This window comes from Tinamus guttatus, unplaced genomic scaffold (assembly GCF_059628265.1).
Source record: "Tinamus guttatus ecotype Peru unplaced genomic scaffold, ASM5962826v1 Tinamus_guttatus_pri_ptg000030l, whole genome shotgun sequence".
Lineage (NCBI taxonomy): Eukaryota > Metazoa > Chordata > Aves > Tinamiformes > Tinamidae > Tinamus > Tinamus guttatus.
Window position 1 is genome coordinate 2,647,872 of NW_028288564.1, and position 1,077,438 is coordinate 3,725,309.

Sequence of the window (1,077,438 nt, forward strand, 5' to 3'; positions counted from 1 at the left end):
GGAACAGAGAGGCTCCGTGAGGAAGCCTGAGCCTCCCGGGGTGGCCTTGGCAAAGCCAAGAGGTCACAAGGGGTGGCGCAGGCCGTGCGCACACTTACGGGCCCCGAGAAGCCGACCAGCTGGATGAGGCGGCGCAGGGAGGGCAGGAGCGTCACTCTGGCCCCCGGCGCTCCTTGGCTGTGCACAGGGAAACAAGGGCACGCAGGGAGCGGCGTCACCCCAGCTCGGACGCTCTCTCCCACTCTGCCCTGCAGGGCTCTCCTCCTCCAGGACACACACACCACGGCCTCGCGCTCCCCACGCTGCCAGCCACGAGCGGGGCCGGCAGCTCCCGCGCCCGGTGCTCCTTTGCGCGCCGCAGGCCGAGCGCTCCCGCCACGCTGCCCGCAGCCACGCGCAGCTCTGCCGCCTCCTTCCCAGCCCCTCTCGCCCACGGCTGGGGGCAGCTGCATGGGCAGCCCTGCCCTGTCCTGCCCCGGGTGCCGCCAGCAGCGGGAAGCCCCCGCCAGGGCTCACCTGACCATGGTGTCCAGCCAGCGCTGCTTCACCTGCGGGGACCTGTAGCGCACAGCAGAAACCACCTCAGCCCCCGCTGCTGCTGCAGCTGCTCCCCGGGACACCCGTGGGCCCCAGGCACAGCTGGCCCGTGCCGGGGTGGGCAGTGTCCCCAGCACAGGCACTGGGGCACGGCCCTGCCACGTGTTGCCCACGCTCACCCGAAAGTGACCACGCGGTGGCTGCCTGGCCACACCAGGATGAGGCTCTGGCTGCTTTTGAGGCCACAGACCTCCTCCTCCTCCTCATCCTGCTCCTCCTTGCAGCCTGGCCTGGCCGCCGCCACCGCCTCCTCGCGGCCCAGCACCCACAGCTGGCTGAGGAGCACGCGGTGCCTCAGCCGGTAGGTGCGGCCGCACCTGCGGGACAAAAATAAGGTCGGGCCCTCATCCCTGTGCTCTGCCATGGGGCAAGTGCGGCCGTGTCCCCGGGAGAGCCATTTCCCAGTGCAGAGTCTTGGGGACGGTAGCTCCAAGTCTCGGCTTCAACACACGGTGTCTGGCTGCCTTCCTCTACCTTGCAGACAGGGGCTGCTCTGCAAGAGCGAGTGCCCAGCGTGTGGTTACAAGCCCTGCTGCTGCCCCGCTGCGGGCCCCTGTGCAGGATGGCAGCTCTATGGGGCAGCCGGTGGCGTGGGGCTTGGACGGGGCTGCTGCACTGGAGATGCCCGCGGGTGCCCGGCGCGGGGGAAGTGCCGTGCAGGCAGCGCCACGGAGGCTCCTCATCCCCCTGGGAGCTCCTGGGGCCAGGAGATGTGCTGGGGTTGTGGCACCAAGCGGGGTGTCCTGCACAGCCTTACTTGAAACTTGCGATGGCCAGCGCATGCTGGAAGAGCAGCAGGTGCTGCAGCTGCGTGCGCTGCTGCTGGGTCACCTGCGCGCGCTGGCGGAGAAGCAGCTGGGGGCTCCTGGTGGAGACGAAGGCAGCGAGCGGCGCCGGGGAGCGCGAGCTCACCCTGCTCCCGAGCCCCAGGTGGGCAGCGGGGGCCCCACGGCGGGGGGTCCCGCTCCCTTCCTGCCTTCCCACCGTGGGGTCACCAGCGACCCGCGTGCGGCAGCAGTTCACTTGTCCCATGGCGAGATGCCACCAGACCTGCGCGATGCTGCACGCACACGTGTGCCTGAGAAGACGAGCAGAGCCGGCCCGAGAGTCACCTCTGCTCGCGCTGTCTCGCAGTGGCACACTGCCGCCACGGGGACGCGCGGCCGCCTTTGGCCACGCTGGCTGCCGTGTCACTGTGGCGCACTGTGATGGGGCAGTGTGGCGCCGCGGGCGGAGATTTGACCAAAGCACGTGTGGGGCAGGGACGTCTGTAAAGGCAAGCATGGAAACCCCAGCTACGACGCACGCCATTTTGTTTTCCCTTCTGAGACTTTTAGATGGGATATTTATGTTTTTCTCACCATCCCTTATGTGGGGACTATGCTGGGACACACCTGTATTCAAAGAGTTCACTTTGTGCTTGGTATTATCTTTGGGTGCCCGAGGTTGGTTTTACATCACTTTCTGTGATGGTTGCTTTGTAAAAAATAATAATTAAAGAAAAAGTTAGCACAGAATTGGAAGACTCCATACCTATTTGTAAGACCTTGTTCCCCCTCGCCAGGTGCTACGTCCCCTGCCTTTGAGGTGGCTGAGCTCATTTGCGTCTTTCATGTTTAGTGCTGCCCTGAAGTGAAGAAGTAGCTGTGGCAGCTCGGGGACTTCGACATCTCAAAGTGTTCACTCCCTCACAGAATTGGTCTTCTTGAAGTTTTTGTCCAGAAAAATCATAATTTAATCTCCTCTGAGCTTGATTTAGGCTTCTGCATTTCTCCAAAGATTAAGGAACAGTTTGGAGTTTACTCCAGCAATTTCGATCTTTTGGGAGAGAGAGGAAGGAAAGGATTAATGTGTTATTTTTATTTTCAGTTTTAAATATGTCTCATGTGGAAAAATACACATGAATCCGTGGAGTGCATGAGCAAAGCCATAGATCTGTAAAAATGATACAGGCTGCAGACATATAAATTGCTGGGTTCTCAGACAATTTAATGTAGAATAGCTGAGTAACTCATAGCAATCTAAGATTAAAAAGACTTTTTAAAATAAGAGAATTTACTAGGGTGGCTCCGGTGCTCTGTATTCCTAGGAGAAGTCTGTGAGTGGAAATATATACCCTAGTCTTTTAGGAATTTGTGCTTTGTCCGAGGGGATCCAGAATTTCTATTTCCCCTCTGGCCATACTCCAGGAGCGGGATCTTTGCCACTGAGCCAAGGGAACCTCTTAAACTGGACAACTGGACGACTGGAAAGAAGACAGAATAAGAAGAGTTTTGCTAATTGTGCAAATTAATGAGTGCTTGTTTAATGAACTGTCCTTACAAACATAATATTGTTTTTTTAATACACTTTGTTGGCATTGCAGTTCATTTTGCAAGTCTTAGAATACAGGTGAGTTAAGGAAGGCTGGAGATTTTGGCTTCTGCCTGTGGAGTTTAGCACAGTTGGCCACACAAGTTACACACACTGGATCTTGCTTTAACTATCATGAGAGAGTGATATATGGAATGTTATATAAATATGTATATACACATATATAAAATACATACACACACACATGCGTATATATATGTGTGCATATATATAAATTTCCCTCGTCATCATTCCCTGAGCTGCAGCCCCTAAAGCAGCCGAGTGTTCCTGCTGAGCATTTGCAGCGCTGCCGAGTGCAGCGTGCCACTTTGATTAATGCTACATAAACTGCTCCAAGGTTACCCCGGCTTGAATTAGAGGCTGTTACGCTGCAAGAATTTCAGGCCTCGGCAGTAAAACAGAGACAGGAACTTGAGCAAAGCCACCCTGAGGTCTAGCTGTGAATGCCTCACTTGTCTGAGGACCTGGGCCTTGCGAGCGGCTTCTGGATTTACTCCGCTGCCCTCCCACAGGTTTGGGGATGCAGAAGTAATATTGCAGAAATGCTCTGTCGCCTAACTTCCCATTCATGTTAGAAGGCTCTGTAACAGGCATGTTGAAGGAAAAATAAAGTAAAAAGCGGTAAAAACAAAGTCTTCCTTCCACCAGCTTTCCAGTCCTCACAGAATATCTCTTCATCAAACAGATTCTTCCATTTGTATAAATTTAAAAGCAGAAAAATGTATTCTTGAGCACTCCCTGTGCCCTTAGCTGAAGAGCTGCTGTAATGTTTCATCTCTGTCCATGAGCACAGGACAGGAAAGCGCTCTGGAAACACACATCCAATTAAGCCTAAATTCTGCCCAAGACAATTTGTAAGAAGTGTGGTTTCACTTCATTGGATTAGTATTCACAGGGTGCAGGAGGGCAGGCGAGCTTGGTTGGCACAGGCAGGCTCACATTGGTGCTCCCTGTGCCCGTGGAAGCTGAATTATTTATACAGTGTGACGAGAAGCTAGGAACACGTTAGCACTCCTGCCCATACCCCATGTCTCAGACACATGGGTGTTGCTGGTAGTTCTGCTCCTACCTGTTGCAATAGCCCCTTGGACCCAGGAGCAAGGGCTTAGAGAACCTTCACACTACCTGCATATGGGTTGGTGCCAGAAATGGTGTGTCCTTAAACACGGCCAGGTACCAGAGCAGCTACTGGGGAGAAATATCTTTCCTCACTCCTACAGCTCCACAAAGTAAGGCCATGCTCCATATTCAGAGTTGACATCCATAAGCCAAACACAGACTGACTTCTGCGCCCCATGGGACACGGCCAACAGCTGCCCCTGCAGAAGGGCACGGGCCTGTCCTCGCCCCTGCCAGGCCCTTGCATGGATCACCAGCCCTCTAGAGAACTTCAGGTGGCAGCAGCCATCCATGTGGGGGCAACTAAAATAAGCTGCAGCATGCAGAGCCCAAGCTGGGTTGGGCCCCAAGAAGGGGGCGTTTCTGCAGTGTACTAAGCCCTTTGCAGGAGGTTACAGCAGAAATAGGAAGCGTCGAAACGCTCTCCAGAATTGCTCTGGAAGTGCATAAATGCAACTAAGAGCTGATCTATTTATAAAGTGCCCTTTCTCCTTCCAGCTGCCTCCGTACATCTAAATGCATAAGGGCAGAAATGCAGGGCATGATGCAGTTCAGAGCTGGAGGCTCTCCGTCTGTACTTGCTTGCCTAAACACTGATGTCCAGTGACACCCGTCGTGCCCAGGGACTGCCCAGGGCCATCGAGGTGGCCACAGCCCAGCACCTCAGGGCAGCAGCTAGGGGTGAGGAGGACAGCACTTAGAAATGACACAAGATGCATCTGCTTAGGTGCTGAACTTGGGAATCCTCAAGGGCAGGACGCTCCTTTTAGCAAAGAGAACAGCAACTTGCCGAGTGCTGCAGGTCCCGTTGTCCACCCAACCTGCGCGCTGCGGGAAGGCCCTGGAGAGACGCAATGTCACTGCATAACCCAGGGACTGCCCCTACACCGAGGCCCCAGCTCAGCAAGGGACATCCTTCCCATAGCCCAGTAGTCATAATGCGCCCCTGCTAAATGGCTATCGAATGATTTATTTTGTCATTAGCCTTATCTTGCTTCCCAAAACTGACTTAGTTCCTAAAATATATTAGGTTTTGCACTTTCATTAATCACCTTATTTGATGGACTGAATTAACCTTCTTGAGTACAGAAGAATTCTCTTGCCTCAACACTTTTATGGTCAAATTCTCTGTGTTTTTCTCCCTACTTTTTCTTTATTAAAACGTGTGTGTGTGTGTGTGTGTGTGTGTATGCATGTGCATCCCTGTAACTCAAGCATCAGGGAATTTTTCTTCCCAATCTCGCTGCTAATTTTTATACTTAAGCCTTTCCACCACATCCCAGCTGTTAATAAAATTGGAAATGAGCTATGCTAGGAATGCAAGCTTGAGAGAGAGAAAAAAAAAACAACGAGGGACTGTCCCTCATATCAATAAAATCTGCCACATTTCTCCAGGCAGGATGTGAAATATAGTGGGCACATAATACATCTAGCAATAAAAGGCTGTCATGTGACTCCCCAGGACCCAGGGAGCTATCATTTTCAATTAGGAAAAAAGCCTCTGGCATGCGATGAAGACAGCAGAAGAAGTGTGCACGGTTAAGGCAAAATTTAGTTTCATTAAGGCGTGATGCAGATTAGCCTTTTTTCTTTGTTTTCCCCCCACATCCCCCTGTCATCCGGTGGGAGGCAATGCTGCAGCCCCCACTTTTCTAATGGCCTGAATGCGCTTGTAATTGAATAGAGGAGACCCTGAAGTAACATTTAAGAGGAGTGCAGCACAAAAGCCCTTTGTAGTAAGTCTAAAATTACCACTTCTACTGGGCAGAGTGCTGTAGTTCAGTCATAAATCCTGCCCGTTTCTGGGGTGCTGAGTAGCAATGCCAGTAACCATTTGCAGATATAAAAACAGGCCATTTTCTTTTTACATGGGTTTCAGGCTTGATTTTAGCTCTTTTAAGACATTGTCATTCCTTGGTCCAAACTGTGACAATATGAGTTTCAAAATTCATCTTTGGTGCCTGCTCCTTTCCCTCTGTGATGACATCAAACACTCGTATGATATATTTGCAAAGTGAAGGAAGGCACTTCACCGGCTCTGCCTCTGACTTAATAAAATTATACTAAATCCAATATATTACTCTGAGCACATCTATTTAATGTCTCACTTAAATCCCCATCATATCCTAATAAGTGCAACTCTGTTTTTACCTCAGATTTTCAGACATTAATCTGCTACAACACTGACTAGTGTTTCTTAGAGCATTTCTTATGTTTTTAATTGAATATTTTTGCAATCTAGTTTCTGATAAGTTGCCTTTTAAAGTGAGTTGCATCTATTTCTCCTTCATCTTCTTTTTCTCTCTCTTCTCAAATGCTTATAAAGTCTTTTCAGCAGCAGGAAGAGAGATCACAACTCATCAAATTTTGGAGGCAAATATCTACCAGAGAAAACTAGGTCAAGCAATCACTCTAACTAAGCTGGAGAAAATCAAAATTCTGCTGTACTAACTTTTCTCACTGCTTTGTAATCACTGTCAGACAGGTGATTTTACCAGTGGAAAAGAAATATGTCCATTTGAATCAACAGCACTGCAATAGCCTCTGATAAGAGCAGTGCAGGCAAGCCAAGAGAGGTGGGAAAGGAGAAATTGCAGAGGCAAAGAAGCAATGCCAAAGTGGGAAAGGGTTTCCTTGGGGAGCTTCTCCAAAATGCCTATAGAGAAGCTGCAGCCATTTCATAGAATGGGTGCAGCAGAAGCAGCATCTCCATCATACAGGTTCTTCTATAAGCAAGATGTAAGGAAACCCTTTCATTTTAAAATCCTTAAATGATAGAACAAATATTCTCTTGGATTTAAAAAGGTGCTGTAGAAAACATTTGCCCTATGAGGAAACTGGAAGAACCTCAGTTACTTTTTCATCCATTAAAATCATGAAGATTAGATAGAAAAAATCTGTTAAATCTCTGCTGTCAACAAGCCACCCCCAAGGTCAGCACCATACCACCAAATGAACATGCTGTCATATAGCGAGCAAGTAGCCTCGAAGCACAAGTGCAAAGCTAAAAGCTCTCTCAGGTACCCCCAGTTCTCACAGAGCCGCCTCCACATCACATCACGCTTCAGCCCTCTGTCAGAAAGGGTCAGAGAGCTGCACACCGCTCACGGGGCTGTCAGGGTAAGCGTAGTGAAGCAGTGCTGGCTTTGGAAACCTCAGACACATGAGGGAGATCTGACTCGCGCTGAGACTCCAGCGTCGATGACTGCATGGGAATGGGTTGTGCTGGGCTCATGGCGGCAGCTCAAGACATGAACTCACTGCCCTGGATGCAAGATGAGACATGCTGCTGAGCGGTCACCACATCATCTCTTAAGGGCGTGTGACAGAAGAGTAATCTAGTTAGGAGAACATGCCCTGGCAGATGTCCTAGCTGGTGTCAAGCTGATGTCTTTTTATTATTTTTTACAGAAAAAAACTGTGTTACATTAACAGACAGTATGGAATCGAGATGTGTTACAATCACAAGTGAGGTCAGAGAAATAATATGGCACTTGGAAGGTTTTGAAATCTGGTATGGACAAGGCATAGTCACGGTGCTTAACCTGAGGAAGGTACAAGCCAGTATGCCTGGGGAAAATAGGCAAAACCACAGATATCCAGAAAAATGGGAAAAATAAGTCTGCAAGCAAGAAATTAAGAATGTGTGTGTGTGTGTGTTTGTGTGATGTGAATCAGAGAAAACCGTCTCTTGCAGAGCAGAGGCTTTTCTCAGCAGGATGTATGTGGCCATTAAAAGCAACAGGTCACACTGCAGTTTCTGGGGCATTGAGGTCCGTATTTAACTTGCGCACAGTGACTCAGAGGGAGCCTCAAGCAGCTCCACGCTGGAGCCCAGTGCCTCCAGCAAGGTGCCCCACAGGGCAGAGGTCCTTGCTGCCACAGGTCTCCTTGGAGAGCCATGGCACCCTGCTTTGGCAGCTGCACGCTGGGCACGCACCAAGAAGCACTCACTGGGAAGGCGAGAGAGATAGCCCTCCTACTTCTCGAACAAGGAGGCACCTGCCTCCCCTACTTGCCTTAGGATGACACTGAGCTAGTCCCAGAGTCAATGATTCTGCCCATCTGGAGCAGGAGCTGGACCACTTAGCATGAACAGAGCCCCTTGTTGCCCAGTCCACTTGTAAGGACATTGTGCCAGGAGAGGTTCAGGTTAGATATTAGGAAAAAATTCTACACAGAAAGAGTACTCAAGCATTGGAACAGGCTCCCCAGGGAAGTGGTGGAGTCACTGTCCCTAGCAGTGCTCAAGAAATGTGTAGATGAGGCACTTAGAGATATGGCTTAACAGCCATGGTATTGAAGAGCTTACAATCGGACGTGATAATCTTGGAGACCTTCTCCACCCATAATGATTCTAAGGTTTTATGATTCTCTGATTCTAGCTGCACTTGCCTTTAGAAGACCTCCTCCACTTTCTGATTAGGTGGCCAGTAGTAAACATGCATTACGGTGTCGCCCCTGTTTGCCTATCCTTTACTCCTCACCCATTGGCTCTTGACTGTCACTTCTCTGTCAGGCTCTTCTCTGTAGCACAAGAGGCAAAGGGCACAACCAGAAAAACAGAAAACCCAGTTGGAATATCCAGGCAACGTTTTTATTGTGAGGCTGACAGAGCCCTGGATGACGTGGCCCAGAAGTGGTGGGGTGTTCATGCTGGGAGATATTCCCAAGAGGCCTGGTGATGCTCCCAGGTGCTCCCCAAGCTGCTGCAGGCGAGGCAGCCTGAGAAACTCAGCTGCATGAGGTGACTTCCAAAGGGCCTTCCAAGCTCAGGCACTGTGTGATTGTGGGATGGGGAAAGCAGTGAGGAAATGCCCTTCTTGAAGACTCTTTCCAGCAGGGCAGCAGGCGGTGCCTCAGTGCACCTGCACAGAAACCTGGCATACGTTGTAGCTCGTGTTTCCGCGCTTGCCTTTACAGACGTCCCTGCCCCTCACGTACTTTGGTCAAATCTCCGCCCGCAGCGCCACGCTGCCCCATCACAGTGTGCCACAGTGACACGGCAGCCAGCGTGGCCAAAGGCGGCCGCGCGTCCCCGTGGCGGCAGTGTGCCACTGCGAGACAGCGCGAGCAGAGGTGACTCTCGGGCCGGCTCTGCTCGTCTTCTCAGGCACACGTGTGCGTGCAGCATCGCGCAGGTCTGGTGGCATCTCGCCATGGGACAAGTGAACTGCTGCCGCACGCGGGTCACTGGCGACCCCACGGTGGGAAGGCAGGAAGGGAGCGGGACCCCCCGCCGTGGGGCCCCCGCTGCCCGCGTGGGGCTCGGGAGCAGGGTGAGCTCGCGCTCCCCGGCGCCGCTCGCTGCCTTCGTCTCCACCAGGAGCCCCCAGCTGCTTCTCCGCCAGCGCGCGCAGGTGACCCAGCAGCAGCGCACGCAGCTGCAGCACCTGCTGCTCTTCCAGCATGCGCTGGCCATCGCAAGTTTCAAGTAAGGCTGTGCAGGACACCCCGCTTGGTGCCACAACCCCAGCACATCTCCTGGCCCCAGGAGCTCCCAGGGGGATGAGGAGCCTCCGTGGCGCTGCCTGCACGGCACTTCCCCCGCGCCGGGCACCCGCGGGCATCTCCAGTGCAGCAGCCCCGTCCAAGCCCCACACCACCGGCTGCCCCATAGAGCTGTCATCCTGCGCAGGGGCCCGCAGCGGGGCAGCAGCAGGGCTCATAGCCGCACGCTGGGCACTCGCTCTTGCAGAGAAGCCCCTGTCTGCAAGGCAGAGGAAGGCAGCCAGACACCGTGTGTTGAAGACGAGACTCGGAGCTACCGTCCCCAAGACTCTGCACTGGGAAATGGCTTTCCCGGGGACACGGCCGCACTTGCCCCATGGCAGAGCACAGGGATGAGGGCCCGACCTTATTTTTGTCCCGCAGGTGCGGCCGCACCTACCGACTGAGGCACCGCGTGCTCCTCAGCCAGCTGTGGGTGCTGGGCCGCGAGGAGGCGGTGGCGGCGGCCAGGCCAGGCCGCAAGGAGGAGCAGGATGAGGAGGAGGAGGAGGTCTGTGGCCTCAAAAGCAGCCAGAGCCTCATCCTGGTGTGGCCAGGCAGCCACCGCGTGGTCACTTTCGGGTGAGCGTGGGCAACACGTGGCAGGGCCGTGCCGCAGTGCCTGTGCTGGGGACACTGCCCACCCCGGCACGGGCCAGCTGTGCCTGGGGCCCACGGGTGTCCCGGGGAGCAGCTGCAGCAGCAGCGGGGGCTGAGGTGGTTTCTGCTGTGCACTGCAGGTCCCCGCAGGTGAAGCAGCGCTGGCTGGACACCATGGTCAGGTGAGCCCTGGCGGGGGCTTCCCGCTGCTGGCGGCACCCGGGGCAGGACAGGGCAGGGCTGCCCATGCAGCTGCCCCCAGTCGTGGGCGAGAGGGGCTGGGAAGGAGGCGGCAGAGCTGCGCGTGGCTGCGGGCAGCGTGGCGGGAGCGCTCGGCCTGCGGCGCGCAAAGGAGCGCCGGGCGCGGGAGCTGCCGGCCCCGCTCGTGGCTGGCAGCGTGGGGAGCGCGAGGCCGTGGTGTGTGTGTCCTGGAGGAGGAGAGCCCTGCAGGGCAGAGGGGGAGAGAGCGTCCGAGCTGGGGTGACGCCGCTCCCTGCGTGCCCTTGTTTCCCTGTGCACAGCCAAGGAGCGCCGGGTGCCAGAGTGACGCTCCTGCCCTCCCTGCGCCGCCTCATCCAGCTGGTTGGCTTCTCGGGGCCCGTAAGTGTGCGCACGGCCTGCGCCACCCCTTGTGACCTCTTGGCTTTGCCAAGGCCACCCCGGGAGGCTCAGGCTTCCTCACGGAGCCTCTCTGTTCCCTTGCACAGGGCACGGCACTCACTGCCGACACCATCGAGGCCTTGGTCTTGGCAGAGGTGAGCAGGGGTTGCCTCTGCCCGGCCCTTGCTGCCTGTGCCCGGGAGCTCTCTCAACGTGGCGGCTCCGGCTCTGGGAGCTGCCAGGGCAGACGGGCCCCGGGCTGGGGGAGAGTGCGGCAGTGTCCCTGGGGCTGCAGCAACTGGCTGGGGGCCCTTGCTGTGGAGTGGGACTCCACAACATGACCCTGTTCCTTGCAGGACAGCGCCAAGGAAAGGCCCCAGACAGGCCCTGCAGCCGCTCAAGCGGGACCCTGCCAGCCGTCTGGTGAGTGCGAGAAAGACCAGCCCAGGAGCTGCCTTCTTTCCTTGCAGAGGGGAATCTTCTTCGAGGCCCCTTATTGCCCTCATTATCCCCGTGAGGGCAGATGAAGCCCTTTGCTGCTCGTTTCCAATGGCCTCTCTCCCGGCTGCTCAGCAGCAGAGATGGCCAAGCGAGCACCAGAGCTGCTCAACATGCCCGGGGCTTGCTCACCACGCACAAGCTCTGCCCCTGGGCACATGCACATAAACACATCAGAGCCTGCAGCACATGGCCCTGCACACGGGCACAAGGCACCCTGGCTGTGTCCCTGCCCGCTTTCCAGTACTGATCCTTGCTTTCCTGTGGCTTGCAGCATCTGAAGGCAAGGCAAGGAAGGGGGTCACCTCCTGGCTGCGTTCATGGAGAAGAAGGTCTCCGAGCGGGGCCTCCGTAGGGCAGCCGGGCTCTGCTGGCCAGCGGGCTCTCTTTGGCCAGCCCCTGGACCTCATCTGTGGGCCGGATGGCAGCCTGCCCACGACAGTGCAGGTAAGCGGGGATGGCACAGAGAGAGCTCTCCTGCTGGGAGCTGCTCGTGCCAGGCAGCACCCGCAGCTCTTGTGCTGGGGGTCTGAGCACGCAGGCCGTGCTGGGCCGTCCCCTCCACACACACCCCCTGCTCACAGGCACAGCCTCAGGGGCAGCTCTCATGCCAGGGGGAAAGGAATGCGGTGTGGGGCTTTGCTCCAGCCCACGCAGCTCCCTCGGCATCCTGCCCACTGAATATCCACGGAGCAAGGAGCAGCGAGGAAGCCAAGGAGAGCAGAGGACAGCCCAAGGGCCAAACGTGTCTCTTCCTTGCTGCAGGAGCTCCTGGCTCTTCTCTACGAGGCAGGCCCTGCCACGGAGGGCATCTTCAGGCTTGCTGCCAGCGAGAAGGCACGCAGGGAGCTGAGAGAAGCCCTCAACTCCGGCGGGCACGTGGAGCTGGCAAGCCAGCCAGTGCACCTGCTGGCAGCGCTGCTGAAGGTGACTTCTGCTGGCGTGGGAAGGGAGAGCGCACGGCGCGTACGCACAGGCCCTCTTCAGTGCTCACCCTGCCCGGGGTCGGCCCTCCCAAGGCCAAACGGCGCCGGATGACGTCCTCATTGCTTCCCGCTTTGCACAGCTTGGCTTTTCTCTTGGTCGAGGGATTTGGTGTTCCTCTGCTTCTCCCCCCACATGCCCCGGGAAAGTCCCTGCCTCTACCCTTCCTTGCGATGCCCCTGCAGGAGGAATGCTGTCATGGAGGGTTGGAGCACAGGCTAAGAAGAACTGGCTCTCCTTCCTGTCCCGAGAGCAGCGTGCTTGTCATGCCCTGGTGCAGCCCCCTGCTCTGGCAGGGCTCAGGAGCAGCTTTGAGGGCGGCTGCCTCAGAGTTTGCTGCCTCCCGGGGAGCCCCTGCCACAGGGAGGCTGCCTGAGTGCTCCCTGCTCGTGCCGAGAGCTTCATCCAAGGGCCTTGTCCTTGCAGGACTTTGTGAGGAACATCCCCTGCAAGCTGCTCGTGGCAGATCTCTATGACAAGTGGCTGCTGGCACTGGAGAGGTCAAGCCATGAGGGGAAAATTGCAGGACTGAAGGAGTAAGTTGTGTTCTCTGGGCCAGCACTGGAGCTCAAAGGAAGGAGGAGGTGCCCCTGCAGCCTGTCTTGCTCTTACCTGTGGCTTGTGCTCCCTTAGGGTGGCCGCGCAACTGCCGCGGGCCAACGTGCTCTTGCTCCAGCGCTTGCTCTCGCTGCTCCACCATATCAGCGAGAGTGCTGAGAGCAATCACATGCATGCCAGGAACCTGGCCATCTGTGTGGGTCCAAGCATGCTGAGCCTGGACAGCGACGGCATGCTGCCCCTGGACGTGCAGACGGCGAGGAACCAGAAGGTGGGCTGGAGTCAGCAGCGGGCACGCTGTCCCCAGGCCCAAGGCTATGGTTGCCTTCTGCCTATGGCACCAGCTGAGGCTCTGAGCTGCAGAGCTGCAGTTGGGACTGCGGAAACCTCCGTGCCCAGCACAAAAGGCTGCTCAGGGCCTTTGCAGCCCCTGGTGCTGAACTCCAAGGCTTTGTGTGTGCAGGTCATAGAGCTGGTGGAGTTCCTCATTTGCCACTGCGCGGACATGTTCAGGGAGGAGGTCACCTTCCTCTGCCCTCCCTCAGCCCAGGAGGACCTGGAGCATGCACAGAGCTCCACAGGTAGGAGAATGCATGGAGGATAGGGATGGAGTGGGGCCACTGGTCCAGCCTGCACAAGGAAGCCTCCTTCCAGAGGGGAAACATCTGCAGAGCTCTGCTCTTCCCCTGCTGGCTCACTCTGGCCCAGAAGAGCTCTCTCATGGCACATGGCTCTGTCTGGCACTTGGCTTTCCTGGAGTCCATAGCATAAGGAGCAGCTCTTAGGCAGCAGCTACACAGTGGCCACAGTGCTGCTACATAGTGGCTACGGAGCTCCCCAGGGAGCTGTGGGTGCTGTGGCTCTCTGACCCCACAGGGCAAGTGATTCCCTGCGGATGTTCCCTCGGCCACTCCACACTCCCTAAGGGGCTCTTCCCCCTCTCACAACACCCAGGGCCTGCTCGGCACGACGCTGCTGCCGGCCAGAGCCCCGAGGCGGCAGCTGAAGGCAGCGGCCCAGCCTGCGGCAGGGAGCAGCACCACGGGGCGCACGGCCTGGCCAGCAGCACCTCTGCAGCCTGCGTGTCCGCCCCTCCGCTCCCCGGCGTCAAGAGTGATCTCTGCAGGCTGCGCAGGAGCTTCTCAGAGCCCGGCCTCTCCTCCCCGAGCCACCCGCCAGGCCAGAGATGGCTCCCAGAGGGAAGCACACGGGAGGACAAGCTCATGTTGGACAAGAAGGCAGCAGAGGAAAGACCTCCTCGACTTCACTCCAAGATTGTCAGAACGCACTCGCTGCCCCAGATACCCCCCATCTGCTCCCTGGACAGCTCCTTTTGTGCTCTGAGGACTCACTCCTCCCCACCTCTCCTCTAGTTTTCCCCACTCATGCTATCCCAAGAAGAATTCTTTAAATGGTCACATTGATTAAAATGGTGTGTCTTGCTCGCCTTTCCCAAGCGCAGACTCTGCAGGGGCCACAAAAGATCTAGGATGACCACCGCCTTCTCTGTGGGGCAAGGGACTCCCCAGCAGTGCCTGTCAGCTTGCCATGTGCACATCCTGTAGCAGAGGTGCATCCAGTGCACATATTCTTCCATATCCATATGTTGCCGACCAAAGGCAAGGAAGGGCAATGAAGCTGGTGAAGGGGCTGGAGCACAGAGCTTACGAGGAGCAGCTGAGGGAGCTGGGGTTATTTAGCGTGGATAAGGGGAGGCTCCAGGCAGACCTTATCACTCTCTACCTCCTACCTGAAAGGAGGTTGTAGTGTGGCAGGGCTCGATCTCTTCTCCACAATAACTACTGATAGGACAAGAGGAAATGGCCTCAAGTTGTGCCAGGGAAGGCTCAGGTGAGACACTAGGGAAAATTTCTACGTGGAAAGAATGGTGAAGCCTTGGAACTGGTTGCCCAAGAGAGCGGTGGAGTCACCATCCCTGGCAGTGTCCAAGAAACATGCACATGAGGTACTTAGGGACATGATTTAGCAGGCGTGCTGTGTAAGGGCTTATAGTAGGACTCAATGCTCTTGGAGGTCTTTTCCAACCATCATGATTCCATGGCTCTCCCATTCTACCCACAGTTGCCTTTAGAAGACCTCGTCCATTTCCTGAATAGGTGGCCTGTAGAAACATCCACCACAGTGCCACTCATCTTGGCCTGTCCTTCAATTCTCATTCATAAACTGTCGACTTGCACTTCGTCTTCCCCTGTGTAGACCTCCATATACTGCAGTTGCTCTCTCATGCACAGAGCAACTCCAGCACCTCTCCTTTATGGCCTTTCCTTCGTAAAAAGCACAAAGCACATTGTGCCTTGCTGTGTACTTCCAGCTGCCATTGAGGAAGGAAAGAGCTCCTGCCAAGGGCTGGAGGAAATGGCAGAGGCAACTCTCTGGCGACTAAATGAGGTAATGCTTTTACACCAGCTTCACCAAGGGTCAGCTCATGTCACTACCTGCAAGCCCCTGGCCAGGGAGCATCCCATGAACGCAGGCATGTGCTGCCTGACAAGAAAAATGCAGCCCTGTTCCTGTCTCCCACGTTCAGGCTGCAAGCAGGCAAGGCCTTGCTCTGCAGCTTTAAAGCATTCAGGATTGGGGCTAGCATCAAAGCGTGAGGGAGGAGCGACTGCCAACGCAGAGGGTTGCGCTGCTGCTCTTCAGAGGCAGCTCAGCAGGCTGGAGAGATGGGCAGAGGGCAAAGGGGGCCTCTTCAGACCAGGGAAGTGCACAGAGCTGCTGCTGCTGCAGGGAAGAAGGGCAGGATGCAGGAAGGCTGGGGCTGAGCAGCTGCAAAGCAGCTTTGCAGAGAAGGCCCTGGGCCTCCTGGTGGACATCAAGAGACCATGAGGCAAAGGTGGCCAATGGTCTCCTGGGCTGCGTTAGGGGAGGTGCTGCCAGCAGCTCCAGGTGGAGGCAGAGGGGGTAATGCTGTCCTCTGCCCAGGCCTGCTGAGGCCACTTCTGCGGTGCTGCTGTTTCCTGCTGCAGGCTTTCCAGCACAAGAGACACATGATGCTCCTGGATGGCATCCAGGCAGAAGGGCCCCATGAATCTGTCCTCTGAGGCAAGGCTGAGAGAGAAGGGTTTCTTGAGCCTGCAGGAGGAGAGGCGCAGGGACTTCATAGAGTCATAGAATGCTTAAGGTTGGAAGGGACCTCTAGAGATCATCTAGTCCAACCCCCCTGCACTCACAGGGTCACCTAGAGCACGTGGCACAGGACTGCATCCAAGAGGGTTTTGGAGATCTCCAGAGAAGGAGACTCCACAACCTCTCTGGGCAGCCTGTTCCAGGGCTCTGTCACCCTCACTGTTAAGAATTTTTTCCCTAAGTTCCTATGGAACTTTTGGTGTTTCAGTTTGTGGCCATTACCTCTAGTTCTGTCAGTGGTCACCATTGAAAACAGGCCAGCAACATCCTCCCCGCCACCTCCCTTGAGGTACTTACAGACACTGATTAGATCCCCCTCTCAGCCTTCTCTTCTCCAGGCTGAACAGGCCCCCTCCCTCAGCCTCTCCTCATAGGGCAGATGTTCCAGGCCCCTGATCATCCTTGTGGCCCTGCGCTGGACTCTCTCCAGCAGCTCCACATCCCTCTTGTACTGTGGAGCCCAGAACTGGACACAATACTCCAGATGCGGCCTCACCAGGGCTGAGTAGAGGGGCAGGATCACCTCCCTCGACCTGCTGGAGACGCTCTTCTTAATGCAGCCCAGGATCCCATTGGCCTTCTTGGCCACGAGGGCACACTGCTGCCTCATGGTCAACTTGTAGTCCACCATGACACCCAGGTCCCTCTCTGCAGAGCTGCCCTCCAGAAGGTCAGTCCTCAGCCTGTACTGGTGTCTGGGGTTATTCCTCCCCAGGTGCAGGACCTTGCATTTGGCCTTGTTGAGTCTCATGAGGTTGTCCAGTTGTCCATTCTGTCCAAGCCCCTCTGGATGGCAGCGCAGCCCTCTGGGGTATCAGCTACTCCTCCCAGTTTCTTCTTATCAGCACACTTGCTGAGGGAGCACTCTGTGCCTTCATCCAGGTCATTGATGAATAAATTGAGCAGGACTGAAATTGAACAGGCCTTCTTATCAAGGTGGGTAAATATGTGAGGATGGAGCCAGGCTCTTCTCTGTGGAGTCCAGTGGCACCATGAGAGGCAAAGGGGATAACCAGGAACACAGGAAGCCCAGTTGGAATATCCAGGCAACGTTTTTATTGTGAGGCTGACAGAGCCCTGGATCACGTGGCCCAGAAGTGGTGGGGTGTTCATGCTGGGAGATATTCCCAAGAGGCCTGGTGATGCTCCCAGGTGCTCCCCAAGCTGCTGCAGGCGAGGCAGCCTGAGAAACTCAGCTGCATGAGGTGACTTCCAAAGGGCCTTCCAAGCTCAGGCACTGTGTGATTGTGGGATGGGGAAAGCGGTGAGGAAATGCCCTTCTTGAAGACTCTTTCCAGCAGGGCAGCAGGCGGTGCCTCAGTGCATCTGCACAGAAACCTGGCATACGTTGTAGCTCGTGTTTCCGCGCTTGCCTTTACAGACGTCCCTGCCCCTCACGTGCTTTGGTCAAATCTCCGCCCGCGGCGCCACGCTGCCCCATCACAGTGCGCCACAGTGACACGGCAGCCAGCGTGGCCAAAGGCGGCCGCGCGTCCCCGTGGCGGCAGTGTGCCACTGCGAGACAGCGCGAGCAGAGGTGACTCTCGGGCCGGCTCTGCTCGTCTTCTCAGGCACACGTGTGCGTGCAGCATCGCGCAGGTCTGGTGGCATCTCGCCATGGGACAAGTGAACTGCTGCCGCACGCGGGTCGCTAGCGACCCCACGGTGGGAAGGCAGGAAGGGAGCAGGACCCCCCGCCGTGGGGTCCCCGCTGCCCGCCTGGGGCTCGGGAGCAGGGTGAGCTCGCGCTCCCCGGCGCCGCTCGCTGCCTTCGTCTCCACCAGGAGCCCCCAGCTGCTTCTCCGCCAGCGCGCGCAGGTGACCCAGCAGCAGCGCACGCAGCTGCAGCACCTGCTGCTCTTCCAGCATGCGCTGGCCATCGCAAGTTTCAAGTAAGGCTGTGCAGGACACCCCGCTTGGTGCCACAACCCCAGCACATCTCCTGGCCCCAGGAGCTCCCAGGGGGATGAGGAGCCTCCGTGGCGCTGCCTGCACGGCACCTCCCTCACGCCGGGCACCCGTGGGCATCTCCAGTGCAGCAGCCCCGTCCAAGCCCCACACCACCGGCTGCCCCATAGAGCTGCCATCCTGCGCAGGGGCCCGCAGCGGGGCAGCAGCAGGGCTTGTAACCACACACTGGGCACTCGCTCTTGCAGAGCAGCCCCTGTCTGCAAGGCAGAGGAAGGCAGCCAGACACCGTGTGTTGAAGACGAGACTCGGAGCTACCGTCCCAAAGACTCTGCGCTGGGAAATGGCTTTCCCGGGGACACGGCCGCACTTGCCCCATGGCAGAGCACAGGGATGAGGGCCCGACCTTATTTTTGTCCCGCAGGTGCGGCCGCACCTACCGACTGAGGCACCGCGTGCTCCTCAGCCAGCTGTGGGTGCTGGGCCGCGAGGAGGCGGTGGCGGCGGCCAGGCCAGGCTGCAAGGAGGAGCAGGATGAGGAGGAGGAGGAGGTCTGCGGCCTCAAAAGCAGCCAGAGCCTCATCCTGGTGTGGCCAGGCAGCCACCGCGTGGTCACTTTCGGGTGAGCGTGGGCAACACGTGGCAGGGCCGTGCCCCAGTGCCTGTGCTGGGGACACTGCCCACCCCGGCACGGGCCAGCTGTGCCTGGGGCCCACGGGTGTCCCGGGGAGCAGCTGCAGCAGCAGCGGGGGCTGAGGTGGTTTCTGCTGTGCACTGCAGGTCCCCGCAGGTGAAGCAGCGCTGGCTGGACACCATGGTCAGGTGAGCCCTGGCGGGGGCTTCCCGCTGCTGGCGGCACCCGGGTGAGGGCAGGGCAGGGCTGCCCATGCAGCTGCCCCCAGCCGTGGGCGAGAGGGGCTGTGAAGGAGGCGGCAGAGCTGCGCGTGGCTGCGGGCAGCGTGGCGGGAGCGCTCGGCCTGCGGCGCGCAAAGGAGCGCCGGGCGCGGGAGCTGCCGGCCCCGCTCGTGGCTGGCAGCGTGGGGAGCGCGAGGCCGTGGCGTGTGTGTCCTGGAGGAGGAGAGCCCTGCAGAGCAGAGGGGGAGAGAGCGTCCGAGCTGGGGTGACGCCGCTCCCTGCGTGCCCTTGTTTCCCTGTGCACAGCCAAGGAGCGCCGGGTGCCAGAGTGACGCTCCTGCCCTCCCTGCGCCGCCTCATCCAGCTGGTCGGCTTCTCGGGGCCCGTAAGTGTGCGCACGGCCTGCGCCACCCCTTGCGGCCTCTTGGCTTTGCCAAGGCCACCCCGGGAGGCTCAGGCTTCCTCACGGAGCCTCTCTGTTCCCTTGCACAGGGCACGGCACTCACTGCCGACACCATCGAGGCCTTGGTCTTGGCAGAGGTGAGCAGGGGCTGCTTCTGCCCAGCCCTTGCTGCCTGTGCCCGGGAGCTCTCTCAACGTGGCGGCTCCGGCTCTGGGGGCTGCCAGGGCAGACGGGCCCCGGGCTGGGGGAGAGTGCGGCAGTGTCCCTGGGGCTGCAGTAACTGGCTGGGGGCCCTAGCTGTGGAGTGGGACTCCACAACATGACCCTGTTCCTTGCAGGCCGGCACCAAGGAAAGGCCCCAGACAGGCCCTGCAGCCGCACAAGCAGGACCCTGCCAGACGCCTGGTGAGTGCGAGAAAGACCAGCCCAGGAGCTGCCTTCTTTCCTTGCAGAGGGGAATCTTCTTCGAGGCCCCTTATTGCCCTCATTATCCCCGTGAGGGCAGATGAAGCCCTTTGCTGCTCGTTTCCAATGGCCTCTCTCCCGGCTGCTCAGCAGCAGAGATGGCCGAGCGAGCACCAGAGCTGCTCAATATGCCCGGGGCTTGCTCACCACGCACAAGCTCTGCCCCTGGGCACACGCACATAAACACATCAGAGCCTGCAGCACATGGCCCTGCACATGGGCACAAGGCACCCTGGCTGTGTCCCTGCCCGCTTTCCAGAACTGATCCTTGCTTTCCTGTGGCTTGCAGCATCTGAAGGCAAGGCAAGGAAGGGGGTCACCTCCTGGCTGCGTTCATGGAGAAGAAGGTCTCCGAGCGGGGCCTCCGCAGGGCAGCCGGGCTCTGGTGGCCAGCAGGCTCTCTTTGGCCAGCCCCTGGACCTCATCTGTGGGCCGGATGGCAGCCTGCCTACGGCAGTGCAGGTAAGCGGGGATGGCACAGAGAGAGCTCTCCTGCTGGGAGCTGCTCGTGCCAGGCAGCACCCGCAGCTCTTGTGCTGGGGGTCTGAGCACGCAGGCCGTGCTGGGCCGTCCCCTCCACACACACCCCCTGCTCACAGGCACAGCCTCAGGGGCAGCTCTCATGCCAGGGGGAAAGGGATGTGGTGCGGGGCTTTGCTCCAGCCCACGCAGCTCCCTTGACATCCTGTCCACTGAATATCCATGGAGCAAGGAGCAGCGAGGAAGCCAAGGAGAGCAGAGGACAGCCCAAGGGCCAAACGTGTCTCTTCCTTGCTGCAGGAGCTCCTGGCTCTTCTCTACGAGGCAGGCCCTGCCACGGAGGGCATCTTCAGGCTTGCTGCCAGCGAGAAGGCACGCAGGGAGCTGAGAGAAGCCCTCAACTCCGGCGGGCACGTGGAGCTGGCAAGCCAGCCAGTGCACCTGCTGGCAGCGCTGCTGAAGGTGACTTCTGCTGGCGTGGGAAGGGAGAGTGCACGGCGCGTACGCACAGGCCCCCTTCAGTGCTCACCCTGCCCAGGGTCGGCCCTCCCAAGGCCAAAAGGCGCCGGATGACGTCCTCATTGCTTCCCGCTTTGCACAGCTTGGCTTTTCTCTTGGTCGAGGGATTTGGTGTTCCTCTGCTTCTCCCCCTACATGCCCCGGGAAAGTCCCTGCCTCTACTCTTCCTTGCGATGCCCCTGCAGGAGGAATGCTGTCATGGAGGGTTGGAGCACAGGCTAAGAAGAACTGGTTCTCCTTCCTGCCCCGAGAGCAGCGTGCTTGGCATGCCCTGGCACAGCCCCCTGCTCTGGCAGGGCTCAGGAGCAGCTTTGAGGGCGGCTGCCTCAGATTTTGCTGCCTCCCAGGGAGCCTCTGCCACAGGGAGGCTGCCTGTGTGCTCCCTGCTCACGCCGAGATCTTCATCCAAGGGCCTTGTCCTTGCAGGACTTTGTGAGGAACATCCCCTGCAAGCTGCTCGTGGCAGACCTCTATGACAAGTGGCTGCTGGCACTGGAGAGGTCAAGCCATGAGGGGAAAATTGCAGGACTGAAGGAGTAAGTTGTGTTCTCTGGGCCAGCACTGGAGCTCAAAGGAAGGAGGAGGTGCCCCTGCAGCCTGTCTTGCTCTTACCTGTGGCTTGTGCTCCCTTAGGGTGGCCGCGCAACTGCCGCGGGCCAATGTGCTCTTGCTCCAGCACTTGCTCTTGCTGCTCCACCATATCAGCGAGAGTGCTGAGAGCAATCACATGCATGCCAGGAACCTGGCCATCTGTGTGGGGCCAAGCATGCTGAGCCTGGACAGCGACGGCATGCTGCCCCTGGACGTGCAGACGGCGAGGAACCAGAAGGTGGGCTGGAGTCAGCAGCGGGCACACTGTCCCCAGGCCCGAGGCTACGGCTGCCTTCTGCCTATGGCACCAGCTGAGGCTCTGAGCTGCAGAGCTGCAGCTGGGACTGCGGAAACCTCCGTGCCCAGCACAAAATGCTGCTCAGGGCCTTTGCAGCCCCTGGTGCCGAACTCCAAGGCTTTGTGTGTGCAGGTCATAGAGCTGGTGGAGTTCCTCATTTGCCACTGTGCGGACATGTTCAGGGAGGAGGTCACCTTCCTCTGCCCTCCCTCAGCCCAGGAGGACCTGGAGCATGCACAGAGCTCCACAGGTACGAGGATGCATGGAGGATAGGGATGGAGTGGGGCCACTGGTCCAGCCTGCACAAGGAAGCCTCCTTCCAGAGGGGAAACATCTGCAGAGCTCTGCTCTTCCCCTGCTGGCTCACTCTGGCCCAGAAGAGCTCTCTCATGGCACATGGCTCTGTCTGGCACTTGGCTTTCCTTGAGTCCATAGCATAAGGAGCAGCTCCTATCCAGCAGCTACACAGTGGCCACAGTGCTGCTACATAGTAGCTATGGAGCTCCCCAGGGAGCTGTGGGTGCTGTGGCTCTCTGACCCCACAGGGCAAGTGATTCCCTGCGGATGTTCCCTCGGCCACTCCACGCTCCCTAAGGGGCTCTTCCCCCTCTCACAACACCCAGGGCCTGCTCGGCACGACGCTGCTGCCGGCCAGAGCCCCGAGGCGGCAGTTGAAGGCAGCGGCCCAGCCTGCGGCAGGGAGCAGCACCACGGGGCGCACGGCCTGGCCAGCAGCACCTCTGCAGCCTGCGTGTCCGCCCCTCCGCTCGCCGGCGTCAAGAGTGATCTCTGCAGGCTGCGCAGGAGCTTCTCAGAGCCCGGCCTCTCCTCCCCGAGCCACCCGCCAGGCCAGAGATGGCTCCCAGAGGGAAGCACACGGGAGGACAAGCTCATGTTGGACAAGAAGGCAGCAGAGGAAAGACCTCCTCGACTTCACTCCAAGATCGTCAGAACGCACTCGCTGCCCCAGATACCCCCCATCTGCTTCCTGGACAGCTCCCTCTGTGCTCTGAGGGCTCACTCCGCCCCACCTCTCCTCTAGCTTCCCCAGCTTTGTTTTCCCCAGAATACTTTTTCAGTAGGCTAAAAACATGTGTCTTGCTTGTCTTTCGCCATCGCAGACTCTGCAGGGGCCACAAAAGATCTAGGACTACCGCCGCCTTCTTGGTGGGGCAGGGGACTTGTGTCATCTTGCCAAGTGCCCATCCTGCGGCAGAGGCACATCCAGCAGATATGTTATTCCATTGTCTATTGTATTCTTCTCACAGGAAGGTCTGCTGCCTCCCTGAGGTTTGGGTGAGGGATATCACTCAAAGGCTCCCAGGTCTTGTGCAAACCTCTGAGTAGTATCTCCTTCTGGTCTTCCAGGTGGGCAGCTGTGAGGTTGCCCAGAGAGGACTGAAGTCCATCAAATGGGACTTCAGGGCTTGACGTTATCAGTTGAGGGAGCGGGAGCACAAGTGTTGTTCTCCTCATTCCCCTCAGGGTCAGGGAAGGACCCTGAGAGGAACAGGAAAAGCCACCTGCTCAGCACGTGGCTAAGAGGCTCGTGTCATTGGTGGAGTTTTGGGTTTTTCAACCACGCGGCAGTTTTTACAGTAGCGGGCTGTAAAGAACAGAGGGGGTTCACCCGTCTTGCAGGGGAAAAAGGATCCTTGCCCATGAATTTGCAGGGCTCATTGAGAGGGCTTTAATCTAGGTATGAATGGGGAGGCAGGTAAAACCAGGACTGCGAGGGATGAGCCTAGGGGGAGAATGCCAGGGTTGAGGGAGAGCTTAGCAATGCAGCTAAAGTGTATCTACCCCAACGCACACAGCCTGCGCAGCAAAGAGGAGGAGTTAAAGGCAACAGTGCGTCAGGAAACATCACGGAATGACAGCCGTGCCTGGAGTGCTTCAAGGGATGGCTAGAGGCTCTTCAGAAGGGAGAGGCATGGAAGGAAAGGAGGTGGGGTTGCACTGTGTATTATGGAGTGCTTTGACTGCATGGAGCTCCAAGTGGAAAAGTCAAGTACTAATGGGTCGGGATCAAGGAGAAGGCCAACAATGCTGATATCCTGATGGGAGTCTGCTCTAGACCACCCAACCAGGATGATGAGACACATGAGGCATTCCACAAGCAACTGGCAGAAGTCTCATGATTGGCAGCCCTTGTTCCTGTGGGGGACTTCAACCTAGCAGAGGTTTGTTGGAAATTCAAGGTGGCAGAGAGGAAAGAGTCTAGGAGGTTCGTGGAGTGCGTGGAAGAGAACTTCCTATCAGGACTGGTAAGAGAGCCTACCAGTGGAGGTACACCACTGGACCTGCTCTTTGCCAAGAGAGACAGTGGTGATCAGAGGATGTCTTGGGTATAGCGACTAGGAGCAGGCCGTCCCCATGTACGGAAAGACAAGCCAGTGGGGAAGAAGACCTGCATGTCTGAATAGGGAACCATCACTGAGACTTGATGGGGGGGAAAAAAGAGAGCTTACCATCTTTGGAAGAAGGGTCAGGCAACTGGGGAAGAGTGCAAGGACATTGCTGGGGCATGCAGAGAGGAAATTAGAAAGGTGAGAGCTTGGCTGGAACTCGGTCTGGCCACAATTGTAAAAGACAACAAAAATGTTTTTGCAAATACATTAACAAGAAGAGGAGGGCCAAGGAGAATCTCTATCTTTTATTGGATACGTCAGGGAACATTGCCACCAAGGATGAGTATAAGACTGAGGTACTTAGAGCCTTCTCTGCCTCAGTATTTAATATCCAGACCAGTTATCCTCAAGGTACTTGGCCTCCTGAGCTGGAAGACACCTATGGAGAGCAGAAGAAACTCTCATAATTCAGGATGAAACAGTAAGTGATCTGCTACTCCTCTTGGACACCCACAAGGCTGTGGAGCCAGATGGGATGCACTTGAGGGTTCTGACGGAGCCAACAGAAGTGCTCACCAAGCTGTTCTCCAACCTCTATCAGTAGTCAACAGGGGAGGTCGTAGATGACTGGAGACTTTCCTATGTGAAACCCATCTACAAGAAGAGCCGAATGGAGAATCTGGGGAACTACGGTGATGTCAGTCTGACCTCAGTATTGGGGAAAGTTATGGAGCAGATCATCTTGAAGGTAATCACACAGCATGTGTGGGACAAACACAGGATCAGGCCCAGCCAGCATAGGTTCATGAAAGGCAGGTCCTGCCTTAGGTTCATGAAAGGCAGGTCCTGCCTCATCAGCTTGACCCCCTTCTATGACCAGGTGACTCGCCTTGTAGAAGAGGGCAAGGCTGTGGACATGGTCTACTTAGACTTCAGTAAGGCCTTTGACACAGTCTCCCATTACCTCCTCCTGGAGAAGCTGGCAGCTCATGGTTTAGACAGATGTACTCTTTGCTGGTGAAAAACTGGCTGGGAGGCGGTGCCCAGAGAGTGGTGGTGAATGGAGTTAAATCCAGCTGGTGACTGGTCACGAGTAGTGTTCCCCAGGAGTCAGTGTTGGGGCTGGTCCTCTTTAATACCTTTATTGATGATGTGGGTGAGGGGATTGAGTGCACCTCAGCAAATGTGCAGACAACAACAAGCTGGGAGGAAGAGTTGATCTGCTTGAGGGTGGTAGGAAGGCTCTGCAGAGGGATCTAGACAGGCTGGATTGATGGGCTGAGACCAGTTGCCTGAGGTTCAACAAGGCCAAGTGCCGGCTGCTGCTCTTCGGACACAACCACCCAATACAGCGCTACAGGCCTGGGGCAGAGTGGCTGGGGAGCTGCATGGCAGAAAAGGATCTGGAGCTGTTGGTCGACAGTTGGCTGAACATGAGGCAGCAGAGTGCCCAGGTGGCCAAGAAGGCCAGCAGCCTCCAGGAACAGTGCAGCCAGCAGGACCAGGGAAGGGATTGTCCCCCTGTACTCAGTGCTGGCAAGGCCCCTCACTACAAGAAAGACATGAAGGTGCTGGAGCATGTCCAAAGAAGGGCAACGAAGCTGGTGAAGGGGCTGGAGCACAGACCTTATGAGGAGCAGCTGAGGGAGCTGGGGTTTTTTAGTGTGGAGGAGAGGAGGCTCAGAGGAGACCTTGTCGCTCTCTACCTCCTACCTCCTACCTGAAAGGAGGTTGTAGTGAGGCAGGGGTCGATCTCTTCTCCAGGATAACCACCGATAGGACAAGAGGAAATGGCCTCAAGTTGTGCCAGGGGAGGTTCGGGTTAGACATTAGGAAGAATTTCTACATGGAAAGAGTAGTGAGGCCTTGAAACAGGCTGCCCAGGGAAGTGGTGAAGTCACCATCTCCACCAGTGTGGACTGTTCAGAAGTGTTCAAGAAACATGGAGATGAGGCACTTAGGGACATAGTTGAAAAGGCACGGTGTTGAGAGGCTTACAGTTGGACTTGATGATCTTGAAGGTCTTTTTCAACCATAATGATTCTACGATTGACACTTGTCCCAGAGTATTAACACGCTCTGGCTGGTAGGACAGAATCTCTGCTCTAGATTTCCCTAGATCTGCTCTAGGAGCGGAAAGAAAGAATAACCTTCAGACAGCAGAGGAGCGTTCAGACCACCGACCTACCAAGGCACGAGAACCAAACCTTTTATTGTGCCCAGAGGAACAATCGGAACAGAGGGAAAGGAATTTAAATGCTTTATTCCGTTGTTTCTTTTTGGAGAGGAAAGGGTAGAATTACATCAGAATTGAAGGAAGGAGTATTCCGGCATTCATGTTCTCTCTCCTGGCTGTATCTGCACCCCTACCCTACACTTTCCAAACTAAGCCTGAGGACAAACTGCAGAATACTGGGCAAGGAAGACGGGAGCATCAGCAAGGTGCCCAGCAGAACCTGTGTGCCTCTTCCAGTTCTGATGGCTGGAAAGCAAAGAAGTGCAGAGACATCAGCGGCGCGGGTTTTATTTTGAGGAATGTTCTTATGATGTAAAGCACAGAGTATATTACCAAAGAACATTCTTTTGGACTTGAATAATCCACATTTTCAACTTCCAAAGGCTGGGAATCGTCCCGAGTTTTACTGACCCTGTAGTTAACGTAGAAGAGGAAGGATATGCAGTTTTTGCTGGAATTGAAAGAAAAATAAATGCCCACAGATGCACTGTTAAACCAGTCCACAACAGCAAATAATTCACATATCTGACAGCTAAGACAGAAAGAAAAAATGTAACCTTTCCCTTTGCACAGCTGAATTTTAAAATTTATTGTACAGAACTCCTCACATTTGGAAGATGACCGTTCCCACTGTGACCACCCTACACTGCCACACGCCCATCGTCTGCCTTTCCCTACCCTTCCCAGATGCTCCGTGTCCTCCTGGTCCCTCAGACTGAGGCCTCAACGCTGTGGTCTCAACTGCCACAGTTCATCCTGCTCCTCAAATTGTTGGAGGATTTTTCCATTCCTGCTGCTTCTGAGAGGGAGCATGGTAACCATCCTTTAATCTTTGATAAAGTGGGACTTTCACAGTTTTTCTTTGCCCGTGGGTTTGTTTTTACACTTAACCATAATTTTTGGCTTACAATAGGACACCTCTCCACAAGCTGCAGCATATCCACAACTGGTTATTTAGCACCCCTCACTGGCAGCTCCTATAAACTAGACTAAAAGGTGATTTAAAATACAGTGGGAAGAAATAAAGAAATAAAGAGAAATAAATATCTAGCATAGGTGACCTACAATAGGAGCAACCACAATACACCATTCATTTTTCATTTGCAAGAAATAACATTTCCAAGAACATTGCAACGCTCTCTAGAAACAATCTTTTCATGCAAACCGTTCCAGTGCTTACAAATGCACAAATTCAGGCTCTAATTTCCAGCTTTTTTTTTTTTTTCTGAGCATCTGGAGCAACATGTTTTATGTGAAGTATGGTTTCAACAACGTTAAATAGCTTAAGGGTTTCAGCCATTGAAGCTGAGCAGATTGGGAATGAGACCAGAAGCGTGCGTGCACGTGGCAAGGATGTCCCCATTTGTACTTCTCATGTATTCGGTGTGGTTGTAAGTTTGCAGATAATTTTTTTTTTAATCTTTCTGTTCAGTTCCTGACCACATACTGGCCTGGGTAATATTAGTATGTTTGAAAGTGCACAGACTTGCGAATCCCTCTCCTTACGGGCACTTTCTTGCAAGGCCGGGCATGCACCAACCTGCAGGTTTGCGGCTTGCAGAGCCCCAGGAAGACGTTGCAGCTCTCATTGGGCCAGCAGCACTAAGGCAAACCAGGTAGCACCTCCACAAGAGTGGCCTTCAGGCAGTGACAGGTCTGGCCACTGCAGAGTTTTTGGCGGTCTGCTTGCCCTTTTCAGTATTCCTCACCTTAATTTCATGCCAAAAGTGAACTATTTCTTTTTTTTTTTTTTTCCAATGCATCAGCCTCATCAATGCATCTGCAGGGTTCCAAGCTGCATAGGATACCAGGCAACTCTCAAAACCTGAAGTTAATACTTCCATGTGCATGTTTTGCCTTTTGCTAGAAGAACTCATAGGATTGTAAGTTTTATTTTTTTTAACACCCTGTGCAGCAAATTTCAGAACATGGCTTTTAGCAATGAGCACACTAGCCTATAACTCTTTTATTTGCACACTTCTCCTGGCAGCAACCACAGCCAACTGTTTGCAGCAATTGTTAACTTACAGCTCGCATGCAGTATCTTTATTTAATAATACAATCATCTCTGCCAATATACAACTGCATTATATCATCCACTGAAACTCTTGAGGAACGCTCTGGACCTCACAGACCAAATACCACTATTCAAAACACATTGCTGGCATAATAGCCCTTATTCGGGAAATCTGCTGTTTCATCAACCGTAATTACATTTCACTTTCCAGGAATACTGTCAGCAGTGCCCTCAGGATTTTATGATCTGAGTTTCCAAGACCACGTTTAGAATGACTGGATTTATAAACCGAGCCTCTTCCAATCCCATCTGAATATTTGGGTATTTTCTTGTATGCCAAGAGAAATACTATGCAGTCTTTTAATTAGCATTTTCCTACTTTCTTTGAAGAGAGCTGAGAAAACATCCATTTTGCTGGCCATCTTTAAACGGGGCTCATCAAGGCGCAGTGTCCCCAGGAGCAAAGGTGGATCTCATGCGTGTCCTAAGGACTTCTCCAGGTAGTGAATCGAGGCTCTGCCTGGCTCCGCGCTGCCTGTGGCACCTTGGGAGAGTCCTGCCGCTGTGCCGTGGGATGCAGCCAGGCACTGGGCTTCGGGTCTCCTCTTCTGCGATGGGTGCCGGAGGTTGTCTGCACACTCATGGAAAGGAAGGGAAAAAAAAAAGGTGAAAAAGAAAAAAAGTTAAAAAAAAAAAAAAAGGAAAAAGAAGAAAAGAGGTTTGTGCCCAGATGCCCTCCATTTGGCTGGACAGTGTCTCAGCGTCCGCCAGAGCAGAGCGGTGGGGCCGGACCAGGGCCGGGCTGAAGGGACCTCCTGGGAAGGGAAACGCGGGATGGAGATCGATGGGAGTGTTTTCCTCTTCGTTGCGCTCTCACCTTCCAAATGGTCCCGTTGTTTGCTAGCCCAGGGGCTTTGTTCCCACTGAAATCCTTTGGTATCGTGCACTAAATCCATATTGGAGCAATGAGTAAAATTTGGTATTTACTCAAATTTGTTCATTTTCTTCTCTCAGGATCACTGCATACTTTACACAAAATAGCTCACCTCCCACAAAAGCTCCATGGTTTTATTAGAAACAATCCATCAAAACACCAGCAGGTTTGGGAATTACGTACAAGTTCAGGGGATGACCCCTTCACTGCAGATTTTCTGTGAACAACACTGCATTTAAAAAAAAAAAAACATGATGGATTAACTTGGGTGTCTCATTCCCACTGAGTGGGTGTAAATAACAAAAAGGAAAACTAATTATGTTTAGAAATCTGAGCCCTACCCATGGTCTCATCTTTCATCTGTAAACATTAACACTATTGTCCCATTTTTAATATATTTTGGGAGAATAAATGAACTGAATATCGAGAAGCAGTCAGAAAGTACAGTAACCTGCCCAAGAGATTTTTTTCTCTAAAATGAGGAGGAAAAAAAATAATCCAAAAAACTCACTCCTTTAAACTCCAAAGACAAAACAAATACTGCCTTAATAATTCCATTTTAAAATACATTCCTGTTTCTGAGCCATCTTGATAGCCTCGTATGACTCTGCCAGACGTTTATCTCAGAGGTAGATTTAGAGGCCCCTCTTGGGCCCGATGGCACAAGTTGAAGTTCTGGCAGCCACAGAAGTGCCCTGCTTTGCTAAAGGCAGAATAAGTCACAGCCAAAGCTCTGCCTTCATCCTCCGAGCTGGTTGTGTTGTCGCAGGCTACCAGGGTGGCCAAGCTTCAGAGCAGAAGGCTGCTTCGATAATAATTCTGTTTCAAAACACATTCCTGTTTCTGAGCCACCTCGATAGCCTTGAAACAATTGATCATGGTCTGAAAACAGCCTAGGAAATTGTTACTTTTACTACTTTATCCTCTCCAGTTAAGTACATTCTTACTTACGTCACTTGCTAGCCATAGCTGACAAAAACGAAAAGCAACGTCTTTTGAGCGCACCCTAGTGAAAATATTGTTGAAGTTTTTTTTTTTTTTTTTTTGGTTTAAAACCATGAAGACATCCACACAGATCTCTCATTGCTTTGCTGCCTTGGTGCTAAGGTCTAGATTACAAAAAAGTGCTAAAGAACAAAAACCCTGGGTAGATAGTTTGCTTGTCCTTGAGTTACGTTCCTTCCTGAAGTGATTCACTGAATGTGAATTACGCAAGTCTTTTAAAAGGTCTTGATCAGTCATTTTTCTATGGAGTACTTTCTTTTCTGCATAGAGACGCTGTGAGTGTTATGGAAACAGCTCTTGTTTCCACTAAGGAGCAAAGAACTGGTTAAGCCCAGTCCAGTTACTTCAGTTTTAAAGTCCGGTACGTTCCCTATGCAATTTCACAACGCAACTGTAAATACGGTCCCGTTGCCAAACACGTTGGCAAAAAATGCAGTACTGTCAACAGTAGGCGATTAAGACAAAAATATTAATGCACCCTGGCCGTGTCTTCTCACGGCAACATTGTTTAAAGGCACAGTCACAAATGAGTATACAAAATATATTATGGAAGGTACCGTACAAACAACAACGAGACCTTAAAAAGGTGTCTTGGAACCATTTTATCTGCAGAATAAACCTCTCGCAAGTGTTTGGTTAGAAACTGCATAGCTAAGTTAACCACAGTGAGGCACACGAGCTTTGATTTACGACCACTATTAATTCTTAGTGCGGAGGAGGCATTTTTAGTGAGCTCTGTTTTACAGTCGGGCTGTGCTGTGCCCTCGCGTGCCCGCCTGGCATCTGCGCGGCGGGAGGCACAGCCACATACACAAAATAATCACAGCAATTCCCTACCTACAGACAACTCCCTGCTGCCTGAGTGAGTTACTAGGACAAAAAGAACCCCCCGTCTCTCTCAGGTCATTTTGTGCTACAACTGAACTAGCAAACTCCACCTAGTCCTTACCTGTCCCAAACACCCTGCACAGCCACCTGCACCAGTAACAGTCACGGAGAGCTGTTACAAACAACATACGTGTTCTCATTTAATGTGAATGGTTATTCTGGTTTTAATAGTAAGGGCAGGAAATGAGGAAGAACAACAGCAACAGGCAAAACCACTGCGTCTCATTTCTCTCAAGTTAATATTTTATTTAAAAGTAGTCATACAAAACAAATTCAGAGAACTGCACCTTTTACAGAATGTTTTCAATTATTTTTAGCTATTAGAAAGATAGAAACTATTTTAAACTTCCTTTAACTTGAATCTCTTGAAGTTAAAACTTTTTGTAAAACTTAGCTTCTTGATGTGACCACGAAGTCACAAGCACTAAGTTGTAGATACTTTCCAAACTAAACTAGCAATGTCAGATAAACTAGCACGTAATAAAGCATCACTGCAAAAATATCTGATAAATTTTCACTAGAAAGTCTATATCCAAAAATTAGGACAGTGCTTGTTTATAAGGATATAAATAAATCCCTGTCAGCAAAATCAGTAAGTGGTTGAATTATGTTAACAGTAGTATTAAGTATTATTTAGTAGATTAATATACCGTGTCATATAAAAATAACTCTTTAGAAAGGTTATATTAGATATATATTCACTGAATACTTCTGGACTACAGAATTCATATTATGAGTGAAACAATTTATGGGATGGACATTTTGTTTTGTAAAATGCATTAAAACTGAATACAATTTGACAACACATATGTAAAGCAAGTGCATAACAAAGCAGCTGTATAACAGAAAATCCATGAAGATGCACTAACGTGACAGTAATCACAGCACCATATCCATACATACTTAAAATTTCTTCTCCTGTAGCCTGCAAATATAAGAGACATTTTTCAAATTCTTTCAGTAAAAAACAGCAACTCCTTCCCCTTCACAAGCACACTGAATCATATCTTCCTTGTGAGAAATTATCAACATTTGTTTCTTCTATCGTCAGTATTATGTAAAGCTGGAAGAGAAAAACAAAAACAAAACATATGAACTACAACATACTCTGAAGAAATAAAGCTAAAGCAGAGCAAACAAATCTAAAAGCCCTCTAAAATTGAAGGTCATTGTGCTATAATATGTGACTATCATTACTAAGGGTTACGCTTTCACAGACGAACCTTTAAAAAGGATTCTAAGAAAAGAGAATTTAGTAACATCTCTTAAAATACAACAAGTTTTGGCAAAACCACAAGACGGTCTGCTACCACACACACAAAAAAAAGTCAAATCTAACTTCTTGACGTTTGTGAAATACATGCACATGTGCGGCTTCTAAAACTTTTCATTTTTTAGAAGTTGCACTTAATTTCTGCATAAAACAACTGCCTTCAGCTGCAGCAAGCCATTAATCAAGAAAATGTTATCTCTAGTGAAGTTGTAATCTACCAAAATGGGAAAATATTGGCTTCTTTTCTTGTTTTATTTACTTTTTTTCATTAACCATATAAGAGGAAAATGGACATTTAGTCTGAAGACCACTTTAAAATGTATTTCTAAAATTTTACCATTAACTAAAGCTTTTCTTTGAGGGGAAAAAAGTTATATTGAGGAAAAATATCAGTATATTCTGAAAAGGAAATGTCAAGTCATATTCACTACTCAGTGCAATTCTACAGCCACTTTTACCAATCCCTCTCCTCAAAAAACTGTAACAGGAAGATAAAACTATAGGTTATAGGATAGCAGCAGACTGCTTCATGAAACTAACATATCCTACATTCAGAAGTTGAGTGCTGCATTCAAATACTATTTCTGGAATTCCCTGGGTGAGTTCCTCTCCCTCTCTAACTTCTCCCTCTCACTTTGTTCATGCACATTCACAATTTCTTCATCTCTGACATCAAAGCACAGGAGCTCAAGTCGGAAACCTTGGTCCCTTCATGGAAAAAGAAAAAATGTTCATAGAACACACATGAATTATTCCAAAAGTAAATTTTAGAACCAGTGATTCAAGCACACTGATATTTTTTAACCTGCTTCTCCCCTTTTATCACATAACAGAATACAAGCATATTCATATCTTTTCTAGAAGTCACTAAAATGCGTGTTTTAAAAACAAAGCATGATTGTTTTTTACTGGTACCCCAATGACCAGGAGGAGCACTTACTTTTTGCGGTCTTTGTCTTTCTTAAAGCTAATCGGTGTGGACAGTAATGTCTGTGTTTGCAGTAATTCAGCAGCAGCCTTCTTCTTAACAAACAAAGCCATTTCATCTTCTAGAGTTCTTCGGTTTCTCTCTAGTTTCAGTTTTTCCTCTTGGTGCAATCGCTTAAGGTGTTCAAATCTAGCTTGTATCTGTTGAGAGCAAGTACAGAAAGTGCATTTCCAACTAGTTACACAAGGTGGTGATACCACAATATAAAAACACTAAAATCAAAAATAGTAACAGCTACTGACCTTGGACTAAATGTTACACGAAATAGCAGTTAACAAGACTGAAAAACAGCAATCCATAAAAACAACCAATTACAAAACGATCATTCTCATTTCGGATGCCAGGCTACTTCACATAAAGCAAGAGTGGAAACCATGGAAATCACTAAGTGAATTATTAGATTTACTACAGGATGTATCTTCATCAGATCAAAAATAAACAGTTCTCCAGAAAGAAGTGATTATCAATAAAATCTCCTTCTCTGGAGATCTTCCAAACCCGCTTGGATGCAGTCCTGTGCCATGTGCTCTAGGTGACCCTGCGTGTGCAGGGGGGCTGGACTAGGTGACCTCTAGAGGTCCCTTCCAACCTTAAGCATTCTCTGATTCTGTGAAAATGACTGAAGCTCAAAGAAATCACCTGATATAAACCACAGACAGAAGAGACCGAGGAGCATCACAGGCCCTGCACAAAACTCAAATGAACCTACTGTGAACATGGCCAATTATTCTTCTTATTAGACATCCTCACAGTGATAAGGACTGCATATGACTTTATTCTCCACAAGGAGCACAGCAAATCTAACAGATCTAGAAAAACAAGCATTAAACCTTCTTCATATTTAAAACATGCATCCAAACACCTCACAGAACACTTACAACTTTGCTGGGAGACCGAGGTACAGAACTGGATGATAATAAACATATGCAGTTTTCCAATTTTAACTAACCCAGTGTACGAATATAAATATGCATGACCATGTTAAAGTCTAGCAGAAAGTAGATGTGAAAACCCTGTTTTGTCAGTCCGGCTTGATAGGACCAAATCATTAACAACATATTCAGGATATGTTCAATATTGCCTGTTATTTGACATATTTCTTATTAAACATGAATTTAGAAGGTGCAGTATGTTGAGCTTTTTCACTGGCTGCTAAAATGCTTAGGCTATTTGGGAATAGGTAAGATTAAAAAAAGAAATCCTTCAACCTCTCAACACAAGAGCTGCCCTTCATATGAAGTCACTGAACCTGCGGTCACACAAGGGTACATCCCCCACTATCCTATCCACTACTGTCTTCCAAGATTTAATCCTTCTTCACTCCGTAAGTGAGAAGAGCGTCAATCCATCATGGGATGAGCGATAGAAGGTGGCAATCTCAGACAATAGCTGTCATGGTGCTTCTTTTTTTTTTTTTTTTTAAACTTTCATCACAGAACTTATCTCTAAAAGGAAATTGCAACTTTATAATCTTATAATGACTAGTCCAGGGTAATCTGAAAACAATTGCAAAAATGTCATTTTTAGAAGCCCCAGTATATAGCCTTGTCTTCCAGCAGCCTTCCTCTGAAACGCACAGAATCCCAGAATGGTTGAGGTTGGAAGGGACCTCTAGAGATCATCTAGTCCAACCCCCCTGCTCCAGCAGGGACACCTAGAGCACATGGCACAGGCTTGTGCTTGCAGTGAGACAGATTCTTAGAAATGGGACACAAATTACACGAATAATGCTACTGAAATCCCACAAGCTAGTTTTGGAGACAGTGAATCAGACACCTACTGTGCAGACATGCTGTACCAATGGCTTTTAGCCTACTGAGAAAGGAAGGCTAAGAAAAACACAACTTTGTTACTTACCACTCTCCTGCTACTCCACTTCCGTTCCCATCCACCACATTGTCCCACCTATCCACCACCCCTTTAGACCACAAGCTCCCTCCTTTCAGAGGAGAATTATTTGCTTGCATCTAGCATTGCATAACCCACCCCTTCTTGACTCCAAGCACTATTTCCATTTAAATATTAGGAAATCATAAATCTTGGCTTGATGTGATTCTCCCACATACTCAAGTGTTCCAAATCCCAGGGCACAAACTCGGGACAGACAGGAATGAATGCTTACTTCTTGCTCTGCTTCCTTCAATATTATTTCTTTTTCCTTCACTCTCTGCACAAACACTTGTCTCATCTCCTCCTCCTTCCTCTGCATCTCAACATAGCACTCGTGCCTCTTCGCCTCATAGGCCTCCTGTAGACTGAAGTCCAAAAATGTAAACAAGTCTCCAGGACACCGTTTTGTTCACCGTGGAAAACCCAATCCTGGGCATTCATTAAACAATTTATTTTAATCAGAAATATACACATCAGAAATATAAACATCTACAGTTTCCTACATAAAAAGTTATAAACAAACCTAACCAGAAGAAGAGTCCTACCTTTGCAAATTTTGTTTAAGTAAACAACCACGAATAATATTATTTAAACTAACAGCTCCCAAGAAATCTACATTTCAAACTACAGCATTTTAGGAATCTCAGCTTCTAAAATTCAGAATTACAACTTTCTGCCTCCAACATGCATAACCTTTTGCTTTAAGCTACCTGTTAACGAGACAATTAAATTGCCAGAAAAATCCCCAAGACTTTCCACATTGTGAAACCCCTGAATTTAAAAAAGTATCTGACCATTAACACAACTAACACATTGATTATTTCCATATGAAAAAGCAAAGAAAATGAGACCTTCAAAATACCTACATCACTCCTTATATAATGTCGGAATCTAAACATGGCAGAGCTGCATAAATATATAATAAATGCCATTTCCTAAATATTTCAATATTTGAAAGATGGACTTACTTTCCAGCATTCATCAAAAACCTCAAGACTGCTTGTTTCTTTCTGAATCCCCTCTCATAAACCCAATGTACTCCATATTTTCCACAATTATATGTGAGACTGTATAGATGTAAATTAATCGAGGTCACTGAACCAACATCTGGCAACATAACAAAATGGCAAGTAATTAAAAAATATCTTTATTTGTAAGTCTGTGCCTCTGTTCACATTCTTTTTTAAAAGAATTACTCAACTATACATTTCAATATGCAAGGCACTTGTTTTCCTTCAAAAAATGCATTGTGGAAATTGAAGAACTTTCATACAAAAGCCCCCTCGCAAATTGACAGATATTGGTAATTTATTCAAATACTTCTTGTTATTGTTGCCACCACTACCACCACAAAGCTGTCAAAAAAGCTCTGCTTTTCTTTCTTGCTTAGTACTTTGTCTTTTCATGGAAGTAAAAGCACAGCTTGCACACAGATGCAACTCATACAGCAAAGAGCACATTAGTTCTAGAAAGCATACATCCTCAGAGATAAGATTAAAAAAAAAAATTATACAACTGTTTTTTTAAGGCAGAAGCTTCCACAAGAACAGAATTGGTGGATCACGACCAACCAATGGTTATAATTTAGAAAAACAAATCTGTTCAGTATCTTGTGGGAAGTAAGGCTTACAAAAGGATTGAGATAATGGTAGGGTTCACCCTTTATTCTGGGGCTATTTCTGGGTCCCATTCCACCCTTTACCATTTCCCAAATGCTGACTTAGCCATCCTCTCTAGCTATCACCCTTGGTCAGCTATCTCATGCCTTTCGCTGAAACAAAAACTGTGTGACAGATATTTAAAACTGTACTGTATTTTAAATATATTTAGATGCACTTAAAATGGAAATTTAAATATCTTATGAACATACACAGGTACACACACACACACACTCATATCCCCCACACACACACTTTTGCACCAATTTTTAAAGTCTCACCTTTAACTGCTTCTATTACTTTTATAAATAGAAAAAAAATGGAACAGAATATGCAAAAACTTGATGATTTAAGTAAGCAATAGGGTGAAAATTCTCTCTCTACTTAAGTTTATGGCAAGAAAATTTCCTAATTTTAAAGTTATTATTTATATTTAAAATAAAATCTAAAGAGAGAGAAGAATTATCTTGAAATTTCATGTGTAAACTTAAAACTTTGCAAGATTTCAAGGCTGGAGCTCCTTTCCTACCCCATCTTATCGGAGTCATACATCACAGTTAAGCAAGTTCAGAAGACCAATTCTCTTCGCCAGCTGTGAACTAAATTGGGTCAAGCCTCAAATTCCAGCTATCAAGTGAGGTGAGGGTAAGTTTTCACACAGGCATATTTAGTCACATTATCTTTACATTTAGGCAACATATGCACAACAACAGAACTGCAGCACAGGCTTTGCAAGTACTCGTAGCCTCACCACGCACTTTCAGGCCCTGTGACTGCTAACGTGCTGAGTCAGGGACAAGAAGGCTGCTAAAGCCAATGCTAGACTACATTAAGGCACTGCAATCCTGCCTGCTTTTCATTTTATGGACACCTTGAGACTCAAACTAAGCTAGTTTACCAGGATGAAGCAACAAAGGGCCTGTTTTGAAATTCACACCAGATTAACATTTCAGACACTGGATTTACTAAGTAATCAGACTTCATGTATAAAGAAGATAAAATTTACTTACTTTTTTTCTCTCTCCTCCGCTGCACTGAAATGTTTTGAAAATCGTGGGGACAAAGTTAAAACAAATTTCCCCTTTTATGTTTGCATATCAGCACATCTGAAGATTCTTCCATTTTAAAGGGAGGGGGCAGTTTACAGTTCATGAGAATTTACGCTGACACTATCCTTTCAACATAACTGCATACACTGCAAATAGCAAAAAGTTTTTTACTTTACCCAAGGCTGGTTTCACTGCTCTTGATACAGCACATCAAGAAAGACGAGTTTACAGGTACTCTCACTCTTCTGTGTTGGACCCCTAGAATTTTATACTCTGTACTACTCCATTTGCAAAATTAAAAAGTTAAAAAATAGTGATTTAAAATAATTTATTCCTACAGAGGTTCTGAAGCAGGGGTGAGAAGGGATTTTGAAGAAAGCGTACACCTTACTAATCTATCACCTACCTCATGGCAGCACTATCACCTACCTTTCTAGAGAGGCATAGGTGCGACATACAGTTTTTCTATCTGTGTAAGATATAGGACATGGATGCCTAAAAACAAAGATGCAAATCAAACAAGTTCTGTTCATAAGTAAACCCTTGATTAACCGAATTCAACTCCTGGCGGAAGGCAATGTCGCATATTTGGGGCAATTTGATTTGTACCATTAGAGTTCAACGAGACAGATATTTGAACAATACTTTATAGTTCATTCACTTAAATTAAAAACCAAATCTGAAAATCACACAAAACTTTATGCATAACATTCCAAGATGACCTAAGGAGTATCAGATCAAAAAAAAAGTATAAGTTAATTGGTGACAAGTATTTTTAGCACAGTTCATAGTTCCTTGACTCAGTGGCCTTCCAAAGTTGCTACATAGCAACACTTAGGATGTGGCAGATCCAAGTAGATGCCATTTTTCCTCCGAAGACTTGTAAAAGAGGCATTTTGGATAGCGTTTAGTCTCACCATAAGGAGATTAAAATATTTGGCTCAAATGCAAAAGTCTATACTTGGTCAAATGATCTTCATTCCTAAAGTGACCTGTTAAGGAAAAGTTTTAATACTCTTTTAGATATGATAGTTTCCGTTCTCAAATAGGGAAGCTACAGTCACATCAATCTTCCTCTACATGTGAGCTTACTGATGGCCCTGAATTCTTCCTGTTTTCCCTCATCATACAGGCTGGGAAATAAACATGTTTTTTTACTGAGAACTGTATGGTCTGAATACACAAATCTGGGGGAGAATTAAAGCCCAGAGTGGTAACTCCAGTTGGGTGCATTCTGTACCATTTCAAATAATTGAGAAGTTTATGATGAGCAAATCATGATTATGAACCCAGAGAAATAACTAGAAAATGGTTAACATCACAGACTCCAAATGAACACGTATACACATAAATATTAACCTTTGCTTATTTTCAACAGACTCTGGCCCTTCAGTTTTCTTGTTTCAAAGGAGGAATGTTCCCTTCCGTAACAAAACAGACTAGATTAAAAAAAAAAAAAAGACTTTCACAATGTTCCACTGCAAAGCAGCAATAATCCTCTCTTCCCTTGCAAACATCCACACTTACTAGGCAAACAGAAGTTTCTTTTGACCTAAAGCCCTCTTCATGCCTAAATTAATATTCATCTGTGCCCCAAGTTTGCTCATTCTGAGTGTCTCATGAATTATCTCTTGCTGATACCGGCTTGGATCCAGGAATGTTGCAATTTCTCCATTCTAATAGACCTAATCGAACCATCCACAATGCAAGACTAGACCACCCACAAAAAAGGTCTGTCTACCTCTGCACTGCAACATATTGCACAAAATGCACAAACCACCCTCCCAAACACCTTGCTGCCCGTTAATCTCATATTGCAAAATTTGAAGCAACATGCTTTCCAAACCTACTGCTGATTGGTTGCTTGAAACCCAAATTACAACTATATGACTAAGTTTAGCCTTAGATAATGTTTCATTTACTCCCTTACTCACGAAATGACAGATTCTTAATTTTTGAAATGGCTCATCACATATAATTTTTAATCTGATATAGCATTTGGTCACACGCAATCTTTAACACCTTTTGGAAAATCCTACCACATAACTTAACATGACTTCTTTTCATGGAGAAAAAAAGTTTGTATGATGTTTTTAAAGGTGTAAGAATGAGATTCATTATGTTTATAACTTCTCAAGAATTTAAATTATGCTAGTTATTATTATCACTCGGTTATCCAATATGTATTTTTATAAAATCCCAATATAAACAAGGTGTCCTGAAGCAAGAGGATATGGGACATGTTTTAGGAACATGGTTTAACAGGTATAGTGTTGAGAAGCTTATGGTTGAACTCAATGATCCCAAAGGTCTTTTCCAATCATAATGATTATATACCAACACTTCTATGCCAACAGAATTAATAGCTTTCATTTCTGTGGATGACATTTTATGTTCTGGTGGTCTTGATCCAAAGAATGCAATACCCCAAAATTCTGCCTATGTCCTTACACCTTTTTAACTGCACCATTAGTGTCCCTCCATACTTCCTAAATATTCCTGACTTAGGGGGTGTATCCTCATGGACCTTCCAAGTGCAGTAGCCTTGGACACTTTTAGGTGATACATATTGACCGTCCTGCTCTAACAGACGAAACAACCATAAAGTTGTTGGAAGAGAGTAGTTGGAAGACAGGAAATTACAGAACCTGTAATAAAAGATTATGTAGCCAGATGAAAAATAGTAAATATCTCCCGTAGAAAGCAGCTTTATTACATGAAACAATTACGTGTCTCTGTGCCTTTCCTTAACTTTCCTTTGGAATCCTCTATTAACCTTCCGTAGAGTCTAACAAAGCATTTCTTGATCTGAAAAATCAAGCTAGACATTTGGCATTATGGGAGACCAGGTGGTAATTTAACAATGTGATCAATGATTTTGGAAAAGTTTTTGCTTCAGATCCTTCTGAACTCTGACCCCAATTAAAAAAGTAAAAACAGCAAGCTAATATGTGACTAAAGTCATTTAAAAGGCATAAAATGTATGTTTCTAAAGAAAATAAAGATTCTCCATAATGAAAATTAAAACCCTTAGCTTTATTATAAAACAGTATTATTTTGGAAATATAACTAATCTGTATGTCTTTAAAAGCAAGGCTCTTATCTTGATGGACCAGTATGCAGAGCATGAGAGAGCGAGTGGAAATACACTTTGCTACAAAAGCAATTCCTTCTCCCCTGGAAAAGCTTTTCTATGTATGTGTGAACTTTACTCCACGTTGATAGAGGCAAATGTGAAGGGAACAGATAGTGAGGCCCAGCACTGACCATGGAAGCCCCTCACCTGACGGGTTTGTTCTCAGGGCTGGTGTCCCTGAAGCCCATCTCCTCCAGCCTGCAGCGTCTGTACAGCTCGTAGTGTCGGGCATGAGTCTGTTCTCTTAAGTCTTCCATATTTGTGCAAATCAGCATCTCACGAAGTTTTACAAAGTCACAGTGGTTCTCATTTTCCACTGCTCAGTTAAAAGCAGGAGATTTGATTATTAACGACAAGTAGCAAAATTGTTAAAATACATTTTAAAAAGCACGGGATTTATTGTATTTATTTGTTAATTGAATATACTTTCTGCAAAAAAAAAGCAATACTTATATTTAGCCTCATCTTAGTATCGATATACACATACAAGTGCTAAATGTAAGAACTGGTGAGCATGACCCAATACTTCATGATTTTCTGTTTGAGTTGAATGATAAACTTCTTGGTTTGGTTCTGCATTCTAACAATGAAAAAATATCTTTAAAATTTAGTACTGCTAGAGCTACTTCTACAATATTAACTTATCCAAGTATTGTACATACCATCTCACAGCCTGATTCCAAAGATGTGCTCATGAAGCTACCAGTTACCACATACCTCAAATATTAACTGTTAAATTCTTTAAACTGTTGATGCAAAATACAAACAACGTGGAAGACTGGCAAATATAAGCCCTCCTTTATAGTTTTGGTATTTTTTTTATTTTAACAGAAAAGTTAATTCTCATTAAAAAAAAAAAAAGCGAATTCATTTACCTTGCACAATGCCCCAAGGGTACTGACGAGCCTTCACCATTTTGTTTCCAACTTTCACCTCTTCTGTACTCCCTACTACAGCAAATGGTAAATGTCCCTGTAAAAGTTACACCCATACAGCTTTATCTCTTAGCATTCTTGTGTAAGAAGAGCAAACGAAATGGTGGAAAAAATGGGAGAAAAGAAAAATATATTTTCAGGAAAATCCAAAGATTGTAGCCATAAAGCAGTTTAAGCTGAAAAAAAAATCTAATAAATGATTAGCTAATCAAGCTACTGATAGTTAAACTACCGATACAGTAGTCAAACTACCATGCAAAGCTGGACCGAGTGGTTGAGACAGCAAATGCTGTGCTGTGATTCAGATAGACCATGACACACTGGAGAAATGAACTGGCAGGAACCTCATGATGTTCAGCAAAGGGAAATGCCAAGCCCTGCACCCTGGGAAGAATAATTCCATGCTCCAGGACAGGCTGGGGCCAACCTGCTGGAAACCAGCTTTGCAGAAAGGCCCTGGTTGTCCTGGTGGACAGCAAGCTGAGCGCGACCCGGCAATGCGCCCTTGTGGCAAGGGCAGCCGGCAGCATCCAGGGCTGAATGAGGAAGCGTCAGGGGCAGGTCGAGGGCGGTGATCCTGCCCCTCTGCTCAGCCCTGGAGAGGCCCTGTCTGGAGCGCTCGGTCCAGGCCTGGGCTCCCCAGTACAGGAGACATGTGGGCACTCTAGGGCAAATCTAGCAAAGGACCTCAAGAAAATTAAGGAAGTGGAATATCTCAAATATGACAAGAGCCTGAGGGGACTGGGACTGTCCGGCCTGGAAATAGCAGCTATGGAGGGTGTATGGGTGGGAAAGGTATTTGTGTATAAGTACTTGATGGGGAAAGTAAAAATCAGAGAGTCAAACCATTCTCAGTGGTGCCCAGCAACAGAGAAGAAGCATCAGGCACATACTGAAATCCAGGGAATTCCATTTAAACATAAGAACAACTTTTTACTGGGAGGGTGGTCAAAACTGGAACAGGTTGTCCAGAGAGGCTATTGAGTCTCCCTCCTTGGAGGCAGTCAAAATCTGACTGGACATGGTCCTGGGCAGCCTGCTCTAGGTTTCCCTGCTTGAGCAAGGGGGGTTGAACTAGATGATCTCCGGAGGTCCCTCCAACCTTAGTCTGTGATTTGGTGAGGTCCCAGCTTGCCAATGCACAAGGGAGCTCTGAGGCTTCAGCAGAAGATCAGAAACATCCTCCTGCTCTTCAAAGCTTAGCACAATCACCCATCGAGCGCATACGGGCTGCCAAGTGGCCAGAAATACAGCCTGGGTACTGTCTGGCTGACCCACAGCTGTCCAAAAAATAACCACTAACTGGAAAAGAAATCATTAGAATAACATGAAATTGGCCAACTTGCAGGAAAAAAAAAAAAAAAAAAGAAAAAGAAAACTTCCTCACAGTAGCAGACTACCCGCAAGTGACAGAGGTTGGGAGTGCAGATCCCTATTCCCTCCGCACACCAGGTCCTTCTCCCTGCTTTGAAATTGAAGATGAGAACATATGCATGCGAACAGCAAATTCAAACAGTGGGCTCAGAAGACTGGCGAGTCGCTTCACAAGCCTAGTTTAAGCTGACAGATACCGCTAGGACAATCTGGAAGCCAAACAATTCCTTAAAAAAAAATGTGAGAATGCTATCTCAATTTTTATCTCCAAAGAAAATCTGGAAAGAAAGTAACAAATTAAAGGAGAAAGCAGATGGAAAAAAAAGACTCACCATCATTAAAAAATAAATAAATAAGTGAAAAACAGAGAAATGAGTGACAAGAATATCCTCCCTAACAGATGTAAGGTAGCATTCGCTAAGGAAAAGAGCAAAGCCAATCTGTCTGTCTGTGTTAGGAATTATATATTGATTAACCACAAATTAGAATGATTTGAGCGGGATCCCCTTTGATTTTCTGTAAGCAGGGAAAATAAGAAAAGTTTCCTAAAACACAAGGGATTAACAGCAGAGGGATACAAGGATTTGTGAAGAAGGAACACAAGAACAAATGAGTTTTTCCTCAAGCGTAAGAACAGAGAAAAACAAACAGGCAGCTTGTTACAAATGCAAAACCTTAAGCCTCAAAATAACCATGAAAGAGCAGGAACAGAACTTTGCAATAAGGATGGTGCTTTAGAACAAAAATATTAATGCTATAGCCATTTACTTACATTCATGATGGCATTAATTTTAGAAATGGTTTCATCATCAGTTGGAAACTGATAGATCTGGACACCATTAGTAACCAATTCACTCATGAGTTTGACCTTGAACCTCTGTAGCTCCGTTTTAGAAATGCTGTCTGCTTTGCCTATAATTGGTATAATGTTCACCTGTTAATGACAGAAATACAGGAAATGTGTGAGGCTTCAGTCCTGAGGTGATAGTTTATGCATTAAAATTTTTGGTACAAAGCTCTTTAAAACTTCCTCTTCAGGTGGTAACTGATTGGTTTCATAAGCAATCAAAGCTTTGCACCCTCTGCAACATCTGCTCACTGGCATCACTGGCACAAAGTAACACCACATCGGTTAGCAAACTTGCTCAAAATTAACTGCTTTGGAAAAAAAAGAAGGTCTCACACAGTGAGTAGTCAAAGAAAGGAGTAGCAGCACTTATTTACTAATTAAATGCCCCAAATGACTATTTTTAACAGGGCTATAAGTATTTGCTTTATATATTTGGGGGGATGTGGTTCGGGCTTTAAGTGAAAATCATCAGTTGAAATACACAAACCAAAGGAAGATGAAAGTACCACCGTGTTGGCCACTGTACCACTTCTTGGCTTCCTTGCAGCTATAACAGCATCTTCTTCATCTCACCGCTCTTCCTCACAGCTCTTAGCCTACACCCTAACACAGCAGTGTGTTTCATCTGAACATAACAGAGGAACGATGAAGGCTTCATCCTTACTAGTTTTTACCCAATCCTACTACGGCAAGTTGCCAGCAGTGATGACAATAACCTGGTATTTTTAATTATACTCTGGCATCTCCTGCCTTCCTATCATCACTCCAAGATCCACATCTTTCATAACGGGATACAAAGAATTAATGGCCAAATATTTTGGCACCACAAACAACCCTTCCAGATTTCAAGAGACAGGTTTTTTTTCCAGACTTCTTTGATGATAAAAGGAAAACAAAACCAAACAAAACCCATCACATGTGCATTCTGTTTATTCTTCTGAATATTCCATCTAAACATAAAAACCCAATCATGGAGTCTCACTAACTGATTTTTTTGTTTTTTTAAACAAACGTAGTATGAAGAGTCTTCCCAAAACACTGAAGCATGTCACAAGAGTAAAAAAGAGAAAATAGTACAATAGGCACTAAGTCACTCACAGAAATAATAAGTCTCTTGGAAATGTAAATACTTATGCTGACAAATATTTGCAAGACAGATCATAGCCTATCCTATCAATACTTAAAGAATACTTCATGAAAACTAAGTTTGTGCCTCCATGACCACAGGTCTATACAAAAGCCACGCTGTTATGGCTGAATAAATATTCTATCAACTTTGGTAATATTAAAACGAAATAAACTTTTTTTTTTTTAATTAGAAGCATCTCATCCTCAAAATTATTTTATTTTCCCACTCCTATGGCTCTCTCAGGCCCAATTTCCTCCAGTGCAAATACCTTACTTAAAATTAAAAAGCCCAATCCAGGCAAGTGAACTGCAAGATTTAGCAAGTTTTTAAAGTAAACCTTCTATCTGTAATTTAGGTCCCCCACAGTACAGCTTTAAATGTGGATGAACAACTGAGCTCTCAGACTTAAATTAACCTTCACTCTGTCTAAGGAACTCAACATAGAAGCTTCTCAAGTAATAATTAACGGGAAAAGCATCACTTGCACAGTGAATAACAGAAAAACTACTGAGGAGAAAAGTAAAAAAAAGAAAAACAAAATCACCATAAGCTGTGCTTATAGCTTTTTAAGACTGATGTTAAATAAACTGTTGTATTAAAATCTAAAAGCAATATTCCTCTGGCTTTAGAAGCAAAAGTTACATCTGCTTAAAGTTTGCTTAATATTTTAAACAACATTTATTTCTCCTTGCAACATCTAAGATTTACTCAAAGACTGTTATCTCAGTACTTCCATCCAAGAATGTTTGTATCCACAAGAGACTGCAGCACATTTTGGGCCACAGGGAAATGCGGAAAACAACACAAGAGAGGTGCAGGAACCTTCCTGCAGGGCTCTGGGCTAGGTGTCCATACATCCAAGCCCTCTGCAGAATCACAGAATCACAGAATGGTCGAGGTTGGAAGGGACCTCTAGAGATCATCTAGTCCAACCCCCCTGCTCCAGCACATGGCACAGGGTGGCATCCAGGTGGATTTGGAAGATCTCCAGAGAAGGAGACTCCACAACCTCTCCGGGCAGCCTGTTCCAGGGCTTTGTCACCCCCACAGGCAAGAAGTTCTTCCTCACATGAAGGCGGAACTTCCTGTGTTTCAGCTTACACCCGTTACCCCCTGTCCTGTCACTGGCCACCACGGAGAAGAGCCTGGCTCCATCCTCCCTACAATCACCCCTCAGGTACTTGAACGTGTTGATCAAATCTCCTCTTGGCCTTCTCTTCTCCAGACTAAACAGGCCCAGCTCACTTGGTCTTTCCTCATACGATAGATGCTCCAGTCCCTTAATTATCTTTGTGGCTCTCTGCTGGACCCTCTCTAGAAGCTCAATGTCCTTCTTGTCCTGGGGAGCCCAGAACTGCACCCAATACTCCAGGTGTGGCCTCCCCAGGGCTGAGCAGAGGGGCAGGATCCCCTCCCTCGACCTGCTGGCAACGCTCCTCCTGATGCAGGCCAGGATCCCATTGGCCTTCTTGGCCACGAGGGCACATTGCTGCCTCATGGTTAACTTGTTGTCAACCCTCTCCGCAGAGCTGCTTTCCAGCAGGTCAACCCCTAATCTGTACTGGTGCCTTGGGTTATTCCTCCCCAGGTGCAGGACCCTGCACTTGTCCTTGTTGAACCTCATGAGGTTCCTCCCTGCCCAACTCTCCATCCTGTCTAGGTCTCTCTGAATCGCAAAAAATCACCAAGATAAACCTTACACTTTATCCATGCACATTATTCTACTGTGTGCAGCATCAAATCTAGCCTTCTGATCATCTTGCTATCTCAAGTGTAATGTATCTTTATTTTTCCCCACAAGTAGAAACCATATTATTACTCTGAATTAAGGTTTTAATGTACCATCTTGCAGTGCAGCATAAGGAGGCAGCAGACATTTTGGTATTAGAGAAGGAAAAATATACTTGGAATTATTCCTGGTCGATAACATGCAGGCTAATTTAAGTATATTTATAGGCATCTGTGTGTTAAGATTTGCACTGAGCTCTCCAGTATATAATCTTTTGTTTCAATAATATTTTGGTGGAATGATTCTCTCCAAATTCCTTATTTTCATGCATTAAATCTGTACAAATCAGGACAAGAATTTCCAAAGACTATGCCTGAAGAAGAAAACCCCAAACCCCACAAGATACCTAGTTTCCTGACTTCTTAGTGATCTGTACAGGATTCCACAAAAGTGACTTAAAAATACAGGCATGAATATTCGCTAGTTCATAACAAGAAACCATACAGAAGTGGATTTCCTTAATCCCTGAATGAAAACTGGTTGATCTCTACTGATCCCTAAGCAAAACTACTTTCTAGACCTAAGCAAGACTACCTTCCTAGGCAAAACTACTTTCCAATGTCTGAAAGTCTGATGCCAAGTTTTTAGCTAGTCTTTAAATTTATAAGCAATGAAAAAAAAAATGAATTGCCCTCAGATACATTTGTTTCTCTCCAGTGATTATAAACAGAATACAGGATGAGCTCATCCTATTCCAAGTATCCTCTTTACCTCTGATCTTTGTTATCTGGCCCTGTTTTACAGCAGATAGACATGATGAATGCACAGCACACAGTATATACTGCAGCTGATTTAGGAAGCAGATACTGAAGACAACATCTGATGTAGATTTATATGCTTGATATAAGATTACTGCTGTACCACCTTCTCTTTGGGGAATACTGTACTCAGGGAATTAGCCAAAAGCTTTCACATCCTGGGAACAACCACCGGGAGAACACAGTACTTAAAGCATCACACACACATTCCAAAATTAGATGGAAACCAAACTAGAGTAAATATATATGTACTCATTTTTTGTGTATATATATACATATGTACAGGATATATATATGGTAGTAAGATCAAACATAGAATCCACTGCAAATGGAGAGAACAACAAAGTTACATGCCATTTATGTTCTTTCTGAACCAAAGCAAAGCTCAAAATATTTCAAGGAGGTGGCTAGAAGCTAAAATTCCATAGAGCAAAATTACTTTATTTTTATCCTGATGGAATGTCTACTCTTCAGGATGCTGCACCTCCGGGACCTATTCACTCCTATTTGGGAAGGGATACACCACTCTTAAGGGAGTTCAGTCTTTACTGAAAAGCTAACACAACCAAGAAACCAGTTTAGTGGTTTAATACAACCTGCATCTTCACAGCTCCCTTGGAGCAGCACAACATGCTCCAAGAGGCTGGCCCGTCCTCTCCTGTGAAAGTTCTCCAGCTGTCAGGGCAGATCACACAGTAGTTTCACAAACATTTTAGGCTGGCATAAACCACCTCCACAGCTGGAAGAAACCACCCTACCCTCCCCTACCAGCCCCTACTCTGTGCTACTGAGAGAGCTGAGAGTGCGGGACTGCTTAAAACCGCGCCACACTGCGCCTGAATTCATCAGCCAGCAAAACCACCACGACACCTAACGTGCTCATCAGTCACCAAGCTGGAAGGGACGGCTGACCTGACGCTCGTCGTGAAGAAAAACCTCATGAACAAGGACAGGCGGGGAGGAAAATTTAGCGGGAAAGGCTCCACTAAAGTACAGAGGAAATGGTAATATATTTACCAGAGACACAATGAAGTTTTCAAATTTCTCAATATTTTAACAAATTAAAACCAAATGATAGTAGTGGCCTTAAAATGGGTTAAACATTTAACTTTATCCATTGCACTAGCCTGATTTCAGGAGAAAAAACATAGGAATTTGGTAAGTGCAAGTAATTACACTGAACACTGCTATTTTAAAGATTTCAAAACAAATCAAGTCATGAAGGTTAAAACACTGACTGAGCCTATCTTAGAGAAAGCCACATGGGAAGAATTCTTTTTCTTCATGGCACTTGCTTCTTCAATTACCATAATAAACTTCTTCATATTGCTACTAAACTATTTCATATCCAAACAAATCCTGCTGACTTCCAGCAGCCCCAAATATTTGACAGTGAACTAGAAATAAGCTTTATTAAAAAAAAAAAAACCCTACAGCACACTTGGAGGTTATTCTATCTAATCACAGTAAGATATTGAATCACAATAAGATTTGAAATGGTTTGTTACAAAAAGAAAAATTATATGTACTTTTTTTAAAAAACTTGATGTGCTGCTTTTTTTTTTTTATCCTTGTCTTAAAAGGGATGCATATCCTGTCCTTTCAACTTGTAAATAAACAGTTAGGATCTAGAAGCTGCAAGAGGCTTCAGAAAATATGACAAATTCTTATGACTCCATTTCAAAGTCTTACCTTGCTGTCAAGGCTTTTCATAGTTAACAAATCCAGAGTTTTAAGGGAATGGCCTGTAGGTGAAATGAAATAGAGGCAGGCATGGATGCGGGTATCATGGTAGCTATGTAAAGAACGCTTGATTTTCAGTTCTTCCTGGAGATAGGCTTCAAATTGTGCATCAATATAATCCACTATTGGCTGATAGCTGGAAGAAATAAAATAAATTTCAACAACCAGAGATTAGCTACTCCTAAGCAGAAAAAGACTTAGAAGGAAATTCCTGCCTTGCTGTTTTGTGGATTTTTGCTTACATCCCAAAAGAATGCTCAATAATCAAAATAGTAGAAAAGAAAAATAAATGTACTGAATAATCTTAATTTCTGAGATGCTTTTTGAAGAACAAGATCTGTGTAGTTGCTAGAATATTCCCTAGTTACTATCAGTGCAAAAGCTCTGTATAATTACTTATGCTTATTAGTGATCTTCCCAATGAATGTTTTATAAACTTTTGCAATCAAGCTGTGCAACTAAAGAACCCTCAGAAATACAAGAAAAGAAATAACAAGTAATCACCACTGCCACGAAATAGGGCTTCTTATATCTTCTGAAAATGAAGTACTGTACACGAGAGAGCTCTTAACCAATAAACACATTGAAAAGGAAGAATACAAGAGAAGAATGAAAACCTGATTTGCAATATAAGTGCAGTTTAAGTATTCTTTATCTTGCTTAAAAACAGATTGTAATCTGTTTTCAATAAGAAAGTGTTGCTGGATGTATAAACAGCAGGTCCTTACTGTTCTGCTGTTGTACAAAATTTATAAATGAGACCAAAGGCAATGAAATCATAGAAGTAGTTGTTGCACACAAAACTAATAAGGAAGGATTAAAGGACAACTGCTCGCAATATTAAAATTGTATAGACACCACACAATAAAATCTCTGGTATCTATATTAATATTTATTAACAACTCATTCATCAGAGTCATGAGCAAAAGCTATTTTCCAATTGTGTCACAAGCCATAGCTCTCCTGATAATCTTAAAACAACTCTCTAACCTTCATTTCTAACTGCCATCACTTGACTTTTGTTTAACACAGAGGATTACAAAATTTCTCTAGAATTAGGGTGGAAGAAACAACACCCACTGAAAAGCAGTTCAATATCTTAAAATCTTTGATTCACAAAAACAGAGACTTAAAAGACACTGTTACAGCCGCTTTATCCTTCTACATTTTAATGAAGCTGTTCAAAACGCAGAAGTCTTCAAAAATGCACATGATCTTTCTACCATCTTAAAGTCTTTGATATGTTCCACTTAATTTTTAAAAACCTGTGTAGATCTACTTTATGCAATGTTTATACTTATGTTTGGCTCTTTTAGAAGTCCCTTATTGGCCTTCTCCCTGCTTCCCCCACACTCCCCAAAAGAAATTCCAGTGACAATTACATATTTTATCGACATATATTTGTAAAAGCGTACAATATAAAGAAGGGGGCAAGGTTGAAAGTGATTTCTCCAATCATTTCCAAGATAAGAAAGCCATGGCTGATTTGGTACACTGAGAAAACACATAACCAATTTAGAACATGCTTTTTCTAAATTACTGCAAAATCCCAAGGGGAAAAAAAAAAGAAAAACAGCTTGCAATTGAGTTGCAATTGAAGACTAAATTCTTGCAATATCACGACAGCTACACAACACCTACCTATCTTCTTTGTTTATCTGGTCCCCAAATCCCACCGTGTTTACAATGGTTAGTTTCAGATGAACATTGCTTTCCTGCAGGTCATATGTCCGGGCTCTAAGTCTTACATTTGGCTGAAAATGTGTTGACACAGGGTCATCAAAAGTGGTGTTAAACAAGCTGTCTATCAAGGTCGATTTCCCAGTTCCGGTTTCCCCTAAAATTAAAAAGAGGTAAGCAAGGGGCAAGCAAGTAACTGATAAACATAGAAATACTTCAGTATTGTCCTCTTAGGCTTTAGGATTTTTTGATCTAAAATTCTTTGTTAGAGTAAAAATAGTGTGTGTTTCCTGCAGTAAAAAATGGTTGTGCCCCATTTTACTCAAAAGATTCATAAATCAAAAAATACATGGCACCCATCTTTGACATTTTTGAGCTTCACATTACCTAAGAAATGCTAAATATGAAAAGAAAATAGTGTGTATGTGTGCACATGAGTAAAACAAAGCCAGAGAAAGAAGTGGAATCATATTTCATGCTTAAAGAAAGAATTTAAGGTTGCAACTGGATTTAAACGTTGGTCACTCCCTAAGGAGAGGTACAGTTTACAATCAAAGCCTTAAGACACCCAGGCACTACTTACCAATACAAAGAATGTTGAAGCTGAAGCCCTGCTTGATGCATTTGTTAACCAGCTGATCTGGTAAACTATCAAAGCCAACATGACCAGAGAGAGGTAAAGATCGATAGCCACCATTTTGCTATGGAAAAAAAAATATTAAAAATATTTTAAAGAAGGGAGTTGCAATTAACAGAGTGGCAAAGCAATTAGCAACAGCAACCAAGCAATTTTATCAGTAATTATAAGACATTCCTTATGATTTATATGAAATTAAGAAAAGCAAAGGTATGTATAACAGGTTTCTGACTTTCTGTAGATAACTGGATATACACACTACTTACAAACAATACTTATCATCCTCTTTTTTGTCTTGCCCAGGACTTGTTTGGGACCATAGTCTGCACTAACTCTCCTTTTAGACTAACGTAACACTAGCAAGGTGTTCTGAGAAAACCAGGACTACAGCTGCTGTTCCTGCACCAGCTCAGTGGAAAATTAGTAGGTTAGAGTCCTCATAGCCATTAATCCCGTAACTTTCATTAAAAAAAAATTAATTAATTAATATTCCTCTTACAAGTTTGCTGTTTTGGGAAATGAAAACAAAAAATAGCTAGATTTTCCACAGTTAACACTGACTGCTTATAAATTTGACAAAATTTCTCCGCAAATCAGATACTAAGGAATAACAAATAACTTGCAGAACAATCAGCTGCCTCCTTTGCATCTAGCTTAGCAAAATATGGCTCAATTTACAACACAAAAGACGTCTAGCTATATCACTACTCAAAAGTTTGTACCAGAAGCCTTAGGTGTTGAATTTGTTTGCATTTCTGAATTTATGGTAAAGAAGTTTATGGGTGCATATTTCAGTCTGGAAACAAGAGGGCCAGTTTCTGCAATAGGTATTTATGCAGTTGTCAAGGTATTCTGAGACATCTCAAATTTGCTCTTTTGCTATAACAACAGTATATTTGCTCTTTCTTCAGTATGTGAAAGCTAATTTAATGAAACTGCATAGTTACAGGTGAAAGTGCTTGTTTCTGGAAGCACAAACATGTTAAAGTACATGGCAACCCCTATGTCATTGCACACAAGGCAGAAAAGCTCTGGCACTGTTGCAAGGCTGGACTGCAGGATGCAGTAATTGGAAATACCTCCCCAAGACAGGAACCGTGTTTGCATGCACAGCTTTGCCCAGCACTGTCACGGGGCAGCCAGAGGGAAAGACTAGAAGAGCAAGAACATGAATCTCTTGCACTCAACCTGTGGTCCAGCATCATAATCACCAGGTCATTCTTTCTCCTTCTTTATGCCAAGAGTTAATGACATAGCAAAACTAAAAACTAACACCCTGCCCCAAAACGCCTCACACACCCATCACCTTAATATAAACTGACTGGGACTATACGCTCAAGGAAAGGACCAGAGTTGACCTGATTACAGTACTTACAGCAAGATCTCTGGTACCACAGAAAAAAAAAAGAAAACAAACAAACAAACAAACAAAAAGCCTATACAAATAGTAAAATTTGAAGAAGAAAGAAACCAGAAGACACAGAAATTTATTTAATCCTACTTTTAAAAAAAAAAAATCTCTTCTAAGAATTTTCACTATTATCAAATTGTCCAAATAGTTTGTTGTCCTAAGACAACTGATGATTCAGGAATAACTTCAAAGGGCTGCAATAAAAAACTCTTCATTTAAACTGGAAATCTTCCTAGAAATACTGTGTAGTTAAAGTGAAGACAAAGTCTTTAGCTAAGCTGATCTTGAAAAATATTTCCTTGTGCATTTATACTTCCACTGTCCATGTCAACAAACATTACAGACTTGAAACAAATGGCTCTGCTTTGGAGGCTTGCCTCTTTCCAGACCCTTCCAAGTTCCTTACAAAGGAAGTAATTTGTAAACCTGATAATTTGAGAAAAATTGGAGCACTCTTCATACAAAAGCAATAAGCAGAAAAACATTTTTCCTTATTAAATTTTCAAAGGACGCTGTGCATCTCTCCCTCAGTGTCAGCACCTCATGAAGGATTCACTGTGCCTAACTTCTAATAGTTTATCAAATATGCAGAGACCTTAAATCCAGAAAAACAATTACATGATACCTGCATTCCTATTACTTTTCAAAGAAATAGCGACGAATGGTTGAAAATGGTTGAAGGGCTACTGTATTGCTGCTTCAGAAAAAAAGGATGGCAGCTCAAAAAATAGCAAATGTGAAATGTGCTACAAGCAGTGAAGTCGCCACCACACTGTGGTGCCTTTTCAAACTGGTATTGGTTGGGTGGAGCACCTAAGTTATGCCTGAAGACAACATTTCATCCAATTTTATTCAGTGAACAACTCACTCAAGGCTTGTAATCTCAACACTATTAGGCTTTAAGTCACTAAATACTTTCTGTTTCTCATTCCTTTTCTAAAAGTAATGATCTCACCAGAATAGCACAAAATTCCGACAGCCTGAGATGGCTCCAATCAGATGTCACTCCTTCCCTCCCCATTTTTAAAGGGTTTGTTGCAAAACTTGCATAGAGTTCCATGTGGATTTCTAGCTCGTTCAGTTAATCACAAATACGTTGGTCTTATGAAAGAGTCTTGCCCATTAAGCCCGCAGGGTGCCCTGCAGGGAACCGCGCGGCCGCTCTCCCCGCACGGACCAGGCCTGGACGCTGCTCGGGGGCTGCGAAGGAGCCACGGGGACAGAGGAGAAGCCGCAACGCAGCCAGGAGCAAGAGGGGACCCCTTCAGAGCACTGACCTTCCACTGAAACGAGCGAGCACAGACGTTCATGCAAACAGAAAACCTATTTCAGCTCCCAGTACCACCAAATCGCAATACTCGGCACCTCTCCTGCCACAATCAGTTACCTTCTAGATAACCAAAGAGGGATTTAATCCAATAAATGTAGAAGGTTACCATTAATGCATGAGCAAAGTAGATAGCTAGATTAATACTGGAAGTGAATAGGAAAAGATTTTACATTTTGGAGGGTCAAAATATTAAATGTAGACACACAGACTGCATTGAGATCTAGCTATATAGAAATATGTATAAAAGAGAAACAGAGAACAAATGAGAAAAGTGGTGGGAGTGGAAAGAAAGCCTTGGCAAATAACACAGAAGAAAGAGAAAATATAGGAGGAGAAGGAGGTAGAAAAAAATCAGGGAAATAAAAGTTCATGAAGATGCTGAGTAAGAATGGTAATACAGTACAAGTTACATGGAATCAATACATGAGTCTTGTCTATAAAAACATCATATAGAAGTATGGGACAAAACTTCCAATCATGCTGGGTCTGATGACAGTCATCGCCTGTTGCTGCACTGAAAGAAAACGTGTGTGGCTTGGGGGTCTACAGAGAAAGACCTGTATAGCTTCAAGGAAGGAAATGGGACAAGCACAAACAGCAACACAAGTAAAGAAAGCAAAATCTGGTGCTGCCCTCTGAGATGACCTTGGAACGGAAAAAAACTTGCGTGGGTATCTGCGCGGACAGCAAAACCGCTGTGACTTTCAGGAATCCGCGCTCCTTGGGCTGCGCTGGGCAAGCCTGGTGGCCGCGACCCCAGCAGCGCTTCCCGGAGAGCAGCGATTCCGGCCGTCCGCGAGAGCCGACGCTCGGGCGCTTCCTTGTCTCCACGAGAAGGCAATGCCGGTGCCGGACGCCAGCGTGGCCGTTGCCGCCAGCAGCCTCTTTGACTACAGCAAGGGTTTCCTCTCCTCCCTTCCAGTCAGTCAATAACCGGCATTGTGTGCTGCCCTGCAGGGGCAGGCGCTGCCAGGGCCTTCGCACAAGTCACATATTCAGAAAGCAGAAGCGCTTTGCGGAGTCAAGGTTGTAAACAGATTCGTAACGTGAGTTCAGGCTGCGTGCTCATGCTGATTTGACATCTCTTTTGTGAAACAACTGAAAAGAAAACCCTTCCCCAGATACCCTAAAAAAAAACCTAAAAAGATACACTTTGATAATTACACAGGATTTCTTAAACCAGCAAATACTCCTTGATGTCACTCTTCATTACTTATGAACCTGTTGCAGAACCAGCCTCCCCACCACAGCACCGCACTAAACCTGTGCGTCTGTCCCCCGCTGAACTCCGCACCGCCCGCTGCTCCGCTGCCGCTGCGGCGGATTCGGGGCGTCCCGTCCCGCTCCCGTCCCGTCCCACTCCCGTCCCGCTCCCGTCCCGTCCCGTCCCGCTCCGCCGGCGCGGCGCTGCGTGAATGTCGCCCTTTCATGCCCCGCCGCGGCCGCTCGCGGGCCCAGGGCCTCCGGCGCTGCCCCAACAGGCGACGCTTTCAGCGGGGGCCTCAAAGCGCCGCCTGTTTCCCGCTCTGTCCCGGCGCCCACGCGCTGCATCCCGCGCAGGACCGCGCCAGGGAGCTACTCCCCACAGGAATCACTTCAGTGAGAAAAAGATGCTTTTTTATTGTTTTAAAAAGAGTGACTGTTGCTTCCCTCATTGGCAGCTCGCGGGGCACCTCCACGCACGGCCCCGCTGGCATAACCGAGGGGGAAGGAGCAAGGCACGAATCTCCAGGAACAGGTACTTCATCTGTCCGTCTGTCTGTCCCTTTTCCCGCTGTCAGAAAACAGCAAAAAAGCAGCTACCTACGGCCCAAGCGGTGACTTCTCCCCTCAGCAAAACCAATCCCGCGGTGCTGGGTCCCTCCGGGAGCCTTCCCGCCGGCCGGGCACAGAGCATGGCATAAAGCGCACGACCTGCTTCTCCTACTCACAGTGACCAGCACCGCCGCACGGGCGGGGAGACCGTTAACGGCTACCCGCCGCCCGCGCCCCCTCCCAGCGCCCCTCCGCCACCGAGGCAACTCACCGGCTGCCGCGCGCCGTGGGGGGCGGCCATAGCGCTGGGAGCGGGTCAGGGAGGCGACCGCAGCCGGGACACGGTGACACGCGCGGCTCGGCCGGGACAGGGCGGCGGCGCCGTCGGGGCGGCTCCCTGCGAGCGCGGGAACGCGGCGCCGGGGCGGGGCCACGGGCGGGAGGGGCGGGGCCCAGGGATCTGGGGGAGGAGCCGAGAGCAGGAGGGAGGGGCGACAGTGGAGCTGGGGCGAGGAAAGGGAGGCGGGGCGGGGCCAAGAGAACTAGGGGCGGGGCCAAGAGGACTAGGGGCTGGACAAGGTGGTGAAGGGGCGGGGCCAAGAGAGCTAGGGGCGGGGTCAAAGGTGGGAGGGGCCGAAAACAAGCGGGTCGGGGCGGGTCACAGGAATGGGGGCGTGGCAATGAGGGACGGGGGCGGAGCCTATACGGGGGCAATGGGAGCAGGGGCGGGGCCTATCGGGGAGAGGGCGGGGCTAGTGGAACGGGCGGGCTGCTCCCGAACGGGCGGGGCCGGGTGGGCCCCCGCGGGGGCGGGGCCGGCGCCGCCGGGCCCCAACGCCGCCCCGTTCCGCGCCGCCCCTGCCCGGCCGGGGGCGCCGGTTCCCGCCGCGCGGGCGCTGCCGCCGCCGCCAGTGCCCGGCCCGGCCCGGCCCGGCCCGGCGCGGTGCGTGGCGCGGCCGCGAGGAGGCGGCGCCGGCGGCGCCGGCGGCGGCGATGGCGGAGCTGCGCCAGGAGTCGGTGGTGCAGTTCCTGGCGGCGCGGGGCGGGCGGGCGCCCAACGCGGAGCTGCTGGAGCATTTCCGGGGCTGGCTGAGCGCGGCGGAGCCCGGCGGCCGCGCCGCCGCCCGCCAGCGCTTCAAGGAGCTCGTCAACGCCGTGGCCACCGTGCGCCAGGAGCCCGGCACGGGCGCCAAGTACGTGCAGCTCCGCCGCCGCTGCGGCGCCGCCGCCCTGAGCCCCGCCGGGGACGAGGCGGCGGGCGGCGGCAGCGCGGTGGGGCCGAGCCCGCCGCCCTCCCCGCCGCCCGCGGAGCAGCCGCCGCCGCCGGGCAGGGATGCGGGCGGGCGGCCGCGGGCGGGCGGGCGGCGCGGCTCGCGGCGCGGCTCGGCGCGGGGCGGCCCGGAGGCGGCCGAGGAGGAGGCGGCGGCGGCCGGGGTCGCGGGGGCCGTGACGCCGCGCGGCGGGCGGCGCGGCGGGCGGGAGGCGCCGCGGGGCGGCTCCCCGCAGCTGCGGGGCGGCGGGGCGCGGGGCGCGCGCGGCGGCGGCGGCGGCGGCGGCGGCGCCGAGTCGGACAGCGCCTCGGTGGCCTCGTCGTCGGCCGAGGAGGAGGCGGCGGGCGCCGTGGCGCTGGACCCGCTGGAGCACGCCTGGATGCTCTCGGCGTCCGACGGGCGCTGGGAGAGCCTCGAGGGGCTGCTGAGCTGCGAGCCGGCGCTGCTCTGCAAGCGGGACTTCGTCACGGGCTTCACGGTGCTGCACTGGGCCGCCAAGCACGGGCGGCAGGAGCTGCTCGCCATGCTGGTGAACTTCGCGCAGCGGCACCGGCTGCCCGTCGACATCAACGCGCGCACGAGCGGCGGCTACACCGCGCTGCACCTGGCCGCCATGCACGGGCGCACCGAGGTCGTGAAGCTCCTGGTGGGCGCCTACGACGCCGACGTGGACATCCGCGACTACAGCGGGCGCAAGGCGGCCCAGTACCTGCGGCAGGGCACGCCGGGGGACATGCGCAGCCTCGTGGGCGCCCTGGACGAGGAGGAGGATGAGGAAGAGGAGGAAGGGGCTGCTGGCAACGGGAGCGGACGGTGGAGGCTCTCCAAGGTGCTGCCCTCCAACCTCATGAGCTACCGACTCTCCCACCATCACCACCACCACCACCATGGCACAGGGGAGGAGGCCGAGGGCCCCGAAGGGGCGGCGGTGCCGGGCAAGGGCAAGGAGATGACTAGGAAAGCCTCGGGCAGTGGGCGGATGAAGCCCCGGCTTAACAAGATCCGCTTCAGGACCCAGATCATCCACAACACGCCCTCCTTCCGCGGCGACGCCGAGGAGGAAGAGCAGGAGGAGAAGTCCCTCAAAGCATCCTTCAAGCTCAGGCCCAAGTCCAACGTGTTCGGATAAGGCGGCGGGAGCGGGAGGTCCGTGTGGTGGGAGCCGTCGCTGCTGCGGAGCCGCGCGCCCTCGGCACAGGGGTCCCGCGCGTCCCGCCTGCGCCGCGGGGTGCCGGGTTGCTCAGCAGGGCTGCGGCGGCTCCCGAGCAGGCAGCCGCTCCGGCCGTGCCCTCGGCGCTGAAGCGAGGGGCAGCGGGCGCGCAGGGAGGCACCGCGGAGCTCGGGAGCTCCGCAGCTTTCTCCCTTCGGCAGCGCACACCTGCGCTAGGGAGCCTCCGATGGGCGAGTTGAGCGGAAGAAAGAAAACCACTAGTCTTTCCCTACTCTTACACTTTCATCTGGTACTATAAACTACCCGGGAACAGCTGGCTATTTAAGAGCACCTCGGCAGTATGCAAGTGTACTTTTAAAGTCTCTTTCTAACAGCAATACCACTTGGCATGGTGTGGAGTTGGGTACCCAAAAGGAGACTGCAGATAAACGGTTTCCTGCAGGAATCCTAGTTCCAAGTCCAGCAGAGACTTGAACCTGTATTGACTTTATGCATTGAAAATTGCCCAAATGGACATAACCTGTATTAAAAAAAAATGCACTGCAATGAATAGAGTTAAACATGCAGAAGTCTCTGCTGTCTGAGGTACTACTGAACTTGCTTATCTCTGTTGGAATACTAATACACGATAATGTAAGCAAAGAGTCTTTTTATATATATTTGGTATCTTATGTTTTGTTGTAGGCAAAGCAATTTTATTTTAATCACTGTGAATTCTCAAGTGCCAGACCTAGCACAGTTTGATTTCCTGAAGTCTGGTCAGTCCTTGTTTATGTTGTTTATACAACTCACTGCATTTAAAACCAGAAGGCTGTATTGTATGTGTTACGTGTGAAAGTCGTTCTGTTTGTTCTAGAGAAGAGCACAGAAACCCATTGCATGAAACCTTTGTGAAGCCCTGGTACGGTCCTGTAACGCGGCAGTGCAGGTGTGTGTTCACTAGTGACTCGTGTTCCCATTTCCTTTGGCTGGCTTTGTGCAGAAAAACCAAAAACACGGGAGGAGCAAGAGGCACAGGGTATGTAGCTGCACCTCTGACACTGCCCCTCTTAGTACTGAGCTAAAGCAGTTTCAGATACGTCGCAGTTAATGACAGCAGTGGTGTTTGAGTTCCTTTAAACTGGTATTTCTAGAGAAGTAAATCAGCAGGGCTTTGAACTGCTGGTTAACAGCCGAGTAAGTCTTAATCTGATTGATGAACCTATCTGTGCACTAAAGCTTTCCGACCACTTGAATCTCGCTTCTCCGCTTCGAAGGTAGCAATTCCAGTGACGCCCAGGAGGCAGATCGGTATCCGAGCTCGCCTCTGCTTAGGAAGGAGGTATCGAGCTGAGCCTGTATCCCCAACGCTGCTCAAGACAGACGCTCACCCGTGCGTCACCCAAGGTGCTGCCAATTTCCGTTTTTTTGTCAAAGCATATTTCGAGTTGCACTTCCTCAGAGTGTGTATGTCTGTCTGTCAGGTAACTAACCAAACATAGGTGGACTTCGATAGGTAAAAATCCCAATTTGACGCACTGATTGCATTAATGCCACAAGCTCCAGGACGCTTCACAGGGAAACCGCCTCTGGGAGTTGTGCACTTTTAAAGTAGCAGCGGTCAATAGCTCTTGCCATTGACTTACTTACATTTCTTTTAGTGCCAGAGGAACGGGATTCACTCGTTTCAGATTTCCCGTGCAGGTGGATTTCAAATTTCTGCACTTTGTGTCAAATTCTAAGAAGCGACAGTCTTTGTACAGGCATGCAAGCAACACTTACCTAGTTCTAGAGAAAGTACAAGAAAAAAAAACACCAGAATTTCGCATAAGTGCTGGTCATTGCTTTCGTGCAAAAGATTAGAAATTATGCAGAGATTCAGCTTTAGTTTATAATTTGTAAGCTATAATGTAAATGTCATGTGCCTTCATTTTAGATTGGTTGCTACAAATGTGTTGGATACAGTCAGTCTTGCAAAGCACTTTTTGTCTTTATGTCTGTGGGGCAGGACCAGAAATCTTCCCCCAGCCCTTCCTGTTTAAGCTGTAAACTGGTACTACACCTGGGTGTCTGAAAGGGGAAAAATAGTATGCATGGCACTGCAGAGCTGATTCTTTGATGACAGGAGAATTAAATGTCTTAAATGCTGTTCACTGCAGAAAATAGGTAGCTTTTTATGGTTCTATAAGACATTTGCAGCTTGAGCCCTCTTCTGTGAGGTGCTTCTCACTTGAGCACATGCTCCACGTAACTACTTCCAGACCCTGTTAAAGTAACTTTCTGCTTTGGGAGTTCATAGCTTTTTCATATTGTGTCATGTGTTGATCTCTTCACATGCAAATAGCAAAGAATTGCACAAAAATACTCAGTCTTATCTAGCTGATGCGGTTTGAGGAAATAATCTGACAGTCGTATGCTTTAGGTTGTCAGAATATAGCACACTTTGGATTTTGGAAGACTAACTGGAGCACAGTTTTGTCTTACCTAATACAGTAGGACTTGGTAATTACTACTAGAATTTGGAAACTACTAAAAAGGTGAATCACTATAACTCATTATTTGAACTATCAAAGTGAAAATCTTGTCCCATTCTAATACCATTTCATCTTTAACTATCAATGAGACTTCGCCATGACCATTCAAAGGTCTTTCCAAGGTGCGGTGCAGTGATGCCAAGTCTGAAATACAAAAATTTTGACTGCTATTTGTGATATATTGACGAACAGCTAGGTAACTGTTAATGTCTCTCTGCGCTGTGGTACTAAAGCACTTTGTTTTCACGTTTTGACTCATCACATTCCACACAGTTACTTTTTTATAACATGAGCTTATCCTAAACCTTTAAACCTAAATTTTGCTTGGGGACAGGAGAAGCTTAATGCCCTGTTTCAGAATACTTACAGTCTGAAGGTACTATTGAGTCAGATATTTTGGATAAGTTGCCTAGAAAGATGTGAATTTGAAATAAAATTGTTTGGTACAAAAAAAAATGGAGCACTTACTAGTGTCTTTTTAATAGTACACTTGAAGTTACTGGATGTGTTTATTCACTTTCTATGATAATATAATGCAGCAAGACTGTAACGTAAACATTTGATATCTTTTATTGTCTCTTATGCCTGAAATATTATAGAGGCCTGGAAGCCTGACTGTTTTTATTAATACAACTTTTTATGGGTGTCTGTCTGAATGCTTGGTTGAGTTAAGAATCTGTAAACTTTAGTTTTACTGAAATAAAAAGTGCCCATGAATTGTTCTTGCTTCAGTCTACTTCTGTATAGCACATACTTCACAGCCACTTGCATATTGGCCCGAAAAATAATGTTTTGTTTTGTTTTATCATGAAGTTGGCTGATAACCATGTAACATTACAGAAAGAAACTGGAAACAATACAGTGGAGCTGTTCTTAGGACAGTAACATTTTTCTTTGGCAGTTACGCACTCTCAAACAGTTCACTTCTTTAAAGTAAATCAAGACAGGGCTGTTTTTTTTTTTTTTTTTTTTAATGGCAAAGCAGGTCTAAATAAGGGCTTGGGAGAGTGGAGTTGCTAAAACTTAAAATACTGTCCTGAGCCTGTTGCTATGCAGCTAGAAATCTCTGACTTTGGAAAGACTAATACTTCTTCTGGTCACTATGTAAAGGTCAATACCTAATTTAAAAAGTTCAGGATTGAGGCTTTTTTTGTAAAGTGCTGTAACTATAGGCAAGCAGCCTCTATAAAGGGAAGAGTCACTCTTCGTTTCCACGTGAGACAGAGATTTGGCATATCCTTTTTTTTTTTTTTTTAATTTGTTGCCTTACTAAGATGCAGCGTAGAACGAGAGAGCCTTGTGCTGCCAGTAACTCCCCTGAGAGACATCCAGATTCATCCTTGCGCTGAGAGAAGAGGCTTGGCTGTTACTGTCCTGCTCGATCCGCTGGCTGATCGGGTTGAAGACTCAAGTGAGAGGAAGAGGGAGAGGAAAAGGCACTTGGAGGAGCGTGGGGCACTGGGGCAAGTAGCTGTGGTCATGGGGTAGCGGGGAAGGACTCCAGGAGTAGGACAGCAGTCTACGTAAGCGACCTGGCTAGCAATTCAGAAAACACTGTCCAAGCATGAGTCTCTTCCACAGGGTAATGATTGAGAGTTATGACTTGCTGAAATCTCAAAAGTAAATTAATGTCTCATGTTAAATATTTTAACTGGCATTCTTAACAGCATTTCTTGGTACAGCCAGCAGTGTTTGCGGAAGCATAAACAGCTCCTCTGTGTTGAGTGTGCAGTGGAGTCTGGACATCCAATTTGTCCCACTTAACTTCAGGCTTCTCATTGGGAAATAGACCCCTCAGAACTGCGCTTTACGTATTTTCCCATTGACTAGAACGAAGGGTACTGGGACTACAGTCCTGGCTTAATGCACCTTGAGTGTATAGACCTATATGGATTACACCTGAACCTAAAGATGTGTGGAGATTATTCCACAGAGGCTTCTCTTTTCAAAGAAAAAATAAAAGGAAGTTGAGCCACTCATTTTGCTTTTTTTTTTTTGTTGTTGTTGTTGTTGGAGTTGCAAAACAAAAAATACAACATGGCATATTTTGCTGTCTTCAACTGAGGCGGAGGGAAGGAGGAAGAATGTTTTGCCTGAATATTAGTGCTTGGAAGAGGTACTGACTGTTCAATTTGGGTTAAATTGTGAACAGCTTTGGAAAAAAAAAAAACCAACATGCCATTTTAATTTGTCACTGAGCAAAGCTACCAGGTCTTGTTTACTTGGTTTTTATACAGCTGTTACTGTTTATATATAGAAATGTTTCATCTTGTGTGATAAAAACTGAAGAAATGCATTTTAAAGTTTTACAAGGCTTTAAGCTTCTGGAGCCACGTGGAAAAGTTACCTTAAAAGCAGGTCAAGCTGCAAATGTACTCTGTGTTCTTTCAACCAGATTACTAAAATGTAGTGAGCTAGTGATGTCGTTAGTTTGAGGTATCTGGCATTTTCTATAGAAAGCTCTACCCTCTCCTCCTCTAAGTTACTTGCAAGCATGAAGAGAAGCTAACAAGCCGTATCAATCCATTTTAACATGCCCTATGTCATGAACAGGCATTTTGCCAATGCACGGTAGGAATGCCAACAAGCAAGAACAGTACTGGGCAACAGATCGGTGTTTGTACATGTGTCTGTGCGAATTAATGCAAATAAATCATGGAAGCTTCTTGCTGCCACTCTGAAGCAGACAACCTGTATAGCAGGGGTACCAAACGATCCTCGTCCGCTGAAGAGACACTTTGGAAACTTAATTTTACACGTGTCTAATCACCAGAATAATTCAACTGTTCAGGTTTTATCTAGAGCGAGCCCTGGCTGCAGCTGCAGGAGTGGGAATTTCCTCAGCACTCCTCCCCTGAAGCTGGAAGGCAGCTGAGCTCCACCAGCCATTTCACTTTGAAGTTCTGTAGAGTACCTGAGAAACTGGCCGCAGACAGCGGGCGCAAGTGAGAGATACCTCTTTTTGAAAGGTCTTTTTTTTTACTTTTGTTTTTTCTTAAAAGAAAAATTAAAGGATTCCTGCAATATGATATGTGTTGGGGGCACCTCATACAAAGACATGCTGTCACCATTATTAATCTGAATACAGAAAGATAAACTATGCAGGCTGAAGAGTGTCCTTGGTACATTTTCCTTAACTCTATGAAACAGTAGCCTCAGAGTCCCAGAAGACACCTCTGTGTGTAACCCTTGAACAAATGAAATTTATACTTGGTGTTTCTTTCCCTTGCTGCCTCTCACATAGCGTCTTATCCAAAGTATAGGCCATGCAGGTATCTCTGTAAGTGTTAATTTAGGAAAGTAAAATTAAAGGGATCCAACTGCCTCTTGCAGCTTCAACTTTCTCCTACAATTTAACCATCAGCCACCGTTTTTGCAGGTCTTCTGCCCACTGGAGCTTCCCCTTCCTTGATGGAGCTGGCTGGAATAGACTGTGAGCATCGTAGGTGCCACCATGTGCTTGCTTTGGCTGCACAGAGCTTTTGAAGCTGACTATCTTCCCTTGAAGGGGAAGGAAGCAGAGGTAGTATTTCATTTTATCTACTTTTATTATTTATACAAATATTACACTTCCACATACACGTGGCATGAACTGAACTATAGATGAAATCATAGAATCATGGAATGCTTAAGGTTGGAAGGGACCTCCAGAGGTCATCTAGTCCAACCCCCCTGCACACACAGAGTCGGAGTGTTTAGGGAGGTTTTATATTTAAGTGGTGCCAAATGCTTTGCGTTGCAAATCTGGCTAATTGGAGTAGGTTATTTATCTTTAGGCACCAATGGAGCTCCGTTGGATCAACACTGAGCAGTTGCTGGAGGAAACTGGTACAGAGAGGATGCTCTGTCATGTCTCTTCTTAAGACCACTTGATGGTTTTTCATTGCATAGGAATTGCTCGGAAAGAGGAGTTAGTTGCACGGGAGGTACGAGCTTGCCCCAGGGTATCCCAAGGACATCTCTGAAGGGTTGTTTAGTACCTCACTGACAGCTGTCTGGGAACTATTACACTTCTCTTTTGTGACTGGGAATTTTCACAGCCTCTAAAATTTGCTGCATCTTCTTGCAGCAAACTCAACTTCCTTTTAGCAAAATTTTTGTCTTTAGGATAACCAAAGTTATCCTCAGAAGAGATCTGCCTTCTTTGAAAAAAAAATAGCATTACGACTGCAAATGTTTATGGCCACAGGCGTATAAAGGCATGTAAAGGTATGTAAAAGCATATTTTAAATCAATATTATTCTTTAAATTCATTGGGAAAACTTAAGTCAGCTTGTGTTTGATCTGGAAGACATGCACCAGGTTACATGTACAACATGGGTTCCCAGCCCGTCTACTCATTTACACTAACAACTTCCTTCCTACTGGTCACTTCACAGGGACAACTGGGGAAAGATCAATGAGAAGATGGCCCAAAAGGTGCCCACCTTTTAAAGCATTTGGACTCCTTGAAATTTCAAATCGCATTAAGGGATAGCGTTACCTAAAATCTTTAAAGTAACAATTTTAAAAACTGCTTGAAACAAAACATTTGAATTCGGGCTAAACTGATTTAATGTCCCAAGAAAGGAACCTGGTCCCAACTTGGTCTATCCATGCACGTTGAAATCAACCTCCGGCACATTTTCAGCATATGACCACAAGGCTCCCTACGAGACCTTAGCTGACATCCTAGTTGGGCAGCTTAGCAACCCCAATGACAATTGCTATGGTAAACCTTCATTTTTGGGATCTTCCTGCAGTACTGTTTAAAAAGCAATTTCAGGAAAAAAATCTCTGTTAAAAAACTGACTTCTTGTTTCTTCTGTGGAAGAAAGGAGACACTGCTTCTTCTGTTGCCAAAATACAGAATACAGGTACAAAGACATGAACTATGAATTCTGAAAAAGGACGTTATCGCCGTCTTCCCCTTTTATAATTGCTTTCTAAAAGTCACACCCTGACATTTTGACATTAATTTTATTGCTGTCATTAATATTTTAAATCTTTATATCTGAAGCAAATTTTAAGGCAGCTCACCATAATTGTTTGCGTTGTCTGTCTCAGTTTTGCTTCCATTTGGATAGGTTTACTTATTTTTACATTTTCCCCATTTTTCCAAGTTTTTTCCATTGTTACTGCACCTCAGCCCCAGCCTAGAACCGAGACTGGACTTAAAAGTGCTCAAATATGATGGAACGTAATATTTTTGAGTTTGAGGGAGAAAAGGGTACTGTTGGCTTTGAGAAAGATGCATGGAGGAAGTCCTGTATTTCAGGCTAGTCCAAGGGTCTCAGGAAGCATAGAGAAGTTTCCGACAGACAGTCTACATGTTGATACCTGTATGAATAGGAACAAGGACACCAAGGTCAATTCATCACTTTTCATATCTTCCTGATACGCTCAGTTACAGCAAGATCCCATACTTGCTACGAGAATGTCTCAATAATCATCTGACCGGGGGCAGGGATAAGGAAAAACACTGAGAAGGAGCAAAAGGGCTGGAGGGAAGGAACGGGCATCTGCATCCTGCTGCTAACATTGCCCCTACAACTTTTGCAACTCAAGAAGCAGCTTTGGGCCCAATCCGAAGATACTTTTGCCATGTTTTTCCTCATTCCTTTTTCCTCGTGTCTCCATATTATTACAGATCAGCAGTGCTGGCCACAACTGAGCATCTTCCACAGCGGATAAAACAAAGCAGTGTAATTACTGTCTGCCTCACACATCTGATTTTCTCACACGCTCTCCCTAGGGAAGAACTTAGAAACAGTGCAAGGGAAGAAGTCCTGAGTGTTTTGATTTTTGCTTTACTTACTTTATACTACTGAAATTTGGTCTACTTTTGTACCATAACTTTAGCTCTAAACCAGTTAAGAATCTCACATGATCTGCTTTTTGATTTGGCAAATGTGAGAAAAAAAGGTTATTCTTGCTACACAAGTTCCTGTTTTCCATCTTAGCAGTGGTGGTGCCCTATCCATCCAGAGTATCGCGAAATTCACTACACACATGATTAACTTGCCTCCAATCCCCTTTTAGGAGATTGTTAAATATTACTGTAAAATATTATAAGAGGAGGCACACAAGAGCAGTATGAGCTGTCCAAATTTGCACAGGAAGGGTGTGAATAAGTAGGAAATAAGAACTTGTACTGCACCTAAAAAAAGAGTCCGTCCAAATTCTCTTTTCAGATTCAATCCTACAAACTTAAACACGGGATTCATGTGAGATTCAAATATTTGCTAATTTTAGAGCCTTTGCGAAACATCTTTAAAAAGCCAAAGTTTCTTCACTCCTGTGAATGATAATTTTGCATTCGCTACAGTGATCTCTTTTTTTTGCCTTTTTTTTCCCCTCCATCCCGTGGCTTACAGTGACAATGTGGCAATTCATGAGTGCGTGGATGACATTAAATGTCACCGTTAATTCTAGCCAGAATTGATGTAAAAGGTCTATTTGTGTTTGCTGGTTAAATTCTGCAACTAGCAGAGGCATTTATTAGTTCTGCTGTTTGAATAATTGTTTCTTTAATGACACAGTAATGCTGTGTCTGATTGTGCACAGCAGCAGCAAAGACAGCTGAAGGAATTATAGTGCAAATTACAAATTGCAGTCTTACAGGAAGATAATCATAAAATTTCAGGGTTTGGGGGCTGAAAATTGCCTCATATTATTCTAATTTATGTACATTGCCTGTGGTTCACTCTGGAGCTATGATTAACTAAAACTTCCTTATGATTAACCTTAGCCACACTTTCTTTGTGTCAAGTGTGGGAATGTATTTGTGCTGTCATGCATTTGCCAACTCATATTTTATTAGCAGCAGTATTAGAATCCTGGTTGAGCAGGATCTGATGGACCAATACAGTCATCATGAAGTTAAACGCCTGTATCAGTTACTCTCTTTAATCGTTTGTACAGTCGAAGGAGGGACCAGGGATTTACTGAGGATAATTAATTTTAACCCAACATAAATTTTTAACATAAGTGCTCTGTAGAGAGAAAAATTTCCATTTTTTTTATGCCACAAACTATAACACAGCAAGTTATGGAAGAGCAGACCAGTTGCTAGGCCACAGATCAAAGAGTAATTTGAAGGTACTCAATGCATTACGTTCTCATAATTGCACATTGAGCCAGACATAGCTTCAAATAAGACATATTAGGAGCACTGTACATCCATGTTAATAACAGCTGCTTCTTCATGAACTGCCATTAAATTCCATGACTCTAAGCTTAAGAACTTCTTGCAGTTCAGGACAAAAAAATATCTCACATTTGGAAGCCCCACGATTCTCGAGAGGAAGCTTCGTGTGTTGGGACTCTGGCCATCAGCAAAGCTTCTGACTAGCAAAAAAGCACCAGGAGGACTGAGGCGGTTTCATGCAAACCCCCTGGTTGGCACTGAGACTGGGGGCTTGCACTACCCCTGCGCAGGTCGAGCTGGGCCTCTCCTCTCCTCGTGCCCATTCCTCTCCTACTCCTGACGTGGGGCATCTGCATCCTCTTACCCAGCACCTGCGGCCCGTGTGGGGAGGGCTCTTCAGCCTGCTCACCAGCAGGTCAAATCTGTTATACTTTTCTTTCCTTTTCTCCTAGGAATTTAAGGAATTCTACACATAATTTAGGGTGTTATCTCTTAGGCACTCTATGCAAATTAAATATATATTTTATTTGTACAAGTTTGAGTTTGGCACCGCAGAACTTCCATGGGCAGATGAATTTACTGCTTTGCAATACTTCATCTGTGGATACTTCCAGCATACAGCAATGCTCATCTGCAGCCCTCTTTACAAACTATGCAGGACTTGTCAATGACAAAGAACAAGGCAAAAATTAACACCTCTAGACAAAAATAAAACACAGGTAAACAAAACACTGACACCTCCACAGTTTCTTCTCCAAGTGCTGTGTCAAGCTCAAATTCTCTTAATCTCAGATTTTCAGAGAATGGGAGCACAGAGACCAGAACCAGCAAGTTAACCTCTACTAGTACACCATTTAAAAGAAACTCTGGTCAGAGAGAAAGCAGTGAAAAATAAGCAAGGAGGAAGTGGTTAATTCAAAATCATTTTTTTGTGGTTTTGACAAATAATGAAACCAGAAGTGGGTAAGGTTTTAAGAGAACTGCAAAAGAACTAAGTAAACGTATTTTAAAAGTTCTCTTTAAATTATTTGGAATAACCCTAGCACATGGGTGCCTGCTTCACCAGAATATGAATAATAACAATCCGAGCTCCTTATTCTGCCATGGTCTCTAAAAGCGGCTTTGAATTTAAGAAGTGCTTGATTTCCTATTTTTAAAATAAATCTCCATGGAAAGCATTATGTTTTGAGTAATTTTGTATGCGTAGCAGCTTTTCTGTATTTCTTTTCATTCATTCTTTACTAATTAAATTTGTATTTGAAAAGGATGAGAGCTGGAGCTAGTACTGCTCAAGAAAAACTCTTGTCACCTCCAATCAAACAGTTTATATTCAAATCTTCCAAGATGAACATGGGGATTTTCTCATACTTTTTTATTGAAAGATACATAGCTCAGTCTCGTTTGCTGTTCTAGAAGTCCAAAATCAATCTTTTCTACAGAACCTAGACTTCCCCAAAACAACACATTAGCAGGTTTAAGCTGTTCTCTTTACAAGCTGCAGAGAGTCGCCTCCCAGGTGAATACCTCAGTTTCAGTTACAGCGTGGTTTAGCAGCAGAGCTTGTTCGGTTGGTAGGGCAGCACGAGTGGCAGTAACTGCATTAGGTATCGCTGTGTTTTGAGGAACAGGCTGCATAACTACATTAACTGAAAAAAAAAGTGACCTTTCTGCAGAAAAGTGTATTGAGCCAGCAGCAACACGTACTCACATTGTTTCATTTTTGTCGCGTTTTTGAGCTTCTTTGTATTATTTCTTCTTGAGCATTCACTTTGGAGATTGGATGCTGGTTTGCTCACATAAGGAGAGGCAGTAGCACAGTAAATTCATAGCAATGAGGAATGAGGGGAAAAAAGAACAACTATGAATAATTCTCCATCCAGATGGATTCCCTCAGACAAGTTTCAGAGGAAGAGCCACCAGCCTACGTTTTTTTAAACCTGCCTGCTGGCTGCTCGAGACCTACATACCACACTGTGAGGGTGTAAACACTGTGCCCCCAAACCAACTGTTTTGCTTCTTTCTCAAGAAGCTCTACTGCAGAAAAGGCCGAGGCAGCTCTGCGAAGCACACAGAAGAGTTCAGTTCTCTTATGGCCAGGGAGCAGGCACTCCGCTGAGTTGCACACCTATAGAGCACAATTCACGCCTCTTAGCTTGCAGGTGCAGAAACACGACAGAGCTCTGACACCGTTTGGACTCGCTGCCACTGAAGGAGGAGGCACCATCCTCTGCTGCCTCCCTCACCCCCCACACCATGTGAAAGCGCCTGGCCTCTTCCACCACCGAGTCTGGGGCTCATGGGGTGGAGAGTGGAACGCACTGAAACTGCTGTGCTGACCCAGAAGTAGCCCTGCCAAAACAGGTGAGCAGATTCTGCCAGGCCAGCACTGATTCGCCATGTAGGCTGGGAGCCAGAGCTGGTACAAAAGAAGGGACGAAGCTACGTGGCTGCGAGAAGAGAGAGCGGGATTAGATTAGGACTGGCAGAGGATGGGCGGACTCTGCTTCCTGGAGGTGGCAAACCACTAGCAATCCTCATAGGTTCCTTGTAACTATAACCCTGTGATAATGCATGCTTTGGATGCACCTCAAACATGTTATGTAGTTCAGTTTAAATCTCTTTTATTGCCATTCCCAGCCGAATGCTAGTTACTTTCTCTGTAGCTTCCAAAGTTACCTTAAGGCAGGAATTCACAGAGACATATTTTCAAGCACAATTTCAGTGCCTTAAATCTGCATCTTGCTTAAGTTAATGCTAAAACATTTTCCATTTAGCCCAGCCTTTCCTGCCTTTGAGGACTTTTGTCGTCTTCTCCCCAACACAAGCAAAGCCATTGCCTTTCCCAAGACCAGCAAATGCTTCCAGTGCAATACTCAGCAAAAAGCAACCAGCAGAAGCATGACCTGATAAACAAGTAATTGTGTTACAGTACGTGTAATCCACAGGGTCAGTCCCCTAACTGTGCTCAGACAGCAATAAGCACAAGGAGAGCAGCCAAATCAGAACAAGGCAGAATGAAGACTTCCTAGCTGCTTAAATGTGTTTACTTTAACAGACTACAATGGAGCGTCGCTGGCCAGAACCTGCCGCACCAGAAGAGTAGTTTAGCTGAAAACTGATCTCCTACTGCTTGGTGTCATTGCGACCAGAAGGATTTCTGTGCTAATATCTGTGCTTTAAAGTTGTTGTCTCTTTGCTTTGCCCTGTGCCAAATCATTTCTATCCCCAGAATAACTGGGGAGCAAGTAAACAAGCAGCAATATGCCCTTTTAAACAGTGACACAGTGCCAAAACACTCAGACTGGAAGGGCTCCACTGAATCATATAGGGAAGAAAGACCTTGTGCTTACTGCCACACACACCCTTATGGTTTCCATCACAATAGTATGAAGATGCCTCTGCAGACAGGTTATTCTTTCCAGAAATAAGCATTTTTGTGTTAAGATTATTAACCCAATTCAAGGCTATCCAGTTCATGTGCAGATAAGGCTTTGGAGATAAGATATCCTGCCCTTAAGATTAGGGAATCTTTTTTTTTTTTTTTTTTTTTTTTTGCCTGGAAGATTTACATTTTCCCCTCACTGTATTAGCACAGCAAATATCTCTTTGGCAATAGCATTGCAGAAAGGGCAAATGTGACTTTCAAGAAAATCAAAACCACAAGACAAAGAAGCATCCTGAAACATGGATTGAAAATCATCTGCAAAGTAGTCTGGAAATTTGGGGTGAAGTTGGAGGGTTTCATCAAAGCTGTACCTTGTGCCAAGGCACAGAGACCTCTGACCCAAGACCCTCAGCCCCTCTGCTGGTGGTGCATGAGGAGACAGCCCAGAAGAAAGAGGAGGGGACGTCCTGCTCTCTGGAGTTGTCCTGGGTGAGGGCTGCATCTCAGGTACCACTAATAAACTGCAGGTGATCACAGAAAAAAACTGTTTTTTTTTTGTATTTTTTTTTTGCTACAGATTGCTATAGATGTAAGATATCTTATATCTCTTAAATAGATACAAGAGAGCTAAATGGGAAAGTACTTTAAGTACTTTCTACTTGCTTCAATATTTAATATGGAGGCCTCTCTCTCACCAGATTAAATACTTCTCAAAACAAAAGATTTTTACTTCCTTGCATTGGCTCAGGACACCTCCATCTGTGCACGACATAGGTTGTGAGCCCCAGATGGATCCACTTTCCCTAAGAGTCCTGCCAAAAAACAGGGCTTGGACCCCAGGGACCCTCAGCAGAGAAGGTGAACAACAGGGCCTGACAGTTCAGTCTATTCAGGGCTATTTGCATCTCCCTTCTGTTTGCTCTCCTTTTCTTCCCACCAAGAAAGCAATTGCCTGTACAGCTGAGGAGAATTATTTCTGGTAGAAACCTCCTTTGCTAGCTCGTGCAGCTTCAGTAATACTGAAATGTTTTGTGAATTGATGCTGAGTTTGAATTGTCTAGTCAGAAAAAAAAAACAGGAAAATGAACTGTTTCCCTTCTTCTTTTTTTCAAAATTAAATACATTTCAGCCTTCTGTTTTGATAATTCCTTCATAGTTACTTTCTAGGAAAGTAAATATGACTAAAAATGCTCAAGGCAGTGAAACATTGCATTTTAGGTCAAATCCGGTGTTTAATTTATCCTAAAGTTGTTTTTCTCAGACTCTTTTATTTCACCAGCCAGTTCTGAAATGACTCTGTTCTGGTGCAATCCAAAATTATTCTTTTTCTTCCTTATTTTTTTCTGAACTGGGATTCAAAATATCCTACTTCCAGATAACTTGAAACAACAAGACCTGTTTTCAGAGAAGATTTTTCATTACTGGTAATTTTATGTAGGGATTCTTAACTTTCCCTTGAAAGAAATGAAGGAATTTGTGATCCTTCATCTCAGTAATGCTTGACTTACAGGCAGAAAATACTGCTTATGATGAGGTCTGCAGAAGGGATGGTTACAGCATGTTGTATAAAACTGAGCCAGAAAGTAAAAGGACGTGAGAGAAGATGAAGCATCTTTAGAAATGCATTCAAACAGTGGATTCAAAGCATTTTCCTTGTCCGTTTAAGAGCACTGAGTATTTGTTGTTCAGAAATCCTCAAGAAAGGAATTTTAGACATTCAAAGTCATGGCATTCCATGCGGATTTAGTGTTTTGCTTACTTAAATCTTCAGTGAACATAGTCCCTGTGACTGAGTAAGTCTGGCTGTCTGGGCTAAACCCCTGTAGCTGTTTACAAAGTCTGGTGATAAAGGATAACACCGGTATTTTCTTCACATGGTCCCTCCCACTTTGGATAACTTTCCCCACTATGGATTCCACTTCTACAACACGACCCCAGGAATGGGTTTGTTCACTGCTGTTTTGAAGGAGACATTGTTTTGCGCTGAGGAGCACATGGGAAATTAGTTTTAAACATCAGTGTGAACGCTGGATCTCCTTATGCATGAGGAATGGCACAGAGCACTTACCCTGGGATTAGGGCACCCTCATCCCAAAAAAAAAAAAAAAAAAAAGATGATAATGATAAAAAAACTTACTTTGCTGATAATCATCACACCTAAATATCTAATGTGAAAGAAGAAAAAGTCTGTTGTTATCTAAAAGGATTTTACATCTGGAAGTGATTTCAAAAGCCAGCACATATGCCACAGATTTAAAAAGAAGCTAAACAAAGTAGACAGATGGTCAGTCACCAAATTAGATGCAATCAGAATATGGAAAAATAATTTATCATATTCCCTCCTCCCAGCTATTCATGTAGACATTGGACTTGGCAAGCTGTTAATCTCATTTTCTGATGAGAGCTTACAACGGAACCTGGTTGGTCTTAATACTGCCAGATCCATCAGAAATTGTAGTTTTCAGCAGGCTTAGTCCTATCATCAGCCACGTTTTTTTTTTTTTTTTTTTTTTTTTTTTGAGGTGCTGAGTGCTCTGACCTTTCTTAGCCATTTTCCTTCTCTTCTCCGTGCCCATGATTTCCCAGCACAGTAAATCCAGCAGGAGGGTTCCCAGGGTCAAAAACATTGCAGCTGCAGTGCTGCAACAAGTGCTGATTTGGGATAAGCCTTCACTGCTGAGTCAAGTTTCCACAGATAATTTTGCTTTGGTTAGTGTTGTACCGGCACATTTTCATACGAGATTTAGCATTGTTTATGAGCAGTCACTTATCATCTCTCACAGCCAGTTTGGAAACAGCTCAAATCTCACCCTTTCTAACCCAGAGGAACTGGGATCATTTACCTTTGCCTAATGTATGACGTCTGGCCTGGAACCTGCCATACAAAGCCAATATGTGATACCATGCTTTCCCCTGCATATATACATATACCTTGCCACTAAGTGTCATAAAGTAAACTTTTTTTTTTTTCTGTTTTGGATTTTGTTTTGCTCTTTTCACTTCCCAAGAAGGTTTCAGAACAAATCATTTAATCACAGCAGCACAGGGAATGAGATTTAGCAAAAGAAGCAAGATGTGGGGCTAATGTAACTGTGAACTTAGGGAAAATCTTTCTCTCTTTCCATTTCTCTCCTCCTCCCTTCTCTTCTCTTCTGTCCTAGTTTTCACTAGGCTTCACCCAAGCCAGAGGCTCAATAAAACCCACTCCACAGTAGCTCCCACCACCTGTTCTGGCCCAGCTGCTCTTTGCCTGAAGGATGGAGCTACCGTTGAGACCTGCCCTTACTGCTGGGTTTGGCAGCTCCAGCCGCCCATGAGCAATTTGAGTGCAGCTGGGCAACTTGTTGACTCCTGCAGCTCACTGCTGCCCAAGGAGGGAGAAGACTTGCCAGCTGCTTTCCCAATCCCTGCTGCTCCCCAGTGCCTGCTTTCACCCTTTTCCTCATGGCACCCACTTTTCAGTGGGTCTGGTTCCCTACCCCAGATCCAGAGAAAGGGGGATCGCTTTCTCTTTGCGGGGTAGTTCCCCACTATCTTCATGAAGTGACTCAACTCACAGTAGGATCAGGAAACACCACTATCAGGACAAAGTAATGGGCCATAGCAAATACTCTGGAGACAGGGAAAGGAGGAAGAGGTGGGACTGCTGCTTTTGGCGCTACAGCTCTGCTAAAGAGGCTTAGCTGTTGTTGACTAACCTCACCTTTCACCTGGCCTCCACCTGTGAGCTACACGGGCAGCTACACCAGTTGCTAAAATCACTATATAAGCGGTATCAGAGGCTCTTGCGCTGGCTGGTAAATAAAGAAACCGTAAGCCAGAATTTAACACCGGGTCTGGGAAAGGTGAGAGGAAAAACAGGCTTGTGATCACTCAGCCATGTCTGTCCCTCTCCTGCGGAGTACTCCAGCCATGCCACAGATAGCAGTGATGCATGAACATTTAGGAATCATTTCTGTGAGAAATTTCTTTTTTTTGTAAGGGGCATGTTGGAAAGTTTCAAAAAGTGCGGTAATCACCAAACACATTACTCCTGCAGGGCCTTCAGAGAGACGCAGATTGCAGCCTCAATGGTCTATTTTACTCAGCTCTCTCACTGGAAACTCAGGAAGGAAAGATTTTGTGTTGTTTTGCCATTTCCTTACATCGTTCCACCTCGGTGCCACTAAGCTGATAGCAATCGCTTAATTTCCATGGTAATACAAGAAGCCACCCTGTAGATTTGCAGCCACACACAGGGTGACAGCTTCTCAGAATATTATTTTTGGCTCTTCCATTCCCCACCCCACAAAAAAGGCACTGGAGAGACTGGCAGCAATGTGAGTGGTACCGTGAAGAGGAAAACTAGGCAAATGCCTTCTACAACGAGTGCCTCAGCCCTGAGTGGGCCAGGAGGAGCTTTACCTGCCCTTCTGTTGCCTTATTCCAGGTAAGTGCAAGAACTTTTCCTGCAGAGCAAGCAGCTTCTTCTCACATGCAAAGATCAAGCTAACGGCACAGCTCCCTCAGGGGACGGACCACGGATAGGCCAGAGGTGCTAGGAAAACAACAAAATCCCTTTCTTTAAGTGGCATTTCTCAGCTGTCAAAGCTTGGCCGTGGCTCCTATACAACCAGAGGGCCCTAGTTTCTAGTTGCCAAAAGATGGAGGATGAGCAGACAGCTCTGAGATGGGAGTGCAGGGAGGAGGAGGAGGAAGCTGCGGAGAGGCTGCCATCACCAGGGTTCTCACCCGACTGGGGCTTACCGAGGAACTGCTCCGTCAGGGCCGTCCTCTCTGCTGGGTCCTAACTTTGTGATTTCAGAGATTTCAGTGAAGCTGCCAAAAAACAGACATGAGAACCAAGCAGTTCCCTGGGGTTTCCATCGCTCATCCTTCACTGACCTCCCCCATCTTGTTTATTGTCCCAAAGCAGTGTTGTTATATATGACTAAAGGGTGGCTTTTATGCAGGAGTCTCTCCTCTTTCTGCTATTTTAACCTTTCTTTTTATCCTCTTTACCGTTTTTGGTCCAGGGAGGAACACCGCTAAGCTGAGTGGTGCACTGAGGGGCAGCGAGGCTGCATGGCACGACATGGCAGCCAGGTGACATGGCGGCCAGGCAACATAGTGGCAAGGCCTCCAGCATCGCCATGGCAGTGCCAGCACAGCAGGCCCTGCAGGTCTAAAGTTAGTGCCCAAATAAATTTGTTTGCTCTGCAGGCAGCAGGGGCTTCTGCAGAGACTGCCCCGTTGTTAGTCACCCCGGGACCATCAGAATGGTGGCACGCAGCGTAGCGGGGAGGCAAAGTGGGCCACTTGCCCACACCTCTGTGCCAGCTGCTGTACTGAGCTCCCCAGCATATTCAAACAGACAAAAACCTCCCTGCCTCAAATGCCCCAGTGCCCTGGGCATCCTCGCGCTCCTGGCAGCCTCTTTGATGGACACCAAAAACTGCACATTTAAGGAAATAATATCCTCTGCCCCCTTTTATTTTTAACATAGGGTGAGTTAATATTTGGCTTGTGTTTTAACAATCCTTTGGCAGGGTCCTAACCTCTTTCCTGCAAAACTGCGTCACTCAGGGTTTTCCCTCTTCACTCGCAAGCATGCCTGCAACCTTACCCACCTCAGGCACCACACCAAGATACACCCACCTAGCCAGGGAAACGCAAAGTGATCAGTGCAGGCATTGGAAAAGATAAAGTACTTCTACCTGATCCCATGATAAGGGTCTGCTAAAAGGGGCTGTGCTTCTTGTAGCCAGATTTTGAACATCTTACAGATCCTGCTGTCTGCCTGGGGCCACAGGATGGAATACCAACCCAAAGGAAAAGACCCTGTCAGTCCCTCGTGTACTATATACTGCCCTACAAAGCCCAGGAAAAACAAAACAAAAAGACTTTTAGAGCAGAATATTGCCTCTAGTTTTCATTTCTACAAGAGAGAGATGGAAGTCTCTGAAGATAAGCATTTACACAGACATGGGCAGCTTCAGAAAATAACTTCCAATATATGCTGGCCAATATGCTGGCTGCCCAGGAACACCTGCTCCCAACAGGCCACCGAGCTGCACTAATGCACCATGTCATGGAACAAGGTGGTTCCCACTTCTGCAAACTCGTGCTTAAAGCTATCAAAACACAGCTAAGAAAACTTGTCATAACCATTTCCTGCTTGGAGCAAGGCCCACAGCTTGATTTACTGAAGTTCCCTCCCTTCGGGATACTGCACACTCTATGAAACCTCCTCCTGGTAAAAATAGCTTGAGAAGATGGGAAATGCTTGGATGGAGGCATCCTTCCCCATTAGGGGAGCTAATCAGCAGGACAAAAGCCAGGAGAGACAGCTTGTCCCCTCTCTACTGTTAAGACACTGAAAGTGAAGTTCAACTCAGAGCAGGTTGAGTTCCGGTCCTTCCAGTTGGCATGGAATACTTGACAACTGGATTTGCTTTTCCACAGGGATCTCACTGTAGAATGGCTGGAACACTTCTGTCCTCTGTCTAGAATGTAATATTTAGCTTTTCTTTAGCACTTTCATCTTTAGGTTTTTCCCTATATTACACTTCAGAAGGAATTGAGAAAATTTGTTTCCTAGTTGCTTTGTCATGCCTGATCAAGCCCAGCTGATCTCTTTCACTTATTTATTCGTCAGACCAGGAGAAGTGAAAAGAAAGGAAAAGAAAACTAAGGGCTACATGTACCGTACATCTCTGCTAAATTCTTCCAGATTTGGACAAGACGGTTATTGTATTCTGAGCTGCATGAAGAACAGTAGTGCGTGAGAATATATGAATTCTTGCAGGCCTGCTTACACACCTTTTACTCACCCACTCCCAGCACTTTCTGTGGATGAACTTTAATGTTTATGAAACCAGTTATCTTGACCAATGAAGTGTTTGCAAAACACGTTGTCTTTGTCAAAAGAAGAGCATTTGGGAAGGAAAAAAAAGTTTGAAGTTTGCCAGCTTTCTGTCATCACGGGAAGACCACAAAAAAACCTGCTTTGGTTTCACTATGTCCTGCACAGACAAGTTCACACAGAAGACACTGTGAGAAAGATTTATCACTCCTGGAAACAGTTCCCTTTGGCTAAACCATTACAGGCAATCAAGAGAGCAGCATCAGGGGGCCCTGTCATCCCAGTTTCACGTTCACAAATACCCTTATTCAGGTCCAGCCCTCGACCTTCACACTCACTGCTGGGACAAGATGGGGAAAATATTGTGGAGAGTCATGGACCTTTTGAAGTGAGAAGCTCAAAAGTCTCCCCAGGCATATTTCCTTCCAAAACTGGTTAATTATCATCAAACACGACTCCAGGATTCACAGCTGGGTAACTTTCCACCCATCCTATAAGCGTAAGAAGATTCTGAGCCGCGGTCTGCTCCAGGGTGAATAAAAAGGAAATTACAACTGAAACATCTACTGAAGAGTACAGCCAGACGCACTTGTGGCACCTTTGGCCCATTTGGCTGGCTGGTTTCTTACGGCTGGCACATACCTAAAACGATCTTGGAGCTGCTCTGAGGTTGCTCAGGTTGTTGTAAACAGGGAAGAGCATTTAGAGCTCGGGAGTATTGCTCACGGGTAGCTGGTCTCTGAAATAGGTATGGAGAACTGCTTGCTTCATCCTTCCCCTTTCTTTGGTGGCAATGGGACAAGTTTCCACTGGAAAGTCATTTAACCAGCTATCTGCTTTCTAATGAAAGGACCATTTTCAGGGACTCTGCTGCCAGTCTCCAAGCCAAAGGCAGGTGGTTGGTACCAACTGATTGTCCTGCTGCTTATTGCAGAGAAGGTGGAAGAGGCAGTTACCATCCCACAAAGGAAAGCTGAAATCTTAATGCCATCAATAAGAAATTAGAGAAAAGAATTATTTTGCCACACATGATGAGTGCTAAAATGAGGAGAAAACTGCAGAGCTGTAAAGCTGAAACCCAGTTTTATTGCTGAAACTAAACAGACCAGCACGCAAGCATTTCTAGCGACTGAGTCATTTCAGAAGGCAGTGATTTGCTGATACATGCCCACAGCAAACACTCACAGAAGGACATGGTAGTGACTACAGGTCCACACACCAAACAGCAGATGAGAATCTATTTGATGCAGTTGTGTCATACCGAGGTTGCTAACCAATTGAAAATGGAAACTTAACCCCAGATCTGCAGTGATAATGACAGACTAGGATACTGTGAAGCATTAGATTTCTTCATTCTCAGCATCCCACCCCTTCCAGATGGGAATTATTTGTTCTTGGATTCTCTAATTCTTTAATTAGACTGCTCAGAGATTCATGAATGAAAAGATCCACACATGAGCAAAGTAATAGTAATCATTACTTCTATAGAAATGTTTTCCACTAGTGTTTTATATATATATATATATATATATATATATGTTAAATATAGGGATTTATTAATTCACTTATTTAATTCCTCATTATTTTAATTCTTTCTTTGTAGAGTTGGGGATTTTTTTAATATCTATTTTATTGGCTCCTCAATATCCTCATTGTGAACTAGACCCAATTGGGCTAAGTGATACACAGAAAAGGTGACTGTCCAAAACCTTTACAGTTTAAATGCAAACCAAGAAACAAGACATAATGATCAAACACTGAGAAAACTCTCACTGCTGTCACTGGTAGTAGTGTAATTAACTGACCTACAGTAATGGCTGCTAGGTGTCTGCAAGATGGTCTAGCAAAAGAAAGATTTTAAGGGGAGGTTGTGAAGGGGATCAGGAGATCACTTTGAAGATGTCTGTGGGGAATGTCCTTCTAAGTGAAAGATTTCAAGGGGGAAAGAGGGAAAAGTCTCAGTCCTTCTCTTTGGGGGAGCATGCCCAGGGTAGCCCAGGCAGGGGCTACGGCTACCATCGGCCGTGCTGCTAATCGCATTGGAGTGGCTGCAAAGGGTTACATTTTCAATATAGAAAAGATGCACATGACTTCTGAGATGCTGTTTAACTACTCCTCACATCATAGAAAAAAGAATCATAGAAACTCAGAGCTACCTTGACAGGTCTTCTATTTCCAGTATGCCTCAACACTTTTAATCAAAGGATCACAGCAAACTCTTTGGGCCACAGTGATACAAAGATTTTCATTAACAACCACACACACACAAAAAAGGGCCGAAGTCTGAATGCTTGTCTTGTGCCTTTACTTTTTTTTTCCTCTTATTTGCTCATATTCTGCATGTGGAATTTTTAAAAATTAATTTTGCTGCCCTTTCCTGAATCACTTTCTCATGTTTTGTGGAACAGATCACAGAGTGGGCAGCACTGATCTGACCTGTCACTGATCCTGTGAACAGGATCAATCAACGGTACTTAAAGCACTGATTTAGTTGTCACCCAGATAAGGGCCTGAGTAGGTGGCAGCCCACAGTGACAAGGTGAGAAGACGATGAGGAGCCCAGTGAGGAGGTGGAAAGAAGATCTCTGTTTAGCTCTGCTTAACTGAAGTACAGCTGGTGGCTAGACACATCCATGGGCAAGTGCTGTGGCAACACGCCAGGACTGAAGTACCTGCAGAAGAGAGAGGCTTTTCACATAGGAAAGTAGCTATACAGTGATCTTCAAGCCAGCTCCGCTCTCTGCAGTGTTCAGCTCAGTGAGACTGCGCAGCAGCCAACTACATATCAAGCTATTTATTTACTGCTTTTTATAAGAAAGAATGGAATTAAAGTTACCAAAATTAAGAGGAACTCTATTCAAAAGAAGTCATGATCAGTGCTAAAGGAAACATAATGAAACACGTTAGAGCCTTCATATGTTTCCACAGAAGATTGATGCATTTTTGGCCACATTTTCTGTGTGAAGGATATGGTGAGATACTGCCACTTTTTTATTTTGCTAATTTTTACATTGCATAATGTCCTAAACTGAACATATTATTTCCTTCTAAAGAATATTATATTCTTTCCATAAGACCTCCTGTGACTCAGATTTAGAAAATCTGTAACTATACCTTGTTATCTATATTCCCTGCCAGTATGCTAGAAATGAGTAACACCCAGAAGTAGAACAAACATTGCAAAGGAGGAAAAAAAAAATCTTCCTTTCTTAAGAAAGTTTAAAGAGTTTGATAAAGAGCAAACATTTAATGAGTTTTCCATATACTTAAGAAAAAAAAATCCTGAGAGAGATACAGCTAGTACTAGGGATATTGGTTTCTTGGAAATTTAAAACTGGCAAGGCAGACTGCTAGACAAATGCCCTGCTTGTGAAGTTAATGTGAAAAAACTCTCACAACATTTCAAGGCTGCAATACTATTGGTATATATTAATTTTGCTATATAGACCCAAAGAGTAAATATTCCCTCTCCCTTTTCAGAATGCTTGGGACTTCTTCGAGATTCCAACACTGACTAAAGGAAAAATCCATCGCTTTCAATGAAGGTGAAGATCTTAGAAGAGGACTAATAGATCCCTTCCCTTTGCTGGAGAGCACAGTTGACAGTTACCTTTGTAAGTATAGGACTTCCGCTCACACCTATCACGCCATCATCAAAGGCATTTAAATCTGTAACTTCTGGTTTCTTCTAAACAGCACCACACATCTTAGTGCAGTGCCATTCCTCCAACCAGCAAGCAGGGCAAGTGTCTGCTTCGTCTACCTGTCTGACCCTGCACAGTCAGCTCTGCGGCTTAGGGACTGTCTAACTTGCATGTTTCATGTCAGCTCTGCACCTCTTAGTTTCTGATCCTTGTCTGTGTCTTCAGCACAGTCCAAGCGAATAGAATAAATGCTACGTGATGATAGAGTTTGTAGCACGGTCATTATTGGTGGAACAAGCACATTTTTGATGTTACAAGAATTACAACCAAACCTACTTTCCGTAAGTTATACACCAGGTTAATATCAAAGGGACTTGGAACGATGTATTAAGCATTTTGGTTGCTTTGGTAGAACACATTAAGCGTGTTGTTCACTTGGGCACGACACAAAACAGCCATCTTCAGAAATGTTTCCTGGGCAGATTGGGCTGCAAAGCCCATGTATGCCAAAAAGCTTTCTTTGGAGCAAAAAGGAGCCTTTCAGCCAGGGGAATAAAGGGAGACAAAGCAGGGCTGAGAATTCAAATGCACAGTTTATCAGCCTGCTCCGTGGTGGCTAAGGAGGTGGAGGGGGTGAGCTTGGCTAACCAGTGAGGAAGATCAAAGTGTGGCATTTCCATTGATGCAGGTCAACAGAAGGCCTTGCCATCTGGCTCTTAAATGCTGACAAAGAACAGCTGAGCTGTGTTTTAATATGGGCTTAACTGGCATCCTGCGACTAGAGCTAAATCTTAATAACTGTACTCTTGCTGAAACAAATGTTAACCCGCACTGGCAGAACAAAATACGCTTTTTTCTTTGTTGTTTTTTTGTTCCTGAGGGAAACTCACAGGACTGAGTCTGATCCTTAATATCTGCATCCCTCCTGGGAGAGGAGGGGTCAAACACACATTTGAGTGGCACTTTGCCCTCCAGGGAATGTGCTTGCAGCCAAAGGCAACTTCAGTGAAGCCACCTAGAAGAGGACATTCTTTGGAAGAGGAACTAATGTTGTATTACAGCTGTAAGAAAACATTTTGCAAACCTGTAATATAGAATATGGTGCTTCTAACAAAAATAACCCCAAGTCCCTGAAATAGCTCAAAGCCAGTAATTCACACACACATCACATTTATTAACAGGCAGAGATAACAGACCCTGAAAGTACATGCAGACGTTCTTCCATCATTTGGGACGGAATGAGCACAGAGAAGCAGGTACGTGGGTGAAGGAGGAGGATATTGGGGAGGAAAAAAAACACCAAATAAAAATGCAGAAACCCTTCAAACTACGAATCTTCTTTCACATGTCCAGAGGAACACAAGTCCTGCCTGAGGCATTTTAAAAGATATTGCTCAATTTTTGCCCCTCTTCTATTTCTTTATATAACAACAGCAATGCCTTTCCAGGAACAAATCATTTCCAAACAAACTCCCACTTGGAAGAAGCAAAGCTGTTATTTTTCCAGGTTTATTTTTGCTATAGAGGAGTGGATGCCTCTTGCCCAAGGAGAGCGTTTGGAAAGCTAGATAATCTTATTCATGAATGGTTGTTCAGGCTTCCTGTGCGGAGGAGGACGCCTAAGCTGAGCCAGATGGTGTCTTCTGGAGATACCCACAACTGTCCTTGCCTGCGGAGGAGCCAAGGCCCGGCTTGGGGTGACACACTTAACTTTTGGGTGGCCATAGTCAGGTGGGGCATAGATCAGGCACAAAGATCAGGCACCTGTGTCATGAGCAGTGCTCAGTGTGGGCCACTGTGCCCCGAGTTCTCAGCTGTTAGACAAATAGCCGTATTCTGGATCGAAGTGGTTGCAGAAGCTCATCCTGCGCTCTCCCGTCCACGGGAGCAGGACTTACTGGGGGCTGGGAGATGTGGACAGGCATCCAAATAATCCCCATGTGAGGTGGCAGCTCCAAGCCGTCACAGAGCTCAGCAAATGCACATTTTGCCTCATGCTTTGAGCAGCTGACCCAAGCGCAAACATCGCGTGTCCTGGGAGGTAAGCAGAGAGCAGACCTCTTGGGGCAGCACGGAGCAAGCCTTGCTCTGCGTGTCAGTGATGTGAAAGCCACAATACACACACACACACAAACCTCATATGGAAACACTTATGGTGCTCTCCTTCACGTCTCTGCTCTTGGGGCCGGCTTTTGTGCTCTCCCAGTGCTACTCGATAAGGAATGAATCATGACAGCAGTGTGATGAAGCTGCAATCTGTGAACACATTTCCTTGTGTTATCTAATGGTGCTGCACCGACGATGTGGTTAATTAGAAAGTTGTGCTGGCCCTGGCAGACTTTCTCAGATGAAAATGAGTTTTGAGGTTTGCTGGCTACAAGGCTGAAGTTGCTGAGTTGATAACCACGAATGCGCATACTCCCCTGCACATCACCTGGCATGTAGCAATAGCCACAACTATGCAAAAAATGTCTAAAAATGTAAAAAATGCAATTGATAAAAAAAATCCAACCTTTTCCTTTCTGTGAGGATCTGGAGACTCTGTGCTGTTAATTCCTCCAAGACTGTAATGAAGCCACAGATACAAGTCAAACGGCTACAGACTGGGGCTGAAAGCAATCTCTTGCCAAGAGTGACAGCAAACCCACCTGCCACCTGTGTGTAAGCCACCTGCCTGGGTACACGAGGCCACACAGGCCTGAGTCCTGGCTGCGAGCAGTTCCTTCTGATCTCACCGTGGAAAAACATTTTCTTCATGTTCCTCTTTACAGGTAGGAGCTTTCAGTTTGTTTGTTTGTTCTTTTGGTTTGTGTTTTTTTTCCCACTCCAGAGCATTTGGAGAAAGGGATCACCAATCTGTACTGTGAAAAAAACAGGGGACGACAATTTAGAGAAACCTAGCTAAACTTGATTATTGGAGGCATGACTGATAGCTCTGGCCAGAAAAAATACCTCGGCTTCAACTGTTTATAACTTTAAACAGATGGGCTGAATTTTTCCACGCTCTAACTTCAGTTTGATTGCATCAGGGGCTTAAGGGGGAATTTTGTTCCTTTTATGTCAGCTCTGAGAGATCAGGCACTGCAGAATAACACTAAGGGACAAAATGTTGTTCTTCATGTTAAAAAATAAGTAAAGGTTGCAGTGTCACTGTCCTTGGGAGGAAGGATTTAAAGTTTGGCAGGAGATGTGCCTTTGGCTATAAGCAAGTTACAACTGTCTGGAAACACATATATGTTGTATATACTTAGTATTGACTTGGTAGGGTCTTGTGTCTTTAGCCTGTGGGAAGTTGGTTGGCTGGGCAGGCCCGTCTCGATAAATGCACTTTCTTCAGTCTTTTAATGTTGTGAATACAGACAGAGGAACCAAGGCCAGGAGGTCTCTCCCTCCTGTATTTTCAGCCCCAGGTAGAATCTGAGAAATAACTTTTTCGCACTCAGTTCTTACGCTGTGCAAGGCAAATTACTGCATGCTCATCTTGAGACATCAGTGTTGCCTTTATTTGAATGCTAAGTCTCAACACATGCAACGGAAGTCAGCATTACGTTGCTTTGATTGGAGAAAGTGCTGAATAATCTTGCATGCTCCCAAATACTCAGTCCTTGGTATCTCAAACTGCAACCAAAACAATTAGCACACACAGTGCAGACATTTCTGACACCGGTGTCATTCCCTGTATATAAATGTGTCTAATAGCCATGGTGCATCTCCACTGACTTCACTGCCTACCAGTGCATCAGTTAAGGGGCCTAAATTTATGAGAGAAGAGTTACAAGCACTTGCCTCGAATACAAAAAAACATCAAAACCACAGCACTAGGTATTCAGTAATAGCAGTGCTGCATAAACAATATGTGAGACCTGCAAAGTAATATTAAGATACTTTCTAAAATCAACCAGGTAGAGCATTATGAAAGAAAGTTGTCAACACTGTATGTGGTTGAAATAAAAATAAATAGGTTATTTCTTTATCTCCATTATGGTTGTTGGCCCACTGCTACTCTGATGATATGTAATATATTTTTCTAACAACATAATTGTGCCTGGCTTTTTTAAATACCAAGTCGACAGGAAAGCTTTCTGCTTTATTAATGACCTTGAGTTCCACTAAGCTTGTTGTGTGAGTAAACACACAAGAAGAAGAGGAGGACGGGTCTAGACAAATACACTGACCCGTCATTCACCATCCCGTGCAGCATGTGTCTGGTCCCTTGGGTAAGCTGCTCTTTCAATCTATATGAATTTTCATCCACTCACTCTACGGCCATTAGCCCATATGAGTAAGGGCCAGCAGGCCTGGCCGACACAAGCACGAAGCCCTCCCAGGGATGCAAGTCTGATCCAAAGCCCGGGGAAATCAGCAGCTCCTCACCAGGGTTTTCAGCAGTGCCAGAGCAGAAATGAATACCAAAAAATGGTTTCATTCATCTCCAAGGACTGTAACTTCTTAATTCTCTGAGATTGCTTTTCTTCTGCAGACAGGTAGAGACGTAGAGCATTTTCATCATGTCTTTGATTTTGTAATTGGCTAACGGCGCTGGGGGCGCGGAAGGAGCGGCGCGCGGGCCCGGAGCCAGCCGAGCTGCGCCTCCCTGTGACCGGGCTACGAGCGCCGGGGAAATGATGTAGTTCCTAGGAACTGCTGTGGTCAACTTCTGAGGTTTGTCATACGTTGTGCTTTTAATTATCTCCCTCCAGGCTGCAGGCAGGAGCTGCCAAGATCGAGCGAAGCGCACATGGAGCAAGCGGCAGCGCGGCTGGTGGAAGAGGAAAGCAAGGGATGAGTAAAGGCAGGCAGGGAAGGAGGCACCAGCACCTTGAGAAGCCAGGACTTTTGAAACAGGATTTAAATGCAAAGCAGAAAATCGGTTCAAATGCAAACACTGTCTACTTAGCTAATCCTATTCAGGAATCTTTTCTTGCTATGAAATACAAGCACACATTAAATCATCTGATTGGAACAAAGTGATTTTGGAAGCTGCGATTGCATAGTCTATATCCAAATGGTATTTAAAATATGGCAGAAACTCTATTATGTTTCTGTTAGTTTAATTTAACGTCAAAATGAAGAAATACTCCAGCATCACAGAAGAGCCCTCATTATTTCCAGTCACAGAGAGAACCTTGCTTGCTTTCAGGAACCTGAAGTTCTTGCTCCGCTTTTGGAGCAGGGGTTATCTGTGGACAAACCAGGGCCTGAACACATGACATTAAAATCAGCCTGCAGTTAGTTCCTATCTGCACTAGCGGTCAGATCAGATCAAACCTTGCTCCCTCAGTTTTCTTGCCAGTAGAATACAAGTAAAGCATTTTAGTGTAGAAGGACAAAGAGCCTGTGGATTCAGCAGTTATCAGTCGATAAAAGAAAACGTGTGATCAGTTAGTCTAAACTTCTGCCAAACACAGGCTTTAGAATTTCCCTGAAAGAGTTTCACTTAAAGTCTCTCCTTCAAACAAGAATTCATGCAGGGAGCCTTTTGGCTTATTGCTGAATATGGTTGGAAAGAGGCGGGCATTTTAACCATAACATCTTGTTATGAGAGAAAAAACAAGTTGAAAAAAGACTTGGTTTTACATGTATTACTGACAATAAAAGGATTCACATTTGTTCTACTAAATTTAGCATCCGGAAAGAAGCTTTAATCAGCCCTCTGTTTTTTTTTCGTGTGGGGGTTTTTTGGGTTTTTTTTTTTTTTCTTTTTTTAAATGTTGAGTGCACAAGTTGTCTCTTTGGAATGAAGAAGATGGACAAAGTAGTTTTAGAAGCTAACCTTCACTCTCAATGTGCATCAGTTGTTAGCTGCGACCTCTCCTCTTTCCTCTCTCCTGCCCTCTCCTCGATATGTTTTTACCAACTGATTACAGTGGAATGTGGATGCCTCCAACCATGTGTTTAATGATGCCTCTAAGAGTTGTCATATCTGTTTTGCCCTCTTCCTTATCACCTCCCCGGGGAAAAGATGTGTATCTGTAATGGTTTGGAAGGGTTTGTTTGAGATGTACATGCTGCTCGCTGTTTGTATTAGATTAGATAGACTGAAGAAGTACACTTTATAGCTGTTGTGGAAGACAACAGGTTTGTGTAATTTCTAATGTCACCTTAGTTGTTTGCTCTGATTATTTTGACACTCATTTTTCACCTTTTTGTTGTTTTAACCCCCCTGCCCCTTTTGAACAAAAGCTCTTTCATGTTGCCTTTTTTTTTCCAGTCCTCTATGAACTATTTTTGCAATGATAGATTAAAAAAAAGTCTTGCCCTCTGCACTGCATCCCTGCCACAGAATCACAGGTCAGCGTCCACTCTGCAATTACGTCTGTGTGTCTTGCGGGGTGAGGGGACAGAAAGTTGTTTTTTTAACACACATTATGTCCCTGGCTTTGCTTATACTGCCGCTATGCAAACAGTTGCGTCAGCAGCAACGCGAGGGAGACGGTGAGCAGCTGGCCGGGGGATGAAGTGGGAAGCTCTTCAGCTGTTCTCCTCGCCAGTGCTAGCACGCCATGTACCTACCCCATCCGTGCAGGGTGACCAGGCACTATAAAAAAGGCAACAAAAGGACAAACAAACAAGAAAATCGTGTGATGCAGGAGACGTGTCATATGCCCTGGAGCGCGTGGCAGAGGACGCCCGCCCCGAGCCTGGCCTGTGATGGGGTTTCTGCCAGGTGGGCTCCTTCCCACACACCTGTATTTATTTGCTGCATATTTTGGGGCCACATGGCACAGGGCAGGTTTTCTGCATCCGTCTGTTGGCTACGTGAAAGGGGGACATTCGCTACTCGCTGTTCCCTATAAACCAACTCTATGATCCAAATTCAGGTCTGTGATCCCCAAGTTTGAAAGGAGACAGAGCAGAACTCTCAAGGCCTCCATGAAAGGCATATGGTCCAAATTCTTGTCCCCACAAGCTGTTTCTGAAATGCGGGGCAAATATCGTCAGAAAAAACTGTCCTGGGAACATTAGCACAGGGGGCTAAGCAGTCAGCCCAGGGCGGCTGGTCCATATACTCCAGAGCAGCTATTCCAACAGGGCCAGCATAGCGTGCTGAGCTTATCCAAGGAAACTGTGCTGATATAAACGCTTTCGTATGAGTGCGGTTTCATCCATGCTGGGGGCTGCTCTGCTTCTGCTTAAACTTGCCAAACTGCACTGGCACAAAACTGTGTATAGACGAATCCTAAGACTCTCAAATTCCAGCAATTTGCTCCTGACTCAAGGCCATGCTGGGAAAAGGCAAGACCCTGCTTGCTCCCACAGAAGTCGTCATACTAGAAATTCCATTACGGCAAGATTAGCAGTGTGTGGAACTTGTGATAATTAGTTACCATACCAGCATATAAATAAAAGGACAAATTGCTGACAAAAGCCCTTATATATTTGCTGTAAATGAAAGTAAAGATGATGGGCATCTTCAGGACAAGGAGGAGTTATGACAGTTTTTGTTTGACCTATGAGATATCCTCTGGGATGAAAGTTTTTTCCCTCAGGAGGATTAGGTTAAATTCCCGTGGTGTTTGCTATGGCTGTTTTATTAGGAACTAGCCAAACATCTGCAGGATATCAAACTTCAATGTATACAGATTAAATCAGTCCTGGAAAAAACATCAACACTCTCCTGCAAAGTATTAAAGTGGAGTGGTTTATTTTTTATGAGCACGGCAAAAGAGCATGAAACATTGAATAAATTATTGTAACGTGGGGGATGGGTAGATTATTTTTGTTTAAAAATGAAAAAAAAAAGAATCTGAAAAACAACAAATGCTCTTGGTAAATGGAATAAGCACAGTCCTCGTTCCTGCTCGTGGTAGGTATTCAGCAGCTGGTGGGTACAGGGAGCATTGAGTTGCACGTGCCATGGTTTTCACACGGCTTGTAAGCGGCAGATACCTGTGGTCTGCATGTTGTTTCTCCTTTACTGTTCCTGCGTGAGCATTTCCTAAAGCTGCGTTTAGAAACGGATCGTTCCAGGCTCAGCTCCTTGCTTGTGCAGGCCTCCTGAGGGGCACGCATCCATGAGGCAGGGGCAGAACCAAAACACACATGGTAGGCAGTGCATACCAGTCCTCACAGGAAAAAATATGCCATGTAATGATGATTCTAGCAGAATGAGAAGCTCCAAAGACAAGTGGAATTTGCAGTATCATGACTGTACAGGTATCACCCTTTTAGCTAACTAAAACACTTGCAGAAATCCTCAGATGGACGGGCCCTCTGTCATGGGCTACCCCTGCTCCCAGCGCACAGTATGTGCGTGCGGCAGGCGTGATTTGTGTGAGTAACCTGGCGTAGCTGCAAGCAGGGAGAGTCAGCAGCCTTGCATCTGAATGGCAAGAGGAAACACCCTAGAAAAGATATTATCTGACAGGTCTCCACAAGATTTACTGTTGTTTTCTATGAAGCCATAGTCTTCGAAGGCAGATTCCAGCATTCCTGAACATATAGTAAGTCAAGGTCTCGTTGACTCAGTTGATGCTATTGTCTTCAGCTATTTTAGAAGTAAAGATACTCTACAGAATTACGTCCAATGAAAATACATTTGGACAGTTTGAGTTTACCATGTTGTAAATGTGGGTGGTATGTTTATAATTTTGTGAAGATCCTGCATATTTATGACTTTGTCATTACCCAGTCTGGCCATATGGAGTAATATCAGAGGACAGTTATTGGAGGGAGAGAAAATGGGAAAAGAAATGAATGCAAGGAAAGTGGGAGTTTGGCTAATACCTTGAGTCCTTTGGGAAAGAGCAGGGGGGCAATGAGCTGGTGAACACGCAGCTCCAGTTGGTGAGAACCCAAATCTGAAGCTAGGAGAAAAGAGGATACTAAAACATGAATCATGCTGACCTGTAGAAGAAGCAAGGCAGAAGGTCTGCATGTGTAAGGGGAATTACCAACAACACCTGAGGCTGAATCCCTGGAGGGAAGTGCCCATAAAGCAGAACAAATAGGGTGACTCTGAAGTCAAGAGCGAGAGCCACTGGATCAAGAGTGTCTTGCCAAAGCTTAATACAAAAAGAAGAAAAATAGGAAATACATGCACAGGCTTCACTTCCTTCACGCACCGGGCACTCCACAACCCTTTGGATGAATAAACAGGGGCTCGGTTTGACAAAACTGGGTTTAGATCCATTTGGTTGGGATTCATGCCCCAACTTCTATCCACTTACGTGTTTGGCTCCAGTCTTAGCCAAGCACCTGTGTCCCCTTCCCAGCCAGGGAGGGAGGGAGAGCTGAATTTCAAGGGAGGAGGCTGCCCAGCCACGTCTGGTGCTGCCCCAAGAGGAGCCAAATAAGCCCCGCAGGACCAGACGCTTTCCACCCATGTATGAAGGAACAAGGCAGGTTGATGAGACCGGGCAGCTAAAGATGAGTGAGAGGTAACCTGTTTTCAGGCTCCTCAAGGACTGAGGCCCCCTGCTCAGAGCAGCCGGGCTTCTTAGACTGACACCCCCTCGCTCCTGGTCAGCAAGAGGATGGGGAGAAGAGGCAGAAATGTGTCCGAAACCTCTCTGTTCTCTGGGATGGATGGTGGTTAGCAACAGAGGCACCTCTGAAAAAGTGGGATGTCCCAACAAGCACCTATACTTAAGGGTATTAAAAGAAACAAGTGACAGTTTGGAAACACATGCTCAGTCACAAGCCAGTAAACATGGCTTTTTCTCCTCTCAGATGTATTTTTTCTACTGTTTTGCTCAGAAATACTGCCTGAACCTGGGTAAATTTGATGTTGCCTGCAGTGAAGCTGCTAAATTCACGCTTGTCATCATTGGTTAAACTACTGTGCCACTGTAATTAAACGTGTAAAATGACTCATGCTAACTCAGATTGGTGTATTTGGAAAGCACAGTAGTTTCTAAGCACAGATTAAATAGGTGGATGTATTTAAAATAAAAGAAATATATATATTGCAGTGCAAGGTAGGAGAAGTGTACAGTAGAAAATGAAAGTAACATAAAAAGATGCATGACTGAGATTGTTAAAAGATTCTTAAGGTTCTTTCTGAACAGAAGCAACGTGACTAAATTGCTCAGTCGTAATTCTCTCTTCCCTCAGGCTCCACTCAGGTGCACCCAGGGCCGGAGCTGCGTATATGCGTCCTGCGGCGTGAACGGAAAGGGAAGGTGTTTGGAACACCTCTTCCGCTAGAGAGCCACGTTTCTGAGAGCTGTTTCTTCATGAGGACCCACCCATGGGCCAGCCTGTATCTCTCACAAGTTCCAGACTTGTCTCATATGCCACAGGTAACCCAGGACTGAACTGTGTATTTCAGAAACCACATGCCACCAAAAAGATGGTAGGCTAATCTGAAAATCTGAAAATGTAGTGGCCTTGCAAATTCAGTTGCCTGATACGCTTTGAACTCCTTATGCACCATATATGACTGTAAAACAACAGCTCTAAAGTAATTGCTGCAGTACAGCAACAGAGACATTTGAAAACAACCAAATACATTAACAATGACATTTGGAGACCGGAGATTTAACTGCGGGCTCCTCCCAAGAAACTGGAACAGCGGTATTTGCAGTCATGATTATTCTTAGCTAAGTTGCCATGGAACAAAGCCTGGTTAATCCTAATGGACTGATTCAGGAACAATCTCTCTTTCTAATCTTATTGCCTAATTCTTTATCACTCCCATTAGGCTAGTATTTATCTAAGCTATAAGAGCAGCAAGATTTTCCAACAGTTGTCAGTTCACTATGTCGAGTAGTACTAGTGCAGTTCTCTTTATTAGGAATAATAAAGGATGGTTTTGTTCCAAGTCGAATCATACAAAGTTAAGATTTTTTTTTTCCAGAAGCAGATTAAATCTCCTTTGAATTTTCCTGGAATTCATATGATTGAATACACATGAATTCCTACGTTCCTTCGAGCCTTGAAAATTGCAAACATTCAGTGGTACTTTCTCATGTGCAGCCAAACAAATGTTTCAGAAAACGTACGTGTAATAAAAAGACAGGCTTTTAAGATAAGTTATTCTGTTTTTTGGGTTTCCTGATAGCAGTCTCACAGCCATCCTGCCTTTGTCATCCTAGCGCTAGCCTGACCTCATCTATTTACCAATAGCAATGCATAACAATAAGTTCTATTAATTTACCACCCTTCTAGAAACTAGGTAAGAATTAGTATTCGAGCAAGCATCCCCTAATGAATGTAGGATGTCTGAAAGCATAGAAAGAGCCCAAGATAAAGATCCCCCATGATGCAAATTAGTGGGGTAAAAGTTTGTGCTGTGCCCAGACACACAGTTTCTCCCAGTGGTATCCACCAGTGCACTGTGAGACTCCAGGTAGCTATCCTGTATTTCCCAGCACAGCTCTTGAAAACAAGATGTGCACATACACGTATACGTGTGTATAAGTGTGGGGAGAGATGAATTCTTTTTCTGAGAACTAATATTGCAGGAATCAAATCACAGTCGAGTAGCAGAAAGAGGATACCAGGAAAAAAGAATGCCATTCATGTCCGTAATTATCTTCTTACAGAAACACATACACAAAGACCTCCTTGAGTAAATCCCTGGAAAAATCATCCAACCATTCTGTACAGAGCTAAGCTTGCAGTGATTAAAGCCACAGCAATATTTGCTTTAAAAGAAATAGCAACATAAGGTCACTGCAGACATCATCACATTATTGTCTGCTACAGAATATAGGAAGCAAAGTCATTTAATTTTAGAGCACCTCCTCGCTGTAATAAGTTTCAGAAAGATATTAATAACAACACTGGCAATAAAGGTATTTAAAGAGAAACAAACTGATTTGATGAGACAGATGGTAACTGTGATTAAATTTGGCATTTTCTCCCATAAGCACATAGTTTTAGTTCCATTAACTGACAAAAAAAATCTTTATAAAAACTAAATCCTGCTTGCCTCTCATCAGCAACCAGTTTATATCCAAACAATAAAGTAGCCAGTTTTAAGAAATCTGACTAGGATACAGTCCAAGCCAAACACTTGGACAGACCCCAGCGCTGGTGCCTGCTTTGTGTTCCCTCAGTGCTTGAGCCCCATACCAGGACGGGAGCAAGGAGAAGCTCAGAGCTGAGCAATGCCCACAGCACCCTGGTGCCACGTCTACTGCTTCGCCTTGTGATGCTCCAGAAGGAGGAGGAGAGCTTTGGAGAGCCCAAGGAACTGTGCTGGAAGGACCTGAGTTCTCTTGACATTAGCCAAGCATTTCCTTATGCCAGCATGATAGCTGTTTGTTTATGTTTAATTTAAAGAATGCATTGTGCAGCTGCTGTGCAGCGATGCAAACAATGCTGTGCAAGCCAAACGCAGCCGTCTAATTTTCCGTGCTTCTTATCAGCAAAACTGGAATCCTTACTTTAACTATTTTGACATATATGCGCTGACATAAAACAGAGTGCATATATTATCCAGCTTCTGTTGAGAATGCAAAGATACTATTTTTTTCCCCTTCTTCTTCAGCAATACAACGAAGGCCATTTCAGTGCCCTTTTAAGCTTATTTGTCACAAATATTTTACCTAGTTGCAAATAGTTTACCTAGCAGAAAGGGATCATTACTGAAAGGTAATCCTTGCTTCCAAATAATTACTTTTTTTTTTGTACTTTATTGTCTTTAATCTGATTAAAACACCCCTACAGCTTCAGGTGCGCTTCCTTGATGGAAGGCTAAATTTCAAAGGATTTCTTATGAACAACTTTAAGAGATCAAAATAATCTGACTACTTTCTCCTGATGTTCTCCACGATACCTTGGTATGGAATGTGTACTGGAGAAGACTGAAAGGAAGGGAGTTAGGGATCACCACTTTTTTTTTAATGAAGGAGGAAGGTTTCACAGTCCCATGGCCAAGGCAGTATGACATTTGTGTTTTCTTCTACTTTCAGCTGTGTTATAGCCCTGTTACATCCAAGTGGGTCACCTGGCTTATCCAGTTTCATCGTCGCCTCAAGCAATGAGTGCAATGAGAAAAAGTGCAGGAGGAAGCCCAAACAACAGCTTGTCCATATAAAATAATGAAAGACAGAAGGTTCAGGGTTCACTTGTATTTTATATCAGTAAATAGCTTTTGTTTTGGTAAGTCAAATTATGCATTACTTTATTCGGGCAAAATTCCTGAGGATTTCAGTGGAAGGTTTGACAAGCAGGTTTCCTCTGAAGACACCGATGGCGTGAGCAGCATCTTCAAGCACAGTCACTATTCTGCTGTCGATCAACAGCCAAGAAAACATTGCTAAGCCCTGGGAGCAGAAACCTCCTCACCTAAAGCAAGGGAAGGCCTCAGGCAGCCCTGGTCAGGCTTGGATTTGTATTTTCAGATGAGAACTTCTTGGAGGCTCCCCATCTGCTCATGTTTTGGGAAGCTTGGGTCTAAATTTAGCTTTTTGTGCTCTTCTCTAACATCCTGCTAATTTGTGCCAGCACATTTGCGTGTGAGGGTAGATGGCTTGGTATCTTCCACTGGATGTAGGCTGCACGCACTGGACTCTCAGCACTTCTGCTCCTTCCCAAATGCAGTGAGGAGAGGAGCAGGAGGTGGAAACCCAGACGCTAGGACAGATTAGGGGTTGCCCTGCTGGAAAACAGCTCTGCAGAGAGGAATTTGGGAGTCCTGGTTGACAACAAGGCATGAGGACTTAACCATGAGGCAGCAAGGTGCCCTCATGGCCAAGAAGGCCAATGGGATCCTGGCCTGCATCAGGAGGAGCGTTGCCAGCAGGTCGAGGGAGGGGATCCTGCCCCTCTGCTCATTGGAGTACAGGGTGCAGTTCTGGGCTCCCCAGTACAAGAAGGACATTGAGCTTCTAGAGAGGGTCCAGCGGAGAGCCACGAAGATGATTAAGGGACTGAAGCATCTATCATATGAGGAAAGACTAAGCGAGCTGGGCCTGTTTAGTCTGGAGAAGAGAAGATTGAGAGGGGATGTACAGGAAGAAAAGACCATGTACAAATACCTAAAGGGACGATGTAGCGAGCATGAGGCCAAGCCCTTCTCCGTGGTGACTGGTGATAGGACAAGGGGTAATGAGCACAAGTTGAAACACAGTTCCACCTCCATGTGAGCAAGAGCTTCTTTCCTGTGAGGGTGACAGAGCCCTGGAACAGGCTGCCCAGAGAGGTTGTGGAGTCTCCTTCTCTGGAGATCTTCCAAACCCGCCTGGATACCACCCTGTGCCACGTGCTCTAGGTGTCCCTGCTGGAGCAGGGCAGTTGGACTAGATGATCTCTAGAGGTCCCTTCCAACCTCAATCATTCTGTGATTCTGTGAACTGCTCCTGCAGGTGCTGGGCTGGGGGCTGACATGGAGGTGCTGTGAGGCTGGATCCTGTGAAGTTTCCTCAGCAGGGGCCAATTGCAAATGCTAGAGAAAGGGGCTGTGGGAGCAGGACTGTGGGTGCAGAGGGAGGGCTGCCTCTGCTTTACCCTCCGAACTCCCGATGGGTGACAGTTCTGTGATTTCTTACCCTCCCGCTGCTGTGCTCCCTATGCACTCTGCACGGAGCCTAAATCCTCTTTGCACTTGCAGAGCTTATCCCCAGCACCAGTGCCCTGCACAGCAGACTGGCATTAGCTGCAGTCCGGCCCTTCAGTCCTGGCCTGGGAAGGGCAACCTTCCTCCGCAATTCCTTGGCTTTTGGTCTTATGGAGATGAGGAAGTTGAGACCTAGGGAACAGAAGACTGATTATTTTCTGGAGATTACATAAATATTTGAAATACCCTTTTAAATATCTTCCTTGTTAGTGAAGAGGGTTAGCCATACAGCCAGGAGGGCTGTCAAAGAAAGTAAGTGCTTTAAACTGAGCATTCTTAATGCAGTGGCAAGGAAATCTTTGTAGGGCCAATGTTAATTCACCACAATGAGCGAAAAAGCTCAGTGTCCATTTTTTTTGCATCTATGACTGATGCATTATTTTTCCAAGCGTGCGCTTGGTATGTTTAAAAGCCATACACTAAAGCGGATCTACCCGGTAATAAATTGCTCTGTAGCTCCCTCTAATGGATAATCTTACTGATAAGAGTTCAGGACAGCAGTGAGTGATAAAGAGACAAAACTGCACCCAGTTTAGCAGAAAAGCAAGATATATGTGGCTATTCGGGGTGCAAACACACAAAGCAGTTTTCACTCACCATCCATTGCTCTTTTTACTTTAAATCCCAGGAAATATTTCAGTGCTTCTTGAGAGACCTTTGAATAATACCAAACTCAGTACAAGGAAAGGTGGGCCGAACGCAGAGACAGCCCCACGGCAGCAGTGGCCAGGCCAGGGCAGTGCTCGCCCATGGGGCTCCCCACAGGGGCCACCGCTGACCAGGCCACGGGAGCCAGGGGGCAAAGCTCAGGGTACGGCCTTTGGGTCACCACAACGCAGCTCCCTGCTGCTCCAGGCAACATATTCCTGATTTATAAGACCTTGTTTATCACAAGGCTGAAACATGAGCCCTAGAGCAAGCCTATTATTTTTTTTCATTGCACTTACAATCCACAAGGCAGTTTGCACCTTTCCTCTTCCCTACCGTGCTTCCCCATACCAGGTCATGCACTTGTGTTTGGGTGAGCAGGACAGTGAACTTAACCTTCTTTGCCAAACTTCTTTGCAACTACAAGCTTAGAATAATAGAAAAAAAAGAACTAAAAAACAAATCACATCATAACTGCAATCTGTGATCTGCAATACAGCAGCACACAAAGAGCAATGTCAGAAAGGTTTGGTCTAAATGTGACTGCATCCACATTGGATTCAAATTAAACAATAAATTCCAGAAAGTGTTCAGTACAAGTCAATTGGGAGGCAGAATTCACTGTGTATGCTTTAAAACGTTCACCAAAGCTAATAATATATGGACGTGCATTTTCACACTGTATTTTCTAAGACTTTGCACAGCTACAGTTGCAGCTAACATCACAGACATCAGCACAACCAAACTTACATTGGAAAGTCTGTTTGAATTCCACTTATGAAAATTGTTTTAGTTCTGAGATTTTCAGCAGCAAGAAAGCTATAAAGAAACAATGTTTTACCTCTGAATGAATGATAAAAGTAAATGCCACATTTTGTTTACAAAAACATAACTATTTCTGTCCCAAGCATACCTATCTCATGTTCTTATGAGACACCTGACACAAACACCTGAAGTTTGTTTAAGGGTGTGTTTGTGCCAATGCCAAACTGCAGTTAGCTGCAATGATTTTTTTTAAGAAGGCAATGCTCCATATTGTCAATAATTTCTAATATTGACTTCAAAATTAAGACACTCTTTCAGACACAGAGGAGAAAGAAGAATAAACAGTGTACGAGGTTAGAGCAGAACAAAGTCTGAATTTTTTTTCCTCCTCTTTTAATACTGTATTTCATCACAATAATTTTGTAGTGAATTTATACAATAAAATATTTGAACTTTAAGTATTAGCATTTAACATACTAATGTGTGATTCATCTTACAGCAATATTAAAAAGCATTTTGTGTATCTTGCAGGTCTGTAACTCAATTGATATAAGTCCCAGACTGCTCTAGGGTACAGGCTTAAAATGAACTTGGGAGTTCAGACAGGAGTATTTTGGTCCACATCAGCTACACATAGGGGTGTGCATAGTCTTTTTAGTCTTTTGCTAAGAAGCAGATAATTAACACCTGTCATTGAGTCTTACCTGACTTCTTCTGCCTCCTCCTCCATAATGGGATGCTTTATTTAACCATAAACCCAGGCACCTGAAAATGATTTTATTTTAAGAGAAATGATTTACAGTAAATCATATTACTTTTTTAAAATTTATTTTACAGAGATGTTTCTGCTTGAGGAATCAAACAGGTGGACTATGCAATGAGCAGAATATAGGGAATCATGCAGGGAAAGGGGATCCAGGCAGCTGGGAGCAGTTACCCTGCCAGCCAAACCCACAGCAGGGAGGACACTTCACCGGGTCTCTTTGGCTTATGCTCCTTAGGTGTAACTTTCTGTCACGTTTGTGAGGCCGTAGTATCAATGCATGCATTGGTGACATGCTGAGACCCCTCTTCAACTACAGAGCAGATTGCACCTAATCTCTGCTTTGTGATTATTGGCTTCCTTGCTCTCCATAACAAAACAGCACAGGATGTCACTGGGCTAACTCAGAGCTGCAGTAACACATTGCTCAGCACTTCATGTTATCTATTTGATAACTGTGTAAGGAGGAAAAACTGAATTGGCATATTCCCCTGCATTTTAGTTTTCCAAAAGATTCTGTCCTCAGATTGAGCTTGAGTATCCATCAGGCACCATCTACCCTTAGTAAATCCACACTGACTTTTCCTTCATGTGTCCAAAAAGATTCTCCAAGAGGACTCACTCCATGATTTTCTCTGAGGGATTAAAGTGAGGTTGGCAAGCCCGTAGTTTCTGGATCATGCTTCTGGCCTTTCCTGAAGATTGGTGCAACATTTCCTCTCTACAAGTCACTGGGGACCTCTCCAGTCTCCATGATCTTTTAAAGATCATAGAGAACAGCCTTGCAAGAACACCAACCAATTCCTGTGGTACCTCTGGATGCCATCCACAGTGCCCCAGGCACTTGTACGAGCTGAGTTCTCCCAAGTAATTCCCTACTTGACCCTCGTCTGCTCCTGGTAGTCTTTCTACTCCTTGAACCCCTTCACTAATTCACCCATTACCCTCAGGATCTTGAACCCCATTATTTCATGGCTACTACAGCTAAGGCTACCATTGATTATCAAAACTCCAATCAGTGGACCCAGTTGTGGGTGACCCTGGCTGGCCCATCCAGTACCTACATTAGGAAGCTGTCCCTGACTTCCACCAGAATCATCCAGGGTTCCCTGAAACTTGTTGCATCGCCCTTCCAGCAGGTGTCAGGGAGATTAAAACCCCATGGAAGAACCAAGACCATGTAGTCTGTAACTCCTACCACCGGATGTCTTCCTTCTGGGGTCTCTCTTGATCCCACAACCCTGCATCTCCACTTTCCCCTCCTGTCCAGTGTTTTTCTCACTTAACTAGAGGCTGCAATCTCACTCCCACATTGCTCCTTCTGTTTCTAGTTCAAAGCACCTCTCGCCTATTGGCAAAGATGCTCTTGATGTCACGTCATCAGGTGGATTCCACCGCTCCCCAGCAGTTCTCAGCCTTCGCACAGGGTCACAGACTCAGAAAAGCCAAATCCTCATCCCGTCTGCCCAGCAATTCTTGATTCTCAAACAGGCCCCAAGGCTTCTAAAGACTAAATCCTCATGCACATCATCAACTTTGCAGCCAGTTGCTAACCAACATGATCTGTGCATTCCTCTGCAAGCATTTGCACTTCAATGGCAGGGCTGAGAAGACCGCCACCTGCCCCCACTGTTTTCCATTATCTTCAATTATCTTTGGAACAAAAGTGATAAAAAAAATCCAATCGTTATTGTTTTACAGACACTAAGAGATAATAAAAGAATTACGTTCAAGTAGTTTTTGTTTGTTATCAGAATGCTTTTGTTACTTTGAGCACAGCTACTAACCAGAAGTCCAAACCATGTATATTCTAACAGACAAGCCCTTAACTGGCTACAAAGACCTATGATAGGTGTTTTGTTCTAAATACTTGGATTTTATCTATAAACACTTGGATTTTATTCTATCCATCAGGTTTTAATGATTTATTTTTCTATTTACTCTCAAAAGCCTTCATTTAAATTTGGAAATGTCTTACAATGGTTGTTTTTTCTCAGTATGCTTCAAATTCTGTGCCTGGAAGGAAAATAAGGATCAAATTTAAATGATGAATGTTCATTCCTTCTCAGCATACAGAGAAGAACAACTATTTCTGAGTTTTCTCTTGCTGCACTGGAGGAAGACTCAGGGAATCATGCTGCTTTTCATGGAGTTTCACTTAAAGTCTGAACTCTGAGGTTTGGTGTTTCAGATGGTTTTGCACGTCTGGCAATACACGTACACGTATCTGAGACAGGGAATCTAACACACAGTTCCTAAACCCTACACGAATCTCAGATGTTGTCACAGATTGTCTAGGTAAAGCAGCAAGTCCCAGCTGCTGAGGCAAGGCTTCATGCTCAGCACTAGGCCCACAGTTCACCCTTCACAACTGATCCGTTTTTCTTAGGGAACAATTTATGGTTTCATCAGTCCTTCACAAAGCATAAAAAGAAGCTTGCCTGGAGCGCTTGGAGAGGCATAAGCTAGGAATGGTGAGAAGCACAGGAAGAAAAGAGCAACCCAACACTCACTGATCATGGCAACCGACAGGCCGAGGCAGGCGTGAGAAAACATCGTGACCAAGTGTTGGGACAGCGGGACATGGGCCCATGCAGCCGCCCAGCAGGTCAGAGCAGCTGAGCGCCAGGAAGCCAGTTCTGCAGCGCGAGGGTAGGAAGAGCCCAGCCCGCGCCCAGCAGACGCAGCAGGCTGACCCGAGAGGCACCACGAGGCTGGATGGAGCTAAGCGCGCACAGCAGAAGAGCTGAGAAGGTGCCACCAGGGCGCAGGGGAGCCCGGGACTGTCCTTTCCAGAGGAAGCTCGCGGAACTTTGCCCTGATGTCACCATGAAAGGGCAAGATCAGTTCTCTACAGAGACAGTAAGACAAAAACAAGACCTAATGCTTCGATTGTACAGCTCAGAAAAAAGCAAAAATCCTTTTAAGTGCATCAGCCCACAAAAATAAGGAGAAGTTATTTGATCTGGCTTCTGCTAAACGAAAATTAGATTATTTGATTATTTCAGAGGCTCTTTCTCAGAACAGAGGATACACAATATTCTTGCTTTAAAACATTACTACTGACTCCTAAAGACTCTCCAGTTTTTGGCAAACGACTATTTTTCCACTGCTTAATTTGCTCATCCAATACCACTAGCATTTCATGAATATTCACATTCAAGTGGTTACATTCCAGACAATTTGGTTTAGAGCTTCAACAACAGAGCGCTATATCCAGACACACATCTAGATACTTCGGAGCATGTTTAGAGAAGGAATATTTGTTACTGAAGCAATAACTCTTGCAAAAAACTTCTTCACAGACATCAAGGAAAACAAGTGGAAATTCTCAACAGAAATGCCTTGTGCTAAAAAAAAAAAAAAAATACTCAAGTTCTGTATAGAATACTGTTTTGGACTGAAAGCTTCCAAAAATGCACTTTAAAAACATGACTGTATATTCAATAGTTACTTAACTCTTTTTGCAATGTAAAGAATGAAGATACAGTTATATTGCACATACGTTCACAGCTAATTTACATGGGAAAAAAAAAAAGGAATTATACCATTCTCTGAAGTTTCTTTATTGTTATTTTCCATCTTGCACTTTCCATCAAGCTCTCCGCATGAAAGGGACTCCGTTCTGTGCCCTTCCAAGCATGCACAAGAGATTCCTCCCCAGAGACTGAGGTGGTATAAAAGGAACCACTGTTTTCATTGACATTTTGCCAAAAAGTTACTTACAAGAGCATTTTCTCACTCATACATATAATCTATATATACACATTAAAATCTATTAAAAATACAAATAATCTTAAAGTTGTTTACTAGTAGTATTATATCATGCATATACTGGGTATATGCTTCAATGAGGAAATAATTTCACAATGCTGTTTTTCATTAACTTGTATTATTTGTCATGACAAGAAAAAAAGTGTTTTCTAATTCTTGGCTAGCAGAGAAAACCAATTTTCACAAATTTCTGTGTTTTCATGGATAAGCTACTCCTGCTGGCCTTTACTGACTGGACTTTTTTCTCCACAGTACATAGAGCAGCCACACAATGCACTGAAGTTTACACAAACAGTATGTAGCAACTCATTCTAAAATCCTACAAGTTTTACAAAATAACATTGAGAAAGTAGGTATCTCTATTTAGATTTTTTTTTTTTGCTTTTATATATTGGGTGCCTACTTTTGTGACCTTTAGAGATGACTGATACAACTTCCAAGTGGCAGCCAAGGCAGCTTGTGCTATTAGTTAAAAAAGAAAAATTGGGTTTCTCCCTGACTTTAGAATCTGGCATGTTTAAAAAAAGAAAAAGAAAGAAAGAAAAGAAAAAAGAAACTACTTAATGTAAAGGAAGGAAAATGCATGGAAAGAAAAACACAAGGTATTATACCTGCACTGCAAAAGGCTTACATACATGTGTGTGTGTAGATATAAAATTCACAGATAAAAAATCCACTTTTTAAATGCTTTTAAAGCCTATTACAAAGCTTATATAGAAAGGTTAGAATTCAGGTGACATACTGCACCCTCGCCTCTGTGCTGTTCAGACACTCAAGTTTCCTAAATTTTTCACTCCCCAAGATTAAAATGGATTTACTTAGCTCTGGTAAGGGTACTTTTTGGGGAGACCTTTCTCATTCCCCATGAACAGCGAACACTGAAATGCTTTATATGCTTATGCTTCAAAGGGGCTATTTCTCTATTAGTTTACCTAACGGGAACTTCTTCAGGTCAGATCATAACAGCAAGTCCTGCACAATAGGAAACAAAACTCGCTCCCCTCTCCTTTCTGTTTTAAATCTACACAAACACAGGAACAGCCACGGCTGCGGTGACCTCAGGTACTCGCCTCAGTGCAACCATGAGATACTCAACCTCACAGCGTCCTCGTGTGACACAGAGCTCCAGAGTACAAAACCATGAACCCAGTGGCAAACCTGCAACAATTACAGATTCCACAAGATTTTTAGTTTCTAAAATTCTGAGATGAATATTACACTGGGTAATTTAATTTCATTTTAGTCTTCTTACAGAAAGCTAAATTGAATCCCTGCCAAGCACCACTTCAACTGGAGCTGTAGCCTCTGCTCCCTTCTAAACCCTGGCCCTAACCCACTGGTTCCAAAGAGACTCCTCTTATTTCTACTATGGTAATGGCTTCCCAGTTTTGTGTGTCACCTATGAATGACTGTATACAGATATTTTTTTTTACCACACTTGTCAACATAGGCCACAAATAGCCTATAGGAAAAAAAGGAAGGCTTTTTTGTTGTTGTTATCTAAGGTACATAATTGCATTTCTTTCAGGTGTAACAAGCCCACAGGGTTCAAGAAAAGAAAAAAGAAAAAAAAATAAAAAAAAAAAAAAAAGGAAAGAACTGCAGTAGCTGTAGTATTTTTATGACACATCATCTTTGTGTCTGCCCCACTTACCATCTCCCATCCCAACCCACCTCCAACACAAAACTGAACTCAGAACTACCAAGGCAGCACTGACCACAAGGTCCAGGCATGAGTGAAGACAGCAGCCCTCCACACAGAGCTTTCACAAAATGCCCCAGCAATGTAATACAGAAGCCCACGGTTTACATAAACTGTATTTGCTTACTATAACAATTTCAGCTGACATTATTGCAGAGTATACCCTGAAGGGCTGAAATACAGCAATAGGCATATTTTAAACAACTTCTTTCACTGATAAATCTTGCGGTAGTTCACTTGCATTTCTTTCCCATCGCAGAAAAGAATGACTATTGTTTGCGCTCAGGGCACTCAACATCTCTTCTGCATCTGTAACTGGAGGTCAACTGAAAGGGAAACAACAAAGCCTCAGGCTGATCTACTGATGCCCTAGAGTTGTTTAGAAAAATTAGCTAGATGGAGTTCTGGCAGATCCTTCCCACACATTTTAAGGATGACACACTAGTATTATTATTGGAAAGAATACTTAGTTTGGACAAAAAATATATGCCAGAAATGCCCTTCAATTTCCATAAGGTTTTGGCAAAGTTCTGTACTAGGAGAAATTGAGGAGGAAATGGCACCGCAGCTAGAACAGGAGGCCCACGCAAGAAAGCAGGATCTTACCAGGTCGCATTGCATTAGAAGACTTGTAAACGCTTTAAAGGTTTTCTCCCTCCATGCCAGAACTCCCTTCGAAACCACAAGAGGTACCAGATCCAGGCTTCAGCCAAATCTCTCTGAAGCTCTTAGGTAGGATCATAAGCCTAAAATTTTCTCAGTTTGAAGAAGCTTCTGTACATTATCACATTCATACTCTAAGCCAGTATTTACAGCAGTTTAAGTCTAGAGTTAATTTAACCCTGCTCAAAACTTTCCTTGCACTATCCTCCACATATAGTCCACACTCCTGCTGAATTATGAGACAATTTTTGAACAGCTAATACTTAAGTACCAAGCAAGCTGAATAATGCACACATTCTAAGTTTCCATGTTTTTCTCCATTCATGTCTAAAACGCTTTTCTGAAATATAATTTCAACAAACCTTGCTTTCATATGCTGATGACTAAAAAGTTGTAGTATCTATAACAGAACTCCAATGTTATTTTGCATTGCATGTTGCTATTCAACCAATATTTGAAAGGCTGGGACTTACCTGAACATTCAAGGTTTTGCTCCAGATTTGGAAGAAAAGAACAATGGCCAGTGCCCAGGTTTGGGGTTTTATTGTTAAAAGATTAAAGCATAACATTTCACCAGATACAAGAAATGTAGGGTTTTTTTTTTCTGACATAACAAACATCCGAATTATCAAGGGAAAATGTTGAGCTATACATAGTCTGACATTAATCCATCAATTTAGTGTATATTAGTACATGCTTAAAACATGGCCAAAATACAAAATCACAAAATAAGCACCTTGATGCTCCTAAATCTGAGACAAATAAGGCAGAGAATTGAGTGTGACAGATTTCCAACAAATGGTCATACACTCAATAACAACCTTAGGGCAGAATTATTTCAGAAAATTGGCAGTTTCTCAAGCCTGGCTCATTTGCATTCAATTTACGAGAATTTCAACTTTGAGAGTTTGATAAAAACATTTTGAAAAATAAGACTTTCAATAAAACAAGTTCAGTCTTCACAGGAATATACGGATAGCTTGCCACTCTGGTCCTTAATTGCCTGCATGTTTTACAAATCTTTACAAAACTAATTTTTATCCATTTTGGTTTCAGAAACATAGTACATCTGAAAAATAAAATATGACTTTACTGATGGGTAATACAGAGACATGAATGTGTGGTTAAAATTACTTTTCAAAAGTAAATCATTGCAGTAATACAGCTATAAGACAAGTTAAACATAGTACAATAAACCATGCATCTTCTGACTTGTCAGATCAGCTAAACTACTTGGTTAACATACAGTAACACTTTTGAACACTTCTGTAAATTAAGATTTTCTAGCATAAGAGAAAAACTCATTAAATTTGTTCTTCAAGTGGTTCAAGACTGTCCAAATGTTTTTTAGCTGTATCATCATTATGACGGCTTTGGCAATGGGTTAAATGTTTCTTAAAGCCTCGTGGAAAATTTGATTCAAAATTACAACGTGGACACTTCAACAAACTTTGACCATGAGCAGCAACATGGTTTTTAAGAAGCGACTCCAAGAGAAAAGCTTTGCCACAGATTTTGCATTTGTACGGGCTTTGAACATTATGTTTATTAACTAAATGATGCAAGACAGCACCTTTTTTCATCGCACGACAGCAACAAATTTTGCAATAATACTTTCCTTTGCCACGCTTCATGTATTTTGCTATTTCTTCCTCTGAGATGAAAGCCTCCTTCTCTTCAGTGAACTGCAGCACACACTGTGGCGGCATGGGAGTAGCTGCATCCATTTTACTCTCTTTGCAGTAATCAGATGACTCCATATCATATTGCTCTTGGTCACTGTTGGATTCTTGCTCCTTCATCTCCATTGAGTCCATTTCTATTTTTCCACATTCACTGCTGTTTAGCTCAGAATCTGAGTTTTCCGGGTTTTCCTTCTTGGGCTTCTTTTTGGGCCGTGAATATAACATGTCTTCTGGTGATTCTTTGGCTAATATTGATTGTTCCTCTGGTGAAAATAAATCATCGAGTGGTTTTTGATCATCTAAACTCTGAGAAAGGAAGTCACTTTCACCAGACTCACTTGGCGTCTGGGGCTCAGAGGAAAAACCTGGAACAGATTTGTGAGACTCAGAAAACAGGAAGCTTTTCTGGATTTCAGCAGGTACAGTAGGTTCAGTATGTCTCTGGACATCAGAGGATAAGGAAGCAGCAGATTTCTGCATCTCAGAAAATACTGCATGTTTCTGAGCATCAGGAGAAATGGTAGATTTCTGAGAGTCAGTATAAAGAGCTTGCTTGGGGGTCTCAGAAGATAGAGAAGGAGCCAGTTTTGGGGACTCAGAGAAGAGGGCATGTTTCTGGATCTCAGGAGAGGCAGATTTCTGAGATTCTGAAAAGGAACTATGTTCCTGAACTTCAGGGGAAACAGGTGCACGTTTTTGGGCTTCAGAAAACAGGGCATGCTTCTGGGCTTCAGGAGAAACAGGAGCTGACTTTTGGGATTCAGGAAATTGGGCGTGTTTTGGGGCTTCAGTAGAAAGAGCAGAAGCAGACACCTGGTTCTGGGGCTCAGGAAACACGGCACGTTTTTGGGCATCAGCAGCAACGGTAGATTTACGTGACTCTGGAAACAGAGCTCTTTTCCGAGGTTCTGGGAAATGGCCCCGTTTCTGAACCTCAGAAGAAGCAGCAGAGGTGGCTTTTTGAGTTTCAGAAAAAAACATAGATTTCCGGGACTCTGAGAGTTTCCAGGATTCAGGAGATACTGAAGCAGCAGGTTTACGGACCTCGGGAAAGAAAGAAGACTTCCAAGTGTCAGAGGAAACAGTATGACTAGATTTCCGAAGTTCAGGAGAAACAGGGGTTGAATGCTTCCACGTATCAGGGGAAAGCACAGGTTTCCAGCCTTCAGGGTACACAGATGAGATGGGCTTCCATGGCTCAGTAGAAATGAGGGTAGACTTCTGGGATTCAGAAAAGGAAGTGGATTTCCACGAGTCAGAAACAAGCCTCCTGGGCTCTGGTGACACAACGGGGCCAGGCCTTCGGGGCTCTGCAGCAGACCTGCGGGCTTCCATGGACATGGCAGGCTTGGAAGCCCAGGGAGAAGCAGTGGAAGATTTCTGCACGTCATGAGGAGCAGCCCTCCAGGGCTCGGGGGACGGCGGGGGAGCGGGTCCCCAGGGTTCTGGCGAAGCAGCGGGAGGCGGCCTGCGGGGCTCGGGAGAGGCGGCGGGAGGCGGCCTGCGCCCCTGCGGATGCCGCCGGGGCTCGGGAGAGGCAGCTGGCGCGAACCGCCGCGGCTCGGGGGAAACGGCGGCAGCCGGCTTCCTCGGCTCCGGGGACACGGCCGGCGAGGATCGGCGCGGCTCCGGGGACACGGCCGGGGATGGCTTCTGCGGGTCTGGGGACGCTGCAGGGGAGGACTTCTGCGAGTCTGAGGACACAGCCTGGGCGGAGTTTTCCGAGTCTGGGGACACAGCAGAGAGTAAATTCTCTGCATCTGGAGACATGGCCCGGGCTGACTTTTCAGGGTCTGGGGACACGGCCTGGGCTGACTTTTCTGGGTCTGAGCACATGCTCTGGGTTGACTTCTGTGGCTCTGGGGAGACGGATGATTTTTGAAGTTTGGGAGAAACAACAGGTTCAGATTTGGGGAGCTCAGTAGAAAGGGCAGGCTTGTGTGACTCAGGGGAAAGGGTAGGTTTCTGTGGCTCGAAACCAACAGTTTTTTTTGAGGAATCTGACTCTCTTTCTACCTGTTCCTTCTGCTCCTCATTCCATTTTTCAGGTGCCGCATGTTGTGCTGTGATGTGATAATATACATTGCAATACATCTTGCTGGTGAAGAAACATTTGTGGCAGTGAAACAATTTTGCGCTTTTTTGATAAAATATGAGTTTACCTAAACCAGCAGCATCCATTTCATCACAATACTCTGGGTGTATGGTGCCCATATGGATCTGTATGTTTTCATAGTCGGTTCCTCTGAAGCTGCAGTGATCACATTCTAAGCGCTCTGTGGTTTTACGCAGTATCTGCAACATGTCCATTTCTCTGGTGTGTAACAGCTTTCACAGCACTGCACCTTTTAAAGAGTAAGCTTCAGAGTTCCTGCAATAAAGGAGAAAAAAATCTGCATAGTTAGCTCTCAATGTTAACTTTAACTCTTTTGTCCTTCTTAAACAACTTCACGTGCTTTTCATCCCCAACTTCATTTTAGAAAACATAACTTTTGCATGGGTACTAATTCATTCATAACCATATAAAAGTGCCTGCAAATTTTGCAAATTATTTTACAGCAATAGAGCCTGCAAAACAAAATTTGTAACAGTAGACCTTTACAGCAATGCAAAAATCTGCAAGCAAATCATAAGAAATGAACTTAGGCAATGAAGAGAGAATTTCACATTTCATTTGATACACACAACTTGCTTTCCCAGTTGGTCTTTCCTACCAAATTTGAATTTACTTACATTTTGCATTTAAGCCTAAATCAAAAAGTACTTTGAAACACTGCCATTCACACCATTTCAAAACTGCATCCTCGTCATAAAATTTCAGAACAAATAAGCCATTTTTGACAAAGCCACATAGAATTTTTCTAAGGAGAATATAGCATCCTCATGGCTAGGCTCTGTTTTCCTCTGTTAAATGCTTTTTTCCATGAGCTAATTACAGTATATAAAAAAACTATTGCTGCTCATGAAGATTCTATCCACTATGAAAATATTTTCCCTTACATCATTTTATCTGCTCCTTTATGAACACCAAAAATGCTATTTCAAAAACAACAGTGATTTTATGCAGTTTCTGCATAGCTGACAGCCCTCTGCGTACAAAGCCTATTTTCTTTTGTCTCATTCCAAAGGAATGAAAGCTTTTACAAAATAAGAAATTTATAATAAAACCTCAAAAAAGGCATCGCATCTGAAAAGCAACCAATTTTTAACACTCTGGCTAGACTCCATTAATTCCAATATGAGTTACTCATTAATACAATAAACATAAGACCCAGTCTAACCATATTCAGCAAGCCATTTTCAACTACTGTGGGAGGTATCTCTCTACTGAAAAGGAACGTTTGGACATTTCTCAATATTTATAACACTGATTTTTTTTCCTTGTAGATTGAAATTAAACAGTTGTTATACGATTGTCACTCGTAAGATACCAGCCTAATCTGGGGGGTCTCTCAGAACATTCCCAAAATAAGCTTCCAGCCAGTGTTATTGTGTCAATTTAATGTTATTTTTCTGTCTAAAAATACATTAGACTAACAGCTAATCTAAAAATATGCATCCAAAACAATTTTTTTGAATCTATTCCAAAAGCACTTTCCCTGTTTTCTTAGGGAACTGAGCACATTGCCCTACCATGAATGCCAATCAAACTGGACTAAGCAATACAGTCTTAAGTTGATATTCTACAAGTTTCACAAAAATCAGGAACAGAAGCTTTGGGATCAGAGCAGTGACAGAATGAAAGCCGACTAGCAATGCTGTTAAAGGGCGAGGTGGATACAAGAAGAAACAGGAAAGTGATATGGGCTGAGCAACATGGAGCACAAATCCATAAGAAATTAAAGTTCATTCGTTCAGTTGCTCATGGAGCAATTTCTTAGTCCACACCATACATATGCATTTCACAATTAAGCCACAGGAATAGGTAGATTTTCAAAGAAATGGGTGCAGCTCCAATCAGTAAGCATGACGGAACCATGGACAGAGCTTAAACAATCTTCCTTTACATATATGCGAAAAAAAAGAACATCCAACTGCATACTATCCACACATGCACTGATATCTGAGAAGCAACTGGACTGCTCTACAAATATAGAACTGGAAGGATCTTCTGGTCCTGCATTGCAGAACCCAGCTCTATCAGCAACTATGCAAAAGACATGTACTTCCAAAAGATGCACTAAAATGCCCATTACATATTCAGTCCGGACCACAAAACACTTCTTTTATCCCAACCTCCCCTCCTCTTACTTAGACCTATCCTATTTTACAATAGAAATTTCCATTTTCTATTCAAATACAAAAGGGAGAAAAGGGAGTCCTTAACCCCCTTCTACAAATTGTCAAAGTTGCTGCTAGGCTTTGTCACCAGAAGAAACTTCTGGTCACCAGTTAGAAACTTCTGTTTTCATCTCCAGAAGATGTTAAAAGGCATAAAAATAACATCCAAGAGTTTTGGGTGCTTTCCCTTATCTTGCCATTACTTACCACTTTTGGTTTTGTAACTTCAACACACTGAAGCTAGCAGTCACTGAAGAAACGGCCCCTTCTTCTGAAATCACTTCTGAATTTAAGCATACATCAAAGCATGACATCTTTTAAGTACTGTAGAACTTCAAGTATTGTAGTACTCGTATCCCCTTTGTATTCAAATGATATTGTCTCTACATACTTCTCATTACTCTCCTCCTCTATACTCAGGCTTATTGCACAGATAACTGCTTGTTCAAATTTCTCCTCCTTGCACTCCTTTACCAGAACATGCCTTGCAGTGGATCCTTTCTCAGACCCTGCCTTGCCTTTAGCAAGGAAAAGTAGGATTTTCAAGAGGAAGATTACGTTATCACGGAATACAGGTACCCTGTGAAACAGAGGAAGGGAGACAAACTAGAACTTATTTCAAATCTGCTCAAGACTCCTAGAATTGACAAACATGTTGCCCACAGGCTAGATACAGACAATAGTTTCATAAAGCCCCAGGCCAGCTTTTCTCTGGACACTCTGCCAAATCCTGTCTATTTTGTAAACAGGGCAATTTATTATTGCCCTCATTAAAACCCTTAGTTACAGGACTTGTCCTGTCCCAGTGATTATAGCTGTTTCAGGCCACATAAGATGACTGCATCTACGTATTCAATTTCTTAACCAGTATTTCTGCACCCCTTCCAACTTTCCTAGCTTTTCACGGCTGCAATACAGAACCAACCATGTATTCTGAGAACACAGCATAGTGTAACTGAAGCAGCCTGAAGCTCAGCATTTATGTCTGTCCTGTTTCTGCTTCCAGGCTAACTACCTACCACATAGGAAACCTCCACTAAGATTCTCGAGTTTGTAATATCAAACTTTCACATACAGTAGCCAAAACTCATTCAAACTTTTCCTGAGACATGAATATTTCTGCTGAACCTAAGGATCTAGGCGTTTGCCAACAAGCTCACTATATCCACAAGTATTAAGTACAGTAAAAGTTTCAGCACAAACTCACCTCTCAGCTTCACTGAGGATTTTGGCTGACCTCAAGTGACACGGATCAGTGTCCATCACACACTGTAGGAGCTGCCTGGAGAGATCTCAGCAGCAGTCTCAGCTGGTACTCCATCACTCATCTCTCCCCATTCCTTTGTTTCACACATCTACAACGACTCCTACCACTTCCCCCTCTCTCCACAGGCACAGATCCTGCCTCCTACATTGTAATTCTGGCCATAACCTGCTCCACTAAAGGAAGAACAGAAAAATGGCAGCAAAAAAGGACTGGTGATGAGGACTGGCATCTATCTGAGGAAAGAATGATAACCACTACTTTTCTTGCTATGTTTCAGCATATGTGAAGCTGAGGCCATGACCTGGGGGAAAGGAAGGTATCCAAGAAGCCAGAAGTAATGAGAGAGTTCAAAGAAAATGTATGCTGTTCTGAATTTGATGAATTTGAAAAAGAAAATTCAAGTCAGTCCAAAGCAATCTCTGTTGAGCTCTAATTAGAGCAATAGCCCAAGCTAATGCACACAGCAGACAGACCTCCTAGTATCTACCCAAGCAGCTGTTGCATCTCTTTTCAGATACCCCCTATCTACCTTCTGCATCCCATCATCTATGAGGCTCTCCCTGAAGAACCAGCCGCACTTCCTATAGCACCTCAAATACACCTCCCAATGTTATCAAAGAAAAAAAAGGTTGCAGGAGATACTGTACATTAGCAAGAAACTATGTATGAGACGGCATGACAAAATGACTCTGGCAGGTAACATACCTCCACTTTTCAATGCCATTCCAATTCCTTAGCTACATATATATTTATCATTTCAGGTAATTTTTAATAAACACATTCCATACTCAGTTTTGCAATGTTCAATAACTTCCTGCAGTTTCCCTGTGCAGAGGAAAATGACAGCAGCTCCAGCTGTCATTTCTGAGACTTCTAAGGCAGTGCCAGAGGGAAACAAAGGGCTCTAAGTTACAGACCTCGACTGCCTGTGACCACAGAAAATTACAGGTTGTTTTCAATACGATATGTACAATTTCAGAATTCAGCAATAAGTAGTCTGACATATCGTCTTTCAAAATCTGGCTGTCCTGGTTCTCCCTAACAGAAGGATCTGTAATCTCCCTTTTGATACAGAATCAACCCTGGTGAGATGTAAGCAGAGAATGAGGATATGCGGCACATCAATGACACCAGCACAGCAGGGAAAGCCCTCAAGAAGGAACTCCTCTATTTCCTGCAATTCCCTAAGTCCACAGGTAAATGTGAGCAGAGGCTTAGAAGTGACGGCTGTCCAAAGTTGCGCTGCCATCTGTGTAACCCTACAGTGACAGGCAACATAGCAGTGGGAAGCAGAGCAACCTCCTACTGGGCTCATGACATCGCTCTATTGGTCTTTACCTTCATCAAGCAAGGAAGGATGTGAGCACGTACTTCTAGGAATGCTCTCCTCCCTCCCACCTGTACACAGTGTCATGCATCACAGCCCTTCTCTCACAACCACAGTTGCTGCACAGGACAGGTGGCTGTTCATTTTCATTAGCTCTCCAAGTTTCCTCTCTCACTGAACATGGTCCACCGTAAGCAGTGAAGTCTGTTCTTAGCACAAGATGATACAGTTGCACCATTGCTTTTACAACTACTAGCAAGAACAGACCCAGACTACTGCTGCATTTAAGCAAATGGGAAAATGACATGTTGTTCTTGCACTGCCAAAAAGTAAATGGCAGTTTGGTGGTAACATGATGCTTCCCTTGATGCTGCATCCTTGTGTTGTGGCTGACAAAAGAAATAGAAGTTTAGCTCCCGGAGGAAGCTGCACATAAACATCCTCACAGTGCAACAGGGCTGGCACTTCACAGTGCAGAGAGAGGGTGAGTTGAAGGCACTGTCAACCCACTGCAGACAACAATGACATTACTGCTAATCCAGCAATATCCACAGGAACCTGACTGTGCCCTCATGTCAGAGCTGACAACTGCCAGCCAGGCCACATATGCAAAGTCCCCCCAGCGAGGACTGCCGAACCAGGTCCTTAAAATTACCTGTCAAAAAAGTTACTAAGCGCTTGAAGTGACCAGGAATGGAGACTGCAAGATGTACCGTGAGGAAATACTGGATCCTAGATCCAGTCATGAGACAGCTCTTTTACACATGCTCATGTTTTCAGGAAAGATTCAAGCCATAAGAAAGTTGAAAAGCGACAATACTTGCCCCAGATGTAGACAACTTAGAAACATGAAGGGCGGCAGCTCAGTTCTGCAAGATTTCCATCTTTGCTAAGAGAATAAGTCCACACAGTAAGATCAGTTTCTAATACAAGATACAACAATGGCTTATACTATAAAGTAATGTCAACATTACATCAGGTTCAGATAGAAAAGCTTAATTCCATTTATTTCTGATAGTGCTTTCCAACTTCACAATAGTACACTGAGGGCTTCCCAAAATGGCTCTGGAAACCACAGATCTACAATGTTGAACTCGAGCTAATAAAGAGCTACTGGATCAACCACAGCACCAAATCTAGTCATGAACTATTAATTAATATTAAATCAATTAGCTTTTACTGGTGACATCAGGTTAAAAGTCTATTTAAGTCATTTTGAAAGCAAACCAGCTTCAAGCAGATTAGGTTCATAGATAGCTTATTGAAACAAAAAAATGAAAGCCAAACTCTAGATATCAACTTAAAAAAAACACTCTCTGTAAATCCATATTCCAGCTACCTCTCTTACTTTACGGGTGCTGAACTGCTGCTTTACCTTATCACCCAGCGCAGCTCCGCTCTACACAGTCTCAAGCACCAAATCCTCCTGACACCTGTACCAGCCACCACTGCCGCCAGCCCTTCCCAAAAAGTGAGTGTGGATGAAACAACTGGGTCTCCTCTATTCCAGAATCCATCTCTAAAGGGCTCCCAACGTTAGACTTGCTTTAATCTTCCCTGAAGGCACAAGGATGCGATCGAGTGGCACCTTTGGATTGCTCTGTCCGCATCCCTCCCACGGGGATGATCCGATCCGATACCCCCAGCTGCTTCTGCCACCGGAGTGAAACGGGAGGCCCCGCACAAAACTAGTCTCTGCCCTAAGGCTTCTCGCGGCACTTAGCCCGTGCGGGACGCGGAGCTCGCGGGGCTCCACCTGCCCCTCTTCGCGCTCCGTTAACTTTACGCCCGGGGGTGTCCGCGGCGGGGGTGTCCCGGAGGCGGCCGCTTCACCGCCGCGGGCCGGGGCGGCTCTGACCGCCGCGCTCTCCCCTCTTCATCCCCGCACGGCCGGGCGCGCTCCGCGCATCCCCCCGCCACGCGCGCAGCCGCCGCCGCTTGCGCCCGTTTTGTTCCCCCGCGCCGCGCGCGGCGCCGCCACCAACCGCCGCCCGCGCCCCCCGCCCAACGGCCGCCCCCGGCGGCGCCGCACGAGGGGCAGGCGCAGGCCCGGTGCCCGCGGGGCGGGCGGGGGGCGCCGCGGCTGGCCAGGCCCCGCGGGCCGGCGGCGGCGGCGCGGGGGCGGCGGCGCGGGGGCCCCCCCGCCCCCCGTTCGCACTCACCGTTCAGGCACCTCCTCGATGGCCGCCGCGCCGGGGGAGGGGCTGGGGCACCCCCTCCAATGGCGGCGGCAGCGGCAGGCCGGGCCGGGAGCGCGGGCGGACTCGGGCCGCGCAGCGGGGAGGAGGAGGAGGGGGAGGAGGAAGGGGAAGGTGGGGGGGAAGGAGAGGAGCGGGGGAGGGGAGGGGGCGGCGGGGGGAGGCGCGCGGCCACACAGCGGCCGCTTTATGGCCGCCGCGGGCCCGCCCGCCCCGCGCGCTGCCCAACCGGAAGCGGCGCCGCGCGCCGCCGCGCCGCCCCCGCCCGCCCCGCGGAGCACGCGCGCTGCGGGCGCGCAGCCCAGCCGGGCCGGGCCGGGCCGGGCCGAGCCGGGCCGAGCCGAGCCGAGCCGGGCGGGGGGGCGGCGGCGCGCGGCGCTGGTCACGTGCGGCGGCCGCCGCCGTTGGGGGGAAGCAGCGGCGCGGCAGTTGGGAGGCGGCCGTTAACGGTCAGCGAGGGGGCCCGGGGCGCAGCCGGCCGTGCGCCGATACCGTTATCGCCGTTAGCAACGGCGGTTACCCTAGGCCCCTCTGTGAAGGGAGAAGTGGCGAAGCGCGAGGAAGGGGCCGTTGCCCAGGTGTCACCAGCACGGCCGCTGGTCCGGGCAGCGTCCCCGCAGGGTGCATCAACTTGCTCAACATCTGTGTGAGGTCCCCTTACCACGCTAACGTGTCCGTATGGGCTTGCTCTGATCCAACGTCGGCTTCCAAGAGATTTCTTCACGAATGATATAAATGGTTGCTTCCAGTCATCAATGCCTACTAGCCGTTTTCAGGGATGTTTGTTTGAAAAGATTGCTGGTGTTTCATCTAGAAGTCGCCACTGCTTTGTCAACACAAACACAGTTTGGGCAATACAAAACGCTTTTCAGGCCATCGCATAAATGTTTACCAGCAGTATTGGACCATACTGGACCTGTTCTCTCCCTGTGCATGTTTATATATATATATGTGTGTGTGTGTGTACATATATATATGTATATATATAGAGTGTAGTCATAATTACTTCAGTTTAGTACTTTTTGTGCCAATCTTTAGTTTGTAATGGAGTCACAAAAGTAGAAGTGGCTGGTAGGCCCTCTCAAAACTTTGCCAAGACATGTCACCCTTCTCCTATGTGTTATTTGTGTAGCTGTGTGCTGGTACGCCTTTTCCAAAACCTCTTTTTGTTTGTTTGTTTGTTTTGGCTGACATTTTAACATATATGCTTAGTTCAGGTAGCCACAGCTGAAACTCCTGTTGTATGGTTTTATACTCCCCCTGACTCCCAGCAGGAATCATTGAGTGCATTGCTACTATGGGTTCAGTTTGGCATTGCCTTTGTTTAGCACTTGTAAATAAATAATCAGTCTTTTGACTGTATCAGTCTTTTATCAGTCTTTTGGCCAGTATATCTTGGGGGCAGGTATCAACACCCAAATTCAAATCTCAAAGCTTTAACTGCAGTTTGAGGAACCGAATGGGGGTTCACTGCATAACAAAATCAGTAGTAGAGTAAACAGCATGACAGGCTGGAGACTGCAGCATGTTTAGCATGTCCAAAGGTCCAGGGTGTTTTTCATGAGGATTCTGTAAATTTGCAGTATTTTTAATACTAGTGAAGCCCTTCTGAAACGTAATAAAGCTAAGGGCAGGATGCAGCTGCCTTTCATTGACTCGTTCAATACTCTTATATACTACAAAAAGATTACCATTTCAAAAGAATCTGCACACAACAGTAGTTGTTGCTGTCACAACTCATTTCCTTTTTCTTTCATAATTTTTTGATGATTCCTTTTCTCCATTCTCCTTGGATAGATTTCATTTTGCAAAAACATGTAATAAGAACTCTGCAGCAGTGGCAAATACTGAATGGTTATAGGGAAGTAAATGAACAGGGTAAGTATCCAAAATACTCCCTTAGCCTCCAGTGATTTGTGGATCATCAAAGATACTGTCTTTTCAAGAAATTTCAACAGTATTTTCTGGTTCTTTCTGAGCTGTATTGAACTCATTTTGTTACGGCTTTCCTATATACAAATGTAACATTTTGATGACACATTGGGTTATAGGCTTCCATATGAGTAAGGTTTACAGGTAATATAAACAGTATTCAGCATATCAACTGCACAGTGTGTATGTGGTAATGTAATGTGCCACACATTTATTTTGGATAGAAAGATTAAGATTAAACCAAAAAGAAAAAAAGTGAGAAACAACATATATGTATGAAAAAAATCTTCTAAAATCATTACTAGTATGAAGACTGTCAGAAAATATGTCCAATAAGTAGTTTGGAAGCAACTAGAAAAAGTATCTTTATTTCCATGAGGAGATCAAGAAAGCATTTTTGAAGAACCTTCTTTGAAAGATTTCAGTTTAAGTGTCAATAGAAGAGGCTATGAAATATATCGACAAAAAGCAATAATTTGCCAACTCTCTCATTTAGAATCATAGAATGCTTAGGGTTGGAAGGGACCTCTAGAGATCATCTAGTCCAACCCCCCTGCATACGCAGGGACACCCAGAGCACGTGGCACAGGACTGCATCCAAGCGGGTTTTGAAGATCTCCAGAGAAGGAGACTCCACAACCTCTCTGGGCAGCCTGTTCCAGTGCTCTGTCACCCTCACTGTTAAGAAATTTTTCCTTAAGTTCCTATGGAATTTTTGGTGTTTCAGTTTCCGGCCATTTCCTCTAGTCCTATCAGTGGCCACCACTGAAAAGAGACCATCACCGTCCTCTGCACTCCCTCCCTTGAGGTATTTATATACACTGATTAGATCCCCTCTCAGCCTTCTCTTCTCCAGGCTGAACAGGCCCAGCTCCCTCAGCCTCTCCTCATAGGGCAGATGTTCCAGGCCCCTGATCATCCTTGTAGCCCTGCGCTGGACTCTCTCCAGAAGCTCCACATCCCTCTTGTACTGTGGAGCCCAGAACTGGACACAATACTCCAGATGCGGCCTCACCAGGGCTGAGTAGAGGGGCAGGATCACCTCCCTCGACCTGCTGGAGACGCTCTTCTTAATGCACCCCAGGATCCCATTGGCCTTCTTGGCCACGAGGGCACACTGCTGCCTCATGGTCAACTTGTCGTCCACCATGACACCCAGGTCTTTCTCCGCAGAGCTGCTCTCCAGAAGGTCGGTCCCCAGCCTGTACTGGTGTCTGGGGTTATTCCTCCCCAGGTGCAGAACCTTGCACTTGGGGAGGAATAATTTAGTGAGATCAATAATTTAGTGAGATCAACCCACTAAAGAACTTTAAAAATAGCTGAAATAGCAAAAACATTAACTGGATGGTATGACGTATAAATTAAAACCTAATCTGGATTCGGGAAAATGTCAGTTGGATTGTCTGGCACAAATTTTGAGAAAGGATTCCACTGGGATCTAGATTTCAGACGACTAATCTGATGTGGACATGTACCAAGCAGCTTAAAAACTAAAAATAAAAATAAAAATAATGGAGAATGAAAGTATAGGCATAACTGGGATAGCAGGAAAGAGTCAGTACATCTTTTGTAACAGGAAGATAGTCATGTGCAAAGGAATCACAAAGGAGGTGGAAAAGAGAGCTGCAGGTATTCCACTTAGGCTTACAAATTATGTTTAATAAGGTCTCTTGTCAAAGACTTAATAAAGAAGCTTGGTTGGTATAGGGTAATAGGGAAAGTCCTCACAAAGCTACCTTAAAAAGGGCTTAGTGAGGAATAAATGCTCAGTTTTCTGAAATGGACTATGCAATGGACCCTAGGTCCTTTCAGCAGAGCTGCTCTCCCACGGGTCGGCCCCCAGCCTGTGCTGGTGCTGGGGTTGTTCCCTGCTAGGTGCAGGGCCCCGCACTTGCCTTTCTCGAGCCTCACGAGATTCCTCTCTGCCCATCTCCTCAGCCCGCCCAAGTGTCCGGAGGGCAGCGCAGCCCCACGGGGCATCACACAGCCCTCCCGGTCCTGTGTCCTCAGCAAACAGCTGAGGAGGAGGCGCCGTGTCCCTGCATCCAGGTCCAAGAGGAGTAAGCGGAGCAGCACCGGACCCGCTACTGACCCAGGGCACCACTAGCCACAGGCCTCCAACTAGACTCTGGGGATTAAAGAGCAGAGCCGGAATTTCCTAAAGCAAAAGCCTTGCAATTAGGCTTCTAAGCCCACATCGAGGCACCTGCCTCATTTTTGTAATGAACCTAAGAATTCACATTTCACAGTTTACAGAGGTTAGTGGAGATCTCAGAGAGGAAACACTGAGTTCTTTAAAAAAAAAAATTCTTCATGTCATGATAATAAATGGCTTGCTTTGCCTCTTGGCCATGTAACTGTATTTCCCAAGTAATTGTACTGAAATCAGTATGGGCACTTTTGTGTAAAATGGATATAATTGAAAAAAAAAAAAGACTCAGGACCAAATTATTTTTAAGACATTAATAAATCAAACATTATTTTCCAATCCGGTTTATTTCCATTTTCTTATTCCTTTTCTTAGCAGACTTCCAGGAAAATTAACCTCATGATTTTAACACAGTGAAAAGTGCAAGCAGGGTCTAACAAACCTCTTCATGCATTATCTTCACTGACTTGAGGAAAATACTGTGATTTAATTCCAATTTGTCAGACGTATTGTTTAAAAACCAACAACAAAGTGACCAGGGAACTTGTATTTGCTACATATTTGTTGGCGCTTTTCTTCTTCCCACACACACCCGCACCTTGATTTATTTATTTGCACAAATGCATAAACACATGCACTGTGTTTGATAACCTTGGGCATAGCATGAAATGATCAGGCTGATCATCAGATTTAGTTGCTTTACAAATTAATATGTAATTCTGACACTCTGTGCACTGATCACAACCCTCTGAGATCTTCCATTTAGCTGTTTTTCACTCTACCTCACTGCCCACTCATCTAACCCCCACTTTGAGCTTCCCTATTAGCATGCCAAGGGAGATAGTGTCAAAAGCCTCGCTGAAGTCAAGGTAGGCAAGATCCACCGCTCTCCTCTCATCTACCCAGGCAGTCATTCCATCACCAAAGGTTACCAGATTGGGTAAGCATGACTTTCCCTTGGAGAATCCATGCTGACTGCTCCTGATCACCTTCTTGTCCTCCACGTGCTTAGACACAACGTCCAGGACGAGCTGGTCCATCACCTTCCCAGGGATGGAAAGTTGCTAACATGCTAGTTAACCACCACCCTCTAGTGCTTGACAATCAGAAACAGCTTGGAAAATTCACACCAGCCTGGCACAAAACCTCAGTGGCTGCCACTTCACAGGGTGAGGAAGTATTGTTGGAAATACTGGATGTCAGCTGGCTGTTTAATTTGACTCATTGGAGAGGAGAAAGGGGGAAGCAAGGCCCTCACCTTCCCCATCTTTCAGCTGGGAGGGAGGAAGGGAACATGCGGGGGAAGTGAGCAGCGCTTGAAGGTCAGGGAAAGCTTGGAGGCTTTCTCATGCATCTACCCGCAGGAAAGACGGGGCTGGGAGCGGACTCGGGCATTTTGCATGTCGGTCAAGTGGGCCAGGGAGTCACACACCACGGCAGCTCCTCGTCCAGGCTGGCTGCCCATTTCTGAGAAGTCATTGTAGGGCAACACAAGAAAGGAAAAATAAAGAAAGGAAGCCCCAACAGTTTCTCTAAAGCTGAGCTGCTTGGATGTGCTCAGTTCTAGTATTAAGGGCCTTTTTACCTTCCAATTTCTAACCTCTGAGCTTCCTGGGACAGGGAACTTGTCTTTATACACCCCTGTATGGCTGGGACACTAATGTTTCTCTGGGTTCTGCAAAGAAAATTCAGTAGTTTTTTGTTTCGTAGAAGTATCTGCATGCACACACATGCGAGTCTATAATGCAGTAGAGCTCTAAGAAAACAAGCTGCCACGTGCCCATCTCTGTAAGCTGGGGGGTAGCCAGTGAAATCCTCACGGAGGGCAGCTGCACAGGTGCACAAAATCATGAAATTCGGTGATACGTCTAAGAATAATAATAAAAAATGCCTAGGGAAGCATACTGTATATGTAACAAGTTGTTGGGCATTATGAGCTGTTGCTTGTTACACATGCCAGCTAGAGCTGAGCACGAAAACCAGCACATAAGGAGAGAATGACAAGGTCCTTTACAAGGTAATGACCTTTTTTCCCTCCATTTTCCAATGTCTAAACACTAAATATTCTTATCTTCTTAATACCAGGTTGATAATGAATAGCCTACAGTTACTGTTTTGTATGATGTTGTTCTCTTAAATCTCCATGATGTTGTTTCACCACCGAAACACAACAACCAAAGAAGATTTTAAAGCGTCTCCAAAGTCCTGGGGAGGGTGAGCCCCACCGTTCCAGGGTGACATCATGATCCTTCCTTTGCTTGCTCTAATAATCAGCGCTTTTCTTCTCACTTGCGCAGTGAGATGCTTCCTTTTGTGGAAACTGCTGTTATTATTATTTCCTAGACAGGCTGTAGACAGCAGAGTTAGGGTCTTTCTATGCTTCAGGCTATCCCCCAAAAAAGTTATGAATATTTTAAAACAGGATGCTGTGACTTTGCAGTCAGTGTTTGCCTGGACAATAGTTCTCATTAATAATAGATGATAATGAAAGTAAAATCATATTTAACATCCAAGTTCACAGCATGGAAATGGTGAAAGTCTTCAAGACCAATATATATTGGAGAGAGCATATTCAAAATTCAGTTCAGTATCTGACCTGGATTAATTCAGTAAGCAAAGCACTCTCAGAATAACTCATGTTCCTCTTTCATTACTATTAATTTCGCCCCAAACCAACTGTCAAGGAAATAAAGAGTATCTCACATTATTCATTTCTCCTTTACTGATGTATGCATCAACCTAACCTTTCTAGGACTATGCAGAATAATTTTGGCCATGCTTTCTCCTTCTTATAGTCGTCTGGCTATTTTAAGTTGCTATGTAAATATGTTTGCCTGCTGGCCATGTGCTTGATCATTAAGTCATTTTTGCAAATGACAGCTTCTATTAGTGCAGTGACAAATTGTACTTCAGTAAGTTATGCCATTTTATAATAGCCAAAACGTCTGAGATCAAAATTAATGTATAAAAGAAGTAAAAGACTTTTTTTTGCCCATTGAGTTAAGCTCATTTTGCTGGAGCAGAGAGTAAAAATAATTCTTCCAAGAAACAACCATTCTGGTGAATTCTCAGTCAGGTTTGGAAAGCCTGTGTAATGCAAACATTCAGAAATCTATCTCTTATGAAATTTCTAACAGAGTTTTGATTCACCCCTAGATACCATAAACCATGCTGAGAACTGCACAGAGCTGCCTTAGCATTGGAAAGGAGCTCAATAGAAGTGCATTTCATACTGATCTCTTGGAAACTTTTAAACAATAATGTTTTCTGCCAGTAAAATTTAGAGAAGTCATTCGCCATATGGAGCTTCTTACTGTGTCTTCAGCTAAGAAAATATTGCGACTTGCAGTCATCTTCTTAAATACCTGAATCAGAACAAGTTTTCATGATAAACAAAATATACACTCGCTATACAAGCAAGCACGTTGTGGCAGGACTGGAAGATCTGAGAGGAAGCAACACCACAGTCAGCTACCAGCTCCAGGATGTTATTTCCCATGTCCCACTACAACTAGAGGAACTTGACAAAAACTCAACCCAACCATGCTATACGTGCTATACAAAACAAAGTAACTTTGGGGCAATTTTCCATCTTTTTCCTAGGCAGAACATTCTGGAGATGGTCTTTGCAATAGTCTCTATGGTGTTAATTGGCAGGCTGGCACAGGGAGCCATTTACACGTTAGCCCAGAGGCTACCATAGGATAGCCACAAAAGCTACCTTGGATGTAACCGTGCTTCCCTGAGGTTATAGCTCTGATGGCAGCCTAGCCACAACTGCACCTGCAGAAAGGCCTAGACACGTAATCCTGCCCATTAAGCAGGTGGGCACAGATACGTGGACACTGTCATTGTTATAAAACCACAGGCAATAAGCTGAGTTGGAGCACGAGCCCCTACAGACAGTTTCAGTAGACGGGGATAGTTTTGCTGTTCACAGGTTAGGAGGAACCAGCATCATGGTGCCTCTTCTGCAGGAGACCTTTCAAGAGGGACATGGAACTTCCAGAAAGAGTCCAGCGTAGAGCAATGAAGATGATGAAGGCACTGGAGCATCTGTTGTATGAGGAAAGACTAAGTGAGCTGGGCCTGTTTAGTCTGGAGAAGAGAAGATTGTGAGGGAATCTGATCAACACATACAAGTACCTGAGGGGAGAATGTAGGGAGGATGGGGCCAAACTCTTCTCAGTGGTGGCCAGTGATAGGACAAGGAGTAATGGGTACAAATTGAAACACAGGAAGTTCCATCTCCATGTGAGGAGGAACTTCTTTACCGTGAAGGTGCCAGAGCCCTGGAACAGGCTGCTCAGAGAGGTTGTGGAGTCTCCTTCTCTGAAGATCTTCAAACCCGCCTGGATCCTGTGCCACGTGCTCTGGGTGTCCCTGCTGGAGCAGGGGGGTTGGACTAGATGATCTCTAGAGGTCCCTTCAAACCTCAACCATTCTGGGATTCTGTGAGATTCTATGAAATCCACTGCCAATTTCCTGCACCCAGCAAGGACTTCCACCACTTCACTGCCAGCACCTCAGAGGTTAGGACACAGCGCAAGCCCAGGACTGGCTGTATTCATAGATGTGTTCGCTGATGCTGGATTCAGCAAGCTAAAAAACTGTATTGCATTGCTCTGCTTCTGGAAATTAAAAACTCTGTTGGTGTTGAAGCTCTGCACAGCAGCCTGGAAAGCTGTCAAGCAGCTTTGACTTCATAGTAATACCAAAAGATATTTTGAAAAGTGGAATAATTTAAATTCTGTAATTTATATTGAATGCTTTTTACTGCCTGCTGAGCAAGATTTTGAAGGTGAAGCAATTCTCCAGAGAAAGCACAGATTTACTCTTCTTTTTTCTCCTTTTTTTAATTTTCTTTTTCAAGAATGAAGTTCTGTGATACCTCTGTTTTGCTGTTGTTTAAAGGTCCTTTTTGCACCCTTGCTTTTCTAGTTTGAACAATAATACATCACTGAACAGAACACACACACAAAAAATCTCCCTTTCTCCCCTTCTTACAAGAGAAGGTTTCTGTTGGGTTTCCAGTACCTGCTGTGCCTGGTATGCTCCAGGATGGTGCCCAGCTTCTCCAGAACCACATCATTGACTAATGCAATGCAACCTTGACTAATGCAAAAAAACTCTTCCATTTCCATCTAAGACTTCAGTTAAGAGCCTTCTTGCTAGTTATCCCTGAGCTTACTTACTTACTTTTATCTTATCCTGGTTTTATTACTTCAGATGTAATTATCTGACTCCTACCTACATGCTTGCATATAATTTGCAGTTCCAGCTTATTCTTCTTGCCTAAGAAAAATGTAAAATATATGCATATTCACCTATGGTTGCTAGAGCTCCAGAGGTCCCTTCCAACCTCAGCCATTCTGTGATTCTTCGTGATTCCATGAATTTTCTCTTTTGGCAAAAATCTCAGCCACAGAGATAAATTAGAAGGCATGGAGTATAATACAGGAGAGCTATTTCATTTCATTTCATTTCATTTCATTTCATTTCATTTCATTTCATTTCATTTCATTTCACTCCTTCGTTTAGGCCTCTAAGTTACTTTGCGGAATTGCCTTTTTGTTCTTTTTATATGTTAGTGGTGATAATGAATGGAGCACTAAACCAGTTCCCTCCACAACACTCTAGCTACGGATAAATCACAAGTCATTTAATTTGTCTTAAATGCCCATTGAAAGCATTTGTACCTTACGTAATACATTTCAAAGTGCTTTCTTCTTAAGTCTTTGACATTTGAAAAAGGATCTTAAAAGCTTTCAATATGCAGTCATCTTTAATGTTTGCTTTGTGGGACTGTGTTATAAATTAGGAAACAACACTGAGTTTATCTAGCTAGAAAAGTATTTGTATTTCCACCTGACATTCCTAAGCCAGTCACATTTAATATTCCCTTTAAAATGATGTTGGAAGTTTGCCCTCCATCGAGGACTACTTTCTCTCTCTCTCTCTCCAGCTTTTAATTTCATTTTGATGGAACACTTTGAATTGTAACTTTTCAGTGGATGGGAGATAGAATACCCAGCTCTCAATTAAAATAAAATTTCTGTCAGGAAAGCGAGTTCCCTCTCTCTATTAGCAATTGCAGGAAGAGCAAGAGTCAGCTGCAGGAGGGGAGGCAGGAGCCGTGGGTGCCTGCAGGTCTGTCGTGACGGGCAGGCCCGAGGCCAGTGAAGTCCCATGACTTTGCTGTTCTCCTAGCAGCAGTGGCGTATTTATCATGCTGTTATCCAGCACAAGGGCAAGGAAAATGCAATTTGGATGGTGCAAATGCATTCACTGAGGGCAGCACATCGAGATTTTTCACCCTGCAGAGGGTCAAGGAACTTTTGCACTGGATCCAGGGCCAGATGTGTGAGTCCAGACCTCCCTATTGGCCTGTAGGGATGAGAGCAAGCCAGCCCACATGGTGCTCAGGCATGTGGGGCAAGAGGCAACACAGCCCCTGGTGCACCTTGGGTTTTCGGTTCTGTTCTGTTCTGCTTTGAACAACGAGCTTCAAATCAAGGCAAAATCTTGTGTGGATCTCCTGACTGATATCCCAGCAAGAACTGGTAGGATACAGCCAGGAGCGTGACCACAAGCACAGTTGAGAACAGGCTGTACTTCAGGAAAGTGCGGCCTTGAGATGACAGATCCCCCAAGCACATTCATCCCTCCCAGGACGCTGTCACAAGAGTTAGGGGCAGGGAGGTGCTTGCCTTGCAGTGCCATGGAAAATGAGAGCTGCCCTCCGGGCCTCTGGAGGTCCCTGTGAAAGCAGAGCGGGATGGAGGAGGTGGGCTCTGTGAGCACCATCACTCCGCTGGCTGCAACTCGGCCACACGCTGCAGCAGTGTGGAAGGCATGTGGGGCTGTACGCACAGCAACAAACAAACTTTACTCAATTGTTAAGTATGGTGTGCCACATGCATCTGATTAGCTATCAGTAGAACATATTACCCTTTAGTAGTGCCTGTGTCTGTTTAACAGTGTAAAAGAAGTGTCAGCAATTAAGTTTTATGATGGTGAGAGTCCTAAGTCTCAGTTCAAGGTGATGCTTATTTAGTTCCCTGGTCTACCCCATAATGTAGTCACTTCTGAGAAAAAACAGGTCTAGACAAAGTCATCTGGGAAGTGCTGGTGTAGTGAAGGTAGTTTTGGCTCCCATATCTGTGATCTACTACAGAATCACAGGTTGGAAGGCACCTATGGAGATCATCTAGTCCAGCCCCCTGCACAAGCAGATCACCCACAGCACATTGCACAGGATTGTGTCCATGCAGGTTATGAAGATCTCCAGAGAAGGAGACTCCACAGCCTCTCTGGGCAGCCTGTTCCAGTGCTCTGCCACCCTCACAGGCGGGAAGTTTTTCCTCCTGTTCAGACAGAACATCTTGTGCTTCTGTTTGTGGCTGTTGCCTCTTGTGCTATCGCTGGCCACCACTGAAAAGAGTCTGGCCCGATGTTCTTGACAGCTTCTCCTCAGGTATTTGTACTCTCTGATAAGATCCCTCTCAGCCTTCTCTTCTCTAGACTGAACAGGCCCAGCTCCCCCAGCCTCTCCTCATAGGAGAGAAGCTCCAGTCCCCTCATCATATTTGTAGCTCTTTGCTGGACTCTCTTCAGTAGCTCCTTGTCCCTCTTGTTCCTGGTGAACAGGATAAGGCTTCTGTGGTTGCAGATCCTCCTTGCAAGGCTGTCTTAAGGCTACTTGAAGGATGTGTGCGGGAACTGTAGGGTCTCTAGCATGAGCAGTCTGAATAGTTGCTCCCCTTCCAGCCTGGGATCAAAGCTACATATGCAGTTTGTACCACAGTCATTCCCCAACTCTTTGTCATTCTAGTTACATTCAGCATTTAAATTAACACCAAATCATGTTTCTTCTTTCTCATCAACATATGTAGAAATTGCCCAATCTGTTTTCTCATCTTAATTCGACCTCTTATCCTTTTTCCTTCTAATATCAAAGTATTCATTTCTAGCCCAATGTCACACTCCTAACCCAGTGTTACTACACTCATAATCATGCTTTAAAATAATCACATACCTTTTCATATCTTTTTCATATTTAATTTTATCCCCCTTTTTCTTTTCTTATGCCACAGAGCAAGTGCTGAATATCTTTGGCACCAACATGCTGGAGTACACAGTTAGCTTGTGCTGGCGGCATTTTGATTTCCTAGTCCGAATGCCTGTGGATGTGATTATTCGTGTACGGTCATTTTTAGATGCCTGTAGCTTTCAACAGCTGCCAAAAACATGCAAGAAGTTCCAGCAGGTAATGTCATAAACACTGCCCAGGTACCTAGGCTCATCTTCCTTCAAGGTCACTGTAAGGAACAATGTGAGGTGGAACTTTTCCATTATTTTTAGTAGAGCCACCAACACTTAGATGGCAACTGGAGATTGGAACTAGTACAAAAGAGAGACCAGGATTACAGATCAGCAGTAACTGATCAGGTCATTCATGTTTGGGGTAACCCAAACACTCTGCTTGTCCAGTTGAATCTTTCTAGCGTTACATCCATTTCTTTGTTCGCAAGAGCTGGCAAGTTAGATCCTAATAACCAAAAAGAAAATTACTACAGAAGTTTTTCAGAACATTCATATTTGAAGTTAAAATATCTAAACATTTTTAAAAGGCAAAAAGAGTTTCCCAATATTGCATCTTTTTGTACCTCCCATTCACCTCACATGCTATGGGGCCTGTTGCAGATCCTGACTTGAACATGAGACAAAATGACCTTGTTGAACCAGCATTTAGTATCTCTGAAGTCAGCCCTTGCGCTTTCAAAGAGCACTTTGTTTTCCTCATTGAGTCTGCCAGCTGGAATTCAGCAAAGAGCACTGCCCTGACAATTACAGTCAGGTATCTTCTGTGCTCCTGTCAGTTTTAACCAGAATATTACAGTATTTGTATATGCAACAGTAATGATGATCTGATAGTATTTGCATAGCTGTAAATGAGTTATGTAAATGGGACATGTTCAGGGAGATCAGAACATGGCCTAATGAAGTATATCTTGAAAATATTTACTTTTTAGCTATGCAGCAGTGAAGATGTTTAGGGGAGAGTTAAACTATTCAAAGATAAACAAGCTCTTGATAAGACGATGATGACATTCTCCGTTCTCAAGAAGTTAATGAACTTCAATCAAAAACCCAAGCAGATGCAGAGAAAATGGAGCACTTTTTTTTAAAGCTCCTTGGAATTATTTGATAAAGCTCAATAGGTTTCCCGTATTTTCATACTTTTTTTTTTTTTTAAAAAAAGAAAGGAACCAGAATTATAAATAAATAACTACTCAAGAATTTGAAGCTCTTTCTTCCTCTCATCATTTATGACTCAAACAGCACAACAAACTCGCAGGTCATGTACCCAGCTGATTTCAACAGTCTGTTGAATCAGTCAGGTTAATGGAAAAAGAAAACATAAGTAGATTTAGATTTCTATCCTTTTTAAATGTGTTTTATTTTGGTATTGAATATAATTTTGCTCATAGCTTATGGTTTCTCTCCTATTTACAAATTACTTCTTTGTGTGGGCTCATCAGGTCTAACTGTAGAAGAAAAGGCTTGCAGAGAAATTACACGTAGACCGACGAAGAATGTTGCCCAACCGTATCTAGACCTACCATTCTGTGATTGAGTGGCATAATCACAGACCTGTCAATATAGGTTATCAAAATAACCTATATTTGGTTTTACATGTAAATAAACAGCAGGATGTTTTTAAAAATCAAGTTTTGAAATGATCACAATGATATTTTGGAATGGAATAAGCTTCTCGTTAAAACCGCTGCACACACAAATGCAGATTATTTACTGAATGTGTAAGTTCCACTTACGTTTCCCCTAAAGCAGCAGTTCGTGTCAGGTAGATCCTGCTCCCCCTTTGACAGACGAGATGACATCCATAACACAAAACAGTGATGACTGCAGGTCCAGACACTCGCCAGCGCGAGAATGGCTTCATTCATAGAATGAAGCTTTCAAGCTGGTGAGGATTTCTCTTAAATTTAGGGCATTGTATTTTAAATGTAAGAAAAGAGGCACCAACAAATTGAGCTGTGATGCCACTAGACACAATTCCCGTTTCGCAGGGAAGCTGCGTCAACTTGCGGCCGAGCTGCATTTGCAAAACAAAGTTGCTGTTGTGGAAACCGAGCTCTCCCGCCCTGCGTGCCTGATGCAGTTTGTGCAGTTGTTAACTTGCCTCACAGCATCGGTTCTTCAGCTTGCCCAACGCCCCTGCCTCGGCGGGTGGCTGAGCCGGCTCCTTTCCAGGCACGGCGCTGTCCTGCGGGGTCACCGCTGCCGCCTGGGCCTGCTTCCCTGGGAGCCGCCTCGTGCGTGCCGGAGCGCCCCAAGCGCAGGGAACGCCGCCGGCCCACGGCCACCCCGGAGCCGAGGCCAAGCGGGGCACCCACGTGCGAGCGGGCGCTCGAGCCGGCCTGGGCTGCCTCTCCCCAGCAGCTCCCGGCTCCGCGCGAGGGGCCGCGCTCCGGGCTCCGGGGCCGCAGCGCGAGGCCCTTCCCGCCACGGGGACATACCCTGCGCTCGCGTCGCCACACGCGCAACCCCCGCGCGAGCTGCCAGGCTTCGCGCCGGCGTTAGAACAGGCTGGGAGTATCTGACCCGATCCGCAAGGATCCCTGCCCAGCCTGGCCACACCACAGGGCGGGAGAACTTTCCTGGTAAGTCCTTCCTACCTCTTCAAAATAGCAAATGGCTTAGCATTTTATTTAATTTTTCAAGAGTCCTAGATGAAAAAAAAAAAATTGTTGAAGATCATGTCTCAAAATCATAGTCAAAATCTTTTTGCTTTTATTCCATTTAATGTTTAACATCTGGGAAAATACAATAAATATTTTTTTCTCAGTTTAGAACAATTAGATGTTATGCTTAATAACAAAATGTTTGAAGAGGATGTAAAAAATAAATTAATATCTTACCATTTAATTTCACTGACAAAGCAAATCTCAGTCTCAGGCAACTGAGAAAGTCTCAGCCACAAAAGACAAATAGACATGTTTTGCCCTGCAGTAAATGTGCTGCTATCCTTGAAACCAGCGGTAACTATATACATACATCCCTGCACCAGAGGGCAGAATTTGGCTCAGATCTACAAAATGGAGTTGCCATTGGTGTGTTGATTTTTAAACAAACTAGACCCCGGAACTTCCACTTACCGTACATTTTCCAAATCCTGCAATTGCAGCTTATATGAAACATTAAGGTACAAAAAGTCATTACTGTACAACCACTTCTTTTCAAAAGTTAGTGTCAAAAACATATAAATCAACTAACTTAACAAAACCGGAGAGTGTGCTTAAGTGCTGAGGTTTGCAATCACTTCCTTCCGTTTCACACGCACGAATCTACTATAACATAAAAGGCAAAAGTGGCTCAGGAAGCGACAGCCCGTGGCGACACCCTCGCAGGCTGAGCCACACGTGTCTGATGCTGCAGGAGCGGGAAGCGATGCGAGCACGACGAGGGGCAGGTCCCAGCGGCCCTTCCCCACGGCCGCGCTGGGCCCGACGCCGCACGCGCCGCTCGCAGGAGGCTCCCCGGTGCCGGCTCCGCGCACGGAGCACAGGCCGAGGGCCTCACGCTCACTTCAAGCTGACGCAAACATACATTTCATTGCATTTCTGTTCTCATTTTAAGAGACTTGGAAGGTCTTCAGAAAAGTCTTCTATAGATACTCCTTTAAAACTGTTAGGTTTTCTACTTCAAGGGAAGTCTAACAAAATGTTGGACTGCTTTTAAATTGGGTAAACAGCGTTCGTTCTGCTTCTGGTAAAAAAGCAACTGTGTCCCTTTCCTATAAGATACTTCATATGTCTCCAGTCTGTTTCCTTTACTTTACAGAAGTTAGAGACAGGTACTATAATTCCATTGGTGCAATCTGTGGAGCTCTGAAGCAGCTTATGGATTTTTGTGGCAAAGTTAAATCTTAAGTCCATCCCTATTCACAAGTCCAGTGTATACAGGTGCCGTTTGTTTTATTCTGCCTCCTCACTCTTCTCAGAGCCACCTCCAGCTGAATTATCAGCCTCGTTCTTCTTGTCCAGGGCATCTTCCAAGGCCTTCCCAGTGCAGTCGCACGTTCTACTTGTAGCTCCCGCATGCGTTCGGGTGCGCGCTCCTGGCTGGTACAGCTGCATGGCCGGGCGATCCTACGAGGAAGCAGGCATGGTTAACCTCACACGAAGTGTGGGTGGGAAAACTCCTTTGGATTTTAAAGCGATTAATGTAAGCTTCTGGAGAAAGCAATTTTGTGTTACATTGCTTTATGTTTCGTAAGACCTGGTGAAAAATTAAGTGCAATGAAAACTGACCAAGTACTTAATGTCTGTGTTGTTTGTAACTATTCTTGGGAGCCAGGCATTTTAAATAAATGAATAAAGCTGTAAACATTAAAAACCTTTAGTAAATTTATTCCAAACAAGGAAAAATACTAGAGATGATTGTCAAACACAGTATTATGGTGTGCACCCAGGTAAACAGCGTTGCTACCTTCACTAACGTCAACTGGAAAGAACAACATCCTTGCACTTGCAACTGTGCAGACGAATGACAAACAGTAAATATGAGCATAAGAAGAAAACCCAAGCCAGGGAAAAGTTTAGCAGATAATAGCTAGAAAATTATCCTCAATTGAATTTTCCTTATCCATGTGTGTGCTACTTCAAGTATGTGCTACTTCAAGGGATTCACACAGTTTAAACATGGAAGGCACTGTCTAATTATCCGTATCAAAATCAAATTGCAGTTATAGCCCAGCTTCATCATGTCTTCCATACTCCTGTGTGTGAATGCAGGAGATCCACACACTGATAATAAACAAAGTACAGTTAGATAACCGAAGGAGAGCGTTTACAAGGAAGAGAAACCTAGAAATTGCAAATGGAGATATTTCATAGCTCTAGAGTCTGCTTTTTATTTTTTAAATTTCAAGAAAGCATTTAGAAATTCTGCCCAAGAAGGCTTTTCCTAGTCAGTTTGTTTATTTTTACTCTCAAAAATATCAGCTTTTAACGCACGAAGCAACCCATTCACCAACGTCAAAGCTTTCTGAGCCAAGGCTAGGTTTAGAAAACAAAATTACCAGCCTGTGACAATGACACAGTGCTGAAATCGCTCCATATCAAACTAGCAGATTTCCAAGTGTCTTCATAATTTGAAGTGATTCTGATCTCTTATTCTTTCTCTTTTCTCTTTATTTTCTTTTTTTTAATCCCTCAACACACCTTTTCTCTCTTTCTCTCTTGCTTCATCTTAAGGTTCTCTTTTTTGCCCCACTCAATTCTCCATTTCCTTAGAGAAGATACTTCCCATTAGTGTTTTGCTCCTACTGTTTTTTAAAAAACTTTTGTTACTTTTTTCGATGGCTTGCATCAGCATGACATACATCTTTCTACACCACAAACAGCCAGTGAATGCTAGCCACGTACAGCTAGATCCTCTAATGAGCATCCATCTTTTTTATATATACATAGTTAAATTACAGATTCTATACTTGACATGTAATTGTTACTTCCCCTAGAAGTAACGAATTTTGCATTTTCTAATTAAGTCGTGCACAGTTCTGAAACGAAGCATGTTTCTGTTTCATCCAGAAACTTCAGTTGACATTGGTATTTCTACAGGCAAGAGAGTCCTTAACTCACAGCTATGTGATACATATTTCAAGCAGAGCAATCACAGAACTGCAAAAATCTTTTCTGCTATTGCAAATTTTGTTTAGGGAACAGATCTAGAACTTACAGTGTGGACTAATGCAGAAACTCAGCCAGGCTTCTTAAGGCCTGACCTTAAGTTTCAAAAGGCCACCAGGAGCCACCACCAATACCAATGTCATAGATGTTCTATCAGATCTCAAGAGCAGCACGACAAGCATGAGAAAAGCTGTTTTTCCCATATTCCTGGTTTTAAAATAGTCTTTTTTTTTTTTCTTCTTCTGACTAGGTGACAGCCTGAGCTGCTGGGACATGTGGAGAGCAGCTATTTTGTATAGGCAGATAAATGTCACACACATGGCCCATACGCATCTACGCGTGGAGAGCGGGCTGGGCTCTGGCCAGGGTGACTTTCACCTCTCATGCGCACTGAATCCACCTGGACTTGCTCCCTGGATGCTCCCTATGGAGCCCTGTTGCCCAGGAGCCATTTACTCACTGTCAGCTCTACCCCCCAACACAGATCAGGATTGGGGTTTGATGGAAAAGTTTCACATGCAGCATAATTTTCTACATAAAACAGTGTTTCAGGCATCTTTTGTGGGAAACCTAAGAAGAGAATGGAGAGAGAATGAGGTTGACAAGAGCAGCCGTCTCCTGAAAAGACTCTGGCGCATCCATGAAATCAGAGCATCTGCGAAAAACGATGCCCGCGTCCGTGGGAGACGCTGAGCGGTGGCTCCAGCTCCGTACCCATCCCCTGGCTGTCCCACTTGCCCTGCTCCCTCTATTGAGCAGTGCCTGCCCAGTCCTTAATCTCATTACTTGTGTGCTGGGTGACGGAAATTCACTTTTAAAAGGCTAGCATGCCACTGCTTTTAAATTTCATTGCAGATCAGGGTGCAACAATTTTTATAAACTCAAAAAACACGAGGCTCCCAAGAATAGTGTTCTAATAATGCTCGGGTTGAAAGCTATGCAGAAATTATGCCATATATTATAAATACAAATGAGCAGGGATCTGTGACCTTATTTTAACTGCTGTTGTCCTCCGACAACAATAAATAGAAGCTTGGGTTTTCCTGGAAAGCAAGTAAAGAAAGATTTATTTGGAAAAGCATCTTTACGCTGACATTGCAAAAGTAAAACCTGTGATCTTGAAGCATATTTTACTAATGAAAGATTATCCTAAATGAATAAAAGAACCTTATTTCTTATGCGCTCCTTTTTGGATGCCATGTCATCACACTTGTCCTCTTTACCCAGTTTGTCTACTGTCTCCACAGTGAAGCTGTAGCTGTGGGTCCCTTTCTTTCCTCTGTCTTGGCTGTATCCTTTCCCCCATTTCAGCTCGTCTTCACTCCTTCTCACAAACTTGTCATACTCATAGTGAGCTCTGTGCTTTCTGCCATCGTCCAGTCGATACCTTGGCCTTTCTGGGTCTTTTTCTCGAAATCTTCTCTCCAAATCTCTTTGCTCTTTGTCACTATCATTTTGTGACCTATGAATATGCATAAAAACAAAAAATCCAAGCAATTAACATGAAATAACCCCCTGAAGGACACAAGCCTGCCTTCGGCTTTAATAACACTTTGTTGAACCCTAAAATGGGGTTATGCAATTTTGTTGAGCATCTCATCCATATATGTCCAGTTTAAAAAGTAACAAATAAAGCCATGTAAGGAAAATCTTCTTGATTTGGGGCAATGACTGTAAAAGACCTGTTCACTGGGACTTTCATCCCAATTTGCCACCCGATACAGAGTTCCTGAGCGCTCCTCACACCAACACGGGCTGTGGGATCAGGCTTTATGACCTGTTCTTGAGCAGATGTGTGCACAGGACTCTGGGAATGGGAACATTCACAGTCCAAAGTAGTAGTGCTCATGTCATGTTTCCATTTGTGAAGTCTTATGATTATTCAGATAAATAAAAAAAGATTCACAGCCCTTGTAACCTGGGAAAAGCATTTGTGAAAATGAATATTTCTGTTTGAGGCTTCTATTTGCTATGTCTCGATATAGTGCAGCCTATCTTTGCATATTTTACTGAGGTAAAGACCATTAGCTTATCACAACACAGTACTTAATTTATGTTATGCTGCAGTGAGAATGAATTAGGCTATTATTTTGCAACATTTTGCTGCTAGGCTGATAAAATTCACAACTATCCCTCTGATTTCACTGTTCCTGTTCAAGAAACAGGTAATTCTCTCACAAAGAAAAACTGCAAATAATGAAAGAAGATAACAGAATGATTAAATTTTAAAAGTAGCAAATACCCTGTGTTTCTTTTCATTTATCATGTATATAGGCCTACTTAAAATTGAAACAGGAAATATTTTGACAGTCTGCTCAGATTTTGAGAATCAGCAGACAAAACGAGAGAGGGTGAAGATTTTCTAAAGGTGAAGTAATCAAGTAGTGATATGTGCGTGCCATTTATGCTGGTCTAATATGAATACCCACTTATCTTTCTACACCACTTTTTTTCTTTTTTCTCTTGTAAATAACAGAATTATGAAAATTGTCAGCCACTGCTGTGAACCTGGGCATTGATGGGGCTGCCAAGACAGGGGCCACATCTCCGAAGGAGCTGGGGGCAGCAAAGAAACTCAGGATGGTGGGTAACAAGTTCAGCATTTTGGAAGGCCGGGCTCGTGTCAGCTCAACACACTCCCCAAGTGGGAGCAAAGTCCCCATGGTCAACACCTGAGGTAAAAATGGTGCGACAAACCCAACACAGTTACAAATCAGAGGTGAGAGAAGGAAGTCACAAGGGAAAAGAGAAATCTGAAAATGAATGGAACAAAGGGAACATAATTGTGCTTGGTGTAATTTCAAATTCATATGGGACCGTGGACACTCGTGCACATACTGAGGTTGGTATCTGTGGTAGAAACCTATGTGTGCTGAACTTTAAAACACACTTTCAAACAGGCAATCCAGGCTCCTACATGTAGAGCTGGAAGTTAAATTTAATACTGATTTTTGAGCCAGTGACAAAGAAGTTACAGCTCTGATCCTCAGCTAAGCTCATACAGCTCATAGCTTGGTATCTAATCACCTCCCCACCTCGATAATCATGGTGAGCACTTGGGAAGACAAGGTAACATTTAGTGTACCCGCACAGCCAAAAGGATTCTCTTTTACACCTGGAAAATCTATGTTAAGGCTTTATGAAACTTACAGAATGAATACTGAAAATGTAAAATGTTACATGACAGCACCAAAGGATTCATACATAAAAAGCCTTATTAGTAAACAACTGACTTGTCTCTGAAAAAAAATTGAAGAATATCAACAAAAGAGTTGCTGAATATTTTCGATTTCCAACAGAGACTAGGAAATGTAAATTTCCAGCATCTTTCAGGACATACTCAGCACACTGGAACACTGAGCGCATTTTTGAAATCTTTAGCCACAGAGAAAAAAGAAAAAAATATATGTATATGAGGGGGATACTATTGGTGAATTATTTCTTCCATGAGTGTATTCAATGTTTTTATGTTCCATTCAGGGTTCAAATTTTCTTTACTTTTCTATTAGCCATTAAGAGACCAAATCTTGTTCTGCATCTCCAAAGAGGATGTAGCCTAAAAACCTGAATGGGACAGTTACAGGTGCAGCTTCTGCATTCTCTTTGTAAAAATCATGACTCTATGTGGAAAGGGTAATGTTTATACTACTCAGAGCAGGCAAGTAGCTTGCAAGTCTCCTAGAAAACGGTCTAGAACTTCTCTTACTTATCCTATGGGTGAATCCGTGTCCAGCTTGCAGTGAGACATACATGCCAAAGAACACCAGAGAAAACGAGATGCAGAAAACCTTTGTAAGACATTTCTAGGCTATTGTATGCCATAGAAGTGAACTATTCAGCTGCTCCTGCTATTACAAATACAACACAGAAGACAGTGAGAGACAGAAAGATCTTTCTACACATAAGGTTGGGATTCACACCTTAGTTATTCTGCCATTCCCATTCATCAAACACATTCATCTGTTTATTTCAGGGGAAAAAAATGAAGAAAATGTGATGGCATGGTAGGACATCCGAGGCAATATTTCTAGAGTTTAACATCAAGGATGGAAGGACGGCCTTACCTGAGTTCTTGATGGGGAACAGGTGAAACAACAATGAAACTCTGAATGACTTTTCACACAGAAATCTTTCCAATCTGGGATTTCAAAACATTAATACTGCCATCAGGTCAGTAAGTTCACTAAACACCTTTTACAAAAAAGGACAGTGAAAGACAGTTTGTTTTACAAACATGGAATGATATCGGTTTTGTGCTGACAGACACCAGGCCAATGCACCACTTCCATCATGTTTAAGCCTTAAAATCACAGCATTTAGGATATAACTTGGTGCCTAAAATACCACTTACTTTTCCTTGAGTTCTTTTAGTGAACCCTCCAATGCTTTGGATTTTGTACTCCCAGATCCAGATGACTTTTCCCATTTGTTTTCTTCAATGTCATCTTCTTCACCCTTTTCTTTGTGCTTTTCACTGGCCTGCTCATCTCCTTTTTCAGGCTTCTTAAGAAGCTAAAAAAATGTAATGTAATGTAAAATGATTCTCCCCCCATTGCAACAGACATCTTAACAATGTCTTAAATACATTTATGCCCTATTAAGACCGAAGACCATGGTCTTATTTAAATTCTATGAATATATTTGAATGTATAATAATTAGAAAGTTATTTTAGAAGAAGGAAGAAGGTTACTTTAAAACACATCTTCCTTTTCTTCTAAAGTTACAGAATGTTTTTCTTTATACCTTCCCCCCACGAAAAAAAAAAATCTGCTTGAGAACTTACTCTTTTATACATCCAGGCGAAGGTACCTGTTGCCCAGGAAAATAAAACAGGGAAAGGTGCTACATAGTTCTGTGTCTTCTCCCCACCAAAAATCTGGAGTGAATCTGAGCACATCCTTCCAATAAGCCACAGACTTTTATAGCAATATAAATCTTCAAATCAGCCTACAAAACCTCTCTAGTATCACAAAATCTAGCTTACATGAATAGAATTTATCTATGTTGCCTTACTTAAATAAGGTTTAAAATGTCATGTCTTATTAGCCCAAAATACTTTATGCTTAAGTAAAGTCATTGTAAACAAGCCCATTCAGATGGTTTTGCAATATGAACTGCAGCACAGCTTGAGATTAGCAGGACTCGGCTAAAGCATACAATTAAAATCAATTAATTCTGAGTATAAACATGAAAAATCTCGGCAAATACGGCTAGATGAAGATTAACATGGAACATAAAATGCTACAGCTGTATTTGCAATAATGCTTGGGCATGGGTTAGAACAGAACAATTTGGTTCTGCCAAGTTATGCCTGCACAGAGCATGGCAGAGCTGTGCAACTGCTGAGCTACGTGTCGCTAGCACACAGCTGTACCTAAGAAAGGCAGCCACACATCACAAACAAGCTAATTCATTTTGCTTCCAGTGAAAACTGGCGTCCTACCTCCTTGCTGCAGGTAGTACACTCCATAAACAAGATTACTGAGAAACCAAAAGAATTTCTGAATAAGTTAAAGTTTTTCAGCAATGTACCTTAATCCTTATTTCTTTTTCAGAGATTTTCTTTTGCTTCTCTGCTTCTTTCCTTTTACGTCTTTCTTCCTCTCTGCGTTTCCTTTTCTCCTCCTCTCGCAGACGTTTCTTTTCCAGTTCCCTCCGCCTTCGTTCTTCTCTTTTCTCTTCTCGTATTCTCTGAAGAGTTCAAAATGATTGATTGTAAATTGTTCAAAGGAAAACTACATAAGAAACATAAAAGTTGAACTTCAGGCAAAAGTCTGAACGTACCTGCTTTTCTAATTTTCTATTTTTAATATATTCCAAAAGGGGTGTGGTTCTTCTAGCTAAAACACAAAAAATTTGTGATATAGTGTTCATTGCCTAAAATATGTACTCATTTCTTTACTTCAGTACTAACTCCTTTTTTTTTCCAGCTTTATCTGCATGGGAGCTAAGCAATTAAAAAACCTATTTACTTTGTATGTTTTGACACCATTCCCATCACCTCATTAGAAACATTTCTCTGTTTTTTGCTGTTAAGATTAGAAGAAATAGAGATATTCTGCATGATTATTTAACGTTGAATTCAAATCATATATTTTCAGCACACAGAATCTTATCTTTCTCTTGCTCATCATATGGTTATTATCCAAAAAAGAAAGAAATTCAATATCTATTCTTACATTTTAACTTTGCTACATCAAAATTTAGCTATTCTGCAGTTTATATACTGCCAACATTGCTATAGTCTCACTTAGCACTTTTCAGTCCCAGATTTCAAATTATACCATGTAGGAAACATTATTATTCTCATTTAACATTGCCATTTATTTCTAGCATTCACTATTCCATAGGAAAATGAGATAAACAGAGAGTAAGTGGTTTGTCCCAGGCTGCACAGAATGGTTTCAGCATTTTGTTTTCCCAGGTAGCCAACAAATCGCCTCACCCACCCAGCCATTCCTGTGATACAGAGATACTTCCACTCAGAAATCCAGCCTAAGCCTCCTGCCTGACCCATCCCCAAATTCTACAGGGCCCTGGAGAAATCAGCACATTGTATATCATCTATGCGACATCTATGACTTTAAATACCAGGATTCACTTCACTGTCAACACTGAGTGCACATTTTTAATTATTTACCTATAGCTGTGACTTAGTCTTTAAAAAAAAAAATCAGTCCTGGATGTCCAAAGATAGAGTTACAGCAAACATTCACTACAGTTTATAGGACTTTTCTGAAGCCAGTGGAAGGCAGCTGACCAAATGCGAGGAGCAAATGTCACTATTGGAGTCCATTATAGGATTTGGAAGAAAGAATTAAAAAAGGAATTTAAAAAGTCAAAGAAATAAAAAAATGAAAAAAAAAAGAGACATTTTAAACAAATTTAGAATGTCTAGACAAATTTAATATCCCCAAAATATTCTAATGTTTTGTTTTGAATGCCTAAATTTCCTGCTAGCAACCTGGTCATTACTGACAAAATCTTCTTACGCAGTTATGAAGAGGGCAGTTGATAGGGATCAGTATTCATTTTTAGCAACTATTGATGGTCAAAAGCAACAACCAAAAAAAGAAGAAGAAAAAAAAAAAAAGACTGATGATTTGAGACCCTTCTTCGTCTATCCCAGACTCGCCCTGTGGCCCCCTCTCATTTTGTCTCCTGGCCACAGTCTGTGACCAGTGTCAGGTGCTCGCGGGACCCCCAGCTCCGCTGCCTGGGCAGCATCGGCTTTTCCAAGCTGGAAGTGCCAGTTATCAGGTAAAAGCAAATCTGTCCCTCTTATTCATGGGCCTTGCTGTAAATGAAAAACTAGGACTATTTTCTGAAATCACTGAGAATTTTTTGAAAGGAAATGAACTATAAAATGAAGAACTATGTCAGTAATAACTTTTAATCTTGCTTTCTAAAAACAAGCCAGAAGAATGATCTTACCTTAATCTTGTTACAGAGAAATTCTGTTTTTATCTCTCTGTCACACTGAAACAGATGAGCTAAAGTATCTGACGTGATACATAAAACATGCTGGTTTGAGGTAGCACTATCTGGAGAAATGCTGAGAATGTGAGACCCAATTCTGCCAGCAAAGTCCTGGGCACATCTTACATCGACTTCAATAGAAATAACACCTTTGATACAGGACACACAACTAAAACCTTACATAATGTTACCACAGGCATCCTATTCACTGAAGGGATCTTTGTTTTGATATTGATAGCAATCGTTGCAGCTTTAAGTAGGAGAAAAAAATAAAGCAAATAATCTGACTTTCTGTGATTTAACAGAAGTAAATCCCCTAATGAGAAACTCTCTTCAGCCAACATTGTTTATCTGAAACCTGAAACTCCCAGGCTAAAACTTTTCACTGACAGCTAGAACACACATTTAAATTAATAAATCTTTCCTGAAATTATAAAGCCTCTTAGAAAATTTTGACTGCTTACACTCTGCTAGGGAAGATTCCTGGCAAATAAAAAATAGTGGGAAACTTGCCTATCTAGAAAAATCACAAAAAAGTTTTATTTATAATAGAATTATCTGAATGCCCATGATTCTATAATGTCCATTTCCTCTAAATTGATAAAGCTCCGAATTGCTCTAGTCAACTATGAATTTATGCGTACGAAGAAGAATTGATGCCACCCTGTATAAATGTGTCTTAGATGCAGGGAAAAACCAGGAAAAAAACATTAATCAAAACAGATGGCTACTTTTCTGGTACAGCATAAGGAAATGATAACAAAGATCATTCTTTTTTACACGTCAATTGTCAACCTAGGGAAAGAATAGGTGTTCTGCATGTTGTCACTTGTAGATACAGCACACCAATATTTCATGTCATCCTCCAAGCTGCATTCTGGCTGCTCAAAAGTAAAAAGTATTCTGGACAGAATTATATACGCTTTTCGGTGAAAAATGGCAATATTATTGAGAGGTCTTGAGAATATAAATCACATCACATCTGTAAATTCTAAATGAAAAATAAATCTTCGCTGTGCCAGGAAAATTCTTTCAACAGCATGTGCAGGGGGTCGGACGAGATGATCTCCAAAGGACGCTCCCAACCTTCATGATGCCGTGAATACTGAAGGAATTCTGAAACAGCTTCCACGTTCTGCTGAGCAAAGGACTTCTCCAGTCAGAGACTGATACGGACTGCTTCTGTTTCAGAGGGCCACCACCTGCAACATGAACTGCTACTTGACAGTCATGTTTTTGGTTTTTTTTCCTGCTCCTTTAAATTTACAAGCAGCTTTATTTTTTAAAGTTCTATCTTCTAAAAATCCTAACTATGAAGCTAACCTCAGAAAAGAGAAGATGGCAGCCTGCATGGCTGTGCTGAACGCTAACTGTGATTCCACTCTCTTCTCTTTTATCTTACAATTTCAAGGCCTGTCATAGGCATTTCTTAGTGACAGCCTTTTGTTAAAGCACTTGCTGACAGTCAAATAATTGTCTACACCATGGCATTCCTGGGGAGTGTTATAGTCTCTGCAGCCAGTCCAACAACGGCATTCTTTGACAGACTGAATTGAAAACATGAAAAAATATTCTGCTGGTTTTTATAGAGTGCAATATGGACAGCACAACTTAAACACTTTGCTCTTTTCTGGTAATATGGTCATGATTTATATACTTGCAGCTAGTAATAGATGAAGAAAAGGTGGTGTTGCCTCAACTTCAAAGCTTTTGTAGACTCCAGACCAGAAGAACCCTTTATAGAGAACCCTCTAGACCATATTTCACCCATCATAATGCAAGTAAACTTCTATCAGGAATGAATTGTTAAGTATTCGGCTGCTCTATCTTTTAATAATAAATCTTTCATCTTTTTATAAGAAGTCTGTGAGCATTTGGAAGCACTAAGGACCCATTTCTGAAGTCGCTGTGCATACAAAACTGGCAGTGAAGTCAGCTGACCTCCATGCACAGATACTCGAGGTGAGGTGAGGTGTTTCGACTGACTGCTTGCAGTCAGTCACTACAAAAATCAGAACTAAAATTTTATCAATCTCTGTCAGACTGAATGGGTCAGACCTTGCAGGTAATATAGTAAATGTATAAAATATATATTTTTATATATAATACTGTCTATAATAAGAAAATAAAAGAAAACAGACCAATGAGTTCCCTTGTTTTGGCCTCAATCTCTCCCAAAAGAGTCTCAGGATTGGCACATATTTTCTCTTCATCTGCACAGTAACTCTCTAAAAATTTCCTATATTCTGGATCTGCAAAGAAAAGTTTTTGGAATATATTAATACTTTGCAATGCACAACAGAAATGAATCTACTTTTCACTGTGACATCAGAAAAATATGTTTACCATCTTCAATGCTCCCGGCTTTTGCATCTTTTTTCTTTAATTTCTTTTTTGAAATCTTCTGGAATGGAGCAAATTCAACTACTGCAGGATACTCTAAACCTTAAAAAAGATCAAATGTTTAATTTTTATTTTGGAAAACATTTCTAATATTCAAGCAAAACTTTTCAGATTGGTTTCAGGCAGATTTAGTTGAAATCAAGGGTATTTTTTTTTTAAATGCCATCCTAAATTTCTGAAGAGTCTGCTCCCAGTGGACTGGGACACAATACAACCAGTGTTATGTTTATGTATCACTATTTTAGATTCAAAATAAAATAAATTTATATTTGAATTATACACTTAAACATTAAGCATTACTTTGACATGCAAACAAATACTGTCCAAAAAAAAAAAAAAAAGAATGAGCAGTGCAGCCTCATAACTTTCTTACATTACCACTTCTAATTATTTGTTCATTCCTCAGAGATTGGCCTTGAGTAGACAAACTGACATAAAACCTCAGCCTGACAAATGAAAAACTACTCCTGGCAAATAAACTTGAAGCAGCTGAGTTGCTTTTATCAAGTTGTGCTGCCAAAAAGCTAAAAGAATATATAGATAATACATGATCAAAAAAAAAAAAAAAGGAAAAAAGCCACCTTCTTTTAGAACCAAAGTTCTAAAATTCTGCATGTAGAACCATGCAAAGCTTTTTTTTCTATTTATGTTGGAAGGTACAATTCCTTGTCTGCGTTTATTGGCATGGATTCTTTCTTTCTGAATTTGCCTTAAATGAGGGACTCTTCTCTGACAGGAGTCAGAGCTGTTACCTGCAGCTTTTGAATCTTGCCTGGTTTCCACTCATGGCTATGAAGTAGGTTCACGATCTCTCAAAGTTTGCACAAGTCCACCGAATATTTGGCTTTAATCAGCCATTATGTTTGTAAAGTTGCCCCTAGCAATCCCTCTCCTAATTTTAGCCTGGTAAATGCAATGCCAACACAAGACTCACAAGGGGGCATCCTGAATCGAAACTTGTGCGCGTTATTTAAACAAGCATCAAGCCAAGCTGGTTGTAGCAGTGTCCAAACTCAGTTTTGCTAAGTACAGAATATTCTGGCTTAAGTCCAGCGTAACACTGAAGGAAATGCCTCATTTAGACAAAGTGAAGTCCTTGCCGAATTACAAAAATGATTTGTTCCTACCTCTTTTGCCAATCAGATATTGAGGCAGAGCAGACACTAATATTACTAATACTGCCCAATACTTCTCATTTGATCTTGTTCTCAGTTGCTTTTAATTTTACTACTCTTATCATCCAGCATTGAGATTCTGTGTAACAGATTTCTGCCTCAACCCAAATTTCAGCTAAACAACCCAGCTCTTTTTGGGAACAAGTTAAGGAAGAATATGCAGGTTAAAAAAAAAAAAAAAAAAGACAGGGGACCTGCTAAAGAGGAGCTATCCTGCTTCCTACTTTAAAACAGAGTTTGAAACCTGGAAAGCACACTCTGTGAGGAATGTGCTATATTTGATCTTCAGCAAAATCCATCCAAAGCAGACAAACTTAGATGCTTATAAAGATATCTTAGTTAAGAAATATTGAATAGAAATTTATTGTTTTGGCAGGTATATTTTGTACTTCGTTACTTCAAAGTGGTAAGATTTTCTAGTAGCATTTTTACGTAATTAACTGTATGTCGAGAAAAAAATCTATGGAGTAAAAAAAAAAAATCCATGTTCTGTAGTGGCAGATATAGATACATTTAAAATCTTTAAAACAGTCCAACCTTTATTATCAATGAAGACATAGCCATCAAAGCGATCTCTGAAAAGAAGGATGTCCTCAGGATTTCTAAAGTTAATGTATGCTCTTGAGTAGAGATGTGGGTAAAGGCTGCAACAAGAAATATTTTTTTTCTGTTACTCGCAATTCCGCTCAGTACCAAAAAAAAATGTAAAACAAGAAGGGTTGCACCATAATTGTCACCTTTGGGAGATGGTTAGCTTAAATACACATATCAATGTCTTTACACATACATACAAAAACTACACAGATGACAATAAACAACTGAACTGCTGCATTCCTGGGTCTAATTGTGAAATTTATTCTGAACTGAGACAAATATGTCTCGTTTACTCTGTCTTCCCACTACAGAGCATTTGTTTCTATTCTGCCAGATCAGAGAATTAAGTCTAGTTTTTAATGACTTAAGAGATATGACTAACTGCAGTGCTTTTTGATAACTGCTTGAGCGTGCTAAGGAAGTCTTCAGTTCCTGAAATAGCAGAGGAAAAGTACAAGCTCCCAGTCAATGGGCAGGTGCTAAGCTGGCACTGCATTTAAAAAGACTTCCAGCTTTAGGAAATATTAAATAACTTAATTACAGGCAAAATAACAGTCAGTGGTTTAAAAATAAATAATCTCCTCATATGCGTATGAATATGTATGCTACATCTCGTTCTGGATAATAGTCACTGTGAAAATCCAAAACATTTCTAGCAGAGAAAAGAACATGTACTTGCCCGAAATCATTCTGGTGCTTCAAGAACTGGTTGGCACAGACCCCACCGTGGCCGTGTAACCTGTCTCACGCGCGCCCCATCAGAACCGCAGGCCGGCAGACGCCCAGGCCCCACGCAGCTGCGCGCAGTTACTGACTTACTGCCCATTAGCCAAGGGACCGAGAGCCCTGCCGGGCACGTGCCTTAACCCTCCCTAGGGTTATCATGTAAAACGCTTTAGCTTAAACCACCTTCAGTGAGGCTAAGATGGAGTGGCTCAGTCAATGGTTGGCCATTTATTTTTAATAAATTTGAATATAAGCCAATTTTAAAATGTATTTGAACATAAGTCCCAAAGTTTTAGCTACCCGTGTTCAGGCTAATATCCCCACACATGACAGCTCTTCAGAGTCAGCGGCAGCTTCAGGAAACAACACAAATAGTTGCAGCCATGTTTAAATGCCACAGCTGATGCTGTACCATGTTTGCCAAGGACACAGAAATGTACCACCAAACAAGCAACGTGTTTTCAAGCATGCCTCTGTGCAGGCTGCAGGCGGTGTCAGCCTCCTGATAACTGCCCGAGGACGGCAACACCACCAAGCCTGTAGTTTAACACGGAACTGCCGAGGTTTGCTCGCTTCGGTGCCGTGCCAGCCAGGGAATGCTCATCATGGGCACAGAGCAGCAGGGCTAAGGAAGGCATTTCACTCGCTGACCCGATTTTGATGTTCTAGGAAATGAACAGCTCTGAGGGAACTCTTAAGCAAGGAACCACAGAAATACCGGCTTGGACACAGCTGGGACCACGCTGCCAATGGGAAGCTGCTCTCAGAAACTGGGAACTTCCTTCTCTTTCACTTTAGCAGGACTATCCTTATGAGTCAATATATGCTCTATACATTCTTTGAAGTTTAAATGAAATGAGGCTAGGTACTTAGAGCTTAATATGATTGTATGTTTGAAGTATTTAAGATCCTCAAGACATTAAGAGAAACTTTGAAGGAACATTATTTTCTTAGCCCAGTCATCAAGATAATTATCCAAGACGGGAGGAGTGCTGAGTTTCAGTTCCTAATCTAACACCTATTTCAGTGTCTTGTTAATCTTCAGCTTTTGTAAAATGATGTAAAATGTAAAAAACTCTCTTCAGATCAAAGACTCAGACAAGGGTATTGACCACTACAATACCATAGTGCTGTCTCAGTGCAGAGCAGAACAGCATCAGAGAGTTGGATTTCTTTTTTCCTGCAGTAAGTTAAAACCTTGTGGTTGGGCACATGAACATGATAAAACAGAACTGAAAATAGTAAGACTTATTCCTTCCTTGTTTTCTTTAGTTTTTATAGCAATGGCATCTGCTTCCTGTCTACTTTGGCACCTTCATCTTTTCCTGGTACACGACATGCTACTTTTCTACCGTTTTCAGCTTAGATCTATCCAAATGACTATCTTTCAAAACAGAAGAGCATTTGACACGGTTACTAAGCAGTTATTACTCATATTAGGAAGAGAAAAATGAAGGGTCTGAAATATGTAAATAGAAGTCCGGAAAGCGTGGGCTTAGATTTCATCTTGAAGATATTAATGGGTTCCAGTGTAGTTGCTACACATTCCTAACATCCTTAAGAACTTCATTCCCCTTAGCAGAAACATATGAAGACATGAGAACAGGCTTGTGCACAGCAGGATACTCCTGTTCACGGTTATCGCAGAGAAGAGAGATCATGTCTCTACTGCTGCTCATATATATATCATGGAAGAACATTATAGTGATGTGTCTAGGACAACGCTGGGTGATTACAAGCTCTCTTTAATGCAGTCACTCCTTCAAAGAGACAGTTCCCAGATGCCTGCAGGTCAGAGGGTTTAATATATGGATGCCTGAACGCAGAATGGAATTTAGATCCTTGTCCTACACTTCTTACCTGTGATAGAGTAGGCAAGGCGTCAAAAAATCTGTAAAAATCACATTCTGAAAGGAAGGCAACTAAGACTAGGAGACAGATGCTTAGCAGGGGCCTATATAAGAAATAATATCACTTACTCCTGGCGTCAGATACCAACGTTGACTACAGGTCCCCACATCTCTCCCCCTTCTAAATTCTCTTTTAAGCTGCCCACAAAGAGCCGCTCAGCGTGACTGCGCAGCAGAGCACGCGCCCTTCGGCGGCCGGTGCCCTCTCGGAAGCGGCAGCCGCCCGGCTCCCGTCGCCACAGGCCGCAGCTTTCGCTCCTCAGGACGCGGCACTCCAGCCGCGCGCCCCAGCTCCTGCTCTGCCAACGGCCGCTGCACGCGCTGCCGCCTCCTTTCCGCGGTGCACAGATCGCCATCACGACTTGAGATTCGGGTCGGAGGCTGCATGCTAATTTCAGGGTGAGAAAGCTGTTCGATTTTGCTGTGTGCATTTTGGAAGGGTGCACTGCACAGGAGGCTGTTTAGTCTGGGCTATCAATTAGAGCCATCTCTATGAAGTAACCAGACAAGCCCGACTACATACATTTCTGTAGATATATACACAGAGTTTTCTTGTTTTCTGATGAGTATTCAAGGATATTTAACCTTTTAGATAGCATTTATTTCTATAATGCGTAATCTATTATCTCCTTCTAAGCCCTTACTTTTATGACAACTTTAACAACATAAGTACATTCTAGTATTTTAGTTATTCTATTGTTTTTTGACACAATTGCATAAAAAGTGTTATTCTCCACCTAAGTGAAAATACTTACCAACTTATCAAACATAGTGCATGTGTATATATAATACATATGCATCTGTATATACATTCATGCTATACATGCAGCTCAACATGTGAATTTTGAAATGTTGAATAATTTCTCATCAACTTGCTAAGTCATCGTCTATGTTGTCATGTCAAGTTAAAATCCCCTGGCCTTCACGACTGGATCTCACTTTCTTGCAGTCACTGACATGGCTCAACAGCAGCTGAAAGTCGCTTCACTTCTGGTTCCTCCAGCTTTCCCTTCTCCAGGCACAGGAGGACAGGGTTTCCTGGACGTGCAGAGGCACCGCGCAGCTGCCAGGACTGCTGCTCGCTCCATCCCGAGCGCCTTCTCGGGGAGCTCCACAAGGTGCTGCCCCCTCGAAGGTGCCGCTCCTGGGCACGCTGGACCATCCCGCCGCATTAAAGCCCTTTGCCTACGATAATCCTGAGCAACACGGCTAGGAAGCAGTTATGAATGGCAAAAGAGGAGGGCTGTTTGGCAGAGGCTTAATCACTGTTTATGACAAATGGCATGGCATGGGCTATTTTACTGATTTTCACATAACTAAAGCTTCTTTTCATATCTATTTTTATAATCCCACAACACTATTAAGGATTTGTAGCACACAGGATTCGGTGCCAGTTCAGAGGGATGGGCCAAACCCCAAGGGGACAGGTCTCCATCACCGGCCTCAGGTTTTCAAACGCTCAGAAACATTTACATGAAGTCATAAAAGAGGATCTGGAGCAAACAGTTAAGATAACATTTGGAGTCTGAGAACAGAGTCTGAGAAGACAGACTGTGGAGTAGGCAGAGTCACTGTTATCCACTATAGACTGTGCGTCTACCAAACACCCCTAAATGCCATAGTCAGCCACCAAAACTGTGTGTTCTGCTTGCATATTGATATCAAGGTATGAGAGAGAAAGATAAATGTAATGTAGTGAATTGAATGAATCTGAAAGAATGAATGAAATACAACGCAACAGTCATATTTTGTGAAATGATTTTATTGCAATGGATGTATCTGAAAGTGCTGCACATCAATGAAATATTTCAATCAAGTGAAATTTTTAAAAGCTTTATATTTTTCATATACAACAAAGCATTGTAAACTTAGAAACAACCTTTAAACCTTTTTAACCTGTAAGAACAGTGAAACTGCGTAATTGAAACAGGTGTGCATATCTTGCAAACTCATCTAGGTGCGACTGCAACTATTTGTTTTGTTCCCCAAGGCAAGATAAGATCAGAAATAAAGATGTAAACATGGTTACAGTTAGACTTCTCTAGCTCTCCTTCTGAAAGTAACTAGTAGAGGATGCTTAGAGAAAGTGTATTTTAAAAGGCCAACTCTACACACCAATACTTTACCTTTCAGCTAAATGCAGCCTGACGATTCCATTATACGTAGCTTGCAACCTTGTGTTTAATAGGGTTTTATGCATTTGCTATAAATATAAAACTGCTCTCTGAACCATTTTATCTTCTGGTCTGCATCATTTATGACATTGTTGTCTGAAAAGGAGTTCCACAGTTTAACAGTGTTGTGTACAAAAGAATTATGCAGTCAGAGAAACTTGAATAAGCTTTTAGAAATTTAAGCCTTCCAGAGATTAGAGAACACCGTTAAACTGTGATGTTAAAGCTCCTAAAGCAAATTTATCTGGTTCTCCATCAGAACTTGCATCTTTGGATGCCCCTTTCTCTTTCCAACAAATAGTTCCTCCCTGCTGAACAGCTTTTCAGAATCATTCTCTTGTTAGGTACTATGAAATTGTTTATAATCTCTTCCCATGTCACTGATTTTTCTGGACTGGTTTCCATTATGTGCATGGCACAGGAGCTAGAAAAAAAACTAACCTGTAAAAGACACTACAGAGTAAATATGCCCACCGTGTTCCACAGCAGTACCTAATATCTAGAACAGCATGAAGGCATTTCCACAAAGAGTTTTCCAAAATCTTGTAAGATGTCTGTAACATAACAGATTAATGCAATGTAATGCTTAATATCTATGAAAGAATTATTCTCTGGGGCTCTTAGCTGATCTTGTTTCTACCATGAAATTTCTGAAACTTTACCGTATATTCTGGTCAAGCTTTTCAGTCTACACTGGAATACCTGAGAGATGTTAAACTTGTAAGTAGAAAGCTAGTCTACAGGACCCTAATTTGCACTTGTATGGAGACCAATACCTAAAACGACAATTTGTCCTCTGGATTTTTTGATTCTGCCATAAATCCTTGGAGCAACATAGTGAGGGCTGTTCCTTTCCCTCCACCTATATTACCAGTAGCTCAAAAGGGCTGAGTCCTCAGTTTCTTGTCATAATCACAAGAAAGTGTGAAAGTAATTTAGAGCGTGTGACACAACTTGTCAGGAGTTCGACATGCACAGATACCCATCAGCATTGAAACACAGGGGGAAACCAGGTCAGATTATTCTGGGGCAGTAACAGAACAAACAAACAGAAAAGTCAAAACTTTGCAGAAGAGCAGTTGAAAGGTCCCTTAAACAGCATCCTTCGCTGAAAGGAGCAGAGTCATACGAACCTATAGTGACAAACCCCTTCTGAAAAAAAAAAATACGGCTTTTGCATGAAAATATAACTTTTTTAAGAAGCAAGATCAAGCAAAAAAAAGGAATATGAAAATGTCACAATAAAAATCCAAAATTATATAAAAATACTTTTCCTCTAGCAAGAGCCTAATTTTCTGGAGACAGAAGAGAACAGGAATCAAAACTTAAGAGCAAAATAACAATTTCTCCCAAGATTTTATTACAGGGCTCAAAGTACTCAAGGAACCTGATAACTAAAATAACAGATATCAGACCTTCACTGTCAAAAAAAATAATAAAAAAATATTCGTTGCTTCCTACATCTCGGAAATATAGCAGCAAAGCAGTATCAGAAATGCAGATTTATTTTCTTCAATTTTTTTTTTTTTTTACTCCTAGTCACTAAGAGCTACTCTTCAATGGAAAAGAATTTTTGAAGTGTTTTAAACATGCCCTCATCTCTCTGTCAAAATGAGATACCATTAAATGGGCCTTGCCATTTAACAAACTTCTTATATATACATACGTTCTATCTACATAAAGGTAGATGATGATAAACATAGAAAACACCTGCAAAATCTTTAATCAGAGACCTAATATGGACCTAACGTTAGATGAGTAAGCAGTAAGACTTGTCAATACTTCAAATTCCAACACATAAAGATAGAGAGAAAAAATAAACTTTAAAAGTATGGAGTCTTGGGTCAACCAATAGCTCTGGACAATTCATATGATAATTTCTGAACTGCTTCCTGGCATGTAGGGAGCCACATCCATTGAGAACTGAGACTTGCTTTCAGGAGAACTTGCAGTTTGCCTGCTACCTGTTTTCTGTTATCAAACAAGCAGTTGGGACAGAATCCTTGAAGTGACCCATTTGTAAATTACTCATGTCTAGGTTCATAAGAAAAAAGTGATAAAGACTTTTGATCAGACTAAACACTCCTCTTCTTCACACCTCTTTGTGGTTCTGCCAGAAAAGCATCGGATTTATTATTTTGTTGCTGTACATATGTATAACTAACTGCCTGGTTTATTCTTATATAAATATACATATACAAACAGAGAGACAGAGAGGGAAAGAGACAGAGACAGCGAGACATATTTGCCCTAGCTTGTCTGTCTGTCTCATGGGTGACGAAGAGATGAAACTCACAGAAAGAATATAAGTTGCTCAGAACTCAGTTGTTCCATTTCACCAATGGAGGGTAAAAGAAACACCAGTATTTTGAACAAAACTATGTCAACTGAACAGCAATTTTCTGTTTAAAAATACCAGTGTAAAAGAAAAAGGCAGAAATGCATTGTGTCTGCATATGCATCTACGTTTTTGAAAACATTTTAAACAACTAACAAACCCAACAAAAAATAAGGGTTCCAGGGACAAAATATGTAGTTTGGTACATGATTATATCCAAAATACTTAATTATGTTTTAAGCACCTGAAAACCTCCACAAACATATTCTTTTCTTATTAGTACTGACCAACAGCTTGTCCTCACCTGGGATCAGCAGTGCAAAACTCAAAATAATCATGGGCAGGTAGAGGATGTAGCTGTTCCTCCAGTTGCTCCTTAGTTAGACAAGGAGGAAGCCGGCGAATAACCACCTGCACGTATAAAATAAAATGGGCAAATATCTTTGATCTAAATACTGTGGGAAAAGATTAAACAAATCATACTATTAGTCTTTAAAAGCTATTCCTTAAATTCGGAGTTTCAACTGGAACACCACCCTATTCGTGACTTTCTCGCATTTGCTGGCACAAAGGATAATAAACCTATCTCAGTTTGCTCAGTTGCTACATAAAATATAGAGAACAGTTAACATGGTAAAATTGTAGCAGAACTGAAATATTCAGAGCTTAAAAACACTGAAATGCGGTTGGTAACACAAAATACTAACAAACGGGGGGAAAAATGATAGAGTACACGACACTTACTTTCTGTCTTTATAAAATTATTTTGTTTCAACTAACTTTAAGTCTTTTATTAGAAATGCATTTTATGCATATTGTCCAATGTCTTCACAATAAAGTCTGAGATTTTATGTCTACATGACTAGTCTTTTTGACTATATCATGAAAACCATTATGACAGAATGGTGCTAGTACAGAGTACACAGTAAAATGGTCACTGAGATTCAGATAACGTATTTCCATTTCTCAACAATATCTGAAGGTGACTTAATTTTAAGTTACGGTGACCTTCAGTGCTTTCACTTCACAGTTTAGAAAGTGGGAATACAACAGATCTCACAGTTATATATATGACTATTGTTTGAAAAATGCTTAAAACCATGGAGAGAGAAATTTCTTGCAAATTCTTGTTCTTGCAAGAGCTGTTTTGATACAGCATTAGCCATTTTTTTAAATAACAAAAGATGAAATACAAGTAAATTTGTAACACTCTAGCTGGGGTTCTCAAAATACTTAAGAAAGCCAACACCCTTATTTTGCTTCTGATGAAAAAACACTATATTTAAATGTCCTATTCCCTTGAAATTAGCCTCAGGGCCACGCTCCTTATTCTAACCTTCCTCGGACCCATAGGCATCCCCCAACACTTCTTGGGAAGCCCTCCCGCGCCGCCCTGCCCTGCCCTTCCTCTGCACCTCCCCGTGTCAGTCTCCCCTTCCCTGCAGACACCCCCACCCGCTCAGGACCTGGCCCAGCCCTCCTGATCACACCCGCTGCCTTTTGCCCCCCACTGCTGCTCCCAGACCCCTGCCCAAACACCCACTGCTCCCAGACATCTGGGACCCCCAGTCCCAGGGCACATCCCCACACATCGCCCAGGTATCCACCCCAGCCCCACAGCACACCCTCCAAGCTCATGCCTAGCTCCTAGGCTCACCCCACAGGCATATACTCAGCCCCACAGCAATCCCGCAGCCTCACATCAGCCCCCAAACGTAGCCCCAGGGTCACCCCTCAGCCTCACACCAGCCCCTGGCTTCGCCTCCAGAGTCTCCTCCCAGGCCCCAGACTCACCTTCTGCCCCCCGACACCTCTCCTGCCCCACAGCTCAGCCCCTAGGTTGATCCCCAGCCTCCAGGATCACCCCCAGCCGCTCGACACACCCCCTGACTCACCCCTATCCCCACAGCACATCCCCAAACACAGTCTCCAGGCTGACCGCCGGCCCCAAGGCTCATCTTCAACCACTTGACATTTCCCCAAGCTCACCCGCAGCCCCACAGCTCATGTCCCAGACACAGCCCCAGCCCCACAGCACATCCCAGGCCCTCCTTCCCCGCCTCGCCGCTCGCCCTCCGGCCCCGCGCGGCCCCTCACTTTGCTCAGCGCCGTTTTCTTCTCCTCTCGCGCTTTACCCGGTGCCGGGTGAGAGGGCGGCGGGGGAGGCGCCGGCCCCCCCGGCGGCGGCGAAGGGGTGAGCGGAGCCTCCAGGTCGCAGCGCGGGGACTCCCGCCGCGGCGGCGGCGCCTCCATGGGCCACTTGTCGCGGCCGCCACCCCGCGCCGGCCCCGGCCCAGCCTCCCGCTCCGACCTCATGGAACCGCCGCCGCAGCGCGGCGCAAACCTCGCGAGAGCTGCCCGCGGGCCGGGCGGAATCGCGCGAGACTTCGCGAGGCGGGGGCGGTTGGAGGGGGCAGTTGCCCCAGAACCAACGGTCGCCGGGGGGAGCAGCGCCATTTGCGCTGTCACCTGCCCCTCACCCCCACGGCGGTCCGCGTCGTGTGCTCCGCAGCCTCAACCCCCGTCCCCATCATCTTCTCCCCGTCTTCATCTTTCCCCAGGGCTGGCGTGGAAGTAGTGACCCATCCATCACATAAGGATTACTCAGTCTTGGGTTAAAATAGTGCAGTTTGGTGGTGCCTAGTTTTGAAAAGTTTCATGAAAGCAGTGGCTTATTTGAGATGTCTTGGACTACTTCTCCTAGGCCTAGAGACAGAAGCAGAGCAAACTGAAGGAAGCTGGGGGTCCTACATATGTTTCAAGTGCAGCACTGCACTCCGAAGTTACTGAAAATAGGCAGAATGAGCATTAATGCTTGCAATTTATGCCAAATAGACAGGGTCAATACTGAACTTGAACTGCTGATGCTTTATCATCAGTCCTCAAACAGATACGCACAGCACAACCCCAAGAACAAATGGTAGATGAGCTGATGCGGACTTAGCGCTGAAGCTGCTGAAAGCAGTATTCTCATTCCATCCTAACCTCCTTCTGGATCCACTACCAGGGACTACAATTCATCATTATAATTGGAAACTAGGTGATACCTGTGCCTGGAGGACATTTTCTTACGTTTGGTGAAGTCCCGTTTGTCAAGTAAACCATCACTTGCCTGCAAGGCTTCATGGCTAAGAAAAAAGACCACACTCTTCCTCAGATACAATATTCCAATCATCCCATTGCTCTCACCTTTGATCCTAAAAGGCCAGTTGCAGCTTTAAAAATAAAAACAACTGACACTAGTGTTTCCTTGGTCAAGGTGTTGTTTGTCTTCAAACATACTAGGCAATAGCACTTGAGAAGAGCATGGGGAACAGCTGAGACCATTTGAAGAAATCTCATGTGGGTTTTCAGACCTATTCTGAAAACCTTGTGGGCAACAGCCAAATTCCACCCCCACAACTGGAATAAGATTGACCTTTGCAGGAGAGAGATCAGGTTATGAGATGGAGAGAGGATGTCTCTTTGTGAGACATGGTAATAGGCTACTGAACCTGTTCAGGACTGGATCCTTGTACCCATGTACCAAAGCTAACCAAAGAAATGACCAAAAGCAGGAGACAAGAACTAGAGGTCAAGTGCAGCCAAAATTAATAACCGGAGAAGGAAAATACCCAATTTAACCAAAGCCAGGGTGAAAAATCAGAATACCATGACCCAGCGTAAAGGCAAGGGCAGATGCTGGAAGTGCAGAAAACTAGAGCACAGCAGGAGCTGCAGCTGGTAGATGAGGATTTGGATAGAACAAGTGCAGATGGACATACTGAACAGCAGCAAGGGAATGCTCTACAAGCTGCGTGAAAAGACTGCTCAGTGAGCTATAACCTAAAACTGGAGCTGCTTGAAAAGCAGGAAGGTAGGATAAGTCATACCAAGTCATTCCAGTTGTCCAGGAAAAATCATTAGCAATCTAGGACACTTTGCATACATCTTTCCATCATTTCCTAGAATTTAATGCCAATAAATGAAGGCCGACAACAGCCAGCCAAAATGTGTGAACATGCAATTCCATTACTCCTTCCCCCTCCTCCCCTCTGGGCCACTACAGCAGTGGTTTGCTATCTTTGAACCCGTGAACTTAGATTTTTAAAAGCTAGATCAAGTTTCCCAATTGTGAATGGCAACACCCAATTTGATGCTTAGCTCTTTCCCTAGCTCTTCCTTGCCCGATACTCTTAAACTTTAAAATGCAAGTGTAGATAGAACTTACGGTGACGTTGAATAGCACAGGGACATAATGAAAACAGCCACACACCTGGATTCAAACTACGTACGCAGCCTGCACTGCTCTAAGGAGGTCTTCCAGCCTGACAGGAGGATTCATGAGACGCATCAGGAAAAGCACAAGAACAAAGATGTAACCAGACATAGCCAACAGTCTGGTGGAGCAGAACAGCAGCAAGTAGCAAATAAGTTTAAAAATATATATTATTTGAGTCACTAGCTAGTGACTTATATCAGCTAATGGAGGTGCTAGGAAAAATGAAGGAAGTGAAAAGGCTTCAGTAACTGCAGTTCTCTAGATATCCTTACAACACAGCACCTGACCCCTGAGAACTCCACGAACTCCAAGACAGATGTAACTGGATGATAAGGACTGTCCTACATTCCAGTTCATGCAGAGCCCTGCGCATTTAAAAAATATATATCCAGAGAAGAACACACTGACAACCAGTGATTCAATACTCAGTAAAATTGGAAGCAAGCTCAGCATTGCCTGTCTTAAAATCATCACTAAGAAGACAGTTAGCAAAGAAAGATGAGCTGGTAGAGGGACAGAATGACAGTAAAATTTCAGTAGAGATACCTGGATTCATCACTCATCCTCCATCTGCTCTTACTTAACACAAAGCATCAAAAAAGTGTAAAGCAAATAATGAATTCCACCACGAGTATGCCAGGCTCTTGGAGAACATGCTCCCATAAGGTGGATGAAAAATATTACAGGATAACAGAATATGTAAATCTTGTTTTAAAGGCATCAAAAATACATCTTTAAACCTTGTTAACACAAATGTACATGCATACAGAGTAGAAGTTGTATTTTAGACCTATTACTTGATGACTAAAGCATGAATTAGCCCCTTTCGTTTTTGATGAAAATCTCTATGCACAGAAATATTGCTGGTTCTTGAGAGTTGAAGTATTTCACACTTGGATTGGACTGCCAAATTTCAGGCAATCTATTCTAAACATTAAATGTCAGAGCTGAGCTGGAAGCCACAGAATAAAACATTATGACAGGTTGTATCTGAAGTCTTTAATTTTAGTCCCTCGCAGTGAGACATGTGGAACAGGCACGAAGGGAAAGGAGAAGTTTATGCAAAATATGGTCAACATTCATGCCAAGTAGGAGAACAGCCCTGTTCCGTTTAGTGGACGAACAAAGCGCTGCTTCTGCTTAACAAACACAAGCTCTGCTTCGACATTTTCGGAGGACAAGTACACTTTTAAATACCACAGTTTAGAGACTTGTAAAAAACGTATATAGATAATATTCACAGTCATGTGCAGAGAGCCCCTATGGAAGCAGCAGACTGTCATTTGCAAGTTTATTAGTATAACAACTTCTGAAAAGATAGTTCAGAAGTCACTAATTCCAGGAAACATTGTTTCATCTTAATACTTTGGCCATTCACATTTGTTTTCTAGGCAACTTGCCAAAAACACTTGTCTTTCAGTAATAAACCACAGAATAACGGTAAAGAACTGGAGTTAATTATTAGGACAAAGTATAATAAACGAAAACACTTTGCCATGAATTTAACACATGCCAAAGGAGAGTCAACTGATGAAAATCATCAGAATTACTTTATAAATATGTATTCCTTTAAGGAGTAATAAGTATTGAATTTCGTGATGGTTTTGGCCTATATACTACAAAGCATTCCTCACACACAGGATGAAAACTCAGAAGCCACAGTATATTAGACCCCAGCTACTCAATTTAACAACAATGTAAACAACTCAATTTTAAGTATTACTTTTAAACCTCCAGTCTTACTGAGAGCAGCCACAGGAATAAATAAACAATTTAAAAAATTATGCGATTTTTTTTATTTCATTTTGTATGGTTAATTTTGTAGAAATAGGTTGGAAATAATCTTATGTGTGTCTTAACATCCTTAAGACGAGCATTATTTCTCCGGTGTTAAGTACAGAGGAGTAGTTTGAATTCATATAAAAATAGCAAATTCCAGAAAGTTTAACACCGTAACAAAAATGCCCGAACAAACAAATCACACAGAGACAAAACGAGCCCTCCACGAGCATCTACAGTCATGTACTATGGTCCGACATGGACGTTTCAAGCATCATGTCGCTTTCATTCATCTCAATCTCAAACGTTTCCTCCAGTGGACGACTGGTATCTGTACTTTTCCTCGGATTGGATGTTTCTAGCGTCACTATACCACTTTCATCCAGCGTTTGCCTTTCTATATCAAATTCTCTGAAATCCCACGAAGGTGAAATAATGTTCTTTAATGTCTTCATTGTATGCACATCAAAATTGTAACATCTTAACTTGTCTTTGATCTCTGTTCCTAAGGAAACAGACAAACCATCAGTGTATTCCAAGTGAACACTCCAAAACATGCATCTCAAAGCACTATCATCCAGTACATTTTATATCTACATCAAGAAGCTCTCACTGCTTAAGACTTAAGTTTAACAGAGTTGGTCCAGCACAATCCAGCAGTCTATATATCTCTTACAAAAAAAAAAAAAACAAAAAAAAGGAAGTTACTAAGTACAATTCAGATTCAAAGTCAAAGGACACGAACTGTGTAATGTCACAGTTAAGTTAGTAAGTCCAACAAAGCAGAAATATGTTGCAATGAAATTTTCTCTATCATAGAATACGAATATTTCAAACTGTGGTAATATACTGTATTACAGTAACAAAGCACTTATTTTGCCATTTGTAAATCCTTCTGCCTCCAAAAACAGAACTTTATCTCAGTTGTCTCTTATAGTGCACATTTTTGTTATTATGAATGACCTGGCCTATACCTCTCTACAGATAATCAACTCAAATCAAGTTTACCGATTTTCTTACCTGATACTTCTACTTCAGTTTCCCTCCACCCGCTTTGTTTTCTACACTGCCACAATCTTTTATATAAAAGAAATGATCACCTCCTCCCAAAGGCAGAATGCTTCTCTCTCTTTTTTTTTTTTTTTTTTTTTTTTTTTTTTTTTTTACACTGGTAGATTATTCACTGCCATGATGCTTCGAAAATCAGCAGTCATTTACAATCAGTTTTTCCACACTGAGCAATTCCAACTCATTTATCTTGTCTTAAAAGATAAGAAAGCTGAAATCCACCCCCCCAGAATTACCACTTTATAAGTTGACTAGATAATGCCACACAATATTTTTTTCCTGATGCCAGAATAAGACTTCTCTCAAAGAATCTGATGACAGACTTACCAATGTAAGCTTCGGAATCACCAATATACATTTCTATGCAATGTCCAAGCATTGTGACTGAAAATGTGTCATCCCTCCTAAGACCAAGGGCCTATCAAAAAGTATTAATTATACTTAGCAGTAGATAAAACAGTCATGCATGAAAAAGCCCTGTATAGCTCTCAGGTTTTTCTTTTTTTCTTACTTGAAAGCACTATCAGATCACAAGCCTTCACTGAAAAAATGAGTTCTTGTGCAACCAAAGTATTGCCACTTGAATTGGCTGAAGAAAAAATACAAAGCACAAGAACAAAACCAAAAAAGGACAGGTATCCAGGCTGAAGCTCATTCACAGCATATGAAATAAAACACACTAAAATAATGAAAATAAAAATTGTAAGGATATTAAATTTGTATAACCAAGTTATAGTTTACAATAAAGTAGACCGTATACATAATTACAACTAAGTGCATGTAAGGTACATGAGGTTGAATCAACTACATGTATTCTCAATTCAACTAACCCAAATGCTGGAAGTTCAGCATACTTAAAAATTCCCTATTACATTATGAAATCACTAAAGCTGTCCTAAAATTATAACAAACCAGTATCAAATAATTGAAGATTAATCTGACACAACAACAATACAAAAAAAAACATCAACAATCTTTAAGTTATGCTCACTGTAGAATTTCTATTGAGACACAGGTCAGAAATATTCCCAATCATTTCAGCTCTATGTGAGGTTTACAGACATAAAACTTAAGCAAAAATTATGAAATTCAGATAATTAATAACAAAGATTGACACAACTATTATGTTTTACAAAGAGGCTATTTTTAGTCAACAGAAAACTTGGCTTTCAAGAAAAAATGCAAAATAAACAGTAATTAGGCCTGGATAAGCTGTTGGCTCTTTTTTCTCCCCCCTCCCTAAAAGCCAAAGAGGCTGCTACAACAGATAGAGGATCTGGGGCCAGCACCTTTTTGATTTAAGCAGATTACCTACCGTATGAAAATAGTCAATTGCACTTTCAAAATTGCCCATTAGACTATGTATGTAGCCGATGGCAGAGTAAGTTGATGCGTTCTGAGGTATCAGTACAAGAGCCTGGCGATGGTATTCCAGGGCCTCTTCGTATTTCCTGTTGGGATTGAACACAGGATACCTGTTAGCAAGCTGTGGGGTGAAAGGTGCTTTTACTGTACTGCGCTGGTATTTTCCTTAGCACAGTGAAACACAAGCCATTCAAGAACTTCAGAACTACTGCTTCCTGCTTTTGACATAAGAGAATGCACAGAAGAGTTACGGATATTGGCAATTTTCTTCCTCAGCACTGAAGAGAAATCATTCCTTGTTTCCTCTACGTAACACAGCAGCTGCCTACAGCTAGACCCCATTTGGAGAGGATCTTAACAATTTGATATGGTAAATTACTTTAGATGTGTAACGATTCTTACTGTAACAGTAGCTTTATTTTGGTAAATTTTGTCTCCTCAGGGGAGACAAGGAGAAACATAAGAACTAAATTGCTCATTGTTTAAAATGAGAAATGCACCGTGGGCAGAAATTGCATGAGCCCTAATGCTGCATGCACTTTTTTTTGTTTGTTTTTGGGTCAGGCACATTTTGTTATTGCCTCTACCAGAAAATAAAACTTTAATTAATGAATAATTTTCAATTCAAAAATGGGTGGCTGGTATTTGAAGGCAAATATGGATATGTTAGACTGTTTATTGCATATTATTTTAAAACCAAGAATTATGGCATTACTCTGAGAAATTAAATTGTCACATTTAACACTACTGTACCATATTGTTAATAATAAAGACAATTTTAATCATCCCTCTAGAAGAAATTTTACTGCTAATAGTTTTAACAAATTTATGCATCAAATAAGAAAAAGCCATCAGAGGACATGTGGTAACGACACAGAAATTTTCTGCTACTGTTTGCTTACTGCACAAAACTTTCACATGGTTTGACACTTATTTACCCCTATAGTACTTGACTGTTGAATTAACTACTATGGTATTTTAAAATACTTCTTTCAATTTTCTTATGTGGAAGTTAGTGAATGGACATCCATCCAATACATTTTCACAACAGCACTAATGTACATTATTAGTGTGAGTAAATTCAGATTATTATGGACATTTAAAGTTGTCCAAAACATAGGTAAAACTGCCAAAATTCTCAACTTGACTTTATAATGAAAGACTATTTGCAAAGTTGTTTGGAAAAGCAACGTAATGCATTTCAACACAGTGCATACTGCCTGAACGTGATGCAAACGGTACTAACTTATTGCAAGAAACTTTAAATATATTTATGTCAAACTGTAAAAAGGATTTGGGAAAAAAAAAAAAGCACATCCTGCAATTAAACAACGAATAGATTTAGAAGCATTTGTTTCAGTGCCTTTCATTTGATGTTGGCAGAAGGGGCAGCTATTATACATCTAATTTCCTACTGAAAATGAAGACTAATTGGCAATCTAGCACAAAGCTCCTGAAGCCAGGGCTGCCTAAGTACAGCTTTTATTTACCCTAATCACTTTCTCATTAGCAACTTTGAAGCAGAAATTATAGTATACAGCATTTGGCCCAATTAAAACCAGGTTAAAAAAATGATACTAGTTAAAATCACATTAAATATTTCACAATGTTAAAATTTGCATATGTATTTTGCAGTGTATCCTTTCCTAAAATGGAGGAAAACACATGAATGAGATGTGAAAAATTTCTGCCTGCAAAAACAATGTTTCATTGCTGTGTTAACGTCACTGAAAATTTTACTCAAGTAAAACCAGAAACATTGATTCAAGCAACTAACCAGCAAGAAAACACCTTTATGATTAAATCTCTGAACACTGGAAGAGATGTCAGAATTTGGCCAGCAGCATGAGTCAGATCCTTCTAAGGATCTAAAAGGCTATGACAAGGTTTCTATCAAGTAAGAATCAGTAGTGAAGATAAGCCTTCTGCAATAAGTACTTTAACTTCTATGTGAAAAAGAGTATATAAGGAGTGATTCGTATGTTAATATTCACAAGGTGATTTAGGGGATTTTGTTTTTATAAGATACTTCTATACAGCTGTTATGTGGTACCTAACGTAAATAGGTGGTACCTTACAGTAAACAAGTAGCCGTACAGAAAACATTTGTGTAATACTTTAGATAAACGTAGCTCTACTACTCTCTGCTTACTTGAGTTTTCTGCAGACGTGTCCCAAGTTGTTCAATAAAGGTTCCCACTTATCAACAGTTACCTGCAGAATAACACAAAAATTCAGGTAACTTCAGTTTCCTTCGACTTTCAGTGATATTAACAAAACTTGTTTACTATTTAACCAACAGTCACATTTAAAGCCTCCCAGGTTAGAAGCACTGAAATCTTCTTAGATCTTCATGGAATAATCACAACTACAGAGGGTCTTTTTATGCTGCATTTCTCCAACAGTCTAAATTTGTGCGTTCTTAAAAAAAAAAAAAAAAAAAAAAAAAGCAAGCTCATTTCAGGTACACAGATTTTGTAAACCATCAAAATTCTTAGACACTTTTTCCTGAAATCAGACAAATAAGTTGAATTTGATACATTATAAATTTGCAGCTTGTGTGAATATACACAAAACAGTCTGCGTGTTCAAGTGTTTCAGGAAGCAGGAAAATAGTGGTTGAATCTCGACTCATAGAGAAACCCAAACCACACGCACATCTGCTGTCAGTGATTTTCTTCAGAAAGTTAGTTTCTGCTACTGAGAAAACCCAGAAGAGTCACCAAACTGGCAACGCACTTCGAAGCCTCTCACTTCTAAATCCTTTCGGTTTCACAATTAACTATCCCTGAGCGGATTCCCATGCAGTGGCCCCCTCTGGTAGACGGGCCCCCATCCCCGCCTGCAGGATTTTGTTCAGAACAAGAGGGAAGTCATCCAAGAAAACGGGCTAACGCTCCAGGCAACGGGACCCATCTCCATGCACCCAGTTCCGCCACCAGGCCAAGAGCCACAGGTCTACTGAGACCCAAGAGTGAGCATCAGATCTGGATTATACTGCCCACTCAGTAACTGTAATTCTATTTTTTAATTGCACACAGAAATGTCTCTTCAGTGCTATGGAAAGGCAAAAAGCAGACGGTGAAGAGTCTCATCTGAAACGCCAACATACCCAATTACTTTAAAGTCAAATTTATATTATTTGTATTTTAAAGTGAATGCAACATATTTTCCCCACAAAACATTACAGAAGTGGCTAAAGTTTTACACATTTCTGATCACTGACATTAAGAGGAAAAATACCTCATTTCCAATAGCTTTGATTTTTTCCAGTGCATCAAGAAACCATTTTTCTGCAGTTTTCCAGCTAAATATTAGAGAGAAGATAAAGTAAATTATCAAGTTTTCATTAGCTGTGTGAGAAAATCTGTATGACAAGAAACATTTCTTTTGCTTCATTTATGACCAAATAATGTAATCTATAAAAATAGTAATTGAAATTTACTGCATTTCATTTGGCCACGTGATCCTAAGAGCTGACAAGACAAAACTAAGAAAACAGAAGCAGCTCAAGAACATTCATTAAACAGTTCTTACATTTTAAAGAATAAATTTGGAATTTATTCCCCTGCCCCTCCCCTCCAAAAATCCAAGAGTTTAGGGTGAACACTACTAGAACCGAAAGAAACCTGGCATTCTACAGCTCGAACCAAGTATTTTAGTAGATATTCTGATAAATTACATTTTCAGAAAAAATCCATGCTAAAAAATTTAATCTCATTTTGCAAACTTACTCTCCGTTTTGAAATGCAACCACTCCAACTTCATGCATGACAAAAGGATCCTCGGGTGCAATGCTTAAAGCTTGGCTGAAGAACCTTTCAGCTAACTTAGAGTTGTTGGTCAAACCATATTCCAGGCCAATATAGAGCATTGGCAAATGGCACCTGCAAAAAAAAAGTGCATGCCCTAATTATTTCTGTCATGAACAACAAAGAAATACCAAGTATGTTTGCATATACTTATGTACATACAAGTAAAGAGTTGATTTGAAATAGACTACCAACTTAAGGGTGAATTTAAAAGATTTTATATTTGTAATTGACAAGAATTTGAACTCTAATTTAAAATAGTAACTTAATCTGGAATCACGTGCATGTATTTTCTCAGTGTCTAAGTTCTAAGTTTTTTTTTCCAGCTTCCTACATTTCATACACAAATAGGGTATACATATATATATATACACACACACACACAAATAGTACAAATACTATTTTATGCTGCAATATAACATGATTACTATTCATTTTACAGTTCTCTTCACAGCATCAAGCAGCTGCTCAAGACACTAATACACAGAAGTTTATGACATGAAGTGGCTGAAACATGATTTGCCTAAGTTTCAAAGAACTTTCAGACAGAAAACAGATTTGACTGGGTAACAATAAATTGCCCAAACAGCCAAAATTCTTTGGTCCCTACTGCAAACATTGATGCTGAATGAAGCAAGGGGTAATCTAAGGAAAGCGTGCATCAAAGGCTATATAAAAATAAGCACAGTAAATCTCACAAGGATGTCCATCAATTTAATCAATTTAATATAGCCAGTTTTTAAAAGTAATGATATATAAAAGCAACATTCTTTCAGCTCAGCTTCCCCCCCATAAAACAGCTAAAGAATAAAAACATAAAAAAACAAGGTCTTGAATAAATTTGGCTTTCAACATCATCTGAAGAACTGGAATATCCACAAGACGCAACAGTTTTTTTTTTAAATTTAATCCAAGATGACAAGTTGCTGGTGTCTGGACCAAGGAAATATAATCAACTCTACTTCTCAGGATGGGGTAAGCTCCTGATCCATGGTGCAGTCCAAAGAAGGAGATGAGCTTTTGATATCATATGGTTAATAGAAAGAAAATCAGAAAAATAGAAAAAAATAGAATATAGAAAATAGAAAAATTGGAAAAAAAATAGATAAATAGAAGAAAAGGAAAAAAGAAAGAAAAAAGAAAAAGAAAGGAAGGAAACTTCATATTGCCCTCTCCTACTTTCGAGGGATAAAGATGCATCAGAAAACTCCTGTTGTCCTTGAAGTTCTTGAAAGAAAAAGATGAGATACTGAACAAGCCCAGTTCAGCCTCCGATTTGAGTGCTGCTGCCACCATGGAGAGAGCAGGACACTCCAGACTATTCTAACGTTCAGCATTGCAGCCTCCAAGGATTTTTAGAAGTGCACCATAGTAGAACATAAATCCAACTCAAGAGAGCGCGATGACATTCTTGCACCACATTTCAACGCTTGCCACAGCGCAAACCAGGCTCCTAAGAGGGGTTGCCCAGACAATCTGCAATAACTTCTTTTTCTTTCACTAGAACATACTTCGTAGTATAAGTATAGAAAAAACATCTATATAAGCATTAGTAATGTATATACCTGTATTTAATAAACTTACACCAAGTATTAAAAATCACTAAATGTTGCTAATGAATACCTACCTCCTTTCCCTTCCCAAGTAATCTCTGGGAACATAATTGAAGAAAAACATATGTTAAACAAAGGCAAATCTTGCCTCTAATCCTGCCAGCAACTAAAATGAGTACTAACAATTTAAACAAAATACCTAAGTGCTGCATATCATTTAATTGTGTCTTACTCAAATAGGCCAGCAGTAATACTACCCATTTCTTAACACTGTAACACTTGAAAAATTCTGAAGTTTGAAAATTGTAACAGTGATCAAGTGCCAAAATAAAATCAACAGATCATGAAACTCTACTCTTCTCTCTTGTTCCCTATCAGATACTCGTTGCAAATGCACCTCTACTCTTAAAAGGATATACATCAGCATTATAAACTATTCACGTATTACTTGAAGGGGTTTTTGCCATACCCTTTCATGAGCTGTGCAGCTGTGAAGTAGGCAGCCATGGCCTGGTCATGCTCGCTCTCAACGGCGAAGGAGTGTCCGTACGCGATCCACGCGGGCCCGTACGTCCTCTCCAGTGTAGTAGCTTTGCTAAAAGCAAGAGCCCATCAATGCAGTAAATAGCTGGAATTAAATTTCATCCAATTCAACTGTCTACTTACAAAGCTATGTCTCGTAGTTAAGAATCCATTAACATAATTTACACCGATCATTACAGAAGATAAGTTCATTTTAAAAGTTCACTGCGAAACTATTTAACGTTTTCAAGAATTTACTGTGATATTCCTGTGGCTGTTCATACAGGTCAGAAGTCATTTGATATTATTGAATACAAAAAATGATGCAGTAGGTGAATTGAGCAAGGCATAGGAAAAAGCAGTAGCAACTTGTAACACATGACAAAGTTTTAGCTATACATTTACAAATAAATAAAATTCAAGGAAATGGAAGCATCACAAGCAGGATACAGAAATACCAAATTATGAACTCATATTGATCTGTCTGTAGGAATGTTGCCATGTTACCCTACTGATTTTAGTGAAGAGTATTAACTTGTAGCATTTCAGACATTTTCCTCACATCACAGAGGCACATAAAACTTCACGGAAGTGTCAAAAGACATCAAAACTGCAACCTGGAAGTTCCACAGAGAAATGGACAGGAATATGATGAAGTTCATCCTTTCTAAGTCTCAAGACAGAAGCTTTTCTAACTAAAAACTTCATGACAGATGCATCCAACCTTCTCTTAAGAGCTTTTTTTCCCCACAGAGATCCCCATTTTACATAAATAATCTATTCCTTTGCTTAAATATCTTTACGACCGCTACAGTTTTTCCCCTAACATTTAATCTAGACTTGTTTGACACAGTGAAACTCATTATTTCTTGTCACAGACCATGGGAAACAGTTTGGTATCTGTCTCTTGACATAAAACTTTACAGATTTGAACATATGCATCCTCCCACTCTACATCCTAGACAGCTTCAATTACTTCAGAAACTTTCCTCATAGGTCAAGTTTCCCAGAACGTTTGTTTCCTGTCTTCTCTTGACTTTTATTCAAATGTGTCACATCCTTCTGGAGCTCCCTACTCATTCTGACTCGTCGATAGACTTGTCAACATTAAAACAGAGCTTTTCTAATTTTACAGGGGATGGGTGATAGTCTATCCCAAATGTTATTTTCCCAATTAGTGCTGAGCTGTGGAAAGCCTTTTGTAAGATCTGCAGGAAGAAACCAGCACTTAGATACAGTGTGAGACAGCCTGATTCCTTCAGGAGCAAGCAGGATCATCCTCACACACTCCTTACACAGCCAACACTCCTCTCTGACCTGTTTAGTAGGTTAGAGGTCAGGCTTTCCACAGCCTCTTCCTAGGATTTGCATTTTAGGAAGCATCTGAGACTCTAGCACATGGTCTTGCAAGCCTGAAACACTGACAGAGGATTGGCACTTTCACCCACAGTATTTCCAAATCCTTTTCTAAAAAAACTGCTGCCAAGACCACAGTTACCGCTGGCCTTGCAGTTGTACACTTTATCATTCTCCCTCCACGTAATTTAGGCATCTACTTATCATTCTATTTTCATCAGATTGTTTTAGTCTTTGACAAGATCACACTAAATTCTAGTCAAGTTTTACAACACATTTAGAGACCCTTCTATGTAGCTTGCAGATTTAGTAAAGATATTTTATCACCCGAAACACCTAAGTGACCTAAGTCACCCAGGACAACTCCCCAAAGAATTTTACTGCAGAATTTTACAGAAATTTAAATAGCCTAAGTTATTAATTTATTTTTGCATACATGGTCAATCTACAACAGATTCCAAAGAAAACAAATGCAAGTCTTACAGACTGATTTAAAACGGTTTAGGCTTGTAGCACCAAACAAACGCCCTTCTTCAGAACAACCAACCTAGCAGTCCAAGGCTGCCTAAGCAAAGAGTCAAGCAGGCCAATTGCAGGATTTTCTAACTCTTCTCTTTGAGTTATGTAATCTGAACCTGGTAGAATACTTATGCGTCCTTTAGCCAAAGTCTGAGTCTTGATTACCTAACCATAATTAGCCTGGCACCATGAGTGAATGCAGTCACCACACCTACCCTTAATAAGGAGTAAACTCCATAAAGAAAACCTAGATTAGGCCCATAAAATATTTTTAAATTATTATGAAGACTGAGGTTTAATTGCCACACCAAAGAAAGGTGTAAATTAAAGGAATATTTTAGAAGTAACAAGTTGACCTGGCCTTCTGTGTATTAAATAAGCCTAGAAAAACAGTGAACATTAAGGATTTATTTAGCAAGTGCAACAGATTCAAGTAACAGACACTGGACAAGTTTTACCTGAGGTATCTTCTGGCATGTTCATTTTTGTGGCCAACCATGAGATAGTAGCATCCTACTGCAAACCACGACACCTACACATTATTTCAAAATAGAATAGTTTAGCCATATTATGCTAATTTTAGTAAAACAAAACCACAACTGATTTGTGACAGAGGAACAGACGACAGAAGTTATGAACGTTTTCAATGAAATGATTGTCAGTTTAATTTTTTTTTTATTGCAGATAAGCTAAACCTGCTGGCATGTACTAGAAATATGTATGACATTAACTCTGTGTGTTCAATCTCAAGAAGGGAAAGCTAAGAACAAATCCTACTGCAGTCTTCAACTGTCGTATAGAAGGGAATAGAGAAGACAGAGCTACATCCTTCTTAGAGGTGCCCAGTACTAGAATGAGAGGCAATGGGCACAAGCTGCCACATGGGATATTCAGACTGAATCAATGAGAGATCAAATACTGGAACAGACTGATCAGAGAGACACCTTCTGCCATCTTTTAAGTTTTTGTTGACAGGAAAATCTTTATATTGAATTAATTTTATAGGTACTTTATTTTAAAAGAGCCTTCACACAAGAAAGTTGCAATGTAGGGATAGTAGTAGATGTAAACTTTTCATTAGCTCCACTCAAAGATTTGGAATTCTGGTTGCTCAAAATGACTATTACAACTTCTGTTTGTATCATCTACAGCAAACTAGCTCCTAATGAACAGTTGGAAAAAACTTACAGGATTATTTGGATACAAGTCCACCAGTTTGTGAGAAAGATAGAAAAGCTCTGGATAGGGGAAGAAACAAAAACAAAAAAGAAGCAAAACATTAATACATTAAGATGTTTCAAGCCATTTAATTTTCTACTTGGAATATGCAGAACATCTAGGGGTACTAATGCACGAACCAATAATTTTTTTTTTTTTTGCTTAGCTATGATGTTTTTAATTGCCTGGAAATTGATTCAATTTTCCAGTTAACTAAAAAAAGTTACATATTAAGAGCACACAAACAAGCAGCTACACATCCCACTAATAATTATGCAAAACTTAGGGAGGTCATTAACAGCCATTAAAATAAATGTCTGTAGTATTACACTTGAAAGCATCTTGTAAAGGTTTCAAGAAGGCCAAAGTTCGGCTTCCTACATCTAAAAAAATGACACATTGGCTAGCTTAGTTCAAAGAAAAGCCCCGTGCTTCAATATGCTGAAAACTGGACAAAATAATCATTCTACTATTTAGAATAATTCAAAATAGAATTATTAAAATAATTAAAGAAAAATCTATAATATATTTTAACAGGAAACTGAATTAATTTGATACTGGTTAATTATTCTCATGCTCATACAAAAGAAACACTATTACAGTATATAAGATTGCTGTTTTCCTGGGGTACAGTGTTCTTAGACCGCTGAATTTTGTCCTGGACTTCCTTGCATCCAATTTTTGGTTTCAAGAAATTCAAATATACAAAACTTTTTACAAAATAACAATTTACAAAATGGTTCTCATGGCAGACTCTCTTATAAGAAATTACTGAAATTAATTACCTATTTGTTTACTGTGAATCTTACTAGCTCCTTGATTCTATTTTCCAAATGGTTTTGAAGACATCTATGCTAATCATTTGGATCTGAATGCTTATACAGAATTTGAAATGAGAAAAAGAACCATCGCAGATCAAAATCAGCTAGTCTTGTAATTTTTAAAGATATTGCATGATTATAAGCAGATTTGAATTAGAAATGAAATCCTCACAATAGCAAATGCAAGGAGAGAGAGTCCATAAAATCATCTGTTACGGAAAATGTTAACTTGAGCATACACACTGCTGAGGACTTCCTTACAATTTAAATGATTATATTTTCTTCTGTTGCTAGGAGAAAAAAAAAGTACATCTAGATCCTCTAGAAAGAACACCCTAAAACAGACCTCAAACTACAGAAATGAAACAATGTAGTTCACTACCTTTCTACCTACACAGATCCTTGTAAAAAGACAGCAAATTTCATGTTCATAATAGTAAAGATTATTTGTATAACTACTTCGGGCTGGTTCCGAGGATCCCTTTCAAAAATTCCCTTCTTTCCCATCGTGCTCTTGAAAAAATAGGCAGAGGAAAAGAAAAAAATCTGTAGATTTATGGATCGGATTTTTGGAGTGACTATCCATTTTTTAAACTAAAATAAGAATTAAAAGCACCAAGCTTTTATTGCCTGGAAATTGATTCAATTTTCCAGTTGTGAAGCTGAAGGCAGCAGAGGAAGGGAGAGGATGGATAGATGTGCAGCACAGTGTTCACCACATACATATAACAACAACAAAGTAAATATTTTTGTCTTTCTTATTAAATATTATGTTTCTATGTTTCTTACCATTTGCTTTATTTAGCTCCACAAGCGTCCCTATATGCACAGGTAAACAGTTTGCATGGAAAGGATCTTTTTCCATTACTCTAAAAATAGAGAGAATAATAAGCAATATGCATTTTCAAAATTTCCAGTGTGTTACAAATTTCTTTTATGGTATGCAATGTTCAGGTTAATTACTACTTTAAGACAACCTAGTGACTAGAAAAGAACTATTCACAGCATAAACGCTAATTTTAAGGACATATATATTGATGTCAAATATTAAGTCTTTAATATTTATTTAGTATAAATATTAAATTTAGCTTAACAGGTAAGGATAAGAAAATTCTGGCAGCCTGAATATACAATTAGAAAAACAGAATATAAACCAACAGACAGCAAGCAACATTTCTATTCATTCAACTCATAAGCTCCACAAGCTTAGCTGCAATTTTAAAGTAGCAAATCTGAACTTCCCGAGCTTCGGGAAAGAGGTTCTACAACACTAAGCAGTATGTCTCAGGAAACATGCTTAGTTGAAATTTTAAGTTTTATTGTCTGTGCTGCTTAAAATGGGAAAAAAGTCTCACAGACAAGACGTTGCATGAAGGACAGGGCTTGCAGGCAATCATCCTTTCCATAAGGACTGGCATTTGATAAACAGAAGGAGGAAAAAGAATTTTTTGCAACAGGTTTGCAGAAGCTCTTAAATCACAAGTACAGTGTTACAACTCCTGACAATTCTCTGACAAGAAATAGACTTGGAAACATTTAAAGCTTTGAAGTATTTGAAAATGTAAATGAAGTATTTGCAAAGTCAAAAGAAAAATGAAGTTTACAAATCACTCCCTTGAAGGCAGCCTAAAAATTTGAAGTCATCTGGACTTCTAAGATTACTATTTCTAGGCTCTGGAATCTGGGACATTCTCTTCCTCAGGACATACATATATAAACTTCTGCCACTTTCTGCTACAGGAGTTTTGGCAACTAGATAAATCATATAAAAATGTGGTAACATAATTTTATTGACTTCAGTGAAGTCCTTAACTCCAATGGGAACATGATTTTACTCAGATATTTACATTTTCATCAGCAGGGAGTATTCTCTAGAGCATTGCCAAACTCTTGCCAGAACGGGCCTCTAGGGAATATTCTACATGGCTATGGTTTCCTTGTGCCAAGAAAAAGCTGCATTACAAACTATAAAGTCGAATATTTATTTTACACTACAGTGTCTTGAGACTATGCAGTACACAGAAACACATAGTTTTCCTATAAAAAAAGAAAGTATATCAGGGCTGCACAGAACAACTCAACAGCCATGGGAATCATACTTAGGAAATCAAGGCAAATCACACTTCCCAAATGACCACCAGACTCAAACCTGCTCACTCTGAAGGCCAAATCAGAGGCAACTAGAGAACCTGTGAAGCTGAAGGCAGCAGAGGAAGGGAGAGGATGGATAGATGTGCAGCACAGTGTTCACGACATGGAGCTTTGCTTTGGCTATCAGCTTTTATGCATGTCATTGCACTTGGTAATGAAATTTCTAAGTCCAGGCATAATTTTTATTCTTATTCTTTATTCTAAAAACAAACCAACCAACCTCCAGGTTGCTTTATGTACTTACACTGAAGTAAGTTTGTAGCACATTTTGAAGTCACAGTTATAATAATGTCTTTCAGCTAGGGATACAACTACATCCAGATTTTCCTGGAGACCATCTACAGACTCAGGAATCACTGTTTCACTGGGTTTATTATACTGAAATATAAACAAACAAACACTCAAAACACGCGAGTCCAACTTAAAATGAGAACATATAAATATTAGTGTTTAATTTCAGTTCTAAAAGACTGTACCTACATTAAGCTTCTCAAAAATTCTTAGTTTTAAACTATAAGTCCATAAACTCCATTATTTGGTAAAATTAATCTTTATATACTTCAAAAATTCTTTTCACAGTGTGAAAAATATTTGTCTGACACTAATTGAAGTTCAGGCTCTAGAAAAGAGCGTTTGAATGACACCACTGACTTTTGAAGCCATCACCTTATCTTCAGCAAAAGAATTTTGTAATAATCTTGTCAGAGCCCATTATTGACAGGTAACTGACATTTTATCTGGATCAATAAGAACATTCCTTGTTCTCTTTTCCCACCTATAAGTTTCTCATGAAATAAAGCTGAAAAAAAAAATCAATTTCAAGTTACCAACAGGCAAAACCATAAAACTCCAGAAAATGGATTTACACAAAGCTATAATTCTACCACAGATAAAATGACACCTATATCATATGTTTTAAAATAACCAATATTGTAAGGATCTTCTGTATTGCTAAGCCAGAATAAACAGAATCATAGAAAATTTACATCTAAAGTCCAGAATTCTATACATCTTTTCAACTTTTAGTCAGTTTGTTCTTACCTTTTTCAATTTATTCTCAAATAGAAAGTGCAGCAATTCCTGTTCTTCTTCTGTACATTGTTTACTAAGAGGTAGAGATTCAAGAAGTTCTTTTTCTGTGTGAATAATTTTTTTTGAAATAGAGCAGAAATGGTCAGATGAGACACCCATAGAATTTTGATATGCAAAATTTTAGTGAAGCTCATCCTAACACCACAAGGAAGATAACAGTAGAAATACACTAAAACAGATAAAAACAGATAATACTGCCAATTAAGAAAAAAAAGAATGATTTAATTATTTTAATTTTTAGCATTACAAGATTAAAATCTAAAGTTTCAATGTAATTTTGAGATTAAGATTTTCACTCATTTAATAAGATTACTTCTGCCCTTCTAATATACAACTATCACCTAACACTTCATAGGTATCTGGGTGAAATCAGGGTCTTTCAAAACATTTTGAAGTCTGCTAATTGTGGCACTGCTTTAACTTTTGCCCAGTAAAAGGCCAGGAATGGAGAAAGCAGCTAAATGTCACTGTATTACAGAAGCAAACACTGCTTGTCAGACCTTCTTGCGCCGTCAGCATATGGTGCGAAGTTAAGAGATCAAATGCTTCAAAGCAGTAAACATCAAGCTTCAAGGCCTCTTTGTAGCTGTACGTTGCTAGGGTTCTGTTATCCAAAGCATCGTAGATCTTCCCCCGCAAAAGGCAGATAGAGCTCTTGATCTGGTGGAAAAGCAGGGCTGGAGGTCAAAGACTGAATCAATGTTTGTAATTTGGTTTTGAGCACAAATCAAATGGGCTCCCTGAAAAGTAAAAAGTGTTTAATGTATGATGAAATCTCATTTTTCTAGTGCTGTCTTGATTTCTTTTTTCCTCTAGTAGCTTAGAAATCAAGTGCATATTGTCTCAGGTTATTTACTGCCAAGCACACTAGAAGAAGAGGAATGAACAAAGTTTATTTTTCCTACTGTAGGCATCCTACTTTCTGATACAGAGTTCTAAACTATCTAAACCAGGTTCCCTTCATAGGCAGAGGGAATGGACACTTCCAAAGTGCACTTCTCTGTGGACTGTTAAAGACAGCACGGCATTGGAAGTAGATTTAATTTTTTTTCTTTTTTTTTTTAATCTTAAATTAAATTGGATAGGCTTTATCTTAACAAACAGTATTTCAGACAAGCTGTTAAATAGTAAGAAGATCAGTAAATATAAATACCATTTCTGAATAAAACCCCTTGAATATAGCTTTGTGGTTTTACTCTAGATTTTAATTAAAACACATTTCATGCAAGGCAATAATAATAATAATAATAAAAATCAATGGACTCAACTAACTCAAGCAGTACAATGTATTTTATCAGGCTAACTCTCAGTCAGTAATGCAAGTATGAGAAACTGCAGAGCTGCATTAACAACTAACACACCCTAAAGGCTGGTAAAGGAGTCATGCTTTTTTTATTTACTTGCTTATTTATTTTGATTAACAATTTCTCACAGCAGTACCAACTTCAGCAGTTCCCTGCTTTGGCAACTAAGTTATCACAAGCGTTCCTGATAATCAGAACTTACTAAGCTGATTTTTTTTTTGGCTAGGTTACTTTCCAGTCAAAGTAGTCTCCCAATTAGGTGAGCGACCAGCCACACAGGCTCTTGGACCAGCACACCATGGAACAGGGAGAAGAAGGGAAGGAGCATTAGTGAACAGTCAAAAGCCAAATACTATTTTATTTGCTAGCAGTGCCACCTTAAATATACTTATTAAGGTACACTGCAATAACTCAATCTAATTAACCTCTGCATTAAGTCCATTAATACCAGCATTAGGAAATAGGTTCGCATTGATAAGTTATTCCATTTTGGTTGCTCACTTTTACAGGAAAAATTCTGTTTGTCAATGACCTACACCACAGTTTCAGCTAGTGAGCATCATTTCACAACGTGGTAAGCCAAGACTCCACAGGGAATCAGTTCACATGGCTCAGCCTAGGCATGACAAACATCACTCACAACCATGTGGCCATACAGAAGATTTTTCCACTGTGCTTCACACATTTCACTTAGTCCCACATAATTCAAGTGTGAATTTTCAAGCAAACACTTGAGCAATCAAGAAATCTCTTATTAAAGTGTCTGATGGGAAAGAAAGGTTACTTTATGATCTCAGAACCTGCAGTCCAATTGAAAGGAATGACAGTTTTCATTATCAAACTCAATTATAGCAAAGATCTAGCATTTTCAAAAACAATGCTAGGCCAAAAACTTTGTGCAAAGCCTCTATAAGTAACTTATGAAGAATTCTTTGCAACAACTTCCCATATTTACAAACAAAATTACTTTTGCTCAGACAGGATAACAGCTAATTTCTGGTTGCATTTTTGAAGTTCATGTTACCTAAAGAAGAAAGGTTAAGCATGTGTAGAATTTCAAATTAAAACAACTCTAAAAATCACTTTCTGACATCACACACATTTTTTTTCTCAGTTATAAAAACATTTGTTTCAAAGTTGTCACTTACGGAGGACTGTGACATCTCCCAGTCTGTGGAAGAGTCTTTCAATCCACTTTCATCTTTCAAGTACTTTTCAAAAAGTCTTTTATTGATTGGTTCTTCCATGTCAAGAATATCCAGGGCCTGCTGATGTTCTTTTGCAGCATACTAGCCACAAACACGTGCATGTAAAAAACAAGGTTGGGGGTTGAAATATCTGTACATAAAGCACCAATAAATATAGTGTCATAAATCAAAGGCAAGAATTACAGCAACTAGTGCCTAACAGCAGTATTTTCAGTCATGCAAATTCTTATTCAGATATATATCTCTTTATCACCAGAATCAGCTATTTCATTAGTTATCTGTAATACCTACCTGTAATACCTAAAACTTAACATCAGCAGGAATACCTATTATTCAGCATTATGCAAAGATGGAAACATATATGCTTCCAAAATAATTAACACAGTTTTTAATAAAATTCTTTAAATATTAAAATAATAAATAATAAGTATGATTCTATTAAACACATGTTCTATTTTACACTTGCCTCCATCTACCAGCTGATTCTATTTGTCTGTGATAGCACTGCATTTTTCTATGTCACACTTTAAAAAGAGTGATAAAGCTATTAACTATATTTACATATAAAGCACACAACCTCTCAATGAATAACAATCAATTAAAAAATGTAATTATGCAAATATGAATGGAAGAAAAATCATCCAGATGCTTGTCCCATAAAATATTACAGAGAAGTGCTTTGTTTCCTAGCAAAATATCAACTGAACTTCTTCAGAAAAGCACCATGGTAAATACACCAATAACAACACTGAAAGCCAAAGGATGAAGTCAACAACCATCACAAAATATAAACCTGTTATTTCAATGAACACTCAGACATCTGCAACACCTTTAAATACCTAGTCTTCTCAGATGTGCATCTTTTATTTAGTTTGGTTTGTTTCCAGTAGAGACCAAAACAGGTACTCACATGACATCTAGCTGCAAGGTATCGACATGCTTCATACAACTAAAAGAGAAGTTTCATATATGTTGTGTTAGTTATTAACAGAAAGCATGTAATTCTTTCACTCTTCTATACTCCCATCTGTTCCTTAACCGTTATAGTTTTTTTTTCCATACCTTTCATGTGAGAAAAGTTTTCCTTACCAAAATAACTCAGAATCACATAATTCAGCTTGTAATATGCTTTACTCTTAAACTCTCCATTCAAAGGACACTCTTTACTCTTGCTCTCACCTCTCATCAGCAGAGTTGAGGACAATTACAGTTGCAGTAATGCCCCCACAATCCCATAGCACTGACCTGCTCCAGTTCCAGACTTGGACCCCTTCTCTTCTCTGTGACTCCACCCAGAACCAATAATTTCATTTGTCTAAGTGAACATGTAACACTATTTGATTTAAATTAACTGCATTATGCAGGTTTCATAATCAATCTCCCCTAAGACCTTAGTCTCTGATGTTGAAGAGGTCACTGCGGTTAGCAATAAAGTTTAAGAAATGGAATGACAGCATTAAATGACTTACCTTGTCCAATTTCCGTGATCGAAGAGCATGTGCTGCCCTATGATATTGAGCTGTTAGGTAAAGACACTGGGCCAACCAATAGATATCTTGAGGTTCCTCTTAAAAAAATCAGAGCAAATTGTAAATCATTAATTTATAGTATATCTTTAAACACTTTCATGCAGAATATTTACTTCTAACTCACTAGAAAGTAACCATGCATCTTCCCTTCTAGTCTACTATTAAGTCACAAAGTTAAAAAAGAAATTCTCAGAAATTAAAAAGAAAAAAAAAGGTCAGATTTGAACTAAAAATATATCAGATCATAGAATCATAGAATGCTTAGGGTTGGAAGGGACCTCTAGAGATCATCTAGTCCAACCCCCCTGCATACGCAGGGACACCTAAAGCACGTGGCACAGGACTGCATCCAAGCGGGTTTTGAAGATCTCCAGAGAAGGAGACTCCACAACCTCTCTGGGCAGCCTGTTCCAGTGCTCTGTCACCCTCACTGTTAAGAAATTTTTCCTTAAGTTCCTATGGAATTTTTGATGTTTCAGTTTCCGGCCATTTCCTCTAGTCCTATCAGTGGCCACCACTGAAAAGAGACCATCACCGTCCTCTGCACTCCCTCCCTTGAGGTATTTATATACACTGATTAGATCCCCTCTCAGCCTTCTCTTCTCCAGGCTGAACAGGCCCAGCTCCCTCAGCCTCTCCTCATAGGGCAGATGTTCCAGGCCCCTGATCATCCTTGTGGCCCTGCGCTGGACTCTCTCCAGCAGCTCCACATCCCTCTTGTACTCTGGAGCCCAGAAATGGACACAATACTCCAGATGCGGCCTCACCAGGGCTGAGTAGAGGGGCAGGATCACCTCCCTCGACCTGCTGGAGACGCTCTTCTTAATGCACCCCAGGATCCCATTGGCCTTTTTGGCCACGAGGGCACACTGCTGCCTCATGGTCAACTTGTCGTCCACCATGACACCCAGGTCTTTCTCCGCAGAGCTGCTCTCCAGAAGGTCGGTCCCCAGCCTGTACTGGTGTCTGGGGTTATTCCTCCCCAGGTGCAGAACCTTGCACTTGGCCTTGTTGAATCGCATGAGGTTTTTCACCGCCCAGTTGTCCAGTCTGTCCAGGTCCCTCTGGATGGCAGCACAGCCCTCTGGGGTATCGGCTACTCCTCCCAGTTTGGTATCATCAGCAAACTTGCTGAGGGAGCACTCTGTGCCTTCATCCAGGTCATTGATGAATAAATTGAACAGGACTGGACCAAGGACTGACCTGGGCAGATAATACACTGGGCAAAGAATCTCAATCTCACATAAGCACGTGTGTCATGAGACAGAGGCTGATAGGAGCAACATACACAAAGACAGTATATTGCACTAGTAGCTATCCTGCCCTGGACATAACCTGGACAGTAAAACAAACAAACAAAAAAATAGAACTGTCTCTCTAGAAAATCTGCAGAAACCTAACAGTAGTGAGTGTGAAAACATGAGACTTCTGCAACTTGGAGTTATAAGGAGCAGAGCTTGGCACTGTCTTACATTATCAGTACAGGTTGCAGGATCAAGCCACTTAAATCATGTTAAGAGACGTGGACAGACTACAGCTGTAAGCAGAAACAGGCTAACAACATGGGGCCATTCTGCAAACCTGGATTCTATCTATCACACAAGATACATACATATCCATATACCTCCACCTATCACAAGCGTGTGATAGATCTATCACACCCTGTCTCTTAAGGTCTGCACTTTATAGGCTGGGGCAGACAGTAATTTTTATACAAAGGGAAGGAAGGTGGCCCTGCACTAACTGAATAGGCAGCATCCCAGAGATCCCAGAAAAGCCCTTATACAAAGAAATTCACAAAGCTTCTACAATAGTCTAGAAGCTTTAAAAGAACAGGATAACAGTAACAGAAATATGTTTCAGCTCCATTAACAAAAGATAAAGTAAAAACCACCTACTTACCATGAGACAGCGAAGCTACTTTGTCTGCCCAGAATAGGGCACTTTGATATTGTTGCTGTAAAAGAATGCTATAGAGAATTAGTATTTATTTGTGGTTAGTTTTCCCAGCTTATTTTGAAATATAGTTCATATTACTTTCACTTAATGTTTTATTATATGTCTTCTCTGATGAATTCACATTCATGATTAAATTCACATTTGAGTTCTTCAAAAGTTAAAAAAAAAGTTTTAAAAGGCTCAGTAATCTCCTGTAACCTCCACAAGGCCAACAAAACGTCAAGCAATTTGAGGTGAGGTTGTTTATTTTCAATAGAAAGCAGATATTGTTGACCAAAAGCTATATGCTATATAATCACGACAGAATGTCAATAGTAGATTTGCTACCACTGCAGAGTGACATGAACCTCCCCTCCAGTTAACATAAACATTGCATTTTAGAAGAAATCAAGTACTACATAAGAAAAGGAAATTCAAGAAACTCTCACAGCACTACCTACAACTAAGAAGTTTTCACACTCTGGTCAAGATGCTTTAGTGTCACATAATCCAAGGAGGAATTCCTCCTTACTCTTGATACACCTCTGTCACACGCAGGTGCTTGGGGGGAAGCAGGGATGACAGAGGGCAACTGAAGAATGGATGGAAACAGCGTTTGTAGATACAGCCCATTAATAATTGTGCAGTTAACGGTTTGCAACTGCCTGTTGGAGGGGATGTCAGGGAAAACCTCACAATGCTGTCTGGGATACCCAGAATAGCAGAGTTACCGCCTTTTCTTTTTATTCTCCTCTGCGGTACCACAAACATCTGCTTCCCGGCTTCTGCTGAGCATTTCATTTATCAGGTGGCTTATCAGGTAGCAAAGCCCGGCAACACTGGGAAAACCCTGACCACGCCTGCTCTTTTCTACAACATTATAGTTGAGGAGTTAGTCTATGACTTTAAACAAAATAAAACCAAAAAAGCTGATATCTGGGTTTCAAATTCTGTCTCCTCATTAGTTCAAAAATTCCAGATAAATAAACATCTATGAGAACTGGGGCTTGAATAGCTCCCTTGGCACCACGAAAGAAAGGCCACATACATTTTTTTCCTCAGCATTTCTACAATACCGGCTATATTGGTCAAAGCAGAAATGCTGCCTCCCTCCTGCTGCCCCTTCCTCAGAAGGGGTCTCAGAAGGCCCTTCCTGCCCATTCCCTAAAGAGCTGCCTGTTGAACCTAGTTAACAAGTGGGCTCAGCAAAACAGAATGACAAAAATTGACCAACTTCACCACCCCAACCCACCTCCCAAGCTGATTTGCTGTCTGTGCCTACGAGTATTTACCCCAAGGGAAGAGACAGGCTTCTTTCAGAGATGAGGGCGGTTCAAAGCCTTTGAACTGGAACACAGCAGCGCTGCTTCATGCTGTATTAATCTAATTGACTAACATGTGTGTCCTCCTTTTTTCACTCATGCACTCATTTGCGGTAAACCTGCCCCGCAGCGCCCGAACCGCTCGGCTCGGCCCGACAAGCAGACACCGCTTTTCGGGGCGCGGGGAACCGCCTTTCCCCCAGCCAGGGAGGGCCCCGCAGGCCCCGACCCGCGGGGAACCCGCCGCAGCGCAGCGCAGCGCCGCGCTCCCCTCGCCCGGAGGCCGCCCCCGCGCTCGGCCCAGGCGCGGCGCTCGGGCAGCCCCTGCCGCCCCCGCCGCACGGCGCCTCCCGCGGCGAGGGCAGGAGATGGCGGGCGGGGGGCCCGGGGGGAAGATGGCGGGTGCCACGAGCACTGAGGGCCGCCCCCCGTCCCGTGCCGTGCCGTCCCGTCCCGTCGCGTCCCGCCACCCCTCACCTGATCGATGTACTGCCGCACGCGCTTCCTCAGCCGCTCCAGGTTCATCCTCCTGCGCGGCGGGAAGGCGGGAGGCGGCGGGAAAGGGGGAAGGAGGCAGCCAGGGACGCGCCGCCGCGCTCAGAGCCGCCGCCCCCGCTCCCCTTCCCTTTCCGCTCCGCCCGGCCGGCCGGAAACGGCGCTCTGCGCACCATCGTTCCGGGAGCACCGCGGCCCGCCCCGGGGCACGTAGCCTGTTTTTTAAATTATTTTCCCCATTCAATTTATTCTTAGAAATAAATAAAGACGTTTTCTTAGTGAGGACTTTTTGTTCCCGGTTTGGAGGCGGAGGCCGGGGCCCCTGCAGAGCCCCCTGTGTGCCCTGGGGTGGCCTGGTGGGGACCGACCCTAGAATCCCAGAATCACTATGGCTGGAAAAGACCTTCAAGATCATCGAGTCCAACCCTAAACCCTTCACCACCCTGCCCGCTAAACCATGTCCCTAAGCGCCTCATCTGCACGTTTCCTGAATGCTGCCAGGGACGGGGACTCCACCACTTCCCTGGGCAGCCTGTTCCAAGGCTTCACCACTGTTTCCATGTAGAAATTCTTCCTAATGTCTAACCCGGCCAGCGGAGGCCCCGCTTTTAATTACCCAGGGTTAAACCAACAAGTCCAGTCAGCCCTCTGCAGCTGCCGTGGGCAGCCTGAAAGACCCTGAGCCACCAAACAGCTGGTTTTACACTGTTTGTTGTCTGTGATTTAATACGTTTGTATGTAATACGTGCAGGTTGGCCAGGCGTAATAACCTAGGAACTTTTACATGCGCAAACCGGTACATGATGAAAAAGCTACACGCACTTGCAGGGATCACAGGAGGTTTTCCCAAAGCTCTCGTTGTTTAACTCTTTTGGGCTTACACCAATTAGGGAGTCATTGCGCACAAGGATATTGCTGAAAGGTGAGCACTTCTACTGCTGCTACAAGCTGCTGGTGTCTGTCCTGCAGGCTGGCAATAACTAGGACCCTGACAAATACCTCTCTGAAAATGTGAAGTGTGGGGCTTCCTCAAGAAGAGCAGCCGGTTATATTTTTGGCAGGGAGCAGTAAACTTTCAGCACACAGAAGGCTGCAAAGATGGCACGGTCACACACACACAATATTCATCTGATAAAAATGAGAGCCATCTGCCCTCCCTTATCTATTTGTGCTAGTTCCACATTGGTATGAAACTGTTCAATTTCAGTGATTTACTCTTTTGATGAATTAGGTCAAATTTTCACCTCACAGTATGTCTTTTTTATTATTTTTTTTAACTTCACCTTTATTGTAGAGGGTAGATACTGATTTTGAAGACTGTGCAGTAAAATAAAGGAATTTTTTTTGCCTTTTTACATGTCGGCTTTTGTAAGTCTGCTTTTTTTTTATGTTTCACTAACAGAGGTCTTCAGGAAAGCAAAATCCTCATTCATCTTTCTATTCATGCATGCAATGAAGGTACTAATTCTTTTATTAGCTGCTGCTTTAGATCCGAAAGTCCAAAGGAGTTTTAACACAATTTTAGCTTGCCTGATGACTTTTTTTTTAGCTACTAAATATTTTCTATCACTTTCCTATCATTCTGTAGATACTTCAGCTTAAGAGGTGATGCATTCAAGCTTTTTTGTACCTTTTGCTCAGCTAAATTTGTAGTTTGTTACAAGTGCTACTATTCTGCTGGTTGTATTTGTTCGTTTAAAATGTCACTGAAAACAGTACAGTAGCTAATGGTATATGCATTTGCCAGTTTGTGGATCACTTAATGTACGATAAAAGCAGTTTGATACTATTTAGAAACTACTGAGTGATGGAGCCCATGACTTGCTAAAAAGTGGCATATTTCCCTTCTAGACCAGGTGCAATGGTAACTTATCAGAATTTAGTGATTTTTATTAAATATGAGATACTGAAGCAATGGGTTGCATGAACCTATAAAAGCACAAGATACCTTAAATACATTGGTAGAAGGTGAATTTGGAGGCCATTTGTCAAACACAGTACAAAAAGCAAACAAACAAAACGCGGGAGTTTATGCTAACTTTTAATGTAGAAGTCTGGGTTGGGTAAGAAAAAAAAAGAAAAGAAGATGGGCAGGAAGTGTGGGCGTAGGAGGAGAAGAGCAGCTTTCGCTGGGGCCAGCTAACGGCGAGGGGTGCCCTAGCCGAGAGGAGCAGCTCTGGAGCACGCGGAGGGTCTGCGATCTGCAGCATCTTTGCCAGGCCCAAGGAAGCTTCCATGGAGATGACGAAAGCGAGGTACAGAAATGCGCGTGAGACTATTCTGTTAACATCTCCGCAGTTCAAACGCTATCAAAGAGTAAATCATCTCATGTGCTGTACGCTGTATGCAGATTCCCTTGAAAAGCTGGCTTGTCCGAGTCAGTTTTCTCTGGGGATGGAGCTCTGAGAAATGGTTGCTCAAGCCGGGCTGGGAGGCGACGCTGGTGCCGCTCCGGAGGGCCTGGCACGGGGGGCTGCCAGGCCCATTTCGGCAGAGGGAAGCTGCTTCCCTGGCTGCTCAGTATGTAGCTTGTGACTCCAGAGCTTTGCTCCTTCACTGGGAATGCTCTAGGTGTGCGGGCAAAGAGGACTCACGCATGTGCGTGTGAGCTGGCTGAGCCTTTAAAAATAGTTTAGGTGCAAGCAGGGGGGAAATTGTATTGTAAGTAGTTTCTAAGGAGATATAAGTTTCTGTTTCAAAATCAGTGGTAGTAATAGCAGTAGTAAAAGTGGTTACGTGGTGTTGGTGCACCCAGTGCTTTGCTAGTGGCACCTCTAACAAACTGCTTTATAAGATACTGCACACTAACATCTTAAATGGGACTCCATTTAAGGAAGGGTAAGACTCCACATATTAAAACTTTCCTACTCTGGAATTTTGTATTGCATTTTAACTGCACTGAGAACCTTTTTTTTTTCTCTTTTTTTTTTCTCTTTTAAATTTTGTTCTAAATTTAGCTTGACGTACAGTATTCCGGTGCTAGCACATAGCTTCCTGTTGCTGCCTTTAGATTTTTGTTTCTGAATCAGTCTGATGCTTGTGCATGTGAACTTGATACAGTTTATATTCACATTGTGTTTGTATGTCAAAAGCTTTTCTTTTTACTTGGAAAGATTTCCTTGTTTCTTTCTTGAGAAGCATTGTATTTGGAGCAAAATTATATGTTAAGCCTTTGGAATAGAGGAATATATTGTAGGGGGTGGGTTGCCTGTTTCAGCATTTCCAAGACTTTAACTCTAGAAGAGGGTCCTCTCTGAAGTTATTTCTCTCTTTCTGGTGTGTAGTGTTAGCCCAACATGGTTATCGAAGTGTCAAGAATGAGTTTAAGCATGTGTGATACTTCTACCTCAAAACCACCAGAAGTAAACCTGTTCTAAAGAAATGAAGAATATACATTTTGCTCTGAGGCATGAAAAAAAATGAAAGAAAATTATAAAGTCTTGAGGATAAATCTTAACACTGAAAACTAACTAAATATTTGCACTGCAGAAGGCATCTTTTAATACAAAACTGCTCTACTGGCTACAATTAATGTTCTCATTATTTAGGCTCAAAAAGATTGTAAAAGTATGTGTGGTAGTAAGACCTAGCTATAGTTTTCTATGATCCATAAATATTTTCTTTTAAATCTTGTATCCCTTAGATTTTTTTTTCTGAAAAGTATGGTTATGTGGGCCATGCAAAGTATGCAAAATAACATGGAACAGGCTACAAGAGAGGAGGCTTAATCAAAAAATGGTAAAGGCGATGAACCAGATTGGACATATTGGGAAGGCAGAAGAGAAGGTCTTGGCTTGCTTTGCCATCTGACTAGAATGAAAGTCTGAATGCTTGTGTCATATCTACCCAAATATGTGTGTCTTCATATCTAGCAGGTTCTTCCTTGGAGGCTTAGTTCAGCTCTCTAACCGGAGGAGTGAAGTCCTATCTGAGTAGTATTGTAGTTGCTGTAGCTTCTCCGTGGTGTCATTTGGGACTAGTTTTGCCCTTCTGGACTTGGAGCGGGAGGGCGGGTAGGTTCACAGTAATGTCTAAATTGTTACTAAACGCTTGCGTTTAAGGAGCTGCATCCGGCCCTGCGTGTCTGCAAAGCAGGCGTCTACGTGTTGGCTACGTGCCTGATTTACATTATAGTTTGTATGGCTCCACAGTGGGACTTAGCTGCTGGGCCTTTATAAAATATACTCCCCCTCTATCCTTCTGTTACCAAGAATTAAAATTGCTGCTCCATTACCAAGACCTGAAACATATAGAAGGACAAAATATGTCTATGTTTTCATTCAGGGCTGCAGCAGATCAGTCCGTAGAACAAAAAGTTATTCCACACCATAATGGTAGCTGCTACTGTTCCATACAGCGCAGGTACCAGAGTAGAAAGCAGCCCAGTTATTGGATGAAATGGAGAATGGAGAAAGAAAATCAGAATACACCTGCAAATTATATTCAAAATGTAAGGTAAAATGCATGTGCTGTTCTATTTTAAAAACTTTGAAATACTGAGGTATTGATTGGAGATGTTTCCCTGGTTGTTTTCAGTCTAATGTTTCATTTTTCATGAGCTAACAGTGTGCCCAGGTGGCCAAGAAGGCCAAAGGCCTCCTGGCTTGTATCCGAAATAGTGTAGGCAGCAGGACCAGGGAAATGATCATCACCTTGTACTCAGTGCTCAGGAGGCTGCACCTCAAATACTGTGTCCAGTTTTGGGCCCCTCACTACAAGAAGGACATGGAGGTGCTGGAGCATGTCCAAGGAAGGGCAACGAAGCTGGTGAAGGAGCTTCAGCACAGACCTTAGGAGGAGCAGCTGAGGGAGCTGTCGTTATTTAATGTGGAGAAGGGGAGGCTCAGGGGAGACCTTATTGCTCTCTACAACTACCTGAAAGGAGGTTGTAGCAAGGCAGGGGTCAATCTCCAGAATAACTACTGATAGGACAAGAGGAAATGGCCTCAAGTTGTGCCAGGGGAGGTTCAGGTTAGACATTAGGACGAATTTCTACATGGGAAGAGTGGCGAAGCCTTGAAACAGGCTGCCCAGCGAGTGGTGGAGTCACCGTCCCTGGCAGCTCTCAAGAAACGTGTAGATGAGGTGCTTAGGGACATGGTTTAGCAGGCAGGGTGGTGAAGGGATTACAGTTGGACTTCATGGTCTTGAAGGGCTTTTCCAAACATAATGATTCTATGATTCTATGTTTTTTACTCAAAACACTGACCTTTATTTGAAATGTGCATGCTCTGTGTTACAGCACAGCGCTGTTTTGTCTAAATTAGGAAATTTGCAAACAGATTCTGGGACCGTGAAGTAGTGAGTAATCTAGAAACTTTATTTCATAACTTCATCACACACCATTTTATTTTAAAGAAATAGGGGTTTGATTATTGTGCTATTGACAAACAGTGTTTTAAACAATTCAATGCAGAAACAGATACTTTTTTTTCAGGTCACTAGAACAGATAGATGCAGCCTTCTTACACCACAATACTATAACTTGGTGTTTGTATCCTTTATTTTCATGAAGGTATGGAATCAATGGCAAAGTGAGACTCCATACATGCAAAGAAGAAGAAAAAAAAAACTAAAATGAATGTAAGTATGTATCCTTCCACTTCCAGTTTCCTCGAAACCAGTTTTGTAGCATTCCTGGATATTTTTTTCTTGCACGTTTATTTTTTTCACTATCATTACCTTCTGAGGGTTGTCTTTTAACTGATTTTATTGCAGTTGCCATGAATCTTATAGGTATTCAAAGACATGATGATAACAATATATGTAGATTATATTTTCTTGCAAAGTTTTTTTGTTCAGCTGATATGAATGGCAATCTCATTTCAGAAAAAGAAAACAGAATTTTTGACTAATCATCAGTTCCATTAATAAAATAATAAACATAATCTCTTGAATGACTTGCCTGGGCTTGATTTCCCCACCGCGCCTGACAAAATAAAGAGCTGCTTTAAGCACTTTGCAGTCCTTTAGAAGAATCCTGCATCAAGCAGCATCTATGTCAGAGAAGCACTTCACTGCTTTGTGGAAATATTGTTAGTAAAAAACCCAGTGAGTTCCCATGATAAGTAAACAAAGAGTCAGATGTTGTCCAAGCATAAGAAACATCATGACGGCTGCTCTTGCAGGTGCACTTGGCATTTTGCATAATCACATTTGCATTTTGACATATTTGTCCTCATGGTGAGAATCCCCTCTTTTAATCCCTAGACATTTGTTTTCTGTGGGAGTGAGAACTGATCATGCTTTCTCATGACTGAGTATCGACACTGTGGTTCATTCAGTTGGGGCCCTGGGGACTCCCTCGTCAAGACAGTGCCACCTCCTGCAGTTAATCTGAAGCTCCAGACTGTATTTAGTTTCTTTGTTTTAGTGAAAACCTGCAGATTTAAAACTTCTGTGATGTGACACATATTTAGGCACATTTCTGCTTCTTATGAATAAATAAATTCTACCAGGTTCGGTCAAAGATGCTAATTCTCACCGAGGCAGAGTAAGATCACATCTTTATAGTACTCCAGTCAGGGAAACTTTTGATTAATGAGAGGGAATTATTCATGGCCATAAGTAACAAGAAAGTTAATCTTGAGAGCAGAACCTGATGTCCTCAGCTTATGCTTGAGAAAGCCCAGTGAATCTGAAATAGCTCTTTACATTTTTTTTTTTTTGATACTGCGAAATATATAAAATCCCTGATCAGGAGGAGCAAAAGCCTAGCCAAACATCAACTAAATCTTCCAGTCAAAATTACATAGGTTTAATAGGTGGCTTGAGTAGTGGTGGTTTACGCTTCAAAATAAGAACGGTAGTGAAAGGAAGGTTCATTGAAAGTTAGTATCTTTAGCTTTAATCTATGCTATTTTGTTTTTGCTAGTTCTTAGGAATAAAAATCATGAATTATATGTAAATAGTCCATAAGAATAGGAAGATGTTGCTTCTATTTCATTTTCTGACAAAAAGGTGTTCTGTAGAAGATGAACTGTTGAAATTGTAAAACATTGATTTAAAAGATGTTCTCCTGCCCTCTAGTGTTAGAGTACTTTTTGGTTACTGCGCAGTATTTTTGTCTAAGGTGAGCTAACTGATATTTTGCCCATTTCTGCTGTCTTTCAGAACACTGAGACTTGCAAAGTGATCCTTAGTGGAATCGGAAAATGACCCTGGAAGGTTAGTATATGATTTGAGCTTTCAGTAGTGGCTTGCAGATTTAAAATGCTTTTTTATTTCACAACTGTTATTGCATAGTATTTTTTGTTTGCATTTTTTTGTTTGTTCTGTTTTTTTTCCCCCTTACCCAGTGTGACACTTACAGTGTATTTCCCACTGTCTAATGCTTGTATTTTTAAAGGATATGTGTTGGGCAGTGATTTTTTTCATATGCTTCATATCGTAACCATTTATATTGATCCACATTGACATATAAGTAAAATACACAGTAAAATTGTTCTATTTTAAAGTCCTCTATATAGAAATAAAAGAATGACTTTTAGTGATCTGTTGAAAAAAAATTATTTATCCACATTACCTAAACCTGCCTTTGTAGTGTAGAGAGAAACTTGGGAACTAGATTGGTAGTGACATCAATAATAAGATCATCTGTAGAGAATTTCTGAGTGAAGATCACTAAGTGGCAGAAGCCTCTACTATAGCTGCTAGCACAGAATATCTTCTGAAAGCAAGAACCAGTTTGGGTCCTATTGAAGTGAATTGGCCAAGATTTCACACCAGTACTCTAACAGTAACATTGCTTCACTTTCCCCAGGGAAATCAGGTTCAGCTTGATTGTTTGGTTTGTCCATTTACTTGCAGTTCTTTTAACACTACTCCTGAATGGTTTTCCTTCTGTTTTAGGGAGAGACTTCACTTTTAAAGTATTCATGATCTTGTGTTCATTTCATCAAATGAAGAATCCATAAAAATGAGAGTTACTTATTTCTAATGCATGAAATACAAATATGTGTGCTTGCTTTTTAGAATACAGCTCTAGTGAAGTCAAACTTCTCTGACAAAGACAATGCAAATACAGCCATGGGTGGCTATACAATATGGTCTTAATCTGCTTGCCCTGGTGTCATTAGTCACTGCTGTGCTCCACCCTTTACAGGTTCAGGCTCTCAATTACCCACTAATTTCACTTGTTTTGCTGTTTTCTTTCTTTTGGTGGGGAGGGAGATGGAAGTACCTGGTGATATACAAGTTGAACTAGTCACTTTGCATCAGGTCATGGCTACATCTGGTATAATCTGACTTTGTAAAGGTTATTGTAGTGTTTGGAGAGCTGTACCCATACCCACTTACTCATTAATGTTTCTACCCTGAGATAAAAATGTTGTCATAAAGTTCATGGCCTTTTCTAACTTCATTTTTCTCTCTAAGCATATTTACTTACACAGCCAGTTGACACATTCTGTAATGACTGAGTCAAGTTGATGATCATGTGATACCATGTTGACCAAATACCTTTAAAGGAACTGTTGAAGCAGGCAAAAGTGAAAGAGGAGAGGGAAGCAATGGGAAAGTACTTCAGATTTCCTGTGGTAACCTAGGGGGTACATCTGCTATGTTTTGATACATCTAGTGCATTTCTCCCAGTGAATGGCATCTGCCCTAATGAATGGCAGATGCCGAGATCGAGGGGTTTTGGAAGTGTTACATAAATTTTGTCTGCAAATGTTCATTAAGATTATTATACACATGAACTCCAGTAAGGTTTTCTGGTAAGATTTTGTTGCAGTAGAGGCTAGGTTAGGCTTCCAGAACTGGGACCTAAGAAAAATAATTATGACACATTAAATTTTTATATATATGTATATATATACACACACACTAAAAGCTGCTTAGGATCTGAAAGTTTCTCTTTCACTCTCTACTTGATTCCCACGTTCCCTTCTCCTTGCCTTTCACTTACCTGCTCCGCTCTTCTGATACAGCTGTGTCTTCCTTTTAGAAGAATTATCAGAAATATCTAGCCAGCATTTGATACACTTTGAAATCCCTAAATGTTGACTCAGATTATTCCTGGAATAGGCATTATGCCATAACATTTTGCATGCAAGTACATGAATAATACGATCAAATATAAATCAAAAACATAGCAGTAGGTCCAACTGCAAAAATTCTATACCAAGATGTTGTTAAAATGAAATACCATCATCAAATCTGCTGTCTAGATTTCCATAACAGATGCCAATGGAAGTCATTGTGGATGGGATTTTGTTGGTCTCGGTTTTGATAAGGGATTAGAAAATGATAACTACAGCTCAAGGGTTCAACAAAATAATGGAAACTGGATATTTACAATAGAGCCAAGACTACAATAGAGCCAAGACTACAGTGGCCAACCGAGGTGGCCGAGGTGCCAAGCCCTGGCAAGAGGGCTCTTCCAGCTGAACTTTTGTGGCCTCTCTCTGCATCCCTGCTGCTACTTTTCTATTTAGAACGAGATTAATTTCAGACTGGTTTAGTCGATATTCTTAATTAACTGCCTTCTAACAGAAAGCAAAGAAACTGCTAAATGACACTAGAGGTCACTGTAAAGCATGGTTAAACTGAATCTTGGGAGCAGAGTGTATTTGCACACTTAAGCCCACATTCCTTGTATTGATAGACTATTCTGGAGCCTGACTGTGTTTTATTTTTCTGGCTATTTTATTTTATCTGGAAGGAAGATTGAAAAAACAGATACAAAGATTTAGCAAGGAAAAAATATATCTTCTGGTTTCTTAGACATCTTTACAGAGGCATAACTTCTGTTTGTAATCTTCCGTGCTCATGTGTCACAACATTCAGTGATATTACACACAGTTTTAATCTCGGTATAGGTTCATGGAACCAAACCAAACCCATCCCACGGTATGGGACATACCACAAAGTCGCAGTGGAAAGCAGGGTCTGAGGATATTCAGCCTCTCACAAAACTGGTACCTTGAGCGCCTCTTCAGCGTGGCCAAGTAGACAGAGCCCTGTTCCTTAGATATTTTGCTTTTTACTAGAGGTTATTTTCAAACAGAAAATACCTTTGAGGAATTCATTAGTTTCTGCTTTTTTACATAAAGGAGAGTTGCCTCAGCCTCAAGTCTTTGTACCAAGTTGCACAGGAAATAAAAGCTTTCTGTGGCCTTCAATATTTTCATCTGCATGTGAGGCTGCAGGCACTGACTTGTACTGTGAGGGCACACCTCTGTGGGTCGCATGTCTTTCTTCAGCAATATCAAATTACATGATCAGGACGTACTGCAGGGGAAGGCTGCAACCCCAGAAAGCCCCTTGTTCCAGCACGGCCCGTTCTGTTTGTGTAACAGGGCTCTGGGGAGGTGCAGCCTTTGCCGCCTTGTGGGATGAGCACCTTTCTTCTGAGCCTGGGCTGCTGCTCTGGAGTCAGGGATGGCTGGGAGAGAGTGAGACAGAGGTCAAATGACTTGATTTTCGTGCATGAAGAATGAGACTTGACAGGGCTGCCTGCAAAGTGCAAGAATACGTGCTTGCTGCATGCGTCGGACGAGAGGCTCCTAAGTGATATCCTTCCTCTTTTCCCTTCTATTGGCCTGCAGCATCGGAGAGGATGAAAGAACAGTAATGTATTCTTGATGGTATAGGAAGCTTCAAGTAATCCTGGTGTTTTGCAACCCCAACTACTGAAGAACTGACCCTTTTTTTTTTCTTTTTCTCTGTAGTTTTTAAACTGATACTGAAAAGGAAATAAAAAGGGAAAATCAGAGCTCTGCCCCAAAGCATCTGTGGTCTACAACTGTTGTGAGGAAATGCTGAAAGTACAGCAAACTAATTCTAGCAAGGTTTTGCTGTGATGCCTTTAATTTGTTTGCTGGTCAAGGTTGTGTGGCCATGCAGTTAATAGTATTTGTTCTTCAGGTTGGATGTATTTTTTATAGGCTATGTCCGATTAATGCAAATATCTTAGGGAATGTTTTTGGCATCAGTGGGCAGAATTGTAATCACTGGGTGTTAGATGCTGGAAATGAGAGACAGTCACAGCTTCAAGCGCATTCACAAATGTCTATAGAGGAAAAGTTTGGTTGATCAACAGTTTATAGGACACTAACTCCCCTGTACTCAAAATTTTGCCTGGTGACATTATGAATAATTTATATTCAGACAGGAAAAATAAATAGTATTGGTGAGATAAATTAATATTAGAAGGAGGAAAGAGAAATATACTCAGCTTTCTACATGGATTGGGAACACGTGGAAGAGTGTTTGCTAGGACACTAGTAAAGGGAATGGAGATACGTGAAATGATGTACACACAATGTGTATGTGTAATGCTAGCAATTTAATTCACTGCACTGAGAGAGGGTGAGGATATTGTTTTAACTACTTTTTAGAAACGAGCAAAGTGATGTTGGTGTTGTAGCAATGATGACAGGCTGCTTTTATTTAGGAATGATTTAGGTTGATTTATTCAGATCTAGCCGTGAGCTGGTAAATAAAATGTTGGCCTGCTTCACTGTTTGTATTGAGAACAAAACAACCTGTACTGTGGATGAGGTTTTACCTGGGCTGAGACTACATACCATGTACTTTTTCTCTCAAAGTAAGTCTCATAAGCCTCATTCTAGCACACATTCAGTAATGTTCATTTCACTTCTGCCTGTGGTATTTCTTAACTTATTCTTGCTCCCAATACTTGCAAGAAGATATGTGCATGTATACACATATCTGCTTGTCCTTTTCTCCTAAGATAAATTAATACAAGTCAGAGGGAGTGTGTTCCTCCATGGATTAATCCAAACCACCTTTGCTGTTCTTCAAAGGCCGGAAATATAAATCCTCTTTCTGTTTTTGTGAATCTCTTCTGTCACTGGGAAACCAGCTCCCAAAAGAAAGTGCTGGAGTTTACACACTTGGTGACACTGTAAATACTCAGTGAACTGCCCTTCCTTGGGTATTTGTGACATATCATTAGGTTGCATTGTGCTACACTAAAATTCATAGGAAAACACATTTCACAGAATAATCCACCTTCCTAACACATGCCTCTCCAAAAAATATGGCAGGAACTGGAATGTCATTCATTAAGTTCAGATTTAATATCTCATTTGTTCTTCAGTGGAGTCTGTCTGCCTCCGCCTATAGCAACATGTTTCTCCATGACGAAATGTGGTCAGTTATCTGGGTGCTAATAGGCAGCGTTTCCGCTGGCATGGCGTGGGTCATGGAGAGGCCCATGTTCTATAACCGCTGGGCTCCTGTGGTGGCACAGCAAAACGGCCTTGTTGCGTGCAGCCGTGAGGCTCTTTGTGGTCCGCGGTGACCCGTCCACTTTTGGCAAGGCTCCTGCCTCCCGCTGGTTCTGACAAAGCCAACACCTGCTGGCTTCCTCACTGGGCTTCATTCAGCACATCTCCTGGCACGTACAAATGTTCATTTCTCTCTGGTCTCAAAACCTGCCTGGAGATCCCGGTCAGGAGGCTGTGGCTGGAGGGGAGGGCCTGTACGGTTGAGGAGAGACTGGCAGAGAGGGCCCAGGTGAAGTACGTGTGTTGTGTCTCTCATCACCAGCTTTCTCTAGTTTATCAGATTTCATTACTCAGTTGATGCAGGGGTTTGCACTGTGCCTGTAAATGGCAGGTAAGGAATTCCCCTGGAGGAGGCTCACCCCGTGCCGCCACGGAGCTGGTTTCTGCATGCTTCTCTTGCCTTTTCCCTCCTACGGCCTGGCAGTGCGTGCTAGGACCAGCACTGGGGAAAGGAGAGCTCACAGGGCTTTGCTCAGTGGCTCATGGAACCAAATTGTAAGGTACTCTTTCCTGCATCGGGATCATAGCAGCCTGCCTTAAAGATTTGGGCCATGGACCTGATCCATCTGGTCAGAGATGGCTGATTTTCTTGTGTTCATTGCTATGAGAGGGAGAGTCTGGCCTAGAGCACCCTGCCCTGGCCGCATTTTGCCTGGGCAGCTTCACCCACTCGCCCAGCGCTCAGACCTAGCTGACGGACTCGCTTATGCTCTGCTCAGCGGTGCCGGTGGGGACACCTGCCTGCCCTCTTGACGTCGATGGTGGATGGGCATTAGCTCCGGTGTGTTCGGGCTGCTCCAGGATTTCTGCTGAAGGATATAAATTTGTTCTGAGTAAGCACAGTAAGTCTGAGTGCCCAAAATGTGTCAGCCCTACCACATGTGAAGACGGCCTGACGTGCCTGGGGCTGGTGTTTCGCTGTGCACAGGAGGAGGTGGCCCTGCCCTGGCAGTGACTGTTACCTGAATTCTGCATCAGTGCTGTTGTGGCAGCCTGGGTGAAAGATTACAACTGGAAATGGGGCCCTTTCATCCAAGGGGATAGAGTTGGTAGGGTTATTTAAAGACAAAACAATGCACATTTTTGTTTTGTTTTGTTTTATCTTCTTATCCTGACTGCTAAACAGCCCTGTACTCTCTTCTGAATGAATTCAGTCTGATTTCGGAGCTCTCGTCTTAACAGATGCAACTAAGTGCAACTGTTTAGCTTTGCAGAAATGGAAGACTTGAAAACCACTTCCTAGAACTTTTCACATTTGCCACAATCACATCAACAGCGCAAACTATGCAAGCGGGTCACAGTAGCAGGGCTCTAAAAGACTTACATTTCACTTCCGTTGGATAGAAATTCCTCATCTGGCAACTAGAAAGGGCATATTGTGTTATATAAAGAGAAAAGCACTTCTACTATTCATGAGACTTGCTCCGTATGTATTCTGAAAAACATGGAGTTCTGCAGAGATCCTAGTCACTTTGTGGACAATATGCCTATAGTTAGTGATTTCCCAGTCTTTGTAAGGCCATTAAAATACCTATTCCCGCTTGGGAACTGCTTGCTGCTTTTCTCTGTGCAAATATGTATTTTTTTCATTTTCATGATTGAGCTAAATTGTATTTCCAGTCAAGCAAAGTGCTTATTTGGGTATATAGTTGTAGAGGTGGTGTAGGAAATGGCTTTTAAAGTGCAAATAAGTTGAAGTAAATTGGAAAAAACTCAAAACTGAAGTTATCAAATGATTTATATATCTTTTATATATGTGTGTGTCTGTGTGAGTGGATTTTTTATTATTATTTCTGATGTCCGAAATAGTCTTACTTAGGGAAAATATTTTCATTTTAGCTTTAAAGTTTAACCAAAAATATGCTTGGAAGCATTCACTTGTTTGAGGCTTTCTGCAGACTACTAAGATCGAGGAGTCGATTCACGGGCTGAAAAGGTAGAACATGACATGAGCTCTGAGGTGTGCAGTTCCCACGAGCTTTTGTTCGGTAAACTAAAATGTTAGATAAATTAAAATACGTTCTTCTCCCCCACCCTACCCCATCTAACTGTTAATCACACCTGTCCCCATGTGTTTGCTGGCGTTTATTTTGTGCAGCTGCTGCAAGCAAGCCAGTGCCAGATGGCAATCTCGCTCTCCGAGCAGAAAGAAAAGAACCGAAAGCAGCAGGAGGATCCTGGGCCTCCCTGTGACAGCCTCTTCTCCCGCAAGGCCCTGATCCTGATCCCATGGGAGTTTTCTCCAGGAAGGGCTTGTAAAGTAGAGCCTTGCGTGTGCTTTAACCTGATACAATAAGCCTTTGATTTCAGTGGCTTGGACTTCTTGCCACTACTGTGTGGTCAGGTGAACAACGGAAAAGGATGTTATTAAAAGAGGGGCAAATGTCTTAATTCAGATTTGATCATCTGATTAACATACAGAACCATACTTAGACAACCAGGAAAAGAACGTTTTGTTTGTTAGTTTGGCTTTCTCTCTAAAAGTGCCAGCTGCTTTTGAAAACAGGGTATTTTATTGGGCCACCTAATTTTAATCTGTCAAATTTGAGATATCTTTTTCCTGACTCCCATGTCGGTTTTGCATATAGGCCCTGTATATTGCAGTGAGAACATTCACTGCATAGAATTTACAGACCAGATATTTCTAACTTGAATGTCTACCTCTAATATTGGAAATATGAAAATGAAATTCTTATAAAAGGACCTAATTACGAGCAATTCTTGTTAAGTGTATATGTTTACAAAATTAGTAGCAGAAGGTGTACCATTCTGAGAAATGATGATCTTCAAAACAAGATTATGTTTACAGAGTAATTATTAGTTGCATCAGGATTAATATCTTATACTATGGAAAAAATGTGCAAGTGTGCATCTATGCCAACCTTGCTCCTTTTCTCAGAAAGGTCAGAGGATAAAAGTATTATGCCCTGTCAAGCAGCCAGCACCATTTTACAGCTGTTATTAGCTGTACTCAGCATAAAAGAAACAGGCTCTTGCCTTCAGTTCACAAAATCCAAGCCTGAAACGAGTTATGTAAAATATTCATTTAAGATCTCTAAAGTTTTTGCAATCAGTCTTGGTTCAAGTCCAGACTGGCTTTGTGCACTTGCACTCATTTGCTAAAATTTTGTTTGTCTAATGTTTTCCAGCAAAGAATTCCTTTCAGAAATGGTTTTCTTAGCCATATCTGAGGATGAACAGACTTTCAGAGATTTTTGTGACCGGCATTATAATTTGATTTGTGTTTTATTCTCTTTTGCCTTCAAGGATTTGCAAAAATCCTGTTGATTTTTCACAGCCGAGATAGGGCTTACTTCAGTGAACGTTTCCTGACTAGCATAGACGATCGGATGGACAGACAGGCGACTGTCCAGGGCAGTATATCTGCGCTGACAAGGAAGCTAAACCAGTTCAGAGGTCTGCCAGCGTGGGTATTTTTAAGGAGGCTGAGCTTTAACTCAAATCAGTTAACCAAAACTAACTAACTGAATAGCAAAGATGAAGTAATTTGAACTTTAACTTGACTTGAAAGCTTTATTTCAATACTGCCAGAATATGCTTGGCAAAAAAAGGAGATGGAGCAGCTGCAAAGGACTGTAGGGACCCTGGCTAGTGGGTAACCATTATTTCCTGAGGGCTTATACCCTGTTTGTTTCTCCTTCCTAGCAGGCTTTTGCAGGTGTTCGTGTAATGTATCCAAGCTGCAGCTGCACCGCATTTGCTGTGCAGATGCTCCTACCTACCGGCCCCAAATCCGTGCTCCAGCGTCCTCAGGGACACTTCACCTATGCTCTTTTGCACTGTAACCTGTTAGTATATATTCTAACCCCTGGTATTTTGCATGTTAAAGCCTAGGGGGGAGTCTAGAGAGGAAGCTGCTGTTACATGGACCCTTGGAAGATCGCGGCCCAGCTTGCTGCGCACACTTCCGTTGCGTAGAGGCCCAGCAGAGATGGGAAAACTACATTAAACAAATGGTCGGTAACGACCCGTTCAGCAAATCCCACCTTCTGCTTCTGGCGGCGCTAGGAAATCAGCAGGATGGGCTCCAAGGCCATGCAGCCCACGACAGGGGTAGCGAGCAGAGCCGAAACGGCTCCGGGGCCGGGCAGGGAAGGGCAGCGGGGAGCCCGGGTCCCCGTGACGGCTCCGGCCGTGAGGGCAGCGCTGCCAGCTGAGCTCCAGAGAGGCACCGGGGAACGCGGCTCACGGGGCTTTAATGTGTGCACGTGTGTCTGGATTTGATGTGAGAGGCCCAATTCCAAGTGCCTTCCCAATCACGCCATTGTCCTTAGGCCCTAACATGTGGATAATGCTGCTGGGCAATAATCAAAGCAATCTTTGTCGTATTGAAAACCGAAACTCTTGAGGGCAGGGTTTAATCAATGTGTTATTGAAACCGAAATCCAGCCTCGCTGCGGTGATTGTATTTCTAGGTGCTATACTTAATTCATGAAGAAAATGATGAGTTTTAAAATTGAAATGAGGCTCTCAGTAATTGCTCGTTGATGAAGAATTCAATATTAATTTTGTATTGGTTGTAGACATCAAAGAAGTAAATAAGAAAGAACAAAAGTTCTTCTTACCAGTTCTTGGGATACTTTTCAACAGATTCACATTCAGCAAAACATTGCAGAAATATAGCAGTATTTTGCAAGTTGCATCTCTTTACAGAGCATGTTGCTGTTCTATTCCTTTTACAACGGCTCTGCATGTTAGATGTCTAAGTGAAGGAAAGATTTTTTTTTTAATACTTTCCTACAGGTTCTGTGGTATTTTCCCCCTTTTATTTTTCAGACAGGTAAACAGATGGGAATGTATGCATAGGTATACATACATGTGATATTCTATAATGGCAGGAATCATATGCAGGGTGGGGAATAACCCTTGTGTTTGAGTGTATACATTTTCCTAAAAATTTGTCAAGATTTGCTTCAATTAAAAAGAATCACAATTCAAAAGAAAATACCACAGAGAAATCTGGCTGATATTAGGCTAGTGAGGAAACAAAGGATGATGCAGGATATAGAAGTGAGTAGGACTTTCCATTCCAGTTTTCCTTCCTCATTTAGCTTTTCTTTGGCTTCTTTGGCTTGAAGTAATGCATGTGGGCTGGAAGAAGAGCAGGCAAGGAGTTTTCTCATCACCTGCTTGTCTGACATACAGCACTCAAATACCTGCTCTTTCCTCTTGTCAGGTCCTTCTTTCCCATTCCTGCGGGATTTTTTTTTCTCCTAGTGTCTGCTGCCTGAATCTTCTATCCCTGCCTTTCCTTGGGGACTCAGTCTGATGTGTCTCTGTGTGTTGTGTCACCTGCACCTAACGCAGCCCTGGTCCTGCGCGCGCACCGCATGTATCGCGCCGCTAACGTGGCTCCGCGTTGCTACAACAAGGCTGCTCTTGGGAGGGAAAATTCTACGGGTCACAGGGGAATAAAGTCACTAGGGTTTTAAGGACACTGGTAAATCTCAGCAAAAGTTAGCTGGTAAGCTGGAGAGCTGTAGCAGTACTTCAGGAGGACAAATTATGTAGTATCTTCCTGCTGCCCAGCAAACTCTAACACATGGTTCACGTTTGTTCAGATACTGACTGTGCAGCTATGGGAAAGCGAAAGAATAACTGGGCTTCTTGTTGGCAAGGAAGTGACATCCAGAATTGGTATTTGAGTGCTGAACTCTCAGGGGTTTGTGAATCTGGACCTTGAGCTCTGGGGTCATCTGTACAGAGCCCCTCGTGTGCTGGAGCCGGCTCAGTCTGTGTCTTCCATAGGACTCGAGCTGCGGTTCCTCCGGAGCGGAACTTTTTTGCCGGGCAAACAAGCTTTGGGACTGGCTTGTCCCGCAATGTAAACCAGGCCTTAATAAACAAGTATGAATAGTGACTTTGGTCAGATGCAAGTGTGACCCCTCAGACTAATGTGACAGCAATGCCTTTTTTTTTTTTTTCCTTTAATTTCCTGCTGGTGGCATCAAATGAAAACTGTTCAGAAGAAAATTTCTTAAGTTTGTAGGGGCAAAGGAAAACCTGAAAGCATGAAACCTACAGTGTTCTGTAACTACAAGAAAAAAAAAAAATGGTTCAGACATACTGTTTTCAATATCAGAAATTTCAATACAATGATAAAAGATTGACATTTCTGGAAGATATGATTACTTTTTTTAAAAAAATACTTTATTTTTAAACTACAGGCAATTCAAATTCAATTTATTATTGCTTAAGTTCAGGACCAGGAATCTAAGGTGTGGAAATTTCTACTCTGAAATAATAAAAAGTCTGTATCTAAAAAACAGATCATGTGGGAATATTCAGATGATATTTTATTCCTATATTGTGATAAATTTAAAGAAACAATAAAATGAATAGGCTCATGTTTGGATTCTGTGATTCTGCATTTGGTGTTTGTCCAGTTAAAAGAGGGTGGCGGATACCAGATTACTCATTTCTAACTCGGACAAACCCTGGCTGTTTCTGTATTCGTAGCTCTTCCATGGTAACCAAGACAGTCCTAAGTCCTAAGTTGAGACAGTTTCTGCTCTGCTCCAAGTATTTCTACTGAACCTTAGTAGAAGTATTTTGGTGGTGAATACTGCCAGGCAGTGAGTAACCATTTTCCACTTTACTGAAGGAATATGTGGCTTTAATTCTTTCTTGCATCAGCTGTGGCCTTAATTTTACATTCATCTTCATCTGATTGAATTCACTAACTTGGTGAAAAACTATGCCCCTTTCAAAAAAAAGTGCTTATAAACTTTCCGTAGTTACGTTTATGTTGGATTAATGAGTTGAATTAGCTCAGGCAACATAAACACAGTGGAAGAGTGCTACAAGGATGGTGAGGAGAGTGACCTCTTATTTCAGTGAGCTGGTGGTTCAGCTCTGCCATCTTTAAAAACTTACCCTTTCAACTGGGGTTTCTCCATGTAAGATTTTATATCCACAGAAACTGCAGTAAAGATAAGGCAGTTTCCTCGATTTGCAGTACCAAAAATGGAAAGCAAAATCTGACTCTCAGGTTATAGGTACCTATAACTCCTAACACTCTTTTCGAACGGCACTTTACTTTTGTTTTGTTAAATATTTGGCTTGTAATTGCAGCACTGTTTCACTAGCAAAGTCTTTCCCTCTTTGGGATCAGAAGACAATAACTTTGCTATTCAATTAGCAAATGCTATTTGCATTCACACAAATATTCCTAATTTGAAGCTTTTAAAAAACAAAAGGAAACAATTGAGTTTGGTTCAAAACTACAACTTGCCAAGGATAGCTACCCCCTGATAGGGTGCTCTGGTGACCCAACCTAGAACCGTGCGAAGCCTTTATGAGTGCTTTATGTCAGCCACAAGGGCACAGGACATCTGGATGTGATGGTAGTAACAGATGCACACAAAAATACTGAGTTCTTTTGGCCTGGCCCTCTCCCACGATGGCTGGTGGCTTGAGATGAACTGTGCAGTGTCGGGTGCGTGGGTCCCCTCGCTGGCGCTGGCTCTGGGCACCCTCCCCACAGGCTGGCAGATGTGCAAGAGGTGGCAAGTCCCACTGTCACTTATGGCCAACAAGACTCAATCCTTCCTTCTTGGCTCCAGCGCTTGGCTGCAGTGAAGCATCTCCCTGTAGCCCGGTGGGTTTTGGATCCCACTGTGGGAACCCGGGACTTTGCTGCAGTCATGAGTTTCAAATCATGTGGCAGGTTCCCTGCAGTACCATGGCATCTGCTCTGGCTCAGTTCAGTACAATAAAGATAGCCTTGCGTTTTAGGGTTTATACGCCTCACAAAATAAGTTTTCGCCGTATTAGCGCTTCAGGCAGTGTTCACTGAACTGTATTGCTGATGAGGAAAGAAAAAAATGCTTGGGAAAGCACTTCCCCATTCCAGGAAGTGAACGGTTGTTGCTGGGATCTCTGTTTAAAAGTTGGCAGCCTCCGGAATGATTACAGATGCAACTCCACTTCAGATGGCACAAAAACTAGCATTTATGTCTTCCTACTTGTTCCCTTCTCTTCTGAGGAACTGGTGGTACCTTGCTTGGCTCTGCTGAGATCAATCTGTGATTTTAATACATATTTTCTCTAAAGAACTACAATTAAAAAATAAGTAATACTGAATATTCATTACAGAACGTAAATTGCTGTGCCCTGCGCTATTAATCAGTGATGCTCTTTATGGTCTAAAAAGTGCTAGATTGTAACATGCAGAGAGTTGATGGGTCACGGGGTGCTCTTTCACCTCACTCCAAGCTGCTAAATCCCATTAAAATGGGAGCTAGAAACATATTGCATATATTTTTAGCATTTTCTCTCTGTGAATGCAATTACTGTTATCAACATAGAGATTGCATTTAATGATGAATAAAAAAGGAAGTGGTCTCTGTGGCTGTGTGGAAGGGGCTTGTCCAGGCGCCCTCCCTGCTGGACAGCGGATGGCTCCTGAGTGCTCTCTAAAACCCTCATGCTAAAGCTGTCTACTGTTCACTGACTTGGCTTTCACAGGGAAATCTTATTGAATACTGGGATAAAAATTGTTACATGATCCTGCCCAATGCTAATCAATTATGCTTTAGAGGTCCCTTCCAACCTTAAGCATTCTATGATTCTATGATTCTATGCTGCAGATGCTCGGTTACAGACCTTCCCTGGGTAAACTCCTTTTCATTACTTTTTATGTTCTGAGTAGTTTTGATGGTAATTATTGAAGGAAATGTTTTCTATGCCATGCTGTTTTATGTTTAAAAAAAAATACTGAAGGCATAGTGCATCTAAAAATCTACACACCTGCAAAACACTTGGAATTACAGTATCCTAAACTAGTCTATGAGCTTTCCCATGTGCTTCTCCCAGACACTCATCTCATACAGGAGCTCTGTTTGCAATTCTTGCTGGGTTTTAGCTGTACAGCTGAGGACGATGCTGCTCTCACAAGTGCACTCTGTTGCTGGAGGTTATTGCATGCATAAGAACAGCAGTATTTAACTTCAACCCCCCCAAATCCATGTAAGATGACACGTGAGGTTACAATTGTTGAGTGCCCTCAGAGCTCCCTGTCCTGCTGGTCTGCTCTGCCAGGGAAGGGGTGACTTGCAGCAGAAAGCAAAGGCAGAAGGATGAGGGCAGTGAGTTCCAACTGCTGTAGTTAATCCAAGAGGGAATATGAATAAAAGAAAGACCTTTGCTACTTCCTAAATTGCCTTCAGGAGGGCCTGGGGAAACTGTGTCATTTCGGGAGTGCTGTCTTGTTCTAGTTGATCTCTTTCCTTTCCACGGCATCTTCCTTTTCCTATTTTTTTCCTTCTGTTGCTTCTCTCTTTTTTCTGTCTTGTTTAGATACTTGCTTTTTAAATGGTTCTTCCTGTCATAAAAGAGGGAAATCAATACAAGTGCACATAAAATAAAGGCCCTCGCAAGCCTTCATTTGCTAACTCTGTGATCTATTTTCAGGGGTGTTCTCTTGGGACCAAAGCTCAGATAGCAGAGAAAGGTGACGGATGTGCTTGCTGGTGATACTACTGCTGTCCTCTTCCAGGGCGAAGGAAGGGAGTTCTTCCTTTTGTTCATTAGGACTGTCTGGGCCCTCAGAGAGGCAGCAAATTCCATTAGGAAGCCTGGGGAACAGCTTGATTTGGGCAACATATTTCCTCAGTTTTCAGTTGGGATTGATAAAGATTCAGAAAAGATAAAAGATAAAGATACAGAAAGATTCCCATTTGCTCCTTCTCTAATATCTATGGCCAATAAAAAGCTTTGACTTACAGAGAGAAGAGGAATGGTTGGTGGGAAGAAGTGTGGCTTATCGTTTATTAAAAATTAAGCCTGAACTTGTTTCAAGTTAACTATATAAGCATAGACAAACCCACAGCACCATTTATTGTAAATCTTGACATCTATTCTCCATTTTTCAGCTGTACCTTTGCTGACTTTCCCATGTTTGGCTGAAGAAGCCTCTTACAGCTGTCTGCATCATGCTGCCTTGTTTACCTTTCAAGTGTGCTTCAAAAGGGGTCAACCATTTCTGTACCGGAGACTGAAAAAATATTTTCTAGTAGCTACTTAGAGGTGTTCTAGTACCTGTTAGTTATGGAGCAGAGACTTACAGATGACGTGGGGAGGGTAGTATCATGTGTTTATTTCTGTATGACAATTTAGTTATGCTTTTATGAAAATCTGCCAGCATTTGGCCAAGAGAACAAAAAGTGTCTGAATATCTTCCAAACATAATTTTGGTATTTCCTTACTGTGGAGCACCTGACTTTACAACCTTTATTTTTGATATAGCTCTTTGGTTTATAATGTTGCACCTGCAGTATTTAAAGCTGCCTAATATTTTTGGATTATAGAAACATGTCTTTTATTGCTTATTTTTTGTCAAGACTTAACTGTTTAGGCTGAAGCTTCCTATACTAGTTTGCTGTATGACATTGAATAGTTTTGGGAAGCTTCAGCAAAAACTATACAGCAGTATTCAGGAATGGTCTCAGGACAGGAAAGAAGTTGGTGAGGGGATCTGTTTCTTGCTTGCAAAGCAACATTTCTTATTCTGTCTTTCCAGTGCTTCCCTTCTCCTGAGCAAATCCTCTAGAATTAGAAAGAGGACCAAAGATTTGGCAAAGGGATAGTGCTGGGATAAAAGAAATACAGCGTATTGTCCTCTGGAAGATTCAGCCAGATGCGGATGAGCTGCACCTTTGGAAAAAAATCTCCTTTTTACCTGTGTTGAGAAACCAGAGGGTTGAAAACCACGTACCTGGGAGACGCGAGGCTGGGCGCCGTGGGCGGGCAGTGAAGGCTGGGCCGTGGCGCAGGCCCGTGCGCCCAGCCACCCTCCCGAGGCGGGGACGGGCCTCCCGGGTGAGGAGCTGGGCCCGTGGAGGCCGCGCAGCCCGCGGGGATGTGCATGGGCATGGGGACGGGATGGGGAGGGATGGGGAGGGAGAGGGCTGAGCGGACAGCGGCTCCTTCCCGCCTCATGGCAGCTGCTTCCCACTGGCCAGGCAGGGCCGCGGCCTTGCCGAGGGCTGGGGGGTGCCGAGTGTGCAGGCTCCGGGCCAGGGGTTTGGACACGGAAAGGTTAAAGGCTGTCATTTTATTTTTTTCTCTGGGAAGCTTGCTAGTTCCTCATCTAGCTGATTTTATAACTCTCCTTTAACTCTCTCTCTTCTATAACTCTCTATTGCTAATGAAAAGAAGCATCTCATTGCTTTTCACAGAGTGAGCAGCGTAGATTTTGGAGTCCTTGATGCATATCACCATTTGGTCACTTTAAATATTGCTGCTGTGTTTGCCTCTGTCGGAACTGTTGAGCTCCTTTTTTAAAAAAGTATTTTTTATTTTCAAGAGGGCTGTGTTTCTGGGAGGACAGTCTGATTGCAGAAACGAAAGCACTTAGGAGCAGCCTAATAAAGCCTGAAAAGCGCTCGGGGATTCATTTGATGGAAGTGGCTGTATAAAAGGAAGGTTGTTAACTGCACAACTGGCTGCCAGTTGCAGTTAATCTCTAGCACAAAAGCAAAGCAAAAAGCCCTACAGAGGCAGCTCCCATCTAGGAAGAACTGGGAAGGAAAGAACAGAAGTTGGGGGCTACCTTTTGGCTGTGTGCTTTATGCTGCCCATGAGGGTATCTCGCAATGTTGGCCATGTATTTTTCAGCTTGTTGCCAATCCTCATACCACCTCTGAACTTGATACTGAGATTCGGACTTTGTAATTCTATCCAGAATGGCACGGTTTTCTTGGCTTACTCTCTGCAGCTCCTTCTTTCGTTTTTCCCTATTTAAACTAAAGGAAAAACAGACAAACAGAATCAAACTTCTTCACAGTTATTACTATTCCCAAGCCTGGAAACACAGAATATGAAACATCTGCCAATCTTGTGTTGGAGGAGAATTCTCTTAAGGGTCTTCTACAAGCATTTCCTCCTCCTTGCATCTGCTTTAATCAGCCTTCGCAACTCCATCAGTTTGTCCTTCTGAAGATAATTTTTCTACAGGATCTTCTAAACTGAGTCCTGACTATGTGGAAACTTGATGCATTTGACAAGAGGAAAAATGCTCTATTTAATGTTTTATCTTTCAGCCCTCCAGGCTTGAAATTGCTTTAGTGCTATACTGAAGGTGAAGGTGTAACTGGTGTCTGAGGTACTTAATGGTTTTACTCATTTGTGTTTTGACCTCTATTTTTTTGTTGAAACCTCACGAACTGAGTTGGGAAATACGAAGACAGTGGAGATAAGTGTATGACCTCAAGCTCTTTGCAATTTTTTTAGTGATTTCTAAGACTGATAACTTTCCGCAGATAACTAAGTTGATCTCACAGCAATTTACTGCTACCAAAAAAAAAGAAAAAGAAAAAGGCCTTGCGGTTTTCCTTTCTTTCCATGGTCTTCTCCCTCCCTGCTTCCAGCTGTGGGGTCTCCTCCCTCCCTTGCACCAGTCCTGGAATTCATCAGGACCTTGCAAAAAACGGCAGGAAAAGGTTGGTTTGTTTTCACTGGGTTAGTTTTCTGCTGTTTCTTGACTTTAAGTACCTGATGGAGAGGTTTGATGAAAGCCAGAGTTGATCCAAGGGAAGCAGCAGGAGGTTGCTGCTTGGATCAAGAAAGGAGAGAGGGAGGATATTCTTCTCTTATCCTTATGGAGTCGTACCTTCAGCTACATGGTTAACTGATGCTCCCTGATACTTGCACAGATCTGGGTATTATTTATCAGTGACAACACACATATATGTGCCATAAAGTGCATTTACAGGATGTGGACATGAAAAACGTATTTCAAATCATTTCTGTTTTCCCAAAGGACTGTGCACCTGTCTGGTTATTCCTGACCACAAAATGAGGCAAGTTCTACCTAGATCACTGGAATGTGAGCAACAGTTTTCTGTCTAGAGACACGTTAAGAGTCCAATGAGCAGTCACTTTCTTGTGAACTGGTCTGTACATGAGTCTCAAGAAATAGCAACTGCCTCCTGAGTTACATAAGCCATTCTCTGCTGTACAGCATGGATTTTTTCCTGCTGCTGACTAGGTTGCTCTACTAGGGGTGCATATTTCCTTGTGAATCAAAAGAATGCAAGGTGGTTCTCTCTACTGATAAATCTTCAAGGCATATTTTGCTTCATCCCCCTTGAGCAACAATTTTTATCTTGATATCTGGCACCTTCCTGCTTTTTTTTCACCTTCTTAATTCTATTTTTGCTCTGTTTTTATTTCATCACTATGCTGTGGATCTCCCTCTTTCCAGTGGTGTCTGAAGGAACAACTGGCAAAGTCAGCAGCAGTGACTCATTCAGCAGCAACAACAGCTTTGCTGAGACATAATAGGTTTGCTTCATTTATTTCCCTTGAAGCAGGGCAGTGTTCTCTTTTTGCACTCCCTCGGTTAGTAAGTAGAAAAACTAATCTAAAGCCATCTTCTCTTGAGCAGAGGGTAGGAGGAAAATGACCTGGTGTTGGATTTCCTGTGGCAGGGCAAGCAAATGGCTTCCTGAAGTGTTGATTATACCTTAGGCTGCCTTTGGGTATGTGTCCATGCAGAGCAGTTTATCCTATGCTATGTTTGTCACTGGAAAAGTAACTCGATAACTAAATGCAAGTAGTGCTGCTGATGTTACCTTTTGGCCTTATAGTCATTTTTATTGTCGATTTGTCCTTTTGTCCTCATGATGCAGGACATCTTCTCCAGCAGCAAACGGTTATCTCTCTCGATGACTGAAAGTCGATCTTCCTCCAACTTTGTGTACAGAAGGGATAAAGAAATGCTTCTGTTTTTACAGGACCATAGCAAACAGCAGTGATGTTTTGACTACCTAGCAGGGTGGTCAAAGACAGTTGCTGTCTTCTCCTCTGTGCAGAGTGTGACAAATTTTGATCAGGTAAAGCTTCACTCTCTTGTTGAGAGAACCCTTTCAGCCCATTTTAATGTTGGCCTCATGGCACAGATCCCTTTGAAATGCAGAGAATTTGACCCTCAAACACTCTCCTGTCATGCAGCGACCTGCATGATGACCAAATGTACTTCCTCAGTGTAAGCAAAATTTCTGTAAGTATTTGTCAATGTATTTTCCAGGGTCATCATTATCATTAATGTTTATAGAAGCATTCTAAGCTCAAATCAAAAAAAAAAAGATTGTAAGAGAGACTGTTCAAATACATGATAGGACTTATCCAAACTCCTGTGAAGTCAATGGGAGTCTTTCCATTGACTTCACTGCACTTTGGATCAAATGGAGAATTTTCCATTGACTTTAGTGGGATTTGGATTAGGTCCAGTCGCAGGCCATTCTTGTCCTTGGAGGAGTTTCAAGCTCATGTAAGAGGAGAAGCAACAACTGGGTGAAATGAACAAATGCGGAGAGATGTGCGAGGTAGTGCATGCTAGCTCTGTGCATTGTTAGCATGATTTTAAGCCTTGTTATTTCAATTTTAAGTGGAAGTTATTAATGATCTCAGTCACTTCAGTGTATCTGAAATTAAAGTGTGTAATGGGCAAAATATGTTAGTGTCAAAAGTGGGACAAGAATTGAAGGAATCCAGAGGATTTTCCATCTCTCAGAGGAAAGGAGAATCTTGCTGGATATTTAGATACCTTGGGACATTGCCTAATTTGTAAAACAAAGCAAAAAACACAACATAATGTTGCTCGGGGAACACAAATCCATGCTAAAATTGTGCTTGTGAGGATTGAGGAACAATGGGAGAGAGGTGCAGAAAAGAAGCTTCAAAGTTACCTGTGTCACAAGAATGTCATCACCAGCAGGGCTGAGTTGGAGATTGTAGAGAAAGGGTGGGTGGGGGAAAGGAGGGAAATTACTTTTTTCATAGATAGACTTCTACCTTGCACTCTCACAAGACTCCCAGAAGAGAATTATGGAAGAGATGGGACTGTTTTGAGCATACTGACTTACTATTCTCCCTTTTTTTCTTTTTTTTTTTATGTATTTGTTTTCAAGCAATCCAAAGATATTGTATATCCTATATAAAAGGAACTGGAATCCCTCCTCACACTCCTCTGTTTTGAATGGTTCATGTAACAGTAGCAGGTTGCTGTAGGAAATCCAGTGCATCTGCCTTGTTTGCTAGGCCGTATGATTAAAGCAGGCCAGATACTGGTCAGACTGTAGTATAAATGCACCTGAAAACAGTGCATTAAGTAATCCATCCGTCTCTAAACACCCCTGATGAGAATGACTGCAAAGGAAGGAACTGGTTACTGGAAGATAAGCTTTTTGCAAGGCGTCTTTCTGTCTTTCTTTCTGTCACACATTTGAAAGAAGCAGGAGGAGGAAGAGATTAAGCCCACGGCCTCACTCCCAGGTGTCAGGACCCATTTTTCAAAGGGACACGCCTGAGATTAGTGAGGTTTGGGGGTTGTTGTTAACCCGTGGGGCTGTTGTGTACACATGTAATTTTCCATTTTCAGGGGAACTGTTTCTGTATCATTTTTATGGTAAAAGGAAAAAAATAAGAACAGATTCCAAGTCCCACTGTAACATATGGTTTTATGCATGGGGGAGAAATGAATTGTTTTGATAGTGAAATAATTTTAAGGTGCCTGGGGATTATTATGCCATGCAGTGAGATGATAAACATTTTTAAGTGAATGAATCTAAAGTCCTTACGTGGGCGCTTATACCAATGCCTCAGGGGCACTCTGTTGTAAATTAAGTTGTTGACAGGGTTTAGCCGCACATATTTTTTAGTGCCTCAGGTTTTTGTTGTTGTTTTTGTTGTTGTTGCTTCCTTTTAGTGAGTAGAGTTAATTAGTTAGCAATTTATTTTCCACTGCCATCTTTTATAAAAATCTGCCTCTTGGGAGCAATAAGATTTTGAAGGATAACTGCCAGTCAAGGCTGCCCATTGTTTGTTGTGCCTCAAATATGTTAACATCCTTTTATTCAATTCATTGCTCTGTATCTTGATGATTGTGTCATTTCTGTTATTTGGGGTGATTTTTACATGGTACGCAGAATTGTCTTTTGGGAGGATTTACCCTTGGTACTTAGTAATCTGAAGCAGTTTGATTATACCAATAATAATAAAGAAAAAAGTAGCTTGTTTAATAGGAATGGGAGGGTGTTACCCAGGGATTCGGATAGTCCTGTTGCAAAAATCACTGTGGCAACATAAAAATGGGCTTGAAATTTTGACCATCTGGTAGTCTGCGCTGTGGATTTTTTCTTTGTTTTCTTTGAGAGGATATATGAAGGAAAACATGCTAGTGCTAAGTGAAGTAAGCAGTGTCATACCTTCAGCTTCCCTAGTTTCAGATGAAGATGGCTGTATGTTGCAGGGGTACTTGTGTCCACTACTGGTTTGGCTGCCTGGATCTGCAACAGAAGAGAAACGTTTATCTGGAAGAAACGTTTTTGCTGGAAATAATGCTTGCATATCATTATGGGAAATCTCTTAATTCCCATGTTCTGCTCTGCTAGCCAGGAGGAACACTATTAAGCAGATGATTCATTATATCAGCAAAGCCAGGCTTGCCCAAAAGAAGAGCAGCGCGAAATGAAAATGTTAAAAGCGACTGTTCTGAAGCCTCCTGGCAATGCAAAATGCTCTCTGCACTGCAGCGGTGAGGAAATACATTAAGCCAATTATCACAGTGTTCGTGTTACAATAAAAGAGGCATGGTCTTAAGAGAAGATGGTCAGGACTTCTTAGACACCCCGCAGAAAGAGATGGCTAATCAAAGCAGCACGTATTCCTAGACTGTATCAGGTCTCCAGGGGGATGCAAGCTCGGGATGTTGCCAGAAAGGCGTAAGCAATGCCAGATCAGGGCATAATCTCCATCTCCAACCTGAGCAAGAAGCCTCAAGCCGGAGGAAGAAGGATCTGTGCGGTGCCTTGGACTGAGAAAGCTGCTAGAGAGGCTGCTAGCAAGGTGTGCAGGGAAGACGCAACAGAGACCACCCTCCTGGAGTCCAGTTCTGCAGGGCGGTGGGACCATGTTGGCTAAAACAACACCATGATTTCTATCATGAAATGCATGTGGAAAGCATGCATATGGAGAACATGCATTTTATACCATTTGTCATGCCTAATATTTGAACTAATACATCTCAGGCTGACTCAGACTTGTGGAGTTATTTGCCCTGTGATGTAGAACAAGAAGAGGAACACTTGCTACAAAACAAAAAATAGAATAGAATAGAATAGAATAGAATAGAATAGAATAGAATAGAATAAAATAAAATAAAATAAAATAAAATAAAATAAAATAAAATAAAATAAAGGGTTTGTCAGGTAAGAGCAGTATGTGCAGCAATACCACAAACTCCTGCAGCAGGACACACACAAAGCCGTGCCTGAGTCCAGCTGAAGCTTTTCACATCTGAGTCTGTAGCAGCTTTGTTTTGAGTCAAGGACTCAGCGTGAATCCCTGATGACAGATCTGTTATATGTTCTACCAAGAACATTATTTTTCTAGTGTGGCAAATGCTTTATAGAATGGGACAGCATTTAGAAGTGCCTAAATTTTTCTAAAATTCATTTGAAGTGCTCAACTTTTTGGGAAAACATGCAGCTGTTTTTTCTGTGGTGGGGACAGTCTCTAAGAAGGTGTGTGATCCTGGAAGGTGCTGACAGCTCTCAGCTCCCATTGATTTCAATAGCAGAGTGCTCATCTTAACAGGATTTGGTCTGCAAAGAATTAAGCAGTTGCTTTGATTGGCTGGCAGAACTAAATGTGCTAAATCTCTGAAGGCTTTAGTGTTTTTTGCTTCTGCTGCTGCTATCTCTTCCACTTCAGCTGTGCTAGGTTACTGTGCTATTGAACTATTTTAGAATAAAAGTAACTTTAAGAAGACATACAGTTTTTAAGAGAGGGTTGTTACTGTGCCAGTCAGTAGAAATAAGCAATGTGAAGAATCGGGTTTTATAATTTTGCAAGCTGTGATTTTAATTTATAGCTGTTAAAATTATAGAACTGTTTCAAACTTGAACAACAAAAGGCAGTTTAGAAACATTTTTTTTTCCTGTAAAATTTGTATCAAAGTAACTTTATTTTTCTGCAAAGCAATACATCTGATTTCTTTCCTGTCCTTATATATGCACAAGTGTAAAAAGTAAATCTTGGTATTTTTAAAGCCCATCCTAATCTCTGTTGAGATACTTTCCAGAGCCAGAGGTGTTTCTGGACAACCATTTTATATTTAATTCTCTGCAAAATATTGCAGAGAAGAGACATAATTATATTTTTTTTCATTCTTTTCTTCCATTAAGAAAGCAGCACAGTTATTCATGCTGAAGGTATTTGATCTTGTGCATGCAGAAATATACTGGCACATGTTTGCACTTCTGCATTATGGAGGCAATTATAACTTACCGCTGGATTTTTGCCATCTCCAAGGAAATATACGTGCGTGTTACATTATTATTATTATTATTATTTCTTCCTCATTCCTAATTTTTCCCCTGTTTTCTTATTCTGGTTTACTTGCGAGCTCCTTTAATGCAAAGCCTGGACATCACCAAGCAGAGGCCCTTACAGTTTCTTACAGGATGTCGCTATCACTCTTAGCACAGCAGAGCAGCGGGGGCCGCTGTGAGCTGTATCATCTGCTGGTAGCCCTGCTCACTGCAGCTCCTGCAGCACACGGGTACCCCTGCTCCAGGGGCTGCCACTCACCAGAGTCAATTCCCTCACTATGTGTCTTTATGATATATAACTAGTCTTTATTCGTGGTCTCTCAATGCCTTAGAGCACACACACTCACACATATATGTACCTGAAATGCTCTGAGCATTGAGGGTTCTGTATACACAACGGATATATAGACTACTTCATACTACGATAGATATGTAGAGTATTTCAACTACACTAGTATCAGTTCCCTGCTTTAAAAGAGCCACTGTTTAAATAGCTGTGCTCATACACAATAGCAAGCCTCTCAAGAGGTTAATTCACAGAGAAGGAAGTTTGTTTATTTAAACATTGTCAATTTGATTAGAAAAATATGTCAAATTCAATTCTCTACTTTGTGTTTAACTTTTTTTCCACCTGCAAGTCAAATTATGGGAACAATGGAAGGAAGGAAGGAAGATATTTTAATATGGTTAATGAAACAGACCCGTTCTGGAAATAATGAAGAACTATTTCTTCATATTAAAGCTAATTATGTTGTGACAGTCTTCCTAAGACAGCAATACAGCTGAATCACCACTGATATTATTTGCTACTTAGGGATTTGCATTAAGGGAGAAGCCCTGCATTATTTGCCATTTGGAGCAGATGACTGTCTGAATCTTTTTCACTTCTAAATCTGTGAGCACTGCTAATGATAATTTTAAATGGTCACAAAAGATAGTACCTATGTTTGCAGGCTATTCTTAAAATGCATCTTTTGCAACTTATTCCTGATCATCAACTCTTGTAACAGTATTAAGAATGAATAGAGAATTGCTTCAGCCTCGTGGGTGAGCTGAGCCTTGCACGAAGGCCACCGCTCAGTATCAGACCGTTGCACCTACCCTTTTCTTGTGTTCTTCGTACTTGGCTTTGTCCCATTTTAGCTGGAGGTATTTGTTGCCACACGGTAACGCTGGCTGGTAGGCTCGGTGCATCTTACACAAAAACGGGCATCTCTGAACTTGGGCTTTGAAAGTCCGGGTAATATCGGCCCGAGCCTTCTGAAAGCAAAGCCCTGGAGCCTGGTGGTATGTTTGCCGCGGCTCACGTGGTCGTTGTCATGGCACTGCTGCTGAGAACAAGAATGAGGAGCTGGGGGTAGTAGCGTTTCGAACAATACATGGAACAAACAGCAAACAAGAACCGAACATTGTAACATTCCAGAGGGTATTTTATTCATATATAAAATAGATTACCAATTATACCTCGCTGGTCAGACCTACCTCCTGCTGATTAAGGAAAGATAGTGGTGTAAGCTATTAATAATACTTCATATAGTGCTATAAATATGCAAAGGACTGTACAATAGACTAAATTTGCTGAGGCTTTAATTGAAAGGCATGCCTCAGTGCAGCACTCGGTGAGCTGTGGCATATCGCACTGCAACAACCTGCTTAAAACATTTCTTCATTGACAAGTGAGCGCTTCTCAAAAGCCACAGCAAATGTGTTTATAGCAAAGCATTCCTAGTTTTTAATACCCGTATCACCTTCCTTTAAGTTCAATGCCATCTGATTGCTAATGAGGTAGGGAAGGCTCCCCCGGGCTTGCAAACGCCAGTTGTCTCCCAAATTGGCCACTGTTTCTCACAGAGGGCCACCCTCAGTCCCTTGGTTCTCGGTTACCTTTGGCAGGGAGGTGAAAGGGAAAAGACAAGTTTCCTCAGGCCCCTGCCAAATGCCAAAGCTGCCTCCGCTTGTTGGAGCTCTGCTTGCCCCCTCCAAAGGGGCCCCGATCCAGTGAGACAGAAGCAGATATCAGGTTAAAACCTTGGTACGTATTTATTTTAGTTTGGAAAGCAAACACTGTTATTGTTATAAAAATGATGGAAGGAATTCTTTTATTTTTTTTTGGTTGCTGGGGATCTCGTATTTTCCTGATAATGTAATTGGAAGGTATGAAGAATGTCAGTAGAATTAGTAGAGAGAACAGAGATGAAATAGATCTTTCTTCCCAAATATAAGTAACATCTAACTGTGTGCAGTATATAACACTATATTTTGCTCTTGAAGAAGTAGAAATGCTTAGGCCCTCATTCGTTGAGCAGGGTCATGGCCTCTGTCTTTAAATGCTGCATGTGTAAGGCTCCATTAGGGACAGATCCAAAAGGCATTACTATCAAAGGAATCTTTGTGTTGATTTTGATGGAGCCCTTAAAATGTGAGCAAAACTTAGTCTCTCATGCTGGAAACATGGCCCATCAAGAATGTGGAAACTCTGGAACAGTTTCCTTGCTGCTTTGGAATTACAAAGTTTGTGAGAGAAGGGAAGTGGCTTTCAACTTCCGTTGTGGTCACCTCCTCTCTCTTTACCCTCAGAAACTGAGGACGATATATGCATTTGTTCTAGTTCATTTTTTGGTGTTGTTTTGGTTTGGTTTTGGGTAAGAAAAGCAAAACTCGAGGAAAGCTGTTTCGAAATTGAGTGTCTTGATGTTGAGCTTCCTAAGGTCCTGCAAGTGGTTTCTATCACCAGATGCTGCTGGAAGGCAGGAGCTGCAGGGGCCTATTTCTGCTTATGATTCCATGCTTCAAATGGAGAGCTACAACCAATCAAGGGGGTATTCTTTAGAGTGATATTCCACTGGTTAGCCAGAGTTAACTAACTCGTGAAGCATCCTTCATCCAAACCAGAGGACTAGACCTACTCTCCGTACTGGATGATGCAGATGTTTATGAAACATTTATTCTGAAGACTGTTTAATTTTATTAAGTAGCAGTCATGAGAATTTCTGTGTTACGTACAGAAGGACTTGTGTGTGATTTCTGGATAGCAAAAGGTACTTGCTGAAGAAGAATGAAGGATGGATATAGAGGTACATAATGAAGACGAGAAGATTTTTACCCCAAAGCATTTTTCAGTGTATATGAAGTCCTACAGCTTCTATACAAAGGAGAGTTGTGTTTTCTGCAGCATAAAAGCAATGTGGATAATACCAGTCTACTTCTTTAATGGAGCAATCTTGGAACATGCTGAGCACTTTTTGTGAGATTTCAGCTCTTACAGATTTCTTGTTTTGTTGGTTTTCAGCCTTCCCTCTCTTCTGGTCTGATTTTTGAGCAAGCCTGTTTGTACAGCATGAAGGGCCCTGAGCTCTGCGGGGTGATACTGATGCTAGGAATTTGGCTCTGGAGTTACTTCCCCCTTGAACTCTGTGCTGAGGATAGTGGATGCTGCCCCTTCCTCTCCTTGTGCTGTTGCCAGAAGAGCTGATGCCAACTGCAGCAGCTGCTAATGCTAATGGCCCAGCCATTATGGAATGAGTTAAAGAAAGAGATGCTCCTTCCCCCACTGCACCCCCGATATAGATCGTGTCTTAGGAGATGCTGTTGTTTACCCTGACCAGAAGTGTATTTTATCCAGTTTGCTTTTGCTGTGTAAGATACACACATACATATATTGCAAAAGCAAGAGGCTGAGTACACAGGTTTTAAAGCTTTATTTTTTTTCTATAGATATGAAGAGGAAAGTAAGTCCTGTTTTTTTTTTGACAGCTTTATCAGTTATTTTAAAGTCGTGTTAATTCCTGGCTTTATTCTGCAAAGTGTCTAAGCCTGCCTGATTTTAACCCATGCATAGCCTGAACTGCACAGCTAAAGTCACTTATGTGTGTGTGTGCTTCAGGATGAGGCCCAGTCTCCTCTCATTCACTGCGTTTCCCTGGACGAGGGCTTTTAGCGTTCTTGAAAGAAGACGTGCCTTTTTTGTCACCTCCAGTATGTTACATGATAGGATCCCAAATTGTTACTTGGACTGCAAACACACACGCCCCCTTATCATATAACTCCTAAACCACCCGACTGAGTAGCTGAAGAAGATGGACTCATCTGTAGTTGGGGGATAAAAAAAGCAACTTGAAAAGCTCTTGGTGTGAGTGAGACCCTCACACGTGGGTCTGTGCGCACGTGTGAAGCAGAGCAACGGCTCTGCAGCGGGGCACGAGCGCCCGCGGTGCAGAGCGGCGCGGGGGGAAACGAACCGCAGGGCTAGGGCTCCCGTGGCAGTACAAAAGCAGGTTTACCAGATGCTTCCTTTAAACTTGACCCTTTTGGGAAAGTTGGAGCAGAAATTAATTTTTGGCTGGGAAAAAAGAAAGTCTGTTTCCCACTTATTGTTTGAGAAACAGAGAGAGGGGAAAGGGGGTGGAAGAGAGGAAGGGAAAAACTACCATTTATATCTATCATTTATATCTACATTTATATCTATATATATTTGCACACACACACAATTTTAAAACTTCTAGACAATGTTTGATAAGATCCAGGATTTCCTCGCTCTATGGTAAAAATGCTAAGCAGAAAAGTTGTTGGGACTAATATTTCCTTGTTAGAACTAAAGGTGCTCGAGGCCGAGCTGCCCCTGTCCCAGCAGCAGCCCTTGGTTCCCGGTGGAGGCCGTTCCTGCTGCCGAGCCTCGAAGGGGGCCCATGGTGGCCCATGGTCCATTCCAATGGCGATGGACAACTCGGGTGAGGCGCTCTGAGCTGAGCACCCGCGTTCAGCCAAGCACCTTCGCAGCAGCTGGGGGCATTTTATTGTTTTTCTGCGTACCAATGTCACTGCAGCAAAGCTGGGAACAGCTCTGTGTGTGCTGCGTGGCGGTGTTGCCGATTGTCCGTTTTCTACGTTGTGGGTTTTCATTTCATTTCGTTATTTCATCTTTTGCATGCCAACTTGGGCAGGCGTTAGCGGCGCAAACCTCGGCCTCGTTGCCAGCGCGCGGCGCAGCTGAATTTGCGGCTGGGAGGCCGCCGGGGCCCGCGTTGCGGGAGCCTCCGGAGCAGCGCGGGGCCGGGAGGAAGCCCGCGGGGGCTGACGCAGAGCTGGCCCAGGCCCCTGCGAGGGCCCTGGGGCTGAACCCGAGCGCCAACGGCAGCGTCGCGCGTGGGTCAGTGGGGCCCGGCGGCACTTGCGTGTGCTGGGGCCGCCTGTGCTTGGTACCCGCGGTGCAGGGGGATGCGGGGCCCGGCCACGCGCGCCCCCGCTCTGTAAAGATTAAAGCAGTCCAGTGGAGGAACTAGGAATTCATTAGGGGTTCATGACGCCCCTGGAATTGTCTCTACTTTCTCTCTTTTTCCACTCTGTTCTGCAGACCTGGCTAGTCTTCGACAGTCATTTGTTTCTGATTCTTCTTGTTTCGCCTCAGAAATGAGTGAAAAATACCCAGAGAGAGGCACTGTGTTTCCCTAAATGCAAGCTTAGCTAAAGGTGAATGCTGGGCTGCTCTTCCAAACTGGGTAGGAGTCATCTACTTAAGGGCTTGAGCATAATTTTGGGGAGAAGAAAAAAAATACTGAAACAATATATTTGCAGCTGCGACAGTCTATCTCTCCCCACTATTTTGGGGAGACCTGAAATTGTAATATTGTGAAATTACCCGCTACTATTAGCCCCATCCCTGGCCACGCTCAGGTACAGCAAGGGAGTGCTCTGACAAGAACTGCTCGTCTCACCTGTGCATCCTGCCCGCGCTCCGCCTGTCCCACACAGGGGAGGAACCGAGCCCTGGGATGCTCCCTGTGGGCCCGTCCGATGGCCGACTTGGGTTACTTGGGCTTGCTGGATGGAGGAAGCACGTTACATAGTGCTGGGCCTTGTCTCCCTTTCTCTCTGACTATCCTCTTATTGAGAGAAGATGTCTCGGGCAGGCAGGTTTTGCTCTCCTTAACTGTTTTATGGGTCAGAATGGTCAACTTCTGCCAATGAAGCTGAGAGCCAGGGCTAATTGTAATACCTGGACTGAATGGGAGGTGGAACACTCCAGAGCTGAATGCTGTTACCATTGCTGGGTATCCAAACTCTGGATCGCTTCAAGGTTTTCTCATTCTTCAGCCTCAAGATTTGAGCCAGGGTAGGGGAAGAAGTCCTTTATACGCACGGTGCAGGTGAACGGGTACTTATGCTGTTGATAATGTGGTGGTGAGAGCTGCTGATCTGTGATAGCGCTGTGCTGGTGCTGAAATGTTAGCTGCATGCATTAGTTGCAGATTAGACTTCTTGCTTTCTGATCAGATAAAGGCAAGTAACATTATTCCCTGCCAATTAATTTTCTGTTAGTTTAAGCAATGATTTGTCAAGGATTCTACAAGAATGCACATAAATCCCCTCACGTGCAAAGTAAACTTCCTCCCAGGGGCGAGATGAATATCCTGCTGGGTACTGGAGCATGTTTTGCTCCCTGACGTTTGTGCTTGTTTGATGAGTGAGTGACCAGACCTTCCATGGTTGGAACTAAGCTGAGATATCACAGCTATTTCCAGCAGGTGGCAGATGATAATCACGCTAGGAGCCAAATCTGGGTACAAATGATGTGTTTTCCAGGCTGTTTACTCAGATATTGACTTAAATATACGCATTATATAGCGGCTATAAATGTGTTTCCAACAGTGATAAAATAAGATTGCATAATTGGAGTGGATTAGTAGTTACCCGTGATAATATGTAATTAACTACTTGGGAATCAAGTGTGGTACGTTGGTTACTTTTTTTTTTCTTTTTCCTTTTTTTCTCCCTAGCCTTGATTTTTAATCTCTCAGATCATTGCTTCTATTCCAAAAAACTCCAAGTAACCATCTGGCTAATTGTTTTTCTTGGTATAAGATTATCCTTGCGCATGCACTGTGATGGGAGAGAGCCTCTCCATGCAGTCATGCCTAGATAATTAGCAACTGCTTTAAGGAATTACATGCTAAAAATACAATGCTAAATTGTGCCACATTTGTTTCCTTAGGTAGCGCCGCACGGAGGGAGCTGTTCTGCCTCAGTGGCAGTGCTCACCCAGTGAAGTGCTTTGCAGATTAGCAGTCCCTAATGAGGCCCAGATTTTGCTCCTTTTGCTCTTGCTAGTGAGAAGTTACTCACTCACATGAGTAATGGCAGCGAGTTCAATGGGAGCTATTCATGGAACAGGGCAGAGCATTCGCAGCCGGCCTTGACTTCAATGGGATTTTTGACCGAATGGAAGACAACAGGATCTGACCCATAGTAAGTGTGTGACTACATGGAAAATTCTATAAAAGGTTCAGAGCTGCATGTGGGAAAGCTGCGTAACTCAGAGCTGGCTGTGAGTGAGTTATGCAAAGCTTCTCAATGAAAGTCAGCGTAAGCTTTACAGCATCTCTCACATATGTTGCTTATGCCACATATTTGTTTTATGGGTGTTTCTAGGTAGGTGCTGGTAGCAAAATCCGTCTGACTTCGCTCTGGGGACTGGACTACACCCTGGGGCTGGCGTGGTGCTGGAGAAGGAGAGAGCTCTTCTAACAGCAACCCCAGGAGAGACACTGTTACCGCTGCTAAATCAAGGGACGTTGAAGCTTTCCTTTAGAGAGGGAGCATGTGGGTGGGTGTTCTTGTCCCGTTAGTTCTAATAGGAACAGGAGGCACTGGGGATTGTTTGGTGACATGTAAACAAAGAAGATAAGGAAGTGATGACTGTGGCTACCAATATGGAATTACTTGTGAAATACAGCAGTTCTATATCTGTCTGCATAATCACACATTTATTATAAACAGCAGTACTAAAAAAAATAGAAACACCCATTGCTGCTCAGTTTCAAGATCATTTGCTGTTTTCACTTAATTACAGCAGTTACGCGAAAGGCTAATGTGGAAGACATGAGAAGGGATATATCGCTACTAAGCTGCAATAAAATTCACCACTTTTCATTCTTGCACCTAACCACTCTTTTTCTTCCCATAAGATCATAATGCAATTTTACTACATTATCCTCTTTTATGTAAGATAGAGAGATTTGCTCCTTAATAGGAAAGCAAAGTTTTATAGACTCCGATAAAGCAGATATGACCCAGAGCACAATGGTTTTACAAGTTTCACTAGAAGGTATTTTGTGCTGTTAAACTGCATTTGGAAGCATGAACATCCTGTACTGGCCAGCTGTAACGACTGGGATTTTGTCAGGGCTACATTTTTAGAATGACATGCGGTTGACAAAATTTTGCGCATGGTGAATAAGGATTAAAAGAACAACTTCTTTTTTTTTTTTAATCTTAGATGTAGAAAACATGTAACATGAAAATGAGTTGTATTGTGTCAGCTATTGTAACAACCAGTTCTCAGTGGCCCCTTTTTCCTGTAATTAAAGCCATTTTCTTTCCCCCTTCCGGCCTCTTCCTGGCCCGGCGTTCCAGTGGCATCCAGATAAAAAGTGAGATTTTTGATTTTTTAAAAAGCAAGCAGTAATATCAACAAGTAGACAGGCTTTCTTTCTGTCCTTAGAGGCCATAATGGAGGTTTTTTTTTTTCTGCAAGAATAGCGCAGTCCCCAGTTTTCCTGTTTCTAATGCATAGATCTGCTTTTATCCTGTGCATGGGTATAGATATATATTTTAAAAATACATATGTAGAGTTTAGTAACAGCTGTCTGAGTAGTCTCAGTCTTTCCCATATTTTTTCTTCAATTAAGCTTTGTCACTTCCGTATTTTCATGAAACCTGTTTTTTCTCATAGTCATAGTGGCTGACACCCTTGTCCACATTTTGTTAATTATAATCTTCTTCTTGTCATCTTCCCCTTCCTTTTCTTCTTCCATTTAGCATAATGGTCCAAAGCATTTCTCTTTGCAGTACAAGACTGTAATCATACAAGCTATTTCTTTGCTATTTCTTCATTCCTCTGTAAGTATGTCAGATGCAAACCTTTGGAGATGTAGGTAATCGCAGACTGATTCTTAATTTCATATTTATTTACATCCATAATGTCTCTGCTGCACGTCACTCTGTATGGGGTCAGGGAAAGGACTGGAGCATTTTCTGATTCGCAGGACCAGTTAGTTCTAGGACTTCTGGAGGAAATCTGTGGGTGCTCTCACTATCTGTCTGTGAAAGGTGTTAGTGCAAAGGGTGGTTATACTACCACCCTGTCCACCAGCAGGAGCTTCAGACGCTACCACAGACATCTTCACCTCCCCGTGTGTTCTGTCAGGGGCAAATGTGTCTAGGGCCACACGAGCTGGAGGAGTCATGCAGTCCCTCCTCATGGATAATAGCCGCCCTTAGCAGGTTTGGATTATTAATAATTATTATTAATATTATTAATAACATTTAGATATTTAGATAAATATTATTAATAATATTTAGATATTATTAATGCTCTTACAACTATTTAGGTTTTCCCGAAATCCAGTCACAATTTTTTTCTCAGTTCTCACATCATAGTTTTAGTTCTCATTCAAGTAATGTTTCTCAAGATTACTTTTAATATATTGTTCCTTTGAAATCACCGTCTCCTCTGCTACCACATTATTGGGGTAAGGCACCATTGGGGGCTGATTGGTTTCCCCATCACTCTTCATCATTTCAACCACTTCAATCAGGTTCTGTCTTTCCAAGCAAATCAGCACAAATGCTCCTTGCATATAGTATTTGCCTTATATAGCTATCTTGTCCTGCACAAGACCTTTCTGCTTTTGCTCCTTTTCCTTTGAAGCCCAGCAGCTGCAGGCCGAGCCATGCACTCCCAGAAAAAATGTGCTCCCGTTTGCTACAGTATCATCATATGGGCTGCAGTTTTATATCTGTTTTAATGAAAGCAGCCACTGTTAGTTTCCTGTAATTTTGAGAGATCTTCTCACTAATGAGGGCTTTTTGCCACGCTGAGCAGTATCATGCTAAGTATTTACGTGCTGCCTTCTCCGTACACATTTGATTAGTTGTAGTGAAGTCAGCAAGGCACGTGTGTAATTAAGCAGTTGCATAATGTCACCAGAAGCAAGCTCTATGTATTTTGCTTCTATCAGATCCCCAAAAGCATATACAAAAAACACAGGCTGCTCTTGGCAGTGTTTTCCATGATATCTGCTGTGATAGTTTCTACTTTTCTGAAGCGATGCTCAACATCCAAGAGCTGAGCAGCCCCCTGCATCAGCAGATTGAATGGCAGAGATCTCTGTGGTGGCATTTGGAGGCAGTTCTGAATAAGGATGTTTTGCTACCATGACCTATTAACTGCAGTTTGATGGGTTGATGAAGGCTAAAAGGCCATATTTCATTCTTAATGCTGTATTTGCCAGATTTTGCAAATGTAGATACTAAATTTGGGCTCTTAAAGCCTTACTTATTTATTCTTTTAGCTATGTAATCAATCACTACAGTCAAATTATACAAAAAAAATCATTTAGATCCGTTAAAAAATGCATCACTACCAGATTACATTGATGGAGTGAAAGTGCAATGTAAGTAGGTTTAAAATTATACACAATGAATACCTGCTATAGAAGGCCTCCTTTTTTTTTGCCACTGCTAATTTACAAATGCTTTTATAAATTAAAGACATGGTTACTGGTGAGGTCTTTTTTTGTTTGTTTTTTTTTGATAACATTCAGGAGATAATGGAATTAGTGCAGTAGTATGTGAGCAAAAGACATTCCATGGAAAAATCAGATGTATTTTCAGTGTCAGCTAAATGGCTGGTAGAATACTAGGAATTATTAAGAATGGAAAAAGAGCACATTAAAAAAAAAGCATGCCACTGCATCTATCCCTGGCATTCCCATATTTGAATACTGCTTTGTGCTTTTTTTTTCCTTTGCTGAACCTTAAAATTAACTGAACTGAAAGAAGTACAGAAAATGAAAGGAAAAAACAACTATGCTTTCAGCTCAGAAAAGAGGTGTTTGGGAAACAGAAATGATCTATGAGATCGTGATTAAAGGAGGCAAATAGAAATGATTTTTGGTTAATCATACAGAAGAAGTATTCTTTCTTCCAACTCATAATTAAATTGTGTAACTCATACTGGAAAGGCTGAAATATAAATGGATTAAAAAGTGATTGCATAGATTCAGGAAAAAAGAAGTCTTTCAAGAGCTGCTAAGGATCTTGCTAAGATCTATGCAAAAGATCCCCTTGTGCTGCTGCTCTCTGAAGTGGTCCTTGCCCGGACAAGTTGCTGGTCTGCTGTGAGCCATCTGACACGGTGGGGCTCTCTGGCCCGTACAGCTCAGAATTTCCATGGCTTCCCCAGTCGTGTGGCTGTCGTGTTGGTAACGTTTGAGTCTTTAAGAGACATTTGATTCCTTAGATTAAAATGATTAGCAGTTCTATTGCACAATGCTGATGTACAGCAAAAAACACCTCCCAAAAGCAAGGGAGTTGCACTGGTGCCACTTTGTTTATTGAGAGAATTAATTACACATAAATTTCCCTAAGATTGTTTAGCAAATCAGTGGCATAGTTTAGAGTAGATTCATGATGTTTCCGTCAGTCTATGAACTGTGCGCTTTATTTTCTATTTCCATACATTTTATCTTTTCGCTTAAAAGAATCAAAATGTCTCTTTTCTCTCTCCCACTCTCCCCCCATTCCTTTTGTGGTTTGTTTGGTCTTGCCTTGCCCTCAACAACAGTTGTATAAAAAGCATAATGCGTGTGCTATGGGCTGATGTGGTAAGAGCCTCTTGTTTTCCAGTGATCGCAATGAGAGGGAGCTACAAAAATGTAGAGAAGCAATAACCCTGCATGAATAGAGGTAGCAAGTTTGTGGTACCCTGGGAATAGTCGATTCATATTTTGTTAGTTTCTTGCATAATAGAAAAGGAGATTAGAAAGCTTCATATATTCTGTTTCCTCCCAAGAGAAAGCTATCATGGAGATCAAGAGAGGAAATGATTTCCTTGCCTGGCACAAATGAGTCACAGAAAATGACCTTCTTTGTAGTCTAATTTAGGCCCAAGAATCCTCTGAAGAGCTGATAATGTAAACCCATATGGCTTGGATGAAGAGAAGTTGGAAAAGATATTGTCATTAACAGACTCATCCGCATCTCATGAAAAAAAAAAACAGTGTTTTGCTTTGCCTAGATTTTCTGATCAGACTGCAAGCAGCTGCAAGCCTCATGTTGCACGCTCGTGTTATCTGTAATATGCACACACACACATGTGATGTGCTGCTGCGAGCTTTCATTTTGGCAAGGGAGATATACAGAAAAAGCAAGGCGCCTTCTTTGACTGTTTCTTATAATGTCTTTAACGTCTTTAAACGTATATATTCTTATGAGGTCTGACACCACTCTCATTTACATTGTTGGGCTATTTGGCATGCAGGTTTGGAAGGAGATGTTTGTTACTGGAGAAGCAAAGAGCTTTTAGCTTTATGTCAAGAAAAGAGAGAAGGACGGCAGAAAAGAGACTCTCACGCTGACACACAGAAGTGCTGTCAGAGAGTTCAGCAGAAAAGGGCTGAAGAGCTGCAGGAAACCAGAGAGTAACTGGCTGTCACAGCAAGCCACAAGTAACAACAATTTGTAGATTCTGATGTGAAGAAGCTTGATTTATAGTGAAGGTGACGGTCTTTTTTTTAAGTTACTCCAAGGTTATTTTCAATAACTTGGTTGTTTAGGGCATTCTGTTTTTATCATTGTGCTGGTCTCCCTGTTGCTAATCAAGTCTGTAGGGATCTTGTTAGCTTTCCTTACGCTGAGGTTTGGAAGCTGGCGGTGCTTGACTTAAAAGTCTGCTTGTTTTCTAATTTTGCCACAGCCTTCCTGGATGTGCCCTTGCTCTCAGTAAAGTCTGGCTGCCCTGAAAACCAGCAGTATCCTCGCTGTGAGCTTGGACGCGTGGCTCTGGGTAAGCACACCCTCCCACAGGCGCCCAGCAGGCAGAACCCGCATCCTCCTGAGCGGTCACGCCAGCACAGGCAGAGGTGGCCAGCAGCGTCTGAGGACAGTGGTGGGAGGACAACCTTAGGTAACAGGGTAGATTTACAGTGGTTTTTATTAAGGGTGGTGAAACGTGACTGCAATTTTTTTTTTTTTTGGTGAACTGCATATAGGTAGGGTTTTTTGTTTGTTTGTTTTTCCTTGCTGGATGTAAAGGAGATAGGAGTGCCTTCCTGTCTGAAAAAAAGCACAGCTGCAGATTGAGAAGGGTAGTCTGTCAAGTAGCTGCCTAGAACAAGCCTTTCAGCAGCAAAGGCTGGAAACAGTATTGGTAAGATTTTTTTTTTTAAGTGACTCTGCTTTGGGGTGAGAGAAGCTTCAGACTGGGAAATTAAGCCAGCTGAAATGGTTATGTACCAATGGCAAATATGGAAGACAGAAACGAGAGGTAAAACATTTTATATGAGATGTCTGTAAATATTCACAGCAGGGAAAGAGGTTCCTCCCCTGATCTTTGTGGGGAAGTTCCCAGAGTTCCCATTATCAGCACATAGAAGTTATTTCTGTGGTTACTGAATCACAACAGGTACAAAGATAACTTTTTTTTTTTTAATTAAAAAAAGAGATCTATTAGCTCAACTTGTGAACTTGTTTGTGGTCACCTTAGAGGAATCCTAACAGTAGGAAAAGTTTGTCCACTTATAGCCAAAAGGTTGTTTCTGCCTGTGTTCAGCATCGTGCATAACACTTGTTTGCCTTTCCTCTTCAAAGAGGCGACCCTGGGCTTCTGTTTGTTTTGTGCAAATATACTCAAGGTGTGTGCAAGTGTGGTGAAGGAGCCAAAGCAACAGTCGTGCTATATTCCTCTTTATCTGTGAGAATGAAGAGAATGAAGAGGGTGCTGGGGCAGGCATGTAAAACCTTGTTGGTCCTGCCTAGCGTCTGAGAGGTAACAACTGGCTGGCCAGTCTGCGCTGGGTGCTGTCTGATCAAGGTTCTTGCAGCTCTTGTCCAGGCTGCTGCAAGTGTTACCTCTTCTCCAGCTGGAAGACGAGACGCAAATAAGGCGGCTGGAAGTATTGCGATAAATACAATGGAGATATGGTGGGAGAATGGTAAAGGGTATTAGCAGAGGGAGCACTGGAGGCGTCATGGGGCATGCAAAACCCGTGAGCGAGGAGCTGGAGGACTACAGCGAGCTGGGAGCACGATGCAGAGTACAGGCGTCGGGGAGAGCTGGGGCAGCGCAGTGCAGGGTAGGAGGACATTGGACATACTGCGGTGAGGAGGAGGGATTTATGGCATGGTAAATGGAGGCCTGTGATTGCTTTATAAAATCAATGCAGAGTCCTGCGCTACACAAATATTTTTATCAAATGGTAAGATGTCATTTGGCTGCGCAGACAGTGCGAACACAGGCAGCAGGAACACAGTAAATCAGGCAGTTCCTCAGGATAAATCCCTGCTTCCTTTTTCGGTTCTGAGCTTGCCAGTTTCCTCTCAGTGTTAGGCCCCTACCCGTGCAGAAAAGCTTTTCCTCTGACTTCCACTGCCCTTATAGCACCTTCCTGATCTTTCATTTGCTGATGCATATTTCAGTATGTAACAGCATCCTTATTTCCGTGAGGAAATGTGCATTGTATGGTCAGTGGTTCAAACAGTGATGGGCTGCACAGCTATGTTTCTTTAGTTTGCCTGGACAACTTCTCTCCTAGGGACTTCGTGACTCATGTGACCTCCACGCTTGGGGACTGGCTTTCTGATTTCTTGCTGTCCCTTACTTGCTTGTCTCAACACACTAGCTTCTCAACATACAGATATATAGCTTGGCCCTAGCCTGCCTGCTGTTCTCTTGCTTCCGAAATCGCTAGGCAGAATGGGAAAGCTTTTGCTGTTCTTCCCTGTAGCCTAGGGAAGCAGCACTGCCTCGTGCCCCGCAGACATGCTAGATGGTGACCCTGCGTATGCAGGGGGGTTGGACTAGATGATCTCTAGAGGTCCCTTCCAACCCTAAGCATTCTATGATTCTATGATTCTATGTGACTGGGCTATGCGAGGCAGGGGTGGGCTAACGCTCCTCAGGTGGTTTGTGACCATCGGCACCAGATACACTGAAATTTTCTTAAATGTGATCTGTGAACTTCTATTGCTATGCTGCAATAGCTGCAGTAAGTGTGAGTGCTTTCTTTAGCCCCTGCACCTTGCAAGTTTTAGCTATGGAAATGTAAAGCAATGGACAGGTAGTTTTTATATTAAATAGTCTGGCTTTTCTGATCTTGCACTTCTTTTGCTAGACGTGGCAAGGCAGACCTGGTGCAAGTGGTATGGCGGCGGCTGACTTTACAAGGGCCAGTCGTTGGATGAAGCACGGTTGTGGCTTTGCTTTCCTGCCGTTTTAGCGAACAAGTCTGAAATGTGCAAGCCTGAAATCCGACTTCCTTGCTCTTCATGTGCCAGTCAGGTAGAGCCAGCTTTGCCAACGATCACATGGTGCCAGGAGATGGACTGCCCCGCTCCCCAACTCCCCTTTTGTGGGGGAGAGTTTTTGTTTATTTAATATGGTGCTTCTTCCCCGCCCCAGCTTCGTGAAGGGGGCTCAGCCTGGGGCCATCATCTCGCTCTGCGGGTCTGCCTTGGGAGGCCTTGAGCATCGCTCGCTCCCCGCCTACCCGTCGTGTCACCGCGGCGCGCGGGGCCAACGGCCGCTGCCCAACGGCCGCTGCCCAACGGTTGCCGCGGCGGGTGTTGCGGGGGTGCCTCGCGCTCCAGCTGTTGCGAAGCCCTCCCCGCAACGGCTCAGTGCCAGCCCCGGCGGCGAGCGGCCAATGAGCGCCGCGGTCGGCGGCGCCGCTGGCCAATGGGGGCGCGGGGGCGGGCCCGGCCGGGCCGGCGGCGCTGGCTGCGCGCGGGCGGGCAGCGCGGGGGCGGCGCTGGGGGCTGCTCCGCTGCGTTCCGCTGCGCTCGCCGCGCTCCGCCGCCCGCACCTTCCTTCCTTTCGTCCTTCTTTCCTTCCCTGCTTCCCTCCCTGGCGCCGGGGAGCCGGTGGCGGCGCGCACCGAGCCCGTCCGCTCGCCCTGCGTCTCGTGGCGGGGCTCGCCTGCCTCCTTCGCCCGGCCCGCGCGTCCCCGCGGCTGCTCCCGGCGCGGCGGCACCATGGCGGTGGAGGAAGAGGGGCTGCGCGTTTTCCAGAGCGTCAGGATTAAAATCGGTGAGCGGTGCAGCGGGCTGACGAGGGGCTCCCGGGGGCGCCGGCGCGGGCGGCGTCCCCCTCCCGGTGCTGGGCCGGGGGCCGCCCCGAGGCCGCGGTGACAGCCTCGCACCGAGGCGCTGGGTTCGGCGTAATTACTCGTCCTGTCCTTCCATTTATTTATTTATTTATTAGTATTATTATTATTACTGATCGTTGCTAAGCTGCGTGCGAAAAGTTTGAAGGCGGGCGCTCGGGGCTCAGTTCTGCGTGTCGCTGGCAAAGCTGTTGTAAAACCGTGAAAAAAAAAAAAAGGTGGTGGGGGGGGGAGGGGGAGAAAGAAAAGGAAAAAGAGGAGAAACGCTCGGAGGCTGCGGCTCCGCGCCCCGCCGCGCTGAGCGGGCCCGAGCGGGCTCTGCCGCTGGAGGTTGCCTGCGGTTGGTGCCCGCAGCCTCCCTCGGGGTCTTCTCGCTGCCCGCGATGAGCCCCAGAGGGCGGGCGCGGGGAAAGGGGGGCGACACGTGTCCCCCCGCGGCAGGGTTGGAGAGGGGAGCCCTGCCTCCCCGCGGGAGCGAAGCCCCCTGTGGAGGGGGCTCTGGGCTGTGCTGCGGGTTGGAGAGGAAGGGGGAAGTTCAGTGCCCGGCGCTGGGTCCGGAGGGAGCTGGACCTGAGGCTGCTTGTCACCACGCGTGAAACATCTCCCCTGGCCTTTTGCTGCTTTTGTAACTGCTGAATGTCACGTTAGATTAAGGAGAGAGAGGGGAAAAAAAAAAAAAAAAAAAAGCCTGTGCGGAGTTGTGCCTGTAGCTTTGTTGCTGCTGCTGCTTTTTGTGAATGGAGTAAGAGCAGGGCGCTCAGATAGAGGGTGCTGGAGCAGAAAGCAACGACATTATCGTACCTAAGCAATGCATGCGACTGGAACACAGGGCAGCTGCATTGAGCACCCCCAAAAATCCAGGGTAATAACAGCTCCAAAAGGCTTGCGAGTAACATGCTAAACCCTTGAGTGGAGCTAATCCTGCTACTTACTGCAGTTATGGGGTCTGTTGCTGCAGCAGGGCCCTTCATTCCTGTGCAGCCTTGCAGCAAGGCGCCTTGCCTTGCCCTTGCCCAGGCAGGACAGAGCGAGCGCATCGCTCTCTGCAGCAGAATCCGCGCTCCATGCGATGCAAGGGGACTGCCAGGGCTGGTCTCCTGCTCGAGTACGGCAGAGGGCGACAGCCAGCGTGTGCAGAAGCCTCCTCCCTGCATCGGGGGATGTCTGAGCCGTTATTAACCAACTTTTGCTGCAGGAGGTTGTCGGGTTTCGTTTTCAGAAGCCGGACGCTCTTTCTTTTGTGAAAGCCTCATGGGAAAAGCAGGAGCGGCAGGATTGCCCCTGTTCCTGATGGGCTGGGGAAGTAATTCTCATCTAACAGGCTCTGTGATCTCAGCATCTAGAAGGGATTGTATATTGAGACTTGTTTTTTGGTTCCCTCCAAAAAGGCACCAGTGTGTAGATGTGAAAGGTGGTGATGAGCACCCGGAGGGAGAGGGAGGAGGGACACCAACTCTGGCAGCTATTCCCAGCAATAAAATAACTTGTCTGTTAGCACTTCCCATTCACTGACATCTTATGGACTTTTTTTCTTTTGTAGTGATAGGAAGCTCTCAATCTTTTGAAGAGGGGGAAGTTATTTACCCTCTTGACTTGCTTTGATCTGTTGCGCTGTAGTAGTGATCAGCCTTGAAGTCACTTCCATTTTTTGGGGAGCTTGTTCCACAATCAAATTCCAGTGAATCTCCCACTTTCAAATATTCTGTGGCACTGGAGTGCAGGTGTGCCATGGTGTGAGTGTGATGAAAGCAGGACTGGTGTTTTGCAGAGTCAATGAGATAAGGGTGGAGTGCCCAGGATGACTCCTCTGTCTTAATAGAGAGGTTGGTGCAGTTTGGAGGCTTAAGGCTGTGCAAAACATCCATAGCCTAGAGATGCTTGAATGCCCTAGTATTGCCATAGCAGTGTCTCATCTCATCATTGGGCAAAGAAGCTGAAGGTAAATGAAGACACATTTTCCACCGCTAGTATTACTTGTTTTTCTGGGAGTGATGGGTTGAATAGAATCAGCCGTGTTTAGCTAGTTGGAGAGTTTGGTCCCAGTTCTTCTAAATGCTTCCCTGTTCTGCACAGTGTTATTTTGAGTCTTGCTTGGATTTGGCTTGTGCTTTTGTTCTCTGGCTGAAAATGTGAACCCTTGAGGTCCTTGGGATCCGCTGTTTCCCCCATCTGGTTACCCTGCCAATGATGTGCCATTTCCAAGAATGTCTCACTGAGATACTGAAGCCATGGAGCACCAATGTGAACTCTGCCACTGTGGAGAGCAATGTTAGTAGGAGTCCTTACTGTGCTGCCCCTTGTCCAGTTTCTGGTTTCTTTTGTGGTTTGCTGAATTGGGAGAACTCGATGCCTGACTACTTCTGCTCACATCTATTGGAAGCACATAGCAGGCGCTTAAAAGAGTAATTTCTCTGTGCAAATGTGTGTGCTGTCCTCAATTTGATTTATTTTGGTTTTCCCTTTCTTAAAACTGTTGTCGTCTTGTGTGTGTGTCTTTTTTTTTTTTTTTTTTCTTAAAATTGTTTTTACCGGAATCCCTTATGCATAAACAAAACAATGTGTCATGTAAGACTAAACAAACACTTCCTATAAGATTGCCACTCTGAGGAAGTGTGCAGTGCTGATATTTCCATGAGTCAGTGTTTCAAAAGCTGAAAGGAAGCAACATAAGGCTCCAGGGCTAATGATTGGCTGAAAAAACTACAAAGAGGGTGCTTCTGCTTGACAACATAACTTGTGTGCAACTGTGAAGAATATTTCATAAATACAGTGGTCTTGATTGCTACTTTTTTCCTCCTGTTCCCAAATGACATTGTTTAATTTTAACTTTCAACTAAAAAACTAAAGGCACTCCTGAAACAGCACTCGTGATTTGGAAGGCTGTATTCCAGGTAGCAGAGAATAGTGCCCTTTTTCATGGGATCTGCTTCATGAAGTTATACTAGAAAATATAGGGAAGCTGTTCATTTGGAAACTCACTAGTGTAATAAGCAGTTTAGCTTTTCATGTGCCTAAAATCTAGTGCTGTTTTATCTAGTAGTCTAAAACTCCTCAAACTGCCCCCAAATAGTATTTTTCTTGTTATGGCTTGACTTGTATAGATTAAGCTGTTTTATAGCTTTGAAATAATAACAATGGGATACTGTACATTCTTGGAGTTTGGAGCATATTGTGCAGTACAAGGCTATCAGAGGCCCCAATTTAATGAGTAGGACCTGTTAACCCCAGAGGGGTGAGATGATAAACTGTGGCTGCTCATTGTGGGTTAAGACATTTGTAGACTTATAAATCTCCTTTATCCTTTTTGGAAAGGGGCAGGGGATTGACCTTTGGTTGAGTGTTGAGTTCTTAATCTAAAATGTGGGGCTTGTGGCAGCATGGTCAGAATGCAATCAGAGACAGGAGCTTTTAAAGTTTTGTCCAACAAGGGTTTGCTACAGACTTGGGCTGGCTCTGCATTTACGACTTACCAGATCAGCAACTAAACCCACCATTTTTTTTGAGACCTCAAAAGTCTCATTTGCATTGCAGTGGTGACTATTCAAGTGAGGGCGGTTGGTCTGTGGACTGTAACATCTAATTTGATGTTTGATGTTTGAGTCAAGTTTTATTGTACCTTCTTTGCAAATGTATACAAAGCTCTGGTTTTGAAGATGATGTAAAAGGAATTGAGCCTGCCTTTGGGAAACCAGTAGCTGTCGGGGAAGCCAGCTAATGAGTATTTACTTCAGTGCCAGTGTGCTGGTGTTTGAGCGGACTGATTGCCAAGAGAAGGCATTTGCTGCTCTTCTTGTATAAAGCCTGATATGGAGTCAGGGTTGGAGAGAAATGACTTGTGTGCATTCCTCTGAGGGTAAGGAAGAACCACCTTGTCTCTGGCAAACTTAAGGCTTCTCTTAGTCTAATCCTTAGCTTCATTGGGGAAATCCATTTTGCTTTGAGAAGATGTCCCTTTTAATGTTGTCTGTTGGGATTTAGTGCCTTAAGTGGTTTCTCTTGGAAGTAAGTACAACTAAATATGCTCACTGCGTAATACTATAAATGGATTTATCCTCATGTAAAAGGGGTTGACTAGATATTTTTAGAATGTGTGAGACTTTTCTCATGTATCTAATAGAAGATAATGATTTAGAAAATGGAAAATGTTTCTTATAAAAATGTGGATGATTTTCTAATGATTTGTTTCCAAGTTAGTAGACCACCAAGTGAAGAAATGAGGAAATTCTTTTTTTTTTGCATCTTGCCCAGAAAGCATATTCAAAGTCACAAGATCAGATTTGCCCATTAAAAAGTTAACAAGTACAGCTTAAACTGATGCTGCGTAGGTAAAATAAAGTGACAACAGTGTTACCAGCAGATTGCAGTGCTTAAAAAAAATGTTTTGCTGCTAGCTGTGTAGGGCACAGAATAGGATATGCTGACTTTTCACCTTTGTTTCAGAATTTCAGACTCTGCCAACTTCGATATTTATCATGTTCTGGCAGTTCTGTGCGCTCAGTGAAAGCACCAGGGCCAGCCGTGTCTCAAGCAGGGCAAGCTGGGGATGCCTTAGTCATGGACTGGCAGAAGCGGCCCTGGTCAGAGCAAGCACAGATATATTCCAGAGCAAAATGGCTTGGCTTTTAGGATTCATAAAGGTGAATTCTCAAAAGTGAAACAATAAGCCATATTTGCTCACAGCCTCAAATTTCGAGAATCAAATATAGTAGATTTTTTCCCCCCCTCATTTGGAATTAATACATTGGGGGGAGGGGGAGGAGGAAAGGCTTCTCTAGTCTCTCTCATGAGAACTAATAGCAATTTTGTTTTCTTATATTCAGAAGCTAGATGAGGTGATTATTTGCTTGTCAAAGTACCAGTCAAGGTACCAAATGTGGGGACCTTATTTAAATGCTGAATATCAGAGGTTCACTCTTTTACAGGAAGTGCTTTTAGAAACTTTTCATTGTGTTGAAATGACTCTTCAGAATATTCTTTTTATTGAGGAAAGCAAATGTGCTAGTCCTTAAATTATCAGGTTAGGCAGGTGTCAATATTAATTTTGGTTCTACATTTTACTGTGTTTTTATGTCTCTGTTTTGATGATCCCAATCTCCTTCATGTTTCCCTGGCTGCTTTGTTGTTTTCTTGTGGTAGGTACAGTCTAAGGCATGGCTGTGTGGTGTGGTAACATAATGTAGTAGCGCGGTGCTGCTGAAAAGGGAGGTCTTGCTTTTCTCTTTCCCTGTTCATCTTACTCCCATAGACAGGTTGAGTTTTGCTGTGCTCTTCAATGCACTTTCTTTCTATGTTTTCTTGCTGGTGCTGTATGTGTTCATCTCCGTACATATGGGCTCAGTCAGCTGCTGTGATGAGATGAGCAAGAGGAGAATTTGGCCAGAGGAGATTTGATGTATCTCTGGGAACTTCCACGTGGGAGCTGCTTGCATCTCAAGCTCAGGTCCAGGTCCCCTAAGTGCCCATGGCAGCTCAAGTGGTTTGAGTCATAGTAATTGATACTGGCTTCTCTTTCACTACCATCACTTCTCCACACACAAGAGCTGTGTGATTTTTGTTTATCACCTTTATATGTAACTAGAGAAGAATGGTGTAAATTGTAAATAATTCTGGTGGAGCCAGTAGCTACACTTATGTGAGAGCTGAAATAAATCTCCGAGTAGCTCCTGCAGCAATCCTTCTCTTGGAGAGAGGGAAGAAGGATGAAGCTAAATCCATTTAAGGTTGTTAAGGAGCTCTTAATACATCTAATTTGGTGACAATTCCCTTGTGGGCAAACCCTCTGCAGACTGGTGTGTTTGGAGGATAAACCTTCAAGTGCTGTTCCCCTGTGTGAGGGGAAGCAGCAGGTGAGGGAACAGAAGCCCTAGAATAAACACACTGTTTGGTTGTCTTTGAATAACAAGGATGTACATATCAGACAATTAGTCTTAATAATTGCAGACCCATAAAAGCTAAATAGCCATATATGTAGGAGAAAACTGTGTGTGCTTATGTGCCAGTGGCCTACTAAAGCTGCTAGAGATCAATTCACCCAAGGAATTATATTAACAGTCATTAAAACAATCCCTATTATGTCTTGACGTTTTTCTTCTAAACCATGTAGTACCAGGCATTCATCCATTTTGAGGTTATAATCAAGGAGAAGCTGTAATAACAGATTATATTTTATTAAACTGAAAAGGTGGTCACAGGCTTTTTTCTTCTGCTTTTTATCTGTGTTTAAAAAACCTGTGAGGTATCAGTTCTTTAACAGTGTATCTGTTTGGCAGGTGTGTGTTCTTTTTAACAGTGGCTTTGATTTCTTCAGCATAGTGGTGACTGAATTTAAGATCTAGCTAGCAGCTTTGTTTTGGAATGAAAACAAAACAGATCGAACTTCCTTCCTCTCCCTTCCTACTAACCTCTGCCAAGGGAAAGCAACTTCCCTGAAACTTCACATGCTGTTTTCCTCCTTTAAAACATTTTCTGGGTGAAAGTTTGGCAAAATGAAAGATTTAAAATTATTGTGAAGTGAAAACAGGAAAGAAAATGCCGTTCTGGATTTTCTATTTTTTATTTTTTGTGGATCATAGGCAAATGCAAAATATTTTGAGTCATTTGAAATTGTGAGGGCTTTGACTTCTTCCTCGTTCCCCCATTTTCTACCTGAAGGAGAAGAGAGTATAGTGTATTTATATTTTGAGGTCTTTTTCAGGGGAAAACTTTACCTATGAAAGAATGGTAGGTTGCGCAGGTAGCATTTGATGCAATGTTGAACTTGCATAAATAGTAACATGCTTTGCCTCTTCTAAGCTTGTAATAGGTCCTACAGGATGGCTGAAACGTTTGATAAAACCACTCAATATACAAGTACTGTTGCTATATCCAACAAATTTGAGACTTGGGGTTCATTTAGGCAGCATACTTCTCAAATAACTGGAGGAGGGGGGACTCTTCCAATGCAGGTCTGTGTTTGAGAAGTACACTTCCAGTGTTTTAAAATGATTTTAGGAGGAAATCTACTTGTGCAGTTGTCATTGTAATTATTTATTGATAAGTATTAAATAATAATTGTCATTATTATTTAAAAGGAGTCTGCCTTACAAGGACTGAGCTGAGTGTTCGTTTCAGAAAAGGAACATTGGAGACTGTGGGTTGCACAAAGAGCGGAAGGATCTTTGAGCTTGGGAAGGAGTTTTCCTTGGACTTTTATCCACTCTTAAGTTTTGAGTTTACAACTGATGGAATTAAGTTTGAGTGACTGATAATTTGTGTTTTGGCATTTTACAGATTTAAATTCCCATGAAATTTCATTTTCTCTGTAGCTGTCTTGAAGATATATAGTACAATAATTCTCATATTTTCTGAGACTCATAAGCAAGGGAAATCATTCAGCTTTCCTGTTCCAGCTATAGGAGAACTGGCAACTTGAAATACTTTATTTTACAGTTGTGCTTCTGTTATGGCTGTGCATACAGAGTTTTTATAAAAGCAATTCAGAAAAACAGATATACTCAGGCTTGGGTTTTAAACTCCTTTAAAATAGGAGAGAGGGGAAGCAGATTATTTTGACTACTGTTTCCAATTTCTTCTAAAAATATTTCTATTTTCAAATTGTTTACAGCTACTTACTTTTGTTCAAGCACTCTAGAAGAAAATAGTTAGCGGTAGCTTTTTACAAGGCTTTAGTTGATTCTTGCTTGTATTTCCCAGCTGGTGTTAGAGTACATCTGGAATCTATGAAATTCCTTTCTTTGTTCCTCATTTCCTGTGTCATTCAATGCTACAGTGCAGGGTTTGAAAGCTATTTCTCTCAGTATCTTCTTCTAAGCTTTTTCTTGTTAAGCATTAAGTAACTTAGTTTTGTTCTTTGTGCTTAACAACATAATTAAATTGTGTCATGTGTATCATGAAACTTCTAAGATATCTTGTTTTAATATTTCAGTGAAAAATAATTTCACTGATCTTTTTTTTTTTTTCCTTCTGGCAGTCATTCAGCTTGTAGAATTGTAGGAAGCAGGGTGGTAGAAAAATATGCTAGATGGCATAAAAGCTCCCTTAATTTCCCTTCAGCCTTTGAATGATCAGTAGTTTGTGATACTAAATTAGATCTATTTTTCAGGAGACACCAAGTGTGGCTTCTTAGACTTGTTTTTAGATTCTGTTTTGAAAAGCTGGTGACCGCTGCAGAGCACATGAACACATCCTTGGGAAACTGAGCTTTGCCAGTCTGACCAAACTCAAGAGCAGTGTGTGCCTGAGGAGAAAAATGTCCGTCTCCCAAAGCAGATGCACAATTGTAAGTTGAATTGTTGCAGAAACCCAGTACTGACTGAAATGGAGAGGGAATGTAGTGGTCTAAAGTATTGCTCTTGTTTCTGGCAACACTGTGTTTTGTTTTACCAGCAAAATAGCCAATGAAAGTTGTGTTTTTATATATACTCGCATCCTGAAATTGTATGAGTAGTTTGCCTGAATTTTCCAGAAAAAAACGGAGATTTGTACTCAAGTGGTTGGATCTTTTGTTGTCAACTGCCAACTGAGTGCTGCTTCTGCGATTGGAGCTTTGCTATTTACATGGTATCTGTAGACATGAAAGCTCTATCATGGTACAGTGCAGGTTTAAAAGCTTCTTCACAAAGTGCCTGCTATTAAGATGTGATTTGCGTTATGAGCATTCTTTCTCCTCTCTGTAAATGCACAAGCTGTTTTCTCTTCCCTTTTAGACCGTATAGTTGTATAACATCTCTGGAAAGGATGGCAGCAGTTGCTCTTATGGAGAACTTAATATTAGGGAAGTATTTATCTTATTTTTAGCTGCCTCTTTTAATGCAATTTAGAAGGTAGAAACAAGGAACACTGTTGCTGTGAGGCCTGTCAGTTCTGTATAGATCAGACTGAGATCTGCTGATTCCAGTAGTTTTTTTATCTTGTCTTGATTTTTTTTTATGTCCCTAACAGCAACAGTGCATCTCTATTACATTAAATGGCACATAAATATATGCAGTTTTATGTTTATGCCATGTATTTGTAAGGAAACAAAGGGAAATGCCTTCTATACCACAAGGTATGGAAAATAGTGAAAGAATGCTTAACTTCAGCATTCCTCTGAAATCTGCCTCTCAGCACAGCATGTGGGTGAGGTTATGAGGTAACATCCATCATTCCTGATATTTCTCAGGTCTTCTGTGAGGCAGAGGTAGATCTCCAGAATAACAAATGATAGGACAAGAGGAAATGGCCTCAAGTCGTGCCTGGGAGTATTCAGGTTAGACATTAGGAAGAAATTCTACATGGAAAGAGTGGTGAAGCGCTGGCACAGGCTGTCCAGGGAAGTGGTGGAGTCACTGTCCCTGGCAGTGTTCAGGAAACGTGCAGATGAGGCACTTAAGGACATGGTGTAGCAGGCATGGTGGTGATGGGCTTATGGTTGGACTCAATCTTGAAGGTCTTTTCCAGTCGTAATAATTCTATGATTCTGTGATTCTGCAGTCGTGTGAAGGTAACTGATGGGCAGTGGGATGCCTATTGTTACTTTGAGGTTGTGTTATGCCCTGTTTCAGGGAAACAGTAAATGTGCCAGAATGCACCTGTAAATCCATCTGATTTGTTCAAGCCAGAAAAGAGCTGTGCTTCCCTGAGTGTTAGCACTGTCGGAAGATAGTTATCTTGGTCTATACAAATACTCAGTAACCTAGACCTAGTTATAATCCTGAGGACCTACCTGAAAACCATGTCTCTCCTTGCAGCAGTGGGCCCTTGACTCTATGCGGCTTTGCTACCTGAGTGCAGGAGGATTTTGCCTCCGTGAACAATGGCGAAGTTCTGACTTCTGTGAAAGTATTCCCCAGCAGATAAGCAGATGGACCCATCATCTGGTTCTGCAAACTTTGTGATCTGTTCTTCTTTCAAAATTTGAAGTGATGTTTCCCAGCGTATGAACTGACATTTAGGAGCTTTGCTCATGTTGCATAATAGTCAAATAGCAGGTTGTTAAGATATTCTAAGAAATGCATTTTTGCTCTGCTAACGTGAGTTCCCACTGTAGGCCAGTGCAACTGTGAATGCTTTAGAGTCTGTGATGGAGAGAGAACCTGAGAACAGCCGCCACAAATCCAGCCATGATTAAAGCTGGGGGAGCTACTGATGCCTCTTCTTTCTTGTACTGATGTGCACAGTCAGGTTGGGGTTGTGACTGTGGTGAACTTCAGGAATTCAGAGTTGTATGTAGGGTTGGAAGGAACTGGATTACAGAATAGTACAAGTGGTATACCTACCCTCGTCCCATTCCCCTGTGGGTTTTTCTTTTTAGGTCTATTTAGCAAAATTGCTTGAGAGAAAAGCTATTTTTTATTCGGTCTCATGCTGCATGCTGCTGGTCTGTTTTTTTGAGTAGCAATGCAGATTTTTTTGACAGACAATAAAAATGCCTGGGGGAATTTGATATATTGGTATAGAGCAAAATGATTTAAGTAAGATGAAGCTCTAACAAGCTGATAATTAGAGTGTTTTGACACCTGCCCCTGCAACTGTGTTCCAGAAAGTTGTTGGGTTTGAAAGCCTAAAAAAAAAAAAAAATTAACTGAATGACTATTTTAGTGTTAACTTCAATTTTGAATGCCATGGTAACGTATCTATTTAATAGCCTGATGGGAGTTGTTGTATAAGTTGTTATTATGAGGGCTTCCTGATACACCTGCAGGATTTTGATATGCCAGTGCTTTTGGTTATGGAAATTAGTAATGTAGCCTTTCATGTAATGTGAGATTTGTACTTTTGGGCAGGAAGACTATCCATTCTCTTGAGTGCAGGCATAACAGACATAACATTCCCGTGACAGGCAAACTCCTGGCAGTGGAGAGTACTTACTTATTATTATTATTTTCCTCCTTCTTCTATGAACTCTTATTACACATACAGTTGAATGATGCTTTCCTTTTTGCACTGTGACCATTTGATTTTCGGTCTGAGCCAGAAGTCCTAAATGCTTGTCAGGTGACGTCCCTACTTCAGCAGTAGCACACACTGCACTGGGGAGCCCAGAGGAACAAGTACTGCACTTCGTACACCATCCACAATGGCAAAGTGAAGTAGGGTCACGTATGAGTATCTCAACCAAGTAAAGGCTTGCATAGCCACAGTTTAGTGCCAGAGATGCCAGAACGTGTCCTGTAGTGCCCAGGGATAAGTACGTGCTTGTGTGGCGAGCACCCGGTGGGGTGCCAGGAGGAAATGCTCAGTACTGGGTTACGCTTGGTCTCTTGCTTCTCCCCTGAGCTCCCTCGCATGAGGCTGGGAAGGGGCTTCCATCCGCTCCTTCTGAGCATGGGGGCAGTTGCCAGGCAGGATCTTGCAGCTCTTCTTTGAAGATGCGGATTTTGACTCCCCTTATGCTTCTGGAAGAGGCACTGGAGGGGATATAGCCGTGTTTGTGTTGTGTCCTGAGTAATGCCTTCAGTAGTCTTTTGGGCCATGACCAAATGCTAATGCCAAGCCTTCTAGAACAGGGTTTGGGCTATTGGTATCAGAGCAGCTGACCGAAGAAGCAAAGCGCAGTGAAGCATGCTTGGGTATTTCTCTAGGAATGATGCACCTGGTAGCTTTTGATGGAGGGTAATATGAATTCTGTCCCAGGGCTACGATTGAGAGCTTCTGGGAAAAGAAAGAATGAGATTGAGGCTTTTTTGTTGGTGTTCTGTTTCGGTGGTTGTGGTGGTTCGTATCTCCAGAAAAGATGCTGCTGCTTGTGAAACTTCTGTAATTTTAATATGTCTTCTAAAAGGTTTTTAAGTTTTACTTAGACTTCAGGATCCATCCAGGAATTTACAGGCTTAGCCATAGAAGGTGTGATTCTATTGCTCTTGACTTGTACTCTTCAGATAATCCAGATGGGATAGTTCGGTCTCAAACCTTTAAGATACTAACCATAATTGTCTGACTTGGCCCACTTAGTTCATTTTACAGTGTTTTCAATTGTGATTTTTTTTTCCAGTTCATTAATTGCCTAATTAACCTTAATGAAAAATGGGTTCTTACACTAATTATTTGAAAGCCCAATTTAGGAGAGTCATTGAAATGTGTAGCTTTTATTCTGCTGATGTGACAGCCTGGGTGCTTGTTTTGCAGTGACATTATGCTGTCAGATATCAGTAATGTTCATTCAAGTTCCTGACGGCTTTCAGGGCAGCCTGGAACCAGTATCTAGAAAGGGTTCTGCATTATCTGCTCCTGGATCTGCTACATCTACTTCTGCGTTATCTGCTTCTGGATCTGCTAGTGAGCTTCCAAAGTCAAATGGTTGACATAGAGGGGTATAATCACGAGGGTTGTCCCCTGGAACCTTAATCTGATCGTTCTGTGGATGTGACATTCATGTCACTACTGGAATAAATGCTTTTTTAAAAAAAAGAACATAGTGTGTTTCTTTCCATCCATGTGATAGATGATACTTGTTGAAGTGAGAAACTCTCTAAAGTGGGTACCCTCTTAAGCGGGAGATAGGAAAGGGAAATAATATCTATTAGTCATGGGGTCCAATTTGAGGCTAGTTCGAGATTTTCACACTACTTTTTGTCTTTTCCATCACAACATCCCAAGCCAGAGTCCAATATCACATACTCGCAATACAGCTTGCTTTGATTTCATTTGACATTGTGAATGCTTAATATTTCTGCAAATTAAAATTGACTTTTGAATTTGGTTTCTTTAGGAGGAAAAGATTGCAAAATATGCAATAGCCCTCTAAAAGGTGAGTCAGTAACTAGAAGGAGATCCTGTAGGTGATGGCACTCTGCACAGTGGGCCTGGGACACATGTTTTCTTGCTTGGTTCACTCTCTATGTACAGAGCAAAGGGGCAAATGAGTCTCCCTGTTGCTCACCTGTGAGGGGGTTTGACCCTCTTTGGGTAAGCAGTGTGCAGGGTGGCGATGGAGTCATCCATTTGGGGAAGGGACAGTGGAGGACAAAGGAGCTTGTTTCTCTGCCTGGCTAAGTCTTGTTTCCTTCCTTTCAGACCCCTGTTCTTGTCAATCAGCATTTGAGTTAAATGCCTTCTGTTTCCTCCTGGATACAGTAGGGCTCTTGCAGTGAAAATCCTGCCCAGCATGTTCACTACTGGGAAAATGAAATGCAATATAGCTCTCACATGGGTCAAAAAAGACACTGGCTCCTGTTTGATTGGTTTTTAATCATTTAAGTCCCAATTCTAAAGCTTGCTGCTTATTTTTGACCTCCACAGGACAAACTGACTTATTCTGAAACAACTTAGCTGTTCTGGCTGAAAAGCCTGAGGGGAACAGAGAGCATTCACAAGAAAACCATTTTAGAGACTACTCAGGATGGCACAATAGAGAGCAAGGAGAATGCTTAGGTACCTGGCACCAAGTTTTGTTGCTTGCCTTTCTCTCCCCCCTGCATGCCAATGTCACCGAGGTTTGTTCAGACCCCGCTTCTGCAGAGCTTAACAGCATTTGCCTCCTTCTGTAAACTGGTGGTAAGGGGATTATTAGCATTGCATGACCATGTATAGGCCCCAGTCGAGATTTAGAGCCTTGTTTCATGGGAGTGTACAGCATATACTGCAATGTATACTGCATACCATCATTGCTGGGAGTCTAAACAAGGTAGTGAGGCTTGTGGCAGCCTTTTTAGTAACACACAGTCCTTGTTTTCTAGCAGCTTGCCTTTCTGAAGAGCTGTTGCTCACTCAAGTTTCAGATTCAGCCTTTTGCTTAGCTTGGGTAGCTGTTTGAGACAGCAACGAAGGAACACTGAAGCGCACCTGTGCTCCTGTGACCTTAGTAAGAGAAGCCCCAGTGCCCTGCTGCTGTGGGGAGGTGTTGTATACTAAGACTGAGAGCAGAGCTAAATCTGGTGTGATGTAATGTGGCTTTGCTGAGCCATGAGGCCATCCCACCCCACTTGCCATGGCGCAGTAAGAGGGAAGCTGAGCCATGGCTCTGTAGGGGAAGCTGAGCGGGAAGCTGAGTGCGACGACAATGCAGGGAGGAGCAGAGGTTTTGCCAGCGAGTGAGCAGGGCAGCGGTACCAAAGCAAGAAGAGCAGAGCATGCATGTGATAGTAACATAGGTCAGCAGAGAGGCCAGTGATGGCCACACAAGTCTGTAGTGACAACGTGGGTCCAAGATCAAGCCAGGAAATCAGAGCAGCACCTCAGGGTCAGGATCATTGAGGTAAATGGCCAGGCCCAGACCAAGCTGCAGCCTAGTGCTGATGAGCACCAAGGGTGATGGCCTGAGCTAAATGTAGCTGCTGAGTGAAGGAAGGGACCCCGTGGGGCTTCTCCCAGCACGTTCTCACACATTTCTTAACTTGGGAGTCTGAGGGAAGTGCAGGTGCAATAACACAATGTACGGTTGCCTGTTTTGTAACGCAGACTGTGGCAATAAAATCACATCCTGTATGGTAGGGGAGCCAACCTTTGCTTGTGCTTCTTGAAGTCACTGATCCTGCTGGAAGGTGTTTGAATGACTCTCTGTGGATAGGAAGGTGTGCGTGGGAAGCACTAGATATGTAGTTATTGCTACAATATGTAACAGGGATTCTTAATTGTACTCTTGGAATGGAGAGAAATTGAAATATTCTGAAAGTGCTTTAACCTTTCTCAGCTGTGTCTTGTCCCTTTATTCATCCATATATTTTGGCTAATATGGAGCTTTCATTCTGTGACATATTTTTAGTGATTTATTCATCTTCCCCTTTTCTGTGGTTCGAAAACAGTATCCAGCTTCATGAAGTTTCTAGTGCCTGTTCTTATTTCTCTCCAGGCTGTGGCAAGTCTGCTCGTAGATCATGTCAACACTATTCTGTTAAACAGCAAAAAACAAACAAACGAAAAAAAACACTAGTAGTGTAATGTTTCCTTGTCTCTTTTCTCCTCCTTCTTCCTGACAGAAACCAAAAATGATTGCAGCTTCTCTGATATTACAGTGAGAGGGTTTGGTTGGTTGGTTGCTGTTTGTTTGTTTGTTTTCAAGTAAAAGGTTGGAGTGGGAAGTTCTCTGTGGTGCTCTAAAAAAATGGCTTCTGAGCTCAACCAGTAGCTCAGCCTTAAGAGTTGGAGTCAAGATGAAAGGAGTCTGTTTACATCTGAGTTTTCTGTTCCCTTGAAAGTCTCTCAGAAAAGTAGTATTTGCAATGTGTGTCTCCCACATACCCACAGAAAGATAATTAATGACCAATGTTTTAGAAATAGAGGCGTGCAGTGCCTCATCCTTCCTCCTAATTTCCCCCTGCTGAAAAGAGATAGAAGAAGCAGTTACCAGGATGCTTTTATTTATTTATTAGTAAAGCAAATGATAATTCATGCAAAATGTTTTAAATTGCCTGTCATGGAAATTTCAGAATACTGAGGAGACCCTTAAATGCATCTAAGGTTTGTTCTGCATTAATAAATTGCTCGGAGATCGTGAATTAAGATGCCCAATAAAGTGTCAGTGTGTTTGGCGGTTCCTTGCTGCAGAACAGCAAGCACTCCCTGGATTTCTGGGTATCATGTTTGAGTTAGAGCAGGGAGATGGCAGGGAATTGAGTTAAGCAAAGATGTGAGGAGTCAGAGAAGTAAGAAATAAAAGAAAACACACACATTCGTCAGAAAAACTCTTTGTAATTGTCACGTAAAGAATGTGGGAGCGGATCTTGCTAAACCCAGCTGCAAAGAGAGCTCGTTAGATGAGTAGAATTAGATATTGAATGCTGCTTTTTAGAGGGACTCTCCTGTTGGTAAAGGAGCTCCTTCACTTATGTGTAGTGCTGATTCTGTCACTGTCTGAATTAGATGAGACTGGGTACTCATCCTTCGAGTAGAAGGGTGCAGCAAGGAGAGAGAAGTGGAGAGAAGTTGGAAGGCCGTGCAGATAGCTGAGTGGTTCTTTCCTCCCTGCGAGAAGACTATTAGCGCGGCTGTCTATTCAGTAGGCATCTTGTCTTGGGCAGGAGCTGTATGTAGTTTGTACCTCCGAATGATTACAAGTGGGAGAACTTCCTGTTAAATAACCAGGGTGATGGAGGTAATTGCCATGAAGCTTTTTTAATGGAGAACTTTTTTAATCCAGAAGCATTGGGAGAGAAGCTTATTTGTAAACGACTGTCCTGCTCTTTCCCACAAATATCATATAAAAGCTTAAAGCTCAATTATGTAAGTGGATTCCTGTGCAGGTTTACTTTAGGTGGGTGGTTAGAGCAAGGTAGGTTATATTAGAATTAGAAATGTAGGTTCTAATCAATACAACAGAGTTAGATGTGTTTACATCTACTTTGATGCCTTCAGAAGAAGGGAACAAACTAAAAGAAAAGGTACCATTTAAACTGATCTGGATGTGGGACTGATAAGGAATGGAAATCTCAACAATACTTGAGTTTTATGGTAGGTGAGAGAGTACCAATTTGTGTCTTTTTTCCTTTTTTTTCCTTTGTGTGACATGCACTTGTCAGTTTGGCTTAGCCATGTCAGCAGCAGTTACACAAGTTGGTTGGAATGGCAGACTCTGTCGGAGAGAAGATATCCCACAAATGTGAGAATAAAGTTTGCGGATGTTGAACGCCAATTCAAGAGTTAATTTAATACTTACTTTCCATAAATAGAGGAAGCTTCTTCATATAGCCAGAGCTAGAGAATATACAAGTGTGTCTGAGACTTGACTGTCTTGCCTGAGATCACAAATGCACTAAGTAAAGGGGTTTTTGGGTTACAAAATCTGATCCTCCTCTATCCTTGGAACAGAGGTCAGAAAGCCAAAATGAGAAGAAACATCTTTGTTTCCATAATTCTCTTCACTATTTGATTTTTAATACTCCAAGCAATTTCATTGGATCCTATTCAAGATATTTAACATTTTCTTTTGATCTAGTGTAATAATTAGAGATTAGCACCATTTGATGTTAGATTATTATAGAAGATAGAAACAAAAATAGCTGAACAAGACTTCAGAGTTTAAAGTTGCTTCTAAGTTGTGAGTAAGGTGTAAATAAATTAACAAGTCAGGAGAACGGTATTTCAAGGTATGTATTTCCAGACAATAAGTTCTGCGATTTTCAGATGTACAGTGTACAAATTACTACAGTTAAACATTATTTTTGGAAGAATGAGAGGAGCCATAGGTTGGATTACACTATCAATAATTTTGTGCAGGTTTTCCAGAGGCTAGTTCAAGACTATCTCCATTTCTAAATGGCCTAGCTATCTAGCATGGTTTTGGATTGTTCTTTTTCTTAATTTTATTTATTTTTTGAGGGATGAATAGGTGCACATGTGCATCTAGAATGTTTTCTTTTGAACCAATTTTACTGTCACTGTAATGCTGTCATCCAGCTGCTCTGTTTATTTAATTCCTGATTATTTAGAGGTGGTGTTAGAATAGGCACCGTGAGGCTCTTGCCAGGCTTGTTAAGGGAATAGCTCTCTGCAGATCTTCGCTGAAATTTAAAAAGGTGTTTGGTTTGGCAGGTTGCATTTCATCTGTAAAATGAATCCTTCTGCTGAGGAGAAGAGATGAAAGTCAGTAGCTCTTCAGCATAGGCCAAACTGAGTAGGTACTTTCAAAGAATGATCTGCTTAGAAAAGTGAAGTGTAGCTTTGTTTTCTTTACTAATCTAAATGTGTTTCTAACAGGTATTGGTGGAACCTGAAACTTGGACTGACAATACAGAGGTCTGTTGTAGACAATACTTTAACACTAAACATTCTTTTAAAAAAGATAAACTCTTGGCCTATGCTAAACTTTGTGTTTCCTTGAACTATGTGACCAGAAACAGAGCTTGCACTTTTGTCCAGAGTTGTTGTTTTACTCTTTATCGGTCCTGTAGAAGGAACAACTGGGCAAGCATTTAATAGTCTGTCAAGGAGTACGGCTAAACTTTAAATGTCTTGAAATGATTATTTCAACATGCAGTAACTCACTGATGTATGGCCTTCCTCAACGTATATTTCAAATGTACTATTGAGGCATTTATATATATATATTTTCATTTCTGCTCTTGGTGTATGAAATGTTCATGAAGGACTACCAGATTGCCACAAATAAAATTCTGTAGTTGTGTTCACAGGGGCAATTAGTGTGACTTTAAATGGCTTTCCTACCGTTTCCCATCCTTATGAATCTTGATTATAGATGAAAAAAAAATACTAATGAATATATATATATATATATACACACACACACATACATATATATATATATATATATATATATATATATTTAAAAAGCTATATTCTCCATACCGAAGCTCTCAGACTTGTTATGTGTTTGGGAGAGGTGGTAACTTGTTCTTGGTGTTTTAGTACAAAATTTATAGCAACGGCTCTGCAATCTATTTTTTGTGACCTGCATTTTTTTGGATACAGTTTAGTGTACTCTTTGTTCTGCCCTCGTTCTTAAAATGTTAATTATGTTATCAAGCTGTTATATATTCTACTGACAAAATAACATTTGCTACCTTTTTTTTTTTTTTTTTTTTGCTGTTCCATTTTAGGATGCATGAGTGGAAGAAACCCTACAAAGTGTCTTGTTTTAGAGTTAATTTTTAAAAATTATCTAGTTCTTGTTATGCTGCCATCTGTTTTCCTCTAGCCTGAAGAGGAAACAGCTGTTGTGAACCATCTCCAGATAGTGTATTTAATGAAGTTTAATAGGTCTGCTCACCTCCAGTTTGCATATGTATGAGGGTGAAAAAATGCTCCACTGAGGAGGAAAATGCTGTTTTATGGTAGGAGTGTAATGAATTTCAGCTTGGTGCTGCATTGATTGAGCTATGGCTCCTCCATAGCTGGGTTTGAGTAGACAGCTTCATTAATAGGGTACATTGCCTATAACTGTATTTTGTATAAAGGGCGTGTTCCCTGCTCCTGCCGTCCTTTAGAAAATGGCTGCCCGGCAGCTTACGGTGTCGATGGAGTTGCTGATCCAGTGTATAACTACTTTGAAGCTCTGTGCGTGCCAAGCTTCAGCCTCTGAGCAGAGGCAGCAGCCAGCCCCATGGACCTAAGGGGAGGCACTGGAGATGAAGAGCCAGTGCGGCAGCCCCTAGGGTTGGCGGCCCACAGGTGAGCTGGGTGAGGTGCACTGAGAAGCTTACAGAAAATACCATTTTCAAGAAAATATTTTATTCTCGGATCTAGGTTGGAGTATAAACACAACGGTCCAACTCAATATTTATTAGACTGTCCCTTTATAGTAGGGTATGGACGCACCTCATGTGGCCAGCAGGCGATTCCCTTGTGGGTTTTTGGGTTGTATTTTAGACTTTTTGGGTTTTTTTTGGTAAAGTTTGAGAGACCTTGTGAAAGAGATGCTGCAAAACATAAGCTTGAATCAAGATAGTGATTCATCCATCCGTCAAAAGGATGGATGAATGAAAGTAGACAAGTTCACTGTCAAAGAAAGCCGTGAAGAAGAAACTTGATAGTAAATAAATTTATCTGAATTCAAGTATTGGAATATGGACAAGAGTTGATGGTTCTTTAAATAAAAGGCATTGAAGGAACCCCATTTGTCAAAATTAAAGGCAAATATATTGTTGGATAAAGGAAAATACCTTGGTGGATCTGGAAACCTTTGCAGAATGAGTAGGTGCTTGAAGCAAGGGGATGACCCTTAAAGGAAGTGGAGCAAAGCTCCTGGCAAATGCACGAGCTCCTTAAGTTCTGTCCCATTCACTCTCCTCGTTCCTGCTTCTCATGGGCCAGAGCAGAGGTGAACCGATTAGGAACCTCTCCTATGTTAAAGCTGATGGAGGCTAAAGTTTTGTTTTGACCTGATTTGTTCCCTAAAATGTGTTCCTATAAGCATGTGAGCATTTTGTGGTGGTGCCATGTAGGGGAAGAAGGGCTTTGAGCAGAGTTAGGGAAACTACAGCAATTTCTTTGGACAAATACCAAACTTAAATTTATTTTCACACTTGTCAGGGTTAGCTGCTGCCTCACTTTTGAGTTTACAATGGAAATTCTTTAATTTCAGGACAAGTTAGACATGGAACTAAGAAACAAACCATTCCTTTCACTGAAGCCCTCAAGAGTCAAGTAACAGAAGAGATTGCAAAAGTCGAAACATCCCAAAGATTCTTCACTGCCTTGTGTGAAGATGGTGTCCTGCTTCAGATCTAAGAAACCTATAGCTGGCAGCAGCGGGATAGTTCTGGGGGGATTATCGGGGGTGTAACGGTGCTGGAGTCTGTAGAGATGACCTTATACTCAGATGGGTGCTGCTCTTGGGCTCCTCTCTGTGCTATCCTCTGCTGCCAGCCTGCAGTCCTTCTCACCCACGCCTGTTGGCCCGTGGTTTCTCTGCCCCTGTACCTTGGGCAGCCTCCCGTGCAGGGCAGCCTTTTTCCATTGCATGTGGCAGAGCTGCTGGGAGTGTGCCCTGCTAAGGAGAAGGTACCTCCCTCCTGGCTAGGGACAGCTCACTGCCTGCCCACCTCACCATTAAAAGGGCCAGATGCTTTCTGTTTCCTCCTCTCTGTGTTGATACAACTTGGTTTATATTCTGTTTTTCCTCCCTGCTGCTGAGGCCAAGAAGAATGACCATCTTTACTTGCTGCACAACGGAGGGCTCGCCAGGCTGCCCTAGCTTTGCTGGTGGCCCTCGCGGGCATTTTCCTCAATGCCTCATGCGGTTGTGTTAGCCCATGCTGCACACAGTGCTTGGAGCAGTCTAACCTCCAAGGCACGGAAGTTGCGTTGTGAACGTGAAGTGTTACACAGGGAGGTAGTTCAAGCACAGAAGTTAGCTGTGTGACTTGCTATGTCCAAACACAGATGGAAGTCTGCGGCAGAACTGGGACAGGATCCAGATCTTTAACCAAAGGAGCTAACTTGCTTGGGAATACAAGCTTCTTGCATGGAATAGCTCTGCTCTGTAGTGCTACTTTGTTAAAAATAAATGGGAGTGTTTTGAAACTATATGGTCATAGATGGGGGGCATTTGAAGCCAAATAGTTTTTCATCCCCAGTGAATGTTTTTCTTCTGAAGAAGCATTAGTCTTACTGACTACAGCATGCACAGAGATTTGCTTGCTTTTGGAGTCTCTAACTAATCTTCTACCCTAAATGGTAAAAATGGCATCTCACTATCCAGCAAGTAGCCTTTGGAAATGCATGCCCATTTACATTCTTTAAGTTTTGCAGCTGGTTACTGTAAATGTCAGTGAGATGCTTTCTTGCTGTGACAGTGGAAGCGTGTGATATAATCCAGAAACAAGCTTCATCTTACATGTGAGTTTCAGAAGTGTTCCCCTGACTCCAGCCCTTCCTTTGTACATGGTGAGTTTGCACAAGGGGCTTCAGGGGTTTATTTAAAGACCAGAGGATGTTGCACTGGTCTAACTTGGCCCATAGATTCGTAGTGAGTTCAGGCTGACCCGTGACCTGGCCTTGCTCACCAGTGGTCAGAGGAACTAGCTTGACTGCAGGGCTAGCTGTGGGAGGGCACCATCAAAGCAAGCCATTCCCACTACCTAGCTTGGCCAACCTTAAATATTGCCAAGCTGGATCTTGGTTTGGAGGAGTTTTCTGTGCAGACCTCTGCCTGTCGCCTTCCCTTACTTAATGCAATGCAATATTACTGCATTTACTACATATATGTATATATATATGTGTGTGTGTGTATATATATATACATACATATATATATATATATAAAATATATATCCTGGGAGTGATATACCTGTATATGCCTGTCGTGCATCCTTTACCTGCCCTCTTTTTGGAAAGCTTCATCTTAAACTTTTGTAAAGCTTAATAATTTGCTATTTGATGTATGAACATTTGTCTAGGCTGAAGCATCCCAAGGCAGCAAACGCCTTCTGCATTCATGCAGCTCCCAACTGTACAGTTGGGCCTTTGCTACTGAAGCTAAGTCAGAATGGATTTCTACTGTGTTATACAGATTTATCAAGCTAAATGTGTTTATAAATTTCTGCATAAGTGCTTTAGAGCAGTTGCCAGTTGTTCCTCCTGTACATGTTTTTGAATTCCCTGGCATCTGTATGCATAAATGGGTTTTACTTTGTAAGTGGTAATAAGTCTGCAGAACGTTTAACATGTCCAAAACTTTTAACAGATGGTAAGTGTTGTTCACCCCCTCTTCTACAGCAGACATGATTAGCTTTGAAACCAGAACTGGAAGGGTAAGGAAAAGTAACGCATACTGAGTTTTGTTCTATTAGCACTTTTTGCACAGCTTAGAAAAAGAAAGTAGGTCACTTTTAAAATATCCTAGTTCATCCTTTGCATGGAAAAAAACAGCTGGATTGCAGACGTTTCATGGAACATCACAAACTTCTCTGTAAATATGAATTTTAATCATGCAAACATTTATAAAAGTTAGATTGGGGAAAAATTATTTTTGGCTTAGATTTTTCTTCAAAATGTCAATTGCTTAAACCAGTGATGATTCAGGTGCACACAGTTATATTAACTGCTGAACTCCGTGGTTTTGTTCACTATTTCAGTACTAAAGGAATGTGCTCGCTTCTGCCTCTTCTTGCTTGCTTTTGTCTGCTGTTGCGCCATGTAACCTATATTCAGCCCTGAAGAAGTAAACGGTTTCCTCTTCTCATCGTGAAGCTGGTGTTACTGAAGCTGGAAAAGCTCTAGCATTTGGTTCTCATCACATTGCCTGCACTATGCAGTGAGTCATTCTTTCTTGGTTAGGCTTGTTCCTCAGACCAAGATTCATGTGATGTTCCCTCTCTCAGGGAGATCAGATTAGTCACTGTTTGAAATCTTGTTTAAAAAATAAATTGCGGCACAGGTTGGTGCCTTACCGGTTGTATGGTAAGTACCCAAACTCCCCTCCTGCTTGATGCTTTAGTTCAGCAGCATCATTACACAGAAGAATGAGTTTTAGTCACTGTAACGGGCACGTTCTTGGAGTCCCCACTGGAATTCATGTATTAAATTGAGGAGTTACTTTTTGGTGCTAGCGGGGAATCAGCTGTAAGACAAGTGAATTTGCAGTACTAAAGTTTCCTAAAAACATCCATATCTTGAACCTCATGCATTACTGTGCTAAGGAGAACAAAACGTACACTGTGACTGTGGCAGTGGCTGGAACTTTGTGAAACATTAATTTAAAAAAAAGTAGTCATAACAAGAATTATTTGCTGATGGCCTCTTCTCATGCTACGGGAGTTGAATTTGAAAAAGTATTTGGGACAGAAATTGTCCCTGCAGAAATCTGTCCCTTGAAATGTTTGGTGGAGCCTGATGGGAGTTCAAACAATCTTAGAGCAGGGGCAGAGTTCCCAGTTCATAGGAAAGCCTGTGAGGCTCTTTGTCTTGATATCAGAAGAGACTGTAAGGTTCATGGTTTATTGTGAGCAACAGCAATTTGGAAGATGAGCTGTGCCTGTACAAAACATGAGCTGAATAAATCAAAGGCAGGGGGACACTGGGGGAAACGCATACTGTGCAGCTATGAACACTTAACCTTGGTGCTGAGTTGGGCTGGCTCAGCTCCCTCTGGCCAATGGAAAGAGAGGGTGACTCCTGCAAATTGTAATTCAGAAAACCAGGACTGTGTTCCTGATCTGAATCCTCTTTCACAGAAGCCTATGTGAACTGCACAGGTGCGGTAGCGATGCTGACTCAGGCACCCAGTCGTGTGTAAAGGTGAATGCTCTGACTGTCCCCGGGAGCAACGTCTGGTTTGTGTCTTGAAAGATTGTAAGGGTTGTGACAAGGTGAATTGAAGTTGCCAAAAGACATGGTTGTAAACACTGTCATAAGAAAGCTAAATTCATGTTTCTTATTAAACTTTGATTCTGGCTCTTTAGAAGAACCTTTTTTTTTTTCCAGCTTGTGAGTTGTTAACGCTGTTTTGATAAGAAAATGCTCTGAAATGGGCAAAAGTGCTGACCAGTGGGGTAGAAAATGAGATTATCTGTAGAATATTCAAACAGGGGTTCTTTTGTGTAGCTTTTCCTGCTGTTCCCATTCTGCCTTTGGTTTTCAGCTGATCTTTACAAATATCAGACACTTATGTCCGTTGTAAGTATTTATTCAGGTTATTGGCTTTTCTTTCATTCTCTGTGTGAGACAGATCCGAGCAGTGTCTAAACAGGCATATTAAAAATTCAACTTTGGATGAACTTTGTGGGTGTGGATGAGCAGTTCCTAAGGAATGCCCAGCTTCCAAAGATCATTGGCAGTTTTGAAAAACGTTTGGCCTTGGGTGAGTGCCTAGGAACTCTAGTTCTTCAAGATTACTTTTGAATCTGACTCCCATTTCTACAGGAATAACCATTGAAAAAGGGAAAAAAAAACACCTTTGCTGCTTTGAAATTGATTTGCCTCTAGTATGGGCTATTTGTTGGTTTCCTCTGGAAAACAGCATGACCCTGTATTCGGCAGATACTGTTGTGGTGCAGAGATGAGTGTGTTGGGTCCAGGCTTTAGCTGATATAAACTACATTGTGTACCATGAGTTGGGGATCTGGGGGGTTGGACTAGACGATTGCCATGATCTCCAGAGGTCCTTTCAAACCTCAACCGTTCTGTGTTTTTTTTTCCAAGTGACATAAGGTCATGCATATCTGCCAAGGACAAATGAATCCTTAGATATTCTTTCTAGCACTTGAAATTCAAGTGTTTGAAGGAATTAATCAAGCTACCAGATTTGGGCAACTCTATTGCACTGTAAAACATAAGCAGAGAACCCTAGTAATACTTTTCAGGTTGTATGAAACAGAAAGAACAAGAACAAGTTTGATCATGTTTTGATCTTTTTTTTTTTCTCTCCTGCCAAAATATAAGTAGCTTATATGGGCTTAAATTGTTTCCAGAAGTTTCTTCACTTTCTATAAGGCATATACTAGATAACTGTTCCTTTTTATTCCACTGTCAACGAGTTGGAAAATACGATGCCCTAGAGCTCCTCTTGCTCAAACATTGTTTCTGGCCCTCAGGATGTTCTTCTACATCGTTGTCTCCTCTTCCTCCTCCTGAAGCCACTTCAGCTTTCCGTTTGTCTTGGGAAAGCTGCCTTGGCAAGATGGAGATACAGCTTTTCCAGTAGAGCTCGGCTTGATAGATGAATAGTCTAATACACGTGAACTTTGTTAAAGGGTGGCTAAACAGAAAAGGTTGAACAAGCAATCAAGCACTAACAAGGGGAAAAAAAGCATTCCTGACAAGAAACCAGGGAAGGAGAGCACTGATGTTTAAAAGGTATATTTATGTGTAAATATATATATGTAGGTATATATAGCTTAAGGTGAAGATTAAACTAAAATACAAGTCTGCAATGCACACTAAACAAAATTCCTCGTCTGGCTGAGCAGTGAGTAGAAGCGGAGTTCTCAGTGCTGCAGCAGGAGAGCTGTGTGTGCTTCTGGTTTTGATAAGCTGTCCGTTGTTAGTATGCAAGTTCTTCAGATTGGCTTGCTTGGAGTTTTCTGTGGGGGTGTATGTAAAAGGCGACATGATGACCTACCTTCAGATTTCTCATTTGGGAAAAATAAATGCCATGTAGCCTTCCTAAAGAACATAAAAAAGCCCGTGCTGTGATCACAATATGATATTTTAAGTCCTAAAGTTTTTTTTAATGGTGTAGGTGAACAGTTGTCCTTATTCAAAAGTCTAATGCATGCAGAAATACAGCTATGCCACTGACTTGTCATTTTCTATCATCTTCAAAGTTTCTTGCTGTATTTAGCACCTTTTCTTCAAAGAGATTGAGGTGCTGGTAGCTTTCCCATAGTGAGATGGGGAGATTGGCAGAGTAATGGCGAGAGACCTCAAACTGAGATTTGGTACTATGACTCCCATACTTCTTGCCTTTATGTGTTGAAAGGGGACATGGTTGCCTGTGTTTCAGATTGCTTTATGAACTAGTAAAAGTGACAGTGATGGATTTTGTGTTATTGGTTCTTAGCTGTATGGTGTATGCTTCGGGGTATCAATGCAACGTGGCTTTTTTATCTCATGTTGCAGCTGTCCCTTACTTGTTGAATGCTGAGGATTAATTCTGATATCATTGTTTAAACTGCTAAATACTTTTCTTTTCAGATGAGATTAAATACAGGTAATGTTATGGAGCATCCTTTTCTATGACAAACTGTAATCTCAAAATACTAAGGATTTAGCTAAATGCTATATATATTCCTCTTACAATGGATGGGTGCTTTGTGAGAGAAATTTTAGCTCAGTCCATTTTTGAAGAAGAGATCTACTTCACTAAAGTCATACCATAATATATCAATTTTTCATTATATACACTTACTACTTGAGCTGCAAAACCCCATATATCCTATGAAGAGAAGACAAAGTTTAAAAACAAAGAGCAGATAGAACTGCAGATAAATGCTTGCACTTTGGAGGTAAGTTATTAGCTAAAGTGATGCCAGTCCTAGTCAGTATACTTTATCTTCATGCAGTTCTGGCAGGAGGACTTTCTTTTCCGTCATTCTGCTGAGTCCCACTAAACCTACCGGCCCTGTGTTGGTGGACATGTGCTGTGTTGGTGCCCTGTGCTGCATGGCAGAGCTTTTGGGGAGGTCCACAAAGAGCAACTGCACAAGAGAGTGGTAACTGATATTGTCCCTCTCTTCTTATGCATAGGATTTTGTCTCTCTCCACCTATGTTTTTATTTTCTAATTGAAAATGTCATTCCAGCAGTAAGTCCAAAGTCTGTGCTGGTTTGTATGTATATTTCTAAAATCTACCTATCCATCTATAGATTTAGATACACATATAAAGTATAAAATCTCTGCTGAGTCTGCTGACATGGCAAATTGACTGTTTATGTTCTCGGTTGGCGACAGTCTGATTTTGTCAGTGTGTGCATGTTCTGTAATGGGCCGCTTTTATAAATTCAGGTGGCAAACAGTGTGGTAGCAGGAGTTAAGGCAGCCTGAGCTTCTGACTCTAGAGGTTTTTTGGTCGTCTTTCTCTTCAGAGGAATCAGTAGGCCTGTAGATCGGTTGCGGTGCTTCCTTGCGAATTTGCGGTTGTAGTGTTTAATTACACAGTATTGCAAGCTGGCAAGCAATCACTCCGTTACCACAGAATCTCGGAGAATCCCAGAATGGGACCTCTGGAGGTCATCTAGTCCAACCCCCCTGCTCCAGCAGGGACACCCAGAGCACGTGGCACAGGGTGGCATCCAGGCGGGTTTGAAGATCTCCAGAGAAGGAGACTCCACAACCTCTCTGGGCAGCCTGTTCCAGGGCTCTGTCACCCTCACAGTATAGAAGTTCTTCCTCACATGGAAGTGGAACTTCCTTATACCCATTACCCCTTGTTCTGTCACTGGCCACCACCAAGAAGAGTTTGGCCCCATCCTTCTTACCTTCTCCCCTCAGGTATTTATACATATTAATTAGATTCCTTCTCAATCTTCTCTTCTTCAGGCTAAACAGGCCCAGCTCGCTTAGTCTTTCCTCATATGCTAGATGCCCCAGTCCCTTCATCATCTTTGTTGCTCTACACTAGACCCTCTCTAGAAGTTCCATGTCCCCCTGCTAAAGTCTTCCACCAAATTAGTGTTTAGCTCAATAATAATTGCCCAGAAATAGCCATTTGGATGAAGTCATCGACAGTTACCAAGCTCAAATAATTCCAAACATATTAAAATGTAGTAAGGAGTGAATAGAGATGCTATTGCTGTGTGTATGATTAATGAGACTTAAAACTAGCAACAGGAAATTAACAGCATTCATAGCAATTTGTTGTGTGCCATCAGTCGGAGTTGTCCGTGTACATCTGCACAGTGGAGGCTGCTTAACAGTGAAATTAATCTTTCACTGAGATAATTGAAAATAGCTAACATATAAAAGTCAGCTGTATATTGCACAGGGCACCAAACTTAAGAATGAACAAGTGGAGTGTTCCACTTTACAGAAGCAAGCGTACTGTGAATGGAGGTCCATTAAATAAAACTACGTAAATGTTGTGATTGATTTATGTAATGTCCTAATCAGGAGGGATTTTTGCATTACAGTGTTAGCTGCTTAAGAGGAGAACTAACAAATTCTGAATTTTCTTGAAGTAATATTTTCAGTTAAAAAAAAACTATTTATAAGCATGTAATCAGTGAACTGCATATGGCATACCCCTTAAAATAGTTACCTATTAAATTGTTCCTTAGTACATAAAGTATTCCTTGTACATTAAGGCATGTACAAGGAGTGTGCGCTAATAAAATGTCAAGACCATATCATACTTAAAAGAGATTTTGATATGTGATGGAAAGTAGTCCTTACTCAGGTAATTCTTAAATTTTAGGTGGTTTTCAGAATTGCTCTGAACTGCTGTGCCCTGAGTCAGCTTGTTTTTAAACAGTTGTGTTGGCTTTGGCTTTGAAGCACTGGGGGGCTCTAAGGCCAAATTGAACTTCATGTATATCTGATGCTGTGAAACTCTGGGTAGGGAAGGCGTTTCTAAATGAGTAGCTGTAAAGCAAGAGCAATTATGAGTGACAGAGTCATTAGATAAAAGTTACTTTTTTAATTACTGGTATGATTTCAACTTTTTAGCAATTATTCCTTTTTACTCTAAGTAAAGCATTAAGTGATTCAAATTTCTGCATATTTTCAGGGCCAATTGTTATTGGTGACATTTGTGATAAATGTCATACAAGAGAGGGGGAATTAATCCTTTTCTATTGCTTTCTCTTTTTCCAAATATACTATTTCTACGTTAAAAACAGGGGATTTTTTGGGGGGAGGGGGCATATAGTTTGGGAGATTTATGTATAGAAAATATAAATGAAGGTAAGTGAAACATATTTGATTTCACAAAAATATGATACCATTACAGCTGGTCTTTAATGATGACCAGGGCCCTGTATGTATTCCTGCTATAGAGGAAATAAGTTATACTAGAGTGCAGATACTCCCCAGAGAGAGCAGTTGAAGTGATGTTGGGTTCTGGTCACATTTTGTTGGATGCTTGAAACCATTTGCTTGTATTTCCTGTCTCATACTGTTCTCCTAAAAATAGCTTAAATTGCCCAGCACATGTCCACGCTGGAACAGCGCGTTTAAAGCTGCTTCCTCTGAGCCTCTCTGCCCCTCCTTCAGCCTTCATGTCCCGCATGGCCTCCCACAGCAGATGTTCTGGGCCTTAAACTGTGCTGAGAAAAGATCTCTCCTAAATTCAGGAAGCTGATTAAAAAGGGGAGGAAAAAAATAAAAACAAAATACCCTGTGCGAGCCAAATGAAGGTCATAATTCAGAGGTGTGGAACAACCTGTAGTCAACCCACACACTACTGGAACTGCTAGGAAAAGAAACTCAAGAGCCTCTAGCAAGTGCAGCTGGGAAGTCACATGAGATTTGCTTGCATCCAAAATGCCACTTTCAAAATCCGAGCCAGACTGAAAAGTGATAAATAGTGAGGCAACTTCAGCATAGTATCAACACAGATAAAGAGGCAGTTTGGTTAATTCATCTGGTTTTCTACAGTGATACAAGGAAGTTGCATCAAAGGAAGGTGGAACATTTGCCCTAACCTGCAGCGGGAAAACTGGGATTTTGAATGAAAACATCCCGAGAGCACCTCTTTTCTGGCTTTGTCTCCCTTTAAAATGAGCTCTTTGAAATGGCCTTCTACACAAAATGTCTTCAATTTTCTCATTGCTCCACACAGTGAGAACATACTCAGCTACTCCTGTAGGACAAGAGGAAATGGCCAAAAACTGAAGCATCAAAAGTTCCACAGGAACTTAAGGGAAAACTTCTTGAGAGTGAGGATGACAGAGCACTGGAACAGGTTGCCAAGAGAGGTTGTGCAGTCTCCTTCTCCGCAGATCTTCAGAACCTGCTCGTACACAATCCTGTGCCATGTGCTCTACATGACCTTGCATGTGCAGGGGAGGGGTTGGACTAGATGACCTCTAAAGGTCTCTTCCAACCTTAAGAATTCTATGATTCTATTATTCATACCCAGGAGAGTAAAGGCAAGATATTTGGTTGCTTTATGGACCTTTGAGGACTGCAAAAGGCTTGGAAATTGGTGCTCCCCACACATGTGGGGTGAAAAAAGGCTGTTGAGGGCAGTAGACATGAGTGTGCTCAGCAAGGCTCCTACGTGCTGCGGGGAAAGCTTTGATGGTGAGAGGGAAGGGTAGCAGCACAGCTCTGCAGCGCTGCACCTGGTGCAGCACGTGCTGATGGAGCACGTGCCAACGGGGGTTTGCTGGGTGCCCAAGGCTCCTGCCACTAGACTGTGAAGGCTTTGGAACTGCACTCCAAGTACCGCCTCCGAGCAGGTGTAGGTAGCTCAGCCATGAGCTGTCGGCTGGTGTCATTACTGTGGTTGTGCTGAGTTCAGTGCCAAAGGGCTGGGGCTTCTTGCCTCTAAGGGGACCATTTACATGCAGTGTTCTTGTCTAAAGAGTTGTAATGAGTGTAGCACAGTTTGTTTCCTTGTTGTTTATGTGCAGCAGCAGTACCAAATTGGTCTGGGGTTGCTGTGGCCCAGTTCAACATCATTTTGCTGGGGAAATAATGCTTTTCCTGAGTCCTCTAATCCAATAATCAATTCACTGTACTGCACGGAAAGAGTCTGGCAGGCAAGGCTTTACATTAAGAGTAGGTCATCTAAAAATCTCATTTTCCAGATGATCAAAATCTCTTCACAGATGGCTATTTTTGACCTGGTTTAGAAATCTCATGCAATCTGTCTCTTTATGAGGGTAAAGCTTGGTGTGCGAGCGTGTACAAATGAATGTCTAAAGCTAAAGCCAAAAGAGGTTGTTGAACAACTAATATTTCTAAACACATCTGTTTCTAGACAAATCTCGTATTTATATATGCTTGATCATATATTTTTTAATTTTATAGTTTTATTTATTTTCAGGCTGTAGAGATATATAGAGGGGAGAGGAAAGTGTTTGATGCTTTGCATATATTGCCATAAAAATATATTGGTTCTAAGTTATTATAAAAGAACCCAGGAATATCACAGAATCATAGAAGCGCTCTGGTTGGAAAAGACCTTCAAGCTCATCAAGCCTAACTGTAAACCCATCACCACCATGCCTGGTAAATCATGTCCCTAAGTGCCTCATCTACACGTTTCTTGAACACTGCCAGGGACAGGGACTCCACCACTTCCTTGGGCAGCCTGTGCCAGTGCTTCACCACTCTTTCTGTGTTGAAATTCTTCACATCATTTATTAAATGTATATCTGCACCCAGGATAGACTAGTTTTTGAGACCTCAAATTTTATGATTTTCTTCTCTCTCTTTTTTTTTTTAATCCTCTTTGGAAAGGCAAAAATGAATTGGAATTTTCCCCTTTGAAAGGTATGCACAATATCTACATATAGAAGTAATATACAAATATAATTGTATATACTGCTCTCGGACACTTATAATACAAGCTTTCTTTTATGTGAATTTTTGTTATTGTTTTGGATGTTTGTTAATAAAAAATAGGAGCCTATGTGAATGGAAGTTTTCCAACCATATCCAATTTAGTCTTAAAAGGGATTCTTTAAAACATTTTGTTTTCACTATTTTTAATTTTTTAAAAAAGAAGTCTGAACTGCTGTCTCAACATTCACACACCAGTATTCAATCAGTTTAAGTTCACACATAGGCCCAAAAGTTAGTGTTCATCCATGTATTTCTGCATGTTTTAATTGTCATTGTGTGGTATTGTATTGCAAAGTAAGGTTAACTGACATTAAGTGTTTCTTTCAAATTTGCAATTTAATGGCATCTTAATGTTTTACATACACACTATGGGTTTAGTGCTTGAGGAAATCCTTAAGTTCTGATGGAGAAGCAGATCTATGTACTTTTTAATTTCTTTCTTTCTTTGATTTGTGTGCACTGAAGAAATAATACTTTCTAGGAAGAAGGAAAACCTGAAAAGTGCACTTGAGATGGGTTTGCAGATCCCAGCATCTGCACCACAATAAACAGCTTGGAGGAGAACAGGAGAAGCTTTTCATTCTTGACACACGTCATTGCGTTGTTCCATCCTTGACCTGCCTGCCTAGGAGCTTGTTTGGGGAAGGTTTCCTGAATAGGGCAGACACCAACTGAATTAATGCTGTTGATGGTTTGGGTGTGTTGCCCTTTTCAGCTGTGTTTTTCTGCCTAAGTCTTTTTGGTGATTCCCTGAAGTGAACTACTGACATGTGGAAAACAGAGATGCTGGGTAGCATTTTTTATTTTTCATTTTTGGACATAGTTTGGGGAATGATTCTCCCATGCTTTCTTCACTAAAAATCAAATCTATTGCTGCTAGGAGTGGCAAAATAAAATTGTCGGCAAATGAAAAAAAATCCTTAATGAACGCAGATTGATGGATGTGTTTTGATGATACTTGGAAGCATATAACAGCAAATTTCATTTTGAAGGATTGAAATAATGCCTCTCACTCCTGTATCTACACAGGATTGCACCTGGGGAAATCTGTCAGAAGTAAAGACAACACAATGCCAAGTATCTAAATTGAATTAAAAATACTAAATATCTGGAAACATTCAAGGTGGCAAACTGGTTAGGAAATACATACATTCATACGTATTTTTTAGTTTGCCTCCAAGTCTACAGAAAGGGCAGTTTCTTTCTTATTTTTTGTTTTCATTAGTTATGCTCCCAAGCATCTGAGCTATGTTCTCTGGCAGATTTGCAGCGAAGGGCATCCCTTGGGCCCAGCTAAAGTTAAGCTCTGTGCTGCCACGGAAAACCTCTTGTAAAGTTCAGTGGCCCTGTATCAGTAGGAGAAGATAGCAAGTCAGTGAGGTATCTAGATTATATAGTCTGTTTTTAAGGACCTGTCAACAATATCTAATGAAAGCTTTTCCATAACTTAATGAGCTTTGCTATTTAAGTGCATAGTGCAAAATTAAATCCATCACTGTTAAATTAGGACCTTATGCATTAGAAATGTCCAATAGCAGGGATAGAAGAAAAGCTGTTGCAGACAGAAGCTGATTATTCTACTTGCAGGGCTCTGAATGGAAGCCTTGTGCTGCAAAAGGAAGTGCTTATATATTTAAAATTGTCAAAGTCTCATTAAAAAACATTTTGTTTCCTGTTAGCAGAAGTGGAAAGCGGAAAGGTTTACAGGTGAGTGCATTGACCTTTTGTGCAATGCCCAAAAGTCTCCAGCCTGCTGGCTGGTACCTCCTGAATATGAAGAGTGAGAATAGAGCTTCCTCTTGAAAATAAAATTGGCGAAGGTGCTTTGTCTGTACAGATGCGTTAACCTGTGGAATTTGTGCGCAAATGAGTAGATCTCATTAGCTCTGGTAATTGAGAATATAGAAATGATACGCTTGTTTGTTTTTTTTTTTTTCCTCCTTATTTCAGTAGCAGCAGGACCAAGTAATATGGACTGAATTGTTGAGCTTCATTGTCAAAGGAGAAGAGCTCCAAAGAGAGAAAGTGTGGGTTTTTTTTTTTTTTTTTTTTTTTTTTTTTTTTTTGTCTTGAAGGAATCTAAAGAGCAACTGAAGCTCTTAACAGAGTGCGGTTGTTGACATAAAATGTCTGGCAAGAGAGTTGCATCTTTAGCTATGTTTGAAAGCTTGACAATTTTCTCCTCCCTAACTGCTCAGTGCTAGAGGAATCTAAACAGCCATTGGTTGCTGTTGGAGTTGGGAAGAAAACATATTTTTTGTAAGCTCCTACTCAAGTCAGTAACATGATTAGTATATGTGGTTGGTCAATCAGTTCCTTGTTCTGGTGTCTGTTTTTTTCAGGGCCTTTCTCCAGCTTGAAGAAAGAAATTACTGTCAGATGACTTCTCTCTCTATCCCTTCTCTGTGCTCCATTTTCCACATGTGCTGGTGGTGATCTCTAAGTTGCTTTGCAGTTTGTGTAGGTTGTCACTTCGCAGTGACACCGAATGATGCTTTCCTTTGTACTGCCTTTGGATTTTAATATGGGTTTACTTCTGTAATTCTTTTAACAAAGAGAATTGAGTTTTAAATTATGGTTCTTAGAGTGCTCTGACATGATGATGTAGTAACTTTAAACACTTCAGTGAGTATCGTCCCCATCAGAAGCCTGCTTGGAAATCAGAGTGCAGTCTTTGGAAATCGTTTTATTTGTGTGTGTTTGTGTTGAAGTGGAAAGCAGGAGTGTGTGGAAAAAGGGAGGTTGCAATTTCTTTCTTTAATTTTGCGCTTGAAAAGCTTTGAGCAGTTGTGTTTCGGAAGAACTGCGCGAACAGTGTGCCAGCCCCAGAGGAGCCTTCCTTATCTTCTAGTAATGCTTCCTGGGGAGGCTCTCGCCCTCCCTCCTTCCCTCCGGAGAGCTGTCCCAGTCGTCTGGAAAGAGGCTGGTCTCATGTGGTTTTAAAGGGAGACTAGATGAGAGGAGTTTGAATGCTTAAGAGTGGGGGAAATGGGGCAAACCGTTCCAACTTAACCTGTAAATTAGGCTAGTAGGTTTAATATCCAGCTTGTTGGAACTCAGGCTAACGAGAGCGAAAGCTGAGTGTTTACCACAGCATTATAGACTTTGATGTAGTTAATGCAAGCCAGCAAGAATCTTCAATGTATTTTTGGCTAGAGCTACTGTAGTTAAACTATGCTTTACAGCTTTAGCTTATTGTAAAGTCATCTTGGGCATGCTCATAGACATTGCAGTCGCACCTCTGAATTACAGCGGAGACGGCTTTTTTAGCATAATGTGCCACACAACTCTGAACCAAGTGGAAAGGATGGTATCAAGTTGCATCAGCTGAGTTGTGAGCAAACTTACTTAAAAAGACCAAGTGAGGCCTCATGGTGTGAAACACCAGTTTTGTCCACATTTCAGTAGGTCTTTGTATGGTCTGTGGTTAAATTTAGAAAACGCGCATGTGATCACCCATACCTAGACAGTTTGTGGGAAGCTGGATGTGCGGCATTTCGAAGGGCTAAAGTCAAGCGATGTCACGGCATGAGTCAGTCAGTGAAAGCGCATCAACTGTATGCAAGAAGAGAGACTAGATGAGCGCGACACAAGGTTCTGTGGGTCTCTGTGCCCCTCTTTCAAAGCTGAGGATGATAGTTGGCTTGATGTTTTCTGGTTCTAATTCTGCTGTATTTATGTACACATCGCATTAAGTTGTTACTGTTGAATGAATCTGTAGAAGCGGCATTGGAGGGGAAGTGCGTCCGCAGTGAAGATGGATTTGAAAGATATAAGATGGTTCTGTTAATAGTAAGTAATAGCTGTTTGGGAGCTGGAGCCTGGGAAGGGCATTTGTCTAGTACAGAGGTATGATGAAAAGTTGCATTTGTTTCTGTCATTTAGAGTTCCCTCTTCTGCCAGCCAGCAAGCTGTGGTCTGTGCTTTGGTCCTCCTTTTTACCTTGTATTTTTATCAGGAGAGAATAGTCTGGTTCCCAGGGTATCTAATTATCTCCTGGTACTGAACAAAAAAGAAGGTAAATAAGACCACATTGCTTTTGGATTTGTATTTAGTCATTTTTGAGAGTGTTAAGTTTTATCCTTGGATTTGAGACACCTGCCAAGGGGTGCTAAGGTGCCTGAGTGGAGCCACAGGGCGCGTTACCTAGTTTCCTTTCTGAGAGTTTGACTTCCGTTGCTCTGCCAGGCAAGTTCAGTTCTCAGTTTTGGTTATTAATGGATAGGTAGGGAACAAAACTGTGGTTTTGCTGTTGTTTCATATTTCTGTGTTTTGTAGTCTTTTGGTTACCCCTTAGTTCCTCAATTATTCAAACACAAAAGGTCGCATTTTAGAAGAATATTTCAAAATAAATAAATATGACTTACATAGTGCCTTTTCCTGGAGGCCCTCAGGGGCTTCACAAGCACTGATCACCCCAGCAGAGTGCTTCAAAGTCTACTGTGTGGCGTAAGGTTGTTCCCTGTATCTGAAGCAACTGTTTTTCATCCTGGCATCTGTGAGAGCAGTAGAACTGGGCATCCATCCTCATGTGCTGTGCTCTGACAGTGGCTTTGGATAAAGTGAGTGGGATGTATGGGGTGATTTTATTGCCACATTGCGTTATTTTCCTCGTCCCTTATATAAGGGGTGAAAATAACTTTCTAAATAAAAAATTGGAATGAAGCAAATGCAATTAAATTGGAGATTAAAAAAAAAAAAACAAACTGTCGCCAATGTTGACAGACAGACTTGGGGTGGACTCAGCAAAGCTGGTTCCTTGGGATATCTCTAAGGCATTGATTCCTTGCTGCTGTCAGGAGCTCCTTTCTTGGAAGCAGGATGCTGCTGCTAGGTTCAGAAGAGGCATAAATGCTTAGGAAGAGAAATACATAGTACTTTGCCTTGCTTGTGTTGCTGACCCCACATTAGTTGACAGTTGACTAATACGTAGATAACTCCTTAATATGTAATTCTCTTGTTTTTTCTTTCTTTCTTGTCATTAGGTGAAGCCAAAAATCTTCCTACATATCCGGGGCCAAACAAGATGAGGGATTGCTACTGTACTGTAAACCTGGACCAGGAGGAGGTTTTCAGGACCAAAATAGTGGAGAAGTCATTATGGTAATAAATACATGTGTGCATGTGTTCTGTTAACACTTAGTGCTCTAGACTACTTGTCTTTTTACTGCAGTGTTCATGTTCCATGGATGCCTAGGGGAAGGAAAGAGGGAGGATGAGTATTGTTGTTATTATTATTATTATTATTATTTTCTCTCCCCTGCTTTAATATCACTGTAGTGGTGAAAGTATCAATGTCATGATAGTTATCTGTGTTACAAGAAAACATCTCCACCAAGGCAAGCCATATAAGCTGTTCTCTGAAGAATTTACAGCCAGTACTCCTTTCTCTGCTGCCTAAACTTTCTAATTCTCAGCTTAGAGCACCACGATTTTTTGCATCTCTCTCTGCTTGGAATTTTGTATTCGTTTAACTATCCTAACGACTGATGTTTTCTGGAAGTCCTCAAATGTCAAAAATAAAAAGGGAACAGTGGGCATCAAGTGTACATATGGCGAAGGAGGCTTTTTTGGAGATGAAGTCCAAGTGGCAAAGATAAATCAAGTTTATAACTTTTATCTTAAGATACAAAGTGGACGGGGAGTGAGAGTTGAGTTGTACAATTAGGAATTTGCTATTTGTTTTCTTGCAAGTAATTTGCTTAGGGAAGTAGCTCTATCTCCTTCACCCCCTCACGTACTTAGCTCACTTATTAGTGTGAGTCTGAGTAGCTTGAAGTGAGATTTATTTCCTTAAATCACTTAATCTTCTTTCTCATATTTTTTTCTTAATTACTTATTTTAAGTCTTTATCCGTGTCTTGTATTCTGATGTGGTACACTGAGCGTACATAATGGAGAATTCTGGTTCTTAAGGTGTTTAAATCGGGTGGGGAAAAAAAAACAGAGTAGGTGTTTTTGAACGATGGTGTTAATACTTTACAGGAAAAAGAAAATCCCAAGGTTTTTAATTTAATTGACATGCCATGTCCACAAGCCATTTGTTTCTCTAAAAGTGATTTTGTAACTCATTTGAATTTAGTCCTGAGTCAGCTGTCTGTAGCCTTATTGCTCACAACTAGAAATCACACAGTAGATTTTTTTGCTAGATGATCATTAAAGTGCTTCATGGGGGGAAGGAGGATTTATGGTCATAGTTGACGTCATTTCCTTGAACTAATCCAATTATTTTCCTATTGAGAAAACAAACTTTTAGTAGTAGGACTAAGCAAGAAGTGTAATTTTTCCTTTGGGGGAAATTTCACCTGTCTTCAGATATCATTATGAAGCTGGAGAGATACACAGAGGCCATGCAGAAATCAGAAGGTTTCTGTTTTCCTGTGGAGCTGGACTCTTTTCAGCATTTGAGGTGAATTCAGAGGACAACAGCATATGGTCACAGCTCTGGAAAGCATCACTGATAACGTTAAAAGAACCTTGTTTAGTCTAGAAAAAGAGGGCAGAGAGGAAACATAACTATGTAAATACTTAAAATCAAGAGGAAGGAAATTGTTCTCTAGGCCCAATATGGATTTTGCAAGTAATAACAGTCTTAGATTGCAGTGGGGAAGGAAGTTTGGTTAGGTTTGTTGTGAAGAAAAGTTTCTACCATTAAAGATTCTGGAGTGCTGGACTAGGTTGCCTTGGTACTTTGCATGTTGATTGCTGAAGACTTTTGTCAGGTTAGCTGTAGCCAATTCTGACCAAAAACGAGACTCCTCCTGCTTCAGAACATCAGGCAGACCAGGTGACATCTCCAAATCCTGTGCAGCTCTATTTTCCTTGATCTAAGGTTATCTCTTCACTGAGAGAGGAAGTGATTCTCTCCAATGGTAGTCTGCCTTCTTCCTCTGTGAGCTTCTGTTCGCAAATTTAGTCGTAGAAAGTGCTATTTAAAAATATATATATTCACTTCTAGGTATCAACTGAATTTTGTATTTATTTGTGTAGATGTTTTTCTCTTCATGTTCGTTTCTCTTGCATAAAAATATCAAATCCATGAACAGAAAAGCTCAGGTATGTCTTCCCAGGCTCTCGGTAGCAATTGGTCTTGGTAAGGAAAACTGAAATGACAACTTATAATATGCTTGTATTTACATGTATTAAATCAAGCCCATAGACTTCCAGAGGGAGGTATTTTGCAAATGATTTCAGACACTGCTGTGGTAGCCTACTGGTTTTTGTAGTCCTTCCATATGAGCCCATAGCTAAGGAGCCAGTCATGTTGTTACATTCTTTAATGCTTGTCTGTAAATGTATTCAACCCATAGAATAGCTGTGAATTATTGGACAGGCAAGGCTTATGTACCCCAAGGCCCACGTACTCCATGTGCAGCAGAGAAATACCTGCTTTCACGTGCAGGCGCTCATCAAGCAAAAGTGAGGCACGTATTGGGTCCCCGTTTTGAGGAGGTACTATGTCATGTTGTCAGATAAGAGCAGGGACGCAAAATTGGGCCAGTGTATGACTGAAATCTTTTCCAGCTATCTGTATAAGGAGACTTACAATTAAAGTCATGCTGAAACACTTCCACTTGTGTACTCAGGAATTCAGTGAATATTTTTGTTTGTATTTTTACTCAGTTGAGCTTCATTGAACTAAAATCAGGCCCGTTTTCTTAAGCACTGCAGAAATGCGTATTTTCCAGGCAGACTTTTTCCTGCTGCATGATTTAAGTACAGCTCACAAATGGGAGAAAGGAAGCAGTCCCGAGCCTTTGGACTCAAAGTTGTGATCTCCTTTGTTTTATGCTGGTCCAGTATAAGAAGTTACCTCCCGGAGCTTTGTCCTAATCTTCAGCAATAGATTTTATATTTTGATAGGCTGCAGCAGGGACAGAGGAAGACAGCTGAGAGTAGTGGCTTAAATCAACCAAACACAGGTCATTTAGAGCTTTAAGAGCTGAACCAACATACCCTGCTTCCCAGACCAGTGCCTTTACCAGGGCTCTTTAGAGAATATCTGGGAGCCTGATACCCTTTATTCAAGTTTGCCTCTTAACCTGAGAGCAGCCAGGGAAGATTGATAATTTACTATCAGGAACTTCAGCCATTGCTGCCATTCAGCCTCTGTTGGCTTCTGTTAAATTGGGCAGCTGCATCGAGGCCTTGTGCTGGAAGATTTTAAGCGCTGCTTTTAGGGCAATGTAGTTGTGGCAGACTTAAACAGGTCATGGGGTAGAGCTTGGGCAGTTTTTTTTTGTGAAACCAGAGAGTGATGCCGCAGTGCTGTGGGTGCTGGGGCAGTTCAGAGTCATCCGACTTCTTTGGAGGCCTTTGGTCAAGCACGGTTCATGTGTGGGCTGTTCAAATTGGAGCTCCAGATTCCCAGGAAGAGAATCTGGAGCTCTTCAAGCAGTGCTGTGTTCTTGAGCTCCTTGGCATGAGCTTTTGGTAAATTCTAAAAAGGTCACATGAAAGTCATAAGATACAAGGGAAAGGACAGTTAGAGCCAGGATTTAATACACTTCTCTGTGTAGTAATTATTGTTCAATATTTATATTAGCATTATACAAAAGGCACTGAATAGAATTGGATCTATTCTACATAACCTAGCAGAGATGTACGTGAAGAGGTTGGTGTGCTCTATGTCATAAGGAATATATAAGAATATATACATTTTTAAATGCATAGGTGTACAACTTTTCTGTATTTCTGAGCTGCAGGCAGTGGATTTTCATACTTATGCAGCGTGACAAGAATTTTACCAGTTCATTTCCTATGTTGAACCAACCATTTAGCTTCCCTTCTGGGCAACTTCACACTTAAGGCTCCACTATCCAGAGCTTGCTCCTAGCTACAGCTCTTCCCTGAGGATAAAACCTTTCTCTGTTTTGTTGGCATCAAGACTGACTTTGCTGTTGCTCTTTGCATCAAATGTTTCCATTCACTTAAAGGGCAGTGTCAGCTGCAACAGGAAATCGAGGCAGCTTCTCAAATCATAGGTGAAGAATGGAAGGAATGTGGCGTCTCTAAATTTGTTTCAAGGATATGAATAAAGGCAAAAAGTGTCGTACACTAAGAATCAAGCGACTGACAGCATGAGCTCAGGAGATGTGAGCCAAGCACCTTGAGTCCACGATTAATTAGTTCTTGACTATTTCACTGAAGAATTCTTCACGTGCTGAACATAACTATCAAAGCCTGAATGAAAGAGAAAATGAAGCCAGAGGCCCTTTCCCCACCCCCAGCCTCTTTTTTTCCCCTTGCTCTCCAGTGAAGGAAGCAGGGAGGACTGCAAGTGTGCAGTGCACCTCTGAGCAGAGAGCGAACCGTGCTGCAAATCCATAGTCCAGGCTGTGTTCTCTCTAACAGGAGGTTCTTGTGTGTCTCTTTTAGGGCTGGATCTGGTAAGAAAATCGGTCAGCAGCTCTTGTAACCTGCCCTGAATAATTCTACTGCAGCCTTTAAATGGTGTTATTTTTTTTAATTCAAGGCACACTTGCACACTTTATTTTCCTCTGGAGTTCATGGCTGCTTAGCTAAACTTCTCTCACATGTTCTGATAACATCTTGGACACAGGCCACTTCTCCAATCTTAAGCACATAGTTTTTTCCTGTAGTTGGCGTGTGGCCAAAACTAGCTGTTGCTCTGGAGTGAGCTCTGTTAGCTGCTTCCATGTTCTTATGTGGCCAGCGCCCCTTCTTGGGAGAGCAGCCTTTCCAGGCCTCAGAGGGGATGCTGCAGCACGAGCTTCCCTCCCACTCCTCCTTAGTGTCCTGCCTGCTCCTGACAGCTGCCGTCTCTTGCGCTGGGCTGCGTCTGCCGGAGCTCTAACTCATTCCTTCAGCGCGGAGCCATCGCCAGCCTTGCAGGAAAGGGCCGAGATGGGCATGGGCAAGACGTCAGGCTGCTCTGGGCTGCTCTGAGAGCGAGGAGCGTGTGGCTGCCTGGGGCAGCCAAGGAGCTGGGAAGGGCGCCAGGAAGGGAAAGGGAGACTGAATGGGAGGAGGAGAGTAAAGGGAGCCTCGAGACCCAAGGCAGGCTTTGTGAATGAGAGTCCTTATCCAGCCCGAAAACCACCTCTGTGAGCAACAATTGCTGGTGTTGTAGACTGCTCTGAGCTATATATTAAAAAAAAAAAAAAAAAAAAAAAAAAAGAGAGAGAGAGGGGAGGAAAGGGAGGGTGGGGGGGCAAATGCAGCTGTAATGTGACTTCTCCTGTCGTCGGTGTGTGTCGTCTTACAGAATATTTTGGGAGGTGACCAGGGGCCAAATGGCTGCTGCTTAATGTTATCATAATCCTTATAAGCCTCACTGAGCCGAACTAGCAACTGTCAAGTGAGGCCGATAACTATAGCTCGTGTGTCTGTGTCTCCTCCGAGTTCGGGACGGAGACCACGCATGTGTCTCTTTCCTCTCCTGCCCTGTGTGGTGGAGGTGGCCGTGGCTGTGATGCAGCCCTTCCTGCCCGGGTAGCCCCACGCAGTGACACGAGGAAGGCTGTGCCTGGGCAGGGTGTGCGTCTGGGAGAGCGCAGCCCCTGCTCCAACAACGACCATAAGTGCAAGGTTGGGATGTAGATGTTGCCTTGGGTGCCATAAGCCTCCTGCCACGTGCACTCTGCCAAATCGGTGCTTCAAATATAATGCTAGGTATTTGTACAGAGTTGTGTAAGAAAGCTAGCGTGGCATCTGCCAACTTTGGCTCTTGCTGGGCCTCACTCGCCTCTCTTCTTGTAGCTCTGTTGTGTCTAGTAGGAGACTGAAGTGTATTCAGGTTTTATTTGGCTTGCTTGAACTACTTTGAATAATCCTTCCCTTTTCCCCTCCGTTACATGCACTGCAAGGCATACATGAAAAATTATCAGCCAAGTAGTAGAAAAAAATAGTAGTAGGAACAAGCAAGCGTACCTTTGCATACGGTCTGATTTTTACTTGCAGCTCGCACTGTGATGTGAACTCTGGTTTTCAGTTCATGCAACAGGATGTATCCAGTATTTCTAAACGTTTTAAGAACAGTCAGAGGATGTGGAGTTGTCTGTGGCATGTTAATAGTCCTCACTTCCAAGCACAAAAGCGGTAAAAACTGTACACAAAGAGTTTTGGTTTGAGGGGTTTCATTATTATTCATCATGCAACGCGCTCACTTCATCCACTGAAGTTCTACTGCCAAAATAAAAACAGAACTGCTTTTGCAAATCCTCAAGTATTGAGAAACAAGTGCAAGGTTTTGCAGTATAGCCTGAACTGGAGAAATGCTTTTATTCTGAGATTTGCTCTGTGAAGACTCTTCCTTGCAGTTTTACTATTTGTGATGATTTCTGTAGATATCTAAGCCTATGGAATTAAAGTGCCTCTCAAGTTCAGTAAAACACACTCAAGCAAATTTTGCACCTCTTTTTTTTGCGGGGGGAGGTTCCCATTCATCACACTCAAAAATCAATATTTAAGTATTCTGTTCCTTATTTGCTTTCATTCCACCTGACTTATGCAGTAATTTATGTCTCCTCTTCTTCCCTCTCTTCTCCTGAAAACATACCCATTGCCAAAGCATACATAGAAGAGATTCAGAAATGGGTGTCTTAAATGGGAAGTGCCATTAGGTTGGATAGTTATGTGAATGAAGCAATACTTTGCTTTGCTTTCCTGGTGTTCCTGTTCACTTGAGCATTTAGAACAAGTAAGGGAATTTTTGTGAGAACAGAGAACAGACCCAAAGTTTCAAGCCATTGCACTGTGTTCTTTAAACTTTTACTTGACCATTGATTTATTTATATATTTACAAAGCTCTGCAGCTCTCTCGTCGTGATGACTGTGGAGGTTTCCTTGGGCAAGCGTTGTCCTGAGGGCAGAGCCTTTTCTGTGTACCTGGGAACTTGGAGCAAGGCTTTAAAAATGGGTGCAAGTCTTTCTCTGTACCCTCTAGCCCTGTCAGGGCAGAAGTAGAGATGAACTTATTAATCCAAGTGCTGTTTCATAACTAAGCAGTGACTGATGCCTGCCCTGCCATGCCTCCCATTGCTATCACAGCAGAACTGTAAGGAAATTAGTAAAAACAGACTGAGTTCAGTATTCTGAAGGCAAGTTTGAAGCTGCTTCTAAATGCAGCTTGGAAGGAGGCTAATTCGCTTTTGCGGTGGAAGCTTACTCCACTGTTTTCTGTCCTTGCAAAATCCTATTTTCAACAGTTCTGTTCCACCGCTCGCTTGAAATCGTAGAGAAATGGAAGCAGCAGCAATGCTGGCCTTGTGTGTGACCTTCATTTGCAACCTCATTGATGCGAGGCCTGCGCTGCAGCACTGTGGGGGGAGACGGGGCGGACAGACACGGAGCCTCATTTCTCCTCATCTTTAATGCCTGAAACTTTTCCTGAGCTTAGGATTGTTCTGCAATGGAAACTTAAATCAGAACTCATAAGCTGAGTGTGAAAGATTGCTGAATTTTCGGCTGGGCTAGTATTCATATTTGTTTTGGAGGATCTAGTCAGACTCCTGAGGGCTGTGCAGGCAGATACTGCTGCTTTTCATTAATTGCTCTGTCAAAATACAAGTGCTCACTGGGGCTATTGGACCAATTTTGGCTTTTGGGATAGAGGGGGTCATCAAGAAGGGAGGAACTTATTTATTCTTTGCGGGGGAGGGAAAGATTCTGGAACCCAAGGGCTCCTGCTCAAGATAAGTTAGCTTGGGAAATAAATCATGGGGTTTGACTGCTGTGACCCCTTGCTCTTCAGGTCTAGGAGGGAGACAGAGCGAGCACTGTTCGGAGGAGATAGAGGAAGGATAAGCCCATAATTTAAGGGGAAGTTCGAAGCCTTTGTGGGGCTGCTTTTTGGTTCTTTCAGAAAGAATATACTGTTCCTGCAGAGCTGCACAAGATTTGGGGGAGGGCGTTCGGATGAATCTTAATGTGTTTTTCCCTTCAAGCCAAGACTTTGTCCTGTGGCGGGGGGTGATGCCCTTGTGTTGGAAATCTGCTTGCTTGCAGGAATGAGGAAGGCGCTGAGGTTTGGGCTCTCACCTGAGCGACACAAGCTAGTGAATCTGCAGGGGCTGTGTGGCCTCGGGGACGGAGGGGAGATGAGGCGCCCAAGAAAGGTCGTGCTCGGCTGGCAGCAGCCCATGGAGGGCCCCAGCCAGTGGGGGCTGCGAAGCCTTGGGCCTGATAGTCATGGGAACATCTGGGCCTGGCACTTGCATCACTCTGTCTCCTCTGTGTTACTATTAATACGCTTCTTTCTGATACTGCCTGATGGACTGGAACCTTCCTGCTGTCCTGTCTACTTTTCAGAATTCCCATGTTTCCCTGTCATTTCATTCCGAGTAGAATTCCAGTGAATTCATCTGCCATCTTCCTGAAGAAAGCGCAGTTTTGTGGTTGAACAGAATATCGGAGCTTTCGAAAAGATGCAAATGTCTTGCATGTAGAATACACTAGATGTTTGCACAGTGATTGTGATTTGATTTAGGGTAGCCCAGATGGGTCCCAGCTTGCGTGCAAACTTGCACCAAGCCATGTGCACAGGACGAGGCGCTTGGCTGTAATCAGACCATGGCTCCTGGGGCAGCCAGGCTGCCCATGGTTTGGTAGAAGCTTATTCTACCAAAGAGTTCGGGTATTTTGTATCTGAAGCGGTGAGTGTTGCATCCCCACTCCCAAATAAAACCTGGAAATAGTAGCGTTGGCTGAACGAGTCGCGCGTTGGTTGCTACACTGCTCTGATTCAGAGCTGGGTGCATTTAGATTTAAGCAATGCACTCCATTCTGGTGGCAGAAGTTTAACGTGTGTCTGCATCTTGGGCCTTGTGGTTCACCCGATACGTTTCTTTCGCGTTGCTGGTGGGCAGCAATATAAAAATGCTTTTCCTGCTTTTCAGAGATATCCTTGGACTTAAATATGTCACGCTGTGTTATTTCATTTCTTTGAATACAGTGTTTACTGTTCAGCCAGTGTGCCGGGCCTATATGTTCTGAGTGAGATTTGCTAGCTTTTGAGGGCATACAGGAATGTTTTGGGCGCCTATTTTTGCTCTAGGCAGAAATATAAGCAAAAGTAGATAGTGATCGAAAATACCTATGCTGTTGTATCCTGAGGGAAGCCAAGGGAGTGACCTCTACTGACAAAATGCATGAAGAAATGAAAGTTAATGCAAGGAGCTATTAATAACTCTTGGACATGCAATTTTCTATCATAAAAAGCCTTCAATAATGAATAAAGCTGCAGCACAATTCCATCTCCTGGTTTTGGGCTTAACCAAGACAATAGAGAGGAGTGTGTTTAAAAGGGGCGGTGAAAACCTCCTGGCTTTCTGCCTGTTAATTAGAATTAGAGCTTTATTTTTAAGTCTACATCTGCAGTGTTTGCTCTGTTCCTCCATATGACTCCAAGTGCATCCACCCGCCTGGATCTACTGAAGCAGGAACTTGAGCATGTGCGGTGAAAAGTCTGTGGTGAAATGGCAGACCTGTCAGTGAACAAATAATGCTGATAGATGCTTCTAGTTCTTAGGCATAATTCCTTAACCATATAATTGGATAGAGAGAAACTGAAAGGGTTGCTGCTAGGAGCCTGAGTTGATGTTTTCCATTTAAATTGGTAGGATTTGAAGAAAGTCACATAAGTCTCTAAAGATCTTTTTGTGCTGAGATAGCATATGTATTTTATATATATATATATATATATATATATATATATGTAGGTATATTTAAACCTGGTCATACTGTGCAAGAGCTTTGTTCTGGGAATTCCAGCAAACAAAAATAGAGACACACAGGGCTGTCGTATAAAAAGCGTCATGCCAGCTCCAAGGCTGAGTTAATATTAGTTGTCTGAATCTGCCTTTAAATTAAAAATTTCTGAAGGGATGAGAAAGGAGGCAGTGGCTGTAGGCATTTTATTTTACGTAAGTTAAACTCTTAAAGAAATGTGTACAATGATTCCCGGCTGTATTTGCTTATCCTGCTTATCTGTGTGTTCTTCTGGCCTCTGTTACAAGGCTTTCTGGGAGCAGAGGTCTCTCCTACCTGTTCAAGGCACTATGTGCTAGCAAGTAATAGTGTCTGCCACTTCTGCTTAGGGACCTTTGGGTTTGTTGTTGTTGGTTTTTTTCCAAATGAAAAGATCTCTTCTTTCTCTCATGTCAGGAAATCTTGTTTTACGGCTATTTGAGGTAGATGGAGAGAGTCGAGAGAGTCGAGGTGAGACTTGAAGAGACAGATGCACCTTCTTGGGAGGGAGAGAACCATGCAGCCAAGTGATGGGCAGGGTGTGAAGTTCAAGCACGCTTTTTCTTTCAGGATACCAACACTAAACATAGAATCATAGAATGCTTAAGGTTGGAAGGGACCTCTAGAGGTCATCTAGTCCAACCCCCTGCGCACGCAGGGTCACCTATAGTACGTGTCACAGGACTGCATCCAAGCGGGTTTTGAAGATGTCCAGAGAAGGAGACTCCACAACCTCTCTGGGCAGCCTGTTCCAGGGCTCTGTCACCCTCACTGTCAATAAATTTTTCCTTAAGTTCCTGTGGACCTTTTGATGCTTCAGGTTTTGGCCCTAGTTCTGTCAGTGGCCACCACTGAAGACAGGCCAACACCATCCTCCTCACTGCCTCCCTTGAGGTACTTATAGACACTGATTGCTTATATATCGCTTACATATCGCTTATATACACTAATTGCTCTCTTTCTTTGTGTGTGTGTATATGTATGTATGTTTGTTCGTTTGTTTGTTTTTTATTTTATTTTTACCCAGCCCCTTCTATGGAGAAGATTTTTACTGTGAAATTCCTCGGACCTTTCGTCATCTGTCATTTTATATTTTTGATAGAGATGTTTTTCGAAGGGATTCCATCATAGGTATGTGTTCATAAATTATTTTCTTTATAACTTAATTCTATTGGATTTTGCGTGGTAGACCATTACAGGTGGAAGTCTCGATTTGATAAGTAACAACAGTGATAAATGATGCCTAGTGCTTTCCTTTTTTTGTCAAATGAGTTAGTGGCTCGGTGTTATGTGTTATAAAGAAGGTTAGGAGATAAATAGTGGTTGATCTGGGGTCATGTGCAAAATGCAGTTTGATTGAAATAGACAGTATGGCAGTGCTTACATGCTGGCAGTATCATTTGCTACTTTGCTATTCCAGGGCTCATTAGAGGTATCTGTATGCAGTATCCGTAAAGTTCAACTGCCTGCACAGCAATAGTTACTGATCACAAGTGCCCACAATACAGTGGTGACAAAAATTATATAAAGAACACCAGAGCAAGCTGTTAACTTGCTGAACAGAATAGTTCTGTAAGACTCCTACTGCCTGTTTCAAATGGACAAAATTTCACATTTTCCAAGTATTGCCTGCCATGCATTTCACATGCAGCAAACTGTATGACAGTCGGTTTAACCTCAGGGATAAGAAGCTTATTGAACTCAAGTTATCCTAGAGAGAAACAGTTTCAATTCTAAAGCATTTTATTCTGTCATTTAAGCTTCCTAGAATCATATCAATTTGAGGACTGATCATTTTATATACACACTACACACACACACACACACATATATGTATATATATACACACTTATACATGTATATATGTGTATACATGCTATTTATAAAAATAATCTTTCTATGCTACCTAGTTGCTTTGCCTTAGTGGCCCTGTTTTGGTTGGCTTTTGTTCCTTTATTTTTTCATCAGTTAAGAAAGGCATGTATGACTCCCACTTTTTAAATTCCAAAACAGAATGAGGTGGGCATATTTTGATGAAGCTTGTGGTAAGGAAGCTGCCTGATGTTGAGTTGTTGTTTGTACAGTGCTGTAAAAAAGCTTTGTTATAGGCACAGAATTGTGGTGTTGAGCTCTTCACATGCATCTTTGCATTATACTAGACTATCATACGTATACTGTCTTTTCTCTTTAATTCTTGCTTTGCGATTTATACATATGAGTGGAGGAACTGGATCATTCTCTTTATGGCTCTAACTTAACTCAACTGTGAGCAGAATCTAGCATTTTTGATGTTGCTATTTTTTATTAAAATAAATAAATAAAAAGAACCTAGCCGGCCAAGGATGTGCTTTTGAGAATTAGGTAGGAATCTTAGCTTTGAATGCTTCTTTTTGTGGATTTTGCCTTTAATGCTATAGTTAGATATGCTTCATTGGGTCAGGGCTTGTGAGACTTCATCCAAAATCCAGTAAAGTTACTGGAAATTGTGTTAAACTTCATTGAACAAGTCTTTAACAAGAAATTGTCTCTTTTATTTGATGTGTTAATCTGCTATCAGCTACTCCATTCCTTTACGGTGCCGCGACTTGAAATTGAGGTTCTCTGAGCTGTGTGTCCTCATACCTGTATGTCTGTTGAAAACAAGTAGGTTTGTATTGCCATCAGTCACGGACAAATAGAGGTCCTTACTGTGATCTTTTAAATGATTTTTTGTTTCCTGATTTCTCTTTAGATTTTGCCGTATTCCTAAATAAGGACTCTGGCATGTTCAACCAGTTGGTAGGTTGAATTATGTAGTTGAAGATGTCTCATTCCTCTAAATGAGAAAATTAAAAATTTTGTTATTTAGGAGAGCTCTTTCTGAGGTTACTTTTTGTGAGGTGAAAAATTACCTTTTTCAATTATGTGTGTTAATCCCATCTTTAAATAAAAATATGCAGAAGACCAGTTAGGTCAAAATCATGACTCTTGCTGAGAAACAGCACAAGATGCACACAAGATCTTAAAAGCAGGATCACCAAGGAAATACAGTACAACAGCAGATAACATTGTTGGGGCCAAGGCAGTTTCATAGGAAGCAAGAATGCCTCTCGTGGACAATATGAAATAACTCAGTTTTACTTCCAGATTTAAGTGGCAGCATCTTCAGCTGTCCTTTTCTGGGAAAAATAATGTTGCTCAAGAATACACAGTCATAGTCAGAGACTATGGAAATAGGAAAAGTGACATAAGAAAAGTGTTCTAGGAATACTTGTGGAACTAGTGTGGAACTGAGCTGATCTAAAACTAGTGCTTAGTTCTGGCGTATGCCAGGGGTGAGGGTTTCAGGTTTTGATTCCTGAGTGGGCTTTAGGAAAGTTTTCTGGTCTCTCATCTCCTGCTTCATACTTGAGATGTGAAATAGTATCTCCTTTCTTTCAGCTGATGAACATTTCAATAATTGAAGTCATTTTATTAGATCTCCTGTAAGTTCACAGTTTTCTCTTGTTGCAGTGGCTCATGAAGAGCCCATGAACTGGGGTTTTCTTAATAAAGGTTTTACTCTGTGGAGCAAAGGGCCTTGAAAGACTTGACACAAGCCAGATCCCATGAAATTGCAGAGAAGGGCAGATTACTTTGTTTTTCCCATGTTTCCTAAATTTCTATTTTAATAATTGAGTTCTGACATTCGAGGGAAATGCTTCAGGAACTGCTGAGAGCAGCTTATGAAATAAAGAACTGCAGAAGACATGCAGAGACTTTTGTTTGGATGCACAAATCATTGATCAGGTTTCTATTCTTTGCTGCTGCCTCAGCAAAAAGAGGTAGTATTCTTGCACTGTGTTTTATATATATATATATATATAAAATATATATATTTTTTTTTTCCTTTTTTTTGTGCGTGTGTATTACAGAATTCATATATAGGAAGGTTAATATATTACTGTTTTAATGTAGCACTTCAGTAACAATTGAGTTCTGCCTTTACATTGAGATTTTACAGTGTATATTAGCTGTTGTATTCCCAGAGTTTGCTATCTTCTTTCCCTACATGTTCTCCTCCTTCCTCTTGACAGGATAATTCTTTCATAGGGACAATATCTGCAATATTAAAAAGACACAATTGCTTTCATGTGCATTTTCAATTCAGTAAGTCTTAAGAGACCTCTGGAAGAGACTTGCCCTGAGAAGTTTGATTAGAGTAGAATTAGAAAAGTTGCTTTTCCACTGAGCTGCAGAACTGTGTGAATAGGGGCCCTTTGTTTGCATTATAAAGATCACTTGTTATATGCAGTCATCATGAGACACTTCTGCTGCAGTAAGTGTGGTGACCCAGGCTCGTCCAGCAACGTCCTTTCTCAAAGAAGGGAACTAGGGTTTAGTGTGTTCCATCCAGGGTGACTAATTTTAAGTTTAGATGCTACTGAGCTTGTGAATTTGGCTGTGTTTCCTGTGTTACCTGGTATATTTAAGACGTCTGTTTGCGTTGTTTGTTTGTCTTCATCTTTTTGGTGTCTTTTCTGAGAGAGAAAGCAGAGTGCATATGTCACAAAATGGTGAGAATGTGAAAGCAGCTACATTTTGAAATTGTTTGGCTAGAAAAATGCCTTTAAATACTATAAGATTAATTTCCAGGGTGATGGGAGCTCGGAGTAAGCACTCTATTATTTCTTCAAATGTGACACACACGTTTGTGGTAGCAAATTATTTACATCCAAAGCGCAGCTTGCTCAGTATGTGGCAGATGAGAACATTCAAACTAGCAAAAAAGGAAGGCAGGGGAGAAATTGAAAAACAAGAACCCCCTGAAACCTCTGACAAAAACTTCCGAGGAGAACCAGACAAACACAACAAATTGAGCACGTGTGTAGCAGATATGTTTTGGAACACAATGTCCTGTTTTGGCATACAGGATGAGAGGATTGTTCAGATAAAAGTATCTTTGGGTTTGCATGTTTGTTTATTATGCATACATTTCCTAATGATAATTTGCTAAGTCATGTAGGATTTTGTTAGTGAGTGGCATGATACAACTCTGAACTGTGTCTTGGAATGCACAGTGAAATGAAAATATAATAAATGAAATAAACAACTTAGGGGATCGGAGTATGAATTGTGTCCATTTTTTTGACAAATTCTGGCAAACATACATTTGCTATGGAAATAGACTAGTCTTGTGTTGTCTTTTGCTCTTTTGTTTTTTAACTGTTACCTGGCTAGAATTTAATGTGTAAATTTATACTGTACATGGGATGCTTTGAATAGAAAATCAAAGTAATGGTAAGTTCCATTTTAATTCACCTTTTCTTTGCCAAAGATGAGCCAGAACAGCTTTTCTTTTAAAACGAATGAATGATTTTCTCTGTGCTGCTAAATGATCCAATATGAGTAGTAGGCAAAGTTGATGAAATGTATACGTGCAGTAAATAACAGAGTTATTTTCATCTAGCTGTTATGATGAGAAAATCTTAGTGGAAATGGGGTAACTTGAAAAACTAGCAATTGATTCCCTGTCAGCAGAAACGGGAATTGTGGGTGAATTCAGTGCAAGGAATATTTGGGCAGTAATGCTACTAAATAAGACAAATATCAAAATTAATCATTAATGAATACAGCTCCTGATTCTGTGTTTTTTTGTTTTGTTTTGTTTTTCTTTAAGTTTTAGAAGTGATAAATGAGATTATAAATGAGCCCAACCAAGCCAATACATTAGATAGATGAGTTTTCTCACTCTTTCGTGATTGAACTAGCTTAACTGAAGAAAACATCTCCATGATAGGCCCTGAACTGGTATTCTTATGGGTGTGTAATAAACAGTTCATGTTGAAAGTCTGTGACCTTGAATATATAGATCAGTTAAAAACAGGAAGTGTGCCACACCAAATCATTTAACACTGTGCTAAAAGAATAGTTAATATTATATGCCATTCAGGTGACATATACACAATTATTTATCATCTGCCTAAATCACAAATCGCACTATGTTTTTTTTCCTGAGCACTTTATTTCTTTTGTTAATAGATGCTCATAACTGGTGTGATAATGTCTACATTAAGGGGGAAGCTGGACAAAAGAAAATACAAACAACATTGAAGTTCTGAGGGGAAAAAAATACATCACCATATTAATTTTGGCCATTCTTATTGCACTGAGGAATAAAAAGTCTTCCATATTCACATTTGTGGTAGTCCTGACTGATGAGCAGGTTTGGTTGCAATGGGAACTGGGCTGGTACTAAGAAGCTATCAAGGTCAAATTTCTGAGCTCTTAAGTGAGGAGGCAGAAGATCATACTGGGGAAGACTAGCCAGCCATGCAGTTGCTCCCACTTACTGCACCTTACTGCCCAAAGACACTTTATAGAGGTTACTAGGCATCCCCTAAAAGAAAATGTAACCCTTGTCGCTGGTGCATCCCAACAGATTGTAACCATCTTACTGTGTAATACTAATGAGCTGAAGCAAAGTGAGGTAGTAAAGCAAATTCTGCATTCGGAGGTAATTAAATTTGCCTGCTATAGCCCAAATTAGAGAGAGGAAAAAAAAAAAAAAAAGTCCGAGCTCTCGGACATTCTCGGAGAATGAAAATGCTCTGGGTTGAAAGTTGCTCAAGGGTGGCATGTTGGAGCGGTCTATGCCTTTGTTAGTGGGGATGTCCAGGGCTGAGGAGGAGGTGTGTTTGTAGAGTTGCCACTGTTTATTACCGAAAGACCAAACTCACCACCCATGGTGAGTAGTTGTTGCCAAGTGTAACAGAAACATCACCTTTTTATACCTTGTTGCATTTGAAATAAAACCAAAAAAGAACAATTCCTGCTAAACTGTGTTTTCTGTTAGGTAGGTGGAAGAAACATCTTTCGATACAATGCAATATTGAGATCAAGGTTAAAGTAGGCAGTTGGGTTTCTCTCCTTCCCCATCCTCCCCACTGCTGAGCAAGGCTTAGGCAGAAGTCGCAGCCTGGTTTACTGTTTCCGCGATGTGCCTGTTGGATGACGTGAGAGTAATGTCTACTCACTGTGCTATTAATATAGCTACTAATGAAATACAGGAAGCAGATGACTGTGTCCCACAATGACAAGTCTTGAGAAGCTATGAGATAGAATTCACTTGAAGATCTTCCACAGTGGCACAGAAAGCCTAAAGTAAATACTTTCTGCATAGACTAAATTGTTAGGCTACATTGACAATATCTTTTAACAAAGCAAGTGATCACAAAAGAAGGAAAACAAAGTTGAGCTTTCAAAAAATACATATTTTTCCTTTTTCCTCCTGCAAGTACACATCTTATAAACAAAACTACTGTGCATAATGCGCAGGAACCTTGACTGTTCGGCACATCCTTTTATGCAGGCTGCTGAACACTTACTGAAAGCCTGCATGGGAAATACAGTCTGCATCTTTTCCTAACAGGCACCTCCGTTACCTTTTAATTTTTGCTGAAGTGCAAGTGCCAGCGCAGCCTTGCTCTTGCCTCAGCAGGCGGTTGTGGCGGGGAAGGCTCTTTGCGGGAGTGGGGTCTGCACTAGCTTGTAGCGTGTGCTGCTTCCCCAGCAATTTCAGTCTGCATTTATGGGCACTGTCTGTAGTGGAAATACTTGTCTATAATAAAGGCCATTCAGCAAGAAATTCAAACAATGATTTTTATATTGTAGAGACTTTCGATTGCTTTGTAGCAGGTGGGCACCTGGTAACTTTTTTTTTTTTTTTCTCATTATTACCCTTAAGATAAATGGGTTTGGTCTGTAATCCAGGACTCCTCCTCGACATTGTGCTCATAGGAGACAAACTAGATCTGCCCAGAGCCTGAGGGAGCAGTGAATTAGTGAGGACTTTGGGTCCTTTAACATGTGACTTGGGCCTAATGCTTTGCTGTAAATGAATTAACCGTACTGCAGCCAGAATTAATGGAGGATAATATATTAAAAATACTATACTATATTGCTTCATCTCATTTAGCAGCAATATGCAAAGTTTCTTGCTTTTCACTTTCTAGTGCATCTTTAGATAGTTTAAAGACAATGCAAGAACTCCTGAAATGCTGTCTTGCTGAGTCTGTAAAAATAACTGCTGGATAGTTTATTCAGTTTAAGCCTCACGCCCTTTTAAAATGGCACGTTCCAGCCCTGCTGCTGGCTGACTCTTACCGTTTTCCTTTTTCTGAGAGGAAGCATATATTTTATCAGCCCGGCATCCAACATAGATGTTCGGCTGCCTTAGCTGTAAGTGAGGCTCTCGGCAAGCTGGCAGGCGGGAATGAGAAGGTGCGAAGTAGCTGTCAGACCAGTGCCTCATCCTTCCGGCACCACAAAGAGATCCAGACGGAAGGTGGCTGTGACTGACGGCCGGCTTCGCCCAAACCAAGTCATGAGCTCTGTGCTAGCCTTTGTGTGGAAGTGCTATGCAGAGAATTAACAAGCTGAGGCACCTCTATGGGCTTCGTTTGAGACTTGCCTGGAAAGAGCACCAGAAACACCAGTGAGGGCCAGCACCGAAGGGGTGGTGTTTCCATCAGTGCCCTCTCTAGTGGGAAACCCCATTTCCCTACTCCTCCAGGTTGCCCCATTCCTGCCTCTGTGCCCAGAGGACTGACCTTCTGCCATCCTCTGTCTCCCAGCTGCTGTAATGTGACTTTAAGCAGGGGAGCTGTAAAACAGGTCACCTGAAACAGTCTCTGCTTTAAAAATGCAAACACCACCCACGCATGACCCCTGAAACCTGTTTCCTCCTCTCTTCCCTCAGAGTTTTTATTTTTGTTGTTTGGTAGTTTTAAATTTGGGTTATTTTACTCGCAGTGTTTCTGAATGCCAGGGATGGAGGTGAGCGGCTGGGCAGAACGGTGGTAGCCCCCCCTCTCACTACCGAGAGGTTCACGGAAGGAAGCACCTCTCTTGGGGCCTCTCGCGTATCTGTTCTGAACGCGGGGCTCAGGCTCTAGGTACCCCAGGGGAGGTTTGCTCTGCTTGAGAGTGGGAGGCATGGGGAAACCGCTGGCACGTTGGCTGAAAAATATGTAGAAGTGTGTGTCAGATCCCCAACCTGATGAACCACAGATGTGGGGAAGGAAAGAGTTCAAATGAGGAGAATGTTTTTACTGCATCTCCGCCAGTCATGTTGCCAAGAAGATAGTTTGTGTTAAAAAGAAAAAAAAAAAAGTGTCCTGTATGCGTGCCTTGAAGGTATCCCGTGCGCTAAGTTGAGCTTTGGGTTTCCAATCTCCTTCCACACAGTGTCTAAAAGGTTAAGCTACAGAGCTGGAGTCTCTGCAGTGCGGGGTAGCTCTGGGGAAACAGGCTTAAGTGAGCAGTCGCCTCAGATACAGGTTTGGAGTCTAGTACAGCTGTCTGGCAGAAACCCAAGGTTCAAGAAAGAGTATTGGACATTGGGGTTGAGCGTGGGAGCGTGTGGAAGAATCTCAGTGAGGAAAGTGCCCTAAACGATCGGTAACAAACTTTCTTTTTTCTTCTCTGCTGTCAGATTTATCTTTGAGGAGAATTGTAGGCCCTTATCACTTCAAATTGCAGGTGCCAACAGCTTAAGATTTAACCTCGATCTTGCGAGCCCAGAAGTGGTTCGAGCCAGCACATGTAGGTCAGTGGGTGAGAGAATGGGAACGGCAAAGGAGCGCAGGGCCCGGGCTGCTCGGTGCTGGCCTGGTGCCTTGTGCAGCCTCGGTTCGTGCGAGCCCCTGAGCGCTGCCCCTGCAGGCTCGGGGTTAGAAGCAGAGCTTCTGTAGGGCGCTGCTGTGCCCGGGGAGCTGTTTCATCTGCCCTGCAAAACAATCTGCCTTATCAGTAATGCACTTTTTATTCTTTAGACTAGTGAAAGGATAGGCCTTTCCTTTATTCTTTCTGCCCTGCTTTCCACCCTCCCCCCCCACCATTTTTCTTCTTTGGGCATCATTTGGTGTACAGTGCAAAACACTGACATCCAGCCAACCCCGCCAATAAATCTCGCTCATTAATAAGAGCTTCATGTTTGCAGAGTACACAGTGCTGCTCAAAGAGCTTCCTAATCAGAACAGTTGTGCCATCCCCTTAACCCTGTGGAGCTGGAGGCGTGTGCCCGCTGTCTCAAACCGCTGCATCCCGGTGCTGCGTCAGACCATTGGGATTGAAGCAGGTCGGCTGGGCTTCGTGTGGAAAGAGGGGCAGCGGTAACACCATTTATGTCATTTAAATGCGCTGGAGATAGTGAAATAGTCCTTGAGCTTTCTCCAAGGAAGAACCCTGCAAGGGAAGTGGCCGTGTGTGGAAGCGGCCAGGAGGAGGCTGCTCGGGAAGCAGGAGTCGCACTGCGCTCTGGCAGCGGCGTCTGAAGGGATGAGTTGGGTAGAGCAAGGACAGCAGGCAGCGAAAGTGAACGTTTCAGCTGAGACCCAATGCGATTACTGGAAGGTCGTGTGTTTAAACCTACCGCTCTGTTGCCCAGACAGTGCTTCGGCTGGGGAACAGAAGTGGTAGCTTTGAAAATACACAGCCGTCATTACAGGGATTCTCAGCAGGGTGACTTCATCTGTTCTCTCTAGTTCAAGTATCTCATTTACTCTCTCAGACATCTTACTTTGTAGATTTGTGTAATTTAATTATTGCTTCTAGGAAGTCTCGAGTCGCTAGGTCTGCTTGTCCAATAAGGAGCCTGGCAGTGTATCTGCTGTGTTAATCCCCAGTTTAATGTTTGCCAGGAGAGAGGCCTGGTAAAGGACAAGAAGCAGAGTGCTGAGAGCAGAGCTAGGATGGCTTAGGAGTAACGTGTCAGAAGCCTAGTGAAAGCCAGGGTAGAAACCCTGACAGGAGCTATGGAAGGATGGCAGAGCAATTTAGAAATTGGGATTGAAAGTCTGGAAACTGTCACCAGGAGCAGCCTGGAGGTGACAAAAGGATGACGCAGTAGTAGTCGCGACCAATGTGTGGGAGCAGCCCAGCAAACAGAGAGCTATGTGCATCAGTCCAAGTACAGCTAAAGAAAAGACCAGAATTTGATAGTGGGGATGTGAGATGCTTTATAATTCATCCTCCTTCAAACCGTTGTCAGAACTTCCGTTAGGTTTCAGAAGGGAGAACACCTTATGTCTGCCATCTTCATAGCCTTCTGCCATGTGCATTTTTTCTGTAAATGTCTTCCATTAATGTTTACTGGGGCAATGTATGCCCCTTGGTCAGACAGCATGAGACTGGGGAGCCTTGGAAATCTCTCTCGCTTACAACAAAGACTGGCTACTGGAATATTTTCTTAACAGGATTTGGTTAAGGAAAGCCTTTTATTTCCTCAGTAAAGCTGTGGTCACAAGCTGTATGCGAACAACTCTGTCAAGGAAGTCTGTTACTGCAAGTCTGTTACATTTCCAAAAGGCAGCTTTCCTGAGGCTCGTGAACATTTCTGACTGTCCTGGATTCTTTCATCTTTAATGCACTACTTTTCTCAGTGCCTAGAGCAGCACCCAGCCCAAGGCTGCTTTCTGAGGAGCACATGATCTACAAGTGAGCCCTGCTCTGCTTTGTACGTACAAAGATTGAAGCTTGGAAAAAGTTTCACTACCACTCAGTGTGTGCTTTACCTACTGCCTGTGAGAGACTGGTCACGACAAAAGTTTCAGCTCTGCATATATATTAGTCCTCAGTGTGTGTGCGCAGCAGTTCACGGCATGGAATTGGCTGCTGTTGGTATAACTACAAAAAAAAAAAAAAGACCTAATTTGGTGGGGATAAGGCAGTTTTTAAACAGTGGAGAGAAAAGCTCGCTGTGTGTTTTCTCTGTATGGTTAGAGGTGGAAGAGGGATGTCAGTACTTGGGTGGCTCTGGATTGCAAGCTCTACAAGATTTGAGTGAGTGAAGTGAGTAAATCTTTTACCACTAAGAGTGCTAAAGTGCTCTCAGCTCTCAGCAAGAGCTTCCAGCCTCAAAATGCAGGTCTTGGATTCCGTCCTCAATTGACATCTTCTCTAGTAACTGCATTTCTACAAAAATAACGTCAAAGGCTTCATCCTAAAATGCTATTAGTAACTCCTCAGCTTGGAGCTTTCGATTAGGATTATGGTAGACATCTGCCTCAAAAACAAACAAACAAACAAACAAAAACACCAAAAAAACACTAAAGGCCCTCCATTTTAGTGTCATGAAAAATATATATATATATTTGCTATGTTACATCCTAAGCCATGCTGCAGAGTTATTCATACTGTTAAGTGAGTATGTTGTTAGGAATTTTAAGTCTTTCACAATACCAAGTGGAAAAAGCTGTTCATCAGAAATAATTATGTATTGTGTAAGGAAATATGCCCCGAAGAAACCTTTCCTTGTTCTGAAGCTCTGATTGAAGAGGATAATCCTTGAATGATTGTTTTAAAACCTATTTCTGATGCAAGTCTTATTGAAGTGTACTTTGGAGGAACTGTAGCATCTTTTAAACTGTGCTTCTGGTTTGCTTTATTTTCAGGAAAAGTAGCTATACAGAAAGAAGATCTGCAGAAGTATCATAACAGAGACACCTGGTTTCAACTCCAGCATGTTGATGCTGATTCAGAAGTACAGGTGAGATTATCTTGGCAAAGGGGTATTTATAACAGGGCCAGGGCAATTTTATGTGTTGCCTGACTCTCGGACAGATGTAGTGTTTCCCACACAAGGGCAGCAGTGCTCGGTATGGTTTAGGTTTCACTGATGTCTGCAAGTTGTGTGTGGTGATTGTTTGCAGAGTGAAATATTGGTGTGTGTAAATCAGTGGGTCCAAGATTCTGCCCACATAAGTACGAAAGCTAAAGGAACTCTTGGGTTACTGTATTGCAAGGGGGGATGTGGTTATCTACTGGTATCAGCTAATGTCGAAACCCCAATAAATAACTGTTGACTCCTTCAGGAGCAGATCCAAGTTGAAAACAGTAGCTGCAGGTACTGTCTTAAGTAATTGTGTAGGCAGGTTATCACAGTAATAACAGCAAGGACATCTCAGACAAAAACACTCCTTGCCAGGTTTCTAGGCCCTGCTCCAAACCATGGGAATACTGATGATATCACTTCAGCTTCATTTAGGGCTTGGAAGGTTTCAGCTTTTGGTACACGGTGCGAGTGACTCCTTTTCTGCTCTGCTTTGCCTCTTTTGTAGCAAATTCTATTATCTACTGCAAGGCTAGCTCTTGTGAAAACAGCCATTGCAACCAAATAAGAAATTATAGTGGGATGTCATGTCAATATAAATCCAGGATATCATGTCAATATAAATCAGCTGCTTAACTGATTCTTTTTTTTGGCTCTGTAAATATATAGCTCACAGTAACTCCAGTCTTATCTGTGCAACAGTGTGCAGTTATAAAGAGAAATCCTGCTCAAGTAACACTGTGTGGTAGGCTTGGACATACAAGAGTACCAACTTGCATTTAAGTCTGCATACATTAGGCCAGAAGTTGATACTTATTGCATATGCATTCAGCGATGTAGTGTGGTTATGCATAGTAAAGCATACATGAAAATATATTGAAAGCTGAGTTTTGTTTACGTGAAAAGATAATTAAATAATCCAGCATTGTGCACGTGTTACAAAGAAAGCTTCATGACAGCTGGTTCAGTCTGTAACATTCTCTTGTAAAATATTGATCCTCTTTAATGCCACATTTCATGCCATTGGTTATGGAAAGGCTTTTAACAGCCTTTTATCATTGAAGACTATTCTGCTTACCCTTGTCTCCCTCTCTCACCCCAAAGCCTCCTGTGACAGTGACTTTTAAAACAATAGATTTAGAGTTTATTTCCTGCAGGATATGAAAACTTTCCTTTTATAATTTATCATTTGAAAAGGCCAATATTGAGATAATTCCATACTGTTTATTTTGCTGTAATATTGACACAAAAGGAGCTTGTGGAAGCTTTTTGGACCCAGGACAGCTGTGGTAATATAATGCTGTGAACTGGTAACAGAAAGGTTTGCAGACAGTTCTAACTGCTTGGGGAGATCGGGAGCACATGCTAGACAGCACGTTCTTTGTTTGTACAGTTTATCACTTCCTCTGTTTGTATCTTCACAAGAGCCCAACTGTTAAAAGCTGTTTCTGGTCTCCATGATAAGCATTTATTACAACTAATATAAACATGAACAGCACTCAGATGGCTTTGTCAATTTACTTAGTCTTTAAATTTAAGAAGTCTGTAAGAGGGCATTGTTCTCTGTAAGTGATCTGTGAATATTTTGTAGGAATCGTTATGCAAAGGATGATAACCAAATGAAAGAGAGTGTTTTGGTATTGTATTTGTAATATCTCAGTTGTACCTTTTTCTTTCTGCCTAAACATTTACTCTTTTCTTTTCAAGAGGAAGAGTATTTGTGTTAATCAGAAGACATTCTTATGCAATGTTATTCAATTTTTAGGAAAACTATTGAAGACAGTTTAAATGGTTAATATTTACGCTGAGTTATACAAAAACTAATAGTCAAAAAGCAATTTTAATTTAATGGCCATCAGTTAATCATTCTAGAAATTGTCCTCGTTGTTCGCATAATCTAGTGGATTAAGCATTGGGCCACGTGCCAGAAGCTCCTGCACCTACTTTTGGTTTTGTCGGTCAGTGGCCTTAATACTATTTTCCATGTCATAGAGCACTTTATGGTTATTTAGTTATGCATCAGAGCACTGTGTTGAGGTAAGCTACTGTAACTCCCCTGCTTTGAATACAGTGAGAAATCAACTGTCAAAGAGAACATGACTAGCTTGAAGTCGTACCAGCCAGAAAGTGAGGCAGAAAAAAATAAGTATCAGAGACCAGATTTCTGATTTTTTTTTTTTTAGTTTTTCAGTCTGTGGTATGGTATGAAGGCAAAAAAAGGAGAGGAGGGGAATAATAGCATTAAGCCTCTTTTTTTTTTTTTTTTTAAACAACCAACCAGCACAGTAAAAAACTAAAAATCATCTTAGAATCAATGAATTATTGAAATACTGACAGTCTTGGGTGCTTCTCTTCTTAGATGTCCAATCTTGGGAGAAGTTAGCCAGTTAGCCTTATTTTTGAAAACAAAAACATTTATTTTCAGTTAATGGATAATAAGCTTTTCTGAATGTCAGAACAGGTATTTTGAGTTAGTGACCCAAAATTTAATGAGTAGTATTTTTGTTCTTCATATGTAGGCTTAAAAAGGTATGTGATATAAGGATTGCTGTCTCTTTTGCAAGTACAAAATAGTCAAATATATAGAATCCTAGTGTTGTGGAGGTTGAGTGGTTTTCTTAATATCTATGTTATGTTTTTCAAATTTTACTCAGAAGACATTCCTTTGTAAGTATCCTGATGCCACACAAAAATTTGGTAAGCCTGTATATTAAAACAAAACCAAAATATAAGTGGCAATGTTGGGTAACACCATCGTATCTGCTCATAGAGATGCTTAGCTTGAGGCTTTGCATGGGCTTGCGATTTTCCACAGCTGATGATTCTCACTGGTTTGTAGAGATGGATTGTCAGGAGCAGAAGGTGGAAACTATGATGGACTTGCACTTGAGTGTCTTTATTGCAGATAGATAATATATCAACATGTGAGAACTGACAAGAGGACTCAGTTAACTGTCTAGCTGCGGAGATGTGAGATGCTTTAATGCCATGTCTGTTGGTTGCTTGTTGCTTGACAGAGCTGGAAAGATGGATGTTGTATTTGAGTTGTTCATGAATATGATTGCTCTTTATTGTCCAGGCTGTGGTTGGTTGTAAAGGGCAGCTAGGAGGGCTTGTAGTCTCAGCACGACCACTCAGTGCCCCTCTGCATGAGGATCTTCATAGCTCTTCTTGCTAGCTTGACAATAACCTACCACATTTCTGTCATAGTGCTGCCACACGTGCTGCAAATGCTGTTTATAACCTGGCTGATAGGCCTGCTGTGCTGCAAGAGGTTTAAGTTCAAGCTACTCTGCAGAGAGCAAATGATTACACTTCAGTGGTATTTGTTCAGTATACATATATGAAATGACAAGAATTATGAGTATTTTCTTTTTGAATATATTAAAACATGTTAAATGCTGTCAGGAAGATTTATTATACAGAGTGCAAAATAAAACTTGACAACAGCCATTAAATGCATAATTCATGGCTTAATTTTCTAGAGTGGAGAACTTGTTTTGAAAGTATGAGACTGTAACCAGATGGGTTTGTGCAAACTTAGTTGAAGGAGTTTAATTTCCCATCCTCTGGTGGAGCCTGCCTACTCCTCGGTGGGAGATTCCCCGCCCAAAGCTTCGGCACTCAAACATTTCTCTGGAAAGTAAAACAGGACTTGAGGACTGAAAGTGGTTTGGTTTTGCTTTGAAACAGCCTGTGAACAAGCGGGCAGTCTCAGCCAGGGGCACGGACTAGCAAAGAAGACAATTTTTTAAACTGAGGAAGCATTGTAAGAGCATGGAGTTGCACACTTTATGTGGGATGTCTCTTCCCTACTAGTCTTTTGTCTTTCAGGATCTGCTCTTTTCTTGTTTTTACGCTGTTTGAGGACTGCAGCCAGAAATTGCCATGCAGCTGTATGTGCATCTCTCCTGAGCCATGCATCTTTGCTTCCTCTTTACATGCACAAGTTTACCCAACAGTGACTGATTCAAATATTTGCCTGGGGCTGTAGATGACAGATGCTCCCAGTGGTCCATATGTTCTCAGCGGAGTTTAAGCTCAAGTGCACATCTGATCTTTATATGGCCTTTTTTTGTTGATGTTTTGGAGCTTTTTTTTTTTTTTTTTTTTTTCCTACACTAACTTCAGCCCTTCTGACCAGTTCAAGTCTGTTTTGCAAAGTTTGAGCTTTTCAACTCAAATAATCTTTGTGTACAAGCCATCAGTGAAACAGATAAAGATCCAAATGCATTCTGATTAACACCAAAATACCCAACATACTCCAAATGGTAGTGATACATGCAGGGAAGAATGCAAGGGGAGTTATTTCATTCTCAAGTGTTTTCATGGGCAGGCTCTTGCCTTACAAGGTTCCTCTTTTCAAGTGTCCTTTGGGCTACTTCCTCTGCGGCAGTGACAAATGTGAAATGGTCACGTTTTCTCACAGGCGAGTTCTCTGTGTTGAATGACAGAGTGCTTTTCCACAGCCACTCATTCTCAAGGTCTTTTGTAAACCTTATTGTTTTGGGGGGGAGTTATAGGGGGAGAAATGACATAAAACTTGAAAATTGCTCATTTCCCCTTCCTCCTCCTAAGAACTTTGATGTGTCTGAAATGTACCCCTTTAGCTATCAACTTAACTACAACAACAAAAAAAGTAAATGACAGATAACCAGCACGGAGGAAGTAAATTCTTTCACATCTTAGCCTTCTGTACATAAAGCTTTGTGCTAATGATTCACTGATGCCAAGAAATGCTTTCTTGAGACACCAAAAGCCCTTCCTCCTCCTACCAGTTTGTATTTTGCTTGCACTGGCCTTTGTTTATTGTCAATTAAATAATTACAGAGGCCTGTTCCTGAAAATGAACTGATACGAGTACTGCCTAGTGCTTGGACTATGCATCACTAGTGGAAAACATTACTTCACATACGCTTGCAGAGTAGACCTAAAATCCATTTTCCTTTTTTGTGCTAAAAATCCCTAATGGGCCTGAAAGGCTTCTTAATATTTTAGCTAGAAGAGTATGGCCGGAAGAATCTCCTCCTCTGTCAGCACCTTCCCATCCAGTGCAGTGTCCATATCCAAGCGCCAAGATTCATGAATGAAACTCTGGCTCTGCTGGGGTGGGAGTTTTGCCACGACTTCAGCAGAGCCAGGACTTCACCTCAAGCTTCTGAATTAGCCCTACAAAATTCAGCTGCTTGACAGCTAGAGAGAATTTATCCTGGATCTTCAGAGGAAGCTTGAAGTGTGTTGCTTTTTTCTTTTGCCCTATCTATCTATTGCAACAACCTTTTCCATATCTACCTGCCTCCTGCAGGAGCAATATTTTTATATAAATACTTTTTTAAAAAATATCTGTAGAGTGAACTGTGTTAAACTGGAATGCTTCAGATGTTAATTGCTATTTTTATTAAGGGTAAGAGATTGAAGATAACCAAGTTGATCAAATTGTCTTTATAAGCAACTGTACTGCACAATATCACTCCAATGATTGAAAGACTCATCTACTTATTTAAACAGATTATAGTATATACATTGTCCAACGTTGACCTTAACTGTCTTTGTTTAGATATTTAAATGCTTCTGGCATAAAGATGAGTCAGTCACTGGCACATTTTGTATAACCTACTGTAAGCATTGGCTTTATGCAAATTTTAAAAAGCAGCAGCTGCTTCCAGGTTCAGTATCAGCTTTCAACCGCACACAGGAAATAACTGGGTGTGACCCTCTCTTTTATGAACAGTGGCTTTTGGGTTTCTCTCTTGGAGTTGTTTTGAAAAGATGTGAAATCTCTGTTTTGGTAGATTGGGTAATTTTCAAGCCTACATGCCTCCCAAGCTACTTAGTTCAGAGAACTTGAGCATGTGTAAACAATGGGAAATGTTTCATAATAATGTCTCTGATAAAGGAAAAGATCAGTTATTGACCAAATCCTGTTTTGTGGCAAGACCTCTTCCCCTTTCAAGTACAAGAGCACCCTATTCAAACTTGAAAGCACGAAGGAGGAAGGTGGTCCATTTGCTTTTGTCTTTTTACTTTTAAAAGCTAACCTGTCATATAGCACATAGTAAAGAGCACCTACTAGTTCATTAAAATTTTGATATTTCAAAATAGCATAGCTGAATTCTAAATCTGAGGAACACAGTTTGTCTGGGGACATGAAAACCAGGTGATCAACATCCCCTTTGTGCATCACATTAAAGTATCCGGGAAGACAGCACAAACAAGTGCAAGGATTTTGGTCACACTGAAGTACTCTTCCTTTAAAGAAACAGGGAAGTCAGCGCTGTGTGCTTGAAGATCCTCTGCTAATTCTCCAGGGCTGGTGACACACTTGTGTCTCTGCATTTGTAGGTGTGGAGCCCAAGCAGGCATCAAGTTCTGCTTTGTCTAGCAGTTATGAATCCACACAGTGTTTATTAGAGCTGCTGTGCTTTCCTCATCAGCAGTTTGGTTTTTGTTCCAGGCTTCTTCTATGCTGCCTCATGGCCCAGGAGGCAGCCTGTGATCTGGAGCACGATCCTTAGCCCTTCACCAGCAGCCCTCTGCTCGAAGCAGCAACAGCAGTTCTTGTAGCAAGTGCAGCAAGCAGACAGATGAACCCTGTCTCTCGCTCTCCAACTTGCCATCAGGCTGCAACCTAGTGTGGGGTAACTGCTAATGGTACAGGGCTGGATTTACCTCAAGGCAGGAGCTGCACCCCTGCACTTACCTCTTCTGCCCCCTGCCAGACGTGAGCCCTTAGAGACTGGGGGGGCTGCTGTGTTTGTTTGCTTTTCAGCTTTACCAGCGCCAGACAGTGACATCTCAGCGCCTGAGAGGGTGTCAAAATAGACAGGATCTGACTGGCGGCACTTGCCAGATCCTGAAACAAAGTTTTGGAAAGGCAGAGAAAGCAGCAGTGCAGGTTATCACTTGCTTCAGTTTGGTCCATGTTCAGCTGCAGCGCTGAGGTTCTCCCAGGGCTCTTTTCTGCAAGCTGCCTTCTGCAAAACTTTTAAACTATGTTTTTGTTGTGGCAGGGGACAGAAAACCCACACCCTGCACGTATCCTGATCCTAAACTCATGAGAACCTGGAGCAGTGTGTCTGTGTTAGTGTGTGCTTGCAGAGCCCGACCCTCTCCACAAGTGTCCCGGCTGACGCTGGGCGCTGGAGCGATCCCCCAGCGGCGGCGGCAGCAGCAGCAGTGAGGGCGAGGAGGCAGCCGTGGTGCCTGGGCCCTCCTGTTGTGCTCCAGCGTCGGGACCGGGTTTGTTTTCCTTCGTGCTTTTTAAAAGTGAAATATTTCTGGAAGCTGTTTCATAGTAACAGAAAGGATGACCTAGTGAAGATCTAGTTGATAGCTTCTTGAAGATGTGATTTAACAGATGTGGTAGGTTGGTGCCTGTTTTTTAAACTTAGGCAGTCAAAATCCTTTGTGTAATCACTGAAACCTAAGACACAGTGCAGAGATTTCTAGAGTTTCTTTCTTTCTTTTTTTATTTTTTGTAACTCTTTCCCTGAATAATCAGACTGCATCTGTTTTGAGTTAGGTCAGATGTTTCATCCGCGTCCACACTCAATCACTGGATCACGTGATGTGTGTTCGGTTCCAGTCCAAATGCATGTCATATCTCCTGGTGCTCCGTTTCTCCACGAAATGCCTCCTAGTGCTGCCCTGGTGGCTCTGGAGTTACTGTCTCTGAGGCCGACCACTTGCTCAAAATGCTCAGAAGTGGCTCACGCCAGTGTGGCAGAGCTTTGTAAGAATAACCTTAGGATAATCTGTGGTCGTGTGGGCTTTTTTTCCTCCTTTAACACACTGTGTTTGAATTAAACCACTAATTTGCAACTGCTGGAAACATGATACAGGTAAGTAGCATTTATATAGTTTTACTTGCTTTGCAACCATCTGCTGGTATTTAAGTCTGGAGTAACTTATGATTGCATTCGAAGGAGAAATAAACTTGGAGACAAACTTGGAGACAAAAAGAGAACCTTGATTCTGTTTTTTTTTTTTTTTTCTCTATTTACTTTGCAAGCTTATAAATAGTTTGATTTGCTTTTTGAAAAGTATTTTTGTCATTCTTACTTATATCTGTTAAAGCTGTGAGTCTGTCAGCAGAACTTGAATCTCCGATCTTTTTAGTAAAGGGAATATTTAACAAGCATCGTGTAGTTTTTAGTAAGGCCATTTTACAGTTTTGATTGTTTCTGATTTCTTTTTAAACACTGTTTACTTTTCCACAATAAACTCAAATCTACTGGTGGCTTCTTTAATACAGAACTGAAATGTGAAACCTGGTTGGGCCCAAAATGGTATGTCAGACACGATTAGGAAGGACATATGACCTACAGTTATGAAAAAGGAAGTGTTGATCAGTGGTGGAGTTGGCACTACTTGTGCTTGTTCCTTGAGCAAGTTTGGCCCAGCTAAATATGAAGGGTGTCCTGACACAATTTTTTTATATACTTTTTTTTATACAAATGTGTGTAGTAATTAATGCAATCTGCTTCAAAATTGTCAAACCTCTGGGATCTTCCCAGAGTTTTCTTGAAGATGGAGGAAAAAAATCTGTTTTCTTGGACACAGGCCTGAGACTGATCCTAGATTCCCTTTGTGGGTCTGCAGTGGGAACCCAGTGTTCTTGTTCACCTAAACAGGAAGAAGCACTGGTGTTTCAGCTCTTGAATGGGACTAAAACTCCTTTTTTTATCCTGCTGCTTCTTCTGGTCTTTCTTACTCATCGAGACTGTCTTCAATGTGTGCACCTAGCACAAGTTGAGGCTATAGATATTATCACAATAGTTCTTCTAATAATAAAAATACCTGGTTAAAAAAAAATCATAGTTAAAAATTGTCAGTAAGAAGCATGTTGGCTACTTCCTGGTTTTTTTTGGTCCATTTAATTCTGTGTGGGTGATTGATTTTGTGTTGGTTAGATGAAATGATGATTTTGTGGTCGTTTGCTGTATAGTTTTCTATCTTCTCTTTGAAAAATGCAGTATTTTGCAGGCCAGCTAATGATATTTCTCATGAGTAAATTTATTTGGATGGATCCTTATGTTTTGCCTAAAGGTGTAATTGATTTGGGAAGAGACGTTCTGTCTATGTAGGCGTTATTTTCTGCAAATGAAACCTCATAAGTATATTAGCACAGTCTTATTTTATTTTAAGGTATTTTTGTGTCTGAATTCTTTCACTGGAAGTAATGAGGTATTCTGGGAATAGTCATGGGGCTGACAGCCCAAGTGATTCCATGACCTTTGTTTTGCTCTGCAGAGCTCTGAGTCGCTTTTGGAGCAGCTGGCCAGTTTCAAAGTCTTCACAAGAGAAAATCGAGAGCCTCAAGAAAAATGGGCTTTTATCCCAAAGGAGGCTGCACTGTTTTTTTATACTCAACATAGCTGGGAAAATGTGTGAAATAATGCTGACTTAAAAACATTTTTTGAGCTTAATTTCTCATTTCCAAACCATCTTGCTTACTCAATTTCAATGAAATCTAGCAAATTGGCAGTATAAGTTTGTATTCAGGCTCACCTAAGTGTATTGAGGCTTTTTTTTTTCTTCCCGAGACCAATATTCTCTTTGCTTAAGATCAGCAGAAATACTTGTATAAAAACACCATCTTTTCTATGCATTTTTCTCTGATACTTTCTCTAGAGTTTCTGAATCTCTTCCTGCCTCTTAATTTCTTCAAAACTATTATTGGTGTTAATTTCTCTAATAAAGGTAGCATGTAGAAGATAAATGAAAGATGGCAGCAGTGTTTGTGATAGGTACATGATATGTATCAGTTCTACAGTGACTCATGGTAGCTCCTCTGATAAAATGTGACCCCTAGAAGAGAGAACAGTGAAGAGCAAAACCTAGCAAAAATAAAGCCAGAAAACTGTGCCACATGATCAGAATTCTCAACTCAATGCAGGTTAGCCCTTGTTACGTGTACTTTATGGTCACTGTTGCAGGACTGAGTCTTAAAGAAATGGTTCTGGAACTGGCGTTACATATTTGTGAAGGGAAATCTTTTTCCCGTTTGAGGACTGTCTGGAGATTGGAAGAAAATGACAGATGTTGTCATTTCTGTATGCTGTTAACTGTGTGCTATGTTAATTCATTTCTTGGTGAAACAGAAGTGAAGAACCAGGAGTCCAGGGGCCAGGGGATTTGTTTTACACAGCTCAGGCCTCTTTTTCTTGTTTTCTGAATAAACAAGAGTGTCTTCTACCAAATGTACTTGAAAGGCCTGTACTGTAGCCCTCAACTAGAAAAAGATCTTACCAAGTCAGAAAACTGAATGTAAAAGTAGATGATAAAGGTCTGATGAGTGCAAATGCCTAAGCAAGCCTGAAGCTTGCATTCAAGAGGGTGCAGAAAGAGCAGTCCTTGGACAGGAGCACCCAAAGAAGAGGAGGGAGATTGTGTGTCACACGGTGAAGCAGTATCTTTCACAGACATGTGCAGGATGAGTGTTCAGGCATTTGTGTCAGCATGCAGATCAAGTGCTAGCTGCAAGAGAGACAGGGAGTGAGTTTAATCAGAACTTCTGAAGGTCCATGTCGCTTAATAGTCCGCTCTTGCTTTGGTTTGGGCTACTTCCAGACAAACGTGCTGTAGAAGAGGTAGATCTTAACAGCATTGGTACAATTTGGGGCCAAGGTTTGATCTTCTCTTAAGCAGGGTAGACATCTGCATAGAGGGGGAGGTTACTGTAGGCAGTGAGAAAAGACAAAGTGTCTGGTAAGGATTCTGGGGGCGTGAAAAAGAGAAAGGTCAAATCTGGAAGATCTTATGACAGGGTGGCAACAGACTCTCACATGGGTTGAGACAGAACAGTGTCAAAGATGATACCTGCATTTGCACCCCAAGTAACTAGAAGGGAGGATTTTAGGTTCCTTCAGTAAAACGGGTGAAGGGGAGGTAGCTCTGAAGGTCAGTGACTCAATTTTGGCCATATTAACTTTAAATAGATGAGTGGGCAGCTATGGTATGTCAGAATAGGCCAAAAACAAAAGGTATTTTGTTTGCTATATATGCAGTAAAAGTGTTGCTGAGTTTTTGCCAGTGAGAATATTTGCTCATGTTTAAAGATGTAACAGTATTACTAAGAGGAATGCAGTGTGTATTTGTGATCGCCTTTATTTTCTCAGTATACTCAAGGATAGTTTTGGCCCAAGTTACTTTTTGTGAAGATAAGGAATGGAAAACTATGTAATTATAGATGTTATGAATGCCAGCAACATGCTTGAGCTTCCTTTTTTTATACTATTTACTAATTTTTAGACCCTGTAGTTCTCTAACATTTAAAACACAAGACTTGTGGGTATCCATTAGTGACACGCTGTGATGATGCAATATCTATTTGAAGATTGTGCTGCAGATCTTTGCTTAGCTTTTAAAAGTTAAATATAGATAAAACTACAACAAAATATTTTTGTCTCAGGCCAGAAACATTCCTCAATTAATAAAATATACAGAGATGAGATAAGGGACAATAGTGGAGTTTTTGTGCGCTGAAATTAAATAAAATGAACTTTTGAATTTTAAGTTGGAATGGTATGGCAGGCTATGCATAACATGAAATTTAATGTGATATTTTTGGTGTTTTTCAGGGAAAGGTCCACCTTGAGCTGAGACTGAGTGAAGTCATAACAGACACTGGTGTCGTCTGCCATAAGCTTGCAACACGGTAGGGTTGACTGCAGAGTTATGAAAAAACATATTAGTTACAGATTGTGTGCAATACTTCAATTAAAAATGGTTGGAAGAATCAAAACATTGGTTGAAAGTTGAATGTCCTCATGCTCTGAACTTACTCAATAATTGTTCTTAATATATGATATCTTTATGAATTTATAAGATAACAAGGTGCTTTTTATATTTTCTCCTCCCTTTCTCCACATGATCTAGGTAATTTACTTCCTGACACTTTAAATGTTAATAAATCACTTATCCAGTTTAGTCGTAGCATAAATATTAAAAACACATTAAAGAATAATATTAATGTCCTCCTACTTTGCATTAAGGATCTTACAAGCTAAGCAAATTTAGAGCATAATGTGCTTGGTGACAGGGCGTTACAGGGCTGGCTTAACAACAAGTGTTCCATCAGTTATTGAAGTAGTCTCTGCCATTCCATCTCACTTCAAACTAATTGAAGCCTTGGAAGCCCCAAGACTCAGGTGTGAGTCAAGATTTCACCTTCCGATACAGAGGAGTCTGGGAGGCCGTGGCTCTGCCAGGAGCAAAGGTTGTGAGGCTGCTGCTTCAGGCTGAGCTGGTAGGAAGCTTGGATTTTCTCTGTGGCAGAAGAGCTGTCCAAATTAGAGTGTCAACCTAGGAACAAAGCCTTGGCAAAAGCACTGATGTCAAATGCGGGCTTAACAATAGGGCTGGTCAGAACTTTCCTAGCAGAGCACTTTTCCGTTGACACAGTTGCCAAATACTTGCTGTGTATGATACTATCAGAGCAGCCTTTGCAGCTGGGACCTGTTAACAAATGCAGGTGAGTCGCGCTAGTTGATCTGCATCCTTCAAGGCATGCTGTTGATAGGGCGATGATCAGGACTATGCAGTCTTGCAAGCCTGCATACATCTAGCCCTGCCAAAGCTCTGTGAGTTGGTGTATTTGGAGTCTTTCTCTCTGCAGTCCATTGATAGGGTTTTTTTTGTTGTTGATTGGCTTGTGAAACATTCCCATAAGCTTCTGTAAGCAAGGTGTTGCTCAATAAATACAGTGCTTGGACTGAAATGCTGAAAAAACTTTTAACCACTCTGTCTTAGTGTTCAGATGTTTAAAGCTTTTCTCAGTTTAAATTAAGCTCTTTAATGGGCTCAGTTTAAATTAAGCTCTAAAATGGGAGCCCAAACAAACTTTTGTCTGCTGAAGCTGTGCTTCCCCGTGTCTTCCCTCTCTTTTGAGGAAGATCTGAGCTGATCTGAGCACTCTATTTGGCTCTGACTAGTCTCCAAAAATTATTTGTCATTTGAGTGGTAAGTTAGAGTAAAGCTTAGGTTAGGAAATACTTATTTCTAGAGTATATAGATACATTAGTTCAGGTTTTTGTGGCAGTATATCTTTCAAGTGGGAAAAAGAAGAGGAAGAGAGAAAGGGAAATAACGCGTCAGAAAAACAGCACTTCAGAATGTAGTATAATTTTCTTTATGCAGCATGTCTGTATATTTACTTTAGGAAGTGTGCAAAGCTTTTCCTACAGACTCTGTCTCTGTGACATTTTCCCACACTGCCTGCAAACTTTCAGGTTTGTTCATAGATTGTTTGGTTCTAGTACTTAGACAGATAAGGAGAGAGCATAGTAATTAAGTAGTGCTTGATTAAATGTCTCTGTAGCTAGGCACAGTGGGAAGGTTTGCCAGTGGGAAGAATGGAGAAGGTAGGGAAGGTAGGCAGTTAGTTATAGGTAGTATATGAGTATATGAGTAAAATGTAGAGGCTATGTGAGTTAGAAAAGTGAGGTCCCAAATGAAGTATGTAAATACACCTGATGTTGATGCAGACAGCTCATGAAAGCTCTTTCAATGCACAAGCAAGATGAAGCTGTAAGACTGTGAGCAAGAACTCTTTTTTTTTTTTTTTTTTTGGTTTTAGTAGGGCTCTTGGGTGCAGGAAGATGAACATGTCCTGTAAATTACCATGTTGATACAACTGGTTGAGCAATTCAAGCTGGTGAGGAGAACCAAAGCTGCTTCCCATGGGCAACAATTTAGAAAGAACTTAGAGATGCTTTCCTACGCTGCAGGATAATGCTTGTTTCAAAGACACATAAGCAAGCTCACTGAAAACTAGGCCCAGCTAGGAAATATTTCCAGACACTGATCTAGAAAATCAATTTTCTCAGTTTTCTTATCAGCTCCCTGGCAGGACATATCTTGAAAACAGAGCTTTCTTCAGGCCCGGCAGCATCACAGAGGGCCTCGGCGGCAGCCAAGGCCTCACTCAGTCGGCAGCCCTGTGGAGCAATGGAGCAATGGAGCACGCTGCCAGCCGAGCTGCCCGGGAACGTCCGTCTGAGGGGAAGGGTAGGGGCAATAAAATTGCTGTGTGCTCAGCTCTCGAACAGTAAGAAGTACATTATTTTAAAATGGAAAAGGCCTATAAGCTTCCTTAGTTCTGTAAGTGAATCCAAAAAAATAAAAAATAAATAAATAAAAGGTTAAAAACTGTTACCTAATAGCTTCTCCCTAGGAAGCATTCAATACTTTCATTTAGTCCTAAACCGCTAAGCTGCTGTGCTTCATCAGAGCCCTTCAGAGACTGTAGCCTTTGCCAGCTGGTACAGCACAATTTCTCTGGCTGAATCTCTGCAGCAGAGATTAGGAGGGGAAGCATTAGTGGATTTAAGAGTTACATTGACAGTACAGATGCAGGCACTATGATCAAACTGCCCGTGTCCCCAAGTGGCTCCTGCTGTCACCCTGTGTAAGAACTGGATCTCGTCTTTGTGGGCTCCTCTGGGAGCCCTTTGCCGCTTGTGGCTTCTCTCTGTGGAGCTGCTGGGAATCTTAATAGACCGAGTGACTAGTTTGCTCCGAGTTCTCAGCTGGTCATCCTAAGTATTTTATGTTCCTAGCACAGGACTCAGGCTTCTGATGTGCTCTGTGTTTGTGTGGTACATGAGCAGAGCCAGCCTGCTGAGTGCAGACCCTTGCCCAGGTGCTAAACAGATAGGAGAAAGCACCTGTGGGCTTCGAGGCCGGGCTCCACGTAGCTGCCTTCATGCTCATGGCTGGTGTGCCATGCAGTGTGTCCTCCTGGGTACACGCTGTGCTTGGGAAGAGTAAATCTGTTGAGTAGCTTCTGCTTTTCTCCCTTCTTGTCCTTTCCACACAGAAGGCCGTGGGTTGTCCCCTGCCCTGTACAGCTACAGCCTTCCTGGCTGTCTTCAGTCACCGCAGCCTCTTGTGGACACCAACATCTGGCCTCGTCTTTTACTGGCTGTAGAGCGAGGCCCATCTCATGTTTGTCATGTGGTTTGGCACTTGCAGAAATCTGTAGTTTTAGGAATATTTTAAGGCAATAAGGCCCCAGAAGGAAACAGTATGGACTTTGCCACGTGTCCTGCTCCTTGTGCCTGTGCCTGTTCTAACGCTCACCTTTGTGCCGACACCAGTTTTGCAGCAGCTGCATGAATAACAGTTCTTCCCCACGCCCTCAGGATGTTTAAGCTGGATGAGTCCCTGATCCTGTACACACTAGAAACTGCACAAAATGTTTTTCTGTTTAGTTTGGTTTTTGAGCACTAAAGAGGGAAAGCAAGTGGCAGGGATGAGGGAGGGCTGCCCCTTCTGCAGCCGTGGCAGCTTGCAATGCTTGAGCGAAGGCAGAAGCAGTGTGTGCATCCCAATTCTGCAAATAACTCTGGAGAAACACCGGCGCCTGCCTCTCACGACGTTGTTCTGAAGCGCCACATTCCCTACGCAGATCCTTCCTGCTTTATGACGGAAGTGCTGAGAAAGGAACGGCAGAGCTTTTGTAAACCTTTCTTGGCAGCAGCCTCGGTGCTGCACATCAGTGTTGGTGGCAGAAAGGTGCTTCCCCCGGGCTTTAAGAGCTCTGGGATAGTGCAGACAACTTTCTCACTTGCAGAGCAGCCTAGGCGAGGATCAGCGGGTAACATGCGTTCAGGTTTATCTGATAAAGAGGAGGGCTCCCGGAGATCACTTGGTAGCAATCCACGTGTTTCACTCTGGCCGAGCGACCAGAGGCACCGTTTAAAAGCAGTGTTCTGTATTTAGCAAGATGACATCTGACTTCCAGAATGCCTGAAGGAACAGACCACTGAACTCCTATTGAAAGCCAGCGTGAGCTGGGAGCCTCACTCCCTGCTCTTCCTTTGAGAATTCCAGCATGTGTATGTAATTAGTCACATTTAAATGTCTGTATTTATTCAATGTCCCCAGCTGCTCCTTCAAGTGTTGTCTTATGTCTTGTCTCTGAGGTTTAAAAAAAGCTTGGAAACATCTGTTTTCAAGAGCTTCCCCCCCCTGCTTTTGTGCTCCCATGCCCCCAGTAAATCTATACGGCTGAATTATAACTTATGTGGTTTAGCAGCCTCTGCTGCCTTTCCTATGTGGCAGCACAGTTTTCCAGCAAGTGATTCATGGATCTGCAAATACGTTACCGATGGTGCAGCTTCATTTGCTAAATGAAGCATTTGTAACCCTGGCGTGGAAGACATGCTGCTGCTCTGCGTTAATTTGTGAATTAATCTGTGTGACTCTTGAGTGCTCCAGGAGATGCGTTCTGGCCATGTGGAACAAAGTTAAATGGGCTCGTTTGCAAGAGCAAGCAGGAAGGAAACAACGAGTAGATGCGACATCTCTAAGATAAACACTTCAGGGGTCATTAAGAGAGCAGGGACTGAGCTGTGGGCATTTCAAAGCTGGAAGAGTCCCTTAAACTCTTAAAGGTGGGAGGGATGGGGGTTGTGGGCTCGGTGATGGCTCCCCAGCTGCCTCTGCCCTGTGTACTGAGCTTTTTGTGGGCAGCCCCTTCACACTCTGGCTGCGCACGGTGGCACTTTACTTGTCTGTGAGCTTTGGAAAATGGTGTGGGCTGCCCACAGGCTGTCAAGCTCTGCGCTGCATCCTTCTGCCTGGGGAGCTGTGTGTGAAATTCCCTTAGGCAGGGTGGCCTTTCTAAGCTTCAGTGTAGCGGATATTCCATTCTGAGACGTTTAAATGGTCTTTTGCTAGCCACGGTTTTTGAGAGGCAAACCCGCAGATATCGGGTCTAGTCAGCAGGGCTAAGAAGGCTAAGAGGAAGGGCTAAGGTAATTGCAACTCCTGTTGGTGGATCATAAGTCAATATTAACCTCAGAGTAGGAGAATACATGATCATATCTTGAGTGGTGAGGGTTTGCTGTGGTCACCTGTAATTGCATTTGGCGGCATCTTAAAAAGGACAGGAATGCAGCTAGTCCTTCAACCATGGCATATATTTCAATACTTTTATGCAAAATCAAAGCATGCAGGCATCATCTTTGAGTCACCTGAAAATTTTTCTTTTCAAGTGAGCTTGCTTCCGGCTTTTCTCGTTTATGCTGGAGCTGGTTTATTTTCCTGTGGATAGCTATCTTCATTAGATCACAGCAATAAGTAAAGAAAGTCTTCAAAGGGTTCAATTAAAGTGATAACTTTGAAATGTGTGACTTTACTGTATCTGTGACACTGAAGACCAAAATGTTACTGCTGTCTGACAGGACTCTCTCCCTGACATTGGTAGCAGTGGAAAGCGAGAGTGCAGAAATGGGAGCCAGCAAAGTTTCAGATAATGCTTTCCATGTTTTTTTTTGTTTTGTTTGGGTTGGGTTGAATGTCACATGGATGCAGAAAACTCCAGAACGTATTAGCTTAATTTAATTTCTTTAATCGTTCACAGTATTTCAGAACAGGCAATGATGTTGCACCGATGTGACTCCTGGTTGTAAAGCACAGCAGACTCTGGTGACTTGGAGCTGAGCAGAGACCCCAGGGTGGAGCAGGGGTAGCCCTCCCTTGAGGGTGCTGTTCCCTACAGTGTTTTTCCTTTCCAAATTCGAGGAGATGTTGTACAAGAAAGCCAGCAGGAGCCAGGAGCTGCTGTCTCGGAGCAGCTCACTGTATTTTGTTACTGTGCAAGGCAGCAGCTCTCGGGCTGTCGATCCGAAGCTGCTCCAGCGCGAGACGGCAGCTCCTTTGCGGCTGGAGCTGGGAGCTGGTGTCTCTCCAGCTCTCCGCGCTGTTTGCCTCCCTTCGCAACCTGTCCGCAAGCCGCCTGCCGCCTGTGTCCGTGTTAGCTGCTTTGAGGTTTAGAAACGGGTTTTGTGCGGCCACAGATGAGCTTCTGCCTGGTTACATGGACACAGCGTGCACAGAAAACTCTGAGCTCGCTTCAAGGTCAAATTAAGTTTATTTCCCTGCCTGAAATTTGAGCTGAGTGAGTTGGGGGGAAAAAAAATGGTGCTACTGACTGCAAGCAGGCCAGTTTGGTGGTTGCAAGGGTTCATTCTCACTAGAAGTAAGCACCTACTAAAATGTGTCGCAGGCTTGTTTGTCTGCAGATCATGCCCTGCATTAGGCTATGCCTCTTCCTGCAGCACTGCGTCTTGCTCATGCTTTTAATCTTGTGTGTGTTTCATAACAAACTGGTGGGAAAGGTTGTTCCAAGATTAAATCACGCAGCATCTGGTATTTCCCGGTGCAGTGCTGCAGGAGTGTGGCTTTGGGGAGTGCTCGGGAGCAGGAGGGGCTTGGAGGCACACTGCTGTCTGGGGCTTCAGTGCTGAGCAGGGGGTTTCCTTCCTCTCAACCCTGGCGATGGATGGCAGGGTAATGAGCTGCTCACCAGCTGAGCATTTCTCTGCCTTTTGCTTCTCTTCTGCCATCAAAACTCCTCTTGCCCATTCTACAGCCTAAATCAAGTTTAAACTGTTCGCTCCATCAAGCCTCCCCATGTCTATAAATATCACTTCCTCCTCCTGCCAGATTTCCCAAGACTGAAATTTGTTTCATCCTTCTTCATTTTCATATTTAGTGTTTCTTCACTGCTTTCTCCTCCGTTCATGAAATTCTTCTCATTTCTTTAAGTCGCAAGCAAAGATCTTAATTCGAATCCATGCTTCCGATGAAGAACAACTTCTTTGGCTAGGGTTCGAGGCCCGCCTCGCGCGGAGAGGGCAGAGCGGTTGCCGTTCAGCGGCTGAAGGCTGAGCTCTCGCGTGGCCCTTGGAGCGCGTCTAGGGCTGGGCTGGCGGTGCAGGGCTGGAATGTGTCTGTTCTAAGTCAGGCTATTTCAACAGTAAGTGCCACTGTTAAAATAACTTGAGGGTACATCCTGTTTTGCACAGAGTAAATGTAGTCTGGGATGATACATTGAGGCAAGTTATTCAAGCACAAATCCCTTTAATGAATTATTTTTAACTTCTAAATGTACTTGAGGTCAGTATTAGATGGTTGGGGGTGGGTATTAGAGAGTACGTTCATGGTATCCATGTTTGTAATATAGATGCAGAAATGTTGAGAACTGTTAACACTTTGGGGTACTGGCAGTACCCCAATTTGTCTGCATGCTTTCCTTTGCTCATGTCCTTTAATCAACTGAAGAAGTTTAATTAATTGCTTTTGGGGTAGGTCCCTAGGAGAAATTTCTAAGCTGTTTTGCAGCCCGACCTGTATCAAATGGCTCTTTGGTGCACGCAGTATTTAGCATAATCTAAGGGTAAATATTATGATTTCTCATTCTGAATGACTCTGTTGGATTTGGTACAGTTTCTGTGGTAAGTAACATCCTGAAAAAATGTTAGTCAACCTTCTGAAGGAGCAATATTAGGGGACATAATGAAACTTGCAGATCTCACTTCTGCTTTACCTACTGCTGCATGTCACTACTGCTGCAGGAGGAACATTCTTGCCAGGGTAATATTTAAGTGGCAGAGTGGGGTAAACTGCAGGGTAACAGGAAAGTCACAGGGAGCTAGCTGTTAAAGTTGAGTGGGTTTTTTTGTTGGCGTGTTTGTTTTGCAAATATAAGGAGCATGGTACACAATGCATAGGAAACACTCTTTAAATTCTATTGTTCACAGAGCTGTTTGTTGAAAGGAAGTTGCTCCAAAAAGTCTGCCTGTGTATGTGATATTATGATTAATGAGAAAATACGTTTTCCCCAATCCTTCAGGATGAGCTAGAAATCATCTTTATGTTTCTGGATATGTCGTACAATAATATGAATTTAACTGATTATGTGCTATGACTAAGTTCTCTTCAGAGTCCAGAGCACTAATATCAGCAGTGTCAACTACATGTTTTTTTATCTTGGTATAGACATTTTGGGTTGGATGATAATTGTGAAATACTTGTGCTGTGCCACTGATTGTGTAGTTGTAACGTGTAAAAGCGCTGGTGAATGGAAAAGGTGAAATGTCTTTGAGTTCACTTTTGAAATTTAGTAGTACTTTGAGGTCAGTCATTTTCCATGTACTCTTCTATTCTCTTTCTCCTCATTCCACTAGATTGCTAGTTCTTCCTTTAGTGATTTTTCTTTCTCAAACACAATGAGAAAAGGGAAACACTTTGAAAGAAAATGCAATACGTGATTCTACAAGCACAGAATTTGGCAAGGAGGCTGTGCTCTTGCCAAAGGACGCAGTAGTATCTGCAATTAATTTAGACTCATTTTCCAGTTGACTTGTGTCCAAGCTGATGGTTTGGTAGTAATTTCATACACATGAGTTTCAAACAGAAGCAGGACTTCAGCTAGACTGCACTCGCAGATGTTCTAGCTGGGCTCGGTGTTACTCCTTTTGTTGTGTGACAGTCCCTGCTGCGTTGGCCTCAGTTTTATGCCTTGGTGCTCTAACTACCACGTTGGTAAGAGGCGGCACAGTGTGACGGTTGCCTCTTCCTATTTGGGTGTTTGTGAGTCAGCGGCCACAGAAAATCACCGTATTGCCATCATCTGCAGCCCTTTCCTCCCTGGGCCCGTTTGGCCCTCTCTTCTCTGTGCAGCCAATGGATTTAAGAAAATATGTCCAACTGCAGTATATTTGGGGATCTCTACCATGCTTTCAAATTTTGTGGAAATTACCAATAGATTCCAAAAAAACTGCCATCACAAAAAAAAAAAAGGTAAAAAAAGAAACCCCGCAATTTTGGCAGATAGCACTTTCTCATAAGCCTTGCTTCTGTAGAAGACCAGACTAAGCAGATATTTTTCACTGGAAAGGTTTTATAAAGGAGCTGCAGGAAGAATTGGTGACCCGATAAATGTGCCTTATGGTGAAAGAGCGTTTGATTTATTCAAGAAAACTTCAAAGTTTGAAACCATAGTATGTAGTGTATTCACAAGAGGACCATTCTGACAGTATGTTCACTTATTCTTACCTCAGTAATTCTCAGTTGTTGGAAGATCTAAAGGGAAACAAGTAGTAAAGAACTTATGTCTGTCCAGAGGTGCTCTGGAGATGGCGTAGACAATATGTGCTTAATGCAGAACTTGACTTGATGAGCGTCATGAAAGATGTCAGACTGCGCAGTCTTGGAGTGTCTTTTGGTACCTTTGGGTACCAAAATATGAGAAGAAACCTTAAGTGAGTATGAACTGCTTGTGTAGTAATAATAGAGCTACAAAGCTGGTGTGGGTTGCTAATTAGGGCTGGTTACACCAGAATAGCTGCCTGACCCTGCCCTAATTTGCATCTTGTTTTTCCCTAAGATGAACTAAAGTGACAAGCAGCTATAACCTTTTCTAAAGAGCTTACTCTGCCTTGCTTTTCATTCTCGAGGAGTCCCACGTGCTCTGCAAACAGAGGTATAGCAACCACTTTGTGGAGCACAGCCCCTTTTGGGTTGGAACATGATGGGTTTGGGTGACCGTGGGATGCTTGCCCAACCTCTCAGGGCAGAAAGCAAAATGACAACGTGCTAGAGGAAACGGTCAGCCCGCTTGCAAATGCTGTTAATGTTCCTGCTAGAATAGCAAGGTTACCGTCCGACTCTCATCCTGCAGAAAACCTCACCTAGTACTTCATTGCATCCAAACAGTAAAGGTATTTTAGTCTTCCACTGAACAGTCTGTGCCTTCATTGCCGGATGCCTTCCAGGTGGTGCTCTTGGATGATTCAATAGCATGAGAGCAATTGGAAAACTCTACATCACCTGACATTTTCCTGAAACAACATCTGTAAGACAACATGTCTACCCATTTCCTAGGGGGGAAAGCATTAGTCAGGATCATCGCAGGTGGATGTTTTCCTAAGGTCTTAAACATTGTGGAGAGTTTCAGGAGCCCAGTTTTTTTTTTAGCTGTGTTGTATGGATGATAATAATTTATTACTAAGGTTTTGCAACTATTAGAAGGGTTTTTCTGCAGGACTTGCTCTCTTTGCTTCCACAAAAAGGCCTGAAAAAGGCCTTTTCTGCTGTTTCTGTCCCATTTGTACAGTGTAATCCTCTAGTCATAGAGCACTATAATATTCACTTACAACAGAAATGGCCCATTTCTCTGCTGAGCTTTGCAAGGTGGATGAGGCAGAGCAGGAATTGAGGGCAGCAAAATTCATACCAGTGTTGCCAGTACTGATGAGGAGAGAGGGCAGCAGCTGATCCACATGTTACAGTAACTCTAGGCATGTTGCCTTACATGTGAGGGGTTTCAATACCCACTTAATTTTAGCATAACAGCACAGTACTTGTGAGCAATATAGTAAGCGGTTGTTTATCACCAGGGAAGCAGTTCAAAGTAGGTAAGTCACCATTCTGTAACAACTCTTTTCAAATGAATGGTTTATGAATCCTCTTTGACCTCTCTTTTGGCCATGTCATAGACATTGAGGAGGATTTTCTTGGTTAGTTCCATCAAAAAGTGTTTTTCAAGCTGTGCCTTTTGCATGCCTGTAATGTTTGTGTTTCTTGCAATGAAGACCTTTGTCTGCCACACTGTAAAAAAAAAAAAAAAATCAGATTAGTAGAACAAGCTTGAGTGTTTATCTGTTTGGATAACTAATGAAGTCTCAACAGTTCTGCTTCCTGGCTGCGCTTCCCAAACCTGGTGTATCCAAAAGCTAGTTTGAAATGTCTTTTTTTAATATTATTTTGTTGATGTTTGTTTGTTTTTATTATAAAAAGCAGTTTATTATAAAAAGCATATGGTGCCTTCATTTTGCTGTTAGATACATGACAGCATGTGATTTTCCTGTGCCCTCCTACCCCACTTAGGTGCTGGTCTCTACTTGGAATGGGGTATGTTACGGGATTTTTTGTTATTTAAATCTAGACAGCATCAAGTTAGTGTTGTTAATTCTGGAAATGTAGTTAGAGAGAATTTCTTGTGTTGACTCTGACATATCATAAGCTAATATAAGCTCGTAATAATTGTGATGAATGAGCTGAATTTGAATTACATAATGGAAGTATTGCATCTGTAAAAAAAATCACTGCCCTTCTAATAATAAATATTGTTAATCAAGATTAACAAATCTGCTGAAGTCAGAAGTTGTTTTTTTGACTTTTTGAAGTCAAAGTTGGTTTGTTTCAGTCTATATTTTTGAAGACTGGAAAATTACAAGTACCTCAAGTGAGCTGAGACATGACTGGTTTGGAAGATTGTCTCAGTGTTTAAAGTCACATTTGAATGTTTTTTAGATCCATTAATAGTCATTTTTTCACTTTTAACTGTAAGCTTTTATCTTTTTTATCTTAAAAAGGTTCATGATTTGCTGCTGCAGTACATCTAGTTAAATATGAAAGAACAATGTGAGAAACTAAGTGAAACAGTCATCAAGGATTTATTTAACAGAGAAAACACAGTATTTGGGCTAAGTAGTAATGAGAAGAAACTGACTGGACTTTCATCCTATCACAGTTTTTTTTTATTTATTTAAATGACTTTATATCTCATTCCCAGCACCCCAGGAGTTGTTGGGATTTGATCCAGACGCTCAGCTGATGTATTTGCTCAGTCCAAGACTTCTAGGTTGTTGGGTGGTTTGGTAAAAGGGTGCTGCCGGATGAGATGTAGGAGCTTTCTGCTGTACTTAATGCTCTCATGGTTGTTACAGGTGTCTGTACAAGTTGCACACAGGGTTGCCCATAGATTTATTAAAATAGGACCATCTGTGGCCAAACTGCAACGGCATCTTGGCTCAGCTGTACCCACCACGTAGGCAGAAAGCCTTACTCACCAGCAAGTTAGGAAACCCTTAGCTAAGCCCACGGTGTGCAGCTTCTGTTTTGCTGCTTTGATTCCGTTTCCCACAGCTGAATACTTTTGTCCCTCTTCTTCAGAGCTCTCCTATTTCCTCCTCTCTGTCTTAAGAAATGTTAAGCTTCCAGTTTTAATCTCTTCCTTTTTTTTTTTTTTAATATATATATATATGTACACCTCATAATCACATGTCCCATTTGGGATGAATTTCAGTACCTCCAACACTGGCCTCTCTGTTTCGTCTGCCTTCTGCTCACCGGTTCTCAGCGTGTGGAGCAGCCACAGATCTTTGGGGCTCCATGGGCCAGGGCGAGGAGAAGCGGCACGCGCTCGTTTTGCCTCCTGCAGCACAGACACAGTGACCTGCAGGCCTCTGCTGAAGGGAGGCGACTTTGCAGCACGCAGGTACCTCCCTCCTGGGCACGGATTGGGCTTGGACACCTCTCCAGCCAGAGACCAGGACAGCTGGTGCCATTTCACCTCCCTAAACCCCGCGTATCCCATTAGGAAGCAGTGCATCTTCTTGGGCCAGAGCTCAGTTTCCAGTCAAAGCAAAAGAATGGGGAAGGCCTGGGTGTCACTAGCTGCCCTCCTTACGTGGCCTCCCTGTGTCTCAGGCTTGCAAGCTGTGTTTTGGGCTTTGATCTTCTCTTTTTCCTTATCAGCCTGTACAGACACTATCGCCTTTCTTCAATTTGATACTGCCTCAGGCTACTGACAACTCAGCTAAAGCTGTTGCCTGGGCTCTAATCATTTGCTGCATATCGTAATTACCGTCATTTTGTCTCTTCCTCTTACATTCCTCATTAACCCTCCTGTTGTAACACAAATGCTTCTGCAACTGCCTTGCTGTGTTGACCCATTCCTTGGCTTCCTGCCATACTACATCAAATTGAAATTTCTTCACTTTTCTTGCAAGAACCAACACAGTTGTGTCATTTGTCTAATTCATCCTTTCCTGGCTGTACTTTCATTCTTGCGTAGCTGTTTCATTGTAACTTTTACATATTTCTTGCTTTGGCACAACTAGTATTTGGGTCTTCTGTCCCCTCTGAAAATCATTTTGTCCTGGAAATAGCTCTTTCTGCATCCTTACCATTTCTATTTCCTCTCGCATAGTTCAACTGTTACTCCCTGCTAATAGCGGGCGATGCAAGTCAGACTCACGCAGGAAGAAATGATGATGGCAGTGCAAGTAATAGTCACTAAAACAGTGCAACTCGGAATTTCAGCAGGCTTTTGCTTTTGTTGAAGTCATCAGGAAACTATCACTGAGTATTATTTAACCTTTTTCTCATATATTGACTTGCTTTAAGAAAAATCTCAAGTAGCTTTTAGAAAACTTGTAGCTCTCGTTTATTTGACTCACCATGGCTAAGTTGCTAATGAATCAACATCTTGTCTCCTAAGAATAGTATGGCTGGCACCCACCTTTTATTTTGCTTGCTTTATTTATCATGCCAGCTGGTACTCTGAAAATGTGTGGTTTTAAAATTCTTCCTAGAGCTGATATTAGGAACCTGTTTTGGTACTTCCCCCATATAAGTAGAGGCTATTACTGTTAAGAAATGTTTAGACTTCTACTGACATGATAATTTTTTGCAGTTTCTTTGAAGCAGTAGTGGTGGTAGGGAGATATGGGTGCTGACAGGACGTCATCTTCTTTGTATTTAGTGAAACAATTTCTTGTAAGGGTTTGTTCTCAGTGCACAAAGAGTTGTTTGAGACACAACAATGTTTTGTTACATCTGAGTGTGTAACAGCAGCAGAAGGATTATGAGAACAGCCATCTGGTGATGTGCTTGCCTGGCCTCCAGAAATTGATGATTCAGGAAATTCCTTTGTTCTAGGTAGCTTCTTTGTGCTTAGTAGTGGTAGATGCAGATACATCCTGGCCAAACCCCATTAGAGCACATGAATATGACTGGCTTGGCTAGTTCTGGTCCACCTAGATCAAAGGAGGCCTTGGAACTGTTCTTGGTTTTGGTGGAAGAAAGAAGTCAGCCCCTGGGTCTGAGAGCAGCACTGTGTGCCAGCGGGGACATGAGGTTGGCCAAGGTACATTTGGCAGTGTACCATGCAGCTTCACCTCAAAGTTCCTCTTGCAGTCCTGGGGATGAATAAGGAACTAAGGTTTGCAGTGCAGAGCTGCATTGAAAGGAAAAGACATTCAATAATGAACTGAGTGTTGCCAGGAGGGGAAAAATGCCACTTCTTTACTGTCAGACTAGACAAAAAGACTTGGGCTACTGTATTATGAAGTTAGAGGTTAATAGCTTATTTTACCTATCCTAAAAAGTCTTTTCACAAAGGGAAACAATTGAAGACAAGGGACTCAGAATGATACGTTTGTCACCACATGACCCTCCAGTCTGCTAGGAAAGAAGATAAAGGGGGATCAAAGAAAAGTAGGTCACATGCGGAGTGCTGGAGAATATACCTTACCAAAGAAGTACTAAACAAAAGAAACCAAAGAGGCTTTATTTTGATGACAGTTCTGACGAATCTGGCACGTGGTATTGCTTTTAAGCACTCTCTGGTGGGACTTAGCACACAAAGCACCACGTGTTTAAATAACAGCTAGTTCACCAAAGCAAGTAAGGAGGAGTTATTTTGTCTTGGAATTGAAATGGAGAAGCATCTGAGAAGAACCAAAAATTATGCCTAGGAAATGAGAGAAAGCCTCAAGCTAAAGAAACTAAGAGTGCTGGATCAAGTGGAGATTGGAAATAGAAGATAAGATTAATAAAATATATCGGTAAACTTGACAAGCTTAAGGTTGTTTCCAGAAACCCAGTACGCAAGTGAAATCAGTTAAAATGCGTGGGTTAGGAGAGAAGTTTACCTGTAGAAAAGTGATGTGTTTTCTGTTGGGGAATTGCAATGAGAAAGCAGTGTGATTTGACCAAAGGGTGTGGGAATGCTGTGCTGTTCCCTGGCTTGGAACTGAAGGAAGAGTGGAGCACGGCCAGGTACGTTGGAAACTTCTTGGGAAAGTGTCTTAGTGTGGAAAGAACAGTAAAGTTAACATGTGTACATGTTTTAAGAACAACCATTTCCCTTCTGCTTTCTTTTCTCTGTGTCTGTTTTTGGATTGATTTTCCATCCTGGCTCACAATGACACATGTACATCCTTGACTAATCAGAAAAGTCTCTAATTTTCAAATAACTTACGCAATTTCAAGGAAGGGGTGTGGGACTCCCACAGGCTTGGATCACCCTCCTGTTGCTTATGACAGACCTGTTCCTGAGTAAGGCTCTGTAGGAGGCTGGGCTACAGCTCCTAGGTGGCAGCCCAGGGGCAGGGGGAATGAGTACCCTCTCAGAGGTGTGCTCCTTAGCCTTTCTGCAAACTATTTTAAATAAACCTTCCACTCTCCACCCCCTCAAGCTTCTATAATCTGTAATTTAAAGAGAGTATGTCCGTGATGTGTTTGGGTTTGGGGTTTTCTTTTACCCTCTGGGAATTTTCCATAGTCTATTTGAGAAGGTTTGGTCATGAACCACACTGAAAACTGAAATCTCTAGTTCCTTGAAACCTGTTAATTTTTTTAAACCACAAGCAAAATACAGTGAGGCAGCTGTGCTGAGAGTTTCCCATATGACCCACCACTAACCTTAGCCCAGCCCCGTGGCTGCAAGGGGTGGCTCACCCTGTCCCAGCTGGCCTCCATGCAGCTAATGATCAGAAACTACCAGTTGGGCAGAAGAGGCTCTAGCAGCCGCCAGACATTTTCCCTCTGGGCTCTGATGAGTCAGCTTGTAATTCTTGTATAATCTTGATTGTCTAGGCTTTTTTTTCATTAACCTAGTACACATCTGGTAAATTAATTCTGCAGATGAATAGAGCAAAGGCATTCATTTTTGACTGACTGTTTTTACTGCCTCTCACTCCAACCGTCCCTGTTTTGTAGAAAACAGTATTATATCTTTTTGTGTGTGTATGTTTTTTCCATCTAATCCAGATATTAGCTGTCAGTCTTAATACTGCAATACCCCTGCAGCAGGATTGGCACTCATTTTATGGTGTGTCTGAGCTAAGATTTTGTCCTACCTCGTTTCCTGCTTGCAAATTAAAGCCTGTGTTTTGGTACTAGGTTGGGAAGGGAGGAGTGTTAATTTACTGAACAATTTTCCCATGACTAAAGAAAATGACTGTAATGAAAGTTCTAGGATTAGTTTCCTACAGCTGATGAGAGTACAGTAACATGAGTCAATCAGGCTGTCTTGCTGAATTTTATTATATCTCAAACTACTGCTTAATAAGTTAACACGAATGAGCCTCTCGCCAGACATACCCTTCATTCCTTCAAATGAGCAAGTCTTCAGTTTCTTGCATGCTTTCTCCAGCATCATTATACATTAACTATTTTTAAATTACTTGGAAGGCTTTGGGTGCAGTTTGTCAGTGGCCGTTTCCTGTTTTTCTGTATTTTTTTTCTTTCAAGGTTGTTTTTGCTTTTCTCATTCCCATGGCACACAAAGAAACGTCTTTCACTCTAAGCTATCCCGAGTATATAAGAACATCTGTGCTCTCTGCTTTTTTATCTTCTTTGCAGAGAGCATAAATACTACCCTCCCGTTTTAACTGCGCTTCTGGTCTAGCCCAAAAGTGTTTCTGTTGTTTGCCAGGGAATGGTGCTTCGAATATGGCTTCATCATCCCCATGTTACACTCAATCAGCAATTTGAGCTTTATGGAGCTAGAGGTGGCTTCTGGACCATTATGCTTTCCCAGCTACCTATAAGCCTACACTCCATTAGTTTGTGTAAATCCCAATTTGAACTCATGCCTGCTTTTGGCATCCCTGACATCCTGTGGCAGTAGGCTTCACAATTGCCTTATACCTGCCTTGGGAATAGTGCTTCCTTTTGTTTGTCGTAAACCCTCTGCGTGCTAATTTCATTAGATGCCGCCTAATTCTAGTTTTAGGAGGAAACATTCTCCGTAGCATTCATGATTTTATAAGCTGCTTGTGAATGGATGATTTTTTGGCTTCTGCGTTGCAGAGTTCCAACCTCTCGTGCCTTTCTGTGTCATCCTGCAGTAGTTCCCTGGATCTCTTTCCCATCTAGAGCTGGGAACAGGAGCAGCGCACACAACCTCAGATGCAAATGCCCTGCTGCGTGTGTTGCTGTGACCGCTCGGACCGGCTCCTGGTCCTGTTTGTCTTTTAACTGATGGCTGAAGTGACAGCAGGGGAGTAGCCACAGACACGTGACGAGCTTTCCTGTGTGGCATACTCTGCATGTTCTTGAAAGGGCTGCTTTTATTAAAACAGGAATAATCCTCTTTATGAATGCGCTTTCACTGTGTTTAGGTTTCACATAGCCCTTCCTGTGCGAGTGAAAGCTGGCTTGGAAGCCATTCACGAGCAGCAGAAAAATTGGCCGACCGCTATAAAGGCATTGAGCTAATATTTTATTTTAAGGAACTTAGTCTTCTTTAAGGAAGCAGTGGAAGGGGTGTGTTTTTTGATGCTAACACATGGGGTACCATAGTTCTTTTTTCAAATGGAAATATGTTCAAGCCATATTTGCTACTCTAGAATTGCCAGCTCTCAGTATAAAGACTACTAGAAGAAAAGTGGTCTCCTCTGTCCTTCCATGAGAATCAAGCTGAACATGTTTCTTCAGAAACATTTTCTGTTTCTATTTCTGGATTTTTCTTCCTGCACCTCTCCTAGCTGCTCTGCCAGAGGTCTACTGTGGTCATTTTATTCACATCTGCTGTGTGAATTTAGAAAGTAGTGCTTGCCTTGCAGTATTAAGTGCTTATATTAATATACATACAAAAAAAGAAGCCCCGTTTTTTCACGTTCTCTGTAAGACCAGCTGGTTGGATTTAGGGTAGGACGTGGTTTGCCTGAGGACGCTTATTTAGTGTATCTGTAATGCCTCTGAGAGGCACAAAGCTGGCAAATACAGGACCCCTGGGCGACTGCTGCTGAGAGCAGCAGGAAGAAGCCCGAACTCCCCTCTGCATTCGGACCACCAGTTCTGGTGTGGTGTGTATTGGCTTTGAGGCTTAGTGGGACATCCATGTTTCATTTCCAGCTGGCTCTGTGATGGCATTTGTGCCTTCAGGGTAGCTGTTGGTGTGGTAGATACCTGCCAATGTGGACATGGGAAAGGCTTCCAGTTCAGTGTGGAAAGTGACTTTTGTAACACAACAAAAGATGTCTAGAAATAAAAGCAGCAGAGTGCCTACCTAATCTGGGCTGTTATTGTGACTGTTGCCTTGCTTTTGATCTATGATTTCACTTGAGTATTCAAAATAATGAACATAATTCTCCTTTGTGTCAATATTAATGAATCAGTAATGAAAAGAAAATTCATCGAGGTTAGCAATGGAGTGCTTTTATTATCAGGGGCTGCCTGTATTAAGTCAATTATTTAGCCTTTATTCTCTGAGATCGTAGTCCTGAGCATCATTTCACCTTCTTGCTGGTGTCACTTTCACATGGTCTTCAGCTTTAATCTACTTTTTAGGCCTATTTGAGCCTAAGTAGAAAAAAAAATAAAGGTGTTTGAAGTCCACATCATATGTTCCCAAAATTTTGCTTTGTGGATAGCGAATAAATTTGTAGAGTGCTTTTTCCTTCTCTTTTCCATTTTTATATCAAGGTTGCTGTTACTGAAAGCAAGGAAGTGGATATTATTATTCTTGCTGAATTTCTAGCACCCAAAAGCTTGTGAGGTATGTTAAGATATGTCACTCTGCAAGTATGGCCATCTACCCAAGGAGTTTGTTTCATTAAAAAATTCCTGTTGTAATAGTGTAGCTCTGCCTGTGTAATCCCAGCTCAGTGTGTGAGTAGTCTGAGGACTGCCTAAGAGTCGAGTTGGACTCAAAAACAGCCTCTATTCTGAATGCTGGTAACAATTCTGCCATTCTGCTGTGTTTGGGACAAAAAATCATTTTCAATCATTCTGTTATCCCATTCTTAAAAATATCTGCTTTTCCCCTTTCCTGCTTTAGAGTGTGCTTTGATATAAATAAATGCTCCTATTCAAAATAAAGACACCAAGTAAGTTAAAATCCTAGCAGTGCAGCAAGCCCAGTATCAAGTGTTAGCCAAGGGAGGTATAACTTGACGTATTTCTGAAAGACTAGGGAACGTTTTTATCGCCACCTCTGGAAGAATCCACGTATGAGCTGCTGCAGTGCTGCCCTTTCCCAAGGCTTCCCTCCCGGGTAGATGAGCTTGGCATCCTCTGTGAGAACTGCTGCCTAACCTGCTCGACGCAGAAGATGTTTCCAGAGCAAGAGCCCCGGTGGCGGTTGCTTCCAGCCGGTGCTGCCTCCCTCAGTGAGCGGCTTCCTTCAGCTCGCGAGTCGCGGAGCTTGGTCTCATCACTGCTCCGCACCGTGAACGGGGATGTGGGAATGAGCGTGTGAAAGTGCCAATTTCTCACCTCGGCTTGCCACGTGTTGGAGCAGAAACTGATTTGTTCCATTTTGTCCCTGAAGTGTCTCTTCTGTGACTTCTTCAGTGCCCAGCTGCTGAAATGCATTTCCTTTTTCAGTTCTGCTGTGTAAAAATGTTAGGGAGGAAGATGGATGTGTCATAACAGCCTCTTGGGCTGTAGTTAACATGTCTTGACAAATAAGCCAGTGCAAAACTTTGTCAGAGCATCATGAACGTGATTCTTGGAAATCATTTGTTTACTGCTAGGATCTGTCAATGTATTTTCCCATCTTTTGTTACAGAAATAAATTCCGATTATTATTACTTTCGGTTAATAGCTTGTTGGATAAATCTAAAGTGTTGACAGCTCTCATCATGATAGCTGACTTTTATTTCATGAGCCTGAAATTGCTGTTCTTCCATACTAAGAATTTGTCAGGTTAAGATTTCTATGTAATTTAATCATAATTTTGACTCGAATTAAGATGGTATTTAAAACCAACATATGCATTCAGTTTTAAAAGGATTGTGTTTAATGACATTGCAGTTCTTTAGTAAAAAGTATTGTGAAAATGAGACAGGAGAAAAATGCATTAATTCTATTTGCTCTGAAAGGTCATCTTATTTTACTGATTTGCTTGGTTTTGTTTCCTTTTTTTCCAGAGTTTTAGAATGCCAAGGCCTACCCATCGTGAATGGACAGTGCGATCCCTATGCCACGGTTACCTTAGCAGGACCCTCCAGGCAAGTACTACAAATATAAATGTGCTTTATAATAGTGATTTGTTTCCTTCATCATTAGAAACCTGCCTTCTCAGATAGACAGGGGGTTTAGACACTGCTAAAACACATAAGTGTGTGTGTGCATGTGTGAACTAATGGATTATACTAGAGCAAGTAATTTGAAGCTTATTTCAGTTTTGATTTATGTAAAGGTCTGAACAATTTTTAACTGCTTTGAATATCCTGGAGTTTTAATTTCTGATGAGATGTAATTTGTGCAGCTTCTCACATACCAATTGGAAGCCAGTTTTTAACCAAATTTATTACCCAATTTTGAGTGGGTGGGGAGCCTGATTAAATCAACATCTTGTAGAATATGGGCATTTGTATGTGAATATTTTGAGATCTTTTCACTTTCAAAGTGTGGCAAATTGTATGTAGAATGCTGTAGCCCTGTAATTTGAACTGTGCGGACATACTGTTGGGATAAAAGTCTAGAAAGAGGTTTAAGTAATTTAGATGATACATTTATATTCTGCACAGAAGTCTTTAAATTTGGGATTAAATTTTCATGTTCAGTTACAAAATTTTACATGCTGTTGCATATCACTATTTTGTTTTTGCTGGAGAGTCATTCAGTATATTTGTGCCCCTTTAGAAATTCTCTGCTATAACTGCAGAAAAAAATCATATCTGTAGCACAGATGAATCAGTGTTTTACAATATTGTGTTGCAAATACTATAAAACAGATTCATCCTTGACAAATACTTGACTTGGCTGCAGAGGAGTCTTTGAACCTGCTCTGTGGTGTTCATCTTTTCTAGGTGTGTTACATCTATATATCCCCTGTAATGAGCTGCATATTTGAGCTGTACACTTTGATGTTTTAATCACAGAACTTGTTTCAGATTGTATAGATGGATATCGCTGACACTGCCAGAAGATTTTTTTTACTAATGTATCTTTGAAAGTCCAAATATACCTCTCCTTGTCTAGTCCCCGCAAAGTCCTGGTAACGTACAACTCCTAGCAGTGTGGAATAGCTCATCTCCCTTCAAAACGCAGAGCGCAGCTCCGTGCTCTTGCTCCCCGTCGTTTTGGCGGGGAAAGGCTTGTCTCCAGCGAGCAGCACGCAGCTCATTCCCCTTTGTTGCTGCCCGGGAGTTGTGCTCGCCTGGGTCGCCTCCCGCTCTGCATCCTGCCTTGGCCTCCCCAGGAACCTGGTGGCAGAGAGGCCGGGTGGCCGGTGCTGCGGTGACATGGGGCGGGCGGGCAGCCCATGTCCAGGCTCCCTCATCCTGCCGCTCCTTCTAGGAGTCCTGAGATATTTTTAATCTCTCAATCATTCTCCTGCCTGGCTTTTTCAATGCCTCTCCTTCTGGAGCAGGAAAGCTGCTTTACACTATTGCATTTTTATGCAATGCCAAGCGTAAAAAAGTCAACAGATGTGCTGCTGTTTGTTGTGTAATTTGTGCTTAGAGAGCCCAGAGAATTCTCAAGCAGGACTCATTCTGCGGCTGTATTATAAGTGGGAGAGCTCTGTGCTGGTGCACTGGCTCATTCGAGTCATGCAGGGAGCCTTTAGCTGGGAATTAAACCCAGCTTTGCTTAGCCACTGGAAGAGAATACATAGAGTTGCATGGTCAGTATAACCAGCTGTAAACAGTATAACTGAGAGGGAGTTATGAGGGAGAAATGCTTGGATGAAATGATTAGTAGGTCAGATTTCTGTGTGGTTTTTGCATTTCTCCATCTGTGTCTGTTTTATCTACGCCCTCTTATTACTACTGAGCTGTGGAGAAAATTTGGCTACCCAAGAAGTTATAGGGCTTTTCAGTTGTAGGTAACTAGGGCAAATGTTAGGTTCATAACATTTGGAAGTCATCAAAGAGCTGTTTGGTTGGCTGATTTTAGCTCCATACCAAGCATTTAGTATCAGTCTGTATTGCTATGTTCTAAAATGGAGACACAAGAGGAGGATACTGTCCATAGAGGAATGAGTTGGCAGTGCTGAACTTTATCAAGCCTGTTGCCCCATAAGAGTTTTCCTGGAGGTCTGCCCTGCACTTGCATTCCTGGATAGCAGGAGAGACTGGTGACTTCTGCTCGGGACCTCTCACAGCAGTTCAACAGCATAATGTTTACTATGAGCTCATGGGGCTGCAGGGAAAAGGGTGAGAAGGAAGAGAAGTATATGGTATAGCAATAAAAATATGACATTTTAATCTTACAAAATGTTTGTAAAACGTTTGTAATCTTAAAAAATGTTTGAAGAGCTCATGTTTCTTTGAATAACCTTCATTCTTAGTGAGTAAATTATTCATTATTTTTGAAAAGCATTCATTGAATGATTCATGATTATTGAAAAGCAAATAATTTGACTATTGAAAAGCATTCATCAATTCCTCATGCAAAGATTAAAAAAAGCAAATACAGAAATGTGCATCAGTCCACATCTATATTCTGGGAAAGGAGAACTTTTTGAGTCACATCAGGTGAGAGACTGCTGGCTGGAGCCCTCGGGACTCGGGAATGCCAGTTCCAGGGTGGCTGGCAGCCTGCAGTTCCTTGTGCCTTAGAGAAACAGGCACGCAGGGGATCCCGCTCCCGGACGTGTGCGAGGGCGCGCGCCTTGCTGAGCCACAGCCACGCAGCACTCCCGTTTGATGAGATGAACCAAATGTGGGACTGTTGCATTGTTCCTCATTAGGATCACACTTCTGCTAATGTTGTTTCTTGTACTTTTTTGTCTTTCCTTAATTCAGATCAGAAGCCAAAAAGACTAAAGTTAAAAAGAAGACCAACAATCCACATTTTGATGAGGTGTTTTATTTTGAGGTTGGTATTTCAAAGGGACGGGTGATAAGCTGAAATACTACACTGCAGATAGTTGGCACAGCAGCCTGCCCTGTGTTGTGCCAGCTGTCTTCTTTGAAGACTGTTTCAAAGCACAGTGAAGAGCATAGAAGTATCCAGATTTGGGCTAGCTGGCTGCTGAGGCAGCAATAAATTGCTTAAGCCCAGGTGCTCAAAGGAAAAGCTTCTGGCCTCTTCTCCTGAGCTGCAGGCTTCACATTCCCCTGTAACGCAGCCCAGGCAGTTTCGAGAAAGGATAGATAAGATTAGGAGTTCATACTATTATTACTTCTTATTGATTTATTTAGCTTGTGTGGTTCTTTCTAGCCTGTGTTTTTTCTGCTCTCTCTTCTCTGGTTAGCGGGAGGAAGGTTGTCTCCTAGGAATATTAAAACATTAAAACAATACGGCAGACAGCACGTGCATTCAAAACTGAATGTTTTAGCTGCCTACCATTCTCCTGTAATACTTGTGCTTTTTCTGCAAGTGGGTGAAACCTTTGCAACTTTATTTAAAATAAAACAAGTCCTATTAAGACAAAACATAATTCACAAGTGCTCCTGTTATTGTATTATTTTCCTCTAATGAGATTAGCGGTAAATGTGCTATGACCTGTCCGTATATATGTGTGTGCATGTATGTTACAGCTTGAATACATCTTGAAACTTTTAATTCTGTCTTATGAAGTGTCTTCATCTTTCTTTTTTGCTTTTTATCTCGGACATTTTAGTCCTGGCCTATGCTTTATGAGTCAACCATACCCAAGGTTTTGGGTACCTCAAAAACATATCTGGCATAACTGGTTGATGAAAAGCCAGAGTAGGACAACGTAGTTGGGAGACCACTGAAAACCCTTTCTGCCTTTGTATATTGCATCATTCAGGTCACATCTGCACTAGAAATTATTCCTGGTGTGAGAATGGCACTTAGGGATGTGTTTTCTAGTGTAAACTAAGGCGCCTGTGCAGCCATAGCAGGAAGAAGCCAGGGGAGAGGAGCTGTTCAGCTGCCCAGCTGCTGCTGCTGTTGCCTCACGCTGCTCCGAGATGCACGTTTCAGTCTGGAGCTTCGTGCTTTCTCCCTTCACCCTCTGCGAACTACCATCTTCACCTGGAAGCTGGCCACTTGCACCAGAGCCTAAAGCCAGTCATACCAGCAGAAATGTGTTCATGTCAGTGCAATATATTTGAGTTTGAGGAACCCGTACAATTATCCTTCTGGCTGCCCTAAGTGGTGGAAGCGCTGTGGCTGGCCAGGGTATCTTTCTAGGGTAATCTCTGCTGCGGCAATCCAGCCAGTCTCTCTAGGGTATAGCTTCCCTTCAGGCTTAACCCTGGCCGGCAGCGAGCCGCCGTCGCTGCGTGTGCCCGCAGCCCGTGTGCGCAGGGCTGCCCAGGATGCCAGCTTCTCACCTGGCCCAGAGCTGTCGCCACTGCCGCTGACACGGGAATGATGCTGGCTGTAAACAAGCTCCGATGGGCTTCCTCATTCCTAAAGGAGGTGGTTCTGGAGGCATCTGACCGCGAGAGCTTTTTAGTGGGAATGTAATCCAGGAATTCAGTCTGCCAGCCACAAAGCTTCACCTGTCTGATGCCTCTGCCCTCTGTGCCTTGCAGAAACAGAGCAAACAAATTCAAACAAATTAAGCGCTGAACTTGGCAGCAACGATGGCAAATCCAGGAGGAAGCGTGAGGGAAAAAGGAAGCACCTGCTAGCTGGAATTATGGAAAGAGGCTGGAGGCTTGCTTAGCTTGCCTAAAAGCCAGGTTGCATGCAAGGATCAGCAGAAGCAAAACCTAAGCGCAAGCCCAGGCCCCAGCTGTTCTGCTAACTTGGAGTAAAAGGTTTTCCATGTGGTGAGAGTAGAGCTGGGGCCATTTCTGAATCAGCAGGAGTTCTGCTACAAAAATATATCGCCAGTGCAGACAGAGTCATCATAGATTTATGTCATTTTTGGAGAGTGTTAGTATGTACCAGGCTACATGTCTTCAAGGACCAAGGTTTGGGAGAACTGCTTTGGCTGGGAAGTACAGTCAGTCATGAGACATGGGCAGCCCTGTAGCTGAGGCAGCTAGCAGAGAGCTCTGGTTCCTACAGAGCTGCACAGATTCATGCTGTTGACAGGGTGTCATTTGCCACATCCAAACGTCAGGAAGTTTGCAGTTTGCTAGCCCATTGGCCATGGATCCACAGAGGAAGAAACTCTGTAAAAGTCAGGGAATACTTTCTTTTCTATGAGAAAAAAAGTCCCATAGGTTTAGTTTTAAGCAGAAATAGCTTCTCATTGGCTTGTGAAATCTCAATGCTCATTAAAAGGGTGGAACAAGTGAAACTTGCACCTGAGAGCTGGAGACCGTTTCCACCACCATCCAGCTGTATCTGAAAAGGGGCTGAGATCTATATGCAGCAGCAGGAAAATTCCCATTCTTGTGGGAAGGTAAGTGCTGAGGTCCCCATTTCAAACCCACATGTACTGAAAATGTTCTGAGCAGCCGGCAAGTGGCTTGGCAGTTTAGCCGAAATAAATGAAGCAACAGAGTTGAGCTGTGCCCTCTTGCTGTCGGAAACCACTTTAAAGCAATTTCAGCGCTCTGCGCTAGGAATTCTCTAATATCCAGTTCTATCCTTAGTACCAAAGTCATCCAACTATCTTTTTAGGAATACATCTCTTGAGCATTTAGATTAATCTGTGTGGTGAGCAGATACAGTTACAGAGGCCTTGGACATGCAGCCTTCAGCAAAGCTTCTCAGAGAAGTGTGTGCTAGACAGATTGGGCTGGAACTTTCTGTAACAAGTTACACCTGGGCTTGAATATTTTTGACCACTCACATTACAGCTAATAAAAAGAAATGTTAGCTTCCTTATTCAAAATTACATCATTAACTTCACAGCAGTAGCTGAATATAAGTCATTTTCTGTTGTTTAGGATAACTTCTTAAAGTCACAGTGAAGGTAGTTGTAAGGTAGAGTAAGGAAATGTGTGATGTGTTTAAATCACTGTGCTCTTTGTTTACAGGTGCATTTGGGTCAGTTAGACTAGAGGGTTTGGTGTCCAGTGCTGCCTAGTACTTTTCTAGGTATCATCGCAAAAGTGGCTCTTTTTCACACAGAAAAAAAAGTCTTATGTTCAGTGTCACATGGGAAGATGATACTCTTCTGGTTCCTCTCTTTCTGTGCAGCTAAATCTTTGCCTCCCTTGTTTGTACCATCTGGTGTAAAATGTAAAACTAAGAAGCTAAGTTTACAATAAGAGCCACTTTTTTGTGAGTGGGAAGTATCAAGCCACAAGAGTATTTTAAACCTACAATAAAGTTGCGCTTGTGTTTGCAACCAAGAGCTGAACCCACACATGATACGTGCTTGCGTTTGATCAGTTTCTGCTGTGGTTTCAGCTGGGTGGGGTAGCCTTTTTCTCAAGTTTCTGACACGCTACTCAAAAATACAGCAGTCAAAGTCTTTTTCCTTTTTATCATGCTAGAAAACAAATCTTAAGAAATGTTTGCATAAAAACTTTCTCTTCTCGGATGCTCTTCACTTGCAGCTATCTTTCCATGTCTTTCTACCTATGCTTTCCTGTTTATCAATGTTGCAAATGTGGTTGGTGAGAAAAGCTGCATGGTGGACCTGATTCTACAGCCTGATACATGTAGCCGTCTAGCATCTCTGGGAAAACTGATCTGCTTAGTATTTGTATGTGGGCATGGTTGACTGATATCTAAGATAGGAGAACAGGCAGAACTTCATAGTTTTAATTTGATCCACTGTAAAATGTTGTTTAAGAGGGCATGGGAGGTGGATCTGCTGTTTGTGTTTTAATCTCTTGCAAGTGCTTTCACGTGCATAGAGGTTTTCAGAATCAGAACTGAAGTTACTGCTCGTAGTCAAAAGACTGCAATCTGTCAGTACAAGTATCAGATTAATTTGTTAAGATTCTTTCTTTTCATTAGGTTACAAGACCCAGTAGCTACAACAAGAAATCCCATTTTGATATTGAAGATGTTGATGAAGTTGACAAAATGGAGATCAGGTAAAATAAAACACTTTGTACAAACTAACTTCCAAGTGGCATGCATGGTTCTACTTCTAATGATCAAGATGAATCTTTGTCACTGTATCTGCATGCAACTTTACCTCCACAATCCTGTAGATAATGTCTGAATGTACATGACAGTTCCACTTGGGGAGAGGTCCCGATTATTTTCCTGAGTATCAAGTGTGAATTACTATGCTGTTGTCACTAAATGTAACCTTTTATTTCTGGGCTACTCTTTCTTCCCTCCCTTAGTTCTCCAAGAGAGCCTAGAAGTTATGGGATGCCATCACTTTGAAGAACCTGTTTTCTTTTATCCCTTCATTTTAGCAACCCAGATGGAACTCCTCTTTCCCTGATAGGAAACTTCTGAGCTCAGTTTCTCAGTGACTGAGGCAGTTTCTCTTCCTTTTTTGCCTATCAGAATTTAACTACTTCTTGTAAGGCTGGGTACGATATATGTGAATTCCATTGCACAGGGAAGAACCAAATTTAATTTCAAAAGCAAAGCAACGTCCCCACACACCCTCTTACTACTATTTTAATACCTGCTGGGGCCTGTTGACAGTGTCTATAGGGACAGGTGAAGTAGAGAAACAAAACAGAAGGTGCAAAAGTTAGAGGTGTTGAATGCATGACACCATCACATGTATTGAACCTTAGCGATCTAGGCCATCTGGTGACCAGGTTGCCACACAGCCAAAGACTGCATGCATGCATGTATGCATGCTGCATCAAGCAGCATGATATTTCCCTTCTCCTATTTGCTAGGATTTGGAGGAAGGAAGGTTGAAGGAGACTGGTTGCTGCTTCTTCTACCTCTTTGTGCCCATGTGTTCCTTCTGGAGAGGCAGTGAGGGCTTATTTCTCAAAAGGTTCTCTTGTCCCGTCAGAAACACAGCTGGTAGTAAGGGAAGAGAGCCTAGGAAGAGAAGGCAATAGTTATCCCAGCAAGCAGGATACATTTATGATAGTGAATGAATGGATGAAGTCTGCCATATTTTTCTCTCCTTAAACTGACTCTCAGCAACTGATTCATGTAGTCTATTACTGTAGCATCACAGCAGTGCAGGACCATTAATAAACTTGTCTTTGCCAGGGCTTTGCAAGACAGGAAAGTCAAATTAATCCTGTTGAAGAGACACAGGAGACATGTCACCTTGAGAATATCTTCATCAGGCAGTGCAAAGGTAGCTGGTTTATGGACAACCTGCAACTAATTTCATAGGAGAGCCCAAAATCCCATGGCTCAGTGCCATGCTGATTTGGCTGTATTAGTATGAGGACCACACCAGATGATCTAGTACTAGCACCAGACTAGTGTTTCTGCACAGCTTTGCATAGTGTAGACAGGTGTTAAATAAGGGGTCCTGTGGTGTCTACAGCATGCATGTGTTGGAGTGAGCAATCAAACAACATCTTGGGAGTCCTAATCCAGTGTCCTAGACTGCAGCACAACTATTTTTAAGGATTCTTCTATTGCAGGAGTGATGTTGGATGTTCACTGGATCAGCACCTGTACTAAAATTATTTCAGTTTTAAACTGCTGTTCCAGACAGCCCAGAATTCAAGACATGTTTTCAAACGTGTCTTTGTAAACATAACATCCAGGCACACACTTCTAGATTGACTCCTGGAAGGGGACCCTTGACACCGATGGACACGATTTACACGTTGCTTAATATTTCCATCTATATAGGACTGAACAGAAGTATACAGGGGTTTCCGATCGCTTAATAAATCATTTCTGGAGAAATGACTGGCTGCAATGCTAATGTACAGATAACTGAGCTTGAAAAAAAAAAGTCTCTTCCGTGAGACTAACACGCAAGAGTTGTGAAGAGACTTACAGAACAGTTGAGAAAAAGTTTAAGCACTTAATAATGGAAAGCAGATAAAGGGTTAGTTTTAGTTGAACAAGCTCATTGTTCAGACACTCTGTCCCATATAGGACAGAGTGTTTTTGTTTCCATCCTGGGTTCCCCTTCCACCCAGCTCACTTCCTCGAGTCTGTTCAGTCAGGGTTAGATTGCCCCCATGCCCTCTGGATGGCTCCTGCAATTTGTTTTTCTTGTGGTTGTTTTTTTTTTCTTACTCCTGAGAAGGATACCATTCCCCAGGGGATGGAGTACTCTTAGTCTCTCATGGTTTTTCTCTAAAGCAGTGCAAGGCTTCCCTTCGAGTGGGCGTAGGAAGTCGCAGACAGGGCATATCAGTGCTCTGGGACCAGATGTTCTGGGGAAATCCATTGTGTTTCCTCCTCCTCTCTGCTGCTCTTTCTTCATTCTGTGGCTAAGGGAACATTAACGGAGCAGTGAAAACTCTTGTTATGCTTGCCATCAGCCTCAGCAAGCTGAGCTTGATGTAATTTTGCTCTATAAAAAGCAAAAAGGACAGTAATCTTTTAGACTCTGAGGCATGTTATTACAAATTCCATGCTGCCTTATGTTGTGCTTCATACTCCAAGTGCACGAAACAATACTGTCTATAGTTTGCATGCCTGCCTTGTTTACTGTGTCGTGTGAGATCTTCTTGAGTTGTTAGCTCCTCTCCTACAGACTTTTTGTACTGATTTTATCTATAACCTAATTTAGTGTGGGAGCATTCTCTTTGGAAATGTGTGAGGCTGTGTATGCTTGAATCTGTTGCTGCTAGTGAGTATCTTGACACAATTTGGATGAGCTAGAAGCCAGTACCCTATGAACACTTGGTAAGTTTGACCACATATAAATAAGCTTCTCAAGCTTCATCCGCTCCTGAAGCTGCTTTGAGTCATCTGATTTAGAGTTAGCAGGATAGTGGCTGACCAAATATGGAGGAAGGGGAGAGGAGGTAGAATTTGCCTACAAAACTTTTCCTTTTTCGGAATTCTTGCCCTACAAAAATACTGTCAAAATATCAGAGTTTGAAGAACTTAAAGCAGCAGACAGGCAATTTGAGCTGGTGGTATGCCTAGCATATGAAACTTGATGCATAAGACGCTGTGGAGATATAAGGCTCAGAGGATTTAAAAGTGATATCCTCTGCATTCATATAAGGTAGAACTAACCTTTAGAAGGACTATCAGCCCTCACTCCTTGACAAGCCTACCGTGAACTGCTGGAGACTAGAAAGGTGTAAATGTGTCCATAATTGGATGACTTTGCACTTATATCTAAGTTAAATTTAGTGTTCTCTTGAAATCTTCATTATTTGAAAACCTGTCTTTTCCCCTGTATGCGTTTTCCCCAAAGTGTAAGGTGCACTCAGCCTGTCACTTGTTTCACTGTGAAATTCTCAGTGGAGTTTGTTCTAAAATAAAAGCCTCTCTCAGAGGAAGCTCTAAAATGTGTACAGCAACATCTGCCCTGGAGTTGAAAGCGTTAACTCTGAACACAGTCATTTTTCTACAAGTGCCAACTAGTGATACCACTTTGAATCTCAGCAATTTATCTCTTTATGTTAAAGAATGCAAGAAAGGAGAGAAAGTATCATCTAGAGAGACATATTAGAGCTTCCCAAATGTAAAGGACTGAGTGCTGGAAGTTATGTAGGCAGCAGTCAGTACACAGTTAAACTCTCACCGACAATGGTGGAATTGTCTTAAGGTTTCTGAGTATCTGCACAGAACTGGTCTAGGTGTAGTAAAGTTTATTAGAGAGCCACAGTAAACCTTCCTAGAACTGAAAACACTGGGAAAGACTGGGTAGTCATTTATGCTAACTCTGTAAGGCCTTCTACTTAGCTTCTGATAATCCTGAATTAGACCTAGACTGAAATACAGAGTCCTCAAAATGCGTTCCCCGCTCCTCCTCCCAGTATAACTGTTTCCAAAGAACCCTCTGAATGTTTATTAATATGGATTGTGCAAAAGTGATTACATAGATGAGAAAAAGGGGGTCTGTGAGAGTTTTTTTCTGATGTTTCGTGGAGGTGAATTGTAAAGCCTCAGAAATCTGTAGTTGTCCCGGAAGGCTTGGGAACCAATCCAGTACAGTTTGGGAACTTTCCACCTCATGTGTTCGGCGGGAAGAGGAGGGAAACACAAAACTTTGAAAACAAAGTTCTTGTTGTTGTATTTGTGGGTTTTTTTTTTTCTTTCTTTCATTTTTTAATTACGAGTCTGTGTTAATTACTTGTTTTATTACAGAGTTGATCTTTGGAACGCCAGTAACTTGAAGTTTGGAGATGAGTTTCTAGGAGAACTAAGACTTCCTTTGAAATTTCTCCGACAGTCTAGTTCATATGAAGCATGGTATTTGACATTTCATTTGTGTAGTATAGGTGAACGTATGTGTCTGCTGTGAAATTCTAAGAGTAACTACTGCTATATGATAAAGTTTAAATGGATTTAATTTATATCTAGGTTGTTTTTTATTTTTGTTGGTGGTGGGGTTTTTTTAGGCAAGCCAGAATAATATTATCAAAACCTTCTTCTTATATTTACTAAGATGATTTGAAGATTTCAATTTGCCTCTGTATATTGCATGTGGGAGTTCCAATGCGTTGACTTCTTGCTATTATCAACTGTAATTCAGCACCAGTGCCAAAGCTTTCTTATTGTGTGGAGTTTCTTCTCTTAGCTACATAAATCTTTATGATCAAAATTCCCCATGTTACAATTGGTACAAAATACACTGCTAAATTCCATTCAAAAATCTAATTCAGAACTCCAGAATCTAATAAATATATAAGCATTATGTATGTCTGTATGTTTTATATATGTTTGTGTATAGTTTAGATAATGTTGTCTTTCGGCATAAACTCTCTGTCTTGTTTTTGCTTGTCAGGTATTTCCTGCAGCCCAGAGACAATGGTAACAAGTCACTGAAACCTGATGACCTTGGTTCCTTAAGGTTAAATGTGGTTTACACTGAGGACCATGTTTTTTCCTCGGACTATTACAGCCCACTTAGAGACCTCCTGCTAAAATCTGCAGATGTTGAGGTAATTTGTTTGCACTGCTTGTTGTTTCCCTGCTGGTCATCTTCACAAGGATCTCTGAATGGTTGTCACCATCTAGCTGGCACCATAATTCTTCACCATAGACTTCACCCCTTCTTTCTTGTGCCATTTGAGGGTCCTGTTAAGCTGTGCGCATCCAGAATGTTTGTTTTCGGTCCTTGCAGAACAGATCTTTATCTGCACGCACTATGGTGGCTGAAGGCACACCCAGGAACAGCAGTGGTTCTGACAGCCGCGTAGTCTCTGTGGCTTTCTAATTTTATATCTGAAAATGCAAAGTAAACTTCAGTTTGATGAATTGGTTTTCCTTCACTGGAAAGAAGCAGCTTTACTTGCACAATTAAATGAGAAAGCTGATCCTGAACTGTCAGATGGTTGGGCCATGTCTGTCGTTATGTGTGCTTTTAGCATTCGTAATCATACTGCTGTTTTTTTCTGTACAAGAGCTGGGTTCTATTATGATTGTGTACTGAAAATGGGAGAGGTTAGAGATATTCCTCTTCAGTTGCTTTCCAGGCAATAGTGATTTTCAGTGAAAAGATAACTATTAAATATGGGGATAAGAGACCGTATTGTAATAGTTTTTAACTTGCTGCCCTCTTGTGATCAAAACTTACATACAACAGAAAAACAGAAAGTAAAGAGCAACCATTTTATGTACAGGCATGTTTGGGTAATTGGTCACAGCGACTGTTAATGTGGTCTTCGACATTAAGGAGCTGATGGGAAGGAAAGGAAAGGAAATGATGTTTATTCTAGAAAGAACTCTCAAAGCTTTTATTTATCTCCACTGTTCAGCCTGTTTCGGCATCAGCTGCACACATTTTGGGTGAAGTTTGCAGAGAAAAACAGGAAGCAGCCATACCTCTTGTCAGGCTTTTCTTACACTATGGCCGAATTGTGCCTTTCATAAGTGCCATTGCGAATGCTGAAGTGAAGAGAACTCAGTAAGTATCAACAAACCAATTTCTATTAAACATACCAGTGTTGGCTAGTTTTAGGATCCTGTACTCGCTTTCCACAATTTCATGTAGTTTCTAAAGGAACTGGAGTTCCTGTTCCTCCCAGTTGAGTGATAGAGCATTTTATATACTTTTTCAGTGCTCTGAAGATCTGTGAATTTAAAAATTAGGGGGACTTCCCATAATATTTTGCTATGTCTTTGCAAGATTGCTGTTAGGTCTGAGAGCAGGGGTTCTCAACTGTGTTCTCAGTCTTAATTATATCTGGTAATTGTACAGTCTTACATTACTTTCAACTGCTCACATGAAAACGTTTAAGTTTTATAAAATGCATTCAGTGCATTTCAGTGCTAATAAACCATCTAACACTAAGTGCTTGTAGAATTTATTCAAAAGCAAAATGAAAATTTCTTCCTAGGGACGAATTTTTAAGGCAGATTGTTCTGTCTTTCCAGTTAGATGGTTGAAGTATAAAGATGGTATTGGATATGACAGAAAACATGTTTTTTTTTTCCTCTGGCTACTTTTATCTAAGTCCCTGGCTTGAGTTACCGTGCTGTTGACATTTCTACAGCATCAAGATCTAGCATTGAGGACAGGCAGGTCCTAAGTAGCACTTGTTGCCCTAAGCTTACGTAGTCAGACTCTTGATTGACAGCAGATACAATTAGGAGCCAGAGGGAATGACAGATACTGACAGTAAAGTAACAGTTTTCCTTGGTCTGAAATAAAGTCTGTGGGGGTGACTCTTTTCAGAGTATCTAGGGACAGAGTATTTTCCTTCCTGTGGGTAGGTGTCTTGTTCTCTGCTGCAAGTTGCCCAGGTGCAACTGGTTAGTGCCATATGGGGAATCTTGCTGCTCTCGGGACAGTTGTGTTCCTGTGATAAAGCAGCCTTTTGCTGCCTTAACTGTTTTCAGGGCGCTCTGGCACGTCTAAGAGGCAGGGAACTTGTTTCTTTATAAAACAAAAGCGTGAATCCAGCAGAGGAACTCATTTGGTTCCTCATTGCTTGTAAAGGAGTACAACTGTGGAGCAGTATAAACAGCAGGAAAGACGTGTTATTGCTGTATATGCGAGAGCAACAAAATGACTTGGTGTCCATGTATGAATACTGCCTGCTGGCACAGTTTTCATCGTATAGGTGTAGATAGGACAGTTGATTTTGTACCTGTCTGCATAAATTAAATAGCTATACAAAGAATTGCAGGTACAAATAAATATGAAATTGCTTGCATTCTCAAAATGCAGTAACAAAAAAAGCACACAAGACAGAACAGCTAGCTGGAGCTTAGCAAACACTGTTCCCATGCCTAGTGGTAGGAGAACTATGAGCAAGTGGCCCTCGTGGAAAGATGTAAATGTCTCCACAGCATCAGATATCTGCAGGGTTCTCAACGCACAGTTGGGATCTGTGCCATGTTGAGTAGAGTTATCACAGGACAGTGCTGTAGGTCACCTTGAAAAATGGCTATGCCACTGAAGTCAGTATTATCACATCCCATATAAGTTAGAAATACTCATTTTATAGGACAAGGTAGTAGGTTGCATACAATGTAAAGGTAGAGCATGTAAAAGCAAGTGTGTTTTCCCCCATTTATGTTGTAAAACCCTTTGTTCTGGGCCTTCATGGTGCCATGTGTTTGGTGCACTGAGGCTTCTACACACCACCTTAATACAAAAAGAATGTCACTGCCAAAATCTTTGGACTGACTTTACTGCTCCTCTGTTATCACCTGGGAGAGTAGTAAGTGCTACATGACTGCATTTAATGGCAGTCTGAATTCGGAGGGAGTTTTTGTTCACGTATTCCAAACCAGATCTCCATCACCTTTCACCGCTTCCTTTCTTTCCACGTTAGCAGTTTATTGCAAAGAGATTAAATTACAGCAAATTGTTCGTTTTCAGAGATCCAAACACCATTTTCAGAGGGAATTCATTAACTTCCAAGTGTATTGACGAGACCATGAAGCTGGCAGGGATGCATTATCTGCAAGTTACGCTGAAGCCGATCATAGATGAGGTAAGATAAGTTAAGAGTGTTTATTTGAGAAAAGTCACCGTAAAAGGCCTTTATGGAGCTGACACAGTTTATTCCTTCCAATTTCAAGATGACTTTGTAGGATTAGTATGTAAGAGCCTGTTTCTACATCCAAATCTTGTGTGTTAGTTTATTCATGATGAGTTACCCAGTTCAGAAACAGTATTAAAGGAATTGGGAGATTTCCATTTGTATGACTGGATTTTGTTTGTTTTATAAAGTGTAGCATTCATTATTTTCCTGAGAAACTAATAAATTAATTTAAAATGTGGACAAATAAAGAATGTCCGCAGCAGAAAGCTGCCAGGAACACTTTAGGCAACACATTATGTCTAGTGGCTTTAAAGGAATACAGTTATTCTTAGATAACTGTATGTGAAGCACGTGTTGCAGCCCTGGTTTGTTATCTATTGAGTCCGGAGTGGCAAGGGAGGGGTTCTTTAGTGCAGTTATTGAGCAATACTTCCAGACCACAGATTTCCTTTAAATGATTTGACACTTTCTTCATCTGTTGTTTTAATACTTCGCAAAGAAAAGTTATGTTTTGGAAGAATAAACATTCATTTTTTTTAATCAACAGCTTTGGCAAAATAGGCCTGAGAGAGTTTAACAAGCAATTATGCATTCCAGTTGAAGGTTAAAATAGAAAAATAAATGTTACTTTTGGGGAAAAAAAAAAAAAAGATAACAGGTAATTTAACGTTGACACTTTGTCAAAAGGGGAAAAAAAAAAAAAACAATGTACATTATGAAGTTGAGTTCAGCTATTTACCCCAAAATTTTTACAAAAGTTTCCCACTTGAAGATAAACTGATGCATTAATTGTTCATATTCTTTCTAGATCTGCCAGGTCCATAAACCTTGTGAAATTGATCCTGTGAAATTAAAAGATGGAGAAAACCTGGAAAATAACAGGGTATGCATTAGATTTTGAAGATACAAACAAATGTAAATAGTTTCTGTAATTTAACTCCTCAAACATTTTGTCTTGCAAATAAATCTGTCATTCATTAGAATGCATTGGGAATTTTCTCAGCCCCACAAAATGCATACAGATATTTCACATGAGCCTCACATTAAACTATAAGGCATCATGTTCATAGGTGATATCTGTGGGTTTTTTTTTCAAATCAACAAACAAGGAAGACAAGGGCTTGCTGACAAATGACTGGATATTCAGTATGGCATTGGGAGCAAGAAGAACTGAGCCTTGCTAAGGCAGTAGTGATGTTACAAAAACAATGCTATGAAAAGGAACAATATGCCCTATCACCAGAGGTTTCCTTTTCACACACATAACGCTTTCGCTTTTGTGCTTGAATGTAGGCGTTTATCAAAGAGCGTATTGCTGAGCTTGAGATTCTTTTGCAAGTATGTTGTGTTGGAAGAAGGACGCTCATTATGATGCCATTATACATAAAACCAAAAATAATCTTGCTTTCCACAACAGAAAAATACATTTATTTTGTCATAATCCTTACATTTTTTCAGGAAAATCTGAGGCAATATGTTGATCGTATTTTCACTGTGATTACCAAATCTGGTGTAAGCTGTCCTACAGTGATGTGTGATATTTTCTTTTCGCTGAGAGAGTCAGCTGCCAAACGTTTTCAAGGTAAGTTTCTATGTACTGCTGTATCTCATATCTCCAGTAGCTTTTAAATGTGCATGTAGTTTACAATTTTTGTGGTGGATTTAGTAATTGAACAGTAGGTTATCCAAAATACAGTTGGGGTGCTGGTTTTTAATCAGTGGTGCTGGTTTTTAATTAATGCTGGTTTTTATCCTGACTGCTTGTTCCATAAAGAACACAATTTTTGTTAATTATGTGAGATTTTCTTAAACATTTTTCAAGGAAAAGCAGCATTTAGAAAGAGCAGTGTGGTGCTGTATGTGCACAGTAGCAACATCTGCGACGTGTACTCACTTTTCAAATATTTAGGCTTCTCTAATGGCTCACTTTGCAGACTGTGCAGATGCATTATTTTCTGCTAATGCATCGATCTGTGATAAAGGGCAGTCTATAAGTTATTGACCTCATGGTAAGCTTGTAGCTGGAGGGAGGACGTATGATTCAAAAGTTTTCCGTTTGTCAGGAGAGAATTCATTCCTATCCTTCTTAGTTGTATTGGCTGTGTGAGAAGCAGCAACAACATAAAAACACAATCAAATAAGGCAAAAAAAGGAGTAGTTATGTAATTACCAAAAGGAACAGGGCCACGAAGAAACTACTGCACTGGTGCTTGGGGTAATCATTAGATAGTAAGAGATGGCCTCTGTGCTGAACTTGCTGTAATCTGTGCAAGTTATTCATCCTACTTTGGCTTCAAAGATTCAATCTCTGTACAAAATTCCTTGTAGGCCGAGAAAGTGAATGGTGTTCTTGTAATCTGGTTTGTGAATTTACTTCTTTTTAAAAGGCCTTTGTTTTGTGGAAATCGTTCATTAATCCTGTATCTTGCAAATGAATGCGTTTTCAACACATATTGGAACTAGCTTTCTGAAGGCATTCTGACAATTTCTGTTATTTTTAGAAATGATGAATGAAATGCTGAGCAGATTTTTTCTATAGGTGACCTAGATGTGAGGTATACAGCTGTCAGCAGTTTTATTTTCCTGAGATTCTTTGCTCCTGCCATTCTTTCTCCCAACCTCTTTCAGCTTACACCACACCACCCGGTAAGTACTGTATCATTTTTTTTCCTGTATGGCTCTGACACAGTACTCTGTCTATCCAGATTCTAGCTCTAATCCTTTCAACAGCGTTTAGGAGAAATAGATTGCTTAGTTCACAGGTCTGCTCTGGAGTATATGTTGAATGACTGTGTGTGTGAATTGTTTGAAAGTTATGGGAAGAACAGTGAATATCACAAGTCAGACAAACTGAAAGGTCTAAATTACTGTGCAGAAGATAGTCACTGCTTCCTTTTGGTGGCCTTATGTTAATACTGGATTGATTGCATCAACAATGTTTGGAGATATTTAAGCTGCTTTGCAAGTTGCTCAAAACATTAAGTAGTTTTTCTGACTAGGAATAGTGAAAATTGCCTACCACAAACTTAACTATTCAAATAGTTTTCAAGATTGATTTCTTTTTTCTTACTGTTTTGCATGTGATTGTTCTTCAGACAACCAAAGACAATAAAGTTTACAAAATCAAATGCCTTTAAAAGAAATAATCTATACTGTTTTATTTGGACTTTTTAAATTTCATGTTTTCTGCAAGCGAAATAGGAAACATATTTTACCTTTTTCTAGGTTTTAAAAATCTAGCCCATGTAATACCTTTTTCCTTCCTAGGATCCTCAGACTTCTCGAACATTGACACTTATCTCTAAGACTATTCAAACGCTGGGCAGCTTATCAAAATCTAAATCTGTAAGTGTGACATTTCCATTTAAAGGTTTATTTTAGGAAAGCAGCTTTTATGCTTTTATCATTCGTTTTAATTAAGCCTTTCCATTGCTGGTGTAGCACCAGGCTTATGGCTTTCTCTACTTGCTTCTGGTAGCGGTTCTGCCAGGCTTTTCAGGTTGTGTCCACATTTTAAAACTTAATCCAGAAGAATCACCCATTGTGGTTTTTGTTTTCTGCAAGACAATGGTGATATTAGATCTAGATGCCTAGTCTTTGGACATTTAGATTGAAGTGAAACTTGTAAATAGATCACCAAATTGCTACATCCAGTGGTAATTTCAGGTCACTGATGATCTAGCTAGGATTCACAGATACGTCTGTACACCCAAGATGAATCCTTTGAGACCACAGAATTCCTTAATTCTTCCTAGTTTTGTCATTTTTTTTTAAGATCAATAAAAACAAAGGAAAACCATAAAACTTTTGAATATAGTATTCACTGTAGTGGTTTGAATATTTGGGATGATTTCTGTTAACTTTTTGAAACAAAAATTGGGTGGTCCTGAATGTATGCTGCACAACATTGAAGCATATTTTGCTTCTGAACTCCAGAAAAAAAACCCCTCTCATGTGTGATGGTTTGTCTCCTAATCTAGTGGTGTTAACAGTAATATAGTATTTTAGGTATAAACTGCATCATGATATGCATGGTTTTGGTTTTTGTGTTTCAGGCCAGCTTTAAGGAATCCTACATGGCTACTTTTTATGATTATTTTAATGAGCAGAAATATGCAGATGCAGTAAAAAATGTAAGTAATGTGTGCACGTGCTGAAAATCTTACTGTGTAGTTGAAGCTGATGTTCAGAATCTTAGACTGTGTTGATACTGTTTGGAAACTGGCAAGTGAGTACTAGAAAAATCACTCTGAAATATTCAAGAAACAGGCAATGAATTGTGTACAGGTCAATATATAAATCTCTTTGGAGCTACTTTTATTTACTAATTAGGTTAGATCTATAGACTGCTGCTTAGAGTAGTTAGCTAACATTATCGGATGCTGTAGATCTGTGATGAAAACTGTATAGTCCAAAAGGAAGTGAAAGATATTTATAATAAAGGAGAAGCTGCTCATCTGCAACTTGTTCTCAGGAACATTTATGCTATTTTTATTATAAAACCCAGGAAATCTCCCAAATTCCTCAAGCATTTGCCATACCCTTCTGTTTAATTACTTTTAGAGTATCTTCTTTTAGCACAGCACTGTACAAATGTTGAATAAATTAATTTGGCTAGTGCTGTACCATTTTCCTATCTACACATTTTTTTAACCTTTTAGTTTTTAGATTTGATTTCGTCATCAGGAAGGAGAGATCACAAGAGCATAGAGCAACCTATATTGCTTAAAGAAGGGTAAGTATGCATTTGCAACAGAAAACTTTTACTTCTGCTTATTACCATTCTAAGACAGCCTTTTTTTTTTTTTTTTCCTTCCCCATTCCATCCATATTTTCAGAGAAACATTTCAGAAAATTTTTGTATTGCTGTTTCTGCTCTCTGGCTGCTATAGTTGGTTTTTAACATCCTTTCATTTGATTTAAATATTTTAATTTAACTATGTTCTGAATTATACAGAGGAAATAGAAGCCTCTAGAACTTAATTAGCACAGCAAAGGCAAAATAAACTTAAATTAGCGTTGTGTTAAAATCAAGTTCAATTTTTTTACTCTGGTGAACAAAAGTTGTAAAATTCCGCTATGAATGTAGGTGCTCTATATGTAGGTGAGAGCAAACCCCGCAAATGGAATTTGTTTTGCTGTTGTTACCCTATATGCTGATTATTATCATGGCCATTTGAGAAAATTTGTGATACACTTTGAAAAGTTTCTGCTTTTAGTACCTTATTTTTCTTTTTGTTTTTCTTTTTTCTTTATTTTTTTTTCTCTTTTTAAACTACGTACTATGTGCTAGTTCAGTTTATGGAACAAACTGTTGATGCTTTTTTATATATATATATATTTTAATGAATTAGTAAGATCACCTAACTGAATTGTGGAAGCAACTTCTTTAGGCTGGGAGGAGGAAAGTAAAAATCCACATTCATCCTATCAGAATTTGGTTAACTGAGCCCCTACTGAAATTAACTTTTCATGGAAGGAGGTAGTCGCGTAAAAATTATGTTTGCAGTGAAAACATGACTGCCACTTCCAGTTAGCCTCTGCAGTTCACTTTGCTTCTCTGTTCAGGGCCTATCCCTAAAATCCACTTTGTCTATTTTAGTTCTGTGTATTTATCATTCTTTTGTTTTGGAAAATAAATGTACAGCTTGTAACATTTTCTCCCTCTAACTCTAAAACACATTTTTTTTTTCTGCCTCTGTCTTTCTTTTACTCCTGTCTGATTATTTTCTGTCTTTCCTTGCTCGGCCTGTGGCTGCTGTTGTAAGGACTCTTAAACTAACAGTAAAGAAAGTTGATGGTAATAGTTCATGCAGGTAAGATAGCAGGGGCAGCTGGTGCTTTGCTGTAGCTCCCTGCCCACAGCAGGTTCTTCCTTCACAGCGACAGACTTGTCCGACTTCACCCTGGGAAGGAAAAATTCTGTTTAATAACATTGTAATGCCTGGGCAAAACCAGCAGAGAGATTTTGCTACCTGTTTCTTGATGTTGGCAGACTCCTCCCACTCACCCTTTTTATTTCCTTAAAAAAAAACAAAAAACAAAAAACTTTCTGAAAGTAGAGAATCAAGGGCGTTTTTGTAGAGGTGAAGTGTATATTTTCTGATGGCCTCACGTACATGCCTGACAAGTTGCTATACATTATCTAGGCACTGAAGTAGCACTCAAGCTTAAGGAGTAGCCTTCAGCTGTGTATTTTCCCTGCTGTAATTGTCATATTTTGTCACGGGGAGTGGGCCGGGAGTTTTCACAGCCTTTGGTTTGATTCATTTCCAGATCAATTGCTGGGTGGGTTAGTGGCTTTCTGTCCATTCTTACCACATTTTTCTTTGTTTCTTTTCCTATTTTTTACTTACCCTTCCTTCCATTAGAAGAGCATCTAGACAGAAAGCTCTAGTGCATGTCCTTTTGGCTGGACGTACCATACCCAAGTTTAGTCCCTGACACTTGGGCGTTCATGGTGCCCTTGCTGCTCTGCAGCTTTCTGCCTGGTGCTTTCCAAAAGGAAACTGAAACCAGACTTAATCCGTCCTTCTTGTAGGTGAAAGGGACATGTTAATGCTTCCAAGTAAAGCTAATGCAGATCCAACCTCAGGTCTGCCATAAACACGAGAATAGAAAATTCCTCTATCCATTCAGCACTGAAAGGCTGCTCTTATTTTTCCCTTTGTGTTTTTGATTGTTTGCTCCAACTTCTCGTATATTCTATAAATTTTAAAAACAAAGAAATGCTTTCATTTGACTGAAATGCCAATGTTGTTCTGAATACTTGTCACCTTTCTTTGGGAAATAAGAGCATTCTCTTCTCTTGGATAAATTGCTCAAGGTAGCTTTGGATCTTCAAAGTCCTTCCTCTTCTGATATCAGCAACAGATCTCTCTTCCACAAATATCCAGTATTTGATACAGCATATAATGTGTAATTTTTGTACAGCGAAGAAGAATTCAGTTAGAAATATGCTCTCAGCTCCGCGATGTGGAGCATGCATTTCTAAAGGGGAGAGGGTCTGGAGGACAGTTTGCAGTTGCAAGTCACCTTCAAGTGTCTGCATGAAAAGCAAGAAAAAACTGACATGAAGAGCATGTAGTCGGCCCAAGGATATCTGCTCTTCCCTTGAAGTTTGCCTTAACCTTACAGCCTGAAAGTCACCACCCGCCTGGTGGGCCTGGCAAGGATCTGAAGCTTGTGGTTGTCTTAAATCTTCCTCAAGCAACCCAAGAACAAGGTCTGAGATAGTAACTCAACTTTTTTAGAGTGGTGTGTGCTTTAAAAAAATCCACTGCTTTCTACAGTGCTCACCAGCCTTTTGCCCCCAGAACTGTACAGGCCGAGGGGCAGCAGGCATCTGTCACCCTAGCTGGTCACAGAGTAGTTAAAGGTCTGTAGGAGCCTGGGTTTCTGGTTTAGCTTTTAGCCACTCTTTGGCTGAATCTGATGCAGCTGTTCCTGAGCCTTAGGTAGCACAAGCGAGAAACAGTATTGGCTGTCCCAAGAGTTCTAGCTCTGTGTCGTGTATGTGCTTTGTGCTGTGCGGTGCTTTCCTGCCTGGTTCAAAACTGCTCTGTAGGAAGTAGTTTTTAGTGGCTCTGTTGACCAATTCTGTGCTTTTCATAATAGATAGTGCGATGTGTAGAACAGCTGTTACCAAATCCCTCCACACGTGCATGCAGTTTTCACCCAAGATGATGCTGAGCAGTGCGAAGTCACCAGGCTTTCCAAAGTCACCTGGAAACTTTGGGATTGATTTGTTAGCTTGGAAGATGCTGCATGCATCACAGTTCTTTGCAAGCCTATTCAAATACAGAATTAACTAAGGGCGACAGTGCCTTACATGACACCCTCTCCACTGCAACACACACACAACGCCGAAAACGGGTTATGGCTTTCAATGACTGGCTTGTTTTGTACTGTTACTAAAATCACACATCCAGCTGTAGGATCAGCATGCAATTGTAGATGAATTTGTGGAACATCCTGAGTTATTTTATAGCATGTGGGTGACTAAAGCCTGTCAGGCACAGACTCTGTGTTCCCGGAGACTTCATACCTGCCTTTTAATTATTAAAAACAATTTAAACTTTTTGAGCTCTCTCCCAAATGAAGATAATGATCGATTTAGGTCAGACTTAGGAGATCCGTGCTAGCTATGCTCTGCCGTTTTCCTGCTGTAGTAGGAAATCCTCTAGCTGGATTTTTAGCTGAGGAAAAGGCAGAAATTTACAACTTAAGTAGCAGTTAGAGTCCACGTGTAGACCACAAGTCAAGCTACATGTTTTACCACATATCGAGATTGGGAAAAAGGATAGGCTTAGCTAACAGGTACCCTAAACTTCTCAAAATGGGACTTTCCTTTCCTTATCAAGACAAAGCCTCAATAACTGGAAAACACTACATGTCCCCTAAAACTTTGTCCTAAAACTTTGAAAGTGTCATTGTGTGCGTGTGTCTGCATATATAAAATATACGCTTATATGTGTGTGTATGTGTATGCACACATATATATATAGCATGTATAATATGTATGCTTATAGATTATCCAGTGTGTTGGTGTAACAACTGCTGTTCTGTCCACTAGGTTCATGATCAAAAGAGCGCAAGGCAGAAAACGATTTGGTATGAAAAACTTCAAGAAGAGATGGTTCCGCCTGACAAACCACGAGTTTACCTACCAGAAAAGCAAAGGTAGCAGAAGTTTACCTGCCTTTTTTTTTAAATATGTAAAAGTGAAGATGAAACATCAAGTTTGCATAGGAACAACAAGATCTAGATCTGCAACTATAGAAGGCACAACGCAGATAAGTCCTGTCAGCCTGTATATTCTTGGCATTTTTTTAGTATATCTGTGATGATTGATAGAGAATTTTCTTAGTGCAGGATCATTTCATTTAGTGGCCTACTTGATTGTATGCTCTCAGTTATCAATGAAGTGTGTAGGCTTCACAGGAGATTACCTGAGGAAACAAAACTCAGGAACTCCGATATCTTACCCTGAGATTTAGGTTATATTGGGCATGGTCAGACACATCTCCACTGGTTCCTATAACCTCTGAAACATCAGCCCAACAGACTTTAGTGGGCAGGAGTTAGACTGAAAACTTTGAACTCACAAGCATTTGTTCACTTGATGTTGCCTAATATGAAAGATTTTGTGTTTCTCAGTTTGGTTCTGTTTTTTCAGTAGTGCTGAAATGTGAGGAAACAGATTGAGCAGAGCTTGGAGGCTGCCAGTCATCATTTCACTCTCAGCTTTGAGATCCTGTGTCACCACTATCCACCCAGTTCAGCTGAGTTGACAGGAATGATTTCTTTCCCTGTCACCTCCTCAGTAAATATACCGTGTCCTGCCGCAATAGTCTATTTCTAAAAGATCTGCTAGCACAACCTAGCACCACTAAGAACAGAAATGAAATTAAGATAATTCTTCAAGGACCAGTAAAAGCCTGTTCAATTATTTTTTTTTCCTGTGCAGTCACAATAATCTTCAAAGGAACTGAATTAGTGCTTGGAGTAACGACAGTAACAGAGTGTTTTGAGCAAGTTGGTCAGTGTTGGTGTGTCTGTTCTGCAGGTGATCACCCTCTGTGTAGCATTCCAATAGAAAACATTCTGGCGGTGGAAAGGCTGGAGGAGGAGTCCTTTAAAATGAAAAATGTAAGTAGGTCGACTTCATTAATTTACTTGTTAGGCTGGTCTGGATCCACCAACCTAATCGCCTTTTTCCCTTTTGTAACCCGGCTTGGGTTTCTATTGAAAGATGTACAACCACAGCTGCTCGTTCTCTATATAGTAGCAAGAGTTTCCAAAAGCACAGCCCATTCAGATTCTTAACAGCGCAGTCAGCAGTCCTTGGGTTTCGTGGTGTGCAGCACACTCAGTACTTAGCACTGCTGATCAGCTGTCTGGGCTCCACAGGGTTGAACACAGGGGAAGTAATCGAGTCCCTGCACTTGCTGCTAGACATTTCCCTTGGGAAGAAACTGGCTGCTTGCTTTTTGTGAAAGATCACATCATCTTGCTCTAACCATCAGAACTGCTTTGTAGGATGATGAAAGTTCATGTATATATGCATATGTTTGGTTTAACTCATATGCCAGAATAACATCCATGCTGTGCCAGTGTGGTGCAGCATTTTGATTGGCGTGTTAGGTGGAATGCAACTGCTTATGTGATGCATGCAGCATTGCTGCCACTTTCTGTATGTGTTAGACACACCATTCATTGTGCCAGAACACTTTTCAAATGTGGCCAGCATAAGTGATGATAGGAGCCTTTCCAATACTCTTCTGCTTTTAAAGCTGAGTACAATTTTTTTTAGAGTTTTATTTAAAAAAAAAAAAAAAAAGGCTCACGCACATCGCAGACTTCTTTACACCCATAAATGGTTGCAACTTTCAGCCTTTTTGCCTGTAATTCTCCCATTACCTACACTGCTTCTGGGCGTCATTCAGGGCACTGCTCAAACCTACCCTGTATACTAGGCCCAGTGCCTGTTTCCTCAACAGCATTTTGTCAAAGTGAGACTCTGTGTTTGACTCTCTAGTATTTTCCCCACTTCAGATGTTATTTTGGTAGGATACTTTTGTCTCTGTCAAAAGATGAAATAATTTCCTCTCACTTGCTGTTGGAGCACATCTTCATGTATAGCTGTCTTTGGCTTTTATTAAACATGTTAATTCCTCCTGCGATGAGCAAGAGCAGCCAAGCTGCAAAATAATTCTCAAGCTATCAGAAGGGAATGGTGATATGTGATGAGAAGGACTCACTTTTGAACTATGCCGTGTTCTGCAAAGTAGCCAGCTGGAATTAAAGTAGCCACAGAATTAGGATAAAAGTTGTTGAGTATGGAAAGGAACTGAGCTATAATGTCAATTAACTCCTTATTGCAGACAGTCTTTAATTTCTGTTGATTCTACGTGGCTAAAATGCATTCAGAAATTCAGAATATTGTATATTAGTTATAGGAAAAATATCTCTTTATTGCTAAAGTCAGAAGATAGTATTCTGACTACAAACAGCAGTTGGGCTTATTTGTGTGCTTAAATTCAGTGTTGCATTTGGAATTAGGTCTTTTACGTTCATTCCAGAAAGTAAAGTGTAGAGTCTTTTCGGAAGTAATAGAAAATATCATTGCCACCTTCCCGTGGTAAAATATTTCCATTTATCTTGTCATATATAAGGACAGGATTCTCTAAAAAACACAGCAGATATATTTGCAGCGGATATTCCGTTCTAGGTGTTAAGTTGGATTAAAAATCCAAATTTTTCTCATAATTCTCTGCATGCATCTGTGCTCAGAATTGATCCAAATCTATTTTCCTCACTTATGGTAAGTCTGCATGTCTAGCACAAAGGCCAGAAAGTCTGTGCATCACCTCTCAAGCAACGTTCATCTTCCTAGGTAGATTATTGAGTGCTGGGGAGCTGATGTGTTTTTCTGGAGGAGCGAAGTGTCCAGGTCCTCAGCGCTGTTTGTGGAGCGACTGGTGTTTTGGGGAGTGTAAAGGTCTCACAACCACTTGAAATTCTTGGCTTAGTTGTTGGCTTCTGAGTAACAGTTGCCATGTGTTTGCTCACTTAGACTGGTATCCTCTTACATGAAGCCATCGCCCTTAAATATATTCCTCTGTTGTAATGCAGAAGGCTCCATTTAGCCCAGCAGGGCATTAAGATTTTTTTTTTCCCCTGTAGGTCTGTGTTAAATGGGAGTTAAGCTACAGACTCCTGTCTTCCTCTTTCTTTCTTTCACTATCCCCCAAGATCAAAGTTGCCAGTTATGTCCTGAAAAGTTTTGTTAAAAGAACCCTTTCTTTAGTCCCTGTTTTGGCAATGCTGGACTGATGACAGCTGCTGGTAGCAGCTCCTGCACGGGTACTGTGGTGGCCTTTGTGCTTTTCTGACTCGTTTTCCACATCCATAGAAATACAAAATCTGAGGAAATGACTGCTGGAGCCTTCTGTTCCCTTTCAGAAATGACACTGTAATTAAAATAAAACTATTGGCTCCTGAATTAGCATTTCTATTTGCAAGCCATTTTGAGGGATGCACAGTGAAGAGTATCTCCAAGGGAGAAGGCATTGTGGCTGCTCAACAACTTCGTGCCAGTTGGCAACATTGTCAAAACCTGCTAGGGAAGAAATCAGGCCAACGGTTCAGGTCTTCACAGAATCACATCTTCATAATGCCTAAAGGTGCAATTCAGGGGGTTTTGTTTGTTTTTTAAATAACAAAGGAACCATCTGTTTGGAAAATAATGGAAAAGCAGAAAGGGAAAAGGATATAATTTAGGTGATAGAGAGGAAAAGAACATTAAGTATTTGCAGAAGTTAAAGGAAAGGAAGATGGTTAACACTGGCATTTTTGGTTAAGGTCACTACCTTTAGCCTCAGCACAAAGCTATCCTGAGTGTGAGATCAATATAATCAAACAAGAAGTCTGTGCATCAGAAACTTGGTCCTTCAAGAAGAAGAAAATAAACGTGATTATTCTTTATTAGGTTTCAAGCTGTTTTGACCAGGCAGGGGGGAGATCTAGTTTAGATTTTGAGTGCCCAAAACATAATGCAGAATTAATGTATAATTATTTTAACATTCAAAGGTCATTAGAGAGCTGCAGAGAAAACTGCATGGCTGCGACTTAAAAATAGAAGATGTATTTGGGGAGCATGGAAGTTATTAAGGGGTAGAATCAGACCAAAAAGCATATTAAAAAACTAGTGATATGACAATGTTAAATAAAGCAAAGCTGTCATGAAAGCAGGATCCAAACTCTTGATTTTCCCTTTCCTGACCCCTGCATTTCCTTTCAGCCCTGCCTTCGTTCCTTCTGTCAGCCTTCCAAAAGCTGGAGCTGCGGCAGTATTTAATTTGCCTCTCTGAGACTGAGAGCAGATCTTGGAGAGGCCCAACCCAGCAAGCTGGTAACGGCTGGTTTTAAATCATCTCCTTCAGGAACAGGATCTTATTCCTGGTTCAGGTTAAAGGTCTTGTTGTTTTAAGGGTACATTTTCTGATAGGTTTTGTGTTGAAATATATTTATTGGTGTATTCTTTTCATATGCTTGCTTTTTTTTTTTTTCCCTCTTCAATAAATCTTCAGTTTGTACCCAGTCTTAAATTCAGCTCACAGAGGGGTGGTTTATTCTGTGGCTCGTTTCCTTGTTTGCAGATGTTCCAGGTGATACAGCCTGAAAGAAGAGTCCTGTATATCCAGGCTAATAACTGCGTGGAGGCCAAGGACTGGATTGATATACTCACCAAAGTGAGCCAGTGCAACAAGAAGCGCCTCACCGTCTACCACCCCTCTGCTTACCTCAATGGCCACTGGCTGTGCTGCAAAGCTACGGCAGACAACACGCCAGGCTGCACACCCTGCACCGGGTAAGGCCCCGCAGCGCCAGCCCGGCCTGCCCGGGGGAGCCGCACGGTGCCCCGCGCTGCCGAGGTGCCACCTCGGCCAAGGGATGCTGTCAGAGACCAACGTCTTTCGTCATTCCTCATGCTGTCCATATCTGTGTATCATGGTCTAAATGCTGAGATTGTCAGAGTTCAAGGCAATGGCAGGAATCCAGTGTGGGATAAGATATTTTTATTCTGGCCAGCTGCACCAAAGCAAATGCCAGAACTTTCAGTTGTCTGTAAATTTTCTGAAACTGAGAAGCTTTTGCTTTTAGATTTAGTTCTAGACTGCCTCGTTTTAAGAGGTACATCACTGTGTCTGTTAAATGAAAAGATACTGTCCAGTCTCATCTAAAATGAGAGAGAGGCCCCAAGTCTGCAGCTGGTTGCTAGTCTCAGAATGTAAAAGCAGAATAGTTGGCAACTCGGTGCTGTAGCTCCTCCGTCTGGCTACAGCAGATCAGTTCACCAGGACGACTGGGTGCTGACAGGTAGAGCCTGTTCTTTAGAGACAGAGTGAAAGCATATTGGGTAATCTGGATGTGAAGAAATTTTGGGCTTGTCTGCCTTTTCTGCTGGGGAAAATGGGGAAGTTTCAAGATTCATTACATACAGTCTGATAACTTTCATGAATACTTAATTTTAAATATGAAAGTCACATGTGCTGTCATCGCTAAGTGTTTTTGTGCTATAATGCACTGTCTGTAATCTGATTTTTACCTCTCTTCCTGATGCCTTACAGAGGCCTGCCAGCAAATATACAACTGGATATAGATGGAGATAGAGAAACTGAGCGCATCTACTCTCTTTTCAACTTGTATATGTCAAAGTTGGAGAAAATGCAAGGTGAGGATGAAAGATCTTTGCATCTTCAGTACATTTAGCAAGATGAAAGAACTATGAGAAAATGGTACATTCTAGCTAGCCCAACCTTGCAGATCGCTCGCCCATGATATAGTGCCCATTATTTAACTTGTTTCCCCTCCTGCTGCCTTGAGGCAGTTGTGTGAATTATTTTTGGTACACTGCAATCTCATAGTCTGTACAAAGTTCTTTGCATGTTAAACAGTTGTTTGAAATATGGTCTTAACCATCATGTCCTAAAATAACGTAGGCTCAGGGCATAGCTTGCATGCTCTAAACGGATAAATCACTGCATACACTAAACCAGAGGTTTACTGAACCTGAAAAGAAGCACCAGCAAAGTTGGGGTTTCAGTATAACATGGTTTTGTGTTACCAGAAGCCATGTGCACATTCTGTAATTGAGTTCCCAAGAACATTCTGGATCCAAACGGTTTCCTCAGGCAGTTTTTCTTGGAGTTACCAAGAAGAGCTGATCCTGTGGATATCTCTGAAATGAAAAGTGAAATTTGGGCTGGGGAGCTCTCGAGAGCTGGGGAGAACTAAGATGTAAAATGAAGGATCAAAGAAAGAAGAGACAGCAGAGGAAGTTAGTACTGGTAGGCATGCCAAGAAAAGTATCCGGTGTACATGATGCCAGACTTGAAATCCCAGTTTAGTACAGGGAGTGGTAGGGAAGCCTTCACTGTGGCACTAACCTTTAAATAGGACTTTATTTTATAATATGAGATAAGCTGACGGTGTCAGACATCCAGCTTGGAAAGCACTTTAATCCATTCCTGGCCGCCGTGCAATTGCCAACCTAAGATCCCCCACCACTTCCGAGCTGCCTGAACTGCTGCCCAGCTTCCCTGTTCCGAATCCTTGGTGCCAGGGCCAGCATCTCGTTTCAGCCACTGAGAAAAGGACACAGGCCTGGCACAGGCACTGCAGCAAAGGGAAAGCAACCTGAGAACTGAGAATGAGACAGCAGCAAGGCTGTAACGTTAGGGAGAAGTGGGGACAAGAGTGAAATATTCTCTCTCTCCCTCTAGTATGGTCAGCTGCAGTGCAGAAGCAGATGAAAATGCTGAAAATGCTGCATATGTCGTGGTCCCTTATGCAGCAAGGATCGCTGCTGGGACAAAAAGGCCATGTCACCGCTCGCCCCTTCCTCAGACACCCCCCTCAGCAGACAGCTAGGCCGTGGTCATGGCACGGTCTGCCTGCTCTGGCTCTCTGATCCTCTTGGGAATCATGTGGTAAAACGTGTCCTGTGCCCGCTTCAGCCAGCGGTGCTCTTTCAAATTCAGCCTGTTGTGAGAGGCACACGTTGCTGCTCCCTGCTGCTCAGGGACATTGCCCGTCTTGCTTCGTGACAGGAAAACACTCGATTTTGTACGGGACGGTCCTGCAGCAAAGCGCCATGTTTTGGCCCGTGTTAGACTTCCCAAAGGGTGTGCGTGGTACTGCTAGTGGTACAAGAGCTGCTTCAATTATTCTGCACAGGGTAAAAAAGAGAAAAAAGCCTGCTTTTCTTTATTTTTTTGCTTCTCCCATGAAGAGATGGCAGCAGAGGGCAGTCCGCGCGAAGTCGGAAGCAGCTGCCCGGCTCATTGCTGTCTCCTTTGGAGCCTCGGGGCAGAGAGCGCCCAAAGCAGCCCCGTGCCCAGCAGAAGGGCAGGGAACTGCTCCTGCCGTCACCGTTGATGCCAGCTGCGCGGCTGTGGTGGCCACGCTCAGGCGAACTAAGTTTAGGAGCTGCTGGCCTGTGTGAACCCCAGACTGAGTATTTTTAGTCTGCCTGTTCCACATTTTCCAGCCTGTCTGATAGCTACTCCTACACTCTTATTTTATTTTTCCCCCAGAGGCCTGTGGCAGCAAATCTGTGTATGATGGGCCGGAAGAGGAAGAATACTCAACATTTATCATTGATGACCCTAAGGAGACCTACAAAACACTAAAGCTGATTATTGAAGGTGTCGGAACTTTAGAGCAGGAACATGCTCAATATAAGAGGGATAAATTCAAGAAGACAAAATATGGAAGCCAGTAAGTATGTTTTGTGCAAACAGGGAGACAGTCCTGGGGAAAAGTAATTCACATGCTTATTGCCTGGTCCTTCACCCTATTCATGCTCAAAATAGAGCCAGAAAGTACATACAAAGTAGAAGTGATACCATGTTACTCTAAAGAGTTACAAGGATTTTTAAAGGATTTTTTCTAATATATTTTCATTCATAAAAATAAGCCTGATAATTCTCTTCTAATTTTGAACATGTGCACATCCAAGGGAGTAAATGGCAGATGGTGCATGTATTTAGTGTGTATTCTAGAGTGTTGTTTAAAACTGGAAGGAGTGGTTGATGCAGCCATATACCCTTCTTTTGTGTACATATAAGCAAAGCAGTTTTGGGCACAGCTGGCACACAAACAAGAAGGAACTCAGTTCAACTCTCAGTTCTTCCACTTACTCTGATGCATAGTATCACTACAAATACAGCTCAGAAAAACATACTTGTGGAAAAGGCTTTGTATGTTCACTTTCCAGTACAAGGTTTTGATGTTTTCTGCCAGAAAACTCCATGTATAATGTTTTTTTTTCTTTTTCCAATTGTGTTTTTCTTTCAGAGAGCATCCGATCGGTGACAAGAGCTTCCAGACTTACATTAGGCAGCAGTCGGAGATCTCAGCACATTCCATTTGAAGAGCAGAAAAATCACAGGACAGTGCTGAAGAGTCGGTCAGAAGCTAAAAAGCAGAACTAAAGGGAAGCCACACATGTAGCAAAATGTATGGTTAAGTGTCAAGCTTACAAACTTTGAGACTTGCTAAAGGTTGTATTCTCTTTTCAAGAAACTGTTACAATAGTTGCTATGCACTTTATTCATCTGGTTGTTGACAGATGATAAAACTCTGCCTTCTGGGCAGTTGTTGTCATGTGTATTTTTAAATTTGCTTTGGTTTCTTGGAATCTAGTGATCAGTTCAATGATCAAGCCGTGTGGTCTTCATCTTGACAACTTCCATGCAATTCCTTATGTTTCAGAAACCAAGCATGCTGCTAATATGCAGCGTTTTCTAGAATTGTTTGTTACTGGTTTTGTTCCTGGTTACTGTATATTATGCCACACCCTTGTGTGCTCTCTTAGGAAAAGCTTAGTAACACTTTGCTTTTAATGCCTGCATTTAGGAAAAGAAAAAAAAAAAAAGCAGAGAAGAGCCCTCTGGTTGGTGTGATCTCTTGCATTGTAGCTTGTATTATGAGCAGGCCTTTTGTTTTTACAGCAACATATTTTTTTGCTAAATGTGCACAGTTTTTGTTAGAAATCCAGATCTGAATGGTACTCTTGATATTTTTGAGATACAGAGTCATTTTTCCACATTCAGCTGACTTTGAAGATGAACTCTCAGTGGTATAATAAAAATGACTCATAAATGAGAGTAAGTTAGAAGTGAACTAATGTCAAAGCTATGTGTTTTTTGTATATAGTCCAGTAATGATAATCTTTGGAAGTCTGCCAAGGGATAGGCAAGTTATGCCAATTTTGAAGACTTTTCACCACAGCAGCAAGAAAGATGACTAGAACACACGTCTGGCCACTGAGGTGCACCGGGTCTCAGACACAAAAGCCGTCAAGATGGGTTTGCTGTGAAAGGATGTTTAAGCACTGGAGTCCATGCTATCCTGATGCCACTTGGTTTTCTGGAATATAGATTTCTACTTTTCCAAAAATGTTTTTAAATACTTTTTTAAAGAGATTTCCTAAAGGTAATTTAGTATGTTAACACGCATAATGGTAACTTGTTAATGTTCTGAGTGTAGTGAAAATGGAATGACCTGTGTATCTCACTAATACCAACAAAAGTCATTAAGGAGGAGAATAAAGATCTGCTAAATATAAGATATATATTTATGTATGCTGTTTAGTTGTACTCCATAACTTCCTCTGTGTAAGGGTCTAATTCACAACCATCTGGCTTTGACAGCACAGAAGCCTGTGTGATGGACTTCAGGCTTCTATGGGATAGAAGCTGGTGTTGCTTTTAAGCTGAATTGGACCAGAAAGCATTGAACTATCAGTTCAATGTGAAGATATCTGTATCGTTGCCTAAAGTGTTACAGAGCAACTCTCCGCTGTGTCCTCATTGCATCTGGTGTGATTTGAGATGGCTGAATTGTTTGGAATGCCTCTGTTTGCTAGTGATGCTCTTAGGAATGAGGTTTTCTTTTTGTCTGAGTATACAGTAGACCACCTCCTAGTAGATGATAAATGATCCCTTATTCATCTTCTCCCAGGAGCCTGGGGAACAGGAAATACGGAAGCATTACCAAGATGCATTTTGGACTCCAAGCTTTTAGCTGCCATGAACTGCAATTTTTAACATGTATTTGTAACTTAATATTGTTTATAAAATACTAATGACCTGTAATGTGTGTTCTACTTGCCAATTAAAAGAAATGTTTTATTTCTGAAAGCTGCATGTGCACCCGAAGTCTCTTGAGGTTCGCAGTGGTCACTAGGGCTGTCCCTTGGCACAGCATCAGAGTTGGGCTGTGGATGGGCGCCTGGTGCTTTTAAATCCATCCCATTTGGGGCTGTGAAGTCCCATGCTCCTTCTTCCTCCCTTCCTCGCCCTTTCTCTTGGGTCAGCATTTCACCTCTGGGACTGCGCAGTATGAGCAGATCCAGCAACAAAAGCAGGTCTTGTTCAGTCAGATCAGTTGCTGCTGGTAAGGAGAAGGGGTGAGAACGTGTTGCAAGGACAAGAGGGGTGATTGGGAGTCTGGCAACTCACATTTGGGTTGGCTCATGACTCCGTGGAGCAGCTGCCTCCCTTGTTGTGACCTTCACTGCGGCTCAGGCTTAGATGTCTTTCTATTTTTCACAAGTCAGTCTGGTCTGCAGAGATTTACCCTCTGCCGAGCGTTTCTGGAGTCCATGAGCCCTCCCTGCGGACTCTGTGCCTTGCGCTCCTGCTCCCCGGCGTCCTGCGGGCAGCCCTCGCCTCAGCCTTCCCACTGGGCAGGACTGCAGGAGGGCTGGGCCGTGGGGCCGGCCCTGCGGGAGGGCTTGGTCCAGCGGCGCCTCCCTGCTGCACGGGGTGGCTCTGGCTGGTACCAGAAGGTGCCTCTTGGCTCTGGGAAGCTCCTGGAGGAGCTCCTGCAGATAGGCCACAGCCTGGGAAGAGAACCAGGCTTGAGGGGGGAAATAGCATCACCAGCACCTTGGTGAAGGTGAGGTTCCTTCAGGGTGCCCGACTGTGCTTTGGCCGTCTGGTTTTAGAAACAAACATGATTTTAAGTAAGGTGATATAGAAAAGTGGCAGGTGATTTGTAAGTGAGCAGGTTTAAAAGCAAAATTCGTGTAACACCATTCCCAGACCTGTCTCCAGTCCTTCAAATTCCCACTTTTGTTTCGTGTAGTGTATACAGTCATTTTCTGATTGCCTTTCTTGGCTGGCTGCTCTTTTATTCCGCATTGTCATGTCTCCGGCTGTCACAGTATGCGCAGACTCTGGTCCTGCGTGTCTGTGTGATGGGAAGAGGCAGTGGTGCAGTAGCTGCCTGCTGTAGAGCTGACCCAGGCTCTCTCCAGTCTGTCCCCTTTTCCTGCAGGAAAACAGTTCTGAATCTCCAAAACCACAGAGGTGTAGGTGGTGTCCAGAGAGGATCGGCAACTCCTCTCTGGAAGTTGGGAACTTGAAGACCAAGAAAGCTCAAAAAATGAAAATATTCTAGGATCCTGACCCTGCCATGACCAGACAGAAGTACTTTCTGGGAGCCTTGGTCCCAGTGCACACAGAACTGCCTCTGCTCTTGTTCTCCAGGTGTTACCTTTGGTCATGGTATAAGCTCCTGCTGTCCAATTCCAACTTTAAACTTCATAAGGTCACCTTCAACACTTAAACACTGCCTCCAAGACTTGAACATCCCAGACAGGTTGAGGAAATGGTAGGAAATCCGTGAAAACCTCTGTCTGCATGAGAAGCAAAGTATTTTTGTTGTTAGGATCCTGATGCAGAACTACGAAGGCTGCCAGGGTAGCACAGCTCTAAGGCATTTTATATTTGATACAATTCCCTGTTGCATCCTTCTCTGCAATATACCCTTTCAAACAGGTCATTTCAGCTTGCAGGACCTCTGCAAGAAGCTGGCTTGGGCACTGGGAGAGTGCCTGGATCCTGCCAGTCACTGCCATCTGCTTCAGGAAATGAATGCAGAGAGAGCTTGACAGCAAGGGCTCAGGCTCTGCTCTTTGACTAATTTTACAGAGTTCAGTCAAGTTTCCGTCACCGTTTTCACCGTTTCACTGCCCTGCCTAAAGCTGCTGAGAGGAAAGCATTTGTTTTACTGATCCAGTGGGGCCACAACAAACGTACTGAGCTCCAGGAGCGTTGATGAGAATGATTGCAGCCCAACCAGGCAATACATGCGTTCATCAAGAAGAATTTTTATAAATTCCTCATAAAAAGTTCTTCTCTTCTAGTGTGGATGTTAACACTAACTCCTTTCTCTTTAAAACAACTAAGTCTTGATGCAGGTGACCATGGGGCACACTGTTGCAAGCAGGCGCTAGAGGTTTGGAAAAAATAATATATTTGATTGTAGACTCATCGGATAAATAGCTGGGGTTTTTTTCTGCCATCAGAAACTGAGACTGTAGTGTTTGTGTTTGTGTAGTAGAAATTTGCTGAAGAGCACAAAGGAAGTGAATTTTATGAATTACAGGTGAAGAAGGGAATTTTTTACTTAATGAAAACAAAAAGTGGACGCAGCAAAGCGTCCCTAAAATCACAGAATCACAGAATGGTTGAGGTTGGAAGGGACCTCTAGCGATCATCTAGTCCAACCCCCCTGCTCCAGCAGGGACACCCAGAGCACGTGGCACAGGGTGGCATCCAGGCGGGTTTGGAAGATCTCCAGAGAAGGAGACTCCACAACCTCTCTGGGCAGCCTGTTCCAGTGCTCTGTCACCCTCACGGGAAAGAAGTTCTTCCTCACACAGAGGTGGAACTTCTTATGTTTCAACTTGCACCCGTTACCCCTTGTCCTGTCGCTGGCCACCACTGAGAAGAGTTTGGCCCCTGTCCTTCCTACTTTCACCCCTCGAGTACTTGTACATGTAAAGCGCCTTGTATTCTGCTTGCTCTAGCAAGGCTGTGCTGCAGCTGAGCTGCCATTCCCACTTCCCCTTGTCTCTGGAAGTTGTGCCTTGGCAGCCGTGACATCCTGCGCCCGTGATGGAAATGTCTGGGGAGGCTCTCAGCGGGTGAGAGCAGCTTCAGAAACAGCCGCGCTCATCCCCACGGGCGGTGTGTGGAGGTGTGAGCGCCCTGCCACGGTGCTGCAGGGACGCCCTCGTGGGTGTCAGATGCAAGGACACCCTGGTGGCCTCTTCTGTCTTGTGGTAAAGCCCCCTGGGAGGCTCCTGCCCCACTGCTGCCCTTCAGTGCCCTCCTGGGACCGTGCACGGAGCGACGCTGTAACCGAGCCGGGGACACCAGCTGCCGGGGAGCTGCCCAGACACCGGAGAGGGTTTTTAGAAGCCCGGAGCATTTATTTATCCAGCCAGTCCGCAGTAGCCTCACAAGTGCTGGTATCAGCACAGTTTAACGGCCTGGAGGGGAACAAATTGCCCAGATGGTTTTGTCACCAGAAAGTCCATCTTCCAGCTCTGCCCCAAATTCATTCGCTTCCAGGGCTGTCCCACCTCATGCTCCATATTAAAATAACTGATGTGCAGCTCTGTCTGTAAGAAGAACTTCTGAAATCAATATTGCCTGTTTTTGTATCCTACTCCACTTACTGGGGAATCACTATGAGAAATTATGTGTGCAGAGGACCTCTGGAGTTCATCTAGTCCCACCTCCTTCCCGAAGCAGAGCCAGCTCCAAAACTGGATCGTTTTTTCAACTCTATATCCATGAGAAGTGTCAACATTAATTAGAATAAACATAATATCCTCATAAAAAAAAAGCATCTTCAGGTTCCTGTATTTCTAATTGTTGTATCATATCTGCTCCACTTGCAAGAAATCTATAGGTAGTTTCATAACATCAACTGATTGCAGCAAGGTGTGACCAGCAAAGTGCAAAGCTGGACTGGGGTTCTCCTACCCAAGCCCTGAGAGAGGGTGCAGGCCAGGTGCATAACTACCTCCAGAATAGACCTGCATGTCAAGTGTTGCTGAATGTTATTGAACATATTTCATTAAGACATTCCCATTTAAAACCTCTCTTTTTTTTTTTTTCACTTTTCTCTATATTCGTGAGCTGAAAAATGGACAGAAAAAAAAAAAAAAAGCCGAAAGAAAAGGAGCAATTAACTGAAACTGGGTATGGAAAATACTACCACACAGATAGCTAACAGGAAAGGATCGCAAAAAATGCTGGTGCGCTCTTGTTGGAGGAGAATGCTCTGCAGGAAGCACTGCATCCTGCTGGAGGTGAGAAGGGGCAGATTGCTGAAGAGTAATACATGGATAAAGGAAATGATCCAATGTCTTGTGCATTGTAATGCCACAATTACTTTTCCACACATGTGGAACCTGGTGGCTCTAGTTGCTCTTTGACTCAATTGCTCAGATTTGGCACATTAGCTGCCAGGCAAAACCTAACTGAGCCTAATTCCAGCTTTGAAGACCCCCAATGTTTGTGTGTCCTCTGTCTTTCATCATCTGAAGCTTGTAAATTTGGTATTACTAGATACAATGTTTGCCTCCTGCCTAAGTGTTTCCTAGTACACAAAGATGGTTTTTGTTTGGGACCATCAGTAACCAGAGTAATTTGTAGGCTGTGCTGAAATAAAGTTTGGTAAAAGTCATCGTCCTACTTCAATGTCCAAATAGCTAGATCACCCTGGGTCTAGTTACCCTTGCCTAAATATTTCTGGGAGGAATAAATGTCTGCCTGCAAAAACAATTGGCTCTGAAAAACTAGGATTAAAAAAAAAAAAAAAAAGTTATGCATAATCTCACAGCCCAAGAATCTATTTAGCAGAATAAATAGTTTCTTATCACTTGTTTTGGTTTCTCTTGCTTTTCATGTGGGTAGTCATCAGTTAAATGCTCTTCTGTCTTATGACTTGATAATTAGTTCTGAAATCTGTTTTCAATTTTTAAGCATTTTTAGCTCTGAAAACATGGCAATCTTTTAGCTTCTGCTGTAAGTACAGTCCAATGAGAGCAGTAGACACAGGCTCTGTACAGAACAGAATCAGCTGCAATTTTTTTTTATTATTATTTCTTTTGGTATCTCAAAACAAAAACAAAACAGCAACATCTTATCTCTTGAAACAGAAAAACTGTTTCTGACTGAAAACTGACAGAAAAATGTCATCTTCTGGATTACATTTATGGTTGGAGAGAGGAAGGTGAACACGTGGTACCTGGATATGCAGCACTCGACAACCGCAGTGCATCCAAGTCAGCTGGTGCCAGAGGGCTCCGTGCACCCCTAGTGCCCACGCGCCCGGCCTTGGGCCATCCATGTGCTCCCAGGCAGGGGCCTTCACTCTTACTGGAGGGTCCTGAGCCAACTTGTGCCCTTGGTGCTGACTGCATGACACGAGCATGGAAGAGAAGAGCGGATGGAGCCAGGCTGGAGCAATCACAGTGTGCGTAGGTAGGGCTATGCCAGAGGTTGCTCTAAAACCTTGTGTAGGTAGAGCTATGGCAGTGGTTGCTCTAAAACCCTGAGCATGTACAGCCGGAAAGGATGACAGACTTACCTTGGCTCCCATCTAGAGCAGGTTTGTTGGGAACAGGCTGCCCAGGGAAGCGGTGGAGTCACCATTCCTGGCAGCATTCATGAAAGTGCAGGTGAGGCGCTTAGTTAGGGAAACGGTTTAACAGGCAGGGTGGTGAAGGGCGTATGGCTGGACTCGACGGTCTTGAAAGTCTTTTTCAACCATAGTGATTCTATGATTCTGTGATTCTAGGTGGTGAGGAGACCTGCACATGGATTAGTTTCTTCCCTGATGATGTTCAGTATAGACTTTGACTTTTAATTTACCATTGCTTTTCACATTTTCAAGTCCAGACAGATCTCTTGATTCCTTTTGCTGCATCCCTTTGTCAGGGATGTAGCACCACTGGTTGATTCAGTCAAGTAGGCCACTTGGTGGTGATATGACATTGCAGGGGAAGGAAGATGTCCACTATTTTTATTTTTCTTCCTTTACAAATGCAACAACCTCAGTGCTGTGGGGTGCAAAGAGAAGTATTTTAATGCTACAGGCAACTATGAATTCATGCCTGTAAAATCTCACTCATTTGAATGCTTGCATGTAGCAGGGAGTGGTGCTCCAAAACTGGTATTATAGGGACTTTGAAAATATATTAATCAGGAGTAAGTTTTCTTTTGAAGGGACGGGCATGAGGGAGGGATCATGTTCTGCTGCATAGGTTAATATGTAAATCTGGCAGCACTGTTTGAGTATCGCTTTGCTCAACAGATCTGATGTTTCACTGCAGAACCATAGGATCAGCCCTTTGAATTAACAACTGTAAGGCAAAGAGAATGGGATCTGTCTCTCCAAAAGCAGGTGTCTGCTGTGCAGATACCTACATTTCATTTAGTCACCAGCCTCCTTTAATAGTTGGAGGAAAGAGGTGGGCAATTCTAGGGTGTGACTGTCCATTTTAGATGGCTGCCTTAGGATGAAATGAATCAAGCCCAAGAAATTCCCATTTTTCTTCTATCGATTGCGCGACCATTTCCAGTGGGTGAACTTACAGTAAAGACGTTTCAGGCTGGGAGACGAAAGCCACGCAGGGTGACAGGAGCAGCCCAGCTGCTGTGATGACCATCATTACTCTGTAGTCACGCCGTCATTTCTGCAGCAGAGATTTTCCTGAAAGCCCTGGTGTTCCCCGTTTGCCATCTCAGGGCCGGGTAGGACCACTAGGTGGTGGTGCTCTCTCGCAGTTTCCTCCAGGTAAGGCCGGAGCACGGTTCGGGGTTGCTCTCTCGCAATGCTCCCTGCTTGGGGAGGTTTGGGAGCGCTCTGAGCGAGCGCTAGCACCAGCTCGGTGCGTTGTGGAGCCGCCCGGGGTGCACGGGGTGCGAGGGCGCTGCCGCGCTCTGCCCAGCCGGCCACAACGGCCGGGCGCCTCGTGCTGCTGCGTTGCTTTGTGCCCAGATTCGGACGGATATGGAGCCAGGGACGCACGGACGGGGCCCGGTGCAGGGTAAAGGCTCCTGGGGCAATGTTTTCTCCTCAAAACTTCTGAACAAGCTTGAGTTGGCTCCGAGCAGGCGCAAGACTTGTGTCCTATGGCCACAGTGGTTTTGGCCTTACCTTGCACATTAAAACTAGATTTAGGCAGCCTCTACCAGGAGGCCAGAAAGGCAAATCTCTCGCTGCCTCAGCAATGTCAAATGGGGCAAAATGAGGAGACCGGCTGTTTCCACGTGCCAGCATTTAGGGCCCTCAGGCAGCAATGAGAGTCCTGGTTATTGCTTTCAGTTTACTTTTTTAATTTTTGTACCTTTTTAAATATACATCAGTACCTTGTCCCTGTGTATTATTGATCCCATTGTATAATATTGATCTCAATCCCAGAGCTTTTAAGAAGCTCTAGACCCTCAAGCTGCTTATTCTGTCTATTTTTCCAATGTGGGAAGGGAAACCTGCTTGACTGGATGAGTTCTACATCCTTATAATTAAACTTGCATGAGGAAATAACTGTGTATTTAACAGTAATCAGCAGTGCCACAGCTGATTCCTATGGCATGGATCACCGCTTGGGAACCATAAACCTAGTGCTGGTCATGTGACAGTTTCAGGGATGTCTAGGAAGAAAACCCAGGGCAGCTTGGCCATACAGCATGAATAACAGAGCATTATGTGAAATTCCACACTGCAGCTTGTGCAAAGCTTGTGCAAATGTTATGAAAATGGATCTGGGGAGAAAAGAGAAGAGAAGAGAAGAGAAGAGAAGAGAAGAGAAGAGAAGAGAAGAGAAGAGAAGAGAAGAGAAGAGAAGAGAAGAGAAGAGAAGAGAAGAGGTTGTAAAATCTGGAGCTGGGAGCTCTATCTATCTAGGGCCTATCCGAAACTCGTGCAGATGGCACCAGCTGTGCCGCTTCCCCCCACACCAACAGGCCATGCGGATCAGCAGATTTCCTTCTGCTTGAGCTGTGTGTTTTTCCCTGGAAAGCATGTGATAGCTGATCTGCAGAAATCCCTTCTTAAGAAATGTTTGCTGCCGTTTCGAGCCAACGCCGGGACGGCGGGTGGAGCGGCTCTCAGCCAGCCCCTCCTCCATGGGCTGTAGTGTTTTGTGCCCCCCAGAAGGAGCTCTGCAGGGCCAGGCGCGAGGGCCGCGCAGCTCTGGGCTGCTGGGGCAGCTCCCTGGCTCCTTTGCCCATGGCCATGTAATTCATGCCCTCGTTAGCTGAGATGTCTCTCTGTAGACACAGGAGCATCTGACCTTTGCCTATGAGGGCTGACATGTGCCAGCTGAGAAGCAGATACTAATTGAATAGAAAAGCAGAGCTTCCGCCTGGTTTGTTCATACACCCAGAGCAATTCTGTGCAGCCTAAATTTTACCTTGCTCTTGCATCTATGTCCTGTTCTCCGAATCCACAGAAGCATTTTTGGTGTCAGGTTGGGGGGGAAATGAGGAAAGCAAGCTCACCTTGCAGGGGAGATGCTGCTTTGTGCTCTGGCTGCTCTTGAAATTGCTTTATGGTGAATGTGAGAGCCTATGACAGGGAGAAGACTTCAGTGATAAACACAATATCCTTTCTTCTGCCCTCCCTTTTCCTTTGTTTATGACAGACATGGGTGGGATGACACCAGAAGATTTCCGCTCAGCAGAAAACAAAGTTCTCTGGGTGTAGGAGGAAGACGTCTCAAGAAGGAAGACCGCAAGGGGTGGCCGCAGATACAGGTGGCTGCGCACGTTCAGCAGGACTACATCTAGTGGCCTGAGGCTTAGGTGCCTCAAACTGAGCGGTGCATTGGCCTGCGGTCACCACCCTAGCTTATCTGGAGTGACAAACTAGAAATTGAAAAATTCGTAAGCCAGTGCTAAACCACAAAGGCATTTGAAAGGACTTCTGATTTTAACTTCTCTGGGGAGTTCTGTCAGCTGCAGAGTATAAATCTCCAGACGTGTAGCTCTCTGCCTATGCTGCTTTGTGGGTACATGAGAGCAGAGTTGTGCTCTCTAGGAAAAGATCAGCACTCAGAATAATGCATTAGATGATTAACTACTTTTTTTCTTAGGCAACAGGAGCCCTGCTCTCAAATGATCACTATCCAGAAATACTCCAGACTGCTCCCCTGTGGGAGCTAGGCTGCCCCAGCCATCTCCCGTCGTCCATACTGAGGAGAGAGAGAAGCAGCCTGCCCGTGTGGCTCAGGAAGAGGGCCAATATATTACCCTTCCATTCGATAGTGTGGCCCTGGTTGTATCAGCAGCAGCAAATGGAGCTGTTGCAGTATTTTAACTAGAAGTCTGTCTTTCACTGACCTGCTCTGAGGCTAGAAGAGAGTGGAGTGAGATTTTCTTCTGTTTCCTGGCCCTTCAGGGGGATCTGAAGACTCTGTGGACTGTAAAACTATGAAAGAAATGAAAAGCTGCCTTCCAAAACCTCTCGGCAGCCCTTTACATGGACAGGCTGCCAAAGGGCTGGAGAGCATGAGCGGCACTGATGCTTCAGTGGTGTAGGTCTGTCTGCAGCAGAGCTGCTTCAGCTCGGACAGAGCTCTCCAACATCTCCTCTTCAGGATCCATAGCTTTCCTCCTGACAGGGCTTGTCTCCACCCCTGCAGCCTTATGATCTTTGTTTTAACTATGGGTCATTTCCATCTTACAAAGCATAAGATTTGCTGTTACATGGTTCATGGACTGGATAAAATTGGCTGTGTCATGTGGTTCTCTAGTAACATCCAAAAGGCTGGCCAACCTGGTTAGGAGGGCTTTAAACTAGACGAGAAGGGGAAAGGGGAAAGGGGAGTGTCACATAGACACAGCAATCTACCACACAGCCAAGGTCAAATGGTGTCCAGTGGGGCTATGCTAGTGGGGAAGTGAGGATAGGATGCTATTATAGAGGGTCCTCTTTCACTCTTCCTGGGGAACCTACAGGCTCGGTTACTTCCCTGAAATGCCTGTACACCAATGCGCGAAGCATGGGGAATAAGTAGGACGAACTGGAGATCTGTGTGCGATCCCAGCGTCATGATCTCATTGGAATCACAGAGACGTGGTGGGATATCTCACACGACTGAAGTGCTGCCATGGAAGGCTATGTGCTATTTAGGAAGGACAGGCTGGGAAGGCGAGGTGGTGGAGTTGCTCTTTATGTGAGAGAGCAACTGGAATGCATGGAGCTCAACCTGGGAGTGGAGGATGAGCGAGTTGAGAGCTTGTGGGTAAGGATTAGAGGGCAGGCTAATGTGGGAGACACTGTGGTGGGTGTCTGCTACCGGCCACCTGACCAGGACGAGGAGGTTGATGAGGCCTTCTATAGGCAGCTGGATGTTGCCTCACAGTCACAGGCCCTGGTTCTCATGGGGGACTTCAACTACCCCGACATCAACTGGGAGGACAACACAGCCAGGCACAAACAGTCCTGGAGGTTCCTGCAGAGTGTCGACGATAACTTTTTGACACAGGTTGTGGAGGAGTCGACGAGGAGAGGTGGGCTACTGGACCTCGTGCTAACAAATAGGGAGGGACTTGTAGGAGATGTGAAGGTGGCAGGTAGCCTTGGCTGCAGTGACCGTGAGTTGGTGGAGTTCAGGATCCAACAAGGAGGAGGCAGGGCTGTAAGTAGCCTTGCAACAATGGACTTCAGGAGGGCCAACTTTAGCCTCTTCAGGGACCTCCTCAGAAGAATCCCATGGGCTGGAGCCCTAGAAGACAGGGGGGCCCAAGAGAGCTGGTTAGTTTTCAAGCAGCACTTCCTCCACGCCCAGCAGCAGTGCATCCCTGTGTGTAGGAAGGGAGGCAGAGGGGGCAGGCGACCTGCGTGGATGAGCCGGGAGCTTGTGGCAATGCTCAAGCAGAAGGCAGCGGTATACAGAATGTGGAAAAAAGGACAGGTCCCCTGAGAGAAATACAGGAATGTAGTCAGGGAATGCAGAGATGTGACAAGGAAATCTAAGGCATGGTTGGAACGCAATCTGGCAAGAGATGTTAAAAATAACAAGAAAAACTTCTTCAAATATATTAACAGCAAAAGGAAGATCAGGGAAAACGTGGGTCCGCTGGTGAACGGGATGGGCACCCTGGTTAAGAATAACACGCAAAAAGCAGAGTTGCTGAATGCCTTCTTTGCTTCGGCATTTACCAAGGGCAGCCCTTTAGAGTCTCAGGCCCTAGGAACAAGAGAAGGGGTCTGGAGAGAGGAAGACTTGCCCTGGGTAGAGGAAGATTGGGTAAGAGAGCACCTGAGGAAATTAGATACCCACAAATCCATGGGCCCTGATGGGATGCACCCCAGAGTGCTGCGTGAGCTGGCAGATGCCATAGCTAAGCCGCTCTCCATCATCTTTGAAAGATCCTGGAGAACGGGGGAGGTGCCGGAAGACTGGAAGAAAGTCAATGTCGCATCAGTCTTCAAAAAAGGCAAGAAGGAGGACTCAGGCAGCTACAGGCCAGTCAGCCTCACCTCCATCCCCGGAAAAGTGATGGAACGGCTCATACTGGCCGTTGTCTCCAGGCACATGGAGGACAAGAAGGTGCTCAATAGTAGTCAGCATGGATTCATCAAGGGGAAATCGTGCTTGACTACCCTGATAGCCTTCTATGATGGAATGACTGGCTGGATAGATGAGGGGAGAGCGGTGGATGTCGTCTATCATCTCGACTTCACCAAGGCTTTTGACACCGTCCCTCACAACATCCTCCTGGGCAAGCTCCAGAAGTGTGGGATAGATGAGTGCACAGTGAGGTGGATTAGGAACTGGCTGGATGGCAGAGCTCAGAGGGTGGTGATCAGCGGTGCAGAGTCTAGTTGGAGGCCTGTAGCTAGTGGTGTCCTCCAGGGGTCAGTCCTTGGTCCAGTCCTGTTCAATTTATTCATCAATGACCTGGATGAAGGCACAGAGTGCTGCCTCTGCAAGTTTGCTGATGATACCAAACTGGGAGGAGTAGCCGATACCCCAGAGGGCTGCGCTGCCATCCAGAGGGACCTGGACAGACTGGAAAACTGGGCGGTGAAAAATCTCATGAAATTCAACAAGGCCAATGCAAGGTCCTGCACCTGGGGAGGAATAACCCCAGACACCAGTACAGGCTGGGGACCGACCTTCTGGAGAGCAGCTCTGCATAGAAAGACCTGGGTGTCATGGTGGACGACAAGTTGACCATGAGGCAGCAGTGTGCCCTCGTGACCAAGAAGGCCAATGGGATCCTGGGGTGTGTTAAGAAGAGCATCTCCAGCAGGTCGAGGGAGGTGATCCTGCCCCTCTACTCAGCCCTGGTGAGGCCACATCTGGAGTATTGTGTCCAGTTCTTGGCCCCAAAGTACAAGAGGGATGTGGAGCTGCTGGAGAGATTCCAGCGCAGGGCGACAAGGATAATGAGGGACCTGGAACATCTGCCCTATGAGGAGAGGCTGAGGGAGCTGGACCTGTTCAGCCTGGAGAAGAGAAGGCTGAGAGGGGATCTAATCAGTGTCTGTAAGTACCTCAAGGGAGGCAGTGAGGAGGATGGTGCTGGCCTCTTTTCACTGGTGGCCACCAACAGAACTAGAGGTAATGGCCACAAACTGAAACACCAAAAGTTCCACATGAACTTAAGGAAAAAATTATTGACAGTAAGGGTGACAGAGCACTGGAACAGACTGCCCAGAGAGGAGTTTCCTTCTCTGGAGATTTTCCAAACCCGCTTGGATGCAGTCCTGTGCCACGTGCTCTAGGTGACCCTGCGTGTGCAGGGGGGTTGGACTAGATGACCTCTAGAGGTCCCTTCCAACCTTAAGCATTCTATGATTCTATAATTCTATGAACATTTTGCCTTCCCTCTGCTCTGCCCGCATCCATGGGGATGGACATATGTTCTCCCAGGTTACCTGCACATGGCTGCCATGAGCTCCTCAGGCCCACGGAAAAAGTGCAGGGCTGTCCCTTGCTTGAACCACATCAGTCACTGTCTGTGTGGAAACGATTATATGATATCAGTTATATCATCATTAAGTAATGGGCATTACTTCGAATGCTCACAGCACAGGAAAGTAAAAGGCATCAGGTGTCAGCATAGCTTGTGTCTGTAGAAACAGTGGAAAGCACCATTTTTTTCTCCTAATCTAAATGTCTTTTGATGATGAAGAATTTCATCTGAAGTCCATGCAGCCTTCTTGCAATGCTAAGGTTAGTGCTGTTTGAGTTGCCTTTGAATAGGTCTAATCAATCCTGCAGCTGCAGAGGGAAATAGCTGTTCATCAGACAGTCTTTCTTTTTCTATTCCTTTCTCCAGTACCATTTTTGCTGGAGGAAATATGTCACTTACAGCAATGGGTTTGCAGGGGGCCAGCAAAGTGTCTCTGCAATCTGGATTTCTTCACCTCATTCGGATCAGCTGATTTGCTTGGCAACAGCATACGAAAACAGAGCTGAGAAGCTGCCGTGGAAGACGGTGGATGTCTTGTAGGCCTTTAGCTGATGTTTTCCAGATGATGTCTCTGTCTGACAGCAGACTACACTCTTTTCCAATTTTTAAACATCTACATATAATTGGATGCAATTGTCTAGGAACAGATTTGCCAGATCTTGCTTGTTTCTATCATCTGTTTCGCTATGGACATAGCCAAAAAAACAGCTTAATCCTTTTTGGCTATAGCCTGAAACTAGGAGCTCACACAGAGCTCCCCGTTCAAAAGTGAACATTTTTTCTGGAGAGTGTACTTTCCATTTCCAACACTCTAGTAGGTCCAGCTTGCTTTGTTCCTCCTCTGTGTTATTGGGAGCTACACAATTTGGTCGGGTAGAGACAGCCCCAATCTACTCAGTGCCTGCTAGGCCCAACCTTAACCAACAACTGTCAGATGCCTGGAGACTTCGTGCTAAAAAGCAAGATGTAAAGAAACATAGACATGGCCTGATTCGTGAGCAAAATTGAATAATAGTGGTTAACCTAACCAGTGGCTGATGCAAAATGACAGAAGACTTCTGCCTCCAGCAGCACTGCTTTGTAAGGCTGAAGCAGATTATCTTTGGGTTTTGCTGTGAACAACCCAACTCCTATTTGTCACTTAAACTTTTTTTTTATATCCTGCAGTTGCATGCTAGACAGGGATTAGGAAAGAGTCTCTCACTATATTGGGCAAATATTCCAAGTACATCCTACGTAGCAAGCAGCATTTATGAGGATTTAAAAAAAAAAAACCAAACAATAAAAAACTTAAACATGCAATGGTCATTTAACTGCTGCAAAGTTTCTGCTTGTCCATCTGCTGTTATCTGGAGCAGCAATATATCCCCAGTCAGACTGGAAGATTTTTGGTACAGGGTCTATTTCTTAACACTGTTGCCCACCTCCCAGCAAGAGGGACAGCTGTGGAGCAGCCACCACAACTGGCTGCCAGCCATAGCTGGCCCCTGCAAACACTGTGGCTTTTCTTAGCAAAGCTGAAAAGCTGGCTCTAAAATAATTGCTCAAGACCTGAGTGAATGGGTAGCAGAGGCTTGTTTTTTTTTTTTTTGGTCTCCTCTGTTCAATGCCATCTGTCTTCTCTTTTTTTCAATACAACCTCTAGAAAGCTCCATTATCAAAACAAACTATAACAGAGAGTCTTATGGCTTGGAAGAATAGCTGGGCTTGACAACTCCAATTCCTATTCACCAGCCTCTTTCCATCCCCTCCCCAGGATGATTGAAGTAATCTCTGTTCTGCTAAATATAAAAGATCAGGGACCCATCCTTGGTGCTGGGGCCACAGCCTCATATCTACCCTGTACAAAGCAGGTTTAAACACACTGATTGCCTTCACACTGTATCATACCTGGCCTGGGTCTCCTCTGAACCAAAAAGGCTGCCTGTTTGGCCCAAAGGCGGATTTTTGGGTTTCTTTTTTTTTTTTTTTCTTTTTCAGTGCAAAGGGTCAGAAATGACATGAGACCCCACACTGCAGCTCACCAGCCTGGAGTCTCACAGCAGGAAACTGAAGGTGGGAACGTGTCTCCAGCGGGACCACACGTGAGAATGACTGAGGAAGCAAGACCTTCTGGGATAGTGTTGTGGGACCACGCAGGATGCAGGGAGCGAAACCTGGCACTGCCCTGTGTGTGTGGCCCCTGGACTGAGCGTAGCCGTAGCCTTGCCCATGCATGGACCCAGTGAGTGCGATACGGAGCCGTGCAAGGCAGAGCCTGGGCAAACAACCGAGCAGGGTGGGAGGCTGGAATGTGCTCCTTGGCTCTCTTCATTGAGCAGTGGAGATGTTTGCTCCCAAGGAGTAACCATCTCTGGTTGCTACTCAACGAGCTATTTGCAGTTGCTACAAAGAAGGCCAAGACTATGACAGAAATTAGCTCTTGACTGCTCAAAGACTCCTCGAGTAGTTTTGTTAAAGAATATGGCAGCACATCAGAAGAGCAAACCCATAGACAGAATATTTGATCTCTGATAAGGTGCAAGATTTTGGGGTTCCAAGGACAGAAACACACCAGGGAAGAGAAAAATTACCTTTTAAGGGAAAATTGTGCTGAGGCAAATGGTGTCTTCCAACAACTTTCTTTTTGATACATGGCCCAGAGAATTTGCTTGCCTAACTGATCAAGAGAATCATCCTACTGAAGTTCAGAGCCAAGTTTCTATAATGGATAGTGAAAAATTCTTATTTTTCATGGTAAATTTTTCGTTTTGCTTGGAGGTGTTTTAGGAGGCTTATTTAGGGAGACTGATCCTCCTGCTGATTTTTTCTTTCTTTCTTTTTTTTTTTCTCTTGCCAACAGTCTTGCTGTGTATGTCAAAAATATAAGGTAGCAGTTCTGTTGGATAAGTGCTTCCTGGCATATCACAAAGGTGGCAAAGTGCCCTGAGCCCTGAAGATGTTTTCCACAAGCTGGTAGGTTGCTGGAGCAGCAGCATTAGCAAGGAGGAATCAAGAGGGATAATTAGAGGTGTCCTTTTAGTTAAATATGAATGGAGGTTTATTTAGCCCCACAAGGCTCTTCCCCTCCCACCGCTGCTTTCGGGACCTCGAAGAAGAAGTGTTCAGCATCTCACAGAAAAATTTACACAATGTCCCAGTGCTGTTTCCTTCCTGCTCGCAGGGACACTTGGTTTCCAAGAATCCTGCAGCACGAAGCTGCAGAATATGCCCAGAGCCTCTGCTGCCAGGCAGGGGAAGTGCTGCCTCTGCACACACACATAGCCGGCAGGAGAGGAGAGGAGAGGAGAGGAGAGGAGAGGAGAGGAGAGGAGAGGAGAGGAGAGGAGAGGAGAGGAGAGGAGAGGAGAGGAGAGGAGAGGAGAGGAGAGGAGAGGAGAGGAGAGGAGAGGAGAGGAGAGGAGAGGAGAGGAAATTTAAACTGAGAAATTTAAATCACTAGAATGCCCCATGGAAGTGTCTCAGTATTCCTGATATGAGAACTCTCAGATGATATTTGGTGTAGAAAATTTCAGTCTTTTAAGAGGATTACTTTAATACCAGCTTGACTCTTTTTTTTTTTTTCTTTTTTTTTTTCCGGTGTTGATGCACAGAGACACATTAATTGTACTGCTCTTATATGACTAAAAAATTCTGTCTGCCTTAGCTTAAGAAAAAAATCCATTAATAATAGATTACAAAATATAAGCTAGTTGCTTTTGTTACTAAAAAAAAAAAGAAAAAATCTTAAATACTCAAAATATTTAACGTGGAGACAGGACTTTCCTATTTATCTGCTTTTATTTGTTCATAACTAGTGCTGTAATTGAGAGAACAGGGAATAATAACACTGATTAACTGTAGAAGTAAATGTAAATCAACTGGGAATTATAACATTCTCCAATATCACTGTACTTGTAACAAATCTCCAAGGCTCACATGGTTACAAAATGCAAGCAAAGAACATTTTCTATGTTTGTTCACATAAGCAAGTTTTGCAGATATCCCTCGATGTCCAGCTGTGTGCCAGCAGATCCCCATTAAATACCTACAGCCAACTGATCGTCTAAACAAACTAGGTGTGGTATTGCAAGCTAAAAAAGAAAAAAAAAAGGAAAAGAGCCCTCAGGATAAACCGCACAATGCAAGCAGCCAGAAATACAAACCACGTGTTCTCTGACAGTGCTTGGCAATGTTTTGTGTTTCTTAAACCCCTAAACATTTTCCTGTGGCAGCGTGGGTTCCCTATGTTTACTTTCACCAATAAAAACCCTCCTTTTTATTTTTATATTTTTAGTTGTCTTTTACAGAGGAACCTCAGGTGGAAAATCATAGTCCTCTGAAATGGAGCTGTACAAGATCAGAGCCGCAGCATAGCACTACCCAAACACACTAGTAGCAATACTGCAGTATAGAGATCTCATCTGTGTGGGCTGCAAATTACATTTGGTAAGAATGTTCCAACTAAGATATATGTATACCAGTAGGCTTTAGAGAAGAAATTAAAGAGCCTTTAAAGCTCAACTTTATCTATCTATCTATCTATTTATTTATTTTAATGCTAAATAACCTTTAAATGCTCAGCTTAATTTCCCTTTGGCTGTAGGTAACTTCAATAAATTCACATGTCTGAGGATGGCACATGAAGCTAGTGGACCCAGACTGGATGAGTGAGTTTCCAGCTTGTAAAGAGTCTCTCACTCTAGTCCCTGTCTCTTCTGTGATAGACTTGCATGTGAAACTGTCCAAGGGCTCCACTTCTTCGAGCCCATGGTGCCATGGCAGGGGTCATACTTTTTGCAGCCTGTTGATGTTACTCTGCTTTGTGCTGGGCCAGACATGACCTGGTCTTCTGACAAGCTTCTGTTTTAAAAAATCTACAAGATTCAAAAAAAAAATGGGAGGTGGGGGGTGGGGAGAGAGGGAAGTAGTTTACACAGTGTGTGGGTCCCTTCCTGCAACACAGCGCAGTTGCTGAAAGCTTACGTGAATTCAGGAGCTGATTGGGCAAAATAGTAGAAGAAAATACACTGTGGCCAAACAAAAATGTATGAACAGAAGGACACCATCTCCAGCTCAGAAAATACTTTGTTAGCAAATTGTTAGATCCTGGGAAGTGCTCCGGGGTATTGTGCTTGGTTCCTATGTGCTCTTTCTGCAGTATTGGCCAGTGACTGCATCAGAAACAGGTTAATTGTTTGGATGGACCTTGATTTGATCCAGCTCAACCATTCTTGAGTACTTGTGCCTTAAAATGTCCCCAAAACATCTTGGCTGCCCAATTCTGCTTGATTCACTGGGGTTCCTATACGTCTTTCCCAGACCCCCAACACAGGGACTCTTTCCATAGATAGTGCCTTTAATCCCCCTCTTCTCAGGAGAAGAGATGCCATTTCCAAGGGCTTTTTATCCCCTTTCACAAGAGAGAGACTGCCCCTTCTCCAGTCTACATGTTTGAAATTTCAATCTACTTCTTTGGATATGTTTCATTTTCTTAGTTTCAGAATACTACTTGGTTTGAAAGCTCTTGCTGTGTTCATTTTTGTGACATTGTGACAGCTGAAATAAGGGAATATAACTCTGCCAGCTGGCCTCTGAGGTAGCTTCATCTACCCCTTAGAAGAGCCGATTTCTCAACTCGAGCTTCTTGCGTGAGGTCAGCTGCATTTCCCTACATTGCAGAGACAACTGCTCTATGCTGAATGCTGACCATTGCTGAAATTCAAGTCACGTGGTCAAAGCTGAGATTTTTTTTCCTGTTTTTATGCTCTCTGTTCAACTACGGGATTCAAACTTTTCTAGGTTTTTGGTGAGATGTCTTTGTTTCCAGCAGATAGAACATCTTGGTGGGAAATGCAGGTTCAAATCAGTTCAAAGATCCTATTCATTCCCATGCAGAGGAATTCCCTCTGGATTAAGCAATTCAATGTTTTTAGGAGCAAGGACACTCACATGCCATTTTGACTCAGCTGTTTCCTTCAGAGTCAATGCAGGAAACTCTACGTCTGCAAGAGAGCTCAGTGCTTTTATCTTTGCAAGTTCCTTAAAACTGGTCAGATTACAGCCATCAGCATGGCTGGGTATCTCCATATATGAATCAAATATAAAAGAAATACTGAAAAATAAGGCTATGTCTTGTTTTGTTTTGCTTCATCAGGTAAATGCATTTGTATCTTCAGCAGTCAGCTTGCAAGAAGTAATTAATCTTCACCAGATTTTATCAGGAGCAAACTGTCTTCTGTGAAAAATGTTGTCTGTCTTTCCTCAGTTCGGTTACCAGCTGCAATACTTAGCAAAATTCCCTCAATACCTGTGGGTTGGCAAATGCTGTGGACTATGTACTCCTTTATTTTCAAGACTTTTGGGTCATTTGGCAGGTTTCAAGTCCAAGCCCCTTTAAACAAACCATGCAACAGAGCAGATTTCCTCTGATCTGCAATAAGAGAAGTGTCTAAAAAAAGCCATCCCTCCAAACTCATGTTTTTGCTGTTACAATCAGTTTTGTTTTCCTATTTGATTTTGTTTAAATTAACCAAAGCAGCTTTTGTTCTTATCCTGTTCAACAGAAATGGGCGGCAGTCCAGGTTGCAACGAGATGTTTTTAGAGAGCAGCCGTGTTAATTAAGAAGCATTTCTTCTGCACCAGACATTTCCAAATAACCTGCCTTAAAGCACTTAAGTCTAAGATAAAGGCCAAGAGAGTAGCCTGGGAAGTCACCCATGGGAGGTGTCTTCATGATCATGTGTATCCTGTAAATGGTACAATGGGGTGATGCAGAGCCACATGAGCCAGTTTTGGAGCTAAACCTCTTGAATGCCTCCATGGAAAGCTAGCAAATTCTGAGCAGCTTGGCAGTGCCACGTGGATGTAAAGTTGTTTAATTTAACTGTTCTCCTTTTCTCCTTTCCCTTACATGAAAACTGTGTATGCTAGAAAAAAAATCTGAAGGTAAATGGAGCATCTTCTGCTTCACTGGTGTTCTCCATACCTAGCTTCTCACCCCACACACCACTGTCTATCTCATGTTGGTAGGTCTCATGCTGATAAAAGAGAGAGATGCTTGGTTGAATCTAAACTTTTCTTAGAAGGAAAATGTTCTTTTCTCAAGAAAGGCCCCTTTGTATGATGTATTGTTGCAAAATTAGCTCTGCTGCCTTTATGTGCTTCTTGCACAAAAAGGCAGTCAAAGGCTGTCCTCAGTGTAGCACTGAAAGACAGGGTTTATATCTGTAGGAAAAAAAAATGGTGTATTTTAAGCTGCAAGTATAAGCTGGTTATTTTTGCAGCATGCAGTAAATACTATTTCCTACAGTGGAGAAATCTATTTTTCTGTTGTCTCTTTTGTTGTTGCTGTTGTTGTTTTTCCTTCCTTCCTTCCTTCCTTCCTTCCTTCCTTCCTTCCTTCCTTCCTTCCTTCCTTCCTTCCTTCCTTCCTTCCTTCCTTCCTTCCTTCCTTCCTTCCTTCCTTCCTTCCTTCCTTCCTTCCTTCCTTCCTTCCTTCCTTCCTTCCTTCCTTCCTTCCTTCCTTCCTTCCTTCCTTCCTTCCTTCCTTCCTTCCTTCCTTCCTTCCCTCCCTCCCTCCCTCCCTCCCTCCCTCCCTCCCTCTTCTATTTTGTACTAATTGGGCTTTATTGTATCCCTGCTTCTCTCTGACCTGTATTTTTTTTTTTTTTTTCATTTTGCCGCTCTTGAGACAGAAACCATGTTTGTGGCCTAGACTGTTTATTTCCATCACCTTCAGAATGACTGCTGCTGTTGCTGTTCTCTAATATCCATTCTGGACTTGAGATGAGAGGGAAAACTAACGCTTATGGGGTAAAATCACAGCTTCATTGAAGACTGTGGCAAAGATCCCACAGGTTTCAGAACAGCCAGGATGGGACTAGATGATCTCTAGAGCTCCCTTCCAACCTCAGCCATTCTGTGACTCTGTGTGATTCTGTGATCTCACCTCCGGAGCATCTGAGGAACAGAGTATCTTCAGGGGCTCCTCCTGGCCCGCTGCTGAGTAAGGACCGGGTGTCTTCAGCCCAGAGCAAAGTTGCCTTGACATGATTCCCAAAAGAGGAAGAGAGGTGCAACCGCACGACCACTCCTCAGCTTAAACTTGCAGCTGTTATTTTTATTTCTTTTTGTCCTCTAATCAGCTATATAAAAACAGTGATGTTAACCAAGCATACCCCAGTACATGAGAGCTGTGACTTCCCCGGGCCTAGCAGCCTGATGTTGCTCAGTGTGGAGCCACTACCCACCGGCCCCAAGCCAGGCCTGAAAACAACGTGCTTGTGTTTCCAAGCTCTCTTGCTGAACATGAAATCAAGGCTTGACTTTGAATATAAAAACATGCTGTGGGGCTTGCAGGTGGCCACACTCCGACTCCAGCTCGGCTGCAGCGGGTGCCTGCATGAGCCGGCCCCCTCCAGCCCACCGTGGCACGGCAGCCACCCAGTCTCTCTGTGCAACCTAGGAAGGCTTTCTGCAGCAGTTCCCTGGCTTCCCTGTGCCAACCCCCCTTGCTTGAAATCTCAAGAAGCATCTAAAGAGATGTTACCCTAATAGCTCTTGCAGAGCTGCATCATCCCGCAAGGCACCCGCCCGCGTGGTGAGCAGGTAGACACAGGGATGGGAGCCTACATCCCATGAAATCCTGAGTGCTTCTCTCCAGACCAAGCCTTTCTGATCCCTTAGGAGCAGGAGCCAGCAGGCAGAAATGGAAGGGGAAATGGAGGCATTCTGCTATGTTTTGTTTTTCTTTGGGTTTGTTTGTTTGTTTGTTTTTGTTTATTTGTTTTTTCCCATTTGGAGATCTCTTCTGCATGCAGTAGGTAATGAAATAGTGCAGAAGGCACAGAATATTTTTTCTGTGGAAAAGTCTAAAGTGCTTTCTATATCTAAATGCTCCCTTCTTCTGAACAGAGTGGAAAGGTAACATCTGAAATAATTATCTCTACGCTCCATCCCCACTTATCCTGGCTACATACCCTAGTGTGGTACGTGATGTCTAAGTTTTCAGCATCCCAGTTCTTCACGCATGGCAGTTTATATGAACATAAATCAAAGTTTGGGAGAAACGAGACCTTTCTGGTCAGCTGTTTTGGCACTTTCAGTAAGTCTATAGTTATTCAGTATCCAATTTGTAGGCTATGATTTCAAAATGAACTCAAGTTAAGTTTTCACTGCTGCTGACAGCAAAAATTAGTATGTGGCACACTTGGACTGCGTCTGCCACATCCATAAAGAATTTATTACCCTGGCCTGCAATGACAGCACTCAGATTTCCTCTTCTATGCCTCCTTGCTTTTTGCAGCTTCTGACATCCTCGATTTTTTTTGTTACTACAACTACACTACAACAGAATCAGGATTTCACCCTTCTGTTTGACACTGGTGAACGGGAGGATGGGTCACAAACAGCAGTTCAGGCTGTTTTCGCAATACAGCTGAAGACGCAATCCCTCCAAAACATGTGTTCTTCTGCCAGACCTGGGACTTGTGAAGTTGAACATCCAAGTCAGACAGGGGGACCGCTCTAGCTGGCACTAGCTCCACTAAAACCCCCAAAAGCAGCACATGGGAGGATGGGAACGGAGGATCAGAGGCAAAGGAAAGAATGGGATGGCTCCTTTTGGCAGCAGCTCACCTTCAGATGGACTTAAAGCAGTCAGGAAACTTCACCTTCACTGGTAAACAGTCCGAAGTTTTATCATCGAAGAGATTATTCAGGAATGTGGGAGTGCACATGCCTAGGACAACCACCAGATGTGACAAGTTAGGGCTAATACTCTCAAATTCACTTTATCCACTTCTTGGCAGACAGGATTTCTGGGTGGATCCACCTGCATCACCTTTAACTTTTCAGGGGACTTCTTTGACACTTAATTCTGGAGAACTGCTTTATTAGTCATCTACAATGAAAGTATGAGTTGGGTGCCTGATTCAGTAAAGTGGGTCTCATCCTTTCCTCCTGTGCTTTCTTCAACTGATGTTTTCTTACTGCAGATTCCCCAAGCTGCGAGGCACAGTGGGATGGCATGACTCATCACTGGAAAACATGAGGTTAACTACTGCAAGTTGGCCAGAGAAGGCCAGAGTGTCTTCTGGGACTGATCCTGCCCTTGCTGAAGTCGATGAAACTGTTGTGAATTATTGTTTAAATTATTGCGTCATTGCATCGTTCTGGGACTGAGCTTACCACATGCATAAAAACTTGATTATCCCATGCTGGAATGGCAGCAATCATATTTTCTCTTCTATTTATCATTGCACTGTTAGGCTTTTTAAATTACAGCCTGACATCTCTTGTGTAAAGGGACTTCTTGTTATTCATTGCTATAAAGTCAGGATTTCAGCCACATCTCTAGCACTGAGGATTGGAAGGACTGATGACATTGCACTTTGAGTTGTATTGTTTAAAATTCTGACATCTTTGACTTAATCTACTCAAATAACATTGAAAGCAAGGATTTGTGTATAAGCAGTTCACCCACTGGTGTTTCAATTAATGTGGAAACCACACAGGAGAGACAGAGCACTTGGGGAGAAGTTATGTGACCGGTTTATGATCTGACCTTGTGACTGGAGGTTGACATTTTCCTCATTTCTACTGTTTTCCAGAAACAATGCATAATGACTTTGGAGGCTTTGTGCACAGGACTTTCAATCTCCATATAGAAAAATGAAGTGAAAAATGAAGGATGATCACGTGCTTCTCTCCTATGCTTTGCTTAAAAATTACCTCCTTTGATGCTGAAGGGCCTGATCAAAAAACCTCCATGGAAATATCCCTGTGGGTTTCCCTGGGCTTTGAAAGAGGTTCCTCAAGAGTGTGTGACCTCCTTGGAAGGGACTGGTAGTAATACAGCCTTCCATCTGAATGGGGGTTATCTCACTGGGAACCATGGGCTAGCTGCACATGCCGGGCAGGACCAAAAAGCAAAGCACGTTCAAGAGACTGCAAATCTCCCATACAGCACCTCTCCTGTGGTGTTTCATTTTTGTTTTGTTTGCTCAAGTTTTGGCAAGGCTGCAAAAAATTTTCCTTGCCTGGAAAATGGGAAGGTGTGTACCGTACAATCAATAAATCAATGAGCTGAAACTCATCATGAGCCAGGTTTGCCTGTGGCTGCCTCCTGGCAACCTTTTAAATTAACTTCTTTTAACACTTGTGTCATTGTATGATACAGAGTCAAGAAAAATCTGTGCAAGCAGAGGAAGGTGCAGCCTTCAGCAGCTTTGCCTCCAACGTTACCTCCGTGTGTCAGCAAAGCTTGTCACGAAAAGGCAAGTGCCAGCAGCAGATATCTGCTTCCTGCATGTTCAACATTGCTTGGAAGCATCTTGTGACTTCAAAGCTGAATGTCTGGAAGGTTATCAAGAGGAAGATAAGGCTCCAAGTGCGTTATTTATGAGAGTCCTAGTCGGGAAAAGGAGTGTGCGGAAACATGGATGGATGTGTGTGTGTGTGAGGGTGTTCCTCCTATCTCAGCAAGACTTTCACACTGCACACATTTCATATGAACTTGGACAGCCCCGTATCTGGCTTTGCAGTCATGCCAGCCCCACTTGCACAGTTTCATTATGCTCTTTGCTGGCTGCTGGCTTTGATGGCCAGCCCAGAAACGTGGGTGCACTGAGGATGGGCCATCAACCCAACACCCTTTCCCACTTCTACCTGGCAGCAGTGCCAAGATTTATGGAAAATGTCACTGCTCACATGCTTGTGTTGTCATATTGTGCCTTAAGGATAGTAGCAGTTTAACTTTGTAATTTGGAAACTCTGCTGCTTGCTCCTCAGGCCCTTAGAGGCAGCTTTCCCTCATCCTGGCAAATGCCAGACATCAAGGGAAATGGGACATGCAAGAACTAAGCAGGAATCAGGACCTAATTGATGTGGACATATTTGCTGGCTAGCTTTTCCCTTGTGGGAAATAGAGGATCAGGAATGGCATAGTCAGAAATGGCACAGGCGTATAAACCTTGGAAAAAAGAAACATTTTCTAAAGGAATTTAGACCTTTGGTCAGTAAATGTCATCAGATTTTCAGTTTCTGTTGTTAAGAAAAAAGCCTTTCTTCATGGTATCTTCACATAATCATATCAGCTCAAGCATGCAAGTATTTCCAGGAAGAGCTTCCGGCTGAAAATTTGGGTTTCTTCAAAGAGAAAACTAGCTGGGCTTCGGAATACAAAGGGTTTTGTATGTGGAATGCTATTTTAAAATAATCACTTTTTACTCCACTTTGCACTTCAGTCTTTCATCTGTCTATGAGATCCTCAGCCTTTTGAGCCTTATTCCATTAAGGCAGATACTCATTCAAACTGCACATCAAACAGTTTCAAAGGAAACAAAATTGTGGAAGACCTTGAGAACAAAGAGTCCTCAGGTACAAGATAGCTTCTGAAATTATCTTACAACTTTTGTACCTTTGGACCCTGTTATGGTAGAGTAAACCAAGTTACAAAGCTGGGCTGTAGATCTCTGCTGACCCCCACCAAAGCTCCGCACTGCCTGGGCCACAGTTATTGCTCTCAAAAAGCAAAAGAAAACTTTCAAAAGAGTTTTAAAGCAGCCTGAGTGTGACTCGAATCCAGCAAAACCACGTCATTTAAACTTAAAGAAAATGTTTCATTCTTAATTTGCCCCGTAATGCTCAAAATGAGGTGCTATTTGCCCCTCCAGCCCTATGTGGCTCTGCAGGATCCAGGCCAGAAGCAGATCCAGATTTCCATGGGCAGAGGTCAGCATTTTGTTTCTTCAGGATTTGCTCTGAGGCCAAGCTAAGAAGTGGAAGAAGCCGTGGAGCAACCAGGTCGCTGAGTTTCAGCTCTTTGTAATGCTGTTTTCAGCCATGTCTCCGAGTGCTCACAAAAGCTAAAGAGCAGACTACCCCTGAGTATTCCCCTTTCCCAGGGCTTGGTGGCAACCAGGCTTGACAGCTTAGTGACTCTTTCTTCCCCTAGCATGTGTTTTTTTAAAAGCTCTAACCTAGGCTCTAAGGGGTGCTGGCTTTTGCCCATGGTCGGTTTGAGTGCTGCTGGGGCAGCATTTTCCAGAAGACAAGGATGGCAGCAGTGGTGTGGATAAGACGTATTCCCCAGCCCCATGCTGTGCACCATCTTCTTGACAGGAATATTCCACAGCCCTGCCCATGCAAGATTCTCCATGGGTTTCCATGTCTGTTGGGTCAAGATTACTTTCTCCCATTAGCTTTGCTTTTCAGTTCTCCTTCTTTTCTCAGCATCTCAGAAGGAATTGTACTAAGTCTTTATTCCCTTCTCTTTTTGTGTGTGTATAAATTTCCCTCCCCTTCTTCTCTTTTCCTCTCTCCTTGTAACAGAATTGTCCTGCTTGCTGCAACTGTTCAACGTGAGCTCTTCGCTATGTTTCAGTGTGGCATCGCATGGGTGCAGAGGGGCCGGTGTCTGCTCCACTTGGAAGCAGGGCCAGGTGTGGGGCTCAGGCACACCCTGGTGCAACTTCCAGATGCACTTAAACTGTAATCTCTTTTTAGATATTTGTGTATAATCTATACTGTGAGCAGAGACATCCTAGTGTCCCCTCCATTTACCAGCTGTTTGGGTGCCCTTCTTTTCCTACCTCCCCCATGTGCATGCTGTGGTGTTCAAATGAGCATTTGCATGACATTAAAAAGGCAAAGTAGTGTGTCCAGGCTAAAGGAGAAAATTGGGACCTGGTTTTGGCTGCAGCGTGCACTCAAGCTGACCTTAGCCAGTCCAGGTAGTGTAGCACAGCTGAGGGCAAAGCCTGCAGTGCTCCAGGAGCACTGGACCACAGGAGCACCTTCCCTGCACGCCCCTCACATGCTTCTTTTGGCTAACACATTAGAGACAGATACCAAATTATATCCCAGGTCTGGCTGCAGGAGCAGTGGCCAAAGGTTGTGTGGGTATCCTCTTCCTGCCGCAGTCTGTTCCTGCATTCAGCTTCGTTAGAACAAGCAGTTATCACTACAGTTATAGTTTTACCTTGGAATCTCAGCAGCCTGCTGGCAGAAGGTTGAATGAAGTGTTAATTTTGGAAACCAAAGGGGATATTTAATGATTTATGGCTCTTTCACGCAGGCAGATACCAGTGTTCGGAATAGCTGTGAGGAGGCGAGCTGTGAACACCCCCAAGCAGATGGACACAAGCTGGGCACATGAACTTGGAGGCAATTGCCGTGACACTCTATTCAGCAAGCACGGCTCATCACACTCATGCTTTTCCTCTAGGCATAAACGGCCCAGGGATTTCCCTTAAAGAGTCTGTTTTACATTCTCCCTGAAGGGTAATTAGCGACAATAAAAATATTTTTGAAATTGCTGGCTGCCTTATAGCACGCCAGCACGGGAGGGCTTTGTGACCAGCATCAGCTACGATGAGCCATGAAATGCCTGCAGGCCCAAGAGCAGTCCCAGACAAAAGCCTCATGCGGGATCTCTGCCGCTCTGTCACGCAGCAGCGGCAGCGGCAGCAGCAACAACTGCCTGGAACGTGCAGGGAGGCCCCACATCAGGACGAACAAAAACATAAAGCCCAAATACTGTTTTTAACCACCATGCAAAAAAAAAGCAAAAAGAAAAAGAAAAAAAAAAGCCTCCCTTGTGGAAAATGAATTCAGAGCTGTGTTCCTACTCAAAAATGGCTGGTGCCAGCAGGACATACTTATTTGTGCATCTTTGCTTGTTGGAGAAGATTCACAAGGGGAAGAAGCTTGGTGTGGCTTTTTGACTGATCTACTTGTGTCCTTTCCTGAACCCTTCAATTGCTTTTCTATGGTCAAATTTCAAAATGTTCCCGCTCTCTTCAAAGGTTCCTTCAATAAGCCAGCAGGGAAAAGCTTGGAAGGGATGTGGGCTGCAAGACGTGCAGTGGGCTCTGTGCTGATCCTCACAGCCAACCTCGTGCATCCTGGGCTCGTGCTGCTGGGGGCTGGTGACCTTCAGCTCTGGGGGACAGCATGGCTTTCTCTTCAGCCTGATCAAAATAAAGAGCAAAAGAAATCCCACAAAGTTCACCATAACCACAGAGTTGTGTCTAGTAGAAACAAACACGGGAAAGTCAAAGTAGATGGGACCCTGTGTGGCTCCCTGTGTCGCTTTTGTTTCCCTGTCCAGTAGGTCTGGGGCTTTGTGCCTGAAAAACCCCAATGCAGAAAGCTTTGAAACTGCCACAGACAGCACGTTGTCGCTGGCGCCTTGACAAGAGGATAAGTGCAAGGAGGAGAATATGCAAGCGTGTTAAGATTGATATAAAAATAGATTTTTATTTTTAATGAATAATACCGAGGTCCTTTTAATGCAGTTTTAAAATACAAAACTTTTAACAAATTGCTACATTAACAGTAGGATGTCACCAACACGTTTGTATTGATTATTTGGGAGTTGGTAGGTTGTTCTCTCATACATCATCCAGAATCAAAATCCATATGAAAAACCACTAGAGAGGAACAGTAATAGTCTTCTCTTATGAATTAACTGGGGCATTGTCTAATACCGTGCCTAAAGACCTTTTGCCCTTGATTGTTCTTTACTACATTGCTCTTTACATCTGATAGAGTTGTACATATATGGGAAATAAAAAAGAATTGCAGTCTACGACTCAGAAATCAATTGCAATTTTTCCATAATCAGAAAATATCAGTCCATAAGATCTTCAGCATCTTCCTTTCACTAAATATCTTACCATAAAACTGATTTCTGACTTTTTGTTCAGAAGGATATTTTGAATCTTTTGATAAATCAATATGCATAAACATTCAGTTCATGAATGCATTCTGAATTAATAAAAGGCTTAATTTATAGTTCTGCCATTAGTGGCAAGACCTAGTTTTAGAAAAAGGCTGCTTTTTGCCCTCCCCACCTTTTTTTTTTTTTTTAATTGGTTCTATTAATAGCATTAAATATTAAATTGACCCTCCCACCTGATATCATGATTGGAAAATTATAGAGGAGCAGAATTTTTTTCCAGAGTAGCTACAATGCCTAAATAATTTTCAAAAGAGTGCGCAGGATGGAAATCAATTTCCACAGTCAAAATATTTAGACAAACATATTAGTCTGAGTTACCTGGATCAAATTCCAGAATATTGTTCCTACCAAAACATTTTAAAAGCTTCAGCAAGTTTCTGGGTTGGCATTAAATTAAAAAGATCTAATGGAAAGAGAATGAGAGCGTGTGGAGCATAAATATTTTGATTACCTACTGTAAGAGTGCTACGTTTCTTTGGCTCACCAGTGGCAAAACCTATATCTATAGAAATGTTCATGATGGTAGTTAAAATCCTGCTTTGCTGAGCTGATACTATGTTATCTACATCTCTAGCAAATATATTCAGATATTTTTAGCCTGAAGGATTTCTAACTCTACCCTGACCTGGCACTGGCAGAGGCTGGAGCTGACACTGGTGGATGAGGCACTTGACTGGAGGCAATGAAGAGCATGTCAACCCCAGCATGTGTTTCTCCAAGGGAGAACATGGCTGGCAGTGTTAGCGTAAAGCTGCAGGCTGGCCTTGGGCCCAGACGGTCTCCAGCCCCTCTCTGCATTTGCTGGGATGCGACTCGTGGCTTCCCAGCCAAACAGGCATGTGCAGGGCTAAGGCAATGTTTCCTACTTTGTGTGGCAAGAACAGCTGGAAAATCACATCTATGCCTGTTTGAGAAGGGATTGAAATGTAATGAATGGAGGTAAGTCAAGAAGTGTTGACAGGAAGATCTGAGAGTGCATAGTTATTAAACACAGATCACCGTCAATGGTCTACAACGGCTGATATGCTCACAGGATGGGAAAATAGCTACTATTTCACAAAATCAGAGTTTGGAAGCTATTGGACAGTGGCCCGTTTGTCCAAGGTATTTCTGGTCAAAGTATGCAGGCCATTCTCGCACAGTTAATAGCTGCAGCCCAGCTCAGAGTCCAGGGAGCCAGATCTCACTCTTACTCTTTGCGGTTCTGAAAATGAAAGAACAAAGGGCTGTATCCTCCTATTGATATTTTTTCAAAACTCCTAATGGACATAGCTGGGATCCCTAGATACAGATCAATGGTAAGATACACTCGTAACATCTTTGTCCCAAACTGAGCTAAAAGAATAGTGCTTTCCTATTTCAGCTTAATATGAGATGGTGCAGTCAGATAATGAAGACCAGATTTTTCTTTTGAACAAGTTGTCAAAGTATCTGTTGCATCCTGATGAATGAATTCTTAAATAGAAAATCCCAGCACTTCAGTAAATCTAGCAAATGCATTATACTATACCATGCTAGGAAGTCTCTGCCAGTCCTTTTAGTTCAGCTTTTGCAGTTATAATATTCCAGTGGAGACCACGCATGGACTTGTTCCCAGCAAAATGAGCCACCTGAAACAATGATGCTCAATAAGAACTTTACTATGTCTTTCAGCCAAAACCTGTGCAATATAACTGTATTTTAGAGCTCACTATCTACCTGCCAAGTCACTGACTATTTTGCCTTTCTTTGTACTGTGTACATAAGTTAAAAGGCAGCCACAGAAGTCTCCACTGAACAATATTTTAGAAGCTGGCTTTTTCTTCTACCAGTGGTTATTAGTCCAAACAGTTCATGACAGTTTAATTTCTCTTCAACTTTTTCTCCCTCGCAGTTGGAGGTAGCATTTCAAAATATCTGGAAGAGCACTATTTGTTTTTCTTCCCCAAATCTCCACAAAGATGTTGTGGATAACCACAAAAGTATCATACACATTCCTTTATGGTAGTACATGGGGATATGATTTATTCAAAACCATGGTGTACTTTAAACCCTCGCCAAGTTGAAGTGCACAGCGTTCCAGAAAGAAGCCCTTGAGAATTCACCTAGACTGTTGACAAACCTGGATCTGAAAAGCAACATACATGCCGTCCAAGATTAACAGGGTATATGACAGTGCTGCTAAAAACCTAGGAGGCTAATGTGAACCAACAAGGCCATCTGGGGTTGTTTAACTGTTCTTACTGTGTGATACCATAATTTGGCATGAAGGACTGGAGCCTCCAGCAAAATCAGACATGACAAAATCTTATGAACTTTGTCAGGAAAAACTATTATTCTTTTCACCAAAAAGAAGCAGAAATCACTGACTTTTGCATATCTGAAAGCAGCTTGAAAAATAAGGGTCACTGGACAGCAGTGCCTTTTGCCTATTGATTGCCTTGAAAATGTGAAAACATGGAGGGAAAAGGGGTCATTAGGTTTTACTGTACAGTAAATATTTATGGCCATAGCATTCACACTTGTTCCTGCAAATGACTCACTCATACACCTATGGTGAGGTCCACTTACTGAAGCCAGGATCAGGCCTTGCCATTCTGCCTATCTTCAGCTGCACACCATCCCTGACAAATGCATCTGTGCTCTCCCCAGAAAAGCTGGCAAAGACAAAGTTGCTCTGAGGTAAAATACAGAATTTTGGGATTTGCAGTCTCTCCCCTTCCAGACACAAACTGTGAATTGTGAATTGTTGTTTTGGTTAATGTCTCAGAGAGGGGAAACATTTTCCTGCTTCCTCGGGATGAGATCTCATGTGGGGACCAGATGATGAGCATGAGGCCATCGCTGAGTACATTAGTTCCTGTAAACGGGATCTGTTGTGATCGTCTGTGCCTGGGGGAATGCTGATGCTCAACATTATGCAATGAGGTAGCCTGAGGTAAAACTAAACATACTTTACATACTTTCTCCTAAGGTCCCAAAGGATAAGGGTTTTGGGACCTCAGGAAAATGTAATGGGAAGATAAACTCATACCTCTTCAGCTGTGCGCACCAGCTAACTGCTAGAGAAACAGCATCTTCAAGAGCAAACTGTCCTTGTCTTATAATAACATACAGCTATTGTGAATTAACCCAGGTCAGTGTTTTACATATGGCTTCTCTGGACATACATATGGCTTCATTTTTTTCTTTTTTCTTTTTTTTTTTTTTTTTTTTTGAATGTGCTCCGTAAACAGGGCCTCATAAATGCTGTCGCTCAAAGATAGTTTCTGAAGGAAGTTTAGAAACAGATAAATTCAGGATGGCTTGTGGAAACAGTAGCAGAAATATGCTACTGAGATGATCTGTAGGCTGTGATGCACTCTCAAGCCTGCTTCTTTGCTGCCTCTCATCTTGTGAAGCAACTTTCCCGTAATCCAGGTGTGGAGGGCTAATGTTCTGGTTTGGTAACATTTTTGCCCTGGTTTGTAGCGACGCACGTGACTACCCACAGCACAAGATAATGAAGCCTCGAGGCTCTTTCTTTCTCTCTCTTTTTCTCTTTCTCTCTTTCTCTTTCTTTCTCTCTTTCCTTCTCTCTAGCTCTCTCTTTTCTTTCTCTCTTTCTCTCTTTTCTTTCTGTCTTCCTCTCTCTCTTTCTTTCTCTCTTTTTCTGACCTCAAGTTGCGCCGGGGAGGTCCAAGTTAGACCTTAGGAAAAAATTCTACATGGAAAGAGTGGTGAAGCCTTGAAACAGGCTGCCCAGAGAAGTGGTGGAGTCACTGTCCCTGGCAGCGCTCAAGAAACGTGTAGATGAGGTGCTTAGGGATGTGGTTTAGCAGGCATGGTAGTGAAGGGCTTACAGATGGACTCAATGCTCTTGAAGGTCTTTTCCAACCATAATGATTCTGTGATTCTATGATTTTATGATGGTTCTTTTTAATTTTTTCTCCCCTACCTGGCTACTGATTTACACAGATCTTGCAAGAATCTTTGATATCTTTGAAATTGCTATGCACACCCATATCTGACAATTTTCAGGCTCCTCTAGGATAGTGTCAAACTTGTTCAAAAGAAGTCAGAGACAGACAGACAGATTTCCTCATGCACATTGGACAATAAGTGTTACCTGCAAAAAGGCAAATGATCCTTGATTTTTAAACTCATCTAATGATTAGGGAACTGTAGGTCTGTACGATTTCTGCAGAGCTGGACTATTGTAGGTTTACTGGAAAGAGAGGCAAATTTCTCTGTAGCTCTTTGGTACCAGGATACACATCTGAAGCTACACATATGAATTGCAACAAGACAATTTAAACTACAGTCTACCACCATAGGTGTCACACAATCCCCCAAAAGGGCATGTGGTCCAATCTGAGTTGGAAAATGGTGATCAGTGAAAGGACATGGCCTTCACTTTTGCAGAGTGAAAGTGTTTGGTTTCTTCATGTAATAGCAGAAAGTGTGAATATCACATAGTGCTGAGGATGTAACACAAAGAGAGATGTACACTGAGAGAAAGGGCCTTTACCTTACTACCATGACATCTGTGAAACAGGATCAGATTGTGACATTAAACTCTGGACTCAGCCTGAAAGCTAGCTCTAGGAGAGAGCTCAGAAGCATGAGTGCAGGAAGAAAGACTGGAAAGCCGCAAAGCCAATTGGCAGCTGGACTCAGTGCAAAAACAAGTGACCTGGATATAAACTTCTGCAGCTTTGCAGTTGCAAACCAAGGACATTTTGTGTCCTTGGGACATGCTTGTGTAAACTGTGGGAAATACAGCTTCCCTTCTCCATTTACATTACTGGGGGTAACAGCAACAGATCCAGTTCAGAAATTTTGTGATTAGACCAGATTGACTGAGAAAGGGGCTAAGAAGAGTCACTCCCTGTGGTTACAGGGCTCAGAGGAATGATCTAGGGGAGACAAGACATGAGGTTGGAATGTGTAGCTTGGTTAAAAGGCAGCAAAGACCCACAGTATGAATTTTATGGAACTGTTTTCAGCTAAAATGTGTGTTGCAGGTGCCTCTGTTTTGGAAATATGAAACAACTGCTGGTATAAATTGAAGTATCATTGAAGTATCATTGCCAGAGCTTAAGGTGATTTCTGCTGACTTGCTGAGTTAAGTCATCATAGCCTGTTTGTTGTATCTCTGAGATCAGTGTTTCATTTTTCTCCATCTGGCTGGGAATATGTGCTCTCCTTTTCCTGTTTCTTTGTACAACAAATAATTGTAAAGTCAGTCATCCAGCCCTTCAGATGCCTGCACAGCAGACAGGTATCATAGGAAAAACACCGCTCTGGTAAATGTTGTGATGCCAAGTAGTTATTCCCAAAATTGAAATAATCACTGAAAAGCTGTATGCTCCTTTTAGGCGCTGAACTGTAGTGAGAAAACACAGCCATTAACCCAGTGTTTTCTGTGCACCTAACAGTGCTCACTGATCTCCTCGAAAAAATCAACCTAAAGTATCCAAAGGAAATTAAAGATTTTCAAGTCTCCAACTGCTATGAACATGCCATGAAAACAATTGCTGGTCATGGGTCCTCAGCTCTTCTAGAGAAGCAGGACTTGCAAGCAGCTGGAACATGAGCACTGAAGATCTCTTCCAGACCAGACTCACTCTGGATAGACCTGTGTGGAGCAATCCAAACAGAGCTAGCTTGTGGGCAATTGGAGGTCCAGGACTCAAGCTGACTCCTCAGTCCTTTTCTATTTAGCAGAATAGATGTTCCCATAACATCTCAAGCTGCACACCCCAAAGTGAGAAGCTAAAAGCACAAATTGCTGTCAGAGAAAGAATAGGCGTGGATGCTCATAGAGTTTTTAATACTGTACAAGTCTTCCTACCTGTTGATAGAGGTTGAATTAAGCAGCACTTAACCTTGAAAACCTGAAAACTGGCTGCTTCATCTGCAGCCATGCCTCTCAGTTCAAATGGAATTTGGACGGTGTTTTGCACTGAACGATTCCCAGAAAATCTTGTTCTTCATCCTGCTGGAATTTTTAAAGAGATATTTGGCCAGCTGTCCTTAAGAGTGTCTCTTGTAATGTTTGATGTATTTTGGAAGTTTTCCCTCAGAGAACAACCATGGATGAAATCGCACAAAATGTTGTGCAATTCTGTTTTTCTCAATTAAGAGCTTGGAAATAACAAATATACTGGAATGTAGTTTCAATACATTCCCTTTCTCCTTTGACCTCCTATCAAGAAGAAACAATATATTTCTCTTCTGGAATAGGATTAGGGACATTGGCACAGCTTGTGAAACAGACAGGCTGACTTCAAAATGACATCTTTTAGGAAGGAAATTACAGCAAACTCACTGAAGGCACTGACCAACCACACAACGACAAATGGGAGTTTGTCCTGCTTTTTGTCAGATCTCTACAGTCCTCAGACAATGTGAGCCCTTCCAGTGCCCTCTCCTTCCACGGCTCTGCGGTTGTCCAGCTCCCCAGCACCGGACTCTTCATCCTGCCAAGTCCTCACAGCTTTGTGTACATATATGGCTGGCTGGGCCAAATATCTTGAACCCAGTGACCAGATGTAACTGTCTAGTCTTCTCCCCACCCAAGAAGCATCCCAGCTCCCTGAAATCCAGCAAAGCCAGCCCTCCACTGCAGTTCCAGCATACCTCCCTTCATGTCCCCCTTGACCACCCAGGTCTTTGTACCTCTACCAGACCCCTGTGCTCCTGGTGCCTGAAGGACCATGTTCTCTACCAGGTTCTGAGACCCTTCACCTCCCAGTCCTTACAGCCCAGTCCTGTTGATGCCAAGCAATGTCAAGACTTCTGAGGAGAAAAGTCACCACATTCCCCACAGCCACATCGAGACACCCCTGTGGGCAGAAGCTTTGTTGGCCTAGTTGTGTCCATCTTAGCTGAAGCCCCTGTGCTCTCCTCTTCATCTTGGTGTTAGGGGATGGATGGACTGTAAGTTCTCCCGTGGCTGCTTTTTTCTCTCTTAGAGGCTTTTTTTCATCTCCCATGCCCACAGGCAGCCTCATCTCTCATCTTGGGAAGCTCTGATTCCGATAGTGATGTGCCCCTCTTTGGATGACTTGGCAAGTCACTGTCAACACAGACACCTACTCTACCATAGCCATATAGACATTAATTCAATAAAACACCTTATGTGCCATATTCATCTTTTCCTACTGACAGCTCATCACTGCAGCCTTCTGCTTTCTCCTACTTTTCCTCTTGCTTGTATGGAAACTTGCTACTCAAATGACTTGAAGAAATAAAATGCCAGGACATTTGGCCCATCACATGGGGATTCCTTACTTTTCAGTGAGGATATGTAGGTAGTCACTGCCGAGGCATTTCAGAAATGACCATGGAAATGAATGAGGCCTGAAAAAGAGGTGGGAGGATTATGTCTAGACGAGCATTGGATTATGGTTCTTGGCCTGCTGATTTTGTAATTGTCTTCCTAAAGGACTGGAAGGACTCTACGGGGCTTTTTTAAAAGCTCTTAGTAGCCACATTTAGTCTATGGCTGGTTTTTTACAGTATTTACTTTACTTATAAAACATCATCAAATAACAAATTACTTAATCTTTTTTTTTATAGTGTCCTCCCGCTTCCATTTTAAACATTCGCAAAACACCACAGCCATCTCCTTAAAGACCGGACTAGGAAAAGTGTTGGGATTTTTTTTGAATACTAGAATAGAAATTGTGTGTGCATACGATAAGAGCTTAAAATCAGTCTGAATAGACAACCCAGATATTTAGCCAATATGTTTTTACATTATTGGATCCTCAGGAAAAACAATTTTACTGTTGTTTAAACCTGGTTTCTGAATAGGTAAAAATTTACCTACAACTCAGTATAGGGCTATTTTGAAAACTCTGAACACTTCTAAAAAATCTCCACCATAATTTGTCCAGCACATAGGATCTGATGTAACTGTCCTGAAATCCACCATACATATAATTGGAACCTGCTGCAAAACTGGGCTTTTCTTATGGAGTGATTGCTGAGTTTCAAAATTTTACAAGTATATTTTATTGCTTGCCGTGTATAGTAAATGTTGAAAAACTGGCTTTCTCCTCAGGTTTGTTGTTTTTGTAATGTTTCCAATAACTACCACATCACTGAATATCTTTTAGTATGCCTGTACAGACATGAAAATTTATGATAAACAGATGGATTTAGAGAAAATGGACTGTTACACTAACTCAAAACTTTGTCTTTCTCTGTTCAGCTGTACACTTTTTCATTATTACCTCTATGCACTTTTTTTCCCCCAACCATCCAACTCTATGCTCCTAAAGAAACACATTTTTTTTTCAACTTGGAACAGAACAAATATAGAAAGTAACCAAATAGGAATATATAGGTCACAATATTGCAAAACCCACTAAGCTCTGATTCAGTAATTTATGTTTTTTTTCACTTACTTCATTGCCACTAGCCTGTTGTTAAAGGAGCCAAAAAGAATACAAATTATTATGGTTTGAAATAACAAAGAGGAAAGGCATTTTTCATGACTTAAATATCTATTTTAGGTTCATTTTCCAAGATATTATTCCCATTTATTTTCAGAAAGAAAAATATTATGTTTATGTTACTCTTGTTAAGTGAAATGAATGTCGTCTACTCACTTGCTACCAAAGGGAGTATTTAATACCATGCTTCATTCTGTTAACGTTAGAAATGCACTTAAAGTGACCTGCAGAACAGAGTAAGTCACTGTGCAATAAGGTCCATGCTAACTATGACACACATGAGCAAGGTATTTTCCTGCCCAGAAGCATGCACACAGACTAAACTGGCTGCACCTTGTAACTATACCCGGAGTAATGTGTGTTGTGACTGGTTTGGAAGGGATGATTAATCATAAAGTTGCAGTTGGCAGGAGTGGCTTAAAGCTGCAAAACTTCTTGTGACTTTATTTCTTCTGCCCTAAGAACTACTCTCGCCCAAGAAATGGATGTCCTCTGCACTTCCTTGCATGCAGCAGCATGGCTGGGGAGCCCCATCAGAAAAGGCACCAGAGTCAGGAGGGTCCCATTCAGGAGCTGCATCAGGGTCTGCAGCACTTCCCACCCCTGTTCCCATCCTTTGCCAAAAATGCGAGGAGGGTGCAGGACTCCAGCAGGCCAGCTCTGGCACATGAGAAGGAAAAGCTCTCCAGTATGTTTTTATTTAATGCATGTATTTCCCAATAAAGTACAAAGATCAAATACAAAATGGCATTTGAACACACTCAGAGGTCTTCTGACTCTGCATTCACCAAAGACAGCAGAAGTTTTGCCACTGATTTTATTGGAGCAGAGGGATGCAAATGCTGCAGGAATTTGAAATCCTTCCATAGAGTGTATTTTATAACCTTTTCTGCTATGGGCTGGAATTCATCAGACAAATAAAAGACCTGAGAGAGAGCAAGACCTTACAGACACCTTGAGTCCAGCAAAGTAGGGAGATATGGGAGTTCCATATCTCTCAAGATATGGGAGAACATGTATTTTATATATATGTATACATAAGAGGAGAAGGACATGTTTCTGTCACATTTCTCTTTTTGGAGAGCAAGTCAAGCTTAAACAATAAGTCAAAGAAATAAAAAGAAGCCTAACTTTTAGAGGTAGAGCTAAACTTCATAGCTCCTCTAAGATGTACCAGATACCCTAGATTGCTGCTACAGAGACATTAGTATAGAGACAGTGCACACCATGGGACATATGATATCTTAGCTAAAAATCGAAAGACCTTCAAAACTTGAGTGCCTGACCATTGCATTGGCATGCAACTTCCATACCCAAGTGAAGCCTTGTAGTGAAGACAATGTGACTAACAGAAAGAGAGGCAAGGAAATGACGTGGTCCTAAGAGTGCATCTCTGAAGACACAAGCACCTCTTAGAAGTTTAGTTAATGTTATTGTTTACAAAACAAAGCAAAAAAAAAAAAGAATAACAACAAAAAAGATCTTAACAGTGGAGGATTTCCTGGAAGTCTTCAGAAATTCCCTGGAGATAAAGGAAGGTATACGTTTATAATTCTTTCCTTGCAGGAAAGAAAGTACTTAGAGTATTCCCAGGCAGTCAGACAGTCACTGTCTTGATATAATTGACATTTCCATTTCTTTCAATATACTGCGATCAGGAAGACAAAACAAAAAAGAAACACAAAGTAAACAAACAAAAAAGCTTATTTTCTAATCAGCTAGGAATGTGTTAATATAAACAGGCTGGTGAAAAGCTCAGCAAGTCCCATTTATAATGACAGGCAGCCATAAAGTCCTCTGCATCAAGATAGGCTGCGTAAGTCAGAAGCCCACATAAGTCTAGTCATCCCAAGCATGACATAGTTATTGGTTGTAAGGAGATCTTTATTTGGTGTTGGGATCTTGGGTAGGGTGTGTCTTTCCATGCCTGTCTTTTGCATTTAAAGATATGTCCATGTGACAGCACTCCCAAATTCCTAGACAATAAGGAAAAAGGAGTGGGTGCAAACAATGAAGACTTTCGAGCTAGTCGGCTTCCCTTAGGCTTCCTTTTTTTATTTTTTTTTTCTTCCCCCACTGCAAACCCTTTAATTCTGACTGCCATCTTCTGAACGCTTCCCACGGATGAAGAAACAAAAGCAAAGATTTTGATTTTCCGCTATTTGGATTTTTCACAATTGGAATGATTTGGATTTTTGCACTACTCCACCACCCCATGGTGGCATGACACTGTTGGGCTTGGGTGCCCCAGTGCCAGGGTTGGGCATTGACCAACCTGAAGCCCAGCTCAGGCAGGGGCCAGCCCCAAAACTGAAGCTTTTTTGGTGCTCCCAGGGAAAGAGGTTGAGGGTGAATGTTGGAGGCTACCTGTTCTTGGTGGGGCTTGTTGCTGCTCTCAGGGATCTGACACTTCCCTACATTGGTCTGGAGAGGTGGCAACTTTAGTTACCCATGGGAGCTGCACTCTTATCTATTCTGACCAAAAATAAAATCCCCATCAAATTAGGGAGAGGTGAGATTGTTTGCCAGTTATTATAGCTAGATCCTAAGAAATAGTTGCCAAGATCGACTGTGTCAAGATCAAAATACTTTTGAAGAAGTTGATTCTCCAGGCCCGCTTTCTAGCTCCACATTGGCTGTGAATTCAGTATCTTCTAAGTCCATGCTCGTACTCTTTGCTTTACCTTGCTCTGTGTGGCTGATCTGACACACATCCGCTCTCCTGCTCTTTCCAAGGAGCATGGTCTTGCACACCGTCATTTAGAAAACTGGAGTTGGAGTATGGTAAGGTGGGATGAGCTGTTTCTGTGTGGGCGTGATTGCTAAGTACCCAAGAAACGGTGAATAACTTCTCCCATGCAATGCAATCTGTGCGTTCCTGTGTCTTCTCTGCTGACATCAACAGAACTGTTGGTGTTCATGAGATTCAGGTTAAAGTGTTATGCAGTCACATTTACAAGAACATTAGGAAAATAATTATGCAGTGGAATATGAGTGCACCAATTATCCTATCTAGTCCTATTCAGACAGGCCTCATCCCAACAGACTGCAAGGCACTAGCAAATTCCTGTGGGCCTTAGAACCTTTTATTCTGCAGGAGCTTGAGTCTAACCTGAATTCTAGATGTTCATTAAAGAAACCCCCAAAACGAGAAGTGGAGGTTGCTTAGAATAACCCTTATTTTGCTGAGTGTACTTTCAATGAGGTTTAAGAAACTTAGGAACATACATATTTTCAGTAATTTTTTGCCCTACTTTCTTAATTTTATGTGTCAGCCACAATATTTGTTCTCGATGCTACACTCCTGCTGAGGACTTGACTCAGAGGTTTTATTTCAGAAAGGCATTCAAGCTGTCAATTCTTATTTAGGATTGGATTCGACTTAGGAATCTAAGCTTATAGTTTCATATCATTAAAGAACTTAAGTAGTACCACTCAAATCACTGACATACAAGGGACTATTTGCATGCCTAAAGTTACACATATTTGAGAGCTTTTCTGGACCAGGCCTAATTCAGAAAGCCTGAGAAGATATAACTCAAATCCTACTTGTTGATGATGTGATTAAATGCAAAGCACCACTGACTGCCAGAGACTTTATAGAGATTCACCTTATTCTGAATTGTCATCTCTTGATTTTCAACCACATAAGTTTAAGTTGTGACACTTATATATAAACTGAAAAACAAATAAACACTTCCATATGTATATTATTTATAGTGTTCCCTTTGACTTATATGTAGGCTGCTAAAATGCAGTATTCTGTGTGTTGCTTTTGAAATGTCTATGCACTTAAATATCTACATGTTAACTGTTGATTCTCAATTCCAAATCAATTAGATTTGAAAAGCTATAGGTAATTTTGGAAAGTCCAGGGGTTTTTGGCAGGAAATGAGATGACTCTGTAGCCCTCTGTTCAGCCTTGAGGTTCTTCAGGACCTTCTGCAGAAATGGAATATACTTCATTGCAGTCAGCACTTGTCTGGTGCGCGTAAGGGTTAGCAAATACTTTTTGTTGCTGCTGTACTAATGGAAGTCTCAGCTTATGGTTCAGTATATGCTGTCAGAAGGAATTTCCTCTCACCAAACCTAATATAATTGAAAATGTACAGGCAGAAGCAGGGACTGCACATGCCAAAGTACATTTTAATGTGCAAACAAGTCCAAGGGATAATCAGTGGGGAAGTGACATCCAAAATCATGGCTCCAAGCCAATAGCTGAGTTTTTAATGAGGTTTAAGAAACTATGCCTGAGCCAATCCTAAAGGTCAGTGACAGTGGATAATTCAACCTATATTTTTCTCTACATAATATAGGTCCACATAATAAATGACCATAACAAATCATAACAAAACATAATTAGGTTTTGAGCAGTCATAAATCAAAAAGACGTTTGACATGGATTTGATCATAAATCCATTTTTAGCTTTGAAGAATGGAGGGATTCCTGTGAAATTGCATTATCTGGTGATATAATCTTTTGCCACTGTGCAGCTTAGGGTATTTCTTTATAGGATTTGCATTAGGGCACTTCAGAAGACTCGAAGAGCATCAGAACAATGAAGAAAAAGAGGCACAGCAACACAGCATTTCAATTATAACTACATTATTCTGCCTTTTGCAGTGTGAGGGGACTAGAGAGCACTCAGAGAGATTAATGCACTGATCTTGTGTGCATGGACTGTATGTTTCCTCTGGCAAGCAGAACGCAGGTAGCTGTAAAGGTAGTTCAGACTCAACCATCTGTACAGGTACAGGTAATGCATGTACAGGTAATAGCAAAGCAAAACCAAGCAACACTGGGTAGGGCAGTGACTGTGACCACCAAGGGCTTCGTGTGCTGCTGTTAAGTTTATTCAGCTTCCTTCTCTGATGCCTCTGCAGACTATCTATGGTGTATGATCTGGCCTCTCACTTATTCCGGTTCTGATACCCATTCCCATCAAGGTCTTTGCATGCAAATAATTCAGGCTTTCAGCTTACCGGAATGGAGGACACTTGCTTTATTTTACAATATATTCTATTCAATTCTCAGTTTAGATGGAATTTTCTGGTTGAGCAAAGAACGGTCAAGGTTATTCATCTGTGGAGGAAGAAGGAGAGAGCGTAGACATTGAAGTTTAGGCCAGGAGCACTCTAGGGGACCCCAAGATCTTATTCACAAGAAGGAAGGTTTCCAACTTCCCATTCCTCCCTTTGCCATTCTGATGGATGCAGCCTTAAAGTTCCTAATAGCCAAAGATAACTACTAATGGCAACCATCATGAGCAAGTTTTGTGCTGACTCGTGGGGTTTTTTTTGACAAAATATGACTATGTCTCTCATAGACATCCACTCTGGAGTAATGTCTTTTTAGCCCGTGAATCAGTGTGTGATTCATTTCATCCTGAAGTAGACACTCAAAATAGCTCAGATGAATTGTGCCCTTAAAGGTGTCTATGTCCCTCTGCTGACCATAAGGAAAGCCTGGAATGAGTGGCTCAGATGTAGACATCTGCCCCAGACATGCCCAAACCAGGTGAGACAGGCATTTCCTCATGCTTGCATTCCCCAGGCCCTGAAGTCTGTCTGGCTCACCCCCCAACCCATCCCATCCCTCATGGCTTGCAGAAAGTTTTGAAACACACCTGAGCCCAAGGAGAACTTTTGGCTGCCAAGCCACCACTAACTCTATCGTTTATGCTTTTTCTTATTTGCATTAGTAACTTCTGGTCCTCAAAGCATGAATTAGACTCTTTGAGAAATGCTTCATTTTTTCCACCCCACCCTGTGCTGGTAAGTTAAAATAGTTAAATGTTGCAGGCCTGGTTGCATGCATTGTTTATCCAGCACTTGCTCTTGCTTCTATGTTTAACAGAGGAAATAACTTGCTACAATGAAGTATCACTACATGCTGGTAACATCAGATAAGCAAAGCTGGACAAAAATGTTTTCCTTGGCAACTTTCCATTTTCTTTAATTTGGCCGAAGCACCGGTTTTACTTCTGGAAATGTGAAGGCCCCAGTTCTACTGGATGGCAATACAAAGAGTTTCACAGTTTTCCTTGTAAAAGTCACTGCCGGAAAAGGCAAACAATCCTGTCAATTCTTTCCCTAGCTCCCAACTGGGCTGGTAAGTGCCGAGCTGCATATATCAAAAAACACAGGGAACATCATTCACTTTAGTTTTCTGTCCTCCCAGAATACTTTGTCTTTGTAAGCTGCTTATCTGCCGCTATCAGAACCCGCACAATGTGGTAGTTATACACATATTTAAAACTTAATACGGAAGGAGCACTTCTGGGGTGGAGGCGGTCTCCATGTGAATGACAGGAGGAGCTGGGTGGCTCCACCACAACAGTTGGCAACAGAGAAGCCCCCATGCCCACCAGATAGCAGAACAGGGGGACTTGCCCCCCTCTCTATTTGACATTTTGCGCAAACGAAAGCAAAGCTTTGACCTTATGAGTCCTTCCCTGCCCAAAGATTGCTTCATGTCCCTCCTAGAGACATGGTTTAGCAGGCCTGGTGGTGATGTGTTTACAGTTGGACTTCATGATCTTAAAGGTCTTTTCCAACCATAATGATTCTATGCTATGATTCATGAGAGCTGGGGCACTTGCCGAGCAGCTGACATGAGACGTGCCCTCCTGCCACCAAGTGCCTTGAAAAGCTCTGTCTGGCCGTGCTGCAACCTGCTGCCACCGCACCGTTAGGGCTGCTCCATTTCTGACACTGTGAATATCCGATGCACATGTGGCCAGCCAGGGCCTTCAGGATCCCATGTATGGGATGTAGTGGGCATCACCCAAATGTGGGTATTGGTTCTGCATTGGCTGCACCTAAGAGCTGATCTCCACAAAAGCGATGCACATACATAAAAGTTCTACTTTTGACAGAGTTTCCAGATGTGTGGAAATCTGAACAATGTTTCCAAGGCAGAAAACGCATCTGGCAGAGTGAGTCATGCTGTGAGAACTTGTCTTGCAAGGTACATACAGACTCAAAGTCTTAAATAGACTGGATTTATTTATTTATTTATTTTTCCTACCCTTCTCCCTCTCAATAAAAACATTTATATAATAAAAATAAGTCTAGAGCACAATGTATAAACAATACACACTTAAGAGTAATAAAAATAAGAACAGGAAGATTTTCATAAGAAACAGCTGAACTTAATTTTCTAGCCAGCTGATAACTGAAGGTTATTTTTCAGATATTAAGGTGCTTTCATAGACATTTTACTTGTCATCGGTTTGACTTACTCTGGAATATTTTGTTTAATGCTGGCTCCTTAAAGGGATACTTGAAATATTTCTTAGTTAAAACCAACATACAATTTTTGGAACTTAAAATTTGAATTCCTGGTTAAATAATTGAGAAGCAAAATAAAATTTCATGTGAGCCATGCCTTTGTCACCCAGTGAAATTGCTGCCAAACCGCAGATGAAAGAAAAATGATTATAAACAAGAGGGAAAACACTGTCTAACTACATGACTGGGCTTTCTTTGTGGGGGAGAAAACGCAAGTCACTTAAGAGGGAATCCAGGGAAGAATCTGCAGTAGAGTTCGCTCTATGGTGCTAGGCTGTGTCCACTATACTGTATAGGGGGAATGTCTTTACAATGTATAGCCATTGGATAAAATATTGAAATGCGGCTAACACACAAGATCCGCTATACCCTGCTGAGTGTCCTGCCCATATGCTACATCAAGTAGCCTTCTCCATCTCCTCTGAGCTGGCAGTATTTTGTTACTCATAGGAATTGGGGGTGTACTCCTTGGCTTTCAGGGATCAGGCTCCCAGCTGAGGAAAGCCCTGAGCCTGTGCCCTGCTTGTGGAGATGGATTTCCCTGTCTCCAGCACCTCCGTGTAAGAGGGGAGTGCTGCCTCTCCAGAAAGACCTGTTTGGCCTTTACTTTTTTAATGGGTGGTGCTGTTGCTGCTGTATTTTGCAGGGAGTCCTGGCTTGCTAAATATGGATGCATGTATGAGGAGCTTGTCTTCCTGACTGCCTCTTCACAGGCAATACTGGCCCTGCCAGCTCCTCACCTGGGAAGCATCACCCTGAAATGCAATGGTGCCTAAGTCATTCAGGTACCTCCAAGCTTAACAATGCATTCAACAGTCTTTTGGACTATTATTTTTAGAGACATGTACCTAAATTAACACCTAACCTAGCTTTAAGCTATTGTATCTTTTTCTGACTCCAGGACATTATGCCCAAGAAGAGCTTTAATTAGAAAATATATGGTTTCTCAGCCATATTTCCCTCTCAGACTCAGCAGAAGCTCTTCACTAAACAGCCTCCCACTTCCCAGCCCCATATCCATACCATTATTATCCCTAGGACTTGTAAGCCATTCTGGGTAGCTTAGACCTTGTCTTTTGATTGCTCTTTATTTTTGAAGGAAATTTCCTTTCTTCCAGCTTTGGAAGACACAAATTTAATAGCAGTGAATCATGGGCTGATCAACAACATTACATCTGGAAAGTACTTTCCTCAGTGATCACTGTTCTGTGTTATGGCATGCTAACTCTCAGCTTTGATCTAACCTCCCCTTCCACGTTCCTTTATTCAACACATAGACATTAAAAAGCTCTTTCACTTCTCATTTTCTCCCAAAATGGGCAGGTAGACCTTCCTTTCTGGAAATAACCAAAATGTCGATCAGTACTCTTGCTTTACTTAGCCTGGAGAAAGTCTATTTTTATTATTATTAATATAATTATGCAAATTGTCATGTGGATGAAGTTCACCCATCAGAAGTAACATTTTCCATTCAAAAAGTAAAGTTAAACTTATTGTTTTAAGAGATACTTTAACATGCAATTTCAGAAAACGACTCTTCAGCTTTTTAGTTATGTCTGTTGTCTTGTCCTACTCCACATTTCCATTATCTCTTCCCCATCCTACCCACTTGTCAAAAATTATAGCATCACACATACAAACCTTCCTGGAACAAGTAGCTAGTCAGTAAATGACTTTAGAAAACCCCATTTTCCTTTTGCAACACAGACCTAATGAAACTCTGCTGCTGTAAAAAAAAAGAAGTGACCTTTGAACACAAAATAATAAATATTTACTCCTGAGGAAAAACATCTCCTCCATCATATTTAGTAAATACATTTTCACTCCCTGAATCTGTGTGTGTGTATATACACATGTATAAACAAGGACAGGAGAATGTGCATACATTACGGAAAGCGGCAACATACTTGTGTTTAAAGCTCTTTGGACCTGTGGAATTTTATTTATCTTACTTCTTTTGTCTGGCTTTTAATTAGGGCCAAAAAAAAAAAAAAAAAAAAAGGGCACATGGTTTCTGTGAGGAGATAACTGTTTCCTGCTGCTAATAGGGAAAAGGTGAGTGATGGAAACAAAGTGTTGCTGCTCTGATCAGTGGAAGAGCTTACTGGTTACATACCAGCTTTTTTTGCCTCCTTAAAATAAAACAGACCCATGGGCAAAATGTTAATTGTGGTAAAAGGGTAAAATGTTTTTTCTTACTTTGCAAGTCATCAACTATGTTTTCCTGGCAAACAATTTAGATATTGATTAAATGGCTACTATTTGGTTATATTAAAGCTGTCATTAAGGCAGACAAATTATCAACCCTATTTCTATTCTGGTGTTATTCAGCTTCTCTCCTCTCTGAAAAGAGAAAAAGCAGCTGCAACTCTCCCCAACCACCTGGGCTTGCTCTGAGAACTAGAGTTTGCAAAGTGCAGTGCCAACTCTGCTCTGCTCTCCTATAGCCAATGGGGGCTATATGGGGGCTGTTTCACTGTGGGGCTTCTTCAAGAGTGCCAAAACTGCTTGCAGAGCAATTGCAAGACCTATCCTGGATGGGAACTGTAGCTTCATTTCTCATCATCCCATTGGATTGCATTATAGCTGGCAGATTAGTCGCTGACTTCCAATAAGCTAGCACTCTTCCATATTATAAGCAATTTAAAAATCATGTACTTGCATTGAGTTAATGAGCACAATAAAGAATACATTATGCACTTCTGGTAAGAAGCATGTTTCAAAGGCACTAATGGAAATGTCAATCCATTCTCTCATGCCTCTGAGAAATAATCTACATCATCTCCTTGGGAGTCCTGTTACCTATCCAGTGATAATGCTATCCCTGGTGCAATTCTGTAGGAAATAACAAACTGCATAGGCTTTTTATTCAAGCAACTAAAAAACCCTAGAAAACAAACACATGTGGAACACAGGGAAATAAAATTCACTGTGACCTCATGCAGGACATAATATATTTACGTACAGCTGGCCTTACAAAATACAGACCACATTGATGAGCAATATTGATGAAATACCTTACATCATTCAAACGTTCATTCATATTCAGAGGGTCTGGCTTGGGATTCAGCCTTCACTGCTTGTTGAACTCTATCCTCTGCACAAGTCAGAAATGGGCTCCATATGTTTCCCTTGGCTCTTTCCTAACAATCTGGCTGTTGGGGAGTTGCTTCATCACCAGGACACCTCGTGTTTTACCTCAACGTACTGTTCCTAGGAGGAGGATGGAGGGAACGAAGGACCAGCTCCTTCTCCACTGGGGCAATACTTCAGTGAGTGGCTATAGAGGAACGAGTACAGGCATCTCCTCTGCAGATGAGCCTTTGTTGGGTAAATGCATAAAGCTGAAGATAAAATGTGCCTCTTTAAAGGTTATTTTTCTGGTTATTCAGTCCAACAGATAACTGGCTGTCTGGGCATGACTAGCAAGCATGAGGAAGGATCCTTTCTTCCTTCCTCCCCAGCCCTTGTAGCATAGCACATCACTGCTAGAAAATGTGTTTTAGAGCCTTATTACAGGAAGGTCCCAGCTGGAGAAATTTTTTATGAGTTAATACAAGTGTGTGAGCATGTATAAATCGCATCTGAGAGATAACATTGTAGACATAAATAACCTTTCTCCAACGTGTCCCTCCCTGTATCCAGTTCCAGTTCCTCAGCCAGGTCTTTTTCTGTGAAGTATGCATTTGCTTAGTCTTTTCATCCATCTTTTCCTCTGCTAAAACTGTGTATATTTTGGAAATTAACCCTTTTTGAATCAATATGCTAGTTGTTCAGAAGAGTTAAGTGGTATAGTAGAACTCTTCTGTGTTAATATTTTTGTTTGTTTGTTTTTAACAAAATATTTAATTGGAACATACTGGATAAGAGAAACTTTACAACATTACAGTTATTGGAGATATTTTAATGAAATTTTACATTCTATTATGAAAACATTGGTCTACTCTAAACAAAGATACATGCTTGAGCTGTTTGGGGAAAGAGTTATATCTGGAAGAAGGGAGACAATTTTTCATATTCATCCAGGAATCTCAAGATGGCCCGAATGAAGATACGGGTTTGAATTGTTTTTCACTCAAGTTTCTCTCTCATCTATGTGACAGATCCTTTTTCCTACACGATTCTCCTTCCACATAAACCTGTATCTCTGAGGTTTTGCACATGAATAAGGTCTTTCAGCTGAGCCACATGACAATCTATTGTTATGCTCAGTGCCCTGAAGACTTCTTAGAAAGCTTGTATCCTATTTTTTTCACTCTGCCAGCTTTCCTTTCTCTCTTAAATGCAAACACTTAACACTTTTGATTGATTGTGATTCATTCCACATCATGACAGTAGTAGAAGCTGACATGTTTCAAACTCTATTGTTTTCAAAGAGGAAAGCGTGTGTTGTGCAAAAAAAGCCCCAGCTCATCTGCATCAGCAGCTGCCTCTCGTTCCTTCACCCCTTTAGGAAAGGATCCAGTCCGACCTATCACAGGAGGTTACAGCAAGGTCAGGGGCATCCTGCTACCACAGGAGAGTCCTATTTTTCAACGTGTTGATTTTTTTTTTTTTGGTGTCAAGGAAAAAAAAAATCTTAAATTTATAGAGTGGGAACTCTTATCTAATTTTTCTGGTTAACTTAGGTCTATCTTGAGAAGCTCCACACACTGCTGCAGGACCTCCATCACCTTGGAGTGATGCAGAAATGCAGATCCTTGGCTTGTCTTCAAAGTCACACTATTTTGTGACTTTGTGTCACAATACATTTTCTGTATTTCATTTTTATACAATCAAACATATATATATTTACTATGTCAAGACAATAGGATACTTGGAGTGTTGTTTTTTAGTGTAAATTGAAAGTTAGGGACCTCCTAGAATTATTTACTCTCTGCCTGCAGTGATTCCACTTTCACTTATCTAACTAGCTGGCCCGCCCTTGTCTCTCTGCACACACATGGCCAAAAATCAACACATTCCTTCAACTTCTGCAGAACATTAACACTCAATATAGCAATTTAAAGTGATAACAACATTTATGAGGCTGTGATGGGTGCTTTGTCCTCAAGCAAGACATTTATTATGCGTTCTCTCATAAAACGTGGTAGAATGTTCTTACTTATAAGCAGATAACATGGGTGCAAAGGGAGGTGGGTGGTAAAGCAAGGTCTAGCCAAAGCAATTCATTCCCTAATCTGATGTTTGGATCTCAGGGATCCAAAAGCTCTTTTTCCAGAATGGACAACTCATCTTTTGAAAGGGTGTAAGAAGTCAAAGGCAGAGTGTGTCATGTAAAGACCTGTTCCATTTTCTTTTGCCTATTCACAACCCCTTGCTGCTCCATTGTGCTTCCTGGGTGCTTGGTGCTCACTGCATCAATGGTGAGTCTGACTATACAGAAGATAGATCCTTGGGTCCCACAGCCCAACCTACAGTGGCCTACAGTGGTATTAAACAGCCACAGGTTGTGGCAGCTTTGGTGCTTTAGCTCAATGCTGTTTAGTCAGAAGCATCCCCCGGTCCCTCGTTGATGACCACGGTGCCTTCTCTGCTGGAGCATGCGCATTTCCTCCCTTGCAGTAGGAGTGCCACTGCTGACATTAATATTTGTTTTTGCAAGTACCTAAAGACATTTTTGGATATCTGTCACAATTTTGACCTCTAAAGAAAGAAAATCTCATTGAGTTGGAACCAAGACACAGAGGGAACAACAGTTTGTGTCTTCCCGTCCTTGAAAACTCCGGTTTACTTCCTGGCATCAGGCTATGAATTGTAGTTCACACATCTACGCAGCAAGTTCCAGATCTTGATGTGCTAAGCCTATCTGGCATATGTCCAGCATGCAGTGCATTCAGGTCAAGGAACGTGGAATCTACTTTCTTACTTGCGCAGGGATTTGCTGGTTAAGTACATTGTCTTTCACAGCCATTGAAATTTTAAAATTCTCTGACATAACCTCACAATTTTTCACTCCGCCCTCTTTGTAGAATACAGAAAACATAGAAATATCATCTTTGGCACAGTGCTGAAGGAAAAAGATCAAGAACAGAACACAAAATGAGCACGTGGAATACTCGTTTGTCTCTAAAACCTCATATACTTTGACAGTGTGGGAAAATCCATAGGACTTCTAAGTAGTTTCCCTTGAGATGAAGCTAACACATTCCATGAAGAAGATGGTCCTTCAGAAGTGAACCAGAAATCTCCCTGTAGTGCCCTGGTAGGGAAACGATCTACCCTGGGAAGGTGGGAGGTGCTGGGGAATTCCTTCCTCCTCTCCATATCTCAGCACCTTTGAAGTCATGGTTTTATTCTACACTTTGTACTTACTAATGTTACTAGTGCAGGAACCTAGTGAACTATGTTGTCTGTAGCAATTAACTCTGTATGCAGCTACATGCTATGCATGTTTTTCACAGAAAGGGGATTGATACCTTGACTGATTTTTGTTTTGGGACTAGGTAAGGAAGAGAGACTGACTGATTCTTTTCAGAATTTGGAATACCTGGCTCAAGGTCTCCTATTTGATTTAACCATTTTTGATTTTTATGTATTTATGAAGGATCTCCTGTGATATTTTTAATTGTTTTTCCCCAAATTATGTTTTGCCGTGCATTTCATGTTACTGTCTAGTAACCAACTACTTTAAAGTCAAAAAGGTGGGCTAAAATGGGACATGTTGAAAGTATCAGTATTTCATACAATGTTGTTTTAATATTTTCTGCATTATTTTTCTATCCTCATATTCCCTGAGATCTCACTGGGATAGCCAAGACCAGCAGGTATCAATCCATGGGTTATGAAGGAAATGAAACTATTTTTTTGGTACTGTTTCAAATCAAACCCACAGTGCCAGAAGAATGGAAGGTGGAAAATGTGACTGTTTAAAGGACATTAGGGCCCAGTCAAGTCTGTGTTTGGTGTCTGTACCAAAGAGGGATATTTTATGAAGATGGGGTGATTTGGATAATATACCTGGATTTTCATAAAGGTTTTGGCCTGGTCTTTCACCATAGGCTCTTAAAGTATGTTCTTATGGAATAAAAGGAAAAGGGCAGAAAAGAATTGTCTAAAAGATAGATTACAAAATGAGCAGCAGTTTCCAGGAGGACCCACAAGAACCTCTGTTGCTCAGCACATTCAGATAGTTTCATGCCACAGTGCCCATTTGTAAATAATACAAAATTTCTCAGAATAGTCAGTCAAATCTTAAACTGACAATCAAGAGTTTTCAAAGAATCTCAGGAGAAGATGGCAATTGCTGCTGCTGGTTTAGTGAGCTGAATCAGCTTGCTGACAGGTGACATGAGTGACAAAACTGGACATTGACGGGCCATGAGAGGGAAAAACTGCGTCTGTGGGAGTAGGAAAGGGGTAGAGGGAAGGAAGAGCTGGAGGACCGCTTTTGTTGGCAAAAAGCTGTTAGATTAGCTTAGCTATTTCACTTACCTGTGCTTTTAGAGTGACAGGATGATAAAAAGACAAACAAAATTTAATTTTATTACATGCAAGGTTGGGTAACCATGGAAGGTAACCTTACCATAGATTTTCTACACATGTAAAAAAGCAATTCCTCTAAGGGAAGAGGTCTCAGCTTTTTTGTTATAGGAAAACATCAGGTCAGGAAGTAAAAAGAAACAAACACAATGTTTGGAAATATGCATATATTTTTAATGAGATGAGGAGAAACAAATCAACCACAGTGTTAAAATGCAGCAAACCCAAATCTTGATTATCACATGCAGTTTTCACTACTTTATCTGAAAAAGAATATAAATGAAAAAGATACAGAGAAGAATGAAAAGAAAAATAGAGAATGGCTCCTGTAGGAGAAGAGGTAGAGGCTGCCATGCCACAGCAACCTGCGCGCTCACTGCTGCAACCCCACTCCCCGTCTTGTGTTTCCTTGACCTTTCTCTGATACGTTTCAGCACAGCAAGCTGGCAGAAAATACACACGCCATAAGAAAGAAAGTGGAGAGTTTTCTGCCTAACGAGCCAGCTGGCACGGCTCAGCATGGTGCCCAGCAAGACCCACAGCGAGCTCAAGGGGAAGGATGGGCCCCACAGCCCACGGAGGGGGAGCTGCGGCTTCCCAAGCAACTTCAGTCAAGTCAGCTGCTGAAATTAGCAGCTCGGCGGGCCTCGCTTCCCTCCTGGCTACTCAGCGCCACCTCTGACACCTCTCAGAGTCTGTGCCAACGCGCAGCCACTCAGCCAGGGAACTGTTCAGAACTAAAACTAATCTTTTCTGCTAGGTTACCCGCACCACGTTCACTTCCCACACAAGGAAGGGACGGGAACAAGCAGCGGGGGCGGGTGGCGCTGCTTCTTTGGAGGGCAACGGCAGCTCACCGTGGTTTGGAAGCTGTGGCCCAAACAGACCAGGGCTCTACGGCTCAGGAGAAGAGATGGCTCAGAAGGTAAATGACAAAGCTCTATGAAACAGTGTGGGGAAGACAAGCACGGTAGGACAACTCAGTGCTTCTTAGAAGAGAGAAATTCAGGATATCCTATAAAATTACCAGGCACTGTCAGGAAGAAGTTCCTGTCTAGACTTTGCAGGCATTCCAGACCTCACTGCCATCCCTGAAGACCAGAAGGACAAGCAGTTCAAAATGACCAGTTCCTGGATGAGCGATACGCTGTGGCAATGGTAGCAGACACTGCTTTCATCTGAGGACGCTGCTGCATGGCACTTCAGAAGCTCAGTGCAGAAAGAAGGGCCCCCCTCCATACACTGTTTTCTATCCTCTTATATCCCTTACCTAGCTCTCTGCTATCAGATATTGTAAAGCACAGAATCCTGGCCTGGGAAGGTCTGGTCTTGAACCAGTCACTGCTTCTTATCATTTCACGCAATTTACATGAAATATACATAAGATACACTATTTACATTAGTTACATAGGTAGCAACTTATTGTTGTTACACAAAGCCCATATTAGACATAAAGTGTAATACTAAAAAAAAAAAAAATTATATTAGACAACTTATTTTTGTACATAAGCTACACCGTCAGAGGCATCGAGAACAGCTTTGTTGTCGCTGCTGTTACCTGCCCCACTTAGGTGTCTGCGGGGTGAGCTATGGAAAAGGAGGTGGCCTCGGGCTGGTGGCCACGATGAGCCCGGACGCAGCTCAGGGCTTTTCTGCTCAGGGCTACCTAAGTTCCCCACATCGGACACACCTCGTGTCACCAAGGCCAGGGGCAAGGCGCAGCGCTGAACGGCACGTATAGCGGTATAAAGCATATCCTTAAGAGCCCGTCTTGAAACGCTATTAGGAAAGAAGAGCGCGTAGCCGCGCAGAGGACGGGAGGAGGCAGCGGCAGCCGCGTCGCTCCTTTCGGGCAGGGGGGCGGGCGGGCTCCACACGCCGGGCGGGCTCCCCGCGGCCGAGGGGCCGCCCCGGCCCGGCCTCCCGCGCCGCCCGCCCCCGCGCGGGGCCGGCGCGCAGGTGGGCGCCGGGGGTCGCCCCGCCGCGCCGCGCCAGCCCGGGCCGCGCCTCCGGTGCCGGTGCCTCCGTGGGCGGCCGCGCTCCCCGCCCCGCCGCCGCCGCCCGCCCCGCCGCGCCGCGCTCCGCCAGGGCCCGGCCCGGCCGCCGCCGCATCATGCCGCAGCCCGCGGCGCCCCTCGGGGCCGCGCTGCTGCTCGTCCTGCTGGCGGCCGACTCGTCGCAGAGTGAGTAGCGCCGCGCGGGGAGCCGCCCTGCCGCGCGCGCCCCGACGAGCATCTCCCGCCGCGCGGGGCTGCGAGCGGGGAGGCGCGCGGGGGCGGCGGGGCGGGGGGCCGTTGGCGCGCCCGGGTGACCGCGGGTGCGCCTGGGGTAACCGTTGGAGCCGGCCCGGGGTGACGGTTGGTGCTCTCGGGGTGACGGTTGGTGCTCCTGGGGTAACCGTTGGAGCCGGCCCGGGGTGACGGTTGGTGCTCTCGGGGTGACGGTTGGTGCTCCTGGGGTAACCGTTGGAGCCGGCCCGGGGTGACGGTTGGTGCTCCTGGGGTAACCGCTGAAGCCCACCCGGGTGACCGTTGGCGGTGACGGTTGGCGCGCGGGGGAGGGGCGCGCCGCCGCGGGCGGGGGGCCCGGGCCGCCGCCGCCCGGCCCTTCACCGCTGCCTCCCCCGGCCGCCCTCGCCGGCTCAGCCGTGCTGCTACGCGCCCCGGAGGCTGCCCAGTTCCTGCGGCAGAGGCAGCGCCGCGCCTACCAGATCTTCGAGGAGACCAAGCAAGGGCACCTGGAGAGGGAGTGCGTGGAGGAGCACTGCAGCAAGGAGGAGGCCCGCGAGGTGTTCGAGAACGACCCTGAGACGGTAAGGACACGGCGTCGCTTTGCTGTTCCCCTCTGCCCTCCCTGCCCCCCTGCCTGCCCCCGTGGCGGGAGAGGGTGCCGGGTGCCGGCGCAGCTGGGGAAGCGGTTTGGAGGTGGAGGAAGCAGTAGGTAAATAACTTGAAGCCGTGCAGCACTTAGCCTGAGCGAGGGCTGTGTTAGTGCTGGCTAAAAAGCACCGCAGGGAGGACGGTCTGGATAAGTGGCACTGCCTGACCATGGTTGGCCTGGCTGCTGTTTCGAAAGAATTGGAGTGGTGTAACCCCATGACATAATGTTATGGCCTTTCTGTCTGGACACCTTACTCTCTCGCTTTCCTCCGCCTTCCCATCCCAGACATATTTGAAATCCCTTTAGTGCTGTCTCAATGCAGTATGGCAGAACAGAGCAGCCAGCAGAAGCGTACCTCAGTGCTGCCGGTTCACATTCACCTTGGGTGGCATTTTAGCATCAGTGGCTTTGTTTCAGGACCCATCACTTAGAAAAGAGGAGCACGTATGTCTAGAAGGACAGCACTGATGTATTTCTAGAAACCAGTGTGGACTCACAGTTACAGACTGCATAACAAGATGACTTTCAGTCTTCTCAGCTGTCTGGCTGACTTGCCCTTCAATCTTCTTCTGTGTTTGGACAGTACATGGATGCAGATGTGTCACTTTACTGAGCTTGGCTTACTCTGCCAGTGACTTTGCACCTCCCCTGTATGCTGTTTTGAATAGGCTGTTCTCATTGCCAAGATTATCTGGCAGTGATGTAACAGGGGGAAGTGGATATGCTGGTGTTGAGCCTGAAGCTTGATATTGCACAGGGTGTTCCTGTTAATTGTGAGATGCATCAGGGAGAAAAGTGCATTGGGAGAGAGTGAGTGAGTGTGTGTGCATGTATACAAACGTGTATGCACACAGGTGCCCACAAGCAGCAAGGGAGGGACTCTCTCGAGATGCTTTATGTTTCAGGCAAACAAGTCTTGACATGTGTGTGTCATCAGGAGGCTCTGAGCACTGGATATGCAGTGCAACAGACTGTTCTTACAAAGCACTATGTACTGCAAAGATATTCCCATGTTGGCTTTTGAGTATCCTCACTTCAGAGTTTGCCATGGGACTCTGGCACGGTGTTTAATAATGCACCTCCTGAGTACACACACAGTCACATCTGGTTACAGCAGTGTATGTCACTGTCCTGTACAGCCACACTAACACAGAATGTGGATGACCACAGTGGGGTGACACAGCAACAGCAGGGTGGCACAGTGGCTGACACAGCAATTTCCATATTCACAGTGAATCACATCTTTAAATTTAATACGAATAGTCACTATATAGCAGTGACACAGGAAAAATCCCAAAGGTGAATCTGCAGCATTCTGGAAAGAAGGTGATCCGAGGTCACCAGTTTTGCCAACTGACTTCTGACCTGTAAAGCTGCTCAGAGGTGAGTAATGTAAGATGCACTGATAGGTCAGGTTAGATGATGGTAGACTGTGTAAATGTGTGCGCAAATTTTTAACAATATTTGGCACTTATTCTGTGCACTGGAAAATTTTAAATATTGAAATCATTTGGACTTTAAAATCTTTTTGTATTTAATATAAATTCTGTAAGATCCAGTCAAGTCATGTCATTAAAGCATATTTTAAAGGACAAATCTTGTCTTTGCAAAGAGTGTGTGTGTGTGTGTGATTGCTGCTCTTAGGCCTTGCTCTAGTTCTAAAATCCTCCGAAGAACATCATTAAAGCTACATCAACCTTCAGCAGTGTCTCTGCCCTCTTTCTTGTGGTGCTTTACATGTACTTCTGTATCAAAGTGCTGTGCTTTAAAATACTTCTAGGTCTGCAAAAGATCCTACCTTCTGTGTCACAAAACTCTAAAGGACCGTGAAAGTAATTGCTGCATGTAGGATGCCCTGCTCCTTGCTGTTACTTTGTTTGAATTTTATTGGGAAGCAGCTATGGCACCTCTTATCAGTGGATTTATCACTCTGCTTATCCAGCTTCAAATCAGTGTGTGGCATGAAGGTGGCAGTTGCCGTTCAGGAGTTTTCCAATATGTAATGACAGAGGTCATATGAGAGAGCTGTTTTTACTATATATAAGAAAACTTCAGTACTCTGTAAGGCACAGGTGTCCACTTTTACGGCAGTATCTGTATTTTCCTCATCTAGCATTTTCATTTGACTTGTTCTCTTCACATCTGCTTAATATGCACCTAAGGTAACTGAAGTGTTTCTTAAACATGAGGAAGTTGCCACGTTGTCATTTAGCTGATGCTGGATTGTACATCCTGGCCTCTTGCCTGAAGGACAAGGGAAGCTAGCTGGGAGAGATTTGACTCAGGAGAGATGAAAACTGTTGGAGAACCCCACCTGGCAGTTTGAGGAGTTGCAGTAACTGCAGTTACACTTCAGCACATCCTCAGATTGCAGCTGGACCTTGTTGGTAAAGTGAAGACTTTTGCTAATGGGGGAAATGTTGAAGTTTTATTGCACTTTAGGAAGACAGCAATTTTTGTCTCCACTTATCAGATCTGGGCACAGAGATTAATCACTTTGGCCATATTGGAAAGAAAGAGGTGCAGCACTGAGTGCCTTGCACTGAGCCTTAACCTCATAGCAGGCAAGCCACAAGACACACAGCAGTGTAGTGCTGATCTGTAGTGTCAGCTCTGCCCGCATGTCTCTGCAGCTTTACGCTTTAAAGCTTCAGCTAAGCATGAGCGTAGCCATCTGGATGTTTGCTTCTGATGAGTGCAGTGTTCTTGCAGCTTTGCTGGTTGAGGGTTAAAGATTAGTTAATAGGTTGCTGCTTTTCTGTTAGACCTCAAAAAAGCCTTGTGATGTGAGCACAGCAGCTTCTTTTCTCTTCCCTGCCTCCTGTCTCCATCAGATTATCTGATGTATGAGTCTGAAATGTATGAGTGTTCCTTAGAAACCTTCCTTCTGTGTTTCTGTGAAGAGAATCTTAACCTAGCCTAGGTTAAAACCTAACATAAAGGTGAAACCTAACATAAAGGTGTGATATAGAATCAACTGAACTGGTTTAATCAGATAGCTTCAGAAGTTTAGGCAGGATGAAGCAAGGCTGTGCTGTAATTTGTGGTCAGGTAAAACCATAGTTTGATCCAGGCAATTATAATATCTAGCCAAGAATAATACTTTATGCAAAGGTACCTATGACAGGCCACCAAATGGAAATGAAATGTCATGTCCCTCTTCCATTGTTTCACTGCTCAGTGCTTCAAAGAAACATCTGCAAGCAGCAGGGATGTGCATTCTCTGCGACCTGACTGTGAGTGTTGCCACATGTGGGATTACTTACATCAACTGCTAATAATAGGGTTCTAGGTGGGGCTAAACAGCCATTCATTTGCAGCCTAATGCAGCTTTTGTCTTTTATGTTTCGGAAAATATCAGCTAGCCCAGACTGCAGGAAGGAAGATCAATTGAAACCTTTTCAGACTGAGTTTTGTTCTGTTTCCTAAGAAAAGAAAAAAAAACACACACACACACAAAACAAGCCAGTGTGTGCTACTTGTATGACTATACATGGTAAAATTAAAGTGCGAGCCTAGGTTAATGAGTCTTGCAGCCTATCTTTTCCATTAACTTGCTTATAACATTCTTAGATACTATTACAGAATTTGGGATGGTTCCTGTATTATGATTTCATTTATGCTACAGGTATTCAACAGAAAAAAAAAAGAATGGATAATGATGGTAGGTGAGTAAATAAGGACAGAAAGCATATTCATTGCCTTCTATCTAATAGATAAAATGTATTAAGAAGATATGTCAGGTGTGATAGATGGGGTGAAGTTACAAAATATCTTGGGATATAGAGATAAGAATGTTAGCTTATTTAAAATGTTGGTGAAGCCTTATAAAAGGCAGTACTACACAAATATTTGAGTTTGGTATGCAGTCAGGGTATTATAGCTTGTTAACTGACTGATAAACTGGTCTGGAATTTGGTTGACCTGCTCTAAAAATGTGCAAGAATGAAAAACAAAGGGCAGAAGGGAAAGTAGTTGCTAGTGTCCTTAGAAACATTGGATTTCACTTTAAAACATAAAATCTCCCTGCAAAAGGAGTTCCTCTCTTCTGGAGGGCTCAACGTAGTGTAGTTGTTTGAATGTAGCCTCTTACTCTCATCTTTTAGTACTGCGGCTTGTTGGTGCAGTAAGCAGTTGGTGCTGCTTGGCCCTAGTCATCATGTCTGCCATGGTTACCGCTGGAGAAATGGGGGTCATTTTGCAGACTCCTGCAGATCTGATAATGGTCAGTTTGATTGGCTCGTTGTTTTTATTTATTTGTTTCATCACATGACAGGACTCTTGATAAAATGCAGATAAGCTACAAGTGCAGATCAGCACCCTCCAAACCTTATACCCATCTTCTAGGAAGGGTGCTTTGCAGACAATATTTAGGTGACCTTTCTAAGGGTGCTGATGTAGGTACGCATTTTTAAACGCAAATAACAATGGCACGAAGGCATGTAGGAGGGAGGGAGGTAAGTGGGAGAGCTGAGAACTGTAAAATTTGAGTTATCTAGTGAATGTAGTATAGTCTAGACTACATACATGCATAATACTGATATCATCTTTAAATTAGGATGTTGTCAGTCCTGTATAGAATATTCCTATTTGGATCCAGGAAAATAATCTTGTTAGATTTGTTGTGAAAAGTCTTCTCAGTGTATCCATTTGTCACGCCACTTTAGTGTTGAGGAAGGACTATATTTACAGTTGTTATGCCTCTTCTTTTGGTCCAGAATTCATCCCTGTGCTTGGACACAGTATATGAAGAAATGCATTTCCAGGCACAGCGATACCTGATTTTAAGAAAGGAAATAGCAGGAAATTTAGATTTGAAGGGGAGAAGAAAGAACTAGAAAAGGTTGAATATTCAGGTATGGGCCACAGTGGCATCCCAGTTCTATGCTGAAATAAAATCTGGTTGTGCACTAGATTCCCCTTCCCCTTACTCATTTTTTTTCCCTACTTTCTTACAAAGGGAATTCAGGTTAGGAGTGAGTCAGGCCAAACTCCAGCAAGTATACCTGATCTGGGCAGAGTGGGACAGTGGAGCAGGATGCATCTACTAGGTGGTATAGACACAGCCTTTGCTTGTGGTTGTGGAGCTCAATAGCAGGAGAACAACATAAATACCCTTGCCTGTCTTAGAAGGCAGGTCCAACATTAGCTAACTGCTGCATTATCACATGTAACTGAACAGGGCGAGCAAAGATTGCTGCTGGTAGAAGCTCCATCAGCTCCACCAACTTGTGGACTCATGCCCACGTGATCTTTGTCTGTTTTCACGTCTGTGAATTTAACTCAACAGTTAAGAATAGAGTTGGAAATAATGAAACACTACATCATGAAAATACAGTGCACTACCCTTCCTGTGGGGCAGGAGGGAGGGAACGTGAGAATACAAAAGCGGTTAATGTTAAATGGAGGGGCTGCTCAAAGAGAGGATGGAAAAAATGGTGAATTGAAGTGGGGATTAAACAGGTTTGGGTTGAGGAGGAAGATAATGGAAAAAGCAGAATAAATTAGTGTAGGTCAGACTTTTTAGAGGAACGCAGGAGGTTTTAATAAATATGTGAGAAAGAAAGAAAAAGCCAATTAAAAAAAAAAACAGTTTTGTGGTTAAGGGCTTTTTTTTTTTTTTTTTTTTTTTTTGGTTTGTTTTAAATTAGAAACAAACCAAACCAAAAAGGGAGGCAGCAGCCTGCTGGGAATTAATGCACACTTTGTTATTACAGCTGCTTGAGAATCAGGTAAGGGAAACATTGAATCTGTATAAATTGGCAGATGTGGTTCGTGTACACTCCAAGCTCTTAAATGAACTTAATGAATTACTAGCAATTACTTTTAAATAGGTCTGAAGAACAAGGGTGGAACCCACATCAGAGTTTTGGAAGAAACCAAGAAGGGACCTAAGCAGGAAGGTATGAACAGCACTGCTGCTCTGGGGATTGTGGGACACAGAACTAGGCTATGAAGAGGGGACAATATTGGGACAGGACAAGTACAAAGAAGCAGAAAAATGTTCATTATCTGTTATTTCAGTTTCCACTTAGGTAGTTCAGTGAGTGCTAAATGACCCAAAGCTTGGCTATTTGAAAACAGAAGCAGTAGAAAGAGTGGCAAGAGATTCTTCCAGTTTGCTTCTTCACTTGTTACTTTTCTCACTTCATTTTCACATTTGGAAGCTGGGTTGACTTAGCACGTTTAAGCAAGCCCCTGGCTTCTTCTCTTCACTCTTCTTCTCTTTACTGCACAGCAGTTTGTGCAACCACATGGACTTACTTAAGGAACTGATCTAATGGAAAAGTAACCAAATGTGAAAAATGATTGTTGCAGCTGCATCAGTTCCCCAATCCAGTTCACCTGTGTAACTTTACAAAGGCTTGTGCCAGCACAGTGGAAAGGAAAGGCTGTGGATAGGTGGAAAGGCCAGGTGCAAAGGAAGAAGCAGAAAGCATCCAGCCCAGGCTGCTGCAGAAATGAATGCCGAAGAAAGCTTTGGAGAAACCGATTGCAACTTCCAAGCAAGACTCCCTTCCATATTTCTACCATCATCACTATTTTGTGGCTTGCAGTTCTAGAGAATCTCTAAGCAGGCATCGGGCATGTTATGAACTTCTTTTTTTTTCCATTTTGGATTTTTTTCCCACTTCTGTTGAGTAGCAGCAGTGAAAAGCAGTGGAAGACTAAAGTTGGGAAGTAAGAAGGAGACCCAGGAAGGGGGACAAAAGTTGGTATTGTCTTCACTCTGCATATTTTTGTGCTTCTTGCCTGGACAGAAGAGGACATAAATGAAATAAAAGGAGAATGGGTCATCATGGCACTGTGCAGAATCTGTACAGAATGCATCTGGGGAGCTACTGCATTTGGCTCACTCCTGGAACAGTGAGTCCTAGTTAGATTCCAGAAAACATTCGGGATAGTATCAGCAAAGCAAAAGTTAGATTAGATGAAGCATAATATGAAAACATAAACCAGTTCATGGGATCGCACTCCAAGTGATTTTTGTTGGAATATTTGCACCTCAGAATTATCCTTTTCGTGTTGTTACTGTCCAACCAGGTGAGCCTTGGACTGCCTGCAGAACTCAGCTCTCTGTGCTCCCTACATCTAAACATAAAATATCTGTGTTTTACTCAGTCAAGACATGCAAGAACATGTTTTATCCTCTTGCCTTTCATCCCTTTTTTCCTCTAATAGTGTATTACAATTGTTGGTGATTTTTTTTTTCTCATCTTAATGTAAAATCTTTTGCTGAAATGGCACTCTGTATGCTGTTGGGAAACAGTCCAGCCTCCCGGAGGGTGAGGAGAGATGCAATGATAATTCTGTTTTCAGTCTTGGAGATTTTGTAGAAGTGTTTAATCTACATGAAACGGGAAAAAATACTATAAAGGGTGATTTTTTTAAATGCATCTTCTAGTAAAGGTTGTAGCATTTGGAGGGAAAGATCAGCAACTCAGTGGCCACAATTCACTCATAGTCTACATGCATCACAGTAGCTGGACAGCACAAAATGGATACTCAGCAAATGGACACAAAGCCCAGGTACTGCCCAAAACAGCTATTACTTTGCGGATAGGAGATGAGACTTAAAGGCTGCTGTTCAATATCAACATGGCAAGTGGGGCTTCCAAACACTGAGCAGGCCAAATTATGGAGAGAAAGTCTGTTTGTACTTTGCACGTGGGTACACATCTTGCCTAAGCAAAACAGGAAGCAAACAAACTTGGCACTGTAAAGATCCCTTGTGCAAAGAACTCGGCACTGAACTGAGCGGGAACTTATCTAGCGGTAGGTTTAAAATTCTGAATGGTAGCACTGTCCAGGAACATTGTATGGGAGGAAACCCTAATCATTCAGCGTGAGGTTTGCAGACCATGAAAAACCGAGGGCTGAAGTAAAAAGTAGTAGGATAGAAAGCTCTTGAGCATTGGTGAGATTTGCTTTCCCGAAGCGTAACAGTTAAACAACCCAAGTCAAGTAGTAAGCTACAGCCACTTAAGATCAGCAATAGCCATTTCTTTGTTAGGATAGGGCAGGCCTGCAGTATGCAAACATGAAGCGTATTTGTAAACAAGGTCATGCTGTGCCTAAAATGAACATTTAATCCCTAAAGAAAGAGGAAAAGAGAGAGTCAGTGTGTGCCTATGAGAAAAGGGCATCATGTGGAAGCTGTCACTCCACTGTTAAGAGGTAACAAATTGACATACATATCAATTATAAGTTACTCTGCAGATGCTGTGGCTCTACAGAAGCAGCAATAGTGCTGAAGGTAAATGAATTTTTTACTACTAGGAAAGCTCTGTGTTGTGACACAAGCTTTGTGTTTCTGTACTTTATTTCTGGAAGGACCTGATTTATTTCTAAAGGAGAGCTGCAAGGCAAAGTTCTTTGGGCTTGTACGCTTTTATGCTTCTCCATGTCTGAAGAAGGCCTGAAAGTGTGTGGTACGACGAGGTGTTTGTTGGATTTGTTTTTGCAATACTGGCAACTTGGGTGTTGTCAGAGACTGACTAGCCAGTTTGCACTAAGAAAATACTTTTTAGAAATTACCATCTAAAACACAAATCTATTAGATCCTTTGGTGTTAGCACTATTGCAGTCCTTGCATAGACTTTTTATCAGCTGTCAGTACAGCTCAAACATGATGCTGATTAAATTCAATGCCGATCAGGATTACCTGACCTGGTACTCAAGCAAAACAAACAGAAGCAGTTGGCAGACCCTTTTGGCTCGGTTTTCTACTGTCGCCAATCACTTTAAGCAACAGTGAGAACATTTTCCTGGTGTAGACAGGGTCTTTGTTATGTTTTTATAAGGGCTATTTATATACAGTGACTCATGGAAGGACTGGTCTGATTTGGTGTTCTTCCATCTTCTCTGAAAATGTGGCAGAACAAATGCATACCCAGTATAATTTCACTAATTTCTGGACCGTACAGCTGAGGGCGAGCTAAGAAATAGAGTATAGAATAGGCTGAGTATCTGGTACATTTCCTCTGGCAGGGAAGCTGGTCTAAGTACTTGTGCCCCTTCAGTTCCACAGCCCTGCTGCGCATGCTTACCTTCATGTTCTGCTCTGTTGTGTCAGTACAGGGTGTCATGGGGCTGCCTCCACAGAAATTATTCCTAACTGTCTCACTCAACCATTCATGTTTGAAAGAATAAACAAATCACAAACCCAACAGCCTGGGGGATTGTTTTTTGTTTGGTTGTTTCATTTTGTTTTTTAGGACACTTTTAGATTTAAGCTCTCTCCTCTTTCTAGACACCCACACAAAGTTTTGGAATGACTATGTTATAAGGGGTTGCTGTGGCTGAGGATGGGAGAGTAACTTCTTAAGTCCCTGAATAAAGTGTTTTCTGTGTCACTCTACCTGAGATAAAAGCACATACTCCTAGATCTTGCTATGCTGAATTCTGGAAATTTTCCCAGTAGTTTTATTTAATGCATCAAAAGACTCACCTAGCATGTGTGCCTGAGTGGAAGGGATGACAGTCGTAAAGCCTTAAATCTTTGTTAAAAGGAGAGCTCTGTCTCCTGGACACACACACACGCCCAAAGTCTTGAAGTGAGCTGGAGGCAGCAAGCAAGGACCTGTATGGAGGGACTGGCCTTATGCCATGTTTTCCACTTCACTGGAAAAGTGGAGACTTGTAGATGCCAGGCACTTCCCGGTCCCTCCTATTTGTCCTTCTCTTCCCAAGTTCCCTGCTGATTTGTACTGTATCTGATGGCATTTGCCATGTTGTATGTAACTTCAAGTCCATGCACGTCTGTAGTCTCCAGGTTTCCTGATGCCAGCCCACTGAAGACGGGGGCTTCTGGCATCGTGCAGACATGCTGGTTCGTACATTGGTACCAGAAGGTGTGCTGGGTCGCAAGAAGCAGAGATGGAAATCCTTTAGGGTATTTTGATAGGAGCAGAGAGGTTTGAATTGCCCAAATGAGGCCCCTTGAAGGCTGCTCTCTGGTGGAGGCTGGTGCTCCCATCAGGTCTAGGCCACGGCATATTTATCCTCCTCTCATTTGCTCTAAGATGCTGGATGGACTGATTATAAAGTTTGGTGAGGTTGGTGTCCACAAGAGCCTTTACAGAAGATGTTTATTTCCAATACATACTTGCTTAAAGCTTTTTATAAAAAAGCCTCTTTTTTCTTGTGATTTTATTTTCAGAAGTAATTATGATAGCACATCAAAAGGGTTCACAGTCTGAAGTTTAAGGTGACTAGGTGCAAAGTGAGCAAATTAGTAACAAGTGAATATTTTGCTATGCTTCTTGAGGTTCTGACCTTGCTAGCAAGCATCAAAGCATTTCTGTTGGCATTTTTGTGGGATCCTGAAAAGGGGATGGAAGACTTCTAGTGGAGGGAAGACAAGTCTGAGGCTCTTAATAGGGACCTGATCCTATATAGGTCTGAGGTTCTATCTTCTCTGAGATCTGTATGTCATTGGGATTTAGTATTGCCCAGAAATCTGTAAAATGACATGGTAGAGTCGAATGCTTACACTGGAAATCATGTGTCTGGTGCTCTCTCTGTGCAGGGTAGGTGCAACCTGAATTTCTAACTGGGCAGACTTTTGATCAGTGTTTTTTGAAAAATGACTGATACTCCAACTTTAAGTAAATTCATTTTCAAAACCAGAGATCATTTAATTTTCATTCTTGACTTTTTTTTGGCTAAATGGAAATATGTTGCCATTATAGTTCTAGAAGTCTGTTGTAATGAAGTGTGTTGTTGCCCCTATAGCTCTAGAAGTCCTTGTTGTAAAGAAGAAAAGTTAATCATACAATAGTGAGTAATGTTTGATTACTTGCTGATAGATTATGTCTTAGATAAAGTGATAGCTGTGTTATTTTCAAATAGTTTATTTGTAGACTTGGAGCAATATTACTAATCAGGAGTTGTGCTTAACATAAGTATATGAAAAAAGACAGAGACAGAAGAGTTAAATTTACATTAACAGTCTTGAGTTTAAATTACTCCACTACCTACTGCATGAAAAGAAGCTCATGGTGATACAAAGCCTCAGAGTTTCCCTCTCCTTCTCTTTGAGCAAGTCAGTAACAGCAGAGGCACTAGGGATGTTCAGTTTGCTGACTCCGTAAACTGGCATTATACCTGCTATACCCCAAGGCTGTCCTTAGAAGGCTCTTTGTGCCTGAAGCCAAAATAACTAATTTCCTTAATTGTTCATTCAAAAATGATCATCTTATGCATTTTTTTTTCTAGCACTCAGCTCCTTTATCACAGGTAAAAGTGAAAATGGGGTTTTAGGTCTTTGCCATCATTGACTTTGGACAATTAGGTTGACAGACATGATTGCAGAAGTTCTAGTTGCTTGTCCTTTCAGTGCAGAAAAAGTTGTGCTTGCCACTATTTGAATTAGCCTGGTGTTCGTAGTTAAATACATCTGCACAATTTGGGGACATATATCAAATAAAGGGCAAATAATGATAAACAAACAAAACCTTTGGAATAGTTTACCATGCACAGCTATCTTTTTCTCCTTAAGCGCTGAGGTTCAGATTGTGGTTATAGCCCAGCTGGGCACTCATTAGACTTCTTACATTTACTTTTATTTTGATTTTTTTTGCCTTGTCCTTTCCAAGTTAAGTGGCTAAGTGCAAGCTACATCTTCAGCTTCTTTTTATTGAAACTCTCTTGATTTATGCTGAATGGTGAATTTCAATTACTGGGGCATATCTGACAAAAGCAAATTATTATTATTATCATTATTATTGTTTTCATTTCTAGAGGAATGCAAAACCACTTTAGATTGTATGACTGTCTACCAGGTGATTGCATTAGACTGTCCAGGGTGAATTGACTTAATAGTGCTTGTCTATGTGGTATGCGCATGTGTATGTTATACATGTGCAGACTGCAAATGCGTGAATAAGCTCATTATACAGGCCAAATGAATTCTGGGGAAGACAAGATATTTAGCATCCCAGTCTCATTTCAGATATGCTATTGTTCAGAATATTGTGCAAAAGAGAATTATATTATGCAGAAACTTTCATAATTAACTGAAAAAATGTTTAATTTAAAAACAACCAAAAAGAAATAGATCCTAATACAATCTACAAGTTTTCCTTCATTGTGTGCATTTTTTTTTTCCTTTTAAGTATATGGTTTAATAGGAAGCGCAGGCCAATCTCTCACCCTTCCACCCATTTTCCTGGCCTTTCTCTGTGCTGGTGCAAGGCACATACAGCTGGCAAGTTCTCACTTGGCTGAAGTTTTTTCTGCTGTGAAAGGTTCTATCCCTGTTGTATCAGCAAACCGTTGACCTGGCTCTCTGGCTACAGTGTGTTGACATGAGGCAGGAGGCAATAATGAGTGGCTATGGACCATGAGAAGGGTGGCAGTGCCTTTTTCACTTAGGTTTTAGATCAGAGGAATTTGTTTGTGAAACTGCATTCTTAATCCTTCTCGGGCAATTTTTGCCCATATAAAACTTAAAGATCTATTTAGACCTTTTTGAAACAAGCAGCTCTGATGATCTCTGCTTTCCCCTCACTTACAAGCTCTCGGTGACCCGTTCTTTGGGTGGCCAGCATTCATAATGGGCAGTATGGCAGTGGGTCCTAATACAGTTGTAGTGTACTTGTTGTTACAAAAGCAAAATGTCCCCTTCTAGTTTAGTGGTTATGGTGCATCTGCAGTTTGTGCATCTGCAGTACGCCAAGGAGGCACTGGGGGGCTGGGTGATTCTGTACTTTCCCTCTAGATTTTGTCCTTGGATTCCTCCTCCTTCCTCTACCTCATACATTGATCAGCACCTTCCCCTCTTGGATAGTCACTGCCAGAGCCACTGCATAGGTCAGCTCTCTTAAAAAAAAAGAAATGCATATGGATACTGCAGCAGATGTTGCATGCCTCTCTCATGAGACCAAGTGCACCTACAACATTGTATGTCCTCCAACTCTGAATAAAAACAAGATATTTTTTGTTGGAATCTTGTTATATAACTACCATGGAAGAGCACTGAATTATCAACAGCTGTTAAATATTAATAGAATAACAACAGAAACAAGTGTTATTACAGTAAGTCTTTTGTATTTTTTTTTCTCCTACAGGAATATTTTTACCCAAGATACTTGGGTGAGTTGCAGCTCTTACTTTCCTTTTGTGGCAATGCTGGTATGTGGCAGTGCACGTATGTGGTGCCTAGCACTGGCTGTTACAGCTAAAGGCTCTTCTAAGGAATGTGATAGAAATTGCAATAAAAATGCATTTCTAACTTCTAAAGTAGAAGTATGTTCTTTATGTGATTTTGAGATGTGCGTTTTTACTTATGTATAATTTTCACACAAAGATTCATCATATATTTTCTGGATGTTAAAATATGTATTAATGTTGCATTTATGTCTGTAGCTTGCAGCTTTTGTGGGCAATATGAAGTCTTCTACCTTTTTTCTTTTGTAATCACCTGAGCTAAGGACTAATCTTATTAAAAATATTTCTACTGATGATTGATCTATTGGCTTATTGCATTGACTATATGACTGTCATGCCAACATTGTTTTCTATTTGTGCTTAATGTGTAGTACTTAAGGTCACAACTGTCAAATTTTAGAAAACTCCATGTGCTTTTTAGATTTAAAAGAGATTGCTGCTCTTTTGTAGGTCAAATTTGAGCAGCTACTAACACACTTTCAGAATCATAGTAGCATCTGGTAAAATGATTGTGCTCCTTGGATGGCTTATAATTCTACTGTACGTCAGAGCTAAAACTTTATATGAGCTGATGAATTTTAAGGCATTTGCAAGACTATAATCTTGCAGAGGTTTTGCACCAAGTCTCCAAAACTTTGCATACTGAAACATCAGCAGGCCAGATAACAGTTTATATGCTTTAAACAGCTGCCATGCAATCATTATAATAATAATAATTTTGTTTTCTGTTCTTCAGCTTGTATTCAGAAATATGGGTCACTGCATTCAACAAGGACAGATTTCCTTACATGCGTTCACAGTAAGCATTTTTATATTGTAGTTACTTGTACCTATCACTATTTGAAGTAATGGAACCATCTCAGTCATCTCCAATTTTCACAGTATTTTAGTACTGTCCTTCTTGTTCTCTGCACTCAAGGCTCCATGTTATCTGTCCTTCCTACATAGTCCCTTTCAGAACATATTGTCTTCTTTCAGTGATTTGGTATTTCAGGACATGAGGCATTTCTTTCCCACTACCTTCCCAGGATTTGAGTGATATGAGAAGCAAGAGAGACAAGGAATACGCTTTACCAAAAGATTGTACATTATGCATTCCCTTCACTGAATATGTTTTTGAATGTTAACTTCAGCATGCCCTGTTAAGAAACCTTTAACAAGTCATACTCATGTTTGTGCATGACTTTGACAGCTTTCTGTCAACGTGGTCAGGTTCACCTGTCATGTGATCACGGTTTCAATATTACCACCTTTAAAAGTTCAGTGTATAATCACTTTGGAAGTTATTGTACAGATGTCTAGGTAGCAAGAGGAGGGGTATTTGTTCATCATTAACTCCAAAAGTCAGAATTCAGTTAACTGTCCAACTGTCTTTCCAGTACCCTCTTGAAACTTAAGATAAAAAACTAAGATAAAAAGCAGCATAACCATTTCTGTTATTAAAGACTTTAAGTATGTTCTGGGACCATATCAGTCAAAAAGGTGGGGATAATCATGTGTAAATATATTTATTTTCATTTTTACCCCTCTGATTCAGTTCTCTTACCATGATCAAACTCTATTAGTCATGTGTTCACACCAATGCAACCAAAGCAGGATGAGGATTTAGTCATGGTTTTGTGATTAAGCTACTTCACAGCAACCTGTTTGAAGAGTGACTTCCAAGGTTAATAGGCAGATGTCAAGACTTCCCCTCATAACGCAGCTATATCCCGTACAGATGTCAGAGGTCTCTGACCTGGGCATTTTCAGGCCTGTCGTACGTGTGTCAGCGGCGGTACACAGGTCGCTTCATGACAGCTTCCTTTTCCTCGGGTATGTAGTGCAGCGAAGGGGGGCGCGTTGCTGCTGAGAAATAGTGGTATCCACTGGAAACCTTTCCTCCAGGTAGCTCAGCAGCATTTTAGAAATGCAAGTCTAACGGGTAATCATGTTCTCTGGGTACTGAAAAAAAAAGAAAAAGGAAAGCTAAATAATAGGGGTGTTTTTTTTTTTGTTTTTTTTTTTTTTTTGAATTTGGCCCAGTGCAGATGCAGTGGTTTGGCAATCAAATGATTTTCTCTCATTAAAATATAAAAATATTTTTAAATGGCTGAGTTTTGGCTAGCTGTTTTTACCTCATAGGAGAAGCATAAAGGAGAAGCAGCCTGAAATGTGCTTGAAAAAATTTCAGACTCTGTGCTTAACTGATTCCAGGGTGTCTGTTAATTTTTCACAGATGTTGCCAAAAGGCTATGTAGCTCTGTGGGCCTGTGCCTGCAAGACTCATTTATATTTTATTTTTTTTAAGAGTCTCCTCCTCTTGAAACAAGGTAGTAGAGGGCTTTCTGAATCTGGCATACAAAGACATAGCAGAATCCAAGGGCTGGAGGATGATATTAAGATGATATTAGCCAAGCTTATACTGGAAAAAAAGGTATGAATTTTAATGATGACATTGATCAGACATTTCAGTGAGGAATTGGCGAATTCTCTTTTTCATAAGGTCTTTAAATCAGGGCTGTGAGTAGGATTCAGCTCCAGATTCAGATAGCTAGGTGCAAGGGCCTACATGGGAAATAGGTCCCACTACAGTCAATGGAGAGCTAGTCTGTACTCAGTGGATTCTGGAGTGGTTCAGTTTATCAAGTGGTGCCTGCTGTAGGGAGAACTGAATCTCCTAATGGATCCCATTTATTGCATGGGCTAGATCTCCACTCTCTGCATGGCAGTTTAGACACTTGTTTTACACAACTATGCTTTGGTCTGCAGAGCTGGATCTCTTTCTGAAAGAGATGCTGTGGGCCACCTAGGAGTTAGGGATTTGGTTATGAAAGAGCTTGACAAATTCTATGGTATTTGGGAGAAATAAAATTTCCTGTGGCCTTAAAAACCACAGTGGGGTGGTTCTTATGTTTTCTGATTTTTAATAGCAAGAGCTGGAATCTTCATAACACAGTGTTTTCCCCATGGAGTTTGCCCTGGAATTTGCCCTGTTCATGAATATGAACAAATGTAATACAGAGTAATGAAGCAGAAGCAGCAGTGTACTAAAGTAAAATCTTGTTTCCATACGAAACCTCAGAATGGAATTGATAGTTCCATTCCCTTTTCTGCATTTAGTACATAACTTTTAGTACTTTTACTGTCATGTAAATGAATGGAAACAAAAGCTACAATTTCTCTTACAATAGTGTAAATCAGACCAACTTCAGCAAAGTTGGAATTACATGGCTCTGAAGCCACGAGGAGAGTGTAAGACTGCATCCCATATTGTCAAACTCCACAGTGAAAGGGGCAAACCATTAGCCTCATGCAGATGCAGTAGAAATGCCTGTGGTTATTCCTGCCATTTACCATGCATTGCCACAGGGCAAGATTCTGCTGGGCAGGGTCTTTGTTTCCATCTAGCTCTGCAAGACACATAAGGATGCAGTTTGAGGAAGGACTCTTGAGGAGGCCTGAGGATGCACAAGATAACTTGCACATGACCCTGTTGACTTGTTTGGGCTACTGAGCAACTTTGAAAGCATTTCCATGTCTGTGAGGTTAAGTTTGTGCTGCTCTGAAAAAGACTCAGCTTTTTGTTTGCTGAGCTATTTTGCTGGGGCTCAAGATCTTCTCTCTAGCCTTAGGTAGAGGTTGAAGCTAAGCTAGATACAGGAGACAGAACCATCCTGTGTTTTGGCTGGAGTAGATGAAATCACAACTCGAAATAAAAAAGATCTTTCATTTGTGGAGATGTGTTAGGTTTTATGACCTTTTATAGAACTCCTTCCCCCCCGTTATGCCACCGTATTCATTGACAGCTATTGACTGTCATCCTTGTCGTCGGAATTGTTAAGCTTGCACTAGACAGTCCTCGTACCTGCAACTCAATTTATTTCCTTACAGAGAAAGGAGTAAACAAAACTTTCATGTTTTTTATTGTGATAAACGGAAAATAAATACAAAATTAGCACTGTATGGTAGCCTGCAGAAACTGCAGCATTCTGTATTGTTAACTTCAGTCTTCAGGTAATTCACGCTGCAAGGTTTACGAGCTGCAGAGGCTCAGGTAGTTGAGAGAAAGGGCCGTCTGCTTTGGGTTACATTATTAAGAAATAAGCAGTGCAGATTGGTTCTTGACTATTTTATCCTGATAGCTATTATACAAATATTATGCAGTGTTGCAGTATATTCTTTTGTATTATTTTTAACACCTAACGTAGCACCTGTCTTAGACAGCACTGCTATCCAGAAATGTTTTTCATGTTCACATCTAAGTAACTGCAAGCAACAGTGCTGTAAGCTTTATATAAAGTACATCAAAGGGAGTTGCTTCTGGCTGCACTCACAGAAATGTTTTTTTCAGTTCAGCCTGTCATGAAGGTGACTTTCAGGGTAAGCACAGAGGAAGTTAAGAGAAATGCAGAAATAATATAATTCTGACAAAAGTAGGAGTTAATCCAGATTTTAACTTTTCTCAGCCTGAGAAGTTTGACTAGACTGCTCAGCTAAAAACAGTTTCTCTCCTTGCACACTGAAGCACCAAGGGCTCACAGTGAAGATGAAGAAGGGGTGGGATGTCCTTTCCTCTGGAAGATTCCCATTGTCACCTATGGGAACTTTGCGTAAAACTCAGTGGCAGGACCACTGTGCCACTAGCATTTACTCTGCGTTGGTCCTGCAGGGACCTTGTGCTGTCTGTAAACTGATGTTGTTTGATTCTTGTGCTGGTAACACATTGGTATTTCTCTTTTATTTTCATTCTACATACCAGAAATGCCTATGTGGTCAGCTCTGTCCAAAAGATAGCTCTTTACTAACAGCAAACTGGGGGGCCCTGGATGAGATCCTCAGCTAAGCTAGCAAAGTAATTGAAAAGAATATCCTTCCTTCCTTGAGTATTGAATTGCTGGCTTCTATTTTCTTCAAAACTGGGGAAAGTTTCATTTTCTTAAGAATTAGCTACTTTGAGTTGTTTTCAGTTGCTCCCTTCAAATAGGGTGTAGTGGGTCACTCCCTTTTATAATGATGTGAATTCCACCACAAAGCTGTGCCAAATTCTTGACATAGCTTGTTCAGCATGTGAGTACTTTGAATTAGCTCCCAGTTTTACCAGGTATTTCTGATGGTGATTCCATCACTGTTAAAGTGTCTTGACTTTAACAAACGAGTTGGGACATCAGACTATCAGTGATTTCAATGTATTACTCTCTTTTGTTTCCCTTTCTTATTGCTCATTTAAACCAGATTTGCCAAACCAATGTTCTCCGGATCCTTGTCACAAAGAGGGCACTGTCAGATGCGAAGATCTTAAGGGAGACTTCTATTGTGAATGCAAACGTGGCTGGCAGGGAAAAACATGTGAAAAAGGTAACCCAAAGTTTTGTTATCTTTGATGCCTCTCACAAAGACATATTATTTTTGCTATATTTTTAAATGTTCACTGATGCTGTGCTGAAATATTCAAAAGTTATGGTAGTGAACCTGGATTACAAAGTGCTCATGTTTTTTACCCTTCTGTGCATCATATAATTTTGTAATATCTTTTTTGTTGTTGTTTTTAAACAACCGTAATGTATTTCAACTTGGTTTTGCTAAGGCAGTCTACGAAGTCATGGTCTCACTCTCTGTTTCACCCTTCTGAAAGGGACAGCAGAAGTTAAGGCATACTGGTTTTTCAAAGGTCATTTCCTCGACTGTTCTTGCTAACCCTGATGTAACAGATGACAGTGGATTGCAGAGCATGAGAAGCTGCCTCGTGCTCCATTCTGACACCACTGCAATGGGAACAGCAACCTTTAGCAGACAGCTGGGTTCTTACATTGGTGATGCACAAATTGACAAAATGAATATGTTAAAATCATGCTAATGGGGCCTTATTCCAAGTCCAGTTATGTGCTACTGCGTGTTCCCATTGATTCCAAGGGGAATATTCAGGTAGAAACAGCTCATTTGTGCAAGGAGTTTGTGTCCCCAGGAGGTTTTTTTGTGTCCTTTATGGAACAGTGAAGTTCTTCCTCTTGTTTAGTGTTTTCTGTGTGCAAGGCTTCTTACCAGGGCTACTGCTATTCTGCCTGCAGAACTCTCTAACTACCAGAAGTCATGTTCAGTTCTCACCAAGATATCAAGAGAACCAAAATCTGTATTTCTGGTGTGGAATTTTGAACAATTGAGTAAAATGATGGAATCGCTCTAAAGCAGCTGATTCAGGCATTTGTGATAGTTGTCTGATTGGTATGCAAATAGCTCTGAGGGCTCACAGCTGATCAGTCCGAAGCATGTCCCCTCTTTTGCTTATAAAATTCCCTGAAACTTGCTGTTCTACCAATTAGCTAACTCTACTTTCCCATTTATGAATGACCCCATTGGTCATTCATAAAATGACCAGGTGGGGCTCACAAAGGGTGAAACTCGAGCTTTACTGATTTTAACAGACTCTTACTGCAAATTTCAGTGGAGCAGTTCCACTGACAGTGCTCAATACCTATAAATATATGATTTTTATGTTCTGATGAGTTCTGCAGTAGAGAAGTTTTGTCCTAGTTTTATTCAAGGCTTACTGATATTGGTAGAATTTTAAAAATTACTTATCTCTTTCTCTAGAAAAGAGAGAGGTCTGCTTCTACAGATGGACTCATCTTCACCTCCACAGTGATTAAAAATAATCTTCTATATGCTCATAATTGTGAGGGAGCTTGTCAGTTTGATTATCTCTTTGACTTTTTTATTATTAAATGAACATGAACTAATGTACTTGCAGGGATTGAATGAAATCTTTGTGCTTTTTAAAAATATACTGCATTATGCAACAATGTTTCTTGTTTGGACTGTCTGCTTCCCAATTCCTACCCCATTGCCACTCTCCAGCTTATTTACAGAGCTGAAAAGCTGACTCCAATGCTTTCTTTCGATGTAGATATCGATGAATGCAGTGTGCAACATGGTGGCTGTAACCAGATCTGCCTCAACAAGATAGGCAGCTACCGTTGTTCATGCTACAGTGGTTATGCTCTTAAAGACAGCAGAACATGCGAAGGTAAGATTTTCTGGACCTCTCAGATTTTCTGGACCTCTCAGCTTTTTCTGGACCTTTCAGCTTGTTTGGCAAATTCTTAGTGATTAGGGATTGCATTTCAGACTGTTGGGTTGCATGCGGGGCCCCAGTCTCCTTCCTACCCGCCCTGCTGCTACTGGTAGTTGTTACAAGCCGCGCTCTGCGGTGGTTGCAGTCAGTGTTCCAGCCAGCCGTGCAAGCCTGGACTTGTCAGTGGTCACACTGCACTGCTCTAACCCAGCCGTAATTCACAGGGGATTTGTGGCTTGGATTGGGCTAACTTGGTCCAGCTGATTGGGCCTCATATCCTGACATTAAAAGCAGGAAGGGCTGGCCAGATGCATTGTTATGATTCCTTCCAGTCTCACTGTGTTGTAGTATACGAGCTGGCTGTTTTTCTTGTGTGTGTTCCTTATTTTAATTTTTTTTTCCAAATTTGGACATGTGCAGCAGCTAATAAATTCAGATGGGTAAAGTGAAGAGAATAGAGCTTTTATTTCTTCTGGAAGACTGTAATTGAATATTCATAGCTGTAGAAAGGCCCTAGTGAAGGGAGGCAACTATTTTACATAACAGTTGAGAACAGAAATCGAGGAACAGAAGTATCTGATTGAAGCTGTGAAATGAATTTATATCAACAGAACTTAAGCACCTGAGATGTTTAGAAGTGTTTCTTTCGCATGCTGTGACATAGACTCATTAATGATCATGGATGGCTGTTAATGTTATATAAGTCGTGGAAAAAAAAACAAGCAAATCTGCATATACGCCTCTTGCAGATAGTATGATGACATAGTACTAAACAGCTTAGTCACCTCAGCTGAACAACATTAATTCTACCAGAAAAAAAGGCAAATAGTGGGATTTTATTTGTGTCTCTCTTCTCCCATTTAAAGTGATGATTGTAAATTTACGTGGTATCCCCTTCTAATCATAGATCGTTAAGGTTGGAAGGGACCTCTAGAGATCATCTAGTCCAACCACCCTGTACACGCAACGTCACCTAGAACATGTGGCACAGGACCATGTTCAAGCAGGCTTTGAAGATCTCCAGAAAGGGAGACTCCACAAGCTCTCTGGGAGAGAAAGAATCATAATGAATACAGAATGAACATAGAATAATGAATATAATAGAATATATATATATTCCTAGAATAATGAATATAGAATGAACATAGAATCATAATGAGACCAGCCACTTAGAAAAGCCAATAGCAAGGCTGACATCTTCACTTTTGAATATTTCTTTGGTGTCATTTGATCATTTTCCTTCTGCTAATTCCTATAATTAAGTATATAAAGACTAAAAAGTTTCAGGCTGTCTGTTGATTTGTAGGCTAGGCTTTGTAAACTACATGGCTACACAGACTAGTTCACTCAGATGTGGGAAGATTACCAAGTGGTACATATAATTGCAGTTTTATCATGTATTAGAACATAGAAGTAAACATTAAACTCATAATATTCTACAAATGTTTTGTGAACACCAGGGTTTTGCTAGGTAATAGTTAACATGGTAGAAAAACATTTTTTTTTGGTTTTATGGACCTCCAGTGCCAGCCCATTAAGTGTGTCTGTAGAAAAATTCCACATGTATCTCATACAAGACTTATTTGTGGCAAACTGGGCTGCCTCAGCTCTCCTTTATCATTAGGTTTAGGTTGTCATTTTCCAAGTGTGCAAAAGATTGGTGGCCTAAGGAAGGAGAACAAAATTCTATGGTCATTAAGTGTTCTTTCTGTGTTATGCCAGAATCAGGCTGCTTTTGTAATTTCCTGATTTCTGCTTTTTATCCTGAAGTTTGTGCCCCTAAACACAGTGTCATTTTGGATTTTACGGGATTTTTTGTTTGTTTGTTTTTAACAATTTTTTTTCTGGTTCACTGTGCATTTTTTTTCCCCAGAAGTAGTTAGTGGCTTGAGGAGAGAAACAACAACTGATTTTTGAAACCTGAAATCACTTCTTATAGCTAGCTGGCACTGAAGGTAGATTCTTAAAAATCCTAGTTTTTCAGTTGGCAAAATACTAATCATATCACTTGACCATGAACCCACACACTCTGCTGTGTGAACACTGAAGTGATTATGGTTATCTAAAGCAGTGTTGTTTAATTACTTGTTTTTGCAGACATAGATGAATGCGCAGTAACAGCAGACATCTGTGGAGAAGCTCGCTGTAAAAATTTAATAAGCTCATACGAGTGTCTTTGTGATGCAGGCTACAGATATGATGAGTTGAGAAAGACTTGTCAAGGTAAGATCCTGAAATAACATCATGTTAGAATTTATTATATGCTTTAAAGCTATAAAAACAGGGAAGTTTAGCTGCACACTTTATTAGAAGATGTTTTGCTTCTTTCTTAGACATTAGACTTCTGTTGTCTTTCAGTAGTTGTGAGAAAATATGTTAAGTTTGCAATCATTTATTTTTGGCTTGAATCGAGCTGTACAAGCTTGAGTCTGGAGATTTCTTAAATTGATGACAAGTACAAGATCTGGTAGAAGCTCAGAAGCATCTGTGCATATTGCTGTCTCTCTTTGTAGGACAAGGGAAGTAACAGCAGTAGCCGTTGTTCTTTCAAAATCTGTCATGTGGTATTTTCTCTGAACTAGGAGCTTAATATGCAGGGACTATGTACAGTTCTGCTGGCTACACTGCCTGCAACCTTTCTCAACTGAGTAAGTTTTGAAAATATTTCAAAACTAAGAATATAGTCCAAGGCTCCCTGCCTTTTTCTAATTTAGTGTAATGGCTTGAATCACATACCCAGCAGCCCGATGGGGCTTGAGGTGTTTATTTGTGCCTGAAGAGATCTCTGTGGGCCATCACAATTTGTCTTCCTGCATTTGTTTATAAAGTGGTTGAAAACATGCCAAAGAAAAAGTGTGCTGGGAAGAGAAAAAAAAAAGGCAGAACAAAAATAAAAGGAAGACAGAAGACAGAAGAAAGAAGTAGAAAGGAAAAGAAAATAATGAGATATTCATCTCTTGTTGTCTGTTAAGGATCCAGTGCTGCTGAGTAGCAGTGAAGCCAGCAGAGCAGGTAGTCCCTGCCAGCCTGAGCTGCAGGAGCCAGTCAGCACTGGAGTAGCAGAAGGGATCTGAAGGGAGAAAGCCTTGTGTAGAAGTTAAAGCTTAGGTCTGTCAGCCATCAGACCGAAAGATGAGTTCCTCTTCCAGCCTTCCCACTGACTGAAAGCTTCTGTTTCCTTCTCTCTCCGTTGCTGTTTTTGTGCAGATATAGATGAATGTGAAGAGCAGCTCTGTGAACAGACCTGTGTTAACTCGCCAGGAAGTTACACCTGTCACTGTGATGGAAGAGGGGGAGTAAAACTTTCTCAAGACATGAACACATGTGAGGTAAGTTGGTCTTTTTTTTGAGTAGCTGCAGAACAGACCTTTCTTTTATGCTTGCAATTAAGAATAATTGATGAAGCTCTGCACCAAAGCCTTTGGAGCTGAGCGAGTGGTAGAAGAGAACTGTGCACCTAAGGGCACGTAAGCGGGGAAGGATGCTTTGCTGAGGAAAGCAGCCCTGCTGAGAAACAGGGTCTTGTTAACATTGTGCAGGAGAATGTTCACTTGAAGTTTCACAAGCTCTTCTCCTATCCTATCCCACAAAGAGCAGGGCAGTGACAGTACTGCCTGACCCCTGTTTGCCTGGGCCTTACCCCTGGCTACACCAGCTTTTCTGTATTTAACACAGTAAGATGGTGCAAAGCTCTTGGGGAATATGATGTTAGTTACAGAACAGCACTTAACACTGCTCTCATTGGAGGTGGGTGGGCCTCAGTGGCACAGGCTGCTTCTGCAGAAACTAACCCATAGCAGGCTCTTAGCAAGTTTTTTGGTGCAAGTCCTACACTGCAGGAGAAAATGTGCTGTTCTTTTTGAGAATGATTTCATTTTGCAATGGTAAAAGATTCTTCCATGGTGAGTGAAAAGAGGGAAGAGAGAAAGAAGGAGGAAATGTCCTCAGGATTGAAATTATTGTCTCTAGAGAGTATATCCCTTAAAGTGCCCTAAACTACTATGTATAACTGGAAGAAAAGGCATACACTTTGATTCTCATCTTTCTGCTTTGTGAGGAAAATATATGTGTTTTGGTTGTAGAACATTATACCATGTGTGCCTTTTGCTGTTGCAAAAAGTGTTAAATCATTATACCTGGGGAGGATGTTCAGCGGAACCCCTGTTATCAGACTGCGCTTTAAAAGGAAACAGCTGACAAGGTGAGGACAAGTTTGAATGGCAGCTTTTATGTATGCAATGCAGTCAGTCATTAACTTTTATTATGATGATCATTGTTTGTTTGGATTGTCGAAGCTAAGTGTTATCCAAACCAGTAACTGAAAGAGGCAGTCTTGACCACAGAGCTCCTAAGATAATTGCTGAAGTACAGAAATGTATTCTTTAGTCATGACTTTATGTTAAAATTGCTCTTCAAGCTGAAGTCTTTCAGAGTTGCATTCAAAGCTAGTACAATTTAAAAGGGCATTATAAGTGCTAGAAGTGATGCTATCTGTGTGGAAAGTACTTTGTGGTTTCTGAACTCTGCATAACTAATTTATTTCTTGACACCTGTGTGGTCAGACTTGTGGCTGAGTTCGACTTTAGAACCTTTGATCCTGAAGGTATCCTTTTCTTTGCTGGAGGCCGTCAAGACAGCACATGGATAGTCTTGGCTTTGCGCAAAGGACACCTAGAGCTGCAGCTGAAATACAACGGGATCGGCCGTGTGACCAGCAGCGGACCTCTCATCAACCACGGCATGTGGCAAACGGTGAGTACAGGCCCCTCCGGAGCTCCAGCGCATTCCTCGATAGTTCCTCCGGGCCCCGGCAGGTGCAACGAGCTTCTGGCTATTGGCATTTTTGAGAAGGAGCCTCATCGGCCTCTTATTTCGGTGGTCAGAGCTTTGCTTGCATGCTGCTATAGCATACTTCCTGTGGTATAAACAATGTAGGGCTTTCTCTGACGAATTATTTTTTATATTCAGAGCAAACTAGAGTGCATCATTGGTTTGCACGATGCTCGCATACTTAGAGGCCTCCTCTGTGAGTGCCTGCTCTGAGATGGATCCGTGCCAAACTGGCTGTAGTTGTTCAAGAGGACACCCTCTGGCAGGGTGTAGGAGGGAGGAAAAGGGAAGAACATCTTTTGTTGTTCATTTAAGGAAGTTCCCAAGGCTGTTTTTTTTTGATCTGTGGTGTTTTGTTTTTGAGGGGCTTATGTTGCTCATTTTCTTGTTTTTTGTTTTGCTTTGTTTTTGTTTTGTTTCTTTTATTTTTTTCCACAGGCCTGAGTTCTGGCCCGTGATCCCTTAATGCTGCAGTGTCCTTTTGTAAACCCTCTAGGCTTGTTTAAATAAAAAATACTCTATTTAAAATCCTGTGTAAACCCAAAACCTATTAGAAAACATATGGATCTCTGCATACTAAAAACATAATACCAGTAATCTCACAAGATATGCTCCATTTTGGAGCTTGTATGGATTCTTGTTCTTGACACTTTCTCAGAATATCTCCTGATTGTTTGACAAGTATCATATGCTTGGGTGTCACCATTTAGGATCACTAAAACCTCCTGCAGTAAGATCAGTGCTAGGTTAGGATTTTACATAAAGATCTGCTCACCTATACCCTTTGCCTCCACAATTCCATTCTTCCATACTTAGCTTTTACTATTAGATCTTTTGATCGTTAGTTAAGATGGTGTTTTGGGAAATGGATGGGAAGTTCTGAGTTAACTTACATAGGAGAGAAATACAGATATTAGTAACTGTGGAGTTACTGCTTTATTTTTTTTAGTATGAAACATTTGGAATCTTATGGTTTTTTTTTTAAAAAAAGCAACATTTTTTTTCCTAATGAGCAGATAGATTAAGTCCTTGAGTGCATGTATTGTCAACAGCTGACATTTAGTAATATTTCCAGTACATGAAGTGATGTTTAATTCAGCTCCTTGCTGTCACTGAAACAAATAATTTTAGCTTCTGAATGCAGAGTGTTAGAGATTCAATGAAACTACAGGTAAACTGTGTTAACGTGCCATATATTTACAGATAGGAATAGCCTCAATCCAGTTCTTACTGAATTAAAGATTCATTCTGCTAATCTGAAATACAGCAATCTATAATTGCCTGCCAGGGGAGGATGGTACCGCCTGGCCTGTAGAGTTGCAAAGAAAGACGTAGAAAGTGGAATTGATGTTACTGAGCAATTTGACAGTTGCATGAAAGAGTTCTTGTCCGGTTAAACCATTTAACATAGGAGCATAACAAAATTGTGAGGCCCCAGACTTCTGTGTGAAGTAATCACATATTTTCCCAAATCAGTTTTAGGGGAGACCTCTGGAGTTCGTTTTCTTTCTTTAAGTAATAGAGACATGCTCAAATGCGCTGGAGTGACAGGGCAAACGGTGCAAAGGCTGTGTTTGCTCTGTGCAGGCAGACAAGTCCGGATGCTAAAAGTAAATACCATCTTCAGGTGATAAGCACAACTGCCATTCTGCTGCCACTCAGCGGTGGCAGGTCTCTTCCCCATGTGCCACTGTCACCAAGACATGGCCGATTGGAGATCAGACAGCTTATTGCAGCAGGAAGAGGCAGAAACCTTCATCAATTGACTTCATCATTCACTCACCGCTGAGACGTGGGCTGCAGCTTGTGTCACTGGGGTCCTCAGTTCTTGGTTTCTTCTTTCCCTGCTCCTTTTTCTTACCCCTTGCCACCACTCTACAGGTGTTTTCTTCTTTACTGCCTTACAGTCAATTTCCCCCTGTCTCTCATACACTTTAGTATGTATGGATGAGCTATAACAGCTAAAAACACAATCCTCTCATTCTTTCCTTCCCTAACTTCTCCTCTTTCTTCTGTCAGGCATGGTTTTTAGTTTTGAAAATCCTTTCTAGGAAGAGTTACACATTTTTACTTGACTTCTTTTATGAAGCATGTAGCAACCATGTTATTCTAAGTACGTGTACTTAAGTATGTGTACTGTGTACTTTTCAACCTCATATTCTGTACAAGTGTTAACCGAAGCGACCTTCAGAGGTCATAATTCTGGCTCATTAAATGCACTTGTGCGGTTTTCCTCTGGGCTTTGGTGTGTGTTGGATCATGCCCTTACTTTTGCTAAGGCCCAGAGCAGTGGATTTTGGATCTGGGTGGGAACTTTATCAGGAGTTGTGAGAAAACAGTAATTTTACTATTTAACTTCCAGCAGATGAAAAGACAGTTACTGTTTAAAAGCAAAATATATCAGAAAGCCACCAGCATTGTGACTCCTGAACAAAAGTTGCACAATTGCATGGAAATATTAAGACATCATCCAAACTGAAGGTCAACATTCCTGCCTAGGTGTATTCAGTGATGATGATGTCTCCTATTCTATTTTTAGCTGATTGTTCCCAGCATCGAAACACAAACAGCCAAGCCTCAGGAAAAACTGTTCATGCAGTTATTTACGTGTGAATTGTTGATAGGACATCTGTTGACCTTCTGTTTGTGTCACATTTCCAAAACAAATTAACATTTTGTGTTATTTTCAGTGTTTAGTTTAGTGCTGATACAGGGATAGTACAGTTAGCAAAACTAATCAGCTACCTGCACTGTTAAATGTCAGAGCTGGAAGTTAAGCAGTCATAGGCAGACTCATATTTGGCTTTAACCCTGCAGCTGTCTCTAGGCTAATCCCTTTTCAGTGCTGTCCATTTGCTTTCTAGCAGAACACAGCCAGGCTGGCTGTGCACCATGAGCTATACAGAGCATGAAATTGGAGCACAAAGCTGCCTGCCCCGTGGCTAAACCGTATGGAGCACTTAGCTACTACAACTGAGCACCTGGAAGCCTGAGCTGCTGACTGCCAGCAGGAGTTATTTAAGCCTTGCAACAGCAGGAGGGAATTAAGCTTCCCCCTTTGCTTCGTAGGGGATGGAGGTCCACCAGCAACTAAGCTTTAAGTAAAAGGAACCACTGCTGAAAGTGCCTGAGGGCAGTGTGAAGTAGGCAGAATGTCATATCCTAAACTGGGATTTCTTAAGAATGTCCATGGGGATTAACCCCTTCTTCTGTGAAAATTTCCATTTATTTAGTTCGTCGGTTTATTTTAAAGATCAGAAGCAGATAAGAACCCAGCCTAATTTAAAAAATATATAATCGAGATCTATATGTTATTATTTTTCATATAATCTAATAAAATTTTAGAAGCACTTGTCACACTGCAAGTTTAAGCTTTTCTTCACAGAGGAAGCGGGGTGGGGGCATTGGAAAAGCTTCAGCCAGCTTTTCCACATCCTCCACTCCTGCTTGTTCCATGGCTGCCTGTGGTATCTGCTAGGAGCAGGGAAAAGGGCTGTGGCAGATGGTGGTGACCACAGCACAGGGTAGAGGCACCAAATACGGTTTTAGCTACCGTACCTGAACCAGTTTGGCTGTGGCTGCCAGGATCTGATGACATGCTGAATGTTGCCAGCTTATGGAGTGGCCTTCACAACCTGCCAGCACCCTAAGAGACTGTTTGAAAGTGGCTCATGTGTCTCCACTGAACATAGTGAAGGAGCATAGATGCTACTTTAAGCAGACGAACTTAAGTGAATTCTTGTGCTAAAGGATACAGCATGGAACAATCTTCAGGGTTTTAATGTAAACAGGCTTTTAATAGTATAAGCCAAGATGTACTGGAATGAGAAGGAAAGAGTTTATTTTCTGTTAATAGTCTTTTCGACCATCAAATCCCCTTAATCTTTACTAAAGACAGTGATTCAAGGGCAGTGTCCAAGTGTTCACATGCTCAACCCTGTCATATTCCACATGGCCTCCACGGTCGAGGAGCTCAGCTTGGCTGATGGAAACAGTCTTTGGACAGACATTCACAAAATGCAAAGAGAAAGATACTCATGACCTAGCCTTCTCAGCAGGATGAGCTGCTAAACTTGTTGATGAGATATTTGGGTCTATCCAGTGATTGAATGACAGAATGTTTTAAATCAGATATGTGGGTGTTCCAGGGAACAGAACCTTTGCAGGTGATGAGTTAGCATCAATCATGTAGTGGGAAGGCACAGTGCTGTGGTAAAGATAGGAAGTAACTGCTTTCTTCTCTACAAGAAGAAAAAGCTTGCCTCCTCCTGTGGCCGCAGAATGTCCTGTGTGTAGCAGAAACCATGCCACTGGTAAGCAGGCTGTTACAGAACAGGTGTGTGTCTGACTTCTCCTCTTCCCCAGAGGGGGCTGCTTTATAGGTTTTCTTTATGCTACCTGGGCTCTCATTTTGTGCTGAGGAGTCTTGTGGCAGTTCTTTGTGCCAATGCAATATATACCCCAAATACAGAAGTTGAATAAAAATAATGACAAATTTTGGAAATTCCAGTGATGACAGACTCTTCTTAAAAGTAGCTGCTCAGAGAAGTGGAGGTAAAACTGACCTAGACCTTTTGAAACAAAAATTATTGCCTATTACAGATTTTTATTGCCTCTCAAACATGCCATCTTCCATTCTGTTCTTTTCTTTTTCCCCCTAAGTGGTCATATTTAAAGATTAGACTTACTGTGATTGGAAAGCTTCTGTGTTATCCTTCACTGGTCCAAATAAAGCATCCTCTGAGCTGTCCTTCTAGCTTTTCCTTTCATATGCAACTGCAATGGAAGTTACTCATTAATAACTCATTATTGCATTTAAACTTTGCATAGGCAGTTATTTAGCAACTTAAAAATGTCAAGTAGTTAATCCATTTATAAATGTTCATGTAACTGTTTTGAAGTAGCTAGGCTGTCTTTGCCTAAGCAACTCCAGATTCCTTTAGAAAGATTTACATACCAACGTGCAATTGAACTTGATGGTGAATAAACAGGCTCAAGGACAGAATATATTTCTCCATCTTGGTGATTTCACCAGTGGTATCAGTCTTTAGTTAAGATTGCAGATATTAAATTCTTTTTATACTGAATTTTTCTATTTGCAACTTTATCTCTTCAGATCTCTGTTGAAGAACTTGAGAGAAGTTTGATTATTAAGGTCAACAGGGATGCAGTTATGAAAATATCTGTCTTGGGGAACCTGTTTACTCTAGACAAAGGACTGTATCAGCTGAATTTGACAGTAGGAGGCATTCCTTTCAAAACGAAGGACCTCATTCTACCTGTAAGTATACCATGATCATTTGGGTTGGGTTGCACATGTGAAGGACTTGATTTCATCTTTTTGGGGGGCAATGTGAGTCCTTCCTGAGAGCGGTTGAACCTGCCATGGAAGGGGTGAAGTTAACACCTTCAGGATATGCATTTCTCTCCACTGACAATAGAGGGAGCCTAAGCCAGGTGCAATGGGGAGACTCCTGATTTTTCTATGGATAATCCATGAGATGAGATCTGTTCCCGCCTTGGCCTGCAGAATTAGGACACAGCAAAACTGGAGTATGTGGTAAAGAAAACTAATAGTGATCATGCTGGCTTTGAAGTCATGATGCTCTTCAACTACCTGAAAGGAGGTTGTAGTGAGGTGGGTGTCTGGCTCTTCTCTAGAAAAACTACCGATAGGACAAGAGGAAATGGCCTCAAGTTGCACCAAGGGTGGTTCAGGTCAGACACCAGGAAAAGTGTCTACATGGAAAGAGTGGTGAAGCCTTCGGACAGGCTGCCCAGGGAAGTGGTGGAGTCACCGTCCCTGGCAGAGTTCGAGAAACGTGTAGATGAGGCACTTAGGGGCATGATTTAGCAGGCAAGGTGTTGAGGAGCTTACAGTTGGACCCGATGATCTTGAAGGTCTTTTCCAACCATAATGATTCTATGATTCTGTGAAACCTTTGAAGGTGAGTCGGTGGGTGTGTTGTATCTGTATGAGGACGTGATTGTGCCCACTGGGGCTTGGAGCAGTGTTAGGGGCAATATTGCACTGTGGCTGAAATGTGTGCTTCATGTATATCTTACCACAGCTCGCTTTTTTTCTCTATGTTTAGTTACATGCTGAGAAAACACATTATTTATCTAGAGCGTAGAAATAAAAGGCACTCCAGGTGAAACTAGCTGATGGGTTGTATTTCTGGAAAAGCAACTGCTCAATCTGTTTTGAATGTCTACCACACACACAGCTGGCAACTTGAAGCTAAGATTGGCATCTCTTTATTTTTAAATGAGGCGACAAGCTTGTGGCTCCATGGCTGGGAATGCAGCAGCTGAGGGCAGCTTCTGTTCCTCCCAAGAAGTCATTCAGGGCCACTGCTTGTCTGAAACCTTAAACTAGGGGTGTGGTCTGAACACAGGACAGAGAGCCAAAAACTCCTGAGGTTGTTATCCTGGCTTGGACACTTACTCTCTCCCTGCCTCAATTAACTGGGCATAATATTGCCGATTTAGAGGCTTTACAACGAGTCTTCTCCTTACATACTGTCTCACTTTGAGAGCTAACGTTTGGGTTCTGGAGAACACAACTAGCAGTTGGAGTGAAGAAGGTATATACAGAGTACTGGGCGCATCTTGTGCCTCAGGCCCCCCTCCCTTAAGCTAGAATATGGCAATTTATACCATAGCCGGGTCCTGCATACTATGAGCCATGAAGGCTGTTTGCAATGGCACAAAGTGTTTTGTTTTGTTTAAAATTTAGTTAGCATCCAGTATTTACAATACAGGATTGTGGGCATTAAAAAACTTTGGCTTCAAATATGTAGAAGTAAATGCTGAAAACATGTATAACGTAGAGGTGGCTAACAGAATCAACACAGCCAAACTCGGGGCCAGCATTAGCTACCAGTGCCCTTTGCTGCTGCAGAAGTGAGTTGATTTTGGGAGCTCCCTGGGGAATAATGCTTATTTGCTTGGACCTGCAGGGTTGGGGTTGCAGCTAGTTGGGTTACATACTAGTAACGCTGAAATGATTCCCTTTTGCCTTTGATAACATAACGTAACTCAGTTTTGTACAATTCTCCTGCCCCTGGAATTGCTTATTCATTGGATAGCAGCTTAAGGTCCAAGATACTGTTTTATCTTCCTAGATAAATCCTCGGCTGGATGGTTGCATGCGGGCATGGAATTGGCTGAATGGGGAGGATACCACCATCCAAGAGACCATAAAGATGAATGAGAAGATGCAATGCTTTTCTGTAGCAGGACGAGGATCCTTTTATCCTGGCCGAGGTTTTGCTGTATTTAATCTTAGTTACAGTAAGTCCTTTCTTATTTTTTTAATTTCTAAGGTGTTGTCCTGCTACAGGAGACATACTTGGTTGAACAAAAACAAACAGTGGCAGCCTTTAGTACTTGGTGCTGAAAATACTGGCAGCTAAAGATGAAATAAGAAGAGCTGAACTTGTGGTTCGTAACGAAGGGAGGCCTATGAGCGCTACCTGGAACCAGTGAGGCCAGCGCCGAGGAGGTTCTTTGTGGCTTCAACAGTGTGTTTGACATCTGGGCTGGCATGTGCCCCAGCCCATTGGCATTGACAGTGCCTAGACATTCCCTCCATCAACACTGTACCTGGTTACAGTCCTTTCGAGTGTTTCCTCCTGAATAAGGAGAGCTACAAGCTGTAATAATGCATCTTGGGTTTATAATGAACAGAAAATCGATATTGTCTGTGGCAAAATACCCAAGATCAAATTTACTTTTAATCATTGGGTGATACCTGATATGTTTTGGGTAAATACTAAACTTTTTATGGATATGAGCTGGATGACATTGCCTAGATACAGTAATAGCAATTTTCAATTGTAGCCTAACCATGCTAATTTAGCATTCAGAAGCTCACCTTTTCTTTGTTCTAGATTATTCTGTCTGCATGTGTGATAAACTGTCAGTCCTTTTAAACCATTACAAGTGCCAGCCATCTATTGTAGCTCAAGTCCTTATAGTACAAGTCCTCTTCTCCAGAAAACTTCAGTGCAGTGTACTGTGGATTTTTCTGTTGTGCCACTGTGATTAGGGAGTAGCAGGTATCTGTCATCTTGTTTACCACATAGATTCAAAAACTGCAAAGTAGAGACAGTGCAGCATCTGCAGCTGAGAACATTCAGCAGAAATATGGCTTCAGTACCTGCATATTTATGTATTTTTCTTTCTACAAACAATAATCCTCTTTTGGGGGCCTTCTCTAACAATAAGGACTTAAATTACTGGTCACAAAAAAAAAAAAAAACTTAATTACTGGTCATAGAAACAGTATTTAAATCTTTCTTTGTAGCCAGTATTACTTTTTAAATTCCAAGGACATTGGCTCAATAAGAAGGATTCCAACATTCAGAGTTCAGCAAGCTCAGAGTTGAGCAAGCATCCCAAGCATGTGATAAGTCATGATTAGGTAATGACTAGGTGATCAGTATGGCATAGTTAGATCCTTTTTCAGTTTAATACAGACTTTTGTAGAAATGTTTCTTGTATGTCAGATTTGGACTTAGATCCCTCAATCATCTCTTGACAGTTAAGAAAGATATAAAATTGGTATCCTATTTTGCAGCAGTTCTTTGAGTATGATGGATTGGCAGCCGTGGAAATTTGAATCTCTCTCTGTGATTAAAAAGCTTCATCTTGTCATTTTTTACTTGAAAGGCAGCAGAATGTGGAAGTTAAAAAAAAAAAAAAAAAAAAAAAGCTGATTTCATTTTCTTTTCCATTTATATGTCCATGTGCCCTGGCTTTTTTACAATAAAAGATATGTAGCAATTTCTCTGTATGCTTATCCCATCTCTCCTTTTGTGCAGGCAGAAATTACACTACTTGCCACTTGACCTGTTAGTCCTATGTTTGACTTGCCATGCTTTTCTTTTCCCACAGTGCAACCTTCTTCTGGAAATGAAACAAAGGCAGATTGGAGAATAGAAGTAAATGCTGTAATTCAACCAGCGACAGATACTGGTGTGCTCTTTGCTCTGGTTACAGAAGAAGCATCTGTCCCTTTATCACTATCTTTGGTTGACTATCACTCCACAAAGAAACTTAAACAACAGGTACAGACTTAAGTGTCTTTTCCAAAGCAGAAGCGTTGCTATTCCCTAGAAACTCAATGTATTTTCAAAAAACATCAGGTCATCAGGTTTGCTGCCTCCAAAGCTCTGTGCTTATTTGCACTAACCAGTTCAGGATGTGGGTTGAGGATGAGATGCTTGGCTAACACTGTAGTTCTGCTTCTAATGGGTACATACTAAGGCCTACTGAGGAGCTCTTGGTAGATGTGGTCTAGGTAAAAGGTCGAACTGGTATCTTGAATCCAAGCTTTTCCAAGCTTTTTATTTATTTATTTATTACAGTTTTCTGGCATATAAACTTAATGCCATAAGCAAAGAATTTGCAAACTCTGGAACCCATCAGTGATAGTCCCAAGGTAGTTAAGGAACAGGCTTAGATGTTACTTCACGTGCTCTGAAAGACCAGTTACAATGGAGTACAAGCTACTCATTTACTGATATTCATAAAATAGGGCTAGATTCTGCCATTATATGAGTGCAAATCAGGAGTAATTCCACTGCAATTCATGAGCCAACTTTCACTTGCACAAAAGTATCTCAGTCTCACTCTGTTTAGTTCCAGTGCAAGTTGGAACAAGCTCTTTAAGACTCACTAAGAACTCCTTTTGAGAGGAAAGGAGTCTTAGGTCTTGCTGTCAGTGGTCTTGCTGTAACTAAAAATCAGTCCCACTGCTTAAGTGGTTTTGCAAATGAGCTCAAAGCCTGATCAGCAATAATAACAAGGCAAATTCTCGGGTGGTTCTGCAAATTCTTTGTAAACTAGGTCACAGTGGACTCATCCTGGCCCTGGGAAGCTGTGGCTAGGTATGTTTCAGCTCAATCCCTTTTTCTTTTCCTCTTTCTTCTGCTGTTCAGTTTATCATCTTAGCCTTGGAGAACATGGTTGTGTCCAGATTGGCAATAAATCTCTGTGAAAAGAAGGAACACTCTGTGGACATCCTCCTCAAGAAAGATCAGTTATCCTTGATTGTAGATGAGAAAGCTGCAGAGAGTGAATTAAGTACCTCTGAGCTAGAGGAGAGCCTTTCCGTCTTGGAGAACTCGTTGCAGTCAATGGTGAAGACGTACGTGGGAGGATTGCCAGGTGAGCATCCAGGTTTGCAGCAGAGGCACAGCATACAGATCCCACCTCACCTCGCTGAGCTGGCAATCAGGAAATAGTTGCTGTGCTCATTACACCTAGGAGCATCTTCCTCTTTTTTTTTTTTCCTGCTTGAGCAGGTTTACCCTTCTTTTTCTGTTGTTTGGTTTTTTGAAATGCTTCTGTCCTCCTGAGGACAGATGGAGGCAAAAATAGAAAGGGGGATGTGTTTGGTCAGCTTTACATAATGATTTTTCTGAAGGGTAGCTATAAGCAGGGTGCTTGTCTTAGAGCCATAAAATCTGTAGGAGCTGTGCTGTAGGTTTCTACAGGGATGCATAAATGTTCATTATGTGAGAACGTGTGGGTATTATTTTCTTAGCTTAAGTGCTTCTCCTGGGGCAATCTCAGTTCCCGTCCATGTCCCTCTGAAGTCTTTGTATATGTCTCTGTTTTGTTAGGAAGTCTCAGAGTTGGCTCAGGAGGCTGTTTTGAGTACTACGTGGTTAATGCCGTAGTGCACAGCACCTCCTCCCCAGACTCTCAAAACACATACCTAAGGGTTTCTGCCCTTTTGTTTTCTAAAATCTTGCAGTCTGACTCCTAAATCTGCATGATCTCTTAGTATAAAGGTTCTTCCATAAAATGATTAGTTCTGGTGGCTTCACACAGTTTCATTGAAGCTTGGGAAGCCCAGTGTGGTGATCCTCCCTGGCTGATTTTCTCTTCGAACTCATCACACCAGTGCACAATTAATAACATATTTCCTCCTGACAGGGCACAGGTACTTAGTGCACAAGCAAGGGGCTGCCACGTTTTTTTTATGTTTTCACAGAATATGAGAATCTCAGAATGGCTGAGGTTGGAAGGGACCTTTAACAATCATCTAGTCCAACCCCTTTGCTCAAAAAAAGTTCACCTAACACAGGCTGCCCATGACCATGTCCAGATGGCTTTGGAATCTGTCCAAGGATGAAGACACAACCTTTTTGGGCAACCTGCACCTGTGCTCTCTTATCTTCACAGTAAAGAAGTTTTTCTCATGGTCAGATAGAACCTATGTTCAGGTTTGTGCCCTTTGCCTCTTGTCCTGTCACTGAGCACCACTGAGAAGGGTCTGGCCCCATCCTCTTGACACGCTCCCTTCAGATATTTAAATGCACTGATAAGATCCCCCTCAGCCTTCTCTTCTCCACGTTGAACAGGCCCAGCTCTCTCAGCCTCTCCTCACAGGACAGATACTCCACTTCCTTGATCATCTTAGTAGTCCTTTGCTGGACTCATTCCAGTAGCTTCAGGTATCTCTTGTAGTGTGGAGATCAGCACTGAACACCTACTCCAGACGTGGCTTCACCAGGGCTGAGCAGAGGGGGACCATCACCTCTGTCAACTTGCTAGCCATGTTTTTTGCTATTGCACCCCAGGTACCATTGGCCTTCCTGGTCACAAGGGCACGTTGCTGGCTCCTGGTCAGCTTGTTGTCCACCAGGACACCCGCGTCCTTCTCCACAGAGCTGCTCTTCAGCAGGTCACCCCCAACCTATCCTGGTGCAAAGGATTATTCGTCCCCTCCCCAGGTCCAGGACCCTGCACCTGCCTTTGTTGAACTTCATGAGCTTCCCCTCTGCCCAACTCTCCTGTCTGTCCAGGTCCTTCTGAAGGACAGCACAACACTCTGGGCTATCAGCCACACTTCCCAGTTTTGTATCATCAGCAAACTTGCTGCAGGATTATATTGTTCGAGCAGGCATTGTACAAGCAACAGATGGAAACTGCTTTCTTTTAAGCTCTGAAATGCAGGGCAGAGACCTTCACAGCTCAAAAACAAGCCCCACTCTGTAGCTCTGAGATCTCTATGGTTAACTGTGGCAGTTGCGAGAACTACATGTGAGTTATTGTAGTTGCAGCCATTTAGGCCAGGCTGGCGTCTTTAGATTTAGCTACTTTCCCCCTTTGATGTGAACCACTTAGCAAAAGACATTTCTGCCTGTGGTCTGCTTTGGTCATTGAGAGAAACACAATGCTTGTGTTGAGAAATCTTGTTGACTTTCCAGATTAATAAACATTTTAGCACTGTTTAGTTTCTTCGCTCTAGCGAAAAATAGCTATACCAAAAAGTCAGATTGAAATGAGCTTGAGAATCCTTGTTTTCTCATTCAGATATTGATAGCATTAGGTTGTTTTTGTTTTTCACCTGCTTTCTTACCTTTTGGAAAAAGCAAAATCACACTTAATCTCTTATTTCCATTTACTATGAATAAAGAAATAAGCCAGGGTTGAAACATGCAGGATGTCCCATATTAAGTGTAGATAATATTGCAGACATGGTAGAAACATTTAAGAGTTTTCAGAAGTAAGAGGGGACATGTATGTGTTTGCTACCTTTCTGTGGTATTTTCAGTGCAGATTAATCCTAACTTGCTTAGTTTTACACGGTGCATAGGTATTTCTCCAGGCAACTTGTATACCAACCAGATGAATGAGACTTTAAACAAGACTTTTGAGTATTTACAGAACCACGTTTCTGAGACAAATCATTTCCTAGTTATAACAGAAAAATAAATATTTGACCTGAGTTGACCTGACAAGACAAAGATTTTTTTTTTCTGGAAGTATTGTACAAATCCATCTCAAAGCCCCCACTCTTCAGTAATCCATGTAACACACATAGCAATCTGCATGATCCTTTAGATGAGTTTTCAAGCCATTAAGCCAACACTGCTGATTTCCGAACACAAGGGTTTGTTTACATTCCTGTGAGGTGCTATAGCATTGATGTCCGCTTCTTCAGTACGAGGTAAAAAAGCAGGTGAAATCTGGTAACCAGTGGAAGGAATAGGAAAGAGAAGAAATCATTTTTTTTTAAGGAAGTAACAAACCATTCCTTTATGGTGTTAAGAAAGGTGAAGAATTTACAGTTTCTTATTGTGGTATGCAAATCCCACGCTTACAGATCCTCTGTCTGCAGTTCCAGAGTCTGTCTGTCATCATTGCGAGCTGTGTTTGCTTGTGTTAGCTTTGAATTTGGCCCTGCATGTCCCCAGGCAGGACCCTTTAAATTACATATGATCTCAGACTAACAGAAGAACCTATTGTTCAATTTGTCCTTGATTCAGGGTAGAGATAAGGGGTTTATTTAGCTACCTGAATCACTCTGAGATTAAATAATCTCTGCAGTATTCGTTGCTTTCCATTGCACAACCAGCTTGACTGTGTTGGCTTTGAGCTGTAAGTAAACTAGCAACCTTTGGGGAAGGTTAAGGGACAGTTACTTTAAATGTTCATGTTGTGTTTTACTGCATGCATTTTTGTCATCCAGCACCTTTCTGATGAATGCCAGGAACCTCCTGGAGCTGATATGCAGCATATTCGCAGAACAGTAATGATGGCTGCCGCAAATGGTAGATTCTGTGCAAGGAGAAGGCCTTCTTGTTGTTAAGATCTTCCTATAACCCTTCAGCAAATATTTTGAAACAACAGGGTTGATGGTTAGAGGAAGGTTGAGCAGCTCTATTAGGGACAAAATGGAGGATTCAGAGATGGAAAGCGGAAAAACAGTGGCATGGAAAAGCAGTGTAAACGCAGAGTTCGCCCGGGGTGAGGCTGTGCATACACGTGCAGCCCAGCTCCGTCGGTGCTGGGGGCTGGCATGGGTGCAGAGGCCCAGCCCGGAGGAGCAGAGGAGGCTGTTCTGCCTCAAGCTGGAGGCTCGCTCTTGCTCACTTGGGAGAGGAGTCCTGGGGAAGAGGGAAATCCCAGCGCAGGATAGAGGAGAATTTGAATTTCCCAAAGTGATGATCACCCCAGTATGGTGAGGCGAGTATTTATTCACAATGAGTCCTCAAAAATGTCTGTCTCCTCTTTTGCCCAGATGTTCCTGTCACTTCAACTCCGGTCACTGCGTTCTACCACGGCTGCATGACTGTGAAGCTGGGCAGCAAGGCACTGGACTTAGATGAGGCTCTTTACAAGCACAGTGACATCACATCACACTCTTGTCCTCCCGTTGAGGCGGGTCAGTAGGTACCACTGCAATGCGAAAGTTTTATATTCAGAAACTTTCAAAGCTTTTCTTTTTTTTTTAAGATATAAATTATTCAGACCTACTGCACTGCGTGTATAGTTTCTCTTAAACACTGAAGTTATGTAGGAGCTACTGATCCTTACGTCAGATCGATTATTGAAATACTCCTTTGCTTTGAGGCTTAAAGGTTGTAATATATTTGTAAATAGTTCAGAAGACTAATATTAAATAAGCCAAAAGTACAGAATATACCTAAAGTGGATGTTATGTTTAGACTGCAAGAGACAGTTTTATCTGTAATGTGGGAAACCTGGTAATATATGAATGTGGACTGGAAGAAAATAATAATGCTGTATTATTTTTTATTACCAAACACTGCTTTCTGATTTACAAAATATGAGAGAATAAAATCTTTACATACAACTTTTTAATTTACCTGTGCTGAGATTATTCTTTATTCTGAAATTTTGGGATAATGAGTCAGGCCGTGCCTGAGGTGGAGACAATAATGTTGGGAGGTACTTTTTCCTATTTTCTTTTTGTTTGGAGGTTATTTTTACATCCTTATGCCAGTATTGTATATCCACCAGGCTAGAGAGCAAATCATTGCTGCTATTATTACTGTTATTACAGTTTCTTTTTTTGGTGCCTCAGATGCGTTCAGTTGTGACCTTTATAAAAGCTCTCAGTCAACAGAAAATGGAAAACAAACTTGGATCAGCAGGAAACAATTAGAAGAAAACTCAATAAGTTGAAAACCATTTGGGTCTTGTGTCAATAACCACTGAAGCAAATGATGAGGTGTCAAGAATCAGGGAATATTATGTGGTGATGACATTTTCTTGCTGTTTAATTTTTGTGTTGGCTTGCTCGCTGTGAGGCTAATGGGAGCACTGAGGTTTGAGATTGTGCAAGGAAGCCAGCCTGAATTGCAGCATGGTGAGAATATGCACATGGATTTACTTGGGAATGGTTGCAGAGCTATAAAGCTCTAACATCTAACTTTTGAGCTAGTAACATGAGCTTCCTTGCAAAGCTGGGGTGGGCTTTGCCAGTATGCTTAGAGGCACTTGAAATCTTGCTTTATTGGTATCTTGTCTCAAACTAGAGTAGTAAACTGAGAGACATATATATTCTTGTGGGGGAAATCCTGATACCGAGTGCCTAAGAATATCCTGTTTCAGATGTTTAATATGGAAGAGGTTTAATTCTGCAGGGTCTTCTATAAATTGTCCCTAGCCACTCTGTGTAGTGTTTTGCCCAGCGAAATACTGAAGTGACAGATTAACTTAATTATCCACATATAAACCTGCACTGGTGACCAAGCCATGGAGATGGAACGGCTTTCTGTCCCAGAAGAAAGGATGGAAGATGGCGAAGAAGGCCCCAGAGGCTTTCCTGGCAAGAGTCGCTGCTTTTTGTCAGCCCAGAAAAGGCAGCTCCTGCCTTAGCCAGCAGCCAGCGTGACGTGAGGCCTCCACTGCACGGCCCAAGCAGTAACACTGCGGGGCACAAAAGCCCAGGGCGCCCTATTGCCTCCAGCCTCCTGGCCCTCGCAGTTGCAGAAGGACCTCTGCAAAGACTCTTCCATGATGAGATAGAAACTCTGCTAACCAGACAGTAATATAAAGGGAGAGAGTTACTGATGCACCCAGGAGAAACTGGAATTTGGGGTTTGCTTGCTGTTTTTTTCTTTTCTTTTTAGCAAAAGAAGTCAAGTTATTGCTGTGAGTGCTTTCTGTTAGACCTGTGTCTCTGGATTGACTTCTGATACGACAGAGAACCTAGAAAAGGTCAATTTCATGCTTTCAGCGAGAGCAGAAATAGAAGGTATTGTGGTTAACAGCACTTCCCCATTGTGGTGTTTTGTTTTCTGTTTGTTTTTCCTTGTTATTGTAATGCTTTTCTAAAACGCATCTCCCATCTTTTCAGCTTGAAGCAGGTCTAGTGAAAACAGCACAAGTTTGGAAGACACCTAGCATTTTTTAAACCAAGTAGATGAAACAAACCCTGTGTTAGACTTCGTTCTTTGCAAAGGAGCCATGCTAGAAAAATAGTCTTATGCCTGGCATTTCTGTGATATTCCCAAAAAAATACCATCTGGCATAAATGCATCACAAATATGTCTGACCTTTGTGTTAATGTAAGTGGTATTATTTAAGAGTCCAGAATTGTTTTGAATACTGGAAATGCGAATCTTGTGGTACAGGGCAGTCATCTGCAGTTTCCGACTTAGTATTATGTGTATTAAATTGTTAAAAAATTGAATTATAGTCCTTTCAAAGTAAAAAATGCTCTAGGATTGTGCACGTATGTGTATGTATGCATATATACTTTGTACAGACCACAAAAAGCCTAACCTAAAAAGTAATTTAGAAGAAAGTCCAGACTTTGTAAATCTGGAGAATTACAGAAAGGGGATCTTGTTCTGCGTCAACCTTTATTGTTTTTAATATAGTGGAGGCAGCTGCTTCAAAATATCATTTTGAGAAGAGGAAAAAAAAAGAAAGTGATAAACACAGCCCGTCCATTCCCCCTCAAACGCTTGTGCTTCAGCCCAAGGGAAAGGTTATTTTATTTTTGTTTTGGAGGCAGTCTAGGTACTCAACTCAAGGGAGCAAGTCTGTTCCAGGCTTTGAGTCACCAAAGGGAACGCGTTAGTTCCCCTGGTAGTATTCCTAGTAAGCAAGAAGATGTGCATGTGCGTTTCCATTAAGTGCATGGTCAGGGTGTGTACTGTTTTCAGCATACACTGAGCATTTTGGATTGATAAAACTCCTGCTTAAACCAAAAATATGATGACTCCTGTTTGTTTGTTTTCTTTTACCAGGCTCATATAAATCATTGTAATTAGCAGCCTAAAATGTCTTAAGTGAACAAAGAGATTTTTATGGCCCATAGGAACTAGCCTCTGATTTTTATCTGTATTAGTATTGAATCTGCTTTTTATAAATAGAGGTACAGCACGTGAATTAAAAGAAATTTCTCAAAAAGCAGAAAGTATTATGTAAAGGAACAATCATTCCAATCATTTCTCTATTTTCAGCTGGTTTGATGGTGTCATTTCCTTTCAAAGGAAACTGTCAAGTAGGTTGGTTTTGTTTATATGAGGTTTTTTATTATTTCATATTATGAAGCAGCTACTTAGAATATGTTCCTTTCCCTGTTTCACTCTTCAGCCTTTGTTTCACTGTAGTTTCCCTGCTGTCTGGAGTGTGAGATGTGTACAGCAAGCAGCTCCACCCTTCCTCCGCGAGCTGCAAACAGTGCAGGGACGCAGTGACCTGACGGGATTTCATCCTTGTGCAGCCACTGCTGCGTGAAAGGCAGAAGAGAATTCTGAGCCCTCATCAGTTCTGTTTCGGTGGCTGTAACATTACTCAACCAGGTCCAGATTAGTGTAAATAAGTAACTGGGATCAACACGCAGTGGTTATGACTTGACAGGAATATATTCCAAGACTAAAAAGTATAGATTAAATTTCTGTTTGGAAATTGCATCTATAGCACACTGGTGTGACACAATTCAGATGAAAAAAATCCCAATAAAATTAGTCTTTGGGCTTGGAACATGAAAAAGGGAAATACTCAGTAGGACACTTTACCTCTGTTCTTCAGTTTTCCTGTCTTTACACAGCCCTAGGTGCAATACAAATATAGACAGTAAATTTTATTGTAAAATAGTTGCCACACTTTTCTTTTATTGGTACAACACTTTCACTGAAAAAGGGTTATTAAATAAATACAAGGAAACAAACACCAGGTCTCTTCCTATGCAGAGCGATTGACTCAGCTCCAAACTACCTACTTAGACAACACAGACTAAAACCTCTCTATATCGGCTTGTGATGACAGAACACATTTGCAGAGTGTTTTCTTCCTTTCTCCTCAGGAAGAAAAGCTGCTCTGCACTATAAGGAGAAGGAAGAAACTCACTCATGTTAGCCAAAAAGCAAAACTGCAGCTGACTGCAGGCAAAGTAAGTGGTGACTGGTGTCCCCAGCCTGCCCTGACGTCTCCAGGGTTGTGCTCAGCTCACAGAGCGCTGAGGGTTAAAGCACAGTGGCCGTGACACACTCTGCGGTGGGATCCTCGACCAGTCTGGTGCCTGCCTGCCCTGCACAGGGCTTCCAAAACTTAAGAGGAGCTACCAACTACTTAAAAGAAATCCTTTGGTCTACGGTGCGTATGGTGGAGGCTTTTCTCCAGGTAGGAAGTAGGTTGATGCATAGAGGGATGGAGCATTGGGGGGAAGACCGTAGCTGGAGCTGGACTGAGATGGAGGCTGAGTTTCTTCTGATAAAGAAACGTCAGTAGATGATGTTCCTGGAAAATTGCTGGCAGGCTGTATATAGACAAAGAAAAATAGCATCTTCAGTAAAGGATTGCAATCCATTTGGCACTCTGATTCAAGTGTCTACCATCTTCATATTACATAATAAGTCTGATGATAGCTAAACTCCTAATGCATTGCAGCACAACACTCACTGGAGTAATAAAGCATGTGCTTAGGTATAGCAGTTACAGGATGTAGTGAAACAAGACAGATTACATCTGTAACCAAGGAATTTTTAATAGGCATTTGTGCATACAGCTAAGCAATACAGCAGAGGGGCTTTTTCTGCAGGAAAGGATGCTCTGGCTTCCCAAGTGCCTCGCTGTACCTGCCTGGCTGGTTAGGTTACATGTAGCTGATAACTTAAACTTCACAGTGATGCCTGGAAGTTATCTTGGAGACACAGTACATGCATAAACGCAAGGTCTTAGTGCTGTGCCAAATGCAGACTCCTCTTAAGAAAAAAAAATATATATATGTAGGCATGTATCCCCTTCTAAATCTTTCACTTTGGCTGTCTCAGTTATAAGGGGGTTTGGCTGAAAAAGGCATGAAAAATAGATAGACTTGAGGAAGCACCCCACGTTCAGTAACAAGCACAGATTGTTAAAATCCAAAGGATGCACCAAGGGATTAATGTTCTGGATAAAATCCCACCACTACTTTAAACCTAGTTTTGCCATTGATTTCAGAGGGCCAGGATTTCACTCCTCCCCTCATATGCGAACACATGCCAGTCCATGGGCTTCATCAGAAGAGTTGTGTGCTCAGCTCCCCTCAGGCTCAGGCCTAAAGTGTCTGGAATTAAAAAACAAAACAGAAAGCAAAACAAAGAATAGTAACCATGGACCCACTTAAAGGAAAATGAAAAATCTGGGCAAGTAAACAAAGCAGCCTTGGGCACTAACGATGCAAAAAAAGAAAAACCAAACAAAAGTGGTCCTCACGTAGAGCACTAGGGCTGGTACTCGGCCAGCGGCCTCACAGGCCTGGTGGTCCCTGTGCTGCGGCACCGGCTTCTCCACGGGACTCTGAGTGAACAGGACCTGGACCCAAGAGCCAGACTCCTCTGGAGAAGAGACTCCGTCCTGCGCTAGCGCCGCAGGGTGAGAATGGGGACAGTGGTGGGAAGGTTGTTCATGCCCCTTAGCTCTCCTGGAGGCAGCGCTGGAGAGCTATAGATCTGCTGGCTACATAGATGCCCTCTACGAGTAGCGGCTGGGACTTAGCATTTGGTTGTTAATTCCCTACCCTCCCCACTGCAAACTGCATCCACCACGTCCATCAATCTGCCTGGAATTGCTTACGTAACATGCTCTTTTTTGGCAGGAAGGACAAGCACAGGCGTCACTGCTGGCACCACCGGCAGCCCCTGCACTCACTTACCTGACAGCAGGCAGGCTCCTTACTGTGGTTACCAGCAACTGGGCTGACCAGCAAAGGAAAGGCAGTGGTGTTGGCACATGCCACGGTAAATAAAGGAAAACTGGCTCACATCTTTGTCAGAATGAATTCCTGCTGTCACCTTTTTCTTGCTTGCATTTTTCTGAGTTCTGTTTGTGTACAAGGAAGCACAAAGTAAACTGAGGTGTTCCTACCAGCAGCTATGTGATTTGTTTTTATTTTTTAAGGCCTTCTTTGATCCTTTCCAGAAAACAGTGAGATCCTGGATTCAGCAGGGGACTAGGATCTTCCATGGTGGCAGCATCAGGTGAACATTGAGGTTCATACTCTGTGCTAACACAGCTTGTGGCAGTGCGCACACTGGGAGTGCCACGAGCCAGACTAACCCAGGCCGGGGGGCTGGGACACCTTCCCGGGAGGAGCAACTACGGCCCTTCGCTGGCCCTGGGCAAGGCTGGTCAGAGAGAGAGGTGTCCCCCGGGGCCTGTCCTGCTGTACAATTAGGTTACTAGAGAAGAGATGAGGCCTGGAGGTGAGCGGCAGCTGCCACATGGACATCACAGGCACACAGTGTCCACGGCCGTGCACGCAGCACCACGTCCGCCTGCGCAGGGCCCGTGCCGAGGTGCTGTCCTCAGAGCGCCCCGGGAGATGACACGATCACACAGGGCTAAGTGACTCAGCACTGCTAAGGCACAGGGGGCTCCTGGTCTACCTGGAAGCATTTTTTTTTTTTTACGCCCAAGGGTTCCCGGCCAGACTTCCATGACCAGGGATATGTGTCAGCCTGGTGTAGACCTTGGGCCTTGTATGGATCTCTTGAAAACTCTTGGTGGTGGCCAGTGACAAGGCAAGGGATAATGAATACAAATTAAAACACAGGAAGTTCCATCTCCATGTGAGGAAGAACTTCTTTCCTGTGAGGGTGACAGAGCCCTGGAACAGGCTGCCCAGAGAGGCTGTGGAGTCTCCTTCTCTGGAGATCTTCCAAACCCACCTGGAGATCTTCAAAACCTACCCTATGCCACGTGCTCTAGTGTCCCTGCTTGAGCAGGGGGGTTGGACTAGATGATCTCTAGAGGACCCTTCCAACCTCAACCATTCTGTGATTCTGTGAAAACATGACATCATTTCATACACATTATTTTTAGGCAACTGAACTGCATTCTAGGATAGGGTTCAGCTTCAGATTTTGCTTTCTAAATTAAGGGCTCAGCAGCACAGGTTTTTAGGTACACAGCATAGTGAAATGTAGGAACCAAATTCCACCACTAGTCAGTAGAAAGGCCTTTTGGGGTGCATTTGTGTTGCTCACACCGTAGATCTTCTCTAGATCGAGATCATCCGCGTGTGAGAATTGCCTGGCTCTCTCCGTGGTCTTGAGGAGTAGACCAGGTCAGGTGGAGCCACCTGCACTGCAGACACTTACAGCTCCATTCAGTTGCCCATATTTGTCGCGTTCTTTTGGGATGCTATCGGATATCCCAGACATCCACACAGACGTGACACAGAGTCTACAGGTCAGATCTCATGTCACATAGTACTAGATACCTAAAATGCCAACATTTACAGTTAGCCAGCATTTGCATCTAGCCAGGTCAACCCCAGGCCCTGAAGTTGCCTTAAGGCTGAGGGACAGCTGAGCAGGAGTTGTGAAGGCCTGAATTCTGCAGCTGTTAACTGCTTGGGGCAATTAGGTGGGTTAGAAATCGCTCCAGCCCTGTGAGGTCAACTCACAACCCTCAAGTGGGAGAAGTACAAAACGTTTAAGGACCTGGCTGATCCAAATCAGGCATGCTCTTAGTTAAATCTACAAAAGGGTAAATAGAAGTTTAGTATGAATTTCCTTTCTTCTGCTTATATAATTACTCCACTATACTGATGCAGTAATTATTTCTCTCTGAAATACAACATAATTAACTCATGTAGAGAGGCTGTTTGCCCCCCTCCCCTTTTTTTTTTCCAGGAAAAGGATTAGCAATAACTCAGTGCTTCTTGCTAACCTCTCCTGGCTTGCAGACAGCCAGTTATGCCTTCCTCTGACTGTTATGAGGGGAGAGAAGACAAATGAATATGTTTCTTAGAAAAAGGAAAAATCTATGAACAGATATGAGTTTATTTTGGAATGCAAAAGACTTCTAAGAAGAAAAAATGTTAAGAATTTGGGGTGAATATAATGATGTATTTCTGTTTCTCAGTGGATGCAGGACTAAAGAGTTACTTACATGCATCTCATCAGCTTAATTCTCTCTCCCCTCTGTTTTTATCCCTTTTTCTCTCTAGTCTTGGCTATGTGCTAACTGACCTCTGCAGAACAGCACAGCTTTTCAGCTAAAAATAAACAAAATAACAAAAAACAAAAGGTCCCTGAGTGTGCTTTTTTTTTTTTTTCCCCCTCCTCTCAACCAACGGTCTCCAAGAATGCCCAGAACAATTTAGGTTAGTAAATAAGATGGACCAAGGGCAGCTGGCATAGCACATACCAGTTGATGCACATACCAGATGAACTCTTGCCTCTAAGACAGGGTGACTGTACGTAAAAGACCTGTTGGAATGGTTCATCATCCTGGCTGTCTCCTGACCTGGGTGCTGCTGGAAGACTGTTAGATGGCCTGGGCCAAACCCAGATGAAGCACATGTAACAACCCCCTGTTTGGATGATGATGTCCCACTGCTTGAGCTCATCAGCTACTTACCCAGAACAGATATAGTCCAGATGCAGATGTGGGTAGGTGGTCGCCAAATAGTTCATATAAATGTGCAGTGTTTTCAATTAAAAAGTGTTAGAAAATGTGCAGTTTATGGGTCTAGCACTACACTGTCAAGGAAAAACATGCCACTAGGTTGAACTGAACATCCTTACCATGCTTTAAAAATCTGAGAATGCCTATACTTGCTTTACTGTTTCAGTGTATTTTGTTATTCAGAGCTCATCCCTGTGTTCTTTATTTCAATCCATTTGCTTTTTGCCACACCAGGCAAACGCAGCCGTAGAGGTGACAGATGTCAGCCGTGCCAGGCACAGTGCCCTGGCATTGCACAGGACACTGCTGGCCTTATAGCTGGATGACAGAGGGAAGAGGGTCCACCCAGGCCTCTGGGTGCTTATGTGTGCCAGCCCCTGGTGTACAACCCAGGCTCTGATGAGGTGCAGATACCTAAATATTGTGCAGGGGGAGAGCTAGGTGAGCAAGGGTTCAAGGATAGAGCAGTTATACTCTTTGATATAACCCTGCAGGTTAGAGCAGTTGTCTGTTTGTGCTCTGTCTCACCCCAAAGAGCTACAAACCCACCCGTCAGGAGACATGCACAGCAGCTCTCTTGCCTGCTGCAGTACATCACAGAGCAGAAATGAATGCAAATGGCTGCCTCTCTATTTTCCGCAGTTAGCATTGAAAACAGTCCCTGAGTCACTACCTTCCCAGACAAGTATCCCCGCACAGAGATTGCAGAGTCTCAGCATTTGGTGTGACTACTGTAGCAGAGCTCCAATGAGAATGATGGTGGGAATGGTGCTTTCTCCGCTGGAGCTGCTCCAGACCCTGCCAGGACAGGAATGGGAGATGAAGGTTTGAGCATCTCTGGCAAAGGCGGGTCAAGAGCCCTCTTGTAACCTATGGCCTTTCCCTCACCACCAGGCTACTGGGTGAGGAAAGCAAACACCATCCTCAGCATGAGTCACTGCCCTTTCCAGTCTAGATGGAGTCAGTGCAAGCTCAGAGCACAGCTTGCCCTTTTCCTTCTGAAGAACGCAAAGCAGAGTTGACTCAACTCATGTTATATCCATTCCTGCAAGGGGAGGGCCAGCCTGAAATGAACTGAGACTCCACTCACACAAGGTGTAGCCAGTTCTGTACCTGTGCCTGCAGTAGTCAGTAGCAGTCAGTAACAGGTGCCGAGGGGAAGACTAAAAGAAGGGCTCTATCGTCTATGGAGCCCCTGTTGGTACTTGTGGCAGGCAGCCCTTTGGGGACTCCAGGCTGCAGGTGACACCTGTTTTAAGTTGCAACTGATGGACTAGATCCCCCACCCCTCTTTTCTATTCTTTCACAGAACCTTGTGACATTTTAGTCTTCTTTGGGGTATAAAAGTCCTTCCTATTACTGGCTTATCTTGCCACCTTGTAGTTTTACTGAGTCTACCAAAATTTCGTGCAATGAAAAATCATCAGTGATAAACAGCCACGATTTTTTCCATATCACTCGTGACTTTACAGACTCCTTATTTCCTCCTCTTTCTTGTTTTACTTCTATCTATCTGAAGTCCTAATCTGTTCATGTATCCTCATGTAAAGAGTAAGGTGTATAATTTTTCTGCTGAATTCTGTACAACCCTGCCTCTTAACAAACTCTACAGGAGCCAAGATCTACCACTGCAGGATTCATACTGAAAAGGAGGTCATGATTTTCTTACAGAGTAAGAACAGCGGCTTTTTGTACTATACCTGAAGAGGTAACGGGTAGGATGGGTATGTAGAAATAGTTGCTGCAGAAGGACAAAATCCGGCATACGTCAGGATCTGCTGGGCAGGGTTGTACAGGATCTGAGGAGGAGGTGCAGCACTGAAAGCAATTTGGGACAGCGGTACCTGTTCGATACCAAAGACAACAACACATTAGCACATGGCAGAGAGAGCTGGAGCAGCAACTGGTTCTAGTAAAAGTGACTTGACAGTTTAGAAACTTTCTGGTTTCCAACATAATACTAATACTGCAAAAATCAAGTAGTGACAGACTGAGAGGAGACTGTATCTGGATTGAACTTCTTGGCCAGACTTACAGAGCTATTTTAATCTTCTTCCCTTGGAACAAGACTGCTGGTGCTTCCCTAGCATCAGTTACAGCAGCACTGGCAGGACTCCACAAGGGAGATACCCTAAAGAGCACACCACACAGCTCTGACCTCCTCTTCTTCCACTTGAACACCAAACACCCCAGTCCTTCACATTTTGCTGCACTCTGTTTGCATTAGCAAGTGGCTGATGCCCTTGTGTCATTTCCTCTGCTTTCTTAGACAGATTTATGAAGACCTTCTCCCCCTCCAGAGCACTTGCTCCTTCACAGGCTCCCTCTCACTTGTGAAGTGAATTTTCCTGCTGATCCCTCCATATGCATATGTTATTCCTACTGTGTGAAATCAAGAAGGGAGTCTCATTTCCACCAGAGCTGAGTTGACTCCTTGATCATATCCTGTGGTGCTGCTGGCATAGCCCTTAACTGCAGTGTGAGGTAAAGAGGGCTGGGATGTGTGGCCTCCCTCGCACCCGGTCACACACACGGCTGTCCCTGTGTGACACAGCTGTGCAGTAGCAGAATGAGACAGTTCAGCTTGGTGAGAACTGCCAAAACATGTACTTTTGAGCTAGGATTATTTATGACATCAGACTGTACCTTTAGCTACAGGAATGCCAAGACATGAATATGTGGAAAGTAGCTAAGTAGTTCAGAGTCTGTTTTGCTGGTTTGCCTTTTTTTGAGAGGGTGAGAAAATGAGAGAGACAAGGTAAAGATATTTAATTGTCTAGATTTCCTCTGGAAGCCCGAGAAGGTATTTGGAAAAAAAAAAAATGGCATATTCCACCAGGACCAGAGGTCTTTCTGATTAACACAACCCTAAACATAGGTCAGGCAGATTCTTTGGCAAGGTGTGTCAGAAAAACATCGATAAGTTGGCACATAAATACTGGGAGCCTGGAAGAGAAGTCCCCCACGCACTGTCTGTACTAGCAAGTCACTCCTTTACCTCTGTCTTGCACAAGAAATGACACTTTTGGATACTGTAAGTATGAGCTTCTATTCATATTGTATCTTAACCTACTGTTTGTTAAAGGCAATTTTAAGGTAGCTGTCTTGCTAGCGTTCAGTAGCCCAGCACGTGGTAGATCTGAAAACAAGATCCTGTCATACCCTAAGAACAGACCTTGCACTCAGCCGGCCACAGGTCCACAGATGGCACAGGAGACACTGACATCTCAGGGTGAGGAGAGGACAAAGTGGTTCTCGTTGAGCCAACAGGGCTATCTGGCACGCAGCAAAACCACGGGAAGCAAAGCCAGGGGCCAGAGGGAGTTTGTCACAAGAAAGAAAACCCACAAGCACCAAAACAACACTACTATTATTTTTTTCTGTCCAGGAAATGTGATGGGTCTAGAGGCAACTGCACTGTGTTTCGCAAACTCTTTCCTTTGTAATATGTTTTGGCAGCCAGAATTCCCCAGAGATAAACATGATGTTTTTTTCTTTGACTACTCAGCCCAGCCCTGTCTTTTCTGGAAGTCAACCTTAGAGCAATGTCCTGAGGCATTTCCATAGGTTTTAGGGCTCTCTGTGGAAAACACCAACTGGCATTTCTGTGAGAAGATAACATCGTGAGGGAGAGAAAACTGTTCTTGCACACATTTCTAATGATTTTCTTGTGTTAAACCCATGCCACTTTCTCTGCCCCACTTTCTCTCCCTCTTCAATGTGATGTTACCTCACCCTCACTTCCCCCAAGAGTTATGCCCTCTATAAGGAAGGAAAACAGTAAATCAGCAAGCCAGTCACGGTAGGTAACAAAAAAAGGACACCGAGAAAGCACAGGTCGGAACAAGGAACAGTCACTTCATTTCGGATCGCTCCTCCTGCTTTGGTAGCACACTCACAAACATAGCTTGGTTCCTGTGCTGAGGTAATTGACACAAATTCATCTTTCCCCTTAAGCTAGTGAGGGCTTTTTTTCCGCTCCTGTTGCAGAGGAGACAATAAACAGCTTAGGTCAGGCTTTAGCTGGAGCCTGGCAGACTCGCTCCTCCAGAGCAGCGTCTCGGGGGAAGCCGCGTGGCCGCGATTGCTGCTCTTTCTTTGCGCAGCTCTTCACTGCTGCGTCGCAGTGCTCAGGGCTCACACGCAGGGCTCCCTTCCAGCATGGGCAGCGGGCCAGGTCGTGGAACCTCCAGCTCTCCCAGGAACGTCTCCACAGCCTGGCACCCACCTGGAGCAGCGCTGCGATACCCACTAGCAGCACGGAGATTTGCTTGGGCCGCAGCTCGCCCTGTGTCCCTAAATCCCATGTAAGCCTTGGTTTCTGTGAGGCATTGCGTGGATTTCAAGCTGGCGCTCTGCACCCCTCCAATCCACATCTCCGTGAAGCACTGGCAGCTCCCGAAGGAGCAGGAGCAGCCACAGCCCCTGTCACTGCCCCAGTGCCCCTGCCAGAGGGAGCTGCTTTGCACCGGCCTGCGTGAGGCCTGCGAGGCTGGCGGGAGTCACTGCTCTGAACCAAACCTTTGCTTTTGCTTTTCTTGCCTAGTTAGAGCTTGGCCATTACTCCAGATGACCCGCGCCTCAGGGGCACAGACTAAAAAACATTTGACCACCTTAAAGAAGAAAAAAATAAACAAACAAACAAACAAAAATGCAGAAGGGAGGGGGGAATACACCTCAGAAGCAGGTAACTTTGCAGTCCAGTCAAAGCTCTGTGGATGGAACCTGTCTTCCTCACTTCTTATCACTGCTCTTGCCCCCCTTCACAGTATGGTTGTTTCTCTTCCCCTTCTGCTACTACTCCTCTGGGAGGTGATGAATGAGGCTGGGAAAGCTTCTTTCAATCCCTCCCATCAAGCAGCCGCTGCTGTTCATTGCCATTGCCAGCCAACTACAGTTTGCCAACCGCTCTTTGCATCAGTTCTCTTGGTTTCTGCATGTGAGGACCAAGCGAGGTCGGTTGCCTTGTGCTGGAGAAAGGCAAGGTTCCAACAGAGGTTTTGCAACTCAGAACAAAGGCAAATTTCAGATAATTCACATGGCCCTGCTCTAACATGTCATTTTTAAGAGCCTTGACACATGCTGTGGATAGCCTAGACATGCTTACTGCACAAGATTGATTGCATATAAGAAAGGGGATATGTTTTAAGTAGGAAGGCCAATGTCTTTCCCAACATACTTCCAGGCCTTCTGCTGTCAGCTGCTGCTCAGTCCTTTCTGCTCCAGCCTCTGTGAGCTGTTATCCAAAAGACACGCTGGGTGATGCTCTCCCAGGCTTCACCTTGATTAGACTTTGTATGCACAGAAGCGAGGAAGTTTGTTACACATCTGGCACTACGCAAGATCCTAACAGAAGCCACCAAGCCAAAGCAGTGCTTTTGCCTTCCTTAGCTCCACATTTGCGGGTTAGCTATTCCTGGACCCAAGGCTCAGCAACCAAGCTGCCACGGAGACTGTGCTGTGCTCTGGTAGGAGCACAACAGGGCCCAGCATGTTCCGATGAAGCTTCCTGAGGTTTGCCAGCTGGGAGCAAGGCTGCAGGTAGCCTGCAACATTATCTCACCCTTCCCTCTCCTTTCAATCTTCTCTGACAAATGTAGCAAAGAAGGGAGGGTTTGATAGATGGGGAAGAACGGCTGTTAGCTGTGGCACAGTGATGAGAAGGGAGCAGTCACAATGTCCAGACCAAGGAGATTCAGTCGCTACCTCTCCCTGAGCTCCTAGTTAGCTCATACTCCACATAATACAGCTGCAGGACATCCCAGGCATGTGTCCTTCCCACACTCTGAGTGCCCTGCAAAATGAGAGCTGCTTGGTCAATCTTTAGGCACTGCTGTAGTAATCATGAACAATGACAGTGATAATCCAGGAACAGGCACTTCCATCCTTTTTGCATGTCAGAACATGGCAATATTTTACAAAATCACGCTACCCTGCTAGCATGGCGTATCCTCTGAATGCAGCAGTGCATATCAGCACGAAGTAATGGCATGGCATGGAAAGCAGTGAGGAATGGCTTTCTTAGAGAAACAACAGACAAGATTAATGTGACCTGAATACAACTGTTTGCATAAAAACTTAACTGGTACATTAGCATTAATCTCTATTCTTGGGGAAAGAAATACGTAAGATTCAATCAAGCTAGGACTTGTCTTTTACATGTTCTCTGTATACTAGCATCCTTCAACTCTGTGCTAGCCCACATGTTCACTACTGAATTAGGGAAAAAAGAAAAGAGAAAAAAAAAAAGATACTACCAAGTAAATCACCAGCATGAGTTCATACAGACGTCTGCTTTTTCCCATCCATTCACTTATTGACCAGACCTGACCTACTTATCTGTGAGCAGCTGGCAGTAGATCAGCCTAAAGCTGTGACTCCAGACTCTCAAATCACCCAAGAAATAAGTGTAAAGTGCTCCCTTTGTACACTTATGCTTCCTTTGTTTATAACCCTTTTGATAATACCAGTAAGCACAGAAGGCAAAACTGGGAGTCTTACCATGTCTTTAAATGCCCCAAGAATGGCTGCTGTAATAATCCCCAGAAACAACCCGATAATATTCAGGATTGTGGAGGACCACAGCAGCCTATACAGGTGAACCACATCTTGACAGCTGCTCACTCCAAGAAATTCATAGTAGCTGGAGGACTGTTCTGAACTGAAAGGGAAGGGAAACAACATAATTATTGAGGGAATATTTTGCACACAATACAAGCACCAGAGGACCTGAAACCTCCTGATTACTGTCTTTGGTGAAGTGCTTGATCCATATTCCTACTTCCAGGTGCAAATACAGTTCAGATGTACCAGAGAAAGTCACTGTAGACAAAAGTGGCTCAGCTAACAGTAGCGTTAGTCCCAGCATTAATTTAGCTGATCAGTGTTGGCACCAGCAGGAATTCTCTTGCTAAAGATCTCCAGACACAGACCTAACAATGGTCTTAATAAATGGATGCAGCCCTTACCATTGTATGCCCTGGAGAGTAGCTACCAGGGAAACATGCTTAGCACAGCTTTGCTCACAGCTCACCTGAAAATCTGCTGTTGCTTCCAAAGATGGAGAAGACAAGCTGCTTAAGCATTAATGCTGCCAAAGGAAAGGAGATTTTGCCAGCTGGCTGCATGTGTTTATGATGTCTGTGGTTTGAAATCAACAGATGCCACAGAGTAGAGTATTAATGGACATATGGACATTATGGACAATGGAGCATAATGATGTGCCTTTAAACAATGAATTGTATTATCCAGAAATCTTTCTTTCTATTTCTGCACTGGCTGTTGTAAATAATGCAATGGATATTGTAAATCAGACATCCTGTGAAGTCAATCCTCAGCTTGTTGAAACTGAGAAACATCCTACTACAAAATTTGAAAGCACAATTTCCTGCACTTCTTCCCAGTATCTTCCTTAGTGCTTGGCCACAACCAACCTCCTATCGCAGCTATTTAAGATGAAAAGATTTTTTTTAGACTACAGCTCGGCTTTTGCAATTGTTAGGAAATTACCATCAGATTATGCTGGAAAGTAGAATGAGCCCTTTGGGAAGTGTCCTCTCCAGCACATGGGACAGTAGTAGAGACAGCTGGTAGAGAAAGCTCTTCAGGTGGCATGGAGAAACCCACAAGGCTTTTGAGAAGAACCAAACCAAACACAGTAATTTCAGGAAATGCCAAGTCATTTGCTGTGGGGCATAGTCCTGGCACTGTGGTTTAGCCACTACTGGATGCACTAGGGCCCTACTACATGAACCCAGATGTTGCTTGACTAAATTAACTCATAGTTTCAGCTGCCATCAGGATGATGCATTCTGACTTCTAATCCTGGCTGTGCACAGGCCTGTTGCACGGCTGGCACCAAGTCACTCCGCGTCATTTTGTCTCTTCCTCCTTTTCTTGGGCATCCTATGTTCTAAAATTGGAAAGTCTGTAGGAGAGGAAGATGGACTCTTTACTTTGGATTTGTTCATGCCAGTTGCATAAGATATTGCTCTTCATGGTGGATTTCTGACATGGGCAGAACGCACGTGTTTAATTGCTTCCCTAGATACTGCCACAGCAGTGATCACTCCCAGATGTTACAAACAAAAGGAGGGAAAAAGAGGCACAGAAAGAAGAGGGAGTGTGAATGAACTGTAGAGAGTTACGGAGGTTGCATGCCAAGGTGAGAGAGAGGTGCACAGAGAACAAGGTGGCCAGAGGCTCTGCTCTGGGAAACTCTCCCTTGCCTCTTATATGTGGCAAGACATGATACTGCTTGCAGTTGAATTCTGTACATGCCAGGTGTGCAATCAATTCTGTGAGCTTGTTTTATTTGTCTTCCACATTATAAGCCCTTGAGCTTGGCCGTGATGTGGTTTTCCTAACGACCTATTTATTCCTGTTAAATTGCTGTATGGCAACCCTGGGTTATCTTTCAGCTGACCTTCAAAATCATATCCAGACAATTCATCCCTTCTTATCCTCTCTCATCCCATGCTTTGTAATGATGAAGTCAAGTGGAAAGCTTCAGGGAACATTCACAAGGCTCACAGTATCTATTTTATGGCAATTCAGTAAAATTCTTTGCAAATAGAGACTGACACTAACCGAAGAGTTCTGCATTTGTCTACAATATAATCTCCACATTATCTATGTTTCTACTTATTTTGTATCCTACAGTTTGGTGGGAAAAAATGAATTAATTAAATCTCCTGAGAACTTTGCGTTGCATAAACAGAAGCACATCGTGGTGGGACTGAGACTGAGTGATCGATTTTAGAGCTGTGTGACAAACAGCCAAGGATTTCCCAGAGAATGTTAAATGCACACGGGTACTTACTTCTCACAGTTGTATAGGTCACAGCAGTAGCACGTGTTACTCTTTACTTTCAGCTGGCACTTCGTGTTTAAGGTATAACATGTCACCTGCCAAAAAAAGAGAAGAGACTGACAATTATTCTCAGTGTATCATTGAAATCTGCAAGCCTCCCAACTCATCCAAATTTAGCAGCTACTGCAGTGGCAGGTTTTATTTACTGTCCTGCAGAAAGAATACTGACTGCCCCAAAACCACAACTGCTGGGCAGAAGGACCTGCTGGCACTTCCAGGAGTTTCGTTTGGAACAGCAGCTCTGCAGTATTGAGGAGTATGTGCTATGTAAGGACCCTGGAGCCCCAAGAGCTTAGCTGCACCCAGAGCTTCTAGGCTTTACAAGCCCTTTGCTGCCATGTGCAGTGCTATTTTGGTAAGATATGGAGTCTGCAGTTGTGGGATGGGGATCCTGATGGCTGTGACACAGGGTGCATAAGTCTTTTGGGATATCCCATGGTAAGCCACTGAAGTGGATAACCACAGTACTCTGTAACAGCAGGGAAATGGACAAGAATGTCAATGTCCCTGACGGAATTGCTAGTACAAGTGAGCTCTTTTGTTTTGGAAACATCCTCCTGAAGAAGCAAGTAACTAGCAACAATTCCCAAACCCACGAACAAAACCATTCAGAAAAGATCCAAGCACTCCAGCAAATAAGTACTACCTACAGCAGGCTCTTGAATATAAAGCTGAAAAGGTTATTTGTATGAGCAGGATTTCCAGTGCTTGGACAGATGTTAGATCAATAAATGTAGGCATATGCAAGGCACTATCCAGCCAGACAAGAAACCATTTTAATGATTCTCGAAGCATAGTGAGCATATATCTTTGCTGTCTATTACAGCAGGCTAACTGAAATATTTGTAATGACAGGTTTTCTTCTGAGATCTTCAGCTTATTGAGTTTGAAATCTTGCAGAACTTTCATGTTCAACGCTCAGGAGGAGTGATGCCAGCAGGTGGAGGGAGATGATCCTCCCCCTCTACTCAGCTCTGGTGAGGCTGCACTTGCAGTACTGGGTGCAGTTCTGGGCTCCCCAGGACAAGAAGGACATTTTGCTTCTAGAGAGGGTCCAGCAGAGAGTCACAAAGACAATAAAGGGACTGGAGCATCTACCTTATGAGGAAAGACTAAGTGAGCTGGGCCTGTTTAGTCTGGAGAAGAGAAGGCTGAAAGGAGATTTGATCAACATGTTCAGGTACCTGAGGGGTGATTGTAGGGAGGATGGGGCCAGGCTCTTCTCTGTGGTGGCTGGTGACAGGACAAGGAGTAACAGGTGTAAGTTGAAATACAGGAAGTTCAACCTCCATGTGAGGAAGAACTTCTTTCCTGTGAGGGTGACAGGGCCCAGAACAGGCTGCCCAGAGAGGTTGTGGAGTCTCCTTCTCTGGAGATCTTCCAAACGTGCCTGGATGCCACCCTGTGCCACGTGCTCTGGGTGTCCCTGCTAGAGCAGGTGGGGTGGACTAGATGATCTCCAGAGGTCCCTTTCAGCCTGAACCGTTCTGTGATTCTGTGATTCTGTGATTCTGTGATTCTGTGATTCTGTTTTCAAAGCAGAATAGGAAACACATTCCTTCTGTAATTTTTCTATTTTAATAGAAAAAGTATGCTGCAACCACTGAGAAATATTCAGTTTGCAAAATGAAATAGAATGCTATATTGAATACAAAATTCCTCAGAGTGAAAGAGCAACAACAGCATGCCTGTTTTTGAGAGCCTTCCCTCAGATGATAGTCTTCTTTACTCCAACTTAGCCACAAGTGCTTTAGCCTGGGAGACAGGCCCCACAGATGTTAAAGCATGTTTCTCTGCTCAAGAGTTGAGTCTGTGCTTCCTTTTTTTTGCGTGAAAACTGCCTCTTGTTGATGATTCTGTACTCCTCATGTATGTTCACAATAAAAAAGGAGAGCTTTGCACACGCAGTCAACACCAGTTCATCTCACTGCTGCTCTCACGCTTGTTGCTTAAGCAGGATTTGCTTGAGCAGTGCAAGTTAAAGGGGTGTTAGGAGTTGCAAGTAAGTTAAAAGGATGGCTGTGGACTGCTTATTGCCAACAGCAAGGCTGTAGGTTAATCTGTAATACAAATCAGCTATGCTAATCCAAAATGGGAATTAAGTTGTAAAAGGAGAGGTTCGGTGTAAATCACAACACAGAAACAGAGTTCTCAGTTCAATACAGACACATCCCATCTATCACAAGAACATCTCATCCTGAGACCGGACATCATTTTGTTAACCTTGTGCTGTTGTGTTTGAACTCCCTGGAATTTGATACAGAAGGTCTTTGCTGATCTGAAATGAGCTGTGGTCTTCCTCAGCCTGACCTGCAGGATGCTGAGGAACTGTAATTTCCTCAGCTGTAGTTTCATTGTAACTGTCAGTGAAAGCATCAGCTTAATCAAAGTCCACCTTGGAAGTGACTGAAACATCACATGCAGGTACTTCTCAAAGTAGACTGAAAACTTGCCCTGTAGCCAGTGTGTGTCAAGAGCATTTAGTTGGAAAGCCCTAGGACTTTTGCTCTGAGTAGATCTGAATATTTTGGTTTTGACCCTCTGCATGTGATCAGCATGACCTGGGATTCACATACTTCAGAAACCCCTCGATTCCCTTGGTACACACGCATGGCTGGTATCAGATTGCTTCATCAGATGGAGAAAACCCTAGACAGGTGATTGCTTATGATACCCTGGCTTTGGCACACACTTGTGATTTGAAATGAAAGTAGTTTTCTGTCTTCCACCCGGCAATAAGGCCAGAATGTTTGGCCCTTTTTACTGTAGAAGGTGAAAAAGACGGAAGAGGGAGATCAGCAAGATCTTAATTTTTTTTTTTAAACTGATTCTAAGCTATGAAGCATTAAAATACCGGCCAAAGGAGTTACTGTATTTGTCTATTTTTATCATTACGTTTTAAAAACGTACAGAAAGGAAGACATCAAGACACATTTTTAGGAGATGAGTGAATAAAACAAAATAACTGTCTTGTGTGAGTAAGGGTGGCGGAAATAGGCCATTTGTGGGTATTCTGCATGTCAAATTCTGTTTTTTTTTTTTTTCATTTCAGTGACCAGAGATTTAACCTTTTCACGTTCTCGCTGTTTGTGCCATTCTATCTCTTCAGCACCCATCGTTCTGATATTCTCACCTGATAGTAATTGCAAGAAAATCAAATTCCTTTTGCTTTGAGCAAAGGGAAGAACTGAAGCCAGCAAACTCCACAAGCTGGAGACAGGCTGTTCATGGCAGCTGAGAGGAAACCCACACTCAGTAAACAATCAGTCCTCCTGGATAGGTGTTTGCCTGGAATGCAGAGCATGTCCCTTGGTCACTATTTGGCTAACTTTAAAGAAGCGCAAGCCAAGTTCAGATGCTGTGGATCAGTAACTCTGAATTAGCACATGCTGACTCTAGATCCAGAAAAACATTCAGTAGACAAGTAGGCAAGAATGCCATTACAAAATAAATATTTCGAAAAGATGCACTTTTTTTTTTCTTTTGCCAGAATAGAGTGAGAATAGCTCAGGGTGGCCCAACTTTAAACATTCCCAGAATTTGCAGAGCACGGAAGAACCTGTGTGGCCAGAATCACATAGCTGGGGCTTATGCGCAGGGAGGTGCAGCCAGTGTGACCCAGCAAAGAGACAGTGCTACATGCCTACTAGAGGGATCAGAAGCATTTCCTGGACCATATCTGTGTCTGAGTGTGCATGCACACTTCAGAAGAGGATGCAGTAATACATACAGGAAAAGCTTTTATCCCAGGTCATAAGTTTGGGTAGGTCCTTAAGCAAGGAGATCAATGACATACTTTTGCTGTGCCTTTTTATTTATTTTTTTCCCCAGGAATTGACAACAGGATGCATGATTTAAACATTATTAGCTGTTTAACCTGGTAAAATACTTAGCTAAGCTGTCTGAACTATGAACAGCAACATTCCCCATGTACATTTTCACAGCCCTGGGAGGAATGGTGGTAAAGGACATCCGCCGTCTTGTAAGTTAGACTACTGTTTGTCTGCTTGATTTCCTTTTCACTCACACCAATTGACCATAATAATAATATGAAAAATGGGAAAAGAAACTAAATTTGAACTTCTCAGGAGGCTAACCATTTGGGTATGGGCACTTTTCTGACCATGTTAATGTCATTGAGATGACAAAAAAGCTGAATACAGACCACTGGCATTCTTGGCATGTGCTCAATAAATACAGACGAGATTTGAAGTCTTCTGGGCAATGCAGATGGACTCATTTAGATATTTCCTATACCACTTAAGGTCAAGAAAAGTCTTCTTAGAGAAAGATGCCAATGTGACAAATACATTCCAGACATCTATTATCCAATTTAGATAGGTTAGGAATCATTTCAGTTCCAGAGTAAATACTCTGAGTATCAAGAGTGAAGATGGCTCAAAATTTCATTGTGTTTAATGATTTACAATGATGGGAGGCTTGGACATTTGAGGATTTACTTGTGGAAGAAGAAAAGCTTTGGGGTTTCTAGCAGTGCCCTACGTAGGCAGAGATCCTCTTAAGCATTTGCCCTTCTGTCCCAGCTCCCCGAATCACAATGGAAACGAGCATGTTATGATGTTACTTTGTTTACCTCGGTCTGGTAGGCATCATATAGGAATCCTACTCCACTTGAATAAAACTGGCACCTTCTGTTATACAAAGGTCTGGGTTCCTATAAAAAGAAAAAAAAAACAGCCAAAAAAGCAGTCAGTCCATATGAAGTGTGAAGTTATCGTGCCCCATGTCCCATGCTTACATCTCTGTGGAGCTGGAGCCAAAGCAACTGTTTGAATAAGCAGTGCACATACTTCTGTGCTGGCTTTTTCCAGAATGGATCTCCTCAGGGTTATGTTTTCCTCCCTCATTTTGCACTAATCTATGTGAGTATATTAACTTTTATTTGCCCTAGTCACTTCATTTGAGAAGGCAATACCGTTGGCATTTAATAACTTCTTTCCCCTGTGCTGAATAGTGCTGCTCTGTGAGAATGGTCATTCTCACCCATACCAAACAATTACTTTTCTTTTCACCTTGGAGATATGGGAGTTCCTTTTTAAAGGATTTCAGCAGTGTCCACAGTGAAAACAGACAAGAAAAAATAGCTAATGTTTTAAGCATTGCTACGGATACTTACTACATATACTTCAAAAGCCAAAAGCAAGACAAATAATAATTGAGAAATGAAGGCATTAAGGAGAAGCAATTCACTCTAATCCTAAATTTGCTTTTGCCTTATTTTTTGTTTAAACTTACTACAAAAGATGCATTCACTGCTCTTAATTCATATTTTGCTTGTGACAGCTCCCACCAGATAATATAAAGGAAGAACTCAATAAAATGTCCTTGGCCAAAAGGAACGTGTGTTTCTGAACTTGGCAAACAGCCACTCGAAGGCTATAGGATGCAAACTCAGCCAGTTCCAGGCTGAACCATAGACCATATTTGACTAGGGAGGATTTGATGACAGAAGAGTTCTCTGTGACCAAACGTATACCCCAAAGCAAAGGTTGGGAATGACTTTTGTTGGCAACAAAGTCTTTTCACGACACCTTGGCACTTTTAAATCCAGTCCTAAGTCATGATCTGTGACAGCAAAAGCACTCAAATGTCCTCCAATATGTCAAACCATTTTGGGGAGAGAACGTGGAAACCCACTGTCAGCCTCTCTTTCCAGACTAATTTACAAGCAAAGGGATCCTGAACTGTTAGCAGAAATCTGTGCCAGTTAACTTTCACTGTGGCACCATGGGTTTCAAAACTCTATGGCCCATCCAGGAAAAAAAAAAAGCAAAACTGCAGGAAGAGCTGCACTGTCTAAGATCATTTCTCAGTATTCTGTGTTTGCTGGATAATGAAGTGTGAAGTGTATAAATTCACTGAGCCAAACTAGATAATCATTAAAAATGCAGAGCTAGGCAGGAATGCAGACAAGTCGATGAATAAAACTCACGCATCAACTTGTTTGACTTTTTGATTACCCTGGCAAACCCAAGTGTTTGGACATCAGCTCCTATGGGCTGGGGAAAGGTTAACTTCCTGCATCCAAAGATATTTACTTATATCACAGAAGCAAAAGAAAAGAAATGCTCAATAACTCTTTTTTTTCTCTAGAGGGAAAGCAAATACCACACAAGCAGCATGCCATATCTTGAACTAGGACAGAGTTCTTCTGTAGCTCTGGGAAAGTATTGCTACCAATTTGTTGAGTCCACGTCACAAAGCAGATTAACAAAACTCAAAACAAGCTTTTAATCATGACTTCCAGGGACAGATCTGGTTGAAGGACTAGCAAGTTTTAGTTTCCCTTCTAGCAGAGGAAGAGTAGGATGACCAAAAGGCTGGGCTGTCCTTTCACAGACTAGCATCCTCCAGCCCTGGTTTCATCTCTTGCATGTGGGTTAAATGGGAAAGGAGGAGAGCGAGGGGAGCGGAAGGGATACAAAAGAACTGTGGAAATGGCTTTTTCTATTATGCAGAGTAAATTCTTAAAAAAAAAAAAAAAAAAAAAAAAAGTTGTTTATCCTAAGCACAGTAGTAACAACCTTCATTCTGATTCTGGAAATGGGTGGGGGAACCTAGGTGGTTTTCTCCTCAATCCTGATGGTGAGAGGGAAGGACTTGGAGAGGAGTGGATGGATCCTGCAAGTGCACAAGTGTTCGCACAGCTTATGTCAGCAACAGGAATTTGGCTTTTATGTTCATGGGACTCTCTGAGGATCAAGGACTGCTTTCAAGAAATGTGATTCACTTAAATGGAGCAAAAACATTTTTTGCCAACAGGCTGGTCAACCTGGTGAGGACAGTTTTAAATTAGGAAAGACAGGAGAGGGAGATGAGGATCAATAATCAAGTGAGGAAGTGGCAGACTGATTTGGTAAGCGAAGTGAAGTGGATAGTGTGGACAGAAGGGAGCTCATAATCAACATAACAGGTCTAACTGGGTCTGCTTCAAGCATATACACATAAAAAAGGAAGCACCTAAGGGACAGCAAGGACACAGCTCTCAAGTTTTCTGGGAAATCAGTATGACTGGGTGCCCTTCTGAAGTGCCTGTACACTAGCACGTTCACCATGGAGAATAAAAAGGAAATGTTGGAAGTCTGCATGCAGTGGCAGAGCTGTGGTCTCGCTGGGATCGTGCACACACGGCGGCTCTCGTGACTGGAAGGCTGACAGGCACAGGATGTTTAGGAAGACTGCGCTCACTCTGGTGAACCCGAATCAAACCAACCTATGGGGATCCAGAGTATGAAGATAGCCAAGATTATTAGAAAAAGATTAGCAAAGGTAATGACTTCATTGAGAAACCCTCAGCAGAACTCAACATCTGCAGCATACAGATTTTAAGTACATGTACACTGGGGATGCTGAAAGGTTGAACTGGTAAAAGCTTCAATTCAAATTTGATTTACTTGCCACAGAGATGCTGGCAGAGATGCCCATACAGACATTAAAAAGTATTTAAAAATTATCGAGCAACATGTCATACTGCATCAGCACCCATTATATTTTATTGGCCTCTCCAATAACAAGGAATATGAGACCTATTTCAAGGCTGTGGAAGCATTCCTGCTGGACTGCTTATAAAATACCCCATGTTTTTACATTACTTGCTGCAGACTGTGTATGAATATAGGCTGCTTTTTTCCAGCTATTAGCAGTGCCTTTAAGGTATATATCAACAATATTCTGTTATACTTCCTCATATTGCTGCATATAAATAAATAAGGTCATATTAAAACAACATTTTCTAATCTTAGATTTATGGCAGTTTGACTGTATGTGCACATTGTACACAAAACACATACTATACATAAAGTAAAAATGTCACCAGAATATAATAAAAAGACTTGAATACACACACAGACAGAAGAGAAAAGATGACTACCACTCCTAAGCTCTGTGTAACATGGATACCAAACAACCATGACAAAGCCAAGCACAATTAGCTAAGAGCTCATATTTTCCAGCTCTCAGAAGAACTGAACAAAACCCAACCATTTTTTTCCTTTACATCAGTAAATAAACCTAAGTATGCAACTACATTCCTATAGAGATTTCTTCATCATTTTGCCAGACAGCTAGTGTTTGTGCTCCTCATTTATCTGCTCAGCTGTAGCCAGCAGACCTTTCCCACCTGCCCATCTCCAGTTACTCAGAGGCACGAAAGGGCAATATATAGTGTTTATTAATATATTAATATTATATATTACTGGTAGGTATTACTTTGCTCTGTTTCAAAAACAAGGTCTGGGGAAGTTGCTGATGATATCTGGTCCAGTAATGGGTTGTGTTGAGAAATACTTTTGGGCTTGTGGCACTCCATGAAAACTTGATACATTGACGCCGAAGGAAGGTTTGCTGCTGAACTGAACTAAAACACGACTTCACTTTTAGGATTAGGCTACTGAAAAACATTTGTGAGCTTTTGGAATTTGACTAGCATTGCCCTGCAGGGCTTACTGTTACTCCCATTAGACTTCGGTTATAATTTTCAGAGATGTCCAGAAAAAATCTGGACACCCAGATACCTTTAATTTCATGCTAATCACAGTTTGAAACCCACAGAACAAACTGTAGCTCTCTCTGATCTTAATCCACTGTTTCTTTTTCAATATTTCATTTGCATATGCATTAGAAAGTGGGAATGATAAAGACAGAGCTAACAGAGAAGACTTTATGCCATGAAAAAGAAAAATTTCATACAAATATGGAGGATTTTTCCTTTAATGGAAATGAACTAGTGGGAGCACTGCAATGCATACTTTTTGTAAGGAAAGTATTCTTTGAATAATATCTTTTAACAGCAAATTTTGTATAACATCTTTGGGGGAGGAAGTGGTATGGAAAGTAGATTTTTCTATTCCAGTTCTTGTTCCCTTGGAGAATGCATATATTTTGGATAACATAGGGAAAATTCCATTTTGCTTATGTTTAAGTTCTCTTTCTGAAAACTGAGGAATAGCATACACTGTATTGATTGAATTTTATCCCATACTTTACAGATGAAGAATATTACTAATAATTTATTAAAATAATTATAGACTAAGGGCTATTTTTTTCCAATAATACTATTTATTTAGTTTTAGCTTCCATGACTGCATCAATAGAAGCAGAATAATCAGTGCCAGGGAATGTTCCCATGCCTGAAACTTGATCATTTATCCCATTAAATTGTTAGAACAGTGCCTGTGATAGCTTTGGCCAGAGTGAACTATCACTCTTCCAAAATAATTCCTGGGCATGATTTGGGAATTAGCATGGGCCAAGGATCATTCCCGGTGAGCAATTTGGACCTTGCCATGCTATTTGTGACTCTAAGACACTTAAACTGTAAGGACGTGGGTCATCCCACGCCAGCTGGCCTGGGGACCACAGAACAATCCTGGGCACATGTAGAAAAACTAATACAGATAAAAAAGAAGTCCCAAACCAGACTCATGGTTATGATGGTTCATCAACTTGTAATATTTCATTTTCTGTTTGTGCCTTATTACTACATTTTTCCAGGTCTTTTCCATCTATAGCATAGCTAGCAGTAGTTTACACGTACACAGATAATTGGTAAAACACTCCTCCCTACATGTGTCTTGGAATGTGATGTGTGTAAGTAGGGGCAGTATTTTGAAAACTTATTCATTCCACAGAGCAGTTACAAGACAGCAGTCACAGCCCAATGGTAGAAACCTCTGGGTCAGACGGAGCCTGCCTACCCCTGCCCTCTGCTCCACGGGCCTCATCAGCATCAGGGACTTCCCTTTCGGGACTCCAGGCAGCTCTGGGGCCTTGCTGCCCTGCACTGTTACCCACTCTCTTTCAGTCAGTCCTGTGGATGTTGAAGAGCAGGGACTTCAACCAACCACTGCAAATCCATCTCTCAGTCACTAAAATATCCAAAACACTTAATAAATTGGGGATCACGTGGCTGAGGAAGCCTTCCAAATGGATTTTTACATGCTTTTTTGACCTAAGCTGGACACTTGCCTATTGTGTGTTGATTCAATGTCTACATGTATTGTCCCTGCCTTACAAGTCAGGGTTCCCAAAATTACAGTGGAACAAACCATCCAGCAGCCAAGCTGTCCATGCGGTACCCCCTAGTGCAATTGGGAAGCATAAGTGATCCTCTATTACAAATAATTTGTTTCCAGTTTTGCCTACATACTTAGGTGTAGTTGAGAAAGTATTTATTTAAAATTGCCCTCACGCCATGAGAGCAATGACATGAGAATCACTGCAGGCAGCAATCACTGCTTATCTTTTCTTGTGTTTCCCCATACCCCTTGCCTGGACATAAGGTAGAAGCTAATCTTCCAGTTTACAAACCTCATCTGTCTTGCCTCCTATTATGAAATAATCTAAATCCAGTGCTGAAAATAGGAAAAGCATCTGGTATGGCTTAAACACTTTTCTCTCACAGATCAGATTTATTTTGTGCTGTGTTTTCCATGAGTTCTTTTTGGAATTTCTATTTAAATAGAAAGATCAAGTCCTACAGAATTTTCTTCTCTTGAAGGTTAGAAGCAGTAGACAATTACTACAAGTCTTTTGAAGCACCAGCTACTCAAAATCAGCTGCATATTGTCACAGCTGAAAGGCTGCATACATGGATCTGTTGCACTTCATATTTCTTAACAGATTTTCTCCCATTTCAAACATTTTGTAGTGGTAGCCCTGGCCTCATCTTCCTTTTTTCATGGAAGATTTCTGGGCTGGTAGTACCACTGCAGTCAAAAGAAAAGCCTTCAGATGCTGGAGAGACCCATTGCTAGTGGTTGTGCACAGAAAGGTCTGTTCTTGGATGGATGGATGGATAAAATTCTGTTAGAAAAAAAAGATTAAATCCTATTCTTTGTTTTTTTTTTTTTTTTTTTTTTTTTTTTTTTTTTCAGCTGCATTGTCTCTGGCCTGAGGACAGCAAAAGAGCCCCATCAGCCTCTGCCAGCACGCACTGTGCGGAACAAAAAAGCAAGAACAGATTCCCCTGCGCTTAAAAATTAAATCTTAGGTTAAAAATCTTAGATTTCCCATTGGCTTTCTAATGACACAGTTAGCTGATACTATTCAAAGCTGCAATTTTAGTTACTGCTTGATACAATTATATATTTAATTGCTTATTATGGTTGATTGCTTACACTGATTATATTACCTTGATTATAGGGTTTGTTACATCAACTGATTGCTCTTTCTTGATTATAATGATGATGTGTTATGTGAGTAATTATCTTTTTCAAAAGAATGAAAGAATTGCTTATTTTCTTTCTGTTAATGTAACTATGTAATGTAATATGCAATATTACATCCTCCCCTCTTTTGCCTTAATACTATCACAATATATAAGAATACATGAGCCTCTAAGTATACTACTACAGGAATTGTCATTTAGTATGACAGTAACCTTTACACTACTGAAGAACTAAATATTTCGCTGACTTGAGTGTAGGGTTTTTTTTTTTTTTTTACATTTATGGTATTTTTTCAAATTTATTTTCCACTTAAGAAAGGAAAAGAGGCTGCATCAAATATGCCTAGTTGAGCAACATGTATTCAAACAAAATGCTTGAATCGTAATTCATACCACCATGAGAAAGTGTTGTTAATTTTCAAGGCACAGCAAAGCACCACAGGGGTCTTTAAATGGGCCTCATTATAATATAGGTAATATAATAACAGCTCTGTGTACTGAAGTTTTATGTTAGGTACTGAGTAGAAAACACATAATGTAGGTGTTTATGTTTGGGAATTTGCCACAAAAGCTGCCTGTCACCCCTGTTGAGGAAAGTCCTCCACTGACAGACATCACTGCACACTAGATGCCAGGGTGAAAGGGTTTGTCCAGGTGGAAGGACTGCAGAAATAGACACCAAAATATGAACATAAGAGAGTAAAGGGTTCACTGTAGAAGCCCTGCGAGAAATGGACAGACCTAAGCTATAAAATTAAGATGGCTAAACAATTAATACAATGATTCATGTATATGCTGGGTGCTCAGGTACAATGAGCTTTTCTCCATTCCAGTGGCTCATCACTTCGAAGTATTTCAGAAGACTGGAGATCTTCACACACATGATCAGTGCGCCCAGGACCAAAAACACTGCACCAAGTAGTGAGTGGGAGCATGGGGAGACCTGCACTGAGGCATACACATAGCGGGAGCCTGGGCATGCTCTGTAGAAATTCCTTTACAGGTATGATATCTTATAAACACACTTTTTAAAACTTGGGATTTCTCATCACAGACTAAGTAAATTACAAACATGAATCTCCATAATTTACCAACTTTGGTACAATAAATATTTCCATATGCTCTAAATGATCCTCAGAAAAAATTACCGAATATCTGAGAACATACTGGATACTATTTACAGCTGTACAGTCATCCACCTATATAAGCAATTTCTGCTACATTATATTATTATTCATATTTAACATGGTATAAAAATCAGATAAATAAAGCCTATGTATTTTTTTAAATCTCTTCCTCAGACAAGTTGCAGCACACACTTAATGTGTCCTAAATTTTTACTCTACTAGAATTTAAGGATTTTTTTGTGCTTTGCTGGTTTATATCAATGTGAATAAATGGCATCTTTTCCTTTGTTTACGCTACTGGTTTCTGCCCAGAGCAATTCAAAGAACCAGTTTTCACTTAACAAATGACGGAAAAAAATGCAAGGTATTACTTGCATTGCCATTAAGTCTTAATTCTGTAACTAACTACTGCTTTTCCTCTTTGTGTATCTTTTTGAGGCTCTCAGTTTTTCTAACAGAGTATCTATTGTATCTACCTGCTGATAGCCTTTGGCAACCCTTCTGAGAATAGGAAACAATGAAGGAAATTCTCTTCCGTTGGCAGCTCATAAAAGAGAAATAGAATGTGCTTTTCAGAGCAGACTGCAATCTCCATGTCCCAGTCACCACATTTTTCATGATTAAATTATTAACTTACTCGGTATGATTTCATAGATTCCATGATGGCTAGTGCTTGGAAAAGTAAGGTAAAGATGAAATAATTCACTGAATCACAGAATCCCAGAATTATTAAGGTTGGAAGGGACCTCTAGAGATCACCTAGTCCAACCCCCCTGCTTCAGCAGGGACACCCAGAGCACGTGGCACAGGGTGGCATCCAGGAGGTTTTGAAGATCTCCAAAGAAGGAGACTCCACAACCTCTCTGGGCAGCCTGGTCCAGGGCTCAGTCACCCTCACAGGAAATAAATTCTTCCTCATATGGAGATGAAACTTACTGTGTTTTAATTTATACCCAATCTCCCTTGTCCTGTCACTGGCCATGGCCAAGAAGAGTTTGGCCCCATCTTCTTTACATTCTCCCCTCAGATATTTATACATATTGATCAGATCGCCTCTCAATCTTCTCTTCTCTAGGCTATACATGACCAGCCCACTTAGTCTTTTTTCATACCATAGATATTCCAGTCCCTTAATTATATTTGTTGCCCTATGCTGGAACCTTGCAAGAAGTTCCACATCCCTCTCGTACTGAGAAGACCAGACCTGCACACAATACTCCAGATGCGGCCTCACCAGAGGTGAGTAGAGGGGCAGGATCCCCTCTCTTGATCTGCTGGCAACGCTCCTCCTCATGCAGGCCAGGATCCCATTGACCTTCTTGGTCATGAGGGCACATTGCTGCCTCATGCTTAATTTGTCAATCAGGACTCCTAAATCCCTTGCTGCGGAGCTGCTTTCCATCAGATCAACCCCTAGTCTGTACTGGTGTCTGGGATTATTCCACCCCAAGTGAAGGACCCTGCACTTGTCCTTGTTGAACCTCAGAGAACCTTCCTCTCTGCCCAGTTCTTCAACCTGTCTAGGTCCCTCTGAATGGCAGCACAGCCTTCGGGAGTGTCAGCCACTCCAGCCATTTTTTTTATCATCTGCAGACTTGCTGAAGATGTGCTCTGTGCCCTCATCCAAGCCATTGATGAGTAAGAAGTTGAACAGCAACTGGTCCCAGTGCTGACACCTGCAGGACCCCACTGGCCACAGGCCTCCAACTAGACTCGGCCCCATTTATCATGACCTTCTGAGTTCTGCCATCCAGCCAGTTCTCAATCCACCTCACTGTCCACTCATCTAATCCACACTCCCTGAGCTTGCCCATGACAATGTTAAGGGAGACAGTGTCAAAGGCCTTGCGGAAGTCAAGGTGGACAACATCCGCGGCTCTTCCATCGTCCATTCAGCCAGTTATCCCATTGTAGAAGGCTATAGGCTTGCTCAAACATGACTTCCCCTTGCTGAATCCATGCTGACTACTCCTGATCACCTTCTTTTCCTTCATATTTTGATTCCGGCTCTTAATTCAACAAAGCTAAACCAGACTGATTTTTGGGTGTAGGGGAGTCACATACTGGTGACCTGCATGGTACAGAGCCATAAGATTACAGTCTATAGAAACCAGGATATCTGTATCACTTTAAACATGAAGCAAAACATGTTCACTTTCTCCTCATGGAATTAGGAGAGTAAAACGTGAAGAATTTCCATCTGTATCTTTACAGGTGATTTACAAAATAAATATAAAATGGTCAGTTGAGTCTGCATCTAGCTATTTCTGAAAGCAAAGTTAAAAGATTTAAGCTTTCAAGCCAAAGAAATAGGAAGTGCCAGACTTCCTATTAGTCCCATGCACTGGAAGTTGTGCTCTGCTGTACTTTGACCTTGAGCTCTCTGTGAGACAGGGTCATGCAATTAAATGGCAGTGATATTTAACCATTTGCTTCCCCATGCTCACATGTGCGTGTCATTCCTCTAATATTTTCTTAGAGTGCACATAATTGATTTATTTTAAAATAAAATAAAAGAGCAGGATGGATTCCTCCTTAATGCATGCAAATGTAGTAGGATGTCCTGTATTGCATCTTCAGGGAAGTTTTACCTCAATGCTTCACTACTGCAAGTCAACCTGCCAAACCGGAGATATTTAAGGGGAATCTCAACATGGGGTCCTGCATCTCCACAAGAGAAAACCAGTGAAGAAATGTTTGTGCCACAGTGCTGGGAAAGCTCGATGAGTCCTTGCCTCCCCAGCAGTGAAGACTGAGGGCTTGTGTCATTTACAGTGGCCTAGGTGAAGAGCCAGGAGGGCCTGAGACAGACTTCTCTCTTGCCTTGTCTTAAGGGTTGCAGCATGAGCAGGAATGAGGAGACCGTGTGGTAGATGATCTAGAGAGATGTAACTATGAAAGAAACCAGGTATTTCTTTTCTCCTTTCCATTGACAAGAGAATTATCCTTTGGCACCCAAACACAATGTGTGTGCTCTCTGCCTAATTCTTTAGACATTAATATTTGGTTGACACAGCGCCAACCCTTTTCCCTCAACAAAACAAGCCACAGCAGGTAATAAAAAGGGATTTTTAAGAATTTTTAACTCAGCTAAACCTGATAGAAATTCCAACGACAAAGAAAAAAGGAACTATGCAACCAGGGGGCTTTGTCCCTGCCAATATGAGGGACTCTGCAAATGAGAAGGGAAAATCTAAAGAGGTTCTCCAAAAAAGGGCCGCAATTACTTGTCTTGCTGGAAAATGTCTGGCAATGAAATTAAACTACCCTACCAGGTTCTCTGTAATATCAATATACTCAGTCTGTACATGCAGCACTTGGCCAAAAGCAAAGAAGCATCAGATCACAGACTCTCCAGAAAAAAATATTCTGAAGCTTTCCCCTTTTGCTCTAAAACAGAGCTGAAGTGGAAGCTAACAGTTCAGCAGAGGTCTGACGCTTGAGTTTATTCTATAACGGCACAGTAATCGTGGCTACTAAATACCTTATAAAATGTCTGTCATTATAGGTAACCCAACTTCCTCTTCCTAGCGGACATTACAGACCACTAATTCAGGGGTAGTCTTAGCTCGCTTAGCTACGTTACCCCGAGGCATTACATCTTTATGTTCAGATTTTTTTACCACACTGATGCTTAATCCCTCTTGACAGTCCCTCTTGAAGTGCTTGCTCCAATTCTTAAATTAAGCCCACAAAAAAAAATAAATTCCTCCCCTGTAATTTATTAGTGCTACAGGAAGGTGCTTTGTGCTTCCCTTCTCACTGTCACATGCAAGATCAAATACTAGTAGTTAATACCCTGGGATGGTAGAGCATTGGCTTAAAAATGCACTGCTTGCTAACTACAGCATTTTGTATTTAAGAAGTTCATCAGTAAAACATTCTTCACCTCGGTGAACCTTCAGTGAAAATCAAAAAAGGTGTCCGAGAGTTCTGCACTAAAGGTAAAACGCTTGTTTGGAAAGTGAACATCTTCAGTACAAACACCGCTACTGGATTAGTGCTAGCTGTCAGTTAGAAATGATTAGTGCTCATGCTTGGTTAAAAAAAAAAAAAAGGCAAACCCGTTATTGTATATGCTATGCCATGCTATTATATTAATGAGTCATGCAGGATGGAAATGGAATTAAAAGCAATTAGCCATGATGTTTGTCTCATGTAGCAGCATGGAGAAAGTAAAATGCATTTAGGGTTTTTCTCCAGAGAAGGTAGATAACTTAATTGGGATGAGGAATTGCTTGTTCTTGCAGTTGAGTTTTCCACTACCAGTTGTCACGGTAACAACTTGGTTAGAAATGAAATACAACTATTTGTTTTTTCTATCAAATGAAAGGCCAACAGATTTGTTTAGAACATACTCACATGGCTTCTTAAAAGATTTGCAAAGCCCAGCTTGAAGTGTGCAGGGCTTTGGGGCTTGAAGGTGGGGCTTGACACAAACCACGGCTTTACGAAGTCCTGCTGTGGTGCATCAATGCAGTCATCCCCAGCAAAGCTGCCAGGGAAACCCGGCTGCAATCCTTGGCTGCACCTCTGTAATTCGCACAAGAAACTTCAAAGAGAGTGAAAGGTTTGACACTCTCAACCACTACATGTGCAACCAGCAGATGGTGCCATAAAACACACTAATTCATGAGCACAAATATCCAGCATCTGCAACCCTGAGGCAGCAGAGAGCAGACAGCTTGCTGGTGCACAGGAGGCCTGAGCTCATAACAGTGCCTTCCTTGTGTTGTTATCAGATCTTTAATGCCTTTGAGGTTGCACTTCTTTGGTTAACTGCTGCCTCTCCAAACAGTGGTCTCCTATAAGGTCTCCTAATGTTTCTCTGTTTCAGTCATCGCTGGATTCACCAATTCCAATTCGGTCTGACGCTGACTTTAAGCTGAGCCAAGTGAATGCTGCGGCCAAAAGAACTGGCCCTGCCCTCCTTCCAGTTCCCAGTTATATTCTCCTACCTCTCGCCTTGTGCTGGCACTGACCACTCTGTGTGTGCCTGATAAACTGGATGAGGAACCAAGTCAGCAGAGGGAAAGACACGTATGACACATGTGACATTTTTCCCTTCAGTCTGTCCCTTGGCAGGCTCATGAGTCTTAGTGCTGCTATACAAGAGAGGAGGCAGAAACATAAAGTAGGGAGGAAGGTCCCACTTTTTGACAGTCACCCTATTTCAGTTGTGTCACAAGGATTTTTTTGCCACAGACCGCCGACCTGAGCCACGGTACTTTGCAATCCCTAACACACTGAAAGCCCTGATGGTTCCTGAGGCTGATAAAACTCAGACTGCAAACATAGCTTCACTGTTCTCCTCAGTAGCCTCTCTACTTGTGAAGGGAGCTAGAGCACCAAGGGCTCAGTGTCCTGTCAAGTCCATTCATTTGCACTTTGGCCTTGGGAGTTTCCAACCTAACACTTACCCTTCCTTCACATCTGCAGGCCCAGTGTTTCTCCCATACACTCTACCAGTGCTCACCGTAACTCAGCAGGGCAGACTTCATCAGCAATACACTATTTTATTAGCTTAGAAACATATTGCTCTGGCTTTCTGATCAATGCCCTTAGAACCTGGTTCCTGGTGCTTTCCTAAACGCACTCCCTAGCAGGTAACCTGGACCGGGCAGTTCCGTTCAGTCTGCTCTCCATTGCGGAGGCAGCGGTGCCCCAGCTCCCCAACACGGCATCCTCCTTCCTAACTTCAGAGGGGGGTTGTGCCTGTGCTCACAGCAGCCCCAGCCACTAAAAGACAGCAGAAAAGAGCAAAGGCTTGAGGATATACAGCCTACCCTCCCAGCAACTGAAAGGAGATGGACAACCTATCTAGTTTCACTGCCGCTCATCACCACATGGTGATTTTGTAGCTTTTCAGTCTAACGGCATAAAATGCTATGTAACTAATAGCGCATTCTCCAAGGTTTTCTGTGTGAAAAAAGCACAACCCTTACCGCCCTGGGCAAGTTTGTAGCTGCAGTTCAGAGGCCAGAGGGAACGTGATGGCTGGGCCGTCAGCAAGGTGTAAAAGCTTAGGGCCCACAGCAGTTCCAGCTGCAGCTCCACAGATCCGGAGCTCACGTGTGAGTCGCACGAGTGCGCAGCCACACCAGGACTGTCACACTGCGACCATCAATGAATTCAAAGCAGAGGGATCAAGACTGGCTGTCTCCAAAACTGTGGGCAACTGCCCACGGGAAGAAGGGATGTGTTTGCGGTATTTCAAGCAGAACTGTCAGTCACAAGGCAAGAAAGTCCTAGTTTAAATCCTTTAAGAAAACTTAACCCGCACTTACTTAAATGTTAATTTTTGCTGGGACTGGCTGGAATTGCAGTTTCATAATGTAGCTATTTGTTCACTGCATGTTCACCATATTTCCATCACATAGTAGGGCAGCTTTTGCTCTCTCCTAACCAGAGGTGAATTCACATCGGAATCTCCAGAGGAAGACTCACTTTCCCATCAAACCTCTACTCTTCCCAGAAAGTGAGTTTACATAATCCCACTCTTGCTAAACAGTATATTGACTTAACACGCCTGAAGAGAAGACAAATACTTCAAGTTTAGTTTCTAAATTCCCAAAGCTACAGGGAATTATCCAGCTGATAATGCTTCAGCAGTTCACAGCTCCCACAGTCAAGCAGGAGAAAACAGAATAGCTGAAAATGAAATGAATTCAAATGGATGTGACAGAGGGGTTTTGCAGTAGGGGAGGGAAATCAAAGGAACCGTTTAGAACTGCCTGGTTTGATGTGTGATCAGATCTCATGACAGACAAGCAGCTGTGCCTTTCCACAGCACCCTCTCCTTCCTCATACATGTGTCCCTCTAGTGAGTTTTCATAACTTCAGCGGAAGAGTTTGACATCTTGCAGTAAATGTAAAGCTCGCGCACAGACATACATACCAGAAAGAGTGCAAAATGAAGGCCCGAGAGTAGAACCTGGCTCTATTTCCACTTTGACTCTAGTGCATTTTGAGTGTTGTGAGAATCTACTCTTGTAAATCAAAATCTGAAGTCTCCAGATCTCTATAAACAAAGCAACCATTTGCATTCATGCTTTCTAGTAAAGATCACCAGGTCTCCATTGATCTTAGGCAAGATAATCTTACGGGTAAATTCATTTTATCTTGTCTCTGGATCAGTTTTTAAAACATTCTTCATTTCACCACCTCACTCCTAGTTCCTTGCTTGTGGAGACTTAAGAAAACACTTGAATATAGTTTACCTATATAATAATAGACTTCTGAAATCCCCAAACAACAGTGCAAAATGTTCCCTGAAATAATGGCTATTGCAGAGGAACATCTGGAAGAACGTAAGTCACACAGCCCTTGGTCAAAGTTTTATTAGATCTTATATCTCTCCATGGCAGAAGAGCAGGGCTCCAATAACAAGGGGACAATATGATGCACATGCAGAACAGTTCTGATATGTAGATTTATGCTGTTCCTTCATTGCAACATATAAAATCAGACTCTCTTAAAAATCACTTCCTTTTAAAGCAAGTTCATACCTGGCCATAAACTTCACTTATACAGAACTTCAGCTAAGAGGATGTAGCAGTCATTAACAATAAAACATAAAGGGGTCATTATCAAAGACTTCAACTCTATAAAAATAGAAAATTCCACTAAGGTCACACTTAAAAGAAAGCACTTCTTTCCCTAACAAAAATGTTAGTGAAAAGGCAATTAATAAGCCTCCATCCAAACCTGTTCACTCTTTTCTGAATTTTAGAAGGGAAATCTAATGCCTCGTTAAATATGGCTGAACCTGAATTTAAATCCACTGACTATATCCTTTCAGTTTTTGTTCAGTGCCAGTGCAAAATCCTACATCTGGGGTGGAATAACTCCATGCAATAGTTCAAGTTAGGTAGCAGCTCTGCAAAAAACAAGCAAACAAAAAATACTGAAGTGCTTGTGAACCTGCAGAACATAAACTAGCAAGGGACCCTTGCAGCAGTGAAGACCAGTTGCCTAGCTGATAGTTCAACTGGGCTTCATTAGCAAGAATATACCCTGTAAACTGAAGGAAGGGGTTGTTCCTCTCTGATGAACACTCACAAGACCACATCTGAGGACAGTATTTTAATCCCTCTCCAACACAAGAAAGACATGAACAAACTGCAGCAATACCAATGGAGGGCCACAAAGATGAGCAGGAGTCTGAAGAACTAGAATAGACTGAAGGAAAGAGATTTGTTCAATGTGCAGAAGGGAAGGCGTAAGATGAGATCTTTTTGCTGCCTTGAGCTACCTAAAGAATCACTCTAGAGAACATAGACATAAAGGAGTGCCCAGAGAAAGGATAAGGGCAATAGTTGTAAGTTAGAGCTTTGCTTATACATATTCTGGTGTTCTCATTCCTGGTATCTCCTAGCTCTTTAGCTCTGATTTACCTTTCAGTTGTTTCTTTTCATAAATCTACCCTAATGTTTTGTGTGAATTCCACTCTAGGTAACAAGACCAAAGAACAGGTTTTATAGTCAAGCAGAGGAGACTTCCCTTGAGCCATGAGTTTCTCCCAGAACTTTCAGACATGTCAGACTCTCTTTTTATCCCATACTGTAGGAAAATGTGACTGGTCCACCTGTCGGCATTGCTGTTCTGTGATTCTCAGTTAAGGATGTAAAAAGATGATACAAAGCAATTTGTCTCCACAGCTTAAAATGTTTGCCCATGCTTTAGCTACCTGTCAACTTCCCGACCTCCCCAGAAAGCTGTTGTAGACAATTCCCTCACCTCATGAGTGGATTTCTTGTCAATATTTTAGGTTCTGCCCGGGAATAACCACAAAGCTAAAAATCACCACAGCACCACACATTCATTCTAGGTTTGAATTGTTTCATTTGTTTCTGGCTTTCCTTTTTATTTTTCTTTTTTTCTTGAAGGTGAAGAGTGCAGCTGAAGGGATCAATGCCAAAATTAACTTAACACAATAAATTACATCTGCATTATTTTTTAGATAAGCTAGTGCTATTTTAAATCAAACTACTTTTCCTTGGTGTTTTTAATTTTATAAAAGTGCTGTGCTCCAAAGCTTTCTATTAAGCAAAGTGTTTTTAAATGAGTCTCAAATAATTTAAATATCTTGTTTTTGAAATAAATCCCATTACAGGAATAATTTTTGTCAATTCTATGCCTTCTTGAAAAGAAAACAGAACAGAGAAAGTATTTTATTATTCCATCTGAAGTTTTATAAGAGCAGGAAAAAATATGCAACAATAATGGTCTCCATTCAACAGCAGGCACACACTCAGAAAAAAAAAAACCTATAATGTTGTCATTTGTCTTAGCATCCCTCTCAGCTCAAATTAAGTTAAAAATAAAATGAAAAATGGGAGACATTTCTTATTCTGAATTGATGTGAATGAGGCTGCTGTATTTGTTGGCTTCCGCTAGCAGTTCCCCTCCATGAAGGAAGGGACCTGAGGTCTTGTTATCAGCACCTTGATACTGCAGAGATGAAAGCAAACACAGCCTTCTCCATATTAAAGCATTAGGGTTTTAATGTAGACCTAAGCACCTACTCTGACGTGTCAGACTTCTGGCCTTTCTTTGAGTGGAGGACAACTTATTTCCGGTCTCCATCAGTTATCCCCCAAAGCCAAAATATTAAGAGCACCGCATAGAAGCAATGAAAACAGTTGGTAGAGACCTGTGGGCGAAAGAACTCACTGAATTGCTACTGCTCCTTCTGAAGAAAATTAGCTAGATAAAGCAGAGGAAAGGTAAAGAATTACTAATACAGCAGCACTGACACCATTGTCTGTATGACCCACCTTCTTCTGATAAGGTCTCAGCTTTATTACAAGACAAATTGGAGATGTCCTTACACTACCACCCCTACAGGTTTCCCCAGGTGTGTCTGTTAGAGAAATTAGCTGATGTACATCTTTATTTAACCTGATTTTATTAAGTTCCTTGTTAGATGGAGGAGTAGAATAAGATGATAACCATAAGCACACACTAAGGGTATACCATGACAGAAAACGAAAAGGTCATGCAGCTGCTTATGGTTTGATAAAGAAGAGGTGAATATGAATGTATGAATGAGATCCAGATTTTTAGAGAGAGAGAGGTCTAAAGATATGTATGATAACATTTGAATATGATATTGTTCTTTGATTTAGGTAGCAATGTAGTTTCTAGAACAGTTAAATAAGGTATGCGAAAAGAACATAAAGCCAAAAGAGTAAAAACTGATGAAGCAAACACTTAGAAATATGAAAGGGCTGATGCTTGTTTCTGTGTCTGAGATTCAGCATACACAGTGTCCTCTGACAAGGTACCTTGCAGTGCAGAAGTGAAAAGCTGCTCCCATTGTGCTAAGGGCTCTGCACAGGTAACATATAACATTACAAGCCAACAGCAAATAGCAGAGTCATCTGGGCACTCAGTAAGCATGAAATGCAAATATTGTTTTTAAAAATAGTACAAGTTGTTAACATTTCTATTTCTGTATAAGTGCAATTTGAATACTTCCTAACGACAGACCAAAGCAGGCCTAAAAAAAGTCTGATTCATGTGAAATTAAGAGTCATGTCCAAGGTTTCAATGGTTTTCTGTGGTACCACCACTGTGGATTTTCAGGAGCAGGGAGGCTGAGCAGGAAAATGCTCCTAACTTATTTTAAATAGCTCTCATGGAAAGCCTGTCTAGGTTTACACTGCGATGCTAATCAGAAATAAAGTTAAGGCAGTTTTCATGCAGTGCAGCAGCAGTGCTAATCAGACTAAAAGCAAGTCATTTCAGTTTCTGGAAGGCTTTGTTTGGCACAAAACATGATTTTAATGCAAAGTTCATGTTCATATTGCACAACTCTGCTGTTTATACCAATAGATGTCTCCTTCCCTGTGACATGCATGTGAGGTTTAGAAATCCACATCTGGTATAAAGTTCTTTTCAGTAAGAGTGAAAAAAGAAATTGTTTTATATCTTTATCTTCCACATGATCCGGAGCCTAATCCTTCTGATTCATTCACTAACAAAAAATTGGTATAGCTCTAGTGATGCCAGTGCTGTTACATTATCCCTCAACAAACATAAGCTCAGGTAGGTGGTATGTTGTACCAGTGAGAGGCTCATATACCATAATTACATAGTATATTATACAGCACAGTACATCTGAGTCCCAGTAATTATTAAAACATTTAACTTATTGTTTCCTGATACTTTTTCAAACCAAAGATCAACTAAAAGGTTGATTTTTAGGTATTTAACCACAAACGACAGAGTAGCCCACCAGATGTATCTGATACATGAAACTGACCTCACTCCGCGCTCCAATTTGTCTGTCTGTCTTGCCCATTGATTGATCCTTCTTGCCAAATACTTTTATTCAAACTTAGTGAGTCACCAAAAAAAAAAAAAAAAAAACTGTTGCAAATTTATGTAGCACCTATTTTAAGGTGCTGGGGCATAAGAACGATACCTACGCACTGATAGGTAGTCATGAACTAATGCTACTGCTTTTGAAGCAAAGACATAACAGGTTTGGTGAGGAAAGGAGATTGAGTTTGAAGGACACACTAGGTAGTCACTCTGGTTACATGATCAACCCTTTGATTGCAGGTATATGGTCAGGTCTGTGTTGTTGTCATTCGGTAAGTGCCCTTTCATGCAACCTCTGACCAAAGCCTTCCACTCACTCTGCCCTTCTTGTGTGACATTCTGTCACAATCCACTTCCCTGCTGAGGACAGGAATGGCACTTTTAGTTTTCTTTACTGTTTAGTGCATTCAGTATCCTGACTATGCTCACAAAGCCGGTCTGCAAAAGGAAATAAAGGCTGAAGTGTCCTTCCTTTCCTAAGCAGGGATTAATTTATGCATGCCTCTCATTACACCATTTTACATCACCTCAGTATTTGGAGCTCTCTGGCTGGCAAAATCTGTGGGTATTGGCATGTTGGGCTTTCCTGTCATTTTATTTGCCAAAAGACATTTCTCTAAGAAAAACTATCAAAAAAAAATACTGCTAAACCAGAAGAAAATGTTTTTCTGCTACAAATGACATAAGTAATCAAAATCGAAAGATGACAGAAAATCGCTGTACTTACTATATGTCGTGCCGCAAACACTCCATCAACTATTGCACAACAGAACGCTGCTACCACGCCAAAGCTGATAAACACGATGGATGCTACTAACTGAGAAGAGAAAAACAGATTGAGTAATGTTTTAAATATAATTCTTTAAGTAAAACAATTATACTATTTACTCTCGTTTTCTTGAATGATATTTTCCCAGATGTCACTCGCATGTTGTCAGTGTGGCAGGATGCTAATCACGAAGGAGAAAAAGGCAGGAAATCTTGACACAGTAAAGAAGTTTTACTCATGTTTAGATGGAACTTCTTATGATCCAGTTTGTTCCCATTGACATGCTCCCTTCAGATATTTAAATGCATTGATAAGATCCCCCTCCACATTCTCTGTGTTTTTGATATATCCACTAATAATTACAGTATATCCTTTCTGTTTTCTCAATATCTCCATTCTCTTTCCCCTAAAATCTTTTGGAGACTTCAACAGTCACACTGAGCATTCACTGAGGAAGATAAAATACACTTATTTGAGATGTATGTTTCCATCCTAATTGCTACAACTTAAAAAACTGGAAGGAAAGAGAAAAAAACCTATTTCTATGTATCACCCTCCAAACATCAGTGTTTTCAGTCACCTACTCTTTTTATCAAGCTTTTTTTTTGTTTTCCTGAGAAGTACTGAAATAAGCAAATAAAGCTTATTAAAAGTAAAACACTGTCTTTTTGGACATTTGTAATAATCTTTTATAAAACTTTTATAGCTCTCTATAAAGAAGGCACCAAGTTTCATATCAGAGCAATTTATTGCAGATGTATTATCAAATTAGGATTGTAATATCAACAATATAAAGTTAATATAGAATTAATAGGCGATACAGCATTAGTATTTTCCCTCAGAAAAATGCATATCGGGCAAGTAAGAAATTATGGCCTTAGAACACTGTAACATTGGGAAAATGGCTCAAAGCTATATCAAACATTTGGAAATAAAGAGTTCTAAATGAGTCAGCAAAAAGTACAGCTTAAAAGTTGATAAACCAAAAGAATCACAGCTTTCAAATGCTATTTGATATACTCTTTCAATCCTTTTTAGCTCATGAGGCAGATAAAAGCGACAAACTCTGTCTTTAGGTCATATCAAGCAAACTAGCACTGCCATAGGCATGGCTATGGATTCTGAATCCTAGGGATGAGCAAGCAAGAAGCAGCAGCTGCTGAAGCCAATGTTACTAGCTGATCTTATGAAACAGCTCCATTCTGCAGTGAAGATGTGGAAAGCCTACGAAAACACTGCCAAATGCATCACTCTTCAAACTCTGCTATCTCTTGCCTCTCCAGCATGATGGGTCATGTCTCCCAAATCTGGCTATCTAAAGATCCTGGCAGGCAACTCATGGGATCCAGAAGGCTGTGTGTTCCTTGTAGAGCACTTTCCCTGCTGCAGGACAGTTTGGGCTGCAGTGCCCTGTTGCCGGTACATTTGCTACAGCACGGGTTTCCTTATTTGAAAAAGCAGCAGTGTATGAAAGTTCAGATTAAGTCATTATTGTCTGATAGCCCTTTCTTTTTCTGAGGTCATAGCAGTCAATCAAAAAACTAGTGGGCTTAGCCAGGTGCTTCTGGATTGCCTGAGCTCAAGATGAATTTACTGGAAGCTGACCTCAGGAAGGCTTTCCATTTCACACATGAACAATTTATTGATGATTTACAATCCCCGAATCAACATTTTCCACTCCTGAAAATTGTTTAAATCACCTAATCACCTAAATCACCTAATAAGAGTCTGCTCTTATGGAAGCCTTTCAGGTTCACCATATAGCTATAAGAGACTGCACATAAAAATGTACTGCAAATTGACTCCTTAGGCAACTTGGTGACCACCTACTCTTCAAGATGTTGTTTGGAAGTCACAGGTTGTCAGTCAAATTGTGTTATTCTTTTCCATGCTTACTAGCAGCTATTTCACTGAATGATCCCTTTGAAATTGAGAGGATGGTTTCTTGACTAAAGTAGTATTTATTACAAAGTGGAAGTTGCAGAATGTGGCACTACATCATCTGGGGTTCTTCTTAAATATGTTCCAGAAAGACAAAGGCAGTAATACAATAATGAGAATATTGAAAAATCCTTAAAATAAAATTACAGATTAATATTCTCTCTCGAACATTCCTTTGCTCTGTGAAAATGTGTAAACACATAAACAAAATATAACATGAATTACTTTTCGAATAGCAGTGAAGACAACTGTTGTAAATTCTGAAGAGCTGTTGTAAATTCAAAAGCTAATATTCCTGAGTGGTGTATGATTGCTGGAGTGGTGAGGTTATTGAGTCTAGCAAAGCAATCATAAATGAATACGAAGGATTTTTTTTTAAGAAGCAACTAGTGTAAAATAGAAGTTGATAGGTGAAAGAAATACTGAGATATCACATCACCTCATCTCCACTTTCAATAGCAGTGTTTTGTCAGCAAAATCCTTCATTATGCGTAACAATATATGTTAACGGTTACTCGAGAAAGGGCTTTGCTCTCAGTGTTGTATTGCTATGCAACCAGGCTTGCCTAAAACTATTATTATTGGAACATATTTACTATCAGTCCCTGTAAAGAATACGGTATTTTTTTTTATTTCCAAGGGAAAAGTGAAGCCCATCATAAACAGTGAAAACTGTAGCCTGTGAGCCTAACAGTTAAAAGTGCATGTCAGCTGTTTAACACAGATGTTTTAGTGAAAGGGAGGGCAAAATGGCACTTAGAATGAGGGACTACTGTAAACACAATTAAATTTAAGTCTTGTGACAGAAATTCAAAATTCGAAATGCTAAATGTTACACCGCTGAACACCTGCATGCTGCCTTCTTAGAGAAGGGCACACGTTTTATTTACAGCTAAAAATTCCAGCATATTAGATAATCTCCTGCCCCTTCGGCAGACATAGAGCGCCACCAGCTGCACATGGCTCGAGTTGTGCAAGTGCATTGCCTGGGCTGTGCAAGCAAGGGGAGAGAACCAGGCCTGGGGACATCCCTCAGCCATGGGGCTCAGTCCTGCACACTGTCCAGGTGCAAGAACAGGTTGCTGGCATGGTGTCCCCTGCAATGTGACATCAGGAGACACGCAACCAACTTTTGTCCAGCAGACCCTGCACAGAAAATTACATCCCCCTGAAGCATAAGCACCTGCTTGTTACAAGCCAGTAACTCTCAGTTGCTTTCAACATCACTGTCACACATCGTTGTGACTTGCTAGGTTCCAGGTCACAGTTCCGACACATACCTCAATTTTTCACAGCTCTCATCTAGCCTTTACCTACCTTCAGTCAAAAGGTATGACCGCTCCTATTAGACTGATACTCACTCCTGGGTGCTGGATGTTGTGTGAGCTACCTCATTCTCTCCACCCAGACTGAGTAGAGCACAAACTTTGGGAAATATATAGATTTTGTTTTCTATATCACTGCTGCAATGGATATAAGTAATATTATATCTCATAAGCTCATTTTCGCATAGCTAAATGGCTACTTTTACACTGCACTGGCTCCAGTGTCTCTGAGTATTGTGCTCTTCATCAAGTCTCTGGGGTTATTTTTCCAGGCAGAGGAAAAAGCAAAATTGCCTTCACTGATGTAAATTGAGAATCTCTGTCATCCAATCCCCTTTGCTTTGAAAAGTAAAGGCATTGCAAAAGGCTGTGTAAATGTTATGCCACAGGTCTGTAAAGCCCTTTTTTATCCGCACACAAACTGAACCAAACATATTTGTTAAAGAAACACATGGGGCAGTTTGTTGTATGCTGTCCCTAACATTTAATTTCCAGGGGAAGAGTTTAGTTCTGTGCAGTTTTTTATTAGTTCAATTTCTCTATGTCTCCAGCCTCAGAGCTTGATACAGGCTTAAACAAACTCAGTGTACTTCTTCAGTATTCTAGGGTCGAAGATGTAAGAGCAGAAGTTTACAAAACCTATATCCCTCTCCAAAACACAATGACTTTCAATACCTGGCCCAATCTTAACCAGGAACTGCATCTGTTACTATGGCAGCTGTAAAGGGCTATAGATTAATAGCCTTTAAAGCTAAGAAAACAAAACTCATTGCATTCCACTTGAGATACCGCTATCCATATAATGCTGCCTGTGTTGTGACGTAGAAGAGCAGAAGTGAGAAGCCCCTTCCCCTCCCACAAAGACCAATTTTGCCCCCTGCCCTCAGGCTAGAACTTCTGCTTCTCTGGTGAAAATTAAGCCCAGGCAAGGCTCCTTCACTGGCTCTCACAACTGGGCTAATTAGGAGGTTTCTCATTACACCAGTTAATGGGCTTCACAAGTTATGGCCTGCAAATCTATTATTTCCAAAGGTTGGTTCTTCACTAACAGCATAGCTGTAATTGAAGCTCTCCTGGAAGGCTGTCACAGCCCAGCAGACAGGATTATGTCATGCTCATTAGTCATTAATGCCAATTCCAGTTGTAGCACTGGTTACAATGACATGAATTCCTAATGATGAAAGACTCTTAGGACTGCCCATCCAGTGCCTGCAGAACTACTTCCAAGACTGGTTTCCAAATGAAGGAGGGGAGAAAAAGAAAGCACTGACTGTCACTGTCGTGACAGCACAGTCCTGGGAGCAATGGAAAGGGCAACACAAAAAGAGAACAGCCCAGGAAGCCAGTGCCTGAGCCCCATCCACAGCCACAGAACTTCCTGCTGAATTTAGTACACCCAATAATGTAACCAATACCTATACCAGATACCTCTATTTCCAAGAAGGGAGGGCAGACATCTCTGAAGGCCTCCAGACCTAGACTCTGCACACATGATGTAATCAATCAGTTGTGTCTTGTGTTTAGATTGACTGACCAAGTTAGAAATATACAGCCGTTCCCCAGTATCGTCGCTGGTGATCTTGCCAAGTAAGTAATTCACTGTCAGTAACTAATTCAGATTTTCTTCCCTCACACTATTAGCATCTTGGGGTAAATAGCTGAGCCTATGTAACTGTTACTGTCATCTGAAATGGAGTCTTCCTCTCCTGTCCTTAGCTTCAGTTCCTGCTTCCAGCCCTCTCTCCTGTTCCCTCTTTCAAAGAAGTGCATTCCCTCATAATATCTCCAGCGCTTGTCTCAGTACACGACAAGACAATTAAACTTACTCACCATGCAGAAAACTATTTGTTCACACAAGTGAGTTAAATCAGGTTACTGTAAAGGGAGATAAGCATTAGATCCAGTGCAAATGAGAGGGGGCACCATATGGCAAGACAGAGGGAAGGAGATAGAAGTGGTGGCAGCTACTATTAGGTTGTCTCAGCAGCCCATGTAATTTGCGCTCCTAGGGATTACCAAAAGAGGTATGTATTAACCATAATGAAAATAAAAGGATACAGAGTGAGTTTGTGTTCCTCTTTGTGGTCAAAGAGACTTTTGTCTTCCTGCCTGTAAAGAAGTTCACTGTTTACCAGTATCATATCAGGGATAATTAAGAAAAAGAGCAACATGAAAAAGCCAGTTGCTATAACACAGGCAGGGGAGAGCTCCCATGAGAAATTTAAGCAATCTTACAAGCATAAAAAAAGCAGAACTAATTAGATAAACAAATGTTGAGAAAGAATACAGAAAACATATGAGAGGTATCAATTATTTTGACAAGGAATAAAGAACAGAATCCACTTTCAAGTTAAAGGCAGAATTTTCCTTTAGAAAATTTCTCTCGTCCCACATCCTGATGGGCAAAATGGTAGCAGGCAGACGTCACATGCTCTTTTGTTACTCCTTAGATATGTACAGGTAATTTATATAGCATGTTGCCATAGTGAATGGATATTTCTTTCTCCTTTTCTCCTGCAGAGGAGTTGATGCTCATCTTTTGCAGGTAGTTACCTAACTGGACCAGTCACATTGGCAAGGGACTGTAGAAGTGCCTGTGGCTGGGAAATGGGTAGCACGGCGACATATTGCCCCAGCTGTCCTGCATGGTTGGGTAATATGCAAGAGGAAGGAGGTACCAGAGTGCCTCTGGGTCAGCTAACTCCAGCCATCCAGGGGCACAACTGGATCTTTGGGATGCAGATTGTTTATTTATTGGCCAGGTAAACAGGCCTTGCAGGTTACTGGGACCTTTACCTGTAACACCCGTTACGCCAGTTGCAGAAACAAGGGAATAAGCATCTGATCTCACTGACAACACACTCAGAGTTGTGTGATGGACATGTTTGGCCACGTGGCAGAAGAGCCAGGTTGCAGTGAGGGCATGTATAAAATAACTGCATATTCTTCTGGTCTCATTAAGCTTTGAGAAACTCGGGCACAGCTGAACAACCCATCACCAGGTAATATACAGCCCCTGGGCACTGCACAGTGGGGAGTGAGAGATGGTGACGGGCAGGTTCATGTTTCTCTCAGCACATGAATCTAGGGGGAATCTGGCCAGTGTCCTCTACAAGTGTTTAATGTCACAGGACTGTTCACACACATTTACAGACAGAAACAGTAATCATCCACCTGAGTCAGTGGGACAGTACTCGTCTTTCTCTCACTTTCTAATATTACCAGTGGACTCTCCATTGAACTTATACAGACATATTTGCAGTAGAGCATCTGCAGTAGAGAATCCACTGCTAATATAAGAAAGCAAGACTTAAACATTTAGTTAGTCAACATGCAGGGAAATTTGCTAAATGTTTAACTGACTTTGACTAAATTTGTTTCAGCTACATGTTTTCAAAACAAGTATTTTCTTGAGGAGGAGCACAGGAACACCCATCTCCACGTCTTCCTGCATCACCTTTGGCTTCATTAACAGTTTCACGATCCAGCACGCTGGCATATCTTTTGCAGAGGTCCCCATCTACTATTCCTTCTGCATTCACCAGGACATTCACTACTATTTCCCTGACTCTATTAGTTTAAACTCTCATTTTTAGATGTGAATTTGCTATTATTTCAAAAGTTGTGCAGCCCTCCTTTATGATCTCTTCCTCTTCATATCTAGTCAAATGAGGACATAATGGTATCAGCCACTACCAAGCAGCCATCTTTGTTTATCATTTCTCTTTAGAGTATGGAATTTGTTGGTGCAAAACTCCCTTTAGTATCTCTGTTGTTGCTTCTTCACGAGGTTCCTCAGCCATCCATTTACATGGCATCTCTCGCATTCTCCTTCCCTCTCTTCCTGTTAGCTAGCAGTGGCCAAGCTGCTCTCACAGTGTTTGAATACAACTCAAGCCATTTGCAACTTCAGTCATTTAGAAGAGTGTCATAGAAACATTTTACCTTAGCACTGGTACTATCCCATTAAAAAACTTATGTTAGCTCTGATAGTTCCCTAGTCCCTCTCTTAATCACCTTCACTCTCTAAAAATTCTCTCCTGAAATAATCTTTTATTTCATCAATCTGCTTTGCACTGTTCTTGTTGCAATTTACCTTTTTTTTCTAACCCGCTAAAGCACTTGAGGATGCAGTTTCTGTGAAAGATGTTGTATGAAATAAAAATGAATTTTTAGGTATTTTTATCTTCAAGCAATGGAAGAGTGGCAGGAATTCAATCTACAGTCATTATGAAAAATGAAATAAAGTTAATGAGCAGGGTTACCTGATTAATTTATTTTTCCTTCATTCATAATCCAATCTCAGCTGCAAAACCAGATCTAAATCAGCTAGGAAATTATTTCAAGAAATTGTTTTATGAGTAAATCTATACTAGAACCACCCATCTGCTGAATTAAATCAACTTATATCAAGCTGCTTATCTGCACTTAGATTTCAACACTGGAGCCACAGTAGCATTGCAGTCAGAAAATGAATTTAATATATGTTGTAAATAATGAGCATACTGATTAAAATCATGGTAATTCTTTTGTTGTTGAGTAAACGATAGTCTTGACTTAGTTAAAACTGTCACCTCTGTTATTCAATCTCACTTATCCTAAGAGTCTGAGAGAGTTTAAAAGTTCCAGTTACTGCCATCCAGCATACCTTGCTAAAAGAGAACATGTTAGAAAAAAATCCAAGTGTACCTAGTTCACATTTTCCAAGACAAAAAAAGGGAAAAAAACAGAAGACGATCTTAAAAAAATCTCTTTTTTAATCTCCTGGAGGAAACTAATTTTATTATCAATATTAACAAAACTAGCAGAACAGGGTTGAGTAGGCTTGTTCAGGAATAAGGAAGCCATAATCCTGTGTTGGTTCCTACCATGTATCACACTTTCCCTTGTAAGATGGATTTGACTGGTTGACTTGTAATTTCTTGTGCACTAGCTACCAAGAAGACCAGGTTTTTCTAAGGCTTCATGCCATCAGAGGACCCCTGTTCATATCCCAGTAATCATTACCACACAGTTACTGATTTCTTCCTAGCAGCAGGACATCTCAACTTCTTCAGATAGCACCGGATCATTTTCTCCTTAGTCTGAACAGATAAAACTGCCGTAAAGAGTGACCCTCTTCAGAGTGAGCAGGTGCAATGCACATGTTCTGCCCCACCTGTTTTATCACTTTTAAGGAAGATTTCTGTGTTTTTGTATTCTGTATTTTTCTCTCAGCTGATTACACGATCAAAATGCTCTCCTCTGCTTTAGCTTCTTAATGTTAGGTAAAGGAGCACTGAAAGGAGAGCTGAAGCTCCTCAGGGCTGTTCTAAATGCAGTGTGTTTGTACAAGTAATGGTGCTCTCCATTCATCTTCTCCCATTTTTGCATATTCTTGTCTTCCTGTTCCAAGGTACTTCTATTAGAATCAGAGCTGGCCTTCCAAAATACTCCTTTGTTCCAAGTGCTGTCCTTTGGCAGTAGACCTGTAATTCATTTTTCTCTTTCATATATCTATGCTTCTCATTTTATTTCATAGGTTTTTTTTGGTGATGTTCTACAGGAACTCATGCTGATTTCAGATGACTTCTGAAAGCAAAATTATTAGAACATTTCATATTGTACCCTCAGGACTTGATTCATTTGTGTAGATATGGTAAGTATAGACTAGGAACCACATACCTTCACAAAGCAGAGGGTTCGTGTTTGGAATCAGCCTGACTGTCTCAGTAGGAGTACGGAGTGTGGAGTCACAGTATCCACTTCTGAAAAGGGAATGTTGCTGTGCTCCATCCAAAGCAAAGTGACAGTTTATACTGACTCTGCTGGACAGTACAAAAAGTCTTACTTTATGTAGTGGAGCTGCTAAAAAAAATCTCCTAAAGGTATCATACTTAACTTCACCTACTAAAAGATAAGCACTTATCATCCACACTCTTCTGTAGTCAGTGAGGAGACAGGCTCTTCCAGACATCTTCTACACCTATTTTAGGATGAGATTAATTACTTTCTGAAGGTACCTGTCTTTTTTTCACTGGCTACAGAGGGGACCAAGATGAGGAGGTATCTGTGCTGCCAAAACCAGCATTCTGTCGATACTTGTTCCTTCATGTTGGATACTCTGGTTTCTGCTTTCTCTTTTCCACTTTGATACTTTCCTTCAGTCATTTACCTGGGACTTCCAAGGAAGGAGAATTATGAGGAAGGAGAGGAGAATGTCTTGGATTTGGTGAGGAGAGAGTAATACGATACAGAAAAAATAAGAGTAATAATCATAAAAAAAAGAATGGATTTTACAGCTAGAGATATGCTGATGGTTTTGGAAACAGCATAAGAAAACCTTAGTCTTGCAGGCATATCAAGCTGGTAAGAATTCTGTTTGGAAACTTCCACAAAAACTCTTATTTAAGAATGGTTAAGGACAGTTACAGATTTGGGAATACTAAATGCACAGATAAGAAGGAAAAACTAAATACAGCATTAAAGGAAAGGAGTGAAAATTAAAACATTAATTTAGATCCACCGATATGCAGCTCTGATATAGGAATCTAACGCATTTCCATTCAGGGATGTTTTTTAGTGATTAAAATAAAATAAGCTCATTTTATCATTTAAACAGAAGTAGCTGTTCAGAGCAGTATAAGAACAAAGAACTGAAATGAATAGTACACTCCATGTTAAAAATGTTTGTGTTTCCTGCTAAAAATCGTGGTTTTGATATAGATGAAGACTACTACAGCCAGTACTGTTTTAGTAGTAGGAAGCTTTTTGTTCTACAAACACATATCATGGATCATAAAGTTTATTTTTGTTTTCAGTTTTGTGACAGTAAATGCTTTCATTATACAAACAGCACAAGAAAGACTGGCAAAAAAGAAATATCCTATTATGTACTTAATACCGTGCTCTGCGTTCAAACACAGATTTTAAAGGAAGCACACCCTGAAGCCCTTCCATTTTAACAAGATAAGGAATTTAAGCTGAGTTGGTGACTTTGATCTCTGCCTCTAAAGAATAGTGTCAATCTTTAAAAGCTGAAGTGGGGAAAAGAAGCTGTGCTGGTGTATGTGTATGTACCTTCTGCATGCGTATATGCCTTCTGTTTGTATAGAGTTAAAACTTCCAAAGGAAATTGAAGCTTTTTGGGTTGACCTGCTGGCAGTGCTCTTCCTAATGCAGCCCAGGATATCATTGGCCTTCTTGGCCACAGGGGTACATTGCTGGCTCATGGTCAGCTTGTTATCTACCAGGGCCCCCACATCCTTCTCTGCAGAGCTTGTTTTGAGGCAGGATGCAGGGGGCTATTCCTCTCTGTGTTCGGACTCTGCACTTTATTTGTCTTGACAAGGTTCTTCTCTGATGATTTCTGTAGTCTGAGAAGAAGGTCTTTTCAAGAAGAGACATGCTGAAGCTCAAACAAATGTCAGTATCCCTGAAGAGTTTATCTTTGTGTAAAAATCCCTGCCTGCTTCAGGCACATGGTGTTAAATCATACCACGAAATCTAACTAAAAGTTCTGTTGGAAAAAATGGTAATATGTCTTTTCACCTTTGATCATTTTAAAGGTGTTAAACAAGACAAGGATGATTACTATTTTTTCAATTCTTATCTTTTTTACTTTTTCTGAATTTCACGAAATGTGGGCAAACAAAAAACAATCACAGAAAAAAAGTGCTATTGACTTAGTCAGAAACTTGAATTTCAGGGAGAAACAATACCTTCATAATGGCAACGATTGCCTTCACATGAGCCCTTTGCTATAATACAGAGGTTTTGCATTTATTTGAGAGGGAAGAGTGAAGGACTAAGGAAGATTAGGTCAACAAGCTGCTTTCATTAGCTTTTTATGTGACACAGACTCTATCAGTAATCAGCATTTTTGATGAAAGTCTGCACTAAAGCCAGTTTCTTCTAGATTGTTTGTTGTGCTAGATCAAGCACAACTTAAACAGAGCTGTGTAGGTATTCCTATTAATGTATATATTAACAACCACCATCCTTGTACAAAATATCCAGACAGCAATTACTGATTGTCATCTATTTACAAAATATAATTTATTGCACAAAATATGGCTCTTATACTTTTGCAAACTTATACTCTTGGCTCTTATACTTATGCAAAGTGGCATGCATACTTCTAACTGCTTTGAAACAGCTCTTCTGAAACAGATGATAAGTCTAGCAGCAAGAAAATAATCAGAGATAATATACTGCACATTGCAGTGCAGGATAGGAATATACACATTGGCAGGAAAGTCTAAGCGAAAAAGAGAACAAAAAAAAAATGTCTTTGCTTTCCTTCTCCAACTTCTGCAATGGTTGTTTTTTAGCACTTAATTTGAAATTTAATTATTGTTGACAGAGATAAGGAAGCAAGCGTATTCAAGCACCTAAACTTAGCACCTCTGAAAAGTCTGAAGAAATAGTTTTGTCTTTTCTATGCAGAGGTCCGTGTTTTAACCTCCCTTGTCTTTTCAAATTCCATTTTTGTCAGAAGCAATGTTTCCTCAGCTAAAATCACTATGATCATCTCTGAAAAAACTAAGGTCAAGGATTAGTCAGTTGAGCATTGTATTTATATCCAAGTACGTTTTAAACTTGTCCCTGAGCAAAGCACGCTTGTCCTTGTGTTAGTATGAAAAGAAAACCAACAGCAAGATTCAGCAATGGATAAAGACAAGAATCAGACCTGGGACAGACAATCATCTTCATCGCAAATAGTACTGACGTTTGTGATAACTTACAAACACTTACACTCCTTAGGTGTCACCTCTGCTTCTCTGACCCTTCTTCTCTTTCAGTGTCCTTTACAATTCTATTCCATACCTTATCCTCTTTCTCCTTGTGCTCCATTTCTTCCTTTGCTGCTGCTTTGCTCTAGCTCTGCCGCTGTCGAGCTGACTGCCACTACCCTACTGAGAGCTCTTGCAGCAGCACTGCAACGTTACAGGTGTTAGAAAACCTGGCAGTTATGGTGCCCTTTTCTCCCCCAATCATACTTGCAGGTACCACAGTTTCAGCACATTTATTTTCAGCCCTGTGAACAGTATGGCAGCATGAGACTGGCACTGGAAACCATGTGTGAGTGGGAAGTGCTAGCCAATGCTTGGGTTATCCATTGGGTTGGCTAAACCAACCCATAATGGTGTCTTGCCAACATTGCACATTTAGAGTTCCTAGTTTCTGGGTGCTGGCTCATACCACCCTCCACGTTTATCCAAGAAGAAACCCAGGAAACTTTTACTGCACTTCCAACTGTCCCTGGCAAAATAAACATCCAGTAAAAAGAGGTATTTACCTCCCTCCCCAGCACTGCTTAGTGCTTTCAGCTCAGCTCTGCTGTCACTTGCCCCAGTTCATTCCAGCTTTTCCTAGCTTTGTACCTATTTTCAGCATCTCATTTTCTAATTTGAAATACTTTGTACTGTAATGGGAGGAGACAACAAGCAAACAAACAAGCAAGGACACTTCATGTCTCACAATCAAATCCCTCTGATTTGAGCAGTATCATATTTTTGTGCATCAGGGGGTCCTACATATGCCTTTGGAATGCAACAACTTACAGCTATATTTGTTCTGCAATCCATGACGTTAGCTGTGTAAGCCTGCTTTATGGTGGGAACTAGAAGACTGCTTTGTGGGGGAAAAAGGGGATAAAATGGGATATCAAGATATTTTTCTTTTATTTTGCTGTCTGCAAGTTACAAATATCCTGCAGCAGTACAAAAGCATCTTATCCCTAGTTAAATGGGAATTTTTTTCTGCAGGTGCCAGGTTCAACAGAGCAGAGGCAAGTGTGAATGTTAAGAGTTCAAGTGCTAGTCAATGAGGCAGAGCCAGATTCTGCAAGCAGCAGACCCTTTGATTTAAGGGTTATACTTTGGTCAGCACTTTAAACTCCCACTCTGGATGCTGAGAGGAGGAGAACCACATTGAAGAAGAGTAACATTTTTAAGTTTATGCTTTAGGGACAAACCATTGTCCATTCTGTCAGGCAGTACTTTCATATTTTCTTGTTGACAATAATTCAGTGCAGAATTTCTGCAGGAATAGTGCTGCTAGCCATTACATATTTCATACAGCACCCAACATTTAATCAGTCATGAACAAATTTGAAATCACAAAGGTAAGCCAAAGTACATAAAACTTCAAGAAAAAAAGAGAACATATTTATAGAGAAAAGATCATTTTAAAATTGATTATTTTTTCCATTAGTGTAATTGAGTCTGTGTTAATTTTCAGCTAAAAAAAAAAGTATCAAGTGAACACAAGGGCCAGATGATTGTCAAAACTACACCAGGTTCAATTCAACTCAAATCAGACTAAAGTCTTTTAAAATAAAAGGAATTCAGCAGAATAAAAACAATTTCCTTCCCATCACACTTTTGTTACAGGAATATGGCATTTCAGTTATGCTTCCATGTCTATCTGATTCTTTACAATCTTACTGATGGCCGCAATCTTGTTTAAGCTGCCTAAGCCTTTTCAGTCATACACACTCAGTTACACTCCAGGGAATAATTATTGACCTCAATTGTACTATGATGTAAACCCTTTCAAACTCATTTCCGTAATGTTTAAAAACAAGAAACTCAGCATTTGCAGTGGCAATATTAAAGGCTTAGCCTGCTGTAGAAGATACTCAAGGCAAGAAGCCTAATTAAACTTCCTAGTTATTTTCTTCATCTGTCCCCCAGAAACACCATCACTCAACAGCCAAACCATAACACTGAGTGTTGTTAGTGGAAAGCAGTTCTCCTTGTTCCATGCTGAGAAACGCAAACAGGCACTAATACCAAACACACCGGATACTTGTTTCTCCACAAGTCCTTGTGTAAATGCTATAACACACTGGGCACGTGTGTTACATGATTTGGCAGCATCTCACTCACTCTGCTTCTTTTGGCCAGCCATTTTATTTTCTGCTAAGGACAGAAGGAAAACAAGAGACTGAAAACTAAGGGGCAGTTTAGAGGAAAAGTGAAAGGTTAAAAAAAATGTTGTGACCGTTCGCAAATTAGCATGAATTCAGTGCAAAAAAAGCTGTTTAGATCCAACCACTACTGAGTCTGTAACTTGGAACTAGCTATTCATGTCAGCCAGTGATGTAGAAATCAGAGATAATAGTTCTTTAAAATGAATCAGCTGTTTCTTTAGCGGCAAAATTAATGTCCTGCTCTAGATTTGTGTCTCACAGGTCATGCCTCATTTGGATTCTCTAGTGTTAATAAGAGATGAGCTGACATTACAGCAGTCATCACCACACAGGAACTAATTCACAGGCCTCTCATCTACCCACCTGCAGATTTTTATGCAACCTGAAGCAGCTTCATGCCTTTAAAATCTCAACACTCCTGAAATTTGCCTGATATTGGTCAACAGTTCAAAAAAAACAGAATGGGAAATGGAGAAAGACACATGTAAACACCATGGTTTCATAATTCCCATTTCTTTGGGAAACCTAGATAGAAACAGAAGTTAAAAATAGGACAATCTTGAATAGAATAATAAAGATATCATTGAAACTTGCAGACAATGCAAAAAATATTATGAAAGATATTTGTGTACAGACAATGGGTTCAGGACTGCATTTAAAAACAGCAAATAATGACGAATAGCTTATTTGTAAATCATTAGTAAAAATCAAGGTCAATCAATTGGTTCCTTCTCTGAGTTTAACACCACTCTCCTGATTTATACCAGTGAAGGCTCTGCACTATGAAATTTATTGCATTTCATGATGCTTAGCTACAATCAGTCTAGTGTAAAGTGCACACTGGACATACTGCTATTCAACCAAGACACTACTATTTTTTGCTGAGAGCAAGGAAACTTTCCAATTCCAGTCCCACAAACCTTCCTTTATCCAGACAGTCGAAGGACTTTATGTGACTTCCTCACATTAAAAAAAAAAAAAAAAAAAAAGAGTTTGCAATGCAAGCTAAATCTAAAAGCAAACAGTACAGCACGGTTAGATCCTGCCTGACCTAGCTGGAGAATCTTGGTAGAAAGAGCTCTGCATTTTTGTGTTCATTTTTTTTTTTTTCCCTCTAGCACACATATTTTCAGGAATATGTTGCTGATTTAAACCTCTTACTCAGGTTGAGATCACATATTATGGCTGAGCTGATCATGAGGCCCGTTGTTGTCCGAACTGGGCGGTTTGCCTCCATCCCCATCCTGTTCCCAACTACATGGTCTTGCCCAAGCTCTAGCACTCATCTGACCCTGCACCAGCTAACTCACTAACTGACAGAATAAACAGCTGGTTTTAGTAAAGGAATTGATTTACTCAGGACCCAGGCGACTGGCAGAATCAACAGAGATGGAGGAGGGAATCTGTACAATGGAAGGGAGATTTCTTCTTTCGGAAGTGATGAACCCTGCACCTCCAACCACAGCATGTAGCCTTGCCCTGTGTAGATGGGGTCACTGACCACTTCGTACTTCTCAGAATCTTTCCAGGAAATACGGAAACAATTAACTAATATTTTGATGAAGATGCAGCAGGCTTAAGTCAGTGCAAAATCCTTTATTTCCATGTTTTCATATATTTTGATACCAAAAAAAGGAAACAAAAAGAGTTGATGCTTACCATTTGTCTTCTGTTCTCCACCAGGTGGATGCCAACAATCCCTAGGAATGATCCAAAACCAAGCTAAGGCAGAGAACAATATAAACACATAAAATCAGCTTATTTGGTGAACACACCAAAGCACCACAGTGACATCTAAATTGATACTTCATACAGATGGACTATCTGGGTTCGGTCAGGGGAAAGGGTGAACTAGCCTATCTCAACTTAATGTTCATCAAAAATCAACAGGGAATGCCCAGAACTGGAACTCTTAGGTATTTCTGAGCAAATTTTGTATTGCAGTAAAGGGAAGACACTTTTAACTGCCTGGGCCTTGTTACTACACACACATATTTTTACATACTGTAAAGTGAAAAATAAGTGAAGCAGAGCATTTACATTTGGCATATACATGATTATCCTGGAAAACAGCAAAGCTTTTGATGCAAATCTTCAAATGAAATTGAAAACAAAGAGTTTTACTCAAAAACAAACAAACAAAAAAAAACCAAAAATAACGAGGTATTGCTACTATGCTAAATTTGGTGACTCGTGTTTAAATCCTTATGTCTGGGTCTATTTGCTTTGAATGACAGGAAACTTATTACTTATCCCAGGAAAAGTCCCTGCTAAAAAGCCAGAAAGACCAGCACAGCTGGTATCACCGGAGGAGAGCAGCAATACCGAGAGCCACCTCAGGAGAGAGAGTAGGAAAGGTCTGAAAAGGGAAAAGGTCTAAAGAGGTCAAAACTCCTGAGATTCTAGGCTTACAGTGGCAACAGACAGGACCTCCCTTTCCTCTGATCTCCATGGACTCAAGATCCCTACTGGGCTCATGTAGGCTTGGAGAAAAGGGAGGCAGAAAATGGGGACTTTAAGTGGCACAAAGCTAAACTTTGTTTCGGCTACAAACTCACAAATAGCCACAGCAGGGGTGCTACCGTCATCGGGGTATTTTTTCCATTTGCTTCTGCACAGTTACCATGGTCTCAATCCCCCTTTCACTTCTGCCCCCTTTCTCCTCTCTTCACTACTTGTCTCACATCCCTCTCTGGTCAGTGGCTCCTTCCCCCCACTCCCATCCCCTCCGACCCACGGAGGCAGTGTGACTGACCCTTTTCTGCTAAGGGAACTAGTCCCCTGGAACCAGATTTCAGGACCAGGTTTCAGAGCATGACTGTGCCCTTCCAAGCATAACAGCATTTCTAAGAGCTAAGTTTCCAGCCAAGGGCTTAAGCAGGGCCTATAAACTCCTTGCTGTTATGCACAGCTGCCCACAGCAGAAAGCAAGTCTCCTGTAAGCACTTTAATTGCTCACTGTCACAACAGGAATCTGCCGGCGTTCAAGAAAGCAAATGCAAGGAAGGGGGAATTTGCTACTGAGTGTTTTAGGAAGATTTATTTAAAAAGGCAGCATCCAAGGACCTAAGATGGCCTGGAAAAGTACTAAAAGCAGAGATAGGGAAAGAGTGCACGAGAGCATCTGTACTGACTGCTGAAGAGAGACTTGGAACCATGAGCAAGGACACCGTGTGCAGGGGACTGTGACTTCACAAATTAGCAGAACTATATCAATTGACACCTGGTTCCAACCCCGATTTTTCATCCAGAATGGAACAATGCATGAAGCTCCATTTATGGCTGACTCAGAGGGCATGGAAGGGACCAATATTATCCATGTAAAGAATAAATGAGAAAATGCAGAACAAAAAGAACTAGATCAGAAGGAGCAAAACCTCAGATAGAGATAGTGCTCTGAGTCACTACACGGCTTGCATGTTGTATGCAATGTTTTCTTGTCTGTTTATAGAAGCTCTTTCTCTCAGGAGCTCCAGATCAGCATGGTGACCAGTTGGACCCTATTGCCTCTCGGTTGAAAGATGCTACCACTATAAAAATAACAAATGAAAATAATAGAAACAGCATTTATAGGCAAGTGACATGAAATAAATATAACCAATATTTATAAGAAACTGAGGTTAAAGAAGCTTGTACTTGGTGTTTGCAACCTGTTCAACAAAGACTGAGCCCTAAACACAAACCAAGCTACAAACTACTAAATGCACATCTTCCGCAGATAATTTGCTTAAACACAGAAATAATTTATGTTAGCTGACTCTGGGTCTACATAAACATTCTTCTATCAGGATATATATAGAAAAAAATCTGTTTCTCAAACAAATGATAAGTCGCCATATGTGCAGAGAAATTAAGGTGCCTAATTCTCCTAGATGCCAATGGGAAGTAAGTAGATGTCCAAATGATTTTGTGGTTCTGTCACTTAAACTCTGTTGCAAGTATGCACTCATGCAAGTGAATCTATGCAAGTTAATAGTCTCATTGACATTGGCAAGGTAAAGGCCTAATTTTGCATGCTTTTTAAGACAAAAATCTCCTAGCCAAGGTCAGTGGAGACTCAGAGCTTACCTTTACCTCTGAAGTTGAAGTTCTACTACTGAATCCTGTGAGAAACGGACCTTACTTTTAACTGTAATTTCAATTGTCTGTTCTGAAAATTCTATTTTTTCTTTAAGCTGGACATTTAAACATGTAATGTGGGATTCCCTCACCTAGTTTCAGCTAGCTAAAAGTTCAAGATCGAGGTTAAACCAATCTTCTAAGCTCCCTCTAATGTCAGTGGAGAAGAGAAGCACTTTCAGAGGATTTGTCGTCTCATTCTAAAATACAGCTAACTGCACAGAGTCACAGTCAGATGAGAGGCCTTCCACAGTCTATCTGTTAATGCTACGCTGGTGTCAATAACATCCAGCAACAATGCAGGATCACATCATTTCTGTCATATTTATCTAAATAAACTTTTGGCAATATTTCCTGAACAGTTTATATAGCACCTTTAACTTTTGTTAAATGTTTGGTTCTTTAATCTATTAACCAAAAAAAAGGATGCACTGACTGTTAATCACTATTCTTTTTCAGTTACTTCAATAATACATTGAATGTTCATTTAAAAAAAGTCCAGAAGTTTACTAAAATTATTTAGTTCTAAAAATCTTTGAGAAGGAAAATCATTAATAAAAGGGTTTGCTGTTGAATCTTCTGCTAAAGTCTAGCTATTCTGTCAAATTATTGACTAAGAATTTTTAAAAAATATTTTAGTACATGTACATTTAGTACATTTTTAGTACAATATTTTAGTACTTTCTTGCTCAGTGAATAGACATTGTTTGCTTTCTAAAATAAACTAAATGCTGAAGTTAACTGGTTCTTGCACAATAGTTTATTACTTGTTACTCTTATTAAAGATAACTGTTTAAAAATCAAACTTTTTCAAGGGAATTAATATGGCTAATGTGCTTTTCTAAAATGTTTTAATTCACATTATAAAAAATATTTAAGGAGACTTTTATCAGCATTAATCTATTTTAGTTTAATGAAAGGAAATCTCATTCTTTTAAGGTTTTATTCTTGGAACTACTTTTTGTTCTATTTTTAAAACACCACTCCTTCCAGATCATTATCCCAAAATTATCTTCCCGAAAAACCTGTTCTCAGCATGACACTAAGATGTAAGAGAACTTGCTTAGGAAGAACAGTTGTAGATCACAAATTATTAATGGAAATGCAAAATATATGCACAGTATTAAAAGATACCTATTTCTCTTCTCTAGGCATTTGATTCCATCGAGAACAAGAACTAATGGTACCTTGCAAGACATTTTGCTACAGGAGGAGCCATGTACTTAAGCAAATTTCTAGCCAGAAGCATGGGAGTTTCTTAACCTTGCACCCCACTCTCCTAGCCACCTCATCTAGTCTGGCTAGGAGAGACCAAATAAGGCAATATAGTCCTTTCTTTACCTCTCTCTTGAAAAATTCAGCCCAGGCATCTCAAAAAGCTTTTTGACTACAGTGGTTTTCATCCTTCCTGATACAATTAATCATTTTTTTAAGGGTTAGTAAATGGCCATAGAGGCTGAACTGGCAATGATCTGTGGCGCTACACTTCTCTGGAGGTCATAGATGCACTAAAGAACTAAATAGAAGGGGTTTGAGCATCAACTTCAGAGAATGATAAGGGCAGATGTGCTTGTCCACAATGCCAAAACATGTTTAAGGAGTTTGTTCTCAGAGCTGAGTGATTCTTCCTATCATCAGCATAGCAAAACTGTTAGAGGTCATTTAATTCTGCCCCATGTCTGTTGTTCAGTCACCGTACATAAACATTTAATAAAATTATTTGGAAGTCAAGCACAGGCTTCAACATATGTCCTCAAGGTCACCATACTGCTATGGAGAGCTCACTTAACCCCGTGTGAGAAGACTCTTGGGCCCCTAGAAGCCAGGCAAACACTCAGTCCACTCCCCTACCTCATTAATTTCAGGACTGTAGTCTGTGGTAGCATCACAAATGCACTACAATTACATCAATACAATTGAGCATCTCCCGCTTGTGAAATGCAACAGTACTGAATTTTCTTTATTTTTTTAATCAGTTGGAGCTGCCTATATCCAGCTGGTAATAATGCATCTCTTTATAGGCAGTAATCTCAGTTATGTATCTTTACTCACAATGATTCCTGGGTAGTAGCCTCCCACAGTGACATTCTCTGTTCTTGTGGTAGCTGCCAGACCTATGGTCAGTATGAAAGTAGACACTACCAGCAGAGACACTGTGAACCAAAGCGACGTCTTCTTTCTTTTTGCAAACTGCCCTGTAGAGAGTGGGGGGAAGGGGAATAGAGCTTTTCATTACAATCATGGCAGAAAAAAATACAAAACAATACCGCATTTTCTGTTGTTAATCCCTCCTCCCACTAAGGTAAATAGCTGACAGGAAGCAGAGGTATTTAAAAAACACACAGGGCTTAGTTAGTGCTTCATATAGTTTAATACACATACATGGGGTAGACTTACAAGATGCATTTTTATTATGCTGAACAATGTTAGCTGCAAAGATAATTATGCCTTATCTGCAGTGGTGTTTAAGTTATTGCTCATACCCATAGGCTAAATCTTGCAGGCCTTAAACAACACTTTCGTAGCTAGAGTCAAATTGAAACTTTATCTGGACACAGCCTAAAAATTTATATTTGAAATAAGATTAGAAGAAGCTCTGCATGCTGTCATGAAAATGAATGTGTTCTTCATATTCATTAAGGAAAGCAAACCAATTTGTACCTTCTGAAGTAAAGCTGTAATGCAGCTGATTAGTTCATGATATGTGGGACTGCCTTTTAAACCAGCAGCAGCCCAATGAGATAGATTCTTGCTGGGAGCTGGATGCAGATGCCCAGATGTTAAAACTGGCTGGCTTGTCTACTGCATCTGCCTGCCTCAAGACACGGAACTTTGTTACTGTGCTGATGTATCAGAATTGCAACCACAGATCACAGAGCCTTGGCCAATAACACACACTTAGGTAAGGCTTATTTAAAAACAGCAATTAATGTCACCCTAACCAACGAACGCAACCAAAAGAATCAAACAGAAAGTCCATATGCACCAGTCCGGTGCGTTTGGCTTTCAAAGGCAAGGCGACGTTGTAGAGGGTCACCTGTGGAGCACGCGGCTATGCAAGACAGCGCCGTGCTAGGCCGCAAGCGCGCCGCACACGTCCCCAGGGAGCACCCAGCCAGCCGCAGCACCACAACACCTCCCCTCCACGGCCCCAGGAGGCTACATGGCATACACAGCCTCAGTGTGGGTCAGGAGGCGGTGGGGTCATGTCATATTGGAGGAAAGAGCCTAGGCAAGGAGGAGGGTGGCCGAGGAGGCACTCTTGTGATACTCCCTATAGGTGAGGAGGCACCATGGTCCCACTGCAAGCAAAAGCAACAAGGAAGTAAAGATGGAAAACAACCAAAAGCCATTTGCCAAGAGTCACTTGAGTTATGTGACCAGTTTAAAGTCATGTAACTCAGCTAAATATTCACATTTTCAAAAGTCAGAGTATATTAGTTAAGTTAGGAAAGCTAAATAATTTCAAAAAATAAATGAATATATTCATAATAAAAATCTTATGTTTCTGACATTCTTCCGATAGAACATCCAGACAGAATGGGTCCATTTTTAAAGCCTGAAATGCAACCAGCTTTACTGCTGAAGACAAGGATTAATTCAGATGATTCTCCAGCCATCTCCCCCCTCCATTCTGTGCCCCTTGTTTGTCTCTGGCAACTTCCCTTTAATCCACAGATGGTCACTGGGGATATGGAAGTAGAGAGATGATAAATCAGCTCTTCACTAAACGTAAGGGGTTTAAGGCAGTTCATAGGACCAAAAGAGAAGAGCCTTAGACACCTTAGACTTCTAACTCCACAGGCCACACACCCTATACAATGAAGCAAAATGACTGATTTGATAAATCTGCCAGACTTTTTAAAACACTTCAAGTGGTTGTTCTTTTGCCTGTCTTCTGGCCCTTGAGTTCTTAGAGCTCACACTTTTAAGCTTTTCTGAAACTGTTAAGATGACGAACTGCTCTCTCCCCTACTCAAAGACGCCACTCAGGGATGTGGTTCCAGCAGCTAAGCATGAAGAAATGCATGGAAATGTGGCACAGTGAACACCAAATGCAAGCATGCACATGCAAGCATGCACATAACACCCCAAGACTCAGGAAAAAAGAGTCCATTATAATAATCCAAAATATTGTTGGCACTACTGTAGTTCTCATCTGTCCAACCTACTGTGTAAGCCTACAAGAGACACACAGGTCATGGTATGCCCATGGATTTAGAAAAGAGTTAGATGCTTGACTATGCTCACTACCTTTTAAAGTAACAAGGAAGGACATTGGTATCCAAGGAGGAGCAGCAGGAAAGAAGAATCTGTAAAAAGGCCGAGGTTGCTGAGCACGCACCTTAGCACTGTGTGAAACCTTGTGCAAGCGTGCACTGGTTTTATATTACGGAAGCTATCCCTTTAGTGGCAACAGTTGCTTCATAAATCAGCCAAGCCTCCTGTGCTGGGGCAGTTGACCAATCCATTTATGTTACTGAAGTGCTTTTCACTGGGAAACTGTAGGGGTTTCCAGATTTTTCTCTCTACAAGTTAACTTGGCCTTTGTCATGAACTTGACTTGTCTGCCCTCAGACAATCACTTTTCAAGCCACAGAAAGGCAAAAAAGAGGTTACATTCTCAGCATCCATTCAATCCTCTTCAAATCTTCTCAGCAGCCAGCTGAGAAACTCTTCAACAGTGATGAATTTTCAACTAGTGTAAGCAAGTCAAATCCTCTACTAATCTGTCTCTCCAGAAGATCATGCTGTGGGACAGAGGACTGGTGCAACAAGAGAAGAGCTCTATGCCCCTTTGGGAATTACTATCCAGAATGTGTTTCTCCCCACGCTCCCACATATAGGCACAGTCTTCCTTCTAACACTGCATTTTGGACCCAGATTAAACCTGACTCCCCTATGTGGCAAGTGGAAATTTTTATTCTCCTCACCTTCAAGCAAATTCAGCAAACGCAGAGGAAAAAAAAATAGTTTCTTAACTACTTCCTCTAAGAACATAAATAAACTGAGATCCTTTAAAAAGGAAGTTGGTAAGGGAAAAGGCAGTGGAATTAAACAGCTGTAAGTGGCTACCCATTTTTAGCAAAGAATCCTTTCAATCACAGGAAAACCTGAACAGGCTGGTCAACATAATTACCACGTAGTCATGCAAACAACCTTCCCTCTGTTATTTTACAGATACCAGTACCTAAGACACTCTGAAAAGCACATGAGCAAGAGATGGTGCCTATGCCAAGAGCTTCCCGAGTTGAGTGGCTCTGTGGTTCCAATCCTCTGGAGCCTGCTTTCCCACCACCATACCCCAAGTCCCCTTGCTTCTGTTATGCATGGGGAGGATAGTGAAAAGTACATGTTAGCGATGACTTATATTCAAATAGCAGCACTTTTAAAGACATGAGAATCATCTGAGCTTTGGCTAATACACCTAATAATATAGTCCTGGCTACAGGTGTGTAATCTACTCTCCTGCGTAATGTAGCGTAATGTACTCTCCTGCGTAATGTAACTACAGTGATGTATGGGATGATACACTGAAAACAAAAACATCATTTATTAAAAGGGTGCTGCCTTTGTACTGTTCTCTGTGTAAAAATAATTTCCGGTGAATGCTCCTATTCAAGAATAACAGTTTAAAATGAAAAGAGAACTGCGGTGTGGCTTAATTCCTAAGGTTAAGATCAACGTTCATTGTTGCGAATCTTCATTCCAACCCTCCACAGCCATGAAAATCAGGCCAAGAGAAAGGGTGAAGTTTTTTAACCATTATGCCTTTTCAGAATTAATGGGCAGACAGCATAGCTCACAGACCATACACTCAGAATTATGTGTGAGTTAATGCAGGGCCAACAAACAACAAAAAATGTGTAAGGCCTACACTTAGTTTTGGCATAAGAAAATAATTTGCCTGTGGTTGTATTTATGAGAAATGCATTCAGAACTGTGAGGCACCCTCAAAGAAACCTTCATTGCAAAATCATATCGAAACAAGTACCAGATATCTTTAGAAAGTCTCAGAGACTTCACAAATGCAATTTTGCTCAATGCTTCAGAGAACACCAATTATTTTCCATATTTCCAATCCTCTGATATCCCTGGCTATGAGATACTGGTTATTGAGTTGCAGAGCTTCAGAACATCATAATTTCATCAAAGGAAAATTGGGGTATCCCCAGTGAGTTTATCCAGACACTATTAAGGCAATGGCTTTACAGGATGCTTGCCTCAGAATTTGTCAGCTCTGCCTCCTAACAGCACTGAGCCTAATGACTTAGCTCATTTGGGAAGGGCTCTTCTAAGCCCTGATAAAACTCCAGTTTACCACTCAGATCCATAAACACTGGCACAACTGGGAGAGGAATAAATGCCGCCCCACAAATGGAGCATTGCAGTGACAGATAGAAACAAGAAAACACTTGAAGGGCTAAGGAAAGATGGGAGAATTAGCTATAACCAAGGTTATCCACTTGAAGAGCAGGTGAAGATTACTATCTACCGCAGTAAAGAAATCAAGCAGCAGCGTGGGCAGATAGAACTGAGATAGCTTTAATCCATCTAGTCTGACTAGCAGAAAAGACCAGGGCTATAAAACACTCTTAAGAAATCTACATCCTTATTCAAGCACAGAACTACTCTATCACCCATACTTGCCATGGCTTTACAGAGGCAGGGAAGAGAAAAAAAATGTGGGTTTAGTATTGATGGATGAATTAGTGATGGCAGTCATAGATAAAGCTAAGGTACTCAGTGTTATTTGCTTCTCTTCACCAAGAAGGTCTCCTTTCCAAAGAAAAGCTTGAGAAATTACCAGCAGTGGATGAGGACTGAATTAGGAATTACTTGAAAGGAGCTTGACTGTCGAGTTGGAGCAGATGGGGTGCCTATAGGTCCCTAGAGAACTGGCTGTTGTCTTTGCTGTTACCATCTTTGAAAAGTCACAGAGACAGGGAGATCCTTGACGACTAGAGAAAACCAAATGTTGCACGTGTCCTCAAGAAAAACTCAAAATGACAATTTGGAAAACCATGGGCCGATGAGCCTCACTTTGTTTCACTGGAAAGTCATGAAGCAAGTCCTCTTGGAAGACATTTCCGGACACATGAAAGAAGAAGGTAACTGGCAGCAGTTAACAGATTTATCACGAACAAATCATGCCTGATCAACCAGACTGCTGTCTACAACAAAATGACTGGATATGAGAAGCAGTAGATGCCATTTACTTCAGCTTTGGCAATGCTTTGAACACTGTGCCCCACAGTACTCTCATCTCCAAGTTGGTCTGGTCGGGATGGTCTGAATGGGTTATGGTCTGGATGGGTGGACAACCAGACAAGTAAAATTGGTTGGATGGTTGGGTTCAGAGGGACTTACTTTACTTGGAGGCCAGTAACGAGTGGAGTCCTGCAGGGGTCTCTCTTGGGACATGTCCTATTTAACATCTTGACCAAGAGGAGGTGATGCTGTGCATACCCATCAAGCTGTCCGATGGCACCAAACTGGGGTACTACAAAGTACTCTGGAGGGCAGAGGTGCTATTCAGAGGGAGCTAGAAAGGCTGGAAAAATTGACCAGGAGAAACCTCACGGAGTTCAACAAAGGCAGATGCAAGAGGAAGGAATAATGCCTTAGAAGGACATAGGATCAGGACTGCCAGTCTGGGAAGCAGATTTTCCAGAGAGCCTGATAGAGAGAGAATGGGTGGAAAATGAAAGAAGGCCAAGTGCATCCCCCTGGACTGTATTAATAGAAGCATCACCAGTAAACCACAGAGACTGATTACTCCCCTCTGTTAGTACTCTCTAGAATGCTACATAAAGCTTTGGGTCCCCAGAACAGGAAAGGCATTAATTAACAGAATCGAGTTCAACAGAAGGCCCTGAGGAAGGTCAGGGGCTGGAATACTCGCTGTACAAGGAAAGACTGAGGTAACATGGCTTGTTCTGCCTGGAGAAGAGGCAGCCACAACATTTTTCTCAAATTAACAACTGCACAAGCAAAGGTTAATCAGATTGCATGGAGAGACACTGAGGGTCCAACTTACCTTCTAGAATTTGCTTATCAATAATGACATGCAAGAAATAAAGGCACAAGTTTGCTCATAAAATGTGTTAGGAAAAGCATGCTGTTACTTGCAATTGGAAGAAACCTGATGTGGATTTAGTGAGATAAACCAGAAAATATGACATTATTTATAAGGTCATTTTCAGACTAAACTGCATTTTAACTTTGAAATTTACACCTGTTGGAAAGCGTAAGAAATTTCTGTCTGTGGTATACCCTTCAATTTGCTTCTTTTTTGATCTTTTACTAGCTGCAACTGAAACTGCATACAAATATCCAGTCATGACTCTTCGTTTCTGTACTCCAGTTTGGAAGCTCTCATAGTTACACCTAAGTAATCACAAAATCCCTACTTAGCAAAGACTCAGGGATGTACATAAAGGCCCTTCTGGAGCAGATAACAGCACTTACAAAACTGTGTTCTAGAAGACTGCCATGTGCTAAGAATGCAGGGGTAGAAATCAGGTTCTAAACTGGTTTCTGATTTGCTCTTTGGGTTCCCTAGGTCAATAAAAGTCTTTGGTACCCTTAACAAAATGTGTATGCATTCAAGTCACCAGCATATTGTGAGGAAAATTATTATGTGTAAAGTAGCACAGTATGTTTGGATAAAAAGGGCTATAGCCACAAAGGGTTTCTACTATGAATTCCCTTCTGCTATTTCAGTCATGCTGGTTTCCCAAGATTTTGCCCATCTTTGTTTACTGGTGTTTATAGCAGTTGCCATGCAACTTTTGGATCTTCTTTTACTGTACCAGCCCCAGTGCCAGACTGTTCCATCAGGAACATGGCCCAGAGAGGGCGGCTGAATCAGTCTTCTTCCCTGTTGGCGTCTGTGGCAGGGGCTGGAGCAAAGGCAGACCATAAACAGAGCAGTTGGAGCAGAGGAAATGTTCTGGCAAGGCTGATTTTTCCTCCAGTGTAGAAATTCTTGCACTGCAGGACAATTCTAATAAAGGCTATGGACTTTCCAAGTTGTTAATACTGAGGTCTCCCCCAAAATAAAATTTACAGTTATCTCCTCTAACTCCTTAAACAATGATTCAGTAAGAACATATAAAAATCTTAGCCTGGTCCTTACTCTAAATAGGTTGCTATTTAGTGCTTCAAATTCATATGTCAGCGTACCAAAAATCAAGCATGTGGAAAGCAATCTTCTCATCCTATCTTTATTAGCTTGAGGTCGGGGTCGATATAAGGGGTGGAAATGCTATTACCTTCTATTGGCAATACTCTTCAGCAGTTTTGGCTAGCAATGTGTTAACAAGTTTAGATACTGCAGCAATGGACACTATAGAACAGCTAGGAGACAGATTAGAGGGATGCTGCTGCTTCCATGTTACTGACTTGCATTTGGCCTGACATAGGCTTAAATCATACAAGAAAAGGAAGAGTCCCCAAAACACTCTCTGCTTTGCCTACTAAATATTTGTCAAGCAGAGCGTCTGTTTGAGACTTTGAGCCCTGACACCTCAATAAAAGGGGTGGGAACTCCATGAGGACAACAGGGAGAGACATCAGGTTGCTATCTGGGACATGGAAAGGTCCATGAGGAAAGAAACTGAGATGATTCTCCTGAGAATAAAAGTACTTGCTGAAGATCAAGCTCTTTCTTGCACCCCCCCAACAGTGATATACACAGCAGAGTCCTTTGCCTGTTCATTAGTTGCAGAAAAGCAAGTTGAAAATATTCCCCTTGCTACTGCAGACATTATAAATATAAATTTGGGAAGATGCATGATTTTGTTGGAGCATATAGATCAGATTTTTTTCAAAGTGCACACTGGTAGATCTATAGATGGAGAGTATGGTCTGCGTTTGAATAAAGCAAAAGATAAGTTTTAAAGGAGAAGGAATTAACTGATGGTGAAATGTGTCCATCGTAGTAGGTCAAAGAGAACAATACAGTGAAACAGCATCTCTCAGCTCCGGATCATTTGCATACCATCTGAAATTTAACTAAAAAAGTCTTTATGTAGACTGAGGTAAGTATACTTCGTTAACTTTACCACTCCTTTTAAAATCCATCTCCAGAAGTCATAAAGCCAGCATAACTGTGGGGAATAACTTTCATCAAGGAAAGAATTGCTATAGGATGTATACAGAGGAAGTCACACTTGGAGGGATACACACATTTTTCTGTGATCTAGCTAAGGTGATGTTAAGTGCAGGCACTTATTTCTGCATGTTGCATATTAACATCTTCCTATAAGAAAAGCTAAGATAGGAAATGTATATTAACATCCTAGTATGAGAAAAAGAAAGATAGGAAAGTTTTCTAGCAGAAAAATGAGAGGTATATTTTCATTATAGGACGCTGCGAAGAATTGTGATATGGTGCTTCATACAGAGAAATATTAACAATATATAGAAAGACAATTTTAAGCAAAAAGCCACCATTGACAGAGGAGCATAGTGTCAAAGGGATAATGCATACTCGGCATCCGGTGCTTTTCACCTATCGAGTTAATGTTAAAAGGGAGATCTTTGGAGCTAAATTAGTAATTCTTAAGTATTGTAGTGTTCACTTTATTGCCATACCTCTCTTGGCTATGGTCTTCATTGTATATTCACAAACGGTTTATGCAGGTGAAATTGAATTAATCCTTCATTGCCCCTAAAAGCTAAATGTGATGGAGTGAGATGTTTAAAAGAGATACTCACACCTGCTTTTGGTGATTACTTTTTCTTTCTTGATTAAATGCTTGACTTGTCCAGCACACTGAAACTAATTAAACGAGATGCAACAGTACTCAACTCCAAGCCACAAGATAGCAGCTTTATCGGGCCTGCCTCTTATCTCTATTATGAAATTGCGAGGAAGAATCCATAAGTCTGTTATATACTCTTGTACACAGAAAACATTACTGTATTCTCTTAGAATCCCATATGGGGAAAATAGTTTAAAAAATGGTGCTTTGTGATATAGCTATATACATGATATCCTGCAGTATCACTATGACTTCATTGCTTTGGCAGCAGTTATTTCACCAATGAATAATTTAATGACCAGCTAATTACTAGTTTGAAGATAGCATACAGGTTTCTCTTTTTCCACTGTTCACCTGAAGACATACTTATGTTACAGCAGCCACACCTTCCACTGTTACTGTTACTAATACCACTTTCCTCCAAAAATTAAGACAAATATTAAGATCTAATACAGTTTTTAACTGTTTTTTACAATCCTTGGGTACATAGTAAAGTTTCTAGTTATCATTTCAGACACTATGCACAGTCATTTCTAGCGATATCCTCTGTTTTCTCCTGGCTTTAATGAATTTCACTGGAATAATGATATATTTGGCCGCTCTTTTGTATATGTTTTTATTTTTCTGCAGACAAGCTGCCAATACAAGAATCACAGTGTTGAAGTGCTCAGTTGCAGGAAAGGAGAGCTGCAAACCCGCTGCTACAAGCAGGCTTGCGGCTCGCTGACCAAGCTCGTGCCGTTACCGGTCCCGGTGGGGCCGTATCCCTCTCCATGAGCAGAGAAGCATCGGTCCAGCCCGAATGGGCTGACATTCCCACCTGCTCTCCCGCAGCCGCTGGCAATTCCTACCCAGGAGGCTGGGATTATTTCCCATAGGGAACTGCCTATGAGCATCCCATGGACAGTCAGGCGCTTTGCTGTGGAAATACCAGCACGGGAGTTTAGGAAGTACAGTACCCAGCTAAAAAGACAAACTAAATTGATACCTCAGTGAGTGAGAGTTACGAGAGGCAGCACGGCTGTAATTCTAGCGATGCCACCAGCGTCCCCCTCCCTCCGGGATACAGCCCGATCAGCGCCCTCGCTTATTTTCCGAATTAGTTTCGTTATTTTTATTAACTCTTGCTTTCTAAATCCTGCTGCGGGACCGACGGCTGAGGAGGGCGCTTCTGGAGGGGGTCATGCAGCGCCGCCGCTCCCGGGGGCCGCTCCGCGCCGCGGGGCGCCCTGCGGCGGCTCGGGGCTCCCGCCCGCACCCTGGGGCCGCGCGAGCCCCGCGGCGGCGGAAAAGTCGCGCGCGGGGCGGGACTCACCTGCGGGGTCCAGCACGGCCAGCGGCGCCGCCACGGCGGCAGCGGGCGGCGGAGCCATGGGCGCCGCGGGCGCCTCCGCGCTGCGCTCAGCCGGGCCCGGCGCCGCCGCCCGCCCCGCGGGGCCGCCGCAGGCGGGGGCGGAGCGAGCGCCGCGGCCGCGCGGCCCCCGGGGCGCCCCCGCGGGCGGCGGGTCGCGCCCGGGCCCCGCGCCGTGGGCGCTGCCCCGCGGGACGCCCCCGACCCGCGCACTGGCTGTCGGTCCCCCCGGGAGCGGCTGTGGTGGCGCCCACGGGGCGCGCGGGTGAGAGCCGGCTAAGGGCTCCTCCTTGGCCCGCGCTGGGATCATAGAGTCATGGAGTCACCACGGTTGGAAAAGACCTTGAAGATCATCAAGCCCAACGGTAAACCCGTCACCACCATGCCTGCTAAACTGTGTCCCTAAGTGCCTCATCTACACGTTTCCTGAACGCTGCCAGGGATGGTGACTCCACCACTTCCCTGGGCAGCCTGTTGCAATGTTTCACCACTCTTTCTAGGTAGAATTTTTGTTTTTCCTAACACCTAACCCGAACCTCCTCTTCACCTATCGGTAGTTATTCTGGAGAAGACACCAATGCCTGCCTCACTACGACCTCCTTTCAAGTGGCTGTAAAGAATGATAAGATCTCCCTTGACTGTCCTCCCCACCAGATAACCCCAGCTCCCTCAGCTGCTCCTCATAAGGTCTGTGCTCCAGCCCCTTCAGCAGCTTCATTGTCCTTCTGTATTAAAGGGGTCTGTATAAAAACAGAATAGCCCAGATCTGAACCTTTTGACGCAGACACAGGAAAGTTTTGAACCCTGGGTTGGGTCTTATGTACAGCAGCCCAGAAAGCTCTCGTGTAATCCCTTAGGCAACTGGAATACACGGGTGCCTTCAGCTTCACCGTGAGGCCTCTTTGAACAGTCCTGCCACTGCCTGCTCTAGGGTCCTGGCAGCCCAGCCCAGCCAAGCTGAGCTCTTCATATGCTCCCCAGCCTGACTGGAGGCTGCAGTCTGGCAGTCTGCTCCCCCTCAGGACCTTCCCTCTGTCTGGGACCATCCTCAGCCCACAACTGGAAAAAGAAGTGGCCAGAAACTAAGACCTGATGCAGACTTCACTACCGGTCGAAGAACAGGTCTATTTGCTTGCTGCCGTCTATTTCCTCCTTTAAGATATAATATCTCTTTTTACATTTAAATGGGGCATCTTTCTCCTGTAGACTATCTACATATACCATGAACAGTTCATTTTGAGGCTGACCTGGTGTGTGTCTGAGGAACAAGAGGGCAAGTGCTGGATCTTTATTTGTGCAGTGGTCAATAACACAATTCATAAAATGTTCTGGCTGTGTCTCAGGCTGAGCTTCACGTCTTGATTTGCTCTTGGCCTATGACATGGGGCAATCTGTCACCTGGCAGAGATCAGAATTGCACCACCTTTGTTTTACCTCCTTTTTAAAATCAAACACAAGTTAAAAGAAAGCATCATGGCAACAGAAATAACATAGATATATTATGCGTTTATAAAGCGGATATCAAAAACAAGAATCTTTGCGAAACAGAGATGGGAATCTGAGCAGATAAGACTGAAGGGCTCTTCTTTTTCTTACTTACTCTCTGTCAGTTTCTAAACCTGCCTGGCTCTCTCCTTCCCTCTCAGTTCTTACCCCCACAGCACATCCTGCTGCTACACTGCTGCAGCTGTACTGAAGCTCTTGGTGTTATCCTGCAGGGATGTGTGAGCGTTGTCAGAAACAGCGTGGGAACAACTGTGAATAAACAGTCAACAGACATCACCTTGTTTATGTGCCTCCTGTCCCATTTCTAAGACTTCTGCAAAGAGGAGAGCATCAAACAGTTTTTTTTTTTTTTATGGACAACATAGTTGAGAGGTTGACAAGCATTTTTTTCACACCAATATAGTTTTCTACTTGCAAGGACAGTAATTCCCGCTATCATGATTAGATGAAAGAAGGTAGCTCTCTCAGAAAGCCTTTGTAGCCTGTCAAGTCAACTGAGCTAGGAACTAAGGCCCGTGATAAACTGTTTCCATTTCAACTCAAAGCCAGTTCTTTGACTTTGTATCCTGTGACCTGGAGGGATTGAGGATTCGCATCTGCATAGAAAAGGGAAAAATGGAGATAGAGGTAGTGTTAGTATTTAATAAAATAATGGATTGTGAAGACAGAAGATGTGATTGATTGTGAAAATAAAATATTTCTTTGAGCAAAAGTGACCATGAGTAAGAACAATAAAAAAGTCACATAGTCTGTTATCGGCTCAGAAATGGCTAGAGATAGAAATTTCCATGAACAGAAAATAACAGTGAGAATTATGGAAGGCTTTAATTCCCCAGATAGAGCTCAGAAAACCAATAAGACAATGTATTTTCTTGGATGTGACAGGTAATGAGTTTTTTTGCTTTTTCTATTGATAGCCACTAAGCAGCCACAACAGCTGGAAGGGAAACTGTTTTAGACTTCTTTTCAATAAACGGCAAGGATCTTAAAAAACCTTTTAAAAATAAGTTGATTATAGAAAATAACCTAGATCAATGAGTCATATTTTTCACTGTGAATTTTAGGAGAATCTAAAGTAAGTCTGGTCCTATAGTCTTGGATATCAGAAGAAAAGCATTAAGAAATTAGGAAAAAATGATTTGTGAGGCAGCCTGAGACTTAAAGTTCACATTCAAGTGTTTGAATGTGAAAGGATCATAGACTCACTTAAAGTCAAGTTTTTTTTTTTTTTTTTTTTTTTTTTTTTTTTTTTTTTTACTGGATGTATCTTGAATAGCATTTTAATTCCCCAAAAGAGAGTAAAACTCAAAGACAACAATTGTAGAGCCAGTAGATAAGTAAGTACCTGAAAGAGGATGTTAAAATTGTGAGACAACCTATGGGAAAGGAAATGGGGAGGTTAAATTAATTGATTGATTAATTAATTTCAATTTTAAAAGGTTTTCAATTAATCAGTCAAGTTGGTGGTGAAGTACGACTACTGAGGAACAGGAAATCTCTGTTAAAAAAGGGAAGCTGGGAAGAGGGGAAGGCCAAGCAGCTCTATAGCCTCTTAATTTGACCAGGTGAACTTGTATTCATAAGTTAAAATACAACACAAGATCAGACTAACAGTATCTTTGTTAAGGTGACAGATTTCTGAGACAGAATACAGTGAATAAAACCTTTCTGGATTATGCTACAGGTTTAATACAGACCTCACAGAAAACAACCCAACACTGAGTTGGTGTAAAAAGTGGTCGCCAGCAGGTATGGAGGTGACTAAAGGGAGGACTAGATACCAGAGAAGGCTGGTGCCCCAGGTGCACTTCAGGGACCAGTCTTGAGGCAACATGGTCAGTGTTGTTAGGCATAAGGAATACATGAACACCTACACAAAGCTGGGGGGCATCTGTTAGTGGTGGCTATAGGGATTTCATACTAGTGTATGAGAAAGATCTCTCATACATTTAGAGACTAATGACGAGAGCTTTCCTATAGCTGTGCGGTCTCCCCAGTTCTGTGAAACTGAGGAGGGATCTGTGTATATGACTGGCAATGTTTGCAAGAGTCTGCTGCAAAAACTGCAAAAAATACATGTTCAGGATGCTTTATTTGATACCTGTTAATTATCTCAGTGAATTGTGTATGTGGTAGAACTTTGTTTATTTATGCTGCTAGATATCTCTAAAGCCAAAAGATGTTTTTTTTTCCCCACCATCTTGATGTGTAACTTGGACCCAGATATTCTTAAGCAATATTTTTAAGATCTCTCTTTCTGAGATACCTAGCTCATGTGCCTTGCTCACATGCAAAAATTAGATCATTTGCTGGATTTGTGCCTACAAGAAACACCCACACACACTCTGCAGCCAGGCTGGCAAGGCTGCTACGAGTTTTTCTGATGTGTGTAGCATGGTACTTACTCCAGGATTATCTTGGTCTTTCTAGCTAAAAAATATCCTGTCACCATAGGGCCTGAAGGCCTCCATGATGCTCTTGATCTCTCCTGCTCCTTTCCTGTGCCACACTGCAGCTTTGCAGGTTTTGGTCTTTTGTCCTAGAGGTAATTAGTATGGTGATGAATGGTTTGGACTTGAGGATGGTGACATGTGAAGTTTGCATCCCTGTATCTCTGAGATCTTCTTTCTTTGTTTTAAAGAAATCAGTCTGTTTTACCTTTCCATACAGCTCATGTTTCCTAGGCCAGCGGGCTTGCCCATTGCTTTCCTCTAGCCCCTGCATCACCTGTGTGGGCCACATCTGTCTTATGATGCACTGGCCAGGCAAGATTCAAGGCCATTTTGAATACTAAGCCTGTCCACCAGCCTACTTCCTCTAACACACCCAATAGTTTCTCCCGATTTTATGTCCTCTGCAAATTCAATATACTCTGTAGCCATCGGTGAAAATATTGACCACTACCTGACATTGGAAGTACCTCAACACTTTCCATCATTTAGACCACTAATGGACATGACTCTCCAGATTCTTTTTTCTTTTTTTTTTATCCCTTCTATAATATTGTCGTTTGCACTTTCTCTCTGTAGAAGGCACTAATGTCATGCTAAGGCCTATTCAATCTGCTCTCTTCTGTCACCACAGTTATTTTGTGAGTAATTCCTTTTGGAAATCTGTTGATATTTTTGAGAGAGGTTTATTTGCTTTTAATATAATTCAAAGCATGCAAACAGCCCCTGCCTCCTACATGACTTCTGCTTTCAGCAGGAGTTATTTTCCTTGGAATCAGAAGTCCAGTCACAGGCACTGCCAATGGAAAGTGGCTCACACAACCCAACCCTCACACTCTTAAATCTTCCCTATCATACTCAAACTGTGGCCATATTCCTGAAGAAGTTTGGTGCCTGTTTCCTCTTCCCATTATATGAACCACTAACTGAAAGGAAACCAGTCATGGGTGAGACCAAACTCAGGACTCTCGTAATATGGAAGCTCACCCAGTGGCAGAGGATTATGACAGTCAAATTGCACTGCTCATAATTTATCAATAGTTTTTATTGGCATGGTCGCTGATACAATCCCTCTAGGAATACTTTGCTTTAGTTCAGCAGCATAAGGAAATCATGTAGGAAGTGGAAAAAAAAAGATTCGAGGTAAGTCACTCTAAGGCAAAAAATCAATAACTGTAAAAAGACAATTGCTGGGCAATTCACTTAAAAAAAACATATCTGCTTCCTGGTGGCAGCCATCTTAAAAAGCTGTTTTTAACTAGCAGAAACTTTAAAGGACTGTACCAACCTGAAAAGAGACTCAGATCAAGACGGGGTAGCTATACATAACATTATCTAGAGAAATCTAAGACACATGAATGACACCTAGGTATATGTATGTCAAAGGCTGATGAGAAGTCTTTAAATGTCCTCAATAGCCATTTCATCCATTGATTGATCCAGTCCATTTTTGAACTCTGGTGAACCTCTAGCACTCACAATGTTCTGTGACAAGAGTTCCGTGGATTATGTGTGCGCTGTCTGAAGAACCACCTTGGGTTTTTTGAGCCTTCCACCTGCTAGTTGCATCTGATGCCCCTCAATTCAATCACACAGCAATAAATACTTGTTTCCTTTGCTATGCCCCTCATAATTTTATAGACCTCTATCATCTCTCTTTTAGGTAGTGCAGCCAGAAGAAACCTGGTCTACTTATATAGACTTGTATAGAAGTTTTACTTTACTATTCCTTGTATAGAAGTTTTACTGTAGCATTAAAGAATGCAGTCATCCTTCTGTGAACCTTTCCACATGTTCTGAGATCCTTTCTAAAAGCGAAATGACACCACAAATCATTATGTTACTTATCTCTTAATAAAGCTAAATGATAGGAGGTCATACGGGTAACTTTTACACATTCTGAGATCCTCTGGTTTTGCTTATAACCATATCAAGGCAACAGTAATTGTGAGAAATGTACTTGACCTCACAGAAGCTTGTAAATAGTATTTTAGTTGGGTTGGTGACAACCCTCCTTCCTTCAAGAACAAGTTATTGGTTAGTGAAGGAAGGGAATTTATCTCATTCAAAGGATATAAGGAAGAAAGGCAAAACCGAATGCAAGGGAAATGAGGTTTCAAACAAGGTTTGTTTGTGGTGATTTGAGGACAATCGTGACAAAAGGCAAAGATGAAAAATGTAATTTATTCAGAGTCCTTTTAATATAATTAACCAGTGTATGTTCTTGGTAGTGTAAGTTTTGAAGACATACAACATCAGAAAACAAGCAACCCATCATAAATATGCTGTTAATAAAACTAAGCATGCTAAGGATTCTTGCAAACTGCAACAGCTAGATAAAGTCACCATGTCCTAACCTTACTTCATGGGACAAGATGTTTATAGTGAAGCACTTGAATCTGCTGTCTTTCAGCTGCATGCCAAAGGGTTGACTTGATACAGAAATATAAATACTAAAAAATCAGCTCTTCTTTTGATAGACTCAAGGACTTCCTTTGGGGAATAGAAGGTCAGCAGCAAAGAGGTAACAGCAATACCAAGTACCAGACATTCGTAGATCTGATAGGAAATATTTATTGGTGGGAATAAGATGGGTACAAGGAGAATGGAAATGGACTTCCATGCACTGCCTAGAAGTTAATATTAAAATGAGCAGAATGAGTCTTTTAGAGCATTTAATCCATACAAAAGGAGCTTGACTGAATCCAGGAAATTTGTAATCAACTCTGTGAAATGTGCCTGCCCCAACTCCAAAATAAGACCTTACAGTGGCTCACAAATATCTTAATATCTAACTGTCTCAACTCTGATTTGTCCAAATACAGTGTTATACTGAAGACTCTGCATGAAAGGAAGCCTGTTTATTGGAAAGTATCTTTGAAAACTGAAGTAATAAACTAAAAAAGACTCCAGAGAAGTCCCTGTTTTTTAAAATATTTTGATCTTGATAGCACTTAAGTTTATTTAAACTGGATGTGTCCCTCTAAAAGATAATTAGTAGAGATATGTTTGAAATGCACCAACTATAGCGCAACATCAGTGTGACCAACAAAACCACCTTTTTGGGAATCGTTACATTAATTTGTTCCCGAGTAAAAACAGTTATATGGCTGCATTTATGCCAGCCCAAAAAGAAAGGGATCATTAATTTTTGGAAGCTATTTCACAGAAATTACTCTGGAAAGCATGACATAACTTCAAAAATGTCCATGTCATTGCCAAAAGAATAAATCAATCTGAAATATGGATATGATAATGATACTCTTATAACAGGCATAATTTCAATTATACTTGTAAGTAGTAAATGTAAAGTGTTACTCATTATTTTGCTGGTTTCAAGGCATCTTCAGATTTTTTTTTAAGAGAACATTGAATTATACTATCCATTTAAATTACGGGGTGTTTTTTAAGCATGAAAATAAGTGAGGCATTCTGTACCTTTCCACCTATCGGCTGGGTGCCTTCCGTAGGTGCCCTTCACATCCACTGTAGTAGACACTGTTAAAGTCAAGGACAACCTATAATATACTCTCAGTAATGAAAAATAACTCCTTGCACCTCTCTGCCAGTGTAAGGCTATTTCTTCTAGTATATTCTCAGCAACTACGCTCAGTGCAGTTTTAAAATCTCGGTTACAAGGTTCTCCACCTTTCCTTTGACAGGCTGTTTTACAATTTAATTGAAAACGAGCAGAGCCAAGAACTAAGCTTCACACCAAGAACCCCCACGAGAGCTGTAATTTATTCTGACATTTGTCAAACTGATTCCATAATTGTTTTACTGATGTACTCCTTAAACTTAGATAATTCACAGTACTGTTCAGAAACTCTGGACAAAGAAATATGAGATTAGAGCAATATTCTGACATGCACTGCAGTTTCTAGTACATTAATTTCTTGGTAAGGATAACAGCAGAAGTTTGAAGAATATGCTAGTGTGAATCATTTGGGAAGTACAGCAGAGGAAGAGAATGACCTGACATGAGTGGGTCAAACTTTGATGTTTATTGTATAAGGAAACTCAGCAGTCATGGAGATTTTTTAAAAAAATAAAATAGAGGTGATCTCATTCTCCTTCCTAAATTGTTATCGGGAACTACCCAGGTTCCTCGTTTTAAAGTGAAGGATGATGCTATTTCCTCTGTTGATACCTCTGTGGGGAAGAAATTCCTCAGCTAAAAGTTAAATGTTGGCGCTTTATCTTTCAGATTCCTGGTTTGGTTCATTATAGCAGCGCAAAAGGCAACAGTCTGGTTTGTTTCTTCAGCTGTGTTTGAAAGTACCTGAATTAATGGTGCATGTTGTGACCTGAGGGTGTCTGAAGAAATAGGAGCGGATGTAGGGCTGGAATAAAAAAAAAAAAAAAAAAAAGTAATAGGTTACAAATGCATTCTTTACCCTCATGGCCACCACACTTCCAATTGCAGTTTTTGGTTCTCTCAGGTTTCTTTGTTTGTTTGTTTGTTTCTTTTTCTTTCTTTTTTTTTTTTTTTTTTTGGTAAAATCCTAGATTTTCAGTAACAGAGGAAGAGTAGCTGATGGAATCATGACTTGCTGCCTGGAGGTCTACCATCCAGAAGATGGACTATTGCTTGCTGCCATGGATGTTTAGACATCCGGGTAGAGGGCAAAGACCCAGAGCCACCACAGCCGAAAACATGTCACAAAAGGAAAATATATATATAGAAGAAAACTGCCTTCAGAGACCTTAAAAAGAGTTTTCTTGTTTCCCCCTCCTTTTCTTATTTTCATTTTTCGCCTCCAAGGCCCTAATTTTCAGGGTGATGAAACAAAATATGTAGTATATGTAATTCCTCTTTCTGCGTCAGATGTTTGATTTTTGAACACAGCGTTTCATGAGGACATCACACTGTGCTGTTAATGATCGCAACAAACTGGGTCTAGGGTGGGCACATCACTTCTGGGTCTCGCTTGTCTCTTGCTCCTTGTGTCATTCAATTGTCAATCTTGGACCTTTCACCTGCCCTCAAAATGGTCATTTAAGCTGCAGAGTCCTCGTTGTTTATGCAATTGGAGCACAAGGACAATATTTTACACAGTGTAGGACCACACTAACAATAATGCAAGAGAAATCTCTCTAGCTGAAGAGATTCAAGCCACGAATGAACTTTCAGTCTGGATTAGAATGACAAACTAGTATTTCATGTGTGCAAGACCTTCATTCCCAATAACAGATCTCCCTCTTCCCTGCTTGGGCACCACAACAACCAGAGCCATTAAAACATTGGACATAAGGGAAGAAGATGCTGCTCCTGAAGAACCTACAGATGCTACTGAATTGAAGCAACAGGAGTAGGACCAGATCAAAGCACTTTCCCTGTCTTACCTGCTTTCTTTTATGCAGCTGGTCAAGATGTCATTTCTCAGATTGCTCCCCTTAGCTACAGCATCTACTGATTCCAGCATAAATGCAGATGACTTGTGGGATTCTCACGCTTCTTCCTGAGGACCTACAAGCATGTGAGTGTTTATCTTTTTTTTTTTTTTTGGTGGGAAATTGAAGTTGCAAGAAACATAATTGCTTTGTAAATTACCTTTAAACCTTTGTGTTTTGTTTTGTGTTTTTTTTTTCAGTGCAAACAATTCAAGGAACTATATATGCAAAGGAATATACAAATGTGTAAGGAAAATATATTCAAAATTAAATGTTGGTCACTTTCTATAGGAATACACTCCTGAATATTGACCCTTGAGGAACTTCTAGCTATACATCTCCTACTAGACTTCTCACCACTGATCACTCTCTGAGTCCTGCCTTTCAGACAGTTCTCAATCCACCTCACTCTGCTCATCCAGCCCATACTTCAGCTTGCCTATGAGAGACACCGTCAAAAGCCTTCCTGAAGTCAAGACAGACAACATCCACTGCTGTGCCCTCATCCACCAGCCAGTCATCCCATCACAGAAGTCTATCAGGTTGCTTAAGCGTGATTTCCCCTTTTTGAATCCATGCAGACTGCTCCTTAGCACCTTCTTGACCTTCATGTGCTTGAAAACGATACTTAGGATTTTTATACAGGCCCTCCCAAACAAGTGGCAATGAAAGCTCCAAACTTCACCTAGGAGTTGCAGTATGCATGTCAGATACTTGTTGAAAGCTGATGCAGAAATAAACTTTTTGGAAAGATACTTAAAAAATTATGTTGTCTTTATTTTTACAAAATTTTGTGGCCATCTGCCTTAGTACAGTCATAACAAACAAAGACAGCAAGAAACTAACTTCTAAATTCTGAATTCTCTGACAGATGCTTGGGATTGTTTTTCCATGTGCAATAATATCGCAGGTTTAGGGGCTGCTGTCCTAGTACTGTCCGTGAGGAGATTAGTTATAAAGGTGGGAATCTCCATTTCCACTTGCATAAAGCTTTCAGTATTGCCTTGCTGAAACTTCAGGTCTGCAACTTGACTGATTCTGGGAAGTATTTTATTTTTTCACTGCTACTGTCATTTAGAGGAACAAGGAAGGGCAAGAGGACAAGAAGGGAAGCAGTGTGGAGATAGAGTATGTGAAAAAATCCATTTTCAGAAAGGAGACTTCTGCTGAGAGCTGGTGATGTGACTTCTCATTTATTCATCCTCGTGGCAGCAGCAGTTTGAAAATGTCAGGGACTTTTAAGTTGTGAAAACTGGGCCCAAAGCACAAAGATGAGTGTGAGAGGGTGCAGGTGAGGCACTAAAAACTGCCTGGTGAATGAAATGTAATTCATAATAATAGCTAAACCTGTCACACTGCCATAACATATCCATACAGACATATCCATTTAAATATTTACATGGTCATGCTCATGTATCCCATTTAAGTTGCTTTTAGAGTCATTAAACATATGAACTGTATCATAAGCCCTTACAGGAGCACAGAGCCAGTAGTATATTTTATTGCAGCGATTTGTAAATCTTTGACTTTACTTTGGCCCTTTCTTTGTGAGTTGATCTGAATGTCTACATACGGATTTGTTACCAGCATTAATCCTAAGGACAAAATGTAAGTCTTTGAGAAATGAGCTGTTGGCCTCATCTGTTCATTGTTTCTCTTTTGTGATGTGAGGTCAGTCACCTACCTCCAAGTCTCCATGGTTGTGGCCTGGGATTCCCCTGAATGGAGGAAGGATTTCCTCACAGAATACCCCCTTGGTGCTGGAGTGTGCCCCTGGCCCCACGTTATGCACACTGAGGTGCGAGGAAACACGAGATTGCCCTGGATGACACAAGTTCCTGGCTGTGCAGGCAGGGAGGACCTAATGACTTGGCCCTCATTGCACAAAAATACCTGCTCCTGCCCAAATGCCCTGCCTAGGAAAATAAGACTTACAAATGAACCTGACCAGGAATTTGACATATACCATATGCTATCTTTTGGTCATCAGTATTTCTGTTTAGGCAGAGAATAGCCATTTGTTAAACATCTGCGCAAACAGAATTTCATCCAAACAAAAGTATGGGCAACATGAAAGTTACACATTTTTGGGAACCTAGATATTTGGAGACACAAAATAAACATGCATCAGTTTAGTTTAGTATTAGGCTCATTCTACTGAGAACAAACCCACCAACCTTTACTAAAATCACAAGAACTTTGTGTTAAGCCTGAATTGCATTGACAATTGCTAAGGACAGTGGCGAACTGCAGGGAGAGGCAATTTGGTCTCTATCTGTTGGGCTGCACAACACAGAAAGGAGACAGAGGATCCACCCCAAAGTAATATCTATTTGTTTTCTGCAATTGAGTAACCAGCTCTACTCAAGCTGTGTTTGTCTTTCATTTTAAAATAATACTTTCCCCACAGTCCCAATAAGTCAGCAGAAGCGATCACTTCTGCTAATATAGACAGACTTATTTCAAGTGCTACGGGTGGTTATGGCTTACTCCTGTAATAATGTTTTCAAAAGGGCTTTCATTTAACTGTTAATCTTTCATTTAGATTCTTCCAGAAAAAGCCATTCTTCCCTCAGTATAGCTCCCTTAGTAATAACTAAGTTTATTGATCCACTTGACTGTTGCCCCGGAGGTCTCTCTACACATGAGCAGGGATCATAAATGCACATTTCCAAAGTTACCTTTTCATCACTCAGGAGCATTTCTGTCCCAGACCCAGGCTCCTTTTATGGAATTTGCTACTGTATTTCATTTTCCATCCAAATTCCCACTGAGCATAAGGCTAACCTGGCGTGAATGAAGGAAGTGAGCCAAGGGCTTTCTACCGTGAGAGAATATTTAGAAAAAAATTAAGATTTCAGTCTAGCTCTTCCTATACCTATGCTGGAGCTCTTATATATGATGTCAGAGTTTGGCACAGCTCAGGTTAGCACAGTGAAATGAGTAAGTGAGTTAGGCCTGCAGTCATACTCTTTGGGAAAGAGAAATTCATGTGACTCAAAAAAAAAAAAAAAAACAGAAGTTTAGAACTTTTCTTAATGCACTCAAGGGAGATTGGAAGACCAATAAAAATCACTAGTAAAGCACTATACAAATATGAGACCTAATATCTACCTATGGCAAAGAAAGCGTAACAGAGACTTTTAAAGACTTGGTTTGGGAAAGGCTCCTTTTTCTGACTTAATGTTGTACCTATACATTAACTCTTCCTGCAGTTGCTATCAATTATCCCTGGCTGGTGTTCATACCCAGCACTGATGCTGCTCCACAAATCCAGGTCCTCAGTGGCACTTGATTGTAATGGGATACATAGGGGTTTCTTTCTCCTGGAGGCCTTTGGGATACGTTTCAGGCATTAACATGCCAGCTCCATTTGTTTTCACTTACAGTACTAGACAGGAAAAATACCATCAGGGTTGTTCTGTACTTATAGCTGGGAAGAGGACTTCAAAATCTATCCTACAAAGCCACATTATTTCCATTCCTTTTAAGTTAGTCTTGAATGTTTATACAAAAATATAAAGTGTAATAGTCTTTTAGTACCAGAAAAAAAAACATCTTAATGGCTGGATCTGTAATAGGGCTGAAGCAACCGAACCACACTGAGATTAGCTGGTGTCCAAAGCTGTGATTCAGAAGCCCCAGACAGCTGCCATCTGAAATGGAGGCACCTCCTTGTTTGACTCCAGCTTTGCTCAGGGGCCCTGCACCCTTTTTCTGCCCATCTCCTACCATGGGCAGTACAGCAGGCCTCTTCAGCCCAAGTGCCTGGTAAAAATACAGTGGTGATCACATTTTATTTAACAGTTTTGTGCCGACAGCACTGGCTCAGGAGGTTGGAAACCAAGCCAAGGTCATCTCTGAGGGCAGTCTGCATTCACTCAGCCCTTAGCAGTGCTTTGGGAAGAGACCTCACCTACATTTTCTAATGAAAGTTGACCATTATTATTGCCTAAGGTCAGCAAGATGGTGCTAATTTTGTTTCTTATTCAGATGCTATTTAATGAAAAACAGGTCTTGACATACAGGCTGGTATCCATGTAGCATCCATACTTTGGTTGAGTACATTAAACCCTAAAATATAATGTCCGCTGCAACTTGCTCCATTCCTCCCATATCTCCAAGTTTTTGGTTAAGTTTTCAAAGAAAAAAGTTTCTCTGATGCTTTGGAAGCAAAGGCTGGGAGAGGTGAGTCAAAAAGGAGACTAAGTGGACAGAGACTGCAGCCTTATGGGATTTATCTAAATCCTGGAGTACAGGACTGCTATAAACAGCTCTTTGTGGCCCCTCAGCATGTTCAAGGTTTGGGCTGCCTTGTCAAGAAGCCCCTTCTCTCCAAATTCTCCGTAAAGATCCCTGGCCTCTTTCTGTTTCAGATGCCTGAATCCAACTGGGGCATAACTTGTAGGGTCTTAAACTTACAGGCAAATGGTCCTCTCACTATGAGTTGAGCTAGATCCCCGCAGTGCCCATATGCATGGGGTTTTTCATTTTGTTTTTGTTTTTTGTTTTTGTTTTTTTCCAGTGATAAATACACGACCATTTTCCAATTCCCTGAAAAAAGAATGCTAAATTAGAGAAATCATAATAAAGCCTCATAAACAATGAGAATAAAACAAGAGCTGAGGCCAACACTGCTGCTATAAAACAACCAACTTTCTAAAGCAATTCATTATAAATACACATAATTCTAATTCCTGATGTATTTAGGTTGTTCTTTCTATGCACAAACATTCAATATTTTTAATTACTACAGAGTCCTCATAAATCTACAGGACTTTTACACAATACCTGTGAACAACAGTACTTAATCCAACCCAGCCTTCGGAGACTTTGAATTACATACTGGCAAGCAATTCATGTGTGGCATGTGGTTGTTCACACTTGCTGATTTGGGCATGATTACTCCCAATAGCATTTGTCATTTAACCACAGTGCAGTGTGAATAAACACTAAGCCTTTACTTCTTAGAGTACTTGTTCCATTTTTTACTTCTTACTCAGATTCTTGTTTTTTAACTAGAAGCTACCTGCAGATTTATCAGCTGTAATTTTTGCTTTGTGTTTAAAAATGTCCATTATACAGCATTCTACATTTCCCCTAACAAGCAAAGAACATCATGTCTTCAGTCTTAATATTACCTCCTCGTCTATTTATGCATACCAGTTGTTTGTGGAAACTTCTGTCCTTTCCATTTGGACAAATGACACCTTTAGACAAATGTATACAGTAAGTCTGTTGTGTATGTGCTGTTCACATTTCCAATAGCATCCAGCATGTCCCGAGTCCTCCAATGAGCACAAAAGGCTGGGTGCCTTTCTTAGTGACTCTAAGTCTAAAAATAATAAGAGAAACATAAATGGTAGAAAGGAAACATGACACAAATGCCTTAACTGGGTTGGAGACTGGCCATGTACTAGTCACTCCACAGCCTTTTGTTTTGCTTTTCTCCTGGTTTCCTCCAGAATGCGGCTGAAGTAATCGAGCTGCTTCTGAATGTTTTGAAGGGTGTGTCTCCTTAATAATTTGAACCCTTCCCAAAGGAATGCCCTCCACAACACAAGTGTCTGGACACCCTCTGGGGTGTTTAGGGGTGAGAGGGTCTGGAGAAGAGAAGGCTGAGAGGAGATTTGATCAACGTGTTCAAGTACCTGAGGGGCGATTGTAGGGAGGATGGGGCCAGGCTCTTCTCCGTGGTGGCCAGTGACAGGACGAGGGGTAATGGGTATAAGTTGAAACATAGGAAGTTCCACCTTCATGTGAGGAAGAACTTCTTGCCTGTGGGGGTGACAGAGCCCTGGAACAGGCTGCCCAGAGAGGTTGTGGAGTCTCCCTCTCTGGAGATCTTCCAAACCCACCTGGATGCCACCCTGTGCCACGTGCTCTAGGTGTCCCTGCTGGAGCAGTGGGGTTGGATTAGATGATCTCTAGAGGTCCCTTCCAACCACAACCATTCTGTGATTCTGTGAGACTAATGGTAGGGGCAGGCACAAAGGGACACGTGGTGAAAGACAGAGGGAAGCAGTTGGGAAGAGTGATACAGGACCAAGAGAACAAGGACAAGACTTGATAGCAGAGGAAGAAAGGATTTAAGGAGGGCGAGGGGAGATAGGAAATAAGCTCTGCAAGATTTGAACTCCTCGACTATGCTTTCAGCAAGACATAAAATTATCCTAACCTGATGGTGAATTTACAAATAGAAGATAATTTCTTAATTAATTGTAAACTGAACAAGAGATAAATGACTATTTGAATATAATGATGATTTGCATTTGTTGGTGTTGTCCTGATACCAAAATAGAAGACAGGCGGAGTGTTGTGATGGTCTGGCAGCATTTCTGGAATTGGATTATTTCCTCTCCTCCACGAGGTATTGTGGAACAGTCACTCTGAATTGTGTATCCTGTCTGATAATTAACCATTGCCTTTGATCATACTCCATCTCTTCCCTCACCTGCTTTTCATCTTGTGCATTGCTTCCCTTTAATTGAAGCAGTCCTGTCTCATGGCCCTGGGTTATTTCCTATCAATCAGCTTTGGGTTCATCTGCTTGTTTGGAGGGATCTTTGCAGTTCCACTTAGTGCTCTCCATCTCTTACTTGAAGTTCTGGCTAGCTGAGTCCTGACTGTGGCAAAGAAAAAGAGTGGTTTCTGCACGTGTTGATGATCCTAACTCTAAATCGGGGGATGGAGACCCTGAACCAGCATGGGCTGGTGGTGAAACTGTTCAAATGACGTGGCAGGCCCAAGAGTGAAGGTAATATAAGATACAAAATGTAACTCGTGGTATTGGAAGCACACTGCCTGTCTATCTTCAACAGGGCACATATAAAACATAGTAATGGTTGCCAACCCAAACAAATAAGATGAAGGAATGATTTTGCAGCATGGTACAGAGGCGCTGGCCCACCATAAACTGTGCGTGGCACAGGTCATAAACATGCTTGAAAGTATGAAACACTTTATAACTACAGTCATTGCCATCTAGAAAACCTCACATCAAGTGGTTAGACAGGAATTGCCTCAAAATCACAGAAGTAAATGCATTTCTTGTAAAGGTCCCAGCAGTAGCAGCCCTCATTGCCAGGAGGATGATGGGGCCATCACCTGCGGGCTGGAGAAGGTGAAGGGAACAAATGACTGGAGCCAGAATTCTTTGAAACATCAAAGAGTCCCAAATCCTGAAGTAACACAAGTATCCCACCCTTTACATTGCAAATATTGAATGAAAATAAAATTCAGACTGACTGAGTTATTAGTTCAGCTAAATAGCCTGCAACCAGATCAGAGTGGTGGTGCTGAGTAAAGACAATGCTGAAAGTTTCAGTAAGGGAAGCTGAACTCTGAGTCTGTACTACTGCTATTGATTACTTTGCTTTCATTTATAAATAATGCTTGGTTGCTTATGTTGCCAGTTAGGAGTTCTTGGATTATCCAGAGTGATAGCTCATTCCTTTAGAAAGCCTTGGCCTAATACATCACACACTCTATAAAGGGTGACACTGCACAAACAGAAAATACGGCCTCAAAGCAACTGAGAAACTGAGACCTGTCACTTTTCCTGGGTGAAAACAGAGATACCTACTGGTCAATCGCCAAGAAATGAAAGAGCTTACCTATGAAAACGGTGGTCTTCGGCGCTCTAGTCCCAGAGAGTCAGTTGCATATGTATTCACAAAACTGAGAAAGAAACTCTAGGCATCCTGAAAAGGCCTAATACAAGAGCTGATATTTGACAGAAATACATAGCCTATACAGCAATATACAGCATTCTGTCATAGACAGTGTTCAAGGACCAGTTCAAGGACTTGTCTTATGGTAAGTATGAGGTCTGCATGTGCAGCTGCAACTGAAAATCTGCCATGCATCTGATTTGCATGTGAAAATATAGGTTAGATTTGGCTCCTTTGAAACTGAGCCCCCCTTAAGTGTTATTTATACAGTACTTTCATACTCTAAAGTGGACATCAAAGGCACCAAAAGCATATATTTTGCAGTATCCATGTTAAAAGTAATTGTCTAATCTTTTGTTTTTGCAAGTTATTGTTAGCTGATAGGCAAATAATATATCTATGCATACAATATCAAACAGTGCCCATTGGTTCAGTCTTGTGCAATAACTGTATCTGAAAAAAATGGATGTTCTTTCACCTGCTTATGAAGAAGAGTGTTGGCTCAGAAAGCTCGACTAGCCCCAGAATTTAGCCAAGAAATACACAGAGGTTTCTGAAATCATGTTATTTCCCTCATTTTCTCTGAGGAATTTTTACCCTTGTTTCTATTGGAACTGAGGCTTGGGGAGTTCTCTTTCCTGCTAATCCTCTCTAATCTGAATCCACTGTTTGAGTTAATCCCACCTGATAGAGGAATAGATATCTGAAGGAAAATATAAGTGAGGAAAGAGGCAAACAGATGAAGAAGAGCAGGATTAGGGTTTCAAGGAGAGAACAACATCAGGAAGCACCAGAGAATTTACACAGGGAAGAGAAACATGGGAAAAACACTCTGCTGATATTGGTCTTCATGGAGCAGTTTGTCTGAGCAGCACTAACTTCAAAACCTCAGACTGTTCACACTGACAACATCTGCATGTAGATAAATTATCTATCTTTCAGCCTCTGAGTCATTTCACAAGCATGTGAAGTATGCTGGACTAGTTCAGCCCAGCCGTTTTAATGTGTCTACCGAATAAAATTTGATCTTCTATTGTAAGCAACTTCTACAGACAACATCCAGGAGGCACCCCTGCCACTCTTCCCTTCAAGAATCAATTGCTGCATGATTATTTATCCAATCCCTGGGGCTATAAGAGAACCACTTAAAGAAAAGGGATATCTGGTAAAGAGTAAATCAGCATTTTTCCTGTCTTGTCATCGATTCTGCATTTTTAACTATCAATATTCCTCAAGAGAAGATGATAGCATTTCTTCCCTTTACAGTCCATATGGCATAGTTGCACAGAGTGATGTCTTACTGGGTGGTTTCCTAACTTCAAAGCAAATATACTATGCTGATTTGTGTCACAGTATCTTATCTGGACATATTGTAATATTTGCAAATCCCACTGAAGGAAATGGTGAATGACTACAGTTATTGGAAGGGAGAGATAAAGTTTTCCATCAGAAATCCTCCAAGTAACCTGAGGCAAACAGCAATACCTCACCAAGCACATCTGTGTTGCCTGCAAGGGGCTTTCACCCAACAGGAAATGACGCTTTATGCTTCCTTATTATGAAAGGGTATCTGATAGCCCAGATCACTTTACTAGACAATCTATCATTTATTTATTGGACTCTAATGTAATTGAATAGCTGTCTGCCCCTTCTGGATGCATCCTGTTTGCTGCTCTGTGAGTGAGTGATCGGGACCATTAATATTGCTGTGCACAGATACATTGATTTTTAGAAGAAGAGACATGTCATAAGTTGAATACCTTGTACTCTTCCCCACTTCCAAAAGGCTACAGTTAGACTGGAAAAGGCTCAGAATAAATAGCAATCAGGTTGATCAAAAGTGTGAAGTGGTTTATGTACCAACAACTACTAAAATGATTTTTTGTTTTTTTTTTGTTTGAAAAGGAGATGAACAGGGGATGCTAGGAGAGGGATCAGTAAAATCATGGCTGGCAGGAAGAAAGTCAAGAGGAGACAGCTGCCCACTCTTTCTACTTATGCAAGGACCATGGCAGCAGATTAACCTAGCAGACACCAATTTTAAAAGAAAGAAAAGTTATTTCTTGCATATCATGCAATTAATCTGTGGATTGTATTACCTTTTGAATGCTAAAAGTCTCCTCAGATTGATATTCAAATAGTCAGACTTTACATTATTTAAGCATTTCATTTTGGTAATGACCAAAAAATCTATACATGACCAGTCTTCAGAGCCAACAGGGAAGGGCACATCAAAAAGAGTGCTGAAAGGCAGTCCTGTTGAAGTCAATTCCATCAATGATGTTGAGTTTCTTGATGCTTGTTGTAAGATCCATTAGCTGTTCTGCGCTACTGGTACTAGAGGAGATTAAGAACAATGCATTGGATTAAAGCAAATTAGTTAGCTTGATTTCTTGAATGCAAGATATTATTTAAGTTCAGTTTTTCTTCCTTGTTTAAAACCCCTTTCTAAACCAAGAGAGATGCTTCAAGTAAAGAGTTTCTAATGGAATTACTGAAAGTGGGTTGCGTTTAGCAATGTGAACTGATTATGCACCTAAGAACCTAAGAAATGACAGATAATAAAGACCTAGGAAGTTGTCCAGTCTGCCTCCTTGCAGATGAAAGTGTTCAATCATGCTTGTACTGTCATCTGAGAAGCAGTGCTTTCAGTACTATTTTTGGAAAACTCTTCCTTACCTTCCCTTACTGCTTCATAGACATGGAGGCCAGAGAAGGTCCCTGAGGATCACGACTGCTCCCACTCCTTGCTGTACAAAACACATCATGAAATTTTACCTAGTCTGCTACAGCGATCTCATAACTTAGATTTATAAGTTACCTACAATTGATGTGAAGACTTTCCAAGGAGGACATAAGCACCTGAAATGTCAATACTCAGTACTTCAAGTCTAAAGTCAGATTCAATGGAAAATGAACTTTACATTTAGAAAACAGAAGTTTTTCTTTAACTCATAACCTTTTCTGCAAGATGATCAATAATCAAACACTGCTGTTTGTTCCAAAGTTCCGAAGAACCATAAAGTTCTGTTTCCCTACTTCCTGCTAAGTGTCAAAGACACCTGAGCAAGTGGGTTCTTACTCTATGAAGCAGGTCTAGATTTGCCAGGGGGCCCTCCTGTAGCAACTGTTACCCTCATACTCAATTAATGACCTGACAGATCTCTCCATCTGCTGCTCTTTGCACTGAATCTTAACACCGCAGGTGCCGTTCTGGAGATGCAGTACCAGACAATATCTGTACAGAACGAGCAGATTACAATCTGCTCTCACATACACCCCCTCGTCCTAGAAGAAAAGCTAATTCACTGAATTAGCCCTTAGTCCTTCAGATAGGTGCAACTGTGCATGCAAAAAGTACACAGTTAAGAAGGCAGCTGTTAGCAGCTACCACATACACTGAACTTTTACTCCATACAGTGCGGGTAAGAGAAGGGGATCAATGGCATACACCATACTGACTGCTAGTGAATAATGATTCTTTCAATGGCTGAAATTGTACCAGTTTATAAATATGCTTGCAGAAATGCTTAAGAATTAAGTATACACATGTGCATGCACAGCACATGAACAAAAACACATGGTTGCAAATTCAGAAGACAGTTATGTGTACCCAATAAGCTTCATTCAGACCTCTGTAGCAAAGCTCTGTGTGCCCAAGTGATCTGGTCTCTCCAGAGTATGGATCAGGGACCAGTTGGAGCCTACTTGTTCCTTCCTTTCTCTAGTTTCTGCACTGCTGTTTTCATGTTCTGTCAAACAGGGAAACAAAGCACTATTGCCTGCATCTCACTGTGATGCAAGTCAGCATAAGAGCAGGTATCCTTCTGCATGGAGGGACATGAAAACTTCCAAACATTGTAGAGAACAGAGCCACTAATCTCACCACTCAGACCTGCTTGAACACCTTCCTACTGTTGGTTTTTATTGTGTGATGATAAAACCTCAATGTTTCTATGTGTGATAAATTCCATCAGCTTTGGTGGCTGCAGCATCTGGAGAAGGAAGCTCACATCCATCTCTCTGCCTATAGCATGGTCAGAAAGCAGGAATCTTTCTAGGCTCAGGAGCTCAGGAATGATCCCAGATAACTACGTAATTCACACGCAGCCTCAGAGACGCTCATCTGGACTCCCAGCCACAGCGTAAGCGAGTACCTGAGGGCACTTTCTCTGCTGACTCCACAGGGTGTCCTGGCTCCTGGGCCAGCACTCAGCTGCCATGCTGGTAGCAGGGCAGCACCTCCCTTGACCATAAATGTGCCAGGCACCTTCAGCAAGACGTAGGCTTCTGTGTGTCTGGCATCCAGATTTCCCAAGGTGTCTAGAGCCATTAGTTCCACAGAGACACTGCAGAGATTCTTTTCAGCTGAGAGCAAGAGTAAGATACGCAGAAAAGCATGACAAAATAATGTCCAAGTCTGTGCTAGACTATTTGGAGGTCTGTTTATCTGCTACATGAGCTAGAAGAGCCAAGGGCATGGGCTAAGTAACCAACAAGAAGAGAATCATTAGCCATTACTTGTCGGTATGCCTGACTTCCCCCAGAGCCTCTCTTCTTCAGTGGAGCACTTGGATAATATTTTTTTAATCCTCTCTCCCAGTCTAGACCATGCTCACAGAAAAGTACTTCCCATGTCCTTTCTGCATTTCAGTGATTGAAGTGTAGAGAATTTTCACTATCATTTTATTAGAGTTTATGCATATATATTGTTACCCTTAGGACAAGCTTTCTAAACCAAAGTAAACTTCTTCAGATAATTCTCTGGCTGTCTGGCTTTCTAATTAAAAAGTATCTTGCTCCTTGTCACAGATATTAGTCATTATGCCTTTTCTTATAGTGCCTGTTTCCCTCTGGTTCTATTATGCGTCATTCCACTAATTCTTTTTTTAGAGGAACACTATTGCCTGATACACTTTCCAAATGATATATTATTACCAGGTTGCAATTCAAATGTGAAGTCAGACTTTGCTTGAAACAATTTCACAGTAGAAACAATTTCTTGTAGTTTGCACAGTGAAGTATAAAGGATAGGAGGAAAAACATGAATTCTTTAACATAAATGAAAAAACAAACAAACAACAACAACAAAAAAAAAATGGCACCTGTACATAAGTATTTTGGGCAATCAGACCAAAAGCCCTGTGTTGTTACTATTCTGGACAAGAACCCATAGCACTGATGAAATAAGTTAGTTACAAGGTATTTCTAACTCACTTTTCTTCCTACTGAGATAGTATTGAGCAGGGGCTGCAGGAGGTTATCACTACAACTTTAATATCTCATTCAGCACTCTATTACAGTCTGAGGTCTACGTCACAGTTTCATGTTTGCAGGATATCTTTTCATTGTAGGTATGCCCTGGAATATACAGTACAGGTAGACCTGTACTTTACTTACCAGGTAAACCAGGTAATAATAGAAATAATCAGTAAAAATGTTATGATTATCTGTTCAGTCTCAATCACTGAGAAAATAGATAAGCTTCTACAAATTCATTGAAAGCCCTGGAACTATCATTTTAAACTTGAAAGATAAGTTTATGATTCATTTTCATGCCTGGCTGAAAATCTGCCCAGAGAGTAAAATAAAAACAGTAGGTAAAATCTATTTCTGCACCCATGTGTGTTTCAGGGCTGGAAAGGGCCTGTCTAGAGTTATCAGAGACAGCCATACCCAAAATACACCTGTGGTGTGAAAGCCCCTGCCTTCATTTTCCCACCTCCAGCATGTCACAGTGCTGCTGCCCCTTCTCCAGCAAGTTACCTCGAGACCTCGAGGATCTCCGCCCTCTCGGATCTCTTCCCTTTTCACACTTTACACACAGGTTTGCTGTTACAATCCCCTCCACCTGATGACAACAATTCATATCCTAAAAACCACAACAGCCTCAGTCAGATGCAGAAACCTGAGAGCCAGGCGATGCAGTTTCACACTGGAGGATTTTCCCCGGCACAGGGCCCCACTGCTGCATGAGATACCCCAGCTGTGGGGCTGCAGCGTTTTTGTGTGTGGGGTGGCAGGCAAAGAGCATCTGAGAATTACTTCAGAAAGAGGTTAGATGTCCCTCAGTCCCTCTAAGACTATAGAGTAGCTCAGCCTAATCTGTGATTTATGTAAACTATTTACAAAAAACATAAAATCTCATATATTTAAATGTTTCTGATGAATAATTCTGTGATGTCCTAGTTTCTTGATATCTCTGCACAACTTCTCCTTATTGCAGTGGTTAATTTCCAGTACCAGGACTTCATAATGGTGCCTGGAGATCACAAATTTCACTATTCACTCCGATGCTGATCCTAGACAGTCAAATTAATATAAAGAACTGCCATTTCAGACATATTTAAATTCTGATGCACAGCAATGTTCTGAAATATTCCCATTTCAGCAGTATGACAGTTAAACATTAAAGTGCCACAAATGCTCCAAACCCACTTTGGTGAAACACTCAGTTCTAAAATAATTTCCCTCACCCTGGCCTTCCCCTGAAACGTCGATTTACCCAGCATTTCCATTAATGGCATCTCAGTTAAAGCTGTTCACCTTGTCTCTCTGAAAAATGCTATTTTCTAAGCCCTATAGACAAATAGCCAGAAGTATTACTGTTTCTTCTATAGCCAGGCACGTTTTCACTGCCCAGACTACCAGTGTGCCAAGACGAAGTTTAAGACACCAAAGGATAGACAAGCAGTTCAATAGCTGCACGATTAGGCACCCTGAGACCATCGTATAGTAAAACCTGCCTGCGCTCAACCCTTGTCCTCAGATTTCTCTCAACTCTTCTTTTCCTCCTTAGCACTTACAGCCATGCTCTTGAGAACCTCTCTTCATCTTCTCCCTGTTGAGCTTTTGAGTGGCTCAGATTGCTGTATTTGACACAGTTGAACGTATCTTCGTGTGATGGGAGCCACGTCAGTTAGAAGAGCGCCAGGCTTCTACAACAGCCCCGGGAGGGCTGTTCAGAGCGCCGGAGGGACAGGAAGGGTAAACGGACATCGTGTGGTAAAGCGAGCTCATTAAGCCCTGAGCAGCCGCTGTGGTTAGACTGGAAGATAAGGCTACACTTTCTAGCTGGCCTCGTTAAATTGCATCAGTGTGAGGGAAAAAAAATGTCATTTCAAATTTTTTTTATATCATTGGCACCACTTGGGGAAATAATGCCCATGGGGATGTAGCTGTTAACAAATATGGCTTAACTCAAAATGTTAGCAGAAGAGGAATCAGCCACTCATACTTCAGGGAAAACACATTGTCAGTGACGCAGTATGAAAGGCATCTCTAAAAGCAGATTTCTCCAATGGTATTTTAACCAGGAGATGCCCCCTGGGAAGCTTATTGGCAGGTGAAGTTTCCTTCTCTACCAATTCAGTCATGTTCTGTTCAGTTTTGATTTCTTTCCTGGTTCAGGCCATTTCCCGGGCTGTGGTCTCTGCCAGGGCAGTGTCTCCCAGCTGAAGAGCAAGTCTTTGGTCCTCGGAGGCAGCTTCTGCTCCAGAGCAGCATCGCACCCCAGGGAGCCCCGTAAACCTGCTGCTGAGGAGCAGGACAAAACCAAGGCCCAGCCATTCCCCGCCACCTGCCCCAGGACATGGATCACACTCCCTGGGGGACAACAGGCCTTTTTCTTCCTTGCAGCTATCCTGAAAGGCAAAAAAACAGATGAGGTAGAGCAGGGCTGTGGAGCAGGAGATCAACTAGTTAGCCAGTAACTAAAATCTAAGCTCAAATCCTAAACAGTCCCTCAGCTTTGAATCACAGAAATAGCTTTTTTTGGCCTTCGGTAAGCAAGCTGACCTTTCCCTGCCTGATCTGGCAGAGAATTAATGTCCAACACAGCACACCCAAGGAATGTGTAAACCTGTTGTATGCAAACAAATCATGATGTCTCCAGGCAATTTTAACACCAAGTGGCAGATCCTTAGTGCAGCTAGGCTGTCTGCGCCATTGGCGTCTTGTAGTGGACAAGTCCTAAACATGCAATAGTGAAAACAATAGTGAAAAGAATGTAGTGAAAAACCCTAAAGTGCCCTAAATATGCAATAGTGAAAACAATAGTGAAAACAATAGTGAAAACAATGTACAAAACCACATTTTACTGGAGTCAGGCATTTAAAAATATGCTAAAATTTGAGGGTGACTGAGGCAGAACCAAACACACATGGATCTGGCGAGGATCCCATTGATTGCCCTGTACTGGGTGTATCCCACTGCACCAAAGCCAGGTTATGGCTTCATCTTTTTCAGTTGCGCAGCATCCCAATGTCAAACAAACCCAAGGCTAGTTGCAGGCCAGAACAGAGAAAGACCAGGTTAAAGAATATATAAATGAGCTGGCAAAGAGCAGTGGAATTCAGCACTGAGCCAAAGCAATCTCTGAAAAACTTTTGAGGACCAGCCTCCTAACCAGAGGAAGGTAAATGCATCACATTCATTTACAGAGAGAAAGGATGGACCTGGGGAAATCAATCAGTCCCACCACAATACAGGTAAAGGAGCTAGGAAAATGATTAAACTGTCATTTTATAAATACCTACAATTCAGTAGAGTGATTTAAGTCAAGCTGAAAATGCCAGACTATTCTCATTTTTTTCTTTTCCCAGGAGGGCAGCAGTAGACATGGTATATTTAGGAATAGGTAAAGTTTTAATTGATTCACATGATATTCCTCTAAACAAACTAGTATAATATGATCTAGATGAAATAACTATTAGTTGGGTTCACAAGTGTTTAAAAAGTTGTTCCGAAAGAGTAGTTTCAGCACTTATCTGTACTTGCTCATATTTTACTATAAACTGGGAGAATATTCTTCATTTAAGGAAACGTTCTTTCTTCCTCAAAATGCATCCACTGTAGGTCTAATGAAGTACTGGGGATACCTGTGTTAGTGATGGATCTACCAGATATTGTCATTAAAGATCTAGCAGGGGCTAGGTAAAGGGTTCAGTCATAAATCTGAAGAATGAGATTTGTATTACAAAGAGTTATTGAACCAGACCAACACAGCGATACCGCAGAGCGATGGCAGGTATCCCTCGGGGTGCCGTTACCTACAGTTTTGTCCATATCTTGCCCTTAGCATGCAAGCAAATGTTCAGTATTGGAAAGACAGGCATTGAAGCTGTTTGCGTTTGGACTTTTTGGAAGTGGAAGCAGTGCAGAGAGCAGGAGTGTTTGCTTCCTGCCTTCATCACCAGTTAGCTTTAAATCAGGATGGAGAATTCATTTATGAAAGCTGGATGCAGATATTGAGCAGAGTGGCCTTTAAAAATAAGGTTTCTTGTATAATCTTTTAACCTACTTGGACCATGATTGGACCATAATACAAACTAAACAAGAAACCTCAAAACTAAGACTCAGGTGCTGCGTTGCTACTTTTTCATCTCAGTTGCAAACTGAACTAAGACTCTGAGCCTCAGAGAGCAGGTCAGCCTGCCAGCATGAGGCCTGAGCAAGAGAAAAAGGGGAAAGAAGATGGAGATCCAGATTAGGGACTTCAGCAGAAGACAAGGTGGATTCTGTGATTTCAGCATGTCAAAGTGTAAGATAAGCCAGAGGGCAAGTATGTGAATGGCTGCTATGTAGTGGAAGTAGAAGAGTCGAGGACTATGAGAAGAGTTAGCACTCAGAGTGGTTTGGAAAAACTGCTGAGTAGTAAATAAACTGGAATTTACAATTTGGTAGCACTGTAAAAAAAAAAAAAAAAAAAAAAAAAACACAAGTCTCACCATCAGAAAAGCACAATTTCTTTCTTTCTTTGGATCACATCCCCAGGCAAATTTAAGTCAGTGGAGACTTTGCTATTGATTCTAGTGGGTTTATGTTGGGTGAGGCCACATCCCAGGCAGCATTCAATTGTGAGCACCTTATTATTCCCAAGGCATTGGCAAGCTGGGAGTAGTTCAAAGAAAAACCGCAATAATAGAGGACTGGAAAACTGGCATATGGGGTAAGATTGAAGACTTAGTAAATTATTAACACCTTGGCTAAGCAATAGCTCAACAGTCTTTGAAGCACAGAAATATAAAGGAAGGGAAGAAAGGTAAGGAGAAGCAATATTCCCAGTATGAGATTCAGTTTGGACATATGGTCCAGGCTGTTCACGAGGCACAAACAGTAAAGAAGGTCCCACATTATCAGATAGATGGACAGGAGAGAGAAATTAAGGGATTTCACAAATCCCCGGAGTTTGTGACAGGTGCTGGAGGGAGGAAGGAAGGTCTCCCCAAAGCACCAGCCATGAACTGAAGAGCCCACAAGCTGCCTGGGCCAGGGCAGTGAGGGCAACAAGCGAAATGCTGCAGAAATGCTGCAGTCTTTGCGAAATGCAAAGACTGGGACACAGACATGGGAGAGAGTGCAAAGAGCTGGTGTCCGTGCACCTGCATTTAACACATATTTTATTTTTTAAAGGCTACTTTATACAAAGGCCCTCAAGCAAGGTACCAAATTTGGTTATTTTTCAGTATCCTATCAACATAAATACTTTTTCATATAACCAGGACATTTATTCATACATGTATTCTATGAGGAATGCTGAGGGAAAATGGGGAGAAAGCACAAAATGGCGGTTGTTGACAAATGCGGTGTTGATGGTACAGAGCTGTACAAGGGGTTGAGGGTGAAAACAAGTTAAAACTTGGCATGGAAAGGAAGAAAATAGTAAAAAGGCTTGAATAAGATGTGTGTTTGCAAGAAGAATGGTTTCAGTTTTAAGCAGTCTTCTATGGAGCTTATACTCAGGAGGTAGTAAATGGCAGAGAAGTAACAACTCCCAATTGACCGAAACCCTCTGCATGCAGGCAATGAATGGTGTGAAAGAACTCACCAAGTAGTAAAATTGTAAGGAACAACTAACACGCACGTTGTCTCTGTGCCTTCCCATCAAACTGTTCTAAAACTGCCCAGAGAGGTTGTGGAGTCCCCTTCTCTGGAGATCTTCCAAACCCGCCTGGATGCCACCCTGTGCCACATGCTCTAGGTGTCCCTGCTGGAGCAGGGGGTTGGACTAGGTGGTCTCTAGAGGTCCCTTCCAACCTCAACCATTCTGTGATTCTGTGATTCTGTGATCCTCCTCAGAGCTAAATACATATATAGATGAGGCACAAGCATTTAAAGTAACAACAAAAATTCCAGTTGGAAATCTCCTCTGGATGCAGGCATGTTTATTGAACTTTGAATCCTACTTTCATCAGGAATCAGAGGGAGATGGGGAAGGAGAAGGACAAGGGATGAGATGGGACAGACAAAAAGGAGAAAAACAAGCTGTGTTAGGTATAATTAAGAGTTGTCAGCTGTTAGTCACAAACAAGCCGTATTAATAGCTAGGTTAGCTAAGTGGTAACCAAAATATCTGCCTACGAACAGTCTATTTTATCTATATTTTTTAAATCCACACCTTGTTGTCTTTTTTGCCAGGGCAGTGCATATAGTTTTGAATAAATGAGATTGTCCCGAGTGGAAAGGGGGCCCTCAGGACACCCTCACACTCACATGGCCGTGGGATCCCCTGCCCCCCGCAGTGCTCTGCACCTGTGGGTGCACTGCTGGGCTGCCAGCCTTGCTGCCCAAAGCTGCTGTTTGCTGAGCAGTGCTGCCACCCACTGTAGCAGCCTGCTCAAACAGGAGAGAGGTGAGGAGACCATTCCTACCTCTAAACCCGTGTGGGCACCTGCAGAGCTGAGACTCCCTCCCTCCGGCTGGTGGAGAGAGGGACCCTGCTGAGGTTTCAGCCCTGCTGGGGAAGGTGCTGCAGCAGGAGCCTCCTCATTCGGGCACAGGGTGACCCTATCCCAAGGGCTCCGTGAAGATTCATGCTTTGAGTGTGCTGCATGTTATGCATGAAGAGAAATTAAAAGCTTTCCTTTAAAAGACAGATGCCTGTAGCATTTGATAACATTTCACTTCCTGATGCTTCATGTCAACCTACGTGTTCCTGTGACAGCCAACTAATGCATCTAACACTCCTGTCAGCAGTCTGAAGCCTGGCCAATGCTGTGGCTTTAGTCTATCCTTGCAAGTGTGAACCATGGTACCTATGCCTGGGGAGGGAGGCCTTGCGTTACACAGAAATGTGCCAGGCCTGGGCAGGAAGGGAGGCTCCAAACCACGTCTGGGCTCTGAGTGCTATTTGGGAACCTCTGTCTTCCTTACAAGTTCCCCTTCTCCTCTCCTCTCCAGTCTGAGTCATATCAGCTAATTGACCCCATGCAATCCTCTGCTAACAGGGCTTGGCCCTAATAAACGGCATTGTATTAAGTTGCAATGCTGAGCCATGGACAGAGGTACTAGCATGGCATTTCTTTAGGATGTTGTCCTCAGAGATTCATCTGTTGTGCACAGGGACATTTTCTGGAGATGCGGTGGTGTTAGGAGGGATGGTAACATGAGGCTCTGGTGCTCCTGTGCATTAAAGCCTGAAGACACCTATGAAGATGAAACACTCTCTCATCGCACTTGCTTTTTTTTTTTTTTTTTTTGCAGGTGAACAAATATGACAGCACCTCACTTCCCTGTCCCTCCTCTCCTTCCCAGACTACTGGGACAAGCAGCTGTGACTAGTCCTGGGTTTTTGGCCCTTTGGTCCCGGTAGAGCACTCTCTCTAGGGCTGGTGTCAAGCACGGAGGCTGTGAACAGACGAGCAGAACAGCCTGTCGTCCCTGTTGCCCACATGGTGGCACAGTGCTCCCGTCTGAGGAGAAGCAGAGGCGGTGCCTTGCTTGGATAACCCTTCCTGGGAAACAGGTCCCTGATGCTCCTCTCCTGGGGATCTTCTCTCCTCCTGGGACACGCAGCTCCATCCCTGGAGCACTCCAGCCTTAAATTAGAAGGTCGAGCTAATTAAAATGTAAATATTGAGCATTTGACTTCAGCTCACTGGCTAAAGCTTGTGAGGCGGCACCTCGATGCCACCAGGAGATCCTCCCGACACCACAGACACCAAGCGTGGCCCTTGCTCGCCTGCAGAGCCCTGGCCGCTGCAGGCAGCAGCCCCTTGCAATATCAGGTCTTCTCAGGGTACCCTGGGAGGGCAGCCACATAGCCTTGCAGGACAGCACTGCCATGGGCCAGCCCCAGGCTGGGCAATAAGTTTGCAAGGCCTCAGGTTGAAGGCTTGCCAGGCTTACTGGGTCTGACATTTTCTTCAGCCACCTGCAGCTTGGTCTGCTTTGGTTTAGCTGCTGCACGGAACCTTGTGTTTCTTGCAATGCACCATGCAGGTGGGCAAATCCCTTCAGTGAAAGTCACTAAGGCCAGAACTGCTGTAGATATTTTGTGGGATGTTGAATTTTTCCAGGGACCTCGATACTTTCCACTTGAAAGATGCCATGAGCAGTGGTATTTTGCCCTCAGAGCAATGGGAACAGCAGTATACTCTAACCCAAAGATATTTTCGTGCTTATCTTCACCAGAATTGCTCAGGCTGCAAATCTGATGTCTTTATTCACAAATGCAGGATAACTGTACTTCCCCAAGCTTTAAAAATGTCAGCACATTTTTTCTTGTCAGCTGAGAAACTCATCAAAACTAAAGGCAATTCTGGATACGAAAAGCACCTCCTCACTGTGCTCTACAGTCTGAGGCACTGGCAATATTTTTTGCTGCATTTTCCTGTATTCTGTATTTTCTTTAGGATTCAGATTTCTGAAAATTAACTTTTCTATTATTTGAAAGGCAGCAAGTCTAAAACTGACTTTTTAACATAGAACATAGCCACAGCGCAAAAACCTCATTTCATCCATAGGAGATGAACTTCAAAAGTCATCCCTAACATAAAAGCTCAGCAGCAAACTCGACACACAGAGGGTAGGAAGCCCAGCAGAGATGTCTCTCCCCCTTCTATACCAGGGTGATTTTTTGTCCTTAGTGTGGCCAATGTTGCACTATGTCAAGGCATACAGCATCCAGGCAGTGGCTAGGGGCTATCACTTTCACCACAGCTGCATGGGACTAAAAAAGGGAGCTCCAGGCAGGTAGCACCACTAAGGGCATCCTGGGGCTGCTGCCAAGTAAGCAGCTACCAGCAGGCACCGACTAGCCTATTTTGTTGACTGCAGCTGAAACTGCAGGGTCCAAAGGAGCTTGGAGGGGCCAAGCTTTGGAAGTACAAGGGATCCAGCAGCTGAACCCCCACTGACATGCTGCCTGCTGCAGTAATTTGTCAAGAAAAAATATTGATGATTGTGCAATTCCCTCTCATGTCTCCACAGGAGGGTTGCTGGTCTAAGGCACCTCCTGGGCTTCATCTTTTTCCTGTGGTCCATCAGGGATCCTTATTCTCTCCAATAATGAATAGGCAGTGGGCAATCAGCAGCCCTGCCTGGTATTTTCCCCACCACCTCCTGAGCACCCTAGGAGAAAGAAATTAGTCCCGTTACCATGAGTGAATGATGTTAATGTTTTACTAAGCATACTGAGCAACATGCACACCTAACCCAACGGACTCATGTTTGTTTTGTAATGAGGTCCTGTAAAACAGGCTTATCCAGGGCACGCCATCATTGATTTCTGCTCAAGTTAATAGGCAGAGAGTTATCAGTGCAACTCAGAGGGATAACATGTCAGGCTGCATCTAACCTTTTAAGCATGATCATCTAGGAGTGTAGGAGTGTTTAACCTTATTGCCTAAGCTCATTAATGGTACAAACCCATGGGAGAGGAAGAGATGTTACCTCTATCCTCACATGGACAAGCACAGTTAACTCAGACCACCGCAGTAAGGCACTCCCAGACACGTTTGTCTCATTTTGTGGAGAATTTGAGTCTCCATGAGGCCGGATTTTGTCCACGACTGGGTCAGCAGGAGAGGGGAGACACATGAAGCCTCCCCTGGCTCTGCCTGCCACCACAGCGCTGCTGGGCCGGAGAGCACATCCCAGTTTCCCCCCCAAACTGGGGCTAGCCGTGCTGCCAACCCCAACACATGGGGGACCAAGGGCCAGGCTCACACCCACGGTCCCCCAGCTACAGAGGGGACAAATTGTCTTCCCTATGGTGCCTCTGCCCATGCCATCATGAGGTGCCCCTTCCCCAGCCGCTCACTCCCGTGTGACCCTCCCCCACCGCATGCCCGTCCTTCGGTTAGATGGTGAGCCCAAGGTCAGAGATGGGGACATCATATCCAGTCGGGGAAAGCAAACACCGGGCCCTGTTTAAGCAGCTCTGAGTACATTAAACACCTCGTGGCGGTCCCGGCTATCCTGCACCTGCATGTGCCACAGTGCGCAGGAATGGCCACCCTCTAGCCAGGCCCTGCAAGCTCTTTTTCATTCCCAACTACAGTTTTCCATGAAGACCCCATACATGCGGTGGTTACACACATCGGCCTTGTCCATTGCCCAGCCGTGCCACGCGACTGCATGTCACTTGTGTTCTGACTTTGGCTCTTGCCACCACCGTTCCCTGTTCCTGCTTTGCCAGTAGGTCTCTCACCCCACTCACACCTCAGGACCCCATACTACTGCAGTCAGACATCACAGTTCTCCCTCTTCACTGTTTCACCCAAGGGATCGCAGAATCACAGAATCACAGAATGGATGAGGTTGGAAGAGACCTCTAGAGATCACCTAGTCCAACCCCCTTGCACAAGCAGGGACACCTAGAGCACGTGGCACAGGGTGGCCATGTGACATGAGTTGAGAAAAAGGCAGGTTTCTGTGACCTCGAGTGGAATTCATCAAGGAAGTACAGAAAGTACAGGCCAGATCTCACTCTCTGTTCTGGAGAACCCTCCAAGAAAAATCCCTTATTACCCTTTACCTTTTTAATTACCAACTTTTCCTCCAGAATTCCAAGGGAAACATCACATTCTGAGTCAGTTTGTTGGCAGAGAGGTGGAAAATACCCAGATTCTCCTAGGGAAATTTCTTAGCTCTGTAATGCTCATTCAGTGAATAAGGTGTAGCTGTTACAGGGAATCTTTGATGCGACTGAACAGGAGAGGCCTGGACATGCCCTGGCACACAAGGGAGGTGACAGTGCCAGGTATCCCCCCTGCCACCTCAGGCTTGTGCCCTCAGGGCAGTCTGGCGACATCCCCAGCACACAGCACATGGCCCAGGGCCTCCAGGCCTCTCCTCAGACACAGCCAATTTTCTTGAAGGCTTTATCGGCTCTAGGTCTCAAAAGGAGACTAGAGGGATGAAATGTAAAAATCAGCAAAGAATAAAAATCCCCAGAGACACGGGAACTACTGCTCTGAGAGGGCTTGCAGCACATGCAGGTGCAGGCTGATACTAACCTGAACCAGAAGTAAGTAACATGGCTTGATTAGACAGCAAATTGAGGAAAAAAAATCCTCTGATTTGGGTGCAGCAGCCTGGAATAAAATATGTTTTTTTAATAGTCTCAGAGCTGGAGAAATGGCAAAGCCAGCACTTACTGATTGTGTAAGTATAGTGCTTAAAGGACCATAATAAAATTACCAAATTACCCTCATAAGTTGCCCTCTATATCAGTGAGATTTAGCTATTATCGACTTGTGGACCCCTAGACATTTTTCAGCAGAGATACGGTTCTCTATATGGAGAATATTAGCCTTTGGGCATAGGTCTGCTTTTTTTCTAACAGTAGATGACCGTTAGAAGTTGTCTACACGAGATCATCAGGGACCACAAACCATAGGTTAAAAAAACAGTGCTTCTCAGTAGTCTACCAGCATCTCTGCATTGGAAGGAAATGAGAATGACACCTCCACGGTTTTTGGTAAATGAGTGCATATGATGACAGACATTTGATGAAAAAGATTCCAGACACCAAAGACAGACACTAAAGGTTTGAGAGTGGTTGCTACCCTTAGTTTATGTGATACGCCAGCAATTAGGGAAGAAGCGTCAGAGCTGGGTGGAGTAGATTTGAGGGATATTGAGACCTTTCCAGACAAGAAAACAGTGCAACCCAGCAAAGTCAGGTCATTCCCATAGCACTGCATACATATGAGGTGACATGCATTTATTTTTGTCAAATCCAACAACACACCTGGAAATGACAAATACGGAAATGCAAAGGACTGCTCAGTGGCAACATTATTAAGTTTTTTCAGGGTTATGACTCTTTCATTAGTTAAAAACAGATTAGAACTGGAGATGCAGGAACAGTGTTGGAAGGGGTCTCTGGCAGTGCTTCCGTGGTTATGCCTGCTGAGGTTTTAGTGTCTCTGAGGATGCAGAGTCACAGCCTCACCCACCCCTGATCCCGTGTGGGGTCACCCTCATGGACAGCTTTTTCATTGTAGCTAATTGGACTTTTTGTTGTTGCAGCCTGTGCATGTGTTACCTCTTGTCTTTTGCTCCTTGGTGCAGAGTTCGACTCTCAGTGCCAGCTGCTGCCTGACAGCGCTGTGCCCCCAGGGAGCGTGAGGAGGCTCTGCCCTCACCCGCGTCACTAATGAAGGTGTGAAAGGGTGTATCAGCCCACGAGGAGCGTTGTAAGCGGCTGCCAGCTGCGCTTTGGTCCATGGACCTCTGCTCTCCAACCCTGACTGCCATCCGCCTTTCCAGCTACCTTGTGCTCCACAGAGCTAGTCCCATCTTCCTGGTTTGGCTACGAGGAGGTGGTAGGGAGACAGTGTCCAAAGCAGTGCTAAAACCAAGATAGGCAGCAGCTTCTGCTCTGACTTTGTCCACGCAGCTGCTGCCCCATGACACCAGGTTGGTGGTGCAATGGACAAACGTCAAACACCTCCTTGTTCTTTGTGTGCCTGGACATGGCTTCCAGGGGGATTTGCTTATGAAGTAGCTATTTATTTTCTAACACATCCTCTTTTCTTCCTATTTAGAAATCATACAGATGAAATACAACTTTTTATGAAAAGTGGGTTTGCATCTATCCATCTAATATTAAATTGGAGGTGCCTGTTCACAAACTTCTGGTGACTGTAGCAAGCAGTTGGCTGGTGGCACACACAGCATGACTTGCACAAGCATTTCTATTTTAGCTCAGGTGCTGGCTCAGATCTCCTGGTGACTTCTTCAGTAAATCAAGTTTCTCAACTTTTGTCTGCTGTTCCATTACTCTCCAAGTAGTGACATCTTTCATTGACAAATAGCTAATGTATTTGACCATTTCGAATATTGAATAAGGAATCTAACAGAGAAATGGTCTTCATTCATCCACTCTCTCTTATATGACTTTTATTTCTTGTTTTTCTTCTGTTTTTTCAATGTAAATACATTTTTGTAATTTATTCAACGTATTTAATATAGTTATATATTTCATTTATGTATTACTTATGTATTATATACCTAACTTATTATAATAAATGTACTTATGCATTTGTATTACTGTGGTCAATGTATTCATGTAGTCTCTATTTATAGAGCTGCTAGTCAGGCCATATTTCCATCCGTAATATTATCCTTTTTTATACTTTTTTTTTTTGTAGATACTATTGTTAACTTTGTGCATTTTTATTTTCAGCTTTAAATGAGCTCTTCTAACCCCAGTTCAGGAATAAGGAAATTTAATTCAAATCACACACTTAAATCACTTTTCTTCCCTACCCTTGCCTAATAAATCTGACACTATCGAATTGAGGTCAGCAGATTACATCCAGATTACAGACTGAAATAAAACTTGCCAGGCTATCTCCTTCCATTTGAAATGTGTATTTTCCTTCCTTTAACCATCATTTTCCCTGTCTATCCTGTAACATGCAAGTTCTGGTGCAGTTCTAGGACTCAACAGGGTTAAAACAGCACATGAGATGTTCACCCTTCATGGTACCTTTCAGCTGGCTTGTACTGCTCAGCACTGCCATCCAAGAGGGGCATGCATGGGCCTTATCTTGCCTTCCTGCATATGAAGCTGTGAGACTGATTTTACAATCTTCCCTTTATATGGTCAGTCCTGGGCAAACGGTGCTGAACTCAGCAAAATTTTAGGATTCCCTTCCAGTGATGCATATGGACAAACAGGATGTAATGTAAAAGAAGTAAATTGCTTGAAATCCTTGGCCACAATGTCATTAGTTTTGTCTTCAGCTATCCATGATGCTGAATTCAAAATCCTAAATTTAGACAGAGTTTATTTCACCTTTTACACAGATATTTATGTTTGGCTCCTTCAATGTCTAGATGATCAGTGTTTTACATCTATTTGCAACAGAAACTTTGTCGATTTCTAGATTAGCCTTTGGGGTGTGAAAGCACAGAAATAACAATATTTGCCTTTAGAATATTATCTGGGATTTGATTTGATGGTGAATATTTAATTTGTTTGTTGTTGTGCTGATTTAGTTGTGTACTCAAGTTGTGTACTGTTAAGATATCAACTGTCTATGAGTGGAGTTAAGAGCTATATTTTCTCCTCACAGTGCTTCTAACTTTGATTGAATCTACTTACTCTAGTTACTCAGTATTCAAATAATCAAAGGTCTACCAGGTACTCCATTTGTACCTTCTCATCTTAAAGCCCTCGCCCCCACAACACACCCTGCAAAGTGAGGACATGACAGTATGCCAAATCCAAAGGGATGAAATCTTGGCTCTGCTGAAATCAAAGGGCAATTCTGGACTCCTACATTACTGGTGTCCAATGAGAGAGTAACACTGTTAGTGAACAACTTTAAAGAGAAGGGTTGAGAGCCATTGACAGTTTCTAAAATAAAAGCCATAATAATCTCTGAGCCTCAGATCTGAGCCCAACACAAAACAGGAATGAAAAATCAGTAATGGTAAATAATCTCTTACTTCTCCCACCTGAGTCTCAGCTGGCTTTGGATGAGCTGCTCACTGGGTACAGGGTTAAGCAGATGTTTCTGAGTCTATCAGAACCTTTGGCTGCAAAGGAAGCGAAAGCGGCAGGTAAATATATAGCCTTTTTGTGGCAAAACTATCTTTCATTACACAGTATTTTTTCTTCTTCCCTGTTGTTCTTCTGGATTTGTTGGTGGTATGCTGAGAAGGAGGCAGGGATATTAAAAAAAAAAAAAAAAACCACATTTCTTCTGTATCTGAATTAGCATTATGAGAGATGACACAAAAATGTTCCCTGTAGAAAATAGAGAGAAAAATACTGGTGAATTGCCCGTCTATGAAACATGGTGAACGCTACAGGCAGTGGAATCAGTTCTACTACACACATTCCTGTTGGAATCACAGACATCTGATCGGATGGATACAGGCTGTAATGGGAGAACTGTGCCCGGTATTTGCAGGGTAATTGAAAGAAGAAAAAAAAAAGAGAGAGAGAGAGAGAGAGAGAGAGAAACAAGTTCTCCTTAGCTTTATCTGTCCTGATAACAGCTATCAAATTGAATATATATCACAAGCCTTAAAGGCACTCTACGAAACGTGTAACTCTGCAGATCTCCTAAGGTATTCAAGAGAAAGGAGAAGGGCATTTGATAGGAACTAACTTTTTTGCCAGTCTGAACACTGGACATTATCAACATTGTTTATAAAGAACAATATCTGCTGCCGATTGATAATTGTAAGTAGGTGCTTTCATTGGTATAGGAAGCAATCTCCTTGACCTTCAGGAGAGAAGAAGGTATAAAAACCAAAGTATTTTTCTTGGCCAACTGTTTGTGCAGCTGTTGAATTTCTTAGTGTCTGAGGAGGACGTCTTTGGGGGAAATTTTGTGAGAAAATGGCAACTTTAAGTGAAAAAAAGACCTGCAGCGAACGGATGGAAAATTTCCGGCTTTTCGTCTGGAATCCAGAAACGAAGCAGTTTATGGGAAGGACCTTGATTAACTGGGGTATGTATTCACACACAAGAGTTTTCTCTTCCTTCTGGTAGGCTTAAAAATCTTGAGGGAGGTAGTGTTGCTTATGACTGGGATATGATGTGATGGTAGCTATTTCATATATCAGTTTTCATGTATGCTTCTGAATCACCTGTAAAACTGATGAGATCTTAAGGCAGAAGTCTGTTTGCTACACTGCTGTTGGTGTGAAACTACAGAACAGGACTTTGCATTTCAAGATTGCTTCAGAAATAAACTGGTTTTAGAGACAGGTTGAGAAATCCCATTTAATCTAGGCAATAAGACAAGAAGAATGGTTCCTTTGAGTTGAATAAATTAGTTTAAAATATTATCTGGGTGGTTCCTTAAAGGATAAGAATATCAAAACAATTCTCCAAATATTTTATATGGATATATGGATTTTATATTAATATTTTATATTTTATTTTATGGTCCAAATATTTTATAAGGACAAAATGCAACTCATTAACACATTAGTTATTTAATTAATAGCCAAGGATTCTGTTTATGCTATGTTGACTATAGTGAGTTCTAGTGTACAGGGCATTTTACTTAATTTATTTAGTGGGTTTGCCTCACTCGGGCCTGCAGAAATCTGGCCTCTCTGTATTTATGCAAAGACAGCAGCATGATGAAGAAGCCTGTAGCTGTGTTTTTCCTGTTTAGACCTAGCCAAGGAAGTGTGGGAAAATAATTTTTGCCCAGTTCTCTGCAAACACATTATGCCTTTCCAAGATTCCGTTTCTGAATTATTGCCTGTTTTACAGATCTGCTCTTTTATCCTAGCATGCTAGCACATATTTCAGCTGAACCTCACTGTCTGTAGCCACACTTGTGTCTACATCACCAAAGTGTTTCATGATCTCTCTCCTGGGGCTCTGTGTATTTTAAAGAAGATGGGTTTCTAGAAGGAATCTTGCTTATATGAAACCTGCTGGCAGAGCTTATTGGCCATTGTGAGAACTCGAAGTTTATAGGATATCATCCTGGAATGTGAATGTTTCCATCTTGGAGAATGTCTGGAGAGGTACCAACGGCTGCAGGAAGTGGTTTCTGCCTTGCAATGAGCTGCCCACACAAAACATTCCTTGGTCTTCTGTACACTGGCACCAGTGGTGTATAAGACACATTATGCCCATATATAAGGAAACTCAGCGTTGTTCTAAATCTCATAACAGGGGAACAAAATACCGAGAGGATGAGTTTGCTGAAGATGATTTCAGATGTAAAAGTCAATGAAGGGGTAGGGGTCTAAAACAAAAACACTTGAAATAATATTGAAATCTGTAACCTGAATAATAATATTGGTGACTTATATTTGTCAGTAAAATGCACTGGCTGTTTTGCGTAACTCATGCAGTGAGCAGGCAAACGGTCTTAATATTGAGAGTAGTTCAAGAAACTGCCCAACCTCCTAAATTTTCTTAAAAATTCTTAAGTTTTTTTGCTAATGTGACACTACCAGCTGCTGCATCCAAACTAAAAGATGTGCTCCACAAAGAAGGGATGAAAATTTTGTTCCAGCCCTTCACATCCTTGCTTGGGAAGCCATTTTTTTCTTGCAAGAACATTCTTTCAAATTTGGAGAAAATTTGCGAATTTAGAGAAAAATGTTGGAAAACGCAGCAGCTCTGCTTGGTCCCCAGCACCGGCCAGGGAAGTTGTAACCTCCGCTTCTTCCACAGTGTGGATCAGCCTGTACTACCTCGCTTTCTACGTGGTGATGACAGGGCTTTTTGCGCTGTCCTTGTACTCCTTAATGCGGACGCTGAACCCCTACGAGCCGGATTATCAAGATCAGCTGAAGTCCCCAGGTACTGCTGCTGCTTGGACCCCATTTTCCCCCCTTTTCTCCTGTGCATCTGGGCTGTGGGGCACAGGCAACTCCCCAGAAGCTGCCAAGGCAAATGCGGCCTCAACAGCGCTGATCCTGCCCGAACAGTCCCTGCGTGGGTTACCTGTGGTGCAAAATTCAGAAGCAGAGTAGAATTAAATAACTCACAGCCGAGACTGTTTCGGTACTTGCCTGAATCCTTGCTAGCAAAGATGGGAAATCAGGTACGTTTGCATACAGTAACAAATCCTTTAGCAGGGAGTAGCTAGTGACGACTTAAAGAAATGACCGTATGCGCGGCCCTTGCCGCCTGCCTCCGCTTCCCTCTCCTTTCCTCACGAAGGTGTGACGTTACGACCGGACGTGTACGGGGAGCGGGGACTGCAAATCTATTACAACGTGTCTGACAACAAAACCTGGGATGGATTTGTGACAACTCTGCACACTTTTCTATCAGGTAAAAGAAAAGTAATGAGGTTTCTGCTATGACACTGAATAGACCTGCTGTTACACTTCCCTTTTTAGGGCAACTCAACTAATTTCTTTTTTTTCTTTTTTTCTTTTTGTTTTGCCCGTTTTAAAATAATTAAATTTCAATTTTCCTCATTCCATCCAACCTCATTTTCTCTTGAAGTCCCTCTTTTCCCCTGATTGAGCAGGGAGGTTGGACTAGATGATCTCAAGAGGTCCCTTCCAACCTCAACCATTCTGTGATTCTGTGATAACCTCCAAGTGATTTGGGGGTGTGTGGCTTATATATGAATAACTTTAGAGGGTATTTTTCTTTCATCTTTCTCACATCTAGCATATACGCCAGCTGCTCAGCATCAGAACATCAACTGCATGAGGGATGAATACTTCATCCAGGACACCTTTGATGGCCCAAATAAAACAAAATTATCCTGCAAATTTACATTGGATATGCTTCAAAACTGCTCTGGCCTCACAGATCCTACATTTGGATTTCCAGAAGGAAAACCCTGTTTAATTATAAAAATGAACAGGGTAAGTACAATCTCGAGTGCTGCGCAGGAAAGGATTCGTCAAGAAACATCGGATAGCATAATTCTCTTTGGGGGATTTGCTGTCTTCTATTGCCACAAACATTAATCTCTGTTTTGTACCAGAAAGAGTCAAATACCGTGCTCTTTCTGACAGACTTGCAGGGTTACTAGAGAAATAGTGAGATTTTTTTCATTGCATCTAGGAAAACAGCAGAGGGCACAGTGGTTTCTAAACAGACTCTCTGAAGCACTGTTTTTTGTTTAGATTTGATAGCATCTCCACAATGCTCTTATCTGACAAACTAGCACATAAAAAAGTTTATATTCTGCAATTTCAGGATCCTGTGCCTGCAGTTCAAGTGTTAGTCATTGCAAATGAGGAGATTTCAGAGATATGATACTTGCACATCTGTCTTCTCCATGCTGCAAAAAATATCATTAGCTGAACCTGTGAAAATAAAATTCAAGACTGCTGGAAATTTCTTCAGTAAAAACCACCAACACATTATTCAAAGAGGGAAAAGGAAGTCTTCCATACTTCCTTTAAATTATTCGGGACATAGAAAAAGGGATGAATATTTTGTTTTTGTGTTCAGGGGAGAACCTGAGGCCTCTTGTTCCGTTTCAGTACTTTGGTGAGAAGAGTCCATATTTTCTCCGGTTACTGAGAAACAAAGTTGTTGTTAGCTTTTCTGTTCACCTTGCACTGTGCTCTCTAGTGATGGGCATTATCAAGAGTCTGTGCACGATCCAGTTCGCATCCGATTTTTGCAGGTGAAATGCAGGCTTCCCCCGGAAAACTTCTTTGCTTTTTCACCCTGCATGGACATGTTTTTTCTCCCAGGAAGAGACAGGATGCATAGGACGAAGTGATCTGTGGGACAGAGCCTCACCAAGCAACACGCTGAGCAGCACGTGACTCTGTGTTAATCTTTTGCACCTTTTTATCTCACAACAATTTCCAAGATGAGTAATGTGTGTTTTCTACCACAGATCATCAAGTTTTACCCTGGCAATGGCACTGCACCAAAGGTGGACTGCACCTATGTAGTAAGTACATGGGGCCCAGAGCGGCAGCGGTGGCCGCAAGCAAAGTGCAGTTGTGGTGGGAGATCCTGCATCTCCAGAAATCAGATCATTCTGGCAAAACACAGCCGGATTCCTCCTAATTCTGTGCACCCTTTTACACCGTTGAACATCCTAAGAATCAAAAATGTGGTTCATTTTAAATCACTTGAAACATTGCTTTCCTATGCTGAAGAACTTGTAATAGTGAAATATGTTTGCTTGAATAAGACATTTGCTCTTTGTTTTCTGTTCCTGATAGGAAGCTCATAAATCAGAGCAACTGTTTCAGGCTTTCAGCAAATTTCAGCCTATTCTAACTCAATGAATTCATTGTTGCCATGTGAACACTTGGCTGTTTTTCTTGGCAATAGTAACAGCAGGGGATTTCCATTTTTATTTGAAAAATTAAAACCAAAACTGGCGCTAAATAGATTGCTGAGTTTCAATAAATATTATGCGGCTTTTACCAGCAATAACTCATTTGTGCAGGGCTGGCTCACCATTGTATAGACCCCTTTTGTGCCTTTCTTTACAAACAGGGTGATGATTCTCGCCCCCTGGAAGTAGACTACTACCCCAGGAACGGCACCTTTAACCTGCACTACTTCCCTTACTATGGAATAAAGGCTCAGGTGGGTGCCCACGTGCTTGAATTTGTTTTGCTTGTAAGATGACAGGTCCGGAGTATTTCTGTCATCTTACATGAACTAGGCAGAAGTTGAAATTTTAGGCTCTATGTCTAAATGGAGAGTGTAAAATTAAAGTATCTCATGTTTTTTCTTTCTCTTAGCCCACCTACACTAATCCTTTGGTAGCTGTGAAACTTCTCAACATTACAAGGAATGAAGAATTTAAAATAGTGTGCAGAGTGATTGGAACTGGAATTATCTCTGATAATATTCACGATCCCTATGAAGGAAAAGTGGAATTTAAGCTGAAAATAGATGACTAAGCAGTAACATTAACAGAGACATTTCTGAAAAAATTGTGCAATGCGAGGAGTGATTTACCCATTATCACTTTTATTTGTATTTATTTTCTTGCTATGATTTTCATAAAAAATGTCCTCAAATTACAGTGAAAGCAGACATTTTCTCCTAAAAGATCATCCATATAGATAAAAATCAAGATACCACTTCCAGTGTGTGAAGGAGTTAGCAATTAACTTGATGTACATAGCTTACCATCCCACGGCTTCATGCAAATATTCGCATAAAACAAGTTTCCTCTCAGCTGAGCAGCTATGACTTCAAAGAAAACAAGTATAATATCAAAACTAGCATCTCAAAGTGTAATAAATAATTGATGTATAATACTAAATTTGGGGCATTGTAGAAGCAATTAGATAGAAAAAGAAATCAATTTGATAATTTGAAATACTAGCAGGCAGTAGAATTTCATTATGCGTTAGAGCTTAATGCCTTGTATAGAATGTATACATTATAAAAGTGTGTTAAAATTATCTGTATCCTGATGCATTACTTTTTTTACTGTTCAGCCAAGTCAGACTATTTTTTTGTGTGACAAAGCAAAGAGTGCAAAAGAAGAGACTCAAAAGCTGCCCTCTAGCCTACAGCTTTGATTGTATCATTTACAATTTCTGTATGTGTACGATTTAATAAAAAATGATCGGTAAGAATGTTACATCTAGATATAGCAAGAAGAATTGTGTTAATTTAACTGTTAAGAGTATTTGCTTTGAGTGAGAGTCATCTTGAATTGCAACTATGAGTTTTGCTTACTTGAAAACATCTAGAAAACAAAGATGTTAAAGTAATAGTAAGTAAGTTAAGTGCATCTAAAATTTGAGAAGCCTAATTCTACCACAGATGATACTCATACTGCTGTAGTAGCCCTGCGCAGCATATTTATTTTAGATGGTGGCCAGGATGCTTCAACCAGAGAATAAACATGGCACAGAAAAAGGAATTCAGGACAAGAAATCATCTTAAGCCTTCCTTGACTTGACAATCTAGAAAGTGGGAAGAGGGAAGAGGTAAACCTTAGTCACTATAGTAACATTTAGATAGTCTGCTTATAGAAAGAAACCAGCTGGAGGGGAGTATTTCCCCACTTCAAAACCACAAGCAACATTTGAGCCTTTTGGAGAAGATCTGAGCATTCCAGATTTCAGAAATAATAAGAAAATGTGCCCTCATTTACTCCTCCTTCCAGCAGCCTTTCATGTTTCATTTTTTACAGTATGATTTACTAAATGAAAATGAACCCTGTATCTTTGCTGGAACATAAACCTCAACTTGTGCATCTTTCCAGATTAATATGGAAAGCTAATAAAACAAGCTTTTTGATAAAGAAAATAATAATTCATGGTCAAAAGCAACCCAAGATTGCCTATAAAAGGTATACTTAAATATCAGAAAAAAAAATCGATTAATCTTTTCTAAAATAGGCATTCTCTGCTTGGCTGTTTCTGACTGTATCTAATGGTTGAATTAGGGATGCAGTATCACAAGCTCATGCTGTCATCGTCCCTACAGCACGAAAGACAGGCTGCTGAACAGATTTCCCAACGCCTGGCACCTCAATGGCTGGAGCTTCAGAATTACAGCCCACCCCGACTTTATAGAACGGCCTTTGGCAGAATAAATGCCTTGAAAGGAAAGACTGAAGTGCCCCAGTGTTCACCAGAATCCCAGAGCACGTGGCACAGGGGGGTATCCAGGTGCGTTTGGAAGATCTCCAGAGAAGGAGACTCCACAACATCTCTGGGGTATCTCCTCTCCCCTCAATATACGATGCCTCCTGGAGCAGGATGCTAGCACCGATACTCCTGTTTTGATGGTTGTCAACACACAACAATAAGGGAATGGTCACTGACAACCCCAACATCTCCATGTTATTTTATGCCTGTGGGGTTTTCTAGACCCCATCCAAACACGATTATTTTTAGCGTACAATATGAATACTCATGATGCCACCATTACACGTGCTTTTATGAGGGCAGCAATCTCTTCAATAATTACTCTGAAAAATGGCTGCAGATATAAAGCTGACTTTATGCTGTGGTAAGGATGATACATGAGAGGCTGAGAAAACGGTACGATCTAGATGCACTGAATTGGGTTCTTTAAATACAAACTTGAAGATTTTTCTCAAACTTTCAGCCATCCAAGCTGCTTCTCTTTCTTTACTGGGACTGCAGTAAGTACAATTGAAGGAACTATGGAGCAAGGGTAGTAGCTAATATAACCAAAACAGAGAGGTCAGTGAAAGCTGCAAGCATATTAATCAGGGGCTAGTTCCCACTTGGCCAGAACTCAAAGAGAAGCATACTGCAGAAGAGCAACCAACAGTGCCTGAGCATTTTGTAATGCTGCAATGGCAGCCAAACACCACGTAGAAGCATTTCATGTAGTGAGCTGGGGCAAACAAGGATGTGCAGAGTTGTATTCCAGAAATATCCAAGTAACAGAAGCTGCAAGATAAAAAACAAAGGTGAAACTAAGCACCAGGGAGGGCATCCTATCCAGTATGCAGGATGGGTGACCAGCAAAACCCAAACCAAGCTAAGTGAAACTGGAAGCAGATGAGATCCCCCTTTGGGGAAGGGTGCACGGAGCATAGAACCCCACCAGTGACTGGGGAAAGATGGAGAAAATGCCTGGCTGCTTCAGCTGGGCTTGCTCTTGAGGTCAAGCTCTCAAGCCTGATCACCCTGCCTTGGAGGCCGGCGAGGACCCCAGTCATCCATGCTAACTGTGCAGCATCAGCTCCAAGGCACTGTATAGTCACCGCTAATTTAGCGTAAGAGAGTTGTAGATTCATATAGACCCCTGCTCAGACAGGATCACCTGAAGCAGGAAGCCCAGTACTGTGTCCAGGGGCTTTTAAATCTCTCCAAGGATGGAGATGTCACAACCTCTCTGGGCAACACTTGCCTGTGCTCTCTGATCCTCATGGTAAAGAAGGTTTTCATTATGTTCCTGTGCTTCAGTTTGTCCCTGTTGCTGCTCATTCTATTGCTGGGCACCACTGAAGAGTCTGTCCCTTCAGATATTTAAATGCATTGAGAAGATCCCCCTCAGAGTTCCCTTCCCCACACTGAACAGGCCCAGCTCTCTCAGCCTCTCCTCATAGAAGAGATGCTCCAGTCCCTTCATCACCAGAAGTGACACTGCCAGGGACTCCCTCTCGTAGCTCCATATCCCTCTTTACTGGGGAGCCCAGGACCGCACACAGTACTCCAGACACGGCCTCACCAGAGCTGAGCAGAGGGGGAGGATCACCTCCCTCGACCTGCTGCTCGCAACGCTCTGCCTAATACACCCCAGGGCACCAGTGACCTTCTTGGCCACAAGGGCACGTTGCGGCCTCATGGTCAGCTTGTTGTCCGCCAGGACTCCCAGCTCTTTCTCCACAGAGCGACTCTCCAGCAGGTCGGCCCCAAGCCTGTACTGGTGCAGGGGGTATTCCTTCCCTTCCCAAATGCAGGCCCTGGTACTTCCCTATATGGCAATTTATGAGGTTCCCCTCTGCCCATCCCTCCAGTTTTTTGAGGTCCCCCTGTGTGTCAGAGCAGCCCATCCCTGCACCAACCATTCCTCATTTTGACTTGCTGAAGAGACATTCTGTCCCTTTATTCACTGATGAGTCTCTTACTATTAATAAAACATATTGACCTTAGCTATTAAATAACTGAAGGGAGGGTCTTTTTTGGATCCTTTTCCAATTCTTCCAACATCCTTTAAGAGGGTGATGCTATGAAGAACAAAGCTGCTCACTTTTGCTCTTACTGTAGGTACTTAGATGTAAAATCACTTTCCAATTTATTATTAGTCTTACCTACACATCCCAAAATCAGATTAGCTAGCTTCTTAAAAAAAAAAGAGCCCAGAAGACTTGTAAGCAGTTCTTTTCCACCATGACACTGAGATAATTTTCAGGATCCCACTTTTGCAGCACACAATCTTACCTCCTATAAGTATATAGGTATTTCTTGTTCAAGAAATGTGTATTTCAACAGTAACAGCATATTTTCTGGAAGTCCTATTTGGCCAGCAATCCACATTAATCTTTTTTTCATTGTTTACTCTTTTCTAATCTGATCACTTACTTCTCTTTTTTAAATATTTACTTCAAAGTTATTGAATAAAAAGTTAAACAGAAGTAAGATATTACTTGACGCAACTGTTCGGTCAGTGATAACTCCACAAAAAATTTTGATTCAGTAGCAAGCAGTTCTTAACCCTTTACTACTATGCTGGTATTGTGATTTTTTTTTAAATCAGAATGCAATAAAACAAAACAAAAAAGGCTGAAAGATTCTGTAATATATCCACAGTTGCCCTTATCAGTTCAAAAGTATTCTTCTACCAAATTAATGTGATGAGACCTATTTTGTACTTTGATGTTAATTTTATAACTATCCTCTAGCTTTTAATGTTAACTGACTCCTTTAACACGGCTTTAAATATTATGTTCAGGGACGATCTCAGGCTGTCTAGGCTATACATAGATGGGATTTCCTCGCATCATTTTGGAAACTGAGACTTAAAGACTGAATTAATGCTAGAGAATTTACGCATTATTTCAAAATATGTTAAAAATCAGCATCAGGAATGCAGAAATCCACTCTACCTTTCATAAATCACATGAATTGCCTGTTTTAGAAGTGATAAGCTTTAAGGACGTGCTTAATATTCTCTCTCATTTCTACGGAATTCTCCCAAGCTCACATGCTAAAAAAAAATGTGAGCCTTCCTCAAAAGTCTCCAACCTTGCTGTTTTTAACATCCTATAATGAAAAACATTCCATTCTTAATACCATTATAAGCCATTCATGAGTGACAGGGTAGAACCTTGCAATATTTACTCTATATACCAAAATATTGAAGTGTTAAATCTTTGAGCCTTGGTTTGAATTTCAACCTGTTCGATACACTGAAAATATTAACAAGGAAGCGGAAAGTTAGCAGAACACAAAAGCACTTACAAAACTATTACATTGATAATTTTAAATTAACAACAGTCTCTCATCCTTACTGTCTTCTACATCAGGATGTTCTGCCTCTATTATAGCACAGGTGTGAACCAGTAATGAGATGATTTTCTTTGGTTGCTGTTTTACTTGCTGGTGTTGGAGTATTTTGAATGCTCTTCTCTCTTGCATGAGCAGCAGCTCCTCAGTCTCCAGGCTTGAGTGAAAGGATGGCAGGCCTAGGTGAGGTCCATCATGGTATAGACAAAAACCACCAGCATAAGCCAATGCTGGATTTAGGGAACAATCGTGCAGGTCACTTACTGCCCTTCCTCAGTCTTCTCTCAACATCAAGTCTATTAGGCACCCCTCAACCTAGAAACCTATCCTAAAAGGAAAGTCTTCACTTCTACTTACAGAGCTAACCACCATTTTCATCACAGAGGTTTTCTAACTTAGGTCAGCTTCTCAAAATCAACTCAGCTTCCATTTAATCCACTGCATTCTGTTCCTGCTGAGTCTTGGGTATGCAAGCAGGCCAGATGACCCCCTTGTTAGACCATTCATGATGCTGATGCATATTTTCTAACATTTTTTTTTCTTCTTTGACTCATAGTTTCATAGCACAATTCAGGCTGGAAATTAGAGACCTCAGGAGGTCCCTAATCCAACCTCCTGCTGGGTTGGCTGTGAGGTCAGACCGGGTTGCTCAGGGCATCCAATCTGGTCTTCACACTTGAAAGACAAGGTCGGCACAACCTCTCTGCACAACCCATTCCACAGCTTGATCTTCCTCGTCATGAGAAAGCTTCTCCTCATATCCAGTCAAAACTGCTTATTTCAACTTACGTTTCTGTCTCTCATCCTTCTGCCATACCCACTGTGGATGTGCTGTCTTCATGTAACATTCTCATGGGTACCGGGAGGCTGCTATTACATCCCCAAAACTCTGTTGCCTCAGCCCCTCCTTACACAGCAAAGTGCTCCCTCTCCCCTCCAAAATCTTGGTGGCCCTCCATAACCCATGGAAGCTCAAGGAGAAAACTCAGGAGACAAAAAAATAAAACACATGCAAAGAAAAATCTTAAGTATCAAACTTCACAAAAAATGACTTTAGAAGGTGCTACTCTCCTGTAAGGTAATACAAAGCTTTTACAAAGAAGCGCATATGATGCTATTTCCATCTTCCTGGAAGCAGACAGATCTAGGAATGGTTCAGAGTTAACGCTATGAAGTAGCCAGAATAAGTAGTCTTTTACTCCTCTCATAGACAGAAGAAATCCCTCCAGAAAACAGTAGCCCATCGGGGCGGGGGGAGAGTGGGGCGGAAGGAGGGAAAAAAAAGAAGAAAGTCTGTCTGCTTTCTTACACTACTGACTATTCCAGCATTAATTTACCAGTGCTTCACACCTACTCTCTCATTTTTTTTCATTTTTATCTTGAAGCAGCATCCATTTTTCAGGTTTCGCATTAAGATGAAGATTTCCCAACCCACATATTCACCTTTATCTCGTGACAACTATCAGCTTCCATGAACAATTTACTAAATGGTCACCTCAACAGGATGATATCCTATCAGTCCCACTTGCCTTTCCTTTTCTGCAATAGCTGTTCTTAGTAAAAGAAATATTTTTAGTCAGAGGAAGGCAGCGTTACTTTTAAGACACACAGATTCCTAAGTTCGAAGGTGTTTGTTCTTTTTGAACTTTTTCTCCCAATTCTTAAAGTCAGTCGTCCTCATTTTCCCCTGCTGGTCTCCTTTCTTTTCTTCTGTTCCTCCTTGAAACACTATGAACAGGAAACTGCCTGAAGAAATCATTACATGAAACCTAGCAAGTAACTAGAAAACAAATCAATAAACTCTGCCTTGTTCCTAGCTGTTTTGAAGTTTCTTTTTCCATTTCAGAATTTATCAGCAACCGAAACAGGTTTTTTTTTGCCACATTTTCACTCCCACTTTGAGTGAGGCAGGTCAGTAGCTTGTGCTCTCAGGTGGGAGCAGAGGCCACTCTCAGACAACAGGGCTTCGGGGGGGAGCACACATAAAGAAGGGGAAGGTCTGTCTTGAAGACCTGCACATGTGTGACACAAAGTCAGGAGTGAGGAATATGGGATGAAAATTCAGGACAGTAAGCGTGGTAAACTGGGAAACTGGCGTGGAGCAGCAAGACTAGCGTGGCACTCGAGGAGCAGTAAGGCTGGAAGAGGAGGACGGGGGGAAGCGGGTGTCAGCGCACGACGCCCTCGGCGGAGCCCAGGGCTGGGGCAGAGATCCCCGAAGGGCAGCACAGAAGCTGGGTCCCTGCAGGGCAGACACGACACAGAGGGACAGGCAGCGCTAGGCCCTGCGAGGAGAGGAAGGAAGATGTTCTAAAGGGATCCTATAATTAGAAAAACCACAGAGCTTGTTAAAAATGCCCATGCGCGTTTTATTAATAAAAACTAACAGTGCCAAGGTTAAACAAGTCAAACAATTATAGTCTCTTTATATTCCATAAAATATTACAGAAAAGTTTATTTGTGTTTCAGTAAAAAGACTACTGTCTTAGAATAGGCAGCTGACAGTATTTGTGCAGTTAATTGTTTGTGAATAAATTTAAAAAGACTACCACCTGCCCTGAAATTCCTTTTATAAAAATGAACTATTAAAAATGATTGACAAATTTTGAGTTAAAAAACTTAAAACATTCTCTATATTTAATTTCAACTTTATAATAGATTACAGGAAGATGCTTATGAAACAAATACAAACATTTGTTTCAGTACATGTCTTTATATGATAGACTTATAAGTATGTAAACAACTATATAATAAAAAGATTCCAAAGTCTGCCTGTAAGAAATCAGGCAAATTTTACCATAAGCAATAAATCATTCCAAACCTTCAAGACATTTTATATAGCTGCACCAGCTGGCAGTAAACATTTGCCAAAAAACTTTGTAATTCATATGTCCCAACATACAGTGAAAAGTATATAAACTTGATGGAATCACAATGTTAGTTATAATTTAAGGGAAAATAACTTCACAACAACATTTCTGGAATTTAACATGTAAAAAAGTAGGACCTATCTTTCTTGTTTGGTTCTTTGGACACTGCATGATTAACAAAAAACACTACTACATTAGCTCACTATCCCTCAAAAAGTGGTATAGTCAAAATACACTCCAAATAAACTGCCATTCAGTGTATTCATTTTCCACAGAAGGATAGCATTTTATTTCTCAATGATGTGTCTACATTTTCTTTAGCAAACTTAGCAAGAACATTTGGGGCAAACGCATTTTCCTTCAAGTAAAAAAAAAAAAAAAAAAATCCTAAAACAAGAGTAAATAAAGGCTCTGCATTAACACACTGGTATCAAAAACACACATCCACACCACATTTAAAAATATCCTACATAAAACAATCCTTGTTTGCTTATCAGAGGTGCAATTTCTAAATTCAGAACTGCTTACCAATATTTTCCTTGAGGGATGGGGCAAAGTAATTTGAAAGTTTTATCCCTAGAACAATTTATTTCTGAAGTTTGCTGAACTTTAGCAAAAATAGTCTACAAGCAAAGGGCATCAGTCGTCATCATCATTTTCATTAAAATCGTCGTCATCATCATCGTCATCCCCAACATAAGAAACTGGTGTTTCAACTCTAGAGCCACTGTATTGGGATCCATTGGAACTTGTAGCCAACATCCCATCTCCACCATTGGAAAAGTCACTGAAAAAAATAAAGTAAATCCAGTTGGCGTTGTTTAATGGTTTTTCCTCCTTTACTGTGTTCTTAAATATAACCATGTATCGACTTCCTTTAACAAGTGAATTCATTTTATAAATTCCTGTCTTTAACACATTCCTAAGTTGTTTCTTTCAAAAGCTGAAATAGTTGAAATAATTTCAAGAGGATTCTTTTTATACTATGTTTAATATAATGATGAAATCCTTTTTACAAGTGTCTTAGAAGTGTGTTTTCCGTATTTCATCCAAAGCATATTTATTGTTAAGGATATAAATCATCTAAGATCAGAAGTCAGCAAGCAAAGACAGCTTCTTGCACTTGCTGGACATTTCCATCACAAGTGAATCACGTCTGTTAGAAAGCATGCATCATGACTCAAATACTTGGAAACAATGAAGAATTTCAGTATTTGATTCATTTTATATCTTAAGCAGAGCTTATATGAGGGTATCTTTCTGATTAATGCAACAGTAAAAACCAAGTGAGTAGAGACTATGTCAGGGAAAAGTGGCTTTATCGGAAGAGAAATCAGTTAAACTCTGATGTGGCTTCAGAGAGATTAAACTCAAAAAAGTAAGTAGAAGCTGTATCTCATGGTTCTACCAGTTTCTGATAGTGTTTAAAAACCCCAAACTTTGTTTTAAACTAAGGCATTAGTGACCATGTGAGAATCTTGCCCAGATTACACCTTCAGGGAATTACGTTGCTCTCTTGTCACAAACTCAAAATTAAGTAGTACACACAAAATTAATACCACTCTAATCAGTTTCTTTCCCAATATTGGGAAGATTTCTCTCATGGCTCATTTTGTCCCACTCAAACTTACAGTAACATACAAAGCAGAATACAGCTTTATTACTTGACAAGACAGGTATGATTACTTCTCAAAAGGTATGAGTGTTGGTAAGAAGCACCACTATTCAAATAAAAGCAGCATCTTTGAGAATAACCTTAAACACACATCCACACATTTAATCAAAACAGAACTAGTTTCATGGAGTATTTTATCACTAGTTAAGTCTCTTTGGTGCTCACAGATTTTTAAAGCCTATTTGTAATTTTACCTCACCTGGCTGAAAATCTTGTGCCATTTGATGCAGAACCTGATGAAGATGTGACATATACACTGCTGATTGATCCCTGAGCCATTTCTGTAAAACAAATAAACATTTACTTCAGTACAAGCTTATCTAATTCACAGGAGAAATACTTCATCTGCTTAGAGGATAGAGAAGGGACATTTCAACCAGAATGACACAATAAAAACCTACATCCAAAATGGTGCAATTAAAAAATAAAAAGCTAGTGTTGACAGCAAAATTCAAAACGTTCTTAAGGTATTTTGAAGGTGAGTAACTCGAAATCTTCAGTCTTCTTACATATTGAAAACAATAAACAGTACAACATGAAGCCATGACCACATCTGCACCTGCTATGTATACCCTTTGCAGATTTATCAACTGCATCATCATTAGATCACCTACTGAAAATACCAACTTATATGATGCAATGCGAGACAAGTGGTTTTGTGAACAGTAAAAGCCCATTCACTATGAGGTTCTGTTATTTGTTCTCCTAGGTAACGCTAAAAAGCACACACACTTGAGAACATGTCAGAAATCTACACCTCAAACTAGTGGATTATCAACTGATTTTTAATATGTTCATGTTTTGTTCCATTAAACAATAACTAACCTGTCACATACGGTTCCAGAGCTTTAGGAACCAAACTCCTTGCAATTTTTAGGTCCTCTGCTGAACAGCTTCCAGATTCTAGCCCACAAGCCATTCCCATTCGTTTTAGTACTTCAATATCATCATGAATTTCAAAAGTATTGTCAAAATTAAATAGATATTCAAACCTAGAGAGAAAAATATCTCAATTAGTTTGAATTCCTTTAACCACAGCTTCAATTGTTCTAATCCACACTGTTTAAATTACTCGAATTGCAAAAAAACTTAAATACACAGTTAGTGATACATCACCTTAAGCAATCAAAAATTACAAGCTTTGTGTATTTCGTAACTTAATGAGTGACTAAAATAAACATGATGCATACTGCATAAATAATTAAAAGGTTTAACAGAAATGAGGATTTAGTGAAATATTCTGTACGTTTAACACGTTTTTCATCTTTAATCTTATTCCTCTCCAGTTGCTGGATGGAGAAGACTGCTCCCTACTTTCTTTTTTAAGCAGCAAGCTAATAGTATAAGTAAGAACTATTGATACATTCATTCAGCTTTAATAGATGAAAAAACAGATTTCTGAACAAAAAAAGAACAGCAGTTCTGAAAGTAAAATCTATTTTCAAGTCTGTCTGCATTTCATCACGTTAAGGACACAGGATAATACTACATGGTAAAGTATGATATTAAACTTCAGCAGAGTTGCCTTTGTTTTTTAAAATCTCCAGATTGCTAACAAGTCTTAAACTAGTTATTACATCTGAATACAATAATTTCTGTTTATTAAAAAGAAGTACATGTTTTTGAAGTGAATTTATTTGTATTTTATTTTCAAGAAAATAAAGTACATTAGCTAAAGAGTTTCTGTATGGGCATAAAATTTGTAGTTGTATCGAAAGGCAGACAGAAAATGTTGTTAACCTACTTGTCATTTGAAATACTGCAGTCAATCACTGTCTTCTTGCTGGTGTTTACAATGATAAATGGTAAATGGATGACAGAATTGGAAGGCGGCGGTCGATTTGCCTGTTGTTCTGCTTGACGATTTCTCTGAACGAGGTTTTTAAAGGCAATTTGCTACAAAAAAAGTAATAGTGATATGAAAGTATGAATTTAGTAAAAATGCCTGGTTTGTTTTTCCTCTTATAAAGTGCACATATAGGTTCTCTCTGAAGAAATTGCAATAGAATTAGAATAACAGTTACTTAAGAGGTTCCCCACACACTCTGAAGTTCTATAGCATTAAAATGAAAGACCCATTCTGAATTTTTAAATTAGCGGAACATAACATTTGAATCAACTGGTTCACTTTCTTTGGAAATCAAAGTCAATTGCATGAAGACATTCTAATAACAAAGATATGAAAAAATAACAGTAAGGATGTTCAGAAAATATGACTACAGACTAAGAATTCTGCAGTAAAAAGAACAGTTCTTAAAAAAATCCTACTGTGTTAACCTTTTTGGTAATAAAATCAATTAAGAATTTTCCAAATCTTTAGGATTTTGTCTGCCTAAAATTCACTCGGATAAAGAATTTCAGCAATGGCTGCAACATTGGGAAATGCAAAGAAGACAGAACATTCAGCATACTCCCGCATTTCTAAAATGCAAAAGTGGTGGGTGACACCAAAATGGGTTACAAACAACGCCACTGAAAAGCACAGCACAGGAATATTTAATTGAAAAATGCTTGCACTAATAATTACACCAGGATAGCTATGGATCCTTGACTGAGGTAAGTGCAACAACACTTGAAAAAAGGAGGCCTGATACCACAACCTATTTCCATTCTGTTCGCTATATCTTGCTGGCTATTGCATTCCACAAAAGCTGAATAATTTATACTTTTTTTTTTTCTTTTATTTCTTTTTTAAATGACAAAACGGGTAATATTTAGGATTTAAATGTCTGATGTTAAATTTCCAAATTGCTCAACTAAGTAAGTGACTTTACTCTCATATTTCTTACCAACCCTGTTTTTCAGAATGCAATCTTAATCCTCTAAAGGTTAGCACATGTATGGAACTACAAACTCAAATATTAAAACTAGAATTATACTAAAATTGTACAGTAAGCCACTACATTCTTAAGAAAACGCTTTTTGAGCAGCATGGAATAAAATTAACTCAGTGGGAAATTCAACTAACAGAGGTATGCTGGCGAACCACCAAAATTACAACAGCAGTGACTTAGCGAAAAAGCGCTTCCCACAGCACTCCAGGTGAAACGTGTGGCAATTAAGCACCAGCTTCACAACCAGTTAAGCCACCTACACAGCAGGAGCAACAACATTCAGGAAAGGCAAAACACAGAACATTATGAGAGATGATGAGCGGCAGAGTCATCCAGCTGTATCTAAAGAATTCAATTAACACAAAAGCATTCACTTATGAGAACCAAAGGGTAAAATTCAGAGAGTAATGTGCCAACTGCCATCCCTGTCAGCATTAAGCCTGTTTAAAAGGGCTTGAAACTGCAAAAGAAATCATCAAAACTCACTGGAAGTTTCCCACTTTCCATAATAGTATGGTCAACAGCATGGTAGCAAGTAAACAACAGCGCTAAATTAAAATTACATGTGTCTTATCCTGATTTCATCTCGAATAGAAGTTATCCATCCCTCTCTGAGATAAACAAGAGCAGGAATACAGATATAAATTACCTTGCCTTATAGACAAGAGTACCTTGACTGTACCTGTAGAATGAGTTCTTGGAGTTGAGACTGTTTTTGCTTTATTCTTTCAAGTCTTCTCTGTTTCTCCACCTTAAGATAGAAAAAAAAATCATTTGATTTCTTTGCTTTTAAACAATATTCTATAATCAACATTCTCCCTTAAAACTGCCTTGATGGAAATAAGAAATATTTCCATCAATCATTAAGAAAGATCTCTGAATCATCTGCAGAACCTATCAAGTCTCATGTCAGTACCACTGACAGAACCTGTGCATAAAGAACAGAATTAGCACATCAAGGAATACATACAATTCACTGGGGAGACTGCAAGAGCACCTCTGCAAAAGGTTATGCTTCAAAGATTCATTCAAAGTCTCTCAAGGAGGCAGAGCACATGGACCAGAAAGATCCACTTGATAGCATCTACTGGTATTTCCAAAAAGGTATTGGACAAAATCCATCAAAGAGGCTTAAAGAAATAAAGCCTTCTACTTCAAGAAACAATACAGGGGAAGCGCCAAAAGTTCCACAGGAACTTAAGGAAAAATTTCTTTCTTGTGAAGGTGACAGAGCATTGGAACAGGCTGCCCAGAGAGGTTGTGGAGTCTCCTTCTCTGAAGATCTTCCAAACCCGCCTGGATGCCACCCTGTGCCACGTGCTCTAGGTGACCGTGTGTGTGCAGGCAGGTTGGACTAGATGATCTCTAGAGGTCCCTTCCAACCTTTATGATTCTATGATTCTACGAATGGGGGATTGCTGAAATTTCCCCAAGTAAACTCAACACGTCTGAGGATTTTTTTTGTTTGTTTTCAAGGTTGTATTAACTTGTGGTTCAGTCATTCAGTGGTTAACAGAACTCCTCCCTCCTCTTGTGACTCCAAATTAGCAAGACTCCACCTTGATGTCAGAAAACATCATTCCACTTACCATAAATGCACTGACTTTGACTATGCACTATTACAGTTCATGTCGCTGCTTATTCTTCCATACTAATATTACACTATTCTTCTTTAGTACATTATCAGCCTTAATTAATGTTGACCTCAGTACAATAAGCAATGCTCCTTTTCTTTTGATCCATCATCATTGATAATATGATACAATAAATATTTGCTGAGATAGGACCAGAAAGATGAACTGACTAGCTTACTCCGGCTGCCAGTTCCCTATGCAGCATACAACACTGACATCTCTGATCCACTTCATCTTCTATATCCAACCTGCATTTTTTGCCGCAATTCTCACTTTCTCAAGTTAACTATTTAATTTCACTTACAAAAGTATTTCCTATCCTTGGACATTTTCAAAGATCATTTGAAATCATAAATATCTTACTGAACAGAAATTCAGATTGCTTAGAAAGGATGTATTTTCTTCATCTAGATAGCAATTACAGTGCTAACTGAAAAATCAAATATCAGTATCAAACAAAAATTTCCACAGAGATAACCCTTTGTAGGGGATAGATTCCAAAATACATTCTTTTTTTTTTTCCTCCAGTTCTGCACAAAGGATTCTTATTAACAATAAATACAAAAGAGTCTTTCTCTTCTGATATAGTACACTGATTTCAGGAAACCTCAGTAATTCTATACCATCAATCCAGGACTCTTACTCAGGAAGCTTAAAAACACAATGAACCAATGCTGCCAGAACTTCTGGATGTTTGTTAAAAACATCCAGTAAGTCTGGAATCTTACACAAGAAAAACGTTAGAACGTATATGATTTACAGCAGCAACAAAAGATTAATGTGAATATACACTGATATACATGCAATACTTATCAGCTACAGGCAACAAATTACAGAAGAATTATTTGTCTGGAACTTGGAAAAAAAATTCCTGACTCTTGAGCACCACTATTGCAATGTTAGAATTGCACATTTGATATTTTATTAACTTTGAAACTGGAATCATTTCACATATATTACAGCTCTGTTAGAGAGCACTTTTTTGTGTTAAAAAAAAAAAAAAAAAGATACTTAACCTGGAAACTTAAATGTGTATTCTGTATTAAAAAAATTATAGAGTCAAGACATTCACTTAGTCTACGATTCTAGCTCAGATGATCACATGCACATGTAGGAGCAGAACATATTAAGTCATAAACATTTACTCAAACACAAAGTCATTGTGGATTTCCTATACGCATACCTCTAAATTCTGACATTCCTGAGCCGAGTTAGTAGGTAGACCAATCCATTTGATTTCCTTCTTCTCCTTGGATATAATGTTCATGGCCATAAGGACATTTAAGGCATCATAGACACGTCGTCTAATATTCTTCTGGTCATAAGCCTGCTGTAGACATAGTGCATTAATCAAAAACATACTTGTGACAGAAGCTTTTGAAACTAAATATATTGTGCAAATAAACGTTTACCCAGTAAACGGGTAAACTCAGATAGTATCTGAATGGTTTCATTTAGCAGTAGGAAAAGAAAAAGTCTCAAAAGAACTTTTTCTTGCCCCATTCAGTTCACATGTGACCTCCCATATACTTACTGATTCATTTGGTGAAATGTGATTATCAGTGGTACTGAATTCTGCAACCAACTCGTCTGCCACCTCATTGTATGAGGTGGTTCCTTTTCTCTGCACCTTCTCACAAACCTTCATAGAGAAATGACGTAAACCCTTGCCATTCTTCTCTCCTTTCTTGTTCCGCTTCCTGAATATACATATAACATATATTTTAAGATTAGAACTTTGGAATATTTAACTTTTTTTCCCTCTCTCAAACACAGGCACTCTCCTTAAAAAAAAAAAAAAAAGTATTGTAAAAATAGTATTGTAAAAATAGTATTGTAAATTTATCATCCCTTCCCAGCATTCTTCCCCTGTGACTTACAGTAACTAACAACTGTATTATCTTGATGCTGAACACTTCAATACAAATTAATTCGACAACTCTGCTAGTTCCAGTAAAAATAATTTAACAATAGGCATGCTTCTTGAAGAAATCAATAAAGAAAATCCCGTAATTTTCAATACAAGATGATGACAGGAAAAAAACTAAAATATCTAGAGTGAATTGCAGGCAACAGGCTACTAAAGAAAAAAAAGTTATCCAGCTTGACAATAAAAAAAATCAGATTGTTCAAGCATTGTTAAACATAAGTCTGTTACTAACTGAACAGATGATATCTGAAACTGGTTGAACAGCCTAAACATCCTAAACATTACACTATTACTAAAACACAAATTTGGACTGTCAGCATACAAAGTTCCTACAAATTTCAAACCTGCAGTAGATGCAAGAAGCAAGAAGATGATAGAAAATAGTTTTTAGTGTATGTTCTAAATAAGAAGATATTTATATGTTTCCTCAAATTACAAGGATCAACAAAATTATTATTAATAATGGAAACTCATTTCTCCCTATCCGATTTCTCTGTGAGTTTGGAAGTTCAGAGCTTCATAATCCCATAGCGGGCATCAAAAGAACACTTGTTGTACCTAATACCTTGTTCTAAAGAGAACTACAATCTTCTTACTTCAAATGGCACTTCAGGCTATACCTATTTGGTATGAAAAGTACTGTATTTCTTGGAATTACATTAGCAAAAAAGAAATGTTAAATTAAAAACTGAGTTATGTCAGATGAATTCCTGTGTCCTTTCTGAACTAAACTTTCTAAATGTTAACAATGCAAAAACATCTGCCAGTTTTTAGGGAAAATAAACTAGTTGCTTTTATGCCAAATACGGCAGTATTCATTTTTGTGCAACTATGTCTGATTTTAATACAGAATACTTTAACCCTGAATGAGCCCTTCACACTGCTAACCTGTAGAGTATACACAATATTACAGTGAATATTTAGAACAAAAACTGTAATAAATTTATGAATCCCTTTTAACTTTTATTTTGCTCACCCAGCAGACCAAGGAGAAGAATCTGCAGTCTGGTTCTGCGATACAAAATGTGTATTAGGGGTATGTGGACTTCCTACTAGGATAGTATTTGGCGCCGAAGGTCTCTGAGGTGTACCAATAACCTACAATAAAAATAAAATTATGTGGAAAATGATTGTAAATATTCCAAGTTATTCAGCTGCAGTTTTTATTCTTCAAATAAAGATTATTGAGACATGACTAATGCTTCTTTCCTAGCTACTTCATTAGATACCTTCAATTTATACCACAGTAACACACAAAAAAAATCATGCAACATATTATACAGTTTCACTCAAGAGTACTCCTTAGGTAATAAGCAGTTACATGCTACTCATCCTAAATTAGCTTTAGGCGTCTTCTGGAGTGCTTAACACTGCTCCACAGCAACTTAGACAAGATTAGAGCAAAGAGTCTGAGCAGAGTGTGCACAAAGAAGCTGCAATAAATTGTGCTTAAAAATATGAACACATGAGGCAAAAAGGAAATTGGTAGTAAATTAGCAGAAGCTTGGGGGAAAAAAAAGCAGAGTTATTGCAAGAAGGGACAAATTCTCCATTGCAGTCAGGCTTTCTCACTACAGGATCAGGTGAAGAAAGTCATCTCCAGCTTCCTCAATTGCTGCAGATTTTGGCTTTAGACCAATTTAGACAAAAATATTTTATTTGGAAAATGCTATGAGCACAGACATGGCTGATCACAGCATTCCTGCTTACAGGTACGTGGTTCTGAAAATTTGTAAATGTGATCCTGAGTAGGCATGCCTATACACACACAGACCTATCTCTCCTCTGCGAGACTAGCTGAAACACAACTCCCACTTCTGCACACCATGGCTTTTGTCTCCACACATGCAACCTTCCAGAGAATATATAATTCAGAAAACAAAATGGTACTGCACAGTTTCTCACTTTGTAGAGAAATACACTTATTTTGCTTGGTACATCCATCTCCTCATAGGGACAGTATTTTATATCCCTGACATCAGGTGTAAGAAAAAAGCATCAAATGAATCTTTACTCAAAACCACTTGCAAAAGTCCTATATTTTCCTGCAAGCACATTCCTCTTCACCAACCAAATTTTACATTTCTTCCTCAGATCAGCTTCAATGATTTAGTCTTTGCACAAAGTAAAATACAAAACTTCCAAGACCTGACAATGAAACTTTTGAGAAATAAAATTCTCATTGTGGGAAAAAGCATGAGGATGGGAGGTGCAGAACAGGCACATGGTGTGTAGAAACCAGCTCACTCTGCTACTGATGGTTCTCTGCCTATTACAGACCAAAACTTTTGCTATTTTTACCTCTAATGCTAGGTGAGTGCTAACAGAATGCTTTTATGCACTGGAATAAACATCTTCCAGGCATATTCTGGAAGGTTGATTTTTTTTTTGCCTTTAGATAACCAAAATTCCTGCTGATCCACACCTCTGATTCACTCCACAACCCCTGCACTGATAGCATGAAGAAAAGTCCTGTTCACCAAGCAACTCAGAGGTGTATGAAGACCACCAACAGCCCTACTGCGCCATAAAACTGATGAACGCAATATAGAGAGGACAGAGGAGTGACATTAACCACTTTTTACTCCTCAGGATGCAGGTACAGAGCGCTGAAATAAATGAGTTTTCCAGATCTCAGAAGAGCTCCAGCACCCCCCTGGTGCCAAATACGCCCGTGTGCTGGAGAGGCGCGATGAGCGGCCAGGCCCCGGCAGCAGAGGGAGAGGAACCGCGCGGCTGCGGCCAGCCCGGGCGCTCAGCAGCCCTTCCCAACATTCAGCAGGGGCAAGCGGGGCGCACGGGAAGCTGCACAACCCAAAGGCTCGTTTCCAAAGCAGAAAAGTGAAGTCTGTTTAACATATTTGAAACCTGCTCAGTGTTCACATTCTAATTCACAGAATGTCTTCAAAGTAGCCCAAAATAGATGCTGTAATGTTACAATTTAAGAAAACAGATTTTTACACAAAAGATGCATCTCAGTTTAAGTTTATTATGCAAACTTTACATGGCTCTGATGCAGAGAAAGCTAGAAATACAAGTAACACCCTTAAAAGTCTAATATTCCTCTTACCTCCATTCTTTTGATAAATAGTGATAAACAGTGCCTTATGAATAAACTATTCAGTGTAAAACTTTTTAAAAAGAATTGCATTTAATCTGATTTTTAACACAGTAGTAGTAGCTACCAAAATCTAACATCTTACCAATTTTACACAATTATGTAGAAATACTATAAAAGATCACAGTCTGTAGTTTCAGAATTTTTCCTTCCCCGCTCCCCATCCAAATGTAAATTTGTTTAAATAGAAATATTAATATCCTCAACTTTTTTTCACAAAGTTATAAATAAACGGTGTTCTGGGACATTTATATGAAAGAATGTTTTAAGATCTATGGAAGCTACTAGAAACGCCCTAAGAGAAAGGTTATGGGTGAAATAGTTTCAAGGAAAACAGAGGAAGGCTTTTTGGGTGTAGGGAGAAGTAGGGAGCAAAAGTAGAGCCCGAAATCGCTGCTAAGATGTTTCTCTGAAGTTTCCATTTTTTAAAGTAAAGAAGTAGATTATAGTTCTTCTCCTTAAGCTTGAATAAATCCAACATAGCAAGACTTGGTCAACACAGTTTATTTCCAAGGTTTATTTCCTAGAGTCACAAGAACACTAATCAACACTGTTTCCTAAGTAGATTTTGCTCAATGGGCAGAAAACTAACCTCTTCTTAACTTTCAGGGATATATATGTAAGTGTGTGTATATATATCTTGTGTGTATATATATCTATACACACACACAAACACACATTTGGAGTTCTCGTTATCCTTCAGAATTATGATTACATGCACATGAATTTCCCATGGTAATTACACTAACAAAGATTCCATTAATAGCAGTTATTCTTTCAGAATCAAGATTTTAATGATGTTAATGTGTAAACTTGTTCATAGAAAATATAGATGAAAATCTGTCAATTTAGACATGTGATAGACGGCATGACTTTTTTGAAAAGACATTGAAAGCTAAAAAATGCATCAGAAAATCTTTTGTTTCAAATTATCCCCCAATTTTGGTACTTCAAGGAACATTTTTTGTGAGTTATCAGAAATAGTATTTCAATATTAAACTTAAGCATGCATGTAGCCTCCCAGTAATGTTCCAAAATGACCCTTTGTGCCATTATGGTCTATGATCTTAAAAAAACCCATCCTCCTCCTCCTACTGATTACTGAATGTCCATTCAGCTAAAAGAATGCCTTAAAAGGGCTAAGTCTCCCTCTTTGGAAATCTGTTGACAAGATGTAACAGTCTATAGTGTCTCAGATAGAAGCTCAAAGCTTAAGAACAGTTTACAGGGAAATCCTAGTTCTGCAATTCAACTAAGTACATGGCAGGCAGAGGGGAGGTGGGTGTTTGGTGCTTTGACTTTTTTTTTTTTTTTTTTTTTCCTCCCTTTCCTCCCTCCCTCTCTGAGCATGGTAACGGTTTGCTAGTATACATAAGAAGCAGTTATACAGATACATTGCTTATGGAAGAAGGACTAAATGACTTAACTTCTATACAGTTAAAAATTAGAAATATAACCAATCTGTGCATGACAAATGATTCTGAATATCAACATATAATTCAAATTTACCGTGTAAGAAACAGTAAAAGCAATAACAAAAATGAAAATCTCCTTACCACTTGCTGTGCAATGTTGACATTAGACTGTCCGAATGTTTTTGGCAGGAGCTGTTTTCCAAGTGTATTTACTGTAGAAGGATGAACAGCTACCAAAGAAACAACCCCTAAAAACACAAATAAATAGAAAGCTTCAGGTCAGCCATGTTGTATTATCTTAGTAATTCCAGTTCTGTAAACACTACCAGTTAACTATCTGAATTGCATATAAAGTCAATATAAGCATCTGAAGCAAGAGAGACATCAAGATTCACAATATATTCGCACAAACTTTCTTATGTGTAACCTTTAGAGTTCCATGATGTAGCATAAACACTTTCTAATTCCTTATACTCCAGTTTTTCTCTTAAAGCTTAGTAGTAGAGCCATAGGTATCTGACAGAAGGCACAGTCCTCTCTGTTCTTCCCCCATTTCCTACCTAGCTGAGTATCTGAAACCTTTTCTTGCACCAGTTGAAAGCCTGCCCAATACCTCAGCGTAAGATAAACCTTTCTAAGGCACATCGGTCTATAATAAAGAATTAAGAAATTTGGTCTGAACTTCTGAGACCACATTCCTAACCTTCCTCTTTCTCCCAAGGATTTCCTCACAGTTGAAGGCAGGAGATTAAAGGACAAAAGTCTACAGGAACTTAGCACTTGACTAGAAGATGTATCACAGTAAACCACTCTAGCCCAGAAAACTGCTCATTTCTTGCCCATGAGTCTATCATGCAATACCACAACCATCATGCAATATCACAACCATGAGTAGACAAGCCTTAAGCTACATAAAACAAAACTTCAACAACAAAAATACCAAGTCAAGTATTCTTGCTGATTTAGTGCTCCATGCCAGCGCTAAAAACAAAAGTTTTGGCCCTTCTTTCCCTCACACATCTTTTCAAGAAGGCCAAGAGGGAAGGCATAACTCCTAGTCCTCCTCACTGCTTTCTCCTATTACCTAACACAGAGACAACAGTTAAATGTTTTTAAAACAATTATATCAGAAAGGGCCCAAATCAGTCCTCGACCTTTTCTGAACCTCTTACACATTGAGGTATTCCACAGAAAGCAGGGAGAAACTCAAATCTTGTTTCTGAAGCTAAGGGACTGAGTTTAGACCCTTCCTTCCCCACAGGAAGGCATTCCCTAGCTACCATCAGTAGTAACAACAAAGTGACAGCTTCACACCAGCTTGGATAGGATGGTGCAACCTGTCATTTTCCTGTACACCAATTAATAATCCAGCACCATTTCAGTGCTACAGCAAACATCCAGCTCATTCATATCACAAATCTGTGAAGCCTTCCTGTTCCTTCAAGCACAGTCATCACTATCGCTGCCTTTTTAGTTTTCCCTCTCTGCAGAAAGCAGTAAATTGATATAGCCCCCTCCTGCTACTAGCACTCAGAGTTACTGCGCAGTCTTCCCAAGGTCAACATCTCTCTTCTAAGCTCCTCCTTATTGCCTTAAAAACACTAAAGCAAGCTGAGTGCTGTATTTGCTTCTCCTTTCTCAGACTTGGATTCCTCGTCTATTTGATCTTTCAGTTTACAGAACCCTTCTGTACCTTTGGTAGCGCTCTTGTTCTCCTGTCCTTCCAGATTTCTTTTTGCAGGAGCCAGTGCTGGGTGCATTATTCACAACAACGCAATGCCATGTGCTGCTGTGCAACTCCAGAATATCTTCTCTATTTTGTTCAATGATCCTTTCTAAGTAGTTCTTAAAATTTAATTTACCTGATCACCACCGAACAGTGATACCATGCTTTCATTAGAGCTCACTTAGGGGCCTTCCTATATTTGGGTTATTTTTCACCAATTATTAATCCGTGAGAGGACATTCCCTCCCGTTCTATGACACTTTAAAAGTCTGATTAAGGACCTTGATAGAAGTTTTGTTGTAGATATCCAAGGACATCGCCTTGATTAGATAACCCTTATCCATACACTGTTGATTCTTTCAAAGCTTGACTTTGAAAAGACCTAACTTCCCTTTTCCCGTCACTTTAGAAAAACCATGTTAAGGATAAATGTGGTAATGAGAGAAGTTATATCTACTAATCCTACCCTTTATTTTTTCAACTAACTTGCCCAAAAGAAGTCAGATATACTGGTCTGCAGTTATCAGAATCATTTAAGAAATGGTACAAGATATGTCACTTTCTTTTATAATGATTCTTAGGATATACTGAAACACAAAAGTTCTTCCTTATGCTATTGTGCTATTCCTTTAAAACTTTTTATGCAATCAGCAAAGACAAAATCTTGCAGCTGGCACAGAGTAACTCCACGCAAAGGCACAGACCTGGGGCCAAGCAGCTGGGAAGCCGCTCTGCAGAAAAGGAGCTGAGGCTCTCGGAGGCCATGGGGGCAGGGGTAAGGAAATCACCCCTCTGCAGCGATGAACGCTTAATACCTGTCGGGCTGGATTTGCAAAAGCATAGGCAGAAGGCCAAAGGAAGGGATCACTCTCCTCGCTTGCAGCGCTCTTGGAGCTGCACGTGGAGTAATGTGTTCGGTTTTGGGCCCCAAGAGACAAGGCAGGTATTCAAAAACAGCAGAGCCCAGCAGAGGGGCAACATCTGTGCGTGTGTGGGGAGCCCAGGAGGTTCCCTGGAGACAGAGATACACAGAAATTCAATTAGAGGGGGCCACTGCTTTGATCAGAAGCTTGGACAAGATGGCCTCCAGCCTCCTTACATTATTCATATTCATAAACTTTATTAATATGAATAGTTATCTTGCAAGTGAAAAATCTGCACAAGGGGAACAACACATTGCACACTATGTTTCCTTACCAGTTTGAAGCTCTCAAACTATTACTGACAATTTAAAGGTTCCTAAAAAAACATACTGATTTTTCTGTGGAAAAAGTATATAGTAGAGTGTGTTTGCTCAAGAACAACCCTGGTATTTCTAATTTAATAAAGGGAGCTGCCTTTTTTATTTTTATTTCTTTTTACAAAAAGTTAATTTTCAACCTCTTCTTCCCAAGTGAATTTTACTACTTTTTCAATTACTCGGCATTTTTCTACTACACAATAGCATTTCCCATGAGGCCAGTAATACTCTAGCTTCAGTCTTTTTTTGAGGATACAAGCAGAAATAACTTACTCATCTTTGCACGTCACTGACAGCTTAATTTATTCAAATGAATATTACTATTTGTTTGTTGATTATTGCTACTTGATCTTATAGCAATTATTGTAATCTGCATAACACTGCATACGGTGCCCAAATGATGGTGTGCTTATCTAGCATGTAAAAATTAAAAGCACAAGTTTGCAGACAGTTCCCCTGGCACAAACCTTTCTTCCTTCTCAAGATAAACACGTACTAATACAGCTAGACCCTCCCACTTCTTTTTTTTCCCCCCCTCTTCTCTCACTAAAGTACTAAAGTCTTCAAAAGGAGTGGAAAAGGACCAGGTAAAAGACCTACAAAAAAGACATATACACAAAATTATTTCCCAAGGCACATAACTACTATTTAAATTCTCAATTTCCAGGCAGGTTGGATACTCATTTAGTATCCAGTACTCACTTGGATACTTGTTTTACCAACTCATTTGTAATCATTAAACCTCAAAGACAGTAGAACTTAATTGACACACGATTCCATAATGCCTCCAAACAAGAGATAATGATTAAGATGGGATCAAGCAGCAATGCTATGTAAAGCTCAAATAGCAAATGCTGCAGCACAAAAACCTGCATTAATCTATCTACAAACTAATCTACAAACTACTACAGGCAAGTGATTTTTCCCCATAGAAACACTGTAAACTAGTCTCCTAGGTTACTGCTAGCATTTAGGGGAGAATTTTTGGTCAGGACTTTGTCTTACACATGAAAACAAAACCAAGAATTTGGCCAAGAGGAAAGAATCCCTTGCAGAATTTTTGCAATAAAGCAGATAGTGATACAGCCATGTATGAACATTATTTTAAATAATTTGTTATATTATTTGACATCCCACAAAATAAGGTATCAATTATTTGCTACAACTCAGAGCTAAGAGAACGTGATTTGAAAAGCTTAACAGGTTTCTTCTGGAGACCAATAAAAGAGCAATGAGACTTTCCATCTGAAAAAATACTGAGAAATACTAATTTTATAAACAGGAGGAAGTGCTGCTGACACCAGAGATCCCATTGCGATTGTCACTTTTGAGAAGACCAAATGCCTTTTGGAACATTACATCCTTTTATTTGGGGAATCAGAAACATATTAATAAGAACAGAACTTATAAGCAACTTGACTATCTGTAAGATTCAAATGGACTTTTTTTCTCTTTTTTTGGTGAGGAGTGACCAAAGAGGAAGAGAAAGACGGCATGTGGCATCAGTACAACCAAGAATATGTTTTTACTGTCACCATTTTGCAAAACAAGCACAAACCAACTAATTCTGGCTCCAAACCTTTCCATCAAATATACTGCTTAGAAAAAACAAATAAATGATGAAAGTAAATAATGAAATCAAACTAGTCACTGACTGCAGAATATGCCCTCCTTTGCAAAGTGTCGTATACACCCCTATCCCAATGGTCTCTGTAAAGAGACCTGAAAGGCCTGAATCAAAAAGTGACCAGTCTCTTCCACGAATATCAAGTAAGTTGAGTTCCTCTAATTTTTGCAGAGGTTCTTTTTGCAACTGGAAAGCTCTGGGTTATCAAATTATGTGTTTCTCAAGGTTTCTGCGAGATATGGACCTTACTACAAGTAGCAACAGTGTTCTGAGGGACTGTGCATTACAATCCCTGATTTTTAGTCACGGCCTCTACTTGCCTTCATGCCATCCTCAGAGAGCTCAGAGTTGCATTTGGATACCACAGACATGCAGCTGAAAACTCAACAGCTAAATCGTAAGACTCCTTCCCTAGTGAAATACAAGCAAAGCATCAGCATCAGAAAGAAAATGTACAGTGTGAAAGCTCCTGGAACTGGAGGCTTACATAGGCACTTTAACTCTTCAACTCTTCCTTTAGTTTCTGTTCAAGGCAACACATTTATTTCCAAAATGAAAGAAATAAAAAGGAAGCAAGAATTGGGCATGATTTTCCTCCATTAATAAGAAGCACTTCCCTACTAGCACATACACTTGGAATTTTCAGCAGCTGGCTCTCTGCTAACACGGAAACTTCCTCAGCCAGCTTCAACTCCGGGGCTTGAACAAAACTGCCCAATCACCAGGCTGTAGGATCTCTTCCGAGAGGTGTTGCAAGCAATAGAAATCTGACCCCCCCCAAAATCCCAGTTTGACAGATATAGAAGATATAATGGCAGCTCATCGTGGAGATTTAAAGATAAGAATGACAGTGTCTAATTCAATAAAATTAATGTGTGCCTTTGAGGACTCCAATCAGTGGAATCCAAAAAGCTCCCTGGAGAGCAGAAGAATACATAGGGTCCAAATCTTCACATAATTCAAAGGCAGGTGCGCAGGTGAGAATGAATCCTGTTTCAGTCAGCAGCAGAGCCCAGAATATCAGCTATAGTCAGTACTGGAAGCAGCACACAGACAGCAAGCAGCCCAGAGCTACTGAAAGGTGGGGATGGAAGGTAATCAGGACGCAACCATATTGAGGAAAGTCCTAAAAAAATAAAGCCTGGCTAGTATCCCTGGACAAGAGGTATCAAAAGAAATATCCAAAGGAAACATCCTGAAACAACAATCTATCACAACAGCAAAAGTTTTCTGTATGAATTATGGGACAGGTTTCCACCTCTTTCTGCATGTATTAATAGCATCGTGGTAGCAACAAATAGTGTAGCCAAGTCTCAAATCCTTTAAGCTGTCTCAGCATTGTTCCCATCCTGGTGTTTGACAACTATCTCTTTCAATCTAACACTAGCTAAAGGTGAAGTGGGAATCAAGTGCCAACAGTTCCCTCAAGGACTGTTTTCAGTTATTTTCTGTGTTACCCCATATCACTTAGCATAACCAATACTTTTTGTTCAAGTTTAAAAGGAGTCTAGGATGAAAACACTAGTTTAAGTGTTTCAAGTTTAAGTGTTTCAAGTGCCTTCTATCCAGCTCACAACAGCTACAAAGATGATCACTCCTTATCTTTAAAAATACATTCCTTATCACAAAGCACCAATTTGAGCAGCCTTAGATTAGGACAGTATGTTTACAAAAGGTGCACTTAGAAGATCTGGGAAACAAGGCAGAAGTGATGATTAGACCCTGGCTGCCAACTCCTCAAGTATCTTTAGCACCTTGTAGTTTAACTTCTTTCTCACAAACACCACAGATCACTACTATTAGTTAGATGCAAGTATAGCTTGGTGTTTACTGAAAACAAGAAGGGATCAAGCTACCCTAAGCTGTGCCAACACACACAGCCTATCAACTCTAGCGAGTGCCAAGTCGAGTATCTTCATTATTGAGCAAGCTGCATCATCTTGAAAAAACAACATGCTGATACAGCAGTTCTGAGCACTTAGGAATTGTCTAAAAGTCTGAGCTGTTTTAGATATGACAAATAATACTTCCCTAACAACAACTTTGGAAAAATAACAAATGATTGGAATTATCGGAGCTGCGGTAACACAGTCATTTTATAACCAATATTCAAGTATATAACTATTTGCTAAAGGGGGAATCACAGGCTCCATGACAGGTCTTTACTTCTGTTCCAGAGTAACAATTCCACTCAGTGTCAAAAATTGGACATAGTTCGATCTTGTAAAGAAAATTAACAATAAAATTCAATATTTATATGACAAAAGCTTCTCGTCATATAAATAAAAAGAATAAGGAGGAATATTTTCCAATTAAGCAATCATGAAACGTAAAAGTCTAAATATGTCCTACAAGATTAAACATTTGACTTGAATTTTCAGTTACCAAACATGAAAGGAGAACAAAACTATAATTATTTATGCCCATACAATAGGAAACTTTCAATAGGAAATTTTCAAGTTTAGGAGGTTAAAGACATTTTTTACAGGTATTTGCTGGTTACATACCAATATCGCCACCTACTGGCATGACAAACAACCCAAATTTGCTTAGCATTTAAAAATTCATTTTAGAGATTTAATTTCAACGCAGTATTAAACACTATTGGTTCTCTTTTCCTTTTCAGTCACCTGATGCATTATTGCTTCCACCAAATACCCTCACAAGCGAGAGGCAGGATTAGAGCTCCACACTTTCCTATTTAATACTGAAGCATGAACTCTGATCTGGCTATAATAATAATGACTAGAATACAGTAGCTCTCTCTGAAATGCAATCTCTCTGAACAGCAGAGCTTTAAGAGCTGTAAGACTCAATGCTATGTCATTTTTTGGCAGAAAGTAGACACTTATGAGAAAGTTTTACCTGTCCAGCTCCTTTTAAAAATTCTTTCCATCACTTTAACTCTCTAGTATTTTCTGAGCCCAAAATGAATTCTTATTATAATTATGAGTCAAAATCCACACAGAGGGTGGATATGAGTAATTTCAAGTTTAGGCAGTTAGCCAGGTGGATATTCCAAAGCAAATCCAGGAGTGAATTGGATTCCTTGCGTTCCCCCCACGCCCCCCCCCTTTTTTTTTCCCCTCTCATAAGTGGCCTTTTTTTTGAATTGTAATCCCAGGGTGTTAAAGAAATAATAGCAATAATTAAACTAAATAGAATATCCCAATAAGATTATCCTTGTATTTTAAGTAACATCTGCAGGAACCAAACAAGTACAATCAAGACACTTCAGAACTTTACTCAGCAATTAAACTACTCTCTTTTTCTGAGAAAAAGTTTCTCCTTTACATTATTACCACAGAAGGAACAGAGATATAAATCATAATTTGGGTTCCTTTCAAGCACTGCTTCACTTATTTTTTTGAAATTCTAATAGCTTATCATCATAATTTGAGGCTTTATTGGGCTTAATGTGTGCACAATTCCTGCAACATCTATCCCCGAATACAGGATAACAAGCAATGGAGAGGGCCCTGCACAAAGTGCTACACAGCAACATGGTCTTTAGGGAAGCAATGCAACTGGATGCTTCGGAAGGAGCAAGGAAACTTGCATCCCCTGCTTCCAAAGGGATTTAGCATTCCTCTGCAATGTCACAACTGAAGCTGACAGGAAATACAGCCGTATTGAAAAAGCAGCAGGTAGAAGTCCAGGTAGTTTTATTGCAACATAAAATAATGTAAGGAGAGGCCATGGGGACATACAGCTCTCTATTGCTACTCACATCACTTGCTATCAGAGGCACCAGCAAAGCTGCACACTAGGAGATACCTCCGTGCTGCATGTGCTACCCCATCTCCTTCTCCCTTCCTAGAATACAGGCTTATACCAGAAAACTAACTTGGTTATTCTGGCTACACCAAAGCCTTCCACACTGACATTTGTACCACATCAACTACTCTGGATCAAACGTGTGGATTTACGCCTCTGAACTCCACCAGCCTATAAATTCAGATAATATTGGCAAATGTTGTGCTTGAAAGTCGCACCAAGATACAAACAGCTAGCGATGCCTCACCTCCTTAAAAAAAGACAGGTCTTCCAGAAGAAATTATTTTCCTAATTTCATAAAGTTATTTCCTATTTTCAAGAGCACCCTGAAATCAAACATACTGAAAACCTGTATTACCTATATTTCCTCAATCAAGGACTGACAAAGCACACTTCTCTCTACACACACATCTGCATCAAGAAGATAAATTAATTTGTATAATTTTCTAAATCCTTCATAAGATGTGGGAACCCACATGGCCTCAGATCAAACAGAGGTTTATATCATTTGGTGTGTCACTGACTGGATTGCTACTTTTCTGAGCTTTAACTTTGCGAATTAGCCCTTTGGGTTAAATTCTCAGTGGCAAAGGAACATAAGTCGGCAGAGAGAATTTTCCTCAAGTAGGTAGAGCTAAAGGTACCACCCTAAGGCAAGGGAAAATTTGCACCTTGCCTGAGCTGCTGCAGCAGGCATGGCTTTTTTTTTTTTTTTTTTTTGGTAACTTCACAGCTAAATGCCTGGGTGTTACATTCCTTCGGCAGAAACATACAGCAGTACCAGGGACCATAGGTGAACAGACACTCAACTTTTTCCCAAGTTATGCACAAGACTCCACCTCATCTCTATGACACATAAACAAAACTCCCCCATACTTCTTTTTTTCATGCTGAAGAGGTTTTTGAAGAAAAAAAGCCATCTTCTCAAATCTCAAATGGTGTTACATCGAATGCCATTTTACTAAACAATTTACTAAAATTCGTATGCATTACTCAAATCAAATGTTGCAAACTGAACAGTATTTTTACTACTTTTTCCTTAAAAATAAATAAATACATCCTTATTAAAAACAACAAAAAAAAACAGTCTAGAGTTCATGATTTTGAACAGCCTCTGCAAAGTGAATTACGCTGCAAGAACATCCACCCCAGCTCAGCTAAAGCAAGCTGGTAACTGCCTTCTGAGCCCTTTCTGACAACTGCTTTGGGAACAAACGCAAGGGCAGCGCTTCCCTAACCCCGCTTCTACAGCTTTGGGATGTTTGAGCAAGAGGTTATTCAGCATAACCACTAAGCAGGACAAATGATGGCAACTTTTCTTCACTCACCTAAGAAGCAAGAGCTATCTACCCAACAAAATTTAGTCTTTAAAAACAAATATAAACGGGGAAAAATTTTCTTCTATTCATGTCCCGGATTTCTGCTAGTGTAGGTTAAAAATTTATAGCTCATTTTCAAGCTATTTCAAAAGGTCTTCAAATTTACATATCTTCTACAGATGTCTCAACTGAAGGACTAACTTCCAAAGCTCCATCATGATAAAAAAAATCTTCCACAAAGCTTACATACTGTATTGATAAAACAATCACATGATTTGATGATTTTAAAGAATGTCTATGACTCGGATTATCACCACAGACTTTTTTTTTTTTTTTTGGCTTCAAGTTACTGACAAGTAATAAAAACCATCTCATTCTTTCCTTCTGTTCTTTGGTCTAATAACTCAGTTCCCAGGGCAGACACTCCAGAGTAATTTCTAGCTGCTTCAAAGGCCAATCTCATCTCCTTAGGCTTGTAAAAACTTGAATATAAGGTTTGAAAACATTTTCTCAAAGTACTTTCTGCTTTCTTCATGAACTAGTTAAAAGTCTTAAGAGGTTGAATAGCAATCCCAGTCTTGTGAGTGATAGTTGCAACATCAGGTACCTATGTCATTCCTGTACCAAGTTAAATCGGATCAAGTTTGTACAGAAACAGCTCTAAAAGTTTCTGTGAAATGGTATCTGTAGTATCAAAATTCAGAAGCCTCCGGATACCTTTCACACCCAACTAGCAAAACAGAAGCAGAAGTCAGAAGAGAATTTCTTGTTGAGGATGCATTCTTACTCTCCTGAGCTTCTCAAAAATCAGAATATTCCCAAAGATGATGGAAAGCACCACTGAATATTCCTAATCCAATTACCCTGAATGCTGGGAAAGTAGAAAGGGCAAGAACCACACTGAGCAGCTTGGCTCACGTACTCATACTCTCCCTGAACAGCTTCCCCTATTAATGTTACTGGGGACAGCAGACTGGGCTAAGCAAACTACTGGTCTAACACAGCAGGGTACTTACCCAGTATCAGTAAAGCTGTACATTCCCCATACTGTCACTGTGATACACTTGTGATTTCTAAACAAAAGACTCCTTCCTTCAATGAAATATAAGGCTGATGGGGGAAAAACAAACCAAATCCAAACTATCAATGATGGACCTCAGAGAAGAATAGAAAGGTTTCTTCCCCAGACTCCTTTAACTCATTCTTGAAGTAAACCAGATGCATTTCTACTCTTCCTGTCACTGAAGTAATTCAAAAGAACCACCTTATTAAATACCTAAAAAGAACTAAAATAATAGCAAATAGCAAATAATAACAAAAATTAAGAAAAAATATAAATATAAATCTTTCACAGACCTAGTAAGACAGCACTAGACTTTCCCATTATGTAATGCTCGCAACTACTATTAAGTACATACTACCTTCTGTATGAGTTAAACTTAAAATATCCACTCTTAAAGACTCTAGAAAAAAAGACTTTAAAATTACTACAAAGTAACAATGAAAAATAAATGCCACTTTAGTGAATAAATTCCATCTACTATGCATCTAAATATTTTAGTGACAAGATTTTTTGTGTTAAATTGGCATATAAAACAAGTTAGAGGTAAGAAATGTAAAACAATCAAGCTAGTAGAAGCAGTCACTGTAGTTGCTGAGCATTACCCTATAGAAACTCTCCTGAAAGCAATGATGCTCAGAGATTAATTAAGGAAAGCTTAGTGTGTGCTACTTGTGTTGGTATACATTAAGAACAAAGTTGGATTAAGAATGGAGTTGCAAGCCCCAAGTAAAATATTTAGCCACTGAAATTAATTTTAGAAATTCTAAAAGCAAAGTAACTTGATTCCTGTTTCTCTTCCCCCCCGCCTTTTTTTTAAACTATGAAATCATATGAGATTCACCTTTCCAATTCTTACGGGCTAGACTCCACACTTGGTATTGACTAGATTTCCACTGATGATAACAGAGCCTTAGAAACTTAACTCATACATAGCATAAAACATACTGGCATGGAAAGTCTCCATAAATATCTGCCTACCGAACAATCAGTTTTAGTGCCCGCAGGGGCTGATAAAATGGTAGAGCTGTAAAGAATCAAGTGTGTTTTTTCATTGTTTCAGGGAGTGGGGGGAGGCAGATACTCCAGAGCAATTTCTCAATCCATTCAATTAAATGTCTCCACAGCCTTGCAGACCAGCTAAGCATGGACAGCAAGCTGAAGGAAACTTATGGATGTAACAAAAAAATTAATGTATTGGCTTGTTTGCATTGCAAGTTCTTTCCAGCAGACACAAATAAGCATCCCTTCTGCAGTTAATACACGTTAATACACTTGTTCAAGCCATAGTGCCTTCTCCTTCAAAAGCAGATCGTGAAAGCTCAGTCAGACAGTTTTCTTTCGTAAAGCAACATGCATTTTTATTTAATAGATTATTGCAGTGGCAAGCCTATTGGGAGTCCTACAAAATATTTCATATTAGTCACTATACTACATACAAAAAAAAAGCTAGTCAAATTCGTGGTGAGACACATGAGAACTTCTGCAAGCTGTGAAGAGAAATACTTAAGTGAGTTCTTCTGAAAAGGGCGTCTAGGGCAGAGGAATATCACTAATGGAGCTCTGCTGTGAACAGAGTATACCAGTGCAACCCAATAATGCATAAAGTCAACAACTCTGTGAACACTGAGGTTTATGAGAGCATCAGACAAGAAGCAGATGACTGTCCTCAAAAATTTCACCCAGCTTGTGCAGATATCAAAGCTTACCATCTGTCACATAGAAGCATAAACCTGATTATCATCACATGGAAGCAACAGCAAAGGAAAATGGCCATTTCATCAAACCTATTGCAAGATGGCTGTGAACCACAAACATGACACTGCACAGAAGAATTAACACCTCTGTACAAACATACTAACACGTTGCCTGGAATCATATGCACAATTCTGGTTACCTGTGTTCAACAAAGTTCATCAAACGGATGGGCAAAGAGTCTTCCAGACTGCCTATAAGGAAAATCTTGGGGAAAAGGAGCCTATCTCATGAAGAAGCTAGAAAAAAATCGCTTGTTGGGCTGTATATCATTAAGATATAGGCCTTCAACTTATAAATAGTAGGTAAACATTGTAGAAAAGATGTATTAAGCTGAAATACATATAAATTGGCAAGAATATACTTAACAGGAAACCCAAAAATAGTTCCAGAGTCTCCCTCCAGAAGCAGCTTTCCCATATGAATAGTTTTCACACACAACAAAATCAGAGATATGGCACAGCTGCCTAGAACTGCAGGTTGCTGGAACATGATGTGTTTCTGTTTTTTCCCCTCAGTTACACTAATTGTAAAATGCAGCATAATTCCCTATGTGTTTAGATATTTTTATTTTTGAGCTTGCTGAGCAAATTGAGGCTATAGACTTCATTACATACACTACAGCATGGGCGCTGCCATTATCTGCAAATCTAAAGTATTCTACTGAAAATACCATCTCAGGCACGAGTAGGATGCAATATCATACAAATAGTCATGATATATTTCAAACTGCTGCAGCTCTTCTGTTTTTCCAATTGCTGAAGCATTCTGATTCAAGTGATGTTTTAGACCATCATTGCCTGTATACTTTAACATAGCTACCCGAATGAGAAAACTACATATGGGCAACAATAAAACCTCTAAACTTGACACTCTGTTTAAAGGCAATTACAAGCCATAGAAAATCTAGCATTTGTTTGTGTGAGTATATAGAATACAATTTAAGAAAAGCTTTAAAAAGATAGACTAAGAAAGTAGTTTAAAAGCAGTCATAACTATATAAACAACTACAAAAATCAAGCAATAGGGAAACTTACTAAACATCTTTTTCTTACCTTTTCCAGGACTTAGGTTTTGGTCTATAAACACCTTAAGCTCTCCATTGGCTTCAATTAGTCCAGCCTATTAAAGAAAGTAACTTTTATTAAATTTACAAATATTGACAGTCTTTTGTTGTTAAAGATAGAATGAACCATGCCAAAAGACTGCTGCCACCACTCTAGTTTTCTCAAAAAACTGCCGCTCTGAAACCACAGTTTATGGAATTAAATTTGCCAAGTTTTTAGATTTGTAGATCTTATAAATAGCATATTCTGAAAAAGCAGTAAGAAAAACCTTTCACTTTTACCTTTCTATTTTGTATCCCAAACTAAAAGCTACTAGAACACATAGTCCATGTGCTGCTTTAAGAGATAGTTTAAAACCCTTTTAACAAGAACCACTGACACCTGTAACTACACTTTTATTTCTGTAGATACTATTTACCTACTACAGAAGTTAAATATTTTAGAAAAAAAAAACAGCACTCATGGTAGACAGAGCTTTAATCATTTTTATCAGAAAAAAATGGCATTAAAAAAATCTTGAGTTTTTTCTTTTAATCAGAATTTAAAGCTCTTAAACAAGAGAGTTATAATATTATATACAAATGGACCAAGTAATCACCAACCCCTGAGAAAGCTCACAGTGGAAGTTACTCAAAAAGACCTACTATTAATTTCTGGAGAGAAAATATTGGATTCAGTAACTTCTTGGTACTTCCAGACAAAACAGCACTGACAGAATAATGAACAAACAACCGCACGACACACGTATTGCTTCCATTTAGAGCCAACACTCGTACTTACCACAGGTTAGCACATCGTATTATGGATGCTGTAGCTAAATTTTGCAATGCTGGTAACTTGCAGGCTACTAGGAATCTCCAGTATGCAGTTACCTGGCTTATTTGTCAACAGCAAGGTTTTCCCCTTAAAAATTACCCCAAAGATCAGCCTAAAATCAACCCTGCTTAATTGCCCTGAGACCTTAGTTCTGTGGGATGACAGAGCCACAAGGGGATGCTGTGGAGCTGTTATGATCCAGGTGCAGGACAGGAACTATTTCTTAAGAAAGGTAAGAATTCAAGAGAAGGGGAAAATCACTAAGCTCTTATCCCATCAGTAAAAAGAGGAGAAAAAAAAATGACTGAATACTGTGAGCAGGTTGGGAAGTACACAGAAGGGAAAATTTGCTACCAAGATCATGAAATGCAGGGGCCTGTACACAGTGGCACAGAGAAGGCATAACCAGGGAGAGAAATCAAGTGATAGATTAAAATAAAGAGCTTGTAGCATTGCTGTTTCCCATTCTCCTATTTCCCCCCCCCCAAAACTTCCTGCTTTTACCCAAAAGTAATGAAATAGCCTTGTTTTAACGGGACTGCAAGCACATACAACCTACCAGCATAGAAACCCTACTCGCCCTCCCCCTTGCCCTCAGCAGGGATTCCAAGGTCTGCTTAGAACTGACAGGCCCACCAGCCTATTCCCAACCATCTCACCTTTTATAGGCCTAAGTCTTCATCCTCGCTGCTGCACAATTCCAGGGTGCAGCAGACTGCATCATCCCCTAAACTGGCAAATACTTTCAAAGAAAGCAAGAATTCACCAACATGAGATCAGTACCACGCACAACTCTGTTGTTAGAGCCGCCTTCTATGGCAATTGGACATTCCAGGACACTGAAACCCACGGTATTATGTGAGGATAACTTTTTGCTAAGTATTTCATAACTATGCTACCTCAATTTCACAACAAGTGTTAAACCACACAGGAAGTGCAGTCTCGTTGTCATATATATATATATTTTTAAAATGCAATGCTTCAGTTTCTGTTCAACAATAGAAAGAACAGGTTTAAACTCTAGGATTCCTGCCAATTCTTTTCCATAAGAATCAAAAATATTCTGAAGAGAATGAAAATATATTAAATGTCTTCAGCTCGCGATTTGTGGCCCATCAGTAAAATGGCTGTTCTACTCTGTAATGTGGCTTTTATTTCAAAGCACACGGATTAAACAATATCAATTTATTACATCCACGCAGTTTCATGTGCAAAAGCAAGCGTGCACTGAGTTCACATGTCAGTTCTAGTGATAATCCAAATACAAATACTGAAGCCATGAGCATTATTCTGTAAGTGCAGATAAGTACAAATGCAAGTAATTACTGTTTCTGTAATTAATTCAGTAATTAGCAAATTAGGTAGTTCAGTAATCAATTATTTATTGGTCCTTATTTTACTTTTTTTTTTTAAACTAGGATGCTCTCCAATAAAACCATTTCTAAAAAAATCTTTTGGCACTCAAGCAAATCTATCACAACTGCAATACCAAATCACCTGATGAGTTTTTCTTCATAATTTAGTGAATAAAATTTCCCCAAACAACGTACAGCTCTGGAAACAGAAAGGAGCTATGCCAGCACTACAACGGGTCAGGGTAGTGCTACATGCGCCAATCCATCCTTTTGCGAAAGCCACAGGCAAACCAGAGAAATTCAAGAAAACCCCTGTATTTCAATTGACAATAGAATGCGATTTGGAGATAAATATAAAAATGAAAAAAAAATGGAGAACAATTAATTGACTAAGAACAACATCTTTGGAAAGCAGGAGACTCGAGAAGACTAGAGAGGTTACAGTTCTACCCCCATTTATACCGGTGTCTTGCTGGAAGGCTCAGTTCTGGCAGTTAAAAACTCATTTATGACAGAGCATGAATATGAAAAACCCGAGGAAAATTACTTGGGAAGAATACTATCAAATCCCATGGAAAACAGCACCTCAAGCTGCTGCTATTCTGAATGCAAATTAATCTTTATAGAAAATTCTGCTACTCCAGCTCCAGTATCTGCACATTTATGGATACCTTATTTGATTCTAAGGTTATGAAAACCTGTCACTAGTGGAGTCTCTTCAAAGTTACAAGCAAGCTGTAAAACAAGTGTTTTGAAATTCTTTTTAGCTACAGAATTGAAAAGCAAAACTTCCACCTCACATGAAATCTGGTATCTTTGTTCTAAAATGGAGCTACTAAGAAAAACCCCTGTATTTCAAAGTACTTCTCACTCTTTTTTTGAGGCATTTTTGGAGGAGAGACCAGGATTACTGCTCCAAGATGCATCTACCACAAAGCAATGTTCAAAATAAAGAAAGAAAACAAACTGAGAAGAAAATATGACCATAGTTCCCATTAGCTGTAATCACACAGTCATTGATTCACTCTGAACAAAAAGTATTTGATTCTTTCCCCCAATAGAGAAGTAATCTTCCAACAAGACAGGTTTAAACTTGAAAGGAAATTCTGTTCTATGATGGGAAAATGCACTTAGCTTTCAGACCTTATCCATCAACTAGTATCAAGGTGTTCTGATTTTTTTTCACCTGATAATGTATTTTCTTCCTGTTCTCTTTTGTGATGATCTTCTCATTATCCCCAATTTCAAGATGCATTATTTCCTTTGATGATAATGTCAAGGCTGCTTCAAACAATATCACATCCTAACATTTCATTTTCAGCATCTGATTCAGCTTTCACAACTGGACTGCAAGTTCACGATTTTGAGCTGCTTTTAGAGACATGTTGGCTAGGTACATTTCTGCATGGCTATATAAAATAACCTCGTTTCCTAAATGGGTAACAACAGCTATATGAAAAGACAACATCTTCTCACCCTTTGTCCCTTCCACATTTAAAAAAAAAAAAAAAAAAAAAAAAAAGGACAATGATTAAAAACAAACACTTTTGACACTCAGTACAGCATCACATATAAGCTATAGTAATTTAAGGCCTGAATATAGACATAGATCTTCTTTCCATACACCAAAGAAGGTTAAAAACCCTTGGGCAAGTTAGCAAATTTGAGAACTACAGCTACCGAACCTATGCTAGAGCCATTACCCCAACTCACCACCTAGGTTCTGTGTCATGGAAAGTGTCAGAAGTCCTAGGGAAAAGAAACTGACTGACAAGCTGAACTACCTAAAATTCAACCAAGTTGGCTTCGGCCTCCCACGAGACCCCTGCAGTCCTAAGGACTGGAATGTCTCTTTTGGTTTTGTTTAGAAGCAAAAGTTGAAAAACTACGAGTGGTCTCGGCCTGCGAGTTAGTCAATTTGGAAAAGAAAAAAAAACTATTTGCTGATACTAAAGTTAAACTGAAACCAATTTTACAAAAAAACAAAGAGAATCTCACTTACATTAAAAAAAAAATCCCTTAGTGCAGACTGTCACAAAATAATTTATTACCTTGCTAAAAACCTGATTTCTGTAATCTTTGTAGTCATGCACTAAAAACTCAACACCCTTAAAGAAGTATCATTTCTTCAGCTTTCCAGAGTTATGGCTCAATTTTTTAATAAAAACTGGCATAGAATTATTCCCTAAAACTTTAATTTAAACAGAAAAGACAGGAATTGAAATTGGATTCATGGACAAGGACACTACGAAAAGCGCAACCAAGTGTAGAAGCTGGGCTAAAACAACACTTAACAAGCCAAGACTATTAGGTTTAAACCAAGAGGAAGATCTTCATTCTCTGCTGGGATAAGCAAACGGGGAACAATTTTTTTTCTTTGGTCACAGAAGTCCTTTTATGTCTAGCTTCTACGTCATTTTAATTATATTCCTTGAGAAAGAGCTTGAGGCAGAAGAAAAAAAAAAAGAAGTTGGAAGAAGCAGAGGTATTTGTCGAAAGGTATTTAATCAAATAGAAATGTTTATTAGTACTAGACTGAGGCACGGGACCGGGACTGACAACCAAACAAGAAAAGTGGGTGCCAAATACGTAACACCGCTTAAATAATAGGAGTCAGAAATGGATACACAGAAAAACAGGCAGGGAACATTAAGACTGACTGGGAATGAAATGAACTCTGGGATGAGCCAGAAAAATGACATGGAAGATGACAGGCTGCAGCAGGGAAACCGGGAGGCGCTCAAGCAGAGGGAAAGATGAGAACTGAACAGAGCGCTTTTGATTGGGTGAAGAGATCAGGTCCTGTGTGGAGACGGGCAGAATATGGGAATTTAGAAGAACGCAATCTATTCTAAATTAGACTAGGACTGACAAAGTAAATAATCTGGGATCAGATTGAGAGGATTAATCAGGTAAGGAGCAATAAAGACAGAACCAGGAAAAGAAGAAATTGGAAAGGAAACCTGTTTCCATTAGAGTACATTATTTTCCAAAGTCTGTCAAGGAAGGAAGATACATCCACTAGCTGCAAGCATCTGCTAAGCCAACTAGCAAAAACGCACACATCTTTGATGCACCTTAATTTGATACGTAGAGGATGACAGTTCCTAAGATTTTACCTCTTAAGAACAGACAATAAACATAGAGGCCCGTTCACATGCAATTTTACTATTGGTCACTTCATTGACAATGTGTTTTTTTGTTGCTGTTGTTTGCCTCATTTTCATATCAGGAAGCTACAGAAAAATGGGTGGAAAATTAACAGGTCTACAAAGTGGAGAAAGGGCTAGAAATAAGGCTGCTTAGGCAACCCTAATTTTTCTCCTACACCTATCCATATGCGTGATGTCATCTGTACCAAAATGATCACAAACTAATTTTTTCCATTGGACTCTCATTCAGGGACAAGAGCAAACATGCTCTGGGAATGAATCATCATGTAAAAGCGGGAAACTATTTTATAGGACGTTCAATTCATTTTTCACAGAAGTTGAAAGACAATTAAGGAATAAAGGGGACGACTGCAGTAGGAGAAAGGAGGGTCTCAAATTTAAAAGACTGGAATTGTTATTTTGCAAATGAAGTAGCGAGCACTGTGCCCTACTGCACAAAGTAACATGAAAGAACTTCTGCAGCCAGGTTTCTGGAGTCTGATTCTGCAAAATTCTTAGAGGCGTTGTTTAACTGACTGGGCTTCCACGGCCTGTTTCCAAAACAGGGATCATCCTCAGTTCACAACAGCGCTGTGAAGATTAATGTTTGTCAAGCGCTCTGCAATGAGCTATACCATAAGCTTCCCAAAAAGTAAATTGAGGTATTATCATCTTAGCTGGCAGGGTGAAGTCAAAACGCGAGACATTAAAAGATCAGAAAATCGTGAAAATAAAAACTGAACGTGGAAGGGTACCTCAGTTTAGCACTATCAATCTCTGCACTGCATAAAGGCTCTGCTGTTAATGCACGTACCCCGGACACTGAGCATACACAAAATGGCACTTACGATCTCGTTGAGTAGGTCAAGACTATTGGTTTTATGGGGTATTTTTCTAAGCAGAATTCATCAAAGATTACATGAAAACCTCACTTTGATGATGAGTCTAACAGTGGTCCCGTTTAAACAGCCACACAGATACACAAACATTGTAGAAGTCAAATTCATTATATTGGCTTGTTTCCTACAAATACCACTCTTTCGGCTCGTAATTGAACTCCAGCTGACAGGATCCTTGCACACTTTGAAGCTAGCTTTCTTCCGCAAAACTATTTCCAAAGTGATAACAAGGAAGCAACTTTGGTCATATTCACCTTAGGAATCCTAAACTTCAATCATCAACTTGCCTCTTCCACCAGCTAAAATAATCACAAAATAATAATAAAATAAATTATAAATAATCCTGCAAACAAATAATCAATAGCCATTTCCACAAGTAGCTCCTGGTGCTTACTATCCTAGGTTTGACCTTAATAGACTACTGTTTCTCCACCCAAACCTTTAGAGCAGTTTGTTCAACAGCATCCGAACCACAGCAGAATTCAACAAATAACATTAAGCAAGATTCATTCCGAAGTCATTTGCCTCACTAATCTCCTCATCAGTGTATTAAAAGGTTACAGCAACCCACAATTTTATTTTCAAATAAGTTTGCGTAGCTACTAATGTGATATGGCAACATGTGGCAAATGCAAGTTGCTATTTTCTGTGTCTTTTAAATATAAACCAATACAGACAAAACGAGATGCTTTTACTGTGTTATGTCTAATGTACAAAGGAGAGCTTTAAGCTTCTTTTCCACATGCCTCCTTCTAAAAAAAAAAAAAAAGTAAAAAATTAACCTGTGAAGTCTAAGGTTGAGATACTTTTTCCAGAACTTCACTGTATTATTTGATCTTCACTTCATAAACTTCTGAACACATGAGGAATGACTACAGAAAAAAAAAAAGTTACTTAAAAGTCACTGACTAAAATGACTGAACTAAAATGAACTAAAACTTCACCAGAAAAGAGTGAATGAAACACTGAATGAAATACCTGAGCTCTACTAAGGATTCAACTTCTCTACTCTGTCTCATTGAATCTCCTAACAGCTAAACAAAAAATACATAAAAGCAGAAACATGGCGATATTTTTAAAAGTTTGAAAAAAGTTTTTAAAGACCTTTTGATACTATCTATTGTAAGCACATCATGTCAAAAGACTTCCCAAACACATCTTTCATCTTTCTCATACTTATAACAGTAACTTTAAAAAAACAAAAAAAAAACCACAAATGCAACCCTTTAAGATTGTTGAAGACTTGCCTGGATTTGATATAAAAGCACCATATGAAAACTATCAAACGCACAACCTTGGGGGGTATATTGGTGAAATTTACTGTATAGCAACACAGATCCACTCAACTGAGGGAAAGAAACAGACCTAATGAACATGTACACATGCTCTAAGTAAGTTAGTTTACTGCTGTTCTTTTTTAAGCCTTCTGCTCAATAAATTATCCAAATGCTTTCCAATTACTCAATTAAAAAGCAGAGAAAAAAAAAACATAAAAAACCCAAATTCCTACATCTTTACATCTCTTTAAGAGCAAGATTAGATGTGCTGACCTTTGCACAGTCAGAACTTCTTGCATGATATCCTCAGAATTTGCAAGCGTGCGCAGGCTCCCTTTGCAAATTTAGATGCAAAGGATATATCTAGTATTGAACAATGTAAATGAAGGCACCATGAAATAAGATACCTCCAGATTTATTTATACAGCCATGCAAGCCAGAAATCAAGAGGAAAAAAAAATCCAACTACTTCAAGAAAAAGATCACAGTTAAACAAAACACGAAATTTGGAGAAAAAAATCTAATTTTAATATCAAAGGTTCCAAAACTAATATTCCTATAGACAACTTACAAAAAAGTATGAGTTTTCCAAGAGCTCTCAAGAAAGATATTTGAGTTTGGGAGACCTCCTAACAGACTAACAATGATGCACCAGTCCAAAAAGTTTGCGAAATACCAAATTCATTTTCACTGCAAATTCTTCATGACAAACTTCTTTTCTATGACTGGAAACAGTCCATGTGATAACGGTGAACAACCGAAATCATCACAAACAACTGCTGCCACATAAAGAAAGTATTATATATGCAAATTTGGAGAACAGAGGAATCTTACTAATTCCTTTTGCCTAGTCCTTTTTTTCCCCAGAACTCGCTGTACTACCCCAGATTGGACTATCTTCTCTAACAGTCCCAGCTACTGAAGCTGGCTCCTAACTCTTCTCTTCAAAAATGGGTCTTAAAAGCAAAGAGCCACAAGCTTCTCTTTATGGCTGCTTAAGAGGCCTCAAAAATTCATTTGCAACAGAAATAACTGAAAGGAGAACCATGCAACCAGCCTGATTCTCCGTTACAGTTTTTTTTTTTTTAAGGTAAATTAGTGGAGGAGAGTATATTAACCATTGATACTAGTAGTGAGAAGTATTTATCTTAATTTTCAAAAAATTCTAGCACCTAATTGAATATAAAACTAATCAGCAACTAGTCCTCAGTCTCATACTGGGAGTTTGAAGACCAAGAAAACCTTGCATTACATAATTTACTTTCTTGCTACAGTAATTCCTGCTTCTTTTATCAACATTTCACCCTGCCTAGTTTTAAGTTTCCCAAGGATGGACACATCACTATTTCCTTCTGGAAACTGTAGTCCCCAAGCAAATTTTATTATTTTATTGTACGAGATCAGTGATCAGTGCATGTCAGCTGAGGACACTGATATATTTGGCACCCTGGCTCCTGCCCGTGACAAAACTGTAAGCGAGGGAAGAGTCTTTAGTAAAGTTGACTCTGCAGAATCTTAGAAAATAACACTGAGTAACCAGAAAGAAGAGCAATGACCAAAGTGGAGCTTCTGGAGATGCTCTGCATGCGACTGACTAACTTTGATGCAGACGAGGTGGCTTCCCACACGCTGAGCTCGTTGCGCTCACGGAAGACACGCACGGCGCAAATTTACGTGCTGAACCACCCCCAACTCAGCCAGCGCTGCCTGCACACTGTCTGCTACAGTCTCTGGCAGGTGGTAGAATGATCCTGTCCCCAAGGTGGGGACACTCCTCAGAGCTGCGGTGCATCCCTCTCTCCTATGTCCATTTCCATCCGCTTCTCTGAGTTATAACCATGGTGGGTCTGGTCACAAGCCCTCCCAAACTCTCAGGTCTGCCCATTAGAGCTTCTGCTGGAGCTGCTTCACTGCTCTGCATAACCCTCACACGCAAAATGGGCACTGACTATGCTTGCTACTGCTACTAGATCACCTTGGAAAATGAGCCTGGAAAAAGAACAAAATACCCTGCTTTCCAGATCCCTCACTCTTTATACGATGTAACCCCCATTTTCCCAGGAAAGAAAAAAAAATAATACACTTCAGCTTTCACAAGCTTCTAGCATTTCTTTTCTTAAGTAGTATTTTCCAGTTTATCCAATTGCAACATTAACTGTGAGTACACTTTCCAACTTCACCTTCAGGTTCTTAATTAAGAAGCTAAATATGAAAATATCTTTTTTTCTAAAACGCTTTTGGACTATGTCAGAGGAAATATTTTGCCAAAAATCTGCACTTTAACATGCACTCTAAAAAGCTTTAAAGAGATACATACAAAATTACTATTTTGTATAATTTAAATCTGATGAAATAGTTGATAAATATTGTCATGCCAGCACACCTGATCAGTACCTTTGCAATTACTCATTCCTAAAAAAAAAAAAAAAAAAAAAAAAGGATTTTCAGCATTCTCTATCATGCTCGCTATTTGTTCAGCTGATCCAGTAAGTTCTCAATCTGCAGTCTTCTGTGAGCGTTTAACTTTTAAAACAGGCCTTCCAAGTTGCAGACTTTATATAGAGGGAAAAAAAAAGAAGAAAAAAAGAGTTGGAGGCCCGCAACAGAAGGGAAAGGAATGGGCCTTCTTGCAGCAGTGGGGACAGAGGAGCAGAGCCTCCCTGCCGTTACCTGGTCCTGCCCTGGCTGCCCACCCTCCCCTCCTGCAGGGCTGCCTTGGCTGGGCCCGTGCGCCCAGCGGCAGCGGGAGGCAGCCGCTGCTCACACAAATGCCCCGTGGAGACTCAGTATCACAGCGGCACCAGCCTTACCGCAGCCGGGCCACTTGGGCCTCCTTGGGAGAAAAGGGAAGGAAGGGGTGGAGGCGTTCGCCAACCCCTGCACCGGGGCACCCCGCAGCGGGTTACTCCGCTTGGTAGGTGGCACGGCGAAACCACGAGCCATTCATCACATCGGTGTTTCCATGCCGGAGCATTCCAACCTACAAGGGTGCAGGTCTCCGCGGACTCAGCGTCTAGAAACTTACTTTTTCCCTGTTATGATCAATTCCACCATTTTACTACAGAATGAACTTGGGCTTTGGAGAAAAAGTACCAGAATCATTCTTATTTTCTCTTCTGAAAAAATCAGAAAGTGTTGGATCAACTAGCATCTGTATTTTGCAGCAGTAAATCAAGCCTAGCATGGCTTATTATCAGACTTGTGAAAATTCAATATATTTTGCCTTTTCAAGATTCATTAACATATTCTTCAACATTGTTGAATGGCAGGCATGCAATGGACGGTCTGCAAAAACAAAAAAGGAAGTAGCTCATCCTCCTTCCCTGAGACACAATTAAATATACATAGAGGTTTTTAAGAACAGACTAGACAATCCTCCAATTAAAATTTCAGGCCTTTTCTAGTTAGCTTCTACCAGTGTTCAATTACACTTAAAATTTCACCTAAAATCTACATTGCCATTTTTCTCAATTCAGCTAATTACTACTACTATTCCGAGAAGACACTGAAAACAATTTTTGTGCCTATTAGGAGGATCTTTTCCTCACGTTCTTCATTCCTCCCCTGGCTCTTCTCCTTTCTAGGAGAGGCTGGAACTTTCTATCTAACATATCCTTCTTTCTTAAACGCCTCATTGTCTTTATGCTCTCCTAGACTTTCTAGGGTATCCATCAGTATGCACAGGTGCTAATGCTTCCTGTCTGGGTCAACCTCTCTTCCCAAAGATAACACTAAGGAAATGTACTTTAATATCCCAGTTACTTGGAACTACTTCAATTTCTTCTCCTATTCTAACGCTTCTCTCTCGTTTTCTTCCCGCTAAGACGGCCTTTCATTCCCTGAACTATCTGCTATCGGTAACATACTGGGCCTCGCTTATCTTTGCCAGGCAAGCTTTGAGTGACTCTGTATTTCTGGTTGCTTCTCTGTACATTAAGATGTTTTTCAATTCCTTCTACGCTACTCTAACTCTCTACAGGATCAATTTGTTAAACTAATCAGTGTTGCCCTGAAATTCTCGCTGCTTGAAACCTGCAGCGGTTCATATCAAATTTTAACCTGCTTTTAAGAATTTCAAGCTATATCACTTTTCTTTGGCTTCTCAGTTGTGTGGGTTTAAGCGAAGATGTATCTTAATTGGGATGCGGAGTAGTATCTTCTTTGTCAACAAGGAAATGTGAAAGCCAAGTTACAGTAGCCATTAACAAAGACTTCCATTTTCAATAGAGATCTATTTGAATGGTTTTTCTAATTGTAAAAAAAAAAAAAAAAAAAAAAAACTGAAATGGGTAAAAAGCAAGTGTATCCTTTCTTTGTGGCCCTTGGCTCAGCAGTAACGTTCCTCCAACGTGGAAGTCAATGAACGAAAGTCTATGATGAAAGTCCCCAAAGCCCGTTTTCACCAATTAGCATCTTTTGGTAGACAGCTGAGAAACACTGAATATATGTGGAGATTGAGCCATCTTCACAGAATCACAGAATGGTTGAGGTTGGAAGGGACCTCTAGAGATCATCTAGTCCAACCCCCCTGCTCCAGCAGGGACACCCAGAGCTCGTGGCACAGGGTGGCATCCAGGCGGGTTTGGAAGATCTCCAGAGAAGGAGACTCCACAGCCTCTCTGGGGTATCTCCTCTCCCCTCAATATACGATGCCTCCTGGAGCAGGATGCTAGCACCGATACTCCTGTTTTGATGGTTGTCAACACACAACAATAAGGGAATGGTCATTGACAACCCCAACATCTCCATGTTATTTTATGCATGTGGGGTTTTCTAGACCCCATCCAAACACGATTATTTTTAGCGTACAATATGAATACTCATGATGCCACCATTACACGTGCTTTTATGAGGGCAGCAATCTCTTCAATAATTACTCTGAAAAATGGCTGCAGATACAAAGCTGGTTTATGCTGTTTTATCTGATGATAAACATAGACTAGGCTGGTGTACAGCACTAAAAAAGTGTGTTTCATATAACCACTATTGCCAGCTATTACAAAGCATAACTTGCTTTGTTTCTGCTAATAAATATATATATATACACACACACACAGCACCTATACTTCCACCTATCATGTGTTACAAACATACTTACATCTTTTGCCATGTTACCAAAGACTAGAAACCAATCCTCCTGAAATCTTGGCGGCTGCAGGACAGAGAGACAACGATGCTAATTTCTGTAAAGTAAGTAAAGACAAGACCAACTATAAGAATGAAAGGAGGAAAAGTTTTTTTTTTCTTCTCCACCAGAAATTACTAAATAACAACAAATACGTTTTAAATAAAAAGGGGGATATTTGTTTTTTTAAAGGAAGTTTTATGTCCCTGGCAATCGCCCCCCTGTGCTCCCCACCCTAGCCCCACACGTGGGAGCTCCCGCAGGGCAGCCCCCCCCACCCCAGCACACACCGAGGCCGCAGGGTCCCTGCCCGGGCGCGGGCGGGGAGAGGCGACGCTGCCTCGGCCTCCTCCTCCTCCTCCGCACCCCGTTTCCCGCGGCCGGCACCACTAGGCCTCAAGTGCCGGCTCCCCCGGGGCCGCGCTCGGCCGGGCCGCTCGGGCAGCCGCCCCCCGCCCGGGCCTCCTCCTCCCGCGGGGCGCCCGCAGAGCCCCGCGCCGCCGCCGCCCGCGCCGCGGGGCCGCGCCAACCGCCTCAGCGGGGCGCGGGGAAGGGGCGCGCGCCCGGCGGCGATGGCGCAGGCGGGGGAGGTCGGTCCTCGCCTAACCCCGCCGCTCGCCCCGCCGGCGGCGCCCCCCCGCCCCAGCGGCTCATCCTCCTCCTGCTCCTCGTGCAGGCCGGGGGGCTGCCCGCACCTGAGCGGCCGCAGGCGGAGAGCGCCGGCTCCATCCCCCGCCGCCGCCCGCAGAGCCGGGGCGCGGGGCGGCAGCAGCAGCGGCGGTGGCAGCGGCAGCACCCCCCGCGCTGCTCCTGCGGCGGCGGCGCCCGACTGCACATGTGCGGCGGCGCGCGCGGGCCTGGCGCGCGCCGCGGGGGGGCAGGGGACGCGGGGGCACCAACGGTCCCCAACGGCCGCGCGCCGGGGAGGCGGCGGCGACAGCGCCGGGATGGGGGAGGGGGACCCGGCGGGACCGCCCCCCGGCGCCGCGCGGCGGCCGGGGAGGGGGCAGCGCGGGAGGGGGTGTCCCCGCCAGCCCCGCTCCCATCCCGCGCTGTCACCGCCCGCCGCGGCCCCGCGGGGCTCCCGCCGCCCGCGCCGCGGCCAGCGGCCCCGGGCACCTGCGCCCCCGCGCCGCCCCCTGCCTGGGGGGCGCCGCAGAGTGGGGGCCAGGGCGGCCCCGCGACCCCCCCGTTCCCTTTTCCCCCCTTTCTGTTTTATTTTTCCGCTCCGCTCCCGCAGGGCAGCGCGGGGCCGGGGGGGGTCCTGGGGGCGGGGGGGGAATAAGGGAGGGAGGGAAAAAAAAATTGAAACTTACACTTTTGTGCGTCCCCCCGGCGTGACGCTGCGCGCTGACGTCACGGGGGTGTAGCGTGCCTTGCACGGGCACACGCGGAGCGGCCGGAGCAACCGTCCGCCCCGCCGCGCGGGCGCGGGGCGCATGCGCGGCACTTTCGCGCCTTCGGACGGCCCGCCCCGCGGCGCGCGCGGGAAGCATCGGCGCGGGAGCGGCCGCCGAGCACGTGGGCGGCGGCGGCGGCGGCCGCGCGCGCGCAGGAGCCGCCTCGCGGGCGCCGGCGGGAAGGCGCCTCGCGGCGGGGGCGGGGACCCCTGGCGGCGCCGCGCGGGAAAAGGGGCGCGGGCGCCGCCGCCGCGTCCCGCTGCCGCGCCAGGTCCTGTCGCCGCCGCCGCCTCTGCGCTTGTCGCTTCGCGGCGAGTAAAGGGAGGGCTCCCTGCGACACAGCTGATCCCTGGCGCTCTCGGGCTGCAGCCTCCCCCTCGCAGCCCTGATGCTAGGGGGAAGCCTAGCGCGGGTGCAGCTGCGGCCGCCGAGGTGACGGTCGCCCGCTGGGGCTGTGTGATGGAGCAGCACGAGAGCCGCATGTCAGTGTGAGCAGGGTCCCCTCACCTTGCACTCTGTGAGTCCCGAAGGAGCATCAGTGATGGCAGGGAGTGCAGCGAAGTCAAAGCTGCCGCTTATAGGTGCACATGGAAGGCTGCTCCACGGGGGTGGCTGCTCAGCAAGCTCTGCCGGCAGTACCCAGTGCACATGACACGCAGCTCGCGGGAGAAGGGTAAGACGGGCAGAAAAGAAAAGGCTTTTTCCTTTTCAAAGCCGTGCTGCTTCCTGATTAGGCCTGGAAAGGACGGGCATTCATGAATAAGAGACATTACCGGGAGAGGTGTGTTTAAAAAAAAGCAAAACAGAAAAATTCAGCATACACCCCAGAGAAGGTTTGACAGTTGACTAGATTCACATTAAAGTTCTTCTTTTTTTTTTTAACTTGTGAAGTTGTGTTTTCTAATAGTGAGGAAATAGTTACTTTGATTCTTTTGGTAAATGTAGCAATATTCCAAGTTTTTCCTGTACAGTAACCCCTTGCTACCTGCCACTTCCCCACTCGCTATTTTGGGGCTCCGGGGCTGATAAATGAGTTCCCTGCTCTGCCAGCTAAAAGGAGGAAATCCCCATTTCCCCATTCTTGGTTCTCAGCGGAGCTTGGCGAGCAGCAGTGCACACCTGGCAGGCTGACAGCCCTGGCAGCTGCCGCCCAGGCAGACAGTCCCCGCCGAGGGGAAGCGGCTGCGGTGCTGCCGCGCCGCGGCCCGTTCCAGGACAGGCAGCTCACACCAGCAGCGGGAGCGCAAGACTCATCCACAGCAAGGAAGCTGCTCTCCAAGAACCTCAGGCCTCAGGAAGCAGTCACCTCTCCAGCCACCAAAGCCAAACTCTGGGAAAACAAACAAACAAACTCAAGAAAACATCATCTCCTCCAGCTGATTATGGTGCTTTCCACCTTATGTGATATATACTCTGATGGTATATTTAAACTGTGGGTTAAACCTAAGTGCCTGCATGTGTCTCTCCTTTATTACATTAATCCTTACAGGGAAAATTGTTTCACTGTCCCAGCTGCCGCAAAGCGCTGCTATTTTAAGGAATGCATCCTCAACAGATGACAGGGTATGTCCACCCCAGGATGAAGATAGGAAACAAAAAAGAAAGCAAATACTTCAAAAAGGTACAATTCAATGACTACGCTAAGGTAGAAAGCATTTATTTTTCGCACCCTTGAAGTTTCATGTGACAGACTAGCACCATCTTAAAGAAGTCCCAGTCTGAAGAGAAAAATTCTAGCTTCTCTAGTGCAGAGTGGAGAATCCTCGTATGAAAAAAAATAAAGATGAGCAAATAATGTATTTGCAGTTGTGGTTTGTATAGACTAAGGTAAGTATGCCAGCTTTCAGAGCAAGGGAGCACTAGCAGTCGCAAACCTGGTCTAGCACTGCCTGCTCCTGCAACTACACAGCTCTGCAGACAGAGGAATCGAGTCTCTCTGGACCCTAGGCAGCAAGGAGGTGGTAACTGAAGACCACCCATTTTCATTACTCAAGTTCTTCTATTTACACTCGTCACGTAACCTTGCTGTGGTGCTTAACGCTTCCCAGTAAGCCTCTTGGCTTTGCCCTGAATTTCCTGTGAGACAACCGAACAAGCGTGTATTACAGAGGCACAATGCTTGCTTTTTTCCTTTAATGCTTTAGGCCTCCATTCCTTACATAGGTTTTGGAGTGAAGAAGGAGAATGCTGTCATCATTTTGCCAGAATTTATTTTACCATATTAATAACTCCCTCAGCATATCCACTCACAGCTGCTTTTATTTTGTTTTCTAGTACCATGTCTCCATACAACACTGCTCCTCTGTGCTGTTCCCCAACGGACACCCCTCTCTGCCTACAAAGCACGGAGTATTCAACTGGTGCAAAAAAAGGAACCATGAACCTGCTTTCTCATCACCTTTAGCAATCATAGGTGCAAGAATTCTTAAAGCTTTGAAAAAGTTATGGAAGTCCCATGGATTATGCCATTACGGCAACGTTTCCTGAGCAATCCTAGGCCTGTGCAAGTGGCTATTGCCAAAGACCAACCTCCCACCTCTCAGTAAGGATTTCCTTCTGCAAAACTGAAGCACGGTCTGCTTCAGACGGGGTGAACTGCAAGTAGGGGGGGTGTAGGTCAACGTGCTCCAGCCTGACTGTGGGAACAGGGAAAGGAATCAAGCACAGGCACAGGCCATGCTATGAGTTTTTAAACTGCTTGGTTCCTTCTCCTTCATAGGCAGAGACGACTAAATGTAGCTGTCAAGGGGCGAATGCTCAAGAACTCCACTTGCCAGACAGCAAGCTACAGTGCTTGAGGCAAACTGAGACACGCAGAGCAAGCAACCAGGTACACTCACCTGCCTCCAAATAAGTAAGTTATAAATAAATCAGGTATGCTAAACAAATTGCTACTCACTACTGAACAGACCCTTCCTTTCTACCCACTTCAGCTCATTTCACCACAGAAATGGCCACTCATCACCAGTGAAGACAAAGGCTCTGCCCTCCATCAGCTGTTCTGTATTCAAACAATGCTAACCATTAGATAAAAGAATGAGACAGGTATCAACCAACAAGCCCAAACAAAGTTTTCTAGAAAAGACCACTATTTCTTCAGAAAAAACTCTATATAAAATAATTGGATTTTCTTTTCAGGGGTTCTGGATCTTTGCTTTATTTTTTATCTGCTTAACACTGGAGTGGGAAGAGGTATTTTGGAGTAGAAGCATACCTTCCTGAAAAGCTGCAACTGCATCTAAATGCAGTTAGACTGTTAAACATTCTTCCCATTTTACTTACAGACAAGTCAGACCTTCAAGGAACAAGGTCTGTTGTTTCTATCCTAAGATTTTTATCATGAGAGTCTCTTACCTTGACATAAAAGACATAATGGAAAACATACAAAGGTCTCTACCATGGTCAGCTCTAAGAACACGTGAGGAACATAATAAACCGCTGTGAGGTGACATCAAATAGACTGTTTTCTTTTGAAATACATGTGATATAAATATGATTGTGGCAGCAAACAGTACGTGCAAGATGCATGTCTTTCAAAACCAAGATGCGGCATTAGGGAGAGAATCTTCTGTTTCCAGAAGGGAGGCCTGACTGTAAATCAGGGTAAGACCTCTCTTTCTCATATAATTAAGAAACAAAATTATTTTAATGAGGTGAGACAAAATAAATAGTAATGAGGCAAAATAAAAGATTTGAGACTGTAGATTATAAAACTGTACAATAACGCTGTTAATTTGCTTCTACAACTTGATTACTAATCACTGAAATAAACAAATAGAGCAGTTTTCAAATTAATTTTCTGTTAAAGACTTAAAAAAAATTATTTATTTGGTACATTTTTACTGATATTTGTCACTCTTCCCCCAAAAAACTTCCGAAACCATTCAAGGAGAGGTGAAACTGTCATGCACAGCTGCAAGCTTTTTGAGGCAGTGCCAGAAAAGAAAATCCAGTGAAGAACTCAACTATTATGCACCCTGCCTCGCAAGGGCCAACTGGCCCAGCAGCATGTGCAAGCTCTGGGCTAGCCCAAACGGTGTTTTGCCAAGCCCAGCAGATGTCAGGCAAAACAGAGGAGGACACTGAGGCCACTTTGGCAGGGGAAAGAGCTTTGAGGCCTACGGACACGTAGGAAACAAGCTGTGGGTAATTCCACTACTCAGCGGACAACTACTCTCATTTTAATTGGCAATTTAAATCTAATTTAATTCAGCTTTCTAACTGTTGCGTGCATACCAAAGTTATTCTATGTGTTATATTACAATACTAACCTAAGCTGATAATAAATCTTTAATAGCATTAATGTAAACATAAAATTCAAAAAAATATTCTTACTTGTTTGTCAGGGGAGGCTACAGTGAATAAGCTCTTTCTATGGCATATAAAGAACAGGTTTTTTACAAGGCTTTTGTAAATGCGAACTACAAAGTTGTAGAGTTCCCAATGCACATCTAATCAGCCTTTTCTAGTTTTGTGCAAATTTAATTAAAATAGTTTCAAAGGTAAAATAATGTCCATTTTATCCAACCTCCAGAGTCTGAGAACTGATAAAATACCTTTGCATCTGCTTAAAATTAGACTTCCCAGTTTTACCAATTTTATTTTCAGTTTAAACACAGAAAGAAAACTGTAAACAATTAGTATAGCAGTAGTTAGCAAGAACAGGTAACAACTGTCAGTCTTCAAATATAACTTAAGCTATACCCTTTCTCATTGTCAGCATGGTCAAATATGTAAATAAATAAAAGAAGTAACACAAATGAAAGTTATCACTGTGAGAAAATATATGATATATGGTAAACTGGAGTGAAGTATCACATAATACCAGCTGTACCATTTGGAATATGTTTTTACTGTTTAAAGTAGCTTGATGCTAACCAAATCAAACCTTTTATTTGTGTAAAGGATTAGACTTTTACTCACCATTAGAAATAGTTTGTTACCAAATTTATAGCAGTGTACTGAACTCCTAAATGTGAAAATGACTCAAGTCATTTATAGTGTAAGAAGATACCATAGGCACCATAATATAATATATATATACATATATATATATTATATTAAAAACAATATCTGGTGATGAACAAATAGTAACAAAACCAGATGAAAATTAAAAGGCACATCCAGGCAAAAAATACTCAACACAATTTCTGTGAAACTGTATTTAAAAAAATAATTTCTACTCTGCATGTTTAATTGGATTAAGAACAAATGTTCTGGTCCATTTGAATCTGCCAGGATGAAAGTCCGTTTTGCAAGGGATGCTTAATTCAAATATCAGATCACTATTTTTTAATATTTTTTTCATATCAGTGTAAGGCTTTTAACTGAGTAAATGTTAAGAGGACTACTCAAACCATCTTGTTTTTTTGAGTGCATAGAAATACAATGAGCAATGAAGATACTCTTTGCAAAAACACGTATTCCTGTGCACGTGCAAGTCTTATCAGGTACTCGAGCGTCTTTCAGGTCTTGGAACACATTTCATAATGGCAGCTCTCCACAGGGCTGGGGCAAGTAGAAGACTTAGAGTTGTCACACTCAAAATAAGGAGATAGACCTGAAAATTGAAAAGGAAAGAAAGCCATTACTTCACTTCCCAGTTAGGTGGTGAGCTAGGAAGCAGTTAGGAGTCGATGAGATGAGGCTTTTCTGGACAGCATCTCCAGGAGAGCTCGCCCGTTGTCCCGACCATCCGTACACACTGTTAAAAGAGCAAGCAAGCGCACCCACAAACCATTCCAAGTTTACCTGCTTCGAACGTGCAATTGTAAGAATTTGATAGTAGTACAAAAATTATTACTTGCATGCATAGTTAAGAGGTCAGTTTTAGAAGCTTGGGGTGCACTAAAGGGCCAAAGGCCAAGAACCACTTCATATTTTATATATATTTATATATATATATACACACACACACATTATACATAGAATATATAATATTTAATATGTAATAATTAAACATTGTATATGTTTGTGTATATACACATGAAAGTGGAAAAAACAACATGGTTTCATGTTAGATTGAAAACATGCACCACCATCTTATACTTGACAAAAAACCCCAAAATGTTGCATACTGCTGCACATCTTCTGAAACAAGATCTTAACTATATTTTCTGAAACAGCCCTATATGATGGCAGTAGAGAGGAGTTTTCAAGTGCAAGTTTGACAAAAGCAGTTCTGAGGTGTCAAACAGAAAAGTAATTTTTGGAAATTTCAGAGCTATATAAAACTAAACAGTGACAGAAGAATGGCAATAGGAAAAGATGAAAGGCTAAAGGTATCCAAGAACCCAACAAACTGCATGAAACATGGTTGGGTATCTTGAAACTCTGTACAAACCAACTATATTTGTAAGTCCTAGTTACATGTAGGAATAAACGTGAGGATTAATCACCTCAGTATGTATCAGTAAATACTGGTGTGTAAATTTTCCACCTCTGCTTTGGTTGGAATTGGTTCCAGCATTATATAGGCTACTGCTCACACAGTGAAAAGTTCAGAGGCGCAGAGAAGAAAGCAGCTAGCACTAGAAAGTGAGATCATTTGATACATCTTTGAAGCCATAATTTACCTCAAATGGCAAAGCAGACTTCATCTTGAGAAAATAGGGTTCTCATAGCTTGGAAAGAAAACTAAATTAAAAAAATCCTTTTCTAGTATTTTCTTTCCATGACTGCTGAAAAAACTGGTTGTTGCTTCTGCAAAAAGAATGTAAAATGAACTGAACTAGGAAGCCCGTCAGCGACGTATGTACACCCGGCATCCATTTATGCAGTTTGCATGGGCTGATTCTGCTTGTTGATATTTAAAAGTTGCCACAAACTGGAGGATCTTTCATAAGCACTGCCACATAAAATCCCACAAAGTTATTCAGGCTCTAAAAACAAAGTTAAATGCCCTAACTTACCTCCCGAGATATGATCCCTGCTCTGCGTGCTCTGCTTCCCAGAACGAAGGAGAATTCACTGACTTGTGCCAGTCCTGCCGAGACGATCCATTTGATGTACTGGCTGCTCTTTGGAAGAATCACAGAGAGGACAAGCACTGCCAAGACAAACTTTAAAAACATTTTTTCGGGTTGTTGTTGTGTATATTTTTTTGGAACAGTGCAATAGATAAAAGAGCACAATCATTTTAAGAGTCATAGCATCAGACACATTAATGCTGGTTATAAAGTAATATAGTATTCTTATAAATAAAGACATCCTTGAAGGTCAAAAGAAACAAAAAGTATACTGTATATTATAAAGGAAATATCTAATTTACTATAATATACTTGATAATTTTGTCACAAATCCACAGCTAGAAAAGATATTTCTCCACGTGTAATGGTTTTTTAACATTAAAAATAATCCTTTAATTTATCCTAAAAATATTTCTAACTGCTGTCTATTGATATATAAAATACAGATGTACAGCAAGGATGTAATATCCTCTTTGCTATATCAAATGTTAAGTTCTTGAACAGATTTTTCAGTATGACATGTAGCACTATTATTTAGATTAGTAAAAGATACCTGAGAAAGATAAAATACCTTCATTATGACCACAGACAGTGTAAGAAAGAGTAAGACTGTGAGTTCATATATTACAAATGTGGGGAAAACATGAAGTCCTAGAGGGAAATGAAAAGAAAAAGTAAATTAATACATCTTTTAAAAAGAGCAATTTTAGCTAAGCATTCATACAAACCTCTGAACTAGGTCTGAATAAATAAATTGTGTATTTCTTGGGACATAGAATGAAAGTATGCAGTATTCATAAATACTGAATCAATGTATTTCACACAACTTTTATTATTACTCTATTACTACTTCTACACATGAGATAATACATATCATATTACTGTTGCATTTATTATAGTATTCATATACAGTTCAGCATACCATTAAGTAAAAAAAAAAGATGCCATCACTTTTTATTTATATGAACTAAAAGTTTAGTGATTTTTTTTTATTACTAAAAGAGATGCAAATTCTTGTGCTATGTTCCATTTCTATATTATTTAGAATATACACAGTTCATTTCTGCCAAAAAAAAAAAGCTTGCGTAAAATTTTAGTTTCTAGTGTATTTACAACTATTTAACACTTTTCAGAAATTCTCACCACTGCATTCATTTCTTTTTAATTTAATGAATATGATTGTAAGCTCCATTTAAAAACAATTACCATTTTGTCTTTTTTTAGAAACCTTTGGAAAACAACTTTAAGGCAGATATCTCATGATTTTTTTTGGAGTTAGTAATAGATTTAATGGCAGGAACCTATCTAAACAAGCAAACAACATTTCTTAATGTTATATCTTAGGCACTTAATCATAGGCACTTTCTGCAAGACCCAACCACTTTGCCTACTGGAAGAACTACCAGAAGCCATTTTCCAAATCCATAAGTTGTACATGATTGATGCGGGAGCACTTTTATATATAAGCTTTTCTCCTTTCCATGCCAATCAACAACACAGAACCTCCAGAGCTGAAACATACCCCTTTTTGAAAGCCATAAAAACACCGCGAGAATATAATTTCAGAGGTCTGTATATAGACTGCTACATGCATTTTGTTCACTGTTTAACCTTTTTGTATGAAACGGCAACAGACTGTCAGTGTGGGAGGAACATGCTAGAGGGTTGACTACAGCTACGGTAGAAAAGATGCCTGCTTTGATCCCATGACCCTCACAAGTGAGCTAGAAAAATCACTGACTGGAATCCGGAGAGTTGTAACCCCTGAACATGATCTAGCAACTACAGAATTATACAAAGCCCCATTGCTATGATGAGATATGTATATATGCAATATAAATATATATTACAAAGTAGCAAGAAATTGTCTCATATTGAAACACCTAAATTATATTCCCAGTGACCACATACATTTTCAATAATCTTATCAACAAAAGAAAAAAAAATCCATGAAAATCAGTAAAAGGTGTAGCAGGATAACAAGAAGCAAGATAAGAAGCACTGTGAATAGCATGGCAGTTTAAAATAAATCCTGCTACTATTAAATAAATAAAGATCAGTATTTTTGAGAGCAGTTCTAGCCTTGCTAAAGAAGAATCTTACTCATAGTTGACTAAACCAGAGAGCGTGTTTTTCCTTAGGCTAAGAGGAACTCGTGCAGGCAAACATAACTGAGTCCTTGGAAGATCATTCCTTTTTCAAAAAAAAGTCTTACAAGAAGAAGCAAAACAATAGTGTTTCTGATAAATCCATAAAGGTGGCAATTCTCCTGTCTAATTATTTCTGTTGAAGAACAAGAGTTTAGCTTCCTAAAGCACATGAGGCATTTAAATCAATGCTCTAACTTTGCAGTTGACTTAATGAAAGTCAAGGATTCACTAGTTTTCTCCATAGCGCTACAGACCTAAAGGAACTCCCGAGAACTACAAGTTGCCCTCGGTCTGAACGTGCAAGAGAAGTTGTTTGCAGTTACTTCAAGCTGTTTTGTCCATATGCACATTGAATTGTGGATGAACATGTACTCCAAGCACTCCAAGCTGAATTTTTTATATGTGGCACCCAACCATCATGCATACGCCCTACACTTTGTTTCTTGATCTCCTTCCACCTGCACAAGCACAAATGCTAAAGCCTCTCAATAAGGGGAGAGATGGAAGAAAACAGGAGCCACAGGAATATCACACCTATAAATAAATAAATGTCTGTACACACAAATGTAAGTGACAAACAGCTTTTCTCTTTTTACTGTCTGTCATGTGCACATTGCTAGTTACCCTGCAGGCTGGTCTCAAAGATGTATGTGAACAGCAACTAGAGAAATAACATCAGCTTTGACAAGATGGCCAACTGACACCTCTGGAACAGGAGATATCAAAAGAGAGGCTATAATGTAGTCCAGGGCTCTCATCACTGTTGGTGGATCTACTATTTTTCGTTCTGGAGCAAACAAAGTCTGAAGTTACCTTCATGCTTCTCTGTGTGGAGACCAGCACCATATTTTAAAGATCAGAGGCACAAACTGCCATGAATTTCTACACTAAAAATGGAAGTTAGTACCACAAGGGTGAAGCAAGCCTAAGATGCTCACATACAGCGTTCTGGGAAAACAAAACAACTCCCTGCTTGCACAATTTGGGAATAAAACGTGTGGATTTCCTGGGGGATTTCATGGTTGTTCTAGAACTTTGCTCCACTCTAGACAAAAATTCAGGATATGGCCACAAGTCATAGCAAACCATTATACAAACACACAAAACTTTCAAGCCTTCCTGACCAAACAAATGCCACCAGGAAGATTAACTTCATAGACAGATTTATTTTAAATGGATTTATCAGACTTTGTGATGAGGCTCAGGAGTCCCTATGGACTCCTAAAGCAGAAAAAAAAAACACTTCAAATACTTAAAACTTCAGGACCATCATCAGGTAGCATATGGCAGCCTGCCACTAATAGCAAGGGTATCAATTACGTGCATTTTCATAGAACTCATCAGGAAGTCACTGAACTTCTCTTCTACACAGTTTTCTAGTACAGTTGGAACAGGGGTCCTGGAGAAAATGTGACCTCGCATCACTATGAAGACAAAAGCACTTCACTTACATAATAAATTAGTACCTAGTCGTACCTGGCCAATTACAGGCACGATTTTGCAGATTTTTTCTAAAGCACGTTTTCTTTACAAGACTCTCCCTGCATGCTGGATGGCTCCTAAGCAGCATGTGAAGATCAAAATACAGTCATCACCATGCCCTGGAAAATCCTCCCTGAAAAACACTGTAGATTCTTAGAAATCTTTGATAACAAGAAAAAATACTGAAGCCAGAACTCTCTTGGTCAGACTGGAGCCACAGAGTTCATCCTGGCATGTCCTCAGACCAGGACAACTGCTCAGAAAAATCCTTTAGTCCTACATTGCGTCTACCAGCAGTTTCAATGATTCTTAGACCATAGCTAGCAAATGCGATAAATGCAACAGCTATGGGAGATGATTAAGGCAATAATGCCAGATGCTAATGGCAGAGTGGAAAAACAGCACTTGTCTCCACTTTTCTGCAAAGGAAAGGTCTTCTTTCCTAACTGACCTTAATGTCAGTTCTGAGAGCTTGGATCTTTCAATTTTCTTTATGTACCCTGCAGGACAACGAAGCATTCAGAGCCAGAGGGACAAGGAGAAACCAATGTATGTCACAAATGAATCTCAACCCTGGGATCTGCTCCTGAATTCCAATTCAACAGAAATACTAGAGATTCAGAGAAAGATGTTCTGCATTTGTTCTGGGGAACGGTAGCACTGCCAGTGTCAGCACCAACCCTCTTCTGAGAAAAGAGACCGTGCTGTTAAGAAGGGTTGTCAGCATCTTGCATTCCGGCTTCAGTGCTGACCTCAAGATTTACCCAGAAGAGAAACACAGAGCGTGGCAAGTGTTGCCACACACACTTGTATCTGCACAGCACACTGAGCCCATGAAACTTTGTCAGCAAGCAGAAGTAATCTGCCTGCTCAGCAGTGACAGATAGAGTCCTGATACTTGATTTCAAACACCTCTCGTCTTGCAATATGGCAAAAAAGGGGGCACCTTAACAAACAAACAAAAAAAACCCCAATATCCCAAAGCCTTTGATTTTGTTTTGATGCATTTTTGCATAGAAAGCAGAAGGGGAAAGAGAAGGCACTAAGTGCGAGATACCAGAACAGAAATGAGGAAAGAAAAAAAAAAAAAAAAGGCACGGTCAAAATATGGCTCTTAAAATCAGTCAAGATGTTTTCAAAAATATAAGAGAGGCTGAGCAGCAAGAGGAGCTTTCCAGCATCGGCACAGAGCAAAACGAGCGCCAGGACACCTGAAGAACCCGCACAGGTGTCGGTGAACGCACAAATGGAGTTACATGAGCTGCAGCTGCTGCTGTCTGACTGCAGAGGTCTTTTACTCCTACAAATGCGTCTGTGCAGCAGCCCTACACAGGGAAAGCTAAGGTCAGGCCCACTTCTGTAGATATGAGATGAACGATTACTCGGTGCTCAGCTTTCAGACACTAGAAGGATTTTTGTAGTGAGAAAAGTTAAGCAACACAGGAAGTAACTTTTTTCAAATAATATGTTTATAACCACATCTCAATGACATCACATTTTTCTATTTATTCCTTTACTCTAAAAGGAACAGGAATCATATTGCTGCAGTGATGTACCTCAGGATCTCAAGTGTCTTGGACTCTCTATTGTAGGGTGCTTGCTGTATGTAGTAACAACTCTCCACTTCGGGAAGAAATAATGTTTCCTAGAGCATTTGCATAGTTTCACTTAGTAAATTTATCTAAAGATAATCATGACAACATAAAAATATTTGTGTGTGTGAATATATAAATACAGAGAAAGGTTAAAAAAAATCTTAAAAAATTAAGAAATGCATCATCTAATTCAGGTTTTCCTTGCAGCATCGCATCACTCCTTTTTAAAACCTACCTCCTTGCCACACCGCAAAACATAGCAACTTCCTATTAACCACAGAAGCTAAAAGTATCAAGGCGATTTTTTTTTTAAGATTTCGTTTTGTAAATAAGCAGCATTTTCGCTTTTTGTCAGATGCTCTTTTTTGGCTTTGTTTTAAATAGTCAGGCACTTCAGCTAATTTTCTTGTGAGGCAAGGATAATGCCTGTTTTTGTAAAAACCACACTAACTCGTTAGTCACAGTTGCAATGGGAATAACAGTCAAAAAGGTATTTTTGAATTTTGAACTACCAAAGTTGGTTTCTTTCACGATACCTTAAGCTAGAGGGACTGCTGCCTACTATGCCAACTGAACTCTGAGTATTTTCTTGTACTGTACCTAAATCTCATTTCTAACAGTAATCTCACAGTAATCTGTGAAGTCACAGGAGCATAGGAGAGTATTTTTGTTCTGTACTTCACAAAACTAACTGCTGGTTTACGATTACTTGTCATGCCTTCCAATCCTGATAACACCACCCACTCCATCACTATCATTACTAAAACACAGAAAGAGCCTATTTGTGACCATTTAGCAATTAGTCATTCAACCTTTTTAGTGGTATAGTCCCAAAAGTTTTATTGTAGCTTGCCAGTTTCTTCCCTTTAATAATAATAATAGTAATAATAATAATTTCTTCAAGTCAATATATCTATTAGTAAGCAATCTGACTGAACAGCAGAATTTGTTATTAGGGCTGGGAGAAATGAAATTAAGACTGTTGAACATTTTATTATTATTATTATTTTGATAATTGCTGCAAAACAGCTTTGGTTTTTCTTACACATTAATTTAAAAGCCCATTGTTTTATATGGGCATCATTGCTTAAGACTAAAGAGATAAAAGCCAGATGAATTATACTAATGCATAAAAAATTAGTGATGCACACTCTTATTTGAATAAGAACACAGAAATAATAATTTAAAAAAAGTTCAGTAGAAACAGAAGAAAAAAAAAAAAAGGTTGGTCGTGAAAAAGGATCCAAGGTGAGGACATAAGCAAAGGGCTGAATTTAAACCACTTATTTTGGAACTTGCACTGCCCCAAAGCTGGACCTACATCTCCTGTATGATATGTAAGGAGAGGCAAATGCTTCATTGACTGCTCAGGAATCAAAGAAATTACATAAAAGGCTTCCTTTAGAGAAGGGCATGCATGGATACATTTGAGAATTTGGCAATTAAAAATGAAGATACTGACTGATTTTAAATATATTCAAGATTAACTTGCTCTAGATAACAAGCATGCTGAATTATTCTTCCGGGCATCAATATTCCATTTCAGTAGGCATTCAGCTAGCCTGTCTGAGACATCCTATTCAACTAATTCGTCCTTGTTGAGAACACACAGATCACATTTTCCCAACTAAAAAAACTACGAAAAGGATCTGCCTCCATTTTCATATTCTGTTTCTAGAGAAAAGCAAGTCATAAAGATCTGAAAACTACTCTCCTACCAACTCAAAATGGCAATACAATTTTCATATAAATTAAAAAGAAGTATGAACCACAAAGAGAAAAATTTCCCCAAATTATTCCATTTTACCTTAAAATAGTTTAACTTCACATGTAAAACCATAGAGATTTAGAATTAACAATGAAAAACTGATACGTACACATCACAGGAATTGAGAGTACAACATAGAAAGTGTTTAAGAATATGATGTTACCTTTAAAAGTATTAGCAAAGTCAAAACATCACCGGGGTCAATTAACATTTAGTTTTTTCACAACATAACCTCCACTTCCTCCCCCCATTCTTTAGTCAGAGAGTTTCTTCCTTCCCCTTATTCACAGGTTAGCACTATTTTTAGTAATTTTTTTCTTAGAAATTACCTATGGATGCAAAGAAAATGATGGCAAGAAAGTCACGTATTGGTTCAATACAGGACATAATCTCCTCAGTAACCATGTGACCCTGAGAAGAGATCAGAGCTCCAGCTAAGAAGCATCCCAGCTCCATTGACACATCCAATAGCTCTGTGATCTGTCAAGGAATAACAGAGAATCTATTGCTGTTCTCTTGCCCCAAGTGACTTCACATACCATTTTACAGTGAAATTATAAAGCTATACATTATATTGAGTGCAGAAAGTTATTACATCTTTAATTTCAAAAACAAATAGAATTCAGTGCATTTAAGTGTTCTACAGTAATGTATTTATCCCAAAGACACAAAAACCAATTTCCTTTTCATATTACCTCTTTCCCCATAGAAGCTAAACCAAAGCAACAACAAAATCCCATAATCTACATTGTAATTCTTTGTGTCACTCATAAGAATAGCACCCAATTTCACTAAAAAGAGCGAGCTTCTAACAGCTTCAGAGTCAGGATTACATAATTACATTATTTTCTCAGCCTCGATCTTTTCACCACAGCATATTTTCCAACAGTCAATAAAAGCAGAAGTTGGAGTGGATGTGGTGGGATCAAAACTTTACTTTGGGAGAATAGTCTTGATTCAGCAAAACACTTTGAGACATAATTCATGTTTTGTAATTGCAAATGAGGGTTAAAAACAAGCTTCTGTTCTTTACTAAACATGGATAGATTCAAGCATGTAAACTGCTAATCTGGAGCATGGTATCTATTTGAAAGAATTCACACTGTTCTTTATTCTTTCTGTTATTTGTATATGGTATTAGAAAGGAAAGGTGAAATACATAAAGAGTCTGAACTAAAAATAAAGAAATGGCTCAAGACAATGCTCTTAGCAATAAAAAAGCAGGCAGCACTTAGAATAAGTATAAAATATGCTTTAAAACCACGCTGCTGCAGACAGTCATCTTGCTGAGAAATGACGAAGTTATTAATATTAATAGAACACTTTAAACTGAAGCCTTATTTCCATACTGATTTAGAATAAGCAACAACATGTTACTGTACATTTATGGAGAACATGCAGCACATCCTGAACAGTGTTACACTGTATGGTATGAAGCTAAAACTCCAGTGACTTGAACTAATGGCGGAGAGCAAAAGAAATGATAAACAAGTCATTCCAAACAGTGCATAAAATGCTATCTAAAAATAAAACCAGTCTTTTGCAATTTTTTTAAAGCAGTAATGTCCAAATGCTCATTATATAACTTCACTTATGCTCACAGTCCTTAATTTATTGCAAGCCATTTTAAAAAACTGAATTAGATCTGTCAAATAGTGCAAACAGTTGCTGATCAGGCAAAATCAACAAAATATCCTTATAATCCATTCTGACTACTACATAAAAGCTGTCACTTTTCATACACTTATAATTTAAAACAAAAGGAATTTCAGTTCAGTTTCAAGTGGTAAGGTGCTCTTCACAGCCATCTCAAATTATAAAAGGGGAGATGGAAATTGATATGAAAGGCTTTAAATCACGAGAACAAGACTAGATACGTTTCCTATTCCAGAATATTTCTTGTAAATTCTTTTTCACAATCACATCACTGTGTTGTAAAAGTCGCACACTCTAGATTACGATCCCAAAATATTCTACTATTCGCATATAATCCCCTCACATTTATACTTTATCAGCTCCAGGTGAAAATACTTGTAGTTAGTATTTTAAACACTCACATTTAGATGATTAAGTTGCCATTTAAGAAGGGATTTACCATCTCTTGTATTGGAATTGCATTAATACTGTGTGCTTGTAAGTATCTCTGTTCAAGCATGGTGCAATTTAAGGATGAAAATATATACTAGGTGCTTGCTCAGAAAGTATCGACCTAAGATGAGCAAACAATACATCCACATGGTTTGAGCCCACAGCGAAAAGGCTGCCATGCCCGGCTTTTGGGCAATCTAAATCAAGGTCAAGTTCAAGGACACAGTGGGTAAACTGTGAATTTTGCCATCTTTTCTCTGTCCTCTAGATATTACATAACCGAGTTTACAAAGTATGTTCCCTCCACAGAAAAAAATCTATAGTGGATGAGACGCATGCACACACACTCTGGAAAGGGCTTGTTTTATTGGCAGCAAAGATTCTTATATAAGCAAGACTGGGAAAGTATTTTGCATTTAGGACTCCCTCTCTCTCTGTGCTTGCATAAAACTCCATGTTTTGTCTTTACATAAGAGGGCTCTAACAATTACTATTTTGGGGGTTGTGCTCCTGTTTCAGGTCCTTTTCTTTATTCCTACATTATAGGAAATGTTTTGTTGATTTGCACTTTTACCCCTGTACAATTCAGTTTTCATTTGTTTTCTAAGGTCCCATTTTACCCTGTATTCAGACAAGTCACTTTGTTTTCACTAGAATATTGGACTTTTATGCTCAAATATTCTACCACAGCAATAAACAGGATAGGAGAACTATTCCCGAGTCTAGTTGGATTTCAACCATTTGTTCAGTAGCTGTTCTGCCTATAGTCTCTTATAACGCATGTTTTATTGCTAAATTTTAATCATCATAGAAGCTTAATAAGTAGGGTAAGCCAATAACAGTAAAGAAATCCTCACTGGAAATAAATGTATGAAAATCTCAAATATTAATAATCTAAATCTGTGCAAGCTAAAGAGCTTGCATTTTAAGGAAGCAAAAGCTCAATGAAAATGTAAACAATTTTTAGTGAGCCTTGTAAAAACTCCATTCAAGTGTATTTGTATAATTAATGGGAATATTTGAGATTACAGTCCTCCCTTAACCTTCTCCCTTCAGTTAATAGAAGGGAGTTGATAAAGCCCATTGAGTCATAGAGAAGCATTCCAGCAAGCAAGGAATGACATTTGTAACACGAGAGGAAACAACGCCAACTTTATCTACATACCAAAAAGCTGGACAGAAGATACAGCTCTTTCCTTCCCCTTGCTGCCACCATCACGAGTCAACCATAATGCAGTCAAACTGGAAACCACTTTTTCCCCCCTCCTCTTTGCATGCACATTTATATAAGTGTAATTGCTATCCTTCTTGTCAGTTCTTTTTTAATTGCTTAATAATCTTCAGAGCCTTTTCATAAAACATGACAAAGCCAAACACTGTTGTTCTACACTGTCCACTGTTGTTGATATCCAATGAGTGCAGTTCATTATCAGGAAACTGCTTAAAACAACCTCTTGTAAGGACTCTGAACACATAACAAAAAGCAACACACTGGTTGGCATGCTATTTGTCCTTTAGCATCGGTCGTGCCTTAGCAGCACCACTTTCGTTACCTGTCTTCCATGATCATAGTTAAGACCATAACCTGGATTCCACCTTCTATGTCGTGACTGAACAGGATGATTTACCAATTTACAAAAGGAGTATCTGAAAAGTAAAACACTGGTGGAGGAGTCGGTGAGGATTTGCTATCAGTCTGCAAGCCTTTAGCCCTGATACTTGATGTACTCAACAAAACCCACACAACATGGTCTCAAAGCTCAGCCAGATTTCTGTACTGTTGGCACTTGACCTAAGTCTTCCCCTGCTACCCCAAGACATGCTTATTTAGTTGGGGTGGTTGCATACATACTGCATATATTTATATTTGCAACCACCCCAACTAAATAAGCATTATAAGCATTGATATTTGTTGCATTTCTTTTTCCCCTAAGCTATTTTGTCAAGAAGAGGTATATTTAAGATCCAGTTTCAGATTTAATCATTTGCAAGTAATGCTCTTGACAAAAGAATTTTCAAAAATTGCTTCCACATAAGAAGCTCCTCATATGGCAGAATATAAACTTTACACTAAAATTGCTTATTCTTACCATATAGAAGAACCTCCTTTGTCCTCCCATCCTCGCTATGCCTTTCCACATACAAGTGCAGAATCTGCACTGCTTGGTAAAGAAACTTAAATTCTTGTTGGCATCTGAGATTTTCAAACTGGCAAACAAGAAATATACCATATGTATTACATATGCTAATGCTACAGGTGAACCTCAATGTAGTATAAACTTGGGTGGACCCCAGAAATCCAGGCAATACAGGAGTATGTAACAAGTAACCGCATGCAAAAAGCAGGAACACCATGCTATCATCCTTACCCCTTTGTCATGCTTTGGAAAGGATGTGGCCTGCAGAAATCCTCACATGCAACACAGAGATCTAAGATAGATATTTACAAAGTTTCTCTCCAGTTTTGCAAATGAAGCTGCAGAGTCACCTGTGACTATGGTCGCTAAAGCATCCGCTCTCCTATTGCTCCCACTACAAGCTGAAAAGCTTCACTGGAATTACAAAAGTATGGAAAATTCCACAATTGCCGATAAATATACTGATTTGGCCAATATTTAGGCTCTTTCTAGAAGGAGAAAGACGTTTGAAGGAACTAAAACAGTTCAATTGTTTTCTTACCCACACCTTAGTTAAGGATTAACTTTAGTTAAACCTTTCCAAATATATGCAACATTTTTTCAAATTAGGTTGCTTTCCCCATCTCATATTTTTATTCCTGACATAAGGGCATGTATATCAATTACCATGTAATAACTGCTACCGCAGTGACTATTATCAGTGTCACAAATATCAGGCATCTGAACTAGTTTACTCTGGTTACATGTGTAGTATCCTTTGTACTGTTCCCTTTTTATACATTATATATCATTTTCTTTCACTTGAAGAATAAATACATGATTCTCTACAAAGGTTTCCCATATTGAAGAAGCATACCATTTTTGTAGCATATATTCGATGGGCTCGCTTAAATATATTCTCTCCCTCAGCTTTGTGGATACACATATATGTAGCATCATGTACAGAATAAACTTTTAACATGCTTGATGTGTTCATCTGGGCACAGTATTTCCACATTCACTCAGATTATTTCCTGTAGGCTACATTTTTAATCAAAGAAAGACTGTTCCCAGATACCATAATACGTTATGTTTTTGCTGTTTTTGTTAAAGCTGTTTCACAGATACTGTGTCTACTTGCCAAAGTAAAAATAAGAAAATAATTTGGGCTACTTTTCTTATTAAATGGCACACGTGTTTGGAATATAAATAACTTTTTATAATGATAGCATTTTTATAGCCTATAAAATACAAATGGAAAAACTGTAAAGTTATTCTCTCACTAACTTCTTCCTTGACCTTCATCCTGAATAATAACAACTTTATTGGCTCTATAGTAATTACATAAACACCCTGGCAATAAAGGTGTATGAAGTTTTTTGGTTTTTTTTCCTTCAGAATATCTCAAAGAGAGCACAACAATCTGCAGATCCACAATAACAGTGTTTCAAATTCACACCATTACCAGGGACTGTCATGTTCTATTCTCTAACAGGATAGCTTGCCAGAGGGCTGAAATGTGAGATAGAAACCAATGGAAGGAAGATTCTAAGCAGAGAAAAAAATAAGCCCAGTAGAGGTATCAGAACTTACAAAAATGGTTTCTGTCCTGAAGAACTACAATAGGATTCCTAATAAAGTACTATTCTGTCTTTTAAAATATTTATGCATAAAAATTGCACGCTACATTTTAGGCAAAATACACAAACATTAAGGGATTTCTCTCCTTCCTCAACTTCAGCCCTAACCTATCTATCAGAAAGAAGGGAAATTATTTTGTAATTCAAATTATGTTAAGAATTTGCCATTCAGAAAGGTAAATAAATTCAACAAGTAAGTGTGCAAAACCATTACCAGTAATTCAAAACTGATTTTTAAATGCATGAAGCATCCCAAAAATAAGACTATAATCATGATTCTTTAAGTGACTTTATTAAAATTCAGCCTATTGACAATTGAAATTTTATCAGCTACTACTCACCTGTGCTGCGGTGCATCAGTCACTTGTGCATTTGGATTTGGATTTTAAGCATTTTAAAACCAAGCAATTAACTACAGAAATACGTGGATATGCAGCAACAGTAAATGTGATGGATTTTGCAATACTGGTGCACTATAAAACATTTATATTTTTAAAAAATTAATTTAAATGATTACCGTTAACATAAGGAAGATGAATGCAGATATTCCCAGAATGAGGATTTCTTTATTCCCTTTGCTCTCCGTATGCAACTTGCGATAATATGGGCCTATGAGATAAGTCTTTATAACAAGACATATAAGAAAAACAGCGGCCAGAGAAAAGAGAATTTGGCCAATCAAAATCAGTATTCTCAGTATTTCCTTGACAATGCTGAAATAGAAAAACAAACAATCATTTCTTCAAACTGCTCTTGCCTCTAAATCAGAGTCACTAAAGTGAGATTATCTAATTGAACAGATATTCAAAATTACCATAGCTACCTCTTATAGGTATCCACAGTAGGGTATTTAGATACATAAGCAAACAGAATGAATGCTAATTCTGCTTAATACCCAGAATTTATTTCTAGGCTGTTTCAAAATCAGCAAAAAAATTGCTAGTTGAACTGCAGTGTCATTTATCAGGCTCGGTAATTCTATTCCATAATCTTTAATAGAAATATACCTCAAGTATAGTAGAAGGTAGTAACTCTGAAGAATTTTCCCTATTTTCAACAATAATAAACTTCATTAGCAATTTCAATCTAATTATTGGGTAGGACAAAGGTATCTAGAGCAGAAAGAATATTCTCACATAACACTATAATTACAGATAGTAAAGGGAACTCGGAGAATAAAGCATGCATTTTTCAAGAAACCGACAGTTTAAGTGTAGCTTTCTTATACTTCCAGTCAGCACACCAAATTGGAAACGGGGGGCAAACGTACAGTAATTTCTTTACCTGGAATAGGTGCTTGCTCCTGCTTGAATAAGTGTAGGCATGACAGCTATAAACAAACCAAGCTGCACATCCTGCATCACCAACATGCCAAGTAATACGCTGCTGTAGTCAATGTCCCCTGTACACCAAAACAAAAGGAAGTAATTGAAACATATATCAGAATCTATGAATGCTTTTAGTGCTCAGATACCTCCATCAAAAGGAGGCTAGGCATGGTTCTCAAAAGAGTAAGAACATTCAAAACATTCTGTTTTTTTCCATCATTAGGTAAATCACATCTACAGAATATTCACAGCATGCTTCTGCTATACAATAAAGACTTTGCATAGCAGTTAAGCTGTAGTTATGCATTTACTTTAATTTTTGTATTGAAAACTCAGTGTACAGCATAATGGGCATGTAATTTAGCAAGAGATGAAATGTGTACAATATTTTCTTTGAATATTATGAATAATATAGTAGTGTAATATATCTGAATAATATAATTGATATTCACTGGAATATAAATTTCTAAAGATCTAAAAAAGCCTCATACATAAAGCATGTTCAAGAGGAAGAATTCAAGTTGGCAAAACTTTTGAAAATAAATATTTATGAACCATTCGAGAAGCTGGCAATTGAAAGGACTTGAGACTACCCGAGTTAGTCTTATTTTGCAGAAAAAGAATGCAAATTACTTCAGGTAGCTTTTCTGCCATGATGACAGACTGGTAGCAATGGTGTAATTTGCTAACTTCTTAAAAGGCCAAGAATTCTAGACTTCAATTCATGACACTGGTCAGTGTTCAAAAAGAATGAATTCTTGTAAATCACGCTTGACTATGTTTATGAAAGACAAACAAAAACTAATTTGACATTAATATTACAAACCTTAGCTATTTTCAAGTTTTATTGTACATAAAGTACTATATTAAGCATTGTACATTAAGTACTATAGTACTTAACTGTAGATTTTACAGTAGTCTCTACTTAAAACATACCTACCTTCTTTATCTCCTCGAACACTACCTGCAAGGAATCTTGACACCAACGGGGTGCTTGATAAAGACAAACAGGTGGAAATAAAGACACTTTGTGTTGGTCTAATTTGGAGCAAGTGTCCCCATAATAAACCAAAGGCAATCATCAGCACTGTCATGTAGCAAGGTCCTTGCAAAGATATCTTCCATACCTCGAGAAGAAAACAAATTCCTCTTATAAAGTCTGAAATTTTTCTCACTGGCATCTCAGAAAGCTTTTAAGTGCAAATAATCAAAAATACATGGTTTAAGGCTGCAATGCTTGTCCACAGAAATAACAGGCTCTCATCCTATACATTCTACAACCCTAAAGATATAGATACCACAGATTATATTCCATTCCAAGGTTCATTACTCAAAATTGACAAATTTCCTGGAGCAAAAAGTCCAACAAATGAAGTGTGAAAGGTCCAATATGAAGTGAACTATATAAATATCAAACAGAAAAACAATTATTGTGATTTCAATAATAAAAAGTAGGTGTGCTGAGGGCCATCATCAATACCGGTAGTCCACTCTTAGTGAGGCACACACGACTTTCAAATGACTTGCACATTGGCAACAATTTAGCTATCACAGTTTAGGAACCCCTGAATTACTAAATGTACCAAAAGATTTTTACCTTTGACTTAAGGCAGACTAAAAATAGTACTTTAAGTGGAATGCTTATAAAAAATATAGCTTTTTAAAAAAACACTGGATGGTTTCTTTTTTTAGAAAAAACTAAGAGGAATTTGTCTATTTTTGCTGGATCCTGATGGTCACAGCATAATATTCCACACTGTATCAATACCTTTGCAGAATCATTATCGACTCACTATGCAGCATTTGAAAACATTTTTTTTTTAATTACAAGACTGGCAAAATATCACTGGACACTGCATCACAGCACCCAGATTGCATGGACAGCAAAGATTAATTGCAATAAATTACATGAGAACTTTCTAGCAATCAAACTGTTTATCTAAAATGAAAAGAGATAGCAATGATTTTTGGAAGCACCGAGTAAATAACGCATCCTTTTCTTTCCAAAGATTTAAGGTGAAGAAGTAAATATCATATTAGTCTTTTATTAAAAAGTTATCTATGTTATAGACAGAGCCTAAAAATATGAAGCAGTCCTGATTACAGTGTTTAATTCCTAATGTTCAAGTTAGGTAGAAGCATTGTAAGGAAATACCTTTCTTAATCTTTCAGGAGAAAATTCCAGACCAACTAGAAAGAGAGTGAAGAATACACCAAACTCTCCTAATGTCTCCACCTGTACAATAGACTATTAAAAAATAAAATAAAAATCAGTGCTTAGCAGTGTACTTTCAACACAGATTACTAGTCTACTTTCAATACAAATAATTTATTATGTTTCCATAGGTCATTGACACTTACTGGTCATATGACAACAAAAGTTCCCTCAGTATCCTGAGGATTTCAAATATGGTTCCCATGACATGGTTGCTACTACACAATTTGTTTGAACAATGCTATTCACCCAAATGAACATGTTCTTACCTAAAACAAGGTAAATTTTCTTGTTTGTGCAACATAAATAGAGTAAGTTTTGTGTGTATGTTATTAAATGCCAAGGCTATGTTCTAGGAGTTACTCCTGGCCAGTTATTCTCTCCGTCCTATAGACTCCGTGTATTTATCTCTAGGACCAGGCCTCTCCTCCTCAGAGGGAAGTACGAGGCTATGAGAGCAGGAAAGCAGATACCTAATATTTCTTTTCAACATATCTACAGTCCAAAGGAGAGGAAGACAGAGAATATCCTTGATCACAGAGAGGCAGATATGGGGAACAGCTCCCACCAGATGAGAATCTGTCTGCCTCTGCAGTTCCTCCCACACTCCGCATTTTTAAGAAGCACGGAGGACTTTAGGAGATAAAACACTAGAAGAGACCCAGTAAACACAAATAAGTATTATCTAGAAGTATAACGGTGAATCATAGCTCCGTAAGAAACCGCCTAAAGAAAACTCCCTCATCTCTGTTCTGACCCCTCATCTTCCTCAGTGCAAACACCAGTGAAAATCCGCTCCTGAAACTCTTTCTGAAGACGAACATAAAACCTTGTTTCTCCGTCTAAGCAGTCAAGCTTTCCAGATCTTCTCAACCCAGATGCTGCAAACTACACAAAGGTTATTTAACCTTATCTTTTCAGAATACAAAGTCTTATCAGAATATGAAATGACGGGGGATTTTTAGTCTTCTTTCCTCATACAAGACTGACAGAAACCTGCAACGTCTATTCGTCCCTACTCCGTTTTGAGCCCGTTGGTTAACCAAAGAGCAGAGCTTCCAAAGATACTAAGTCCAAACCAGCTATATGGATGTCAACGACACACGAGACGTTTTACCTAACTTCACGTTAACATGTAGCCTTAACATTTGTTCCATTTTGCCTGCTAGCTGAACAATCTCTTAATGCAAAACAGACCACGAAGCAAAACACATGTAACCTCAAACCAACCACAGCCTCCCCTGCTCCTCATTCAGCTAGTAATCAGGGAACATGTGATGGAGCTAAAAAGGTTCAGGAGATTTCAGGAATGTGAGCGGGAGGACTGGAAAAGAACCAGGGTTATTAGGATGGGTGGAAGAGCCACACACATGTAAAATAAACCTCTAGGAAGCCAAGCTGTGGTACTCAAGGAACAACTTGTTTCAAACACCTGCACTGCTGTCAGTGTTGACTTTTGGCAAGTTTTTGAGTATTTGGCATATTTTCTCAATTTGGCTGCGAAACATGATGCTTTCTGATAGAAGCAAATAAAAAATACCCATTAAAAATAGCGCTTCATCTGTCAATTAAAAAAAAGGAAAAAAGAAAAAAATAAAAGAAAAAAAAAGTGATTCAAAGACAATTTCAAGGCTCCACTTTACACAGGTCAAGGTTTGGGACTTTTTTAAAAAATGCAATTGAGCTTAGCAGTACCATATTCTTCTAAAAATATTCTTAATGTTTTTGATAAATGAAACCAGTTAAATCATAGCAGTTACCTTGATACTATTTAATCCTGATGGTCCTAAGAGCACTCCGCAGATAATATACCCAAACATTGTTGGCAATCCTATTGTTGTACACAGCCAGCCACACGGCAAAGACAACATTCCGATTGTCACAATATCCTGTATATAGGATTTACAATTGTGTTAATACAAAGATCACAAAGTTGTTGGGAAGTTAGACTTTCATCCTTCAAAGACAAATGGTACTGGGTAGAACCTGTGATAATTAAACATTAAACATCAGTGAACTAAGCTGTTGTAGGCATAAACACTGCAGTTTTGTAGTTTTGTAGATACTTCACATTTAAACAAAATCATGAAACAGATCCACTTTGTTTAAAAACGAAATCTTTAAAAGGAGTCCTAATCCATTTCTTCTTTACCAAGAACGGATACAACGGAAACATTCCTCTGTATTTTCCAGCCTCAGTTTCCTTATCACAAGGCACGTATGGATAAATACTCTGGTGACAATATGCAAACTAATTAAAAAGAGTTACTGCCAGGCCTGGTAACAGTGTGCAGTTAGACAGTAGGAGGGATGGTGCCCCACAGGCATAAGAAGTACATAATGAGAGAGGAGTCATGTAGCATATATGTTTAGAAGTCACAAACTTGGGAGTGAGGAAAACACTAGCCAGACCACCAGAGGAAGCGGGAGCCATGAACACTAGGGTAATTCTAAAGGGACAAATGCTGAAACTGTGTGAAGCAGTACTGGCATGCAAGCAAGTGGTAGTGAGTCACCCTACACTGGACGACAGGGGCGTCTCTCAAATGATTACCTTTATGAAATGATGATCAGCACGAGGAATGGTCGAATCTCTGGGCTTTGTAAGGATGTACTGATTGTTCTGGGAATCAATAAGCATACTTAGGCCTAAGTCATCTTCCACTTCCCTTTTTGAAGCATTTCTTTTGGAGTTGGCTTCATCTTCTTCAACCCTTAAAACCGCTTCAAAGTTAACACCTCTTACCTTTCAGGAAAAACAAATAGCAAAAAAATGTGTTAATGAAGTATACAGTAATAGAGGAAAAGACTACTAGCTCTGCATGAAGTTTCTCCAGAACGCATCAAAGACAAGTAGAAATACTGCAGTTCAGGCTGGGAGAAATTTTATCAGACTCTTTATCAAAAAAAAAAAAATCCATAATTAAAAATGCAACTTCAGTCTCATAATCTAGTTTACATTTTAAAAATGAATCACAAAAGCATCATGTCTCTAAGAAGTCTGGATTAAAATGTAACATTTTGAACATTTGAACTGAAACAACCAGAGATTAGAAACAGATAATCAGTTCACAAAAGTCAGACAGTGACTATACTTCCAGTTAAGAAAAAAGTCTGCAACCTGTAGAATTGAAGGGAGAGAAAACTGTTTCTGCTTAGCTATCCAAAAGCACAGTGAACAATGAAATAATTTCTCTGTCTTGTACCGAAGTAGGTAAGTTAATGTTAATGCAGATTCTCACAATATTCAGAAATAATTCAAATTATTTCTTCCAGGTTCTTAAGCTATTTTCATTCCAATGACCAACCAACATCTTACTTTTCTGGATCACCTAATTTTGCTTGTGCAATTCCTCAATTATAAAATGACACGCAGTCACATACACCAACTATAAAATATCAGCCTATTTGCCTTAGCTGAGTCCCCTGCACCTTGCATAGAATTGTTCAGATAAATATCGCATTTTCATTATTTAATATTGACATTTTACTTGTAAGTTTTGTGCTTTTCTTCACTCCATATGTTTTTAAAAGGCTGGAACTTCTTATCATAAAAATTAACTCTTCCTCTACTTATATAGATCATGTAATAACGATGGACCTCTAAAAAATGGGAAATCACTAAGAATCACATGAGGAGAAGAAATGTAGAATCTGAAACAAATCCTGAAGCCTGTGTAATTATTTAAAAATATTTCCTTCAAGTACCAACGTTTTTATGCATTGGACTGAGATGTTGATGGCCGTTTTCTCCATTTGCTTCTCATGTATTAAGAAAATTATCTTTTCACCTGTTTTTTGTTGTTGTTGTTGTTTTTATAACCTGGCTTTTTATGTCTATTCTGTTTTCTATCCCTAAGCCTCCCACTTACCAGGCTATTTTGCATTCCAGAAAGGAGTGCCCGTTGTTCAGCCCAAACTGGAGGTTTTCAGTGTTTTCAACTGAGAAGAGAAAGCAAGAGCAGCTGCATGCCCTGCACATGCAAACCATTCTCACAGCACTGGCACAAAGAAAGGCTTCCTGGCAGTCAGGGAACGTGAAGAAGTGTTTCTGCGCAGAACATTCAACAGGTTCCCTATGCCAGTGCTTCTGTTTCGTGACCTCTGCTCCTGATCCCCATCCCCAGGATACTCCGGGGATATTGAAATAGGACTCTGAGAATAGAGTTAAATGTGGGTTCCATAATTTAAAACACACTCTAAACGGACTTTCACACAGGAATTAGTTCACTGTTTAGTGCAGTATCCTTATACTGCAGGTGATTATTACTTCTGTTCCAGTATCTTCTTGAGAATTTAATCCTATGACATCAATGGCAGTGTTCAATAAGCAAATTAAAAAATATATCAATATGTATGTTTTGAATATATGCATTGAAGCATTTTCTTTGAAATTCTGGAATTCTAAATTAATAAGACTTGTTACACGTCCCTTTGTACTTGGTAGCTTTTGGATGTGGAACCTTAACCAAACTTCTCTGTATCAGAATTTAAAACTATCATAGATCCGACAAAAGTGATATGATTGGACAAAATATGTTCATCAACCAGTGGGTTTACAGTCTAGTTCAGGAATGACACTAAGAATAGCAAGGGATATCAAGAGAAGATATTATAAGACTATGGCAATTACAATAAAGTCCTGGTTTTTTTGTGTGTAGTATATATACACAATGAAATACTGAATAGTTATTATGATGTATATTTGTTTTTACTAAAGAAAAAGGACACAAAGATGGAACATGATGGGGGAGCAAGAATAGATGGCACAGATACAGATGAGCTTTTAAAAAATGATGAATTTGGAGACATAATGGGAAAACAGTTACTTCAATATTTTATTTCCTAAAAACAGCAGTTCCTGCAAGTGAGCTGTACGTGGCAGAGTACAATGTATAAACACTGTTGTCTTGTACTAAGGGGGCTAGTTCATATTCTTTTGTCCTTTTTATCTATTACATTCATCCTTGGCTATACTTTTAATGATAGTTTCTATACCTTGTTCAGATTATTGACTACTCTGTTAGACCTTCTTTGTTCTAGTGTTCTGGATTACGAGAAAATACGTTAACTGTTTCTTGCTAAACTGGAGACCTGAGCATTCCTCCAGCTATTACTTCATTATCTCGCCTCTTTCATGAACTGAGGCACAAATACACACACGCGCGCCCACACACACACAAAAAAAAATAGCTACATTGGAGAAAAACTCCGCATTGGCCTTTTGTCAATTAGCAAATCAGCAGGGATGCTGTTTGTGCTGGTGCAGCTGGCCGCAAAGTGTGCCGTTATACCCTGGAGTAACAGAAGAGGGCTCTCCAACTGGCTATTCCCTACCCACTGTGGGGCAGGGAATCCTGCGAGGCAGGATTACCATTAAGTGCAATGGCAGCGATCTGCTACTGTATTTCAAGAGAAGCCAAATGCAAAAAGAGCCTGGCTCTCTATTAGGGAGATTCTTGCTCTCGTGGCCAAAAAGCCAATGGGATCCTGGGCTGCATCAGGAGGAGCGTTGCCAGCAGGTCGAGGGAGGCGATTCTGCCCTTCTTCTCAGCTCTGGTGAGGCCGCACCTGGAGTATTGGGTGCAGTTCTGGGCTCCCCAGTACAAGAAGGACATTGAGCTTCTAGAGAGGGCCCAGCATAGAGCCACGAAGATGATTAAGGGACTGGAGCATCTATCTTATGAGGAAAGGCTAAGAGAGCTGGGCCTGTCTGGAGAAATGAAGGCTGAAAGGAGATTTGATCAACATGTTCAAGTACCTGAGGGGTGATTGTAGGGAGGATGAGGCCAGGCTCTTCACCATGGTGGCTCGTGAGAGGACAAGGGCTAATAGGTGTAAGTTGAAACATAGGAAGTTTAATCTCCATATGAGGAAGAACTTCTTTTTTGTGAGGGTGACAGAGCCCTGGAACAGGCTGCCCAGAGAGGTTGTGGAGTCTCCTTCTCTGGAGATCTTCCAAACCTGCCTGGATGCCACCCTGTGCCACGTGCTCTAGGTGTCCCTGCTGGAGCAGGGGGGTTGGACTAGGTGATCTCTAGAGGTCACTTCCAACGTTGTCCATTCTGTGATTGCTCAGCAGAACTATGCTGGCCTTCGAATTCAACCTGCAAATCAATCAAAGCCTTTCAAGGGCAGAAATAAAACTGCAATCAATGCTCATGAACAGGATTGATTCAGTCAGTCTCAGGAAAACACGCCAGGAGTCAGAAGCAAACCAATGTACACCCAGCATAGCAGTGGCAGCGGCATGCAGGACTTCTAAATAAAGGAAAGAGTGAAATCACTAGCAAAAATATGGCTGATGATTTCTGTTACTTCATTTCCTAGCAAGGAAACTACATATTAAACTTTTTTTTCTGCAGAAATGGAAGTTTAAACATATAAAATCAGCATGTTTTACAGCATGCTAAAATCTAAACAAACATTGAATGTGAAGAGAAACATCTCTACAATGCTAATATCAACTTAAAAGAAATGTGAATGAAGACCAAGTAGCAAACAGTACTTACAGATTTGTTGTCATCAAAAGCATGTTCTTCTATTTCCTCCTCCAATCTATCAGCTGCCTTCCTGACATCTTCAAGAATCTCATCAAGTATTGACAGGCTTTTGTTCTGATGTTGCATATTCTTAAGGGCTTCAACCTGATGTTTCTCTGCTGCTAAGAGTTCAACATATTCCATTTCTTCCTGTTGGATTTTACAACACATACATAAAGTGCTGGCCACATCTTTGAGCAGGAAAACATTTGACCTAAGGGTAACTTCTTTTGACACAAGAGATCTAACAAGAAAGGGAATTACAAAAGCAATATAGATGTTACAAGAGCATTTGAAGATTGCTTCTGCTTGTACCAATTTACAGTGAGGAAAAGGGGCAGAAATGAAAAAACACAAAACAACCTCCGCAACATTATCCACCAATGGAATTCTCTAATCCATTAAACAGTAGAAAAAGGAAAAAAAAAAGGGAAAAAGAAAAAGCCCACAAGAATGATTACTTTGAAGAACCCTCAGAAACATTTCATAGCCAAGTAAAGTTCAGGATTCCATACTTTAGTAGAAAAGCGCAATAAACTTGAAAGGATGGCTTTACTAACTACAACCATCAAACAAATTGGAAGGAAAATACAGTGAAACTCAACTTCATAAACCTTTCTATAAACAGGGGAAGAAATCTGTTTGTGTTTTATAAAACTACAATAACTGTGGAAACAGCTAAAAAAAAAAAAGCCTGAAAAAGAGCACAGATTACAAGTCAAGCACTTTAAGTGAGCTTCCTTGTTTATGTTTATGTTAACAATTTTCCATCAGAAGCAAAATACTTTGTCCATTTTTTCAGTCTAGGTTTCTTACAAACTTCGCCCTAATGATTTGTGAAAATAATTTCTGGGTTTTAGAAGTAAGAAAAGGAGACATACTGACATGATCTGATATGGTATTAAAATGCTCTGACAGCTTCCCTGATAAACTTATGTTTATTGGGACATCTGTGGATGTCTGCAACTCTGAATGTCTTATGTTCAGAAAGAGAGAACTGAAAAAAGAAAAAGTTTTACTTACTGATCAAAGAGTAAACTTAAGACTACTGTTTCTATATGGTTTTCAAAGCAGTAATTTAACTTAGTACTTCGTGACTATATGGGGAAAATAGAAATGCCTCACTTCACATGCTGAGATTCCCTTAAAGATGTGCTAATCAAAACAGCTACAAAGGAGCAGAAGAAAGCACCATGGCTTGATGGCTTGCTCCCTTTCAGATGGATTCAGCAAACTGCTAGCATCTGGACTAGACGGCCCCTTGGTTCTTTCAAAAAGCCAATCTCAGGACAAAAGGAAGCACAGGCTGGACACTTAACACAAGCAGTCCCTAGGTCAGGCTGAGCTGCCTCTATGACCACTTCAGAGTCACTAAAATATCCAGCTAGAAAGCAGGCAGAACACGGGTCTCCTTCAGATTTTGTAGTCTCTCTGCTCGTATCACACAGTTGTTTAACGTACTCTGGATATCTAAGACTGCTCTAAGATGACCTATCCTTAAATAACTGAAGCGGGCTCTCTTCCATATAAGTTCAGGGATTAACACTTTTCCCCCTGAAATCTGCAAGAACATACATACAATTCAATCAATTCCGTGACGACAAGGCAAGAAAATGTTCAGAACCACCCTGTAGCTGTGGGTTAGTCTTTCTAATATTCTGAAAGCAGGGCTGCATTTCAGGGTGTGATGAAAACTCAGACTTGCTGGCTTTTGTCTATTGATATTTAGAATTACCATAGCTACACTAGCATGATGAAAACTGCCCAGTTCCCAGAATGACAGGAGTTAGGGAAAATATAACTGCTAGCATGCTTGGACCAACATCAACTGTTTTGGTTCTTATGCAACATATAAGCAACAGTCAAGTCATGCTCTGTACTGCCTCCGATGCTCTCCATTACCAGACATTGCTTGAAGGTTTTAAGAACATACCCAGACGGAGCCATGGACTCTCTCCTCTGTCAGGAACAACTTGCAATACCATATGGATTTAATAATGGGCTTTTCCTTCAAAAATAGAGTGAGTTTTGAGTGGAAGGGTGTTGCATTAGTTGGATTTTGGTCAGTTGACACAAACTTGATAAAAAGATGTGGAAGCAAACCACAGAAAACCTCTTGCCATCTTAGAGCTTTGTTTAACTTCCTTGGGATAACAAGATAGAAGAGCTTTGAAAATTTGTAGAACCTTGAGTTTTAAGTTCCTTTAACTAAGGGAGGCAACTCTTTCCATAATCTATTGAAGTGGCATCTGTCTTCACCAGTGCCACAGTATAGAGGGAGACAACTAGGCAGAACGGCATCCAGGAGCTGCTGCTTCACGTTAAGCAGAGTGCAGCACAGTAAAAATATTGCTCTGCAATTGATGCTGGGATTGGAGACATCCAAGCACAAGCTGCACCGAATAGCACTTTAAGCAAGACGAGGATTCTGGGCTAACCAGGGAGCATCTAGAAACACACGAACAAGGCTGAGTAAGAGTTTGGGGCAATACTATTTGCTGTTGCTATTGCTCAATAAGGGGTGAGGAAAGCAAGTTCAGAGCAGCATGCATCTTTGCTGTGTGGGGGGAGTCTTGTCTTTTCCACAACTACTGAATAGCAGACACCAAAAAAGTAAGGTGGTGGGAAGTAGGTAGAATGTTGTTGCTTCTTCCAGAATCTTAATTCAGTTTTCTTGATGAATGGAACACAGAAGCAGCGTCAATACTCCCTCCTTCCTCCCTGCCTACCTTAATGACTTTTGGCATGTCTTTTCTCAGCAGCAGAACTAACATGAAATATATCAGACATTCAGTTTCTGACACAAAATACTTCCGAACACTTCAATTCTACAGGAATGAAAAGGTAAGAGTTCAGCCCTCCTGCCAATCGGTTGTATTTTTCACACAGTCACTCCTTAGGAAAACTGAAAGCATGTCTTTGAGTATCCAAACAAGGTAAACATTACAATTAAACAAACTGGGAAAAAAATAAAAAGGAATTAATGTTTGTTTTTCCAAGTGAGAACAAGTCATAACAAATTTATCCCATATAATTTTAATCTTTTCGGCATGTATTTCCTCTGCATCTACTCCTTTATTTCATTTTATGTAACAAATTGTGATGTTAGAACAAAGAATATTTTATTTAATTAATTATGCAGATGCATAAGGAGGGATATAAAAGACTGCTGATTCAAGGCCCTCAGTATGATATACAAAAACAGCCTACATGACCTGTGGAAGCAAAGTTTTGACAGGACATGTACCTAAAACAGCACTGGCATTTTAAAATAAGAAAAAATCAAGCAGTAGCATTCAACTCTAGGGGTAGATTACTCCAGGAGCTGTTTTACAACAACATTTTTGCCAAGAAGCAGGTAAATCGGAAGGAAGGTCTTCGCTTTTCACAGCACAGAGCTCTCCAGACTCCCAAGTCTGCAGCTTAACTTTTGTTCCCATCACAATTCACAGCAACACCACTCTTGCACACAAGAGCCTCTTGCCATCTTCACTTGTTAACACTGTAGGTCTCCGACACACAGACTCCTAGATTCTCGTAACTCAAATATTATTCCCTGATTACATCCAAGTTACATCCTTTCCTTCTTTCCTTTTTCTTTTGCTCACTTCTACAAGGACAGCCTCCCCTTTACAAGGATATGGTGGGAAAAAAAGAGAGAAGGAGAGAGAAAAAGATTCTCTCCTTATGAAACAATTTCAGTGAACTTTTCTTGGAAATATTTTTGACACTTGCGCTTCTTGGGCTACAAGTGCTAGATAATAGATGACTGCATTGTTTATTTTGCATATCCATTTTACTCACATCTGTGCAAATTGGAAGAGACATGCAGCCATTCTGTTCATAATAGAGACCCTGGCTGAGAAATGCTCATTTACAGTAGTCATTTTGCTCTTTTTTGCCAATTAATGACTTCATTTTCCTTTGGATAATCCCACTACTGTTATTTGCACTGACTCACTTCTCATATTTGTTTTCATTTAATATTTGACATAAGTCTTGTGATCAGCCTTAGCTTTACTTGAAATAACTATTGACTGTACTGAACTCTATTACAGAACTTGGGCTTTTACTATGGAGAACAAATATTTCCAGCTTTGCTCAAAATCTATTTTAAATGGTAAAAATACTGCAAGATCTTTGTAGAGCCACCTTTTCATTAGTACAGGCTGAAGATGTATCACAATAAATTTAAAAGCACAAGTAGCACATTAAATATTCTAGTAATAAGCATAAGACTAAAAACTAACCTTAATTGCAGCTTCTCTTAAGGCTTCAAGTCTCTGTCTACTGCTTTCTTTCATATTGACAACATCTTTGTAATCACCTTGCAGAGCTCTCTGGAGGCCATGGATTGCTTGAAAGACCGAGTTTTCACTTTCATTTAGCTCCTTTTGGAAAATTTCAAAGGTGTGCACCTGAAAGAGCTTCTCTTCATCCGACAGGCCTGCATCCTTCTCCACTGCTCTTATAGCATTCTTGAGTTTGTTGAGCACAACGTTCTTCTGCCGAAGGAGGCCAGAGAGTTTTCTGCAGCTCTCCAACACCCACTGCTTTCTCTGGGTGACAACGGCTCCTTTCCCGCGGTGCAGCTTGATCGCGTGCTTTACCACGTCTTCGCGTTCTGCAGGATTCGCTGAGTGGCCACAGAGCAGCGAACTCAGCGTCCACAGGAAAACAAAGCCAATTGCCTGCATGCTTCAGTTTTTATTGCTGCTGCTAGAAACCGACAAGCCGGAACAGCTCAAAGCTTCCTGCTACATGGCTTCTGCGACGCCGGGGCACGTCCCATGCTGCAAGACAGCACCAATGAGTTATCAACAAGATGATGTTCAGCCATTCAATGAGGCGAATTAGAAGGCAAGCTGAAGACTGCATTCTGCACTGTGGCCTTTAGGAGAAAACGCGTGCCCTCCTTCAGCAAACAGCCGAAGACAACAAACAGTCCAAGATTAGTGATAGATTTTTGTTCTCCCCTGGCCATCTATTTTCTAAAGATCACCTTGCTTTAAGAGGCACAATAATTGGAAAGCTTAATTATATCACACAAGTAGTCATTTGTTACTTTTTTGCATGACAGAAAAGTCATTAAACTGTGATACCACAGATTATGCTTCAATACATACAAGTTACTCTTTTTATACATATTAGTGAATCTCTTGTCATTTCTGAAATCTATCTAAAAGATAAAAAAGTGTCAAATTCTTTAGCTGCTTATATAGTCTCAGAAGAAACTATAAACATTAATGGAAAAAAAATCTTAACTGAAGGGGATTACATTGTTTTCTACATAGAATTGTTCATTTCATGGAAGAAAAAGCAAAGCTTCCTGACTTCTAAGCTCTATTTCTTTGAATCAAAGATCTAGATCTGCAAGGGTGCATGGACTTGAAACACTTTAATGCTACTTACTGATCTGTATGAACTTAAAATAGATTTAAAAGAAATAGACTTAAAAGTAATTCAATATCATATATAAGCTGTTTTCCCAGAAGCTTAAAAAAATAAAACTACATTTGCTTTAAAAAAAATAAACCTAGAAGAATGGAATTTCAAACTCTCCCTCCCTCCAAATCCAGAAAAGGCGAATTTTTAAAGGCTATTTTATAATAATAAATACATTTTCTAAAAAAAAAAAAAAAAAGCTATATATGGCAAAACATCTATTTAGTACTGGAGTATGCCACTCCTGAACTGCATAATATGCACTATATTTTTGCAAATCATCAATGGCCTAAAACTTGAGCTGCAGTCCTGATCTCTGGGCCAACAGTCCCAAACAGGAACCAGGGTGCAGGACATGCAGTACCTGGAAGTAGTTACCTAAGAGAGATTCTTAGTCACAACGCAGCATCAGCTGCAGCAAGAAGCATCAGTGCCACCCTCCTCTATTAAGGGAAGATGGCAGGCACCACTGTGCACTTCTTTTGCCTTTAAAATATCCTATATCCATAGGGCACAGTGCAAACATATTTGTGCAGCATGATGAAAGGTTACTTTATTTGTTTGAAGAAAGTCAACACATTTAGCTATTACTAAGTAGGCTAGAACTTAGTAACATGAAAAGCCAAAACATCTAAAATTAAGAACTAGAGACCTAATTAAAGTAGCAAAAGCAGGCCTACATCACTCTAATTGTACTCAAGTAATAGGACAGAAATATTTCGGAATGCTGATAGGTTTCACTCTTTAAGAGATCAGAAAATGTTAATAACAACCTCCATCACCCAGGGCGGGGGCGGGGAGGTGATGTCTAAGCAAGTATTTCTTCACAAATACACATTAACGCTCTCCCTGATGAGCAGCCCCCGACGCTCCGTTACAGCCTCCCTCCGGCGGAAGGCGCCGCGCGGGGGCCGGCCCGCAGCTCGTGGCGGGGGCCGCTCCGCCGGGGCCGCCCCCGCTGCCCGCAGCCCCGGGCGGGCCGCGCCTGCCGCCCCCTCCCCGATCGCGGCACCGCGTCGCCCAGCGCCGGGCGCCTCCGGAGGGCGGCGGCCCCAACGGCCGCCCCAACGGCCACGCACCTGGGCGGCATCGCGGCGCGCCCGCCTCGCCGCGGCGCTGGCCAGGGCGCCTCGGCCGAGCCCTCGTCCCGGGGAAGGGGGGACTCAGGCGGAGGCGAGACCGAGCGCCGCGCAACGATTCCTGATGGCGACGGCGCGAGCGCGGCGGCTCCCTCAACTCTCCCACCGCCGCCGCCGCCTCCTCCCCGGGGCGGCTCCGGCTGGCGAGGGCGCCGGGCGCAGCGGCTCCCTCTCTCCCTCCCTCCGCGCTCACCTGGGGCGGAGAGGGAGCCGGGGAAGGAGAGTCGCGACGCTCCGCGAAGCGCGAGGGAGCCCCGTCCACGCCAGCGGCGTCCGCGACCCCCGCCGCGCTCACTCCCCTGCCAAGGCCGCCCCTCTCGCCCGGCACCCGGTACCGAGCGCCGACGCGGCGCCTTTAAGCGCGGCACCGCACGGGAGCTGTAGTCCGAGCGCGCCCGCCGCGGTGCACCACGGGAAGCGTAGTCGCGGCGCCCGCGCTAACGGTCTCCCCGTAGAGGCGGCGCGGGGCACGCCGGGAGTTGTAGTCCTCGCTCGCCGCGCGCCCCGGCCCCGCGGGCGCCGCCTCCGCGCGGCGCTGACGGGAGAGGCGAGCGGCGCCGCGGGCCGAGGCCGCCGCGCGTCTCCTCGGCGCCTCGCCCCGCAGCGCGGCGGGCCGGAGGCGGCGGAGGCGGCGGCCGGTGCGCGCCTGCGCGGGAGGCGGCGCCGGGCGGTGAAGTTGGTCAAAGCGCCGGTGATAAAATGGTAGGTGGTTGGGAGCAGGGGGGAGGGGAGGGGGCAGAGGAGGGGAAATAAGGGGGAAACACAAACAAACAGCGCGAGCCCCCCGCGCTTCCCCGCCGCTTTCCTGCCTTCCCGCGCGCGGCTCCGCCTCTCCCCCCTCCTCCTCCTCCGGGTGTGGGGGGCGCCGGGACCCGCGCCCGCGGAGGAGCGGCCGTTGGCGGCCGTTAGCGGCGGTGGGGGCACGGGGCGACACGGAGGCGGCAGCGCGCGCGCGGAGGTGGCGCCCCCCCCCAAACCGGGATCGGGGAAGGTCACCGGGGGCGGGGGAGGGGAGGGCCGGCGGGGTAGGGGGGAGGGGGCCGAGCGGCGCCGCCGCCGCGGGTATTTTGAGCGCTGCCCCGCGGCGGAGCCCGGCACGAAGCTTTCCCTTTTTTGGCCTTCGGGATCCCGCGTCCCTCCCTGGAGTCGCGTGTCCCGTCCTTTCCCCCCCCCGCCGCGACGCGCTGGGGCCGCAGGTGCCGCGGGGCCGCCCCGGCCGAGGCGAAGGTGAAGGGAGAGGGCAGGAAAACGCCGAGCAAAACGGCGAAGCGGGGAGCGGTGCTAGGGCGGATCGTCCCGTGGTGTTTCGTGCCTCCTGCTGCTGCGAATTACTCCGTGTTTCACGAACGTCCTCGCTCAAGTCATTGCCTGAAAGAAACTTACGTGTTGGGTGCCGGTGCTAAGAGGCTCTCCTAGATCAATTTCAACGATAGGAGAGTTTGCAAAGAGCTTACAGGAATAAAGCAAACCAAGAAGTCACTGATTACTTCCTTGCCAAAAGGCACTGTAGTTGCTCTTGTGGCTCTTTTCCCGTTTTGTATGTTGCTCTCCTTTTTTTATATATAATCGAAGAATGTTAAGGAAAGAGCAAAATGCCTATCTTGTTTACATGATGTGATTCTTGTCTGGGACCATCTGTAGTGAAGAAGTCGCCATCCATATGTTTACAAGAGATAACTGAAGTGAGAGGTGTTTGTATGTTTACAGTTTAGTGCAGCCTGAGGCAGTGATACAATGTTTTTTTCTCTGATATTTAGAAACTAGTGAAGTGATCTTTTCTACTACACCTAATTTAAGCGGTAGCCTGCAAGTTAGGTGTTTTATCAGAGAACTCCATTGTTGGCCCAGAATATGTTAAAGATCATTTAACAAAATTACAAGGTATCAAAACATACATTAAACTGTCTTTTTTTCCCTGTTATTAAGCCATTTCCCCCTCCTTCCAACTTTGTGTACGACAAAATGTTTAGCTATATTAACATGAAGTTTGCTCTAGATGAAGTCCCCGTTCACACCTCAGATTTTGCATAAGTTTAAGATTGTTACATAGGTATGGCTGCTACAATTCATTGCAATTAAGGTAAAAATCTTCCTAGTTCCTAGATACATGCCCCTATATTAGATTGCTTTGTTGTTTAATATAGATAGTATAAACTTCCTCAGTCAGAGTTTGTTTAAGATCACGTCTACAGGAACTTCACATTGTCATTCTATCATTCATTAGATCCCTGGCATGTCTGCATTATCTATTTTCTTTTGCTCGTATGTGTTCCAGTGATAATAGTTTCTAACATAAAAATGTTGAGAAATGCTTGTAACTGAGCTGCTCACTTAAAATGGTTAAAGTTTGTATTGTTTTCTGGAGCTGGGAAAATATTAGGTGAGCCGTTAAGCAGATTTCTGTCTTAGAGTTTATGAAGGGCTTTTATACAGAATCTGAGAGTTGTGTCTTTGGTATTTCTTGTTTATGTAATTAATAGGCTTATTTTTCAGCAGATAACTGTGTTGTCATATGATAAAAGAGTGTTTACGAGTCCTACAAAATGAATACAAAATTGCATGTGGGAGTAGTAAAGCAGAAATATGAATTTGTTGTTGCCCGAGTATTTGCTGCTAGAAGTGTACATATAGATGCTGTCATTTAAATTTTCAGAAGAAAACGTTGTCTTTTTAACTGCAGAAGAACAAGGCTTTGTCTTCCTATAATTTTGAAGTGAAAATTGTCACCAACAAGAAAACTAAAACCTTTTAAAAATAGGCATTAGTAGTAGAATGCTGAAACAAACTTCTGGATTAGCTTCATTGGCTTTCCTGCTTCTTTTGCATCCCAAAGCATAAGCTTAAGTCGTCTCAGAAGGACAAGGTCCGCCAGTTTATGGCCTTCACCCAGGCTGGTGAAAGGACTGCTATATACTGCTTAATGCAGAATGAATGGAAGCTAGAAGTGGCAACGGATAACTACTTCCAAAATCCAGACTTGTACTACAAAGAATCCATGAAAAACTCAGTAGATCGGAAGAAATTGGAACAATTGTATAATCGATACAAAGGTAAGACTTTATTATTATTATTATTATTATTATTATTACAAAATTGCCACCTACTGCCACATCCAGGCAGTTAGTAGCAGAGAGAGAAGAATTAAAAATGTTTAAAATGTTCTTAATGTTCAACACACAAATTTTCAATATGTTCCTGTAGAATTCAAAGTCTATTCACATTAGGAAATTAAACCTATAATGAGGCTACATATGGTAGCTGCAAAAGTGAAGACACTTGCTTAATGTTTTGCTGGTGACTGAAAATATATGTTGACGCCACATGTTTGTGTGGCAAAACAATACGTGTGACTTCTATACTAATTGTTTAATTTAGTCCAAAAATAGGAATGTTGCTACCCATTAACATAAAAAAAAATATTAAGGCTAAGAATTTGACAAAACATGCAAGAAAACTCAAATATTAATCTAGAAGTTGTATCCTTAGTTTATTCTTTTTCATCACATATTACAGCACAAATTATATTCCTCTTCTTCAGAGAGCCTTTGAGGTAAAATTGCAAGGAAGTGGACCAAAGGCAGAGTTGTTTCTTTTCCATTTCTTGTAATTTTGCAATATTGTTAAAACAGGAAAAAATAAGAGGAAAAGATAGTTATGTAAATGTAAGAATTTGTGTGATCCAGGTAACAAAGCTTTTTGAACTGAGGCCATTTTGCAAGAATACATACATTGTTTATTAAACATCAGTGCAGAGCAAGGTGAAATCATTACCAGCCACAACCTGGCTTGAAAAAAAAAAAACTAAAAAAAAAAAAAACTTTTTTTTTTTTAAGAAAAGGACTTTTAACAATTCAACTGTGATTTTATATACTTTTATAATGCTTATGTATAAATGGCTTTATGCACACCTTTTCCTGTTCTTTAAGTACCGTTTTTGCCTTTTTTTCATTATTCTTTAAATGTATTCCATTTAAAGTATAGATATTTTTCAGTATTTCATTATAAGATGGTAACAAATTTCAAAGGGGCAGAAGATCAGTGAAACTAGAGTATTTCCTTTGCTTGTGTGAAGAAATCTGTTAATCTTATTAGCTCTTCAATATTTGCTGGTCAGTCTGAAACACAGTTGGGTCAAAAATATGTTTTAAAATGCTACTAAATCTCTAAAAGTCAAAGAATGTCATAAATTTTATTTAATCTTCATCACATTTTAGCAGCAGCAAACTGCACCGCTTGGTTTTTGTGATGGGAAGTTAAGTCACTGTTAGAGTTTTGTGTCCTTTTTTTTTTTTTTTTGCTTAGCAACACAACTTTGCAGTTCTGACACTGAGATCACAGTGAAACATGTGAACTTAAAACTTTCACAGGATTTGAAAGAAAATAGTTAAAAGCTTGGCTAAGAACCTTTTCCATTTTTTACATGTAGCATAAGATTTACACCTTGGCTTCTTGACAAAATTGAGTTCTTTTCTCCTATAGAGCCTAGAGAACACTACAAACATTGCATTAGGTTTGAAATCTGAGAGGTATTTTTTTCCTCTGCTATCTCTGCATTAGTTTTCTTATTTAATATCCAGTATATCTATCAAAACAGTGATTTCGTTTTTATTTTTTTTTCTAATTGTCTGGATGCCAGGAGTGGTAATAAATATGGAACATTCCCTGTTGAAATCCATCAGGTTTTTTTCCATTAATCCCACTCCCATATACCTTTTGCCTTCAGTTCTTCACTTATTCCCAAAATATACCAGAAATGATTTTTACATGTTGTTAAACCAAATCTGGCATACAACAGCCATCTTTACTTCTTATTCCTGCTCAGAGCTCCCCAATTTCAATTGAATTATACCATGGGTGAAGATATTTATTAACTTATTTTCCTGTCCACTATTTAAAATTTATCATTTTTGCCACTGTGGTAGTGACTGAAATACTGGAAGAGGTCTTATTTTAAAGCAACAACAGAAAAACCCTTGCTCTTTGATCAGCTTTCAGGATCAGAATTTAAAACATAGTGCAGTTAAAAATCTTATCAGCTTCCCATTTAAGGAGTTAGTCTTACATTTATTTGAGTTTTTTTTTTTTTAACATAGCAAAGCAATTATGCTGAAATGTCTTCCTATCAGGAGCTGGGAAAACCAGTTCTGTAGTTTGTAAGCTGTACACTATTTGTAAGTTGTTGAAAATGAGAGATGAGATTTATTTTTTTAAAGAAAAATACTTTTTTTACTTTTTTTTGAGAATTCTGTTACAGCCTCATTGAAATTCCAGAGCAAAAATTAAACAGCTACTACATTTTATAGGTATTAGCTAGCTAACTTGACAGACAAATTAATCAGTCAAATATAGTTATCCGTGAAAGATTTATTGTTATCTTTTAGAGTTGCATTTCATTATTTATAAATGAAGTTTAATGTTAGCATTGTGACAAATTCTAACATAGGTAACTGTGAAGTGCAGTTCTGTCTCTAAAAAGTATTAAACTGAGTATTACTGTAACATAATGTTTCTCAAGGTGTGTTGCTTTTCTTAACGCTGTTGTGCTAAGGAGGTGTTGGAGCAATTTTTGGTGATTTTCCTAGCTTAAAAATAAATAAAAAATCTATTAACTGGTTTGTAAACAGTTAAAGTGAATTTATTCCTTCTCATAGATAACAACATGGAAAAAAATACACAAAAATACACCAGTATGTTGGTTAGCACATACCAAACAAAATCCTCCCCCCAAAATGTTAAACTACCAAGCATGTCCACACTTTATTAGCCTTACCCTTTTTCAGCTGTAGTTGGCATTTCTTCCTCTTTATTCAGATCTTTGATGGAATAATGTGGAAAGAAAATACTATATTTTTAAAGTCAGCTGGTGAATGTAGGAAAAAAATGCAAGCTGATTCTTAAAGAAGCTTGCCAAATACATAATCTACTTATAGCTGCTCTTTAGGTACTTTTAAAATTACCTAGATTTCAAATAAAGACATAGTTTCGTGAAGTTTATGTGAAACAGAAGGCCTATGTTATGCATCATGTTAAAGCTGTGCTGGTGACTTTTCATAAATCATTTTAATGAATAATGGTAATTTTCCCTTTTGTGCTTTGAACTGCAGACCCACAAGATGAAAATAAAATTGGAATTGATGGTATTCAGCAGTTCTGTGATGATTTAAGCCTGGACCCTGCCAGTATCAGTGTTCTGGTTGTAGCATGGAAGTTCAGGGCAGCTACTCAATGTGAATTCAGTAAAAAGGAATTTGTAGATGGCATGACAGATTTGGGGTGAGTATCCGTTTCTGCGCAGTTCAAAGTGTAAGGCCTGAGCTCTGTTTCTGTTTAAGATGTGTGTAATTGAATCAAATGTGAAACTCTGAATACTCTTTGTGGCCTTGTGTTGTTACAGTTCTGTTGTGCCCAAGTAACCCGTGCTGGCAGACTACACAGGCCTTTGTGTAGATGCGTCGTGGCAGTGTAAAAGGGAACGTATTAAAAACTTGCAATGCTGTGTGACTGGATTTGCACAATAGTCACGCTTGGTTCGTTTTGGAGAGTCTCAGCTTCTTACTGGATCTCACCAAAATGGCTAACATGGTTACTTAATAAGTTAAAGAAGTTATTAATAACCTACTAGATAACCATGTTAGCCATTTTGGCACTAAACTGGCGTTTGCAGAATTGTCATGGTGGTGTGTGGAGAGATAGATAGAAGGCACTTTGTTTGTTTGTTTTAACAAAGCTATTGAATCAGTATTTTGGCGACTGTTCAGTTTCCATACAGTGATTATCTTCTGACCATCTTGGAGTTTATACCTGCAACAGCTCTTTCCCCTCATAGTGCAGTTACAAATAATCAATAAAGCATTTGAGTTGTCTGAAAGAGAGTGGAAAGGGGAATGAGAGGATGAAGACTATATTCTCTTAAAGCAGATGAGCTACTGCTAGAGGAATAAAACTTTCTGTGTTGGTAGCATGCCAGCCATTACCACTTTTCCATGAGGGCAAGTTCTGTAAACTGATGGAGAGAAGTCAGAGTCGAAATTCTTATGAGTTGCTTGTGTTTTCAGATCCACAACAGATCAAAATACTCGCTTTGTTTTCTTCTCACTGTTCAGAGCCTTACTTAACTATGTTGTTTAAATCAGTTTGGGTTCTTACTGCTTATAAGTTCTAGACTTTCTTTTCCAAGACAAGGCTCTTGGTTTTTTTCAAGACTCATGTTTTTTAGCTGTTAAAGGCCATCCGTTCAGTCCCTGGTAATGGTGGTGTAAGCTCTACAGGTGCCAAAGACCTTAGTGTCCTCTCTTCCTTCAACTGGTGCTGTACTGCAAAACCTTAGCAGTGACGTCAGCAAAGCTGAAGCAAAATAATTCCCAACTGTACAGCAAGGAAGGCAACGTATTGGTCTCTTGGTGTGACTCATGAAAGCACATGCATGGCTGCATTATGATTTTGTATTCAGTTGTGTGCTGCTAAAGTTGAAAGTCACTGGGGATGAAAAATAGAGTTCACTCACTGTTGAAGACGTAGATAAAAGCAGATAAAAGATGCCCTTATCTTGTCATCAAATGCATTTTTTTTTTTTTGGCTGGTTTTACAAGCAGTCGTTTTATTGTCTTGTATGCTAGACAGTTTGTTGTTCAGCATATCTTTAAGAAACTGAAGTTAATATCAGGATTTTAGTGGTAGAAAAGGTTTTTTAGTCTGACTGGTGTAACCTCAAAAAATTTCTTCCTGAATTTTGAAACTTCTGGATTAGTGACTTTGAGGTTAAACCATGTTGTTTCTGTTTAGTAGCAAATCAAGCTAGCAATCAAGCACTTATCACCACAAAATAATATTTTATGTATAACTTACTTGGAAAAGATGCAGTCATACTCATATTTGGAAGGCTTAAAGTGACTTTTGTGAACAGATTGCATTAGGTAGGTGGAGAACTAGAGTTTACTTTTTGGATGCATACTTTTTGTGCTAATATAATTTAATTTGGTTTTAGATTGGTCTACTGCAGAAAGGCATTAATAAGGTGGCGACCTCAGTCAAAATGCAGGTTTTTTCTTGAGCGGGGGGCCTAGCAGTCTCTTGCTGCTGACCTTATCAATTATTGACCTCTTTCTAAGCTTTCCGGTTTAGGTAAGCATATTCAGAAATTGTGATAAAACAACTTTTGATATCACCTGAGGTCCACTTCTTTATTTTATCCCTTTCAGTTTGATTTTTCTTTTTTTCCTTTTTTTTTGCGGGGTCAGATGGGAAGAGGGCTGTAATAATATGTGGCTCTCCATGGACATGGAGACAACAATCAAGTGCTCGTGCTGCTATATCAAAGGCTGCCAGTATTATCTGATGTATCTGACAAGAAGTGTTTTGTTGAGCCACATGTGGCTTCTGGCTGTATTTTGTCCCTTCATTATCAGGTTACTCCTATCCCCTAATGACTCTTGGATGCAGTTCAACAGAAATCTGCTATTTTTACTCTCTTCTGCTCAACATGCAGGCTGGGTTTTGGGGAATATGGTCGGACCGTAACTGGTAGCATCTAATATGCTGCTTGCTTTTAATTCAGAGTAGTTCCTGTTACATAGAGGAGATGCAGCATCTGTACTAGGGAACTTTTGAGATTTTTTTAAAAAAACTTTGAGGTTTTAAATGAAAAAGAATTAGTTGAGTCTCAGTCCCTGAAGTACATGTAGAGAGGGAATGAGAACCATCTGGATAGTGTAAGTGAGTGTCTCCCTTAAATAGACCAAAGCCCCATGAAACATCTTTCCAGTCGAAGGCCGTTGGTAGAATTCTTCACTTCTTTCCATGTTTCCACTTCACTCTCTTTTCTTTTTCTTGAAGCTTTGAAATATATGAATTATATTAGCCATTGAGAAATTTTAAGTGCAATAACTTTTCAGGCTAGCTAGTTCTTTGAAAACTACTTTCTTTTCGATTTTATGTAAAAAATCTAAGAAAGTATTGGTAATATCCCCAAAACCTTGAATATTCATTTGATTCGTGGGTGTATGGGGAAACCCTTTTTCTTTCAAAATTGCATTTTGTCAGCTCAAATGATGTTGCTGGAAATATTTAAGTCTCATGTTAAGGGATACATTTTTTTTTTTGGAATTGGGACTTAAGTAACTTGATTCTATCTTTGTTTTACTTGTATTAGACTGTTAAACAGTTTGCTGGCCTTCAAGACATTAGGAAAGGCTCATCTTTTTTCTAGATTTTATCCATGTGTGGACCATGGTGGGGAGAAGATGACTGCATGTAATAGTTCATTTTGCTGGGAAGCCTTCTAATATTTGGGCTAACTATGATTGTATGTGTTTTAAAGAATGCTAACTAGCAAAATGCTCTGTGCTTCTTAACTACTATTTTAGTTCTTGTTCTGTTTGATATTAGAAATTCTGAGTCCAAATTTCTTAAATATTTAAATATTTACAAATAATGTAATTTCTTTTGCAATAGGTGTGACAGCACAGAAAAACTGAAAGCTCTATTGCCAAGACTGGAACAAGAGCTAAAGGATCCAATAAAGTTTAAAGATTTTTATCAGTTTACTTTTAACTTTGCTAAAAACCCTGGACAAAAAGGTTTAGGTAAGTAGAAAAAAAAATCAAGAAAATATCTCCAAAGAGCAAACTGTTCCAAGTGCCTCCACTTATAAACTAGTCACAGTGATGATTGTAGAGCAAATTCATTATTGGTTTCTTTCCTTGATTTATTTTCTCAATTATTTTTTTCTTTAATGATACTTTGGTATAAAGAATTTAACTAGGTTTTCTCCTATTTTGACATTATCTCCTCATATCAAAGTAAGTGCCTCTAGTTAGAAACCTGCCATCATTACTGCAAAAAAAGTGATCTGATGAACCCTTTATGTTTTGTTTTGTTCAGCAAAAACTGAAACAAATTCCTTATATCAGCTCAAAAAGAGAGCGAAAACTCTGGTCAAAAGTCTGCTGACCTCTGGGGAATTTTTACACTAAAATGTGGACTAAGACAAAACAGAAACAACCAACCTACTGCGGATATAATTCCAGAAAATAGACATAAATACACTTACATTTAATTCTTACCTTCTTCAAAGTTTGGGTTTTATCCTTATCTATACTTTGTATTGCTGAAGCAAAATGGATACATTGTTTAAATTCCAATGCTTTATTCTTGTACTTCAAATTAACACATTTACTGAGTTTTCAACGAGAGTAAAACATTTTTAAGATGACATCAGATACTCTTTCAAGTTGACGTCCACTTTCAAAAGACACTGTGTCTAAAGAAATTAAACTCTTCTGTGTGAAGCTTATTAGAGTAGCACCATCATCACTGTTCTGGTTGTGCAACAGGAGAAGTGTGGGTGTTTTCTTGTTTTTTTTGTTGTTTCTTTTTAAGCGTAGTCACTTTAACTCTGCCATTGTTGGTAAATACATATTAGTAAATACTTTTTTTTGCAAAAATATTTGCAAGAGAAGGGGCCAGTTGCTCATTCTTTCTTATGTGTTACTTTGATTATTAGCTTTTGTCTTTCCCAGTGTCTCTTGTTTTTTTTTTTTGTGGACAGTTTTTTATCAGTTTCCCTTCTACTTCATGTTTGACAGCAAATTCTCTTTTTGTTACGTGGCATGCTTCTGTGGATCGTGTGCCATCTTTCCAGAAACAAAAATGCTGTAGTCCTCTAGTACAGCTTTTTTATTGTTCCCTACTAACTTAACTGGGCAGTGTAACACAGTGGTTTTGTAGTTGAGCAGAACTGAAGTTCATGAACTCATCGTTCATTTTCTTGCTACTCTTCAATAATGGTTAGTACTTCTAGGCTGAGAAAAAGGCAAGTCACTTACAGCTAGGGTTGGAGTTTATGGGATACCTGAAGAAATTTACAAATGCTTCCTGTTTGAGTTGGCTCAGGTACAAATTGAAACTCGTATACTTGGGAAATATGTCCAAGAAGCTTTTCATCTATGTTTGTACAAAGAGAGGAGGAGGGAAGGAGCCCAACCCAGATTATGGAACTGAATGTGCTGTTTATTTGATATGAGCAAGAAGAAGGAAGCATTATTGCTTTCCATTATTTCTTGTTATTTGGAATGGAGACCCTTGTATTTAAAAGCATGTCCCTCTGCTATGTAAGAATGGACCTGTAGGCAATAAAACTCCTACATACCTTCCTGTGTTAAGAGTTCAAGTATTACTGGGAGAAACAAAGTACAGAAGTGACAAGTTAACCTTAAAATACACTGTAGAAAGAGGTGATGGAATTGTTGCTGATTCCTAGTTGAGTGATTTTATTAATTCTAGTCGTACTCTTTCTTAATTGCTAGTGGTTCTTAGTTTTTACATGGCTGTATTGGGGGAGGGTTTTTCTGTCAGACTTTCTCATTTTTCTAAGGTGATTTTTAGATAGTAAAATAGTCCAAGGTCAACTAAAAGTGGGTGCTACATTTCTTGTTTCATTGTAGATACATCCCACTTCTGTGGCGTGAACTGGGGCCACTGCAGGTCACATAGGAAGAGTGCTGAGCAGCCAGATTGACTAGCATGGCATTTCTGTGTGTTTGAGGTCAATGATAGTTTAGCCAAATAAAAATTAACACTGTACAAGTTTGGAGTGGGGATCTTTTCAGGGAATTCCCATATATTCAGTGAATCAGGGAAGAGGAGAATAGAAGTTTATAGGCTGCTGTCTAGAACTTACTGCTTCCTGTTACAATTATTCTGAGAGTTATTTTTGCCCTTTCAGCAGGAAAAAAAGCATTCAGCAAGCAGAAGTTTAGTCAATTATCTTACAGAGGCTTCAATATGAGCTGAGAACTCTAGTTCCTTCAGTGACCGCTAGTACAGTCTTTACCTTTTCTGTTTATTTTATATCCCCTTCTCTATACAGTTCTTTTTCTGGAAGAAAATAGTTGGTTCGTCTTCTCTCCCTTCCTCTCTCCAAAGTCATCTAGAGGTGTTTGCTGTTTGTGCTTCAGTGATTGCGTGACAGGGAGATACAGGAGCTTGGAGAGAGTCTTTTTCTCTCTTACTAAGTTTGGAGCCTTGGTTCAAGATGCCTCTAGGAATTCAGTCCGGACAGTGAAACAGAAGAGCTCACAGTTAGATTTGTTACCAAATGAGCTGGTGTTGACTTCTGCCTAGTTCTGCCCTGCTTCCTCTTGAGCTGTGAATCCCTCCTTCCTCCCCACATGTGTACTGGATGGTGGGCAGTGCTCTGAAAGTGTAGGGTGCTCCTGGGCAACTGCCGTGCTTGGGCTGCCTTTAATTCGTTGCTGCTTAGATGCTCCTGTGATGGTCTTTGTGTATTTATTCACATAACGTACTCACGTTTGAATTACAACTTTGAAGACCAAAATAGGCCAGTTAGTTTGTAGAAAATAAGGTTCAAAGAAGACTTGGGCGTTATTTGTTTTTATCCTCTGGGAGCATTGATTCCTCTTTGATATGTACGACTGCGAAACAGTGAATGATCTTAATTCACAAAGTGGAAATAATCAAAGGAATCATTTTCTGACTTTCAATTACAGAATATTTTATTGCGTCATGAACTGTTCACTGTATTCACTGCTGCTTTACTACACAGAAAACTTAAATAACCACCCCTGGTAGCTACAGCTCTAATTTTGGTTTAGGACAGCGATCTGTTTGTTAAAAGAATATTACTCGAATCTCAGGTTCCTGTTTGAAAATTAACTACGTTGCTAAAGTACCAGTAGCAAACAAGAAAGTCTTTTTCTGAGGAGATAATTACATCTGTTGGATCCTTCAGGCTAACTTCTAACACTTTTTTTTTCTTCTTTTTTTTTAATAAAAGACATGACACTAGAGCTCACCAGAAAAAAATATGCACGTGAAGGCCGAAGAAAACTCATTTATACAGTTATTTTTCATGCTTATTATCTTAATGTACTGAAATAATAAGTTTACTCCAATGTCTCTAAAATGTCCAAGCACAAATGCTCTATCCAAGAGTCATGTTTATTGCTGTATCAATATCTTAACATGCTTCTGATTAGAGCAAAACTATCATAAGTGACACTTGTTTTAGATAAACAGTTATTTAATATATTCCTTTTTGCCAAGCAGGATTGACTATTGCCTGAACAGATGTTTTTCTAATCAAGTATCAATGGTATGTTAGCAATATAGACTAGCTTAGCATTTCAGTAGCTTTCTGCAAGAAAAATCAAGACTGGTTTCATGGTGATCCTCTAGCTGAAAAGGTTTGGGAGCCACTGCCTTCACTTAGTATTCTCTTAATTTCTAGTGACAGATCTCCTGCTCAGACAGTCTTTTTCAGTGCTTGATCACACCTATTGTTGTTTTTTTTTTTTCTTTTTCTAGCTTATAACTGCAATCTCCATTGCTGATTTTTTTTATTTGATACTTGTGTCCAGAGTAAATTACATAGGTGTGTATTTCCGTACAGTTACTAAGAATTTTTTACATATATTTAGCAACTATATTATGTCCTCACTTAGTGTCTAGTAAAATAAACTACCCTGCTAAATTTTGTCTTTTAGGTCTCTGATAGTGGTGGTTTGTTTGTTTCTAACCTTATCCTGTTATCTATCTATCTGTTTCTTGTCCTGCAGTAGGAAGATATTTGGTGTGCCCTAGGTATTTCACTCCTTGCTTTATATCCCCATATTGTTTGCTTATGTTAGTAATACTGGCAACAATTATGATCCTTTGTTTATGGAATTCTGCAGAACTACTGTGCACCCAGTTGGTTGTCATCTTGTTTGCTAACAACACTTTACATTTCTTTCTAAAAAAATATTTTCTATCTATTCAACACTTCTTTGCATTTATCCAGACAATTTTGAATTCCAGTCCTGCTCTCTCCAGTGCTATACCTTTTCAAGGCCTTGTATTACTTGCAGATTAAGTAAGTTTTCTTTGTATCATCTCAGTTACCGATATTGTTAGTTAGTGTGTTGGGCTACAAGACTGGTCCAGTTTTGTTTCTTCCAGTTTGATAGAAAATCCCAATGATTAATATTTGAGTGCAGTCGCCTAGAATCTCATCTGACATCCTCAGAATCTCAAAGATGATTTTAACAGTTTGAGATTGTTTCATTCAATTCTCAAAATAGATCACGATGTGTTACAGCATGCTATCAGGCCTAATATGCAAGGACAGACAGACAGCAGGGAGAGAGCTGCTTCTTATTTTTTTTTCCTGCTTTCTCTCCTCTAACCAGTTACCAAGTTTTCTTCCACTTTTTATCAAAGACTAGACTGATCCATCTGTAGGGTAAAAGTGAGTAGATACAGAAGCCAGTAGCAGTAGAAGAAAACAAGGGAAAGCCAAAATCAATCAAGGAATTTCATGATTATTTGTGAAAAAGATCTGTGACTATTATATCTGAATCGTGTTTCAATAGTTTTGGTCTGTGCTTATGGCCCTTGCTTTGTTCTTACTAACTTTTTGTCTTTCATTCTCAAAAGGCCAGTAATTTAGAAAAACTTAGTATAGGACAGGGTACTGTAAGTGGAAAAAAAAGGCCATAGTAACATCAGGAGCATGGTATAGCTACCAGTCCTAGTAATACCTCTTTGATTCTTTAACTCATTTGACTTGTATTTGGGAAATGTATATAGAGCCAACTTTCAGTCATCAGCTGTAGCTTATCAGAACAGGTCAGCTATATCAGAGAATGATTTTTTTACACTGACTACAACAAGATTCACTAGCTTGCACTCAATTCCTAGCTGTCTTTCTGAGCCTAGCTCCTATTCAGAGGCAATTTACCTGTTTTTGTCCAACCGATGCTTAAGATAACAAGCAAAAAGAGTTCTGTATGGATTCAGACTCCTTCAGCATAGCTGCTGCTGAGCTACACTTAATAAATACAGTCAGATACTTGTGGAGCTGCTCAGAGATCTGCATCCTCACGCTTCCCCGTGCTTCCCTGTGCTTTAGGTTCCGCAGGGACTTAACTCTGATGCTGCATAGCAAATGTCTACTTGCCTAGAGTGCTGGGGAGCTCTTTGCTTATGGCTTTGCAGGGATTAATCGGTCCAACTCAGCTGGAATTTGAATTGAGTCATTTTCAGTGCCCGTATTGTGCCCCTTCCCTGTCCCCTGCCCCTTTGGGGAATTGCAGATACAGGCTATTTAGGTGTAAACTTTTAGCAGTTTGGTGAAGGGCTTTCAGGTTGAATCCTGATGGTATTTTCTTGCTGTTCTACAACGCGAATTGTATTTACTATCTAGAAGAAACATGTCTGACTAAGAAAGGAACTAATTTTTCTGTCCATGTTCATAGTAATTTGGAGGCCAAAGAAGACTTAAAATCATTCAGAGAGACGAGGACACAAGGAATCAAGTAACTCATTGAATCTTGCAAGTATTCATTTGTCCTTTGTTGGTCAGGTAGTGTGATAGTCCCATTCTTTAGATATATTCATGACAGTTTCCACACTTGTACCAGTGTCTGCATAGTGTCAAGGAATTTTATGGAAGTAAAATAATTATTTTTATGCAGTATAATTTCTATTTTGGCTTTCTGAAAATATTATTTTTTTGCCTGTGATTACAGTGAGGATGGCATGGGAAAGACATCAAAGAATATCAACTGAGTGATACCGTAGGGCAAATTACATGACCATAAAGAGAACGTCTGAAGATTGATGTCTTGCATAGGCTAAACACTCCTACAAGGCAATTGAATGATAACCTACATTTGTGCCTTGTATCTGTCCAGATTATTTTCTTATGATGTGTTAGGAATAGGAGAGTTGGTTGGTTTTTTTTTTTTTTTTTTTTCATTTCAGGAGCATAGAGTAAGTCTGGGCTAATGCAATGATGAGAGAAAGCCTCAAGTGAAGGGACTCCAAACTCTGAAATATTGCACCTCTAATCTCTGAGGTGTATTCTCTTATAATGGTTTGTTTTGTGTCTGTAAATGGACCAGGGAATACTTCCTGTTACAAAAAAAAATACTGCCGTTATAGTCTGGGATAGTATTCCTTGGATAAAACTCATTGGTGAGCAATGAATCATAGAATCATAGATTGGGATGGGGAGGCATCTTTGGAGATCATCTAGTCCAAGCAGGATCATCTAGAGCACATTGCACAGGATCATGTCCAGGCAGGTTTTGAATATCTCTGGATAAGGAGATGCACAACCTCTCTGTGTAGCCTGTTGCAGTGCTCTGTCAGCCTCGCAAGCAGGAAGGTTTTCCTCAGATTCAGGCAGAACTTCCTGTGCTTTATTTTGTGGACATTGCCTCTCATCCTATCACTGGCCACCACTGAAAAGAGTCTGTCCCCATCCTCTTGACACCCTCCCTTAAGATATTTATGCACAGTGATAAGAGCCCTCTCAGCCTTCCCTTTGCCAGCCTGAACAGACCCAGCTCTCTCAGCCTCTCCTCATGGAGGAGATGCTCCAATCCCCAGTGAACCTTAAGAAGCTGCCCAAAGTCCTTCATATAGATGTTTTATATGAAGCATTACGATATTGTCAGGATTAAACTAATACAGGAAGTAAAAGGCAATATGGGGACCATGAGTAAATATCAAAAGGTGAAGTTAAAATAAATGATTTATTTCCAAGCTCTAAAACATGGTAGACTGTCATGATGTGCAGAACTTAGTCAGCATGCTAACTAGGGGTTAGAAAGGCAGATGTGGTTAATATTATTCTAAATAGCTTAAAGTTTTAAAAATCATCATGAGGACACCAGTTAGAGTTTCTGAACTTTTTACTTTTAAGCTTGGTCAGTAATGTAAGTGAAATAGTTTTAGTATTTTGGTAGCTTCAAATATGACTTCACGAAGAGCTTTGTTGGAAAGGCAATCCAGGAGAGCTGGACACCTTTCCCTAGTAGACGATGACAGGTGAGTGCTGCGCTCCCAGAGTGCTGCTTTGGCACAGCAGGTCTAAATGAACTTAACTTCATGTTCCTCATAAAGCAACAGATAGGAAGGTATTGGCTGGAGGGTAGGATTTATCTTTGTTTTCTCACTTTCTTGATGACTTGTATCTACCAACTTCATTCCTGTTGCTCAGAATCGTAGTAAAAGGACAAGGAACTCTTAATTGTTGAGGGGGAGGGCGTTTCTCTCTTGCTATGTAAGAGTCTAATTCCGTGAAAAATTAAAATCAGTGAAAACTTTCATTAACAAAATGAGCTCTGATTAAACCTTGAAAGTAGATGAAGGCTCTCATAAAAATTACCAAATTAGCACAATCGATGTAGGAGATATTTATTGTCACTTCAAGTTCTCTTCAATCAGGCAACGAGTTATGTTTTAACATAACTTTAGAATGAGGTTTTAATCTTTTAGAGATCATGCTACATGCAAAATGTTTTGCGTCTGATTGGGAAGAGCTCATTATTGAAATAACTCAGAAGTATAAGAAGCTCTTTTGAAGTATTATACTCGCCTTCCCCTTCTCATTGAACTCTAGTTTTGATTAGCTTCTGTATATATAAATTAAAATTTCTTTTTAAATTTTTAAAAAATGTTTAAATGATACATAGCTAGTTTTAAGAGGATTGTTACGGAAAGCTGTGTGGATGCTGTATGCATGCACAACTTAACTGTTTTTCTGGGCATCTAGATAATGAAGCTTTGTTCCAGTGTATAATAACAATTTCTATTTTCAAGGCATTACACAGAAGGGCCTACATGAAGTGCAACATTTGATAGCTAATGATACTGAAATATTTTGAGAGTAAGGGAAACAAATCGAGGAAATGTTGCCTTTTTTTTCCCTTTTAACTTTTTATGGCATCTTCATCTGTCTTTGCTTCTTTGCCCATATGTGATCTTCCTTTTTCCAGGGAATATTTAATCTAATGTATAAAAATTCTCATGCCATAAATGCACTTTGAAGAGAAAAATTTTTACTCGATGTTGTCACAGGAGAGATTTACAAGGTTGGCTTGAAAGGATTGACTTTCATAATGAAACCTGAATGAATGGGGCCAAAGCCAGTTACTTCACAGTGAATTTGAGAAACCCTTAATATTCTTTGAGTTTCTCCCTTTCAATTTCTTTTGCTTTTCATTTGAGATGACTGTTATGAGTTAAAATCTGTATATCTAAGCAGGAAATAAACTGACTTGTTCTGCTTATTTTCTGTGAGAAATGATTATGAATAGGTGGTGGCAAAGCCAGCAAGAGCTGAAAAAGTTTATTGGGGCAGAAAGTAAATTCTGTGCTGAAAGACATGCCGATCACAATTGAAAAAAAAAAAAAAACCCACCTGTGGAGCTGTTGTCGTATAATTGTATATGTGTATATATAATTGTATAATTAATAATGTCGTATTAATTAATGTCGTATAATTGTATATGTTTACCAAATCTCTGTCATCTTCTACTAACTGTCTGCTAACTGTCTACTTAACATTTTTGATGTCTGGGCCCTAGCCCATTGTTATAGAGACTCTAGGGAACTGGCTGTGTTGAAGTCTGGAAGTTTCAGACTTGCAGCTTGATTTGAGGTAAAACCCTGGCTTTTGATTTGTAAGATGACAAGTTGAATTCCAGATACCGTGTTCCTTTCCTTTAGGTGGAAGTCGAGCTTCTCTTGGATATACCATGACAATACTTTCTACTAAGTTTTCACACTTTGTACCTGTTTTACAGGAGAAGCAAACAGTAAAATCAATTTGTTATTTAAGAAAAGGCCTTTTTTTTTTTTGTGGTCACACAGCAGTGTGCACATATTTAGCACTGCTATCTGTGGGGCCTCAGTCAGAAACAAGCGGGCATTTTGTGTTGCTGAGAATGAAAACAGGTCTTAAACAGTTTTACCCTTATGCTGTACCTCATTGCCCATGCTCTTCTGCTTGAATATGTGGCATGACTGCATCCTACTGCTGGTATGCAGAAGCTCTGCTCTTATATCCTTGCTGGCAGTATAGAATAAAACCTCCTCTCCTGAACTTGCATTTTCAGTTTTGGATAGAAGTATTCCTCTGTTAAATGATTCTAGAAAAGCAAATTGCATTGCTGTAAAGGGTGCTGCAGAATTATCGTGCTCCAGGCAAATCTTGCCCCCACCTCCCTTTTATTCAAAATCCTCTTGAAGTCTAGTCCATGTATAAAGTGCTATAAATTAAAGGAATTGGCACTTCCAAATTTAAATGTTTAGGTTTTCTAATTGATGTTTTCCATGTTTGACTGTTTTGTGTGGTTCTTGTAGCCAGAGTTACTGATAATTACTGTGTTCTGTTTCTGTGGATTAAAAGTAACTTAAATCCTGCCCTGCTGGATGTTGACAAGAAGATTTTTTTAATAGTTATAATAGTCTATATGCAATTTTTAATGTTACTACTTGTCTTCCTCCTTTCTGGGTCAGTGACTACAGAATAGCAGTTATTCATAATGATTTAAAAAGAATATTTTTCATCTGTATCACAGCCTACTAGATAAAGCACTTACTGTGTGACTGCAACAATTTTAATACATAGAGTATTTGTGTTACTTTTTCTTACAGATCTAGAAATGGCGATTGCATATTGGAATTTAGTCTTATCAGGAAGGTTTAAATTTCTAGATCTTTGGAATAAATTTTTGCTGGTAAGTACATACTGCATTTCTTCCTGGATATCTTAGTCCACAGCACTCTCACTTGTATAGCTGATGCATACAATAAAGAAAAAGGCAGGAGGTTTGACTACTTCCTTTGAGTATTTCTAAAAACTGATACGATATTCTTAAATCAAGCCAGATTAAATCTTCTATGTATAATTGCCTAATTGAGAATAAAGCAAAAAGATGTGTCAAGGCAACGCACACAAGGTGGTCTCCCCCTCATGAAAGCTTCTGCCTGAAAGAAGTTTGAACCTGCGGTGTCTTCCTTCGCAGCCAGCTGTGCCTGTTGTGAGCCGTGAACCTCACCGTGTTCTGCTCTTTGTAGTGTGAACGCGTAAACTCACTGTTCTCGAAATGTCAGTTCTGTTATGACTGCCTTAACACTGAGAGACTTTTAGTTTTAAGTGAAAGTTCTTGTCTGAGTAATTATTTTGACTCATTCTTTAGATAAAAGTTTGGAACTAATCTTAATGGTTTTCTATTATCAGTACAAGTCTGTAGGCGGTTGAATAAAGGTGCATAAATTGAACTTTAGAAATCACAAAATATTCTCACTAAAGACCAAATTCATTCATCTGTGTTTCTTCTTTTGCATTTGTGTGTTTGCAAAAACTTATATTATCTGACATTATATAAGATATAATTCATCTTTTTTTTTCTGTTTAACTTTTTCTTTGTAGTTTAGGAGAATGAAAAGTCTTTCTACGTTTTATCCCATAAACCCTAATACATAATAGGCAAAGTATACACTTTTTAGAACATTTTATTATGAGCTAATGAATAATAGGTGAAGTGTATACTTTTTAGAACATTTTCTTATAAGCTCTCTTCTAAACCAGTGAGGTTTTTTCGACAGTGTATTTTATCCACTGACCGTATACCCTTGTTTCACCAAGAGAACTTGTGAAAAGATTAAAGACTTCGAAAGCTAAGATTTCTAAGGAAATCTTAATGCTTCCCTTCCCTTGATTTGAGTATATAATATGACAAACAGTTGTGCAAGTCTTTAATTCAAGACCTATTATAGAGAGTCTGGTATAAAACACATTTGTCTTTGTTGTGAATATTTAACTTAAAAGTCTTGCATGTAGTATGTCTGTTTCATAAGAAACATTTAGATCAAAAAAAAATAACCTAGGGGAGTAGCAAGCTAGGAATCTTTAGGTGTGGGGTTTTTTTTTTTCTGTTTTTTAAGTTTTCCAAAGATGTGTTTGCCTGTCATATTTTGCAGTAAAGATAAGATGCTTGGCTTGTGTCAGAGAGGCGTGTTTTATGCTTTGCTGGACAACAGTCCAACCTAGTTTTGATGAAGTTTCAACTTTTCAAGTAATCCAGTTTATTCTCCTGAATATACCAAAGTATTATTGCCAGAAGAAGTCTGTCTCACTCCCTGAGCTGATTCTTTTTGCTAAGCTGCCAGAAAACAATTTGAGGACAAAAATAAATTAGTACTTTCCTCTGGGCTAACCATTTGTGTTCCTAAGAGATCAGCCAATACCACAGCTGGCTGAGGAGGTCCCGTGGGAGCATGTGGATGGAAGAAGAGGTTGAGAAAAGGGGGGCTGCCACTGCCTGCCCCAGCTGGCCGCATCAGTGCCAGCGCAGAGGAGGGCAGCAGGAGCCAGCAGCTGTGAATGGGGCTGAGAGGGAGGCTGGAAGGGCTGGCACTGAAAGCTTGGAGAAAGCTGACTAGGAATAAGGCTTTCTGGAGTGCTGCTCAAACTGGCCAGACTGGAAACAAATATGTGAAGGGGCTGTGCGGAAAATCTCGCTGTCAAGAACTGAATGTCCAAAAGGAGACAGAGGAGTCCTAAAACTTTATTCGAATAAAGGGAGAGTCCACCGGGCATATCCCTGTGGGATCTCTCTTTATTCGAATAAAGTTTTAGGACTCCTCTGTCTCCTTTTGGACATTCAGTTCTTGACAGCGAGATTTTCCGCACAATGGTGGTGCAGAAGGAGGATACCTGAAATTGGGCCAGGGTGTGGGAATGGCGAATAAGATTGACTGAGAAAGAGGCTGGAGAGGGGAGAAGTGGAGCAAAAAGATACGGAGCTCTGATGGAGATAATAGTTGATCAGAGAGGCTGAGGTGATGGGTTACTCTCAACTTCAGTGCGAAAAAGTATAAAATACTACTCTGAAAGCTGAAACTACTTACTACTCAGCAGTACCGTTTTCTTCCTTTGTAGGAACATCATAAAAGATCCATCCCAAAGGATACTTGGAATCTTCTATTAGACTTTGGAAATATGATTGCAGATGATATGTCCAACTATGATGAAGAAGGTAACAATTGCTTGAGTAACTTTTCAAACATCGTTATAGCAGAATTACAGTTTTGTTCTGAATGAGCAACAGAACCTACTATTACTTGATGTATTAATTTGTTTACCCATGAAGGTGTAGCTGCAAATAGAGTGTTGTGCTTATTACCAAAAAGTTAACATGAAGCTGGCTAACCAAGTTTGCTTTAATATGTCAGTAAAACTAAAGATTCTGTCAGGCCATTATATAGCACATCTTATTTGAATTTGTTATGCTACAGAAGTCCCCATTAAACCATATTTCAGGTCAGAAATGTTGCTATCAGCAAGGCTATATATCATTCTGCTTCTTGCAAGAATGTCAACCAAAGCATATTTTTACTAGCCTAAATGCAGCTTGCATTCTGTCACTAATCCTGCAAATCCTGCTTTGGGATGAATGTGTACAGAAATATTTTTCAAATTATGAATGACTTTAATAGGAAAACTAAGATTTTGTTCTCAGCTAAATTTAAACCTGGTGGTGTAGATTATGCCTTGAATATATTTGATTTGTAGTAGGAACTGTTGCTGCAAGAGGAGATTTAAATGTGTTGATCTACTAGCTAGGTGCTTTATCAAGTGTCCATCAAGTCATGTGTGTTAGAACCAGGCTATGTTAGAAATGTTGAAGTAAGGTACAATTTTAAGAGTAAAATAACTTATTGCTAATGATGACGTTTTTTTTTCTAAATTGCTTGACTTCCCTTTAGGAGCGTGGCCTGTTCTTATAGATGATTTTGTGGAATATGCACGGCCAGTAGTCACAGGAGGAAAGCGTAAAACTTCCTAACCCCAGACTCGTCAAAATGGACTAAATGTGCAGTCTGAACTGCATTAGGTAACGAAGATTTGTTGGCCAATAACTGTGCACACTGTTGCTGGTTTCAGTGGTCATGATGAGACTGAAATTCCTCCTTTCTGCCTAACGAAAATGACGGCTGGCTTGTGGACACCTCAAGAACACACTCAGAAGATAGTCCAGGCTGTTTGTAGGCTATTGGCTTCAATTATTGTACTGGTTGTATGATATAGGATGTAGATTTTGCATGATTTTATACTTTGGAGAAGTTTAACTAGAGGCCATTTTATTAAAGTTTTGACAGCACAGCATGCCATTCAGTTCATGATCCGAAGTGAACACCAGCAGTTACATGAATAAAATTGTATTATATTGTACTTATATGAAAAGCAGTATTTGTGGTATATAAATTAAATCCCTAAATAAAACTTATGCAGTATGTTGTATTTTTATAAAAGTTAGCTCTGTGAATCTGCCCTAATACAGAATTGTAACGAGAAACACTTTTTTTACTTATTGCTGAAATTTTAAATTTATATTTTTAAGCTCTTAGATGTACAGACAGGTCACATCTTTTTTTCCCAAGAATATTAACATCCTCATTGTTGTATTCATGCAGGTCTTGGACATGTTACAGCAGGACTACTGAGGAAGGACTGCTGCCCTGCATTATGTTGCAAATCCAACTTTTATTTTGACAAGCATTTTAAAGTAGAGCTTAACCAAAGATGCTTTTATAATTCATGTTTGATTATCATATTCAATTGGTTTTCAATTATATATTTTGCTTATTTTATTTAAATTATGAATTGGTGTGATTTATTTTTTAGGCTTCATAATAGCCTGAAACATATCATAAATTCTAGCTAAACACAATGTTATGAGTGCAATTCCTGACATGTCCCACAAAAATAAACATTAATAAGCCCAAAGATGTATTATAAGCAGAGTTAGCTCCTGCTTTAGAGAATCAACTAGAGGTAAGGAGGGTTTACTTTACATTACTGGTGTTAGCCTCTGGATGTTTTTGCAATAGAATTATTCAGTAACATTAAAAAAAAATAGTATATAGGTGCAGTATTGTATCATTTTACACCAAATGTGATTTCATTCAGTCATTTCTTTCTCCTGTTCTGTCAGCTATCTAGTGTAAAGCATGCAGACGTCAGTCGCTTCTTTCTCAACAGTGTTTTTCAGTGCTTAAGCACAAGGAAGTTCTACCAGGAATGACTGAATCTATTTTCACACAGGGCTCTTTTAAACACTACCTCATCAAAATGAGTTTGTCTTGGCCGCTGTAAGAGTTTGCTAAAGTAAAGAGTTCTTAATGAGTATGTACAGCTGTGATTAATATATTTTTCTGCAATCAGACTTGAGTTGATGTAAGAACTTGGAAGATGATAGTGCATTAAGTTATGCAACATATCTTTTTGGATCACATATCAGATAATTTAAGTATTTCATGCCAGGATACTATTTTATTTCATAATTGTGAGGATATAAGAACTTATATTGTTTTTCTGAACTCTAATATTTAGGGTTTCATATAAGCTATCAGCTTTTATTTATGTCAATGCAGCTTACAAGGCCAAGTGAGCAGGCCGGGCCCAGAAATACTGACTTTGTTCTTTCTCCCACGTGAGAGATTTTCAGTAGTGCGTGATGCTAAAAAAGCAGGGTGAGGACAGAGCCTGCACTTGAATAAGTTAGCAAACTTTCTGGGAATAGTGATATAGAAAGCAAGTTGCAAATAACCCATGAGTGAGTTATTATTAGTCTTTTTTTTCTCCAAGGAGTATTTAGAAATGTTAGGTCTTGCATGGCAGCCACTAGATGTCAGTGTCTCAGTCTTTAGATACCTATCTCGTTTCTGGATAGGGAGTTTGTACGCAATAGTAACAAAAATTATTACTTAACTGCTTCTCTTTAGATGTATGTAAGTCCGGCTAGTCTGTAGAGCTCAATTCAGATATAAAAACAGAATAATGCTTTTGTTTTTTGTTTTGTTTTTGCATTCCATTTACCTATTCTTTCCCAACCAGAACAAATAATTCTCGTATCTTTCCTGTAAGCTTTGGAGAATAAATCTGTAACATCCACAAACATCAGCTGCATTTATGCAGTCAAAAGCAATGGACTGTTTGTTTTTCAGACAATTGTGACCTAAAATGCATAGGTATAGTATAACTGAGCAGAAGTCGTTTCGTCTGTTGTTCTGTGATGTAGCTAAATAGTTTGCATAGCATTAGAGCTTACAAAACACGTGTTCCTGCTGCAAACTCTTTCAAAGCAAGTTAATAATGACCTCTTTTACCTTTAAAAACAACAGATTATTTAAAAGGCTCTTTTTTTCTTCCACCTTCTTCCTTCTCTTCTTCTCCCTCCTTCCCTCCCTCCCTCGTGAGGAAGAACTTCCTGAGGGCCTAGTGCGCAGCTGGGTCTTCCTTGTTTATTGAGGATTTTGACATAGTCCCTGTTACCATGAGGAGGAATCTGCTCAGTATTTGTGATAGTTTTCACTTTCTATGCACATGCATTTATTTACTTACTAAGAAGGCCTTTTTTCTATGAGGATCCTTCATGAAAGGCACATTCCAATAGAGGAAGACTGGCCAAATTACTATTAAGACACAAGATGCTCCCAAACAGCCATACTATTCCCAGTCTACCCAGTTAGAACCACCTATGCATTTTACATTCTCATAAACAAGAGTATGGAATAACGTTTCCAAGCTTGAACAACTATATGTGTAAAGGTAATTAACCTGCTTTTAAGCAATGATTTCCATATGCATTTTAATGCTGCTGTCCATTCGCTTTACAGGGGACTGTGAGCCTCCTTTTAGGTAAGCTGGTATAGTGGTAAGACCTAGACTGAACAATTTATAGTCATACCTGGTATGGAAATGGTCAATTAGATTTCTTTTCAATGCATACAGTGTTAGTTCTTAGATATGCTGTATATATATATATGAGTTGGTGCCAAGTTGTTTGATTTTATTTCTTAAGAATATTTGAAACTGAGCCATGGGGTGTGTATTTTCCAATTCTAAACTGAAATGTAATTTATCATGTATGCCATGCCAAGGAAAGTAAACCTATAGGTGTCCCCTCATGCAATGCACCTGAGAAATTCACTGCTGAGTATGCTGTGCACGTGTAAACTTTGTGGCAATTGAAAAGGAATAAATGAACTTTCAACATGAAGGATTGAAGTCAGTCATGTGGGGCTGTCTGTGCGTTTTGTCAGCTTTGTGCTTTGAAAGCCTTGTAAAGGCTGGGGTTTATTTCTGCTTTTCGGTTAATTTATTAGATTCTTGCTTTATTCCATCCATCAGAAGATGGCAAGGATGTAACACATGAATTTTTTGACAATTATGCTTAAAATAAATGTACGTCTGTTTTGCTCATCTGTGCCATCTTTACCTTCTTGAAAAGCTTGCTGTGTTTATGTGCAGTGCTGGGTCTGTTACAGCTCCTTGCCAGCAACCAAACTAACTGCAGTTTGTGTTATTAGTTTGTACTGGAAACAAGCAGTCTAATTGCAGGGGAAGTTGTGCTCAGCCCTGGCCTCAGGGCTGTGTAAGAAGCAGCACATAGAGATGTCTGTGCAGAGACCTTCCAAGGTATGTATACAACTGCCCATTTTTCTCTCTTTTTTGTCTGAAAGTGTGAATCAAAATCCAGTCTGGTGGTTCAAGTGGTTCCCTCCTGTAAGGAGCACGAAGGCACCTGAGTATCCCGCAGCGTGAGCAGGCAGCAGTGAAACTCCAGGTTGCCCTGAAGCTTGTTTTACCAGCCACGCTGGGCACCGCGGTGTCACCTGGTTGGCCTCCTCCTGCGACAGCAGCTGGTGCTGGTCCTCAAGGCATGGGAGCCTCTCTCCTTCCAGCCATTGGCACCCGCTGCTTTCCTCGGCTGCCGACAGCTCTATCTGGGACACCGAAAGACACAAGTTTCTGAAAGGAGGATGACTAACCTTTCACAGACGGGAGAACTCTCTCCCCCATCTTTTTTTTTTTTTTTAATCGGTCATTCTCTGACCTTTTTATCAGTGTGCTGGGTGCAATTATGTCAGGATCTCACCTGGAAAACTAGCCTTTTTGGCTATAAACAGGCAGAAGGACCTGCAGCTACAGCTATGTTTTCAACCGTGTGCACAAATTCCAAGTTTCAGACAAGTGGGTACAATGTTCACTTGTTTTTCAGAAAGGACCAAGAGCAGCTTAAGGGCCTTAAATTTGGATTAGTAAGTGACAATACTTATTGGGATCCTTTTGGCTTGTATACATACTTGAGAAACTACACACATTACAGAGGCTTTATGTACAATAAGAAAGGCCGTGTTCCCTCTGCAGTGGTGTAAAATTAGTTCATCCTCACTCTTATAGAACTGAGACAAAATAGTGGCTCTTTTCCACATCTTAGTGAATGTTCTCTTTATACCAGAAAAAAAAGTTCAAATTTACATGAACTTTGCATTCAACTTCTGTCACAGTATCGCTGCTAAAGAAGTGATTCTGTTGCCAAAGCGATACCATTTATTTCAATAGTGGCAAAAGACACAGCTCCTGGTAGAAGTCTCAAACGGTTTAATGGATAGGCTCATGTCTAATCAGCAAGTAAAGCAGAAAATCAAAGCTCTGAGAAGCCCCGGCCGGTACCAAGATTGCTCTCTGCTTGCCTAGGATGTGGTTCTGTGTCCATGGAACAGGTGAACTTGGAATCAAGAACATTTCACAAATTAATCTCTTTGGATGGCAGGAGCATCACTCATGGGTGAAGTGCTCAGGATGTCATCTTACTTTTTCATTTTAAATGTTTAAGGCCTCGTGGTGACACTGGAGGTTCATCTTGTGCTCCATTGACCAGCTGATTTTTCTGTAAACCTGTAACTAACTGAGCCGTCGAACTGGAAGCTGCCATGTATTTGCCTGGTGTGATTTGGATAGGCTGCTTTGGGCTTAGTGGTCCACTCTGAGCTGAATATTTACAGTTGCCTCTGTGCTGTTGAAATGCCTTATTTCTGCGATGGGATCTCTTGTCCTAGCCAAGCAGTGCCGTGACTTGCATCCCCACAGCTCGTGGCTGGTCACCTCTAGAGCCTTGTGGCTGTATCTGTGCTATGGAGTACTTGGCTCCGCACCTCCTCTGGTCCCCATGCCGTCCTCCTGCCATCCTAAGGCACAACTGCTGTTTTTGGCTGTTTTTCACTTCAGAGTTCTTTGTTCCTGGCAGTGAGGATGCACTCTCAGCGTCCCGTTCCTGGGCCTCAGCACTGCTGTTAACCAACTGCTAATCATTAGGACAAGGGTGCACAAACCAGAGGCTATTTTTACCAATTTTGCATCTAACCTCTTATATCGTAGCGTGATGATGGTGATGCTTCTCTTTCATTCGTGTGTTCGTGTTTTATATACATAAATTATGTACTTATGCAATTAGCTGCTTACCATTTTAGGTGTTGTTAGTAAAATGTGTCCTTTATACTTTGGCCTTTTCCATCCAAATCGCAAACAGCATTTTTCTCTGACAAAGGTCAAAGAAAAAAAACCTTTCCTAACTATCCTTTATCAAAACTACAGTCATGCCAATCAAAGCTTTCTCTTTAACTAGGTGAGTTTATAGTTATACTTGTATTTCCACCTATAAAGCAGTAATCGTGATTCTATAAGGATGCTGTAAATGGTACCTTGGAACCACAGTATAGGTCTATCTCAATAGACCTCCCTGGAGGAAGATGTTGAGCCCACACTGTGACATTTGTAGGCAAAATATGTTTAAAAGGCTATAAGACTGCACAGGTCCTTCTTGCATTGAATGACAGAGATCAAAAAAAAACTCTATTGGCAGAATAAGCAAATAATCTCTAGGATACCAAGTTTGAAAGCATGGTACTGATAAAACTCTCCATGCCCATTCCAGCTGAGACTCCTTCATGTGTGAGCTTTGCTAGATTCATGGGCTGCCATTTAAACATATCTTTCAAAATTGTTTCTGTTCAGAATTCAAGTGCAGGCTGTGCTGGAGCTCTGGCTTAGGAAAATGTCATTCTTTGACAGAGAGCAAGGAGATGTGAGATTTAACTTGGTATTTTGGTCATTGTTTATCCAGGGGTACAGTGAATTAGTAAGATATTTTTGTTATAGGTTGAACAGAGCAAGAATGTTGTATTGCCTTGGAACCAGATAGCTTTCTGGGTCACTTGTCCAAAGACAGTTAAAAGCCCATCTGAGCCTCCAGATGACAAAAATTGCCACAGGGCATAGCTAGAAATGTGAGAGGTTTACTGCATTTTACTAGGTTCTTACCACGCAGCCCATCAGTCTAGTATTTACTAAGTTTGTAAAAGTCTTTTATCACATATCATTGTTTTCAGTTTCTTGATGAGTCCCCAAAAGGGAGACTGAGTCTAACCTCTCAGAAAAGTGAAGGGAAATATATTAATTTATGAGTTATTGAATAAATAAACACCCCCGTGGAGGCATCTGTTTTTCTGGGTGTAGAGTTACTAATGCTGGGTAGGGCTAAGTACTTGCTGGCTTGATTTATGCCGGGTTGCAGAAGTGATGTTTTTGCACTCCACTTTGTGGGCACGCTCCTGCAGGCTCATTGAACAAAATCCCTGGCTTATGAAAGGTTTCCTCTCCATTGGGTCCCAGGCAAGAGACGACATCTGCAGAGCCAGAAAAGGAAGCTCTTGCCTTATAGAGCGAGTGCTCAGCAGTGACACAATGGCTGATATAAAGTGTCAGCGGAGCTGAGCTGAAGGCAAACGAACAAAGAAAGATCAACATCCAGCGGCCGTTTCGCACGGAAAGGAAAGTGGAAAGTGTCCCAGGGATGGATAAATTTAAGGCTGCACTTGTCCTGGCAGGGGTAGGGGATGCTCTTGGTTATCGGAATTTCTCCCGAGAAAACAATGCTTTAGGTGCAAAGATCCAGCAGGAGCTGAAGGAAATCGGAGGACTCGAGAACCTGGTGCTCTCTTCGGACAAATGGCCAGTGAGCGACAACACCCTCATGCACATGGCTACAGCGGAGGCCGTCGTCACAGGTAGGTGACAACGGGCGCGCAAAGGCAGTTCGGAAAGGGGCAAAACTGTAGAGCTGCTAGATATGTTAAAGTAAGGCAGAGTGCCGTGGAAGTAACGGGAAACCGTGTCAGGTTCCTAAATGCTGCTTAAGTGAATGATAGTGTCTTCTAGAGGAGCACCGTTGTGTGCTTGTTGTACAAACTAAGGGAATTTCATTTCTTAAGTGTGGAGTAGCTCTCCTTATGTTTTCCCCAGGTTTCAGGATTAAAATACTGCATGTCCAGCATAATTTTTAAAAAAAGTAAAATAGATTATCTGTATACTATGCTTCAGGAAATAGCACACCCTGGGGAACTAAATCTGTATAAAACTCTTCTATAAAAAAATAAGATTAGTTCTAGGTGTATTTTTAACATGTTTGTGTTCAGAGCTTCAGGTTGGCATAGAGCTGCCTTAGTATCTCTTTCAGGCTAAAATCATTAGGGCTATCTCATCTTTGCCAGCTTCCAGACAAAGGGTTGCACCTGCAAAGCCAGAAAAGCCAGTTTTCTTTATGAGGAGAGTTCTATGTCTTAAGTCCAGAAAAACATTTGAAAACGTGAGGCTTTATAGTAAAGTATGTTAAAGTAGTGAATGTTTTTGGCATGTGTCTTCTAAAACTGCAATAGTTTGAAAGAGCACATTTGTTTTGTTTTCTCAAGGTGGTAATATCTTTTGCAAGATGCCATGATATTTATATTGACACTCCTCTTGGAACTGAGGCTTTCTGAGATCATCCAGCCTGTCATCAAAAAGTACATAAGAAGACAGTAACCATACAGCAGTATTTTCTCTTTTCAGAATGAATGGAACTTTTTATCCCTGAAAAATATTCCTAATTTTTCTTAACTCTTATGATGCTGGATAGCCAACAATAGCAAAAACATACAATGTAGCTAGTATTGCCAAAGTCAATGAAGTTTCACTTGCGCTTCTGTTTCACTGCTTTATCCATCTGCTACTAAATTTAGTAGGTAGAGATCAGCTGGAGAGCGTTAGACACTTCATGCTTGGCTATTAGCTAACCAATGGTTTAAGGGATAGCTAATACACTAAAGATAAGGGCAAGATGTCAGCCTATCAAGAGAAAAGATGACTAACATATTTCTGAATATAGGCTATGATTAAATACATATCATATGTTTTCTGCTTGTCGAACTCCATAAATCTGTGACTTCAGAGTAATCAAGACGGTTAGACTACGAGTATAATAATTAATCTTATTTCTTAAATACAGCAGGAGCACAGTTGTTCTTTAAAGAAAATGAAATCTCACTACGTTTTGTATTGACTGTGTTTATCCTCTACTCTCATTTCTCTGTCCTCTTTGGATAGTCTTTTTAAAAAGGTCCTCTCATGAGCTCGTAAAAGAGCAAAAAGCCGTAGTAGGAAATTTTAGGAAGAAATGGCCAGTGAATAGCAACATTCCTGCAGACAAGGAAGCAAGTCCTCTCATCCGCTTCTCCAAAGGAAAGCAGAGCTGCTCTTGCCTCCAACAGTATTTCCTAATGGCAAAAAAACACTCCAGGCCTGACCATGGCTCAGCATGTGCACAAAATCGCTGAAATCAAGATAGAACCTAGTGAGGGCGGCAGTGGGTGCCCCTGAGACCAGCATGTCCCTGCCCTGGTGGCCTATGCGGTCCTGCCGCAGGGAGCGCCTGCTTGCTGCAAGCGATGACGGGAGCTCCAGCGCCTCTGTCCTCTTTCACCACGGCAGCAGCTTCAGTGCAGAGCGTGCACACGTGGTGCCAAAAGAAAAATGGAGCAAGAAGGTCTTTAAAAACATCTTGGAAATCTGGAACCAGAGAAAAAAAGTGTGAGGAATAATCAACCAAAAGTGTCTGGCCCCTCATTGCTGTTACCTACAACAAGATATCACTGGTAGCTGCACCGACTGCCTGGGACCCCTCTCACAGATAGAGAGAGGGACACTCAAGGGCATTTCACATCCTGGAAGTTTGCCCTCTGAAGTTGCCCATTTGCACCTATATCCTGCGGAAGGAGCATGGGGTGACAACACTTGGTCACCTCAGTTGTGGGGTATCCACCTGGGCAGAGGACTGAGGTAGAGGCTGAAGGCTACGCAGGGAAGTCCAGACTTTTACAAAGAAAGATAAGAGCTTTTCTTTCTCTTAGTGTATTCCACAGTAACAAGCAAATAAGACTGTGTCAGAATATCATCTCCATTTAAAAATCTATTTTATTCATCTTTTAGCAATTCCCTATGGGTGAGTTTGCTTACATCTGTTTATCCAAAGTGTAGAGAATCAGATACTATTCACTAAAATCATTCAAAGCCATGTTTTCTTCCACACACAGCCCACTCGAGTGATATCCCCAAGAATACTCACCTGGAGAAAGTGCTCTCCAAGATGAGAAATCTGTGCAAAACTCCGGAAGTGCCCGGGTGCTGCCCTCGAGAATGCTCCCAGCCAGAGGCTGGCCTAGCCGATGAGCCCATGGTGGAGGGTGGATGATGGAGGTTGGAGCAAGTCTGATCTCGGGAGTTGATTTAGGCCAGCGCTGCCCTGGCTGAGCAGGAGAGGCCTGAGGATGCTCAAGGCCGGGGGCAGCAGCAGCGGTGGCCTTGCAAGGAGGCCGAGCTACCCCGCTAGTTCTGCTGAGGCTCCTCTCAGGTTAAACAACGGCCCAAAGTGGAAGTTTGATCCACCAACGAAGGATAAATGAAATACCTACTTCCATCAAGGCTTTGACCCGTGAAGGAGGAACAAAAGCCTAACATCATCAAAAGCAGGAGAACTATCACTGTGGTCAGGAAAGCCTCTTCCTTTCTGACTCAAACATGGACTAGAAAAAGAAAAGCTTTTGTTTTGAAAGAAAGAGTTTGGCCTACTGACCAGCCTGACTCTGATACAGTGGTGGGCCTAGGCAGTCCTAAGGTGCTAGGGACCAAAGTGCCTCTGACTTTGAAGACAATACTTTTACAGGAGTTACCAAGTAATAAATTTCTGTTCTCAGCTCACATCATTAAGAGATAAAATAACTCTTAATTTTTAAATTGGAAAGGTCAGTAGCTGTATCTTGTTCCTCAAGGATTTTGTGTAGTACAGCAAGTGTATTTGATAAGATGGTCTTTCTTTTCTATGTGGAAGGAGGGAAATCTTGGTTTTATCACTGATCTATTTTTTTTTTCTATTTACATAAATGATCTTTAGAAATGACTCAGGGTTATGGATGCCCAAATTTTGTCTAACACTAAACCTGTTCTGTGGAGCTCAATAAATCATCAGTCTCTGATAAAATGATTGAAGATACTTTTAGAAGAACTTCCCCTACTGTGTCATCGAATTTGTCAGTCAACAGAATTTCTTTGAGTGCACTGGAAATACATAAATGGACAAATGCTGTCAAAGTCCCTGGTTCTCATCGGTTGCATAATTGTAATAAAAGTCAGCAGAAACTTTTCCTCCATGGAAACTGAGGGCAGGACTCTTCAGCTCCAATATTATAAATAGTAGATTAAACAAGCAGTTATACTGAAGAAAAAATAGGTGTTTAACATAGGAAAGACACTCTAGAAAAGACTGTAGACTTTATTTGAAGAAATCAATGTTAATGAACATATTCCAGGAAAACTACCTGCTGCTAATACTACAGAATGTAAGAGTTTACTACTATTACTAATCTTTATAATGGTTTACATAAAAACTCTCAGTTCTGGTTACTGTACTGGCATGCCCCTGCATAGAAGACCTACCAATTTTAAACAAACATAAAATGCAGGATCAAAAATTAAGCTCGCTAACTTGCTTTTGATCACACATATCTCACTAAAATAATTTGGCACTTCTTTAACAGTAATTCATTTCTAAATTGGAATCATGCCTGCAGACGAGCTCAAGGGCACAGACTAAGGCAGGCACCACTGGCTACGCTCACAGCCCCAGTGCCCATGAAGGCACCGCGCTCACCTTGCACTCAGGCACCTCAGCCTGAGGTCTACCTAGAGCCCCTGAGCAACTACCGGTGGAGAACAGGCCACCCTTGTCTTTTAGACTAAAGGTTTTTAAAGTGAAAGGGAAAGAAAGAAAAGGTAAGAACAGGGAGGCAGGAATGTTCTCTCTTGCCAGTTCCCAGGGTTTGTATGAAAGTGTTTACAGTGATACCAGGAACGTGTCTTCAAATATATTGGAACAGCAAATGGGAATATATCAGAACTGGAAATAGGGATGTGTAATAAATGCAGTCAGTCTTTCTGTTTGTTTTCAATGTTCACTTCTCCTTTTTCCCTGCCTGACAATCTGTTCTTCCTACTCCTGAGCAGATTACTGGTGTTTAGAAGACCTGTACCGTGAGCTGGTGAAACGCTACGTCGAGGCTCTTGACAAGCTGCCGGGGAGACGGCCAGACCCTGCTACCATTGAAGGCTGCAGGGAGCTAAAGCCAGATAACTACCTACTGGCTTGGCATACACCATTCAATGAAAAGGGTACCGTACTGCTTTCTATTTACAGATATTGGTTTTAATGATGCTCACTTTCGAGATTTCTGAATATCTGGAAATTGTTTCCTTTTTTCCCAGGCTCCAAAAGCTCCTAGCCCTGCAATATTTCCAAGTTTGCCTGAGGATGGCGAGAGATGTGCCAGGAATTCCTTTTGTAGGGCACTATGTTCTTTTGTAAATGAGCCCTTCCCTGCTTAGCGTCTATTTAAAGAGGCTTTGTTCTTGGCTCTGTGCCTCTGGGCCCATATTTTTGTCCTTGAATTTAATGGTTATTTTAAGAAATATTTTATGCTGATTTTCATTTAATTGCCTGTACTCTTGGCTCTTTTCAGTAATGGTAGATCTTAAAAAAAAAAAAGAAAAAGGAAAAAAGAAAGAAGTAGCTGAGTATGTGGAATTTTCTGTGTAAATGTGCTCATTAGAGGGAAAACAGATATTGCGTGAGTTTTCTTCAGGTGGATGCAATGCTAAGAACTGTAATAATTTGGCTGATCATTCCTAATATTTCTTGCAATGTTTCCCTATCCAGACTACTCCTTTCTCTCTCTTAGTGGTTATTTTATTGTATAAGATATTGAATTTCTACTTCAAGCCAAGGAACGCACATGCAGCTATATCTATGCGTACGTACACATACCTATGTCCACAGACCAATATAACCTGGAGGGACTGGAGGGACAAGGTGTCATTCAGTGCGATAGATCTAGGCAGCCACAGGACTACGGCAGCTCATGGAAACATTGCGCGGTGCCGCTGTGGTTTCCGTCGGCGCCACTCACGAGCGTTGTGCATCGATGCAGCACCACAGCCAAGCACGGCGGTGCAACGCCCTGGCTATTCCAGGCACTCTTTTAAGGAAAAAGCAGCCCTCACTCAGCCACAGCTTTTCACAACAGCTGTGGAGGGGAAAGGTTCCTCTCCCTGTTTATTTTGTTCACCCCACTATTAGCTGGGCATAATGGAGAAAGTGCCCCTGTGGCAGCTGTCATATGTTTTCTGGTTGACAGAGGAAAATTCAGTTGAAGTAACTATAGCTGGGCCAGAGATGCTCTGGATGCCTCCAGTGGAGGAACACAGCTGGTCTCCAGGTAATAACTGTGCTGGAGCCACATCTCTTTTTTTAGCCTTCCTCTTCCTCAGCTTTCCATGGTGGAAGGTTTGCTTTTGGGATACCCTTGGCTGCAACTCTCTCAAATAATTTCTTATCTTAAGAACTGACAGCTAAAACCCATCTTCTTTGCCTGATCTGACAAAATTTGAACATCTCAAAACCCCTCCTTTTTTTTTCATCCCAGAATAACCAGTGGCATGAGATGAGATGTTCTGCCTCCTGTGGTACCTGATACTGCTATGACCATAATTAATTTTTCATTGAAATTTCATAAAATCTACCTTGAGGCAAAATAATTCCACAGGCATTGAATGCCTAGCAGTCAGATCATGTCTCAGGTAGGTGGGAATCAAAACACTGTTTTCTTCTGCATGTGAGGAAGAACTTCTTTCCTGTGAGGGTGACAGAGCCCTGGAACGGGCTGCCCGGAGAGGTTGTGGAGTCTCCTTCTCTGGAGATCTTCCAAATCTGCCTGGATGCCACCCTGTGCCACGTGCTCTAGGTGTCCCTGCTGGAGCAGGGGGGTTGGACTAGATGATCTCTAGAGGTTCCCTCCAACCACAACCATTCTGTGATTCTGTGATTCTTGCTTTCTTCGTGTACTAGCCTCCACTGAAGAGTGAAATTCTAGATTAGGCAATTCCTAATTGCTTATACAAAGCTCTCATGCTCCAATTATTCTCAGTACAGTCACTGCATTTAGTTCTTATGTTAACTTGGCCCATGTGTTACATAGCCACCTGTTATGATGTTAATTGCTACTTTCATGGCAAGGGTACCTCAATTATGTACCCTGTAGTTACCAGAAGAACTAAAAAGTTTGCCTAACATCCTGCATTTTAAGACTTCACTTTCAAATTACTGTTTTGATAAGCTTTAGAGTGACGTTTTTCCTGCTGAGAATTTCCCTCTGTTAACATTTTTTTTTTAAGTTTTGATACTTAACTTTGACTCTGCTGTTTCTGAACTGTGATAAAAATGTCTTGTTCCATTGCTACAAAGAAAAGAATCCTAAATGCTCAGGAGCCATTCTCTGTTGTCTGAACGTAGGAAATTGAAACCTGAGTAAAGTAGATATCTGTAGATGAAGCAGATAAATGGTTAAAAGATAATAAAAAAAGAGTAGGATATTGCAGTCAGTATTCTTGGAGGAGGCACCTGGGTTGAACCTGTGGTGTTGAACATATCCATACCTCTCTGGAAAAGCAGGTGAATAATGAGGCATCAAAATCTGCTGTCAAAGATGTTGCCAAGTTGTGAAAGATCTTCACTGTGATGAATAACTGTGACCACCCAGCTGAATAAATGCAGTGTAGATAAATTTTAAAAACTTCATTTGCGAAAAATATCTTAATTTTATATGCACAGTTATAGTTCCTTGAGCTTTCAGAGAAAGGATCTTGATATTATAATAGTTCTGCAAGATCATTACTTCAGTGCTCAGCAAGAGTCAAAAAACAAACAAAATATTAGAAATGACTAAGAACAGAAAATAAAACACTCTTGCATCCCTCCATAAATCCATAGAGTGTCTATTTCTTGAATACTGTGAATAAACTGCCCCAACCCTGCCCCTCAAAATCATATAAGAGAGCTAGAATTATTATAGGGAAGGATGGCCAGGTTAGTCAAAACCAGCTTCCACAGGCAAAATGGTTAGAGACTAGTGTACTTCCACCTAGGAAAGTGATGTCTGAGGTAATAGCAGAGAGATCTGTAAAACCATAGATATCCCAGAGAATACTAATAAGAACAGAGAGAACTCCATGTCTCTCCCAGCACAGGTACCAAAGACTTCAAAAGAAACAAGCAGGTCATGAGTTCAAAACAAGAAAGGAGCGACTTTTTCCCACAATATCTAGTTAAACAGCAGAACTCTGCCACAGGGGTTTTGTAGATACTACAGTTCATGTGGGTTCAAAAATAGCTGGGCAAATTCACCCAAGAAAAATCTGTGAAGGGTTACTAAACAGAAAGATGAGTAGCCACATGCCTCCTGGATCAGGGAGCCAAGTTATTAGCAGTTTAGCAGTTTAGTATGAAGGGGAAGCATCATTATACTTTCTTTTGCTCTTTCTCAAGTATCGTCTGCTGGCCACTGTCAGAGGCAGGAGCTGCTAAGGTGCCCTTGGGTCTGACCTTGCAGAGTTGTCTTTATGTCCCTACACATCTCACCCCTAGATGGGACTAGCCTTGCTCTCCTGTACTTCATTGATTCAAATGGTAACTACCAGTGCTGTGGATCTAGTGTTTAATCCCCTGAAGCCCTGCCTAGGCTTAGCATTATGCCATGGGGTGGATTTTTTTGTTACCCAATTTGCTTATTTAATTCTTCTGAAGGTTTTAATACAACGGCCTTTACTAGAAGAACAATGAAGTTGCAAAGGTAACCACCTTCAAACTAGCATTCAGATCACCGTAATGTATCTTCCACCTTTGAATATATTAGGACATGCTATTTAATCACATCTTAATATAATATGTCTTAATATAATCAAGTCTTAATTCTATGTAGCACTGTGTGTCCTGGATTATCCAGCATGAATTGTGTCCTTTAGAGGTTCAGTTATGACCAGAACATTTTTATGCTGCTCTCTTTGCTGCACTAGATAGAAGTAGTTTAATCAAGAAAACTTGGGCTTGAAAGCAGGAGTTAGAATTATCCAGTTAGGTTGAACGAAACTCTGGAAGACGATTCTGCTTCTTCTATATGCTTTTTATGTAACTTGTGGGACTGGCAGATGCTGGTATCTGCCCTTGGCTCTGTAGTAACCAGGTGCAATAACTGCAGTATATGTGAAGCCTAAGACAAAACTCACCATTCGCAGGACAAGCCTCCAGCTATTTCCTGTGGCCAGAGGGATGCTGGAGAGGGCTTCTTTCTCAATTACCAGACTGGCAAGGGGTGAGGAAGCAAGCTCACAGCAGCTCGAGAGACTGAGAGAGCTGGGCCTGTTCAGCCTGGAGAAGAGAAGGCTGAGAGGGGATCTAATGAGTGTCTGTAAGTACTTCAAGGAAGGCAGTGAGAAGGATGGTGCTGGCCTCTTTTCACTGATGGCCACTGACAGAACTAGAGGTAATGGCCAGAAACTGAAGCACCAAAAGTTCCACAGGAACTTAAGGAAAATTTTCTTAACAGTGAGGGTGACAGAGCACTGGAACAGACTGCCCAGAGAGGTTGTGGAGTCTCCTTCTCTGGAGATCTTCCAAACCCACTTGGACGCAGTCCTGTGCCACGTGCTCTAGATGACCCTGCGTGTGCAGGGGGGTTGGACTAGATGACCTCTAGAGGTCCCTTCCAGCCTTAAGCGTTCTATGATTCTACGATTCTAAGCTTGCAGAGAACAAAAAGATATTTTGCAAAGCCCTTCATGTCACCTCTATCAAATGTTTGGCCTTTTTCAGACTGCCCTTGATAATCCTGCTATCTACTGGAAGAGTTACTTCACAGAAAATTTTCTCATTGGACTCTGATCTGGAAAGGAAGAAATATCCTCATCCAACCTAATTAGATTATCTTAATTAGATTAGGTTGCTTTCTTAGGATAGCTGAGACGTCTCCTGAGAGTAATGCACATCTCAGTTGATCTGTATTGCCTCCGGAGATGCCACTGGGCCTTATGTTAATGTTTTGGTTTGGATCAGGCATGTAGTTGTGAAGCAAATCTTTCTCCTGCCTAACTACCCAACTTTGATTCTCATCATGATCTTAGATCACCTGAGCTGGAGTCATTTGGGGTGAAACTAAACTGAAGGCTCCTCTCCAGGTGAGCCCTGGCGAATTCCAGCCCCAGTGGGCACCATCCAGGGAAGCTCCTCTGAAACTGGGTGTCTGCAGCATCGGTGCTGGGGCCTTGGCAGCTGCTCCTTCACTCTGAATGGGAACTGCTCCTCTTGCACCACAGTACTGCCTAGTGGAGACGACCAATCTCCCTGCAGTCTATCTAGCAAAGACAGGAAGACCATGCACATTCCACAGAGGCTAAAATTAGTTGGCATAACTCCCCGCCGTATCTTTCAGGGGCCAAGTAGAGAAATGTTGATGGCTTTCAACTGTCCAAGGTCACTGGGAAGTGTGACTGAGAAAAGACAGTGATGAAGAACCCTTAAGTTTTGATAAAATGAACCTTATCCATCTCCAACTTGGTGCATGCAATGAGTTAAAGCTTTTTTTGGGCACTGGCTCACCAGCTGCAAAGAGGAGATAATCACCTCACTGGTGAAGTTAAGCTCGTTAAAACTTCTGTGGGATTCTGATATTACCGTGAAAAGTGCTGCAGAAAAACTCATTAGCAAATTTAACTCCATTCAATGAAGTGTTCAAAAGTTGAACACCTGGCATCATGTACTCAATGCTGAGGATTAAAAGAAATACTGAATTAGGCATGCAATAAATAACCTCTGTGCTGCATGAGGCATGACTTTCCACGAAGAAGCTAAGTGCAGGCTGTACCCTAATGCGTGTACACAAAAACACTAACTTACGATTGCACAGGCAACTTTACTTCTAGCACTTCCTGACTTTGGAGGATTCAGCTCTGCAGCCTTCACTTTCTTTTCAGATCCCCTATTTCAGATGTAGTAGAAACTATTTTGTGAACGACTTGTGGGACCAGGATGAAAAACGCTATAATATTATAAGACTAGCTGTGATCTTCATATAAAGCATTTGAATGCTATGACTGAAGCATAAATACTTTAATAAAATAAGGGCATAGTGAAAGTGTAGCTGTTTCTCAAACTGCTGTTTCTAGTGGTAGCATCTGAAGCAAGCAAAATTGAAGTGGCACCCAAGAACAAGCAAGGATGACAGCAAAGCTGGAATCAAACAAGCATTTTTGCCAACAGAACCACGGTGTCCACGGTGGTCTTCACTGAATTGAGAATTTGGGAATATTCCTGTAACATCAGAACGGAGATCGAAATTTCTTCCAAGAGTCTACCAAAATGCATACCTTGCTTTGCATGCTAATTTCCTGTTCCCTGAGGAATTCCCACACACGAGACACACTACCAAAACACACTTGTTTCCAATGATATGAACATATTTGTTTATCATTCCTTTCCTTTTAAAAGCTTAGCTTTATCTCTTCGCTTTAGGTTCTGGATTTGGAGCATCTACAAAAGCCATGTGTTTAGGGATGAGATACTGGAAGCCAGAAAGGCTAGAATCACTCATTGAAGTGAGCATTGAGTGTGGACGAATGACTCACAACCATCCTACAGGTAACATCCACTGGCATACTATTTTTTTTTCTGAAGTACTTATGGCTACTTTCTCCTTCAGGAAGGACTCAGACTGCTCCTGCAAATTCACTTGGTGGAACTGCTTCTGCAACACTGATTCGTAGGGCTTGGTTTGACTGATATTATCTAAAAATATATTTCACATATATAATGTGTATCTTTGCTTATATACTGTATCAACAGCAATTTCAAGGACAGAAGTTATCCCTCCAATTACTAATTACAGCCTGTCTTGTCCAGAGTATATTCATGTCATTAGTCCTGAACAAATTTTAGGGTTTATATACATTCAGATGACATTTTTAACATGGAAGTTTATAATTCAGTGGATAATAACTTTTTTTTTTTTTTTTCAGTTGACAGGCCTGGTCATATCCAATCATTGTAGGTAAAGGTAGAGAGCCAAAAAAAATCTAACTCCACATAGTTTAGAACAAAATCTGAAACATTATCTAAGCAAAACATAAGTAAGTAGACTTAATGTTGCTCTAAATATACAGACCTGTCACTCTGATAATTTTACACTACATAAGCACATATTCATTCTGTCCACTTTAAACAATAATAGATAAAACCATAATGAATTGTGACATGCCCAGCATGCTCGGTTCTCTGAAGCAATGGGAAAGGCCAGCAGGAGAGCATGAAATTCAGAGGGAAAAAAAATTTAGAGACCAAGTAGAAAAGATCGTGAAGGACGCTGCAAAGTCCAGGGCTACACGAAGGCTCCAAAGGGATCGGGCCAAGGGAGGAGAAGGGGCTGTTGTTGTTAAACGCAATTAAGCCATGTAATTAAAATCACCACAGGGTGCCTGCATTATTTCTGCTGCCAGCAGCAGATGCAGCTTCTTGTCCGCAGCGGCAGACACCGAGGCCCCCGATGGAGCTTCACTTCTTCCTCGCTGCAAGTGACTATAGGCTGGAGCTCTGCAGGGGCTGCAAGGGGATAGCCCAGGAGCAAGGAGGGGACCTGTTGTCCCCTCATGCCTTAGGGGTGCTGTCCCACTTCGACCACTCTCAGTACGGACTCCTCCAGCTGCCCTCTCCTCACTGTCCCTTACTAGATCCCCCCCTTCGCTGCCTTCTCACCTAGTAATGTATTCAGCAAGTGCCCAGCACGATGCCTGGCCAGGGAAGAAGCTTTGGGTTGGCTCTGCCTGTTCCTTTTGTTGTTTCTGAGCATGTCCATTGGATGCAGGGTTAGATGTGCCCTTGGCCTGACCGTGTTCGGCACGTCTTAATGCAAGAGAGAATTCGTGATAGTCCCATCTGGAGTCGTAACCTCCTCAGATAACTTGGCTTTACCTTCAGCAAAACACATGAAGTTCACGCTTGCCTTCACGCATGAGAGAGTGTTTTTGGTGTGCACATCAAGGGGAGCACACACACCAATACTGTGCTCGCCAAGGGCTTATTTAAATGACTGAGTTCGTTTCTTCCTTTGGATGTTACATAGGGTTGTATTCGATGCATTTGAAGAAGTACCCCTCCTATCACAAGGAGATATGAGAAATGAGCCTCTAAGGTTCTGACGTTGTGGAAGTTTTGAGTGTCCATTAACAGAAGATTCATCTGAAATATGTTTGTGTCCAAACAGGAAGACCCAGCTAGGCATGCAGACAGCAAATCTTACCTAGCCAATTGCTTCTTCAGGATAAATACATCCCAAATGAAATAAAGAACAACTATGTTTAATAACTAGGTATCATGCACCTGTCCACTTAGAATAAAATGAAATAATATTAGATCTAACTTCCACATCTGTTGAGCGAGGTAACTGCCAGCAATGACTTGTTACTTAAATCGCTTTGTGCAAGTCATTTGAATGACTTTATTATCTATTAATTCCAGGCTTTCTAGGGTCCCTCTGCACAGCTCTCTTTGTGTCGTATGCAATACAAGGAAAACCCCTTGTGCAGTGGGGAAGAGAGATGATGAAGGTTGTGCCAATGGCTGAGGAATATTGCAAGAAGACCATTCGACACATGGCAGGTAACATGTCTGAATCAGGAGTTATATAATTAAAAATATGTGCAGCCATAAAGACATTAAGCAAATGTCACTGCCCAGTTTTGATGCCTTCCCCACTTCCTGGCTTCACAGGACACCTTCTGCATTACCTATTTAGGCTGTAAGTTCTTAGGAGGCTGTACCCTCTTACACTTTCAGTTGCCTGGTATATTGGTGACATAAATACAAAGAGAAGGAGCAAGGGTAATACCAAAATGCACAGTTTTATTACAGGGGAAGGGGAGGAGAAGCAATGTTATTTAGCAGGTTATTAGGAAAACCAACTGCTGAGATACCAATTAGTTCAGCTCCATCAATTAGTAAAGTCCAATATTTTCCACAAGGGTATCCACTGCCATTCCTCATTTTTTCCACGGGAAGCTCACCTGCAGATGCCTCTTGGGCAATGAGTTGTTTACCTTTTGGCCACAGATTCATATTTGGCTTGTTGCTATTCTGAACAAATATTTAAGATACCTTCTGTTGTGCCTTTCTTTCCGGAGAGGAGCACAGCTATCAAGCACAGTATTACTGCATTGGTAAATGTTTGTAATCTTCTGGACAAAAGTATTTTAGTTCCCTCTTGCCCAGGAGAGCTGCATTCAGGGTAGTGAGACCAATGACAGTAACTATATCATGAGATTGAGGAAAGAGACTTTTCTGGTTAATCTAAAGGGACAGTTATCAAGAATGACTGAAGTCCATGGAAATTTTTCCTTGGAGCACTTAAAAATGAGGATTTACCTAGGCAGGAAAGCCACTTTTGTAAGAAGAGGAAGAAACAGGAAGCCTTTCTGAAAGACACTGTATTCTTCCATGTGTCTCATTTGTACTAAGACTTTTTTTTAGACAAGACTTATGAGCAGCAGGTGCAGGATTAGCGCGAGCGATCTTCCCTTTGAATGACTTTACAGAAGGGCCTTGTCACTCCAGCAGAGCCGACCCCGCCACGCAAAGGCACGTACGCCGGGCTCCTGAGGCACGCTCACGGGGCGACCGGCATTGTGGGGCTCCGGCCTATTTTAGAAGCGGGAAAAGTCTCCTGCGTCGGAGTTAAGCTCCTTGGCTGCTGAGGTGCACTGCAGAGAAGTCCTGCTAAACAGAGCGCTCCATATTTGGAAAATACTTTCTTAGCTGCTCTATTACCTTTCACAGAGGGTTTACTTCAGCATTCCTCTCGGTTCTTAAATTGCATTTACTTGACAGATAGTCCCGGTTGAATGTGAGTCTTCCTATAGGGAAGGTATAGCCTCAGTTGGGCACCTCAGCTGGGGTGGTAGTGTGGGCCGTAGGCCATCCACGCAGCTGGAGTCTCCCACAGCTGCTTTATCCCGTGTTTCTCAGCCTGAACATTGAAGTGATGACATTGCCTCTCTTGTTGGGGTGCTACATAGGGAAAAAAAACAACTTCTGAAGAATTTGTGTTTTCTGGTCATGGAAAAAGTAGGAAATTAGAAAATGCATGATTTAGAAAACAAGCATACCCATCCGGTCTTCTACATTTTTAACAGCAATTTTGGAGCAAATTGATTAAATGGGTTTGGGAGTTTCTTTCAAACAACAATGTTTATCTTTGTGAGACTTTTTTTTTTCTCAAGGTGCTCACTGTGGGCTGACCGTGTGAGTACATTTTCATTCTGCTTTTCTAAATACCTCTTTTGTTTTTGGGGGGTTCTAGCTAATAGCTCCCTGAAATTCTGCAAAATTAGGGCATGGATTCGGCAGAAGGGAGGCTGGATTTTTCCTGTCCTTCAGAATATAAGGCAGTGAGATTGAACTCCCGTATCTGTGTGGGGCTGCAATTAAGGTGTTTAAAGTGATTCAGCTCCATTACAAAAAATCCATGCTGCCTTGTGTGATCTGATACCTTCTAATCCTCTTTTTCCAGTTAAATGTCATGCTTCAAATTAAAATACATACCTAGTACATATGCCTGTTTAATATAGGTTACTGTAAAATGCACATTTTTTTTTTCTCGTCAGTCGGTATTGTCATTTTCTTAAAAGGTTACTTTAGTAGAACTGAAAATGTTGTCAAGATGAAATATTATATCCTTAATTTCTTTTGCACTCAGAATATCAGGAGCACTGGTTTTACTTTGAAGCCAAGTGGCAGTTTTATTTGGAGGAGAGAGAAATCAATGAGGAAAATCAGAATAAACCTGTCTTTCCGGACAACTATGATGCAGAGGAGAGAGAAAAGGTAACTGGAACTTCAGAAAGTGCTCAAAGAGGTTCTGAACTGAAAGAGGTATTTTCAAAGGAACACACTGATGTTTTTCAATGTTTCCCAGGGTAAAGCAGACAGGAAGACTTTAATTAAAAACATATATATATATATATATATATATATATATATATATATATATATAAACGGCAACTGGCATCAACACTCTTGGTTCAGGCAGCGAGAAGTTACATCTGGAGAAATTACAAAAGTGATAAGTGACCTCTAGCCAGTCATAGGTTTTTGAAATTGGAAAGACAAATGAAGTTATCTAGATGGGGGTTCTCCTGAAGGAGCTGTGGCCTTGCTCCTGCAGAGATGCTCATGAGCATTAGGAACTGGTCTAGACTATGATCCTTAAGAGAGAAAAAGATATTTTAGGTGGCTGTCTGCTCCCTTTGATTTTGGCCCATACAGTTTTAAGTATCCCAAGAGATGTTCCCAAGGAGATGTTTCACAACAATTTCTATTATCCTGTTTTTATAGCATGGATGATCTTTCTTTTGTCTTACGATTACCAGCCATAACCTCTTAAGAGAAATAATGACTCTTCTTCTCTGGTGCTTACAACTTTCTGATATTTGTTGGCACTTCTCAAGTTCACCACTTAGCAGCTAAGGAGGTGGTTCTTGTCACCTCTTCCCATAAATCAATTCATTTTTCAGACTATTAAAGCACAGTTCTATTCTGAGAAGTCACTTTGTATATTTTTAGGTGCTCATATACGCAGTGAAAGGTGCCAATGGAAGATAGATTGACAGGAGATAATAAAAAACCTTACTCACTCTGTACAGAAAGTTTTCCTTCCAGTTTAAGTTTCTTAGTTTAATGCCATGGATTGTTATTAGATTTTTGTTCCTTACAGTTTTACAGATAATACAACTTTATGGAAGATTAAAATAACCATTTTCCTCCTTGATCATTATCAAGAGAGAAATTAATAAATTCCTAAGGCAGAATCAAAACCTCCCTTCTTTCCTCCAGTCTAGCTAGTTTGCCCTATGAAGCTAATCATTTTGACGCATAAAAAGGAAAATATTCTTGACTCTCAAACTCCACGGCTACCCAGAGACCCCAGTGCTACAGAAAGCTCTCATTTTGCATATAAACTGACATGGGAAGAATAAGCAAGCAGAGATGCCTTCATGATGCCCTCATGATCTCAACCAAGCAGGCCAATATTGTCCTTCTTGCCACCACGTTCCTTTGCATTGTTTCCAAACTAACTGGTTATTTGTATTTGGATGTGTAATTGGTTCTCTTTCTAGCGAGCTTTGATGAAATGCACATATATAGCAACACTGTTTTTTTCACCAGGTCCTTAAAAGTCTATTTTGGCTAGACAAGGCCCTCTTCAGCAGGCACACACCAGCTGTAGTAGCTGTGAAAGTTAGACCCTCAAAGGTGGCTTGAATTTATTTGAGAATGTTACAAAGAATTTCCTTTGCAAAAGAAAAACTGTACCTCAAAATTCAAAGCAACAGAGACCACATTTTGCGTTAAGTGTATAAGTTAAATTTGGAGATAACTAGAACGTGTGGGCATAAAAGACGTTAACCTTGCTTGAATGTACAAACAGAAGATGGGCAATCAGGATATTCAGGCACTAATAGAGTTCTTTTTTTAAGAGCTGCTTAAACCAAGGTCATGAAAGAGCTCAGAAAGGGTTATAAAATAATACAAGAAAGCAATGGCAGCCAGCAGCAGGTTAGATCCTTCAAGGTGAGGAAGCAAGAGAGAGCTGCAATTGCTGGCAGCAAGGCTTTGCAGTGAAGGAAGGATCTGTGGATTTCCTTTAGACTGTTGCAGAGGCTCAGGTAAACAGTACAAGGGAGTTTGTGTTTCACCTGCATCCACTTCATGTTTCCAGTCCTCCTGCTGCCAGCCAGAGAAGCTGTCTTGCTGCCAGACTATGGAGCTGCCCTCCCAGGAGGAGGCTGTGCTCCTGGAAAGATTGCAAAGTGCAGCCTTGGTGCAGATAAGTCCCTTCAGGCTCAATCCCAAGGATCGTTGCTCCTAATGTAAAGAATTTCCAGCAGTCTAAGTGAGGTGACGTCAAATCTGTGCAGAACATCAGCTATCTTGAGGGCTAAATGGAGCGAAACTTGAGAGGCCTGCGTGCTCACCCAGAATAGCACTTACACGGTTAGCCCTCTTGCCTTCAGTAACACTACACAAGCATCAGTATTGCTCCACCAGAATAAAAAATCAGGATTAAGGCTTTAAAGTTTGCCTCTGTCAGAGGACGGGATAAATAGATAAATGCTCTCACTAGTCTGCAAACCTACAAGCAGCCGAATGAAGCTGTAATCCAATTCTTGTTCAAGGCGTATAAAGACATATCCCATCAAGGTATATAATGTCCAAGGGAAAAGTGAATAGATTTAAATGCAAGTCTTCATACCTGTTGTAAAAGCCCCGAGCAAATCTAGAACATACGATCCGACTTACCATGTTGTAATTTATATTTCAGAAAACAAATCTAGGTTGTAGGCCAGCTTCGTTTAAAGGATATGGGATTTTTTTGCTATAAATTTGGCAGGGATGTTGAGAAAGTCTTGGGATTCAGGGCAGATAAAAGTGAGTTCTGAAGGTTCCTGGTCTAGAGAAAATCTAAGTGTCCCTAACAAAACCTGCCATGTTTTTTTTTTATTATTATTATTTAACTTTCTTCTCATGAACAAGAAACCTGTTTCTCACATTTGCAAATTATTTTCAGTCTTGTTCAACATATGCTTGTTGGAGAGGTGAGGAAGGGCTTGGCAAAGGCCTGGCAAAAAGGACCTACATAAACATAGTCTGAAATTAAGACCTTAAAGAAGGTACGGAAGAAGAATTGCAGCTTCAAATGCTTCTTTGCGATGCACAGACCAAAGGGATAAGCTGGGGTATGGGCCTACAAGGCATTCCCAGCGCTGGGGTAGGTGCTCTTGTGCCCCGCGCTGCAGGCAACCACATGAGCAACGTGAGAGGCAGGTACCTCCTGTTCACAAGCGATTCCCTCCAAAGGGGCAGGAGAGGAGAAGTTTCCGCGCTCCAGAGCAAGCCCCGCTGATGCTGCCGTGTCTCCCGTAGACCTACAGGCGGTGGAGCTCCGAAGGCCGGGGGGGCAGAAGGGGCCACGACGCCCCCATGATCGCCTACGACGCCCTGCTGGGATGCGGCGGTGACTGGACCGAGCTCTGCAACCGCTCCATGTTCCACGGAGGTGAGGGTGGCGCCCCGTATTTCGGTCCCCTCTTGGTCAAAGTGGCCACTGCTCCCTCTCACACGTAGCACGACCAAGTGCTAAGTTTGAGGGAGAAAAATAATACAGTGCCTAGATAAAACTGTAAGGGGCATCCAAGCAAACATACTCTAAGCCCTAAAGGCACACAGCTGCCTCTCAAAAGAGGCAACACATTTGCCTACTCAAAAGTAGCTGCCTACTCTTGCTCTTTTGCAAATGATAACACTTTCACTTGCATCCTGCTAGGCTTGAGGGCCAAGGAGCTGCTCCAACCCCTTGAGTAATCCACTCCATCCTTTGTGCAGCAAGGCCCTTTACAGGGACTCTGTGTTGCTGGCTCGTCCCACCCCTCCTGCCGTGGTGGGAGCTCATGACCTCTCGCTGCACACTCCTACAGACACATACCATCACATACTGAGAGGAGTACTGTTACTATAGTTAGATATTTTAAATCACATGTGGTGCCATAATGTGACATGTTGGAAAGGAAGATAGATACACTCTCCGCTCCAGGGTGCTCGCCTGTATCACAGACTTCTGCAATTACTCGGCCTTCTCATTCTACCTAGTAACAGCTAGCTGCTTGAAGGAGCTGTTGTGCTGTAGTGATTTTTTCTCAAACTAAAAAAGCAATGTCTGACTGCAGCATTGGCTTTTTCCAGTCTGTTACCATGCCCCTAACTCTGGCCACTCTGTCTTTCCATCCATCAGACATGCCCTTTACTTTAGGACTTGGTTAATGCCTTCTTTAAAATGGCGTTAAACACAATTTCAAATCTAATAAAGCATTCACTTAATCTGACTATTTGATTGGGAAGTTTATAAAGGACACAGCTCTCCGTGGCAGTTCCTTGCCTTCATGGAAAGCACTCTATTCTAACCCATGCTGTGTTTTTCCTTCAAGTGCCAAAGAAGAATTGTTTCCTAAAATAAGTTTTGTCCCTTTATCACTTGGCAAAGTGATTTTCCACCCACTCATCCGGTGGAATTCTAATTTTGGGAGATTTTCCTTGTTGACTGGCAACTAGCAAAACCAGAGGTGTCTACGTTGCCAGGAGTATTGCAGGTAGTCAGTGCATGTTTCCTGCCCTGCAAGGGAAGAGCTCTCTACTTGAAAACTTTCTAATGATAGTGAAGCCCTGCTGACACTAGACATTTCTGTTTCCTGTTTAGTACAGAATATACATTTTTCCAATTGGTTGCACAATGAATGTGCTGCTGTATGCATTGAACATGAAATTCAAGATTACCGTCTACCATTGGCATGACTCTGCTGGGAGAGTTAAGCAGGTACAAGGGACATCGTAGGCAAGACATTGGTCTCTGCTGACTCTACCTCAACCTGAGCCAAGGAAGTTCTCTTCCTCCTTGGGTACAGTGCTAAGTGCTATGTACAGCGACAGCTGGAAAGCGAGGACAAGAGAGTGCCCAGAAAAAAGGAATTAGGGCATTTCCTAGAGCTACCACATCTTGGCCCACCACAGGTGGGTGAAAGACAAAGACAAAATATGTTTCATGCAAGGGAATGACGAGAGTGTGCTTTCCTGCAGATAAACATCTCACGAAGAGTGAACAGTCACACATCACGTGTCTCCCACCTCCCCATTGCTTATTATCCATCAGTGTTAGTTCTTAATTGCACTGTCTAGAAGCTAGTGAGCAGGTTCAAAATCATATGTGTGAGAATCTGCCAGACAGAGAGATGTATGTGACAGTCACATCAGATTATGACGGCTCGAGCCTTGTTCTCCAGGGAATCATGCCAAAACCAAACCAGCCCAAATACATGCATGACCCAGAGTAGATGTAATAGAAATGTATGGGATAAAATGTCACATAAAAAGCTGATAGGAAATGAACAATCCTAAATTGTTTCTTCCAATACCAGAACTAGCTATCTAGTTCTGCATCTACATCTGCATCTCTAAACAGCAGGCAAATGCTCTGAAACAGTCTACCAGAGATGCACCTTTCATACAACATAAAAGGCACATCCTTCTCACTGCAAGATGTTGTAGATGCTAAAAGTTCAGTACATGCAAGTGATTAGATAGACTCATGGAAAAAGATTTGCAGAAGGTTATGAAATACCATGAGAGCAGCTGTGGTTCAGGACTACACCCCACAGGAGTACTGCAGTATGCTTGCCTTGGGGATATGCTCTTCCCTGGGCATCCTCCTCTTTGCACTGCCAGAAAAAAAAAAAATGCAGGTTTGCATGAAACCTGGGGATCGATTTGATATGGCCCTTATGTTCCCTTCATTCTCTAGTGGCTTAATATTTCCTCCTCAGTGTAGGGCAGGCTTTGATCATGTAGCTATGAGTGACTCTAAGAAAACTTTGCAATTGTGTTTAAATTCGCAGGTGAAAGTGCAGCTACCGGATCTATTGCTGGTTGCTTGTATGGATTGGTTTATGGCCTGAGCAAGGTTCCCAAAGGCTTGTACCAGGACCTTGAACAAAGGGAGAGGCTAGAGTACTTGGGCGAGAATCTTTACCGACTATCCATGGAGGAAAAGTAAAGCAGTTTCTGCCATTTTCTCTTCTATAAAGACTATGTCAAACCCTGTAGATAACTGACTGGCTTTAATAATGAAAGGATAGGCTGAGAGTTAGTGTAAATTGCTATATGTTGAATATGTACAAGTGAAGATAGCTGAATAATTCAAGAGCAATTGGATATTTCCAGTATTCATTTTTTTTCCACAGATGTAGAGATTTCTGGGTATAAAGATTGCTACCTAAACGGTGAGATCATTTCAAATGGAAAAAAATAAATAAAACCTCTTTTGATTGATTTCAGTCTAACTTGCTGTAATACCACCTCCTAAAAAGCTATGATCAGCAATCACAACATATGAAATTAATTTTCAGAACTAATGCTTTCCTGCAAAACTAATGATAGTACACTTTTATGGAGACATTCTCTGTATATTTGACAATCCTTTCACCACTATTGCCCTCCTTGTTCACAAGTTTAATGTGTCCGTGACACTTGTAAACCTAATGTTTCACAGATTATCTTTTAATGAACAGCTGATCCCCACATCAGCACTGTGGTGCAAGGTATTGTTACATTAGAAGCTTCCAGAAAAGGAAAAGCCAACACTAAAAATACACCTAAGGTGCAGCAAAATGGCAATGATGTGGTCTAAAATATCTGAATTACACTTTTTTCACTCCGCTGTCTTCAGACAAACTTTTAAAAATATATATAACTGACAAATATTTGTAAATAAATGAATATTGCACTGTTTTCTAAGCATCACTCTTTATTTTTAGATTGACGAGATTATATGTTGCAGTATCAGTATCAGAATTTTTGGCTGAGGGCTTCAAGCAGTTGTAATAGGTCAGCCGTCAGGCTGTGATACATTTCGCAAGTCTGAGAAACACTAAAAGCCCTGGGAAGAAAACACAACTGCTTTTTTATTTTATTTTATTTTTCTGAGAAAATAATCTGACTATATGATTCAGCTAAAAGATGCCTTATAAAGTAAAAAATAAACAAGTAGAACCGGGTGAATGAGATTCTGACATATCAACAGTACGGGCACAAATCTGAAATTCCATGAAGAAGCACAAGCAGAACCTGTCCCTTTTGTTTAACCCTATGTTTCACCTCAGGAAATGGAGGTTAATCTGGCACTTTCTGGTCTCCACAGGGAGTGATTGACTACATGGTGTTGGTTTCTCCTATCTTTCTCCAGCTGCTGAACTGCATTTTAAAAAGATAGCTAAAAATACTTAAGTACTTGCCTACTCCTTTTTCCATGTAAGCAATTGCTGAAATTGTCACTGGGATGTTATGTGACAGAAAGAGGAGCAGGTGATCCGAGTCATTATGAATAGCAGCCTGCATGACAAAATCTGTATGACAATGTTGTCCGTACTGCAACTTTAAAAACTGTTTAAAAACTGTTGTTTAGCATGTTTTCTCTTTGCAGCTTTGCCAGATGCTTTCATGTTTGCTTTGGAGTTATGTTAAACAAAAAGGATCATTTGTGTCTGCAGCTTTTTATTTGAGAGAATTGATATGAGAGAATATCAAGACTTTCTAAAAACATTCCTTCTAGTTTTATGTTGCCTCTAGCATACCTGTAATAAATTCAGCAATAGAGAAGAGAGAAGGACATATCCATCATAAGGTAGGATTTTCTATTGTATATTGATTTTTCCCCCTCCTTCAAAGAAAAAAGAAAATCACACACAAGAAAAGAGCATTGATAACTGTTCCTAAAGAGCATCTCATAGCATTTTGCTCCCAACCTTACCTTATATCCACGCTGGTTGAGGATCAACTTTTATTTCAGAGACAAATAAGGGAATTTAATTTGAAAGGTGTTTCGCAGAGGCTGAATTTCCAAAGCGTTCCTTCGGAGGTTACTGAGGTAAACAACGTTGGCCATCATTTCATCCAGTGCACTAGAGAGGCCCATGTATTGTTCTGAACAGGCAGAACTGCTGCGGCTGTGATCGTTGCTTTCCTTAGCTATGGGCAGTTCATCGACCCGATGCCTGGGGACATGAGGATCTAAGCATTAAAGTGCCTTGTATGCTCCAGACCATGACTGTTTTATGGACAGAAATTCAGAGCAATTGATCCATCTCTGGCAACATCTATGAGTAGGACAGCGCTTTCCATTTTTTCTTTTTTTCTTTTTTTTCTTTCTTTTTTTTTTTTTGATGAATTCTCCCTACTGTTGCCTCGTCTTTCATGGGATCTGTCCTGACTGCTTCCACCTCCTACTTTCTTCCAGGGTATCTAGTCTTTCGCACTTTCAAAAGGTGGAAAACATTGTTCTAGTATTTAAAAGGAGACTCAAGGAATTTAGGGTCAAGAAGGCATTCATTTATCTGGACAAAGAAAAGCTACAGGGAATAGAGATTACAAGTCAGAAAGGAATAAGACAAGTTTCTCCTTTCAATATCAGCAAACCAGCCCAGCAGTGAGAGGGCCTGGATGTTTTAGTGGGGACTCATAAGAGCCAAAGGGATGAAACCTCTGTGCCAAGGACAGTAAATCTTCACTCCTTCAGTTGCCTGCTTTTAACAGATGTTATGGGGGCCTGCAGACCCCTATCCAGAAGTCTACATAGCACAGACAGAGTGAAGAACAAAGAGGGGTTGTTGACTTAGGGTGCATGCAGGACTGGAGGGAAGCGCTTGGCTGCTTTCCTTATCCTGGGACAGGCTCCGGCTGTCCTCAGCTCCTGGACATGGCAGTGTCTGGCACAGAGGCTTTCCCTGGGATCAGCCAGCCTCTGGATAAGATTGCACTGGGGCTGTTAACACATCAGGCTTTTGCCACTCAGATATTGCCATGATAAGTGTCACCAACGTACCTATAAATAAAGAAGTAAACAGCCTGTCTGCATCTTAATATGCATCTTAGTTATTCATGAGTCAGGAAGACAGGAAACATTTGAAAGTGGCCTCTTTCACACATCAAAATGATCAGCCTTCTGGATAATGAAAACAGCCTGAAAGCGGCACCATATGAAGGCAGCATCACATCAGCTTTCCTGGGCCAGAGAGGGCCTTGGGAGAGGGCTGAAGTCTGTGTGAGACCATTGAATGGCAGCAAGGAGCAGTCCAGGCAGCCACCCTGGCCTCTGCATAGTGCTCAGAGCTGGGAAGTGACTTTTACAGAGAGCTATCCGCTGATTTGGGGTTCTCCATGCACACAGGGAAATAGCTGCCCTGTTGTTATAGGTGGGACAGTAGACAGTTGATATAAATACAGTTGATATAAAGATGAACATATTGTGTTGATAAGTCATATTGTTTAAGAACAGTTTTCCCAACTGCAAGTTGGGAAAAACAGTGAAAAAAAACCATGATGATGTTTTGGCCTGTTGAAAACGGTGATAATGCACTCAAATTTGTATCCCTGAGGAACCCTGATTCTTTGCTCTTCTTGCTGAGGAGGAAGCATACTGTTTTCCAAGCACTGTGGCAAAGAAATTTCATTGCTTTCTGAGGTGTTATCAGACTTTTTTTCATTATATCATGGTCCTTACAAAGAAGAGATTTCAGATTTACAAGGTTGTAATGCTGGCTAGCATGTTAGGTCAGCCTGGAAGAACTGCAGATGCCTTAAATGAGTGTTTTAGGTATTTGTTCTTCTGCCGTTTTCTGGTGAATATGGATCACACATTCAACCAACACAACATGTCTTGGTACTTAAGGCCAGGCAGTATTCCTGTTAATTCCACAGTTCAGGAAGCAAAATATGACAATGCTGTAATGTATACTTTATCTACCGTGCCAAAGGAAAAGCCTGAACAGAGCTCACCAGCAGTACATTTTGTAGAACCTGTTCAAATTCTGTAGCTCATCAGTTGATGAGCTCATCAGCTCATCAGCTATTGTTAATCCTCACAACAAAGAAGGTTTCGTCTTCTTCCCTCACAATCAATAGTAGTTTGGCTATGCTGACTTCACTGGAAGCAAGACCAGTCCAGCTAATCCACGCTTTACTGTGATTATTTATTAGCACAAATAGGAGAGGCAAGCAGAGCATCTTGCTCCACTACCTTTCTGAGAGATCAGAAGTGACCCTAAATTGTGACAGCTTACGACTATGTATTTGTTTCTGAATATACTGAGGGGGAGAGGAACAGTGTTCTGAAAGCTCTCAGTCAACAGGCTGGCGAAAGAATCAAGAGTGAACCAGGATATCTTTAGCCTCAATTATACCCTGAATTCTGTTTTCTTATTCCAAAAATCCTTCTAGTTGTGACAAATGTGGATCTTGGCACAACATTAGCAGCCCTGCTTTGTCAGCTGTGGTTTATTCTGACAGGAAAGGGTAAATGTTATCATGTTGTGCACATGGGAGAGGACACCTGTGCTATGCTGAAAGGTGGTTGTTGCTAATCAAACCCTACAAAGTATTGTTTGGCACATCAGATACACACCAGTTGTCACACTTTTTCCTTTTATTGGCCTTTAAAAATATCTACAAAGTCATTATAAATAGACTTTCTTCCATTCAAGATGGCAACTTCATCCCACTGCTGAGAGATGCAATTTTCAATATGTGCACTTGAAACACAGCCAAGCAGAACCCAAATGCCACCACCCTCATGAAGGAGGACAGGCCCCTCACTTTGCAAATGGCCCCCATAATATCACAGTGGGGGTCCGCTTCCAATTTCTTCCAGGCTCCATGAGGTACCAGCTGTTTGGCCACAACTGGGCCTTACACAACCTTTCAAGAGGAACTTCTCCACAGCCTTTCTTGATTTTCTATCGGCCAGCTTAATCTATAGAATTTCTTATTTTGTTTCTGCTCATAAAAATTAATACTCCCCTGGTATGTAGGCTGCATTCTGTGCATGAAGCTATTTCACTTCACGGTGAAGTAACCTTCCAGATTTTCAGTGTTAGAAAGCCGACACCTCCTGCGTTTTTCCTTCCGAGGCCCCTGTATTGTTACTGCCTTCACACTCCAGCTTTTGTGCTGAGTTCAGTATTTTATTTAGCAACTGAGCCACACCAGCTAAAGCACTGCCTAAATCCCCAGCTGTCCAAAGGCCTGATTCTTCAAACTAGAGTGTAGGTCCAGCATACCGACCTTCTTGCTCCAAATTAGAGTTGTAGTCAAGTGACATTGTCAGGGTGGCTGTTATGTTAAGTGCTTTATCTTTAGTTCTGTGCTCTGATCCTTTCAGAAGCTTTATCTTTAGTTCTGTGCTCTGATACTTTCAGAACAGAGATTTATAAGGATAACCCTGACGTGGGATTTGAATTCTATCAAAAAAAATACAAGTGTTTTTTTTTCCCCTTTCTCTTATTGTACTCTGGAAATGTATCTACTCACTTCTAACCTATACCAATAGCATAACCTGTCAGTAGAAGATTTGTTCTTCCCAGCCTTGACATTTTTGGTCTTTAATAGTTTGCAAGTCTGTTCTTACAAGACAGAGACAGAGTTACCTTCTGCTAAATCAGATGCATTCTTATCATATTTATCTTTACCCATGCTTTAGTTAGCTGGAGAGGAAAATTTCTTCTATGTTGCCCACATACTATGAGGCAGACAAATTAAATTGGAGTACAGAGTGGCACAGAAGAGATGTGGTCAGCCCAGACAGTGTTGCTTCTTCTCCTAAATGCTTTCACCTGTCAAAAAGCACAGAAGAAATTGGACGGTGCCATGTTATTAAAGCCCTGCACACTCTTGCTACAAGATGCTTCACAAAGCTTCTAAAGCACTTTGCATGCTCTTTAACAGGCCACTAACTTCAAATCTGTTGAAAAGTTCTAAATTAAAGTATTTTTTTCCATTTTACATACGGTAGTATGCCATTAAAGCAAATTAAGGAAATGGCAGCAATGTTGATGACTTGAAAAGAACATTAATGTTTTCTCTTGTGCAGCACCAAAAGCACAAAGTTTTGCGGAGATAAGATGCTGATAGACCCTTTGGTGCTGAAGAAGAAACTCAATAGGATGGCAACAGAGCAAGGGGCCTTTGCTGTCCTCAGCAGCCTGCTGCTTTACGTCACTGAGCTTGCAGCCTGCGACCCACAGCTGAGCAACAAGAGGACAAAATGGGCAGAAGGTAAAGAAAACAAGGTGAGTTACAAACAGGCAAGTCTGGATCCAAATAGGGTCCAGCACCCTACTAGATTCCAGCTTTTGAGGTCCAGGTTTCTAAACAACAATCGTGAGCCTTATACCAAGAAGAGAAGAGAAGTTGGCAAACTGGTCATTAAGGAAAAACTATGGGCAAGCAGGGCTGGTAGTAAGTTAGACAGAAGCAAAGAGAGAAAAGGAGATGGAAAAGCACCAGAAGATGATGAAGAAATGACATCCCATGACAGGGTCAAGTGGAATGGCATGAGTGGGAAAAACACAGTGAAAAATATTCTGAAGAAATTTTTAGCGGCTGAAGAAAAAGAAGCCAAGGAAAAATCTCTCAGCTGGAAAAAGAAGGAGCCAAACAGCAGTTTACCAAAAATAGTCAACAAGAATTCAGTCTTCTCCAAGCTGAAGGAGCAGTTTGAACAAAGTTCTCTCTGTTCGGCCACAGAGGTGAAACCATCGCTGTTGCGCAAAGGTGAGAAAAAGACTAAAAACTTCCCAAGCAGAAAAACTATTCGTAAGCCAGAGGTCAGAGTGCTGCGCACAGCAGCCATGACAACCACAGATATAAATAGTCCAGAGTCCCAGTATTTAGTGTGCTCCACAGTCCCAGTGCCCAGACTCAGCATGGCTACTGAAATTAATCATCCTTGGAGCTGGTCAACAAATAACGCCATTAAGCAGCTTCTCACTCATGACACACTGCGGAAGGAAAAAGCGGGGTCTCCCAGAAAACCTGGTGTGAGCAAAACACTGGGAAAGGCAGCACACGACAGGGAGGACAAAGAACAGCTACTAGTGGCACTCAACGACGTGCTTGATACAAAGAACCGTGCTGAGACTGAAACAGATTCCACAAAGCAAGGACCCAGCTCTAATGCTCACCTAAACAGCTCTTCTCCTGCCCGTGAAAATAGTCTTGCCAACTCTATTCCTTCATCTCAACATAGTATAGACTGCAGTGAAGATAACATGTCAAATGGGCTTGATACATCTTCACTACTGGAGCCTACCAGTGCTGTGCAATATGGTAAGGAAGACAGTGCACCTTCTAACTGGTCTTACTCTAGCATAGCTAAAGGTTTGCATGAAAAAGGTCCCCAGGATACTGAAACAAGCAAGATTCCTGAAATAATTATGCATGTATGCAGTCCAGAGGAGGCTGACACAGAGGCCACAGAGTCAGAAAAAGATCCTTTCTTTGCAGTCCAAAAATCTTTTCCAGAACAAAAAGCACTGGAAAATATTCTACCATTTCACTCCCCAGGAATTCAGGTATCTCATAAAGTTGAGCCTCCAGTGGATGGCCGACAGTTAACTCCCCAAACACCAGTTGCTGGCAAAAGGCCAGCAAAAGACCAACATGAGGCATTAAGATTTAGCGAAAGATGTTCAGAGGCAGCCAAAGAAGGAGAGCAATGTCACAGTGAAGACAAAATATTCTTCAAGTGTAGCAAAAAAGATAGCAATGTTCCAGATGAAAAGGAAAAGGAGAGTAAGACACCCAACTGCCAAATGCAAAATGAATCCAAAAGCAAGGAGTCACAACCACACCAAGTGCTCAGTCCACAAAATAAGCTTGGTAATTCCAATATTGACATACCAAGTTCAGAGGTAAATGAGACAAAACACACACTTTCCTCAGTTGAGAGCCAGCAGAAGTCTGGTGCTGCAGAAGAAGACCACATCTCTTCTGACTGGGAAAGAAAACAAAGCCCTTTACCAAGTGAACTTGTGAAGCACAACTCTTACATCACAGAAGAGGATTTTGAGAAGGACCAATTATCATCATTAAATGAAATGATGAATCATGCAAACAATCAAGCCCTGGACAGGAGTACCTTGACTGACCTGGAGACTTGTGAAAAGCCAGCCAGCTATTTCATTCAGCGTGAAGAGGCCACTGCAGATGAGATGCCCTGGCCTGATACTAGGACATGCCAAGCATTCTCACCAAACCATTTAACAAAGCCTATGAGTGGAATTGCAGGGCAAAGAATCCACCAAACTATTGGAAATACTCCAACCTTTCCACCTAGTGATCCAGTGAGCCAGGAAGTTCACGGTGTAGAAGAGGAGCATACTAGCCACAGCTATGAGAAGCATCACCTACCCTCTTCAGATGAATTGACAAACCAGGAGAATTTTACTAAGGAGGAGAAGAAAACTGCACCTGATTTCGAGAACAACAAAATGCCATCCTCAAGTTATGGGACAGAATATGAAAACACTATAGCTGAAGAGACAAATACATGTCAGAGCTTTGAGAATTATCTTTCACTGTCTACCAAGAAGCAAGGAAAATATGAAAATAAAATCAAACTAAAGAGAAAGTCCCTGTCACCCTTGGAGAAAAAACAAGCACCAAATTCAGATGATACCATGAAGCATGAAAATGATATGCCAGAAGAGAACCTGTTTCCTTCAACAGCTGAACTGCTGTCAAACCAAAAGAAGTATCCAAGAGATGCTAATAAAGTCTCTAAATATAAGAAACACAAGCTCCTGTCATCTTACGATGACATGAAACATGAAAATGATAAGATGGAGAGGAATACAACAGAAGGAGATAGAAATGTGTTGTGTGAATCTGAGATGCAACAAAACTCAGCACCAAGCGATACCATGGATCATGACAACAGCACTTCATATGAGAAATATTCTCATAGTCCAGACACGTCCCAATTCCCTTCATCAGAACATGACACCAGCATTCCAGGAGTGAAGAATGAAAAGAGCTTGAAGTGTCTAATGCCTTCAAGAGATTTAGCAAAAGATGAACATGATATTGCAGAAGATGAAAACATCTGCTATAATAATGAGAAACACTACCTATACTCATCAAAAGAGTCAATGAAACATGCAAATGACACTGCAGGGGAAAGAAACATCAAGTTATATTCAATGTCATCAAAAAGTACAGCAAAGCATGATAACAAGACTACTGATGAGAAGAATACCTCTCACAATTTGAAAAATGAACCAGTGCAGCGTAAAAAACATGGTGAAGGAGAGGGGAATACTTTGCATGATCCTAAAAATCAAACACCATCATCAAATCCTTGGCTGAAACATGACAAAGAACCCTCCCCTCTAGGAACACAGAAGCAGATGTCATCAGGGGACTTTGTAAAGCATGGAGAAAAGACAGCTGAGAAAAAGACTAAACAGACCTCTGAGGAAGCCCAGACACCTTCAGACAAACTGGTGAAGCTTCAGGAAAGAAGTATTTCAGGAGAGAGGAAGCAAAAGACACCGGCAGCAGAGGACATCAGGACACCTGAAACAAAGACACTGAAAGAGGACAATAAACACCAGCAATCTGGGAAGGACCAGTCTCCCTCATCAAGTAAATCAGCGGAGCATGAAACAAATAGTCCAGAAAAACAGCAAACAGTATTTGATGGGTTTAGGAAGCCTCATACAAATGCAGCAAAAGAGAAGAACAAAGATGAGGGTTCCAGGAAGTACCGATCAGCATCTTCAGAAACATCAGTTAAGCCTCAAGACAAAAATACTCCAGAACAAAAGCAACAAATATCAGCACCTACAGATTCTAAGAAACCTGGTACTAATAATGTAAAATTAAAAAATAAAGACCCAAATTCTGACAATTCCCAGCCACCTTCTTCAAACAAACTGGTGAAGCCTCAGGAAAGAAGCATTTCAAGAGAGAGGAAGCAAAGGACACCAGCAGCAAAGGACACTAGGGCATCTGAACCAAAGACTGTGCAAGCGGATGGTAAACACCAGCACTCTGGGAAGGACCTGTCTCATTCTCCAAGTAAACCTGTGAAGCCTAAGAAAAATACTCCAACAGGAGAAAAACAGCATACTGCATCTGAAAGTTTAACAAAACCTGATGCAAATGTTGTAAAGGAGAAAAACAAAGATCTACATTCTAGCACAGGCCAATCCCCATCTTTAAAATCCTTGGTGAAGCCTCAAGAAAAGAAGAGTACAGCAGAAAAGAAGCAATTGACACTACCACCTGATGAAAATAAAATGTATAAAGCCAGAAATCTAGAAAAGAAGAGTGGATCCCATAAAAGTAAGAAATACCAGCTATTTTCTTCAAATCAAGCAGAGGAGGAGGGCAATGGCAATGATAACACTGGAAAGGAAGGCTCTGTGGGTGACTTTAAGAGCTACCAAGCTCCATTGTTAAGTGGTGATATAAAATGCGAAAGTGATACACTCCTAAAAGAGACCATTTGGTCTGATACTAAGATGCACCAGAAATCATCACCCTTGACTGATGCCTCAGAATATGAGAAAAAATCTGCCAAAAGTAACAAAAAACAGGCTGGAGTCAAGAAGTACCGAACACTCTCTTCAGCAAGCGTGGCGAAGCATGAGGAAGACGGCAGTGAAAGGGAGGCTAGTTGGCAGGCCGCTGGTGAAACACGTGAGAGAAGAGCGGAGCTGGATGACTGCTCTAAAACAGCAGCATTCTCGAAATACACGGTGGAAAGTTACAGTGAAAGACCCCTAGATTCAACTTTTAAACCACTGGTCATTAGAGTAGCTGATACATTTAAACATCACAGCTAAAATACAGCTACAGATTAGTTAAGAATTTAAAACTGATCATGCCACTGAGTCAATTGATCTTTCTTTTTTTTTCCTTTACTCTCCAGGGCATTATATTATAATTTTGTAATCACAAGGACATTGCTGTGCATTTATTTTTGCTGGGGATTTTCCTTTCTTAAGCATTAGCCTGAAGGCATGAATTAAATTAATCACTGCAAGTATACTAGTTAATCTTTGAATTAATCATCAATTTATAAATTAAATATGAGAAGGGCCTTGAAATCAGTGTGAACTCCATCTTGCTCCAGTCTCTCCTTTCTAAATAATGCGTTTCATTTGTCACAAAGACAAGTGTTCAGGGTGGACTCCATTTATTTTATTTACTCTAATGAAACTCTGCTAGTAATTCTTCCAGGAATGGTGGTAGGCGATGTCAACTTTAATTACGTCCAAAAGCGCTTATTCTAAGCCCTGCCCTTAGACAGATTAATGAGAAATGTTGATCTATTGCTGTACTGATAGAAATAGTGAGGAAAGGAAGGGAAGGATTAATTTATCTGCCAAAAAACCCTCAGGGGACATTGATGTTACAACAGGATTTACTACAGTTCAACCTTATTAATATTATTAAAATAGTGATTTAACCTCCTCTGAAAATATTCATACTTTGGCAACATGCCGCATGTGATAGTGTTTGTAAAGATATGCCCTTTCTAATTATTCTTATTTACTGCAGGTAAGCACACATCAAGTGTAAGGGGAGCTCAATATGAAAAGGCACCGAGAGCCTCTCACAAGGTTAATTTAAGCAAGAGACGCTTAAAACCTTGCAGGAGGAAATCAGCTCTTCTTGGGCTATCTGTCCGTTTCAGAGCCTTAGAGATCACAAACATTGGGCAGCTCGCATTAGAAGCCTTAGGAAGGATTTATTTTGCAACGTTAAGTTGCAAAACACTGACAGCAACTTCTGCATAGGGTCTGCACCACGAGACAAATTTCATCGGGAAGGGGAGAGTGAAGGCAAACGAGGTCCCGCTCCCCCATGGCAGCAACTTCCTCTGAATTTTGAGGATGTTCCCCGCTGCTGCCTGGCCTTGCCTCCAGCCCAGGCTGGCACCGTGCCCCGGCCGGCTGCCAGCGCGGGACGAGGGCCGCAGCAGCCTGGCAGCACGCTCACATCAAAGCCTCTTGCCACCCAAATCCCACACGTGGCCAGGAACAGGGCTGGGAGGCAGAGGGGGACAAGCTGCACAGGTTATCCTGTCAGCTACAGATGTTTAGATGTGGGTTCGTTTTCCCTTTAAGACATGCCAAGGATCGGGCTTTCTGGCATCCAGAAACTTGTAAAATCAAAATCACACTTGTAGAGCATGTCAGTCCTCAGAAAACTGGAGACTCGGTGGACTTTATTTGTTGTACTGCACTGCCCTTCTGCACAGAGGTGTATTTTGTCTGCAGAGCTTTTATGAGCTGGCAGCCATAAAGGCCACTTTGTAGAAGACCTGAAATGTTATTTTTATTATCCATGATTCTATTTCCCATTTGAGACAAATCCTTACAACATAAAGAATAGGAAACAAGCTGGAACAGTAAATTCTCTGTTTATTAGCTGACTTTTTAAAACAACAGACAAATCTGCTGGGATAGGAGAAGCCTTAATATTTTTTTTCAATAAATCTAAAGTTTTGTAGGGTTTTTTTTACCCATTATTTACAACTAGCAAGATCATGACCCTCTAATAAATGTATGGTTTTCTCGACAGAGTTAGAGCACTAGGAAAATAAGATGGAACACTTTGTGCTCAGGATACGTCAGGCACAGTTACCTTGTGGGAGATAAATTTTACATTTCTGTATGCCTTGCTCTCTGCTGCAAAGTAAATCATCCGTTCAAGTCGATTGACTGTTGATCCCCAAAGTGCACTTAAAACATGACAGAGCTTTGCACTAAATGCATCTGTAACACTTCCCTTAAGCAAATAACAAAGTCTGTTTTCAGGAATTAACACAATTAAATCTTGAGGAAAGCAGAAGGCAAGGCCATAAAAATTGTCAGGGTGATCAGAAGAGCATGTCTTGCAGTTAACAGTTCAAAACAAGCCACTCCTGCCCTTGCTGGCAGGAAATTAATTTAGCACTGGCTGTATATGGAACAATAAGTAAATAAAAGCCACAAATGGTTATTTAAAAAAGATCAGGAGTTGGGGGAGCAGTGAGTGTACAAGTATGTCACCTGCGCCAGAAAAGGTGCAGGTGGCCAAGCTCACAATCTGGTGAGAGCCTTGCCTCAAGGTACAACCTAGTGTACGAATACAGGAGAAACTCCAGAAAGTCGTGTCTCATTCCCAGTTCTTGGCTCCAGTCCCCAGGAGGTTTTCCTGGTCCTCTTTGTGGTAGGAAGCCTTGTCCCTGGCTCTCCTTTAAGCACATCTTTCACCCTAGCCTTCTGACTAGGGGAGGGAGACAGGCAGCTCCTCCACTTCTGTTTTTTGACCAGATAATTGATACTTTTGATGCTTTTCTTGGCATTTCTGTTGATTTTAGTGCTTTTGAATGACTAGTGTAATTCTGTACCTTTCTGTTCCCATATTACACTATATCCTTCAGCATTAGGGACAAGCATCTCTCAAGGACACTACAGAGGCATTAAGTCTTCACTGAATTTGGCAGGACTTTTTTTGTTGTTGTTGTTGGTTTTGGTAATGCTTCTTTAAAGGCCTGGCTCAGAAGGAGATACAGAAAGACTACCAAAACTAGGCCAAGATATTTCCACATGGAAAACAAAGAAATAACAAAGTCTACACACAGAATTTTTTCAAATCTGTCACCAAATGTAGTTACATAGCTTGAAATTTTAAATACTGATGGAATTTTCCTTCCTTTAATATACAGACATTTTTAGTGGGATCGGGCAAAATGAATGACATAATTTTCCTAGGCGTTGTGTGTTTTGAATCCTCCAAACCATACCTTTACAAGAGCTTTTGAATACTTGAATAAATGTGGTGTCTAAGGAGAGTCATGACTTTCAAATAGAACTGGGGCAACAGAAATGTCCCAAGTAAAGACACTGGACTGAGAGGATGGGTCAGTGGTTTGTGATGGGTAAAAAATGGAGCAAGCAAAGAAGTCAGGCATGTGCCTAACAGCAGCCGCGAGTGAAGTATTCAAGACTTCTGTAAGTCCTCTCTAATCAGACCACAGCAGAGAGGCCCCGTCGCACTTCACATTAGCAAGACACCCCTCAGATGTACTTTCAGATGGACTATGAGAGTGTCATGAAGCAAATGTCACATCCACGGTTTTGTGGCTTGAGGTGTTGAGTGAGCTCAGAGAGAGCTTGGGGAAGGGCAGTGCTGGTGAGGCCGCTCTGCTTCCCACAGCCTGGGAAGGGCTGCTGAACCGCACGGGTGAAAAGGGGCGTCCCCCTGAAACTGGAGCAAAGTGCTTCTGCTTGCTGGTGTTGTGTTGCAGTCGAGACAGAACACAACAGTCCTAGAAAAGCTCTCTCAGCAAAAAGATCCCCCAAACCCCAAGGAGAATTAGCCAATCAATGAATACAAAGCAATGCTGTACGATGAGGCACAACCAGTCCATCTCAAAATTATAAAATGTATCATTAATTTTCTCCAGTGCAAACGGGGAAGAAGCAATTGTCCTAGTAGGATTATCTGATTCCAGATTGTTCTAGAGCAACAGAAGTTTAATGAATGCACATTTCTGGCTTCAAACTGTGAAATAGCTTAGTAATTTACCCACTTCTACAGCTGGCTCTCAAACTTTAAAACACGATGCATGACAGAAAGATGGGGACTAAAATCTAAAGTTGCGGGAGTTTTGCCTCTTGTAGTGTTTTAGAGTCAATAGAAGTAAGCACTAAAGAGAGCAAAATAGATTTCATATTGAAATGCAATTCTCCTCCCTGCCCCAAACACACATATTTTAGCTTTTTAATTTCCACTTGCAGCCAGCAGATACCAGCACACAGGTGCTATTCAGGACTTGAATAACGCATCCCTCCTTGACATGCCAGAGATGAAATCTCTTGACTACAGGCAGTAGAAACGCTCCACCTTATGGCTGAAGTTGTATGGCAGGCTACAAGAGAGCTGGGGATCTCTATAGCTTTGAGGGGGGAGACAGCTACTATTTGAACACTTTAAAGGAAATGCTTGTTACCTTAGAAATAAGCATGTGAACTTAATCAGCTTGAGCAGAAATATTTAACTACTTCACTCACTATGTGCGTCTCAAAACACATCAAGCTCTCCAACTTTTATTCCTCTTTTCTATTTCTGTGAGCATCTCTTTTTATAGAAGGAAGCATTTTTCACTCCTTGACGATATAGAAAAAAATCTTGCAAGGCATCTGCTTTCCTGCCAACTAAACAACCCTTGGTATTGAATAGCAAAAGAAACAAGTTAATGTGTTTCTCTCTTGTGAGCTGAAGGACCTGAAAAAAAGACTTTGAGGATTGCTGCATACCTCTTTTCACATGGCTTGTCCTTACTGTACCTTCAGTTGTTTAAATTCTACTGAGATATAAATGCAAGAACAGTCATTTAAATAGGTGCGGACTTCACTTGGCAAGTGAGCACAACACCAGGCTTTCAATGCTGTGTGTAATTTAACAGCAGAAACAGACTACCAGAGGGAAAAAATCTTGAGATAATAAAGCCATAAATTATGCAATGAACTGGTTATCTTCAAAAAGGCACCAATTAGCTATTAGGGCCTATATTTTCAGGAATGGCAGGTGATGCTGCATATCCAACACGGGGCACTTTATTAAAAGGGTCTTATTTTTCATGAAGTACACAGCAAATCAAGCTCTTTTTAAGGTATCTTATGTTAAGCACCCAAAACCCCTTAAAAAAAAAAGTCCACATAGATTTCTGATATATAGGAGGGCTTCATAGGCAGACAGATGCTTGCCCCCTGTACCTGCACAACAAGCCTATGAAGAGAAGAATTGGTTTGTGGGATCAAGCTGGTGTGTAGGAATCCTGTGGGTGAACAGCCAAAGCAGGTCGCTTTTACCAGGAGGAGGTGCAACCACCGCCTGCAGACTGTACCTCTTTTTTTTGGCATGCACCACAGCAGACAGATAGGAAAGGTGCAATCTCTAAGACCACTCTGGCCCTTTCAGGAAAGGGGAAAACCTTTTACCTAGTTGATGTACCACCTAAAAGGAAGGCAAGTCCTTCCCATCTCTGTGCTCCTCAAGGCTTCCTCAAGGAATCAGAGACACAAATCTGTAGCACACCTCAGAGCCAGGTCCATCCTGACCAAGAAACAATCATGTTTAGTCAAGCTACCTCATCAGGATGAAATACCAGTGTCCCTTGGGGGTTGTACAAACATGGCGGACTATCTGACCGCAGGCCTGAATTGCTAGCCCTGGTCACTGTGATATATCCTTTTTCTAAAAAATGGGAACAGAGCTGGCAGCGGTGATCCAGGTAACCAAATAAGGCTCCACCAATGCCCTTAGCTCTAAAAGCCTCCAGGCTCAAGGAAATTTATCTGCAGAAGAACAGAAGTCCCCAGAGACACATCTTTCTTTGACTCATTTAAGTTACATCCATCATGTAAGAAGAAAGCCTGTACCACTGTCATGTCATACAGTCTCCATAATAAAACCATTTTCCTTCTAATGAGAGTTATTTCTTTGTGTGACTGAGCCTTCCTTGTGTGTCAAGAACACAAAAATAACAGAGCTGTGCAAAACTAGGAGCTTGTAACCCTTCTGACACTGCCAAGGAGGGAGCCCAGGAGCAGAGCCAGCTGCACTGGCGAATGCCTACTCGGCACCCAAACCACCTCCCTGACGTCCTGGGAAGCTGACGCAGGCCGAGTCTCACAGCGGCACCTGGGAATAGGTAGAAATGTGGCATGTTAACCGTGCGAGTGCCCAGGCGTTGAGAAGAGCTCCACAAGCTGCCTCCTCCACAGCTCATGCCCGGCTCCTGCTGCCTCCTCAGACCTGCAGGCCACCAAAATGCCTCCGGCCACCAAAACAGGGGCAGCCATGGCCTGGGGAGCAGCGATAACAGGAGCAAGCAGGAAGAGGGTGGGATGAGCTTCCTCCTGCCCATTGCCGCCCTTCGGGAGAGGGCAGCTCACCAACCTGGCGGGACACAACACGATTTATCTTATTTTCACTTGGCGATGGGAACAACCATGTGTGTACCTGAAAAGAACCAGCGCGTGGTGGGACAGAAGCAGGTTTGTCTCTCTGCATTGAGGCTGGTGGCAGAGACTGAGACCGTGGTGACCACCTCGGCGCCCAGGAGCTGCAAACAGCTTCGGGCAGCTACTACTTGGTCTACAACCTTCCAGCAAATGCGGTGCTCACATCAAGACTGCCTATTGCTGCCCCAGGTCCCTCCAGAGCACAAAACTGGTAAAAATGAACGTTCACATGCAGAAACATCGTCACCCACCAAGGAGGGTGCTCTTTTTTCATGCTGCATCTTGCTACTTGCTGTAGTTCCTATAATTACTCAAAACAACACTAGCAGTTGTTGAGGGCCTCTGAAGTTGCTCTAATGTTTTCTTTCACCGGGTTGTAAAACCTATATTTGAACATGGAATAAAGTGTGTGTGTAAAGCGCTTAGGAGTATGACTCCTGGTAGGAATAAATAAGAAGCTAAATAAGTACAGAAGCTTAAGAATTAGAGAAACAGACTTACCAAAATATGACATGGAAGCAAATACTCTAGTACAAACAATTACTAAGAAAATATAACAAAATGCAGGTAGGTCTTGATAATTTTTTTCCTGCTATAGTACTTCTTTCTGATTTCAAAAGAACCCACTTCTTTCTATACCTTACTTCTCCATCTTTGTAATGGGAAAAAATAACTTTTTTTTCTCCTTATGAGGTCTCCATCCTTTGCATATTTGGTGTACAAGTTCTTTGGGCAGGGCAGCCCAATCCAAGTATATGTGTGTGGAAGTATCATCTACATAGTTAGGATCAAGATATGCACGGAAATTTCCAAGTTATGGTACAATTCAGATTGAAGACCACATTTTTTATTTATATTACCTTGTCTCACTTTCAAAATTCATGTGGAAGCTGGAACGTGGCACAAGTACAACATTCAGGTGTTCCCTTTTAAAAAGCTCAATATAGAGGTTTAGTTTTATATTTAAAATCTGGTTCACCAAATTATCTGTCTAAAATGAGTGCCCACTGCTGTCAAACACACACAGCTAGTGCACAACTCCAGGCAAATTGGAACATAAATTCAGACCTTTGTTTATGTTTTCTCCTTTCAAAACTCAAATATGTGTCTGCAAATTTGTCAAAATTAGATGAGATAACCTTCCATTTTCTAGCAATTAAAGTGCATTTCAGCATCATTTCTAAAGACAGTGAGACCCCCACCATGCTTCTGGAGACTGTTAAAATTGGGTAGGAGGTAGAACGCTAACAAGGCTCCGCTGTTCCTCATTAGTGTGCTGCAGGATGGTATTTAGGACACAGTTAACAAGCCTGGCAAAGGCAGGGCTGTGGGTTCCCTATTTCTTCTGTGCTTAAAAATGCTTCCCCCAGGCTTGGGGAGCGGGACTCAGTGTGTTTTCTGTTTGCATCTTTATTCCAAACAGGGTGAAATGGAGGATCTGTTTCCTTGTATTTTTTAAAGAGCCAAATCAGAAGAGTATTATAAAAAATAAGCATTTTGCTTCTGTACTTTCAAAAACAGTCCACTGGGATAGGATAAAGCTCTAGAAGCAGAAACTCTAAACTTCTTTGGGCAAACACCCAAAAGGCAGTTTCCCTTTGCTAATTGATGCAACAGAGAAGAGGAAATCCTCAGCCTGTCACAAACAAGGACGTCCCTGAGTTTGTGGCAGTATTTCACTCCCTGGTCCTTGTGGGTGGTCATGCTGGCCTGTAGATGGCGAGTTTTCCATTTGGAGGAGTGGTTGTTTCAGGGGATAAAAAAGTGGGAAGGGAAGCCCTGGTCCTCAGGGAAATCTGATAGGCAAACACTGTGTGAAATGGATAACTAAGAGTTAACCTTTCAGTTTCTCAAATGCCTCTGTCATGATGCAAAGCTCTGTATGCATGACCGATCGTCTAACAGGCATCAGGATTTTGCCCACAAGATACTATAACAATTCTAGCTAAATATTAAACATTCTTACTTGAAATGGAAATCGGGAACCTCAGCACCCATTTCTGTAGCATCCACAGCCCATGGCATAAAATCATCAAGGTTTCTCTTTCAGGAAGCAAGGTGAAGGTATCTGGTCATGATGCTATTATTTCATTTTCTGATTCCCTCTTTCAATTTTCAGTAATATACTGGCACGAAGTAAGAGGTGCCCATATTAATTGATTGATTGATGCTAAAGGTGCCACTGCAAGGCCCAAGACATTCAAGGAATGACTGGCACTGCTACTAATCTCTGGGCTATCATGAGACATATCATCTGGGCCAAATTCTCTGTGGAAGGCAAAACTTTTAAGCCTGCTCCCCACTGAATTATAACATACTTTTAGGAAAATGTTTTCCATATGTTTTTCATAACCCATGCCTGTATTTTAAGCTCATCTGGACTCCTTCACCGATGAGCTAGTAAAAATACAAAGTTGAAAAGAGCACTATAAATACACATAAAATGACATGTTTTTCCCTGACTATCCAAATGGAAACTCCACTACTCTATATCCATCCTTTGACGCATTCACTTCCTATTGCTGGCTTCCCTCTCTTCCTTTCTACTTTCCTCCCTTTCCCCTTATATTTCTGTCTTGTCCAAGAGCTACACAATGAGGCTGGAATGTGAGTTATATATTTCCAAGAGACATCAACTACATGCTTTGTGGCTCAAATGTTCCATTTATTTTTGCAGTAAAGATTTATGAGCCTTCCTGAAGGCTGCATGGATAGAAATTGTTTTTCTAACATCCAACTCCTTATTAATTCCTGGGGAAATCCCTAATACAAACAGAATTTTTGATAAGTCAGTAGTCTTTCCATTTTAAAGTTTCGCTGTTATTTTGTTTTTAAAGAAAAAGCCCTCGCAGATACTCAGACAACATTTAAGTTCACTATGCTGATTAGTCACACAAATGCACACACACACGCACACTCCAATTTGGTTGCAAATCACACACTCAGCTACAAGTCGGGGCCCAAATAAGTGAAATATTTATTTTCCTTGGGTGATTTTTCCATCCCTCCTGCTCTCCTGCACTGAACCCACTCCTCTGTGAGTACGTGGGGTTTTGCCTCTGCCACTTTCCCAAGAGGAGCCCCATGGCAGAATACCAGCCTGGCCCTGCTCTGCAGCTGCCCTCGCTGCCTCCTGCTCGGCACAGGGAAGGGGGTGTGCAAGGCCCTGGGCCTGTGCATAAGTTTGTTTGCTCATGGTTTTGCCTCCCTTGCTCCAGCACTAGCCCCTGCAGGGCGCTGCCTTCACTGGTGGTGCTTGGGTGCAAGGGGGCTGCCAAGCCAGCACGCGGCTGCTGCCTGGAGAGTGCAGAGCAGGACGGCCGTTTCCTATGGTACCAGGAGGGGAGAAACGCAGAGGGAAGCCTGAGTGCCAATAGAGAGGGGAAGCTTCTTGATTTGTGCCCCGGAGATCATGCTGCTGGCAAAACGCAGCACTTATTACCTCCTTCCTCGTTTTACTGCAGACTCTGCTGCTTTCCTGAGCCTAAATAGCTTGTCTTTGACCCCCCAGCCCTGTCTGTGGGCTTCTCCACCCTGATATCAAGGAGAAATCTAGGGCCAGAGATAGGGATGAGCTAATGCAGGGGCAATACCTTACTGACACATCTCTCTAGCCTGGGGGCATGTCCTCTACCTGTGTAGAGGGCATTTCCATTGGAGGTTTGAGGTGTACAGGAGTGCTGGGGCCTCCGAGCCCTGCCATCACTTGGTTTGTAATCTCCTTTTATATCTTGCAGGACGAGCATCGTCCTGGTGCCCTAGATTATATCTTAGAAAAATAATCTTAGGGTTTGCTATCACTTACATGATGCGGTGATGTGCCCCCAGCAATCCCTCTACAGCAAGAGCACTGGCACCCTCCACCCGACCAAAGTGATTTTGTCAGCCCTGTGCTTCGACACTCCCCCAGCTTTCTGCAAAGCGCTGCCACTTCAGGACAAGGACTTTTTGTGTCCTTTTTGCAGCAGGATCAGCAGTTGCACTTGAGCACCAGCCAAGAGAGAACTGGCTCTGTCAAACTCAAGCCCCTCTGCATTTTGTAGGATCCAGCTCTTTCCTTTCTCATTTCCAGACTTGAAAAGTCTGGAGGGCTTTTTGCTGTCATCAACAAGCAAATCCTCCATGATTTGCTTCAAGCCCCTTGTGACATTCCCAAATAGCATTTGCACAGTGATTCTCCGGCTGTTTTTTGGCTGCAGGTGCTGATCAAAGCGCTCCCTTTGACCCCCTACTGCAGCTCTCATTCCCCAGCCACCACAGCTAGTAGGAAGCCTTTTTAACTGGACTATTTTTTTACTTATTAATATCATCATTTAGCATGGTGGGTAGGTTTATGAGAAAGCAGCTTGCTAATAGTAAAGGGCAATAAGAGAACTACCCTTGGCAGAGGCAGGAGGAATATTATCCTGTGACAGCTCCAGTATTTTGGGCCAGTTCTGTATTTTGATACCTTGTGCTACTTCCCTGGCATTACACAGGAGCCAGCTACGCCTCCAACAGCAGAATGTGGTTTTATATGGCAAATATGCTCGTACATTCACTTCTAGGGATTGGGTAAACCTCACTCTCTGCTGTTCTCCGGATTAAGGAACGAAGCAGGCAAATTTATCCACAGGATCTCCTTGCTGCACAAAACGTTGGAAACCCCACAGAATAGCACAGCTGAGCAATAAAAAGAAGCCAAAAGGAAAAGACAGTTACCATTCGTAACACAAAAGACCAGAGTTGGCACAAATGCCATTTGCTCTGCTAAATAGTAGGAACTAGAGGCAATAACATTCCTTTACAGAGGTAAAAGGTTAACTGATGAGAATTCAAGTAATTTAACTGCTTGCACAGCATGTTTTAAAGCATACTCCCCACAAAGGGCTGCTGGAATTGCTAACAGCAATCCTCAAGAATCCTCAAGAGGAAGGGGCTTTCTGCCTGTCACCTTTATGCTTCACCTTTTTACCTTTCATTAGCAGACTGACACATTGATGGCTTCCATTTCTCAGTGATCCTGGGCAGCCAGACCCCCTCGCTCAACTGGCCTGCCCTGAAGTCCCCTGAGCAACACCTTTGCAGTTCTCACACATCACAACCCCCACTCATCTCTGGCTAATTTTGCCCATGGAAATCTCCCATGCCAACCTTTGCAAGTCCTTTGTAAGCCACATTTTTGTATACAAAAAGGCAACCCAAAGGGGAAGAGAGGTAAATCAAAAACGGAATGCGACTTGATGGAAATCAAATGGAAATCAAATTACTGACCCCCTGCCTGGCAAAGACATGTCGTAGCTAAATCCCGAGGGCTGTATATGATGTAGTCGGCTTTGGGAACTTGGTTGTCTCTGCTGGCAATCATTAGTGTTGATATGTACAAGTGACCCTCTAAAAATAGCCACGTTCAACTTGGAGCTGCAAAAATCTGAATGCAATGACTCTGTGGTGTCCTGCCTCATCAGACCTCATGCTCATCAAAGAGGGATTTGGTCTCACTCCTCCTAAAATATTTTACCTGTCCTCATCAGCATAGGCGATCTACTCAATTACCATCTTGAAGTACGTTAGTTCAGGAGGAAATGCCAGATGCCTTTGGTCAAGACAGGTTTTAGTTTAATTAAAGGTAAAAGTAAGTGTTAAAAATAGAAATGGCAAGATATTTGTATCACAAGTCCTGACTATTAAACTTGCAGCATCCACAGTTCTGCTTAGCACTTAGCAGTACATTTCAAATATTATTTAAGGCTATGCCATTGCTTCTTGAAAGTGTACAGCAAGAAATGTTAAACGCACTCCAGACCAGAACATTTGAAGATAACTCTTTGGGGTCAGTCAAGTATAAGTCACAAAAGCCAATTAAATGCAGGAAGAGGTACTTACACATTGCTAAAGGGTGTTTGAGAGGAAAAATAGACCAATGAAAAGCTAAAAACAGCCACTGATTCTTATGTAATGTTACCTAGTCATTATTTCTTCCAAGAAAACCTTAGAGCTGTCCCTTTCTTCATCACAAATGGCCTTGTTGGGAGGACACTTTACAGCCACTGTGAGATTTTTAAGTACTGCTCATTATCACTGCTGTAAACGTGACTGAAAGGATCTGTGTTAGCTTTCTCCCATGGGAGTACAAATGGTACTGCCAGAGACCTGCTATCAGTGCTATGAGAAATACACCACCTTGCTAATCTTGTATTTTTTTTCATCATAGACGCTACACAGAAAACCAGCCACTTACTGGTTGTAAGTGCACCTCAGTGCTCCAAAATGCAGCCACAGCAAATAAAACAACTACCAGGATTTCTGCACACAGAGCGATTTCCAGGCACTTGGATGAGTGCTGATGATGTGCACTTCGAAAGGCTGAGTCCTCCCTAGAAGAGGACTTCCAAGAAAGCTTTGTGGATACTTTTCTTTTTTCCTTTTTTTTTTCTTTCTTGTCTAAAGCACTCCCTCATTCTGAAGAAGTTCTCAGGAAGTTGCCCATCTTCCTAGTTTCTGCAATTCAATTTTCAGCTCACACGCAGGTGCTAGGCTTGCAAGCTTAGTTGTGAGCTATTTAGTCCTAAGATGTGTGGGGGAAAAAAAACCCTACTACAGGGTTTTGCACAGTAACTAGCGCGCCAGCATTTTCTCCACCCAACCAAAAGCTGAACTTGCACTGTCTCTATTTGCAGCTCCTTTGTGTTTGCTTTCCACGACTGGTCAAATGCTCAGAAAAAGTGTGGCCGTACCTTCAAATTTAAGACCTTACTTGTTTTACTGGATAGCCTGCACCCTCTATGTGCGCGTTGCACATGCATAAAGCATCATTAGATACCCAAAGTCTACATTTCTCAACAAATTTTATGCGGAACGTTTGCACTGCCACTGAAATGCAAAAAAAAAAAAAAAAAAAAAAAAAGCCATGTTTGAGATATGTTTCCAGAAAAGTGTTAGCTAGAATTACTTATAGAACCCTTCCTTGCAATATAAAAAAGTTTTTTGCACAAATAGGTATCACAGGCTAAATAGCAGCTGACTGGGAACACCAGGGGTATACTGGCCCACCACAAGGTAGGTCCGCAGCAGGCAACACTAAATGATCTAATGTTAATTCAAATTTGAATATTTATCTATTTTGATTGGTAGAATGGCTATGCCTGTGAGAATGATGGCCAAAATACTATCAACATCTCATAGGAAGGAGTTTGCACTTTCGCAATCAAGTGAAGAAATGACTTTGTGAAGATCAGGAAGGATAATAATCACAGAGCTTACTTGGCAGTGCTCAGAAGTTCTTCCGTTGCTCATGGAGGAGTGGGGATGAGGTGTCAAGTAAAAGGAAGTGATTATGAAAATAATTCTATTGCAGTTTCTGAGAACAAGATTATTGAAAAAAAAGTGTTGCTAAGAAATATGAAAACACAAAAAGCAAAGTTGCTGTTGCAGAAGCAATAAAAATGTGCAACTTTGTCATACCTAGTGATTGCTGTGGCTCAATAATAACAGCATATTAAAACACAGAATTTTCATAAGGCCATTCATAGCTAAAATGAAATTGATTGTTAGAAAAAAATGATGTACCGTCAACATGAGAGCTACTCTTTTAATTGATAAAACAAGAAAACAGATGGCTGAGAACTTTTTTTATTTTTGGTAACAATTTACGCATAAAACCATGGAAATACCAAAATGCTGCTGATAGTTTTCATTGCTACACATTACTCCTTGGTTTGATTCAGCAATGACAACAGTATCACAAATATTTGAAATGTAAAGGGACTTTCAATTAAATTGATTAAACTTTGATGATGCATCACTAATGATAATATTAATATTAACTTGGAGAAACATTTGCCCACAGATTAACCCCAAATGAAAATTGAATATTTCCTTCAGTAGATAAATTGTTTCATATAGTCCGTAACCGGATAAAGAATGCCAGAGAGAAATTATAAATTGATCCTGGATGTTGCAGTTGAATTCTTTTACCTGTCAAAGAAATTTTAAAATAATCCAAAATATTTAAGCTACTACCTAGATTACATGTAAAGATTGAGCATATTTACAAAGACAAATTATTTCTAGAGCCAGCAATTGAAAACCTGCAGAATGTTTTCCAGCTAATAGCTGTTATTTTTGAACATCAGGTGATAGCAGAAGAGTTGCAATACATAATTTCCTTAAATATTGTAAATATTGAAATGATATAGGAACAAATTCAGTGGCTGACTACAATTTGTATTTCACACCTAATTCAAGTATCTTAAGCAGTATAATCATCCTTGCTCTTTCAGTTGCTCCAAGCTGCGATATTTATTAAATCCATTACCACTGAGAGCTAGAGTGAGGAAAAAAAAGTGTAAAGTGTAAATGAATTAACCTAGATTACAGGCACCTGCTAAACACTGGCTCTGTTGAAGTTGATTTCAAATGTGCGTATACAGTTGACACTTGGATTCTATACTTGAGGCCAGCAGACGTACACAGGCACATGCTCTTCTATGGAAAAGCCTGTTTCTGCGGAATAGCCAGGGAATGGCCCGTTGTCCCTTATTTTTTGTGGTCGCCCCTTGCTTGCAAAGCAGGCAGACAGTCAGGAAGAAGCAGAGGCGACAGCGATGCAAGACGGGGGCAGGAGGGTTCGGAGACACTGTCGAGGCCAGCACTGGAGCTGGATACAGGACTGGAGAGCCTTTCCTGCTGCCAAGCCCAACAAGACAACTTCTTGTTTTTCCTTCAAGCTGAGTAGGGAATAAACACACAGACAGTTACCGGGATGAACCGGGAGCGTGTTACCATTGCGGAGTGCAGCACGCTTGAGTCAGGAGCAGGCAGAAATGGAACTTGCTGAGCTGGCCTGAACTCAGTACTCTTGCACATAGGCATTATGAAATAGTATTTACTCACAGCAACTTAGATTAGCTGCAGAAACTCGGATTATCTCTGTCCCTGGAGAACTCCTGCTTTATTCCATATAAAGAATGGCTGGCCTTACTAGAATGGGGAGTGTTTTAATCTTTCTTTTTACACCAGACTGTGTCGTTACTTGAAGGATTTTTTTCCTTATTATTTTTAGAGAAAACCTGTATTACAGCACTCTCATAGAGACACAGTGATACATTAAGTGACACAGACAATGTTCTTCACTGCTAAATCTATACATTTACCTGCAGTGATTGTACTTATATAACTATGAAGACAGCTATTTATGCAATAGGATATCCCTTGAAACAATTGTAACGAGAGTCCTTGCAGGAGTCCAAATGCAGAGGCAACCTGGGCCAGCAGGAGGGTTGCCTGCACTTTTCACAACCAGGACTGAACATAAAATCATGCTGTAGAGCTAGAGATCAATCGGAGGAAACCCTGTCCCTAAGCAGTGGATGCTGGAGCAGACAGATTTCCTAGGCACCATACCTTTGCAAATTCACTAGGGACCAAAAAGAGGAAAGGGATGGGAGAAATAAGAGGAAGTTAAGCTGATCTCCTCTGCCATCTCCTCATGAGAAATTCATACTTTGATTGTAAGCATTGCACTCATGCAGCCAGGACAGTATCACCAGCACGAGTGGTGCTTTCAGCACACTGCTCATGATCAATCAATTTAGCTACGGAAAAACAAACAAATAAACGACCTTTTGTAAAATACTTTATTTTGTCTATTGAAATAACATGTTTATCAAGTTGCAGCCTGCCCTAAAAGACATCTGTCGAGCAATTAGCCATGGTGAACTTCCCTTTTGGTTTGCTCAGTTCCACACCGTAGCGAGACCGCTCCATGATAGCTACTGACTGTCATAAGGACATTCTTGTACTGGCCTAGAAAGGTTTCCCACTAACAACATTTGTGTATAGCTTCCATGTGTGCTCTTCACACATTCCCATATCACTTCTCCTTCCCTGCCGCTCTCAGCATTGCCACCTACAGCCTCGAGCCCTCCTCCAGCAGAAGGATGGCAGCCAAGGGCAAAACCTTTTCTGCAGAGATTTCCATGGCTAATGCTGCTTCTCCAGGCAGCTGTGCTAGAACGCAGCAGGCTTCCTAGCTCCGTTTTATACTTGTTTATATCAGTAGGTATGGACTCCTGGGGTGACCAGTCACACTGAGATTAATCACAATACTGGCACTTGCAAGACTACATGTGGGTTTGTAACTTGTCTTACCAGCTAGTAACCTTCCTTGATGTGAGGCTGTGAAACCTTCAGGGAAGACAGGAAATTATCATTTTTTAAAAAATATGTTTCTTTCCTTGCTATACTGTCTGCTCTAAAGTTCAGCGATCGCTGCTGGAACAATTCACACGCACAGGTTTTATCAGGCCCGCAGACCATAATCGGTTATGTAAGCATGACGCAATTTCTGGGACAAAAAAATAGAGCAAGTTCAGCATTTCATTACGCATCCAGGGCCTCGAACAAAATGCAGGCTGAAGGTTGACTAAACTTGGTGGGTTGTTGGTTATAACAGGACCCAAAGGCATTTGGATGTGATCGTGATGGTCTTTATTCACGTTAGCTGGGTGAGTCTCTTTGTCCTGGAGCATGCTGTGGCTAAGTTAGAAGACAGGCAGACAGTGATTTAAGCAAAAAAGGAACACGTCTCTACTTCTTACTGGATGCTTCTATACTGCCAAAACTGCTTAATATCTAAATAGTTTGCCCTGAGTATGAAATACCTTTTTTTTTTCCCACTGACCATAGGAAAGTGGCTTAAGCCAAATCAACGTAGAGTAGAGTTCCAATGAAGCATGGTACACTGATACTAGGCAGGAGTTTCATGGTTTATTTAGGATACTAGAATATCCAGTTACAAGCAAGAATTACTTTTGTTCCTGTAGCTGTATTTCCTCCCGCTGAAAAGGTAGTAACATTTTCTGGAGATTTTGCCAAGAGCTATTCCGCTCTTTTGTTACATGCAGGTTGGATTACTCTAACATGCTCTGCAAGCTTTAATATTGGCAGAACCCAGTAGTAAAAGACCAGACTTGTAATAGTCACGTGTTCTATGAGCCCTGGCACTTTAAAGTTTTATTTCAAAAATCCATTTTTAATCCAAGTTCCATTTTTGAGTTACTTAAATGTGGAAAACTGTTATCTGAGATTTGTGTTATCCTTGTTAGCCAAGAGATAGTTTTGTCTATTTACTTTGCCACTGTCAAAAAAATGTGAAAAATACTAAGTGAATTCACAGTGGCTCACAATGAACCTAAAGTGATTTCCATAGTTACTCCTTATACACTCTCAAGACACCTGTAATTTGGTATGCTACCTATAAAACATCTTCACACTGTATTTTATGAACCAGGAAGGACTTGATGACCACTTGCCATACAGGAATCACTAATCTTTTAATATAAAGCTTCATTACAGGTGGTTTTCTGCCTGTGCTGTGTGTGGTATCTCAGGGGGGACTCGTGATCTCCCCACCTTGGTACTCTTCCTAAGAGACAAGGTGCTCCCTGTAGTTCTATGAGAGCTGTTCGCGCCAGACAGGACCACCCAATCCCACCACCCTGCCAACACAGAGGCCCTACATTGAAAATCCCCTGGTCAACAGGTCTCATCACCTTCTCCTCTTTGCAGGAGGAAACCTCTGTTTTTGTTTCCTACAGACCGGGAAACAGACTAGGAACTTTCCTGATCCCAATCATAGTTACGAATGCCCCAGCTGCTCCTGGCCCCTGCAAGAAATCTTTTTCTGTGACCCGTCTCGTGAGAGCTGATCAGAACAATTCAAAGCAGCTCCTTCCAAACAGACATGTAACACATATTCAGTGTGACCATACCTGAAGCTTAGTGTTTCTCTCAAAGCACAGGCAAACCCTCAGGGGTTGCATACAGCCTCTTTGCCAGCTCTGCTGCATGCACATTTTCTGTTTAAACAGGGGCTTTTACTGCTCCTGAGTGGCTGGAGTTTTTAACGTATTATCTGGATTTGGAAACATAGATCTGTTAGTCTTTCTGGAAGAGGCTTAGAGGTGATCCTCAACAAACAGATCCCTGTCACTGTCTGAAAGATTGTGGCATTATATCTACAGACACATTATCTCTTTCTTGGTCTGGTTCCACAACCATAGGTGCTTGCCCATAATAATTTCTTTGCTTTGACCTTCCTGCAGCCAGTGAAAAGAACCTTGGGCAAGTACCAGCACTTGTAAGACAGACAAACAAACCTTATGGCTCCCAGAAGCAGCAGAAGAAATTGTCTCTAAGCACACGTTACCACAAGTTCCTCCTGACAGCAGTGCACGGGGTAGTACGTGAGAAGCAGGCCCCCGAAGCATTCCTCCCTAAAATACAAGGTATAAGACAAGCCAAGATTTGAGTGCCTCAGCCCGCAAAACACTTGTCTGCTGTGTTTATCTGCCTTCGCAGTGAACAGATCGAAATGCCTACCCTTAAAGGGAAGTCGCTATTTTAAGTACTTAATTTGGCAGCAGAAGGATGGGAATTTCTACCAAACATGTTCACTCTAGTGCAAAAGCTTCAGGGATATGATTTAGAAAGATGGATGCAAAAGAAAAGGAAAGAAAAGAGTTCATTTCCCCTGTGCCAAGTGATAGCCAGGAATGCTGTTAGCCTTACAGGTCTGAATGTCGTGACACTCTGCCCTCCTGCACTTGGTCCTTGCCAGTGGCAGCAGCTCCTTTTACAGTAATGAATCGAAAGAAAATGGTGCCGTTTCCTGCAAGTCGCAATCCAGGAGGATGCATTGCAGACTGGAGGCTCTATGCTGTTGTTTCCTTTGGATGCTTTTAATCTTAACACAGTAAAAACCGGCATGATATAATCTGCCCAGAAGAGAGCAGTATCGATGACCTCCAAAGGACAGACAAGGTGTTACCTATTTCCTTCCACTAGACTGATCTATGTTACGAGACTGACTTATGTTATTTATATGTATATATACATATATATTTATATTATATATATGAAGATGGCATTATTGTTATAAATTAGCAGTGAAATGTAGTAATTAGTTCTATTTTATTAATTGATTAGCACTCTAATCTCAGCAGGAGTTAAGTGAAGTTTCTTAACAGGAGTCTTTTTGTGAAACAGGCATACATCTGAGTGAATCAAGAAAGTTATTATACTTGCATTAAAACAACAGAAACTGTATGAAACACTGATGACAGTGAAAAAAAAAAAAACACACACCACGATATACACAAGGCTCTGCTTGATGCACTGCAGATGTACCTCTAACCAACCATGGAAACAAACTGCAGTTTGTAGGAACATTTCAGGGAACCACTTTAAAAGGAAAAGGCACAACAGATGCTGCCCCTGTCAGACGAAGCCCAGCGTTCCTGTGGCTGCAGGGTCTGGGGGAGCGGGTGGCACTCTGCCCGGCGGGGGCTTCGCACTTCTCCTCTGCGGGGCAGCACCTCGGCCGCGTGTTCCCAGCTCCGCGGGGACGGCTTTGCCCGAGCGCCGGGGGCAGAGCGCTGGCAGGGCGCCCCTCTGCTTTTGGAGCTGAACCATATCCACATTTCTGTGTGGGAGCCTGTCTTTGATCCCGTTTACAGGAGGCAGCTATCTTGAGGAGTGTGCTGGGAAGCAACAACTGTTGAGCTCCCTTGTGAAATCCCATCTGTTGTCTTCAGCAACTATTACTTGACGGCTGAACTAGATAATGTTTCTCTGGCAGTAGCTGTAATTTTCCAAGTGTTTGCCTGGTGCAAAGTCAGAACTTGATTAGAAAAGGACAAGCAAGAATATTATTCCACTCTCTCCCTCCTGTTATGCAGGGTGTTATGAACTACATTGCTAGCAGTCAGATAGTGCAGAGTCTCTAAGTTTTGGGTTTTTTTCTGTGCTCAGATGATGAAGAGCAGCATGCCAATGTTAGCAGCAGGTTCAGAAATAGGGAAACCTTTTTGGGTGCTGTTATTATTCCATATGCCTTTGGCATGCTGTACAATGTTAGTTTATAGTGGAAGCTAAGCCAAAGGATGCTAAAGTTAATGATAACATCCCAATATAATAAAGTATTGACTTTATTTCAAATAAATTACCAACAAGAGAGTATATTACATGCAAATGGAAGTATGTATCGGAGTTTTGGGGATCTGGGGAGAAAACAAACCAAACAACCAATCTCAAAAACTAACCTAGTTGCCTCTTCTCAGTGGTTATGAGGAAGTTCCTTCAGGTTGAATGAAACCACTTAAAGTGGTTTCCCACCTAATGGGTTTCAGTGAGGCAATTCCCTGGTACAAACACTTTTGAGACATAACAGAAATGCAAAATACTCATATCTAAAATAGCGTCAGATCAACACTTCCTTGTTGTCGCCACCGGGGATTATGTGTGTGACAAGATGGGAGGACCGACTTTTAATTAGGCATCTACTGCATAGCTCAATCCTCGCTTTGAAGAAACACTTGCTAACATCAACCCCAGCAGAAGCACTACCTGTGCTTGAAGGGAAGCGCACGCCTAGTCTACAGGAATGGAGAGTAATTTGGACACCTTCCTTTTAGGGTCTAGAAACAGATACCTGAAGATTCGATACTTCAGTGCACAAGCCACATCATTATTATTTATTTATTTTGAAATCTATCAAGTCACAGCTATTTAGACTTGTGTAGGCCACGCAGAGGTCTCAAGCGCCCACGGTCTCGGACCATCGCCCTGCACAGCAGTCAAGGCAGGAGATTCAGCACCATCCCGCTCCCGGGCGCCCCGCGGGTCCTGTGCAGCAGTGTCCACCCCTTGCCCGAGAACAGTCACGAGGGATGTGGAGGTTCCAGGAAGGATAAAAAACACCAGGTAAAGAGGAAGCCTCTTGCACAACACTCCCAGTGCCATAAAGTTACACAACCAGAGGCTGCTTTCACTCGCCTCCGACTACCTGAGGCACCATGGCTCTCCCTGGGTGCCAGCCACCCCCCGGCTACCTCGGCATCCAGGAGGGTCCCGGGCCGGGGTCCCGTGCCCCCTCCCGCGGGGCTCTGACCCCCCCCGCTGCCGTTAGCGGCCGTTCAGCGCCGCGGCTTGGCCGCCCCGTGGCCGGGAGGTCACGGAGACCCCCGAGGCGCCGCGTCCCCGAGATGGCGGAGGGGGCTCCGGCCCCTGCGGGCGGGCGCAGGAGGCGCGCGTTGGGCGGCGCCACGGCGGGGGCCGGGGCCGGGGCCGGGGCCGGTGCGGGGCACGGCGAGGAGGGCGGAGCGGGAGGCCGGGCTGCCCTGCCCGGCGCCCGCCGCGGGAGGCGGCTCCGCGCTCAACTTCGGCGCGGCTCCGCGTGGGGCCGGCGCCGCGGGGGCGGCGCTGCTGGGCCCGAGCGGAGCCCGCCGCGCCGCCGCCTGCGAGCCGCGGCGCCGGGCGCCTTGGGCCGCGGGGAGGCTGAGCGCGGCCGGCCGATGGCGAGGCGAGAGGACGGGCGGGACTGGGCGTACAGGTAGGGCCGGCGCGGAGCCGGGGCCGGAGCCCGCCCGCAGCCGCCGCCACCTGCCCGCGCCCCGCGTGGAGGCGGCCGCGGCGGCAAACGCGCGTTTCGTAACTTTGTGGTGGTCTCGGGAAGTGTGAATGTGAACGAGGGAGCCGGAGCGGGAAAACTCCGCTTCTGGCGGGGATCCTCTTTTGCTCCCCTCTTCCTCCCCGCTTCCCTTTCTTTCCTTTTCTTTTCCCCGAGAACCGTGGAGATCTAGGGTCGAGGAGAAGCCTCGGTGGAGGAAGCAATTAAACGCAGCTCCTAAAGCACAGGGGACCCGTTGTGGAGCGACCCCCTGCCTTGGCTGGAGAGCGGCTGCCCAAGGCGACCGGCTGCGTTAGAGCCGCGCTTACTTACTGCTTTTTTTAACGCCCTTTTTCCTCAAAAGTGGAGCTGAGCGTAAAACTAATCTGTGTTTACTGCCTGAACGGCTGCAGCGGTGACACTTGGGCGCAAACGCGTCCGAGGCGTGCGAGAAACGGGAGATGGGTGATCCCTACTGCGGGTCCCGTGTTTCCCTAACCTGCGCGAACGGCGTCAGGGTTGCTGCGTTTGTGTCTCGCACCTGGGGGTTTTATAGACACAAAGGTGGCTCTTCGCGCTGCCGTTGCGTCGTATTGCTTTAAGGGCTGGATATTATAACCTTCCTCGCCCAATTCCTGCTTCACTGCCAGCGCCGATGATCCCGGGAGCCGCCGATGATCCCGGGAGCCGCCGCTGGCCGCGCCAAGGCCGCTCCGTGGGCAGTGCCCCCTCCGTGGCTTCAGGGCCGAACCGTGGTGCCCCGTGGGCTCTCCTGCCCACGCAGCCCCCTCTGCCCGGACAGCTCCTGCCAGGTCCCCAAGGGCGCCAAGCTCAAGGCAGAGCCCGCAGGCAGAAAGTGTCCCCGGATGTTGTCGTAAATTTGTGTCTACTTTCAAAAAGCTAATTACAAAAAGAACTGCTTTTAAAAGTAACGTAGCTCCATGGAACTGCTTGTTCCTTTGTTGTCATTTTTGTGCTAAACTATGTGAATTCTCATCTCTCAAGCTTCTTTGTAGTCATCATTCAGGCCAATTTTCTATGCGATAGATCTTTGCTCTAAAAACTCCCCGTGTCTAAGAGTTGTGAAATCAGTAAAGCTGACTGAACTCTGCATGTTCATTCATTTACTCGATTGGTTCAGATATGCTGTTTGGAGGCCAACAGTTTGTGTAAAACGTGGTTTTGTTGGGAGGAGGGAATTTTGAACTGCTTTTAGAAATACCAACTGGGAATTGTTTAAAGCATGCTTCAGTATTTTTTTTTTTCAATTTTTTTTTTCACAAAAAAGTACGTAGAAAATAGAATGTGTGGTTTGTTTGTTTGTTTGTTTTGTAGGGTTGATCCATATGGGTTTGAAAGGCCCGAAGACTTTGATTATGCATCCTATGAAGCATTTTTTTCCAGATACCTAGTGGTGCTCACTAGAAGAGCAATAAAATGGTCCAAGCTCTTAAAAGGGCATAATGGAATACAGAAGAGTTTAAAAGGTGAGTTATATGTGTATTTATAGCTAATAATACACTACATTGGAACCACTATAAATCGTATTTAAATTGGTTTGCTGCCTTCTTCAAATGAAAAACGGTAGCGCAAACATAATATGTAAACAAAAACGCAATTGTTTTGAGGATCATTGGTTTAATTTATGGCTTACAAAGAAGTAATCCCGTTTGGCATACATTGTAATATCTTATTACATCCATAAAATAGATAGATTATACTTTCAAAATGTCAGTGTGTGGCAGTTTGCTGCATTTTATTCTACACTGTGCTTTCTTTAAAAGGCCTGTAATGATGCGGAAGACGCTTTCTGGGATCCCAGAGGTCAGGACCTTAGGGCTCTACTAACAACAGATCTGTTACTGACTCCTCATACTCCCTCCGTAAAATGCTTTTCATTTCACAGCTAAGAGGATGTGTGCAAAGAGGATGTGTGCAAAGAACTAGTAAATGTGACGTGCCTCACAAATTGAAGTAAAACGAATGCAGGAGCTAGTGCAGTGTTGGAGAAAATGCTGATGAAGCTGTTAATGCCCAGTTCAAAGAGCAGGAAAACTAGTAATATTTTACCTTGTAAAAAGATGGGGAAGAAGAAAGAGAGTTAGAAGGTGACTGGGAATCTCGTGAGGCTGAAAGTTGTGTTTTTTTTTCTTTTTTTTCCTTTTTTTTTCTCTCCCCCCACCCCTTCTCTCCCTCCACTCCTTCTCTGGATTGGTTATTTTTCTGTACGAGGGTAAAATTCTGTAAATTTTACCCTTTGCTCTTGACGATGTATTCAGTTTGCTTTCTCTGGGGAACCTTTTAGAGCTGGGCAAGTTCTCTGTGAGGCTGTTAAAGAACAAAATGAGTAAAACTAAGAAAAAGCTCATCAGACTCTGTAGTATAGATGAATATTCAGAACTGTGCTTCAGGTGTAGATTTGGGTGCTAATTCTGGGCGTTAGTTTTCTCATCACTAAGAATTAAATGATAAATAGACATGCTAAGTAGGACAGTGTATTTAGTAAAAAGAGGTGGGTTTTGAGTCGGAAGAACACCAGAAAATGTAGGTTTTGGCTATAACTTCTAGGTCTACACTGCTATTTGAAAGTAGCAACTTTTACTCTCGTCTTTTTCTTCCAAATGCCCAGAAGCTTCTGTTCTGGGCATTAAATTTTGTTGCGTTGCTAACTGTGTAGTACTTTAATTTAGTGAGGGCTTTGAGATTCTGTGGAATTTAATGTTCTAGTTTTTTTTTTTAAAAAAAAAACAACCTTGTGTTTTGATTCATCTCCTTGTCTTGTTAAAACGAAGTGTGACACTTGCGACCCAAAGCAATTTCTGATTTGGCCACAGCTGTTTTGTGTAGCCTGTTCCAGCATTAGATACAGAGCGCTGCAGAGATACAAGCAGAGCAAATGCCTTTGGTCTTGTTTCAGAGCCAAGGCTTCAGTTAAATCTCTCACGTTGTCCCTCAAACTTCACTGTCAGTGAAGGGTCCTGTGCCCAGGAGCCATGTCATGGCAATAACCTTACTGTTGTGTTAATCCTCTGTAACAGGCTGTGATATGTGCCCCTGTGCTCCCCCCACAGATCCAGTGAGGGCACAGATGCGACAAATCACGTCTTTAGCAAAATCATCTCTCACATTATTAACTTCTGCTTTTAACTCCTACTCAGATTCGTAGACCATGCATTTCATGTGTGTATGTGATATGTAACATGTAATTACAAGGAGAGTAACTGGAATACAGTAGAGCTGAGGAACTTTGGTCTTAATGTAAAATGAAAGTTGCCACAATGAGCCTCCCTCCCTGCCTCGCTGTAGCATTGACTGAGGCCTCTGAGGAGGAAAGCAACAGCTTAACCTGTGCACTTAGTGCCTCAGACACTTGCCCTGTGCTATCAGTATAGAGACTGAAGTTGGTGGCACACTCGTGTAGAATTATTTAAGTAGTTGCGCTTGGGCATGTTTGATCCTGTAAAAGGTGATCCTGTGGTGGTTTCCTCATGGGATCTCCGGGGATGGACAGTCTTCTGGGTGGCTCGTAGAGTCCCCCTCTTCCAGGACATGTTTTTGTTCTGAAGCTTTGCTCAGGAGCTTGCACTGCTCTTTCTGGTAACATCCACTCCGTTGCGAATTGACCATATGCCAGAACTGATAAGTATATTTGATTTCCTGCTCCCTCCCATAGGCCCCCTAGCGATTTCTGCGATTCCCTTTTCCCGAGTCCTGTGGGGGCCCCTTGCAGGGTGTCCCGCGGTGCCCGTGCTGCCCAGACGTCGCGCGCGGGGCTCTCGGCAGGCCCTGCTCCGTGCGTGCGGCGGAGCTCGTCCGCACCGCGGCGGCCGCGGGAAGCGCTCGTGACTGATGCTAATGTTCCCGTCTGGAAATGTGGCGTGTTCACATGCTGCTGGGGTTTGCCTCAAGTCCAGTGTGGTGCGTGTATGTATAATGCTGTTCTATTATAAGGAAAAATAATTAGGCTACTCTTGAGCAACAGTAATTAAGCAGCATATCCTGTTGTTCCGGATCACAGCCTTCTAGAAGGGCGGGTGACAGGAATTTTGGTTGACAGGTCTTTTCTCTCCTTCTCCAGACTCCTTATTTTTGTCATTTTGTGGTACTTTTTTTTTTTTCCCCTCTCTACCCTTGTTATTTTCACCACCTCCTTCACATGGGGGAAGTGTTTGGTTGCTTGCCTCCTCTCTCTCTCCTCCACTACTGAGCTCCTCTATTTTTTGCTTTCACCCTTGAGCTGCTTTTTTCATGGGACCAGGAGACAGCTGCCTGCTCTGGCCTGTTTACAGGTGGGCAGCAAGCTGTCTGCCCTAATTACCCAAAAGAGCTTAATCCTGGCCAAAAGCGTGCTGCGAAAGGGAGTTTGGCAAGTGGGCTAGTCTGAACTGTGCAGTAGCAGAAAATGCTTTCTTGTCTTGGAGGCTGATGAAATGCAGCAAAAGGTAAAAAGTAAAAGTATTGGAAAACGATAATAGCTAGAACATTTCTTTTTCAGCATGGGGATGGGGAAAAGGGAGCATCTTAGAAAGTCAGTATACCTTGTTGAAATTTTGTGTTTAAAGTGAACATTTACTGCACAGAAAATGTGCTTTGTTTCTTCTGTGGTATGTTCATAAAATAAAACATGCAGTTTCCTGTTGTTAATGTGCCATTTTCAGCACTGCTGTAGAATGTATTTTTCTAGGATCTTAAGAGTTTTTATTTTTAAATGGTGGATTACCACATGATGCCTGTGGTAATACTATCATATAGCCTATTATACCTATCATATAACAAGGAAGAAACATATATTAACAAATCTGTAGAAATTGTCAGTAGTGTCAAACATAGTTATTAAAACTACTTTTGTTTGCAAAAGTGGTGGTAGTAGTTTGCAGTTCGTGTACAGTTTATAGTATTTGTTTGGTTTACAGTTGGAGTGAAGATGCATGATCAGTGTTGCACACATGCTTCATATGAAAACTTCTCAAGTATTACAGTGAGAAAATAGTGTTTTATAGAATGTTGCTGTGGTTATTTTTCTTTCTTGAGGGTAATGTGGTGTTGGAGTTGCAGGAAAAAAAATATTTTAATTGTAGGTTTCCTGATTTTTAAGACTACATTGCTGCTTCAATAAGTTTGTGTGCAGATTTTGGCAAGTAGGGTAATGACATGAGGAAAAGCACCCTCTAAAGGCACTGAGTTCTAGTCCAAACATCTGGTGGATTTTCGTCGCTCAGGGCATAGAGGAGCTCGTGGAGCTGGCTAGTCACCTGGAGCAAAGCATGTCTTGGGCTGTGCAATGTCACAAGAGCACACAGTGGCACAGAAGAGCACTGAGGGCAAGCTCTGCTCCCCGGGGTCAGTGTCAAAGGCCTGTCCCTTCTCTCCTGCATTCAATATGTGTTCAGGATGCTGGTCACACTTTCAGAGTTGTTCCTGAAAAACAGAACATCACAATTACATGTTTGAATATGATAATGCTATAATTCATCCAATAAGTATGTTTAGTGGTATTCACAGGCTCATCCAAACAACTCTGCCCCTTGGCATACACAGGAGGGGGTTCCTCAGATGTGTTTCTGCATTTGCTAGGCCTGTCTATAGGATTTCTGGAGTGTTAGAATTCAAAATGAGTTATAAAGATGAATGGAGGGCTATTTAAGCCCATGCACACTTCTAAATTATTTCCAGCCCATCTAAGAGAAGAGTGTAGTTAAGGTGACTTTGCTGTTGGAACGGTTGAGACTTCCTGATGGCAACACTAAATAAAAACTGCACTGAAGGCCAGGTGTTCATTGCAGCTGTGAAGGGTTGGAACGTTTGCCTTGTCTGAGAGACTAAGTGAGGGAGGTAAGAGCTGGATGGAATGCACTTTGGAGGCACATGGATCTCCTTGTTGACTGGAGAAGGTAGTTTTTGATACGTAAAGTATAGGCAGGTAAAATTAGGTGGGATAAAGATCTGGAAAATGACTGGTGGAGTTGTTGTAAACCCTTATTTCTCTCTGCTATTTTTAAGGCAAACTACTTTTAATTTAGGCATCACTTACCTTGAGTTACCCATCTTTGTGACTGGATAAAACTAGATTAGGTGATGATTTATTTTGTATGCAAAAAGCTCCCACTCAAATGTCCCCCACTCACTTGAATCCTGTTGTATTAATTAACATTATCAAAGTCTCTTCCCTGAATTCAGTTCTATGTATTCAGTAAGAAATGCCCAATTCCTTTGTCATTTATTTCTCTAGCTGGAGAACATCCAAAGCTTTTGCTGTCTTCTGAGTCCAAAAGAGTAGCACTGATTTACACCACTGATACACCTGTGAGCAGCAGCAGGTCCTCATGGATATTTTTCATTCCTTTCCTAGTACCTTGCTTGCTTTGGCTGTCATTAGCCTGATGCTTCTTCCTGCAGTCATGCATCCTACTAATTTACACTGAAGCATCCGCTAATAAAAAAACAACTTGATGATGAATCAGATACATGAGAGGCAAGCTACTTGAGATTTGAAAGGCCTTTCCTAGTTATTCTTGGAAAAATCATCTGCTGCTCTGTCAGATCTTAAGTTCTTCAGGAAGCTCATTCGGGCGGTAGCCACCAGTGCTCAGGGGCCAAAAAGGTGTTTCTGTTCCTACTGTAATTTCAGTGGTGAAATCCTAGAGTTATGTCAACAAAGCCAGTTATCCTAGTGTATAACCAAGCCATCAGAAAGGGATATCATGTTAGAAGCCATTAGAAATGTAAAGAAAGAAGAAAAAAAAATTCAAATATTTCCTGAATGAAAAAGGGCAAAGACCAATGAGAAGCCTTTGGTGGTTGTTATCTGCATCCAGAAAGACACTGGAAAGGAGGAGGAGGGAATCAAAATCCTAATGTGGGAATAGAAAAGGGAGGAAAGTCTGGTCCTGGGAAGTGGTGTGAAGGTTCTGGGTAGCAAGTACTTTGGAGTCTAAAATGTATTGGGTAGCTGAGGGAGAAATGCTTATCCTAAACTTCATTGTAAGGGAGGGAAAGCACAATAAGCTCTATTCAGTAGTTTTTCTGTGACTTCTCAGCTTTATATTGCTCTTTTTGAAAAGCAAAAAATACAACTTGCAATGTGTTCTAAAAAGAAAACCTTGTTGTTTTGCAGTGAAGAGATATATCAGGAAAGGCATCCCCAATGAACACCGTGCATTGGTCTGGATGATTGTGAGTGGGGCTCAAGCCAACATGGAGCAAAACCCTGGATACTACCACAGACTGCTTGAGGGAGAGAAAAATGACAAGCTGGTTGAAGCAATCAAAACAGGTTATTGTCCTTACATTGATATCCGTGTTTTACTGTCCTGTGCTCTTAAATGTTAGAGATCAAGTTATGTCATGGAAAACTTAGGCTGTTGTAGTAGCGATTTAAATGCAGAATTAACATATAAATTAGATTAGCCATAAGCTCTTTAACAGTACAGCTCTTTCCACATGCATCATGTGGTCAGAAAATGTTAAGGAAGCCTAGAAATGTTTTGGAAAACAATTGAAAACAAAAGAGAAAATACTATTATATCACCTCCTAAGTGAATGGTGTTTTACCACCGTACCATGAGAGCTGCCTCTGGGTCTGGTTCTCCTTAGCTCTGTCCTGAAAGGGCACTGAAGAGCAGCAGGGATGGCTGAAAATGTGGAACGGTGCTTGCACAAGACAGATGAGTTAAACTAGGATTTCAGTGTGGGAAGCAGTCTGCTGAGGAAAAGCTCCTAAAAGACATGAATAGATGATAAGTGCTGTAAACAGGGTGAATAAGGAATAAATGTTAGTTTTTCTTAACATAAGAACCAAGGCCATGGAAGGAAATTGGCCATGCTGCAAGTTTAGAGCAAAGTGTTGCTGAACTCTGTGGCACTTTTTGCTGGAGAGTGCTGCAGAGGCCATAGCATAAACCTGATCAGAAAGAATTTAACAAATTGAAGGGTGGGGAAATTACTCAGGATGATCATAGTGATATGGGTACAAGTTGAAACACAGGAAGTTCCACATCCATGTGAGGAAGAACTTCTTTCCTGTGAGGGTGACAGAGTCCTGGAACAGGCTGCCCAGAGAGGTTGTGGAGTCTCCTTCTCTGGAGATCTTCAAACCCGCCTGGATGCCACCCTGTGCCACGTGCTCTAAGTGTCCCTTCTAGAGCAGGGGGTTGGACTAGATGATCTCTAGAGGTCCCTTCCAACCTCAACCATTCTGTGATTCTGCGATAGTGCTATGGCTGTAACCTCTGACTCATAAAGTCCTAGCCACTGAATGTAAATCCCTGAAAGAGAGGGAGCAGAGGAGACAGAGCCCTCCTCTGCTCATCCAGTTTCTTACTCTCTGAGTGTGGAAGTTGGCCAGTGGCCAATGTTGGTGACAGGTATTAGGGGGCAACCAAACCTTGGCCTGCTGGGTGTTCTTAGAAAAAGGCAATAGGGCAGGGCAATAAAGAGGTGTGATGTAAACTGTATTTGTCCCGAACCGTTTCAACTTGCTGTAGCAGAGTTTTTATGAAGAAGTTAATATTGGTGCAGTGGCCCAACTCGGGAGTTGGAGGTGTGACTGTGTTTGGGGCCAGCAGAACGCTGTGGTGGCTTCACTAAGAAGGCAGGTGCAGTTATTGTCACCTTTTCCCCTTGAAAAAGCTGAGTGCTTGAAGCTAGGGCTTGGCTAATTTTAGTTGGAGTTGTATAATCATCTGAACTCTGAATATTTTTTGGTTTAGGTCAAGTTTATTTTTTTTCTTCTCAAACCAAACAGCAGCAGCAATGTGGGCTTTGGGGATCGCACGCCTTAGTAAGGTATTTTGGAACGCAAATTCCCACGTTCCTGCAAATGGGAGGGCTAGCCAGAGATCTGCAGGCACATGTGCTGCTTGGAGATAGGAACATCAGAGCTCTGATTCTATGAGTAGCAGAGGGAACTACTAAGATGAATTTCCAAAGCCAACCTTGCTAGTGACCTAGAGAAGGAGCCGGCTCTGCACTCTTGACAAGAGTGCAATTACTGCAAGAGTAATTGCAACAATTTCAATTCCAATTCCATATAGAAACATCAAGAATCATATCAGGACAGCAGTTGATTTTTCACACAGGTCATACTAAGAGATAAAATAATTATGTGGAGAGGGGAAGAAAAATAATGGAAGATGATGCGAATTATGGAGGGAATGACATTTTAGAAGAGCTAAAGAAGAGGGATGGAATGAGAAAACAAATGCTTAAGGTTAATGCAAATTTTGTGTGTAATTAACATAGTGCTTCTGTTAACTATGCAGATTTACACTGGGCTTTAGCTGAGTATCATTTCACTGTAAATTTCTGTTTAATGTTCGGGGCATTTCTGCTCACGTTGTTTTTCCATCGCTTTAGTTGGTAGTCACAGTAAAATAAATCAAGATGTGAAATCTTGCTACCATTCCCTTTGTATCTGCAGTTTTTGAAGATTTCAGGCAACTGTGTTTTATTTAGTCCTATAATCTAGCTGTAAAGTAGTTCTGTAGTACACCAAGAAAACATCAGCCAAGCTTCATGTTTATGGGGTCAACCAAAGGCATTCTTTCGAATGCAGTTTAAAGCTTGCAAAAGAGACAGTGGGGTGTTTTTGTTTTGTTTTGTTTTTACATGCCCAGAAGTTTTAAACAATTTTTATTTACATTTTAAACTTACTTTCAATATGAGAATGTTTTTAATGGGGTAGCAGTTAAAAAGGGCAGGTAAACCACAGATAAATTTTATTTTTTAAATCTGATTAGTAGTAGCAACAAAAGCCTCTGTTAAATAAATCTAATCTGACCTTTGACCATTTTTTTTCTCTTTAACTTGCTGATGTTTAACTGATGGACTTTACTGCTGTCCTTGTATTTTATATAGCACTTGATGTTTCAATGTATTTCTTTTTTTTGCCCCCTTTTCTTTTAAAAGATAAATGAAGGGAGATTGAACAGAATGCTTAAAGAATGCGGATGCCTAAATTTGGATGGAAATTTTCTTAGCAAAGCTTTAAAAAAAAGTGTGCACATGTGTACATAGACAGATTGCTTACAGACACACACACCCCTAATATCCACGTTTTGGCTTTTGCATTGCATGAAGAGGAGCTGCTCATATGAGGAAATCCGGATCAGTTCCCGATCCTGTGCAGTACCTCACAGATCCTTGGCCTAGGGAGCTGGCTGTGCAGACTGGATAGCAATAGCAGGGTATGAGCTTAGTTTATAATAAGCTGAGAAAAATAATTCAAACAATAGCTATTGACACTTCATTGGGGACAGTGAGAAATTGATTATCAAAGCCTTAAAAACTTTCCCTGAAGGAGTTAAGCTGTTACTGAAGGTTGGGAAACAAGAGTTGAGGGTGTTAGGACATTTAACCATGAGAGAGCAGGGGAGAAGAAGCAGCAGCATTTTTGGCTCTATGTATATGGAAAAGAAAAGCCACACCAGGTGATATCCAGGTGGTTTCCTTGCCTAGCCAAAGGAAGAACTGAAGGAGGAAAGCGTACAGTGATACTCCCTCCAAATATTTTCCTAATTTCCAGTTATCTGTGGCTTGGGGAATTCCTCAGTAAAATGCAGCATGTTTGTATTTAATAGCACCAGATGGGGCAAAAAGTCATTTTAAAAAAAAAAAAAAGTTGCTTCTTTCTCACCTGCTCCTCATGATTTTGCAGACCTTTGTCTTCCTAGCTCACCCAGAAGCATCTTCCAAACCAAGGAGCTGTAACCAGCCTTGTCCTTGTGCACGTGGTAGCACCTGGGATCCTCCTTGTTGCCAGTCTCTGTATTTGTCCAGTTCTGGTACCGCTTTGGGTGGTGAGGGGGACCAGGATTTATGCAGTAGTTAAGAGTTAGGCTGCTTCCCAAATTTGCACAGTGTCAGGGCTGTTTGTTTTAAAGCAGATTCTGCTCTTTGTTGGGTATTTAAAAAAATCATTTTGCATGCCTAGAGGAGCAGAAGCAAGTTGCAGATGTAGCAGTAACTAGATCAATAGCAAAAGCATAGTGCTACATGCACATTATTAGACTACTTGGGTAATTTACTGGGTGTTATATCTGGGAGCAGAGAGGCTGCTAGGTATGAAGACAAGCACAAAAAGGGTAGAAGAGCAAGACAAAGAAGCCTGAGTTAGGGGGACACCTGGCTGCTGAAGTACCGTAGGTTTGAAAAGCATGAGACTGAAACAAAAATATTAATTTCCCATACTGCATATTTAAATCTCTCTGCTCCAGAAATAACATCTGCAGTTACAGGTAGCAAAACAGATGTCTATATCTTGTACTGAGAGTAATGCGGTTTTCTGCCCAAATTTTTGTTACTGATTAAGAGGTAAAAATGTTGCAGTCATGTGAAGAGAAGGAAGCAGTCTTCTCTAGGTTGCTGTGCAGACAGAAATCAAGAGGAAAGGGGCTGCAGGGCCATCGTGGCTTTTTTGTTCCCTGCCATCTCACATCACTGAAGGTCAGGCAGAAAAAAGTGCTACTGGGATTAATGTTTTATAGCGAAGGAGTAGCTGGTCTTTTCCTTCTGTGGCCTTCCTTCTTCCTCATCCCATATTCCTGTACGTTGTTTGATTAAAGTGAATGAGTCTGCACGCTGCCACAAGATGAGAATCCAGGCGTTTATCTATTGGCATAAAGTACCATACTGTTTTCTTATTTTTGTTTAACTTTACAACTTATTTTTAATAATTTTCAACCTCTGCTACCTTGTGTTCTTTTGGAAACTGTCCCCTCTCAGAAATGAGGGAGGTTGACACACAGTAGGTCAGCAAGTGGGCTGCACAGAGCAGCAGGAGGAGGTGTCCAGATGTCTCTGTTGGGAGATTGCAAGGGGGAGCTGAATGAGCTGCAGCCAGGTGAACAGCTCCTCTTGCCTGCTTCTACCCTTTGCCTCAAATCCTTTCTGACAGCTTTCTAGTAGCAGTGGAAAAAATGTATCGTCCTGTGAGTGCTGGCTTAGTAGGCTAACTTTGCTTGTCTTGAGAGCAGAGGAGCATCAGACCTGGTGGGCCAGGAGGAACGTGCAAGTGAGCGTGGAAGTGGTGGGATGGAGAGGCAGGGAGAGCTCCCACCCTTGGTGTGTTCGAGATGCTAGTCTTCATCTTGGGATGAAATGTCTTTACTAAATATGAAAAGTACAAATCCTTCATAAAACTAGCCAAGACTTCCCCAAAACATGCAGTGTAATGAGAAAGCAAACTGAAGCTGATGCTCTTAAAAGCAGGCCTTCCACACACAGGCTGTGAAGGTGAATGTGACTCCAGTGTGATTAGCCTTTGTGCTGTACGTGCTGATCTTTTCCTTTTCCCACCACATATTCTGCACAGCTGAAGGGAAGAGCCATAAGTGAAATGTCAGCATTAATCTTTCCTGTAACACCCAGCATATACCTTACTGAACAACAGCTTGTCCTGATTATGCAGATATCATGCTGCTCTTCCTAGCAAGAGGAAACCAAACAAATTTCTTTAATCTGTAACTCCCTGGCTGGTGCTCAAGCGCTTTTAAAAAACTATCTTTTTCTCCGTGTTGTTCTTTTAAGTCACATGAGAGGCTCTCCCATTTCTGTAAGTGATTAATTGACTTAAAAAGGAAGAAATAGTGATCAGTATGATGACTGTAATTTCTCATGGTTTTGAGGGGCTTTCTTAGTTGCTTACAGCTCAGCTTTGTGTCAGAGATGTAACAGACTTCTTCCTTTACGCAGGAAAAGCAGATAAGAATCGGTATCTCTCAGGACATAAACATCTGTATAAGGCTGACTCTGTTAAAGTTTAAAAACAAAACAAAAAGTTCTTATGTTGTTAAATATAACCAAAATAACTATTCATGTTTCATTAATAGGTCTTGAGTTTTGAAAATCTTTGAAATTCAGTGGGTTTTGTATTGTTTTTTTCTCCCCTGCTCTAGACGTCTAAAAATCACATGTGCAAGTTGGGTCTAGTCACCTTGGGTTTCCTCTTTATGAAGTGAAACAGGCCAATTTAATTCTGCCTCCTTTTTTCCACCAACTAAAGGATGTTTTGGGTGGCTGGCCCAAACCTGTGTGTCCAGCTTCTAGACGGTTCAGCCAGGAGAGGTTGGGTCTGGAAGAAGTGACTGCTTTGGCACATGAGCAGATGTGTAGTCTTGCTTTATTTGGGATTGAACATAAAACATGTGGCATCGCTACGTGGACTTCAAAAATACAACTCCTTCTGTGTGATCTTATACAAATGAAGAAATGGGTTATCTCTCAGCCACATGCTGGAGAAAAATAATTCCAAAAATACTGTGGTTTCAAGGGGGGATGATTAGTTGCAGGAACAGGACTTTTAAATTGCTCAGGCCTATTCTGTAGGAGTTCAGCAAAGGATAGGTCAGTTGAAAGCTCACCTGATTTGGTAAGAAAACATGCTTTCCCAGAGCCGCAGCTCATGTCTTGCCACTTGGCCTCATCAATTTGGGTTGTGTTGTTTCCATCAGTGCCACGGGCTGGTTTGCTGTCATTTAACCTGTCACTAATGGACCTTTGAGAAAGCCCATTCTATAGGAGCATCTCTTTAGACCTGCTTATAATTGATTTCTGTAGCCTATTAGGATTTCTGTAGCCTATTAGGATTAGTCTTTCTACAAGTAGATTATCCTGGAATGTAAGATGGCCTTTCCTCCAATAAAGGAGGTCAAGTGTGTTTCTTAAAATCCATCCATCGACACCACAGTTTCATGAACTCTAGTGAAGTTTCAGGAGTACTTCACGAAAGTTGTAAAGACTTGTTCGGAAGGTGAAGGAGGAGGCATTGGCTGTTAATTTTGGTCTTCTCTTTTCCTTTTCTGCAGACATGAATAGGACATTTCCAGATAACGTCAAATTCCGCAAAACTGCAGATCCCTGTTTGCAGCATACACTCTACAACGTGTTGGTAGCATACGGGCATCATAATAAAGCAGTGGGATACTGTCAGGTATGTAATCAGTGTTTCCTGATCAATGCTGCCTTTCAGCAATCATAGAATCATAGAATGCTTTGAGAGTTGGAAGGGACCTCTAGAGGTCATCTAGTCCAACCCCCCTGCACATGCAGGGTCACCTAGAGCAATGGTAATTGTTTTTTTTCTCCATTTGAATGTACAGTTTTTAGGTGGTAAAGCTGATGTATGAGGACAGAATTGGATTCATAATTTTTTTTTTCCCCAGAGAAATGGTCGCTTTCTGCAGGTTTTCCTTGTTGTGTACAAGGGATTATCATATCTCTGCTCCCTTTGTTTTCACTGGAACATGTTTTGAAGAACAGGAAAACCAGAGCTCATGTGACCTCTCCTAGGATCTTAGCTAGCTGATGGGGGGGATGTTTGTGGAGGGGGGGGCATGTTGGGAGCCTTTATTTGGTGGCATCTCAACATTTTGGCAGTCAAGCAGGAAGAAAAATTACCTGAAATTCCATCTGATGCTGCTTAGATGGCAACTCAAAAAAGCTTCTGTTGGCATTTCCAAACTGTGAAGTTTCTTATGGGGACACGAAGAAGACACTAGTTGATTCATGGCAATCAGTCGGGAAAGAAAAAGGCCGTTTTATGGATCAAGCAGAAGCAGGAACTGATACGGATTAAGCAGAAGCAGGAACTGATATGAGCAAAGTCTGTTTTCAGTTCATGTAAAGCCCTCCCCTGTCTCCTCCCTTCTCTCACCAAAGGTATGCGTGCTAACCTGTACCTTGGGCTAGTTAAGGAAGTTAGTCCAGTAAATACACCTACCCCTGAGCTAAAGGAATATGGATTAGTTTGTTGAAACCTGGATAGTAGGCGACTTACAAGGACTTAAGCCTAGACCGAGGCTGATAAAGCTAATTCTTTTGGTGCATGCCAACCTATTTTAGTATCGAGGTCCTTTGAAATACGAATGTAAAAAATGCCTTTTTTTTCCTTGTTTAACAAAGCATGGCCCTTGTATATAGGTAGTTGGACCCACAAACGTATACACTGCTTCTAAACCATGCTAGCTTCTACCTGGAATATATGTCCAATTGTTACTAAAAAGTGTTGGTGTGTTACTTGTTTTCTCAGTGGGCTTGTGCACAGACCTCCAAGGCGGATGCCAGAAGGCAGCTAGAAGAGCCTTGCGCAGGGCTTTTTGCCTCAGATCTCCTCAGAGGATGAATGTTCTCCTTTGTGGCTAAATAGCTAGAACAGAAAGCAAAGGCTGGCATGCATCAGCTTCCCAGTGCACATCTTAAATCAGGGAGCATTGAAAATCACCTTTTCTGCCAGCAAAGCAGTGAACTTCCTTAATATAGATGTCGCGATGCCTCTCGCATAACGAGAGATCTTCTGAGCACTAGAAAATCCAAAGTAAAGGACACACTTCTTTTTTAGTGCTTTGCAGAGCTTTTAGCAGCCAAAGACTGTCCAAGGCAGCATTTCTGTAGCGCTGGTGTGCTCGTGGAGCTCACTGGCACGTCAGCCCCCAGCTGGGAGCGTGTTGGGCTCTGCATTGCCGTGCTGTGACGGTGGCACAGTTTGCTCTCCCCAGTGTAACCAGTGAAATGCAGTGTCTCGTGAATACATGCAGAAGAAGCAGCTTTTTGTGCTTGCCTGCCAAATAGCCCCTTGTCACCACGGCCCCGACTGCCAGGCCAAACGGGCGTGCGGGAAGGCAGAGCTGCCTTGGCAGCCCACGGGGCCGCGCACGGCGGGTCCTGGCGGGTCCCAGCAGCTCCTGCCGCAGCCGCCACCAGGACTCGATGGTCAGGAATGAAGCGTCGGGGACGATGCAGTGTCCCCATAGTCTGGTCGTCTGGGGTCTCGCAGGACCTGCGGTGGCAAGGCGGGCAGGAAAAATGGATTGAAGGCAAGACGTGAGATTCTAGTTTAGAGAGGAGCTTGCAGCTTCCAGCATCTCCCAAGGGCAGGGGTTGTGGTGACGTTCGCCTGCCCCAAGCCCTCGCTGGCAGCCCTGGGCAGATGGTGCTGAGCCTGCCCCTCAGGCAGTGCCAGGGAAGCAGAGCTTGCCGCAGGACAGGACAGGACAGGGAGGAGGCCAAAGAAAGGGATGAAACCCAAGGCGGCAGCGTAACTGATTGCAGCCCTCGTATAGCCTGTGTACAGGTGACTTTCTGTTAGCTCATGAAGACTCCGGGGGCAGCTTGCACCTCAGAGGCAGCTTTTCCGCATCACCGTGCGGATCTGCGGCTTGTGCAGCTGCGGCTGGCATCTTGTTCATGATGGGGCAAAGCAGTCTTCAAAAATTCCCTCAGCTGAGGAAGCCAAGGAAAGTGAAACAGTGTGAATGTAGATTGGTAGCATTGCCCTCACTTTGCAGTGCTGTGGTGGGCATGAGAAACGAGAGCTTTCCGGAGAGCTTTCCGAGGCCATGTGTTTACAGGGAATAGCGATTTGCAGTTCTGCACGTCACCTCTCTGCTCAGAGAGCCTCAGTGCTGGTTGGGCAAATTGTACAACTGGGAGTTGACTGGGTATGACTTGACTACTTTTCACACTTTCTATAGCTTTTTTTAAATTACTTTTCCTGGCTGTTTCCCTTCCATCTGTACACTGGAAGGCAGGGGCTCTAATGGCCAGAGTCATTAGCGAATGGAGTACTGCAGGTGCAAAGGGAAACAAATGTGTACACAGCCAGGCGAGGAGCTGAGCAGCAGCAGCTCATAACATCTGTAATGTTTTGCTAAAGGGCCTTTGGAGGGGCCATTCTCCTGCTGTAGCTGCACCGTCCACCTGCAAGTGTGTGATGTTTGTCATGCACATTGGAATCACCTGTGTTGTTGTGCTAGTCAAGCTGGCCACCCGTTACATCAGGAGAAGGTTTTGGGATTTTTAAAAAAAAATACCACTGTGCTGAATTTTCTTTTAATTTTATCTCTGTGAGCTTCGTTAATAATTCTTGCTAGCTGTCATCCTGCAGGTTTTACAGCTTACTCAATCAGTGGCCCTTATTACTAGATTTCACTTAAAATACCCTCTTGTAGATAGCAGTTGCTTTTGATATTACAAAATATCAGAGGCTAACTGAAAGAAATGAGCCAGAAACACTCAGCTTATAACTCTTAACTGTATGCATCTTAAAGCTTTTCTTTCTATTTCAGGGCATGAATTTCATAGCTGGATACTTGATTCTTATTACAAAGAACGAAGAGGAGTCCTTTTGGTTGTTAGATGCTCTTATTGGAAGAATATTGCCTGGTATGCTAAAAATTTATACAGTTATGTTTGTATTTAGGAGGTTGGCTTTTATTTTTTCTTTGCATTTGTGTCTTTTTTTTTTAGTTTTTAGTTTTAGGTAATAGAATGGACTTTCATGGGCTGAATATTTTCTGTGGATCTGTGTTTAAGCCTGCCTGTTTTATAATCAGGTTTTAGCCCTGATTCAGTGGCTTGTAAAGATGTTGATAGGTGGCTCATTTCTCCCTCCCTGGCTGCAGCTGTTGGGTAAGTTTCTTCCTGTGTTGGTGTCTTGCTGGGGAACAGGACCGGTGCAGGTGTCTGGGATTTGGCACTTCTGCTCCCAGGAATGAGAGATGCCGATGCAGCAGTGATCCCAGAGCAGGACGAAGATGGGAGACGTGCCAGGGTTAAGCAGTGACCCGAGCAGTGTAGCAGTTTGCGTGGCCTCTCCTTGGCGGTAATCGGCAAGGCAGCGTAGCAGTTCCTGCTGGGCATGGGGAGCTTGGACGCTGAACCCAGCGTGACTTTGCAACATGGCAAACGTCAAAATCCTCGTCTGTCCATGTGTGAAGTTTTTGTCAAAGCTCTGTTGTAGTCAGTGATGGCCTAGCCAGGCTGGGGTATAGTCTAGAGGGCAGTTCTGCCCCTGCTAAGGTAGACAACATTACATCTGCTTCATTCAGTAGCGCTCTAGGTTCTCTCGCCTGGATCTCTGAGTACACAAGGGGAGCTCATAAACTGAATCTAGTCCTGTGTGCGAGCTGATGCTCCCCACGTGTGTGAAGTAATTCAAAATGAGAAGCAGACATTAGGCACAGCTGTTCCATACACTTCTAAATATATGTGGGCATGTTCTTGCTTAAGATTTATAGAGGAAGAATGGGTTATCGTGAATTCCTTTGAGTATTGTAAAGGACTGACTGTGGTTGCAAACTCAATGTACAACCATACTCAAAATGGAAGACGGTAATTTTTTTATAAAGAACCTTTGAAAATCCCAGTTGGCCTAGTTTTTGATTTTTGAACAGATTTTTTTTTTGTTTGGCAAACAGTTGGAGGCTGAACACAGTATTACAGCTTCAACTAAGAGGCTTGTCAAAAGCATCCACATCGATGCTTGCATTTCTGTTTCTTTCTCTTCGTGTTTAAGAAATGTGTACATATTTCTTCCACTTTAGAACAAAAGAGAGACATTTTGAGAAAGAAGAACAAAATCCCTGAAGGAATTTTCTAATGCTTTTGAATGATTGTGAGAAATTGTTGTTTACATTGAGTACATCATGCAGGAACTCATTTCTTCCTTCTGTATGAACAGAATGGTTCCACGTAGATCACAAATTGCAAGAGAGGAGACAGGTGGGGAACAGTGTAACACACTGAATTGCTTTGCAAACATTTAAGATTTTATGGCTGTTAAGTTTACTTTTGAACTACAAAAAATAGCCTGAAGAATTGAACTATGTCTGTTGCTTTAATTCAGCCTTGAGAGCCCAGCTAGTGCAAACAGGTAGGAAGGAGACTGAAGGCTGCTGCCTGCTGTGTGACCTGTCACTGGCTGAAATCAGGGGATGTCTCTGCATTGACATCACTGTGTGTGGCATAAGACCCCCAGTGAAAGGCAAGCTTGATTGCAAAGTGATGTTATGGCGACTTTTGCTGTTAATCTTGACAATCTTATATTTTATCTGGGACAAGAGAGTAGTTGCAGAAATACTTATTTGCTATTTTTGGCAAGGGCTTACTTTAATTAGGCTGTCATGATTTCATATCCTTCTGCTACCCATTGCTGGTATCTAAATGACAGAAATTGCTCTGATTTTTGCCTCTTATTTGTTGCATCTCTCCTACTCATTGATGATGAGAAGAAACTCATATTACAAAAAGTAATTGCTGTGGATAAAGATGTGCATCTATTTCAATTTTATATATAGATAGATAGATTTTTATAGCTTCTTTATAGTTGTATTTTTACTACCCTGCAGCCAGGATCTTGTTATAGACTGTACTCTGGATCCAACACCTCCAACAAGGACACTGACCTGAAGTACTGAAGTTAGAAGCCTGGATGCCTGAGTTTCATTTATGGGTGGTGGGAAGGAGATATGTGATCAGAATGTGTCTTTTGGGTCTGCCCCTTCCCCTTCACAATCAAAAATATTTGCATTGGGTAATGCAAAGCTTCATTATCAGAAAACTTGTTGCTGCTCTTGTTTTCCTCAAAAATTTTCATGATAATTCTTTGTCATTAGGTGGTGATTCTCTTTTCTTTCTTTCTTTCTTTTAATTCTCACTACTCTACTAGATGATGCTTTAGTTGTTCATTTATAAAACTCCAAGCATGATGGATAAAATAATTAGCATAATTTCAGCAAAATAAAGTGCAAGGGGCACTCTGCAGAGGTGTGAGTAGCAATCGTACCTCATGTTGTTGCTAACAGTTTGTTTAGCCAGCAGTTTTTGAGTTGGTTTTTCTTTAGTTTCATTGCTGATATTCTGCTCTTGATCCGTTTGCATTTTGACCTGCACGTTTTCTCCTTTCATCACAACAGATATGCCTCCAGGACATGCCCTCTTTTTTCTGGTGTGTCCTGTCGCTGACAGTTAAATCGATTGTAATTTAGGACAATACATTTAAAAAAAAAAAAAAAAAAAGGGTTCTGTGGTGTCCCTAGGAACGCTTCCTTCCCCGGCCCACTCGCTGGATTGCTGCTGCACCCAAAGGGGGTGAGTGTGGGTGTTGCCACAAGCCGGCACAATTTGGGGGGTGTGTTGCTGTGTGGAGGGGTGTGTTGCTGTGTGTGTGTGTGTGTCCCGTTCAACGGGCCAAACATGGCACCGTTCGGCACAGCGGAGCGAGGCCAGGAGGACGGGCGCGTCTCCGGAAGTCGGATCCGTAGGCTGCTGCCTGTTGTGTGTGTGTCACCGCTCAGCGAGGGCTTTGGAGGGATTAGGCGCTTATCTCGTTTAGACACAGTAAGGGGGGACAGAGGCCGTTTGCTTGGCTGTTTGCTGGGTGTTACCAAGAGCTCTTCGTTCGCAGGTTCGCTCCAAGCAGAGGGCTGGCACAGACAGTGCTGCTCCGAACCACCCAAACTGATTAAATTCAAACTGCAGGCCGATGTGGCTTTGCAAGTGCTGGATAGTGTTTTGCATGGCTCTACTGTCCGCTTGTTCTTCTGAGAAATACTGGGGTTTGGGCTTTAAAAAGCATCAGGTGGGAGGTAATTTTTAACTTGGTACTTCAGCATGTAATTTAAGGGGTGTATTTGCCATGGTTTGCATATTTGTGATTAAATGCTGAGTTTAAGAGAAGAAGCGTTTGAGAGGAAATGTGAATTAATGTTAGTGTTGCAGGTACGCCTAAACACAACGGAATAAATCCCACCTCCTCCCTCCTGCCTCCTCACGGCAGGAGCTCTCGGTGCGAGAGCAGCAGGGTTTGTAGAGCTACGGCCGGGTCAGTCTGCTGAATTACTTACACTGAAAGCCCGCTGTGGAGCCTGGCTCTTCCAGGGGTTAACAGTGACCGTCCGATTCCCGAACTAGCCTGCTCATAGCCAGTTTCATATCCTTTTATTCCTGAGCCATCGCCATCCTTCTGCAAAAAGTCTCCCTTTTGTTTACCCGTCACGTATTTGTAGGATTCAGACACATCATTTCTCAGTCGTTTCGTATTCCTAGGATGCTTCAGTCAAGCTCTTTTCCTGTATTTAGGTCTCTGTTCCCTTTTTAGCCTAGTAATTATTTTGTGTGCTTGTTCCCATTTGAATTGATCTTTTTTTTGACCATGTGATCAAAATGTCCTTTTTTTTTTTTTTTTTTTTCCTTCCCTCTCCACTTGCACAGTGTCATTATTTCTCATGCCACAGTGTTTTATTTGAGACAGAAATGTTTTGTTGCTGGTGGCACTCTGCTTTGGGGCTGTGATCTCAGTAATAGTACATGTGTTGCTCCTCTGTTAATACATTGGTTCTCTGGCATTGCCAACATTTTTCTTTTCTGCACCGTTTACTGGAATTCATAACACCTTTTGGCTGAATTGTATTTGCAGGACATTCTTGTCCTGCTCTTATTCGGTATCTCTTCCTGCAATCCTCCAGGTAGCTGGGTCCTTTTCACTGTGTTACATTATTGCTGCCCACGACAGGACCCCTCAGCATTAACAAATATCAGCTCTTCCTTTTTGTCTCCAAGGCTGGTAATAAAAAATCGTGCATTAGGTTGAGTCTACGAGCATTCCTCAAGGGTCAGTCTACCAATTTTCCTTCAGCCTGGTATTTTTTTAACTTTTTTTTTTTAAACCTTATGTACTGCCTCGTTGTTTGTCAGTAATCTAAAAGAAAAAGAGTTTTGAATGATGAAACAGTCACAAACTGGTAGGTTAAGGTGAACTAACCAGCATTATCTACAAGGGCAAAAGGTGCAGTGCAAGATAGCACTTCGGTGTGTAGCTAAGCCACTCCTAGTTAAGACAAATTTCTGCATATTCAGATAATCTGTAACTAACACGTTTCTGGTTTTGAGCTCCTTTCTGTGGCTCTCAGTTGTAGCGCCATAGACTTGCAGATATTGTTGTTTAGAAGCTATGGCTTGGGACAAGGAATACGAATGTCTGCACTGAAAAAATAAATTATGAATCCAGGTCTTGCACTTCCACTGATTAATGTTATAACTTTCTTTCAAGACCAACATACAGACTTCCAGGTTTGAAGGGAAGAGTAGCTTGAGAAATACAAAATACTATCTATGAAATGTTTCCTTTTACACCGCTCTCTTTTGGTTGCAATTAAGCATGTATTTATAACCTTCTGGAGGCTAAATTTATTTTAATGCCTCGATGGCTAGCTGTGGAAACTCTGAATGCAGAACTGGCTACGCAGCTGCAGCTTCCCAGACCTCCTTCTCCACAGGGGAGTGGAAATCTGATTCACATGGAGCATTTTGTTCAGCTGAGAAACGAGAAGGCAAGGGAAGCTGCTAGACCTGAATAGTAATAACGTGCAGCTGAATTTGCAGCTTGTGAAGGAGACAGAAGTGTGATTAAAAGCAAGTCCTTTCACAGAGCAACCCGAGCACTGCGAGCCCCAGCCTGTGGTGCAGAGAGCTCCGCGTGGGGCTGTGATGCTGTTTGCAAAGCAATTATTGCTCACCAAGCTTCCCACTGCAGGTTAGACAGCAAAGAAGTCAAACAACAGGCTTTTACTGTATGAATACCACCATAGACCCAGAAATTTTAGGCAGATTAAACAGTTCCTGGCCGCTTCCGTGCTCAGGAGCGCCCGCCTCCAGGGCCGGTGGCTCTCGCTTCTCCTTCGCGATTCCCTCTGCGTGCCCCGGGCTGGGACGCAGCGTCCCATATCCCGGGAGGGAGCGGGAAGGGCAGGACCCGCCGCGCCGGGGCCAAGGTCGGTCCCGTCGGGTTGGTTTGTGTCGGAGCGCAGCGTGCGGCGGCCCGCCGAGCGGAAGGTGCAGTGCAGGGGTCATCGCGCGCGTATATTTAGAAACCTTGAGAAGCCTGCAATGCTTATTACTAGTAAATCCCATCTGCCAAAGGATTTGGGGCACTCGAGCAAGCAGGAGATAAGGAACGGATATTTTTCTTCCTCACTATGGTGAGTGCATTTATGCTTTTGGAATAATGTTATGTCCTATATATATCTTAAACCACCCCCCGCCCCCCACTGATCACAAGCGATTACAAGTCTTATTAATCAAAGAACAGCCTTGTCTTGCATAAGACAAGAATATACACGTTCTCAGCCTTAATCTGGTGTGGAATATTGCTGAATTTTGGCTATCCTCCAGAAAGAACCAAACTGTTCTAACAGTGCTGAGAAATACTTGGTTAAAGTTTAAATCTTGATTTAAATTTTAGCACCCGCTTCTGTATTTTGCCTTGTAACTTCCTGGAGGATGCCTTCATGTACTGAAAGCAGCGGCCGTGTTGATACCAAAGCTCAGGCATCGAACCTGTTCGGGCCATTCGAAGTGCCGTGGGAGCAGCCTGTGCAGCAAGCCCGTGGATCTCCCCCCATGGCCTCTCTAGGAGGCCCATTTGGCATCTGTGGGAAAAGCCCATAAGGACTCGGTCTGGAGGAGAGCTCGTTTGACACAATTTTTACTGGAACTTTTCTGGTGCTAACTAACTTGTAGTGTTTGCTTCTTTCCAAGTCTTCCTTTACTGGGCTGGAAAGCCCGTAAGGACTAGGGTGATTTTTCTAGGAAGTGCTCAAGTTTGCTTTTTTTTTTTTTTTCTTGCATAAATAAAGCAGATAGAAAAGTTCCTTACAGAGCTCAATACTTTGAGAACTGTTTGCAGCTCATTCTGTCACCTCCCTTCCAGTTTTTCAGCTTCTCACCTGAAACGTGAGTGTCGGAATTGGATGCAGTTTTCTGACCTCATTTTTGCCGGTGTCAGACAGAGCAGTGACATGTTCTCTCCTTCAGTGGAGAATATATCCGAGGATTGCACGTGCTTTTCCAGAGCCAAGACTTGCATAATCTTTATATATCACATTTCTGTTTTAAGATTATGCAAACCTGTTTATATGCTCAGCTGCATATCAAAGTATTTTATTTTTGTGTAATATGACATGTTATGAAAAAGTGCTAACAGGAGGCTTTGAAGTTGTTTCAAAATAAGTTGTAGTGTAATGCCCATACAACATAGCTGGCTACATAAAGAATGGGTTCATGGAAGGATATGTGGTTTTGGAGTAAAGGAAATCATTTTCTTCATGTTATATGCAATACAGCAGTAAATTTTGTCTTCCAAAATGTACCAGAAGTCGCTGTCAGTTTAGCGTGAGAGAGATGTCTGGAAAGCCCAGGTTTGAATAGGACCTGCACTGGTTGGTTTATGCATTTATTATTATTATTATTGTTTAGAAGACTTGAACAATTTACCAAGTTTACAGTTTGACAAGTAGAAGGGATCATCATGCCTCTTACATTTGAAGACTTTTTGCTTCAAGATAAAAACTAATTCCCTTGTTAGCTTCCTTGAGCTCCAAGTCAGAGGATTGGGGATTTCATCCCCTATCCCTACAGCCTGGAGGGCTGGGTTGGTTCCTTCTCCAGATGCCAGGCAGGAATGGTCTGTGTCTGTTCAGCCTTCTGCTTTAAGCCTCCTGCTTCTGACCATGTCTTTGGAGTGATGGACTGGGAAAGTCCCGTGGCTGGATTGTAGCCTTGTTGTAAGGAAGTGAAGAAATGAAATGCTGTGGCTTACATTATCTCACACTTAAAAACAAGTGCTTTATTTAGTGCTGAGGTGTTAGGAATATTTTTCTTGGTGATCAGTGATGTCATTTATTTTAGCAGTGGATTAATAAAATAGTCATTCTTCCTAATCCTACATATCCTATATTAAATCCTGTATTAAAAAAGCCAGATATCCAGGATATCCTTATTCGGCTGAAGTCGTCAATCATTAAGATTCACTATGTGACTGTAAATTCCTAAAAGAAGTTTTGTCTCCTTCACAGGCCTGGCAAGCCATTGGGGTAATTTTTGGTGCATATTTGTGAATCCCCCTCCCTTTGAGGAAGTTCAAATTAAGTATGTAAAAGTGCTTTGTGAATTAAAAACCTTAATTCCTGATACCATCAGCAGCCAGTAAGTTGCAGTGTTACCCCAGGACGTGCCACTCTCTCGGCTGGAGCATCATGGCTAGAGCCAGGCCAGGCCGTTTGGTGAACGGCCCGTGTCGGGTCATGTCTGCCAACTCACTGCTGTTGGGGGGGGAAAAAAGGTGTGTATGGAAGGAGCAATTCCAGTGTGAGTTATTATGGAGTTGTTATGTTATGGAGTTGTTATGGAGCTGTTATATCCTGTCCCGCTCCCAGCGGGCGGCTCGGCATCCCCCGCGCCGCGTGAGGAGCCGCGAGGCGGCTCCTGCCCCCAGCGCCCGCGGGCCCCGTTCGGCGTCGGGAGCCACGGGTGGGATTCGGTGGGAGCCGCGAGAGGGTGCCTGGCTGTGCTCGCCGAGGCGGCGGTGGTGGTGATTTAAAATCATTTCTCAAAATGCTGTAATCAAAAATGACTCCTGTTGACACTAGTGGCTTGGAGGTGACACAAAGGAAGCTTCTGACATAGGTGGGAGGGAGGCAGTGGGGTGAGGGAGGCGGTTGGGCCTTGTGTTTTAAAGGGTGCTTCTGCCCTCCGACGGAACCGCGCTGCTCGCGGCGTTCTGAAGTGGTGAGAAGCTGTGAATGAGGTGGTCGCTCTTGGCTCTGCTTCGAGCTGAGTACTTGGGAACAGAAACAGAGGGCCAGCCTGGTTTGATAAGGAAAATGGAACTATAGCTTGGACCTGTTTTGGATTTCGTTTTGTTCCCTGGAGTATCAGTAGTTTAAAAATAACACAGCAGGATTTGAACTTGCTATTTAGCCACGTATCTGCAGGATATCTCTTCAGCCGGGATATCTGCAGGGGTCGCTTCGGCCAGATACTGCAGAAAGAGCTGGCGTACTCTGGGTTTTCCTCTCTTCCTGTTGAGATTTCCCGGTTTCCTCCCAAGTAGAGGTTGTCCAGCTCTTTATGTCGGGTTCATGATGGAGGTTCTTGCAGGACCTGTTGCGCCTTTCTGCCCTGCACATGTGGAGGAGCACACGTTGCTCTGCCTTCCTGGACAAAGTGGGCTGAGAGTCACCCGTGAGGAGAGAGGAGCACTCAAAAACAGTGCAGGAAGAGCACAGATGGGTATGGGCTGTCTGCAGGTGCAAAGGCACCGCGCTCAGAAGCCGGCTTGGCACCTGATGCAGCCAACATGATGAAACTCGTGCCAGGCTCGTTGCGTGACATTCGTAACTGCACTTAGTGATAGTATATCTCTGTGGAAAGGAAAGCTTTGTGCTGCCAAGGTTATTTTAAAAAATAAATGCTTGTTCAGTAACATGCGAACAGATAAGTTTTTATGGTGAAGGATTCTACACAGGGTTTTTTCCACAGAAGTATGTGGTGGGATCTGTTTCTGTATGGACATAAAACGTGGAACCCATTGCTGTTCATGAACCCAGCCAGTTTCAGGTGCTGGCAGCCCTTGCTTTGACTTTTCAGCATCCAGTCCTGCTCTGTTTCTCATATATATTTACATATATATGTATAATATATATTTATTGTTGTTGTTCTGGGTTCCAGTAGAGTCTACCTTCAGAAAGCAGCATGAACCCACAGCAAGGAGACAGTTTCGAGCAGTGCGTGATGATGTAAACGTAGATTTTTGCCATTTTTTTTCTGGGGAGGAGAGAAAACAACAGCAAAGTTAAAGATGGGGACTCTACCTTAGGAAGTTAGCCACAGTGCGAGTTTTGTGCTCAGCTCCTCACTTCCCTCGTGTCTCCCGGCTGTGCGCGGTCCGTGGGGAGGACGCAGCGTTTGCACATTGCACTTTGGAGGTCACTTTATAGCTAATGCAGCCTCCTCACACCCTGTGTTCTCCCTTAGGTGTCATGAGCCTTACAAAAGCGTTGTTGTGAACGAAATGCTTTAAATAACCTCTGCCTGTGAGAAAAGGTAATGCAGCCCCTTTTCAGTTTTTCGGTTTGCTTAAATACATCAGACTTGGGAGATCTGTCACTCGGTTTGTCCCAGATAGGGTTTTACAGGTTCTTAAAATAATAGTCAGAAATGCTGGGAGATGCTGCAGAGCCAAGGTCCTGTCTGCGTTTCTGTAATACTGAGAATTCATCCAACTGCTTGTAGGAGTATTTATATTTAATCCTGGCATATGCACAACAGACTTGAAGGGTTCTTTAACTTCTGCAGCTCTGACTTGTAAGGTAATTTAGGGCCATAAGAGTACAGCTTCTTAAAGTCTTTATTTTTGGAACCTCTTAATCTATTTGTAAGTGAGAACAAGGTCATGCAGCCCTTAAAGTCTTTAGCTTTATTCCCTGCAAATCTCATTACGCCCTGGAGCGCAAGCAGCCACATCTCAGCCCTGGATGCATCACTGGTCAGATCAGAGGTGTCCTGTGACAGGGAGACACTGAAATGTATTTAAAAAGAAAACACCTTTTCCCAGTTCCTGAACTAGGCCAGGTTTCCAGCTCCGTGAGAGGATGCTGGGGTCTGTGCATGTTGTCTGCATTGGCGTTTGAATCCTGCAGTCAGCGCACCCAGATCGAGAGCTCCACAATCCAAATAGCCTGGTTTGCTTCGTAGCTTGTGACTTTTTCAATGGAGTATCGTGACAAGTTGGGAGGAGAGACTGACTCGAGGCCCCGCTGGGTCATTAACTGCTCCGTGTTTTAGTGGGGTAGTGAGAGGGCAAAGCAGTGAATGGGGGAATTGCACCTAGGTAATGCAAGTTTGGCAGACACTTCACATACCTACCATCAAAATACTTTGTAACATGAAATTAAAATGTGGCAGGATCGTAATGTAAGAGGCTCATCAGAGTAGAAATAGCTTTGTGGTGGAGCTAGCAGGTGGAGCTTGTGCAGAGCAGTTTATAAACAGGGATATTTTGACGTTGGAGGGGAGTTCTGAGCCCGTTACAGAAGGCTGATGAAATAAAGCGCACAGTGAAGGGCTTGTGAAGGGACAAGGGTCAGAACTGGGCACGTTTTGCCAAGGGGGCTTCAGCAGCAGCTGCCGGGCCGGCCCCGGCTCGCAGAGCGGAGCAGGGCCGAGGGGCCGCGGGGCCGCGGGCCGGGCAGCACCAGGCGCGCGGGGAGCTGCGGGATGGGATCGGTGCCGCCGCCGAGACCGGGCCGGGCCAGGAGGCCGGAGCAGGAGCTGCGTGCCGGGGGGGCTCCCGCTGTGTCCCAGCTCCCCCGGAGCGGGAGGCGCCTCCGCCCAGCGCCTGGGTCGGGGCCCGGGCACCAGGGCCCTGCGTTCCCCGGGCCCAACCCGGATCACGGTGGTTTTTAAGATACAGGTGGGTACTTGTGCACGAATGCGGCGTCCTGCAGGGCCGGCTCCAGAGGTGCTGCTTTCCTCAGCTGAGGAGTCATTACGTATTTTTGAATTCATATGTAAATATATAAAAATGTGTGTGTATATATACACTGTACGTAACTGTATGCATGTCTGTAAGTACAGTATCTGTATAACACATGTATAAAATCATGTATTAAAAATGACTCAGATGCCGATTGCTTAACGCAGCTGGTCTCCATTGCGAGACCGTCCCTGGTATCCCGGGATAAAACTGCTGCCGGTCACTGGCGTTGGCAGAAGGTCGTGCGTGTTCGTGCTGTGCAGCCCTGGGGGCTGCAGGCCGCGCTCCCGCTCTGCTTCTCTGGGAACCGCTGTTGCCCCACACAAATGGCTGACGCCCCTCTCCTTTCTGTGGGGCAACAAGCTCGAAGGCAGTTTTAGTCCACGCTGCTGCAGAAGCTGGGAGGGGGCCCGGGCACCTTCTCTGCAAAGAATACGAAGGGGGCCAAGCAGAAAGCTGGACTCCTAAAAGCTGACTGGCAGGCTCTGAAGGCCCTGAAAACTGAAGACCGTCTGTGGTGTGAATGGGAGGAATACAGAGCAAACGGCCAAACGGGTCGCAGTCTGCTCTGTAAAACCAGTCAAGTAGTGAGCTGCTCTGCTGACCTCACTGTAAGGATCAAAATGTTATGTAAACGCATGTTATGCATAATTTGGACACTTCCGGAGACACTTGTGACACTGAGAGGCTTTTAAATTATTTCGGAAAAGAGGACACTGCTGTTTGTGCTTCCTTTACCTTCATGTGTCTGTGCTGTGTGTCTGGGAACCTTGGCAGAGACCAGCTCAGAGAAACCGGAATTGCAGCTTTCCAGGGTCAGAGGAGGGGTAGACATGGAAAGGTGCTGGTGTTACCAGTTATTTCTTTCAGTAAATCATGTTACTCATCTGGGTCTTGCTGGCACAGCACTAACAACCCCCCACGACTGGCTTGCCAGGACTGGAGACCTCAACTGCAGCTTAAATGTTTCTGTGGATGTCAAGCCCTGCATTCCCTAATCCACCAAGTAATTCTTGTCTCCTCCTGGAGCGCTGGGACTCTGTACACACCACAGTAATCTCTTTTTTTTTTTTTATCCTCCCATAAGCATTGTGCCCAGAACTGCCTGTGTGTTAAACTGAGCTGCTCCGTGTCCAGCCTGCACCTTGGTAAGGAAGGTGCTGCCCATGATGGGCACAGGCTCCGGAGCAACCGTCTTGGTGTGCTCCCTTCTCTTCATATGATTCCTAACAGAGCAGGGCAGGAGTGTGCATTGGGGCAGGCGAAGGTCCGATTTCTGTGAGTGTCTCTCAGATAAATTCCGAGGGGTATGAGGGCCCTGAACTCTTCAAGATGGTCATAATTTTATCTTTAAAGCTACCTTGATTAAGTAAGGAAGGAGGAAAGAACTACTAAGAGAAAGGTAGTTGGGTAGTCATGAATTATGTAATATTTTGTGTCGAGGCATCAGCCTCGATCAGAGTTTTTCTAGATTAATTTACTTCAACTGTGCTTGGGATTCATCTGCTTCAAATGACTTCTTTATCTGTTCCGGCATCCAGGACTTTCTCAATTTTGTGGAAAATCATGCATGTTTATTTCATTTTTGGGTTCTTCTCGCAAGATTATTACAGCCCGGCAATGACAGGCCTGAAGACTGATCAGGAGGTTCTCGGAGAACTTGTGAAAATGAAAGTGCCGGCGGTGGCCGAGCTGATGGAGAGACACGGAGTCATGTGGACCCTGGTGGTGTCGCGCTGGTTCATCTGCTTGTTCATCGACATTCTTCCTGTAGAGGTAACGGATGATAAAGTCATTTTAATGCACACGTGCGATCACTAATTTATAACCCTTTAATACCAATAGTTATCAACTGCAAGTCAAGAAGCTGTCATCTGCATTCTCTCTTTTCTTGCAGACCGTGCTTCGAATATGGGATTGTTTATTCTATGAGGGGTCAAAGATTATCTTTCGCGTGGCCTTAACCTTAATTAAGCAACACCAAGCTTTTATTTTGGAAGCCACGAATTTCCCCGACATTTGTGATAAATTTAAGGAGATCACCAAAGGGACGTTTGTAACGGAGTGTCACAGTTTCATGCAGGTAATATCTCCACAGCTTTTAATCATGAATTAAAAACAAGACAGAAATGCCTTGCTCCATCAAAATTATGAGTACAGTTTTGAGAAACATAACCGCTAGAATCACTGAAAGGATGAAAAATCTTTCTTATTACAGAAACTGAGAAACTCTAACTCTTTTTTTTAATAGTTATTTTAAAGGATTATTATCTAACTCTATCTATAGCAATCCAGTCATATTATCTGTTATGGGGCAGGCGGTGGGGGTGGGGGAAATCCTCCTGCCCTTTTTACTAGTTCGAGTAGGATGTTTGACAAGAAAATAACTTCAGTGAATACTTTCAGTAAACTATGGGTTATGCTCCTACATCCTTTTCAGGTGAATTGTAACACATCAGGGTAGACTAAACACAAAATGGGTTTTAAACTTGCACTGATAGATATTCACCATAACAAAATGTGAAGTATTAGGTTTAGTCATGGAACAGAAAGGTAACAGACAGTTCTTGCCTCCACTCGAAAGAAATAGTAAGTGCCCTGAGAAAACCCATTCAGAGGCGGGTACCACTGCCTGTCCTTGCATAATATATATTTTTTTCCCTTTCTACTTTGCCCCTGCTGCTTAGTTACTTACATTTAACAGCAGCTGATTTTAGCAAATCTGGCCTGTGAAATGAGTTTACCTGAACCCTTGGGGTTCAAAGCAGCTTTTGCAGAGTGCCTGCTGTGTAAGGTAAGGGGGGCCAGGCTGGGAGCTGCTGCCTTCCCTGGCCTTCGCAGCGCTGCCCCGTGAGCCGGGCAGGAGGGGAACGGCAGGGGCCACTTCTCCGTGCAGCGACCAGAGCTGGGGGCTCCCTGGAGAACGGTTTGACCTCTTGTCGAAGCCAGGGTTTTACCTAACGCCTCTCCTCTTCCTCAGAAAATATTCACGGAGCCGGGCAGCTTGTCCATGGCGACAATCACCAAACTCCGGGAGACCTGCGGCGAGAGGCTGCTTTCTCAGGGATAACCCACCCGGCTCAACCAGCTGGTCAGAAAGGACAAATTGACACATTCCTCTATTTGCACTGACTAAAAGCACACTTTAAGCTTTCCGTGAGTTAACTGACACTTGACCAATTTTTTCCTGCCTTTTGAGTAAGTGTTGTTAACTTTGTTCTGTACGTCAGACTTGGTAACTGGAACTACTGGAAACTGGTGATTTATTTTGTGTATTTTTTTTAATTAAAAATTGTTTTCCAAGTAGAATGTGATTGGTGTCAGGATACTCCTCCTAAAAATAGTCACTGCCCTTGTCTCTTCAGGGCATTCTGTAATGCTAGAGAAAACAGGTGTATGGAATTACATATCCTTCCTACTGTATTAACTGTGCTGCCTATATCATTTGTACAAAATAAATAATTTAATTTGTCAAAACCTGTTTCTTGCGGGGGTGAAAGGGAATTACCTGGTCCTGATCCTTGACCACGGTGAACTAGAGTACCTGTCTCTTGATTTGACTGTCACTGCTTGCTGGAGTAAAAGCATTTTCCTTTTCCCCCACTACTGCTGTGCGGAGGGAGCTCCATCACTCTGGAGCAGTCAGGTCAAGGCAGCAGTTAACTAGCACTAAATATAACGAGCACCTTGGTAACTCTACACAGCTTGCAGTGGCTTCAGGTAAAGGTGCAGAAAAGCACAGCAACCCCTTCTCACTGATTACACCTCCTATTTTTATGGTTGTTCAAGCTTTTCCAGCTCAGTAGCTTGTAAGAAAGAAGTTACTCGACCCAAACTCTGTAAGCAGTGTTTCTTACCTTGCTCTGAGGGCTGTGGGAAGTAGGCACTGCTCAGAGGACACATTTCGGGTTCACGCTGCTGTGCGGAGGCTGCGCTCTCGCTGCTGCCCCGGTACCTGCAGCCTCCCCGGGCAGCCCCTGCGCCAGCCCCGGCCCGGCCCTCTCGTGCCCTCTCGTGGCCGCAGCCTCCTGCAGGGCAGGGGCCCTGTGAGGGCAGCGCTCGGCCTGGGCAGGCTCCCGCACTGGAACAAACACCGACAAAGCCTGGCCTTTACCACCCTCTCCTTTATAGGTTCCACCCCAGCCCTTCTCCTTCCTCCTCCAAGGCAGCTTACCGCTAGCGGCAGCAGATTATTTCATTCCATAGGCAGCGGGCTGGATTTTTTCCCAGGTGCTCTGAGCCTGCTTTCTTCCTAGTAAAGACAACTGATTAATAACTTGCATGTGGCCCAAGGTGTATGGAGAACAGCAGTATTTCCCAGGTACAGCTCACCACGTGGGACTTTGGAGTGGCAAACTGCACCCTGCAAGGGCCTAAGCCCATGGCCAGCGTTTCTAGAGCTGTACATCCTGGTGTTCAGGAAGGAGATGGGATTGAAAGGTGATGTGCAGCTAAGCCCTAGGCCATCACATCGTGCAGGGGTGCAGAGTTACTGCAGGCTTTCTCCTTCTTACCCTAAGCAATGGTGAAAACTGCTTTTAAAGTAATACTAGGTCCTCATCAATACAGTACTGGGCTATGCCATCCTTTACATTCACTAACAGCACTTTTTCCTCAAGTACTTTATTTCCAAGACATGAGCACCTGCTGCCACACCAGAAGCACAGCCCTGCGGGGCACAGGTACTTTCTGCATCACCATAAAACGTGCAGCTCCCTCTGCCTTGACGTACTGGGGCAGATGGGCCCCAGTGCTCCAGCCTCAGAGCAGCCCATTGGGCTCTGACTGCTGGAAAAGCAGCAGTGGCCCCTGCACCGGGCCCTGCCTGCGCCCTCCTGCTCCTGCTGGCATTGGGGCAGGGCGCGCGGTGCAAGGTGCATCCCTGCAGCAGGCTGGACACGCGGTGCCACCAGCACAGCCCTTCAGAGCAGCGTGGGGCTTTCGGAAGGTGACCCTCAACGGGACACACTAACATCCTGCCCGTTCTCAGCAAGCTGCAATTTCATGTTAGCTAGAGCAGGATTTCAAGTCACTGACGTGGAGAAGCAGCTTTACCTTTTACAGACAGAAAGTACAAACACAAACATTCCCTCCCCAAAGAATAACAGCAATGAGCCCCCGTTTTGAGGGGACACACACAGGTTGGCCTCACGCTTGTGCTGTCCTGAAAGAAGAGTGAAACGTTAGTTTAACATAATCCCAAACCAAGGACTGCGAGAAGCTTCAGAAAGAGAGTCAAGACAGAAAGAGACTCAAGACAGAACATGAGCACTTACCAAAGTCAGATCTTTTAAAAAAATGATCAGACATATTAAGACATACAGAAAAAAAAAAAGTGTCTTTATTAGCATTGTTACAGGCAATGCATACATAAGAACTGATCCTTAAAGTGTACAACCCCCAGCCAAGTTTGAAGCAAGAGAATCAGCAGATTGAAATCTATATTGTACACGTGTGCAGTAACAGGATCTCTCTGGACCTTCCAACAGAAGAGACTGAAATCACTTTACAAAAAAAAAGTAAATAAAAATAACACCCATTTAAAAAAGTACCAGCTCCTAACAAGCTGGCAGAGCATCAAAAATATCAAACAAGGGAGTTGTCCAATCATCAAGAGTTCCTATAAGGTTTGAGTATTGCGCTGTTCACACCCTGCATATGCCAGGCATCGTGTTTAAAGCTTAGTAAAAAATACACACCTAAGAGAAAAGGTGGAGTTGAGATTTCAGATTTCGATGTTGTCAGTTGTTACTAAGTGTCTTTAAATACATTATCAGTATAATTAAATTCCTCACTGGATGGCAGCAGTACCAAGAATGCTATTTTTCCCTTTGTTAAGAGTTTTGTAGTTGAGTCAATGTGTATTAGCAACATCCCTGTCTGGAATCTTTAGTTGACATCACCTTACGCCAATTCTGAAAAAGCACCCTTAAAAACTTTTAGCTTGTTTCTAAGTGGGTAAATATTTAAACTAGTTAGCAAAATTAAATACCAGAATTTTCAGTAATTTTTGTGCATAGTTAAATGCTGCAAGATGATTTCACATTTAATAAAGCAGACTTTGAGAAGAAGCAATTTGCAAGAAAAGGTGTTTCCTTAAAACAATCTTAGCTCAGGGAAAATGTTACTCTTTTTGTTTTCTCTGCTTCTTGCAATTGCTTTTTATCTACACTGGATTTGAGTGCAAGTCATTAAATTGTTTGATATCCAGCGTGGCTCCTCTTCCTGCCAATCAAGTAAGCAATCAAGACAATGAGAACAAGGCCAGCAAGGGCTGCACCAACTATTATTGGGATCAGCATGTTATTTTCATCCAGTTGGCATTCTTCCACTGAAAAGAGAGAGGGAAAAAAAGTATACATTAGGCATTAGTCCACCAGCAGACAGGCATATCCTTGAGCTCAGGTTTCCACTCTAAGCACATAGATAAAACAGGTCTGAGTTTAACGTCTAGCTTGGCTTTGCCAGAAACAGAAAGGAAATGGAGTTTGATCCTTCCGGATCAAATCTTTCCAGTATTATTTGTTGCATGCACAATGTAGGGATTTATAATTGTTTCCTTCACGTGCTGTTAGTGCTGTTACGCACAGAGCTGTGGTTTGTGCTCCCAGCACCTCCCTCCCTTCATCCTGCTGGCTTTGACCGCAGCCACAAAGGTCAGTGCAGACTAAAGCAGCTGGAAGTTTCCCACATCTTTGCCCCCTCGATATAAGTGCACAGGAAAAACTGGCAGGAAAAGTTAATGCTCATCTTTAACTCTTCTCTGGACTAGGAAGTGCTCCTCATTTCCAAGCTTTTTCATATTTCTTTAGTAGCTTCAGCTCAGATGTGTTATGAACTCCTGCACCACCTGTAACAGGGCATGCAGAGGTGGAGCACAGCACTTAAGAGCTGACTTTGTAGAATTAAATGAAATTGTGATTGAAATATTTTGTGTTAATATCAAAGCGTGAGTTGCAAATCTTTGATAGATTTCACAAAGATAGACCTCTTACCTGCTCCAAATTTGTCTCCATCGATCTTGAAAACTTGTATCTGAACATTGAATACGTTGAGAAAGGCTTTGTCCGAGACCCAGAGGTTCTCCTCCGCGCTGCACTTGTAGGAGTTCCCCACTGAAGCTCTCAGCTCGCTCATGCTGTTGTTGAACGCTTCAAACTTTGGAACTGGGCAAAAGAGAGTCTTATTACAGAACCTTGGAGAACAGGTGCAAGCTCACAGGGCTTTAATTTTAAGACCACTCATCCCCTTTAATGCAGGCAATATTTATAAAAATAACCTTCTAAAGTCAGATGCTGATGATTCCTTACCTTTTGCTTCAGAAGGCAGAATCGTGCTCACATTCACACCTTGCAGGAAGAACTTTTCAGCACTTGAATTCTTTAAAAGACAGACCAGTAGTTGTCATTTAACCCACTGATGTACAACGTAAGCTGCTAAGATGAGGGCTCAATTCTGCATGCAGTTACAGAAGGGTTTTCGAAGCACAGTCTTTAATTGAAATGCCAGCACCCCACAGAGCAGCCTCGTCCCCTTTAGAGACAGAAGCTTCTCTCTGCTCTAGAGGAGGTTACAGGCAGGGGACGAGGGGGGACTGCTGCTATCAGACCCCCTCGCTGAAGTCGCTCTCAGGCGATGAGGATGGTGCCTGCCCTCACCTGTGCTGCCGGAGCACAGTGTTAGAGACGCAGAAAGTCACCAATAGTGACAGATGAAGGGGATGACACTTGATCCAGCATGCATTAAAAGCAGCAGGGAGCTCCTTGGATTCAGTCCTGAACAGTACAAAGCTGCTAGTGCAGCACTAGCACAGGGCGCTCGGAAACTGGGATCCCAACCACGGGAGGAGACCATGAGACAAACTCACGGCCCTTAATGCTGCATACAGAACATTAAAGAGAATTTAAATCCATTGCCTCAGTTCCACCATGAGATGAGATGCCTGTGGCATGGGCTATACTTCTGCTACAGCAGATCCGCTCACAGAAAACATAAAGCCTGCATAAAAAGCCTTGAGGAGTGAGCAATGCAATCCTGTAAGTCATTTCCTTTAACTCATCAGAAATTCCCATCGCAGACAACGCGTGTGAAGATACATGGATTTTCCTTCCTCCCAGTTACCCATACATTAAAACCCTGAAATCCCAGTATTAAAGCAAAGAAATTATTCCCTCTTCCTGTAGCTAAATCTCTTACTCTTGGACTTGCCCCAATTAGCTTGTCCCCATTCAAAGCACCACAGACCCTGCATGCTTTGTCTAGAGATTCTTACCAGCGCAAAGTAAAAGATAAGTCTCGTTTTCTCAAAAGTCAAAGTCAACGAGGCAAAAGTGTTGTTGCACGTCCCAGAAGAAGTTGTATTGTGTGGTACAAAATTCAGCAAATCTAACCCCATCTACGAGAGAAGGGAATTGGTTACGACTGTCCCACCAGCACAGGCCACTGCTCCCAGACCTCCCTCCTCACTGGTCTCTGGGTTGGAAATGGGCTGTTCCAGCAGCACTGCAGTGTGACACTGCAGGAAACAGCCTAGGGAGCTTCACACAGTGAGGTGGCTATAGCACATTCCCCATCGTAGCCAGCAAGCAGCAGGCCTCAGCCCTGAGGGCCCAGCTTTCACAGAATCACAGAATGGTTGAGGTTGGAAGGGACCTCTAGAGATCATCTAGTCCAACCTCCCTGCTCCAGCAGGGTCACCTAGAGCACGTGGCACAGGGTGGCATCCAGGTGGGTTTGGAAGATCTCCAGAGAAGGAGACTCCACAGCCTCTCTGGGCAGCCTGTTCCAGGGCTCTGTCACCCTCACAGGAAAGAAGTTCTTCCTTGCATGAAGATGGAACTTCCTGTGTTTCAACTTATACCCATTACCCCTTGTCCTGCCAGTGGCCACCCCCAAGAAGAGTTTGGCCCCAAACTGCCTCCGTTACGGCCTCGTGCACCCGCAGCGGCGCCGCACCGCGACACTAAGCGCTTCCAACCGCCCGAGACGCTCACAGCAGCAGGCGTCAATGAGGGCTCTGCATGAGCTACAGAAAAGCAGCCGTAGCTGCATCCACCTGCAGCTGTGACCTCAGGTCAAGCCACAGGACAGGAAAAAAGGCTGGAACCACAGGTCCCTCTGTATCATGGGAGAGCTTGGACATGTTTTCAGCTTCCTACTGAGCGCCTATTTGCACCAGCAGTGGAAGGAAATGACCTGTGCTGGGGCCACATTTTCGTTTTCATCAGATCTCTCAGTACAAGCTCCTTTACCTAAGCAATATTTAAAAACCCAACTAGATGGCACTTGATACAGAATTGCCCCAAGTCACATTTTGATAGTTTCACTGCTTTTTGAATAGTCAAATACACCTCCTGCATTTGTCAGGTAAGTTTAGTACTCTTACTGAATGGAAAAATCTTCAGTGACAACTTGCAGGGCAAAAGAACTGTGTCTGAGCATTCACTGACTTTATCCAAGTGCAAATCTGAACACGGCACCATGGATAAACATTATGAAGATTCAGGATTTTGTAGAAATCAGCCTGTAATAATTTAGCAAGTCCTATGCAAAGAAGGAATACAAAGGTTTTGAAGAAGAAAAATAATTGTACCTTTTCATCTTTTTTGAGGTAGGTGACATTGAGCTGCAGCCCCATGGAGGCCAGCACACAGGTCCCGTTGGCACCGGTCACGTTGTACCTCCCAACCGCGGGGCTCTGGGGCGACGCGGTCGGCGCTGCGGTCGCTGTTGGGACCTGGCTCGTCGTGTGCCGGGGGGTTGTGGTCATCACAGTGGTGGAGACCATGTCTTCAGCACACTCCGTCTCTGCAGAGAAGTGAATACAGGCAGTCACCAAACAGAAGGAAATTACATAAAAAGTCACTTTTTTTTAATCCTGAAGGCGAAGGGGGATGCAATTTTAAATAGCTTCTCCTAACACAAGATACTACAACAGGAAAGATCTTGTTACAAAGGGTATTTTTAAGAAACTTTTAAAACCTAACATGAAAGTGACATCTTAGCTGCTGTTTTACACAAACTCTTGCACCACATGTGCTTTTATTCATTGACTGTCATTTTACTCCTCTATGAAATGCGGAGGAGCACAATCACGCTACGCGGTCAGAGCCACTGCCTTCCTGCCAGATGCCCAGAGCAAGGAGAGCCTGGACCCTTCATGGGCACATGTGTGCCAGAGGCAGACGGCCAGATTTGGGGCCAGCATGAAAAGCAGCCCCAAGGAGATGTGCTGCTCTGGCCCCTTCCTTCCACCCAGTGCACTAGCAGTTTGTGGGGATCCTCCTTCATCACTCTGGTGATACCTGAAGGCAAATTAACAACCCCCTCTCCAGACACCTCAAGCCCTCCCAGCAGTGCTGGGGCTCCTCTACCCTCCACAGCGTTTTTCACGTTCCTGCTGCCAGGCGTTCCCACATGGCCTTTCCCTGGGAGTCTCGCACACTTTCCCTTTGCAGCCCCCCTCAGCAGCCACCTTCCCTCCCCGCTGTGCGAGGTAAAAAGTTGGGATGCCTCCATCCAAGCCAGACTGCCTTCTCTCTTCATCCAGTTCAGCACCAGCTTCCAAGGCAGCAGGAGGGAGGAGGAACGGGGGCCTTGGCTTGCTTGCCAGGAACACCTGGCTGCGGGACGGCAGCTTGTGCCGGAGCCCGACACGGCACTGAGCGCCCAAGCCAAAACCAAAGGTCACAGCAAAGAGCAGGGTGGGAGCGAGACAGGCTGCAAGCCAAGGTCACGGCCCTGCCTCAGGGATAACAGCTTATGAGCCCTTATAAGGATGGCAGGAATGACAGCAACCCTATAACTTGTGTCAATTTTAGCAGTGGGAAGAATCCTACTGCTCAAATTTAAATCATGTGCTCCTTGCAGATGCTAGATATATCATATATGAAGATACATGAAATACAGCCTCCACACACAAGCAGTGACTTAACTTGAGCTTAAGAGTGAGAAAATGGAACTCATTTAAAGGCAGGCCAATCACACCTTCTGAACAGACTCCAGGGCAGCACTTCCCTATTTCTGCTCTGTTTCTGGAAGGTGGAGAAGCAGAAAGGAGATGAAAGAGGCAGGGAGGGAGAGCTTCTAATGAAGAAGCTTCCAGACCTAAAGTTCATCAATCCCCGCCAACAGGATAGGGAAGGTCTAGAGAAGAGTGGAAAGGAGGAACTGTTCTAGAGGGAACGCTGCAGTCAGGAATAAAGACACAAGAAGGATAAAGCAAAGACTATTGAGTGACTTGAATAAACGTAGTAAGAAATAATAATAGTAACAAAAATACATAGTTGATCGGAATAAAGCTCTGGTTGCAGTCCCAAGATGATAACAAAACAAAAGATAACAATAAAAAAAAAGGAAAGCATTAATATAAAAAAAATAAGCAAGGCAGTCGGGATGCGGAAATGAAAACAAAACAAAGACCTTGAACTTGGACCAAGCAGGGCCTGTCCCTGGATCATATGAAGTCATGTGCCTTTTGTAGGGTTTTAATAGTTTCAAGACATAGTGATACCATAGGATGAAGGAGGAAAAAAACAAACAAATGAAAAAACAAACAAAAAAAAACAGGCAGCTGTGAGGAAGTGATCCTGGCAACTTAAGCCACTCTAGATGAGAATGAAGGAAGTAGGAATAGAAAATTAGGCAAATGCTGATAAACTTTTGATGCAAAGGAAAATGAAGTAACACCCTTCCAAAATAATGCAATACTTTTTTTAAAAAATGAAAAACCATGCAAGAGCAGGTTAATAAGTGGTGTTGAAAGGAAGATTACTAGAAAGTAAGGAGATTCCATCACAATTCTGGAAATTAAAAAACATTTTTTTCTGATGAATGATACCTGTATCAAGACCAAGGCTTGCAGTAAAGCTTGCTGATAATGGAGCTGGACGAAGATTGACTTAAAGAGGAACATTTAAAGGCAAAGAAAATTAGATTTCTTTTTTAAATGGCAACTTGGTGTCTACATTTCTTCTGCACATCCTAGTACTCTGAATAGGAAAGACTGACCAAGAAATTAATTCACACCAATGTCTGAGCCAGTAGTGCAAGGCACCATAAAAACATAAAAATATCCACTTCAGGATTACGATGCCTCAGGTAACTACTGAGTTTCTTGGAAAGATGGGGCAAAGGAGAGATACCCTTGCAGAAGCCTTTTTTTTTTTTCCCCCCCCAATGAACTCACACACCTCCACTGATCTATTAGTCACAGGACTGATTTCAATTCAACAGAAGCACAAATAGGATTACCAGGCTAAAAATGTAAAGTTCTTCATTTCTCTTAGAAGAGGGGAGACTTTCTATTCATACCAGTAACTGCTCTCTCTGCCTTAATTTTAAGCCTGATGTTCCACAGGTGAGCAAGCAAGAGCAAGCCATATGAACTGAAGAGGGCTGCCCTAAAAGCAATCAGGGTGAACACCCCATGGGAACAGTCTGTCACCTTCATGTTACAGCAGAAAAAGCCCGAGACGCTTTCTCAGGATAAAAATTTTGTGCTTGAGGCTGACAGAGAGGATAATTGCTTACAGATTTTGTAAAGCATCCTGCACGAAGATGCATGTAGCTACTCCCTACAAGCCAGTCCTCCACCATGCCCCACTGCATCACCAGCTTTCCCCAGAGAATGCAGGAACTAGTGACAACAGCTTCGGGAGGAGTGTGCTGTTAAGGGATCAGACCCTCTGCCAGCCAGGATTTAGGCCACCTGCCTGGCTGAGCTACTGCAGCACATGTCTACACTCTTACTTGTGAATGGAAAGAATGAACCCTAGTGCTTGCACAAAACCCATGGAAATAGTATCTTCCAGTCAAGCATGCTGACACCCCTACAGAGAAAACCTCAACCAAATCCATTAGCAGCCTCAACAGATGCCACCACACAACTATCAGAGCTTCCCATCCAGTCTGTACCTACCTAGGTATCATTTGTCAGGACTTAAAAAATAAAGTATCATTGAAAACAATACTGGCTTACAAAATGCATTTTTCGTTACAAGATACCTACTGTTTATACTGAGAGTGCCATTTGTCATGTATGCTTCTAAAGTAACATTGCTGAAAGTGATGTTCATATTCTTCAGATTTATGTGCTTGGAGTTGACACATCTGTATTTTGTGCCCATATCTGCCCGAATATCAGATTTCTGTGATACTTTCACCACTTTTTCTGCAAGAGAATTACACTGCATTAGGATCAACAGCATTTACAGAAACAAAGCAGTACTGCATCTGGAAAGGGTAACACTGGAAAGAATAGCAAGTTTTTGTTTTACCTTCAGTTGAATTATGGAATAAAGTTTTATCTGACAGATTGTAGTGGAAATGTATCTCTTCAACTTGGTACTGGTTCGCACTCTTCATGAAAAGCAGGCTTAATGAATGTCCTGCTCCAAAACCCAATGCCAGAATTGCTCGAGATGTGTTTTGTTTACCACATGTGCTTCGTTGCAGCAATGTGGCATTTTGTGGAAGGAAAAAGTGTGCAACCTGAGGGGTACAGAACAAAACGCGTAAGTGGGATAACACAACGGCCGTTCCTTACTGCTATAAAACAGCCAACACTCACATAGCCCGTTCAGCTGTCTATTTATAAACATGCATCCGCTCTCCCAGCAAATAGCACGGCCCCGGCGCTCAGATTTCTAAGGATCTCAGTCCCTGTGATATTTGAGGAGAAAACAGCACACGCCTGCAGCACCGCTTAGACCTCACTCCCTTAAAGTGGCGCTAGAGGCATCTGTACAAGACAAATGAAATGGGGCAAACTCTTGAGTAGAGGTGAAAAACGGGAGGATTTACTGTTTGTTTCTTGCAGCACAACCAAGCGGGCGTTACAGAAGCTCACAGCTCGGCCTGTGCGGCTTGGCTGCAATTCTCCCAGTTCATTACGTGCCGACCAGTAACTCAGCACCTGACAACAAACTGCTTAGTGCAAAGTCAGTGGTTACAGTTTGCAAGAAACTGCCAAAGCCACAAAGCAGCCTCCTTTGAATGCAAACTTGTATAGCAGTACCAGCACGGATGTGGACTATGCCATGTGGCTCCCAGATCAAAGAAATTCCACCTAGTAGCTGTACCAGTAGCAAAGCAGTAGGGATTTTTCCTCTTCTAATCTCATATTGAAACTTACAATTGCAATGGAGTATAAATAATCCAAAATTCCCATTCAGGAGGAGAGATACCACAAATATTGAATTGAAAACCAGAGTAAATGGAAATAAGATTTTTTATTTTTTCCTTAATAGAATTTGCTGTTATATTGACTTTTGCTGCTAACCTGTATGCATAGGTCTGCAGACACTGAAACAGGCAGAGACTCACATAACAAAGCCACAGATTTCAGGCAAATTTAAAAGCTACCTACCAGTAGTCATTCAAATTTAGGTTTAGTCCCACGTAAGTAATTGCAATGATCAAGTTTACCTAAGGGAGGCTGGTAGCATTTTTTCTTTATAGTCCCAATAAAAGATATTTTAGTTGTCAATAAAACTGAACTTTTCTGACTGCATTACCATATATTTCATGTATTTATTATTTGGAACCGCTCCAGGCAGTGTCAGTCCTGTTTTAATTAGAGGAAGTATCAGTAATAAAGGAAATATTGAAGCAACTCAGCCAGAAGGAGGAATTGTCTGGGGAAGCTGTTTTTCAGGCCTACATATTTGTTCCAAGCTTCAGCTGCACACTTGCAATAACCTTTAAAACACATTTTAAAGCCCAAGCTGGAGGCAGCAGTGAGCCTCTCCCCTCACCTCTCTTTGCTCACTGCTGTTGTACTCCACTGAGAAGGCCACTGTCATATCAGCTACGAGGCAGACGTTACCGCTCGAATCTTTCACTTCGAACGAAGCAGCAGCCTGTAGGAAGCCTGCAAAGAGAGGCAAGTAGTTAAGTTCATGCCACACCAGCTTGTATTTTGGATCCCCAGCAGACACACAGGTACATACAGCTCCACAATTCGGGACTATGTCCCAAATTGCACAGTTGAATTTGGAAACTTGGCAAAGTCTGTACTAGCCTCAGCATCGCTACCAAACTAGTTTAGCACCTAGAAGTGTTTAAAAGACGATAGCATCCAAACGGAAACTGTTGGCACTCTTGCTCATTAGAGGAAACGCAAACAAACAAAAAGATGTAAGGACTGCTCAGGACCCCTCCCCGGGCCTCCCCCTTGACGCTCTCATGCCCGCCCCAGAGGCCTCCCGGTGCCAAGACTGCCTCTCCCCAGTCACTCCAGGCTCGCCTGAGCAAGGAACAGGCCCTGCGGCAGCGCCGACCGCCCGAGCACCGCAGCGTCCTCGCGGGGTCCCTGTCACCACCAAGCACCCCGAGCACCGCAGCGTCCTCGCGGGGCCCCTCGGCACCCCGAGCACCGCAGCGTCCTCGCGGGGACCCCGGCACCCCGAGCACCGCAGCGTCCTCGCGGGGCCCCTGTCACCACCAAGCACCCCGAGCACCGCAGCGTCCTCGCGGGGACCCCGGCACCCCGAGCACCGCAGCGTCCTCGCGGGGCCCCTGTCACCACCAAGCACCCCGAGCACCGCAGCGTCCTCGCGGGGACCCCGGCACCCCGAGCACCGCAGCGTCCTCGCGGGGCCCCTGTCACCACCAAGCACCCCGAGCACCGCAGCGTCCTCGCGGGGCCCCCGGCACCCCGAGCACCGCAGCGTCCTCGCGGGGCCCCCCGGCAGCAGCCGGCGGAGCTCGCAGCGACCCAGCGCTCCATGTGCTCCCGTTTCGGGGAGAGCGTGCAGCCAGCCGGGTGCTACTCCCGTGTCTGCAGACACTCCACAACGCTCTCTTTTAAGGGCATTTTCTTTTTCTGATTATGGCTTTTTTTTTTTTTTAAACCACACATCTCAAGCAAATCTCACTTGAAAGCCTGCACTATTTCTATGCAACTCTTTCACAAGCTTGCATCTGCAATCACCTCACAACCTCACAGAAAACTCAGTTTATCTCAAGCAAATAAGCTTTAAGGAGGCAAGCAAGCTAATCCATTCAGCTGCTGATACAGCAGGCAGATCCAGCTGAGAGATTACCTATCACCTAACTTTGCCCTAAAATGGTTTTTAAAAGCAAGTCTCAAATTTAAAACTTTCTGCTAAACCACGGTGCATACAACTGGATTATGGCAAATCTGAGGAAAAAAAAAAAAAAAAGGACTTCTGTGAGCAGGACTTGGGTACTTGGCACTTTGGCCATAGGAACACACTGGGAACTGCTTTTCTGTCTGGCAAGTCACATGTAGGACTTTGTCCCTACAAGAGAAATAGATCCTCCTGCAGTACCAAAGGTGGCCAACAATTTCATACACTTTATCCACTTGTTTAAAGAGTCTAGACTCAAAAGCAAAGATAGACACAAAAACAAATAGCACAGAAAAATGATTATTCCAGAGCAAAATTGTTTTCAGGTTTATACCACTCATGAAAGTGCACACAGTCATAAAGAAAATTATATCCACTGTAGTTCAGTGCAGTACTAGAAATAACCAAGGCTCTTCCATACGGAAGTCTCAATTTGCAGTGTTTTCTTCAAGTTGAATTCACATCTGGAACTTATTTACATTTCACTTAAGTGCTTGTTTTCTCAAGAACAGAGCTGCTTATACTTCCTTGAAGAAAAACGCAGAGACAAACCACATGAAGACAAGGGTGCTGACTTGAGCGCACACAAGGCCTGTCCGTTCTAGATTATTCAAGAGGAAAAACAAAGGAAGACCTAAGGGTACCACATGGAAGACAGATGCTGGGAAAGAACAGCAGACAAGTTACGCTTGGAAAGTAAAACAAGAATAAGGTGTCCAGACAAACAGTAATCTACAAGAGACTTAACGTAATGTTAAATCCACACTACCATGACGTGAATCCAGGTTTTGTTAGTGAGGAACAACCCCCTCCCCTTGGGAAGGGCTAGAAGCGGCGCCTGGGCTGGTGGTGACCGTGAGGCGATGAGACGGCGGCGCTGAGCACGAGACGTGGGGCTGCCCTCACGGAGCGGCAAGAGGGCTGCTCGGCCGTGAGTCAGCGCCGCTCACGAGGAGGGCGGCCAGGGCCGGGCTCAACACGCACGGGAACCACCGAGACAGCACGGAAAACAAAAGGGAGCAAGAACCTTAAGCAGCAAATGAAAACACCAAAGGAAAGAAGTTCCCCTCCTTACTATTTACCCTGTCCAGCTTGAGGCAGAGGAACAGCTCACTGGGCTTGGCAGGAAAGCAGATATTGAGTTTGGAAAAGCAGCTTTGGTGTCGACCCCTGCTCAACACGTGAATCATGGACATCCCTCAAGCACCAAGAGCTGGCAGTCAAACGTCAGGAATCCAGAAAAGCAAACTTCTGAATCAACCTGCTCTAGAAATATTCCTAAGTTACATAAATAATGCTCAATTTTATCACGCTGCATCATTAGTAAATACCACAGGTTGAGAATGTCGCTTGTCTTTCTGACACTTCCAGCCCCCAGCCTTGTGCTTTAAACACTCTTGCTAATAAGCTGCTGGCTCCTGTGGCACCACTATGTGCTCCACAGCAGTGCTTCTGACTCACGGAGCTGAACAGTTGCTGGACTTCCCAAATGCAAAAAGTAAGTTTGAGATCTTGAGTTTGATTCATTCTGCTGTCATGGATGGCTAGTATTCATCAAAGTATTCTAGCATCACAAAAACCTCACTGAGCCCAGGTGTTTCCTTGTACTCCAGCAGATTCCTCTAAAAGGCTACTTTTACATATGATCTTCAATATAAAATATAGTCATAATAAAGAAAAAGATAATAAGAACCTCTCATTTTAAAGTTCATTTATTAAATTATCTTGTCATGCAAAAAAGAATGTAGGTGGAACTGCTTGAGGAGCAGTTAGGTAAGTTACTCCAATTAAATCTAATATGCTTCATTATTTAACATATTTATACCAAAAACTTAATAGCCTCTGAAATAAAATAACCATGTCACAAAAAAAGATGATATTTGTCACATAACAACTTGTCTTAAACTGATTTGCCACACGGTATTACATTTAAGCTGAAAACCACAATGCTAGCAGAACACTCTAGCACAACAAATGATGCAGGCCTGAGCCCTGAGCCTTTTGAATATGGTTTTCAGCATGCCAGGATGTCTCACTTCTCAACCTCAGAGACATGGCAGGCTTCAAACTGTTTATTACTTAAATTCTATTAGTCAAGCATACCTACCTTTGGGTCACAGCAGACCATATGAGTCTATCTGGGCACAAAGTTCACCTCATAAGTAGTTTAAGTGATATGGGTATGTTATGGACTGGACTATTTGCATGTACACGGAGAACAACTATAATGCTAAGAGGAAAAGCATGCAGCTAGCCCATCATTTCTGTTCAGTGGCCTGAAGCTAAGGAACACTTGTTAGCAGACTCCATCACACATCCATTCTGTATCTATACTAATGGAGCCAGTATTTTACTACTGCCCTGCACCTCTGCTAACGTGTTTTGGCACTTCTTAGTGTGTACAGAGTGAACACTGCTATCTATGTGGCATTGATCCATAGAGGTAATAATAATAATAATAAAGGCTTATTCTCATCTAAATAAGGTATATTTTTTCACAGTACATGTGAAACAATATCTCCAGTAATTTACTCTTCTCAGTGGTTCCAGTGAACCCTGTCATCTCACTGCCTTTTTTGTAAATAAATGTGTTAGGCTCTAAAGATTTATGCCAGAGATGGGAAAGAAGAGCCCACTGAGGGCTCTTCCCTGTACTCTAATCACTTCTCCTCTAACATAAGTACCACTTCCAGAGATATCCCTGGTACAAGCTCTTTCACTTGCTTAGGATTCAGGATCTGCACTACCTTGATAGTGCAGAAAAAAAGTATATATAAATATTTCTTTTTCTTTTAAAAAATGGTACTTCCTACTTACTAACACCTCTGCTTTTAGGAGAGAAAAAAAGAAATCTCTTTAAAGCCTTTACGTATGAACCACTTGAGGCAAGATAATCTTCATAAAATTGCAAGTGTTTTACCTGTCATCAGTGGAGTCAGGAAACTGGAGAGAGAAGAATATCTGAAAAGCACATGAAGAAGCTGGACTGGTTTCGACTTCTGTCAGACATCTTGAACACGAGTGGAGTGGGAAAAGGGGCAGGCAGCTTTACTCAGAGATGAGCAAGGGCACTTCAGGAAGGAGGAAAAGAACCAGCTGTGCTGAATATGCAGGCGCTGTGTCTCTGCATCAGGCTCCAGGGCCAACCCTGGCAAAAGCATCCTGGCCAAGCAGCAGGTACCAATTCATGCAGCCGGTCTCAGATTCCATTTTTCATGCTGCTGATTTAAGTTCATGGGGTGAACCACTTGCATAGTTCACTTAGAAAAAAATGTTTTGCAGTTCAAGCTGACAGCATGAGTGGCTCCTGACTATATAAAAACGTTCATAAGGGTAGGAAAGCATCAGAAAGGAAGGGCCACTCAGTTCTGCTCCTGGGGCTTGGCCAGGTATTTGCACAATGGCATCGAGTCCAACCTCATCAAAACTTCTCTATGGTTTTCCATGCAGAGGAAGGGAGTCCGGGGTAGGTCCGCAGCAGCTGACAACACGAGTCCGTGCCCAGCTCTGAATCACCATCGTGCGACCCGTTTCCAGAGCCCCACAGGTTCCCTTTGCACTTGCCCCTGCAGCGGCGCCCCGGCGCGCGGTTGAGGCACCGCTCAAGGCTGCTGGCAGTTGGGCTGTCACTAGTGCTCTCACACGGGCAATTACAGTGATGACAGCCAGTAGCGCTGTCAAGTGACATGGAACGCTACGAAAGTCACCCTTAGTGTGAAAGGAACAGCAGTTTGTCTTCAAGTCGGTCAAAAAGGGCATGAAAGCATGACTTGCCAATTTTAAAATATTTTCTATAATATTAGGCATGCCATTTAGAAAGAAGACAATAAAGTATTCAAAGAGCAAATGGGTCTACTGTCAAGCTTAACAGAAAAAAATACCAAGAAATCAATGATGGCACTAATCTTTCTCAAAGAATTTCCAAATAATCATGTGTGACCCAAGAGGAGAAAGGTTAAGCTGCTGCAGTTGAACTGAAACAAGCAGTGGGAAGGTGCCTTTGCAGTACTAGAAAAATACTTTCCTTTAAGAAATACAGACGGCTTAACTGAGGCTACAGTAGTCAACTTCTCAATAAAATACCCATCCTGTCCTTTCAGCAGGGTTTCCCACCTCAATCCTAGAGTAAATTCATCAATCTACCACCTACGACTGATTAGGAATTGCCCTATTCCCCACAGAATAATCTAGAAACATGTTCTGTCAAAAATGAAATTTCTAAATCAGTCCAGACAGGAACCATGGAACTATGTCAAAAGCAGCAGGTCAGGACACCTAAAAGAGTTCTTACTCTGCGAGAAACAAGCTACTTTAAAAGTCTAAAAAAGCTGCAAAAGTCAAAGCTGACTAGCCTATCACAGGATGACAGGCTTCACACAGTCTCAAGTTTTCTACCTTAGTTTCGATACACCCAAAGAAACTATGAGGCATAACCAATACTGCGGGCAGCAGAAAGCAGCACTTGATAAAAGAGTATTTCAAGTGTCACACAATGTACAAGCAATTGTATATTTATGAAAATTGCCTTATACTAAGTCTCAGGCAGTTCTACATAACTAGCAACCCCAATATTAAAAAAAGCAAAAATTACTCACTGTCTGGAAATTATTATCCAAGCTTCCCCTCACTATCCCCGCAAGTTACTGTTTTAAAGACCCATTTGTGCTTGTTATCAGGGCAGTTCTAATCAGTGCATCCAATGCAACTACTGGCTCGGCTTAAAAGTCCCCTTTAGACCAGAGTTGTGCAACGGAAACACGTGGATTATGAGTCAACAGTGCTGAAACGGCATCGTGCTACCTTCCCAAACTCATTTTCCTTTCCCAGGTCTCAGACACTTCATTTACTTAGCGATATTGAACCCATGCTTGACTCTGGACTCTGAATTTTTGGAGATGTTTTCTTTGAAGCGTTTGTATTTTAGTAGGGAAAAGCTACATGCTGCTGTATCACACCCAAAGAGCACAAGCACCTCTGCTGGGTTTGGCACGCGATGCAACTGACTCTTCCAGGCCTTACTGGCAGATGAGTGTGATCTTCTTCCATATTTCAAAAGCAGTAGCTAAATCCAAGAGAAAAGCATTTCAGCTCCCATTCTCCTCGTCCCCATATTCCCGCTGTACACTGTATTGCCTAAAAGGTTTGCTCATTTCATAGGAGCATTTTATATTTGTGAGGAAATTCAGCAGCAAATACTTAGTGCTGACACACAAAATATTCAGCTCCAGAGCTTGCTGCCCAATGTGAGAAACTGAAACACAAAGTAGGGTGTGGTGAGCTACCTATTTAAAAAAAAAAAAAAAAAAGGTCAGATAGATGTCTGACTGGTCCCAAATCCAGGCCTTGGCCAAGGAATGCTTCACATATGAGCTCCCCATGCTAATCCTCAAGCCTCCTGCGATCTCTGAGTTACCCTCATCCGTGCTCACGGGGATGCCCGAAGGGCTGCAGCTGAAGGGCAAAGGAGCTACAGACGCCCAACAAGTTCAGCCTGGGTTAAGGCCTTCCTCTCTCATGCACCCCACGCTGTCACACATGGGCAGAGGCTCTCCATGCGCCACGGACACAGCACCTGCCTGCACTACATGATATAAAATCACAAGCTACCATTATGCAGAAATATTCGGTTAAAAACACAGGTAGAAGGCCCTGATGGTTAGGAAATACAGTTAGTTTTGTAATAAAATGATCGAGCTGGTATGAGAAGCCATCCACTTCAGAGGCTGGGAGCTGACAAAGCTGAACGCACGGGGACACGTTTGCAGCTGCTGGGTAAGCAGAACACCCCCCACAGCCCCCCAGTGCCACCCACGGCACCAGTTTGCAGCCGCGGGCGGCTCGGAGCACACCCGGGCAGCCCTGGTCTGGAGTCTGTTCGATACAGAGGCCGCACAGGGAGCCCCCTCCGCGCCTGCAGCTCCTGCCAGCGGGAGGCGCCGACCCACGGGAGCTGCTGAGCGCCCCGTGCAATGCAGAGCCGCCCGGAGACCGCAGAGCCCCCGGGCCCGACACCCCGAGCGGCCGCGGCTGCTCCGGGAAGGGCCTTGCGGCCCCCGCGCTGCGCAGCGGCCCAAGCGGCGGCTCGGGGCCCGCGGAGCACCGCGCAGACATAAACAGCAAGAGTAATTATTATTAACAAACCGGGGCTTGCGCGTCGCCTCCTCCCCCACCCCGCTCAACCGCCCCAACGGCCGCCGCGGGTGTCCGGTGACCGGCACGACGCACCCACCCCGCTCCGTGCTGCCGCAGGCCGCCCCCCACCCCTTACCGATGATGGCGGCGACGGCGAGCAGCCCCCGCGCGCGCTGCACCCGGGCCATGGCGGGGCCAGGAGCGGGGCCGGGACCGGGCCCGGGGGGCGAGGCGGGAGCGCAGAGACGGCGGCAGCGGCGGCGGGGGGCGGCAGCGGCGGCGGCCCGGCTGGTCATGTGACCTCTGACGTCACGGCCCCGCCCGGGCGCTCGCACGTGACCCGCCCGCGGAGCAGAGCGGAGACCCCGGCGGTGGGGGGGGGAGGGGGCGGTGCGGGGAAGTCTCGCGACAGCGGCGGGGGCTGCGGGGAGGGGGTCGTTATGGCGCCCAACGGCCGCTCGGTTCGCGCACACGTACGGAGCGCCTGTATAAACACGGCCCTGTATAAACACCTGTGTGCGCACTGCTGTGATCTGCGCACGAGTGTGTGTGTTGGTGCTCGTGACTCAGCGTATAGGTGTCCTGCCTGGTTTTAGGCATTTAACTGGTTCCCGAGAGGAGAGGGAAGTCATTCCTGGCCTCCCTGGGCCAAAGGGTGAGGAGGGCCAGAGGCACCGCTAGTTGGCAGTTAAACCTACATAAATTTTGTATTTCTTCCAGAATAAGTTTCTTGCTGATGAGTAAAAAGGCAGTCAAAGGTGAGTATAGTCGTCTTGCTTAGATTAAAACCAGTCCCAGAAGTTGAATAGTCTCAGCTACCTCTGAAATGATCTTCTGGCTGCATATATATATGAATATATGTACCCATGTGCGTATATTTGAGCAGTGTTATTTGTTTCAAGCTAAAAGAGGGGCTGCTAATGACTTGCGGTCATGTGGGCAAAATTGTGGTTGTATGGGGAAAAAGCTGCATGGGTAAAGCTATGTAAAATAGCTTCTCATGTTGTTTCATGTTTTTATATACAAGAATTTTAAGAAACCACAAATTTTTCAGAAAACTAGAAAAAAAGGGGAAGTTTGTCAATATCAGAATTGTCAGATGTTAACACAGTAAATGAGATGCAGGGCCTGAACTGTTGATCCTGCGTAATTCAATTCTCTCTTGTATCTAAACTGCTAAAGATATATTCTCTCAGAAAGTGTATACCTCTGAAGTATTTACTTTACTACTGAAATCCTATTTTTAGTGCTGCTGGACAGTGTGCCAATAACAGCCTGTTTCTGCTTGCTCATGCTGGCTCCTGTGTCACCCCTGTGCGCACCGTGCTGTACTCTGGACGTAGCAGCTCGGAGGCAGAGAATTCTGTAGACCCAACCTGCCTGCCTACACTTTTACCTAAAACCTAACTGAAGTGAAATTTAGCAATTAGTCAATTTTAGGTGTTGTAAACTTGATTACCTTTTCCTGGCATTTGGCTCTGTTCAGTTTTTCCAGTTTCCCCAAAACACCCTAGAGAAGATTATCAACTCTTCAGTGTAAAAAGACATTTCTTTTTTAATACTTAGAGACACAGATGTTTTATTATTGCTGGTTTGCTTTTATTCCTGCAGTACATTTATTCTCACCATGTGTTACCAAAAGCAGAAGTTACTCAGCTGTTAAAAGGATGTAATGATCAGCTCTGGTCAAGTGTCTGAATGAGTCATCTGCAGAGGAGTTGAGGTTAAGGGAGGGGGACGGTGGTTGCTCTAGTTTTTCGATAACTCTTTTTTGGAGCCCACACTGCGAAGTGGGGGGGTAGATCTGTGAACTGCCTGGAGAAAAATAAAAAGAATAGAAGGGCCCCTGTCAGGCTTAGACTTGCTACGCAGTGGTCTGCACCTTTACTGAAACTTGGTAGTCATTTGTAATTTGAAAAATGTTGATGCTTGGATTACCACCAATTAAATCTGTAAATTTATTGTAAGTGACAATGTTATAGCATAAAATGAGTATATAAAAATATTAGGTCCTGCACAGAGAATGACTGCGTAGTAAGCTCTGTCACTCGGTAAAAGTACTATTTAGTAATTGTTAGCCTGTTTTCCTAATGAATTGAATCTTGTGCAACCCTATTGGACACTTGCCTCACTAGTCAATAACGTTAAAAATGCCATAAATAATAGTGTAGAGAGCACAAAGATGCAGGTTAGCACTGCCGTGAAGGGAAGGCGAGCCTGTACACAGCACTTGCACCCTGTGCTTCGCTGAGGTGCTGGCTAATCAACTCCGATACAGTTCCAGATTATTGGGGAGCCAGGGATGCACAATGGCTGCATTTGGGTAAGAATGTGGGAAATAGCCAGGAGATATAGGAGGCAAGTTACACAGCACACGCTGTGCTGCAGCTTTAAGGCAGAATACCAGCATGGAGGACAACATACAGATTGAAAACTTCTACCAGGGAAGAATTTACTCCCGTTTTTCTTTAGCCTTTTGCTGTTAGCTGACTTCAGAGAGTTATTTGCTGTCCAAAGAGACTTGCTCGGAACAGATAACTGGTATGACAGCAGAGTCTACTCTCCCTTCAACAGCTGTCCAAGCTCATAAATGTACAGATAAGTCTATATGCATACAATATTGATACACTAAAACAGTTGCCTGAAAGTTTTTTTTTCCCAAATATATAGTGCATGCACCCCCACACAAAAGGAAGATTTTGAACACAGAATCTGAAGCAGGACAAAGGAGTTATATGGAAAACGCCAGTGCAAATAAAGGACTCGCAGTGGCAGCTCAAGTACTAACCTAGGAGAAGCAGGACACAAGCTGTGGGCAGCAAGGGTGGTGGTGGTGGTGAGGAAGGAAAGCTTAAATTGCAGGACTTGGGAAGACCCCTACAACTGTCAGCCCTTAAGCTGCATGCCCACAGCCTGTCAGATTTCACAGCAAGCTTTAGTTAGATGACTGAGCATCACATGTGGGAAGTAGGTAGGTTTTGTTTTTGTTTCATTTTTAGTAGATGAAACACTGAATAAATCAGAATGAATTAAGCCCAAAAGTTAGCTTTTGTTAGGATTTAGGAGAGTACCACACCTGTATCCCAGACTGATTATGCTTTCTTCCTTTTTTTTTTGGTCCTTGCATAGACCTTGCTGTACAGTCTGTTTCGAGGATGTTGCGTTGCCAAGATCCAGGCACTTCAAGAGTCTTTCCAATGAACATGGATATACTGCAGAGAAAAATCTATTACTTTACCACATGCTGCTATAAATAAATAAAATACAGGCACCTTGGCCCTGTAGGCACAGTACACCCACAGATAGTGAACCAAAGAGGGAGCATCAAACACACACTGATTAGGACAGGATACTCAGCTAGATTCTATCACCAGCTGTCAAAAAGCAATTAAATGCAGCTATTTTAACTAGGAAATAATAATTACCATACTAACTGGTAAATCAAATAATAATGTACTACTTCTAACCCTCTTACTTATTGGTTTAGCATGTACAAAATCCTAGAAGGAGGAATATGAGGAAGCCAGATCAAAAACAGGGTCTTGAGAGAGTCATGTGATGACGTGGCCCAGGGCCTCAGAAGCCAGTTTCAGACCAATTTAGAGAAGTAAAATCTTCAGCAAGGGTTTGAGGGTGAGAAGGTGGGCAGAAATCAGCAGGTGGATGAAGGAGAAACAAAGACCCCTGCTCCCACAAGCAGGTAGCACTAATGAGAAAAGCCCTCCCCAACACTGCTGCTCAAGTCAGTACAGTGGCAGGGCAGAGAGCAAGAAGGGGACAAGTACACCATAGCACAACAGACGTATACATCATACACAGGCCTTGCATTTTCCACTGTTCAGATAACAACTTAGTTTTAATTGGTATAATCAAATAGTAATTTAGCCAAGAGGCTGAAATTTAAAATGCCTGAACCATAGAATCATAGAATCATAGAATCATAGAATGCTTAGGGTTGGAAGGGACCTCTAGAGATCATCTAGTCCAACTCCCCTGTATACGCAGGGACACCTAGAGCACGTGGCACAGGACTGCATCCAAGCGGGTTTTGAAGATCTCCAGAGAAGGAGACTCCACAACCTCTCTGGGCAGCCTGTTCCAGTGCTCTGTCACCCTCACTGTTAAGAAATTTTTCCTTAAGTTCCTATGGAATTTTTGATGTTTCAGTTTCCGGCCATTTCCTCTAGTCCTATCAGTGGCCACCACTGAAAAGAGACCATCCCCGTCCTCTGCACTCCCTCCCTTGAGGTATTTATATACACTGATTAGATCCCCTCTCAGCCTTCTCTTCTCCAGGCTGAACAGGCCCAGCTCCCTCAGCCTCTCCTCATAGGGCAGATGTTCCAGGCCCCTGATCATCCTTGTAGCCCTGCGCTGGACTCTCTCCAGCAGCTCCACATCCCTCTTGTACTGTGGGGCCCAGAACTGGACACAGTACTCCAGATGCGGCCTCACCAGGGCTGAGTAGAGGGGCAGGATCACCTCCCTCGACCTGCTGGAGACGCTCTTCTTAATGCAGCCCAGGATCCCATTGGCCTTCTTGGCCACGAGGGCACACTGCTGCCTCATGGTCAACTTGTCGTCCACCATGACACCCAGGTCTTTCTCCGCAGAGCTGCTCTCCACAAGCTCGGTTCCCAGCCTGTACTGGTCAGAGAGCACCTAAGGAACCTTGATACCCACAAATCCATGGGCCCTGATGGGATGCACCCCAGAGTGCTGCGGGAGCTGGCAGATGCCATAGCTAAGCCGCTCTCCATCATCTTTGAAAGATCCTGGAGAACGGGGGAGGTGCCGGAAGACTGGAAGAAGGCCAATGTCACGCCAGTCTTCAAAAAAGGCAAGAAGGAGGACCCAGGCAACTACAGGCCAGTCAGCCTCACCTCCGTCCCCGGAAAAGTGATGGAACGGCTCATGCTGGCCTTTGTCTCCAAGCACATGGAGGACAAGAAGGTGCTCAAGAGTAGTCAGCATGGATTCACCAAGGGAAAATCTTGCCTGACTAACCTGATAGCCTTCTATGATGAAATGACCGGCTGGATAGACGAGGGGAGAGCGGTGGATGTCGTCTATCTCGACTTCACCAAGGCTTTTGACACCGTCCCTCACAACATCCTCCTGGGCAAGCTCCGGAAGTGTGGGATAGATGAGTGGACAGTGAGATGGATTAGGAACTGGCTGGATGGCAGGGCCCAGAGAGTGGTGATCAGCGGTGCAGAGTCTAGTTGGAGGCCTGTGGCTAGTGGGGTCCCCCAGGGGTCAGTCCTTGGTCCAGTCCTGTTCAATTTATTCATCAATGACCTGGATGAAGGCACAGAGTGCTCCCTCAGCAAGTTTGCTGATGATACCAACCAGGAAGTTATGAATTCATAGAGGGAACAGAGTACATATTAGCTTGTTGATATATATATGTAATATATACATAAAGCACACACACACACAACCCAGTAAGGGTCTGCTACTGCTAACTTTCTGTGTGGATGAAGCCTCTGCCCCTTATACTTCAGTGAGGCATATACTTCATTTTGTTTTCAAAGCAGATGCAAGTAAGATGGAGCTGATCAGTTTTCATATGCAGCGAGTGTTATAAACAACTGCAATAATATAATGTAACTCCAAGCAACACACCGCATACGTACACTTAACATTTGCAAAGCCTGAGGAACTAATACTCAATAGGCATCAAAGTTTTTATTTGAATTAACTCAAGATTCAAATATTAAAATAAGTCTACATTAAATTACAATATTAAATATGCTTTAAATACAGTAAACTAAACACATGTTTAGTTTCTAAACACAAAGGGACTGAAAATAATTCAAAAGAATGCAATACAATTAATGACATCAGATGACAAAACAAGGACCTTGATACGTAAACTAATGAGATGTCAATTTTTAGCAGTGTTTATTTTAAGAAGAGATGGTGGCCTTTTAATTGATGCACAATACCCATGTTACATAAACTTTGCAAGGTATCTCAAGAAAATATTGTTCAGTTAAATTCTCATTATGCCTTGATCAAAACTCCTTTGGTAGCTCTTTATCAGAATGAAACACACTTTTATGCAAATCCTGAAAATAAGCAGCAGCTTGTAAGTATTACCACAAAAGTATCTTCCTTTTAATTACAATTATCTAACAGATCTACAATGTCTTCCATTCTTTAATTCAAATCAACTTACATATATACAATATGTAACAAAGTACTCACAAAAGCCTTAGTCATTCAAGACAAAAACTATGCTTTCATAACATCAAGACTGTAAAAGTCTTTATTTTTTTAAAAAATGTTTTATTTCATTTTTTTTTAATCTTTAAGTGGAGCACACTGTACAGTAGTTTCCCTGTATGCAACTTTAAAGGCAAAACTAAATTTACGGCAATTATATGAACAGTGATAAAAACTAGTTGCCCTAAAATGAGGTAGGGCCTCTTTGACTCAATTGTTAATTGCCACCCAAACCAGCAAAGTAGTAATAAAATCATAATCCACAAGTAAGTATCTTAGCTAAATAATCAGACAGCTCACTACACACATTAACACAGTTGTCCTCTTGGCACTTCAAGGATCTCACTTCAAAACCTGATTTATCCAAACCAGACTGAAGTTCATAATCAGTTGAAAGAAAATTGAATGAATACAAGATTAAGAGTATTCATGGTGCATAATTTCAAAAATTCAGTGTATTTCAACAACACTGCTTGTACATAAGTGTTCCTCAATTAAGGGGTTTTAAAAAAGTTACCCAGGTTGTCACCGTGGCTAAAGAATGCAGCATATAGGGTCTCCATGGATGCACAGTCAGGAACACACACCTGAATAAACCAGACTTGCATCTATGACAGAAGCATTTCTCACATAGGTAATTTTACCTTTCCATCCAATTTCCATGACACTGAACAAAACTGTAGAAACAAATTTTCCAAGAATCCCAAAGAACAAAAGAAGTAACTAAAAGAAAAATGTGACATTTAAAATTACTAAGGAGTCTTGACTAACGTGATCCAATTAATGCATCATTTTGCTTCTCTTCCATAGCAGTGCATGCAGCTGGCTGAGTAATACATATCAACCTGAAATCTGCTAATAGTAAAGTCTGGCACAGCATAGGTATTCAGTATTCAGAAGATATATTTGGATGATTTTGTTGTTTTCTTGATTTTTTTTTAAAATATAAAAGGACTTCCTCTCCATTATGCAACATAGTGATACTGATTGGGGTTGTCTTTGTCTCTCTCCATGTAGTCTCTGTCAATGAGAGATTCGATCCTCTTTTTCAAATCTCCAGGCTACAAGAAAAGGTGAGATTAGTAACAGTTAACAATATACATGCAAAGGTAAGATTGTATATTTTATTTAAAGATATTTTTTAGCAGTCCTATTCCTAAAGAAATACACCATGTTAACAAAAAAAAAAAAAAATCAAAAATCCAACAACAAGTTCTGGATAAAAAACCACTGATCCTGTGGCTCACTTGTTAATGCACTCATTTTAAAACTTGCATCTTTACATCTGATTCAGATATTACTTCTCAGATTTCTTAACTCTCACGGAACTGAAAAGACTACCGCATATTTCTGGATAATTCTAGGATTGTTTGAATAAAAACATAATCAGATACCTTTACTGGGAATTTCAGCTGATTATACAATTCAGAAACAAGAAGATTGTGACCAAGTGTCTTTCTCATCTTCATTATTCTTACAATAGCAGCATCAATCTGATACTGTCTATCTTGAAATACTCTTTCAGTTGTGCTGACCTGTTCCTCCACCTAAGGAACAATTCAACACCACACATCACATCACTTTTTAATGCTATTTTTAAAAAAATCTATAGTTAATCATTTCAGTTAAGAAAAACATATTTATTCATGTCTGGTTTTGAGACAGACATACACATCATTGTACACCAAGAACTAAGAGATTCTGACGCACACTGCTACAGCAAGCCAAAGATGAGGACAATGGAAAGGAAAAAAAAAAGTCACATATATTAAATCAATGTTCTATTAGAAAACCTTAAGAATTCATTTAATATTACAAATATATATATAACACATGGCAGCCCAAATACAATATTATTCTGTAGAAAACTGCTTAAGTCTGGTTTGTCTTTTAGGGATTTGATTATGAAAAGGCAGAACAGAAAGAATGTTAATTAAAACATGTCAGCTGATGCCAAGCACTGGAATTTAAGTCAGCAAAAACATCCACTGCAAAAGTATAGTTAATCCTATTTCAGTAACTTTCTTATACGCTCTCTATATATCTATATATAAAAGAAAAAAGGAAAAAATAATACTGCAGTGTTTGATTTGTGAATTTTACTACAGTTCCAACTTGATCTATACCATGAAAACTTAAGGTGGACATCTGCAAGAAGGTATCAGTTTAAGAAACAGGTACAAATGCATGAAGGAACTCCCCCTCCCCCCCAAAAAAATTTTTTTTGAATTTCAATAAGATTCATAATCTTGTTGCCTCTGAGAGCCCTGTTCATTCTGATTACTAAAAAGATGAAAAACCTCTTTTTCCAAACACAAAAGTTACAGCAGCAAAGGTGGAAATTCCATCTGTTCAGGTGGGACATACAGATTAACAGTCAATTTAGCCAGGATGAATGCAAAAAGAAAAATAGGAAAATACATACTGTTTCTTTCATCTGGATTTGATTTATTTTTATTCTAAACAATTTATGCTTGAAGTCACCATTAAACATGAATTTGTCTCCATCTTCTACATCCTTTCCCTTTGGATTTTTAATCAATACTCGTGCTTTACCACAGGCTAAAGACTGCAAAGTTCTTCTTAATTCACTGTCCTCTAAAGAAGTTCAAAGTAAAGGAGATAGAAGACCAAAAGGTTAACATGAAAAGTTTTACATAATTAATCTAAAAATGTAAGTACAAAGATACTATTTTTGTTCTAAGTTCCAATTACATAATACAAAATATATCCTTCAAGTTTGGTCTTGTTATTTTATGCAAAAATATTAAGAGCGTGCACAGAATTGTATAGGTCAAGAACAAACACCACAGTGAGTTTTCTGCTCAAAGTAATATCAGAAAAGAGTTCACATTACATACCAGGAAGAAAACAAGCAAACAAACAACAAAACAAACCAGGTGGGAAGAAGTCCAAGTTGTCAGGTAGGTGCTTCATTAGAAGACAAAACAGTCATTACAGATACAAAAGCTCCCACAACAGGAAAGTGGTAGGAACAAGTGGCTGAGGAAAATTTTAGCTTGCAAGATTTAAAACTCAAATCATTTGGATAAAAAGATAAAATGAACTCTAAAACCATCTGCCTCATATTGCAAAGTTTATATCAAGATCCTGCATTAAACTGGCCAGTACAATGTCCAGAACAGTTTTGTTCACAATGTAAATGTCATCACCAAGTGCCTCAGATCTCCTGAGCAGAGCTGCAGCCTAAGAACTGAAACCCAGACTTTGCAATCTAGTGCTGAACTAGGCAAAGAAATAAAAGATTAACACCACCATTGTCCTAAAATTCCTAGCTCAACGTTCACATTCCTACAGGTCAATTAATACACATATTAATCTCTTTTAAAATACTATGTAGTAGCTAATGAAGGTGTAAAAAAAGGCAACAAAATGTCACATGTTCCACAAAATGTGGAACTCTGGCCCTGGTTGTCCTACCCTAAGTGCACTATTGACACAAATTGCTAGCAAGTTTTAATTCATTGAAGTGCTTACTTAAGCAACAGAAAGTTTTAACTCATATCATCTTACTGCTTTCTGCCACGCAGGCTTGTCGTTTTTTTAAATAATAATTTCAGAATGACTTTTGAGAGAAACAAACAGGTATCTGACTGGCCCTATCTCAGGCTGCAGTCGACAAGGCAGCTGGGGAAGACGTGACTGCTGTGCCTGAGGAACCCTCCTGGACAGCTGCTAAGGCTGATGCAAAAAGTTGTCACTTCAGTTAATCACTGAAGTTGTTAGTGGTGGTGGGTTTTTTTTGTAACACTGGAAAATGACAAATGCTTTGCATCCACATTTCCAATACCTTATCCACGAGGCTTATACAACAGGAAGTCCACAGGAACATATTAAATAACAGGATACACTTTATTATCATCTTTACATGCCCTCAATTAAAAAGCAAAAAAAAAAAAAAAAAAAAAAAAAGTTGGAGTGGGAAAGTGAGGACCGGCAGCTGTGGGCTGCTTCAGAGTTCGTGAATTGCTGCTTTAAGGACTGCTGTTCCTCTCAGAGGGGTATCCCAGCTTCAGACAAGAACAAGGACAACAGATGAACTGTTGGATGGGTTGGACCAACATGTCCATTATCCCAGACAGCACCTGCTCTTTCATTGGCTACTAACTGATGGAAAAGCTAAAACACAACTCAATTCTTGTTCTGCTTTATCTGGTGAATTCGCTGCTAATCATCCCTCAACCATTCATAATTCTACAGGTTACTGTATTTCTTCCTTTTCCCCTCTCCAAATTATCCTGTCCCAAATTTATGTAAAAGATGAACGCTCCATTTGCTGCATGAGAACAGTTCTATACCTTCAATATTTCTTTTCATCCTTCCTTGTCCTTATCTACTTCTACTATACTCCTTTAGAGATGGGCTGACCTGGAATTTATGCAGCACTCAACTTTTTATTTTATTTTATTTTTAAAAAATACCACCTAAAAAACTTTCTAGCATGCTGCTTGTCTTTCTGATCACTGATAAACTTTGAGTTCATGCTTTCGGGGAGGGCAATGATCATTTCCTGAGTAGTAATACCTAACAAAGTCAATCACTGCACAGGGAGCCAAGCCTATTCCCCGCCTTAGGCCGACTTCTTATATATTCATCAGCACCGGGTGTTACTTGATCTCCCAATAGTCCTACAGAGCAAGATCCTTTTACAACTCTTCCAGAAGTTTTAGTTTTGATCCTCCTGAGGAAGTTTCCATCATCATCAAATTCTGTCACTTCAGTATTCAACCTCTTTTGCAGATCATTAATGACTATATTGAGTGATTACATGGGAATCCCAATTAGGAGCTTTCTCTCACTGTGAAAGCTGCCCGTATTTGATACCTCCTGTTTCCCGCCTTTTAACCAACTACTCATCCACAAGAGGGACTGTGATGGATTCTTACCAAGATCATCTAAAAATCCGAGTGCACAACTATGATAGTGCAATAGGCTTGCACAGAGTTTAAGGAGAAGTCATGTATCACAAAGATCATGCTGCCTTTGCCCTAATATATACCCACACACTAATACATGAGCTCAGCAATTCCATTCTTCTCAGTAAAAGCCTGCCACACTGCAGTAATCTGCAGAACTACTGCATGAATTTTAATTGCACTGCGCTTGTCACTCGCCTTTACTCCTGCACCAAGGCTCACAAACTATGAACTACACATACTAGACCAGTATTTGTACTGGAAAGTTCCTGTAAAGCTTCTGCCCAAGTACTATCAGATGGTGGTGGTCTAATTCACCCTTTCATTTACTGTCCTGTTTTAAAGATATTACAACTTGAGACATATTATTCCCTCTTTTCCCCTAAATTATGGTATGGGGTGGCATTCTGAACACTTCTGCAGTAAACACCACTGTGCAAAGAGTGCTAGGGCTCAGAATAAATCTGTCAATTAAATAAAAATTATATGGTCCCAGAAAGACCTGGTACACATAAATACCAAGGTAAAAGGGTGGGATTAGATACAGTTCTTCAGAACTGGGAGTTTCAGAACAACCCAGTCTTTAGAAATGAAGAGGGGACATCCTCAGTCAGGAGGCCCATCCAGACTAGTGACTATGCTCTCCTGATGTTTCTTCTCTCCTCAACCTACTGTTCTTTAAGTCTCCAGTTATTTAAGGCTCAGGAAATGCCTAAGCCAGAGATGATTTCTATGCACTTAGGGACTTTCAGTGCCCTGTTCTTCCCTGAACCTGCCCCCTTGAGCCCTGTGAACTTCTAGGTTCCCTAACATGCTGTCATTGAGAGCTGCACAGCTTACCATTTTTGTGCAAGAAACCCCTCTCATTCAGTTTGCACCGTTCATCTGCCTGATTCATTTAGTATCCTCCAGTTCTTCCCTGAGTAAGGAAGTAAATCCTTATTCACCAATTTCTATCTACCTTTTAGTCTACTTAGTTTAGTCCTAACATACTTAGCTGTTCCTTCCAGAGAAGCTGATCCACATCTTCAATCCTTGCTCCTAATTATTTGAATGCTTCCCAGTTCTACCACATTACAAAACAAACAAACAAAACACACTTATTCCATGTTAATAAATGCTGCCCTACGGGTCCTATGTTACTTGTACCCATGGACCTCTGGTTCTTCTGAGCGTTCTCTTGAATCCAGCTGTGACTGCTCCCAGCAGTCAATTTGCCAGGCAGCTGAATCACATATTCAGCTGTTCTCTTAAAAACTACCTGTCCTTTTCCAGCTAGCTGGGATAGGTGCCTTTGGCAGGGTACCACTGAGCAAAAAGATCATCCAGTAACAGGAACCATCCTGGCCCGAGGGAACTCTGAGGGCCGCAGAACATCCCCATCAGGTGCATTCACGTGCTATTTACCCATAAAAAGATAAACACAGATGTAACACTCAAAGCAATAACACAAGTCGCTCCCAATCATAGCACAGATTAGGAAATCAATTCTAGCCAGCTGCCTTAGAAACGGTTTATTGAAATCCTTTTTATTGCACTGCAATAGAATGAATTTCCACGCAGCAGATTGTATCTATCGTTGTGGGGCGGCCAGAACACAAGCCCTGAGGTAATGTGAGATAAGAGCCCAGGATCTGCATCAGGCTGCCCTGAATTTGCTTGTTCTGCACCTGTTGTACCCTGACCTAAGGAGCCTATCTAGTCCCTCCCGATGCTTATCGGTGGCTCTGCCCTGGACCTCCTTCCGCCCCCGGCGCCACAGGGGAGCAGATGACGAAGCAACCTGAAGCTGGGAGGACAGGAAGCCGGAGCACCCGGACACTGACGCCTTTGGAAACGTACCTTTCTGAGCTGAGCTGAGGATTTTACTGTATCTTGTAAATCTGGATTTTGCTGTATCCTGTAAAATGGACCTGTGTGTGTGTTCACATACTTTTTCAGCAGTTGTTTTGTGGGCTGATCTTAAGATTTGACAAAGAAAGGGCTGCTGGTATGAACTGCTAGTTGATGCAGAAGTGCCAGGATGTAAAGACATGGTGGATTTTTTCCCCATTTAAATGCTAACAGTTGCAACAATTTCAAGGAAAAGTAAAAAATATTAAAATAAATAATCAAAGAGCACAGAGAGGAGAGGCATGAAAGGATGACTACAGATTTTATCATTCCTAGGTCATTTCCACCTTCAGATATAAAATGCAGAAAAGGAGAGCTACAAAGTACACTCCCCACCGGGCACTTATTTTCTTAACAAATGAGATCTACTGCAAATGGGGCACTCCTGCAACATTAATGGAAAATATGTGTACAGCCTCTCCAAATGGTTCAACGTTCTCTCTCATATCACTCCAAAATAACAGTCTATAGTCTATAACAGATCATTTTAAAATAAACAATATTTAAAACTGTAGTAGAACTAAAACAATCTGTACAGAAAACTATTTTTATCTTGATGTGAATTTTAAGAACTTCAGTGATGTATTTTATAAAACTGATGGGCTGTTAATAATGACATGCTATGCCTCTCTTACTAATAATTTTATGAAACGTTATTTTATGCACTAGAAAGTTCCACCAGTGAGTTTCACTCACCTCTTTCTGCATGTGTATACCATTGACTCATAAAGCTTCTCTGAATAACCATAGCAAACTTCTTAAAATGTGGCCTTTACATGCAGACTCGTATTTGGTAATTAATCATTCAACAAAAATATTTAAGAATCACAAGAGCACTTTTCCTACCTATACCAGTGGCCATTTTAATTTCTTCAAAACTGAATTCATCCCCTTCATTAAACATAAGCAGCACTAACGTCTGAAAGAGCGATACTTGAAATTCTTTTTTCCCCTAAAAGAGAAAATATCAAATAAGTCCCATCTAGAGCATTTTTTATTGCATCTCAAAATTCTGTCAAGTTACAGAAGCTTTTTGTTTTTTTAATATATTTCTGGAGAAATAGAAAACATACATTTTTGAATGTCCATCACACAGATTATGCTTGAATGCAATATCAAGAGCATATTCTTAAGAATATTTTTTTTGCTAGTCTACCAGTAGTAATGAAGCACACACCATAAGGCCATTTGAATGGCCCAGTTTTTAACTCACACCCATTTTCTTCTTTTAGTTACAATAGAAGAAATTCTGGCTTTGCCACTCTCAGTGCAAATCTCTAGTTCATACTTCACCTAAGCTTCACCTCATGGCAATGAGCAAACTGACACATAATATCTCAGGATCGGATCAAACATAAAAGAACCAAAAGCTCACTTTGATTCACTGATACAGTGATAGTTTACCTGTAGCACAATGTTTGTATAAACAGGCAATGAGAAGGAGATAAATAGATCAAACTCCTCAGACAGATATAAGAGCTGTCTACAGTAATTACCTATTGCCAATCAACAACCATATCTTATTGTAGCACAAAGACACAGCTTCTAGGTTTCCAATTTAGAGTGACTTACTAAAATATTTTTTTTTGTCTTTGCTTTGGTTTAGCTAAACTGCATTAGTAAAATGCAAAATATTTGATGAGACAAAGCAAAAGCTACAGGAACAACATGTTAAGGAGCAACATGGTTATTTAAGGCTTAATTCAGCAAACATTTTAATTTTGACTTCAGTCATTACATCACTAACCCTCCAGTGTATTTTTGTATTACTGAAGCATTCTAAAAATGCCATCAGTATTTCTATGAAAATACTTAAAATAATTCCATATTAAAAAAAAAAAAGATATTTCTGCATTTCTTTCAGGAACGTCCTGCTTGATTACCATTTCCTTTACTTGAATGAACAACATGTTGTATCAAACCAATAAATTTATTACTGAAAACCATCATATTGCTCTTTTGCTTAGGTAGGATTTTGTTTTGATCAAAAAAGTACTTGCTTTTCCATTAAAGTTTTGTTGCTTTTAGCAAAAAACAACAACAAAAACACCAACTGGATTTTGAGTAACTAGTTTAAAGTTAATACTAACTGTTTAAGCATTAAACAAGCAAACTTACTTCCTTGAAGTCTGCTTTTAGGACAGCATGCCCCAAAGTGGTCTGCCACTGAAGCTTTCGGCCACTGTGTTTTCCCAGGTAAAACATTTTAAATACCTCTTGAAGCTTAATCATCTGTCAAGCAAAGAGACAAAAGTTTATGAGTGCTACTCCAGTGCAGCAATGATAGGTGCCTTCACACATGTGATTTCTTTTGTTCTTCTCAACAGTGTTTCATAAATGTTTCTGTGTGGAAACTAAAAACAAAAGGCTAAATTCCGCTATCAAGTACCCCAGCACTACCTTACACCGCTGGACTTTGCAACTGAAAAAGAAGTCACAGGACAAAGAAAAACTCAACAGATACCTCCCACCTGTATACTATTACCATCTGCTCCCAAGTTCTTCTCTTAGTTTGTTCCAGATAGCGCCAAGTCTGATTCTATCACTTAACACCCTCCAAAGGTTTCCAAGGAAGGAGGTTTTACTCCTGATTTTTACCACGTGTTGCTCAGGCTGGATCCCTTCTAACCAGCCTGCAGCTGAGGCAAAGGTACCATGGGGGGCGGGTTAAGGGCTTGCTGCGCTTCAGATCGAGCAGGGCATTTACAGGGAGCAGGGCTCCAAATGCCTATTTCACTTTTGGTTCTTTTCATAACTGCTGAAATGAGCTCTGCAAAATTTGTCAATTTGAAAACAATTTTTCTTTCAGGCCAGTGCCAGTCAAATGCATAGGCTAGTTTTCTGAGACACACATCAAAGGAAATAAAGGACAGCTCTTAGGGGGGAAAAAAAAGAGCTCATAGTCACATAGCTTTCAGCAGTATCAAAATGCCTAACCAATTAAGTTAAAAATTGACTACATTAAAGTGAACTTTAAAATTCTATGCTATGTGTAAGAGGGCATATTTTAATATTAATTTTAGATTATAATTATTTAAAAGGTGAAAAAATATGTAAGTGAAATGTAATTCCTTAAAAATGCATTTTATCAGCTGCTACTTCTTTTTTTCCTTTCAATTTGGAAATCTCTGGAAGAGGTAAATACCTTCAGTACCTATTAGAGAAAAATTAATCAGAGGGCACTCATTCACCCTATGACAGAGATTATGATTCCACTCTGAAGAGTATTTAGAAGGAGAATTTAAACACTCACCTCTGAATTCAAGTGGACTTCCATAGGTGTGTATGTTGGCCAATATCCCATAGTTAATATATTTACTGTGAGGTCTATATTTCCTGGGTCACTTTGGTTCTGCATATACTAAAATACAAAAGATAAAAATGATTTAAGGATGCTGCTCCAGTTTGATATATTAGAAAATACATGTATATATTTTAAGTTAGAAATTTAAATAGTAGAAAAAATTGAATTTCCTACAGGCCGCACCCTTGATTTGCTCTAACAAGATTTGGAATGTCACGTCTATTTTATGCCACACACCCAGAGTGCCATTTCAAAACACAGCGAGTGGCTGGAAGCAACGAGAACAGAACAACATGGGTTAAGGTATTCACTGAACCACTGTGTTGAGGTCAAAAGAACTTTAATCATGCACAAACAAAGCAAAACAAAAACTTCTCATCAGAACCAGGACAAGCCCTGGTAAGGTCAAAAGGACGCCCTAAGACTCCCACACATCTGCTAGACAGCACACCTTCCCACAATTTGGCTACAGCATCAGTTAAGTTGTGCTGCACAGTCCGCGACAGAAAACTCATCATGGGATTTTGTTACAAGAACAGTTGTCCCGGGTCAGACCCCTTCCTCCAAATCCCATCCCTCACAGGGCCACGAAACAAGCACTCAGGATAAAACATAGGAGGGCAAGCACGTGTACTCTATTTCCTCCAACTCATCTCTCGGGCACCAGCTGTTTGGAAGCTGAGGGGCCCGAGACACAGGTGCATTTCTGGGCATTTAGTAACCTCAGGCGAGGTAACCCTTTTTGGTGAGGGCCACTCACAAAGCCACAGTTGACAGAAAAAGAGAAAACGGCCTTCAAAAAAGTCACAGAGAACTAAATTACTACACAGTGCTTAGCCTTTAGTTTACTTTACAAGGAATCAAGTAAAACTGTAAAGTAAGATTAACTCTGAATAGATATGCAATAAATAATATCTGTTCTATAAATAGAACTATAAATAGAATCCAAGAGTTTGGTGATCAAAGTTCTCTTGTCTTAACCTAATACAAAAGTTTAACACTCATCGATTAAGTTTGCTCTTCCCTATCTCAGTTGAACATTTAGCACACATGAATTTAATGTACCTGTTTAAACTGAACCATGACATCTTTTGACAGTTCCATGTCCTTGAACATGCCTTCCAGCTTGCTGGTAAAAGCAGCGCCACATTCTGTCACACAAAGGAAAGCAAAGATCCCACAGTGACAAACAGGCACAGAAGGAGCAGAACTGGCTTAACCCGAGACAGCTGAGCCCAGTTCGCGAGTCTCTAGAGCATCTGCAACGAGGGACATATTCTCCTCCCATGCAGGTGCATTATATGAACCAGTCTCAGCTTCAGAAAGCCAAACCCATGGCTCCCATTTAGAACAGCAAAAGTTACAATATATTCAGCTATTGCTTAAAATCTGATTGTCACTTTTAAAGCACAATAAGGATTCAAATTTACAAGCCAAAAAGTAATTAAAATTGAACACAAATAAAGATGCTCACCATGTTTAAGCTTTGACAACATGGACTTCTCAGCATCTACTGATGCACTCTTCCCAACCAACAGTCTTTTGGCCAAGTCTTTCTTATAAAACGCCTCAAACACGTCTTTACCTGGGCGGAAATTGAAACAAAATTAAAATGCCTGGTTCAACTTGTGTTTTATCTGCACCATTGTACTTCAGGTTTGCAGACGGATCCTTTCTCTTCACACACCAGCCAGCAGAACAACACTCCCTACACAACAAATAGATAAGTACTCTTTTTCTACCTTTGAATTATTTACTTAGTTTATTTTGCAAATTTTTTTATGTCTTTTTTTGTTTGTTTCTTTTCAGGAGCACATGGTGCACCTTATATTTCCCACCAAAGCAGTTGCAAAACAAATGCCATGACCCGGTCCAAAACAGTGTTCTCCCTCCAGTGTTAAATTTTTCCTCCAATGTGTTATCAAAATTAAAACAGAAGGGCTCCTCTGTATTAAGTAAGCAACCTTCAAAAGCTGAAGATGAACAAAAACTAGCAGAAATCTTTTCGCCAGGTTTGCCAGTCATCTTTTGAAATAGAAAAGCAGTCTAGGCATGCACAGAGCTTGCACACCCGAGCTGCCCTACGCCTGTTCCATTGGTAGTGCAGGGACACCGGCAAGTTGCTTCACCCTCAAGGGGCAGAAATTTGCTCCAACTCACGGCAATCCTCGCTCCGCCTGGAACAATCCCGCCGCCTCCCTGCCAGCGCCTTGCACCACACCTAATACTGCCCCCCAGGGAAGAAACTCCTGCCTGGTTCCCACCCCGACCCTCTCGGTCCCTCCTGCCGCTCATGCGCTGCCTCAGGACACTCTGCCAAGCTACTACCAGCACGTCCTGCGCCCAGACACCGACCGCCCGCTGGCGGCCGGTAAAACGCCTCCCACACACCAGCTATGTGAATGTGAATTTGTGCCTTCTTTTAGCTCAGGACCAGAAATACTAAAACAGTTGGTCGAGCTTCAGACTGAATTTTTTTTTTTTTTTTAGCCTGACAAGATCCCAGTGATACCACATTCATTTGCTATCTCCACCCAATACTATTTACCTTTGACAAAAAACAAATAAATAAACAAAACAGGACTGGTTTCTTGTCTGCTTTACCATATTTTGGATTTTGTGAGGAAAGAGCTCCTGGCCATAAGGAATTAAAACAATTGGGCATCCCTGCATACAGGGAATACAATACATTCAGCAGAAGACACAAATTTCCCCTCCCTCACAAGAGCATACAGCTACCATACATTCTCCTGCTATTCAACTTAAAAATAGCCTCCTTACAGATACAACTGATTTTACTTGCAGAGGGAGGTGTTTTAGAGAAGCGCATTTCAAAAGCAGCAAAACAGCAGTAAACTTTTCTGAGTCCTTTGTCTGCACTTTCAGCCACAGTGAATAAAATCATCATTGCTAGGATTTCACATATTCTGCATCCAGGTATAGAAGCATAGGCTGGAAAGAGTTACATTAACATTTCTGTCTCTGCCATTAGTGGAGAGATTATGGTTAGAGATACAGGTGATTTATGTGGGAAAAAAAAACCTTCACCAACTACCTCTTGAATTTTTGTTCTCCACCCATGGACCGTAAAAGGTCTCCAGCTTGACAACCTCCAAAGGCAAAATTTGCCTTCTGGCATTTGTATGGCTTCTTCAAGCGCAATGCAACCTTGAGTTCCAGACTTTTTCTAGCAGAAACTCTTGCTAAAAGAAAGCTCTTACATTCACAGGAATACAGTTCTGGTAGCACCAATGAAAACTTTTTAAATTGCAACTGTGAACAGATATTCCCTACCATGAATGAATCTGAATATTATCATGATCTTGTCAAGGATCCTTTCCAGCTCTTCATCCGTTGCTTCTTTATTACCAGCTCTTAATTTGGAATCCACGTATTTCGCTACAAATAAAACAAAAAAGTTTAGGAGTTTAAAGCAGCCACTCTAAAAAATCACCAACTCAGGTGCCCCCAACCCAATCTGAAAATATCTGCATATTGCAATATGGTCTAAGTGCTACATTTTCTGTTTTCCCATCTCTGCGTTCAATGATATTAGAGAGTCTCACTGCACTACTGCACAGAATGGAGAAACATTACAAAAGGAACTGACCAAGAAAAAGATGAATAAAACAAAAGCAGTAAAATTTACACATTAAAAGTTCCCAGTTTTTATGTACAGTCACTGCAAGCACATTACTTGTTAACAGACAATGCTTTGGAATTGTAAAATGCATATGAATGTATTTTATGAGAAACAGAAACAAACAACACAGAGGACTCTCTTTTTGCAGACCTTTACCACGCTCCCCTGTACGCTATGGGCATACCACAATGTAAACAGAAGCAATGCTTTCAACTTAGTAGCTTCTGAATGCCAGAAATAAGGTTAAGCCAGGAGTCTAAGCTCAATATTTCTTAAGCCACACCAGCATCCCTACACCAACTTCTACTGGGGTAAGGAGCAAACCACTGCAACAGCTGAAGCATCACGATCCACAAATGATAGCAGGCCGTACTGTGGCTTTAATCTACATCAGTCGGCTCATGCAACTTGTCCTTCTTAAAGTTGGTTTTATAAGGAAGCCAATGAGTAAGCTAAATAGGCAAGAAGAATTCACAGAGGTTTTAAAAAACCCACAACCTAAGAGCAACAGCCTCTGCTAATGCAAACTGCCACAGCTTCACTGGTGGCATGAAAAATAAGAGCCAGAGAGCTTTAGCCACATCAGAGAATCTCAAAAACAGTATTTTTAAATAGGATTTTTATTACTATTATTTTCTGCCTTAATGAGCACTAGTGCTCTCTTTAGGGCACTCAAAAGAAAATTCTCTCTTCAACCTCCTTACATCAGGAGGCTTTTTAAAACCGCTGTTCTTCCAACTTCAGCCCTGGGAGAGACAGAACTTCCTTCTCCTTTCCAACAGAGGTGCAAAATAATGTTATCTGAAGAACTCCTCTATGCCTCTAAGCAAAATCATTTCCAGTTTTATTTTTTTTTATTTTTTTGCCATAGCCACTCTTCTCCCCGCTCCGTCTTGTACCCCCACGCAGGGCTCCTCCAAGGGGAGGCATCCCGCACGCCCCTGTTACACCAGCACACTCAGCAGCAGCACCTTACCATGCTTTCTACAGATTTTGGAAATATTTTACAGAAAAAAAATATATATATTTGTGTACCTATCAATTCTGCAGGCTTATTTGGTCTCTTGTTGATAAACGTTTCAAAGGATTCCTTCATCAAGTTTATGAATTTCTCATTTTTCTGAAAGCACACTTCTATGATATGGTCCACTTTATCCTTAAAATCTAGTAGCTCTTGCACCATATCCTTGTCTTTTTCAGGATTAACCACTATTGTTGTCCCAAAGTTCTGTAAAACAAACACTTTTGATAATAAAATACTTCAGAGTACTACCTAGTTTCAAGTTTAAAATGAAAACCCAGACATATTAATGGATTTCAAACATCAGTGTTTGGTTTAAAAATTATATACATTTAAGACAAAAGCTAAACAAAAATGCACAGTAGACATAACTATGATGTACAAATTTACAGTTAAATACAGAACTACATGATTTATGAAAAAGAAAGTATGTGAAAAGTGACTCAAGAACATTAAGTAAGGAAAACTTTTTCTTAAATCCACTCGATAGCTCTATCGACAGAAATAGGTGGCTACGATTAACGTAACTCCAAGATTTTTCTCTCTCAATAAAGGATATGGGGAAAAAAAAAAAAAAAAAAAAGGTTAAACAACCTTTTCCCTTGTGCAAGAAGAAGAAACCAGACTTTCCTCTCTTTTTTGTACCTATTGTACCTATGTTTACTGCTTTAAAATTAGAAATGTTAATACCATTTGTCTATTGAACCAAAACAGCCTGTAAGGAAGTATTTCAACCTGTCGGACAATTTCCAATGACTTATTAGCATTGATCACTGCCCTAGGCAGCATGATGCACTTCCCAAGCTGAGAAAGAGGAACATCTACACAGTAACAGCAGAACATTATTTCATCAGCATATTTTCATAAACTAAAGTGTAGCCACAATAGTTGAGTAGAAAGGGGAAAATTCCTCAAAAACTCAGTTGCCAGTTTAATATTTAATTATAAGCTGCAATCTTTCGTTGAGATGGTTCTCAAGACACATTGTTCTGAGCGCACCAAGACAAAGATAAGGTTGACAAATGTTGCCATGCTCAGCATCTGTATCTTGCACTTAGTACAAATTCCATTTCATTAACAGAGTATCTGGATGTCTCACAATCTCCATCACTAACGTTCAAAAGTCACCCAAACAGAGAGTGAGGTGACACGTCTGAAATCATAAGAAGGTGGATACAGTAGAGCACAGAACTTCAGCACAGGACTTCATCTCTCTTTATATACTTTTTCTTACACTGGCACACATGCTAAAATTTATGCTCACAAAGCTCTATTTCAGTATGTTTTGGCACAAAGAATGTTGCTGGAAAGGAGAGGATTTTCTGATCCTCAGAACACACTTTCTATCTTTCTGAAGATGTATTAAAAGTTTTCTTAAAAATAAAGCCATAAAGGGTCAGACTCTGAGAGGTGTAAGGCCTGATGAGCCAACCTAGTGGTTTGCTGCTGCTGAAAGGTGAGATCTGGTCTCCCTTCCCACAGATTTATGGGTATAAACTAAAACACAGTTAGTTCCATTTCCATATGAGGAAGAACTTCTTTCCTGTGAGGGTGACAGAGCACTGGAACAGGCTGCCCAGGGAGGTTGTGGAGTCTCCTTCTCTGGAGATCTTCAAAACCCGCCTGGATGCCACCCTGTGCCACGTGCTCTGGGTGTCCCTGCTGGAGCAGGGGGGTTGGACTAGATGATCTCTAGAGGTGCCTTCCAACCTCAACCATTCTGGGATTCTGTGAGTTTTCTGCCTGCCTGAGCTCCTGCTTCTTTCCTTGGACCAGCAAAAACACCCTTCTTAACTCACTACCCTGAGAACAAACTGACCTTGCCCAGGTACTGCATTAAAATAGATCAGAAAAGAGTCTATGGAGCGACAGGCAGCACAAGGATTGTGATCTGGGAGCAAGGAAGGAAAAAGACCTTCTCTTCTGAGCCGTGTCCAGTTGGCTCAGCTGGGTAAAGACCCACAGACTGCACAGGGGACACTACGCGACGCTGCCGAGCCAGTTCCATCTTGGTGCTTGTGCGGAGGACACTGTTCCCTGCTGCCGTGCGCTGCACACTCCAGATGTGGGCACACAGAAAAGTCCTGTCTAAAAAGAACTGATGCTGCACACTTAGCCCTGAAGGCAGATATGCAGAAATGGAGAATTCAGGAAAGAATTACCACGTCAAGATTTATCAGCACAAGAGAGAAATATCGTGTGTGAAGCTTCATTGCTTTCCTCTTACAAGAGCACCAGAGCATGAATTCTCTGGGGCAGCATCCTTCATGCATTTTGCTTAGCATATCTGCCTCGCAAAACAAACCAGAAATCTCTCAGAAACTACTTTGGGAATGGATAATTTTCAAGAGGAACATTCCTTTTGAAATAGCTTAAACATTCATCTTATTAACTGTACTGGCATGGATTGGTGCCATGTAGCACTACAAAGCTGTAGTAGAACAGCAGGACTCTCGAGGTTCCACTGGCTTTGCAGATATGCAACTACCTGACCGTGTTTGAACCAAAACACAATACACACTACAATCCAGCATACTCTAAATACATGTGCATGCATCTCGATTTAAAAACAAACCAAACCAAAATAACCAAAATAAAGAACACAACTTCCAAGCAACAATTTAAAATCCAATATAAGTGCTGCCATTGCCAACTTGCCTTGTCAAGTAAGTTTTACTGAGGAGGGATAAAAAGGCCCCCTTATTTATTTAAAACAGCATTTTGATGCATACAGCATAACAATGTATTGTTCACTTTTGACAGAGTAAATATATGCCAATAGCATATATTTTGAAAGTAGTACGAGATCTCCAAAATACCTTGATGTATTCACTCCAGTGCTGCAAAAGGATCTGCTGCCCGCCTTTTACTCGGCTGAATAACTGATATGTCTGAGTCAAATCTGATATTCTGTTTTCATCAAGCAGGTTATCAAGCCCTAAAAAATAAAATCAGGAAAAAAAAGAAAAAAAAAGCAAATTTGAATATAGTTTCGTAAATACAGTTAGAAAAAAAATCTCTACAAAACACCCCAAAAGACTCCAATAGTTATGTTTTCAAGACTAAAATTCCTGAAAGCAAGTGCTCACAGTTAGCATATCCCCCTTACTTAAAATGACTGAAGTAACTTATGGTATAATATTTCAAACAGCGAAACTACTTCAGTTGAAGTACCTTACCCACAAGCTGCTGAGTATAAGCCTTTTGCAGAATGTTTACGAAAAACACTTGATTTTGAAGATACAGGTTTATCACGAGATCGCATAGAACCTCCAAAGAAGATCAGAAATCAGTAAGCTAAGGGAACTGTCCCAAATCTGAAGTAGGAAAAGATGCATCCTTTGCAAGATTTCCTCTGTGAGGCACGCTGAGCCACGTTTTTGGATTACAAACGTGTGCAATAGGCGACACTCATGCTGATGTACTAGCATGTGATTACCAATTTCTTACAGGCAGTTTTTGCCTTTGTCATTCTAAATGAAAATAGGTCTTACACTAATGAATGGAGAAGCAAAAAGCTCAAGGAAAAATCTGAAGCATATCACAACTACCTCTACACTTTTATATTTGAGAGTATGATGAATTTAGTCCCAATGTAATCAGAGATGCATTGTCTTGTGTTGGTGGCAGAGGCTTCACTAACATTGAAGGACATCAAAGGTTTACAGCAGTTTAAAATGCAGAAAGCTCCATTTTACACAAGCTGACAAAGTACATCAGTGTACCTGACAGTGCTCTACTTCATACAAAAAATATACTTCGCGAATTGCAAATTTAAAATGGTAGTAGATTACAAATGGTTTCCAATCACTGCCAAATTTCCCCATTTTCTAATTTATTCTTCAGACTAACAATATTTTTCACTATCTGTTATAACTTATTTACCTTTTTGGGAGAGCAACCAATGTTCAGGAATTATGCCAGGTAAACTGTCACACACACTTGAACATTAGTGCGATAGATATACTCCAAAATTATGTAAGACAGACAGACTGAAGTCTTGAATAGATGTGACCAATGTTCTTTTGGCATTGAATAGAGGATTAAGCAATGCCCATGTCACCACATTCAAGTGTTACTTCCTACTTATTTCAGAGATCAACCTGCCCTTTAGCTTTACTCAGTGAAGGAAGAACATCTTTCAGCTTGCAATCTCTCCTGCATAATGATCAGGTAAAGGAAAAACAGTTAAACAGAGTAACTGCTTTGTTACAACCTAGTTGATAAAGTTTAAACTTACTTCATGCTCTGGCATATTTGTCTTAATTGAACGATTTAAATTCTGTCACAGAGTTGTCAGATGAAAAAAAGCCAAGTTCTCTGACACAAGGTATCCCACAAGTTCCAGAAAGCACTACTATAGTGCTTGGAAAATGTTTCTATACTCACAAAAAAATAACCAGTACCTAGTCAATGGCAGTTGTAATAATACAAGAGGAAGAGTTTCTCATATGTACTCTGCATTTGCAGGCTTTACTTTTTTTTCCCTTTATCAAACTGACTACATCACATGCCTTCTCCTAAGGAACAAAACTACAAAAGGCAGCGTCTTCTTCTACTTGCACTGAACACTAGGATGTTATAAATGGATACAGTGTATCCTGGATCAAATGAATGCAAAAAGTTATGCAAATTCAGTGATGTTAGACATGCTTAATTTTAAAAGTGCAGACAGAGAATGTGAAGGCTGATCCAAAAATATTAGTCTTACAATGTAGTAACTACAAAAATGCACTACTCTCTCCATATTTACATGAACAGCAAATATACATTATAAACCAAAAAAGAGTTCAGATTAAAAAATGCATATATTTGCTGATTACAGATAAACAAATGTGCCATTACAAAAATCACTTTAAAATAAAACTTGAACAGATGAGCAAGCAAAATTGACATATATTAACAAGAAAATTAATTACCTTTACCCTTTGCTTATGATGAGCTTAAGGATAGCTAGGATCAAGTGACCATGCTTATTTTTGCAGATTTATTAAAACATTAGGACAACCTACTCCTAATGTGGTTCAAAGAAAAATATTATCTTTAAAAAGGAGGCATGGAAGAAATGAAAGGGATATGTATAACACCCTCAAAATATCAACAAGCATGAACACAATGAAGCTTGAAGATACCAGAACACCAGGTTTTCATGGGACAGCCTCAGCCAACCAACTATTCATCTGCCAACATGATAATGTCAACACGATTTGTGGAAGATAAGGCAGAAATAGGTAGGAAGGGCTGGGAGAAATACATCTGTTTTGCAGCACTAAAGAAAACAAACATATAAGGATGATTTTCTACAAAATTTAACACCTGAAAGACAGCTAATGCAGAAAAAGGGAAGTATCAAAGTATTTAAAAATCAAGGAGTAATGGCCAAGCTCAGAAACTCAGTAAAAGAAGAAAATAAAAAAAAAATAAAAGTCAAGAAGAAGAAATAGATATTTGAAGGCACTGACATCTGAGTAAGGACTTTCTAAGCAGATTATTTCAAATTGGAAATTGTCTTATAGAAGGCAAAATACAGATAAAATCTTACGAAGTACATTGCCTTGGTACTTTCTCAGTTCCAGTTCATGACCCTTGAGGTATATGATCAGAAGGATACATGAAGCTATCACAATTGAGGTGTGTGCTTTGTGTAAAAAAAAGCTATGACAATAAATGCAGCTCTCATTTGGAAATTTATACAGTTCTAGAAAATTAGCAGTTCTAGCTTTAATTCCTAAGCCCGCTGCTGGGAGTCAAAGGAAATTTAGAGGACTTAGCATCCTTTACAAATATGAAGTTACATTTCAGCTTTATGTTCTCCCATACACAACTTACTTGGCATGGTGGCTTTAATTATTTTATTGAAGCGGCTTTCTTCATCTGTGGAAGTCTCTTCCGTGGCTAACACACTTCATTAAATAAAGCTGTCTCTGATTATTACAGAATATGAGAATCACAGAATGCTTAAGGTTGGAAGGGACGGCTAGAGATCATCTAGTCCAACCTCCTGGTCCAGCAGGGACACCTAGAGCACGTGGCACAGGGTGGCATTCAGGCAGGTTTTGAAGATCTCCATAGAAGGAGACTCCACAGCCTCTCTGGGCAGCCTGTTCCAGGGCTCTGTCACCCTCACAGTAAAGAAGTTTCCCTTTTTTCCAAACCAAGCTTTGTTTCAGTTTTAGCTTCTTGTCCTGTTTCCTGGCATATGTGAAAATAGTCTGGCTCCATCCTCTTGACAACCTCCCTTCAGATATTTGTAAACATTGGTAACATGCTCTCAGCCTTCTCTCCTTCACAGACCCAGCTTGCTTCACCTTTCCTCATATGAGAGATGGCCCAGTCCCCTTAATCATCTTCACAGCCCTATGCTGAACTCTCTCCAGTAGCTTCCTGTCCCTCTTGTCCTGGGGAGCCCAGAACTGCGCACAATACTCCGGGTGTGGCCTCACCAGAGCTGAGCAGAGGGGCAGGATCCCCTCCTTGGCCTGCTGGCATCGCTCCTCCTGATGCAGCACAGGACACCACTGACCTTCTTAGCTACAATGGCACACGGCTGCCTCATGGTCAGCTTGTTGTCCACCAGGCCTCCCAAGTCCTTGTCTGCAGAGCAGCTTTCCAGCAAGTCAGTCACCAACCTGCACTGGTGCCTGGGGTTATTCCTCCCCACGTCCAGGCCTCTGCATTTCCCTTTACTGAACCTCATGAGGTTCCCTTTGCCCATCTCTCCAGCCTGTCCAAGTGTCTCTAAATGGAGGCCCTCTGGGATATCAGCCACTCCTCACCATTTTGTGTCACCAGTAAACTTGACGAGGAGGCACTCTGTCCTTCATCCAGGCCACTGATGAACAAGTTGAACAGGACTGAACCCAATATTGATCCTGGGGGACACCACTAGCTACATGCCTCCAAATAGACCTTGTATCACTGATCACAAACCTCTGAGCTCTGTCATTCAGCAAGTTTGCAAGCCACCTCACTGTCTGCACATCTAGTCCCTACTTGGAGCTTGCCTGCGAGAATCATCTGGGAGACAGTGTCAAAAGCCTTGCTAAAGTCAAGGCAGACACCATTCACTGCTCTCCCCTCATCTCCCCAGCCACTTAGCCCAGAGAAGGCTATCACTTTGGTTAAGCATGATTTCCCCTTAGAGAATCCATGCTGACTACTCTTGATCACCTGCTTATTCTTCACATGCTTGGTGATGGCGTCCAGGATGAGTTGTTCCATCGGCTTTCCAAGGATGGAAGTGAGGCTGACTGTCCCAGGGCTGCCTACGTCCTCCTTCTTGCTCTTTTGGAATCCTAGAGCAGTATTTGCATTCTTCCAGCCCTCAGGTCCTCTCTAAGACCTTTCAAAGGTATCAAGAGTGGCCTAGCAATGACATTAGCCCAGCTTCCCATCAGGGCTCATAGGTTTGTGGAGCTTTTATTTAACATATTATATTAATTTTTAAAAATATACCTTTTTGCAAAATAGCTGATAAGTGTTCTCCTAGTAGTTGTTTCTCCACGCAGGCAATCAGTGGTTTCCTAAATAAGGCAAGAAAAGTATATTAGAAGTACTAGAGTATAAGCAAACAGCCACCCATTGCAGCATACTTGCTAATAGCTTACATTATTATATTTCTTTTTCATTATTCATATTTCATTATTGTATTTAATTATGCTCTGCACAAATTAATGACAAGAACACCGTGTATGTAATAAAACAAGTTTTCAGTAATAAAAAGCAAATTCTTATCCATCAGAAGAGAAGCTTAGCTATCAAAAAACTGTAAAAATGTCTCAAAAAAGTGAATTTGACTGGAAAAATACTAAACCAAAGAGCTTGAATATCAAAGCAATAAAACACACACTTGTGATGTTCACAAGTCAAACTTGCGTGAAATTGTACTATACAGCTATGTAAGTAAAAACTGAACTAGAACCACACGTCACTTCATGCACTAACACTTTAAGTTTGACTTTGAATTCTCCTTACTTTCACTAACAGTGAAACACTTTGATGCATTCAATTTAGATTTGACCAAGAAATAACAGTAAGTTTTGCTTTAAGTCTTTTACAGACTAGTAGAATAAAAAAAAAAGTCTAAAGTGCAAGGGGATAACTGTTAGATCTCAGTTTTATTATTGTTTACCATATGTCAGCAAAAGGAAAAGTCAAAAGGAACTGACTGATCACTTCCCCTTCCAACACAAGGCCTGGCATCATAAATGGCAGTATCAAGTGCCAGGCTTAAAATAAAGTGATCTATCATCCAGGGGCTACTGCAAGGTTGAGCTCCTTGCCAACCATGTCATAGGTGGAAAAGTTAGTGTGGAGCCCAGGGGAGATGTCACCAGCATTTCAAAGCGATTCACTAGGTAATATCGAACAGAAAAGCTACATCAGGTTCAGAAAATCACCTGAGGTGAAAACAGGCAGAAGCTAGAAGAGTAAGAGAGGATGGTATCAGATATACTTACTCTACTCTTACTTTCCCTGTGCAGTCACAAAATATTAATTAGACCTTTATTCTGAACAGGTAAGGCCATTTTTATGTTTACTTGCATGTACCCTGAAACATCCAACTACTGCCATCTACAGCTGCTCTCTCCAACACTGGAAGGATTCAAGGTTAAATAATTCCCTTTGTCCTAGAAGACATATTGTACCTACGTAGGAAGTATGGATTATTGCTCTGCTTGAGACCGAGTAGTGCACTGTTTCCTGGCAAACAGACAGAGGCAACAACTTCATCTTGATCGCTAGCTGACAAGCCAGCCTAAACAAACCTCCCGTGTATCACTTCCATCTCGGTTCAAGCTAGCAACCAAGTCTAGCATCCTTACTGCTCTTCACACATACACAGAGAGATAGTGTGACCTGGAGACAACTCAAGGACTGCACCTTTAGGAATTGCTTTTTCTTAATCTAAGGAAATGAAACTAGTGCAAAACCTTCTAAAAGTAAGTTTTTAGCCTTTGAATAAGGACTACATTCAAAGCAACGACCCCCTGTATATCTAGACACAGTAGAAATAATAAATCAACTTGTTTTTTTATTTAAATGGTAAGCAAATATATATACCTACATATACACGCTTTAACTCTATGCACAGGAATAGTTCCATAATATTTTAATGGGGCTGATTTTGGTTGAAAAAGCTAGGCACCCTGCAAATGGCATTTGCAGAAAGATTGATATTAAAATATGCACCAACACCTACAAAGCATGTGTTAGTGTTATATTTACACACTATTATTATATATGTATGCACATATGGAAAAAATCAGTAAGTTAAAAAGATTTTTATTCAATATTATCCTTTTAACATTCAATAGAATACCAATAGAATTTAATGCCAATGTCATTTAGATAAATGGGAGGAAAAAAAAAAGTTATTCTAAGACAATTCTAATTGGCTATGGTCTTAAATAAAAAGATATGGCAGCAACTTACTGCAGGTCAAGTGGTTTTATAGCCTGTCAGGAAAACCTCTCCTTCCTGAGGTGTTCTTATCCCAGCATAAAACTCACACCAGTTTACACCCAAGTGAAAGAAAGAACAAGCTGCCCTGCACAATACTGGGGTAGTAGCTACAGCAAAGCTCATCTACTGTAAATCCACATCCTGCCTACCCATAAGTACACTTCCCGCTCTCTACCCTATGTCAATATTTAACAACTATTTTGCCTAATGACTCTTCCCCTCCTTCAAGTGGTTTGTGGTTAAGCTTATTAGCAGCACGTGAACGGTTAGGAACGGCTACTACTTTGATAATGCGAATTTGGGTTATTACGTAAGATTTTGCTCTTTTTACTTTATACTGAGACATCTTTCCGGAAAGGTTTATTTCCTCCCACTAAAAACGAACAAAACAAACCTGAATTAGAAGCACTGTCAACAAAATGTTTGTAAAATAGTATGGAAATAATCTCTGTTTCGCTACCTGTGTGGATAATCACACTGAATAAAGGATGCTTGACTTATACCAAGAACAACAAAGCTTGCACTCACTGTGTGCTATGGTCTAAATATGTTATTACTCTGTCTCCTTCTTCTTCTAAACGTTTATTAACATGGTGAAGATACTCTGGGACCTAGCAAGACAAGAAAATGCCAAGTTCAACAGTTAAATATAAAAATATGAATGGCAGATAATCTTGTTGCATGACAACTACTTTAAACGACAAATTTATACAGAGTATGAATCAGGATTATTCCACCATAATTTAAATATATATTGTATAATCCATAGTTTTATTAATCAATGTTACATCATATCAGAAGTGTTACAAGCATACTCATTAGAATATTACGATACAAGCTGACAGAAAGGCACAAAAATTTGAGGATTTTTGGGAGGAAATGATTTTTTTTCCTCAAAATCTCCATGGGTTCAGCTAGCCCCTAAAAAATCACAGGGCCGAGTTTCAGGTGGTAGGAACCACATAGCTGTGCTAATTCAGTGACAGTTTCTCCAGCCGGGCATCTAATCTTATAAAGTGTAAGCACATATTACAACATAGGTAATTCAAGATCCAAATGGCCAAAACACACAGGCATGTATATATGTACACATATGTATACATGTATATGTGTATATATGTGCAAATACACATACACATATATGTGCATGTGAAGATACATGTACTTTCAAACCATTTATAAATTAGGGCCTTATTCCTTTTGTTTCCACCTCAAGTCCAAGGGGAATTCCATTGAATGAGGTGAGTGAAACAGGATTAAACACAAAAATCCACCTCAGTGCAATGTAAACATGTTTTCAGTGTGTTCTAATTTACAGTTTCGGAATTATCCTCATTTACAGGCTGCCCACTTGCACTGCATGATTTTATCTCAAGAGCACAGAAAATAAAAATCTCATGTCTGCTTATTTAATAAGCAGTAAAACAGCAAAATAAATACTACAAAAAAAGTTGCTTAATCGGGTTTTAAACACAAAGTAGAACGGCACTGACAGACAAATCACAGCGCTCAGACAGAATACTCTGATGGCATACTTTTAAGCTTTGCGTGCACATGCATTTCCTGGTAGTGTGTCTTTAGCTACACAGAATATCACTGAGTTTCTCCAATATTAAACACATATTTAAAACTCTAAGGCAAACTGGATTCTGTTCTTCCATTAGGTACAATACTGTGGTTCCCACACAAGTCTGTGGATGTGTGTGCCCAGCTGGCAGTGAAATTCATTTAACATTAACACCCTATGGCGCTACAAAGGGTTCTCCCCTGATTCCATAGCAAATTAAACTAATACAGAAGCACTTCACCATAGCAGGCACTTACCTCTCTTTCTTGCATTAATCTTTGGCCCTCTGCAGCATATAAGCAATTTGTCTCCTCCAAAAACCTCTGTTCAAACGATTCTTTATAAACCTGTTCAATAAATGATTTACATTAAGTTGCCATTATCAGTAGCATATTTTTAAATGCCAGACATACAGGACAAGCAATATCTCAAGAACGCCCACAGCTATGAAGAAGTGTGAGATTAACATTATTATATAAACACAGACATTCCTCGTTTACCACTAGCTTTAGAATGACTGAGATCAATGCTGGCTTCACAAATCAGCAATAGCGCATTTCAGTCATCATTAGATTGTCTAAATAGACAGGCTTCTATTTAAGATGCCCAGAGCAACACCAGCACCCAAAAGAACAGCTCAGTAAGAGCATCCAGTCCTCCTCAGCTCAAGATTCCTGGTGGTAATTTTGTGGCAAAGATAATATTCCAATTAGTGGCACAAATCAGATAACTCCTGTCAGTAACAATTCTTCAGAACAATACTGACATACTAGTTTAGGTCAGCCAGGTTTATCTTAGAGGCCTTAAAGAAAAACGTATTATACCAAAGAAAGTGAACTCCCTTTCTCTGGTGAAGGAACAAGATGTTGTGCTAAAAAAGGGTACCAAGAACAATCAAAAACACACACAAAAAAAACTTCTGTGTAATGATTTATATTGTTTAAGCACAGATGGGAGATAAGTTAGAAGAGATTTACTATAAATAATATGTAGAAATATATTGTAACATACATGTAAAACAGTTCAAGCAGCCTGAAGACGGAAGCTTAGGAATAACATGTAAATAAAGGGACAGATGGGAGTGGGGAGGAAGTACGGTACTTGAAGGAGGTGGAAGAATAAGAAAAAATACTTTCTCTAAAAGATAAGACTCAAAGTCATCATTACCTTCTCACTCATATTTCTTATGGATTTTTAAAAGTTTGTGTTTTTCAATGCTTCAAACTTAAAAACGCTCAGCAAGCATTCTGAGTGCAATTGTTCACTTATTCAGTACCACGAGGCTCAATACCTCACCCTTCCACTCTCTACAGTAGCTCCATGTTCAATAGGATCAAATTTCAAATTTTGTTCATTACCCTCCTTCCCTTCAGAACAACTGGAGCAACCTTAGAGACTATACATTAACATGACAATGTGCGAAACTGATATAATACCACATAAACCTCTAGAACAAGAAACATCTTAGAATAAGATTAATGTGAGCAGGAACCGACTTTCTGTAGCAGGACCTCAGCTACATAGGTATAAATCATAAATTTATAAAATTAAATTATAAATCTAAAATAAATAATATTTATAAGATAAATTATAAATAAATTAGGGGTATAAACAAATTACGGGTATAAACTGGAGGTGGAACTTCCTGTGTTTCGTATTAGGATGAACTTCTTTCCTGTGAGGGTGACAGAGCACTGGAACAGGCTGCCCAGAGAGGTTGTGGAGTCTCCTCCTCTGGAGATCTTCCAAACCCGCCTGGATGCCACCCTGTGCCACGTGCTCTAGGTGTCCCTGCTGGAGCAGAGAAGTTGATCTCTATAGAGGTCCCTTCCAACCTCAGCCATTCTGGGATTCTGTGTGTATAATTCCCTAAAATACAGGGGTGAATAGAAGCATAACTGTTTTTAAATGAAGTTCAAAATTTGCTTATTGAATTCATCCTTTGCCAGAAGCTAAGCTAACTTCTCTGAGACGCAGAGATCCTTGACTGTAGGACCTTACAGGATTACATCTCTACCTCCCTATAGCTAGGGATACGATAAAAGAACAGGTCAAAGTACATTAGGTTACCTAGTGCAGAGAGAAAATTACATTTCTGAACCAAAGAAGGAGGCGGCACACCTATATCCAGTTCTGTGAGAAGGATATAATAACGGAGAATTAATCCCTCTACTTTGCAAACTACATTGCTGAATGGATAATGGTAAAAAATGTCAGGATCTTCAAAAAGAAAAGAATGGAGGCATCTAGAAAAAAAATGGCAAATAAGGGAAAAAATCGGAATAACACACAAATCATTTCATCTAGCATGCAAAATTATTACTGTATGATCTGAAAAAATCATTAACAAAATTTTTTCTTTGCTCTCAAACAGAATAGTTAGCTATTAATATTTCTGGTATCTTAGAAACAGTTATGGATGAAAAAGTCAGGAGGGTTAACATAAAAGGCAGAAACTCAAGCAGGCTGCCTGACTACAAAGGGCTATTTATCAGTCTTCTATGAAGTCTACTGCCTCCGACACTTTTTTAAACCTTACTCTATTTCAAAATGTACATCACCTGAGAACAGAGTGAGCTAAACCCTCGGTAAGAAAAGACAGCCTGTAAGTTTTACCACACACCACACACAAAGGCTGCAATGTTCACCAGAGGCCAAAATACACCAGAGTCAAAAGAACATTTAATATTTTGTTTGGTAGCTTCTCAGGTATTGTAAGGGAAAATACCATTAAGTTATAGACTGACCACATCAGACCGAAAATGATTGCCTGTAGTTTGCATTTTGTTCCATCCGTGGCTGTTGTACTAAGAGCTCATCAACATGGCCATGTTTTTGTGGTACAGTCCCATGATTTGCACTATGAAAAGCCTTTTTACAGTGATGACGGTGGTTCATTTTTGCTGCTACAGTTCCCCTACACTACAATTAAAAAATGCTCAAGACAATATATCATTCATATTAAAAGACTTCCAAACCAGTTATTTAAGATCAGTAGGCCACTACCTCAGCTAAGAAAACAGGAAAATAAAGAAGTCTCACTTAAAAACACAGAATGAAAGATTGTGCACAGTGCAGAGAAAAGGGAGCTGCTTCTTAATCTAATAGCTGGATTTTGCATCACGTTTGCTAGCAGATTAAAAGGATCTGTGTCGAACAGCCATACTAGGCAAGCCCCAAGTCTGTTTCTCAAGGCAGTCATTCCCAGCAAAGCCTGCTGCACTCACCTGCAGGTCAGAGAGCATGCTTAACAAACTGCGCAGCAAACTTCTGTCCACAGCCTCACCACTTCGTTCTCGTTCAATCAGCAAGAGGATTCCATCAATAGTCTTGTTTTGAACTTGTTTATCACTAATAACGTGATTCCTAAATAATTCTAGCCCCATATCCCTGCATGAATATTGAAAATGAATAAATCAGTTTAAGTTTGCATGCTCCAAAGATGTTTCATTTGTAAAATCTGTATCTTAGTTTGAGGAAAAAATATATACATTTAATACACACACACGCACTACAGAAAGCGAGAATATATTAATGGTTTATATATTTCCTTTTAGACTGTCCACTAAGAAAACTATGGTAAGATTTACTATAAAAATACCAGGCTCTATACTACAAGATGCATATGGTTCAGCTGAAAACAATGAACAGTCTGTCTGTATTTCACACAATAGACTGTATCATTTCCTTTTATTAAAAAAATTATCACTATAAAAAAATACAAATCTGAACATACATTTTAGCATAAGATTCCCAAGTATCAATCTACATGTAATTTATCAAGAGCATGAATTCTGTATATTTAGGAGCTTATGATCACCTACATCACATTTATGTTTCATACTCAGATGATGCGGAAGGTGCCTCTGTGTCTCACCATAAACAAGCCAATTGTTAAATGTCATCTTGGCCAGGGAAAACAGAGGAACTATAGATAAAACTTGTTTCCTACAGCTTCTTCATACCTGTCAGGTTAAATGGTAGTTTCAGAGTGTGAGGGGGGGAAAACAAAGATGCAACATATGACTAGTCTCCTTTGATGACACATAGTAAATGGAAGCTTAAGACAGCAAAAAAAGATTCTTTTGAGTAAGGACCAGAAAAAGATGAAGGAAAATTACCGCAGAGGTCAGGAAAAAAAAAAAAAAAAAAAAAGACTTCATGTTCCATAGAACTAGCTGGATGCAGGAGAGGGATGCCAGACGTGAAAAGTGCAAGGGACTCTTGCGAGCCCCAAAGTAACTAAGGCAGGAAAAAGGCATGTTGGCATTTTATCTACATGTTTCATTGCCTTAGACTGAGTAATTATATCAGAAAGTTTTGTTGAAAAAGTGGGGGGGGCATTATTTGCTTTAGTGATATAAAATTATCCTCAGCAGGGAATCTGAAAACCAGGTACCCAAAGTTATGGGCATCATTAAGGTTATGGGCAGGCTTAAAGTACAGGAGGATCTGGGGTTGCTGACCTTAATCTCAAAGCTCTGAGCCATGGGTTTCAGCTCTGAGAGGCCTGCATTGGAAAGACGATCTGCATCTCGTGAATATACCTAACAATTAAAAAAAATCTCAGAGCAAGAAGTCAAAGCTTGGATTCTGTCAGAATCAGGAGCACCTAAAGTAATGCTGACCCATCACTGAGGCCAACACAGTATCCGAAGGCGCCTTCCCATATGGACTGCTTCACCTAAGCTGTAACATTACAAATTTATATATGCCCTAACTTCTGAGCACATGCTTACTGAGCTTGTTGTCCTTACACTGTACAAGGAATATTCTTGGAGAAGGAGGAAATGACGCATACATACAGAGTCATACAAAATTCCATAAATTAACAGAAAATTTTGTAGAACTACTACACCATTCAAAAAGTAAAATAAACGAAAAACTTTTATAAATACAATAACATATTCAAACTCTAAAAATTACAAAGGAATACTTACTCAGATACCTACCATATAGAAGGCAACATTGAATTCTGAAGTACATATGTGCGATCCAAAAATAAGAAAATACTTCTGATCATGATCTGAAAAATCAGGAATTACAGAAAAAAAAAAAAACTTTCACCAACACACGGCATTTTATAAATATAAAGTAACTTTTGGAAAGTTACACCACATACACACATACCTTGGTTGTTGATGTACCTACTCTCATCTTTGGATGATTTATATAGCTGCTGCTATGTAATTTATTGCTGTTAATAATGCCTAGGCACCATGACTAATCAGCACTACCAAGTACATCCTGGACAGTCTCCAAATTCACAAACATAAACTGAATTATTAGCCTTTTATGAGATCTAATGCATTGAAATACATTAGCCCTTCAAGCAGTAGCACGGAGACTTTCAGTAAACACACTGAAATACCTGCTGTCTTGCTTTTTAAAGGAGATGTTTTAAGCAGAGGTAGTTATGAGTAATGCAGTAGAAGTTTTCATAGGGAAAGTTCATGGCCAAAATTTATGAGATAGAGTCTTCTCCCTTACAGGAGAATCTATAAAATTATCGTTTTCTTCATTAAGAATGGTGGGGGAGTGGAATTTCTTGTTAGCTTCTCACTCCTCCTCATCCAAAATCCAATCCGAATTATGTTCGTACAGAAGCTCCCCAGCTTTCAGTTCAGCTGGAGCAACACAGGCTGCTGCCACAGTTCTGGGCCAGCTACAGCGACTTCTATCCTCAAGTGTTCACCTGCTGCCCCCTCAAAGGTTTCTGCCTTTCCCTTGGATGCTTGTGAAGCAGTTCTTAAGCCAATGCAGCTCCTAGCCAAGCATATTAAAACAAAATAGCAATAACATCGATTTTTTCCTTTCCTGACTTTTTCCACTTTTTTATTTCAGATTAAAAGCACATCCCTCTGACCATCCCCCTCAGGAGAGAAGGGTATTTCCAGGAATGAAAATGAAAATTCAGCTATTTTGGGCTTCTGTAATCAAAGCAAAATGCAATTAAGACTCTCCTTTAAAAATGCTGTTCTAGAATTATGATAATGCATTTTTAAAGGGACAATACCATGAATTCTTTCTGAAACTTTCTGAAACTTTCTATAACTTTATTCACTGTGGAGGCAGAGGACAGGAAGCGGTAAAAGAGAGACTTAAAACTTTTTTTTGTTTTGTTTTAATTTCCTATCCCTTAACCCTACAATCAGGATATTCACCTCTGCCTTGCAAAAGGAAGAAGCCACAAATAATCCAGCTGTTCGGGCTATCTAAAAGTAAAGATTAGGACTCTTCAATTATTTAAAGTTACAAGCAGTAAACAGTTTCAGCATAGTCAAGTTAGCTTTTCTTTCCACTCCTGAAGAACGGGAGGTGTCTATACATTTTTTTTTTCAGTGATATTTCACCAAAATGAAAGCTATGAGAGGCAAATTGGACAAGTCAGCAGGAAACAGTTTCCAACAGCCAGTGGCCACCCACCCCTACTCCCTGAAAAAAGGAAGTAAAAATATATGCTGAAATTTGGAGAAGGAGATACAACATGGTCCCAAAATAAAAAACTGCCTTTTTGCCAAGCCCCACATGCCAGGAATATGCATTCTGTACAGTCACTTGGCTTACCATTTGTCTGCAATGATCTTGCCAGCATTTATTTATCTTCCTTAAAAATAAAAGGCTATCCAGAGAATCTGTACAGCATCTATTAAGGAAATAATTTTGCCAGTAACTTTGGGGACTAAATTCGGGAGATGACCTTTGCCAGCACGTCTGCCCAGGGATACAGCAGCGTTCCTGGGACTGGCCCCGGGGAAATGGTTAACTGCAAGACTGGTGCCCAGCAGAAGGGCTGGCACTTCTTCAAAAAGCCTCCCTATGTTCTCAAGCAGTAACACCCGCTGCTCTTCAGTAACACCATCTAGCGGCTGCGCTGCCTCAATTCAATACAGATTTCAGTAAGAAATCCCAACAGTGTCAAAAAAACACCTCATCACCAGCTGAGGCTGCACTGAAAGGTTTATTTTCTTTGCTTAGGTAGTTCGCACTGTGCACAATGGGAGTGACCCTGATCGTTACTGAAAGCAGTTACTGTTTTAACTGTTCCACTGTAAATCCAAACTCTGATCTTTTCATACACGTTTCCAGGTCTTCCTGAGTAAACTATGAAGTTTTCTTCATGCCACAACAGATTTGATTGTTATTTATGCTTTCAGAACTCTAATATATCCTATGAGGAAATCCAGACATGGTTTTACCTCCCTTTCACATACAGCATCATCTTTAATCAACTCTGGACAAATCTGATTATCCTAATCTCACATCCCTGGGACATGAAATGGCATACCTGTAAAATACAAAACTCTCAACTCTCCGAATTATCAGTTCTATCAGAGACAAAAGAAACCCCAAGGTTTTAAAGCATAAGTTTTAAAACATTTCTTTAGAGGATCAGTTGAATTCTGCTAAGCAGGGGAGCAAAACTGACTGCTTTCAGCTGACTAAAGAATTCAGTTCTCAATTCTCTGTTTAAGAGACTACTGTACACTCAGTCAGAAAGTCTGCTCTGGATCAGACATAATAATATCCTTTTTAGATGGATGAGATTTTAAATACATCACATTAAATACCATTGAAAAATCAGCTGCCTAATTAAAAGGTGAATTCACAGTGCTGATTTATGCACCAATGTTCTCTATAGGCCAAGGAGAAGCCAAACACTAACTGGGATTCCCAACAACATACATGCTGGGACTAAATCAGCTAATAAATAAAAATAAATAAATAAACAGCAAGAGGAAGGGAGCGAGCAAGGGCACGCAAGCAATTCATCTTCTTTAGGAGTGTGGGCCTTCATCTGGAGAACAAAGTGAACTGAGAAACAGAATCACAGTCCAAGGCACAGTTAAGGTTTCCACCTAGGGTTCCTTCTAGGGTTCCCCAGCTTCTTTCTATTTTAACCAATCATTTTCTGATTGAAAAAAAAAACACATTCAGGGTTATCTTAAGATAAATCTTAAGCTCTTTCCAACTTTGGAGCTCTCCCTCATGAGCAGGGGATACTTTCAGGTGGATGGTAAATAGGTTATCACTTGCACATATTCAACACAACACTAAGAAACATAGCTTAACATGCCCAGCTACAAATTATGGTTCATTCATATAGTGAAGCCAGAGACCTTTTCAGCCATTCTGCTAGTGAAGTAGAAACCTTCCAAGGTGCAAATGTTCCTAAAGGAATTGCTGAATGCATCCCTTATTCACTATTATTAGTCAAACAGATGGATTTATCTTATATTCAATATTCTTGGTATGGAAGACACACATTGCTGCTGTTGAAAATTACTGTGTTTTTTTTTGTGGTCTGTTTTTACTATTGGTGTTGGAAGCATCTCTACATTACAAACTGAACTACTTACCTGCCTTCCTCCTCCTTCTCCACCTGCCCCTCCCCCCTAAAAACGAACAAACAACCAACAACAAAAAAATTTGCTGTTAACATTCTGGAGATTTAACATTCATAGTACTAGTGAAATCTTGTAGGTTAGGTGTAAAATTCAAGTTTTTATTAAAACAATGACAAAATTGTTATTGACATGCAATATCAATATGCAATATAAGTGTACCTATTTGTACACAAAAAGTTACTCCCCCATTAAAGTCGAGCATGACTGATTTGGAGTTACAAGTTCAGGGAAGAACTACTTAACACCCTCGCAAACATCTGTGTAATTAAAAAAGAATTATTTTTAAAAATGATGTAAATACTTTTCCAGCTAGCTCTGTGCACAAGAAAAGGATATTCTCTGAATTGAAGGATTTGTGCTTTCACATGATCTTCACAGACTTGTCGCAGCTGTTTGTACAGTGTAGCAGACACTTTATAAGAACAAAGGTTTTCAACAGCCTAAAAAACAGCAGAAAAAGATTATAAACGAGACAGGAGAAGGGGGGAAAAAAAAAAAACATATTTTTGTTCCAGTGTAACCAAAACCAACAAAAAAAGTTTGAGTTATCTTTCTATGCGCCAAACAAAACTTATTAAAATGAAATTAGCCAGCTACAAAGAAAAAAAAGTTCTTATGAAATTTTTCTTTTTGGCTCCTTCTTACATTGTCAGATTTTATCTAAAAATAAGGTTCACCTTTACTATCTGGGTCATTTTTCTAGACATGTGTTACAAGCATTTTCCCCCAGTGAACACTGTTCAACAGTTGAACTCTTACAGTAGGTCTATTTTGTACCTTTCCCAGGCACACACAGACTTCTAATTCATTCATATCAAATAGTTTAATTTCTTTTCTTAATAAGTTTAGGGGTGAATTATTGCTGAACGTTGTCATATTGCAGCATTGTTACAGATTAACTGCTTAATCACTAAGCATTTTCCCCACAGACATTTAAATAAGTAGATTTCCAGCTTTCACATCCCTCAGTTGAGGTGCAAAGAACACCCAAGCTAAACATTTTAACAGTAAATCTCAATTATAAATAGATATAGCTACTGTCTTGTCATTTTATTAACTTATTTCTTCCAAAACATTTCCACTGGTCATACATGAGCGATTAAATAAGTCAACCGAGGAAAGAATAAAAGCATTAACTTTTAAACAAAGACTTGAATTGACTTACTGGGACCTCACAATATTTAGCTGAGGATTTATCCGCAGCTGATTAAGAACTCCAGTTCTGCTCCAAAGCAAACACTCCTTTAGCCATGACGTTAACATAAGCTGAGCTGCTACGTAGGCGATTCAGACTATGCTAAGACACCTCTGGACAGCTACAGAAGACTGTTGTTCAACTATGCAGCAATTGCGTTGTCTTATGCTAACATTTTTTCCCTCACAAGGAACTCAGTGAGAACGCCAAAGAGAAAATGTATCTTGTTTGATATCACTGCCTATATTTAGTCTGTTCCAGGCGTGCTTTGTGCACTGTATTTCAATAAATTATTTTATTAATAGACAAAAGCATCTAAAGTGAATCACAATGAAGAGAGCCAAACGTTTTGAGAACTGTAATATTCACAGTTAAGTTTTCTTGGCCAATCGGTGCCAGTCATCTCTTTCTTTAACTTCACCTCAACTTTATTCTATGAGAGGATATTGAAAAGAACCCTGCATAACACTCAAAGCACTGTTTCGTTTGGGCAACTGAAAGTGACCCACTTTGCTTGAGAGGATTTATAGTGTCCTATTTTGTTGATGAGTTTGGTGACAGCATCAACGGACACGGAACAAGTTTCAACATTTTCCAAATGTCTTGGTTTTCAAACAGCCTCCCTCAAATTTTAGCTTTGAGACTTTATTTCTTTGTATGTATGCAATACGAAATGTTCTGCTGCCTAACGCTCACACGTAAGCCTTTGCCAAAGTACCAGTGAAGGTTCCTCATTCCATTTCCGTATAAAAGGACACAAACACTCCTGCTAGGCATGGCGAGAAGGGAGGGAGGGAGAGAGGAATGGCTCGCTCGCTCTTAGGCACTGGTACTAGCTTAACATGTACCTCAAACTGTACCTACAAACTTTATCAGCTTTGTACCTGCTCTAACTTGCTGCTGCTTTCCTGGGGGAGGAGGTGGTTTAACATGACCTAATAATTTCTCTCTTCTTCAGCCTTCATTTTATTCAGATTTTTTTTGCCATCTGTCTTTCTGAAGGAGCATGAGTTGACTTTAATCCATCGTTCACACAATTAGTTTGGAAAACAGCTACAATCATTGTCACATTCACAGTGATGTAACATGCAAAATACCACTGACTCTCAGCTACGCAAATCTAGTAAAAGGTGGATTTCAAACCACCCCTTTAATGGCTTATTTTAAGTAGTCTTCTCTTTCTCTGTTTTAGCCTGCAAATAACTGCTACTATTTATATTTTTCCCCTGTAGCTTCTTACATCCTAAAGAGTTTATCTTCCAAAACACAGAAACTGAAACTGCTCCCCAGAGGAATTACCCCATGGGTAATTCTAACCTACTTCATGCCACTTTATTTAAACGCTTATCAACTAGTGGCTTCATCAATTTTGATGCAGTATCTTAAAAAGTAACTAATAACTCTTATTATTTCCCTTCATTACTACAACTTTTTCTTTCCTATTCCATTTTATATCCTCAAGAAAGGCAATATCACCCCATCTCAATTTATTTTATTACCCTTCTGCAAAGGTAGTTTCCCTTTTCCATCATTTTTGTCACTCATTTAGTTCTCAACTTGGCCTTCCCCCCGCCCCCCTCAAAGGCCCCAGTTTCGCTTTCCAATTGAATACAAGCCACTTTTATCAAAATTTTTGCAAACTACCACCAATCCTAGGCATCATTTCTGCATTAGGAGAAGAAAATTAACTGTTGCCCTCCAGCTGCTCACTGACTACATTCCTGCTAGGCACCTTCATGCTTTATTCCATGCTGCTGGCAATGCTTAGAAAGGAGCATCCTTCCAACATGCCCCAGAGCCTGGTCATTGTTTTTCACTCCTCCTTCAGCTACCAATGCCAAAGCAGTTCAAAAAAGTTCAAAAGCAGGTTGGTGTACCAGTCTGCTCACCACACGTGAGTCTTGTGCGCCTCTCACTTCCTCTCCAAACAGCAGATCAAGGAACGCATAAAGCAGCCCCGATCGTTAGATGTGCACACAAAAATACACCCCTGTGGACTCTGTGCTCACTATTACGCTGATAACAATGATCTTTAAGTCCAGAGCAAGACGCTGTACTTGGTCTTTTTAACTTTGGCAGGACAGTAGGTAGCTGTGCACAGATAAACTCACATTCACTAGTCACTGTGCAGGAATCTTTCTGATTTGCACCACTGCCTGACATATTATTGAACTGGCCTTATAATGCGCAGCTCTTGCAAATGAGCATGCAAACAGAAAAAAAAAGGGAGCACCTGAAATCTCCCTCTTCTGCCAGAACTCAACTTGACAGTTTCAGCCCTGAAATTACTATAATCTCATTTCTGAGCCTGAAAATAAGTTAGGTACATTTCAAAGTATCTACATATTTTTACTTAGTCACAAAAAACAGTATTTTTCAAATGCTGAGTTTAAATGCATAAAATGTGTTACATAACTCAAACTTAGAAAATTTTAAAATAATAATAGATGAGTAAACCACAGCCAAAATATTTCAAAGCATCAAATTATATGAAGTTAATATAGATTTACTTAATCAGTCATTTTACATCTATGGATTATATATCTTAACTAATCATAGAAAAAAAAGTTTAGCCAGCTTTCAAATTTATGCTGATTTCTTTGAGGACCAGATTTATCCTCCTTCATAGCCTACATTTTCCAAAAAAACAAACCTACCTCTGCTACACATTTTGAAGATTTTTTATTGTAATATTAATGTCTTAAGTCTTGATCTGATAACGAGATTCACACCTGCAGATTAACTACAAAAATCTGCACCCAAAAGAAAACCTTGTAGTCAATTTCAATTATGTAACCCGAACTACAGTATCAGCAGTTTTTTTATACCTATACTATTGTTGTACTAAAGTTGCATAACTCAAAGAATACACTTAAATAAAGCATAAATGGAGAAAATGAAAGGAAGATATCTCTCAATCCTATTTCTTTTTCTTACACTTCCTATCCACTATTTAGTACTTTAGCTCTTCCAGACGTGATTTTTTTACCACTTTAACAGAAAAAATTAAGACACTGGTTCTTTCAAAAATGTAATGGTAAGTTGAACCAAAGGTGAACTGATATCTTTTGGACAATCATACTTAAGCGGGCAAAAAACTAATAACAACAACAACCTATAGGGTAAACTTTTTTAAAACCTAATTATTATTTAAAACAGCATTTATTTTAACATTTACTGTTTAGTGGAGACCAAAGCATATATGGAAGATAAGTCCTTATAAAAGATACGTCTGCATAACCAAGTGAGAGTAACATCCTGTTTTCAGTATCCCGAGTTGCAGAGTTTGGGAGGGACTGACACTTCAATCTCAGCTCTGGCCAGACCCAGCTTTCCACGCCTCCCAGTACAACTTGCTTTTACATGAGCTCAGACCCTGCTAGTTTCTCCTGGGACATGAAAGCCAAGTGCAAGAAGCCTAGAAACAGAACACCAAGGAAGCTGCTTGGAGCATACAACCCACTTTTAGCAAATTGAGACACACTGTATTAAAACTGTGAGTCTCAAAGTGGTTATTTCCTGCCTGTTACAATAAACTTGAAACCCTATGTATCTTACCTGGTAGAGCTCTTCAAGGTTGTACTTAATAGAAATGCTACTCTGTATTGCTCCCACTGCTTCGTGAAGTTTCTGCCATGTGTCCTGAGTATAATTATCTGGTAATTTGGGTCTTTCTGTGAGAGAGGAGGGAAAAAAAAAAAAGGCAGTCAAAGCCTAACCAAGGAATGGATAAAGGTAGCAATCCTGTTTCCCACGTGCTTTATTCAATTCCACACAGTGATGTTTTGCTCCCTCATTTAAGACTGCAGTAGTAGCCACCAGCTTGCCGAGCCCTGGCGCACGCGTGGGCTCCGTGGACCCAGCGCGAAGGGCAGTGGGCACCGCAGCTGGCGACGCCGCTGCACCCAGCGCAGGCGTCAGAGCAAAACGAGCGTTCGACCCAGACGACTGCGCTGCTGGCGTTTGTCGGTTTGGGGGTTATTTTTACACTTTCTGCAAGACAACTCTTATGCTGCTCTGACTAACGAGCGGTGTCGCCACCGTGGCTTCTACCCTCTCTTCCTGGGAGCCCTCGTCGCGCCTGTCTACGCCCACGGGCGCCCGGGCCTCCCGCGGGGCGCTCGGGTCGCGGCGCTGACGCCTCCAGAAACGCGTACGGGCTCCGCGCCCGCCCCCCGCCTGGGCCCGGCGCCCTCCGCCACGGCGGACCGCGGCGAACGCGGCTCGGGGCAGGGCCGGCCGACGGCGCGGCCCGCGGCGGGGGCAGCGGCGCTGGCACCTGCCGGCCCCGCACCCACCTCTGAAGTTCTTGATCACGAGTTTCTTGGAGGAGGCGGTCGCGCTGCCGCCGCCTCCTCCTCCTCCCGCCGCTGCGGCGGCGCGGCTGGCGGCGGCGAGCGAGGCGGGCTTGGTGAGCCCGTTCGTGTGTCCCACCAGGGCCGACAAGTGCGGCTTCTTCTGCGCCTCGTCCGCCATCTCCGCCCCGGGCGCCGTGTCCGGCCGGGGCCGGGCGCTGCGCTGGGGCCGCCCGCGTCCCCGCCTCCGCTCCCGCCTCCTCCGCCGCCCGGCCCTGCCCGCGGGCGGCTACCGAGTCCCGCCGCGCCGGCCCGGCCCTCAGCGAGCGCCGCCCGCCGCCCCGGCACGGGCGAGGGGCCGGCCCCGCTCACAAGATGGCGCCCGCGGCCGCCAGGGCGCCGCCATGGCCCCAAGTCCGGGCCGCGGCCTCCGGCCCGGCGGCGATGGCGTCGCTGCGAGGCGAGCGGCCGCCGCGGCTGCCTCGCCAGCCGGACCTCGCGGCGGGCGAAGCGCTCGCGCGGGGGTATGGGAGCCGCGGAGCTTCAACGAGTTCTTACGCGTCAAGGCTCTCCTGCCTCGAGCTCCTAAAGCAACGCGAAAAGCTTTTTTTTTTTTTTTTTTTTTTTTTTTTTTTATTAAGTATATATACGTGCATCTAAAAACATTCAAAAACCAACGCTTGACATGACTTTTGGGGCATATGCCTATGCTTTCCTTGCAGGCACTGTTGTTCCAATGGACACGGCCGCCGTTACGGCCGTCAGGGAGGCGACGGCGTTTCTTCCCCCCCTTCAAAATAAACCACTTTTTTTTTTTTTTTCTCTAAGCTCGTTACTGAGGGTCCAGCCAAGCGGGTCACTCAGATCCGGGAGCTCAATGCGATACCGCGTCCGGCTGGTGCACGGAGAGCATTTGCGCCCCTTCCCAAAGGGAGGGGGGAGGTACGAGCGGCGACCAGGGCGGCCCGCCCCGCGCAGCAACGGGCGACACCGGCGCCCCCCAGGCCCGCCCCGGGCAGTAACGGGCGACACCGGCACCCCCCAAACCCCACCCGCTTGGCGCGCGGCACGCGCTGGCGCACGAGGTTTATCCGTGACGCGCGGCCCCGGCACCGCCCATCGCGCCTCCCTATTGGCCGCCGACGCTGCCAAGCCACGCCCCCGTACAACCTCGGGAGGGCGGGGCGGGGAAGGAGGGTGCGGAGAGGGGCGGGGAGAGCAGTGGACGTCACGTGATGGCGCCCCCTTCTCCCCTCCTGGCCTATCCAGGGGAGGGAGCAGCGTCACGTGGGGCGTGCGGCTGGGGCGCGCCGGAAGTGTCGGGATGCTGCGTCGCGGCATGGCTTGAGGCTGCGCTTGTGGTGAGGCCGGGCCGGGCCGGGCCGGGCCGGGCCGGGCGGGATAACGGCGGCGGCGGCGGCGGCCGGGGCCGGGGCCGGGGCCGGGGCCGGGGCCGGGGGGGGTGCGCTCTGGGGCAGGAGCCGCGGCCCGCGCGAGCGCGCCCTTGGGCAGCCGGGGTTCCCTTTTCTCTTTCGCAGTCGGGCCGAGCTGCCTGGGGGGTCCAGGATGCCCTTCTGCCTCCTCTCATTTTTCTAAAATCCCTCTCGCTTTGCAGAGTGTGAAGCGGCTGCATTTAGTCCGGGCCTCCTCCCTCTTTTGCCTTTACTTCGATGGCGCATATCACCATAAATCAGTATTTGCAGCAAGTAAGCAAGCTCTTTTTTTTCCCTCTGTGTGTGCTATCAGAATATAACAGCATATATCCATATTTTTTGCTGAAAATATGTTTTTACTATATTTAAGAAATAAGGCCATCTGGAAAGCACAGCGTGGTAAATAAATGTACTTGCTTAGTGCTGTGGTAAATATGCCAGCTGAGGATGTACTCCTGAAATATGACCTTATATTTGATTTGATATATCAAATGTGGCATCACTGATAAGCGAAGCAGTTTGTGGATAAGAATTAACGCAGTGGGATTGTACGTGTGCAGGGTTTTAAGGAAGAACCACAGTTTATGTGTATAGACAGCAAAGAGGATGGAGAGGCAGGAATAGGGTTATAATGATCTTCAGCCAGACTGAACCCTCTGTGTCAAGCTGTACATTTTTTACTGTTTCTCTTTGAGTCTTCTCAATCTCATCATTGTTACCATATTCCTTTCTTGAATCAGAATTGATAAAGTCAGCTGAATGAAGGGCAGATAAGTGGGTAGTTTTTTGATGTTCAGTCTCGGAAGCAAAACACCCGAGCTCTCTTGGGACAGTGGTCTGCTCTAAAAAGTCAGCATCTTCTCCAGTTAACAGTCTCAATGATCCTACCTTTCCACCCTCCCTGCCGTATATGCTATGAAAATAATTTTAAATGTTAGAGCTCCTTTCCCAGTTCCCATACTTTATTTGTTATATTTTTACGTCTATGTAGGGAAAAGAAAAACCAAAAACTTTGCTATATGGAATGCCTAAACCCATAGATAAAATATTATGGAAAGTAGCAAAATATAGAGAAAGATATAAAATCAACTGCTTAAACTATTTGAGAGATTATGTTTGTTTTGAAGGAGAGTTAAGTTTCCTACAACTAGTTTATATTATTAAAACATTGAATTAGTTAGATATGTATTTGCAAGTTATGATTGAAGGCAGGGCCAAATTCCATCTGCAGCATCACAGATGATAATACTCAAGGTTTTCTTTTATGTTTACCATATATATTTGATGCTCCAACTGTCAAGAAAAAGAAAAAACATTCTACTAATCTGTTTTGTAACTGTTGTCTTCAAATGTAAAGCTCATGTAACTTTTATTTTGGGCTTCTCCGATTTGGTTGTATTGTACAGATATTTAAAACCAAAAAAAATGTGGTTACCCTTCCTTGTCTCCTGAGAATATATGTTCATTATATACATTTATATATCGAAAGTACTGTACAAATATTAGTTCCTTCAGTTTTACATTTTTAAAAATTCATGAATTGATGTATTGACATGACTGAACAGTCATAACAAGTTGACTTTCTTAAGCAGACATGAACTTATTATGTGTCTGTGATACATAATATACAGATTATATTCTGTATTTTTTTTTCCTCTGTGCAGGTGCAAGAAGCCATTGACAGCAGAGATGGACAATTTTGTGCAGAACTGGTATCTTTTAAGCATCCTCATGTTGCCAACCCTAGGCTTCAAGTAAGAATCTATTACCCTGAGAAGTTATCTTGTTTTGGTCTTGTTTATTTTGCCTTCAGTGTTTCTCTTTCCTCTGTATGAGTTCCTCTCCACTGGGTAGAAACCTCAGAAATCTGCTTTACAGGCCAGAGCAGGAGCCCCTTGCAAGAATTCTGTCTGTTTCCATCTTTTCCTGGGTGTTGTGTTTTTTTGTTGTTATTGTTTTGGTTGTTGTTGTTGTTGTTGTTGTTTTGCCCTCTGCTTCACACTGTGTTCTGGATAGGCATCGCTTTGTAGGCTCCCTGGGCTAGGTCCTCAACAGTGAGTGAAGTGGCCCAGTGGGAGTGGACATGAAGATGAAATCAGGCGGTCCTGAGGATGCAGTGCTTGCACTTTGTGTTTCAAAGGCTTTTTTCCAAGACTTGCTCTGATCTGGTTCTGTGAGTGCTAGCACGTACGTTATGTTGAATGTGAGTTGTAGTAAGGTTTTTGTAGATAGGAAAGACATGCAAGCAAGAGTGCCATGATAAAATACACAAAGGAAGTTCTATTTCCGGTCCAGTGTGTATTCTTTTAATGTTTTATTAATTTATTCTATACTTAGCTTCCATCTCCAGAAGAAAAGTGTCAGCAAGTTCTGGAGCCACCCTATGATGAAATGTTTGCAGCCCACTTAAGGTAATGATGGACTGGGAATGGACCACTGAGGTGTGAGGCGTGCAGTAATCATAGGGAAACATGAGTCCTTAAGTTTGAATTATTTTAAATGGCTTACATCTGATTTTTTTTCTTTTGCTACTCTTATAAAATCAATATTAGAATTGCAGGAAATAGATCTGTCTTTCTTCTTTGCAAAGACATTATGCTTTTGCCATTCGCTTCTGTATAGCCCTTGACGCAGCTTTGGATTTGGTGCTTGCTCTTTGCATCATTCTTTTTTACTAGTCGCACAAGAATTCAGAGTGAAATAAGGCAAAGAAAGAATTGGAGGGGAGGGAGAAAGGAATTTTGGTCATGAAATACTTTTAAGACAGCTTTAAGATTCAAATAATTATGCAAGACTTTTATTGAAGAAAAAAAAATGCTATGCTGTGCTTGGTGCTCTGTTTTAGTTCAGTCTCAGAGGTCTTGTATTTTTTTTCTTTCCTATGCCTTTCTCAGTGATGGTTTCAAAAAGACTTAGCTTGTTATGGTTGTTACTGACAACAGAAATAAATTCCTGTTCATATACTGGATCAGTTTTGTACAGCTATCAGACTCAGTGCTGTGTTAAAATGTTTGTGTGACTCTGTTAGGAATACTTCTAAAAATATATTTCATTTTTTTTTAAAGTTGTCTCTAAAGCTCTACATCCAATAAAAGGCAAAAAGAAGAGAAATGTTTGTTTCGGGGGCAGGATGCCTTCTGATGTACTAATGTTCTTTCTGACAGGTGTACTTACGCTGTTGGAAACCACGACTTTGTAGAAGCCTACAAATGCCAAACAGTCATTGTCCAATATCCTTTTCCATAAATCCTGTGGGCTACTTTCAGTAATAAGTTACTTTTACCTTTTCAATTTTGATGGAATGTGTTCTGCTTCCACATACGCTTCAGCTATTTAGATTCTTAACGAGGGGAATCCTGCTGCACTTTATTCCTTTTAAATTTCTGTGGGGAAAACTGGCATTTGCCTCTAAATTAGAGTAGTAATTTCTCACAGAGTGTAAGAGACCCTCAAATCGCTAATTTAGATCCCAACTTGTAGTTATTTGAGTAGAGGAGAAGATAGTGATAAAGATGTTATTTTATCTTTCAGTGACTGATGCTTTTCACTATTTTGCTGCAGCACTGAGTGGAACATTGCAGTATTACTGTTCTTCCTTCCTTTGCATCTTGGTTTCTCATTACTTGGTGTTTTGTTGCTTTCTACCGTGTTATAGAGCATATAATATACAGCATGGTACATCTCCTCTGTTTCTTGTTTAGATCTAGGTTTCATTTCATAGCGTTTTAAATTTCCTAAATATGATACATCTTTCCTGCGTGCATTTCAGGCACATAAAGAAGAAAACTGGTGAGTACATTATAAAGAGTTATACACAACTAGACTCTCTCTTTCATTGCTATGATAACGTAGCAGTCGAGCTAAAATTATGCCTATTGCTCTTATTTATCTCCATTGATAAATGCTTTTTTTTTTTTTTTTTTTTTGCAAGGGTGGGGGGGTGCTACCCATCAGAGTTTTTATGTCCAGAAGCTTGAAAGCCAAACATACATGCTTAATTATGTAGAATAAGCCATAAGCAAACAGGAAGGATCTCTTCAAGGGAAGAGGAAGGGGTTTTTTATTGTTGCTGTTTTGGTTTGTTTGGGTGTTCTGGGTTTTTTTTGTTCTGTTTTGTTTTGTTTCGCTCTGTTGAAGCCATAGCCTTTAAAAAAGGCTTCCAAGTGAGTTCTCCTTTGTCAGATTTAATGCTGAGATCTTGAAGACCTTTCACAAAGAAACTTTTTAAATAAAAAGGACTTTTTAAATGAGAAGGAGTTTTTAAGGCTGCTGTATATTTCTCTAGTTTTGTGACCAGCTAGCAAGAAAAAGATGCCTGTTTCTCATGCCTTGCTTATTGCATGTCTTGCACATACTAAGTGTACAACATTTTACTTTTCTAGGGCTTTACCTATTATGTATGCTGTAGCTCTTGACCTTCGAATTTTTGCTAATAATGTAAGTAGATCTGAACCGTACATTAATAGCTGATTAATTTTATCTGTTAGGAGTTAATATTTCTGGTAGAAATATTTTATACTTTTTATTAACCTGATTTTTACTAGTCGCGCAAGAATTCAGAGTGAAATAAGGGAAAGAAAGAATTGGCGGGGGGAAGGCAGGCAGGAATTTTGGTCATAAAAGTACTCTTAAGATTAATATGCAAATAATTATGCATTATTATGCATAATTATAATTCTTATTTAAAATAATTGTTCATTGCTGTTCAAGCTGTTGTTTAAAGAACCTAAAAACATATGAATATGAGCATACTCATTTACAAACCTACATATTCATATGCTTGCACAGAGAAAGTGTGTGTGTGCGCGCTCAGCCGTTCTCGTGCACACCTAGGCTATGTAATAAGTCTTGATTCGGTAGCCAATTGAGAGAATTTGTATATTTGAGATTCACAAGAAATGAGTATTTGGGATCTGTCATGGTGGAAGCATTTGAACAACTTTAGTGTACTCAATAGATATATTTCTGTTCTTTTGCTTACATTTCACCTACTGGAAATGGGTCAGTGTTGTAGAGAAGCTTGTTAGAAAGCACACAGCAAATATCCACCCTCTTGTCTGTGTGTGTTTGTTTTTTGTTGTTGTTTAAACCTTGTTGATTGTTTACATTGTTTACATTCTGTGTTAATCAGTGCATGGGATCTGAGATCCTTCCCACTTCCCAATACATGAGCAGTATTGCCAACTCATTGTTTTCTTTCGGGTCTGCAACATGGGCTGGAAGTGTATTATTGCTGATAAACGTGGTGTGTGTTCTCGTTGATGTCTTTTTGTTGCTTTTTTGTTTTGTTTAAAAATCTAGCCCTCTTGACTGCAGAGAAAAGCTTGGTCATAAATTAAATAAGAACAAAATAAATGATTTTCAAAATACGAGTATAAGCTATAGGAAATACTCTTCCTTTTATTATTTATTTATTTATTTATTTATTTATTTATTTATTTATTTATTGTTTTGCTTGACCCTTGGTCTTTGAAAGTTTGAGTTAGTGTTAATGCTCCAATGTAGCTGTAAGGTGATTCTGTATTTGGGTGTCTGTATTAATCTTAATAGTGCTGAAGCTAATAGTGCTAACTGTTATTTGCAAAATTCTGATTGTGTTCCTGTGTATTCAGTTTGATGCGAGGTGTTGAGAAGCCGCTAAGTGTTTTTTTTTTATTTACTTTATTTATATACTTTTATTCTGTAAACTTGGGTGACTTTCAGGATTTAGGGAACAGCAGGCATACAGGCAGGACAAATCTGTTATTATAACACTTTGCAAAATGCTGTAGTAAGGAACTAAACTGTTTACAATCCAGTGAACCAGGATGTCGAATTACACGTTGTTTCTTGTCATGTAGGCAGATCAACAGCTGGTAAAGAAGGGGAAAAGCAAAGTTGGTGACATGTTGGAAAAAGCAGCAGAATTGCTGATGAGCTGTTTTCGAGTCTGTGCCAGTGACACGTGAGTGACAGATCCTCTCTACAATTTGCACTTTTGAATTGTTAAGAAATTAATGAACTTTATAGGTTTCTCCACTCACAAAGGCTGTATTTCTGTCAGAATAGACATTTCTGGGGCTCATTTCCTCCCACTTTTAGTCTGTTCTCTCTTCACTTTTAACCATAGCTTGGGAGGCCTCCCTCGAAGTTTGATAATGCCAGTATATGTTATTGAGAGAGATTGATTATGTCCTTATCTCTCAGGAAAGATGATTAACCCTTTTGTGCCTCATTAGTTGGCGTTTTTGTTTTTTTTCTGCCTCCTTGCAGACTGCAAGAAGATTTTTTTTTTGTGTGTTGTTTCCACCGTTACCAATTTTAATGCTTCTCAAGTGGAGAAAAAAAGCTTTTTCTTTTTTTTTTAATTGATCTCTTCTTCCTCTTGAATACTGGAAACAACTGTTATGCTAGTCTAACAGTGGGAGTCAGGAGCTTTCTGCACATGAGTAATATCTTGCTTGACATATGCCATTTTGAGAAGGAAGGCAGCAAAGCTGGCTTCAGGATTAGGGTTGGGACAAACATTCTGATTTGACAGTGCTAGTGTGGATTAAGACAAGAAATTTGGCATTGTCTTTTGTTTTCGGTCATATTCTTACCCTAAAAACATCCGTAATGTTACTGTAGAGCCAGTGAACATTGTAAAAGAAACTAACAACTTCCATCTTATTTCTTACTATATCTTTTCTTTTTTTCTTACGACAGGCGAGCAGGCATTGAAGATTCCAAAAAGTGGGGCATGTTGTTTCTTGTGAATCAGCTGTTTAAAATTTATTTTAAGGTAGGTTCAAGTCTGGTAAGCTTTTATTTATATATATGTGTGTGTGTATACATGTATATATATGTATGTGCATGTATATATATTTTATATTCTAAGTCAATTTATTTTATATTCTAAGCCAAATTCTCCCCTTTTCATGATTTACCCTCTTTTTTAACAGATCAACAAGCTCCATCTCTGTAAGCCCTTAATTAGAGCAATCGACAGCTCCAATCTGAAGGATGAGTACAGTATGGCACAGCGAGTAACGTACAGATACTACGTTGGACGCAAAGCAATGTTTGACAGTGACTTTAAGCAAGGTACTGTGTGACCCTAGGAAGATTTGAACTCTCACTCCTGATGAGAAATGTGCTTGATGCATTTTGTTTGAATCAAAACCTCTGCTGAAGGTGCAGTTGTGTGTTTTTTCACTGACCAAAGCAAAGTCGTGCTGAATGATCCCGGAGACCACAGGCTGAATCAGATCTGAGGTCCCTGATCTACCTGACACTTCTGATTGTAATATAAACCCAGTTTCTAAATGTTGGTGTCTATATATTGTTCTGTAGTCTTCCTAGTACACTGTGTGTACGCATAATAAAACAGGTATCTTCTGGGTGAGCATCAACAGGATATGTTTGTAAAGGGTCTTACAAAGGAGCCTTTACCACTTTCTTTTCCTCTTGAAGTTGCTGTATGCCAGGCAGGAAACCTTCAGCAAACTGTATTGTGTAATTAAAGCCACTGCCCAAATTAGCCATACGTTTAAAGGAAAAGGTTCTGGAGCTGGTTTTGTTCCCTAAGCAGTTTCCATTGCCTGTTGGCTTTGTCATCTTTGTCTCACTGAAAACTGATAAAGATGTTTCACAGTCCCTGTACATGCTGGCACACTTCTGCATTATCAGGAGATGTGCAGATGTGTGCATCAATCACATGCTGCTTACATCCCCTGAAAAACCTGATCTGTGCATTTGGAAAGTGTTTGTTTCATCAGGGCTTCATGAGATTCCTCCTCTCCTGTAGTACCACAGTAATATTACTGAGCTGGTAATTCCAATTTCATTCATAACTCTTACCTCTGGCATCTAGACATTGACATTTTTTTATTTCCCTTTTTGAAGGAGGGTTGGGAGGTTTTTGTGTATATTCTTGATATATTTTAATTGATTTGATTTTTTTTTTTTCTTGCATCATTCAAAATGTCGTGGGCTCAGCTCAAGGATACACGTTAAGCACAGAATTTGCCTTGTAGTTTTAATCAGTTTTGCTGTTGACTCTTGTTCTTTGATATTTTTGTGTCTGCAGCTGAAGAGTACCTGTCGTTTGCCTTTGAGCACTGTCACCGCTCAAGCCAGAAAAACAAGAGAATGATTTTGATCTACCTGCTGCCTGTGAAAATGCTATTGGTGAGTAGATGTTACTCTTCCAAATCAATCTAGGGGTATTGAGTATCAGCATAGTTTTGTTTTTCCCAAACTGATATTCAGAGCAGTCTGTGCCTGGCCCACATAAGTCGTCATGCATAAATTTGTACAGCTGAAGACACAATATGTTGCCTTGTCATTTATGCATATAAATGTAGGAAATGGGGAAACCCTAAATATTTTCCCCATCTGTCTCTGACCTCTCTGAAAAGTAGAACCCGAAGTTACATATGTAATAGAAACAAATACTACTTCAGGCAGCTTAAAGTTAGAACAGCTCAGCTGTGTAGCTAACGTAGAGTGCCTGCCTTGTGGTCAGCTATGCACAGAGGGGCTGGGAAAATATGTGGATTCACTGGAACAGATCTATCCGTGTCATCAGATGAGGGTAGAGAGAATGTGCAGGTAGTTTGCTGAAGACTGTCAAACAGATCTGCCACAGGAAAGAAAGGACTCCCAGCTTTGGCTTTTCCAACTTTGGGCTCGCTGATAGCAACTTGTGCATTTACCTGCTTCAGGCATGTCAGAAGTGTCACCAAGTAGAGCATTTTGGTTTTGATCACTAAATGAATCGATGAGGTCTGGTTTTCCATTTGATTCTTATGTTTTTTATTTGTAGAATTAAGTGCATTTCTACTTCTTATTCCTGTCCTTCTCCATCCACTGTGCTGGCACCTTTTGTGTTCCCTGAGTTACTGTGATTATACAAATTTTATTCAGTGTAACTGAGGGAACAAGAACAAAATTTTAGCGAGTTTTCTATTCCTGGGCCTATTACAAAAGTGATTCTGCTCACATAGTTAATGTTTTTGTCGTCCACTGTGAGAGTTCCCATCTTCCACATTTGCCCCAGCCTGCTCATGACCATTCTCCCTTTTCCCTTCTGTGCTCCCTATTCAGCCGCGTGCAGTGTCAGGCTGGTTATTACTCTGCAGCTGCCTTTTGATGACAGAAACATCTTGTGGGGAAATGGAGAGCGTAGTGATGGTTAGATTCTGTGTTTCATTTTTATTTATGGTCTTTTTTACTAGTTGTTTTCAAATCAATCGGTGATAGGTTTGACAAAGCAAACCTAACAGACTTGCTATAAACTTTGCCCCCTTTCACTGGGTGCCTCAAGGTGGGTCGTTTAGAGCCCTCAGGGCTCCTGTGGAGCAGTTCTTGCGTACAAGAGGCCCTGAAGAAGGCAGGTAGAAGTCACTATTTTCACAGTTCCTTTTTCAATCAGTCTCCAAACATTACTATGAACTATGTATACTATGAACTATGTATTACTATGAACTATGTATACTATGTATATAATACTATGTATTACTATGAACTATGTATATATCTCTTAAAATAGCTTGGATGTTCTTGTTTTTGGTAGTTTTTGGTTTTTTGTTTTTTCTTTTGTTTTATTCCTAGCAGCTCTCGGTAAACATGCAACTGAGCTGCTGAGTTGTGCTCTCAGATAATCCCCCAAACAAGAAAAGGGGTTGCCCACAACACAGGGTGATAGTAACTAAATATAACGTCTGACCGAGTCAGTGTGCAATATGATCTCTGCTGTACATGGAGGGGGGGAAAATAAGTTTCTTTTTGATAGTGCACAAGATTTAAAGTCTTACCTGTTCTAACACTGAGAATTTTTTCTTTAAATTTAAATTAAAATTTTCTTTTTTCCTCTAAGAAAGGAAATTTGTACATCCATACGGAGCCAATGTTGAAAAAAAATTTCTGGTATAGACAGAGCTAGGACTTAACCATGCTGAAGTGCTGCCTGTATGATTAGTAGTGCCTGGGAGTTTGCTAATTAGATCATACAATCACAGTGTACAGTTTGCAACAGCCTATACCTTGTGTCACAGAATCTTTATTTAGAAATTTGAAAACTGTTCCCCGATAGTTAGAAACGCTAGAAGACTCCCTGAACCATGCTATACAGGTTGTTATCACGAGCTGTGTTACAGTATGTTTGCTAGGGGTGATGTCTTGCAAGTACTTTTACTCACCTCTTTTCAACTACATTTCTTTTGCTATAGAAACATTTCCCTGTTTCTCCGACAAATGTTTTTTAGTTTTTACTTAAAATACATTTGACTTCACTCTGGAAAACTTGGAAACCATTTATTTTTCAGGGCCATATGCCAACAATTCAGCTCTTAAAAAAGTATGACCTTATGCAGTTTGCTGAAGTAACAAAGGCTGTGAGGTATGGGGATTTTATTTTTATTGTATCATATTTGTTAGTTCAAAAAATGTTACATAAAAATATTTATTTGGGATGACTGAGGGGGGAGAATATTCCTACCAAGTCAGACTTTTTTTCTTTCCTCAGAAGGATCAGACCTTCTCATGTTTTTATTTCTTCCATCATTGTAGTGAAGGCAACCTTCTCCTGTTGAATGAAGCCCTGACAAAGCATGAGACCTTCTTCATTCGATGTGGAATTTTTCTTATTCTGGAAAAGCTGAAAATCATCACCTACAGAAATCTCTTCAAGAAAGTGTAAGCATAACGAGCTATATTTTTGCAAAGGCAGATTTATCATGGTTTTACCTAGGACTGAGATAGAAGTATGTATGTTCCTTGGTTTTCTCCAACAGGCCAGATTTCCACTCAAACTGAATTTAGTGTAGAGAGGTCGTTTTACTAAAAACCAGAGTATCCCAGTGATTTTTTTTTCCTTTTTCCTCTTTCTGCAGATATTTACTACTCAAAACTCATCAGCTGTCTCTGGATGCCTTTCTGTTTGCCCTGAAGTTCATGCAAGTGGATGATGTTGATATTGATGAAGTTCAGTGCATTTTAGCTAACCTTATATATATGGTACGTGCTCCCCGCCTTGCGTTTTGTTTCTTGCAAACTGCAGACAGTAAAAATGATTATAGAGAATAGAAGTTTATTACAGAAATGTATTATATCAATTTAGTTAAATCTAAGGTGTTTGTGTTCGGTAGCTTATTATTCATTTGAGCCCCAAGTGCAAATGTTTAGCATTTGCCGTGGGGAATTTCTCTAGTTGCTGCCTCTTTCTCAGGAACCAGATTTCTGAAGCATTGTGGTGTACTTTGAAAATAACAGAGAGTGGAACAAAGAAATCTGTAATTTAGTTTATTACATTTGGAGTAACAGTTAATTTAAACCATAAAGTGAGCAAGAGTAAACTTCAAAACACTTTGAGTTTTGCCCCTTCAAGGAGATGTAAACTGACCAGAAGGGGGCCCTGGAAACAGGCTCTCAATCTAACAGAAATACTAGTTCACGTTTATTTAAGGTTTCGACTTTGTGCCTATCATGTGAGCAGACTGGCTTATACAAACTATTTTGTTTGTATGGACATAGAAAGCAAGTGCAGCAGTGCAGTGGTGATGGAGTATACTCCTGTAGCTCTGATTTAGTCTGAAGACAGCTGAAATACAGAAGCTGTGTTGCTACCTTCCCATGTTAACACAGTCTATTTTTCTCCTCCCAGGGTCATATTAAAGGGTATATATCTCATCAGCATCAAAAGCTTGTGGTCAGTAAGCAAAATCCCTTCCCTCCACTGTCAACGGTGTGTTGAGCATTGCGTCTTCTCCAGTGTTTCCCAGCTGCTCCGAACCACCCAGAGAACACTGTAAATGACCTGGTTCGTGTCCAGTACTGGAATACCAGGAACTGTTTGTGGCTCCTTTCCCAGAATGGTCAAGGCTGCCAGGGTAGCAGAGTGCATTGGAATGAAGCACACACTTTTTAACCATGACTTCTATGGGCTTTCTAGAGCATCTGAAGTGTCTCACCAGGAAATGAAAGCAGAGCATTCCAAATTCCTTCTAAAGTACTTAAAAGCTTTATAGAAAGTACTTTATATTATTGTTTTTGTGTTTATCTTTCTAAAAAGAGAAGTGTCATCCTCTGGTACTAGTGATATTAATCCATTCTTCAGGGTGGAAATGTTTTTTCTTTTTCTTTTTTTATTTTTCAATAATGATATTGATGACTTGCTGATACTGAATACTCTCTTCAGGCCCTCTCTAAAAACTGGAGATTTTGTGCTTGGCACCAAGAGCTTTACTGTGTCAGTGAAACCTATAAGTTTAAATAAATGTTGGATGTTTACGTAGAGGTGCTCAGAAATGGCTGCTTTTTCTCTTTTGTAGTTCCTGAAGCATTCTGTTTAATTTTCATCATGATGAAAATGAGTGTAGCTAGGTAATTTATCTCTATACCACTTCATTCTGTTTCCGGAGAAAAGACTGCCACTGGGTCCATGATTTTAAGTGTCTCCTCTACCGGCTCCATTACTTTTAAGTTTTGGAGGTGGGGGAAGGTTGTTGGTTGGTTTGTTGCTTGTTTCTTTTTTTACCACATACCTTTGCTTGTGACAATGGTATCTTGTTTGTTTGCTTTTAACGAAATAAAACAATTGGGTTTTGGTTTTGTTTTTTTCCCCCCTTTATGGGAGTCTGGTTTTATTTGTCTTAATTCCTTTCTATTTTGCCAACTAACTGAAGTGGTCATGATTTCTAAGGGAACATACAGTGATATAAGGTTAAGTCCTGCGTTGATGTATGTGTTTAGAGGCTTGGAATTCCCCTGACTTTAATAAGTATTATTTGTGCAGGTGCTGAAATAAGAATATGGTTATGTTGAAGCAGACTTTAGGGATTGAAGTAACTTATTTCCTCTTAGAAACACTTAAAAGTCCATAAAAGTTTCAAAGCTTCTTGGATTTAAACATGAACAGTAATAAGAAACTAAAAGTTTAGTTGGTTTTGTATTAAAGTAAATAGGTTTACCACATAATGTTTTTTCAGAGTACTGTGTGTCAACAGAGGAAAGGAGAGAGAATCTTGGGCTTCTTTCTACGAGGAGTTAAATATTTACAGTATTATTGCAGTTTCCATTGCTGCATGTTGTGACCGAGAGTCAAACTGATCTACAGGCCCATCCAGGTGCTCCTTGCAGCCATCAGGAGGAGTTTGTTGGTGGAGAGTTGGTTGCCTCGTGTCCTACTTCATTTTTTGTTTAAACCATACCATATACCTTGCGGTGTTGGTGAACAGAAATGTCTCCCAGTCACTGTTCTCTAGCGGCCAGGATCCCAGGATGCCCGTGAGAAACCAGGTGCCCTTGTACTCGGTGGCAACGAAGCCGCCTCCGGCCAGGCCCTTGTCTGCGGCCTCCCGGCGGCGCCCACAGAACTGCCGGTTTGTGAGGCTGCCGTTGAGCGCTCGCTGGCAGGCCTCAGCGGGGAGGTAGGAAACCTGCAGCTCTTGGCCTTCGTCGCTGCCCGTTTTCCAGCCGCTGACCGTACCAACCATTCTGGGGATCAAGACGTGTTCTGCAAAGTCCCTCTCGGGCATGCACACAGGGCGCCGGTGTGTGTGGCACTCGACGTGTGCTTGGAGTTGGAGTAGCGCAACGTTGTTCTCGCCCGTGTCTTGATCGTAGCGTATGTGGATGTGGATCTCAGTAACTCGCACTCTTTCCTCGGTTCCGTTTGTCCCGTTATGCCCTGTGAAGCAGTAACATGTTCACTGCTGTCAGGAATAATGTAGCGGAAACCTTGAAAACTGCATGTGGTAGTAGCAACTGCTTATTTATTCTGGGAAATGTGTCCAAATGAGAAACTAAAGTGTGTTTTGGTTTTGTTTTTTTTTGGGGGGGGGGGTTATTTTCTTTTGTTTGTTTTTTTTGTTGTTGAAACAATAAACCAGGGTAAAAGTAAATTAGGAAGGATGCATTTCAGTGGAAGTACAAATAGCCCAGCGTGGCAGTGAATTTTGGTGTGAAGCAATATCCTTTTCTCCTTGGAAAAGGGAACAGCTCTCAGTTCACTTGTTTTTGCCTTTCTCTAGGCCACCCCTTACAGTGTTGGCCCCTTGGAATTCTGTGTTGACCTCTAAAGGTGCTTTTCTTGGCTTGTTAAAGATACCTCTACTTCTCATTCAAGGTACTCAACTGAGATGCTTTTTTTTTTTTTTTTTTTTCATAATATGCTTTCATAATAAAAACCTGAAGAAGCTTTTTTTTCATAATATTTTTATGCAACAGGATTTTTAACAATCTGCTTTTCAAATTCTCTTGCCATTACTTAAATGTACTAGGAGAAAAAAAAAAAAAAAGGTTTGGTCACCTACCAGCACCAATCCTGATTTCAAAATTGCTGTGCTGTAGGGCACACTCTGCTGTTGTCAATACAAAGTTACTTTTCAGCAGCACTCCTCCACAGAAGCCCTTCCCTTCTGAATTTAGCAACAGCACCTCCAAGGAGAAAAGAGGGGAAAAGAGAGGGAGAAAAAGAAAGACGGTGAACGGTTCTTGTCACGTGAGGTTGATTGATAGGTTTCATGAACTGCCAGAAATACCTGCCAAGGAAATCTCCTGTCACGTTTCTTCCTGGTTTCACTTATCAGATTATTAGTGTCTTGAATTGTGCCACATGCACACTGATCTAGCAAAAGAATAAAAAAGTAAAAATTCATGCTGTATCATTTCGAGGCAGTTGCTGTCTGCAGGTATTTTATTGCTTCCACACTGACTCTAGGATAGAATTTTTGCACCAGGAAAGAGAGGAAGCATTACTTTCTTGGCTGCTGAAAATCAGAAGAGTTTGCTTGGTTCCTGTGGTGTAATAGGTTAGTGATGGTGCTGCCTCGTTTGGGGCAGGGCATTAGGCTCGGGGTGACCAGATTTCACTGTGTCTGTGCACATCTTCTGGCTTAGCTTTAGCTGAAAAGAATCAGGTTTTTGTGACCCCAGACCATGCCAGAATGCCATGCCATGAACAGAAAAGGTGATCAGTGCAGATAACTACAGAGATCCCCTTCACAACCCTGTTCCTCCTCTAGGACAACCCGGAATGCACTGTCACACCTGATGGGGATTTAGTCCACAGGAGCAAACTAGAGCTAGTCTGAAGTATAGTCTGCCTGAAATGCATGTTTAGTGTGAACATGGGGTCGTCTTCACTGGAAATGCTGCTCTACAGCTTCTCTCATGTTGTACTGCCCTTATTTTGCCAATCCAGGGCCGAAGCATGCTACCATGTTTTTACAGCAGACCTATTTTGCAAAAGGTCTTAGTGTAAATCTGGAAAAAATGAAAAAGACTAACACTTTAATTAACAGAGCAGCAAATGGTACCCTTTGTTTATCCGAATCAGCTGGTAATGAGGTTTCGTTCCTAAACAGACTATGAGTCTTCAGAGGAATGATTCCTTATTGAAAGTGGAAGTAGGATGGAAAACCTGCCCAGGCCTGCTAAGATGATGCAAGTGCTCTCTGCAGACCCACTTTTAGATGGTCAGATCAAATATTATTTTTTACCACTGCTCAGGTACTTCGCTGCTTGCTGGTGGCCCTTAGTTTCCACCTTTTTCTGCCTACTCCAGAAGGTCAGTGAGGCTCTTGTAACTTAAGTCTCAGCAGGCTCAATTGCATCTGGATTTCCATTTTACTCCCCACTTACCCATGCAGTGTGGGTGCCCTCCGCACTTCCATGTCCCCACCTACCTAACGCAATGCACTGCTTCTTATCCTTGCCGAGCTCGTAGCCCTCGGCGCAGGAGCAGCGGTAGGACGTCTTTCCTGGGTAGCAGAAATGGTGACATCCTTCTTTTGCGTCGTGTCGACATTCATTTTTAGCTAAACAGAACAAGCAGAGGCAAAGCATCAGCAACAGTCCAGCTGCGGTTTTCTTGCCTAGCTTGAGTCCTCTTTGCTAAGTGTCTAATGCTTGCTTGCCCTGTTAAGGGGTGGCTTGGGGCCTTTGGCTTGCGGTAGTGCTGCCAACCACCTTATTTCTTCTCTTATCAGGCAGAAACAGGAGAGAGCTGCTGCTTTGAAATTTCTCCCTGGACCAGACTGTGCATCTCTGAGTTTTGGAGGACCTTAATAGCCAAGAGTCAACTAGGCCTTCCTTTTTGGGAGATGCCAGGGACTTTCTTTGCACTCCTTTGAGCAAAGCACCATGTAGATGCATTTGTGGGGCATGTTTTAAGAAGGCAGGTATTGCTTGGGGAGGGCCGGTGGGAAGCTAAACCTGTCTGCTTTTCAGGGAAAGCAAATTTCTCATGCTTATGCCAAGAAAATTAACATCTGCTGTTATTAAACATAGTTGAACAACACACTTTAAAACACGGTCAGTCACTTTAACATTCCACAGCTGAACAACACTTAAACTTCAGCCCAAAGCCACAACATGCTGTGTTTAGCCCACAGGTGAAGCAGCAGAAAAAAAATGGCCTAAAGTGGCTCCCTCAGACTCCATCTGAGCAGCTCTGGTTCCCAGCGCTAGTCCAGGGGTGTCTCTTCCTGTGCTCCCCAAGAAGCTGCTCCGCGCCTGCCCGTCGCACCCTGAGCAGACGATGACGCTGCTGTAGAGCAGCTCATAGGGCGGCCCCTGCCCCAGGGAGCTCCAGCAGGCAGAAATACTGATGTAAGAGCTGGAAAGCACAGCCGGGCAGATGCAAAAGCCTAGGAGCTGGCCCAGGGTGTTTTAAGTGCCAGAATGTGTCTATTCTGTCTTATACTTTCACTCAAAATGGTTTGTTGTTTTACCCTTTTCTTTCTCTGGCAAAATATGGTGTATGTTTTCTAAGTAGAGTAAGAATGAAAGGGAATTTTTAACTCCAGCACAAAGGATGACTAAAGAAAAAAAAAGTAGAGGGCTGCAGCTTTGGGGTGGGTGTTTTGCATCCCCTGCATTAAAAGGTTGTATAGCACCCTGATTTATTTGTTTACTTTTTTGTTTGTTTGTTTTGTAGCTTTGTTATTTAGTTCTAACACTTCTAATAGGTCTAAACATAGTAGTTAGTACTAGATAATACAAGAAATAATATGTGATAACCATTAGACATAGAATGAGGTAAGCTTATGAATTGTGGTTTAGTATATGTAAATAGTACAAGATACTTCAGTGTAGTTAAGATAATAGGAAGCTACAGGCTCAAAAAAATACCAGAGAAACAGGACAGAAGTGATTATCTTTTTTCATGAGCAAAGGATTATAAGTAGTAGTTTGAGCAGTAACTACCCAATAAGCATATTTTTTTACAATATTCAGACTGAGAATTAGAATGCAATCAGATATGATTACACCATCCTTAGACTAAAATCTTTTATACGATTTAGCACATCCTTGTGCTTCTCTATCCTGAGGGATTGTTTTGAAGGTCTGCGTAATATTGGAGGCAGCTACATGGCTAGGGAGTCCTATCAGGAGGGGAGTTTGGGGTCTTCATGCAATTTAGCACCCCAGGGCCACAGGTTGGAGGTAGCTATCACAGCTCTACCCATCTTTGAGGACAAGCAGCCCAGCAGGCCCAGCAGTCTTGTTCTCTGGCAGCCTTTGGAGCTGAACCACAACAGTGACCTTACTTTCTGTGTCCTGAAAAGAGGGAGGGAGAATAGACAAAGTCAAGGCAACCTCAAAATACTGTAAAATCATGGCAGACTTGCTGAAGGGCATTCAAGATGAGTAGTATATATCACCTCCGCTCTGCCAAGAATTGCATATTTTATCCTAAAACTAGTAGTTGGTTTTGCTAGGTGAGCATGGTTTCCAGCCTGTCCCCTACAACCGAAGGAGACCAGTGTCGCTCAGGAGGAGGAGGAGAAGGAGGTGCCTTACCGAAAGCACAGTTCTCCCCTTCGTAACCATCCGTACAGGTACACGTGTAACTGCGGATGTTGTCCTTGCATACGCCGTTGTGCTGGCATGGGTTTGAAGAGCACCTCTTGCCATCTAGAAAAATGCCACAGGAGAGGGGCGAGTTACTGGCAATAGCGACCCCCGTGTACATAAATTACACAGCGCTCTTCCCAGCGTGAAATAATAATAATAATAATAAAAACATTTGGAGAAGTGTTGCCAAAACAGACAAAAACAGTTAGGAAGGAAATGTTACATCTCACTGAATTCTGCTTGGTAAGCAATTTTTGCCCAAGTCCCTGCTTTCAAATATGCTCTGGCAACGCGAAGTGGGGAAGTGCACAGGGGCCAGAGGTGATTCTGAAGAAGGCTGCGCCGCTCCTGGGACACATCAGACACATGGAGGCCCCTTCTCTTCCTGCCTTAACTACCCAATTTGTGGCAGTCAGAGTTTGAAATGGTCATTGTATCAGATGATATTAGTTTCCAGAAGAGAACAAGCGGAATACAAATAGTCACAGAAATTAGCTTTTAGTCTAGCAATGACTATTTTCAGCTCCATGCAATGCAGCCTGGAGCCTGGCCCATTTAGGAGTGTTGGGAAATGGAGCAACCCATTGCAGACAGGCCCTTTTCCAAGCCTGTCTGGAAGGGGGAGCGTTCTGAGAGCTGGTTTCTAACAAGAATTACTTTATTATTCAAAGAACACAATCATTCCCTGCAGGAAAAAAAAAAAAAGTGTGGCTGGAACCTTGATTTTCTGTCAGAAAAGTCCTCAGTGACACTACATTTTTGTTTAGCTATCTCTCTCCTCTGTTATTTTGATATTTTGAATATGCATTTCAGCTAAATTAATGTAATTACCAGATCTTGAATTCTTCAGTATTTCAAGTAAATAAAAAACAACCTAACCCTGCTACAGATTTTTCCTGTCAAGCAAATGGCTTTGATGGCACATGCCAAAAGTTCAAAGAACCCTCTTCAGCCCAGCTTCAAGGATGTCTTGTAAACACTGAGCTGGAGTCTAATTCTGCCTTGCACTTCATGCATTTACTCTTTAAGAACATAATATGAGATTAGTATTTCAAGTGTCAAGTGTCATTTAAATGTACTCGGCAAAAACTTGCCATCAAAATTACCTAGTGAACACAGTGAACCACAACACACTAGGAGGAGATCTGTCTTTTACACATCTGTACAAATAATATGAAGTTGCAAGCCAGAGGACGTCCTAGTGCAGATGAAGCACAGGCAGAGCTACAAAGTTCCCTTTAAGCTGGCAACTGGAAAGACTCCGGAGTAGTTCGGAAATATTCTCCAAATAACAGCAGCTTGTTGAGGCACTAATTGCCCGGAAGCAAGTCAGGGACATGAACTCCAACCTTTGTAAAATTTTAAGTCGTCATCCGAAAGGTTAATTCCAGTCAGAGGGTTACCATAACTAGAGGGACAGAAAGATGAAGACTCTGTCTGATACTGGGAAACAAGATCATCTTGGGCTAATGCATGTGCGTTTTTTAGCTTTAGCTTGAAGCAGTTACCACCTCCAGCACGGCTGCAGTGAGGCACTGCCATACCCTAGCACAGTGTGTGTCGCGAGGAGAGTTTTGGGCTGGGATGGAGGGGCTCATCGGTGCAGCTGAGAAGGCAGCTCTGAGGCATGAAAAATTCCAGCAGCAGCAGCTGGGAAGCTGGAGCTACGAAAAGATGGGGTCCAGAGCCTCAAGCAAGTTAGGTGGTTCCAAGCGTCTGAAACACAGTTAAGGAAGCCTTGGAAATTTCTGCGATCGGGTGAGATACCGTAAGACTGGAAAAAAGGTAAACCTAGTACCTATGCTATGTGCTATGCCATCTTTGCCTTGAAGAGAGGAACTTGGAGCAGCACAAAGTTGAGCCAAACGGTGAGCCAGCAAGTAGGCAGTGCTGATGCTCAACCTTTCTCTCCAGCCAGTTTTTATTTGCAGCACAGGTTTACACTGAATCCTTGAATATGGATGGAAGAAAACAGGTGTGATCAGAGATGTAGAAAAATGTGGCTTTGGAAAACAGGATGAAAAAAATGGGTTTGTTTAGTCAGGAGGAAGCAAATTGGACAGACAAATGACAATGTTCTTTAAAACATTTGAAAGAATAACATAAAGAAAGAAGTGCACCCTGATTTTCAGTGGAAAGAGGACAGGCCACCATGGGTTTAAATTGGAATAGGGAAGCCATAGCTGAACATTAGAAAAAAATCTGTTTCTAGCAGCAAGGGTAGATAGCAACTTTTCTAGCTCCCTTGAGGGGCTACAGGATCTCTGTCATTAGAAGCTTCAGTGAGGATGTTAGGCAAACATCTCCTGAGCTTGTCTTAGGCTGTGTAGTTTTAGGCCACAAGGACGTTGGTCAGTCAGTGCCTTTCCTGTGACTGCCCTGAAACTTTTAAGCACTAAAAAGGAAAGGGATCCAAAGTTGACAAGTTTCCTTGAGATAGTTAGGCAAATGCTCTTTGATTTATCAAACTGTTATATATAGCCCTAAGACTATTGAAGTAATTTATCTTTATTTTTGTAAGCTTTCTATGTAAGTATATGCATGTGTGTATGTGTACACACATAAACACATATATATTTATACACACACACACACAACCTATGTATGAAATACGTTCTTTTTTTAAATCTATACCAAGGTGGAGAGTCTGACATAGTCTCAGGCAAGAGTTCTATTGTGGAACAGATACGAAGTAATTCAAGGTCTGATATAGATTTCCTCATTCCATTAATGGTCCCTGTCCCCTGTTGCAAGATAGTAGTTATTCACAATTTTTTTTTTTCAGTTCTCAAGTTTGGCTGAAATAAACTTTTAAAAATGACCAAAGGCATCATGTTAAGCTTCCATTAGCTTTCCTTAAGTTCAGGCCCATCTCTAGCGAAAAATATATTTTTTCATTATATCATTTAAGTTTTCACTGTTGATACTGTATTGGGAGTTTTTAGAGTTCTGATTATAAATGGCTTAAAATACATATTAAGAGAGAGCTAGGCACTGGTAGAAAACACTGCATCCACGCTGTGGCTAGGCTTGGTTGGATGATCCGTCTCAGCTGGTCACCTCATGTTAAACTAGAGGGGAAGCCTGTATGACACCCTGTATCTTAAAATAAATATCTGACAACTGAAGTTAGGGGAAAATAATCCCACCTTCACAGATGCAGTGGAATACATAACTACCACCAGATATTTTATATGATTTTTCATAGCATTTAAATCACAGATGGGATTTTCTTATGAGACAGCAATCTAGATTCAGAGTTTTAATAGCTTCTGTAGAAAATTCTTGCTAAATACTATTTTTACCACTTACCCACTATCTAAAATAGTTGGAAAATATTAAAAAAAAAAAAAAAAGCTTAAGGAAAGAGAAGCATTCAGGATGCAGCACAAAGAAAGGAGTAGGCGCAGTAACCATAAAGTGTTGCTCAGAGTCAGTGCTCGGGAGGGATCCAGTTAGCCCTGCAGTTTTCTTTACAGGTTGATCTCTTGCCTTGGGGGCTGTCAAGGCATGACCAAGTGGTATCTACCAGGAGCAGCTCAGGAGCTTTTAGCACCCATCTATCTCACTCAGGTTTAAATACTAGGATTGCATCAGACTCTGTCATGATGCTCACAGCTTGATGCTATTAAGAAGTAGAAATCAAGAGAGCCAACTTACCATAATAGGCATCCCAAAACATTTTCTGGGAAAAAAAAAGAGAAAACATATTTCAATTATCAAATAACATATTCTTCCATAAATATTTTGGTAAAACAAAAACATTATGTCGGAGGGTGCATACTAGAGTTTAACATTTGCACAGCTACACAATGGGAGGGATTTCAATTCCTGCTCATTTTATTGTTTGCTGAGCAGTTATTAAAGAGAAAAACACACTTTGTAGGCAAGAGAGGAACAGTCAAACCCCTTAGCATTATGGTTTCCTGAAAACACTGGCCAGAAATGATCTGTCTGGCCTGGGAAGTGACCCCAGCATCGCTTGGCCCTACCCAGTAGGAAGCTGGAGGGCATTTGGCGGTGTCCTGGGAATAGATCACAATACTTTTTGACCACACAACCTTTTAAAACAATGAATGCTTAGGAAAACATTTCCATGTGTGTGTGTGTGGATGTGGTGCGTGCATGTGTGTGTGCGATGGTACATTTTGGGGTGAATTACCAGAAGGGCAGGTGTTATAAAACTATAAAACAGATGTGGCAGGATGTGGCCAGTGATGGGCATCCCCACTGACAGCTTAGGGCTCCTTCATCCTTTTACGCTGTTGCTTGTCCCCCAGAACTTGCTTGTCCCACTCTGCTGGCGGCAGAGTTGTTGATAGCACTGAGTGAGCTGGAGTGATTTACACTGGTCATGAACTCTTCCTTCCAAGGCCCCTTCTCTCTGGCCCTCAACTTTCCTTGCAAAAACAATCTCTGGCAGATTCCCACTAAGAGCCCAGCATCCGGCCCTGCATTTCAGAGGGGCCGTTGTACTTACAAGCATATCATCATTTTCAAACACTTCTCTTGCTTCTTCATGTGTGCATCTTTCCTCCAGGCACTCTCTTTCCAAGCTGCCCTGAAGGACCTCCTCCAAAAGCAGGGAATTGGCTCTCCTGTGTCTCTTGATAACTTTGTTTGCATCATCACCAGACATAAACACTGAAATATTGCATGACAAAATACTAACATAATTACTTACATTAATTTCCACATCTACTTTCGCTTTTTTAAAGAAAAGGTTTTAGCAAACAGACATATTAATCATGAATAGAAATCTTCTGGCTAGTTCAGTGTTGCAGCAGTGCTAAATATATATACTGAATGAGCTCTATTTTCTTAGCTCAAACTAGGCAGAGGAGCCATGGGATTGTTGCATTTTGTTTCTTCTTTTTTTTTCTTTTCGTCATACATGTATGTGTGATGTCCTGCACAGCCCCCTTGTCACTCTTCTGTGCCGGACTTCATGGCTTTCTGATCTCAGTAAGACCAGGACAAGAAGTTACTGAGTCATGACATTATTTTCCCCCCTAGGTTTACACAGTACTGAGTACAAGGGGATCCTGGTCTTTGGCCAGTGCCCTGGGGTTCACAAAAATAAAAGTACTTGACTGTAATTCATTGCTATACTTTTCTGCAGAATTCCTTGTACATGCAAAAAGCTCTAGGATCTGCCTGCAGCAGCCCTTCCTGCTGCAGTTTTACCTTGCATCAGACCTACAAAACAGCTTTGGACATGACCAGGGGAAGGAGAAATACTACTGGAAAGGCAGAGATAGCTGTGTAAGACTCCAGGGGACTCTCCGAATCTTTAGTAGAAGTGAAAATTGCCACTATACATTTATGATAAAACTGGCAATTTTCAGCCTGATTTCCTGGAGATTTTCTGCTGAGGAATATGGCATATCTCAGTAAGATATCCCTTATGGAAAATAAATAAAAGTACCTCTCAGCAATGCCCACAAAAGCTACGAGTGCTATATCATATACGATGCCTTGTGGGGGGACATTATTATCTTCATAAAAGAGAAATCAAAGCAAAGAGAGATATCAACTCTTAAAATTCCCCTCTGCAATGATGCCCACAACAAATATTGCCTGGCTCCTGCTGAGCTGTAACCCACTATGGCGTTTACCCTTATGCAGCTCTCTGTGTCAGGCTGTATTTGTCACTTCTCCTATACTTAGTATGAAAATCTAATGGGTCAGGGACTGTTTTTTTAATTATTATTATTATTTATTTTTTATTTCATACAGCATTTGGGGTCCCAGAACTGCTGGGCACAAAGGTATTAATCAGCAACATTACAAATAGAAACCATGATAGGATTAACAGAAAATGCATTCTGAAACCACATACAATTTCAGTGTTGCGCAGGATATCCATGTTATACATCAGTATACACTGGCAGTGCACATTTTTGGTAGGACTATTTTGACTTTGTAAGTGGTCAGTTTCTTTTTTCTCTCTTTCTTGGTCACATCCTTATTATTTTTGACAAATCATGGAAGATTAACACAGAAATGTGTACTTCTGCAAACTACAAAAAGCTCTTCAGCTTCTTTAATAAGTCTCTTTATTTCAGCAATAACTAGAAATAAGAAACCATATATATGCATTTAGTATATGGGGAACTTTTTAGGAATGATAAGTATAGACAAAATATCATCCTCAGGTAGATCATGGCATTTCAAAATATTGTTGTTCCATAACCTACAGTAATTTTTACTTAGGTACGTTAAAAAAAAGAGAGAGAGAGAAAGAAATGTAGTAAAAACTAAGGAAAATAAGTTTTTCTGCAAGGTTTCCCTGTGCTGCTAAAACTGAGCACAATAGAAGGTACACGGTTACTCACATGTTTTAGGAGAGTGGTAGCACAAAGCAAAATCAAAGCTGCAACAAAGCGAAGGCCATACCTGTCTGCTCTGTCTGCAGGAAAGGGAGGACAGAGAGGAGACCCAAGAGTGTCCCCAAGCCCCTTGCCATTGCCTTGTCTGAGACTTACGGCCGCTTGCCTGCCTTCCTGCAGCGCCGCTGGCAAATGGCGACATGGGAAATGTTGATGTTTAAAGTCCAACTCTTCGTGAGACAACAAAACCTCCAAGGGCAAAGCCTGGCCTCAGAGTCAACACACAAACATCTTAAAAATACTCTTTTGGTGGTGCAACAGTGTCGTTTTTGCACTGCAATGGGAATATGCCTCCCATCCCTGGGCCCTTTAGTGTAACACGAAATGGGGAGACGTGAACCCCCAAGACCATTCTTTGTATCATACTGAAGCACAGCTAGGAGTTTTATGTTGACTTCAGGGAAGAATTTTATGGTGTGACTATTTTATATCCCCATAAGACATTTACCAAGGCAGTGAGGAAAATTCTTCTTTCTTTGCAACTTAGCTACACTGGCCAACTGGGCTGCAACGAAGTGACCAAGTGCTGTGTTTCCCCTGTAAAACTGTATTTTGATGGCTCTGGCATTTTTTCTCCTTGTGTGTGCCACAAAGGAGAGGATGGGAAGCTCTTCCAGAGCCTGAGGATCTCAGTCGCAGGCCTGCACACAGGCTGCAAAAGGGGACCTAGCTAAGAAACCAAAAGGTTTTCCTCTGCTGCTCTGAGCGGTGGTTGGGCATCCAGCGTGGGATAAGACAGCAGGATGGATGCAAGCAGGTTACAGGAAAGGCCAGGTCCCCACCCAATCCAATCTGGATCAACAACATGCTGGTGTTGCCCAGGCAGGGCACTGCAGCAAGGGTGTCAGCCACCAGCCCAGGAGGGCTCCCAAGGAGAGAAGGAAATGATTTACACAGCCAGAGCAAAAAACGCTGAAGGAAAAAAAGTGCTTTTTAAAAGTGTTTGCCTTTTCATCTGTATGTTTTTCATTTATGTAATGAAGCCCCTGTAAAAAGGTATGTTGTTCCTGAAGGATACTCCAAGTTAAAACCCTTCTAACAGCAAGCCTTATTTTATTCGCAACCAGTTTCTAACCTTACATAGTTGTTTCTCCCTTCCTGATATTTCTGCAGAACCAATTAACATACCTTCCCACCCTCTTCAGTTCACCAGGAGTCAGGCTTTTCTTAGCACATGAGCTCTTCATGCTCCCCATCATTTACCTGAGGCCACGAAGCTCAGGGCGATTTTCTTGGCATGGGGCTATGGCGATGCTTTTCCATAACTTTCATGCCAGGTTATAGCCATTTCTCTTCACAGCTGCTGTTTATGTCTCCCTTATGTCTTTGCTTTCTGCGGTGATGACTGTCACCCGATGCATACGCAACACCATGAGCCTGGCTCCCTTTCGCACACTGAGGTGAAAGACACAGTGCCACTTGATGTCAGCATAGCCCCAGGGCTTTGCAGAAACCGGCACAAAACTGTGCATCGGTTAAAAAAAAACATGTTTTTTGTAAATGACCTGGTTACATTTTGCAAACCCCTGTTGATTAAGGAGTCCTTTTAGGCATAAGGAAATTATTCAGATCAAGTTAATAATAGCAACACAAGCTTTAGAGACTGTGTTCTCTCCAGAGTTTGGCTTGCATGTTAATGCTTTCTTACTGTTTGTTTGTTTTTCTTTTTCTTTTTCTTTTTTTTTTTACCAAATATTGCTGGCTGAACTGCTGTGCTCTTGGGAATGGGTCACAGTGTACTCACTCATGTATGGCCCTGAATTGTGACGTTGATATTATTGCAACAGGCCCTACTTTTAAATTTCTGTGCTACTATGGAAAATTGCATAAAGGCAGGATTTTAAAAATGCAATCCTGCCCTCACATAGTTTTTTAATAGGGAGTGATGGGAACCTTTTCCATTCCTTCAAATATCATAGTGAGCACATGGAGATATGTTTCAATAAAGTGTCCCACAGCCCTGTTTCCTGTAGAGCTGGTTACGGGTTGCCTCCTACTTAAAGAAGGAGGCAAAATGCACAGAATCCATTTCTTTTCAATGATCTCATGCACACTAGGATTCTGAGAGTTGCCTCAGAGCCTGTCCCTCATAATGGTGGTGACCATGCCCTCTATGAAGAAGGACCATAACAGTGGGAATATTCAGGAAGCAGAGCGAGTGACACAGGCACACGCAGCAGGCCAAGGGAAGAGGGTTTGCCAAAGAGCTGTGCTTGCTGTGACGAGGTGGTGACAGGGACATACCGATGCCACTGACCTCATGCTGTGGCCCCGTGCTAGCCGTCACTCCTCGCTTGGCAGAGGGCAGGCCATGGGGGAGCTCTTCCGAGTAACCACCACTGTCATCCACTTTCGGGAAATGTGTACTCACGCTACCAAGAGGGGACAGCGATTATTTTCCAGAAGTCATCCCTGCTCTTAGCAAATCTCAATATCCGATTTCTGGGCTTATGAGGGGGGTGCAGAGGAGGGGGGGAATTCCTCTTGCAGACACACACACGAACACTGTGGTTAGATGTATTTCCTGGAGAGCGGGTCAAACCCGCTTCACAGTGAAGAGCAGATGCTGCACAGTCTCCCTGCAGCAGAAGGTACAGAGGCAGCTCTTGGCATGTGCTTCCTCCTCCGCCTCACACACATACAGCCTCTCTTCTTCTCTGTGAAACTTTGCAGTCATCACCCCCTTCCACAGGCTGCTGTGGCATCTGGGGGCCAGATAAGGGAGAGCCCATGACTGTTTGCTGCCTCAGGGCTGGGAGGAGGAGACATGTGGAACCGGACCACCCCTCTAAAAGAAACCCCCATGAGGACCAGACTCCTGAGCTGTCATCTTCTGCCATGTCCCCTCTCCTGTCTTGCATGCCTGCCACTGGGCCTCAGGGTGCTTCATGTTGGGATAGAAGAAAATGGAAGGATGAGATTTCTCCAACGTGTTTAGAGATGTATAGTTTGGTATTGTGTGAAGGATGAGGGCAATGGCTGTAAGGGGATGGGGAGAGAGTGGCTGGGGGAGTGTATGGCTGTAAGAAGAGGCTGCTTGAATCCTATTGGAGTGAGGGAGCATGAAAACACAGCAGCTAAAGAAGAGATTGGGAAGAGGGAGGCCTGAGAATGGTGGGAGAAGTGGTTTGGGGCTGTGACAAGGCAGAAAAACAGGATAGAGAAGAGAAGGAGAGTGGGATCAGTCTGCAGAAAGGGTATGAAGTTTAAGGGAGTGGAAATGATGCAGCTTTGAGTCCATGACGTGCCATGATTGGTCTGTAGCAGGGGAATTGCACCTCTGACACAGATGAGAGGAGTATCTCCCAAGGCAAGAGGAACTGATCAGAGTTTTCATCATCATAGTCAGCTTCAAATATTTATCAATCTCCATATGCATAGTATGCCATTTTCACAATGAGCCCTTCTTGTGCCATTACAGAAACTCAGAAAAACTCAAGTCTCTGGCAATAAGGCCGTAGTAGGGGGCCCTCAAACCCCTTTGCTCTGAGCTCTCTTGCTGAGGTGATTGCATTGAGTTTTTTTTTTACTCACTGCCTAATTTTGCCACTGGCTGCTACACATGGGACTAAAAAAGACATGAGGTGCCCTGTATGACAGACTCATGTCTGTAGTGCTGCTGTCATCATCTCTCCTTCCTCAGAGTGAGAGCCCTACAGCCCCTGCAGCTGCATCACAGCAATTGCTAGCAGCTCCAAAGAGACTGAGATGCCAGAGCTAAGGTTTTACTGTGTCCTCACTCAGTAGTTCATCTGTCTGAGGGCCAATTTATAAGTCTCTATGTCAGAATGTGTTTTAAGGAGACCATATCTGATACACATACATTGTGCAGCTATTATAAAGGGGAAATAGAAGCAGGAGATTTGCAAAGCAGAGCTGTGTTTTTTGAATTAAAAAAACTATCGCTTACAAGCACCTGCTGAAGAACAACAAAATGTCAATGGATGCAGCCCAGTCTAGCCATCAATCAGCCCAAAACAGGTGGGTATGATCACATGTACTCTTGGTCCAGAGCTAGCAATGAATGACACATTACTGCCATTTACGTGCCAAAGTACCTATCTGCAAGCATGTTTATATGCATGTTATAAGCAGGTCTCTGTGTATGCCGAAGCTACACAGCTGTGACCTGCCCGCAGAAAGGAAGCACCCATCCCACAAAGGGTTAATGCTCAGTAGTCTTAAAGGGGCTTATAATTCAGTTAAATATCTGGAAAGTCATTAACTAGTTCTGCTCACCATCTGCATGAAAAAAAAAAAACAATTTTTCTTGCCACATCCGAAGGGCATTGCCATTTTTAAACCTGGAGGAACCGCAGTCATTTTGGAGAAGCATCAAAACTGCCGGTCTGGTTAGGCTACAGATTGCAAGAATTCCTGGGAGAACAGGGCTGGATTGAGAAATATAGCTTGGGGAGGTTTGATTTTCTGCAGTGGCTTCTGTAGCCACAGCAAGGTTTTAATTTGAGGACAAAAGCCTTGCCAAGAGGTTGTGTAAGCCTCCTGAGAGCTTGTGACTGGCAAGGAAAAACATCTTGGAACTACCCTGACATCTAGGCAGATGCAAGCTGTGACATTTTATATTTCTATGCACCAATTGCTAAACCCCATAATTGTTAATATTTCAGTCATTAAAATAAATTCTTCCTTTACTTTTACCTTCATGTTTCTTTCCCTTTCCACACTTTTATCTGAACTTCCTTTTCCTTTCAAAACTTCAGCCCATGAAGGTGAATACAAAGCAGTCATAGATGAAAGTGCATATGCACAGGGAACATCATATCTGCTATGAACTTATGTGTAGCTTCTGTGGTAAATAAAGAAGTTCAGTAAGGAAATTCCCTTATGAAAAACTCAGAAAACTCACTCTGTAGTCTGTTCCTTTTGAAGGAGGCTTGTATGATTTTTCTTCTTTTCCCTGACAAGATCTGCCTGTGACATAACTTGTATCTCAGGAAAAAAATTGCTTGAGGATGGGCCACAGAATGGCAAAACTATATCCATTTTTTTCAGGGAAATTCCTGGGACACGGATGCAGTCAGAAGTGGTTGATGTGGAAATAAGAAAGTGCTTTGAGCTTACCTTCTTACGATCCGGGACTTAACAAATTGACACCTTCTGAAATAAAAGATCTGTGTAATGGTAGGACTTTATCATTTTAGAAGCCACTTAAATAGCTCTGATTTTGAGAGCTTGTTAATACAGAGGTTTAGATCTCTTATCAGTGCTGTCTGAAATGCTTCACTGAGCTTGTCCAAGAGCTTTACAAAGTTTTGCTCCTGTGCTCATGCCCTTGCTCCTAAGATTTCCCCACCTGTTCCTCTTTCTGGTAGGCTATTGCCCTGAGGTCATGGGCAGGAGTCCATGCTGACTGCAGGTATTGAGATTCAAGGTGTTGCTATGACAAGCAGACCACTTCCTCTGCAACAGGGACAGCAGAGGAGAGCCCTGTCCCAACCTCAGCAGCAATAGCCCAAAGGCTTTGGTCACTCCTGTTCCAGACAGACATAACTGGGTGGCTGATAAGGCTCCTGCCATACCCCTGACTCCTAAACCACAGGAGACATGGACTCTGTGGGTATCTGCAATTGCTACGCCTCTAGATTGCATTTGAAAGTAGACTTTTGTATCCATGACAGGAAAAAAAAAATCCATCCACACTGAAAAAACATGACACAAAGTTATCTGTCTTTGTAAGTAAACCTTCTAGGATGGTTTGAGTTACAACTTCATCCTCTCTGTGAGGACTTATATAGAACTTACAGCATAGACAATGTGATGTGTGCCTTGGTATACATCTTGAGTGAGATTTGCAATTTTATATGTGATTAAGCAGCGGGGAAAAGCATCCTTGCAGACAGAATTTGTTTTTACCTGATACTAAGCAAGTGAGTAGGATGAGGAAGGTGTTTCAAGCCTGCAGCCACAATAAATCAGCGTGTACGGGAAAAGCTCAGGTTACTGATTCCACAGAATGCACAATGACCTGTGGTCTAAGCTCGTCGAAGGTTTCTGTGCCTTTTGGGGTGGATTATGAGTAAGTCAGGATTGCTGCAGAGTCAGGACAACTGGGGATTCAGGACAGGATAGGAGGAAAGATGGTCAGCAACAAGGGAACTGCTCAGCAGGGAAAGTCATGTGTGATAGCATCTCCATAGTCACTGGGAAATGTATGAGTGTGACCAGTAGCCCCATATAGCAGGTTCATATCTCAGTAGAAAGTTTAGGGATGAATTATAACCCCATTTTAAATAATGTCTTATGGGAAGTCAGGCCAGGGTAAATTCTTTGGAACGGTTATGTTAGAGAGTCAAATATGCATCTATCAGGGGCTGAGCTTTAAGCTCTTGAGACTCTTGTATTAGCAATTGAATGCTATGGTCTGCATGGCCATAGTTCCTCCTGGAACTCCAGGAGGGAGTTAATCTATCATTTCTGAATTTGAGACTAGAATAACAGGGAGCTGTTATCAGGGAAAGGGGAAAAATAATAACCATAAAGTCCTTGTTCAAATACAACAGAATTCAGAGTGATTTTTTCTGAGTTTTTCATATGGAAATAAGGAGGTGTTAATCTCAGGGCAAGTTTCACCACACTATTTCTTTCAAATTTATCAGCATAATCTATTAAAACAAACAAGCAAACAAACAAAAAAAAGCCAGAATGGTGACTTCCACATTCATAAACTGGATAGTGTGAAGCCAGGGAATGAGAAAAAAATAAATTATGTTGTAGCATAATGAGTGCAATAACACCTCTTTCCCCTCTTGTTTAACATATGCGCTGACACATTTTTTAAAGAACACTACAGAATACTTTATACCTTTGTAAATATTCAAACATTTAAATGTCTAGTTCATCATTTTCAAGTACCACTGAGGTGGCTGAAAATTAGGACTTTCTGCCCTTGACACTGAAAAAGGCAGACAGAGTATATCAGGCTCAGTTGGTGAAAAAAGCCAGGCCTTTTTTTCGGTTTTGAAAGACAATTTATCCCCATAGATTTTAAAACTTTTCAGCTGTGAAGAAGACTTTATATGAATGATGACACACAATTCGTGTGGCATGTGCAGTCCATTCATTTTATTACAGCCAAATCATGAAATGAATAATGATGGTGAAGAAACTGTCTCAGAAGGAAAGCAAGAAAATATGAGCAATGGATATGAGTAATTTTGATGACTTTAAGCAAGCTTTAACTGAATCTAATAAAGAGTTTGTGTGACACATCCAGTTATTTAGACTCATAGAAGATATAGCAGTACTCTCTACATTTTCTAGTTTTTCCCGAGTGCCCATATCTAGTGCCATACATATGTTTCCTGAGTGCCATACATCTAAAAGGTTGCATGGTTTGTCATGAGGTTTTAGAAATACTTGGCTACTCTGATATTGTCCTAATTTGTTTTTGCCCTAGTCTGACTTATAAACCAGTTCTGTAAAGCAACTACTGACAGATACATACTGGTTTAATTTCAACTTTCTTTACAAAAGGAGAGGGCTTATCAGCACAACCAAAGCCTTCTATAGACAGACTTGGATAACTATAGCAAGAAAAGATGGAGTTCCTGAACCATCTTGTTGGAAGAAGTTACACTGTTGCCCAAACCCAGAAGTTCTATTTTGAGGTCTAAGCACACTTTCTGAAAACCAGGCATTAACTCATGAAAGAATAGATGGCATCTCTCAACAGAACTTTAGCAGGTGTATGAAAAAGAGGAGGGCATTATTTAGAGATTACATATAATAGTTAAAACAATTAGGTTGATTAAATGTCAAGCCATTAAGAATTTTGGTCCACGATGCTTCTTATCCAGGGTAGAAACTTTGACAAGTTTGTGTATATTCCATATTTTCCTGGTGTTCCACACCCTTCACCCCAGCTAATGATACCAGTGACAAAATAAGTGCCATTGTATTGGGTTACATGGGGACCTCCTCCATCCCCGAGACAGGCATCTCTTCCATCTTTACTATAACCAGCACAGAACATGTTTTCTGTGACCGTAAGATTAATGGCAGGCTTGCAAGTATCCATATCTACATAAGGGATTTGAAACACTTTCATTCTTCTGGCCAGCGGTCCACGGAAAACGATGCTTCCAAAGCCACTGATAATTCCAGATGGTTGTCTCATCAGAACTTCAGTAGCAAAGTCTTCCTCTGGAAGGCATGCTGGGATAACATACTCAGAAAATTTTATAGGTTCCTTTAATTTGATAAGAGCTATGTCACTATCAAAAGTTTGGAAATCAAATGCATCATGTATAATTCTTTTCTCCACTCTGTGCACTGCTTCACCTTGTTCTTGTTTTTCTGTGTCCATGTCCCCTGTGTCAGATTATTAAAAGCATTAATAGTATCACAATGTCAACAAGTCTAAACATCATCTCAACACAAGAAAGTATCAAAGTCCCTTACATTTTGTTTAGGCATTTGTATTGCATTAGTAAGATAGACCAGGACTGTATCCTGATGTTATAGCATTTTATACCCATTTTGAACAGGTTTAGATGACATGGAAGCGCCAAACAAGTACAGAGTTCAGAGTCAGGATGATGTGCTCAGCGAGGACTAGCATAAGAAGCTCTGGGATCCATCACAACATTCCCAGTGGCACTCTCATGATACAAAACCAAAATCCCCAACACAAAAGAGCAGGATATTGCCTCTTCATTTCTTGAGCAAATAGTCAAACATGTATGTATTCATTTTCTTTTTAAACTTTAACATTCGAAATTTCATGGAAAATATAAGAGTTAATATATATTTAGTTTTTCACAACTAGTATAAAGTCTCTGAGAATTAAATGGAAAGGCAAATGGAATCTGGACAAAGTATTCTTTGATTTACTGTTGTATGTTGACTGCAATTTTTATGACTTGGAACATGAATTTTAGCTGCCTAAGACTTTTGATACTTTGGGATAAATTCTAACAATAAATATTGAATTTGAGGTTTCATGTATGGAATCACTTCTGACTAATATCTACAGGTCAATATATTTATTACCGCATCTGAATGCTGCATTTGGAATTCCTCAAGGTTTGCTAAAACAGAAACTTGCACAAATTTGTAATGTTAGACCAATTTAACTAAATCAGCTCAACTTTATCTGCCAACATACTTTCCTGATTTAAACCTGGCTTATATCACATAGAAACTAAAGTGAACAAAGCCATGCTGAAAGAAACTATCCATGTTGGAAGTTCATGCTTTTCATTACTAATTAAAGAACAAGAAAGGGGAGTGATGACCTATAACAAGAGAAGAGAAGGGAAGGGAAGGGAAGGGAAGGGAAGGGAAGGGAAGGGAAGGGAAGGGAAGGGAAGGGAAGGGAAGAAGAAAAGAACACACCTAGGGGAGTTCAGTGTCTTGCATACTGAGACAAGAACACAGGACAGTTTAGTTGAAGTATATATTTTTATAGTAAAGGAACGAAATGGCTACCACTTACCAACAAGAACGACAAGCTCTCCAGGCTGCTTAGCACAATGAGCTGCAGTAAGTATAAAATACTCATTCAGAATTGTCCCCCCACAAAACAAATGATCACCCTCATGTAGTAGAGCAGCCTGCAAAGAGATGGGGGGAAAAAAAAAACACTAAAGTACGAAAAAGATAAATAAACAGGAATCCTGAACAGCTGGCTCAGATGCAAGCAATTTTCACAAGTATTGTCTGTCAGAAACATCCTTAATTCAGAGTCAGGGAGAGTTACACTCAAGCATAGCCACTGCAGTGGGAAACCTGTCAAGACAGAGAGATCTTGGCTCAAAACAGAGCTAATGCATTCAGATATTTTTTTTCCTAACAGCCTTTTGTTGTTGCTATTTTTAAAACAAATTAAGCTAATACTGTCAGAGCACTATTCTTGCTTGGGTTTTTGTTTTGCTTCTGTCTTGGTCGTAAAAGGAACTCCAGCTATTCTTTCCATATTGCCATGTGGCTACCTGGATATCGGGGTGCCCGGTAGAGAGAGTGTCCTTTTGGGAAACGTGGCCTTACGTCTACTACCTGCCACTCCACTTTTGTCTCACACTGCCCTGTCCAACACTTGCTTGGTACTGAAACAGCTTTTTTGAAAGCAAGATATCTGACTGTGCGGCAGAAATGCAGGACTCAGGAGAGGGAAATGATCTCTCAAAAGGTTAACACCAACTTACTCCAATACACATACGCTTTCTCTGACTACCATCCAGACTTTATACCCCATCCTCTTTCTGCACTGTTGTTACTCGCAGCATGACTACAGCGGTGACCACAAGCCCCAAAACACATTATGCTTCTCAAATGTCCTGATAGTTTCCTTTATTGGGACTTAGGTGTCCCATCAGTCACCATGCTACATATGAACAGAACACTGACTCAAACCCATTGCTTTGGCAAGTCGGTTAGCTGTGCAGTGGTGTCTCTTTTGTCACCTTCTGCATAACTAAAAGGCTACTTTGGTTTATTAGATCAGTCCTGCATTAAATCAAACTACGCCTCCATGGCAACAGGGGACACAAAAGTCTATCTGCAACACGACTTCGTGCGACCTTTTGCATGTATCAAATGGATACTCTGAGACAGGTTCCCATTAGCACCCAGATCAAGTACACAATTGCGTTGACAGAGTGCGAGGAAGGTAGAGGGAGGTATGCTCCAGTCAGGGGGCGATGAAGAGGAAATGCTTGTAGTTCCTGGTGAGCAGGGTCAGGGATCCAACATTTTGGATTCAGGGAGCCTTACCTGCCATGGACACATAGTAGGTAAATTGTCAGCTTCCCCTGTGGCCTCAGTGTGATTGCTCAGGACTTCATCGCTTTCCTCATGTTCAGAATATGCGTCTAGACTTGCCGTGGTTTCTGTGATGTCTTCTGGCCTGGCTTCATGACTACTGTGAATTTTACCACATGGGAACTTGACTGTAAAGGCAAAAGCAAAATGTTAATACTCGATGCCTGGGCAATACTGTACCTTTGAAACACCTGTGCCTTGTTGAGGTCAAGGCATTTCCATCCATAATCCTGAGTAAACTGCTGTGGACATTTAACAGCTGTTACCAGGCCTTTACTTTAGCTCAGAATTGCTGGATAATGCCTATGCTGTCCCTCAGACACCAAGCCAAGCAGCTTCCAAGTGGTAGCAATCTCCAGCAGAATGGAAACGCAGAGAGCTGTCCATGAAGCTGGTTTATAACAACACCCCGAGATTCATCAGTCTGTCTGACAGAATCCTAAGTATAATAGACTATTTCATGCTCAGAAAAGCAAATCTAACTTCCAGGGCAACTTTTTTGAGCTGAATTCTTTAATATAAGAAACAAAACACAAAAGCAGCCTTTTGTGGTTGCCAATGGTTACTAGTTATGGGGAAAAATGATTTGTAGGGAAACAGGTCACTTTTCAAGAAAGCATCTCTTCATGAAAATGAGAGAAAACTCACTTAAGAGTTCAGTGGAAATTCCTTGATAGAAGCCTTTTGCAATCTAATCAGTTACACAGGTGTCCCTATGAGGATAATTTCTCCAAACATTTTCAACACAGTAATAGCATCTTGGCAGATGCAATAAAGCAGGGGGATCAGAATGGTTAAAAAAACGAAAATATCATTTTAGTCCTAAAACTTTTCTGTGGATTCAGTCCCAGACAAAATTTTCTAAGTATTATAAAATTAAGCATCTTCCGTTATTGGCATTGTTATTTTCATGTATATGCTATTAGTAAAACCTTTATAATTGAGAAATTGAATAAAAGATTCTATGTCAGGAAGTATAGGACTCATTCAACAATTTGTTATGTTATTGTCATATTTATGACAATACAGGAAATAACACCAGGCTGACACAATAGAAGATTACAATTAATATTTTGAAGGCATAGTTTCTCTAAAGGAAGGCAAAAACTGATGAGGTGTAAATTTAGCATCTGTACTCTTTCACTTACTAGGTTACTGAATGTTGAGTGGAGATGTAGCTTTTAAAAGAAGGTAGAAAAGTATGTTTTAGTCTTTTAAAATGGAACAGGTTATACTTGAGGGAAAACAAATGATATATAACTGCAATCAAATTATATCAGCAGCTCTGAAACTTTAAGTTCTCTTGACTGTATCTTGGAACGGATGGACTTTCTTGGTCTCCCATTCATTTGGATCTCTAGGTTTTCATCACATTATGGAGACTTTGAATTTAAACCAGTTTTCACCAATGAGAAACTCAATCCATTTCTTTCTAACAAAATCTGTAGGTGCATGAAAGGCCTGCTTCAAACTACCAGAGAAGAGAAATCTCAGGCCACTTGTTATCTTTTGTTTATCACATGGCTTCATACTAGATGGAACCTGGGTTTTACTGTCTGCTCTGAAAACATACTGATTTTCAGAGTACACTTTTGTGTGCTAATTTTGCCACTGCAACATTTCTCACAGTTGCTCAATTTGATATTGCTTAAATTATGACCTTTAGTTAAGACCTTCTTCTCTTTCTTGGCAACATTTCCAGCAAACAATGTGAAAGACCTGACGAGTTAGTATTATTCCTTGTGCAGTGACAGCCCTGCAATGGACCAGCAATCCCAAATACAGTGAAGATCTTCTGTCTTTCCCATAGAAGGAGCTTCAAATGTGGCTTCACACCTACCTGCAGCAACACAGGTTTTGTTGTCATTGCCCAGAGCATAGCCATAAGCACAGGAACATACCACTCTGTCGTGGTCAGCTTTGCAGAACTGTTCACAGTCACCGTTGTTTATCTTGCATGCATTTGGTATAACTGGAAAGGAGACAAATTTATAGGCAAAATCATGCTGGCTTCATAAATAAATAAATAAATAAATAAATAATAAAAGCACAAACATCTCACAAAACTTGGCTCGCAAACTTTGCTCAAAACCCCTTTCTTTGTGAAATTCTCTGCAATTCCTGTCCAAAGCCTTAATAATAAGAATAATCCGAACATCACTGTTAAAAAAAACGCCATTGACGTTAGGGAGACCACTATTACTTTGCTTCTTATGTGGTGATAGTTTCCAAGCTGTAACTAGAGAGATAACCTGTACTTCCCAGAATGGCTGTCTTACTAAGGCAAAGAAAGATGAACACCGGTGGGAAGAAACTGAAAGGAGAAAAACAAATAAGCCATAACTAAAGTAACAGTAATAAATAAAAGATTGGACTAATGGTAGATCCGCAAGTTATTTCTCTCCATCGCCACATGGTTCATATTCCTCAGCTCAGTCCTCAACATCATAAGGTCACAGTCAGAATCTGAGAGGTCTCGCACTGTCTAGCAGGGCAAGCAAAAGTGAATCAGTCCTAACAGATCATAGAATCATAGAATCATAGAATTGTTAAGGTTGGAAGGAACCTCTAGAGATCATCTAGTCCAACCCCCCTGCACACACAGGGTCACCTAGAGCACACGGCAGGTTGCCTAACTAGTTGCAGATTCATGATGAGATTACACAATCCTCCCATTCTCTGCTTAATGGACCTTGTATTGTCTGAAAAGTGTTCCCTAGTATCTAATTTGAGATTCCCCCAGTGCAATGTGATCTGAAGACTTATTGTCCTAGCTGTTTGCACCATTGAAAATCAAAAACACTTAGTTCCTTTCCTTTTTCTTTAATTACCTCTTTTACAAAATTCCTTGATTATGCACTGAAGGACAGAGAGTAAAATGCTTTTCCTTTTTTTTGTTTTTGTTTTTTGGTTTTTTTTTGTTTTTATTCATTTTTCTCACAACATTGCATCTCAGCAAAACAAGCTCTTGTATCAGTTCCTGATACAAATGCCATCCTGGCTTGTATCAGGAACAGTGTAGCCCGCAGGACTTGGGAAGTGATCGTTCCCCTGTACTTGGTGCTGGTGAGGCTGCACCTGGAATATTGTGTTCAGTTTTGGGCCCCTCACTACAAGATGCACACTGAGCTGCTGGAGCATGTCCAAAGAAGGGCAGTGAAGCTGGTGAAGGGGCTGGAGCACAGACCTTATGAGGAGCAGCTGAGGGAACTGGTGTTATTTAGTGTGGAGAAGACTCAGGAGAGACCTTATCGCTCTCTACAACTACCTGAAAGGAGGTTGTAGTGAGGCGCGCGTCGATCTCTTCTCCAGAATAACTACTGATAGGGAAAGAGGAAATGGCCTCAAGTTGTGCCAGGGGAGGTTCAGGTTCGACATTAGGAAGAATTTCTAGATGGAAAGAGTAGTCAAGCATTGGAACAGGCTGCCCAGGGAAGTGGTGGAGTCACCATTCCTGGCAGTGTCCAAGAAACGTGTAGATAAGGCACTTACTTAGAGACATAGCGTAGCAGGCATGATGTTGAAAGTCTTACGGTTGGACTTGGTATTCTTGAAGGTCTGTTCCAACCATAGTGATTCTATGATCCTATTATTTTTGTTGGATCTCTGTTCCAGTTTCACAAGATTGTGAAGACTATGTTGAACTCTAATCTTGTCTTCCAAAATTCCTGTCTGAAATCAGCTACAAGTGCAGGGAGTAAACATTTCCTTCTGTCTTTCAAGTCACTGAGAAATATTGAATAGCGAAGGTCCTGATGCTCACCTTTGTGGAGCCCTGTACTCTTTATATTCTTCCATTTGAGAGTGAAATGCTGACTAGCATAGTTTTACAACCAGTCATGCACCAGGATTACTGTAGTTTCATTTAAAAAGATGTTTCTCTGTCTGCTGCAATATCATAAAATTATGTTAATAATTACCTGTGAGGTTTAGGCAGAGTTGCACAAAGCCAAGTTAAAGCAAAGGTTGTACCTGTCTGCTCCGTCTGAAGGAAAAGAAGGACGCTGAGAAGAAGCCACACCATCCCACAGTGACTTGCCATTGCCATCCTCTGAGCTCATCGAGTGTCTCTCACCTTTTCCCTGCAGGGTTCTGGGACAGCTGCTAAATGACAAACATTACAGTACAAAGGTCAGTAGTTTATGAGAAAACACAACTTCTAAGAGAAAAACCCACACACAATGCCAGTGCAGGACAATGTTAAAAAGGGAAAGGCCATCATGTTATGGCAATGCCACCCTGGTGGCTTGCATGTACCTTGTCTGAGCAAAGCCCCGAAGGAGTGGGAATGTATTCTATGGCTCTTGGCCATGTCCCAAGGAAGTCAAAGCAACTTTTGTGCCTGATGCAAGTTGGACAGAAAACTAGCTCAGGGCACCTCATTTGCTGCAGTCGCTAAGTATATTCCAGGCAGACTTCCTTCCAAACCTTGTAGTGCCTTAGGAAGCAAGTAAAGTGCAGAGCTGACCAGAAGAAGAAAAAAAAGACAGCTTTTTTTTTTTTTTTTTTTTCTCCTGTGCTGATGCCATCAGGTATCATATAGGATTTTGGTGCCATTTGTTCCAAAGAACTGTGAATTGAGAGTGAAGTGTTTAACTAGAATAAAGCAGATGATTGCAATGCTCATGTGTAAAGCCCTGTCTTTGACTTCAGTGAAATTGATGATCGGGTGTCCTGTGCAGATGCAGCATGCTGGTTGGGTCCTCTGCAAACAGTCACTCCTGTCTCTGTCCCAAGCAGCAGGGCAGCCAGTACCTTCATAAATGCACTCTTTTTTTTTTTTTTTTCCCCACCATATTTTGGTTGGCCCTTCCTTTGGTGACACTAATTCATGGGGATAACTGTGCTCTGAGGTCCTGTCTGCAGCAGACAATTCTGTCGGGTGAGTTCTGTGAATGACGGAGGGGTAAAGAGGGAGAAAACCTTGTCCGCTTTTCCTCCCAAGCATAGCCCCTCAAAGAAAATCCATTCAGAGGGCTTTCCTATCACAGCATTAGCTTTTCCCCCAGATCTCCTCTGAAACTTCCTGTAACCAAGGTGTGTGATAGGTGACCCTAATGCTGATGAGCAAGAATCTCTTGTCCAGATATATTATGCTGAGCTAGATCAGAGCAATATCACAACTTTTTATTCTTTGTATTACTCCTTTCTTAAGTCTTAAGTCAGTACCTCTTTTTGCTCAACATCCTTCCTATCTTCTCCAGCTCAAAGCTTCTCCTTCCACAGCCCTTAGTTGCTGTCAGCTCTTGCCCACACTTGAGCTAAATGACCCCTCCTTTCCCAGGACAGTCATGCTGTGCACACAGATGACTTTGGTCTCCCTTGCATGTCCATCGGTTGAATCATCTCTGTACTTGCTTTCAAAGCGCTGCTTGGGTTGACAAGAACACATACTAGCTAGTAAAAACCAGCAACAGCCACCTTTTCAAGATGGGAGCTCTCCCCTCAACCAAGTCCTTGACACATTGTCCGTCTTGTGTTTCACCTCAGTCCTCAAGGACTGCAAGTCCTGAGATAGAATAATACTCTTAGCACAAGTACTTACATAGAGGTTGGGTAGCACTTAAGTCTAAGCTTGTCCATTTGGAAAGGGAGGTTTCACCTTGATGGAGGTGAAGGTGGGACAGAGGATCAAAAGATAGAAATCAGAATCCAGTGCACAGAGGTTCCAGTGCACAGAGGTTCCAGAGAATCCAGTGCACAGTGAACTAACGTTGCTGAATAAATATTTAGGTAATTCCACAGAGGATTTACACAGGTGGAGATCATCAAACTGAGCTCATTGACCTGCAGTCCTTCAAAGCATGAGTTACTGCTGACTGCAGCAATACCTAGTAGTTATGTGGAGTTGTCTTCTAGTCTCTCAACCATGGTTTGCTCAGAGCACCTTTTTGAAAGGTACCAGTCAGTGCCACTTCCAGCCCCCTGAGACACATCACAGAGGACTGGTGAGGTTCAGTTTACCTTAGGCAATAGGGGAGCATATTAGACTGAGGAATCTTGGAAAGGCCACCAAGGTGGTTAAGGACACATGACATAGAAGCAGCTGAGGGAATGGGGTTTGTTCAGCCAAGGAGAGCTGCAGGATCTAATTTCCATCTTCCATTACCTAAATGGGGATTACAGCGAAGACAGAGTTAAAAATTTTCTTCGAGGTGCACAGCAAAAGAACAAGGGGCAGATGTCAAAATTTGCAATAAGGAAAATTCCAATTGGATATAAGAAAAAATTTAACTGTGAGGGTGCTGAAGGATGTGAACAGGTCACCCAAAGGGCACACACAATCTTTCTCTTTCTGGAGATTTCCAAACCTTAAGGGGACCTGGCCCTGCACAGCCTGATTTAACTTTGATGTCAGCCCGGCTTTCAGCAAGGGGTTGCAAAAGATGACTTCCATACTTGCCAAAAAGAACCCTTAGACCCCCTCCATTCTCCACCTCCTTGTTAGTCATGACATAATGCAGACAAAATATATCACACGTAGCTGTTAGGTCATTTAAACTTTTTTTTCCTTTTTTTCACTCTTAAAAGATCTTGGCCTCATTTATTTCTAAGTAGTCTGAAGGAAAAAAATAACGACAAAGTAAAAAGAAAGTGTTTTATTTCAAATGCTGATGTACATCAACATTGCACCTTTCAGGAATATGTAGAACTAATATACATGCAAGGAGCTCTCCCATCCTCAGCCATACACAATGCAAAACATAATAGAGAAAACAGTGAATATGCACGTTTCTTTTTTTTTTCTGAAGAAACAAAATAGAAGTGTTCAAAATAAAGTGAAATATAGCCCATATAAAGGGAAACAGTATTTTAATTAGCAGCAGTGATGTCGGTGGGTATTTCTGCAGAGCATAACGGGGAGACAGCATCACAGGTGGAATACTTACCTGAGGCTCAGCTTTTGCCATGGAAGCTTCTGTGCTCTCTTAATCTGCTCAACACATCAACAGCTAAGCTAAACAGTTCTAATAAGCACATATTCTCTATTGAACCAACTGGCTGCAATTTGAAGTTTTGAAAAATAAAGTGAATAAGCAAACACAAGTTTCCAGCAAGCAGCCATTTTTTAGGAAAGCTCCTCACCGTACAAATTCAAATCAACACTGACAGTTCACGTATACATGCTGGAAGCCAAGGAATAAAGTTAGAAGCAGCAGCACCATAACTTTAAAGTAGTAGCTCTCAAACAAATTTAGTAAAGGTGCTAAAAAAGGATAAAGTTTCTATTACAGATCGTACAACTGCACCTTGTTAGCCTGTAGAAAGAATCAATAATTGCGCCACTACATCTTTTGTCTCAGGACCCATTTTACCCAGCGTAGGAACCTGGACAGTTTGGTATAGATACCGTATTTGCCTTTCCTTGCACATCCTTCTCCCCAGCTAACAATTCCAGTAATAAAGTAAGTCTCCTTATATTTGGTTACATGGGGGCCTCCACTGTCTCCTTGGCAAGCATCTTTTTGCTCCGTCTCGTAACCAGCACAGAACATGTTATCTGTTATCTCAAAGTTAGTTGATTGCTTGCAAGTGTTCCTATCCACATAGGGGACTTGAAGCACTTTCAGTTTTTTGGATAGTCGTCCACCTTCAAACTCCCGTCCGAAGCCACTAACCATCCCAGATTTCTGGTTCATCAGAACTTCATTAGCAAAGTCTGTTTCTGGAAGACATGCTGGGATAACATACTCAGAAAATGTTATAGGTTCCTTCAGCTTTATTATGGCTATGTCATTGTCGTAAGTTTCTGCAACATATTTAGAGTGAACAAATATTTTGTCCACTGTATGCATTGTTTCAGAATGTTCTTCCTCTTCTCTGTCCACTTCACCTGCACAAGATCATTAAAAGGGTTATTTGTATGAGGAAGGTGCAAGAAATTAAAAGCAGTCTTGATAAAGAGACTAGTATCCCCTTCCTTACACTTTACCTAGGCCTTCATACCATACAAGCAAATTGTAAAAAAAAAAATATTGCAAGGTTTATTAGCAGCACCTGGAAGCAGTTTCAGTTCCAAGGTCTTCTAGTGAAATTATCGCATGAGTTTAAGTAAAGGATAAACTCATTCAACTAAATGATTGCAACTTGGATGGAAGGTCTTGTGGAAGATTGAGTATGGCTTACATCAAGGAAGGGAAGCTGGCCTGGGTCAAGATTAAGACAGGCCCAAAGTGGCATTGACTTAGAATCATGTCTCAAAAGTTAAATAGTCATAATCTGAGCTACTTATTTCTTCCCCCAGTCACTGTGTCTTAGCTTCGCTCATAGTCCCATAGGAACAAGCCTGTATGCTTCAGATAGGCCTGGAAAAATTATGAGCTTCCTAAAGCAGGGCTCCTGATCAACACAACACTGAGCAATTTGTTGTTAAAATTTGTTCAAAATATTCTAGAACATTTGTTCTTTATCACTTCCACCTAGATGACATAAAAAAGGATGCACCGCTATCACCTTCTTAATCAGCTACTCCTCTCAGTACAAAACAGGTTGCCTGCAATAATGGGAAACTATAAAAAGTAAAATAAAACAAAAAACAACAACCATCTCACACAGGTTTCAGAGCACACAGGATTCATCCATAGCACAGGCTCAACATTTCAGCATTACAGGAGTAAAATAAATAACCACTTACCAACAACAACTGTGATTTCTTTAGATTGGTTCATGCAGTGAGCTGCAGTAAGGATATAGTTTTCATTCAAAATAGTTCCACCACAAAACTCTTCCCCTTCCTCATTTATGAGAACAGCCTGTGAGAGAAAAAAGTTAAATACAGAACTAAGAGCATATTGACTTCAAAGGGCCAGGAACAGGTAATTGCTTTCTCTGCAGGTATGCATTTCACTGCAACATGTGCTAGTGTACAGGGCTCTCTGCAGTGGCCCTAGTATTGCATACACACATGGCTATGCTACAGACAGCCTAGAGAATCCTAGTTGTCCTTATATGATAAAGATATTTGGCTTTACATACAGCCTCATGGTACTTATTAACATGTTTTATGAAAAGATATCAACTGATTGAGAAGGGAGAGTGTTCTGCTTACACCTGATTTACCTGCCATGGACATTCACCAAGCAGACACTCATCACCACCAACTATCCTGGTAATCACATTTGGAGACTGGATACTTGTTTGATTCCGAGGCTGGACGGTTGGGCTTTCTGTGGTAGCAACAATGTCCTCTTCCAGAATTGTTCCATTTGTGGGAGAGACAACTTCAGTGCCTGTTGCATTGCTGTTATCAGCAGGTGAAATAACAGACCTTTTTTTTCTTTTCACAAAAACTTTTCCACAGGGAAATTTTACTGTGAAGACAAGAGCATTAGAATGAGAGGAAGGACAAAAGCACATACACAAGGGGAAACACCTTGACAACACCCTCTTGGAATAAAATCAGCTGCCCTCTTTTCAAGGTGCTAAGAAAATGTTATCAGATGCATCAAAGGAAAAAGACCGGATGGGTTGAAAAAGGAAAGTTATTTTCTACTCCTGAAGGCTATCTGTGGGTTCAGCTTCCGGATGAAGTTTTTAAAGTTTTAAAAAATCAAATAGCATTTTCAATTGTTTATATTGTTATATATCAATAATATTGTTATATATGTTAAGAATCACATCACTAATTAGAACAGTTGATTATTAGTTGTAAAGGATCTAGAAACAGATTTCATCCATATATGGTTTATGGACATATGGACTTATCGTTCTCCTCCCACCACCCGCAGTCTGCTGAAATATTGTGAAAATGTACATCCAATAGCATTAATCTTAATTACTTGATTAGGCTAACTGACATCAAAAATAGAAAAGAAGTTCTTGTAACATGCTATTTTAAATAAGGTGTGTTTAAGTAAGCAACAAATAACTGCAATCACTTTCATCCTGTTAGCTGCACTTGTCTTTCCCCTTGGGCAATTTCAGTGAAAGGCACCTTGCAAAAAGTTACCAGTCAGATAAACAGATCTGATGGATCTCTAGGTGTTCATCACATTATGGAGACTTTGAATGTAAACCAGTTTTCACCAATGAGAAACTCAATCCATTTCTTTCTAACAAAATCTGTAGGTGCGTGAAAGGCCTGCTTCAAACTACCAGAGAAGAGAAATCTCAGGCCACTTGTTATCTTTTGTTTATCACATGGCTTCATACTAGATGGAACCTGGGTTTTACTGTCTGCTCTGAAAACATACTGATTTTCAGAGTACACTTTTGTGTGCTAATTTTGCCACTGCAACATTTCTCACAGTTGCTCAATTTGATATTGCTTAAATTATGACCTTTAGTTAAGACCTTCTTCTCTTTCTTGGCAACATTTCCAGCAAACAATGTGAAAAACCTGACGAGTTAGTATTATTCCTTGTGCAGTGACAGCCCTGCAATGGACCAGCAATCTCAAATACAGTGAAGATCTTCTGTCTTTCCCATAGAAGGAGCTTCAAATGTGGCTTCACACCTACCTGCAGCAACACAGGTTTTGTTGTCATTGCCCAGAGCATAGCCATAAGCACAGGAACATACCACTCTGTCGTGGTCAGCTTTGCAGAACTGTTCACAGTCACCGTTGTTTATCTTGCATGCATTTGGTATAGCTGCAAAGGAGACAAATTTATAGGCAAAATCATGCTGGCTTCATAAAAGCACAAACATCTCACAAAACTTGGCTCACAAACTTTGCTCAAAACCCCTTTCTTTGTGAAATTCTCTGCAATTCCTGTCAAAAGCCTTAATAATAAGAATAATCAGAACATCACTGTTAAAAAAAAAAAAAGAGTAAGCCATTGATGTTAGGGAGACCACTATTACTTTGCTTCTTATGTGGTGATAGTTTCCAAGCTGTAACTACAGAGATAACCTGTACTTCCCAGAATGGCTGTCTTACTAAGGCAAAGATGAACATAGATGAAGACTGTGTTGAACTCTAATCTTGTCTTCCAAAATTCCTGTCTGAAATCAGCTACAAGTGCAGGGAGTAAACATTTCCTTCTGTCTTTCAAGTCACTGAAAAATATTGAATAGCGAAGGTCCTGATGCTCACCTTTGTGGAGCCCTGTACTCTTTATATTCTTCCATTTGACAGTGAAATGCTGACTAGCATAGTTTTACAACCAGTCATGCACCACGATTACTGTAGTTTCATTTAAAAACATGTTTCTCCATCTGCTACAATATCATAAAATTATGTTAAAAGTCTCACTGACAGCAGAGCATCTACTACATCTTTTGCAGTCTCTCAATCTTTTGTACTATTCTTTCAGGAAAAGCTTAGAGGCTTTGATATGATTTGTCCCTTTCTAGTCTGACTCAGCAGGTTTTTTTCTCCTTGTTGCACTGAATAAACTGATTGTTTAGTGAGGAAAGATTTTCTCTCCCATTGGGAACAGAGTCCTTGGTGTCTCTTTCAATATCCATATTCTTAAATCAGAGCTTGACTTCCATATTTTCTTTATGCCTTTCTGTTTTTATGCCTACATGCTCCCTGTTCTTTTATACTTCTCTATAATTTGAACCAATTCTACATTTTCCATAACCTTTCGAAAGTCAGGTTATGAAGATACTCATGATTTTAACCAGGGTGACTTCTTCATATAATTCCTTCCGTAATTCCTCAGTCTGGGGATAGCTTGGACTTGCAACCTAAACGCTGTAGTATTTTTTGTTTAGAAGTAGTCAAAATCTTCTGGACTTCCTTAAACGTTTTTTCCCCTGGAATTATAACTGTATTTTTTTTCTTTTGAAAGTAATCTCTTGTTTATTCTCTTATTCTTTTATTCTCTTGTTATTTTTATTTACTTTCTCCATGAACTCCGTCATTTTATAGTCATTCTTATTAAAGAGACCTTCCACCTTTGTATTCACAACCACTCCTAACCTGTTGGTTAGAGTCAAATGTAGAATAGCCTATTCAAGGTTGCTTTCCTACAACTTTGTATCAAAAAAGTGTTCTTCAAAGATCCTGAGAACCTTCAGGGTAGCCCATGTCCTGCTAGTTATTCCCCATCTGATCTCTGGAATCTCCTCTTACCATGAACTCTTGTAATTTGAATGATTCAGCTGTGTCCTCTGTCATTTCTGAATGATTCCTATAGCAAACTTAAGAGCACTGCATACATCATGTTTGCCTTGTGATTCCATACAGTATTTTGCAGAGCAGCATTTAGGCCCCTACCTCCAAAGCACAGGTCGAGAGGGGGTACAGCATTTGTTTTGAGACTTACACAAACACTTTGGGGAACAAAGTAGAATTCTAGTTCCCCTCTTCACTATCAAACGCCTTGGGGTTCATTTTGTAACCCAGTAGCTTTTGAATTGACATTGACGGTAGGGGTTATTTAATTAAATGCCCCTCTCAAGTACATGAAGAATGGCATACCATTTGTGCTGTCAGTTTGAAAACACTCTGTATTGACATATGAGACCGGTGTTTTACACTGGCAGAATTGTTCTAGTTCTGTGTTATTCCCTTAGTGACTCAGGTAAAGATAGCATAGCAGGCAAACGAGAGCAGTGTGAGTGAAAAAGCTACTAGTTTTTCAGTGGCCTCGCTCTGCCCCACAAAGTGCAAATAATGGCAAATAATTACCTGTGAGGTTTAGGCAGAGTTGCACAAAGCCAAGTTAAAGCAAAGGTTGTACCTGTCTGCTCCGTCTGAAGGAAAAGAAGGACGCTGAGAAGAAGCCACACCATCCCACAGTGACTTGCCATTGCCATCCTCTGAGCTCATCGAGTGTCTCTCACCTTTTCCCTGCAGGGTTCTGGGACAGCTGCTAAATGACAAACATTACAGTACAAAGGTCAGTAGTTTATGAGAAAACACAACTTCTAAGAGAAAAACCCACACACAATGCCAGTGCAGGACAATGTTAAAAAGGGAAAGGCCATCATGTTATGGCAATGCCACCCTGGTGGCTTGCATGTACCTTGTCTGAGCAAAGCCCCGAAGGAGTGGGAATATATTCTATGGCTCTTGGCCATGTCCCAAGGAAGTCAAAGCAACTTTTGTGCCTGATGCAAGTTGGACAGAAAACTAGCTCAGGGCACCTCATTTGCTGCAGTCGCTAAGTATATTCCAGGCAGACTTCCTTCCAAACCTTGTAGTGCCTTAGGAAGCAAGTAAAGTGCAGAGCTGACCAGAAGAAGAAAAAAAAGACAGCTTTTTTTTTTTTTTTTTCTCCTGTGCTGATGCCATCAGGTATCATATAGGATTTTGGTGCCATTTGTTCCAAAGAACTGTGAATTGAGAGTGAAGTGTTTAACTTGAATAAAGCAGATGATTGCAATGCTCATGTGCAAAGCCCTGTCTTTGACTTCAGTGAAATTAATGATCGGGTGGCCTGTGCAGATGCAGCATGCTGGTTGGGTCCTCTGCAAACAGTCACTCCTGTTTCTGTCCCAAGCAGCAGGGCAGCCAGTACCTTCATAAATGCACTCTTTTTTGTTTTTGTTTTTGTTTTTGTTTTTGTTTTTGTTTTTGTTTTCCACTGTATTTTGGTTGGCCCTTCCTTTGGTCACACTAATTCATGGGGATAACTGTGCTCTGAGGTCCTGTCTGCAGCAGACAATTCTGTCAGGTGAGCTCTGTGAATGAGGGAGGGGTAAAGAGGGAGAAAATCTTGTCCGGTTTGGCTCCCAAGCATAGCCCCTCAAAGAAAATCCATTCAGAGGGCTTTCCTATCACAGCATTAGCTTTTCCCCTGAGATCTCCTCTGAAACTTCCTGTAGCCAAGGTGTGCGTTAGGTGACCCTAATGCTGATGAGCAAGAATCTCTTGCCCAGATATATTATGCTGAGCTAGATCAGAGCAATATCACAACTTTTTATTCTTTGTATTAGTCCTTTCTTAAGTCTTAAGTCAGTACCTCTTTTTGCTCAACATCCTCCCTTTCTTCTCCAGCTCAAAGCTTCTCCTTCCACAGCCCTTAGTTGCTGTCAGCTCTTGCCCACACTTGAGCTAAATGACCCCTCCTTTCCCAGGACAGTCATGCTGTACACACAGATGACTTTGGTCTCCCTTGCATGTCCATCGGTTGAATCATCTCTGTACTTGCTTTCAAAGCGCTGCTTGGGTTGACAAGAACACATACTAGCTAGTAAAAACCAGCAACAGCCACCTTTTCAAGATGGGAGCTCTCCCCTCAACCAAGTCCTTGACACATTGTCCGTCTTGTGTTTCACCTCAGTCCTCAAGGACTGCAAGTCCTGAGATAGAATAATACTCTTAGCACAAGTACTTACATAGAGGTTGGGTAGCACTTAAGTCTAAGCTTGTCCATTTGGAAAGGGAGGTTTCACCTTGATGGAGGTGAAGGTGGGACAGAGGATCAAAAGATAGAAATCAGAATCCAGTGCACAGAGGTTCCAGTGCACAGAGGTTCCAGAGAATCCAGTGCACAGTGAACTAACGTTGCTGAATAAATATTTAGGTAATTCCACAGAAGATTTACACAGGTGGAGATCATCAAACTGAGCTCATTGACCTGCAGTCCTTCAAAGCATGAGTTACTGCTGACTGCAGCAATACCTAGTAGTTATGTGGAGTTGTCTTCTAGTCTCTCAACCATGGTTTGCTCAGAGCACCTTTTTGAAAGGTACCAGTCAGTGCCACTTCCAGCCCCCTGAGATACATCGCAGAGGACTGGTGAGGTTCAGTTTACCTTAGGCAATAGGGGAGCATATTAGACTGAGGAATCTTGGAAAGGCCACCAAGGTGGTTAAGGACACATGACATAGAAGCAGCTGAGGGAATGGGGTTTGTTCAGCCAAGGAGAGCTGCAGGATCTAATTTCCATCTTCCATTACCTAAATGGGGATTACGGCGAAGACAGAGTTAAACATTTTCTTCGAGGTGCACAGCAAAAGAACAAGAGGCAGATGTCAAAATTTGCAATAAGGAAAATTCCAATTGGATATAAGAAAAAATTTAACTGTGAGGGTGCTGAAGGATATGAACAGGTCACCCAAAGGGCACACACAATCTTGCTCTTTCTGGAGATTTCCAAACCTTGAGGGGACCTGGCCCTGCACAGCCTGATTTAACTTTGATGTCAGCCCGGCTTTCAGCAAGGGGTTGCAAAAGATGACTTCCATACTTGCCAAAAAGAACCCTTAGACCCCCTCCATTCTCCACCTCCTTGTTAGTCATGACATAATGCAGACAAAATATATCACACGCAGCTGTTGTTAGGGTCATTTAAACTTTTTTTTCCTTTTTTTCACTCTTAAAAGATCTTGGCCTCATTTATTTCTAAGTAGACTGAAGGAAAAAAAATAACGACAAAGTAAAAAGAAAGTGTTTTATTTCAAATGCTGATGTACATCAACATTGCACCTTTCAGGAATATGTAGAACTAATATACATGCAAGGAGCTCTCCCATCCTCAGCCATACACAATGCAAAACATAATAGAGAAAACAGTGAATATGCACGTTTCTTTTTTTTTTCTGAAGAAACAAAATAGAAGTGTTCAAAATAAAGTGAAATATAGCCTATATAAAGGGAAACAGTATTTTAATTAGCAGCAGTGATGTCGGTGGGTATTTCTGCAGAGCATAACGGGGAGACAGCCTCACAGGTGGAATACTTACCTGAGGCTCAACTTTTGCCACGGAAGCTTCTGTGCTCTCTTAATCTGCTCAACACATCAACAGCTAAGCTAAACAGTTCTAATAAGCACATATTCTCTATTGAACCAACTGGCTGCAATTTGAAGTTTTGAAAAATAAAATGAATAAGCAAACACAAGTTTCCAGCAAGCAGCCATTTTTTAGGAAAGCTCCTCACCGTACAAATTCAAATCAACACTGACAGTTCACGTATACATGCTGGAAGCCAAGGAATAAAGTTAGAAGCAGCAGCACCATAACTTTAAAGTAGTAGCTCTCAAACAAATTTAGTAAAGGTGCTAAAATAGGATGAAGTTTCTATTACAGATCGTACAACTGCACCTTGTTAGCCTGTAGAAAGGATCAATAATTGCGCCACTACATCTTTTGTCTCAGGACCCATTTTACCCAGCGTAGGAACCTGGACAGTTTGGTATAGATACCATATTTGCCCTTCCTTGCACATCCTTCTCCCCAGCTAACAATTCCAGTAATAAAGTAAGTCTCCTTATATTTGGTTACATGGGGGCCTCCACTGTCTCCTTGGCAAGCATCTTTTTGCTCCGTCTCGTAACCAGCACAGAACATGTTATCTGTTATCTCAAAGTTAGTTGATTGCTTGCAAGTGTTCCTATCCACATAGGGGACTTGAAGCACTTTCAGTTTTTTGGATAGTCGTCCACCTTCAAACTCCCGTCCGAAGCCACTAACCATCCCAGATTTCTGGTTCATCAGAACTTCATTAGCAAAGTCTGTTTCTGGAAGACATGCTGGGATAACATACTCAGAAAATGTTATAGGTTCCTTCAGCTTTATTATGGCTATGTCATTGTCGTAAGTTTCTGCAACATATTTAGAGTGAACAAATATTTTGTCCACTGTATGCATTGTTTCAGAATGTTCTTCCTCTTCTCTGTCCACTTCACCTGCACAAGATCATTAAAAGGGTTATTTGTATGAGGAAGGTGCAAGAAATTAAAAGCAGTCTTGATAAAGAGACTAGTATCCCCTTCCTTACACTTTACCTAGGCCTTCATACCATACAAGCAAATTGTAAAAAAAAAAATATTGCAAGGTTTATTAGCAGCACCTGGAAGCAGTTTCAGTTCCAAGGTCTTCTAGTGAAATTATCGCATGAGTTTAAGTAAAGGATAAACTCATTCAACTAAATGATTGCAATTTGGATGGAAGGTCTTGTGGAAGATTGAGTATGGCTTACATCAAGGAAGGGAAGCTGGCCTGGGTCAAGATTAAGACAGGCCCAAAGTGGCATTGACTTAGAATCATGTCTCAAAAGTTAAATAGTCATAATCTGAGCTACTTATTTCTTCCCCCAGTCACTGTGTCTTAGCTTCGCTCATAGTCCCATAGGAACAAGCCTGTATGCTTCAGATAGGCCTGGAAAAATTATGAGCTTCCTAAAGCAGGGCTCCTGATCAACACAACACTGAGCAATTTGTTGTTAAAATTTGTTCAAAATATTCTAGAACATTTGTTCTTTATCACTTCCACCTAGATGACATAAAAAAGGATGCACCGCTATCACCTTCTTAATCAGCTACTCCTCTCAGTACAAAACAGGTTGCCTGCAATAATGGGAAACTATAAAAAGTAAAATAAAACAAAAAACAACAACCATCTCACACAGGTTTCAGAGCACACAGGATTCATCCATAGCACAGGCTCAACATTTCAGCATTACAGGAGTAAAATAAATAACCACTTACCAACAACAACTGTGATTTCTTTAGATTGGTTCATGCAGTGAGCTGCAGTAAGGATATAGTTTTCATTCAAAATAGTTCCACCACAAAACTCTTCCCCTTCCTCATTTATGAGAACAGCCTGTGAGAGAAAAAAGTTAAATACAGAACTAAGAGCATATTGACTTCAAAGGGCCAGGAACAGGTAATTGCTTTCTCTGCAGGTATGCATTCGCTGCAACATGTGCTAGTGTACAGGGCTCTCTGCAGTGGCCCTAGTATTGCATACACACATGGCTATGCTACAGACAGCCTACAGAATCCTAGTTGTCCTTATATGATAAAGATATTTGGCTTTACATACAGCCTCATGGTACTTATTAACATGTTTTATGAAAAGATATCAACTGATTGAGAAGGGAGAGTGTTCTGCTTACACCTGATTTACCTGCCATGGACATTCACCAAGCAGACACTCATCACCACCAACTATCCTGGTAATCACATTTGGAGACTGGATACTTGTTTGATTCCGAGGCTGGGCGGTTGGGCTTTCTGTGGTAGCAACGATGTCCTCTTCCAGAATTGTTCCATTTGTGGGAGAGACAACTTCAGTGCCTGTTGCATTGCTGTTATCAGCAGGTGAAATAACAGACCTTTTTTTTCTTTTCACAAAAACTTTTCCACAGGGAAATTTTACTGTGAAGACAAGAGCATTAGAATGAGAGAGGAAGGACAGAAGCACATACACAAGGGGAAACACCTTGACAACACCCTCTTGGAATAAAATCAGCTGCCCTCTTTTCAAGATGCTGAGAAAATGTTATCAGATGCAGCAAAGTTGAAAAAGGAAAGTCATTTTCTACTCCTAAAGGCTATCTGTGGGTTCAGCTTCCGGATGAAGTTTTTAAAGTTTTTAAAATTCAAATAGCATTTTCAATTATTTGTATTGTTATATATCAATAATATTGTTATATATGTTAAGAATCATATCACTAATTAGAACAGTTGAATATTAGTTATAAAGGATCTAGAAACAGATTTCATCCATATATGGTTTATGGACATATGGCCTTATCGTTCTCCTCCCACCACCCGCAGTCTGCTGAAATATTGTGAAAATGTATATCCAATAGCATTAATCTTAATTATTTGATTAGGCTAACTGACATCAAAAGTAGAAAAGAAGTTCTTGTAACATGCTATTTTAAATAAGGTGTTTAAATAAGCAACAAATAACTGCAATCACTTTCATCCAGTTAGCTGCACTTGTCTTTCCCCTCGGGCAATTTCAGTGAAAGGCACCTTGCAAAAAGTTACCAGTCAGATAAATCTGTTGCCCATCACTTCATCTCACACATGGAAGGCTATTAAAACACAAATCATCTAGCCTCAGTGCTAAATCAATATCACTGTGTCTATGTTTCAAAAGCCTTCTTTGTGAAGAGGGTCTCACCACTATTGCTATTAGTTCATCATGTGTTTTCGTACCTGATGCAACACAGCCTTTGCCATCTTCTGCTAGAACATACCCTTTTGCACAGGAACACACCACATCCTTCTGTGCACTCTTTTTGATGCTGCAGAACTGCTCACAGTCACCATTGCTTATCTTGCAGTACTTCGGTATGACTATCAGAGAGACATGTTTGGAGAAAGCTTGTAAATAAACACTGACTTCACAGAAGCTATTGAAGTTCACCAAATTACACTGCAGCATGTAGACAGGATCTGTGTCTCCCCTGTGAAGCACCTGAAGCACATTTTAACAACAGCAGCAGTAATATTAGCTGATAGCTTACGAAGTAGTCACATGCATGGCATGAGAAAGGCTTGCCAAATCCGAGTAGGCTTTGTCACAGTGAGCTTAAAAAGGAGAGATAGAGCCCCAATGAAGCAAAGAATAAAACACTAGCAGATAAATATGGATAAGAGTAAATCCTCATATGATTCCTTCCTCCTGTCATACAAACCTCAACCCCTCATCATTCTTCTCAGTGTTGTTTGTGAGCTCCACTTCCACACACTCCCACTCCTACATATGGGTGAGTGATACACATTCCCGGGGATACTATCGCGAGGGTGGTAGCTGGATGCCACAGATGTAAGACTCTGGAAGGATTTGTGTGAAGAAATGGATTCCTGGAAAGGCTGAGAAAGTCTCTGCACTGTCGACCAAAAGCCACTTTCTTTGTCTGGGTCTCTGCTGGTATGAGCTGAGCAGGGGCAAGGGGCTGTATTTCTGAGCTTGGAGTAAAGGCTCTTGGATACCAGATATAAGAAGCCTGTGACCTCCAGTTTATTAGTATTTCTGGGGGGTTCAAGTTCATGTAAAGAGGCACTACCGCAATCCAGAGGGCTTTGGAGCAAGAGCAGCTTCTGAGCGCAAGCCAGCTGTAGATCCAGCTTTGTGCTTCTGTTACTGGCCTCCAACTCATTGTTAACTGCCATTCTATTCTGTGCATTTTTCCAACACTACCCTTTAAAGACAGTGTTGACACCTTATGCTTCAGTTCCCTGCTCAAGTCTCTGCCACAGTTTTCTAAAGGAGAAACCTACCAAATTCACAGTTCTTGCCTTGATAGCCATCCAAACATGAGCAAGTGTAGGAACCGATTCCATCTTTACAATGTCCACCGTAGTGACAAGGATTTGAGCTGCACTGATCTCCATCTACAAAAAACAACCAAAAGAACAAGCTGTTTTAGGAGTGTAAATACTGTCAGTGACCTCTTGAAGGGGGTGAATTTTATCAAGGAAGCTTTAATATGATTTTCTAAAACATACGTCCCGTGAGTTGCCACATTACAGACAGAGCAAAGAGTAGGGTCAGTATTTCAAAGCAGCATGAGTCACATACATGACCTAAGTTCTGCAGTTTGGTTCTGATGGCTGCTGTATGAGAGTGCATAGCTGTGCATTTTGCAGAGAAAGATAAAGCAATAGCGCATCATTTACAGTGAAGGCTGTAAGAGCAGGCTGGTCATTTCCGTGTTGCAAATACCCTCCAAGAGGACTTGGCTTTTGACGTCTTAAGCTTTGAAACTTCTTATCCTAGAATCCAGCCTGCAGCCTCCATGTGGGCTTTGGCCTGTCACCTTATCTGCTTCAGCTGTATCTGCTGCAGGGAATATCTGTTGGGCTTTGTGTAGTGCCCCAACAACTGAGCATCCCATCTATACCTGTGTGTGGCCAGGAACTCCAGCACTCTAAATGCTGCAACTGTGTATTCCACAAGAGAGGAGTTACAGACTGATGTCTGTCCTCAACAGAGGGAAGCTGAGATCACCATTTACTGAGGAAAGGCAGACTCGAGACCTACTGATCTGCTCCTGGTTTCTGCCTCATCAGTTGTGCCACTGTAGTGGTTTTAACTAAGCAATATCTTACTATTAAAACCATGTTTGTTTAGTCTTTTCCTAGACACTGTAAAAGTGTTGCTGTGGACCTGAGGTTTATAGCAATATTTCACAAAAACATTGCAGAATCTCCTACTAAAAAAGGAAATGAGAATGAATTGTTCTAGCAACTTGGCTGAGAGAAACTGTGGTTTTCAATATTTCTGAACACCAAAAAAAAAAAAAATTCCTGACCCGTGGTTTATAATGTATGAAATTGGCATTTCTGCTAAGAGCATTGGCACTAATGTTCTGCTGCCTGTATTCTCATGAGAAAATGAGTTGAAATTTTCCACTCATGTTAACCGCTGTTCCCACAGTACTGACGCAAGCCTTGGTTGCAATTTCAGCTTGTGGGCTTCAGAGTTTATCTATCTCCCCCTTAGATGATTGTGAAAGTTCTGAGTCTTCATCACAGCAACTATCTTCAGTTTTCTGTGGACTCCAAGAAACAAAACCGAGCAGTCTTACTTGTGTCGAAAATTTTGAAAGAAAATTTGAAATTTTGAAAGAAAAAAATTGAAGAAAATATTGATTAGCATTATTTGCTAATCCACTGTTTTTTCTTCCTTGAATACTAAACAGTTCTGTAGAAAACACATCCTGCAAAGTACTAAACTTTGCAGGACTCAACAACACCTTAGCATGAAGGATGACTGAAAGTGGCGAGGCAGACTGAGCAACATAGTTAATGCCTTAGCCAAGGCCAAAAATTAAAATGGCACCCTCATCTACGACATTTTGTATTTTCATATATTTCTGAAAAGGTGCTTGTAGAGGACAGTTAACTGGTAACATCACATCCCCAGCTTCTCCCTGTCCTTTGCGTGCAAAGAGCCACTATTCTCCACTGAGAAAAAAGATATCTCAAGCATTGCAGGCAGCTGAACCTTGCCTTAGAAAGAAGTGACTGGGTTCAAGCAACAGCAAGGCAGTAAATCAATCAGATTCTCTTTTCAGAAGAAACACAGCATGAGGGTGTCCACAGTGAAAAGAGAGGAACAAGAGGGCAGGAAGCGGTTACATAAGAAATGTGTCCTTTATAGCCTTGCAATAAAAATAAGCTTAATTTTCCAAACAAATGCAGAGTGTTGCTTACCTACATAGATATTCCAGAATTCCTCCTAGAGGTAGGTGTGGGAAAAGGGAAATAGGAGGAGACAAACAAGAATTAGATGGAAATCAGTGATTTCAAATCTTTAGAAAAATGTCAGAGTTTTCATACAGGCCATACTTGGAGCTAACAATTGTTAAAGCAGAATATTTAAGTTACAGGCAAATATAGTGCCTTGTGGCCTGATACTGCTATTTAATAAATTAAAAGCATATGACCCATTTATATTGCCCAGCCCTAGGAAAACAATTCTCACGCACTTCTGAAAAAATGCTTAACCTCATTAGAGATTTCTTAATGTGACTCATTTAACATAAGGGACTCTTTTCCTTGCATAACTTATCTTCATATTCATTTGACTGGATTTACTAACTGGAAACACATTTGATTGATAAGATTTATCTGCAATACCAAGTTCTCAGTGTCCTTTCCCCTTATCCTCTCAGGGCCTAAGCAATTCCGACATTTTAAACTACGGTGGCTCTTTTCTCCCTTCCCTCTAGCACTGCAGACTCCAGGCACGCCACCTGTCCAAGTCTGTCTTTTTTAATGATACATGGTCTCCAGGTAGAACAGGCTGTGCTGGTTCTGTTATAGGTCAACCAACCCTTATGCTTTAATGTACCCTTATGATGCACCCATAACTCCCCCACACAGGTCATCTCAGGCACACTCCAAGAACATTCTGGACAGCAAATATTACTGAAGTGAAATAAATCTGTCTTTAACTCCAGTTTCAGGGCTGTTCTTAACAGCCACGTTGCTACAGCCTATGTTCCTGATTCTCCTCTACCCTCAGTCACTTCAAGTTCTTGAACATTAGCTTTTCTACTGACCCCCATCTCCTGGACTTGTCCCATCTCTTTGATCTCTCTTTAGATTTGCAATAGATTTCCCTCCCATCTAAAACTAACTAGCCTCTAGGACAGGGAAGGTGATACAGGGATTATTACACTGTAATTCTTTATAGGCAGTTTGATATTCAGGCATACTCTTCTCAGTAAATATCCTGTCCATTTAAATGTTGGGAAGAGAGATACAAGACGATAAACAGTACAGCGCTCCTTCAGATGAGTAGACAAATTTTTTTCATGAAGTTCTGTGCCACTATTTGCATTCTCAGTCTTCCTATGGTCTGTTCAGCTAAGAATCCTTGAACACTCAGCTATGCCATGCAGGTGGCAGGGTGACAATATTTCTAACACAACTAATATCAAAACATTTAGAGGTTGAATACTTAACAATAATGATTGAACAGATTAGATGAGGTAAAAGAATGGTGGCTTTAATGTGGGCTGGCCTTGCAAGTGCAAAATTAAGGCTGTTTTCCAGTTTTCATGTCTTTGTTGTAGCAATTCCAGCCAAATTAAAAAGATGTTCTCTATTTTTCCTTTGTGTTAAGAGCATTTTGTGAGCTTTGATTCCCAGCTCAAAAGATCTTAATATTGTTTAGTAAATATGAAATATTTACTATTTTTCATATTAGTTAATCCTTACAGTTTTCTCTTGGTCTTCAAAGGCTTCTCTCGCCTCTTCTTTTGAGCAACGCTCCTCATTGCATTCTCTTTCAATATTCCCTTTCTTCAATTCCTCCAAAAAAGAGTTAGCACGTTTTGTTCTTTCCAAGAACTTGTCTGCATTTTCTTTCTTGATAAATACTAGACAGTGGGAAAAAGAAGAATACAAGTGCCAGGTGTCACTTGTAAACAGCTATTAGAAATAACTATTATTAGAAATAACTTGTTTTGTGTTGAAAACAACACAAAACAAAACAAGACAGAACCTCTATCCACTCTGTCCTTAGGCAAAAATCACCTGTGAAATCAGTCCCCACACAGACTAGTACATCCTAGGATCTCTCAGAACAGTCTCTTCCTGAAAATGAGTGGGTCTAGGAGATATCAGCGGGCCACCAAAATGCCATCCTACTTCTTTTAGTTTTGAAAATAAGAACATGCATATTGGGTTTATATTATAGTTGCTCCTGCTCAGGACTCCAGTCATGAACAAAGTGACTTTCCTTGCCATCCTGAAGGCCAGGTACACCACATATTGCTTGAGTTGTTTTTAAAGCTGACAACCAGGCAACACCCCTGTCTGCTCCAGGGGCTCATGCACCAAAAACTAAACACTACACAGAGGCAAGATGCAGGAACACATCAACGTAGGGTTCAGGTGATAGATGAGAAAAGTTGTTCCACAGTCCAGCCTTCATAAAAAAAATGGAAAATCTACAAATTCTGTTGCCTTTTCCCACTTCCAACTCAGGTCGATGACTAACAATACTGTTACTTTCCAGTATCTGTACACGGTTGCCAGCTAGGAAGAAGAACTGAACACTGGAGTAAATCAACTGCTGTTTTTACTGCCTTACAAAAAGCAGATATCCTAAGAATTTTTGCATGGTCTGAAAGCTGGCATTTATTTTTTATAACATCTGGAATGTAAAAAGAAAAACACAAAAACAAACAAACAAAACACCAAGCACTTTCCAATTGCTGACTGGAGTGCAGAAGACAGTGCTGCAGATGGGGCTTTAAGGTCAACAGCTCTTACTCAGTGGGCAGCTTGCATGTACCTGCTGGAGCATTTCTCAAGCAGCTCAATTCCATCTCTAATAAACTGACTGGTTGGTAGTCATGCATCTTAATATTCTCTAAGTGCTCATGGAGAAGACTTACTCTGCTTTCAGCAAAATCAGTTGATCAGCCTCAGGGACCCAAATTCTGCTAATGTTGCTTATATTAAACAATACTGTATAGCCTACATAGGCTGAACAGGTTGCTTGCAAGAAGGGCTTACCCAAAGTGTTCCTAAGTTCCAGCTCAGCAGCTGTTACTTCACTATCTTATTAGTCCTTAAATCCCCTTCCACAGTTATGGGAAAAGTGATAGGACACAGCTGGAGGGGTTATTGCCCATATACGCCTTACTATAAGCAGCACTAAAGGATGTTTTTATAAATTTGAACTAGCCAACTAGCCTTCTGAGACTGGTCTTTTTTCCCCCTAAGTTTTCTGTCATGCTTGCATCTTCAGCGCCATAAAGGACCAATGGACGTTGGTCAGCTCAAGCAGGCCACTCCACAAGCTTGCCAAGGGCCTTATTTCTAAACTAGGTTGATTCACTGAAAGAAGAGCTGATGACTTTCAGAGAAGTCGCTTGCTGCTCTTGTCTGTTCTGAACTTTGATGTTGACCTGAGCAACACAAACAGCAGAGGACAGATCACACTAACCCTCTATGCGCCACAGCCCTGAACCCTCACCATGCAAATGGACTCAGCAAAACCAAACACAGTCTGTCTACCTCTCTGTCCCAGGACAGTCCCACTACGCCTGAAGTATTGAAGTACAGCATGTTTTGAAGGTGGCTCTCCTCTCAGCACTTGTAATGGGGGGAATGGAAATGCAGAAGTGAACGCCAACTGGGGACAGGCTACTCTGGACCAGGGTGGGAGGCTGCACCATGGGGACCCTCCAAAGTTGGGCTCAAGCCCAGAAACACCCTTGGGACTTCCCAGGGAGCCCTCCCTCACACAGGAGAAACCTGCTGGTATTTCAGCACAGTAGAGGGGGGCAGTGCAGGTGTCAACAACCTCCCTGCCATTTTGGAGTGCAAGCTGCAGAAGGAAGGAAGGAAGGAAGGAAGGAAGGAAGGAAGGAAGGAAGGAAGGAAGGAAGGAAGGAAGGAAGGAAGGAAGGAAGGAAGGAAGGAAGGAAGGAAGGAAGGAAGGAAGGAAGGAAGGAAGGAAGGAAGGAAAAAGAAGGAAGGAAGGAAGGAAGGAAGGAAGGAAGGAAGGAAGGAAAAAGAAGGAAGGAAGGAAAAAGAAGGAAGGAAGGAAAAAAAAGAAGGAAGGAAGGAAAAAAAGAAGGAAGGAAGGAAAAAAAAGAAGGAAGGAAGGAAGGAAGGAAGGAAGGAAGGAAGGAAGGAAGGAAGGAAGGAAGGAAGGAAGGAAGGAAGGAAGGAAGGAAGGAAGGAAAGGAAAGGACAAGGAAGGAAGGAAGGAAAGGAAAGGACAAGGAAGGAAGGAAGGAAAGGAAAGGACAAGGAAGGAAGGAAGGAAGGAAAAAGAAGGAAGTAAAGAAAAAGAAGGAAGGAAGGAGAGGAAAGGACAAGGAAGGGAGGCTCCCCCCCCGCTGCCCTGGATTCTGCTCCCAGGAGGTTGGATCTCCTTTCCAACAGCTCCCCCAATGGCTGCAGTACCCCCCATCCCCAATGACAACCCCCCCCAGCACAGGACGAGAGGGAGGAGATGCACATTATGAAGAGGCGACCCCCCTCCTCCTCCCTAGAACTCCCCTTACCGCTTCCCTCGGCGTGGAGGAGCAGGGCTGTGAGCGCCGCTGAGAGCAGCAGGGGCAGCAGGCGGCCAGCCATGGTGCCCACCCACGCCTCTGCGGCGACCGGGTGGGATGGGACAGGGAGCGGACAGGAGCTGAAGCGTCCACGTACACACGCACCCCCCCGCGCTGGGAGCGACTGAAGTTGTGTTGCTTCACCCTGCCCAGAAATAGCGGAAGCGCCCTTGATGGGGGGAAGCCGCCGGCAGGATTTCTCTGCAAGGGGACTGACGTGATGACTATTTATTTTTTTTTTTAATGAGGAAGGGAAGTCTGCTTTCTTAACTGCACTTTCCGAGCGGAGAGTTGAATCGTGCCCTTGGCAAGCAAGCAGCCCTGGCTGAGGGTGGCTTTGCCGCCCACCAGAGCCCTGGCCGGCCCTGGCAGGTGTGGGGCTTGGCACGACACCGAGCTTGGGCTGGAGGGGACGATCAAATCTGAGCTCCCAACCAGGGCAGCCACTGACCGACCTCCAAAACACGCGCTGCCCTTGGCAGCCCCCTCTTGCTTTTCCAATATTGCTGTCCCACACCGTGACCTGTTGACTCAGTGCTTTATATTTCCTGGCTCCGGCGTCCTCAGTCTCGAGAGCCGTCCCCAATAGCCCCATTACCACCTCACAGCTCGTACCTCGTGGTAGGAAGGGACTCCGCCTGTTAAACCAGGCTTACCCGTGGGAAAAACACTCAGGGCGGATTACTTCAATCTTCCCTTTCCTGCTGTTTGGCTGTTTGTTTATTTCTTTACTAATAGCTAGAATCTGTAGGGTATGTTTTCATAGTGTCAGACCTGTTATTTCTCAAGCCTTCGGAATTTGCTGCCTGCCCTAATTCAGTTAAGCGCTTAATAGGAATAATATACTGCTTTTTCTATATTGGTAATGCAGATTAAAGAATGCACAGTTTTTATCTTGTGTATGTACCATATAATGACAATGTTCTTTCCCTAATAATACAGTACAGCTGATCATAATTTTTCTACTTGCTGGTAAGTTTTTGTGATTGAGCTCATATTCAGTGAGATTTAAATGATTCCAAAGCATATGACTTTATTAGATTATTTTCTAATTTCATCAGCAATTTTACCTGCCATCATCTCCTTCACTTCTTGGCAGTTTTTACACTTACAATGGGAAATACAGTTTTTAATGGTGTAGTCTGCTGTAATTCAGAGTTCCTCAAGTAATACCATTCACACAGTAAGGCTCTAGAGAATTATCTCTGGTCTGTATTTTGCCCATGGTCAGATAATTATCCTCTTCTCTCCCCAGACAGCAGAACAGAGGGCAAAATTTGGGTGTTAGACTGAACAAAAAATTAAACATTCCTCTTCTATTTGTTCTTATTCGGTATTAAATAAGATAATACTGTGGCAAAGGAAAGTTAAATCAGTGATATTCTTCACTATACACAAAATTAGGGTTTAATACTACAGTCACTAACTTTATTGCAATAATATTTGATGCAAGAGGACTGTAATGAAGCTTTCAGAGCACATCTGTAAAAGGGAAATTAACTTTTTCCCTGCTGTTATGTGCTGGAGAGTCTTTACAGTTTCAAATTTGCCTGTTGTCACTGCAATTTTAAGATGAGGCTACTTTAATATAAGCTAAAGCAATTCTTTTCTATTTTCTTCCCTATTGTGCAATTTTATTACAGAACCTATTGTTGCAGGAAAGTGTGAAAAACAGAAGCATTAAAGAGGTTTAAAAGAAATTGCACACATTTACGGCGAATAAGTTCGTCATGACTATTCAACATAATGCAACTTATTGCTCAGGAAACCCTTACATCAGCGATTACCAGAAGGGAAGGTCACGGTGTGCCTGGTATGTTACCAATAGTCCTTCTCAGCAGTTAGTTCTACTCATTATCAGAAAATAGATACAGAATGAAGGACATCATTGAGTATTTTTCAGTATGGTTATTCTGTGCACTATTTGCATACACAAATTTACAAACAACAGCAATATAGAAGTTATTTAATATATTCAGATAGACATTAGCCTAGTGCTGAATCATTTTTAGTGGTATGGGTATTATATACTCACATCCACATATAGGGAAATTTTTCATGAGAAAATGTTGCGGGTTGGATTAAGGGGAAATAACACTGTTGAGAAATGCTCAGAATCAATATCATTAATCCATGTGGTTCTTTAACCAGTTAATGTATTTGGATACCCTTGTATAAACTCCATAGCTGCCTTTAACAGCACAACCCTTCCCCCAGCTGACAATCCCAGTTAGAAACCAAGTGTCCTTGTACTTTGTGGCATGAGGTCCGCCACTGTCACCCTTGCAAGAGTCTTTAGTGCCGCTCAGATCTCCTGCACAGAACATATTCTCGGTAATATTTAAATCAGTCTCCTTTTCACATTCTTGGGTCTTCACACGTGGCAAATCAACTCTCATCAGAATAGAGGAAGTAGCACCTCCATCTAACAGGCGACCCCATCCGCTCACCGTGGAGAACTTAATGGAGGACAGCTCATACACCGCAAACTGTTTCTCAGGCAGGCATATTGGTACCACGTAATCGGTGAGGTTCATAGCTGTTTCCAGTCTTAGCAGGGCAATATCATTATTAACTTGCCCGATCTTGTATTCTTCATGAATGATCATCCTGGTAATTCCACTTTCTTGTTCATGTTTTTCATCCAAATGTATTGCGTGTTCACCTGGAAAATGATTAATCCCAGATAATGTCAGTCAGTTCCTTGATTCCTCAGATGTTTTATGTTTTGGAAATAGGAGATTTCTAGACTCACATTTCTAACAGACACTCTTCTACTATCAAAGTCTGTAGTCTTTTTTCTTTTAATTTGTCTTGACTTTTTTTTTTTTTTTGGCAATCTGGATTGTCAGGCCTGTTACACAGAATCACAGAATGGTTGAGATTTCTAGAGATCATCTTGTCTAACACCCCTGCTCAAGCAGGGTAACCTAGAGCACTTTGCCTAGGATCCTGTCAGATGGCTGCTCCAAGGCCGGAGACTTCACTGCCTCCCTGGGCAACCTCTTCCAGTGCTCTGTTGCCCTTACAGTAAATAAGTTTTTCCTCATGTTTGTATGGAATTTCCTGTGTTTCAGTTGGTCTTTGTTGCCTTTCATCCTGTTGCTGGACACCAGTGAAAAGAGTCTGCCCCCACCCTCTTGACACCCCCCGCTTTGGATACTTATACACATCTTTAAGATAGCCCCACTCAGTCTTCTCTTCCCCATGCTGAACAGGCCCAGCTCTCTCAGTCTTTCCTTATAGGAGAGATGCTCCAACCCCTTAATCATTTTAGTGGACCATTGCTGGACCCACTCCTTGTTTCTTTCTTACTGAGGAGCCCAGAAGTGGACACATGCTCCAGATGTGCCCTCACCAAAGCTGAGTAGGGGGGAAGGAGGATCACCCCTCTAACCTACTGTCAATTCTCTTTCTAATGCACCCCAGGATTTCACTGGCCTTCTTGGCCTCAAGGACATATTGCCGGCTCGCAGTTAAAATGTTGTCCACCAGGCTTGCCAGGTCTTTCTCTGCAGAGCTGCTTTCCTGCAGGTCGGCCCCCAGCCTGCACTGGTGCCTGGGGTTATTCCTCCCTAGGGGCAGGACCCTGCACTTGCCTTTGTTGAACTTCAAGAGGTTCCTCTCTGCCGAACTCTCCAGACTCAATCACAGTAGGAGTAACTGGTGTAAATTGGTAGCAATCCATCAGTAATCAAACTGATTACTGCATACTAAAGTGGAAGCTTGAAAATATGAGGAAAGATACATACCCAGCCTCACCCGAATCTCTGTCTCACGGACATGGTCCAAACAGTGAGCTGCAGTGACCACCCACTCAGGGGAAAGCAAGGTACCTCCACACTTTTCTTTCTGATTATGTATTATAAGGGCCTGACAACACAAAACAGAGTGATATATTACTCGAAGGTGTTTGTCTTGAATCTCAGTAGTGTCAGGTTTTATGCTGCTTCTTTCTGTCATTTTATACAACTCTATTTGAAATACTGACCAGATTGTTTAGGAAACTTAGGAGTGGGGAGACTTCCCACTGAGATTTTCTCCACCTTACATTATGGACACTTCTTATTATGGCCAAAAGTACAGCTCTGCAAGCTTCAACTAAAATTCTTGCTGACAGTAAGCTTAAGGATTAAGGGAAGATATAGGAGGCTGAATTACTACCCCACTCCTATGAAGGCAGACACTCCAGAACAAGGCTAAGATGCATAGTTGGAATAAGTGGGTCTGCTTCCTACAGGTAAGGAGGAAATTTGGCTGTCCAGACATGGCACTTTTTATGGGCTTTAAAATAATAGATTTAAAGTAATGAATTTGACATAATTGTGGCAGAAGAAAAAAAAATGTGATAAAGAATCTTGAAGACTCACTTGCCATGGACATTCACCTGGAGGACAGATGAAACCACCTACTATTCTCCCTTCTGCAGTTGCATTTTTTTTTGCCAACACTGGTATTTTTCCACATGGATATTTCACTGAAAAATATATCAACTACAATTTTATTGCAATGAATTCACAGAAACATTTGTAAGACTATTTCCTATTAAATATCTCCAATAAAGTTATGCTAGCTGAAAAGCCAGTCTCTAGTCTGAAGCATAGGTTCTCACAAATAATTTCAAAAGTTCAGCAGGTAAGTACTTTTTTTGTTTGAAAACAGCCTCAAATGGTTTTACAAAGAGAACACAGACCCATAGATTATCATCCCAGGATCCCAGGATGGTTAAGGTTGGAAGGGACCTCTAGAGACCACCTAGTCCAAACCCCCTGCTCCAGCAGGGACACCTAGAGCACGTGGCACAGGGTGGCATCCAGGCGGGTTTGGAAGATCTCCAGAGAAGGAGACTCCACAACCTCTCTAGGCAGCCTATTCCAGGGCTCTGTCACCCTCAGAGGAAAGAAGTTCTTCCTCACATGGAGATGGAACTTCCTGTGTTTTATTTTGTACCCATTACCCCTTGTCCTGTCATTGGCCACCACTGGGAAGAGTTTGACCCCATCCTCCCTACATTCTCCCCTCAGGTATTTTATACATGTTGATCAGATCCCCTCTCAATCTTCTCTTCTCCATACTAAACAGGTCCAGCTCCCTTAGTCTTTCCTCATACTCAATGCAATGCATACTCAATACAATATCATGGACATATATATACATGTATCATAGGAGCTGGAAATGATATATCTTTTTAAAGTGTATGTCAACACCCTGTGGAAGACAAGAAGCTTGAGAGGAGAGGTGACTCTATCACACCTTGCAGTCTACCTGTTTTCAATGACCCTCATGCTTTAATTCAGTTGTACTTAGTGCACAATACCCCTGCTGGGGTGAGAGACAGGCATGAGTGTGAGACCCTCAGCTTGTTATCCCTTGTTGGAGTGCACCTGAAAAATCTCCTAAGAATAGACACTGTGACTTCTGGTATGTCTCCTGGCAGACTGCAACTCTATTGCTTGGGTCCAGCCCATCCTTCCAGATTGCATATCTCAGTCTAAGGTCCTATTTCAGCTTGAGCAATCATGTGACTGCATGGACATGTGACAGTAAGTGAGTCATGTCTTAAGGATCAAATCTGCCCCTGATTTTGCAGAGGAAGTTTTGATGTTTTCAGTACATCATTAACCCCTCAGAATAGGGGTTCCTTTAAAGAAGAGGAGGGTCTGCCTTTAGCTTCTGCATGCCATTAGGCTCTGTAATCTCAATCACCTGAGCTGATGCAAAGAAAGCATCAACCCTCAACAGGTACGGGCAGGGTATAGAACAGCCAGACTAACTCTTTTAGTGGCAGTCTGTGAAAGACCAGAAAAGACTTAACCCATAACGTTATTTCTGTTGCTATCTTCAGGACAACACGAGTTTAAGCATTGAAAGAGTGTGAGCACATTGTGTGAAGGGGCACTTTTAGACAGTTTTGTTTTCTTGGAACACACAGTCAGTGTTACAGATATTTTGGTCCCCAAGAAGCAACAAATACATATTCCTTTTTATATGCAGAGGAAGATATGATTTAAAGGTTGGGAGAATCCTGACTTCTCTGTTCAGAGCTTTTAACAACAGCAGGTTCCCCATCACACAGTATTGCAGAACTTGCTAATAAGGGATAAGCACATTCCTAGACAATTATTTTCTAATGAAATTGTTGTTGAGAGCTACATTGTCATTATTGGTTCTCCACATGAGTGCTCCTCTGAGGTGTGCACTGGGGTGTTACCCCTTCAGAATCAGTTCTTTAGATGTGAACACATGTCCCCTGCAGCTCTGTCCATTATGTTCGCATCCCCAGGGTCTCTTTTTCCCTACTAATGAAGTAATTGAGGTAGGCATCTGCAACAGAGTCAGAAGCCAGCTTATGTATTGGAAAAGTAATTAACTTGCACTAATGAAGTCCCAGTTGAAATTTACCTCGTCAGCTGAATGAAAGAAAAATCTAGCCATACTATCTAGAGGAATATCAATAGTTAAGAGTTTATTGGTCCTACCGATGTTCAGAAAATAATAATAAAAAAAAGTGTAATTAATGTTCTTTGGTTTTAATAAGCCTCTTCCTCTCTTGATGTTTGTGTTGAAATAAATACCACAATAAAATCCATATTCACAGGTTCACATTGATTGGAAACCCAATAGTGAAACAGTGTTGCCTGTGAAATATTTTACCATAACAAGGTTGCACTAAAACAGAAGGAGGATTTGGAGGCCAAAAGTCCCCTCCACTCATTGGAACTTCCCAGCCTGACCCCCTCAAATCCCTGAGTCCTGCTGGTCTGCTTTATTTAGACAGCCTGGCTGCAGTACTTCACTGCTCAGCTATTCTCTGCTAGAGCAGTGGTGAGAGCATTCTCCAAAGAGGAGGTGGGATTCAGTTTGCTTCTCAGTCCTAGGGGTGGGATGACCAAACTCAAATTTCCAATGTCCCAGTAGAGTGGGCTTCTGGGGCCAGGAACAATGGGATCCAAAGGGCATCATTAGCTGGGGAACAGATCACTCACTTGAGAAGACATCCTGGAGTCTGGTCTCTTTGCTATGAATCCTCTCAGGCTGAACAAATCCAGCTGTCTTAATTCCTGAGTCCTAATTTCTTTAGTATAATGCCCCGAAATTGGGAAGTACTTCTTCCCCAAATACGTCTTATACTTTGTGATTTCAATAAAAAATGGGTGGTCCTGTTCAGTCATTTGAAAGAAGAGCTGCTGGGGTTCCCAGCGTGGGGCCCTGAGGGCACTGCACGACCCACCCACAGACCCACCTCTGCACATAAGTCAAACTCAGTGTTTCCCACGGTCTCTTTTGAGGTGTCTGGCTTTCACCAGAAGCCCAAACCTACTGCTCTGAAGAAAAGGAAGGGAACGGATGTCTAAGGATGACATTTTGCAGCTCCTAGGGTGTTGGAAACTTTCCTTTTAGGGAGGTGGGTTAGATTTAGAACCAGGCTCATAACATCATACCTCGGGGAAGGCAGGACACGCCATCATTCGCTAAAGTGTAATCATCTGCGCAGAAGCACACTCGTTTGCCAGCCAGCCCATCAGTACAGTACTGCTCACAACCACCGTTGTTGTAAATGCACTTCAGTTGGTCAGCTATAGCTAAATCCGGAGAAAGAGCCTTTATGTTTCTGAAATTTTGGTGCTTAACACAAGTCAATTATAGCTTACAATGCTGGCAAGGAAGCATGGCAGTAAATCAGATTGTCTGTGTACAGTGACTGGGTTAAAGGCTAATTCTGTTTGGCAGAAAGTTGTATAGAAATGGATCATCAGGTGTTAAGGAGAAAAAGACTATACTTAAGAAATATGCACCTAAAAATAAATCTGCATATAAAAATAAGTCTGCATATAATGCCGTACCTGAGCTACAGCAGTAGCCTAGTATACTTCCCAAAGAATAGGAGTGTAGTAATTGTATGGTAACCATCATAATCTTTAACTGTGGAAAATACATATATCTATTTTGTATTTGGTACAAGAATGCTCTGGGAATATAACTGAAAAAAATCACGTGATAAGAGAACTTCTTTTCTGTGAAAAAGCAATCCTCCTCCTCCCTCAGACAGTTCACAAAAGTCATTTGTTTTACCAGATCCCCATAGAGTAGTAATTATTTTACTATGCAGTGCAAAACCTGCACCAACTGCATTGACCTGATTGTCAGCTGTTTACATCTACCATAAAACACTGGTAGTGTTTTATGAGAGTGGTAATAGTAGTTGTCATTGCTGGAATGATGCACAGTAATAATGCTACTGCTACTGCTTATCCCAATGACTTGCATTTGAATGAATGATGACATTTTTACTTTGTTAAGCTTTGCCATATCTAACCTTTTTCACAGTTTTTGCCCTCATATTTCTCGGGACAGCGGCAAACATAATCCTGAAATTGATCATCACAACTCCCACCGTTCTGACAGGGATTGGAGGCACACTGGTTAGGGTCTGTAAAACATTCAGCATTAATCCAGGTCGCATGAAGAATTGCAGCAGTGGGAGCGTTTTTGTAAGATGTGGAATTCTCATACCAGAATAGACGTGCCAGAATTCTGCCTGGGAAAAAAAAAAAAAAGATACAAAATTTAATTAAACAAAAAAAGAAAATCAGATTAAATGCTACACCCTTGTCATAGAGGGTGTATTACTGGCAGCCACAGAGATGCCCCTATTAAGCAGGATGTCCATAAAATATTCTACCTAATTTTCATGTATGAAGAGAGATGGGCGCTTTGTAACATACACAAATGGATTCCCATCAATAACTTCCCTATGGTTTGTGTGAGTTTGACTGGTTAGGTCTGTCTGGAAAACAAACACATTGCATCATAAAGTGTCTAAGATATTGTTGGCTCTGGAATTATTGTGGGGGGTGGGGGCAATGAGATGACTTAGAGAAAATCTCCTTTCCAACCATCCCTCAAACTGGTACTGCCTCATGGGGTCCATGCAGCGTGCCTTCCGCCAGCCCACACTGCTGCGGTGGGCTCTTCTGGATATTTGAGGGAGAGATCCAAACAGAAGGCCACAAAGTGCATTTCGGCTTTCATGTTTTCAAGTGCCAAAGTACACTTCTAAGTACATCCTTGAAAAATGGGGAATTGTGAAGTAAAGTCCATCAGACTGCGAGCGCTTACCCAGCACTGCGCTACTTACTGTCCTTTCATTGTCGTGGTAAATTTCTCTTGCTTCCTCAAAAGAACAGTTTTCTTCCATGCATTCGCGCTCTAGGGACCCCAGTTTTATCTCTTCGAAGAAGCTATTGGCTCTTCTTTGCCTTTGCAGAACACTGGTTGCATCTTCCGGCTTTAAAAAGACTGAAAAACAGTCTGTTTGCCAGATATCTTCACTTGCCAGAAAGAAAGGATAGCATGAAAGGTTTCTTCTGACAGCTTCTCTGATATCCAGGCTTTTTAGGAGAAGTTGTAGAATTAGACACATTGAACAGATTTCCACTACCTGTCATTCACCACCTCCTTTTGTTGACAAGGTGGCAATGACAGGTAAAGTGACAGCACATGGATTTTACAGAGCCAGAAATAAAGGGAAGTGTTATCATCTGCAATACACCAAGTACTGTCATACTTTATATGGCAGGTCTAAACATAGACAGATAGATAGAATTTCTTTCAATGCCAGCAGCTGAACAGCACTTCATGAAGTGCTGACCTATGTGGCGACAGCTGATTTTCCTGTACTCAATACAATCATTTGGCCCCAGGTGGACCAAAGGCACCCCAAAATCTCCAGTGCTCCATTTGTCACTGGTTTTTATCTCAAACCCTTCACTCCTTGGACCTGCAGAAGGAATTTATGAGACCATTAGCAGACTACAGGTTATTTTTATTTTTCATAGTACATATTTTTCACACATCTCTGATATGTACATCACAGTACATATGAGGCCTGGACAATGCCCTTTGCATTGCCTAATGGAGCCTGCATATGGCTCCTAACTTCTGCTAGCACCATAGACCACAGCTATGGGGATCTTACCCCTGTGAGTCTCTGCCATGCTTCAAACAGACATTGGGAACACAAATTGGGTGGCAAATGTCATCTGAGGTCACTTCACAGAGTTATTCAAGCTTCCAACAAATGTAAATGTCTATTTAAAGACTTAATAGCCTTATAGCATGATGGCTGACCTCTTCCTAAGCTCCCTGATGATATCATCAGCTATACCCTCCTGATAAAATGCAGAATAATAAGCTGTGAGTCTCGGTGCTGTGGTGTATTTTTGCCCCATACACTACACTGTGTGAGAAGTGATTAATTTTTGCAGTGTGTTCCTCCATGCCACTAGGCAATTCTGAAGCTTTGTGATGGAAGTTTAAATCTCAGCACTTCTAACTTCCACTTGGGACTGTGGGTAGATTTGGAGAGTAAGGTTGATGTATATCCCTTGCCTTTCCTCCAGGACATTCTCCACTATGTGACTCCTGAAAAAGAAACGGTTGCCTACTACGTGCCCGAAAGGCTCTGAGGTAGTTTCTGAAGGACAAAACAGAAAAACTGTGGGTGTTTGTGGAGACTCATATCTGTCATCACATAAATACCCACAAAAAATAAAGACAGCAGAAAGATTTTAATTTGGTCTAGTGAGTTCTTTGTCTCTAGTCATTTATCTCTGATCATAACATTTGCTGAATTGCATGCAAAACAGCAGTAATTTTCCCTGCATTTTGAAGTTATTTGAAGGAATATAGTATTGTGTGGTGCATCTAATTTGTCACAGGATGCTTCATAAGACTTTTTCTATTGTAAGAATGTCATCGGGTTTTTTTTTTTCTTTTGGTCAGGTTGTATGCTTTTAATATAGCTCTCTTTAAAGGCTTGTAATTGTAATGTATTGCAAGTATATTACATAGGCACCAGTGCGCATGCACCAGCCCTGACAGGATTTGCATACGTGCTTGGCTTGTGACACCTCCCACCTCTACTTCTCTGTTCTCCACTCATTTAGACTGGAATATTATAGACTTTGTTGTGAGTTTTCAGGTTTTTTTTTCCCAGCTTTGCCCCAGTCAATGACTAACTGAGAGTCTAAAAGCCCTTGGTCCCCTCTGTTAATCTGGGAGGTGATTTTTCAGACATGTACTGAGGCTACCAAAAAGCTAACACCCCACTTCAGTCTACTGCTGTGGAAGCACAGTGGGTCCCTTAGTTTCTCATGAGCTTCTCTGCTTTGAAAAATGCCACAGGTGAACATGAAATAACAATAAATCAAAATTCCTCTTTCATCTAGTGGGTAGGCAGCTGATAGTTTACCTGCTCTCTATGCAGTGAGATAACAGATTCACATGGGAATGTAGAAAAGATTTTCCCTGGTTGTCAAAACAAGCACATGAACGGCATCACTGAAAGCAAACAGGAGCCTTTAGCTTACAGACACAACGAGAGGCAGGACAGCCATTTATGTATACTCTTGACTGAAGTTGACTCAAAACTCACAGTAAGAATTGTGCCTGAGTAGCAGAAGAGAGGTCCACTGCCAATAACCATAATTAGAGCCGTAACCTATCACATACCTGCATCCAGAGAAGGAGGAATCAGGAGCGGAAAGCAGAGAAACAAAGTCACGCACTGCCTGGAAACCATGATGACCCCCGCAAGCGTCCCAGTAGCGTATTGACATTTCAGCAAAGACTGTTTGCCCAAAGAGTTGAGCTCCAGATGCTTCGCACTAGAGGAGGGGCCGGCAAGTCATTACAACAGGAAAAGATTCACTGTGGCAATGACAGCTGAGACAAGTGTGTGTGCAAGCCCTGCAATGAGTCCGTTCCACATAAGCCAAGAGCTTGAGTTTGAAGCACTCCTGCCCCTCCTGCCCTGTGCAAAGGTAATGCCGATTGCAAAGTCTTCTGTCACGGGTCTTTATTTACCATCTAACATGTTATTTGATGAGCAATATAAATGTCAAGGATCCAGCATCTCTCTGAATGGTATTAACCTGGTTACACAACCATGCAAGCAGAGAGCAGAGAAACGACAGTAAGATTTAGCTTGACTCAGCAATGAATGTAGAGCTTTGCATTGCTTTGGAGAGTGATCAATCTGCTGATATCTGTCTCTTCCCATATCTCAGTCACCAGCTGAAACTCTGAACTACTGCCTGAATTTCCCTGGAGACAGTAATGAACTAGCAAGAAATACCCTGCACTGCTTTGCTATGCTTTTGCTGTAGGACCTATGCACAAGTTCTACCAGCTAGAAGAGATGCTAAGGCAATCCGCACTGTGCTCCCTTAATTGTGATAGGGGTCTGAGGGGCCAATCTGCAGACAATGTTTGATCGGAAAACTAAGCTGATTTAATAGATCCTCTGATTAAGTAGAAATCAGTTAATGGTGCCAGACTAGAGAGCTGAAAACACTCTTAGGAAAATATTTACTTAAGATAGCAGAGAGGTAAAGAGCATGTTTGCCTTCCTTTGAGAAGTGAGGCATTCCCAAATGGCTTGAGCGTTTTCCAGGCAGTTCTCCCCTTTGTAAGCATGAAGGTGGGGGGTGAGAGGGAGGATCATTTCTGCACGTGAACACTAGAGCAAAGAAAAGCAACAGCTGCTTTTTTACTTTGTGGCCATTGCTCAGCTAAACTTCCTGCAGAAGCAATGATTGATTAGGAAGGCCAGGATTGCAGCTGATCTTTGCAGGCATTCCTGTTATTTAGTGGCAGTGTACATAGCTGGATATCCGGCTTCAAAATCCATTTCCCAAAGGAGGCATTCGGGCGCTTCTCTGAATCCCAGCCTGGCTCATTCCCAGCAGCTCAGTTCCTGGGATTTCAGCCACGAGCAGCAGCTCCAGTCCCAGGGCAGAGGAAGGAAGCCAGTTACGGGTTATAAAAAAGGAGCTGGAGTAGCCCCTAGCTGTCTCCACCTCTCCGTTTTGGGAATAGCCTCTGTACCTCATAGCCTGCACACGGTGCTTGTTCCTCTCCACAGCCAGCTTCAGTCTCTGTGTGGTCACAGGAGAGGAAAACACTGAAGGAAGGAAAAAAGGCTGAGACCTTGCAGGGAAGCAGGCAGGGAAGAGCTTTGTGTCCAGGCGAGGAAGAGAGGAGAAATGACACTGGAGATGTGCCTGCACTGGGACAGAAGGAAAAACTGAAGATACCTTCACTTGAAAAACTGAAGTTATATTCCCTTACCTGCAACAACTAATTTGAAATTGTGAGGACATATTCATCTTACAAATATCTAAGCTATTTTTGTTGGAGCTGCTAGAGGATTTCTCTTTTTGTCTGATCTTTTGCGGGGAAAGCTCTCTCTTCTGCCTATTTGAATGAGTCCCTATCTACCATCTAGCAAATCAGAGCACAAGGCCATGCTTCTCGTGCTTGGGACAGCCTGAGTTTATACCTACTACCTCTCCTTGCAGCATTTTTCTTAAGCTGCTCTTTTAACTAGCCCTGCAAGAAATGATGGCACACACAGAAAAAAGCTTCAAATTTGGACGTTATCATTGAGAATCACCTGGAACATTTTTTCAATACCGCTTTTAGATCAGTGGCTAAATCTTCATACAAGCTTTCCCAAAAGGGCATATCTAGGTGGATATCTCCCAGTGCACTGCCAGAGAGCTTGGAGTAGTGCCTACTCCACAACAGCACCAACACTCTACATGTTGGCATCACGTCCTTGGTGTGTCTGCTCTCTGCAAAGTTCACAGGTTCTGTGTGTCCTTTATGGCTGGTGCAATATCTCCCCTCTGTTGGCTCTGCTTAAACCTGAAAGATTCAGCTTTTATTGCTTGCAGATTTTATTTTTGCTTGCAGATTTTTTTTTATTTTAGAGCCTAGAGAGAAGCCCAAGTGCTGGGAGCAACAGTCAGATAATTCTGTATTCCAAGAAAAAATAATGTGCTTAGATTTCGTGAGGAAGGCCCAAGATAACCATGCCTATGAGAAGAGTCACTAGGAATTCAGCAGTCCCGGGACTTCAGCTCTCAAGGTACATTCGTGCACTATTAGCCTTGCCTTGATTTTCTACCCCCATCTGTAGGCTGCGGCTGGTACTGGCAATAGTGCTCTGAATGAGAGCAAGGCAGCCGAGCAAGTACACTCTTATACTCAGTTTTTCTTTTATATAGGGCTCTCGTTGCTGTAGGGACTGAATTTCCATGGGGCACCATGGCCTGTGTCCAAAGGACTCTGAGCCGAGAGAAGCTGGGGGCACTTCTCCTGTTTTGACTTTCCCTGGCCGCTCTGGCCATGACTTGGACTCTTGATTAGAAAACCTGAGGGGCTTGGTCTTCCTGCTACACTGGGTATGGAAATGCTGCCAGCTTTTCTTGCAGCCTGCTTTTCCTAAACACCATGCTGCTTTTTTTGTTCAGGCTTTGTGTACACACTACATTGCCCCAAGATACTAAAAAGAAGGCTTTGGCATTGGCTGGGGACACGTCACTATGAATATCCCTTGGAACTAGCAAAATGATTGGAGCCCATCAATATTTGAGGCTGCTTCTTTTTTTGCTTGTGTATGACTAGATATTTAGAGCTAACCACTTGCAGTAGAGCATGAGCAGCCAAGGGAGAACCTAGAGGATGAAACAGCTGCCCCAGCATCTCTCAGGTGCAGAAAGAGCCCCCCTGCCCATGCTGTGGGTCACAACTCTGTGCTCTCCCACCCTGCAGCCTCCCTGCTGCCTTTTGAGGGTGGCCCTTTACGCAGTGCTGCTGGCAATAAACGGACTTTCTGGCCCCAAGACCAAGTTCTGGCCTTGGTTCTCATCAACCCTGGGGGGTGCTCCAGGGGAAACCTGCCTGGGGAACAGGAGATGATCGAGCTGCTTCCTTGGGCTGCCAGGGGCTAGTGCTAGTGAAGAAGCAGGACAGGAATACACAGCTCAACTCACAGCAGCTCTTTCAGTCACTGAGGCTCAGCATTTTCATCATTCAAACACCTTTCGTGCCCTGTACGCCTCACACCACTGCACTCACCAGTCCCATGTGTGTGCCTCAAAAAACAAAACAAAACAAAAAACCCAAAGCCATCAGCTCTGTGTTCTCCCTCTTTCCCACCTCGTGATCTTTGGCCGCTGCGCTACAGCCCTTCTTCCCGCGGCACCGTGCCAGCACGAGGACTGGTGCTACGGTGCCTGGCCATGGTGTGACACAGCCCACAGCCAGGCGGGCGCAGAGCGCCAGCACTTACACACCTGGCCTGTTCAGCATTGCAGAAAACCATCAGTCAAAGGAGCAAGAGCCATCAAGCAAATCAGCAGTTGACTTGGAAGATGATACTGTTTATCTCCCTGAGTGTATTATTAGATAATGTGTTATTAGAAACAAGTTAGCTCCTGCAGCAAACAGCCCACAGCTGTCTCTTCAGCTGGAGGACCTGTAAAGAAGGGGCAGCTGCTTTTCTGCTTGCCAAAGAGCTCATCCACCTAGGCAGCAAGGAAAAGGGGAAGGAAACACAGATCCCTGAGCAAGAACCAGGCAATTGGGTAAGTCTCTCCTCTCCCTGTGGCAGAGAGGGCAACATCCCAAACCCCAGAGGAGTTTAGCTATCCTTCTCCATGCTTAGTCTCTACTCCCTGATTCTTTCCTGAGGGGCAGACACCAGCCCTGCACACAGCACTGCGGCTGGGGGCAAACCAAGCATCTCTCCTAAGAAAGATACTACTTTTATGGAAAAAGGGAATATCTAGAAAGGAGTGACAAGTGAAAAAAGATAGGACAAGAAGAGTTGAGAGACGGAGAGAAATCAGGAGTTGGTGGCCAGTGAAGCTCTCCAGAAGACAAGCGAGAAATGCTTGTGTCCAAGACATGGGAGGAGGAAAAAAAAAAAAGACAGGCAAGTGCAAGCATCCCTGAGGGACAAGGCAAGCTTGCACTGTGTTCTGTGCCTCTGCTCTTAGATGGAGAATGGCAGCTACAAAGGCAGCACAACTAACACAGATGAGAACAAACTGGAGGAAGTGGTCAGGCTGGGCCTGGCAGATCTACCAGACAGATGCAGTTTGCAGCCAGAGCAGGGTAAGCACAGTCACAAACCCAAGCATTCGGGGCAAACTCAATGCTAGTGACTTGTGGGAGGACTTAAAAACCTCAAATATTTGATAAAAATCAGTTTATACCAAATTCTTAAGGACAAGAGGCTCTTATTGTGCTCAAATTGAGTATTCCAGGTTGGATAACTTCCCTGTACCAGACCAACGTGGCATGTACCCACACAAAGCAAATTCTAAGGAGACATGTCATTTGGGGACTTCCATGAACTGCATTATAGAACTGTGTTCAGACCAACGCTTCCATATAAGGCATAGAAGTCGAATGGAAAACCCTGTCATCTTCAGAAAATGGAGGTAAAAGACGTAAGGTCCCATGTCCTCAGTTTAGCTCCCAGACTACGTTGGGACAGTGTGGAGAAGGCCTTAGCATGCCAACTAGCAAACTGCTTTGTGTGTCCAAGAAATAATAGGCTCCAGCTTCGACCCAATTAACAAGGATATAAAAAACATGAGATGAATCTCCAGTGTTTGTGATATGAAATAAGTTAAAAAGAAACCTGTTATCATTAGAAGCGTTTAGAAAACAGTTTACTTTCCACTAGGGTAAATCCGAGCTGTGATTCTTTTATTGTTTTTCTGCAGTAATTATGATGTAGCTCAGGACAGTTGAATTTCCTAGTTGGGAACAGCTAGATTTCCTAGCTGTGCTCAGGACAGTGGACTTCCTCCAGCTAAGGGAGATAGCTGTTAGGTTAACAAGAGTAAATAAAAGCACCCGAAACCCTGAAACAGCTCAGCTGCGCTCCCTGATTACACAGTCATCAGCTCAGCCCAAATCACTCCTGTGAAGTGTGAAATTCCCTTCCTTCCAAGGCATTATGATCCTTAAAGCCATTAACCCCTGAACATGCAACTACTTCACTGTTCAGACGCTGCAAGAGCGAACCGATTTCTCCCTTCTTACCCCTCTCCCAGCCACAGACCTCTGCCTCCTGCCAAGGCCCCCGAGCACAAGTGTGTGCACTAGGGCAATCCCGGCCTACAGGGCTCCCTGGAGAGCAGGCCAAAGGCTTGAAGTCTTTGAAGAACTGGACACAGGACTCGATCCAATTATCTGGCACCCGCTCACATTTTATATCTTCAGCCTGCAGACATGTTTTAATTCCCTAGATTTGCAACCCGCCCCCCCCCCCCCAAAATGAACCAGGATCACAAAGGTAAAACAGAGTTTTTCTGAGATGGTCCAAAAGGAACACGCAAACACACAGACTCTGCCAACCACAACACTTTCTAGGCTCCCAAGAGCTAGACAGAACTGATCTGCTGCTTCATGTATTTTCATAGAACCCTCAGCAGAAGCTTTTAAGACCATGAGACAAAATGAAACAGGGAGCATGTCTATAGAGAAGGAATTCAGCAAGAAGTGCTGAAATTTATTCAAATTTTCATAGGTACAACAGAGACCTCTGACTTGGAGATTCTAATTCACAACAGCAGTAGAAAAGGAAATGGTGAAATGAGTTGTATTAAAGTGCAATGATATGTATAAGATCATTGAAATAACAGAAATGAGGCTGTAAAGAAATGAAAGGACAGCCTCATCCTACCAATGACAGCAATATATAAGTAAATTATGTTACAGATAATTTACAAAATAACTTACAAAGACAACAAACTGAATCTCTGCACATCGCCATTTCATTATTAAATATCAGACTAAACATTCCTGGCCAGCAAAGTATTATATGGGATAACTGAGAAAAGATCAGAGGATTTCTGTGTTGGAAAGATGCCTGAAATAAAACCCTGATCAGTCTTTATATTGCAGTATTGCAAGAAACTTAAGTATTTTTGAATTGTAAAGTGACACATTCAGCAGCATAAGACTATAAATACATCTTTTACATTGATACATTATATCTACACACATATACATATCTACACACACATATATATGCTTATATATGTGTACATACAAGTGTTTCAGTTTGTATTGACCACAGTCGGCTACATTTTGCTTGCATCTGGGACAGGATTACTTTTACAAATCAGGAGCAAGATGATTCTCTAGAGGGTTTCTCCTTTTCCTTCTCTTTTTAAATTTTCTAAACTGCAGCCTCTAAAAATCTCAATTTCTGGAGAAATGGACCGCCATTAGAGGGTCTGATAATTAAGATATGTTCTTGTTGACATAGTTTGCCATTACTTACTGCTTTTGAAAAATGAAGCTCTTCCATATTATTTTAAATAATATGATATATGAGACGGGTTAAAACACTTTCAGGTAAGTAAAAATACTTGCTGGATGGCAAGGAGTGGACACAGTTTTCCATGCATGACAAGCACAAGTTTCTGTACTATTTGTAAGAATGAAGTGCAAAGAACACCTGACAACCTTAAAATTTACATCATTGGCTTAAACATAGCTTGAAAAAAATGGCAAGTTTAAGATTTTTCTTTAAAAAAGTTAAATTTGTCTATAGGGCAAATCTGATCTTCTTTAACATTTTTCTGCTCTTCTTTCCTTTAATAGAAAAATTATGTGATTTGCTTTTGTTTTTGACTAAGCATGCCACAAAACTATTGACTAAAGAGTGACATTTTTACCCCCCTGGAGGTTTGTATGAATGAAGGTTCTTGACCCATAGTGCAAATGCAATGGTTTTCTTGGCCTGCAACTACATGCTAAATGATAGAACAGAAAGTAACCATGCAATTGCAGATTATTATTATTAAATTTAGTAAATACATTTTTGTGTTTCATCGTGCACTTGCATTAAAAACGAAGAGAAACTACTAAATTGCCAAGGGTATGTAAACATAGTGATACTGGTAAGGAATTTGATTGGGAGGTCGTCAAAATGCCTCAGAAAACAGCTATCTCACTGCACACAGAAAAAGTCTGAAAAGACAAAACAGTGTTTTCTTTTGAGGCTGTTGTGGTCAGTGAATTGGTCATTTCTGCATCACAGCTTCTAGGAAGTATTTTACTGCAGAAAAAGTCTCCTGAAGACCCAAAAGAAATGGTTGAGCCAAGCTTCCTTCCTTGTTGCTGAGGAGTCCCATTCAGTGCACTGACCCAGGAACATCCTTGGAAAAGGGGATTTTGGGAGGAGAAATTGTAAACTTGGGTTTATGTTCCCTATACCTATCCTGTACAGTGATTGCTAATTTATTCATTTACAATAAGGAATTAGCACTGAACACATTTTGTCACCTCACATTCAGATTCTGGCTGTAATGAAATTATACACTTCTGTAGAAACCTGATTGCATATCTATGAGTAAACGTGTTTGATGCTAGCAACTCTGGAGCTTCAGACTTCAGAGCAGAAGCCTCTTCAAGACCTAATTTCAAATCTTTAACTTTTATTTACAACTTCACATTCCATGTACTTTTCATTGGAATCTTCTGTGAGACCCTCTAAAAGACACTAATGAAAGTACACAGGGTCAGCAACACAAAGCAGTTGCTCTCCACTAGAGTGGAGCATTCAGGATTCTGCACAAGATGACAAATTCCACATTTCCATCTTCCCTGGAGGTGGGATGAAAAGTTAGTGTTAGCCCTTAATGTCCGAGAAGCTGGTGCTGCTGACATTGCAGCTATCACTGCAGCTCGACGATGTGCTCAGAGTGCTGGATGCAGTGCCTGATTCTGGAAAAGGAAAGGAGAAAGGAAAGAAAAAGAGAGATAGAAAAAAAAATACAGTGTAATTATTTTATGCCATAGCTTAAAAAATATGTATTTAAGTAGACATTCATCTCATGAATTATGAATAGCCTACCAGAGCTGCTTAATGATTGAGCTGATTTTGAATTGCCTATGAGCATCAGCAGGTTGTTTGCTGGGATCCAACCTTCTCTACCAGTGCTCAGATTCTTTACATACCTTAAAAAAAAAAAAAAAAAAATAGTAGTCAGACTGCTTCATTTAAAGCCTTTGAAAGCTGGGCCCTCAACACCTGCCTTCCAAACAGTTCTGCAGATAAAAGTTTCCAAACACAAACTTGCATACCAAAGTCCATCCTCCCCTTCTCGAATCAGTTGAACTAGATCCCCACTTCTCACTTTAAATTCTTCAGAAACTCCTTTCTCATAATCAGTCACAACTGTGTATTTGCCAGGAGTCTAAATGCACACAGGGAAAAACAGAAATACATTATTTCTATTCAGTACCCGAACATACGTTATAGCCTTTGTTGTTATGAAAATTATGATACTTAGCACTTCTTGCTCCCTCATCCACACACATGCTCAAGACACTATGTACATACATACTATATACTGAGAACCAGAAAAGCCTTGCTATTCAGTTACACACAAGATTCAGTACATGAATTCTCACACTGTGAGGAATATTCTGTGAAGTCTTTCCATTACATTTCTAGGAAAAAACAAAACCTAAAGAACCATAACATCAGAATGCTGGTGAGGTAGAGAGACTTGCACACATGCATCTTGGTACAACTGAGGCAGTAACTGGACACGTCATTGCTTGACTTCTGTACTGTGCCACAAGCAGCCACAGTCTCACTAATGTGCAGGTGCACAAAGGCCCAGATGTCCCTTCCCAACTCAAAAATATCAGACTTAAGAAAAGAGATTATTTGTCCCACCACAGAAATTGTGCCCAACGAAGGATTTGGGCAAGAAACCTAAATCTAAGGCTTCTCAGATTTCAAAGCAAGAAGCACTTTCCTTCCTGCCAGCTCCAAAAGCATTCCTATATACTTTAATGAAAACATAGAAAAAAAAACTTTCTGGTTACCAGTTTCATATCGCCTCCTCCTCCTTCCTCCTCTGCATCTGAGGAATTCAGCGGATCATCGGCACTAGACCAGCCATCATTTTCTTCAGATGCATCAACAGAATGGGATGTCTTGGCCCAACCTTGGTGAACAAACAGTCAACAGTCAACTTGGTTGCAGTGTGCTACTGACTTGGGGAAAAAGCTCTACTGAAAAGCCCTGCAAGGCTTAACAGAAATAGGAGGGAAACCTTGCATAGGAAGTTATTGCAACCTCTGTGTGAAATTCACAGCTGGCACAAGCTGACCCATTTCCATAGTGCATGGACTTGTGTCAGGAACAGCAGTGCGAATTTGGCGCTTTTTGTTTATGTAGAGAAGAACAGATGGAAAGAACACAAATTCCCAAATGAAAAATGCAGCTTTCCCTCCCCTCTGCCTGTACAATCACAGATAAATGATGGACAGATGCTCTTTTTCTTGGGAAGAGGTAGGGAAGAGGATGAACACACATGGCTATCACGCCAAGCAACCTAATAAGCCTGTTGGAACAAGGGACTGATGAATATTTTCTTATTCAAACTGCTGAACACTTATAGCTGTCAATAAATTCAACAGGAGCAACAGGCACCCTGTACTTAAACTGCGGAGCCAGATTATTTTTCAGGGGTATCCAAGGCTAACAACTTAGTCATGATGAATTCTCTTAGTGTTAAGTCACAGCACCACAAGAACAATCTCCTGCCTGCCAAGTGCCAAATACTTCATCCTGAGAGAGAAAAAGTATTTCACTTATGAGGCTGAATCATATCCAGAGTGTACAAAATCATTCTCCAAATAAAACTGCAGTAATTTTTACTAGGGGGATGCTTTTCATCAAGGTCAGCAGCTACTAATAAACATATCAAGCTCATAATGAAAGAAGTCATCACGGAAAAGATAAATATTTTAAAGTTAAGTTACTATTTGTGCTGAGCCAAAATGTAACTGTAATAAAGCCAATGAAAAGAATGAGAGGAAGAATCAATCCCCCAGCTTATACACAGCTATTAGTTAGGCCAAGAAAGCAAGCAGCAGTTCTGCTTTTCACTGCTTCTGAGACAGTTCATGACCACAGCTGGGTCATATTAGGGCATAAAACAAATACTGCAGTATTATTATACAAAGCTAAAGCAATCTAAGGCATCACGCTCAGAGCACACCAAACTGAGTGGGGTTTTACCTTGCCTGCGCTGCTGGATGACCTGTACAAGATTAGAAGTACTGACCCATTTGGCCCTGTCCAGGGTTAGGCATGAATTTCCATCTGTGAAGAAACTGAGTAATAAATTCCTGCTGTATTCCATGCAAATGCCACTGGAAGCTCAGGGGACACAGCTAAATATCCATTACTTCCAAGTGAAGAACACAACAGAAGATAATTTGGTTGCTCATAACTGTTCCAAGCTCTTATGAGAAACAGATCCAACGAGTTACACAAAAGGAAGGAAAATGCTCTAACTGCTGCGCCTGTTGCATCATGCTCAGTGGCCTGCTCATCTGGGACACACTGGACAAAAGCCCTTCTTGAGCTTACGGCAGTGTCAACACTCTTCTAAATGACACCCACCACGTTATGTGGGAGGGCACAAGATCAGGCAGGGTGTTCTTGCCCTCCCTTCTTGGGGTGTTTCTGCATGCCAGGCCAGATGGAAGTCTCTCCTGCACAGCAGCTAAACCAGAATGGTTTGCACAGAGGAGACCAAGGCTGGGAAAACCATGTAGAAGAGGGAATGACAGGGCTAGAATCAGCTGATTTTCTAGGGTATTTTCTAAAAGAAATGGTGGTGGGAATACAGCCAGGAAGAAACTCTCTACTTTCCTCTGTACTGTCTGGTTAACTGGCACCAGATTTGCACTCCAGCCTTCGTTAACAGGATGGTGAAAGCTACCTACTATCACCCCAAAAGAAGAAAGGGAACTATGAATAAAACAATAAAACGTAGATCGAAAATAGAATAAGGCAATACAAACTCCACATGACAATGATCCTCACTCTTACTAGAATAAGATCTAAAAATTGTGTTGTTCATTTTTTTAAGAAGTTAAATCCTCTCCACAAGGAACACAGTGGATGGAAAATGCAAACTGGAAAACCATGTGTCCATAGAAATTGAATGCCAATGAAGCTCCACTAAATACCCAGCATCTGGGTCTTTGATGAGCAAAAAATTAATATTTGACCACCCTCTTGAAAACGAAATTTAGCCATATGCTAACATTGATGCCAAGGTAAAACTCTGACAAACTGAGCAATCAAAAGCAATATACACTGAAGCTGACAGATCTATTTGGAAAACCCAGCTAATATCAATACCACTACGCACAACAGCATCACACATGTATCTTCAGCTTTATAATTTACTGTATTATATGAGGGTTGTGCAAGTATTTGTGGAGTACAAAAAGTGGTAACACTCTACCTCTTAAACCAAAAGGAGTTGGGTCACTCACTACTTCATGTCGTTTAGCTTTTTTGTCAGGGCTGGTAGGAGAAGCTGCAGGAGGATGAATAGGCAAAAAACACAGAAGAGAGATATTGAAGAACTGGAAAAAAGAGAATAGGTGGAATGCAAGCTAAATACCTTTGAGTTTACACTGGAAAACAAATGATTTCTGTAATCAAGCTAATTTTAATCGTGAGGGGTCAGTTATAGCAAAAGAAGTTAATTAGTCACATAAAATTATTTGAGGAAAGAATGACAAATTTATTCTATAATAATAGGTAAAGGTATATGTAACCGTTTCTAAATGAACTAGGTATCAGCTGAGTATAATTAATCTGATTTCAGACAAACATCACCAGATTGAAGCAATCATTTTTCACACAAGTCTAGTGCTACAGCAATACCTGGTCCTGTAAGAAGGATCATTGGCAATGTCTGGCTTTTAGCAGTAGATGATGGAGTTTCTGTCAAGGCAAGCATGGCATATTAGTGCTCACCTCATTTATATTTAGAGTATTCAGATATGCAACTCTACACTCTCTCCAGAAACAACTCAAAGGTAATCAGATTTTCAAAAGACATTTTGAAAAGATGCTGAAAAAAAATAAAATGATGCTTTTAAGTAGTATCATCATCTTAGTGCAATTCAGACCGTTCAAAAATAGCTATTCAAAGCAAGAAGTGAATGTACCAGCACAGTTACTTGGCAAGAGGAAGCAAGAAGCATTTCAGACTTCTATTGCCCATTTCAGCAACAAAAAGAACCTTTTTTGGAAGCAGGGGGAAATTCTTATTTATTTTTGTAGCTAGAAAGGAACATTGTAATAAGTATTCTGCCATAGTCATAGTTTGGGAGTTCATTAACAAGGGAAGCTAATATGAAAACACTCTAGTAAAACCTTGATTCCTTTTTGCCAAGTACAGGCACATTTGGGACAAATCCACTAAAGTTAAAAGCAGGTCAGGCATTTGATCTAAAACTAACTTCCTCCTAGGCTTTCTGTAGGAGTGGGCACTCCAAGCTCTTTCCTAGGCCTCATCAGCAAGAGCAGAGGTATCAGAAGCTGCCTTCCTTCCCTCACACCTTCAACAACTGCTCTTTTCCAGGCTGCATTCTCCCTTTCCCACATCATCTCCTCGTTTCTCTTCAAGGCTTCCTATCAGGGTCTGTGATTCAGGAACCTGCCTGGAATGGAGGAGAACAAGCTAATGCGTCACAGAGCATACGTGAACCTGTTGCACTACACACATTCACAAAGGGATGCACCAATTGCAGCTTTAAATAGAGAAAAGAATCTAGCTTTTCAAAAAATTACCTTTCTGACTTTTGAGGTTAGTAAAGCCCTGCAGCGTAAAGCACTTTTTTGACAGTACAGAGCATTCTGAGGTAGAGCTAGTGTCATCTACAAAGGAAGAGAGAGACACAGAAAGAAAGGGGAGAAGCCCAAGAAGAGGTTGAGGCAACAAATCATTCACAGCCTTCCCAGGGAACCAGCACTTAGGGTGGAGAAAGAATAACCAAAAGTCTAGGCACAAGGAGAGAACCTAAGTGCCCTTTATTCTTACTGTTATGTTATCACTAGTCCAGTAAATAACTGTAGCAGTGAGAATCAACTCTGAAGTAAAACACTCTCCTGGACAAATTTCTTGTCACTAGCTGTTCTGAAGACAAAAGCTCAGAAGCCAATTGGTCAGCTCTAAGGGAAGACCTACTGCAGAGTCAGGCCTCATACCCTATAGTTCCCACTTCACTTGGGCTGTTCCTTGTCCTCGGTCAACACGGTGGCTTTGGGCCTGTCCACAGCAGATAGGGCACACAGCAATCCCAGAGCTAAATGCCAATGGGACCATCATGGCTCATGCAGCACTTGTTGGGGGTAGCTGCCTCAGGCCTTTAGAGCTGCAAAGCCAAGCTCGCTCAGGTGCAGTGTTAGATTTGCCTGCACTACCATGGCTAAGCTACAGGTGAACCTGCCTGTGCACCTGCAGCAGAGAAATGCTCTTCACATCTAGAGGATAGGAATGCACATGTGTAAACTCACCTTTGCCTTTCTCAGGGTACTTTGGTGCTACTGTGGTGCCAAAACCCTCTGGACTCACGAGATCAGATTTTCTCTCTTCCGTTTTTTTTGCATTTCTAATGTTGTTCCGTGAAGGACTGTTCATTGAAAGAAAATTAGGACAATCAATCCACATCCTGCACATTTGGGTCTGAAGAAGGGTGATGAACTTGTGTCAGAGGCTGCCTATCGCATGCAAATATAAATTGAAAACTATTTCTTAGCTACTTCTCAGTTCATAGTTTTCAAATTTGAAGAAGTCATTGATGACAACACACAGAAGGATCATGACCAAGTAACAAAGAAGAGACTACAGCTGCAGGAGCAGCTAAAGATAGCTCAGGACAGCTTCCACTCACCCTCAACTACAGACACACATTCTGCACTGACAACTTCCTCCCAAGCGCACCAATAAAAACAGAGGAAAGAAATCCAACATGCTCTTAATACATGAAGTAGATAAGGGATGAACGAGCAACACAGGCTGAGTCTTGCAATTGGATTCCCACCACACTTACAGTTTGGGAATGGAATCACAGAATTCCAGAATAGTTGAAGTTGGAAGGCACCTTTAGAGATCACCTAGTCCAACCCCCCTGCTCCAGCAGGGACACCTAGAGCACGTGGCACAGGGTGGTATCCAGACGGGTTTGGAAGATCTCCAGAGAAGGAGACTCCACAACCTCTCTGGGAAGCCTGTACTGGGGCTCTGTCACCCTCACAGGAAAGAAGTTCCTCCTCACATGGAGATAGAACTTCCTGTGTTTCAACTTGCACCCATTACCCCTTGTACTGTCACTGGCCACCACTGAGAAGAGTTTGGCCCCATCTTCTGATCCCCCTCAGGTATTTTTACATATTGATCAGATCTCCTCTCAGTCTTCTCTTCTCTAGGTTAAACATGAGGAAAGACTAAGCGAGCGGGCCCTGTGATAGATACTCCAGTTCCTTAATCATCTTCATCGCTCTCCACTGGACCCTCTCCATGTCCCTGTTGTACTGGGGAGCCCAGAACTGCACCCAACACCCGAGGTGAAGCCCCACCAGAGCTGAGTAGAGGGGGAGGATCCCCTCCCTCAACCTGCTGCTGGCAACACTCCTCCTGATGCAGGCCAGAATCCCATTGGCCATCTTGGCACATTGCTGACTTGTGGTTAACTTGTCAACCAGGACTCCCAAATCTCTCTCTGCAGAGCTGCTTCCCAGCAGATCAATTCCTAATCTGTACTGGTGTCTGGGGTCTCCCCATGTGCAGGACCCTGTACTTGTCCTTGTTGAACCTCATGAGATTCCTCCTCTCTACCCAACTCTCCATCCTGTCTAGGTCCCTCGGAATGGCAGCACAGCCATTCCTCAGGAGTGTCAGCCACTCCAGTAAGGGAGGGCCACTCCAGAAAGCAGAAAGCCACCTCACGAGCACTATACATCTGGAAAATCTGATTGATAAGCAGAGGCATAAAACATTCAGGGCAGAGAGCTACTGATACATATTTGTGTATATATATCATGTGAGAATGACTAAGATCAGAAACATGTGGGCTCATGGATAGAGCCTATACATATGCAGGTGCACATATATCATGAAAAAGCAAGTGAGTAGCAGGGGACTGAAAGAGGGATCAGAAAAGGGCAGAGCAACAGAAGGGATAAGAAATGGGATTGAAAAAAAAAAAAAAAAAAGGCTTGAATTTTAGCTCACACACTGGAGGAATGAACACAGCATTTAGTAAAAAGGAACAGAAATTGGAAGAAAATAACCAGAAACACGAAAAAAGACAGAATGCACTGAAAAGGACACAAAGAAAGATGACATAAATTTTATATAGGAAAAAAAAAAAAGGTTGGATAGTTCAAATGATGGGGGAAGAAAAAAAGAGAGAGAGAAAAGGTAGCTCCATGTAACTCTCACCTGCAATTTAAAGTAGGTAGCTAGCTGTTCAACAAATAATTACATAAAACCACCAGAATTTTGTTCAGCACACAAAATTACTCATCTGCACTGTTTTCTGGCAGCTGGCAAAGCCTATGCAACTGCTGGAAAGATGCAAATCTCAAGCACTACAACTTTATAGTAGAAAGAGACCTGAAAGTCCTAAAATATAAAGGCCAGCATTAAGGGACATAAGCAATGAAGAACTGCTAAGTGAATGTATTACTATATTTGCAAGACAACGAGGTTGATTTGATAATGTTTTTACTCACCTTGTACAAGATGTTGCTGGTAGAGGTAAACTGTGTGTTTGTTCTAGGGTCCTATGCTGGCTAGCTTCTGTAACGGAGATACATTAAACTCATTTCTGTTACAGTTCAATTTTTACAGTCCTACACAGTGAGTATATGCAGGGTAGGACTGGAAGACCAAGGGGAAGAGAAATAAAAGATATTTTACCTCTACATGCCTGCAGTTGACTAGTCAGCACTTTTCTTATTTCATTTACCCAAGTAGCTTTAACTTCAGGAGTTGGTGCCTACCCAAAAATAAATACAAGTGGGCATCAAGCACAGAACAGTTCCTATGCAAAAAGCTTCATGCCTAAGCATAACCTCAGAAATCGTTCTCTCTAGGTATTAATCAAAGTGATACTATTTATAAAATTTGACCCCAGTGAGGCAGGAAGCTGTGTGCTTTGCACTGTGCTCCCAGCACGTGGCTATTCCTGCAAGAAGAGCAATAGTGTATATAGCTGATTTGGAAATGTTGCCATATCTTGTTTTTTAACCTGTTGTAAAAATTCTTGTCCTGCAAGCACACGTTAGTTCACATGCCTGAATAATATTACTGTAACTATAGGATTCCAGAGATGTAGACTTGTAAGTTCTTCTAGGATCAATGTACACCCTATACGGTTTTATTCAATTTTTTCCAACTGATGACTTGGATATTATACTAACTGTAGTAGCGATCATAATATTCATGTAGGAATACTAAAACGTGACTTTTTGCTCCTGCAGAAAACTATGCAATTAGAATATGTCATTTAAAAATGCATTATGAATTAACCTGTTTATAGTTTTTCCCCTTCTTGCTTCACTGTTCATTAATGATATACAAAAGAAAACAACCCAGATATTCTTAGAGTTTTTTTTTTTTTTTAATTTAAAATAGCAACATATTTTTACCTGTATGATGTAAACTTCTTCCCTTGCATTATACCAGATTTCAAATTTCTTTGCATCACCTTTCACGTTTTCTGTTATTCCAACTGCTGCCATCTGGAAGCAAAGAAAACAGAAGCTGACCTACCAAACTGCAACTAAGATAAGAACAAAAGCAGAAGTTTACTGGTGTTTGTTAACTTTTGTTCCTGAAAAGCAAAACCACATTTAAGTTCCTGCTCAAGTAAAAAGCATAACCAGCAACACATGATCTGTATGCTGCTTGCAAGAGACTTCCTGTTTTGTGTCAGTTTGGTTACGTCAGAGGGAAGGGCAGTTTTGTTACGTTAAATTGTGACTGACCCACAACGAAAATTGAGACTGACAGGTCTTCTTTCTGTTTTACACTATCTTATTCTACTAGTGATTTCATTTTCTGTGCAATTGATGCAATCTGCCATTCATTCAGACTAATACAGTTGGGATTTTCTCAAAGCAGAGTGTTTTCATCCCCCTCTGGCTCTAACAGAACAACATAAAATAACACAGAATTGTAGTACCAGTCAGATTTGTCTCAAATGGTAAAGTTATATCACATCTGTGCAGACAAAACAATTAAATTCTGCATTACTGCAACCTAAGCCCTCAGTATCACTTTATTACAGCTCGGTGTCTTACGTTTAAGGAGTGTTTATAGCTATAGGAAGGTGCTTTCTCGTAGCCCTCTCCATTCTCTTCTCTCTTTTTGCAGAACAGCACTGCTTTCTCATGGAGGAAGAGGTGCCGCTGCATCGGCTTGAAGCGCGCCAGATCCTTCACCTTGGAGTGACCTTTTTTATGATCAGTCCAGACACTGAAGGATCCCTGCATCAAAAGTTTGCCCAGCTCATTCAGGTTGCCCTGGAAGAAAAACAAAACACATCAGACAATTCAGTAAAAGGCACCTTTGTAAAGCACTCTTCTCTCCCATATCATCGGGGCACAATATGGGGGTATGTTGCATATAGGCATGTAAAAAAAATAAAGTGTTGTTACTCACATCATAGCCAGTAATGGCTATCTGGTGCATAGAATCATTGACTGCTTTGAGAATACCCAGTATAGAAGTCAATGCTTCTTGGAGATCTTCAGCACCTTCACAGTTCTTACTGTATTTCAGCATTTCCTAAGGGTGTGGGGAATCACACGTTTACTTAGTTTTGGAAACGGCAGCATCTAGGAATGTTCAAATCTTAACACCAACCATGGGCTATGATTTTAAAGCTTTGCAGTGAAGTGTTTACCATGTGCAGATAGCTGATTGCCTAGTGGCTGGAACCCAAATTTTACCTCTCGCATTTATTGCTAATTAGCCCTAAAATACTTCAATCATATAACTTTTATAAGTGCTACCTAGGAATTTTACAAGACCAATTTTGCAAACCTTTTTCATCATAATTACTAACGTTACATGTATTTATGCTCCTTTTTTAAAAAAAAGAAAAAAAAGGGCAGATTTTATTTAATATTTGAATGCTGGTAATAACTGGGATGCTAGCGACATGTCTGAACTTACTGTTTTGAGAACAGCTCTATTCATCTTAAAAGAAAAAGCTGTCCTTCTCCAAAGAGTTTATTGGCAAAGTGGCAAAAGATACCTTAATCCAAGGGCCCTGATCCTGCAACCTGATCCAAACATAGTTGTGAGTCCATGTGGAGCCGCACAGACTTGCAAGAGATGACACATGAGAAGACACTTTTACTCACAGGGGTCAGACTGCAGGATAGAGGGTAAACTTGGGACAAGATTTTTTTTTTTAAAAAAAAATCTGTTAAATCTGATTATTGAAACTGAATGTCTTTGTGTGAAATATTTCTTAAAACAAGCTGTTTTCAGACATTTATATGCTACAAAACTTTGGTGGCAAAAAGCCATTCGTTTTTAAATTTGTAAGGGTATATTCCTCTCATTTTGTGCTCTCAGTTTAATATATTTAAATGAATCACAATGGCATGCTTCCTAAAAATACCATCTAGTCCTGTCAGTTAAAAAGTATTTCTTAAAAAGCTTTCTTAAAAAGCATTGCTTAAGTACATTTCCTAGAAACCTGAGCAGCTTTGGAGACCATAATTAACTTGAGGATATTTCCTGGCTGCAGTCTCAAAACCAGGAAGGCCAATTCCTGTAACAGGCATGAGGTCACTGAATACTAACAAGCAATTCGGATAGATTTTTTTCTTTCTTGCAATGATTTCTTGGTCCTTTTGATTCCCCTAGTCAACTTTCTCATCTTCTTCAGCAGAAATATAAAAGCAAAAAGGCAGAAAAGGTATCTCTGTGACAACACTTGTCTATCAGCTTTGTCCAGCAGATTTTGGGCTGAAACAGAAAAGGACTGAGCAAGCATTTGCTAGACTGGGATTTTGTCTCTGTTCTGATTTATACAGCTCTCTGCTGAAAGAAGCAGCACTAAGAGAAAAAAAACAAAACAACCCCCCCCCCCCGACACTCCTAAACATCCCGCCGAAATGAATATTTTATAATACTGCTCCATAAAAGCATACCTTTAACAATAACTGATATTTGGTTATTCTTTGAACAGGTTTCAGCAAGTACGAGTCCAAACTCAGCTTGTGGTCAAGTTTCCTTTGACATTCCTGTGATCAGTAGTAGATTTCATTAGTACACAACAAAGTATCTTATTTCAAGAACAAATGACCAAAAAAAAAAAAAAAAAAAAAAACAACACACAAATATTTTAAGAGGCTCAAAGATGCATACCTGGAAAAATATGGAGTCTGAAAACTGCCTCCACAAACTTTCAGAGCGGGGTTTATTTTGGCAGTATTTTTCATAAATCTGGAAGTCTTCCATCTAAAATTGGAGAGAATAGAATAGAGTTCATAAATGATCGTGATTTTAACAGACATAGTTCTTAAGAAAAATATAACTCTTTGGTGCATCACATGCAAAAAAAAAAAAAAAAAAAGGAAAAAAGTTAAGGGTTATTAATTTTGCACACAGAATTTCAGAATAAAACACTGCCGTTAATTTTTGCTTCAGTTGAATGGTAAGCACCGTGTAGAGAAGCACATATTATAGTCACAAATATATTTAAGTTTTCACATGATAACATGTGAAAAATAACACTCAATCTTGTATCACTGTCTGTACAAACTATTTAATTTTTTTTTTCTTTTTTTTCCGTAGTAGATTTGGATCTGCTCAGGCTCAGGCTAATGAAGGGAATCTGGTGGCAATTATTAAATTTAATGTTACAAATATTACAATAGTTACATTCTCATCTGTGCAGTCTTAGATGAGCTTATGAATGAAATGCTAGCAGAAGACATTTATGATACATACCTGATCCAGAAAACACCGTCCGACTAGCTCTGGGTATTCTACATAATTTTCTAGTTCTCTCAAGAATATTCTACAAGGAAGAATAATTTCTTAGAACTATGTTAAAAGTAACGGTTGTAGTAAATGTTCACATTTTTACAATTCATTTTCTAAACTTTTGGAAGTTTAGGAGAGTAGTTTATTTTGCATTACAACTTTCAATATAAAACAAACAAATCAAATCTCCCTAAATAACCCTTGCTTTAACTAGCCTGTAACAAAGTCACAATGATTTTTTCTTCAGGAGAATGAACATAACAAAATGTCACTTGTGTTCCACAAACATTTGAGTTAAATTTCACACAACCTATCTTTTTTAAGTATTCTTCCCCTCCAGTGAAATAGGAACTTTTGTACGCTGAACAGCCAGATTGGACTCAGGAAGGCTCTTCCAGCAAATTTATTCAGATTTAAAGAAACAACATAAGATACCTTGCAGTAAATGTAAAGTAGCTGCCCACTGAAATGCGTTAAAAAAAAAAAAAAATGCAAATCTCACCTGTTGTGAAAGTGATAGATTTCTTCCATATTCCCAAACAAAATATCCTTCTTATTTTGGAGCTCTGATGGAATAAGATGAGCCATTAAGGGGTTGTCCATCTCTGCAGCATAGCCCTAGAACACAGGAGAGACGCTCACTGTTTATCTCCAGTTAGACCCAGTACCTCTCTCTCTCTCCCCCAAACAAGGTCATCCGCCTGCAGGCTGATAAACAGCCAAGAAAGTTCTGTATTAATCATGGAGTATGTCTTCTAATTTGTTTTTTCCAGTAAGTCCAGTAAGACACGCATGCAACATTTGAATAATTACTGCAATTCTTAGTTAGGCAAAGCAAATTCTTAATCATTGTCGCCAAGCACCAGCTATGTATTCCCATGCTGCTTGAAAGATTACACCTTGGAAAAAGGTTACACCGTGGAAAAAGGAATATAATGCGAAACCCTGAAACAGACTAGGGCAATACTTTGCCCCAGTAAAATCACTGGATTTCACAGGCTAAAATGAGATGCCGATTGTTGTTAATGTAATCGTGGCTCAGATGAAAGCACTTAAAGGAATTTCCCAGTTTTGGGGATTGCAATTTTCCATATGAATCCTTGGCAGTGAGAAAAAGCACAGCGATGAAGTGTGATGCAATATTAGGAGCCACTGTCCATATAGAGCAGTATCAGGTCATTGTACAGGTAATATGGAAAAGTTGATAGAGCAGGAGAAACAAAGAAACTGGGAGACTAGCCAACACTAGAAATAAATAACGATAATTTCTCAAAACCTGGAAAAGTGCCATTGCACAAGACCCCACAAAGGATCTGATTCAGAATTACTGTTGACAGTTCTGATCACCCAAGTTCAAGAGCGATTAACCTCAAATTGCAGGAGACGTCCTTGGCACAGTCAGAGCACTGGGAAGGCTATCATATTGGCAGAAACCTAAGGGAGTTCATCCTAGAATATAGTGTGTCCTTTGTCTTGCTATGTAGAACTAGAATAAGCAATAGGAGGAAACAGAACAACAGATTCTGCAACAGCTCTCCAGCAGCATCAGCATTCCTCAGCTATGAGGGTCTTGATTTTATGAATATAAATATGTAGATAGCACTGCCTCCAACAGCAAGGAATAGTTCCAAGTGGTGCCTAAGGTTCACCCCAGACCTGCACTGCTTTACCATCACACATCAGACGTGAGTGTGCTGTTGTCATCGAGACTTCCCAGCACTTGGTCAGGGCCCAGAACACTGTTGTAGGAAGTAGAACACAAACCAGAGGCAAGGCCAAAACATTTTTTTTTTTTTAAACACTGAAGAGTTCAAAGTCTTCATACAGTACTTTTATTTGAAGGGGTGTACCCAGAAATTGTCACTGCCTGCCCATAACTTATGACAGTTCCTGCTTCAGAACTTAACATTGCATGGAAACCAGGAGTACCCCATTGGCTTCACTCCAGTTCCTCCTAAGGAAAATAATTCATCCTCAGTTATCTGTGATTTTTTATCTTCTGCAGTTAAACTGGATTGCAACAAAATGATATATCCATGGCTGAAGACTTGCAGCACTTGGGTATCTCCAAAGCAACTTACACTACTGCATTATGCTTCTACACTTTCATCTTCGTAATTTTGAATCAAGATATTCTTATTTCAAGGCACTCTATTGCTGTAGTTGGACCCAATATATTTGGGGAATCAATCAAATGTCTACAAAGAGAAAAGCAAAATACAGTTTTGCCCCTCTTACACAAGGTTCTCCCAATGCAGGTTCATGTTCCTATGTGAAGGAGAACCTTTTCTTTTTGGTGGAGTCAGGGGTAATGCAAGACTGTGGAATGAATTTATATGGGAATTAAGGACAAATACAAATATTTCTACCTTCTACCTAAATAACTAGGTTGTCCCAGGCTTGTGTTTTCTAACGTAAGATCCTACATGCATGAGTATTTATAGAATAACAAAAATGCCTTTTCCTACCTCCATTAAAATAGGAATAGAGAGGAGAGATGTGATAAGCACATTGCTTGATAGGACCAACTAAGACACTACAGTGAAAAGGAACCATATGAACAACCATGAAACAGAAGAGGTAAACAGATTCACTAACAGCCACAGAGAAACTTAATCCTTACCTCAAGAACACAGAGAAGTTCTTCCACATATGCCCGTTCGGTTTCAATAAGTTCATTAATTACATGCCTATATGTAAAGAATGATAATTAAGGAAGGCCTATATCACAAGAGTATCACCTTCATTCAGGTATTTAGGGCATATTTACGTATACAGAGTATCTCCATTACAGGTAATTTCCTTAATATTCAACCAAGCATGCCTTTCCCCTCCACATCCCCTCCCCCGCAAATTTGTGAAAAGCTAACAAAGCCTCCAGTTTCCAGGTATAAAAGCAAGCTCTGCTATATCAGTTGCAGGAAGTAGCAAGTTATTTTTGGAATACAAGGGACACAGTTGGCTTTTTATCCGGAAACGATTTGTCTTAAGATTTAATCAAAACAGGGACTAAAAAGAGGTAAATAAAAAACTCAAGTCCTTTCAAGTACGGAGACCAAAACCTCTGAAAGTTTGAATGAGGCTTAGATGTTTCTGAAATGAAAACATGCAATTACCCTGCCATAGCATCACCTAGCTGTAGTAAGGCTGGAATCCGATACCATACAAAGTACAAATAAAGCTACAGACTGAAACAGACTAAAATATCTTTCTCTGTGTACAGAACATATTCCAAAAGTACAGAAGCTTAACTTGGAGAAGCATATTCATCTTACCGAATTCTTCTGGAAGCAAATCAGAGAAAGAATTTTTGTTTGTTTGTTTGTTTACCAAGATATACTTACTGCCGTAATACAGCTAGGTTTTCTTCATCATCCATTGTAGATCCTCCCCTGTTTTGATGGAATTCAGTCATTTCACTCTTTAAAAAAAAAAAAAAAAAAAAAAAAAAAAAAAAAAAAAAGGAAATAGGGTGAAAAAAAGAAGAAAAAAACAAAACACAAATCGCAGCATCACTGAAAGAAAAAGAAGTATGAAACTTTTCATCTTGTCTACTTGCACACATTTTCACTGTACTCCATTAGAGATAAAGGCAATTTGTAAGAAGGCAGCAAAAGATTCAAAGTCAACCGGAAGGTCTTGAGGCACACAAAAACACCTAGCTACAAGGAACTCTCCAGGAAGGGCCACCTTTGGAAAAAACATAGCTTAAGCTCCCTTTCCAAAAAGGGGAGAATGTCAGAGCATCAGCATAACTTCCAAGTTAGTCCTTCATTCTTTTACTTGGGGCAATGTCGTCCCTTTCTGCTAACATCCTACCTTGACATGGAAGTTCACTCTTGCAACTTTTACTGTAAACAGCTGAGCTCATCACACTTGTTGAAGAAGAGGAGGTTGTGCTTCCAGTCCCCCCCAGACCAAAGCCCTTTTATTTTTTCTCCCCTACAAATCCTTGCCACTACTGGTCATGTGAGCCTGCCTATCTCTTTGCATCACTTCTTGGCCCTTGACCAACCTTTGCTGAACTAGTTCAACTCTCAAACCCAGTGGGAAACTGTTTCTATTGCTGCCATCAGGTTGCTTTCCTTGCTCGAGGCAGGGCAGGAAGACCTTCCCCACTTGGGAATGGCAAACCATTAGATCAGGTGAAGCTATCTTCGAGCCAATGACAACTACCTCTTCACTCTTGCCAGTTTTAAGTGCAGCCAATTATTACTGGCAAATAATAAATGTTTCCTGTTCATACACTTTATGTTTTGCTGCCCCTAACGTTTTTCCTAATATAGGCAACTATTTACTTTGCCTTCCCTCATACCTTGCTGAGCAACAAAGCAGCCTCTATTTAAGCCACACAGCTGCCTCACCAGAGTCGCTTTGATAGGGGTAATACCGTCACTTTATTTTTGTTGAATTGCTTCATTCTTCAGGTTCTTTAATATTCCATTGTGTTATAACTTTCTGTGGCAATACGTGCATGAAAAACATGAAGAAAAAAAATACAAAAGTTACCTTTGCTCTTTTGTAGTTTACCCTCCGGAGCACATTGCTTTCTGAGTTGGATACATAATCTCTTTGAGGACCTAGTATGTAAAACAAAATCCAACAGCAGTTAGAATTTGAGCAGATCTGGCACAGATGTTTGTGCAACCAAAAATTATAGCTGAAAGTTCCTCAGCACAGCGCAAAAAGTTATTTAAAGACTACTATAGATACTTACCTGGAGAGGTACAGGGAGATTTTAGGAAGGCTTCAGGTCTTGGTGCAACTGGCTGAACGGGACGTGTCTGCTTAGCTGCCAGTTTCTTAAGGCTTACTTGTCTCTTTTGGAACATTTCCTCCATGCTTTCCTGCTTCTGGAATACCTTTTGCACATGCTCCTAAAATTGCCACAGAATTAGAAAAAAGGCACTGTTACAGACTTTTCAACAAGCTACACTGTCATTTGTGGAATATTGATTTTTAATAGTGATTGCTTTTACACCACATCTAAAAAAAAATCCTACTCTTCACTCTTAACAAGGCATAATTTACAGCTTTTAGTACCTTTTTAAAAAAGGGACATCACAAAACATTCTAGCTATCTTTAGAGAAACTAACAGGGCTCAGGTTTGTATTACAAGAATGTAGGGAAAAGTTTTCTGGCATACTTATTACAAGAAGGCATCAACCATAAAGAAAAGAAACATATTTCCAAGTTTTACTTGCAGTCTAGAAAACTGCCTTTTTCTAGAAGTCACTCAAATAGCAGAGAGAGTCATGTTTCCTACAAAAGTAAATATTTTAAGGACTCTTTATTTTATTTTTTTTTAAATCTACTATCTGAAAAGTTTAAGTCACTATTAAAAGGCTCTAAAGCCCTTGGTATCTACCTGAAGATGAGACAAGACTAGCAGCTCAGGCAGGCAAATGTGTTGGCTTTCCAGTTCCCAGCTATAATGACTAGATGCCTGACCTGATGATTAGAATAGAGTTACCTAGCAAGATTAGCTTTATCAATGGCCATGCAAGAGAGCAATTCTAAAAGTAATTCATGGATGAACGTACACATAAAATACTTCTGGTACCTTTAGGTCCTCATTGAGGATGTGTGCATACTCTCTGTAAATTTTATTCAACTCTTTGATTTTATTGCCTGCACCAGTGTCCAGGAACTTCTCAATCTCCTGTAAAGCTGATTCTGCACCATCCTGAGACTGACACTTATCTACAGATTGTGAAGCCAGCAGATAAATTCCTTCATCACACCACTTCATAGACTAGAAAGAGAAAAAAGAACAGGTTTAGTATACACTGATATTATCATTAAGAAGTCAAAAAAACTTTACACTTCTGCTGTGAAGTATTCAGACACATAGAAGTTTTCTCCCTATAACATCTAGATATTTCTACCTGCTTTTATCACAATTGGTTGACTGAGGTTTTACAAGTAAGATAGGAAAGAGAACTGTTCCACACCAAATTTACCTTTTCTAATAAGCCATGCAGTTCTAGAGATTTGTTCAGAAGATTCCTCTTCTGTTCTGTCTCAGTAGTAAAAGCATCACAGAGATGATGAAGTTCGCTGCATTTTGGAAGAACGGAGTCCACAGCATAATGATTGCTTTGAATAAAATGGTCACCCTCTGAGGCTAGCATTCTGGCCTTTGCTATAGTTTCCTAAGAAACAAAGCACTGATTTAGGCACATTTATTCCTGCATTCAGGTAAAAGAAAATAAGTACATAATTATTATCTATTTTTATCTATTTTTACAGAGAAAAGCAGACATGCTATGGAATAAAGAAAAAACAAAACAAACAAAAAAAACCACACATACCTCTAGTTAACAGTCACCTCATTTAATAAATCCAAGCCATTTCCTGTCTTTCCAGATGCATAAAAACATTTATGCCTCCACCTTTATTCTATTAGAGTAGATTTAGAACAATTAATGAGTTTAATTCTACAGCCCCCTGAGGGAACTGCTATTAGTCTTTCTGTGCCTTAGTTCTTCAGCAGCAACTAAGCGACTTATCAGAGATGCTGTGCGTGTTTGTAAGAAACCTGACGGGTATCCTCAGCAATCTGAATGCAGATCAAAGAATACTCACCTCAGCCTCAAAAGCTCACTTAACAGGTCATAATATGAAAATAAGGCTTCACTCCTGTACTGCTGAGAGTATTTATGTTGGTCATGTTTTAGCATATTATATATACTGAATACTCAGCCTTCTGGTGGTTTCAGTAGGAATGGATGAAGCTCTTGATCATTAAATCCAGAACTTGGCTATTGTAGACACATTATGTGATTCTTCCACGAACTGAAGAAATCAACTTTAGGACTGGCTGCTTGACTCTTTATTGAGGGGTGCACTAGACCTTGGTTGTTCCAGCAATTTTTTTTATTCCAAATTCCATTTTCCCCTTACTGGAGACACTGACTCCATCCTGTCGTCAGCTTAAGCTCTGGACATCAGCTCTAGTTTGTATCCAAATATTGTTCCTCTCCAAATATCCACAGTATTACATTAGAAATAAGGAAAAGTTACAGAACTCTTACACGTGATTTTTCTTCAAAGTTGGATAGATCTTTCAAAATGTGCTCCACATGTGAGCAGCTGTTTCCTACATCTGTGAAAGCAGACAGTCTCTCGGACACAATATCCAAAGCCGCTTTAACCTGAAACAAGATACAGCAATCCATCAATGAAGATGATTTCACCTCTCTGGAGGCTCATCACTTAAACAGCCGATAACCAATGTTTTTGGTCAGGTCACCCATGGTACAGAACGAGTGGAACACAGAGACAAATTTATTTTTGTCAGTCTACCTGTACCCCAAATTCAAAATGAAAACAAACACAGAAAAAGGCAGCAAGTTAGCCTTGTTTTCTGGTACTGTTAAAAATTTTTTTTAAAAAAATCCAAGAACAACAATATTCAAGGAACATATATGATCTTGCTTTTTACTGGCAATATTATAAAATGGCATTAATACAAAGAAATGATCAAATGCAAGGGAGAGATCCCCCCACACTACTGATAAGAGACAGGATAGAGACAGACACACACACTTGTAAAAAGTTTTTAACTGTTGTTTCCATAGGGCCAGATCCTGAAATCAGCTACACTAGTATAAAATGATTGTAGTTATTATCAAATATATGAGTTAAACTAACATGAGATCAGAAACTGGCTGTACAATTTTTAGTTTAGCCTCCACCCAACTTCTAACATTGTGGTTTTAGCTTCCCACCCACATTGTTGGAGGCTGTTTTATAAAGCTTTATAAAGTAAACCAGCCAGAAAGTTTAAGTAAGCCTTGGTTCCATCAAGGGGCTACCAGCAAGACGAAAGCTTTGCAGCAAACATACTATGCTTCTATGGTAGAAAAAAAGTTTCAAAAGGAATGAATTCCTATACAACGCTGAGCCTCTGGAAAATAATAAAATAAAATAAAAATAAATAAATAAACAAAGATACCATACCACTGCACAAGGGAAGCTATCATATCTCTATAGACAAGTATTCAAGGCAGTAAAGAGAGCAGGATGTCAAGAAAAAAAAATGGAGAAAGTTTTCATGCACACACACAAGTTACAAAAAGCAGGGGATGTATTTGCTTCTGAATCATTTCCACGTTACCAAATATTGACTGCCACCAAGGAGCTCTCACCTCTCTAAAATTCAGTTCGAAATGCCGGAGGTGCAGGCACTGCTCAAGTTTTTGCTGATGCTTAGTCCAAAACCGATCAAAGGCAGTCTCAGTTTCCTGCAACTGAGCCAGAAGCCTAAAAGGAAATACTGTAAGAGTGATGGATGCAACCTTCAAGGGACAATACAGTCTTCCACGGTAAACAGAAAGCCTCCTCAAAACTAAAAGGAAATACTGTAAGAGTGATGGATGCAACCTTCAAGGGACAATACAGTCTTCCACGGTAAACAGAAAGCCTCCTCAAAACAGTATTTCTCCACTTAAAAATTGAACCATATATATATATATATATATATATATATATATATTATATTGCACAGAATTGTACCGTAGAATAATATTTATGTTAAACTGAAACCCAACAGAAACATTCAGTTCTGAAAAGCTGGGAAGTGCTGCTTAGAGGCTAGCTGCTGTGCACACCTACTTCTCAGTTCTGACCTGGGGCATGAGGACTTGGGGCTAGCAAACATGAGGAAAATGTACAAATACTGGCCAAGACTCAGAGGAGCCAAAGCCTTGGGCTACAAGGGGAGGGGAAAAAAAAAAAAAAAAAAAAAAAAAAAGAGGAGGGCAAGAATATGTCCTGCTGTGACCAGCCAGCTGCCCTTACATTACTCTCCATGGAGAAAGGCCCACAAAACATTCAAGGTCATTGCTTCTACTATAAAGGAGCCTATCTGCTATGAAGATCATAGATGGCTGTACAGCAGTATTCACTTCACTTGTGATTTTGGCCCAGCACCTTAAGGCTTGACTTTCCAACTCATCTACCGCTGTTGCGTTTGACATCATGCTGTCCTACGGGCTTATCTCTACAGTGTGCTTTGCTGTGCTTAGCCTACATTGAAGGAAGGCTGTAGGTCAGAGTTTTAATGAAGTTTCATTTTAATGTCACAGATTTGAACACCGAATTCACAGGCTGAGCTGATTAGAAAAAAAACGCACACACATACACAGGTAATTTCAGCTTTCTTCAGATGTTATATATAAAGTGGGAACATTTTGCATAAATGAATACCTCCCTATAGCTGCCTTTCAGATGGGCAGTAGCAACACTCACAAAAAAGAAAAAAGTGGCTCCTGCCAAGCTTTGTTCATTGGAATGGACAGTTATTTAGAAAGAAACATCAGTCTAAGTGCGACAGAAATGTGAACTGACAGACCAAAAAAACAATACAGAACACTGCCTTGGGGAAATGAGCTAAGCTTTTATAGCTTTGCTCAGATTTACATCTGTTATGATGATAGAGAACTTAAAGGCTGGCAATCATCTGCAGTATGTGGTGGGGGACACAACACCTATTACCTTCCATAAACACATGCACATTGCTGTGTACATACTTCAAGAGCAGAGTACTTTCCAACAGCCCTCTGAAAGCTATTAGCTACACTGAGATCCACAATTTTAAAAGCTCCTTCAGGCTTGTTCAGAAACAAGAACAATCTCCTACTCCAACACTTTCTCTGAAGAAACAGTGTGAAATTAACTGTTGACCCCAGAGACCACAGAAAGAACTGACCATTGCTCAATTACCCAAGCGCAAAATCCTCTTCTGAAAACACTTTGTGTCAAGTATGGACGTTTAAAAAAAAAAACACCACACCACACACAGAGCTCCTGAATGACACAGTGGACAAACTACTCAAGAGAGGTATATCACTTCCACCTTTTTCTCTCTGCCTTCCTAACAGCGAGATGCTGGACTGTGCTTTGGTCTTTCTTACAAAGAAAGAATCTTCTGTTCAACTATATAGTTCAAGTATGACAAAAAGCCAAAAAACCACCACAGAAAGAAAAAAAAAAAAAAACAACAACCGCCCACAAACACACAGTGGTACTCTGTTAATACTGAAGTTCAAATTGTTTCCCATATTCCCTTAATTGCAGGTGACCAACAGATTACTTTGCTCAATACAGATCTGATAACAAAAGTGTTGTTTCTGAAAGCACTTTTCCTATGCTGGCTTTGCAATGCTTCCTTATTTGCTGAGCTTGCATGCAGAATTGAGTACTAGAGCCAGACATGGATCAAAAATCCAGAATAGCATCATGTGCAGTATTTTATATCTCTCACCTTTTTACAGTTGTTTGATTGTCTAGCTGATCTTGATTCAGTTTGTATTCAGGGTTCTCAGTAACTGGTTTTGTAATACTTCCAAGGATATCATCTCCCTGTTCTACTGCTAACCTTATATCCTCCTACAAAACAAAACCAAAAAGTCATCACAAAAATTCTGTAGGCTTTTTGGAAGACTTTATAAAGCACCAAAACAGAAAAAGAAAATAGCAATAGATAAACTTAGCTTAGCTTGATTAAAAGCAGTGACAAGTAAAGAGACTAAACACTAAAACTATACTATAGTTTAGATAACTATAGCCTAGATAGCCTTATAGTTTCTCACTAGGCTACAAAATTGTACATCTAAAACTTGAGATATTTGAAAACCTGAAATAGTTTCTATTTAAGCTGATTTGAAAGAACATTTGTCCATTCCTCAAAAGATTTCATACTTTACGATTGCATGCAAATACCATTAAATTTATTGTTGCAAAAACTATCATCAAATTCAACACAACTTACAAAGGAACTTCTATTTCAACATGAGTCATTATGCATTTTTATTTAGGCACCCAAAGATTTTCTTAACTTCAAAACAAGCCAAACAACTTCAATAGGATTACAGAGTCTGAATTTATCATCATATATTAACTTAAAATACTCTCCAGATTTTCTATTAATGCTGTTAGTCATAGTTTAAAAACACACTTTAACAGAAAAGGCATTTCTATACAAGTTACATACCTTCATTTTGTCCTTCTTCTCCGTGTGTGCTGCAAGAAGGGTGCTGGTTGATTGCACATCATTTGGCAGTTCAGTTTCAGCCAACTCAGTCCCAAAGGACTGAAGAATCTGAGCTGTTTGCTTAACCATTTGGGCAAAACTTTCTATAGCCTTTTGGAATTAAAAAAAAAAAGAAAAAAAAAAAGAAAAAATCATTGAAGATGTTTCAAGTTCAAACCACATGCATACACATACACACAGACAAATGCACACAAAATGCAACTCATAGCAAACACGCACAGCTGGACTACAAGACTGAAAAATGGTAAAAGCATAATTTGTAAGCAAGAGTAACCATCACCATTAATTTCTTAATTATATATTGTTTTCCTAGGCTTGCATCAGGTGTATCTTCCTCATTTTCATAATCTGGAGTTATTTTACAACTTGAATTTTTTCTTTCTTCGAGCAAAACCAATAAACCTCAGCACAACAATATACTGTAGTTCCTTTGCTCCAAGCCCTAAGAAAACCACTCCCAAGTCATTACTCATATTATTTCTCTAAGATGACTAAGTACCATTGGGAACATCATCTCACTCAGAGTAAGTCAACTTGCATCAACTGGAATCTGTTTCAGAAATGACAGTGTATAAAACAGAAGGGCCCATTAAACTGAAAAGTTGACACAATAACTAAGACTCACAGTGCGATGGGAGAGCCATCTGTTATGGCAGTAATCCAGGGTGCCACCAAGTTCTTCTGTTAATTGTGTTTTATCAATATAACCCTGCAGTTCTGATACTGAGCCCAGCATTATGATCTGCAACAGCAAAGAGGAAACATGATCAGTGGTGGTAGATTTCTAATTAGGGATTTTGAGCTAAACCCTCAGTCTCTGATGGGGTAATTTCTACTTAATACAAAAGTATGTGATGGAATTGTTTCCTTGGAGCAATTCCAGCAAAAGCAAACTTAAAAGTTGTTTCAACCAAAGGCAATGTACATTTAAATAGCTGCAAATATGAGCATGAGCATCAGGCTTAAGAGCACATTTTTATTTATTTAATTCTCTAAACCATACATAGTTATCTTCCAGCAGAGCAACACTACTTTATTCATTACTTGCTACTTTTCCTCACTGACCTGGGCCTGTGCTAGAGAATAATAGTATTTCCACAAATTCTGCATGTAGGGATATTATTCCCCAAAAGCAGAAATAAAGGGATAAAGGGGAAGTATTTTTAAGACTTGCCTTTACCTTTGAAATTGGCAGCTGATAAGTAAAAAACAAAGAAACAAACAAAAACAGCAAAAACAACTCCCCTTATCTGTACATATTATCATCTTTAGCACCCCTGACTTAAAAATATAAATGCTATGCACTTAAAAGTAGAAACTACGGGTTTATTGGCAATCTAATATCAGGCACCTATAGTAGGCTCACTCCACTAATAAAATTTATAGCAGCTTTCTTTGGCAGATGCATCTGTCAAAAACAAAATCCCCCCAAACCAAACAAAAAATTCTTCCAAGAATAAAACCATCATGAACTACCCAAACTGCTGAAACTACCTTTAAGCACCTTTTTTCAACTCCTCCCACGTTGGATAGATTAAATGCTGTACTAGATTTCTGATGATAAAGTGAAAACAGAAGACCTACTTACAGGCACTTTCATTTTAAACTCATCTTTGTTGAACTTGAAAGCGATGTCCGAGAGCGCTCGATGAAAGAACCCTGTTGGGCGCAGCACAAGGACTAGTTGCAGGTTTCCTGGGAAAGATGCCTGCAAAACAGGTTCACTCTGTGACTCGCCGAAGGCATTTTCACACCACGAGAAGCCTCTCAAGCCACAGAGCAACACGACAACAGTAACAGGGCGCCCAAGTCTTGCCCTGAATGCTTCTTTCAAAAAGAAACATACTTGGCTTTGGGAACAGGGATCTATTTTCCTGGTATCAAATTTTTCAGCGCTGGCTTCATTGCTCTTAAGGCTACATCACAGCCAAAGAGACTAAGGGACAGAGGTAGCTGAGGACTTTTTCCAGCAGCATTACTTACACACTTATCCTATCTTCTCTTTAGAGGGTACCAAGACAAATCTCCATTACCATCTGGGTGCATAGCAGCAAGTTTCTTGTTTGTGCATATATTTATCTTGCTAATTACCTACACAAACTATCAGCATCCTGGCTGAATTTCTCAGGCAGCAACTTAAGAGAAATAAGGCTGAGTTTTTCAGACAAAAATAGAAGTTCAAAATAAACACAAAAGAAGCCTCAATTAAGGTTTTTCCTCATCATTCCAACTAGTAGTTCAATAGATCTTTTCCAGTTCTGCAAGTGAGATGAGAGGAAACCAGCAGAAAGCAGAAGCAAAGCAATGAAGCCACATTAAATCACTAAATATCCACCTCTGCTGTGGCAGATGTTCACAAACTTAGTATTTAGCCAATTTTGAAACATGCGAGTCTTCGCCCCTATTCAGTATTTCCACTGTAGGGTAGGATTGAAGAAAAAGCTCCCTAAAGAGGTGATTATTATAATGATTAAGCACGCAGTTTTCTGCATCACACTGTTTGAAATTATGTCATATAGCTGGATTACTAAAAGAGAATTGAAACAGTGACTAAAGGAACAGTCTGTTTCTCTGTTTCTGTACCTAGTGAAAGTCTTCATATCTGAATGGTTGGAGAGTGGTATAACACAAATTGAAGGCTTATCAAAGGCATCAGTGATGTGGCACTCTCTTTTAAACAGAGAAATAGTTCGTTTGTTTTTCAGAAAGTTTCACAGATTACACTGTGGTTCCCAGATAATCGGTGTACAAGTGAGACCTCAGATTGATTAATGCACCTTAAAGAGTTGAGCTTTACTCTCTGCCTCCACATCACTGATGTCTAAATTTTCTGGAAAACCCAGTGATTCAGTCCTCAAGGGATGCGGTGGACAGCTGGGGGAAAAAAAAGAAAAAAAAAAGAAAAAGAAAAAGAAAAAGAAAAAACAAATTGCTCTCCATCTTTGTACTAGAAACAATCTTTCTGTGCCAAGTAAATACCTTGGATTGCTACACCTTGTGACCTGATTATTCCACAGTTATCAAACATGGGCAAAAAATGCTGTTGACAAACTTCTTGACTGTATTGAGAAGGAAAAGTTTAGGAGCTTTAACATTTATTCTAAATAACTGGAAGGAAGTCAATGGCAATTTAAATGATTTAACTAATGCTAACAAACTCCGCAAGAATGGATAAAATATATTTTTTCAGGAGATTTTTTTTTTTTTTTTTAACCAAAAGAGGGACATTTGTATAACCTATTCACACAGACTTGTGTCAGTTTATTTTGTGCCTGTAATACCAATGTGGACAGTATGACCGAGCTCTTAATTCCCTTGCTCAAATTCCCATAAGTAAAATCTAAACCAGCCAGTCTGCCCAAAACAGTGTGGCTGGGATCACTACAGGCTTCTATTGTTCAGACTAATTCCCATTCAAGATTTGTCAGGAACTTGGTATCTCCTGCAAAAGCTCAAATTCTTGATTACTTTGTTTGCGCTCATCTCTACTAGTGTGTGTCTCCTATATCTTCCCTTTGTTTTCTTTAAAAAGGGTTTTAAACATAACGCTTGCTCTGCCTCGCATGGTTAGGAGTCAATCCTGCAAATCAACATTTATCAAACAACCAGCAAGGGTGGATTTCTAGGGTAAACAATACTGGACCACTGACATCCCATTTTCTGAGTTTATACCCTCACTGCCAAAATATTACTATTTTCCTAACTTGTATATTTTTCTAAAGCTCTGGTGACTTGCAGACCCAATGACATGATGCAAGAGGCACTCATGATTGTGTTCAAACTCAGCACTGAACAAAAGACAGAACAAGAAGCCCAACCAGTCTCCATGCCAGTCCAGAGCCTGTCTGAAGCCATTGGGTACTGAGTAGACACAACAAGGACTTCTCAGTGGCACTGCGCCAAATGTTAAGAGTAAAAATAAATATCCATGAAAATTTAATAGTGTCATAATGTAAACTATCTTCAAGGACCATTTAGGTGGAGTTATTGATCATTCCTGAAGAAGGGTCTGTGTTGCCTACAACTGACTTTTTTTTCCCCTCCAAAAGCATCTTTCCTTATTTGCCTAAATAACACTGTTCCATCACAAGCATCTTGCCTCAAATATTGTACTATAACTAAGTTGATGCCTATGCAAAAGTGACCAGGGATAATACACAGTTACATTCTTGGTATCATTTTTGAACTGACAGTGTCACCTCTTCAAACTGAGTACCCTTAGGAGAGATACTGAAGCGGAAATTAAGACCTTTTACCATGCTCTCACACTTAAGAATTCAGTAGAAGACATCCTAGAAGCTTTCTCAGTTCAGTTTCCTTCTTTGAGCAATAATTTACAGAATTTATTGTGGCTAATAAATTCTAGAAATTTATCTAGCCATTAAAGAAGAGACATGAGGCTTTGACCCAAACATAATTCTACAGTCCACAACCACGTGCAAGGGACACGGAATTTCCTCTGCATACAGAGTAACAACAGTTCTCGATCATTCTTCAGCTAGAGGTGATAAAAGAATGACACTATTTTGCTTCTCTGCATAAATACCAACGTCCTTACAGCAGCTTGATGGCAAGATTTAGCTTACGATAGGTCAGCTGCAGCAAAGCCATCTTCAGCGGTCATGAAGACAAGCTGACATAGAGGACACACAAAAGTACTCCAAGTCCTTCCCTACAATGCTGTTAAACAGCACAGCTTAAGCAGGCAGTCACCAGCACAGGGACAGCTCGCATCCTACCTCAGCCCAAATTGTCTCTCACTTCCTCTCACCAGCATCACTACTGACACTTCCTCTATCCCACTTGATGGTACCCACAATTAGGTTTCTACCTGTTTGTCTCCCTTCTACACTTCTCCGTGAATTCAGAAACATGTCGGTTGCAATGACATACACGTTTAAAAACAGAAAAAAACACCACGTAGATGTATGTAGGCATGTAGATATCAATTGAAACTTTTAAACTAAAGCCTACCAACAAAGCCTACCAGCTACCAAGCACAATATTTCATTTCACAGAATCAAAACTAAGTCTGCTTAAACCTGGAATTTATATACAGCACAACCCTTAAAGCTTTCCAATACACAGATGTCTTTGCTACCCCTCAGTTGCCTCAAACCAGGGAGAAGAACCTTTAGTAGCTGCACAAAGCAAAAGCTACCTTAAATCCTCAGGGGAATCAGCTAATACTACTCAGAAACAGGATGATCTGCCTGCGTTACATCTTTTTGGCACTTGTGATATTACAACTCTGTTTTCAGGTTTTTTTAATACATTAAAAAGAATGTAATAAAAAGGGAGAAAACAAAACACTAACTATACCAATAAAACTGAAAATGTCTGAACATATAACGTTCTTAAAACACCCAAATCAACAAAGAAAAATTACACAGCATCTCAACATAACCTAGCATGGTCACACTTAGATCAGTTTTCTAGCTATTATCAACGAATAATTCCAGCGATTAATAAATTTAATTAAAAGGTTAAGCACACTACTAGGTTTTTGGCGTTGCTTTGAACAAAAGCAAAAATATCTCTGATAGGAAAAAAGTCTAGGGCTTAAAAGACTTTTCCCCATCTCGTCTCCTTCTTCAAGCCTAGATGACCCTTCAGTTTGCAGAATATGATGCAAAAAGCTAGGCTAGAAACTAGGCTAGCAGAAAACCATACGTAACATAAAATAGCACTTTTCATGACTATGGAGCATTGGTTACTAAACACTTTTTTCCACTTCATCATCCACTCACTAAGTAACCGCTCTCTCTCTATGAGCAAGGCCAAAGACCTCCAAGCTTGGATTACTGTACCTCAATTTCTCACTTTGGATGTCAAGCCAATAGAAAGATTCCAGATGGCACAGAAATGGGACTGCCTGGCTCCTGCAAGGTTTAGGCTGATAATAACACTCCAGGCTCTTCACTGTCTTCTAGTCTCCTCTGCTTAACTCTCCTCCTCTGCCCGCTTAACGTCTTGCCCCCAGGCTTCAAAGCACATAATGGCCCGGGCTGCTGCTGCATTGAAGGCTGTACACTGATACATGAAGAGCGAAGGGCAACGCAGCCCTTTGGACAACGCAGTCTCAAACAGAAGGTCTGAAAGTGGCACTCAAAGTGTTCTCAAGGGTGGCAAATCCTGAAGCGATCTTCCACAGGTGGCTGGATGAAACCCAAGTCTTGTCACTTCTAGAAAAGCTTACAAAGTTTCACAACTGGAGAAAGCTTCCCCATGACCTGAATGGCCTTCCTACCAACTGCTTCCTAAAGATCAGTTGCATACGTATATGTTATTCCCTAAGCACCAAAGCAAGAAAGTTTATTTCCTCTGGATTTTCAATATGAGGCTCATTGATGGCTATGAATGAAACTCTTCATGATGCTGACAGCAGACTTTTGCGGAGCTAAAAGGGTGAGCTCACACTTCAGTCTTTGCCCAGAGATGTGGGACATCATACCCACAATGCAGTTATACAAGTTTCATTTCTCTTTTTAATGAAACCAAACTGAAACTGTGACCAGAGCAGTATGAAACCCCAGAACACGCTGATTAGTACAGAATCTTGCTCCTGCAGTGTGCATTGATTACACCTTGGATTGGATAATGTGAGGAAGAGGCATTTACGACTCCCCAAAGCAGGGGAGAGTGATCTCTTTGGTCAGATACTGTCATTTCCCACTTCTCTCAGTTGGGACTCTAGAGAGTGTTTTTAGTGAGTTCTGGGACTGCAGCCTCCCTCAGAAGTCCTACATTATTTCTACAGCTCTCCCTACTTGTTCAGCCAGGGGAGCAGAAATATTCAGTAGGTCATCAACTCTGCCTGCCAGCAAAACCACAAGGTCTGCTGTGGCTCCATTCTTTCAGCAAGACATTTAACTGCAAATGGGGCATTTTAATACGAATTTATACTGAACAGAAGCTTGATCCAAGCCTTGGCAGCTGACAGGACAGTAATAATAATCCATACACACCTGCACTTCGACTTCAAGCAACAATGTAAAAACAGAAGAGCGAACAATTTGCAATGGCTAGCTGTTTTTCTTGTAATACAAGTTTGAGTTTTCTACAGCCTAAGAACATGCCAAATTAGTGCCAAAACTTCATCTTCAAAAACATAAAGCTTGTTTTTTGGCAAAATTCCACCTCTCACCCTAGCTTTCCTTGTAGACAGTATTTCTCACAGAGAAGCTTAAGGGTAGGATGAATTTTGTCCAACCTACAGCAATCTAAAAGGTATGCTTTTCATAGAATAAGCTATCTCCAGAAGGTTATCCATCCCACCTGTATTAGATGGGATGATTTACCCTCCAAATACATTCCTCTTGACTGCTGTAGGCCAATAGCCTCATTTCGGGATAGCTAAATCAAGAAAATAAAAACACATCTCGTTCGCAGTGTCTTGTGAGCCACAATCTGCACACTTGCAGTGGCAAAGGACAACCTCTGGGCACCTTCCCTTTGCAACTCTGTCAACTAGGATATAAACACAGCAAAGCCTGCTTGTCCACACATGCTTGCCTCATCCTCTGCCCTTGTCACATCTCAAGAAAAGTGAGGCCCTTTTCCCACCCAAACACCTCTGTTGGTTTCAGTTCTGCTGCTGCTACTTATTCTTCAACAGTATTCTTCTACTCAGAGCAAATGGTCCAGCCCTGTCCTTCCAATACCTCTGCTTAAGTAGCTTCGGAAGTTCTCCACAGTCTTGATGGACTCTACAACAACCTAAATTATCAACACAAGAGAGCACAGTGCTTCACTGCTCATTTTCTGTCACAGAAGAAATTAGTCCTTCCATCCCTTATAGATAGCAAAAAAGGAAAAATGAGGGCTAGAAAGACTTCATAAAATGTTTCCATATTAAAGTGTGAAACAAAAAATATTTCTTTGTTCACTTGGTTTCAAAAATGTATTTCTAGCATGCACTAAAATAATGTTTTATATGCAAAAAGCCTTGAAAAGGAGGAAAACAAGGAAGTCTGAATTTCCGGTTAACAGCTGTTCACCAATATATTTCCTATAGTTGTCAGAATATTGCTGTTGGGCAGATGCTGCAGTCAGGATAGTAGCATTGGGCAGTGCTCCAGCCCAGAGCACCTTGCACTGGCATCTCTGATTTCAGGATGCTCCCCCGAAATCCCTGTAATCCCCCCACGGTGATTATAGATCATTGAAAAAGACTGCAGGATAGATACTGCAGGAACTAGTGCAGATGAGACAAAAGCCTAAACTCTTCTCAAATAACACAAGAATAATATCCTCACATACAGCCGTAAATTTAAGCAATACTAAGATGTTAAAGATACCACGCTTTCAGGCAAAAAGTTCATTCTGGACAGCCCAAATGACACTTACATACTTGAACAATAACAAAAGAAAACAACAAAAACTGACTGTTCAGAAGAACAAGCAACTTAAGCCTCTAGTTACCCTTGAGCCATTTAAAAATCTTTGTCTATCAGTGGATGGACACTTTTAGAAATATATGCCTCGAGTTCCCTTCCAGCAATTATAATATAGTAGACAAGGATTTCTCACTCTTTCCTTTACTGGAATGGGTATAAGGCTGGCATATTCAGATATTCAGGCCTGATGCAAATCCTGCTTGAGGCCCCCCAGAAGTACTGCCACATGCTGCCCTGGCAGCATCAGAAAGCTAAAGCTGAGCAAGGTCAGGGGAAGAAACATAAGAAAGCTCACACCTCTAACAGATACTTCAGCTAGGAAGTACAATTTCTCTTTTAAATAAAGCTCTCAGAAGAAGAAGATTCTCAGACTGCATAAGTGTTTTTCAGCAATCCAAATAATGCTGCTCATGGTTTCATCTACTGAAACCTTTTCAATCTTGCACCTCTTAAATTTCCAAATGAACTTCAAAAATCAGATTTTTGTGTAATTTCTTTATATTTTTAATTGTTAACTTTCAAAAAAATGTTCATGATGGAAATGTATTGGGGGAATATTTTATCATGGTTATATATTCATCCAGGAAAAGTCCCATAGAGACAGTAATGTAGTACCTCTAGATAAGTGCATTTTAATGTATGATAGAGAAACAGTTTTTGGATTAAAATGGGGCTACAGAAAAAAATGACATTTACAATTTTGATTTAGTTTTTACTTTGCAGAAATAAAATTTACAGGGATGAAAAATTAAGGAAAAGATGCTAACAGCTTTGTCAGCACTTGCTGAAAAGTTTATAAGTATAAAAATTCAAACCAGGATAGTGAGAGAAAAGAACTAAACAACATAGCTTGAACAATATAGCTCAAAGCATGTCCTGGAAAAAACATAAATCTCTTCTTCCTACTTTTATGGGTGAGTTAGGAAGCAATTCTTTAACAATCTTACTTTTACTCTTAAAAACAGTAATTAAAGAGGAGACTAAATTTAACAGTCTGCTGACATTGCTAATAGTATGTAGTAATTTCTTGCTCTTCATTCAAACACAAAAGTTTTTACATCTGAGTGCCTAAAGGTGGCACACGCTTAGGAGGCAGTTCAATGGGTAGACTATTTAAAACATAGATAAAGTCTGTTACTTCCACTTCAAATTGTTCTCAAGATAGGACCCCAAACCTCAAAATCTTTCTAAAAAAGAAAAGTGGTTCCCAAGCTTTGAGAAGCTCTCAGGGCAAAGAGCAGATCCCACCTGGCTGAGGGGCATGGGTATACACAATATTCCCAGTGCCTTCATGGGTTGATGGTCTCAGCAGCCCCCAGCTGTATGAAAAGCATTTTATAAACACATCATGCTGGGTCTCAGTTGGCTGCACAACCCCCCCAGAACAATTAGATACTGTTAAGGGTGATATATCACCTAATATATTGTTGGAGAAAGGTGTTTTCTATATTTTTATTTATAGAGGAGAGGTTTGGTATGAAAAGATCCTTTCAAGTATTTAATATAAATCGGTACTCACTGCTATCCGCAGTATAGAAGCTTTCACAGAGGTCCATTTGTCCAGTCTGCGATCTATGACAAGAATAAATCCAATTCCAGCATCTGGTAAACTAAGATTGGAGGAGAAGAGAGGAAAAAAAAAGTTTAATTAAATGTATTGGTAAAACTGTTCTGGTTCTCTCACTCAAAAAAAAAAAAAAAAAAAAAAAAAAAAAAAAAAGCATAGCTTGGACATTTAAAGAAAAAAAAAAGTAGCTTGACCTTTTTGTGTAAGCTCTTCTTTACTTAGGATGTTTACATGAACATATTCCATTCACATTAGAAAGATGCAGCAATCCCAAACATATTCCACAGAGCTTCAGACCATATTGAAATCATGAAATGTTCTTATCCACAAAAGGCACGTTTTTTTTGTTTGTTTTTACATTTATTGTGCAGAGATTACTTCATAAGAAAGTAAAACTCATTGATTCTTTACAGTTTTGGTGCTGATATAATCCACCTTCCATAGTGTTTTCAACAGTATAAATCCAGGGTTAAAACAAAGTAATTTTTCTTCTGCATCTGCTTTTTGCCTTTGTATTGTTTCCTTCCCTACTAATGTCTAAAACTCCTTAAAAACGTAAATCCATATGATCATTCCATGCTCCTGATCTGCGCGTCTGAAATTCTTACATCCTTCCCGGCTGCAAATTTGTCCTCAGGTATATGTTTACATTTACCAAAACAAAAAATCCCTGGAGCCCTTAAAAACTCTAAGTCACAGATGAGACAAAGGAGGTAAGATTCCCTTCTCTGAATGGAAATATCTGTGAAAACGATCGCCCCCTGAAATCCTTGCATGAAGATGACCTCCTTTTTTTCTGCCGTGTTCGGCTGCATGTGCTAGGGAGCACAAACAGGGAGCTCCGCTCCCGCTCCGCAGTTTTGCGTCCAAGCTGATTGCATAATGCCGGCCGTGGAGCCGCCCAGCAGATCACAAGCAGAGTGACAGGGACAGGCCAGCACCACGTAGAGACATGTGAAATTGCTATTTTCCTGTTTGCTTGGTATACAGGAAATATTTAGATGCGTGCTGTACTCTCATTCAGGTTAACAGTGAGGAAAAAAAATGCAAACGTACTGCATGTCTGTACTGTGTAACATGCACGGAAATATTATGTATTGGTTTGCTATCATCACACTTTGAATAAAATCAACACAACAATGTCAGGATTCCTTATGCAAGACCGAGCTGTATGAAAACACAAGCTTTGATTTAGAGTAAGATTATACTGATAACAAGGTAATAACAGGATATGAAAGAGGAGGAAGATGACAGGTATCCAGGTGTAGCATCTCAAGCTAACCTTCAAAATGAGATTTTTTTTCATAACCGCCCCCCTCCTTTATACATTGTAAATCCCTCAAATATTTAGGAGGAACTAAAATATGCAGATGCACAAAAAGAAACATCAATCACATTTTCAAAAATGCTAAGCATTTATTTTAATACAGGACAGTTTTAGACATCACCTCTCACTACCCACACTCAATGCATATGATTTAACTCCTGCCTCTGAGTAGGATAAAAATGATAAACAGCATCTGAGTACTTGACTTGTGAACGCAAATAACTCTAGTAGACTTTATAAAAACAAACAGACACACAAAACTGGAATATGTTTTACCACTACAGTAAGTTCACCGATTTACTAAATCTCTCTCTCTTTTTTTTTTTTTTTTTTTTTTTTTGGAAAGATGCTTTTCAACGTCTTTCTGCTTCCTACTAAATGGGCTCAGCATTTCAACCTTTTGTCACTGAGCAAAACAAAATGCTAATAGCAACCCAAAATAACCACATATCCGAATGAACTCCTTGGGCCAGCCAGCTGTATATGGATGAGATGAATACATGGAATCTAAAGAGTGCTAAAACTGTTCCCACAGCAGTTCACAGGGGTTTGGGAGAGTTTTAAGATTCCCAAAGCACTATTCCACATCCTCAATAGAAGCCCATGGGAGTTCTCAGATTTCTGCAGAATTCCTCAGTGCAGAGCATGACCTCAGATCCAACAGAATACCTATGTATTTGTAAGATATTTCCAGAACCTACTGACAACCTGCACAACAGGAATAAAACAAAAGCCTATGACAGATCATCAGTAAGATTTTTCAGGGCAAAGCAACTGACTTCAGATCATATATGCTCTTCATATAGATTTCTTTTTTTTTTTTTTTTAAAAAAGTGTATCTCTATTCTGAACCCATCACTGAGTTTTGTATGCTTGTATGCCATTCGGTAAAACAAAAACTATTAATGGCAGGGCTTAAATCAACCTTTAAAACCTTTTCTGGCACCTTACTACCATGATCAGACCATACATAAGGAGATGAAAGATAGTAAAGCACAAATAAATATATTAGAAAGTTTCCCTTCATGGGTCAAACTGATTGTTACGTAAGATACTCCTGACAACAGATATATTGACAACAGCATTTTGTTTCAAAGCCCCAGCTACTGTGCCCAGGATGCAACTCCCACAAGCGACAGGCAGAGAGTGACAAGCAGAACTAATGTGTCACGTATAACAAGGCAGAAGGCAGCATTAGGAAGGCAGCAGAGTCACCTATTCAAGGACCAGTATATACTGGTAGGAGCAATGTTTGCTCTCACAGACTCACTCCACTCCCTGCTCTCTCTCCCTTGCCATACACCCTGCATATATTGCTGCTCATTGATAGGCAAAACCCCTTTTTTTCCAGGGCACAGGATGGATAGGAATCTGGTAACAAGCAGGTGCTGATATTTGCCTCCTCACCGAGCTGCAGGTGCCACTGGTACCTCTCTACGTCAACCATATTCATCACATCCTATCCAAGTATTCATTTCCCCTTTTTCCACTTTCTCCCCCCCCCCAACCCCTTTTCTTTATTGCTGTATTTGCTAACAAGTCTTTGCCTTTCAGAACCCATGTCTCAGGAGAAGCAAACTGGCGCACACAACCTCTTACCTCTCACCCGGCTTCACCTCAGGCCTCACTGCTGTTATGTTGTGGGCAGCTCTCATCAGCCTAGTCCAGGGAGCCCAGTTCATCCAATATAACCAATAATCACATCATCAGCACCTCCATTTGCTTCTCATTCACCTGTTGAATCACTCTCATGCTCTGCTGCCTTGTCCCAAGCATAGCATTTTTTTTTAAACATTTACTAGCACAAGTGGCCAAATCAGTTCTCATCCTTCCCTTTTCTGAATATCTCAGCCCTCTCATCACCCATCCCATAAGCTAAGGCTTCCCTTAGCCTATGCTCCTCTTCTTCCCTCAGGATCTTCCATTGGCTGCAGTCCTGCCTGCCAGTTGTCTTAGGCAGCGTGCCTGCACCCCACGAGACAGCCTTGTACAGTCTGAACAACTCGCCTTACAACCATGAGGCGGCCCTTCCTCTGGCCTTGGATGAGGCACATGTAGCAGGGGTGGGTTAACCCCAGACTCAAGTGGCTGCTGAGCGTGTGTGACCTGGGATTTAGAAAGACTTTTCCACAAGAAATTTTCTTGACACAAAAGCATCCTTCTTATAAATGTCAAGTCCCAGAGTCCTTGACCAAAGGCTGGAGACACTTGAGCTTCTCAAACAAAGGACTGTTTGAAAAGCACAACAGATTGGCCCCAGCCTCCTGGGAACAAGGCAGTTATTTTAGTCAAACATGAAAATAAAAACTCAGGTAGAATACTATGAATGGGAAGAAAATTTGGCAGAGTTGTAAATGACGGGAAATTAAACCTTACAGCAAGGAACAGCAGAAGATCGTAACAGAAGCACCTGCCTACTGAGGTTTCTTGATGGTTCTCTACAATCTTCAATTTCTGTTTTTGTTTAGTACAAGAACAGGAACTTGTATCCAATGTACTTTCTGAAAGATAATTTATAGACTTGTAATTCAAATTTAGTGCTTCCTTCCTGCCTTCCTCTGAGCACAAATAAATCAATCAATCACAGGAAAATATCACAAGATAAGTTCTGTTCTTCTATTTATTCCCAAGCATAAAAAATAGAATATTTTTTGAAAGCCACTGCCGTCATCCATGTTCTGCAGGGAATGTGTGTGGCAGACTTGCAGAGGTCAGGCCAGTAAGGTAGAAAGCAGGGAAAGTGGAATAAGGGCCACAGAGGAAAGATACTGAGAGAAAAACATAGCAGAAAGTGGACTCTGTGCAGCCCAGTCCTGCCTTAGGAGCCTAGTGTAATACCAGTTGGAAAGGGTAAGAGAGAGAGGCTAAAGAACCTTCCCAACAAGCACTACCTTCTCAAGGGTAGAGCAATAACTGAGTTTTCCTCTCAGTGCCTCCTCAGCTTTAAATTATGGCGACATTTCTCTTTTTGGTCTCATTTGCAAGACTTATGATCTCATGTACCTGGGGGAAAGGGTGGGAAAGCTTATAGAGCATAGGATTGAGAAAAGAAGCTTCCCTCTGGGGTGTGTGGAAGCAATTACATAGTCATCATCTGAAAGACCCTTGCATTTCTCCAAGGTATGGGTGGTGACAAATAAGTTCCCTTTGCTTTTATACTGTTAGCTGAAAACTGCTTGCACACATTGCTTTATTACAAACAAAAATCTTTTTGTTTGCCAGAGCATCTTGATAATATCAACTTCCCCCCCCCTCCCCCAAGGGCAGCATTTTTGGCTAAATAACTTGTGCTTAATAAAAAATGAATTTCTTGAAGCTTCATTATTAAATAATATGTATATGTTAGTCTTAAGATTTTTTCCTACTTTTCTTACTAAATACCTCTGCCTGTACATTCAAATTCATTAGAAGCTCTTGTTTTCAACAGCTGAACAGTTGTTTTGACAAAGGGATATCAGCAGAGCTCAGTGAGGAACTAGTACATTGAGCAGAGCACCAAAGCAACACTGCACTCTATGGACAAATCACTTCACTATACACTAGAGCTGTCTTTAAATCCCTAATACCACCCACTTGGACAGCTCGCTCTGGGAAAATGAACATTTTGAACAAAGCACATTCCCATCACGACCCTGTTGATAAAAAAAAGTACTTCCCAGCAGCTATCACTTTGAAGCCAGAAATCCTCCTATATTCAGCCATCAGAAGACAAGTTAGAGTGTGACAAAGTGACAGTTGGGGGAGACAACTCTTTCTTACTTATGTTTCACAGATATGGAATTGAACCCATTAATGCTTTTGGCAATGAATGAAAGCAGAAAAGGGCATATCAGCTTATGAGCCTTCACATATGTTTTAGAAGACATATGGTAAAGAATATGGTATTAACAATGCAAGATTACTATAGTGGGAATGTCTATGTATAGAAATAATTTAGCTACGCCTTGTGGCGCCACAAGCCAAATGAACCAAAATCCTTTTCACCAGTTACCAGTTTTATACGGGCCTCCCCGCAAAGAAAAAATTGCAGCAACACTTCACCCGGAATAGTCATGCCCACATCTCTGCCCCTTGCATCCCTTATGCAGGCTGACTCAATGATTTACAGGTTCCAGAAGAAGCAACTTTTCCTACAGAAGGAAAATTCAATGGTTTACAAACTTAAAGCAGCTACCTCAGTTTTCACATACCCACTGCATGTCTCTACCTGCTTTATACTGATCCAAGGAGGCGCAGTCGCTGTTCAATTTATTACTGCTTGCCACTGCTTTGTACAGCTAGTATTTGTATTCAGGGAAGCATTTGTGCAGCTGGAGCGTTTCCCCTTCTGAGTAAGGATGCTGTAAGGTTAAGTGTCTCCTAACCTTTAGGACCCTTCTTCATCTGCTGCTCCTTACTTTAAAATAGAGACTGAAATTTTCCTAAAATCAGTAGGAAGCTTGTTTTTTTTCAGTCTCAGGATTTAAGCATCTATTACGACCTTCAGCCTGACTTAAATCTGTATTTAAAGTCAAAGCAAAACAAGCTCTAGATATGATACTCTTTCCTTACTGAGAGGTGTTTTACTTATGAAATTCTTAAAAATATATTTATACTTAATTGGATCTCTGAGTATTTTGATATTATCATGGCTTTTTCCTTGACATCCAAAATGAGATAAAGATTGGAGATCTTAACCTCAAAAGTCACTCTCTCTAAGGAGAATAAAATAGTCTCAAATTTTCTTAAGTGATAGACAAAAGAAAAAAACCCAACCAACCAAACAAAAAAACCACATGCTCCACAAAGCTCTGATTTGAAAGTTTCACAGAAGACAGGCTTTTACAGTTACATTACTCACAGCTGCAGAAGGCCCATGATGGAAGCAATTTAAAGTAGGCACAGAAAGACTATAAATCAGATATTGTTTGACTTTATATTGAACAATGAACATTCTAGTTTCAACCCGATCCAACTGCTAAGAGAGTGTGTAGGTTTTCACGCTGTATCTACATTGAATAGTGCTTTGTAATGACATTGATAATTGAAGCCTTACGTATTTTTCTAAAAACGTGTAAAGTATTACTGAAATGTTCACATGAAAACCACTCTGAAGTATAAAAACAGATTCAATTTGAGAGTTCATAATCCTTTATAACAGCAACATTACCCACAGTATGCCAAATTTACTGCATAAACATACAAATCAAAATGACTTGCACAACTCATGCAAGTTGGAAACATTTTGACAAATGTAGTCTTACTTACATCTTACTTACATCTATTTGCTATGAACTAGCACACATTAAAGTGGCTTTTTTTAATATATATATGACAGTTTTACAGGAGTGTCAAAATATTGGGGGAAAAGGAACAATCCTCCAAGAAAAATACATAGTATGAAAACATCTTCCCAAAGACAGCTGCAAAGATACAATTGCATGGTATCATTGTGACATGTAATTGGTTAGACTGCAAATAGCAGGTTAGTGCCAGAGATGCATATGGATGACTAGTTAAGGTGAATCGCACACATCTAAGAATAGATCTGTTCTTAACAAGCCTGACATTTAAGAACGTAACACTTATGCATACCCAGGTAAAACTCTTCAGCTATACAGCAGGCCTCCTAAATCCAATTAGCATGACATTTCTTTAGATGCAAATGCCAAACCTGATGTGTCAGCCTGGATCCTCCCAAGAATCAGGCTCAGTTGAATCGCCTAACTAGACTAACAGACAACAGTTTTTATTCCAGCAATGTTTATGAAATACATCTATGCAAGAGCAGCCTCTAGTGGTTTATCCAAAAATCATTGAATGCCAAGTATATAAATGATTATATAAAACCCCTGGCAATAACAGTTGCATTTCACCCAGCACAGCTAATGTCGCAGTGCCTGCAACAGAAACACAGAAGGAAGACTTGCATGTAAGGAAGGAGGCAGGACTTCTGTTGATTTTGGTGTTTAAAAGTCAGATCTAAGACACACTCCTTTCTCCTCCCAGAGTACAACTAAATTACTATAGATAAAAAAATGCACACCATGCTACTCTCTATTTTCCTTCTCCACTGGAATTCTGTGAATAGATGAATTAAGTGTGCATGCAAAGAGACCCCGAGCATTTCAGCCTTGTTACTTCAGTTTTGATAGTTAATCCCCTCCCTTCAGAGAAATAGATGAAGCTGCAGGGAAAAGAAACAAAACTACACTTTTGTGTTGGAATGGAGTCTGTTTAAAGGTTTCATGATTAGATAAGGCTCAAACAATAATTCTTCCCTGCTTCCCGCCATTCCTGTATGCACTGTTCTCTTCTTCCATTGCCTCATTCCAGTTGACTGTCCTTAATCATATTTCTGAATATACCACTGATGAAACCTTTATCTGCTCCCTCTATTACACTTACTTTTGGTCTCAGCTGTTATAATTTCATGCCCCAAGTACTTCTGAAAAAAACATGTACGTATTCCATCTCTCAGAACTAGAGAGGCAGGGAATCTTCAGGCACTAAACTGAGGATCAGCAGGTGTGCAGTACATAGGGAAGAATTTAGATGAGTGGTGGGTTGTGACGTGGCATAAGTGAGAAAAATGATGGGCAAGTCATCGTAATTTGCTCATGAGGCAGAAGGGTCAAGCAGAATAAACACAGCCTGGAAGAACAACACAGTGAACACGCTTTCAGAAAATAAATAAGCACAGACAAGACATTGAGCCAATGGCAAGACATTTTAAAGGCCAGATACACAGGAGAAAAAAATAGCAAAAGCATCTGCACACACCTTCGTCTAAGCAGCTGATGCAGTTTTAAAACTTGAGAGCCTGCGAAAATTTGGATCAAACTTCCAAAAGGTTGGCCCAGAACCACCTGTGTTTAACCCACTCCAATCCCATTTCTGGTTCTCAAAATCCTTCAATCGCCAGAGGATTGGGACAACAACACTTCACTGCACCTGCTCCCAAAGCAAGAGCCTACATGGAAAATGGGCTACTGCTAGTAGAGACATACTGTAGATGAGGCAAGTGACGACTCACTGACGACCAGGCTATATCATAGCGTACCAGGGCCTATCTTAAGCCTTGGTCTCGAAGGAAACCATGGCGCTCATACCACACAGCAGAGCAGGGCTGAAATCATGTGATACAAGTGCAAAAACAGTCACCAGAGGCACTTCTCTCATGCGCTACTTTTATGTTTCCTACCCAAATTAGCAGCACTGGTATACACTTCATTGATTTGTTTTTGAGTATTTATACCAACGTGTACACACTCTCATTTCTCTTTTCCCTACCCACTCAGCCCCAGAGATACTAGCATCACTATCTGTTTTGACTGGTCTCCATAGCTCTCCTCCATTATCTCCCATATTATTATGTACCCTGAAGACACACTCTAACTTTCAAGCCAATGGCTCCTTTAAAAAAAAAATAAACATTACTGACTAAAGTGCAGCAATGCTGGCTCTATTCCTATCAAAAACACTGACATCTTTTCTGCTCTAAAAAGCTTATGCTGTAAGGGGGTAGCTGAGGGAATGTAGTCAATGCTGTAAATTAGAACTGAAGTGAGCAGGCATCATCATCTCACCCTGCCTCTACCACATGCATCGACTTCCTTTCCGTGGTATCCATCAGCCTTTTTACATAGTAATTTTATTCCTCTGAGTAAAAAACTCGGAATGACTTGGATGAATTTTTACAGGTCAAGGAGATCATCTTTAAATGAAAGCCTCTGTTTAACATACCCCCTTTTAGTATGTGAAATTCACTAAAAGCAGTATTTTAAACAGGAAAAACTTTAATATTTAAGCAGAAGAGCAAGTGTAAATACTTCAAGATAAATTCCAGCTTTTGTAAGAGGCATTTGAAGAAAAACAACAATTCAGAGCATTCATTTAGGTTTAACTGCAGATGGCTGAAGTAGGCCATGCTATCCTTGAGGGACTGTTTAGGATAAATAGGTCAGCAAAGGCAGAAGTGCTCTATGCTGGTTAAGGTTAAGTAACTATGAGCAACAGAAAATCTATATGATTCTCATTTTAGGAAGTCAGACTGCAAAAAATACATTTTTTCCATCTGCTGGGATATATGGTATTTGAAAAATATTTCCAATATTCTTCAAGAACCTCTAATGCCAGAGGATTCATACAACCTTATCTGGGATGCTGTGTACTGTGCTTAAGAAAGGTTAGCTCCTACTGAAATAGGTATAGAGAATACTTACCTGGGAGAATAAGGAAATAAAAAGCCTTCTGATGCTATCTATCAATCTCATTTAAACAGGAAGGTCACTACTAATGCAGATACCAAGTACTGGAAAGCATACTGGCATACATGTTATCCAGACATACTAAGTGGCAGAAGGTCTGTTCAAGCTAAACATTAAGTAGAAATAAGATTAATTCTGACATAACATTGCTTTATTATTGAGGTAATGTGACACTTAACACATCCTGCATACTTTTTTCCTCCAAAGCCCGTTCACTTTTCTGGTCAAAATCAGTATTTATACCACTGTTCCTTAGGCAAAGCCCTATTAAACACTTGATTCAAGTTGTTTTTGTGTCTTATTCTCTCTCCACTGCCCCCATCCCTGCTTAAACATATCATCAATGAGGTTAACATTCTATACTCAGGAATTCCCAAGCAAGTTCCAGACAGCCTTTTAACATGGCCAGAGAAGATGCAAGTTAACATTTTAAAAACTGTATTTAATCAACAACTTAAAATATAGTTTTCCCTAAAACTGCCCATCTTGGAACAAAGCATGCTGAAAGACTTCATTATTTGGAAAATTCTGCAGCCATGTGGGGCTGGTGGATATACTTAGGAACAAGCAAAGGTAAGTAAAATTGCTAGCTTGACGGCAAGAGTAAATGAAACACATTTGAAGTCCAGTTCCACTCCTTTTTCATCTCCAGCTGCCTGTATCATTTACTTACACCCCAGAGTTAGGGAGCATGTGACACTGTTTAAGATTTGCAGACATCTTGCCACTTTTAAAAAATGTTTGAACTCTAGGTGAAGCTGAGCACTTTAGTAATTTACTATATTAATTTCCAGCAGTCTGGATACGGGGGAAGCCTGCTTCCTGAGGGCAGTGAACCAGCATTAACTTAGCAACTCTTTTCAGAGGTGCAGAAGATATCATCATAATGCTATGTGTACAAGGTTTGTAAACTCAGCACTCAGCTCGTTAGCTGAGACATTGCTCATCAGAGTGGCAGGAGGACAAACTGGCCAACACCTCATCAACCACGCAGGATTAGAAGGGTACTCAGGTTTTACTGGACAGTGTGTTACTTAGTTTTCCTCAAAAAAAGCAGAAAGAAGTACTAAGTAAGAAGTATTAAGTAAGTCACCAAAAAAGACAACTAGGTAAGGAGGGAAAAAAAAAACAAACAAACCAACCCCAAAGCACACACAAAACAAACCACAAGCAGTTTGTTAAATTTTCCGAGTAGACTGGACTAATGAAAACTCCTACATGAGGTACAGAACTTTAGTAATTCATTTTCCCAATTTTACAGTGCTTAATTCATTACCTCCTTACCAGATTAAATGTACCTCCGGACACTGCATCATTCATAGACTATAGATACTTCTTAAATCCTTTACGCACTAAAAGAGTGAGTGGGATATAAGAAATAGAATGACTTTGCACGTACAGGGATGAGCTTTAAAACAAGTCTAAGACACTTATAAGGTTGACATCAAAACAAGCATAAGTGTTCTAAACCCAGTAAAAAAACATATATATCTATATATATATATATATTAAAAAAAAAAAAAATCAGGTCAATGTGTAGAACTCTGACCCAATCTTGTCAAACTTCATATCTGACACAAAAGCTTCAGAATACTGCTTAACTTTCAGATTCTTACTTTAAGATAAACCTTTGCCTTTCCTTTTCCTGCTTACAGGACCATGCAGCATTTACAACCATTTGGCAGCTTGGCAGCTCTGCTCTGAGAAAGGAAGAACCACACAGCAAGACATATTTTGCCAGAAGCCCCAGGATATTCTCATGGATGGATCTCAAGGACTGCCAAGGCAGCAGCATGGTATGGGTTCCATATCTTTGGCCTCGGTTGTAATCTCAGAAAGAAGAAATAAAACACAGCTCACAGAAGACAACCCTGAAGCTGCAAAACTGTTGCTCGGCATAGGGGTGAGAACTGTCAGGGTGTCAGGGTGTGACACATTTCACCCATTATGTGTAACGTCGATCTCTGGTACTCTCAAGTACTTAGTTCTTAGCTAGTGGAAATCATCTTCTTCAGTTTGCAGATAAATGAGGTTACACATGCAGCTGTTTTTCCATGCTGGCTCTTCATAAAGAGAGGTTTATCAGCTCAAACACAGCATTACCCAACTATTGCTGCAATTACTTCCCGAGGACAGTGGGGAGTTCGAGCTGGGGAGACCGCACAGTCCCGAGCTCCCTCTGTGCTCTCCAGTGCTCCTCATGCCCAGGAGGTTTGTTCGCGTTAGCGACATTCCCACAGTCCTGCCTAGCTAAATCCACCTCTCCAAGCACCTTCGCTTATCCAGGCTACAGGAGTCTTCGTGGATCCAAACACACCAGAAAGCTTCACAAGGGCATTTTCATTTTCAGTTTTTGTGGAAACCCGTCTTGTTATCCCAAATGACAGGGAATGGGTGCAGTTAATAAAGAAGGACTTTACTTGAAACTTGGTCTTAAAAGTTCTGCTCTTGTGCCTGCTGTCAGAGATAAACACTCTGTGAGATTATCAGTTCCGCTGTGTTGCTTGGCAGGATTTCTCTCCCATTTCAAACACCACGCGGCATCACAAACAATAGCATTTCGTAGAACACCACATGGTTTTCAAGAATTTATAAGCCACCAGTATCCTAGAGAAGAGGACATTTTCCTGGACAGGAAACCAACAGGGACAGCTTTCAAAACAGGAAATAGCAGAACATGACAAGTTAACCTGGGACAGGATTAAGATGAGGCTGTCGGACAGAAGTGTGGTACAAGACAACTGTACATGGCTCATTTCTGAATACAAGTATTGAAGGCCAGTCTAACTGTCTACCAAAAGTTGTTCTGAATTTTTTGACCTAGACTGTTTCTCCATTCTTTGAAAATAACTTTCCAGTTAAACTCCTGTAGTCACAAGAGATTAAAATTTTACATTTGCAATACTGTTTTTATCTTGTTTGCTTTGTTCAAAAAATGAACCTATAATATCAAAGCAATGCCTTTAAACCACTCCTTTTTGTCTTCTCATACATTATAGTGTTATCTGATTGCATTAGAAAGCCATAATTTATCAGAAATAAAACCATATATTCTGGATATTTTGGATATCCCGTCATATTTTTTTAAAATCACGGCTGTTATCTATTAACTTTTTTCAACTAAATCCTCAAGTTACACCCCACACTCTATAAACTCATATTCCAAGAACAAATACACACTGTTAAAAATGTTCATGTGACAGATGTGGTGGATGGAAATAAATATAAACTCTTGTCATTGGGGATTGGAGCACACCACAAAACTTAAACATCTATATAGGATTAAAAAAAAAAATCACCAAAAAGAATAAAACAAACAAAAAAAGGCCTTAAAAAGTCTTTTCAGGACTTAAAGTTTTAAATTAGGTAGTTATTTCAGAAGGCTGTTACAGATCTCTTTGGAATATTCCACTTTGCCCAACTAGGATGTAGAGGTACACCCTGCAGAGGCCTTTCCCGCTTTGCCGTATGAATGACTGATACTCTGACTGATACTTTTTATTCAGCAACACTCATGCTAAAAAACATTAATTCCTGTGGATGCATAATTATATGTAAAGTGTTTGTATGCATTCAACATTTTAGTTAGAATATTCTTCCCAGAAAGCATTGCTCTAAGTACATAGAGTCTTTTTATCCAACTTTGGGTAATATATGTATAAACCCAGAAGTTATTTAACCTAAGCAGAAAACATTCCCATCAAGAGAATCCCCATCTTTTAAATAAAATTTCATTTTGTACCATAATAAATAAATAAATAAAATCATATAAGTAGCTGATAAAAAGAAAAATCTGGTTCCCAAGTGCTACATGGCCACCTATATAACATGTCTCTCTACCAAAACAGTTGTTTTAGAGTGACTAGTTATAACGTTCTATTGTATTTCTATTTCTTTAAGTACACATGGTACATGATTCATGTCCAAAAATCCCGTATTGGATGTTTTGTCATTATTGTAATTTCTTATGGGTGGTCTATATGTTATCCAGATAGCTACAGAATATGCATTGATGCAATGCTAACAACACTCACCTGAGGAAAATTGTTCAACTTTATTAACGAAATACTCTAACCTTGAGGCAACTCTCATTTTTAAAGACTTGAAGTATTCCCCTTCTGCTGTCTCCTTTCCTAACTTCCTTGGGTATCCAAGCATCTACCAGAAATACAGGTACTGATAGCTCAGCTACTTGCATTATTCTACTCCGTGCTCATCTCAGTTGGTAATCTGTAACTTAAAATAGGTCTACTTCTAAACATCAAGTGCCTCATGAGACAGCTAACTCTTCCAGACTGAAGACCACTACAAAAGAGAAAGGGAAATTTTAGATAGGAGAAGCTTGTGAAAGCCATGGGGTTTAGATACTACAGAACAGTAACATAAGCAGAAGGAACAAGGTGATGTTTATCCCTTTAAATTAGAGGAAAGGAAAGAGGTTAAAAGGTTTTGTTCTTCTCTTTTGACAGAGTCCTAGGCCAGTCATTATCAAGACTTTTACTGGTACTTCTTGTACTTGGGAATGAAACATTTGCCCATCTACTGATAACGCCAGCACTAAGAGGTGTCATAACTGAAAGCATTTGATGATGCAAGTTATACTGGAGAACACAGAAAGGTCCTTTCCTACAGGGCTGTATGGGCAGTATGGGCAATATTTTGTGTCGTTTCCACAAAACACTGATGTATGTTGATTCTTGTTGCCAACCCCTTGCTGTGATCAGGAATCCCGTACAGGGCCACGTGGCACAAGCAGCCTAGCACGCTCTCCCACGAGCCAGCGTGGGTCTAGATGTGTCTGTGATCCATAGAGTTTTTCATGGAAATATCTGATTCACCGTGAGTTGGCCCGAACAGTCAGAAGACAGGAGTTAATGTATTTCATAAACTAAATGATACTGATCAGGACAAAGCATTCCAAGCATAAAAGTTCTGGCCTATTTTTATCCTTCCTGTAAATCTATGCTGTATGCCTCTTTATTAAACTCAGGCAATAAACAAAGGAATAAGTAGTTGCCTTCGCTTCTTCCAAAAGCAGTTTCCAAAGCACACAAAACAGTCTTTAAAGTGTTAGCCCTTGAAAACAAAACATTGCAGCAAAACTCTTACCTTAGGAGCACCCTAACAGTGTAAGAAATAGCAAAATCCAAGAAAAACGTCAACATTGTTCATCTGTAGTCAACATTATTAGCAAAACATATATAGGAATACCTAGTGGCATTCCTGCAGTCTTATTCCTATAAACCTACCCAAGGGCTTGTAAACTGAATTTTATATGGGATGCCTGTTAACACCAGTAGTTAAAGATGTCAGCGATGCCTTCAGTCCATAGAGATTACAGCAATATACTTGGCCACAATAAAAAGTTCCAATTTTGATAGTATTTTAAAAGTGGTTTTAACATTTCAATTTGAAATTTGACAAAAAGATCAGGTTAAATCCTAAAATATTGTTATATTCCCTCTAGTTACTATCTTATTATACATATCCAGTCAGCTGCCAGCTCCCTAGTTTACAGTTTAGCCTCTCTGTAAAGAACTGGAAAATGAAAGACATGCACAAAACTATCCCACAAGAACAGCCAAACCATAAGAAACAGCCGCTTCTGGCTGAGGAGGCCTAAGATAATTACTGAAGGGTAGGAGAAACAAAGAGAAAGACCTCCAGCAAATCTGTTCCCAGAGATTTAATTGGGGGGGGGGGGGGGGGGCAAAAAAGAAAACAAGCAAAAAAACACCCCCACCCACTCCTGCCAAATCACTGAGAGCCCTCCCCTGCACCAGATGCTGTTTTCTCTGCTGGGAATTTCTCACATAAGCCCTATCCTGTGAAGTTCAATGGACCAGGATAAAGCAAACTGCCAAGGACTTTCAAAAGGAAGGGCAGATATCAATGCAGTACATAATTATGTTTAATAAGAGCATTCAAGACAGACACTATCAGGGAATGTTTAGCACCAGTTTAGTTAACGCAAGCATAAATAAAGGAAAAAGTTTCAGTGTTCCTCTCCCTGCTAATCTAGGGCTTGCCAAGCACAACGGGGACATCCCCAAGCAGTACCCCACTGCACATAACCAGCACAGTTAAGTCTCACAACATAATTAAGAGAAGGAAGGTTGATTACAGGGAAGACCAGTATTTCTCACAGTGTGCATACAGTAAAGAAAACTTTGCATGTGCATGAAAGAAACCCGTCACTGTCAGTTTTGGCATGATCCATACTGAGTTGGACCAAACGCTGTCAGCAAAGGAATGAGAACTTTGAGAGCAGCATTTGGTTGCTGTTATAAAGCATGCATCTGTAGGAGCTTTTAACCCCTGAGCACCAGGTAGCCCAACAGAGCACACCAACAGGAGATCACTTGACTCGTACAGTCATTCCAGCATGAAGAGGCTCAGGTGGTCTCCAACCCAGGCTCAATTCAGCTCAGGTTGTCCAGGGCTTTGTACAGATAGGTCTTGGAGACCTCCTTAACCTCTCTGGGCAAACTGTTTCAATGCTTAATTGACTAAGGGTGCCAAGCAAGTCCAGCAAAGGGTTGGAAGTGATAAAAACACTGTAGACTCAACTACAGCCAGGAAAAGGGGGCAAAAACAGTTAGGACAAACCCTTGCACATAACTATGTACTCCCTCACATTGAGTAACATCTTGAATATCCTCCAAGTTGACAAGAATTGGAATGCTCTGCCAGAGCTGTACATGTTTTCAATTAAACACAGAGCACAACACTCCAAGATATAGTGAGGAGAGATAGTAAGCAAGGGGACAACGTGTATCACAGAATCTGCATCGACACAAATGACATCCAGGAAGTAACTTCTTTCAACTCCAATGAAAGAGAGTTCATCTGTATAACTGTTAGGCAGTTCTTGCTGATGGAGTCTCTTACCTACACTGTACTACTACAAGCTGCATTTTCATTTTTTTAATCAAATACCAAACCTGGCCTGCACACTATGACTGAATATGAAAAATCATTTAGCAGATCACACTCCTTTCTCCTAGATGAACGCTCACCTCGGGATGCTCGTCAGGTACGTCAGGACGTTCTGGAACTCCTTTTCAGGGATCTCGCTGAAAGCTGGATAATCTGGAAAGGTGATAACAGGGCAGCCATCTCCCCCTCTTCCACCTAAAAAGAAAAAAAGAAAAAAAAGAAAAAAAACACCAGGAGACGTATTTACATTTTATCTAGGTTGCAATTTCACCGCAAATGAATTACTGCATTTTTTCCATTATCAATACAGTGCTCACCAGCATCCTTCCACTATAAGGACAGACTAAAAGAGGTGTCAGAGCATTAAAAGGACTGGGGCAAAGAGTTTCGGAAGAATCTTCTCACCCGCTTTCTCAGATTATCTATAACAGGTAAACAAAGTCAAACATCTGCACTGCAGCATGGCTATTAAAAAGGTGGCCATCATTATCATCTCTATCTTCTCTGGCATTTCCACTGCTGTAATGAATTCACAAATGCAAGGCTTTCAATGCCCTTCCCATTCCCATTTTTAATATGCAAAAGGGTTTTTTTTTTTGTTTTGTTTTAAAGCCATGCTAATCTTCCAGGACTTAGGCAACAATGACATAACTACCATGCAAATATCACAGCTTTCCAAGCATAATCCTTATGGCGCATCCAAGCACAGCAATAGGGGAGTTAATTTTAGCTACATAAATATTCCTAACACAAATGTAATTTAAGACCAAACTAAGGACCAAAGTATTTTCCTCCCACAATTTTATTAAAAGTGTTTTTCCAAGCATCATAACAAATTTGACTGCTTATGAAACATTCTGCTCTCTATCTTATCTATTTTTAGGCACAATTAGGCATTATTTGCAGTACTCCTCTTGGGTATTTGCTTTGTTCCACTTAACTTTTATAAATAGAAAATGTGAAACAAAAGAAAAGAACAAAACGCTTGTGGGACACATTGTGAAAGCGGAACCCCCGAATCTGCCTTTCAGGAAGCTCCCAGACCATGACTGCTTGGCAAGGGCAAATAGAGCCGCCCTGCCTTGCCACAGCCTATTAATTTTAACTTTCTAATCCAAGGTTATCGTGGCTGCAGACAACTCTATTCTGTCATATACTGTCAGTGTACTTGGTTGTTTAATCATTAGGTTAGTCTCATATTTACCTGACCAGACACTTAAATGCACATAGAGCTTCAAAAGCTGCTCAAGTGCTTCTCTTTATCAGGGTTTCAGTAATGCAAACAGTTCAAGGCCAAGTGATCTGAATATCACATATAATATATATAATAGGACAATAGAAAGTATTATGTAGAATCTGTAGAATTTCAGGATTAATATTGATGGTCATAGAAGTCACTTCCTATATCGAAGCTTTAAGTACACTAACACAGGCCACTAGTGGAGCAGTTGCTACTTTTGTAAATGCATGTTTGTTACCACAAGCCTCAAAAAGGCCATGGAATATATAAATAATATATATAAAATCCTAAATTCAATTGCCCTAAATTCAATTGTATTTTGATTTAGTAATAGCAAATGCAATAGGTGGGCTCAACATTTAGCATCCTCCATGTTTTAAAGTGCACTGTATAGTGAACTGTGCAGGCCTGAGGCAGCAAGGAATGAGGCACTTGATTTAGATTTTTCCCACCTCTGTAAAAGCAGCATTACACAGCTTATTCCCAAGCTAACTGTGTAAAATGTGATTTCTGTCCTTCTCCTGGAACTAAATCAAGTCAGAACGTAGAAAGGGAGGAGATAAAAGGGAAGTTATGGATTTTTGTGTGCGTGTGTGTGTGTGTGTGTGTTGTTGTTGCTGTTGCTACTACTGTTTACGTGAAAGGAGGAAAAAAAAAAAACTCACAAGTGGAAAAAAAGAGGCAAATATTATCTTAGTCTACTTTAAGGCAAAAATTAAGATTCTTTTGACAATAGAACCACATATTAAATATTAAACATCCAGTGTTTAAAAAGTATACGCAACCAGTACAAAAAAGGATAAAAGAACACCCTGTTATGATCTCCAAGTCCTATCATACATGAAAATCAATCAATCTGCACAGAATAATTTTAAAATAAGCTACTGGAATTTCGATGGCAATCAAAAAAGAAAATATACAAAAATATTATATACTACATGTGTGTGTGTATTATAATATTTTCATAAGCTTAGGCCTTTTTGTAAGATGACTATATCTAGTTACCTCAGAACCACAGCAGCTGGACAATCATATCCCTCCTTGTGAATAGTCCTGAAATTTTAACCACAGTTTTGGAACAGGCTCAACTTATTTGCTGGCCAAGTTGAGCTCACAATGACACATATGAGCCTATGCTCTATTTCTAGCCTTAAACAGGGTTGCATTGATTTATCCAACTGGAATTTAACAGTTTTATGTGTTCTTAAGACAGTCAATTCTCTGAGTTCTTTTTCTTTTCATCTGTTGGCTGCAAAAAAAGAAAATCTAAAAGGATATTAAAAAGCCATATTATTGTTACACACACACACTACTATGACTGTACATTGGGACATGATAAAATATTCCATATAATCTCTCAGAAATATTAAGCAAACACCATTTGGAGTGCCAGATTTTTTGTTTAAATTGCAGATAGCAAAGGAGAACGTACCGGTTCTCAAGCATTTATAAACAATCTATAAATGTTTTATAAAGAAGGATTATTAAGAATTACTTAAGACATGTCTCATAACACATAGTTGTAAAGAGCATTGTCCAAAAAGAGAGATTTATTGTCTTTTAGTCTAAAAATTGATACAGCATGGAAGCAGAAAACTGCAATTTCTAACAGCAACAAAGAGAAGAAAAATAAAAAAAAACAAAACATACGCCACTAAGTGCATCCAAATCTTAATACTATTTCTATAAGACTTTAAGACAAAAATTAACAACTCATTTACAACCAACTTTGTCAACTTATATAACATAATATTTATCAAAGTGAATACAAAATACCTATGTAAGTAGAAGGAAAGTTCTTCAGTGTGCGAGCTGCTACAATTCCAGTAAACTTCCAGCTAGGTGGAGCTGTACTCTAAATAAATCTCGTTTTTTTGGACTATGGGCAGCTTTTATCTCAGCTCTGAATTTTGGGCAAATGCACATTTTAAAAGCATGTTGAATGCCATTAGCTCCACAGGTTAGGCAGCAAAACGACTTAATTCTGCTTATGAAACAACTGCATACAAAATTATTCTTTTATATATGCATATATACTTATGTATGAAATAGGAAAATGAGCTTTTCAAACTAGCTGGACTACTGTGGAATAAGAGTATTGGTATCTACATTAGCATTTGTTATTTAGCAATTTAGGGGTTTTTTAATATAAATTTTGCTATGTCTAACTTTTCCCACCACTGTTTACTAACTAAGAAAGAAGTCTGGCACATCACCTTATCCACTTATAAACCAGAAAAATCAGAACACTCTTTTGCACAGATCTGAATTAAGAGGCATATGAATGACTGTGTTTTAAGCTAAAAAAAAAATCTCAATTGTTAGGTATTGGGATAGATGAAAAATGTTTACTACATTTTGCCTTGCCATAGTTGTGGTTCAGGGATTCTATTCATATGTTTTTGATGCAGAATTTCTTTTCTACTCAATTAATATACTTACTGGACAATTCACAGTACTTGGAATCAGAGTATAGACTTAGTGGAGGAGTGGATAAAAGCTTCACTGCATAACGTTTCCAAAACTAAAGGAGTTGAGGGGGATTTAAATTCTTTCTTTGAAATGAGAGAAAAGTTTAGTTATATTAGTTTACAAGCTGCTTTGTATCAAGGTTAATCAACAGTAAGTGTACTGGGTTACGAAGTAGAGTTCCAATACATTCCAATACAAGCGTGATCATTTCACTGAGATTTTCCTAGCCACAGATTCATTCTCATTCTTTCTTTCCTACTTTCTGCCTCCCCCGTCCCCATCACCACAGGCAGTGAACTTAGTATGCTGAATACCAAGTCTACCCCCAAGTAAGCAATACCTCTTCCACTGCCAAAACACATACATTTTATGTGTTCACCAGGGAACAAAGAAAAATCAGGATTGCTCTATACGGCACAGAATTCAGTGAAAAAAATTCTCAAACCCAACTTTAATCTCCAGGAAACCTCAACTGTACAAAGGAAATAGTTTAACCAGGGAGACTTGTTTGGATCATTTGCACAGTATGAACGACCCTATAAAAGAACTAAAACTTAGAGAGCAAGGGGAAGCATAACATCTAGAATTATAATCTGAAGGGCCAAGTGTATTAAGGATTTTTAAAACTAGTAGTTTTTGGACTGTAAGAAGAATGACCATGCATCAAATAATCAAAAATGCAACAAGTATAAGGAACTACAAAGAATAGCTCCCTTGTATTCCCTTTAATGGAAATGCTTTGCTGCATGTTGTGCAATGAGTTCAAAGAAAAGTAAGCCAAAATAATTATCTTGGTATTCATAGTGGCCAAATATCCTTTATCCTTTTAGTTATGTGCTAGCTAGCTTGCTAGCAAGTTAGAAAGTTGGGTTTGAAACTTTCCAATCAAAGAAAGAGAAAAGGAAATACTTAGTAAAGAAAATACTAGATGCAAATTAAGCAAACTGTATAAATGGTGCAGATTTTCCAGACAGAACGGTCTCTGAAAAAATTAAAATGCAACAAAATCCTAAACGCACACACTTCTGTGATGCAGAAGGAAAGTCGATGGCTGCACAAATAGCAACTATAGAAAGAAAAGCAAGACAGCTGAAACAGTGAAGCATAAAGAGAAGACCACCTGTTTTGATATCTGTAAGGGGATATCCAATATAACCTAACGGCAACAAAATATACTTACTATTACAAACGTTAGGACTATGCATTTTGAAAAGAAAAAAAAAACAGTTAGGAAAGTAAACAAGTAGGCCACAGATAAAATATTAAGTTTGGGATTTAGAAATTTGTGTGATGAGAAACCCTGTCTAGAGTTTGCCCATGCATTCAATTTAGGATAGACACATGAGTGCCTGCTCACAACTACAAGTAACAGCTACAACTGTCAGCATCTGTAGAAGCTAGCAAGTTCATGAAATTACACTTAGGCATATTTACTGAAAAAGCAGAACACTAAAATAAGTATCTTCTTTCATTTCAAGCCTTTCTGTTACCAACTAACAGGATACGAGAGATCAGTACTATATACACCCGCACAGAAAGAGACAGAATGAACCTGAAGTGAACCTGAATTAGGCCAAAATACAGAAAAAGTGGCTCAGAAAGAACTATCTTCTTCAGCCACAGATGATAACTAAATTTCACTCACTATTCAGACAAGCATCCCACTAGATCTGGATACTTCCTATTAGAGGAAGTACTGCAACTCTTAAATATATACAGTATTTTTTACAAATAAAAAAGTCGTCTAAAGACAACGGTGATTCAGCACACCTCCAAAAACTACCTACTAAAAGTACTCACAATCTCAAATCTTCATTTTAATGATTTTTATGTTCCGAGAGTCTATTTCCAAGGCAATATACAAATGAACTAGAGTACCCTTCTCATGCACACATCATGCTTTAAGGGGCAAAACCTGCGAAGTCCACAGAACCAAAAGCATTAGAATTCCGTGGGAGACTATTAGGATTAAAAAAAGTCCAAAGTCACATGAAAAATGTGTTAACAGTCAAGTTACCCAAGAATAACTACATTCTCTATTACATTTATTAAAGTCCACAGTAATGCAGCTGTCCTGCTATTTCAGGCAAACAGAACAGGCTTATAATAGATGCAAGGGTTAAATATTAAAGTGCATAGGGCAGACTGAGCAATGGGTGCCCTTGCTAAGCTCCACTGCACCATGGATGTAATGAGAACTGAATGTGCTTGTGGCTGTGTGAACTCAAGGATCTCAGTGGGTAAGGAATCTCCAGCTGGACTTGGGGGGGATCCTGTTCATCCACTCCAATTTTCCACTTGCTTCTGCAGGACAAAAATGTAAAAACCCTGCTTGCAGTTTCCTAACAAGGCTGATTCTTGTATAACTTCATCATGTATAACACAAGCAACTTTTTGCCCCTAGATATGGGGGACGAACATGGAATGTCAAAAGAACAAATTGCTACAAAAGAACAGCAGCTTAAACACCTTTTCACTTCTCATCATTCAGTGGTCTCAAATGAAGCATGCACATCCAGCTTCATAAACCAAAAAAGTTCTATTTCTAATTGCTGCCATCACCCAAAAGAGAAAACAGTCCCTACCACAAACCCACATTTGGTTTAATTCATGTGACAGGAGTAAGTCAGAATTAATGATCAACTGTGAGTACAATGAGACTTAATGAACTTGCTCCAAGTAGAGCAGTACATTGTTTCACTCCCTTGGGGTCTGGACCTCATGCAGGGAGAGATTTAAAGGAATAGAGAACGCTCATAAAGCCTGACTTTAGCCTAAGCAGGTAAATCTCCTTTATAATGAAGGGGGCAGGAGAGCTTTGCCAAGCCACTGACACTATCCTTCCCTATATATTGGAGGGAGGACTTGGCTCCAGTAGATCACCCGGGGGAGCTTTACAGAGAGGCCAGTAGGGCCATCTCCAGAGGCATATTGAACTTGTGCTGCACGGCCTGAGCTGGGAGCAAAGGGACCTGGCGGCTGCTCTCACTCAGAGCATTACTCTGGATGGACAAAGTTCAGTAGTTGGAGGACTCAAACCACAGCAACAACCAGGCTGCCTAAGCATTACACTCTGGTTCAGCTAGCTAGGGCTCCAGATCAGTGTTGGGTCTCAGCTGAGAGCACTGGGAAGCACAGTATAAATACCCACAGCTCCTTACCACTGACTACATTACCCAATGTTCCTATGCTAAGATCCTCAGGGCTTCCCCATTTCTTTCCCCCTCCACTATTATTCTTTTGTTATTATACCTGTTATTCCATCCCATTGACCTGAACACTTGAAATTTAACTATAATTTTAAGTTTCTATTACATTTCTTTCTGCAAAACACTACATATCGAGTCTTGGCTTCTGTATTTTCAATTGCTTATAAGGAACAGATTTCTTAAATATGAGGCCTTAGAAATTGTGGAAGAGTACCCTTCCACAAGGTCCAGCCAACATCCGAGCAAAGACTGCAGGAGGCAGCGCTGTCCTACCTGATAGGTAAGCAAACTGCTTCTTTAACTGGTCCTCAATATCCGCAGCATAGAGGGGAATGATGTCTTGATGCATGATTTCATCTATGGAGAGAAAAAGAAAAAAAAAAGAAACACATTGCAAAGTCATTTTATGTAAAATTTCACGGCAGAGGTACAAAAGATCCATCCTAGAACAAACAACCAGAATACTGTCCACATTTTCCAAAGCACTGAAGTGTTCGGAGGCTTTCAGGTGCTTTCCAGCAAGAAAATTTTTGCCCAACAGCACATTGATAAATGACTAAAAGCAATGTGTACTTGCCAGCATTTGGAAGAAGCATAGATGTCACTGAACATAGTGCTTTGGAGCTATTGCATTTCAGGAATGATGATAAACCGTGAGCTTTATACATTTCAAATTCAGTTTTTATTAAGGACATCTCAAAAGTTAAGAAGAGAGGCAGGAAAAGGCCAATATTCAGTCTGGCAAGCCTTACCGAAGCCATCCCACAGCACACACACGGCACGTTCACAGGCAGGTAACATTTTACAGACATCACACACTCATCAGTGGATTTTCCAGAATGAGCAGAAAAAAAGGAGTGCATTTTATAGATGCATATTCTGAATTGCTCTGCTCAGGGGGAGCATAAGATCCTTCATATGGAATAGAACTCTCTCCAGACTGTCATGCAGTGCCTAAAGAACATTGCCTTCTGGTGGTCCTTAAGACAGGTATTTCATGCTCCACAGCATATCCTCCTCGCACTGCACCTGAGTTGGTACCAGTACAGAAAAGCATTTCTCAGTCTTCTATTTTAACCCTTCTTCTTTATCTGAAAAAAGAGATATGATACTTTTCTGCTTCTTCATTTTCTGTACAAGATTTGGTGGAGCATGCAGCAGAGTAGCTACATTCCCAACAGCACATTTCCAGAGCGCAAAAACTCTTAAGTTTTGCTGACTACTTTCCTTACCCCTATAAAGACTTTAAAGGGCTGCCTCACTCATTGAGCAATGATTTTAACCTCACTGAAAAGCAGTGAAAAGAATCATGTAGCATTTTTATTACTTTGTTTTGAACATCTCTTAATTTGCCATTATATAACAGAGCTTTTACAATGTGCATTGAAGTTTCATTATGATATACCCCTGTCTGACACTCAGAACTGAGAGTGTGCACAGCAAAAATAAGTTTAAATGTGATAGAGGGATAAACATCATCTGCCTTCAAATACAACTTGATCGAACAGAAGTACTACTCTGGCCCTTAAGGAATTGACTTGCTATTAGTGATATTGCTCAAATGCTAGAAATTGCAGTAAGGCCCATTCATTTTTACGGGCAAGTCTCATGTGCATAGAATTCTGAAAAGTTCAATTATTTGAGAGCAGCCAAAGAAAATTTTCAGTTATTTCTCCCACATAAGCAGCAACTTATACTGGTGAACAGAACTTCTCTGTTCTCCATCTGACAGCCCGTGACAGAAGAACACTCATGATTTCTTTCAAGGTCACACACTGATCTGAGCTATTTCGCTGTATCCGGTGAACTGCTGCTTGATGAGAAGACCTCTGCATACCACACTGTGAAGTCCATAAGTGGATACGCTTAACTTAAGCCATATTTCACTGAGCCTTTCAGCTATGTCATCATCCTAGTGCTTGCAGGAGAAAACTCAAAATAGATCTTCCAAAACTCCAATTCCAGATTGTCAAGTTATTTCCAAAAAGGGTGGGGATGGGAGGAAAAGGGAGAACCCTCCACACAAAGGAAAAATAAATTTTACTGTTAGTCCTAAAACTAAAAATAGAACTAGTTGCTGCTAATTTAGTGCTACTTTTTTAAAAAAAATAAAGTTAACCCTTGATTCTTCAAAGTAATGCCTACAGGTGGAGACACTGACGTCAATAAAACCTGTTAAGAGGGTCAAAGCCTAATTGAAGGAGATCAAAGCAGGGGAAAACGTAATCATTTCAGTCATTCTGTCTATGGTCCCAGGCAGAAATAATTTTCATACCTTCACCATAAGCACATAATAAAACAGATGGTGTGCTTTGCCTATATAAATATTTGACACAGGACATGCAAGGCAATTCTGAGTCAGGCCAACTCTTTACTTTACGCATCCCAAATGTGCGGAGATCATAACTTCCTCATATCTGCACGAGGAATCATGCCCCTGCCCCTGCCTGTGCTATGAAAGGGTGGCAGCATCAATCAGGTTGCTCCCCTGCTCCCCTCGGCAGCAGCACCAAGAGCTTTTGGAACCCACAAGGGGCAGTCCTGCCATCTGGGGATCAAACATTGCTTCACTGAAAATACAGCGTATTTCTCATCCACTGTTTCAGCCCAGCTGTAAGTCGAGTTTAAAAGTCAGCCTCTTGAGCACTGCAAAAGCAGGACACTGAGCAGTGCAAACCTGGAGATCTCCTTCCTCTTGCATCCTTCTCAGTCAAAGCACAGCTCTGTTCTCTTTTTCCTCCTGCTTATGATAACTTAAGCTTATTATTATTATTACTACTACATTTTTTCTATTCCTAGCACATTTCAAGAGGCACTGCCCAGGGCAGCACACTATCCTTGGAAACTATCCTTCTATGATATCTACAAACATACAGCTTACTCTAAAGTGATCTGTATTTTACAATATACTAAAAACCAGAAGACTCAGAGCTACCTAGAAGGGTATTAGAGGGAGAGAGAACATCAAAGCCATCCAATGGAAAGTTGCTTGAAAATGGAAATACTACCAAAACTTAAAAAAACATTGACAAAGTTATTTCATGGTTCAGAGCAATTACAGAAATGTGCTGTTTTAGAAGCAATTGCAACATGTATGTGTGTGCGTGTATATATGTATATAATGGAAGGCTAGGCTTTAGGTTAGCTTTGCAAATAGTGCTATCTACCTTTTTAAGAGACATCAAAAGTAAAGGACAAGGTTAGTCTTCAGCAAAAAAGCAGGCAGTGGATCAAAAGGTGAAGTGCAGCTAAGATTCTGAAGCAAAGTTTTCTCATATGAAAAAAATATATACCTGAAAATAAAAATAAAAATAGAGAGAGAGAGAGAGAAGTCTGTATTATATATATTGATCATCTCCTCCTCCTCTAATGAAGATGATGAAACACTTACAGTTTGCTGAAGATGATCCTTGGGCTTGCCTTAGGGTCACAGAAGGTAATTAGCACCAAGAGACAGCGAAGTTAACAGAGTAAGTGACAAACGATTCATACTGGGAGCACCTCAAAAAGCATAAGCAAGAGGTCACTACTTTTACAGAGCCAGGTGCCTGAAAGATTTAATTCAATGCACTGGATTTTTTTTTTCCCCTCTTCTTAAGGGAGAAGTATATTTCTCTTCCAGAATCAACAGTCTGTATTTGTCTTAAGAAACAGTAACTAGTTGTTGAGTCACTATCTACCCTGTGCGCAGTCAGGTCAAAGTCTCCCAGAGGGATGCAGGGCACAGGGAAATCCGGCTGGGACGCTAGCAGGGCATTGCAGCACACTCTGGGAGGATCTGCCCATAGCTCAATTAATGAATAGCTGGCACCAGCCCCTACCAGCCCCACCAGAACGGTTCTCTCCAAGGACTGAGGCTTGTACAGCCAGCAGGCTGGTCACAGGCTGATGGTGGTAGATTGTTAGGAAATGCAGGCAGGCACATGGAAATTCTGCTTTTAGACTCGGTTAAGTGTCTGCTAAGCATGTACATATCATCCTTATTCAGCGTTAAAGCTGGACTTACTGTTCAAACCTCTTTCAGGATCCTGAGGCATGAAAAGGTGCCCCAAAATGCAAAGTCCGAGAACCAGTGGCTTAGACAACTGCTAAAGCAGAAAAGCAGAAGGGGCTCTGAACATGCCCTTACAGTATTTACTCTGCATCCAGCAACACCCAAACTGCTGCATGATAATACATAAAACCCACAAGTTTTGGTGAAAGAGAAATCTTCTCATGTGTTTACATTGCAGCTGTGTATGAGGACATTCCCAGAACACCTTTCAAATAGTTCACTTGACCACCTACAACAAACTGCAGACCTTCTGCAGGTGTTCTAATACTGTTTGCAAAGCCTAGGACTCCAAGTTCCACACCTAAATACTCAATATTTACACACAGCAAGCTAGCAACCAGTAATGGTTTTACTGCTGTACTCTACCATCTTGATTAGTCTAAAGTAAATCTTTAAAAAAGGTTTTGTCCACCATGTTATGAATTAGACTTGCTTGGGGGAGAGTTTGTTCCTTTTTGTTGCAGGGCATAAACCAAGATTCAGACTTTGTATTCTAGACACTGACCATAATGTCACTACTAAGCAGAATCACTACTGGCAACACTACTAAAGACTTCCTCAGCCTTTAAAGATTAGGGTATAAATTGACTCTAGACAGTTGTCCTTAAATTTAAAAATCATATACAGAATCGGTCTATCGTGTTTGCACTGCTATGTGAGATTCTATTAAAATGGCAGAGTAAATTCAACACCCAGTTAGGATTGGAAAGTAAATTCAATCATCAACTTCAATATTTCTTTATGAGCTAAATTGGATTAAGATAAAAAGATAAAAAGGCCCACAAACCTTTTAAAGCATTTGCCAACTGTCTTACAGGTTTAAAAGACTGTTGTCAAGTTGCTGTCATACTTTAAAAACTTACTTCCTAATATTTACATATCAACACAAATAAAATCCTGTCTTCCTCTAGTGTAATTCTTTTGTTACTTACACTTCCCTACTCTGTCCCCATGCCCAATGGCTGTTGAAACACTGGTGTGCAGTTTTGTTACAAAGAGAATTTCATTTAGCCTTGAAAACAAGCTCACGACAAGAGCTGAGCATACAGATTTTCAAACCTGTCTTTCAGAAAGGGGTCTCATTTATGCCTATCGATTTGATTATGTGATCTTTTGCAAACATCAAAGAAAATGAAAACCGTACACAAAAGTCAAGCTGCTTCCAAATACAGAATCGTTTGAATATGTCTAAAACTCTTCTAAGAAGAAGATTTTTCTAATCCTTTTTGCAAGGCTGATGTAGGAACAGGGTCTTTGAAGCAGAGACAGCAAGCCTCAGTTTGGGAGGTAACACATGCAGATTTTTAACAGTAGCTTCAGAGACAAGAGGTGGGGAGAGGGGTCTCTCCATGACCCAACTCTACGGCTCTCCAATGCTCTCTTCCAAATATAACCCCTATTTCAGATCTTCTTGTAAGTCCAGGCTCCTTCCCTACTGCTGCTGTTCCCCAGTCTTCTTCCCTGTCCCATTTCAAGTATGGAGACACCCTTCATTAACCTTTCTGAAAGGGGAAGTGGTTCACCACTGGTTTTGGAGAGTTCTTTACTCCTCTCTCTCCTTAAGGGAGTTTTCACTGCTCTCAGATAGTAGGTTCAAATATTGCCCACTAGTCAAGTTCCAGTTTCTTCTCAGGCTGCCCTCCTGAGATTTCTTCTCACAATTTTAGTCAAAAATACCTTTCAGTTCTCCCTGCTATCCTGTCACCTCAATTCAAGGGGAAAACATTTACAAAAACTCATGATTTTGTATGTATTTTCTTTGTGATTAGAAATCTTCTATTAAAGAGAATTCATTGTGTTTTGTTTGGAAATGAGCTTATTTACACTTTAAGCTTTTCCATCATTACTTGAATATGCTGTTTCCTTAAAAGGATAAAGTGATGAAATATGTGCACAGCCAACAGACTGCAGGGCACACGCTCCTTGGAATCACTGACTTTGAGGAAAATCATTTCTTGGAAATATTCTTTAAATAGAAAAGATGTCACCTGGTATTCTTCTGCAACAATTGCCATTTAAATGAAGCTAATTCAGTGCATATTAATATACAGAATTAGTGAAAATCTGTTTTCTAAGCAATTTTTATAGACTCAAGTTCTATTTATGGTTCAATGGATTAACATTTACATAGTCCACAATTTACCTTGTTTTAGCTTGGCTATTTTACCTAGTATTTTCCAGAGGGAGACCTAAGAGCTTGCCTGTTTTACTGTACCTAAAATTCATAGCTGAAGAGAGATCCTAAGAGCAAAACATGCTAGAATATCCAGTCACTTTTGGAAAACTAGTTTTAAAAGTTCTCTCAAGTTGCCTGCCTAAAATAAGTCCCCTAGATTTCTCATGCATCTAGTATTGAAGGGTGCTATCAAAAAGTACAAGATGATTTTAAGTTATTACTTTATTATTTTCACAGCTTAACTCAACAGCTGCTAGTGCACAAAGGTTTTTTTCTAAGCCAACAACTGGAGATTTTTGGAAAAAGATTCACAGTATCTACTTTTCATGTAACGAGTGTAAGAGCAGAAGCGTGAACTCTCTAATGTAGATAATTCAGGTAAATGAGGTCATTTAAAGTGTTTCTCCCTAAAAACTGAATGATGAGCTTGTGGATATATCATCTTCTAATTCGACTTTAGATCTAGCTGTCATTTTTGTGTCTGGCTGTCATATTTCTGTCTCTATAACGTACAAAGTCGGCTTACAAAGACCCGTGCCCATACCATCAAGGGCAGCTGACTACATTTCAAATGAAACAGGATTACAGTTTAACCATGAAAGGACTAAAATTACTGGTATTTGAGTTACCTAATGCTAGTAAAAACAAGCCCTGAAGAAAGCAGTCTGAGAAAAGGATCAACATCACTCATGTTAAGATTTACATGTACTGGTAAAGGACTTCTCTTTCTCCTCTGATCAAACCTAAACCTATCTCGCTTCAGAGTTTTCCTACCACAAGGAAGAAGACTTGGCCCACAGCGCAACACAGGAGGTGAAGCTAAACAAGCCGTAGCTACCGGACACCGAGAAAAGTCTCCTGACATGGGTTGTTGTCCTCTTGTAAGGGCCTTAATCCAACTGCCACTGTACCAGCTGGACTTGCACCACCCTTTGAGTAGCACTGGATAAAAAAAAAAAAAAAAAAAAAAAAAAAAAAATCTTGCAGCCATCACTTTATACCCAAATGAAAGTGAAACCATTTGTACTTTTACACACATATGGACACAATTATGTCTTTCAGCACAGACCCCAGTAACACACCATAAAGCAAGCCACAAATCATTTCTTCTCTTCCTCTTTCTTGCTCAGTCAGCAAGATTTTCCTGAAGACATGACTGCCTCCTCTATGAAACCCATGCCTTAAATTGGAGAAATGTGTCTTTTTCTCAACTAGTTTGTGTGTTCTCTGCAATGGCTTACCCACTCAAACAGTTAAATACCTCCTACAAAGCAGGGAAAAGGGGTGGGCTTTATCTGAAAAAAAAATAATCTCTTCATTAAAGCAGCTTCCCATCTGGTAATTATAAACCCAAGATAATGACTCTGAGGACAGCCCCTTTATGCCTCTCAGCTGGGAAGCTGGGCCCCAAGGCAAACCTTTCATTTCCTCCTCCTCTTTGTCCCACCACCACCACCACTCAGCTTCCCTGCAGTCACTCCTGAAGTGAACAGGCCGGAGCAGCAGCGCTGATGAAGACGGTCCCCTTCCCCCGGCCTTTTGACTGGCTGAGTGATTTTTGAGTGTTGCTGAGAGGAACTCTGCACTCCAATGCTCTTTTTCATATGGCCAGTTGAGTCTGCAAACAGGCCTACAGAATGTTTTTAGTGTTGCATGGGCATGATGCTTCTAAGGTCTGCTGCTCCGTACGTTCAGATCATCAGAGCACCCTGCTGACTGCATCATTTTGAGCTAGGTGCTGCCTGTAACCACACTGAGCTGGTCAAGAGTGGCTCATGTAAGTGTTCATAGCTGCGTATTAAAGTCTCACTAGTCCAAAATATCTTCAGAAAGATATTTAATTTCCATTTTACCTGTCTGCAATGCTATCTGCACTAGCAGTCTGAGAACACGAGTAACAAATTCTCAGAATTTTTCATGCAGAGTACAGCTCTCTCAGTACAGAGTATTTGCACAAAAGTTATTACCTGCATAGAAGACTGCTCTCAACTTGCTGGTTTCTGGTAAACTAAAATATCGCAGACAACCAGGAAAGTACAAGTTGGCAATTTATAATATAATTTTACAATTAAAAATAAAGAAGCCAGCACACCACATAACCTCATTTAGCATAAGGTATCCAATAAATATTTAAAATAACACAGGTATGTAAGAATTGTACCATAAAGGCTTAACTGCTCACAATTAAACTACACCTCCCATTTCCTCTCCTGCTCAGAAAAAAAGGAACTTCCTTTTAAGAGTCTTGGTGCATAGAAGAGAGCTTTGAAGTGCTTATTTTTCTTTTTAACCAAATTCTGCCTTATAGAAATTCCACTTCTGTAGAATGCTATTACCAATATCAACTTATTTTATATATGGCTTCTGGTTCCCTTCATGTTAAGGGGAATAATTTAAAAGTCTTACCATAAGAGACAATGGCAGAGAATGGCTCTATAGCTACTGCTACACTAGGCCAGGTTGTGATCTCACATATTTTCTATGACAAGCAAGGATCTTACCAAGTCAAGACTTGGAAATGGGACTGCCAAAAAAAACCAAACCTGAAATCTTATGACTGGCATTTCCATAAGACTTAAACAGCTACTAAAGTGATTTTTGGACAACTCTTACACCAGAATTCCTGAACATCTAGATCTTTAACAGAGTTCATGACACATCAAGAGAAGAAACGTTACCCAGATATCCTCAGTCTAATTCAATCAACTCTTCCCATATTCCTCTTTTCCAACAGGTTTAGCAACATTAAAGTATCACATGCACGCTGAAATGGTACTCCTCTGCAGCTAGTTCTGCATTCTCAGTGAAATTTGGGGAGGGAAAGATAGACAGTCTGATGATGTCTCAGCAGATGGAATATAGGTAGTTATTTCCTAAGAACTATAAAATATTAAAATGAGCATCTCTCCTTCTTTCTTCAGTTCCTAGATTAATCAACACACATTAGGCAGCTTAGCCTGAAAAACAAGAAGAGCCAGTGGGTAACATCAAGGGAGATTTCCCAACCTGCTCATTTGCAAACCAGCATGAATCCACAAGACAGTACAAACATTCATCCCCACAGAAACATGTGAGGTAACAAAAAAAAACCCAAAACAACCAGAAACCCACACACCCACAACACACGTTTCTCCTCCCCAACTCCCTCGTACCCAGGTTGGAGGAAAAACCTTGTCACAAAACTCTTACTGCGCTAACAGTTCACACTTAGCAGTTCTGCAAACCCCCAGAAGATGGTCTGGGTGTGTGAACACAGACAGCAAAAGGAAAATTGTAAGATTAAAAAAAAAAAAAAAAAAAGGCTGTGTCTTTTGTGATAGCAGGTAAAAGGGAACAGTAGGCACAGGAAAGAGGGATTTCTTCAGTAAAGGAGGCAAACATCAGGATAAAACTTTGTTCAAGTACCATCTCCCTTCTTTCCACATCTCTAGCTACGAGAGACTCATGATTCTGTGGCATTTTTCATAGTCCTTAAATTTTGGTAGTTTTTAAACAATTACATTCATTTTACTAAAGCAGCCTGCACATTTAGCCATTCCTGAAAAAGAACAGAACTCCTTAGAATGATATGTTGAAAAACAAACAGGTTTCTACTGAAACGTTGCAGTGGATGGTACTTTTTGAAAGACACACACTTGCAATGCGGGGGGAAGAGGTTATGGGAAAGAAAAAGCAAAACCTCCTTGTGTTACATAGATGGTGGCTACTGATGCAAATTGTTCAAGTGAAGGAACCTCCTGCTTCCTGTTACCACAAACAAACAATTGTCCTTCTGTTTCTGGGTCTATAGGCCAAAAGGACGATGTGCAAATTCATGTTGGAAATTACTACTGATTCTCTGATTCTTCTCGTTTAAGGAAAAAAAAAAGTTGAGTTGCACTGCAAAGGTAGTGCTGCTTCCTGGCACAACAGTGAAACAGGCATAACTCCCATTTTCTTGATGCAGGTTGCAGCATAACGGCTTACCAGCCTACTTTGACAGGCAACCAAGATTTTGTTTTCTTTCAAGCACTTCTCCAAAACTTCTGGATTTGGCTACTTAACATCCATATCAAAACATGTACTGGTCTTAACTCATTTGCCCCTCCAAATACAAAAAAGATTCTTAGTTTTAAGTTGCCTAACTAATACCATCTCAAAGCAAAAACATCACAGAAAACTTCTACTCATTATCTTCTTTTCTAGCTACAGTAAGAGGTCCTGCAAGACCCTGTGAATGTGACAAACTACATCTTGGTCCTTTTCTGCTGTATCATCCACACCTACCTGACACACACAGCCTGCAGCACCAGAGCTTCTCAGAAGCCATTGACACGCTTGCAAGAGGGACCAAATACCAGTTAATTTGTAGACAGTGGAAGGCTATATAGTAATTATGAAGTCAGTCTACATCTCAACAACAAGATCTGGTATTTATTTATACCTGAAGAAAATTCAAAACAAGATAAATCAGATAAGGAGCATAGCAAAAAAGTGCTGAAGTTGTTCTAAAAAAGCTGAAAGTATTATCAGTTAAAATGATCACCCAATATCCAATTACTATGGCAAGATTGTTTTATACAGGGTTCAAGTGAATCTAGTCTGTTTTAGTGAGAAAGATGTTCTTCATGATACTTCCAATAATTATAATTGCTTCCATCCCAAACTGAGACAGAGCAGAGCACTGTGGCATGACACGCAGCCATATTATAGCATAACTTCCTGTCAGCAGCAAAGAGGGCTCGCTAAGACAGACAACAGCAACCCTGTCATACAGATATACTACCTTAAAACAAAGATTCCCGTGGTCTATACAGCATCTGTTACTAGTAAGGCAGCAGCAATCCTTCCAGGATATCTGGAGAGACACAGAGAATCCATTTTGTGCCTTCCACTAAACCCTTTTCTATGCTTGCAGTGCAGTTTCAGAATGTTAGGAACCAGAAATAGAGTTAAATGTGAAAAATCAGTGCTTGAAGAAGTGCTTAGTAAAGCAAAACACTGTTTTAAGAACTATTCATAGTGAGTATATAGTATCAAAATAATTCTGTAACTAGATGTAAAGTCACCCACAAAAAGCGGATCTTGAGAAAAGGACACATTTTTAAAATGGAAAAATACTGAGTATAGACTAAGCATCATTAAATGTTCTTTAAGCAAGTCCTCAAAAGAGGAAAGGAGATTGACCTAGATGTGTCTCATTTAATACTTTATCAAACAGGCCTCCATGGAACAAAAATAAAGTGTTAGATTTTGCTGGTTGCCTGTAATAAAATTTAATGCCCAGAGAAAAATTATTATGGGAATTGTGCTCTCAAGTAACACAGCACTGAAAGGAGGGACGGAAATGATCTTATAAATAATAAAAAAAACTAGTAAACTCAACAATGAATAGAAGAACTTAATGCAATTTATAGGACTCATCTTCAGTGTGACTTAAAAATAATGATGCAGTCATACAATTTATGTACATACAGCAGAAATCTCTACAGGCAGCCAGACCAATTGTGTTCTCCATTAAAACCAGCTGCTTTCAACCCTCTCTCTCTCTCTCTCTCTCTCTCTCTCTCTCTCTCTCTCTCTCTCTCCAGAAAAATACATTTCTTGAAGCATGCCCCAAAGTTTTTTTTCCCTCCTCCTTTCTTTTAAAGGGGAAAAAAAAAATAACACATTCAGGACCAGCTGCATGAATACTTGGAATTTCTGCTAAACGAAACACTACTTTTGTGTGGTATTTTCCGTGTTTCAAAAGTGGAACATAAGAATACCATTGATGTGAGGGAGTGTGAAGCAAGAGTGTAGTATTTACTAAGTGACTTGATAGCAAGTGTTAGTTATCAACTGACAAACATTTACCTAGTGTTATTTGTAAACTTCCCAGTACTTGGGAATGACTGTAGTTGATCTACAAAGGAGGGCCTGAGTTTACAGGGAGTCTACAGCCAAAGGAGTCTACAGCCAAATGACTGCCCCACCTTACAACAGAGATGATGGAGCTCAGTAAGTGACGTTCAGCTTCTTAATGATACTAGGCAGCAAGGCCATGTGATTCATGAACAAGTCTAATTCATATACACATATCTTTAAAGGACTGCTAATGCTAATTGCCACAGGTAAAATAAATAATAGTTCAGTATCTCTCACATGCAGAGCATGAGTCCTTTAATGCAATACAAACAGCTCTGCTGCTGACAGGCAGCATTTTGGAGAGAACATGTTAGAGGCATAATAAGAAATATTATTCTTCCCCTCTTGTCTTACAGATGTAGTTTCACCTCTTTGAGGTCTCAAATACCTATTCACTATCTAATCTGGGAATTCAGCACATTGCCTTAATGACTAAATTAAACTCTGCTAAATCAAGGTCTGCTTTTGTAGGCAAGCATTCGGATATATTGCTGGTGGAAACCACTGTGCAAGACAAATGAATATTTTCTTGGAACTATTTCTGTGTCCCATCTAAAAAACAAAACAAAAACAAAACAAACAAACAAAACACGACTATTAGATTGTGCTTCCTTTAGTGCTGTAATCTAACTGGATGCTAGCTCTGTTTTGAGACGTGGTTTCACTGGATTTCAGTTCTGAAGACCATCAGGAGCACTCTCAAAAAATCTGCTCTTTTGGTGATGCAGAGAAATTGCTCAAGTTTCTTGGAACAGAAACTGCCCTGAGTATGTGCTGTGTGCCAGGTATAAAGTGAATGCTGCTGTACACTAAAAGAAACAAACAGCAATTTCTTAAGGTTAACAGAAGCCATGCTCCATAAATTGTCTTAAGCAAAATATGAAATCTTTCCTTGGAATTTCAAATGGGCAAATATCTTCTGAATTCAAACTGAGAAGGAAATGGATCCATCTTTTATTCTAATTGGATGACCTTGCAGTTTTTCCTCATTTAACTAAGCACCAAAAATATGAAATCAGAATAACTACCAAGACATTAAATACCATTTGTCACAATTTCATAACCTCTGCGAACCCAAAGCTTATACAGGCCAGGGCCCTTTTAAAAAAAAAAAAAAAAAAGCAGTAGGAGGTAATGCTTTCTCATTCTCAAAAGCTTTGGCCCCTCTGCACAAAAAGAAATGTAGCAATATTGTCTTCCAAGAGCGCTGCATAAGAAAAACATTCTGGGTATGGAATCTGGTGTCGAGAGCAACAACAACAGCATTTGTGGGGGGTGGAGAGGGGGGAGACTCTCTCCAAGATAATATAGTACTGCGAGGTAGAGACTCTGACATACTCGGAACATGCATGGAAGAGACATAAGAGCAAACTTTGATTTTTGGCCTTCACTAGCAGTGGGGATTCTCACCTGCCATTTCATTTGGAAAGCAGAACTTGCAGGATCCCCAAGCTCACTTTAAAAAAAAAAAAAAAAAACTGGCCCATGATCCCAGTAAATAGAAGTCCCTTTGAGCCTGTTGAGGGGCTCCGCCGAAGTTTGGAGGATTCAATTTATTTTTCAAGGATGCTAATACTTATTAGGACAGCTGTAGACTAGTACCTATGCTGTATGGAAGCTTTACACAGGAAAATGATGAGAGGCAACAGCTAGAAGTTGCAGTATGGGAAATTCCAACGAGGCAAAAAATAGTAATAATGTCACCATGAAAAGAGTCAAGCAATGTAAGGCTGCTCAGAGAAGCCAGGGAATCTGCATCCTTACAGATGTCGAAAACTCAGCTGGAGTCAGACTTGTGAGCTGGACAAGTCCCTGAGCATTCTCCTCTATCTTTAAAGTTAACCTTGCTTTGAGCAGAAGTCTGGACTATTTTCCTCTTGCCTCCAGGGATCCCTTCCAAACTAAGCTTCTCTATGATTGTGAAGGAATCCTTAAGACGACCCCCAGTGCAGCTCATAATCCTGGAAAGCAAGAAAAAATGTCCCAAAGAATTATCACAGCTTTAGAGCTAACTGAACAATATTCAGTATATTAACTTTTAAAAAAATAATTCAGAGAAGTGTAAAATTAACTTACACACACACCTGTCTTATTTCAGGTTAAAGTGTCATATAAATCTGTACACTATCCAAGAAATACAATGCAATGAACAAAAATTCTTTCTAAAGTGCAAGGAAAGAGAAATTATCCAAGAGGCACGATGAAGTAACTGTGTTTTCTAAAATGATTCCAGCCAATAATTTGTTTCCCAAGAACTGTTCATGGCCCTCCAGAAAGTTACATCCCCATGTCACAAATTAACAGCTTGACAGGATGCACCCAACCAACAGCGGATCCTTTCCAGCTGCAGGTCTGCGGTCTGGCAGGGTGACACCACACCGTTACCGTAGGCAGACAAGCACGGCATTGGCTTGCTTGGCTTTCCTCTTTTCTGATAAAGCTCTAGTATGCTCTTAATGCAGAGATGTAGCTGAAGTTGACGCTTATCCACTATACCATATGCTCTCCAACATGTGACTCTCCCACGTGCTTGGTCTGACTCTCAAAGCTGAGGGAAGTCCACTTTCACAGTGACTAAACTGTAGTGTAACAGCCACATTTCACGGCCCTCAATTACAGTCAAACACAGAAGACCTCTGCTTGGCTCCAAACTTGCCAAGTTTCCCCTCCCTGGCAGAAAACAAGGAGAATTGCCAAGAGGGACCCTCCAAGAGGGACCCTCCACTTGATCTTGCTCCTTGGAGAGAATCTGCGAACTTGGGTGGATTCAAGGCAGCACGGCACAGGTCCGCTCTGAACCCCACTACTCCAACTTCTATACCATTTTTTTTTCCCATTTACATGTGAAACATACCCACAAGAGGAAAAACGTTTTTACACCTGTTCTACTGTTGAAAAGAGAGAGAATATAACTGCTCACAGTTATCAAAAAGTCTTCAAGCGGATTAGAGAATCGATTCTGCTTATCTGCAATCCAGGACCACATCCTAAACCCACCTCTCCTTTCAATGTGTTCATCCTTTTTCACATCTCCCCACCTTCACCACCCAACACGGGGACTCCCAGTCAGACACTGCTTTTCCTACAAGTTTTCAGGGGGTGAAGAACTGGCAGACAGACCTCCAAAACCCCTCCTTTGCTTCTGATCACTCATCTTTACTGACTGTAAACACCAAAATACTCCAAATAGCTCTTGGGGAGGAAAGGAAAGAACACTAGAGGGGAAAGAGATGATACCTCTGCCCACTCTGAAGCCCTGGGCATAAATCTTTTAAAAGCTCACAGGGAAGGAGTCAACTGCATCATCCTTAACACTCACAAGAGGTAGTGGCAAACAACAGATGAAAAAATCAAGTCCCAGCAGTTGTTAGCAAAACCAGCCTTGCCAAGATGCTTGTATTATGCCATACCCCACTTAATTTAAGCCTCAATAATTAATCACAGTTTTAATAACAGGGTGGGGAGGGGGGAATTGGTGGTTTAACTTGGCAGTTTATACAGCATAGTCCCAGCATAGCTACACGTTTAGCCACAAGAAATCATCTTATTTAAACACAAATATTTCTCAGTTCTCTAGTTTGAGACAGAAATCCCCTCTCGCCCAGCTGTTTCCTCTATCTGCCTCTTCCCTCTCAGCACACAGAGACTAAAAGCTCCTCACAGGGATTAACCCTCCACTCTTAACCTGGCTAGCCTCATCCTCCTTAATTTCTTCCTTCATTTCTCTGGTCAGCACCTCTTTCTGTATCGCTCACAGTAACACGAAGCACAACTGAGAAGCAAAGCACCCAAAGGTCCACAAACTGATATAATTTACCTAGTTACACTAAGCAGAATACCCACTCCTTACATACCCGTTTCATTCAAACCTGACATTTCAAAAGCAACAATTTTGAAGGGTTAGACGCCAGTCCATCCACTCGGTACTATTCCTCTGGTACTCCTCTGCGATAGTCACACTTACCAAGAAACAGAAAACAGAACTGGAAACGTGAATTCCATCACCAGAATAAGGAAGCAGTTTTTGCTTGTCCCTATTCCACAAAACACGCTTTCAGTTTTGCAAAGGACTGTAGCTGCACTATTAACAGCAAATAATATCTCCACTGTTTCATTTATATCTTAACAGAAACAAGATTCCTATAGAAAGCTTTGACTGAAGGAATTTAAGAAATAATGCATTTTAGATCAACTCTCCTATATTAACAATTAGGGGATGCCAAACTGTGTCCTGGCGGGGGGGAGGAGGGAGGAATGCACACACTATTTTTTTCTTCATCTTCAATTACATATTTTATATTTACATAAAGTGCACTGAAAATTAAAGCCTACTATATTCAAGAACTACAGGATGGCTCTTTGCCATAGCAAGTTCTCCTTGCAAGCTTTTGCAGTGGTTCTGATCACCAGCATCATTGTATTATCGCTTAAAGTATAAAGTATTAAAAACAAACAGACAAAAACCCCACACATATATACACAGAAATAGTGGATAAGTCTGATATACTGAGAAATATATCAGCAAATAAAAGGATATTCTAAATTTACACATGCACACAACACACACAGCAATAAGTCATATTCAGATATAAGTGTATGCAGAGAAGTGTACAACTTCTGCCTCTATTTAAAACACGTCATGTTTTGCTCCGTAGGAGAATGTTATCGCTTCCATGCGGTTAAGAAAGACTGAAAAGCTAGACACACCTGTGCTTTCCTTCAGAAGCAGCCACAATTCAGCAATATCATTGTAGAGCAAGGAGATCGGGCTTAACGTCATAGTGCAGCTATCGATGCAGTGCGAAAGAGTTCAGCAGACAGTGGCCTATTTATCTGTGACCCTGTCTTCAGAACACAGTGCAGGCAGAAAACTCCATCTTTCAGTCAAAGTCGAGCTACCAGGGACACAATACCTTTCTTCAAATTACACGCAGCGCGAGCGTGCTGCTCAGCAGGATAGGAGGTCCTCCAAAGGATTAGCTGTTTACTTCCAGTGGTTAAGGTTTGTCCTCCGGTATAAATTGCTGGCATGCATTAGATTCAATCTATTTAATTTAAGGGTGAACAAATTTACTGTTCAAGTCAGAAGAGGAATGCAATAAAAAAAACAATTCACACTGTTGTGTGTCAGGAACCTCCCTTTAGGAGCCCTAGTTTTAACAAATGATAACCTATGCAATTAATCCATCCTCATCATCATCTTCCCCGCCCCAGCTTCTTCTCACACAAGAAAATTAGCTGCCCCACGGGCAGATTTTCATTTTCAAATGAGCCTCCGATTAGTAAGTTCCTCAGAAATGCATCAATCGTTCCCCATTTGTGAGGGAAATTCCACCCTGGTATCTTTGACAGAAATGAACTGGGACATTTTTCTTGGTGGCAAAGCCATTAAGTGCCAGTTCCTTATAAAGTTGACCAAGGGCAGCAGGAACTTCCAAGGAGAGACTGTGTCTAAACTAATCAAATTGCATTACTAGAAAATGTACTTTTTTTTTTTTTCCTCCTCTCTCCACAGAAAATGGGAAATTAAGGCAATGGATGATGACAACAACTGAGCAAATATTCCGTGCAACCTTGGATGTAGTAATGCTCAACAGTCTTTCTTCACTTGAGCCTTTAAAATAACTGAGTGATAGATTACCTGCATGATTGAAACTCTCAAGATTGTATTAGGAAGTCTGGATTCATGGTAACTAAAGAGCAAACTGATGAATGAGAGTGACAGCAATGAAAACAAACACATTGCTTTTCTCCACTTTATGATGTTTTAAGGCCCCTTTCCTAAAAAGGGAGGTTAAGGAAAAAGAACAGCAAGGATAAGAAGCTTTGATTGATGGTTGTATCTGTGCAAAATCCCAGTTACAAACAGGGAACACTGAATTTTTGCTTCAGAAGTTCAGGCTTTCTCCCAGAGACTGTACTACAAATTATTTGCTGAAGTGCTCCAAGTTTGCCTTCTAACCTCCCATCCTGCCCAGGGCAGCAAGTGTTAATCCCAAGCCTATTAGATAGGTTAAAATAAATCAATCATCTGGATAAACAGGTCTATTCAGTACAGGGCATTAAAATATGATCTGAAATATGCAACTTAAGCAGATTACTGTAAATTCAGCTATTTCATTTTGAGCTTTCTCTATTACAGTTTGCAATAATGTCAAACTACTTTTTTTTTTTGCTAAATAATAAATAATATCAAATACTTTGAAGTAAGGACAGATTTAAAAGAAATATCCTTCATTAAAAAATGTTTGACTTAATTATATTGTAAGATCCAGAACAGCTACTAAAATATTTGATTTTGAATAGAGTTATCAAGTAGTACTGAATTAGTCTTCACATCCCTCCCTCAAGTCATGTAAATGCTCTTGGTTCCATCACATATGTGAAAATTGAGACAGTAACTCATGTTGGATCATATATCAGCACTCGTGGCAAAGTCAGAAACAGGATCTACATTTTGTTCCTAGGTCCATACTCCCTCCTCTTGAAGCTTAACAGGTTTCCAGACATGTCACCTGAACCACCTGGGGAAAGTGAATGCTTTTCAGATAAAGATGCTCAATTCTAGTCCTTAGATAGAGATCATAATGCATGAAATTTTACTTCCAGATCTTGTCCTGTAACATGGGTCCAGGGAAAACAAACACACACAACACATTATAGCAATTAGAAATCTTTCCATCTAAGATATACCATATACAAATGAACACACCAACATTATCTTTTATTTAACAGGTCGAAGCTGGTGTCAAATATTTCCTCTGCACTATGCTTGGCTGATATTACTGTTGGTAGCAACAGCAGTTAAGCCTCACCTGAACACAGCACACTGAAAACATAACTCTTGTTATCAGAAGTCTTATGTTATGATAAAGCTGTCACAAGAGTGGTTTCCAAACATTAAGAGAGGGGGAAGAGAGCTCTGCAGGCTTCATTCACAGATTAAAATCCAGTGAAAGAGAAGCTATTTCAGAAAGAGAACCTGTGTTCTCATTCTTATGACACCCATTCAGTAAGATACTGGAACCTGATATTCAGGCAAGATGGCTACTCCCCTTTGAAGAAATCAGGAGCGTAAAGGAGGAAAAAGCAGCATCTACAACATGCTACTCATGTTTGCCTTCATGGTCAAGATAGAAATGAAGTATAAATCCCTGTATATGCTGTATACTGCACAGGCAGGCGCCTCAGAATAGGCTCTACCATATGATTTCAGAGCAGAACAAGCCGTGGAGCTAACAAACGATTCAGGAGAAAGTCAATGACTAGTTTAAGACAAGTGGGTTTCTGGGTCTAGAACCCAAGCAACCTCCAGGCTTTCACCTGGCTTCCTTCCAGCCTTCAAGTCTCCTCAATGCACACTTCGAGAGATCTAATAGTGATCATGGCTATCCTATCATACTTAAAGATTTAGGAGCTAAACAGACCTTCCCCTCTCACTTTCCAGGCTCGGAGCGTCCCCTGAATAAACATCACACAGGAGGAAAAGGTGCAGAAAATAAAAGAGTACAAAGGAGATCACGAGCCTGGCCCCACTTTGCTGGAGGAATACAAACCCAGAAATAGGAACCCTCTATCTTTTTAGAAAACTGGCCATAGCAGCTGCTGGCTATATGGTATTTCAGGTAAAGATGTATTTTCCTAACAGTTCCATTCAGTATGAAAAAAATGTAAGATTTCCTTGGGCTAGACACAGCACATGCTTCCCTGGATTGTGTGTATGAAGTGTCATACATGCAACGAAATGTTCTCTTCAGAAAAATTACGAAATGTCCTCTTGAGGAGAGAGGCTCCCGACCAGCAAACGACTACAGGGTTGTTTATCACTCAGTTTTGGAGGTGGGGGGCACTGGTTCATGATCGCACATTGTCTCCTTGGCAAGCGCTTCAGGACAACCACCACCACATGGATCGACACACACAAAAAGCCTCTCCTGCCCTTTGCTATCCAGTTTAAATACAGCCAATCAGAAAAGCTGCAATATATGGGATCACAGGTCAGTAACAGGACTTGGGGGCAAATCTAAACTTTACGTGAGCATACAGAAGCAATAGCCCCATTCCCCCCCAAAAAATTCTCAGTGGATACACATATGTATATACTTACATACTCATGAAGATTCATTTCAACTGCACCTACACTCCATACCCAGCTTAGCTCACCCTGACACCTTAGCAGGGTCTGCAACTGAAACACTGAAAAACCAGAAAGAACTGAAAAATAACATGGGAAAAGTTTGTTTGTTTTTCATTTGTTTGGATTTTAAGAGCATGCAAACAGCATCACTTAAGGGTAAAAGACTGTCATTTTAGCTTTATGAAACCCGCAGGGGGACTCTGACTTGAGTGCACAATAAGGTACCTGCTTAATAAAGCATGACACCCTCATGCTGCACTCCTGCAACCTTCTTGGTAAGATCTCTATTAAAGCTAATAGATATATTTTTCCTTCAGGGAGTACAGTAGTAGCAAAAAAAAAGATTTGCTTTGTAAAAATGATGCAATACTAATTTAGCATGACAAAAAGATAAGCTTACAGTATTATCTGTTTAGCATAACATAAACATGCTATCGCTCTGTAACACCCTGCCACCCTAGCAAAATACACCCTTACTCCCACATGTAACTATAGAATTTATAATTGGGTGAAGTTTTAAAGACATTAAGCAATTTAATGCATCATCTCTTGGAATCTAGTTTAGCATATCAGACTACTTAAACTATTCATTTGCTCCTTTTAATCCTTCATGGTATTTCAAAGAAGGAATGAAAAAAAGTTTCATTCTTTTTAGAGTGATCAAGCCTCCAAAATTTGAAATTTCATCTGGATTACATCAAAGCCTTAAAATCTAAATTTTTAACTTCTAAAGCTTTAAAAATGAATTTATAATCATCTTATACATATGTACTCACACATGTGTTTCTATAAATCCATTATGCAGCTTTCTTTGACGATCCTCACCAGTTTGTTAAAGCTCAAGCAGGAGCAAAATGAACCCATTTTTAAACACCTTTAGCAATGTTCAGCTTGTGTGCTAAGCCATCAGAAAAGGCCTCTAAATTGCATCCAAATCTTAATTTAAACAAGCATGTGCAATCAAAACTCTTGAAACGCAATCTGTAAGTAAAGATTCCACTAAAATAGGCACGCTGGTAATACTGGTATTTGTTGGACTTTCTCCTTGTAGTTATAAGGTGAAAGAGGCTGTCCAATTAATAGAGCAAATGATGCAATATCTTATAAAAAGATGATGCCAGGAAGAAGCATGAGGAAAGCCACCGAGGAATCACATCTTAGTGGTGCTGTTTGGTACTGTATGATAATAATAAACTTCATATATTTTAAGATAACATACCTCATACCAGCTTTTCAGAAGGTAAAACAAAAGCAAAACAAAACTCCTGTAACTGTCAAAGAAATAACTTGGTATGAGGGATCTTACTTCTCTGACCCCATTAATTCTTATATGGCCACCATATACCTAGTATCCTATGGCCAGGCTCCTGTCATATTTTACAGGGGAAGTCTATAATCACACATTCATTTCCGTCTCTAGTTTCAAAATGGAATCTTTTTGGTGCTCTGTGGACTGAATTCTAATCAGTTTATGGTTTTCTATTTACATGTCCTTCCTTTCTAAACAAGTTCCCCCAAGTATTAAATTATAGGCCTCTGCTACACTGCTGCAGGATGTAGTGTGGCTTTCATTTCACAGAACCATAAAAATTGGACTATTTTTCAGATCAAATTTAATTGTGCAGGAGCTGTTCAACATTTTATTCTGTGTTTCTCTCTACCCACATCTGCAAAAGCCAACCAAGAAATGGCTTTGACCTCTTAGCTTCATGTAGCAGCACATGAAACATCTAAAATCAGGAAGGGCTACTCGGATTGCAGAGTGAGAGAGCAAAATTCTTGGCTCTGCACTGGTATTGTCAGCAGCAATATTCAAAATTCAGTAGATCAAAGACTGCAACCTGATTAAAGTTGCAAACTGTAATTAAAAGTAGAAGCAAAATCACCACTGACATTAGACAGAAGCTAGAACTGGAAATTCAAAAACACAAGAGCAGGTGACCCATTAGTATAGCAGCAGTGGAATTAAAGGAATTAAAGGAGCAAGTAGGAAAAAAAAAAAAAAAAAAAAAAAAAGGATGTGAAGCTTAATGGTAGGAGAAAGCAAAACTGAACAGTAACTAACACGAGTAGCAAAATGGCAGTAAAAGCTATAAAAGATAACTTGAGGGAGGAAGAATAGGTCTATTTGTATTCTTAAAAAAGTATATATATACACCCATACTCTCCAAAAAAGCCAAGAACACAGATCATTACAAAAATGAAGTCACAACTATATTTATAGTCAAAACATAAATTAAAGCTTCATTAGTGATAGGAAACGCTCTTTATGACTCTGCAAGCACACAGTGTAATTGTTTTCCAGGTTAACAAGATCCTTAGGAAACAGAAAACCTTTCAGGTCAAAAACTGTGAGAAAAGTGGTTCCAACAAAAATATCAAGTGCTCATTAACACTGATGAACACAGATAAATGCTGTGAAACTCTTTATTACAGAGGAAGGAAAGGAAAAGAACATTTGCAGAAATCATCATTCCCCCAAATGTTGAAAGAGCAAACAGGATGGAAAGCTAGGTAGGGAAACTCTCTTTTGATCTGAGATAGAAGCCAAGAGACACAAAACATTCATTCCAGCTCATTTATCTCTAATAATCAGTTGGAGTACTTCGCCTAGTAATGACAAGTTAGTTGTGATATTTCCGTACCAGAAGACCACTCGTTGGTCCCAAGATAAAGAAATACAGCTTTCAGATCATCTCAGATACTGCTCATCTTACACAGGTGAATGTAGGAAAAATCCTTCACATGCTACTGAAGAGACAAAGCTCGAGTCTCACCTGTGCTCCATAAGTGCTAGTTCCTGTCTGAAGTCACTTCACATTTGTTCCTCTTTTCACCCAGGAACTCTGCAGACTTTGCCTTCCTCCTGCTCTGGCTAGCTGCTCTTCCTCACCACGCTCACTATAGCCTTGCTGCAGTAAAAGCAGCTCCACTAATAGTAGCTCTTACAATTCTGTTGTAAATGATGCAGTTTTTTTTTTTTTTTTTCCTTTCTTGCCTTAAAAGTAGCTGGAGTACTGTCTCCTGGAGACAAGCCATTAAATGAGGTTTTCATCTTGTATTTCAAGAAGATAAATAAACAATCTGACCCATATTGTTGTGAGTTTACATTTTAAAATGGTTAAAATCCAAATGGCAAGAGAGCTAAAGACTGTCTTCTTAAAAGCTTTTATTTTTTCAAGACAGTTTTTGTTTTGACTCATGATTTGGATTTTTTGTGAGTAAAAAAAGCTGTGCAACTCACCAAGACTCCATTCAAGGGAAAGGTGTGGGGAAAAAAAAAAAAGAAGAAGAAGAAGAAGAAAGAAAAAGCTTCAAGTAATCCTCAAAATGCATCATTCCCCTCACTTAAGCTTTCTGAAAACATTATCTTAATTTTTCCCTTTTCAAATCCTTTCAGTCTCTTGGGCTTCATCAAACTCCACAGTTCCCTTGAGAAAACAGAAAGCTTTCATTGGCAAAAGGAAAGCAAAGCTCCTTTTCCAGCAGTCAAAAAGAAAACAGCCAATAACATAATTAGGGTGGTTTCTTCTGGAGAAGCCACTTGGGAGAATTGCTTTAGGTTCTAGACAGAAATTCATTTCCTTGTGCAGCAAGAAAAATCCCAATACAACAAAATTAAAATCCTTACCTCCTGTGCTCAAGAGTGCAATATCCTTGGTGAAATCTAGTGAATGTAGAAAAGACAGAGCTCACAGAAGTTGACTCTGTGACAACAGCCTGACCTTTTTACTTTCTAGATGCAGCACTCGTACGGAAACATTACTGAATCATATAAAATGCAGGCATCCCTTTAATAAAACCTCTTCAAAACAAAACAAACCTAACCCTGTAAAAAGTTGCTCTAACACCTATGAACAGTTGCCAAGAAGGTGCACAGCAGCTGGAGCTGTGTCCTGTTTCTGTTCTCTGGGAAGCAAACAGGAAACATGTACCCTTACCTTATTGAAAAAGCGGCCAGCACCTGAGATTTAATCAACCTAAAGCAACAGATATTTTCCTCTTCTCCAGTTTCCTGGGATGTTTCCTGGCCAGTTCAGGACACAAGTAAAGAAAACAAGCTTTTAATAATAGAATTACCTTCATTTTCCACATGCAACATCGGTACTAGCACTATTGACTTCTGGCCTAGGTGTGGCAACGCAGGCACGGTTGTGGGTTCAGACAACAGAACCACTGCTCAGCTAAGAGTGTTAGCTTCAGTCTCCAATTTTCCAGTGCAGTATTTTTAAGTATATCTCAAAAACCATCACACTGTTTTGAAATGAGCAGTAACTAAGAGACCACCAGCCATGAGAGAAGGTAAATATGCAAACCTTTAGCTAATGCAGAAGAGAGACCTACAAAAACTTTGCAACCCATCATACCAGTTAACAATCTCTAACAATTAGAATTTTTCAATTAATATCTAAATACAAAAGGCAGAATTTTCCCTTTGGCAGCTCCAGGCTGGATAGGAAACCCCAAAAGCAACCCCAACAAGCTTTCGAAGCACTCATGCATTTCTTGACCTTTCTGTAACGAAGCAGAAGCATCCTTCTGTAAGGAAGGATTAAACAAAAGCCAAAGAGAAAACCCACTTCTGACATGTACAGCAGCTGAACTGCGATCCATTATTATTGCAGGAGTAAGGGATAACCTGTGACCACCAGCCATTCTTTCTATGCTTCCTCTTGCTGCTGCTGCAAAAACTGAGTTTGATTTCAAAAAAGCTTCTCTCTTTCTTCTGTTTTATTACTACCATATTGCTTAAGACACTCAGAAAAACAAGATGGAAGAATACTTCATTTTTCTTTAGGCTCAAAAAGCTAAGGTACAATGCAACAGCTTCAAATAATGGACAAGTAATAGCTGCTGCTTCCTTTTTTTTTTTTTTTTTTTTTTTGGTAAAGTAATGCCAGACTAAGTGCTGTGAGAAGTGCTGAACCACTTCTCACAAAACAAAGCTGACATCTGATTTCTCTCATTTCTCTCTGCTTTTGTAAGGTATTCTTCGCCCCACTGAATCCACAACCAGAGCAGACCAATGCCTCAAGAAATGGTCTTTTAACTTACCAGATGCACCCCTAACTAGTTCAGCATAGTTTTTATTTACCCTTGTGTTTCCACCAAGAAGAAAGCACAGGACAAACAGATCAGAGGCGGGGGCACTCTTTGAGGTTCCCTAGCATATGGCAGAAGCAAACAGGGCTTCTTCAATTAAGGTTTCATCCTGCAGCCAATCTTTGAAATATTCAACAGCATCCTTTTAGGAGGAGAGATTTCATATCCTTCACCAGAATACCTCCTCTTCACATTGGCTGAACTGCTGCACTGTGAGCCTCACAATAATAAGAGTAACAGAATGTTTTGTGTTTAAGCAATGTTGACTACATTTTATATCCCTACATTTTTTATACAAAGTGGATGATATTGATGACAAATACAGACACCCCCTGCAATTCAAATGATCATGGAATAACCAAGGACATTATTTTCTTGTTGCTCTCTTTATATATGAACAATCTGCTAAAAGTATTAAAAGCATCCCTCCCAAAAGGGGTTTGGTTTTTACAATAAATTCTATTATTCTAAAAAAGAAGTTTTATTACAAGAAATGAGATTTCTGTTTAAGAAACCCCCTGAACAGACTTCTTAAGAAACATTTGGATAAATTAAGGTGTGAGAGTGCCATTAATATTCCACTTTATTCCCTTGGGAGATTCTGGAAGTGTTTTCCAGGAGCTCTCAGTTCTTTCTTCATTGGAATTTCTTATTCTACATTATGAAGAAATTTGAAACAGCTTACATATAAAAGCTGTATTCATATCATGGCTATTTACATACAACTGCTTAGAGCAGAAACAAGCAAGCAAAAACTCTTCTTTTTAATCTCCCTAGTTTATTAGCTAGTGGAGGAAACAGCAGCTCACCTAAAAATAAATAAAAGCATATATGCAGATTAGTCTCAAGCAAACAACAACAACCTTACTTGACTTCGGACTTAGTTGAATTTCTTTAACCTTTTCTTCTTCGGGCAAGAAGGCAGAAGCTTTAACTATACCTGAACAGAAGGAGAAGACTCGCAGCTCTATCATCAGCTCACCCCCAAAAGAGAGCAGCATGTGCTTTCCTGGCCCACTCCTGACAGCCAGCTAGCACTCACCTTAACCCACCCAGCTGGGAGAGCTTTAAGGATGTGCAGGTGCAGCCATAGGCTCACCATGAGCTACTGAAAAACCTGCTTCAGAAGCAGTTCCCTAGATCAAAGGCTGCAGCGTAAATCAGCAAGTGAGTTGTCTCCAGAACCCCAAAGCTCTGAGAAATGCACCCAGACCTCATTTGAAACAGAACCTGTGTAGAGCAACTCCACTGAAGCTGCTGCCTCCCATGCAAGAGCAGAAATCAGAGCTAAGCTCTGTTGTGTTCCACAATTTAGCATTCAGGAAGTACACCAGACTGTAATGTGAACTAGACTTTGGCATGTTTCTTCAATTTTTCTATTTTTTATACCATTTTGCCTCCTCTTATGTCTCATTTTGCCTCGCTACTGGTATTATGTTCCAAAATGTCCCTCCTTGCATTTGAATTCCTGATACAGCTTGCAGGTAGCAAGCAAAGTCCATGTTTTTTCCTTTCTAAAAGAAACACGGCCACATGGAGGAAATAGTTTTAAAAAATTCCTGACCATCCCAGAGCGAGCAGCCCATTGTTTGGGGGGAGACTTTGACACAGTGATATCCCAGCAGGACAGGGTTGGGGAGCTGCCATGGAAGCCCTGCGGCCTGTGTGGGCCGGTGGCAGTGAGGGCTGCGTGCGCCGGGACACAGCATCCCCCTTGTGTAACGGCCAACACTAACAATAGGGCTTCTGAGCTGAGAGGAGGAAGCCATCGAAGGTGGAAAAGTCGTTATTACTCTGTTTACAACTCTCTGTTCCTCCCTAAACATACTGTGTTGCTAAGTAACACTGAGGAAGACTAAGTCGATGTTACCTGGAGTTGGGGTGAATGGCTCAAAACCCATCTGATAAGCTTGGGAATAGCTCTTCTCTTTTTAAAATTACCTCATACTTGAAGAATGCCAGAGATGGAGAATACTAAGGCTAATTCAGATCTCTTGTGACTGTAAGAGCTTTAACCTCAAACCCCTGGCCAAATTCAAGTTGTTTTGGTAGGCAACAGTATTTACCGCCAGAAGGTGGCTTCAGCACAGTCAGTGAGAAAGTGGATACCTGCATCCAAGGGAACGATACTCTAAACAACCTCCTAACACCTTGAAACCTGAAAGTTCATTAGAAATGTTTTCAACACAGCTGAAGTCCTGTGCCTGCTTAGACCTGTATTTAAGAGACACTTAAGTATAGAAAGAAATCCCATCAGCAGGGCCCAGAACCCAAGTTCTTCCTTAGGCAAGGAAATAGGCTTTGTACAATGGTAGCTCTTAAGTTTTAAGCTATAATACCAAACATGGGACCTTCAAACCTCCTTTTTAATTTTTTCTATTATTATTACTTTATATAGAAATGGCAGTAGAGGTCGAGCTTTGTGCTTAACTCCTGCCTATTGCTGTGTGTTACTCATGCTCAAAGAACTCTTACCAGACCAGGCTACCTCATGCAACATAAGAAGATCTACCAGGTTCAGAAGGGCACTGCAATTTAGGTTGCCAACTCTGAGCAGGCCCAGAGAGAGATCTGGGGGAACTGTCAAGATTTTACTCACGCAGTGTTGCTACCTAGGGACCCAAAGTGACAAGTGAGGGCTCTGTGGTTCTCACTCTTCAGCTAATGCAGTCAACTTCCTTGACACCATCCAGTGTCTTTGAGCCTCAATGCCTCATATGAAGCTTAAGTATTACTTTATAGCAAGTGTAGAGCCTGAGCCAAAGGAGCTCCTCCCTAGCACTGCAAACAACTTCAGTCCCTTTTTCCTGTCATGTAAATCTTACAAATTCCAGTCACATTAAAAAAAAAAAAAACAGAGATGCAGTCTCTCTTCTGGCTGTTTATAAGATAAATGCCTGTTTTATCTCACTGCTTGCGCTAAGAGATGACTAAATCTATATTCTATTTCTGTAATAGCCACAGAGCCCTCTGTTTTGTCTACAAACTGCTTCATGTGTGAAGCATTACAAGATTTCTTTGCAAGCTACATATATGCTTCATGTGATCGAACTGAATACCTTTTAATGATATAGTAAGTCAGTACTCTTTACCACTACTCAACACATGCATCTAGGGGCTGTCACATTTTATGTGATTCAAGTAACAAATCACACTGCATTTCTATAAGCAAAACATATTTTAAAAGTGCTATGATTTTACTGACATCAGAGTATTTTGTTTTTCAACTTTGAAGCAACTATTCTAAATGTACTGGAAAATATTTTAAAAGCTCGCCTTGATATTTTTTTATCATTTTGAATGTTCCTCAAGCAGTCTATCCCTAAAATACAACTTTAGCTTAAATTCATATGACAACATCTGCAAAAATTATTATTACAACTTGCCTTGCAGAAAAAGAACATGATTTTCAATAGCTGGAGTCACAAGGATTCAGAGAAGGAATACACTCCAAATATTATCAATTAATAGGGAAAAGCTTACATGGAAGAAGGTAAAGACCACCACCTATACTACGCTTATTTTTTATCAGGAAAGCTTTGATATTGAGAGTAATTCTGGGGCATAGATTCACTGCATAAGACAGGTTGTTCATGTTTCATGAAAGTTTCTGACTTCACCGAAAAGGAGAAAGGAGGAAAGACCGCATCTTTCCTTCAGATAAAAGCTGCAGAACTAAGTCAGCCCAACCCCCTAACCAAAGGACACATGTGAAGAAGATCTTCAACTAGCCCTGTGACATCTAGTCACATAAGATATATCTCACACACTGGAGAGACTTTTCAAATGATTTCTCAGAGAAGCAAATCAAAAGGTAGATTCATTTGAAGAATTACTTGTGACAATGCAACAAAGTAACTGCACTAAAACCATCCACCTGGAACTCCTAAATGTAGATTTTTAGACTGCAGTCCCATTCACACTAGATTATGCCAGTGTGATTCACAAATAGTAACAGTTGTTGTAAAAAATGAAGTAAACCCCCTGATTTGTCACTATTTTTAAAGTATATTCTTGACTACCCACTCATATCTAAGATTCCTTAAAATTCAGAAATATAACTTCCTGACTGGCCCACCAGGTCTTAAGGTTTTGCTAAGTGGACAAAACTCCTTAGTAAAACAAAACTATAAACTATTCCCATCATCTTCAATATCTGCTTCTCACTCGACCCCAGGGACTGGCTTGATTTGTGGTTTCTACTTGACCAAACTTCTAAAACTGCCCCAGAGCTGAAAATCAGAAAAAAAATAGTAAGATTGGGCTAAGATTGCCTGCATGCTAATTATAGGGTACCTGGAAAACCCTCACATTCACCCGAGAGGGAAGAGAGGGCATAACAGGCAGAAAAGATTCCTCCAAAAGATTCCTGTAGAATCTAAGAAATACCCCATTTGTTCTCTGGCCTCCCTCCAAAAGGAAGGAATTCAACTATCCAACAGCCACGTCATTCACTCAGACTTGTGGGCAAAGTTGACAAACTCTTGTTGTCAACGATATCAAAATCTGCTGAAAAATACCTAGGAATAGTAAGAAAATGCAAAAACTAAGGCTACCGTCAGTCTACTTGTCAGTACTTGTCCACTAATTTTAGGAAAAAAAGCACTGACCAAGAAGTTTCTGGAAAATTCCATGGCATACCCAAAACCAAAGCTCTGTGTGACCTTACATTCACCACTAACCAAATCACAATCTCTTCTGGACTTTTTTCTTATTTTTTTTAAATGATTGAATAATAAATTAAATACAAGAGTTGTGTTGATGTTTATTTCCTGCTTTGGAAGAAAAAAAAAAAAAAAAGGTAATGATACCAAAATAGAAAAAGAAAAGATCTAGTTTAAATTAGGAAAAACTCTAAATCTTAAAATGAAGCTGTCTCCTTTTAACTCAGCTTGCTTTAACAAGAGGCCATGTATGTTCAACCTTTTCAGGTTAGTTTAACCTTAAGGTTAATTTCCCAGTCATGTGAGGTTTTGTTCAACACTGGATGTATCACAGTAAAAGGAAGTAATACAAGCCACCTTCTTAAACCTGGCTTAGGACAGCAAAATGGATTGCAACAGCATAAGATTGCAAACATCTTAAAGAAACAGCAAGAGATAAAGGGAGGAAATAAAATTACATCATGGCTCCAGGTCTGGCTCTGCCCAGAGAGTAAATACCTTACTGTTGCCAGTGCTCCATACAGAAAAAAAAGACATGCCGTAAGAATTGCAGGTAGCTTCTGCCCTAAGATACTGAAGTAAAATATCTCTGCCATATACACTCGTGCCGCCAATTAAGTAGGAATTTAAAAAAGCACCAGTGGTCAGGACAGTTTTAAATCAGTGTAGACACTAAAGTGGAAGAAGAAAAACGTATTTGCTAATGTCACAGTACTGGTATCTCTGAACTATAACAATCTCTTTTTCTGAAAACACAGGCTGAAGATGCAACAGCATCAGCAATTGCCCTATAAAATCCTATGGGGCTGCTCTGAAATTGAGTTCTGAGGGAAGAAACAAATGTCTCCAGAGGGACACACTTCTTGGTAACTCTTCTGATGCTGAAGGACATCAGCTGGGACAATGTTTGTGCTGGTGTGCCTAGTACTAACTCACTGGGCTGAGCCCAATAAATCATTTCATTTTAGCATTTCACAGTTATAAAATGGGAGAAAGTTTTGTGCTGGCGAGGGTTGCTATCACTGACTTTGAAATGAAAAATATATATTATATAGAAGTTTTTACATGAATATTCAGATCCTAAAAGTATCTAGTATTTTTCTTCCTTTGGAAAAGGTGATTAAAAAAGGCATCTAAGCACTACCATTCACCATTTAGACTCCTCAAACAACATGCATTTTGTCAAGTGGTATATTTGCAAGTGTCACTGAGCTATAAAAATTTTCAGGAGTAAGTCTCTTGAACTGTATGCTTTTTCTGGCATGTACAAAAGATTTAGTTCAAAATGCTTCCTAGAGAACAAATCCAAGTTACACACCTTAAATACCCCTTGACTAAGCAGCCTGCACAGTTCGTCCACATTTACGAGATCAAGGAGTTCTTATAAAGTTAAGTCAACTTACCCTGAGCCACAAAATCCAGCCACGAACACCATTCTGAAAAAAAATAATAGCTCTTCATTTCTGCTACGGAAATTTTTCTGCAGTTCATCATGAGTGAAAATCATCAGAGAAAAAACAATCCTCCAGTTTTCCCTTCTTCTGCCTCCAACAAATGCCTAGGAAATGGTGAGAGCTCTCACTTTAACTGAACTTTGTTCCATAAGTGCAGCAGGTGGCACAAGATGACTTCACAAATATATTTGCCTCCAATAACTACACTGTTCTTGTAATTATCTCTTTAATTATAACGTCCTCCTCTCATGTCCCACCCTGAGTGTTTATAGACTGCAGATACAGCTATGTATGATACAGCATAGGTCAGCTATAGGTGCAGGCCCTGACCACTTCTTCACTTACGTTAGACTTCAACAAGACTGAGCAAAATTGTTTTTCACTGAGATGTTTAAAGCACTCTTCATCTGGGAGCGCTGCACTGAACTGCCCACTGCTAGTGTTAACATCTCAGTGCTGTTTGCCACCTTCCTATGGAGTCACTCTCACCTCTTCTCCAGCTTTTCTTCTAGAAAGCAGCATGAGGGTATTTCTAGCCAGGCAGCTAATGGGAGGCTCAAATACGGAAGCTGCAAATCTCAAGTTCGTCTGTTTTCAACACAGGTTTATCCAGCTAGCAAATGAAGGTATGACTGTGACAAGAGTAAACACTGTCCTAAAAGCCCAGCCCAAATGAGCACAGGGAATAACAGTTAAGAAGTTGCAGTGGCAAAGACTTTAACACTGTCCAGAATTGTTAGCGTTTACTCAGGTTCCAAGCAGACTTTGCTTATGCTGAAACCTTCAGGGACACAGGTATGTCTGCCCTTGCTGTGCTCATATATTCACTCTGACATCTGTTCAGTCTTGGCATTTCCTTCATCCATCCATTTTGTTTTTGAGTTGTAAGCTGCACACTCTTCTCACACAGGAAAGCCCAATAACAAGCATGAATACTCATACAACGCCAGGAAAAGATGCACCACATCTCTATCCCCTCAGATATCCGAGTGTGCTTCTTCTAGGCTTCTCTTCATCTCCTGTGGTGGACTGCCCAGGCTATGGATTAACCTGGCTTTGACAGACTCTTTCACTCCAGCAAATGTATAAGAAATCCATGTTACAGTGCTGCCTGACAAGGTTGTCAGAGAATGTACTCGTTTAGATCGGAAGGACCCCAGGATATAGATTGTCACTTCATCACTACCTGCCTGAAGAGCAGGTTTTTACATGAATATTCAGATCCTAAAAGTATCTAGTATTCATCTTCATCAACCTGATTCCAGTGTGAAAGATGTGGATTACAAGCTATATCCACAGATACTCAGTCCCTGCTAACCACCGCACAGACTGAAGAGGGATGTTTCCACTTCAGAAAGTTTTACAGATCATGATTCAATCTTAGAGAAAGAGAAAAAAGAGGAGAATCTCAAAGGATGCTCTGCTCTTAGTCCCACTCCAGGAAGCTCATGACAAGAGGCCATTGCAGGCCTGGGAAAGCTTCCTCCACTGATGGGAAACAAGTTTCCTCAGAGAAGACTGTAAAGCCACTTGTTTCCAGGGATGAACCCTTCCACAAACTCTGTTAACTGCCACCCCATCTGCCTACAGCCAGAGACGCAGCATCACGTGGAACTGCCGGTGATGGAGAAGCTCCAGGTGGAAAACACGAGTCCCCTCTGTCTGAGGGCAGGCCAGGCTACCTGCCCCCTGTGAGAGGACCCATGGAGGAGCCCTTCCCAATCTTTATGTTCCAAAGAGCAAATATAAAGTGAAATACACAGCAAGGGCCCGGCCAGTGCAAAGGGATAAAGGCAACGTGGCCACTCCTGGCGAATGGGCGGCTGCAGTTTCCTGCTTGTAGAGGACAGAGGAAGGACAATCAAGCCAAAGAGGACTAACCCACCTGTCTGTAACATATAAGCAAATATTCTCTTCTTTATTAGAATGAGAAAAAACTGACAGATTTGATGAAGCATACAGGCTCTGGGAGCCAGTACAGCTTCCCTTATTAGTGTGTGTGTGTATATATATATATATATATTTTTTAAGATAATGCAAAATCAAATGCATGAACTAGGACATTCATTATTCACATAAAGATTTCTATAGTTCTTTTTTAATGTGCGGGGAAAGACTGAAGTGACAGTGACCAAAACTGCTCTCAGCAACTTTCAAAGATGCTAAAGAAATGAGAGCAAATCTTTGGGGGATTTGGGGACAACAGGATTGGGTGGCTAAATTTTGTCATGGGATAAAAAGGGATTTCTACATCATGGGATTCACAGAATCACAAGAAAATTTACTTTATAAACAAAGGCTTGCCAAAACTTTAATTTTACCTAGTGCAGCTAAAAGATAGAAATGTTCCTAGGCTGCACTGTCTTTCATGTTACATAATCTAAAACCTTGATCTAGATACTGCACAGCTTTTTGTCTGAAACTTTGAATGCTAATTGAAGGCTGCCACCAAAAAGGTGGGAAAACTCTTACCAGTGCAAAAGTCCTCAAAGGGTCTTTGACCAAAAACAATGGAATAATTCTCACTGGATATATAAGGTTAAAAGTAGAACCATATAATTGCTTTCCTACTGTCAACATAAAATGGGTAACAGGAAGGAAAGGAAACTGCATTTTTGCTTACTTGAAGACTTCAAAAAGAAAGCAGCACAATCTAATGGAGTTCCGGAATAATAATAGGGTTGGGCGGGAGAGAAAAGAGACAGTTCCCAAGAGAAACATGTAATTTTTTTGACCATACATACCCATACATGTAGCAAAAGGAACCTGTAAATAAGAGTTGGTTATATAGTGTTTCAAGATTTATGTAAAAGACTAGACTCTGAAGGAAATTAGGCTACGAAGGAAAATTAAGTACATTAGAATGTGTTCAATTTATTTGAATTTTTCTCCCATGCAACCAAGGCTTTGCCTACACTTGAAATTAGTCCCATTTCATTCATGAATGCCCAGCAGGTACTCAAAATGCAGAATTGCATAAATGTTAAATATATATATGTATATGTATATATATAGATGTATATGCACACATATACAAATGGCAGCTTTTATGGCTACACAAACAATTACTATGTGATTACTAGGAAGCAATGATTGAATCCCAAATAAGACTGAAATTTGAGGAGGCTTTGTTTTATTTTGTAAAACTGCATCTCATGTGCCTAAAACACAATTTATCTTTACTGTGATTATTAGCAAATAACATCATAACTTGTGTCTAAGTTGAGTGGAGTTACTCGTTAAATTTTGGTAATTTATTAACTAACATCCCTAAAGGCACAAAACCCTGGCTTCAACAATGCCCAGAACTGAGAAGTCAGAAAAGGAGAGATCTTTGCATTTCTGAAGTTATCAAGAAACAATGAAGAAAGGAAAGCTATAATCTTCATATCAAACAAAAGAAATGACAGGAGATTCCTTGGGGACAGCATGAAACAAAATGTGAGCAAAAAGAACCACCAGAAATGCATTACCATATGTTTATATTTATGTTATGTTTATGTTATGTTTACCATATTTACCCAGGTAATATAAAAATAAACTAACAAAACGTTCTTTTTATTTCTTTCTAACCACACTAGGTCATTGTAAGAAAGTATTAATTAATTAATTAGCAAAAAATCTGCTTCAACTTCTGTTAGCCAGTCAAGGTTAATCTATTTTAGTGAAAAACTCCAAGAAAATGTTGCTTTACTAAACACAAAGATCATTTTGAGTAACATTAACATATTGTTATACTACATGCTGTGTGAAGCAAGGGTTGAATAGGTGGTGGTTAGTCTTAAATTTAGTACATTCACTCAGAGAGCAGAGCTTCCTAATTTTGTTAGTACAGTTAACTTTTAACTTTTTTTAACTTTTTAACAGTACACTTTTTAAAAAGTATTCTTTTAGTACAATTAATTATATTTTTTGAGTGGAGCAGTTAATGAAGTTCTTTTAAAAATGACTGTGGAAGAGAATTTGGTATAAAGCATTTGAATCTGTATTTATGAGATATTACCATACACTTGGAACTGCTAGGAAAATCAGCACTGCTTGCACATAAAATTCTTTTCTTCTCTAATTACTAATGACTGAGAGTAATAACTATCCATGAATAGTATATAATACACATAAACTTTTTTTTTTTAACTGTAACTGGTACTGGATCCCAACATGAAAATACTTTTTGAGAGGAAATACTAGTTCCTGCAAGAATCATCACAGCTAAACAAATAAGTAACTCCAATACTATTTACTGTTCATATTCACCTCATGTGCTACTCAAACTTAAGTGCAAACACCCTCTGTAGATATGAACTACAATATTGTATCACCTATATAGTCACCTCACCAGAGCATGTTTGGCGTGGATTATTTCGTGAGTGCCTTCTACCATGAAGGATTTGGTTGACTCTTGGTAGGATCCTTAAATGACTTTCACGTCTCTCCCTTAAAAAGCGTCGTAGAGACATGGATGTGTATCCCTGTATCTTCACCAAGTTATTCACCAAAGGGGAAAAAAAAAAAAAGCTCTTCAAAATTACACTCTTCTGATGTATGGGAAGATATTGTTGTGGCTTTATTTTTTAAAGTCAATGGAACTCAAAGTTTCTTTGATCAATTCAAACACTACCCAAAAAAAAAAGAGAGATTTAAAGGCCTGGAAATAGGTGCAGTTCAGTTATTTATATTGTATATGCTTTTCCTTAGAAAGCAATAGCTGGTTTTACTAGAAAGAAAAAAACAAAAAAAACCCACAGTTGTACTTAACAGACACGAAAGAGCAAGTTTCTACACAAAGCTGGAAGATTCTCACACTTTCTAGTATACCTCACACAGCAGGTACCAGACCTGGTGTGGACACCACGTACGATGTTGCAGTCTGTCTTGTCTCCGGTGTGTGTTGTACAAATAAAGAAGGGTTAACTTCTCACACAGGTAGGTAAGACTAGCAAATGAAATCTTCAATATAGGCATAAAATTGCATTTTTCAATGTTTCATCCAAAAGAACTGTATCCGTCTGAAACAACCCTATGCTGTTTTCACAGGAAAAAAAAAAATCCAGCTTGTTAGTTCAGATCAACCAGATACAGTGTCCCACGGTTGTTCTTCACTCCAGGTGTTTTCTTCTATTGGCTTGGTCTTTACATCCTTCTCATTTATATGAGATGTTCAGTAGTTGCAAAGAGACATCCTAGGTTTTCACTGAAGAAGGGCGGTTGAAGGTCTTTCTCATAAGCTAATAAATCAGCACTCGAACAGACAGAAACCTAATTCTGACACTTGCTGCATTTCCTATTTCTGTGTTTGAAGTATCCTGCACTCCACAGGAGCCAGTGCTATGCTCATACCAGCAGATTAAAAGAAATTACTGGTGCCACTACAGTGCTGTCTATTAAAAACTGCCCTTCTGTTAATCTACTGTAAAGCAGAGTTGTATCATCTATCCTCCTTCCTCTCCCTAACTTTGCATGAAGAGAACTGAGCCCCTTCAAAGGCAAAGTAAGCTTCCAGAATATGCAAACTGAAAGATTTGAAGCTTCCTGGGAGTTAACAAACAACTAATAGGAAGGAAGGGAGGGGAAATGAATCCCAGGCTTTCTTAAAACATATCAGGAAACTCTGCGCTGTCTGCTCCCCCTGTCTCTTTCAGTGCAGGAGAGAGAGGAAACTGATAATGCTGCTTTACTTGGCAGTCATCATTTTCCTCTCCTTTCTGTTTAACTATGTCCTGGATGGCTACAGATCTACCATAACCCCAATATATACCATTACCTGCATCAAAAAGAAGACAAGTTCTGAAATATGATGATCCAACTAAATTAGAGCTGTCAACCTTTACTGAAGTCACATGGAAACAAATAACTTCCTACAATATATTAGCTCGGATTTACCTTGCTAACAGAACACAACCGTGAGAGTTTTATCCTGAAGTTGCTAAAATTTTATCACAGGCTAATGTGACCACCTTAAAATGCACTGCTCCAGAAAAGACATAAAAATAAACCAGAAGTGACACATTTTGTGCAAATTTGCACATTTTGTGCAAATATCACTTGTCTTCTAGATTCATTATAATAAACATACAGACCACTACATAATACAGCTGTGCTACTAAACCTGGATCAAAGGCCTATGAAGCTTCTTTAAGTAATAAAGGAAAAAGGAAGGAAGATGATAGCTTGGTGGAAACCCACCATGATGCACACTTCCCCTGTACTGTATATTTAGTGTTCAAACAAAAGGGGATGGAATTGAAATAAGCCAGTGAAACCATAACATCAATATTTGACAAAATTGCACGTTTTCTTCAGCTGCTCACCACTCAGGGACACAAAGAAGTGGTTCAGAAACAGCAACATCCGCAGAGACAAGAGTGCAACTTGCTCCGCGCGGCTCACGGTCTGGGTGGTGGCAGCGAACGTGACCAGGAAACGCTCGCGGCCGCTTGCCAGCCACGTGCACCATCCCACCTCGCTGCCTCCTGCACTCAGGGCTGTCGGGGCACATCAGCCTCGTGACAAAAGGCACCGGTCTGGCAACTCAGAGCAACATAAATGAAGCTACAAGTTTTCTTTCTGCAGCTGAGCTACCAGCCACAAAAGTGACTCTGGTGCAGTGACCCTAATGGCACATGGTTGAAATCTAACCAACAGTTAATGCAAGGGGTTATTACACTGAAGCAAAAAGACTTTCTCCTTGCCTTCTCCATGCGTCTAATGCATGCACGAAATTGATGACTTGAGTTGTAAGGTTGTTAAGTACACATAATCCTGCTGAAAGCTAGCTATTAGCTACATCCCTGTCCGTAAAACTAGCTTTTAATCTGCTTTTAAGCACTCAAATTTGTGCCTAGAAGCAAAGAAATTAATCACAACGACGACTCTGGCCATGCGCAATCAGAAGGAAACAGATGGTGTAATGCAGTTTTTCCAAACAGCCTCTATCACCAGGAAAATAATCTGAGTATTTTCCCTTGCTGTTGGGATTACTGTAACAAAAGCTCCTACCAAAAGGATTTTTTTCTGCGCTCTGTACTGCATCAGCAAACTAGCAGTTTAAACATGGTCATATTCTTTGAGCATTAATTGGCAAAACCAACTAGAATGAATCTCTTTCATGTCACAGAAATGGTAGCATTCAATGGGTAACATAGAGGAAGGTCTTTTAGTAACTATGAACAGTTTGATGGAGTTAACAAAATCATGGCAATGAAACAGGTCTTATTTTTCTCATGCTTTGCTTCCAGGTCTGTTTTTGATTGCAGTTACAGTTTTGCACATTGATGCTAAAAGCAGCCACGCTGATTTACATCTGTATTCACTTGCTGATTCTGCGGAGCTCTTGCAGAGTGAAGACAATGAGACAAAACCTGTCTGAAAACCTGAAAACTGTCTCATTGTTCCAAGATGTCAGGCAGACTGTAACACAAAGCAAGAATTAATCATTCTCTTGTTAAAGTGGATGAGATCAATATAAAGTGTATGTACACCTTTCACCCAGACTGTTTTTGTACTTGTTGGAATTTGATAGGTGTGCTTATACTTGTTTTTTTAGGATTCTCTATCAGAACTTTCCCTCTAAGAAAAAGTTTTAAAAGAATTTCCATAATATAATCTATATTCCCTGTGAACTGAAATTACATTTTAAAAAAAAACAGTCCCATATACAGAGAGACTGTGATAGAGTATGAAACTCAGAAATTGGTATTAAGGGAAGTATATAAAGGCAAATCTGACAGCTATTCCAAACAAACTCAGTATGTCCCAAAAACATAATATATGGATGACAGATACGTTTTCAAAATACATTGATATTAAGTTATTAAATATTAGAAGGTAAAAGAATTATGTATCTCATGATAAATAGACACACAAACCCTGAATTAAGTTAAAAAAGAGAATTAGGTTAGTTGTCCAAGCTTAATCCTAAATGAACGTGTCTGCTCAGAGACAAACCATGATTGTAATAAGCATCAGCACAGATGAATATAAGTAGATCAGGACTGAGATAAATGCTTGTATGCTATTTATACCTGGACATTACGTTGTTGCACCACAGCTGACAATCTCCTCTCTCTCAAAAAAAGCTAACGATCATTATTTAAGTAAATCCTGAAATCAATACAGATAATTTTAAAATTTAAACAAGAAACAAAAAAAGATCACATAATGTAAATTTAAGGTTTTGATATCCTGGAAGTGTTATTTGTAACAATAAATTAAAAAGTCTTAAAGCCTAATATAACCCTTTAAGTTTTTAAAGTTTTTAAGTTCTTTTTTTTAAAAAAATTTGTATTCCATGCCTGCATTTCCTGGGGTTTAGAAGTAAGTTTGACCCCTGCCTCAAAAACAACAAGCTATTCTACCACTAGGAATAGAACATTCAGAAAATCACAATGGATCATTCAAATAACTAGAAGAGACTGGTGCCAAGCATTTGTACCATTTAGCTAGATAGCATTTCATGTTTGGCTTTTAATGCAGTAACTCTTGAAAGCAACTTGTGAACAATTTCAAAACTTCAAAGCAAGTTCTGTGGAACAGCGTGAAAACTCTAGTGGTTCTGGTGCAATTCAGGTCAAAACACTGGAAAAGCCTGATTAGCATCTAGCACCAATCCAGGGCTGCAGGTAAAGAGTACCGTGACATTAGAAGTAATCAAACTGTTGCGGCTCTCCCCAGTTCACTGATTTACTTCAATTCAGGTTGGTAGAATGACCCAGCAAATAAAAGTACAGGTCAGGATTGAGCACTTTTGCCAGAGACCTACATTTCACACAGAACTGAAGACAGATGAGGAACTGGAACTCCTTCAGATTAAGTCTCGAGACCTACTTCTGTCCTGTCCTTGATATAGGCTCATTCTGGGCTAGCCAAACTGTTTCAGGTCTGCATTCAGTACCTTTTATCGAAGACAAAAGATGCCTTTTGGTATTCTTTAACAACTATATACAGCAGGTACAGAGTGTTTCCTCACCAAAGTGATTGATTTTTGCAGAAGTATTAAGGGAGGGAAAAGAGGGGTTTGTAAAACTTTACAGTATGGTCACTACTGCTTCTCTCCCCGGCCTGATCTGTCACATTTGAGATCAGTGATCAACTCACTAATGAAACTTGCTCTTCCTTCATTTCTTTAAAGGAGACAGATCACCTTCTTAATCCACTTGGGAACATGCTCCTCAGCTGTTCAGAAAAGATTTTGTTGAGATTCAGGACACTGCAAAACCTATGTTTAGATGGGTGAAGTTCAGAAGATCTTTTCCAGAAGGCAGTCATCACAGGCCAGAAGCACCCTCTGTGCCTCTGCCTTTCCTCATGTAGTTCTTTCTGCAGAAAAGTGTTCTCCATTCCCATGCATTTCAGGCCCAAGTGATCCTGTGCTTGGTTCTCATCTCTCCCCTGTCAGACTTAAATCCTTTGCCACACTGCACAATCTTTCCCCTTTAGTCTCTTCTTGAATGGTGTATGAATGAAGTGCAAGAATTATCAGCTGAGTAGCTGTTTTGAAATTCTTCTGCCTACACTGTAATACTGATTATAAATTTACATGGCAGTAATCCACTCTGCACAAAAGAAATGCTGCTATTAATACATCACAAAGCTGGTATGCAGCATTAAGTAACACCTTTGGAGACCTTCCAGAAATGCTATAAAAAAACCCTCAAAGAACCTCAAAAGATTTTTCTCAGGCTGCTTTTAATAGGCAGCACAGTAGGTTCTCCACTGCAACTTTCAAGAAAATGCTATAAAACATTTAAATGTTTGGAGAAAGAATGAGATTTTCATAATATTAAAGAACACAAAGAATTCATGAACTGCTGATTTGGACTATCACTAGGCCTGTAGCAGAATGAGATTTTCCCCATATGCAGATCCACATTTAATTGAACTGGGAAGAAGGGAGTTATCAGTGGGCGAATGGCCAGTTTACTAACCAGGCAAAGTTTTAGTCTAAGCTACTGCTCAGAGTTGCTTTGCCTCACTTTGCCTATCAGCTAATCAGCTCTGATAGACATATTTTAATTACACAACCATAAATAAAGACATTCAAGTAAGCAGATCTGAACCCACAGTAAGACAAAGATCAAGAGATTTTAGACCAACTGGAACTGCCAATGATTAGGACAAATCTGTGTTTACGTTTAAAGATGAAAAGCTCTTTGACAACTAAGAATCAACTATTTCCTTCTGAAAACATAAAATGAATGCTGTGAGACACTTACTGTGGCTGTAATGCTTTGAAAGAATGAGAAGCGTGCGTATCTATAGCACGTTATCAGCTGGCGCTAACACTGAATACAGCCCTGGGCACATAGGCACGTTGTCTGCCCCAGCTCCATACTGCTGCCAAAGGGAGAGTTCCTGCTTCCAGTGCCTTCTTCCTACTGCTTGCTTTGTGTTGGCCTTGCACAGCAGAGGGGAATGGAAATACTATGGAGGATAATCAGGAAGGGCAGACAATGTGGCTTCTGGTTAAAGGAGCCAATAATGCTGGCTTAAAATGTGCCATGTGCTAAGGTAGTCACATTACAAATGCCAGTTGATTTCCAGGTTGGACATATTGCTTAATGCTTATTTCCTAAAACCCAGAGTGTTTTTTTCTTTCATGCAGTCTGTGCTGGTATCTTTTGAATTCTTCAGAAGAGTCTCCACATGATTTAATAAAATAGTACTGTTGATAACTATTTATGGTTATATCACTGCACACTTAGCACCCAAGTAAAAGCACAATGGGGAAGGGCATCATTGGAGTTACACTCTCCAAATGCAATATTTCATCAAAGCCTATTGTTGAGAATAGGCTTTTGAAGTCTATTTTGTTAAATAAGATTTTGCTATTAAAATTCTGGAACAAGCTGCCCAGAGAGGTTGTGGAGTCTCCTTCTCTGGAGATCTTCCAGACCCACTTGGATGTGACCCTGTGCCATGTGCTCTAGGTGTCCCTGCTAGAGCAGGGGGGTTGGACTAGATGATCTCTAAAGGTCCCTTCCAACCTTAAGCATTCTGTGAAATACCTTAAGCAGAAGTAGGTAGTGATGAAGCAATGGTTCTTCTTGACATATTCTCATCACATGAAAAGACTGAGGGAAATAACATTGTGAGGAAGCACAAAAATTACAGAGAAAGAAAAAGTAAAGACGGCCAAAAATACAGCTTACATCTGAACACAAAATGTCTTCCTGCATATTCTTTGATGTAAAGCCTACAAATGTGGACTCCCATACCTGCAGAGCTGTACATCAAAGGCCCACTCCAGTCAAGAGCCTCTCTCTCCCTTCTAAATTTTGATCTTGCCATATTTGCATTTAGAGGTTTTTTTTTTTCAAGCAATCTAAATGATGCTTCTCGGTTGTGGGTTAAAGGCAGTACTGAGTCAGCAGTCTCTATCTGGTCACAGACAAAAAGAAATTACAGAGACATTATATCAAAGACGTGTTTCTGAAAAAAGTCACGGTTAAAATCATTGCTCCATTTTCTCATTTTTCATCATCAGTTGATTTGATTGATAGATCCTGATTTATCTGAGAAAGGTGATGAAAACAAAAATGTAACTATTCACAAGGAGGCAGCAAGAATGTTCACATTAGAAGACTGATGCTGGGGACTTGATCTCCAAGATGAAGCACTGAGATCTTTGACAACAGTGATCTGCTCCAGAAAGTCAGCATTTCTTCCAGTTGATGATTTTCATCCTGCTCCCCCGACTCCATCTCTCATGCCTGATCTACTGTTCCTTGTATTTTAGTCGCTGCACCATCCCCCTGCATCGAAAAATCGCTTTGCCCTTGAAACTCCATTGTTTGATCTATCCGACCGACAACAGTTAGCAGCACCTGACATTAACAGTCAGCAATGGAACACCCAAATCAGAGATGAAGCCTGTGTCAAAAACTGGTTCTTTTGAATTGTGTGACTTGGTCATATGAGCTCAAATTTGTCATGTGTAGAGAGACATAAATGGGTCAGAGAGCGCCTAAGGAAACTTGATACCCACAAATCCATGGGCCCTGATGGGATGCACCCCCAAGTTCTGCGTGAGCTGGCAGGTGTCATAGCTAAGCCGCTCTCCATCATCTTTGAAAGATCCTGGAGAACGGGGGAGGTGCTGGAGGACTGGAAGAAGGCCAACATCACACCAGTCTTCAAAAAAGGCAAGAAGGAGGACCCAGGCAACTACAGGCCAGTCAGCCTCACCTCCGTCCCCGGAAAAGTGATGGAACGACTCATACTGGCCGTTGTCTCCGGGCACATGGAGGACAAGAAGGTGCTCAAGAGTAGTCAGCATGGATTCACCAACGGGAAATCTTGCTTGACTAACCTGATAGCCTTCTATGATGGAATGACTGGCTGGATAGATGAGGGGAGAGCAGTGGATGTCGTCTATCTCGACTTCACCAAGGCTTTTGACACCGTCCCTCACAACATCCTCCTGGGCAAGCTCCGGAAGTGTGGGATAGATGAGTGCACAGTGAGGTGGATTAGGAACTGGCTGGATGGCAGAGCTCAGAGGGTGGTGATCAGCGGTGCAGAGTCTAGTTGGAGGCCTGTAGCTAGTGGGGTCCCCCAGGGGTCAGTCCTTGATGCAGTCCTGTTCAATTTATTCATTAGTGACCTGGATGAAGGCACAGAGTGCTCCCTCAGCAAGTTTGCTGATGATACCAAACTGGGAGAAGTAGCCGATACCCCAGAGGGCTGCGCTGCCATCCAGAGTGACCTGGACAGACTGGACAACTGGGCGGTGAAAAACCTCTTGAAATTCAACAAGGCCAAGTGCAAGATCCTGCACTGGGAGAGGAATAACCCCAGATACCAGTACAGGCTGGGGACTGACCTTCTGGAGAGCAGCTCTGCAGAGAAGAGCTCTGGCATCATGGTGGACGACAAGTTGACCATGAGGCAGCAGTGTGCCCTCGTGGCCAAGAAGGCCAATGGGATCCTGGGGTGCATTAAGAAGAGCGTCTCCAGCAGGTCGAGGGAGGTGATCCTGCCCCTCTACTCAGCCCTGGTGAGGCCACATCTGGAGTATTGTGTCCATTTCTGGGCTCCAGAGTACAAGAGGGATGTGGAGCTGCTGGAGAGAGTCCAGCACAGGGCCACAAGGATGATGAGGGGCCTGGAACATCTGCCCTAGGAGGAAAGACTGAGAGAGCTGGGCCTGTTCACCCTGGAGAAGAGAAGGCTGAGAGGGGATCTAATCAGTGTCTAGAAGTACCTCAAGGGAGGCAGTGAGGAGGATGGTGCTGGCCTCTTTTCAGTGGTGGCCACTGACAGAACTAGAGGTAATGGTCACAAACTAAATCATCAAAAGCTTCACAGGAACTTAAGGAAAAATTTCTTGACAGGGAGGGTGACAGAGCACTGGAACAGGTTGCCCGGAGAGGTTGTGGAGTCTCCTTCTCTGGAGATCTTCAAAACCCACTTCGATGCAGTCCTGTGCCACGTGCTCTGCCTGACCCTGCGTATGCAGGGGGGTTGGCTAGATGACCTCTAGAGGTCCCTTCCACCCTTAAGCATTCTGAGATTCTATGATTCTATGATACCAGGCTCCTCTATTAGTAACGCAGAGTACTGTACAAGATTACTTTTTATTTTGTAACCTTAAATAGAGACTGCACATCTGGAAAGCATCACAGATATTGACCTTCCCCATACCCAGAAAAACATATGGGATTCCCTGGGGGACAGAAGCAGGTAAAAAAGTGAAAAGGAAAAGACACAGATGCTGCAATTCACTGTAATCAAACATTTTAGAACTTCGCAGCTGCTCTCTAATTCAAATAAATCCAAATCAAATCAAAGTTGTGTCAGGAAGCAGTTTTTTACTGAGTGGAGAAACTCTGCAGATACACATTTAGTTATAATTTGTCTAAATCTTTCTTGAACCGTGAATTGTACTTTGCAGGCTTTTCTGCATCAAACTTCACAAGTGTTGGACTCCACTTTGCAGCTACATGTCTGGACTTCCTTCCTCTCACAGAAATTTATAGCACTATTCAATCCTATTCTTCAAATATTTAAAACTAGTCTAGTTCTAAACCTACATACAGAACCTACTACCTACTACTTTCTCGTAGAAACCTACTACTATATGTATTACATATTGGTATGGCAAAATAAAGCAGTAAATAATGAAGAGAAAAAAAAATGAGCTGCTCTGAAAATAAACAGAAGTCAGATTATTTTATGTATCCAGACTCCATAAAGTCAGTGTGTTTTGATCTGTTCAATTCATAGTCAGAGTGAGCAGCATATTTTGCTCTAGAGTTAAGCCCTGCCATAAAGACCTTAGCTCACCTCTGCATTCAGCTGCAAGAGTTTTAGCCAGAAGGAAAATCTTTTTGACTACAGGGCACCACCAAACTCCAGCAAGCAGCAGGAGCAGGTTCCCTGTGCCCTGCCCACAACGCACAGGACAGAGGAGGCATTTGTGGAAAATCCTGGGGCATCTGGAGATATTCAGGGCTCACCTGGACCAGTCCCTGAGTAACCTGATAATTCAGTGTGCTTTGAGCAGGCAGGCAGTTGGACTGGATGACCTCCAGAGGCCACTTCCAATCTAAGTTATTCTGTAATCACCTTGCCCATTTAGATCCCTTGCTGTCATCCAGCTGTGTTCACTGCTCTGATCTCCGCAGAGAAAAAGGAAACAATTTTTGCTCACTGATTTATATTGATTGTTTCAATTTCCCAGTGAATGAATAATTTACTAGAATTTTATCTTCCTCATATTAGAGTTATGTGACGAGGCAAAGCGGTAGAGTAAAACGTTAAATAATTTACAAGTTATACACCCATGCAGGCAGACAAATGGTAGAAACAGCATTATATATTTAGCAGTTGTTACAAAGTACGGCAGTTATAAGCAAGATAGCCCCACTCCTTTGTCAAAATAAATTAAAAAAAAAGTGATAAATACCCTTCAAGTCTATGTTAAGTTTTTTAGGCATTAAAAAGAGCTAGAGGCAAATCTAAGGTACAAATATGCACGAACTTACTTCAGTACTATTGCAGTGAACAGTTTTTGGCTTCCAGTGAAATAGCAAAGCTCAGTTTTCCGACTGGTAGATTTTTTCATGAAAAACAGCTAAAATCCTGCTTAGCATCTTTGCAGGACATAGCTGGACAAATCACAAGTGTGCAGTACAGGCAGCTGATTCAGTTGTCATAGACTAATAAAGTAAATTATAAATACATTTGTAATGGATAGGCAGGGCTATAAAACACTGGACAGATTCAAGTCCTTTCATTCTCCAAATTAACAAGTTCATTCAGTTTGCTTAATTGAAGGGTTATGTCATCTTCTTTCAGTGTTCACGAAATAGAGAGCTATGAGATAATACTGAATGGCTGAATACCTTACAACTTGAAATAACCTCTGTAGATGACAAAAATAAGTGCAGTGAATAAATTCCTCATAATCCAGCCCTTCTAAATGCACTTGCCTTTTTATAAACACAGTTCTACAACCGTTTTCAAATAAAATTTAACCCAAAACAGGTTTGAAAAAGGAAAGCAGATTTAAAGTTCAATCCTCGGAATATTTTCCACAAAATAACCCTGATAAAGAACAAAGCAATACTATTTTTTTAATGCTGCAACTTTACATTTTTTCTTGAAAATTAAAAGATATTTCTTTCCTAGTCTCTGCATATTTTAAACAAAGACCTTCTGTAGAAATGCATGTGGCAATCTGACCCTCCCCTTCCCCCAAATGCACGCAGACAGACATAGTCATTAAAGGATCAGCTGAACAACATCTCCTTTCTTTCCCGAAGGGGCCCCTCTACCAGAGTACCTCCGAAAGTCGTCCTTCTTGTTAGGCACCGAGTGACGCAATCCTTTGGGCCAGGAAAGATGTAGGATCCACCTCCTCTGTGTCCTGATAAATAGTCGTGTCTTTTATCCGCCCCGTATTATTATCCTTCTACCGTCTGTTTTTGATAGTTCATTGACTTCAGGGTCTGCAGGAACCACACTGAGAAACAGATAAAACCTACAACATAATGACAGCCTAGTTTTCTATCCAAAATGTGCATTAAGCCCCAAGCTTCTGGTTTATGTACAGCAAGAGGAAAGAGGAAAGGAACCACCATGAATGGGTCTTGATAAGGCTTCCCAAAAACATTTAATATGACCTGGAACTCACTTCTCACCCTGGTGCAACTTCCTGCCAGGACTCTGGTAGAAAGACCAACAAGAGCTGGAGGAGCAGCAGGAGCTGGAGGCAGTAGGATTGTCAGCAGAGGAAATATGGCTCTAAGTGCAAGGCGGACGCCAGCCTGCCAGCATGGAGAAGGCAAGTGAGTGAGACGGAAGGATGAGGCAAAGGAGGCTGGACTTAGATAAGGCAATAACTGGAGCAAAAGGAGTATCTTTTTTAGTGAGGCAAGACTATGAGGAGATCTGTTGGAGGGAAGGGAGTCAATAGGGATCAAGCTGGAGCGGCACGGGGGTATGGAAGGAGGAGGGGGACAGAAGGGTGCTGCAAGAGGCATAGTGAGAGGCTGGCTGCAGAACATGGACCCCCGACAGGAGGGCCTGCGTAGAACAAAATTAATGGGCAACCACAGGCAAGGATGGGAATTAACTTCTTGGGGCTCATACAGTGAGAGGAGAGAGAAGCTCTGCCCTGCAAGGGAAATTGCTTCTTTTTTTGCTTGAATTCCCCTGTATCCCCTGTCTGGTGCATGACTGGCTGATACTTCATTTGGATTAGCGAATGCATTAAAGAAAACAGATGAGGAAGATTTGAAATCACCCTATTCGTATTGTATCAACGAAGGAATGTTTCCTACCACACAGGGTGGGAGGAAGATATAGATGAGGATCGAGCAGTGCATATGTGGGAACAAGACATTAGGTTGAGAAACATTCTCATTGCAGTGTATTTTAACATTAGAAGCACTGGCTGTTTAGTACTAGCTAAACTTTAAGCAAGTGTGATGAAACTAAATGAGTCTAATGAAACTAATGAGTCACAATACCTCAATGTGTTACCTACTGTTACATGATTTTATAGATGATGATTTGTGGCCAACAGGGCAAAAAAGGCAAAGCCCTGGGGAAACAAACACAAGTCAGTTGGCAGTCAAATGATACTATATAGCCTCTTGATTTTTCAGGGTGTATGCTTCCACCTGAAGGAAGAATCTTCAGAGCCTGAATATATTCTCATCAGACAAAAGCACAACAACTGATAGCATGTGCAAAGGAGAAAGTCTAAAAATATGTTCCTCACATTAACTTTGCAAATATTATAAATAATAAAAATTAATAACCAGTAAACAACTAAAATGCTCTCTGATAACAATTAAGATAAATAATTTAGCTCTGCAAGAAAAGTTTAGCATGAGTATAGGTTTGTAATTGGAAAAAAATTACATGTGTTTCTTATGACAGCCAGTAAAACACACAACTGCCTTGTGTAATCATGGCTTTTCTTGGTCAGAACGGGACAAATGGCAAACCTTAACAAAAACTGTAGCTCCCAACAGATGGCCTGAAAAAGTTCAAGGAAGTGCATTAACAAAACATTTAAATAAATTGCTTACAGTTCTTCTTACAGTTGAGGCTGATCGCTTACAGGCATTTAAATGTAATTACCAAGGTAATGTACACTTTCGTCTCTAGTTTAAGGAATAATGCTTTTCAGATGTTTTTTCCCTACTTAATTTCAGATTCAGTTACAACAAAATTGTAACTCATTACTGATAACATTCATTGAGCCAGAAAGGAGGAGAAACTTACTGCCTCAGTGAAGTAACAGTAAAATAGTCAAACCAAAAATAACACTTTTAGATATAATCTGTACATTAGGCTTTCAAGGTTATGTCTTTCCAGATCACCATTCTCTCACAGATGTATTTCTTCAGACATGGTGCAAGGTCATATAAAAATACACTCACGCTGTCAAATAAAAATAAGGATGCAAAGGGAAATACAGGATCTAAGTCAAGCACACGTTACACCCGCATCCTATTTACTCACCCTGTGAGTAAAAAGTCTGGTACATAATAATCTCAGTATTGGTTTATACACACTTGCAATCTGAATTTCCCTACTATTTCTAAGGATTTCTAAATTTTCATCTTCAAAGTCTGCTGAAAAAACATTGCTTGAGATACCATGTATTTGTTTAAGACACATGAAGAATTCTGCAAAAACGCTGGGATGAGTGGTATCACATAAAATACGATAGCTTTGGGATCAGTGAAGCAAAATACTGTGTAAAAATGAAATGTATATGAATATTACATGTTAAAATGCAACAGTCTTCAGTTGATGGCAAGGGAGAGGATGAGGAAAAGTCTCACATCTTCCTAATTCATGCAAAAAGGAAACACTATGAGCCTGATACAACACCCACTGAGGCCAAACTAAGATAATCAATGACCTTAAAATTAATTAATCTAAATCTTGACAGAGACATGTGCAAAAAGTCGAGTCTTAGTCCAGCAGCTGGGTTCAATGGACACAGGATCCACCCATATCTCTATAGAAATCAGGTACCCAAACCAACATATTAAATAGTTGAAGAAGCATCTCTACTTTGCAACTTTGCCACTAAACCCAACAGTCAGAATGTTCTACCATAGCATATCCACATAAGATCCGAGGTTAACCAAGAAAACCATCTTCTAAACAGATAACCTGTTTCCTGACTTAGTAACCCAGGAAACACAGCTTGTGGGACTAGAAGTTTCACTGTATCTCACCTGGTTTAACTGCAGAGCACTAACGACAGGACAGTAGTCCCTTTCTCCAGCCCACAGCCATGCACTCCTGAGCCTCCCCTGATACTAGCTCAAAGACTGGGAAGCCACAGGATAAGGCAGGGCAGCCTACAGCTTTGACAGTTCTTTCTTCCCCTCCAAATTTCAACAGTTATCTGTTGAATCAAAGACCTCAACCAATTCAGTGGTTCAGCCAACTTTCTCGTCTGACGTAAGAGTATGAGAAGCCCCAGCTAGATCTAGGCAAAGGAGGAAAGAGTAGGACTACCTCTTTTTTCAGCAACTCAGTTACCTAGCTGACACATAGTTTAAAAACGTACCTTACCTTTAGCTAAGAGTGACTAATTTGATGACTCTAAGGATGCATAGAACAGATCCTCCCAGAAACAGCTCGGAAGCCCTGTTGCTCGGGTCATGTCTGAAGATACTGTCTCTACTGAGTGTCGGAGGAGCCTCACATTGTCTTTACCAGACAAAAATTGGCCTCTGCAAATACCTGCCTACACTAAAATGTCATGAAAAATCATTTCCTCTACCCAGGGAACTGAATTCATCAATTAAACAAAAGCAAGGAAAACCATGCCATTGCAGAAGCACCTTTGCTCCACGGAGAAATTGTAACACAGAAAGCCTTTTCATGGGCTTTCAAAGGTCAGAATATTTGTCAGAGTATTTATTTATAATTTGGAAACAGCATTTTGAAAATTCCTGCCACACTTCCTTCAAGTTATCTAGAAGTAGGTTGGGAGGGTATTCTGCAAGAGTACAAATAGATTAGGAGGCCAAGATTTCTGAAAGAGCAAGCTTCATCTGCATAAAACCAAATGTGGCAGTCATTTTCCAAAATGTTCAAAATTAAGTGAAATGTGGTATTACATTGGCACTTTTGAAAATGTGTATACAATTCTGACTTGTTTTTTACTAAAAAAAAAATCTAGTGTTCAATTTAACTGATTATTTGCTCTTGTCCTGACAATTGAGAGCCAGATAAAATAACTGCAAACAGCATGATAACAGGCTAAAAAAATTCACATGGTCTCTCTTAATAAGGGATGATTTTCTCATTGACCAATTTTTAAAGTGGACAGTGCCAGACAATTATTTCAGCATGTAGACAACTATGTCGCTTCCTGAAGTTTGTTGTTTTGTTTTTCAGTCATGCATCCCATGACATGACAGAAAATTATGTTCTTTTCCTAAATTACTATGCTGTCCTTGTCAGTTGCCTTCAGAAAAAAAAATCAGGATTTATTTTTCAGCAAAGCAGAAATGTTAGACTTTTTCCAGCAAAATCTAATGTCTCCAATCTGTTTTTAGAAATGATATAAAGAACAATTTCAGATAATAATTTGATCAGATAATTTATTCAGACATAGTCTGCACTATCTTTGCAATAAAGGAAAAGTTCATTTTTTTAGAGGCTTACATGGTTCTGAATGTGGCATCTAGAAATAAAGTATGTATTATAAAAAGATGTTCCTAGCAGTCCACTTATTGCTCGATATCAGAAAATGTTTTGTTTGGGGAAATTCGTTTTGTTGATGGGTCATCTAACCTCTGCCAGAGTCTAACAAGCTAATGAAGGGCTGACTTTACACTGTATCAAACCACATTCCTGCATTAAGCATTGCAAAAAAAAATATTTTATGTCACTTCCAATTAGTTTCTCAAAAACTGTTACAAAGTTGAAAGCTAGAAGTTGGAGCAAAAATGGATTTTCATATCATACTACAGCTGACATCGGCAACTGAAGTGAAGAAAAAGGCTGGCAACAGACCCAGATACCCAGGTTTAACCATCACCAAACATCTGTCACCTGGGCTATCTCTAGGCATGTGTGTGACTTCACTGGGCTGCCACCCTAGCCATTCCCTGATTGTATCAGGGAAGAGCCGTACATGCGCACCAAGTCCTCCCTCACCCTGCTCCTTCCCTGCATCCTTGAGAAAGGAACCCAAGCTGCTGGGCTGGACATGAGCCCCAGCAGGCTGCAGCAGGTCTCCCATCCCCATAAAGAGGGGACCAAGGCACCCTGGGAGGCATAAGCGCTTTCCTCTCCCAGTAAGAGTAGGCAGAGCTAGAAAAAACTAATTGAGGACTACTGAAGAGTCCCGTGCAACCCTTATGCACTAATGTGCCTGACCTCACTTCATGCTAGGAATGTTCTTCCCTCATCAATTGCAACACGCTTCTCTGGTGTTTCCCTTTTTCAGTGTCCAATATAGATGGCAAGTTACTTGAGGCAGGGAGCTGTCAAGAACAGTATAGTTTATCTGTAAAAAGTGAGGCTGGCTGTGCAGAGCTATATTCAATAACAAAAATAGAAAAAAACAGATGACCAGCCTTTAAAACAAACATAGTTTCATTTATTCATAGCTTAGTAACTTACTAATTCATTATTAAATGTGTTATTCCAACACACTTCTAAAACCAGCTTTCACTGTCAAAAAAATCTATTTCTAGTAGCACGAACAGTTCAAACTAAGCTTTTTCCCCATAAGTATTTCATGAACGCAATGGTAATTTTCAAAGCTGGATATTTCAAGGATTAATTATGCTGTAAAATTAGATCTGATACTTTTAATAACTCCTTCCTGAATAATTCATATTTGAATAAATTGGAGTTAGTGCAGTTGTCTGTGAGGCACTGCGAGCTCCAGACAAGGAAAGGCCTCTGCAGTGAGGGAGGCCGCACAGAGCTGTATGAGTGTGGGCAGGACCCAGGGCCTGCGACCCTGCACAGAACCCAACACAGCCCAGGCTTCTTGTGCAGCAGAGCTGCACACACAGCAGAACTGAGCAGATGGCTGAATCTTTTTCTTCTTATCCTACATGCTAAGTCTGTAGGCTCCACAAAAGCTAATGGACAAAAGTAGTCCCTATGCAACTGCTCCACAGTTGATCTGCTGCCAGAAAGAAGGAATAGCGAGAAGGGAGATGAAAGAGTGGAGAGTGAGTGCACAACTTGCCTTATTTCCTTTTCTTCCTTTATGTCTTGAAAGCTGAGTAAACTGGATTTGTGCCTATTTATTGTCATAGGGCTAATTAAATATACCTGCCATGTGTCACACACCTTGCATGGAAGCGTGCAGACTGGTGTCAGACTGGCCAGGCTGCAGTTCAAGCGCTGTGGTGATAAAGAACGAGCGGGAAGACTCTTCTCTGGCACCACTGTCTGCACTCACTCTCCTCTCAGGTGGGCACTACAGCACAGAGCAAGCAGTGACCCTGCAGCAGGAGCAAGGCTGACATAGAATCATAGAATCACAGAATCATTAAGGTTGGAAGGAACCTCCTGAGATCATCTAGTCCAACCCCCCTGCACACGCAGGGTCACCTAGAGCACATGGCACAGGACTGCATCCAAGTGGGTTTTGAAGATCTCCAGAGAAGGAGATTCCACAACCTCTTTTGGCAACCTGTTCCAGTGCTCTGTCACCCTCACTGTTAAAGTATTTTTCCTTAAGTTCCCGTGGAACTTTTGGTGTTTCAGTTTGTGGCCATTATCTCTGACATCTGAAAGGTCAGAGCTACTTGATGGGAAAGGAACTCCTCAGGGAAAATGTGGGAACAGGAGGGACGACTTTGAGTTGGGAGTGCCAAATGGTTAACACCCAGATTCCTTCCTGCCCTGGCGACCATACTTCTGGACTATCTCAAATACCTGTATTTCCCTTCAAACCATTTTGTCTCCATCTGAACTCTTGCCCTCCATAGGGGATAAAAAATTTAAACTCTTCTTCCTCTCATCAGCTCCAAGAGAGCTCCCTGCAGCATAATATAAATCCCAGAGTCACTAAACTGAAAGAGCTATCCCATCTTCAGAGTCGGGGGGAGGGGGAAGAAAAGTAAAAATAACATTAGATAAAACCGTGAGTACTTGATTTGTGTCCAAATTTTAAAGGAAAAAGTTTGTTCCCACCTTTCTGAATGCTCGATGGGCACTGAAATACTACTGTAAATTAGAACACTGCCAAGCTCACTGTGCAAAATTAACATAGCATTTAATGCATGCTTTCACTCTCCTGATGGCAGTCCTCTGTGGTATGCACCTTTGTCATTCCCTGTCAGACCTTCAGAAATGTAAGCAACTGCTTTAAAAAACAATTATACCTGCCATGCTGAAATAACTCATCTTCTGCCTTTGCGCAAGTGCTGCGAAGAGAAGCTGTGTCTATAAATAGCCCTGTCTGGGCTGCGTGCTCTCACAGCAACCCAAGCACATTGTTTTTGAAGGAACTCACTGCGAGACAGTGACACCACAGAAGTCAGCAGCAGATTGCATCGCCCTTGAAGGTGAGAGGCACGTACAGTGCAAGCTGCGGGGAAGAAATGAGGAGGAGACTTGGAAGAGGAAACTTATGAATGTATACAATTAGAAAAGTTAGACTCTATGTGTTGATTTATATTTGTTCTTACCTTTATTTCATAAATTACTTCACAAGTGATTTGGCTGCTGTGGAGGTGACCAACTTCCCCTGTCAGCTGCTGACCACAAACAACTTCAATGACGTCCTCTTCCTCTCTCTAACGCGCTAAGACTCTCTTTGCCTTTAAAAGACTCTTTCCTTTTAAAGACGAAATTCCAAAGTGCATCCTACAGGTCACTTGCAGCCTCAACCGGCTTTCCACAGAGCCAAGAAGGAGAAGTTTTGATTGTGGTTGTCTCAGCATCACAGCAAATGTCTGGGAACTGAGCAGACTAGAGCGGTCTGATAATCACAGCCTGGCATCTGCTCAAGCATGAATTAAGTAATGATGATGAATTTTCATCACTCTTGTGATTCTGTGTATATAGGTCACATTACATCACAACTATTAAACATAAAGCTATTGTGCTTCACTCATATTTTATGATGGGGCCCCCAGCTTCATGTCCTACTAAATGACTATGAGCAAAACATCAAGAACACTTTTTTATACCTTCTAGTTTCTGTCAGCTCTTTTCTCATCCAAACTGCACAACCAAGCACATGCTTTGTTTCCTTCCCTCATTTTCTTTTTCTCCTGCTTCCACCATTCTACAGTCCTCGAAGCTGGGAAAACCCCCTTTCTTTCCCTCCCTCGAACGCAGACATGCTTTTTCCTCTGTTTCACTGAATGCTTGTGTGGGAGCTTTTCTTTTGTTCCGAAGTATTTTTACAAGAATACACTACATATAAATGTACTTTGTCAGTACAAAGATTATGCTTAATCTCTGAATAAAATTTGTGTCAAAAAGTGAAAGGGTAAGTAAACATTGAGCTTCTTTTTGTTAAGCCAGTTGGGTAATAATAATAAAGTCACAGACTTATTCAGAAGCTGAAATCAAGAGTTAGTGAAAGAATTATCTGTTTGGAGAGAGGAGGATAAATTAGATATCAGTGAGAAGGGATAGGAAGAGGTGAAGTTTTGCGCTGTCACACAGAACATGTACCGCTGAATTTAGACACTTCTTAGAGGTAAGCAGGGAATCTAGCTCTTAGTTTTCATCCTTCCAAATGAGTTGTCTCATTCTTCACCACACTGAATTTGAAAATTGAAGATACTGAGATAATGGAAATAGATAACAATCAGTTCAATTATAGATATTACCAACCTCAGTGGGGCAGATTACAGAGCCTTGGGGAACATCAGGAGGAGGAGGAGAGACTTGTGTCCTATCTGTCTAGGGTGCCTAATTTTACTGCTCTCATAAAAAATCACAATCCTTTGGTTTGACACAGCCTTTTCCAATACAGTTTTTACAGCAGAGAGTAATAAATGCCAGGCAAATAATGCAAGAGGAAACAAATGAGTCACACAACAAACTGGTTTGTTTAGTGTACTGCCTTAGCCAGAAGTTGATTCAAGGTTGAATTTGAAAAATGACTGCTACAACGGGCATAAGAAGTGAATTAAAAAGCCCTGGGTATATGGACGGACAGTCAGCAGCCTAAGACAAAATACTGACCAGAATAAAGCTCCTGGCCCAGTTGAGAAGCCAGAGACAGGACTGTTTACTGAGAGGTTGTAATTTATCATTTAATGTTTTTAATAACATAGGCTGTGGCCCGAAACTCATTTTTAGAATCAGCCCTAGGCATTCATGTTGTTTTGTTTATATCAAATACCTTTTTCTATTATATGTAAAACCACTATACTTTAAATTAATTTGATCATAGGAAGGAGCTGAAAGACCCATTTCTGCCTTCTGACAACAGCTGAAAAATATAAAAGAATAGTCACTGGCACAGTCACTTCTAGATGCATTTTCAGCATGCTACAACAAGTGGTGAAGACCAAAAAGGCTTTTAGCAACTCTGATACGTACATTGTACTATGCTATATCACCTTGTCACAACTTGAGCAACACACTGTCTTTGCACTTGTCCACTTTATCTTTAAAGCACTTCAACTGCCTAAGACTCCTTTACACTGGCTTCTCCCGAGCACTAATATGCTGTCATAGGAAGATCATAGAATCATATAATGCTTAAGGTTGGAAGGGACCTCTAGAGGTCTTCTAGTCCAACCCCCCTGCACACGCAGGGTCACCTAGAGCACGTGGCACAGGACTGCATCCAAGCGGGTTTTGAAGATACCTGTGTTGGGGAATGCCTACCACAGTGCCTTTCTATCTGAACTTATACCTATGCAGAAATGCACAGCCAGGCCTGTGTTTTGTGTGCTAAAGCTCAATATTTCTCCATTGCACCGCTAGATTCACCAAGTCTCACCCCCTGCTGCTCAAAAGAACTCTGTAGGAAAGACAGCAGCCAGAACAGCACCTGAGATCATCACTCCATGCTCTTTGTACACAGCTCAAAAAGCACTTCACATCAGTCATCAGGAAATTCAAATAATTAATATTCAAAAAGATGAAGAAATACTGACACAGAGAGAAAAATCTAGGATATAACTAATGTACAAGTTGCTGCAAACAAGAGTATCTATAGTCTGGGATTGCCTGGGTTGGGTAGTAAGTTGATCTCCAAGATAATGACAATTCTGTCTTTCTACCTGTCCCCAAGATTATTTCTAAGTAAGTGCACTGTTTCTAAATGCTGCTGGTGAAGGCAGGGCTGGACTATCTGACAGTTCCTCTCAACCCCAAAGCCTGTGTTTCTGTGCCTGGTGAGGCAGGTGACTCACTCCAAACTGGAGCTATGCAGTACGGCTAACTGAGGAATTTACAGTGCCGTCAAAATAGCTAACATGATCTTTCAGACTTACCACAAGAGACCCACAAGTGATTAATCCATGTAAATGCATCCAAGATCCTATTCCTTCTGTCTGAAATAAAAGCGTATCTGTCTGGCATTTAACAGAACAAGAGAAAAGAAATAGAGAACAAAAATAAATGTCTGGCATTGCCAGACTTTCTGCAATAGCAGGTTGAAATTTTCAGTTGAAATGCATTGTCTCAAATACCTCCAAATCTTAAAAAGTCATCTCAGAAATGGCAGATTTCAAGTCTCTCTCGTAGCTCCCTTCATCTGTTGCGTTACAGGAGGAGGTGAGTGACCAAACTCCTGCTTCCTGGCTTTGCCTGGCGTGTCGCTGAGGGCAAACAGTGCCTTGAATACAATGCAGCCCGTGTTACTTGTCACACCTCTTTCCCTACGTTGCACTGTTACTCTTCCACAGAAATCCTGTTATTTGATATGCATGAGGCAATCTTATGGCTTGGTTCTCTTAGGCTATAGGTGTGCCAGGCTGCTGTGCCAGGGAGCTGTGCCAAGAAAGTATTCTGAGTCATGATAATAAAAGTGTATCAAATACATATTTTTTTTTCTTCAGTATCACTAGCTACACTGTTCAGCCAGAGCTTTCCTATTTGAAGTACAAGTTTGATGTATCAAGAGCCCATATGCCGAAAGGAAGACTTACAGTTACTTATCCTATGATTATATAAAAAGCTACTCTGCATGTGCCATTATTTATTGTTTTATGATATTTTGCCTCATCCAGTTTGTCTGTTCAGAGATATCTACCTAGATTTCAGTTTTCCCACCGTAATTCAGTGGTTGCAATTAAAACCACACAGTGGTTTACATCAGTGAAAGACATAAGAGATGTCGTTACCGTAGACAAACAGTCTCCAAAATTCCACACGAAGATAACGTCAGCTGAGCAATTTCTTTTCTTTTTTTATTTTATCATGTATAATAAAGAACAAAGCCTGTTGAGCTGATACTTCCTGGGATGCATTTTTAAGCAACATTAATTGGACTACAAAATAAAACTTAACCTCAATTTTAATGAAAATCATTTTCATCAGAATAGCCAAGGCAGCTCTCTTAATAATGACAAGACCATTGTCAGCTCTGAACCTTTCCCCTACCAGCTTCACTAGCTCTGGCTGTTCTGGGGGTAAGACAAAGATTTGGAGCATGAATCTAATAAGAAACAGATGAAATGTAGCTGCATATGGAAACCCTAGCACTGTTTGTATCAAATATGAGCAAACCACTCCAAACTAATTTGGGTCTGTTCAATTGTATCTATCTCTCACCCTTACTATTGATTTTTTAACCTCATGATGATAAGAAGAGCATACCTAGATAGAGCATGTCTGTCCACTCTGGCCTGGGTAATCAGAGGTATCTTTTATGTTTCAGCTCAACACGGAGACAGAAGAGCTGGCAGGAGGGACAGCAAGTGACACCAGCGTAACTCACCACTGCCAAATGACATCTGGACACAGCAGATAAGCAAGTGACCTACAGATTTCAGAGCACTCAGCTGGGCCTTCTCAAATCCACCATTTTTGAAGAAACCAAAGTTGCCAATTAATCATTTATTGCCCTTTGTACTTTGCCTGCCTGCCAAATTAACAGGCACGCAGAGCACTCTGGTGCTCAGACAAAGGTTTTTTTGGATTCCCAAACTGGAAGATCAAGTGAACTGAGAACTGACACTGAAAGTGTAAGAAAGAAGAGGCCAGTCTGTGGTGGCCACTTGACCTCACACTTGTCTTCCCTTCCCCTTCCTCCCCAACGAAGGATGAATTAATCACCCCTCGCCCAGTGGCAACAAGTGAAACGACCTTTGGAGCCTGACTGAGATGCAATCTGAGACCCATCCTAGCACACACTACTTAGCACAAGAGAAGTGGAAGAAAGTAGGAATGGAGAGGTTGTAGGCAAAACCTCCATGCCTTGAGGGTGCCTTGAGGTGGCTGTTGCTCCTGGCAATAAGATATCAGTACACCACAGTTAGGTGGCGAGTCCATTCCTCCTACATCTGTTCCTGATTTTTCAAGATAGTGAGCCTCCTTCAAAACTCAAAGCAATAGTAATAAAAAGAGCCTTCTAATGGAAGTGTGAAGTTTGGGCCCAAATCGTGTGACAAAGTCTGGAGCTACTGAAAACGCACTGAAGCTGAAATGTCTAAGCAATACTGCTTGTACTTCAAATATTAACACTACACACATGTTTACTAAGGAACTACATACACATTTACTGACTTTGATTTGCAGATGTGCTTTCTGCAGAGTGTTGAAATTCTGTTCAAGGAAAGGAAACAGATGGTAGCTGTAATAATGGCACCTTTCCAAGGTGGAGGGAAACCATTAGTGGGGTTACCACAGGCTTAAATCTGGGAATCTCAGATTTCCATGGCCTATTTGCAGGAATTAGATGACACCGTAACAGCAAGGCTTCCGAGCTCAAAGCTGAGGCAAACGCAAGAAGTAAGTGATAGAAAGAGTTACTGCCATAAGGCGCTTTCTGTATCAGAGCAAATGGCATCCTGAGGAGATAAAACACATCATACAGCGTTATAGATAATATGTAAGATCCCATACCACACGTTTATAATCTGAGGCTTCAATCCTGTCAGATGCTGCTCCACAAGGAGGTGAAGTTCTGGCCGTAAACAGCAATTTATGGAATAGGGTCTAGCTTAGCAAAGCCACGGAACTGAGTAGGTGATAGAGAAGACTATGGGGAACTGAACAAAAATGCTATATGCAATTACTCATCAAAAAAAGAAACAGGGATAAAAAACAGGATAAAGATGTTTTAGTATCAATAATTATTTCATTGTTAACAAAAACGATAATGAAAAGAAACAGGCAAATATAGATCATTTCTTTAAATCACTTCAGTCTTGTTTGAGGGAATTAGATAAAAACAATAGTCTGGTCATCTGAGTCCAAGAGGTCTTTTGATAGGGAAATCACTGGCAAAACTGAGGAGCGTATGTGGGAAAACCAAAAATAAGATGTCATGGGAGCACCCTCATTGGAGAGGGAGCTTGGAGAGCACTTCATACTGCAGAGCAGAAGCAAGCAGAGCAGGAATACGGAGAGTGTGGACAATCATGCTATAAAACGAAGAAGCAGAGAATATGATCTTAACAGTAGCATTTGGCCAGAACAAGAGGAAGATATTGTAGGTATCTGTGAGGACAAAGTGGAGCTAAACAAGATGAGAAATAATTGAAGATTTGCTAGAGAAATCTGTCCAGATTCTCTAAATGTGGCAGAGGGAGGCACTTACATGGATCTGTGGGAGAACCGTGCATGTATAAGGGACTAAAAAAAGAGGACAGTCATTTGTGTAGGTGCAGGTTTGGATACCAAGAGGTTGCAAGTCTTAGTAAATGAGAATTTACATGGAGCTGAAGGAGCAGAAAGGCTGCTGAGGAAAGTGCTTTTGTGGCCATACTAAACAAGCAGCTCCAATGGCTGCATTGGAGACAGGCCAACACACGGAACCTGCTAGAGGGACAGATGCTAGAGGCAGAAGGAACAAACAGCAGAAAGAAACAAATAGCAAAAAAAGATTACGGGCTGCAAAACAGATTTACCCCACCTAACCTCCCACATGCAGAAGATGTGAGGGCAGAAATTCAGCTACTCCAGGCTTTCCCCAGTCACAGGACAGACATAGGCACCGTGAAGGGCGCAGGAGTGAATGGCCTTGTGAAGGTGCCCATTTCCCTCATTTCACCATACACGGACTGTGCTGGATCTCTTCTGACTCCGTGTTTCAGACATCTAAAGCTAGGTGGGATAAATCTCAGCCCACCTGCCAGGTGCATCATTCAGAGAGACAGCAAAGGAATAGGAATATTCTTTACCTGGGGTCTCTGAAAAGAGAAAATCTATTGACCTCTGAAGGTGAACAGCTGTGTTATGGGACTGCAGTAGGGAAATCTCTGCATTTCAATTACTTGTGAGCAGAGTGCTATTAACAATGGGCTTTAAAAAAAGCTGCACATAATCTTGGGCTGCTAAGGGATCATATTTGTTTGCAAAGGGATCTTGCCAAGAGAGAGGTGGCTGTGAAGCCATATGAGCTGATAATTTGACTCAAATGTAGAGTGCAGTGAAAGAACAAAAAATACCAACAGAGAAACAGTCTAAGGAACCTGGAAGGAACAAAGGGGAAAAAAAAAAGGAAAAAGGAAATACATTTTAACTTGAAACAGGGTTACCTATAAATATAACTACTGCCTGTAGCAAATAAGATAACAAGTGGCTTTGGTTAGAGAATGCCTACACAGGGGCTACACAGAGGAAAAGAGAGAGGAGATGGAGAGGAGAGGGAGAGGGAAGAATCAGTTAGACCATCTACATATGAAAGTGCCAGCTCCTTTTTTGGGAAAGACGTGAAAGTTTAACAAGCTAAAAGGCAACACACAGAGCCTGCCAGCAAGTGTGAAAATAGCACTTGGGACCACTGGTGGCTTGTTCACAGTGGCACTGGTGCTGCGGGTCCCAGCACATACATCTGCACAGCCGAGACCTGGGCAGCATCACGGGTGCATCCAGCCTCTGCCAGGCTAGAGGCTCATTATATATCAATTTGCTAAGAAAAGCCTCCCACATTACCCACCAATTCCATCATGCATTGTTATAATTATCCTACTTCACAAAAACAACAGCTACAGTTTTAAGGAAGGGAAGAAATGCTGCATGCATTATTAAAATAAGCTGCACAAGGCAGCAGGCACTAGCAAATATCAGACAGGCTTTCTTCTTAGCTGAAAATTCAGAAAATGAAAACACACGATAAAACAATATCCAAGCATTTAATACAGAAATATTTCTGCACATGAGATGATATCTAGGAGAAAAGTGCATACAAAAAGCAATAAAGCAGAAAATAATGTGTAGAGTGACCTTTACTTGAAATTTAATATTTTTCCTCTTCAGATTAAGTCTTGCATTTTGCCCCTCAAAAAATGTTATTAAGGTAAAACAAAGACCTCCTCTGTCCAGGAAAACTGATGCTGCTAAGTCATCCATTTCACATTTGTCATTTAATCTATCTGTTCATTAGACTACAGCATCAGCCATTTTGCTAATTATCCCCTTGCATCACAAATTGAAAAAGCTGAAAAAATCAGTCATTTTTAGGAAACACTGGCCCTAGGGAAAAGGGAAGAAGGAAAAATCCAAGTTTTGATATTGCAATAAATAATACCTTGAAAAGTCTGCATCAGGAACCCATCAGTTTGCCTTATATGAGAAGATGCAAGACTTCTGACACATGCCAACAGGCTAAGAATAAATGGCAAAAGAAACAGTTTCAAAGGATGCAAAAAACACCTCTCTTCTCTTTCTAGGTAACTTTAATTCTGGATCATGCTCACATTTCTGCATGAACAACAGACAAGAAACAATCCAAAATCTAATCACAAAGCACCTTATTCTATGCTGCTGTTCGGCTATAGTTTTGAACATACAAACATTTACATTTTGAAGAAAAAAAGAAATTTTGTCAGAAATTATAATAATCTTTTTACAATGTTAAAACTATTTGAGTAGAGCTACTGCAGTTTTAAAATCCATTCCGATGTAAAACTCAATTTACCACGATTAATGCATTCAATCTTCATTCTCATTAAAGTGCAATTTAGATCCACCTAAAATACTGGTTTCAGTGCCTCGCAGTTATCTGGTCTCTTCATTGCTTCGTATTAGATCAGCTTTACATGCCAGGTTTGTAATTCCCGTACTTCTTAGTCAGAGTTCTTAGTCAGAGTCAGAGGCAGAAAAAATGAAACAAGACCTTCTTAAAGTATTTGACTGGGCTAACAGCTACTCAAAACTAGAAACCTATTCAAGAGAACCTCTAAAGGTGGCCTCATGAATATCTAAGCATTAAAAATGTCAATTAGTATAAATGAAAGTTTAACCCTGTGACAAAAGCTCTTAACATTTTCTTTCCTATTAATGCAAACATGTATAAAGAATGCTAGTCAGATTGCCAGGATTTTTTAAAATCCTATAAAATCACTAACACCATCGACACAACACATTATTTAAGACCAGCAGCTCCTCCTACCAGTGCACTGGGAAACCGCATTTAATCTTTGCATCAGTTCTTCCAGGGCCATTTCTTCAGTTTTCAGCCAGCCTCTCATTCTCTGATAAAACAAAAAGAATCCACAGCAAACATGTTCCCCCTGGTCCAAGAATGAAGGGGGAGAAAAAAATCTACAGCAGTGCTTTGCAGCCCTGCATTTCAATTACTCCGCACAGATTCCCTATGAGCACAAAAGGAGGGAGAAGTGCACGCTCGCTCCTGGCAGTGCCCGGCTGAGGCGGATGCTGCTCGAAGCCCGGAGTCATGAATGTTAATTACAGCAGGAGCACTTAAAACTTCTCTCCCCTCCTCTGTGCACGGGCTTGCCCGCCGTGGAGCCCTCCGAGGGCAGGATTAACGGGCCGCATTGGTTAGCGAGGGTATCGCAAAGCTCTCCCCGCCCGCAGCAGGCGCCGCCACGGGCTGCGCGCGATCCCCAGCGCGCCGGGGAGGCAGCGAGCGCTGCGAGCCCGCACACAGCAGCATCCTCGCCCGACGGGAACGCGGGCTCCTTTTCACCTTCCTGTCAGTTTGCTGCGGCCTGAGGAGCCGGGGAGGAAATTTCTCGCTCTCTGACAACGTCAAGGCTATTCCGCTTTACGAGCCTGACCACGTCAAGGCTCCTCTGCTTTACCAGCCTGTACAGTGCCTTTACGTTCAGGGTGAAATGTCTGCATGTGAAGGCTGGGGCTCCAAATCAGCTTTAAACACTGAATTAATTAAAATCACCTTCCTGAATGTTTGGAGGAGCTTTACTGCTAAAATGCTGTGCCCTAGCAGCCTCCTTAGTTATACCTCAAAGAACCCAGTTTTTAAGTTTATCCCTGAATTACCCATCTATCACCTCTATTATCTCCTTAGAATGAGGACTTTTTGGTTCTGGATCTGCAGACCCAATCATTCCAGCAAGCCTGTAAGCTCAGATGCTATTAAAGGGTCTATGTGACCACTGGAAAACTTTTAGGGACACAGAAACTCCTAAAAGATTGAAATCCATCTGTACAACCTCTCTGTATAACTGCACCTCATTACGGCTTCTCAGAGTTTTCACACGGGCTATATTACAGGTCGCAAGCACCGAGGCTTTTACCTCAGAGCCTATGAAATGCTCCCACTGACATGTTTTTGTTGGTGTTCAGGTGAACTCTTCCTGTCTTCCAATCATCTCGGTGCTCTCAGTTATGTCCTCTCGTATTTCAGTTATGAGAATAAATAAAAATACTATGTCTGAAAGAGAGATGCTTTCCTGCCTAATTAAAAGGACTGTACTGTGCTGTTGAGCACAAATATTCTTTTCTACATGTTATAAAAAGGTAGCAAAAAGAAGTACTCTTTTCTAGGAAATTAATGTCACTATATATGATGTCTTGTCAGTAATTCTTAACAACAAAATTAATGATCTAAAATGTTACTTTGGAAGAGGACCCATCAATATATCTTTCTCTGTGAATAACATCCGTCGATCTCTTATTTAGATATTAATTTAGGAAAAGTTTTACATCATACCCACTCCAAGTCTGAGAAGCATACAGCAGCTCCATGCATTATGTATGATCAGAGTATATTAATAGAAATGAAAAAAAAATCTTCAATCAAGATTTTGCATAATGAAATGTTATTAAGTACTGCATCTACCTGACTCGAGATAAAAAAAAAATACTAAGTTTACCTGATCACCATTTAAGAATGCACTTTTGCAAAGGAAAAAGGGATCTCCAGCAAGACCATAATCATCTGGTCATTCCCTGCCCATTCAGGCAGTGAACTAAGAGCAAAGGAACTAGACCAAGTGTGGAAATAGATGGGTGTGCGTGGATATCTAAAGATTGTTTAGAAACAAAGGATGTGGGATGGAACACCATATCCAAAGAAAGCCCGGAGGGAACTCCAGGTTTCGGACTTGCCATCTGAAGCCAGTTCAATAAAAGGACAAAGACGTGGTAGTTTCTGCAGAACAGCAAAGATCACCTCCATGCAGCTAGAAGTGCAAGAGTCAGGTATGCACTCAAAAATGTGTAACAAAATAGAACATGCTAGTTCAGCCCCAGCTTTCTTTGAGTCTCTTGCCTCAGTTCCTTAACAATCTTATATTTTCTGCATGTGTCTCCCATATCATCATAAGGTCTACTTTCCACATGGTATTTTCTCAGTGAAACAACAAAATTTGGAAGATACAAAGAATATTTTAATAGATAGAAGACAGAAATATCCTGATTAATTTTATCAGATCAGACAGTAAACTTTTAGGATCACTTGCATGTGATATATATTTCTATTTGTGCAAAATGAGTGGAGAACATTCTATGCTTCTATGATCTGCTAGTTCAGAGCTCAGTTGCACAGGCAACCACTTCATAAACACTTTCTGCTCCTCCAAATAAATTCAAAGCATGCAAAGCAGCAGCAGAGCATCAAGCCAACTTTTCGGTGGGATTGTATGCTTATCCAAAACTGTTTTTTCCTTTTTTTAATCATGTACTTCCGATGATGTTCAGTCATGGAGATGAGGCACACTGCTCTGGAGGGACATGGTACCGAGCTTGGGTGTACTTCCTCTACTGCAGGAAGCAAAGGCAGTATTGCCAATGTACATTACCACCAAATGTGGGATTCAGATCACTGCTGGTTTGATACAGGAATGTATTTTTTTTTCTGTGGTACTCTGTTTCACTCTGTCCTGTTTGGCTTTGTCTCTGACAAAGTTTTTTCAAACACAAGATCATTACATCTCTTCTATTTTCAAAAAGTTACAACCAAAAAGTGTTTTCACACTCTTCAGAAAAATGCAGCTATTTTGAAGATGTTCCAGAGCAATATGCAACTGTCTTCTCATAACGAGGAACCAGGAGCAGTAACCTTGCACTAAAACAGTAACATGTAAGGAGCTTTGCCTGGACAAAAAGTAGTTGCTACAATATACCTTAAGGTATTTCATTCAACTTTACTTTGATCTCCATAGCACCATTGGTCAATGAGTTCCAAATTTTAATTATGTGCTGTGTGAAAAACCGTTTTGTTTGAACCAGTTTCCCGAATTTTTTCTGGGTGCCCTAGTTTTGCTTTTGTAAAACAGTGGAAAAAAAAAACAGGAAATAAACACTCTCTATTCATTTTCCTAAGCCATTCATGTCTGTACAGATCTCCACTGTAGGTGATATTATAACCCCTTCAACTGCCTTTTCCCCAGACAGAAAATTTCCTTTGCTAATCAGTTCCTATTTGTGCAAAAGCAATTCCATCCCCCTCATCATCTTTGCCTTCCGTTTACCCTAATTCTGCTGTAACGAAGCGCACAAAACTGCACATAGCACTGAAGAAGTCGCCACAGCAGATGACACAGTGGCATAAGGATTGTTTGCTGTTCTCAGTTTCCCTGCTAGCAATTGCTACTGTTCTGTTTGCCTTTTGCACCAACACTGAGTGTGACCAAGCTGCTCCTGCTTTCATGGAGCTGCCCACAATGAGGCAGGATCTTTTCCAGGGTGCCAACAGCTAACTTAGGTAACATTTATGACTTCTCCCATATGTATTACATTGTACAAGTGACTAATTTAATCTGCTGTACTGCTCAGTCGCTTCATATCACAAATTTATTTTCCAAATGTTTGCAGTCAGCGAATTTGACTACTCTGAATAATTTCTGACATCTGCAAATTGATCTCTCAATGCTTCACTTCCATTGCCAGCTCATTTATGAATATGTCACACACTTCCAGTTCCTGCAGAAATCCCTATTTTATTCCACCAGTAAGTCATTTCCATGCAGGGCAAACTGGCTATCTAAAGTGACTCTTTGCTTCCTGCTTTTTAATCAATTATTAATCTTCGAGAAAGGTTCCAGTTAACACACAGGAACTTCATTTCTGTAACAGCCTGATAGCAGCTGCACTGAAAGAAATATAGGATGGAAAAGAGGGTTCTAATTAATCACAGAATCCCAGAATGGTTGATGTTGGAAGGGACCTCTATAGAGATCATCTAGTCCAACCCCCCTGCTCCAGCAGGGACACCTAGAGCACATGGCACAGGGTGGCATCCAGGCAGGTTAGGAAGATCTCCAGAGAAGGAGGCTCCACAACCTCTCTGGGCAGCCTGTTCTGGCCCTCTGTCACCCTCGCAGTCAAAACATCCAGTCCTCCTTACTGCCTCACGTGTGCCCTGCCGCTCCATTTGCTGCACAGAGAATGGGCAGAGCCCAAGGACAGTCCTGCTAAATCCCTTGCCTCATGTCCCAAGCTGCTGTCTAGCAGTATCGCGTGGCCAACACCAGGCAGGCAAGTCAGCCACGCGCCTTTTTAGATAGGTCCCCCTTTGTGGGCCAAAAGACAGTATGGAGTGTGTAAGCAGCAACACTATAGATGATAACCACATCATTGCTTGAGTCCTAAAACAGTGCAGATGTAGCCAAAAAGACTTATCTAAGATGGCCTCTGGCAGAGCAGGAAGAGACCCACTGAATGTGGGTCTCAGATCCTCACAGGTTCTACAAAGAATATCCACCTACATAAGACCAATTTCGCAAAAGCAATATTGATTCCTAGCTTTAAGGGGAAAAAAAAAGAGGAGACAAGATAGATATGAGAGATTCAGATAGAAAATGCAGTTTTAACATTTCAACCTCCTTTTGGCACTGATTCTTCCTCCATGAAGCAAAGGGTTTTTCTCCCCTTTTATTTTGCTGAATGACTGAGTTTGTTTGGTAATGAGCCCAGTTAGGCTTTATTATGTAAAGCATCTGGGATTTGAAACTGGGATTCATAAGCAGAGATGGCAGTGATCTGGTTTTGGCAACACCTCAGTCTTTTAGAAGGACAAAATTGTTCCCAATCTTGAGGAATATAGAGAACTTTGCACTGTACAAGTCACTACACTGCTTGTTACATGCAAGAAGGGAAAAGTAAGTTTTTCTTTTCAAAAACTTGGCAGTCAAACATTCATACAAAGCTAGAGTATTGGCAAAGTTCATATAGGAACATGGAGTAAAGAAGCCTTCAGATGTGACGGAACATGCCGTAGAGGTAGTTCACAAAAGTAGCACTTTATGTTACTAATCAAGCAATTTACTGAATCTCTATCAAGTCTTCAATGTCAGGTCATCCTTCATAAAGTCATCCTTTGAAAAAGTAAGGGCCATACAAAGAAAAAGGTCCGAGGATAGTTCTTCATGCCTCCTCATGTGGGACAGGTGCCGGCAACACTTGTTCCCATCGGCAGAGGTTGAGGTGATGTCCAGACCCCATGCTCAGCTGCAGGGTGAAGCTGCACGTGTCCAGCTCCATGGCCTTTTCTCAGGCCAACACAAACACCCACATGCCCTCTCCACACACACAGGCTGTCCCTTTCTCTTCCACTATCACTTGTGGCTGGGAAGCCATAGAAGATGGAAGAAATGCAACCCACCTCCATATGGTGGGTTCCCCTCTCCCCGTAGCTGAATCTTGCTATAGTCCAGCTCCCACTGCTTTCTTCTTCAACAACAATTTTCCTTTCCCACACATTAGCTACAATCTGCTTCTCCCTTAAAAAAACGTGAAGATTAGTTCTTACAACTTAGCTTAACCACTAACTGTCCTATGGAATCCACTTTTTTCATGCCTTGCCTGTACTTCAATCAGCCTAACTAGAAAAATTTACAGAAGTATGACAAACATTGCCATGTGTCCATGTATAACTGAAGTACAGGCAGGCAAAAACAACTGACCACATCACCAGCTTCAGTGTTTGCTACCATAATGGGCAGGGTTATCTCCCGAGCCTCTTCTTTTTCTCCAGCATCCCCTACTCTATGGAACAAATGATAAAAATGACATTTAAATCTCTTCCACTGATCTGCTGCATTTCTAAAGAGTGCTAGCTACCAGGTGGCTTAAAATTGTGCCATTTTTTTCCATTTCAGTTATTTTCTTCATCCTCCTCTTTTGCCACATGGGATTAAGGAATCAGTCGAGAGCCAATGTGGTTTTAAGAATCTGCTTACTGACTGAAACGCTTCAGAGTGCAGCAAGTGGCTATGCGCCTCTAAAAGCAGGCAGGGCAGTGAAGGAATGGTGCCTTTTAGCTAGCGCAATACCAAGCGAGCCCTAACCTTTTTAAAAGTTTACTAAGAGGTCTTTGTAGGTCTTGGGAAGTGTTTTCTGTAAGAAGTTAGGAAGAGTGAAGATAGGAAACACATGGGTGGAAGGGGAAAGAACCTGCTACATACAGAGACACATGGAAAGAAAGGAAATTACACGAAAGAAAATGCTGTTATTTTCTTCTTCAGAAAGCTGCCACAGTATATATGCTTACAGCAAAGCTACACAAGAGATACTCCAAACCCTGAAAAAATTAAGCCACAGTTCTTTAAATACAGAAAAAAAGGTGTGAATCAGGGAGTTCTTGTTTTAGAAAAGCAGCCAGATATTGAAAGGTAAATTGAAATTAAATGAAAAAACGAAATAACGTTAGGATGCAGAGATGCCATAGCTGCATTCTTGCTCAAAGATGGTACTTGGTATTTAAATGGAAAAATGAAATTAATCCACATAAGCATGCTTTTCTGTCCTACTGGCTTTCTTTTTGAGTAAAATACAAGGTCTTAAAGTTAACTTCTGAAAAAAAAAGAGTCAAATATTTCATGGATTCTTAAAAAGTGTTAGACTTCAAAACAAGCCATTCCACTGTGTTCAAATTTGGAGGTTTAAGAAAAGCCTAGATTTCACTGCATGCCTCACTTTGTAAAATTATTATTTGAGAAGAATTGGTCCACACACACAAGTCTTGGGGAACTGCCTTTCAAGAGTCTGGACTGATTTAATACATTCTTAGCAAATGACTCTGTAACAAAATATGATCTTTAGCTGTCACTTAGAATTGATAATTTCACGCAGTAGCAGTAATCTAAAAAGTGTTCAGAAGAACGAAGCGGGACACTTCCAGGAACACTCCGTTTGACTGCACAGACAGGAAGTGAAGTGCGCGTTTGCCCCTGAGGTAAAGGCTGACTTGTTATGTCACAGGCAAAGGACAGAATAAAAGGATGTCAGCTCTAATTCTGAGGTTTCTTAACGGTATGCATCTTAAAATTTGCCTGCCTTTTGCAATCCTCTGCCTTTTAAATCTAGTATTCACTGGAGTTTTAGAGCCACAGAAAACTTTCTCCCCTTCAGCAAGAGTGATTAGGGCCATAGTCAGGAAAGGCACCTGAGGTAGGGGACAATTCAGGTCGTGATGGGACAAGATGCTCTGTACACCTCAGGCAGATGTGTTGCCCCAAGGCTGGTCACTACACTGGCCTAGGTGCTACTTCCTCTTGATGAAGAACAGGATGATCTGAGACAAGGTATCTTGGACTGGGAAAATCGTTTTCATAAGCCTCAAAGAGTATTTAGTGTGTAACCAAACAGAGCAAATAGTGAACAAGATCTCAGTCTTGCTGCAGAGCCTTTACTGAGCACTCTCTCTCACTGTAGTTCCTTCAGTGGTTCCTTTGTGTCTGTTATGACACAGGCTTGAAAACTTTTTGTGTACGAGTTTCAAAATTTTTCATTCTATGACAAGAAAAATGAATATTTCCAGTTTATAATAATAATAAAAAAAATTAGCCTATAAAAATGAACATTTTCAGATCGCATTTTTCCATTTAATCTTCCTTAGAGAAGATATTTTCTCAAATGAGGCAAATAATCTGACCTTTCCTGGGAACAGGTCTGCTGAATACCCAAGAGAGGGAAAAGGGCTGCTCTTGAGTTTATATAGTCCTTCTGCTTCCATTGTCATAAAGCCAGAAAGAAAAATGCCTAGGTTCTTTTGGGGAATACACCACATCCAAGCTGCCTTTCATGCTTTCTACTTAAAACAGAACAAAAAAATGCTTCAGTAGATGTCTGAAAGTATTGTTGCTATTTTTCTCTAAGAATAAAAATTCTGAGTACTTAGTGATTTTGAAAGAGAGATATTATTAAGCCCAAGTATGGAAGCTTATGAAATAGAAGTGTGCATGGGGAAATCTATTATTTTGATTACATACTACTGTTGCTTTTTGCATTTTCTTTCCTCCCTCTCTCTTGTAGCTACTCTCAATCCACAAAGATCTTTTATCAGTGACAGGTTTTATGCCTTTTTATTTTCATTTTCTCTGTCTTGAAAATGCAATAAAAAGAAACTGTTTTGACAAGCTATCTATTAGACAAAGAGGTTGCATAGGCTACCCTTGAATTTCACATCATTTTTCATCTTTATTATGTCTGAATGCTTGGCAGAAACATCTTTTTAGCTGAATCAAACACAACTGCAATCAAGAGCTAGCTACATGAATCCACAGAGATTACCAAAGAGGGATTGCCTCACTGGGATGCCCATATCCACAGCACAGTACTACAGAGTTGACTATTCCACCTCATGAAACATGTTTGTTTCTAGCCTGTCCAATGCTCTCAAGACATTAGCACAGTTATTGGTAACCAATAGCCTCCAGGCTGCAGCAATTAGAAAAAAAAAAAAAAAAGAGATATACCTCAAAAATATTTTGAACATTGGTATTTCTAACAGCTGTTTTGTAATCATGCTGTTTTTACTCACACTATGCTTTCCAAAAAAAAAGAAAAAAATCCATGTCCTCTTTTAAGATACCTAAACAAGAGATTTCCCCAAGACTTCATATTTTTGTACTTTGAGTATTTTTCAGGTTCTTCATATTTTATTTTTACAAAGCTTTGCTGTCAGAGTTCTCTTTACCACTTTTGGCATGACAAAAGAAAAAAAGACATTTTCCTTCATCTTTAAACTACTCATCACCATAGACACTCAGTGTATCTATCCAGGCTTGTCCTGTATGTCTAACACAATTTACACATCTATTTGTTTAATCACCAGATATAACTACTACTATATCAAGATTTAACTCTAGCATTTGACACAGCCTCGCGTGAAACAGTTGACAGCTTAGTGCATATTGAAACAAAGTCTTAGAACCTGTTTTCTGCCCATTGAAAGGGCAAATAACCTCTAACGCTGGTTTTGATTCAATCCCAATTGGATGTTAAAAATACAGAAATAGAAAAATTTAGAGGTACACAAAGATTTCCAATAAAACAAAGGAAAATATACACACAAACACCAGACAAATAACACAGCATTCCACACCATTTCATTGTACACATTCACGTATCTGTCACACAGTTCAGGAGCAGTGATTATTGGTGAGGTACCAGGCCTGGATGAGACTGCAAGGACAGAAGGAAATATTGTACCAATATTTTCTCCTTCCAAGACAGCAAGTGCATAATGTCTCCAGTCATATTCTTATATACTTCATGGCAACACCTTGATCTCAGCAGGAGTGCACTTTGATCCTCTTCGTCATTCCCACTTCTGTACCCAAGAGGAAGAGCCTTTTCAGAGATGAATAATGTCTGTGCATCAGGAAAGTACGGAGGAGCAGCAGGAAGAATGGCAGTGTGAAAATGAATTTAAAAGTTGTGCTTACAAAGGGGATGCCCAACACTGTGTGTTGGCATGAATCTAATGTGTAGCTGCACCATATCAACCCACACAACAAAGCCATTTCTTTGCTCCCGTCACCCTGAAAGGAATTGACTTTCTTCAAACTCTTGATCCTATAAAGGAACGAACAGAATAAGGCCTCAGGGAATAATAACATTTTGTTTTGCATCTGTGGTGATTAGTATAGTGAGATCTGCCATTATTAAGACTGCGTGCTACAAGCATAAGCCACCGAGTGCACTGGGTTGGAAGGCACTATAAGGTTAAAAGTAAAATCAAACCAAAAATTAAACCCCAAATCCTGTGAAAATAACTAACGTAACAAATAAGGCTTACAACGAAGTTATCAAATACAGGAGGTGGATATTCTTTATCTATCTCAAAGCCTTCCACAATTTAATTGCTAACTGTAAAAATCGTTACTCCATTTTATCTTTCTAGACGTCAGATTGTTCTTCCCTGCCATGTGTCATGTGTGAGTGGGACATCTGCCAGAGTAATTAGCAGGGCTGTGGTAGGGGGTCTGGAACAAAAATTCTCAAAAAGTAGAAGTGGTGTGTTGTGATGCAGCTTAACTTGGATTTTCCTTTTTTAGGAGAAACTTGTCATACATGGAACTGAGCTGTTTACAACAGAATAAGCATTCTTGTGCTATTTTTCTAGGGCATCAAATGTGTAGTGGGAACAAGGGAAGGATGGGGCTATCATGAGCAACAAGTAACATACAAATAATTCTTCCACTCCACTTCTATCTCCCTTCTCTCCTCCTGCCCTTTGCAAAAAGCACATTTGAAACTAAAATCCTGAGTTTCCCAAGGGAAAGATGCACACTGTTCTTCCCATCACCCACTGCCCAAACAGTATTACTTTCAACACACAGCACACACCGATCATTCTATTGCAGATATCAGTAAGCATTACAGCCCTCAAAGCACACAGCAATAAAACCATTATCAAGAAACCATAAATCAGGAAGTCCATTGAACCTTCAATTCTTTCTAGAGAGAAAGTTCTTTAAAAGATGCACCTCAGCCATGACTGGCAAAATTATCCAAGGAGGAAAACATAGCAAGGTCTCAATTTTTTTAAAAAAGCTTCCTATTGAATACTCATGAATAAAATCCTAAATGCAAAGGATCTAGTAACTGGACTTATAAATTTCATGTGAATAGCTGCCTCCTTTAAAAAAGGAACAGAAGTTTTTGAAACATTTTAAAATCTATTTTAGAAAGCAATCCCAACATGAAATCATTGCCAGATGCTTCTATAATATTTGTCAAACTACAGGCAATGTTTTGTCAGCATGTATTAAAAGTATTTTTTCTAATGAGCCTAGTCTTCTCAGGACTGTATGTTACTTTTCCAATACACATGGCAAGCAGTTTTGCTAACAGGAAGACAGTCAAACGTGCCTTCTGTCTCCTGTACCAGTGACTCATTTACTGACATGAAGCTATGTTAAACATACCTGCCAAAACAAATTTACTCCACATGCAGTACTTAATAGACCTCTTTGATAAAATATTATAACAGATAGAAAGATTTTAAATAAATCCCTCCTCATAATAATTAGACAAAGCAAGCTATGTGTAGAAATATTTTAGTGATGTTTATTATCAGCTTTGACTTTTCAAACCACAAGCAAATCTGTGCAAAAATATATGAAATCATACTTTGGTCACAGCCAGAACAAAAATACTACTCTATGAAAACACATACGTGTATCCCATATTGAATTAATTGAATAAACTGCAAATAAAACCCATGTCCTGCCAAAATCCTATTATGAGGTAAATGTATTAGCAATCCCTTTCAGCAGCTCTGATCTCCAACTCCAAAAAACAGCCAAGATTGCAACAATAAGCAAACAATTGCATTAAGCTTTCAAAGGTAAGATTTAAAAATCAGTGTGAAGAAAACTAGATGCTTCCTGTAAGTGAAAAACATATATGCTCCATGTTGCAAATACCAACCTTTCTTGTTGTTGTGTCCCAAAGCCAAAGCTTGTAGCACATCTCCTCTGACCATGCATTTTATGCGAGCAAAGCGTACACGAGACAGCACTTGAGCACCAGACGTAGTAAAAAGCTCCAAGCGTGCATGTTAAACTCTTCTCAAATGCACTAAAATTAATAGATTCAGTGCAGTGCATTGAGCTTTTGCAGCGAGTGTGTTTCCAAGGAAACCAGCAGCTGCAGATGTTTTCCCGTATAACAGAGAAAGAAAATCCAGGAGTGAGATTTTCCTTACTTGCAAAGCAGGTTTCTTCAGAATAAATATGTGTGAGTAAAATACTGATCACTGATAAACTATTCCTCAACCTCTGTTATAAGACTATTTATTAATTCAATAAATAAAAAGCTTACTCCGCACAATCTTATTAAACAGGTGTTGCTAAATGCCACCTTTGAACGTTTTCCTACTTCTGCTCCTTCAGCCTGTATTCCCCAGTCACCTGTCTCTCCTGCTTTGTCCCTTTGGAAAAACCAACCAACCAAAACACACACCACATGCTGTAGCAGAGATTTCCATTCTAAAAGATGCTCCTAAACTGGCAATATTCCAGCTTCCACAAACCAACACTGTCTAGCAGAGGCTACATAAATGCCTGATCTTACCAAATCTCACAACATTGCAAGCTGGTATCGTATCACAGGGGTATGATCACTGTCACTGACACGATTTACAAAACTTAGAGCGAGAGTACTAAGCACATACATTTAGTAAAACCATAATAAGCGGACAGGCTTGGAAAGTCACTTTCTTTCTCGTTCTTCCACAGGGCATTGAATGTGTAACTCCAAGTTACATTTACTGGCCATGATTGCTTTTCTCACTTACACAGCAGGTTCCCAGTCTTCCATATGTTGCTGAAAGCAAGATGAACATGGCATTTTTTAAAAGTTAGACCTCTTTTCTCTGTATTAAATTTAGGAACATATACAATGTCTTCCTGATTAAGAAACAGCAATTTGGACAGACTGTCTCAATTTCTTAATTTACAAGACTAGGAGGATGTTTCAGTACACGCAATGCAAATAAAGGTAATTATTTTGTTTTTATCCTCCGTAATGTGGAGACTTGTAAACATAGTATTTACAGTGTCTTCTGACCTTTGAAAGCTTGTTTCCCTTGTCCTTTTTCAATGTTATTGATTCAACAGCAACATCTACTGGGCAAAAAGAGGCAATATTCAGTTTCTGGGAACAGTTGAGCAGCCAGACACAGAAGCAGAAATATGTGGAGCCTATATCTCTATGGACTTTTGTGGAGTTGCTGCTGAAACATAATTTCTAAAGTAATGAGAGTTTTAATTACGCCCTTGTTCGCAACTCACCTTCCCAAAAAGGAAAAAAAAACAACAAAAACAGAGATAAAGGAAGAATAGTGATTTAGGGTTGCCATTTGGAGATCACATGTATGTTGCACCTTCATATTAGATATAGTGAGCTAAGAGAACTAGTAGGTAAGAATTTTACCTACCAGGAAAGCATCAAATTTCCCTTCATCACTACCCTCTGTAGCCCAGTGAATCTTGATTTAATCCCAAAAGGTAGATTTTGGCGGGGGGGCAAGTGCTCCCACCACTTAGCTATTGGGTATGTGGAGAGCCTCAGTACCTCTATATCCAGCCTGAATAAAGGTGACCATTTCTCTGCGAGGAGTTCAGCCAGGGAGCTACCAGCCCAAGAGGTGTGACACATGCCACACTGTAGAGAGCCTTCTCAAGAAGGCAGCAGCTCTGTGCAAAAATCAAGCAGCTGAATCACCTCTGGATACCTCAGTCACCACCAAAGGAATTGGGAAGGGAATCTGGGGGTCACCCTCTTGGTCTTTATCACCTAGCTGACTTAAATCCCACTTCAGGATGCTAAGGGGGCTTCTGAACATTGGACTATCATCATGTCCGTCAAAGCATGTCTGGTCTATGCCCATTGAACCACGGACTTCTGAACATTGTGGCCGGTCTCTCCCACCATCTTCCTTAGAAGTGCAGTGTACAAAAGCAAGTCCAGCACCCCAGCTGGGGCTTTACCCCAGGAAAATCACCCACTTGCTCCTTGAGGCCAGTGTGGCAGCACACACATATTCTACTATGACACTTCCCAAGTATTTTCTTATTTATAGTCTTTTCAGGTAAATAAGTCTTCCAAATGAGAAAAGAACAGGAAAGATCAATTTCTGTGAAATGAAGTATGTTACAGCATACTCTACCATAAATTATACTGTTGTAGAGCTGGAACTACAGAAAATTATGCAACAGTATGGAGATACGGAGCAAATTTCTATGAAATATACTGAAGTATAATATAGTATACTAAATTTAGTTACAAAATTATTTTTCCTTTCAACATAAGCAATAATAGGGAGGTAAAAAAGCTTCCTTAATACATGCAATAGTACTTTTTTGCAGGATTTTTTCCTCTGACTGCAAGACCTACCTACATGGAAAAAAGTCCTAGGAGAAAACTCTCATCATGTAGTGTTGGCAAAGAGCACTTCAGATAGCATTAGGAGAGCTGACTTGGATTCTAAGCTCACCTGCCTTTGCCTATAGGATTTTTGGAGGCAGTGGAGATGCCCAATACCTTCTCTGCACATAGGCACTGCCAGATGCACCTACATATCTAGATAGAGATAGCAACTACTGGCAAGGCTGCCTGTTTCTTCAAGGACCTGTTCCCTACCTCCCAGAAGCATCAGTGGAAATAACATGGAAATGGTTCCTTCACAAGCTTTTGGAGAGGTCTCCTTATTTTCCTTTGTTTCTTTCTCCAAAATAACTATTCAATAACTACTCCAAAATAATTGTTTTTAGTGTAGCTGTTCTCCCTGAGATTATTCTTGAATGGAAGGGTTATCAAAGAGCCTTCTCCCCCTCCACATATTTGCTAATTCACAGAAGTACATTTCCCCAGGTAAACCTCTGCAAAGCAGATCACAAATTTGACAGCAATAAGCTTAAATCAACAGACTCCAGATGCAATACCTACTTTGGTTATTCCCCGTTGTATAAGAAAAATTATTCTGTAATTGTCAAGGGAAAATATATTTATCTGATCAGCAATTAGGTTAGATGACATTTTAAGACTACAAGCAATAACCTGATTATGTACAACAAACTAATTTTCAAGAATCACAATATTTCTAATATACCTTACCATCAACAAATAGGCTTAAACCAATCTGATAAGCTGAGCTGAGAAAATAAAACTGTTCACTAAGTAACTTAAATTGCATATCCAAATTAAATAAACTCCCTTTAGCTTCCAGCAATTGAAGACAAAATAAATAAATAAATAAATAAATAAATTTGATTCTAAAATAATGTAGTTTTCAGCAGTAGAGAAACACAGCCATATCAGGAAGCATCTAGTCTGCAGTTTGTACCATGAATAACAAACAAAAGGAGCCATCTATTTTTAATGGTAGGAAGATTTTTACACTCCCGTTCTCGGATACAAACATCTGTGGCAGCCATAGCAAAATGCAAAAATAGACTTGGCAGCGCAGGGAGGAGAGCAGCTTACATAAATTATTTCATTGTTTTCTAGTACTTCTCTTACCAGATCTCTCCTTCTGTGTAGTGATAGTTTGATTTTTATCCCTCAAAGAGTCTGCATTGATTAACTCCAGCAAATTTGTCTGCCTGTTTCATCACTTGCTTGAAACAGCCCTGGATAATTCCTCAGTGCCAGACTAACTAAACAAAGACTAAACCCTACATCTAATCTGGGTAACAGCTAGAAGAGCAAAGAATTTTTTTTCCATGAAAGATGATCCTACTGAAAGCCAGTAAGTCAATGTAGCCCATCACTTTTTACCTGGAGGTCCTGTAGGTGATACTAGACTGCCCGCAAACCCTTGTTGCTCAGATGCTTTCAGCTGCCTCTGTACCAGATTTAATGTTTGCATCTTCTGCATCTCCAAGGCCTCTGAAGCAAATGCCTACACCAGCACATTTTTTCTGACATTGGGAAAGCATAGGAGGCAACAAGCTAGCAATAACTTTAAACTTCTCCCATGACTTCTCTTTGTTACAGGGAGGTAGGTACATTTGAGGCATAATATATATCTAATGTCACATATTACTGTGTCAGAAGACTCACTTTCCATAATGGATTTTTTTCTCCTGTTTAGATATTATAATCAGCAGATTTACAGAGGTATCCATTGTCCAAAGATGCCAAAAAAAAGAGAAATTTACAGAATGACAAAATGCCTAAACAGGTTAGGCATGCAATTGCTGAATTGCAATTATATTTCTGTTTAGGCACTTCTCCAGTTTCTTTGGAGCCACCTGAGGCACCGAAAGCACAAACACCTTCATGTCAAGAATTAAACAGAATTGACAAAGCTTTTCTACTTTAGTTTCAGCAAGTAGCTAATGCTTTGCCCTGCAAGAACAATATCTGAGGAATTGAGGAATGATTTAAATCAAAAGAGAAAGTAAGTTGCATTACGTTCCTAGACATCACTAAGGCTATTAATTTCTATAGTAACTTGTTACCACTTTCCCTTCTGATTAAAAGGTCATAGATTTCATTTAGATTATAATACTATATGTAATTGCAGGTGTCTAGAAACTCTAGAAACTCTAAGAAAGTTGAGCTAATTTTCACTAGCTTTGTATTGCTAGAGAATAATTTCATACCTCATTATGCAATATAAAATGACACCAAGGAAACAAAATTGTGATTTAGGATTTGATTTGTAATACATGCATGGCACAAATGGTAGATACTGAATCCTTTTGATAATTAAGAGTTTTTTTACTACCCTAATGGTTCTGCCTAAGGTCTTACGATCTGATCCTAAGTGTAAAAGGCAGATACTGCAGTATTTAAGTATGTACACAAGAGAATTAATTAATGACTTACTAAAGATTGACGCTACAAACTTATTGCAGATACCAGTCGCTTTTGCTCTAGGTCATTTCTGATATTCACAATGATCTCAAGGTTTCTGGGTTTTTTTTTAAACCCTTAAATTTGGATTAAGTAAGCAAATGTGCTATAAGAGATCTATCCGTTCTTCTAAATCCAGAAGTGACCAGATCTTTTTTAGAAAATATTTGAAGGTTTCAACAAAGTTTATGAATTGAAAATGTCTCCAGGACAAATTTAAGAATGTTTCTCTTCTGCTGGTTCTATACTGAATCTTTTATCAGTGTCAATGCTTCCTGCAAAGGTGTCAGAAACACCACCAGATTTCATCTTGCATGCAGCATCTCTTGGCACGAAGATATTCTGCACGCCACTCTGAACAAAGCAAGTACAATGTTGCTGCTAAGTTCATCCTAAAAAGCCCTGGCTTCTTTGGAAAACTTACTGGTGGCAACTGTGTTTGCCTCCCTCTTGACAAGGGGCTGTCCCAGCACTGAAGAAATAAAGCAGCAAAATGAAGGCAAGGAAATACAGGCATAAGAGGCAGAACTTCTGCTGTAGCTCCCAGGTTTACAGGATCCCCAGCCATGATTTCCAAGAAGCAAAAGAGTCTCTAGGGAATGGGAGAATGGAAAAGGAGAAGGTGGGAGGGAAACCCTCTCATAGTCTAGGTACTAAGAGCAAGGAGTTATTTCAGACCACACTTTTTCCTGACAATTTAATTTAAAAAAACAAACAAACAACAAAAGAAAAAAATGTTCCTTGCTCTGATGTGCCCAGACAGGAAAAGAAACAGCAGCTGAACTGAAAATTCACCGAGTGGCACTGGGGCTGCAGGGGAGCGCTTTATTTTACTGCATACCTTACAGAAATACCTCTGCTCAGCTCATGTTCAGATGGTAATGCTTTTTTCACTAATGGAGCCTTTCTGCTCTAACTTCTTGAGCTGAATGCTGCCTGCTAAAGAGGAAGTTATTTTTAATCTTTCCATATTTGCTTATGGGAAAAGTTCCCCTCCCCCCCCCCCAGAAAAGAGGGACTTAGAGAAAAATGTTTAATATTAAATTCATTTAAGAGGCTGATTAACCTGCATAGCTTAAAAGTCTTACACAAAAAGTCCTGACAAGTCTCCTAAAGGTTTTAATCAAGCAAGGATTTCATTGCTCTGTTACTTGAAGCAGCAACACAATATGGATGAGCTCTACCATGAAAACATCCCCTTTTTCCAAGTTATTTCAATTAGCTTTAAATGAGTCTCCTTTTGCAAAGTTAAACTCGTAAGAATTTGCCAAATTCCTTCAATCGAAAATATTTTTTTAATAAAAGGGGTGCCTTTAGCTTAAAAACAAAAAAGCATGTGCAGCTATGCTCAAATTGATGCCAGTCACATAACCAGTGGAAGCAACATACCCATCAAGAAACATATAAATTAAATCCCATATTATACTATGTAAATAGCCTACACACATAATAATGCTGCATTTTATATGACACACTTCATCAGACTGCTTGTATCAAGTGGAATACTCAACATGGATACATTTAAAAGCTCTCATAGTAAAATCCTGCCAGTCCTTTAGTGACAACTGGCACCAAGCAAAAAAGGTAAGAGCATCACAGAACAACGCCTTGATGCCTTTCCCTGCAAACACATATGTTACTCCTAGCTCTGTATCAAGAGAGGGAAGGAAAGAGAGAGAGGGAGGGAAGGAAGGAAGGAGAGAGAGGGAAGGAAGGAAGGAAGGAAGGAAGGAAGGAGAGAGAGGGAAGGAAGGAAGGAAGGAAGGAGAGAGAGGGAAGGAAGGAAGGAAGGAAGGAGAGAGAGGGAAGGAAGGAAGGAAGGAAGGAGAGAGAGGGAAGGAAGGAAGGAAGGAGAGAGAGGGAAGGAAGGAAGGAAGGAAGGAAGGAGAGAGAGGGAAGGAAGGAAGGAAGGAGAAGGAAGGAAGGAAGGAAGGAGAGGGAAGGAAGGAAGGAAGGAGAAGGAAGGAAGGAAGGAAGGAGAGAGAAGGAAGGAAGGAAGGAAGGAAGGAGAGAGAAGGAAGGAAGGAAGGAAGGAAGGAGAGAGAAGGAAGGAAGGAAGGAAGGAGAGAGAAGGAAGGAAGGAAGGAAGGAAGGAGAGAGAAGGAAGGAAGGAAGGAAGGAAGGAGAGAGAAGGAAGGAAGGAAGGAAGGAAGGAGAGAGAAGGAAGGAAGGAAGGAAGGAAGGAGAGAGAAGGAAGGAAGGAAGGAAGGAAGGAGAGAGAAGGAAGGAAGGAAGGAAGGAGAGAGAAGGAAGGAAGGAAGGAAGGAAGGAGAGAGAAGGAAGGAAGGAAGGAAGGAAAAGTTTTTAGGACAGCTACTAGCCGTACAAGCAGTAGCTCACAGCTCTGTACCAGCCCACGTACTATAAAGCTGAGTGATTCCTGTCCCAGTTTGTTTCTTTCTGAAGTCAGAAAGATCACGGTCTACTTAGTGTCTGTGTGGACAGGTTCAGAAGTCTGCAAAGCCGTCTCTGTTCCACAGAAGATGCACTAACTTTAACCAGCTTACAGTACAATGTTTTGTCACTCAAATGAAAAAGAAGTTTTTCTTGCTGCTGCACAAAGCTGCATATGGATTCCTAATGCAGAAGCCTTAAACTGCATGAGAAATTTGGGGCTTACCTTGGTATTTTATATTTTTTTGAGTATGCAGACAATCTCATCAATAACACCTGCTTCGATATTTATAACCTCATTTTTGGCACATACCCGCTGGCTGTATTAACCTAGTTTATAATTAATTCTTGAAAAAGCTTTTTATTAAGTAGTCACTTGAGATATGGTATAATGTACACAGCCTTGCAAATTAAAATAAAAATCCCAGTGAGATCAAGTATGATAAAACTTCTTGGAGAATACAAAGCAGCTCCAAGATCCAAAGAACTTCCACAACATATTGCATAAATGGAGGACTTCTCCCCCCCATAATTTAATGCATTAATCCTGACACTTTTAAAACTCCTAACAGAAGCAGTTTGTACCATATAATTATAAATATACTATTTTTTGTTGTTGTTAAGATTTCAAACTGGTTGCATTTGCAGACATCAAGAAACAGAATTGAGTTAATCCAAGCAGCACTGGCTATTGTTTTTCTGTATAAAGCCACTTAATTTGAAACAGTATAACCACAATAGTAATAAACCCTACAATACTTCCTTGGTACATTACTAGTCCAGGAGGGAAAAAAAGAAAAACAGCAACGGAAATCTCGCATTTATTTTGTTGTGACTTGTGGCAATGAGACTCTAATGACCTGAGAGTTAACTGGAATGAGCAAGATGTGCAAGTGTTTGCGAGAGCGTTTCTTTCCCACTCCCTCTCTCCTCTGATGCAGGTGATAAACGACCAGAGGTTTTGACAATGTAACTTGATCAAATAGCTCCAGACAGTGATGCTCTAGCAGGTGTAATTCCATCAAGGAAGACAGTTTAGTATGTCTAAGAGGTGGCCATGCACGGAAATCCTCATTCAACATTTTAAAATAATACCTAGCATATTTCTTTCTAAGAGTGTCTGAACCCAACAGATGAGCATTGCAAGTGCCAGTGAATACAACGGTTGATGAGTTGTTTTACAGCCCCGTTACAATTGTTAGAATTGGTACTTCAGACACTAGTTCAGCTGCCTTCTTGGTTGCTTTGCAACATTTCATGTTAAAAAAAAGAACAATCATGTAAAATGGTGACAAGAAGCCCATTTTCTTAGTTTTCAACAGACACAAGTCTGGACCTGTGAGAGTTCACATTCTGTAATGACCAACATCTTTATTCTTCTTTATTCCTTAAAAGAGACAGCATCATGCTAGCCCCCTCTCTTTTGTAGGACTTTGATTGCAACACCATCCACCCTCATTGCTGTTTGCTGCAACACCAGCTAATACAGTGCCTGATGTGCCACACTAATAAATCTTCACGAAGCAATAAATCTTCACACAGATTCCCTCTGCATCCTATCGCTGCATGGCAGTATGGCAGGAGGCTAACCAAACTGCATGAAAAGATCCATCTCTAAACAGTTCTGGAAGTGACCAGAAGGGAAAAAAATAAAAATGAAAAAGAGGATGGCAGTTGTTTAAAGGAGACCAAATCCAGAGCAAAAAGGTCCCATGGAGAAAAAAAACAATGTTATGTAAATAGGCCTCCAAGCACAACATTGAAGTCCAGTCCAGACCAGGTAGAAGAATGAAGCACACAACAGGAGGCAGAAGTGATAAAACCACCAGATTTCTGTTGAAAACCCTCCCCACATACACTTTTTTTAGGGCTCAGGACTGTCTTCCAGCCCCATGCCCTCTGCATGCTCCTTTGGCTTTCTAGCCTCCTCGAAGCCCAGAGGAGGGACTGTGTTACTTTACACACAGCTAGAAACAAGGCAGCGTAATGCACGACTTGGTTGGAGACCATCCTGCTCCCATCTTGGTTGTGCTCTGCTTCCAGCCGAATTTTGCACGTTTCCTTGGCTATCATTTTCAAGCTGGGCTGTGAAGCCTTCTGAGATGCGAAATGGTCTCAAGCAAACATGGGAACGTCGCTGGCAGAAGAGAGCCCTGATCTTAATTAGAGCTCCTGGGAAACACCACTGTAAAACCCTGCTATTAATATAGAATCAATAGCCTGGCAGCCGAGTTCCTGGGGAGGGCGAGGGAACAGAGAAGTTAAAGCTTCAGCAACATATGGTTTAACTAAGAAGAGCAGCAAGATGCTTTCCATCCCACAGCTATTCAGTTGCATGAGATACTAAAACCCCTCACAGTTACTTATGGAAGCCAAAAACAAAGAAGGAAAAACACTCCAACAGCGTTGCTGCAGTTTATTCTTTGCAGCAGCATTTCTCCCCCCTGCCTTCCTGCCCCCAAGGATTGCACCACTTACCTTCAGGGAACACACCACTACAGCTTTCTCTACCAACCATAAGGAATAGCTTATTTTTCTGAAAGAAGCCATTTAAATGAGTACTAGAACCGCTCTACCTCCTAACCTCTCCAACATACAAACTGCCACTTTAAATATTTACCACATTATGCAGCTGTAGCTCCTTTCAGAGCACATTCTTTTTTAGCAGGCCCTCAGTAAAGTCAGAAAATACTAACATGCAGATTGTACCAAACAAGAGCAATAGCTTGTTAAAAAGCCAAAATCGAAATCTTATTAAAGTGGCCACAAACACACTGATTCTTTCAGTCTCTGATACCAGCAGCATTGCTGTGAGACAGGAAGAGCTTTCACACTGACTTGGTTTTAAAGTTTAACAATTTTACCAGAAAATTATTTGCAAGTAAGTTTCTCCTGCATAGCTCTAGGAAAACTTCCTAATCTCCACACCATTCTCCTATTCAGGTCTAAAGAAAAACACACATCTTTTTGAGGCCTACACCTCACTTTTGTAAAGTATAGAGAATATTCTCAGGTGCTTTTCAGTTTCAGTTCTGGAATTCAGTTGTCGTGCCCAGCATGGATGTAATCCTCAGGGAAAAGTCTGCCACAGCCAAGAAACTTAGTGCTGAATTTCTTCGATTAGACCTCACAGCACTCTAGCAGGGGCTTCAGTGTGGAAGGACAGTGACTAAAAGCATAGTCCAATATGTGCAGATTATTATAGGCAGACCCCATGCCTAAGCAGGGATACCTGCTCAGTTCTTGATACGCTTTCATTGCATCAGTTCTGACCTGTGCCTGCTTTCTTTACAGCTCATCCAATCTATCCTCTGCCACACTGATTCACAGTACAGAATACATACGTGCTGTAGTTCAAGCCTAACACAGATCTTCCCTGATTTTCCAGGGAGGAAAAGCAGCAATTTCCTATTTTAACTTCTAGGTGGCACAAAACTGAAACACCTTTCCTCTGACTTCAATCCCAGGCATGACTCCCCAGGACTCATTTGTTCTTCCATCACAGAATTACTGCACTGGAAAAGACTTCCCGAAAACCTAGTCCAGTTCAGAGCACTGAAACAAAAACTTATCCCCTAGCAGTGTATACCCAGTACCTGGCAGTACATTCGTTTCACTGGGGATTTTGTTAATCACAGGTTAGCAGCTCTACAAACTCTTTGGGATAGTCCATTTGTCAGTTCCCACATTTAACTCCAAAACTTCCCTGCAGAAATCAGTCTGGCATTTTGTTGTCCTCACTCTTCCAAATAAGCAGAACAAGAAAACATCCACCTTTCCTGTAACTTAAAATATCTCCACTGCAGAAGTCAGAATACATGTGTTTTGCCTTCCATTTTCCCTTTTTGGGTATAGATACACGCTTACTATTTCCATCAAAGTAGTATTTGGTCAACCTCTTGACTATTCCTGACAATGATTTTTTTTGCCTTTTTTTAGTCTTTTTTATTTTTAAAATTTAACAAAATGAAATAAACATATTTTTTTTAAAAAAAGAAGAAAAAGAAAAGACCAATTGCTGTCAGTAGCAACTGTTTACCAAGTAGTAGTTCATTTGAACTACTACCAAGCCAAAGACCACTCAGTTCCAGTCAAACACATCAATGTTGCACATGGGTAAATATAAGACAGGAATAGGCTTTTCTTCTATCACATTAATCCCTACCATTATAAACTAGCAGTCACTATCACTATACCTTTTCTGCTTACGGACTATGGCAACAAAAGCAGTGCGGTAAGGCACAGAGGTACTTTGAATTTTCTTCTTTAGGCAGTTCCTCCACAGCAGGCTTTTGAAACTGCTTGCACAAAGGTAGGTCAGGTTTCTCTGGGATGACTATTTTTTGCTATTTAATTAATTTCTGTGATTATTTTAATTTATTATGTCAAGCATTAGTATTCTGGAGTGAATCTTCACTGGCTACTAAATACTCGGGGGGGGGTTTTGTGTGTATGTGTTTGTGGTGACAGCCCCCTTCGGGTGAACATTTGGCTGTTGCTTTACTCACGTTCCTTGACCTCACTGTGCGTGGTGAGAGCCCACGGCTGGAGTTCCCAAAGCCATTAGTTTTTCCTGATCGCCTGGCAGCCAGCAGGCAAATCTGCAGAAGATGGTACCTTTTTCCTACCTGCTGTGCTTTCGGGCACCCCTTGCTTGTCTCGCACAAGCTGCATGATATCTGACACCACAACCCGATGGTCGGTATCTTCTTCTTTTTCCTCATTAGAATGGCCGGCTGTTGCGAAACAGTTACAGCTTCCAGTTTCTTTGCAGGGGATCAGCCTCCAATACCAGTAGTCAGACATGAAAAAGCTGTCAGTTGATCTCTGTAATTTAAAAAGAGATAGAAAATCATTTTTTGCAAGACAGGAGAAAAATTTAAGTACGCAAAAGAGAAGGCTTGATTCTAAGATGGATAGTTACATATAGATCACCAGCATCTTCTGATTTATCTGAAGAAAAAAAGCCGTATCACTGAAGCTTGCAGTTCATATAGCCATAAATGGTATTGTATCCAAAACAAAAATTTAAGAGTCTTCTGTATTGTCTCAAAATGCTCATATCATAGGTCAGTGAGCCAATCACACACACACACACAAATAAATAAAAGAAAATAAAAAATCTATGCAATATACTGATAGAAAACTGCATGTAATCTAAGTAACAAGCCGATAAAGATTAAAACCATCAGTATCATTCTATTTTCAGTGAAACAAACCAGCATTTATAGAAAAGGAGCAGGAGGGGTAGGTGCACTCTGAAACCTAGTTCAACCAGATGAAATACATGAGCACGAACTGGCAAAAAACTAAAGTAACAAATGAATAAATATATATATATATAGGGTGTGCCGCAACATGGAGAGCTGGAATTACTGTTAGAAATTTAATAAACAAAATGAACTGGAGGAAACCTTGACCCTGGAAACGTGGCCGGAAGGAGTAGATAACCCAGAAACAGTTTGTTTTGGTTGCTGACACATGTCCGGGTCCTTGGAGGCCACCGTCTTGGCACCCAGAGGAGAGAGGCAGCAGCAGCTCCCTGCACATGGGCAGAGCTCCTTAGCAGGGTTAGGGGAGCTCCCAGGTGAGGGGGAGCCCTGTGCTCAACCACCTGCAGCTTGCTAAGTTTACATATCCAAGCGCCTGCACGTTGCCACATCTACATGCAGAGGCCAGAGAAATAATCTTTTTCTCCTCCAACCTAAACAAAAAATTCTCTTCTCTTGAAATTACAAATAAATCCCTGAATTGTAGAAAATATATCAATTTCCATGAAGTAATAGGCCGAGCCCTCTGAACACACAGAGTTGCTAAGTTGTGTTTGGTAATTCTGCAAGTTGCTGGCCAAATGTGCCTTCTTCAGCAGGTTATACCCACTGCAGGACCTGTCCGGGCTGCACCTCCCCTCCACAGCATGCCCTGGCCACAAAACAGGGCCCAAAAGGGGATTTCCTGGGAGTCCAAGCAGGCTCTTGCAAGGGCACCTGGGTCACACCGGCACAACTGCAGGAGATGAACCTCTCCTCCACATAAATGTCATTTCTTCTGGGGGGAAAAAAAAAAGAATTATTTTCATTTTTTATAAAAGCATGCAAATACTAATCTTTTCAGTGTATCTGTATTTCTTGCTGCTAATAAAGTACCTTGGGTAAGATTATCATTCTAGACTATATATATTAACACTGACACATGTGAGAATTCTCTGAGTGAGTCATGTATTGCTGCCTTTCAGGAATCGTTTAGGAAGGATTAAGTATGATCTGAATCCCTTATTACATCTCTTCAACACAGCAAAAAGAAAAAACTCCCAAAAGAAAAAGCATTTTAAAAAGGTTACTGCAAGGTGCACGTTCTTGCCAGTTTTAAGATAGAATTTTTGTTTTATTTTTAGCCAGTGTGCTGACAGTTTCCTCTCATTTCTCTTTTCCTGTTTCCAGACATTTTAAACTTTGCAATATTTGTCAGAGGACTGGCAATATAGTTAAGAGCAAATTGCTCAATCTTTTCTATAGCGTCCTAAACTTTTATGTTCAGTACATACATCCCTTTACCACACAGGTATCAAAGCTTTTCTCTAGCACAGCCAGACTGTAGCCCATGCTGTCTGTAAATAATTGATTTGGCTTAAAAGTAAACAGCAACTATGCAACTGTTTGACATGACCTATGCAACAGATCTAAGAAAATGCACACATAAGTGTGCAATATGTGCTGCACTTCCAGTGAAATGTGTTTTTCATAGCACTTTGATAGGTTTTTTTAAGTTCTAGGCAAGGGGGAGATTTCTTTCAATTCTCCCATTTTAGTTGCTAAGGAAATATATTTTTGCTCTTAAGGCCACTTGGCAAAGTTTAAAGTTCTCCAGTCCAGCAGTTTCCCTGCCCTCCAGTAAGGGCAGCAGGGCAGGGGGGAACTTCCTTTGAAAGCGACTGAATTTCGGAAAGCTCCAGTGGTTTCACCGCACTCCTACACAAGGTGAACGGACAGGCAGCTGGATCTGCGCTTTAGGAACCAGCAAATTACTCTAGGAATAAAGTTTTAATGTATTGTTTTTCCTTAAGGAACAGAAGATCCTGAAGATCATCAGAAGTAATTAGATTCAAATATGCAGTTGGACACTCATGTTTAGGACCTTCATTCTGCTTTAATGAAGCTTTCTGAACTTTTTTGAAAGTAATGACACTTTCACTCATTTTCTTTTTGTTTTTATGAACAGAACTTACTGGACTGGAGCCAACACCTCAGGGATGCAGATGGCCAAAAAAAAAGTGGGGAAATAATACAAGAGGGCTAAGACACAATCATCATGTTTGATTTTCACACTTTTCATTAAGAGAAGTGGCTCCTGGACATTTATGAAAGAGACTTGAGTAAGACTGATTTGAAAATGGAAAACAAAAAATAAATCTTCCTCCACTGTTAGTCTTAGGAGCTAATATAGCATGTTTCAAACATTCACACCCATGTTTCAAATACTCCCAGCATCCTTGACAGATATATGGGCCTATATGGATCACTGCAATGATAACTGCAGACCCAGCTAGATTTGATCACTATTATTTCAAAACATCCCAGGATAAAATAATGCCTCCATTACCATAACACTAGCCTAATGTACCAAGCATAAACAAGAATAAAAACTCCAGTCCACATATGCAGGTGCACTATCTCATTTCACATGCTCAGTATAACTAAACAAGTGTCAGGAGTATCAAAGTTTTGCTTGGTTTCCAGCAAGATTGGTGGAATAACCAAGGAAGAGCAAGGGCAAAATTTGGCTCCATTTCTCAGGGTCCAAAAGAGTCCTGACCAGCACCACCTGGGGCCTCCAGCCACCCCTTCTGCCCATGGGCCCAGTTAAGTTCAGGCCTGGGCCCTCAGCTCCTGCCCCGGGGATGCTATGGGAGCTCTGCTCTTCAGCCTTGCCTCCAGGTTGACTTTGCACCTGTATTGTAGCCTTCTCCGAGTCCCATCTCTGCCTTCTTTTGCTCCTCACTGGACTCCCTGGATGAACCAAAACCTGTTTCATCCCTTGCCTTATCTGGGACTGTTGATGGACCCTGTCACCAACACCTGTTTCTGCCTGCTGTGTTCAGACCCTGTGGGACTGTGCCCTAGTCTGGGTGGTCTACGCTGGGGTCACCCTTGGATCCTGGCTCACCCCCTTTCATGGAGCTGCTGTACTGATGCTGTGTGCAACTTGACAAAGACTTTACTCCTCAGTTCTGTGAAATGTATCAAAATACAAGCTAAGGCTGCCAGAAGTGGTCTGCAGGTTCCAAGCAGCGCCCGCAATCTAACACGGGGATCCCCGGGGCTGCAGCAGAGCTTGCAGGAACACGTGGGATTGGGCGGGGCACATCTGAGGCGCCTGGTAGTTCCTCACTGCCAAAGGAAAACCCAGAGGGATGTGTTACAGATGGCTGGAAGCAGGGAGGGACTCCCAGGCCCTGAAGACATGGTCAGTAAGTTATGACAGGTCACAAATAAACTCAAAATGCTACCAAAAAGCCTGGTCTCTGCTTCACATCAGTGATCAGAGCCACTTTCAGAGTGAACGTCAGGCAGGGTTCACCATCCTCCCACTTGCTGCAAATATTTGCAAGTGATTCTGACATCAATTAGGTAAGCAGCAGGCTTGGTCTACAAGCTTGGAAACATGCTAAATGCATGAGGTCTTAACTCTGAAACAGTAATTACATACATGGCTAATGATGCATTAATAGGGCACTCTGCACTACTACTTAATTAAAGCATAAGGACTTCCTAGACCCCGTTGCTCCTGAAATTAAGACAAAAGAATAACTTCTGAAAGCAAGAGTCATATATTTCAAATCAGACTTTAAATACACTTCACTGTATTTACTTCAGTTTCCCATTCAAAACCCTCCTCTAATTCAAGAAAAACACTACAAAGGGAGTAGTTAATAATTATCTTCCAATGTGACTGGATGCCTTAGGAGCGCTGGTTTCCTCACAAACCTGGGTCCCTGTTCTGCAGCCATCTCACCATGAAAGTTTAATCTCTGTTATGTGCAAAGGTTTTCAGAATCACACCGCACCAAGCTCTTTCTAACATTCTTGTGAGTCAATAGTCTCTTAATAAGTTTCTTTTACTGCTATATAGTGGAATTTCTTAAGCCATCTCTCTGTCATTTAAAGGATATTATTTCTATTAGTTGTGTTATAGAAATTTAAACATATTTTGCTCCTAAAACCATTTGTCTAATATTCAGATTAGCCTGTGATATGCTTTACTCTGTGTCTAAGCACTACAACAATTTACCATGTTTTTAGTATCTCTTCAAGTCACTGTGGAAAAATGCATTGTTTGAGTAACAGTGGCCTCTACTAAGATTTCCCACCCCGATTTCTCTAAACATCAGGACACTTTATTCCAAAGTTAGTGAAGAAAACCTGGTTGATAAATTATCTGGCCCCTGTAAATTGGCTTAAATTTAATAATTCACTAAACTCAGTACACACTGTATCAATAGAGATAGTGAAGTCCAACTGATAAAGTGAGAGCTGGTCTGCACATCCAGCAGGTTGCTGCACAAGAACTGCACTAAACTGGACACCCATGTGAATGATTCTGATGAAGGTTTCTTTGCTTTTTAAATTTTAGAATGGAGGAAGATATACTTACTTATACTGGTATTTAAACCTATACAGTATTACTGTGATGGTAGTGTTATTTAGAGTTCATGCATCTGAGCTGCAGTGTTCTTTACAGTTTTTATTTGCTACTTTGCAATTCTGGCCAGTCCTTCTTCCCATTGCACGTATAAACGCAAAGTGTATAATACACAGGGCATAGAGCAACTACAGCCCAGACACTCCTACCTAATTTTAGACATTAAACTAACGAGATTAAAGTTAAGAATCTAATACTTAGATCAATTCTGCCTCTAAATTCATTGGAGGAAAACATATGCACATCTCCCAGGCTCATCAATTCCTCCCAGTGACCAGATACAGCCTAGGGAAATTGCGTACCTGAATTTACGACCAAATACAGCATTTTTGTATATTGTCAATAGTGACATAAAGAATAACTCATACGATAAAGCATTTTGTGATTCTGGATAAAGCCTATTCATCTATCCAAGTTCTGCCTACGCATATGTTTTCTTGCAGAAAGAAAGGGTGGGGGAAAGCAGTAATAAGAGAAGTCCAAACATTTTCATCTAGCTAAACGTATGGATATTTTATTGAAAAGTTTCTCACAAGCATAAAAAATTGTTGAAGAATTCTAATGTAGGAAATACCAGATTCCAGGAACTTGTAAATACAGCAAGAGCTAAATTGAGGCCTCCAAAATCTTCAAAGGAGAAAGAAAAATGGTTTTGTTTAATAAGAGAAGTGCTTCCTTCTTATATTTGCTCTTTTTGCCCTATAAGTAGACTTTAACTTTCCAGGTTCATTAGTAAGTTTTAGTATAAATCTCTTAGCCATTTCCTTCTTCCTCTTGGGCACAGTCACACAAGAAAACAATTTTTTTAAAAGTTAACTCACAATCATACATCCTATTTTAAGACATGTAACAGAAAAGAATAAAAGGATAAGCATATCCTATCACGGCGGAGAGCTGACCCCTCACAAAGCCTTCCCTAACTACAGCACTCTGCACGTACCCGCTGCATGTATACGCAAGAATAACTTCAAGCACCTACTTAAATTCTGTATCCCTTTTCACAGGGTTACACATCGAGCTGACTACTGACTGCCAGGAAAGGGCACAAGGGCAAGGAAACCCTTTCTTGTGGATACAGATAAAGAAGTCAGAAATTCCTCCTCCATCGCCAGCAGCTGCCAGCATCCCGACATGAACTGCACCTCAAGTCCCTCCAATATCGGACCTTAGACACGCAATATATCTACTTCTCATCCATCACAGGAGGGGAAAAAAAAAAAGAAAAAAGCCCCTCAGTTTAATATGGCACTTGATTTGTAAAGCGGCTTGTTTGCTTTGTACAAACTTCACGTCTCCTGCTGGGTGATGGACATTCCCCAGTTTCAGTGAACATCAGTTAAAAAAAAACACTGAAGAGATCAGAGCTTGAGGGTTGAGAATGCATGTAAATGTGAGAAAGGCACCACAGCATAGAATTCGAGTTGCCTAGCGAATATTATTAGCAAAACTATAATTCCCTTGCTCTTTAAACTCCCACCAAGCCGCCTACATTCCTACAAAGCGAGTTTCTGGAATTAGGCACCTAAACTTCTTCCCTTCCTGCCCCCTCACTCTGCTCCCACACACCCCAAACTTTTAACTCCCATTAACTTTTCATTCCATCAATTAGAAATCAAGTAATAATTCTGGCCTGAACATAATGTTCTTCAGCTTTAGCATGTCATGACTCTGAGATGGATTGCAAAACAGTTTACATCTCTTTAAAGTTGTTCACAGTCTATATCCGTTTCCACTTGGATCACGTTTCAGAGATTATCTCAATACCCAGGAGAATAACAACCTATATTTCACTTTAAAAGTAAGCCTGAAATACAATAGAACTAGATTGCACTACACAGCATTTTGCAGAGAATGGTGCTTGATCCCTTAAACACAAATAAATCTTCCCATATTGTTGTTCTCATGTAAAATTTTAACTTCCACCCAACACTGCGTTGTTCTTGTTCATGCAAAGCAATGACAAACGTCACATACTGCTGTGAGCAGGAAGACTTTCTATGCAAATACATTTGTTTAGCTCAGGTGCGCCCACAGACAAGCATATAAATCCTGAGAGACTGACAAATTCAGTTCAAACAAGCAAGATACATGCTACTTTAAGGCCAACGTAAAGACTACATGTTCTTTTTATTTGTCATTTGTTAATGATGGAACTAAACGCAGGAATATTAGCATTTCTCTCACAATCAGGATTTGGAATGCCAAGCACCCTTCTCTGGTAAAGTCCTTAGCACAGCATCTTTGTTCAGCAACCATATAACATGCATTCTGCTCAGCTTAGAGGACACACACAGGTCTCAGAGAGATTGCTCGGGTCACTTCGTCCTACAGAAGCGCTGACAAACATATAATAGGTATCCAGTTTCAAAGGGCTCTCAGAACATCCATGCCACAAGCCCCTTCTTTCTCCTCCCTCCCAAGCCCAGCTTGCCATAGGTCAAAAGCATTTTGCAATTATCCATTTTTTAAAAAATTGTAGCTTCAGCATTCAGCCTTCTACGGCAGCGCACCCAAGGACAAGGGCGCAGCACAGGTCTCCCCTGCTCCAGAGACCTTCCCCACTGCCCCGCGTCGCTAGAGGTGAAGAGCACCGCTCATGTCCTGCGTCTGCAGCACATCTGCTGGGCACAACGAGCGCAAGACAAAGCAGGCTGCTCTGGAAAAAAGTGGTGAGTCTCTTCCCATCTACTTGGGATTTCGTTTTCTGCTAAGTGACAGTGCCGAGTACTTCCTAAGGAAGTTTCGTAGATATACCTGGCAGGGCAATCATCTCAAAAGGAGAGCTGGATTAAAACCATTTTAACTAGGTGTATATTTTTAAGCTGATTAAACCTGCTAACGGTTTTGAGGCTCCTGCAAAGCCCTAACTGTGCAACTGTGCAAGCTACCTCAAAGACTGATTTTACAAACATCTTTGTCAGAAAAGAGCCTTTCTATACAGTTTCTGTAATTACTTTTGTGTAATGGAGTCCTGAATTGGTGAAAGATGCAACTTCTGGATGTCATTGAAAGCACGAGTTCAAAGTTCCAGAAAAAAAGAGAATTGTGCGCTTGCAACTCAGATCTCCTTACAGAAGGGGTAAGGACAGAAAAGAAGGTACCTGTGGGGTAGCAGCAAGGCCCAAACTGAAACAAAGTACATGCAGCATCCACCAGACACTCAATCTTCCACCCTACGGCTGTGCCTTTATTAGAAATATGTTCTAACACTTTCCCAAGTTGGAGCCCAAATCAGGTTTTGCTTCTCCCCTCCTACTTGCACAGTATTTTGAGACAGAAGTCTATTTGTGTTTATGATTGATATTCTTTATATTTTAATATGCAAATCAGACTTCCAGCAAGTACACATAATAGAGAACCTGCTACTGAATGTTACTGATAATTCCAACTGTTCCACCTACAGCACCAGAAAGGACTTCTGCCCCTCGAGAAGCAGCTGAAGATTTTTATAAAAGGCAAGATGTCCTACTTTTACAAAATAAGTGAATTTGACCCTTTTTATTTGCTTAACTTTCGCCATTCTCAGTCCTCCTGAAATCATTAAATTAGACTGACTTTAAAAACAAAGGTTTTAGACTCAGCAGTAAATTTGTACTTGCTATCAGGATAAACTTTTACCTTCCGTTTTAAGGTTTTCAGCTAAAAATATCTTTACACAAATGTTTCTCACTGGCTTTAGGGTTGCAAACACTTAAGCCTGCTCCGATAGATCCATAGATACAAGCAGAAACAGAAGTCAGAGGAAAAGAAAAAAAAAAAAAAAGAAAAAGAAAAACAAGCAAGCCCCCACGCAACCCAAGTGACTAATCTATTTCGATAGCCCAGACTCAGTGAAACACAAAAAGTAAATAAACAGCACATGCGGCAGAATCATCTTATTTTACCGCCGCCTGATTTAACCATCACAGGTAACGCCAGCCAACAAGACACCGCATCACAAGCGCTTTCTTCATCCTGCGAACCTCTCCGCACGGCTCCCCGCGGGATGCGAGCGCCCAAGCGGCCGCGGGAGCCCGGGGACGGGGGAGGCTGAGGCGGGTGCCCGGAGCCGCTACCCGCCGGGGTCGGGCACGTTCGTCTGTTCTGGCCCCCTTTTGGGGGCAGGTTACCGCGCTTTCCTTTGTTTCGCTTTCCCTCCTAGAGCATGGACCTCTTTCCACTGATGGGAAAGGAAAGAAAAAAGAGAGAGAGAGAAAGAAAAAGCACCTCCCCAGGCCAAATCCCCATCCCGAGAGGCTACGTCCCGCCGGGGAAGCGCGGCCCCAGCGCTGCCGCTGGGCACCCCCAATCCCGCCCGCCCGCCCGCGCCGGGCCCCCCGCCTCGGGGCGCAGCGCTTCCCCCGGCAAGATGGAGGCGCTGGCCGGAGCGGCGCGAGGCGCTGCCCGCGGGGCCGGCGCGCCCGCCTCGCTCACCTCAGCGCTGCGCAGCACCAGGTGCCTCCCGCCGCCGCCGCCGCCGCTCGGCAGCCCGCCCAGGCCAGCGGGCAGCGCCGCCCCCGCGGGCTCGCAGGCGCGGGGCGCGGGACCAGGCGGGGGGCGAGTCCCTCTTGTCCGAGTCCCCGGGGCTGGCTCCGGGCATCCCCTTCCCCGCCCGCCCGCCGCGTGTCTGGCCCCGGCGGAGGCGCGAGGTCCTTTGTTCGCCGCGGGCGGAGGCGGTGACAGGGGAGGGGATGCGGCCACCCCCCTCCTGCCTCTCCCCTGCCCGCCCCCGGGCACCTGCCGCGGCGCGGGGCGAGCGGCCACGGACCCTCCTCGCCCGCGGCCGGGCAGACCCGCTCCGCGCGCGGCCCCTCTGGGCGAGCGCCCCCGCCTCCCCGGGCCACCTTCCCCCTTCCTCCGCGAGCCACGAGCCGGCGGGAGGAGGCCACGACCGCCGCCCTCGCCCGCCCCACGGCCCTGCCCCGCTGCCCCCTCGCGCCGCGGGGCGCCCGGCGGGCCCCGCTGAGTCGCGGCCGCCGCCTCGTGTCGCGCCGTTCCCCCCTCCCCGCGTGCGGGGCAAGTAGCGAGGGGCGGGAAGGCGCCACGGCCGCGTGGCCACCGAGGGGCCAGAGGTGGCCCCTCTTAGGCTCCTATGTCCCCGGCTCGTAGCCTCACGGGCCGAAACCGCCCCTGCAGGATCAAAATCAGGAGCTGAGTTGGGAAAGTTTCTCATTCTAAGCGATGAAAGTAGCAAAGAGAGCTTGGCATATATTTTTTTTACAGCGCCTGTTGTAAGATGGTTTAAAATAAACATTAACAAAACACTAGGAAATAATATGTAGATACTAACCCTCAGCATGAGTCCAGGATACAAAGGCATTATTCATCAGTGAGGAAATGTCAGGCTTTTCACACGTGTTCTTAAGTTGATGTCTTTGTACAGATGTGTTACGATGAAGTCCTTCTTTACTGCTTCTAGGAAAACAGTTACTGCTTTGTTACTACCAAGTTACTGCGTTTGGAACGGGCTGTCCAGGGAAGTGGTGGAGTCACCATCCCTGGCGGTGTTCAGGAAAGGTGTAGATGAGATGCTTAGGGACATGGTTTACCAGGCGTGGTGGTGATGGGTTTGCAAGAGGACTTGATGATCTTGAAGGTCTGTTCCAACCATTAGGATTCTACGATACCTGTAGGAGCATTGCCTCAGCAGTTAGGAAGCTGAGGAACCAAGTAGTAATGGCATAAACATGACATTGTGTCTCATTGCACATGCTTGAGTCAATTGAAAGTTTTGCAGACTTGATGCTGATATTTCCTGGCATTTGAGTGTTTACCTCCTCACATTTAGTTTTGCTTTTATCTGACTTCATGTATAGAAGGGCCAGTGATTTCCATGTTTATATCCTGGTCGTACAACTGAACTGGAAGTGAATGAAACACTTTTCCCATTATTAAATACATATATATATAACAATCGATATTGGCTTTCTTCTTGGATACCCCTGAGGAGTAAAAACCTAGTATATAAGCAAACCTGTGAAATTCATGTGCTTTTGTCAGCTTGGATATGATAATGGACTGCAGGTTCAACTGGATGTTTTCAGGAACTGAAATGTTTAGGAAGTACTCTTCCTAAACAGTTCCTGCAGGAACTAGGAGAAAGCAGGATTCCCACAGAGATTAGGTGCCTGTATCTTTTCACCTACTTTTCTCATTAGTATTTCCACATATTTATTGCACTTTCTCTTTCAACTAATTAGGCAACTAATTTTTAGAAATGCATCAAATGATGGCGCTATGCTACGTGCATGTGTCCTTTTAATAACCTGAAATGCTCTTTAAAACACAGTGACCCAAGGTAGTGTCAGGAAATGGCTTATAGGAACAAGATTTCAGTATTAACTGCTTCTTAAACCAGCTTAACTCAAAAAGCAGGTCGAGCAGAACCTGAGATGTGAAGAGGTGGTAGAGTGTTTGCATAACAGTAATCGTGATATATTTTCCGTGACATATTCTGTATCATCGGATGCTATAGGAAAGAGTAATCCTGCTACACTTTCCTGCACAGTGGGGAAGCATTCCGGAGAGGGAAAATGTGAGTGCAAGTACATCATTTTTTTTCCAGTAGTTCACAACAGGGTTTTTTTTTAGTGTGGGTTGCAAGTATGTGGTTGAATGTCCAGCAAAAGGACCAATTAATGATGACGTGAAGCACCAGAGAAGACACGCTGGTTTGGAGACACTGTCAAAAAGAGTAAGTTGGAAAAACAGCCCAGGGAGACATGAATAAAAGATGTATTTAAATTTCAGGTCTGTTTTGAGTTGCAGGTGCTTCTTGATCTCTATCCCTACAGCTACTTCTAGCTAGTGTGAAGAAAACAGGGCCAGGGCTCACGCTCAAACAGTGGCATGTGGTCGGCCATACCATTCGCTTGTCCCCAGCATGGTCTGGTCCCAGCAAAGTAGAGATTTTTTAAAAAAAAATCATCTCAAATTAGGATCTTAAGTACTGACCGGTTTCAAGTAATAAGACAAACAGAAGGACAGCATTTTTTATAGCTCTTTTTTTTTTTTTTTTTGTATGATTTCTATAGAAATCTTTGCTAAAAAGAAGAAAGCAGTTGTATTGGCTATTGGTATCAGAATGTATTGAAGATTCTTTCTCATTATAAGCATTTAATCGCTTTTTTGTTTCCTTTCAAATCCTATTTCTTTGTCATTAAATAAAACATATTCATCAATACAACATTGGCTTTGAGTAAGAATGCTGTGAACAAAATGAACGACACTTCTTTGTTCTGACTGATTTCAGCAGGGAAGCAGTTAAGTTTCAAGCAAATATCAAGACTAGATGGTATTTAGGAGTTCTGAAGAAATTAATAAAGAAAGTAACTAAGTTAATAGAGCAAATGTATGTTTTTGCATTAGAATGGCTGAAAACATTAGTGGTTTCAAGTGAGGATAAAATACCCCCAAAAAAGTGGTGCAGGGTTCCCAAGGATTGTAAAACCATGAAGTATTAGGGCTCTGGCAAAACTTTGCCAACAAGTACCCTCTTCAAATACATTTTTACTGTATCTCTGTCAGTGTGAAAGCTCTCTGAATAAAAACGGGGGAGTCTTTTCTGTTTTTCTTACACTTTGCAGCTCAATAAAAATCCAGGATGAGAAAGCCCAGAAGGATTTAAGGGCTGCTGAGATGCTGGACGTGCTTAGCTATTGCGTAGGCAATACAGACCGTGGTTGGACTAGTTCACCAAAGGGTTTAGACTGGCTGCTGTAATTATGCTTTGGAAGTATGGATGTGAAAGGCAGGAAACAGTATTTTGTGTTGACAGCCTTTAGCTCAGGAATTAACTTTCCTAGTGTAGTGCCCAATGCCTGTGCCGAATTTATCCAGAGTACAGTAAAATACAGCTTTAATTTAAAATTGTAAAGCATAAGAAGAGATGTACAAAGGCATCTTTATAATCTGTGCTATACCAACCGGTGTGATTCCTGTGTTTCAAAAGAGAGTAGAAATAACTAAGATGTCATAGGAGGAAATTCTCTTAGTATGAGCTGTACCTGTTCCTGCCACTTTAGAAGTCTCAATGGGTGACAAAATGATAACAGGTTGGTTTTCAGGGTGTAATTACATGAATTGCATCTCTCAAATATTGGAAGCCTTACTCTGTGGAACAACTGTATTAAGTTGCATCTTGTACAGAATCAGAAACTGCAAAATCCAAGTAATTTAGCACGCATGGATCTTTGCAGTTACTTGCAAGTATTTAGCATGCAGGAGAGAATATATATACATAAAGCATAGGAGAAAAGTATTCAGAAAATTAAGCCTCAAAGCTGATGAAGCTCCTGCTTGGAAAAGTTCTTCAAGGTAATTTAGGAAGGTTTTGAAGCATAAAATACTCATGAATATCCACAGAGAAGAAGAAAGTTAAATTATTGATATTTTATTTTTAAATAGTCTGAAGAGTGGTTCTCTCCTTTTTTATATACAAATTGTCAAGGCAATACTGAGTGATACAGAATAATCGTACTTAAAAGAAAGGCAGTCTGAAAAAAATTAGTCAATTGAGACTGCATAATGTAGCACAGGGCTAAATAATTTATTAGTATCTAGTATCACTGAATTGTCACAAAGTGGGAAAATAAAGTGACTAGGCTTTAAAGTATCCCATTGATAGACTATACAGTTGTATGTTTTTGCAAGATGTGAGCAGAATATGTTACAAAAAAACCCTAATCTGTCTTGTTATTATGCTGTGAACATTAACATGACTCAGAGGCTCAGGGACCACTGCACAATCATGTCCTGCTTTCTAATGGTTTAAAGTATCTCTAGAAATCTTTCTCCTCTGGTATGAAATATTTACCTTAATAAGAATCCTAAGAACTCACTAAAAATAACAGCAGTTTCTGCATAAATAATAGAGAACTTGGGCTTCTGCAGCTGGAAACTCAAGCTGAGTGAATCAGAGGAACCAGGAGCCTGTAGTAGCCATTTTAGTAAGTTAGATTTCACCAAAAGGGCCCTGCTGAAGATTCAGCTTGTTATAGCTGGATGATCCTTTTGTGTCACTGTGTTGCTCTGGTGCCCACTAGAGCTCTAAATGAAACACAGGACTATTGCCACAGGAAAGGGGATTGCATCAAGAGGCACTGGTTGGTGGAGGAATCAAATGAACAAGTCACTCAGATATGTGCATTGACTGAGACAAAAGCTGATTAGCCAAAATGAGGGCCCCAACTGCTCTTTGGTGCCTTTCCTGAACTCATTTTGAACAAAAAAAAAAAAAAAAGTTTTTAAAAAACAGAAGGTAAAATGGGAGACTTTTTGCCTAGCTCTGGAGCCAAATTGAAATCCTCGTTCACATTTTTGTCCAGGTTTATGGACTCTTTTTTTTTTGTTACCTTTGTGTTCTACTGGAGATTCAGTCTGTTTGGGCACTTAAATTGAATCTAGGACGTATATATGGGCATCTCAAATGAACATCTCCATTTTTTTTTTTGAGTCACTGCAGCAAAAGCAAAGATGCAGTTCAGTTTATGAGACACCAGGATTGAGCAAAGCAGGAAGAAAAATGGACAACCACTGAAAATGGGAAATCCACTGGCTGGACCCATCAATGGTACAGGAGGTACAAGGTGATCTGTAGCAACAGCAGCAAGGTTTAAGAGAAGCTGTGGATCCCTTACCACAGCTGACATGGAGGAAGACTTTTCATTTATATTGCTGCAAAAAAAAGGGCAGGCTAAAAATGCCAAAATCTGATCAGTCTAATCAAATCCAGTGAGGGTTACGCAGCTTTCTTACTCCAATCAAGCCAATGCTGCGGGGAGAGCCCTAGCAGCACTGCCAAGGCAGTGGTTCTGCACGCAGTGCTTTCCCCGGCTACCTCACGTAGCAGAGCAGTAGGAAACAGCCTAGAAGAGCTGGGTACTACACCCTGTGAGTCCTGTGATTGCAAAGGGGAGGATCAGCTGCCACAAGGCAGGAAGCTGTTCCCTGCAGTCATGGGGAATCTGCAGAGGTACCTCCCCGTACAATGATCTAGCGAATACCTGAGATTTCTAGCAAATTCATGCTGGAAGTGGTCAAACCCTGTCCTGTTCTATTCCTCAGTGACAGGCACAGAATCAGACTCTCTTGCAGCATTTGGTGTCTATAAAGCATGTGGGATGTGTGGAACAGCTGATTCTCTTCGCTCTCCTTCCTTCCCTCCCGTGAGGATGATACGGACGAAGCAGTGCCTCTTGCGGGCACTCCCTCAGCCATTGAACATGCTGGGGGATTGGGGGATCGAAACGTAACCCTGAGTGTCAAGAACATCTAAATGGAATGAGAAAGATTCCCTGGCTAGAGACCTGGGACTCTACAGATGTGTACAAAATGCTTTCTTGCCTTATAGAAACCCACAGCTGCAAGGTCGAGACCTTTAAATCAAATAAGTTTAGGGCCTATCTTTATATCGGGGGCACCCCTACAAACAGCAAAAGCTGTGTGGGGGGTTAGGGCTGTAAGTCTATCCTGCTAAAGGCTTCTGCAAGAGCCCCCAGTTCCTCATTTGCTTTTCATCTCTGGAGCTTCACCTGTTTCTATTTCTACATTCTCATAGTGAGAGAAGGCACTGAGAGTATTTTACATCCCCGCTCCCCCCTTTTTTTCCTTGCATGTGGATGCGTAACATCATTTGCCATGTATGTTTTCTTTCCAAGTTATTTTTTTCCTTTCTCTGAAGTTTAAAAAGAAGTTGAGATTGTTAATGGAATGCACTATGCTCATGCTCAGCACTCTGTCAGACAGTAAATAAATGTTTAATGTCTGACAAACAAGTACATAGTGAAGTTTATAAGGTACTTGTCATGAAATGTGTCATAGGTACTATTTGCTATTCTAATTCTCAGCATGCTATTCATCAGAGGATCTTTTTGTAGGTTATAATAGGAATTTAAACACCTAGATTATGACTTTAAGTCTCCAACCCTGAATATCACCCTTGGCTTCTCGGATCATGTTTTGATGTTAAGTTGCTCAGATACTTGGTTCCCCCTTCACTCCTGCCTCGGCTTATGCAGAGAGGGAGAGACAAGTAGAAAAGTTCCCGTGACTGGGAACATGGTGTGTGGTTTGGGCTGCCATGAGACATGGAAGTCCTGCCCGCTGCCGTCAGCTCTGCTGGAAACACAAACTTGAGATCAGCGTTTCACACTGACACTTAATGCACTGCACTCTAACAGCTAAGGGAAGAGATTGTCAGGGACTGGACAAAAACACGGACTTCAAATCTCCAAAGCCAACGTATTTTAGTTATAACATCCACACATTCCTGTTCTATGTGGTCAAAAGAATTTTTGCCTCAAGAGAGAACAAGATACCTGGACTGTATTTATATATGAAATACCCCAGATCAGGGTTTTTGACCTCTGACATAGTAAGTTCCTTCTATCCAATCAACTGACGGTGTTAAGGTGAACCAACCAAGTAATCTCTTTTTCACAGGCAATAAAGACATGTCTCAGTCGTGCTAATGTCAAGAACATTGTGTAGGTAGGTGACAAAACCTGAGAACAGCAAGGACACAACTTCCACAGTGCTCCCAGAACAGTGAACTGAAAGTGGCAATTTTCTTACCTAAACATCTCCCTTTTGTTTCACAGAGAGCTTGGCGGCTAAAGATGACAGAGACCTTCTGATCAAAGGTCATCTAAAAGGAAAATTAACAATCACCGTCCTATGTATCCTGCCAAGGTTTCTTTTTAAAATTCTTAATGTGTTTAGGATGTGAGAATTACCTTTGAGAAGAATTTTAATACAGCTGTTAATTCAGGCTTTGATTGGTAATTGAAAACTGTGTAAAGAAGATATCTGAAGAGCTAGCAGTTTGTTTTAGAAGTATAGAAAATCAGAATGGTATTTATACGATGTAACAATGTCATTTTGAACAGTATTATACTGTTCAAATACTATTCTGACTGTTACAACTGCTGGAATTGATATATCAACACCATAAATTAATTACTTCACTGTTCATGGATCTAATTGTTCATGGGAACTAAGAGATAGAGTATTATTAAAAAAAAAAAAAAAAGACAATATCCAAAAGAAAATTTAGGCCATCTCAAATACCTAGTCCTGCCTTAAAATAAAAGAGGATAATGGCAGAAATACCAGAAAACTAACGACCTTGAACTGAATTTTGCAAGACGCTAAAAAAAAAAAAAATACTCCTGCACTTAAAAAATCCTGCTACCAGGCAATATTCTGTCCTTTTGGAAGAACCGATGATCTTAATTAAGGGAAAAGGTTCTCCGAACTACTGTCTGTATAGGCCTACCATATTATCAGTATTGGCCCTCTTGGTTTGACCATGAGAGATGAGGGAGTGTATGAATTACACATGTGAGCCCAGGCTAATAAGGATTTCCTGTAGCCAAAGCAGTTACAGATAATCCATGAAGGGCCCCTAATCTAGCAGGTAGCTTGCAAAAAAAAGCCATGTAGAAAGCCTACGTGTCTCTTCTGACGGGGAAAAAACGACTGTAGAAAATTAGGAAAATGGGTTTTACATTAGAACAGTTTGGCTTTGGAGAAGAGCTGCAGATTTTTGTTGTTGTTGTTTCTCTTTTACAAAAATGTCTTCTGTTGAATTGAACAATGAATTGAACTTCCTGCAATGGTTTCCCAGAGCCTCCACTGCCCAGGCACAGCAATCCAGCAGGATTCCCCACAAGACCAAGCAGAGAAGAGAGTAGCATGAGATCTGTATTGCTTGGCTGCAGTGGTTTGGGCTTTTTGCACAGCATCCATGCTCCTCCTTAAAAGCAATAGAATTCCAAATGTTGCCCTGACTCAACGCCTGGATATAAAATTAATTTTGACAAATCAGAATTGTTGAGTGTTTGCACTTCTGGGAAAAGTTAGGGGAATATTGCTTCATAAACTGAAGAAATGAAAAAGTTAATACAAAGGTTGGATATTAACCTTATGAAAAACATAAGTACCTTCTGAAAACCAATTATTTCATGTTCTAAAGTAATGATAGCTCTTAATAAATGGGTAAGGGTGGACATTTCCTCAATGAATAGATTAGTTAGTTACTGGTAAAATGATCAACTTTCTGTATTTCAGTGTGCACAAATATTTGTCAATATTTTAAAGACTGGGCCAATGGTTCTCATCTGGAAATATACGCCAAAGTTGAGTGCAAGTATGCTATGCAGACATGTTAAGGTCTAAAGATTCATGGTGCCAGTACAATGGCAAGTTGCCACGAGTTTGCTGAGGGGTGTCAGGATGCCAAACCTTATTGAAATGTGTCGATTGATGCATTATTGGCAAAAGACATCTTTCAGATATGAATAACAATTTCCTGGAAAGGGTTATTTTGTTCAAAATTTAAAAAGCCTGTCCATGCTACCTCCAAATCATTGGGTAAGTATGAAAACAGCTTTTTTCACTTGTCCTCCATACACTGCTGCTCTTAAAAAAATGCCTCTGGAGCCTCTTAAACATGTCAGTCGCCAGGTAAAGGGTCACCCAAGCCAAAAGTCTAATACACAGGCAATCTGTAATAAATTCAATGGGTTAAGTGTTCCTCTTTTCCAATAGCTTTGAATTACAACTTTTTGTAATGAGAAAATACTGAAAAAGCCCTCTTAGACCACATACCCTTTTTGAGCATCTAACAAAAGGGACTCAATAGAAAAAAGGGTTAATTTCCAAAACATACACAATTTTAGCAGAGGAAGGGATGGATGAGATTATTTTGAGGTTTTGTTTAGAAAGACCTGAGAAAGGAACAGAGCTGGGTGCAGGAGGAAGATATGAGAGAGATTATTTATCTCCCCCATGGAACTTACACACAAAACTACCCTGTCATAAAGCCCTCGCTGGCTGGTTCTGTCTCCAGTAAGGATGAAACCCACATTCTTAAACTGAGATTTATTATGCTAGAAAGGCCAAAAAGAAAAACAGAGAGGGGAAGAAAGGGAGCCCCTCTGTGTATATTGATGGTGTTTGTGTGTGAATGTCCAAATATTTTTTGTATGAAAGTGAGGAGGGCAGTAACCATTGTGGCAGTGACTACGTTGCTTCAGATGTGAAGGGCTTCCTGCTGAACGCTCCTCTGAAGCAGCTGAAAAAAGGGATTCCTCTTGTTACCGAGTACTGGACTGTGCTTCGGAAAGAAGTTCGCTTCTTTCTGAATGGAGGTTTGAAGTGTGAAACCATGGGCTTCCAGAGGAAGAGGGAAGTACTGCACAGCTTAGATGTAGGAAGGAGGCAAGCAAGGCAAGATGTAAATTTGTGTATCTCATTCCTGATTTATAAGGAAGACAGGAGTGCAGCAGGCGGCAAAGCCTGAAGCTCCAGTCCAACTCTTTACATAAATGGATAATTGCGAGTTACATAAAGCTTTTCTGAACGTGCACATTTTCTTACTTACTTGCATGTATGTCCATCTAAACCGTCCCTTAAATCATTTGCTCCTTTTAAGTTCCTCATGCTACCTGATCATGGTAGTTGCCCTTCTCTGAATTTCCTCAAACTTTCTTCATATCCTTCCGTCAACACATTAAACTGAACACAGTGCAATCTGTAAACATATACTGTGGGAACCAACCCATGTGTTATTAACCTATTTTTGCACACAGAGTTTACAATAAGTAGACTGCTTGTTTGCTCAAGTGCCTTTATTTTTTTTGTATATAAAAACTAGTTATTTGTTTGCTCTAAAAATCTTGCATCTGAAATTTGCTACCTTTCTTTATTGCATTCTAGCATTATAAGCTGAAAGAACAAATAATTAATTTCTGTCATCATTAAAATTCATTGGTTTTCTATTTGGGACATCTCGTCAGTAGTTCACGATTTTTTACTTTTTCAAGATACATCAGTGGGAGGGAAATGTCTTTTAAGATGTCAATTTACATGACTAAGAAGCCACCAATCCCAAGATGTTTTCAGCATGATCATAAAGAGATTACAAGGTGTAACTGCAAAGCATATTACAAGTGTTACTATAATTAAACCCTATTAGGATGGAGATAAGGTTGAGGGAATGTACCTGTAAATGTAAATATACTAAGCTCCAAAACTAGGAAATGAAAGACAGGATATTCCTAGCTGTGTTTCATCTAGTGTATTTTGGATGCTGTAATTTGAAAGCATTATAGTGCATAGTTCAGATCAATGCAGTTATAAAACACAGAAAATTAGCATTGACATGGTAGATTTCAACTGATATGTAACACTGGTTGTGTTACTGTAGCAGCCTTTTGAGTTTGAAGGAGACACTTCAATGGGGAAATTTGCAGGAAGCTTGTGGATTTCAGAGAGATGTGTCCAAAAGCCATTATCCTGGGTACTTTTTCTAGGCCCCTGCTCTCTTAAAAGTCCACTTACCTTATGCTGAGCCCCTGAGATTTTCACACCACTTCCTTTTTTTTTTTTTTTTAATCACCTCAAGCCTGAGGGAAGCATACAAGAAAATGCAGTGCAGCTGAAGGCCGGCTATAGGCAGAAGAACCACTTGTTACTAAATTGTAAATGATATTATTTGATGACAAATCACTCATGTTTGATGTGTGAGAGACTGGGGAGTCTTCTTTGATAAAGAAATCTGAATAACATGATAAGGAGATTTCAAATACTCTCTGCACTACTATTGGCTTTAGTTGGACTTGGAAGATGAGGTGTGCTGACTTGGCCAGCATTGGTTCTGTGATTTCTAAAATCATTTTAATCACTGCTTATTAAAAGCTCCTTGCTGCATTATCATGAACTTTTTTTTTTTTTGTGCAAATGAGAGCAAAGACTGTAAATCTCATGCACATATAAAGATTCAACTACAGAAGCAGTTTGAAGAGTCTCACTAGAGTCTAAAAACAGTCTGAAGTTAGTTGGAAAATATAATTTTAAGAAAAATGTTCTCCAAACATTTAACTTACCTTCCCACAAAATGTGTTCCAGATGCTAGTAAAAGTTGACACTATGACACAGAACTAGAAGACCAAGATAACTACAAGAAAATGAGCAATGTGGAGGGAGGGAAAAAAAGAACAGATTTTACTCTTATTTTATTGTAAAGTGGTAGTGTTGTGGACTTTTGTTTGCTTGTTATGCTGACTTCAGAATGGAAAACAGGATTAGTTGAAAACAGTACTTACCTAGAAAAATGAAATCTTTGTTATAGGCTGAGAACAATTATGTAAACTTTCATCCCTGCCCCCCCTCAACCAAAAAAAAAAAAAAAAGAGAGAGAGAAAGAGATAAACAAAGTCCCAGGATTATCATTAAGAACAACAGTGTTTGCAGCTAAGCATCTATAATATTACACATAGCTCAGTACTAACTGGAATAAACTTGTTCTGTAGTCAAACATACTGTTAACTGCAGAAATGTCCAGGTCATGCACTCAAAAATATCTTCTGCGCAGCTGCTTCTGATAAGCACCTAGAGAAGTTTCGTAGTTACCAGGTAGTTGTGCCTTTTTCCTCACCATGCAGAAGTTAAGGGCCCCTAAGGCAGGTGGGTGCCGAAGCATTTGCTTTAGGTCACATCTGAGAGGTTGCAGAGAAGCTGGACTTGTGCTTCATGACAATCTAGCATGGAAACATATTTTTTTTATTCCATCCAGACCAGTTATCTGGTCCCAGTCAACACAATGATGCACTTGGTGCTGACGTTCTGCAAACCCCAGCCTTAGTTTTCAAGATTTTTCCGTCCTTTCAGGCTAAACTGACAAATAATTTGGACTTTCTAAGAAGACTCATTTCGGAGCCAAGCAGTTCCCAACCATTACTGCAGTTACTGAGCTATATCACTATTTCAGTTTTAGGCTTTGGTTTTGTGCCTGAAATCCACCACAGTGTGAACTCTGTCTTTCTGGGATATAATTTCTTCAGAATGAAAGGGAGCGCAATGCCTCTTCATAGCTAGGAATAAGCAATTAGCGTGCACTCTAATTAATGCTGACGATTTTCTCCAGCTACGCAGTTTATAATCATCCTAGAAGCAAGCCACTTAGCACTGCATAGAGTAATACTCCTGCTGCTTGGCTGGGAGCATTTTTCTGAAATAAAAGCCAGTATATTACTTACTAGTCTTCAGTGGATCCAGATTTATTTTTTCTTCTTTTCTAAAACTCAGAGTTTATTACTTTATTGGACTGGATTACCTTTCAGATTTGTCTGGTTTTGATATTAACATTTCAGTGTCAAGTATCATTACAAAATACATTTACAACCTTAAGGTAAGTGATGAGGGGCTTTCTGAACAGCTGTTACCATCGCTCATTAGGAGTGGGAAACACACTCTGCTACTCTGTTTTTCATGTATTAAGGAGACTGGATGTGAACAGTTCTTCCTGATATCATCTGAACAGTGAATCTGTGAACGGAGCAGGTCACTGCCCTATATATATTTTTATAAGCATGATCTGCTAAGATTTTTGAACTGAACTGAATTGAATAACAGAACAGTAAGCCTTCTGGTAGCTTAGAATTGACTTCTATTGCTATTTGTCTCCTCTAAATGGAAAATAAAATAAATAGTTGCTAAGAGTCACCACTATTATCTTACTGCAGACTCATGAATTAAACCACATACTGGAATTTTCAGATGAACACATCAAAATATATATGACGGACGACTAAGCATCTGATAAATTGTCCTATACAATAAAATGAATTAATGGCTATACTTTCATCCCTATAATATCATTTAGCAGTGTAAATGAAGCTATGGAATGACAATTATTTTTGCATTAGCATTTGAATGAAATAAAAATGAAAGGACCTATGAATAAATGTAGTGGAAACACACATCACCAAGGCTTATTCACACGATCTATTTGTCTCTACTTCTCGTAGAGAATCAGCTGAGGGAATCAGAATATGCAGAATACAAAAACATAAAATTTCAGTCTGTCTCCAAACTATCTTACTTCTATTGCAATTCACTAAAGATTTTATAGGGCAGTATTGCATATATTGAAGAAATAGAATAGTTTCATTCTAGAGTATAATATTTTTTCTTCAATTAATTTTACAATGTAACTTACTAAAAGACCATAATTTAAAGATCTAAAGGTAAACACACAGTCTTCAGCATTAATATTATTTAGATCAGTGATTTTTTCCTTTAATAAAAAAACACATTTCACATGCAAAATGGAACATTGTCTCTTTATGAGATCATTTGTTCCTCTTCTATATGTTCCTCCTGAAACCACATTTATTCTACTGCTTTTCAAATGCATCAACATTTTGTCAAAAACAGTTTCTATTTAATATTTTTATCTAATTGCATTTTGAACCTTTTTCTTCATTTCATAAATAACAGGAATTTAATCTCTTTTAATCCTCCTTTTCACAAACAATCTTCTCCAGAAGTTCTTTCAATAGAAAAGCAAAATTCCTTGACTAACAAAAGGCAGACAGGCACAGTATGCTTGGACTATTTGAATAAAAAAAAATCATAAAAATTCAAAACCATTACTCCAAAACCTGTATTTTAGGAACTGAGGAAACAGCTCTATAACAGTAACCAAAATGATTGAATTCTAAATGCATAACCATTGAATTTTAGATGCAGCAATAAGGAACCTATACATTTTGTGTAGGTTCAGAGAGAAGGGCCACCAACCTAATGCTCTTCATTGCTTTTCTTAAGCTCTCTAGGGCAGCTTTAGTTTGACTACGTGAGGCTACTGCATAGTTTTTCCTAGTTTCAAAAATACAGCAAGACCTATAATATTGTGCCACCAAAAGAAAGAAAGAAAATGATGTAACTTCTGTGCTATCGGTTTGCTTTGTAAAAATCTGTGAACACTGCTACCAACTCAGGTGACAAAGCTCAGTTTTTGTCTTTTAATTCAGTTGCTTTAAACTGCCAATACTGTAAGAGAAAGGAGAAACCACTCAGGACATCAGAAATATAGATCTTTTTAGGTGTAGCTTTTCATGTAGTTACAAAGGTGAAGTTTAGCACTAATGCAATCTATGCGGGAGGAAGGAAGCTCTCCTAGATTGGTACCAGTCTGTGTTTACTTTGAAACATCCTCCCCACTGTTCACATTGCAGCCCTCTGATTACTCCCTTTTGCTAGCCTGCTTTTTCAGCTGGCTACATTTTCTTCACAAACAAATGTAACTACAAGCATACTCAGGAAGAAAAGCAAACACTTATTTCATTTTCTTCTATCTACTTACATTTTATTAGAGGTTAATAAGAAATCATCTCATATTCATACTTAAATTATTTCAATTACTCATGAACAAACTTAAATGAGTCTTGAATTTTTAAATTTATTGCAAGCAGATTCATGTCTCCTGCTTATGTATTCTACATAAAGATCCAAAATGTGACTGAATATAAACAAGTTATATTTGTTTATCTACAGAAATGAAAGGTAAAAATAGCACTGAAAAGAAACTTTACAGTAATGTATTCACACACTGACTTCACTCAAATAAATGAAGTGGCATAGGATAATCTAAACATGAGATTTGAAGTCTGATTTACTTTCAAATAAATGCACCTATATTTGTTTAATTAAAAATAAATGTCAGTATTTGGTGCTGATGACTACAGACATCTTTAATGTTTAATGCACAGATAACTACCCCCAGCCCCCAAAAAGCACTTCTGCAGATTCTACTTTACATTAGATCATGTAAGGACATTTAAAATGCAATGTATACATACCACAGAATTGGTGTTAGAGACAACGCATATTAAAATTTTGCGTATTTTCATATGGTAAAAAAAAATTAAAGCTATATAAACTGATTTTTAGATTATTCTGCAAAGTAGAATCACATACGTTTTCACTTCCATAATACTTTCGCAAATGTCCATTAAAGCTTTTTGAACAGAGACAGTAGCATGAGCACAATGATCCCACTGGCTTCCAAACGAAAAGCAGTGCAGTTGCTTAATTAAGCTCTTTTTTTCCTTTTACATTTGCAAGCCAGTTGGATCAAGACAGACAGGCTAATGCAAGCAAGAAAGTAAACTGTAAGCTTTTATATTAAGTGGCTGAACAAACAATATTAATTATTGTACATCATGAAACAAAAAAGATCCAAGTCTTTTGCCACAAACCACTGCAGCAATACATGAGCTTCAGTGGCTGAAAAGCTTGAAATACTTTCTAAGTCTTCACATACATTTGGTTAGTGCTTACCAGTTTCAAGACATTTATAGAAGCAGTTATGGAGACATTATGCTGTTAAAGCTGCAACAATTTAAACAAGGCAAGTTAGGAAGATATATAATTTTTGTAATTTCCCCCTTTAATTCTTTCTTTCTTATATATAAAAACCTGCCTCCTTTCAGTGTCTCATCCCTAATAAAACTTTCTAATGCATTTTGATCTAACTTTTACTTTTTCATCTTCATATTGGCTAGTCCATGTATAATAAAACTCCAGGTTAACACCTTCTGCAGTGGACTAGGTTTGCATGGCAACAGTAGCAAGGGCTGAAGCAAAGATGCATCAAGTGAAACTGAGTTGTTATTATCTGCCTTTTCCTTTAAATGGTCTATTTTAACAAACAAGCAGTATCAGGTTTTAAAGGTAAAAGTATTGCTAAATCAAAGCAGAAACTTCCAGTTAAATTCTACCATCCTTCTCCTTCCACGGAATGACACATATAACTAAAATTCCCTAAGCACTTTTTTTGGTGTTTCAGCCTGCATAATAGTTTCAATAATTTCTAAGCGTTGGGTCACAAGAAGTTTGCAATGAACTGCTTTGTTAGTAGGCAAAACAGGAATGCAGCATTTACAAAAATATCAAACAAGATTTTCCTTTTTTTAAGGCTACAAGATGGAAATCAGCATAAAGTAAAAAAGCAGGAGGCTTTATAGACTAAAAAGCAGTATAGCACAGAAAGTTCATCACTCTGAGCACTGCGATCACAAGCAACAAGAAAACACGGGTAGCTTCGGCGAGACTGACAGAGCAACAGACCTATATTTCTAACTTAACATTCATCAAAATTTTAACATTCAGCCACAATTCCACCGTAAGCTGGGTTTAGGTGGCCAAAACTCAAAAGTATAAAAAAAGCCTTCAAAACTTAAAAAAAATAGAAATGGTGTGTTAACAAATGTATGCGTAAAACAGATTTATAAATAGCTACAGTATGAAAAATATTTCAGTGCAAAGGCAATTTTAAGATTTCTAAAAAATACATTACAAATAATTTGTTAACTACACACAAGAAATTTGTCACTGCTACTGGTATAAAATTTATACCCATATTAATTTTTTTTAAAAATATATACACCAGTGTTTTATGTAGGGGACGGCGCTAACTGACCAACATTCAAGTATGCAATGGCAAATACATATATACACACCCACACCCATATACATATTTATGTATTTCAGATTGTTACTGTTATGATGACATTCTTTGAAACTGAAAAGTGCTACATATTAAATGGTAAAAAGTACCTTCATACCATTTTAAAGGACAATGAATGCATTTGTGGTGCTCACTGTTAGACATTTTAAAATTATCTTCCTTTATCTTTGGTATAATAAAAATTTCACAACACACTTTACAGTATGTCTATTTGTCCCAGGGCATATCGAAAACACTTCACTGTTTTGTAATTGGAAATTCACTAGGAATATTGCAAGGAACATTTCCCAGTAAGTTGATTTTTCTTTTATTAAAAATTGAATTAAATAAATTATTCTTTTTCAACTTTTTTTTTTTTAATCGCAAAGGGAAATTATTTTCCCTACCATCCTACTCCACTAAAAGGAAAAAAAAAACAACTAACAATGTCTTGGTCAAATCTTCCAATAAAGACTATAGCTCTGATTCCAGATATTTTGTTTTCATATAGAAATCAGTTCTTAGCTATTGGTCTCCCAGAGTTATGTAATGATTATGGTCAATTATACCAGTTATAAACACCAGGTTTACTGAAATTGACTGGAATCAAATTCATCCTTCAGACATTTTTGCACCCCAAAATAAAACACTGGACTAAAGAAACAGGACAAGGACAGAGCTAATAGTAAAATTAGTGCAAGGTAACGTAAGTGCAGCAGAGAGAACATGTTCAAGTTGGCTGTCATTGTCATCCTTAAAATAACCCAAACGATCCTTGTCAAGGCAATTTCTGTCAGGATTACGGGTTGG

At 41.7% G+C, this 1,077,438-nt stretch overlaps 24 protein-coding genes across 38 annotated transcripts; 8 read left to right on the forward strand and 16 right to left on the reverse strand.

Annotated features, from left to right (window-relative positions):
• Nucleotides 1-31,139: 31,139 nt before the first annotated feature.
• Nucleotides 31,140-56,609, reverse strand: SEPTIN10 (septin 10). 2 transcript variants are annotated; one of them, XM_088530313.1, is made up of 10 exons: nucleotides 56,576-56,609; nucleotides 51,755-51,872; nucleotides 51,133-51,328; nucleotides 49,441-49,627; nucleotides 43,995-44,156; nucleotides 41,789-41,885; nucleotides 41,061-41,229; nucleotides 35,303-35,435; nucleotides 33,133-33,320; nucleotides 31,140-31,982 (listed from the first exon to the last, which is right to left on the reverse strand). In XM_088530313.1, the coding sequence occupies exons 1-10, from the start codon at nucleotides 56,603-56,605 to the stop codon at nucleotides 31,973-31,975; spliced, it is 1,290 nt and encodes a 429-aa protein (XP_088386439.1). In that variant the 5' UTR covers nucleotides 56,606-56,609; the 3' UTR covers nucleotides 31,140-31,972. The 2 variants fall into 2 exon arrangements, with proteins under 2 accessions (XP_088386439.1, XP_088386447.1); XM_088530321.1 differs by lacking the exon at nucleotides 31,140-31,982 and adding an exon at nucleotides 32,707-32,900.
• Nucleotides 56,610-57,297: 688 nt separating this feature from the next.
• On the forward strand, nucleotides 57,298-58,729 carry SOWAHC (sosondowah ankyrin repeat domain family member C). The gene has a single exon (XM_088530288.1). It carries the CDS (start codon nucleotides 57,298-57,300, stop codon nucleotides 58,702-58,704), a length of 1,407 nt encoding a protein of 468 aa, XP_088386414.1. The 3' UTR covers nucleotides 58,705-58,729.
• Nucleotides 58,730-105,612: 46,883 nt separating this feature from the next.
• Nucleotides 105,613-115,936, reverse strand: CHAMP1 (chromosome alignment maintaining phosphoprotein 1). 2 transcript variants are annotated; one of them, XM_088530134.1, is made up of 2 exons: nucleotides 115,808-115,936; nucleotides 105,613-109,141 (listed from the first exon to the last, which is right to left on the reverse strand). In XM_088530134.1, exon 2 carries the CDS (start codon nucleotides 109,078-109,080, stop codon nucleotides 106,390-106,392), a length of 2,691 nt encoding a protein of 896 aa, XP_088386260.1. In that variant the 5' UTR covers nucleotides 109,081-109,141; nucleotides 115,808-115,936; the 3' UTR covers nucleotides 105,613-106,389. The 2 variants fall into 2 exon arrangements, with proteins under 2 accessions (XP_088386260.1, XP_088386251.1); XM_088530125.1 differs by lacking the exon at nucleotides 115,808-115,936 and adding an exon at nucleotides 112,259-112,387.
• Nucleotides 115,937-131,790: 15,854 nt separating this feature from the next.
• Nucleotides 131,791-154,773, reverse strand: UPF3A (UPF3A regulator of nonsense mediated mRNA decay). Of its 2 annotated transcripts, none has more exons than XM_088530305.1 (10): nucleotides 154,540-154,773; nucleotides 152,747-152,853; nucleotides 145,238-145,344; nucleotides 143,469-143,567; nucleotides 143,264-143,374; nucleotides 139,428-139,483; nucleotides 139,176-139,334; nucleotides 137,994-138,154; nucleotides 134,810-135,104; nucleotides 131,791-132,100 (listed from the first exon to the last, which is right to left on the reverse strand). In XM_088530305.1, exons 1-10 carry the CDS (start codon nucleotides 154,756-154,758, stop codon nucleotides 131,927-131,929), a joined length of 1,488 nt encoding a protein of 495 aa, XP_088386431.1. In that variant the 5' UTR covers nucleotides 154,759-154,773; the 3' UTR covers nucleotides 131,791-131,926. The 2 variants fall into 2 exon arrangements, with proteins under 2 accessions (XP_088386431.1, XP_088386423.1); XM_088530297.1 differs by having other exon boundaries at nucleotides 131,846-132,100; nucleotides 134,866-135,104; nucleotides 154,540-154,760.
• Nucleotides 154,774-157,677: 2,904 nt separating this feature from the next.
• CDC16 (cell division cycle 16) lies at nucleotides 157,678-598,750 on the reverse strand. 2 transcript variants are annotated; one of them, XM_088530265.1, is made up of 18 exons: nucleotides 181,738-181,812; nucleotides 179,903-179,957; nucleotides 177,941-178,038; nucleotides 177,382-177,420; nucleotides 176,412-176,552; nucleotides 174,460-174,619; nucleotides 173,909-174,003; nucleotides 173,112-173,245; nucleotides 171,506-171,585; nucleotides 169,866-169,915; nucleotides 169,136-169,209; nucleotides 166,750-166,875; nucleotides 164,650-164,802; nucleotides 164,159-164,222; nucleotides 163,068-163,129; nucleotides 160,866-161,001; nucleotides 159,878-159,968; nucleotides 157,678-158,987 (listed from the first exon to the last, which is right to left on the reverse strand). In XM_088530265.1, exons 1-18 carry the CDS (start codon nucleotides 181,783-181,785, stop codon nucleotides 158,722-158,724), a joined length of 1,872 nt encoding a protein of 623 aa, XP_088386391.1. In that variant the 5' UTR covers nucleotides 181,786-181,812; the 3' UTR covers nucleotides 157,678-158,721. The 2 variants fall into 2 exon arrangements, with proteins under 2 accessions (XP_088386391.1, XP_088386397.1); XM_088530271.1 differs by lacking the exons at nucleotides 179,903-179,957; nucleotides 181,738-181,812 and adding an exon at nucleotides 598,721-598,750.
• Nucleotides 203,287-213,565, reverse strand: CFAP97D2 (CFAP97 domain containing 2). Its single transcript, XM_010214894.2, has 5 exons — nucleotides 213,473-213,565; nucleotides 210,245-210,325; nucleotides 207,611-207,729; nucleotides 205,588-205,780; nucleotides 203,287-203,358 (listed from the first exon to the last, which is right to left on the reverse strand). The coding sequence occupies exons 1-5, from the start codon at nucleotides 213,563-213,565 to the stop codon at nucleotides 203,287-203,289; spliced, it is 558 nt and encodes a 185-aa protein (XP_010213196.2).
• Nucleotides 228,283-352,519, forward strand: RASA3 (RAS p21 protein activator 3). The gene is made up of 24 exons (XM_088530517.1): nucleotides 228,283-228,455; nucleotides 264,840-264,957; nucleotides 275,590-275,693; nucleotides 286,976-287,070; nucleotides 298,716-298,792; nucleotides 318,879-318,959; nucleotides 321,705-321,777; nucleotides 325,744-325,823; nucleotides 329,956-330,060; nucleotides 330,596-330,752; nucleotides 331,569-331,717; nucleotides 333,641-333,755; nucleotides 334,615-334,689; nucleotides 335,265-335,388; nucleotides 336,346-336,452; nucleotides 337,074-337,151; nucleotides 337,862-337,939; nucleotides 338,468-338,541; nucleotides 342,382-342,488; nucleotides 343,375-343,457; nucleotides 346,970-347,181; nucleotides 347,942-348,045; nucleotides 349,910-350,093; nucleotides 350,673-352,519. The coding sequence occupies exons 1-24, from the start codon at nucleotides 228,401-228,403 to the stop codon at nucleotides 350,746-350,748; spliced, it is 2,511 nt and encodes an 836-aa protein (XP_088386643.1). The 5' UTR covers nucleotides 228,283-228,400; the 3' UTR covers nucleotides 350,749-352,519.
• Nucleotides 406,128-446,607, forward strand: GAS6 (growth arrest specific 6). The gene is made up of 15 exons (XM_088530254.1): nucleotides 406,128-406,228; nucleotides 406,691-406,857; nucleotides 419,999-420,023; nucleotides 420,835-420,897; nucleotides 425,313-425,435; nucleotides 426,982-427,101; nucleotides 429,247-429,372; nucleotides 430,357-430,478; nucleotides 431,232-431,350; nucleotides 431,712-431,901; nucleotides 437,096-437,260; nucleotides 439,107-439,275; nucleotides 440,881-441,053; nucleotides 441,927-442,155; nucleotides 446,024-446,607. The coding sequence occupies exons 1-15, from the start codon at nucleotides 406,159-406,161 to the stop codon at nucleotides 446,173-446,175; spliced, it is 2,013 nt and encodes a 670-aa protein (XP_088386380.1). The 5' UTR covers nucleotides 406,128-406,158; the 3' UTR covers nucleotides 446,176-446,607.
• On the reverse strand, nucleotides 450,353-518,394 carry TMEM255B (transmembrane protein 255B). The gene is made up of 9 exons (XM_088530543.1): nucleotides 518,337-518,394; nucleotides 508,302-508,444; nucleotides 503,790-503,852; nucleotides 487,905-487,994; nucleotides 468,126-468,206; nucleotides 463,481-463,566; nucleotides 461,161-461,320; nucleotides 456,360-456,503; nucleotides 450,353-450,520 (listed from the first exon to the last, which is right to left on the reverse strand). The coding sequence occupies exons 1-9, from the start codon at nucleotides 518,392-518,394 to the stop codon at nucleotides 450,353-450,355; spliced, it is 993 nt and encodes a 330-aa protein (XP_088386669.1).
• On the forward strand, nucleotides 555,986-560,964 carry ATP4B (ATPase H+/K+ transporting subunit beta). The gene is made up of 7 exons (XM_088530451.1): nucleotides 555,986-556,097; nucleotides 557,792-557,920; nucleotides 558,284-558,397; nucleotides 558,746-558,945; nucleotides 559,938-559,994; nucleotides 560,552-560,644; nucleotides 560,803-560,964. Exons 1-7 carry the CDS (start codon nucleotides 555,986-555,988, stop codon nucleotides 560,962-560,964), a joined length of 867 nt encoding a protein of 288 aa, XP_088386577.1.
• On the reverse strand, nucleotides 568,430-609,087 carry TFDP1 (transcription factor Dp-1). Of its 3 annotated transcripts, none has more exons than XM_088530362.1 (12): nucleotides 608,998-609,087; nucleotides 607,655-607,739; nucleotides 595,046-595,112; nucleotides 581,628-581,734; nucleotides 577,930-578,051; nucleotides 576,558-576,723; nucleotides 576,207-576,350; nucleotides 574,072-574,140; nucleotides 572,300-572,451; nucleotides 571,381-571,547; nucleotides 570,755-570,836; nucleotides 568,430-569,667 (listed from the first exon to the last, which is right to left on the reverse strand). In XM_088530362.1, the coding sequence occupies exons 2-12, from the start codon at nucleotides 607,664-607,666 to the stop codon at nucleotides 569,520-569,522; spliced, it is 1,236 nt and encodes a 411-aa protein (XP_088386488.1). In that variant the 5' UTR covers nucleotides 607,667-607,739; nucleotides 608,998-609,087; the 3' UTR covers nucleotides 568,430-569,519. The 3 variants fall into 3 exon arrangements, with proteins under 3 accessions (XP_088386488.1, XP_088386476.1, XP_088386482.1); XM_088530350.1 differs by having other exon boundaries at nucleotides 576,207-576,353; XM_088530356.1 differs by lacking the exon at nucleotides 608,998-609,087 and adding an exon at nucleotides 608,377-608,437 and having other exon boundaries at nucleotides 576,207-576,353.
• A 4,266-nt stretch (nucleotides 609,088-613,353) lies between these two features.
• On the reverse strand, nucleotides 613,354-644,812 carry SLC9D1 (solute carrier family 9 member D1). Its single transcript, XM_088530239.1, has 13 exons — nucleotides 644,798-644,812; nucleotides 643,225-643,767; nucleotides 638,945-639,124; nucleotides 634,987-635,178; nucleotides 634,193-634,321; nucleotides 632,373-632,465; nucleotides 631,158-631,344; nucleotides 630,174-630,291; nucleotides 629,407-629,602; nucleotides 623,374-623,524; nucleotides 616,621-616,700; nucleotides 615,993-616,142; nucleotides 613,354-614,641 (listed from the first exon to the last, which is right to left on the reverse strand). Exons 2-13 carry the CDS (start codon nucleotides 643,669-643,671, stop codon nucleotides 614,528-614,530), a joined length of 2,037 nt encoding a protein of 678 aa, XP_088386365.1. The 5' UTR covers nucleotides 643,672-643,767; nucleotides 644,798-644,812; the 3' UTR covers nucleotides 613,354-614,527.
• Nucleotides 644,813-646,175: 1,363 nt separating this feature from the next.
• On the forward strand, nucleotides 646,176-668,638 carry DCUN1D2 (defective in cullin neddylation 1 domain containing 2). The gene is made up of 7 exons (XM_088530443.1): nucleotides 646,176-646,260; nucleotides 648,392-648,608; nucleotides 651,663-651,831; nucleotides 655,009-655,139; nucleotides 665,005-665,087; nucleotides 667,295-667,391; nucleotides 668,122-668,638. Exons 1-7 carry the CDS (start codon nucleotides 646,258-646,260, stop codon nucleotides 668,199-668,201), a joined length of 780 nt encoding a protein of 259 aa, XP_088386569.1. The 5' UTR covers nucleotides 646,176-646,257; the 3' UTR covers nucleotides 668,202-668,638.
• A 6,301-nt stretch (nucleotides 668,639-674,939) lies between these two features.
• ADPRHL1 (ADP-ribosylhydrolase like 1) lies at nucleotides 674,940-706,983 on the forward strand. Of its 3 annotated transcripts, XM_010214148.2 has the most exons (8): nucleotides 674,940-675,267; nucleotides 679,574-679,738; nucleotides 685,965-686,090; nucleotides 687,963-688,103; nucleotides 690,196-690,323; nucleotides 693,423-693,555; nucleotides 695,942-696,095; nucleotides 701,965-706,983. In XM_010214148.2, exons 1-8 carry the CDS (start codon nucleotides 675,054-675,056, stop codon nucleotides 706,724-706,726), a joined length of 5,823 nt encoding a protein of 1,940 aa, XP_010212450.2. In that variant the 5' UTR covers nucleotides 674,940-675,053; the 3' UTR covers nucleotides 706,727-706,983. The 3 variants fall into 3 exon arrangements, with proteins under 3 accessions (XP_010212450.2, XP_088386318.1, XP_088386313.1); XM_088530192.1 differs by lacking the exons at nucleotides 674,940-675,267; nucleotides 679,574-679,738; nucleotides 685,965-686,090; ... (1 more) ...; nucleotides 690,196-690,323; nucleotides 695,942-696,095 and having other exon boundaries at nucleotides 693,518-693,555; XM_088530187.1 differs by lacking the exons at nucleotides 674,940-675,267; nucleotides 679,574-679,738; nucleotides 685,965-686,090; ... (2 more) ...; nucleotides 693,423-693,555; nucleotides 695,942-696,095 and adding an exon at nucleotides 699,725-699,759.
• A 21,255-nt stretch (nucleotides 706,984-728,238) lies between these two features.
• Nucleotides 728,239-759,897, forward strand: GRTP1 (growth hormone regulated TBC protein 1). The gene is made up of 8 exons (XM_088530424.1): nucleotides 728,239-728,276; nucleotides 729,669-729,820; nucleotides 735,448-735,606; nucleotides 742,136-742,260; nucleotides 745,394-745,490; nucleotides 758,024-758,196; nucleotides 758,318-758,503; nucleotides 759,401-759,897. The coding sequence occupies exons 1-8, from the start codon at nucleotides 728,239-728,241 to the stop codon at nucleotides 759,488-759,490; spliced, it is 1,020 nt and encodes a 339-aa protein (XP_088386550.1). The 3' UTR covers nucleotides 759,491-759,897.
• A 1,847-nt stretch (nucleotides 759,898-761,744) lies between these two features.
• LAMP1 (lysosome associated membrane protein 1) lies at nucleotides 761,745-778,900 on the reverse strand. The gene is made up of 9 exons (XM_088530339.1): nucleotides 778,783-778,900; nucleotides 771,177-771,292; nucleotides 769,698-769,911; nucleotides 769,430-769,591; nucleotides 766,013-766,227; nucleotides 764,693-764,815; nucleotides 763,731-763,800; nucleotides 763,416-763,586; nucleotides 761,745-762,751 (listed from the first exon to the last, which is right to left on the reverse strand). The coding sequence occupies exons 1-9, from the start codon at nucleotides 778,832-778,834 to the stop codon at nucleotides 762,612-762,614; spliced, it is 1,263 nt and encodes a 420-aa protein (XP_088386465.1). The 5' UTR covers nucleotides 778,835-778,900; the 3' UTR covers nucleotides 761,745-762,611.
• Nucleotides 778,901-784,321: 5,421 nt separating this feature from the next.
• On the reverse strand, nucleotides 784,322-824,831 carry CUL4A (cullin 4A). Of its 2 annotated transcripts, XM_088530216.1 has the most exons (20): nucleotides 824,609-824,831; nucleotides 823,869-823,984; nucleotides 819,451-819,555; nucleotides 817,275-817,343; nucleotides 815,660-815,733; nucleotides 813,935-814,097; nucleotides 810,965-811,054; nucleotides 809,669-809,751; nucleotides 807,131-807,198; nucleotides 802,495-802,613; nucleotides 799,690-799,882; nucleotides 798,306-798,410; nucleotides 796,486-796,596; nucleotides 796,077-796,162; nucleotides 794,961-795,068; nucleotides 793,826-793,939; nucleotides 792,554-792,659; nucleotides 787,303-787,475; nucleotides 786,272-786,424; nucleotides 784,322-785,938 (listed from the first exon to the last, which is right to left on the reverse strand). In XM_088530216.1, the coding sequence occupies exons 1-20, from the start codon at nucleotides 824,784-824,786 to the stop codon at nucleotides 785,843-785,845; spliced, it is 2,310 nt and encodes a 769-aa protein (XP_088386342.1). In that variant the 5' UTR covers nucleotides 824,787-824,831; the 3' UTR covers nucleotides 784,322-785,842. The 2 variants fall into 2 exon arrangements, with proteins under 2 accessions (XP_088386342.1, XP_088386349.1); XM_088530223.1 differs by lacking the exons at nucleotides 815,660-815,733; nucleotides 817,275-817,343; nucleotides 819,451-819,555; nucleotides 823,869-823,984; nucleotides 824,609-824,831 and adding an exon at nucleotides 815,174-815,192.
• A 1,377-nt stretch (nucleotides 824,832-826,208) lies between these two features.
• Nucleotides 826,209-838,296, forward strand: PCID2 (PCI domain containing 2). Of its 3 annotated transcripts, XM_010224117.2 has the most exons (14): nucleotides 826,209-826,311; nucleotides 827,703-827,792; nucleotides 828,376-828,449; nucleotides 829,203-829,268; nucleotides 829,786-829,827; nucleotides 830,421-830,475; nucleotides 831,879-831,982; nucleotides 832,726-832,801; nucleotides 832,962-833,103; nucleotides 834,089-834,189; nucleotides 836,328-836,401; nucleotides 836,572-836,697; nucleotides 836,895-837,018; nucleotides 837,665-838,296. In XM_010224117.2, the coding sequence occupies exons 1-14, from the start codon at nucleotides 826,276-826,278 to the stop codon at nucleotides 837,752-837,754; spliced, it is 1,200 nt and encodes a 399-aa protein (XP_010222419.1). In that variant the 5' UTR covers nucleotides 826,209-826,275; the 3' UTR covers nucleotides 837,755-838,296. The 3 variants fall into 3 exon arrangements, with proteins under 3 accessions (XP_010222419.1, XP_088386268.1, XP_088386275.1); XM_088530142.1 differs by lacking the exons at nucleotides 826,209-826,311; nucleotides 827,703-827,792 and having other exon boundaries at nucleotides 829,203-829,289; nucleotides 829,808-829,827; XM_088530149.1 differs by lacking the exons at nucleotides 826,209-826,311; nucleotides 827,703-827,792; nucleotides 829,203-829,268 and having other exon boundaries at nucleotides 829,808-829,827.
• Nucleotides 838,297-838,959: 663 nt separating this feature from the next.
• On the reverse strand, nucleotides 838,960-850,330 carry PROZ (protein Z, vitamin K dependent plasma glycoprotein). The gene is made up of 8 exons (XM_010224118.2): nucleotides 850,261-850,330; nucleotides 848,342-848,505; nucleotides 847,522-847,546; nucleotides 843,808-843,921; nucleotides 841,689-841,820; nucleotides 840,543-840,628; nucleotides 840,315-840,438; nucleotides 838,960-839,689 (listed from the first exon to the last, which is right to left on the reverse strand). The coding sequence occupies exons 1-8, from the start codon at nucleotides 850,328-850,330 to the stop codon at nucleotides 839,184-839,186; spliced, it is 1,221 nt and encodes a 406-aa protein (XP_010222420.2). The 3' UTR covers nucleotides 838,960-839,183.
• Nucleotides 850,331-857,758: 7,428 nt separating this feature from the next.
• Nucleotides 857,759-865,103, reverse strand: LOC104576723 (coagulation factor X). Its single transcript, XM_088530155.1, has 5 exons — nucleotides 865,008-865,103; nucleotides 862,876-863,007; nucleotides 860,988-861,163; nucleotides 859,711-859,828; nucleotides 857,759-858,584 (listed from the first exon to the last, which is right to left on the reverse strand). Exons 1-5 carry the CDS (start codon nucleotides 865,081-865,083, stop codon nucleotides 858,037-858,039), a joined length of 1,050 nt encoding a protein of 349 aa, XP_088386281.1. The 5' UTR covers nucleotides 865,084-865,103; the 3' UTR covers nucleotides 857,759-858,036.
• Nucleotides 865,104-868,109: 3,006 nt separating this feature from the next.
• LOC104576724 (coagulation factor X) lies at nucleotides 868,110-873,766 on the reverse strand. The gene is made up of 6 exons (XM_088530047.1): nucleotides 873,671-873,766; nucleotides 871,439-871,627; nucleotides 870,815-870,827; nucleotides 870,096-870,408; nucleotides 869,671-869,788; nucleotides 868,110-868,869 (listed from the first exon to the last, which is right to left on the reverse strand). The coding sequence occupies exons 1-6, from the start codon at nucleotides 873,744-873,746 to the stop codon at nucleotides 868,322-868,324; spliced, it is 1,257 nt and encodes a 418-aa protein (XP_088386173.1). The 5' UTR covers nucleotides 873,747-873,766; the 3' UTR covers nucleotides 868,110-868,321.
• Nucleotides 873,767-876,983: 3,217 nt separating this feature from the next.
• On the reverse strand, nucleotides 876,984-887,245 carry LOC104577827 (coagulation factor X). The gene is made up of 8 exons (XM_010225331.2): nucleotides 887,158-887,245; nucleotides 884,351-884,511; nucleotides 882,839-882,863; nucleotides 880,901-881,014; nucleotides 879,833-879,973; nucleotides 878,790-879,040; nucleotides 878,366-878,483; nucleotides 876,984-877,564 (listed from the first exon to the last, which is right to left on the reverse strand). Exons 1-8 carry the CDS (start codon nucleotides 887,228-887,230, stop codon nucleotides 877,017-877,019), a joined length of 1,431 nt encoding a protein of 476 aa, XP_010223633.2. The 5' UTR covers nucleotides 887,231-887,245; the 3' UTR covers nucleotides 876,984-877,016.
• Nucleotides 887,246-889,276: 2,031 nt separating this feature from the next.
• Nucleotides 889,277-898,935, reverse strand: F7 (coagulation factor VII). Its single transcript, XM_010225324.2, has 8 exons — nucleotides 898,723-898,935; nucleotides 896,348-896,508; nucleotides 895,723-895,747; nucleotides 895,526-895,639; nucleotides 894,651-894,791; nucleotides 891,579-891,685; nucleotides 890,961-891,081; nucleotides 889,277-889,873 (listed from the first exon to the last, which is right to left on the reverse strand). Exons 1-8 carry the CDS (start codon nucleotides 898,790-898,792, stop codon nucleotides 889,335-889,337), a joined length of 1,278 nt encoding a protein of 425 aa, XP_010223626.2. The 5' UTR covers nucleotides 898,793-898,935; the 3' UTR covers nucleotides 889,277-889,334.
• Nucleotides 898,936-906,635: 7,700 nt separating this feature from the next.
• On the reverse strand, nucleotides 906,636-1,027,094 carry MCF2L (MCF.2 cell line derived transforming sequence like). 4 transcript variants are annotated; one of them, XM_088530485.1, is made up of 32 exons: nucleotides 1,026,847-1,027,094; nucleotides 963,662-963,745; nucleotides 956,548-956,662; nucleotides 939,905-939,995; nucleotides 931,575-931,694; nucleotides 930,612-930,728; nucleotides 929,927-930,076; nucleotides 929,198-929,322; nucleotides 927,081-927,195; nucleotides 925,965-926,084; nucleotides 924,891-925,082; nucleotides 924,491-924,682; nucleotides 923,644-923,803; nucleotides 923,436-923,506; nucleotides 922,271-922,347; nucleotides 921,550-921,616; nucleotides 919,429-919,544; nucleotides 918,891-918,960; nucleotides 918,306-918,398; nucleotides 918,089-918,181; nucleotides 916,584-916,709; nucleotides 916,223-916,444; nucleotides 915,569-915,661; nucleotides 914,838-914,916; nucleotides 914,651-914,717; nucleotides 912,431-912,546; nucleotides 911,705-911,791; nucleotides 910,365-910,439; nucleotides 907,924-908,045; nucleotides 907,171-907,283; nucleotides 906,941-907,044; nucleotides 906,636-906,810 (listed from the first exon to the last, which is right to left on the reverse strand). In XM_088530485.1, the coding sequence occupies exons 1-32, from the start codon at nucleotides 1,026,923-1,026,925 to the stop codon at nucleotides 906,716-906,718; spliced, it is 3,546 nt and encodes a 1,181-aa protein (XP_088386611.1). In that variant the 5' UTR covers nucleotides 1,026,926-1,027,094; the 3' UTR covers nucleotides 906,636-906,715. The 4 variants fall into 4 exon arrangements, with proteins under 4 accessions (XP_088386611.1, XP_088386626.1, XP_088386634.1 ...); XM_088530500.1 differs by lacking the exon at nucleotides 911,705-911,791; XM_088530508.1 differs by lacking the exons at nucleotides 910,365-910,439; nucleotides 911,705-911,791.
• Between the last annotated feature and the right edge of the window lie 50,344 nt (nucleotides 1,027,095-1,077,438).

Bases quoted from the DNA above. Each gene is read 5' to 3' on its own strand.
- TMEM255B (XM_088530543.1), bottom strand. From the start codon at position 518,394: ATGGCTCCGCCGCCCGCTGCCGCCGTGGCGGCGCCGCTGGCCGTGCTG. The intron at 503,853-508,301 runs GTGAGTAAAGAT...TCTCTGCCTTAG, and splicing joins GCTACTACCCAGGAATCATT to CTTGGTTTTGGATCATTCCT. The intron at 463,567-468,125 runs GTAAACAAAGTA...TTTTTTTGGCAG, and splicing joins ATGATGCCTACCAGACCGAG to GTGACATGTTATACCTTAAA.
- LOC104576724 (XM_088530047.1), bottom strand. From the start codon at position 873,746: ATGGCAATGGCAAGTCACTGTGGGATGGTGTGGCTTCTTCTCAGCGTC. The intron at 871,628-873,670 runs GTACAACCTTTG...TCTCCTTTGCAG, and splicing joins CCTTCAGACGGAGCAGACAG to CTATACCAAATGCATGCAAG. The intron at 868,870-869,670 runs GTAAGTGGTTAT...GATCTTGTGCAG, and splicing joins AGAAATCACAGTTGTTGTTG to GTGAAGTGGACAGAGAAGAG.
- CHAMP1 (XM_088530134.1), bottom strand. From the start codon at position 109,080: ATGGACATGTTGCAGATACTGCGTAAAACCACAGAGCGCTTAGAATGT.
- F7 (XM_010225324.2), bottom strand. From the start codon at position 898,792: ATGGTTTCCAGGCAGTGCGTGACTTTGTTTCTCTGCTTTCCGCTCCTG. The intron at 891,686-894,650 runs GTATGATGTTAT...TATATTTTTCAG, and splicing joins CGTGTCCTGCCTTCCCCGAG to TGAAATATCCATGTGGAAAA. The intron at 891,082-891,578 runs GTGAGTCTTCAA...TTGTGTTGTCAG, and splicing joins CAGGTGAATGTCCATGGCAA to GCCCTTATAATACATAATCA.
- GRTP1 (XM_088530424.1), top strand. From the start codon at position 728,239: ATGGCGAGGCGAGAGGACGGGCGGGACTGGGCGTACAG. The intron at 728,277-729,668 runs GTAGGGCCGGCG...TTTGTTTTGTAG, and splicing joins GGGCGGGACTGGGCGTACAG to GGTTGATCCATATGGGTTTG. The intron at 729,821-735,447 runs GTGAGTTATATG...GTTGTTTTGCAG, and splicing joins AATACAGAAGAGTTTAAAAG to TGAAGAGATATATCAGGAAA.
- UPF3A (XM_088530305.1), bottom strand. From the start codon at position 154,758: ATGAGGTCGGAGCGGGAGGCTGGGCCGGGGCCGGCGCGGGGTGGCGGC. The intron at 138,155-139,175 runs GTACATTGCTGA...ACATTTTTTTAG, and splicing joins AAAAAGAAATAAGGATTAAG to CTTCTTAAGAAGCCTGAAAA. The intron at 132,101-134,809 runs GTTCTTTTATTC...GCTTCCTCGTAG, and splicing joins AGGAGCGCATAAGAAATAAG to GATCGCCCGGCCATGCAGCT.
- CUL4A (XM_088530216.1), bottom strand. From the start codon at position 824,786: ATGGCGGACGAGGCGCAGAAGAAGCCGCACTTGTCGGCCCTGGTGGGA. The intron at 786,425-787,302 runs GTATGTATTTTC...ATTGTTCCTTAG, and splicing joins AAATCCAGATGAAAGAAACA to GTGGAGGAACAGGTCAGCAC. The intron at 785,939-786,271 runs GTATCTGATTAT...CTTTTCTTGTAG, and splicing joins AGCTGAAATTCCCAGTAAAG to CCTGGAGATTTGAAAAAGAG.
- TFDP1 (XM_088530350.1), bottom strand. The intron at 576,354-576,557 runs GTAAGTATATGG...CTATGTCTACAG, and splicing joins ACATTTCACCAAATGAATCA to CAGGCTTATGACCAGAAGAA. The intron at 569,668-570,754 runs GTGAGGTAAAAT...TATTTTTTTCAG, and splicing joins GGCACAAGATTTTCAGCCAG to TGACTTTTCCAATGGTGGAG.
- DCUN1D2 (XM_088530443.1), top strand. The intron at 665,088-667,294 runs GTAAGTACATAC...CTTCCTTTGTAG, and splicing joins TTTGGAATAAATTTTTGCTG to GAACATCATAAAAGATCCAT. The intron at 667,392-668,121 runs GTAACAATTGCT...ACTTCCCTTTAG, and splicing joins GTCCAACTATGATGAAGAAG to GAGCGTGGCCTGTTCTTATA.
- PROZ (XM_010224118.2), bottom strand. From the start codon at position 850,330: ATGGCAAGGGGCTTGGGGACACTCTTGGGTCTCCTCTCTGTCCTCCCT. The intron at 848,506-850,260 runs GTATGGCCTTCG...GCAATATTTCAG, and splicing joins CCTGCAGACAGAGCAGACAG to TGTTTATGTCTGGTGATGAT. The intron at 847,547-848,341 runs GTAAGTACAACG...TTTTTTTCCCAG, and splicing joins TTGAAAATGATGATATGCTT to AAAATGTTTTGGGATGCCTA.
- SLC9D1 (XM_088530239.1), bottom strand. From the start codon at position 643,671: ATGCAGGCAATTGGCTTTGTTTTCCTGTGGACGCTGAGTTCGCTGCTC. The intron at 631,345-632,372 runs GTATTTCCTTAC...TTTCTTCTCGAG, and splicing joins CTCCTGAAAGATTAAGAAAG to GTATGGAAGATATCTTTGCA. The intron at 623,525-629,406 runs GTAATCATTTAA...ATTCCTTGACAG, and splicing joins TCATCTTCCTTATGTTAACG to ATCACAGAGCTATTGGATGT.
- SEPTIN10 (XM_088530321.1), bottom strand. From the start codon at position 56,605: ATGGCCGCCCCCCACGGCGCGCGGCAGCCG. The intron at 35,436-41,060 runs GTGAGGGGCTTC...TTTGGACTTCAG, and splicing joins CCTGAGAACAAACCCGTCAG to TCTACAGGAGGCCTATGAGG. The intron at 33,321-35,302 runs GTAAGCATTCAT...TGCTCTCAACAG, and splicing joins TGAAGGAAGCAGAGCAAGAA to ATACAAGCTAGATTTGAACA.
- CFAP97D2 (XM_010214894.2), bottom strand. From the start codon at position 213,565: ATGCACCGAGCCTACCAGCCAGCGTTACCGTGTGGCAACAAATACCTC. The intron at 207,730-210,244 runs GTATGACACTGC...CTGTACACAAAG, and splicing joins TGAAACTAGGGAAGCTGAAG to TTGGAGGAAGATCGACTTTC. The intron at 205,781-207,610 runs GTAACATCAGCA...TTTTTCCTTTAG, and splicing joins AATGACTATAAGGCCAAAAG to TTTAAATAGGGAAAAACGAA.
- LAMP1 (XM_088530339.1), bottom strand. From the start codon at position 778,834: ATGGCCCGGGTGCAGCGCGCGCGGGGGCTGCTCGCCGTCGCCGCCATC. The intron at 769,592-769,697 runs GTAAAACAAAAA...ATTCTCTTGCAG, and splicing joins ATTCCATAATTCAACTGAAG to AAAAAGTGGTGAAAGTATCA. The intron at 763,587-763,730 runs GTAAGGAATCAT...TCTTTTGCCCAG, and splicing joins TCTGCCTTCTGAAGCAAAAG to TTCCAAAGTTTGAAGCGTTC.
- MCF2L (XM_088530485.1), bottom strand. From the start codon at position 1,026,925: ATGAGAGGCTGGCTGAAAACTGAAGAAATGGCCCTGGAAGAACTGATG. The intron at 930,077-930,611 runs GTGAGTCTTAGT...TAATTCCAAAAG, and splicing joins GATGGCTCTCCCATCGCACT to GCTATAGAAAGTTTTGCCCA. The intron at 918,399-918,890 runs GTATGTATCATA...CTCCAATTTTAG, and splicing joins GACGGTGTTTTCTGGATCAG to ATGGAAGACTTCCAGATTTA.
- ATP4B (XM_088530451.1), top strand. From the start codon at position 555,986: ATGGCAACTTTAAGTGAAAAAAAGACCTGCAGCGAACGGATGGAAAAT. The intron at 558,946-559,937 runs GTAAGTACAATC...TTTCTACCACAG, and splicing joins TAATTATAAAAATGAACAGG to ATCATCAAGTTTTACCCTGG. The intron at 559,995-560,551 runs GTAAGTACATGG...CTTTACAAACAG, and splicing joins AGGTGGACTGCACCTATGTA to GGTGATGATTCTCGCCCCCT.
- PCID2 (XM_010224117.2), top strand. From the start codon at position 826,276: ATGGCGCATATCACCATAAATCAGTATTTGCAGCAA. The intron at 827,793-828,375 runs GTAAGAATCTAT...TTCTATACTTAG, and splicing joins TTGCCAACCCTAGGCTTCAA to CTTCCATCTCCAGAAGAAAA. The intron at 833,104-834,088 runs GTACTGTGTGAC...TTGTGTCTGCAG, and splicing joins TGACAGTGACTTTAAGCAAG to CTGAAGAGTACCTGTCGTTT.
- RASA3 (XM_088530517.1), top strand. From the start codon at position 228,401: ATGGCGGTGGAGGAAGAGGGGCTGCGCGTTTTCCAGAGCGTCAGGATT. The intron at 325,824-329,955 runs GTAAAATAAAAC...GTTTTATTACAG, and splicing joins GTTGACAAAATGGAGATCAG to AGTTGATCTTTGGAACGCCA. The intron at 337,940-338,467 runs GTAAGTAATGTG...TTAACCTTTTAG, and splicing joins ATGCAGATGCAGTAAAAAAT to TTTTTAGATTTGATTTCGTC.
- GAS6 (XM_088530254.1), top strand. From the start codon at position 406,159: ATGCCGCAGCCCGCGGCGCCCCTCGGGGCCGCGCTGCTGCTCGTCCTG. The intron at 429,373-430,356 runs GTAAGATCCTGA...GTTTTTGTGCAG, and splicing joins GTTGAGAAAGACTTGTCAAG to ATATAGATGAATGTGAAGAG. The intron at 439,276-440,880 runs GTAAGTCCTTTC...CTTTTCCCACAG, and splicing joins TGTATTTAATCTTAGTTACA to TGCAACCTTCTTCTGGAAAT.
- ADPRHL1 (XM_010214148.2), top strand. From the start codon at position 675,054: ATGGATAAATTTAAGGCTGCACTTGTCCTGGCAGGGGTAGGGGATGCT. The intron at 679,739-685,964 runs GTACCGTACTGC...TCTTCGCTTTAG, and splicing joins TACACCATTCAATGAAAAGG to GTTCTGGATTTGGAGCATCT. The intron at 696,096-701,964 runs GTAAAGCAGTTT...TCTCTTGTGCAG, and splicing joins CGACTATCCATGGAGGAAAA to CACCAAAAGCACAAAGTTTT.
- LOC104576723 (XM_088530155.1), bottom strand. From the start codon at position 865,083: ATGGCAATGGCAAGTCACTGTGGGATGGTGTGGCTTCTTCTCAGCGTC. The intron at 859,829-860,987 runs GTAAGGCTCCCT...ATCTCTTTGCAG, and splicing joins CTACTATGTGTCCATGGCAG to GCTGCTCTACTACATGAGGG. The intron at 858,585-859,710 runs GTAAGTGGTAGC...AATCTGACACAG, and splicing joins AGAGCTTGTCGTTCTTGTTG to GGGACATGGACACAGAAAAA.
- LOC104577827 (XM_010225331.2), bottom strand. From the start codon at position 887,230: ATGGCTGGCCGCCTGCTGCCCCTGCTGCTCTCAGCGGCGCTCACAGCC. The intron at 878,484-878,789 runs GTAAATCAGGTG...TTTCTCTCACAG, and splicing joins TTGGTGAATGTCCATGGCAG to GCTGTTCTCATAAATGAGGA. The intron at 877,565-878,365 runs GTAAGTGGTTAT...GATCTTGTGCAG, and splicing joins AGAAATCACAGTTGTTGTTG to GTGAAGTGGACAGAGAAGAG.
- CDC16 (XM_088530265.1), bottom strand. From the start codon at position 181,785: ATGAACCTGGAGCGGCTGAGGAAGCGCGTGCGGCAGTACATCGATCAG. The intron at 178,039-179,902 runs GTAAGTAGGTGG...GATTTTTTTAAG, and splicing joins AGTAGCTTCGCTGTCTCATG to AGGAACCTCAAGATATCTAT. The intron at 174,620-176,411 runs GTAAGTGACAAC...CTTTTCCACCAG, and splicing joins GGGAGATGTCACAGTCCTCC to ATCAAGAGCTCTATCTGCCT.
- SOWAHC (XM_088530288.1), top strand. From the start codon at position 57,298: ATGGCGGAGCTGCGCCAGGAGTCGGTGGTGCAGTTCCTGGCGGCGCGG.